Here is a 1153433-nt window from a genome sequence, read left to right as displayed (position 1 = left end):
ATGACTCTGAAGACCAGTGTTTGATTCCCTGCTTTGCCATGGAAACCCACTGACGATGCCTCTACAATGTAGAATGAATGCAGTTTAACACCATTTTAACTGCCATGGCTTAATGCTATGTAGTTTCACAAGATCTTCAGCTTTCTGTGCTAAAGAGTCCTGGTTCCTTATCAAACAATTATTTCCAGGATTCAATTGCATTGAGCCATGGGCAGTTAAAGGGATGTCACCAAATACTGTAGATGCACCTAGCGTGTCCTTCAGCCAATCATATATTCTTAAGCACCAGAAAAATCCAGTGATAAGTTTCCCATAGGTCACCATAACTCTGAAATTACTTGAAGGCACACGATAACAAATCACAATAATCCATGTTGGTTTCAATAGTGATGATAGAATAAGAAGAAGTTAAGCTACAGTGTTTATTTGAACACTTATAAAGCCCTTGTATTAATAGAAAAAAACAAAACAAATCCTGTGTGGTGGCGTCACCTTACTTTTCAACAGGCTGGATGGCCACCTATCAAGAGTGCCTTGTCTGTGTATTCCTGCTTGACAAGGGGTTAGACTGGATGACTCTTTTGGTCTCTCCCAACTTTCTGATTCTATGATTCTAACTCTAAGAAAATATTTATAAAATTCAGAGAGGATAAACTTTGCCCTAAAGACAATAAAATCACCTTAGCAAAACATGTCATGGTGTTTAAAAAGCAAACTTTAACACAGATGCAAAAAAAGCTCTAAAAGGTTATAGTGTTTTAGTGCAAAAGTGCCACATCACTGATGCAGTGATGCACAATGATTCATTTTAAAAGAGAGAGAAAGGGGGAAAGGGTGCAGAGAAGATAGTTGTGTTCTGGTGTGTCTCAAAACTTAAAAGAATCCCACTTGAAGGCCAGGAAACTGTTTCAACTGATGCCAGAAATTGCCAGAAAATAGTCCAGGAAAACTGAAACATCATTTGGATATTTTAAAAACCCTGAAAGCTGTAGAAACAAATGTCACAAACCTTAGCAGTCTCCCAACATATTTGCTGTGCCTGGAGGTGCCCAGAGTCTGAACATATAGAATCATAGAATCAAAGAGTTGGAAGAGACCTCATGGGCCATCCAGTCCAACCCCCTGCCAAGAAGCAGGAATATTGCATTCAAATCACCCCTGACAGATGGCCATCCAGCCTCTGCTTAACAGCTTGCTTCCACTTGAGAATTGTTTGTTCTTTTCTAACACAAGCAGATTTAATTTATTAAAATCTATATGATAAATCAACTAACATTTCATATGGGGATTTGGGAGGGAAGACAAAGAAAATCCCATCAAACTGGAAATCTAGAGGAAATCATTTGGAGGAAGAATCTGGAAACATACATTAATTTGATGGAGGATCAAGGTTGGCCAGCATAGTGAAATAGTTTGAACATTGGATTATGATTCAGAAGACCAGGGTTTGAATTTCCAATCAGCCATGGAAACCCACAGAGAGTCTTGGGCAAGTTATATTCTGTCAGTCTCTGAACTGCAAAGACAAACTCCTCTGAACAAATATTGCCAAGGAAATACCATGGTAGTTTCACTTTACAATTGCCATATGCTGGAAATGACTTGAAGGCACACAGTGACAAACTGAGTTGGCCACTGGTAATTTACAAACATTTCAGAAATCCAAAATATACCAAAATCTCAAATTCTCAGTGACATGACTGAGATAGTGATACCTTTGTTTTCTGATGGTTCAATTCACACAAACTTTGTTTTATGCACAAAATTATTAAAATATTGCATAAAATTCCATATTTAGATTTGGGTCCCATCTCCAAGAAAGAGCAGGCAAGGATGTGTACACAAGGAACCTAGAAACTTTATTACCTTGAACTCTTATCTATACTATACAGTTAAATCAGTTTCATACTATTTTGATTGCTGTAGTTTCATCTAAAAGAATCCTGGCATCTGATGCTTGATGAGACATTTAGAAAGTACCAAGATATTCTTAAAAGAGAAAAATTAAATCAATTTCATCCTGTAGTGGAAGCAGACCAGACACTTTCTTATTGTATTTTGGAGGAGGGACATTACTCTCTAGCACCAAACTACAAATTTCAACTATTCCTTAGCATGGAGTCAAAATGATTGTGGTATGAAATTGATATGAGGAGTACAGCCACATTTCTAGATTTCAGGGCTGATTCAATCAGAAAAGAGGGCACAGATATTACAAAACTTCAGCGACAAGCAATTCAGGAATCCTATTTCCTTCACTACATAAAATGTCGATCTTATAAAAATGTGTGTGACATGATACATCAAATATATAGCACACAATAAGAGTACTTTCACAGCACATCCACTACTTCCTTTGATAGCTTAACCTGAATTTTCTAGGGCAGCTACAGGGGCTACTACAATCTGCTTCTCTTGCAGAGACCAGGCCTTGAGTCTAGCCCAATTCTTTTCTGAAGTCTTATTATCAACAAGGGCTGACCCAAGATATTTTGAATTTGAAGGGAGAACCACAAATGCATCTTCCCAGACTGCTTCAAAGTGCACAGCTATTTGAGGCAGAAAAATCCACAAGCTTCTTTCCTCAACCCTGCCATCACATCACCCTCAGCCTATGCACCCTGACCTCTTTTAATACACCCAGCTATCTATTTAAAGCTTGATATAATTTGACTGTCAGACTCAACATAAGCTTAATGCACTTATGTCATGAAAGACTTCTTGTGTGTAGAAGGCAGACTATCCATTAGGTAGTTGGGTTCTCTGTTTGTTTGTTTTACCCTTCTAAAAGAGGCGTTAGTCCTTGGACTGAACATCCACCTTGATGCAACTATCACCTTTCTAGTCTTCCTTCTGGCAGGTTTCTGCAAATGCTGCATTTTGTGTAAATGCAAAAGTGACATTCATTGTCAGATGTTTCAGGTAAGGGAGAGATTAGAGTTTGATAAACAGAGAAAAATGAAACCATTCAAAGTGAATGTCAGCAGTAGAAACTCCCACATTGTTTCCATTGTAGAGTTTCTGCTATCCTGTGAACATTTTGAGAAGGCGTGATCTTTGATCAGAAATGTAAAGGTTCCTTATAGATAAAATCATATGAGCAAATATTTGGAAATTCTAATGATACTGGTCCTTTGCTACATCTTGAAGGTGCATGATAAGACAAATACATCATTTCAACAGTTGTAAGACTTGTTGTAAGACTTGTAGCAATGATTTTCAGCTGTGTACAGGACTGACTTTATGTACCAAGAACAACATCAGTCAAATTCAGAGCTGGGAAATATCTCGTTCGGATCGCTCCCAGACAACTTGTCCAGTTTGCAAGGTCAGTAAGAGCATAGCTATTATTGGACTGGCAGGGTCATTGGCCAGGCCAAATAGATAAGCTGGCGATGTTGTATTCTAAGGAGCCTATTTAAACTTTTTCCTCCTCAGCACCAATACTTTTTATTGATTAGCCTTTAGGCCATATACGCTCAGCACCAAGCAATGGACCTGCTGTAGTCAAAAATATATCTTTTCTATGGTTTGGATTCAAATTTGCCTGCTTGACTGCTGCCTTGAGTCGATCTGCCAGTGGGGTAGTACCAACATGTTGGAGCATATTTATTTATTTATTTATTTCATGAATTTCTACCCCGCCCTTCTCAACCCCCGAAGGGGGACTCAGGGCAGCTTACAAAAGGTACAATTCGATGCCAACACAGACAATAAGATAAAAACATGTATAACAGCAATTATAAACAATTAAAACAATCAATTATACATCACAATCAATAAAACCAATCTTATGCTCAACGTTTGCCAACTCAGAGTCCGTAAATTCATTCCACATTGTCATAATAGGACATACTGACTTAGAATTTCTGAGATTCATCTAAGAACTGGCTTGCACTGAGATAAGAAATGGCACCAACAAAAATGCTGGTGTGAGAGGAGTTGGCCTAGTTTTATTGGCCCAGATCCTGGGACTGTTGGAGGAACTCGGAGAACACAATAAATGAGATGGAGCAGGCATTCACATGTCTGAACCATCCTCCATGAGTTAAAGGACAGAGATGGGACTGTTCTTTGCATGAAAAAGAGCAGAGTTGGGCGTAACTGGTTTAAAGTTTTCTCCCAACTCAAAGTGAGCTGGGCCAGGGGAAAGAGTAATTAAAGCAACAGTGCATATAATCCAGCATTTTGTAGATGAAAACTGGGGCACAAGTGGTCAAGTAACATGAATGTGGTTAGGATGGCAAAAAAAGAAAAAAGAAAGAGAAAGAACACACAAGCTAGGAGAGGCTGCAGTAATTTGCTTTTGTATGAGCTCCCCTTCCTATTACTGATGTCAAATGCAAAAGAATGCCATCTCTAAGACTTAGCTGCAGTTGGAAAGTCACTGTCCTACTTTGAATTAGGCATGTGTTCATGGTATGAGTGGAATGGGAGTTAAAGAAAAACACTAATGAGAGAGAACTGATTCAATCAGCTTAGTTAGTGGCCTAGTTACATCCTGCTCCTTTTCAACCTTCCTTTGGAAGCTGCAAACTGAAGATATTTAAAGCAAGAATATTCTTTCAGCCAGTCCTTTGGAATCTCTAATCCTGAATTGTGAAGAGGTCTGGTTTTATAAGGCAGGGAACAAATCCTCATCTGAGCCAACTCTTTTTTATGCTTGTCATTTTTTTTTATTGAGGAAGGGTTTGGTGAGCAAATTATTAATGTTGCATGAGATGGAAAGCAAATGTTATCATTGCAAATATAATTGCCAGTAGAGAATTTTTATTCCCAATCAAAATGGTTCACATGCGCTAACAAGCTCACTTTATGATACAGTCACAGTGAAACTGCTGGGATCCAATTCACATGTAACTTCAGGGCACAAAAATTCAATTCATAGCCACTTAATTGGTATAACCATACGGTGTTAAAAAAAATGGGTGTTCCTCAAAGTTGCAGTGTTAGATTATATGCCTTTTACCTGTTCTAAAATTGAGCAACTACAGTCAAACTAATCTGTACAGAAATAAATTCATCTCATTGGGATTTGCACGTTAATATTTCTGTACATTGTTCTTATACATGAATAAGCTTCAGTCTGAAAGTGGATCCCCCACTAGTTTTATAGACTAATATGTATATTTCAGAAATATTTGAGTAATGTGTCAAGTAATGTATAATGTATACACTCAACTTAAATGTACCAAAAATACATACACGTGCACACACACATTATTACAAAGAATAGTTTTGTCTTCCTTTAGTGTTTTCTGGAGTTATTTATTTTCTGGCTCCACAAGATTGGAGGATAGCTGTAAAACTTTATTAGTTGAATTGACAGTGCATTCATATCCTGCCTTGGTTTGGGAACTCCTTTTATTTGCTTCCACCTGTGTTTTTGGTGAACTGGTTTGATTGACAGAGAGGCATGGGGCACCACAGGTAGGTGATGATATGTTCTTGTTCACATCACAATTTCCCAGAAGGGTTTAGGCAGGACTATTTTTAATATACATGTTGTGATAATTTTATGCTTATGTTGTTTTGTTAATTTTATGTTATGCTGTTTACTTTGTATGTTTCGGTGATGTAATTTGGAAACCACTCTGAGTCCCCCTCGGGGAACTAGAGAGGTATATAAATAAAGGTTTTTTTATTAATATTATTTACTTTCTTTTCCATGGTTGACCTTCTGGCTGGAACTTGCCTCACAGAACATATGGACCATATAAACCTTTTCAGTCAGTCAACAACTGGTCATTTCAGCTGACATCCAACTGTAAACTAGTGTTTGGTTCTAGACATTATCCACTCATTAACTGCTGTTAATTCAACAAATTGTGATCCTATGAATGAAAAGTCTACAAGTCACCCCATCATCAAAAGCCCTACTCAGTTCTTGCAGACTCAGAGCCATGATTATCTTGATTGAGTCTATACATCTGTAATACTGTCCTCCTCTTTTCCTACTGCCTTCCACCTTACCAAGCATTATTGTCTTTTCTAGTGAGTCATGTCTAGTGCTTCATTTCCAACACCATAAAATATACTATCAATTTAAAATTTCTCAGGCTAAGAATTGGCTTGGGAAATTGTCAAGTATTTTTGCAACCCTTTTCACCAATTCCACTTGTCATTAAAATTGTCTGCTAAGCCCACCACTGTTGGCAGCTTTAAACCTCTCAGTTTGTTATTTCAGTCAGTAAGGTTTGAAGACTTTCAGCTTTGGCTGTTAAGCTGTCTCAGTGAGAAACTAGTCTCACTTACATTGCTAAATAATATTATTTACTCCACTAGGGGGTAAATTCACACATAAAATGACACATAATTAATTACAGCAGCAATTCTAAGGGCTCCCCAAAGTAGTTAGCTTCACCCCCGCCCTTACACACACAAGTTAAAAAAGGGAGCCATTCCACTGCTGCTGCTCTGTGTGTTCACTGTGAGGCAGATAATGGCAATATTGCATCTTATGGGTTTGAGTGGCAGTAGTGGGGCTGTGGGAGCTCTGCACTTGATGTCACGCTGCCTGTTGTAACTTCCTCAAAGCAATAGCTGCTGGTTGCTCACTTGTACCTCTCTCATGGCGTTACCCAGTGCAGGACATTCTTCCCTGCCTCTCCAGTGACACCATTGTCTGCTTTCTCTTCTTAATATTAGCACCCCCATTTCACACATAGCTTCCAAATGAGTGGCAGCTGAATCTTATTTTAGCAGTGGCCATGGGACAGCATCCTCCAACACAGCTGAGATGAAGCTTAGGGAGGGAGTACAAAGCAGGCAGTTTGTTTTCTAAGGACTTCATGGCATGAGGTAGTGTAGGCAAACAGGCATTTGAACTAGACCACCATTCTTGGCGATTGTATCTATCACATGAAGTCATGTGCATCCCACTGTTGCTCTGCCTCTTCCATGTGGTTATCCCATTTCTTGTTATTCATGAGAAAAACCTGTCAATAGTTCACAATTCTGCAATATTCCCATTACATACCTTGGTGTGATCGTTTTGGATTTTATATGGATCTGTGCCAGCATGCTGATAATAAAGTGACATCAGGAGGTGGAAATCTCCTCCTCTCTCTCTACCCCTCACTGTTCCCAAGCTGTTACCTTTCCATTTATTTTACATTTATATTATATTTGTCTTTAGAATATATAAAAGCAGAAGTGTGGGAAGACAGGGTTACGAGGGTATATGGAAGTATGATCACGGGACCATGAATTGTTGAATTGGCACAATTGTGAAGCTCAATGCAGTATGTATCCACTATTAATCGCAGCATGAAGTGGAATAGGTTTGTGCCATAAAGCCCTAAGATCTCCTTGTTAGCAGTCAACTCCTGACCCAGAATCTGTTGTTTCCTAATGTGTTGTTTTGCAGTATCTGATGTCTGAGTCAGTGCTGAATTCTGAACTGGATAAGTAAAACACACAGCAAAATCAGTGAATCTGATGGAGGTGTGTGGTTATCTGAAAGAAAGAGCAAGAAGCTCAGTGCAATAATGGAAATACAGCAATCTCTCACCAAAGTAAGATAGCCAGCCAAATCCTTGGTTGTGGGCTTCCAGCAGTCAGAACATGACCTGGGGCTAAGCCCTACGAGTTTTAGCTCAAATTACATCTAGGCCACTTACAGATGGATAGTTCTGTTGAACTCTCACCAATGTTTCAAAATGGCTTTCAAAAATAACCCCATGCTGACATTATTACAGCAATCCACTCTGCATGTGACAGTGATGTGGAAAATATAAATCTTCTTTTCTAGTTACTACTTCGGTTCACAAAGAGTACAAAAGATAAACCTATGGGGATGTGGGGAGAGGATTGCTTTACACATTTCTCTATAATCTTTTCCCCCAATTCACTTTTTAAATATTGTGTTATGTGTACAGAAATATTATCTTCCACCACAGTACATTTGGGCTTTTCCTTTTATTTTAACAATTGTTAGAGAATGTATCAGGTAATTTCCATGCACATTATTTTTCATGATAAAGGATGGCAATATCTCTTTCCAGTTATCCAAAGAGTAGGTTTCTGCTATTTTCTTCCTATGTTTAGGACCTGGCAACTAATCAAAATTGCTGTTTAGCTGCTGTCTATAAATACTGCCATTTCAAATAACAATAATAAAAAAATCTATCATGACCCAAACAAAGAGCTGGGAATTTTAATGAGCAGTAATATTTTCTTGAAAATGAACAGTTATGTTCATTGTTATCTCTCTGCTAAGAAGGGAGAAACCCATAACATGAAAAATATTGTGATTGGCAGTGTCAGCCTTTTCCAACTTGGCACTCTTTAGATGTTTTGTATTGCAAATGATCACTAGCCAAGGATTAATGAGAGTATTTTTTTAAAAAAAGATTGGGAGGGCATTACTTTGGGGAAGGCTGGTCTATGCCATGCTAGTGGACAAAGCAACAATTTAATTATCATAGAACCAGAATTCTTTGTTATATAACAATTGAATCTCGATATCTGATATGCTACTCAGCAAACATGAGCAGATTGCTGCCTTTCCCCATCTTTCCACCTCCATGCAAGGAAAACATCACCAAATGAATTTCTGCCTGACAGGTTGCTATTAAATGCACATGGTTCCTTACTGAAGAAAGGATGGAATTTGCACTTTCAGACCGTAACATTGCAGTATTTGTACAAATGAGGCTATCTGTGCTAGATTGTGTTTTAAATCAGAAGTGCCCCCTCTTTATTCCAAGTATGTTTCACAGTACAGGCACTCAAAATACAGGAGATCAGATCACACCTGTTGAAACAGGGTGACATGACATTTACAGCATTATTTGCACAGAACTCTATGACATTAAATTCTTTACATTTCTGCATTTCGACAGGCAAAAGAAACTATGTCTGCCTCATTTCCCAAGTTGGCTCTCCCTTTGTTGTGATTTGGCAACCCTATCCCAAAGCACTCAGCTGTTCATACTAGCACAAGTCAGAAATTGCCTAAGTCTTCTGTGACAGAGCAGCGAAGCCAATAAAGGCAAGAGGCATTCCTACTCTTTCCAGTGCAGGCTATAGCCCAGGTGAAAACACCTTACGGGGAATTTATATGCATATTTGCTCAAAATTAAATCCTTTTTTAAAAGGAGGGTCAACCTCAGGAATTAATATAGTTATTTATCTATATGTAGATGTATATCACAGGGTGCATCTACTCTATAGAATTAATGCAGTTTGGAATCCCTTTAACTGGCATGAGATAGTTTGGTGAGGCACCACCATTCTTTGACAGACAAGACAAAAGATCCCACAATTCCACAGTATTGACCCATGACAGTTAAAATCTTTTCTAGGTGAGAAACAATAAGGGAAAGATTGAAAAGGACCTAAGATTGTCTCCAACCTCACTGACTTTATGCATGATGAAATCTTGTAAATATCTGGAGATAATTCTTCTTTTTTAAAGTTCTCATGAAGTTCCATCTTTGGCACTTTGTCCAAGAGGAAATGTGTAACCCTTCATATTTTTCTGGGATTCACCATCCACCATAACCCATCATTGCTGTCTGGCTACAGAGACATTCTCTCAAACTGTTCAAATTTGGCAGGGAAACTCCTGATGAACCCTCTGTTGTCCCTCCTTTTCAATTACTTTTGAAATGCCCCAGTTTCTTTCTCTTTCTCCTGCTTTTCCCCTTTATCCTTGGATCAGTGGCTTCAAGCTCAGTTCATAGTGGAAAAAATTGTTTGCTCTCAGCTAAATGGGGAAAAGAGGAGAGAAAAGAAGAAAATGAATGTCTGCCCTTCCCAGTAAGCCCAGACAAGAGCAAACTGTTGCAGCCTCTCCTACCAGTTATGCAGGTGTACTTTTCCCAGTGTTCATCAGTGAAATGTTGGCAGCTATACTTCTATATTTGTTGGGATGGAACTTCATAAGGCGTCACTAACTATGTTCACAAAAGGCAATGAGAAGTAAAGTCCAACAATATCTAGAGGACCCAAACCCCCTATGTCTGGTCTACTGTAATTCAGCTTTATTCAAGTGAACCTTACAAAAAGCTAACTTTTCCATTTAGGGGCAAAAAGATGGCTTGCAATTTCATTGATCCATTTCCAAGTCAACAGACTTGCTCTCTGAACATTACAGGAGATTTGGTGGGGTGAAGGAGAGGAAAGCATAATTATTGTTGCCCATTCTAACCTCGCAGGAGCCATGTAACAGCATGGATGGATTATAGTTTGCACATGCATTGCCCTATCTTTTCTCAAAAATGTCTTCATTTTTAGAGCTTGAAAACATAGCAATTGCTCTTCCAAGACTACAAAGCAACCAGAAACAGAGAGGGAGACACTCTGACAGATAAGGATGGCTATTTTGAAGCATATAACTAGTTATTGTAAACAACTATGACACATTTATATTTATGTAGCCTTCAACCCTAGCTTAACTCTCCTCCATCAATGCCTAGTTGCTAGCTATGTATTAAAAATTCTATCAAGGATAATGTTCATTCAGTGTGAAATCTCACTCAGAAATAGATCCTCGGGTGATACATCTGTGATGAGCTGTTTTAAAGCGGGAACGATATGTCTCTGAAAGACCATGGTGGGGGGAGGCAAGAAATGCTTTGAGATAATACCCTGCTAAATCAATAGCCAGTTATCACAACTGTAATCTCATATAACAGTTTTGCTATGCAAGCGGAACACTCTGGATAAAGATTTTATAAAATGCAAACATTTTGGATGATATGATGAAAAGGCCTCATTCAAAGGAGTTATGACCAAGTTGAGCTGATAGGAAGGGAATGGAAACTTTTTGTCAAATGAAGTCTGAACTGAAATGTTTTTGACCTTGCCGAAGCATTTTTTCCGTTATAACATTTGTGTGGTTGGTTGCATACAACTGGGTTGATGCTGACATAGTTCTGTGTTTTAGTGTATGGTACTTGTTGAGAACAAAAAAACCCCTCAATAATGTATCACATCAACAATATTAAATGTGGAATTTGTAATTTAATGTGGAATGACAGGAAGGGTAACTTTTAGTGAGTTGAGCGAATTGTATTATTTGAACTGATGAGTTCCTGTAACAATTGTATCTATTAAATGATTTTAAAATGTGTATTTATGTTTTGTTTTATAGTTGATTTTATTATTGTTATTGTTATTATTTGTATGGTTTATTTGTATTGTTTTAGTGTTGTGAGTCGCTTTGGGTCCCATTTAGGGAAAAAAGCGGGATATAAATAAATTAAGAAATAAATAATAATTTATTTATTTATTTATTTGCCTTACTTATATACCGCTGTTCTCAGCCCGAAGGCGACTCACAGCGGTTCACCATATTTTACTAACTGGAACAATAATAACATCATAACATTTGGAATTGTCAGGATGGCCATATCAGACTGCTGCTGCTCCTGCCACAGGGGTCCTGAATCCTTCCATCCAGCTTGGCTGCCCTGGACTACTTGTGAGTAGGAGAAGCCCCAGGCCCTTTCCAACTGGGTGAGACTCAGCAATCCTCCAAGGAGGGAGGGACTATAAAGCTGTGTTGCACCTGCCTTGGCCTAGTCTCAGACTGCTGCTGCTCCTGCCACAGGGGTCCTGAATCCTTCCATCCAGCTTGGCTGCCCTGGACTACTTGTGAGTAGGAGAAGCCCCAGGCCCTTTCCAACTGGGTGCGACTCAGCAATCCTCCAAGGAGGGAGGGACTATAAAGCTGTGTTGCACCTGCCTTGGCCTAGTCTCAGACTGCTGCTGCTCCTGCCACAGGGGTCCTGAATCCTTCCATCCAGCTTGGCTGCCCTGGACTACTTGGGTCCTGAATCCTTCCATCCAGCTTGGCTGCCCTGGACTACTTTCCACCGGGCCTTCTTACCAACGCGCCAGCTTTTCCATCTGCTGAGCTATTCATAGCTAAAGCCCTTGTTGTCCCAGTTGCCGGCGAGGATTCCTCCAGGGGCCGGAGCAAGCTGCTGGGCCGCGGGCCAACTGGCCAAATCGAGCCGAAGAGAGACGGTCCCTTGCCGGGTGGCTTCGGCCTGCGGCCTAACCATCTGGACCTGTTTGTCTCCTTCGGCCGCTGGGCCAACTAGGCTTTCCACCTTTGCCTATTCTGCCTGGGCCCTACTGCCTTTCCATCTGGCCCTCACCACCGGCCAAGCGGCGGCCCCCCCCACCTGAGCTGACCGCCACCGTGTCGACCACCTCCGGAGGTCCATCCGCCAATTTACATCAAACGTCAGCTATTTACATCTGAATCATAGCACTTTACTAACTGCCAGTCTCCTGACCACTGTGTACATTTTGCGAACATTGCACGGTATAATCCGTCCTACCTCTGCTGCTAATGTGGTAATAAGACCATAATATAGTGCTTAGTGGCGCCTGTTCCGTAGCCAACTGTTTGCACTTTACCAACTGTGGCACTTTACCCCTCCCAACTCCTCCTGCCGCACTTTAGTAGTATAGAGGGCCAAATATTTTCTGTTGAGGCTGTTGCACTTTAATATCTTGTTGCACTTTAAAAACCTTGCACCTTAAGAATTACTCGGTAGCCGCGGAATTTACCTTGCAGTTTGCACTTTAAGACTCTAGTATTCAAGGACCATCCTATTTCGCGGCTAACGCATGCCTCTGGTACCCTTCATCTACCGAAGTGTCCATTTCCATCCATGTGGTCCCCCACCCTCCTATGCTTACTGTCTCTGTCACTATTATCTGGTGGAAGGGGCAGGGGAGGTAGTGGGCTGGAACCTGTGGGAAACAATGAGGGGAGGAGGGGGGATGAAGAAGGCCAGCACAATTGGCAAGATAAAACGCCAACATCCCAAACAGCTGGTGAAAGTGTGATTAAGACCCTAGCCAGAAATAGCGGCATGGAGGAGGGGAGGTGTTCCACTAGCCGAGGGGCCCCCATAGAGGTCGTGGTGGGAAGGAGGAGATGCGGGAAAAGGAGACCTCAAATTCGGCCAAATTCGGACCACTTATCTATAATCAAAATTCCAAATCGGTCTCCTAAGGTAAATTGGTGTAACCAGGTGAGCGGACCCTCCGGTCTGAAGGTGGTGCTGTTGAACGCCAGATCTGTCAACGGAAAAACGACCTGGATCCAGGACTTAATCCTGGACGAACGGGCAGATCTGGCGTGCATCACGGAGACCTGGTTGGATGAAGCTGGAGGAGTAAATCTGACCCAGCTTTGTCCTCCGGGTTTCTCCGTGCAGCACCAACCTAGATCCGGAGGGCGGGGAGGTGGGGTCGCAGTGGTCTATAGGGACTCCATCCATCTGACCAGGTGCCCCATCCCGCAGACCGCAAATTTCGAAAGCGTCTACCTGAGGGTGGGTGACCGGGACAGTATAGGGATTCTAGTAGTGTACCGTCCACCTCGCTGCACTACAGTCTCCCTACCTGAGCTAGCGGGGGTGGTCTCGAGCCTGGCATTGAAGTCTCAACGGCTTCTTGTGCTGGGAGACTTCAACGTCCATGCCGAGACGACCCTCACAGGCGCGGCTCAGGACTTCATGTCTGCCATGGCAACCATGGGGCTGTCCCAACAAATATCTGGCCCCACCCACTGTGCTGGACACACATTGGATTTGGTTTTCTGTCAGGTATGGGAACAGGGTGGCGGTGTGGAGGAGTTGTCCATCTCTCCATTGCCATGGACCGACCACTTCCTGATCAGATTTAGGCTCACTGCGCCCCCTAACCTCTGCAAAGGTGGAGGACCCATTAAGATGGTCCGCCCCAGGAGACTGATGGATCCGAATGGCTTCCTGACGGCTCTTGGGGATTTTCCCGCCACCTCGGTAGGTGACCATGTCGAAGCCTTGGTGGCTCTCTGGAATGGGGAGATGACCAGGGCTATTGACATGATTGCTCCGGAACGTCCCCTCTCAAGTAGCCAAGCTAAACCAGCCCCTTGGTTTACTGAGGAGCTGGCAGCTATGAAGCGAAGGAAGAGGGAACTAGAGAGCGTGTGGCGTTCGGAACCGAGCGAGTCAAACCGAGCACGGTTTGTGTCCTTTCTTAGGGCATATGCCGCGGCAATAAAGACCGCAAAGAAAACTTTCTTTGCGGCCACTATTGCGTCTGCAAAGAACCGTCCGGCGGAGCTGTTTCGGATTGTCAGAGGTCTTTTAACTCCCGCCTCTGCAGGTGGGAGCCCTGACAATTCGGTCGCGCGCTGTGAAGCATTTGCTCGGTTCTTCGCAGACAAAGTCGCCTTGATCTGTTCTGGGCTGGACGCCGCGTTAGATGCAGACTCTGTGGATGTAACGAGAGCACCTGCTTGTCCTATTTTGTTGGATTCTTTTCAGTTTGTGAAACCCGAGGATGTGGACAAGATACTTGGAGGAATGAGGCCCACCACGTCCATCCTAGACCCCTGCCCATCCTGGCTTCTGAGAGAGGCCAGAGGGGGATTGGCCGAGTGGGTAACAGTGGTGGTGAATGCCTCCCTTCGGGAAGGCAAGATTCCAGCGAGCCTAAAACAGGCTATTATAAAGCCGCTGTTGAAGAAGCCATCACTGGACCCCACTAAATTGGACAACTTTCGGCCTGTTTCCAATCTCCCCTTTTTGGGCAAAGTCATGGAAAGCGTGGTGGCCTCACAACTCCAGGTATTCTTGAGAGACACGGATTATCTGGATCCGGCACAGTCTGGTTTCAGACCGGGGCATGGTACCGAGACGGTCTTGGTCGCCTTAGTGGATGATCTGCGCCAGGAGCTAGACAGGGGGAGTGTGTCCCTGTTGGTGCTCCTGGACCTCTCAGCGGCCTTCGATACCGTCGACCACGGTATCCTTCTGGGGCGCCTTGCGGAAATGGGTCTTGGAGGCATTGCTTTGCGGTGGCTCCGGTCATTTCTGGAGGGTCGCACCCAGAAGGTGTCATTGGGGGACTTCTGTTCCGCACCACAACCTTTGACTTGTGGGGTGCCACAGGGTTCCATACTGTCCCCCATGCTGTTTAACATCTACATGAAGCCGCTGGGTGAGATCATCCGGAGTTTCGGGGTGCGGTGTCATCTGTACGCAGATGATGTCCAACTCTGTCACTCCTTCCCACCTGCTACTAAGGAGGCTGTCAAGGTCCTGAACCGGTGCCTGGCCGCTGTAACGGTCTGGATGAGGGCGAACAAACTGAAACTAAATCCAGACAAGACAGAGGTACTCCTGGTCAGTCGCAAGGCCGAACGGGATATAGGGTTACAGCCTGTGCTGGACGGGGTCGCACTCCCCTTGAAGGCGCAGGTTCGCAGCTTGGGTGTGACCCTGGACTCATCGTTGAGCCTGGATCCCCAGGTTTCAGCGGTGACCAGGGGAGCATTTGCACAGCTTAGGCTCGTGCGCCAGCTGCGCCCGTATCTCGGGAAGTCTGACTTGGCCACGGTGGTACACGCTCTTGTCACATCCTGCCTGGATTACTGCAACGCTCTCTACGTGGGGCTGCCCTTGAAGACGGCCCGGAAGCTTCAGCTGGTCCAGCGTGCGGCAGCCATGTTACTAACTGGAGCGGGTAGCCGGGAGCACACAACGCCCTTGTTGTCCCAGCTTCACTGGCTGCCGATTTGCTACCGGACCCAATTCAAGGTGCTGGTCTTGGCCTACAAAGCCCTAAACGGTTCCGGCCCAAAATACCTTTCTGACCGCATCTTGGCCTATGAGCCCACGAGGACCTTGAGATCGTCTGGGGAGGCCCTTCTCTCGATCCCGCCTGCATCATAGGCACGGCTGGCGGGGACGAGGGAGAGGGCCTTCTCGGTGGTGGCCCCCCGGCTGTGGAACACTCTCCCGGCACACATCAGACAGGCGCCCTCCCTCATGTCCTTTCGAAAAAGCCTTAAGACCTGGCTGTTCGAGAGGGCATTTAATTAAGTGCTAAGCAACAACAATACGGTAATGAGAACTGGAATGGTATAAGGAAAATGAGACTGGCTATGATTCTACTAAGAGACGAAGCGGATTTTTATGTAGTTGTATTTGTTGTATAGTCATATGTTGTTGATACTGGCCTCTGTAACTGTCTTTTTATGTGTACTGTACACCGCCATGAGTCGCCCGTAAGGGCTGAGAATGGCGGTCAATAAGTGCATCTAATAATAATAATAATAATAATAATAATAATAATCAGCCTGGAACTGATATGGCCATCAGTTCCAGGCTGATAAAGGGGGAGGTTGGGGAAGATGGGTGAGAGTCAGGCCTGTAGCGAGAGGGGGGGGGGGGGTTAGGGGTTCAAACCCACCCCGAAATGTTTCAGATTTTTTTAAAAACCTGGTTTACTCATGAATTTTAACTGGTTAACAAAATCCCCATGCTAAGTCTATGAGATGCAAAAAATTAAGAGTCCCTCCAGAACTGCAAGCACTATCTCAAGCAAATATTGACAGTTTATTCACACTGTCATTACTTGCAGCAATAGCTGATGTAGTGAAGCAACCAAGTTATGGGTCTCTGTGTTGAATGCTCTCATTAAGGAGGCCAGACTTGGTGGAGGTGGTTGACAGGGGCGGAGCTGCAGGCTATTGAAGGCTGCTCTGCCCCCTGCTGTATTCTTTGCTTCAGCGTGAGCTAGGAGGCAGGTTTCAACCTCCCCCTGTGAAAATTTCAACCGCCCCATGAAAATTTCACCCCCCATGAAAATTTCAACCCCCCCATGAAAATTTCAACCTCCCATGAAAATTTCAACCCCCCCATGAAAATTTCAAACCCCCCCAGTGAAAATTTCAACCCCCACTGAAAATTTCAACCCCCCCTGCAAAAATTTCAACCCTCCCACGAAAATTTCAAACCCCCCCCCCGCAAAAATTTCAACCCCCGTGAAAATTTCACCCCCCCCCCCGCAAAAATTTCAACTCCTCCCAAATTTTTTTTCTGGCTACGGCCCTGGTGAGAGTGTACTATAGATAAAACCATCTGGTCTTGTGGGAAATAGAAACTACAGAAGATCCACTGTGGGAACAGAATATGTCCAGTAGAGAGGGATGGGATTAGGGAATGATATATACAAGGTGTTTGGCAGGAAAACTTTAGAACTGTTGTTTTAGGATTTGTGGAAAGACAGAATAAACAACAAGTTTCCAGTGATTGATTTGCCTTTCATTCCAAGAGCTTCCAGAATCTGACATGAATTAGATTAGACAACCCCCCCCCCCCCTGCTTTCTAAATTCAGAGCTAATTGGCTGGGCTTGCAAATGAGCAGGTATTTTGAATTTCTCCAGACGAATCCTCCAGCAATAAGGAAGTAATACTTTTATTTAAATAGGTATGAACTGTTTCTCATCCTTACAGATACAATGGTGGTATAAAAATAGGTATATAATTACAGGACTAAACACATAAAATGTAAAATTAAACATATTTATGAAAAATCGAAACACACAACCAAAATAAAACAAAAAAGGCAACAGATACAAAAAAAAAAAAGATGACTGACCAGTTAACGTATTCAGATAAAAGGTTTCAAAGGAATCTGGAAATAATTCCAGGGTTGTTGTCAACAGTCACATTGCTGATAACATGGATATTCCATATCTGGAGCACCACTTGATGTATTATCCATTTCTGGAGCACCACATCTCGTGGATATTCCAAAACTGAAGCACTACATCTGAAAAAGTTTCTCTCTTTCTTCTTGAGACATAGGCCTAAATTCTGTTGTTAGTTATGGCAAGAATAGACCAATGGAAGTGATTGAATTTCCCTATGTGTTATTATCATTCAGCAATTGATTAAACAAGTCTCAGGCCTTAAAATCTCAACAAAGAGAGGTTCCCAGAACCTTAGCAAAGATGATAGATATACCTGCTCTGCTAGCCAAAACCAGACATGGGTTGAGAAGGTTAGAAAAAAAGATTTATTAGAAAAACTACACAAATGCGAATTCACTTCGTGCCCTTCCACAAAGCTCACAAATCCTTTCAAACAAAGTAAAGCATTGCCATATATTCTATGCCATAACTAAGAGAGGTTCCCAGAACCCAAGTAATGGTGCCACAACCTTTACACATTATGTTAGAACAAAACAGGCATGGGTTGGGAAGGTTAGAAAACAAGGATTTATTAGAAAAATCTATGCAAATGAGAATTCACATGGTGCCCTTGCACAAAGCCTGCAAATTCTCCCAAACAAAGTAATGCATTGCCATATATTCCTTGACTTACACAGCAATCCTTTCAAAGTCATTTCTTTATAAGAATATAAGTACGTAATATTTCTTTATTCTTCCAAAGGCATTTTTTAATAAAAATGTCTCTGTTGGTTCTGCCCCTATCCCCAGCCTGTGATTAATACATGCTTTGTCACCTCCTGTATGTTCTAATAGGTGGGTGGGCAAATTTCTTAAATTATTTCTGTCATATCCTTCAAGGGCTAAGCAATGTTTTGCCCAGAGAACCTCCTCATAATAAGGCTTTAACCTGTATTTATTTATTTCACTTATTTGTATCCCACCCTTCTCACCCCAAAAGAAGACTCAGTGCAGCCTTACAGCACACTGCGATTTGATGCCAATACATACAAATATAAAAATATATAAAAATAAACAAATACAATTAAAACCATACAATTAAACAATGATTATTATCATGATGGCAGAATGGATCTTTGCAGAAGGGGATGAATTCTAATTTGGGGCTAAGATCATAGGAAAATCAAGAGTAGAACAAGTAGGAGCAAAACACAATGGGTGAGGCTAGCTTAAAAGTAAGAACACTTCCCATCAAAGCATACAGAGCAATTCTCAGTTCTATGCATTCAGTGGTGACATTCAGTACATTTTTTCCATAGAGGACATAGCTCAGGTCCATACAATCGAACACTTGAGGTCTAAATTTCTTTTATCACTCCCTAATCTCTGATCACTGGGCAAAGATAATAAGAAAAGAAACTCATCATATTGTGGTGGAGAAACTTTAGTCTGTGACTGGCCAAGAGGCCAATGATCCCATTTTGCTTTAGGGTATAAGGAGAATGCCTTAGACCCTATATGCAGTAGTGTTTGTGTAACTGAAACACATACTGCATTCTCATGCCTCAACAGAAGATGTACTATTGTACTTGTGTTATGCATAATTCTATGGATCTCATTGAACAGGTAGGAGGAAAGAGCAGGAAAGCATGGAACAGGGGAGGGAACTGTCTTACTCTGTTCCCTCCCACCCAGGTCTATCTCCTGCCATTGCTCGTCCTTTCCCCTACCAGGCCTGTCTTTCTTCTGTGTTTCCCTGCTTTGTGCCATTAGGCATTGGGTTACACCTGATTCCTCAAGACACTCTGGGCTCTGTTTCTCCATGCTGGTGAAACAGAGCCCCATGGTGTCCCACCAGGTAGGTGTTGCCTTGCATCATGTGATGGACTTTGTGGGGCTCCATTTTGACAGCATGGAGAAACAGGGAGAAGACACAGAGAAGACTGCATTTGATGAGGTTGAAAGTTTAGACGTGAGGCATGGACTAGGTTTCCAAAATTTGAATTTTGAGTTTTTGTCTTCATTAAAATGCATTTTGAGTACATAATGAATCCTTCCAGTTCCCCCCTTCATCTTGTGATATTTGTGCCTTTCTTAAATGGTCCACCATCTAGTCTGATTATTTGCTTGTAGCACACTATTGTATTGTTTCACAGCTTCTTTTGAGGATGGTGAGGCCCTATATCATATTAATGGATTCTATCTCTTACCACTTTATCACACAGGCTTCCTCACTGGAGCCTACCAGACGAAGTAGTGCTACAATGTAAGGCTACGTAGAGGAAGTGTTCTGCCAGCATGCTAGGACGCTGCCTAGAGAACACAGGAAGCCTCCTGTGTACTCTTTGAGAAGAACAGGGGGAAGCTGGGCAGCAACACTTCCTCCCATGAGATAGGTAAGGGGCAATGCAGAACACAGGGCAATTGTTTCCTCCCACTGCTTGCTGAATTCTTTATGCTAACATCATAGGGCTGAAGTTTCAGCAGCATACACTGCAGTATCTTAGCTATGATACTAAAGTAACTTTCTGTCATTATAATATCTAATCATTTATTATTTGATTGTATGCCTATTTTGTGTCTAAAACTGGACTGATGTAATTACTGTTGTCCAAAGATGGCAATTGTCCTTCTGCCTTATTTTTCTTACAATAGCTGCTCCATTAGTAAACATTATGGACTGTGTGAAAAACACACTGAAGAATCAGTTGATCATTTGGCTTGTTACATCTCAGTGTTGGAGTCTTGCTGAAGATTTTGTTATTTCTTTTCATTTCCTCTTGTGGTTGTATTCTTGTGTGTTAGCGACTTCATTGGTTCTCAAGTATCAGGCTGTGAACTGATGTGAATGGATGTGGACAAATACTTGATCATTCGAATAAGACATTGGGTTCCTTTGACACCTCATAGCCTTGGCATTTCCATAATTGTTCTCAACTTTTATAGATCTAGTTGTAATCCCTTTGAAGTGAGATTACCCCAAATCTCTCATCTCAGCAGTATTTTGTCAGCATCCAGAATTTTAGAAGTTCTGTAGTTAGTCATGTTACTGAATTTCTTCTCCCTTATCACTTCCTTCCTCTTTGATTAAAATATCACATCAGTCACAATCTGAATGCCCGAGGGCCCTTCTGTTCTTTGGTTCAACTTCTGCTGAAATTTTAGGGGCTGGAATAATTCCACATTGGCATCCTTATCCATCCTTAATTTATTCTCAATGTCACTTAATGTAAACATCTTTGCCAGAGATCAATTTCATAAGAAGTTGTCAAGTGCTGGTAGTGAGTACTGTCTTCTCTTGAACATCCTGTCAAGTGTTTTAGGATCATTGGAGATTTTCAGTTTGGCTCATGGCATCCCTGCTACTGATTCAGTTAGTGCTTGTTTCAGCTTGCCTTTTTCTGCAAGTTCACCAGTTATGTCTTCAAAGGCTCCAATAGAGTGAATGGAGCTGCATTTTTATAGCCATATTGGTTGCATCCATGGATCTCTCTCTAGATTTTGGTTTATCTTTGAAGTATCCAGTATCTTGGAATGTATTTCCCTATGTTGATAAAGTGTTAGTCATAAGACCCAAGGACTAGTCGTGCTCTTCTGTAACATGTAAGATATTGTGGCATTGCATTGTAATTACATACATTGTTGCTCAGCAGTATTTGGGTTTCCTCTCTGTCAATGGGTATAAATTGTCAATGGGTGTATTCCTGCAGCATAAATTTATTACAGAGAACAGACACTTTCTCAATGATCTCACAATTGTTTTATCATACATCAGCAGAACCGGGTTTTTTTTCATTTTGATGTTGTTGTGAAATAGATTGGTAAGACATTGCAAGTGGCTTCACAGTCCAAATCCTTTGCTCTTTTAGCATTGTTGCCACTGCTACTGCTTTTAAAAATGGTGTGTTGGGGGGGGGGGGGGGGAGAGAAAAAAAGGTCAAGTGTGTAATGGATGAGGATGGGGGGGGGATTGACTACTGGGAGAACTGGGGATAATGAAGAGCATTTTCCTAGAGTTCAGAGGGAAAAAAAGAGATTTGAAAGATGATTGAAGAGAACAGGGCTGCTATTGATCAAGGTGTCAGGAGTTCACTAGACTTTTACGAGAAGAATGTTCAGAGATCCCTATACCAGATAAACTCATCTTAAGTTATACTGAGATGTGTTTAAATATTTAGAAGCCACTTTTTTGGAAACAGCCTACCTAAAGAAGTGAATGGAAAGAGTAAGAATACAGCACTAGCTCAGGACAGTACATTTTTAGCAAAGAAAGAGTAAAGATGAGAAAGAAAGCAAATTGAGAGAGGGAAGGGGTAACAAGGGCAGTAGTGTATGTTCAGTTCAAACCAAGTTTTTATTTCACTCAAATAGTTCTCTCCTTTCAAATGTCATCATGGTGACATGAAATGGTGAAATCACAGAAATCCCTACATATGTATGTCCTTGGCTTATTGATTTGCATGGTATGAATAAGCATCACAGATTAAAAAGTTCCATTAGAACATCCTAGTTTTCATAGCAGGCATAGATTTTGATAGAATATACAGCCAGCTGTGGAAAATTGTCATTTTTACTCTGATAGCAATGGCAGCACTGCCCATTTGTCTTGCAAGTATGACTTTTCTAAAATAATCTACATCAGTCCAGATCTCATGCTTCTGATTGCAGGCATCACACAAGCACATTCATCACTAGGTTACTTTCACAGATGACCATTTTTTCCATGTAAACTGTCTCCACTGGAAGGGAAGTTTTGGAGCTGAAAAATGTGAATATTCACACAAAAACAATCAGCTGACCGAATGTTTACACAGTAGGCATATCTACACTACATAGCAGTTTGATACCTTTTTCACAGATATGGTTCAATGGAATTTTGGGATGTATAGTTTGGTTAGGTACTCAGAATTATCTGTTAGAGAGCTCTAGTGCTTTGGGGAGAAGGTGAAGCATACACAAAGTAATGTAGTACAATCTGAAATGATAGTTCAGGAGAGCATGGCAGAGGATGTGTCTATACTGAATTATCCCAAATTAAATCTGTTCTATGTACTTGGGACCATATCTACTCCACTTGGCTATTGCCTCCTCTGTGTTGCCACTACCATTGCTCCTTGCATGCCATGAAGTTCTATTTGATCTCCTGAAGGTCACTGGTACCTCTGCTTATTTATTTATTTTGTATCAAAAGCATTACATAAATAAATAAGTATAAAACTGATAAAATAAAGGCAGCACAGCAGATAAATAATTTTAGATCAAAAATGGGCAACAGCGACCACATTGTCTGTAGCTTTAAACAGTTCTTCATCTGTGCATGAAGCAGGGAATTGTGGGCAAGCCTTCAGAAGCTGAGTAATTTGTTCTGCTCCACAGTCACATAAGGTAGAGGATTCTTCTAGGTGGTGACATTTTGCCAGGTTGTCTTTTGATGTGCCCACTCCACTTCTGAGTCTATTCAGGGATTTCCAAGTTGCCCATTCTTGGTTTTCCCCTGGAAGAAGGCCCTCGTGGGGGGCTATCCATTTGGAAATGCCTGATTTTGCTGCCCACAGGGATATTCTTGCTGTTGCTGGAGAAACATTTAGAGGAATGATAATTTCTGCTAATTTTAGAATGGAGTGTCTGCTTGACTGGCAAAAAGGAGGGGAAAGATGTCTGACATTACTGGAGGTGCTCATGATAGGAGCTTGAAAAGAGATCCATAGTCAGCTAGAAGCAACAGTGGCAGGGGCACAATTCATCCCCTTTCTGTGCTGATGAGTGCAGGAAGAAAGTGATGATGTCGGTGTTCATCTGGAGTGTGAAGTGGGCCAAACTGGACTGAATCCCACTGTTCAGACTGCCTCAAGACCCTCAGGATACCCCGGAGCTTCCAGCAAACTCTCCTGACTTTGCTTCAAGCACAGCAAAATTGGAGTATTGAAAAAAAACACCCCCCCCATACCTAAACAAACCCCAAAACACAACTTGCAATACTTACCAGCAGTCTCTGTGCATTGTGAAAACTGCCAGTGGTTTATTTAAGGTGAGCGAAGGGTTTTGGGTTGGTGTAGACAAACCCAGTGTAGTAGAGACCTGACTGAATATAGAGTCAATACATACATTATTCTAGCTCAGACTAATGAAATACTTTAGACTATGGTGACTATTTTTTAAAAGTTAGCTTTCATAAGAAACTGTTTTATGATAATGAGTTGATCCATTTGCTCATCTAGCTTAGCATTTTCAGTTATCGATGGCAGAGTTTCTCTAGGACCCCTTCTACATCTGAATAAAATCTCACATTATTTGCTTTGAACTGGAATATATGGCAGTATGAACTCGGATAGCCCAGTTCAAAGCAGATATTGTGGGGATTTTCTGCCATGATATTCTGGGTTATAGGACTGTGTGGAAGGGCCCCAATGATTTTAAACCTGGATTGTATTGTCTTGGATATCTCTATTGTTTGTGGATGTCTCTTATATGTTTATTGACCAGGCCTAACTCATCTTGGCTTCTAAAATCAGATAAGACTGGTGTTTCTAGGATGGTACAGTAGCAAAAAGAGCCATTTTGATATAACATATTCCCCATGAATATGTTTGTACTGTATGAACAAGGCTAAGCTTGTTTGCTCTTGCAGCTCAAGAAGCCAGAGAGAGGATATGTTGAAATGTTGGCAACAATACCAATTTTTCCAAAGCTCCCTTCTGAGCTTTTGATTAGGATTCTAACCTATGCCATCAAAAGCTTTTGGCCATGGACCACATAACTTGTTCTCCTCCTCTGCAATCTTTCCTGTAAAGACGTAATAATTTTTGTTAGCTGTAAAATTAATCAAATACAAGGTTTGCATTGGGCAGCTATTGTTTACCCATTCATACTAGAGTAGAACAATTATTCCTCTAATAACTTATATTATGAAAGGTTTCTTTGAGCAGTATGCGATAAGAGGTTGATGATGTAATTAACAGTACATTCATTGCTTTTTCTGGTAATTGTTTCCTAGGAACAAATACCAGGAGAAATGATTGCTTTAAAAAAGAATTTAACAGAGTTTCAGGTGCAGGTCACAAATCAGATGAATTGAGTGATCTCAGCTGAGTCTCCTGTGAACATTCATCCTCAGCAGGAAAATTAAACACCATTCTTAGTTAATTGTTTTCTTTTTCATTTTTTTCATTTCACAGCTAAGACCAGAATAGCAGAAAAGATACATTTGCGATTCAAAATTAAAATATGTGAGTAGAAATCTGTGGAGGGAAGCTCACACAATTCTGTATCTTGCTGTCACTGTTTTGGAATCTGAATCTTATCACATTTAAAATGTATGAAAGGATGAAGAATAAGAGAGAAAGAGAGTGGGAGGGGAAAGAAAGAAAGAAAAGAGAACAGCACTGTGATTTAAGATTCCTGCTCTACCTTTTGTTACAATGTCAGAAATCTAAAGTTGATTTCACCTGAGTTTGTTAAACAGCATATTTTCAGGCTGTACAAACATGCACCAAAGGACAGTAATAAGTTCAAGCCTGCAAGCATATGGAGACCTCACAACCTCTGAGGATGTTTGCCATAAATGCAGGCAAAATGTCACGAGAGAATGCTTCTAGAACATGGCCATATAGCCTGAAAAACCTACAACAACCCATATGGAAGTAAGTTTCATTGGGCTTAGAGGGAGATGCTACAAGTGAACATGCATCAGATTGGGTTGCAGTTCTACAAACCTAAACACATAATTTTACTTCCCTTGATCTACTAGACACTATATGTCTTTTGATGCAGTCTAAAGTCCCATTGGCTTTTTCAGCTGCTGCATCACATTTATTTATTTATTTACAGCATTTATAGCCCACTTTTCTCAGCCCTAGGGCAACTCGGGGGGGGGGGGGAGTGTTACAAATTGGCAACAATTCGATGCCATATATTCATAAAAAATACAATTAAAACAATCAACATAGCAATTGTTGGTTCATGTTTGAGATGTTGTCAACTAAGACTCCAATATCTTTTTCACATGCACTTTTGTTGAGTCAACAATGCAATTCAGTGGTGACTCTCATTAGTATTTAGGCTGGAGACCACCAGGGAATACCCCCACCTGAAATCATAGAGCACAATCACTGCAGTAGTATCTGGTGGAGCCACCTCCTGTGGCTGCAGTCTATCATCTGTGTGTGTATGTGTGAGTGAGTGAGTGAGTGAGTGTGAGAGAGAGACTATGTGTCTTGTGCGTGCATGCAAATAAATACATTGGATTCCTTCATTTCAACCTGTTACCCAGAACTAGACAAATTTTAAGCACTGCTGAGTGAAAACCATTGTCTTCTGTTCTAGGCAAAAAACACAAAGATGCAGACCCCTTATTGCCAGAAGAGCAATAATCCTCCTCTGAATTCTCTCTACTCATCTTCTTTAGTAAGACCCACCAACCATGGGAAATCTTATTCATTTATCAGATCCAGTTTGTTCTTCCTATGGAGAAACACTCCTTAAGAAACCTTTAATTGGCAAGTCTCATCCTATCATATATCATAGCAATGGGATGTTAATCTGAATAACAGTTAGTCCTGCAGGGCTTTGCCAATCTCAGCAATACATCAGAATGAACACAATGGAAGTGCTGCAATTAGATGGTTTTATTGGAATACGTAGTAGTAACTGCCTTGCATGTGTGTGCCACTAGATGGCGCTCCTGTCTTGTGTTCATGTTGTTTAGCCATCCACATGTTGCTCTGAATTTACTATCAGGTAGTTGAATCTATATTTGCCCAAACTGTAACAATGGGATCCACCTTAATATTTATGTATGTAATTTATAATCTCCAGAAAGATTAATGCTGAGGGTGTCTGGTTCTTGGAGCTGCTATTATACATGAGGTGTATGCCCATTTCTATATTCCATTTGGAAAGTAACCTTGGAAGTAATAGACAATAAATTATTGGGGATGATATAGCACCTACCTCTAAAGCTGCTTTGCCTGGCTATTCAGAAAGTCTGGTCTTGAAATGAGATTTTGAACTAAAACTCCTTTAATTTAAAGCGGATATACTATTCTGCTTGTTGGAAGTACTCCTGTTTTAGATTAGAATTGACATATGTGACTAACAGTGCTTTAAATCAAACTTTAAAAGCTAAGGAAACAAAATATATAGATTCAAAGACTTTTCTGAGCCCCATCGTTGTCAGAAGCACATTTGGCAAGCACACAAGAGAATGCCTTCTCAGTATCTTTTCTGAAGCTGAGGAACTACCTTCAGAGAGGAGGAAGAGAGATTCCCAATAACATTAGGAAGAATGTCTTGATGGTAAGAGCTTGTTGAAAGTGTAATATAATACCCAAAATGTCATGGAGTCACCCTCTCTGGAGGTTTTTAAACAGAGTCTGAATGGCCATCTGTCAGGAGTGTGTTTCTGCATAGCAGAATGGGGTTGGAATGGATGGCCCTTGTGATCTCTTCCAACTCTTATGATGTTATGGCACAAGGTTGGTGTTCTCCTTATCGTTTTTTCATCAGAAGGCAAATAGCCATGGCACATCTTGTGGCTTTCTGGGATTTGCCATTTGGTGAGGCACTCTGCTTCCTAATTTTCAGCTTAAACAATGCACAAGCAGAAGGATATTGTGCTATCAATCATTTTCCAAAGCTACCAGGTTTCCTCAATCTATTCAGTTCATGACTTTGAAATGAATTAACAGCACAATATCCTTCTGCTTGTGCATTCCCTTTAAAACAAACATGGAATTAAGAAATGCAAAGGGAAGGCTTTATCTCCAAGAGGACAATTCTGTTCAATGGTGCCATCTAGACTGGAGTATTGGAAAGAAGGCCAATTTTCATTCAGCAAATTAATGAGGAAAGCTCCTGAACTGAGCTGAATCATTACATGTTGGAAAAAGAAAGAAATGGTGACTAGAGGCTTTCATATCAATGAAATGGTGAATCTGTAGTCCAAATATTAAAAGGTGTTGACTCCTATCCCCAACATGAGCCCATTGCCTCAGCTTTATAAAGTTCAGAGTCATATTTCCTGGAGCCAAATTTGGCTAAGTAAGAAAACTAATTCTGGAAAAATAAGTTCTGTAGATCAGTATTCTCCTTCAGATGAACCTCAACTCCCAGAAGAAACAGCTTGCTTTGCCAATAGTCAAGAATTCCAGCAACCGAATTCTGAATTGTAGTCTGCTGACCTTTGGCCTTGCAAGTAATGTGCTTAAAAAAAATCTGAGTGTATATTATTTTATAATATTATTTCTCAAGCTTCAATCAGAAAGTATAAATCAAGAAAAAACAAATACTTCCTTGGCTGGTGCTCTTGCTCGGAAGGCTTGGGTTTCTTTATATCAGCTCACCATGGGAATAAGATTAGTAGAAGGCAACGAGGACCTTCAACAGTTAAATAGCATTGATAGTAATCTATGAATATATTCTCCCAATACAGTTATTGTTCATGTTTCTGTGGGAAAACAAGTACTCCTTAGTATTACCTACCTTATTTATTATTTATTTATTAACTTCATTTCTACCCTACCTTTCTCAACCTAAGAGGGGATTCAAGGTGGGTAACAAATCTGGCAAAAAACACATCTCATAAAAATATGGACAATCTAAGCATATAAGCAATTAAAACTCATAACAATCTACCAAATAGTCTAAAAACCACATATAAAATGCCAAGTCAAACACTTATAAAAAGCTGTCTTCCTCTGGTATAATTTCAGCCACCTTATTCTGAAAGAAAAGCATCAATATTATGGACTCCAAGGTTTAGCCCTGAAGATCTGTCTTCCTTCATAGAATCATAGAACCATGGAGTTGGAATAGACCACAAGGTCCATCCAATTCACCCCCCCCCCCCCGCTATACAGGAAGACACAATCAAAGCACTCCCATCATATGGCCATCTGTTTAAGCCTTCCACCAAACTCTGAGACAGTACACATCACTGTTAAACAGCTCTCACATCAGGAAGTTCTTTCCTAATGTTCAGGTGGAATCTCTTTTTTCTGCAGTTTGAACCTATTGCACTGTGTCTTAGTCTCCAGAGCAGGAGAAAACAAGCCATCTTCAACATCATAATTTTGAGTGCCTTCACATAATTTCAGACTTACGTTTACCCCATCATGGGTTTTTTTTGGGAAGATTTGTTCCAAGGAGCTTTGTTATGACCTTCCTCTGGGGTTGCGAGAATGGGACTTCAGAGCAAAGCAGCATACAGAGTAGGCGTCCCATAAAGGCACTGAGAAGAATTGGACCACTTACCTTCAACAGTGTGGCTCCCAAACCACACCAATAACTCATGACCTAGAAATTTAAGCTTTAATGGTAAAATTTATGATAGAGAAAAGGCACTAGGTAAGGCCCAACTGATTTGGTGTGGTGTGAGCTTGATACTTTACCATCTGCTTTACTAGAAACTTTAAGGAATAATTCTGTATCTTATTTTCTTATCATCTTCTAAGTTTTTCCAGGATTTTCTAGTTCTAGGCCATGTAAGCCGTGTCCTTCTGAAGGAACAAAGAGCCTCTTTTTATGGCATTCTTTGTCCTTTAATCTCTGTCTTGAAAGAGACCTTTACAGAACAGTACATTTCAACTGATGTCCAAATGACCCAGGCATGAATGGCATTCATTAAATCAAGATGTTGGCACTTGGAAACAAATCCGCACAGTTCTGTGTTAAAAACCTTGTAGGCTAAAAATATGTTCTATAGAGAATGTCATATATCAGCAACCCTGGTGTCTTTGTAATGTGCCTAGCTCCCTGGACATTTCAGTGATTAAGGGAAAGAATATATAAAATGAAACTTCTGCACTTTTCCTTGCACTAATTGAATTTCAGTCCATAACATTTACCGACATTAAAAGGGAGACTGTGTAATTACCTTCATTTTTCCCCTCCTCAGATTTCTTTCCTTCTCTATTTTAGAGCCCATTGTATTGTGTCATTTTGTAGGAGCTGGGAATAAATCTTTTGTGAATTTATGAATTATTATTCCAAATACACAAAGAACACAAAGAGACCGAATGAAAGTAGATGCAGTTTCTGAATTTGCCTGTGCTACTCAATTAAAACAATAAGGACACCTTTGAGTTTTCCTCTTTTGTGAGGAAATGTCCTTATGCTCTCATAATAACCTTCATGACAAAACAATGGATGGAAGGAGGGATTATTTACTGAGGAAGATGACAACATGATACTCCTGAAGAATTTCTTGTCCAAAGTGAAGGTATTTGGTGAGACATCCTTTAGGATACTTTATCCTTAGGTATTGCTTACTGCATTTGATAGAACAGAATATTTATTTAATGACTATATAGAATAATCAAGATTTATGCCAAATAGATGAGAATCACCAAAGACCCAATTCTGATATAGTTTTATATGTTTATTTAAAACACCACAATTGTAAGTAAAAAAAAATTCTCTAAAGTCATCCCTTGATTGGAAATAAAAACTGACAGTTACAGAGCAATACCTCCTACATTTGTCCTCTCCACTTTTTCATTTTTCATTGCTCAAAAAGATACAGAAACATAGAAGATTGGTCAAAAAGTCGAAGTAAAAACAACTTCTCAAGGATTTTGGAAACACCCCAAAACTGCAGGAAAGTGTCCTTTTGCCTCTGGCTATTTTAGGTCCAAGTCACTTCAGATTCTGAAGTGGTCTAGATAATTCTGAATGGAGACAGCTTCTGTATGTGTCTACAGCTTTTGTATAGCTTTAGTAAGTATGTTCTCTTCAGATAGAGCCTTCCTTTGGCCATAACATGAAAGCTTTCACCATGGACCAGTAAAGACTGCAGAGAATACCGATGACCAAACTCAAGCTGTTCACTACGATTGCCATGGCGGCCCAAACATGCATGATATCTCTTCATATGTAAACTGAAAGTATAATTATTTCCGAATTATATTTATTATTTATTGATTTTATTCTTTTCCTGCATTTGATTGGAAAAATCCTCAAGATGACTTAGAAGTTCTCCTTCTCTAATGGCATGTTTCCACAAGGAAAAAGTAGCAACAATAGGAAGTCAAATGAGTCCTTAACTTTAAAGGAAGACAGGAAATGATTATTATGATGACGGCATTTGTGTTTACTGATGGCCTGGAAATAGAAAGAAATGTCATTGGATTCAGCAGTCTTCATGGAAATATCATTTCACACCTCATCCTGAACATTTGCACATTTGCAAAGCTAATTAGGCATTTCCAAGAAGTGAAGCGTGTGTGAAACAATGTGCAAATTTTGAAATGTGAATACCTAACATTCAGAAAAATATGCAGAGGCATGCTTTAGTCTGTAGGGGAAAGTGACATAACGAACCAGCAAATTGCAAAAATAAATGCACAGATGAGCTAAAATGTGTTTCAAGGATGCATGAATTCTAGTGCAAGAATACAAGAAGTTTTACAAAGCAGTAGGAACAAAAGATGGGTAGAAAAAATGTAGGCAGGATTCAAAGAAACTAAAATTGGGACACGGATTTTCATGTGCCCTTCTGATCTCAACAACTTTCAAGAGTACATGGCAGACAGTAATACAGCATTTGTTGCTCCACCAACCAGAGAATGCAAACATGGAAAAGCTGTATTCTTCCCATCTGTTATCATATTGAGTGCACGGCCTTATTTCATGATGAAAAAGTTGGCAACTTTTGTTGTGAATGCCAATCTTTTTCTCACCATTTTTTCTCAGGCATGTGCTTGTTTCTCGGCTTTCTCCTTCTGATATTGGGGATATAGACTGTCTTATAAGCCTTCCAAGAATAATGAAGGGAGTCACAGAAGGGATCTCTGGAAAAAGACATGGGCTTGTTATCTTGACGATGTCAGCAAAACATCTGTATGGGATGGAAGACACTGAGTCCATTAGATCTTAGCATCTTATTTACTCAGGTCTATCACCTGCCAGGGAAGCACTGGAAAGCTTCTGCAGGCCTGTTGTTGAGTCTGTGAGGTGAGACATGGTGGGCCAACCCAGGACTCAGCATCACTATCTGTTCTTCCCCACTCCCTTCTCCAAGGAAGTTTTATAAGGAGTTGTTGCTTTGAAGGTAGCTGCCAAAGGCATTTTCTAATGTGTAAATGACTTTGTGGAGAAACACCATAGCCTAGCTCTGGGTCAAATTGATCCCGAGACCACATGCATCCCTGAGGATTGTTTTAGTGGCACTCAAGCTCTCCAGACTTCCTGGAATGCCCCTTTCCTGCTCCTTGAAAAGCTAGACTTGCATCTGTAAGTTTCCCTTTAAGTTGGTTGCAGGCCTCTCTCCTCATTGTTTAATAAGGGGAAAATTACATTATTATTTTTTAAAAAACATACAAAAACAAACCAAAAGTGCACATTGAGTTGGATATTTTTTGTTTGTTTGTTTCCTTGAAGGCCCAAGAATACAAAATTGACCTCCTGGAGCTACTGTGGTTGTCAACACCTCACTTAGGGAAAGCACTCTCCTACATAGTCTTTTGTAACTGAGATGTACATAGAGTGGTAAAAGAGGAGTTGGATAATCTGGCTATTCTGACTGAATTGTTTGCCATTCTATCTTGGTTCAAAATGTAATAATTTCACTATCCATGACATTAAGGGTAATGTAGACACTTTATCTGGAGCCTAACTATTAGATAATCAGACTTCGATGGTTGAGTCACTTCTATATCTTCCCAGTCCTAAGCAGAGGTCTGTAAAGGTGAAAAACCAAAAGGGAGCTCAGAATGACTTCTGTAGAGGCTCTAGTAATGTTCATAAAAGAAGGTTTTTAATTAAACAGCCTACCACATTTATGAGATTGATTTTCTTTTGATTGAAATGGTCACTCTAAAAATCTCTAGGTCTCTCAGTGCAACTCAATAGTCAACTTCTGACTATAGAGTCCTGCTGAAGGACCTAGAGAATACAACAGAGGTGTTCTCTTGGTTTTAAAAATAGATATTTTTAATTTGTGTTATTTTTGTCACTTGCATGGAGTCTTATGTTCCCAACTACAGTGAACATAGTGGGTTGACTGTAGTACAAGGGTGAGTTATTAGACTATAAAACTAGATGCCGTTATACTTTTAGTTCAGTTGCATATCCCTGTGTTTTGCTTATTAATCATTTGTATATGGGACAAATTACAATGACTAAACTGAAGCCAGGGAGCATACCACCCCCTTGTTGTGTCAGTTCAACTGGCTCCTGGTCCACTTCCGAGCTCAATTCAAATTGCTGGTTTTGACCTATAAAGTTCTATACGGTTCTGGCCCAACTTACTTGTTCAAACACATCTGCCTCTACGTCCCACCTTGTAACTTAAGATCATCCGGGGAGGCCCTGCTCTCGCTCCCACCAACATTGCAAATGCAGCTGGCAGGGACAAGAAACAGGGCCTTCTCGGCTGTGGTCCCCTGCCTGTGGAACACGCTTCCAAATGAGATACGATCGGCCCCATCCCTCCTGGCTTTCAGGAAGAAATTGAAATCATGGTTCTGGGACCAGGCTTTTGGACAGCAGACATAAATCAGCACTTTGGTTGGAAATGGACTGGTAAGGCGATATAGATGAGGATGTGGTTTTATTGTTTAATTAATTCTTTATGTACTTTATTTTAATGGATAGTGTGCTTTTAATTGTTTATATGTAACGGCATCGAATTGCTGCCAAATGTAAGCCATCCTGAGTCCCCCTTTGGGGGTAGAAATACCAGAAATAATATATAAACAGAGACTATTGTATTTACATGCCCAATTCACTGGAAAAAATATTATAATTATTGTAAAGTGGAAGGCAGCAGACAAAAAGGAAGACCACATCACGGATGAAATAAAGGAAGTCAAAGCTCAGAATTTCCAATATCTCTTGGAGATCTTTCATTACATATGATAAGTTAATCTGATGGCAAACAAAACAACAATAAGGGAGGGAAAATCTCTAGCCTTCCAGGTGCTGATGCAGCACTATTTCCATCATCTAGCCAGGCTCATTGGAGCCTGGTGAGGAAAGCTCATAAGCTCATTGGAACTCATAAGTCCTCATAAGTACTGGAATCCAATAACATCTGGAAGGCCACAAATAATTTCTGTCCTGGAATGAAGACTAGTCATTCATATTGCTCTGGGCATGTTGAAACACATGCACCGTATCTTGAACAAGTCTAATTTACTGATAAAGTGATTTTCAAGTTGCTGGGTGGCAAGATGCCATGTTCTGATCTGGGGGACTGAAAAAAAATGAAGGAACGTGTGTGGCAAGAAGCAAGAGGGCATCTCAAATTGCTTGATCACTGTTTGTTTCCTGCAGAAGCTTGTTAACATAACAGCCCAGAATGAAACATCATCCTGCCAATTCACTGGCAAAATAGAATTAAACAACTTTATTAAACTGTGCAAAGCACAAAGAAAGGTTTAAGGGAGAGTGAGACTACTTGGCATGCTGTGTACAAGATGACAGGAGACATATGGTAAAGGGCCAAAGACACCCAGTGAAATATAAACAGAATAAACTTGCCATTGCAAAGCATTGCAGCCAGTCATTTCCTCAGTTAGTAAGTCTTCTTTCAGACTTGAAAAAAAATATAACCTGAAGCAGAATAGCTGTGGTGAAGTCTGATGGACCATTGGTCAAAACTACATATTGCACTGAAAGATGTCCAAGGGATTCAAGCCCCTTGAAAAATCATGATTACTTAGGATCCCGATTGTCATTCTGATCTATCTTGGGAAATGAATTGATGGCTCTCTTCTTATACAAGGACTATAATAATATCCATGCCTACATTCACAACACATTAGAGGAGGAAACAAGAAGCCCAAGGTGCATACAACACTTTTGGAAATGGTTGTATCTTTTTCTGAATGCAAGAACAAGTGGAGACTGCACACAAAAATGTGTAATATGGACTGCAATTCACATATCCATCCTGAACAGATGCTACACGATCTGAGCCACAGAGCACATTTTGTGATTTCTCATCTCCCTTAGAATTGTTTTGCTCTCTCTGAGTGAATTGGCAAGGACAGTCTCAACCAATGCTCTGTCATTTCACTTGATCAGCTGTTTTCAAAATGTCCCAGTTTATCTGCCCTTGCCCACTTTGCCCTCAGCTTCCTTCAGTTGCTGCAAGCTGATTTCAAATTGCCAAAGTTGTTTGCAGTCAACTCAGCAGAGAGAACAGAAGAGGAAATAACTCCCTAAGATTTATTTTAAAAGTCTTGGGGAGGTCTATGAAGAATTGGCTCTTTCATTAATTTTGAAAGAATGTGATCTATCCATAGGAGTAGTACTGCCAACAGGTTTTCCTTTGCTAGCTGGACACCTGTGTCTCTCAAAGGAAGATAGGAAGATAGACGCTTTTGAAATGTGGTGCTGAAGGAAAATTTTGAGAGTGTCTCGGACTGCAAGAAGATCCAACCAGTCCATCCTCCAGGAAATAAAGCCTGACTGTTCACTGGAGGGAAGGATATTAGAGGCAAAGATGAAGTACTTTGGCCACATAATGAGAAGACAGGAAAGCTTGGAGAAGACAATGATCAGAGGCGGCCCTAGGTGATTTTCAACGGTAAGCAAACAGTATTTTGCCCCCCCCCCCCCACCAATCATTGATATATATATTCTGTTTGTCGTAGGAGTTCTGTGTGCCATATTTGGTTCAATTCCATCATTGGTGGAGTTCAGAATGCTCTTTGATTGTAAGTGAACTATACATCCCAGTAACTACACTTGCCGCATTTGCTCCCTTGCCTGGTCTGCTTTGGGTCTGGAGGCATGCCTGAAGACCCCGGCGTGTGCACCAAAAGTCACCTCTTCTCCTGACTTTCTCCTCAGCCATTGGGACCAAGAGAGAGAGAGAGAGAGAGGTGGAGATGCCCACCTTTCCTGAAGGTAGGTGCAAAAACAAAGGAGGGAGTGGAGGTGGAAGATACCTCCAGCTGGAGGGGCTCTCTCTCTCTCTCTCTCTCTCTCTCTCTCTTGGTCCCAATGGCTGAAGAGAAAGTCAGGAGAAGAGGCGACTTTTGGTGTGCATGCTGGGGTCTTCAGACATGCCTCCGGACCTGAACCGGGCCAGGCGTGGCGGCTCTACCCCTTGGCCCACCCGTGGATTGGGGAGAGGAGAGGAGGCGGGTGGAGTGCCAGGGGATTGGGAAAGGGAGCCGGTCATGGGGAAGGGATCGAATGCGGAGATTGAGCGCTGGATCTGCTTGTGCATCCGGTGGCCGGGTGGAGCAGGAACGAGAGGGGCTAAGCGAGGCTCAAGGGCCCGGCCCCTTTGGGAAGGCAAGAAAGCTGAGGCTTCCCCCGGACTGCTAGGGCTTTTGTGAGCTAAGTGGGCGCTCCTCAAGTGGCAGTCGAGGGGCATTTACAGAGGTGCCTCTGCGCCCCTGGCAAAAAAATGTGTTCTGCGACCACTTCGCGTAATGGACGAGCCGCCCCTGACAATGATGTTGATGAAAATGGAAGGAAAAAGGAAGAGGGACTGACTAAGGGCAAGATGGATGGATGATATCCTTGAAGTGATTGTCTTGAAGGAGATGGGGGTGGCCACATCTGACAGGGAGCTCTGGCATGGGCTGGTCCATGAGATCATGAAGAGTTGGAAGTGACTGAACAAATAAACAACAACATTTCTCAAGAGAACTCAACAGATTTTTCCCTTGGTTCAAGATGGAATGAAGTGTTATAGTTCTGAGGACTGACTGATATAGGATGATACCTTATTTGACATGTGTACACTGCATTGTATGTCTGGAACAGTAGCATCAATGAGTAGGTAATGGTCAAGTATTTGCAGGAATGACAAACTGTTCGTAGCACTTATGTGCTTTTAACGGTTAGTTATATTTAGGCAGTTTTTTAGGAAGTAATGTTTCCCCATTATTTCCATTCTAGAGGAAGAGTTTCCCCTTCTACACTTCTGGATGTCATATAACTGCTAGTTCCACAATAATGTTCCAGTAGAAACAAAGAAAACTGCCAACTCAGTTATTTTCCTACCTTTCAAGAGAAACACTTCATTGTGGTCAGATTTGAGGTAGAGATGTAATATGGAGTTAGTCTGAAAGTTATTTAGCCAACAAGAAATCACACTTGCAATTCCCCTCTCCTTTCTCAAATATTCTGGAGCAGATACAATCTATTTATTATGCAGCATACAATGGAAAATGATGATTACAATATGTTGGAGCCAATGTTTGGGTGGATTTGGCCAATATCCACTGACAGCAGCTGTTACAGGCATGCTTCAGTCTGTCTGATGAAGTCTGTGGATCAGAGTAGGTCTTTCAGTTAACACTGGTTTCTAGATTACTTACAGGAATGAAACATTAACTTCAGGGATATTATTAGAGCACATGTTCCCATTGTAAAGAAACCTTTCTACACATGAATTTTCATACTTTTTATTGGAGGAAAGGTGAGATAAATACTGGATTATTTTGAAGAGTAGATAGAAAGTGAAGGGTCTGAAAATTGGCACTATTCACAATTTTGTAACACAATCTGAGGAGGTAATGGAAGGAAATCTCAAATGGTGCATTTCCCAACCAAATGGACCTTCCTTTCAACTCCTGCTCTTACTTTTACCCTTAGTTCTGATTTCAATGTTATTAAATTATTAATATTATGTAAACTTCAATCTAAAGTTCAACTGAAGTGTTTAGTACAATCTAGAAGGTCCACTATGTATGGAATTGAGACCTTGTCCTGCCTGAAGGTGAGAAAACTTTTGTAGATTTTAATTCACAAGGGATCTGAAAAAGACCACACAGTTTTGTTTCAGTGGGATGGAGGTAGAGACATATTTTGATTTGTGGTTATAATGTCTACATTAAGAAAAGATAAGTTCTGTGTTCTGTAGTACCAATGCCAGACATTTCCAGGCTTGATTGTGGCATAAAGGCAGGGCTGTGCCAGGCAAGCACTGGTACAGCACTGTATTATTAAAAATCTTAAAATCTAAACCAACTATCTAGGCTTTCTTTGGACATTCTGTTCACAAGTTTTTTGTTGAATTGTGCTGTTCAATTAAACACATGCTTCTGTATTTAATTGGTGGTTTGAATTGTATGGCTGGAAGACCCTTGTGTATTATGCAATCCACTTTATTCTCAGTCAGTATGAATGTGTACAATTATGTTAAGGTTACAGTATATTACAAGGAAGATCACACCTCTGTCCCTATTTTGTGTAAAAATTGCAGGCATTATGCTCATTCCCAGTGTGAATTTAAAGTGTTGGTGATGACATTCAAAGTCCTAAATTGCTTGTGATGTTGATAATTGGAGGAGTGCTTTTCCCTTTATAGGCTGGCTGATGGATTGAAGTCTTCTGGAAGGACACTCATCTGTGTCTCACTGTGGAATGTCTTTTCCTTGGAAACCCATATGTCCCCAACACTGATTTCTTTGTAGTGCCAGGTTAAGTCATTACTTTTTATCAAACACTTTAGTTTAATTTACTTTAAAAACCCTGTTTAAACCTTTTAAAAGTGTTTTAAAGCTGCTTTAGCTTGCTTGAACTATTTCATACATTTTATCTTCCTTAACTTCTACATTGATTTTAATTTGCAATTGTTTAAAATATTTATATATTTCTTCTGTTTGATGCCATGTGGTCTCATAATAGGATGAGATAAAAATATGTTAACCAATAGAAAATGGTGGGTCCAAGCTGGGAGGCCAGTGTGCAGTAGGAAGAAAGATTCAAGCTCCCATTCCTATAGCACAGTCATTCTTAACCTGTGGGCTGCGGACCATCCGTTGGTCGCGAGGACAAAACTCTGGTCTGCGAGCCTCCTTCCTCTTTATTTTATTTTATTTCCACTCCTTTCACACCACTTGCCCCTCCTTCCCTGTCGCTGACCATGGCATATGTTCTGTATAAAAAACTAGAACTGATGTAGTCCATCTAAATGCAGTTTTCTGAATAAGTACCCCAAACCAAATCTCTAGTTGACCAAAAACTGTTTTGAAATGATATTGGTACTAATGTTGGAGAGTGGTCCCTGGTCAAAGTGGTCCCTGGTCAAGAAAAGGTTGGGAACCACTGCTACAGCAGATCCAGAACAAGCTTTCATTGATGACTCTAGTGTAAAATAGGTTTTAAAAACCACAGCTGCTAGCTGCGGGTGGAATTTTAATGAGTATCAATGATGTGGAATGGAATTGGATGTAGAATACTCAAGAATACGGGAACAGCCATGGTAGCATGGGTGGCATTGGCATAGAACTGTGCCTAAGTAGCATCCAGAAGGAATACAGCTTTTGCACCAGTGGCACATAGGAGCCCCCAGGTGTGCAGTGGTTTAAACCCTTGTGCCAGCAAGGCTGAAGACTGATAGGTCGGAGGTTCGGATGCGGGGAGAGCGCGGATAAGCTCCCTCTGTCAGCTCCAGCTTCCCATGTGAGGACATGAGAAAAGCCTCCCACAAGGATGGTAAAACACCAAAACATCCGGGTGTCCCCTGGGCAACGTCCTTGCAGATGACCAATTCTCTCACACCAGAAGCTACTTGCAGTTTCTCAAGTCCCTCCTGACACGAAGAAAAAAAACCCCAGTGGTGCGTTGCTTTTTTTTTTTAAATGAAGATAGCAGATATATCTGTACATAAGCTCAGAGCCTGCTGGTGTGATAAGGAGCTCTGCCCATATAATGTCACAAGGAGATTCTAGTTCTATGACTTTAAAGTTATGTTGTCCTTCAAATTGTTTTCACACATTAGCTTTTTGGAACCTGTATAACCATATTGGTTTAGTTGCAGCTGCTACTGTTTTATCATGTATTGGGAGAGGAAATCAGGTTCTAGAATGATCACTTGAACTCATGTCTGCTAAATAACTGGAAGTGTTAAAATATAGTAAAAACAGTAAAGTAAAAAATATGGTCATATCATCATCAAGTATTTCAAATAGATGAAACGTAAATATACATTATAGAAGAAATATAATTCATTTTTGTAGACTCCTCTGTCTCTGTGGCATCTATGAGATATGAGAGAACATGACATTTACAGTGAATAATGCAACCTATTCTTTTCACTGCTTTTCTACATGTGCTTTTGTTAAACTGCATGTTTGATTTTATCCTAAAAAAATCAAAGTTAGAGGTAGAAAGAACATGCTGGGTTATCTAACCCATTTCTTAACATCCGCATTGGGTCAACGCAAGCAGTCACACCAGTGAAGTAATTCATGCCATAACAATATCTCTTCATGGCGCCAGGAAGCAGAATTTACTTGACTAATATGCAAAGCCATATCAGAAGGTTTGCTGCAATGATGTCCCACCATAAATTGGATGCTTATTCAAATAAAGCTTCATATATACCACACACTGAGCGTATACTCACACTATAGTCACACTTTCACTGTAGATCAGCTTGTTAAAAGAGCACAAGCAGCCAATATACTGCTATTCCTTTCTGAAATAGGAACTACCTATGAGGGTGCTGAATCTTGCAAAACTGTGCTTCAGCTATTGGTAATACCTTTGTGGTAAGACTTTTTGTAAAGTGTGTTTAGTCTTTCTGTGGAAAGTGTAGGATGTGCTGTATTCATGTGCAGAATAGGGATAGAGGTCTCTGTTAGGTGAGTTTTCTTCCGTATTCATACGTGCGTGTGTGTTTTTTAAAAATTGTAAGTTCTTTCTATTCTGTTTTAAAGATAGCTGCCAAATTTTGGCAGCTTCTGAGAGTGAGAAAGAGAAAGAGAAAAGGGGGGGGGGGAGAGAGAGAGAGAGAGAAAGAGGAACCAAATAAATATCTCAGCCCATCTCAGTAGACAGCTATTTCCAGCATGGGGTGGATCAAGCATTTAATAGTCTCTAAGCAAAGATAAAGATTATCAGGAAGAAGAGAAAGTAGTGGAAAGAGTTGTGTGTGCACATGAGAGAGAAGGTATATGGGTGCACTGTAAGACAGGATTAGTGAAACAGCTGAAAGAATTCTTCTCCAATGCTCATGAATACATACAGCTGCTCCAAGTCCCTTTAGGGAGAGGGGGGTGAGATATAAATAAAGTTCATTATTATTATCTGACAAACTATCCAGTTAGTTTATGGCTTGGACTTTTTTGCTACTGTGCTAGAAGAGATGTTAGGAAGATGGTGGAGGTGTTGGCAGCACCGCCAGAGCCTCTGCAGTTTGTTTGTTTTACTGATTGCTTCTAACCTTTCTTACTGCAGTCAATTGAAGCATAATTAAACCATCTGTTGCCATGACTAGGGAATGTCTTGGTCTTCAACACTTTTTTTGACACACATGCAAGGTGTTCCCCAAAATGTACAACCTTAAGAGTTTATAATTCTGGATTTTTGTGTCCTATATATGTGTATATAAAAAGGTAATGGTTTTCCCCTGACATTAAGTCCAGTCGTGTCCAACTCTGGGGTGTGGTGCTCATCTCCATTTCTAAGCCAAAAAGCTGGCATTGTCCGTAGACACCTCCAAGGTCATGTGGCTGGCATGATTGCATAGAGTGGTGTTACCTTTCTGCGGGAACGGTACCTATTGATCTACTCACATTTGCATGTTTTTGAACTGCTAGGTTGGCAGAAGCTGGGGCTGACAGCGGAAGCTCATGCTGCTTCCCAGATTCAAACCTGTGACCTTTCAGTCAACTAGCTCAGCAGCTCAGTGGTTTAACCCACTGTGCCACCGGGGGCTCCCGTGTGTGTATATATATATACACACATACACACAGAGACATACAGACATCCTTAACAGGATTATAGATCCCAGTAGTAGAAACTTGTCATAAAATACAAGATAAATTTTTGGGCAAAGGAAGGCTGAGCGAAGGAAAATTGATGCTTTTGAGCTGTGGTGTCGGAGGAAAGTTCAGAGAGTGCCTTGGACTGCGAGAAGATCCAACCAGTCCATCCTCCAGGAAATAAAGCCCGGCTGCTCACTGGAGGGAATGATACTAGAGACAAAGTTGAAGTACTTTGGCCACATCATGAGGAGACAGCAAAGCCTAGAGAAGACAATTATGCTGGGGAAAGTGGAAGGCAAAAGGAAGAGGGGCCGACCAAGGGCAAGATGGATGGATGGCATCCTTGAAGTGACTGGACTGACCTTGAAGGAGCTGGGGGTGGTGACGGCCGACAGGGAGCTCTGGCGTGGACTGGTCCATGAGGTCACAAAGAGTCGGAGATGACTGAACGAATGAACAACAACAACAAATCTTTGGTGTGGTTTAAAAATGTGAGCAGTGCATTGATGTGCAGGAACAGCAGTTTGAATTGTTACATAAAATTGCTATTTAAGATGGAATTTGTAACTCTGATTAAATTGGTATTATAGCACTTATTTGTCAATATAAAGATACAGATACTTACAGCATTCAATTATAAGAATCATAGCTACTGTTAAAGGGCATATACATTTTGGGACACCCTGTATTTAGCCAGAAGTGCAGCATGGATCATCTTGCCCTTCTCATACCAGATTATTGGTTGTTCTATTCCAACAAGCAAGTGGGAATCCTTGAACTATCAGATCTTGCAAGCTGATATATTATAGCCAGCAGCCGAATTATAAAGAGCACTTCACAAGAACATATAGCTGCCAATATCTAAACAAGATTTGTCAATAGGCAGAAAGAAAACAACATTGGATTCTTGCTTCAGGCTGTCTAGCAATCTCTCACTCTTAATTTTTTTTTCAGTATTTCAGACGAGGCAGTACCCATCAAATGTTTCTGAAGGCAAAACTCCTGGAGGTACTTCTCACCAGAGAAGTAACATGTGTCAACCATGCATTTTGCATCTGTTTCATAGCTCATAATTTATTTCTAGTTAAAATTCTGTCTCCCTACAAAATCATATTACAGTTCTTTCTTCCTATGTTTTATTAATATTACAATAAACAAAAATATCTACAAGAATGCTGCATACCTTCTGTTTGGTGTAAGTGGGTAACACATTTCTGTTCCCCCAATGAAAAGTGGAAGACACTGAAATTAAGATTCACGAGGCAAAATTTATCTGCCCCAAACATTATAGTGTCTTGAACTGAAAGCAGGAAAATCCTTTTTTTAAAAATTGGAAGAAAGGGAGATTAAGGGGCAATTGTAAAAACTGCTCCCACTTTTGTCTCTAATTCCAATGGATTTTTAGATTTATATCTTTAGAATTGTACTAAACAACTGATTAATTTTTTCAGTCTTGCATCTTTAACTGTATGGAGAAGGGCAGAATTCTCCACTTGGAATCTGCATAATTTATTTATTTCACAGTTTTGTATACCGAGCTTCTCAACCTCGATGAGGGACTCAGCCATAACCAAGTGGAAAGAAAAACTGCAATGATGGCTGGTGAATGAATCTAGAGCAGTGGTTCTCAACCTCTTATTGATCAGGAACTTCCAACATTAGTACCAAAAGGGTTACGAATCAGTTTTTGGTCAACTTTAGATTCGGTTTGGTTATTTGGGGTGCCTATTCTGGAAATTGCATTGGACAATAGCTCTAGTTTCTGATATAGAACATATGCCACACAGTAGTTGCCATCTGCTCACTCACAGAAAACCATATTTAATAAGCCTCAGCACTATAAGAGGGTTTTGTGAGACTAGCCACTCTCGTTGCAACAATGCAGTAATGATGAGGATGTGGACTATATTTTAGTTCTTGCGGATGACTGGTGGTCCATTGACCACAGGTTGGGCACCACTGAGAGCAATGACCATAGCAGAAAACTATAATACCAACAGTTCTTAGGGTGGTGTTGTGAAGCATGTGAAAGAATTAAAGGAAAAGATTGTGCAAGTGTAGGACTCCAAAGTTGAGAACAGCAGCCAACCAAAATTATGTACCTGAACTATGTAGGAATGGCATTTTAGGGGAGAGTATCTTTCAGATGACTTCCATGGTCAGGCGACAGGGACTGCATGTTCCACAGAACATCAGGACATGGCACTTGCTAGGAGTGGAGTCAGAGGCTAAAGCCTGGCTGTCCTCTCACATATGTTATTGGGCCATCAGAATGTGGGGGCTCAGATCAAAATTTCACTTACTTTTGTCTATATATCTTTGATCTGGCTATGTGTCTATTTATGCAGTTCCCTTATTCCTTTCCTTAATCTCTTTTGTGGTTGGGTCTGTCCACTTTACAGAGGAAGTTCTAGGTCCTGCAGCATGATCCGGCCCACTCACAAACCCCACCTCCTTTACTCATGTTCACTTTTCATTGCTTAATTTGAACTACTTAATTATTGGTCCAGCTTATTTTCTTGTGTTTAATGTTACATTTCTTGCCAGGTGTTTGCATTTATAGTCCATGGGGATAGAAAAGAGAAAGCCGTGTTTCATCCTGAAGGTAAAACCAGATAAGAAGTATCTGGAAGCCCCTGTCCTCCAAAATGTTTTTTTATCCAGCAGAGAGGAAAATAGTACATTAAAATAAACATCTGTTCTAGAAGAATATCTATTTTTGTCTGAGAATTCTTGCTTTAGTTTCAACGTGATGGAGCCCTTATTTCCTTTAGTACTACTTATTGTACTTTTGTTTCTTCTCAATGATTGAGATGGCAAAGATATTCTCCTTCCCAAAATGGCTGTGGAATATGATTGCATGCATTAAGACATTTCCTATTTTACCTAACCCTGACAGTATCAGTAAGGCAAGCAGTGAAAGCAGAATTACTTTTAGAAGGGATATGGAGAGAGGGAGAGAGGGAGAGGTTCTCCTTTGGGATTCTTTTCTCCATTGTTCATATCTAGAATGTGAAGCAAGTGTTGAATTATTGAAAAAATGAAATCAAATATTTATTGTTTGATCACAAATGGATTCTTTGTTTCTTTATTGCTAGGAGGTAGTTTTTTTTTTTACAGTTTAGCAGTAAGTAAACTGAAATAATCTAAGCACCAGCACATCACCAGAACCTGGGAGTGGCTAGTTAATTGTAATGGATCCTTTTCCAAATAAGGAAGATACAATTACAGTGTATTGCATTATTAAGGGATAACATGATTTATTTTGAACTGTAACTATAACTTTTAACTACTGCTCCAGTTACTGAATAGGGCATTCCTCAATGAAAGAATAAGATAACATAGAATCATAGAATCATAGAATCAAAGAGTTGGAAGAGACCTCATGGGCCATCCAGTCCAACCCCCTGCCAAGAAGCAGGAATATTGCATTCAAAGCACCCCTGACAAATGGCCATCCAGCCTCTGCTTAAAAGCTTCCAAAGAAGGAGCCTCCACCACACTCCGGGGCAGAGAGTTCCACTGCTGAACGGCTCTCACAGTCAGGAAGTTCTTCCTAATGTTCAGATGGAATCTCCTCTCTTGTAGTTTGAAGCCATTGTTCCGCGTCCTAGTCTCCAAGGAAGCAGAAAACAAGCTTGCTCCCTCCTCCCTGTGGCTTCCTCTCACATATTTATACATGGCTATCATATCTCCTCTCAGCCTTCTCTTCTTCAGGCTAAACATGCCCAGTTCCCTAAGCCGCTCCTCATAGGGCTTGTTCTCCAGACCCTTGATCATTTTAGTCGCCCTCCTCTGGACACATTCCAGCTTGTCAATATCTCTCTTGAATTGTGGTGCCCAGAATTGGACACAATATTCCAGATGTGGTCTAACCAAAGCAGAATAGAGGGGTAGCATTACTTCCTTAGATCTAGACACTATGCTCCTATTGATGCAGGCCAAAATCCCATTGACTTTTTTTGCTGCCACATCACATTGTTGGCTCATGTTTAACTTGTTGTCCACGAGGACTCCAAGATCTTTTTCGCACGTACTGCTCTCGAACCAGGCGTCACCCATTCTGTATCTTTGCATTTCATTTTTTCTGCCAAAGTGGAGTATCTTGCATTTATCACTGTTGAACTTCATTTTGTTAGTTTTGGCCCATCTCTCTAATCTGTCAAGATCGTTTTGAATTCTGCTCCTGTCCTCTGGACTATTGGCTATCCCTCCCAATTTGGTGTCGTCTGCAAACTTGATGATCATGCCTTCTAGCCCTTCATCTAAGTCATTAATTGTTTATATATCCATACATGTGTATGGTTGACATGATGACTTGTTCTAAGCCTTGTGTTTTGTTGTGGATTTTGAAATAAACAGAAACATTTTGTATCACGTACTAGCAGGCTGTAACATTCAAATAGCTTTTTTTTCATGTCAGGAGCGACTTGAGAAACTGCAAGTTGCTTCTGGTGTGAGAGAATTAAGCCTGTTTCTCCCAAATACTGTGGCTGGAATGTTATTGTTTATATATCCATACATGTGTATATCTTCTTTTAGAAAGTGCACATTCACTAGCTCTTGGTGCATCATCCAAAATATCCTCTACCAAGAAATTGTCAACTCAGTGAGGCACTGCTACAGTCATTTACTGAGTATGAATGATGGAGGAGGTGACCCAGGTTTATTTAGCAATTGCAGCGATAAAGTAGAGGAACCAGGTCATCTTACCTAAACTTGTTTTCTTCCCTTTGCAGCTGAATGGGCAACTTATTCATGTTCTGAGCCACTCCCAGATTGGTACAGCCTCTGGTCTGGGGGATTGACAACTGCTGGGTGGGTGAAGCATGGAAGTGTATATGAGGAATATTACACATCATGTACAAGGCACGATCTTACCTACATATCAATCTTGGCTATTCCATAAAATCTGAATCTGAATCTGGTAACTTTTTTTTTTTGCTAATTAATAGGGAGAACAATGGTAAAAGTTTCTCTTTTCCCCTCTTACATTTGAAAGTTCTCTAACACACATACAATTTGACTGAAGGAGTGACACGAGTCTACTTTGCAAGGGTAGTGGAAATTGTTCTGGCAAAGCTCAGGACTTGAAAGCAGTGGTGAAAACCTTGATTAGTGTTTGGGTTTCCCCTTCTCCTCCTTGGAGCTTGACATAGTGCACTTTATTGTGTTGTAATATAATATTTATTGGGCCAATTCTCATTGTTAATTGCAAAACAGGGGACCCACAGGATCACTGGTGTTTTGCTAAATTGGCATTCATATATGCTATGTTGGTCTAAAGGAGCTATACTAGCTGAGATAAAAAATTGAACTAGCCCATAGCCTTTTTATTTCTCTCCATGTGTTTGGGTGCCTTCAAGTTGCTTGTTGATATATGATGGCTCCATTAATTTCCTTGGGTTTTCTAATATAAAGAATACTCAGGAGTAGTTTTGCCAGTTCCTTCCGCTGAAATATATCCTATAGCAGCTAATATTCATTGGTGTTCTGTTATCTAATTACTAATCCGGGTTGACCCTGCTTATCTTTCAAAATCAGACAAGATCAGGTACCTTTAGGGTATTTAGGCTTTTTAAAATTTTTACTTGTATATTTTTATTTCTTACTCTTTATGTGGACAGCCTTAAGCCCGCGTTTTGGGAGAAAAACAGAGTATAAATGGAATAAACAGAATTGGGTGTATTTTTGATTTATCATCAATTCACCAGTGCAACTATCTTCTAAAAGCTAATAATCGTGTATGCGCCAAAGTGAGAACTGGCTTTCCTCAGTTCTTCAGCCTATATGAAATAAACAGCCGGTCTTGTTTCTGAATTCATCCAACCTGCTGCACCATAAACTGCCGCACAGTACATAGAGTTTCCTGCTCCAGCAGTCTTTATGATGTTTTCTCATTGTGGCACCTTGTTCTGGTTTTTTTTCAAATGCTTTGTGCCCCCTATTGCTCATTAGCAGCCTGAGGAACAGCTTTTATATATCCACGTATTAAACAAACAGAAGACATCAAGGGAACTTAAAACCACATTCAACTGCTTGCAAATTTAGTGTTCCAACATTAAGCATGCCCTTAAAAAAGAAAAGCAAAAGCAAGACTACTTTTTTGAGAGAATTCAAATATCTGTGACAGTGGGAAGTGAATTTATAAAACTATCCTCATTAAATGAGGACATTCAGCAACTGAAAGTTTATTGGCCACATCTTGGTCATAATGCAAAGCACTCTGAGCATATTTCAAGGATCTGTGGTTTTCTCCATGACTTCCTCTTGAAAACAGGGTTTATGAAGCAAAAGAACAGTTTTTTTTTTTTTGTGCTCCGTGGGGATTTTAAAGCTTTGTTTTCATTTAACAAGCTGCATAAAAGGAGGCTAATTGTTAATGACTCCAATTGTCCTGGAAACCCATTCAGAAGGTGAAGGTTTTTAGACACAGATTGTTGTCTTTTATAGATTCTATATAATCTATGTATTCACAACGAATCACTGATGGATTTGAATTCAAAGATTGAAAAATAAATTTAATCTCAAAATAGATTATCTATGATATTCTATCTGTTTATCTGTTCCTCATTAGTTTTTAATGAGTTATTATTTATAAGAACATTTCATATCTTCCTTTTGATCTAAACAAAGGCCAACAGTGTGTCCTTAAAATGGCCAACATACAATACATTAATCCTGCTGGAGGATCCCGAATCCTTGTCCTTATCTTGCTGTTTAGGATAGAGGTTCTTCCCTGGTTTCTTCCTATGTGTAGAACATCAGCCATGTAGGTTTCCAGGTGCATATCTATAGCCTAATTCCACTTGTGGCTTGACAAATCCAAGGCTGGAGTTAAAATTGCTGGAAGAAACATTAACAACCTTAGATATGCAGATTATATTGCTTTGATGGCTGAAAGTGAGGAGGAGCTGAGGAGCCTTCTAACCAAGTGAAAGAAGAAAGTGAAAAAGCTGGGTTGCATTTAAACATAAAAAAAAGATTATTGCAACCAGACTGATTGGTAACTGGCAAATAGAGAAAGAAAATGTGGAGGAAGTGGCAGATTTTGTATTTCTAGGTGTGAAGATTACTGCAGACTAAGACTGTAGCCAGGAAATGGGAGGAGAACAATGACCACTCTCAATGGAATAGTGAAGAGTAGAGACATCACACTGGCAATGAAGATCCGCTTAGTTAAAGCAATGGTATTCCCAGTAGTAACCTATGGATGTGAGAGCTGGACCATAAGGAAGGCTGAGCGAAGAAAGATAGACACTTTTAAACTATGGTACTGGAGGAAAATTCTGAGAGTGCCTTGGACTGCGAGAAGATCCAACCAGTCAAAACTTCAGGAAATAAAGCCCTGCTAACTGGAGGGAAGGATATTAGAGGCAAATAAAAAATACTTTGGCCACATGAGAAGATAAGAAATCTTGGAGAAGACGATGATGCTGGGGAGGATGGAAGGAAAAGGGAAGAGGGGCCGACCAAGGGTAAGATGGATGGATGGTATCCTTGAAGTGACTGGCTTGACTTTGAAGGAGCTGGGGGCGGCGACAGCCAGCAGAGAGCTCTGGCATGGGCTGGTCTATGAGGTCATGAAGAGTTAGAAGCGACTGAATGAATAAACAACAACAACAAAAAGTTCAACTTGTGCATCAAAGGAAGAAAAAATAGCCCTTAGTGTTAGTCTCCTGTGCCTCCCCTAGTTGCTCAAGCACAATAGGAATACACTTTGCATCTAACCAGTGTCCTGATGATGGAGCAATAGAGTCCCTCTCCCAGCTATTATTGAAAATCAGGGGCAATGGCCTTTGCAACCAGAGATACCACCTTCTTCATGACCTCCAAGATTTCTAGAAGAGCAATCATCTTTTTTTGAAGTTTCCCTCATGGGACAAGTGGCCCTTGGAACAATGATTCTAGAGGACTATGTATAGGCTGCATGATTCCCAGTTTTGGGATTTCACAGACATTTTATTTATAAAATTAACCATCTGCATAAAAGGCCTCCGCAAATAGCTACTTGAATTGCCCGGTGGTAAATCATTGTGCACTTTTATATGGGAATCAGGCCTAAGGAAATATGTATGTGTTGATGTTATCTGATTGTTCACAAGTTTTCTTGAAATGTGCCAGTTTCTCTCCCTCCGATCCTTCATCTTCACCTGCCTACTGATCATGATCACAAAACACATCAGTCTCCTGCAACCTTTTAAGAATTTATGTTCACCAATTTCCACTGAGACCATTCACAAGTTATAGCCAAAGTGTTAAAGTGTTTTAACATTATTGTACTAGTTAAGCATTAGAGTTTTAGTGCTAAGATTGCCTTTTTCCTTTCATTTTGAAATTGTGTCCTGGAAACAATTGCGGTGTTTACTGTTGGTGGCCAATCTAGCCAGTTCTCAAAATGTAGACACATACAAGGCAAGACCACTACAGATACATTTTGTTTCACAAAATGCTGGGCTAATTTAAGTCGATCTGGGGCATGAGAATATAAAGTCCTTCCTAATGCCAGGCAAATGCCTTGAGATTAAGAAAATATCAAGTAGATCTTCAAACGGAAATCAATGTGTACAAATCTCAGGATTTCTAGGGTTTTTTCTGATTTGGATGAACCATAAGATAACTAGCTGGCTAAATCGTTTTCATATACCATTGTTTATGGATTCGGTGGATATGGGGGTATCAAATGCTGTAGAATGTTAATGAAAGAAGAATTTACCATTTACATTAATTACACATCCTAACAAAAATATATTGGTGTCTTTGTTTTTATGCCTGATTTAGGGCAGTGATTCAGAAAATTGCATTGCATAGATTTCATCAGCTCTAGTTTCTTAGATGTGGTGTGTTGAATGACTGGAAAATTTGTATCATAAATCTGTGCTTTAGGTGTGAAATAAGTAGATTTCCACATTGTACATTTTCTTTTAATTTTTATACTTACAAGATATTTAAACACTACATCAAAATATCCAGATTTTTTTCATAGGCATGAAGAGTGGTATATTGCATATGTTCTGTATCTACAAAAACTAGAACTGATACTGGAAAATTGGTGCCATTTCTTGAATCAACAGGTCAGATATACTGTACCTAGGAACAGGTCCAACATTTGAGTCACCAAAATGTGTGTTGACCAGTGTGTTGACCAATTCAACATTGTAAACTTAGATGCGTTTTGTAAATATATAATCTTTTGTTCAGGTTTGCCATCAAATACATATTGGGATTATGACATGTATAATGTGGGACTAAGTTTAATTGGAAGTCCTAATTCAAACATGCCCATTAGATGGGAACCTACTTGATGCTCTAAGTTCCACCAGTAAATTTGCTCAAGTAGTTCAGGAGGGTGAAAGCCATCAAAATCCCTCTAAAAATGCTCTTGAAAGTAAGTCTGGAAAGTACTACAAATTATTAACTGATTATACCACTGATGATTCTATTACCATTACACGTTCACACAGCCCCACTGGAAACTAGTTACAGTTGCATCACTCATAGAATTATGGAATCATAGAGTTGGTTGGAAGAAACCAAATAGGGCATCCAGTCTAACTCCCTGCCAGGCAGGAAGACATGTACATAAGTTTTTACCTCTATATCCTGGACTACCATTTTTCAGATTGGTTATAATCACATGTGCTCTGTTTCCAAAAGTAGATCAACATGCAACAATAGACTTACTGCACCCCCCCAATTTACTGCACCCCCCAACCTCTGCAGAGGTGGAGGACCCATTAAGTTGGTCCGCCCTAGGAGGCTTATGGATCCGGATGGATTCCTGACGGCTCTTGGGGAGTTTCCCGCCATCTCGGTAGGTGATCCTGTCGATGCCCTGGTCGCTCTCTGGAATGGGGAGATGGCTAGGGCAATAAACACGATCGCTCCTGAACGTCCCCTCTCAAGTAGCCGAGCTAAACCTGCCCCTTGGTTTACTGAGGAGCTGGCAGCGATGAAGCGAAGGAAGAGGGAACTAGAGAGCGTGTGGCGTTCGGATCCGAGCAAGCCAAATCGAACACGGTTTGTGTCCTTTTTAAGGACATATGCCGCGGCAATAAAAGCTGCAAAGAAGACTTTCTTTGCGGCCACTATTGCATCTGCAAAGAACCATCCGGTTGAACTGTTCCGAGTTGTCAGAGGCCTGTTGAAGCCCACCACCCAGGATGGGAGCCCTGGTGACTCGGCAGCTCGCTGTGAAGCCTTTGCTCAGTTCTTTGCCGACAAAGTCGCTTTGATCCGCTCTGGTCTGGATACCATATTAACGGCAGTCTCTGAGGATGTAACACGAGCACCTGCTTGTCCAGTTTTGATGGATTCATTTCAATTGGTGAAACCCGAGGATGTAGACAATGTGCTTGGAGGGATGAGGGCAACCACATGCATCCTAGACCCCTGCCCATCCTGGCTTCTAAAGGAGGCCAGAGGGGGATTGGCCGAGTGGGTGAAGGTGGTGGTTAATGCCTCCCTTCGGGAAGGCATAATTCCAGCCAGCTTAAAACAAGCTGTGATAAAACCGCTGTTGAAAAAGCCATCACTGGACCCCACTCAATTCGTGAACTATCGGCCTGTTTCCAATCTCCCCTTTTTGGGCAAAGTCATGGAACGTGTTGTGGCCTCACAACTCCAGGCATTCTTGGTAGACACGGATTATCTGGATCCAGCACAGTCTGGCTTTAGGCCGGGGCATGGTACCGAGACAGCCTTGGTCGCCTTAGTGGATGATCTGCGCCGGGAGCTCGACAGGGGGAGTGTGTCCCTGTTGGTGCTGCTGGATCTCTCAGCGGCCTTCGATACCATCGACCATGGTATCCTTCTGAGACGCCTTGCGGGGATGGGTCTTGGAGGTACTGTTTTGCAGTGGCTCCAGTCATTCCTGGAGGGCCGGTCGCAGAAGGTGTTACTGGGAGACACCTGTTCAACCCCACAACCTTTGTCTTGTGGGGTTCCTCAGGGTTCAATACTGTCCCCCATGTTGTTTAACATCTACATGAAGCCGCTGGGGGAGATCATCCGGAGTTTCGGAGTGCGATGTCATCTGTACGCGGATGATGTCCAACTCTGTCACTCCTTTCCACCTGCTACTAAGGAGGCTGTCCAGGTCCTGAACCGGTGCTTGGCCGCTGTGACGGTCTGGATGAGGGCGAACAAATTGAAACTGAATCCAGACAAGACAGAGGTACGCCTGGTCAGTCGAAAGGCCGAACAGGGTATAGGGTTACAACCTGTGTTGGATGGGGTCGCACTCCCCCTGAAGACGCAGGTTCGCAGTCTGAGTGTGATCCTGGACTCATCGCTGAGCCTGGAGCCCCAGGTCTCGGCGGTGACCAGGGGAGCATTCGCACAGCTTAGGCTCGTGCGCCAGCTGCGCCCGTACCTTGGGAAGTCTGACTTGGCCACGGTAGTCCACGCTCTTGTTACATCCCACCTAGACTACTGCAACGCTCTCTATGTGGGGTTGCCTTTGAAGACGGCTCGGAAGCTTCAGCTAGTCCAACGCGCGGCAGCTATGATACTAACAGGAGCGGAGCGCAGGGAGCACACAACTCCTCTGCTGCACCAGCTCCACTGGCTGCCGATCTGCTACCGGGCTCAATTCAAAGTGCTGGCGTTGGCCTTTAAAGCCCTAAACGGTTCGGGCCCAAGTTATCTATCCGAACGTATCTCTGCCTATGAACCCACCAGGACTCTAAGATGTTCTGGGGAGGCCCTGCTCTCGATCCTGCCTGCATCACAAGCACGGCTGGCGGGGACGAGGGACAGGGCCTTCTCTGTGGTGGCCCCTCGGCTGTGGAACGCCCTTCCCATGGACATAAGATCAGCTCCGATGTTAATGGTGTTTCGGAAAAAGCTAAAAACCTGGTTGTTCGAACAGGCATTCAGATAAACGGTGCAATGAATATGAGGAATATAGGAACGGAATTATAGACGACGAACTGGATCACGATTTTAGTTACGAGACGTTGTTGTGTTGTTGTCGATGTGCCATTATTGTATATTGTGCTTTCATGGTTTTTAAATCATTCTGCTATTTTGTTATGACTGTTTTTGCTATGCTGTGAACCGCGTTGAGTCGCCTATGGGCTGAGAAACTGCGGTATACAAGCAAAGTAAATAAATAAATAAATAAATAAACAATACCTAAAGACAACAATTCTTGAAGTAGAGCAAGGAGAAACCATAACAAAAATATTTGCTCATTGCAAAACTCAGATTAAATGTGTCTCACCAAACATCACCAATCATTCCAGTAGCAACAGTTGGAGTCCAGTGAGCGATAGATACACAAAAGACTGCCTAAACAAAACATAGTTATATGACAACAGCTTTGCTATTATTCACCCATTGGTGCCCACAGTCTTTTGTGTATTCCTGGCCCAAGTATAAACTTCTAGAGTGATGCACAAAGTCCGTATTATTGAAAGGAAAGCTCTAAAACTGATCACACAAACTGACATTTTGTTGGCTTTTAAAAATAATATCCATTACTCTAATCTTCAATTTAACATCACACAAGGTAACATCTCTTGGAATTTGCATCAAGTAACCTTAACCAGAGGAGCCCCCGGTGGCGCAGTGGGTTAAAGCACTGAGCTGCTGAGCTTGTTGATCGAAAGGTCGCAGGTTCGATTCCGGGGAGCGGTGTGAGCTTCCGCTGTCAGCCCTAACTTCTGCCAACCTAGCAGTTCGAAAACATGCAAATGTGAGTAGATCAATAGGTACCGCTCCGGCGGGAAGGTAACACCACTCCATGCAATCATGCCAGTCACATGTCCTTGGAGGTGTCTACGGACAACGCTGGCTCTTCGGCTTAGAAATGGAGATGAGCACCACACCCCAGAGTCAGACATGACTGGACTTAAAGTCAGGGGACTACCTTTACCTTAACCTTAACCAGCTAAATATTGATTAGCCAACAATTTCTATTTCCCTATTTCTCATATTGGTATCCAGCAGCCCTTTCAAGGAATTTGGTGTGGCATGCATTGCTGTTGGCATCAAGTTTATTTCAACAGATGGCAATCTTATGAATGAGAGATCTCAAAGATGCCCTGTTATTGACAGCTGCACTAAAGTCTTATTTATTCTTAAAACAAACCCATGTGAATTGTGCATTGTATTGAATAACAATGACAGAGCCAAATTGTCCAGAAAATAGCTGCTCCTTGGTCAGCACATTCTTACACCACTTTCTTGTTAATAGAGTTAATAACTGTTAACTGTTAATAGAGTCATACCAATAATTTCCCTACCAATGACATGAAGTGCAGGGTGTATACACATGCAATATAACACAAGTAGAGTTTATTCATATCACAGCAAGAGAGATGATGCCTACAACATGGGGATTTCATTACTGGTCAAGCTGTTTCAACTGAGCATGTCAGTCCAAGATTTCCTTACCCTAATTCAATCTTCTCACTTTGCAACATCACTATGTGTTACATTGAAAATTACAGCTAGGGACTAGATTGGATCTTTGTAATTTGGGGCATCTGGATAATTTTACCTATATAGTTTGACCACTTATGTATCTAGAGCTCAGTACTATTTCAAAAACTCCCAGGAGAATGGGAGACAGCAATTCCAATGGTATATTCTGTCCCCATTTTATGTCTATATTTGGTTATATGAGTCCCTGTAGGGCAATGCTACCAAAACAGGACATGTTATTGACACTAGACTTTGCTATCCCCTATGTGAGCATTGGCTGTTCGGTGTCCTTAATTTCCATTCTGCCTTGTCCTGCTTTCCTTGTATTTGCATACAAACACCTTTGAAACTTCTCAGGTGACCTACTTCCTGTCTGGCTTTTCCTCCTTCCAGCTTTGTTTACCAACTTGTTTGTCTTAACATTTCCACATTTTTTCGGTCCTTAGGGCTTTTTCTCTTTCCCCTTTTATATAGATATATCTGTTCATTCTTTGCTGTCTGACTAGCCATATGTTTATTTTATGCACTGTTTGCTTCAGCCCTTGGAGGCTCTATGAAAGCCAGTTATAATACATATACACTCTCACACAGAGAAATTGAGAGAGAGGAAACAAGAGAGAAGGAAAGAGAAATAGAGAGAAAGGGGGGGGGGCTTTTAAAATTAAAAATACAGTTGCTGTGGGTTTGAATAAAAAGAAGTTCAAATAGTTTTAGATTAGAAGATTCTGGCATCCAACATAGTTGTTCAGCACAGCATCTCATATTTTAGGATCACTTTTTGCATGCAAAGAGAGCTGGTAAATTTGCTACAACTTTATAAATTCACCTATGTAAATTTGCATTATTTAATTAATTTTTAGGCTCCTTTTCTGCCAAGAGATGTTTGAGGGGGCTGTTTTATTTATTTAACTAAATAAATGTTTAAAATATATAAATACAACGAAACACATAGCATGAAATAGAAAAAAAAAAAACCCAGCATGTTACCTGTTTTATGCTTTCACCAGCAATGAATCAGTTTAAGTGACTGGGCAAATAGCAAATATTTAGTATTTGGAATAAATATTTAATATCCATACATTTTGCACTAAGAACCAGCATTTGACAGTGCTTGGCAGTTATGTCACAATAGTAAGTGCTAGATGATGTTTGTGTTGGATCCATCTGCCTGTGTATATATTAATCTGATGCTACAATTTTGATATTCTTAAAATACCCTGGCCATGTCTACATCATAAGAACATAAGAAATGCCTACTGAACCAGACTGAAGGCCTAGCCAGTCTATGAATAATAAACTTTATTTGTATCCTACCCCATCTCCCTGATACAGTGAACTTGTATCTCATGGTGTCTTCACAGGAAGGAGAGCTCCCATTTGAGCTTTTTTGCAATAGTCAGATCCAGCCATTGTTTCCCAATAACTGGTTTTCTTGTCGATGATGATGATATTTATTTCTTTTCACCGCTTCTTATGGCTTGAGGCATGTTACAACAAAAGAGATATATCAGACATGATTCAAGCACTACGTGACTACGTATGATGTGGTAACCCCTTTCTAAAAGTGCTTTTATCCTGCTGGAATTGTGCAGCCAGCTACAGCTATAATTATCTTTGCCCAGTTTAGTTTGGTGCACAAACTGCATCCATTCCTACAATCAATCAAGATGGAAAGAGCACTCATCCTTACTTGTTTTCTGGGGGTGGGAAGAGATTTTCTGACACCCAGGAAACCTGGTTGAGAAGAAAAATATAGAGGCAATATTGTTATACAGCTTTTGTCTGTTATCTGCATAACTCAAAGACTTTTGGGAAATTATTCTGCAAAAAATGTACTTTGGGTTGTTGGTGTTGTAGCATAAAAATCATGGGTTCTGTGCAAGTAACACATTTTCAGGTTGATTATTGTTTTTCCTATTAGTGTGTATGTTCAAGTAATTTCTGACCTATGGAGATCCTATTACAGGGTTTTCTTGACAAGATTATTTCAGAGGGGGTTTGATTTGACCCCTTTGAGGCTGAGAGACTTTGTTTTGAAATGATACAACCTTGTTAGGTGGTTTTGGGTAAATTGGAAGGATTACTGGGAAAAATATTGTTATGGTATTAAGAACTGAAGAATGATAGGATTAAACAATAGTATATTGTTGAGGAAATATGATATACTGTATTAGTATCTATAGCCAGAAAGCTATTTGTTATGACTATTTTTTTGTTTAAGGTATGTATGTTTTTGTATTGTCTAAGGCTTTCATGGCTGGAATCACTGTTTTTTTGGGCTGAATTGCCATGCTCTAGAATCATTCTGTCCTGACATTTCACCTGCATCTATGGAAGGCATCCTCAGAGGTTGTATGTTTTTAGTTAAATATATCATTTTAGTTTGTAATCTATATCTTGTCATTCTTTTCTCTGTGTTATCTTGTATATTGTTTCTCTATACATGTTAACAAAGGTGTCTGTGAAAAAAAGATTTTAATGCAAACCAAAACAAACCCAAAGAAAAAACACTTTCCAGAGACCCACATGGGATTTTAAAATCAAAATTAATATTTCCTGCACAAGTTTTATTTACAATTTTATGTGAATCCCCAGTGGTCTGACCCAGCTGCTGGTTATACAGTACATGCCGTAGTTACAGATGGATTAGCCTGAATAATTCTAAGACATGACAATTGGTCCAGAATGCAGCTTCAAGAATAGCTGGCAGGCATTTCCTTATGGGATTATATTATAGCTTCCATTCAAGCTCTGCACTGGTCATCAATTTATTCTTATTTGTTTGTACAAAGTGCTGCTGGTAATTTTCATATCCATTAATGGAATTATCTGGACAGGATAATGTAGAGATTTTTTTCCTCCCATTCCACTTTGCCAATGCACTAAGAGTCACTTGAAATATGGCAAAGGCATAATTGATGGGAACAAAAGAAAGGGCCTTTTGAGGATACCACCATCTAAACTGTAGAATCCTTTGCTCCAAGAAGTTGGCCATTTCTCTCATTATGTTTTGCTATATGGTCAAGTTCTTCATGTTCAGACTTTATGAGTGTTATTTGGATTACCAGAATACTTTTATTTTGTTTGTGGTTTATAACTGATTTCTAGTTGCTGTTAGCATTTCTAAGTAGCACATAAACTCTGAATAGTCCTGTCTCTCCAAAGATGAGCCATCACTTTTTGTGTAAATAATGTAAATGCCTGTTATATTTGCTGCTTCAAATCAAATCAAATCATTTGTTTCGATCATAGACCAGCACAGAAAATATAAGTCACATACAAACTTGGTACAATTAGTACATTAAAAATATTAATATAAATACTGCTTCAATCTGTTACAATAACCTCAATATGATTGCAAATGTTACAAAGAAGACAAGAGATTCTTATTTTGTTACTGGCAGTGGCTTTTGGAACTAGCAAAACATATGTGCATGTGTCTCATATGGAAAACTAGCTGGATGATTTGTGCCATTTCCTCTGGAGTGGGGTTTGTGTGAATCAGGAGCACACATATATTCTGGGAATATTTTACCTCAGATGAAGCCACTTGCTGATGATTTGCATGATGAATTGGCTGGAACAGAGTTCACTGCATGAAAAGTAATTTTATTCTCCTCTATCATGCGATCCTTTCCAAGAGCAGGACACAAGGCCAGCCCAGAAGAAAAGAGAATATAATTGAGTCTCCTGCTGCTCTACTAGGGAGGAAAAAAAAGAGAAAGAAAATGCCTTAGAAATGTAGTTGGAACACACACACAAATAGATCAAATGAACGCGCCAGGTACTGTCCAACACAGAAATGTCCCGTGGAGACTATCCCAATGCAATAATGATTATTTAAGAATTTATCCAAGTATACTTAGTTTTAGAAGAATAGCTGAAGTCATCCTTATTGAGTATAATTTCATTTTAACATATTGCTCTGTGCTTGAGTTATTATCTCCACTGTGCTTGGAGAAATAAATTATATTGAAGCCTTTATTTTTGACCTGTGACATCAATACACGCCATGGACCGATTCCAAAATCTTATCAGCTTTGGCATGGCTATTAAATTATAGTAGTGAACAAACCATTTTAGAAATGAAAAATGCTTTTGGAGCTTTGACCTTTTACATTTCAATTCACAGAGCGCCTAGTGCAAATGGGAAATGCTGATCAAAATCCAGTTACTTTAATTTGCCACAATGTCCTTTGCACATAAGAAAGAAGAATAAATTCTATCTCCTTGCCTACAAGCACTTGGGATTGCCATTCTCAGTTTTGTGCAAAATCAAAAAGGGGAATCTTTACTGGGAAAGGTATTCTTGCTGCCTGCAAACCAATGATTAATTTTATTGTTTTATTTACACACATTTGTAAACTGTGTCAAAACGGGATACAAGAATAATAAAAATGCAATAAAGAACATTACATAAAAATGATAATGTGTAGGTGGAACAAAAAGGGATGGGGTTTTTTGGCTTCACAGCAGAAACAGTATGTCAGAAAGGATGTGTTTTAATTGCTTATATGTTTAGATTGTTTATATTTTGATGAGATGTGTTTATTGTTTACCTGTGTGGCGTTGAATTTTTCCAGATTTGTAAGCCACCTTGAGTCCCCTCTGGGGTAGAGAAAAGCGGAGTAAAAATGAAATAAATAAATAAATAAATAATGATAAACATAACCTATGTAATCACACTGATTGCAAGAAAGGTGCGTTTTTCTTTTTTTTCCTCTTTTTTTTCAAGGTGTGTTTTTCTTGAGGTGGAAAAGAGTAATAGAGTTTATCGTCATCTGAATATTACTGGAAACAGATCCCAAAATACTGAACAAACTCTAACCGTGGTTTAATGTACATGTTTAATAGTGTGGTGGGCCCTGAGAGACCTCATTGGCCAACAGTCAAGAGTTCCCTGATTGCCCACACTGGTATAAGAGATGTATTGGTATTTGGTGGATGCAGAAGAAAAGAAATTCCATCTTGCCAGGCAGGCTCAACAACCATACAAAGAGCACTCTTGGAATCCATTATGTTTCTTGAGCAATATCAAGATGAGGCCAAAGGTATGGTTGCTGCAAAAGATTTATATAGAGATTCCGAAAAAGGTAAGACCCAGTATTTTGTATTTAATCAAGCTCTGGACAATGACTCTGGAAACTAGGGTTTGATTCCATGCTCAGCCATGGAAACTCATTGGGTAATTTTTGGGCAAGTCACATTCCTCTGCCCGAGAAAAGACGTGGCAAAACCCTCTAAATCAGTGGTTCTCAACCTGGGGTCCCCAGATGTTTATGGTCTACAACTCCCAGAAATCCTAACCAGTTTAGCAGCTGTTAGGATTTCTGGAAGTTGAAGGCCAAAAACATCTGGGGACTCTAGGTTGAGAACCACTGCTTTAAATAAATCTTGCCAAGAAAGCCCCATGATAAGTTTGTCTAAGGGTCACCATAAGTTGGAAAAGATTTGAAGGTACACAACACAAAATCTCCAAAAGTTATAAAATATATAAAAAAAAATTTGTGCAGAATCTCCTGGTAGTAAACACCTCCTCTTTTTAGAATCTCTGAAACTGAAAAGTAGAGAAATTACAGAAAGATGTCACGTCTGCTCAGTCTTTATTGGCTAGGTTCTCATAGGAAAGCCTGTGATCCTACTCCCTCTTATTTAGTAGACTGTCATGAAGGGAAAGATAGATTAATGAGGCCAGTTCAAATGCTGTGTTTTGTACCTTCTCACATCTCATAGATAAAAATTGGGTTATGTGTGACCAAGCAGCATTAAAGTGGCATCAAGATGGCAACAGTTATTAGGGAGAACAGACAAGCTAGGAGAGGTCAGAGCACTTTGCATTTGTCTGTACTTACTGGGATGGTCAAAATTCGGACCCCTCCTCTTTTCTCCCATCCTGCTAATTGACTGCAAGCTTTTTTTGCACTTTGAACTCAGTTCCCACCAATTTAAGTATCCCATGATGAAGGGACAAAGTGGGAGAAGCAGGGAGGAATGGGGACATTTTTAAAAGAACTTAGAAGTGATTTGGCAAAGATTTAATCAGAATCTTTCCTGACAAACTGGGAAAGTTGGAGGGTGTCTTGTTTCATCTTGAAACACTTCCATGGTCACTTTCAGGCTGTGCCACAACAAGCATCCATGACAAGTCCTTCAGCTAACAATAGCAAATAGTCACTACACGTTTTTACAGACAATTGTACTAGTTGTTGCACACATCCTTATCACTGCAGAAGCCCATGCACTAGCAGTTGCACTAGTCATTTGAGAATAGAGAGATGATGAGATCTCTGGAGATGAAGCAGAGATTTTTCCATGACTCAACAAAAGACAGACAGTGAGTCCAATGCTGGATTACATGAACATTTATTCTGTCTGGATTTTTTGTGTGTTTTATTCCTTTTGAAAAAATGTGTATTTTCTGAATAATATGCAAGGGGAATTTTGCTAGGACTATCACAAACCATTTATAAGGAAACTAATAAATCAGAGGAAATATGGAACTGGCAGTGGAGGATGGTGTAAGATGTATAATGAAATGTGTAGGTTGGAAAATAAAAAAAGTGCTAAAATAATTTGGCATATAATTTCTCCCCTTTTCATCCAACACTGATAGAGGTTTACATACTCCCCTGCATGTGTAGGTGGAACAAAAAGGAGTGGGGTTTTTTTTGGCTTCACAACAGAGACAGTATGTCAGACAATGTGATTGATAATTTAAGCTGCTATCAATCTATCAATTATTACATTTTAAAAATCTGTTTAGTTGTAAGAGTAGCTTCTTTGCTCAAAACCTATAGTGCAAACATGATCTGTTGGGAGGAGTGTGGCATGTAGCATTGCAAGTCATCAGCTTATCTACTGTTTTAAAAAGTTTTAATTAAAAACATAATTTATGGTATCATCATCATTGACTGAAATTTGGTATCAGCTACTTAGTAAAGTATACTACCAGTATAGTTACCTTGATCTGTTCTTTGAAAATTGTTTCACAGATACGATAACTACTTAGTCATTATTGCCTTTATTGTAAGTCTCTCCCAACCATGGTTGCCAGGTGTCAAAGGTGAAAATAAGGGGCAGGCATGGAACGGAAGTGGAAACTGGAACTGCAAACATCCAAAGTTCAAGGCGAGGAGAGGCTTAGAGGGGTGGCCACCCAGTGGCATCTGTCAGAGTGGAGCTCATACAGAGGATGAGCAGTGAGCCTGGGCTCTGACCTCTTCTCCAAGGGGACTGCAGGTCTTAGACCCCCAAATATGTTGCTGCCACAGCCTTTTGTGCCTGTTGGGTGACATCTTTTCCACCTTGGGAAGGGGCAAAGGCTGACAGAAATACAGGACAATTGATATCCCAGGAAAAAATGTAATGGGATGTGGGACATTTCATTCAAATCCGGAACTGTCTCTTAAAATCCGTGACATCAAACAATACTGCTCCCAACCAACTTTAGTATGAAGATAAGGAGGTCTATACTGCTGCTGATTGGATGACTCTGGGTGACTGTATTTCTGCAAGATTTAGGATGCTGGTCCAGTAAAAGCCTCTTGGGACCTCATCAGATGGCTGCTAGGGTCTGTTTCCATGCACTGTGGAAATGGAGCCCCCCCCCCCCCCCCGAGGCCATCACATGATGTAAAGCCATTTCCACTGGGACTTCATGGGACTCAGTTACCATGGCACATGGAACAGAGCCTAGCAGCCGGGTTCAGGAGTTGGGTGTTACCAGACTCCAAGCAGCAGAAAGTGGGGGAAAGCAGGAGAAAGGCAGGGAAAGGTGCAGGAAGTATGTGGGATGGATGGCCATCCCAGAAGATGGTGAAATATGGGAGGGAATGTGGGGTAAAATGGTTCCCTCCGCTTTCTCCTGCTTTCTTATCCACCCACCTCTCTCTGTCTGCTGAGATCCGTCAAGTGTAAGTAATTAAGTACATTTACTTAACTAAGTAGCTGATATAGAATTATGGGCATTGCCTTTATTTACACCACCCCACCCTTCATCTAGAATTGGGAAACAAGTAGCTCTTTGTCCTACCCTATGCTTCTTAAATGCAGTTGAGCTCCATTCTAATTATGTCACTAAATCATAAATGATATGGTTTTGTAAGATGCTGCCTTGCCAATTAAAATGGTATCAAACTGCTGAAATCACACAGAGTACAAACACTCTTTAGTATCAGAATATCTCAAAATTGAGTTGAACATACAATACAGCCTTGTGCTGAACTGCAATTAATCAGCTTCCCAAATACAATCCAAATTCAGTTCTAAACTATATGACACATCTCAGATTTTGATTTATTGGGATTTCTTGAAGATAGAATGGAATGGATTTTAAAGAATGAAAGTGATAGCACTCCAGGTTTTCATAATTGATATGATTAATTATGAGAAAAATACCTTGAGAAAATGTGTGGTAGGTATGGGCTTCTGCAGTATATTTTATGCTTGAACCATTGATTAAATATATGTTGTTATTATAAATTATTAATAAGATTACAAATATTAAAAGCAGAAGGCTAGCCTCCAAAATATAATATTTGCTGCACTGAAAGCCTTGCCATGTACTCATCGTGCACAACATCCCATAATCAGGGAGCATTATAGAAAATATTGGTGGAATATTGTAGGGATCCCATTTCTTAAGTAGAGGAAAATTTAGCCTAAAGCCAACTGATATCCACTGAATCAATGAGTCTTTTACAAATCAATACTCACGTAAATTCTGCTTAGTCTATGAATCTACTCTTAGGTATTATACATTGGATTGGTTCTAGAAAATGGACAAGTGTCCAAGGTTACCATCCTGATCACTCCATCTGAATAATATGGATGAAAAAATTCTAAAAAGATGTTCACTGAATGCCATTTGGCTAAATGTATTCATTGAGGTTTTACACTTAGACTGTAAGCTGTGAATCTAATATACATATGTTAAACTTCATTAAACGATTGCCAAGTAGTATTTAATATGCAAGATGTATCCGGAGAAATCCCAATGAAATGTTTCTATAGAACATCTTGTACTCTCCTATGGATTCACTTAGGAAATGTAGTTATCATTTAAAAAAAACTCCTGAACATGCACTCTCTGGTAACAGTTAAGTAGAGAAGAGTACCATTATGCTACAGTTAAATCACTGTGCAATTAAAGGGCACAATCTGACAAGTAATTCACATGAAATAATCTCTATGTATTCTTTGGGCAGCTAAACTGTGCTGCTATAGCCATGACATCACACAGGATCCTGCTTCCATCTTTAGGGCGATCTGTGAATAAAATGCAGATTCATCACAAATAGGCAGCTTGATCTAAGGCACTGTGCAGTGTCAAGGGAAGGGTCAACAGAAGATCTCTTCCTGCTAATGTACGGAGCACCCTTTATTTAGATAATAATAATACCTTCAGAGTACTTTCTTCTTGTTGTATATTTGAACAACATTACCAGGTTATGGCAGCCCTAAGGTTACCCTGTCATGCAGACTTCTGGGTCTAAAAGTGTCTAGTATCAGGCATCCTCAAACTGCTGCCTTCCAGCTGTTTGGGCCTTCAAATCCCAGAATTCCTGACAAATGAACAAGCTCATTAGGGCTTCTGGGAGTTGGAGGCCAAACAGCTGGAGGGCCACAGTTTGAGGGTGCCTGGCTAACTCATCCGAGATCATTCAATGGATTTCTATGCCAAATATGAATCAAACCCTGATCTTCAGAATCCTGGTCCAGCACTCAAACCATTACATTATGCTGGCTCTCTAAGCAGCAATTATATCAATATTTGCTCATTGCATATGTATTTGTATGCTTAACAGTCAACAAGCAAAACAGCTATTTTCAGGAGGAAATCACATCTCCAAAAAAGTAGACAGAGCCTTATTTTAGAGCAGGGGTCCTCAAACTTTTTAAACAGAGGGCCAATTTATGGTCCCTCAGACTGTGAGGGAGGTGGGCACACTGCAGTCTGAAAAAAGCTTTTCTATGGACAGTGCACATATCTTATTTGTAGTGCAAAAAAACTATACAAGATTTAAAATGAAGAACAATGTAGCCAAACATCTTGTGTTCCTTCAAGACATATCAGACTCAGTGTGACCCTAAGTTTAAAGTTTACAGCAAGGGACAGGTAAATGACCTTGGAGGGCTGCATCCGACCCATAGGACTTAGTTTGGGAACCCTTGTTTTGGGAAATATGAGGCCTTCCAGATATACAACTGCAGCTCCCAACTTTATAACTATTTAGAATTGGGATTCAAGAAGAAGAATTGGGTGGATCCTCCTGATTTAGAAGAAAACAGCTCTTGGCATACCTCGAATAGTGAGGCAATTGTAGCTTTGAATCCTTCCAGGAAACCTGGAATATTTTCAGTTCATTTCATTGCATCACAGTGCAACAGTCATGGATGATACCTGACCAATTTCATTCTAGGCCCCATTTACCATAACAATAATGTGGCATTATCATTGGGAGGAGAAGTTCACATTATTCCAGTGTTAATTTAATTCCAATGCTAATAGACACCTGAATGTGAATAAAGGAATCTGTCTAACACAAACTAACAACTGCATAATTATTACACTGAAAGAAGTTGAATGGAAGGGTCCTGAAGGAAAACAAAATGCTGCAGTTTAGAGTATGTTAGGTTATTGATAGACACTGAGCAGTCTAGAAGCGTCTGAACTGATGCCAACAGGTAAAACACTAAATCTTTTGTACTTTCTGAATAATTAATTTGCACTTACAATAGCTTCAGTGAAGCTCTCAAAAGTATTTTACAGACACTAATTAACAGCTCTCGAGGCCCTGCCTGGAAACCACTTTATTTAATCTATTGTGTTCACTGAAGTAGGGTTTAAGTAAACTTAAAAAAGAAAGAGCAAGTTCAGGATATTGTGAAATTTGAAAGACTTGGGAATGGAATACAAACACTCGAAAGGTGTATAGTTCTAAACCAAACACTTTATAATTTTGACTGGTAGTTCCTGGTGGCTGCAGTCTCACTGTAAAAATGTCACCATTTTAGTACAAATTACCACAATTTTAAATTCAGACAATGGGAAGATATGTAGAGGAATCTGCAGGGGGCTTTGTAGTTCCTTAAAGTTAGTTTCCATGGGTCCAGTTTATGCATTGGGAGCACTGAAAACAGTAGTCCTTTGTGCATGACATTGTTTGGGGAAAGTTAGCATCAATTGATGAAACACTCAGGAAATAATTGCAGCCTTTATGTGTTTCAGTACTCTATGTATCTATTTCTAAAATCCAGATTGGCTTCATTTCTGCCTTCTTGATTGTCTGGATGGAACATACACATGTTGATTAGCCATATATACAAGTTTAATATTTGTGTCTTGGTCTCAGTGATTTCTAACTGACTTTTATTTTGTTATTGCTCATTCACTTCCTAGAAGTGACAAATTCTGGACTTGACTGACAAATGTCTCATCACTGCTTTTGTATATAATAACAGATTGTTTAGCCACATCATAGTCCTATTGAAAATAAGGGATATCTATAATTTCAAAACTTTAGAGAAAATACCAGATACTTTACATTGCTTATTTCCGATCAGTTTCTTAGAGCATAATGGAGGATTCCTATTTTAGATGACACTGCTCCAGATATCTCATATTTGAGAAACTGAATCAATGTAAGTGGTGGATTGACTGATTTTTAAAACCAATTATAGATTAAGACTATAGGATTCATGCTCAGACTGAAATTAAGGAACACATTGGGCTGAATCTAGGGGCCCATCCACACTCCACAAACATAGATGTATTCTAACCTGGCAACATCTATGGAGTTTTGGGGCTTGTAGTTTGATGAGGCACTAAAGCTCTCTGGTTGAGATTCCTTTCTCTAAACCACAGATTCTGTGGGAGGCAGATTCTGTGGGATGTTGCCATAGATTAATTGTCATGGAGTAATAAGAGGATTAATTGGAGATGTTCCTGCCAAACCGGGACAGTGGGGAAGTCTGCTCATGTCCAGAAATAACTAAAACCAAACATTGCTGTATTACTGTATTTGTGTTGGTCTGGCAACATTTTTTCCTAGCACCTGTATGAAAAACTGCAGATAAGGGCATAATCTAATTCTTGTATTGCATCTTGAAGGCGTGGGCCTGATCTGTATATTCAACACTGTATTCGGCATTTATTCCAAAGAGAGCTAATGTTTTCCTCATGGTAGCTCCATGGCCAGTGCTCTGCAGACTGTGAAGAGAAGTGAGATATGATTTGAAGATCCCACAAGGTAGACTCCAGCAATACATGGAATGAGAGCTGCCAGATGTACAAGCTGGTTTTAGAAAAGGCAGAGGAACAAGAGACCAAATTGCCAATATCTGCTAAATAATGGAGGAAGGCAGAGAGTTTCAGAAAAACATATATTCTGTTTTATTGACTATTCTAAAGCCTTTGACTGTCTGGATCATAATAAATTGTGGCAAGTTCTTGGTGGTATGGGGATACCAAGTCACCTTGTCTCTCTCCTGAGGAATCTGTATAACAGTCAAGTAGCAACAGTAAGAACAGACCACAGAACAACAGACAACAGTGTATGGCAGGGTTGTATACTCTCACCTTCCCTATTTAACTTGTATGCAGAACACATCATGCAATGTGTAGAGCTTGATGAATGCAGGGCTGGAGTTAAAATTGCTGGAAGAAATATGAACAATCTTAGATATGCACATGATACCACTTTGATGGCTGAAAGCAAGGAGAAGCCAAGGAGCCTTATAACCAAGGTGGAATGGTGCTATATTTTCAACTGTTTATTTTGAATGTATATTTATATGTTACTGTTTTGATTTTAATCCACTATGTATTTGGAACTCCCTTCCTGGTGAGATTAGATCAATCCCCCTCCCTCCTATTCTTCAGAATGATGGTAAAAACTTGGCCCTGGGTCCAAGCTTTTGGGACAGGGCAATAAAGCAGCGATAGGAAATCTTACCAGGCCAATTCGATTTGACACAGATGATCGAGATGGTTTTAAACAGTGCATTTTAATGCTAAGATAAATGTTTTTAATGTTTATGTATACATATAATGCATTCATGTTTGAATGTTTGCCGTTTGTATGTTTTGCTCTGCCCTGAGTCCCCTTCAGGGTGAGAAGGGTGGAATCTAAATGTTTTCAATAAATAAATAAATAAAAATTGTATTTTGTTTGTTTTTATGCAGCACCAAATTATTGCCAGTTTGGAAGCTGTTCTGAGTCTCCTGCGGGGTTGAGATAGAGCGGGATAAAAATACAGTAAATACAGCAAATAAATAAATATATAAATAAGGAAGTGTAAAAGCTTGGTTGTAGTTAAACATTAAAAAACCCAAGATTATGGCAACCAGACTAACTGATAACTGGCAAATAGAGGGACAAAACATGGTGGTAGTGACAGACTTTGTATTTCTAGGCACGAAGATTACTGCAGATTCAGACTGCAACCAGGAAATCAGAAGACGTTTACTTCTTGGGAGCAGAGCAATGAACAATCTCAATAAAATAGTGAAGATTAGAAACATCACACTGGCAATAAAAGTTTGTAGAGTTTCCCCATAGTAACCTATGGATGAGAGAGCTGTATGATAAGGAAGGCTGAGTGAAGGAAGATAAATGCTTTTGAACTGTGGGGTTAGAGGAAAATTCTGAGAGTGCCTTGGACCACAAGAAGATCAAACCAGTGCACACTCCATGAAATAAAGCCTGACTGCTCACTGAACGAAAGGATATTAAAAGCAAAGATGAAGTACTTTAGTCACATAATGAGAAGACAAGATACCTTGGATAATATAATGATTCTGGGTAAAAAGGAAGGAAAAAGTAAGAGGGGACAACCAAGGGCAATACCATGACCTTGAAGGAGCTGGGGGTGGCCATAGCGGAGAGGAAGCTCTGGCGTGAGGTCACAAAGAGTCAGAGGTGACTGAATGAATAAACAACTGCAAATGATTTGAAACCTATGTCTGGGTTTTTAAAAAAGGAATATTTGTTTATCAATGATTTTTAAAATGGCATGGCAATGTTATATCCTGTAAGGATTTCTGAAACATCTCTCTCTCAATCTCTCAGAGCTAGATATTGTAGCATTCATGGCTTCAGAATAGGAGCAGTACCAAGAAGTAAGAATGTTGATTTACAGAAATGCTGATGATACTATGCATTTGTTGGCGTTTTAACAGTACATTAAAAAACCAGAAAGCAGCAACGATTTGCAGCAGAAGATCAATAAAAGAATGAAATGACTTTTGCTCCAGGTCTTGTGTCACTTTACGGAAAGGGCTGGAGAAGCAATTTCTTAAAACCACAAGTGATGAGTTCCTTGCCAGCTCTATTTCTAGAAGACTGAAACGTATTTTTTTATTTGATCTGGAAGACTTTCATGTGAAGAAATTTTGCTACCTTTACATTGTGAACCAAACTGATGAGTTTTCAAAAGGAACAATAAAAATGCTGTCTAGGGAGGTTACAGTGTCAAAGATAATCACAGTACCAAAAAGTCCATATTGTAAAGATAACAAGCAACAGATATACATATTTGGGACTGGTGATGGGTGGGGGGTGGGAATGATATTGGCTATCTTAAAATGCTGGCTATGTGGAATGTATTGGGAAATACATTGGACAGCATGCTGCACTTTGTCAAAATATCTCATTATCCACAATCAAGACTGCATAAGAGATTTACAGGCATAAATCCAACATCATGATAGTGTTTCACTGCTAGTGTTATGGAATTTTATCCTTACTTGCTGGCCCTGTGAAGCAGGTTAGGAAGGTGAACAGCAGACTGCATCAGAGAAATCGCTTCTGTATGACCCCAGTCCTTTTGATGTAAGCAGTTCCAGTAGTGGATTAATTCTACTGAATCATGTTCAAAGTTATTTCTTTCCTCTACTTATACCTCAAAATTTCCCCCAGATGAATTTTAGGAAAGAGATTGAAGAGCAGAAGCTCAGTCATATGCATGCTTAGTGAGAAGCAAGCTCCACTTAGTACAGACTTAAAACTTAAGAATACATAAGATGCCACCTTGATACTGATTTATATAATACAGTGTTTCCCCAATATAAGACAGAGGTTTCACTGAGGAGACTTCCTGGGGGAAGCGCTGAAAGGAAGCAGTGCCACCAATCACTGCCCCTATGGAGCTAGTGACTCATTCCATCTCTCACTCAGGAAGAAAGGAAGCCTTGCCTTGCCTGGCCTGGCCCAAAGAAAAGAAAGAACAAAAAGAGAAGGAGAAAGAGGAGGAGGAGGAGGAGGAGGCGGCAAGGAGAGGGAGGAAGGCCCAGATTCAGCTCCGCCACCTCTGTGGAAAGTTCTTGCATTTCACTTTCTATGTCTTCCTCTATGCCTCAGCTTGCATCACTACATCTTATTTTCAGGGTATGGCTTATATTGTGCAAATGCATAGAAATCCTGCAACAGCTTATTTTATGGGTATGTCTTATTTTCAGAGAAACATGGTATATGCAGTGTACACACACCTATCAGCATTCACTCGCACATATATATTTAATAAAAATTAACAGGTGGTTGTGAAACTTTCTCTTCCACTTTACTTTTCCTTTCCATAGTAAAATATGGAAAAAGAAAACTGGATCTGAAATATGAAAATGAAAATCATTTTGTTGGTGAATTGATAAAAACAAAAAAAATGCTTTAAGCTTTCAAAGACAGATGTATCTAGCCTTAAGTGTTCAGATACAGTCAATGGCCATGGCATTACTAATTAGTATTGACTGACCTTATAAAATACAATATTTATATGGTATTGCATCACCTCTGCATTTATCCTCTTGTTCCAATTATAGACCATAGTTGAGATGTACATGCATCATCCTGTTTCGTCTTGTTACTAATAAAACCCTGTTTCATTGTAAGCTCTACTGCACACACAGCAGAGTATTTTCAGGGAGCTGTTGTATTTCACTGATGGTTAATCACTTGGCCTTTGGCCTCTTGCCTTATAATTCCATTTGACATATCCTATAATTACTACTTGGAGAGTTTTATTACTTAATTATCCTATCAGCGACTGCAATTTAACATGCCATCAATCTCTCTCAACCACCTCCTCCAACTCACAAACAAATCCTTATTCTCAATTAAGCTACTCGACAAGTTTAGGTACACAACAGATCACAAAACTTTGCTTTTATCTGTAGGTTTTTTTTTAAAAAAATGATTCCTTTTACTCTCTTTGTTTTGCTATCCTTCCTGGTGGTTCAGTTTACTTGACTGTATAATTTTCAGACTTTCTCAAAACATTGATTTTATACTTATTGGTGCTGTATTTCCTCATTCTTTTTTTTAAAAGCAAAATAGGAGCCAATTGGGTAAGTTGTTGGTTTGTTTGAGCATCCACTTCAAACTTTATGGACAACTATCTGAATGCTTCATACAATGAAGCCAATAACGATTTTCCATGTAAAGCAAATATTATATTTCTAGTTGTGAGAAGATAACAGGCAAGAAGTGTCAGTCAATATTTCAGCTCTATGAAAATTATTGAACATTGCCTTGATAATGACTCTATTCATTTCTTAAAATGCAATTTATATTTACTTTTCTACCATCATGGGACCCAAAATGGCTTACAGTAAACTAAAATAGAAGTCTAGCTATCTCATTTGCTTTCTTTCATTTGAAATGGAGGAACTTGCCAAAATCTGTTTTACTTTGAAGAACTCATAATTTGGATTTAATTTGAGCCACACTTCATAAAAATCAGAAATTGGGAAAGTTTTTGCTGCCTACAATACTCAGAATCCACCAGCCAGCATGGCCACTGGAAGTTCAAATCCTAACAAGTTACTTGCAAGGTCTGACAAATTGACTAATTTTCAAGCTCTAGGCCATCCTGACCATGCCATGTTTTTCTTTATGCCTCACCCATATTTGAATCTTGGCATTGAAAGTTTTTGAGGGTCACTCTCCCATCTGTTTCCTTTCTCCCTCAAACAAGAAACAAAGGCCCAGAGCATCTTTAATTCAAAATGTTTTTGGGGTTATTGCAAACAATCCTAATTCTTCTTGAAACACCCAGTTTTTAATGGGAAGTGCTGCTGAAAAGTGGCTAGCATGCATTAGTTCTGTTCTTTGTAGTACCTGCTCTGAACATCAGCTGGTCTAGAGGGATCATAGTCTATTCTTGCAGAGCTGAAGTCCACTCAGGCTAATAGACCCTTTGTTAAAGATTTATAAAAGTGAAAGCTTCTTGATATTCTCTGGAGGGTTTTCTGTTGCAATCTAAAACAATCATGTGTGATGGAAGGTGTAAATATATCCAAAGGAAAGTGTACCTGTGACACTTATTCTGAAATCCTTGGATTAGAAACCACACTGACTAAAGTGGGGCAAGAGTTACTTCTGAGTAAGTAAACAAGACACTGTACTTCATATGGCTCTAATAATGATAAAATACATTATTTTGTGGAATATTTATTGATATATGGAATTTACTATCACAAGATGATGAGACGGACACTATCTTAAATGCAAAGTAAGAGGATTGGCTAAATCTGTGGAGGACCAAAGCTAAACTACATGCTACACTAAATGCACAACATACAGTTTGAGGTAATTTTGGTTTTTCACATTCCAGAAAGTGCATGTGGTTACAATCTTATCTGAGCAGGTTTTTATTTCATAATTCATGCCCACCCCTGCCATATGCAAACTAGTAAAAGGTGGACAAAGCCTGCATTGATGCCACTCAAGGGTTTTCTTGTTTTTGAAATTTCCCATGCTTTTCGTTTACATAACTTTACAGAAAATAATGAATATATACATAGTCAAAGATTTTCTATATCTTGTCTTAGTCATTCATTAAAATGGAGATATTAGTCAAAAAGTAAAGAAAATTAAGTCCTGGAAGGGCAGCTATGAAGGAACTGGATAAGATCCTCAAGTGTGATGCTATATAATTAAATATGAAAGTCAAAATAATATGTGTCATAATGTTCCAGTTTTCTAGGTATAGTTAAGAAAGCTGGAGAGTGAAGAAAGCTAACAGGAAGAAAATCATCTGAAATGCAGTACTGGAGTATTCTCCAAAGTACAGCAACTTTGGAGTCTCCAAAGTACAACAGTCTATTTTAGTTTATCTTGATTTCTAGTGAGTATTTATTCCTTGTTTTCTTTAGGACCCAGTCTTTTGGGTTGCCCATGGTGTCCATAGATAAAATTATATCAAGAGAACCATAGTCCTACGTTTGCAAGATCTGATGACTTAGATGTCTCATATCAATAGGTTCTCTATAAACTAAAGCTGACATGAGAGCAGATGACAACAAATGTTGGATGGAGAATAAAACTGGTGGGAGAGGAAATGACAAACTTAGCTGTCATTCTGAAAGCAACCTATACGTAAGTGTAAAACTGAAAGTGACCCAAAGCTGCATACTATGTAAAATCATAGCCATCCATTCAGTTGTGGTAGCTGAAGTGGTGTCAGATTGTCACACTGGATTTCTTAAGGAGTCTCTGTACTGTAACATCAACTCCGCTGGGCCGGCTATGTTGTCCGGATACGTGACCACCGTCTCCCAAAGCAGTTGCTCTACTCCGAACTTAAGAACGGAAAATGGAATGTTGGTGGACAAGAAAAGAGATTTAAAGATGGGCTCAAAGCCAACCTTAAAAACTCTGGCATAGACACTGAGAACTGGGAAACCCTGGCCCTTGAGCGCTCCAGCTGGAGGACAGCTGTGACCAGCAGTGCTGCAGAATTTGAGGAGGCACGAGTGGAGGGTGAAAGAGAGAAACGTGCCAGGAGGAAGGCGCGTCAAGCCAACCCCGACTGGGACCACCTTCCACCTGGAAACCAATGCCCTCACTGCGGAAGAAGACGCAGAGCAAGAATAGGGCTCCACAGCCACATACGGACCCACAAGGAAATCCATAATGGAAGACCATCTTACTCGTCCAACGAGGGATCGCCTAAGTAAGTAAGTAACATCTAGAAAAACATGTAGGTGCTATATAGGTAAAACTTCCCAAGCTGCTGCCCAATGAAAGTGTTTTATCTTTGCTGAAGGTAGAAAATGTCAGAAAGTTAAGTTTGATTCCTTCTTGTTTTGATCCTCCTGTTTGCTAAGTTGTGGCAAAGAAAGTGAGGCTTTATGTGATTTATGTGTCCTGTTTGTGGGTATCTGGTTAGTTACTGTGTGAAATAAGGTGCTGGACTAGTTAGACCTTTATTCTAATCCAACAGGGCTTAAAGCACTTCATGACCAAAGCCTCTGTACAACAATACAATTTAAAGAAAAGAACACACTGTGCCCTCAGACTTACAATCAAAAAATGAGAAATCCACTTAATGAAAGTGAAAGAAACGGAGGAAGGAAGTGTAGAGAGAGCAAAAGGAAAAGGAGAACCCCAGGAATGGTAACAAATTTTCAATTGATTAAAATCTCCAAAGAATGAAGATTTCAAATCTTAACAAACAACAAGCTTCAGAAACCAGAAGGGAGAAGAAAGAAAGGATGGGTGATTGAAAAGGAAATGAATCAAAGGTTTAGTCAGTTAAAAGGAATACATCAGCAAGAGTACAAATGAAAAGAAAAACCAGACAATTGCTATGAGAAGCTAAAACAGAGATTTTCCCCAACAAAGTGTTGAACTAGGTCCTAAAACCTTTTGTTACTAGAGTAGAGCTATTGAATCAATAATATTATTTATCTACATTTTGATTGAGCAGTTGGCAGTTGAGTGAATGAGGCTAAAAATTATGAGGCTTACCCAGATTTGATGAGGAAATGGAAACCAATGAAGGGATAAATCTGAGCAGAACAAGTTACCAAAATAAAAAAAGGAAAGAACAGTAGTGAAACTACAGATATGAGAATAAAGGAGATAGCGTAAAGTTGAGAAAGAACTGGATTCGGCACTGCTGGGTGATTGAGGCTCAGTCTCTTCTGCCTCTGCAGTGGACCATGAACTGGTGGTAATGCTTGATGTTCCAGATCATCCTCAGGATATTGTGCCCATGTAGAACTACAAGTCCATACTTCAGGAAATAAAGCCCAACAGCTCATTGGAGGGAAGGATATTAGAGGCAAAGATGAAGTACTTTGGCTACATCATGAGAAGACAGGAAAGTGTAGAGAAGACAATGATGTTGGGGAAAATGGAAAGAAAAAGGAAGAGGGGCTGACCAAGGGCAAGATGGATGGATGGTATCCTTGAAGTGACTGGCTTAACTCTGAAGAAGCTGGGAGTGGTGATGGCCCACAGGGAGCCCTGAGGTGGGCTGGTCCATGAAGTCACAAAGAGTCGGAAGCTACTGAATGAATAAACATCAAAGAACTGCCCAAAGTTCAGAAAAAATAGCAAGTTCTGCAGAAAGGTGAAAAGTGACAAAAGGACTTATGCTCTTTTATCTATTCATTTAATAAGATACTATATTTCTCTGTATCCAACCCGATTTGTAGGTGTACTTGTCTTAAACTTTATAAATTGCTCTTAATCCCAATCTGGCAAAAAGTTGTGATGATGATAATGATGATGCTTAAAAGTACATTTTTTAGGTAGCAGTAATCAAACTGGATCATTTTACTGATATGAACAATTATGCTCATGCTCAACTGAAAAAAATATTCTAGAAAGAGCCCCTAAGACACTTGATGGAGTTAATTAAGTCTGAGCAATCTGTATGAGTGTGCACAAGAGAAGACAGAAACTGTTGGTAATTAAACTTTACCAAGACATTAGCCTTTTTGGGGAAGGATATGAAAGCTAAAAATATTAGGACTCAGCCTTCATTTAGCAGAGTAGCTTTGAATAGCTTTGAATATGTTTTAATACTTTTTATGGATTTAACTGTGATTTTAAAAAAAATAGAATCATTGAGTTGGAAGAGCCATCCAGTCCAACTCTCTGGCAAAAAGCAGGAACATTGCATTCAAAGCACCCCTGACAGATGGGCACTCAGCCTCTCTTTAAAAGCCTTCAAAGAAGGAGCTTCCACTACACTCCAGGACAGAGAGTTCCACTGATGAACAGCTCTCACAGTTAGGAAGTTCTTCCTAATGTTCAGGTGTAATCTCCTTTCTTGTACCAGGGTTGAATGAAAAGTAATGCCTCCACCTTTTAACTCCTCAACAGATGGCAGTACTGGTATGTGGCAGGTACTGGCTTGTTCAGTAGACTCCCCTCTACAGTTCCATTTTGGTGGGAAGCCTTAGCATTGAATGATTGTGTTGTTTTAGTGCAAAGTACGGAACCCTGCACAGATGGTAGGTCAATGCGATTTAAGCAACGTGCAGTCATGGAATTCTTGACTGCAGAAGGTGTCACCCCAAAGGGGATTCATCAGAGAATGCAAACTGTTTATGGTAATTGTGTTGATGTGAGTACTGTGTGTCACTGGGCGAGTAAGTTTAAAGATGTTGAGGTGGGAAAATCTGACTTGAGTGATAAACAAAGAGATGGATGTCCTGTGACAGCAACCACCGAGTTTCACAAGCAAAAGGTTGAAAGATTGATTAAAGACAATTGTCTTATTACTCAGAGAGAAATTTCAAGCATAATTGGCATTTCACAAGAACATGTAGGTCACATTATTGCTTTGTTTGGCTATTAGAAGGTCTGTGCATGATAGGTACCCAGGATGCTGACGCGTGAAATGAAAGCGCACAGACTTGAGATTTCAGAGACTGGATTTCACCACCATACGGCATCCTACATACAGTCCAGATTTAGCACAGTCTGACTTCCATCTCTTCCTGATAATGAAAGAAGATCTGCAGGGACATCATTATGCTTCTGATGAAGATGTTGAGAGAACTGTGAGACGCTTGTTGCGGAAACAGAGTGTCGGCTTCAGAAAACTTGTTCATAATTGGCAGAAATGTATCCAATTGTCTGGTGATTATGTGGAAAAGTGAATACTGGTAGTTAAAGAGCACATTCAAAGGATTCTTTTTGCGTTTGATTTATGAAAATATTCCCATCCAAACCCAAGTAACGAAGGTGGAGGCATTACTTTTCATTCAACCTTTGTTCTTCCATTGCGTCCTAGTCCAGACGGCAGCAGAAAACAAGCTTTCTCCCTCCTCCCTATGACTTCCCCTCACATATTTATACATAGCCATCATGTCTTTTCTGCAGGCTAAACATGCCCAGCTCTTTAAACTGCTCCTCATAGGGCTTGTTCTCCAGACCCTTAATCATTTTAGTCGCCATCCTCTGGACACATTCCAGCTTGTCAACATTTCCCTTCCATTGCGGTGCCCAGAATTGGACACAGTATTCCAGGTGTGGTCTGACCAAGGCAGAATAGAGGGGTAGCATGACTTCCCTGGATCTAGACACTATACTCCAATTTATGCAGGCCAAAATCTAATTGGCTTTTTAAGCTGCCGCATGACATTGTTGGCTCATGTTTAACTTGGAGTCCATGAGATCTTTTTCACATGTACTGATGTCGAGCCAGGCATCTCCCATTCTGTATCTTTGCATTTCATTTTTTTCTGCCTAAGAGGAGTGTCCTGCATTTGTCCCTGTTGAACTTAATTTAGTTAGTTTTGGCCCATCTCTCTAATCTGTTGAGATAATTTTGAATTCTGCTCCTGTCTTCTGGGGTATTGGTTATCCCTCCCAATTTGGTGTTTTCTGCAAACTTGATGATCATGCCTTCTAATCCTTTATCTAAATCATTAATAAAGATGTTGAACAGGACCGGGCTCAGGATATTTAATTCAGTTTTAATGTTTGTATATTTGTGTATTTTAAATTGTATTAAAATGTTTTAAATGTAAGCCACTTTGAGTCTCCCTGTGGAGAGAAAAAGCAAGGTATAAATAAACACAATAAACATAAACATAATATGTATTGTCGAAGGCTTTCATGGCCGGAGTCCATGGGTTGTTGTAGGTTTTTCTGGGCTATATGGCCATGTTCTGGAGGTAATTTTTCTCCTGACGTTTCGCCTGCATCTATGGCAAGCATCCGCAGAGGTAATGAGGATAAACATAATAATCAATAATGCCATAACCTAACCCTGTTTCCCTTATGTGAACTGACAAAAACCAACAAGCTGGCAGTGCCAGATTATAAAGTTAGAAAACAATTAATGTTTTTTACATTTACATATGCATGGAGATTCTACATCTTAACTAGCTAATGAAAAGATTAGGTAAAAGGTAGTAACCATTTTAAACTCACCATCTTGTTGACAGAAAAGCAATGTATGGCTAAGTAATCCCAATTACTCTAAGAATGGTGTTAGAGCAGGGATGGGAAAACTTTTTGCGGTGCTGGGCTGAGACAGGTGGGCTGGGCTGGGAGGGAGGGGCATGGGGAGCCTGAGGGCAGTTGGTTTGAGGGGGCACGGGGTGTGTGTGTTTGGCACTGGTGCAATTGGGGGTGTGTGTGTGTTTGGCATGAGGGCATTTAGTGCGGGGCAGCATCTGGTGCAGTTAGCACATGATGGAGTATACACTACAACAGTTGGCACTGGGGCAATTGGCACAAGGTGGTGACGGAGTTGGCACAGGAAAGGAGGGAGGGTTTCACAGACATGTTCTGGCTCTTCTCTTAGTGTGGGGATGCAGCAGCCCTGCATGGAGAAGGAGGAGAAGGAGATACACAGCTGCTGAGAGCTCCAGAGAGTTATTGGCAGCTATGTGTCTCTCCCCCATCCCTCCTCTCAACGTGGCGATGTGGTGGGCTGCTGCATTCCCAGGCTGAGGGGAGGGCCAAGGCAGACAAGAGCCAGAGGAAAGGACCCAAGGGCCATATCCAGCTCGTGGGTCTGGTGTGCCCATGCCTGTGTTAGGGCATTGGTGCTTATACATTTTCCAACATTTATAAACATTTGCATGAATGCTAGTTTAAGTAATATGGAGGATTAGCTTATGTGTGTTTTAATAATTCCCGTGGAAGTGGTTATGAAAACTAGATATCATAAGCCCTCATAAAAAAGTACAGTGACATCCAGTCACCTCAGACTCTCACACATTCTTCCTGCATCTTCCTGGATTCTTCAACTTTTTTTTACTGTTAGAAAGCTGGACAGAAGTGTAGGATGTCAGGTCACAACATTGTGAAAAAGAAACAATGATTGGATACATGAATGAGAGACTATAACCTGAAACAATTTAAGATTCCCTTAACTGCAGGCTCAAAGACTGCAATTAAATCAGCTCCTCTCTAATTTCTTCTGTGCAATTTACAAATCATTCCTTCCATGACCACACTTTGTTAATCATGAAAGCTAAAAAATAACTGGCTTGATGATGTATCCTACATTAATAATAAAGTTTGTTAAATGAATATTGCATATATTGTTTGGTGCACATGAACGATTGTATTATTGCTGCTGATTTTTTGTTGTTTTTATACTTCTTTGCAATGTTAACTGCCATGAGAAGATGCATACATACCAGAAAAAAATGGACAAAACAAAGGGATTAACACAGGATATTAATGTTCATTTTATGTACACTTACATAGATTACAGTTCAGCATATGCTTGAATAAGGATTCATTGGATCATAAAAAGGGACTAGGGCACACAGTTTGTATCTTTCTGAATCCTATATAGGCAGTCTCCAAGTTACAAACATCTGACTTACAAGACTCACAGTTAAGAATGGGGATGAGACAACAGGAAGTGAGAGAAATCTAGCCCTCAGAATGGAAGTTCACTCCTGAAAGTTTTCAGAGAGAAAAAATGTTTCAACTGAAGTTTTATCACCAATCCTTATTTCCAAAACAAGTCTCCCCCCCCCCCCAAAAAAATTCAATTATCACAGGGACAGAAAGTGAGGTGAAATTTTCTGAACAGGGACACAGACAGCAGCACAGGGGTGTTAACCCTACCATGTGCTATTCAAAGCTTTAAAAGATATATATTTTAATGGAGTTACGCTTAAAAATGCACCTGTTTTGACTTACAAACAAATTCAACTTAAGAAGAAACCTACATAATCTGTCTTGTTTATAACTTGGAGACTGCCTGTAGATTCTACCATACATTGGAAATTTAATATATGAAATAGAGAAATATGCTTTGTAACCTGAGGTTTAAATATCATTCAGCACTGTATCTGAAAAAAACAGATTCATATCCTTGAAAGCTCATGCTGAAATAAGAGCTGGTTAGACTTAAGGGTGATGCCATATGTTACTTCTTTGAAAAATTCATAAATCAAACTATGTTAGGAACCAATAATAATTGTTGACTCAATCAGAACTTTCTCATCAAATATTGAACTGTCGGATGTATGATGGGAAATAGGAATCAAAGAAATATAAGAGGAAATGTAGATATGATGAGATAGAGTACACACAGCTAACGCTTTAATTAATTTTCAAAGAGGTATCTTTGTTAGTCTCTTGCAGTTTTATTACTTTCAAACATCAACATTAACTGGCTTTACTCACCCCTCTACGCCAGGGATACAAGACCCCCAGGAAAGTGAAAAACTGTGCATAAAAATGCTGTGGTTTTTTTTCTTTACCCGATTGAATAACTTTTTGAGAATGTTTATATCCTCCAAAATGATGCTGGAAGATTCCCATAGAATCTTACTGCAGGATCTAATGCCCATCTACACATGCCACATACTCCGAAGTAGGTGAGAAGTCAGTCCTGGGTGATACACAGGGTCTTTCTGCCCCCAATACAGGGCAAAACCAGTTAACACACTTTTCCCAACATTAAGAAAAATGACGGTATACTCCTGAACTTCCCTGAACCAGTGAAGTAGCTCAGTACTTCAGGATGTTATGGACAGTTGGGTTGTGACAGCATACCTCTTTCTTTGTATTCTGTGACTTGGAGAAAAGGGAGTAACACCTGTGACATTTTTCATTGCTGTAATGCACTGTTATTCAGCACCTTTGCTAATGCGATGAAATGTACCTGTGCGATTTTTTTTAGGGGGGGGGGGAGAATTTCCTCCCCCTTTCTCCATTCCCTCTCCAAGTTATGCAGGCACCTTTGCTAACACTGGCAATTTAAAAATGACACAGGTTTGTTGTTCATTCATTCAGTCGCTTCCAAATCTTCATTACCTCATAGGCCAGCCCACGCCAGAGCTCTCAGTCGGCCATCACCACCCCAGCTCCTTCAAGGTCAAGCCAGTCACTTCAAGGATACCATCCATCCATCCATCTTGCCCTTGGTCGGCCCCTTTTCCTTTTTCCTTCCATCTTCCCCAGCATCATTCTCTGTTTCAAACTTTCCTGTCTTCTCATTATGTGGCCAAAATACTTCATCTTTGTCTCTAATATTCTTCACTCTGGGCTTTGTTTCCTGAAGTATGGACTGGTTGGATCTTCTGGCAGTCCAAGGCAATCTCAGAACTTTCCACCAACACTACAGTCCTAAAGCATCTATCGTCCTTTGCTCAGCCTTCCCTATGATCCATGTCTCACATGTGCAGGTTACTATGGGGAATACCATTGCTTTTACTGTGCAGATCTTTGTTGCCAGTGTGATATCCATACACTTCACTATTTTATCAAGATTGGTCATTGCTCACCTCCCAAGAAGTAAGTGTCTTCTGATTTCCTGGCTGCAATTTGCATCTTCAGTAATCTTTGCACCTAGAAATACAAAGTCTTTCACTGACTCCACATTTTCTCCCTCTATTTGCCAGTTATCAATCAGTCTGGTTGCCATAATCTTGGTTTTTTTATGTTTAACTGCAGCCCAGCTTTTGCACTTTCTTCTCTAACCTTGATTAGAAGGTTCCTCAGCTCCTCCTCACTTTCGGCTATCAAAGTGGTATAATCTGCAAATCTAAGATTGTTAATGTTTCTTCCAGAAATCTTTACCCCAGCTTTGCATTCATCAAGCCCCACACATTGCATGATGTGTTCTGCATACAAGACACAGGTATGGGTGGCCATCTAGTAAGGGCAAACCTGGTTTGGTCCAACTGGGTGGTGTGGACTAACAGTATAACCACTCCTAGGGTTGGACCATACTATTTTGATTCTGGACCAGACCCACATTAAGTGGCTCATCTTGAGCATCCCTAGGGATTTCTAGAGAGAGAGGTATCCTCTTTTGGAATCTCTAGGTCCCACAACTTTCAGAGGAAGTTGTACTGGAGGATCTAGACATGGGGTCCTCAAACTTTTTAAGCAGAGGGGATGGTTCACAGTCACTCAGACTATTGGGGGCCCAGACTATAGTTTGAAAAATCTGTAAACAAATTCCTATGCACAGTGCATGTATCTTATTTGTAGTGTTAAAAAAAGTAAGAACAATACAATATTTAAAATGAAGAACAATTTTAACTAACATAAACTTACCAGTATTTCAACGAGTCCCTTTAGGAAGAGAAGGTGGGCTATACGTGAAGTATTATTATTATTATTATTATTATTATTAGTGTGTGCCTGATTTTGGCTGATGAAATAGTCAAGTTAATTAGGATTGAGTTGCTGTGTGCCTTCAAGCCATTTTAAACTCCAGTCTAAAGTTTAGGGAAAAGTCTGGGTAAATGACCTTGGAGGCTATATTCAGCCCGTGGGCCTTAGTTTGGGGACTCCTGAGATAGATATTCCTAGAGATAATATTTTAATCACATCCACAAAAGTAAAAATCTGCCAATGTGGTAGCCTGACTGTAGTATAAAGATCTGAAAGAGTTAATCACTTTGACAGCAAAGTGATAAACTTTGAAAAGTTAGAGCACTTTGAAAATTTAGAGCAAGGCGTATGATTTGTATCTGTCTGGATTTTATTTCATTTTATTCCATCCCATTCCCACAACTGTATAAATATGCTTTATGTCTGTGAAGCTTCAACCCCACTCAGTACTACATCTAAAGAAGTGGATTTATATCCACATAAGTTCATGCAAAAAAGTTAAAAATGGTTAGTTTTAAAGGTGCAATCACATTTAATTTTTTCTCCCCTTCCATTCTTCTTTTCTTTGATTAATGTAACCCAAAGGCCATACATGCAATTCTACCAGTCGATAGAAATCAGTTTCAAGTGATGTATTATTCAGTGTTTATGATAGCCCATTTATATTAGTGACTGAAAAGTAACCCAGGGTCCTTTCTAGTATCTTCCAAGAGCTGCTTGATTTTGACATACAATGAAGGTGCTTGTACAAAAGATGTAGGTAAACAATGCTTATCCTGGCAGTGGTGGATTCCATTCTCTTTCTGCTGTTCCATGTTAATTGGGCCTAATTGTGCTTCCACCAATTAATAATTGTAGCTATTGACTCCAAAGAACTGTTTCTTTAAAGAGAATGCAAAGAATTAATAATTAATTTAGAACCATTTAAAAAGGTTAAAGTAATTATGCAAGCTTTGAATAAAAGATCAAGGCTGAAACTCCATACATTTTTACAAAACAGTAAGCCTCGTGGTTTGAGTGCTTAACTACAACTCTGGAGACCAGGATTCAAATCCCTAGTCAGACATAGAAAGTAGAAACCTAAGAGGAGGGCAGGGGAAGGCATGCTTTGGACATTTTTTTTTCAAAGAGGGATGTAAAGAGGACCTCCTCCATAGACTTGCTGAGGCTGCAACATCTAACAGTGGGGGAGAAATTTCAGCTCAACCTGTTTATGGTAAGGTTATCAAAATTCACCAGCATCTTCATAAATTTGATGCAAAGAATTCTAATGGAGAGAGAAAGAAAATTATCAAGCATGTCCACCACTTAGTGTCAACTACTCCATTACCACCAATTCTACATCCTCTTCCTTCTTTCTCAAGACCAAGGATAGAATATTGGTATGGCCTTATGCTGATATTGATGCAATTGAAAAAGTGGTTGCATTTTCTAACACCAGGATTGTGAAAGGAGTGTTACACTGGGATATACCATTGCATAGATTGCTGTATTATCTCAGATTCTGGAAGTGTGGTCCTTGGTGATGAATGAGAAGTCAGATTAAGTGTTGGGGAATGGGAGAGTGCATGGCTATAGTTCACTGTATAGTGAGTGGTGCAATCTAGTATAGCAACAATGTTGTAATTTTATATTATGCAAGTGAGCTGGTCATTGATCGTAATTAAGTGAATTTGAACTATATTATGCAACTGAATCTTGGCCTGAAAGTTAAAACAAATAAATTCTGAGCATTGATCTTCACTGAAGCTGGGTTTTTTAACCTGTTCTGAATCAACCCCTCTTTTCTTAACGAATGTTAAAAGTGACAGATGAAACCATAATCTCAGCAGTGTCACCACTAAGAGGGTGCAAGGGGCATAGTCAAAGAAGATGATACCAAAATAACCAATGATTTTTACAAATTTTCTATTTTAGATACAATATTGTAATATGATCTGATATAGGAGGGGTCCACGAGGGTAGCACCATGAGTTACCATACCAGGTGACATCAATACTAGTGATGCCATAAAGATACAGGAACTGGAAAAGATCTGTAAAACAAACCTGATAGAATTTACTACATAGAATTTACTACATAGCAATAAAAGTAGGCAGACCTTCCAAAATGAACAAGCAAAATGAATAAGCCCCTTTGTACAGCTTGATTCCTGCCAGCATCATAAGTGCATAAGATTTTCCAGTGAATTATAGTGTAGAGGTGATTTGAATCCATGCTGCTGGTCTTAACCTGATACTTGATATCACTGGATCTCAAAAATGAAAATTCTGTCCAATTGCATCTTGTATAGTTCAGCTCATGATTAGGAAGCTGTCATATACCTAATCAGATTTGTCAGTCTGCTTAATGTTATTTGCTTTGATGAATTGTGCTTCTCCCTTATTATTTCTAACCTTGACTGGAGAGTTCATAACTAATACTTGGAACTTTTGTGTGTAAAGAGTGAAGCCAACATTTTTCTGGTGGAAATTGCTTTTCTTTTCATGCCCCTTCATACTACCTGAAACTTAACTCCAGAAGGTACCAAGTCAGATCTAGTCTTGATAGCATGTATAGATAGGGCTGAAGTGGGGAGGAGGAAATTCACTGTTCTGCCCAGTAGAAGCCTGACACTGAGCTCTGATAAAAGTATGTACTCTGTTGTTACCAATTAACTGCTAGGTAAGAATTAGGGATACAGGAGGAGTTAAAAGTATTTAAAAATTATGGCAAACTGAGTAAGCTGGGACTTTATACTTAAGGAAAAATCAACATTAACTTTCTAAAATAGTGAAATGGTTATTCTCTGTGGATACATCTAGTGTAAAGTAAAGTAAATATTTTGTAGTGAATACTATAGCTGCTTCTGCACAGCCAATTAACTTGGGTCAGGATGTGGATTTAAGAAATCTGGTTAGTTTCGGAGTGCCTACACCAGCATCCTATGAACTGGCTGCAATCTATGTCAGAGTCCATTGATTCTTGATCCATCAGAATCTAGGATTATTATTTTTCTTAACTCCTCTAGTAAAACACACTGCTCGAAAACATCTGATCAACACTTGACTAAGAGCAGAGTAAGGTAAGAGAGGGCAATTGAATGACATGGGAATGCCATGCTTTTCTTGCTGAAGAGAGATGTCTCTTTGCTTTCACTTAGAGTTATGTTTCTGGTTTCTTTCTGCAACTGCTGAAGCATTAGCCTTGTCTACATAAGGACTTCACATGCATTTTCCAATTTGTAGCACTATATTATACACTGATGAGTTGAAGAAAATTTTATGGCTTGATCTGGAATTTCTGATGAGTTTTTTTTCAAATGCATTTTCTTGCTGGATGTGAGTTGAAGGTCACACAGAAATGTGTTTTTCAAACACCCTAACCTCAAGCTGGCTTTTAGCCAGATTTTAGCACCAGTGTAGATGGCCTTTCTAGTGTTAGTGTTCCTCAATATTTCATTGCATCTTATCAGAATTTGCTCTATAATAAATTATTTGATACAACTCCCTCTAAGTAACTTGAAAAAAATGAATGTTTTTTATTGCATCTGTACAAAACAGAAGATTTAAAAAAAAGTATTTTAAATCCATAAAAATAGAAGAGCAGATTGGCTTTTAAAATATCTAGTTAGGAAATGCTGCCTGTGAAATGTCTAGGGGCATTTCTTGGTCCCGCTATTGTTTCATTATGGCATTAATGATGTGAAAAAAGAAGGCAAACAGTACATTAATTAAACTCACAAATCATCCTAAAAATGAGAGATGTTGCAAACATCAGTGGGGACAAATGTATGAGAAAAATACAGTATCTACAATTGATGGTCATAATATTAAAATCCATTTAAGATAATTTGTCCTGAAAACAAGAATCTGCTTTATTTCTGAGTTGCCATTCATAATTTAGAAGGTGGGTGGGGTTCTAGAATAGTATTTATTTAAAGCTGCATGTGGAACTGGGTATTTATTTATCGTGTCAGGGGCAGACCAAACAGTTGCATTGCATTTTTAACAAACAAACAAACAAACAAAACTGAGGTGTTCCAGCGAGTGTCTCTGTAGATCTTAGAAAACTATTTCTTGATTTAAGTTGTTGACGTGCTGGCTGATAGCCAAACAGGGGATGAGCTGGAGATGTCACTGCCTTGGTCTTTTCACTATTGGTTGCTACTTCCCAGCGGATGTCAGGTGGTGCAATTTCTCTAGTGGTGTAGGGCACAGACAGCCGTGATAATGCAGCATGTTTCATTAAGAGCCACACCTACTGTTTTAGCATGGTGAGATGTGTTCCACACTGGGCATGCATACTCAGCAGTAGAATAGCATAGCGCAAGGGCAGATGTCTTCACTGTATCTGGTTGTGATTGCCAGGTTGTGCCAGTCAGCTTTCGGAACTAGGTGAAAAGTGTTGTAACTGAGACCATATTTTAATGAAACCAAATGGGCATGAAAGGATGGAGATGCTCAGTTCTTCCGAACTAATTGGTCATCAACCACTTAATTGTGATACATGTGATATTTCATTTAGGTCAGCTAATTCAACACAGTACATCTGGTAAGCTGTTGGAAATTGTTTAATGCTTAGTAAAACCGCTGCTTCAACTGGCTAAATTTTGTCTACAATTAAGTGCAGTAGTTCAACACGATTTAAGAAAAGAAACTCTTGTCCAGTCTTGACCACAGGTATTAGGAATGAAACCCAGTACTGTTTCCATGCAAATTGTGAGCTCCATTGATCTACAGTCCCTTTCAGTTATCTTTTACAATGCCACTGAAATTTGTTGTTTTTACAAGAGAGGCATCTTTTCAAATCCAGTACCAGAGTTTAATTTAGTCCTAAATCTTTCTTTGCTTCTATTTATTAAGTTTACTTCATTTCTGCTCTGTTGCTGTACCTTTATGCCCTCTGCTATGTGTACCAGAATCTTATTGACATTTTAATATTAAATTATTATGACAGGAAGATATTCCATTTGCTAAGTAATTTGTTTTACTATGAGGAAAATTGGAAGCTGCAGAAAAACTATTATAAAAGATTAAGATGGTAGAGTGATTCTGACTGATACAATGTGAATTATTATTTCGTCTGCTGCACACCTATATGTGCTATTATAAGTTTTTTAAATGATAAAGCTAACAACGTAGAAAATTAAATCTTTGGGACCAAAAGCATATAAATGATATATAAATGAGATTCAGAGAAAATGAAAAGTTGGATGCAAAAATATCACAACATTAAAGAACAGACAGCAAAGGGAATTATTTGTAAATGCTATTGATTTTAAATTTTATTTGGAGTTATCACTGTGTGTTTTGACAGAACTCCACTGAAGTCACGGAGAGTTTTTTTTCCAGATTTATTATATGCTAATCAAATTTGTATCTTGATCTTCATTCAAATCCAACATAAGAATATAGATCAAGTATCAGTGGGAAGCTTTTTCTACTTTAGGGATTAACTGCTATCAGGCTCTGATGTCTGTGAATAGCATTAAATTACGGCATGTAACTAATGGCCAAAGATCAGCATGGTATCATTTTCTTTGGTGTTCAGCCAATGACTTGAAAGAAAGGATAAGAAGCCTTCCATGTTAAGGTATGCATGTTTTTTGGGTTTGCCTTTTACTTCTGTTTCCTCTGAAGAAGAGAGAGCTTGACTCAGGTTAATTGCTTGGAAATAAAGAAATATTTCCTGCACCTTGTCTGTTTCGCGTATTGGTTCTAATATGAAGGAAATAAAATTCAAATATGCTCATCTCCCTGGCCTTTTCCTCTTCACATGGCTCTATAGGGCCATGCCGCTGTGCCACAAAAGGGAAGGCACACGGGGCTGCATGTGACATCCTGCGCACACTCCCTCCTTCCTCCATCACACAGTTGGGACAGGACGGCATCCTTTACTCATTAGATGACAGAAAGGAAGGCAATGCATGGCAATAAACATTGCCCTGCCACCATTTCTGCCATCATACAGCAAAAAGGGGAGGAAAATGCGGGTAGCTCAATTGGAGCTACCACAACTACACTTTCATCGCCGTAGTGGTGGAGAAAATGCCTTTCGGTGCTTCCCCTCCTCTTTGAGAGGATGGGGTGGGGCCTGCTGTGCACCGTGTGATGCCACATGGCAGGTCCTGTCACTGGTGCAAATAAAAAAAGCAAAATGGGACAAAAATGTCCCATGTGAAGAAGTCCTATTTTCTCTTATCCCATAGTAGACTTCTCCATGAGAATTGAGGAAGGAGTGGCATTAGGAATGGAATAGGGGACTACAGAATTTGCCAGTCATCATACCTTTGTGTGAATAGAGGAGGAAATGTGGATAAAATGACAACAGCAACACCGCCAATTTCTTAACCCCTTTCCTTAAGGCTAAAAGAAGTGTACAACTTTAAAATATAATATATAACCAAAAACCCCACAAAACCATTTGAAATGCATAAATTGAAAACACATAAACATAAGATTAAAAACACAAACTATTGCACATTAAAATCATCCACACATAAACCTCAACACGTCAATTTAAAATTAATAATTTAAAATTTGACTGGGTAGGTCTGCTGGAAAAGATACATGTTAAAATTTCAAACAATGTTTAGCTGTCAAATCTCTTCCTGCTGAGTCATTCCACAGTCTAGGGGTAGCCCAGAAAAAGGTCTTTTGGGTGACATTGCCAGTCTAGGTTGTTTGAAGTAAATGTCTGTCAGAGGAACTGAGTGTACAAGTTGGAATGTATGGGAAGAGGAGAGCCCAACCATGTACGGCTTTAAAGGCAATAAACAAACATTTTATAGTTTGCCTTGAAACTAATTGGCAACAAATGAAGTGATTTTAATATTGGTGTACTTGTAAACCAGTTTGGTTGCCATGTTTTGAATTAATTGGAGTTGAATGTACATTACATTGCAGAAGTCCACCCTTGAGGTTTCCAGCCCTAACATCTTTTTTAGGTCTTCCAATTCTGGGATGGAGCACAATGGACATATCAGGCAAAGCTGATTATAAGTACTTGACTTGGTTTATACACAATATGTGAAATGAAAATCTCTCTTCCAATTGAAAAAAACCCTGTGTATCAAGTCTTGAAGAGCATTCACTGCTCTTTGTCATTATATCCTGGCAGGTTGACAAACTTATGATGGAAGAGAATCCATAGGTGGGCACTCATAGACAAAGGCATGTTGCCTTTATGGTATAGTGCTAAATATCCTAAAGATCCAAGATGATATTGAAAATTAAGTGAGGTTAGTTCAAGTTAGGTAGTGGATGGTAATACTAGGTGCTATACACTATATTATTATTATTATTATTGTTATTATTATTATTATTATTATTAATAATAATAATAATAATAATAATAAACTTTATTTTTATTCTGCCCTATCTCCCCAAGGGGACTCAGGACAGATTCAAGGATAACAATGGCAAACATTCAATGCCTACATAAAGCACATGATACTAACATAAAATCCCAGTTTCTTTGTCTGTATTTCAGACAAAGAAACTGGCAAAGCTACTTCTAAGTATTATTTGGCTAAGAAAATCTTATGAAATTAATGGGCCACTATAAGTTGACAGTTGACTTGAAGAGACACATATATAGAGACAGACTTTGTCAACATAATCCATAAAATAATTTCAGCTATTAGGAAACACCTGCATAAAAATAAAATCTAAATTTAATAAACCAGATTATATGTTAAAATCACCATCTCTTCCGGAATACCTAGTGACCTCTTACAGTACCCTAGGGTTCCACCATACAATAGTTAAGAAACTCTGGTATAGTATAAACATATTCGTAGTATGCAAGTGACAAATATTATATATATATATATATATATATATATATATATATATATATCTCCCATGAAGAAGGATTATCTATGACTATCTTTGTTCATGTTATGAAAAACAGCTTGCAATAGTTAACTGCTAAAAAGTAATAAGCAAATTTCTTGTGCATTGGTTAGACCAAGCATGGACAAATTTATTTGACTTGGGGCCGCATTGTAAGCCCAACTGGGAGGGCCGGGCCAGGCGGGAGGGGGGTCAGGCACACACTGGGTGGGGTGGGCCTGGGAGGGGAAAGGTCCAGGAGAGAACAGGGTCAGGAAGGGGCAGATCAAAGCTGGGATCATCCTCAGGTTGTACTCTCAGCATAAAAATAACAAATAATAATAACACTTTATTTGTACCCAGCTACCATCTCCCCAAGGGACTCGGTGCGGCTTACATGAGGCCGTGCCCAAACACAACAATACAAGCAATAATAACAACAGTACAAGCAATTAAAAAGACACATAGACGATAAGATACACAACATTATCAATAAAACAACACATAATTTAAAACAGTGGGAAGGCCAAATGTAGAGTTAAATTGGAAATAATGCTGGGACATGAACAGAAGGTGATACTGGTGTTTGTGGAAGGGCATACGAGCAGACTTAAAGAAATGTAAAGTGCTTTGGAGGACAAAGTGCTATGGGGTCATTATTCCGGGAAGGCACACTGGAACAGCCATGTCTTCAAGTTCCTCCTGAAGACTGCCAAAGTTGGAGCCTGTCTGATGTCTTTAGGGAGTGAGTTCCAGAGTCGAGGGGCCACTACTGAAAAGGCCCTCTCTCTCGTCCCCACCAATCGTGCCTGCGATGCTGGCGGGATCGAGAGCAGGACCTCTCCGGATGATTGAAGGGATCGTGTGGGTTTGTATACAGAGATGCGATCACGCAGGTCGGCGGGTCCCAAACCGTTCAGGGGCTGCTCACCCTATCCTTATGCTGGAAGGTGGGACATGTGGTGACTGCCCCAATCCTCCCCACCCCGATTCCTCTCCCCATCCTCCTCCCTCGATCCTTGGGCTGTCTTCTTGGCATTATGTTGGGAGGAGGGTGAGACAGGCAATGGTTGAGAGGGCTCCAGAGCCATCCTCCTGGCATAAAGATGGGGCTGCTTGCACTATGTTGGGAGAAGGATGAAACACACGGTGGCTGAGAGAGCTCCAGGGGGCCTTAGTTTGTCCATGCCTGGGTTAGACATATATACACTGAATGAAATGTCAGTATGTGAGAGGATTAAGGGGAAATGGGCAAGTCAAATTGATTCATAAAGGAGTTGTGGAATGGAATCAAAGTTCTCAATTATTTTGATGATATTAATTTAGCTTAAGAATGATTTTATTAATTTAACTGTGGGAAAGAAATCAAAACATCATAAAGGATCTAAACTGCAATGCATAACTATGATGACATATGCCTCAACATTTGTGAGAGTTAAAAATTACGTAGAAGAAGGTGTTTTTGCTTTAAATTTCTTAGCAACCGTATTCACAAATGCTCATTACTAGTGAATATTGGTTAGAGAATTGTCTTGATCTGAAATTCTTGCTTGAGTAGGAAGGTGCAGGACCTTTGACACCAAAGCATCATGTGTTCTTTATGTGAGCTTGTGATTCTTTCATCAGATTTTAAACAAGATGGAACTCTGCCAGTATAAAGACTAACCTTTCACATCAGATTCTGCTAATTAACCAAGAACAGAGAAGGCAGGCTTCAATAACTCTTCAAGTGGTGTGTCACAAATACAGCTAACTCAGAACTTGGGGCCAAGTGATGTGTTCTGAACTCAAAAAAGCCCCATTGACTTGGCATTTAAGTGGAATTAAAATAGATTTTCAGATGACAAAAAATGTGTGCTCTGCATACATGTGCTTGTTTCAGACTACCTTTGTATCCTCTGAGAGCATTTTCCTTGTAATAAAAAGAACAAAGATGGTAGTAGATCAGGATTAGAGCACTCCTGGGTAAGACTTTTAATGTGAAGTCTCCATGCCACCTTCATATAATTTCATGGAGTGAGGGCAGTTCAGATGTCATAAGACAACTGCTATCATTTTGTGCTTTCCTTCTGCTTCCTCTGTTCTTTTATAATGTAGAAAATCAGTTCAAGAATGAAAGAGCAGAATAGTAGTGCAACCTTTTTTTTCTAGAGAGATAGAACAATTCATGCCTTAGGGTGCATATACACTGTAGAATTAATTGATGCAGTTTAACACCACCTTAACTGCCATGGTCTGATGCTATGGAATCACGAAATAGGTATTTTTCCAGTCTTTAGCCTTTTTTTTTTGCCAAATACTGCAAATCCCAGGATTCCATAACATTGAGCCATGGTAGTTAAAATGGTGTCTAAATGCATTAATTCTGCAGTGTAGATGGACCCCCAGACAGCACACAGAAAGAAAAAAAAGTTTCCTGAAGCACTGAGATGTTCAGTTTCCTTTTGTTTTGATTTTACCTGCATAGTCCTCAATTTCCTTCCAAATAATTTCTTGTAATATTTTGGGCTTGCTTTCAATCCCCTCTCTTGTGCTCTTTCTCCTCTCCCTCTCACTGATCATACAATGTTTCAGAAATGGATTTTCAGAAACTCCACGGAGTCTTTTTTTATTACCACCACAGTGATAAAATAATTTAGCAATTTAATGGCTCATTGATATTTGCTGGGGTGGGGTACCAGGACCATTCCTGGACCACATGGATACCAAAATTCATGGATGCTCAAATCCCATTATATACAATGGCATAGTAAAATATTGTCCCTATTTTAACTCAAACCCTCCTCAATCTTAATCAAGCTACTCTTATTTTAAGTTTTTCAAAATTTCCCCCTTTTTTCTTCACCTTGGAAACATAGTCTGTATAAAACTTTTTTTTTCTTTTCTTACTGCTACTAACCCTTGTGGACCACTCCTTCTTCTTACTACTTCACCAAAGTCAATTTGGAACTGCTTGATAAGGAGAAAGCTATCTATTCCTCCTCTCATACTAATTGTCTCATCTATTTCCCCATTTTGTTTTTTGTTGTTGTTTTTTAACTTGACTCTTTTCACTTGAATAGTTTCAGCTGATGGAAAGCAAGTGACAAATATAATTATTTGAAACAGAGGCTACTTGTATCTGCTGTTCCTTGTTGTAAGCCAGTTTCTGGTTGAGTCTGTCGCCTTTAACCCGTCTTTGCTCTACAGTAAACAAAGTTTACCTGAGGATATTCTGGAGTTTGTAGGAAACTCCAGAGTTCCCTTGAGGATTATGGCAGACTGGACAGCTAGATTACACATCACCACAGCCCTCTTTCCACTGCATTGATCAGCACAAGGAAGGGGGTGAGTTATTTTAATAGGGAAGGTGATCGGTTATCCACATATCACTTCCACCATTCCTCACCAGCCATGGAGCTCCCTGTAAGCAAAGCATGGGATACCCACCCATTCAGCAAGCAGTAGGAGATTGCTTTCTCTTGTACTTACTGATCATGTGAGTACTTTGTTATGACCGTAGCAGATGTGACCAAAATGACCAGACTTTCACTGGGAGCTCTGTGGTCAGTGTTGATAAAGGGCTGGGCCAGTGGAACTGATGTGGTCTCAGACTTTCTGGACTAGCTATGCGTTGATGTGACATCGCACAGAGTATGTGTGGCCATCAACATGGTTGATCAGGGACCAGTCCAAAACATAACACTCCAAACTGGTCCCAAATTAAACATTCAGTGTTGAACAAAGGTGACCCTCCTGCATGGTAATTAGTAATTGGAACTTAAATATAGTGAAATGTATTCAAGAGATGACATGGTCTGCAGTCACCGGTAAGGATGGAATGCCTTAATGATGAATACGTGTTTAATCAGGATTGGTTTTATCTGCTCATACATGCTGTATTAAGAATTCTTATATTACTATTGATTTCATTGGCTTCCTACTTGGCAAAAACCCAGAACAGTAATAATTGAGTGAACAATATCCTAACAGACTTATCTTACTGGAACATTAGGATTTGTTCATGTAGCCTGCTGAGGGTTTTTTGCTCATTCAGCATTCAGGACAGGGAAAATCCTTACATTACTGGGATTAGTTGCATTCTTAATATGACTTTAAAAAAATCATTAGCTTTCTAATTGTAATTTCCCCACCCTTCTATTTTATGCATGAGTTTTAATGACTCAAATCTGCCATAGACACCATTGCTGGGTGAAAGCACAAAACCCTTTTATCTACACAGTATTAGCCTTCCTTTGCTTTTGGAGTCATAAATGAATTTTTGAAACTTTCCACATTGACTGAACAATTTCATACTGCAATCATTGTCCAGTAATAAGATCTGGTCTAGGTTTTAGAAGTAGAAACTTGCCATTTTTGCTATTTAAAAAAGAAAGTGAAGAAAAATTGACTTCATTAGAATGGCATGGGGTTATTTAGACTTGAGTTCAGGTGAACTGGTTTAAATGAAATGCTATGTAAATGGCTGCATTTTGAAATGGGTTAAAACAGGTAACTATTAGAGGGTTCATGTACTCATGCCACTTAGTCTGGAGAAGCAATATTTCAGCCTAGCCTCTGTGGCAGTTCTCTTGTTCACCTCTGTTCTGCAACAATGCCAGAGTGGCATCCAGACCATACAGTGGGGTTGAAACCAGTTCTGCTCCACTGGAATGTCACCTTACTATGGTTGTCCCCTGTCACTGCTACTGGATTGTGATTGAGATCCACAGAGCTCCTAGTAGTAACCAAATGCTTTTGTTGATGTTAGCCAGGAATGTTTTGCACAGCTAGGAATGATTTGGATGGAGTTCTGTGTCTGTTTGCTGTGGTTATAGAAAGGTGGCCCTGGTTGATGTATTCTCTTTTTTGTGCTGCAGCATGCTGAGAAAATGGGATGACAGTGCCAGGCCATTTGGACAGTGAACCAATTCAAATTAGATCCTGTCTAGTTGTGGGCCTGCTCCAGAGTTTCTCTGAAACTCCAGAGCATATCCCAATTTGTAACACAGGGTAAAATAGTTTCACCTCATGTTATGGATCACAATTCCCTGGATGCTATATGGACACCCAGGAGGAACTTTTGGTCAAACTCAACGTTTTATGCCAGTGCAGACATGCCCAGAGCCATTACATTTGGAGGAGAGAAGTTTAGTGAGACTTTTAGCTAAAGGAATCTTGTATTTGTCTACCTTCTGGGTGTTTCTGGAATGAATAGCAACTCCTCACTGGCGAGTCATCTCTTCTCCTATTCTTCTCCATTGTAGCAATTTATTTATTTATTGTGTGAGGAGTGACCCAAAACAGTTGTATTGCATTAAATAAACAGACAAACAAACAAACAAAACACAAAGTTTGCAGACTTGGTATTATATTAAATGTCCTTTGACCAGTACCTGGCTACTTGGAGTGCCTCTGGTACTGCTGCAAGAAGGTCCTCATTTGTGCATGTGGCAGGGCTCAGGTTGCATTGCAGTAGGTGGTCTGTGGTTTGCTCTTCTCTACACTCGCATGTCATGGACTCCACTTTGTAGCCCCATTTCTTAAGGTTGGCTCTGCATCTTGTGGTGCCAGAGCACAGTCTGTTCAGTGCCTTCCAAGTAGCCCAGTTTTCTGTGTGCCCAGGAGGGAGTCTCTTATTTGGTATCAGCCATTGATTGTAGCAATGACCCCCTAGGGCTTGGGTGCTGCAGAAAAGATTAGAGAATAACATTTTATGCTGCATTCAAAAAAGGACATACACATAATAAGTATGCATTTGTCACTAACAGGCTTCTGGGATCTTGGGATTTATCCACCCAACTATCCACCCAATTATTTGGGTTCATCCTCCCACGTCTGAAATGATTCATAGGTTGTTAATGTGACATTGCCTGTGAGATGGGTGCCATTGCCCTCTGGTACAATACTGGTGGAATTGTGGAACATGTCTGAATATTCAAACTAAATGGAAGAATATAGTAACACGGGGCTTTTACATCATGATTGACTTTTTAAAAAATTGGGAGATACATTTCCCTCTTGTGGGATACAAATCAGATGAGAAGCCCAAAATTATTGGCACTGTTCATGTAGGGTTGTTACATTACAAAAAACACTGCTCTGATATATTTTAAGCATGGATTTCTTTGTGGAGTCTGGCTACTACAGTTCTATACCAGTTGATGCTTCCAAAAGCCAGATCCATATCAAAGCCTATTGCCAATAACATATCTTCTTACTCTCAAATCAAATGATCTGAGTGTAATTAGCTGAATGTATTGTTATCCAGATATGTATACAAAGACCATCAAATGAGCCCTAACAACAAATAGTTTGCTTAAACCTTTAGTACTTATTACATATCCATTATCTGAAATGCTTGGGACCAAGCATTTCAGATAATGGACTTTTGGATTTTTGACTTTTTCAGATTTTTGGAGTACTGGTATATACATATGAATAGTTGAATACTTCTATGATATAGCTTGGAGATGGGACTCAAATCTAAAGATAAAATTCATATATGTTTCATACACACCTTATATACAGATAGCCTGGTGGTAACTTTATATACAATATTTTAAATATTTTGCATTTAAGATAATTTGCATGAAACAAAGTTTGTATACATTGAAATATCAGAAGGCAAAAATTTCACTATCTGAGTCACCCACTTGGACAATTTTGGATTCTGGAATTTTTCAGATTTTAGAAATCTGGATAAGGTGTACTCATCCTGTAATAATTCATTTCACTTAGGGTATGATTTCATCTTTTTATCTTTTGCAGAGAGGATGTTTGAACACAATAGGGAATTAGCTGAAGGTCCTATAATTCTAGAAACACTGATGGTAATATAATAAGTTATATGGACTAAGTAAGACCAAAGCACTTGCCTGGAAGAAAAAAAGTACATGTGTTCAGAAGAGTTGTTAGAAGCTTGAAATGCGTGTTTATGTCAGTACCTTGAAAAACTAAATGGATTAATTGAAATAGAAGGCCTTGTTTCTCTTACTGGTTTTCTTGAAAGGGTATTTATCTACTTCTGGTACCTGCTGGAAAAGGTATACAGTTAGGAAACTATTAATGCTCTTAGGTGGAGATTAAATGCCCCTGATATTGTGTTGAGTGAGAAATGTTTATTTCTCCAGCACTGCTATGGGCTACAAGAGAAAAATAATAGGAAGTCGAGTAGCTCTGATATGAAATGGATGGTTGTTTTTCCTCTATCTCCCATAGTATTTGCAAACCTTATTTTTTTAAAAGGAGAAAAGGTGCTCTGGGCTTTCCTAAGAATGTTTTCAGCCATGTCACATCAATGCTACAGATGGCTTCTCTTACATCTTGTTATCTTTGCAGCAATGATAAATATAAAAAGTTGTGTAATACGTTTATAGAAAGTGTAGGTATGTGTAGAGGGTTAATTGTGTGGCCTTCTCACCCCATTGGTTTATGTCATTATTTACGAGGTACTACAAGTGAGATTCTGATTCATCCCAATTACATTTTTGAGTATTTTGATGTCCCTCCCTGCCAAAGAGGATTGCTGTCCCATGCTTAATACTCAGACAGAATTAAGTTCAGAAGACAAAACATGAAAGGTATTTGATAACAGTCTGAAGTCAAGAATTTTAAATCAAAACAGAGCCCAAGTAGAGGAGTAAGTATGCAGGATCATAAATCCAAGACTTACAGTAGTAGGGTCAGGCTGTTAAGAGGTGAACAGGAAGTTTGCTTTCAGTAGCTAGGTAAAGGGAAGCTTGCCTGCTTTAAATGACATTTGGCACATTGCATGCCTATATGCCAAATAGTATGTAAAAAGTGCTCTCCATAGCTGTGGTTGCATAGCCTTTTGCTGCTTCAGAAAGCCTAAATGAGTTGTTTTCTCACCAAAGGGTTTTGTGATCTACTACTTGAATTGGAGTAGGACAGTTGTCCATCAGGCTGAACTGCTGGAGGAGGACTTCTGAGGAAAATGGTGATTATGGTGATTGTGACATTTTTGTATAAGCTTGCTTCTCTACAAACATTTTAAACCAGTTAGCCCCATTGAATATCAACTTACTATGGCAGTCCCCCCACCACAGAACTCCTAGCCTGACAACCTTAAATCTAGGTCCATCCCTCAACTGCATGTCAGGTGCTGTGACCAGTTGCCGAAGAGCTTCTGAATTTTTAATATATCTCTAAAAGAGCATTATAATTTAGCATAGCCACAACTCTTAAAGTGTAGACAGTATGCCATATTTTGTATCTAGGGCCGTTAGACCCATGGTGTCATGCAATGCATTCTCTAGTCCGATTTGCAATAGAGGTTGTAGTGGCTCTTTAGTTGGACTGTAATTTTTGAATGCGATTTTCCTGCTTCTTGGCAGGCAGTTGGATTGGCTTGCCCACAAGGTTTCTTCCAACTGTATGATTCTAAATGCAATATTATGCAAATAATATTACTGTTGCTGCAAGCAGGAAATCACCTGTTTTCTTCTTCTGTTGCCATTACATTTAGGAGTATTAAAATATCAGCACTTGGGGAATTATTAATTAATCCTTAAATCACCCATGTTGACCAGAAAGATCTAGAAGCTATACTCTAAAAACTAACTTTTTCTAGAAATTACCAAATACATGCTGTAGAGATGTGTTCATTATAAAGTGTTATTTATAATGTGTTTAAACTGTATTTATAATGTTTATTATAGAGTGTTTAATGTACTGTGTTTAAATTGCATTTATGTATTACATTTATTGCCATGGCCTAGCTGTGAGGGATAGGTTGCCATGGTGACAAGACAAGGCAGAAGAGGAGGTGGGCGGAGCTTAAGGAGAAAAAGGTTGGAGTGTGGCAGTTAAGCTCCAGTCCGGTGGAGGAGACCCGGAGAAGAGCAGAGCCAGTTAAGGGCTCTGGGAAATAGCAGAGTCAAGAAAGGACTCTGGGGGAAAGTAGTTTAGTCCGGTGGAGGAGACCCGGAGAAGAGCAGAGCTAGTTAGGGCTCTGTTGTGAAGCTGTGAGAATTCAGCAGTTCTTAGAATTTGTGAATATTTCTTCAGCAAGAGAGCTGAAGGTGTTACCTTGTTAGATTACTTAGGTTAAAGAATCTAACAGAGGGGGTTTTAAGGATCGCCAGTAAGGAAAGACTGGTGATCAGTGGTTTGTTCCGAGTATAGGGCAAACAGTGTGGACATTCACAATAGGGAACTCTGGAATAGTATAAGCACTTCACTAAAGAAGGAGTTTGTAGATTTGTAACATTCAGAAGCCTGAAAGTATCTCAAACCAGCCATTTTGTAACATCAAGCCTTGTGCCAAGTTCAAACTCTCAAAACTGCAACAATTACGTTCTGTTAACAATAAAACTTGTTCTCTTTTTATTTCAAACCTGCCTCCTCCATTGCTGTTATGCTTGGTGCATTCCACACTACCAAAATCACCTCACAACCCAACTAAAGATAAACAGAGACATAAACCAGCGTCTCTAAACATATTGGTGGCAGCTTAATTGATATTTAAAAGAAGGTTCCTCACAGAATATTGGTGGCATTAAAGAAGATTAATACTTCCTCACATAATTTTTGGTGGCATTTTAGTGAGATTAGCGCTGCTTCTTTACATTTTTGGTTGACAAGCGGTGGGATTAACGCTTCGTTACATTTTTGGTGGCAGACGACGGGATTCGTGTAACAACTAATCGAGTGCCTTAAGTTTAATTTTAAAATAAGTTGTGAGGTAAAAGTTGTTGAAAACATGGCTACCAGGCGGCAGAGAAAGCTGGCTGAAGAAAGAGAGGGAGACCAAGGAGAAAGTTCGGGCTCTGAGATAGAGACAGAGCCAGTGCCTATGTCAGAAATGGCTTATAAATACAAACTGGAGATGGAGGAAAAACGATTAGAGATGAGACGATTGGAGATGGAGGAAACACAAATGGAGATGGAGAGAGAGGCGAAACAAAGAGAGTTTGAAGAAAGACAAAGAGAGAGAGAATTGGAACGGGAGTTAGAATTGAAGAGAATGGAGTTTGAGCTAGAAAAACAAAGGTTGGCTTTGGCACAAACATCCAGTGTTGTCCAGGAAGGGAGATCTGGAGTGGATACCCCAGATTTGACAAAGAAATTCCCAAAATTTACCAAAGGAGATGACCCAGAGAAATTCCTTATATCTTTTGAAAGATGTTGTCGAGATTTTGGGTTGGCTAAAGACAAATGGATGATATACCTAAGGCCTCAGATAAATGAGAAGCTTTTACAGATTTATGGACAGATGCCGGAGGAGTCTTGTAGAGACTATGATCTGTTTAAGAAGCAGGTTCAACAGGAATATAGATTGACTCCTGAATATTATAGATTTAAGTTCAGGACGTTGAAGAAAGATAAAACTCAAAGTTTTGCTCAGGTGGCCTCTAGATTGTCTCAACTGTTTGATAGTTGGATAAAGATGTCTGAGGTAGAAGATTATCATCAGCTGAGGGAACTTTTGAAATTGGAACAATTTTTCCAATTAGTTCCTTATGAAATTCGTTGGGTGATTCAAGATCGCAAGCCATCCACGATTGTAGAGGCAGCGGGTATGGCAGATCAAATAACAACCTTGAAAGAAGGATTTGAAAGGGAAGATCTGCCAGGGGACAAAAGAACAAACAGGCAGCCATTTTATTCACAACAAAAGCGCCCACAGCAAGAAAAGGGTGCTGACTTAGAAGACACCACCTGTAGGAGGCAGAGTGTAATAAGACCAACTGCTCCTGAGGTAAAACGACGGTGCTATCTATGTGGAGAATGTAATCATTTAAAATATCAATGTCCCTTGTTAAGGAAAGAGAAAACAACCCTCTTTGTGAATAAAATGAAAGACACACCAAGGGCAGAAGCAGATACTGTTTCAAAGGAGAGTTCAAGCTCAGAGCCTCAAGAGAAACAATGTCTGTTCATCCTGTCAGGCAGCCCATCTAAGGACTACTTAGAAACCATTTATATTGATCACAAAGACAGGAAAGCACTCAGAGATACAGGTTCCGAAATATGCATCGCGCACCCTGAAATAATACCTCAGAGATTTCAGCAGCCAACCTCTGAAGTAAGATTAAAAGGTTTAGGTCCCGCGATCCCGACACCCGTGGTGACCTTGCCAATAGAATATAAAGGATGGAAGGGTGTGTGGGATTTTGCAGTCAGTCCTGACATACCATATCAATGTTTAATTGGAAATGATTTGGCTGAAGAGATTAAATACTGTAAGATGGCGTATGGGGAGAAAGAATGTAACAATGAAAGCCCTGAACAGAAAGCCCTGTGTTTTGCCATACAACAAGATGGGGACAAGAAGCCAGAATCTAGCACTACGGTTGCTGAGCTTATTAAGAAGACAGGAGGAGTCAAAGAAATTCAACAGGAACAAAGAGCAAAAGAACAACCCTATAGATTTATTGCTGAAGATGGTGTTCCAAATATAAAGTCAGAAGTGTACAGCCAGAAGAGACCATGCAAACGAGGAACAAGCCCTGCAGCAGAGCCGATTCCAGTGGCTGATTATTTGAGAGCCAGTGAAGAGAGTATAGAAACAATAGGTCTGGAAAGACAAGTGATAAACTCTGAGGAGAAAGAGGAATCCTTGACCTTAAAAGATGTATTTCCTTCAGCGCCACATAAAGAAATTACCTCAGCCGAACTTTTTGACAAAGACAATAAATTGAAAGTAAAAGAGAAAGCTAAAGGAAAACAAACTCTGGATGTGACAGTAGAAGCTGATGCGAGTTCAGAATATCCAGGGGTCTTCTATGAAACAAAGATCCATACATCTGAAGAGAAAGTAAACAGAAAAAGAAGATTTGGCCATGTGTCGGAAGAGAGATCTCCTTTATCCTTGAACGGAGAGGAAAGAGAGAATAAAAGCCAAGCTGATAGACTGACAAGAAAACTAATATACACAGACTATATTGGTGATGATAAAAAGAAAAAGCTGCAATTTCTAGCTTTGGAAGTTTGTCCAGATAGCAGTGATGAGCTTGCCATGAAGAAGGACAATATTCGTGTTCATTCTTCCAAGGACAGTGAGTTCTCTTCAGTGCCAAGAAAAGGTGCTCGAGGAATTCCAGATTATTCACTACAACCTGATGCTTCACGGAAGCAAGCCATTGTTCAAGCCCTGAAAATCGATGGAAACAGAACTGTTCCTGATAATTGGAAGGTCAGACAAAAGAAGAAACCTAAAAAGAAGAAACGAAGAAGTGGAAAAAAAGAAGCTAAAAGATCATCATAAAGAGACATTGCTGTGGACAGTTGGTCCAATACAACCGAGGTTGTGTTTGAACCATGGGACATTGGACACTAAGACATGTCAATGATCAAATGTGGGAGTTTAACTATTGTGTGGGCTATTAACAAAGTGGGACCATATGTATGGAAAAAAGTTGTGGTATGGTAAATAGATAAATGTCTTATAAATTGACCAGACTAGGTAGAAAGTCAATTATATATGTTAATGGGATAGAAACACATGTAGACAAGGATAGTTTTATTCAGGTAAGCTATATAGATATAGGTTTAGTGTTAGCCTGTTAGTTTCATTGGAAGGTGTTTCATCAATACTGATTCCATGGAAAAGGATTTAGCTTTTAAAATCTAATGTATGTGTAAGGTAGTGTAATATTAAAGTGTGGTAGGTATATATGTTTTACAATAGGCAATAGATATTTACGAATATATATATAAGTATAAAAATGTGAGACTTTGATACCACATCCATAGATGATACTAGAATTCCATAGGTTAAAGGTTTGTATATATGTATAGTTGAAATGTACCTAACTATGATGCGTTTCCCTTTCAGAATTGATGTATATGTATATATTGTTAAATAATATGTGAGATTATTTTTGCTATTCTAGGATTAAGAAATATACAAAAATAATATTTCTGGGGAGGAAGGTGTAGAGATGTGTTCATTATAAAGTGTTATTTATAATGTGTTTAAACTGTATTTATAATGTTTATTATAGAGTGTTTAATGTACTGTGTTTAAATTGCATTTATGTATTACATTTATTGCCATGGCCTAGCTGTGAGGGATAGGTTGCCATGGTGACAAGACAAGGCAGAAGAGGAGGTGGGCGGAGCTTAAGGAGAAAAAGGTTGGAGTGTGGCAGTTAAGCTCCAGTCCGGTGGAGGAGACCCGGAGAAGAGCAGAGCCAGTTAAGGGCTCTGGGAAATAGCAGAGTCAAGAAAGGACTCTGGGGGAAAGTAGTTTAGTCCGGTGGAGGAGACCCAGAGAAGAGCAGAGCTAGTTAGGGCTCTGTTGTGAAGCTGTGAGAATTCAGCAGTTCTTAGAATTTGTGAATATTTCTTCAGCAAGAGAGCTGAAGGTGTTACCTTGTTAGATTACTTAGGTTAAAGAATCTAACAGAGGGGGTTTTAAGGATCGCCAGTAAGGAAAGACTGGTGATCAGTGGTTTGTTCCGAGTATAGGGCAAACAGTGTGGACATTCACAATAGGGAACTCTGGAATAGTATAAGCACTTCACTAAAGAAGGAGTTTGTAGATTTGTAACATTCAGAAGCCTGAAAGTATCTCAAACCAGCCATTTTGTAACATCAAGCCTTGTGCCAAGTTCAAACTCTCAAAACTGCAACAATTACGTTCTGTTAACAATAAAACTTGTTCTCTTTTTATTTCAAACCTGCCTCCTCCATTGCTGTTATGCTTGGTGCATTCCACACTACCAAAATCACCTCACAACCCAACTAAAGATAAACAGAGACATAAACCAGCGTCTCTAAACATATTGGTGGCAGCTTAATTGATATTTAAAAGAAGGTTCCTCACAGAATATTGGTGGCATTAAAGAAGATTAATACTTCCTCACATAATTTTTGGTGGCATTTTAGTGAGATTAGCGCTGCTTCTTTACATTTTTGGTTGACAAGCGGTGGGATTAACGCTTCGTTACACATGCATGTTGATCTAATTGCTAATTCCAACTACAATAGGCCTAGTAAATCAGTTGGGAAATTGTAAGTCGACAATTCAATTGATTTAAGGAGTTGTACACTTTGTTGGAATGTGCACTAATATTTCACTCTGCTAATTTTTTTCTGATAATTGAATTTAGACCAAAAGGTGATGCCAAACATGCCATTTATTGGCTTCATTGGTTGCCACTTGTGAGGCTGAGGAGCCTGGCTGTATTCTGAAGAATCTGAATGGGGGCTATATACAGTACAAAACAAAATGCTACCATAGTTATAACAAATGTTTTCTTTTTTACAATCTAAAGATATCATATCACATAGGAGTAGTCACAGACACTGCTCTTGGAGGTCACTCTGACTGTAGATTTGGACCAGTATTTAAAGTTGGTTAGCTAGCCATTATTGGGCCATTCTGACATTGTGCAAAGCATACATAATCATTTCTCCAAAGTGGAAGTACCACTCTGGTCACTTATGAGCCTACATGAGCTATTCTGAGCCCACCATCACTGGTACAGACTTCTAGCTGGCTGTTCTTATCATGTTCCTAGATGGATGAGGAAGCCTGTGCAACCAGATGTTATGGTATGGTATTCTTCTTTCATTCAGTAAATGGATCTTTTATGAATGGATCCCTTATTTTCCCTAACAAATGGCTAAACAGTAACATCCTAGGATTTTATAAAGGGGTCCGAAGATACACACACACACACACACACACACACACACACACACACACACACGATATATATTTCTCTCAAACACCAATCTGTATTGTGTGCACTTTATTGGACATGGTCACTTTTCTTACGTCACTCCTGACAACAGAAAAATATGGACAGGGTATTTTTTTACCAAGTTGCCAAGCTGAAATTGAAATTAGCTCATAAAGATAAGTGTTGGGACTCAGCCTGCGTGTGAACCTGAGCCTGAATCTCTGATTGTATTGCCTAATGTTGATGCCAATGTTGATGCTAATGTTGATGGGCCTAGTTTGGATAGTGAGGCTGAAGTGATCAATGAGGACGAGGCTCAAAATGGAGACACTCTGGGCAATAAAAATCCTACAGGCTTTGATTTAGATGCTTCAGGGGAAAAGCCAAGTTCTCATGAGAAAGTTTCTGTCAGACCAAAAGAAGAAAATTCACTCCTTTTTCTTCCTGGCCCAAGATAACTTGACACCTGGTCAGGTCAATGATAACAGTCGCAGTTTAGAGATAAACCAGAACCACAAGGAGGCTCAATGTTTATGTAGGTCCAAGAGAATCTGACAACTGAAACCAAAGATTAGAGTTAGCTGGAATCAGTTTTTGGAATTTAAGAGTGCTCGTGAGGGGGATTTCCTCAGACCAAGCATTGTTTAGTATCAAGTACAAACCTCCTGGGTTTTCCAGTTTCCGGTGGTCTGGTCTCTAAGGGAATTTCTGGCTTCAAGTGAGATTAGCAGGGGTAATCTGTTCATGGATTTCTATTGAGAGTTTTCTGGACATTACTGCTTTGGATTTTCTGCAAGCTTTCTGGGCATTGCTGTTTGCAGTTTCATTTTGGCTTTTTTACCTTTGGACTTTAATCTATTTTATATTCATCATTCAATAAAAAGGATTGTATTTTTCCTAAATCAAGGTGGGGTGTATTAATCAAAAGAGGGCCCTGTTTCCTGCTCTGAAGTGCAACAATAACATTGTTCCAAGCTACCAGGTTTGAATTTTTCCCTGACTCTAAAAATTGACCTTGCTCTGAAGGAAAAACCTTTTCCATTTCTTTATAAAACTTACAAGAAAGAGATGTAGGTCCTAGTTCTGAATTTTAAGTGGGATGAATTTCTAGGAATCCATTGCAGTCAAAGTCTTGGCACACATACACACTTATGGACACATGCACACTCATGAACATAAACACTTTGTTCAAGTTAATATGATGTTTTCAAATTCACCTGGAGCTCTCCAAGGATCTAACACATAGTTGTCACCAATCCTCTTATGTGACACAATGAAAGTTTATTATGAAATGCCTCCAGCTATCCTATATTGGATTTGCTATTTTATTTTCACTTGAAAATATGTGGGTTTGTTTGAATTTAGTTGCATTAAAGATAGTTCCAGGGTGGGAGACTGGGGGAGGAAAGCATTTGAAACCACATAGAAAATTGCACTACTAATCATATTTCCATAAGCGGCCCTCTGTAGCATTATCGTCACACAGTATATTTATAATTTGGTTTATATGAGCTACACTTTAAGTTGAAGAAAATTGGTTTCCATTTCAAAATGTCATGTTTCTCATTTTCTCCTTGAATTTCAGACTGTTTCAAACTCTTTCAGTCTTTAAATCACTCAAAAACACACGCCATAATTAAAATATAGCAAATTCTCATGAATCAATTTAGGTTTTTTTATTTGTTCTAAAACACATTTAAGTGAAGCTGAAAGCCTGTTAAAATGTAACACAATGAATATGAATGCCAATGTCGTCTTGGTAGGGAAGATAATGTATATTTGTGCCATGTACATGCACAGAGAAAGGAAAATCAGAAAGAAGACATTGCATATAGAGTTTGCTAAGATGGCCATTGTGATAAATCTCACAATGAGGTAGAAAAATATGACTGTCTTGGAAATTATGAAAGGACACTACCTAGCTAAATTGCTTGTGAAATATGAATAGTGATAATGATAACAGAGATTCTTAAGACTTGCGCTCCCCCAAAACTGCATTTAGCAGGGATGGGAACTTTGTAGTCCTTCATGGGTTGTTGGACTGCAACACTCAGCATTCCTCATCACTGGCTATGCTGGCTAGGCCTGCTTAAAGTTGCAGACCAACAACATCTGTGGGACAACAAAATTCCTGAAGCATAAGACTGTAACCTTGTTCTTGTTGGGTGCATTTTGATGTATGTTGACCCTGAGATGAACCTATCACAAGGTTTTCTTGACAAGGTATGTTACTTTCCTCTTAGGCTAAGAGAGTGTGAGTCATCCAATTTCTTTGCCTTGTGCAAGGCTGTCCTTACATTATAGCCTGTAAACCTACCTGAGAATGGTGACCCACTTGCATAGTCCATCTCCACATCTATTCAATACATGTAGTAACTATCCAGTTATTACTCTAAGTACTTGGAATAGATTCCTGTGCTGCAAGTGCCATCTTTACTGGCCTCTTCTAGATAAGCTGCAAAAATATTATTTTAAGTTATTTTTAAAAATGCTACTTTTAGAATATATAGCTGGGTTGATTTTTTAAAGACCATAATTATGTTTTCTATTGCTTTTGTTGTTTTAACATTTGTGAGTTGTTTTCATTTTTAATCTGTTTCTCGAATGGCAGGAGAGAACATTAAGACTGTTGTGCCAGTTCCTAACAAGTAAAATTAATCACTTTATTATTTCTTGGCTTGTTGGTGTGTGTGTCTACACACATGTGATGTAACTCTGATTTTAATTGAGTAACTTCTCACCACACGTACTGGAAAACTGTGTTTTTTAAGAGACCATAATTATTATTCCTATTGCTCTTGTTGTTTTAACATTTGTGAGATGCTTTCAGTTTGAATCTGTTTCTTGAATGGCAGGACAGAACGTTAAGACTTTTGTGCCAGGCCCTAACAAGTAAAATTAATCACTTTATTATTTCCTGGCTTGTTGGTGTGTGTGTGCATGTGCACACACGTGATGTAACTCTGATTTTAATGGAATAACTTTCTACCACACGTATTGGAAATGCAAGTAGTAGCTCCATGAGGCATTGGATTTTCAGGGAACAGGAAAGTAATAATTGACAGTTTTGTCCCAATGCAAATTAAAAGAACATAAAATATTCCCAATGAAGATGATTATTTGCTTGCTGAGGAAATCTATAACACTACCAATGGACATATTTCTTAGCTGTTGAGACCCATTGCAACTGCTATTCAGCATTTTAAAATTCAGCACTTTGATTGCATTTAGTGACATAATTGATGACATATCTACTTTGATGCCCCAAGTTAAGTGAATCCCTGTCTTCCTTCTGTTGTGCTTCTGAAACCCCAAACGAAACAAGAAGAATGATTCCAGTGGTGCTACCTGACAATTTATTACATAATGGGCTCGCTATATTCCATTTCTTCAAATCTGGGTATCTAATTTGCATATCATATTAACTTGCATATTATTCTAATTTACATCTTATACAAATTAAATGTAAAATAAGCACTTTAAAAATGGATGGCTAAAGAACTTATGACTGAGATAAGATTTAATAGGAACATATACAACAAATTGTAAAAAGAAGTGAATAACAAAAGAGAAATTCAAACAAATAGCCAGTCAGAAAGTCAGAAAAGCTGAAGCACAGAATGAGGTCAAGCTTGCCAGAGAGATTGAAAATAATAAAAGGGTGGGGTTATTTTGGTTACATCTGTAGCAAAAAGAAGAATAAGGAAATGGTAGGGTTACTATGTGAAATGGCAAAATGCTAATGGGGATAGAAAAAAGTAGAACCACTCAACATTTTCTTTGTTTCAGTCTCCTCCCCAAATGAAAACAGTGCTCAAAATAGAGTACATGATACAACAGGGGAAATACAGCATAGAATAAGTAAGTAAGAAGTACTTTAGCTATGTAGCTACTTTAGATGAATTCAAGTCTCCAGGGCCAAATGAATTATATCCAAGGGTACTAAAGTAACTGGCAGAAGTAATCTCAAAACCACTGTCAATAATAGTCAAATTTAAACTCAATTGCTGCTACTAATTGAGTTTAAATTTCACTGCCTTTTGTCTCAGTCCACACCAGTGCTGTCCTAATGCATTGGCATGATGGGCAGTTGCCTGGCCCCCTCATAAAAATAAGGGTCTCATGCTGATCTATGCACAGATTAGGATTTAACAGTAATTTCCCGATCATTCTCCTCAATTCTCCTGATAACTGAATAGAGGGAGAGAAAAAAAATGATGTGTAGTAATTTGGTATGCCGTCATTCGTGAGAGAAATATTACCATTTTACCATTTGTATTGCTCGCAGTGTTATGGAAGCAGAATATTGTAATAGATTCACAAGAAGCAATTAATGGCTCAGGACAATTGTAGACAACTCCCACACTGTTTGCAACAACAACAACAACAACTACTACTACTACTACGGTTCTCCATGCACAGACCCTTGCAGTGATAGTCTTGATGAATCACTCCAATACTCCCTTGACCCCTTCCCCCTAGACATACCCCAAGCCTCCCTCCCTTGTTTCACACCACTGCACAAGCTACTCTCCCTTGCTTCACCTCATGCTGCCTCATTTCCATTCCTTGCCTCTTCCTATCCTTCTTTGCCTCAGAGGCTGGATAGCCATGCAGAGACTGGATGTCTGTTTGTAAGGGGTGCTTTGACTGTTCTTTTCCTGCATTGCAGGGGGTTGGACTGGATGGCCCTTTTGGTCTTTTCCAGCTCTATGATTCTATGATTTTGTCATGTACTCTCCATGGCTGCCTGGCTCTTCCTTGTGCCACACAATGTTTGCTTCAAACTCAGCTTGCCTGATTTCATGTTATTCTTATATTTATTTATTGCTGTCAGGCCTGTAGCCGGGGTGTGTGTGTGTGTGTGTGTGTGGGGGGGGGGTGTTAGGGGTTCAACCCCCCCCCCCATTTTTCAGGTTAAAAAAACCCCAACTGTTTCTTTGGCTATTTTTGGCTTTACTAACCTTGCATACCTTGTATCTTATACCTTTTATGGAGCAATAAGGGTCTTTGGACTGTATTAAAAATGTTGTTGTTGTATTATCGAACTACTCTTCATGATTTGCTAAAAAAACGTTTCAACACCCCCCCCCCCCCCGAATTTTTTTTCTGGCTACGGCCCTGATTGCTGTTGTTGTTTGCCTGACATCTGAAGAAGCAGTGGCTACACTATGGTGCCCATGCTGGTTTAAAAAGAAGGCAAATAGCAGACAGGTAGCAAATGAAGTGATAGAACTGGACTTAGGACCTTTCCAGACAGGCCTTATACCCCAGGATCTGATCCAAGATTTTCTGTTTGTCCCAGATTATCTGGCAGTGAAGACTCATATAATCCAGTTCAAAGCAGAAAACCTTGGATTAGATTCTGGGATATAGGGCCTGTCTGGAAGAGTCCATAGTGATCCTGATAACTTACAACAGTTCATTGAAGTGATAATGACTGCAACGGGGAGAAGTGCAGAGCAACCCACACACTATTTACTGTAGGTAAACAGCCTAGTTCACAATAATTTTCTTCTAGGCCTTCGTTTACCAATATACATAATTGTGTGGAGTAATATAGTAGTGTGAATTAGCCCAAAGGTAGCTTTAATATTATTCAGATGCATTCAAAGCAAATCATTGAGCAAATTGCACAATATGAAAAAATAGGTAAATATTAAACTAAATAATAATGGAAACTTGAAGAAAAGCAGCAATATAGCTCACAGGCACAATAACTGCTATATTCATATATTCATAGATAGGGCTATATACTAGAAAAAGAAAACACTTTCCATAGTATATAGAAATCAAATGTTACTTTTGCGGGACAGCTTCCGGTACCCACAGCTAGTGTGAATGCTGGCGAGGAAATTCCGAGAGATGTTGTAAAAACAAAAACAAAACAAAAAAATGCTTTCTAAGTTCTAAGAAAAGTGGTATATATGTATGTTTATACACATTGAAAAGATTCAAGAAAAATTCAGTTATAAATGAATTCTTCAGTGTTTTATCCGATAACCTGTATGGTGAGATGGTAAAATGAGAGGAACAAGCAGGTAGTCCCTATTTTTCCTGTTTTGTCTTTTCCATATATATATATATATATATATATATATTAGGGCTGGGCGGTTTCGTTTCGTTAATTCGTAATTCGTTAATAATTCGTTAATTTTTTCAATTACAAAACGATAACGAACCATTCTGGAGCAATTATTAAAAAAAATGAATTTTCAAAAACGTTTTGTAAATGCTTCGTATTTTGATATTGTATTCGTTTCGTTATTGTTTTGAGGTCGTTTCGTTATTATTTCCGCATGTCTGGGCCAGTTTTATGGTTTAATTAGTGAAAAAAAATTATAATATCACACCAACAGTCAACAACAGAGGGAGAGGGAAGCTTCAGAAGGTTTTGGAGGTTTTTTAGCGTATTTCGCGGTTGCGTCCACCATTAACGAATCGATTCGTTATTGTTTCGGAAATCGATTCGTTAATTTTTTACCATTTACGAAATTTCGTAAATATCGAACTTTTTAAAAGGAAAATTTTGTAATTATTTTAAATATCGAAACAAAAAAACCCCCCAAATACAAATCGATTTTAGAAACAAATTTTTCTGTTGTTACCCAGGCCTAATATATATATATATATATATATATATATATATATATATATACACAGAGGCGGCCCTAAATAATTTTCAACAGTAAGCAAACAGTATTTTGGAGCCCCCCCCACCAACCACTGATATATATTTTCTGTTCGTCGTGGGAGTTCTGTGTGCCATATTTGGTTCAATTCCATCATTGGTGGAGTTAAGAATGCTCTTTGATTGTAGGTGAACTATACATCCCAGTAACTACAACTCGCATATGTCAAGGTCTATTTTCCCCCAAGAGTGCCTCAAGAGCGCCCCAGGGCAAAATCAACTATACTGCAAATGCTTACTTTGCGTAATGGGTTGAACCGCCCCTGTATATATATATATACACACATACATACATGAAAGTCTTACCTCCTCATTCCTCTGAGGTCTTCTCCTTCTGCTGTATCTTTTCCTGGCTAGAGAAAGGCAGCCTCCATCTACATAACCCTAAAACACGAGCTGGGAAACAGATTAGCCCCCAGGCATCTAGATGAATAAACTGGATTTATTAGGTTTAATCTGGGTTTTAAAAGATTGCTTCTAAAGATCCAGACCTTCCCTGAAGGTCTGGATCTTTGGGGATATGGGGCCTGTGAAAACAGATTCCTGGCATCATCTTCTGGATCCCAGTGTCTGTTTCCACAGCCATTTCTCCTACCCAGACTTGGGCAGCCTGGAGAAGAGAAATAGCACTGCCAGCCTACCCTTCCCCCCCCCCCCCCCAATTGCCCCCTCAGCTTTTGAGACGCCTCCAATTGAGGTCTGCAGGCCTTTCCCCTCTCCACCCTCAAATAGACAACAGAGGGCCTTGGAGGAATCCCCATTCCCCTCTCCAAAGCCCTCTGTCATCTCTTCTGAGAGACAAGGGAGAAGAAAAGGAGCTTGAGGTCTTTGTCCAAGGCTTTCTCTCAAAAGTTGAGGGGGAAATGGAGGGCAGGAAGGGAAAATCCAACAGTGCCCCTGCACACCAGTGCTGATCTCAGATCAGTGTGGAAGAGCATTTAGTTACCCTTACTTGGGTTTGGACTCATTGTGTGATCTAAATCCCAAGAGGGACTGGAATTTAAAAATGGAATTCCTGTAACAATAAATATATGGTTTCCCCATTTATCTTGTTATAGGCATCAAGAATAATTCTTTTTTATAACCATAGTGATATATCTAGCCCATGTACTGACATTTCAGGGCCAAAACCTGATATATTTAGGACCGTTGTCATGAGAGGTAGGCCCTGGTGATGTGCAAGGGTGATATTACATGGGAAAGCCTCTATTGATGTCATTAAGCATGATGTATTAAGCATGAATCACAGTTACACAGAGTATTATAATAAAAAAATCCAGTGCAAAATGAGAAATATATAAAAAGAGACATCTTGAAGACAGTGTGGTCTCCCTGACATCCCCCTCTCTTACTTTTAGGGCTGGAGAGAAGAGTGCATGTAAAATTGTAGCTTTGAGAGGAGCAAAATAAAAGCACTATCCACCTAAATAAGATTTTTTTGTGGAGGGAAATGACTTCCTTATCTCAAACCCTCCCCCATCCCACCACAAATGATTACTCGTGAGTCCAAACCTTGACTTCAGAGAACCTTACTTCGATGTAGCCCATTTACTTGGAACACATACCAGACAATCATATAAGAGCATTTCAGGAAATTGGAAGACTGTGCTTGGCTTTCATAATCTTATGATGGCACAGCATGCACAGATTTTCTATTTTCAGACCACCTGAGAATGCTATCTGACATCTGTCTACATCAGCAGTTCTCAACTTGGGGATCACGTCCTCCAAAGTTTGGCAGGCGGTGTGACCAGGGCAACAGGAAAAATGTGAGGCCAGACCATGTGGTGCTGCCTTGCTCGCCTGGCTTTCGCCGGCTTTCGCCGCTTTCCCCGCTTGCCAGGCCCAACGGGCGGTGTGAGCCAGGCAAGGGGCTCCCCGTGAGGCTAGGCCACGTGGTGGTGCCTCCCTCACCTGGGTCATGCTGCCCACTGGGTCTGGCAAACAGCTAAAGCCAGGTGAGGGAGGCAGCACCGCATATCCTGGCCTGGCCTGGCCTTGCGGGAAGCCCCTCCCCTGGATCGCGCTACCCATTGGGCCTGTCAGGCGAGGGGCTTCCTGTGAGGCCAGGCCAGGCAAGGCAAGGTGGTGCTGCCTCCCTCACCTGGGTTGTGCCACCCGCTGGGTCTGGCAAGCAACATGTAGAAATGATGCACTAGGAGAAGGAGGGGTAGGAGCAATTTTCCTCCTCCCCCTCTCTTGGCACGTCATTTCTATGTGCCAGGAAAGGGCAAACAGCAGGGAAATGTCAGTCAGGTAAGTTATTTTTTTCTTTTCAAGGATTTTCTGGGGGGGGGGGGAGTTAGGGGGGCTGTCTTAGCCCTTTTTTTGGGCTCCAGGAGCCCAAACATCCTGAGACAGCCATGTGGACTAGGACTGGAAGTTGTGTGATTTGATCCCTGGGCCCAATCCACACAGCACCCACAGCTGGAAAGAAGGCCACAGCTCATCTTTCCAGTTGTCAAATTAATTCAGCACAAAACAGCATTTTCCTGCTTTGTGGTGAATTAATTTGCTTTTACCTGGGCATTGTCTGGACACCCAGGTAAAAACGCAGGAGCTCGCGCATCTTGTGAGCTGTCTGGATGTGCCCGAAGATGAAAGATAAATGAAATAGAATAAACCTGTTCCCCCATTTTGGCACCAAATCTGACATTCTGTACTACCTCCAGTTCCAAATTATCCATATTGTTGTAAATCAGCCGATTGATACAGTCTAGAGATCACAATGCTTCCTTTAAAAAAATACCTTGGACAAATGGAAGCTGAAGAGCAGGCTGTGGAGAATACTAATGTTCAGCAACATGCAGGAGGGCAGAGGTGTTTGCTTGGAAAGGACTGCAAACCAGGAACCTTTTAACATTTCAATTAGGATGTGATAAAGTTGGCCCCAAGCTTGCTTCTTCTTCACCTACTCCCTTCATTCCTAGTTGCCAGTTACTGACAGAAGCTACTTATAAAATCTGTCTTCTCCTACTAGCTCTAAAGTAGAAAAATGCCCAGTGGTGAATTCTGTTAAGGAGCTTATTTCTACAATTATGTTTAATTGTCAGCAGTTTTGATATGCCAGACCAAAAGAGAGCAAGGAAGAAAGGAAAAGAAACGGCAGCCCCCATACTTTGGCTTAGCTCCCCCACTAGGAGCGCAAAAAGCTTTAATGTTTGAGCCAAGGTGATGTAAATTTAAATGTCTTCCATTTCTAAACCTGCAGATAAATGGCAATGCATCAGACAGCTGATACTGTGTTGTTCCCTTTCTTTCACTGGTGGGATGTGAAGGAAAACCTAATCTAAGTTTAATTTCCATCCTTCCTCATCGCCTGAATTCAGCTACAAGGGCTTCTTGGTGCTACCACAAAATGTATTAGCATGGATTTAACACAACACAAGCATTTGCATTCTCCTTTAAAAATTAACGTCCACGGCATGGGAACTGCAATTTCATTATCATTCCCCCTCCATCAGATATATATATCCTTATTATAAACCCTTGGGAATCTAATCTTATACATTCATCATTATAGACACCAAGACAATTTCTGTGTTCATAGCACTTTTAGAAAGAATCTTTTATTGTCCTCTGAGGAATTCTGCTGCTTGAGGCAGGTGCCTTCCTAACAGTATTGAAGATTGGCATACTTTTATTTAGACAGTTTTTATAAAGAAGCTGAGCACAGTGAAGCAAGCTTTTGCCCCTCCCCCTAAATAACTTTCTCTTTCTTCATATTTTGTCAACTTGTTTTTGCAAGAGGTACATGCATGTGTAGGATAAAAAAATAGCTGTCATCTTGTTGGTGACCTATGCAGGCACAATGCCACATTACACCTAGGAAGTGGGGGAGGTGACGGCTGACAGGGAGCTCTGGCATGGGCTGGTCCATGAGGTTATGAAGAGTCAGAATTGACTGGACGAATAAACAACAACGCAAACAACAACTATGGTCATTACAGAGGGAGGCATCCAACTCTTCTATTCAATGACCCATTGCCAGTGTAACCTACCTTGCTGCTATTTGTGTCCCTGCACCCATCTAGTGGCCAGGGGTGAGCCAAGACCAGGTAAGCTCTTTCCAGCTATGTTTCTTCAGAAGGATACTCAAAGTAGCCATCCTGAAAGGCCCCTTTGAGGTTCAATGGAGTCTGGGAGGATGATGCCATCACTGTGTAAAATGTACCCAGGCAATCCAGCTATAGTTCTGTCCCTGCTCTACTTAAATTGATTGTTCTCACCTTAACTGGTATTCTGTCTTAAACAGCATATATCTTAAATTGGCCCTTGGGGATTTTTTTTTTTTATGTAGCTGTTTCCGTTATAGGATTATCTTCTACAGAAACAACAACTGCTGTCTTTCAGGTCTCGTGTTTATTCAGCTTTGTGCTAGATAATTTAACATGATTTCTTGGGTGTTCCCTGCCTCACACTACTGTAGTCTTATATTTTAACTGCTTCTATACAATTCATAACAACTACATCAAAATTGCATGCAAAATAAATCTAATTTACGCCAGCCAGATGAGCTGAATCAACCCCGGTGATCAATGGGGTGACAGATGTCGCAATCAGATCGCCCTCACATCCTGAATTGTGGAGTCCTGAATTGTGGAATAATTTTTAACTATCTTCATCCTCTTCTTCTTCTTCTTCTTCTTCTTCTTCTTCTTCTTCTTCTTCTTCTTCTTCTTCTTCTTCTATCTTTCCATCTCTGCTCTTTTGCTGCTATATCCAATAGCTTGCAATAGATTCAGACTACAGAAAAAGAGATTCCACCTAAAATTCCTCCAAATATATCAACTTTCCTGGGCAGTCCCTCTCAAAAGGTGACAGTATCAGCATTGTGATATTGTGTCACAAGTGACAATGTCATTTTTTTCCACTATTTACTGCCTAGGAAAATGGAGATATTTAGACTTGCAGGGGAAATTGCCCTTTTCCAGTTGCCCATCCCTATGTTTAGGGATGGGTAGCATGGGTAGTAAGATTCATGTACAGAGGTCACAGCATGTTGCATGAGGTAGTGGTCAGTAGTTCCTGATATCTTACTGAGAAATGATGTAGCTCACTCTCATGGGGATTTGCAGAGCAGTCCCTGACATCTCCATACTAGGTGAATGGATTGTTTCAAATGAAATGTGGCATAATTGCAAGATCATGGGAATAACCATGGAAAACAGAGAAACCTTTGCTTACTAGACAAATTTCTACCATATCAGGTAAGATTGTGAATGCAGCTACACTATATAATTTTATTGGTTTATTACTATGATAATTGTCAGTGTTCCTCAGAATCATTAAAATGCATATTTGACAAGGGAACAGTGAATTTTAGAGACTCCTTCACCTCTCTTCACAAAAGTCCAATGTCATGAGAAGCTGAAATGGAAAGGGTTAAAAGTTAGGTGTTAATTAAAGCAGTTGCACGGTGAATCAACCCTTATGCTGTGGGGTTTATGAACCTATCACATTTCATACACAAAATGAGGAGATTATGTTCCTTCTTTCCACATCACACTTACTGTTAAAACTAGAAGTCCAAAAATAAAATAAGTAGGACACTTCAGCTTTACCTGCCCATTATGGTACTGTAGGCTCATTAGGTAATGCTGAAATAATTATAATAATTAAGGGGCATTTATATTTCTTGATCATTTTCGCTTATTCTTTTTGAAAACCTTATGCAAACTAATTCTTGTAGTGAGATTCAATTGTAATGGCAATCACAATCTAAAGTATTAAGCTCTTTAGTTACTTAGTTTACCTGGGTTTCTTGACATGAAAAAGCTACCAATCACCAGGCTTTACCAAAGAACATGGTGGCTGGAGTGGAGATTATTACCAAGGTGATTATTTGTTTTTTTTAAATCCAGTTAATGTGTATTGGTTATAGTTTTAAAGGCCAGTTGCAAAAAAAAAACAACAACAACAAAAAAACAAAACAAAATAAAACAAAACAAAAAACAACAACCAAGCAGCAAGTCTGATTAGTTTCTTCTACCTTTATCCAGATCCTATATTGCTTCTGTGTATAGCATGTAATTAAACAGAGATAAGGGTTTTGTTTTGTTTTTGTTTTTTTTTTTTTAAAAAAGGGACCTTGAGAACAAGTGAAACAAGTGTGTTCGGCATCTAATTGTTGCCAGTGTGTACACTGCCCTGAGTCGCCTTCAGACTGAAAAGGGCAGGATAAAAGTGTGGTAAATAAATCAACAAACAATTAGTCAGGATAACTTTAGTTCAATGTCCCTCATTTTTTAAAAAAAACAAACAAACAAACAAACCTTGCTTTCAGTATGGATTGTAATAGCTGAGAAATTGTCTCAATAATATTTCATTGAGTACTGATTTACTGAAATATTTACATCCTCTCCTGTATCATACGATATCAGGGTAGAATTCAATAACATCGATTTAACAAATTAAGAAATATCAAACAGTAAGTCATATCTCTTTTTTAAAAATGATTTTTATTGAGGGTATTTACAGTGAGAGTTAAAAAAGAGGTGGGAAGATGTGAGGTGGGGAAGGAGGGATATAGAGGGAGAGGTTTAGATCAAGGTAAGTGGGGTGGGTTTATGGGGAAGGGGGGAAGGGGTAGGGAGAGGGATGATAGTGGTAGAAGGGGGGGTTGGGGGTGGTGGAAAGAAAGATGCTGGCTTCCAGTCGTCTCCATCTTGGCTTCAAATATCTTGTTTGTTGTTCAAAGGTAGATGGCCGACCCGCTTGGGTCATGTCCCATTGTAGTATATTAATCTTTTTGTGTTGTTATTTATGTTTTTATTATCCAGTTGTAGTTTTTTTGAATGAAATAGTCTCTTACCGGGGACCAATCTGTTCTTATTATTTTCATCTTTTGGTTCGCCTTCATCAGTTGTATCAATCTGTCCATATTCATGATGTCTGCTATCTTAAGTAACCAGAGCTCTTGTGTTGGGATTTCCTTGGTTTTCCAATATCTCGCATAGCAGATTCGGGCAGCAGTTATTAAGTAATTGAGAAGTTTGTCTTTGTTAGTTTCCAGGTCTATATTGTATATTGGAAGAAATGGCAATTTTTAGTTTGATTTCCTTCTACAAATTTCTTAGAGAACCTATTCTATTCATGTGGCAACAATCCCCTATTCCTTTCCTTTGTTTTTATGATAAAGTCAGACTATCCACATCATTTTTGTGAGTATCTGAGTTTATTACAGATTCTCCAGGATTATCAAACGGTAGTGGAGAAAATAACAAAGAGATTCAACCTCAGCAGGTAGGAAAATAGGTGTGTTAAAAAGGTCTTGAGCATTGCTGCACAAAAAGGGCATTAACTCTGCTGGAATTTATCCCTGCTCTAAACTTAATGAAAAAGGAATTAAGAAAGCCTCCGTGGAAAAGAAAAGAAAAGAAGATAAATACGCCTTCTGCTGAAATTAAAGCAACAAGCTATAGTTAACGTCTGAGCTCAGCTACTTATTTTAAATGTATTTTTCCTATTCCATTTCAGGTGCATATAATCAATTATTACATTTTATCTTTATTGTCCTTCCCTCTCCATAGTGTGTGGACCAACAATTCATGTGCAAAAGACTCAGGCAGGAGAGGAAAGAAAATATATAGTCTGCCATCACACCAAAAGTCTTATCTACCTTGACTTAACTAGATTACTAATTAAGAAGTAATTGGAAATATATTAATAGTTATAAGCACATAATTAGCCTTGCCATTGATTAGGTTTAGCTGAAGACTCTGTCTGAATCTGAGAAATTGATAGCCTCTCTTCTTGTTGGGGAGGAGGAGAAGGTAACCGAAATTATAGTTTTCTTTATTGCTTATGTGGTACAGATAATTTATTGCTATATATCCCCTGATGGAAGAAGATTAAAATTGCAACTACATTTTAAATGCCCAAAGTAAAGATAAAAAAGTAATAACTGCTTTCCTTTATTTTCCTGTTGGAAAAGCTTGAGGAAGAGGGAGTGGTGAGTAGGGAAATGCATTTACTAAACACATCAAGACAAATTGTGTGCATTACTCTATTATTTTCTATCACAGATTGTATATTGTGGCAGGTTTCTAAGTGCATTTCTATCTGTATCTATTTGTTGTTAACTGAGCTGATGGATACAATTTTCCTCTTTTTTTTAAAAAAAACATGTGATTGCAGTGATTTCTGAAGGAATAGGGTAAGGCTGTGTTGTTTCTCATTGTGTCCCTTTCTCTTTTTCATATCCGATGTCTTCTGTAGTCTTTTGAATAGGGTGTTTCATATCATTAATATAGGGTAAAGAGCTGTATTCTTGGCATCTACAGATAAATATCTAGGAAAACATGGATGGAAAAATGATTTTCTGATACTTTGCGAGACTACAGATCTCTTGGACAGATTGTTATGCTGGTACAATATAAAATGGGTTCTTATCATTGGTATCAATGGTATAACTTTGGTATGAGTGTTGTCAAATGACTTTCTTATCAGTTTGGAGCAATTTATTCAATAATGAATTTATCTGAGAGAAAAACGGCATGCTCATTTGTTCCTTCCAGCTGCCCTTCACCTCAGTAAAGTGATAGCTGTACTTTTGGATCAACTAGTATAGTTTCATAGAACACTAAACCCAAGACTCACAGGTTGACTGAAGGTAGATCTGAATGAATAGGTAAACCTTTGGGTGATTTGTATTAGATTGTTGTGAGCATGTCCTTCTTTATCCGTAGGTAATGGGACAGTATAAGCCTGGTCATCCATTCCATCCATTGTTTAATACCAGTTACAGGAAACAAGACTCAGACAGCTGTCTGAAACACTCCTGACATCTACTTTGTTGAAACACCCTGCTAAGACCAATCCAATGGAGCCTCCTGCTTTCCTGCATTTCTCCCTTTTATTTCTCCTCTTCTACTCTCCACTTCCCCCTTCCAATTAGTACACAGCTGTTTAGGTACCGGCTTTGATTCAAAGTCCTTTGTTCATTCATCTGTTTTTTTTTAAAAAAGGTTCCAACTTCTAGGTGAGACCCTCCACTCTCTCCCCCTTATACCCCCCAAGAGGAGACCACCTTGTGCTTATATTCTGGCTAGTTCGCCTTGTCGAGAGAAATAATCAACATTAGCATGGTCCTTGCTGTGCCAGTGAGAAATTGTGAAGGAGTAGGGCTGTAGGGTAAGATGCCACCTAGTCAATCTAGGACTAGCATCCTACAATCAGGGGATGATATGTGACTTACTGAAAGGGGATACACTACATACAGTGTCATAGAGTGTGTATATCCCATTTAATATCTAGTGCCTCCCATTCAATAGTCAAATAACGCTGTTCTCTAGGATTTAATTTCTTGCTCAAGCACAAGATGGAATGTTCTTCTGAGCCCCTCCACTGTGCCAAGAGTGCCCCAACCCCATATTAAATTGGTACAATAAAGGGCTGAGAAAAATCAGGTGAAGTCAATATTGAAGCCTGACATAGTTTTTCTTTCAATCCCTGAATGCCCACTTCTCTTGCTTCCCCCATCTGATTTTCTTTGGACACTTCTTCTTCATCAAATAAGTTTTAAAAAGCAGCTAGGCAGACAAAATGCAAAATGAATTTATGATAATATCCTGCCAACCCCAAAAATGGTTGGCCCTCCCTTTTAGTTTGAGGTCTAGGCCATTGGATTACCTGATCAACTTTTTCATGCACTGGTCTAACTGCCCCCCCCCCCCCCCCGCCTACAATGTAACCTAGGTAAGGCAGCTTGGTTTTTCCCTCTTTACACTTCTTTGGATTAGCAATGAGACCAGCTTGCCTAAGAGTGTCGATAACTCCCTGTAAATGAATCAGATGGGCTTCCCAGGATGAACTGAAAATAATGATATCATCAATATAGGCAGCAGCACAATTCTGTACTGCTCTTAACACGATGTCCATCAATTGCTGAAAAGTAGCTGAGGCTCCATGTAACCCAGAGGTTATGAAGGTAAAATGATAGAGCCCCCTAGGAGTGGCAAAAGCTGTATTTTCTTGGAATTGCTTTGTTAAACAAATCTGCTAATTTCCTTCTAGTTAAATCTAAGGGAGTGACATATTGTGCATTTCCCAGCTTGCTCAATAATTTGCTGATTCTGGACATAGGGTAGGCATTGAACTTGGAAATTTCATGTAGTCTATGAAAATCTATACAAAAGTGTACACTGCCGTCCAGTTTGGATACTAGCGCTGGCTGACTCAGCCATGGACTGTGGGACTCCTCAATTATACCTAGCTTCAACATTGCCTCTATCTCCATATTGATGACAACTTTTAATTTTTGCAGCCATACTCTTTCTGGACTCCTTACTATTTTCCATGGGGTTGTGGACATGTGATGTTGAATTAAACCAGTTTTCCCTGGCCTGGGGGGGGGGGGGGGGGAGAGAGAGACGGGACATCAGGGTAGGCTTTCTCCAGGTTTCTCATTTATATGGCCTGTGTCATATAATGGGAGTAGATTGTTCTACTTCTTCTATAACTGGACCAAAATCCTCTTACTCCAATTCTGCCACCCGGCTTTTTCACTCCCTCCACTCCTTTAGCAAAATAACATGAAATATATGAGTCCCTCACCTCTTTCCTTCTAGCTTGACCTCATAGTCTATAGGCCCACCATCCTAACCACTTCAAAGGGTCTTTGCCATTATGCAAATAGCTTAGCCTCCCAAGAGGGCAGTAAGAGTAAAACCCTCTGTCCCAGCTGAAACACCCACAACCTTGCCTTTTGATCAGCAACCTTGCCTTTTGATCATAATAGGCTTTCTGAACATTTGGGGCCTTTTCTAAATGTTCTTTCATGAGCTGAGACACTATCCTAAGATGTTCCCACATCTCTAACACATGTTGCAATATAGAACAAGTAGAAGATATTTCTTCTTCCCAACCCTCTTTGGCCAGGTTTAAAACTCTTCTTCGTTGTCTCCCAAATAATAACTCCAAATGTGAAAATCCCGTTGAAGTATGAGGTACCTCCTTGATGGCAAACAATAGAGAACATAACAATCTGTGCTATTACCTAGGTTTAGTGCCTACTAGCTTCTGGAGCAGGTGTTTCAAGGTATGATTTAACCTCTCTACCAAATTATTGGTCTGAGGATGATATACAGAGGTCCTTATTGGTTTGATCCTTAAAATTTTTCAAATTTGATTCATAAGCTGACTCACAAGATTGGTTCCCTGATCCATCAAGATCTCTTTAGGGAATCCCACTTGAGCAAAGATGGGTAGCCTGAGAGGGAGTGGATCTTAAGAGAACTGCCTTGGCATATCTGGTTGCATAATTAATCAACACCAGGATATGAGTATGACCTCCACTAGACTTCTCCAGAGGTTCCACCAAGTCTAAAGCAATTATCTCAAAAGGAACTGCTACCACTGGTAGTGGCACTAGTAGGACAGGGGCTCAGCAGATGGCTTGCATTTTCTGACACTCAGGACATGATTCACAATAAGACTGAACCTCCTTATAGACACCCAGCCAAAAGAACCTTTGCAGTATTCTGTCTAGGGTCTTTTCCTTGGCCAAGTGTCATGTGCTAGGGATATCTTGACCCAACCTCATTATTTCTAGGCAAAAAGCTTGGAGAATCACTAGCTACCTCCTTTCTTCACCTACTCCTTCCATTTTAATCACCCTGTACTACTGATCTCCTTGCATCTCAAATTGGGGGTCAATGGAGTCTGCTGTTGCGTGGGCTCAAGCCTGACTCAATGCATAAGTTAAAGGTGAATCGTCCTGTTGCCAAACCATTAATTGGGATCTGGCTACATTAACCACATTTCCTATGCAAATATTGTCACCAGCAGAGCCCTCTCCCTCTTCTGCTAAACATACTGAACTCAGAAGACTACTTAAATGTGTCTAATCTCTCTCCAGCAACTCCTACCTTAAGCTGTTTATTCTGCCCTGCTACCTTTGTCTTAGCTAATGCTGTATTAAATGGCTTAACATCCCCATGAATACGTTTCACCAGCATAACCTCCCGCAAGGAAGGGCCAGCAGCCTGGCGGTCCATGCTCTACCTGAATCCACCAAGACTATTACTTTAACCATGTCTACCTCTGCTGAAATTACCCATGCTGTCTGGGGCTTCACTTGCAAGACTGCCCATGTCAACTCACATTCCATAAGTGGACAATCCCAACATATTTGTCACTCTTGACCACATTTAAAAACAAGTTGTTAACTCTCCCTTCCTGAATGCCTTTGTTCCTGGGAATATACCAAGAAGGAACCCTCAACACTCTGTAGCTTCTTCCCAGCATCTTATCAGTAGGAAGACAATAGTTGTCTGTTCCTCCCCTGCCTCTGGGTTTGCATCTGGCCTCTTTCTCTGGGTCAGTCTCCTGGATAACAGTGTGAACATTAGATGTACTAGGCCAAAATGTTTTTCTCTCAGCTTCTTCTGCTCCAGCAAAAGCTTCCAGCAGCATCACTGTCATTTCCAGAGTATTAGGCTTATGGCATCTTCTCTAGTTGTGAGTTTCCAATGGCAAAATATTTACAAATTGTTCCAGCATGATTCGCTCTGCCACTTGCATTGCACTCCAAACTGCTGGTTTAAGCCATTTGACTCCATCAGCTCTCACTTTCTGAGCCACTGTCCTTGGATGCATGCCTGCCTGATATTGTATCTCTATAACCGGTGTCGATAAGTGTCTTCAGATACATTTAGAGTGCTCAGGATGGCCTCCTTGACCTTATCATAATTGGCAGCCTCAGCTGAGTCCAAAGAGTCCACAATCTCTTGAGCAGGTCCCACCAAACATACAGCTAGAATAAGAGTCCACTGCAAGAATTGCCATTTGGGTGCCATGGCCACAAGTTCAAAAGTGTTTATAAAAGCCTCCAGATCATCATCCTTGCACATTTTATTCAACTTAATCGGAGGAGGGGCTTGAAATATAGGAGCCTCTGTTTGGTGAATTCTGCTTAATTGTGTAGCAGCCAACTGCTGTATCATCTCATCTTGAGTGTGTTGCTGATTCTTCATTAGCTGTTCCAACATGCTAGACTGTTGGCTGCTCAGATGCTGTAGAAGTATTCTTTGTTCTGCCAGCAATTCAAACATCTGCTAAGTAGGGAGTTGTCCCGCTGGCTGATCTTGGGCCCTCCATTTGACACCAATGTGTGCCTGTCCTTTTTCCTCTTACAATTAGCAAGGATAGTCTTTTTCTTAAGGGACAATCCAGATGTAGGAATTACTGTACAACTCTGTACATACTAAGATCACCCAATTTTGAAAGCTAAGCACAGCGAGGTCTGGTTAATACTTGGACCTCTTACAGAAATGATCTGTAATACCAGGGATGTTCAGGTAGGGCTAGGAAAGAGTAATATCTGAAACCCCATTGAGTTGGTAATACTGACCTAGATGAACCAAAGGATCTGACTTCACATTAGGCAGTTTCCTCTAGTCCCAAGTCTATCTACTGCATTACAAGAACATTGGAAGCCATTGCTAAAGTCGGTTTTCATTCTTCAATGTACTACATGGAGAAGGCGGTGAAATGCTAACAGGGGATAGAAAAAAAGTAGAGCTGGTCAACACCTTCTTTGCCTCTGTCTTCTCCCAAAAAGAGAAGATAGTGTTCAACCTGAGCGATATGGAGCAGACAAGGTAATAAGTGAAATGCAACTCAAAATATGTAAAGAGGTAGTCCAGAAATACTTGGCTACTCTAAATGAATTCATGTCCCCAGGGCCAGATGAACTAAATCAAAAAGTATTGAAGGAATTGGCAGAAGTCATTTCAGAACTACTGGCAATAAATGCAAATTCTTGGAGAACAGAAGTCCCAGCAGACTGGAGGAAGGCAACTGTTGTCCCTATTTTCAAACAGGGAAAAAGGAGAACAATTACCATCCAGTCAGCTTGACATCAATACCAGGAAAGACTCTGGAGTAGATTATTAAGAAGGCAGTCTGCAATCACTTAGAAAAGAATGCTGTGATTACTAAAAAATCAACATGGATATCTCAAAACAAGTCATGCCAAACTAATTTTTATCTCTCTTTTTCAATAGAGTCACAAGCTTGGTGGATGCAGGGAAGGCTGTGGATGTAGCATATCTTGATTTTGATAAGGACTTCAATGAGGTTCTTTATGAATGTCTTGCAAACAAATTAGTCAAACGTCGGCTAGGCAACGCTCCTATTAGGTGGATCTGTAATTGGTTAAGCAACCAAATCCAAAGGGTGTTCACCAATCATTCCACTTCATCCAGGAAAGAAGTGACCAGTGGAGTGATGCAGAGTTCAGTCCTGGACCCAGTACTGTTCAACTCCTTCATTAATGACTTGGATGAAGGTTTAGAGGGCATGCTTATCAAGTTTGCAGATGACAATGAATTAGGAGGGATAGCTCATGTTCAACTTGTCCACAGAGGACAGGTTCAGAATTCAAAATGACCTTAACAGATTAGAGAGTGCAAAAAGTGAATTTCAACAAGGACAGACATAAGATATTACACTTAAGTAGAAAAATTGAAATGCAAAGATACAGGATGAGTGACGCTTGGCTCGACAACAGTCCATGTGAAAACATATCTTGGAGTCTTTGTGGACAAGTTGAGCATGAGCCCAACAGTGTGATGCAGCAGCTAAAAATGCCAATGGGATTTTGGGATGCATAAAAAGGAGTATAGTGTTTAGATCAGGCATGAGCAAACTTCAACCCTCCAGGTATTTTGGACTTCAGCTTCCACAATTCTTAATATCTGGTAGGGCTTTAGGAATTGTGGTGGCTGAAGTCCAAAACATCTGAGTTCCAAAGTTTGCCCATGCTTGATTAAGATTGAGGGAAGTCATGGTGATCCACTATTCTGCTTTGATTAGACCTCACCTGGAATACTGTGTCCAATTCAGGACACCACAATTTAAAAGAGATATTGACAAGTTGGAAGATGTCCAGAGGAAGATCATGTCCTACGAGGAGCATCTTAAAGTGCTGGGTAGGTTTAACCTGAAGAAGAGAAGGTTGAGAGGAGACATGATAGCCATGTATAAATAAGTGAAAGGATGTCATAAGGAAGAGGGGGCAAGCTTGTTTCCTGCTGCCCTGGAAATGAGGACTCAGAGCAATGGGTTCAAATTGCAGGAAAGGGGATTCCACCTGAACATTAGGAAGAACGCCTCACTGTGGGAGCTGTTCAGCAGTGGAACTCTCTGCCTCGGAATGTGGTGGAAGCTCCTTCCTTGGAAGCTTTTAAACAGAGGCTGGAGTGGCCATCTCTCAGGGGTACTTTGATTGTGTTTTTCCTGCATGAAAGAGGCTTGGGCTACATGGTCCATGTGGTTTCTTCCAACTCTATGATTCTATGTTTCTGTTTTTGTTTTGGACAGAGCTCCTCATGCAAATTGAGAAAACATAATATTTTGGTGGAAGGCTGCCCAATCTGTTTCTTTGCCCTTAGAAGCAAATTTAGAACAAAGTTTAAACTGAACAAATTTAGCTCTGTGAGTTGCCATGGTTGCAACAAAGATGTTCTAAATGTGGGGGATTATGTAATAAAAAGATGGCTATTTATTCAAGGAAGGTGTTTTGGTTTTTTTAAAAAAAACCCAGAGATGATACTGTGTAATGTGGGATATTGTGTTGCTTTTGCTTTCTGAATTATGACATTGCCACCACACAGTTCCTAAAGCAGCTGCTTTTAAAATGCACAAATCTGTTAGTAGTTATAAGAAGGAACACTACTGATTGAGGAAAATATTCTTGTAGATTGGATATCTAGTGCCTGAATGAATACAACTAGAGAGGCAGGGAAGTATGGGACCCCTTTTCTGTTTCCTAAACATATAACACATGCAAGGCAGGAGGTTGTCACACACCTTTACTAATATGTCTGCTCTCATGGTAAACCCATCTTACCTGAGATTGAAGCATGTCTGCCTAGCCCCCCTCTTCTTACCACACAGATATTTGTTTCAAAGTGCTTTGAGAAAGCATAAAGCACATTGATCTCGCCAAAAACGCAGGGATGTGACTCCTTCCAATCTGTACTGTTCCTATCTTCATACATGCCCCTTTTTGATTTTTAAATATGTAATAGCTGTACAACTTTCAGAGTTCAGAGGTTCAAAGCTGCACACTCCTGAACTCTCGTGTTTTCAGTTTCAAAGCTCCAGTCATACATATTTTAAAATGTTTTTAAAGCACTTTGCAATTGAATTACTTTTTATATTGTATTTATTTGGCAAGTGGGAGGTGTACTTAAAATGCTATTTGCTTTTGTAACAAAGAAAAAAACATGCATGAGTGGGAAGTTCTGCAAAATGTTGTTGCATTGCAAGAAAAGGCAACATTCAATTAACTGGGGGAAATCATATTGCAGTGGTTCTTGACCTGTGGGTCCCCAAATGTTTTGGCCTACAACATCCAGAAATCCCAGCCATTTTTCCAGTTGTTAGGATTTCTGAGAGTTGAAGGCCAAAACATCTGGGCACCCTCAGGTTGAGAACCACTATATTAGAGGCTTGGTACAGGCAAGGACCATTACAGTTCTGCTGTTTAATTTATTTAAAGGAAGGGATTGAGATGATTGGTGGTTGAAAAGTTGTTGTTTTTTTTTTTTTTTGCTTTACAGCCTAGACAGACAGCCCACAGTGGGCATCACATCCTCCAAAACTTCTGGCCAAAATGGATTTAGTTTATTGCATTGTTAAACCTGTTTTCTAAAGCTCTTTGAAAGTGCATTCAGAAGCTGAAAGATGGAGGAAAATCATATTCATGTAACACAACTTTGTGTGAATGCATGCAATAGTGTCAGTGGCTTGGATATTCCTGGCTGTTGAAAAACAGAGTTGTTTTTTGTGACCTGCTGTCTTACACCTTGGGTTGCCAGGTGTGCCATATGATGAAGGGTGCAACAAACAAAATGTAACAAACAAACAAACCCACCTGTATTTTGGGGTGTATGTCCTTCCTTAACATAGAAATGTAACTTTGTGTAATTTATGAATGTAGGCAATATGTTAATTTTATAGAGAAATACATGGCTAACTAAAATCAGCACTTTCATTTGATATTTAAGTAAAGTACAAATTTGTTAATAAGGACTTCATGACTCGCAGCCTTGCAGGTCATGAATTCCAGCTGTTCCTTACTGCTATTCTGAAAACTGCAACACTATCTATAGCCTTAAATCAATCTATGGTCCTTAGATGTAAGGGATGTTGAAAGTCTGTTTGATGCCAATGTTTGACCTTACCACAAGAGCCAGGCAAGATGTCCCACTTCACCAAAGAAACAGAGGGGTAGCAGGGCAAATCCTTTTTCCTGCATGCAGTTCCCTTGCACTTCTTTCTTGCAGTGCTGCTTCCCCCATCACTTGTGGGAAGTTGTGCCTAAGCGGCAAGGATCCATGCTGGCTCCATTGGATCAGCAGGCTTCCATTTGGGAAGGAAGTATCATATGACACCTCCACTTCAATTGTGGGTGGAGCCTCTGCCAAAAGTCCAGCAATGTCATGGGATGGACAGCATACCTATCCATTGCTCAACTGGTGAGGAAGTTACCTAGGATGCGTCCCAAGCCCCGTCTGATGAAGTCCATGGTCTCATTTTGATGCCAAGATAAAAACATGACTGCACTCTGCACATGTCTTGGTCTTTCTTCTGTACCACTGTGGTTTCTATTTTGATTTTGATTATGTCAACTTGTTTTATAATGTTAACATTATTTAAAATTGGTCTGCTATTGTCGAAACACAGATGCCTTAAAGGGCCAGACTCAGAGTTAGTTCCAAAACAGAGTTTATTAAACAAAGGAAAAAGACTCAGAGACACTTAACTCAATGCCTCTGGTCTAAACTCAAAAGTAAAACCAGTCCTGGTTTCAAAAGGTTAACCAAAGTAATAATCCGGATTATCTGGAGAAAAGAACTGGATTAAACAAAGTACTCCAAAAGTCACACAAAACAGCACAGCATGCAAATGGTTGACAAAATAGAGAAGCCGCAGGGAAGAAAGCATAGTCAAGCGAAGTCCAGGGTCGTAGCAAGCAGAATCCAAAGTAGCAAAGTTCCAAAGTCCACGGAAGCAGTGTCGTAGTCAAACCGGTCCAAGGTCAAGGAAGGGGGAAATCCACACTCACGAGAATCCAAGTCGAGTTGAAAGCACACACGAACAGAAGCAGCAACCTGCAGATCCCAAACCCAATGCCAACACAGAACAGGCAGCAACAAGTCCAGACAGTACCCAATGCACAAATGTATACCAACACTTTGCCTTCTGCAAAGATTCCCCATTTCAGAGCCTATTTTTATCTTACACATCATCAGAAGATGAGCTGACCTCCGTCCCATTATTATCCCTTGCAGCTGTTCTTGGTTCCACACGTGAATTCCTACTCCCATCTCTCCAACTTCTTCATCTTCTGTCAAGACTTAGATCCCCCCAAAACTTAGATGTATTCCCCGATTGCCAGTCCTCATTACCAGAGAACCGTACAAATGTATTACTCGACGTTGGCTCCGCATATACAGCTTGTACCTCTTTTACCTTAGTCCAGTCCAACGTGTCATCCCGTCTTCATCACTCCCTAACCCATCACCCCCAGAGAAACCCACAAATGATTCCTCATCTGTAGGAGCAGTAAGTATATCCCGGATCCTCTTCCTCTCTCGCTCCTCATCCAATTCCTGCTCCCGAGTAACCCTCTTTGTTCCCCTATTCCCATCCATTGTATCTCCTTCCTCTCCTTCACTCATTGACCCTTCGTCCCCAGAAAACCCCTCAAATGAATCCTCATTGGTAGGTGCCATAAGTCTATCCCAGATCCTTTTCCTCTGTTGTTCCTCATCTGACTCCTGCTCATGAGTACCCCCTTTTCCCCTTCTGGCACCCATACTACTGCTTGCAACATTACTCTAATACAACAGCTATTGAGTGTGTCCCTTTTTTCATCCTCAGATAGAGGGTAGAACAAAATTATTCCACAATAAATGATAATATATATTTTAAAAGAAAAGAGGATGACCATCAATTTGTGCATCTTGTTTGAAAATATATGCAACCTTTTCAATGTTCATATTTGATATCTGAATGCATGATCATTATATAGTATTTCTCTCTGGAAATATGCATGTTCCCTTGTATGGGCATACTGAAGAAAGCAAGAAGAAAAAGTGGAGGATAGCATTTGAAATCAAGGCTACACTGTAGTTTAGATGAGGTTAAATATCTATGTTGAGCTGCCACTTGACCAAACTTAATAGAATTTATTTTTCTTCAGCTAGTCTCCCAGCATGGTCTTAATAAAATGTACTTGAGAGTCAGTAAATGACTTTCCCAATTTTGCAAAGTACAAGTGATGTCGTTGACAGAACTCCTTTGAAACCCATAGGTTGAAGGGCAGTGTTAGTTTTCTCAGGCTATGGCACCACAGCAGAGCCTTGGGGATTTCTGTACAGTGGCAGTGAGCAACCTGACAATGCTGATCTTGGCATCGATCAATGGGCCCATTAGTCCCAAATGTTTGTTTTTTTCTCTCCCCTTACAGTTTCTAGGATAATAAACCTTAGCAAAGCTATGGTTCAGCACTAAGTGACAAAGAGAAATGGGCTGTGTAACTATGGATAGCAAGGACAGAAGGAAACGATTATTGCAAGCACATAAACTATATTAAAAATATTAAGGTTGTGCAGGGAAATTCAGTTAGGAAAATACAATGTGCAGCGCAGTACTGTTATCCAGGAGGCTACAGAAAATAGGGAGAAAGAAGTTCTTACTGCCATCCAGCCAATTCCAAACACCATTTCACATACATTTGATTGAGACTCTGAGAGTTTTATCTATTTGAGTAAATGCACACACAAATGCACACACATGCATATATTGGCTGGAATGTCAGATTAAGATGCCTCCTGAACAAAACAAAAGCCCCGATTAAGATAATTAAACCCTTAGGTTGCTTGAGGTTTTTTTATTATTAAAAGTATATGAAGTGGGAACATAGGAAAGGGACTTGGTGGCTGCTCCTAGACTTTGGCATTCCTTCCCTAGGGACACTAGATTGGCCACCTCCATGGTTTCTTCTCCTTCTCGATTCCTAGAGGAATTGTGCTGCATTCCTTTAATTTTTTGCTTTTGAATGAATGTGCTTATAACTTTAAAAAAATATTTTAACATTTTATTGTTTTTATTGTTTCTGCTTTAATTTTTATAAACTGCAGTCAGTCCTAGTAGTACAAGTGATCATTACAATGATAATGGTAATATTAATTATTATTTTTAGAAAATGCTTTCTGATGAATTGAATTGAATGTCTGCTGTAGTGTAGAGGCAGTCCCCAAGTTATGAGCAAGATAGTTTCTTTAGGTTTGCTCTTAAGCTGAATTTGTTTGTAAGTTGGAACAGGCACATTTTAAGTATAACTTCACACACACACACAAGTATGTGTTTGTGTATATATACATATACATACGCATGCTTGCTTTGGATAACACAGGGAACGGTTAAAACCCCTGTGGTGGTTTTGTTTTGTTTTTGCTTTTTACTTTTTGTGCCACTGTTGATTTTGAAAAAAATGGCTTTTTGTGAAAACAAGGATCGGAGATAAAGCTTCAGTAGAGAAATCTTTTCCCCATGACAACTCTTTCAGGAGTGGATTTCCCTTCTTAGGGGTAGATTTCTCTCACTTCCTGTTGTCTCGCCCCTGTTTGTAACTATGAATTATTTGTAAGTCTGATGTTTGTAACTCAGGGATTGCCAGTATAGAACTACTGAAATCTAGCTTCTTTTCCAAGTTAGGGGTTGAAACATACACAGGTAACAGTAGCATAGCACCTTAATGTTACATCTTAAGACATCCTGGGATATGCGTGGTACTGAGAATTCATCACTGGAGAGCAATAATCCATACCCCTGAAATACAAAATCATAGCACTCTGTGAAGAGAGGAAGTTAGAACTGTTATGAATTGTCTAGGAGAGAACTCTATGTACCATGCATATCTCAGGATTTCTTAGGATGGAGTCATGAGAAAGTAGGATAAAATTTTGTAGGGCATCTATCATCGCCAAGTGCTGTATTATTTCATATCGTCCAACTGATTTTAAAGGAAGAGTCCCAATTTATGTATTGTGGTCCCACTATTTCTTTTTCTTTGAAAATTTCTCACTTTCTCTCTCCTCCCCACACTTTTCTTCTTTGCTGCAATCAAAGGCAAATTGCATTTAGTTAGCTCAGCATCAGAAGGGGAGGAATCTTGCTATGTCCAGAAGGCTCAGGTAAAAGCAAAATGTTGCAGAATTGCCTCTTCTTCATCGCTATTAATTTCTGTCACTTGACTATGCTGCAATGTTATTTGGACAACTGTAAAATGTTAGCAGATATGTTATTTATAGCTAACTTTGCATCCAGAAATTAGGGCACATGCAACCTTCACACTCTCCAGAGATAATGAACACATATTTTTCAGAGTCCCCTTGCATGTAACACCCAGGGCATACTTGATATTGTTTCTTGTAGCAAAACACCAAACAACACCCTTCTTTTTGCCCATCCAAATCAAGGTGCATAATATCCCATGTTGATCATGTTTTTTGATACTTGAAATAGATCATTCCACAAGTATTCTCAGTAGTAAAAATACAGTGGCAATAAAATAACCTATTTTTATCTGCCCTTATATGACACCCAAAGTCTGTTCTCTGATGCCATCACCTTGATCTGTCTAATGACAGGTCCATCTACAATCCAACCTTGTGTAGCCAAATAAATTATTGCTGAGTAATGCTATAGAAACAAAATTTGCACATAGAAACCCAATGGCCAAAAATATGTGACGCATTCAGCAAACAGGTGCTGAGCTCTGTTCAAATATATATTTATGACTAATAAGGACTGTGAGCACTGATTACAATTTTAGTGTCTCACAAAATAAGTGTATTTAATGAAAGAACATCTGTTATCTGGTATGTGTATAAACCATCAGCAATTATGCTCTGCAAGTTGCCATTGCTTCAGGACATTTTCCTTCTACACACTCCCCTATATATCTTAGGTGTGAGGCACACTGACTTTTCACTTGGCACCTCTGAACTTCAGAAATGTGCATCAGGGAGAGAGAGAGAGAGGCAGAGGTAAAAAGAGAGGGAGGGAGATGAACTACTTTGTCTTCTTATAGCTTTGGCAGCTTACACAGAAAACTTTATGGTACTTGTAAAATCAAAGGCTTCAATTTATCTGGTGCGCCTGGAATTTTGAAAAGTCAGCATCTCATCTAGTGACAAGGACCTTAAGACATGTAGCTTTTATATGCAACTGATTTTTTTAGTAGCAGTACTAAAATAACTTGGAAATTGTGGTCAAGATTCTATATGGACTTGTGCAGAGTAAAAGATCTGTATGAAGAACTTTGTTGTCCTTCTCTTGCTACTACCCCACCCCCTACCCCCATCCATGGGAAAACTACTGCATTATGACAGCCCCTGGCCAGCCATTTTGCTGATAGTGGAGACTGGGGCCGGGGGGGGGGGGGGGGAGAGGGAGGGATTGGAGAAATATTCCCATAATGAGACATATGTTGATAACATCATCTCCTGAGACTTTCAGAGATATCCAGCAGATTTTGCAGAAGTTGCCCTTGCCCTGCACATGTTTATGGGAATATATCCAGGCACTTCTTCAACCCCATGGATTCTCTATCATTAATGGAATGGTGGTGGTGGTGGTGGTGGTGGGGGTATCATGATGCAAAAGCAGGTCCCGAGAGACAGGCATTGCTGGAGGAGGAAGAGAAGACTAACCTCCTCAATGACCAAATACTCTACAGCATAATATTGAACTAACATTTGCCTAGATCACCAACAGAATGCTAACCTACTTGTTGCCTCGGGTTACTTTTACCTTCCCAGCTGTAGACATTCTTCTTGGCAAATACTACTATATCTATAAGGTAGCTGGACACTATGAGCAGGAAAACCCACTTTTTAATTCTATTACACATTGCATAATGCAGTTTAGCATGTGAAATAAGTTATCAAAGTTACTAGATTAGAATTTAGCCCATGCATAGGCATGGGAATGTTTAATGATTGGAAATTACATAAAACAGAAATGTTCAAGTCACATACACATTATTAACAGGCTATTAATTCAAGAATGCCACACTTTTATAACCTGCATACCTGTTTTAGAGGTCTCTGTGTTTCATTCAGAGTTTGAGCAAAGTGTTTGCAATAACTGTTTTCTGCAAATGCCAAAAGCTGGACATAGTACAGTAGCCTGAACAAATATTTTGAACAGAAAGACTGCTTTGTGAAGACAGAGTATTATTTAGTTGCATTGTTGTTGTGGATTTTAGGAGCTGTCCAAACTTTCTGAATTCTATATTTTAAATTTTGAAAAATTGGCATCATCATATAGACACCTTTCAGGGAGTTTCTTGACAATTTGTAGAATGCCAACCTCATTCCCTCCTTGAATCATATTAGTTTGGAATTAAATGCAGGGATTTACATTCTAAATAGGGAATGGTTTTGTTTACTTACAAGCCAAATTGAATTTGAACCACCCATCTCCAACCTCCTACCTATTTCCCGAAAATAACACTAATCCAGCAACAAATGCAGTAACATTGGAGTACTAGCTATTTTTTCCTGAGATACTTTCATAGTCTGGTATTAGAGAGACAGAATGGATTGATGGAAATATTTCCTACATGTACCCAGAAGGCTGACAAAGTTTTCATCATTGTGCCTGGTTGCTAAAAGGAAGGAGGGAAATAGTATTCCTCATAATTTTCCATTTCTTTTATTGGTTCAGCTTCAAAGTAAATTCACTTCAGTTTTCTCACTTCTTCCATGCTGCAGTTTCCTTGAGGCAACAACCTCTATTTTGTTTTAAAATAAGAAATATTGACTCCTGAAAAACAAATGCAAATAGTTTGGAAATTGAGGCCAGTGAAAGGAAGGAGAAAGAAAAAAAGGAAGGGAAAATTGATAATTATGGCATGAAGATTTATCGTCATTCTGAGTTGGTCTGGTGTTGTCATCATACATATATCCAAATTGGATTACTTGAGCAACAGCACCAGGAAGCTTATTCATGGAAAACAGTTACTACCCTCATATTCTCTGGTTTGATGAAAATAATAATGAGATCCAACAGTTAATTGATAAGAAAAGGAAAGCCTTCCAAATATGGCAAAGAGACACCAGCTGTGATGCTAAGAAAAAAAATATATGCTAGTGCAAATTCTGAGGTTCAAAAAAGTACCAGAGAACTCAAATACACCCAGTGGACAAAAAAATCTCAAGAAATCCAACATTTTGCAGACAATCAAAGAATAATAGCATAATAGGGACCACATGGGCTATCTAGTCCAAGCCCCTGCCATGCAGGAAAAGCACCATCAAAGTAATCCTGACAGATGGCCATCCAGCCTCTGTTTAAACGCTTCCAAGAAAGAAGCTTCCACCACACATTGCTCCAAGTCCTAGTTTCTGGGGCAGCAGAAAACAAGTTTGCTCCCTCTTCCTTATGACACCCTTTCTCTCTCTCTCTCTCTCTCTCTCTCTCTCTCTCTCACTCACACACACACACACACCATGGCTATCATGTCTCCTCTCAACCTTCTCCTCTGCAGGATAAATATACTCAGCTCTTTAAGATGTTCCTTATAGGTCATGGTCTCCAGACCTTTGATCATTTTAGTTGCCCTCCTCTGAACATCTTCCAGCATGTCAATATCTCTTTTAAACTGTGGTGCCCAGAATTGGACACAGTATCCCAGGAGAGGTCTAATCAAAGAAGAATAGTGGGACACCATTACTTTCCTCAATCTAGACACTATACTCCTTTTGATGCAGCCCAACATCCCATTGGCTTTTTTAGCTGCTGCATCACACTGTTGGATCATGTTCAACTTGTCCATGAAGACTCTAAGATATTTTTCACATGGACTGTTTTTGAGCCAGATGTCACCCATCCTGTACCTTTGAATTTCATTGTTTCTTCTGAAGTGTAGTATCTTATATTTGTCCTTGCTGAAATTCATTTTGGCTCAGCTCTCTAATCTGTTAAGGTCATTTTGAATTCTGAACCTGTCCTCTGGAGTATTAACTATCCCTCCTAATTTGGTGTCACCTGCAAACTTGATACGTATGCCCTTTAAACTTTCATCCCTGTGGCATCCCATTAGCCCCTTATTTCCATGATTAAGAGGAACTATTGGTGAGCACTGTTTGGGACCATCACTCAAAAAATATGATTTTGTCATTTGGGAGTTGTAGTTGCTGGGATTTATAGTTCACCTACAATCAAAGAACATTCTGAACTCCATCAATGATGGAATTGAACCAACAGAAAATACTGGAAGGGTTTGGTGGGCATTGACCTTGAGTTTGGGAGTTGTAGTTCACCTACATCCAGAGAGCACTGTGCACTCAAACAATGATGGATCTGGACCAAACTTGGCACAAACACTCAATATGCCCAAATATGAACACAGATGGAGTTTGGGGGAAATAGACTCTGACATTTGGGAGTTGTAGTCACTGGGATTCACAGTTCACCTACAATCAAAGAGCAAGTGAAAAGAACTGATAGATCTCTGCTTGAGCCACAACATAAGATAAGCAACACAAGAAGGCTTTGAACTGGAGCAGGACTATGCAAGTTTAATTAAAGAAACAGCAATACATTTATATAAACATAAGAGAAGATTTTGAGACCACAGATTATATGAAGAAAATATAATTTATCAAAAGTTTGCTATAGACTATTCTCAACCTGAAGAAGGATCCCCGAAACAAGAATATTGTACCCGGGATTACTTGTTGTTGTGTTATAATATAATCCTGACAGTTGTGTTATGTATATAAATCTGACATTTGTACTATTCTCCTTTTGAGATTTATGTAGACTATGTTTAGAAGTCACGGTATAGTAACTATTAGAACCCAGTTGGGACTGTAAAGCAAGTCTGAATAGTTGTGTTATGTATATGAATCTGACAGTTGTATTATTCTCCTTTTGTGATTCATGTAAACTACATTTAGGAGTTACAATATAGTAATAATTAAAACCCAGTTGGGACTGTTAAGCAAGACTAAATATTGTCCTTGCATTGTTAATTTCTATTGAAACCATTTTGATTACAATTTTTTTAATGTACCAGGAATAAGGACCACATTTTTAAAAATTTACCAAGAATGAGGACCACATTTATGCTCACTGGTTGCATTTGTTTCTTGAAAAATATAACAGGCCAGCAACCAGGGACCACAGGTTTGAGTAGCTGTATGTTATACTATATGACCAAGATATCCCACTCCCACTTTGAGAAAACTGGCATAGATGCTGCAGATTTTGAAAGAGATTATCACCACACGTTAAATCCTATGTGATAAAATGGAAGCAAAGGAACTAATTGTTTTCCCTCCAACTCCTTTTGTTGTGTACATTTTGAGAATGCAAATGTGCATAGCCCTATGAAGACTGTGATTCTGGTAGCACACTTACTTGAAGGTATGCCCAATTAGCATAGATTAGATTTACTTCTGAGCTATGGGGTGTAATGCAGGGACCTACATAGATATCTTTTCTTCTGTGTACGTGGAGATGGACGGGATATAGAAGACCTAAAAATCTGCAATTGCAAGCACAATGCATTGTGATATATTATGGAAAAATCTTTGATTTCTTGCCCAGTACCATATATTTCCAATCCTATGAAATGTCCTTTTAGGTCAAAACTTCAGTAAGACCTAATTTCTAACTGCCACTTTTAAATGAACACCGGGCAATGTTCCTTTACAACTTGTAGTTTGTCTCCATAAACTAGGCATAAAGACTGCCTATTACTGTGGAGGCAGTGGATCGGATTGAAATGCCTATATAGTGGAAAGCTGCTTAGTGGGAAATACTTTTAATGGCACTCATGTAGTTCACACTGTGGTGATACTTATCACAGCATTAAGTGACTCTAGGGAGTAGACATTTTGTATTGTACTAGTATGCTATATTTTTTGTACAGTAATGTCTCCCTGAGTACCAGTATTGGCAAAGTTATATTGCAGGACAAACTTGGTTCCAGAGAGATAACAGCCACTTAACACTTTATCTCTGCCACATACAAACACAGAGGCATTACTGCGCACAGACATATACATACACACTCCTGTAAAAGGGCATGGTAGAGCTGGATGGGAAAAGCAAATCCATCTTGTTTAGAATATTATTTTCTCCAAGTATCTTTGGGATCATATCCGCCCAAGCAATTGCTTCCTTTTCAATATTTTTTCTGTATTATCTTTCTATTTTTATTTTCTATATTATCTTTTTCCATACTGCACAAGGCACTATATTAATCACATGTTCTTTCTGAACACAAATTACAGCTGAGAATAGCATCTTATTTGCATTATATTTTTAATTGTGCTACTTGCAAATTGCCCTGAAACAATTATGATGATGAGTGGTCTATAAATATTTGGAAAGAGCATGGATGTACTTGGGTATTTTCTGAATAAACCCCAGTGCCAAGTTTCTGTTTCTGCAGTGAACATGTAAAAGTATAGGTAATTTAAACATGCAAACTTTCGGCTTCAAACACCAGTGAACACAGCTTCTTATTTTAATTTTAAACACTTCCTCTTCCCACATATGCATGGTCAAAGATGCTATTACATATATTCATAAGGCATTTCTTTCAATTTTCTCTTATGTTTAGTTTCATAGAACAGTGAACCCAACTCATGTCTTGGAAAAGCATGAATCCAACTGAAGGAAAAGATACTAAAGTTCTTAAGAAGTAGTCATTTACTTCATAATTGCTTATACAACTGAGTAACCAACTGGTTTTCCAGTTACTTGGCCTAACTCAACTGAACAAAATGAGAGAAATTATGGTTATGTGACAAAAGAGAAGAACACCAGGCTAATTGTCCTTGACTTCCCTTAATGGGATTTCCTGCCTGTAATACATTGATATCACTTAAAGGGATATCACACTGGGACATACAATTCTTTACTTAGCATTGTTGATCTGACTGTAGCAGTTTAATAAATATTCCTGAAATAATAATAATAGTAATCATAATAATAATCATATTTTATTTGAAATTTATTTATTTATTTAGGACATTTATATCCCATCCTTTCTCGACCTCCACAGAGGGACTCAACAACATAGATATACATATTAAATGAAAACAGTATTAAAATATCGGAAAAACATTTAAATAATCACCAATTTAAGTCGTCATCTTAAGAACAGTCTATCAGAGTCTAATTAAAACTATGAAACAAGATATGAAACAAGAAAGTAATATAAATCAGGATTATAAGCTCTCTAATGGAGTAAATTGTCTGAGACTTTATAGCATTTAACAGGAATGTTATCAGCACATTATACGTAAATGTAGATTATCTTGTCAACATAGAGAAATAAACAGTAGACTAAAGATAATAAAGTCCATCCTTTCCTGGAGTCGGATTTCAGTGAAGGAATTCAAAAGTCTCTGTCTTTATCCTCAAAAGAATTCTTCTTTTGGCAACACAGTCTTAAGGAGTATTTCTTAGGCAACAGAGTCTTCCTTAGGTAACAAAATTTCTACAAGGTCTCCCGGTTTGTTATCCTTGTTTCGAATAATTATCTTCTTCAGGATGTAGTCTGTTATCACATTATACTTAATGCACTAAATAAAGGAGTAAAAATGACATACACAATAGATACATGAAACTCCCAAAATCACATTGCTAAAGAAACATTTTATAATAACAGTAAAGAAACACGCTACTCTACTTACACTCTCTTCAGTAGTACAGGCTCTGTTCTGGTAGGAGTTCTATAATGAGCAATGAGTCATAACTAGGCTACCTCTTAAGTAGAACTACATTTCAGAAGAAACAAGTGTATTCAATTTTGTCATTTAGTCCTTGTGGAACCAGTGTTTGTAGTTTAAAGATCCAAAAAGATTCTCTTTGCAGAAGGAGTTTTTTTACATCTGCATTAGGTCTGGGTAATATTTTTTCTAAAGCACAAAATTTAAAGCTATGGTATGTATGTGCTTTTTCATTGAAATGTACATATAGTGAAGAGTCAGTGGACCCATTCCTTATGCGTGAACGATGTTCATTTATCCTGGTTTTAAGGGGTCTAGTGGTCATTCCAACATATAATAGCTTGCAGGAGCATTCTAATAGGTAAATTACATTATCAGTGGAACATGTTGTTAAATGTTGCAATGTAATCTTAATGTTAAGTGTTGGATGAGAGTATATTTTAATCTTGAGTGATTGTTGACAACAGTTACAGTGTCCACAGCTAGTGTGACCCCTAGTGGTAAGTTTGTGGGATGTAGTAGGAGAATTATATTCAGAATGGATCATAAGGTCCCTTAAATTTCTGGATCTTTCGTGTGCAATTATAGGTTTGTCTTTGCATCCAGGAATGTCCTGTAGTAAATGCCAATGTTTTGAAATAATCTTAGTGATTTTAGATGAATATTGTGTCAGTGTCAAAGGCCATATTATGCGGTTATTATGTTTTCTAGGGCGTTCCCGTAGTAACTCACCTCTGTTGATGGAGTTAGCCTTACTCATGGCTGTGTTGAGTATCTTATTAGGATATCCTCTCTCTCTGAGTTGTTTTTTCAGGATACCTGCTGTAGATTCAAAATCCTTTTGTGTGCTAGAATTACGTTTCAGTCTTAAAAACTGAGAAAATGGTAAATTGGGTTTATGAGAAAAGTGATGAAAGCTGGAAAAATGTAAAATAGAATTCTTATCTGTAGGTTTGCTATAATTTTTAACTAATAGTTTCTGGCCATTTTTGAAAACCATGATGTCCAAAAAGTTAATATTAGTAGGGCTACAGTGATGTGTAAATTTCATGTGTTTATGTAGTGTATTGATCCAGTTGTAAAATAGGTCCGCTACTGGCTGTGATCTCACTACTATAAATATATCATCTAGATATCTTCCAAAATAAAGGATATCTGAAGAAAATGGATTCTTAGTAGTATTGAAAATGAATTTACTTTCTAAGTCTTAAAACTATGGCTTTGCCATCAAATCCATCTAGTCCACAAAGGCCCACAGCCAAGATTTCACTTTTTAAAAAAAGTTAGGAGGAATGGAGCGGATCTGATTTCACTTAGGAGGGAATTCCATAGCCAAGGGACCATTACAGAGAAGGCCCTGACTCTTTGTTGTGGCTCAGCCTGAGCATGGGCTTTCTGAGCCTGTTTCCTCTTTTTCTTATTTATTTTCAAGCCTGCTATTCTTCCATATTCTTCAAATTTGGTTAACCATTTGGAAATCGTTTCTATTGGATTATTGATAATGCAAATTATATTGTCAGTGAATGCTTTTATTTTATAATTTTCCTTACTGATTTTAATACCTTTTTAAATTTGAGTCAACTCTTATGCTATTTAGAAGGATTTCTAAAGACATTATAAAAAGCAGCGGAGACAGTGGACATCCCTGTCTTGTACCTTTATATATCTTAAGTTCTTAGATTCTTGTGAATTTATTATCATTTTGGCTTCTTGGGAGTTGTAGATTGCAAAGATGGCGTTTGTAAACTGATATACAAAATCTAATTCTTTCATTAATAGTTTTAGAGAATCCCAATTAAGATTATCAAACGCCTTTTCTGTGTCAAGACTTAATAGAGCTAGATCATCTTGGCTACTTTTTTCATAGTATTCAATAATATTTAAAATAATTCTTACATTATCCTTAATTTGCCTGTTCGGTAGAAAGCCTGCTTGCTCTTCTTTCACCCAATCTTTTAAGAATATCTTTAACCTTTCAGCTAGTATGCTGGTGAAGATCTTGTAGTCAACGTTTAGGAGGGAAATAGGTCTATAGTTCTTTACATCCCTTGGATCTTGTTTCTCCTTGTGTAACATCGTAATACGGGCTAATTTCCAAGAATCGGGAAAGTTATATTCGTCATTCAAAATTCCATTCATTATTCTATTAAAGGTGTGGTGACACTTCGTCTATGATTACTTTGTAGTATAAAGCTGTGAAGCCGTCAGGGCCAGGGGCTTTATTTCCATCCATCCTTTTAATCACATTTTTCATTTCATCTTCTGTAATCTCTTTGTTTAAACTCATTCTTTGTTGGTCTGTTATTTTTTGTAAATTTTGTTTATTTAAAAAAGGCATAATATCTTCTTTTTTAATTTTATCTCTAGCATATAATTTTTGGTAGCATTTATGGAATTGTTTTATTATGTCTTGCTCTTTTGTAAAGGATTTCCCCTTTGCTTCTAATTCTACTATCGTTTGTGTTTGTTTTCTCTGCTGAATTTTTCTGGAGAGCCACCTACCTGGTTTATTTGCATGTTGGAAATCTTTTTGTTTGATGAATTTTAGTTGTTTATCTAATTGCTCTGTTTGTAATTTCACTTTCTGGAGGGTCCAAACTTTTAATTCTTGTTTTATTTTTTATCCATAGGGTTTTGCTTTAACTTTTCCCCCAATAAAGTTATTTGCTGGGTAACGTTATCCATTTTTTGTTTCTTTAATTTAGATTTATATGAACTTTGTTGGATAAGATGGCCCCTCATTACTGCCTTACTGGCATTCCAAACAATTTGTAGAGGGGTTTCTTTGGATATGTTCATTTAGAAATATTCCCTTAGTAGTTCTTTATTTTTATTTACATCTTCTTCTGATTTTAAAAGATTATTGTTTAGCCTCCATCTGTAGGTTCTCTTTGTTTCATTTATTGTAAATTCTATAGGGCAGTGATCTGATGATAATCTCGGTAGGATTTTAATATTGGCTGTTTTTGTGATTATGGTATTTGAAACCCTTGACCAGGATTGATGTCGATTTAAAAAAAAGTGAAGTCTTTGTCTTTAGGGTGTGTCTTCCTCCATAGGTCGTTTAAATTAAATTCTTCTCTTAAATTTAAGAAAGCTTTGGGAAGTTGGTTCATTTTAGTGCCTAGTTGTCTCTTTTGAGTTGATTTGTCCCTTTTAGTGTCTATTACTTCGTTGAAGTCACCAATGATAATTAGATTGTAAAAGTTTTGATTGAGTAAATTTTCCCTCAGTTCCTTGATAAATTTTGGTTTTGGCCCATTTGGAGCATAAATATTGCAGAAAAGTAGATTCTGACCATTTTGTTTTATATTTATTCCAATCATTCTTCCCTCCTGATCTTTAAAAGCAAGGTTAGATTTTAATTTTGGATTAACATAGGTTACCACCCCCTTTTTCCTTTCGCTTGCAGAAGAGTAATATTCTTTGCCCATATTTTTTGAATTAAATTTGATATTTGTTTTTTATTTATATGAGTTTCTTGTAGTGCCACTAAATCATATTTCCTTTTTTTGTTTGTTTAAACACTTTTTTCTTGTTTATTTGGAGAGTTCAAGCCGTTGATATTATTACTCCAAACCTTAAGTTGTATCATTGATTTTTATTGTGTAATTTCTTCTGGTGCGTCTAGATCCAGTTTAGGAGTGAACAGGGTCGGGGTTGTGGTCATCAAAGTTGGGGAGAGGAATCTTGCTCTTTTGGATTCTCTCTTACTTTATTCATCAGGTATCTTATCTCTTTCCAGGTCCCTCATCAATCTTTTATAGAAATCCCTGGCTTTTTCCTCAGACGTTATCCAGAATGTTTCCTCTTTATAAGAAATCATCATTCCTTCTATTCTTTCCCACCTGAAACGAATTTGGCTTTTCTTTAGAAGATCAGCCAGGAACATGTATTTCTTTGTCTTGGTTAGGATGCTTGGTGGATGTTATTTCAAAATGAGGATTTTTTCCCCTTTATGGTATTGGTTTTTTTTATTGTTTTCTCTCAGAATCTCTTCTCTTAAATTTCTTCTAGTGAAGTAGACAATGACATTTTGGGCTACTTCATTTTTCTTTGCAAAGTTAGTCATAATTCTGTATGATTTTTCTATGTTTTCAGACATTTCTTCCTCTGAGCATTTCATCAATTCGGCTGTTATCTTGCAATTTTTTTAATATTTTCATGAAGTTCTGTCTCTCTCCATTCTAATTTTTCCTGTCTTGCTTCCAATTTACTACTCATGATTTCCAATTTTTCCATTTTAGCCTGCAATTTATCTTAAGGTTGTTCTAATTTCTTTTTATCTTGTTTAATTTCATTGACATCTTGTTGGAGTGAATTTATTTTTTTCATATCACTTAATTCTACTAAAAGCTCCTTCTTCATGTCTAACATTTGTTCTTGGAATATTTTCTGGTTTTCTTGAGATATTTTTTGGTTTTCAGACAGTCTTAATATTTCTTTCATTATATCCTTTGAATTTGGATTCTCAGGGAGCGATTGTCTTCTTTGTTGCATTTTTGAGTCATCTTTTTCAGGTTATGTCTTGGGTGTAGCCATTTTGTAATTTAATAAATTTATAATCAATTTAGATATGTATTAATTTAATATTTGTTGTCACTTTTTCTGTGCACCAGTGAATTTGTTTAATTTATTAGTTACATTATTGTTTGGATATTTGTATTCCTTTAAAAAAGAGGATTTTATGAAGCTTTGTTTGATAAATTATTGATTTGAATATACTTTATTAATTTGGAAGTAACTATAAACTGTGAACTCTGGACTATAAACTTATTTATTAGTTGATTAAGTGGTTATTTACTTGATAGTAGCCCTAGAGACTTAAATTTAATATTTCATAGAATTTATATAGGGACACTAATCCAATTATTTTGTATATATAATTGTGTATGATATTGATGTAGGATTTCTAGGGAAAGGCTTAACCCGAACAGGTTTTTTCAGGTATCATACAGTAAAGAAAAAAAACTAGGGCAAGGATACTTCTGTAACCTGCAGGGATCTGAATTTTTTAAAATTTTATTTTTGACATCAGTGTAAGCTTCAAAATGTGTCTTTTGAAGCCAGGTAAAAGCTGTGAAGGAAGTGGAGCATACAACTGAGATAATCATTTGTTTTTTTTTATTTTTAGGCACTGGCCTCCTAGGGAGATAAAATTGAAAGGCAATCAAGTCCATTTTGTCCATGTTACAAGATCGGGATGCAAAAGTTATAGCTGAAAGAAGACCAAGTGCACTTAAGCGCTATGGAGGCTGACAAGGCTTAAGAACATCACTGTGTGCTTGGGTACTTTTGATTTTAGGGCATTTGAAAGATCAACGCTCATGCGTATCTAATCAACCCATGCACTGTTCCAGACAAAAACCCTAGAACCCTCTGTGAAATGTGAAAAAGGAAGTGTGAGAAATGCATATTTCTCTTTCATTCAGGCCTTTTTGCCAGGTATCATATTTAAGGTCATGAAAATCGTAATACTAATCTCTTCCAGGCAGATCCATAGGTCAGTTGATTTTACTTGGATTTCAAATAGTCACAAAAAATGAGAACCCTCTAAGATTTCCCAGATGAAAATGGCAAATATTACCAATGAGGAGGCCCTTCTTTTTTAATTCCTTGAATAAAGATTGGACAGTAACTATCAAGGCTGCTTTAGTTATATATTCCTGTATGGCAGGGGTTGGGCTAGACAGCCCTTTCAGTCACCCACAACTCTATGTTTCTAAGAACATGAGCCAGAGGCTGCAGTAATTTGATTTTCCCATAGTCTACAGTGAAGGACAAGATTCTGGTGTCTTCTTTCCTCTATAGACATTTTAGACAAAGATGCCTCCTTTTGTTGTTTTTTTAAATATGGAGTCAGTGCTGAGGTCTATTGGTTGCTGTGCTCAACATGAAATAGGACTAGATATATAGACATTGGAGGTGGGGGTGGGGTGGGGTGGATACAATCCCAATGTATCTTGTATGCATTGGCTGTATCCATTGAATTCTTCTGCATGCTTATCTTTTGCTGAATCACTATTACAAATGCTTCTGATATTCTAGATTAGATTTTCAATTTCCTAGCATTTGGATCCTCAACCTGTAATGGGTAAATCAAGAACGCTAGTACAAAACATATCATATACAGTTCGAAGAATTTAGGGGCTCAGTACTAAGCACACGTTTAGTTTTTATCCTTTATTGCCACTAGATGGAGGTGGTTGCTGTGAGACACATTTTTGTTTTATGAAAATATTTGTAGTTTAACAGATATGCTTTTATTTTATGCCTTTTGGTTATTGTTTTAAAAAGCAATGTCACCCTTGAATTCTAGAATTTTGCTATTCTTCAAGGAAGGCATATGTATTGCTTTTTATGTTTGGGTGGAAGTGATCATGGCACAGTTGTGATGTTTCAGTTTCATTTTCAGTTTTGCACCAAGGTTGCTTAGGCCTAAATCCAACTCCATCAGTCTAATCATTAACACACACCTTGGAAAAATAGAAGCCTTATCACCTCCACTGAGACCATTCACAATGGTACAGTAATGGGATAACGGTGTTAAGTTACAGCAGGGAAAGGAAATCGATACACCAATTTACAGCAACGAAAAAAATTGCAAACAAAATTATCACCAATGGCAGCAAATATGATTTGGTTTTGAAATGACATATCCTGTTGTCCCCAATGTGGGGCTTATAAAATGCATTGAAATGTGAAAAAGGAAGTGTGAGAAATGCATATTTCTCTTTCATTCAGGCCTTTTTGCCAGGTATCATATTTAAAGTCATGAAAATCGTAATACTAATCTCTTCCAGGCTGATCCATAGGTCAGTTGATTTTACTTGGATTTCAAATAGTCACAAAAAATGAGCAAAGAACAAGGTAGTCCATCTTAACAAAGTTATGATATATACTATAAACAGAGTAATCTGCAGAATACCTGGCACATCTAAGGCACATCTAAGGAGGCTGGAGAAAGTTAATTTAAGCTGATTCTATGTTTAAAAAGGAAAAACAAGGATAAAAATCTTGACCTTGCTTTTGTTGTATTTTTCCAAATCCTAACTTCAAGTTCTTTATGGTTTTATATCTAGGTTCAAGACTTTTCTTTCTTGAAAATTTAAACATATTTCAATGTATCTTGGCAAATAAACACATATTTAGTTATTTAACCTGATACATTCTTTTCCGTAACAAAACTGTATTTGAGTGTGAGTTTTTTCCAACTGTGGGAGTCCCAATGTATAATTCGAAAAAATGAAGAAAAAAAACCCCTAAAAACTTGGCTATGGGACCAAGCCTTTGGGCAGAAAGCAATACAGAGAATGATCGGGGATTATGTGGAATTGATATTTGACATTTTGAATGGCCTTAGACCATGATTTCTGGATTATTTGAGGTTAACATTTACATTAACATGTTTTTAACTCCATGTTTAACTGTCTAAATGTTGTTACATTTTTATGCTCTAATTGATAGTTATATGTTATTGTTGCTCTATGTTAGGTTTTATATCTTCCCTAGCTGAGAATTCTCAACAGTAATCAAATCTCAAAATTTTATAGTATTCAACCTACTGTCCTCCCCAAAATGGCCTGTAAACTCCACAAATATAAAAATTGGTGAGGAGGTGTGTTTCTTCTCACACCTAGTCTCAAGCGGCATTAAAAATCTACTTTTGCTAAGCTGAGAAAACCAATGAGATTGTTTTCCACCTTTTCCAGTGGGTTCCATTTGAAAGAGTACATAAACTAGTAATAACCTAGCAATTTATATATTGATCTAGGATGTATCATCCTAGGCAGTGGCAACTAGTCATCCTAGTTGCCACTGATCACACCAATGAACCCAAAGATTGATTAAATTATGTAGGTATTATCAAATAATCCAATAAAGCAATACAACAAATAAACATTTTAGTATTTTAGTGTTGCTCTGTGTTGTTCTGTTTCACATGATTTGGCTTTCTCTGTCAAAGTCTAAAAGTACTTAACAGGTGCGTCAATTGTTTATTTTGATACAGTGCCAGTTGCAACTACCATTATGTTCCGAAACTCCTACCCTGTGTGCACTGTAGGACAAATGTACCCTTCATCAGACCCATGTTGATCTGTACAGTTTGTTCATTGTCAGAAGCACTTAGCTGCCCAGCTGAAAATTGAATGGAGCAGCAGAGGTTCACATTCTCTGATTTCAATTTACCATGCTGTGAAAAGGCACAAGGGATTGAGAATCTATGCAAGGAAATTATGACTATCATAAGGTCTGTATGATTGACATTTTTAAAAAAGAGAGACCTGAAGGTGATATGGTAAACACATTTTGTTGTGCACAGTCTATGTCCCTGTTCCTTTGATCTCATTACAATCTCTCACCAAATAGTTATTGCAGCTTTTCAGAGTACAACAAAACTCCGAAAACCATCTTTGACAGAGAACAACAGTGAAGAAATGAATGTATTGGTTTGGACTAAGTGCTAGGTCCATTATATTTTCCAAATTCTTTTCTTGTAAGATTGGCATTGGTGTGAATGGCCTCTTGGGATCCCTTCTAGATTAGAACCAAACTGCATGTCACCTTTGTAATGTTACAGGCTGCCAATGTGGTGGTGGTAAGGGGAGGGGGGTTTGCATTGCTGACCCTTCATCAATTTTTCTTTCACTCCCAGGCAAGGACTTTTTTTTATTTTGACAGACATTCATAGAATCATAGAATCATAGAATCAAAGAGTTGGAAGAGACCTCGTGGGCCATCCAGTCCAACCCCCTGCCAAGAAGCAGGAATATTGCATTCAAATCACCCCTGACAAATGGCCATCCAGCCTCTGTTTAAAAGCTTCCAAAGAAGGAGCCTCCACCACACTCCGGGGCAGAGAGTTCCACTGCTGAACGGCTCTCACAGTCAGGAAGTTCTTCCTAATGTTCAGATGGAATCTCCTCTCTTGTAGTTTGAAGCCATTGTTCCGCGTCCTAGTCTCCAAGGAAGCAGAAAACAAGCTTGCTCCCTCCTCCCTGTGGCTTCCTCTCACATATTTATACATGGCTATCATATCTCCTCTCAGCCTTCTCTTCTTCAGGCTAAACATGCCCAGTTCCCTAAGCCGCTCCTCATAGGGCTTGTTCTCCAGACCCTTGATCATTTTAGTCGCCCTCCTCTGGACACATTCCAGCTTGTCAATATCTCTCTTGAATTGTGGCGCCCAGAATTGGACACAATATTCCAGATGTGGTCTAACCAAAGCAGAATAGAGGGGTAGCATTACTTCCTTAGATCTAGACACTATGCTCCTATTGATGCAGGCCAAAATCCCATTGGCTTTTTTTGCCGCCACGTCACATTGTTGGCTCATGTTTAACTTGTTGTCCACGAGGACTCCAAGATCTTTTTCACACGTACTGCTCTCGAGCCAGGCGTCACCCATTCTGTATCTTTGCATTTCGTTTTTTCTGCCAAAGTGGAGTATCTTGCATTTGTCACTGTTGAACTTCATTTTGTTAGTTTTGGCCCATCTCTCTAATCTGTCAAGATCGTTTTGAATTCTGCTCCTGTCCTCTGGACTATTGGCTATCCCTCCCAATTTGGTGTCGTCTGCAAACTTGATGATCATGCCTTTTAGCCCTTCATCTAAGTCATTAATAAAGATGTTGAACAGGACCGGGCCCAGGACGGAACCCTGCGGCACTCCACTTGTCACTTCTTTCCAAGATGAAGAGGAAGCATTAGTGAGCACTCTCTGTGTTCGTCCACTTAACCAATTACAGATCCACCTCACCATAGTTTTGCCTAGCCCACATTGGACAAGTTTCCTTGCCAGAAGGTCATGGGGGACCTTGTCGAAGGCCTTACTGAAATCCAGGTACGCTACATCCACGGCATTCCCTGCATCTACCCAGCTTGTAGCTCTATCGAAGAAAGAGATCAGATTAGTCTGACATGACTTGTTTTTGATAAATCCATGTTGACTATTAGCGATGACTGCATTTGTTTCTAAGTGTTTGCAGACCACTTCCTTAACAATCTTTTCCAGAATCTTGCCCGGTATCGACGTGAGGCTGACCGGACGGTAGTTGTTTGGGTCATCCTTTTTTCCCTTCTTGAAGATTGGGACCACATTGGCCCTCCTCCAATCTGCTGGAACTTCTCCCGTTCTCCAAGAACTCTCAAAGATGGTTGCCAATGGTTCCGAAATGACTTCCGCTAGTTCCTTCAATACTCTGGGGTGTAGTTGATCTGGCCCTGGGGACTTGAACTCATTAAGAGCGGCCAGGTATTCCTGGACGACTTCTTTCCCAATTTGGGGTTGGATGTCCTCCAAACCCTCATCCACTCCATCTTGCTGAGGTTGAAGACTCTCTTTTTGTGAGAAGACTGAGGCAAAGAAGGCATTAAGTAGTTCTGCCTTTTCCCTATCCCACTTTTCATTTGTTATGCAGAAGGCTTGTTTTGTGGGATATACTGTATTTTAATTATTATTGTTTCTAAATGCTTTAAAGTTATTTTAATAGTATTCTCAAGCCTGTAGAACTTGAAGAGACACAATAACAGTTGTATCGATCTCTCCCGTAGTACTACATGTTTGATGCTGATTGCAGTATCGATTTTGGTATCATCATCATCATCATCATCATCTTCTTTTCTCCCCTTGGGGACTCAAGGCGGCTAACACTCCACACTAGGCAAGTTTGAAAACTGCAATACAAAACTCAAAAGCAAGTAAATAGTAACAGTGTAGTAAAAACAGAATTAAAATACAGTAAATACACGAAAATGGCTTTTAAAATTCATATTTCCCACAATCTCACCCAACCTCCCCAACAGCCTCCCTTACCAAGTTCTTGTGGGTTTTTTCGGGCTATATGGCCATGTTCTAGAGGCATTTCTCCTGACGTTTCACCTGCATCTATGGCAAGCATCCTCAGAGGTTGCCGCAGAGGCTGAGGATGCTTGCCAAATATGCAGGCGAAACGTCAGGAGAAATGCCTCTAGAACATGGCCATATAGCCCGAAAACCCCCACAAGAACTTAGTGATTCCAGCCATGAAAGCCTTCGACAATACATTGAACAGCCTCCCTTACCGTTTCCCAAATGCCTGTTGACATAAGAAGGACTTGACCTGCTTGCGGTCATCCTTGCCTATAGTGAATCTATACATATATTATATAAATAAATGTAAATATTAGTGCCTGTAAGCATCCAATAACTTCATTCAAAGGACACCAAACCCAGGGAGTTACAAAAATCTGTAATCTCACCAACTGGAGTGCATGTAATGGTATGTTTTACTCATCCTATTCTCTTTGTACTTTCCACAATGCCTTTTTCATTCCTTTGTATTAATATGTGTTATTGCACCCCCCCCCCCATATCCCTTTCTTTAGAGTATTACCAATTTCACTCACTAATTTTCCAGGTTGAGAAATACAATGTAAAATTAACCAGAAATTACAACATGTGATGGTGCCACTATATGAAGGACAGCTTTATATGAGAAATGATTCTTGTTAAAGCCTGGATTATCACTACCTTCATAAAGTTGACAGAAAAACAAGGACAATAGAAATCCATGATTTACTCTCAACCTGAGAAAAGTGATAAGAATGACAGAGGAGAAGGGAGAGAACTAGTGCTCATCCTTTCATTTTATTTCTATTCAAAAGCAATATTCAAATGATTTAGTAGTGCTCAAAACAAAGCATCTACTATTAGGCTTTTTGTAATCTATCTTATTTGTATTAAAACTCATCCATTGACAGAACTTCATGATCCACATTCTTTCCAGATGTCAATTGATAAGTTCTCTTGGTGTAGAACAAGCTCACAGAGTTTTATAAGTGTTGAAGCATCTTTTTGGGCCATCTCTGGAACTCTCTCTCTCTCTTTTTGCTCTGCACATTTGATGGTAGTTTTTTAAAAAAATTAAAAATATTCTGAAAAAAATGTTGAAACTCTCTTTCTATTCTTCCCACCATATAGAGTAGGCATTGGTTCATCCTTTCAGCTTAGCTCTGCCAAATCCCAATTACCCTGAGCTTCATCCTAAATACAATCAAAAGTGAATGGGAAACTCCTTTGATTTTTTTCATAAAATTTGCATTAAACTTAATTTTCCCTCTACCCATTCCCTGCTCTAGATGCAAATAAGAAAACAAGGAAAAATATCTTGCCCTTGGAATTAAGGTAGGACATGAAAGCAGTACAACCTATAATTGAATAAATAAGATGAAAATGCTGTGGTAGCAAAGTAAATAGGTTTTCTGTTATAATCTTCTGGATGAAAGTTTTGCAGATAATCTGAAAGTGTAACTATTCCCATAAAGGTAAAAACTTTGAACACAATAGCTTAAATTATGCATCAGGGCACATAAAGTTCCAACAGGTCAAACTGTTTCAGGAGGTTTTAAAGATCATGTCAGGGCTTCTGTGGATTTATATATATATATATGTTTTTATGAATTTAATCTCAATTGTTTTTAAAATACTAATAATGTTTAATACTGTTTTAATATTTGTATATTTTAAATTGCATTGTAATGCTTTTAATGTCAACTGCTTTAAGTCTCCTTGTGGAAATAAAAAGAGGGATATAAGTAAACATAATAATAATAATAATAATAATAATAATAATAATAATAATAATAATAATTTCAGATCTCACTCTCATACATCTGAAACTCCACCACTACCTTTTAATTCCTGTACCCTCTATTTATTTATTTCCTTTATAACCTATGTTTTCCCCCACATGGAATCATAAATCGCTTACCCTGTGTGTTAAAACAAAATAGCTAAAACAATTTATAGTACTTTTTAAAAACATTAAACAACAATCCACCTAAAAATGTGAATTTAGAATAGTTAAAACACATAGAAACTTATTACGTGTTTAAAAATCCCATTGCAGATTACCCCAACCAGTTAAAAGATTAAAGGGGGTCTTTGCCTGCTGATGAAGAGAATGGAGTTGGGGCCAACCAAGCCTTCCTTGGAATGAAGCCCCATAGCTGGGAACAGACACTAAGGGCACTTCCAGACAGTGTCAAAATGTGGGACAACTAAATGGGACAAAAATCGTGGGACATGTGTTTGGACCTCAAGTCCAAACACAGACCTGTTAGTCCCGGTAAATGCTCAGGGAAATGGAAGGTACTCCATTTTCAAGAGATGGGTTTTAGTAAACTCCCAATGGCAGAGAAGGTGGGGAAAGATGCAGAAAAGCTCATACATCCACAACACAACTATTTACTGGCCAGTCTAGAGGTGAGAAATAGCTATGTTTTTGTAGTGGAATGCACAACAACAGGCATTTTCCAGGACCTCCTGGAATCCTGGAAAGGTTCTGGAAGATGATGTCATTCCTGTTCATCCTGATATTAAGAACATAGCTGAAAAATTCTCTCTCTCTCTCTCGACTCTCCCATGGCACAAAAATTGCCACCTTGTGGAAGAACAAGCTGCAGTTAAAAAAAAAAAACATGTTACAAGGGAATTTAGTTATTGTACCAAAAATCTAAGTTTCTTAGATCTAAGTTGAATACATGTCTGTATCACTCAATAACAGGGTCCTTTTCTGAGGTCAACCTTTCTGAGGTTAGTGAACTATAATGAGATCTCTTAAACCATGAACCCTAAAATGAGAGGTATCTAGCCCAAATAGGAACAACAATGAAGAATGCCTTGATGGAAAATCTCCATAAAATATGTAATTTTGTTTTTTAAATTTTTTAATATATTGCAAATTTTGTTTTTGTAGCAAAATAACTCTAAGTTTGGTTTCCAATCTATAACTTCACAGAATAAAAGAATACTTCTTTTCTGTAGTACAGAATGAGAATTGGCATGGTGTAGTGATTTTGAGTGTTGGACTAGAATTCTGGGAGACCTTGGTTTGATTTCTTGCTCATAGATGGAAACTCACAAGTCACATTCACTGATAGAGGAAGGTAAAGGCAACCCCCCTCAGAAGAAATTTTGCCAAGAAAGCTCTATGATAGGTTTGCTTTAAAGTTGACATAAGTCTAAATGACATAAAAACACATAACAAGCACAGGGATATTTTAAAAAGAGATATATATCTTTTAAAAGAATAGGGTTTTATGAGGTGTCCGAACCTCCTCAGAGTTTCACTGGAAACAATAGCTTTTTCCAGCTAGAGACATTTTAAAATTGTGTTTTCTTTTTAAAAAGGAAATCTTGGGCTCTCATTTTTTTTAAAAAAAATAACCTAAAACGCTAATTGATTTATTCTGTTTGCTAGAGTGATTTGTGTGTGTATATTTTAGTACTTGCTGATGCCATTTTATTCTCTTTTGCTCTCTGAATCACCCAGAGAATATTTGTTGATGGCTTGCCAGATAGATGCAAGCAGTGAATTAATAATTTGAAGTGCTGGCGCAATCGTTGTCAACAAAAAAAGGTGGCTATTGTGTTCCATGGATGTGAAGATGTAGTACCAAATACTGTATATCTTTTTTGTAGTCATTGATGACATTCGTAAGGATTGGTTTGTTTGCAACTGAGTATGTTCTTCCTTTTGTGTGAATTGCCCTGGGGGGACTTGTTTCAATTTGCCACCCTAACCCTTCCCAAATGGAATCTTATTCCTTACAGGCTTGCTACTTTTATCAGCCTAAATAAAGCAAAGGGGGCTGGAAGGGTGGAGTGATAAAACTCTTTCTTGTTCTGCTGCTTTTGTTGTTGCAGTTAAAGTCATATAGATTGAGGCGACGATCTCATTTCTAAAGAAGAACTGGGTATAACTTTTTGACTTTGTCTGAGTCCTGGAAACCCTTAATTTGCTCTGATGTCCTCTCATTCAAAGCTCTTTCTGAAATGGTGTAGCCCTTACCGAGTGAGCCAATGTGCTTTTATTTTCTGGAATGCTTCATTAATCACAAAGGGGATGCCCGTTATGGAGAATTCTGATTGAACACCTGCCTGTTTCCTTGTCTACTTCAAAACTGAAATGAATCAGTCAGTACCATAAGGGAATAAAATTAATGTTGTCAGGGAGACCAAGAGCTTATTGACCCACTTATTACACACATTAACATCTCTGACCTTGATTGTATGTACGGGTGTGTGCCTGTGTGTGCATGCTTTTATTTAGGAAAATGGTAAAATGTGGTGGTGATCACATTCTTTCCAAGTGTCCTCGCATTTATTCATTTATTTTCATTTAGGAATAAAAGACATATCTGGTCTTTCCTGTGGTTATACACCATTCACATCAGCTCACAACAATTTCAACCAATAATAATATATAATCCAACAATACAATAAAAGAGATAAATATTGCAGACAAATCATTCAGCACAAACTCATAAGGTAAAAAACACATTGGAAGGTCTTTTCCCTATGACCCCTGAAGCAAAGAATTCCAGAGCTGCTACACTGAGGATATCATTTCTCTTGCCTTCCTCAATTGTGCTTCCACAGAAAAAGATTTTAGAACATATTTACCATACAATGTCCTTACTTCACAGAAAGATAAGAGGAGAAAAACCTGCAGGCAATATTCTTGGTTGCTTGAGACAGAATTACACACCATTTTACACTCTCTGTTTGGAACTGTGTTTGATTGACTGACGGATTTATATCACACCATTTTTACCCAACTGTAACTCAAGGTCTATATATTTAAAATATATTTTAAAGTGGAAAGTTCGCACGTAGGTGGAAATAGACTACATAATAAAATGCTTTCTGGGATGTGATGTTCAAAGGTGCTAGAACTTTTCCCCCAGTAGTTAAACCCTCCTTTTATGGCCCTAAATAATTTTGAGTAAGGCCACTATCTGCTCTATAGCAAAATTTCTGGTCCTTTCTGCCTTTTCCATTCTCAACTCTACTTTGACACTACTTCTACTACCATGGTTCAGTGCTATGGAATCCTGGGATTTGTAATTTAATGAGGCACCAGTACTCTTTGGCAGCAAAAGTCAAAGATCTTGTAAAATTTCAACTCTCGTGATTTCTTAGAATTGAACCATGTCAGTTAAAGTAGTGTCAAGCTGCTTTCATTTTACGGTTACCCTTGGTCTTGCATACCCTTCCTATCCATTCACCTTGAAGACTGGGAATGGTTCTTTATGCCTTGGGTACTCTAATTTTTTTAATGCTGAGTTTCAACCACAAACTGGCATAGGTACATTTTTTGTTCCCAAGACATCACATTATGTTGGGCAAAAAGCACCTGAGTGGCAAAATTGCTAGGTATTTCTTTCCTCAGAAAAAAAGAAAAGAAAAAGTGGCTAAAATGGAGGAAATTGCTTAAAACTCTGAAGGTAATGTGATAATATCATAAAATGCTTAGTTTGAAAGTATTGGTCTGTATGAGCAAATGAAACAAAATGTGATTCTAAATGCCCCTCCTGCTGGGATGAAGGTAAATGTGGAATATGCAGTCAACAAGGGTAAATGTGGGATGGCTATATATGTGTGTGTATTACTAAGGGTAAAGCAAGAAAGACTTAAAATGCCTGGGGAAAAGAAAATCCAATTAATCATTTATTTCTTCCCAGTACCCTCTACTGCAAAAGTATCCAAACACCTATTACAGACATCACATATATATCAATCTTATGGCTTTCAGGTTTTTCTCTCTGTGTGTTCTTTTTAAAAATATTGTTTTTGGATTGTGAGGAAGGAGAGGGATTAAAGAACATTATTCTTTATACATATGGCTTGATTGCAGCATGACTGTATCATGTAAAGTATAACAGCTAGGACATGTCATATAATTGAACTTAGGACCCTCAATAATAAACATCTGAAGCTTAGAAATCAGAGGAATGCAAAAACCTTCGGGGAATGCAATACTTGTCAGAAATTAATGAGTAATGCTATCACAGGGCAGAAGAATTTCTTTTTCCTCTTGTATATTTAATGTAGGTGCAGAAGAACTCTGTAGCAGGCAAAAAAGAGAACAACTTGGAGATGTGTGACAATTGTGAGATGGGGAAATGGAAGAGGGGAATAGTTTTGGGGTTTCACTAAGACCAGTGATGGTATAGAAAGAGGTGGGTTTTGAGGCACAGAAATAGCAGTTGCAGACAGTTCTGAAATGAGAACCCCAAGGGATTCTCGGTTTGGAAAATCGGATGCAATTGAAACCCAAGATGTAGATTTGTACTGATATAAAGAGCCACAAAACAAAGTGATACACATACCAAAGAAAACAGAATGCATCATGAGATGCCTATTTTTTTTAGTTTGGAATGTAAAGAATACCCATACATTTTCTCATCTTTACCAAGAACTGGTGACTTCACCTATGGGAGTGGGAGAGAGCATCCATTGAAAGATTTTTCACAGTTTGGGATAATTTCTTGCACAAAACAAAAAAACACCAATCATTTCCACATGTTTTTGTGGAAATGAAAATTTAACAAAGTAGTCTCAAAATGTGAACAGTGTTTTAAAAGTATACAAAAAATCAAGAGGTTGTGATAAGCTCAATACCAAATTGATAGCAAATAACAACATTAAATACCTTCTAAAACATTTGAAAAGTTAATTTATGGTGATACAAAAGTGAGTGAAAAACGATTGTTCCTCCAGAATGCGCTGAGAAGAAGATTTGGGTAATAATATCATCTGATCTTTACGGTCTGTTCCCAGAGTGTCATTCTTTGGTTGAAGTCTGCCGTTGTGGATCTAATGTTCCCTTGCTAGATGAGATTCTTGATGTTTTTCCAGAATCTTTTTTGTGTACAGAAGACATATTTATTTCTCCAAGTTAATTACACACAGAGATGCACAAACACAAAAGGGACAGAATCTTGATAGGCAAAAAAATATATTCCCCAATTGCTGGTTTACCATTTCTAATTGAAGTTATGAATTGGGTAACTATTATATATTCATGATCCCTATTTAGTTATGGTTGTGATACTATTGTAACTCCACCTTAGCTTAATTTACTTGGCATAAGCTGCATGAGGAGGAGGAGCTCCACTCTACTAATGAGCAACATTTCCATCTTTGTTAGCAGAGCTCAGGCTAGGAGAATTTACTTAGTCACTAAGTAGATGATCCAGAATACTGGCCTACACACACACACACACACACACACACACACACAATCACAATACTGGAGAAGATCTTTTGAAAATATTGTTTTTCTCATATCAGTGGATGATATTGTTACTGCACAGACCTTAACTAGAAGGAGAAAATTGCACAAATAAATGTATTGTATATTGTGAGCATATATCTGAAAGCATTGTTTCACTGGAAGTTGCCACATTGCTGGACCCAGAACATCATGCTACCATTACTTCATGGCAGGCTCACTTCACCATGCCATTATACTTATTCTGTGTTTCCTGGAACCAGTTTTAGGAATAGCAGAAATGAATAAAGGGAAAAAAACACAAAAGAACTTTATTGAAGACTAGGAACTATTTCGAAACTTTGCAAAAAAGAAAAAGAAAAAGAAAGACGGAAAATTATTTACAGAAAGCTTTGGAATGTAACCCTTTATTCAAGGTCTTTCTTGCATGTAATTATGTTAGAAGAATGAAATGAAATATTATCTCATTAAGAAAAAAGATATAATTTTATCCAATTGTTTTCCACTTAGAGAGTAGAAAGTCATCATAAAAAGGTGGGTAGAGGGAAGAATTAATGCAACTAAGAAATTAGATGGTTAATAACAGTTTATGAAAAAATTATAGAGTAAACATATAAGCAACATTTGTATGTATGTAGTATATGATGGAATATGATGAGGGTGATATCAGGGGTGGGGAGTAATGTATTAAAGTTGTGGTTTATAATTGGAACCTATGGAACATGTGAGCGACAATGTGAATGTGGGTCGCTGTGTATGGCCATGTTCCAGAACCATTCTCTCCTGACGTTTCACCCACATTATGGCAGGCATCCTTAGAGGTTATGAGGTCTTTGATGTCTAGCCTACCTCAACAGCATCCACCCAAACATCCAATTTACTATGGAAAAAGAAAATGAAGGAAAACAGCCATTTCTAGATGTTCTAGTCATCTGCAAACCCAATTAACAGTTGAGCCACCCAGTTTACGGAAAACCTACACACATGGACAGATACCTACATAAAAACTCCAACCATCACCTAGGTAAAAAAAGAAGCTCAATGAAAGCTCTGGCAGACCTTGCAAAAATAATATGCGAACCCTACCTCCTCCATGGTGAACCAAACCACCTAATATGGGCTCTACAGGCCAATGGATTCTCCACCATAGACATCAGAAGAGCTAAAAGACCAAGAACAAGCCACAAGAAAAAAGACAATGATCCATCCAGAGGAAAACTTTACTTACCATACATCAAGGGAACTACTGACCACAGAGAAAAGCTGGTGAAGAAACACAACCTACGAACTATCTGCAGACCCACTAAGAAAATTCAAAAAATGCTATGCTCTACAAAGGACAAGAGGGATTCTCTCACCTCTGCAGGAGTCTACCGTATACCATGCAGCTGTGGACAAGTCTACATAGGCAGCACCCAAACATGTATCAAGGAACATGAAAGGCACTGCAGACTAATTCAGCCAGAGAAGTCAGCCATAGCAGAGGACTTGATGAACCAACCTGGACACAGCATATTATTTGAGAACACAGAAATGCTGGACCACTCTAACAACCACCATGTCTGACTACAAAGAGAAGTTACTGAAATCCACAAAGACGTGGACAATTTCAACAGAAAGGACAAAATCATGAAAATGAACAACATCTGGCTCCTACCAATATTTAAAAAAACCTCGCAATTCAGGAAGGTAAACAACACTCAGAAAACAGGGAATTCCAGATGGAAAACAATGAGGGCTTGCTAACAACTCCCCAGGCAGGTTGCCTGGATTTGAAGCTGCAAGTCTATTCAATGCTAATCAAGTTAGCCAATTGCAACATTCACACTTGTCTCAAACAGACAAGTGTTCTTCCCCCCACCCTGGACATTCCACAGATATATAAATCTCATTTGACCAGTTTCCAACAGGCATCACAACTTCTGATGATGCCTACCATAGATATGGGCAAAACATCAGGAGAGAATGCTTCTGGAACATGACCAAACAGCAACCCAGTGATTCCGGGCATAATAAAGCCTTCAACAACACATAATAAAAATTGCATGGAAAATATAAGGTTTCTAAGAAAGTTTTTGCTAAGTTTGGCCAAAAGTGGTGATATGTGTGTGTTATAACAATTAATAATACTTTATTTTATTCTGCCCTATCTCCCCGAGGGGACTCAGGATGGATTCCAGTATACAGAAACACAAAGGCAAACAACCTTCAATGCCTAGAAACAATGAAACACAGACAAAGGTAAAGGCTTCCCCTTCTAGCTCTGAGGAGTGATGCTCATCTCCATTTCTAAGCCGAAGAGCCTGAGTTGTCCATAGACACCTCCTAGGTCATGTGGCTGGCATGACTGCATGGAGTGCCATTTACTTTTCCACTGAGGTGGTACCCATTGACCTCACATTTTTGCATGTTTTGAAACTGCTAGGTTGGCAGAAGCTGGTGCTAACAGCGGAGGCTCACCCCATCCCACGAATTTGAATCGCCAACCTTCCTGTCAGCAAGTTCAGCAGCTCCTCAGTTTTTTAACCTGTTGCACCATGCAATTCTTAAAAAAACATTCCATTGTGCAATTCATTGTGTTCTTCACTATTTTTGTCCCTTTCCGATTCCTTTTTCAAAATAAAGAAGATGGCATAATATGTGAGTTTGTGAGTGTGTGTGTGTATGCATGGAGTGGTGATCCCATCAGAGTTCCCTCCAGATTTCTCAAACTGTACACCTCCAGGTGTTTTGCACTTCAGCTCCCAGAAATTGCAGCCATCTTACCAGCAGTTAGGAATTGTGGGAGTCAATGTCCAAAACACCTGGGGGAGCACAGTTTGAGAAACGCTCCTCTAGATCATCTCTCTCCCAAGTAATAATCAAATGGAAAAAGGAGCATTATTATACCCCATCTCACTTCAAAAGGAATATATTTCAAGTAATGTTTCTCCTTTTTACCATGCTTTTTCCAAGCTCTTCTGAAAACAATATACTGCTTGGATTCAATCCAGCAGGGCCCTTAGCCAAAGAACTGGCTAAGAATAGCGTTCCTATCATTTTAATGTCACTTCAGTTATAGGACATTGGTCATTCTGACCCAGGTTATTAATATAGGTTTGGCAACATCCTAAATTGTACAAACCTAATGCCTTTTCCCAATTGATATACAATTTATTTGATCCCAGTGCTTGGTTACCTTGCTCTCTGAAATACCAAATGTCAGGATGAAATGTACAAAAACTGGTATCTTTATCCACAGGCCTTGTTTTAAGTATCCTACAAATTTGACCACACATCTCTGGGGCTGTGCAAACAATGGCTACTTATTCTGGTTGTGCAAACAAAGTTGTTTGGATGTGATAAAGCACTCTGCAACAGTAGGATTTATTGAAACAGACCTTTGTCTCTATTCAAACGGTGGACTGAAAAAGTACTATCAGTATTTATCAAGCGCCAAAGGACAAAATCAGTGAATGGAAAAGCGGGAAATAAAGAGATATTCCCAGTTTAAAGATAAATTATAAAGGCCAATGAGATTCCGGTTTTTTATCAGACAATTCCAACAGAGCTATAAGAACTTATCAAAACAATTGCATGCCCAAGGGGACAGAGTTATGAGGAAGGATTAGAAGCATTAAATATGCTTAGTAGAAACTTAATAAATGATGGTCTATAACTAGAAAAATACAGAAATAGGAGCATATCATAACATCAAAGCAGTTTGAACCTGTATTATATGGCCAGTGTAGATGGGGCCTTTGTTGTCTTCAGAAACTCAGCTTTTGTTTTTAAACATGCATGATCTCTGGCTCATATAACAATTGATGCAATGTTAAGTGCAGTGCTGAAAATTAGAAGAGACTACACATTAAAGACTAAATCGTGAAGGTTCGATTTTTTCCAGATACAATGTATACAGAAACAGCATATTTGAAATATAATTTCTGAACAGGACTTCATTACTAGTGTAAAGGGTTTTGTCAACATATGTATTGTCAACGGCTTTCATGGCCTGAATCACTGGATTGTTGAAGGTTTTCCGGGCTATATGGCCATGTTCTAGAGGCATTTTCTCCTGATGTTTCACCTGCATCTATGGCAAGCATCCTCAGAGGTAGTGAGGTCTGTTGGAAGTAGGAAAATGGGTTGATATATCTGTGGAAAGACCAGGGTGGGACAAAGGACTTTTGTCTGCTGGAGCTAGGTGTGAATGTTTCAACTGATCACCTTGATTAGCATTTAATGGCTTGGAAGTGCCTGGGGGAATCTTTCTTTGAGAGGTGATTTGATGTGCCTGATTGTTTACTCTCTGTTGTTTTGCTGTTGTAATTTTTGAGGTTTTTAATACCGCTAGCCAGATTTTGTTCATTTTCATGGTTTCTTCCTTTCTGTTGAAATTGTACACATGCTTGTGGATTTCAATGGCTTCTCTGTGTAGTCTGACATGGTGGTTGTGAGAGTTGTCCAGCATTTCTGTGTTCTCAAATAATATGCTATGTCCAGGTTGGTTCATCAGGTGCTCTGCTATGGCTGATTTCTCTGGTTGGAGTAGTCTGCAGTGCCTTTCATGTTCCTTGATTCGTGTTTGGGTGCTGCGTTTGGTGGTTACTATGTAGACTTGTCCACAGCTGCATGGTACATGGTAGACTCCTGCAGAGGTGAGAGGATCCCTCTTGTCCTTTGCTGAACGTAGCATTTGTTGGATTTTCTTGGTGGGTCTGTAGGTGGGTTTTGTCAACAGATTTGACACTATGTAAAGATACATACTTTAAAAGTCCATATATCTCCATGTGAGGCTGCAACATAGAATCCATACACTTTTAATTGCATGGTCCCTGGTTGTGTGAGCAGAAGATATAAAAAACTTACACACACACACACACTTATTTAAAAACCTACTTATAAAATTGCACTATTATAAAAGTGATATTCCGCTTAACTATAAGGGAAGATCTGCACGAAGATGTGGATGGCCTAACAATCAACATTTTACTGTCAAAAATCGTACATTGGTGCCAATGGGAAAATTAAGAAAAATTCCCAAAATTCATGGATAAGTGAAGAGTTCTGAAATTTGGTGGGCCAAGAGTGGTAAATGTGTTCTACCATTGCAGCAAGTTTTACCCCAATAGCTGTAAAAATGAGGGAGAAAGGACCTCCTGAAGTTTCCCCAATTATAGTAGTTATGCACTAACGAAATTTCATTACTCTTGTTATAGTAACAAATTTTTCACTAACTATACTTTAGAAACACTTTAGAAATGAAACGGCAATGCCCCCTAGTTTTGTAATGACCTTTTGAACCCCCCTTTTAATGGATTGCACATCCCTAGTACATATGGTAGTGAGAAAGCATTGGTGCCAAGGTGTAAGCATTGTTTAAGAAAGATCTGACAGTTCAATGTGCTTAGATAGATGTGTGCCAATAGGCAAATGGGTTTTGGAGTCCTTGTTAGCATCATTACTAAATGTTAACAAGTTAAGGAGTTAGTTCGTATTGGAGAGAATACCTTGTGAGATACTTTTCATTTGCTTTGCAGTTAGAGACTTGGGAAAGACATGAAGGCTGGGAACAGACTGAGGGAATGGATTTTCCTCTTAGTAAGCAAGAGTAACCGAAAGATAGGAGAAGGTCACATCTGTGTACGTTGATTACTTTGCTGACTTCTACACTTGTTCTTGGGGATCCATGTCAATCAACCTTAACTTTGAGTGGGTGCACCTCAACCCAAATACACCAGCTATAGGTTGTGAATTTGATAGCCACACATGGATAGTCTGGGGAGAATTAGTTTGGGGTCCCAATTCTACTATTGATTATGAGAGGATGCAGGGCCTTATAAGCAAAAGGTTTTTCACTGTGTGATGCCTGCTGCATTATTTACCACCAATAAAACTTATGCATATAGGAATTGTGTTTGACACTAAGAACTCTATAATTAAATCTAGTTCTAGAATATAATAGACCATCCCTTCTACGGTGTTCCACTGAGTGTATATGGGTGTTTTGAATAAAATAATGCTTCTGCTAGGAGTTACAACAGAACTTATGAAAGTTGCCATTTATCTCCATATCTCTTCCTATATACACTTATATATACACTGTATACACTTATGTACAAGTCTGCCTCAGGTACAAGTTAAGGGCAGTTCTGGGGATAAAATTAAGGATTTTTAAATGATCCATGGATAATTTGAGGGGTATTCTGCAAAAAGGGGAAAACATCAATGTCACCTCATGGGAACAGCTTGCCCCTGCCAGTGCCACCATTTCCTCACCCAGGCACTCAAAACATTCTGAAGGGTGCATCATGCAGAGAAAGTAGAGATGGGTCAGTGTTTGTTGCAGATTTTACTTTTGACATTCTATACAGAGATAGAGACTGTTCCTTTTATTATTATAAGAGTTAACATATAGTACTCTCATTGACCCATGGATAAGTCAATCCGGGTTTTCTTGGGCTGAAAAATTTCTAAACTCATACATGAGTACTTAAGACAATAGCTGTCAAAATCTTGCAGCTGGCACATCTGGAAGGGTAGATGTGCCCTCCCAGATGTGCCAGCTTGGAAGTACATGTTCCAAGGTCTGAGTTACACTGGCTCACAAAATTGTTGCCTTTGTGATCTTTTTCATTTTATTTTGCTTTAGCAGTCACAGGCTTCTAAGCAGTAAAAGCTTTCAGCAGTAGGCAAAAGCATGTTGAGTGAAAGATAAACGTAAAATCAGAAATCAATCAGGATGTTTCAGAGATGTTGTTGTTATACACTGAAAACCCATGAAGGACTCTGCACTCATGAATTCAAAACAAACCAACATTAAATTTAAGCAAGTACTCATGCCAAGTAAAAGGATCTTTATACTGACTTTTCCCTTAAATTAAAAAGTGTACTCAAATGGCTGTTGAAGACAAATAATTAATTTCAGGGTTTACAGCAGTCAAGCCCACTTGGCTTTAAAAAAAAATCTTAATCACTTTTAATTCATCAGAGCTGTTTTGAGACTAATACCTTATACTGATGAAGTTTGGATTCTGAGTGCTTGTTCTAATAGATATTCCATGTGCTCCCCCCTATTTTAATCATCCTCACTCACTAATTTGAGAAGATGAAAGTTTATAATGCATCGAGGCAAAAAGGAATCTGAAGAACATGTTTATTAGACACTTTTGACACCTACATACAGCTTTCTACGCCCAGAAGTCTCTCGGGTAAATCAAATTTGCATTCCCTTTTCACTTGTAGCATGGCTAAATACAGGATATTAAAATGATGACCGGTGATGGAGCTTCAAAAACCATTTCCTTCTGAGTGGATAAAGGTGATGTTAGCCTGTCAGATGTCATCTGAAAAACACCACTCTCGGAAGCTGTTTGACACATTGCCACATGTGAAAACTGTTTGGAGATATGCTTCCCCTCCCCAGATTCTTTTAACTCTACTAACTTGCTGCAGTTTGCCAGCAGTATATAATGTTCTTTGGTTGCATCCTGAAGAAGAGTGGGAATAAAAATACAAGTAGCTACTTTAATCCATAGTGCAAACCAAGTTTTAGCAGTTTTCCTCAATACAAAATGTGGATATTAACTGCTTAGACAAAGCTAAGCCATCCAATTTTTTCATATTACAGTTGAGAAAGTATAGAACAAAATACATGGCTGAGAAAACGACATATTGCTGCTGTTCTCAGTCTTTGAATCTCCCTTCCAAATGATGCTAACTGGACGCCCTCTTTCCTATACTTCTTTTGGGAGAAAACCTTTCTATTTCAACAAACTTTTGGGATTGCAAAGCTTTTTATTTATAATAAATGTTTATTCAAGAAAAAGACAAAATAGAACACAGAAATGTTATATAAAACTACCAAACCTATATCTGTGTAATGTCCACTACTACTAAATTACAATTATCTTCAGACACTGTCTCATCCATAGAAAGTAGTTTTGTAATATTGGTGAATGCAAACCGTCTAGTAATAATAAACTATATATCATATTTTGAGGGAAAATCCCTGACCCTAGCCCAGGATAATATCATACAGGATGTTGTATTATCAACACTCTCAACCAACAGTGTATAATAAGAAAGAAGAGGGGAAAAGATTTAATTATAGTAAACAAATAATATTTTAATTGTCTAACATTTAACTTAACATTGTTCATCTTTCTATCAATAATATTAGTCACTAGACAATGTAACAGGCCAGTCTTTAAATAGCCAAAGCTTTTTAATAGTATAGTATGACCTCTGTATCAGCAGAGAACACATTCCTGAACTCACCATGGAACTGGAAACAGTTGATAATAGTTAACCTATTAAAATGAATAATGTTCAGCAGAATTTGCCACAGTTTCTCTCTCTCTCCCCCCCCCCCCCCCTCAAGAACATAGAAAATTGCTAACCTTGTTCATAATTACAGTCACTCACAAGGAAATCTTGGAAATGTCTTTAATGCCAGGTTACTACTATAGAGCAATGTTATGAATGAAGAAAACGTGGGCAAGTTCTCAGTTTAATAACCACCAAAAGCCCCCAACTTCCAAATGTTCCTCCATACAGCTGCCAGGCTTACAAGTCTGAACTGTTTCATAGAATCATAGAATCATATAATCTTAGAGTTGGAAGAGACCTCATGGGCCATCCAGTCCAACCCCCTGCCAAGAAGCAGGAATATTGCATTCAAAGCATCCCTGACAGATGGCCATCCAGCCTCTGTTCAAAAGCCTCTGTTTAAAAGCCTTTAAAAGATCGTCTTATTAGGCTCCTTCCCATTCAGAGCTCCAGATGTTTTCACTCTGTTTGCATTCCTCAACCTTGGCTGTGAACTCATGGAAGTGTTCTGGTGTCTTGAACACACCAGATACAAAGTTCATGACATACTACCCCTTCAAAAAAGTATAAATGTATCCACTCAGAAATATAGGCAAGGAAGGCATAAAGGCATGAAAAAGGATATCAAGGATATATCATTATGAACAGGATTAGTAATCTATTTAGATTTCAAAGGATACAGTAAATGAAATTTCTTTGTCATCTTCGGTGTTCAGACATCTTTCCAGTGCACCTACTCAGAATCAGGGAAATGTTTCCAACACACCAAATTTTTCCAGGCTGCCATGATAATGTCTATAACCCAGTATTTACTTAATTCAAAATGCTCTTGTCCATTGATGAGAATGGGGTCAGGAACCTGAACCCAGGGATGCCATATGGAGTTATCAGAGGCTGGTTTCAGTAGGCTGCAATGCAACACTGGGTGTAACCATTTTAAATTGTGGGGCAACTGAGGCTGAACAGTTATTGGGTTGATGACCTTGACAATCGGATAAGAACCTACAAAATTGGGAGCCAGTTTCTTTGAAGGTTGGGCAGCTTTTAAGTATTTAGTTGATAGATACATTCATTTCCCCCCTTTGAAATCCCACTGAGGTATATGTTTTCAGTCAGCAAACCGTTGTTAATCCACTTTAGCTTTGTGGAGGGAATTATGAATTATTGGCCAATTCCCAGTTATTTTAACACTCCACTCTGAGGGTATCCCCAGTGGAGGACTCTGATGGCAATTTGGTGGATGGGATAAAATATTAGTCATGTACAGATCGAAAAGGGGTGATACCAGTGCTAGAATGTATGGCAATTATTATAAGTGGCTTCTGTAAAAGGGAGGAATTCTATCCAATTATTTTGTTCATATAACAATGCAGGAACTGTTTGAACATTTTCTGGACCTATTTTGTGGCTCTGTCTGTCATAGGATGAAAAGCAGAGCTCAGTCCCTGTTGTGTTCCCAATAATTTTAGGAAAGCCTTCCAATATTTGGCTATAAATTGTAGGCCCCAAGCAGATAAAATGTGCTCAGGGCACCCATGAAGGCAATAGACATGCTGCCATAATAGTTTAGCCAATTATTTTGATGTACTAGAAAGTGTGAAAACCTGACCACAAACTTAATATGAACAAAACTCTGTATGGGAAATCAATTTCATAGAAATAGGGAAACTTAGCTGCTGCCAGCAAAGTTCAAATAAGATTCCCAACAATCATGGCTAGGTATTGTTTATCTCAACTTTATCTATTTCTGTTCTTAGCTATCTACCCTAGAATAGTGACAGAATTAAGCACAGAAGTGAGATAAGTGCTAAGATTTCATATAGATAGATTGCACTGCTTAGGTGATGGAACCAAGTTTAGTGGCAACCAGCCAGCAGCATGAAATATCTATGCTACTTTTTCAGATGGAACACCCTCACTTAGTGAAATAAAAAAATCTTCTTAGTTCCTATTTGTGGTGGCACCAGTAATCTGAGACTCCAAATCAAAGGCCAGAGTCCATCCAATGGCGCTGATTTTTCTTATTTTATGAAACTTGTTTTATTGTTCTCTTCTCTAATCTTTTTTTTTTGATGTAGCCACCACCAATCATGCCCTCAGTCATACTGTCAATTTTTTTTTGCTCTACACCAGATCTTGTAATTAGAGCCTTATAATTGGTTCTCATTTATTTTTTGCATTGGCCCCCAGCAGGGAGTATATGCTGCTGCCTGTTAAACCTTGAATTCAATTTTTTTAATCTCTCTTACACACAGCAATAGACAAAACTGAAGCAAAATTCTATTTAAATTGACAGACTTTTCCACAGTGATCTATATGGCAGTTTCCTGCTGAATCTCTAAAATAGTATTGCCTAATGAGAGTAGGTCTTCTTCCAGAGGTTTGCCTGTTTTTAGATTACAGCCACATTTTAAGGTAAGTGTCAAAGCAAGCATGACAGACATAGAGCTTCTTATACTTGGAAGACTAAGAACTATGCATAGTGCGTGTTTACAGACAGGGAGGGAAACAATGTCCGTTATTTTTCCAAGTCTATATCATATAATATAAGAACTGCATAGAACTACAGTATATATGCCTACCAAATGAGGATCAGACCAGCTTTTAGAAACAAAATATACATTATAAAATGTATACTGTATATAATCATGTTTCAGTGTAAAAATCTTAGTTAAAAAAAAACAGCCTAAAATATGTAGGTAGACTTTTCTACATGTCAAGCATTGTACCTTAATTCTAATTTCAAAAAAGGAACCACCCTCTTTTTCAGAACAGAGTGATGAAAGAGAAAGACTTAGTTCGTCCTGGGAGAACCTAAATTAAGAACCACCCACCTCTAGGTGATGGCACCACTTCTGGCTTTTCTGAATGCCTCGATGAGAAACTTATACTGATGGCAGCCAGAGGTGCCTGGCTGCCCCCCCCCCCTCGCTGAGGAGGAGCTAGGCTTTCCCCTCTCTGCAGAATAATGCTTGATTTATCCTTGGATTATATCAACATGCTTAATTTTGGCTCCCAAATCTGACTTCAAATTATACATTAGGCTGACTTATACAGGAATATTTATTCTTCAATATATTATACTAGCTGTCCCCTGCCATGCGTTGCTGTGGCCCAGTCTGGTGATCTGGAAAATAAAGTAATGAGAAAGTGTTGGTTTCTAATATATGTAATTCCTTTATGCTTGTAAGTAAACAGTATTTCTTGTTGTTTCTTTGTCAGTGTTGATGTGGAGAGTGTCTGGTTTGCCTACTCTGGAATATGCAACATATCACAGTCCTTCTTTAATGGTCTCTTTCAAATCTATGATACTATATCTGTGTGTGTGTGTGAGAGAGAATCATATCTATCTATATTTATGACTGGATGGCTCTTTGTCAGGAGGGCTCTGATTACATTTTCTTGCCCTGGTGAAGAGAGTTGGACTGGATGGCCTTAAGTATTTTCTGTTGGTCATGGGGGTTCTGTGTGGGAAGTTTGCCCCATTTCTGTCATTTGTGGGTTTCAGAATGCTCTTTAATTGTAGTGAACTATAAATCCCAGTAACTATGTTCATATGGAATTTTTGTGTCAAGTTTGGTCCAGATCCATCATTGTTTGAGTCCACAGTGCTCTCTGGATGTAGGTGAACTACAACTCCCAAACTCAAGGTCAATGCCCACCAAACCCTTCCAGTGTGTTCTGTTGGTCATGGAAGTCCTGTATGCCATATTTGGTTCAATTCCATCATTGGTGGAATTCAGAATGCTCTTTGATTGTAGTTGCACTATAAATCCCAGCAACTACAACTTCCAAATGTCAAGGTCTATTTCCCTTAAACTCCATCTGTGTTCATATTTGGGCATATGGAATATTCGTGCCAAGTTTAGTCCAGATCCATCATTGTTTTGAGTCCACAGTGCTCTCTGGATGTGGGTGAACTACAATTCCCAAACTCAAGGTCAATGTCCACCAAACCCTTCCAGTTTTTTCTGTTGGTCATGGGAGCCCTGTGTGCTAAGTTTGGCCCAATTCCATCATTGGTGGAGTTCAGAATGCTCTTTGATTGTAGGTAAACTATAAATCCCAGCAACAACAACTCCCAAATGACAAAATCAAATTTTTTGAGTGATGGTCACTCCTTGTGTTGTGAGACGTTTTGTTGCCAAATTTGGTGTGATTTCGTTCATTGGTTCTTTTGTTTTTAAGGTACTCATTATGCACAGGGCATTTATATATATATATAGATTGCATTTAGTTTCATGGATCATGTCATTGCTTTGTTCCCAGTCCTGCACTGGGTTATCCTTCCTCCTTCATGCCTTATTTTACCTTTCTTTCCTGCTTCAATCTTGTTTACATGTGATAAGGTGGATCAAATTTGTTAAATTCATACTTACAACACAATATCTGGCATGGCCTGCACCAAAAACTTAAGAATTGAAATTTACCCAATACTTTTTTGTTTGCATTTTGTAAATCCCAGAAGCTTCCTAAAAGTCAGTTTCATTTGCAGCACAAGGAAGCAAAGCAAAGCCAAGCCAGAAAGGCTGCCTTTCCCCTTTAAATGAATGGCCTCTTGCTATTAGGGAGAGGGAAGCAGCAGGAAGAAAGCAGAGTTAACTGGGAAAGAAAGCACAGAATTTGGGAAATGTAGTTTGGGAAGGCGAGGAGCCCTATACCAGAGAATTCAAAAGGCCCTGCCCTAAACTAAATTTCCCAGAATTCTGTTCAACATCACAAAGCCCCAGTCAGGATAGGGGCAAGATGTTTCCCTCTATAACAGCAGCCAGCTAGAGTTCCAATAAATTGTTGAATCTGCAAAGAAGAGGACTGACTGATACTTCAAGTAAGTAAATCCTTGTACTGGGCTGGAAAGAAATCCCTAAATGGAAGTTCTCTTGGTTACTATGAGATACATTCAATGAGATAGCTTTTGTGACTTTTAAAAATATTTTTGTCAAAATTAAAAAAAATATCTAAAATCAGTAGATGTATGAATATTTCTGAAAGTTGGGGGGGGGGATGATCCCCTGTTATCTTGTGTCATTGTATAAAACATTCAAGGAGATAGCTCTTGAAGTTTTTATTTATAAAAAATGTGGTTTCTCCAAAAATTCGTGGATAAGTGAAACTTGATGGGCTAAGTCGTCTGAGGGATGAGAAAAGCGGTATATAAATAAAGTAAATAAATAAATAAATAAATAAGTGTTCTACCATTTTAGCAAGTTTCACAATGTGTTCTAAATTGTAGCTGTACAAATGAGGGAGAAATGAGTCCCCGAAGTTTCCCCACTTGTACAATTAATATAATGAAAAAGTAACGAAATTTCATTACTCTTGTTATAGTAACTTTTACTAACTATACTTTAGAAACCATTTGGAAATGAAATGGCAATGCCCCCTAATTTTGTAATGACTTTTGAAACTTTTTAAAATAAATCACACATGTTTAATGTTTATCTTGTTTATCCATATCAGCCCCACTTGCCATGGCTATTCTTTTGATCTACAAATATTGACTTTTCACTTAAAATCTGGGAAATGCTTTTCAGTTTTGATCATCTTCAACCAACTCATAGGCCATCACTGTGAAATGCATCTGTAAATGATGCAAGAGCTTAAGAATGTTACATATTGGACTGTAACTGCCAGAATCCCCAGCCAGCATAGACATGGCTATCAGCTATCTCTTTGGACTAGTAGGAGTTTTTTCAAAGCGCTAGGCCTAAATCCTCTGATAATGCAATCTGTGGGGCATTTGTGTGTTCTACATAACACAATTCATGTGTGGAGCTTGAATGAAAATGAGGGAAATGATATATTGGACAAATGCATGTTACAAGTAAATGATAAAATGTTATAAAGACATTTACTATGACCATTGGCCATAACAGCTAATTGAGCTGCATTCCAAAACATCTGGAAGGTTACAGTTTCCTGAAGCCTGAGCTAGAAAGAAGTTAGGGGAGAATGGGAAGTATTGGTATACCTTTAAAACATACAGAACATCTTCTTTCCATATCCTTAATTCGGGTCCCATCTTCATATAATGCAATGTGAAACTGCATTGTATGCAGCTCAGTGCAGTTAAACTGCATTATATGAGTCTGCACTGACCATATAATGCAGTATCAAACTGCATTATGGGACTGAGGCAAACTGAAGCCCATGTAGCAGTCAGTGTACGTAGCCCTCAGTTTACCTTTATGTCTTTTCTGTGGAGATCTTCAGATCACATTTGTAGTCTAAGAGCAATCTTTGCCTTGATTAGGTCACATTTCACAGTATTAGATTCAGCCAGTGGTGTCCTGCTACTGAGGCTTGGTCTGTGATGAGTGGATGCCTAGAGATTTACAACTTGGATTATTGAAGTTATGCTTGTCAAAAATATATGTACATCACTTTGGCAAATTTGCATGCCATGTCACTAAGAACTACATAGGGCTTACAGGTATGATTGGCCCTCTCTCTTAGTCTCAATTCCTCTAGCTCTCATTCACTCACTCTCACTCTCTATAAATATATGTGTGTATATATATATTGAATCAGGCAAAGTCACTTTGCCATCCCACTCACTTCTGCACTATCTTTCACCTGATATGCATTTGCTGAAGGGAATAAAGGGAAATATTTATGCTTTGGATTGTCTGCAGTGAATATATCAAAACTGAAGCAGCATCCTGCTGGGTATATTTGCATCTGTCAAACAGGAAGGAAAGCAAGAAAAGACAGCAGAAAAACAGAGGAGAACAGCTTTTGATCATTTCAGATTTGTGACTGAGCACAGCCAAGTCTCTCCAGGTAGATGAACACAAGTACCATTCGCATGGTTTCATCTGCATAAAATAACCTGTAAACTATTGCAGAATATTAATTTGAATATTCAACCTTACCGTTGTAATTAAGTTATAAATTGTATAGCAGCCCAGTTGACCAGAACAAGCCCTGGAAATTTTGTGGGAGTAGGAGTACCTCCCCAAAAGTTTCCGACTCATTTGCAGCTTAGAAGAGGTCTGCAGAATCATCTGATTTTGGATCTTCTTTGCTATACTTGTAGTGAAGATCAAGGAAAACACAAGAGAGTAGAATTGTTATTTTTCTTGATGTGATATGAAGTGAGTAAAAATACAGCATCTCTAATAAAAACAGATTAGATGACACCCTACATCATGAGCTGCTGTATACTGAGTTCTCACACTGCTGTGCCCAACTCAGCATTGTCTATAGCGGGTTTCTATTGTATTTGGAAGTGTTGTGGAGTGAACCTGGACATTTTTGCATACAAAGTATTTGCTTGAAAATTGGGTTAAGATTGCTTTCAATTAAAACAGATAAATACATTGATAGAAATTAAGACAATACCCACAACTTTGATTTCTCACACCTTCACAAAAAACTTTATATTTTTAAAATGCAGATCAGTGTTTCTCAACCTATGGGTTCCCAGATGTTTCGGTCTTCAACTTCCAGAAATCCTAACAGCTGGTAAATCCTAACACCTGGGGACCCACGGGTTGAGAACTACTGATGTAGATCCAAACATCTTGTATTTATGTAATTGATATTGAAATGGAAAACATATTATTTCCTTGTTTGGGGTTTCTATGAGTTCCTACAAACTAGCATCCTAATAATCCATGGTCTTTCCAGACTACCTTTATTCAAGCATCTACTCACTCTTTCGGCATTCTCTGGGCCCGTCCAGACAGGGCCTTTATTGCAGGAACTCCCACAATAAATGAGGGGCTGTCCAGACAATGTTCTGGACAGTCCCACATTAATTCCCTACAAACCAGGAAAAACCTGGTTTGTAACAAATTAATCTGATAGTGCATTTATTCTGAGCCTTCTTGGAAGGTCTAGATCCAGGGAAGTCATGCTACCCCTCTATTCTGCCTTGGTTAGACCACACCTGGAATATTGTGTCAAATTCTGGCACCACAATTGAAGAGGGATATTTACAAGCTGGAATATGTCCAGAGGAGGGCGACTAAAATGACCAAGGGTCTTGGGAACAAGTCCTATGAGGAGTGGCTTAAAGAGCTGAGCATGTTTAGCCTGAAGAAGAGAAGGCTGAGAGGAGACACGATAGCCATGTATAAATACTTGAGAGGAAGTCATAGGGAGGAGGGAGCAAACTTGTTTTCTACTGCCCTGGAGATTGGGACATGGAACAATGGCTTTAAGCTACAAGAAAGGTGATTCCATCTGAACATTAGGAAGAACTTCCTGACTGTGAGAGCTGTTCAGCAGTGGAACTCTCTGCCCCAGAGTGTGATGGTGGCTCCTTCTTTGGAAGCTTTTAAACAGAGGCTGAATGGCCATCTGCTGGGGGTGCTTTGAATGCAATTTTCCTGCTTCTTGGCAGGAGGTTGGACTGGATGGCCTGCAGTCCAGATAGTATTTCCACAGTATACCGGGCTAAGCCCCTAGATCCCTTAGAAAAGTAATAGAAACTTACGTGATCTCCATTAGAAGTCCCGGCGAGCTCTCCTGGCATGTAAAAATCGCTTCTCCCGGCTCTCCTGTCGCGTCATTCTACATGCTGGGAGAGCTGCTCTGAGGGAATAGTGCAGGCTGGTAAGTTTTTTTGCTTTTCTAAATGGTCTGGGGGCTTGGGGGGAGGGGGTAGGGCCTCCCCACATTCTCTTGGGCTTGTCCCAAGATAATGTGTGGACAGCCCACCCCAGAAAGCGTGCATTTTCTGGGGTTGGTGTGGACAGCCCTCCCAAAACATCTGTGTTTTTTTTTAAACGTGGATGCTTTTGGGATAAAGGGCTGTCTAGATGCGCTCCCCCTCTCTCAATCTTTCTCTTTCTCCCTCTTGGCCCATCAACATGGGGGAAAAAACATTGTACTCACCATATACCTCTCTTGATCCTGACACACAAAGCACGGCACTTTTAGCAGCGAAAGTGTTTTCAGGGGGCTTTAATGAGATAGAAAATTCACTTCTTGCTCCATAGGTTCCAGCTTGTTTCCAGCCATACAATTTCAGTGTGGTACATTCCAGGTACATGTGGTGCGAATGGGCTGAATTCAGAGAAGTGCTGGGGCTAAAAATCAGAATTACAGCTCGGTTATTGTGGTGGTGTAGATACGCCTTCCCTCTGCTGACATGAGGTGAAACTTACTTGCCCATGCCTTTATTTCATTACATTATACATTCCTTGCCCCTGCCAGTGGAATCTAATGATGTGAAGCAAAAGGTGATGAAATATATGCACAGTACAGAGAGACTGGATAGAACTCAGCATGGCAACACCATTTTTCATGGTAGAACAATTATTTAGCAGTGTGCCCTCATTAAAATTTCCTATGACTGACAGCAGTAAACTGCCTTTTTATTGGTCATTTCACACAGAACAGAAAACCACATGTTATGTCCTGCAAAACTGCATGAATAGCAACTTAGCAGAAAAATGATTAAATTCAAAATGATGATCATCACAGCCCTTGCTGAGTGATAGAAATTAATGTGCCATCTGAACAGTTCCTTCTTTTTATCTCTCTGCTTTGTACTGATGTTCCTCATTTGAAACAAATCTCTCTAGACCTGAAGGGTATTTGGAAACAGCTGATGAGGCTTATAATGAGGATTCCAATCTTTAAGTTTCTGCTCCAAAATTAGACATATGTCCTGGCGTGTTGACATTAATTTGCCCTGTTGTAGCTGCTAAAGGGTTTATTTTAGAGCATTTTAATAGAATTGCAGGGGAGATAGTTGGTCTGTTGACAGGGGAAATGGGAAGGAGGGGAGGGTTCTGCTGAGAAAGCATAATTCCAAAGGTTAATATGAAATTGCTTCACTTGTTACAGCTATTCTCTGTTTTGAGACTTTCAGACTAGGTATCAAAAATATATTATTGCATGAAGATTGAAGAAGGCAATGAGCTTAGTTCCTATTCCTAGTGGTGATGTATACTCCAATTGCGTACAGAAGAAAATTAATTTGGCAGTATAATCTGGCTAGACAGACGTAGAGGAATTCTGCGTTTCTTTTCTCCTCAGTCCTTAACCCAACTATTACTTAAGGAAGGATAACACAAGGCAAATAAACATGTTGTCTTCTCCTTCATCTCCCTCACCCCCCCCCCCCATTTATTGATTTTCCACAGGTAACTCAAATCAAGAAGAATGACATCTCATACAGATAGATAGATACGTTTTATTGATTGGCCTATTGGCCGTATCAAAACATTTAACACATAACACAATTAACACATAGTCATACATAGTCATACATACAACATACAACTCTCGGTATAAAAGGAGTTAAAATAAACAAGCTGTCAACAGGATCTCGTTCAGATCAAATGTCTGCGTCACCTCCACAGTTTACCCCAATTGATTCTAAATGTGCAATTCTTAGCTGTGTTGCTTTGAATAGAAAAAAGGCTGTTTTGTGTGTTATTTTAGGGTTCTGCCCGGCCAACAAAAATGAGGTTTTAATATATGGGTCCCAGTGTGTTTTTTGAATAATGTATGGTCCAAGGCAATGGTCTCTCTCTTTCTTATACAGCTCACAGTTGAACAATACATGTGTGATATCCTCCACCTCTGGTGCTCCACAAATACAAAATCATTCGTTGTATGGGACTTGATTAAACCTTCCGTGCTTGTCCATTGTATCCAGCTGTTCAAAACGAGCTCTGGTAAATACCCTCCTAAGGTGTTTAGGCATTTCTGTTTTTAGATATCGAGCAGTTTGGAAAGTATGTTTAAAGCGGCCTAACCATTTCAGTGAGCCAGCTTTACTGAGGGTAGCGATATCTTTTTGGCCTTCTATATCCAATACTCGTTGAGCAACTATTTTTGGGTCTAACACTTCTAAGAGATTCAGATACCGAGTCGGAAGTCCACAGCTCCTGATGTATTTTGTCAGGAGAACTAACCAAGAGGTCTGATGTTGATTTTCTATCTGCTCTAACAGGCACAGTTTGGGGAGTCTATCATTTTCCATGGCCATCAGTTTTGCCCAGTAGTTGTAGGCCCTGATTTTGGATAAGCCATCCACTGTGTGTACTCCCAGTTCCGCTCTTACTGCGGCAGCTGGGGTCGTCCTGTCCACTCCTAGGAAACTTCGCAGGTGCTATGATTGTGATTGCTCTAATAATGGTATCTGGTTTAGACCCCAAACTTCAGCTCCGTACAAGAGCATGGGAGTAACCTTTGCTTTATATACTTTGAGAAGTGGGTCTAAGGATCCTGGTTGGTTGTGATTTGTCAGTTTAAGTAGTTGATTTGCACGCACTCTTGCCCTAACTGAACTTTTTTGATGGTGTGGTAGCCAGGAGCCGGTCTCAGAAAAAACAATTCCCAGATATGTGAAAGTGCAAACTTGCTCTATTGGTTCATCATCCAGGAACCATCTATGTCTGTTACGTCGTTTGCCAAATACCATTGTTTTTGACTTTGATTTATTAATAGTTAGAGCGTTGTTATGACAATAGGAATTAAACCTTCTCAGCAGTCTACGTAGCCCAACTTGCGAATATGATAGTAAAATCATATCGTCGGCATATAGAAGGATGTTGAAATGTGTATTGCACAGCTTAGGCATGTGTACCTCTGGGTCCTTCAACTGTTCGGGGAGATCATTTACGTATAAGCTGAATAACAGTGGTGCTAATATACACCCTTGTCTGACCCCTTTGTATGTTTCTATACTATTTGTCATGGCTCCTTGCATCCCAAGTCGCACTTTCAGGTAGGTGCTCGTGTAAAGTGCCTTGATTAGTGCCAGCAGTCTGGGTTCCATATTGAGATCCGTTAGTTTCTTCCATAACGTCTCTCTATTTACAGTGTCAAATGCTGCACTAAGATCTATAAAGGCGGCATACAGTTGTTTCCCTCTGCTGACATATTTTGCAATTGTATGATTTAAAACAAAGCAATTGTCAATAGTTGATCTGCTCTGTCTAAAGCCAGCCTGTTCTTCGGCGAGGATATGTTTTTCTTTTACCCAACATTCAACTCTGTTCAGGAGTTATCTGGCATATATCTTGGCCACAATATCAATTAGGCTAATTGGCCTGTAGGAACCAGGGTCTTTTTTGTTCCCTTTTTTGTAAACAGGGACAACTATTGCCATCTTCCATCCAACTGGAACCTGACAGATGTTATTTATGTGTGTAAATAAGCCTGCTAACAGGGGGGCCCACCAGTCTAAATGTGTTTTAAATAGCTCAGCTGGTAAGTAATCTTCTCCTGGGGCTTTATTGGTTTTCAGGTTGTTTATAATACCTCTGATCTCACCTTCTGTTACTGATGGCCAGAGGGGAAGGGCTTTTATTGATAAATCATTACCTGGTGTCTGTGTCTCTGTAAGTTCTGTGGGAGCAAACAACTGTGAGTAGTAATTTCCCCAGTTTTCTGCAGGAATAGGTATATCAAGTGTAAATTTCCTTTCCTTCAAAATTCCGGCTACTGTGTGCCAAAAGATAGCCGAGTTATGACTCTTAGCTGAGCACTCAAGTCCTGTCCAGATCGATATTGTATGATTTTTCTTTTTTGTTTTTATAAGTTTTTTATATTCTCGTCTCAGGGTTAACATTTCGACTTGGGGATGTACAAGATGTTGTCCCTGCGCACGTCTCATTGCCGACCTCAGCTTTGTTCTATGAAGTTGGCATTCTTTGTCGAACCAGGGCGCTCTGCTCAAATAAGGACCTTTAGGAGAGGATTTTGTGACAAGATGTTCCTTTAGACTACCACAGATGTTTGTAAATGCATTAGAGACTGCCTGCCAATCTGCTGAGTGCGATTGAACTATTGAGGCCCAGTTTGCAATATGGTCTGTTTTGAGGCTATTTGCTATTGCTGTCGTGTCTACTTTAGTCCAGGCAAGTCTTTTGTTTTGTATCACCTCAGTGTTGGCCATACTCCAGTCATCATTTCTATTGGTTGGTCTTAAATCTGAGGGGCCCATTATCGCTTCTCGGCCTTTTGGCTAAGATCAAGTGTAGACATCGCATACAATTTCTAAATGGTATAGAGTTTGTATATAATCCAAAAATCACCTCACCTCTTCCTCCAACCTGGAAAAAAATAGAACTGGATTAATTTCATGAAAACTGGTATTGTTGATTTTTAGAATTACTTATGCTATGGAAACTGAGTGTATGTCATAATCATTCCTCATGCACTCCCCCCCCCAATGGAGTTCCTGGAAGATCCATATAATCTTTTCTTTGTATTTACAAATAAAGCAAATGATCACCAACCCTCTGCAAATTCGTCTGTTTGACTGTCTCCTCTTTAGACTTATCCAGTTTTCTTGTTTTCAATTCAGTACTTATGTTCAAACACTTTCTGACTATCTTCTTGTGTTTAGTTCTTTTAGTTCCTTCCACTGTGATTCCCAATCTGCTGCATCATTTTCAATGTGAACCTGTCATAACTGAAATTAGCTGCAACTTCTCATTTCTTTCCTCAACAATAGAAAGAAGCAATGCTCCCGAGGAGGACTTTTTGGGAAGATTTGTTATCTTTTCCATCATTTTTTTTCACTTGATGCTAGAACATTCCAGCAGACCAACCACATGAACATTAATGTGCAGTTCCTTTGGCTCCCTGATGGCATTTCCTTATTAATACCATTGAGCTTATCAGAATTCAACTGTCACTTATGCACTGTTTGAAGATACTTTTTATACAGAACTGAAACCAATCTGTAAGGAGAAGAAAAACATATTGTATTCCACTTTTTACTTGTCATTTTAACAAAGAGATAATTTCCCAAGCCTCTCTTGCCATAGTCAGCCTCTCAAAACCTATTTCAGATACTTTTGGAGATCTGAACCCCCCTGTTGAATTATGTGCATTGTGGTAATATATTTCAAACTTCATCAAACATCGTGGAGGGCTTGAAAGAAAGTATTTAAAATTATTTTTCAGATTGCCACTTTCATATTTTAAAACAATAAGGCAAGGAATGAATGATCTTTGGTTAATAGCTGAATGATTATTTTAGATTAATAGTTGCAAATATAGGACAGAATCCTGTTGCTGCACTATGACAGGATATAACACCAAAATAGGCAATGTAAGCAAGGATGAAAAGCAGTGGCCATGAAGAATGTAATGCATGAAATATATTGGAACCCAACAGACTTTTGTCTCCCTTCCCTTGCCACTTCTGTGCAACCAGGAAAAGTGCTGTTGCTAATTGCTATTGCAATGCTCCACAGGTATTCCATGATAGAAGTAATAATTCTGTACAGATTCTAAGTGAACGTTAGGAAGATGGGTGGGTGGGTGAGTGGGAGGAAAGAGAAGGTGGGAAGAAAGAAAAGGAAAGAAGAGAGAAAGAGAAAAGGAAGGAAAAGAAGAAAGGAAAAGGAGGAAGAAAGAAAAGGATGAAATAGGAAATGAAAAAAGGATGATGAAAAGGAAGAAAGAAGAAGATGGATGAAAAGGTAAAGAGGAGGAAAGGAAAGGAGGGAGGGTAGGAAAGAAAAGAAGAAAGGAAGAAAAAAGTAAAAACAAAAAGAATGAGTAGGAAAAAGAAAAAAGGAGGGGGACAAAGGAAAAATGACTGTGAGGGAAAGGGGCGCTTTTTTTGCTCTGTCCACAACTTGGGGGATGGAGGAGAAATGGCTGGGAGGGAAAGGAGTGCAGTTTCTCATTTATCTCCCAGCTGGGAGATGAAGGAAAAAGGACTTGGGGGTGGGTGGAGCCCCTGCTCCACCATTTGGTGGAGGCTGGTGAGTTCTTGTGTCTCAGCCTGATGGAGGGGCAAAGGCACCTTTTGGTGCACAATTGTAATGCGCCATTAAATCTAATGCTCACCTCAATTTTGGCTAAACAAGCCAAAAAGATGTGCATTAGATTTGGGTAAATAAGGTACTCCTAATACACACACACACACACACACAGAGTGCGCGCTAAGATTAACACTAATACTATGAATATGCAAAGTTAAAATGTATAATCTTTTTTGACAATCAGGTTTCAGATGGTGAGAGTAGGCACCCCTAGAGAACCTAAGTGTCTGCGGCAGATTATCCAGGAGAAGGTGATCCTGTAGGTAACCTGGACCCAAACCATGTCGGGCTTTAAAGGTTATAACCAACACTTTGTACTATGCTCAGAAACTAATTGGCAAGCAATGGAGTGACTTTAATATGAGTGTAATATGCTTACTCTTAGATATTCCCATAACCAATCTGACTGTCATGTTTTGTAGTTTCCAAACTTCATACAGAGGTAGCTCAATGTATAGCACATTGCCAAAGTCCAGCCTTCAACTTATCAGTGCATGCACTTTAATCTTTTGTTCTTCCAGTTCTAGGAAGGAGCGCAGGTGGTGTATCATCCAAATCTAGCAATAAGCTCTCCTGACTGTTACCTTTATCTGAGCTGCCATTTTGGGACACAGATCCAGAAGCACTCCCAAGCTGCAAACACATTCTTTCAGGGGGAGTGTAACCCCATCCAGAACTTGTTGACACACCTCTGTCCCCAGACTTGTTTGGTAGAATAATCAGTAAATATGATATTCTATTCACTGGCAGTTGGGTTTTGTAGGCTCAGAGCAAGATGGTTCATTGATTTGTCTAGATAAAGGATAGCTTTTTATTTACAGCAAGGATACTTTTCTTAATACTTTCCACTTAAACCAAGGGTCCTCAAGCTTTTTAAACAGAGGGCCAGGTCACAGTCCCTCAAACTGCTGGAGGGCCAGATTATAATTTGGAAAAAAAAAGAATTCCTATGCACACTGCACATATCCACTTTGTAGTGCAAAAAAAAAACCCACTTAAAAACAATACAATAATTAAAATAAAGAACAAAATGAGCTCAGGCTTGCCAGGGACATTAAAAACAATAAAAGGAGCTTCTTTTCTTATGTCAGTAGAAAAAGGAAAAACAAGGAGGCGATAGGGCCTCTTCGAGGAGAAGATGGGGCAATGCTGGCAGGGGATAGGGAAAAGGCAGAACTACTTAATGCCTTCTTTGCCTTGGTCTTCTCACAAAAAGAAAGTCATTTTCAACCTCAGCAAGATGGAGTGGATGAGGGATTAGAGGACATCCAACCCCAAATTGGGAAACAAGTCGTCCACGAATACCTGGCCGCTCTAAATGAGTTCAAGTCCCCAGGGTGAGAGCAACTACATCCAAGAGTACTGAAGGAACTAGTGGAAGTCGTTTCGGAACCATTGGCAATCATCTTTGAGAGTTCTTGGAGAACAGGAGAAGTTCCAGCAGACTGGAGGAGAGCCAATGTAGTCCCAATCTTCAAGAAGGGAAAAAAAGAATGACCCAAACAATTACCGTCCGGTCAGCCTTACGTCAATACCAGGCAAGATTCTGGAAAAGATTCTTAAGGAAGTGGTCTGCAAACACTTAGAAATAAATGCGGTCATCGCTAATAGTCAACATGGATTTATCAAAAACAAGTCATGCCAGACTAATCTGATCTCTTTTTTCGATAGAGTTACAAGCTGGGTAGATGCGGGGAATGCCGTGGATGTAGCATACCTGGATTTCAGTAAGGCCTTCGACAAAGTCCCCCATGACCTTCTGGCAAACAAACTAGTCCAATGTGGGTTAGGCAAAACTACGGTGAGGTGGATCTGTAATTGGTTAAATGGACGAACCCAGAGGGTGCTCACCAATGCTTCCTCTTCATCTTGGAAAGAAGTGACAAGTGGAATGCTGCAGGGTTCTGTTCTGGGCCCGGTCCTGTTCAACATCTTTATTAATGACTTAGATGAAGGGTTAGAAGGCATGATCATCAAGTTTGCAGACGACACCAAATTGGGAGGGATAGCCAATACTCCAGAGCACAGGAGCAGAATTCAAAACGATTTTGACAGATTAGAGAGATGGGCCAAACCTAACAAAATGAAGTTCAGCAGTGACAAATGCAAGATACTCCACTTTGGCAGGAAAAACGAAATGCAAAGACACAGAATGGGGGACAATGCCTGGCTTGAGAGCAGTACGTGTGAAAAAGATCTTGGAGTCCTCGTGGACAGGAAGTTAAACATGAGCCCACAATGTGATGTGGCAGCAAAAAAAGCCAATGGGATTTTGGCCTGCATCAATAGGAGCACAGTGTCTAGATCTAGAGAAGTAATGCTACCCCTCTATTCCACTTTGGTTAGACCACACCTGGAATATTGTGTCCATTTCTGGGCACCACAATTGAAGAGAGATATTGACAAGCTGGAATGTGTCCAGAGGAGGGTGACTAAAATGATCAAGGGTCTGGAGAACAAGCCCTATGAGAAGCGGCTTAAGGAGCTGGGCATGTTTAGCCTGAAGAAGAGAAGGCTGAGAGGATATATGATAGCCATGTATAAATATGTGAGAGGAAGCCACAGGGAGGAGGGACCAAGCTTGTTTTCTGCTTCCCTGGAGACCAGGACACGAAACAATGGCTTCAAACTACAAGAAAGGAGATTCCATCTGAACATGAGGAAGAACTTCCTGTGAGAGTTGTTCAGCAGTGGAACTCTCTGCCCCAGAGTGTGGTGGAGGCTCCTTCTTTGGAAGCTTTTAAACAGAGGCTGGATGGCCATCTGTCAGGGGTGATTTGAATGCAATATTCCTGCTTCTTGGCAGGGGGTTGGACTGGATGGCCCATGAGGTCTCTTCCAAATCTTTGATTCTATGATTCTATGAATTTAAACTAATATAAACTTATTAGTATTTCAATGGGAAGTGTGGGCCTGCTTTTGGCTGATGAGATAGGATTGTTCTTGTGGTAGTGTGATTTCAAGTCATTTCAGACTTAGGTTGACCCTGAGTGAGGGCCGGGTAAATGACCTTGGAGGGCCATATTGGCCACCGGGCCTTAGTTTGAGGACCCCTGACTTAAACCTATACTATTGCAACATACACTATGCAAAGAAATCAATAGTTACAAAGAATCAAAGTTCCACTGTAGAAACAAGAATGTAAAGATCGAAGGCTTTCATCGCTGGAATCACTGGGTTGTTGTAGGTTTTTTTGGGCTATATGGTCATGTTCTAGAAGCATTCTCTAGAGAATGCCTCTAGAGCATGGCCATATAGCCTGAAAAAACCTATAACAACCCATGAATGTAAAATGTTGATGAAATCTCTGAATCAGGTATGTTAAAATGAGAGCTAATCAAATCCATTTCAGTTTGTTCACTTCATGTATACAAAAAAAAAAAATGCTTCAATTTTAGCTTTTGGGGGGGGGGGGTGCTGATGGAGGGATTAATGGTAAGTTAAATGTAGGGTGTAGTTTGTTGCTTTTTCTCTTTTTGTGATCTAGTGTTATATAAATCCCAATATTGATTGAAGCATTTTCCCAAAGCAGGTATGACCAGTGAGCTGGTCTATTATTGTGGAGTAATGAAACAAAACTCGGATTCCATACAACCTTCCCTTCAGCACATGAGGATGTTGCTAATATTTTCAGGAGTACCTGAACAACTGTACAACTCCCCTAACATTAGGAAGAACTGAAGAGGAAGCTGTTGTTAAAAAAAAGGGTGGGGTCACTATCCTGCAATATAAAGACCACATTGAGATGTCAAAGTGATCATTCAATAATGATGTGCTTCCATCTGCTTAAAGGACACAACTAAAATGAGATATTAGGCTGCTGTGATACAGTACTTTGTCTGGATCCAACTCACTGTCATAATCACTCTGTCCCATTACAGTTGGTACTATCTCTTTATTCTACTTCTCTTTTATTGTAAAATGCCATGTCTTATGTTGCAAGGGGCCAATGCTTCTGTGTGTGTGGTATTTGGTATGCATCTGGTGATTGGATGCAAGTTAGCTTGATTAAAAGGTCCTTACCCCATTTCCTTATTTCCCTAATAATCCCCTTGATCTGAGCCCCTTTAGCTAAGATTTCTGCCATAATTTCCAAACAAGAAAACATGATTTCTGTGGGTGCGCTTGAGTGACAACCTGTGAGTAACTGAAGCTGATTCTCAATGCATTAGTACTTCATGACATTACCAGGACTATCCCTAATTTATAGGATTTGGTTGGAAACCTTAGCATCTAGAACAATTACGAGGTGGCAATCCTATTAAGAATATTTCTGGTGATAGATGTATATCCACAATGCATTAGTTGATCACACAGCTGGATCCTTTTCTTGAAATGACAGTATTTCCCACATTCTTTTTGACAGTGTTGTTAGCTAAAATTTAAATGATCAGATTGTCAATGGTATCATATTGGGTAAAGGGAGTTCATGGGGGGGGGGGGGGGGAGAGATCAAAATCTTGTGTAGGAAAATTGTGAATTTCTGTTATTTATTTCACAACACATTCTGCTTTTGTGAAATAAATGACACACACATACACACCTAAGAAAGGGAAGAGGATGCTACCTACTACAGCACTTAAACTCTCTTATGATATTAAGCAACTGTTACTTTCTATTATACTTTCTGTTATTCTTAGGACAGAAAGAAATGAAAGACTGAATTCCTTGGAGGCAATTGTGCCTATTGCCCCATGCCTGGCCAAACATACACAGATTTAAAGAGCAATTGCTGAACTTAATGCCATATATATTTATGAACCAATATATTTTCCTCTCCATCCAGATAACACCATTATGAGCATATAACTAGTCTACTGACAACTCATTTTCCCATCTTATTTTCTTCCTCACAAATCCCTCAAGAAAAAAATAAAGCTATATCTCTTTTTTTTATCGGCTGTGATTTGAAATTAATGACTTCTCTCTTCTCCTCATGCCCTTCCTTTAGGTCAGTTAAAATCACAATATATAGGTGTTTATATATTTGCCCTCAATTTTTCTCTTTTATTATCCAAATATTTATAGCACTTGCATTTAAAAATCATGTAAATAAAGTGGAGTTAGCAGTCAGGAAGTAGCAGTAGTGTTTCTGAAACATTATCTTAAAAATATCTCGATAGTTTAATGTCAGGGCTACTCATGGGAAAAACAGTGGTTGTTATCCACCAGAACTGAGTCCAAAAACACACACATTTGGATTTTAATTTACACGAGACAGGAACAAAATATACCATTAATCTTGTTTGTGTAAGGATTTTTTACACCTCTAGAAAACTATGAATTCTTGTCATGACTCAGTGAATGAGACCACAGTCAAGCTCCAAGGAATAATGTGGCTCTTCTAGTTTGACACCACTTGTGATCTTTGACATCACTTGCAGCGTTATGCACTGCTTCCTCTCCTCTTTCAACTTGGAGCCAGGCTAAAAGTTAATGTGCATTGTAGGAAGAGGAGAAGAAGTGGTGTACAACAGATAAATCATCCCATCTGTCGAGGTTGTTGAACTGCCACAGCTCCATTATATAGAATTCTGGAATTTTTTATTTAGTGAAACACTTAGATTTCTCTGCTAGAGTTCTAGGAACATTCCTGAATGATCATACAAAAGCTCATTGAAAGTACTTCAGCAAACAATGAAACACAAGAGAGTTGAAATGGTAACAAATTGATATAATTATATGTAGTATGTAGAGTTCAAAGATGGAGCTATGTTAAACCGAAATATCAGTATGCAGTAGCACCTTAGACAATAACCAGGAGAAAGAAGTAGGTAGCATAAACATTCATCATCTAACACAATTGCATCCACCCATTACTCCATAACTGGAACACAAGCTTTCATCCAGAGCTTCCTGGAAGCCCCAAAGTGATATTGCAGTGTTGGATATGGCTGGATCAGACCCATTCTACTATACACATCACCAGCAAACCCACTACTTCATCACTGCCAGCGCACAGCTCTTTTCCAGAGGCATGCTGATGACCTCATATTTCTGGTGATATCATGATGGGTACTGGGACATGTAAGCAGAAATGTGATCCTGCCAGCAACTTAGCAGCAGCCTTAAGGCACCCACAACCCAAATGACCATGTGAATGGCGAAAGGGCTCCTGGAGCTGCACTGGAAGCTCCAGCTCTGCAGCTGTTTAAACTGGGTTGTTTTTTCTAGCAAGTGTAGACATAGCCTAAGTCTACTACCTCATATGCATAGAAATACCTAGAAAGAGACGTATATAGAAATACTATATGTGTGAAAAGTCCAAGAAATACAAAACTTGTGGGTAGATAAGTGCAATTTTGATCATCATTGTAGGACAAAAAGACAGTTGGAAAGATGTTTCCTGAAGCCAGGAGGCGTTATTGAAATGTAGTGTGATGCTGATTATGGACCAGAAAGAAATGTACGTGAGGCTTGTAATTTGTTGTTCGGGCTTGGCCTCATGTTAGCTGCCCCGCGTCCCCGTTGGGGGAGATGGTGGCAGGGTATAAATAAAGTTGTTTATTATTATTATTATTATTATTATTATTATTATTATTATTAAATGTAATAAACTACCCAAGTGAGCTTTTGTGAACCTGGGATGATAACTAGTGTAATGTAAACCATTGTCTGTGTTCAACTCACTGTCAATGAATTAGAGTTGGCTATAGTTTGTTAACTTTTATGTTCAATGAAATTAGAGATGGAATGCCAGGAAGACTGAAAGGTACTGCAACTGTTTTTAAAGTATCATTCCATGACCATTTATCCTTTGGCTCAGAGATTAGCCTGTTTGCACAATGTACAGTGTTTGAGGGCATGCTTGACTGAAGATGGTATATGTCACATTAGATGATCAAGTGAAAGTAACTTTAATATTGTGGGTGATATGATTAGGTCATTTGATTTCCTCTTAAGGACTTTTTTTTTGCCAGAGTGGTCAGAACTGAGAACTCGAGGAGGGACAGCGGTAAAGGCCAGCATACATTTCTTTTGTGTAGGGCATATCTCTGAGGTTCTTACCTCCGGTCTGATTGCAGGCAATAGTACCTTTCTTATTCTTGTTGCCAAGGAAACTCAGGTTTAACTGATTCCACATAAAGTGAAAAAAAAAAACAGGCACATAAACAAGCAAAAAAGAGCCAGCCCAGAGTTTCTTCACTCGCTGAAACATCTTTGCTCTTATTTTATATTAGAAAATGATATTTGGGTTTTCCTGATGTTGGGAGTAGGAAGCCTTGGCCTACATTCAACAGGGAAGAAGAAAGTTACAACCTCTCTGTAGCCATTCAGTTGCATAGTAAAAGTAATATTTTAGCTCATTGTAAACATGTGTGCAGTTCCCTTAGGTAGCTGTTTGCCAAAACGGAGAAAGGTGTGTTGGTTATAAGTATGCTGGCTTTCTCTCTTCTTTTTCTGAAAATCCTACTCCTTGAGGCCATTGTGACCAGCTTAGATGTATGTTGGAAGGAAATATAGTGGTCAATAGCTAACAAACTTCCAACATTTTACTGGACAAAACCAGAACATGTGTGGCTAAGCAAACATCAGAATGTGGTCAAGAAGGCATAAGTTATTCCTGAGGAAGATCAAACAAGCAGGGGGAGGCTGCACTAGTTTGTTTTTACATTGTGTACTATGTTTTTACATTGTGTACTATTGTTTTTACATTGTGTACTAACTGTCAATCAATCAAAATATTTATTTCGGTCATTGACCAGCACAGGAAATAGTGTCACATTTCCATACAAACCTGGCATGTTTGGTACATTAAAAATATAAATATAACTACTAAAAACACAATATGGGTGAGGGAGCAGAAGGGGAAACAGGGTAAAAACATACAATGCCCAGATCCATTGTGTACTAACCAACTAACTGTGTATTAAATTAGGTTGTTAATTGTTTTTATATTGGTGTATTGAATTTTGCTGTGTCTTGTGAACCGCTGTGAGTCGCCTCCGGGCTGAGAACAGCGGTATAGAAGTAAAGTAAATAAATAAATAAATAAATTTACCTAATTACTGGCTGCCATTGTGTTTCCCTTCACAATTCTCTATAAAGTTTTATATGGCTTAAATCTAGACTATCTGAAAGACTATATCTCTTTATATGTATCTGCCAGCATCTTAAAATGTACAGGGAAGGGCTTTCTCTTGGTGCTGCCACCACCACAGGTTTGCTTGGTGAGGATACCAGATAGAGACTTCTCAGGGGCTGCTCCTGTCTTCTGGAATTTCCTTCCATGAGAAACTAGACTCACTTTCTTCTGCTTTCCTTTCATCAATAGGCAAAGGTATTTTAGTTTAACAGGGCTTTTAATACATCAACAATTGCAGGGAGGCTTCTTATTGGGATGTGTCACTTTTTAAACCTTTGCATGTGCTTTAACTAGTTTCATACTGTTTTCTAGTTTCATACTGTTTTTATTAATTCCTTTTGTCAGACACCTTGGGTCCCACTTTGGGATAAATGTGGCATGTAAATATAATTAATTAATAACCTAGGCAGTCAGCGTGTAGTAGAAAGGGCAAAATTTTACCCTCCTTGTTCTCCCTACTTTGCTGAGTTGCATGAAAACTATTTTTTGCATTTTGTATTCATTTTCAGCAATTGAAGTACACTTAGGAAATGGGGGTAAAGTAGAGGGAGAGAGAAACCAGGACATTTAAAAATCAGCTAAAAAGTGGTGCAACAGAGGATTATTTGGGACTGTCCCTGCCAAACTGGGATATTTAGAGGATATGCAAGTATTTTGGAATTTTCTGGGCCACGGGAAAGTCATTCTCTGGATTTTGTCCCAAGTGACACAGCTTCTGTAGTGGGTCATGGATTTGCAGGAATCCATGGTGACTAATACTATCTGGTACTATATACAGAAAGAGAAGATCAGGACATCCACAGTTATGAAACTGTGCTGGTCCCCCCCACCCCACCCCGGTGTAATTCTTCAGTATCCATACTACTCTAATCTCTTCATTTCTATGGTCTGACTTTACATGTTATGCTAAAAGAATAAATAATAGTTATTATGCCCATGTTCTGAAAATAGCAAAGCCCAAGCTGCTAAAATTGTAGCTCAAGGAGTAAAAACTGCCCTACACCTATAGATTGTGGTCTTACTCTTGTGCTCATACATGCTTCTTTCTGCTGTTCTCATTTGATCACAACAGTGTGGTAGTTTTTTTTTATGATTCTGTATTGCAGATTAATTACTTTTTTTTACAAAAAAAAAGAAACCCAGATAGTTTGGCATAATAAAAAAATGACATTAATTTTGAAGGCATTATCTTTTGGATCTTCTGACATTTGCGTGAGTGAAGAAACAAAACACCTCTGTGATCTGTTTCTCAAGTTACACAGGAACAAGCTTGAGTTTGTAGAGATCTGTAAAATCATCAGGAACCATTCAGTATGCTCTCCAGTATCAGGAAAACTGCTGCATTCTATCAAATCCTGAAATGTGTAGTTTTCTGAGATATTTCAAATTCTCAGGGAGGGAGGTTTAATTCCTCACCAACCTGTGAATCCATAGGATGCAGCCATAAAAATTAAAGTAATCTGAAGATGCCATAATTGTGCCATGTGCGTGTTCAGAAGGATATGACTGCAAATACTTCTTTGTTCTAATTGCAAAACAGTGCAACAGGGATCTTAGTCTGATAGGGCTGCTCATTTCTGAACAACCAAGAAAGGAGAATTGAATTTCTCCCTTGTTGCCTTGTTGCCTCAACAATCCGCTCAAGAGGGCTGAAAATCAATTTCAGAAAATTTGAAGAGAGAACAGATAGCTGTGGGGGTCAGAAGGGAAAAGAAAATATATTGCTATACCAAAGGTTCAGTTCCGGTTCAATGCTGGATTTAGGCGAAAGTGTAGAGAACCACCCTGAAAAGCATCTATACAGAGTTTTGACTTTGTTCAGGTGAAGCCCAACATGTTCCCCAAGCCCTTTCTGAACAGAAGGATCCCCCACTCCTTAACAATTTCCTATTCTGTTTCCCAAGATAAAACAATACAGCTGTTCTGTTTTCTTTGTACAATTGTGGCATATGCTCCTGTTGTAATGATTTGACAGACAGTCCTGATGAATCCCCTGTTCTCTCACTATCTCAGCTGCACTTAAAATGTACTAGTTTCTCCCTCCTTCTCCCATGTACTCCTTGGTCATCAGTTTACTTTGGTTGGTGCACATTTCCAGATTGAGAAATTAGGGCCCCATGTAAACTTACTACCTAAAATGGTGTAGATAAGGATCAGCCCTGCACTGGACAAATACTGTATGGGGCTGCTCCGCAGTAAACTTAACATAGCCTAGGCCCACATTAGTCAAAGTTGGGGTGGGGTGGGGATTTGAATTCTGATCCAGAATTCAGGCTTTCTCCTGATTTAGGGCAAGGGGGGGGGGCAATTAAATTGGCTTTCCAGCAGTACTGAATTGTGCTTAGTATCATTGGATGGTAGAGACTCCCTCCCACCTCCACAGTGGCTGGGGGAGTCTCTGTGAAGACACTTATCAAAGCCAATCAAAGCCGGTGTCCAGCATGCCAAATCAGTGTCGATCTGCCCTAGTTAGTACTTAAATAATCCAGCAATGAGAAGAAGTAACAGAATCCTGTACTTCCTTGTGGACTCAGGCTGCTGCAGCCTCCCTTATCTTTTAAACAGAGGTGGGATGGCCATCTGTCAGAGGTACTTTGATTATGCTTTTCCTTTCTGGCATGAGGTTGGACTAGATGGCCCATGTGGTCTCTTCCAACTCTACGATTCTATGATTCTATGTGTTCTTCATGAATCACTCTTTCCATCTTGATCACACTATGGTGTTGCTCAGCTGCATGTGTCCTGGTTTTCATTGTGAAATGTTGAAAGGCATGTAATTGTTAGTTCCTCTGCAAACATAAAGATCCTCTACTTGTCTTTTCAATGCTTGAGCAAAAATACATCTCATGGTTCCATTTTCCAACTCATTACTTCCTCTATGTACTATGCTAAGGAGTGTACTACTGGGGGTTTCTATGCCCACCTACAGAGGGGATGGGAATTAATACTTTTGTTTACAAATGTAGGGTTTATATGATCTGGCTTCATTTCACACACACATATTGTTAGTTTTGGATAAAAAGTTTGCTGAAACATGTTGAACAGCTCTTCATTTATTGTGGTGTAGGAATCTATTCTATTCTTTCCATATTATTTCTGCCCCAATCAGTTTGCTGTTAATGAAGTAATGCTGACAAACAAAGCTATTTCCTTAATAGTGGTATACTTTTACATAGTTATTGCTAGCTCCCACAGTAAGAATCTCTGCAAGTGTTCCTTGGAAGACAATCCAAACTATAAATACTATCATATATGATATTTATATAGTTTGGAGAGTGTTCCCTTTCATTCTAGAACAGTGGTTCTCAGCCTGTGGGTCTCAGGGTGTTTTTGCCTACAACTCCCAGAAATCCCAGCCGGTTTACCAGCTATTAGGATTTATGGGAGTTGAAAGTCAAAACATCTGGAGACCCACAGATTGAGAATTACTGTTCTAGAACCTGGGCCCTATATGCTACCAATAGTATCCACATATTTATTAGAGTGAAATGAGCTTTTCCCATGTTGACATCCCTGTATATGGGTTTGTTTGGGAGAAACAAAGCCAAACAACTTGGCTTGACTCCAGCAAACTGTAAAAAGGCTTTAGCTTAATAGAAAATATGGAGCACATCTCCTTGTAATAGAGTTTAGGTGCCATCAGTGTGCCATCTGTTGATAATATTTTGTCTGATATTTATGTTGAGACAGAATCCAAGCTCATGTTCCTTAATCTCCTGACAAATTACATTTGATTATTTACACCACCGGCTTAACATTAAAAGGATTGTACCACAGCCATACGGGGGTGGAGAGAGAATGAAATAAACACTGTCTTCTCTCGCTCCTCCATATGTGAAATAGCTTTGGGCAGTATTATAAAGGGAATGTGCAGACATTTTATGCAGTAGGATTGTCATTATTTATAAACTGCTATGGCAATGTTTCTCATTAAGGGCGTATAATGTAGGTGGCAAGATATAGGCAAGGCAAATCCAGGTTCAGACTCCTATTCTGCCATGACACAAGTGTCAGTAGCTCTAGAAGTCTGCAGGTTTGAGCTTCCTGAAGCAGGAAGAAGACAGCAAGACTAAAGGTGATTGTTCCACTCCTTTTGCCTTCCTGGACATGTCTTGGCATCACTCCATATTTAACTTAATTTTATTCTTTCAATCCCTCCATGGCATGTGACTTAGGGTGCATCTACATTTTAGAATTAATGTAGTTCGACACCACTTTAATTGCAATGGCTTAATGCTATGGAATCATTAGAGCTGAAATTTGACAGAGAAGGCTAAAGCCCTTTTAAAACTACAACTTCCATAAAACCTAAAGAAATAATAGCCAAAACATTCCCACCATCTACTAGTGACCAGATCCCACCATAAACTAGTGACCAGACTGAAAAAGTCACATTGGATTTTCTAATCAATTAGTTCCTCACTAATGAATTTAAAAATTAGAAAACATTGTGCCTGAACTAGCAGAATGACTGACAGCACTAAAGGCCACACTCAGACAACTCCTCAGAACCACTTGTGAACCATTTTTAAACAAGTGTAGCATAACATATTAAATCACTCAAAATTGAATAAATTGAACAAAATGATCTCATATCCATGTTCTTCATTCTTCCTTCCCACACTACTTCCTACATTTGCCTGAAAATGCATCTTATGACAGAAATCGCACTTTAAATGCACAGTTAGAGCCTCAGGCTTTAACAGCCGTCTGCTCCCACCTCCTAAGCAAACTTCTGATTCTGAATATCTCAGTAGAAAGCACTGGTGCTTTGCAGCATATGTGGTCTTCTTTCCTAAGCTGAACTCATTTTGCAACAGAATTTTAGGTTTGATAGAGAAAATACTACCATGAACAAAGGAAACTTGAAAAAAAAGTGCTGGAATGTGGAGTGTTCCTGTTCAGGATACCAGCTAGACAATAATACCATCTTTGCAGGATATCCCATTCCATAAAACCTTTTCAGTTTTCTACATCCAACCAGTCATGCCCATTGAGCATGCATGGAGTATCTGGGGAAAGTAGTGGTTTGCATTCTGTGACCATGGCATAATTCTGGAGTTTTGCCCCTTTAGGTCTTTTGTTTGTTTCTTTTTACTCCCCTGCATCCTCGCAACTTTGCTGATCCTTGTGAAATGGGTGAGGCCATTTGGATCCAGACAGAATGTAACTAGAAAGCTGAACTCACTATTAGTATAAAAGTTTTAGAATCGGAGTAATTGTCCCCTCATTAGTCTTGCAGACTCAAGTAATTTGCTTCTTGCCAACCACTATGAAAAAGCCAGCACAGTTGCCAGGTACAGCTTGTGAACCAAAGATAAAACAGGCGAGTATATGCAAAAGACCACAGGATGCTTAACTTGCTTGAATTTGGCAAGATTGTTGAAGGCTAGCAATTAATTGACACATGTTAAATTCATTTCTAAGCAATTGTGTATTTGCATCAAGCCAGCAGTTCCCTGGAGCCTAGACATCTGCTTCCCATCATGCACAAACAAAGCAATTAGTGTTCACTGACAAGTTCACCACCGGAATAATGGTATATAAAGAAATGTAAAGAAAATCCTGTAGGATCAAACAGTTTGCTGCTAAGCACAAACTCTCATTTAAAGTTAAGCTAAATAAGCTACAAAAGTGTTGCTGCATTTTAAAGACTAGTCAATGTAATATAGCATAAGATTTCCTAGAAAATCTTTTCCTAGCTAAATAAGTTGGCGACATGAACACAGAGCATTGTGAGAACTGATCTAGAACTTTTTTCCTCTGATCCCGTTGCATGAAAGAAATTTTCAGAGCTGGCAGAAGTTTGGTATCAATCCCTTCCTCATCCAAAAAAGAGCACACACCTCTTTCTTCTTGTTTTTACATTTTTGGTTCTTTAATACTCAACAGAGTTGAACTTGGCACAGAAAACTATTCTGCATGCAGATTCTATTCTGTAAATTGAGAAAACTATCCATAATTTATCCATTCTCCATTCTCTTTAACCATCTCCATTTATTCAAGACAGTAGCTATTTTCTAACAGGGAGGTAAATCTTATATAAAGTTCAGAACAAGTTTTTAGAAGTCACACTCACATTTGATGCCGAGACTGGAATAAAGTGCTTAGTATTCTTCACATCTGCCTTTCAAACCTCTTCTCACAAAACAATTTCAGATGTGGCTGTGTGGCCAGCCTAAGTGCTACTCCAAAGCAAAGATCTTTCTGAATGTCAACTGTTTTTTGGATTGCGATTTTGGATCCTGTATAGGGTGAAATGTGGGATATAAATGAAATAAAAAAAACACTGCTGTTATGGTAGCTACTAGAGTAGGTATGGGCAAACCCAGGCCCAGGGGCCGGATCCGGCATCTTGGGCTCTTTTTTGTCAGGCCCTCCTCTCTTTCACCATCCTATCCTTCTTTCCTTCCTTCTCTTTTTTCCTTACTCCTTTTCTCCGTCTCTTCTTTCTTTACCTCCCTATTTCTCTCTCCCTCCTACACTTCTATCTTTCCTTCCTTCCTTCTTTCCTCCCTCCTTCCCCCTCTCTTTCTCCTTCCTTCCTTCCTTCCTTCCTTCCTTCCTTCCTTCTCTTTTGTCTTTCCTTCCTTCTCTCTTTCCTCCCTCCCTCCCTCCATTCCCTTCCACCCTTCCTTCCTTCCATCCTTCTCTTCCTCCCATTTAAATCTTGAACCATGTTTCAAGATTTAAATGGGTGTTCCATTGAGGAGGAGGGGAAAAGCTTTCTGCTGCTTTAGAGACCAGGGCAAAAGGGAGCAAAGGCTTCAAATGGCAAAGAAAGAAATTTGACTGAAAAGATTAGGAAGAACTTCCTGAGAGTAAGAGCTGTTGGAAAGTGGCATAGGCTGCCTGGGAGTGTGGTGGAGTCTCCTTCTCTAGAGGCTTTTCTGCAGAGGCTGTCTATCAGGAGTGCTGTGATTGTGCCTTCTTGCATGGCAGGAGGTTTGTTGGATGGCCCTTGGGGGTGTCTTCCAGCTCTAGGATTCTAGGATTATATATCAGGAGTCTCATGGATACACTTTTTCTCTTCTGTCCACCATCTCATCCTGACCAAGACCAACCTTTTGGGGATCCAAACGTTTCCTCTCTTTCTTTAACTTTCTGCCTCCAAAAGAGAAGAGGAAGGGGAGGAAAGGAGAGGGAGAAAGGAAGAACCCTTTCCCTCCCTCCCAGCCCACCTACCCCGCCCTGTGGTCCTCAAGTCAGAATGTTTGCCCATGCCTGTACTAGATTCTGCTTACAGAATACCTGGATGTTGCAGTGTAGCATACCCTTGAGGATAGTAAGAGTCTCCTAGAGCATGCAAATATTAAAATACATATTCTTATTTTCTCGGTTTTATTTTCTTTCTAAGTCAAGTAATTCCAGGACTAATGATGAGACCTTTACAAGCATGCAGTGCTTAAACATTCTAAATTGGCAAATGTGTGCACTCTTTTCTGCTTCACCTTCCTTTTGCCTAATGATCACAAGGTAATTAACACCTCAGATCTGTCTCCAAACCTTGCTCTGTGTGCACAAATAATCACCAATTAATTTTGGCACACTGGTTATATCCATGTGCTCATGCTTTTTAGGGAGAGTCTGTCCCCAAAAAAGCATCTCAGTGCCTGTGGAGACTGAACAAGATAGGAACAAGTATTTGGTCTTCATTCCATTTTGAGCAGAATCCCAAGAGATCAAAGCCTACACTGTGTTAAAGAAATATAATGTTTATTTTTGAAGTGCTAAATACCACCGTCTAAATCAATAATAACTGAAAAATTATCAGTCATAAAATATGCTAAGGTAATATTGCTGCTCTTCATTCCTTTTCTACTTTCTCATTTTTCAAAGACATAAAAAGAGTGCAGGTAAAATAACTGATTTGTAATCTCAAGACTTTATTATTTACCTTGTTTTGCCTAGTCAATGTATTTCCTCCAGCTCTTTCCATTTGTTTTTGTTTTAGCAAAAGATCTGAAGATTTAGATTTTTTTTTTGTTTTTACACTGGGAGTCAAAATAAAATATTGTGTATTGTTTAGACTAGAAACTATTCCAACTGAGAGGAATGTAGGACATGGGGGTCTAAACAAAATTAAATATGCATATACATTAATGGCAAAAGTAACTTTAGTCCACACTTTTGGCATATTATCACTATAGAAAATATTTTATCCCTCCCTCCCTTGCTGAAATATAGAAAAATTAAAAATTGCTTCTGGAGTTGATGAATGTATTAAAATAATTCCAAATGTATTATTTACGTTCATTTTTTTTTAAAAAAATTGACATGCAATTCCAAGGATTTGGGACTTGAACTTTAAAAAGCCATTAGTTGAGATGAGAAGATCCATGACCGGATTCCAAAGAACTCACAATTCTGATTATGACTGTGATGTGGTCTGGGGTGAGTGTGGGGCACTCAACCTCTCCATTCCTTGTATCCCCATTCCTTGTACCATTCCTTGTACCAAACACTCAAAGTTGCTATTTGTCCACAGAGCAAATAATGCAAACACTGACGTGCAGACAGGTTACTGCAGTCCTCTTTCCTCAATTATTTTAGAATTTGTTAAGCACCCTGTTCTTGTTGCCTAGAAGAGAAATGTAGCAATTAGAAATAAGGTCAGTGATGTGAAACTAATCTATAGTATTACAATTATATCTGCATTTACACAGCTAAGAAATGAATGTGATCAAAGGAATGCAAGGATAAAATGGATATCATCTGAAGAGCTATCTGCAAAGGGCAGCAAAAGAAATCTATGACCTATGCCAATATTTCTTCTGGCAAATGTAACAAGTTATTACTGTTGAGTAAAATGCTTTTCCAAACCATTAAGCGGAATATGATGTAACTGTGCTTCTCATGTTCTGAAGGTGTGCCTGTTTGCTTTAGCCCATAGACTGCTGTTTTCATGTATGCATTATTGACATATAGTTGAAACAATCACATAACAGAAACTCTCAAGGCACTGAACAATTATTTATGCTATTCTTATTTATTTATTTGTCCCCTTGCTCTGTGCAACCTCAGACAACCAAATCACATGTAGCTCATCAACCCATTAGCAATGAAATACATCTCTTTATTTCAACACCTGTCCTTAAACTCTATGTTTACTGATGGTTTGGGATCATATGTGGGGAAAAATGTTTAGCAGGGTGTGTGTGTATCATTCAAGAACAACAGTAGACACAATGCCATTAAAAATCTATAACCTTCATGATGTGTTTTGTCATGAAATATTTCAAATGCTCCCTGGATGGTGTCACAAAATTGAAATGATGACCTTTCAGAACAGGGTTTCCCATCCTTCCTAATGCTGCAACCCCTTAATACAGTTCTTCATGTTGTGGTGACCCCCAACCATAACATTATTTTCGTTGCTACTTCGTAACTGTAATTTTGCTACTGTTATTAATTGTCATGTAAAAATTTGATATGCAGGATGTATTTTCATTCACTGGATCAAATTTGGCACAAATATCTGATATGCCCAAGGAGATGGGGTGGTGGTGGTGGAGGAATGATTTTGTTGTTTGGGAGTTGTAGTTGCTGGAATTTAAAGTTCACCTACAATCAAAGAGCATTCTGAACTCCACCAATGATGGAATTGAACCAAACTTGGAACACAGAACTCCCATGACCAATACTGGAAGGATTTGAAAGGCATTGACCTTGATTTTTGGAGTTGTAGTTCATCTACCACCCAGAGAACACTATAGACTCAAACAATGATAGATCTGGACCAAACTTGTCACGAATACTCAATATATCCAAATGTGAACACTAGTGGAGTTTGGGGAAAATAGACCTTGACATTTGGGAGTTGTAGTTGCTGGGATTTATAGTTCACTTACAATCAAAGAGCATTCTGAACCCAACTGATAGAATTAGGCCAAATTTCCCACACATGTCTTGAAGGAACTTGCTGGTGTGAGCCTCCCTCCCACCTTATATTCTCTCCCACATCCACACATGCACACCACGCTGCCATGCACCGAGCATGCCTGCTCTCCCCTCCCTGCTTGGAGTCTCAGAAATAGCCTTCCCCTTGACTGAGAGGCAGGCTAATCACTGCAGGAGAAGGGCTTTTGGTGGGAGGATTCGCTATCTATTTCCAAAAAGGAAGAGAAGGACAGGCGGAGAGATATTCAGCCTTCTCTGCCAAAAGGGTTCCTAAGACCCTTAGAAATATGTGTTTTCTGATGGTCTTTGATGACTCCCCTGAAACTCTTTTGTGACACCCCCCCCCCCCGGGGTCCTGACCGCCAGGTTGAGAAACACTGTTTTAGAATATTGTTGCTGCTAGGGTAATCTATTATCACACAATACCTGAAGAAGCTCGTCTAAGGTACAAGGTGAGCACAGTGCAGCCCTAGGCCCTCAAGCTACGTCTTCCAGCAGTTTTTCTGAACTTCAATCCCCACATGTGGCTTTTCAGATCTACCCTCCCCCCAAAGATATGGTGAAGTATATCTCTAGAATTTCAGAAGTTGCTTAGCATCCTGCATTTTTATCTTAAATCCAGATGTAGACTCTCTTTATAATTCCATTCTGGGTTACTTTGGGTCATCCATGTGGTCTTCAAAGGGTCACAGAGCAAATAGTTATCCAGACCTGCCATAGTCACCTGGCTTATAGGTTCTAAATGCAATAGCATTTAGAATTTCCCATTTACTTATCTATGGCTTCTCTATTGATGTTGAAATTTGAAAGAAATGTTTTTTCCCTCTTGGAAGATAGAAAAAATGTTGAAATCAGTAGGAAAGGTATTGCTTTTATCATTTCATCTGTCTTTTGCATTTTGTACGCACAGCTTGCAGTCTTTGGGCTGAAAAGTGTGAAGTGGCATAAAAATAAAATATATCCAGCTAAGTGTTCAGACATACATGTGTGACAGGAGGGACTGCTACCTTGTTCTAACTTGACAACTTCTCACACTTTGTTGTTACTGCAAACTAGCTGATGTTCGCTTCTTAAAACACAGGCTTTTAAATAAGTGCAGTTTTAACAACTGCTAAGATAACTAAAATTACTGTGCGATCTCGAACAAATGGCCACATTTCACACTGTATGTGGCGGCATGAAAATCAAGTGACCTTGAAAGGTGCCTCTATTTTGCTGAGGCCAGAGTTTGAGATGGTGTCAGATCTCAGCAGTGGTCTGCTTTTGGTTGTCAGGCACTGAATCAAGGGAGAAAAGTGAAGGCAGCAGCAAGTAGAATACTGCCAGAGGGCTATAATATAAACATGTACAGGTTGGGTATACCTTATCTGAAATACCTGGGACCAAAAATCTTTTGGATTTCTGAATTTTTTCAGCTTTTGGAATATTTGCATCATGAGATATCATGGAGATGGGACCGAGTATAAACACAAAATCAATTTATGTTTTATATACACCTTATATACATAGCCTGAAGGTAATTGTATTGCCAGCTCTTAAGTTCCTGTGTGTGTATGTATGTGAGTGTGATGAGGAGGTAGAATGCAAAACAGGGGTGATTCTCTAATCCTTCCACCTCATCATTTTGTTGCTTGGCAAGGACAGGGCCTGCCATGCACCATCGCATGACATATGGCAGGCCCCACCCACATTCCTCCCAAAGTAGGGTGGAAGCACTGAAAGGTGCTTCTTCACCACTACACGGAGAAAAGTGTAGTTTGGTTAGCTCCTATCCTACAGAGCTATTATTTATTTATTTATTTATTTATTTATTTACAGTATTTATATTCCACCCTTCTAACCATGCAGGGGACTCAGGGCAGATTACAATGTACATAGTCATGGCAAACATTCAGTGCCATAGACACACAACATATATACACAGACACACACAGGCTATTTAACATTCCAGCTTCATGAGGCCACCAGAGGAACTATTGCTTCACCATCCATTTGTGACACTGATGTGTCATGAATGACTTTTCAATGACTTTGAAGCATAGATTCTTTTTATTGCAATTTCCAGTGTGAGAAGGTATATCAGATTACAGAAAACATTTAGACAAAGAATGACATTGGACATACAGACATACAGATTCTATACAACTACATTGGATTCACAATTACATTGGTTAACAAACAAACATAGGGGAATTACATTTTCACTCAACATTCACACCACATGTACATGCATTCATCCACATGCATCCAAATATTACCATATCCTTTCTCCCTCCTTGGAGAAGCACCTGTAAGGCCAGACCCTGCTTTCCTGCAGCCTGCCAATGCATAGTTCCATAACTTCCATAACTCCAAAACTTCAAAACGCTGAGATGCCGAAACTTCTTTCCCTAAGAACAATGCCAAGGACCAGATCTCTGTTTTCCATACAGCAGAATCTGACTCCCTGCACAAAATCCAAGACTCCAAAAGCACACTTCTTCCTCTTCCCTTGAGAAAGAAGCCCCAAAGTGTCCAGAATCATGCTTTCCCATAGCATATCTGACACTCTCTGAATACACCACCTCTCTCCTTCCCATGGAGCTGAGCATGGTGGATGGAACAGACTCCTTGGTCTGCCACGATTTGAGCATTATTAGCCTGTGTCTTTTATAGGAATATTCTGTTGATGTAGTCCCAAAGTTGTAAATTAATGATAGACGTCTTCCATCCTGGATCCATCTCAGTGTTGATCTTCTTGATTGGTGTTGATCTTATGTTGACTTCCTTCTTAACATAAGGAAGGTTGCAAACATTTCCTTTATCACTGTCCCGTTCTTATCAAAGTTTACTCTTCAGATCTCATTAACAGGTTTTAATCACAAAGCAGCAAGCAGGTAGTTTAGTCATTGCAGGCCTTAATATTATACTGGTGTTTCCAAAATTATTAGCTCCATCCATACATCCTTCCATTCTTCCATTCATTCCCACACATCATTTTAAATTCACATTTATCAAATTTGCACATTGAATTTCTTATTACAGATGGAGTACCTCCTCATTCTTTTGCTTGCTTGCTGGGGATTTTATGGCATTGTAGATTAGTTAAATTAGCCACCCTGCATAAGCGGCACTAAATTTCCTACTTGACAGATGCAACTGTCTTTTGGGCTGCAAAGGTCGACAGCAAGCTACACAATGGTGGGAAGCTCACTCCAACCTGGGCTGGCTTCAAATTCATGACCTTTCGGTCAGTAGTGATCTTAATGCAGCTGACTCCCAGCCAGTTGTGCCACAGTCCCAGTGCAAACCACACTTACCTCCCCCTTTTCCTGTATGATAGAGGAAAGGATGGTGGGGCAATGTGCATTGTCACCCTTTCACCCATCTGATGGGGACAGGGTGCCACTGCACCCTGTTCCATCCCCACCATGTGATGGGGGAAGGAGGGAAGGCACACAGGGTGCCAGGAGTCACCCTGTGTGTCTTCCCTTTTGCCAGTGGTAGCCGGCACAACGGCACAACAGTCACCCATGCTTTTCCCTCTCAATGTGATGAAGTGGTTTAAGTGTAACATCTGTGAGACTTAACATCTCATTAATGAAAAGAATTTCAGCATCTGATAAAGAAGACTTGTCTATAAAAAGCTTAATTTGCCAACTTCTTTCTTTCAGTGTCTAAGGCCCCTTCTACACTGCACATACAATCCACATTATCTGCTTTGAACTGCATTATATAAGTTTACTCTGCCATATAATCCAGTTCAAAGGAGATAATCTGGATTTTATGTGGCAGTGTACAAGGGACGTAGAATGCTACAAGATCCCTTTGCATACTGATCCAGACTAGCATTGCCCAGTATGACTTTATTTGAAGTATAAGCATAATGAAAAAGGACTGTTTCTATGCAATGAATTGAACACTTTGCACCAGGTTTCCTCAGCTGGAAGTTAGAAGCATTGCTATATCTTCATTTTTGGAAGTGCTCCTCAGCATTCGAAAGGCAGAAGATGAAAGTTAGCAAAGTTGGAACCTAGTCTGACTCTAACCCGTCTTCCTCCTTCCCAAAATCTAGTCTGTTTCTGGGCTCCCAGAAGTCCCAACTCTGGCCTTAACAACCTCCATTTCTCATTGTTATAAATCCCTCCTGGAGTTGAAACAAGTTCAGGAGATTGCTTCCCTGCGACCATCAAAAAAAAAGTGGAGGCTCAACAGTGGGGTAGACAGTAGCAGTGTACCTATTGCAGTAAACCTAACAGCAAGTGCACAGCGTAAAGAAGCTTCAGTCAGTGCCAATGATTTCTCTGTCCTATATTTCACTGTGTAGATGATTTTGTGGTTGTGTGTGTGTCTAAATGTCCTGCTGTGCTTAGGTGTGTGGTTTCCCCCTGAGTATATGTGTTTTTGTGCTCTTTCAAGCTCTCTGCCTTTCTAGGCATTTCTGCTCCACATCACTTTAATGCCTCCCACTGACTAAGCTTTCAGGGTTTGCCTTGTGTGAATATGCATGCAGACATGAGTGTGCATGATATACAACAGTATCCCTCAACCTGGCATTCTCAAATGTATTGGGCTACAACACTATAATTCCTTCATGATGGGGCTGTAGTTCAAAACATCTGAAGAGTACCACAGTATGGAAAAATCACAAACAGAGATCGGCACTTTGGTTCCATGGATGGTAGAATGTGCTATGATCTGGAACAGCTCAAGGCCCATTCATTAGCAAGCTGCTGTGACTCAGACACATTCCATTGACGAAATGGAAATAGTTATATTGATCTCCTTTGCATGGTTACAATGGGGCATAATCTAGCATAACACATTTTTCAGGTTATTAATAAGAGTGAAGAAAATAGATGAATATGCTTTTTTAAAAAAATACCACGGTGGTCCCAAAAAGCTCAAGGCGGTCTACATCAGGGATACTGTGCAGGGCTCCAGATGTTGTTCTCTGTGGTCCATTGATCTTATTTGTTTTGCACTTTAGCTAACTTGTATTTATTTGCCTTTGATGTTAAAATGAATTATGTTATTTGCTCAATAGGTAAGAAAATGAGGATAAATCCCAAGTTAAAAGTACATGGATAATCTCATATCTGTGCATACTGAAGATTTGCTGATATAAATTATAATCTTAGAGTAGATATTTGATTAAATTGTGGGGTTTTTGTTTGTATTTACTTGTAAGGATCTAAAGTATATACTCTATAACATCAGAATGTCCTCCCTGTCTCCTATGAATAGGACTAAGTAATAGGATTATAATTAAATGACTGGGTGTGAATTTCAACTATGTATATTTTCTCCAAATCTATCTATTTATGTCCCCAAGCATTCAATCTATTTGCAGATGGAAACAAATCTAAATTGATATAAAAGTTAATAGAAAAGTAGAACACCTTTGAGGGAGTTTACTTGTACTTTTTAAGTACAACTTCCCAAGGAGTTTTCAAACCAAAATAACTATACTAGCAAAGTGTACCGTGCCAAAATAGTTTTCAATAACCAGGCACATTAAGAACTCTGTTAGATTTAGTACACATACATGGGCATTATTTAATCCCTTTCACATAAAATCTTCTAATGAGGTAGTAAACCTCTGAAGAAAAAATTATTTTGACAAACCTGATTGCAATTTCTACTGTGTGCAGTTTGAGGTAATTGCTTATGGGCCAACTGCTGAGCCCCTGAGCATGATAGAAAGGGCATCAGACTTGCTTCAGTTAATTTTTCTTTTTTAAAAAAGAAATATTATGAGAGTGGGAGTTTATAACAAGATTGGGAATTGTGTTGACCATGGTCTACATGTGATATTTGGGAAGTCCACAGTAGCCCTTTGGACTCCTTATGGATCCCTTAAAGGTTCTAATTTCTTTGCAAATACCCTTAAAAGATTTAAATACAAATCTTATTGGAAGCTTCAATAAAACATTATCTTGATATCATTTCCTTCTTTTTTCAATGAAAGCAAAATGGTGTAGCATTCACAGAGTGAAAACTGAAGATGGCTTCTGAACCTTTGTTGGTCATTTCCAAAGATATTACCTGGTTACGTATCAAGCAACACTTGATCAAATTTGCTATCCAGTAAAACCATTGATGTCATGGAAGCACTTTCTATTTTTATCTTGGAAATGGGAATACTGAGCTAACACATTGTTGTTGTTGTTGTTGTTTCTTTTCCAGTTGCTTCCAACCTTTGGTGAACTTCAACTTAAGGTACCGTAGGGGTTTCTTGTCAGAATTTGTTCAGAGTGGTTTTTGCCTTTGTCTTCCTTTGACAGGGGGGTGCAACATGCTCAAGGCCACCCAGTAGGTTTCTATAGCTAAGAGGGGATTTGAACGCTGGGTGCAGGGTTGTAGTCCAATTATCAAAGTGGGGGTACAAGTGGCCATACATCAGAATGTGACCAAGATGGCAAATATTGTTAATGAGGAAAAAACAAGCTACAAGAGGCTGCTTTGGTTTGCTTTAGCCTGAATCTACTGGGAATGGCAAAAATCAAATCCCTTTTCTCCCCTCTGCTGAGCAACTTTTGCATTTTATATTCAGTCTACAGCTATTGAGGAAAATTAAGAAAAAAAGACAAAAGGGGAAACAAAATTGGGATATTTTAAAAGCAACTGGAAATGTGTAACAACATGTCTAATTAGTTTGGGCTGTACCTGCCAAATCAGGACAGTTGGGATGCATGATATTATAACTGTGTTTCTCTAGCCATGTTTTCCAATTGTTTCTACCTTTTGATCAATCATAATTGGAAACATATGGAGACTAATGATTGATATATCTCTAGGCAATTAGCCTATGAGACAACTGTAATTCCCACATATCTGTAGTCACACAGAGACACCTTCCTCACATTTTCCTTTTTGACCAAGATAGTACTGCGTCCCAAGCAGGGCCATTGAGAGGGAGTTTTTTTTTTAAATTCCCACTACAGTTTTCAAGTTTTTCAAATAGCAAGATGAGACAGCCTTCTTTATTTTCAGGCAGACTTAAGGCAGGCTAGGTCATCTGAGGTAGGCCTAAGTCAGACGTGTCTCAGGGCTGATGAGGAGAAACCATTTTGGAAGAAAACTAGAGTCCTCCTATTTTAGAGCTTTCATAGGAAGCAAGAAGTCTCATAAAAGGCTGTCTTCTCATCAGACTTGAAGAGGTCTTCATACACCTTAGTCACCTCGTCCTGTAGTGCTAAGAGCAGAAACAGCAGGTGCAAACTGTGCTCACTACAATGACCCCCCATAGCTCCTGGTATTAATTTGAAACCCTGTTGTTGTGCACCAAATACAGTAACAATCCTTGTATCCACAGAATCAGTATTCACAGTTTCATTTATCCATATTAAATACAATATGTCCCATCTAGACATTTTCTCAGTTCTCCAGCACAAATCTTTAGTATTCTTGGCCTTTCACTTCAAGTGGTTTTGTGAATTTACATGAATCTAGGAACATTTTCTCCACAGATAAGGAGGGCATACTGTACTCAGGGATTCATCTGTTCTGAAAATGACTGCCCACACTTCGGCATCATCACTATTTTTTTTAACAAATTAAGGGATTTTGGGCTATTGTATGACAAAGACCAAAATATATGCAACATGGTCAAGCCCTGGACCACTTTCCAGATCACTAGGCCTCAGCAATATGTACCAGCCTTCCTCTCCAACTTGTCCACTCTTGTCAAAGCTCCATACAGCTCATCTCGCAGAAACTTTCCTTTAACTTGAGGTTAAAGAGCCCTTACTATTTTGCATTAAACAAGCAAGTAAAAGCACCAACTTAATGCTGCTTACTTGCCTTCTAGTTTCTTATATTTTTTTTCTGAAGAATTACTCTCAGTAGAACATAGTAGAGATTTAGCATGTTTCACTGCATAATCTTTGTGGAAAGAGTCTGCATCTTAAGAGCTCCAAACACCATCCTTCCTACAAAAGTGACCAACACCTTGGGAAACACTAAAGCAAACCTATAAAAGGGAAGTATAAAATGTGAAGCAACATCTCAATTAAAATTATGGTCCTGTTGTTGGCTATGAGTCCATGGGGGGTGAGGTGGATAAAACATGCAGATGTCAAGGATATGTACAGCAACATTACAGTCTCCAAACAAAGTACAGGCATTCCTCAGTTGGCTAAGCCCTGGATAATGATTGTCTTTTTTGTTGTTGTCTCACCTGGGTGCCATATCCTTCTTTTCCTCTGTCTAGCTAGAGCTTCAACCTTCCCCCCACCCCAAGGTGATCAGCATTTAGAGAATAGTGAAAGACCAATTGACATACAGAGATTTTTGGTGTCAGGTTGCAGCAACATGTCTGCATCAAACAATGCAATAAAGTTTGAAATGGAAAAGAGTACACTTCTACTCTTGACAGCCTTACTGTAGCCACTAGACTTGTGCACGGATTTGATTTTGCTGATTCCCTTCAGCTAATCCAGCTGGCCCGTCTTGTTCAGATGGCTGTAACAGCAAAGGCTCAGCCTACATATTTTTTTCAGGCTGCAACAGAACAGTGGCTGTTGAAAACCAGCTGCCTTCAGCAAGTGCAGTGTGGGAGGGAGGCAGCTGCAAGAAGAAAAAGCGCTAGTGAGAAAAAGGCACCACTTCACGGCCCACAATTCAAGGGAAAAGAGATGGCTTTTTCAAGGAAGTCAGGGTAGGATGTTGTTGTTGTTGTTCATTCGTTCAGTCATCTCCAACTCTTCGTGACCTCATGGACCAGCCCACGCCAGAGCTCCCTGTTGGCCGTCACCACCCCCAGCTCCTTCAAGGTCAGTCCAGTCACTTCAAGGATGCCATCCATCTTGCCCTTGGTCGGCCCCTCTTCCTTTTACCTTCCACCTTCCCCAGCATAATTGTCTTCTCCAGGCTTTGCTGTCTCCTCATGATGTGGCCAAAGTACTTCAACTTTGTCTCTAGTATCCTTCCATCCAATGAGCAGTCGGGCTTTATTTCCTGGATGATGGACTGGTTTGATCTTCTCGCAGTCCAAGGCACTCTCAGCACTTTCCTCCAGCACCACAGCTCAAAAGCATCGATCTTCCTTCGCTCAGCCTTCCCTAAGGTCCAACTCTCACATCCGTAGGTGACTACAGGGAATACCATGGCTTTGACTAGGCGGATCTTTGTTGCCAGTGTGATGTCTCTACTCTTTACGAATTTATCGAGACTGGACATTGCTCTCCTCCCAAGAAGTAAGCGTCTTCTGATTTCCTGGCCACAGTCTGCATCTGCAGTAATCTTTGCACCTAGAAATACAAAGGCTGTCATGGCCTCCACATTTTCTCCCTCTATTTTCCAGTTGTCAATGATTCTTGTTGCCATAATCTTGGTTTTTTTGATGTTTAGCTGCAACCCGGCTTTTGCGCTTTCTTCTTTCACCTTAATTAGAAGGCTCCTCAGGGTAGGATAGCTCCAGGTTAATTGCTCTTCCTTCCATGGGAAGTTGGAAAGCCTCCTTAAAATGTCCTGGAAAGATGTGTGCTACAGGGATATAACTGTACATATACCTGTCTCCTCTAGAGTAGAAACAGCTTCAACAAAGCATTAAACCTGGTCTCCTCTACAGACAGAAGGGAAAGGATCGCAGAAACAATGATATCTTAACTTTGGTGCTTTTAATCCAGGTCTTAATGAAGGATATAAGGAAAAATGATGCCTAAAATTATGGGAAGGGGGCCTGGAAATTCCCCCTCCCCCCATAATGGGCCAGATAGAAAACAAATCTTTCAGCTTCCTGCATCAAAATCTCCTTCAGGAGGCTTCTGAAAAACAGATCAGGACCCCCACCGAATTCCGGGACACCAAAAACAGATCACAGTTTACCGGGATTGCACAAGCCTAGTAGCCATATATTTTTCCTAATGTTCTCAATATAGTTAAAAATGATTTTGTTTACTTCTGCAAGACTTACCTAATCTGGTTGTTTTATTTCACATGTGCATATTAATTTGAGGAGAAAGATATTTGCTGAAATATGTCTATTTTGTGGTGCAGGAACCTAGCCCTATTCTCTCAATGTTATTATTTTTCCTCTGTTACCAAAGTTTCCCTTAAAAAAGTACAGCCAGGCCTCCACATTTACAGGTTTTACTTTTGCAGATTTGGTTATTAACAAATTTTATTTAACATTTCTCTCTTCGAATCTGTAAGTCATCCAGGGCTCAGGAACATATATGTTGTAGAAACAGCCCTGTTTGGACTTTTTCGTCTTAACTATTGTTAACTTCCATCTTTCCTAGAGAGCAATAGATGGTTTCTTCCTTCACCTATCAGTATTGGTTACTGTATCTTTGTATTGGTTAAAAGAACTCTTGTTTTGTTAGCAAGTAAAAAGATTCAGTGGATAGAAATTTATTGCAAACCCTCTATTGAGTAAACAAATATGGTTTATGCCGTATCCTTCTTTGTGATAGCAAGTGAATGGACACAACTACAACAAGAAAGCAAGAATCCAGGCCAATGAGAATCTCATTTAAAGTTCCAACAAGAAAGTTAAAAAAAAGAAGCTTGACAGAAAAATATAGTGTATTCTGTTTGTGGAAGTACTCCTGTCAGACATAAAAAATGTCTAAGCAATTGTACTGTAAATGAAGCCCCTTCACCTCAAATAGCTAAACAAAAGACAGCAGAAAATCTTGTATGTTTATGCGCTATCATCATACACACAATAAAAATAGACGTGTTTAAGCATTATTATTATATTGCTGAGCAAAGAAATGATGGATGAGTTACAATCTCTAAAGACAAATGTAAACTTCAATTCAGTGAAAATACCCTTTTCTTAGTTTTCTAATGTATGAAGACTTTCAGTAACCAGAGACAAGAAAATGAAGCTATTCATTCTGGGAGATATAGAGGAAAGGGGAAACAACAAGAATGAGAGAGTGTCATGTACATTGTTTTCTCTCTCTCTCTCTCTCTCTCTCTCCCCCCCCCCCACTTTTTATCACAATCTCTTCCACTGATACCAAAGAATTACATTCAGTTGTAATTTAAAAAACAACAAGAACTATTGTGCCTATAGGATATGACACATAGTTTGATTGCAATATTTTACAGGCAACATAACTTTTTTGTTTTCCAGTCAAACAAGGTAGAAGAAGGCTGCTTTCAATTTTTTTTTAAAAAAAACTCAGAAATACAAAGTTGTAACCAAGGTTTCAGGCGGGGAACAGATAATGTAATGCTCTCCTTTCCCAAATGTGTTGTTGCCTTACCTGTGACCAAGCAGCACAGACTGTTCCCAGAGTTAATCATGCACAGAACCATTGTAGTAAATGTGTAGGTTTTAGTGATTTCAGCTGACCTAACAGGATAATAAAAACTGGCATCTTAACCTAGAGTCTAGGCTGAGTTTGGATTGACAGTGGAGATAGACTGAATGATAAAAATGTGGCTTCTATAAGGACATTTTGCAAGGAGACTAAAAATGAATGTGTGCGATTTCTAAGTTTATTGTTGTCGCTATGTGTCTTTGAGTAATTTCTGACATTATGACTCTAAGGTGGACCTATTATGGGCTTTTCTTGCAGGATTTGTTCAGATGGGCTTTGTCATCACAGGCTGAGAGAGTGTGACTAGCACAGTGTTGGTTTCCATGATTGACCTCCTGAGTCCTAGCTTAATACATCACCACATCATGCTTATTTCTATGTGTCTTGATCTTTTTATTTCAATGAACCGGTATTAACATCAATGACAGTTCCCTGGATTTGAATGTGTGAACAATGAAAACATATTTCACTTTTCATATATGGGAAAGAAAGCACAAAAGCAAGGCTCTAAAGAGCCTTGCTGTGGCTCTTTAGTGATGCAGGTTTCATATTCCTTATCTAACACACTTGGGACTAGGGCCTTTCCACACAGCTGAATAAAATTGCACATTATCAGCTTTGAACTGGGATATATGGCAGTGTGGACTCAGATAACCCAGTTCAAAGCAGATATTGTGGGATTTTCTGCCTTGATATTCTGGATTATATGGTTGTTCGGAATTTGGGGGGGGGGGGAGTTGGATTTTGGGATGTCTGCATTTGCATATATGTACATAATGGGAAGGATTTTCATATATGTACATAATGGGAAGGATTAAGTCTATATAAAATATAGAGTTCATTAATGAAATTCATTAATGTTTGATATACACCTTATACACATAGCCTGATAGTAATTTTATACAATATTTTAACTAATTCTAATTAAGGGATGTTCAAATTGTAATATCTCTTAATTTGGAGGACACAAATCGAAGATAGTGTTATTTTAAAATACTGCATATCCCCCAAAGCATATTGTATACCAGAAACTTCATCCAGAGAGTTGTATGCATACTTCTCTCTTATGAAACACAGGCATGTTCCAATTTATGGTTAAATTCAAACCACCACTGCAAAACCTCATCTTCTCACCTTACTTTATGATTCCAGAGCATTTAAGAACTCAGTACTATAGATGTAAGAGGTAAAAAATAAGCACTTTGAAAATATCAGGTGAAGTTCAAGTCTCTTGATTCTGTTTAGTTAAAGAGTTGTGTTTTTTAAAATATGAGCTACGTACTTGAGTGTAGCCTAAGCAACCAAGGCAGGGCCATTGAGGAAATGCAGAAAGAAAGAGATCAAGCATGCAAATGACATTTAGTGCCATTTAAAAAACAGCAATTTCAAATGGCTTTTCATCACCAGATGCACATATACACAAGTAAAGCAAGCTCTCTTATTTAAAAAATACGATGATGTTTGTAACTTTTATATAACACTTGGTCAGCATTCAAAGTTTGTTTAGCATCTAAAGATTCTTTGTTCTTACTAAATTTTGGGTTGAATTAGTCTAAGAGAATCCACTTGGGAAGTGTAAATAACAGTAGCATTTATCCAAATTACTGTAATAAGTAAGACATGAAATAAAATTACCTATCTGTCTGTCCATCCAGAGTGGGAATAATAATGCAGCCACTTCAGCTGTTGGACTGAACATCCCAGGAGACAAACTCAGATACTCAATGATCAGGAATGCTGGAATTTTTTACACAGCAAAATCTGGAGGGTATTCTTAGTGTAGTCCACAATTTCCCATCCTACCTTTAGCCTAGATATGCCTAGATATGCCTATTTATGCATTTAAATCCAGAAAGCATTCAATATATGATTCATAACAACCAGAAGGATGGGGTAGCAGCTGGCTTATTGTTGTGTGAGTTTCCATGGCAGAATAGGGATTACAACATTGGCCTCTGGAGTTATCGTCCAATGCTTAAACTACTATACCATGCTGAGATTTATAGGAAGAAGAAGTCCAGCCAGCAGTGTGAAGCATAAGGGCCACTACATACAGGATTTGAGATCTTTACAGTAGGACTAGCAGTAAATAGTGGCATTCACTGCAACAGGGATGTCTTTTAAGATTTTGTTCTCCAAGACAATGATTACTTCTAAACCACTATGGCATTATATTCTCCTATTTCAATGTTTGGCTGTGAAAACTGGATAATGAAGAAAGCAGGAAAGAGGAAAATCAATTTATTTTAACCGAGATACTGGAGAAAATTTCTACTGATACCATGCACTACTTAAAAGCCTGACAATTGGGTCAAATCAAACCTGAACTCTCCCTCAAACCCATGATGATTAAGCTGAATTCAGCAATATCACAAGAAGACAGTGACTTTCTAAAAAAACAAAACAAAAAAAAACAACACTTGGTAAGTTAAAGGGCAGTAGAAAAAGAGAAAGAAAGATGTCCAGGGAGATTGACTAAAGCCATGGTCCTAGGTCTGCAGGATATGAGCAGAGTTGTTGATGGTAGGTTGGCTTAGAGGTCTCCCAATCATAATATTATCATGCCAAAATTAACTTGACAGTGCTTAACAACAACAGTCAAACTACAATGTGTTTAGAAAAGATAGAACAATGTACTAACTCATTGTATTTCAGACAATAGTTATTCAACAAAGCATGTCTTTTGCAAGCTTAATAATTCCACAGTATTTTCTTCACAAAATGAAATAATAGTATGACGTTTTCTGAGTTCTTTCTTGAGCCACATCTACACTGACCACTGAAATCAGTTTCAAATTAGTACTGAAAGAAAGTGATTTTGCTGTACAGATGATTACATAGGAAATCCTCAAACCAGTTTGATGCCTGGATGGTGATTACACAAACAGTTCACTGATGTACTGTAAGTTCTTTCTTTTATATGGGAGTTTGTTGTCTAGCTGTCACAGTTTCAAACTAGAGTCAAACTGCATTAAATGTCAGTGTAGATGCGGCCTCAGGGAAACCTACAAGCTTTGTTTTCTGAGAGCTGCTAACCCAGGGAGACACTCATTCCTAGCAGCCTTTTCTTCTTTAAGTTATTTCAACAGTTGCAGAAAATGTATGGTACAACTTTTCTAAACTTGCAAACAAGAGGTACATGCAGGGATTCCCCGCCCCCCCCCCCCCCCACATAACCCGCATTATTCTGCTTTCACCACTTGATGGAGCATCTTTTTCTTTCTTTATTATACAATACAAATGATGATGTGGCTTTAAAAAAATCCACACCATTTTGAGAAACATGTAATTTCCTCACTATTTTTTTAAAAAAATGATTCTAGTTATATTCATTTTTAGTAGGTATTAAAGTAAACATTTCTCACAAACTGCTTGCCAACAACTTTCTGATTAAATGCAATTTTCTGAGTGACGTCTTGTCATTCTCCAAAATATGGAATTTATTGTTCTAGAGAAAATCTGATCTAAAATTAGGAAATGGGAGGGAACAATTATTTTTCTGGTTTAATAAATGTTTGCTTCTAATCAAAACATTGGGGGTGGTTTGACTTTCATTGCAGCTTCTGACAGAAGATACTGAATTTCTACTGTAATTTTTGGGCACAAAAACTGAGGAACAAACTAATCCATTAGACCAGGGGTCCCCAAACTACAGCCCACGGGCCGTATGCGGCCCGCCGAGGGCCTTTCTCTGGCCCACCTGGCCTGGCCTGGCCACGCCCACCCGCCGCCGTTCCGCCCATTGCGGACACCCTCTGCTTCGGCTGCTCTGCCTGTGTGGGAGGGAGAAGCCTCCCAGGTGGGTCCGCTGCAGAGCCATCCCTCCCATCCCCTCGGCACTCTGCACGCGTCCCGGAGCCCACGCCCGCTGTCTCCTTCTCCGGGTCTCACCATCGAGCCAATCCGGCCAGCGCCACCCAGGGAGGGAAGGCCAGTGCATTCAAACCGTGGAGGGGGAGGGACTTCCGGGGCAGCCTGCCCAAAGGACACGTTGGCAGAGGCACACATGGGAGGCGCGCCTGCGCGAGGGGAGGGGAAAGGAGGCGGGGCCTCCGTGCTCACGTGGTCCCAGCTGGCCAGCCCAGGCCCCGCCCCCTTCCGCCCAAGCGCTTACAAGCCACCCAACGGGGCGCCTGGACCCCGCGGCGTGTTATGTGTGGAGCCCCTCCCCGCGGCGTTTGGGACTCCTTGTAGCCGGTGACAACAACAACAACAATACATCACACCGTCCTAGACACTTGGGAAGGGTCCCATATGTGATCCACCACCACAGCCAGCAGAGTGTCTGCTGTGGACTCATCTTCTTGTGGACTCATCCTGAGCCCTGCCACATGCACGATGGAGGACCTCCTTGCAGCAACGCTACCAGCCACGCCGGGAGAACAAGCCCCTGCAGCGCTGCTGTGAAAAGGTTTGGAATATCAGTGCTAAGCTTGCAGGTGAACTATAAATCCCAGCAAATACAACCCCCAAACGCCCCCAGTGTTCACATTTGGACATATTGAGTGTCAGTGCCAAGTTTGGTCCAGATCTATCATTGAGTCCACAACAATTTATGGAGGCAGGTGAACTACAACTCCAAAACTCAAGGTCATTGCCCACCAAACCCTTCCAGTATTTTCTCTTGTTCATGGAAGTTCTGTGTACCAAGACTGGTTCAATTCCATCATTGGGGGAGTTTAGAATGCTCTTTGATTGCAGGTGAACTATAAATCCCAGCAAATACAACACCCGAACACCACCAGTGCATTTGGGCATATTGAGTATCAGTGCCAAGTTTGGTCCAGATCCATCATTGTTTGAGTCCACAGTGATCTCTGGATGTAGGTGAACTACAACTCTAAAACCAAAGGACACTGCCCTCCAAACCCTTCCAGTATTTTCTGTTGGTCATGGGAGAACTCTATGTCAAGTTTGGTTCAATTCCATTGTTGATGAGGTTCAGAATGTTCTTTGATTATAGGTAAACTATAAATCCCAGCAACTACAACTCCCAAATGACAAAATCAATTTTTTTTGAGTGAAGGACATACATTGGGTTGTTAGGTGTCCAGTGCTTTTTGAGTTCTGTTAATCCCACAAACGAACATTACATTTTTAATATAGATTTATTTCCTATATTTATACCCTGCCCTTCTCCCCCTGAAAGGGGATTCGTGCTTACATATTCCAAAAACCACTTTCAAAAAGACAGCAAATAGAATATTTTCCTCATTTTAATTGGAACTATTTTATCTTCAGAAATGCTAAAACCATGCTTTATGTTCAGATTGTAACAATAAAAATACACCATGCATATCAGATATTTACATTACAATTCATAACAGTAGCAAAATAGGACATGTGCAGTGTGCATAGGAATTTGGTCATCGTTTTTTTAAAAAAACTATAGTCCGGCCCTCCAATGGTCTGGGGGACAGTAATCCGCCCCTCCCCCCCCCCCCCTCCGTTTAAAAAGTTTGAGGACCCCTGCATTAGACTTTGAATTAAAAAATTCAGGGTTAACAAAGCAAAGCAAACATTCAGTAGTGCCCCATCTCAAGGTCACTGGTGGCTAATAACTCTCATGTCAGATGAATGGTGAAGTCTCTGCTGCCTTAAAGGATAGAATTAGAAATTAAGTATTTAAGTTAAAGAATGATAGATTTTGAATGAGCATTCACAGTTCCTTCTTGAAATGAGAGCAGATTAGTAATGGAACCAACTGCTTTGACAGGTGAAGACATTTCCTTCTCTTATATCTTCAGTAAGAGGCTGGATAGTTATCAACTGTGGATGATCTAACTAGAGACCCTGAATTGAATTGTTGGGGGGAGAGGGGTTGAACCTGGTGGCCTAACCCCTCTATGATTCTATATTTCTGTGAGCTACCCAATAAATCTCCAGTGTGTGTGTGTTGAAGTGGGGGGGGGGGCATGTCACAAAATGAGCTCAAGCTTGCCGTAGAGATTAAAAACAATAAAAATATTTTTTGTTATGTCAATAGAAAAAAGAAGAGCAAGGAAACAGTAGGGTCTCTGTGTGTAGAAAGCAATGAAATGCTAACAGGGGATAGGGAAAAGGCAGAACTACTCAACCCTCTTTACTCCAGTCTTTTCCCAAAATGAAATCAGTGTTCAACCTGAGCAATATGGAATGGATGAGGTAATAGAGGATATGTCACCCAAAAGAGGCAAAGAAGTAATCAAGAAACATCTGGTTACTCTAAATGAATTCAAGTCTTCAGGGTTAGATGAACTACATTCAAGAATATTGAAAGAACTAGCAGAAGTAATTTCAGTACCACTGGCAATAATTTTGAGAATTCTTGGAGAACAGAAGTCCCAGCAGACTGGAGGAGGGCAAATATTGTCCCTATCTGCGAGAAGGGGGGAAAGGGGAAGCACCCAAATAATTACCATCCAGTCAGCCTGACATCAATACCAGGGAATATTCTGGAGCAGATAATTAAGGAGGCAGTCTGTAATCACTTAGAAAAGCATGCTTTGATCACTAAAAGTCAGCATGGAATTCTCAGAAACATGCCATGCCAGACTAATCTTATCTCTTTTTTCAATAGAATTACACACTTGGTAGATGCAGGGAATGCTGTGGATGTAGTATATCTTGATTTCAGTGTGGCTGTTGACAAGATTCCCCTCCCCCAGGATCTTCTTGCAAACAAACTAGTAAAATGTGGTCTAGGCAATACTACCATTAGGTGGATTTGTAACTGGTTGGTGATCAAACCCAAAGAGTGCTCACCAATTGTTCCTCTTCATCCTGGAAAGAAATGACTAGTAGGGTGCTTCAGGGTTCAGTCTTGGGTCCAGTGCCGCTCAGCATCTTTATTAATAATTTGAATTGGATGAAGTTTTAGAGGGCATGCTTAAAAGATTTAGAAGATTTGCAAATGACAATGAATTAGGAGAGATATCTAGTAGGCTTGGTTGATCAAGAAAAAAAATTGTTCTAAACTCGTTTCGTATGTAGGTTGGATTTTTAAATTATTTCTGAAATTTTCTTTAAAAAAAGATCGAAATTACCAGGAAATACGAATTGTTTCCTTTGTTTCGTTAATGGAAGGTGCCCTTCCCTCCCTCCAGAACCATTAAAATCTCGCAGTTTCCCTTCCTTCCCTTGCGGCAGAAGGGAGAGGTGGGCGTGGCCAAGCACAGCCCTCTTCGGAGGCCTCTCCCCCAGTGACCTCCAAACGAGGAGCGCAGTGCTTGGCCACGCCCACCTCTCCCTTGGACAGCTTGCCAGGGAAGAGAAAGAAAGGTAAGAGATTTTAAAAGTGTTGGTTTTTAAATCTCTCACCTTTCTTTCTCCTCCCTGGCAAGCTGTCCAAGGGAGAGGTGGGCATGGCCAAGGACAGCACTCCTCAGAGGCCTCACCCCCAGCGATCTCTGAGTGAGGAGCGCTGTGCTTGGCCACACTCACCTCTCCCTTGGACAGCTTGCCAGGGGAGAGAAAGAGAGAGATTTTAAAAGTGTTGGTTTTTAAATCTCTCACCTTTCTTTCTTCCTTGGCAAGCTGTCCAAGGGAGAGGTGGGTGTGGCCAAGGACAGCACTCCTCAGAGGCCTTGCCCCCAGCAAACTTGTGCTTGGCCACGCCCACTTTCTTCCTCTTTGCATCGGCGGCTTTGTGAGGTGGACGTGGCTACACCCAGCTCTTCCGCATCGCCGCTTGTCGCCAGGGAGGTAGTCACACCCACCTCGCAAAGCCACCGATGCAAAGAGGAAGGAGGTGGGCATGGGTAAGGACAGCTGTTCCTAAAGGCCACGCCCCCAGCATTTACGATTCACTGGTGGAAGTCGTAAGGAAGATGGGGGAGTGGCTTCGATATGGCAAAAACACTTTCGAGTTGCCAAAACGTGTCAATATCGCTTCTAAAGGTAATTATTTAATGAATTAATAACGAATTAAGAAATTAACGAACTGGATCAACCAAGCCTAATATCGAATGCTCCAGAAGTCAGGATCAGAATTCAAAACCACCTTAACAGATTAAAGAGCTGGGCCAAAACTAACAAAATGAATTTCAACAAGGTGAAAAGTAAGATACTACATTTAGGCAGAAAAAAATTAATGAAATGCACATATACAGAATGGGTAATACCTGGCTTGACAACAGTCCTTATGAAAAAGCTCTTGGAGTCTTAGCAGAGAAGAAGTTGAACTTGAGCCAACAATGTGATACAATTGCTGAAGAAGCCAATGGGATTTTGGGCTGCTTCAAAAGGAGTATAGTGTCTAGATAAAGGGAAGTAATGGAGCTCCTTTGTTCTGCTATCAAGCTGTTACCGGCTTGTTCTCTGTTGTCTCAGAGCATTTAACCAGATGTAATGGCTTTAAGTTACAAAAAAACAGAAGAGACCTATTGACTGTGGTAATGATTCCAAAATGGAGCCAATTGCCTAGTCAAGTTAGGGGGTATCATTCTCTGAATGTTTTCAAAATGAGATTGGACAGCTCTAACCAGAGAACCTGCATTGAGCAGGGGGTTGAATCTGGTGACTGATAATGTTCCTCTCCAACAATATAGTTCTATAATTCTATGAACTGTCAAATACAATTCGTGTGTGTCTGTGTGTGTGTGTGCACGTGCGCATGCGCATAATAACTACTTTTGTCTATTGCAGGCTTGTTCCTGGGAAACACTGGATAAAAATAGGTCTAATGATTTTAAGTTGCAGGAGAGTACATCTTGATTTGGCTCAAACAAGAGTAAATCTTGATTGGAGTAAACCAATTGCCTAGAGGGGTGATAAGGGTCTCCTTCTCTGAATATCTTCAAAAAAGAGTCTGGAGCTGCAGAACCTGCATTGAGCAAGGAGTTGAACCTAATGGCTCACTGAGACCCTTTCCAACTCTATAGTTATATGACCCTATGTTTAAATTTAGGCTTTAAAAGAGTCATCCTCAATATAGGTTCATTACCTTGGAGAGCTCTATTGTGCTTATATAAAAAGCAGAGTGGATTCCCTGCCCAACTGACATAGGAATCAGAAACTGCTACTACTGGAATTAAATTGTTCAGCCTGATGATGCACAGGAGATAAATTGTTGAAGGCTTCCTCATTAAACCAGAAAATAGAGAATTATGAAGTCTTGCTTTTTAAAAAAAGCATAAAAGAAGGCTTTCTCATCCTATCTTGTGAACACTTTTTTTTTTTTTCATTTTTACAGTGCTGGGCAGACTGGGAGAGGTTCAAATCAGAAAAAAAATCTTTAATCTATACGGGAAGCATGTCATGTAAATTGCTCTCTGTGGTTTTTTGTTCTGATGTGGTTTTCATTTCTCAGAATAGAGTGAGAAGTAAGCCTAACTCATTTGCAGTGGTTTCTTTTAACTTTTCTCATCTACTGATGATCCCATTTATCACTGTCCTATACTTTATTCTTTCTGTGAGTTTGATGATTGTGTTCTTAGCTTAGGGTTGAGAATCATGCTGCCTTTCAGATATTGTCAGACCAGATATGCCAGCAGCCCTACTCAGAACAGTACATTGTGGGGAAAGTTCTGTACTGAAGTTCAACAATATATGAAGCCTATATAATTCCCACTTCTACTTTAGCTAGAGCAGGGGTCCACAAACTTTTAAAACAGAGGGCCAGGTCACAGTCCCTGAATCTGTTGGAGGGCGGATTATAATTTGAAAAAAAAAACCATGAATGAATTCCTATGCACACTGCACATATCTTATTTGTAGTGCAAAAAATACTTAAAAACAATACAATAATTAAAATGGGGAACAATTTTAACAAATATAAATTTATTAGTATTTAAATGGGAAGTGTGGGTCTGCTTTTGGCTGATGAGATAGGATTGTTGTTGTTGTTGTGTGCAACCTAAGTCATTACAGACTTAGGTTGACCCTAAGCGAGGGCTGGGTAAATGACCTTAGAGGGCCACATTCGGCCCTCGGGCCTTAGTTTGAGGACCACTGAGCTAGAGTTTCTAGATTTCAGGGCCTGGAACCTCTTTTCCTGTCTTCAGGGCAAGGAGGAAGGCTTTTAGGTAGAAATGGCTTTTAAATTTTATGTGTATACAGTGGGGACTCCAAATCTGTGGGCACCAGATCCGCAAACTTAATTCATCACAGATCAGGGAAGGAGGGACAAAATATTAATATAAAAATACAATATTAAAAATATATATTCCAAAAAAATCTGTGTGGAACATCTTAGCTCTTTCCTGTCCCACCTGATGTCCTCATGAGGAAACTATCAGAATCTGTTCTCTGGTGAATTCATTGAGGATGAAGAAGCCTCTGAGGTGGGATGAGAGAGAGAATGAGGGGGAGGAAAAGAGAGGAAAGAGAGAAGGAAGTCTGGAGCTTGTTTATATAGGGAACTTGAGCACCTGCATTTTTGGAATTCACATGGGTTTGTGGAGATATGGAGGGGCAGCTGCATGTGTGTGTGCGTATACATGTATTATACTCAGTCTTTTTTCTTTGAATTGTATGCTCTGTGCAACTGCTTCTGATGCTGAACATACTGGGTTTAATTACATCACCAGGGTTATAACATCATCCGTGCAAGATAATCAAGGTGACATGCTATGATATCATCCCTGGGATTTAGCATCCCTGGGATTGAACTCTCAGTGCTTGGGATAGTCCTGACATGACAACCTCAGCTTTAGGTTGTCTATCCAATAGTGTCTATCTGAGTTATTGGAATAAGAGAATATACAACCTTGTGATGTGAAGTAGGTTATACCAGTATATTTATCAGGGTGTATTGAGTGGATCAAATCAGCTTGATCCCAAAAATGCTAGTCACTATTTTTAAGCTTATCTTCTTTGAAGGTATTGTTATTTTTTAAAAATGTTTCAGGTCCTGCTTATTGCGTCCTTGGCAAGGAGAACACTACAAAAGATCTGAAACATATCCTGAGTTATTTTTTTCAAGGCCTTTCCAATAACCCTGTTACTTTTCCTTCTCCATTTTCACCCTAATATTTTATTTCCACTTTCTTCTCTTGCATATTAGGAAGCCTACTGAAGATCAGAATACAGCAATTTTAAAATAGAAACCAGAAATTAACTGCAAGTGTGAGGATATAACATATAGGCATTTAGTATTCGTTATTCAAGATGAACTTTGAGTTCTAATTGAAATACAAAGGTAGGGAATAAGCTGCTTGCTAAAGCTTCAATGCATGCAGAGGTACCCTTTAGGTTTGGCTTTTAAAAGTGCACTGCATGCATCGTTTTCTAAGTTCAAAAGGGACAAAGGGTTGCTTCTGACTCTCCCCTCAACACCAGTGATTGAAAAAATGTTGTCTTCACTGATTGATGTTGCTATTCTGAAATATTGATTGGGAGCGCTGAAAACAGTCAAATGAAATAAAGCAGCATTTGGTTTGGTTCAGATTGAAAAATTCATCTCTTGCAACCTTTTACTGATCAGCTCATACCATATTATCTTCTGCCCCTTTGGTCGGGTCTGACATTAAAATGTCATCGATCCACGACTAAAAGGCCATTGCAAAGAGTGTGGTTGTCCTTGCTGATATCTATTTAATTTTTTAACCAAAATTGCCCTTTATTTTAATTTACATATCACCAGTGGACTGAATCGCCTTTCTATTTTAGTGGTACTGAAGGCAACATAGAAGAAAAAGAGGAGGGAGATGATTAGAAAGAATATCAGTGAGCAGCAAAATATTATCGGCCATGAATTCTAAACTGTTCATTGACTTTGGGGTGAAGTTATTTGCTCTACAGCCCATTCCAGAGCCCATTGTAGTGCCCCAGTGGAAGCCGTGGGGTGTACAGGGGTGCCACTGTGGGGTGACCTCCAAATAAGAGTTGTAGTCCAGCATGCAAATCACTACACCATGCTGACCACAACTCCAAGAAACCAGCTGACAGGAGGATTCCGGAAGCAGAACTCCAAGAAAATGTGGTCATATTTTTCACACTTTGAAGAAGAGTCTGCAGCCACACAAGGGGTTATATAATTTACTGGTCGATATACTTGACCAAAGGACCATGTGTCAAATCAAACCTATAATACTCCCAACCAAAGTTGGCAAATGCACTTCTAACAAATTATATCTTCATACTGGAAGTTCATTGCTCCATGTTCATGCCGTACTATACCCCTGGCTCCATCCCTGTTTCCATTTCCAGTCATATGACCTAATACTGCCACCAGTGAAATTTATCAGATTTAACATTTGTAAATGCAGATGCATAATCTCATGCATTCACACATGCAACCATTGCTGTTTGCAACATGCTTGAAAATAGGTTTTACTTTATTCTGTGTCCTAGACTATCCTATTTACCCTAAATGCCTTAAAGGTGCTATATCCTGTCTGAATGCAGAAGTTCAACAGGGTTAGCTCTGGTTAGTACTTGGATGGAAGGCTGCCTGTGAATATCAGGTGCTATTGGCTATATTTTTGAGGATAAAACTGGCGAAACCAGCTCAGAGTATTCCCTGCCTAAGAAAACCAAATGAAATGCATGGGATCACTATACGTTGACAGATGAGTTGAGGACCCACACACACACATTTATCTCTTGGGGTACATTTTTAATGGCTTATGAGAATCATTCATCATAAAAAATAAGAAAGAAAAAGGTACTTTTGAGGAAATCCTCACAAGTTTTCTGGCACATGAAACAAAAAATATATTTGGGGTAGCCATGTTGACCATATTGGCCATACAGTGAAAACAACAAAATCCAAAATCCACAAAATAGATATACTTTTATTGTGCCAATTAAAAACCCCCCACAAAATACATTAAGCAGTATTTGGGGTTTTTACTGGCTTCTTCACCAACCAAAGCTGTTAAATGTCATACAGGAGAAATCTGACAATGTTAGAATCATGAGCATGTATTTTGTCTCAGATGTTACTTCTGTTGTCAGTCGAGATAATCTAGAGTGATGTCAATGCAGGCAGAGGAAACTCCCCTTCTTGGTCATGTAGTGACTGGGGACAAAGACAGGTAATAGCATTTCTAATCTGTTGGCAATAGTGAAGTAACTTCCTTTGAGATCCAGGCTACATCTATCTTGTGTGAGGCTGATTGTCCATTCTTAGCCAAGAACACTGGACAGGAAAGATGTCACCAAAATGTTCCCTCTACTATGGAATGGGTCTCCATTTACAAATGTCGTCAAAGGTCCAAAATCAGAACTGCACAAGACCAGGTTATACAGCAAGCCACAATGTCTGGAGTGAATCTCCAAATTCAAGTAGATGCCTGTTAATGTGGTTTAATGGCAGGAGCATCTGTTGCCTCCAGATCCTGAGTATGGACTGTCTGAACACATCTGGCTACTACCAAAGGAAAGAGATTAAACAGACCTTTAGTCTCACATCACAGGGTTTTTCCTAGGTTCTTATGTATTGAATGAATGCTTGGAGCAGGTAATGGGTTGTATGAGGAAAAACAAATTGAAATGGAATCCAGACAGAACATCAAGGGAGAGAGGTGTATCAACCAGTTCTGGGTGAAGTTACACTCCCTCTAAAAGACTGTGCTCGCAGCTTGGGAGTACTCCTGAATCTCTCTCTCCAAATGTCAGCCCAGATAGATGCAACTGTCAGGAGTGCTTACTATTAGCTTTGGCTGATATGACAGCTGCGCCCATTCCTAGATTTGGAGGACCTGAAGATGGCAGTACACACACTAGTAACCTCAAGGTTGGACTTCTGCAATGCACTTCACATTGGGCTACCCTTGTACCAAGTTTGGAAATTTCAGCTGGTGCAAAATATAGCAGCCAGATTGGTTACCGGAACATTTAGGAGTGAACGTATCACACCTATCCTAAAGTCACTCCACTAGCTGACAATTAGTTCCCAGGCAAAGTACTAGGTGTTGGTTTTAACCTTTAAAGACCTACATTGTTTGGGTCCAGGTTGCCTAAAGGATTGCCTTCTCCCATAAAATCTGCCCCACACACTAAAGTCTTCTGCAGGGCATCTGCTTCAACCAGCCAGAACGCGACTCACAACTAGCACTGAAAGGACCTTTTTGTCGGACACCCCACAACTGTGGAATGATCTGCTGGGAGAACTTCAACAGCTAAATGAGCTGTCAAAATTTAAAAAACCATGTAAAGACCTTTCTCTTCCAGAAGGCCTACCCAGGCAGTCTTTAAATATGAATTTAAGTGTCCTTTGTTTGATCTCTGTTTTGTGTATTTTAGTATGTATTTTGCAGAGATACGTTTTGGTGTGTAACTTTTATGGAGGTATGTTTTAGTGTGTTATTTGTAGTGTTTTGTTGTGCTTATGTATTTTAATTGTTCTGTAACCTGCCTTGAGCCATGAGGAGAGGCAGGTAAGAAATAAAATTATTATTATTATTATTATTATTATTATTATTATTAACAACCATATTTTAAATAGTGAGGTATTCTTCTTTTGCTTCTCAGTAATTACCACTTGCTGTGGCACCATTTTAAAAAGATAACAGCTAGACTGTTTTATGGTGACTGTAATTATAGTGAATTCATGATGATATAGTAAGCCTGTGACATTATGATTCTATGATGATGCCATGTAGCAAACCATTTTTGGCTCTGGTATGATGTTTCAAAACTGACTCAGAATGAAGATAATGATTCACACTTCCATTCTAAATGAGCAAATATTTTTGTCCCCCAATTAAGCTTTTACCCAAAGCTTAAGACAGAGGATGCTTTGAGCAATTTATGAAAACTGTTTTCAAAAGGGTCCCATTTCAACTTAGCCCTAAATGTAGGCAGACCATTATCTCATTGATGTTCATTACTGAAGAGTAGCTGCTTTGCTGCCTTTAATTGGTTTTCTTTTTATATTGTAGAAAGCTAATCCATTGGGTGCCTCTGAAAATCCTTTAACAATTTTATTACAGCATCATACAGAAATTTTAAACCTGTGTTAAGGTTCGGTAAATCTGGGTGAGAAACACTGACAAATGTGGATAAAGCAATTCCTGCAACCATTTTGCCATGCAGACTGCATCTTAATTATTTTCTCTGTAGTTGTGGCCGGAGACACTTTATTGACTGCAACAGTGCAGCCTTCCCTTTGTGACTTCTTCCTTATTCCCCTAGTATTACCTCATAAAGCAATGCTTGTGTTCAGTAAGGAATTTATTTTTATTTGACAATAATGTATAAATGTTTAAACCCCTGTGAGGAAGAGATGGGGAAGGGAAGCAGCCTAATCCAGATAAAGAGCTTTCTTGTTAAGTGCGGCCATTTAGCTTTGTCATCATGACCAAAACAAGTAAACACCAGTGTTCTGAGTGCCTCAATTACTCTTTTTTTGCTTTAAGATGCTGCCTGGAAAGGCACAGGAGTTATTACACTGGATAGAAACGTGCATCAGAAAAGTACTGCTGTAACGTACAGGGCCCCCGGTTGGGCTATTTGCTTGTCTGGGATTGGAGAAAATAGATTTTTGTTGTTGTAGTTTTTTCTTCACTAAACCATACAGGGACATGAAATTACTTTATCTCTGTTCATCTCTTATCAGATACATACAATGTTCTTTATTTGTAGCAACAGAAAAATGAAAATCCACAAACCTTCAGCAAATATGAGACTGAGCCTTGACCCCGAAATGTACTTAACTAAAGGTTCTGACTTTCTGCCTCCAAAATGTCATTTGTTCTACTCAATTTTTTAAGATAAACAGAATCTCAGAAGTGGGGGCAGCTCGCCTTGCTCATCCTATGTCTACAATGCTGGCACTAGTTTAACTGGATGAAAACAACACAAAATAAGTGCATTTGTAAAACTCACACACACATATACAGAACCCTTCAGAATACTACTTTAAATTTGTGCAGTGGGGTTGTAAAGCCAGGCATTTGGCCCTACTGCCAGGTTTACTTGATACCATCTCTTATATATCTACAAAGAAAAGTTATGCACGTTCCTTATGCAATCATCTCCTAATCAATGTATATGTGAAAAACAGGTTCTGATCCAATCAACCCATGGTCAATACCTCCCTTTGAATATAACATTTCAAATTGCCTATTATATATCTATTTCAGGATTTATATATACATATAGACCTCTGTATACATAAAAATGCAATATATTATGCAATATTGAACAGTCACACACACAGCACACAGATAGCATCCAGTCATATGCTCTTCTAGATGCCTGTGCTCAGCTAATAACGATCTGGTGTTAAGATACTGCTTTAAGATCCCAGAAGCAGATATATGGAGCTATGCATCCACACTAACATAATCCACTAAACTTTGTTTGTGTCAGGAGTGACTTGAGAAACTGCAAGTCACTTTTGGTGTGAGAGAATTGGTCGTTTGCAAGGACATTGTCCAGGGGACGCCCGGATGTTTGATGTTTTTCCATGCTTTTGGGAGGCTTCTCTCATGTCCCCACATGGGGAACTGGAGCTGACAGAAGGAGCTCAACCCGCTCTCCCTGGATTTGAAGCTCTGACCTATTGGTCAGCAGTCCGGCCAGCACAAGGGTTTAACCCATTATGCCACAGGGGGCGAAACTAAATGAAAGAATTTATTTTGCCAGTAATTCCAGGAGAAATTAGGAGACAGCGCAGAATCAAGGATTCAACTTCATTGAAAGAACCATATTCTAAATCAAACTGTCAACATTTAAATAATGTTATAATAGATAACAAATGTTCATAGCATTGTTCTTTAAATGTTTGTGAGGAACCTAAAAAAACCCCCTCTAAATCTTGTAACAAATCCACAATTTTCAGTATCCAATAAAAGAGTTGGTTTTGGAATCCTACATTTTTAATAATAGATAGTAACGAATTCCATAATTATTTGGCAAATAAGAAAACTTTTGCAAGATAAAGGAACTGACAATATCCGGAGGGGGGAAATTAAACACGGAAAATCAACATTTGTAGTGGTTCCAGTTGACACAATGCTTTCTTAAATATTTAAGCCATTTTTGAATGTGCATGATGACTCATAAACTTTAAAAGAGAGTGTATTAGAAATCCATACTTATCTGAAAACTGTATAATGTACATTTGTTCAAGAGTTTACCAAGGAAGTCCTTAACAGTAATTATGCACCTCTTTCATCTCCTCAGGCTCATGTCATAATGGTAGACATCTCAGGGATAGCTCTCTAAGATGAACTCTATAATTACAGTTCAGTTACCAAGCCAGGTATTTGTTCACTTGAAGCTGATGGGTCACCCATCAAATATAGGCATTAAAAATTGAAGATGAATGGATAAAGGTCAAAGCTCTCTTGATATTATTGGTACAGAACATTTACCTTCTCAGGTTACAAATATATCCCTTAAAAAACTTTATTAAGATGTTTCTGTAAATGCAAATCTCAGATTTTATATGACTACTGAATACTTCAGTAAATTTCGTAGTCTCTTTGACTTTGGCTTTTGGATTGTCCCAATTTCCTTAAAGTTGTGTTGACTATGGGGTGATTGTGGTGTTCAGGATCCTATTATTCTGGCAAAACAATTGTCTGCCAAGAGAAATACATACACATACACACACACACACACACACGCGCACGTGTGTGTGTGTGTGTGTGTGTGTGTGTGTGTATATATATATATATATATATATATATATATATATATATATATGAATGAGAGAGGGAGGGGAGATGGAGGTACACTTAAAATGTACCTGTTCCAACTTACATACAAATTCAACTCAAGAACATATCTGCAGAACCTATCTTGTTCATAACTTGTACAAGGATTATCATGGTTTCATTCCTACTGGGTTATGGTTGCTACAAGGAAGTAACATTGAGAGACTTCATGCCAGTTGGAGACAGTTTGACCTCATGGCATTTCAGTTGTAGGATTCCACAAAGTTGTACCCTGGCTTCCCATGTTACTCAGCAACTATATTCATCACCTATATGAAACTACTGGGGCTGGGACTATCCAGAGATTTGGAACCATTGTCACCATTGTGCAGTGGACACACAGCAATATCTCTCCATTTAGTAGATGTTGCAGAGAGTACCTGGAAGTAGCTGTGGACTGAGTAATGGCTAATAAGTGAATCTGAAGAATGATAAGATAAAAACTTTGTGTGTAGGAATTTCTGGGATTCAAAATTAGGCAGCTAGCCTGTTCTGAATGGGTGGCACTTCCATGAATGGAACATGTACAAAGTCTTTGAGTACTCCTCACTTCAGATTTGTCACAAGAGGCACATATGGCCTCACTGGAAAGAAATAATTATAGCTGGATTGCCATATTCATTTGTTATTGGAGCAGGATAAATTGGTCCATTATCTGATAATGTCTGGTTGGATTATTATCATGCTCTTTATTGAAGTCTTCCCTTAAAGCTGAGTTGGAGACTGCTGCTGCCCATCCATATTGATAGTGACACAGAGAGATAACCATATAATTGCTGTTGTGTGCCTTCAAGTCATTTTTTTATTTCTGGCAATTCTAAGGTGAACCTATTATGGGTTTTTTTTAAAAGGAAATATTTGTTCAGAGGGGTATTATTGAAGGCGTTTATGGCCGGAATCACTGGGTTGTTGTAGGCTTTTCAGGTTGTATGGCCATGTTCTAGAAGCATTCTCTTGTGTTGTTTCACCTGCATCTATAGCAGGTCTCAACTTCACAATCTCTGAGGATGCCTGCCATAGATTCAGATGAAACGTTAGGAGAGAATGCTTCTAGAACATGGCCATACAGCCTGAAAAATCTACATCAACCCTGTTCAGAGAGGTTTTGGATTGCCTTTCTCTGATGCTGAGAAAGTGTGACTTATCCAAGATCACCCAGTGGGTTTCCATGGTTGAAAGAGATTTAAACCCTGCTCTTTAGTGTCATAGTCCAACAATCAAACTACTACACAATCTTACCTGACATTCAGGTGGGGACATCAGGCATCCATGTTTCAATTGATAGGGGAATGAAGCACCATCAAACCCAGCAGCTGCTTATCGTTTAGTGGTGGTTGGAGTTTGCGTGTCTAACTGAAAACTTCTACGGAGTTATGAACCTATGTAGGATGTATTGGTCAAATATGATTCTGCCTCTGTTACTTTGGAACTTTCATCTATACACTTAAGATATGTGATATGATCAGTTCTGTAAATTACAATAAATGGTTTAGTTGTCTTAACATTGCTTATATCCAACTGAATTTTACACTTGAGTAGCTAAGGCGAACACTTAGATTTTGGGTTTTTCTGGCAATGTGCTTTGTTTTCCGGCTTAATACTGTCATTCCCATTTGCTGCCAGAGGGCAGTATTTTCCTATGGAGATTCTCACTGTATTATTGAAAGGAGACATAAATGAGATCTCTGACTATAATATTTCTCAGTACACACTACTCAAAAAGCGCTTTATAGTCTTTCTATCATATAAGTTTCAAATGATTTGCCCCAACCCAAATAAATTGTCCAAGCCCAATTTCCAAGAGAAATCATAGTCAGAATTGCTGACCCAGTTTAACACCAAAGCATATATTTATACTGAATTGCACAAATCATATTGCCAAGCAGGAGTTACAAATGGGATGGAGGGGAAACGGTTCTTTCAAAAATGAGATTAGATTGAAAACATGGAGTGACTGTTGGTGGTTGCTGAAGTTAATATAGGCAACTATGACATATAATTTTAAGAGATTTTAGACTGGAACATAGAATCATAGAATCATAGAGTTGGAAGAGACCTCATGGGCCATCCAGTCCAACCCCATGCCAAGGAGCAGGAATATTGCATTCAAAGCACCCCCAACAGATGGCCATCCAGCCTCATTAAAAGCTTCCAAAGAAGGAGCCTCCACCACACTCCCGGGCAGACAGTTCCACTGCTGAATGGCTCTCATAGTCAGGAAGTTCTTCCTAATGTTCAGATGGAATCTCCTTTCTTGTAGTTTGAAGCCATTGTTTCACGTCCTAGTCTCCGGGGAAGCAGAAAACAAGCTTGCTTCCTTTTCCCTGTGACTTCCTCTCACCTATTTATACATGGCTATCATATCGCCTCTCAGCCTTCTCTTCTTCATGCTAAACATGCTCAGCTCTTTAAGCCACTCTTCATAGGGCTTGTTCTCCAGTCCCTTGATCATTTTAGTTGCCCTCCTCTGTACACATTCCAGCTTGTCAATATCTCACTTCAACTGTGGTGCCCAAAATTGGATACAATATTCCAGGTGTGGTCTGACCAAGGCAGAATAGAGGAGTACCATTACTTCCCTAGATCTAGATACTATGCTCCTATTGATGCAGGCCAAAATCCCATTGGCTTTTTTTGCCGCCACACCACATTGTTGGCTCATGTTTAACTTGCTGTCCACGAGGACTCCCAGATCTTTTTCACATGTACTGCTCTCGAGCCAGGTGTCCCCCATTCTGTATCTTTGCATTTTGTTTTTTTCTGCCAAAGTGGAGTATCTTGCATTTGTCACTGTTGAACTTCATTTTGTTAGTTTTGACCCATCTAATCTGTCAAGATCATTTTGAATTCTGCTCCTGTCCTCTGGAGTATTGGCTATCCCTCCCAATTTGGTGTCGTCTGCAAACTTGATGATCATGCCTTCTAGCCCTTCATCTAAGTCATTAATAAAGGTGTTGAACAGGATCGGGCCCAGCACGGAACCCTGCGGCACTCCACTTGTCACTTCTTTCCAGGATGAAGAGGAAGCATTGGGGAGTATCACCCTCTGGGTTCGTCCATTTAACCAATTACTGATCCACCTCATCGTAGTTTTGCCTAGCCCACATTGGACTAGTTTGTTTGCCAGAAGGTCATGGGGGACCTTGTCGAAGGCCTTACTGAAATCCAGGTATGCTACATCCACGGCATTATCCGCATCTACCCAGCTTGTACCTCTATCAAAAAAGAGATCAGATTAGTCTGGCATGACTTGTTTTTGATAAATCCATGTTGACTATTAGTGATGACCGCATTTGTTTCTAAGTGTTTGTAGACCACTTCCTTAACAATCTTTTCCAGAATCTCGCCTGGTATCAACATGAGGCTGACCAGGCGGTAGTTGTTTGGGTCATCCTTTTTTCCCTTCTTGAAGATTGGGACCACATTTGCCCTTCTCCAATCTGCTGGAACTTCTCCCGTTCTCCAAGAACGCTCAAAGATGATTGCCAATGGTTCCGAGATTACTTCCACTAGTTCCTCCAAGCACCTTGTCCACATCCTCGGATTGAACCAATTGAAATGAATCCATCAAAACCGGACAAGCAGATGCTCGTGTTACATCCTCAGAGACTGCCGTTAATATGGTATCCAGACCAGAGCGGATCAAAGCGACTTTGTCTGCAAAGAACTGAGCAAAGGCTTCACAGCGAGCTGCCGAGTCATCAGGGCACCCATCCTGCATGGTGGGCTTTAACAGGCCTCTGACAACTCGGAACAGTTCAGCCGGACGGTTCTTTGCAGACGCAATAGTGGCCGCAAAGAAGGTCTTCTTTGCGGCTCTTATTGCCGCGGCATATGCCCTTAAAAAGGACACAAACCATGTTCGATTTGGCTCGCTCGGATCCGAACGCCACACGCTCTCTAGTACCCTCTTCTTTCGCTTCAACGCTGCCAGCTCCTCAGTGAACCAAGGAGCTGGTTTAGCTCGGCTACTCGAGAGGGGACGTTCTGGGGCGATCGTGTCTATTGCCCTAGCCATCTCCCCATTCCAGAGAGCGACCAGGGCATCGACAGGATCACCAACCGAGGAGGCGGGAAATTCCCCAAGAGCCGTCAGGAATCCATCCGGATCCATAAGCCTCCTGGGGCGGACCAACTTAATGGGTCCTCCACCTCTGCGGAGGTTAGGGGGTGCAGTGAGTCTAAAGCTGACCAGGTGGTGGTCGGTCCATGGCAACGGAGAGATGGATAACTCCTCAACACCACCACCTTCCTCCCATCCCTGACAGAAAACCAAGTCCAATGTATGTCCAGCACTGTGGGTGGGGCCAGAAACCTGTTGGGACAGCTCCATGGTTGCCATGGCAGACATGAAGTCCTGAGCTGCTCCCGATAAGATGGCCTCGGCGTGGACGTTGAAGTCCCCCAGCACAAGTAGCCGTTGGGACTCCAACGCCAGGTCCGAGACCACCCCCGCTAGCTCAGTCAGGGAGTCTGTAGTGCAGCGAGGTGGACGGTACACTAACAGAATCCCTAAACTGTCCCAGTCACCCACCCTCAGGTGGACGCATTCAAATTTTGTTGACTGCGGGATGGGGTCATAGTGTTTTGTGCTATTGTGTAGCATGTTGGAGAGAAACTATGGCTATTTAAGCTTGGTCCTTTTTCATGTTCAGGCTTTTTTCTCCACTCTTCTCCCATGCACACCCAATATGTATAAGATTAACTGGTCATTTCAGGAGGCCAAATAGAAATTTGTGGCTTGTTTGTGATTGACACAGTTTTTTTTCTTTACTGTGTACAGGTGAATCAGTAGTTGGTTTAGATTGTACTGAATGCTGTTCTGGTTGCAAATAGGTTAGTTGTTCACAGTTTAACAGAGATGTGAAGGTGGTTTGATTAGGAACATGCCATTGTGCTCCTGGAGGCTCCTTTTCAGGAATTGACCAGGTCAGAGACCTGTACTCTAGGGCTATGGGACTTATGTGCAGGATAGAGCTGTATCTTTCTGGTCTCCCGAGTTTACAATTACTTTCCAAAAAGAAACGTAAAAACCTGGGTACCAAGAACCCAAGCTGAACCTTGTAGTACTTTGTATAGGCAAGAAAGTAATCCTTGATATCTCAGTGCAAGCAACCTTCTTTGTTCCTGCAATCATAAACAGAGACTTAAACATCCCTAAAGTTGCAGTACTATGCTAATTGCATTTGAATGAATCGAACTTATTTCAAGCTTCCCAGGATAAGTTAGTCTCATAGGATAATCCTGAACACCTCTAATTATGTAGCGGTGGGTTTTGCTTCTGGGTTAGAGTATTTCATAGGGCAATAGCTCTAGTGAATCATCTCTTTCCTCTTCTTGTTTCCTATTTAAGTTGTAAAAGGGGACAAACAACATATCTCCCTTGCATAGGCCCTTCCTTCAAGTTCTTCATGCAAATGAATAACTTCCCTAATTGCACGTTGAACAAAAAGTCCACTAAAACACAGACACTTTCAGGATGCAATCCAATATCTACAGTGTAGCAGAAATATCTCACTACAGAGATAAACACTGTGCAACTTCCATGCAAAATTGTACAATTGTGTCAATGAACAATTGCCATTGTGAATTGCACAATTCACAATTTGAAATGTGTAACTGTAATACAAAACATGACTATATGCGGAGCTCTGCTTCTGCTATTGTCAGCAGAATATATCAATTGCACAATGGAAAATAATTCATTTCACATGCATACTCTGATTTCTGCAAGCATATGATCTCATCAGACGAGGTGATTTTAACATTCTAGGATGCTTTCACCCCATCTGGGGGAGGGAGACTGATGCTGAACATCATACAATGTCATATGACTACCGGCATAGGCCTCGCTCCAAACTGGGGTGAACGTGTCACCAGATGCGTGCACCCTAACATGGGAGGCTTCCCGTGTTGTGCTGACACTGTGTTGTGCTGGCCAGTACGGAGCCTCCCTGCAAGGGGAACTTTCCCTGTAATGCTTTCCCTTTGTGATAGGGAAAGCATTGCAGAGAGGGAGCTTCACACAGGGCAACAGGTTCACCTTGCTGCATCCTCTTTCCTTGCACAAGCCTGGTGAAGTGGGACACTTACAAGATACCAACCACAGTGTTGGTATCCTGTAATACACTTTTGCAACATCTGAAGTCTCAATCAAATTGCAGTCCTAAAGGCAGGTAGGCCAAGTCAGTGGGCTCTAAATTGAAGGAACATAACCATGTACATGGGGGTGCCCCCAAGCATCCAGCTTCCATAAGAGGGAAGCAGTGGAGAACAATACAAAATATTGGACATGGTTACATTTGTAGACAAGCAAATATTTTTTGAGAAGGATCATGTCAGTATAACTACTGTACTGAATTTTCATGACAATATTAGAATTGGAAGAACCATCAAAGTAGTCCATCCATACATAAAAACTGGCACTATAGCCTTCCTAAGAAGTGGCAACCCAATCTGCATCAAGATGTTTAGTTTTCAGCAGAAGATTTGCCATTAGTTTTGAAGACTGTGTAAATGCAATTAAATAATTCTTCCTTTCATAAGGAGCGACCTTCTATTGTTCCATTGTTTGCAGGGTGGGGGAAGGAATCCATATGATCTGTTAAACTGCCTCCTTCAAACTAGTGAGCTTAAATGTTTAGTCCTAACTAGCAAACCTCGGCAATCAACAGTGAGACTCTACACAATTGGACTGAGGTCTTGCATTTATGATTCAACCATTTTTCTCATGCACTTGGAATCTCCCTTCCCTCATTGCCCTAACAGATGTTTTCTCACATTTATATGTGTGGCTTTTTGCACTAAAGCTACAGTTCTATGTGAGCTCTATATGAGCTGTTGTGCATACTAATGCTTGTTTGAAACTTCTTGCTATGTGATAATGTGCATAAATGCGTGGCTTTAGAAACAATTGTGGAATTAAAAGAATAATTTAAAAGTCTGTTGATAGGGACTAATGTGCATTAAGAAAGACTGATGTTTTTAAAAGTTGTTTCTATGCAGTAATGGGTATTAAAATACTTTTGAAACCCATTTTTGTACACGGATGGATCTAAAAACAGAAGTGCCCGAAATCCACTCTGTAAACATTTTTATGGCTTTGGATGCTGAAATTGGAGGTTTCAAATGTTCATGAAATTCATCTGCCATTTCAGTTTAATGGTTTTAAATTTGATGGCATGGTTCAATCACAACAACATATTTAAAAAAACCTATCTGAATTTAAACTTATATCCATTTGAACCTGTCACAACTTCATATTTCATAGAGTAACATGCTTGTTATTTGAAGGCAATGCTATGGATGGTTTCATTAAGGTCTTTGACAAGATGCATTTAAAATTCCTACAAACAATCTAGAAAAGAATGAGCTGAATAATGCTACATCTGGGTGGAATTATAATTAGTTGCTCACCAACGTCTTCTCTTTATCATGGAATTGCCTTCTTTGAAGGTTTTTAAGCAAAGGCTGGAAGGCCAACTGTTGGGAATGCTTTGATTGTATATGGCAGAATGAGGTTGGGCTGGATGGCCCTTGTACTCTCTTCCAACTCTATGATTCTATGGTCCCTTGTACTATATTTTGCTGGAAGACATGTGTCTCTTGAAATATGTTAACACCTAGCTGTAGAGTTTTCAATGACATACCAAGTTTGGTTAGCATCTAGACTGTCTTATTCATTTGAAAAATTGGGGAAATTCTGTGTGAAATCTCATTGGGATACATATCATCACCACTGTTCCTGGTGTGCCTTACTGTTCTTGGTTGTTTGCTTACCTGGTCACCCTGTCTTTGGGGTCATGCCACATTATAGAATTACAGCAGTATGGTTTCACATTAATCAATATTGCTACATCCTATAGACATGTAGTGCCTAAAGACAGTTCAGACCCCTGAATTCCATAGATGAAACCAATGGAAGTGACAGAGGAATTGTAGTGTTGTCATTGTGTAGTGCGAAAACACCCATGCAGGCTATTTCCAGTTTATAGTTTATTCACTTTAAACATATTGTATATATGTTTCTGGTTTTTGGTTTCTGTCAAATGCACACCAACCAGACATGTCTAGGCTATAATCCAGACCATGTCTACCAATATGTGTTTGCCAGTCCATTTGTCTGTCTGTCTCTGTTGTAGCTAGAGTGGGGGAGAGAGTAGAATTTATGGACTTACATTTATGTTTAAATGCAATAAAAATCTATCCAAAGATTACACTGTCACTTGGATATAACGTAAAGTTATTGAGGCATATAAACACTAATACATCACGGAATAGACTTTCTGTCATGGCAGAAAGCAAACCGTTGTATAGAGATGATCATGGCAGAATGCTTGATTCTTCAGAATTACATCAACCTATGCAGGAAACATATGATGTATGTTAGGTAGGGTCTTCCAATTAGTGAAGGTATACTTGTTGTTAAGAAAGACGAGAAAGGGACAGTCAGTAGCAGAAGCAATGTAAGTCAAGGGATTTGTGATTGTTACATGCAAAATACAAGGATTGTGACTATGTCACAGAGACCCATTGTATCCCTACATCCCAGAGAGACCCATTAGTCAGTAAATGGAGTGTCACAGATCCCCTGCATTGAAAATAGATACTTTGGGGGCTAGTACATACTTTTCTGTTATTGTCTCTTGTTGATTGCAATGGCAAAAGTGCAAGGCCTGGATTATCCCCGAGGTCTCCCAACAAGAGAATTGGTTTGCAATTATGTTATAGTGCTACCAATCAAGACAGGTTGAGATATACTACCCACAAGCCAAGGGACCTTCACAGCCACTAGAATGTAGCTGTTTTGTATTCTGGCTGCTACAGTAACAAGAAAATTAATTTGGTTATCTTCCCTTTCCTCCCACTGTGCTCCAGGCAGAGAGGCATTAAAGAAAACACAGGAAAACTGAAAATCTTTCCCAGTTGTTTCAACTTGGGAAATAGATATTTTTTAGAGATATTACTGTTAATTGAACCACCCAGAATTCAAAAATAATAATACTACATAATATTTAAGCTTTAGAGTAACAGTCATTTGCAACCTCTATTGCGTTACAGGTGTCTAGTCGTATTAAGAACACTGGATTTAGAGAACATGTACTGCTTGCTTCCTATTGTGCAGTTATGATATTTACACAAGCTATATCTTTCTTTCTCTTGATCTCTCTTTTTCTTTCTGAAAATGTGCATACACATTCTGAACTAGGGATGACAAAAATATTCATTACTATTTGTTTCCATGCCAAAAAAGAGGGTTGAGAAAAGGTGCCAACACTTCCAAAACCCAGTCATGAAATTATGCATAGGTGAAAAAGTTACATGTTTTATGATAATATTCATATATTTTTATTATAAGTGTATTATAAAATGAAATAAAACTTTTGGATTTGTACACAAGCTGAAGCGGGCCAAATATATTATTTGTCTATAAGATTTATAAACTCAAGTCATTTTGGAAGTGTTGTTACAAATAAATGTCGTAGCCACAGGTTTGAAGCTTTGTGAGCCTTGCTGCATCTATACGAATCTTTATGGCTGCCTTTTTATTTTGTTCCATTAAGTTAGTATTCACCACAATGACTAATATTTCTAGTTCTTTTTTTTAAAAAAAATCTCTGTTTTTAACTACTAGAATATTCTCAAGAATGAAGCTAAGTAACCTTTTTGTGATATAATTATAGACAGGAGAAACAGTTAAGATGATTCGTTTGCAGATTATGTTTTTGTATCAATTCTGATTGAGACATCTTAGGCCCCTTCCACGCAGCTACAAAAAATTCACATTGAACTGTATTATATGGTAGTGTGGAAGGGCCCATAGTTGCCTTAATCGGAGCTTTGGGTACTACAACGTGTGGATAACTTATTTCAGTTGGTGGAGATAGATAGATAGATAGATAGATAGATAGATAGATAGATAGATAGATAGATAGAGATAGATAGCCATGGGGGGATTACATCTCATTGTTCTATGATATAGGTTGTCAAATCTTAGAGTGCATCTACTTTGTAGAATTAATTCACTTTGACACCATTTTAGCTGCCATGGCTCAATCCATGGGATCATGGGAGTTGTAGTTTACAAGTTCTTTAGCTAACTCTGATGAAAGAGTCCTGGGGCCTCAGCAAACTATAAATGTCAAGATTTCATTGTATTGATCCATGATAGTTAAAGTGGTGTCAAACAGTCTTAGTTCTACTGTATATGTGCATCCTTAGATTGGTGTTAGCATCTGTGGATTTTCTGTATAGTGAGGTAATGTGATGGTTCCTTCCTTTTTTTGTTTTTACTGTCATATCTAGAAAATAGATTTCTAATGAGCAGCATTGGAAATCAGATTGTATGTTTGTCTTAACAGAATAATGGTTGAAAGTTTTCAATAGGTTGCCCCTGCCATATATAAATTGAATTGCCTGATAAGGTCCCAGAATCTTTTGCCACAGGAGACAATTTTTGTCAGACAAACTGATTTTGAGTCTATAAGACTAGATAATTTTATTCTATTTACCTAAAAAACAAATTAAACATTGCTGTTTGGCCAAAGAAGTGAATCCTACAGAACAGCATTAAAAGCAGTTCAATCTTTGACTCCAGGTTTACCATTTAAGAGACCTGGCACAAAAATAATTAAGTAGGCAGAGTTACACAAACAAATATCAGCACCAGGATTTGAAAGTTGCTCACTAGTAGTTCTTATAATGACCAGCTGTATTAGAAATACATATATGACATATGACAAAATAAGAAATAATACACAAATAGACTCAGGATAGAGATAACTGATGCTTTACAGAATGTTCCATTAGAATAATTATCTATAATGTGTTTGGAGGTTTTGGTCAAGACAAAGAAATAGTTTTCAAAGAATATTTGTGTTAATCAAAAGAAACTTTCCATAAATCAGTATCTCTGATGGTGGTCCGAGTGGGTGTGATGTGGTGTTATCATAGTCAATTAAAGTTGATCAATCCTCATAGAAGAAATGTGGGTTCTGGTTTCCACTACAAACTCATGCTGTAGGAGACCTTTTCAACCAGCTATGTGTTCCACACTCTTGACTACCATTTTTTAATAGTGAGGTCAGTTATCTTCCAGATGTCAGATATTTCAGTCCTTAAAATAACCAGAAGAAAGACATGGGGTTTCTGTACCTCAAAGAACAGTTCTTTCTAGTGTAAATTTAATGCAACAGAAGATCATGATAAAATGGATGGTTTGGTGATAAATGAAATCTGATTTATACCCGCCATCCAGAAAGTTTTGACTTTAGGGTTATCTATCCACATGTAGAGATAGATGGCAACCTGTTTGTATCCTCTCCATCACAGATATAAGGTAGTTTTAGTAATTCTTGATCATCAAATGGAGGTCAGATACCACTTGTGAACTGTTTTAAGTATCTCCTCTCTTACATTGACTGATCTAGACTTATAGGGGGAAGCCAACAGCCAGTGACACCTTATAGATCAGAAAATTGGAGTGGAAGTAGTGGTGAGGCCATTTTTCCCCATGGAGTAATCTCCAGTGTTGCTATTTATGTCTAGAACGTGATTGAATTCCAGTCTGATACATTGTGATAGTCTTACTAAATAGGTAACTCATTCTGAACAGAATGCCATCACAACTGCTGGAAAATGAAAGTGAGATATTTTTCTACATAGAGCCTCCACAATTAGGTTGAGAGCCATTTGTGTTTAGAATATTAAGACAGAAACTTTCAACCAGAAACAAACCATTTTCAGAACTCTGACAGGATATACAGTAGTTCGCTGACACTAGTTTAAGTGGCACCATGGCTGCTCTCAGTAGTTAAGCTCCCTTACTTGAATAGAAGGTCTCTTGAGAATGATGCTGTGCCAAGACCACAAGGTAATTTTGTTCTTGTTAAGAGAAAGAAAAGGAAAGCAGCTTGCTCAGCCAGCTCATAATAAGAAAATTTTCCTGAAAATCTGTAGAATTTGCCCACTCTCTTAACATTGCCAAATATTCCTGTCTTTTGTGAAGGACAAATCACTCCACAAAATGAAGGCTACCCACTTCAACTTTAAGCCTAGACCCTGTAGGAAAATAGCAGTAGAGCCAGAAACACCAGAGTTTGATGGGAAAGGTTTAATGTCAAACACCCTACCTCCCACCTAAAAGACAGGTTAATTGCTTTATTATTAAATTAGTATAAATTGTTGTAACCTCCTTTGGAGATTTTTCAGTAATTACTGTCTTCCAAATAAATAAATAAATAAATAAATAAGCAAGCAAAGTGAGCTCCAGTAGACTTTTGCTTATGTTTGCATACTATAAAGAAAGGGGTGGGGGTGGGGGTGGGAGGAATATAATGGTCACAGACAGCTTCTTTGCTTCCCTCCAATTTTGCAATTACTCTTTCTTCATCCCCAGTTTTCATCCCCAGTTTATATGAATAGAATATCATTGGACTAGATCATTCTACATTGGAATCAGTACTTGCTGAATTGGAAATTGTCTCAAGTGAGTGTGCATGGGTGTGTTCATTCACAGACACTCAAATATAAACATAAGTATAACAGATGCCAGGCAATGTTATCTCACTATTGGGTTAGAGGTGCATATAAATTTGCTAAATTGTGCTGATTTGATCGAATGGTATGAGCTTGACAGGGGTAATTTTTTTTTGGTGACAATTCGATAAAGGGAATAGATTCAGTAAATTTTCTAAGCCCTGTAGCTCAGAACACATTATATATCCATCTATTGCTGGACTCCCACAGTTGTAACTATTGACAGTTGTTTACAGCAAGCAGTCCTGTACAGTGCTGTAATTTTATTCCACAGCAATGTGATTTACATATGCCAGGTGTAAGTATCTTTTTGAGATATACAATGCATTTTTTTGTTTTGATATCACAAGAGGAATAAATCTGACACCCAAACATGTTTTATGACAGAAGATCTGTCTGTGTGTCTGTTTGTGTGCATGTGCCATGCTATAGTAGTATAGGGAGCGTGGTGCATGTTTATTTACATTCTGAAGTACAGAGAAATCATCCTGCCATTCTCTGAAGATGCAACTATATTTCTAGTAAGGCAGAATGAGCTGGTGAAATAACATTTATGAGAGAATAGATGCTACTGAATGGGTGTTGTATCAGCATGGTTGATAATACATAATCATCTACCTTACTAAACCACTTTATCCTTTTAACTAGTTCACGTAGTGTTTTTCCTCTCCCCCCTCCAAAATTAGTCTGCTGTTATTGTTGTTGCTAGCCATTTTTGTTATGTTGTTTTATGCTGTTTTATGCTGTTTTAAATTGTTATTGCTTGTATTCTGCCTGGGCTTGGGCCCCATGTAAGCCGCCCCGAGTCCCTTCGGGGAGATGGAGGCAAGGTAGAAAAATAAAGTTCTTTTTCTTCTAAAGTTCATGGTTCGTGTTAATTTCGTCTTTTTCCTGACATTAATGGATGCATTGAAGGCAGTCAACACCTTTGTCTTGAATCCCACTAATCATAATTCTTCAGCACACCAAAATAAAATTCTCATTACAAGTACTGCTTTCAAATAAACCTCTATTTCCAAGCATATAATATTAGGCATGTGGCTAGATCAACTGCAGCCTGAACAGCAGAGTAGTTCTCCTTTTTTCTCTCTTAATCTGCTTTCAACAAAGCATGATGGTAATGTTACTACCAGGCCCGTAGCCAGGATTTTGTTTCGGGGGGACCTGAGTTTGATTCGGGGGGGGGGGGGGCTGAGTGAAAGAGGGTCTACCCTAGCAAACCTTTTGTATCGTTACCCCAATACCCTCATGCATATGGGATATATTGAGCATGGTGATCAGATCATGATATGAATAAACATAACAGTTTAAATAATGTACCAGTAAGGCCTTCTCGTGGACCACCATGAGAATTACTTTGGGGGGGAGGGGGCTGAAGCCCCCCAAGTCCCCCCCCCCCCCGGCTACATGCCTGGTTACTACTACTGGTAGAAGGGAGAAGAGGGCTGCGCAGGTGTTGGAGGAGGAGCGGCAGCAAAAGCAGATTAGAGACATATTCATGGCACCAACTGATTCCGAGTCCTTCGAGGGCTTCTCAGATTGTGAAATGGGGGAAGGAGAGGAAAGCATGGGAGTTAAGCGGGCTACTCATGAACAAGAATCAGATGAGGAGATCCAGAGGAAGCGTATCCGTGATATACTTAGCGCTCCAACGGAAGATGAAGACTTTGTGGGTTTTGAAAGGAGTGATGGGACTGGGAGTGACGATGGGGAGGAGGATGATTTAGACTGGACCCGTGTACAGGAAATTAGGAATATCTGTACTCAGCTTACATCCAGTGATGACTTTGAGGGGTTTGCTGAAGACTGGCAATCTGGGAACACTTGGGAGGACCTAAGTCTTGAAAGATGCTGGTAAAGGTGGAGAGATGGGAGGCAGTGCTCAGCTGCAGGGAATGGGGCAGCTGAAAGTGATGATGAAAGGGTTTGAAGCAGTTCATCCTCGGATGATGAGTTATAGGATATAAGTTGGTTTGATTTCAATGGGTCTTTGCAGAGGGCGAAGTGTCTTATTGGGTTTGGAACTTTGTTACTGCCATTACTCTCGAGCTTGGGTCCTTGGACTACAGATCTCCGTGTTTCCATGACTTCTCGCTGGAACTCCGTAAGTGCTGACTTCAACTTCCCCTTTGACTCCGGACTGTGTTTTGATGACGACTTCGCTGTTTGAACTGCTTCATCTCATTTTGGACATGCCTGGACTTCGAACATGCATGATTTTGCATGCTCCCACCTTCGAACATGCATGATTTTGCATGCTCCCACCTCATTTTCTTGTGCCTTCTGAACCTTTTGAATTTCAAGCGGATTGCTGAAACTTTTTGTTATCCCATATTATACTCCGGTATAATCCGGATTATATTTAAGTCGTGTTTTTTGCTTAGCGGTTGCTATAGACTCATAGTTTGTGCTAGAGGCACTAAGTGTCTCTAAGCCTTTTTTGTGTTTAATAAACCTTTGTTTGGACCTTTTATATTGTGTTTGGTGTTCTTGGGGCTTCTGGGTCTTACCAAAAGACGTAAAACAAAATGTTGTCTGCTTTGCTTTTACCTAACCTCTCATGCAAATAGGAGCAGCTTAACATATATACATTCCCTCCATAAAGCAGAGATGGCAACATATACTAGTTGCAGGTGTCATCAGTCCAAACCTGTTAGCAGCTAATTGTGATATATGAAGCGTGATACAATCTGACAATATCTGGATAGCCACAATTCCTCACCCTTAGTTTAAGATAGAAAGAATATTTGAAAATAGTCAAATGATTGAGAAACATGCTTCTCATTCATCAAGAATGGGAAAGGATGATGAAGATCGAGTAGACTTGTGTTCTGCTGATTTAGAGACTGATGTCTCATCTACACTAACTACTTAATACAGTTAAAATCTAGCTTTAAACTGTGGTGGCCAGACAAGGAACTCCCACAAAAGAGCATGAAAGAAACCTCAGTGATCTGTGGTTTGTGTCATCACCATCCAGGGGCCCTTCCAGACAAGTCCTTTATCCCAGGATCTGATCCCAGATTTTCTGCTTTAAACTGGATTATATGAGTCTGCACTGCCAGATAATCTTGGATGATGAGGCTAATAGTGAAGATAGTGGTTTTATATGTGTTTAAAGGTTTTAATGTATTTATTTTATAATTCTGTTTTAAATGTCCAACGCTCGGCAGCCATGATTTTAACAGGAGCGGAGCGCAGGGAGCATACAACCCCCCTGTTGCACCAGCTCCACTGGCTGCTGATCAGCTACCGGGCTGAATTCAAAGTGCTGCCGTTGGCCTTTAAAGCCCTAAACAGTTCCGGCCCAAGCTACCTATCCGACCGCATCTCTGTGTATGAACCCACCAGGACTTTGAGATCTTCCGGGGAGATCCTGCTCTCGATCCCACCTGCTTCTCAAGCTCGGCTGGCGGGGACGAGAGATAGGGCCTTCTCGGTGGTGGCTCCTTGGCTGTGGAACGCCCTTCCTACGGACATTAGACTAGCACCATCTCTAATGGTATTCCGTAAAAAGGTGAAGACCTGGCTGTTTGAGCAGGCGTTCGAATAATTAGTGCAATGATTGGTTAATGAACACTGGAATGGAACAATGGATGACGAATCTGGAACATGTTTTTGATGACGAGACGACAGTGAATGGGTATTGTAGTAACTGTTAATTGTGTAATGTGTTAGGTTGTTAACTGTTTCTATACTGTAGCACTGAATTTTTGCTGTTCGTATTTGTTGTGAATACCTTCGGGCTGAGAACAGCGGTATATAAGTAAGGTAAATAAATAAATAAATAAATAAATAAATGTTTATTGTAATTTTTACATTGAATAGCTGCCTATGTTGTAAAGCTATCTTAAGTCACCTTTGGGTTTGAGAAAGGTGGGGTAGAAATATCATAAATAAACAAACAAACAAACAGAAAACCAGGAATCAGATCATGGGATATAGGGACTTTATGGAATTGCCCCTGGTCTCAAACTGGTTCTAGAAATTCCTATGGAATCATCTGCACAACAAAACTACTTTCTTCAATACCAGTTTGAAACTGCATTAAATGGTTAGTGTAGATGGGGCTTCAGACATGGAGTGATGGATTTAATCTGCAGGAAAAGAAATTGCATCTAAACATTAGGAAAAATATTCTGATGATAAGAACTTGTCAACAGTGGAATATGGTGCCTCAGAGTGTGATGGAGTCTCCTTCTTTGGAGGTTTTAAAACTGTGACAGGATGTTCATCTGTCAGACTGGATGGTCCTTATGGTCTCTTTCAACTCTATGATTTTGTGATTCTGAGAAACCTTGATAGGAAGAATTGTACACTTCACACTTCAGGACTTGTTTCATGAAAAAATTTTACATGGTTAATTTGTGCATTTCTGTACAGAAATATTATTTCTTCAGAAAAAAAGTTTTTTTCTGTGCAGAAAAATTCTGTGTGAACAGTCATGAACCTTGAATTGAGAATAGTCTTTGTAAACTTTGTGAGTTTTTAAAGATATTTTGCAATGAAAGAAAAAATTGTTAAAATTACTCTTTGTGTAATTTTAGAAAGTAAGGGGATCATTATATCTTCAGTGGTACCCAAACAAACAACTCCATATTCCTCTCCTAAAAACATTGTCTTAAGACATTATTTATTCTTTGCCAATGATTCATGACTGTTTGGAGAAGAGTAAGTCAGAATCTCTGGTTGAGGTTCCTGCTTTTTGTCCTGTATTAACAGTGTAGATAAGAAAAGTCAAAGAGAGAAATAAATTTCTGGGAGAAGTAAATCTTCACTGGGTGCTTTGCTTGGTTTCAAGGACTGTATAATGCACTTAGTTTCAGCCACTGTGACTGGAGGCCACAAGGGGAATTCTGCTAGAAGTAAATGGTTATTTGTTGAATTAGCTATGGAACCTTGATAGGGGACTCAAAATAGACTTATAAAGTAGTCCTTCCAAACTAAGGCTGGGATGGGGGTGTCTGAAAGAAATCTACATTATTTCAATATGCCATTTACTATATTCCAGAAAAGGGCTATATTCTAGCCCTTGGCGGATAGTTCTAGATCCACCCATAGCTTGGCTGTCTAGTAGCCTTCTTTGCTGACAGGAGCTTTTTGTAGTTGTATCTGGGAGTTAACATTCTTGTATGGTTAGTTACTGAAAGAGGCATGGCAAATCTTAGGTGCTTCCTGGCCCTGATGCAATCATAATCGAACCTGGTGGATCTTGTGACCAGGGCTTGCTGTGCGGGGACTCATCTGCTAGAAATGTTCTTAGTAGTGTGCAAAGGTTGGTTAATCCTAGGAGGGGCTCGTTTCTATCTATATTGCTTGTCATTATTAGTCTGTAGTCTGACAAGACCTGCTGAGAGGACAGGAGCTTAAAGAATGAGTTGGTGTCAACCTTACTCCATTTGAGCCCCCTGTCAAGAAGTAAGGTTGACACCAACTCAATCTCTAAGCTCCTGTCCTCTCAGCAGATTTTGTCAGACTACAGACTAATAGTGACAGGCAATATAGATAGGGACCTAAACATTAGGAAGAACTTCTTGATGGTAAGAACTGTTCATCAATGGAATATGTTGCCTCAGAGACTGGTGGAGTCTGCTTTTCTTGAGGTTTTTAAGCAGATAATAGTAGTAGTAGTAGTAGTAGTAGTAGTAATAATAATAATCTTTATTTATATAGTGCCCTATCTCCCCAAAGGCTTCAGGGCAGTTGGATAGCCACCTGTCAGAGGTGCTTTGATTTTGTGTTCCTGCACGGCAGGATTGGACTATATTGGATGACCCTTGTTATCTCTTCCAACTTTATGATTCTATGATTCAGCAGAATATTTTTTTTCCTCTGGCTGCATCTACTCTATGGAATTAACGTAGTTTAACCCCACTATAACTGCCATACTTCAATGCCATGGAATCCAGAGACTTGTAGTTTGGTGAGGCACCAATACCCTTTGGCAGAGAAGGCTGAAGACCTTGCAAAATGACAATTCCCAGGACTCCATAACAATGACAGTTAAAGTGGTGTCAAACTGTATTAATTCTATAGTATAGATGTATACTTTTTGTGCATTCTCTTCAGACATATATAGGGATTTGGGCACCTAGTTTGGTTTGACTTTTGACATCTATATCTAGAAACAAAAAAAGTGACAATATTGGAATGTGAAAAAGAGTAACATTGACCTGACTTAACACAAGGTGGTAACTATTACAGAATGTGCATATGTGTGCTAAGTTTTTACAAGGATCATTGCCTGTATGGGTGCGTGTTGAGGAAGAACACCTGGACAATTAAGCAATTAAGTTTGAGTCACTCCCTGCATGGAGTGTATCATGAGGAGTGCTTCATGGTGTATTTAGATGGAGACATGGTGATCAGATGATCAGGAAGAGACTGGATGGAACTTCTATACTACAGGCCTTGCTGAAGATCCTGAACAATTTACTACAAGACGCCTTGCACCAATGAAGAAGCAGAGAATGCATGATTTTAATGCATTGGCCTTTTGTGTGAGTTATTTAATTTTTTTTCACAATCAGTCTTTACAATCAGTCTATCAAATCATTTGGATTTGAGCTCATATTACATAGCTATTTTACCACACTCATCATAATCATGTATGGTTTAAAAGATCCTTTATGGATTTATAAGATGTTACAGATCACTAGGCTGCCAAAGAATGAGAGAGAGAGAGAGAGAGCTCAGACCAAGGTTAAGTCAGTTGACCAGTTGCATGGCAACAACTTTCCATGACATTTCTTTTTCAGCATTGGGAATTTGGGGGGTCATTATACCCTACATGGTTTCTATGATCTGGATTTTGTCCAGGAATTTTCACATCTTTGCTTATAGTCCAAGCTTACTTTATGGCAAGATTTCTTTGTAATTGAAGAGTTGATTCAGCGTTAAAAAAAGGAAAAGCTGTCTCTCTACTAAAACTCTTAGTGATGTATATTAGCACTCATTCTTAACCTTGCAAATGGTCTGCCAGTTGAACTGATGGCAATACTGTACATTTTTGATAGGAAGAAGGAATTAATTAAAGTGAGAAAAGAAATTCACTTCCTCAGCTGCAATGACTTTCCCAGAACTTTAATCTGAACCCTATAGGCAATCTTGTATTTTTGCTGTTTGAATCAGTGCTCTGGCTTCTGGATGTAACCCCCCAAAGGCATCTTTCTTATGAATCTCACTTTATGAGGTATTTTGCTAACTTTAAGGCCATAGCTAGAGGCAAGAAATTGCACTCCTCCCTCTCTCTCTTTCTTTAACCGGCTCTAACTCATGATGGACGCTGGCACCAAAGCTAATCATTCTGATCTAGCTTTACAGGCATAACTGAAAATACAGCATGAGCTGTAAGATGAAAAAAAGCATCTTTAAGATTTTTCAGATCATTCATTTTTTTCAGGGGAAGGATAATATTTCTTCAGAAATGAGTTAATAAATGTTGTTTTAGCCACAGATCTGTTGTTTGGTTTCAGAAACTCAAGTTCTGTATATTTTCTTGTAGTACAAATAGACAATGGTTTTACTCTGAAATAACTGTCTATAGCTCCTGAACAGAGCAATATAACAAGAGAGTGTTCTTGGTGTTTTGTGATACATTAGAATGTACTAAAGGTATGTGTAGCTTAACAACCACATGCATCCCATTTCTAAATAATCTTTGGAGTCACCCAGGATATTGCATGCCTCCCCCATGCTTTTTTCCCCTTATCTTATTGACCTTGATATTAGTTGGATCTGAGAAACATTTGCCATAAACCAAATATGGTTTGGTTTATGGCATACATTGTATGCACAGAGTACTTCTGTGTGCCTTATGTGCTCAGAAGGTGACCATGAGTTATGTGCAGTTCATAGGGATATAAAAGAGAAAATCAGTCACAGACTGGCATTTTGTCATTTAAGACTGGTTTATTCACAAGGTCAAACTAAACAGTGTCTGATTCTCTGGTTAAATCTTTGCAACTGAAGGGAAGTGGCAACAGACAAAAGGGCGTCCTCCTGTTCCCAGGAATGTAATTTTACCTGGCGAAATCTCTTCCTATTATGATGCTGATCATCTTCGGTTGTACTTTGAACGGAGCAGGGCATTAGGGAATGAAGTGACATGAATGGACATCACTAGCATAATCCTGTGAGAAATTAATTAGTCAGTGTTTGTAATTCATTTGCTGCCGCTATGATGAAAGGTGCCAAGAAAGAGTAAAATATTATTATAAAAAATAGCTCACATGGAAAATATTGTGTATATAGATGAGCGATTTACATCGATTTACATATCATTTGTTCCTCATTTATTTAGCTATAAAGGCTGTGTAAACTATGATTTAAAAATCACTTTACATAATATCTGAAAACTAAAGCCAGCAAAATTGCACTAAGAATAATTTATTCCACAAATGCTCATCCTTTTTGTGTTCATGAGTTATCTATGAAAAGACTTTCAATGTTATGAATGTATCCATTATTCATAGATATTTGATAACATTTTGGGCAAACTTCTGGATTGGTATGTATGCATTTAGATTCATTGAAAGCAAAGGAGGTGTAGTGACCTACTTCCTCTAAGGATTAGCCTCATTGTGTAAACACATTCCTGGGTTGTTTGCTGACTTCTCATCAGATATATTAATTGATGAAAGTCAGATTTCATATTGTTGTCATTCTGCTTTGCTTTTCAATGAGTATAAAAATAAGGATCTAAAGCAGAAGAGTTTTTGTGGGCTTCAGAGTGTCTGTGAACTAGCTGAAAAGAAAAGGCCTCTTTGATTTTCTTCCTGTTATGTTGAAAATTTTGTTTGCATATTTCTGTGGTGGGGGTCTAGGGCTGTCATCAGATTCACAGAGGTCTGTGATGCAAAACAATGTTAAGAACTAACAATTTAAAGTTTATAAATGCATTCATATTTTAAGATAGGGTAGCTCTAGGTTTCAGAGATGGGCTAGGATGCTGAGAAACCAGAGTTCAAATGCACATTTAGCAATGTAACCCCTCTGTGGGCCTTTCCAGACAGGCCGTTATCCCAGGAGTATCAACATTTAAAAAACACAGCTATTCCTGCACGTGCTTTCTGGGGTGGTTGAACATCTGGAGACTCCCCTCCCCCAAACCCCCAAACCCCTTTCAAAAGTAAAATCAACTTACCCGGCCTCCATTATAGTGTTGCCGGAGCTCTCCCGGCACATAGAAATAAAGCGCCAGGAGAGGGGGGAAGGGGGAGGAGCGATCCCCCCCCCCGCCATTCTGGTGCATAATTTTTCCACACTGGGAGAGCTCCAGCAACACTGTAATGGAGGCCGGGTAAGTTGATTTTGAGGGCTTTGGGGTAGGGGGTTGGAATTCCCACAGTTTTCCAGGCTAATTTAGTCTGGAAAACTCTGGGAATGGTGTCTGGACTGCAGTCCAGACACCAGAAATAGTGGGTTTATTCCGCGCCTTCCAAGAAGGCATGGAATAAACCCACTATCTAATTAATTTGCCGCAAACCAGGGTTTTGTGGTGAATTGATTCGGGATTGTCCAAAACATTGTCTGGACAGCCTCATTTTTATTGCAGAAGTTTCCACAATAAACGGGATGTCTAGATCCACCCTGATTAACTTTGGGCAAATCACCTTCTCTAATCCTCAGACATAGGCCAGAGCAAACATTTTATCAACAAATATTAGTAAACAAACAAAAACATGTAATAGGGTCAGTATAAATCAGAGTCAACTTTTAGGTGCATAATAAAAACAACCAAGTTTCAAATCAGCAATAAAGGACACACAAAATTCATGGGAAATGGTAGTGTGGTATGGGATCAACAGTTAGGAAGTAGCTATTAACTAGATTGTATTATTATCAAATACAAGCATTTTATTTTATGGTCCCCATCCTTATGGAATCTTCTCTACTAGATTTACAACCCGTAATCTATTCCCATGTATGTGTGCAAGAGAATGAATATTTTATTTTTTTTCCTTTTCTTATGGAACACTACTTGTACATGTAATCCATGATCCACTTTTAAGTGAATCTGCATAATAAAATTGATTTTACCTTCAATGTTTGCTGCTCACAACAGAGTTGTTGTCTTGGTGCTACCTGTTGCTTCTTTTTTCTGATGTAATCATCTAAACTAGGAAAGTCAGGATAATACTAGTTCTTGATTCTATGTAAACAATAAAATGCATCTATACTGTAGAATTAATGCACAACTCAATCCTATGGAATCATGGGAGTTGCAGTTTTACAAGATCTTTACCCTTCCCAGCAAAATAATTCTCTGTGTAATCAAACTACAAACCTAAGGATTTCATAGCATTGAGCCATGGCAGTTAAAATGTTGTCAAACTGCATTCGTCCTACAGTTTAGTTGCACCATGAGTGGAGCTTTCCTGTATGTGGGATTTCTTAGTAATTTTTATCAAGTTGCTGCTTTGTGTATAGCATCAATGTAAAAATTATTTCAAAGAAGTTCAGATTTTCACAGCATAGTGTTCTGCAGAGATATTTGTCAACAGAACTCCTTTTGGAATGGAGGATGATATCTAGGGGTCACAAAAATGTGCCGATTTTAGCCATTCAATTTCATTACTTGAATCCAGATTTTTAGCTAGAACTGCTCTTTGCTAAAAAGATGTAATATGTTCATCATATAGGATCATTATTCCAATTGCCCTCTAATGGGAGCCAATCAGGCAGCTCTTATGGGGAAAACAGCCTACATTTTCTTGTGAAGTAGACATGTCCATTAAGGCTGAAGGCTGACATTAAAGAGTTGTATACCTCTGCTTTTTTATTTGCCTGCTCAACAACATGTGTCATTTTTAAAGATATAGTAGTAGAGGTTCCCCACATAACTAATGGTCTCCTTATTCCTTCTGGTATAGCCAATTACTATGGGGAGGGCATACAGTTTTCCATCAGTGCCCATATTGTTTTAATACCAGAATAGTTTATTCATAAGCATCTCAAAATCTTTTCATACAATGTTAAGTCCATTTTTTGCACGGGTACTATGTAGATGCATATCCCTCTGAAAAAGAAATATGTAAGAACAAACAATATTCAAAGATCGAAACATGTGGGAGCTGTGAGTAGCTTATTTGCAATAGAATGGAGAGTTTAGAAATGGACACAACTGTGTAATAGCCATCATCTTTCTCCTGAACACATTGTTAGTGTGAAGTATGTTGCAGAAATGCAGTTTGGAAGGAGTGTCAACTAATGATCAAGGGATTGGAAACACTCTAATTATTTTCACAGGGCTGACATAATGTTTAGTAAATATTATGTCAGTCCAGAGAAAATAATCTGAATGCCAGACTTCTTCAGGCAGAAAGCTTCAGCACCATATTTACTAGGGTGTTCTAAGAGTTATACTCCCAAAGAGTAACTTTTTCAAGCTCTGGTCAGAGACCAGCCCAAAGCTGCTGGTGGTCTGATTCCAAAGCAAGTGGACAAGGATCCATAGGACCAAGGCAGAAAGCATACTCAAGAATGGGGAGTTACAACATTCTAAAGACTAAAGTATGATTCTTGTAAAATAGTTGTGTAGAAGAATGAAAATACAAAATTTTGCACTTGTAACGTTGCCTGCATTATGTACAAATTGTACACCTTTATCTTGTTTTCTTGTTATCTCAAGCTCTTCAACATAGCCCTGTATGAACTTGAAGATATTTAGCTGTTTGCATGAACTACAGCAGGTGCAAGAAAAGACGAGAAGCAATATCAAGTAGCAAAACAGCCCTGCGTGGAATGCTAGCTAGCAAGCATGTCATTATGGAGCACAGAAATATTCCCTTTGAGATTCCATACTGCATAGATCCATGTATCCTGACATAAGAACTCACTAATAAATCAAGCTGAGCGAATGAAGCAGATGTGCCCCAAACCACTCAGTTTAGATACTTAACTGTCCCCATGTATTTTCTTTGGTCTCTCACTCAGTTATTAGTATCAATAACTCAATTTTTAAATTTTTAAATATTTATAACTGTTTTAGATGTTTGGCATCTAATGGCTGCCTATTGTAAAGTTGCCTTTATTCCCCCCTCGGGGGTGAGAAGGACGGGGTGCAAATGCTTGAAATAAATAAATAAAGAAATAATTGCTAGAACTCATCTACCAAGCTCAGCAGAATAGTAAGACGATCACTTAGCAAGTACTTCGAGAAGTACTGAGTGTGAAGACTGGGCCCTCTAGTGGTTGGAGGCATAAGAAAGGTAAAACCAGCTCTCTTGCTATAAGGAACCTGATTTGAATTCTCCTTCATGTGCTTTTGTAGTGGATAGCTAGAATGGCTCGGTGAGCATATAATAAACTGAAAGGGGCAGGGCAGAAAAACAACTCACTTGGTTGAAGGCAAGCCGCAGAGGTTTAATACAATTTGGCCAAAAGGGATGCAAGTACAAGCAAGGTATTTCATATGTACAAGCATAAACATACAGAGAAATCAAGATGTCTTACATAGTTTGACAGCTATTCGAACCTCCTGCTCCCCTTTCTGATTGGTTGAAAAAGGGGCCAGTCTGGATCCATGCCCTGATTAGCTGGATGTTTTGCTGACATTGCTGCTTCTAGGTGGGGATTCCATTTGGTGGGGAAATGATGGCGGAGAACTGGCCAGCTGAAGGACCAATCCGCTGAAGTGATGCCCTCTTGGGAGCAGGTGTAAACTAAAGAGACAATGTCAGTGAAATGTTAAAGAGCTTTTGATTAGCTCTACAGTCCAGTTCCCTGTTGAACAAAGATAGGAGCATCAGGAAAAAAATTGAGGCAATCAAAGGTTTGACTGTCAATAAATAAGTTAACGAATGTACATACTCTAAGCCTCTGTTTCCACAGGCAGTCATCTCTCAGCCTCAGGTGAAACATATAGCTGAACAAACAGTCTTACAATGTATCTCTGCATAGATTTGAACAATGGACCGGGTGATTACCTGTCTTGGGAAATGACAAGAGTGGTTCATTTAACCTTCCGGTTCCCAGGTATTATCTTGGCAGGGTGGCCGTCTCTAGGCTGTATTTTGCTACATTTTTTATATAAGAAATAGATACATTACATAATTGAAAGATACAAGTTACACAGAAAACCATGAAAAATAGATGCAATTTATTAAATGATATAGTCCTGGAGGGGGGGGAGAGGTTTTTGAGGCTGCTATGGGTCTGATCTCAGTTTCTCAATGCCTTGAACTCGCAAAAGTCAGGAAAAGATTAAACAGGGGAAGGAATCTTATATATATCACGGAGCCCTAGGTGAACTATAAATGTCGGGTGGGGTGAGGTGGGGGGGATGTCATTGTGGCTCAACAACACTTTTAGTATGGATTTTGGAGCCAAAGATATCTGTTTTGGAACAAAGTAGAAATATATTTCTAGTGCATCTTAATTCTCCAGGAAGAAACTGAAACAATGGAGGGAAGAGAATTTGCAGAGCTACTTAATTACTCATGCGTTTAAATCCCTACACCTTAATAATATCTTGGTGCTCTTGATTTTCTTTCCCACTCCCAAAGCATTATAAGAGAACCCAAAATATTATCAAAAATTCCAGCTGATAATTATTCAAACATTTTGCTAAGGTACAGAATAGGTCTCATTGATGTGCCCTTTGAGACCCTGAGGAAATTCAGTATTCATGGTAAATATACTGTTAAGCTTCATAAGAGACTTGTTTTAAAACAAAGCCAGGCTAGCTATTTAATAATTTACTGAGACTGATAGCAAGAAGAATATCTAATGAATGGGTTTGACTTTCACATTGAAAACAGAAAATTTGAGGTATTTTTAAGGGGTGGTGTTAAAACAAATATGCAAAATTAACCATTATTGCAATTATGAGAGTGTCCTTGTGATATTAACAGATCACTTTAAGAATACATGGAGACTAGTGAAGGCAGGGAACAAAGGAATGTGCTTAGTTGCTGAGGAATGGGCAAAACCCCATTCATATATATTTCAGAGCATTTTGGATTTCAAACAGCTCTTTCAACAGCCATATAGAATCCTTTCTTATTTTGAGTGTCTTTGGTTATAACCACTCCTTCATAAAAGCTAGAAAATACAGTCCTGTTAGAACGAAAGACCATTGTCTGTATCTTGTAGAACCATCACTAAGCAACATATGCAAAAAGGAAAAAGATCTCTAAGGAAAGGATTAAAACTAATCCTGATATTTAGATGGCACTTGTTTTATTTTGCTCTGAAGCATCTTACAAGCACCTGTCCCCTCCCAAAAGGTTTCATATTACAAATCTAAGAATTATAAAATAAAGACTGGCATGACTGATCTACTTGAAGAGGTCTATGAATATAAAAACTGTTAAACCAATATGTTACAAATGGCTACAGACAGAACAAATGTTAAGAAATGTTGAAGACTGATTGATTCATGGATCTAAGAGCACATCCAGACAGCCCTGGTTTTTGGTGGATTAATTTGATAGTGGGTTTATTCCATGCCTTCTTGGACAGCAAGGGATAAACCCACTACTTCTGGTTTCTAGACTGCAGTCCAGACACCATTCTACAGTTTTCTGGGCTAAATTAGCCTTGAAAACTGTGGGAATACTAACCCCCTCCCCCAAAAAGCCCTTTAAAAAAGAAAAGTACTTACCCAGGCTCCATTGGAGAGCTGCAGGAGTTCTCCTGGCATGCAGAAATGACATGCCAGGAAAAAAAAGGGGGGGAAGAAATTGCTTTCCCCCCCCCCTTCTCCTGGTGTGTCATTTCTACGTGCCAGGTGAGCTGCAGCAGGTAATTACTTTTCTTTCTAAAAAGGGCTTTTGGGGGTCTTTTAATGAAGAAATTAGAGTGTCCGGGTGTTCCCCTGGGAAGTTCCAGGAGAACATTGGGGGCCCTTCCACACAGCCCTATATCCCAGAAAATCAAGGCAGAAAATCCCACATTATCTGAGGGTGGACTTGGATAACCCAGTTCAAAACAGATATTGTGGGATTTTCTGCCTTGATATTTTCAGATAAAGGACTGTGTGGAAGGGCCCTGGCCCCCCCGGGATTATCTGCATTTTTTTAATGCTGCTGCTCCTGAGATAATGGCCTGTTATAAACATCCATTAATTTAAGACTAAGTTAAATTCTAGGTTGGCCCAAGATCCACAAAGATAAGAAATTGGAATCTAAGGACCCTTTCAGACAGCCATATAACCCAGAATGTCAAGGCAGAGAATCCCACAATATCTGCTGTGAATTGGATTATCTGAGTCTACACTGCCATGTAATCCAGTTCAATATGGATTTTATACAGTGGTGCCATATAAAATCTAGATTATTTTTAATAAATCATCTTTATTGTTTTTTCATTTACATAAAGAAAAAAGAGAAAAAGTAAAGACAAAATTAAGATTATTTATAGACTAGATTATATGTAGGTTCATACAATCCAGTTCAAAGCAGTAATGTGGGTTACCTGCTTTCATAATCTGGATTCTATGGCAGTGTAGGAGGGGCCTAGGAGGACTACACACTCTATCACACGAACCCCAGTGGACACTACTAAGTTTATCATTAGCAACTACTACTGCATGAGGCCAGCTCTGATCTCTCTTATCAGCCCCTTGAGCAACTGGTATTGTGCTACCTATCTGTCATCTTGGAAGTGAGATGACAGATGCGCCTGAAAGAGGACAGCCCAAATTTCTCCTGAGTGTGAAGTACACAGGGCTTTGGCTCCCCATGGGGAGGGGAAATGATGTAAAATGGAAGGAAAAGGCTCATCAAATGTGAGACCTTCACTTCAGAATGACTGAAAAGTAGGGTTTGAGCAGTCTACACTGTCACAAGGTAGAATAGGCCAAGGGCTATTCTAGGAAAGACATCTGAAGGCAAGTTGATCCCTATGAACAATGAAAATTGCTCTATGTTCCTTCCCCCACCACCCCCAGTATGCTCCCATAGTCATATGGCAAGCTTCAACAATGCAGGATTTTTTTTTATTACTGTTAGTTACTGTCATAGCTTTGCTCACTGAGATAATAAGACCAATCAAATCTCATGCTTCCGGGCATAAACTAAGTGCCTGAGGGGATCAGGAAGAAATTTATTTCCTCTTTCCACCTACAGCATTGCATATGAACATTACAGAGCATTTCTCTGAAGTATCACTGAATGCTGAAAATAAGTTTCTTTTTAGAAATGCCTGGGGAAATAATCTTAAACCACTCACCATCATGCAAATCCTCCACTTCTAGAAAGGATGAACAATTCTCAATAATAGAAACATAGCAACTTCTACCAAAAGGCAACACATTCACTCCCACCCTCCAATAAACCTGAATATGCATCAGAGCAAGCATTTTATTCTTGGTGTGAATCCTACTGTGCCTTCCCCAACATTTTGGCTACCCTCCCCCCATACCTAATATATTTCACCCTCCATGATGATCATTTTAATCACCCCCTCATCTCTACAACAAAATTATTTTCAGTAATATTCATACAATGAAAGAAATAATGACTAGAAATTGCTAGAAAAGAAAAGCAGACAGTGGAAAGTCACTTTCATTGTTAAGTTGTGTAAATATATATAACCATTTTGGTAAAAATAATAAACTTTAATCCCAACTGTGTACTTTTTTTCCCTTGACATTCTTCAATTGCCATTCCAAGTCTTCACTATTATTTTGCTAGTATTATTTATTTATCAAGCATTTATATTCTGCCCTTCTCACTCCGATGGGGACTCAGGGTGGAGCACAACAAATAAAAGGCAAACATTCAATGCCAGACTATACACATACATAAACATTAAAATCACATATCTCGACATTAAAATCCTCTGTTTAAAACCATCTCAAACATCCACATCGAATCTGGTTGGCATGATAAGATTTCCTATTGCTGCCTTATTGCACCGTCCCAAAGGCTCGGTCCCACATCCAAGTTTTTACCATCCTTCTAAAGGACAGACGGGAGAGGGCAGATCTAATCTCATTATGATGGGAGTTCCATAGCTGAGGGGCAATCACTGAGAAGGCCCTCTCTCTCATCCTTGCCAATCGTATCTGTGAAAGTGGCAAGACTGAGAGCAAGGCCTCCCCGGAAGATCTTAGTCTCCGCAATGGTTGATAGAGAAATATGTGTTTGGACAGGTAAATTGGGCTGGAGCCATTTAGGGCTTTATAGGCCAAAGCCAGCGCTTTGAATTGTGCTCGGTAGCAGACCAGCAACCAGTGGAGCTGGCATACGGTATAGCAGTATAGTGTTATTTGCATATCTTGATATCCCTTCTCACAATTTTCATGTCCCCCCCACCAAGACTAATCCAGTTTTCTGCATGGACTGTTTACCATATAAATTAGACAGAGTGATAGAATTCATCCTTCCTTGATCACTTTACCAGTGACAAACTGTTCTATTTCTCTATATTTTGATTGTGAGCTTTTGTCTCAAGTATAAGCTGCATACCTGAACAGTCAAAATTTTGTGGCATGCCAATTTCTTTAAGAGTGGTCCTTTTGATAACCTACAAATTCAAAGGCATTACTATAATCTATAAAGACAAGTTGAGTTTTTTCTTGATTTTTTATGCACACCATTATCCAATGTATGTTTACAATATAATCCCTGGTACCTCTTCCATTTCTGAACCTAGATTGGCCATCTGACAATTCTCACTCAATATATGACCAGATTCTTTTAAGTATCACTTAAGACTTCTGGACTTTTTGTGAAAAATTCATATGTGCAAAAACTATTTTGCTACAGCTACCCAAAAATTTTGCACCAAAACCTCCAGTCTTTTGTGCAAAGGCCACTATTTTCTATAGAAAACACATTTTTTAAATGAAAAATGTGAATTTTTCTATTTTTTAAAAATGAGTGATTTAATATCAAAGTTTCCAAATATGAAAAATTTCAAAGTGAGTTATTTCAATGTGCCAAGATACCTTTTCTCTTTGAGGACTAGAACATTTCTCAATATTTGTATATCTAGTTGTATCATATCTTTTGATCAACACATCTTTACCATCCAGTATTTTTCCTGAACAACATGGACCACAATAGTCCCATGCAGTGGTTCTCAATGTGTGGGTCCCCAGATGTTTTGGCCTTCAACTCCCAGAAATCCTAATAGCTGGTAAACTGGTTGGGATTTCTGGGAGTTGTAGCCAAAACACCTGGGGATCCACAGGTCGGGAACCACTGGTGTAAGGAATTTTAAATATTCAACCCTCCAAAAAAAAAAAAAGAACATTAAAAAGTTGTTGTAAGAGTGAAATTGGTATTCCTGATGATGCACAGTTGCTTAACTTTTCCCTAAGCGTGGAGGAGTATATCAAGTAGAGAAGTATGTAGGAGATTGGTGCCAAGGTGTCAGATATCTATTAACATTTTCATATTGCAGCTAGATTAAAAAAAGACAGCTGGTATCTGTGTTTATGCTCATAGTTAGCAGTAAATGTGCTGACAACTCTGGGAAAAGAAGCTGAGGGCAGAATAACAGTTACTTAAGTGGGTGGTAGTTTAAGTCAGGTGGTCAGATGTTCATTCTGCTGGCTTATTATCAATTGGCTGGGGTTCAAGAGGCCATACATTTATGAACCGTTCCCTTCCTGTACAAGTAACAAAAACCTCCCAGTGATATCTAACATATACAAGCTTCTGCATTTTCTGATGTGGCAGAGAGGATAACCTGTCCAAAATATTTTGCTGCCTGACCCACATTTTACTGTCAAGATGCCATAGTACCCAAAGGCTGCCAAGTTATTTTTGCACTTGAAAAGGGAAATCCCAAAAGTACCTCTCACTATTCCTGGCAGTAAACTACCTTTAACACAGCAGTAACCGCAATATATGGACAGCATAAAATTAGTCTAGCTACAGACAACAGCTGAGTCTAAATGTCACATGAGCAAGTGTATTAAATAAGAGCTACCTTTTATCTTCCTGAAATCTTTAAAATTAGATCTCTTTTGCTAGCTAAGGAATTCTATCCCTAGTCTGAAATGAGGAATGGCACTCTGTGTATGCAAGGATAACTATGTACATTCCACCTGAAGAAGTAAAAGTCTCCTTGCTTTAGAGCTGGACATTTGTAGTAATCCTTTATGCATCTGCATGGGAGCATCACAGTTTCATATTCAATTACTTCTGATTGAATGCATAGGATTGTCCTGTGTGCTAGACTGTGATGTGATACACATCCAGAGGAAGGCTACATTGGACTCTGTGCAACTTGTAAGACAGGGCCGGTATGTGTTGCCTGAAGCAAAGAAAAAAGATGGTGCTTTTTTCCATTCCATCTACACAAGCTGTCTGGTTTGGCAGTTCAATTTTTCTTCAGCACTGATTGTCAGGCTGGGGGTGGAAGGCAAATTCCTTACCAAAAATAGTTTCCTAGCACTCACAAAACCCAGTTAGGAAGAATAATGAAGGAGAAAGAACTTTGTGCAATTTGCTACCTGTATTTATACAAGTTCTTCAGAAAATTATTCTGCACAGAAATAAAGTTGAGTTTTTGCATGAAAATATTTTATATGCACTCACACACTACTTTACTTCCAGAAACACATAGAAATTTTTGTGCAAAATGTGTGGGCTTTGCAACCCCCTCCCCACAACAAACCAATACAAAAACACATTTGGAAACGGGGTGATTTTTGAATGAAAAGATTTTAATTGTACAATAGCTACCAACATAGATTTCATATGAAAATTACATTATTTCTGCACAGAACAGTTTTCTCCTACAGTTATGCAAATTCTGAGTGAAAACTTCAGAAATAGAAAACTGCAGAAATTATTCATTATGCACTAGAGCAGGGGTCCCCAAACTAAGGCCCGCGGGCCATATGCGGCCTGCTGAGGGCATTTATCCGGCTCATGCGGCCTGGCCTGGCGCAAAGCCCCTCGCCGCTTGCATCGGCGGCGTTTCTCTCTCTCTTGCTCCAGAGCGGCTTCAGGCGGGGTCATGCTGGGCCAGGCTTCTCCTTCCTTCCTTCCTTCCTTCCCCTTCCCCCTTCCTCTCCCCTTCCCCTTCCATATCCCTTCCCCTCCCTCCTTCCCTCCCTTTCCTCCCCCCTTCCTTCTCTTCTTCCTTCTTTCCTTCCTTTCCTCCCGTGTGGGAGGGAGAAGCCTCCCAGGTGGGGCCTCTGGGCTAGGAAAGCCGGCATTGCCTGGCCACGCCCACCCAGCGCCACCTCTGCCAATCGCAGACAACCTCCTCATCTTCAGAATGGGGAGCTGCTCAAAGGAGGGCCCAACTTGGTGGGAAGACTGCAGTCACTTAAGAGCCATATGGGTGTGCTTTTTCTAACTTTGTTTCTTTAAAATAACCTTTTTGGCTCCAAAGTTAACTATCCTGGCTCCAAAGTTAACTACTGAATTTAAAAAACGTATAACGTATAGATTTGCTTGAAATGCAACTAACACGGTGTAAATTCATCAAGGAGAGTTTGGTCCAAATCCATAATTGTTTGAGTGCACAGTGATCTTTGGATGGAGGTGAACTACAACTACAAAACCACAGGACACTGCCCACCAAACCCTTCCAGTATTTCCTGTTGGTCATGGGAGAACTGTGTGCCACATTTGGTTCAATTCCATCGTTGGTGGGGTTCAGAGTGCTCTTTGAACTACAACTCCCAAATGACAAAATCATTTTTTGAGTGAAGGACATACATTGGGTTGTTAGGTGTCCAGTGGATTTTGAGTTCTTTTAATCCCACAAACGAACATTACATTTTTATTTATATAGATTTATTTCCTATATTTATGTTTTTGTGATTAATCACTATGCTTTATGTTCAGATTGTAACAAAACAAAATACATCATGCATATCAGATATTCACATTATGATTCATAACAGTAGCAAAATAAGACATGTGCAGTGTGCATAGGAATTTGGTCATTGTTTATTTTATTTTATTTTTTTAAAAACCTATAGTCCGGCCCTCCAATGGTCTGAGGGACAGTAATCTGGCCCCCTGTTTAAAAAGTTTGAGGACCTCTGCACTAGAGGATAGCAAGAGATGTCACATGGGACACAGTTCTCCTAAATCTTGCTGGTACTTCCTTTGGTCTGTGGCACATGCCTCACTCCTCTTATGATGGAACTGGTCTTAGTCTGCATATGGGGAATTGCACTGCAGATGAAACTTTTAGTTATTATTTGAGCTATACCTTTAAAAAAGAAATGCATTGATAAAATGAGGCATTTCTTCAGCATTATACTAGATGAAGATTTTTTTGAGAAGGATAAGTAATATTTTAATAAATATTACTTTATTTATTATTACTTTATTTATTATTATATTACTTCCACCCAGTGCTCTCAGACTACTGGTAGATTAATAGAACCATAAAGCTGGAAAGGATCTCAAAGGCCATCCAGTCCAATCCCCTGTCATGCAAGAATAAACAAAGCAGTCCTGACAAATGGTCATTCAGCCTCTGCTTTAAAACCTCCATACACTCTAAGGCAGAGTATTCAATTGCCTGTGCTAATCCTCTGTAGCTCTGTGTAGCAGATACCCAGTACACAGTGGTGGCTCCCAAGTCAATGAGAAAATGAATCTACCCCTGATTTTAATTTAAACCTGAAAGGGGCTGTCCAAGATATTGACCTTATTTTCTGAGAGAAAGAAATGAGTGAAGTATCTGAAGCCACAATGACACATGATTATGTCATGCAAATGTTACTTTGTTCAAATATTGGTCCATGTACTTCCAATTTTGGTCTAAATTGCCATATATTGTTGTTTTTGTTGGAAGAAACAGGAAGTGAGTCTAAATGAAAAGGGTTAATTTTTACTTGTCATTATGGAAGCTGGTCTCTTAGAAATTTTCCTGCAATTTCTGCTTTCTATATACCATTTGTTAAAAGCATCCCCAGCACAACTGATTGCAATATCAGGGGAGCCAGAGCCCCATTTCTCCTTCCATATTAAGTTTCTTCCATTACCTTTATATGTCTGGCCATAGACTGTGAGTAGGCAGGATCTGCTCCGTGTTGTAGATATGTTTTCTTTAATCTTAGTAAAGCGTATTAGTGTTTTCAAGACTTTGTGTTTCATCTAGTCCACCACTATGCACAAGGAGTCAATTCACAGCCCTTTTTTAGATGCCTTCAGTTCAGTTGAAGACAAACCCGAGGCAACCCACTTAGAAGGCTTTCTTGGCTAGATCTGTTCAGAGGAAGTTTAACATAGTCTTCCTTTAAAACTGAATTTTCCAAGCTCATCCCATAGCTGAATGGAAGAAGAGGGGGATTCAGATCCTGGTTTCCTGGAATTCCCAACAACTTTTATAGTACTCTAGTTCCCAATGATCGCATGACTCCCTGCTAAATGGGATACATTTGCTGAGTTTGGTTTTTATTATATGTGTGTATATGTACCTTCAAGTTGCCTGTTGACTTATGGCAACCCCAAGAGTTTCATTGGATTTTCTAAGGCAAGGAATCCTCAGAAATTGTTTTGTCAATTCCTTTCTCTGAAACATAGCCTACACCACCTGGTATTAATTGGTAGTCTCCAATCTATGTACTAACAAGGACAGATTCCATTTAGCTTCCAAAATCAGGTGGGGTCTGGTGCAGTTGGGGTATTTAGGCAGTCTTTATTGTATTACATGATTGACACTATAATCCTATTGTGAAACTTAGAAGATCCAGCTTGGTTAGTGATCTGCAAATCCATTCAATAGCACAGGCCTCTAGCACCTATCTGCTTTTCACAGGAACTTCCCCAGAGAAACAAAATAAAAATGAAACATTACCGAAACTTAGATACACTTAAATGATGTAGAACAACACCACCCTGTGGTTGGAGGTGTTACTTTCATTATATTTATTTGGAAGTAAATTGTGTAGTTTCCCCTAAAGCTTGTTCTCAGATAAATGTTTAAAGAATCTTAAATAGATTATAAATCTCAATACTGCAAAATCTTATGATACTTCCAAAGAATTCTTGCTTGAGTCCTATACTGTGCTCCACATCAAGCCTGAGCTCGTATTTGTATGGAAAGCTACTTTATGTACCTGCATCAAGGCAATTGTGAGAGCAAATATGGTAAGTTAGAACAGGATTCCTTACCCTTCTCTAGCCAAACATCTGAGTTGGGAGGGAAGTATGATTTCACCATGGAAGATCAACTCCTGTCCCCTTTTTCTGTGAACTTCCTCAGCAGAAAATTGAGGCATGAATCTACCATAAATCTGACAATTATTTCCCCCATATGCCAAACCTTGCCACCTTGTCTATTTGGTAGTATTAACCGACCTCTCTTGTATCGCTGGTGTGGAGTGTTACAGGGTTTCTCTGTTAATAAATGTTTCCATAAAACTGACTTAAATGATCCTTAGTTGTTGCAACCATTATTACAATCCTAATTGTATATACTGTATATGGTTCATCACATCACAGCTACTTAGGCATTTTACAGTGGTGGTGGGATTTCAAGTCAATAATATGAGAACAAAGAAGGGTGCTTTATATTGAGCCCAAACCATATAATCTAACCAATGGTTCCTCTTCATCCTGGAATGAAGTGACTAGTGGATTGCCACAGGGTTTGGTCCTGGGCCCAGTACTATTCAACATCTCTATTAATGACTTGGATGAAGGTTTATGCTTATCAAGTTTGCAGAAGACTCCAAATTAGGTGGGATAGTTAATACTCCAAAGGACAGGGTCAGAATTCAAATTGACCCAAACAGGTTAGACAGGTGGGCCAAAACTAACAAAATGAATTTCAACAAGGACAAATGTAAGATACTACACTTAGACAGGAAAAAATTAAAATGTGAAGATGCAGAATGGGTGATGCCTAGTTTGACAACAGTCCATGTGAGAAAGATCTTGAAATCTTCATGGACAACAAGTTGAACACAAGCCAACAGTGTGATGCAGCAACTAAAAAAAGCCAATGGAGTTTTGGATTGCATCAAAAGAAGCATAATGTCTAGGTCAAGAGAAGTCATGGTGCCTCTCTCGGCTTTGGTTAGATCCCACCTAGATTATTGTGTCCAATTCTGGGCACCACAGTTTAAAAGAGATATTGACAGGATGGAAGGTGTCCACAGGAGGGCAACTAAAATGATGAAGGTTCTGGAAACCATGCCCTGTGAGGAGCTTGAAGAGCTGGGTATGCTTAGCCTTCAGAAGAGAAGGTTGACAGGAGACATGATAGCCATGTATAAATGTGAAAGGATGTCACAAGGAAGAGGGAGCAGGCTTGTTTTCTGCTACCCTGAATCTAGAACTCAGAGCAATGGGTTCAATTACAGGAAAGGAGATTTCCCCTAAACATTAGGAAGAACTTCCTGACTGTAAGAGCTGCTCAGCAGTTGAACTCTCTGCCTCAGAATGTGGTGGAAGCTCCTTCCTTGGAAGCTTTTAAACAGAGGCTGGATGGCCATCTGTCAAGGGTACTTTATGCTTTTCCTGCATATCAGAAGCTTGGACTATATGGCCCATGTTGTCTTTTCCAACTTTATCATGCTATTATTCTATGATTCTAGCACTGTTGACACTGATTGGCAGTTGCTTTACAGAAGGGGTATCAAACTCATTTTCACCAAGGGCCACAATAACATTATGGTTGCCTTCAAAGGGCCATTTGTCATTTTAAGCTTGTATAGATGCAACTATGTTGACCTGGATTTGAAAACTTCATGGACAACATCAAAAATGTATGGACCAAATATGGCCCATGGGCCTTGCATTTAATACATGTGCCCTACAGAATTTCCAGCAGGATTAGCTCCAACCTTGCTAAATATGATCGCTCCTCTCTTAGCAAAGGGAGCAGTCATGAGGTCCTCAATCATTTTTACAGAGATAGTCCCTCATAAGAGACTGTGGGCTAAAGGGCATGGGGTAATCGGGGCTAAAGCTCTTGTTCCAAACTAGAGTGGGAAATAGTGGCCCGGGGGGGGGGGGGGGGGAGAGGCGGAGCAGGTGCAGCTAGTGGCAGTGACTTCTCAAATACATCCCAGCAGCTGAGCTGGGCTAAGCATTTCTGACAATGTGTGGTTGTTGGAAATAGGCTCCTGGCCAGGATGCAAGGCTTGTCTCTGTGAAGCTGTAACCAATGATGATGTGGTTTGTTTTCATTCAGGTCCAGTGTCCCTGTTTATGCTTTATTTCCAACTGCAGGCACAAGGGAATAATGAGCCTGATAAGTATTCTGTCAATGGTTTATGTTTCTTCAGATCCTGGTTTTGTGTCCATTGCCTTTTCCCCTAGCTTGCTCTGCCTGTGTCGTGTGTGTGTGTGTGTGTGTGAGAGAGAGAGAGAGAGATCACTTTGGTTTTTTTCCCTTTAATCAGCATCCCATTTTCTAATTTTTGCTTTGAAGAGCCAATTCACACAACCAAATCTGGAATCTATTTTCAACCATGCTGATTTTTTTTTTGTTGCTGTTAAAAAAAGAAGCCTGTCTCTGAATTGAATGCCTCCCTGCTTACTGAAGTGGCTGTCCCAATTTCCAACTTGGAAGCTCTGTATTAGAGTTACTGGACCACAGCAAATGTTCAGTTGGAAATGTTTTCAGTGGTATATTACACTGAAATCTGGATATATGGTACTCAGATGAATGCTTCAATGGACTTACATTCAAGCCAAACCGAGGGAAGGAAAAAAGCCAACACATACTGAAATTATAAGTGAGCTGGCCTGGAAACCATTAACCACTGTTCATTAACATTTTCAGCTATACCAGGAAAAATACTTTTGTTGCTGCTGTTTTATTGTGAAACTGTGGCTTCTTTGTTTTAAATACTCACATGGTCATTTGGCCCTTATTTGCTATCAGTGCTTATGGCACAAAGTGCATTAGTTCAATATTAGGGAAATAAAAGAAGAGAAATACAATTAGTTCCATGGGGTCATGATATCATCCTATGCACAATGTGATATATAATTGGGAAGAAGAGAATACAAGATATTACTTGAGGGCATACCAACAAGGAGGGCTCCCAAATTGGAGCACTGATCTGCCCAAATAAAATTTCTGCCCTTCTCCATGAAATTTTGTTGTGCTCCCCAAATTTCTGTAATTGTAATAACTTAAATTTTAACATAAAGCTTCAGCTGAATGTTCAAAAATTACAATTTTGGCATGCAAAGAAAAAAAAGGCAAAAAAGGAATGCAAACGCAGTAAATATTTGCATCATGGAGATGCATACATTTACATTTTGAGTTTCACTGGGCACCAAAGTAAATTTCTTTATACAGGGGGCCAATGCATTCACTTTGCCACCTTGTAGATAAAACCCTGTGTCTACTTCAGGTGAGAGAAAGATGAAGGGGTTTCTGTGGAAGTGGCACCTGTAAAATGGTAATGAGATGCACCATCTGAGACAGAAACAAATGAAATCAGAAGAAAAATATGTGCATAAATCCTACTGTTAAACCCCAGTCAGAGTTCCTCCCTGGAATCTATGGTAACTTGGTAAATCAATACTTATATATGTCCCATTGGTACCATGGGTCTACTGTAGTTTGAACTAACAATATGATTAAGGCCTTGGCATTTGGTGTAGTTTCTTTCTACACAGTGGAACAGATAGTTTTAATCTGAACATCGATAGAGATTATTCTGAAGAGCTGTAATTGAAAAAATAGAACCCCAAGAGTGATAGTGTGAGTTGGCTATATGATAACATGGTGTCAATTTCACTTTAAGGTGAAATGTATAAAGTAGATTAGGATGGAGAAGCAGACATTCAAAGTAAGACAGAGCAGGAGTTTGAAAAGGATTAGCATTTATACTAATGAGGCCGGTTATAGTTAACTGAGGCTGAAAGAATGTGAAATGCACATTCTTCAAGAGGAGATTCCTTCTGCCAGAGTTCATGCATTCTATTTGTGACCTGCAGCCTCTATGTAATGGGTTGGATATTATATTATGTAGCATTAACACTTCCCATATTGCAGGAGATACATTTCAAATGGTTGAGTTTAGAAATGTTGTAAAACCCGATAACCTAGCTGCAGTGCAAACTTGTGGCAGTTCTACACAACCACATACTATGGGATAAAAAAAGCATCCAAAATGTTGGTTCCAGCCTGCTTGTGGCTTGACACGTATGCCCTTGGCAGCAGGCTGGTGTCTACACTGCCCAGCTGTGTCGATATCAGTTCAACGCAACTGGGTAGGAGTTTAAATGGCCTCCCCTCTCCTTCTCCACCATTGTTAGCAACAGCAGCAGAAACATGACCTACTTGCTACTTGTTCAGCACTCTTCATGGTTCCATGGCTGGCAAAGATCCTGGGAGAAGCAAGAAAGGAACCCCCCTCCCTCTCCTTTCAGGTGCCTTTGCCAGGAAGAGTGTCAAGCAAGCAGCAAGGTTGGAAAGAGTGGGAGAGGAAAGCCATCCCAGGTCCATGGGCTATCTGAGGACATCCGCAGATGATTTCACATAGGAACTGGCTAAAGGTTTTTGCACTGCCAGAACCCAAGGGAAGGACCGAACGAACCCCAGTTAAGGATTTGGGCTTTCCCATGTTTTTATTAAAAACTGGCACATATCCATATTAAGTGACTTTCTGTGGGTTCAACCAAATCTGAAAGCGTGCATTTTGTGGCCACCTGATCCACCTTAATACTGGTCAGTGTAGGTGGGGCTTTAATGGCAAATACACCAGTATCATTTTAGCAACACCTGGAAAAGTTATTTTGGTATGTGCCTCTGCTGGCTGAAGAATGGACTCCAAAATAACTTTTTAGAATGGATTATACATAATACACATATTTTTGGATTTTCTTCCAATTCTAATGTGTCCTCTCATATTACAAAACCAAAGAAGTTCCGGAAGACCCATGAGTTTATCTTATATTGGAAAACAATATGAGAGAGACTCATGGGTCTTCCGGGACTGCTTTTATACCATAACATGCTTTTTCATATATTAGAAACCAGAGTATAATTGTGATAAATCTGTGAGTAGGATTTTTTACATGCACAGCATGATTGAGGAATCTATTGACCAAGTATCACTCCCCTATCATCCATCTATCACCCTAGGCTCAGTTGACAGGGGCTGTTGGGGAGTGAAGTTGAATTAGACTAGGACAGTGTTAGGTTACCCTAAATACAGCACAAGCCTATGCATGTTCAACGTAACTGTTGCGTTGTATGATTCATAAAAATTACGTCCGAGAAGATCTACTGCCCCCAAAATAGACTTGATATCACTGAGTCACATTGCTGACTCCATTCAATTTGCAAGTAACAATTCCTTTAATTGTTAGTAATTTGTCAGTAACAATTCATTTGGTTGTTACATTGGCATTCTTTCTTCAACCCCTTGTGGTTTGAAATCTGTTAAGGAGTTATGCCTGTGTAATCAGACGGATACAGTTAATTGGCATTTCTACTGGCTTGCATAAAATAGCTCAGAGACCTTACTCCAGAAGCAGCTCTGCTGGCTCGCACAAACCTTGCCAGTAAAACACATATTTTCTGTCCTCCTTGCTCCCCTCAATCTGGATGCATTGGTTTGATGAATACCCTACCCAGTTTTACTGGCATAGTTTTACACTGTAATGGCGTTTAGCCTCACTCTTTTTACTTCTTTGTGGAAACAAATATATTGTATTGAATTGTATTGCTATTTTGCTTCTGTTACAAAGCTGAAATATTTTGTTATTATATAGAGCTTGTGAAAGTTAAGCTTCTGGATATCAGATACAATAATGCTCTGGCCAGTATAACCCCAAGTTACTTTTCCAATCTCTTTAATTATCTTTGTTTCTTAATGTGGGTTCAGTTCTTCTCAGTTTTGTATGACCAATAAACAGAATTTGGTCTAATATAGCACTTCTCCTTTGTACAGTACTCCTGGATCACTGTTTTGCATGATTAACATTTCATTGGCCTCTTCTGACACACCCAACATCCCCAAATCTCTCACATTTTCCTCTTTGTTTTTCTTGATAAACATTGAGTCTCCCTTATATTTAAAAACTGTCCCCTGGGTGGCTGAGAGAGTGAGATCTTTGCGTTCGGAAATTTTGTTTCATATGCAAAAGTGTAAAGAAAACAGTGTTTAAAATAACACCCAGGCCATGTATCTAAGGTGTAAATAAATTATAAATGAATTTCATGTTTAGACTTGGGTCCTATATCCAAGAGATTTCATTCAGTATGTACAATAGACCTTCCGTTAACTGCCATTCAAGCAACTGGAACTCTCAAGCAACCAGCAGAAAAATAGAAGACATAATACTTAAAATTTAAATTTAGAGGAAATGTTACATTAAATTTCTTTTTCTTTATTTGCTTTTATTTATTATTTATTTATTTGCTTTACTTCTATACCGCCTTTCTCAGCCGGAATGGCGACTCAAGGCGGTTTATATAGTAAAGGTTATCATAACAATATCAAAGAAGACAATTAAAAACACATTATACAAGATATACAGATCAAAAACAATCATTATCATAAGCCTCAGCAAGCAAATCAGAATCAGAATCTGTAATCATAATCCTATACCAATTCCTATGTTCGGTTGTACCATCTTCATGAATTCATTGCTTCTATTCTTATGTCAGTAGAAAAAGGAAAAACAAGGAGGCGATAGGACCTCTTCGCGGAGAAGATGGGGCAATGCTGACAGGGGATAGGGAAAAGGCAGAACTACTTAATGCCTTCTTTGCCTCGGTCTTCTCACAAAAAGAGAGTCTTCAACCTCAGCAAGATGGAGTGGATGAGGGATTGGAGGACATCCAACCCCAAATTGGGAAAGAAGTCGTCCAGGAATACCTGGCCGCTCTTAATGAGTTCAAGTCCCCAGGGCCAGATCAACTACACCCCAGAGTATTGAAGGAACTAGCGGAAGTCATTTCAGAACCACTGGCAACCATCTTTGAGAGTTCTTGGAGAACGGGAGAAGTTCCAGCAGATTGGAGGAGGGCCAATGTGGTCCCAATCTTCAAGAAGGGAAAAAAGGATGACCCAAACAACTACCGTCCGGTCAGCCTCACGTCGATACCGGGCAAGATTCTGGAAAAGATTGTTAAGGAAGTGGTCTGCAAACACTTAGAAACAAATGCAGTCATCGCTAATAGTCAACATGGATTTATCAAAAACAAGTCATGCCAGACTAATCTGATCTCTTTCTTCGATAGAGTTACAAGCTGGGTAGATGCGGGGAATGCCGTGGATGTAGCGTACCTGGATTTCAGTAAGACCTTCGACAAGGTCCCCCATGACCTTCTGGCAAGGAAACTAGTCCAATGTGGGCTAGGCAAAACTACGGTGAGGTGGATCTGTAATTGGTTAAGTGGACGAACACAGAGAGTGCTCACTAATGCTTCCTCCTCATCTTGGAAAGAAGTGACGAGCGGAGTGCTGCAGGGTTCAGTCCTGGGCCCGGTCCTGTTCAACATCTTTATTAATGACTTAGATGAAGGGCTAGAAGGCATGATCATCAAGTTTGCAGATAACACCAAATTGGGAGGGATAGCCAATAGTCCAGAGGACAGGAGCAGAATTCAAAACGATCTTGACAGATTAGAGAGATGGGCCAAAACTAACAAAATGAAGTTCAACAGTGACAAATGCAAGATACTCCACTTTGGGAGAAAAAATGAAATGCAAAGATACAGAATGGGGGACGCCTGGCTCGAGAGCAGTACGTGTGAAAAAGATCTTGGAGTCCTCGTGGACAACAAGTTAAACATGAGCCAACAATGTGATGTGGCGGCAAAAAAAGCCAATGGGATTTTGGCCTGCATCAATAGGAGCATAGTGTCTAGATCTAAGGAAGTAATGCTACCCCTCTATTCTGCTTTGGTTAGACCACATCTAGAATACTGTGTCCAATTCTGGGCACCACAATTCAAGAGAGATATTGACAAGCTGGAATGTGTCCAGAGGAGGGCGACTGGAATGATCAAGGGTCTGGAGAACAAGCCCTATGAGGAGCGGCTTAGGGAACTGGGCATGTTTAGCCTGAAGAAGAGGAGGCTGAGAGGAGATATGATAGCCATGTATAAATATGTGAGAGGAAGCCACAGGGAGGAGGGAGCAAGCTTGTTTTCTGCTTCCTTGGAGACTAGGACGCGGAACAATGGCTTCAAACTACAAGAGAGGAGATTCCATCTGAACATTAGGAAGAACTTCCTGACTGTGAGAGCCGTTCAGCAGTGGAACTCTCTGCCCCGGAGTGTGGTGGAGGCTCCTTCTTTGGAAGCTTTTAAGCAGAGGCTGGATGGCCATTTGTCAGGGGTGATTTGAATGCAATATTCCTGCTTCTTGGCAGGGGGTTGGACTGGATGGCCCATGAGGTCTCTTCCAACTCTTTGATTCTATGATTCTATGATTCTATGATTCTATTTAGCCAAACGCTTGTTCGTAAAGCCAAGTTTTAACCTTCCTCTGGAATGCCAGCAGTGAAGGGGCCTGTCTGATGTCCACAGGTAGGGCATTCCACAGCCGAGGAGCCACCACCGAGAAGGCCCTGTTCCTCGTCCCTGCCAACCGCACCTGCAATGCAGGCAGGAAGGCAGGACCGAGAGCAGGGCCTCCCCAGACGATCTTAATGTCCTAGTCGGCTCATAGATGCGTTCGGAGAGGTAAGTAGGGCCAGAACCGTTTAGGGCTTTATAGGCTAAAGCCAGCATCTTGAATTGTGCCTGGTAGCAGATTGGCAGCCAGTGGAGCTGGCGCAGCAGAGGAGTGATGTGCTCCCTGAGTGCCGCTCCTGTTAGCAACCTGGCTGCCGAACGTTGGACCATTTGAAGCTTCCGAGCAGTCTTCAAGGGCAACCCCACATAGAGAGCATGGCGGTATTCTAAGTGGGATGTAACCAGAGCATGGACTACCATGGCCAAGTCAGACTTCCCAAGGTACGGGCGCAGCTGGCGCACGAGTTTTAACTGTGCGAATGCTCCCCTGGTCACCGCCGAAACCTGGGGTTCCAGGCTCAGTGATGAGTCCAGGGTCACACCCAAGCTGCGAACCTGTGTCTTCAAGGGGAGTGCGACCCTATCCAACACAGGCTGTAACCCTATACCCTGTTCGGCCTTGCGACTGACCAGGAGTACCTCTGTCTTGTCTGGATTCAATTTCAATTTGTTCGCCCTCATCCAGACCGTCACAGCGGCCAAGCACCGGTTCAGGACCTGGACAGCCTCCTTAGTAGCAGGTGGAAAGGAGTGACAGAGTTGGACATCATCTGCGTACAGATGACACCGTACCCCGAAACTCCGGATGATCTCCCCCAGCGGCTTCATGTAGATGTTGAACAACATGGGAGACAGTATTACTGCATTTCAACATTGATATCAAGCCAATACAAAGTTTATGGTATGAAATAGTATGCGGTCTACAGTCAGGCCTATTTCTAATAATAATTATCAAGCAACCAGAAACTGGTGAACTGAGAGTCTACTGCAGAGCTTTCTAAACTGTGTGCTGGCTACAGTGTGTGTAGGTGTGTCACATGAGCCTAATGAAAGATGACAAAAATCTTAGAAATGTATGCTAGTATCTTACAAATCATGCACACACACACACACACATATGAGAAAAGTTTGAATGACAAAAGCTATGCCTCCATGCATTTTGTTAATACAATTTGTGTTGATAGCTTTTATAAGGGGTTGTTTAATTTCTGGAGTTCCTAGTGGCGCAACGGGTTAAACCCTTGTGCCGGCAGGACTGTTGACCAAAAGGTTGGCAGTTCAGATCCAGGGAGTGTGGTGAGCTCCTGTCTGTCAGCTCCAGCTTCTCATGAGAGAAGCCTCCCACAGGATGGTAAAACATCCAGGTGTCCTCTGGGCAACAGCCTTGCAGATGGCCAATTCTCTCACACCAGAAGTGACTTGCAGTTTCTCAAGTAGCTCCTGACAAGAAACAAATATACAAAACAAAAACCTCTGGTTTGCTAGTAAAACTGTTTACTGTGTTGTGAAATGGTACATATTTAGAAAGGGTGTCATTAGCATGAAATGTGTGAAAGCAAATTCTAAGAATTTTGGATGAGGGCCATTGAACATGCGCTTTCTCCCCTTTACTTACTTGCCAGAGCTGAAGCCCAGGGATCCCCAAACTAAGACCCGTGCCCTAAATTTTATACTTATGCTAATCTTAAGTCTGAAATGACTTGAAGGCACATAACAACAATTCTTAACTTAACTTGACTTTCTCATCAGATCAAAAACATGCAAATGTGAGTAGATCAATAGGTACTGCTCCGGTGGGAAGGTAATGGCACTTCATGCACTCATGCCACATGACCTAGGAGGTGTCTACAGACAATGCCGGCTTTTTGGCTTAGAAATGGAGATGAGCACCACCCACTAGAGTTGGACATGACTAGACTTAATGTCAAGGGGAAACCTTTATCTAAAGGGTAAAGGTAAAGGTTTTCCCCTGACATGAAGTCCAGTCGTGTCCGACTCTGGGGTGTGGTGCTCATCTCCATTTCTAGGCTGAAGAGCTGGCATTGTCCGTAGACACCTCCAAGGTCATGTGGCTGGCATGACTGCGTGGAGCGCCATTACCTTCCCGTCGGAACGGTACCTATTGATCTACTCACATTTGCATGTTTTCCAACTGCTAGGTTGACAGAAGCTGGGGCTGACAGAAGATGCCGCTCCCCGGTTTCGAACCTGTGACTTTCAGTCAATAAGCTCAACAGCTCTGCGCTTTAACCTATTGCACCACTGGGTACTTATTGTTTTATCATAGGCCTTTTTTTGGGACTCCAAATAAGATGCAGTGCAGTGTGCATAGAAACTGGTCCATTTTATTTTCCAATCTATAGTTGGGTCCCCCAACAGTGTCAAAGACCCTTGGTTTCAATAGTTCGAGGAGCCCTGCCTAACCCCAACTGAGACAGGAGTTGCAGCCCTGGCGGGAAGGGGAGGGCTCAGTATGGAGATGAGCTACTCCTTGTGCAACGTGGCCCCCTACTGGCCAAGCGAGGAATCCCGCTTCCCAAGATCTCTGGCGCTGACCAAGGTCTGGGACTGTCTAGTCCACCTGCAAGGAGAGCCAAAGCCGCACAAAAGGAACACAGGGAAGGGTCACGCGGGGGAGGCCGAGAGGGAGCCGCGCGGCGGGAAACAGGCAGCGTTTCGACGCGCGAGGAAGCCGTCGGGGAAGGGAAGGGAAGCAAAGTAAGCGCCTTTGAGAAAGTTCAGAAGAAAGTCTGCGCTGGGACAAAACGGAAGGAGAGGCAGCCAAACGACAGAGGCGAGGGCCAGTTCCCGCGCAGAAGCGAAAGCCCAAGGGGATTCGCAGCCAACTCGTTGCCCGAGTTTTATGGCGGACGAATACTCTTCGCAGCGGGGAACGTCTGCCAAGCGCTCGGGAAACCTGTCCTTTTGGGGGACTCCCGAGCTCTTCGCAGGGGGACGCGGCGCTTTCCTCTCCGCGGCCTCTCAAGGGAGAAAAAGCCAGGAAAGGCTCCTCATTCCCCGACTTCAAAACAGAAAACCTCCCTCTGAGGGACTTGGAGCGACTTCGCCTGTGGAAAACAAGAGAAGAGAGGAGAAACCAGTCCTCTTAGCCTGGACTCGCGCGTCCCTCTTTCCCCGACGTCCTTTGAGAGAAGTGCTCTCTCTCTCTCTCGCAACTCCTCTGGAAGCGACTTCTCTCTTTTGAGGTCCCTCCTTTTAAAGGGGAGAGGAAGAGGAAAACAAACGAGAGGAGAAACCAGTCCTCTCAGCCTGGACCCGCGCGTCCCTCTTTCCCCAAAGTCCTTTGAGAGAAGTGCTCAATTTCTCTCTCTCTCTCTCTCTCTCTCTTGCAATTCCTCTGGAAGCGACTTCTCTCTTTTGAGGTCCCTCCTTTTAAAGGGGAGAGAAAGGAAGAGGAAAACAAACGAGAGGAGAAACCATTCCTCTCAGCCTGGACCCGCGCGCCCCTCTTTCCCCGACGTCCTTTGAGTGGAGCGCTCTCTCTCACACACAAACGTTGCGCGTGAAGTGACGGCGGAGGGCCCCGCCCCCTCCCCTCCCCCTCCCTTGCCGCCTTCTCCTGGTGCCAAAATAACTGCAAAATGGGGGAGTTCAGAGGCTGAAGTGGTCTCCTCCTCCCCATTCCCCGCCACCCCGAAAGAGAAAAAGAGGCACGCGTTAGGACTCGGGGGAAACCGCTCGCTCCCTCCCTCCCCTCTCAATCTCTCTCTCTCTTTCTCTCTCTCTCTCTCCCCCTCCTCTCTGGGCCCCCCTCCCTCCCTCTTCATCCTCGCGCGTCTTCAATCAGCTTGGGTTCCTTCCTCAGATGAGGGCGAGCGCAGGCTCCAGCCGCGCGCCACATCGAGAGAGAGGGAGAGAGAGAGAGGCAGGCAGAGAGAGAGGGACCCGCTCCTAACTCGCTCGCTCGCTCAGTCACTCTCGGGGCTTGACCCGATGCGAGGGATGTTGGCGAGGCGCGCGGAGGCTCCTCGGCTCCTCGGCTCCGGTTCTTGTTGCTGCCGCCGCCGCTGCTGCCGTGGGAAGAACGGGATGTGAACTCCCTGCCAAAGCATGCCTAGGATTGCGTCGCTTGCCATTCTTTTGCAGCTCTTGCGGACCACCGGGGGACAAGGCTTCGCAGGTAAGGGCTTCGGTCGGAAGGGGCTTAATCAAGGCTTGGCTTTTGAACTCAGCCTGCGCTTTGGGAGAGAAGGGACGGGCGGCGGTGCCCTTTTCTCCCTTCTTCGCCACTCCATCGGATCGCCAAGCCATTCCTTCCATCTTTCGTGCATTGTATTGGAAGTCACTTTGGGTTTGGGTTCGCCGGCTGCAGCGTCTTGGGTTGTAGGGACCCGATTGGCGGGCGTTGAGAGCTTGATTGTCAACCGGAACACAAGGGAATGTGATTTATATACACATACCTATATTGCCTTGTGTTCTGGCTGGCAATCAAGCTCTCAAGTTTTGTCTAGCAATTTTCCTCCAGATCTTCAAAGAGAAAAGCACACGCCAACACTGAACAAGCATCCAGGTTCCCCTCTAAGAACCCATTTATCTGGGCGTAAGTCTCCTATTGGATTCAATGAGAATACTTCTGCGTAGTCGGTATACTGGATACATGTTTACTCGGAGATGGACAGTGGGTGTACCCCTCGGAAAGTGCACGAGAGGTTTTCCACTCATAGGTTGCTGTGTGTTTTCCCAGCTGTGTGGCCATGTTCCAGTAGTATTCTCTCCTTTAAAAACTCTAAAATCAGGACAATAAAGAGCAACAATCAATAAGCAGGGGCACTCCAGACAAGAACCAATCAGGGGCAGCTAACACCTCCTAACAAAGGATCCCCAGGCAGCAACCGGCCAGGCTTTGAAGCTGCAAGACCATTAAATGCTCACCAAGATAGCCAATTGCAACATTCACACCTGCCTCAAGTAGACAAGAGTTCTTTCTCCCACCCTGGACATTCCTAGTTTCCACCTGACCTCACAACCTCTGAGGATGCCTGCCACAGATGTGGGCAAAAAGTCAGGAGAGAATGCTTCTGGAACATGGTCAGACAGCCTGGAAAACTCACAGCAACCCAGTGATTCTGTCCATGAATGCATTTGACAACACTTTCCACCCTTATCTTCAAGATCTGGATAATATGTTTTTAAGGAATGTTAATGCTTCAATACCCAACTGAGAGCAAATCCAGTGAAGTCAGAAATGAATGGCTTTCTTTTTTGTCTTTGGCATCCTTGTAGATTCACCCTTAAAAGACTGTGTTGCTTTTGTGACTCGCGTGATCTTGAAGGCACATCTTCATTCTTGGAGTCAAGACACTCTGGTCCTTTTTATAGTAAACAGTTGGTATCCATCAAAGGAGGGGGAAGAGTGCCAAATATTTCAAAAATGTGTGACATGAGGACTGGGAGTCCAACTGCACCTTTAATCATAACTTGAGCAGCCTATTTGGAAGTCCACTGGGTTGTTTCCCCCTGCCTTATTTAGACCTTGGAATCTAAAAAAAGTTGGCATAACTTTGGATGGTTGGGAATGTGGGCTGGTGCTTCGTTCACACTTGTCGAAATCTGTCCCTGGGGAGCTGTGTCTTGGAGAACATGGAGCTAAAAAATAGAAGCTTCTAATCTTCAGTTGACTTTTTCTTTTCTGATTAAGTATTGTTCTGATACCTTTGGGACACTACATTTGTGACGCTACTCTAGATCTGTATATGTACATGCAAGGTAGTTCAAAATTAGGTCATACTTTGAAAGTAATAGCTATTTCAATTTCGAGAAAAGATTCAGTTTTGCTTTGGTGTACATAGAAAATTGTTTTTGTCTATGTCTATCTGCCTATGATGTGACTTTGAGATTGGCTCCAACTGAAACCCTGAAGTTTAGTCAAACTTTAGGAGCAAGTTTTTTTTTCCTGCTTTGGTTAATAAAACACCGAACTATAAAATAATTTTCATCTTGGCTTTTCTAAATATTATTGTATTAGGAAGGAAAAGTAACAAACAAGGAGATAATAAACCTGAAACAAATCTTTACATGTCAGTAAAGTCTTTCAAGCGAAGTTTATGCAGAAATGTTGAGAGTGGAAGTGACCTTACTAAGCTTTGTGAAGTCCAGAGTGATATGTGCAGTATGAATTTTAGGCTAACTGAGGTATACTACGACCTATCTTGAATGACAGGGAATTGCGTATGCTCTTAGGTGATTTTTTTTTTAAAAAAATGGGAAGGGATCAATTTGCTAAACCTGTTTACTTGCTGTGTGCATTTTATGAAGCTCCATGCACTACTGTGCAGTCCTATTCTTGCCTACTCTGATGGAAGTCCCACTGAGTTCAATAAGACTCACTCCCAGCAGACTGAATTTAAGCTCATACTTTACTGCATCCTGTCTACTTTTTACTATTAGTGTTCCTGCCAAAGAGCTTCTTCTGTGTCTAAATTCCAAGTCATGTTACTTTGAAGCTCATTGTCCAATGTGAAACATATTAACTGATGTTCAAGGGATTTTCTCTAACACTGATATGTGTACAATATAAATCCCAAACTTTATCTTAACAATGTTTAAATTTTGATGAAACTTTGTTACCTGTTTAGACATTTGTTTAGAGTTTTAGGTGGCAGAGTCTCATTATGACTGTGGTTATGGGTGAATTTATTATGCATTGGGTTCCATTGGAACTGGTAGAAATTTAATATTTCATGTTAAGATTCTAGATGTTCTATATAGGACATATCAAGGACTGACCTCGTAACTGGATGGGCAGCAATAGCCTTAAAGAAATGAAAGGGAGGATACTTGATAGCCCATCCCCAGGCAATGCAACCATATTTTTAATTACACATTTCAAAATAAGTGTGCACACTTTATGAGGAGGAAGAGAAGGATATGGCACAAGAAGGCCAGAGGTGGGAGAGGCTGAACAAAAGCAATTATACAAATGGAAATAGATTGGGCAACAAGGATTTGTGAACAGGTCAGAAGCTTCCATTATCATTGTTTGCCAAGGAAGAAAGTCGGTGTTTGCTCTGTGTGATGGGGAACATCACCTTTCATCCCTTCCTTCAGCCTTGCTGCTCAAAAAAGATAAAAGAGGTTTATTTATAGAAATAAACATGACTCGGTGGGTGAGCCTTTTCCAGAAATGAGACTACAGCGAGTGTTATGTCTTTCATTTTTAAGATTACACTTAACCACTGAAGACTTAATGCCCTGTAACCAATTTGCGCAGCTAATGCTCAGATAATGAAAGCAAGATGGGAAAAAAATCTTCAAGAACTCTGCACCTCTCTGATGGATTTTCGTATTGAATCATATGAAAGCTTCCATCTGTCGCAGCCAATGCACTTCCCTGGTTCTCCATCAGATGGTGCCGCCTCCACAACTATCAGAAGAATGCAATTGTAGATTTTTAGCACAGCACATTGTCATTGAACTAAGGTGTGCTTTCAGGTATTTGCTCGCTGGTCTTTTGTCAAAACGTCCAGCATATCTACTTATGCAAAGTTGTCTGTTGCACCTTTGTTGATTTGGAAAAAAAAAGGAAAAATACAAAATATTCTATAAATCTGTGAAAAAGGAGATTTTAAATGTTGACGAAGTCCTGCTTATCTTATTTCTTTATTTACTTCATTTATATAGCTCTTTTCTCATCCCTGGGGGGACTCAAAGCAGTTTCCAAAATATTCACGGCAAAATTCAATGCCTTACAAAACATGAAAATATAACATAAAACCACAGTAACATAAAACTATCAATTAAATCATAAAACATATCTACATAACTGCTTGCTTCTCTCCCACATTAAAAATCTGGTGTATACCTACCTAAGCCCCAATGGCCCTTTTAAAAGGTTTGTTCTGAGTGTCAACATCAAATGAAAGGAAATGTTTAGCTGAAGTGGCATCTGGCTGTGGCATAGCATTCCTAGAAATGCTCACCTAGAATCCTTTTTATGACATTTTCAGCAGCAGGTGAAGATACATAATTGTCCTTGACTTTTAAAATCTGTGATCTTATTTGTAGTAATGATATGAAATTAGTTTTATATTTTTCTCTGCTGGAAATAAATATTTTAAAACTGCCCCATTGTTGCAAATTGCTCACAGCCCTGTTTCATTGGGAAAGGGGGAAATCTAAATACGCAAGGACATATACATTTGCTTGTGTCTAGTGCATTGGGTGAGAACACCTAGTGCTTAACTGCAACTGTTAATAGAGTGGTGATGGACTTCTGCTAGTTGAAGAGCTAAATCCAGAAGAAGGGAGTGAGGAGATATCCCCATTTCTCGTTATAGTCCCATAGGAGCCTCAAAAGCATTTTCAGAGATCTGGAACCAGTTTTCAGTTATGTGGTGATAGCAGATGACTATAGAAAGAAGAAAAGAAATAAAAAAAACACCACTGCAACAACTGGCTTTTGGTCTTATGGGCTAACTACATGTTGATTAATGTTGTGGTTTGCAGCAGCATTGAGGAATTTAAAATATTTAATCCTATGATCAATGTTCACTGTGATACACTTTCATAAGGATGATAAGTTTATATATTGCTGTCCTGGAGGAAATTACTATCTTTTATCTAAGATTTATTTTTAAATATTATCTTATGAAATATGGCTTGTACCCAAAACAGTTGCAACATGTGCTTAGGGTTTGGAAGAAATTTTTGGAAAGCCTTTTCAGAGTTGGGACCACAAGGACCATCTAGTCCCATTCTGCCATGCAAGAATCTATGACTACAGCATTCCTTAAGGATGTTTATTCAACCTCAATTTAAATACATCCAAAGAAGAAGAATGAACCACCTAAAGCAGTCCATTCCACTGTCTAAATGTTTTTTTATATTAAAGGTTTTCCTTCTAATATTTAGGGGAAATTTTCTTTATTATAGCCTATCTTCAAGACTGTATCCCTGTCTATGAACCAGTGCGTGTCTTGAGATCTGCTGGGGAGGCCCTTCTCTCAGTCCCACCACTGTCACAGGTGCGATTGGTGGGATGAAGAGAGAGAGGGTCTTCTCAGTGGTGGCTCCCCAACTCTGGAATGCCCTCCCTAGTGAGATTAGATTAGCCCCACACCTCCAAACCTTCAGTTCAAACTTGAAAACATAGTTATTTACATGGGTATTTGACTTGGAGTAATGTACTATGACCATGTGATGACGCTGTCACTGACCATTGTTATTTGACACTTTAGTTCATGTTTGAAGAAACTCAATGACTCACAGGTATGACTGTGTTTTAGAATTTTTAAAATTTTTAATTTTATTGATTAACATTGTCCATTGTTTGTATTCAGTCAAATTGTACATTGTTTGGATGATACATAATTCTATTTTATGTGTGGCACCTTGAGTACTTTGTTAGCCACCCTGAGTCCCTCTGGGGAGATGGTGGCAGGGTACAATAAAGTTTTATTTTTATTTATTATTTATTAGTAATTTAAATCCATTGGTTCATGTTCTAGCCTCTAGAGAAGCAGAAACTACATTTGCTCCATCTTCAGCATGATATTCCTTAAGATGTTTAAAGATAGTTGTTATCACCTCTTTTCTGCAGTACTTGTCTCCCAGGAACTTTTTTGTTGTTGTTTTGAGTCTTCAAACTTGTTTAGTATAAAAGTTTGATTGGAAAGTAATATACCTGAAATGGTACAGGAGAATGTTGCTGTAGCTGCATATTATATCTGCCAGTAAGGAAGCCTGTGGAACTTGAATAGGGAAAGTTCCGTCAGATCAGTTAGATGGCTCAGATCTATCATCCAGTTTTGTGAATTGTTTAGGCAGATGCCTCTAGGAATCCCAGAAGCAAGATGTGAGGGCAATGAACTTCATATGTTTTGTTTCCATTAATGCTGTTGAATAGCATACATTATCTTTTAATAGATTTTCCATTTAGTCATGATAGATATGGCCCTGACATTTGACTTTCCTGAATTTACTGTTTTTAAAGTCTGAGTTGACAATTCAAATGTTTTTGAACTGCCATTTCCACGATACTTCTGTTTTGTCTAGCATTTATGGGAGTTGTAGGTCTACAAACCTAGAATTGCAATGTTTCACATCTCTAAAGTCACTTGTGTGGGTGATTATTGCACCTTAAGACCATGAAGTGCACAAAGACTTCATCTGTGGAGGTACTTTGAATGCAATTTTCCTACTTCTTGGCAGGGGGGTTGGACTGGATGGCCCAGGAGGTCTCTTCCAACTCAGTGATTCTGTTTTATGAAAGAAATGGTGTCATTTTCACCAAGGGCCACATCAGCCTCATGGTTGCCTTTAAAGGGTTATTTGTAATGGTAAGCCCTGGCATTGAAAACCTCATGGGCCACATGAAATTGTGTGGCAGGTTGGATTTGGTTCACAGGCCTTGTGTTTGACACGTGTGCCATAAAACATGCATTGTGTGATGAAACAGTCAATTCAAAGAGAAGTCTTTGGAAGTTCTAACATTATATAACCCCCTATAATTAATTTTGAAAACCTCTTAAAACATTTCACCCATTGTGTAAGTGAGTTTGTACTTACAGAATGGGTGAAGACAGATAATGATTTACCAGATAGAAAAATGTTACAATTAGCATTTAACTGCATGGTAAACTAGGTGTGCTTTTCCTGCACATCAACACCTGATAAGACAGAAAGGATGAGCTGAAATGCATATCATTGCTTGGTAGGATGCATCATAGCATGAAACATCATATAGTACGCAGTCCTTTGTATTCTCTGGCTGTTACAGTTTCCTTACAGCAATTCTGTTGCCATTTCTTATCATGTATATATACTTGTAAAGTATCTATATTCTATCACTTCTTACAGATAGAAAAGATTACCTCATGTTGAACATTTAAATTTTCCTTTATGCTTTTAAAATGTATTCTGTGGCTGTCACTTAGCTTGTTTTTGAAGCTGAAAATAATAAATATGCCGCAATACATTTTTGGTACAATTCATGCCCCAAATCTGAATTTATCAAGCATTAGAAATGAGATCTCCAGGAAATGAAATAACTGAGTTGGATCCAGCATTTATCTCCTAGACATGGAAGGGCTCCTTTTTCCTGCAGAGGCATCTGATCCAGTGAAACATTTCTGCAGGCAAAATGAAATAAAAGGCCAATTTTGCTGATGTTCTGTGTTTTTCAGGAGATACTATATATATGTTTGCATGCAGAGACATGTCTGTGTTTAAACGGCTCTTACACAGTAATGTGTTCACCTTCTTAGTAGGTGCCATGGGTTAATTTAAACAAATTATTTTGTTGTGACAGGCATATGTCGGGGAGAGGATCGGTAGGGCTTATCTTTAGTAGTGTTTTGAACATGTGTGTAAATAGGAAGGTAAAAGAGATACACAATTTTTGGTGCAGTAATTAATATTTCTGCATTGTGGTATTATTTTCTATATAAAAAAATTCTATGCAAACATCTGTGTGCATATTTTGCTCAGAATAAGTTGAAACTTCAAGGGGCCAGGTTTAGCACAGCAGGCTAAACTGCTGTGCTGCAGAAAAATCTGTCGATTGAAAGGCCAGCCATTCAAGCCCGGGTTGGGGTGAGCACCCGCCATTAGCCCGAGCTCACCTGGCCACTTAGCAGGTTGAAAGCAGAAATGCGAGTAGATAAAATAGGTATCGCTTTTAGCGGGGAGGTAATAAAGGTGACCTTAAGGACATTGATTGGAGGAAAGCTTCTTGGCATGAAAGTTGGAGAAACAGCACCCTCCCCCCCCCCCCCCCCCCCACCCCCATGGCTGGAGTTGAGCACAGCCTCGAAGATGCAGGAAATAAGATGGGAAAAACTGTCTTTACCTCTGTTTGTATTGTCTGTTATTGTTAATTGTATAATCGGTATTGAATGTTTGCCCTATGTGTGTTTTGTAAGCCACTCTGAGTCCCCTTCAGGGTGTGAAGGGCAGGGTGCAAATACTGTAAATAAATAAATAAATAGTCTTTGAAAACTGTACAATGGGAAGAAAATTACTGAAATTGCACATCATTACATTCAAGAAGAAACTTAGTGAACAATTACATTCTTTCCAGCATAACAACTTGATCTAGAGCTTGGAAAGTTCCTTTTAATTGGAAGGTGACATGTTGGTGATAACAGAGCAGCTAAAGGATGATACTCCACATTTCCACTTCTTCATGGGATCTGTTAGCTTAACAGTTGTTTTCTTCCCTTCTTGGCTACCTCATCTTAAACAATAAAAATATAAAAGCAATTAATTTTTAATGGTAGTTACATCCCCCCGCTTTTGATAACTTGAGGCAATGACATTTTGTACATGAAAATACGAATGCTTAAAGTATTTCCACAAATCTTTTTTTGCAAATGCTGCACCTTGTTCCTGACTAGCTTCCAGCCATCTCTTCTGGCCACTGTTCAAGTTGTGGGGCCTCTGCAGCACATCATCCTTTATTCCTTCTTTTTACAGAATGTTATGTGTTAAACAGTTATTACAGTATATATATATATATATATATATATATATATATATATATATATATATATATGGGATGTCTATTTGTCACCATTGAAACTATTGCCAAAAAGGTAGGCAAGACTTTTATGGTTCTCATAGAGCAGGGATTGGGGCAAAGGCTATTTCTTCTTCTGACTACTATCAATGATATGGACTCAAATATATTGCTACTAATAGACTACAACTGACCCGAGCAATTGTTACTTTGAAAATACTTTCAGTATATAGAAGGCACAGTGTGTTTATATTTTCCTTTCTAAATTTCTTGCTTAGCTGTCCACCTGAGGGCTGAATTGCACAGTACTAAGAAGTTTAGGATTATCGTATATTCCGGGGTATTACACGAATGGAGCTATAAGACGACCCCCCCAACTTTAGCACACAAAATAGAGTGTTGGGGATATACTCGCTGTTTAAGATGACTCCGCATTTTCTGTCCTCTACGCCAAGTGGTTTCTGTCCTCTACGCCTGGCGTGCGATTGCCCCTGGGCCTCTGGGCTGCTTCCTGCGCCACCTCCAGAAGGCCCTCCTGCCCTGCTCAGGCCACTCTCCTTCTTCCAGCCGCCATGGTGTCTCTGGCTCCCAGCCCCGACAGGCTTCGCAAGAAGTGCCTCTTTTCCTTAGAGACAAAGTTGTCTCGTGGGTGAAGAGGCATTTCTCGCGAGGCCTGGCCAGGAAGAAGGAGAGCAGAAGGGCCTCTCGCGCTGCTCAGGCCACTCTCCTTCCTGCCACCATAGTGTCTCTGCCTTTCAGCCCCGTCAAGCCTCATGAGAAGCACCTCTTTTCTTGCAAGACAAAGTTGTCTCGCGGGTGAAGAGGCGCTTCTCACGAGGCCTGGCCAGGAAGAAGGAGAGCGGCCAGAGCAGAAGGGCCTCCCACGCTGTTCAGGCCGCTCTCCTTCTTCCTGGCCAGGCCTCGCATGAAGCTCCTCTTCTCCCACAAGACAATGTTATTGCGAGGCCTGGCCAGGAAGAAGGACAGCGGCCTGACCAGTGTGGCAGCCAGGAAGAGAGGAAGGATGGGGAGCCTGCCATGAGCCAAGGCAGCGGAGGAGGAGGTGGTGGAGGAGGGGAGCCTGTGGCCAAAGCCCTCCACACCAAGAGGCTCTACCGGTAATTTTATTATTATTTTAATTGTATACTCTGGGTACTAGACAACCCCCAAAATTTTATAAGGTTTTACATTCCTAAAAGTCATCTAGTACCCCGGAATATGCGGTATTTTGGTTTTTTTTTACCAAACAGACATTAGTAACCTAGTTTGGAGTCTTGATGTATGACTGGAATAGTTTGTATTTCAGATCTCAACCCCTACACACACACACCTTACCAACAGATTAGAAACAAAGGTGATAGTGGGACCTTCACTGGTGCTAGACATCTTATTCCAGAGAGATTGCATTGCTGAAAGAAAAAAAAAGGGGAATTTTCAGTTTATGTTGGATTTGCCTTCCTGTACTTGTAATGTAAATTTAGACTGATGTAATCAGGCAGAGTCAGTTCCATAGGAAATCACTAAAGACCAGGGAGATGCATTCTGAAAGAGTTGAAGTAGCCAGCCACATATGTAATGATTTCACTCAACCTTTCCCCAAGTTTGAAGAATTTTAAATAGGAAAATATCCGCCATCCATACTAGAGAAATCACTCCCTTCAAAATGACAAGTCTCCAGTTACTCATCCTCAACTTAAGCAAGCAGAGGGAAGCCTTTCCAGCCACACCAAAATTCTGGTGTCTTGATTCTCTCTCATGCATCCACATCTAATTAAGCAGATGGAACCTCTTCCCCTGAGGCAATATTCCAGCTTCTTGCCCTTTCTTGTGGCCCATAGTTCTGAGCAGCGAAAGGAAACAATTACTCCAAATGATGACAAGATTTTTGCCCCATACCCCAATGTTATTTCTAAACATATAAAATAAATTCATTCCTTCCAGTAAAAGCAAGATTGCTTGTTTGCTGTCTTTTTGCATTTAGGCGAGACTTTCCTCTGTTTATCTTTTTCTGGAAAATGTTGTAAATTTCAAATGTTATAAATGGGGCAACACAAATTGATATTTGTTTGTGCAAAAGAGAAAAGGTGTAGAAACATCCAGACATTGAGTACATCTTTCTTTTACTCTTGCACGGTCACCGAATAACTTGAACTAAGGACAAAAATAATGTTCATTGTACTTTATCTAAAAGAATGGACAAAGGATTGTACTCTGCAAAGACAATTATATTTAACCAAGTCTCTGGACATTTATCACATTGTTTTCTGGAACTTCCTGAAAATTACATTCATGAGCAAAACTGTAAAAACCTGAGAATACACAAATGTACACAAATGATTTGAAAGAAATGGAATTGGGTAATATTTTCCTAAATAGGTTTAGCCATTCCACTAATGTTGCAAGCAATAGTTCCAATGTGTTTTCTGTAACCTGGAAAGAAATGCACTGACCACTTAATTGAATGGAAAATGATATATTTTATTCTAATTCCCCACTTATGAGCAGTATTGCCAAGTTTGATGGTTGTGATACTTAATGAATGCTTGAATTAATCATATATTATGTAGGCCATTTTTGCCCAATAAGAAGGAATCAGTGCTTCAGATATTGCTGCAACTTGGTTTGTATCCACTTGCTAACTAATTTAGAATTTCCATCTGGTGATATGTGCCTTGAAGATGTTCTTTCAGTGGTGCTAGAAATCACTTATCTTTGAACAGGTTTCATATATCTGGGAAAATGTTTAAAAGACCCAATAACCTTTGTAATGCTGGTAGTTCATTTCCTCTCATTCCATGCTAACTGGGGTGAGAGTGCTACCTGTTGCCTCCAGCCTCTCAAGATAAAGAGCAGAGCAGCTTAGCTGCTGGTCATCCTCAAACCTGCCATTTTCAGGTGATGAGGTTAGAAAGGGCATGTACTGCAAATTGGATAGAATTGGTGGAGGGAACAGGTCTATTTTGGCAATTAAAAATACAGCCCAAGAGGCCTTGGACAGGTGGCCTTGAATCTGAGGAGGTTGGTGTGAAAAATGTAGGTCTAAACAGGAAACCTACTTTATCTTGAGGAAATTAAGATTTGATAAGAAGATTTATGGCTTTCCCCCATCCAAAAGATTTGTACTACCTTACATAGGCTTTGAAAAATCAGAGCAAGAGTTATGATTCAATATCTTTTAGAATCCTATTACATTCTATCTCCACGACTGTATAAATATGTATTATGTCTTTGATACATTAGAAGTATTGCACCTGAAGTTGGTTTATATTCATGAAAGCTCATTCAAAAATAAAAACCCATTAGTTTTAAAGATTTGGTCACTTTTCCCCCTTCCCCATCATTCCTCCTTTTTTATATCTCATTGAAGGAGTCCAGTGAAATAAATGTAATACCACACTTTTACAAAGACCGAAGGGCACCAGTGAGCACCTCCAGATAGTTTGGGACAATAGCTTGCATCATCACTAGTCAACAAAGCTAGTTAGGGATTTGGATAAGGTGCAGTATGTGGACATCAATATCTACCCCAACTGGAGAGCAGTTCTATTTGAGGCAAATTTATGTTGCCTTTTCCAAACTGAACTGTTTGTGGCCCCACTAAAGCTTGTTTACGCTGCTGAGTCATGACTTACAGATGATAAGGATTGAAAGTAATTTTGCCAGTTTTCATTTGGTCCCTTTCTCCACCCTCCTCCTTTGCAAGCTTTTTTTCATGTCAAGAGCAACTTGAGAAACTGCATGTTATTTCCGGTTGGAGAGAACTGACCATTTGCAAGGACATTGCCCAGGGTATGCCTGCATGTTTTACCATCCTGTGGAAGGCTTCTCTCACGTCCCCACATGGGAAGCTGGAGCTGACAGATGGGAGCTCACCCTGCTCCCTGGATTCGAACTGCCATCCTTTTGGTCAGCAGACCTGCCAGCACAAGGTTTTAACTCATTGTGCCACTGGGGGCTCCTCTTTGCAAGCTTACAACATTCTTGGAGACCTCCTAACTTAAGCAGGTACAAAGAAGAGATGCAAAAATTGGACTCAGGGGAAATTAAGGGACAGCTAGCCTACCTGTCATTAATGCTGAATTAAATGATACAGCAGGATTTGTGCAGCATTGCTACATTACCTACAGGGCAAACAGAAAGGGGACCTATGGCTCTATGGTCTTCAGCCCATGAAGATAAGAACATTCTATGAATAAGTTATGCCTTGAGAGGCTTATGATGCTACCATAATAATTGGGTATTAATATATGCTACTGATTAAATTGTATGTTGGATTTTACTCACAACAATGGGCTTGCCTTGCTCTTTGTACTGTATGATCTTATTATACACACTTTCCCTTTCCTACTCTTTTAATAGACGCCTACATCTCATCATGTGGCATCATTTAGTGCACCGTTTTACCCCCTCCACTGCCCATTTTAATAAAGGTTCTGCTTTTCCTTTAGGCAGCCATTGTCTTGCACTTGGGCTTTACTTTAACACTGCAGGAAGGTCATGTCCATTAAAATATAGTGGCACTCTTACTAATGAATAATATTCCGCATATAAACAATTACTTTCTTATGACTCAGAGCTCAGTTGCCTGGCCATATTATTGCATAAGTTCCTCCTGCTGCTTTTAAACCAAGCAAGATCATATTTTTTTTATGGGGAAAGAAAATTATGTCTAATCTAAACTAAGTATATCACATCTATCTTTTAATCAGAGCTTCTGCCTCCCCCCTTTTTTTCTTCCTAATAGCAGATAAGTGCATATAATCTCATTATGCAGTAATTCCAAAATGCCAGAAATGCAGAAATCCAAATCCTGGTGCATTAAATGATATCGGAAAAGAGCTTGTGATAACTTAATTGATATACGATATAGCCCTTTGTTACAAAGTATGCCAGTACTTACTTATTATCTGTCATTACACAGTGAAAGCAAAGCTTAGGCTGAAACTTAGGCTGTAATGATGCCTGGGTGTTACACTGGTGTATCTTTTGCCTATACTGGTAGTTGTAGTATTTATTGTTTATGGAGATGAGCCAGCTTGGTGTACTGGTTTGAGTTGGACAAGGACTGGAGGCCAGGTTTCGATTCCCTGCATGGCTATGAAAACCCACTGGGTGATCTTGGGTGAGTTATACTCCCAGCCCCATAAAACCTTGTGATAGGTTTGCTTTAGGCACCCCATAAGTTGCAAATGACTTTAAGACAGGACAACAAATAAGGAGGTGTTTCAGCATGGAATAATGATTTGCATATCAGACTAAGATTCTGGGAGAGCATAATTAGACTCCCCATTCAGGTACTGCAACCCACTAGGTGATCGTGGCAAGTCACACTCTTTCAGGCTTAGTGGAAGGCAATGTCAAATCGCTGAAGAAATCTTGCCAAGAAAGTCCCAAGATAGTTATACTTTAGAATGGCCAAAAGTGAGAAATGACATGAAGGTGGCCAGTATTCCTTAAGCAAGTACAACAACACATAAGCACTTCTATGCTTCCCATTCCACAACCGGAACAACAACCAGAACATCCCTAGAATGTCCTCTGGAATGGTTGGGAAACTACCTGCCACAGTACCACTTCCTCCTTTATCTGCATAAGTATGCTGATAGATCTTTATGCCACAAAATTTTGGCCTTGGTTTTCTGTGGAAATTTATTTGCATTTTTCTCCTCTTACAAAATATATAGATTTTCTTTCTTTTAATGCCGAATTCATTTCCTTCCACTTTGCTTGTTGTTACATTGAATTGCACTAGAACAGTAACATGTGTTCTATTTTTTTGCTTCCTTGTTTTGAATTGTGAGTTGAATTGTGAGTGAAATGACTGAACTCTTGCATCAAAAAGACAAAAAGTCTGTTGTGAACATGTTTATTAATTAGTTGAGTTTCATATTAAAGTCTTAACTCATTTGCTTGAATGAGCTAACAGAACATCCAAATCTCTTTGGACTCTATTCCATCCACTCTCAAATAGAATCTCCTCGTTCCCAGATTCCATCCTCTCCAAGAATCAGTGTTTCTAGCCTTACTGACAAAGTGATGCTCAGCATTTTCTGTAATGACATTGGCCAATATGAATGCAGATAAAGTACAACCTGAACAATGAATGAATGTAGACTATCTTTTATTTACTACACCACTACACATTACGTGTGGTTAAACCATTTGTACCACTTTTGTGATGATGCAGCCATCCAAATTATCTGAGAAAATGCCTTCTAACTGCATTTCTTACAGACTTTGTATAAGACAGGAAACGATCAAAGTAATAGCTATTTCTTTACATTCAAAATAACCTTGCCTGACTGTTAGATCCATGTGATGATAAAGTGACTGTAAACCAATGACTGGATCAGACAGTTGCTGTAGTTATAATTTCTTTAGCTGTGTAAATAGCAGTGATGCAGCATTCAAGTTCTGCTTGCTCCAGTTAAGCTACTCACTCAGTTCATAAGGAAAGGACATGTGAGTGAGATTGTACCAATGTCTCCATTACTGACCTTCTTGCTTGCATAAAACTGAGCAATGGGCTCCCCTCTGTTGCATAATAGGGAACTCCATTATCAAATTTCATTAATTCAGTGGTTTTGCCATGGTTGGGGCTAACAATTAGATTTAGTCCTACCTACTTATTTTGTGGAAGTGTCTCTATATAAAAGGATACTTTGTGAAAATGCTGAGATCCTACATGAGATAACTGTTTTAAATAACATTATGCTAGACTTTGAAATTTTGTAAAGGCTTGGTTTGAGTAAAGGCTAGAAATATGGTCAGGTGCTAAATGAAACTGGCACTCTACTGGAACAATGAGTGTATGCCTTAATGAATTGTCATAAAGAGCAAGGCATGTGATGGAAGCGAACAAATTGGCATGCCATGTTCAATTTGTGTGGAAAATTTGTGGAAATAGGTTGACCTTTTTGTGCCTTTTGGACTGTAAGTCACTAAATGGAATGTTCTCAGTTTTAATGTAAGGTGCACTTAATAGTTACTTAGTAATAACTTTATTAAACAGGGCCTCATTGAACAGAGTCTCACTTTTTCTGAATATGATCACAATGAAACTGATGACAACATGAAAATGTATGTACTTATTGGAGTGTGCATTTCTATCTACCTAAGCCAGACAAGTATGTTTAAATGTAATGGAATTTGGCTCAGGAAAGCCTATAACACAATACATTTATTAATCTCCAGTGTCCCAAATTCCATTGCTGTTGTTCATTGTTTTCTGTGCATTACTAATTGGGTTGCATGCATCTCAAATCCATGTCTGGCACCACTGGGTCATAGAATTTAACTCTGCATCAGTACATTTGTCTGCCTTTACTTCCTTCCTTTTCAGAGATAATTTCCTTTAAAAATTATCTGGGGTTTTGGCAAAATAACATCACACATAAAACCTGTTGCCAAAGCTTCTGTCAGCTTAATAGACCGTCTAAAATTGATGATATGAAAGCATGGCTCTAATTTCAACAAATATTTTGTAAACTGATGGTTTTAAGTCTTTCTGGAAATACAAATGTTGGCATTCTAACAACATGATTATGAACATTTTGTATTCACATATTGGCTTTCAATAACAGCAGGACTCTTTTGTGATAATTCTTCTTCTTGCTTAGATCTGTGCTGATTATAGGTGTGTCACATTTGATAAGAATGAAGGGTAAGAATACATGCACAATTTAAAATATGGATTACTCTTGAGCAGATTGTACAGTATGGCTTGTTAAATTCATAGACCTCAAGTGATAAAATCCTTAGAGCTGTGCATTTCCCATCCAGTTAAATAGTAGTGATGCTTTTTAAAATGTGCTGTTTTTTCATCTGTGAGATAGCCTTTGCATACAAAAGTGTAAATCACAGAGCTTTGATCCGTTCTTGTCCATGCTCACTTTGGCATATACATATAGATAGGGGGGGGGGTATCATGTTTTTCCCCCCATAAAAGGTATCTTGCAGAATTCCCTTGGAAGAAATATGGAAGAATAAATTAAAATACCCCTATGCATCTGACCTAAAAGAGAACTGGGTAAAGATGGCATATAGGTGGTATATGACCCCCCCCCCCAAAAAAATTAAAAAATCTTATAAAAATGTAAATACAACTTGTTGGAAATGTAAAAAAAAAGAAAAAGAAGGATCCTATTTCCACATGTGGTGGACGTGCAATAGAGCAAAAGTTATTGGAAAAGAATACAGAATGAGATTCAGAAAGTTTTTGAGATAAAGATTCCTCGGAGACCAGAAACATTTATGTTAGAAATACAAGAGATGAAAATAGAAAAAAACCCCACACAGATAAATTGCTATTTTTGATGATTAGAGCAGCGAGGATATGTTATGCAAAAATGTGGGGGGGGGGGGGGGAGAAGAAACACCTGAAGAAGACGAGTGGATGACAAAGATATTAGAGATCAGAAATATGGATAGTCTTACTTTTCTCCTCTCTAAGTATAAGGGGATGAAAATGAAGGAAACAGATTTGAGACAAGTAACTGAATACTTCAAGCAAAGAAATAAGATTTTGATCTAATAGAGAAGAAAACGGTCATATGAAAATGAAAAATTGAAGAAGAGAGAGAGAAATATGATAAAAAGAAGAACAAAAAGAAGGAAAAGACCTCAGGAAGATACCCGGAAGTCAAGAATCTTCAATTCAGTTTCTATTTTTCACAGTTATTCTTCCACCCCTTTCTCTCTTCTTCTTCTTCTTCCTCCTCCTCCTCTGCCCCCCTCTCTTCTTTTCCTTCTGTCTCTCTTTGTCTCCACTTCTGTATTATATACACACACACACAAAGTTTTAATTATACATTTTAATAAAGATTATTTTTTTTAAAAAAGTATCTTGCAGAATTCCCCAGGCATTATGTGAATACCTATGTTAACTGGAAGACTATCAATGTTGTAATTCAGTAGAGTAAATTGTCCAAACTCTGCATAAAAGGCTGTTCCTGAACTGTTACTTGGCCAGGTTCTCTAACTCCCCTACAGACATTTTCTAGATTTTACTCAGTTTCTATGAATGGATTTTACGCTAGATCATTTTTAATGTTCTTTTCAGAATTGATATTTATCTGAATGCAAGGCTACTTGAACTGTTCTGCTAGGACACTGTTTCCATTTATATTTCATGCCATAATAAAATAGGAACGTGTTAACATTAGGAAAAAAACTGGAAAATCATAGATACCAACAATGGAGTAGCAAGCTTACAAATAAGCAAATATGCTTTCTTTTCTGGCACAGAATTAACCCTAGAGGCTGCAAGAACTCGAGAAATTAGAAGTCAGAGAACAGCCTCTGAATAATTAGTTGTCCTTACATGAACTTGCTAAGTAAATAGATCTTTTGCATACAAATGTTCATATCATGAAAGCATATATATGGCTTCCTTTACCTTTCTTTCTTGTTCCCTGTTGAAATTCACATTCTTCAGCAGTGGAATGGATTTTAGTCCATCAGCAGAAATAAAAGCATGGAACATTTTGACACCAATTAAACTTGGTAGCTATAAGTTTAATTGCAGATGAGTATTAATACACTGAAGAGGGAAAGAACAAACACACTTTACTGATCCTCAAAGGGTGCTTCCAGACAGCGGTAAAACATGGGATTAAAAAGAGGAACAAAAAAATCCCGGGACCTCAGAGCAGGTCCTCACATAAACCTTCCGGTCCTGGGATGTTTCCCTGCACCATCTTCACTGGTCTCCCTTCTGTGTCTTGGGATAAAATGGAGGGCGGATGGGGGACATCCAGCAGAAGTTTTTTTAAAAAAAGAAATGGTTATGCACTCATCCATATATGTGCACATGCAAATAAATACAAGTATATTTGTATGTGCACATATGAGGTTCAGCACATAATAGAGTGAATAAAAAAACTTCCATGGGAATAAAAAAAACTTCCCAGAGTTTCAGAGATTTCTAATGGCTCTCCATTCCTGCTTCCTTTAAATTAGTTGTGCATCTGATTGACAGCTCAATCAGCTGATCAGCTGTTTTGGGCTTTTTAAAAGGGACATCAGCTGGAGCAGTCTTCAGAAGGGGGGGTACATATGTTGTTTTGGAATGTGGGGTCACACAAACATACGAAGATGCACATCTTTTGGCTAGAAATGGGATAAAAGTGGACTTTTTATCCCACAATTTCCCTCCTTTGTAGCAATTCAATGTGTATTTAGTTCTGATATTGTGTTGCCACCCCTCCTTTAAAATTGAAACTCCCATGTTTAAAGCTCTTTCTGAATGGGTCCAAAGATATCCTGTGTTGGAACGTATGCACTTATTAATTCTTGTTTCACTGATCTCTCAGCTCTTGTACTGAAAGAGTGCAAACTTGTTTAGCTGTCAAGAGTGAGATCAGTGAGGCTTCCTTTTTTATTTTTGTTATAACTTGTGTTGTAGATGCTAGGTGCTGTGTATTGTGGGTTGAACATCATTTAATCAAAATGCTTGGGACCATAAATATTTTAAATTGTTTTGGATTTTTGAATAGCTGTATTTGCCTATATGTACACAATGAAATATCTTGGAGATGGGACTGAAGTCTAAACATGAAGTTCATTAATGCTTCACATATCAATTCTATGCATGGCCTGGAGGTTATTTTATGTGTAATATTTTAAGAACTTTGCACATTGAACCATTAAAAAGCAAAGGTGTCATTGTTTCAGGAACCATGTGGACAGTTTTGGATTTCAAATTTTGAAATATGGGATGCTCACTCTGTATTGTGATTTTGCTACATTTACTGTGATAAGCTACTATTCCGAATAAGGGCATTTTAGCAGATGAAATAACTGCAAATATTCCCACCTTCCCATTCCCATTACACATGTCATCAAATAGCCAATGCATAGGGAATGGCTTAAATTCTGTGAATCCAGCTAAACCAAATTAGTTTGCTATAATTAGTTATAATCCAAGCAGCTACAATCATGGGATGCAACAAATGAAGTAGTTATTGACAGCTTATGCGTATGATTACAGTATTGACAACTATATGTTAGGGATGGGAAATCTTGGTATTTCCAATTATTGATGGATAAAGAGCAGGGTTTCCTAAAGCACTTTAATTTCTAGCACTTTAATCCTGCACTTTAGAATGCCTGGGTCATTATAAGCTATTAACTGGTCCCAAACCAATAAGCTCCTGTTGAGGTGTTGGCACTATAGCACTTTAGACAACCCTGTACCCTAGTCCGACCCTAGCTCTACATTACCAGGAGGAGCTGGCGGCAATGAAGCGAAAGAAGAGGTGGCTAGAGCGCGTGTGGCGAAGGAATCCGACTAAATCAGCCCAAACACATCTGAATGCCTTTCTAAGGTCCTACGGTGTGGCAATAGAGGCAGCACAAAAAACATCCTTTGCTGCCAATATTGCATCTGCGAAGAATCGTCCAGCTGAGCTCTTCCGAGTTGTCAGGGGTTTGTTAAATCCGCTGAAAAGCGAGATCCCTGACAGCTCGAGAGCTCGCTGTGAAGAGTTTGCTCAATTCTTCGCAGATAAAATTGGGCGGATTCGGTCGGATTTTGACACCACTTTACCTGCAGTCTCTGAGGATGTAACGAGAACATCTGCTTGTCAGGTTTTATTGGATTCTTTTCAATTGGTTCAGCTTGAGGATGTGGACAGGATCCTTGGAGAGGTGCGACCCACCACATGCATCCTAGACCCCTGTCCATCCTGGCTGATAAAAGAAGCCAGAGGGGGTTTGGCAGAGTGGGTGAAGGTGGTGGTTAATGCCTCCTTGCAGGAGGGCAAGATTCCAGCGAGCTTAAAACAAGCTAGTATCAAACCGCTGTTGAAGAAACCATCACTGGACCCCACTCAATTAGACAACTATCGGCCAGTTTCCAATCTCCCCTATTTGGGCAAAGTCATGGAACGTGTGGTGGCAGCGCAACTCCAGGGATTTCTGGTAGACACTGATTATCTTGATCCGGCACAGTCTGGCTTTAGACCGGGACATGGAACGGAAACAGCCTTGGTCGCCTTGGTAGATGATCTTCGCAGGGAGCTAGACAGGGGGAGTGTGTCCCTGTTAGTTCTTCTGGACCTCTCAGCGGCCTTCGATACCGTCGATCATGGTATCCTTCTGGGACGCCTCACAGATATGGGACTTGGGGGTACTGCTTTGCAGTGGCTCCAGTCCTTTCTGGAGGGACGGTCCCAGAAGGTGTTACTGGGTGACACCTGTTCGGCCCCACAGCCATTGTCATGTGGAGTCCCTCAGGGATCAATTCTGTCCCCAATGTTGTTTAACATCTACATGAAGCCGTTGGGAGAGATCATTCGGAGTTTCGGACTGCGATGCTATCTCTATGCAGATGATGTCCAGATCTGTCACTCCTTTTCACCTGTCACCAAGGAGGCTGTCCAGACCTTGAACCGGTGTCTAGCTGCTGTGTCGGACTGGATGAGAGCTAACAAATTGAAATTAAATCCAGACAAGACAGAGGTCCTACTGGTCAGTCGTAAGGCCGAACAGGGTATAGGGTTACAGCCTGTACTGGATGAGGTTACACTCCCCCTGAAGTCGCAGGTTCGCAGCTTGGGAGTGATCCTGGATTCACCACTGAGTCTGGAACCCCAGGTCTCGGCGGTGGCCGGGAGAGCTTTTGCGCAATTAAAACTTGTGCACCAGTTGCGCCCGTACCTTGGGAAGTCTGATCTGGCCACGGTGGTCCATGCTCTTGTTACATCCCGAATAGACTACTGCAATGCTCTCTACGTGGGGTTGCCCTTGAAGACTGTTCGGAAACTTCAACTAGTCCAGCGAGCAGCAGCCAGACTGCTCACCGGGGCGACATACAGGGAGCATACCACCCCCCTGCTATGCCAGCTCCACTGGCTGCCGGTTCAGTTCCGAGCACAATTCAAGGTGCTGGTCTTGACCTATAAAACCCTGTACGGTTCCGGTCCAGTGTATCTGTCCAAACGTATCTCCCGCTACGTCCCACCTCGGAGTTTGAGATCATCTGAGGGGGTCCTGCTCTCGACCCCACCACTCTCACAAGTGAGGCTGGTGGGGGCGAGGAGCAGGGCTTTCTCAGTGGTGGCCCCTCACCTGTGGAACTCACTCCCCGGGGACATCAGAGCATCACCATCCCTCCTCTCCTTCAGGAGGAGGGTGAAAACTTGGCTATGGGACCAGGCCTTTGGGCAACCAGGCAATTAAAGACCAGCAGGACGGACGAAATGGTATTAAAAGCGGATCTATGAGACAGCAAACACTGACAATGTAAGGGAGGAATTTAGGTTTGTATTGTTTTTATTGATTTTTACTGGAATAATGCATGAAGCTGTTAGTAACTGTGAATTTTACTGTAAGTTGTGATGATTGTTGTGATGCTGGCATCTAATCGTGCCTTACTGTGTAAGCCGCCCTGAGTCCCCTTCGGGGTGAGAAGGGCGGGGTATAAGAACCCCAAATAAATAAATAAATAAATAAATAAACCTTCTCCACTCATTACCCCTTTTACCCAACCAAATTTTACATGACCCCAGGTATACAGGTATATAATATAGGTATAAAACCCAAACATTCACTGATAGTAAATCAGCTTGCTAAACAGGCAGGTTTCCCCTTTTTTGTGGAGTACAACTGATGCATTTTCTGCAGACTACACTGTAAACACTACATGTTGTTGTGAACAGATTTGTGTAAATAGGTGACATTCAGAAACCTTCCATTCTTGCTCTATATTTTGCAATTCCAACATTGAGCTGAAGGGACCTCATTTGGAGTCAGGTCTCACAGTTTAAGAAGCAGTGATTTAGAACTCAATGAAATAGGTTTTTTTGTCCTATAGCTTTAAGGCACAGGAATTCTTCAACTCCCTGCATTGACTGGAAATTGTGCAGCTTTTCCATGAAAGCTGCAGAGCGTACCCATTAAAATGTGTTGCTTTCTGGAAGCCATGTAGCTTCTTCTGAGTACGCCGCAACACCTCTATGAAAATGGTGTAGTTTTTTCTTAACAAAAGAAAATTACACAACATTCCAGTTATGGGATTCTCACATCAGATACTGTTTCCAGGCAACCACATGTGTGTTTTGTGGAAGATGGTTTTGGATTAGCTTTTAATGGAGAAAAGAGCAGTGTTGCACAACAAAAAATCTAGCAAAATAAAAATGTTGCACAACATCTAATAATATTTTCCTTCCAAAGTATACACATGGATTTGGTGTGCTGCATTTTCTTTGTGTAAGATTGGAAAGCTCCCTAAATAAAGTATATGCGATAACAAATTTACCCTCCCCCCTCCCAGTATCTAGCAATTCAAGTGACATTACTTTGAATTGAATAGATAATGTGGCTATAGCATTTTCTGAATTTTAATTGAGACATGAAGAAAACATTTTCTCCAATGTGTTAAAATATTCTGCATATTCTTAGAAGTAATTCATCTTGTTCCCAAAACTTAAGGATGGCATTTGCATGACTATGATGTACTGCAATCATGACCTAGAACAAATGCATTATATATAATATGTATAATTAAATTGAGATGATGATTAAATATCAAGACATTCCAAGATGGAAATGAATCAAGGATATTTCCCCATTTTCCTTAGCATCCCTTTTTGTACTATTTATCATTAATTAGTCTCAGAAGTCATCAGTTTATTTTTCAGAGAAGATCTAACACGTTTCTTCAGCAAAGCAGTCATGAAAGCTGCTTAGTTTTGCTATCCAAGAGGTGAAAATAAACATTTTGCTTGCTTTGCAAAGTCTGTACTAGATTCCTTTCACAAGAATCTATTTTCTTAATGTATACATATGACCTTACACACATTCAAACAATACTCAAAAGTATTTGTGGGCCTTTCTAGGTCTTTCAGTGCTATTGTATGATATGTTTCCAATTAGCCATGGATTGAGGTATGCACGTGTGTGTGTGTATCTTGGAACATATCCCCTGCTGATAAAGAAGTACCATATTAACAAATTTTGCAAATGTTATCATGTTCTCTCCTTTTACCCTTACTGTCATTATAGTGGCCATGCTGGCTGGGGGTTATGACAATTGCAGTACAGAAGTTTTCCAATATCTGATATTGCTGGTGTTCTAGTTTACATGCAGTTGTTAATTCCTGAAAATACTTTTGCTCAGAAGCCTCTTGGAGATGCATATGAATGAGGACATCCTTCTGTGCCTGACTATATAATCCTCTTCTTTTAGAACTTTCCCATTCTTGCTGCTAAGAAGAGTAAATATTTTAACTTTTGCACTTACCATAATTTCATTGATTTTTTTTTAGTATTTGAATGTTTTTAATGAATTTTATTAGTTTTCATGTCTAAGGACTTCATGACACAACACTAGAGCTTGTATCCACATTAAATCTGGTTGCTGCCCCATACAGAGTTCTGGGGTTTGTAGTTCAGTGAGGCCCAGGAACTATCTGGCTGAGCAGTTTAAAGGTTTTCCCCAAACTAAAAATCACAGAAATTTGCGGGAGGTAGAAACCAGATTTAAACTGCATAGATGCTCTTTTGTGATGAAGTCCTTGGAGGTTTATGTTGGGTGGTTTGACTTAGTATATGATCTTTCATGAGGTTTCTTCTTGAAAGATGCAATGAGTAATTTCTGTAGTTTCCTTTTTACTGTGAGAAAGTCTTCAAAAACAATGTAATTTTGAAAGGCAGTTTGCAATTCAGGACCAACTTTGTACCAAATTTGCATGTATTAGTTTTGCAAAGACAGCAGCATGTTCTGTATTTCAATGTAGAAACTTATTTTCCAACTGTTTTTTCAAATACTTTTGAATATTTTTCCACCTTATCGTCTTCTCACATATTACTTTGATTGTATTTATATAAAGGCCATATGCATGCATAAGTAATGCAAGTATTCTTCCATTCGATACTTCATCTGTGCAGTGAGAATGCTCTTCCAAGTTCCATATATGGAAACCAGCAGAGGTTGGTTTGTCCAGCTTGTAAATTGGATGTAGATTGTCGGTTTGTCTGTTTTTAATGAAGATATAAGTTGATGGCTTGGCTCTTTGAGATTTTCCAGGCTGGTTCCCAGCATATTTAACTTGTATTTAAAAGACATTACATCTTGAGCTCTTTTAATTAAGAAGGCACAAGAGAAAAAATGCCAAAAGAAACTAGCGTTGACCAATTCCTGCCTTTGGCACTGGAATGACTGTAATCTTACTTGATATATTCTCAACATTTTATCCATAACTTTAAATGAAATTGACTATTCTTTCTTCCTGAGTTTTGGTTCAGAAACAATTTACTCAACCCACTTGCAGCAACATATCCTAAACATGTAGATTTTTTTAATGGACGTGCTACATTATTTTTATATATATATATATATATATATATATATATATATATGGATATTTCTGTATGAGAATTTTGTTGTGCTTTGCCTCAAACATCAGATTTTTAAGAAGAATTCACATGATGTAAAAAAAAATTGTAATTCAATTTTGCTTCCCAGAAAATTAAAATGTGGTCATTACAGAGCTTTAAAAAAACCCTTAAAAAAACAAACCCCAACTTTGTTTGAATTTGTTTTTGGAATATCAGAGACATTTTTGACATTTACATTTACTAAAGATAGTTTTTTTTTTGTTCTTTCCTTTTGCTTTACTTTCTAAGACATGCAACCAACCAAGCACACATGAAATACTGGTTCATTGTTGGCTTTTCCAGCAGAATGGAAAGGCTTCTGGAGGTATGAGGCTTTGCCATGTCTGAAATATGATGGATGTGCAGTATTTAATGATAGTTGAGAGTGGTCCTTTAATAGTACTGAGTGTAAAACTAATACTGATGAAAAAAACAGTAGTATACTACAAATATTAGCTCATGCCATTTCATATTTTGACATTTTTAATGTTTAGTGTTCTTGAAGGAACCTTTAGCTTAAAGAGAATATGGAGCTAATTGATCATATCGCAATTAAAAAAACAAAATGTCAAAGTATTATTTTTGCACAACTTTTTATCACTTTTGTGTACAAAGAACAAAACATTGGGTCTATATATTTATGAGATGGGATTAAGTGTACCTTTTGCTCCTGTAAAAGGATATTTGACCCGAATTAAGAAATGAAGCATAATTTGATAAGATTATGTAATTATACTAATGTCTTCATAAGTTGTTTCACAAATCCTGCATAAACCTTTCCTATTGAATAAGCAACAGCAGTATAGTATTCTTCTGAAACATTTGGAAAGGGGCAGCTCCCTCATTAAGAGTAGTAAGCACTGCAGCAATTACTATTACATTTCTTTTCTTGTATACAGCCCTGAACTACTATTTAAAGGGTTATTCTAGGTTATTTAATTTGCATAGATATTCTGTGTTCATTAGCAGCTCTTGTTTTTAGCTTATTTCCTAAGTGGTCTCAAGAGTTCATACATACACAATACCCCCCACAATAATGACCACCAAATGTCCTTTATGCTTTTCTTTACTGTGCTTTGGACGCAATACCTGTATATTTTTCTTCTTCACCATGCTTATTTTTATATGATGAGGAACATCTACCTGAAGTTTGTGTATGCCAAATCTTGAGCACATTTCAGTCTGGTATTGTTTACAAGTTCCTAGAATCAGTTCAGAAATTTAGCTTGTTCAGAATAAGGCGATTGACTTGGAAGGAATTAAAGGCTCTTGAGATAAGTGATTATGTAAATCAGGGATGGCCAGCTTTGGTATTCTCAGACAATTTATTCTAACAGACATTATTCAGGGTGGCATAACTATCCAATCAGCTAATGGCCGGTCAAGCTCTTTTTCTTAAGATTTTTAAAGACACTTTGCTAAAGGTTCTACGGTAGATAACATAAAACATGTTTGAAACACAATATCATCTGGCCTGCTCTCCTTGATAAGGTAGTTTACTTGTTAAACCCAATAATATTGGTTGATTGGTATTTCCTCTGTGGAACCGAATGTTTCTGAGGCACTTGGTGATCTCTAGTTCACACACTCTCTCTTGGTCCTATTACATAGGGCAGAAATCCAAGAGGAAGCAGGTTAAAATAACCTGCTTCCTCCAGGGTGTCTGTCTCCACATCCTCCCTTAAACCTGGGCTCTCCCTCAGGGGATGGCATGCAAAAATTTATCCAAGAGGTAAATTTTCCTTCTTCCCTCCACCTCCTGACATGTCATTTTCAAGCATTAGGAGTACTCTATGGAAGGGCCTGAGCTGCCAGCAGGACCCTTTACTAGGTTTTTTGGGGGAAAGGGAGGAAGGGGGCATCCAGGAGCCTGGACAACTGGGATGGCTGTGGGGATTGACCCCCAGGAATGTGGAAACAGTCCCCGGTGTCTATCCCCACAGGGCATACACCTGGAAAGATCCGGACTTTAGCTTAAGGTTAGAATCTTTCCAAGTGTTTAATTAATGTGGAGCAAACTGGTGGTGCAGCAGGTTAAACTACTGAGCTGCTGAACTTGCTGACCAAAAGGTTGGGGTGAGCTCCTGCTGTTAGGCCCAGCTTTTGCCAACCTAGCAGTGTGAGACCATGCAAATGTGAATAGACCAATAGATACTGCTTCTGCAGGACGGCAAAGGCACTCCATGCAGTCATGCTGGCCACATGACCTCGGAGGTGTCTGCAGACAACAGAGTTAGACATGACTAAATGTCAGGGAAAACCTTTACTTTACTAACATGGGAAAACCCAGTTTTCTCCACGTTAATTCACTTTTACCTGAGTTATTAGAGATTTCAGAAGGTGATAAGTCCTGTTAAGGTAAAACTGTCTGTAAGAGTGAAAAGGTACAAGATGTGTGGAGGTTCATGAAGAACTGTATCATGAATGTGGGTGTTTGTGAAGATATTATATTTCCTTCTGGTGATTTTGCCATAGCCAGCCTGTCATCTTGTAAAAAAATAATGGAAATCATTACACCAGCACAATTAAGTTCTAGAATCATAAAATGAGATGGAATAATATGGACCATCTAGTCTACACTTCTGTCATTGGAGGAATCACCACTGAAATAGTCCTGAGAAGTGGGTATACACTTTGTGTTTAAGACCTTCAAGTAAAATGGAGTTGACTATCTTTTGAAGGAGGCTAATCTATTGTTCTTACTACAAGAAATTCTTCCTATTGCTTGGTCAGGATATCTCTTCTTGTAATTTGCATCTGTTATGGTTTATTTCCAAAGGAATCAAAACCCAGCAATTAAAAATTAGTTCAGGATTTCAAAGCAGAAATGGCATCTTGACATGTTTTTCATTCATTGTGATAGTTCTTGGACAACTTGTGATGATGATTTTCCATGTTTTGGGATTTATTTTGCAAAAGAATGTGCCACATACAGTTATCTGCCCCAAAATACATAGAAATTCTATAGATGCAATGATTTTCTGAGGATAAAAGGATCCTCGTGAAATCATCATTCGGTTTTTCAAAATACTTTATTTTACAAATATTTGCTGTAAAAACTTTGGAAAATGTACTGCAAATACTTGGAGAAGAATAAGGACAAAATTGTGTGTCAGACTGAAACTAATGAATGACATCCAGAGGCAAGCCCGTAGCCAGGATTTTGATTCAGGAGAGGGCTGAGTTTGATTCGGGGGGAGGGGCTGAGTCTGAGTGAAAGAGGGTCTACCCTAGCAAACCTTTTGTATCATTACCCCAAATACCCTCACGCATATGGGATATATTAAGTATGGTGATCAGATCATGATATAAATAAACATAACAGTTTAAAAAATGCACCAGTAAGGCCTTCTCGCGGACCACCATGAGAATTTCGGGGGGGAGGGGCTCAAGCCCCCCAAAGCCCCCCCCCCCCCCCCCGGGCTACATGCCTGTCCAGAGGCATAGCGTTCCAGAATCTGGATGCAATAGTAGTAAAAGATTACTTACAAAATGGCTGGTATCTTAATCACTAGATACAGTAACCAGAAGTTTCCGTTTGCTTTCCACAAGTTGTATTCCATCATCTGTCAGTAAGTTCATCACAATGTCTTTGTAGTAGAATTTTATGTAAGAGCCTCACATTATTGCAACGACTGGTCTCAATTTCTTTTTCTCAGTTCTTTTTTATGGGGATTAGTCCTCATGTCTCTTTGGTACTATGGAATACCACAATGAAACAAAGTAATTTTTCCTGTCTGATTAATATTTTTGGGTTTTTTTTGGGGGGGGGGGGGGCAGGCTGTCTCTGGATCAAAAATTAGCAAAACCAGAATTTCCTTATAGTTCAAGTCTTCCTTACCTTGTAATTACATATGTAATAATATAATTTCACAAAATAAATTCAATTTCTAGTTATTTTCTGAATAAACTGAACCTTTATTACAGTGGTTCTCAACCTGGGGTCACCAGATGTTTTTGGCCTACAACTCCCAGAAATCCCAGCCATTTCAAATATTGAGAAATATTTGAAAAATAGTAAAAAAATGTTTCTCAAATGTCAGTAAAGAAGAATACTGGACTGGTAATAATTTTTATAGTTTGGTACTTTTAAACCAAAATGTATATGTACCATAGTTGTTTAGGGCAGAAAACATTTTCCTGCACAGAAACAGTATCTTCTTCATGGAGAAATAGTATTTCAATGTGGTAATAATTTCTAAACCACAACAAATCTATGCTGAAAGTAGTGTTTTCCTAGGAACAAAACTCTGTGAGCCCCGCTGCTCCAGAATAAGTCTCCAGCTGTTCAGAGTCCTTGAAAACTGCACAAGTCTTGCTCCAAAAAGAAAATGACTAAAATTAGTGAAGAAATCCTCCCCTAGTCATTTCAGCTCCCAGGACCTCCTAAATATTTACTTTTCTGCTCTTTTTAGCTTATGCTTCAGATTATTGTTAGCTGCCTTTTGTGTTGTACAAAAAGTAAGCTATAAATATTTTACTAAGTGGATAGAAAGGATGGCAGCTCTTAAAACCATATGTGTATGCCATGTATTTCTTAATCTTCACCACAGGTCTCTCTGTATTTTTTTAAAGAGTAGCGCTGTTGCAGCTAGACACTTCTGTACTATTTGTGTTGGAAGGAGGATTTGATGCTTGAAGATGTTAGGCATTTTAAGGACAGCGTGTGATCGACATCTCATTCTCCTGATAGATATGCCTGTCTGAGGATTTACTTAAACACCTTTTGGCACGAATGGGACTTTGTGAGCTTCTCTTCTACACAAGTAAACAGCAATGGGAAATCAGGCAGTGGGAAGATCAGTAACAGTCTCACAGGGAGATGATGGAGCATATTCATACCATGGTTAGGAAAAGGGAGGTGAAGTGATAGAAGTTAGATCTCTCAATTGTAGCTAGCTACTCCTACCTGCTTCTGTTCGCTTTTTCCTGGTAATGTGGGGAAGGATTAAATGCTTGAAGTTGTTAGGTAAGTAAGATTTAAGGACAGTATGCCACCTACATCTCATGCTGTTATGATATGACTGTCTGGAGGATTTATTTTGGTTTTATCTTTTCCTGTAAACTGCCTTGAGTTCTGTCTGCAAGAAATGTGGGGATATAAAGATTAAAAATAAATACAAGCTGTGAAGCTTGCCCAGGAGATCTCCTTGATTACAAGCTTCACCTCTTTCCTAGGCAGCAATGTTGCACAAAGCCGCAGAACCGAGCTTCTGACATCTATCCCATATCCATTAACTTTAAGCTTCCATGACTCCAGATGCCACATGTGGGGAACTTGTGGCTGTAGACCTGCAATATTCATTTGTTGTAGCATAGCCAGTAGAGAGGGATGATAGGAGTCACAGCCCAAATACAGATCTTCTCTGTCTTTGGGCAGAAGCTTCTATCATCCTCCATGTTCCCAATCCCTGCATACCCAATAACATCATATAAGCTTGTGAGACCTTTTTTAAAGATTTGAAAACTACAAAGAAACCACTTTCCATCAAGACTTGCAGTTGTAGGCAACATAGCACATCTCGGTCCAGCAGTTGTGAAATAATTTGCTGGGTTCTGAGGAATGGATGGAAGATGAATTGGTTTAGGAACCACAGTCATACTGAAATTCTTTTTTTCAGGAAAAAAATGTGGATGTCATGCACATTCTGTTGTCGAAGGCTTTCATGGCTAGAATCACTAGAATTGCTAGAAGCCATAGATATGGGTGAAATGTCAGGATAGAATGCTTCTGGAACATGCCATACAGCCTGGAAAACTCACAACCACCCATGCACATTGTGTTTAAATAAATGTATAAGAAGAGCCATAGCCCTCTCTGAAATCAAATACTATGCTATAAAAGGCTTTTCTTTGATTGCATTTTATTCTTTTATTGGCATGTGAATTTTTTAAATATTGTAGATATTTTAATTCTATTTTAATGTATACTTTTTGTATGTTTCTCATTCTGCTGTCCTTTCTGGTAATTTCATTCCCACCCTTGCTGTGTACTGACTACTAGCTGAATTCCCTGATATGTACAGAGGTTTCAGAATGTAAGAACTCCTTTATATTTTGTTTTTAACTTACCATAGCATAGTGTACAGTATAAGTAGGAAATAAAATTACATTACATTATATGTAAAATCTTTTCAAAAACATTTCTATCATTTCGTGACTTTTGACTCGCCCTTTACATAAGGGAAATAGTACTGTGGCTGCTCAACTTGAACTCTGTGGATTTTACAGAAGAAATAAGGCTGCAATTTTCTTCACACTTTCCTTAGAAAGATCCATTGAACACAGCAGGATAGACTTTTAGGTACACAGAACTGTGCTAACCAACATTTGTTTGGCTACTCATCTGTCTAATGTGGTGTAGTGTAGTTTTAGCACTGAACATCATATCTCCTACTTTACATTGAACTGCTTTCATCTGGATAATGGCTATGTGATGAATTTGGAGTTGTTCTGAGGGCAGATTTACATCAGGCTAACCTGCCTAGTGTACCTGTGCATACAGTGTAATGCAGTGAGAAATATTGTGTAATGGTAGATGCTGTGGAGTCTGGTTTATGTTTCCTGACACTTGAAAATGGCCTCTCAGGAGGTGGGGTTTTTTGTTTCAAGTCGAAGTATAGCCAAAATACAGATTTTGCAATTATCCACACTTTCAAGTATCAATGGACGGTTCTTTGAACTTATTTCTCACCGATATGGGCATCAAATTGCATGTAATATTATTTATGCTTATATTTTACCTTTAAATGCCTCATTTGTTGCATATTGACTTTATAGAAATTTAGGATTTTTAATTAAAATATTTTATGCTCTATCAAGGTTCCAGCATAGTGTAGTGGTTTGAGCATTGCACTACAACTCTAGAGACTAGGAATCAAATCTCTTCTCAGGTATGGAAACTCACTGGGCAAGTCATACATGCTCAGCCCCAAAGGAAGGCACTGGGCAAGTCATACACACTTTGAATTAATCTTGCCAATATAATCCTGTAATAGGTTTGCTTTACGGTTACCATTGGTTGGAAAATACTTGAAGGCACAATACAATAATGTTCTGTCAATGTAAGTAGCCAGATGATTCACACAGTGATGATGAAATTCCTTGTACTACCATTTTACTGCAGTAAATTTGTTACAGCTATTTAATATACATTTGTCATTCATGAAGGAGTCGGAGTGCGAGTTGAAAATTTGGCATGCCAACTCCACAGCCCTGGGTAAATGGCATAGTGTTTGGAGAGGCTGTGAAGAAAGAACACATTTCTTTTTTGAAACTATTTCTTTCATGTGCGGCTGTTTCCATGTCATAGTGTTTAAGGAAGGTTAATGCATTTCTTTTGAGTGATGAGAGCACTTAAAATGATAGGGGTCATTCTTCATCCTACGTTTATGTACTTGATAATTTGTCACTATATTTGGAGGTGCTTCTCTTTCAATCTACAGAAAAATGCAGTGTAAGTTTTGTTTTTACAGTCTTTTTTTAAAAAAGAAAAGTATTATAGTTGTGCATTTTTGTCAATATATTAGTTTCCAGGTTTGATGGTAGAAATGTAGTTTACCATTTAAATACTAGATATTCTGATTCTTCCTTTCTTACATGTATCAAAGTTTGATTTTAGACTATAGTTGAGGAAAGTTAGTGAGCATTTTAATTCCCAAAAGATTCCCTGTCTGTAGAACTTCAGTTCACATTCCTTTTGTTTTGCTTTGCATGATGGCATACACTGTGCTTCCAAGCTGACTTACTGTCTTATTGCTGTCTGCTTTGGCAAGGAAAGGTAACACTGTGTCATTGGGGATTGGTTTTTTTAAGGACTAGGAAAAGAAAGAAAAACTATTTACTAAAAGTATCCTGTGTCAAACCTGTAAATGCAATCTCTTAAACCACCCTTCTGTGAGCATACACCCCTGTAGTTACTTTAGATTACAACTGCTATCATCCATAATTTTGAGCTGTCTTGGGTTCATTGCAGTCTGAAAGGGGAAAGATATTAATGGAAATGTGTTGTAGAAGGATGGGGTCTGTGTGGCTTTCCAATTGTTGTTGGACTTTGTTTCTCTTAATTATGATGAGAGCTGGTGGCTAGCAACAATCTTTGGTCTGGAGATAATATCAGTATATCATGTTAACTAGGGTAGAATACAGTGAATAATGTATTGAGCTGTTGTGACTCTAAATAGCAAGCAGATGTATGGTGAGCCATCTCAAAGGGTATTGGCAACATTGTTAAGTTATAAAATGTGAGAATGCAAAGGAAAAAGGTGAGATCACAATTCAAAAGGATAGTGTTAAAACAAGAACAGAACATTAAGTCCTGATCAAAAGGCTGAACCAGTAACAATATGTTTTTAGGCTATTTCTATCATACTCATATGACCTCATCTCAAAGGGGTAACAATTTACCACATATCATGGCAAATCCATGGAGGCCCAGTGGAAGCTTCAAAACTCAAGGTCAATAAAATGTCCTCCTTTCCAATAGAAGAACCTTATGGTTGTTTTAGTATTCCTCTGGGTATTTACTTTGGTGTTTTCAATATGAGTATCCCATGTACCCCTTGCCTGAAAAATAGTGCCCTAATATATATATATTTAAAAAACATAACCTGTTCAATGGACCGATAGCCAATCTGCCATTTGAGCCCCACTTTTTCTTAGTAAACGCCATGACTTTAGATTTGGAGCAATTACTTGTCAGTTGTTCAGTTCTTCAACATAATTCCAGGGTTCTTAGTAGATGCCTTAACCCCACACAAGAGAGAGTAGCATTGCATCATCTGCATATAAGAGAATAGGAAGCAATATGTTTGCAAGATTAGGTGGATGTGCACTCTCTTTTCCATATTTCCTACTAGTTAATTAATATAAAATTAAATAAAATATGTGCAAGTATGCACCCATGTTTTACTCTATTTGAGGTCCATATTTGTTAGATGTCCCTGGCAATCGCATCTAATCTGTATCCATGCATTTTCATTAGACTGCAGTTGAGAATTAAAAGACATCTGTTTATATTTGTGATACTTAGGTTTTTTTCATAATCTGTCCCATGGAATAAGGTCAAAACAGCTTTAAAATATATGAAAGCATCAAAGAGGGAACCCCCTTTTATCAGAACACATTTTTCAACTATGTGGAAGAGAACTAGTCCTTGATCAGTAGTTGAGTGCTCCGTCCTGAAACCAGTTTCTGCTTCTGATAAGATGTGTTCCTGTTCCAACCAATCAACTACCATGTATTCCAGGGTACAAAACAACTGGGCTTATAAAACTGCCCCCCCCCCCCCAACTGTTCAAGTTAAAATATAGGGTTAAGGATATACTCGCCATATAAGACCCCTCTCCCAACACAATTCTGTTGATTCGGTAACTACGATTCCCAGAATGCCTCAGTGGGAATGCTCCGAAAACCAACGGGCTTACCTAGCTTCCTTGCTTGCCTTGCTTCCTTCCTCTCTCCTGGCTGCCTGCAAATAGCTATGTGGGAGGAGTTGGAGAAGGGCCTTGAAAGGGGACTGGGGAGAGCAGCGGCAGGGGTACGGCCTGAGAAGGAGGAGGGACAAAGGAGGAGAGAGGGGAGGAGGATGGAGGAGGGTGGAGGGAGGGCACGAGGAGGAGGAGTGCCAGGCCCGGTGGGCTGCCCCTGGCACTCTCCCCAGTCTCCTTTCAAGGCCCTCCAATATTCTCCAATTTCTAATGTCATGGCCTGACAATGGCAATTTTCTAAACCACAGAACCTTACATTCTTACTATAATGTGACCTATGTTTGTACATTTTAGCATCACACTGCAGGGATTCCAGAATTCTGAAAGGATGATTTTTAAGAGTCATGAGATCATTTCCTTAGCAAAACAATGCTGTGCTAAATGAATACTGGTAACTAAAATATATCTAAAAGTTTGATTGCAAATAATTTCAACCCTAGTTAGCATATCCAGTGGTGGGAATTATGGGAAATGTAACCCAATAGCATTTTGAGCACATGTTCATTATCCTTGCTGTAAAGTTAATGCATATCAGCAGCAACTTACAGTCAGCTCTAGTATTGGAGGGTCAGTATGCCTGAGCAAAGAACCAGCATTATTTGAATTATTTTCTGTAGACTGAAGTGAAACTTGTGATTGTCAGGAAAAGCTGTGTCTGCATTTCTACTGCCCTCTGAATCTCTCATGCTCTTACAGGATATTAAAGGCTTCTGGAACTTCACCTTACTGTTCTCTTTTCTTTCGTATTGTAACCTCACACAACCATGATCAAAAAACGAAATGGCTGTTCAGTGTTTTGGTGAGTTCCGTAGGAGGTTTTAAAGAGTCATTGCCAATACTGAGAATGTTTGTATATTTTAAATGGTTATGCTGATGCTTTGATGTTAATCCACTTTGAGTCCCCTTTGTCTTCCTCTCCTTCCTCTCACTCACTTTCTTCTCCTTCTTTTCCCTGTAGAGTTTTCTCTTTTTGGTATTGGAGGAATACCCAATTTTTCCAGCATTCACTGGGCTTGTTCTGGAGTTCTTGCAATATATATTAAAGAAAAAAATACAAAGACTTTACCCATGGCTGGATCTGCAAGATTAGTAGGAATATACTGTGGTTGAAGAGGGAGGGAGGGTGGGAAAAATGTAATCTACACCAGTGTAAAATACCATAATGTCTTTAATATTTGTTGAATTACTCAGGATTTATACGTGTAACACTTGGAATTTGGCTTGTTGATTTGTGTTTATAGCATAATAAAAAAGTAAAAAAAACTTAGTCCTCTTTGGGGGAGATAAAGCAGGCTAATAATAATAATAATAATAATAATAATAATAATAATAATAATAATAGGTAGTGAATCACTTATTCAGATGTGGTTGAACTGGCACCCACATATGTGAAGCCAGTTTAAGCTATATGATTGTCAGAGGTCTTTTAACTCCCCCTACCTCAGGTGGGAACCCTGACAATTCGGCCACGCGCTGTGAAGCATTTGCTCGGTTCTTTGCAGACAAAGTCGCTTTGATCCGTTCTGGGCTGGACGCCACATTAAATGCAGTCTCTGTGGATGTGACACAAGCACCTGCTTGTCCTATTTTGATGGATTCTTTTCAGCTTGTGAAGCCCGAGGATGTGGACAAGATACTTGGAGGAATGAGGCCTACCACGTCCATCCTAGACCCCTGCCCATCCTGGCTTCTGAAAGAGGCCAGAGGGGGATTGGCTGAGTGGGTAACGGTGGTGGTTAATGCCTCCCTTCGGGAAGGCAAGATTCCAGCGAGCCTAAAACAGGCTATTATAAAGCCGCTGTTGAAGAAACCATCATTGGACCCCACTAAATTTGACAACTTTCGGCCTGTTTCCAATCTTCCCTTCTTGGGCAAAGTCATGGAAAGCGTGGTGGCCTCACAACTCCAGGTATTCTTGAGAGACACGGATTATCTGGATCCGGCACAGTCTGGTTTCAGACCGGGACATGGTACGGAGACGGTCTTGGTCGCCTTAGTGGATGATCTCCGCCGGGAGCTAGACAGGGGGAGTGTGTCCCTGTTGGTGCTCCTGGACCTCTCAGCGGCCTTCGATACCGTCGACCACGGTATTCTTCTGGGACGCCTTTCAGAGATGGGCCTTGGGGGCACCGCTTTGCGGTGGCTCCAGTCATTTCTGGAGGGTCGCACCCAGAAGGTGTTATTGGGGGACTCCTGTTCAACACCACTGCCTTTGACCTGTGGTGTTCCTCAGGGCTCCATACTGTCCCCCATGCTGTTTAACATCTACATGAAGCCGCTGGGTGAGATCATCCGGAGTTTCGGGGTGCGGTGTCACCTGTACGCAGATGACGTCCAACTCTGTCACTCCTTTCCACCTGCTACTAAGGAGGCTGTCGAAGTCCTGAACCGGTGCCTGGCCGCTGTAACGGTCTGGATGAGGGCGAACAAACTGAAATTAAATCCAGACAAGACAGAGGTACTCCTGGTCAGTCGCAAGGCCGAGCAGGGTATAGGGTTACAGCCTGTGCTGGACGGGGTCGCACTCCCCTTGAAGGCGCAGGTTCGCAGCTTGGGTGTGACCCTGGACTCATCGTTGAGCCTGGATCCCCAGGTTTCAGCGGTGACCAGGGGAGCATTTGCACAGCTTCGGCTCGTGCGCCAGCTGCGCCCGTATCTTGGGAGGTCTGACTTGGCCACGGTGGTACACACTTTGGTCACATCCCGCCTCGACTACTGCAACGCTCTCTACGTGGGGCTGCCCTTGAAGACGGCCCGGAAGCTTCAGCTAGTCCAGCGCGCGGCAGCCATGTTGTTAACCGGAGCGGGACGCAGGGAGCACACAACGCCCTTGCTGTCCCAGCTCCACTGGCTGCCGATTTGCTACCGGGCTCAATTTAAGGTGCTGGTGTTATCCTACAAAGCCCTAAACGGTTCCGGCCCAAAATACCTTGCGAACCACATCTCGGCCTACGAGCCCACGAGGACCTTGAGATCATCTGGGGAGGCCCTTCTCTCGGTCCCGCCTGCCTCACAGGCACGCCTGGCGGGGACGAGAGAGCGGGCCTTCTCGGTGGTGGCCCCCCGGCTGTGGAACTCCCTCCCTGCTGAAATCAGACAGGCGCCTTCCCTCATGGCCTTCCGCAAGGGCCTGAAAACCTGGCTCTTCGAAAAAGCCTTCAACTAAGTGCTATGTTTTTGGAATGACCACCGGAATGGACTATGACTATGAGATTGATTATGACCCCAAACTAGACGAATGCGGATTTTTAGTTTAATTAGTTGTTGTATTAGTAAGATGTTATGTTATGGTCTTGATTTATTGTAAATTGTTGTCTTTTCTATGTTCTGTACACCGCCACGAGTCGCCCTCGGGCTGAGAGTGGCGGTTAACAAGTGCAAATAATAAATAAATAAATAATACTTTTGTTGTCTTGGCACTTGTGAGGCACTGGGAGGAAAAACAAGGAATAGGAAGAGTATGGTCCCATTTGGAACTACTTAGAAAAGTGGAATTTGATATAGAGTTGTTGCTAGCTATCTGACCTGTGGATGTGACATCTTTCAGTAGTCTCTGGCAGGAGGAGCCTTTTATGGATAGGTCACAGTCTCCAGACTGTTTAACTTTGGGGAAAATGGTTTTCCAAAATTGGATGTTTTCAACCACTTGGTTTTTTTTCTACTTGGCCCATCCCATGGGTAGAAAAGTGGCTAGTGAATTGCCACAGATGAAGACCCATCTATCTTAATCTTTTGAGGTTAGACTGACAAATAAATATTTGGCAGGAGGAGCCTTTTATGGATAGGTCACAGTCTCCAGACTGTTTAACTTTGGGGAAAATGGTTTTCCAAAATTGGATGTTGATTTCAACCACTTGGTTTTTTTTCTACTTGGCCCATCCCATGGGTAGAAAAGTGGCTAGTGAATTGCCACAGATGAAGACCCATCTATCTTAATCTTTTGAGGTTAGACTGACAAATAAATATTGTTGAATTCAGAGTTGTAGTCTCCATGATGTACTCTGAAAAATTAATACTATCTGCCATTGCCTCTGAAACATAATCTCCTGAGACTTTTCTCCACTGTTCATGCTAAAATTCTGGATCTTGTATAGGGGGCTGGCTCTTCAGATGTACAATCAACTTATTAGCTGCACTGGGAGTTTTTAGAAGAAAAACTGTATGGAATTCTAGTTTTCTAGAATTCCCTTATCTCTTCTACTAGATAGAAGGTAATATTTCATAACTGTAAATGGAAGTGCTGCAAATGGATTTTTTTTAATCAGAAGACTCTGCTACGTTTAAGAGATGTGAACCACTGAGTGATGGTTCCAATTTGATTTCTTCCTCAAACTCTTTTATTGTTAAGGTTTTGCAAGCGATGGAAGTTATTTGCTACACAGAAATGGCACAAGCGGCTTGCTACAGGATTGCTGGAGTTTGCACTTTTTAAACTTACTCCTTAATTTATTAGTGACCTAGAAACAGTGCAAGGATTCCCTGAAAAGGGAAAGTATACTTTTTAAGTCTTGAGATGAAGCCCGAATTGTGGCCTGTGGTATGTTAAGTGTATAGTTCACAAGATAGCATCAGTTTCTACCACTTTAGGATCATATTGATATTTGACTTTTTTCTTCTGCTACTGCACATTAATAATGCAGCACTTGCTTCATGGATTTTTAGTTTATTCACACTCAAAAATCCTGTAAAATGTATCATCATTTTTCTCCTTCATACACTTGAAGAACTGCAGCTGTGAGTGACTTGCCAAGGCCAACCAGGGAATTCATAGCAGAATACTCTTTGAACACTGATTCCAATATTCCATGAACAGTGTTTGGGTGGGCTATAAGTCAGTGATTGGGTGCACAATCTGAATGTAATGTTAGTGTTTGTTTAATTTGGTGGTAATGTCTTGTTATTGCTTATGTTAAGGTTTACTGTGTCATTTTTAATTTATGCTATATCTTGTTTATTGGCTGGTTGTGTTACATGGCATTGAATATTGCCCTTACATGTTGTTAACAATGCTGAGTCCCCATTGGGGACATAGGGTGGGATAGAAATAAAATGTATTAATATTAGGAATTTACAGATTTGATCCCAGACTTCAGTTTTAAAAACACTATTTTAGTGAGGTTAGAGGGGAAAACAAATACCTGATTTAGATTTTAGAGTGCCACTAGCTGCTGGAATAGACAGAATACAACAATACTGCAGAGAAATATTTATTTTCCCCTCAGTGGGGAGAGAGCTACAGTAATTATTTCTGCATGCATGTGAAGATGAGCTAATCAAGGATGTACATCCCTAGTGCCTGTACATCACAAAACCATAAAACAGGCTTTCTATTGGAACAAAGATTGTATTCCTGTTCTCCATTATTGTCCTCAGCCTTGATTTCCATTCAAGGTTGGAAGTGTATATCCCTCCTTGTTGGCCTGTGTTGGTTTGTGTTGCTCCTACAGTGAGTTAAGCAGCAGTTGTGACAGTTCTGTAGAAACATTCCAGTTCTGTCCCTAAAGACGAAGCTGCTTACAATGAAGCTGGCAGCAGGAATAGCTCATGTGTTCAGTACTCCTAGAGCAAGCAGCTGAGCACAAGGCTTAAAATTGCCTTTGTTTGCTTTTATGGTATTTGGAACAGCTGTGTTGGCTTGCAGATGTGCCTCTTGTCTTTTATAAGGTTTCTTTTTAAATCTGTTTTCACATAGTTACAAGACACAAGGACTAGAAATTGGAAAGATAAGGAATTCGAATGTTGTTGTTATTGTTGCCATTCTGAGTTCAGTACTTGGCAAATTTCAAGATTACTCTTGTCTTGCATTGTTACTTGGCCTATATGGAAGGAAAACATTGTTATCACCACTGTCTAATTTTAAAACTTTAATCTGCTACATTGTATTCCATGTTTCACTGTATAGATATTTCTCCACTTTAACTGCCATGTTTGAAATGTGTCCACTGGTAAACTTGACAATATCTTTGTTTTCTTGTAGTTTGATACATTAGCAAATTCATTATTTTGTCCCTTTCCCTTCCACCATGGCTGTAGAGGGAGGTGGGGGGCACAAACATAATATGAAAAAATACAATGAAAATGGCAAGAGGAGGAACCAATGATGAGTTAATGCCTACCCTACAGTCCAAGAACTTATGTATTCAGCAAATCACCAGTATTCATTGAAGATATAAAAAACTCCCACAGTGCTCCTCTTTGTTTTGAAACTGCCTAGTGCTTTTTTATTGCTGCAAATTCACATGGAAAGGGTCTATTGGAATTACTGATCCTTTATTTTCTTATGTCTTGCCTACTGCCTTTTGTAAATAATGGAAGGCGTAAGAGTTAGATGTTCAAAAGACTAAGAGAAAACAAGAGCAGGAAAGCCCCCTTTACCGTGCTACTTGCTCACATAAATTGAGATTGATCTTTGTAGGATATGGATTGGCAGCTGGGGCCAATTTTTGTCCTTGCAGTGGTTGTATCACTTTATCTTCAGCTATAGATTAGACAGAAGTTGTGCATTGGGTATGTACGAGGGTTGGAACTTTAATAGTGGCAACACTGCTCTAAAGACGCCATACAACGAAACCAAAGAATGTCACGTATACCACATGTTAGTTACATACCTACCTTAATTCTGAGCAAAAAGACTCGCCCTTCCTACATCACTCGCATGTGGAGTGATGTGAAGAACTGAGCCTTGTATTAGTTTGTGGTCTAAAATAAGTGTTGTCATGATATTTTTGAAACAAGAATAAAGATTGGAGTTAAATAAAGACTGAATGTGCCAGAGATCATACAGCATGACAGTGTCATCAAGGTCCTCAAGAGGCTTGTGGGGAATCTGCATTGCCTTACAGAACAATGGCAAGATGGGTAAAAGCCTTCAACGAAGGACACCAAAATGTGGCAGACATGCATCGGCCAGGTCATCCTAGTGTCAGTGAAATGGAAGTGAATGCTGTTGCTGCACTCGTAGACAATGATCGACACCATATGATTCGTGAGCTGGCCCGAAACACAGGATTTGCACATACAACTTAAAGTTCCAACCCTCATATATGAACTTCTTTTTCTTCTGTAAAAGTTACTGTCAAGATCTGTTGCCAATTTTTGCTCTTTTACCCGGGAGATTTAAAAACTTCTTCTGTTGAGATTTAGTGCTGCAAGCACAATTTTTATAGGCATGAAAGAGAACCCTTTTGATCCGGAATGAGGTTGGGGAGGTGGGCTGGATGGTGAAATGCAATCCAGTGCTTCTCGCTTTCCCTAAATGGATTCTGAAGGCTTGTCCTGCTCTCTTTTCTGTTTGAGAGCCTTATTTGGGTGGAAGGCTGGCATTCTGTATGCTCATAAATGGACTTACTGAATTCATATATAAAGCTGCTGCAGGCTATACTATAAATCTCATGATTGAGGATGATGCAGGCTGAGAATGCAGGAAAGCATTGAGATATAGATGTATAAAATAAAGGAAAGAAATAGGAGCAAAGTCATAATGTGTGATATTCTGGTTAGAGTTACTGAGGAATGAAGTTGTTAATGCAAAGGCTTCCTAACCATTACCTTCTAATGGCTGTACCACAAGGAAAGGGTTTAGGAATGTAATAATTCAAAGGTTCCATTTTTCAACATTCTAACAATATCAGATGCCTCGGGGAAACTTGCAAACAGAGCATAAAGAACATAATGAAGGACATTTGTGTACTCCCAGTTTCTGCTAGTTAGAGATCTATTACTTCTGTACAAGGAAGTTCCATTTGTTGTCTGAACTGATTTGCCATCTTTATTGCAAATTGTTAAAGGAAGTGGTAACAATGTAAGGTCAAGGATTTCTTTCTTCCTCTTGATTCTTCTTCCTCCTGCTCTTCTGCCTCCTCCTTCTTTGCATTTTATTAGGTGAGTTTTACTGGAGTAAGGAGCTGGTGATTCACAGAATAACCTTTCTGTAATTGTACCATGGAACCAGCATTAGTTCTTCATGCATAAATATTTTTGTATATATTTTTATGAATAGTTCTCTCAGTATGATTTGCATCCCTGCATTTCTAGTTCATATCCTCTGGAAAATACATGCAGCTTAGATGCTATTCTCTTACCTGCTAGTAATTTTAGTTATCACCGGGACAGAAAATGAGGTGAAATCACCAGAATAGGGACACAGACAGAAAGTGAGGTAAAATAATCGGAATAGGGACACAGACAGCAAAACAAACACCACCACAGGGGTGTTAACCCTTCCCTGTGATATCTCAAGCTAAAATTATATATTTTTGGCTGGAGTTGCTCTTAAAAACGTACCTGTTCCAACTTACATATGAATTCAACTGAAGAACACACCTAAAGAACCTATCTTGTTCTTTAGGTGTGTTCTTGTTCATAACTTGGGGACTGCCTGTAATGTCAGAGAGAAAAAGCACCCTTTTCAACATAGGCATGGTTTTAGAGGCTTTCTCCATGGATGCTGATGGTCTGGCTTTCATATCTTGCTTTAATATCAGTAGCTGCTGTAACTGGAAGGCATCCTAATGCCATTTTCTGTTTGTAGTACCAATTATGAAGTGCTACTTTAGCCTGCCAGAGAAAGAGATTGAGTGATTGATTGAGAAAGAGACTGCACAACTTTGTTTGGTGCAGCACATTGCATGGGTGGGCATAGCCCTCTTCACATGCCAAATCAAAAAGTAAACCATGTTACATAGAGTTTTGTGTGCAACCAGTGATCGATTTAATTTTCACATTTCATCCCAAAAGTACTGATTGAAAGTTAAGTCATCATTGAAAACACTTGGCATTATAATAGCCAAGTTTGCTAAATCATTTACAGTAGCCCAGTTTTCTTCACTCTATACAGTTAAATTATATTTTTTACAATGCTTCTACTCCTGTACAGCAATATAATATTAAAGCTTGTGCTTAACTACTCATAATGATTGAAACAAAGTAATGAATCCCTTTAAAGCCAGTTAATTGATTTGGGGAGATAATAGTTTTGAGAAAAAGGTTAATTGTGAAGTGGGTTGAGTAAGAAGAAAATAATCTTCTTAAAATAAAATGAAAAAATAATAATCTTCTGAAAAGAAGAAAGAAAATGTTATCATTTCAGTTTTTGGGTCGTGCATAAAAGTAAAAATATTAGCCATCAGACAGCAAGGGTTTTAAGTTTTTCAGACTGTAAGGCCATGTTCCAGAAGCAGTCTCTCCTTCACAACCTCTGAAGATGCCTGCCATAGATGCAGGCAAAACGTCAGCAGACTGTTTCTGGAACATGGCCATATAGCCCAAAAAACCTACAGGAATCCAGTGTTTTTGGCTATGAAAGCCTTCGACAATACATAGCAAGGGTTTTGTTTCTGTAAAAATATTACAAGGGATAGAGGCTGGAAATAACATGGTAGAATTAATGATATTACCAGTGAATTACTAGTTAGGCAATGAGGTCCTTTCACAAATAACATTGTGATGGGTTCCATAAGGATTTATTTATATACATATCAAATAATATTTTTATTATTGTTTTCCTCCTTCAAGTTGCTTCTGACTTGCTTTATCTGTATGTGTTGCTGTGTGCCTTCAAATCATTTCCAACCTATGGCGATCCCCAAGAGGGTTTTCTTGGCAAGGTTTGTTTCACTGGAGGTGAGTGTGACTTGCCCAAGGTCTCCAAAAGGCCTTGTTCAATACTCAAACCACAACACAGGCTTGCTTTTCATCTGTTAGATCTCCTGGTAGATGACATACATTATCTAGATCCATTTCAGTCTTGCTTCAGAGCTTTTTATGGGATAGAGACAGCTCCGCTTATCTGGGTGGATTACATATGCAGGAAACTGCACAGGGCGAGTGCAACTTTGTTAGTTCTGCTGGATCTCTCAGTGGCTTTTGATACAATTGACCTTGGTATCCTTTTAACAATCTACTTAATTACACAAGGCTAACCAGGCTGAAATTAAGTATGGCTTTAGAAAATTGGCATGCTAAGGATTCAGGCTGGAAGGTAATACAGCAATATGGTATTTTCAGGTGTAAATTGGGGTATAAAATACAACTTTTGGGCTAAACTCACAACTCTCTTGTGGATTTAACAAGAGCCTTAGGCAAATTATTATACAAGTACAAGCTTGTACAGTTTTTTTTAGAAGAGTTCAGTGGGACTTGCTCTTACACCGTTTCTACAGGACTGTATTCCTAACTGTAACAAAAAGGATGATAGTAGCATGCCTTGTAGGGTTGTTTCAAGGTTTACTGAGATAATCTTAATCTTTTTGCATGCTTAGTAATAATCTAAAACTTTTCTTAAATTCTACTATTAAATGGGTTCACTTGGACTATTGATCTAATTGTATGCTCATAAAGATTTTTCCCCATTAAACACAGAAATATGGTATAATCAGTGTATCATTGCTTATGAAGGGTGCTCTATAGAGTTAGAAATGGAACAATCAATAAAATGAATATATGAACAGATCAATAATGGTGGAAGGTTCCTGTGATCTGAATAACTGGGTAACATTGATTTAGAAATGAGATTGTACATCAGGCAAAATTAGTTCTCTTTCTACACTTAGATAATAACAGAAAGAGTGTATGACTCAATCTAGGGGAAACATGAGATCAACACACTGCAAAATGAATCCATGCAAATAAACTAACAGCAGGAATGTTCTTCCTCAGTCAGAAAGCAATTTGTCTTTGTTGTGGTAGTGGTGTGTCTTCAAGCCATTTCCAGTGTATGGCAATGCTACAGCAAACCTTTGACGGGGTTTTCTTGGCAAGATTTGTCCAGAGATTATTTGCCTTTGCCTTCTTCTGAGACTGAGAAAATGTGATTTGCATGGCTAAACAGAAATTCAAATCCTGGTCTTCAGAGTCATGGTCTGATGCTCAATTCAGTATACTACACTGGCTCTCAGACTGTCCAATAATGGCTCATATGAATGAATCCAGGATAGAAAGAGTGGATCAAATTTTATGCAGCATGGTGGATGCTAAATTCCATTATGTGGTAAACTAGTCTCTCTGAACTTTGTGGCAATATGTTGATTATCTATCCAATAAGATTGACTTTCAGTGCATATGGCAGTGTGATTGTTGACATGGACTCAGCCTTATGATAGTTTTTTGAAGCTCACAAGAGTCCTTGAATGAAGATGTAGCTATTGCATTGTAACACACTGAATTAGAGAAAGAGATTTTCCATTTTACTTGAAGATTTTGACCCTTCATTGTCTCACCCACATTAGCACAGAAAAAGTCACATATCATGTTTTAATGTTTTTGTTTTACAACAATTCTTAATCCATTAAAAACCCTAGTGGTTGCTGATTCTGAAAATAAATGTTAGGATCATCTTTTCCCTACTGAAGTCAGAAACCGTTACTTAAATAAGCAAATACTTGATTTTAGAAACATGAATCAGGTTTATTAAATTCTTGCTCAGAAGTTGACGACAATTGCTATCCAGTTAAGAATATAACTGGATATATTTGGCAGAAAAGAAATGTTGATCAGCAGAAGTTGCACACATTTCACTTTTGACTTTTTTTTTGAAGAATTATGGTTTTTAGTTGCTGTTCCCAAAGATCAACAACAAGAACAACAACAAGGCCTTTATTGACATACACTAATGAGATCACAGTATAGAAATGTACAACAAAAAGAAGTCATGGATTTTTAAAAAGGAAAACATGATTAAAATTACTAATCTCAAGAATAAAGCTTGCAATAGTTTTACAGAAGAATGCATCAGAGTTGATCAGAAGGTGTGGAATTTTATCACACTATTGCCATTGAGAACACTGCAAAATTGAATTCCAGTATTTCATTCATATATTATCATACTTGGGGCATACAAACAAAGAATGGTGAAGTGTTTTGAGAGAAACCAAGTCACAAAAACAAACTTTTTCAGAGCATTCCATATTTTTGTATCTCCCATCCCAAAGAGCTGATGGCAACACATCACAGCTTGCAGTAGCCAAAGCTCTCCTCTGGGTGGAATTAATCAAAATGCAAAGATTATTTCACATTCACATGGAATTAATAATGTGGTAGAGGAACAAGTTGTTTTTGCTGCAGGAGTCAAATTTTGGAAGTCAAGATCCAAAAGTCTGTTCTTGACTAACCTGCAGGTGTTAAAAGTGTTCCAAAGACAAGCCAGTGCCTTCTATCTTTCTGAGAACCAAAGCATGCTACTTTGAAATAAAATGATCTGATAACAGAGAAGGAATATAGCTATCTGAATCTGCTTGAAAATGTGTATGCAGCCAAAGTTTATGACTCTCATCCATGCCAAAGTTTCAAGAGTGGTTGTTTTTATTATATTTATTTATACCCTGCTTTATCTCTCCTGAAGGGGACTCAAAGTGGCTGGCCCATCTCAATGCACATCACAGTGTAAGGCACACATCCAGGGAATTCTGATAGTTTCTGAAGAAATTTGGAATGTAGTATAAGTAAAGGTAAAGGTTTCCCCTTGACATTAAGACTGGTCATGCCTGACTGAGAGGTGGTGCTCATCTCCATTTCTAAACCGAAGAGCCAGCATTGTCCATAGACATCTCCAAGGTGATGTGGCCAGCATAATTGCATGAAGCGCCGTTAACGTCCCATCAGAGCGGTACCTATTGATCTACTCACATTTGCATGGTTTCAAATTGTTAGGTTGGCAGAAGATGGGGCTAATAGTGGGAACTTACCCTGCCCCCCGGATTCGAACCTCTAATCTTTTGGCCACCAGGGGCTCCTTAGATGTAATATATTTAAATGATTTATTTATTGCTGAAATTCAAATAGGGAAGCCATACAATAGTGGAACCAATCCCTTGTATTATTTTCCTCTTTTCTCATAAAGCCATATTGATATTCACCATATAACATAGTATGTGATTATCTCCACTCTACCAGTCACATCCAATGATGTGGAATAGGAAAGTCCACATCCAGCTGCTTTGCTTTATATGATTAATCTTACTAAATATGTCCTCCTGGGATCTGCTGAGGGATATCTCATTCTGTCTCACACCTGCATTGTGTTCTTTATTCTATTTCATCTCTGTGTGATAACAGGTCTGTGACTTGGTACATTCATTTTTTGTTTTTCCTCTCCTTAACTTTTTCACTTATGTTATATATATATATATAGATTTCTGTTTTTAACAATCCACATAATAGAAAATGTTAGTTCTTTTTTAATTGTTTATAGTGCATTGTCTACTGCACATATTCAGTAATACCTACCTCTACCCAGCATTGGAAGGGGAAAAGGTTCTCTTCTAATTACATTAATAATAGTATCTCCTCATTTGTGGTTTGTTTAATTTTAATTTTCTGTATGCCTGCACAGAGCAGAGTGATATGTTTCCTATTTGTAGTAGTATAGCATGACTCTGGATCAAAATGATAATCTCATTATGAGGTACAATGGTGAGTATATTGGAATACATGTGACTGAGTTAAAATTTAGGCAGGTTGCATTGTAAGTCATTATATAAATACCTTATTAAAAAAGGCACAGAGATGTTTCTCTTAGCAAGTTTAAAATAATCATTAGACTCTTTCAACAGATTGCTGTTAATTGGATTGGGAATTAAACAGCTTTGTATGAGTGCAGTTAATTAATAGCTCATTACTTTTTTAATAAGGCAAATTCACTTGTAAGTAAGGAAGATGCCATGGAATTTATCACAGACTTGAATATTAGACTGGGATTTAACATCTTCTTTTCCATGGAGGGAGTTAATCTTAAATCTCAGAAGGCCTGGGCTGTATTTAGAAAGACTTAAATTAGCTCATCTACCCCTACAACATTCAGATCAAAGGATTGCTGGCTTTATTAGTTGAATCTACCAAGGAGAAGGCATATCCTTCTCTTTTGTTTCTACATTTAATCTATATTAGGAGCAATAGAGTAGCTAGGTACTAAAGTGTTACAAAGGTAGTCCTTCAAAGTTGGGCTGCTCTCTTAAAAAGAGGAAAGATACATGATCAATCTAGGATAATGTATTTCTTTCCAAATCAACAAATAAATAGACCTTTCCGTTTATAGCTGTTTAGATACAGTTTGTATGTATGTGCTGGGATTTAAAATATTTTCTTCAGAGAGTGCTTCTGGTGTAAAGGAAAAAAATTCCCCAGCCCTCAACATTGCAAGGCATTTTATGCTTGAAACTGCTATATAAACATAACTGTATACCACTTTTCAATCTCTTTTTTCAAAATGATGTTTCAAGTAAAATCAATTGAATGTAAAAAAAAAACTATTAAAATAGTCTATTCATGTATTAAAATAAATTTAGAAATAATAATAAAAAAAAAAACGAACAGGGTTTAGAATGCAAAGCATGAAAGTATAACATCAGTTAGGGCACCAGAAGGAAAAAAAAAACTATTTTTGTTGTTGTTGTTATTATTATGTTTATTTATACCCCACTTTTTCTCTCTACAAAGAAGACTCAAAGCATCTTATATTAAAAGCATTTAAATACAATTTAAAATCTACACATATATCAACATTAAAACAGAACGGAATATCAATGGTATTTTAAAAACTCTCCGTTAAAATCCAGAAAGCCCGAATTTTCTTTTCATTTTTGTCTAATCAGTGTCGGCATTCAGAAAGTCTGTTTTAAAGTTAGTTTTGAAACATGTAGAAAGGGTTCTTTGTGCGTATATATCATTATTAAATTAGAGTGTTCACATTCATTTTTGTTCTCCAGAAATAGAGCCTTGGCTAAACTGCTTCAAGTTTTTGCTGACTCTTTCCCCTTCTTTACATTTCCCCTTCAGGAAAATGCAATAAAGAATAAAACCTGACCAAGTAAAACCTTTATCAAGAAGACCATAAAGATAGTTATATTAGTTCCTGTCATTCTCAAGAGAAAGGAAATTCCCCATATGTCCTTCCACCATTGATTGTTCTAACATTTCTTCTTGAAGGGTCTTCATTCACAAGGTCAAATAAGCCATTTAGCTGTAAAAATGCCATTTCCGATTATGGGATGGAAGCCAAGAGTAAATGACTTTGGATGCCCTTTGAGTTTGCTGACAACTCTATAATTCCCATGTTTTGAAGTTGTTATCCAAACAACTCATGTGTTCTATGATCCTCAAACAAACATAATGTAGATTCAAGCTTAGCTTTTTGGTCAGAGAGACCCCACTGTTTCCACTGACATTTGCACCTTTCTTCTGATGGCTGCTGGCAACCTAGCACCTCTCAAATGTAGTCAAACTGATTTCCATCTATAATGAACATCTGATAGGTAGACTAAAGTTTGTTATTTTTGGCATTTAAAATTACAGCACTATTTTGGATCCCCCCTTCCTTCTTTTATATTGTGATTTTACATACCTTGCTTTTGAGAATACTTTATAAATACTTCTAATAAATATGTGTGTGGATTGTTTTATAGATAATGATGCATAATTATGGGACTCTGGATGCTGAATTGGATTTGGAGGGACCTATATTGTTGTTAGTAAAGTTAGTAATGTTTTATATGGATATTTGTAATTTAACGTTTTAACTAATGTTTAATTTGTGTTATATTGCTTTGTCTGTATGTATTGGTATCTAATTGTTGCTGGTTGTGCACTCCTCTGCTACTCACTATGTACAATAAGCCCATTTATTATGTGGGTCCATGTTATGCAGTTTCAGCTATACATAAAGATTCCTCCTGTACTCTCCCCACCCTGAATTAATTGAATACATGCTATTTCTGCACCTGGAACTCACTTTTACTACAGTTAAAATAAGATGAAGAAAAGGGGGGAATCACTGTTTTATATTTTCTAACTTCAAAGAATATAAAACAAATTGATTTATGAATAAGTACTACTGATCATTTTTCTTCTTCTGTTGAACATTGGTAATAAATAAAAGTGTTCTGGACTCCAGGCCAAAATCATTTGGGCAAACCACAAAAATTGCAATGTTCCTTGGCTTAATTTTCTCTGTGTAAATCATCTTAATCATGGGAAATGTTGTGAAAGTGGAAGTATTGATTCTACCATTTGAAAGAGAAGTTTCTTATAATGGTCCTAAAATCTTTCAGAAATAGTACATTCAGATCCCAAGTTTGATCTTTCAAAATCACAATTATTTGGTCTTATTGTTGTACTCTTACTAGCCATTGTATGAGAAGTGCTATTTGGAAGAACTTTGAGTAAGGCCCCTTCTATACTGCCACATAAAATCCAGATTATCTGCTTTGAACTGGATTATATGGCAGTGTAGGCATAGATAATACAATTCAAAGCAGATAATGTGGACTATCAATTTTGATAATCTGTATTATATGGCAGCGTAGAAGGGACATAGCTGCTCCGAGCCCCAGGGGAGTGGCGGCATATAAGTTCAAATAATAAATAAATAAATAAAATAAGTATACTGCAGATATTTTGGATTTTTTTCATTTCCATGCAGAAGCAAAGGTGCCTTGTTCTTCACCTTGCCAGGGAAAGGAAAAACTATTTTCCTCAGTACCCTCTTCAAATCAAATTACTGGTAAACAATGCAGTATCTTTGATTGCCAGATTGAATCTGGGGCCAGACTCCTGTAATCTTAAACTATAACAGATTTTAAAGCAACACAAAGTACCACAAAGCTTCCTCCGGTAAAATATACCCCCTCTTCCTCGACCTACCAAACCCCAGCTTCTGGCCAGAGCTTTCCCATCTTAACACTGTTATTACCTGGTTTGTAGATAAAGTGGGGGGGGGGGGGGAGTGCATTCTTCTTGCTAAGCTCTGTGCTGGGTCCATGCTCTCTCTCCCCATGTCAAGCAGTGTTAGGAAGGGATGGTGCAGCTGAAAGTTGCAATGTGGATTGTGACAACAAACAGATACCTTTGCCAGATTTGATGGAACTTTATAGTACTTCATCCTGCTCCCTAATCAATTCAGCAATGCAGGAGCCCTCATCCTAGAACCAGTCTAGCAGCGCTAACACCATCTCCTTCTGTTCCTAGAAAAAACATACGATAGAGTAATGAATAACTGGGTGATGATCTCTGCAACCTGCTGCTACCAGCTATGGACATGTTTTCCTTTTGAATGTAATATTCTCTTTTCATCTGGCAACTTCATTACAATTTAGAATAGCTTCAAAGAGATTTTCTTTAAAGTGCCAATGTGTAACCACAAAATGCACAGGTTGCAAGACATGGTGATGTGTTCTCAGTTTTTATGTACTGCTAACGTGGTTGTTAATGAAGGCTTTTATATTGTACATCTTAAATAAAACACTAAGATGGACAAGATAAATGCTAGTAAATATCTCCACGCAAGATTATTGTTTTACATCTTGAGAACATTATACAGTAAGATAGGAAAATATATAAGTTCAAGTTCTAGTTCCTTAACATGGCAAATGATGTTGTTGGAAAGTTCATAACCTTTGGTGGATTAATATGGCCTTGTGATTTTGGTTTAACCACTGTTTCTAAAATCCCTGATCACTGGTTAGGGATACTGGGAGTTGAAGTCCAGGAGCATCTGGAAGTCTACACAGTTCCCACTCAGGTATTAACATGGGAATCAGCTGCTGAAACATCTGATTGTTGGTCCATTCAACACAATAGCATGGAAAGGAAAGATCTACCACAATCAGAGTAAGCCTTTTTATTCTGAAAGCTATCATGAAAAGAACACATTTCCTGAAAGAAGAATCTGGAAAATGAGATTCTGGCTGTAAATAGAAGGTCAGCTGCTGTCCTCTCCTTTTTGCCTTGTCTTTTACTCATGTTGTACTTTGAAATGGTCATATGACTGGTCAAATAAATAAATTATTATTGCATGTAGGACTACAGTGAAAGAGACAACTGTAGCAAATACAGTTGTCTGCAAATAATGAAAGCTGGGAATGCTTGTTTAACTTGTTGGCTTTTTGTCTGCCACATCACATTGCTTACTTTTGAGGAGGTGATCTTTAAGGAATCCTTGATGCCATGTGTCAACTATGTTCAATTGCATTATATGAAACTCAGACCTTAACCGTTTCAATACAGTGACAGAATTGAGGCCAACTCAGGACACTTAAAGCACTCTATATGGCTGTAATCTTAGGGCTCTTCCAGACATAACAGAAATGTGTGCCAAAGCACTGAGTCTAATGGGGTAACTAATTCATCCTCTTTTACCTGAATTAATCCTCTTTTACATGAGGCATTGTTGGGACACCTCAGGTAAAAGTCTGACAGGGCCCTGTCTGGAATGGCTCTTAGATTCTACAATGTTTCCTTTCTAAAAGGAAGGCGTGCATAAATGAATGTGTTTCTAAGAAAGCTGCAGCTTGAAGGAAACTAGTATTATGAATAGATTTCAAATTCAGGGAAGCCAGCTAAATTCAAGGAGATCAATTCTATTTATAATTTTTCAGAACTTAAGTTATGGTTACTATGAGGACTATGCTGGTAAACTTATATGGGAATATCTTTACTGGGGTGAACTGTATGGTGTGCTGAGACAGTCTCAGTTTTATTTGAGAGCTGGGCCAAAACTAACAAAATGAATTCCAACAAGGAGAAATGTTAAATACTACACTTAGGCAGAAAAAAATGAAGCACTAAGATATAGGATGGATGACGCCTGGCTCGACAACAGTACATGTGGAAAAGATCTTGGAGTCTTATTAGACAAGTTAAACATGAGCCAACAAAGTGATGCAGCAGCTTTAAAAGCCAATGGGATTTGAGTCTGCATCAAATTGAGTATAGTGTCTAGAATAGATAGAGGGAAGTCACAGTGCCTCACTATTTTGCTTTGGTCAGAACTCACCTGGAATAATATGTTCAATTCTTGGCACCACAATTCAATAGAGACATTAACAAGCTGGAACGTGTCCAGAGGAGGGCAACTAAAATGTGTGGAGACCATGCTCTATGACAAGCGTCTTCAAGAGCTGGGTATCTTTAGCCTGCAGTAGACATGATAGCCATATATAAATATGTGAAAGGATGTCATAAGGAAGAGGGAGCAGACTTGTTTACTGCTGCCTTGGAGACTGAGATTTGAAGCAATAGATTCAAATTATAGGAAAGGAGATTCCACTTGAACATTAGGAAGAATCTCCTGTCTGTAAGATATCACATGTGGTTTTTCCAAATCTATGATTCTATGACCATCTTCCAGATTGACTTCATTTTGGTCATTAGAGATAGTTTTCAAAGTTTTGCTAAAGTTATCTGTCGCATTCTGAGTGAACTACAAATGCATCTGAATCACTGTATATGATCATAAAGGCCACCCATTATCTTAACTTAGAATATTGCAAAGAAAATGGACCCAGCAGATGACATCTCCAAGAAATGTATAATATGAGTGTGTAAGTAAGTAGATGATGTTAATATCACAATGAATAATATTAACGTTAATTGTGATGTTAACAAAGTTTTTCCTGTATTCCTTGGAGAAATGCTGGAAAGCATGCAGTGTTTGTGCAAATATTGCAGATGTCCATAAATTACAGTTATTTTAATTTGAATTCATCTTCTGTACCCCCCCCCCCCCCATGTCATTCTCTTTCAGCTCAGTTATTTAATTTAACTCGCACTACTGTGAGCTTCATTTTTCATTTATTGGTTCTGTCTGATTATTTTCATTCAACAAAATCCATTTGGTTCTTACACAGACCCTCCTCCCATTGCAGTTTTGGAATAGGAGCTGTCTTCCTCCCTCCCTTTCTTCTATCAAACACCCCATGAGCTAGCATGTGCATTTGTACTTATTCAGTGCCACCACCAAGATGGATGAGATTGCGTTTGATAGATCTCTGGCGCTCCCTTCTAATGACAGTGGCTTCTCAAATGCAGCCTTATAGGGAGTTAAAGCTGCTCTGCCTTCACAGCTGGTGCAGTTCCATTGCCATTCAGATCATGCACTGCCAAGATTCCCTGTGTTCTTACAAATAGGATATGAGGATCAGAGTAGCTCAAGCAGACCAGCTGATATTAGGCTGTGGATGATAGAGTAACAATACAGGGTAACCTTCCCCCTTTTCATGGCAACTGATTACAGAAATGGGTTCAATTTTTATTTCACAACAATCACAGGCCCATTTTCATTATATGATAGTGTTTTCTTTAAATAATTTCAGCACTGTTTCTTTGTGACTACATTCCAGGAGAAAATTATTGCATTGTGTTTAAAGAACGTGTCCCTGAACATCTTATAACGTTCTTGACATTGTCAGTCAACACAAATACATTCTTCTTAGTGCAGAGCATGAAATCACTTTCTATTCCAACAACAACAGCAACAACAAAAAAAAACAACAGGTAACAGTATTTGAAGATCTGTGTGCAGACTCATGCTAGTTTCTGTCCTGTGATTCTTTTAAAAAGAAGAGGATTGACAAGCTAGGACCAGGCATGTAGCTGGGGGGGGGGGGGGCTTGAACCCCCCCCCCCTGAAATTCTCATGGTGGTCCACGAGAAGGCCTTACTTGTACATTATTTAAACTGTTATGTTTATTCATATCATGATCTGATCACCATGCTCAATATATCCCATATGCATGGGGGTATTGGGGTAATGATACAAAAGGTTTGCTAGGGTAGACCCTCTTTCACTCAGACTCAACCCCCCCCCCCCCGAACCAAACTCAGCCCCCCCCCCCCGAATCAAAATCCTGGCTACGGGCCTAGCTAGGACATCATATCTTTGGCAAGTTTTTTAAAGGATAAGAAGAATAGTGCTTTGTAGGTTTTTTTGGCCATGTTCTAAAGGCATTCTCTCCTGACGTTCGCCTGCATCTATGGCAAGCATCCTCAGAGGTAGTGAGGTAAGAAGAATAGCTTGCTTTAAAAAGGGATTAGCAAATCCTTAGGAAAATTGTATCAATGGCTACTAGTTATATTAGCTCCATGTTACTGCAAGTATCAAAATGTGAAGGTGGAATTGTATTCCCTCCTCAATAGCCATAGTCCATTCTAACAAGGGGTTGCTGAGACTTGTAATCCAAAGGTAATTATCCAAGCTTCATGGGTGGAAATTGGATGTCCAGTGGATAGTGGGTATGTGGGTCCTAAACTATATAGACATTCAGTGGTTATGATAGGCTTTTTTTTCTCATTGGAACTGCCACATGCAACATATTTTTAATTCTTAGTGTTTTGGCCACGTAATACAAAACATACTAATATATATATTAAATCCAACCGGTTTGAATTATTGTACCAATTCTTGAAGAAAGTGGGACTCAATAAGCCATAGGATTTTTTAAGCAAATGTCTCTCACATTACTCTAACATATTTTCCACTTAATGCTCCCATGTTGTTGAAGTCCCACATTAAAGAAACCAGTCTCTGTCTCTGTTGTTCTTAATGGCAGTAGGAAAAAATATTTTAAGGGTGATTACTTACTGAAGCAGATTTTAATATGATAGTGTCCCTCTTTGAGATGTGTTCTCACTTGTAAACATGGCTTAATTTTGATATTACATATGCAAATTAGTGTGAACATAAATTGTAGTAGAATAGTGGTATATGAATTTCATATATAAATTTATGTTAATTATATATTTTGATAGTTTTATTGTGATGCTATGGTTTTAAAATTGTACCTTTATAAGAAAGGTTTTATCCTAAAAGGCAGTCTAGGTTTCTCTTAAAGGACAGTAATACATATTAATCTGATTATAGCTGTTGATTCACTATCTGAACTAAATAATAAAAAGAAATGAATAGACATTATAAATGCATTCATTGATACTTTACAAATAGTTGCCAAACATTTTAAAACACATTTGGACAGATGTCATCATCTTCTTCAGCAGAAATAAGTAATAGTTTCACATTTCAAAATTCAAAATTGCATTTTTGGACAATATTGGGAGTAAAATGTATCAAAAAGATATTACATTTTATTAAGTCTTTGATATTAGCCGTGCAAGTATAGTCCTTCTCAATCTGCTGTGCAGCCTTTGTAAAAGTCCTTTATAAATATAGCACTAGATCAGTGTTTCTCAACCGGTGGATCCCCAGGTGTTTTGGCCTACAACTCCCAGAAATTCCAGCCAGTTTACCAGCTGTTAGGATTTCTGGGAGTTGAAGGGCAAAACATCTGGGGACTCACAGGTTGAGAACCATGGCACTAGATAGAAGTGTCCCAGAAGATTAAGGCAGAGGGTCCTTCCACACAGCCATAAAACTTAGAATATCAAGGCAGATAATTCGCAATATCTGCTTTGAACATATAATCCAGTTCAATGTGGATTTTATACAGCTGTGTGAGAGGGGCCAGAGACATCCTTTGTGTGTTCCTTAACCGTGATAGTCTTCTCTACTCTTTCAAAGAAAGCCACATGCTCTCTAATATGATGGGCTTCAAGTGGCCAGACCTTCTCTTCCAACAGGACAATCCATTTGCACTTGCTGAAGTTGTAGCTACCCACATCCTCCAGCAAGAACCTACCTCAGCTGTTGCAAGAGACCACAACCACTCCTTCACCACCTGTATTCAATAGTCTTAAGTAGGTACTGAAACAGAACTCTCTCACAAAAATCAATAGCTATGCAAAATACTTGCTGGCCTTGCCTCTTCATTAAGTGTTTGCTAGGTCCACCCCAAGCAAGCCACTGACACAGTAGAAGGCTTGTCCCTTAGACTTATGCCCAGGGAGAGTACATGGACAAAACAAACATAAATCTCTCTCATAGGCCTTAGAAAAAAGAATCAGGGATAACTCCCAAAATAAGTTCACCCTTTGCTCTCTCATAGGAGACTGAGCTCTAAACATTGAAGGCCCTTCCAGACGGACCAAAAATCCAAGAGGAATTGTGATTTTAAATCCCACTTTCTGTCATAATTGAGGCCACGCAGCTGGCCCCACACTTTTGAAGGGGTAATGTCCAGATACTCACTCATGCTGATCCAAGAGGGGTACTGCCAGCCTCTTCCTCCCTTTCACCCATTTCCCTCTCAACTTACTGGAAGAAGGCTCCGATGCAAACCTGAAGCATTTATCCCTTCTCTCTCCCTTGAAGAGCTAAAGAGGGATTGGGGGAAGGAAGAGGGGATTCCTCCTTCCAGGCTGTTTGTTGGTTCTTCCAGGGAGGTGAAAGAGGGGAAAAGGCTTCAGGCCTGAATCAAAGCCTTCCCCTGATAAGTTGAGAAGTAAATGGGGGACATGGAGAGGGAAGCTGGCGGTGTCATTCCTCTTCTCCAGTCTACCTGAGCCCAGGGAGGAGGGGTTGCTGTGGAAACAGGAACTGTGATCACAGAAGGTAATCCTAGCAGTCCTTTCCCACAGACCCTATACCTCCAAAGATCCAGACGTTCAGGGAAGATCCAGATCTTTACAGGCGTTTTTTAAACCTGGATTAAACTGAGTAAATTCAGTTTACCCCAATTTGAAACAGATTAGACTGAAATGTCATCTAGATGTCTCAGGCTAATCTCCTTTTTAAGACCAAATTTTAGGGCTATGTAGAAGGGCTCTGAAGCAACAGTTGTATAGCTCCATCATGAGAAGCAGCTTCATGATTCCACAGATGCCCTGGTCCCTTAGACTTAGGGCATCATAGTGAGCTTTCACCTGCCCTCATAATCCAGGACAAATAAGTGGGGCAAAAAAAAAAAAACATGGTACCTGACAGCAATTCCAAACATGGAGCTGTCAATCTCGGTAAATGCTCCCCCACCATCCTGACACCTTTTTTTTTGGTGGATTTTAGGGATTTGCAAGATGGGTGGGGAAACATCTGGTTAATATTTACTTTTCATTTTTTTAATTGGCACTCCACGATGCGCTGGACCTTATAAGAGCTGAACTGGATATGTGAATGTACACACAAACAGATTTCTTGGCATGATCTCTCCTCACCCTTCTGCTACCTTTACTTTTTTTCTCTCGAACCCCATTTCCCTTTGTGGTCACTTGTCTTCCATGCTGGTGCCCATTGTATAAATGTAAGCTTTGCTTAATTTCATAAACATCAGAACAAAGGAATGATTGCAGAGAGTTCTAATGTGAATTGCTTTCCAATTTAGCTACCTGTGTGGCCATGGTTCAATTTGTTTACAGCCCTCATGAGCTGGGATTTAAAAATTGCCACGTGTGCTGGAGCAGTGCACACCAGCATAAAGGAATGAAGTCATGTGTTTTCTGAGTGCAAAGATATACAGTGATGAAAATATGTGCATTTTCCAGCCAAAATCTGATTTTAAATGTACCTTTTTAACATGAATTTTTGTCCGTTAATGCAATCCAGCACACATTTTTGGCAAACCTCATTTATCCAGGTTCTTTTGGCATTTTAGGGCCTGTGTAGAAAGTCCCTTCAACTTTTCCACTCATTACCCCTTTCATCTAGAGAAATTTTATGTTGCCCTTGGAATACTGGTAAATAAAATAGGGATAAAAATCAAACATTTATGGATAACAAATTAGCATTTGCAAGGCTTTTTAAACAGACTGATTTCCCTTTTTATGCAGTACATGTGAAATGTCTTCTGCAGAGTTCACTGCAAACACTGCAGAACAGATTTCTGTAAATGTCTAAGACAGCCACAAGTGACGATCAGACAACTTTTACTGTTGCCAATTTTTTGAGATCCCAACATTTAGCAAAAAGATCATGACCCACAATTTAAGAAGCAGTATCTTAGATCATGTGTTCAGGGGGATCATTCTGCCAAAAGGAACAAAAAACCCCTCTTCTCACAAACCTTAAAAAAAATTCAGGAATCAGCTTATCTTCTGCTTGATCTTCAGAGACTGAGCTTGAAGGCTGAGTTAAAATTATATATAAGAAGTGGCTATATAACATCCAAAGGAATTACTATCTCATCAGAAGTGACATTCCCTTAGACCAGGGACCATATCACATTAACCTATGGATTCTGACTTATCATTGGCCCCATTGTACGGGGGTAGGTGTCTGCTGCCCAGCTTCCCCCCATTGTTGCAAATGCAACATGGAAAGCATCCAGCATTAGCTGCCATGGCAGCATACACCAGTTCCCCCACTCTTTTTTTTTTTTGCCATGGAGCCCTACTGGAAGTAAGTGTATGTTTTGGATTGGGCTCTGTGGCAAAAAGAGGAAAAGAAACCAGCGTACGATGGGCAAATTTGCCTTTATGATGAGGTTGTATGTGCTCAGGGAGAGTATGTGGTCAAATATAAACACACACAGTATAGGTCTTTTAAAAAGCCAGAAAAGCTGTGCAGTGGCTTTCTCTTTTGCACCTTCTGGTTCAGTGCCAGCTATTAATCATTTGCTAGCACTATTTCCGTGGCACATGATCATTGCATTATAATTGTTATGCATACTCTGATGGAAAGTGCTGACCCCTGTGGTAGATTTGTGTTATGTATGTATGTAGTTACCTTTTTCATGTTTATTGCAAACCGATTTCATTTTCGGCCAAAAAAAAATGGCTGCAAATGAATGACTATATTAAAGTTTATGCTTCAGATTAGCAACAGTACTTATCTTTTTCTGTTTGTTGTATTCTGAGCGAATGAAGAGTGCGAGGTATATTGACTGGTGGCCCAAAAACATCAATAATATTTCTTTTGGCAGAGTGTGTGCATGTGCATTTGTATTACAGATTTTATAAAGCTTCTGCTAGCTCCTTGGTTTTGAAAATCCCGTTTTCTTCAGTACAAAAGTCAAATTTATGCCCTAAGGTAGCCTTACTGCTAGGAAATTATAAGAATAAGATTTTAAAAATCATTTTCACAACTCCCTTTGTGACCAGCAGAGAACGTGACCATTTCTTGACCATTCCTGGATTTTAACTTTTTGCTGTGGGCATTTGGCAAAGGCAGTGCTCTTAATTCTTCCCCACCACTTTCTTGACACGGACTCCAAGAAACATCTAACAAATGCCAAATCCTTTGTTTTATCTCAGTTGCAAAGCAGTAAATTGGCGGCACCTGTGCTGTTCTTGTATTTTGTCAGAGCTTCTGTTATAACTCAGCAAGGATGTAACTATGAAAATTCTTACAAGGAAATTTGTGGGTTAGAAGAGGAATATTTTATTTTCTCTATGGGCCCTTCAAGATAGGCCCAAAAATGTGAGGCTTGTTGCTCTTTTACCAGAGGCGGCCAAATTACGCCTCTGGTAAAAGTGAATTAATTCAGAAAAGAGAAGGGGTTACCTGCTTTTTTCTGAATGAATTAGATACCTGGTAAGACCCGGATCAAACCTAAGATCCAGGTCTTACCAGGTTTAGGCCCTGTGTGGATTGAGCCCTGTGACTTCATCACTATCCTTGGGCCCAGTCCACATCCATCTTGGTTTTCCAGGCTCCAGGAACCTAGAAAACTGAGAGGGCACCCACCTCCTGCCCCAAAAAACCCCAAACCCCCTAAGTAGCTCTAAAATTGAAAACAACTTACTTGTCCACTATTAAGGTAGTCATGGAGTACTCCTGGCAGGTAGAAATAATTTGCCAAGATACTTGGGGGGGGGGGGATGAGGAGGAAAATTTCATATATGTTGATTGATTGATTGCATGTATGGTATCAGCACATATGTTAAAGTTGGGAATGGATTTTCATACCTGCACAATGTATTAGTATGTTCACAAATTGTCGAGGTTTGCAAGTAATCTGCCATAACCTTTTCTTTGAACACCTAAGCTGTAATTTTAAATGCTTAATTGCAATGCAAAGCATTTGAGAGCTGAAGGAAAATTTCATTGCAGGAAGAGAGAATTCTAATGGCAGTGTTCTCAATTCTCCTCCCTCCCATTGCTGGACCCCAAGATGAAGCGGAACAAAATAGAAATATTTGGGGAACATTTTAGTGTCCGTAGAGAGACTAGATGGGTGGCCTTCTTATTTTCCTTCCATGGATAGATGAAGACTTTTACTGATTTGGCAGACCTTGAAAGATGGATTGCTCATAGGAAAAGGTCCCTTACTAATGTTCTATATTGACAATATTTTTTTCCTTTTTAATTGTTTTAAACTTTAAACAATTTTAAAGATTTGATTATATTTAAACTTTTGTAAAATAGGTGCGCATGCACACACACATTTTAGCAAAGACCAGGAGAAAGGCTGGCAATAAATAAATAAAATATTTTTAAAAATCCATATATATTTGGCTTGGAATTTTTTTTATCTCTTACAATCTATAAGCTGAAGCTCTGAGCCCTTGGGTGATTGTAGAGAAGCTGTTTGTTAAATATTGTGTGGATACAGGTAGCTGCTGATCATTTTTAAATGATCCCCTTCTCGTCTTAGGATCTCTTCAGTCTTTTTCTCTCTCAAATGCCTGGGTTGCTCTTTTTTTAAACATATAGTAGTCAGAATCTCCTCAAAACATGTTTTTTGAAGGAGGGAAATAAATCACAACTTATAAGGACCAAGAAAGGCATGTAGCCGGGGAGGCTTCATCCCCCCCCCCCAATTCTCAGGGTGGGCCACGAAAAGGCCTTACTGGTGCATTATTTAAACTGTTTTGTTTATTCATATCATGATCTGATCACCATGCTCAATATATCCCATATGCATGGGGGTATTGGGATAACAATACAAAAGGTTTGCTAGGGTAGATCCTCAGCCCCCCCCCCCCCCCCGGATCAAAATCCTGGCTACGAGCCTGCCACAAGGCATTTCTCTGCACAGTAATACAGAAGTGTACACCTTTATTTATATTGTCAAATGATTGGGAGGTGGGTGGATGGGGTGAATCTGGCATTTTGACACTGTTGCTATCTGTGCTTGTGGTTGGAATTCCAACTAACTTACAATCCCCCATTCTGTATAAGCTCCATGGTCTGATTTGTGTGATCTGAATTTTGTACCATTGTATATTGAAGGAGATTTTCAGGCAATGAAAGAAATTGTTTTAAAGGACCACCAGAACATAGTTATACATGAATGAGCTGTAACCACATCAACAGGAGCATAGCACCCAGTTTGAGGGAAGTAGTAGTACTACACTGCTCTGCTTTGGCTAGACCTCACCTGGAATGCTGTATCCAATTCTGGGCATCACAGCTCAAGATATTAATCTGTTAGAGCAAATTTGTTTTCTGCTGCTCCAGAGATCAGAATATAAACCAAATTACAAGAACACATAAACATTAGGAAGAACTTGAACGTAAGAGCTGTTCAACAGTGGAATGGATTTCCTTGGAAGATGGTGTAATCTTCTTCTTTGGAGGTCTTTAATCAGAGCTTGGATGACCATCTGTCTTTAGTGTTTTGATTATGTATTTTTGGCTAGTCAAAGTTAGGACTAGATGGTCCTTGTGGTGTTTTCCAACTTGAAGATTCTGTGATTCTGATTTTTGAACACAGGTGATTGGAAAGAGGAGTCTGGGCTTTAATCCAAAATGTCCCTGCCTTCCTTCAACTCACTTTATGCAGCTCTCAAAGTTACTCTAAAGACAACCCCTTGGGTTAGATTTTTAAGACATACAGAAGGGATGTACTACAAAGGAGAGAGCACCCTTCCACTTCTGTTGATCTAATGGTCTCACTAGCAGAAGTTCTGCATTTGGATCTTGTCCTAAGAATTCCCTATAAAGGGTAATTTGTAAACTTGGAATCCAAATAGCTGGTGCTTCTTTCTTATCCACTGAAGTGGTAATTCACTAGTCACTGATCATTAGTTGTGGTTCTTCTTCTCCCTCCTGCACAGACTGTCAGGTTCTGTAGTCTGGGTTATGTGGCCTCTACTTAATAGATAAGCCTGGTTTGGGAGGCTGCAAGTTCCAGAATTAGGGACTAATTAAGTTCCTGGACACGAATCACTTCACAAGCTCCACTTAGAGGATTTGTCTAATTGACTGAAGAAATAGTTTGAAGTGGAAGAACATTTCTTTTCATTAGTGTTCAAATGAAGTGCAAATTATAAAACTTCGGAGTCTCCATATTTCCTAAAGATAAAAGCTGCAAAGAATTGGGGAAGTACTGAGAAATAGAGTTTTGTTTTCAAATTAGGAACAAATGTCTTGCTCTCTATGTATAGTCATTTTGGAGAAAGTTTGGACACTTCTCTGCATGAATTATAATGATGACTGGTTTTGTTGGTATATGCATATCTTGAATTTCTTTCTTTTTTGAAAAAGCATAGACTCAATAGTTGGAAAAACACACACATTTACTCATAGTTGTGAGGTGGATTGTGATTATTATGACTATAAATCTGAGTGAAATATAACAATTACAAATAATGAAAGTATTGTTCTTGTGTGGAGACAAGTATCTACCTCCCAAATTTAGTTAATTTAGGTGGGCTCATTTTTTCTGTATCCATTATAGATGCACAGAATGCTCACATATATTCTTGTCCATCATAGATTCCATGAATTTTCACATCGAAGGACTTTTTGAGAAATGTTTGCAAAAACACCATTTGTGTGTGGGCAATAAACATATGACAGCAAGAACAGCATATTTTGAACATAACTACACAATTTATCTTACCAAAATACATCTCATTTCTAATTACAAGAAAATCTAAAACACAAAATATAAATAAATTAGATTTAAAAGAGAATTTCTTGCTTCCTTTTTGTTGATTTCTCTATAGTTTCACCTCTTTTCCATGACTGAGAAAAAACATTAAGAAAAAAGATAGTAAAATGCAAAAAAAAAAAAAAAGGGGGGGGGGTTAGAGAAAGAGATTTAGAAAGCAGATAACCTTAAATTGCCATAATTTCTCCTGGGAAGAGAAAACTTTTGAAATTTTCATTCTTTGTGGAATGAAAGAAATGAAGATTTTATAATCTTGGTGCCTTTGCAGCATATTGTTGTATGTGTGGAATTCCTACTAGTTACTAATTGAACATGACAGCAAAAGGTTGGTAGAGCCCTTAGAGTAGGCTTCAAGTGGAATATGTAAAAATCCCTTGGTGTTACAACCTCCCTTCACATGAATATCTAACATGTCAGGAGGAAAACGTTTTCCTTTGTCCCATAGGTGATAAGTATTTGATATGTGGGGATCATTATGTTTGTCATCACTACCTGCAATCTGAAATGGTATAGTCTTGATGAAGTCTTTATCATAAATTTTATGTAATGTGAAAGACAATCTTTTAGTCTTCTCTTCAGTTGCAATATAATACACCCACCAGTGTGCATATATGCTTTCATTTGATTAAAAGTCAAAGGGTACATTACATTTAGAGTTATTACTGTATCATTTGTAGAAGTCTCTCAGGTCTCCTCTATGCTATTCTTTTCTTTGAGGAATTCAGTTTCAAGTAACATTTAATTTGAAAAAGAAAGGGGGGGGGGCTATAGTGGATTTTTCTTTATTATTCTCAGCAAGGCAGCTCAATATGAAATAAATTGAGTGGTATTTTAAATTGGGTGGTATTTTGAAAATGTGAACCAGCGTGGTGTACTGCTTTGAGCATTGCACTATGATTCTGGAGACCATGGTTTGACTTCTTGCTTGGCCATGGAAACCCACTAGGTGACCTTGGGCAAATCACACTATTGTAGCCTCAGAGGAAGACAAAAGCAAACCACCTTTGAATATTTTTTTTCAAACAAAACCTGTGATAAGTTCACCTCAGCTTCACCATAAGTCAGAAATGATTTGAGGGTACACAACAAAACAATTTTTAAATGCAACCAATAAACACTTACACAAAGGCTTCTCTTGAGAAGACTAATGAATAGGAAAGTCAGTGATTTTTTCTGTTTGAGCAGTCTCCCAGACCTCCAAGATCTCCCCTGAAAAGTTGGGATGCTTGCCTTAGTATGTTGGAGAAGCACAAGTGGTCACAAGGAGGAGTGAGAAAGAAAACTCTCACCAGGAAACAAAGTTTTTCTGCATTGCTGAATGATCTAGGTTTCCCATTAACTGCAGGTGCAAACCACCATTAAATGTCATATCCAACAAGTCAGTGTATACACTGAGATACACATATCTAGAAGTGATACTGTATCTCAGCATCAGGTTCATATAAAATGCAAAAGTTATTGAATTAGTAAAATTCTTAGGATGGTTTCCCATCAGTATGATAGAACAGTGGTTATTCCTCTGATCTGCTCTTGCAGAATTCTGGGAAATGTAGTTTAGGGGAGCCAAGGACATCTAACTGAGAATTTCAAAGGTTCTGCCATGAACTGCATTTCCCAGAATTCTGCAGGAGCAACTCAGACAATTGGCAGATGATAACCTCCGTTCAATAATGCTGTTGGGGAAACGTCTCTAGTTCTTCTTAACATGTATCCATTTTCTTTCTGCCCAAACATAAAATGTGTAGCTTGCACAGAAAGCCTGCCAGTTTTGTTACTTTTCATGCTGTGATAATTCTCAGTATAAAATACTGTTTAGGTGGTATTTTTTTCTACATTACTATACCAGGAAATAAGAGCTATTCCACAATGTTCTCCTGAAATCTTTTATTGAGGAATGCATACCCACAGAAAACTCTTCTTGTTTAATGTAAAAATATCAAGGAGAAGGTGGAACATCCTGTATTTTATTGCCATGATGTTTTCCCCAGGTAGTTTGACAAGCATTGACAACCATTTCCTCAGTTCCACATGTGAAAGAGACTAGCTTTCCATACCAAAACAATTCAATCCATCTGCTATACTTAGCATCATTATAACCAGTTTTCTTCAAGTACTGTGAATGAAGAAGAGTTCAATGAATTTAAATTACTATGGAAAAGAACATTTCATTATTACTAAAATGATTTTGCATGAACAAAATGATTTGATAAAGCTAGTAGGTTTCATTACATGATCCACTTTAAACGTTAATCTTGGCTTACAAATGAATTAATGGATTTATTTCTACAATTTGCAGGAAAAATTTAATTCTATGCTTCCAGTGGATGTTTGAAAAGAATCTGCATATTTTTCACTAAACGTATGAAAAAGGTGGAAATTTTCCTTCAGGAATACAGCATGTATTTGTGTTACATTATAATGAATATGTGCTCATTTCCCATGAAAGTCACTGCTTTTGAGAGATAGGCATATATTTAATGGGAGGATGAAATAATACAAATATTGCCTTCTTTATAATCCTTGTAAGAATTGTCCAGTCGAATACTTACATTATGCTAGTGTGCAGTTTAACTGCTTGGATCAATAATATGAAGGCCAGCAATCGTATTTTGTGGGTGTGCTGGATGGCTACAAGATCATGAAATTCTGTATACAGAATACTACAGCATGTTAGGAATGCCATTCACTATTGTAGGACTTATATTAGCATGTCATAATTATCTGCATTATTCCTTTTATAGCAGAAATTTGAAATGCTTTTTAATATTTCAAAAAAGCTCTTCAACCTTTCTAAAGAAAAAAATGAAAGCTTTTGATAGTGTTAAGGTATAAATATCATTTCCTAGCATGCTGATCTACAAAACTAAACAGCTTGTGTTTTGCAATTAACATGTAGTGTGCTAGGTCAAAAAGCTCTTCCATCCACTGCCTAGGATTATTTTATTGTAGATTTTATGCCAAGTTAAGAAACCATCTGCTGGCCATATTCCTGGACAGGATTTTCTTTGTTTCTTGTTACCAGGAATTTTTTTTAAAAAAATGCTCCAAAGCCATTCTGGAAAAAACTAAATGGGCCCTGGCATCCTTTTGGTTGGATAGCTGACAACCATAGCAACATTTTGTGAATGTTTATGCTCTACATTCAGTCTGAATGCTTCCGAAATCACAGTGTGGAAGATGCTTAGGGGCTTAAATGTTTTCAAATTTGATCAGTGTTTTGAAAATATGCTAATACTTTGAAGTAACTTATCTCTATGAACTTCATTCTACCACATGAATGTTTTATCAGATATTTGTTCCTTGTGTGATAACATGTATTCCGGGTTTGACATTAATTTAGATCTTGGAATGAAAGCATTCCAAGTACAACAGGTTATTTTTCTGCGTGTGTGTGTAACAGATTAATTTTGCAACAATGTGATTATTGAAAACATTGTTATTCTTTTCCATACTTTTGACTTATTTTGTAACATTCTTATAGCATGTTCAAATACAGTATTCAAAAGAATATTATCAAATTCACATTCTTCCTTTTTGCTGTGGATTTTTCCCAAAAAGGATTAGTAATGATACATGAAGTATCATGAATTATTACAAATATATATCTATATCTATATCTAGATATAGATGTATATACACACACACAGTCACAGGTTAACATAGTAGAGATGACTGAGCAACTTTGGGATAAGAGAATACTCCCTGAATAGATCTGTGGACCCTATAAACACCCTTATTACATATAATGGGTTCTGATCATTCCTAAGCATCCTTCAGTGTTGACTGAATCTAGAAGACCAGGAAAACGTATAGGATATCCTAAGTACAGAACAGCTTTAATGTGACAGGCTGGATATACCTATTTCTTTGTACCAAAATAAATCCTGCTAGTGCATTGACAATCTGTTTCTCTGCAAGGATTACATATAACATCTTCATTGCTGCTCCTTCTCCACCTCACACATTGAGCAGATAAAGCTTTTCTAAGACTTTAACTGAAAAAGTCCTACAAAGTGAAAATCAATATTCGTAAGATACAACAGTCCCCAACCCATTGTGTGTTGATGACACTCTAATTTTCTGATGAATCTGTAATCATCCTTTTACTTAGTAGTAGAAGGACTATACCTGTATGACTTTGTGTTTTGTAGAATTGTATTAGGAATGTTATTATAAGATCAGTGGAAGATCTGAACATTGTAATTGTGAACAGTAAAGTTTTAGTAAGATATTATTTTGTATTTACATTTATTTTGTTATATTTTGTAATCAAAATATTATATTGCAACATGATATGAATGTAGGTCTGTACCAGAATTTTAGATTAATATATTTAGGGGTCCTTTTGGAGTGAAAAAAGCAGACAGATTTTAAATGTTGATCCACAGTAGAACCACAGCATAGAACCTATGAGAAAAAGGCTGAAACTATGCCTGATATGGAAGAAATAAATACATATTTAAAATAAATTCCATTTCAAAAGTTGCATGGAATGATCCCATTCTCATTCTGTTAAGTGCCAGCAATTTTCGCACAAAGCAGCATATTTATTTATTTATTGAAATAAACATACATTTGTAAGTGTGTGTGGTGTACAGTGCCATACTGTCCAGCTATTAATGTTCAATAATCATTTCTCAGATAATATCATTTCTTTAAGGGGTCATTGTCTTCTATTTTGATAATTCATATAAAGGCAGCATCGGCTCTAAATTAGTATCTGTTTCCTCTGTGTCTACAGTCTTATAGGATCCCCTATGTATATTTTTAGTTTAATTTTACATTGAGAAGTTGAATCACTTGTGGTCATTCATTAACAAAGTTCTCTAATATTTCTCCTCTTAAGGGTACAGTTATTTTGTCCATTATTAGCAAATCTGTAACATATTTTTCCCATTCTTCTAAGGGAGGTACCTCTGAGGTTTCACTAGCATATATTGTATGGGGTGCCACTGTCATAAAAAACAACAACATTTTTTCCAAAAAATTTCCTTTCTAGCTCCTTATTTATTTTAAAGGCATGTCTATCAAAACCTTTCCATTTAATTTTCAAAGAGCAAATTCAATCTATAACACAAATGTGTGCTTTCATAAAAAGAAAAACTAGAAACAAATCCCACACTTGACAGATTTTAAAATACCAAATACAAGAGTTTTTTCCCAAGCTGTCAACCTGTTTTTTCTAGGGGTTTGTGACCTCATCTAACACAGGCTGAATCCCTATTCCCAGATTGGTTTTATGACTGACCAGGAGCACCTCTGTCCTGTCTGGATTAAGCTTCAAATTGTTTGCCCTCATTACAGCTGATAGGTACCGGTTTAGCACAGGAGCCACTTCCTTGGAATTAGTTGGAAAGGAGTGATAGAGTTGGTGTAATCTGCGTATAGAAGGCATCACACTTGAAAACTCCAGGTGACTTCTCCCAGATTTTTCATGTGCTTGCTGAACATCATGGAGGACAACACAGAGCTCTGAGGGATCCCGCAGTCTATTTGCTAAGGACTCGAACAGAAGTCCTCCAGCATCATCTTCTGAGAACGTCCCTCCAGGAAGGAAGGGAGCCACTGAAGAATAGCACCTCCAAGCGCCATTCCGAAAAGGTGACTCAGAAGTATACCATGGTTAATGGTATTGAAAGCTGCTGAAAGGTCCAGGAGAACTGACAGGAACACATTCCCCCTGTCCAATTCTCCACATAGGTCATACATCAAGGTGACCAGAGCTGTCTTTTCCCCATGACCAGGCCTGAAACCAGACTGAAATGGATCTAGATCTGTAGTTGTCCAGTACATAGGGGTCTAGGGAAAATTCTTTAAGAAGTTGTCTTACCACAGCATCCTTGAGGCCTGTAGGACCCTGCCCTGATGTAAAAAAGTAAAGGTAAAGGTTGTCCCCTAACATTAAGTCCAGTCATATCTGACTCTGGGGCGTGGTGCTCATCTCCATTTCTAAGCCAAAGAGTTGGCATTGTCCACAGACACCTTCAAGGTCATGTGGCCAGCATGACTACATGGAGCACTCACATTTTGATCTACTCACATTTGCATGTTTTCGAACTGCTAGGTTGGCAGAAGCTAGGGCTGACAGCGAAAACTCATGCTGCTCCCCGGAATCGAACCTGCGACCTTTTGGTGAACAAGCTCAGTAGCTCAGCTATTTAACCCACTGTGCCACCGGGGGCTCCATGTAAGGAGGCATTAATCATTTCCCTGATCTACTCCACCAATCCACCCCTGGCCTTTTTTATGAGCCAGAGCAAATCTGAGTGATCTTATCTACAAAATGGTGGACAAGTTCCTCACAGCGTGCTATTGTATGGCCAACATTTTTTTTGGGCTAGGATGGATTAGGCCAGGGGTCCCCAAACTACGGCCTGCGGGCCGTATGCGGCCTGCCGAGGGCATTTCTCCAGCCCGCGTGGCCTGGCCTGGCCACGCCCACCCAGCGCTGCTCTGCCCATCGCGGGAACCCTCTGCTCCGGCCCTTATGCTCGTGTGGGAAGGAGAAGCCTTTTGTAGTTTACCTGCCTCCTTGGAGACCAGAGCAGCCGTTACTTGTAGGCCACATTTACTTCTGCAAGCCTGCCAACTCTTAGAACATTTTACCAATCCACTATTTTTTTAATTTTTAATTTTTAAAGATTTTACCATAATGTTAGGCAGTGACACACTTTGTATTTCTAGGTGCAAAGATTACTGCAGACACAGACTGCAGTCAGGGACTCAGAAGACGCTTACTTCTTGGGAGGACAGCAATGATCAACCTCAATAAAATAGTGAAGAGTAGACACTGGCAATGAAGATCCAAATTATTAAAGCAATGATATTCCCCATAGTAACCTATGGAGAGCTGGACCATAAGAAAGGCTGAGTGAAGGAAGATAAATACTTTTGAACTGTGGTGTTGGAGGAAAATTCTGAGAGTGCCTTGGACGGTCAGAAGATCCAACCAGTCCATACTTCAGTAAATAAAGCCCAACTGCTTATTGGAGGGAAGGATATTAGAGAAAAAGATGAAGTACTTTGGCCACATAATGAGAAGACAGGAAAGCTTAGAGAAGACAAAGATGCTTGGGAAAAAGGAAGGAAAAAGGAAGAGGAGTCAACCAAGGGCAAGATGGATGGATGGTATCCTTGCAGTGACTGGCTTGACTCTGAAGGATCTGGAGATGGTGTGGGCTGACAGGGAGCTCTGGTGTGGGCTGATCCATGAGGTCACAAAAAGCTGGAAGCGACTGAATGAATAAACAACAACAAACCAAAATATATAAAAAACCCACAAGAGAGGGTTCTGGGAATTGAAGTCCCAAGCATATAATCCAAGAGAGGAGGAGAATGGACACAGTCAGCCAGGCCTCTGATTAGCTGAGAAAAAAAAGTGAGAAACACACACAGATAAAAACCTCAACGCACATCATGCCTTGAAAAGGAGCAGAAGGCTCCTTCAATCCTTATTTATTTATTTATTTATTATTTATTTCTTGCATTTATTGACCGCCCCTCTCAGCCCGAGGGCGACTCGGGGCGGTGAACAACAACAGAGAAGACAGTGTACAGTGCGTTAAGACGATACAAAACCAGACAAATACAACATAACATATACTTATACTAAAAATCCGCTTCGTCAAGTCCTGGGGTCATAGCCAAATTCGTAGTCCTAGTACAATCCAATGTCATTCAAATACAACTCAATTGAAGGCCTGCTCGAAGAGCCATGTTTTCAGGCCCCTACGGAAGGCCATCAAGGAGGGCGCCTGTCTAACTTCAGCAGGGAGGGTGTTCCACAGCCGGGGGGCCACCACCGAGAAGGCCCGCTCCCTCGTCCCCGCCAGACGTGCCTGCGAGGCAGGCGGGACCGAGAGAAGGGCCTCCCCGGAAGATCTCAAGGCCCTCGTGGGCTCGTAGGCCGAGATGCGGTCTGCAAGGTATTTTGGGCCGGAACCGTTTAGGGCTTTGTAGGATAACACCAGCACCTTAAATTGGGCCCGGTAGCAGATCGGCAGCCAGTGGAGCTGGGACAGCAGGGGCGTTGTATGCTCTCTGCGTCCAGCTCCCGTTAACAACATGGCTGCCGCGCGCTGGACTAGCTGAAGCTTCCGGACCGTCTTCAAGGGCAGCCCCACGTAGAGAGCGTTGCAGTAGTCGAGCGTTGCAGTAGTCGCTACCCCACGTAGAGTAGCGTTGCAGTAATCCTTGCATAGTATAAAGTGCAGCCAGGAAACTGGGTTCCCATTTGCCTCAAGTGGGTGCTGGGGGGGCTTTGGGAAGGGATAGAGGAGACCTCCGGGGAAGAAAGTAAAGGAAGAACAGCTTTTTCCTGATTAGCAAGGCTTCTCTGTCCATACGCTGCCACGTCTGCCTCAGGTAGAATGCAGCTTTCTCAGCCTCATTAGTTCCTATTAGCCCCCATTAGCTGAAAAGATCCAGGTGTTGTGATCCGTTCTGGCTAAGGCTTCAGCTGCCCCCTGACTGGCTCATTTTCATGGATTTAGCAGTCAAATTCTCTGAGTCATCCGGATCCAGTTTTCAAAAACAGAAATGTGCACATCCCTAGTAGAAAGGGAACCTTTGTTTTCATATTTCTAGAGTATTGTGTTTTGTCAATGCAAATATGGGTGTGAGATCTCAGAATCATGAAAAAACCACAAGCAAATAAAAATAAGGCAGTGCATAGACTTTAAGCTTGAAACATTAAAACTGGGTACACATTGCAGAACATATTGCCTAGAAATCTTAAAAGATTTCAAGATGGAAAGAACTAAACTGTGGAAAAGTTAATAAAAGCAAAATCCTTTTAACTAAAAATTAAATTAGTTGCTGGACTTGAAGCTGCTCTTATTTAAAGCCAGTGAGAGATTTACTGATGTTGTCAAAAGAAAGCAGGAAGAGGCCAACTGAAGCTAGACTGCACAAGTAATGAATTACACAAAATGGACAGGGACCATCTCTTACATCTAATAACATGCACATTTATAGCCTGCTGGTAAGTAGTCTGAACTGGCAACAAGCTCACTCCATCTAATAGAACAAAATAGTGAAACCTCAACTATGAATAATTTATGGGCCCAATGAAGTATTTTGAATGCAAACTGAGCAAACCTGTTTTCAATTTTATTCACACTTACTTTAAAGTTCCATTGAAGTCAACGATATGGGGCTTCCTATTAAATTTTAGGAGATGGATATGTTAGATGACCCTTGTTATGTGTATGAGAATGGGATTTTTTTTACAGATGTCATGTGGATTGAGAGGAAGGCTTACTATATTTTATGCAGGAACTTTGCACAATGCTTTAGAACTCAGTACATTCGTTATTGGATGTGCTTTATGAGCTGATCAGTGCAGGAGATTCCACTACCATCCCTTTGCTACATTCTCAGTGTTCAGGTTTTTTTTACAGCTGCAGAACATTAGGACAATATCAGAATAAGTTCCATTGAATTCAGGAAGCTTCTATGAAGCTGTGGATAGACTTCCGCTGCTGTCATATTTTCCCAAAATATCCACAACTTTTCCTGTAGTAGGTGATTAAGATCCCACCGGACTCAGAATGTATGTGTTGTTAGGGAAAAACATGATTTTAGTAAAGGTTGACTAACCCTTATTCAAAACGCTTGAGACCAGAAGTGTTTTGGATATTGATTCTTTTTAGATTTGGAATTCTTGTATGTGGATATATGTATATAATGAGATATCTTGGAGATGGGGGCCAAGACTAAACACAAAGTTCATGTGTCATGTACACCTTATATAATATTTAAATAATTATGTGCATGAAACAAAGTTTGCGCTTATTGAACCATTGGAAAGCAAAACTGTCACTATTTCAGCCACCTACGAGGACAATTTAAGGTTTTGGTGTCATTTAAATTTCATATGATCTACATGAGGGATAAAGAGATAACTCACTGTTTACACCACATGTAGGTCATAACTATATAGATGCTAAAAAGAACGAGGCTGGAGATTGTTCAGCAGCTGCCCTATTCAGTTTTCTTGAAAACCACCAATTTATTCCTCCTTCTGAGTATTACTACTAATATTTATTTATATACTGCTTTTTTCTCTTAAAGAGGCTAAAAGTGGTGAACAGTAGTAAAAGCAATACCATACATAATTTAAAACCTAAGGACCACAAACATGAAAATAGAATTAAAAGTATTATCTGAAAATTCAGAGATGAGGGACATCCACTGAGAAGGCCCTCTCTTGCATTCCCACCAACCTTGCTTGCGATGGTAGTGGGACCAAAAAAAGGGCCAGTTATTTCGTTCACAAGCAAATCTTTCCTATACTTATTGCTATGTTTTTTCAGGTGTGTGGTATTGGAAAATCTTCTATAAAAGTACATAATCTTGATTGGAATAACAGTACTAAGTATTTGCTGAGACTTAAATTTATGTCCTCTCAGTTAAATAAAATAAAATAAAATAAAATGGACAAGTGAACCGGTGAAGAGAAGCTTATACTTGTGTATAAGCTGACCTTCATGTATAAGTCATGGGCAAGTTTTGGGCCCAAACCTATGGATATGACCTGTAGATAAGTCATAGGCAATTTTGTCCATGGCTGCTTTCACCACCATTTACCCATCCAGGCATTCAGAAAAACCTGTACCAGTGTCAAAACAGAGAGAGTAAAGAAGGTTGTCACTTCTTTTAGATCAGTTGTTCTCAACCTGTGAGTCCCCAGATGTTTTGGCCTTCAACTCCCAAAAATCCTAACAACTGGTAAACTGGCCGAGATTTCTGGGAGTTGTAGGCTAAAACACCTTGGGACCCACAGGTTGAGAACCACTGTTGTAGATTCTCTCTAAAACAGAGAAGGAGATGGTTCCTTTTTAAAATAAGAGTTAAGGTACCATACTTGCATTAACCTGTAGATATGTTGAGCCATGTTTTTTGGGTCAAGTGTTTAACTAAAAATTCTGGACTTATGCAGAAGAAGAAAAATTCTATGGCCTTCAGCAGGCCCAAAATGCTGTGGCCAGATTGTTGATAGGAGCCAGTTAAACAGCTTAACTGGCTACTAGCTTGGTTCTAGACACAATTCAAAGTGTTGTTAATCACAGTCAAAGCCTTATATAGTGTAGGATCAGACTATCTGAATGACTGCATGAACCTGCCAGAATCTTAAAATCTTCATGGGAAGACTTTCTGTCAGTCCCATCACCATCACATCTCTATTTGGTGAGAAGGACATGGGAGAGAGTATTCTCAATGGCTGCTCCCATCCTTTGGAATGCTCTTCTGTGAGAGGCTAAGCTGACTTTGGCCTTCCATTCCTTTTATCGGCAGGCAAAGATCCTTTTGTTTAACTAATAGGCTCACAGCCAGACCTTGAAGATATATATATATATATATATATATATATATATATATATATATATATAGTTTTATTCACAAAGTGACATGGCAGTTATCCATAAAGTGACATGAAGATTAATCACATCAGACTTATCTATCCATTTGCTTTACAGTTTTGCAATATATATATTCCTCATGCAGTGGCCAGAGAGAAGAAAAGGATAAAGTGCTTTGATCCCATATATTGGAATCCACTTCAGATCCCACTGCTTAGTTGGGAGCATTAAAAAAAATATTTTGACAATTAAAAATATTGTCTCCTTTTAAAATAAGATTTTTCCCCTTTAAAAATATGGGTAAATGCCACCTGAACTCCACTTGCTACTTTTTAATTTGTTAGTTCACTCAAATCCTCATTGTTTGTGATTCCCACTTGACATAATTCTTCAGATGTGTTTCTCCAAACCATATTTCAGTTGTGTATGTTTTGATCAGTATGTTCTGTGTGGAAAGCTATTCTGCAATATTCTGAGATAAGTTGCAGCTGCTTTCCAAGCCATTGTTCCATATTTCCTCTGCCAACCTGCTCAGAGACACTTTTTCTAAACAACAGTGATGGTATTGCCAGTGTAGAAGTAAAATATCAGACATCAGTGTAGGAGTTGTAGGCTAAAACGTTCCTTTGAAGAATTTTAATTTTCTCCAGGTCAGTTCCTTCAATTCTGATGAAATGAGTCACAAATCAGAGGTCAATTTTACTGCCTCCATAATAATAATTACCAATGGAGTAAAGCTACTATAAACATGGCCAGACTGTAAATGATTGAACTGTGAATGGGATAAGTGCAAAGCTGTAACCATGGGAAGCGGACATGGGAAAAAGTACAAGGCTGTATAATAATTGCATAGGACAACTAGGTACTAGGTGTTCTCAAAAGCTTGTTTAAACAGCCAGGTCTTCAGTTCCCTATGGGAGGAGGACAGTCTCCCTGGGGAGGGTGTTCCAGAGCTGGAGGGCCACCATCGAGAAGGCCCTCTCCCTTGTCCCCACTAACTGCACTTGTGACAGTGGTAGGACTGTGAAGAGGGCTGAGCTACTAGGCAGAGAACCAAAAATTAATGTTTTCCATTCCAACTGTAAAAAAGAAATCTGGAGATTTTTCTCTCCCTTGAGAGCACTTTAACTGGCATTGTTCAATGCTATGAAATCCTGGGAGTTGTAGTTTCACAAGGTCTTTAGTCTTCTCTGCAAAAAAACAGCTGGTGCCTCAACAAACTACTACTTCCCAGATTTGGTTTCAAACTCCTTAGACTGCTGTGTTTCAATACTGTGGAATTAGGGGAGTAGTCACTTCACAGAGTCTTTTAACCTTTTCTGTCAAAGACTGCTGATGCCTTGGGATTCAGTTTGACACCTCTTTATCTGCCATGGCTCAATGGAATCCAGGAAGTAGTAGTTTCACAAGGTTTTTTTTTCTTTCCCTACTTTTAGAGGGAAACACATCCGTGTCAGGAAAAAAAACCTGAAAATAGTGTGCCCTGTGTTTTAAACATTGTTTTCTAATGTACAAAATGCAGCTGGTAAGTATGGCAGTGCATACTTGGAGTTTTCAGATTTCTAAGTTCCAATAGTCTTTCATCACACAACATGAGCTCTGTTGTAGCTTTTGTACAGTTTAGGTTTTTGTTTAGTCTTCTTCTACCTCCTTGTAGCTCACTTACCTGCTTTAGAAAAGATTCAGCAATAAATGTAGCATACATGCCTTTGGTTTGATAGCATGAAATCTATTTCTATTTGTGCCATCAATGTGATTTGTTTACACAATTTGACTTGTTTAAAAAAGGAGCTCATTTCTTAAGTACTTGGTTTGTAGTATTTGTGAACACAGTGACTATCTGCAGATGAGGCATTATTTAAGACTATTTGCTAGGCAAATATTCTGCTTTCTGTGAGTGACAGCTGTGTTACTGCAGTTATGATTTACTAACTTCCTTTTACAAAAAATCAGAAGAACCACACAGTTGAGTAACTTAGTTTAAACAGAAGGAAGGAAGAAGGGAGGGGGGAATTTTAGTAGCACCTTTAAGATCAAATGGTTTTATTTTCTTCAGTGAGGTGTGAATAAGTTGGTAGGGGATAGCCTATAATGCACTTCAGTGATTGGCTGTATAAAATAGTATCTTCTCATTTCCATTGAATTGGAAGGCCAATGTTGTCATCCAAATGCAATCACCATTGATTTATAAAAATTTGCTTGCATCTTATGATCAATATATACAATTGATATACAAATATATGAGTATGATAACAGACATATATGGGATAGAGGTGATAAAATTATCTCTTGGATCTTCCGAAAGATGTTTAATGTAGCATGCTTGGGTGATGCACAGTTTGGGGATCATCCTAGACTCTGCTTTAAACCTGCAGGCCGAGATGGTGACGGTGACTAGGTTGGCCTTTGCACAGTTAAAGCTTATGTGTCACAACTGTGCCTGTTCCTGGAGACATTGGACCTAGCCACAGTGGTACATGTGTTGATTACATCCAGATTGGACTATTGCAACACACTCTACGTAGGTCTGTCCTTGAAAAGCATCCAGAAATTATAGTTTGTTCAAAGAGCTGCAGCCAGACTTCTAATGGGAGCTGACTTCAGGGAGCATATCATGCCTATCCTGAGGCAACTCCATTGGCTGCTTGTCCGTTTCTGAGCTTAATTCAAAGTGCTGGTGATCATCTATAAAGCCCTATATGGTTTTGGTCCAGTGTACCTGGAGCACCGTGTCCCCCATCACATCCCAGAGCAAGCACTTAGATCTAGAAGGATCCTTTTAGGTGCAGCACCTGCTCTCTGGAACATCCTCCCAGAAGAATTAAGAGTGGCACTTTCCCTACTTAGCTTTCAGAAAAGGGTCAAGAACTTTTTATTCAAGAAAGCTTTTGATTGATACATAGTGGGATCCTTGGGAATTTTAAGCCTGTAAATAACTGAGGTGTCTCTGGTGGAGATAATGCCAGATTACAATGTTATTGTTTTGACTGATGTATGGTTTTACCATGTTTTAATTGTTTGACTGATGTATGGCTTTACCATGTTTACAAATTTTAACTGTTGGAATCTGTGTGTTTTTATGTTGTAAGCTGCCTTGAGTCTGCACATGGAGAAAGGCAGGGTATAAATATTCTAAATACATACATAAATGCTGTTTTTCCCATTGATGAACCAGCTACCTTTGGGAAGATGGTAGCAATAGCCTGTTCCTAAGCAAATTATCTTGATGTTATATGTGAATGTGGACATTCTATGCCATTAATATCCATTGATTTATGTTTCTTTAAGGCTTCTAATTAATATCAGGGGATTCCATAGTTTTTCTGTTCTGTCTTGAATCTTTCATTAATCAGTTTCTATTTTTATTGTGAGAGATGGATGGAAACTGTATAGTTTTAGATTGCTTTAATCAGATAGATTATTCTAGTTCTGCCTCTCAGGATGTGGGTGCGTAAGTATAAAGACTATCAAAGCAGAAATCTATTTCTTCAGGCATGTGACATTAGAGAAATGTATACAAAATTCAGTTCTCTCTGCTGTTACTTGCTTTAATAAAAATGTTTTTTTTAATTGTATTATATACTTTCAAAATAGTTTTGGTCTTGAATCTTGAAATCTTGAATCATGAATAGAGGGGCTATAAGTCAGTGCTAGAGCAACTGAATTGCATGTAGAGAGTCCCAGACAACCTCCACCTTTTAGTAATATCTGTCCTGAGCAAGCACACAACAACTAGGTTAGTGAGTCCAGATTTTTGAAAACATTATTCTTGAAAGAAATGTTTTTTTCCCCTGATAACTATTCAAACTACTAGAGGATGAAATACTAGTGTTACTTTTGATCTAGGACATTTATCAAGATCTAAAAAGCTGTAATTTATGGATTCTGCAGAAGTATATAACTATAAAGTGCAAGAAGGGTAATACCTTGCCCAAGAGCATGAATAGCCATGCAGAAGACAACCGTAAGTCATATATTTGTCTCCTGTGGTTTTTCATTAATTTTGATAATATTTTCATTTTGACCAGTTCCTGTCTGGGAGACAAAATCTACAAAGGAGTAAATACTTTAAACATTATGTTGACTTATGATCCCTTGTTTCTCTTTGTTCCAGTATTGGGCCCATTGGTTGGTCAGTTAATTTTTTCCATGAAGAATTGCACCTCAGATCAGATACCACATTTTGAAATCTACAAAATTTCTTCTTCTAAAGTAGACTGCGGACTCATGATAATATATCAAAATCCCGCAACTTCATAGAAATTACTTTGGAGGACTGCAAATGCTCCATCTTTGTTCTAGTAAAATATTCATCCATTGTGGCAAAGATACTAAACTTTTCTGTGCCCGTTTTCATGAATTGTAGTTATGTTAGTTATTCTATAGCCATAAAACAAGTAAACACTTCAAATATTGTGGCCATTTTGGCAAGGAAAAGGCCACTGTTTATGAAAGCTGAAAACTAGCTCAGAACATGCTTCCTGAAGTTGCTTTCATATGACAAATGACATTCACTTTACACTGAAGATTATCAGTTAATTTCTTTCCGCTTTATGCTTAAATATGTAAAGCTGCAAAAAGACTATTTTTGCTTTAAGGATCCCTGGGCATTTTTGTGTCCTAATTTATCCCACATTTCCAATTAGGCCAGAAGTAGCTTGAAAAAGTTGATTTATTTTCTCGTCTGTGTTTAGATGTAGGACAGAACAGAGCTGGAGAAGTTTCTTTTGAAAAAGTTGCAGTTGTGGTATCAAGGCCACCGAAGCAATGAGTGATAATTGCAGTCATTTTTGGTTTTAAAAAAATAATTAAAAGACTTACCTTTTAATTACTTTAAAACTATCTGAAACTTGCAATGTAAGTCTGCAAATTTATAAATCTGAAGTGAAATTACTAAGTTACACTTACAATATAAAATCATTATACCTACTTTATTGGGGAAATTAACTGATAGCAAGTAGTTTAATATTAGCAGCATGTTTCTCCTAAACTCTGGAATAATGTCTTTTAAAGCTTCTCACCACTGCACTGAATGATGAAGGTTTGAAAGTTATGAATTGAAAAGCTGAAAGTGTGGTCAGAGAAGCAGAATTGCCATGTAGAAAATTATTCCACAGTAAATTATACTGAAATGACAGAGTAGGATTTATAAGCAGTAAAGATGAGCTTCAGGAAACACTATGGAACCTCCTTCCCATTGGCAGTATTGGAATACCGAGGAATATGTGCATGCATAGCAACAAACAAGAATTGCCACTGCAAAATGCCTTGCTTGGCCATGTGTCTGGCTTCACACAAGGCAGTCCTCTGTTTGAAGAGCTGTTAAAGGTCAGGCATCTATTTGATGCTTTCTTCTATTTCAAGGCCTGGTCATTTACAGTTTGGAAAATATGATGAGAGTAGACAAGAGGCCTTGAAGTTGTCTAATCGCATTTAGCACCTGGATAACAGACTGAGCAAGCAGACACACAGGTCACACTCTTCCTCACTGTGGTGAGATGGATTGATTTTCCACTAAACAAATCTACAGTATATGACAGATTCATAAAGTATAAATTAGCATAGGTTACCATCTTTTATTCTCTTTATTGTGATGCGTTTGCTGATTTTGGTGATGCAGAATTAGTTGCCCTGATCATTCCATCATATAAAAATAGTACATAATGACACTGTTGTCCAAGAATGTGCAACTTTGATCTAGCTGCTGAAGTATCCAAAGCATCAGAAGATCAAACTTTAGTATTCTCCCAAAGTCATCTAGAACACCACCAAGAAAGACGGGGGATAATTGGTGGGTGTTCAGACCAGGGATGAAAAGGTCAGGTAAATGACCTTGTAGACATGTTCTAGAATAAGTGTTTTAGTATTCTGGACATAATGCCAGCAATATTTTTACTAGGAATGGCGAAAAACCATATTGATACCCTGGTTGGGGACAAAAAGGAGTTATAAATTAGAGATGATCCTCTTCATCATCACCATCTAGTTGATTAGTAGTAGTAGCAGTCATATTAGTGGATTCAACAATCTTAGTAAATGTATAATTTTTAGAATTTCTTACAAAAAATGTGTACTTTTTCCATGAGTACTTCCATTTCTCTGGTGCTTACATGGAGACTTGAATACACAGAAAGCACCACATATTTTCAAATGTTAATTGTTACAATATTCATAATTGAAAAACACATGCAGAATCACACTTTAGTCAAATGGGAAGCTTCATGTAAATTGTGTGAATTTGTTAATAAATGTACAAATTAGGGAAGGTGCATTAAAATCCATATATATTTCAGTGCAGGAATAAAATATGAAGCCTGAGAACCCAATTCAAAACAAGAATGCAAGAAAATACTAGTTGGTTTTGAAGCCACTCCACTAAATTGAGGCAGATATTTCCCATTTTCCTGATTCCTCAAACCCACTTGTCTAATCTCTAAAGACTAGAGGCTACAGAAACTTCAGGTTTCAGTGGTGACCAGGGGAGCATTCGCAGAGTTAAAACTTGTGCGCCAGCTGCGCCCGTCTGACTTGGCTACGGTAGACCACGCTCTTGTTACATCTTGTTACATCCCGTATAGACTACTGCAATACTCTCTATGTGGGGTTGCCTTTGAAGACTGCTCGGAAGCTTCAAATGGTCCAACGCTCGGCAGCCAGGATGCTAACAGGAGCGGCACTCAGGGAGCATACAACTCCTCTGTTGCGCCAGCTCCACTGGCTGCCAGTTTGCTACCGGGCACAATTCAAAGTGCTGGCTTTAGCCTATAAAGCCCTAAATGGTTCTGGCCCAACTTACCTGTCCGAACGCATCTTCTCCTATGAACCAGCTAGGACATTAAGATCATCTGGGGAGGCCCTGCTCTTGGTCGCGCCAGCATCACAGGCATGCCTGGCAGGGACAAGAGACAGGGCCTTCTCAGTGGTGGCCCCTCAGCTGTGGAACTTCCTTCCTACAGATATCAGATCGGCCCCCTCCTTATCGGCATTTCAGAGGAAAGTGAAGACTTGGTTGTTTGAACAGGCATTCGATTAGGCAGTGTAATTGATTATAGGAACACGGAATAACGGATGATGAGATTGGATTCTGATTCTATTGATGAGATGTGAATGATTTGTCATATTGATGTTTAATTGTTGTTATGCTATTGTTTTTAAATTCTCCAATGGTTTTGTAATGTGTGCATTGAAATTACTGTTGTTAACCGCTTTGAGTTGCCTAAGGGCTGAGAAAAGCGGTATATAAATGAAGTAAATAAATAAATAAATGCAGAGCACCTAATCAGTGTATTATTGAATTACGTACATTCCCTATGATTTAAAGCCCAGTAATATGATCCAAATATTCTACTCTGAGCTGGTAGGAATAGAATTCTCTATAGTTAGAACTTTACTCCAGATCTGAAGTTAAATGTATATTTATTAAAGAACATGACAAGTTAATTAAGGAAAATTGCCAGTACTTGGAAAATTCATTTTTTTTTAAAAAAATCTAACCTTATTCACTTAAAAGTGATTCCTTTATTGAGACAACCAAAATGTACAAAATATATCATACCCCTTTCTAAATTGGCTTCTTCATCAGGCAAGGGTGTTAAAAACTGTACAGGAGATGAAAAATGATGATGTTAGAGTCACAGGCTTACACTTTGTCTCACATCTTATTTCTGTTGCCAGCTAAGTTGGTCTCGAGAGGGATATCAATGCAGGCAGAAGCCTCCAGACCATCTTAACTGACAACTGCAAAAACAACATCTTGACAAAATTTAGTTCTAATTTGACTCAAACATCATAACTCATCTCCTGTATCTCTTTTAACATCTTTGCCTGATGAAGAATCCATCTTTGGAAGCTTGCATGACATATTTTGTATAGTTTTGCAAGATATATTTTGTACATTTTTGGTTGGCCCAGTAAAGGTGTCATTGTCATTTTTTTCTTTTTTCCTGTATGGTTTTAACACTTTTGCCTGATGAAAAAGCCAATGGATATTCAAAAACTTGCATGTTTTGTGCATTTTGGTTAGACCAATTAAGGTTTTGTGGACTTTGTATGTTCCTTTTTGTTCCCCAAACTAATTCCACACAGCTACTCCATAGCCATGGCCAATGTGATGTGATGGAGGAGCATCTGAATAAGGCTTATGTATGATGGTAACCAGTGGGAGAGGGCAAGGGACAGCCAATCAAGGCTTATTGGTCATGCTGCCAGGATTTGAGTGTGGTCATTATTATTATTATTATTATTATTAAACTTTATTTGTACCCCGTTAGCATCTCCCGAAGGACTCGATGCGGCTTACAAAGGCCAAGGCCTCAACACACAATAAAACAATACAAAACCAAAGGCAAATTAAAAACAATTAAAGCAATATAAACAACAAGCAATAAACAATACACTAAGACACAATAAAACTGGGCCGGGCCAGAGTAATGGGTACAGGATTAAAAGTGCTGATGTGACAGGGGGTATAAGGCTTATAGGGCAAGTGCAGTGTGCGGCAATCTTAGTTCTAATAAAGTGCTTATGGGACTTGGTATTGGAGATTTCCTATTCTAGGAAGGCACATCGGAACAGCCAGGTCTTCAAGTTCTTTCTAAAGACTGCCAATGTAGGGCTTTCAATCAATCAATCACTGGCTTTGATAGATGGTGATAGGTGACATTCCCTACCTGGTGACTCCTTCATCCATTTCCATTCACCATAGAATCATAGAATCATAGAATCAAAGAGTTGGAAGAGACCTCATGGGCCATCCAGTCCAACCCCCTGCCAAGAAGCCATGGGAAACAATGAATGAGAATTGAGACTTTATTTCCCTTAAGAGAATGTCTTCAAAAACTGCAGTTTTCAAAAACATTCCCAAAGCAGGGAGGAAAATATTTAAATTATGTGTTCTCCCCTGCAGGAGTGAATAATTTATGCAAGAGTGTTCAAAGATGTGAGTCACTTTCAGTTTTGAAAAAAAGAAAGACTCGGGGTTAATTCAGGGACCCCTAAAATATACTGAAATTCCCTTCTTGCCTCAATCTCCTAAAGTGGCATGGGGTCTTTCACAGTATGCATTAGGGCTGGGCAACCACGGAAAAATTTGTTTCTAAACTCGATTCGTTTTTTGGGGTTTTTTGCATTTCGATATTTAAAAGAATTCCGAATTTTTTCTTTAAAAAAGTTCGATATTTACGAAATTTCGTAAATTACGAAACAATTACGAAACAATTTCGAAACGAATACGAATCGATTCGTTAATGGCGGACGCGACCGCGCAATACGCTAAAAAACCTCCATATGGGACGGGGAACTTTTGAAGCTTCCCTCTCCCTCTGTTGTTGACTGTTGGTGTGATATTTATAATTTTTTTTCACTGATTAAACAAACAACAGCTATAAAACTTGCCCCAGACATGCGGAAATAATAATGAAACGATTCTGAAATGATTTCGAAACGAATACGAAACAAATACGAAGCAATTACGAAACGAATTGAAAAATTCATTTCGTTTTTTAGATGCTCCTGAATGGTTCAAAATCGCTTCATTATCAAAAAAATAACGAATGTTTAACGAATTATGAAATTACGAAACGAAACCGCCCAGCCCTAGTATGTATGTGTGTGTATGCATATGTGTGTGTCTGTGTCTGTACACACATATATGAGAGGGGGGAGGGGAAATAGATGACAGAGCTACAGGAATGATGATGATTGCCATTTACTTCAATTTACATTCTGTCTGTCCACCCAGAACAGAACTCAAGGCAGCTTTCAATAATTATCACAAATACAGGTAAACACATGGAGTCCTAAGTAAAAGATACAAAAACATTAATGTTAAAATGTCATTAAATCATCAATATAATCTTATATATATAAAATCCGAAGTGGCGTCCAATGGGGAAGCAAAACTCAAAAAAACCCCAACAGAAATCAACCAAAATTCCCATGCACCTTCCTTAACCCACTAGGTAAAAACAAACAGAATCAGAATTAAGAACAACAAAACAACACATCCACAAAATGACAAAACAACTGAGCATGCGCAATGGCGGCCAGCCGCCAGTTCCCCTGCGCGTGCACATGGCCTGCCGGCCAACGCTCTCTCCACGAAGCCCCGCCCCCATCCTCCCTCGCAGCGCAAAGCCGGAGAGCCTAAGTTAGCTTACGTGGAGCCCTTTGCCCATGCAGCCTTCCCTCGGCAGGAAAAAAAGCCCCAGCCGACGGGAGGAGAGAGCAGCAAAAGAGGCGAGTGCTGGGAAGGGAACGGAAAGGCGGGGGGGGGGGGGGAGAGGAGGGGGACAGGCCACGCCCCCATCCTCCATGCTCCTTCACTCCTCCTCCCCAAAGCCGAAGCACCGCCCACTCCAAGCCCCGCCACGCCGCACGCCGCCTCAAAGCCTGCTGGGAAAGCAGCAGCAACGGAGCATCCACGGAGCATCCACGCAAGGAGGGGGGAGGGGGAGGAGGAAGGGCCACGGTGCTTGAATGAAGGACCTTCTTCTCTCCCTCCCTTCCCTTCTTTCCTCCCTTTCCTTCCTCCCTTTCTTTCCTTTTCTTCCTTCCTTCTCCTTCCCTTCCTTCTTTCCCTCCTTCCCTTCCTTCCTGTCCATCCTTCCTTTTCCTTCTTTTCCTTCCTCCCTCCCTTTCCTCCTTCTTTCCCTTGCTTCATTTCCTTCCCTCCCTCCTTTCTTCCCCTCCTTCCTTCCTCCTTCCTTCCTTCTCCTCCCTCCCTCCCTCCCCATTTCCTTCCTTCCTGTCCCTTCTTCCTTTCCTTCTTTACCTCCCTCCTTTTCCTCCTTTCCCTTTCTTCATTTCCTTCCCCTTCATTTCCTTCCCTCCCTCCTTCCTTCATCCCCCTCCTTTCTCTCTCTCCTTCCTTCCTCCCTTCCTGTCCCTCCTTTTTTTCCCTTCCCTTCTTTCCCTCCCTCCCTTCCTTTTCCTTCCTTCCTAACCCTCCTTCCTTCTTCATTTCCTTCTTTTCCTCCCTCCCTTTCCTCCTTCTTTCCCTTTCATTACCTTCCCCCTCATTTCCTTCCCTCCCTCCTTTCTTCATCCCCTCCTTCCTGCCTCACTCCCTTCCTGCCTCTCCTTTCTTTTCCTTCCTTCCTGTCTCTCCTTCCTTCCTTCCTTCCTTCCTTCTTCCTTTCCTTCTTTCTAAGAGATAAATACAATATTAAATGGAAGGGACAGTCAAGAAGTAACAAGAGGAGGGGAAAAGGGAAGGAAGGAAGGAGAGAAGCAGGGAGGGAAAGAAGGAAAGAAAGAAAGAGAAGCAAGAAAGGAGAGAAGGAACAAAAGATAGGGAAGGAAGGATGTAACCAAAGAGCAAAGAAAGGGAGGAAAGAAACAGGTAGAGACGGAAGAAAGATAAGAGATAGGGAAAGAAAAAGAAGAAAGGAAGGAAAGAGGGAAAGAAGGAGAGAAAGAGGGAGGGAAGGTTGGCCACAGCAACGCATGGCGGGTACAGCTAGTTATTTATAAAAGCACACATAAATGACATGATACGTCAGAAAATAATATACTTTTAAAAGCCCTTACAAACAGTTTCTTAAAAGCTCCTCGGAACAGAACTGTTTCCACTGGCCAGTGGAAGGACAGCAATGGCTACCCATTTCCTAGAAGGACTGGGAAATTATTTTCCTGTTTTCCAGACAGACATGCTTGTGAAAAATGGTAAGATTGAGAGAAGAACCTCCTCTGCATATTGGCAGGATCATATAGGACAACACAGTCCTTAAGATAACCTTGGCAAAAGCCATGTAGGAGTTTATAGACGATTAACTGAATTATGCTCATAAATGGATCGGAAACCAGTGAAACAAAGGAGCTGTGTTCTCCATGTAGCCAGTCCCAATTAACAATCTAGCTGCAGCTTTTTGAATCAGCTGACATTTCTGAACATTTCACAAAGGCAGTCACAAATAGAATGCATTACAGTAATTCAAGCAGGCTGTAACTGAGGCATGTGGGGAAGGATAAGGGGCAGGCTTTGGGAAAGTATAGATGGGATTGGGGGGTGGGCTGTGATTTTTAAAGGCTATTTAAAGTGTATTTATTGTATTTTAATCTGATTTTACCACACTAATTTGTTCACAATTAAACACTATTTAATCATTTTTATTGTTTGTATTACGCTTTTAATACTTGACTAATTGTGGGATCGTTAGCCGCCCTGAGTCCCCTCAAGGAGAAAGGTGTACTAGAAAGTTAATAATAATAATAACAACAACAACAATAATAATAAGTTACTGTGTCTGAATCTAACGTCCACTGTAATGGGCATAACACACACAAGATATAATTGTGGAAATGCACTTCTGACCACTGCTAAACTGTGGTTTTGTTGGAGCGTATGCCCAAGCTACAAAACTGAGATCTCAGATGAAGTGTAGCCTCATCACAGGTAAATCTCTACTCCCTGATTTGCCTTCTTAATGACAATGAGGACCTCTGTCTTTGGATTAAATTCCAATTTATCCCAATCCATTCAATTACTGTCAACAGATTCTAGTCACAGTTTCTTTTCACTAATTGATATGTGGCATTCTGGTCTTCTGGTGTGTCTGCCTATTTTTTTTTTCACTATTCAAAAAGGTTACAGATGAATTGAAATTGTTATTTATAATCTTATGCATTAGCAAGCACTAATTCAAAGGAATATGCTAATTGGAGTGTGTGCAATTATATATAAACTCTCTCTGGTGTCCTTCTTTGAAGGGAATGAAAGATGTTCGGCTGTCGGCACAGAGCCATTGTGGTTGTCATAGTGTCCAGGATGGCTGTTCTGTATTACTGATACTGACAGAGAAGTGTCACTAAAGTTTTGTATAGCTGGTTTAGAAATGTAAGTGTTTAGACAAAGATACATTTTAATTTTTTAGAGCAGAAAGAATCTCTGTTTGGGCAATAATCCTGTCTTGGCCCTCGGATCTCACCCTGCTGTGCATTAGTTCAGGTTCACAACTCATTTATTATTGCTTAGTCTTCAATTTGCATTGCAACTCCAGGAGATTAGTGAACCATTGGAATGCTTGAAAGGTCCTCATTGCTGATTCACCTCCACCCGTCCAAGCTGTAGATAAATTAATTATAAGCCTGGGAGATGGTGGTAGCAAAAGTAACAAGGACAAAATCATAGTGTGGGGTCAAAATGTGCCATGAAAATAGCAATAGTCCCTTTTAAGGAATTACACTTTTATTTTCTGTGTGCAGAAGTGTTATGTCTAATATGAATAGCCTCCCTTGCCATCAACTGCTGAATATCACTCCAAATGAGGATTAGCTTTTCAAGTAAACATGAAGGACTGTCATAGCCCACTGAGTTCTATGAAATGTTCCATAGTTTTTCAAAAGCCCAGTTTATTGAATATTGGTATATTTCTTTCCCTTTATTGGTATGTTATAAGGGGAGCAGCATTAACCTCTTCACCAAAGAAGCTCAGTTCTTCCCCAGTTCTTTGCCAAAGGTATCTGTTAATCTCCTGCCTAGTAACCTTAGTGGTTGTGGTAGTCATGGAAGTTCCAGGCTACAGAGATTCCCTGGCTGGTACACACCAGAGAAAATCCATAGGTTGGCTTTCCTGTATTTCCTTGCCTACCTTGTGGTCAAGATCTTTGGGTGCATCCACACTTTTGAATTAATACAGTTTGGAATCATTTCAACTTCTAGGGCTCTATTCTGTGGAATCATGGGGGTTACAGTTTTCCAAGGCCTTCTCTGTTAAATACTCTACTGCCTCACCAAAGTATAACTCCCAGCATTCCATAGCATTGATCGATAGCAGTTAAGGTGGTATCAGACTGCATTAATTCGAAAGTGCAAGTTGTGGCCAAGTCTCTTTCATTTCCCTGAAAATGAATCAGAAATGCTAACCATATGGCAGACAGACCTGCGAAAGCTGAGCATAAAACATGGCAATAAGAGCATTGAAATGTGATTTTAACGTGAATTTTAACTTGATTTTAAATGAATGTGTTAATAACTGATGTTTTAACTAATTGTTTTAATTGTAATTGTTATTTATAAATTGTGTGATGGGATCGAATGGTTTCCTGTTGTGAAGCCACCTGATTCCTCCCTCAGGGGGTAAGAAGCATGTGGTACAAATATGCAAAATAAATAAATAAATAAATAAATGTGCTCTAACTTTGCTCACACTCTCAGTTTACACATTACGTGCTTATGTATTAGTCCTACCCACTTTGAGTTTTGATGTTGTCTGCTGTTAACATGGATACTGATGACCAATATGCAGGCATGCTCAAAAGGAATGCTGATTTCTGAGAGAAAACGTTTCCTTAGAGTTTAAGGTGAACCAAAATCCCCACTGACGTGAGGATAATCTGCTTCACACCATCTTCCTTGTGGCTTCGTTTCTGCAGGCACTCAAGGAAGCCATCCTGCTTGTCCCTGCTAAAGTCCTAGAACCATAAGTTACACAGGATAATTCCAAGCATGCTTATAACATCCTGACTAGTCTCAGGAATGCCTGTTTTATTTTAAAGATGTTTCAGAGTGCTATGTTACATCCCCTTTTCACCTGTTTTCTTGCAAAATGATAGTTTTATGGCCTTCATTATCCTAGTTAATCAGGGCTCGTTACTGGCACTAATTGCCAGCAGACTACTTATAGGTGAAAATAACTCTTCAAACACAAGCCAGTCTGTTCATCAGACAAAATGAAAATTCTTCTCGTTCCAAAGTGACTGGCTGCCCTTGTCTTGTCCCCCGGAAAGAAGAGTGATATAATAAAACAGGAAGCCTGCCGGGGGGTGGTGGTAGTTGAGATATTCAGTACAGGAGGAAATAGCTCAAGAATGTTAACTTCTCAGCTTCTCAATGGACTTTGCCTCTATTATGAACCAGCTGCAACTGTGTGCTTGTCCAATCCTTACATATTTTGTAGGGGGTATACAATAATGGGCATGCATAAACATGTGGTGGAATCGCTCACTTCTAGTTAATCTAGTAGCACTTTATATGAACCACATAAAGGACCATTGGTATCTAAGGGAAGCCTACACTGAAACTTCTGATGTTGCATGACCCTTGTTGTAACATCCAAATCAGGAATGGAGGTGAGGGAAACCAGTACTGAGTGAAGACCACAATTGAGTTGAATTGCACTGACTGGATGTGCATTAGTTTTCCATGTTCCTGGTACATTGCCATATATTCATATATGCAAGATTTATATTGGATTTGTACATTACAGAATATGCATTTATATTGCAATACACTTTGGTTACAACATTTGTGATCTGTCAAACCAGATAAAAGGAAAATTCTCCAGGAGGTTCATCCTCTTTCATATGGCTCTTCACTCACTGAGAGAATAAACTGTTAGCTCATCTCCTCAGATGATCATCTCACAGCCAGACACTTTAAGAAGAAGAAAAAACATTGTTCATGACAGCCATTAATTCAGACATTCTCTTTAATAATTTATTTTGAGGTTTCCAAGTCTTGCATTGTTCTCTGACAGGTCGACATGCTCCTTGGATTTAATTCTGCACGTGTCATCAGAAGAACAGTAATCTTCTCACCCTTTGCCCTGTGTCATTGTCTGCTAACACTATTTGGTGCTTAGCAGTGAGTGATTTCTAGATATCCATGCATATGGCATTGTTGCCTCCCTCTGAAGCCAGTGTCCATATTTTATCTTTGACAGTGATGAGCACCAGGCAGCTAACATAAAGCATTGCTCGCACTGCCAGAATTATAAGGTACTGGAAAGAATGACTCTGTTTTTCTACCTGCTTGGGAGTTGGTCAGTCTTGTTACTGTCAATCCCCCAACACACCCTGAAAACATGAATCTATGATAAAATGCTTTTTCTGCCAAACAGGGACCCTCTCATTTCTCTTTTTGTTCTCCCCATTACCCAGTTCTCCTTGCTTCGGTTCTCTTTTTCACTTAAGACCGAAGGGTTGATGGGAATTACTTCTTGGGGTCTGCTTGGCAGGCTAGCGTGGGACTGTGAAGCTTTGATGATATTAATTAATATCATTAATAATGTATTAGCTCATTATTTTTAATGTTAAGCCTAAAGTAATAGTTAATGATGCTGCAAAGTACACTAATAAAATTGCTTGTAGTAATTAAGGGAGAAGTAACGAGATTCTCATGAGTATTCAGTCATGTATGGTTACAAATAAATTCATGCTTGGTTTACAATTTTGGTCAGTATTTATTCTCTAGTTCACTACATTCCCAGTTCTCTTTATTCTGAACTCTAGCCCTAAGTAGGGGAAATTAGGTCATCATCATCCCTCCTCACCTTTAGAAAGAACGTAAAAACGTGAATGTGGGACCAGGCCTTCGGGCAATTAGGTTAAAAGGACAATTGACAATGTTGACTATGGTTGACTATGCTGAAGTGGATTATGGATAAGTTAAACGGAGTACTCAGTCATAGTATACAGCTAGATAAATAGCCACCAGACTGGTAATAGCTCAGTGGACTGTAAGTATACTGTTTTAATCTTTATGTTGTAATGTTTATGCTTTTAACTGTTATAACTGCTGTTTTGTATTTTATTACGCGACATCACATTGTTGCCAATTGGAAGCCGCCCTGAGTCCCCCTAGGGATTGAGAAGGGGGGGGGAGGGGTAAATTGTTCGAAATAAAAAAATAAAAAAATAAAGTAGTTCATATTGGTATGCCGTTAACACCATTAACACCTTTCATTACCTGGAAGAAAAGGGTCCATGCCTATGATATAGAATCTGTCCTAGATATAGGAAGAACTATTTCTGATTGAGGTTTAACCAGGCTTCATAATATTCACTGTCTGTTAAGTTGTGGAACTAAGGTGCAGTCCACATAAAAAAGAATGCATTCTTATCACTAGGAATGCCTATGTGTCCTCCAGTTCTTTACGTGTCCGACTCTGGGGGTTGGTGCTCATTTCCATTTCTAAGACAAAGAGCCGGCATTAACCATAAACACCTCCAAAGTCATGTGGCTGGTATGACTGCATGGTGCGCTGTTACCTTCCTGCCAGAGTGGTACCTATTGATCTACTCACATTTGCAGGTTTTCAAACTGCTAGGTTGACAGAAGCTGGGGCTAAACAGTGGGAGTCATGCTGCTCCCTAGATTCGAACCTGTGACCTTTTGGTCCGCAAGTTCAGCTACTCAGTGGTTTAACCCACTGCGCCACCAGGGAAAACTAAGATATAAAAATAAATAATAAGTCAATATTCATGCATGTTCTACTGATCAATGGGTCTAGCAATTGGATTTCAGTCTAGCCACCTCATCACACAGGATTGTTTTTTTTTTCTTTGCGCTTTACCATACTGGTGCTTCTCTTTGGCCACAGATTCAGAAGCACCCCATGAGATGACGCAGACCGAGCTCTGCCCCATCAGTGAGTGAAGTGATGAGGAAGTTTTGCAAGAAGCTTCCTCACCACCACTGTAAGTCTCCTGTGTTTTTGGTAGATCCAATGGAGCTACGTGCTGTTTCTATGCTTCCCCCTGTCTGATGGGGGAAGCGCCAACATGCCTTGCCATGTTTTCCCCTGGCTATGATAAAGATGGGGGAAGTGACAGGGCACCAATGCACCCTGCAACAATTCTGACACCCTTGCCCCATGTGATAGGTGAAGGAGAGAGAGTGCGGATCGCTGTTTCGTAGATGATTTCTGGCAAAACAGGACAGAAGGAGGGGATGAGATCCCTAGTCTTCCATAACACTTTTCTGTTTAGTTGCTCATTTTGAAAAGGAAGAAAGTAACAATAGTAGATAGATGTAAAAGGTTTAGGGATTTACTGTGGGTCCCTTTTTCGCCCAGGGACCAAGTTCCGATTGGGAATTGTTATAAAAAAGCAGATTCTAGCAGTGGATGTGTGTGAAAATACAGTGAGAGGCTAGTGCCTTTTAGGCACACAAATGCTTCCCAGTCTTTGAACCAGAGCTGCTTTTCCATTAAAAATCTTTCTAATCTCAAGACTAAGAGACCATTTTTGTCAAAACCTTTTGTAGACTTTAAATTACTGATTATCTCTGGTCCCTGATGAGAGATAAGGGGAGAAGAAACTCCATGGTGCATGAAGAGCTTCCACAGGTCACATTAGACTCATGGGTTGAGATTCACCACCCATGTTTAAACTGGAATTGTTATCCCTCAGATAATGAACTATGTGCATGTACTGTTCATAAAAGGCTTGGTCCGACTTACCGGGCTGAGCAGGTTGCGGTGCTGGGTGTCCTTGCCGCCAACTCGCCTGGGGCTTCTTCTTCCCAGAAGCCCCCGGGAGGGCTCGGATGGTGGGAAACTTTCCCGCCAGTGGGGCCAGCTGGCCAATGGATGGGCTGGCCCCACCCCTTCCTGGGCCTGGCTGCAGCCAGCCCTCTCTTCTGCCCGGGCAGCTTACTTAAGGCTGCCCGAGGCTTTCCAGCAGGCACTGGGCCTGCTTCAACCTTGCCATCCCTCCCACCCTGCATGCTATTGTCTTAGTGTTCTGTTTGCCTTTCTTGTTGTTAGCTTGTTTTGCTTGTCACAACTCTGTGTTTGGCATGTGGCATGCGCCCTGGATCTGGCTGGGGGATAACGCAGGTGGACCCTGGGGTGCTGAGTTTTTGTTGACCGGTGTTGGGCCAGGGGCACCCAGGCTAGTAAGCAGCATCGGACAACAGCGGGCTGCCAGACCCTTGATCCAGGACCCATGCATGGCTGCCATCCCTTGTTCCTGTAATCAATAAACGAGTTGTGGCCATTTTCTACTCCAACCTATTTGTGTATGTGTCTTCTTGGCTATCTGAAGGGAGGTGTATCACCCATGCACACACAAATAACATTTTTCAATTTCTTCATTTCTTTATATACTCTACTATATTCTCAGTATGCATGTGTGTGTGGAAACAACACTGCATAGTGAACTATTGTCAGTGGTTTTCTTGGCAATGCAGAGAAATGTATAGGGATGCCAGCAATATACTGAACAAAAAGAATAATTTGTACACCATTATTTTACAGCTAAGGCATTTTCTGTTGCGTTTTGTCAGTGTAAACAACATCCATATTGGTAATGTACCATTGGCAGGAATGCAGTAGAGGGAACTTGACATTAAACTGAACGAATTCAAAACTGCATTTGCTGTACTTAAAGAATTATTATGATTATTATTATTATTAAAAAGAGTGGCATGCAAGGGAAGGTACACAGCAATACCACATGTATCCAGACAGTTAGATAAATTTTCTAAAAATGTACCACAGAGGGGAAGAGATTGAATATTAAAGCCTAACTTAAAGTTGTTTTTTTTTAATGAAATGAAAACAACAGTACCCATTTTCCACTAATCAGTTGAACATACAATAAACTTGATATTTCCCATAAGATACAAATGATGGAGACAAAGAACTGGTATGTGTTCAGATTTTATTGCAACCAAAATTTTAGAGTCAGTGCAATCCTAAAGTGCAAATCCCACTATGTCCAAATGGTCTTTCTTTCTAATAGGAATGTGTACAATTACAGTCAAAGAAATCTTTCCTGGAGTGCTTTTGTTTTATTTAATTCCAATCTGTACCTGATAATAAAGAAATTAAAAATAATGTGGCATTTGGAAGCCATATGCAGGATGTACTTTGTGCTGTGGAAGCAATGTTAAAAATCAGTTTCCTCCATGATAAAATACAGTCCTCTGTCCTGACCTAACAAAATTAAATTCCCAATTATCCTTCTTGCCCTTCACCTAGAAGTCTGCCCTTATGAAATCAGCCAGCATTGACTTCGGATGAATCCATAAACACCAATAAGTGGTTCTTAAGCAAAGGTATGAAACACGATTTGAATATTCAACAAATGCTCTCAGTCAAGGGTATAAAGGCACATTATCCTATAAAATCTATTCAAAGCATTCAGAGTTCTTGACCCAAATAGGTACCCAATATGAAGAAAAATGTAAGAAAGGACAGTGGTTTTATGCTACATGGCTGTAGTTTTCAGAATAAAAAGATGCTCATAATAGTATACACTATTTTTTGATTGTTTGCTTTTTGAAAAAAAAGTCTGCAATTTATATCTATTTTACTGAAAACCAGGAAAAGTGTACCCAGCTCTAATACACCCACAAAAGAGCCCATAGATCTTCCCACTTTCCTATATCTTTTTTAACCTCAGAAATATTAGCAAAGATGCCTCAGAGATCCTTTTCTAACTCGAACTTAAAACTCATTAAGCATTAGGATTGTGATGACAACCAAAAACACTAACAAATTTTGAGGCACTTTGCCCAATATCCTGATGGGTTATGGATGTCACAGGGTGGATCTACAATGACCATTTGTCCTGAGGCCAATCTGGTGTGACAAATACTAGATTGGCCCCAGGATGGTTTTTGTGTGTGTGTGTGTGGGGGGGGGGGGGGAGTCCTAACTTTCCTGTGGTACTGAACCAGAGGACCACTCTTACCATACTCCTTCATCACAGCAACCAGTGGGCATGACATGGATCATGCTGGTTGCTCACCACATGGAGTAATGGCTGGGGCACCAGAGTGATGTGGGAGGGGGAGATGAAGAATTGCCCAGTCCTCTCACCCCACTTTCTCTTATTGCCTTGTCACTTCAACCCAATGAGCAACTGGCATGACCCATTACCTAAAGGATTGCCTTCTCCCATACAATCCACCCCACACACTCAGTCTTCTGGGAGGCGTCTGCTCCAACAAGCCAGAAGCTGACTGGCAACCACCATCCAGAGGACCTTTTCATCAGCCTCCCCAAGGCTGTAGAGCTCCAACAGCTAAATCAGCAGTCAGAATTTAAGACACAAGTGAGGACCTATCTCTTCCACCAGGCCTGCCCAGCCAGTCTTTAAATACAAACATGAATTTTAATGGATGCCCTTTGTTTAATCTCTGTTTTGTCTGTTTTAATATGTATTTCATAGATATACATTTTGATATGTTACTTTTATGGAGGTATGCTTTAGTGTGTGTGTTTGTAGTGTTTTTGCTGCGTTTATGTATTTTAGTTGTTTTGTAACCCACCTCGTGCCATGAGGAGAGGCAGGTAAAAAATAAAATTATTATCACTACTACTACTACTACTACTACTACTACTACTTTTAAACTTGTATGAGTCACCTTAAGTCTTAGTGCTGGAACAAAGATGGGATGCAAGCAAACTATAGTCAATGTGTATTGTCAAAGACTTCAATGCGTTTGACAAGTTTGAAAAAAATTCCTTCTCAAGTGTCTCACATTACATTTTATATTAAAGGGCAAAAGGCTGGGTGTTGAGAAAGTAGGAGGCTCAAAACTAAGGAGTACAGATTCATTATGCTTTCTTTATTGTATGTTTTCTGCAACCACAGATTCAACCATCCACAGCTATAACATATTTTAAATCTAAGAGGCAAATCTTGATTTCACCACCTTATACAAGGGGTACAATTTTACTACAGCATTGTAAATATGGGGGACTTTAGCGTCCATGGATTTTGGCATTCATGGGGGATTTTGGAACCAAACCTCAGTAGATACCAAGGACCCACTGTAATCTGTGTCCGCATGCCAGGTCTTGATGTACCCAGCCTCTCTTAGAAAGGTCTAAGCCAGCTCTTTCTGCTGGCACCCTTTCTTCTGGCACCCTGGAAAGAAGGTAGACAAAGATCTGCCCTATGTTTCTCATGTAACTTTGAAGAAAATTATTTTAAAGGCAGACTTACTAATTGACAAACATCTGCTTTCTAAGATTTCTATAGCATGAAGAAAAATAATCTTGACCTAAACATTTCTCTTTTTTGGATTCAGTGTTTTTCTCTCTGCACTGATAATTTTAAAAAAGTTTGAGTTATATGTTCTCTCATGAAATGCATGGTGTGTGTGTGAAATAAAACTTTGTTTATAAATTGAACTAATATTAAAATAATAAAAAGGTGGTCAGTAGGAAATGAAATTGAAACATGTTTTTTTCTAAGCCTATTTAATGCAGTGGGGAATTCTGGCAAGGTCTTTTTAAACTATTGAGCTGTCTTTAACATCAGCGAGAGGAAAGCAGTCTAGATTTTGAAAGTGCTGTCTGGGCATATTGGAATGTGTCTTAATATTCATTGAACTGACAGCAAAGTCACACATTAAGATAGCGCAAAGTAAACAAGAAAGCTGACCTCGACTTTCTTGTCTTTGCTGCTTCAGGATCAATGAGTCAATAGTAACAAGCTTGGTGGAAAGCATCTGCCAAGTTCTAAGCCTTGATAATGCATCTGATGAGGCAAGTGAAAAGAATAGTATTATACTTCTCCTGTGGTATGCCCTTTCTGTAAGTCAAGTAAATGATAACGATAATAATCTTATTTGATTACTGTAATGGGATATACATGGAGCATCCTTTGAAGAATTTGAGTGTTAAGAATCCTCAGCTATTCCAAAAAGTTGTAGCCAGGTCAGTAAGTAAGGGCTAGTTACAGGAAGCATGCAACTCCCTTGTGGCCTATCCATTTCAGGGTACAATTCAAAATGCGAAATGAAGACCTGTGAAGTCCCATACAGCTCAGATTCAGGTAATTTCAAGGACTACGATTTCCCTTACCTGCATTTTGAGGTCTTCTGTGGAGGCACTGCTCTTTGTCCCACATCCTCATAGGTGTATCAGGTGGAAACACAGAATAGAGCCTTCTTGGTGGTTGGTCCCAGGTTATGGAACTTTCTTCCCAGAGAGGCTAGACTGCTGCCCTTCTTATTATCTTTCCACAAGCAGATAAAAATCTTTTATTGTGGTAGGCTTTTGAAAACTGACTTTTAAAAAAGACAAACCATAAAAAATGTAAGTCCTGGACTTAAAATTTAATTGTTCTTGTTGCTTTCTAGAAAAGATTCAACACTGAACTTAGAAGAGTATTAAAGACTAATCTTTTGCATCAAAAGTGTCCAGATAATTTTTTAAATTATGGATTTTATTGTTTTAATATGTAAAATATGTAGAACTGATTGTTTTAATATGTAATTCTCTTTTAACTTGTTATATATTATGTATTATAACTAGAGTTATTTTTTTTTTAACTAATATCTATCTGTTCAGGCATTGTAATCTGTTGCTCCCCACCTTGATTCATGGGAAAAGATGGGTAGAAAATAATAACTATAATAATAATCCTCATCATCATTATCATCCTCATCATACTGGTGGGAATATTATGTAATTTACCATATCATTCTCTGGTGGTGGTCTTGCATCCTATGAATCAAATGACTTCTCTGATGTCAGACAAGCTTTTGCTTTGTGTCCAGGCTGAAAATGCCAAATAGCTACTAAGAAGCAGTAGGTGTGTGTGTGTGTGTGGGGGGGGGGGTGATACTGGAATAGGTGGAACCATAGCTAACACTTCTGAGATGAAAACCCTATGATGATACAATCTAAAATGAAACAGGAGATAGTGCCAGAATGTTAGGCTCCCAGGTCAGATTACACTCAGGGCTCTTCCAGACAGGCCCTATATTCCAGCATCTGATCCCAGGTTTTCTGTTTCTCCCAGATTATCTGGCAGTGCAGAGTCATATAATCCAGTTTAAAGCACAAAACTTGGGATTAGATCCTAGGATATAGGGCCTGTTTGGAAAGACCCTCTGAGAGCTACTGGAGTTACAACTGAATCTAAGCCAAAAGTTTAGTTGTTGACATACTCAGATGTGAACGGAATGGTGAAAACTGTACTACATGTGTTATAGGAACATGGAATGTGAGAAACACGAATCAAAGGATGTTAAATATAGTATAACTAGAAATGGGATATATATATAAACACTGCAATATTTAGGGTGTGCAAACTAAAGTGGACAGGAATAAGTCAGATAATTACATAGTGTTTTACTCAGAAAAGGAAACTAAAAAGAAATGGGTTGGAATTAATAATGAGGGCTATAACAAAATCTGTCAAAGGATATAATGCAGTGTCTGAACAAATCATATTAACAAGAGTTCAGCATAAACCTGTCAATATAACCATAATACCAGTTTACGTTATAGCTAAAGTTGCATAAAAAAAGAGATATGGAAAGATGGATTTTGATCACAAATCAAAACAAGACTTATTATTTCGACTCATTAGCTTGGCTGCAACTCCTTGTCTGCCTTTTTACATAGAACATTTCAGGAAATCTCCTGTGTGGGTCAGCAAAGCAGCTCAAAATACATTCTCTTCTTCCTCTAGGACCTGTAATGACTGAGTACTCTGGTGTACATCAGAAAAGAGGATTTCGTTTCTGAGATGTAAGCCTATTGGCCTAGCTTGTTTCTAAGCACATAGGTGAGCAATGGACAATTCTTGTTCATGCAGTCACCCATGGAGGAGTTAATGAGCAGTGTGTGGAGGATCTGTGACTCTTTCCCATTCTTCTTACAGAATGTGCCTCTAGAGATGCTGCTGTGTAGCTGTAGAGGAGTTGGAATTTAGATTGCAGTATGCTCTTTGATGCAGCAATGGCCCTTTAAATGGCTATTCATTTAAAAATGAATGGAACAAGATAGAGATGAAGAGCTCTGAAATTATGTGCTGATGGTGATTTTATTGATCTAGCTTAGATTTATAGTATTCCCTATCACTTATTATGAAAGGCAGATAGCGCAATTTAGAATTTTTTAAAAGTATTCATAAAAGGAGAAAGGTCTAAGCCTAAAATAACTAGCTCTTCTCATTCTCTAATCAATAGGCTTTCTCCTGCCTCTAAGAGTTATTTGGGGTTCTTATAAACCACTGTAGAATTAACTTCAGACATCTCGGTGCTAGAGGTTGTTACTTATTTTATTGCACGCTATCTGCCCACCATTTTCCCACTCCTCCATCTGATTTCCTTCGCCCCTTCTGCCTGAATGAGTGAGCAAGCAAGAATGATTAAATCTAGACACCCCACCAGTTAGATTTCACCCCTATTTTGCAAGATTGAGCAATAGTTACAAACTAACTATTTCATTCTGCATGGTGTTTTTTTTATCCTGTTAATTTTGAGGGAGTATCACGTGGATAATATTAAATGTGATGGGCTAAACTCAATGAGGCAACATTTAATTATCTTGACAGACAGACACATTTATATAGACTCACAGGGACATAGCAGTTGTCATGGGATTGACAACTGAGGGGAAAGAGAAAGAAAGCAGGCAAGGGAATCTGGTAAGGAAGCCATTTGGTGTGGGAACAGAGATTGGTGGTAAGATTGTCAGGAAAACAAGGAAAGGTGTTAGGTGATATGTATAGCCCGTATATATACATGCATACTGGAGCATGGGGAGGTAGCCATTACATTGTGTAGCCTAAAATATCCGTGTTTATTCGAATGTAATGCACACCTCAGTTTTCAAAACCCTGAAGCCCCCAAAAATATTTGCTGCTAAATGTTATGCGCAGTGTCAAAAAGTGTTCTCTTTGTAATTTGGCAAAAAAAAAAAAAAAAGACCCATGACAAGACTATCACGCATCATATTGAAATTGGATTCCTCATACATCTAGATTAATGTGGTATAAAGCAACATCTTATGTTTCAATAATCATTACTTCTCTTATCCTTTTGGGAAATGGCATTTATAACCTTTTGGTAAAACACCTTTTGGAGATTATAACTTTTAGAAAAGCATGATCTTTCAGAGAAGTACCAAAAACCATTTAGAGTAGAATCTTCTTTTGTGGTATACAACCAGATATAATTATGCAAGGTAATGATTTTAGTTCTTTGCCTGAATAGCCTGTTATCTCTGATCTGTTAGGAAAACAGAGATTTTCCAGTGCTTAAAAACATCAGAGCTTTAGAAGTGTTTTCCAGTGCCCAATATATATATACCCATAAAACAACTTGTTTATATCAAGCACGCAAGAGACAAAAATGAAGTAGACTTTGATAAAAAATAATATATTTAGTTTACTCACAACCTTCATGTGTTCAGTATTCACAGGTACAAAACTTAACAGTTCAGTTTCAGATATGTTTGAGATGGTTCGCTGTGCTATCCAGCCAGGGCATCTCTCTTACAGCAAATACAGCAAGCAAGTGTGTTACCTGAGGTCTGAGGGCTTTTCCTTCAGTTGTAGTCTGCCTGTCTAGAGTCTGTCTGTCTTCAGAGTGCAGTGATCATGGGGTCTGCAGCCCCTCCTACAACTTCTCAAGAACCATGGAGTAAATGAAGCTACATATCAAACAGTAAGCAACATGATCATAGATAAAGATTACTAGAGAAGGCTTGAAGAAGCTTGTCATTTCCAACATATCCCCAATTTATTGATTGGCACTTCTTCATAGAACTCAGCTATTACAGTTCATCTACACCAGGGGTCCCCAAACTGCGGCCCGCAGGCCACTTCCGGCCTGCCAAGGGCCCTTATCCGGCCCATGGAGGAGGAGCGCCCCCCCCCCCACACGGTGCCCCTCCATTGGCTGGCTCACGCTATCCGTCAGGCCTGATGGACAGCGTGAGCCAGCCAAGGGAGGCTGCTCCACGCAGTCTACTTGCGCGTAAAGCACCTTGCGAGGTGCTTTACTCGCAAGTAGGCCGCGCAGGGCTGCTTCCCCCTTGGCAGGCTCACGCTATCCGTTGGGCCCGATGGACAGCGTGAGCCAGCCAAGGGAGGCTGCTCCGCATGGTCTACTCACGCGTAAAGCACCTCGCGAGGTGTAGGGTCCCTGTAACATTTACAGTAATTCAGCACAGCTTGTTAAATATATGAACTGTTCACTGCCACTATCTACATTTCATGCTTTTATTGTTTGGGGACATTGTATCCTACAGTATTTGTCCAAAAGTGAATGTTTTCCTGCTCTCCTATTCAATGTGCTGTGTATATTGAATTCCTAATAGGTTTGTTAGTAAGAGTTTAATACAAATTACCTTATTAATCCTTCTTTTGTAAATGCTACAGGAAAAAAGTAAATTTCATATTCACACTTGTTTTCATTATTATGGTAATGACTTTCAATTAATAGCTAATTAATGCTGCTCTGTACCTCACCTACTTCTCATTAGTGACAGCAAACAGGGAATCACTGTGTGTATGAATGACTGTTACTGACTTGACTGTTGGCAGATGAGTTACCTGGCAGCTTTCACTCCATAAAGAAGGTGAAAAGGAAAAGAGTAACAATCAGCTTAACATGTTATGAAAGTATGTAAGACAGTTGCATTTATTGAGTTAGGATGACAGCAGAGCTCACGTTGCTATGATTTGTGGGGAGAAAGGGTGACAAGCTGGATGTTGGCTGCTAATTAAATGCAAGTAACTTAGCAAATGCAATGATCTGAAATGTAAACCAGCCTTGCGGAATGAAGAGGATGTAGAAGGAAAGTGGGCGGGAGGAGGAGGAAATATGATAATACAGCACAGACGCGCTTTGATCTTAGGTATAATTCAAAGCAGTCTAGTCCCACTGCCATTGGCACTAGATAAAAAGCACCATATTCCCTGGGTGGATTTTACTGGCACTGCAAAGTAATTAGCTTTTGCCTGTTTGTAAAGTGAACATAAACAGGTACTGGGGGAAAAAATGTCATTTTCCCTTCTGGATTAATTAAAGGCACGCCTGCCAAAGGGATCAACAGTGATGGGGAATGCTCTCCCTTTTTAAGTATTAATAAATGTTCTAAAAATAGAATATGGTGGGCAAGACTCTGAAGGCATTCCCATTCAAATCTTTCCATATTCAGATTCATCAATCAAGAGTGAACAGCCAGTTATTATAATTATGTACCTATCATCTCAGACGCAAGCTCCATCTAGTCTTTACTAAAAAAGATTGTATGTTCATCCCCCCCTCCCCCCCAATTTTACATAGTGATTGCAACTATAATAGTATTAAACCTAGGTTTTCGGTATGGTGCAGTTGGGTATGGCTTTTCACAAGATGTTTGCACATGATTCCAGCCTTACAGAATCCTCTGGCAGTGATGTTTAGAGAGTCTATAGCAGAGAGATTCTTTATAAGTACACCAACCAACTTGAATCTTGGTTTAAAAAGAAGTAAATGTTGTGGCCCCCTTCTCTACCTTTTAAAGAAATCCCACCCATTGATACTTTGGTTGTTGTCTGTCTTCAAGCTGACCGTGATTTATAGTGACCCTTTCGGGTGTTTCTTCTTAATATTAATTCAAAATACGTTTTCCATTGCCTTCATCGATGGCAGAGAAAACATGATTTATCCATGTCTTCCCATGGTGATATGAGCTCAGTTCTTTCAGAGTTTTCGTCAAGCACTTAAACTACTACACCATAGTCGTGTCAGCCTCCTCCCCCCCCCCCCACACCACCACATTGATAATTATGGGAGGTAAAATAAGCATATCACACCCAGATTGCAGTTTCCAGCTTTTTCTGTGGACATGTTGGTGAATACAGTGTTTTCCATTCTGACCCACTGAAACCAACTTTATATTTCTCTTGTTTCTGCATTATTGTGGTTACAGTGGGTTTTGACCAGTCATAGATTCTTTTTTCTTCCTATATCTGTCCAGAACATTTTGACATGGTGATGGTTCATGTTTAGAATATACAAATCATTGTTTTTAATTTTGGGATTTTGTGGATTAAAAAAAAATAAATTAAGTGTGTACTGATGTCTGATCCTATACTGTGATCCAATCCCCCCCCCCCCCCCCACTTTTCCATAAGGAGTAAACCTGTTAGCCGGGCACTCTTTTCAAAGACTAATTTTCAAGAGAGGTACCGGTGTCCCTCTTGTCAAATTACCATTACATTACATCAATATTCTGCTGTTCCTCTTATCAAATTATCATTATATTGCTTCAATATTCTGCTGGGCAAACAAAAGATAATACTTATGCAGAGTTATTGGCTCTTCTCCCAGTCATTGCAACTCATGAGATGGAATTTTTTTGTATCAAGAGAAATCAGTGAAATCTCCACACCATATGTACCATAATGTTTTATATCCCATTTGCATACTGCAGCACCTGTACTTCTATCCATTTAAAATTTGAGAATCAGTTCAAAAACAGAGATCAATGCATGAATATCCTGGAAGCTGACTCTGAAGAGTATGCAATGATACTACACAAATAAATTATGTAGTATTGGCAGAAACTGATGTTTTGACTCTAATTTTGATGAAAGCAATACATTCTCCCAACCACAGTTTTGAAAGAGACTTATAAATAATTATCATATATACTTGTATATAAATTGAGTTCATGTATTAGTCGAGGATAGGTTTTGAGGCCAAAAATATGGATATTTATATGACCCCATGGATAAGTTGAGGATCCTTCCACAGAGGAGGGAGCAATAGCACTGCCTCAGAGCATCAGCCACCTCTGACTCCCAACACTGACATATTTTCTTGCCCAAGCATTCTCAAAGGCCATACTTGGCACTGTGATGCAAAGAGTAGAGCAGTTGATGTATTTAAATTTCCCTGGACTGGACTAAGCTCTCATTTTTCCCCACTTGATTCAGACAAGGAGATGATTCTTGTTTTCACTTAAAGTACGGTTCTCTCACTGACCTTTGGATATGTTGACTCAGGTTTTGGGGTCATTTTTAATTAAAATTTCTAGATATAGACATGAATACAAACAATATAACTCCACACAGAGGAAAGGAAAATGGTTACGCTGGTGAACACAATTGCTTCTGGTTTTGCTCCATTTTTCTAACATGGGGCTTAGCCCTATTTTAAAAAGTATTTTCAATTTTTAATTTTAATTCTCTTTTATTTATTTTTTAAAAAACCCATTTGACCAACCCAAAGGAAGCCTCTTTTTTATCTGTCTGCAGTTGCCCTCCACATATAACTTTATGAACAATATCTGTGAACGGATGTGGAAGGTTTTTCCATAAAGTCAGATCATTTACCCTTTCCAAGCATGCAGGAATACTATATTGTTAATGTCCTGTGCTATGAAAAGGTTATAGTCACAAATACATTTAAAAATGGACACAAAATGAAATGCTTGAAAATGTCATCTAAAACCTTACTTGCATTTCACATCAGAGAATTTGACACTGTGTTCCTTTCTTTCCTCAGCTAATGAATGAATAGAATGATCAAAGGACATCTTCTCTTACCTTTCATGAACTGATGAGGCCAATCAAACCATAGCTTTCACATTTTCTTTTTATCGTTCATTCACATTTATAGTTTATTCACATTTCACTTGAGCTTAGTCAAACAAGTTCTGGCCTCAGTTTGAAGCATGGCAACAACCTACCTAAGGGCCCTTCTACACTTACCTAAAACACGGAAGTGGATCTGGCGCAGCCTTGCTTTAGGCTGGGACATGGAACTTAAACAGCCTTAGTCACCTTAGTGAATGATCTGCATAGGGAACTAGACAGGGGGGAGTATGTCCCTGTTGGTTCTCCTGGACCTCTCAGTGGCCTTCGATACAATTGGCCACAGTATCCTTCTGAGATGCCTTGTGGGGAAAAGGGCTTGGAGGTACTGTTTTACAGTGACTCAAGTTCTTCCTGGAGGGTTGTTCTCAGAAGGTGTTGTTGGGGACACCTGATCAGCCCCACAGCCATTGCTCTATGGGGTCCTGCAGGGCTCAATATTGTCCCCCATGCTGTTTAACATCTACATGAAGCCACTGGGAGCGATCATCTGGAGTTTTGGAGTTCAATGTCATCTGTATGCAGATGGTATTCAAATCTATCACACTTTTCCATCTGCTACTAAGGAGGCTATTAAGGTCCTGAACTGGTGCTTGGCAGTCTAGATGAAGGTGAACAAATTGAAATTGAATCCAGATAGGACAGAGGTTCTCTTGGTCAGTCGTAAAGCCGAACAGGGTATAGGGTTACAGTCTGTGTTGGATGGGGTTGCACTCCACCTGAAGACACAGGTTCGCATCTTGGGAGTGATCCTGGAATCATCACTGAGCTTGGAACCCCAGGTTTCAGTGGCGGCCAGGGGAGCTTTTGCACAATTAAAACTTGTGCACCAGTTGTGCCCATACCTTGGGAAGTCAGACTTGGCCACAGTGGTTTATGCTCTTGTTACATCGAGAATAGATTTCTGCAATGCACTCTATGTCGCCTGCAGGTTGATATGGGTGGGATATAAATAATGTAAATATAAATAAATAATAAATAAATAAATGTGGGGTTGCCACATTCAGGTGGTGGCCAGATTGCTCACTGGAGCAGCATATAGGGAGCACACAACTCTACTGGCTGCCATTCTGCACAATTCAAAGTCCTAGCTTTAGTCTATAAAGCCCTAAACATTTCTAACCCAGCTTACCTGTTCAAATGTATCTACCTCTATGACCCACCTCGGAGGTTAAAATCATTGGGGGAGGCCCTGCTCTCACTCCCACCCCCCTCCCAAGCATGACTTGTGGGGATAAGAGACAGGGTCTTCTCAGTGGTGGCCCCTCACCTATGGAACTGCCCCCCAGTGAAATTAGATCTGCTCCATCCTCCTGACCTTCAGGAAAAAAACCCTGAAAACATGGCTCTGGGATCAGGCTTTCTGTCAGCAACAGGAGTAGTGCAGTATGAGACTACAAACTAATATAATGACTCAGACTGGCACTGGAATATGATTTGAATCATGTGATTTTAATTAATGTTTAACTGCTATGTTTTTAATGGGTCTGGTTTTAATGTTTTTGTTTATTTACTGATGTATTAATAGATGGCACTGAATTGTTGCCTTTGTAAGGCTGGCCTGAGTCCCCTTCAGGGTTGAGAAGGGTGGGATATAAATGTGGTAAATAAATACATAAATAAATAAAATAACCTGCTTCCTCCTGGGCCTTTTCTGGGTTGTTTAGAGGAGTAGGATGAAATAAATATACAATATACATTGAGCACTCTAAAATAACTCATTGATTTTCCACTCAACAATAATATTGAGAACTTGCAGAAACAAATGCAGTGTTTCAAACAATACTGATGTAGTGGTATTGAAGTAAAATTAAGATATTGTTAAAATTAAATTGTGAGGTGATGCCAGAATTAGGCAATCATGCACTAAACACCTGTTAAAAAGACATACCTTCTTTCTCTGTTAAAGGGAGATTAGAGAACATATACCACAATTCATTTGGGAGAGTTTTCCAGAGCTATATTGTCACAGCAGATTATCCCACACTTCATGCATATATATCTGAGATTTTAGAGTAGCATGGAGAAGAAGGTCTCCAAGACAAATCATGTCTATATCAGAGGTCTCCAAGTTCTGGCAGATTTGTATGGGAACAAATACCCTTGAAGAAAGAATACTAACAGGCCTTGGAGGCATGTAGAAACCAAACTCAACATTTCAGACTGAGGGCTGCAACACTTATGTAATAAGTAAAATAGACATTTGGAATTACATGTTATTCTTCATTTAACTTTGTTCTTGCTTTTACCATCTACATTCCAAAGCATATATACCCAAACCTCCAAGATTACACCCCACACTGGTGAACAAGTGGATTATGTGTCCAAAGATATTTGTGCTAGAGGAAATGTGTTAGTCTTAAAGGTACTACAGTCTCTGTTTTATCTACAACAAATTGACACATTGATCCTTTTAATAATTGTAATCCCACATGACATTCAGCATTCCATTTTCTACTCTCTTTGTCTTGGGCAGGATATTTTTCAATTGTGGTCATTTCCATGAAACCTAGGAAGTGGTAGCCTTTATATATTAGCCCCTGGGGATGTGTAAATCAGTGTCAAGTTATTGCTACTCAGATCTTTATCTTCAGGAATTAGTTGGTAGAGGGGAGGGGGCAGAAGGGTAAAGAGGAATCAGCTTTTGCAAGCTATTTGGCCATTTGCCGCTTCACAGTGTAATTGTGCATGACTCTTCCTCATTAGACAGTAGTATTTACCTCAGGGAAATGGGGCTTTGCAGAACAAGATGAATTAAATTGAAACTTTGGCAAATGTTGTTGCATTTGGCAGCTCTGAAACAAATGAGCGCTCTCCCTATAATTTGGTAGGGCTATGAACAAACAACACCTGGGCTTTTTTCACAATTGGCTTGAGAATATATATTATTATGGGGTCAGCTAGGAAATTCAGAAGAAGATATGAAAGTAAATGGTTTGATTAAATAAAGATTAGGATATTTAACCTGCAGTGCACCAGGCAAATGCTTAGAAGCCTTCTTGGCTAAGAAATCTATTTATGTCACTTTGTGATATTATATTGTATAGAAAAATAAGAAACTGTAGCTGCTTCTTGGGGGGGGGGGGTACATCTGTGAGACTCTGACTCAGACACCCACTAAGAGTCCATTTAAGTTTGAAGCCAAGGGATATCCTTTTAATTAGAAAATATGCCAGCTGTATATTTGTAAGCTTCTTTGTAAGTTTCTTTATTATACAGTACTTACGTTATTATTATTATTATTATTATTATTATTATTATTAACTTTATTTATACCCCGCAAAATCTCCCGAAGGACTCGATGTGGCTTACAAAGGCCAAGGCCGCTGACAATCAACAACATACAATACACAATAAACTCATAAGCAAATAATAAAACTTCAAGCAAAACAATAAAACAGTAGAACAATAACACTGTGACCCAATTAAAACCAAAAGGCTGGGCCAAATGTAATGGACAAAATTTAAAAGTACTGAGCTTGACAGGTAATATGTAGAGGTATTTGGAGGTAGGTACAACGTGCAGATAATCCTGAATCTTTAACAAAGTGCATTTGGGACTTGAAGCCAGGAGTTTCCTATTCTGGAAAGGCACACTGGAACAGCCAGGTCTTCAGGCTCTTCCTAAAGACAGCCAATGTTGGGGCTTGTCTGATGTCCTTGGGGAGAGAGTTCCAGAGTCGGGGGGCCACCACAGAGAAGGCCCTGTCCCTCGTCCCCACCAAACGCGCCTGCGACGCAGGTGGGATCGTGAGTAGGGCCTCTCCAGATGATCGGAGGGAGCGTGTGGGTTCGTAAACGGAGATACGGTCACGCAGGTAGGCAGGTCCCAAACTGTTTAGGACTTTGTAGGTGAGCACCTGCACCTTGAATTGGGACCGGAAAATGAATGGCAGCCAATGGAGCTCCTTGAACCGGAGGGTTGACCTCTCTCTGTAAGGAGCACCAGTTAACATCCTGGCTGCCGCCTGCTGGACTAGCTGAAATTTCTGAGCCGTTTTCAAGGGCAGCCCCATGTAGAGCGCATTACAGTAGTCCAATCTAGAGGTGACCAAGGCATGGACCACCCCAGCCAGAGCAGCCTTTACAAGGTAAGGTCGCAGTTGGCGCACGAGTCTCAATTGTGCAAAAGCCCTCCTGGATACCGCCGACGCCTGAGCCTCAAGTGTAAGCGATGAATCCAAGAGGACTCCCAAACTGCAGACCTATGACTTCAGGGGGAGTGTAACCCCGTCCAGCACAGGTTGCCACCCTATACCCCGATCCGGTTTTCGATCGACCAGGAGGACCTCTGTCTTGTCGGGATTAATCTTCAGCTTGTTCCTCCTCATCCAGACAGCCACAGTGGCCAAGCACTCGTCCAGCACTTGAGGGGCTTCCTTGGAATTAGGTGGTTTAAACAACTACCTTCCTGTCAAACCATGGTTAGTAGTATACCCATATAGTTTGATTCACAGAGTGTGGAAGATGGTTAGCCTTTATCCTAATAAGGATATAACAGCTCTTTCTTACTCTGTGTGTCCTGAACTCAAGTCCTCACAAAAAAAAGTTTGAGCCAGCTGTGATTTAAAGTAGAAACTGAAAGTAGTTCATTCACTTAAGGATTTCAAAAATATACAACACAGTTCATAGCAGTTACCATCACCACATTGAAAAACAAAAACTCTCTTTTTTAGAAGTCTTCTTGATAAAACAAAGGCAGGGGAACAAACCGTTCAACTTTTTCTTATGAAGTGATCCATGATGCCCTTGAACTGGTATGGTGAGACAAACACTCACTCCTGGCTTTTTCAGTTGCTTTCTTCAGTTTCTAGCTCCAGCAACATCAAGTAGCAACTTGTGGCTACACTAGTAGTTAATAGCCAACACCTGTGGCTAGCAGTCAATACCATCAGCAGTGAGCAGCTAACCCAAATTGATGAGGAGATATTGGAAAGATAGATATTTATTTATGTATAAATTGTATGTACTTTACAAGCACTGAAATGTATAGAAAAATCAAATTCTCTCTGTATCAGAAAGAATGCTGACAGGACAAGCAAGCTATGTCCAGGCACAGCAAGAGGGAGGGGAACATTCCAGGATAGAGATAAACCAGTCCTAGTAGTAACAGAGACTATGGCTAAGTGAGGAGCCTATATCTCCCTCATGATAGGTCAAAGTAGGCCCCTTGATTGATGAATGTAAGCTGTATGCTGCTCTTACAGAGACATGCCTTTTGTATGTTGGAAGATAGAATTTGATATTCCTATGATGCTAATGTGACATAGAGAATGATGTCAATGTATGTAGAAGCATGTTCTTTGTTTGCTTGCAATTGGAGGGTATAAAAGTCATAGTCAACACCTTTATCATTTGCTCTGGATGCTTTTGGACTCCACTCCAGGGTCCCAGCTGGAAATAAAAGCCATACTTTTCTGACCTCCTGAAAGGATCTCTCTTGATATAATCCCTCCTATAATATGCTGCAACAATAGTTTGTTTTATTCACTAAGCTTGGTAACACGCCCATCCAACACACTGCAGCTACTCCACTATTGTTACAAAGGTTCTAGGTACCCAAAATGATCATTTCTAGAGAGTTAGGGAGTCCTCTGGATCAATGAAGAGGATACATGTAGGGGAAATGGGAAACAGGTGAAAAAAACCTGAATAGTGTCATATAAGATCTTTAGATTATCACGGTAGACGGCAGTAAAATGCATCACCCATAGCCCTGATTTTGCAAAACTTGAGCTGGAATGTTGATGACTTGCAGGTCTTTCATTCACAGAGTCACCATAGGTCAAAGCTGACTTGCCTTTAATTTTTAAAAAGTATATGTTTATATCTGCTATTAATGGTTAAAAATCTCCAGTTAGATCCAATTCAAAGTTTGTGCTCCTTAGCTGTATTGTGGCTTGAATGAATTAAAATTTTGAAATGTTTCTTTACTTATTTCCTCTGTGTCCCAGGAAAGCGGGTAAAGGAAAGTCAAGGGAAGAACTCATACTTCTTGTGTTTTCAAAACAGCTATATATCCTAAAAGCATAAGATCTTATCTGATCATGGAAGCTAAGCAGGGTTGACTCCACTTCGTCCTGAGATTGAAAACTTCCAATGAAAACCAGGTGCTTTAGGCTATTTCTCAGAGGAAGTAACTGTCAAAACCACCTCTGAGTATTCCTTGCCTAAGATAACACTGTGGAATTCATGGGGTCACCATAAGTTGACAGGCATATGTACACACATATATTAGGAAGCAAGAGAAGGATCATCCCTTCTGTTATTTAAACCTTTAGGGAAGTCACCTTCTTTGTTTACCTCAAGGTCTTTTAACATCTGTGTTCTTTTCCCCTTTTAATTTTCACTACATGGTTTGGGTCCCATCCTCAGAATTTAGGCATGGCAAGTTAATGAACCATCTGAGCTCCAGCAAGTGATGATCTCCAATTAAGCTGAATAATGTGGGCTGCAGCTGTCAGTGTTCCTGAAGTCAGTACTGATGGGGATGAGAAAATGTAGAAAGAAGCCAGGCACCCTTGTCACAAGAAGGGTTGTAGGGCTGATCTTTTTAGGATATGTGCACTGTACCTAGATATTTAAATGTCTGAGTAAAAGGGAATACAGGCAGTCCCCAAGTTATGAACAAGATAGGTTCTGTAGGATTGTTCTTAAGTTGTATTTGTTTGTAGGTCAGAACAGGAATATTTTAAGTGTAACATATACTTCTACCTTTCAATAGCATAGGGAAGGATTAACATCTCTGTGCTGTTTGTTTTGCTGTGAGTGCTCCGGCTCAGAAGATCCACCTCACTTTCTGTCCCTGTGATAATTGATAATAGGATTTTGACCAATTTGGCTTATTGTGGAAAGGAGGATTGGTCATAAAGCTTAATCTGGCACACTTTCCTCCCATGTTAACTCTTTCTGGAATTAATATCTTCTGTGGAATAGGTTTCTCCCCCTTCCTGTTTTCTCCCTCCCCCATTCTTTATTATGCCATTTGTAAGTTGGATATGTGTAACTCGGAGAGTACATGTATAAAAAAATATGTATTGGTAACCTGTTGACCTAGATGACATGATAGGTCTTGGAGAGACAGACTGATACTGAACTTTATTATTAACCTGTTGATAATTTGTTTAATTAGCTGCTGATTTGGGTTGACAGACAGAGCATCTAATGCTAGTAGTTAATTGTATGAAACCTGTTAGCTGAATCACACTGCCCTGCGCAAATCCATTCCAATATTCGGTTTTATATTTTATTTTTAGTATGTTTTATCAGGTTGTTTGTATTTTATGATGTTTTAACTTTATTTTTATTTTATCTCTTATTTTTATTTTTTGCTATTTTGATTATTAAGTTATAGTTATGTTGCTTTCTATTGTCTAATGTGTTTTGTCCTGATGTAAACTGGTCGTATGTTTTTCTTCAGGCATTGCATGTTTGCCATATTTGTTGGAAACCACCATGAATCCCTTCGGGGAGGTAGGGCGGTATATAAATAAAATGTATTATTATTATTATTATTATTATTATTATTATTATTATGTTATTAGACACTATATTTCTTTTGAGGCAGCTCCAAACCCCATTGGCTTTTTAATCTGTTGTATCACACCATTGGCTAATGTTCAACTTATTGTCCATGAAGACGCCAAGATCTTTTTCAGATGTACTATTGTTGAGCCAGTCCTCACTCATCCTGTATCTGGGCATTTCATTTTTTCTGCCTAAGTGAAGTATCCTATGGTTCTCCTTGTTGAATTTCCTTTTGTTAGTTTTCCCCTAGCTCTCTAATCCATTAAGGTCATTTTGAATTCTGATCCTGTCTTCTGGAGTATTAGCTATCCTTCCCAATCTGGTGTCATTTGCAAACTTGATGAGTACACTCTCTAGTCTAGACCTTCATCTAAATCACTTAAAAAGATGTTGAACAGCACTGGGCACAGGACAGATGAAGGAGGAGAAAGAGCAGGGGTTGGAGTCAACTTAAATAAGCAATTCAACACACACACCTTACCTTTTTTATTTCATCTTGTGTTGTCTACAGCTCAATCCCTATGCATGAGAGTTAAAGTGCTTATTGGGTTGTAAGGTTTGCAAGAGCTCTCTCTGAATCTTCAGAGAGTATGATGAAACACAAAGTACTGAGTTAGAGGAAGTTACTATATGGCTTGGCTTAAGGCTGCTTCATGTGCTCATCACGTTATCATCTGCTAGCTGCATATTGCTCAGGAAATTTAATAATGGTATGATCCTTTGGTTTTATAATGGGCTTTAAGCCTTTTTTAGCATAATATGTAGTGTTCCAATAATTTCACATACAAAGTGGTTTTTGGTAAATATAAATTAGTTTGAAAATGATCTTCTCTCAGCCTTTTTTAAAAGCCTGGATTTGGAATATAGGTTTATTAATATTCACAAACACTGCTTAGTTAATCCTCCTTTAATTTCTCTTTGTGTATTGTAAACAGGGATTACAGGAATGTTTGAATTTTGCATGCCAGATTTCTGGGCATTGAGCAAATTTTTGCTTATTATCATATAAAAATAAGAGTGAATTTTTACAGCCTTTTTACCCTGTGCACTGAAATGTATGGTACTGTTATTTGTTTCCTTACAATATTCTTTCTGGAATACTAAATTCAATTTTAGGAGCTGAGCTGCAGAGTCGCTTGGGGTGACTTGGAATCCCAAAGCCGAGAAAGTTTTTGATCTGTGAGGTAGGCATGTTTGGCAGGCACAGAGTAGCATTAATGCTGAGAGAATGAAGCCTTCACAGCTTGGAAAGAAAAGCCAGTCTTGGAGAAAAATACCAGTGTTGTCGAATCTTCCATTAAACTGTGACATTTGTAGGCATTAGTTCCAAGCCCCAGCCACCCTGGCCAAATGAGCTGGAAAGAACAACAGCCTTTTCTAATTATGTTCCACTGTTGGAGGTCGCCTTGCAGTGAAACATCTGTACTCTTAGCCAGTGACTAGGCTTAGATGAAGGTAAGCATGACAGGAGGTTAATCCGTAGCTTCTTTTACTATTTAATTTTTCAGCATGACATGTTTATGAATGTGTCATATTAGTAGCAAGGTTTAATTTGAAGCATGCTTCAGTGGAGTCAATCCTTCAGTGTTTTGAATACCTTTGCTTAGTGCCACATATGTAAGATAATAAAGGGTATAACTGAGCATGTGAAAAGTGCATTCTCCAGTATAAAATTGTGGGCTTCTTTCATTTATCCATAGTTAAGATGCAGAATGACCAGATCATAATGTATTAAATAATCCTGAATTGTTATGTATCTTAGAAACATGAGGTTTCCTTTTTGTTCCTTTTAAATACATATGATTTAGATAAAATGAATGCATTGATAACAAAGTTAGAAATAGATGAGAAAATGGAGTTCTAAGTCACAAGATCTGTTTCTATAAGTCTCATCTTTATACTTAGTAAACCTCCTTTTTATGGGATCTAAAGGTTCTTATGTGTAAACTAAAGGTATATGCCAGCTAAAAAGTAGGTGTTTTATACATATCTGTGTGGCATATAATAGCTTTCAGTGTGTGAGTAAGTACAGAGAAAGTCAAGGGAATTCTTTGACTAATCCATGACACATTAAAAACCTGTCATGATTTGCCTGGGGCCCAAAATGGATGGGGACTCCTGTTCTGGAATTTCATTTATAAGTAATGACATCTCTGAAAAGCATTTGGTCAAAGATCCTGCTTGCCTCAACAGTTTTTCCTCCCACTGTGTTATTTCACTGTTATTTAAGAGTATGATTGAGAATAAAGGTTTATGCTGCAGCTTAGACCTTTCTTTAGGTGAATAATGTTTTGCTTTATTATATTTGAGGCTAGATGTTTCCTCATATCCATTCAACCTCTCACAAGTTACATGTTTACTGGTAATGTATGCACATATTTCTTTATCTTCTTTGAACTTTGTTCCTACATAATGATGCAATCCTATAAAATAGGCCCTATTGAACTTAGTCAGATTTGCCTGTGATGAGACATGCATATCATTGTACTGTATGCCAAGTTAATTTCAGCACAATGTTGGCAATGCTTGATTTTGGATTTCATGTAAATATCTGAAGAGTAGCTATTCTCTTCACAGATATCATGGTTTAAACTCCGATCAAGTTTAAAGAGAGGTCCTTTGAGAGTATTTGAGATGTGAGTAGAATCTGCTTGAAAGAAGATTACCTCAACAGGAGTGACATCTGAAAAGTTTATTTTACATAAACCAGTGCATTCACGAGTAAATCAGTTATATCCCAGTGCTTATCTATACCTACACAGAAATCTAGGGCCAGTATAGAGCAGAAGTATACTTGGACTGCCACCATTATCATTCCTGTCAATGTGACAGCCAGTCAGAGAGCTTCTGGCCATCACCAGTCTCTGTTTCATGTGCTTGATTTGTACAGGAAAAATAATTTTGTGCAGTAATAACAGCATTTTCTGTACCAAAAATAATATTTCTGTGCAGAAATATTATCTCTACAGAAAATTCTATTTCCTATGCTTAAAATCCTGTTTCTTTGCAATCAACTATGTGCAAGGTTTTCACAGAATAAGTTGAAAATTATAGCATTGCTTATGAAGGAAACAGATTTTTCAGTATACAAATTACTCTTTTCTGTTCAAACTAGACTGATGAATTTTGCACAAAATAAATCTCAAAATTGCATAGATTTTAGTGAGCCTAAGATTTTTCTTGTTAGGATTTGTCAGCACACATGTTCTTTTAAGCCTTTAAAATATTCTTAAATACTCATTCCATTTGTAGTAAATGGACCGATGAAGAGTGGCACCCACACCAATTTTTGTTCCCATCCATGATTCCCTGCTCTCCCCAGCAATTAGCAAAACACTGCAATAGTTGAGAAAATGGATTCATTATAATTTTATTCCCTTGCTCCTGCATAAAAAAGAAGTCAACATCTACAGGAACATCGCTGAGACGGAAATATCTACTCCTATGGTGTAGTTCCAACTTTTGCCAGATTTTGCAAGTTAGGCATGAGGAGAAACATTTGACTATAGGGGACTTAACATCTGTGCTTATCATTGCTGTATAATTGACTGCTGCTGTGTACAGTTTCAGTCATTTTCCAACTCTTCAAGAGTGGAGTTTCTATTAAAACGACCCACATTCAGCAGCTAATGAATTCTGATAGGTTTGGCAAAGTCCTAGACAAAGTTCCTGCTGGTAGGAATGCAGATATTTTCAATGTCCTGGCCTCCCTGCAATATAGAATTGTTCAATATAGCACAGAGGATACCTTTCAGACTAAGAAGTTGTTTCAAACATAAGCTCTCTTGGACTTTGCCCATTTAATCAATTACTGATAAAATGGATGGAATCCACAAAAGCTTGTACTAGAAATACCTTCTTCCTGGTTACCATCAAAGGTGTTACTGGGTTCCTTTATTTATTAGAATACTTCTTCCATGTAATTGCAGCTCACAGAGAGGAGTACACAGTCTTGGAAACTCTTCTTTGAAAATGTTTTGAGGTTTAGGTTTCTGTTCACAGCATTCCATTCTTTTGTCCTCTGGCTGAAATCATGGCAACATATTTATCAACATAGGAAGCTGTGTGTATGAGCACAGAAAGTCAGCTTTATCCATGTCAATCTATCTAACCAATTTCTGTCTTATCTGACAGTATGTGGATTTCAAGGATTTCATACTATCGGGTATTTTAAAACTGACTATGCTTACACTTCCATATGTTAATTTCCTAGTGCAACCCATCCCTTTGTGATCCATGCAGAAAATGCACTTCCCTTTTCTCCCACAGAGAAAGGTGGTGTTTTAAGCATGTGAGACCTCTGTGAAACTTTGGTTTAATAAAAAAGGTTTTCTGCAGTTGATTGCTTTCAATATGCTTACGAGGATTATGTATATGTGAGCATACATGCAAACACAAATGATTTACTGTGTATTCATGACAGAAGATTCGGTCTTGAGATGACATGTGGATCCTAGGTCCCCGAGAGTTGACAGAGCATTGGAAAACTCAGAAGGTTTCCTGGCACAGTCCTTTCTTTGCCTGGCTGGCATGGCTTTCATTAAGTGTTCCAGGAACTGCCTTTGTCCATGTGTTTTTACAGAAGCTCCTTGTTTGGCACAAGGACAGTGTATGGATATCTGAGGAAGTATGTTTACAAATACACAGTTGTTGGGCTGCTTAAGCAAAGGTGGGTGAGAGTTGAGTCTCATGTTACAATTGGTTGAAGCTGCTTGAGAGGAGCAGTTATAAAACTATAATTGTACTTTAACTGCCATAGTAATATCCCATGGAATCTTGGACTTTATGGTTGGTGATGAACTAGAGCTCTTTGACTGAGAATTCTAAATAACTGTCATTAAACTGCAAATCCCAGGTTTCCATAGGATGAAATTATGACAGTTAAAGTAGAATCATAATGTTATAATTGTGTACTGTCTAGGTTCTATCCCATAGAATCCTGGGATCTGCAGTTAGAGGAGAGTACAGGCAATCCTCAAGTTCGAACAAGATGGGTTCTGTAGGATTTTTCTTAAGTTGTATTTGTATGTAGATAGGAACAGGTACATTTTTCAGTGTTTGACAAATTTGGCTTGTTGTGGAAACAACGATTGATGAGAAAGCTTCAATTGAGACACCATTTTCCCATGATAATTCTTCCAGGAGAGAATTTTACTTCTGAGGGGTAGGTTTCTCTCAATTCCTGTTGTCTCAGCCCCATTCTTAACTATGAGTTGTTTTGTAAGTTAGGTGTTTGCAACTTGGGAACTTCCTATATTTAGAATACTCTTTTGGATAGCTTCATTGCCTCACCCAACTTCAAACACCAGGATTTCATAAGATGTTATCATGAAAGCTAAAGTAGAATCATACTATTATAATTACATAGTACGAATAGGGTCGCGCTCTTTCTCTGTCACATTTATAGTTTTCTTTGTGTTATAATATTTGCAATAGTAATCAATAAAGCATTTAAACTTCTGTGGTTCTTGACAAGGGTAGATTTGTCCTGGATTCCTTTTGTGGGATTAACTTTGTGCACTGAATGAACTCCCTCCACTCTCTTTAAATCATCTTTATTCTGTAATTTTATACAGATATTAGAACAGCATGTGTGCTTTCTTTAAAGAAATTCTTTTTAATATTCTAACATTATATCACTTCCAAATTTCCATTCCTGACAGCTCTATGCTTTCTGTTTGAAACTGTTCTGCCAAAATTAGTATACTCCATAATCTGCATCATTTTACTTAACATTTCTATAAAGATACCGTCTGTATTAATTTGACAGAGCAACTTCGTTAAGTAAGCCACAGTTAGACTTAGCATGAGGATTTAAGCAGACCACAGATACTTATATATCATTTTAAATTCATCCAAAACTCAGCAGTATAAAAGTATGTTTTGTGCCAAATTCATCACTGAATTTCAGGGAGCGGCAGCTGTGAACTTGACATAACAGTGTTTCATGAGTGCTCCCTGAAGTATTCTAATAGCATTTAACATCTGTGGACCACTCCAGGTTGCCAAGATGTTACAAGCCCACAACAAATGTGCATGCACACAATAGATGCCCCACTTTTGTGCTATGCTGCATGAATTGCATAGTGAAGAGGTGACCATTAACATTTTGCGAGAACTAACCATTTAGATCCCCTCCAAACTATGCTTTCATTCCTCCATGCCTGTCTTTCCTACTTTGTCCATTTACTGTGGTTTGTTTTTCCTTTCTTTTTTAAAAAAGTTGCTGTTTCTCAGTACAAGGCTGTTCTCTCGGAGAAAGATTTCCTTCTGCCTCACATGGACTTGAAACAGTTACTGGGAAATTACAGAGGAAGAGTACTGTTGCCCTCCCGTCTTACTTGTAGCCTTTCTGGAAATGTCTTCTATGAGAAGCTGGACTAAAGAGGACATCAGTGTGATGTAGCAGGATCCATCTCATTATGAGCCATATATGTTGGAGACAGCCCAATTTGGGTTGGTCTGGCTGGCTGTGGCAGTGATTTATTTAATTAAGTCACCATTCAGCATTAATCTTCCTGATGTGGCTTACAATGCATTAAGAGAGTGAAAGTCATTGTAAAAATGAAAATTACAATCTGCAAGTATAAGACATTATCCAGTGATAGGACATCTGCTCAGGCAAGAGACCTTTCTCTTCTTTCCCATCTCTGCATATCCATCCACAGAAAATATGTTTCAGCAAGTCCTCCAACTCCCCCATATGGTGAGGAAGTTACAAGGAGGAAGAAAGATTCATACTTTCCTGATGACAAAACCTCTTATTTCAGCAGAACAATTGGGAAGATTTCACTCATGATAAAAACATAATTTAGCATGAATCAGACCTACATCCGAACCATAGAGCAAACTGAGTACCACAATCTGTCTCACAGACCATGTAAAATTTAAGTATAACAGGTAGACTTTATTGCCTTTTTTGATTAGGATTACCAATGACTCATTTGGGAGAATGAAGTCATCCTATTGCTTACTTAAGTTTTGTTGTGATCTGTGCTCCATCAATATGACCTACAAGCAAGATTTTAGGCAAAGAGCTGCCTGTTGCCTTAGTCTACAAGAGACAGGGTAGGGAATGATATCCTGGAGCCCTGGCCATCTTGGATGAAGGCAAGCCTCATTTTAAAGTAGACACTGGAATTTTACTTTGAAACGTATGGGGCAATGTTAAGGCAATGTTTTGTCCCACCCAGAGGTGTTTCTTTCACTTCATGTGATAGCCCACAAGTTAGGGACAGTTTGAGTACAACCAAAAGGGCAAAGCAAAGGCAGAGATTTTCTACAGACTCCAGATATGTTCCAACAAAAGAAGAGTTCCTGAGAGGCAGGAGAGAAAGATGGAAGGGAGGGGGAGAATATGTTTACTTGACTGTTCTTCAACTCAGAGGTCAAGAAATTCCATGTGTGTCATAGTCTGAAGTCCCTTTATGTTTAGCTGAACCACCCACAGATCAGAAGTATGGTTTTTACTCCCTGGCTTTTTCCTTTGAGAAGTAGACTACATAGAACACAAGATATTCTGTTGAATATATATTGCTTTTCCCATCTTCATAATGAAGAAATAATGGCTTTTGCTTCAAAATCAGCATGTCCTTGACCTGTGTTTTCCTTTCTTGGAGCTACCCTGGTTAATTGTCCATTTTAAAAATCTTTAGCCTACAAAATCCTGAAGTGTTGGTGCCTGGGAGTTTCCCTCGCAAAACTAGTGCTCCTAGGTCTTACTCTTATCAGTCCCTTGATTTCAACACTATTTCTATTGATGCAGCCTAGAATTGCATTACCTTTTAATCACTGTACCACACTGAATTTATTTTACCTAAATTCAAGTTCCTACTTGGAGGTAGGATGGTAATGGAGCTTCCTCCTCTGTTTCTTATTCTAGAATACAGTGCAGCTGTTCTGTATGTTAAATAATACTTAAATCCAGTGTGGAGCCAGTCACAAGGCGATCAGGATGGGGAGAGTGGACCCAGGAAGGGGCATCTGTGATTTGCTTCACATACATTCAGGGTGGTTGTGTGTGTGGCTCTGGCCTCTTGTGGCCATATTTTTTGTTTCCCAAATTTATTTTTACTTAAGCAGAACAAGATTTAATAGAGACTTCAAAGCAGTTCATGTTGTGGAATAGCACCCCATGATGTATTTTAGTTGAAGCTGCATTGTATTAAAGTTCAGAGAATCTGTCATCTGTTTATATTTCACCTGCCAGTCAAATCAACATTCTTAATCTGCTTGCTGCATGTGTGAGGCAGGAAAGAGACTCCAGTTGCAAATGCGTGGGTAGCACTCACTTGATTGGCACATAAAATCAGAACAGGGAGAGATGGCTTTTTTATGTTAAGACACTCTGCCAGTTTGAGTCTAGGTACCTCTCAAAACAGGGCAATTCCCTCTTTCAAGGAAAATGCCAGTTCCAATTTATCTCTCATCTTTGCTAAGTAACTCCTGCTATTCTATTTGTCACTTTTTCAAGTTCTGCCTTGAAATGAATATATATTAGATCTCTTTCATTACCAGCTACAAAAAGAATTGTTGTAAATTTCTTGTAAAATTTGTTAACCTTGTGATAACTGAAAAATAAGCACATTGCCAGCAAAGACAAATATATATTAAAACAATTTTGTATGCAAAAATAGACCACCTTTTCTTCAAATTACCATATACTAGCTTCCAAGGTATTTATTTATTTATTTATTTATTTATTTATTTACCGTATTTATATACTGTCTTTCTCAGCCCGAAGGCGACTCAAGGTGGTATACAGTCGGCACAATTTGATCCCCCCAACAACATAAAAATACAATTGTAAACCTTGATGCTTTACTGGACCAAAAATAGTTTTAACATTTTAAAGACAATACTATTTTTATCTACTGTTTAGAGCTGGAACATGTAGTATCACTTTTGTCTACAGACTGATCCTCCCTCCTTTAAACATAGACATTTTGCAAAGCTCTCAAAGGAACATACTGTAGTTGTGACTGCCCAACACAGGTATGATTTCTACTCTTCTGTATATTGTAGAAGATTGAAGTTTTTTTGCTTTATATCTGCTGGTCTAAATCTATTTGGTTTTTTCAGGGATCGCATCGGATGTTCCTTTGTAAAGCGAGGGACAGCGGGGGAAATTGTGGGACAGCATCATTCTATGTTCCCTATCATCTGGGACCATGATATCCCTTCCCACAATGGTTCCCTGCTGTCCCCTGCTTCCTCTTTGTCTCCTCTGGCTTTCTTGTATGAGGGATCAGGTGTGCACTTAACTACTCAGGGCTCCGTTTCTCTCCACTGCTTGCACGCTGCTGGCACAGAACCCCACAGAGTCCAGTTGGAAGTAGCTCAAAGTCATGTGTTGGGGTCCAGGGGTCTCCATGCTGGCAATGCAGAGAAGTGGGGAGAAGACACTTCTCTGCCTTTGTCTGATGAAGTGGTAAGAGTTGTCATGTAGGTCACAGCTCTCAAGGTTGCAAAAACACAGTAACACAGATAGCACAGAAAAATTCACCGCCCTCAGTATCACAGCTTATATAGGCTTTGAATTATTCTATGCTCATTCTTCCTACAAACATATACCTAAATTAGAATTATATAGCAAAGTGTTACATCTAGTCACAATAGACAAGCACATCTTCCAGTGGGATAGCCTGTTAGATCTCTGGCCCAGGCTTTCCACTTCCCCAACAGGCTTCAAAGTGTTAGCTTCTGCTTGGTGATTTCATGTTTATCACAGCCAGCTATAACATTATAGCATGATAGTGATGGGTTAATCCCAACTTTGTCACTGGCCCTATTGCACAATAATTTGGATCTTCATGTGCAGTTCAATAATTGGGAATTAGTTTTTTTTCCATGCTGGAAATATGTCAGTGACTGCTTTTCCCACTATGATACAATGGCCAGTTTGACAATAAATGTTTTGTTCTTATTTATAGTGAAAATGATTGAATAGTGGGTGCAGGGTGTGGGTGGTAGTTCTTTCTTTGTGACTATAAAGGAAGTTTCTAGCAGAGCGACCTCAGTCTACTTCTGGTGCTTGGAGAGGGAGGACAAGACTTTCTAAAAGAATAGCTGTATTTCCTGATCTGTTTTCTATACTGTACAGTCTTGAAACCATTATTAGATTTAGGAATATTATGGTTTGTGCTAACAGTGTAATCTTGACCTTTCAATGTCTCTATTCTTTACTACATGAATATTAAAGCACACATACGGAGAGGATGCAATATATAGTGTTGGCATTCACCTGTCTTCCGAGTGGTGTGAAGTGATTTTTTAACAGGACAACCCAAGTGAACTGACCAATGTGATAAGGACCTAGGGATAAATATAGCTCCAAGTAACCATCCTTGAAAGCAAGAAGCTTCCACATCAGGGGGACAGGGAAACTCTTCTGGGTTTCAGTCTGAATTTTGAAGGAGCTAGCTAAGATGCTGAATCCTGTTGTCGGAATAGTGTAAGCACTGTGAACAGCTCCTTCAAAGCTTAAACCAAATCTCAGAGTGGAATTATTACTGTCCTAACAAGAAAATCACTAACTGCTGCACATACTGAATAAATAGCATATTGTGCAACTATATCAACAAAGACAGGATATTTTTTCTTTTCCTTCTTTCAGTGAGTCATAATATAATGTTAGGGACAATTCTTTCCTTAGTCATATCAGAAGTACAGCATAGTGTGATCGTTTTGGCTCTGTACTGGCTTCCCATCTCTCTCCCGAAGTTTCCATAACACCGAAGTGGATATATTTCAGACACAGTTGTGTGAAGTGTTTTGATTTATTTTTAAAGGTGTCATTTAGCACAAACCAGCCATGGGGAAGAAAGTTGCTTCCGCTGTTTCATTTCTTTTCTAGACAAGAAAAAAGCCTATTGACATGCAGGAAGAGTGCACACAGACAGCTAACCTAGAGGCTTAGTTGCTCTCAAACACAGTGTGTCTATAGAAACCCCCAATGACTATATCACACTGTTATCAGAAAAGATATTCCATCTTCCAGCTGTATTTTGTCACATGTTCTTTGAATCAAAGTCCATGGGACCAAGAGCTGTTTCTCCAAGGCTGTGCCAGAAATTTTGTCTTCCTTCTGGGTTTCATCTGATGAGCTTTGTTCTCCTCCTATTTGAGAATTTGATGGAACAAAGATTTGCTAACAGATTCTGTCCCATTAATCCTGCATGCAATTCATTTGCTATTTTAAAGAAAATGTTGGGTTGTGTATGTGTGTATTTTGATTGCTTAGTGAGTCATGCTAATAGTTGACTTATTGTTCCATTTATTTTTTGCACACTGGACAAATACTCCACATCATGGTTCATGATAGAAATTGTGTAACATAATAATACGGCCAAAAACTGCTACTTCAGATTATCTTCGAATCATTTGATATACTAGTTACAGAGTGGTTCCCTGATAGACATAAAGTCCCTTTCCCTGTAGGTGGTTTGGCTTTCTTTTTTTAGGATACAAAAATGCCTATTTCCAAGAGGAATAATAAGGATTTTATTTTGCATTTCTAGTGGACAAAAATATTATATACCTAAACCTAAGTTAGCAGGTTGAAATACTGTAGTGAGAGGGAAGAGCCATGTGTCTGAGGTGGCTGAGTAAGTAAGCTACAGCCGTATTACCATAAGGACCACACAATTCTTGTCTGAAAGGACCAGGGAGAACTTGCTGGACAGCTGAGGTATAGCATGGTGAGGGAAATCAAGGAAGGGACAAGCTATTTTGACCTATGAGGCTCAAGATTGAGCCTAGTCATCTTAGGTTTGAAAGAGAGGGCCCATTTTTCAAGTCATGCTGTAATATAGTTGTCCAAATCTGCAATGTATAACTCCCCCAAGCCTTCCTTTCAACTTACTCTCAATCATTTTCCCCACCAATTTAGGGCTCCAGTTTTCTTACCCTTCCCTTTTACCACCACTGCTTGTGGCGTTATTGAACTATTGCAAGTTAATATTCACAACAAGGCAGATGACTTTGTAATAATACACAAGAGAAGAAGGAGAAAGGAACACCCCAAAGATTATGAAATGCATGCCACTGTAACATGAAAAAGCCATTTTCAGCCCCCGGATGTGACTAGCATATGCATGGGGAATGGCCAATCCAGATGTTATTGGAAGGTCTCCTGAGCACACATAAGATCCAAGGGCCACCTTGAGTCCCTCCAGGGAGAAAGGCAGGGTATACATTAAGCAAGTAAGTAAATAAAGGGTACTTTGTGAAATCAAATGGGATTTGGACTCTTATGGGCTCATGGTAATCGGAAATTCCAACCATCTGGAGATTGTAACATCCTGACAAGAAGAAAGATTGCTGGATAATATGAAAAATGGTAGTCACATACCATAAAAGTACTTCCTCCTGCTCCACATGCAATGGAGGGGCATTTCTGTTGATAAATCTTTTCAGTATAATAAATTCAAAATACATATCTTGGCCATGTAATAGTAGACCTTCTCACAGCGATACCAGAGGCACTCCAAGCAGCCAGCTTCAGGTCAAAGGAAATTTAGTATAATGCCAAGTTTTAACTTTGTTTGAGGTTTTTAAAAATACATTATAACTGTATTCTCAATTCACTTCTGACACGATACATAAATAAATAGGTGCACTTTTAGTCATTTCGCTACTTACATGTCACATTTGGTTAACTAAGGTCATTTTTGCAGAGCCCCAATCTGTCCTTTCTTTTGCATATTCACATTTTTACAATTGAGAATGACCTCATGTGGCTTGGGGGATGGGCAAAGTTGACATGTTTGTGCACCCCTAGGCTTTGTTTGGTTCAACTGGAGTTGACTTTTGGTTCATTTCCTAATATGGAAAGAGGTCTTTTGGGGCCTGTAAGAATTCAGGAAGGACTTGATGGCATTTCTCCATCTCTTATAGGGAGCATTATGAACTTTAAAAAGATTAAAAAATTGAGGAGATAGAGAAATGGAGGTGCACTTCTTTCAGATCCAATGAGAATTCTCCTTCTACTTTCACAATTCATTTCTGGTTCTCTTTGGATGCATCCCTGTTTGAAAATGTCATTTTTGGTAAGTTCTGGTAAAATATTGCTGTTGGTTTATCAGATTGCATCATGCAAATGAGGATGTAGTGTAATCTGGCATTTGTACATCTCTAGGTTTTCTAAGGTAATTTTCCACCTCGCCCCAAAATTACATACATTTTGTATAAACATGTATGTTAATGGGAAAATATCCACAAAGACACATACATACTGAAAGGAATTTATAAAAAAAATTATATGAGAGAAAATTGCTTGCTATATATATATATATGGTAAATGTATAAACATGTCTAATAATGTATACAATGCATCTATTAAGTGCATACAAAGATGTAAATACAAGATATCTTATGAGTTCCAGTGTAAATGCACTGATGGTGGGAAAAATGAGAAACCAAAACCGATAGATACACTCACCTCTGTGTAGACACTCTATTATGTCTCCAGCACCATTGGCATTTCAAACAGTTAAAAATGTTGACATAGGCAGCTCAGTCATTGAAAACAAATAGATCTTTTCAGCATTTCAGTGGCCATTATCTATGTTCAGCAGTCAAACTCTCTCCTGGAGTGGTGGAGGCTCATTCTTTGGAGGCTTTTAAACAGATGCTGGATGGCCATCTGTCAGAGTGCTTTGAATGTGATTTTCCTGCTTCTTGGTAGGGGGTTGGACTGGATATCCCATGAGGTCTCTTCTAACTATATGATTCTATGATACTTGTGATACTTGACCTTCACAATAACTATCAGCTTTTCACCCACCTTCCTCTTTTTGTCTTGTAATACTGCAACTCAGAATTAAAGATGGAGAAATCAGTCTGTTTCTGGTTTATAAACTTCCCCCGCTGTTTGCTTATAAGTCTCTTCCATTCTTGTTCAGCATTCATGGCTGAATCCTTCTTTTTAATCCTCAGAAAACTGCATTTACATTTGTATTTAAGAGTATTCTTGTGGAGAGAAAAAAAGGGGTATAAATAATAATAATCAGCAGCATCAACATAATCATCATTGCCATTTTAACATGTATTTTCTTCCAACATATATGCATTTCTAAACATTGTATTTCTCAATATTCTCAATGTTTTACTCCTTATTTGCCTCCTTTTTCTCCTGCAACTAGAATGGAGATCTGTGCAGAGATATGCAGAAAATGCGCAAAAAGTATGAATAACTAATTTCCGAACTTCAGATTATCTGAATTGGACTTTTCAAACATTCCTACTATAAAATAGTTGTGTGCTGAGGACCTTGAAAAGGTTACTTAGTGGATTGCAACTTTCAGGATACTCCAACGAGCATTCAGTCTTTAGATTAAAGTGAAACCTAGGGTGCATCAGTATTGTACAATTAGTGTAGTTCAGTGCCATTTTGCTGTTGCTCAGTTCTATGAAATACTGAAAGTTGCAGTTTGGTGAGGCACCAGCACTCTTTGGCTGGAAAGGCTAAAGATGCTATAACTGCTTGAATTCCACAACATTAAACCATGGCAGTTAAAGTGGAATAAAACTGCATTCATTTTGCAATGCAGACAGACTTCTGGTTTGGAATTTAGTAAGCTTTTAATCTAGATGAATTTAATGTCAAAGTGTTGTAGATTCTATACATATTCTATAATGTAACAAAAGGGAATGCTGCCTTTCTTTTCAAAGTTTTGTATCCCACAAAGGGATGACATTAGGCTTTTAAAAACATACATATGCATGCACATATGCACATAGAATCACAGAGTTGGAAGAGACCTCATGGTCCATCCAGTCCAGCGCCCTGCCCAAAAGCAGGAAAATAGCATTCAAAGCACCCCCAACAGATGTCCATCCAGCCTCTGTTTAAAAGCCTCCAAAGAAGGAGCCTCCAACACACTCCGGGGCAGAGAGTTCCACTGCTGAATGTCTCTCACAGTTAGGAAGTTCTTCCTAATGTTCAGATGGAATCTCCTTTCTTGTAGTTTGAAGGCATTGTTCCGTGTCCTAGTCTCCAGGGCAGCAGAAAACAAACTTGCTCCCTCCTCCCTATGACTTCCCCTCACATATTTATGCATGGCTATCATGACTCCTCTCAGCATTCTCTTCTTCAGGCTAAATATGTCCAGCTCTTTAAGCCACTCCTCATAGGGCTTGTTCAGACCCTTAGTCACCCTCCTCTGGACACATTCCAGCTTGTCAATATCTCTCTTCAATTGTGGTGCCCAGAATTGGACACAATATTCCAGGTGTGGTCTAACCAAGGCAGAACAGAGGTAGCATGACTTCCCTGGATCTAGACACTATACTCCTATTGATGCAGGCCAAAATCCCATTGGCTTTTTTTTTTTTTGCTGCCGCATCACATTGTTGGCTCATGTTTAACTTGATGTCCATGAGGACCCCAAGTTCTTTTTCACACATACTGCTCTCGAGCCATGCGTTCCCCATTCTGTATCTTTGCATTTCATTTTTTCTGCCTAAGTGGAGTAACTTGCATTTGTCCCTGTTGAACTTCATTTTGTTAGTTTTGGCCCATCTCTCTAATCCGTTAAGATCATTTTGAATTCTGCTCCTGAGGCAATCTCAAATTGCCTCAGTTGCAACCACAAGATCACCTCAATTTATAAAGATCTAGTTTTTCTAAGGCAATCTTGTCATTATTGGGGTATCAATTAAAAGTTCAGCATTATACTAGAAAAAATCTGGCAGTTCTCCTTAGGGCTTACTATTAGAGATATATGCACTCTCACATTGAACAGATCAAGGTTTTTGTAGCACTTAGGCTGAAGTGCTTGAAAAAGCTCAAGCCTTGGAGTATTCACAAAAGGCTCAGAGGTGCTCAAGGACTGGCAGTGCTGCCTTTCTCCCACCTTAAACACTTAGCCTTGAGGAAAGAGGAAGCCATCAGGAGGTACTTCAGACCCCTTAATGGAGCTTGTCTCCTTGCTGGAGATGGGACTGGATGAGAGAAATTGGAGTGGGAGTACTTAGTGGTGCTTGCTGATGGAAAAGAGCCCTGACTGATTTCTAACCAGCTCAGTCTTGGAGGCAAATTGCTCTGATATTCACAACATGCATGTTCCCTTAACTCTGAATTAGAGATTCAATATTTTGCTTTAATTATGAAGTAGTTATTAATAAGCTTTGGTATATTGTTGTCCAGCTAATATAGATGGCTGAGTAGTAAACTCCTAGAAATCTCTGGAATGAGAGACATTTCATATGATAGAATGCATTGCCCAAAATAATATCATGTGTAATGCTTTTCTGGATTGCTTTGATTACAGTATTGGCAGGGGAAAAAAACTTTTGTTTCATTTTTGTCATTTATATCTTGTTGCATGGTTTTATCATTTGAAAACAGAAGTGGTTTTCCAACAATTCCTGAGAGGACTATAATGTAACAAAAGGGAATACTTTAATTATCTGAAGCTCTCTTTCTTCTCCAAGTTTGGTATCCAGCAAATGGATGAAGTTAGGCTTTTAAAAACAATCTTAATTATAGTTATTTTTCCTTCATTTCTATTACTGTTTGCAGATACTGAAAAATATTACTGAAAGCTTGTATAGTACTACCTTGGATTATTGTGCTGAAATGTATGCTTCTTTTCCTTTGGAAAGCAAAAAATATATATACTGTGTTAAAAAGATAATGAATAAGGGAATATCATATATTCTATTAATCATAGGGAAACCAAAAACCCTGGTGCATGAACAAAAGTTTAGTTCCTATGTGAATAAAAACTCCATAATTATGCATCTCCAATTGGAGTTTTTAGCAACGGCGACAATATAGGGAGAAAAAGAAATAATAATTGTTAGCTCTCCTGAATCTGCCTAGGAACTGTCCAATGTGCTGAAATGTCTATTCAATGTGAATATAGTCAGAAACTTATCAAATAATAACCCTGATCAAGAACAGTTATGCAGCATCAAAACAGTATTTCTCTGTTTATGAATATATTAATGGTGGAGAAATATGTATGTGAGCTTTCAAACTCCATGAAAATGTTGTATGATCCCATTCCATGGGTACAATCCAGAAAATGTTTTCGATCCCATGGATTTTCAGACGCAGAGATTAATCCTTTCAATGGGATTTGTACATTTTAAATATACTAGGATTGTATAATAATGCTAGTAATAATGCCCAATGTATAATAATAATAATAATAATAATAATAATAATTTTATTTTTTATCTGCCTCCCTCTGTGGCTTGAGGTGGTTTACAACACAATGAAAAAACATGAACGTTGCAAAAAAATTAACAAATATATGTATTTCTATAGAAGATTCAGGCCCCCTGATGGTGCAATGGATTAAACCACTGAGCTGTTGAACTTGCTGACCAAAAGATTGGCAGTTTAAATCCGGGGAGTGGGGTGAGCTCCTGCTGTTAGTTCCAGCTTCTGCCAACCTAGCAGTTCGGAAACATGCAAATGTGAGTAGATCAATAGGTACCATTTCTACAGGAAGGTAATGGAACTCCATGCAGTCATCCTGGCCACATGAACTTGGAGGTGTTTACAGACAACACTGGCTCTTCGGCTTAGAAGTGGAGATGAGCACCACCCCCAGAGTCGGACACAACTAGACTTAATGTCAGGGGAAACCTTTATCTTTCCTTATAGAAGATCCACATTTAGACTGCATTTCTATAAATACTCATTAAAATACACAAAACAGACATCAAACAAAGAACATGAGTTTAAGATTCATAGGGTTTGCTGAGGTCAATAATAACTCTTTCTATTAAATATTTCTGAGTATATAGAATGCCTTCTTGATTTTGATATTTCTACAGTTTGGCTGAAAGGAGGACTTCTATTAGGTATTCGGTTTCAGAGACTTAAATAATAATATTGTCCATTTATGATGTCTTTACTTAATTACATTTTCATGTTATAATTTAGAAATAAATATTGATTATCTTTTTAAAATGATTAATTATTGCACCACCCTCCCAAAACTATGCTTAGGTCATAGGGTAAAGGCAAGGTAAAGATTTTTCCCTGACATTAAGTCCAGTCATGTCTGACTCTGGGGATTGGTGCTCATCTCCATTTCTAAGCCAAAGAACCGGTGTTGTCCATAGACACCTCCAAGGTCATGTGGCTGGCATGACTGCATGGAGCATAATTACCTTCCTGCCGGAAGAGTACCTATTGATCTACTCACATTTGCATTCTTTCGAACTGCTGGCTTGGCAAAAGGTGGGGCTAACATGGGGAGCTCATGCCACTCTCCAGATTCGAACCTACATCTTTTCCATAAGCTCAGTGGTTTAATCCATTGCACCACCAGGGGCTCCTTTGCTTAGGTCATAGTTTGGGAAAAATAACAGGAAAACAAATAAAAAAGCAAATAAATATTATATACTCCACAAATAATAAGATCCATGTTGTAGACAATCATCCATGTATATACATTTGGGATGAGATAGAATGGGAGGCTATTTATAAAGGTGTTGAACATAAAGATCTACTCAGGTTTACAGGCTACACAGCTATTTAATTTTTTTACGAGGGGAAAGCTTCTCCCCTTTCCTCTGTATGGGTTTTACTGCCCTAAGCCGTTGTAAGATTAATTTGAACCTTCTGTTGACACTAAAGCATTCTTCTTGAATGCCTTTCTTTCTACCAGTCAAGAAAGGCACCCATGTTTCTGACTTTCAAAGGGGCTTAAACTGTGGTAATAACAGATGTAGACCAGCAGCTTCATTTTCCTATGAATGTTTTGGGAAAACCTTAAAGAATCTTAAGATGTTGCCAGCTTGTAGCAGTAAATGACACTGTACATTGACAAGCAAATATCCCATGCAGTACTAAGTTATTTTGAAGTGAAAAGAATGGCAGGGAATGACTAAGAATCATAGGGAAAGAAAACCATGTGGAGAATCGTTATAAAATGCCATTGTTGAAAGATTACAGGTTGCAGACAAGATCATGGTGGCTTGGAGGATGAATCTGTACAATTTCAGAACCTGAATTCCGTAGGTTCCTTTCCTTCAGATTCATTCTTTCTTGTCTTTCATCTGACAGTCTTCCATTTAGCACTCAAGGATGTGGGTTTATTTTTTTCCACAGTGACTGCTCCTCATACAGATACAGTGGCTGCTACCTGTAAAAGCATATAGCTATAAAGTATATATAAGCCTCCATATACTTATACTGGCATTTTTTCAGACAAAAGATTATTTGTGGAAATCTGCTCTTCTACTTACTTGATTGAGTAACATTATGAAACTATGTTCAGTGCTTATAGACTAAGTACCAACATGTAATTTGATGCTGATGAGTTCAACACAACTTTCTAATGCCCTATCTTAATGAGGTCAAATGAGAAATCCACTTAAGCTTACCAGCTGTGGTAAGCTTCACACAGTCTGTGATGCAGCATCCTTTGGAAGCGCTGAAGATTTTATCTGGCATATATTTTTGGTAGCAGTGTTAATTTAAGTGGTCTGAAGGTGCCAACTATCTTAGTTGGAAATGAAAATAAATGAACATTTGATGAATAGATTTACATCCTCATACTAGTGCTTAGTTTTAACGGGTTCTGTTATAGGAGTGCATTCCCCCCTATAGGAAAGCTTTGCTTCACGACCTCCACTAAAACGAGCTCTCCTCGGCAAATAATCTGTCCTTGTTTATCTCGTGTTTATCTCGCCTGAGTTTTTAATCTGTTTCTACCCAGTTTTCTTTTATCCACTACATGTAGCTCGCCCATGTTATTGTGATTGTGTTTATTGTAATTTTATTTTGCTATGTTGTCTTTTGTTTATGTAATTGCATTATTATTGTTTATTATTTGCATTTTCGGTTTTGTTTTATTTCCTGTAATTGTTGTTTTGGGCTTGGCCTCATGTAAGTGGCACCGAGTCCCCATCGGGGAGATGGAGCAGGGTACAAATAAAGTTTATTATTATTATTAGCCTTCCTTGATGAGTAAATAATACCCATAGTTCTTCGACATTATCAAAGGTACAAGATTTGAAGGGGGATTTGAGGCCTCATCTCTTAAGTTTAGGTCAAGTATGTTCTGAAAAAGGACCTGAATGACTTATGTGTAACTACTTGTAAATATTTGACTGTTTTGTAAGAGAACTGTACATTTCATAGGATTTTCTTAGGAATAATTAGTGGTTTAGCCAGCTCATATGACTTCTATTATCTATTATTTTATTAATAATAGTATTATTTATTTATTGTATCACAAGCAAATTAAGGGCACAGTTGTATATAAAAACACAAAGTTAAAAACTGGGCATTATACTAAATGCCCTTTGACCAGTAGCTGGCCACTTGGAGTGCCTCTGGTGTTGCTGTAAGACTGCATTGTAATAGGTAGTCTGTGGTTTGCCCTTCTCCAGTAGTATTATGATACTTATATCACACTTTTTCTCTCCCAATGCAGACCAAAAGTGGCTTAACATTAAAGCATTAACATACATTATATATAGATATGCAATCATTAAAACAGAATTAAATATAAGCAGTATTTTAGAATTCATAGTTAAGCTCCATTAAAACGTATTCAAAGTTAAAAACCACAACACCCTGACTTGAAAAATAAGGAACGCTTCACAAATTTGTTCATTGTATCTCGTTCTGGTATTAACCTGGGCCAACCCTACTTAGTTTCTAAGGTCAGATGGAATTTGATGTCTTTAAAAATTATTGAAACTCACAGTGAAAAAACTGCAATGTCTGAAATTACCCATATTTCTTCTTTTCCTTTGACCAAAAGCTGGCCACTTGGAATGCCTCTGCTGTTGCTGTGAGAAGGTCCTCTTTTGTGCATGTGGAAGCTTGCATTGTAGTAGGTGGTCTTTGGTTTGCTCTTCTCCAAAGGACATTTAACGTAATGCCAAGTTTTAAAAAACTTTGTGTTTTTAAATGCATTTTAACTATACCTTCAACTTGCTTCTGACACGATAAATAAATTCCTTTCTTGGAAATAAAGTTATTATTTATTACTAAAACTTTCAATTTATATTATGTATTCCATGCACATTACTCACACAATATTCTTTAGAAATAGCCAGCTGTTTATCACTTCCTGAATTGACACTAAATCTATATTAACACAGAGTATACTACAGTATGACCAATTATAATCTTCAGATTTTGCTGTTCCTATACTTTCTCATTGTTGACCTACATTTTTGTCTCTCAGTCAGCTGGAAGGGCACCAGTATTATCTCATTCTCTTTAGTGAAGTAACTCTTGATTTACATTGAGTGGATAATCAGATGTTTTCTCAGAATTCTAAAGCCAGACAGCCTCAAAGCTCTGGTTTCCCTTGCTGGCATTAGCAGAAACCACTTTGAAGTAACTCTATTGCTCTTCAGCTGCCATTTTCCATTCAGCCCTCCCAGTTTTCCTTTGGAATTTACTCTGAAATATATGTTGTTTTATGTTTTTTTTTTAAAGACGTTATTTCATGTGTCCATTTTTCTGGAATGTTTTTTGCTCCTAGCTTCCTGCTTAAGGTAAAATAATAATGGTAATGATAACAATCTGTGACGCTCTACTAATTACTGGGAATAGTTCTTCTTACCAACATGTATGAGAAATAATTTAGGGAAAACGGGAATTCAGATTCATTTTGGAAGACTCCTACAAGAGTGTGGTGTGTTTTCACTTTCTGTTCTTGAGCTTTATACTACATTATGTTGTGCATATATGAATCCCATATGGGAAAATGGAATCATCCCAATAAGGTTTATTTTCCATTGTTGATATATTAATAGTTTTTTTAGTACTGTGTTCAATGTCTCATACTAAAATACACTTATAACAGAATTATGAAAGAAGATTTAGAATTATGTTTGTTTAACGCCTCTGAATGCTGATGAACTGTTCTCCCTTTTAAATGATGGGATCAATAAAAAAGAAGCTTTTGGGAGACTACATCTCTTTGAATCCTAAAAAAAAAATGAAAATATTAACTCTGCCCTATAAATCCTTTCCTTCTCCCTGGAATCATTATCAGATGAGGAATAATATGTCCATCGTGAGTAGGAAAGAGTAAAGACTCTTCAGATTTCTGATGAGCCAACTAAAGTCCAGCCATTCCTCCCTTGTGTTAGGCAAATCAGCATAGGGTTGAGAATAGCAAACCAGTATTTCAGAAAAGCATAGGCAGAAGTGGCCAGGTCAGACTTTCCCCTTCCAGGAATGAGTCAAGGGATGAGTCAATCTCAGAATGTTGCATCTAGTTACAACTGGAAAGTTATATATGGAAGGTTGGGCAGGGCTGAAAGTCTTCAGCATTGTGAGCACTGCAGTAGCACTGGAAAAAGCTCATCTGTTCCTGTGTCCAAACACTGGAAATCTATGCTCAAAGTCCTATGTTGCTGTGAAACACTCTCCGAATTTTGTACAAAACTGTTTATTGCTGAATCCTTGGATCCTGGCGTTGATTAAAAGATGGGGCTCATTCCCTTAATAGTATTTCTGAACTCCTAGTAATTAACTCGGCTTTCCTCAACCGCAGCTCACACATTCCCAGATCTTGACCAGCTGGACTTCACTGTATCATAACAGTGCTTAAAATCAGAGTAGGACAATCATTTTCCTCTTTCAGCTGCTGCTCTAATGGTTTGAAGTCTCATTAGTACATTTTTTTTTGCTAATCAGCCAGTTGGGAATTATGCCATGAACAGGATGATGTAATGTGGATTTGACACTACTCTGATGATTTCCTGTGGATGAGGTTAAGCTCCCACCCTCCTGCTTTGTAAAGGTCATGGACTCATACAGTATAAAATTTATAGATGCCTGGCTTACTCTCTTACTGTTTTTCAAGAGGTGTCATTAATCCATGAGACCTGGGTAAATCCGTATCTTTATCTCTGAGAGTCAGGAGATCCTTGTTCTAGGGTTTAGGAATACATGAGCAAACAGGCAGGTGACTCCCACTGGTTTCCTGACATCCCAGGAGTAAGTGCCCTTAGCTTTACCCTTCGAGGAAGGAATCTGCTACCTACAGGTTTTCCTGACATAAGGAAAGTACCTAGAGTTGATGAGATTGTTTGGGTGTCCATCTGGGTGTTTATGACAGTTCCTGGCATAGCTGTTCCAGTAAGTGTTGCTGAGTTGCTCCTTTCTCTGGTGTCCAATTTGTTTGTAAAACCAAGCTGGACCTTTTTTGACCCACTGTCTCTTTTATTCCACTTTTCAAGCAGCCTTCTGGCCAACTCTTACAGTGTCATTTTCTGCTGTGGCAACCTCTCTCAGCTGCTGCTGATTATTTTGTTCAGGCCAACAGCCAGGTGAGTTATGTCCTATCGTCCTTGGCTTGCTTGGCTCTCCTGGCTGCTCCTAATTGGTACAGTTTTTTCAATCCAAGCTCCAGGTGGTGAGAAAAGCAAGCTGTACTGGTAGGTCCTTCCAGCTTCTTACTTTTCCTGTTGAGGTTACTGAAAGCAAGTGAAGTTTATCCATTCTAAGAGAAATGCTTCCTAACATAGCTAACACCTTTAAGAGGCATCTTGAATCCTATTTTGGGAGCAAGACAGGATGTATTTTTTATTTATTTATTATATTTGTATGCTGCCCCTCTCAGCCCTCTCTCTCTCTCTCTCTCTATAAATATCACATGCTTGTGTGTATGTGTGTCTAGCTATATACATATATTAGCTTAGGTAACTGGTGATGCCTGGGTTAGGTAATTTGTAACACTATCTATTAGAAAAAGTCAGTCTTTGCTTTTGTTTTTTTATGAATGTATCCATCAGAAAATGCATGAGGATGTGGGTGAACTACAACTCCTAACATCATAGGTCAATTCCTCACAAACCCAGCCAGTATTCAAAGTTGGCCATATTGACTATGTGTGCCAAGTTTAGGTCCAAATCCATCATTGGTTGGGTTCACAGTGTTCTTTGATTGTGAATAAACTACAATTCCCAAAGTGTGGTTAATCACCTCCAAATCCCCCTAGTCTTCAATATTAGCCAAGTTAGATAGATATGTGTGCCAAGTGTGGTCCAGGTCCATCAGTTGGATTCACAGTGCTCTCTGAGTGTAGGTGAACTACAGCTCCCAGAATTGATTATGGCCAGAATAATTCAGTGTTGGTCATGTTGGGTTTGTGTGCCCAGATCCATCATTGTCTAGGTTCAGAGTGGTCTCTGGATGTTGGTGAACTATAACTCCCCAAATCACCAAACCCCTCCAGTATTTTCCATTGGCCATGGGGATCTGTGTGCCAACTTTGCTCCAGATCTGGTATTGGTGGAAATTACCAAAGAAGCCATTTTGGAAAATACGTACAAACTTTTATTGTGTGTGTGTTTCATAAAATTATTATTCAAAAGATGGGCAAGGGTTGACACAGAACAAGCACCCTCTAGTTGCAATCTTGTATGTGCTCACCTAGGAGTAAGAATTGAATTACTATCAGTGGACATTACTTTTGAGGAGAGATTATAGTACTACTTGCACAGAAGCAGCTGCATTTGAATTACGTTCAAACTGAATTGAACAGATTGCATTGCCTGTTTAAATTAAGTGCTGATCTTATCCATTTTTTAAAGACGTCGTTTCTCTCAAATCTTGCCATCATTCTCTCTGCATTTCAATTTTCTATCTGTAAAAAGAAGACAATTAATTTTACTAGGATATAACATGTCTGAAGGGTTTGGACAGTGTGATAGTGGAGATAGTGAGAGATGTTACATTGTTTGAACATAGATATCTATTTAACTGATGATTCCTACTTAATGGTCAGTGCCTTCCTGAGTAAATTGTATTGCTACCTAATGACAAGCAGACAAATTCTATATGGGATTTGAGGATAGTGCAATGACAGATCATCCACCGGTTCTAAAGTCCTGCCTGCTCATACTGTTTGGTGATCTACTCATTTTTAACACATCTGTATTCTCTTTTGTATTTCTTTTTCCTACTCTTGGCTCCAGTGTGCAGGAAAATTCCAGCACAAGAATCATGTATGTGATGAACTTGTTTCTGAAATTCTTGTTTATGATCCTCAAAACTCAGAGGGAATGATGGAGCCTTGGATTCAGTGGATCCATGAACTCTTTTACTCTTTTCCCAAATCCTTCAACAGTAACGTGCCAAATGTAGCTGGGGTAGATTAATTTCAATCAAACATCACTGGTTTCAATTAGCACAAGAAAAGTAAATCAAGTAACTGATTTAGACAATGTTTTCCTGGATATTTATTCAGATAGTGCAGATCTGATTATTAATATGTATCAATTTAATCAATAAAATAATTTACACAATCTAGGAGGGCAAAGCTATAGTTGTGAAGATAACTTTCCTGTTATTAATTTAGAAAATAGTAGAATCATAGAGTTGGAAGAGACCTCATGGGCCATCCAGTCCAACCTCCTGCTAAGAAAATTGCATTCAAAGCATTCTTGACAGATGGCCATCCAGCCTCTGTTTAAAAGCCTCCAAAGAAGGAGCCTCCACCACACTCTGGGGCAGAGAGTTCCACTGCTGAACAGCTTTCACAGTTAGGAAGTTTTTCCTAATGTTCAGATGGAATCTCCTCTCTTGTAGTTTGAAACCATTGTATAAAATAAACTCTTCCTATGTCAAGCTCAAGATGTTGTTTCAGTACATTAAGAAAGAGAAGTAAATTTCTTGCACAACCACGGTTAGAATCAAATTTAACTGTTAGCCCTAATTCAAGTAGACTCGGTGACTTAATGGGAATTTGGTAACTCAAGACTTCCTGATCCATTAGTCTACTAAAATAGAATTTTGACAGTAGTTTATCAAAACCAAATCTTATATATTGCATAAGTGTTCCACATTTGTCATTGAAACATTACCATCTGCTCTCACTAAATAATGCTTACTTGTCAGTACCCAGTCACTTGTTCATAGGGATCTCTGTGCTTAACAAATACATTATCTTTGCCTATATAAGAGGATCAGAATTGACAACAGACAGACATATTTGGGAGATGTATCTCTGCAGATAATTTCAGAAACAAATATGAGAAATCCCTATTACCTTTATTAACAACCTGACTAAATATGGAATAGATGGAACACTGTCAAATGGATTGGTTGGAAAACCAAGCCCAAAGGATTGTGATTAGTGGTTGTGTTTCAAATTTAAAGGAGGTCTTGAGGTTATTTAAATGATTGACGTGGTAAGGAATCTTTATTAAATGTGTGAATGATACAGAACTCCGAAAGGTAGCTGACACATTAGAAGATAGGAACAGAATTCAAAACAAACTGGAAAAATAAGCTAAAATTAACACAATGAAAATCAAAAGTTCATATACATGAAAACAACCTTAGTATTATTACTAATCATAAGTTTAAAAATGAGAGTTATTAGAAATGTTGCGACTTAATGGAAGAAAGGGGGGAGACACTTTTTATTCAGAGGCTGCAGTCTGACTCATTCTGCCACCTAAAATATAGGTGGCAGTACTATTGTTGCATCCACTATGAGCCCCACATCTTGGTTTTCTTCTTGGTTTGAAGGTGTGTGAGTACATGAGCTACCAGTTGACTCCTTCTAACAAGCCTCCTTTCCACCAATCTTGACTGCTCCTCTTGCCATTGGTACTTTTTAAACTTGAAGAGTGGCTAGGTCATCAGCAGTCCATCTTGTCCCATGACCTGGGACCTCACTATTGCTACTTTGGTATGGATTTGCCCCTTTCAGAGTAACTATTGTGCTTTCTCTGAAAAGATGAGAATTTGGTGAGTATCAAACAAACTTTTTCAGAACATTAGCAATCTCAACCAAATCAAATATGAGAATGTTTTGTCAAGTTGATTTTGCAGAATTTGCTGTTACGGAATCTCTAGCCCAGGCTTTAAATTGTGTCACACTTCTGTTTAATAATTGCCTTTTCTACTATGCACTGTGTGATGAATTCAGTACAGCAAGCTTCCTGTGTTTCTGTGGCTTAAAACAAATATATTCTGATTAAATGATGGCTGTTTCTCCTCCTGAACAATTCTGTAAGCAATTTTTAGATGGAGGAAAACTGTTTTCAGTTTTGTAACATTTTTAGCTGCTATATTTAGACTGGCAGTAGCACAGCTGACTGTAGGGCACATTCACATAAATATACTTATATGGTATGGATATGATTCTTTTTTATTGCGTTCTTGAAGGTAGGAACAAGTAATTTGAGAAGGTTTATTCCTTCAGTGGTAATCTTTAAAAACTGTACACTTTCAAAAACCATTTACAGTGTGAAACAGAAAACAGTGTAGTCTGGGCAGAAAATGTGATTTTCTCCATAAAACATTCACATGCAAATTTTGCATAGAATAAATCTCAAACTCCAAAGATTCCCATCAGGGTTTCCCATTGCTTAAGAAACACATTTTTTTTTTTTACTATTTTCAAAATATTGTTGAATCTTGTTTTACATCCCAATTTTGTTTGGCTCAAACTGAAAATCTGACGTCCCTCAACATGACAAAAAGCCATTTTTCTACTGAAATTGTGGATTTGTTAGTTATAATGTTTTGATTCAAGGCAACATTTTATTACCAGCTTTGTCTTTTTGATAGGGCAGTGTGAGTAACTGAAGGACCATAGGGATAATGCATGTCAGAAACAATAGAGTTCAATATGCTATTGCCCTTTTAAAGGGCGACAGATTCTGATTAATGTTAGTTGCATAGACATAACAAAAAAATATTTTTATTGGCCTTCCTATATTCATTGCTTAAAACCCATCTGAAGACCTATATCTTCTGTCAGGCCTACCCAGACAGTTTTAATCATGAATTTTAAACTTGCATCCTGTGTTTTAATCCTTGTTCTGTTTTAATCCTTGTTATGTGTATTTTATAGAAATTTGTTTTCATATGTATAAAATATTTACAATGATTTTGTGTTTTAACTGTGTTGTAACCCACCTCAAGCCACGAAGAGAAGCGAGTAAGAAAAAAGTTTGTTGTTGTAGGTGGAACAAGTTTAGTTTTTCCTTCCAGAAAGAGCAAAGGCAACTTAGAACAAGAATGTGGCTTTGGGATTGCAGGAATTGCAGTACATCAGCCTGATGGGAGAAACTGTAGTCAGAAAGTAAGTAAGTAATACAGAACCTTGAGTGTGTGTCTTCATACAAGAAAAGTAATATACATTGACAGAATACAATATTTTTGTCATCACTTTATTACAGTACTTCTGTTTCTATGGAAACTGAAAATTTACAGGCAGATAAAGTATCCTGAAAGAAAGTGGGGAAGAGGCCAAAGCAGGCATTCACCACAGCACACAGCTTTACATCCAAAATTGTAGCCATAAGCGTCTGCATCAAAGACTCATATAATCCTGCATTGAGATTCCCGATGAATTCAATCTATGGTTTTGATTGAATTAAAATCTAGTATGAAGGCAGTAACTCTTCTTCACTGTTAGCCTTTTTTAAAACAATGAACATTTCAATAGTAAACTGCCTCTTAACATTGATATTTCAGATAGCCAGAGCTGTGAACCATTGATAGACTTCCATGAATTTGTCTAATCCCCCTTAAAAACCACCTGAGGTATACTAAATGCATATTCTGCCCCTTTCCTATTGGGTAGCTATTTTTTACTTGATGTAAGAAAGAAGACATGACTCAATAAAAAAGACAGTAATGGTTGATAAGGTAGAAGGCAGTAGCAAAAGAGAAAGATCACATTCTAGTTGGGTAGACTCAGTTAAGGAAGCCATGGCACTGAGTCTGTAAGTTCTGAATAGGAATTTTTTTTAATGACAGTTCGACCTGGAGATCACTCATTCACAGGATCTCCATAATTTGAAGTCATTGTGGTAGCAGTAAACAACAACAATTCTGAAAAAAACATTGTTCAGTACTTCATATATACTAGGCCTGTGAGATCAATGAGAAAAATATTTCCATACTCATTACTAAATTAGGGGCAGCCGAAAATCACTTCTAAAGTGTTCCTAAACTACTGTAAGGGATCTGTATAATAACTATAATGATATAACAAAATGTTTGTTACTTTTTGTTATGTAATTTTGTAAGGGGGTGCTTTTAGGGCTACTTTCTCTCTCATTTTAGAGCTATCAGGATGAAACTTGTTAAAATGGTCGAACACACTAATGCCCCCCCCCCCCCCAAGTTTCAGAATGTTTACACTTCCATTGGAATTTTTAAAAAGTTTTTATGAACCTCATTTTTTTAAAAAAAAATAAACTACAAGAAGTATCTCCTTGAATTTCTATTTTCAATGATACAATATCACCAGGGCATCATTTTCCCCAAATTTCAGAAGAATTAGCACATCGACTGATTTTTAGGGTATTTTAACCAACATAAACTTAACAGTATTATTTCACTGGAAGACCCCAGGGGCCAACTAGTACAACTCCCTTCTGCCAGGCAGGAAAAGTACAGTCAAAGCACTCCGAACAGATGCCCATCTAGCCTTTGAAATAATGATAAGAAGAACAAACCTACTAGGTAAACTTTGGAGTTACTACCTTTCAACTTTGCTTACCTCACAGAGGTATCCCTTTAGAGAATGAACATCAAAACTTCAGGGGGGAATTCTGGGAAATGTAGTTTGGAAAGGCAAGTACCCTGTGCCAGAGAATTCAAAAGGCCCTTCCTAAACTACATTCCCCAGAATTCTGCTTGCTTCCTGCATCAAAGCCTCAATGTGAGTGTGGTTTCTTCCTGTCTCTCTCTGGATTGACCATGTGCTGGTGGGGCTTCTTCCTTGCGAATCCAGAACCGCTTAGGATGCTATCTGCCATTTGTGTCATAGCTATCAAAAGAATCTAATGGAACTGCTTACAAGGACCATCGCGTCAAACTGGGTTGTTGTAGGTTTTTTGGGCTGTATGGCCATGTTCTTGAAGCATTCTCTCCTGACATTTCACCTGCATCTGTGGCAGGCATCCTCAGAGGTGTCAGGACTGTTGGAAATAGAAAAAAATAGGTTTATATATCTGTGGTATACATATATTGGATTACTCTTTTGAATTTGTGAAATTAATATCATATAATCTAAAATTAAAATAAAAAAATTATTGGCTTTCTATTTGTCATGTTCATAAAACAGATAGTGAGTGACTGCATAGCAACATCTTGTCAAACTAGGTATCTAAGTATCATTTTGTCAAACTAGGCATGTAGGCATAGAGCACTGCTAGTTTTGTTTTGTTTAAAATTTCTCATTTCATTTAAGAGGAGAGTGTATAATATTTTGGAAATTATTGGAAATTCCATAACCTATTGGAATTAACTACTTATTGAAAAGGTAAAAATGATGTCACATCCGTTTGGCAAATGTGAATCTCCATGAACATGTGGGGAGCACCTTTTGAAAACCACTAGTCAAGAAATATTGGCCTGGTTAGAAGTCAACACTTTGAACAAGTGATATTCTTAAGCATTCATGTAATGGCAAACAGGTAACTCAGCTGTTAAACAAATGAACCATGTCTTTAAACTGCCAAGGCTAAAGACATGTCACTACAAAAATATTGGTAAGTGGAGGGTGGTTGCTTCTTTCAAGTTGAAGTTACTCATCTACTCTCCCTTAAAAACCTCTTGTTTAAAACATGCACTCAAAAGACAAAACAAAGTAGTCTTCTTTAAAAATAACGTCTCAGGTTTACTAACAAACTTCCAATGTCTTTAAGCATATAGATATAATGCAAACTTTATAACTGTACTCACTGAAGTTTGAAAGGAGACCAACTGCATCCACCTCCATTGAGCTCTACAAGCATACTGTAAAACAAAAATGGAGTCCTGTCTCTGAAGCTCCTCCCACACCAAAGAAGTACAGTCAAACTGGCAAATCAAAATGTACATACGAAGGTACCATCACCAAAGGTTTTGAGGGAAGGCGCAGTGTTTGTTTCTCCTGTTGCCTCTGGCTCAGCTCCTGTGGACTCACTCCTGGCAGAACTGAGGCCCTGACTCTGCAACTCAAGGCCAGCAACAACACCTGCTTGCTCCAGAGGCTGAGGTATAAAGAGAAGCATGCCTGAAGGGCCTAAGCAAGAAAGTGAAGGTACCATCACCAGGGGCTTTGAGGGAAGGGGCAGCATCTGTTTCTCCTGTTGCCTCTGGCTCAGCTCCTATGAACTCACTCCTGGCAGAACTGAGGCCCTGACTCTGCAACTCAAGGCCAGCAACAACACCTGCTTGCTCCAGAGGCTGGGGCATAAAAGAACCACGTCTGCAGGCCCTCAGGACTAAGCAAGCAGTGAAGGTACCATCACCAGGGCTTTGAGGGAAGGGGCAGCGTTTATTTCCCTTGCTGCCTCTGGCTCAGTTTCCAGGGACTCGCTCAGCTTCTGGGGACTGCTTGGTGCTGCTGGATTCTTATCTTGACTGGCCTCCATTTCAGCATCCTTGGGTCAGCACAGAGATACCAACATTTCTTCCTTCCAGCCGTGGCCCTTGATGTTGCGCTTACTGCATTTATGTTTTAATTGTTTTATAATTTGGTATGTTATAATTATTATTTGTTGTATGATGCAGCATTGAATGTTGCCTTAATCTGTAAGCCGCTCTAAGTCTCCTTTAGGGTTGAGAAGAGCGGGATATAAATACAGTAAATAAATAAATTATACACATTTACAAATAGTTAGTGGAAGCTTGGAAAGTTGCTATTTCCAACAGAAATCTGCACAATTTTATATTTAATATACATCGTGTATCATTTTGCTTCCTTAGTTCTCTGATGGGTGTACAGAATATTGGTTGTATTGTTTGCCATCAGTGAAAAAGGATACTGTGATATGACAAAAGGACATCCCTCCATGAATTCCTCCACAATTTGTTTCAAAAGGCTCTGCACAAAACTAGCCTCTTTTCCTTTCATTAGCAGATTATAGAAGGACTGAAAAATACATCACAAAGTACAGACAAACTAATCTGTGCATATATATGTTTTAAAAGTCTATGGAAATAGACAGTGGCAATAATAGTTTGCATAAAATTGTTTGCACAGTTTAAACAAAGCTTCACTTCACAAATGCAAACGCATATCTGAAAATGTGCAGCACCAGCCAAGATCCGGAGGGCGGGGAGGCGGGGTTGCAGTGGTCTATAGAGATTCCATTCTTCTGACCAGGGCCCCCATCCTGCAGTCAACAAATTTTGAATGCGTCCACCTGAGGGTGGGTGACCGGGACAGATTAGGGATTCTGTTAGTGTACCGTCCACCTCGCTGCACTACAGACTCCCTGACTGAGCTAGCGGGGGTGGTCTCGGACCTGGCATTGGAGTCCCAGCGGCTGCTTGTGCTGGGGGACTTCAATGTCCACGCCGAGACCGCCTTATCGGGAGCGGCTCAGGACTTCATGTCTGCCATGGCAACCATGGGGCTGTCCCAACAGGTATCTGGCCCCACCCACAGTGCTGGACACACATTGGACTTGGTTTTCTGCCAGGGATGGGAGGAAGATGGCGGTGTTGAGGAGTTATCCATCTCTCCGTTGCCATGGACCGACCACCACCTGGTCAGCTTTAGACTAACTGCACCCCCTAACCTCTGCAGAGGTGGAGGACCCATTAAGTTGGTCCGCCCCAGGAGGCTTATGGATCCGGATGGATTCCTGACGGCTCTTAGGGAATTTCCCGCCGCCTCGGTTGGTGATCCTGTCGATGCCCTGGTCGCTCTCTGGAATGGGGAGATGGCTAGAGCAATAGACACGATCGCTCCAGAACGTCCCCTCTCAAGTAGCCGAGCTAAACCAGCTCCTTGGTTCACTGAGGAGCTGGCAGCGTTGAAGCGAAAGAAGAGGGAACTAGAGAGCGTGTGGCGTTCGAATCCGAGCGAGCCAAATCGAACACGGTTTGTGTCCTTTTTAAGGGCATATGCCACGGCAATAAAAGCCGCAAAGAAGACTTTCTTTGCGGCTACTATTGCGTCTGCAAAGAACCGTCCGGCTGAACTGTTCTGAGTTGTCAGAGGCCTTTTAAAACCCACCATCCAGGATGGGTGCCCTGATGACTCGGCAGTTCGCTGTGAAGCCTTTGCTCAGTTCTTTGCAGACAAAGTCGCTTTGATCCGCTCTGGTCTGGACACCATATTAACGGCAGTCTCTGAGGATGTAACACGAGCATCTGCTTGTCTGGTTTTGATGGATTTATTTCAATTGGTTCAATCCGAGGATGTGGACAAGGTGCTTGGAGGAATGAGAGCTACCACATGCATCCTAGACCCCTGCCCATCCTGGCTTCTGAAAGAGGCCAGAGGGGGATTGGCCGAGTGGGTGAAGGTGGTGGTTAATGCCTCCCTCCGGGAAGGCAAAATTCCAGCCAGCTTAAAGCAAGCTGTAATAAAACCGCTGTTGAAAAAACCATCACTGGACCCCACTCAATTCGTCAACTTTCGGCCTGTTTCCAATCTCCCCTTTTTGGGCAAAGTCTTGGAACGTGTGGTGGCCTCACAACTCCAGGCATTCTTGGTAGACACGGATTATCTGGATCCGGCACAGTCTGGCTTTAGGCCAGGGCATGGTACCGAGACAGCCTTGGTCGCCTTAGTGGATGATCTGCGCCGGGAGCTCGACAAGGGGAGTGTGTCCCTGTTGGTGCTGCTGGACCTCTCAGCGGCCTTCGATACCGTCGACCACGGTATCCTTCTGGGACGCCTCGCGGGAATGGGTCTTGGAGGGACTGTTTTACAGTGGCTCCGCTCATTCCTCGAGGGCCGGTCTCAGAAGGTGTTACTGGGAGACTCCTGTTCAACCCCACAACCTTTGTCTTGTAGGGTTCCTCAGGGTTCAATACTGTCTCCCATGTTGTTTAACATCTACATGAAGCCGCTGGGTGAGATCATCCGGAGTTTCGGAGTGCGATGTCATCTGTACGCAGATGATGTCCAACTCTGTCACTCTTTTCCACCTGCTACTAAGGAGGCTGTCGAGGTCCTGAACCGGTGCTTGGCCGCTGTGACGGTCTGGATGGGGGCGAACAAATTGAAATTGAATCCAGACAAGACAGAGGTACTCCTGGTCAGTCGTAAGGCCGAACAGGGTATAGGGTTACAGCCTGTGTTGGATGGGGTCGCACTCCCCCTGAAGACACAGGTTCGCAGTTTGGGTGTGATCCTGGACTCATCGTTGAGCCTGGAACCCCCGGTTTCAGTGGTGACCAGGGGAGCATTCGCACAGTTAAAACTCGTGCGCCAACTGCGCCCGTACCTTGGGAAGTCTGACTTGGCCACGGTAGTCCACGCTCTGGTTACATCCCGTTTAGACTACTGCAACACTCTCTACGTGGGGTTGCCTTTGAAGACGGCCCGGAAGCTCCAATTAGTCCAACGCTCGGCAGCCATGACACTAACTGGAGCGGAGCGCAGGGAGCATACAACTCCTCTACTGCACCAGCTCCACTGGCTGCCGATCTGCTACCGGGCTCAATTCAAAGTGCTGGCGTTGGCCTTTAAAGCCCTAAACGGTTCTGGCCCAATTTACCTATCCAAACGTATCTCGGCCTATCAGCCCACCAGGACCCTAAGATCTTCTGGGGGGGGCCCTGCTCTCTATCCCGCCTGCTTCACAGGTGCGGCTGGCGGGAACGAGAGACAGGGCCTTTTCTGTGGTGGCCCCGCGGCTATGGAACACCCTCCCCATGGAGGTAAGATCAGCCCCCTCATTGATGGTATTCCGGAAAAGACTAAAAACCTGGATGTTTGAGCAGGCGTTCGGTTAACTCAGTGCAATAAGTGTAATGATTGAAGGACTGGCAAATTGGACGACGAAACTGGATCGCGATTTTAGTCAAGAGATGAATTGGATTGTTTATTGATATATGTATTGTGGATTGTGTTTTTATGTTTTTAAACTGTATACTGTTGTTTGTTATAAGTTGTTGTAAACTGCATTGAGTCGCCGGCTAGGCTGAGAAACGGCGGTATACAAGTATAGCAAATAAATAAATAAATAAATAAATAAATGTTTAAAAATCTTCCTGTTTCATCCAGTGAGGAAAAATTCTCAGTTTTCTGTTCCTTCTTGTGAAACAGATAAGTGAGGGCTTACATCAACTTGCACTTGCAGTAAAAAGATGGATGGGATATTGCAGTAGTTAATATTCTTTGTGCTTAATTAAATAATTAGAAACTTAATATTTAGTTTTGAATGCCTATAAAGCTGGCAAAGAACTAAGCATTTTTCATTTACAGTTTTGAATATATATAAGAGAAAAAAGAGGGAAAAAGAGAGAAAAAGTATATGTTAGTGTGATAAATGGCACATAAAGCACTGATATGGGTAACTGCGAGTAGATTATGGCTTTAGTAGGAAATGGATAGAATCACCTGCCAGTGATAAAAAAGAGATGTTAGAAAGCCATTTGAAGTGATCACTATATTCGTTGTGGTAAAAGGTTAATGAAGGTGAACACAAATTGTCTAAATTTTTGTTAGATGAATGTTGGCTTCCAGCCATATGGTAGCTACTCTCGCACCTATCAATATCCTATCTTTTCTTAATCAGTGGATAAATTGTAGGGTTCCAAGGTGAAACCTATAGTTTTTGGCTGTGTATCAAGATCATCTTTTTAAAATTCCAAACTTGTCATTTTTTGGCATACAGAAATGATCTTAGGTAGCTAAGTGATATTTCCCAGCTTGATTTGACCTGTTAAGCAGCTGTTGATGTGAGCAATAGAAGCAAGTTCTCCTATTGATTGGGATGCGGCAGTCTGATGTCCCCACATGTCTCCTACCCAGCAATTTCTGTTTTGGTAGTCTAAAGCAGGATCCCTGTCTCAGTTTATCCTTCTACTAGAGATCACTCTTGGGAGAGAGGTAAAAAAGTTAGTTTGGTACTTCCCAATTGATAGAAGAACAGACTTCGGTCACTTGTAGCAGCTGCTGCCCAGTAAGAGAGGGGTTTTTTTTGGGGGGGGGGTGGTGGTTTATGATCCCTACATTAACTGAACAACACTAAAATCATTGATGTCAATCTAATTTTTTAATTTAATTTCCATGTATGTATATACATACACTCACACCGCCATAAGAACAGCAATAACTGACAGCATGTAGCAAAGGATCTATTATCACATTTAAGATCTACTGCAATTATATTCTGCTTTAAATCTTGTAGCATAATACATCTATTCAACACATTTTAGGATTGGCAGATTCTGGTGGATGATGGATGTTACAAGCAAAGCCAATAATCAGAGACTATACATGAGGACTAATAATTACGTTCAGGGTGATTGTTCTAATTTTAAGTTACTGTATATACTCGACTATAAGCCGATGGGCCAAAACTGACAAAATGAAGTTCAACAGGGACAAATGCAAGATACTCCACTTTGGCAGGAAAAACGAAATGCAAAGATACAGAATGAGGGACGCCTGGCTCGAGAGCAGTACGTGTGAAAAAGATCTTTGAGTCCTTGTGGACAGCAAGTTAAACATGAGCCAACAATGTGATGTGGCAGCAAAAAAAGCCAATGGGAATTTGGCCTGCATCAATAGAAGCATAGTGTCTAGTTTTAGGGAAATCATGCTACTCCTCTATTCCACTTTGGTTAGACCACACCTGGAATATTGTGTCCAATTCTGGGCACCACAATTGAAGAGAGATATTGACAAGCTGGAATGTGTCCAGAGGAGGGCGACTAAAATGATCAAGGGTCTGGAGAACAAGCCCTATGAGGAGCGGCATAAGGAGCTGGGCCTGTTTAGGCTGAAGAAGAGAAGGCTGAGAGGAGATACGATAGCCATGTATAAATATGTGAGAGGAAGCCACAGGGAGGAGGGAGCAAGCTTGTTTTCTGCTTCCTTGGAGACTAGGATGCAGAACAATGGCTTCAAACTACAAGAAAGGAGATTCCATCTGAACATGAGGAAGAACTTCCTGACTGTGAGAGTCATTCAACAGTGGAACTCTCTGCCCTGGAGTGTGGTGGAGGCTCCTTCTTTGGAAGCTTTTAATCAGAGGCTGGATGGCCATCTGTCAGGGGTGATTTGAATGCAATATTCCTGCTTCTTGGCAGGGGGTTGGACTGGATGGCCCATGAGGTATCTTCCCAACTCTTTGATTCTATGATCCTATGTTATTTGATATTATTTAGGGAAAACTGTCATTGCTGACTATCTCTGATGATTCTCCCTTCAGAAAACAGGGAGCCCTCCCACACAGCCCTATATCCCAGAATATCAAGGCAGAAAATCCCACAATATCTGCTTTGAACTGGTTTATCTGAGTCCACATTCAGCTAATGCGGGATTTTCTGCCTTGATATTCTGCGATATAGGGCTGTGTGGTCCAGGGTCTCTTTCTATCTCTGAGTTTGAATCAGTTAACAAATTTAACGAAGTATCTTTAAGCCTGTATAATGGAAAAGAAGAGCAATTGTGCTGGTTAAAAACAGACAATGTGGGATGTTTGCTTAGCCACTGTTTCTGTACTGACCGCTAGAGGCCACTGTACAGTCTGTGTAAATTGTTTGAAGTTGCTTCTGAAATTAAATGAAGCTTAAGAAAACCTTATTTGGCTCACTAGAAATGAAAAGTTACATAACTTTTGTCACTAACTACCCAATAGCTCACAAAACCCCTCAACATAGCAGATGGGTTTATTTAATGTCAAGTTCCAGTTGCTCAGGGCTCCCATGGGTTTAAATACCTGTAAATTAAGATAATCCTGTGCTATACATATTAACTCATGAATATTTTTAACATATTGACACAGAGCCCTGTAATGGCTGTACCTTGACACATGTAGATTCATCAATCTTATTTTCATTTTTTTTTCTCTTTACAATGTTCATCATTCTCATGTCAGTAAATAGTTGGTGTTTTATTCCACACTTTTGCTGCATTTATGAACAGGAAAAGGAGAGAAAGGAATGCTTTAGATACAGAAAGCTTGCTTTAAAAATTATCCTCATACTTTTTGAACAGAATCTTTAGAGACTTTCTGAACAGAGAAAGGTTAAAAAATATGTGGATATACAAAAAGCGCTTTAAAGAAACAAAACAAAAAAACAACTGTCCAATGTATTTTGCTAATCAGCAAATGGAATAGTGAGATCAGAATAAAGATATGGGATGAAATAAGGATGACTTCATTCATTTCCACCTATGTAAATGTTTTTGAGTGACAGGCATAAACTAAAAGAGAGACTCAACTATGATGTGGGAGCAGATGGGGAAGTAGGGCTCATCTCGCCTACAGATCTCAGCTTCCACATAGAAAAAATACTGTAGTTCTTTAGAGAAACAGATCATCAAACCAGGTGCTCCCAGGCCAGCTACAAAGCTGGAAGTCTGATCAAAGGCTGTCAATTGTCTAGCTGCATAGCCCAAGAGAAGGCAAAAACTCTGAGACCAGCCCTAAGGACAGTAACTTATTTCATCCCTTGATCACATGATACTCAGGTGATACTTAAAGTATACTTACAGATACCCATCCTTTACCAGAAGAGTGTCAGAGGTGCTCACTGAACTCATATCTCCTCTAAGTACTTGCCAGTGACCTGTAGTCAATTGTCAAATCCTCCATGACAATGCAGAGTAGTCAAAAATGAGGGAGATAAGATTTTAACTTTCTCAGAAGGACTAGAAGATTTAAACAGTGGAAAAAAGATAGGCAGGTTTGATGAAGTCAAAAGAGGGAGAAGGAGGAGAACCAACTCTAAATAAGTTCAATTCTACCTTCTCTCCCCTACATTCTTGCACTTGTTATACTTGTCTTTCTCCCATGGCCAACAAAGTGAAACCTGTCCCCCCCCACCACACCGCCATCCCAACTCACACTTGGTAATGTAGAATGCAATTGCAAGTGTGTGCCTGTATCAGCTTGGGGGTTTTTTTTGTTCAGAAGTGTTCTTGAAGAAGGACTGTCTGACCTTCGTAATTGTCTTCACCTTGTTCTGATAACAGTCAGCCTGTATGACAAATACTAAAATATTTTGCCTTGTTTGGACTATGGTTGGCTAACTCTATACTAGTAAATTGCAATGGGTTAAAGATTTTATCTTAATCTTATAATTTTATTAGGTTCTGAGTAGGGATGTAAATCTTCATATATTTCATTTTTACTGGCTAGAATAATAACAACCCAAACTTTCTTGCAGGTCAAAATTATTGTTTTTACCATTTTCAATTTTACTGCCAAAAATCACCACAACACTGTCATTTTTAAAGATGCACCACATGCAAAAATAATACATTTTGTGGAGACAACTTTTTTGTGTGAGAAATGCTGCTTGTGTGGGAAAAACTATATGCAGCTTTTTTGCAGAATAAGCTGTAAGTAGCAACAATATTCACCTCTTTCGGATTCTCATCAAGGTTTCCCAACACTCAAGAAACTTATTTTTTTTCTATTTGAAAAATATCCTTTCTGTCTTAGTTGTAAATGGACCACACTGATTTGATCCAATAGTAATGCCATAAGTTTTGCTTCCTGGATTAGTTTTAGATTAAGCAGTACCTTTCGATGTACTATTGTCTTGATAAAGAATATAGTCTTGCATTTTATATTAATTAATTAATTAATATTAAGTATTCCTTATTTCTCAGCCTTGATGACCCCCTTTAATATCTTTCAAGAAATAAATAAAATCAATTAAAATACTTGAAGCTTCTACTTTAAAATAGCTTGAAAAGCTGATTTAAAAATAGCTTTAATGAAATAATTATAAAAAGAATTTTTGAAATGGCCAGAACATAACTCTCATTTTCATCTCCAAATGGCTGAGACAAACTCAAAAGAGATTAAACTAGTGTGATCCATTCCATGACACAATTTCACAATTGTGGTGCTGAAGTGGAATATATAATAGGGTCTTCGTTGCTGATCTCAGGGTTTGGGCAAACTGATGTGGAAGTAAGGAACCTTTCAGATATCCTGGCCCCAGGTGTTTTATTTCATTAGGATAGTTGGAAATATCAGTCTATAAATATACTAGAAACAGAGGGACTACAGGCAAAGTATTTCCCAAGGAGAATATGGTGGCATAGCTAGTTGTGGTGGTCTAGTTAGTTTAATAATTTGTCTATGGCAGTGGTTAGAGAGAGAAAAATCTGAAATATAGGACCTTAAAAATTCAACAAGCAGGCTTTATTTTTTATTTACTTATTTATTTGATGACTTTTTCTAAAAGAGGCTTTAGGCATCTTGCATACTGGGATATAGAGATCAACTCAATTCTGCTCTGTAGATCTTTTGCTGAATATTCATGTAGCCTTCAACGTTTAGAGAAGTGATTTTTTCCTGTTAACTCATGAATGATTCACAACCTTACTTGCATTTGTTGCAACCAGTTATATGCCAAACTAAACAAGACAAACAACCACATACTTCTTGGTCCCAATAAAAAGGCAGTGTTCAACACCTATTATGCTTTAACTTTCCCTCCAAAAACAAGACTGTGTGCATCCATTGCATCAACAGAGACCTTAGTAAGGGATGTGGATTGCAAATGAAGATTGATAAAGAGATAGTTGGCCTAAATAAGTTAAAAGCTACAGGGGCAGATGAACAATACCCCAGCATTCTGAAAGAACTTGCTAGTAAACTCTCTGAATCACTTTCCATAATTTTTAAAGAAATCCTGAAGGGCAGGGAGGTGGCATTAGAACAGTAAACATTGTCTTTCCCTTCAGAAAGAGCAAAGAAAGAAAGAAAAAAGAAGATCCAGGAAACTACAATCCAGCCTGACCAGGAAAAATATGAGAATGAATTATAAAGGAATCTGGATGATATAGGGATGATAATATTTTAAAATATCCCAATTTAATTGAAAAACATGTTGGGAAACCAAACAAAAAGAATTCTGGACTGATGCAAATATTCAGAATTTGGGAAGTATTCTGAGCAAAATTCAACACCGTTTTTTCACACTGAAAACAGTAGTTTCTAAACAGAAAATAATGTTTATGTGCAAAAGCTGTTTCCTTCACAAAACTACCACATGCAAATGTTTTAAGAATAAATCTTGCATTGAAAAAATACTTCAAAAACTATATTGATTTTTTTTAAAATTCCCAAAGCAGGAAGAAATAATGAAATTCTTAGTTTGAAAATATCTGGAGAACAATGCAGTTCTTTGTAGGAACCAGAATGTGTAGTCATGAACAAGTACTGACAAACCAATTTATATCTTTTTTAAAAATCATGTCACTAGTTAAGTAAAATAGTAGGAATGCTGCAGATATTGTTCATTCAGATTTCAGGAAAGTGTTTGACAATTTCATTACCAGACTTCCCTGGATGTAGACACTATGCTCCTATTGATGCAGGCCAAAATCTCATCAGCAAAAAAAGCCAATGGGATTTTGGCCTGCATCAATAGGAGCATAGTGTCTACATCTAGGGAAGTAATGTTCAGCAGTGGAACTCTCTGCCCCGGAGTGTGGCGGAGGCTCCTTCTTTGGAAAGCTTTTAAACAGAGGCTGGATGGCCATCTGTCGGGGGTGCTTTGAATGCTTCTTGGCAGGGGGTTGGACTGGATGGCCCATGAGGTCTCTTCCAACTCTATGATTCTTTGATTCTATGATTCTATGATTCTATGTGGAACACACAGAAACAAGCTTAGAAGGATCTATAATTAATTGGATAACCATGTTTAAAAAGATGGCCTCAAATTGGCAGGGATAGCTAAAATCCCAAAGGTCAATATCAGAACCCAAAAGGACCTTAACAGATTAGAGAACTGGACCAAACATAACAAAATGAATTTCATTTGGGAAATATTATGGTAGAACACTTTAGCAATAAAAATGAAATGCAGAGTTATGAGATGGGTGCCACCTGGCTTAAAAACAGTACATCTGAAAGGGATCTAGGTGTAAGTAGACCACAAGCATGAGTCAATAGTGTAATGCAGTAGCTAGAAAGGCCAATGCAATTCTAGGCTGCATCAATATCTAGGATATGGAGCCATTGATTAAAATTGCATGAAATAATAGATTTCCTTTCTATCCACATGTTTCATCATGGGCATTTCTAAATGGTGCTATCAGTAATATGTTGGCAGCAGAAGATGCATAAAAACTCTTCACCACCTTTTCCAAACTGGGCCATGGACTAGAAATGTGTAGTGTCACTTAATGGAGGCTGCTGATAGTATTTTTGTTAAGATACAAACCGGTATTATCTGATTTGCTCCTGGCAGACATAGAAGCAAAAGTCGTTATTTTCATTCCCTTCCAGAATGGGAAATCCAAGTTTTCTGTTCTTTCAGACTCCTTTTGACAAATATTTGGCAGTGCAGGTGTCATGGTGATTCTTCAGATAAATTCCTTGGCAACAGCCACATTCCCACAGGAAGTTTTGCTGTCACCCTTTTTCTTTTTACCCTGTTATTACATGGAAAAAGTCCCAGAAGCTTTATTGAAGACAGCAGCTGCTAGATTAAATTTTTTATCAGGCCTTTGGTAATTAAAACTGAAGTATCTATGGATATTTAAGCTCTATACAAATGAAGTAACAGATGTTTTGATCTGTGGTAGAGTGAGATGGAAGGAGGAGCAAAATTTTGATGGAGCTAATGCAGTGAAGATTGAAAAGGTTGAATTCTTTTCTTCATTGGTACAGCTTATTGATGAGAATAAGACTTCTCAGCTGAAGATTCATAATTCTTTTGTCCCAAATCAGGTTATTCAAGTGGTATGGCAGATACTGCTTTAAGAGGTTTTATTTATTTATTTATAGGGATGGATTGCTTTTTAGTGGAAGATCACATGCTTTGGATTTAAACGGCCCCATGTTCACTTCCTGGCATTCCTGGCAGAAAGCGGTTAAACTTTAATTGTGATTCAAAGCTAGATGAACTCATAGTTTAAGTATAAGACAGCTGTCTATGACATCTGGCTTATAGAGTTTTTCAAAGATGGGGACAAGGAGATAAGATTTGTGGCATCTCTAGAATTTTAGAGCTGATATCAAACCCTACTTTCTTAAAAAAACTGAATTCTAGCTATGAATGGCATGTATTAGAGAAGTCCACAAGCAGTTGTGGTCAGAGATTTCCTATACCAATCAGACATATGCAACTTTTCGGCAGAATAAATCCTTAATTATAGAATGTTCTGTGCAGGGAACACCATTTATGCCCAGGACCTATCATTTCTGTATAGAAATATTTTCTATACAAAACAACCATGTTCTAGCATAAGCAATGGTGAGGAATTATGGTAATTGCAGTCCAACAACATCTGGATTTCAACTTTTGCTGTATAGGTAGAGGGGACTCTTTAGAAAGTCACTCTTCATTTATGCATATGACACCCAACTCTATTACTCTTTTCCACCTAATTCTAAGGAAGTAGTTTCTGTGGTAAACCAGTGTGCTTGACAGCTGTAATGGACTGGATGAGGGCAAACAAATTAAAGCTTAATCCAGACAAGACAGAGGTGAGGTGCTCCTGATCAGTTGTAACAATGATCTGGGAATAGGGATTCACCCTGTGTTAAATGGGGTTACATGCCCTCTGAAAACTCAGGTATGCAATTTGGGAGTACTCCTGGATTCAGCTCTGAACCTGGATGCCCAGGTATCAGCAATTGACTAAGAGTGCTTTTGCACAGTTAAAGCTAGTGCACCAACTATGCCCATTCCTGGAGGAGTTGGACTGACCATAGTGGTACTTGCCTTGGTTACATCCTAGTTGGACTACTGCAATGTGCTCTACATGGGGCAACCTTGGAAAAGTGCTCAGAAACTTCAGTTGGTCTAAAGAGCAGCAACCAGACTGCTATTTGGGGCTGACTACAGGAAGTAGACAACTCTTCTGTTGCCGCAGTTACACTGGCTGCCAACACATTTCCAGGCACAATTCAAAGTGCTGGTTTTGACTTACAAAGCTCCATACAGTTCCAGTTTGGATTATCTGAAGTACCATATTTCTTATGGAGCCCCTGGTGGTGCGGTGGGTTAAAGCCTTGTGCTGGCAGGACTGAAGACCAACAGGTCGCAGGTTCAAATCCGGGGAGAGGCAGTTGAGCTCCCTCTATCAGCTCCAGCTCCTCATGCGGGGACATGAGAGAAGCCTCCCACAAGGATGATAAAACATCAAAAATCATCCGGGAGTCCCATGGGCAACGTCCTTGCAGACGGCCAATTCTCTCACAACAGGATGCTCCTGACATGACAAAATAAAAATAAAAATAAAAAACCATATTTCTTTCTGTGAACCTGGTTGACATCTATGATCTACTGTGGAGAGCCTTTTCTCTATCCCACCATCTGCTCAAGTACATTTGGTGGAAACACGGGAGAAGGACTTTCAGTGGCTGCCCCCCAGACTGCGGAACTCCTTCCCAAGAGAGACCAGGATGGCCCCATCCCTGCTGGCCTTCCGTAAGCAGATTAAGACTTTTTTCTGCAGGCAAGCATTTGGTGAATGATAAGGGACAAGTTGCTCGGGAGGTTGTGGGTGGGATTTTTGGGGGGACTGGATGCATCTTAATTGTATTTATTGTATTTTAACCTAACACACACAATACTGTTTAGTTGTTTTTTAATGTTTGTATTTGCTTTGTTTAAAATTGATAAAAATGTTTGGCTGTTAGCTGCCTTGAGTCCTCTTGGGAGGATGGGGTGGTGGAGTATAAATAAATAATAATATAATAATTAATAATAATTTGAAGATCTGTGTTACATAAAAGGACTGGGCTAACATGCTCCTCCATTTCATACAGTTATTTCTGTACATTCATTATGTTTGAAAAGATCTCATGGTATGGTTGCATGTTAATGCTTGTGATCCCAGAAAAGCTGCTTTGCAGGAAGTTACTTTCCATTGTAACACTGGATGTTCAAATCTTGTTCTCCAGTGTAGTGCTCTGGAATGAAGAAAGGAATCAGGACAATATTAAGCATCTCATATTATAAGTAAATAAAAGCATGCATAAGCAATAGTTTCTGTGGAAAGTAGCCTTGGTGAGCCAGTCAGATTTTCACATAATGGTACATCTTGACTACTTCTATTCAGTTAGTGCCTTGGATTCTGCTTGAATAGATAAAGAAATGAGTTTGACAACAGAAAGTAGGTTGCAGGACCTCATTATTTTCAGGCCAGTCCTTTAGAGTTGTGTTACTTCTTTATTTAGGTTAGGATTTTCTCCTTCAAAGACAGCTGTTTTGATAGCAGAGCTAAAATAAATAGCATAGGCCAGTGGCACACACAAAAATGAAAGGCAAAATAGAAGAGTTTAAATGAAAGAGATACTAAACCACCTGATGATACTTTATGCCAATGAATGCTATTGTTAATCCTTAATATACTTATCAAGATCCCTTCGAAATCTGACATAGAAACATTTTGAGAATAAAGTAATTATTTAACTGTATTCCTTCAATGCTCCCATGAAAGTACTTTTGGGCTTTGTTTGTTTGCATTTGCGGGTCCAAAAGACCTCTTATCATGACTTGTAATAACATTTTCAACATAAACCTTTGGATGCTAGTTGTCACTAATTATAAATCTAGTAGTACTTCCATGTGTTCAGGTACACAGAATAGAGATTTTAGTGCAGTAGGGATGTCCTTCTACCATAGGTTTGTTCTTAAACAAAGCAATGAATAATTTTAGTAGTTCTCTTCCTATGCAGTTTTCAAAGCCTCTTTGCAATTCAGGACTAATTCTGCATAAAACCTTTTTCATTGTTGATTTGCACAGGAAACAACTTGTTTGCAGTAAACAACATTTTATGCACAAAAAGCGATGTTATGTACAGGGAATAATGTTTCAATGTGGAAATAATATGTCTTTTTTGTGCAAATCAACCATGTGCAAATTTTTGTGTAGAATTAGAATTCGATCATTGCCAGTACCATTTTTTTCTCATTTCTCAACACTTGAAAAACATGGTTCATTTTATATATTTTTTGGAATATTTTGGGATATTTGTCTTGTCTCTACAGCACAGGCAAAAGTGCCAAGTGGAGAATGGTTTTCTGAATAATTTCCCTATCCACAGCACTCTTTCCCAGACTATAGTTTCACTAACCTCTGTATTCCCAGCTGAGTTCCAAGGTTTTTCCTTATGGAATGCTGACTTTATTAAGCTTGTGCCATTCTCCCTTTTTGGTTTTAAAACTGGTGCTTGCTTCCCCTTCAATGTGACTGCTGAAAAGTATTATTTTACGAAAAGAGTGAACAACTATGGCAGGGGCCTCTATGCTCCAGCGGTTACATGGACTACTAAACAACAACAGTTATCTGAAGTCTACCTTTGGTCCTGAGATAAGTATTTTCTATGTTAGGTAACAGGGGGAGGCCTTGCAACCTGTTTTAAATGTATCGTGTTGCACATGAAGGCTCCCAGAGCAGTAGTGCATCTTTTGGTTGATCTGTAGATTCTGATGGCACTGAGCACCCAATAAGACCTGTGCAATCCTCCCACCTTTGTTTTAGCAAGATGATTCCTATATTCTTTTATCCTTTACTACATATCTCTAGAAATACTCATTTCTATAATTGATTTTTAGGAATACCACCCACTTTTTAAAAAAACAAAAATGTAAACTGTCAACATTGCCATTGTTCAAGTCCTCCTCCTGTCTTTGAAGTCAAATTGTTGCATTCCTCTCATATGTGATGCATGCACATCAGCTGTAAGCCACAATGTAAAAGGAGTCTTGTAGCAACTTTGAGACTAACTGAGAGAAAGAAATTGGTAGTATAAGCTTTCAAAGATAACTGGAATGAAGTGCATATTGACAGACTTTTATGAACAGGCTATAAATGTGACTAGCAATAGAAATGAACCAGTGAAGCAGTGCATGGCCGCTGTGACAGTCTGGATGAGGGTGAACCTGGTCAGTCGCAAGGCTGAACCAGGGTATAGGATTGCAGGCTGTGTTGGATAGGGTTACACTCTCCTTGAAGGCACAGGTCTGCAGCTTGGGAGTCCTCCTGGACTCATAACTGAACCTGGAACCTTTGGTCTCGGTGGTAGCTAGGGAGGCTTTCGCACAATTAAAACTTGTGCTCCAGTTGCGTTCATACCTTGGGAAGTCAGACTTGGCCACAATGGTCCACAGTCTCATTACATCTAGGATAGACTACTGCAACGCTCTTTATATGGGGTTGCCTTTGAAAACTGTTCAGAAGTTTCAAATAGTCCAATGAGAGACAGCCAGGTTTATAACTGGGGTGGCATACAAGGAGTACACAACTTCCATGTTACATCAGCTCCACTTGTTGCCAGTTTGCTACCAAGCACAATTCAACTGCTGGTTTTGGCCTGTAGAGCCCTAAATGGCCCCGGTCTAGTTTCCTTTCTGAACACATCTCCCTCCATGAACCACCACGGAGATTAAGATCTTCTGGGGAGGCTCTGGTCTTGGTCCTGCCACCATCAAAGGCACAATTGGCAGAGATGAGATAGAGGGCCTTCTCAGTGATTGCCTCTCAGCTATGGAACTCTCTCCCTGGCAAGATTAGATCAGCCCCCCTCCCTCCTATCCTTCAGAAAGATGCTGAAAACTTGGCTGTGGGAAAGCTTTTGAGACACTGCAATAAGGCAACAATAGGAAACTGTACCCTCTAGATTGGATCCGGTATGGCTGATCTGAGATGGTTTTAAACAATTGATTTAAAGTGGAGATAGTTGATTTTAGTGTATATATACATTTATAGTTTATTTTATGTTATGGCACTGAACGTTTGCTGTATATGGTGTGCTCCACCCTGAGTCCCCTTTGGGGTGAGAAGGGTGGAATATAAATGTTTTAAATAAATAAATAAATGCAAAACATGTAGGTGGAATCATAATATCAGTAGATAATGCTTCTGGAACATACAGCCGAAAACTCACAGCAACCTAGAATCATAAAGTTAGAAGATACCACAAGGGCCATCCAGTATAACTCCCTGCCATGCAATACAATCAAAACATTCCTGAAGCATGTGAACAATTTCAACAGAAAGGAAGAAACTATGAAAATGAACAAAATCTGGCTATCAGTATTAAAAACCTCTAAAATTATAACAGTAAATAAAGAACAAAACTCAAACACAGGGGAACTCCAGAGAAGAAACAATCAGGAACACTTAATCACCTCTCAACCTCACCTCTTTGAAAGGCAGCAGGAGCTGTCGACATAGGCCTGTCAGCGGCTTATGATACTGTAAACCACTGCCTCCTCCTGAAAAAAATGTATAATATCACAAAGGATTACCACCTCACCCGCCTCATAGGAAACCTGCTACAAAACAGGAGCTTTTTTGTTGAGTTCCAGGGCCAGAGAAGTAGATGGCAGAAACAGAAGAATGGCCTGCCTCAGGGGAGCGTGCTTGCTCCATCCATGTTCAACATCTACACAAATGACCAGCTACTGCCAGAAGGGACAGAGAGTTTCATCTATGCTAATGATCGTGCCATTACTGCTCAAGCAGGGAGCTTTGAGATGGTTGAACAGAAGCTCTCTGAATCTCTAGGTGCTCTTACCGCCTACTACAGGGAAAAGCAGCTGATCCCTAATCCATCTAAAACACAGACATGTGCCTTTCACCTTAAGAACAGACAAGCATCCTGAGTTCTGGGGATTACCTGGGAAGGAATCCCACTGGAGCATTGCAGCACACCCAAATACCTGTGAGTCACCCTGGACCGTGCACTGACCTACAAGAACCACTGCCTGAGTATCAAGCAAAAAGTGGGTGCTAGAAACAATATCATATGAAAGCTGACTGGCACAACCTGGCGATCACAACCAGACACAGTGAAGACATCTGCCCTTGTGCTATGCTACTCTGCTGCTGAGTATGCATGCCCAGTGTGGAACACATCTCACTATGCTAAAACAGTGGATGTGGCTCTTAATGAGACATGCCGCATTATCACGGGGTGTCTGCGCCCAACACCACTGGAGAAATTACACTGTTTAGCCGGTATTGCACCACCTGACATCCGCCGGGAAGTAGCAGCCAATAGTGAAAGGACCAAGGGAGTGACATCTCTAGCTCATCCCTTGTTTGGGTATCAGCCAGCATGTCAACGACTTAAATCAAGAAATAGTTTTCTAAGATCTACAGAGACACTCACTGGAACATCTCAGCAAGCGAGAGTCCAAAAGTGGCAGGCTCAAACCCAGAACCTCAATCAGTGGCTGATACCAAATGAGAGACTCCCCCTTGGGCACACAGAGGCCTGGGCGATTTGGAAGGCACTGAACAGACTGCACTCTGACACCACGAGATGCAGAGCCAATCATAAGAAATGGGGCTACAAAGTGGAATCCACAACATGCGAGTGTGGAGAAGAGCAAACTACAGACCACCTGCTGCAATGCAACCTGAGCCCTGCCACATGCACAATGGAGGACCTTCTTGCAGCAACACCAGAGGCACTCCAAGTGGCCAGATACTGGTCAAAGGACATTTAATCAACTACCAAGCTTTCAAATTTTGTGTTTTGTCTGTCTGTCTGTTTGTTTTGTTCTGTTAGAAATGTAATACAATTGTCTGGTTGCCTGACATGATAAATAAATAAATAAATAAATAAATAACTTCTCAGCAAAGGATTCCCCCAGGGCACACCTAAAAACTATCAGGCCATAAAATGCTAATCAAGGTGACCAATTGAAACATTCACACCTAGCTCCAACAGGCAGGAGTTCTTTCTCCCACTCTGGACTTTCCACAGATATATAAACTCAATTTTCCTCGTTTCCGACTGACCTCACAACCTATGAGGATGCGTGCCATAAATGCAGGTGAAACATTAGGAGAGAATGCTTCTAGAACATAGCCATACAGCCCGAAAAATCTATAACAACACATTCTTGAAAGGATCAAAGGACTCCCACTGGGTATGCTAATAAGGTGAAGTTCAGCTTTAATGATGGCATTTGGGGGGACAAAAACAACAGGAAACTTGTTGCCTAAGGCCAAGGTGAAGTAGATAACTGCATGAATGGTGGAGGTTATTAGAATGTGTTATGCTGGCTCAGAACCATAGAGGACAACCTGAGCAAGAAAGCCCAGATGAAGCTGGAATATTAACTTGTCTTATAATATGTGTAATGTACCAGGAAATCAATGTGTCTGTTCAATCCACTCTCAATGGCCTGAAGTTTGTAGATATATTCCAATTCTGCTATTTCTCTTTCCAGTCTTCTTTTGTTTTGTTTTGTTCAGGGTGTACTGTTTTGAGGTCTTTGAATTTTAAGGTGCACACTTCCCATTTCAAGCACTGCAGCTGCTGGGATGTGTTTTGAACTATTAATAGTGTGTCATAGGATAGTAATGATTTTTCAAGTGGATCTTTCTTTTACTAAAAGCACCCTCTTGCCTTGATTACCTGAATGAATAGGGTAATGCAGGATCAACAAGTGCTGCATACACCAGTCAAAATGGAGCCTTCAACAAGGTATTATAGAGGGCAGAAGGCATTCATCCTTGCTATGGGAAATTAGGCTCTATGGGAGCATGTACACAGATCTGGAGGTTGCTTTAGAAAAGTGAATAGGCATGTCTATACTTTGTGTGTTTGAATAGCAGTACTCCTGAAGGTTATAGTTGAGAAGATGTATCTGCTTTTATTCATTATATTGTGAAAGTGGTAAGAAATAAAGTAGGGTGAAGGGTGCTTAGTAACTGTATGGATAGAAGAACGGAAGAATGATGCCAATCATCTGTCAAACATCTGCGCTTAACAGGGAGAAAGGGAAAGTTTTGTGTATGACTCTGTCCATATAACTATAACATACAATAACAGCAACACACAAATCTCAATAACTATGGCAACAATTATAATATATTTCAGGAGTTGATACTAGATCTGTTTGTATTTACCATGTTTCCTCATCCTTTTAGAAACACAGTAAGACTTAGATGTAAGAAGGAAATTACCTATATTAGCAGATCTGTGTAAGATCTATGTATACTTTTAAACATGTTCAGGGGTGGGCAGATTGGCCATGCAGCAAAACAACACAAAATTAATAAAAAGTAATATCTTTACTGGCCAACCAAAATGTACAAAACTCAGTTGGCCCTCAACATTTGCTGGGGCTAGAGGCACTGTGAGTAAAGAAATTGCTATCTTTCCCCCTGAGCACCTCTCTAGAAATTTCTGAGTAGTTCAGCATGACTATTGTCAACTGCTGCTGGAAACTGAAGACAGAATCATATTGGAGGATCTGGTAGGGAAGCTAGAGATTTTTAGAGAGATCACCTCTCTAGGACCCTCTAAGTCAGTGGTGTCAAATATGTAGCCTTCCAGGAGTTTTGGACTTCAGCTCCCAGAATTCCTGGCCATTGGACAACGTTTTTTGCTTGCTCTGTTTTTAAATAAAGGCTCTTCACAAGTAATTACTCAGTAAAATTGTTTATGTCCTCTTTAGCCTTTGGCTTCAATTTTATACTTATTTTCTAGCAGCAGGCAGTTTGCTTTTTAAAGAGAAAGTCATGGTTTCCTTTTAAAAGCTTATCACTGATTATTTCTACAAAAAATTGCACGCTAGCTTAAAGGAATGTGGGGAGTTGGGAGTCACATTAGAAGCCCTGAATAGATGAACTCCCTGTGCTACATTTTTGTCCTTGCTTTAATGAAAATTTTGAAATGATCTTTGCTCAGTTTCCCCCCACTGAGAATCACATAGATGGGACTTAGTTAATAAAGCTGGCAAATTAATCCTTTAAAGAATTCATATTTAAATATATAGTACAACTCCCATGCATGCCACATCACTGGTAGTCACTGTTTCATTTACTCATGTCTCCTAAAATATGTCCTCCAGATGAGTCTATGCTATGCTTCCACCCAAAGGTGACTTGTAAAGAGTTGTGCTAGAGGACATAGAAAGGGTCCTCTCTAGGCATTTCCTAGGCTCGCCAGTGTGATTATATGGCATGCTTCTACCAGGAGTTGTTTGTTCAATAGGATTCACTATGGCCCATGATTTTACAAAGCCATGTGAAGTCCTAGAATTTATCTCCTGCAGATTTCTTAATCACATGAGGGAAATACACTTCTTCACTGCAGTGTTTGTCTGTATGTGTGTTTGCAGGGAACATGTGGGAAGTCACAAGATGAGAGTACTGTGGCTATTTCAGTTCTGATGCATAGTCAGGAAGTTAAATTGATTGTGTCAGCCAAGTGGATTAGTTCTCTCTTTAACCCACAATATTCCAATTGCTTGTGTTTGTGAGGCTGATATGGATTATAGTGGATTCTCATTTCATTCTTCAGTAGCTTGAAAATGATGGAGTTAATGTACCAGTTGCAGTCTGTGCTGTTAAAATTGTAGTCAACATTAGGCTTCCTTTTTAATGGATTTCATCAACATAATTATTGCACAGCTTTATTACAGTAATAAAATAACTCCAGGAGGTCTCTACTGGGGAGGCAATTGCAGGAACCAAGACACTTTTGTATTGGCACATTCCCTCTGGTGAGCTTCCTATGTTCACCCCCCCCCCCCATGGTGTACTGTGTTTTTCATTGTGCTGGCACAGGAACTTATTAGTCTTCACACTGCAGAGGGCTTTTCAAATAAAAAAAAATCAAATGCCTAGAAACACGTAGAACTATTTAAATTACAGCATGAAAGAAAAATGACCCACTAGATATTTTACTCTATTTTGTTTTAAAAAGGAGTCACTTTTTCTCCCAATTTTACAGACAATGCCATAAGCAGTTTTCTGTATGGGTGAAGAAGGGTAGATTTAGAATTTCAAGTACCAAGAGTAATTAACTTTTGTTCTCCTCTCCTTCTCTTTTAACTTGCTAGGTTTAAAATAGTTTACATAAAACCTATGAGAATACGCTTAAAAACAGCAAGATGGAAAGAGAATAGCAAGCTGTAAGAAAGACATCTTTCTGGTTTAGTTCACTTGTTTCTGGAATTCAGGTGAGCAAAAAATGTGTATATCTTGGAATAGCTTTGTTTTTTTTTTTTAAATCCTACTCATGGCGCAAAGATTTGAGATTGTGCAACTAAAAATTACCATTAAAATCTTTTTTAAAAGTACCATTAATTAGTTAAATCACACAAAGTCTTGCAGCCCCCAGTGGCACGGTGGGTTAAACCACTGAGCTGCTGAGCTTGTTGACTGAAAGGTCACAGGTTTCAAACCTTCAGCCCCAGTTTCTGCCAACCTAGCAGTTAGAAAACATGCAAATATGAGTAGATCAAGAGGTACTGCTCCGGCGGAAAGGTAACACACTCCATGCGGTTGTGCTGGCCACGTGACCTTGGAGGTGTCTAGGGACAATGCTGGCTCTTCAGCTTAGAAATGGAGATGAGCACCAACCCCCAGAGTCAGAGACAACTGGACTTAATGTCAGGGAACAACTTTCACCTTTACTAATGCTACCATGAAGTAAAAACCTATGTTGCAGATTTTGAGGTGAACTCCATCAATCCAGCTGGTCCCAAACCTACCAAAGAGAAAGTGCAAAAACTAAAATGTATCTGCTATGTTGATTATACCTAAGATTTTTCGACAGCCATCAATCTCATGGTACTGCTGTGTAAGCAGAGTAGATCCTAAATACAGATGCTCAGTCATGGATACAGGTGCCGAACTGCTTAACTGCCTCAGACCTTGAGTTAGAATGACTGAATTCATATTTGCCTCCCATGTGCTGGCCCATAGCTAGGGGCTTCTAGATTTCACAGTCCTGCCCCCATCGCAACTCACCATGGCAATTGTTGGTTTTGTTATGTCTTGGAAGGTGCCTGTGCATGAATTTGTTTTATGTGTGGAGATCAGTGCACACCTGATCAACACACAGTCTTCAGAGAGAGGTTCTGATTCAGTGGAATGGTTAACCTGGTGTCTTTAAACATCTTTGCAGAAGCAAACAAAAAACTTGGGCTCTCCTGGAATGTTAAGAAAACCAAACCACGATGCCAGAAATAAATCTTAATAGTGCAGTGCTATAAAATGTTGACAATTTTTGGCTACCTAGGCAGCCACCTTTCCACAAAAGTCGACTGACACCAAAATACAACACCATCTGAGCCCTGTGAGTCAGCATTTTTTTGAATGAAGCAGAGAGTGTTTGAAGATTGGGGCATCTAGTATTCTTTTAACCCCTTTGTACACCTGCAAAACATGGACTATGTACAAATGTCACTCTAAACTTCCGGAATGATTCTATCAGTGTTGTTTTTGAAAAATCTCTTGGGAATACTGGCAGAGAAATGTCAGCATTCTGGAAGAAGTAAAGACCGCAAGCATTGAAGTGATTATTCTTTGCCATCAACTTTGCTGGACTGGCCACATTTTCCAAAGGCCTGATCACCATCTTTCAAAGCAGTTACTCTATTCTCAGCTCAATAACAGAAAATGGAATGATGGTGGAGAGCAAAAGAAATTTAAAGATGGATTTAAAGCTAATCTTGAAAATGTGGGATAAACACTGAGAACTGGGAAACCCTGGCCTTCGAGTGCTACACAATGAATTTCAATGGATTAATGGGTAGTTGAGTATTCAGAGTTGTACCTTGATCAGCAGAGTTGTAATCCATTGCTTAAGCTACTATACCACACTGGCTCTTTTATTCTCTCTCTAATCAGTCCTGGTCAGCATCCATGCCAGTTTTGTCCCATTGAAATTTCTGAACAGTCTCCAGAGATAATTTTAATGTAGACTACATCAAAATAACTGAAATGGGATATAATCAAGAACCTATACCCCCTTCCTCCAAAAAACACCCCACTACAAAACAATGAAAATAAGAAATAAAGAGGTGATAGAAGTTGAATGCAGAATTTTTCATTCTTTTCAATAAGATGTGCATGAATATTGGTAGCACTGGTTTTTGCAGAAAAAAATATAACTAAGGAGACAGAGCCCATTAATTGGTGAATAGAACCACACTTCTGCATTAATTGTTGTATGTTTTGCATTCACATTCAGTGTCATAAAGACTTGATGAAATCCTTTGGAACCAGCCAGTTAGTGGAGCTAATACAATGCTGCATAACTATAAAGTGAGATAGCGCCACATGTTCCTAAATATAAGAGAGTACAATGTGCAGGCTAACGTTCTGCAGACTGTAGGTAGACCAGTATTTGTGATGGAAGGAATACAACATAACAACGTATGGTTCCTACTATACTGTCTCCACTTTGGTAATGCAACCAAATATTTGAAATTTCCTGAACTCCAGGCCAAAGTTCAGATTACATGAGAAACATCTCTATAGCAACTGAAATGCTTACATCCTACCTTCTCTCAAAAACAATTTCAAAAAATGGCTATGCAGGAGCAAATCTGAAAGTAATTTATCATGAGATGGAATTGTTGACTTTCATGTAGGAAAAAATTGTCTTCGGACAATACAGGAAAACATGACAGAATAGGAACAGAAATTGGGTTCAAGAAGTATTTTTTAAAAAATCTTTCCAAAATATTGTTTGTTTTACATACTACTTTGATAATGTTATTCCAAAACATTTATCTTTGTTGTTGCCCCCAAAAAACACAGCTAAAAAATCTCTAAGGTTTACTCCATCCTGAATTTCTCAAAAATTAAAGGAAAAGCATGGCAGACAAAATATTATCAGATGAGTGCAGTGAATCCCATACGAAATTTGGATAACCTTTGTGGTTGAGGTAGACGAACTAAAGTTGTTAGTGTAATTACAACATGACACAAATTTTCCTGTCACGAATACAAATCTACAAGGCTAGAAGCTGCAATTAATTGTTGAATTAAATTATATTTGAGTTAATATCCTTAAGGGAAAAATCATGACAGAGGTTAACTAGGCTTCTCAGTGTTCTTGTTTAACTGCCCTATTTTTAAAATCCTAAAATCCACTGGCAGTAAATCACAGTCTGGGCTATGTGTACTTCCAAAAAAAAAAAAAAATCCTATGGTTTGACATTTTACAATATTGCTAAATTGGAAAGAGAGGATATGTGAACTTTTCATCTACTGTAACTCCTAATGATCCTCAAACTTGCATCAGAAGCTACAGTATTACACCATATGTTCCCGTTATGGGAATAAAATCCTTATAATTGGATTTTCACTTCATATTCTTGCTATTAGATCACACTTTTTGGAAAGGTGTTTCAATTTTTAGTAGTCTAACATGGACTTTTAATATGGAGATATATATTTTGGATTAAATTCTTTGGTGCATTATTCAAAGAAATATACAGTCTAGAATCATAGACCTGAAAGGAATCTCATGGGCCCTTGCATCCACATCCCTGTGCAAGGTTTCCACTGAAAATATCCCCAGCAAGTAGCTGTCCAGGCTGCTTTTAGTGATGTACCTACTTACTCATGTATAAGTCTAGAAAATATACTCATGTATAAGTAAAAAAATAAACCCAAAAAACTGGGTTGCCTAAGGGCACGTCTATACTGACACTATAATGCAGCTTGGAGCCGGTTTGAAAGGAACCAGTTTCACTGCATCAGTGATCAGACTGACAGATATTGAAGTGGTTTGAGGCCAGGAAGGTGATTACATGTAACATGGAACCTAGCCTCAAACACATCAGCACACTGGAGGCATACAAGGTAAAACAAAAGGAAAATGACAGCAGTGAAAGTAATCAATTAACCTTCCCAAGGGGTTGATTAGCCCCCTGCTGCCGTGGGGCATTTTTTGTCAACCTTCTATTCTGGATTCTTTTACTACACTCCTGTCCTCGACTTTTACATGAGGTCAGTATATGCATGAGTATATAAGGGAAACCTTCACTTATCCCTGCATGCAAAAACAAAACAAGCAGTCTAGGAGTTTTGTTGCATTTATACTGAATTGTCAAGCTCTGTTTGTACTTTAGAACTTCATTGAGAAATACAAAAGTTATGCAAAAATACATTTTTTCCTGTGAAACATGGGTTAAGACAAAAGATGTGTGTTGTGCATGAAAGCCTGTGATGCTTTTGCAAAGAGTGCACCTATGTGTGTGTTTGTATCTGTGTGGGTGTTGCACAGAAAACATAAGGAGAGGGACAGGAATCTGTGTTCTTGACAACTTGTGCAAAGTTATGCAAATTGTGTAAGATTTTGCGTTTCTTGGGCAAATACATGGATCCCTTAACAACTACACCAAAACCATTTAAGTTTGTGTTTTCTGGACAGCCAAAAAGAAAAAAAAAAGAATGTGCAATGTTATCTCTAAAAAATTCTGTGCAAATATACCAATTGTATTTTTGCACAAATAATTCTTTCTCATCAAAATTCAAAACATTTTTCTTTATCTCTTTCATTGGACTCATCCCCCCCCCCAAAAAAAATCTGCATATTCTCTGGGACCTGCTGAGCCTTTTTTAAAATCAATTTTTGTGGTGGAACCCCTTAGGCCTACTCTATGTTTTACACATTAATGTGGAGGAGTGTGACTGGGGGGAGGGGATAGAAAGTAAGGGAATGTAAAGTAAAGAGATAGCTAGTTTCCTTATTTTGATTCTACATTATGTTTCTTATTCTTTAATTTCGTTTCATTTTTATTTCTTTTATTTCCCTGGAGTGCCATGGAGCACAGGTTGAGAACCATTGCTCTATAACAGTGGTTCCCACCTTAGGGCCTCCAGGTGTTTTGGACTTCAACTCCCCAAAATCCCAGCCAGCTTACCAGTTGTTAGGAACTGTGAGAGCTGAAGTCCAAAATACCTGGAGGCTCAAAGATTGTGAACCACTGCTCTATAAAGTCTCAGTGCTGTGTTCAAATGTTCAATGAAATAAAGACTTCAAGCAAAACAGCACAGACACCTAGCTAGTGGCATGTTACATTTTCACTATTACTGCTGCAGATAGTTTCACTTTGCATTGATTCAGAACACCAATTTTGTTAAGCTTCTAGCTTGATCAATTGCTGTTTTGCAGATGGTATCAAAGTCTAAATATGAAATTCATTTTTTTCATATATACCTTACACACAAGTATGTTGTGTATATAAAAATTTACAGTGAACCAGAAAGCAAAGGTATCACTATTTCAGCCTCACATGTGAACAGTTTTGGAGTATTTCAGATTTCAGAATTCCAGTTAAGGCATACTCAACCTATATATTTTCTTGGGTATTTTGACCAGGAACCACTTGACCAGGGACCACTCTCCAACATTAGTAAAGGGCTGTGAATCGGTTTTTGGTCAACTTTAAATTCGGTTTGGTTATCTGGGGTGCTGATTCAGAAAATTGCATTGGATAGACCACATCAGCTCTAGTTTCTGATACAGGACATATGCCATCCAGTAATCACCATCTGCTTGCCTACACAAACCCTTATTTAACAATCTAGAGCTGATGTGGTAGGAGTAATCTTTCATGGGTAGTCAGCCTTATCCCTCCCAACATCCCTGTTTCGCAAGACCAGTTGCTCTCATTGCTGTGTGGTTTTGAGGCAACGGTGTAGTAATGGTGAGGCCACGGACCATATTTTCATTCTTGCGGACCACAGGTGGGCCACAGGTTGGGAACCACTGATTTACAAGTAAGAATTCTGTTTCTTGCTGTCTGGGCCCCATTCAGACTGCTGATTGACTTGGTGTTTCTTTTCTTTTCTTTTTGCATACTCACTAGCCTAGACTTTCAAATGGCTACATAGAAGCAGACATTGTTTCTTACACTTTCTTTTTTTACCTGAGCTATCTCTATTTGCTCTGGGTTTCCAACTCATAGTCAAGAATATTATTATCCAGATAAACATATTAGTATAAACACTCCCTGTAAGTAATGCTAAGTATAGGAATATCCTGATACAGAGCATGGGAGAATAAATATATAGCTTTGTATAATTTAAGGTTGCTTCTTAAATTATAAAACTTTTATATATAACCCTCCAGGGGGACATAGACTTTTTCTTACTGAATGTAAGAAGATCAAAACATTTTGTATGATACTGGAATATCATATTCATAGTAGGAAACATCATCCAGAGGAAACCATATAGACTTATAAGTATTTTGTTGAGGAGTTCTGCGAATTCCAGATAGGCATTGTTGGGGAAAATATACTTGTCCATGAGCATTTCTGAACATTTTAATGCATTCTTCTTCCTAACAGACATTGTACTACTGCGCCATATCCATTAGCCTAGCTATCCAGTATTATCAGGTGTAGTACTTCCATTAGCAGATGTTAGAAACAGCATTGACTGCAGCTGTAGAAGCAGTTATTGAAGGATCTGAACCATGAAATCAGGTCTAGATTAGTCTGATGATCATGGCTTTAGCCTACTGCATTTTTTAAACAGATGCTAGGGACAGTCCTGAAGAAAAAGCTCAGCAGAACCAACTTTTGTGATGGGTAAGACCCAAATATCCATTTTTATCCCTTCTGGGCATATAGTTGTAACTGTGATGCACAGAACAGAAAGTCTGAAGTTGGAGTAAGGAGCAAAATGGCTGGAGGAGAGTATGCAAGCCAGACAAGGATGTGTTCTATCTTTTATTTTGCAACAACATACATACTTCCAACAAAGTTACATGGTGGTTGTTTTTTGTGGGGTTTTTTAAAGCTTCCGCTGTGCTTCAGAGATCTTTATTTTTTTAAGTCTGTACAGAAATGCTAGGTTCTTTTGTTGCTGTTAATGTTACAGAGTGCATATTTCTTTTTCTTTCTCCCACCGGCTGTTCTACCTTTTAATAGCCTACTTTTTGGAGAACAGAACAGCTGGGACTTGATATGTGTGCTATGGATCAGATATTTTAAATCTAAAATTTCCAGCTGTGTACTTGCAACCAGAAAAAGTTTACTAAACAGGAGAATTCCTCTGTAGATTTGGAGGGAGCGTCATCAAGTGAGAATTGTTTTCCTTGTTTGTAACTTTTTTGACCAGATATACAGTTTAGTTAGTCTTTTTAGAATCTGGGAAACCATAGAAAAGAAGACAGATCAAATGCTGGGCCCATTGATATATAGAACTTTCTTGTGGTAACCCAGCCATTCCTCCCTTATGCATGTGTCACGTCTATCTCTTTCATGCTTTTTCTTGAGTTTTAAGTCATGTCTTGTAGAATTTCTTTTGAAGACTCTAGAGCAGGGGTCCTCAAGCTAAAGCCCGGGGGCCAGATACAGCCCTCCAAGGTCATTTACCCGGCCCTCGCCGAGTCAACCTAAGTCTGAAATGACTTGAAAGCACACAACAACAACAATCCTATGTCACCAGCCAAAAGAAGGCCCACACTGCCCATTGAAATACTAATAAGTTTATATTTGTTAAAATTGTTCTTAATTTTAATTATTGTATTGTTTTTAAGTGTTTTTGCACTACAAATAAAATATGTGCAGTATGCATAGGAATTCATTCATGTTTTTTCAAATTATAATCCGGCCCTCCAACGGTTTGAGGGACTGTGACCTGGCCCTCTGTTTAAAATGTTTGTGGATCCCTGCTCTCGAGTAAATAATTTCTTCTTATTATTTTTCTTTTTTTAAAAAAAAAAAATATTTGTTCTTTCTGTATCTTTTTCTCACTACCAGTGTTTTGTCAAGGAAGCCTTAACCCTGAGTTTGCAAAACCTAAGCAGGGGTCTGTTTCCAATAGAGAGTGGCTAGGGCTACCACCATAATGGTAATGTAAGAGCTCTAGAAGGTTCCAAATGATATATTGTGTTGGCACATATAATCTATTTGTTTAAGTTCACAGAGGACCACTCAAAGAATATATTACAGGTAAGTAACCAGTCCTTCTCAAAAGCTTGTGAATATCATTCTAATGGCGTAACAGACTCTTCTGGGTTCTATCCTTTCAAGTAGGCATGGCATATATATCTATGTTAAGCCTGCACAACCTGTGGTCTTCCAGGTGTTTGGGACTTCAGTTCCCAGAATTTCTGACCATTGGACAAACTGACCAGGAGTTTTGGGAGTTGGAGACCCAGTTGGAGGACCACAAGTTGTGCAGGCATGATCTAGGATATTAGCTCCTATTAAGTACTCATTAAGTGATCAACAAACAAAATTGAACTGCTTTTCTATGATAATCAAAGTCATCTGTGGCCTGGAAAAAATATAGTATATTAGCTTTATTAATACAAGAAGCTAAGTCCCACATTCATATTCACTTCCATTGGTGGAACATAATTAGTTCAGAGTTGAGTTTGTCTTTGCATATTGAGACATGTTAGTAACTTACTTGAGGATGTAATAAGCAACATGTCTTTCTATTCCCTGTAGTTAATGCAAATTTAATAGGAAGTACAAGTGAGAATTAATGAATATTTACTTACCCTTAACAGCTCTGTAATAAATAAATACATCAACCTGTAATTATAAATATGGTTCAGCTTCACTAAATATATGCCATACCAACGCTTACTAGGATTAATATTCAGCAACCAACTGCTTTAGATTAAGTTAACAGTTTACACCACAAATTTTATGTGTATTGTACGCTGCTAAATGATCATGGCCGACTATAATTATTTTGTTTGAAATCTAACAATGAAGGGTGTCTGTCTCATGTTTCAATGTCCTTAAGGAAATCTGCAAACAGATGTCAGTTTTGATTAGTATGGATAGTTCTGAAATGTATTTGTATTTTATGTGTTTTCTTAATCTGAAGTTTTAGAAACTTAAAAAAAAGTCTTTTTGTTCTGTCTTTTTGCTGGCAGAGAGTTTGTGTACCCCTGCAGTATTTTCTGCCCCTTTCTCCTCTGCACTACCTGCTTTCTCTGCTCTGTTCCATTTGCATTTGAAAACAAGAACAAGGGTGACATGTTTGAGTATATAATATGGAAACACAATATATAGTCCAAAGCAGCACATCAGAACTGGATTGTCTGAAGGTGGACACAGAAAGAAACAGACAGGAGTGGTGTGATATTAATGGCTGGTCATTCCACAGATATATAAACCCAATCTTCCTAGTTCCAACAGACCTCACTACCTCTGAGAATACTTGCCATAGATGCAGGCAAAACATCAGGAGAGAATGCCTCTAGAACATGGCCATATAGCCCAAAAAAACCTACAACAACCCAGTGATTCCGGCCATGAAAGCCTTCAACAATACATTAACAGCTATTGTTTGGTTCTCTTTCTCTGAGAAGGAGAAAAAAGAAGAAATAGAGCCTTGTTGTATTACAAAACTGGAAAATAAAATATATAGCATATGTAGTTATTAGAAGAACTTGGAAAAGTTACATTTATGAAATACACCACCCAGAATTTGCCACTGTACAAACATGTGTTGTAAGTTTAGGTTGCTAGTAGATTGAGTTAACTAGTGTTATGTGGCTCTCAGATTCTATTCCATTAAATTAGTTGATTAACTGCAGTGGCCCATTTGCTTCCCATGAGACCATAAAAGGGCGACAAGAATGGCCAAAGATATCTGAGAACAAAACCCAGAAAGTAGGTAGAAATCTACTACTGGATTTGAAAAATTGGTATATTTGGATGTGAGATACCACAAGTCGAAGGGTGTTTGCAATGGTTTTTAAAGTCTAAATAGCATGGGAAATGGTACTTCAATGAATACCACTTATTATATGTGCGTGTCTTAGAACTGAGGTCTTTTTGGGGGCAGGCATCCTCAGTATCCGCTGGATAATGGAGAAAGGCAGGGAGTTTAAGAAAAACATCTATTTCTGCTTCATTGACTATTCTAAAGCCTTTGACTGTGTAGATCATAATAAATTGTCGCAAGTTCTTGGTGGGATGGGCATACCAAGCCACCTTGTCTCTCTCCTGAGGAATCTGTACAAGGACCAAGTAGCAACAGTAAGAACTGACCATGGAACAACAGACTGGCTCAAGATTGGGAAAGGCATACGGCAAGGCATACTCTCACCCAACCTTTTTAACTTGTATGCAGAACACATCATGCGAGGTGCGGGGCTTGATGAATGCAAAGCTGGGGTAAAAATTACTGGAAGAAACATTAACAACCTTAGATATGCAGATCACACCACTCTGATGGCCAAAAGCGAGGAGGAGCTGAGGAGCCTTCTAATCAAGGTGAGAGAAGAAAGCGCAAAAGCTGGGTTGCAGCTAAACATCAAAAAAACCAAGATTATGGCAACAAGAATGATTGACTACTGGAAAACAGAGGGAGAAAATGTGGAGGCCATGACAGACTTTGTATTTCTAGGTGCAAAGATTACTGCAGATGCACACTGTGGCCAGGAAATCAGAAGACGCTTACTTCTTGGGAGGAGAGCAATGTCCAATCTCGATAAAATAGTAAAGAGTAGAGACATCACACTGGCAACAAAGATCCGCATAATCAAAGCCATGGTATTCCCTGTAGTAATCTACGGATGTGAGAGCTGGACCTTAGGGAAGGCTGAGCGAAGGAAGATAGATCCTTTTGAACTGTGGTGTTGGAAGAAAGTTCTGAGAGTGCCTTGGACTGCGAGAAGATTCAACCAGTCCATTCTCCAGGAAATAAAGCCTGACTGCTCATTGGAGGGAAGGATACTAGAGACAAAGTTGAAGTACTTTGGCCACATCATGAGGAGACAGCAAAGCCTAGAGAAGACAATTATGCTGGGGAAAGTGGAAGGTAAAAGGAAGAGGGGCCGACCAAGGCAAGATAGATGGATGGCATCCTTGAAGTGACTGGACTGACCTTGAAGGAGCTGGGGGTGGTGACGGCTGACAGGGAGCTCTGGCGTGGGCTGGTCCATGATGTCACGAAGAGTCGGAGATGACTGAACGAATGAATAACAACAATCCTCAGTAGCCCACTGATGATATCAATATATGTGCGGTAACATGGGAGATACATTTATTAAGTGTGACACCCTAATTCTGGAATGACCTTCCTTGAAGATCCAGTAGAAGCGACTGCTGGTTTCATTTGAATGTCAAATAATGGGCAAGATATCTGCCCCCTTTAAAAAGATGATTGGTAGAGGGGCTTTCAGCAGATGTTTCTTGTGTGACAAACAAAAAATGCTGAAATTCTGTTTTCTAAACAATTATTAAAAAGTAAGGAGCCCTGTTCCTTATTACGTGTAGTCCTAATGCCACCTTTCTAGATACTCTAGATGCAGTAAGCTTATTTTCTGTTGCTCCAGAACACAGACTAATGGGTTCAAATTACAGGAAAAGAGATTCCTTTAAACAATAGGTAGAGCTTCCTAATAGGCCTGGGTAACAACGGAAAAATTTGTTTCTAAAATTGATTCGTTTTTTGGGGGGTTTTGCATTTCGATATTTAAAAGAATTCTGAAATTTTTCTTTTAAAAAGTTCGATATTTACAAAATTTCGTAAATGTTAAAAAAATTACGAAACATTAACGAAACAAATATGAAACAATAACGAATCGATTCGTTAATGGCGGACGCGACTGCGCAATATGCTAAAAAACCTCCAAATGGGACAGGGGGAACTTCTGAAGCTTCCCTCTCCCTCTGTTGTTGACTGTTGGTGTGATATTATAATTTTTTTTCACTAATTAAACAAAAAACAACTATAAAACTTGCCCCAGACATGCGGAAATAATAACGAAACGACCTCAAACTGATAACGAAATGAATACATAATGAATCCGAAGCATTTACGAAACGAATTTAAAAATTCGTTTCGTTTTTAAGTTGGTTCGTTATCGCTTCGTTATAAAAAAATAACGAATTTTAACGAATTACGAATTAACAAAACGAAACCGCCCATCCCTACTTCCTAATGATAAGAACTTCCTAATGATAAGAATATGCTGCCTTGGAGTATAGTGTTGTCTCCTCCTTTGGAGGTTTTTAAATAGAGGCTGGTTGTTTTGACTGTGTACACCTGAATGGCAATGGCATTGTAGTGGATGGCTATTGTGGTCTCTTCTGACTGTATATTCTATGATACTGTTATTCATCTTTGTAGATGAATGTATTGTCAGGCTCAAGTGGGTGTATGAGCTCTTTCAGATACTTATCACTCAAACTATGCATTGTTTAAAAGGTTAAAAAGACTCATTGGAACAAGTAGGAGCCCAATGTAGTTGTTCCATGTGTAAAATTTCATCATTTCAGCCTTGTAAATAACTCTTAAAAATAAACGTACGGGAACTTTGTGAGATAGTTTAGGCTAAAATACAGTGGGCTAAGCAGAAGACATCTATTCTAAAGTTGGATGTGGCTTATTCATCTGATGTCATGATTCTTTGTATGAGAGATTTAATTCACTGTTAGGCCATTGTTCCAGCAAGAACAATGCATTGGGAATTTGAGAGGATAGTCATTGCTTAGTTGCAGCATTAAATGATTTGCTGAAATCCCAAGATTTTCTCTTTAAAAATCCCCCATAAAAATTAGGTATTTTGTGAATATTGTGTACAGAGTTATAGTACATTGATGCCCTTATATAAAATGACAAAATCAAAATCTGCCTTTTTCTCTTTAGCATCTTTTTAACATTGTGGATGGCTGCATTTTTGGATACAGAATCTGGATACAGATCACAGGGCATTCACAAACAACTGTCACTAATTTGAATTGGAAATTTAGAGTAAAATAATTCAGTGGTTTGCACATTTGTATTATTAAGCAAGTAAACAAAAAAGAAGAGTATTTGGAAACATAGCTAGAAAAATATGACTCAATAACTTGATATTGTTGAGAGTTATAGTACATTTTCAATGGTCTCTGTAGCTTAAATCTATAACTATGACCGCAAAGACATCAAGATTTTAGAAATATATATATATTCTTGATTTACATATGACATAAATATTTCCTGGTATAAATACATAAAAGCTATAACTATTGTCATGCCACAGTATTCATAATTCTTTAGTATTTATATCCAGAAGTGTATGTTCATGCATACATACACAATGACACACACAGATTAATGTTTAGTTAGAGGACAAGGATATATACAGGACATATATTAATGTTTACTTACAGAACAAAAATTCTAGCAAGCTACATTACATGATCTATATACTCGTCATTGAAATGAATGTGATATATTTTATGTAAATGACATTTAATCTAAGAAATGCTGTAGTAAAAAAAATATTTTTTCAGGTTTTGTTGGATTGCTGTTAGAATGATGAATAGGTGATGCTTCAATTTGGACTAGGCCTCTTAAATTGAAACATGGAACCATATTTTACTCAGAATAGGGGAATGAAAGAGTGTTTTTTTTAAAAAAAATCATGTAAATACAGATTTAGTATCAACAGTTTTACTTACCCATGCTTTAAATAATCACATTTAAAAGTGTTTAAAATTGTTTGGTGGTCTCTCCAAATCCTCTGGTGCAATCTCTGGCCCAAATGTAGTCAAATATAGGGTTTGCTGTGATCCATGGTTTCAGGTATTGGGACATATTATATTCTAACTGGTTCTAACATTTGTTCAATTTAAACACATCTGTACTGACCATTTAAGTCAGCTTCAAACCTGTATTCAAGAAAATGTTTTGCTGTGCAGATGGTTACACAGGAAATCCTGGAACCAGTTTGTGGCCCAGATGGTGATTACACAAACCACAGAGCACTGATGTGCATTAAGGGCTTTGTTTCATGCACTTTTGTGGGAGTAAACCTACTATATGATGAGTGTAAATGGGGCCATAATTAAGGCAAAGCATTTTTTTTTCCATGAGAGAAGAATAACTAAGCTATTATTTTCCTCTAACTTTCCACCATGGCTAAAACTCAAAATTATCATATTCTCAGCTTTTTGGAGAAAAACAAAGGAAGATAAAAACAAACGGGTTCTGGGAAACAGTGTTATCATACTGTTCTATGCAGATGTAGAACAGGTCATGAGACTAGAACAGATTCTACTGCACCCCTTCAGGAATGAAAGACTATTGTCAGGAGAATAGACAGAGTTGTGACAGAGTTGAATATTGACTACTTCTGCATGGGGTTGAAGAAAAAACCTACAGTGGCTTTAAGACTCAGAATAGTCTTTATTTATAGCTTCTGTTGTAGAAATATGATAAAATATGTAGTTTCCCAGAAGTTCTTGGACAGCTTGGTCATGTAAAGACTTCATCTTTCTGGTGCCAATTAAAATTAGAATTTAAGGCAAAGCTATTATAATTAATGGGCTTAGCATTAACCTAGCCGATTCTTTATCGTTATTTTGTTCAATTACTCTTGATCTGAATTTATTATACATTTTAAGAGTTTCAGGAAATCTTTGCTTCTTCTATTAATTGCTATTGCAATTGCTTGCAAAGATACTGATTATCTTGCTCCAAGATATTTGCACTCTTTGTTGTTACTTTGACCTCCTTCTTTAATTACTTTAGATTACCTTGCAGTTTTAAAATAGAGAGGTCATGGTCATGTTCTTTTGAAATACTCTTGGATTCATGCACATAAAAATCTTTTCTCAATCTCATCAAATCCTATTGACAATACTTTCTGCTTCTTTTCTTTTGAAATGTCACAGGAAAAAAGGCCTCAAACGTGGATCTGCAAATTAGTGCTAGATGTGAAAAAAGGAAAGAAATTCTGTATGAGAAACTTGCCAATAAAATATAATTGTTCCACATTTAATAATACAGGTAGAATATTCCTTAACTGAAATTCTTGGGACTAGAAGTATTTTGGATTTCATTTTTTTATTTTGGAATATCTGTATTTGCATATATGTACATATAATAAGATAGTTTGAAGATGGGGATTCGTCTAGACTTGAAATTCATGTATGCTGCATAAATAACTTAAGCACATGGCTTAAAAGTAATTTTATACAATGTTTTCAATATTTTTGTGCATGGAACAACATTTGTGTACATTGAATAATCAGAAAGCAAAGGTGTCACTATCTCAGTTACTGATGCGGGCAATTTCAGATTTTGAAGTATTTTAGAATTCTTAATAAGAGCTGCGTAACCTCTCTTGTCAATTCCTCTTGGCAGAAAGTTATTAGGTTGTTTCTTTATACCCTTTCCCCTCAATTACACATTCACCACTCAGACATGTTCCTCTCGCTTTCTCTTTACACTACCTAAAGTGTACATAAAGTGGTAGCCGTGGAAAGTGAACTTGGTGGTAGAATACCAATTCTTTGTTTTTGTAGCTGTTTGCCAGCAAGTTGGCTTTGGCTTTTGGTAACTGTGTTAATGAAAGACCCTGCTTAGATGTTGTGCTTTCCTTGACTGAATAATTCTACCTGGAATGTCAATTCTCTTTTCCTACTGCCTTCTATATTATCAAGCATTATAGGTTTTTTCCCAAATGTGTTACATTATTTTATGATATATCCAAAGTATGACAACCTACATTTATTCATCTTCACTACTAGTAAGAGTTTGGGATTGATTTTCTCAATTTTTCTTCATTTGTTTTTTAGCAAGTCATGATATTTGTAGAGTTCTTTTTTAATTTCAAATGAATTGATTTTGTTTGTCATCTTTCTTCTCTGTCGAGCTTTCACACACATATGTAGAAATAGATAATACTGGCCTGCCAGTATTTCACTATCAAATCAAATGTGGATGAGGACATCATTTTGGGTATGGTTTTAGTAATTTCTCACCACACAGACAAACCTGTATTCACCATTAGGGATTAATACATTTGCCCCAGTCCATTCTCAGACTTTTTTCCTCACTACAAACCAAGTGTCACGTCTATGCCATTCTAAAGGGGTTGGAAGGGAATCCATTGTTGTTTGTGAGAGGTTGTTTTTAAAAATGGATTTGTTAATGGAAATACACTCACATTAACTGAAATGTCTTTGAGAAAAGTTTTAAATTGTAGCATTTTTCCTTCATCTTTCTTTAGCATTTGTAAAATGTGCACATAGACAAGAATCCTATTGTTATTTCCAACTAGAATAGACTCATGAAATATATTGCTGTATGGTGAATCAACTGCTTTATTGATTCCATGGCTCTTCTTCAGTTAGGACTACTAGTACTTTTCAGTCCATATGGTCAAACACATTTCCCTCCCCACCTCTTTTTAAATGGGATGTACTACAAGTCAGTTTTTGACAACCAATACAGCTGCTTTCATGTTTCATTTGGATGATGTGGAATTGGATTTGTCTGTCTGTCTGTTTGTTTGTTTTTTTTAAAAAAAAATCTATTTGAAAGAGTATATTTCTTACATATTCGTGTTAATCACTGCTTTAAGTGAAATAACTGGTGTGGACACTGTTTGACAGAAACAAGGGCTCATATATGGAAGTAACACATGAGAGCATATGTAAGAGAATGCAACTGTTCTACTAAAAAGAATGTAACTGACACAATTCTGTAAACAATACATTTTAGGCACCTAATATAGCAGACTCGCTCATTGAAGCTTCAGTCAGAGTAAATTTATTAAGGTACCTTGATACTCTGTTACCCTTTCTGTAACTAACATAGCCAAGGTGTGCTTCAGAATTAAGAATACCTGCATTAGTGCACTGGCTCTTTGTTTTCTCCACTGTTGTCACAGTTACATTTGCCACTTGAGTAGCATTCATTACCTCAGACATTTTGACATTCTATGGTTATATGTCATGGTGATGCTAGTTTTTAGCGTGTTGTGGGATGATGAAACTTAGAAAGAATTATGTGTTGAGAGAAAAACCTGGAAATTAAGATTCATGTCTTGGTAGGTCCCAGAATCCTACCCAACAATGAGTCCTAGAATCATCTCCATCTACTATTAGCTCTAAAAAGGCCCCTTGTGCTTGCAGGACTGAAGACAAACAGGTCAGAGTTTTGAATCCAGGGAGAGTATGATGAGCACCCTCTGTCAGCTCCAGCTCCCCATTTGGAGACACGAGAGAAGCCTTCCACAAGGATGGTAAAACAAAAAAAAAAAAAATCCGGCTGTTCCCTGGGCAACATCCTTGTGGCAAGCCAATTCTCTCACACCAGAAGCAACTTGCAGTTCCTCAAGTCACTCCTGACACACACAAAAAAGCTCTAAAAAGTCTGAATAATAGCTAATTCTCAATTGCGAATTAATTGTCAAGTATGGAGATAGTATCAACAAAAATGCAGGATAGAAATATTAACTATGAATTTAGAAACAGTGTGAGGAGGGAGAAAGCAAAGTGTCGAAAACCTATCTTTATTTCCCCTAGAATGCTGACAAACTTCAAATAATTCCCAGCCCTCTTGCTTTTCTTATACAATTTAAAAACATTGCTGCTTAGGCAGTGAGCTTAGCTTAATCTTTTCTTCAGTTTAAGAAATACTATTTCTTTAATGTGTCCATGAGTTTTTGACATTGGATGACTTTATAAAACATTCTACTAATTGGATTTGTTAAAATAAATAAATCAAAAGCTAATTGGGACATGCCCTGCCATTATTTTTGCTTACTGAATTAGATATAATGGCGTGAAGTCCTTTTTATCATATTTGTGCACTTATTTAAATACCCCCCTGGCGCACACTTCTGCAAATTCAATTATATATTCAAAGAAAGCACTCAATTTATGCAAGGCTGGTTTACATTTAATCTGGGGACAAGACTCAGTAACTGATGATAGGTCTGTTCAAAATTAATTAGGATCATTCAGAGGAGCAGCAGCATTTTTTCCAGCATGTGATATGAAGCAGGGGTTCTTTCAGCATTTCCTATTAAGATGCACTACATCAAGCTTGTTGTGGGTCAAGGGAGGCTTTGTTTGGGCTTTCCTTCGAGTGTTGAAAGGTTATGTGCTCACTGGTCTAATTTGTGGAAACTTTTTATACATCCCACAACTCACACTCTTTCACATTGGGTTTATTGTATGTTTCTAGTTGCTTTGTGTGAGGCACATTAATTAATTTGCAGTGTTTTTTAAAAAAAATCATAAATTTTCTCCTTATTGGATCTGGATATTCTACTGCGATAGTTAAAAACAACAACAAGAAGAGGTTGTCAACTTACAAATTTTTTTTTGCTATTTGATACGTGTATCAATTCATTGCCCGTGGCATTCTCTAATTGGGGATGGAAAACTTTTGACAGCACTGCTCTAAACAGAGGGTACCAAGGTGATAGTTCTTTTACAGCAATTCCCTCCAGGAAGTAAAATTTAAAAAATGCTGATGATTACTAACTACACAACTTCCCAACTCTACTTTTTCAGATGACTTTCCCAAAAAAGATCTTGCCTGCAACCTCATTCTACATCTAAGTGGGAGAATTTAGTCCAATGTCTACTGCTTCTACCTCTTCTAGGGGCTGGGTGGTCTTTCCTTCTTCACTTCTAGCAGTGAGCTGACCTGTCTTACAGAAAAAAGGGTCTGTTTGTTCCTTGGCTCTCTGACCAGATGCCTGCTGGGTCTCTGAACTTACCTGCTGGCAAGTTAAGCCTGGCTCTTCAGTTGCTTAAAGTCCAAAAGGAAGATATTGCTATGTTAGTGGGGTGGTGAGGAAACATTTCTCCACAAAATGGGCATTTACACATTTTCTTCTATGCACATTTGTAAGCATTTTAATCTTAAAATAAACATTTTTATATGTGTTCTGGTTTATTTGCAGAAACACTTAATATGGATCACAAGCTGGGACAGCTTGTGTCTGGAATCACTTGGGAACACTTTGCCAATGATGCCAGATTATGTCTTCTCATTGGCCTATCTAGCATATTCCTATTAGCAGTTAAGGGAAGGAGAGTGGCCAATTTGGGAATCCATGACTTGTCATCTTTGGCCCAGAATGCCAAGGATAATTGTAAAAAATAATGAGACAGATAGAGAATCATGAAACAGATAATAGAATCATAGAATTGGATCACTGAGTCCAATCCCCTGCTCTATACCAAAACATTCCCAGCAGATAGTCATCCAGCCTCTTTTTGAAGATGCCCAGAGAAACAGACAACTGGTTACATTGCCCAATTGACTGAACATTGGAAAAATGTTTTTCTGTCAAGATGTTTTTTCTAATTTTCAATCAGTCTATTCTCCTGTAACTTCAAACCATTGGATCTTATCTTGATCACTGGGGCAACAGAGATCTCACCTGTAAACTTCTCTCTGTGACCATGATACAGATATTTAAAGAGTGGAATCAAATGCTTTATTGTACTACCTCATATGCTTTGTTGTACTTCTCAACAGATAGCCCAGAGAGTGATTCCCACAGTTTTCTGGACTAATTTAGTCCAGAAAACTCTGGGAATGGTGTCTGGACTTCACTGGATTTCAAGAAGGCACAGAATAAACCCACTATCTAATTCGGGATTGTTCAGAATGTCATCTGGACAGCCCCCTTTTTATTGTGGAAGTTTCTGTCTAGATCCGCCCTGAGTAACTAACTGGGCTAAGCAGAGCAGTGCGTCTTTTTATCTTACTCAGTCACACAACTGCAGGCATCCTTTCTCTCCAGCTATGAATACTGGCTAGACAGCAGAACCTAGCTATTTATTTCACTATATATATATATATATATATATATATATATATATATTTGCTCTATTTTTTATTATTGGTGGATGGATTTGAGGTGCCACTGCCTCAGTGAACTCTGTATTTCAGATGATGCTCAGACATGTGAACATTGCTGCTCAAATGCTTGGAGTAGGTTTTAAGTGAGTCCTTCCTTGAGATTTGAATGTAGTTTCATGGTGAGAGTTATTGAGATTATGCAATGTCAGCTGCTAGTGGGCAAGCAACAATGTAAGGTCATTACTTTTATACTTAGCTCATGAGCTTCCAAGAAATACCCATCTGGCCACTGTTGGGAACAGGATGTTGGAATTGATTAATCTTTATCTTTTCTCATGTTCTATAAACTATATAGTCCTCTTGATATTTTTCAAGTATCACTCAACTACTATTTTTATTTGTAAGAAATATCATTATCCTTTTCCTTCCCCTCCAAAATATTCCAATTACTCATGTTATGAATAGTCTCATAGGGATATTTGAAATTTCTAAATGCGTCTATTAGTGATGTATATGTGCATTTTATTTTTCATGTTTTTTTTAACACAAAGTCTTGAGACTCAGTTATTTTATTCACAACATACATATACTTCAGTTTCCATTGGGGAGTGTTACTGACTTTTTCATAACCATAACTATTTCCATTCCAGAGTTTATGAATGAATTATTGAGGGAAAGTTGAGTTGCTATTGAGAGAGGGAGAAATTTGAAAGTCTTCCTGAATACATGGAACTCCCGTGCAAGATCTTTATAGCCTAGCCATTCAGTCTAACTCAGAGCCTAGCCATTCATTCTAACTCAGACGTTGGCTTCCCCACCTCATTTCTTAATTGTTATATACATTTATTTACTTGATAGTTCTGCTGTTGCTATTTAGAAAAGTATTGACTTATTATTCAACAATTGAATGATGGGGGGTACCAATAGGATTCAGGCTCTATAGGTTAAAAACCCTATGTGTGTTAGCAATGGCAATCTGTAGCATGTATTCCCCAAATACTTCATAAACTAACTTTATCTGATTTTTTTAAATCTCTCTGCTTAAATTTTTTATTACCAAGTTTTGATTTGCATCTCTGCAGGTAGTCCAACCATAATGACTCTGAGAAGTATTTGTATTGCTACCATCAATAGCAGAGATCAATGAACAAAATGAAATACTTGATCTTCTATGATCACCAGGTCTTTAAGAAACCAAAGAAATAGTTTCTCCAAAGCAATAATAATGCATTTAATACTAGAGGTGTACCAAACGGCTGAAATCTGATTAGTAATTCATTTTGGAGATTCAGAATTTCAATTTGTAAAGATTGGGAGGGGTCTGTTTCGATTCATAATCCGAATCTCCAAAGCTACATAATTGTTTCATTAAAATTCATTCTATTAGCGGCAATGGGAAAAATTGCGAGGCTCTTATGTCCGTCATTGATATGGCTATCATTTAAAATAATTAAAAGCTATAAAAATTCACATTAAAATGCACTCATGGCAGGAAGGAACTTCCCATCATGCTTTGCTTTACAGAGATTAAACTTGGCACATTTGTAGGCGACGCTTCTGACTTTAAGCCTGCCAAGGTTCAGAACATTTCAGTTATCCACTGATTTTTAGGAATTTAAAAAGGGGGTTAGAATTTGTGGAAAAAAACAACAAAAGGTATCCAATTGAATTTCTTCACAATTAGACAACATAAGTAGGGGCATCAATCCTGAAAATATTCAGAAAGATTTGTTCATCTACTGACTTCTAGGAATTTTTAAAAGTTATTTGAATTTTAGAAATGTTCTAAAAACCCTACAAGAGGAATTCACTCTAATTTTGGCACAGTGAGGCAAAATGAGCAGAGCAGCAAGCTTGCCAAGTTTCAAAACAATCAGTATATCCAATGATTTTAAAGATTTTTTTCCAATTTAAGCACACGTGATTAACTTATGCTGGGACTTTAATGCAGGCAACCCTGTTCTTCTGGCTTGAGCAGAATTCTGGGAAATGTAGTTTAAAGTGGAGCCTTTTGTATAGGCTTCTACCGAGGTCCTTACCTTTCCAAGCTACATTTCCCAGAATTCCGCTCGTGCTAGGGAATGGACCTGCGGTTTCGAGCTGGATATAATTTCAACAGAGGAAAGTTAAAGACTGGATATATGAAGGGACAGAAACAAACAGAATTATCAAAAAGCTACTATAAGTTTAAGTTTTAAGAAACATACAGAAGCTTCAAGAACACATCTTATTTCTCTCTCCTGCAAATGTCACACCACACAGGGGAGACACTGAGGGAAGTATATATAAGACCAGCTTTGCAGAAAGCCATTTGATTTGGCTTTCTTGTTCTGATTGGCTGACAAGGAAAAAACCCAATATGCAGCTACCCTTGTCAATCACATCAGCCTTTGCCCCTTCCCACTCCAAGACAATTATGGGTGATGGAGCAACAGGGCAACAGAGTAAGTTAATTGAAGAAAAAAAAGCTCCAAATCTACAAATCTTTTAAAAATCTTTCTGAAAGTTTTGGAGGCTTGTGTTTTGATTCATAAATGTTTTGGAGGAAGCCTTTCCAATTAGTAATTTGGAGATTTGTATTTCCGAATCATCTGAATCTCCGAATTATGAAGCAGAGCTCCAAAGCTTTACACACTCCTACATTTCCCCCTACACACACACTCCTACACACTCCCACATTTCCCTATGGATCAAGGTAGGGATAAAATACAGCAGAAAGGTCATGTAACACCATTTTAAAAATGAAACCCATTAAAAGCATATTAAAACAATCTATACTTTAAAATTTATAATATAAAAACATCTGGCTGGGTCTACTGGAATTATTTATCAGAAATGAACAAAGGGTAAAGTTGTAATGTATTTAGTAACACAAATAAAAAACTCCTTGGCTTTATATTAAACATCCTTTGACCAGTAGCTGGCCACTTGGAGTGTCTCTGGCGGTGTTCTAAGAAGGTCCTCCATTGTGCATGTGGCAGGACTCAGACTGCATTGTGATAGATGATCTGTGGTTTGCTCTTCTCCACACTCGCACGTTGTGGACTCCACTTGTCACCCCATTTCTTAAGGTTGGCTCTGCATCTTGTGGTGCCAGAATGCAGTCTGTTCAGCACCTTACAAGTTGCCCAGTTTTCTGTGTGCCCAGGAGGGAGTCTCTCATTTGGTATCAGCCAATTAGCTTCCAAGCACAATTCAAAGTGCTGGTTTTAACCTACAAAACCCTATACGGTTCCGGCCCAGTTTACTTGTCCTCCCCTAGTCTCCCCTATGAACCATCAAGAGTGTTAAGATTGTCTGGAGAGGCCCTGCTCTCGGTCCCGCCACCTTCGCAGGCACGTCTGGTGGGGACGAGAGACAGGGCCTTTTCTGTGGTGGCCCCTCGGCTATGGAATTCCCTCCCAAATGAAATTAGATCTGCCCCCTCCCTACTGACCTTTAGGAAGCTAGTGAAAACCTGGCTGTGCAACAATGCTTTTGCGGAATGATGTTTGAGACTGGCAATTGACTAATGTTATTGATCACAATATATGGACTGGACTTACGGATTTAGTTGGACATGGTTTTATCTTGGCGAATGGCTTCTATGTAATTTTATGTAATCTCTGTAATTTTTATATGTAATTGGTAACTTAATGTTGTGTATTTTTGTCCAGATTTTCAGTGTTAGCTTTGAATCTTTGCTGTTAGCTGGTCTGAGTCCCTCTGCAGAGGTAGAGAAGATCGGGATATAAAAGTTTTAAATAAATAAATAAATAATCAGCCATGGATTAAGGTTCTGGGATATAGCCTGACACTTTTGAACTCTCACTAGCTGAGGTGTTCCTACAAGTATCTCTTAGGCCCGTCGCAAACTCTGTTCCTGCGAGAGAAAACCTTGCTAGCAAGTCCCTGACGTCACGAGACTCCGCCTCTCTCCCCGCCCCTTTCTCCGCCCCTTTCTCCATGCGAGCGTGGTTTTTCCTTTGCTAGGGCAGCATTGCCCGCATTTTCTCTCAGTTGGCAGAATTCAACTGAGAGAAAATGCGGGCAATGCTGCCCTAGCAAAGGAAAAACCACGCTCGCAAAGAGAAAGGGGCGGAGAAAGGGGCGGGGAGAGAGGCGCAGGCTCACGACGTCAGGGACTTGCTAGCAAGGTTTTCTCCAGCAGGAACCTAGTTTGCGACGGGCCTTAGAAAACGATTTCTTGATTTAAGGTGTTGGTGTGCTGGCTAGAATTATGAATGTCATTTAAAGTGTATCAATTTCTATAATTTTTTTTTGAGATTCAAGGGAGATAGAGCAATTTTACATGCATATGATGATAGTAAGTTCCACTTCTTTATTAATTCCTTTAAAATCTGCTAATCTCCTTAGTACATCCAAAATCTAGATACCAACATCACTCCTTATTAGCCCCAATTAAAAAGTGAATGTTCTTCCATATTCTTCAAATATGCTTGCTTCATAAGATAATTATGTCCTTTATGTTTTTTTCCCCTCTTCACTTGGTTGATATTGTGACATTGATAAGCAATTAAATTTTGGTCTGTTTTAGAAGTGTTTAATTACAGTGTTAAAACAATTTATACTCCAGGGAACTCAGCAGGGAAACTCAACTTTAGGGAAAATATTGAAGGTGGGATTTTGTATGCAATGACTGCTTGGAATATGGTTGGCAAGTAATTACTTTAATAGCACGTTAGCATCTTGCAATCAGACAAGAAAATATGTATGTGTTTTTTGTGGGTTTCTGGATGAGCTAATCTCACCTTCTATATAGGTTATACAATAACACAACTCTTTATCGCCCTTCTTGTTCAACTTCCTTGACAATCACTGTGTTTTTCTCCCTGATCTTGAGAAATCTTAATTTTCCTTATATTTATGTCCTGTTATTAATAAAGCAAATGAGAACTGCTTGCTTCAGAATTATTAACCACACTGCAATCTTCAGATCTGGATTCCTTGATTTATTAGAATTCAATGATATTAGGTGTTTCCATTGTATTTCTGTTTTATACATATCAGTTCTCATTAAGTGGTGTATGAATTAGATGTTTATTTACCAAATCTGATGACTCAGACACTTGAATGTGATGCCCAGAAGATTAGCCATAGACATGGATGCATGGGTCAGTAGAGAACATTCAGATAACAATTTCCTCATAACATTTCAAGCTAAGTGTAAAATGGAGAGAAGCAAGTGGACCTGTAAGAAATGCATGTTCTGATTTTGTTCATGGTTTCAGTCTTCTAAATTGGTAACCATTCTGTTAGATTAGTTTGAGTTCTCTATCTGATTCTTAGGCCTCATCTATACTGCTATATATACTGCATTAAACCGCATTGTATTAGTCTACACTACAATATAATGCAATTCAATGCAATCAAAACTACAGGCAGTGTAGATTGGGCCTTAGCTCTAAGATAATGATTTTTTTACATGCATAGGCTACAGTAAATATTTAGGATAGCCTTCTGGTTGCTGTTGTGCTATATCTAATTCGTAACTTTTGGGTTATGCTAACAAGATCTAATGAAAGTTACTGCCCAGTAGGATCTGAATGACTGTTTTTTTGCCTACCCTTCATCTAAAAAAGTACAGCATCTCCCTATAAACTTCTTCAGGAAGGCAACTATGTTGTGTTAGAGCCTATACTTAAGATCCTTTTTTCAGTCCTAAATAACTTGGATTGAAAGGTTGTAGTATGAAAAATTGTAGCATGAAGAAGTGCTGCCAGAATGTCGGGAGTCTGAACTTGACAGATTGACTTAGAGTCATAAATGACATTATCAACAAAAAAGCCAAATTAAAACTATGATTTTTTTTTTAAAAAAATACTTCTACAATAACTTAGCAGTTTCTATTAAAAAGAAACCTCAGAAAGTCTCTTGACATTTTCCTTTAGTAGAAATGTATTTATAACTTGAAATATCAGTCTTCCAAAGTGGTCCAATGAAAGAGTGTATAGTTATTGATCTATACCCAAACCAGTCTTGGGAAATCTTCATAAAAATATATATCTTTATTTCTTGGTGTGAAATCATGAAATGTCTTCCTATAGTACAGTTAAAATGTGGAATTTTATTTATTTATTTATTTCTGCTACTTATACCCCGCCCTTCTCACCCCCGAGGGGGGACTCAGGGCGGCTTACAAAGAAGGCACAATTCGATGCCCTTATACAAATACATACAGATATAAAAACAGTAATTAAATAATTAACAGGTTAAAAACATCAATATATAGCACCATAGCACAACAGTAAGCAATCTCATGGTCAGTGTTTCGCGTTCCGTAGGTCCAATAGGTTAAAATAGGTTCCTACAATATTTGCCCTTCATTATGGTCCTTCTTTTTAGCTGCCAGAGTTTCCGAAAGCCTGGTCCCACATCCAAGTTTTCAGCTGTTTCCTGAATGAGAGAAGGGAGGGCGCTGTTCTAATCTCCCCGGGGAGTGAGTTCCACAGGCGGGGGGCCACCACTGAGAAGGCCCTGCCCCTCGTCCCCACCAGTCTCACTTGTGATAAAGGCGGGGTCGAGAGCAGGGCCTCCCCAGAGGATCTTAAACTCCGAGATGGTGTGTAGAGGGAGATCCGTTCGGACAAGTACACTGGGCCGGAACCGTATAGGATTTTATAGGTCAAAATAACTTGACACAGCATGGCATTATGCCTAGCAAGTGATTAGATGAAAATAGCTATAGCAGTATGTTACTACATGGCAAAAGATGTGACACTTGAAGTCTCTTTTACATGTTTGATTTTATTCTGTGAATTCATAGAGGATAAGATAGAAATATCAGCAGTTGTATAGTAGGATGGTGTTTTCTCACACACACTACACATGTATCAGAAGCAGTACACCTCTGTATACAAGGAGAATGAGACACAGATCTTATGGGTGAATGGATGTCCTGTTTATGGGATTTCCTATGTACCTGAATTTCTACTCAAGTCTAACCCAAAAGAGCTGTTCTAAGTAATTAATCAGACAGTAGAGGGAAACGTTTTATCCCATTCCTTCCCATCTTTCCCCATCTTCTGGAATGGCCATCCTTCCCATGTCCTTCACTGTCTTCCCCCATCTTTCTTCTGCTTTTTTCCATCATTCTCTATCATCATTCTTTACCCGACTCCTGATGGAGGTCTTTTGGCTCAGTTTCCATGTGCTTGGGAAATGGAGCACCACTGAGTCCCACAAGTCATGCTCTTACGTTGTCTGTTGGCTTCTATGGACTCTCTTCCCAAGTGCATGGAAATGGAGCCTGAAGACCATCCTTACACTGTTAATAGAGGAAGTGTATGTGTGTTAAGGAGCTAGTTTTAGTAAGCTGTAGGCACATGCTTCTACTTGAGCTTACATAAAGCACCTTAAAATAGAGCAGATGGTGAACACTGCAAAAAATATGCTGAATTTTATTGCTGTCAAATAAAAATGTAGAGCCTGTTCAGTCTCGTTGTGCTGCATTGTCATCACTGCACATAGATAGAGAACATACCTTATAAGTTGTCAAATAACATCTCTGCTCGACAACTTTCCTGGTATCAGACATAGAAGTAATTTGCTTTAAGAATCTCCTGAATTTCACAGAGCGAGAACACCTTGATGACTTATGGGAAGAGGAAGCAAATTATATTATCATTACCTTGTCAGATGATTAAATTTCAGTTCCTAAAGGAAAAAAAAAGGATTGGGGTACCTTTAAGTGGTTATTGGATACATTCATCTATGAGTTTTGCTTAAGTACATTAAGCAGATTTAACTAATAAAGCCAAGGTCCTAGCGAGTAATGTTCCCCAAAGTTGGCTGTAGAAGTAATTGCTTATGGTAGGCAAAGCTTTGTCTGTCTGTAGCAACTGAATCGAATGTCTCCTGGCAGTATCCAAAGGCAAATAAACATCTATTTCTTGCATAGATTCCATGGCATTCAGAGTATGATGCAAGCTTGGATGATTAGCCTTTATTAACTTCTTATGCTTCTATTCTGCCTGATTAGGCTGACTGAGAATATATTAACTCATTGCACAGCCACATTTTTATTGTTCATTTCTCAAGTTTATCCTATTAATTCAATATGTTATTTATGGAATTTATTGCCTGTTTTAATGATTACTGAGTTATTTTTGAACCTTTAATTGCTTGTTTTAATTGTTTTTTACTGCTGTTTATCTCTATTTTGTTTTTGTCTTTGTAAGTTGCCCTGAGTTCCTTCAGGGGGAGAAGGCGGGTGATAAATAAAGTTATTATTGTTATTATTTGCATAGTATGTATGGCATAAACTACTTACAGTGTGTCTTTTGTGGTTTGGAAACCATGAACTATTCTTTTATAGCAGTGCATGATAAACTGATTGCAATGTGAAGCATAGAGTCACTCATAAGCCCATGTGGGCTCTCCCAAGTCTGCCTTTTCAGTCTGCTAGGCCCAGACTGCATGCTCCCTTTGGAAGTTTCCTCATCAAACATAATTTATCTGCTTCTGCAGGGAGTGATCATTTTGTGTTATAACAGCACAGGAGCTCCCACATACTCACTGCAAAACCTCTGGAACTAGAAAAGGAGAGGGAAATGAAACTAGAATTTATTTCTACCATTCTGGGGCCTTTTTCACACAGCGGTATAAAATCCACATTGAACTGAATTATATGGCAGTGTGGACTCAGATAACCCAGTTCAAAGCTGATATTGTTATCTGCCTTGATATTCTGGGTCATATGGCTATGTGGAAGGGCCCTGTTTTTGATTTTCTTCGGTATGCATTTATTGACCTGGTGTTAGATGCTGAATAAAAACTTCTAAAGTTGTCTGTCAAAATTTAAGAAAGTTGTTAGTAAAGGAAGGTTTCTGTTTATAATGCCAAACTTAGGGAGTAGCGCAAACATATTTTGCATAGCAAGTGGCACATTGCCGTGGGAAGCATATTGTCCAAATCTTACATGGCTACATTAGTTGTTTTTTTAAAGTACAATTTCCATTGCTGCCCACTGGTTTATGTATGGAAAGTTCTAAGTGAAACTGAAAAAAAAAAATCTTAAAATCAGAGAGCTACTACTAACTTTTGAAAGTGTTGGTATGATCCTGAGTCAGATGGTCTTGGTAAAGCAGTTTCAAATGTTCCAATGATACAAATGAGGACATTATGTTATTAGGCTTGGAACTTCCTTGAGAATGAATTGAGTCAAAAGCCTATTACCATGGAGGGAATAAAAGGAGTAATAAAGGGTTTCAGGGACATATTTATGTTGATTCATGATCTTGTAGCCTTTTATTGTGTCCATATAGTATGGAATATTTTTACGTTCTTTAATAAGAAAAAAAACCTAGTTTTTATTAGTAAATTACCAAAGGTTTGTGTATAAAAATGCACAAAGAACCATTGAGGCTATAATTTTGTTGAGCCTTTTATCACCTTACTTTTTCAGCCTGAAAAATGATAAACATTACTATGTAGAAGAACAGAAATCTACACACAACATCTGTCACAGAGAGATACTTGGGGCATTTTGTAATTGCTGTTTTCTTTCTTTTTTTCCAAATCAAAATAAAAGTGGCAGGAGAATGTCAAACTTTTAACGTGCTGCTTATTCAGTGATGAAGTTGTCTGCTCCCCCTCTACGAGACCTTTTATGAGGATAAGATTTTACTGCAGAATGGCTAGGGGGCAATCAGTTTAGATATGAGTGCAAATCTTTGTATTAATGTTTGGCATATGACACTACAGTCTCAATTGTGAAGATTTAAAGCTGTAACTAAGAAAAGTGACCTACGAAACAATTTATTTGTAGATTAAGAAAGGCAAGCCATATGTTCCAAGCATACATTTAAGATCCAGAAATCTTTGCTACCTACCCCCAAGGCAATTGCAAGAACTTAATGTGCCAGAAATTCTTCTTCGTCTTCTTCTTGCCTTGCAGGGATTTTATAAAAGACACCAATTTAAATGGAGTAACATCATGAGAAAGAAGTAATTAAGACAGAAGTATTTATTCATTTCTCTTCTCCTTAGGCGGTTGTTCGTTTGATGAACACTACAGTAACTGCGGTTATAGTGTGGCACTGGGGACCAATGGATTTACTTGGGAACAGATTAATACCTGGGAGAAACCGACAATGGATCCAGCTGTTCCAACTGGTGAGTAAAAGGCATAACGATAAGGAAAGTCTTTAGACAAAACAATTAATCTCTAAGTGAGAATATTCTATATTGAGTGTCTATTGTCTTCTATGGACATGAATGACACAGTTTAACTTGCCTATGGAAATGTGTAGTTATTATATCTGAAGCAACTTGTGTTTTATGCTATCCTTATTGTGTCTACCCTTAGATGTTAATGGTATTTGGATGTTAGTGTTGTTAATATTAGATATGAGCTCCAAATTCTATACTTTCAAATAGAGAAGATATTGTCTTGTAAGGCAGAAATTCAAACAACTTCCCTTCATTTTTAATGCTGATTATATACTACCAGTTAGCTAGAATTTAAATAGTGTGAATTTCCCATCCTCTAGCAACTTCACTGGCACTCAAGACATTTATAGGCAATTCAAAGTACTGGTTATAAAATCCTGAATAGTTCAGAAGAAAGGTATCAAAGTGAGCCCTTCTCTTCTGCTGGAATGTCTCCTTTCTAGTTTGTGACATAGTAGATGGTGACATGAAAGGGCATTTTGAATGCCTGTACTTATGCTTTGAAACTTTAGAGATACATTTAGTTCCCTTCCATTTGAAATAGTAACAACAACAACAACAACAATGCACAGTTTTGCAGAATTAATGCAGTTTGACACCACTTTAACTGCTATAGTTCAAAGCCATGGAATCCTGGAAGTTGCAGATTTATAAGGTCTTTTTCTTCACTGTCAAAAGGGGCAGGAACTACAACCCCCAGGATTCCATAGCATTGAACCATGGCAGTTAAAATGGTGCCAAGCATAATTAATTCTACAGTGTTGAGACTGGGGACACCAATGTGAATGTAGACATGGCTTCTTTGGCATCATGCATCACAGTGTCATTCAGTTGTTTACTGTTGGCATCCTACTTCCAAAGCATTTTCATGCTGCCAGTTGTGAAAAGTTTATCAGATTGCTTTGTGAGATATACTAGAAGTGAAATTTACACTAGCTATTTCCCGACTGTCATTTCATAGATGATATCTCATGGTTAGACATTTATATTTTAGCTAGAATATTGCATTCTTGTCTTATGAATCAGTGGAAAGTACCATGTACATTGATGATTGTGTGTCTATGCATAAAACCTTTCCTAGAGCCCTGACAATGACTTGCATCAACACTGCAGTGTTTGCAGAGTTCTGTAGCTCTTGACTTCTGTTTTGCAACTCTCTGTAGCTCTTTCCAGGAGAACAGAAGTAACAGCAAAGCCATTTGACATCTTTTCCTGGAATTTGCTTATTTTGTTATTTTATAAAAATATTCCTTCTATGCTGGAATATTTTTATGATTGAGGGCCCTTCTACACAGGCCCTAAAATGCAGAAGAAACCAGAATAAAAGGGGGGCAGGGTGGCTTAATGACATTTGCCAAAAAAAACTTGCTGGATTGCATTAACAGCTGAAAACATGTGTTATAAATGTGCGCTTAAAACTGCACATATTCTCATCACTGTATTTCCTTGCATTCAAGGAAAACATGTGCGTTCATTCCTATATGCTGGTGTGGACTGATCTAGTGCATGCTCACATCTTAAAATCCCAAAACAGCTTATGAGGGTTGAAAACAAATGGAATGACAGACACACAGGTGGTTAAATGGAAATTGGAAGCACAAATGGAAAGCAATTCCCATGAGAACTCTCTGCAGCCATTCCTTTGTTCTTATGTTTATGAAATTAAACAGACCTTGAATTTACACGGTGGGCACCAGCATGGCAGGCAAGTGACCCCAAAAGGAAGTGGGGTTTAAGAGGAAAAAAATAAAGGCAACAGGAGGGTAAGGAGAAATAATAGCAAGAAATCTGGTTGTGTAGACGTTTAAATATCTGCATCAGTGCTTATGAAGTCTAGAGTCAATTAAAAAAAACTTCTGGCAGATGCCCCCTGTCCATCTTGCGGATTTCTAAAATTCTCTACAAATAATTGTATCTGGATGCCGGGGAAGCATTAACTGGGACTAACAACTCCATGTCTGGATTCTCCTTAAGGTCCCACAATGTTTTGCTGAATTTATTTGTCTCATATTTTGATGCTGTGTAGAAGAGCCCTGAGAGGGCTGTAAATCCAGCGTTTCTACTTTTCTGCTCATTGCCACATTTCCAACAATCTTCCTCTCTCCTTCCTGCTGCCTTCCATTTCTATTCCAGGAATCATGTAGATCTAACAAGTCTAATGAGGTTAAGTATGCCCCGCTTCAAGGTAGTTAATAACTGTATCCGTCTATCTGTTTCCATTTTTTACAAAACCTATACCCTTTTGAACCCTTTTTTAAAAACCAGATAAATTTTCTGGCTTCTGACATGGAAAAAATTTGCATGTATTCAGCCAGCCATAGATTTATGTTTTCATTTCTCTAAAATGGTCTTAGCAGTATTGCAAAGGGGGAGCAGTGAGCCTCAGTCAAATGCAAATATTGTTGCTGTGATTCTGTTTATGCAGTAAGTTGTTAAATGTTTCTTTGGGATAAACAAAATCAAAACAAATTGAAGAGACATAACTCTTAGTGATTTAAAAAGCCTTTAGAGTTTGATAATAGTGCTTATTAGAAATCTTCTATAATTAAAATGTCCCTTGCCTTCTCGTTTAAACATACTTGAATTCATCAGATTATCTGGACTCGATAAAGTATGATCCGGGTAATCTATATTTAAAGAACAGGATACTTTTAAAACATTATTATACAAATTTTTAAAAGAATTGAAAACATTATGATGAAAAGAAGAAGATTAAAGCAAAATGAAAATAGTTCATAACAGTAAATATAAAACACAACTATATCACAAAACCTTTATCTTACACAGATTTTCAATTAAAGGCCTGCCTTAATAAGAAGGCCTTAAACCTTCTGGTGAAAGGCAGGAAAAGGGGACCAAATTAACCTCCTATGAGAGGGAGTTCTACAATTAGGAGCAGCTACTAAAAAGGTTCTCTCTTGGGTTGGGTCCTTATTAAATGTGAGGTAATACAAATAATGGTAACAGAAATAATTGAGCATAATTACGACTTGTAAAAGTTAGCTTTTGGACTACAATTTCCAAAATTCCTCTAACCATTGACTATGCTGGCTGAAGGGAATCTATGAGTTCACAAAACAATTCTTCCAAGCTCTGGCCCACAAATTCTCTCTGGAAAGGTATTTAGGGTGTTGTTATTCTGAATGGTATTCAGCAGTATAGAATAACTATTATTCTGTCTTAAAAGTCTTAAAAGTGAAGTGGAAAGTTTCTCTTTCACTTTGGCATGCTTCCTTATTCTTATTGTAAATTTCTTTAAATGATTAACCTTCTGTGCATGTTTATAGAAAATATATGAGTGCCAAGAAGGTTCACTCTCATTTCCTCTCATTGTTAATTTAAAAATGAATCTGTCTGCATGCCACCCAAGATTACATATGCCTGGTCTAAAGCGATTCAAGTGCTCATTAAACATTCTTCTGACCTTGTGAGCATCACTTATCTTTGAATAACTTTTGCAGCATCTTAGATGACTCACCCGCTTGGAGGACAACTGCCTAGGTCTGTCCCTTGGAATCAATCTTTACAGATAAGAGGCTCCTACACTCTTAAGAAAAATCCTAAAGAGAGTTTAAAGTCTCTGTCATGAATGTGATGCTGAGAAGTAGTTCATTTTTTAACCTTTGAAAGAATAATGCAGTGTTTTGATTATAAACACCAGGTAAATAGCTATTGATATATCTTGTTTAAAGGTTGACATTAAAAAAAAGAGTTCATTTTTACTCTTAAATCTCTTTTATACGTAGGTTTTTTTGCATTGGAATCAATGGACATAACCTGAATTTATACTGGCCTGCAATAATTTGCTCTGGTGTAATTGGGTATCACTTTGATCGCTACCCCTTATGTATTGTGAAGTGCAATTTTCCATTGTTTGGAAAACAAATGGCCCACTGAACATACTGCAGGGGTTTGGGGAAACTGGCCTAGATTTGGGGGTTGTTGTTAACTGAATCCCGAGAGCATTCAACCCAGCTGGTGACAGATCTGGACCACACTTGGCACACAGATCCAACATGGCCAACTGTAAATACTGGCAGGATTTGGGAGTGACTGCCCGTGACATATAGGAGTTGTAGTTCACCCTTATCCAGAGAGCACTGAACCCAGCCGATGACAGATTAGGACCAAACATTTTTTCCCTAATAAATACTGTTACTAATTAACTAAATGATATTACCCAACACCCTAAAACAAACAATGCCTTTGTCAAATAACCCAGGCACTGCCGAGTATCTAAGCTAGTAACAAATGTATAAATGCACATTCACATGGAACATTAAAAAAAGAAAGATCAACTTTAAAATGGTGGAAGCACAAAGTTGTGGCAAGGAAGCACATCTGAGACAACAAAATGTGTGTTGGCCAATGTAACAGTAAGGCAAAACAGCACATTCACATGGAATAATAAAAAAGAAAGATCAGCTTTAAAATGGTAGAAGCAGAAAGTTGTAGCACAATGGTAGAAGCATAAAGTTGTGGCAGGGAGACACAAAGCACAAAGTGAAGAGGCAAAGCATCAATTTTTCATACTGTACTCCTTCCAGCCTCCCTCCCTCTCTTGCTCTTTCTTTCTCTTCATGAAGCCAAACATACCAGGAATGAAAACCACATAAAATCATCTAACCCAAAGTTCCTCAAAGCAGATAAGAGCAAAGCAAACAGCAATCTGCCAATGTGAACAAGAGCACAAGGCGTGAAGCCTTAAAGCCATGTACTCTTGTGCTAGTGCTCCTTCTGGTTTTAGCTCTTAACTCAAAACACTACTCTTATGTACAAGCGAAACACAGGCCAAGTGACAGCTATTAACTCAAAACACTCTTAAGTTGGGACACTCATAAGTAGAGGTTCCACTGTATGGTAAAGCTGTATTGGTAATTTGGTGAACATAATCTTCCTTGGCTCTTCCTTCAGTCACGCTTTTCCTTCTAATAAGCCATTTGAAGGGATTGTCACTAATACAGGCATTTGCTTTTTACTTTTCTGAATGGAAAAGACATTGAACTATTTCATTGCTGCCCCCAGATACTTTTTTGGACAATTTGTTTTAGATCATTACAACCACATAGTTTTTATAATAGGGTCTTCAGGGTTGGGAACAAAGAAATGAATTAATCGGATTGAGAGGGAAATATTGATTTCTTTCTCACTTTCCTTTTGAATGAATGCTCTGTTAATGTTTTAGTAAAAGGAGATCTGAAATAGGATAATGTAACTTTAGTTCATTTTCTTTTGCTTTGCTCTGGTTAATTCATGTCAGTGAGACAGCATTGCTCCTCTGCTCAGTGTTAGTCCCAAGCAGTGTAAGCCCATTGATTCAGTGGGAACTTATTGAATCAGTCCTTATTGATTTAGGAGGAATCTGGCCATCAGAGCTGGGCATGTTTAGCCTGCAGAAGAGAAGGCTGAGAGGAGACATGATGGCCATGTATAAATAGGTGAAGGGAAGTCATAGGGAAGAGGGAACAAGCTTGTTTTCTGATGGATGCCCTGGAGATTAGGATGCGGAACAATGGCTTCAAACTACAGGAAAGAAGATTCCACCTGAACATTAGGAAGAACTTCCTAACTGTGAGAGCTGTTCAGCAGTGGAACTCTCTGCCTCGCTTCTTTGGAGGCTTTTAAAAAAGAGGCTGGATGGCCATCTGTCAGGGGTGTTTTAAATACAATTTTCCTGTTTCTTTGCAGGGAAATTGCAGGATGGCCCACGAGTTCTCTTTTAACTCAACAATTGTATGATTTTATCTCCAAACCTATTCATAGTCTTGTATTCTCTTTCAGATATATATTGATAGAAAGGTTTTCATTCCCTCAACAAAATTGTTAATTTGTTAATTGTTAATTTTACCAATTAAGTGGTCCTCATTATTATTATAGCTCAAGGTCACTTCTATTTTATTCAAAGCCAAATAGTTTTAAACCAATTTATAGATTTTATACAATTGTATTTACTGGTATTATCGTGTCATATTAATGTCAATCAATGATAATATGAAGGGAGGAGAGAGATAATATACAATGTTTTGATCTAACTTGTTATTTTCTTATAGTATATTTTTCGGAAAGTCAGTACTAAGTGAGATGTATTTTGTTCTGCTTTGGGATTTGTAAAGTTCTTCAAAGTATTCATGGGAAAACCCGACTTGGGAAAAAAGAGAAGATGAGCAAATGTAAATGAGACAGATTCTCCCATCCAGAAAGAGGGCTTATAGTGCTTAGCTGTCAAAACTCTGGATTTGAATCACTGTGTATTCAGCCATGTTTCTGGTTCTGAATTAAAGTTTGTTTTCCTGCACATTATAGTGTTTGAAAAGTTAAAATACGAAGACTTTCTGATACAATAAAGGTGATTGGAACTCAGTACTTGGAAATCTACCCCAAAAGTAGTCTATCCCAATGGCGTTTATAGTACCAGAAAGGCATAGTATCTGATATCCAAGTATTAGAAATGCATTCTGAACTGTATCATAGCCTTTTTAAAATTTCTATTTGGTTGTTGAAATTAACCAGAGGGAGGAGGGATTGTAGAAATCCACGTCCCAAAAAAACACAAGGGTGAGACAACCATACCTGATTTAAAATGACACAGGAAGTGAGAAAAATATCTACCTGGCAAGGAAAGGATCAAAACAGTGTAATGTAGACTACAATTGGTAAAACTGAAATCATGTGAGGATATGTTTAATCTTTATATGATATATTGCTTCCTTGTAGCCACAAAAAGCCCCCAACAATCCTATAGTGACTGAAAATAAACCTGTAAATTTAACCTGAGTAATTTATTACCTTCTTAGCCAAAATGCTGCAAAGCTAACATGTTTCTTGATGTGCCATGAACCTGACAATCTTACAGTTCTTCCCCACCCTCAGGTGAGGAAGAGCAGAAATGCTTTATTTTAAAAAATACAGGGAGCTATTTTATGGCCTTGATTGGCTGCACTGCACCATATACTCGAAATGTCCTGATTTGGCAGGAGCGGTCCTCATTAATTCTCTGTTACCCCAGTTTTTCATCCAATTTCAAATTGACCCAGTTATTATCTCATCTATTTTCCTTCTTAGTCCTTGGCTTGCTTCAGTTGCTGAAAAATGAGTTCAAAGTGCAAATGTATAGGATGCCAGAAAATGATCTTTGCAGTTCCAATTTTATGTACAGTACAATTGAAATGGCAAAGATAATCTTCACACCCTGTACCTGTCGTGTAGATGCAGGCATAATGAAGCTGATGCAATATTTGAGGGTATGCTACACTTAATTTTAATTTGGAGATTATTGGTGTGGGGAAGCTATTAATAGAATCATAGAATTATCGAGTTGGAAGAGACCTCGTAGGCCATCCAGTTGAACCCTCTGCCAAGAAGCAAGAAAATCACATTCAAAGCACCCCTGACAGATGGCCATCCAGCCTCTGTTTAAAAGCCTCCAAAGAACAAGCCTCCATAACACTCCATTCGATGGGGAAAGCTTATAAATGACAGAAAAAACAAGTTCAGAGTATCAAGAGCCCTGACAAGAAGAATCTTTTACTGACAAGATTTTTGCAGTTCAAGACATATTCTACATTATTTTTCTGTACAGTTTTCCCTGAATAATTTGCAGGTGGTTGATTTGTACTGAAACAGTCATTTCTATACAAGAAACAGCATTAAAATATTCTTGTGCAGAAATACTTTTTTGGCACAAAACCACCTATTTTCTGCACAGAAAAAGCTGTTTTACATGCTAAACCATCAAGCATTAATTTGAACAGAATAAGTCCTGAATTATAGAGAGACTTCCAAAAACTGCATGGGTTTTTTTGAGCAGGAAAAAAAACTTTTAAAATAACTCATTCATTCTATTGAGAAGAATATCAGTGACAAGGTACGTTCATAGTCTTTCACTTTTCTGTAGTGTACACAGTCGTTTAGAATGGAATGTAGTTATTCATCATATCCAATATATCAGTCTGCATTTTTGAAAAGACACAGACATTACATTTATCCTTGTCGTTTTTTGTTCAGGCTACATTGATTCTTAACAGCTGTTCAAAATACTAACTTTTTTCCTTCCTCAACAGCAATGCACTACAATTATTACCATATTTTGACTCATGCTTGGTTACATTAATATTTAGCTTACAAGGAAGTATACAGACATAAATGAATAAATTTGGAATCTGTCTGTTTGCATCATGAGTCATTATCCATTTTCCTCTAAGACTAGAAGGTAATAGGGATGTGGAAGTTTTCCTTTTGTTGAAATGAATTATGGTAAATGGATGCCAAATTAAAGGAATTATTGCACAATTTATTATTGTAATATGAATGTCAATTAGATCAAATTTTGTGAATGTAGGGTTAGAATTCCCTGGGCATTTAAACCCATTTTTCAAAAGAGCAAGATCATTTACCATTGCACCAAGTCCTCCTCTCTGCAGCTTCTCCTGCCCCTTCCAGTGCCTAGACTTTTTGTATTTGACTTGGATTTTACTGCATGTTCATTTTTAATATCCAAACATGGACAAGAGATATAGCAGCAGATTTGCTTTGGCTTGCTCTTCTTTGTCTGTGTGGTTGTATAGAGTGACCCAAAGAAAAGAGAATGTAAATAGGCAAGAGGGACAGGAGTAATGAGAAATAGGTGGGCCCACTGACATTGTTTCCCAGTCACTCCTCCCTCCAAAAAAAAAAAGGGGGGGGGGAGAGAGAGAGAGAGAGAGACTGTTGTTTCTAGGCCTTAGCTTCTTTTATGCAATTTTGTGGCTCATAGAATATGAAAAAGGCAAGAATGGTAGCATGTTTTTAAAGTGTTGTTAAAGAAATATTTGTACATGTTTAAGTTAGGGGAAAAGATCTCTCACTTTGGTGTTGGCGGTTACTTTTTCTATTTTTTGAAAGTGTTTAAATTTTACTGTGATATTAGGCACACCTTCTAGTTCTTTTTATATGAACAATTGTTATCTACACCACTACTATATTTCCCTAGCAAAATATCTCTTGCCCAGCAGGATAATAAAAAGGAGAAAAGTTGGAAGTTGAGAGAGAAACAGCCATCTCCTTCATCATAAGTGCCTCTTTTCTCAACACTTCCTCTATTTTTTAAAAAATATTACCACCCCAATTTTCCAGCTGGAAGGGGAAATGGAGAGAAAATATCAGTTCAGTCCTCTTATCATTTTTCTCTTCACAGCAGCCACATTTCACAATCACTGAAAAATCTTCTCTTTGGGGATTTTGGTGTTGGGCCATAAGCAGTTGTATATCTGAGGTTTCAAACAGGAATGCCAGAAATGGTACACCACAGACCCATCACCCACCCAATTCAGCATTGGTGTAAGTAAAACATAGTTTTAGCCTTGAGAGTCAGTTGTTTTATGTCAAGCCATACCAGAAGCCCCACAATCTCTTTAAAAGCGTACAGCCAGGCTGCTACATGAATTGCATGGATCTTTTAATCAATGGATGTAGACATTTTTTTACTGATTCTATGTTAACAGAGGTTGTTTTTATTCAGTTTATATGTCTAGTTTATGTAATGTGTTATTGATTTTATATGTTGATGTATTTTATTTTATGTATTGTGTGGCACTTTTGTGTGCTACTGTGTAAGCCACCCTGTCCCTGTGGGAGATGGTGGTGGAGTATAAATAAAAATTATTATTATTATTATTATTATTATTATTAGTTGTTTCACCTAGTAAAACACAGGAAGATGTGTGTCTTCTTTGGGATGAGCCAACAGTTGCAAATCCTAATTTCCTTCTACATCCCACCTCGCAGCTTAAGATCTTCTGGGGAGGCCCTGCTCTCAGCCCTGCCTTTGTCTCAAACATGCTTGGCGGGGACGAGGGACGGGGCCCTCTCGGTGGTGGCCTGTGGAATTTGCTCCCCGGGGAAATTAGGTCATCGTCATCCCTCCTCACCTTTAGAAAAAAGGTTAAAACATGGTTGTGGGACCAGGCCTTCGGGCAATCAGGTTAAAGGACAATTGATAATGTTTGACTATGGCACGGAAGAGGATTTGAAGAAGTTAAGCAGAGTAATCATTAGTAGATGGCTAGCTAAACAGCCACCAGACCGGCAATAGCTAATCAGAGTGTAAGTATACTGTTTTAATCTTTATTTATTAACGTTCATGTTTAATTGTTATATTTGTTATTCTGTATTTTATGATGCGGCATTGAATTATTGCCAATTGGAAGCCCCAGGGGTTGAGAAGGGCGGGGTAAAAATGTTCAAAATAAATAAATAGTAGGGCTGGTCAATTCGTTTCGTTAATTCGTAATTCGTTAAAAAATTCGTTAATTTTTGAATTACGAAACGATTACAAAACATTTTTTTTAACCAGGAAGTGTTTTTAAATATCGAAACGGCAGGCGGCAAAAAATTTTGTATTTCCGTCCATTTCGGAAATACGTAAGATGGCCGCCTGCCGATGCTTGCTGAGAGGGGCGAGCGAGCGGCGAGCGAGAGGGGCGGAAGCACTCTCTCCTGACATTTCACCCACATCTATGGCAGGCATCCTCAGAGGTTGTGAGGTCTGTTGGAAACTAGGCAAGTGGGGTTGATATATCTGTGGAATAATGTTCAGGGTGGGAGGAAGAACTCTTGTCTGCTGGAGCAAGAGGGGCGAGCGAGTGGCAAGCGAGAGGGGCGAGCGAGCGGCGAGCGAGAGGGGCGGAAGCACTCTCTCCTGACATTTCACCCACATCTATGGCAGGCATCCTCAGAGGTTGAGATCTGTTGGAAACTAGGCAAGTGGGGTTGATATATCTGTGGAATAATGTTCAGGGTGGGAGGAAGAACTCTTGTCTGCTGGAGCAAGAGGGGCGAGCGAGCGGCGAGCGAGAGGGGCGAGCGAGCGGTGAGCGAGAGGGGCGGAAGCACTCTCTCCTGACATTTCACCCACATCTATGGCAGGCATCCTCAGAGATTGTGAGGTCTGTTGGAAACTAGGCAAGTGGGGTTGATATATCTGTGGAATAATGTTCAGGGTGGGAGGAAGAACTCTTGTCTGCTGGAGCAAGAGGGGCGAGCGAGCGGCGAGCGAGAGGGGCGAGCGAGCGGTGAGCGAGAGGGGCGGAAGCACTCTCTCCTGACATTTCACCCACATCTATGGCAGGCATCCTCAGAGGTTGAGATCTGTTGGAAACTAGGCAAGTGGGGTTGATATATCTGTGGAATAATGTTCAGGGTGGGAGGAAGAACTCTTGTCTGCTGGAGCAAGAGGGGCGAGCGAGCGGCGAGCGAGAGGGGCGAGCGAGCGGTGAGCGAGAGGGGCGGAAGCACTCTCTCCTGACATTTCACCCACATCTATGGCAGGCATCCTCAGAGATTGTGAGGTCTGTTGGAAACTAGGCAAGTGGGGTTGATATATCTGTGGAATAATGTTCAGGGTGGGAGGAAGAACTCTTGTCTGCTGGAGCGAGAGGGGCGAACGAGCGGCGAGCAAGAGGGGCGAGCGAGCGGCGAGCAAGAGGGGCGAGCGAGTGGCGAGCGAGAGGGGCGGAAGCACTCTCTCCTGACATTTCACCCACATCTATGGCAGGCATCCTCAGAGGTTGTGAGGTCTGTTGGAAACTAGGCAAGTGGGGTTGATATCTGTGGAATAATGTTCAGGGTGGGAGGAAGAACTCTTGTCTGCTGGAGCGAGAGGGGCGAGCGAGCGGCGAGCAAGAGCGGCGAGCGAGCGGCGAGCGAGAGGGCCCGCCAGAGTGAGTGCCTGCCTTCCCTCTTTAATAATAATTAATAATAATTAATCCATATTCTACTAAATTAATAATTAAATTGAAAAAATATTTAAAAAATATTGGAAAAAAAAGGGCGCCATCTTTACAAAATGTTTTGTAAATATTTACGAAATTTCGTAAATACCGAAACTTTTTTTTGGGAAAGTTTTGTAATTATTTTAAATATCGAAACAAAAAAACCCCCCAATTACAAATCGATTTTAGAAACAAATTTTTGCGTTGTTACCCAGGCCTAGATAAATAAAATTGGTGGGTTCATAGGGAGATATGCATTTGGATAGATAAGCTGTGCAGGAACCAGAAGAGGTATTAGAAAACTCCATTTGCACCCTGGTTTATATGTTGGGACCTGTCTATTGTGCACAATGTGTGGAGTCATTGATCTGCTTTACATTTTAATCTGAACTTTTCAAAAAGCTGGCAAAGATGTTGAATCCATTTGGGGAACAGGATCTGACACCTTAAATCTAAAAGTGCTCTTTGAAAGACCAACCCAAAATCCATAGAGTCACCATGCTACTGACATTGAAGCAGCAAGCAGATTGAGGGTATTTTAAGTATCTGCTAAGTATGTTTGTATATTATTATTATTATTATTTCTATCCCACTTTATTTCTCTGAAAAGAAACCCAAAGTGACTAACAATAACGGAAATACAATATACAATTTAAAACCTTAAAAAAACCATACAAACATTAAAATAGAATTAAAGATAGATTTATTTATTTATTTATTTATTTATTTAGAGCTTTTATAACTCGGTCTTCTCGACCTCCGAAGAGGGACTCAGGCCGGCTAACAGCAGAAAATTCAACACAAATATAGTAAACATAATAGCATCATAATACATTAATACAAAATATATTAAAATACAGATCATATATATTAAAATACATAGTTAAGAGCAATAAAACCATTAAACTCAAAAGAATAATACACTCTGTATAAACAAGAGTACCTTCAATTTGTTGTTGATGGCTTTAATGGTCAGAATCACCGGGTTGCTGTGACTTTTCCAGGCTGTATGGCCATTTTCCAGAAGCATTCTCTCCTAATGGTTCCCCCACATGTATGGCAAGCATCCTCTAAAGTTGAGCTTGAGGAGTACCTTCAATGGCCAGTTTTTGCTGTTGTGGAAAAGTATAAATGGTCCTCCATATACACAGATTCTGCATCCATGAATTCCATTGTTTACAGTTTGAACATATTCAATAAAATCCAAAAGCCAAATATTGATTTTGCAATTTATATAAGGATCATTATTTTACTACACCATTGTATACTGTATAATGAGCATGCTCAAGTCCATTGTGTGTGTGTGTGTTTGTGTGTCAAACATGTATGCCAGTTATCCTTTTGTTCTGAAATCATGAGTGACTCACAGAGCTGAAGAGACATCATCAGTTGCTCACAAATATTCCCCTCAAAACTTGGAAGGTGAGAAAAATGTATGTTTTGAAAGTGAGATTCCTAGGAAGAGAATGAATTGTTCTCCTTAGGGGTCTATAAAAATCAGTACACCCTTCCCATGTTAAATGGGAGACTTCAGCTATTTTCAGTCCGCTTCCCTTCTTGATGAAAGCAATCAAGAAGTGAGCAATCCTGGCTGTGGATGTTGGCATCATCCTATTATCACCATTATCAGAATAGTAACGGCATCAAGGACTCTGAGATATAACCTGACAGGGGAAAAGAGATGTGACAGGAGGGCTATGCCTGGGTGTGTATTTTGTGAATTTGGTATTATCAGGTGTCATCTTGGTTTTAAATCATCTCCTTTTGGTCTAGCAACTCTCCATTTTCCTCTCACTCCAGTGACAAATGTTTTTGATATTACCAGTTGAGTATCCCTTATCTGAAATGCTTGGGACCAGAAGTGTTTTTTAACTGGATTTTTTACCCCCCCCCCCCCAGATTTTGGAATAATCGGTATTTGTTTTGGACATTAGACAGATACACGAAACTCATTTATAATTCATATACACCTTATACACATAGCACAAAGATAATTCTATAAAAATTGCATTTTTTTTACATGAACCAAAGTTTGTGTACATTGAAGCATCAGAAAACAAAGGTGACACCATCTCAGCCAGCCATGTGGACAATTTCAGATTTTGGACTCTTCCAGAATTCCAGATAAGGGATGTCCAACCTATGTAACTTGAATATAAAGCTTTCATTACTCTAGGCTAGGCAATTTTTTCAAATCCTACACCTTGGGACTGGATAACCTTTGCCCTACCTAATATTTTTGATTTTGTATTGTCATATTTTTGATTTTGGATTGAGTGGGGCTTCTGTGACCTCATTCAAATTATCTGGAGGACTAGCTCCTCATTATTTTCTGGATTGTTCCTATTGCATCATTTTATGGAACAGAAGATGCTGACTACTGCTGATTACTGTATATCTCTACCATCATTTACAGCTCCAGCAAAGCTGTTACTATTGTAATTGAAAGATGAAGAAAATTTCACCTCATAAAAATATTACAACTTTTCAAACATGTTTTCAATTTGCGGGGTGCAAACAGCTAAGCATCGGTTTTCTTTTTTCTTTTTCAGTGTCTCCTCCATTCCTCACCCATTTAGTTTTGAAATGCTGAAGTGTGGAGAAAGCAACCAACACATTGGAAATAATTTCAACGAGGATGGAAATGAGATGGCAGAGAATTACAGTGGTGGCTAGTGACAGTCATATCAGTGGAATATTAAATTAATTCCTAGTTATTAGTAGTTTTATAGGACAGTGTGTTGTAATCCACCCTGTGAAATCTGAGGAATCAGACACATAACAGTCAGACCAGGTAGAACAGAGCAGAGGAGCCATGTTTCTTGCACAGATTCTGATACTAAATGCCAAGTTATTACTCACATGAATGGAAGGGTCAGGAAACTACAAATCTCTCGGGTACAAAGGAACATCCTTATAGCTCATCTACAACTGGGTGAACATCCTCTTATGTATATTTGGCTTCCTTGAATTCCTAACCTTTTGGACCAGCTGTAAGTCTTTCTACTGTCTCTACTTTGTTCATAATAACTTCTTCTGTTGCATGAGTGCCTTCAGAACATCTGTGACTATACATCTTCTCTTTCTGATTCCTGTGACTATTCAACCCCACAAGAGAACACTTGCTGCTTCTAAGCATAGGGCACTGTCTTAGGTGCTAGATGTATTTTGAAGATAGAGTTCAGCACTTTTGAGAACTTCTTTAAATTCTGGGTGAAATCTTGGAATGGATTCATCTATCCACAGACATAAACCCTCTGTTGAGTGTGGTAGAACATCCTTTTCTTCTTGTCAGAAGTGCTACTTGCACCTATGTGGCTTGAAGAATATTAGGCATCTTCTATTAGAATATTGCTTGAATAGAAGAAATAGGCAGACAACATGTTGCCAAATTTTGCTGGAGGGCTACACTGTATACTTCTAAAAGCCAAAAGGAGTACACACACGTGATCTAACAAAATCCATGTGCTAACACAATCTTCATATTCTAAAGCTTGCTTCTAGGATACCACCACTATCACATTGCAGGACGTTCTGAAGTTCTGGTCATTATGAAGCTGAAACAGATTCCATGATTGATACTTTAGATACTTTATTTACAAAGTCAGCTTTACTTTGTGCAGATTTCACTTGATAAGTAGAAAATCGATTCATTTAACAAGTGTGCTATTTCCAAGAATTTTGTTTTTGTTCTTCTCGAAAGGCAGTTGATGATAATGGCATAGAGAACTTCCTTGAAGGGAGGGTGGAATCTATGGAAATCTTTTGAATTGTCTTAACACCCTTTCTTATGAATATGGGTAGCAGATATAATATCTGTAATCCTCTGAGACTCAAGTTGTAATATTGTAAATTATCACTTGTTTGGCAGCCTTGCCAAGAAAAATAAATGCAATTATGTTTGTGAATGTTGAAAAATGAAGCAGAGTAAAGTAATTTTATATATTTTGTGGGTTTTCAAATAAAAAGCATTGTTAGTGAATTCTAATAGTCTTTTGCTCTCACTGATGTTTTGTTGTACAATTTTCTCTGAATTATGTGAACAGATTTAAGTCATGATAAAAGTGATGTGAAGGATGGAATTCAAAGACAAGCCGGATGTTTTCACAAGACTTTGAACATAGGGATGGTTATGGTTTCTGGATTTCTCTAGTATTTTTTTTTCTGCAGGAGAGATATTATTATAGTTTCCTCAGTAACAAATATGTTGTTGGTTTTGTACTGGACTTTTCATGTGAAGACAGGACAATCATTCTCATTTCAGTGTCATCTCTGAGCTCCAATTACTCTTAATTGTTTGTTGAAAAATGAAGTTAAGGATAGCTATATTTTTATTTAATAAACAGCTGTTTATTATTAAATATTATAATTTTTCATCTGATATGAAATTTATTGGCAGTACACTCAGATTCTTTAATCAATTGGAATGCTAGCTACTCATTTGTACTATATGGCTGCTACAATACATTCTAAATGAACACCTGTGTTAGTCATTTTAATGTAATGTATTACGATTGCTGTTTAGAGTATATGTCTTAATGTTTAACTCATGTTTTAGTTTATTATGTCCTATTGGATTGTTTATATTTTGTTTTGCATTTAAATGCTTGATTCTTTTATTACAAGTTTATTGTGCACTAATTACTTACTTAAGCAATCACTTGTTGTCCAAGTAAGATCGTCCTCCAAGTTCGGTGTCCAGACGGTGGGTACGTAGGTGACTGTGGAGCCCTATTCTTGATCTGCATCTTCTCCCACAGTGAGGGCATTGGTTTCCAGGTGGAAGGTGGTCCCGGTCAGGATTGGCTTGCTACGCATTCCTCTTGGCACGGTTCTCTCTTTCGCTCTCCATTCCTGACTCTTCAAATTCTATAGCACTGCTGGTCACAACTGACCTCCAGCCAGAGTGCTCAAGGGCCAGGGCTTCCCAGTTCTCAGTGTCTATGCCATAAATTTTAAGGTTGGCTTTGAGCCCATCGTTAAATCTCTTTTCCTGTGCTGCAATGTTCTGTTTTCCATTCTTGAGTTCGGAGTAGAGCAACTGCTTTGGGAGACGGAGATTGGGCATTCTGACAACATGGCCGGTCCAGCAGAGTTGATGGCGGAGGACCATCGCTTCAATGCTGGTGGTCTTTGCTTCTTCCAGCACGCTGACATTTGTCTGCTTGTCTTCCCAAGAGAGTTGCAGGATTTTTTAGAGGCAACACTGATGGACTCGTTCCAGGAGTTGCATGTGCCATCTGTAGATAGTCCACATTTCGCAGGCATATAGCAGGGTTGGGAGGACAATAACTTTATAAACAAGCACATTGGTATCCCTACGGATGTCCCTGTCCTCAAACACTTTGTGCTTCATTTGGAAAAATGCCACACTTGCAGAACTCAGGCGGTGTTGTATTTCAGTGTTAATGTTTGTGGAGAGGTGGCTATTTGTGGAGAGGTGGCTACCAAGGTAGTGGAAATAGTCAACATTTTCTAATGTTACACCATTAAGCTGTATTTCTGGCATTGCAGATGGGTTGGTTGGTGACTGCTGGAAGAGCAGTTTGATTTTTTTGATGTTCAATGAGAGGCTGAGCTTCTTGTATGCTTCTGCAAAGGTGTTTAGAGTGGCTTGTAGGTCTTCTTCTGAATGTGCACATATGACGTTGTCATCAGCATATCGGAGTTCGAAAACAGATGTTGTAAACTTGGTTTTGGCTTTCAGTCTGCTGAGGTTGCATAGCATGCCATCTGTTCGATAGATGATTTCCACTCCGGTGGGAAGCTTCCTATCAACAAGATGAAGTATCATAGTAATGAAGATAGAAAATAAGGTTGGGACAATAACACATCCCAGTTTGACACTTGATTCCACCTTAAATGTGTCACTTTGGGAGCCATTGCTGTTCAAGACTGTTGGCATCATGTCATTATGAAGGAGCTACAGGACGTTCACAAAATTGTCAGGTTACCCGATTTTTGGGAGGATCATCCAGAGAGCATTGCAATTCACTGTGTCGAATGCCTTTCCAAGGTCAATGAATGCCATGTACAGAGGTTGATTTTGTTCCCTGCATTTTTCTTGTGCACTATTCTGTATTTATTTTTATGTGATTCTACTTATTTTGAGGCATTGAATATTTGCCTATTTTTGTGTGTGTAAACTGCCCTGAGTCCCTTCGGAGAGAGAGAGTGGTCTAGAAATAAATTATTATTATTATTATTATTATTATTATTATTATTATTATTATTATTATTATTATATTACATACCCTGCTTCATCATAGATTGGAATTATACCTTTTTATTAACAAAAATTAGTTATATTAATGGTTTCAAGATGTTTAAATTAAATAGCATTATGGTTAGTTTTATTTTCCCACTTCTTAAGAAGTCAACAAATAGAAACTTGTCAATAATTTTAAAGATCTGTTATTGTTGGTATAAAACACAGAGGTCTACTTGCAATGTTAATTTCTAGCTAGAGTAGATCCTTTGGATCAAAGAAATGTATATACATGTTGACTTATCCGGTTTTGTTTTAGTCAGTGGGAGTACTCTAGTTAGAACTAGCAACTTAATTTAGTCTGGACCCATTTCCTATTTACTTCTCTTCCATTCCTTATTGAGGCCACATACCAGAATAAAGAGTGAAGTGTTTCCTCCTTAAGTTGCAATCACAATGTAATTTTGTTTATCATTGTTAAAAATGAATTAAGTATAAATAATAATAAATTTATCAGTTTTGCCCATTCTCTTTACTACATTTAGTGGTAGGAATTGAAAATATAGTATATCTGTATTAGTTTTTTGCTCTTCACAATTCTTATTTTCTTCAATTCTTAATCCTAACCAGGTATTTCTTTCTAATCTATAGCCAAAAAACCCAGAACATGATGATAAGGAATTATTTAGGTCCACCTCCAAAATCATCCTATTTTCTTTTTTAAAAGGTTAATCAATTAATGTGTTTGTCAAAAATATTGCATTAAAAACAGGGTGATGCTAAAAGTATTCCTTTTAAAATTTGTCTAGGTTAACCATCTGATAGGATGTATAGTTCAGAAGCAAATTGGGTTGTTGTTTTTATAGAACAATTCGAATTCTACAAAGGGGGAAGATGGTGATCTGATCTAATTTAATTTTGTTCTTTGAGAAAGAGAGAGAGCATACTTGGCCAGCTGCTGTTCTGAACACATGTGGAGCATGAAGGCTACAAGATAAGCTTTGAACTTTATGAAATCTCTTGTGGTGTATGTTAATGAATGCTGTTGGGAGACTTCTGAAACTTCTTGCTTCCGATTGTATTAATTAGTGTGCTGCTTCTGAACTGGCAAAGCATTTTTGATTGAGCTGTAACTGCAGACTAATAAGTACAAATCCACATAGTGTTTTTGCTGGCTGTGGTGATGTGTAACAGATCAGGTGGACTTTATAGGATTTAGTACTGGTAGGGGGGATGATCAGGACTTAATTTGCTCCAAGGGGCTCCAGACACCCTGTGATTTGTTTCAGTTCTATAGCTTGTTTTTTATAAAGTGAGTAGAAATAAAGTTATTTGTTTTGCACTGAGTTCCTTTGCTTCATGTTTGAATAATCATAGCTAGTTTTTGGAGTCATAAGTTATGGGGAAAGACTCCCAGAACTGAGACTAAAAGAACTAGGGAGGCTGAAACCCTCCTCCTCAATCTTTTCAGTAGAAGCTATATACTCTGTAAACTTTAGAATTATCTCTTCCCCTCTTAGAATATACAGATCTGCCTCATCAGATCAATCTGCCCTCAAAATATGGACCAAAGTAATTTAAGATAAACTTTTTGATTAGCTGTTGCCAGTATGAGGAATCCCGGGCTCATATAATCCAAGAATGAGTTGTAGTATTTCCCCCTTGCCTGCCTGTATGCATATTTTATTATCCTGACTGCCTGAATGGCCATCAGTAAAATCAAAAGTAGATTGTGGCAATTAAGATATCTCAAATGAATTGCTACTCCTGAAAACAATCATCTCCCAGTGTTGTGCTATCAGGAAATGAATAACCATCAACAATTCAGCCTAGAAAACCTCCTACTCAACTACAATCTTCCTGAACTGAATTCTGCCCTGGATATAGATAAGAGGCAACTAAGAGACTGATCATTTTGGATTGATTCAAGGAGGACTCTGCAATTAACGAGGAACTCAGAATTTTCCCCATGGTTCCTCTTTTTGAAAACTGAACTTTTCAGAGCCAGATACCTGATTAAGATAAGCCACCTTCCTTAAGAATTGCCTTCACTGAGCTACGATACCAAGTAATGCCCACTGCAGTGTTGGATAGTCACTACCATAATGTGCCATGGGAAAACAGACTATTTATCTGTAGTCAGTGTCAGATAGAAGATATTGTGCATTATTTGTTAGTCTGCCCTTTGTATAGAGACCCAAGGAAAAGGCACCTGAAACCCTTGCTGACCCAAGGTAAAGGGAACTCTATTGCAGAAACAGTGCAGTTTTTCCTGAGTGACACAAATGAATATGTAAAAAGTAGCTCTTTTTGCTCTTTCTGCAAAAAGATCAGAAAGTTAGAGTTACATAAAATTGCCATCAACTGTTGAGGAGACGCTAAGAGTTAACTGGACCATCTCCCAAAATGTATTTTTATTATTGTTATCTTGCATTGTTTTTGCTCTTTGTGGGAGCATGAGTATGGTTTCTGTTTGGTATCTTTGGTGCCTGCTGCCCTGAGGGTACTATTGTACACATATGGTGCTTTTTTCTCATGGCCTTGGACCTGTACAATAAGCTATTTTGATTTTTTGATTATCCTGACAAAGATTATGTTCAAAGATAAGTGACAAAATTGTCAGAAAATGCCAAGAAGGCAATTAGTAATTCACTATTCATTATTGTTGCCCCCTGCCCCCAAAAAACACATAGTTCTTATTCCTTTCTTTTTCCATGTAATTTTTATTATTCATTTAAGAGTTCACCATAACATTCAAACAGCACATGGTGTATTACAGACCATACACACTCCCGAAACCTATATCCCACATGTGCCGTTACGCCCAGACGCTTTAAAATAAAACTTTTACGTGCTGCTATCTATGTCTGGGCGAAACTGCTGGGGTCTTTCTTTAGGCAGATTGAGCTTTCTGGAATAACTGAGTCCACTTCAATTTTAAACAATAAACAGGATATTTATTAACAAAGTCCTTGTAGACTTGGCTCAGCTTATTAATGTTACCAAACAATCAATGAATAATAAATTGCATCTATATTAATAAACTCTATATTCAGTTAAACTCAATTACTCTATCTATCTATCTATCTATCTATCTATATCTATATCTATATCTATATCTATATCTATATCTATCTCTAATCTATAGGTCTCAGCTAAACTAAATTACTCAATTTATCTATAACTAAATTATTTTCTATCTATAACTAAATTAAACTCAATTCCTCAATTGTTTTTACAATGATATTTTCTGAGGTACCTTGTCTGCCAACAGCACATCATGGATTCTTTCTAAAACTGAAGGGGCAGGGAGACCTCCAAAATGGCTGCTTCTATCCTGGAAACAGGGGCGGGCCCAAAAAGCTACTCTTTGGCCAATTATTGCAGAGGGCCTGAAAACTGACTTTCCTGCCTCTGGCTGCTAACTTTTTAGGCCTTTGCAGAGGCTGCAGAGGCCTAGGCGAAAGGCAAGGGGCAACCAAATTAAGCAACCCAAAAAGACAATAAACCCAGTCTCCTGGGAGACGGAACACCACACACAACAAAACCTCTCCCGGATACCCAGGGACCCTTCACCATGCCTTCTGATACTGGAGCATTATGAAGCTTTCCAGCCAATTTATCTATCCTTGTTCATAGTCTAATCCTAAATTCCTAATGGTACCCCTCTATGCCACTGACTCTCCACTTAGATATGCCATGGCCAATATCCACTTTTCCAAAAAGTCCTCATTACTTTTGTTTCTCCTGTTATTGGTTTCCTGCATTCTTTTCCTCCAATCTTTTTTAGTTAAACTTTCCCCCCATTTCCAGTCTTTGGCTATGGTTAATCTTGTGTCGGCAAAGCTGTATTGGTATATTTCTTTGTCCTTTTGATTATTGTTTTCTCGGTGTAAGCCTAACAGACACAGCCCTGGGCTTTTTTATCTTGTTATGTAGGATTTTATTTGTCTCCTTAGTTACCTTATCCCAAAATGCCTGTATGGTCTCATAGGTCCACCACATGTGGAAGAATGTCCCTTTCTGTTTCTTACACCGCCAGCAAATACCTTATTGTGATTTATCTATTTTTGCCAAAGTTGCTGAGGTGATATAGCATCTATAAAATATTTTCATATATTCTTCCTAATTGATCCAGATAGTGCAAATTTGAATCTTTTATTACATAGGTATTCCTAGATATCCAATTCTATTTATCTACCTAGGTCCTTGGCCCAGAATATCATTCATGTCTTGACTCTGTTGTCGTCCATGTTGTAACTTAATGTGTATTTGTATAATCTAGAGATTAACCCTTTGTTTCCCTTTCCCCATATTATTTCCATTTCTGATTTTTTTGGGTTGCAAATCCCACCCTCACATCATTTTATAGCTTTTTTTATTTACAATTGATGTTTATTCTTATTCCTGATAACAAGCAAGATAGCACTTAGGTGAAATATGTAATTAATTGATGTTTTTAAGAACTCACCTGAATTATGTTCCTGGCAAAAATATAGTACAGTACTAGGGATCGCAAACCTATAACTCTAAGCAATTGATTGGTGCTCTGACAAAACCTTTGCACCCCCCTAAAAAGAAAAGAAAAATCTTATGTCTCCTCCTTTTGTGAAAGGCTGAAAAGGTCAAGGCCAACCTGTTAAGAGAAGGAAAACAGCTCAGTTAATGCAGCTGAATGGATCAAGGGAAGTAACAAGTCCTGAAATGGAGGAAATACGTATCAAAGGCCTTCTTAGAAACTAAAGTAGTAGGCTGGCCAGTTCTATCTGAGTTTAAAACAATTAAAGTCACAACCAATCAAATATTATTGGCTCCCTTCCCCCTTTTTATAAATATCTCCTGGTGAACAAAAATATTTTATAACCTATTAAATAAAATCGTTCTCAATATTTTGAAATCAAAGGTAAAAAACAGAGCAGGTTCAGACACTGTAGAATTTGGCCAGGGCAAAAGAAATGAAACATAAGAATGACTTACTGGATTTTGTGACACCAACAATTTGTTCATTGCAAATATATTCTTCAGGCAACTAAAAAGATGGCTGACTATCCGAATATCACCAAGTGACCAATATAGAAATAAAATAGACTATATATAATAGGAAGCAGAAGGTTGTGATGCTCCATTCTCTCTGCAGAAACAAGACCAGGATCAGATTGTAGCATACACTGTAAACTTCTATTCATCAAAATCTGAAGCTAAAGAAGTACACTAAGTCCATCATTGTACCAAAACACAAATTAGCATCTCTGTAGAACAGGGGTCATCAAACTTTTTAAACGGGGGGCCGGATTACTGTCCCCCAGACCATTGGAGGGCCGGACTATAGTTTTTTTTAAAAAAAAAATGATGACCAAATTCCTATGCACACTGCATATGTCCTATTTTGCTACTGTTATGAATTGTAATGTAAATATCTGATATGCATGATGTATTTTTATTGTTACAATCTGAACATAAAGCATGGTTTTAGCATTTCTGGAGATAAAATAGTTCCAATTAAAATGAGGAAAGCATTCTATTTTCTGTCTTTTTGAAAGTGGTTTTTGAAATATGTAAGCATGAGTCTCCTTTCAGGGGGAGAAGGGCAGGGTATAAATATAGGAAATAAATCTATATAAATAAAAATGTAATGTTCGTTTGTGGGACTAACAGAACTCAAAAACCACTGGATACCTAACAGCCCAATGTATGTCCTTCACTCAAAAAAAATTGATTTTGTCATTTGGGAGTTGTAGTTGCTGGGATTTATAGTTTACCTATAATCAAAGAACATTCTGAACCCCACCAAGGATGGAATTGAACCAAACTTAGCACACAGTTCTCCCATGACCAACAGAAAATACTGGAAGGGTTTGGTGGGCAGTGTCCTTTGGTTTTAGCGTTGTAGTTCACCTACATCCAGAGATCACTGTGGACTCAAACAAGGATGGATCTGGACCAAACTTGGCACTGATACTCAATATGCCCAAATGTGAACACTGGTGGCATTTGGGGGTTGTATTTGCTGGGATTTATAGTTCACCTGCAATCAAAGAGCATTCTAAACTCCACCAATGATGGAATTGAACCAGTCTTGGTACACAGAACTCCCATGAACAACAGAAAATACTGGAAGGGTTTGGTGGGCATTGACCTTGAGTTTTGGAGTTGTAGTTCACCTGCCTCCATAAATCACTGTGGATTCAATGAAAGATCTGGCCCAAACTTGGCACGAATATTCCATATGCCCAAATGTGAACACTGGTGGGATATGGGGGAAATAGAATCTTGACATTTGCGAGTTGTAGTTGCTGGGATTTGTAGTTCACCTACAATCACAGAGCATTCTGAACCTCATCAACAATAGAATTGGGCCAAACCTTTCCAGAGCAGCGCGGGATGGAGAAGCCTGTGGAGGGAGAAGCGCTCTCTGCTCTCCCACGGAGAACAGAGAGCGCAGCAGAGTGGACACCATTCATTCCTCTGTAACAGACGATCCCTACTGGCAAGGAAGGCGTGCACAAATGGTGGAGGTGGCGCCGGGTGGGCGTGGCCAGGCTTCCAGGCCAGGGAAGCCAGCATCGCTTGGCCACGCCCACCCGGCGCCGCCTCCACCATTTGCGCACGCCTTCCTTGCCACCAGGGATCGTCTGTTACAGAGGAATGGCGTCCGCTCTGCTGCGCTTCTCCCTCCACAGGCTTCTCCTTCCACACGGGATGGAGAAGCCTGTGGAGGGAGAAGCGCAGCAGAGCGGGTGCCATTCCTCTACCACAGAAAATCCCTGGTGGTGCGAATGGTGGAGGTGGCGCCGGGTGGGTGGGGCCAAGCGATGCTGGCTTCCCTGGCCCAGAAGCTTGGCTACGGCCACCCGGCGCCGCCTCCACCATTCGCGCCACCAGGGATTTTCTGTTACAGAGGAACGGCACCCGCTCTGCTGCGCTCTCTGTTCTCCGCGGGAGAGCAGAGAGCACTTCTCCCTCCACAGGCTTCTCCATCCTGTGTGGAAGGAGAAGCCTGTGGAGGGAGAAGCACAGCAGAGCAGACGCCATTGGCGGGGGCGGCGAGGGGCTTTGGACAGGCCAGGACAGGCCGCGCAGGCCGGATAAAGGCCCTTGGCGGGCCGCATACGGCCCACGGGCCGTAGTTTGGGGACCCCTGCTGTAGAACTTAAAGACTGTGTAAAGAACAGATTGGTACTAATAAACATTCTCTGAGCAGGAGACATTTTTACATCAGAAAATAATATTTCTGTTCAAGAATATTGTATAGGGTTGTTCTGTTCTTCTTTCAGATTCATTTTCTCCTGTTTTCATTAGACTTTTGGCACAAGACCCTGTTACTGCACTGTTTTCCAGCAAACATTTAAGCTGTATGCATCCATATATAAGTCTAGAATTTTTAGTCACAAAATCAACCCCCTGTCAAAAAAGGAACCCCCCTCTCTTTAAGTAAAGTCACAAAAAGTAAGAGCTTAGTCCGTATGAGGAAAACCTAAAGGAAACTCTGACTCATTCTATTATCTTTGCTGCAGCATTCCTTCTTTCCTTTTTTGAATGCCTGGGTGGCAAAATGGCAGCAGAAATGGCCAAGGGTGGTTCTCACCCAGAAGTGATGTTGGCACTTTTTCTTCTCCACACATGACTCTTGGTCTATCCACAACTAATATCAAAATCTGTAACTTGTCTTTGACAGGTTATGGGGTCATCTTACATTAGCATATATGGCATCTTAAATTTGTTAATTGAAACAGCAGCATATCCTTCCCTTCTTATTCTTTGGATTTTACATTCTTGATGATGCTATAAACACTAAATATATTAAATTACAACAAAACTTTAAATAGTAACTATTATAGGCAGGTAATTCTGTGGTAGTCCTCATAGCAGAGAGTTTACCATACACTTGTAATACATTTATGTAGATGGATTCATCATATGATTGATTTTGTTGCAGAAATATGAGATCCAGGTGTCAGGGATAAATAAGTATATGGCACATTGCTTGCTACCATGTATTCTCTTTGGAACATATTTATGAACCCTGTCATGCAAGCGGTGAAGGGGTAATAGATTGTATAGTGGTTTTTATGTGAGAGATGCTTGGGAAATTGAATCTCCCAGATCTATCTTTCAAACTCACAAATGGATTACTGCTTTTACAAATAATATAAATGGGACATTATTTTCATACGTTTGAGTATTGGAGAGAACATGTGAGTGATGTGTCCAGCATGTGATGTACAACTCTGGATATTTGTCACTTAGTTCAGCTAGTTGTTTACACATGCAGACACACACACACATACACACACACACACAGTGAGAATCCCTCATGTCAAGATGAAAAAAAATCTTTCTCACATATTTTAAATTTTAAATTATCTGGGTTTAGAAATAGACTACATATAAAGCCTGCAAGCTCTGAAAATTTCTTACCTTCAGAGACTTTGATGTCCTTCTAAGAAGAGAGAATTTTCTCCCAGAACATCTAAAGATACTGGACACTTCTAAAACTTTTACAGTTACCGGGCTTGAAATGAAACTCATTTTGAGCTACTGGACAGACAAAATGGGTTACTACTATTGATCATTTATGGAAAATTAGGACTCCTAGCATCCACTAGAAAACAAACTTTTTGTGTAAAGAGAGCACCTCTAAAAATTAAGACCATCAAGATCCTGGTATATATCTGGGATTTTCTCTTTCCCATCACCCAAGGTCTTTCAGATAGAAGGAGGTATCCACTAATAATGCACATGAATAACACAGTAGAGAAAGATACTGCTTCAACACTGGCTAGTCCTTAATGGAGCAGTTTTGTAGCAATCTCTGCTACTCTGTCCTAGAATATTTGTTTTCCTCCCCAAGACATGGATAGTGGTTCTAGGCAAGGTTATGTGACTTTGTGCTGTCTGGTGAGTATTGTGGAATTGATTTTGTGGATCTGCTCGTACCAATTACACAATGCTCACTCCACTGTCTTGACTGCTACTTAAGATGATCTCGGAAGAGCCGAAGCTGAGAGAAATTAGCTCATTTGATGTAATTTGGCTTTCGCTGATCCTACAGCCTTTTTAAACAGAGAATTTGCCAACCAACCCCCGAAATAAGAGACACAGAGAACGATATGGGGTAAACTAGGGCAACTTTATTAAATGTTACCTAATTAAACCTTGGACTTGTATTTCAACAAACCTAAAGTGACCTATAAATTTGGTGAGGAATAAAGCTGAGGTAGTGCTCCTTCCCGTCCCACCCTTCGGCTGCAATTGAGCGAAACACTAGGTCCCCGGGTGACATAATGCTGGATGACCCTGTATGTCAACGTAGTGACCATTCTGCCCCAATGAGTTTGACGTTGGAATATCCCGTTACTAAGTCATTTGCTTATGCCCCCCTTGGCTCAAGAACCACAAGTGAGGGTTTTGGCTCCTGACTTAAACAAAAGTTGACTTGGTGTATGCCAAAGTGCGCTTATTCTTCTAATTTGGCCATTGCCTATTTAACAGCCCTCCGATCCCAATTTGCCTATTAACAGTATAGGGTAGGCAAAAAAACCCTATCAACTGGGGGGGGGGGATCCTACCTGACCCCTATTGGCGACCTGAATTATACTGTATAGTGGCAGGAGGGTGGGTTGGCGTCTTCTTCATACTGAGGGAGAAGGGGCGGCAGCCGCTCAGTTGGCTCCACCCCCTCTGGAAAGTAGATCTCTTCCTGGCCCCATCTATCTTTCTTGCCTCGTCTCCGCTAGGTCACATCAAACGTGGGATCATTTCCAACCAAATAATGTGCGTCTGGGGCCAGAGATCCTTAATTACGTGAAAATCGGCCACTGCCTGTAAACTCAGGGCCCTGCCCTTTAGCAGGCCCAGATCGTTACCACCGAGGTGGATAACCAAAATGTCCGGTTGTCCCACATAGCCGGAATCAAACAGTAAGAGGGATCAGTCCATCCCATCGGAGGCCTCTTCTGCCTCTCCACTCAATGGCTGCCAAGGAGGCGAAGCAATGGCCGCAGATCAGTACCCACCGTCTAGGTGCCATCCGCACCGAATCTAAGAAAAAGAATGACAGGTGTAACTATAATTGAACTGGATGAATGTATGATCAATAAGCTCCGGACTTCCATCTTCCTAACTCTTTTATTTGGCCCTCTTTCTAACCCATAGCTGCCACTGTGGAAGCTGCTCCAATTCTAAATGAATGGGTGCCAAATTTCTGATCGTGTATGTCCAGCAACTTTAGTGCCTTGGAAGTCACAGCCCAAAATTGATATTTCGTTAATGGGACCCCATCTCTGATGACAAAATAGGGGGCCTTCCATGTTTCCCCTGACACTGACATAATTTGTCATGGCAAAAACTGGGCATAAGCTGGTATCACTGCATGTGTAAAGCCTAATCCATGATCCCTTAATCTTTTGGTCAGATTTTGATGATCTGAGTTGCAGCTCAGTTTGGGACAGATGTAGGTCAGTAAATTGTAGAGCTTGTTAAGAACTATCTGTTTTAGACCCCACAACCAATTCGCTAACCGTAAGGGTCCCAAAAAAGGCAGTTAATGCAGCCGCATGGAAAAGTAAGTTCTTGTATTGTGACACACATATCTGGGGCCAGGTCTCCTGAAGACCCTTTAAGATTTCAGGCGTCAAGGGTTCCCGAGCATCTCGTGGGTTACCGTGTTCTCTTGTTAGTCCGTCCAGCCACTTACGAATTCGAAATTCACTGGTATGGTCAGGAAAACCCTGATCTTTAAGCCAAAAAGCCAGTGCAGCAAGCTTAAAGTGAATGGATTTGGGGGCTAAACCCTTTCTTTGGAGAAAAATGGCAAATTGTGCTATCTGGGCGTAAGGAACAGGTATTTCACAACTTAACAAGTAGACCTGTCTGAAATCGATAAACCCTTGCACGGCTCGGATGTAGGACTTTCTTGAACTTGGAGCCAAGGCAAGCTTCATGCCTCTAACTAATTCATCACTACAATTTGCCAGAGATGGGCTGGCATGCGGTGCGGGAGAAGATCTGCGTTGGGGGCGAGCATTCTGAAGCGATTGATCTGTATACGGGACAGAGCATCAGCTATAGAGTTGTCTGTCCCAGCAATATGGAATGCTTGAAACAGAATGTTAAACCTAAGGCAGTGAAGAGTGAACATCCTGAGGGCCCCCATCACTCTCTGCGATATGGATGTTAGGGAGTTAATAACTTTCACCATAGCTGTGTTGTTGCACCAGAAGTGCACAGTTGAATTCATGAATTCCCTAACCCATAATGTGACCGCAACCATGATAGGAAAAAACTCAAGGAAGGTAAGGTCAGTTGTTATCCCCTTGATGTGCCATTGTTTTGGCCATAACTTGGTGCACCAATGTCCCGCAAGGTAAACTCCAAATCCCTTAGTACCCAATGCATCTGACGCTATCTGTAGAGCATCTTGCCACCAAAAAGAGACACCGTTAAATTTAGAAAGAAATTGTAACGATACTAGAAGGTCGCTTTTGATTGATCTTGTTATCCTGATGTGATTGTGTGGTGTACTAACCCCTGATATTGCATCACATAACTTATGCAGGAATGCTCTACCTGGCGCCACCACCCTACAGGCAAAATTTAGGTGACCCATGAGCTCCTGGAATTCACATGAAGTTACCTTTTTCCGGCCCAGGAATACAGTTATTTGACTTATCAGGTTGGCGAGCTTATCAGCCGGCAGCCTGGAATACTGGTGTATTGTATCGATTTCTAGGCCTTACTAGCCAAACGCGCTGGCCTTTGACCTGTGGTTGGGACAGGAGCCCCCTTTTTCCCTTCTAAGGCAAAGATGTGTGTCAGAAGGGCATTCAAAGCTTCGGTGGTAACATCATCTTCAGATGAGAGAGCGCTGGAAGGAGGTGGCCATTTTGCAAGTGTTTTTCTTGCTGGCCCCTTACCCTTGGGTCCTCCCACATTCTTCCTTGGAGTCGAGCTGTAAGGCAAAATATAGATATATAATAGTTAGTGATCACCTTGCTGAAAGAGCTTGCAATGGTATGTGGTTGCCACAGGCAGTGGAACTAACTCCTAAACTTTGATGTGGTTAGCTTTAGGTAACAGTATATTCAGAGTAACTGGGGCTGAAATAAACCCATATGGACTCTATGACTTCAATTTAAAGAAACCCTCGTGAGTGCACATATACATGTTGGTCCGTAGAGTATATGTTTCTATAGACCTGTACCCGTGTCTAGTATATATAAGTATATTAAGCTATTAAAAAGCCCCTAATAATAGAGTTGGAAAAAACCTTGTGAGCCCAGTGTCACATTCTTTATCAGGATAGGAGTCACACTAACCCAATGGGAGCTTTGTAGGTCGTCCTATTTTTTAAAATTATTATTATTATTATTATTATTATTATTATTATTATTATTACTGTCTCTCTTATTATTATTATTATTATTATTATTATTGTTATTATTATTATTTATAATATATAAATTCATATATACACACACACATATAGATATCTAACTATATATATCAACACATAGACACCTATGCATGTGTCCACATATATGTATACACATAATATTGGTAGCCTTGCAAATTGATGGATGCATTGTCTCCATCTTTGGGGATGGGGAATTGCGGGGACAAAATGGCTGCACGTGGAAACAAAATGGCGACTTCCATGGCCAGCCACGTGGCTTGGCCTGAAACAACAAAATGGCTGCTTCTATTATTTTTTTCTAGGCCCTCCCTTAGCCTTCCTTAGTCGGAACGCAATAGAGGAACCAATCTTACACACATACATATAATAAAGAGCCCTTGTTAGTAGCTCCGAGTACTCCCGTCCGCCCCCTTCACTAAATTAAGAAAGGGAGGCGAATTAACATTGAAAATATGTTCCCCTCAAGTATCTTTGTGCCTGGACACAGGGCGCCGGGAGGCTGCTGTCGCCCAATGCCACGGCACAGCAGCTTCTTTAAATCCTGCTGGCATCATGCATGCCGGCTTGCGTGCCTTCTTTCCACCCCAAACAAATGGCCATGCAGTCCAGGGTGCCGCGAAAACGCCCATGGGAGCTGGAGGCCTAGGTCTACTCAGGCTAAATGCGCCCAGCAGACGAAGCAGTCGGCTGAAGCCTCCCACCAGCCCGACGGGTAAAAAAACTTTTCCTTTGGCCACACGCCCGATTGACGGCTGGGCACCATGGCAGGAAGAAGAAAAGAAGAGGGGAGGGAACCACCTCCCAAGGTAGCCATTCCCAAGGCCATGAAGCAGCCGCCATGATCGGGAATGGAGGCGCCCCGTTCCTGAGGAGGGGGAGAGATAAAAAGGCGGCAATGTGGCTTCTCCTCTCCTCGCCCCCTCCCCTCCAGCCTTACAGACCTCATGGTCGTGTCCGTCCTCTTCGGCGTCTTCTTCAGACTGAGGGAGAAGGGGCGGTAGCCGCTTATATCCAGCTGGATCTACTTTCCAAGTCTCTTTCGTGAGAGGAGGCAAATTTCCTTACCTTGGCCCAGCTGCGCTGGACTGGGTAAGTCCTGTTCTGCAGATTCTCCTGACTGCACATAAGATTACAACTATTTGGTGGTAGGTTCTCCTGTATTCCTTGAGCCCTCTTGTGGTTTCTATTTGCTCTTATCAGGACAGTGTTCAGACATGATGAGATAGGTAAGCTCTTCAAGTAGAGTTTTAATATTATTAGGACAAACAAATGTGTATTTTCATATTTACCAAAGGAAATGTTGCCTTATGTTCCTCTGGGGAGATAGGGCAGAATATAAATAAAGTTTTATTACTATGTAAACTAAATACAATTTCTTTAAAGGATTTATAGTAAAGATAATGACCCTGAACACATGAAATCAATATCATGGCTGCTTTCTGAAGGCTGCCTCTGAAGTTTTAAAGAACTACAAGATTTTGGTTTGACAAGGGCAAGTGAGACAGTTATTAAGACAGATCTAAATATCCAAGGCAGTTCTGAGAGATGCATAGTGGCAGCATTTTGAACTGGAGAAATGCAATTACTGAAGTTCCATGGGGATATTATGTAGGGCAGCCCTTTTGATTTTATAAAGTGGCAGCAGATTAAAAAGCTTCAGTGAGGTGATAATCCAAGGTTTTTTTCAGGTGACAGCTGGTAAAATCAAAAGAGAAATAAAACTTCAATGACTTTGTTTGGACAGGAAAAGGAAGGAGCAAAGAGTAGGTCATTCTGGGTGAAAGCGTGTAATGGAATAAGTTGATAGCATCAAAATAAGCTGCAACACAAACAAGGAGCTCTCCTCTCAGCACTTGCACAGTGGGAGAGATTAATGGGGGTGGAGGGTGAAACTGCTGCCTTCAAGCAGAATGTTGAAAAGCTTTAAAAAGTCCATTATAAAAAGCAAATACTTCTGGAATTAATAAAACTAGTAACACTAAACTATGAAGACGCAATTCTAGCTCCATATTAAAGGGCTATGGAGGTCATGTTTCTTATAACCAATATTCCTGTGTTAGGAGTATATTTCAGAAATAGTTGTTGCAGTAATAGGATTTGGGATAGATGTATGCTTTTACTTGTTACAAAATAAAACTATGAACCAAACTACTGCTCTATTATTTTTCCCTTTGCCTTCTAAACATGATTCCACCTGCTATTTTGATGACATAGATATTATTTTAAACCTTTGGGATACTAAAACTGCTTCACAATATCCACTGTCTCAACAGACGTACCTTGGCAAAGCAGGAGATTATCATTAAGTCATCACCATATAGCATCTGTATGGAGGCACCATTTGATCACATCCTCAAATGTACTCTCTATGTCAACTCCCTTATTTGGATGGTTGTGCTAGCTCTTTTTTGAGCATGGTAGTAGGTCACATTGACAGTAGCTCTTCATAAATGCTGTTGGTGAGCTTCCTAACTATGTAAACTGTAAAGCTGCTTGGATATCAATAATCCTGGTTAGCAGGTAACCCAAAGCTTAAAGACAACCTCTCTCCTGAGATATGTTACAACTGAGAATATCAATAACAATATCATCTGCAAACATGATAAAAGGTTTTCTTGGCAAATGTTCTAGAATTATAGTATCTGGGAATACTTAATTGTGCATCACACAGTTTCCCAGGTGCATGGGTTAGTCTTAGGTACATGAAACTTACTGATAATAGAGATAGGTGAGTCCTTGAAATATGTTATTGATTTGGCTTACCAAGGTTCGATAGTTCAGTTCCTTTAGTTCCCTCCAAAATGAGGGAAAGAATTCTAACTGAAGCCAACATCGTGGAAATGGTTACAGAATTCATATGTGTATTATGTTGATCTCCTGCTGTCTTCAACACAACTCTGCTAGTTCCCAGCACTCAAACATAATTGTCATGAGAGAAGCAAAAGGGATGTCCATTCACATCTGTTGTTCTCCCTTTGCTGTTGACATCCCATCATCGCTCAAAGTATGGCTTGGGACAGAGAAGTCTATTTATTTATTTATTTATTTACCACACTTGTACTCTGCCCTTCTCACCCTGAAAGGAGTTCAGGGAGACCTTACAAAAGCAACAATTTGATGCTGCATATACTTATACATTGATAAATTAAAAAATGTGTTACAATCCAAACTAATTAAAACCTAAACTTTAAAACATCAAGTAAAATCACAGAATCCAGGTCATATTCCAGGGCCAATGTGAGTCATCATTATGTTATTTTATAGTCTCTTATTTATTTATTTATTTCGCGGATTTCTACCCCGCCTTTCTCAACCCCCAAGGGGGGACTCAGGGCGGCTTATTGCACTGTTCCCATTTACTGACCAAAAGCTTGGTCCCAAAGTAATGTATTTAGTTTTTTCCTGTAGGTCACGAAGGAGGGGGGCAATCTAATTTCACTGGGGATGAGGGGCCAACACTGAGAAGGCCCTATCTTCCCCACCAGTCATGCTTCTGAAGGGTGTGGGAACAAGAGCAGGCCCTCTCCCAACAATCTTAGCTTCCGAGGTGGATCATAGAGGGAGATACATTCGGACAGGTAATCTGGGCTGGAACTGTTTGGGCTTTATAGGCTAAAGCCAGCACAGTCTAGAAGTTACAGTCCACTCAACAACTTGCACAGTTTGCTCAGTTATGTTTAAAGAAGATAGTAAAAAATTCATCTTCTGCCATGCCTTAAATAATACAACTACCATATATTTCTGTGTATGTTGACCCCATATATGATGAGGGCAGGTTTGGGGGCCAGAATTATGAATTTTTATATAACCCATGGATACTGAGAGTCATTTTGCAGAGAAGGGAAAGTGGCAATGCTGCCTCAATAGGCCAGACACCCCAGTCACTGACAACACTTTACAAACCAGGCATTCCAAAAGGCCTTTTGCCACTCTATGTACAGAAAGGAATGGTTTCTTTTTTGATAAATATTACATTGTAGTATTCTTATTTTTAAAAGGAACAAATTCCATAATAGAGCCACAGCCACCATTTTGCCGTCCGGATATTCAAAAAGGTCAAAAGCAGCCCCATAGAAAAGAGAGCAGAATGAGTTGGTGCTTCTTTTAGGTCAGGGGTCCTCAAACGTTTTAAACAGAGGGCCAGGTCACAGTCCCTCAAACTGTTGGAGGGCCAGATTATAATTTGAAAAAAAAAACATGAATGAATTTCTATGCACAGTGCACATATCTTTTTGTAGTGCAAAAACCACTTTAAAACAATACAATAATTAAAATGAAGAACAGTTTTAACAAATATATATTAGCATTTCTATGGGAAATATGGTCGTGCTTTTGGCTGATGAGATAGGATTGTTGTTGTTGTGTGCTTTCAAGTCGTTACAGACTTAGGTTGATCCTGAGCGAGGGCCGGGAAAATGACCTTGGAGGGCCGCATCCGGCCCCCGGGCCTTAGTTTGAGGACCCCTGTTTTAGGTTCTTCCAGTATGTACTAAGTCAGTAGTTCTCAGATATTTTGGCTGCCAGCTCAGAGAAATCCTAACAGCTGGTAAACCAAGTAGAGCCAAACCAGCCCCTTGGTTTTCCAAGGTGTTGGCAGCAATGAAACAAGTGACTGAGCATGTGAAAGCCTACTCTGCGTCAATGGAGGCTAGAGAGAAATCATTCCTTGCTGCCACCACTGCATCTGCAAAGAACCATCCAGCTGAGCTGATTCAAATGGTTAGAGGACTATTACATACTGGTCCTTGAGAAATCCCTGACCATTCGGCAGTCCGCTGTGAATCTCTTGCAAGGCACTTTGCAGATAAAGTTGCTCAGACCCATTCCAACTGTTATTGATACATTTCCAGTGGATGTAACTTTGGCTCCTGCTTATCTAGTGTTGATGGATACCTTTCAATTTGTGCAGCCTGAGGATGTGGACAGGATTTTTGGACAGGTGAGAGCTACTACATATATTCCATATATCTTGCCCTTCCTGGCAGATCAAACAGACCAGAGTGGGTGAGGGTGGTGGTCAGTGCCTCCTTGGAACAAGGCAAAGTTTCAACTTGCCTAAAGGAGGCAATTGTTAGACCTATATTTAAAAAACCATCCGTGAACCACTCTATAATAGACAACTATTGGCCATTGTCCAACCTTCCCTTTTTGAGTGTGTGGTGGCTTCCAAACCCCAGGGATTTCTCGATTAACCAGATGATCTAGATCCATTTCAATCTGCTTTCAGGCCTGGCTATGGAACAGAGACAGCTTTGGTTGCCTTGGTGGATGACCTGCAAAGAGAGCTAGACAAGGGAAATGTGTTCTTGTTGGTTCTTCTGGATCTTTCAGTGGCTTTATTTACCATGGTATCCTCTTGAGTCATCTCGCTGGGATGGGACTAGGAGGCACTGTCTTGCAGTGGCTCCGGTCATTCTTGAAGGGCTGTACCTAGAAGGTGGTGCTGGGAGATTCCTGTAGATCAGGGAATAGGGATTCAGCCAGTGCTAAATGGGGTTACGCTCCCCCTGAAGACAAAGGTTTTGCAGTTTGGGAGTCCTCCTAGACTTGGCACTGAAACTGAAGGAAACAACAAGACACACAGGTCCACTGTTACCAAAGTAGAACAATACCAAGCATATATTTCACAGCTTGTACAAGATACGACTGTTTCTTTTGAAGCTAGATCTGGCCACATTGGTATATGCCTTAGCTGAACCCCGTCTGGACTACTGTAAGACACTCTACATGGGGCTGCCCCTGAAGAGTGCTCAGAAACTTCAGCTGGTCCAAAGGGCTGCAGCCAGGCTGCTAACTGGGGCTGCCTGCAGGGAGTGGACAACTTCCCTGTTGCAGCAGCTTACTGGCTTCCTGTCTGTTTCCAGGCACAATTCAAAGTGCTGGTTATGACCTTTGAAGCCCTAGGCAGTTCAGGTCCAGGCTATTTGGCTGACTGCATTCCCTTGTATGAACCTGCCTGGGCCTTGAGATCTTCAGGAGAGGCCCTTCTCTCAGTCCCACCTTCATCTCAAGTTTGGTTGGTAGGACCAAGAGAGCAGGCCTTCCTTCTCAGTGGCTGCCCCTAGACTCTGGAACTCCCTGCCCAGGAAGCCAGAATGGCCCCCTACCTGCTATCCTTCCAGCAGCAGGCTAAAACCTTTTTATTTAAGCAGGCTTTTAAAGATGAAAGTGTTTGAGATCTGTTCAGGGGGTGCTGTGGTTTTAACTTTGAATTATGTTTTGTGGATTTTAACTGAATTTTTAAATTGGTTTAATTTGGTTTTAATGTTTGTATATTTGTTTATTTTAAGTACGATACCAGTGCTTTTATGTCAAGACACTATGAGTCCTCTTTGGGGAGATAAAGTGGGGACGACAGAACAACAACAACAACATAAGTGATGGGAGTTCCATAACTGCCCTTGGATGATAATTTTTCAGTCCAATGAACATCACTACCAGAGAGTATTCCAAGATAGCCAGCATAAATATTTTCATTTGTTTTTCTCTTTCTCAATTTCATCTACTTTTCCTTCCCTGCACCCATTTGGAACTGTTTGTTTACCATCTGCCTAAAGTTAAATTGCAGAATTTACCATGTTGTTTATGAAAATCTAGTATGAAGCTTCCCTCCCCTCTATGTGCTGGAACATGTTGTTTTGGGAAGCATATGTTTTGGTCGGAATCTTTGGCATACCTATATATCAGATGAAATAGGTAACAACCTCTTCATTTATAGCAGCTGTTACCTTAAATTTATCTTAGTAGGAAAGAAATAAGCCCAGCACCCCATGGTAACAGCTTTTTTTAGCTCTTGTTTCTCTTTCAAAACATGGAAATACAAGTGCCATTTGAGTTGTTTACAGAATTTTGAAAAGGTTAGTTTGCTTAAGGGCTTTTTCTCCAGTTAATATGCTTAGGTTCTCAAGGTAATTCCACCTGCATGTTTGGAAAAGAAAACAATGTAAGTGGGTATCTACTTAAGTTATCTGACATAAGATTTTGTACTCTTTCTATATTCAGAGCATGGCTGATGGAGCAATTCTTTGCCACAAGGAAACCAGTGAAATATTTTTCTCCCCTTCTCTCTTCCTTTGTCTTTACATGTATCTAAAGAAAGCAGGATGCTTTGAGATTGTCATACAGTCAACATTTTATAAAAGAAGAAGAATCATGTTAAAGCAGACTAAAGACTCATTTGGTCAATTATCCTGTTTCCCATCATAGAGTATCTTCTTGATTTTAGAATTTAGAGCCATTACAGACAAGAATGATTGACAACTAGGAAATAGAGGGAGAAAACATGGAGGCAGTGACAGACTTCGTATTTCTAGGTACAAAGATTACTGCAGATGCAGACTGCAGCCAGGAAATCAGGAGACACTTACTTCTTGGGAGGAGAGCAATGTCCAATCTTGATAAAATAGTGAAGAGTAGAGACATCACACTGGCAATGAAGATCCGCATAGTTAAAGCAATGGTATTCCCCATAGTCATCTACGGATGTGAGCGCTGGACCTTAGGGAAGGCTGAGTGAAGAAAGATAGATGCTTTTGAACTGTGGTGTTGGAGAAAAGTTCTGAGAGTACCTTGGACTGCGAGAAGATCCAACCAGTCCTTACTTCAGGAAATAAAGCCCGACTGCTCACTGGAGGAAAGGATAGTAGAGGCAAAGATGAAGTACTTTGGCCACATCATTAGAAGACAGGAAAGCGTAGAGAAGACAATTATGCTGGAGAAAATGGAGGGAAAAAGGAAGAGGGAGTGACCAAGGGCAAGATGGATGGATGGGATCCTTGAAGTGACTGGATTGACCTTGAAGGAGCTGGGGGTGGTGACAGCCGACAGGGAGTTCTAGCGTGGGCTGGTCCATGAGGTCACGAAGAGTGGGAAACAACTGAACGAATGAACAACAATAAACAGGCAAGGAATTGAAACAAACACAAAAACACATACTGCCACTTTTCAATAATAGCCATTTAATGTGTACCATATCTGAATGTAAAGATACTACATAACTGTCATGATAAAGAATATTTGAAAGGCTTTGAGATCAACTATGTGTCTATTACTTGCCAAGAAGTCAGCTTGTACTTACAGTAGCCCTATGAATTACAGAACTCTATGAACACTGTTCCTCAAACTCCCTGATCAGATCTTACAAATTCAAATTGTGATATATGCAGTCCCAAATCCAATGGTAGTTAGTGGTTTTCATGGTTTTAGTCTGAATTTCAAAGGAACTCTTGAAAGTATTTCCCAAACCATGTATGACTGAAACCTGGTCTGGGTTCATTACCCAACATATAAACTGCTACCTGTTACTGTAGAGAAGCAAACTGGTCTGGCAGTGAATCAGCATCCCCTGCCTCCTCTGAGGGCAACAGCTCAGTTTAGAGGATGCAGTAAAGTCAGTATGTCACATACATCCTGACCCTCCAGTCAAGGGAAATGCCCAGATGATTCAGGAGGAATTGATGGGAAGGGAGGTTTGTCAAGTCCTGCTTTTTAGCATTTCCCACCTCTAAAGGGACACATTAGAAAGACTGATGAAGTTGCTTTGCCTGCGGATTGTACAATCCCTGACGTCAAAGGGATACATTTAATTATTTAGATTTCTTTCTCTTTGTAAAATATTCAAAACTGGGAAGCACAAAATAAGAAAAAGAAGAGCTGTGATGATGTGCATGCCTTTTTATTTTTTATAAAGAAAATTCTTGTTACCAGCCCTGTTCTCCTAAATCGTAAGAGATGCAATACTATTATTTGACTCGTCTAAATCAGCCGATAGCACCCATTCAGCTTCTTGAAACAAAACTGTCAGAAGCTGAATTCTAATTCCAGTCAGAGGAATGAAGGCTCTTAAGGGGATTCTGGTTTATTGCACTTGAGTACAATAAATTTTGTTTTGCTTAGTCTGGACTTAGATAGATGTATTTAACTATAATGCCACTGGGAGTTTCTTATGCTGTGCTGTTTGGCATCATATATTTGTTGAGAGAAATAATGGGAGAAAAATCTGCTTGGAACAGGAAAGCAAATTCACCCAACAAGAAGCAGCTGTAAAATATCTACCTTAATTTCTGAAATGGGAATGCAACATCGGTAATTAATCCTCTTGTATTGGATAAAATACTGATGATATTGTTGCTATTGACACTATTGAATTAGTATTGAAAGTTTGTAATAGGTAATTATATAGATGGAAACAATATTGAAAAATACCTTTGAAGTGTTCCCTGTTCAAGGTGGCATTCAAACATTTCTGTTAACCATACAAGCAGCTTGAACATTTTCACTTGCTCAAGGCAAAGTACATAGTACCTAAAGATAGCCAAGGTGTTCTGGGGAGCAGGGTGGGGGGGGGGGTCCCACAAGTACTTCTTGAAGTTTGAAACACCTGGGAGGTCAAAGGTTGGGCACCACTGCTGTAGAAATTATGGCTGTCTCTCTTAGGGCAGTTTAGCAGATGTTTGCGATATAGGGTGGTCGAACAGGTGAATATGTTTTCTGGACTTTTTTCTGCGTATGATACAAACATGCAAGATACACACATATCTTCCAATATTTTATATGGATAATAATAATAATAATAATAATAATAATAATAATAATACTTTATTTGTACCCCGCTACCATCTCCCCAAGGGACTTGGTGCGGCTTATATGAGGCCAAGCCCGCAGTACATCAATAAAACGAAGGCAATAACGAAATAATCAATACAATGGATGGTTGTGTATTGGTTGCAGTGTTTACATTAAAAACCACCTATTCCCTCCCACATTATATGCAGTTGAAGCCTTTGCTCATTTTTATTGTGTTTGTTTTCTCATGCGGTTTTGTATTGATTTCCAAATTACAAGACTGCTGTAGCAATCACATCAAAGGGATGTTGAATGAATTGCATTCTATTGTTTTAACTTGTAGTTTCTGTGGCTTATACTCAAAACATAGCTCTGCAGATTGACGGACTTTACGGACATTAATAGAATCAGAGAATGGAAAGAGACCACAAGTGTCATTCAGTCCAGTACTCTGCCATGTAGGAACACACAATCAAAGCATCTCTGACAGATGGCCCTCCAGCCTTTACTTAAAAACTTCCAGGGAAGGAGACTCCATTACACTCTGAGGCAGAATATTCCACTGCTGAACAGCTCTTACCATCAGGAAATTGTTCCAATTGTTTAGATGAAATCTTTTTTCATGCAATTTTGAATCCATTGGTACATATCCTAGACTCCATAGCAGCAGAAAACCAGCTGGCTGTCTCCTCAATGTGACATCCTTTCAAATATTTAAACATGGTTATCATGTCTGCTCTCAGCCTTTTTTTCTTCAAGCTAAACATAGAAAGGCAATGTCCAATATATAGGAGTTTACATTTTATCGAATGATTTCAAGACAAGTATTGTTGCAGTAAATTATTGAAGTTGTTTGGGGGATGGGGTGCTTTTGCTGCTGTACCACAAATGTATGGTACACTCATGATAATATTTTAAGGCTTTGTATGGTTTTTTATATTCTTATATTGTATGCTAATGTTTTTAACTGTTTTTTATGATTATTAAAAAGCACATTCAAGATTATGACCCACATGTAGCCTTTATGCAGCTCTATTTCCTTTATATTAAAACCTATCTCTTGTTAGAATTGTTGAGGCATCAAATTGTTGTCAATTGTGAACTGCTCCAAGTTGTCTCTGGGCTGAGAGGGGCAGTATATAAATGTGGTAAATACATACATACATAAATAAATAAATAAATAAATAAATAAATAAAATATGTAAGTGTCAATGCCAAGATGTAATATAGAAGCGCCAGGCAAAGGAGCTTGATTTAGAAGTAAGTTAAGCCTGTGATTTTTCCAGACTAGTTGTTGTCTCTGGAGATTTTTACGCAATTAATGTTATGTTGCATGGCAGCAATGATTAAGGGGAATTCTCCAAAATAAAGGAGGAGGTGGCAGTGGTTGGGAATCTTGACAAGTTTAAAGCCTCCAGGAAGCTTCTCAGACCTTGGTCTCCTTTGAAATATGTTGCTGTAAGAAGCTAAGCATATCTGCTTCTTCAAAGAGACAGCAAATCCCATGTGAATGATGAATAGCTTATACAATGATTTCTGTAGTGTGATAACCCTTTTATAATAAGCACATATGAAGAAGTCATTTTCCCTAAGGGCAATGACAGGTTCCTTAGGGAAACCAATTTATTATTTTACTTGTGCAAAAAACTAGGCCAATATTAGGACAATTAGGTGGGCTAATTTATCTAGTCTAATTTAGCTTGGCAACTGTTAGTCCTTTTTGTTTGGTAACAGCTGTAAAATGTTGTGTTTTAAAATTGTAACTAGCACTTGACTGTATTATCTCTTTAGAAAAATGAAATATCCTCCTCTGGAAGTTTCAAACAGATGGGTGGCTATCTGTTGGGAGTGCTTTGATTGTGTGTTCCTGCATGAAAGGGAGTTGGATTGGATGTCCCTTGTAGTCTACTCCACTTCTATGATTCTATTTTCTACCTGTTATTTGGGAGTAAGTAATTTATTCTAAAGTCTGATTCACAAATTAAATTAAGAAATATACATGCATAATTGTAGAAAGAAAATTAACTTTAAAATATTCATTTCATCTTTATGTATCATATATGATCACTTTAGGGGTCAGGATTTAATGGCTCTCTATTAATTTGCACAGTCAATCATATATTATAGGCTATGCCAGATTAATGTGTAGCATATAAGCAGGCCTTCATAAAATACTAGAGATTTCAGATCATCAGCATTTTAGGGTGGAGTTCAGATATCTTTCTTTCTACATCACTGTGCCAGCTTCAGATGAGAAGACACTGTAGGCCAAATCTTGGCGGCATCACTTATTCCAGGTGGAAGGGTGGCCATTCTGGAAGAAAAATCATGTGATATATGGAGCCAATAGGGACACTCCACTTGTGAAGTTTCCAACTGTGTCCAGCTCAGCAGTCTAAACAATTCATCCTCTCGATAAAGACCAAACAGCTTGTCTCATTGCTCAGCCATCTGTGCTAGAAGTCCTTGCCACTGTGATGATATTTCTGACTTTCAGTATACATAATTGAACAATTTGGAATGTGTTATTAACACTAGTAAAAGTATATGTCTAAGTCAAATAACTGTTCTTTTTTAAAGATCAGAAACATATGGACAGAAGCATCAAAGCAAATCTTCTCATAGGTCATCATAATTTTTATGTGTTGCTGGAGCTGATCTATGTTTGAATACTCCACCACACTTTTCTTTGGAGTCTTTCTTTTTGTAGTCTGCTGCCAAATGCAACTGCTTTCCTATTATTTTTCTTTAGCTCACCTGACTTTCCACATGCCTTTAAAAATGAAAAGTTCTTTGGTTCACTTGACATTCTACACATAAAGTCAATATTTCAAGTTCTTGTGGGAAAAGGAGGGAGTTGTTGAAAAGCTCACTGTCTTCTATAGAGTTCTCACTGACAGTCAAAGCAAAGCTGCCAACAGTTATAAGGAAGGAAGAAAATAACCTTTACACAAGTGAAGAAACAGTTACTACTATGTAGATGGTAGAACTTTCTTATAATTCACTTTTCAAGCCAGACAATAGAGGTTTAGAAACAACACTAAACCATACTGTGGTATCATGAAAATGACCTTCAGTGTACCCATTCTCGTTCAGTGCAGCTACAAGGAAGAAATTTGGAAATGTATACTTCCATTTTAGATTAAGTTCAACCTCATGTCAGCTACTCCCAATAACTTGTGGGAAATCTCAACAGTAGTTTGTTTGAAACAATCCGACATCAAAGCATGAATTATTAGTTTGGCTTGATTCAACTGTTGATAGTTTCAATGAACTGTGATTTATGGTTCATATAATATGTTAAACTGCAGTGACTTTCAATCTCTTCCCACAGCAATTTCAGAGAAGAAGAAGGAAAGGGAAGTTATTGAAGCAGAGGCTCACTGCAGCATGCTTGCATTTTAATAAAACTACTGTTAGAATCATCTATCAGAGCCTATGTTATATAACTTTACATATACCATAGATCACATTGCAAATATATAGACTTTTTGTAAAAAAAAAATCAGAATACAGGGAAAGTTGCTCCCAATTAACAAGGTTGCATTTTATCCACTCTCTGTTTACTTTTTATGTTGAACATATCATACATCAAGCAGATTAGATTTATGAAAGGGGGTGTGATAATTGAAGAAAGGAACATCACAAGTTGAGACATGCAATTGACACTAGACTACTAGCAGAAAAGAGCAAAACCTTGGAACAGTTGCTGAAGAAAATCAAGAAAGATAGTCCAAAGATAGGGAAAACCACACGTTCCAGATGGAAATACTCAAATGGGGGAGCCATGATCCTAAGTTTGAAAGATCTGAGCATAGCTGTTGATGATAGGGTGGCTTGGAGTTGCCATGTATTGAATTCAAGGTATTGCCAGAAATCAAAGTTGGCTTGATTGCAGTTAACAAAAAGAAAATAGAAACAGCATCTTTTCTTATGTTTCAAAGGTAACACTCAACTTAGTTCTTTTAAGTGTGTTTGGGGGGTTGGGTGGGGGGTAGCTGGTGGTGGTAATCAAGCTATGCATGTAAGTCTAACCTAGTAATATTAGTCTGACACAGTAAAAATAAGTCTTGTGGTTTCTTAATGATTTTGTAGCATAAGACATTAACTGGAGCTTATTTAATCAACTATGGTGAAATGCAACCTGGTCAAAGAAATAGCATGCTTTGTTTAAGTCTTTAAGTTGTTGAAATGCTCTTAGTTATAATTATATAACCAAGTGGAGTAATATGTCTCATCATTGGGTATTCAAGATAGAAAACTTCAGGATTGGTTTACTATAGCCTTCTTCTGCAAAGTACTAACAAACATTAGCTGTGATGCCACTTCTGTAGTCCCCCTACATACACTAATAGGTATTTGTCATGTCTAGTCTGGATTTCCAACAAAAACCTGTTTGACATTGGACACCCACCACCAACACTGCTACTGTAAGCATAACCTCTTGCCCACTCAATCCCACCACCATGGAAAGGTAGTGAAGTCAACCTGATGGTAAATGTTTGGCTTTCTTCTAGGATAAGGTCATCCAATAGGGACCTGATATGGATCAACTCTATTCCAGAATTGCCAAACTTTTCTTTAAAATAAAATCTAGCTCTATTGAGGACTTCTCAGCTGACGACCAGGGAATGTAACGTTTTTTAAAAGTCAGTATGGGAGGAAGGCGGGATATTATTACTACTACTAATAATAATAATAATGTCAAGTGCTGTCAAATGGCAGTCAGTTTGATGTGTTGCAAATCTGCCACAAAGATTGTTGACATAAGCCAAGTTGTCCTCTGTGAAAATTGAATGCCTTGTTAGTGTAACGTTTAATAAGTGACTTAGGCTTAAGCTCTTCCAATTTTCAGTTTTGGTTTGGCTGTTCTCCATAATGTTTTTATTGAAGAGGATTTAATGTTGGCTGTGGGTCAAATTGTAAAAGTCTATTAGTGGGATTTTACAGTCTTACAACCTGATTACATCTATGAATTTGGAAAATTGCTAAATGCTGTCATCTTCCAAATGCCCTCAATAAAATTGTTCTGTTAAAGCTTTGCTAATTGCAGCCTCACATTTCTGCTGATAAAAGTTGGGTTTGAGGTCTTAAACTATTTTAATTTAAAGTTCCTTCCTACTTTAGTCTTTAATATCTTTTGTTTCTTTTTTCATTTATTTTGTGAATATATGATGATAGCTAAGCAGATAATGGCATCACTAACAAATATCTTTTTGTTTCATTGTGTTGATCATTTTGCATTTCCTGGTAAGCAAAATTACTTATAAGAAAGTGTCTGCCAGTGTTTGGATCTAAAGTGTGACTTGATTTAGCAGACCCTGTCTGTGCAGGTCACATATAAATCACATAATAGATTAACACAGGAGCCCTTTTAATGCATTCCATTCCATGGATATAGTAAATATAACACATTGATATATTAAATCATGCTTCCACACTTTATCTGCTTCTCCATTTTCAGCAAAATGTCTATAGAGGGGCCTTCATGTATGCTCCCACACATATAAACAGGTGTTGAAGGCAAGGCTACCACTGCTGAGCTAAAGAATCCCTTTCCACAAGTTTATGTGCACAAAAGCTTTCTTGAAGAGATTGTGATGCCCAGTGTCCTAAGTAGAAAATGATAACTACCAAGAGATATGTGGTATAGAAAGTTGCTTCTCTCTCTTTCTCACACTGACCCACACTTATATACTAAAATACATCTCGTTTCTTTAAAAGAATACATAAAACTGAAAGCTCTTTTAATAAAATGCAATCTGGGAAGATAATGGATTGTTTATTTATGTGTTGTGATTCTTAATAGTAAAAATCCTAAAATAGCTTCCAAAATGCCACCAAAATACAATAACATCAACAAAACAATAAAACAGTGATTGTTCAATAAAATATTTTATTGCAATCACCTGGAGTAAATTGCGAGATTAGTGTTAAGGGAACTATCTAGTCAAATGAATACATTTTCAATTGGCAATTTAAACAAATTTCACTAGGAGTTTGCCAGTGTGTGTGCAATATTCATTCCCAGAGCATCTTCATCCAGATAAAATTTGATTGGTATTCCACTTATCCATCCTGGTAAAATATTAAGACAGCAGTACTGTTGAATGTTCTACTCCTGTTCCATCTCCCAGGAGCCTGATTTGCCTTACTTTACAGTTGCTTGAGGTTGCTCCCTCTTGCATTTTCTCCCAGGGCTGCTGCAACTTTGCAAGAGCCCTGAAAGCTAACAGTATCAGAGTCTGCAAAGCCAGTCTGCAGGCCTCCTTTGCAGCTATTGGTTCAGAAAGGTATCTTTTTGGGTCTAGGGGACTGCCTTTTCTCCCAGGGAAGAGATCTCCATTTTGGAATCTCCCCTGCCTTTTCAGTTTAGAGGAAAGACTTCCGACGTGCTGTTGGTTAGGCAGGTAGCTCTGGGAAAACCATTGCAAAAACTATATATACATCATACATTAAGTTAATATGCATTATATATTGATCGTTAAGCTATACATTATATATTGTGTATTGTATATTAAGTTATATTCAGTTAATATAGTTAGTATATTGTGTATTGAGCTATATAGAGAAATTATAGATAGATTAATAGAAAAGCTATTGAGAAAGTATTGAGTATTGAGTTTATTGAGAAAGAACTATTGAGTTAAATAGATAGTATTGAGCATTTGCCTCCAAAGCTAACTTTGAGCACTAGATAGGGGAAAAACCTGCTTTTTTCTGACCATTGGAGCTCTGGGTTAGGGTAAGGGATTCCAGAATTCCTTTTACCTTTTGGAGGAAGGGAAAACTCATCTCTATGCTTTACCAATTGACTGTTTGTAACTTTGATGAACTGTGCCAAGTCTGCAAGGACTTTTTGTAAATAAATATCATTTTTATGTTTAAAGCCAGTAATAGCCTCAGTTCCTGAGTATCTCAAGCTTTTCAAGAAAGACACCCGCAGTTTGCTCAGACATAGAGAGAAGCACGTTGCAGTTTTATTTTTTGTAGCATCTGGATGGACGGCACAACTCCAACTTTTGGGAAATTTGGATCTGGCTTTAACATGAGGGATGGTCGACCCTTGCCATAGAAATTTGAAACTGTGCATATAAAATTCTCTCAATGTGTAAACTAAGAGTGGTGGAAAATGTGGTTCCAAGGCTGTTAATATGCCCACAGACCACTTCAGGTTTTCCAAACTACTTGTGGAAGCAGTGAGCTGCATTGTTAATATTTTTTCCCCAAATTTTGTAGTTACTTGCAATTTTCTTTTTGTCATTTTCAAATGTTTGATCATTTTTTGACCACTGGAGGACCTTGGAGGAAGAAATTTCATCCACTGGCCTCTTGCAGGTTCTCACCCCAGCGCTAAAACCATAACTGTTTAAGGAACAAAATATCTTTATCTGCCTAAAGATTCAAGAGAATGTGGGATGTTGTAAGATCTTTGTGTCTAGAGGGACAATCTTTTATTCTATTTTGCTCCTGTACTCTTTTACAACAGGAGAAAGTGCATTTAATATTGTGTATTCATAGGAGGTAAAGTGAAAAAGAGATTAGACCAATTAAAGAGAGGCAGTTTAGTCCCTTTGGGGAGATAGGATAGTATATAAATAAATAAATAAATAAATAAATAAATAAATAAAATTTATTATTGCATGAAAAAGAGAGGCGCAGTCCTTTCTTCAGTTTTTGAGTATATTAATAAAATCACCCACCCACCCCCACCCCCAGTGTGGTGGGAAAACCTTAGCTTAGTAATGGAATATTGGGTCGGATTTGTTGTGCAGAAGAAAAATGAATATAATTGAACACACACTCTGGACTATAAGAAAGCTGATGATTGTAAGCTTAATTAAATAATATATTTACTCAAATCTAATGATCACCTTTTTTCTTTTCTTTTCTTTTTTTGGCTAAATCACCTTGCAAAAATTAGGGTGTGCATTAGGTTAATGGTAAATTTCGTGCTGAGCCAAAACAATAGGGGAAGCCGCTCCAGGAGCACTTGGAACTCCTATTTGAGAGATGACATCTGTATTTTAATTGTCATAGATCAATGCTATGTAATCCTTGAATTTGTACTTTGGTGAGGCATCAGCATGCTTTGGCAGAAAAATCTCAAGGCCTTGTAAAATTTTAAGGAGTTTTAAGCAGGCAGCAACTGTAATGGCCATATTACAGAGTGCAATTTTTTGCTGCTGCTTATTACATTTTTTGGCAAATACCTTTTTTGTTTTTAGGATTTTTAAATTTGAGGTGTGCATTGGATTTGATGGCACATTAGACTTGAGTAAATGTGGGTATTGGCAAGACTGCATGGTCAGAAATGTTCAAAGGGAAAGAAATTAATAGTGCATAGGAGTTTCATAAAGGTGAATTCTGAAGACACAATCACAAAAAGTTGCAATGAGAAGGAAAAGTGAGAAGTCTCTAAAATTTCATAATGGATATATATAAAGAACTTGCATATGAACTGAAATTTAAAAGGAACTTGTGTAAAAATGTAAAAAGAATAAAAAAGAATTAAAGTGTTTCTGATCAATGCTTTAATCAGAAAAAAAAAACCCAAAGCTTGTAATGAACTCAGGTTTGCTATAGAGGTAGAGAATAATAAAAAAATTGGGTTTTGGTTATGTTTGGAGCAAGAATAAAAACAAGGAGCTCCTCTTCATCTTGTAGATAGGTTTATAGTGGGGTACATTGGCATAGTGTTCTAGGCCTGGTGGTGTTCATATATTTCTGAACAGTTTGAATAATGAAATAGGGGTGATACTTACCAAATTTTTAGCTAACTCCACATTTGGAGGAGTTGCTCATAGCCCAGAAGAAGAATCAGGAATGGCAGGTAAAATGAACAAAATAAATGTTATCAGGGAGATCCTCCATTGTCTCTGATATGATGTGGAGAAGCATGCAATACTGCTATTTTAAGTGTAAAAACTTACATAGTTGATGTTCTACCTGGAAGTGCTTCTAACCCAACAAATTAGCCATTTTTTCAGCTTGAAAAATCAGAACTGGAAAGTGGAAATGCATTTGGAATCTTGTTAAGCATTATTACCATTACGACCTAAATATGTATAGATTTTGCTGGAAGTATTCTGAAAATACTGCCCCCCCCCCCCAATTTATATTGGCACAATGTTCCTGAAGTCTTACTGTAACATCATATTTTGTGATGTGACAGTAGAATAGCTTCTTATGTGTTCCATCTTGAGTCCTGATGTGCTTGAAAGTGACATTCTGGGTAAGCTGTTGTCCAGATTTGCAATGTTCTTATGACCTCCTGCCTGATAGCATTTTGGCATAGTTTTACCTTTGGATTGGAGGAAACATGAAATATTAATAGGTTTCCTGAGCATCAGTACAGTGCTTTTATTAGGGCGCATTGCAGTATGGGTGACTGGAATAGTTAGATCAGGCTACTAAGAAGGATAGGTTACCAACCAGATAGGTTTGTTTTTAAGTTAAATTTGAATGTAGGTCTGAACAGGTACATACTGTAAGTGTAACTCTAGCCAAATTTTTGTGTTTTGGATTGCACCCCTGTGATGTTTGTTTTGCAGTATATGCCTGTTTAGAAGATTCCACCTTACTTTCTGTCCCTATGAGAATTGGATTTTGAACATTTTTAGTTGCCATAGAAAGAATAACTGGAGATAAAGTTTCAGTGGAAAATTTTTTTTTCTCATGATAATTCTTACAGAAATGAATTTCCCTTCCTAGGGGTAGATTTTTCTCTCATTTCCTGTTTTCTCACCCCTGTTTGTAACTGGGAGTTGTATGCAACTCAGAGACTGCTTGTAATTAAATTGGGATAACAAAGATTCCAGCAGGAGGCAAATATCTGATAAGAATACAGAAAGACAGTTCAAGGCAAGGGAGCAAAAGAATTAGAAAAGAAAATCAAAGGATTGTCCAGAAGCTGCACACACAAGCTCTCTGAAACTTGGAGCCACAAAATATTGTTATTCTAAGACAGGATGGGACAGAAGAGCCATTTCCAACTCTCCTGGCCAAAGACTCCAAATGATGGGAACACAAACTGTTTCAGGCTTTTGCTAATGCAGCATTTTAAGGGTTCTTTTGTAAAATTGAACATGGTGGAAATGCCCAGCTATTATGCTAAGATTTGATGATGCTTCACCTTACTAAAGAGAAGTATAATTGGATGTGTTAAAAGCAGGAACTGTAGATGATGGGTGCTAAAAATATGAAGATGCATTTGTTAAAATAAACTGCCTATAGGTTGAGGGAATTAGATTCTTCCTTGCAGGCAAATTTCCAAAGTAAATTGTCAAAATGAGCTAGCTCAGAAGATTTTGTCCCTCTAGCAGCTCATATCATGATGGCCCATATGCTAGCTGTAATGAAAGGAGGAAGCAAACAGCTAAGCTTTCTGAATGTGAGTTCTAAATATTATTTTTACACTACAATAGTAACCCATCTTAAATAAATCCCCTGTCCAGTAACTGACACAATGCAGCTAGGCAGATGAGCTATTCAGAGGGGAAAATGCATCACCAAAGGTTATATTTCAAGGTATTAACATTTCTATTTTCTAGCTAGCAAATAGTAGTACATAATTACACAACTGTGACTCTTTTCAAGTTGGCATATGCACAACTGTTGATCACTTGCATAATTTACTCATCTACAATATTGCATAGCTAGCTGGCTTCATTGATATTATTGTCTTCTGGATTAATAGCTGCTTTAACAGAGCATATCAAATTTAAAGGATCACATACTTCGTCTAAAGCATAGTTTGCCTCTTTATTGCAAATCTCACAATGGAAGAAAGAAAGAAAGAAAGAAAGAAAGAAAAGACAAACAAAAAAAACAACAAGAGTTTCTCTCTTGTGTGTGTGAAAATGCTAGGCAATGCAATAGAGCGAATGCTAGGGTACCAAAATTTCCATAGTAGCAAATGTCATGGATCAAATTAGAAGAGAAACAGGATGAGGAGGCTACCAAGACTGCTATGTGCAGAGTAATCTCACACTGTGAAAAAGACTGGGTTTACATGGCATAAAAAATAAAATAACTGAACCAAATCAGCTCTTTAACTGATGGCTGGAAGATATGAAAACTACCTGCTTTTGCTTTCTGAAAATGCATAGATGTGTTGAGTAGCTTCTTTTGTGCTTTATGTTTTTAATATTTGAGTATCTGGTTTTCCCAGCACAGCAGGACATTGTTTGGTGGTAGAACAGCACTCAGGCACTTTTGTATACAGAAGTTTTCAAATTCATTTCCTGCAAAGTTTTTGTTTTTAATCTATAAAGTTTTTTAATAGTAGAGCTGGAGAGTACTTCTGCCTGAGATCTTGTGGAACCACTAATTTCAGTGTAGAGTTTAATAACTTGCTGGAACAGGAGTAAGCTACTTTCAAAGCTTGTGGTTGTTCATCCCCATTTCACACAAATAAATAAATAAATAAATAACCACATAACTCCAAATGGGCTTTGAAAGAACAGAACAGACTGGGGCTATACTTTGCCTGTCTTTATCCAAACTGACTCTGGATTTTAAAGTTCTGATTTACCTGGCTTGACTCCTGAGGCAGAATTAATTAATTAAGAATTCACAGTTTTCTGTATATGCGAGTGTGTTTTACATTTTTAATATTTTTGCAAAACACTTTGTATCCGTCAGTTACCACAATTGTGAGTTCCTTCACACCATCAGTTTCTTCTTCTTCTATGTTCAAGATATACATGAAAGGTTAGAATAAAACATTATTGGAATGATTTTACAAATGCATGTTGAATAAACCTTTATGTAGGCAAGGCAATGCATATGCTTTTTATTTCTATGCATTTCTACAGAAATGACTAATAAACATACTGTTTCTTCACAAATATTTTACAATCAAAAAATTATAAAAAAGAAATAAAGTTTGTCAGAAGAAGAGGAAAAGGAGCAATAATAACAACACCAACAGCCAGGCAGATCTGTGGAAGATAGCTGACTTAGCATGGTTTATCTATTTATTTTTGACCATTTCTTGGAGGAAGAATGAATGGCAAATGTCATTCTTAGATTTGGGATGTAGGGCTTCTATGCTTATCATTTCAAAGGAGGTAGCTGGTGTGGATGTGTGTGTGTACGTGCACATGCATACATAAATGGATGAGAACACAAATTCCACCCCCATTCTCTTGGGCTTTGCAGCCTGTCAGGCTTCTTGAAAAGCCCCAGAGAGCTTAGCACCTTGGTATTCCACTCTTTTGGGGTTTCGCTGTGCTGCAGAATGCCGAGTGCCTGAACGTATGATGGACTGTTATTATTATTAAAATGACTTTTTGCTTTTATTGTCTTTTAAGCAACAGTGAACTGAACAAAACCTATTTACCTTTCTTGGAACCTAGCAGGCTATATCAAGGGAAAGGAACCAGGGAGGAAGCCAGGGGGCATATCCTTTCAGGAACTTAGTGGGGAGGAATAGCAACTACAAATGTTGCAAAGTGAAAGAGAATGGCATTTAATTGGTACAATAGAGACACACACACTCTTGTTTACCTCATTAAAGGACAATAGGAAAACTCTGAGGCCCTGCAGTGCTGCAATCAGAGAAATGTCCCTCCAGTCTTCAATATAAGGGAGAAAAAGAACTTAGGCAAACGGAAATAATTTGTGAAAGGACAGACAGGGATTTGACATAGTTCCAGGTGAACTGTAAAATTGGACATATACATCTTGAAAGAAAGAGGAGCAAAATTGGAACAAGTGATCTGGAGGATATGGCCGGCTACAGTTTTGTATTATTTGGGGGGGGGGGGGAGATTCACTCTTTTGTGAATGTGTGAGAATGACGCAATTCTCACACTTCCTTTCTCTGATTGTAATCTTAATTTGAGTATTTTAAACAGAAAGTGTGATAAAATCTGCGTTCCTTGACCCTCTTGTCAATTGGAAACCATTTAAAATAGTGGCTCTCAAGTCTTCCTAATGCTGCGATCTTTCAATATGGTTCCCAACCATAACATTATTTTCGTCAATACTTCATAACTGTAATTTTGCTACTATTACAAATCGTAATGTAAATATCTAATGTGCAGGATATGCTTGTTTTCTGCTTCCTTGGAGACTAGGACACGGAACAATGGCTTCAAACTACAAGAGAGGAGATTCCATCTGAACATTAGGAAGAACTTCCTGACTGTGAGAGCCGTTCAGCAGTGGAACTCTCTGCCCCGGAGTGTGGTGGAGGCTCCTTCTTTGGAAGCTTTTAAACATAGGCTGGATGGCCATCTGTCAGGGGTGATTTGAATGCAATATTCCTGCTTCTTGGCAGGGGGTTGGACTGGATGACCCACGAGGTCTCTTCCAACTCTTTGATTCTATGATTCTATGATTCTATTTTCATGCACTGGACCAAATTTGGCACAAATACCAGATATGCCCAAATTTGAATACTGGTAGGGTTGGGGGGGGGGGATTGATTTTGTCATTTCAGAGTTGTAGTTGCTGGGATTTATAATTCACCTACAATTAAAGACCATTCTGAATTCCACAAACAATGGAATTGAACCAAACTTGGCACACAGAATTCCCATGGCCAAAAGAAAATACTGGAAGGATTTGGTGGGCATTGACCTTGAGTTTTGGAGTTGTAGTTCACCTATATCCGGAGAGCACCATGGACTCAAACAATGATGGATCTGGACCAAACTTGGCACAAATATCAATATGCCCAAATGTGAACACTGGTGGAGTTTGGGGAAAATAGACCTTGACATTTGGGAGTTGTAGTTGCTGGGATTTCTAGTTCACCTACAATCAAAGAGCATTCTGAACCCTACCGAGAGAATTGGGCCAATCTTCCCACAAAGAGCCCCATGACCAACAGAAAATATTCTTGTTTTGTGATGGTCTTTGGTGACTCCTCTGACACCCCCAGGTTGAGAAATGCTGATTTAAAATATATAGATTATACCATACTTCTTTTTCTGCACATAGGTTGCTTCGTTCAGGATCCAGATCTTACTTATATCACCTTTTCCATTTGATTCTCATTTGCCCATAACTCTTAGAAGAGTTTCATCTGTCATCCATTGAGGATTCTCTTTCTTTTTGATAGTGTCTTTTTGCCTTCCTCCCTGACAAGGTTCTTACTTCAATCCAGAGTTCTTCTGGCTATGGGTCAATTGGGCTTTAAATTATATTTTGTACAGTACCTTTAAATTCTACAGGGATATTCACCTGCTTATATTTTGGCATGATAGTTGGTTTAGAGGTTGGTTGGTTTTTTTTAGTTATACTTTAATTTGTATAAGATTACTGTTTTGGCCATCATGTTGTATTAATGTAACCAGTCACATTTTAAGTTGCTTAATAATATTTTTGCGATGAACAAACTATTGGCCTTCACCATGGGCCAAGTTTTCTTATAATCTTTGATTTTGCTGTGTTTCTTACTTTTGCGTTCCAATCAGCTATGATTAATTAGAAGTCATGTTTTGGCATGTGATCAGTTTCTTCCTGTAATCCAGTATATAATCTTGCAGTTGAGTCTTCTGTTTCTTCTGTAGTTGGAACATAAAACGGTCTACATTCCATTGAGTTCTCACTTGGTCTACCCTCCATAGAGGTCCCTGATTCTCAAAAGTGGGAAAACTAAATGATAGGTATGGGAAGGACATGGTTCAGATATATAATCTACTATAGAACCTCTGCAATAATAAAAAATACTATGACTTTTAATTAAAATGTATTAGACTATAACAGTGGACACAATTATCTCACAAACTGAAAACTATGACTTTTCCTGTAGTTGTTTTGTGCCCATAGACTATTTTTTGGTTTGTGTTTCATTTCAGAATTTTTTAAAAAATCTCACATTTACCTGTGAGGAAGCTAAAAAAAATACAGTGGAACGTGCATCTCAGGTAAAATATAAGATAGCATTGTAATGAAGTACCTCATGCCAGAGCTGTACTGTGAAGCACCATCTAAATTATTCAATAAAAGAGATAGCATCCTTTGATATTTTTCCACAGCAGGAGTCCACAAATTCTGTAATTTCATATTGTGTGTCATTGCTGACATTCAGTAAATATGCATAATGCCTATTTTTATTAGCTGCAGAATCCCTCTTGTATATGATGAAAATTTAAATCTATATTTTTTATTAAATGATGTGTGTTTTCCCCATCTCTCTTGTGCTATTCTTTGTTTCATGGGTCTCAACAAGTAGTCTTTGTTACTTTATATCAGACTACCATTTTTGAAATGGGAGAAGGATGGGATATATTTATAAACAAATAAATTAGCATTTCATTTTCAAGTGTTTATGATGGGCTTAGGGAGGAGACCCTGTCTCTCGTCCCCACCAAGCATATTTGCAAGAGTGGTGGGATCGAGAGCAGGGCTTCTCCTGATGATCCCAAGCTTCGTAATTGTTCATAGCAGGAGATACGTTCAGACAAGTAATCTGAGCCTAGCAGTTCAAAAACATTAAATGTGAGTAGATCAATAGGTACTGCTCTCATGGGAAGGTAACGGTGCTCCGTGCAATCATACCAGCCACATGACCTTGGAAGCATCTATGGACAATGACGGCTCTCCAACTTAGAATTAGAGATGAGCACCACCCCTCAGAGTCAGACATGATTAGACTTAATGTCAAGGGGAAACCTTTATGGCAATATATGCAATATATTGTAAGTTTAGTATGTATAGAATCTATATGCAGAAGCAATCTTCATTGTTGTGCATTAGCAGAATCACTATTCACTTCTGTAGAACCTACTGTTGTTTAGACCTGCTCTTGAAGATTTGGTGGTTTGGAGTTGGAACAGATCATCATTTTCAACATCAAAGATTTGCTTAACATGTATATATTGGGAATGGGAGGAAAATGGATCAAATTCAAACAAGTTTTCAAGATGGCTTTTAGTGAAAATTCTTTGACAATTTCCAATAATACCACAATATATGTGTGGACACTACTTGTATATATTTTGTTGTAATACACACCCCCGGTGGCGCAGTGGGTTAAATCCCTGTGCCAGCAGGACTGAAGACCGACAGGTTGCAGGTTCAAATCCAGGGAGAGGCGGATGAGCTCCCTCTGTCAGCTCCAGTGCCTCATGCAGGGACATGAGAGAAGCCTCCCACAAGGATGATAAAAACATCAAATCATCCGGGCGTCCCCTGGGCAACGTCCTTGCAGACGGCCAGTTCTCTCATACCAGAAGCGACTTGCAGTTTCTCAACTCGCTCCTGACACGACAAAAAAAAATGTTGCTTTGAGTCCCCCCAGGGGTGAGAAAGGTGGTATATAAATACTGTAAATAAATAAATAAATAAATAAATAAACTCTATATGATGCAGCATTTTAACCATTTTCATGATTATGTGCCTTGAAGCCTTCATTGTTTATAACTTTTATATAACTTTCATTCCTTTTTTTGAACTTTGTTAATGGAGGCTTTCTCCTATATGTGGCCAACTATAAGTCATTTCCCACAGAGACACTCTGGAAAAGTCTTGAGGCTACAGAAATGTATGAATTGTCATGGCTTGGTGTGAACAAGAGAATTGTGTCATTATTTTGCCAGCTTGAATTGGCAAAATACATGTCTTTTTACTGAAGTTTCTTTATTTTATTTGTACCTCATTCTATACTTAAGGACAGAGGCATTATTTCATCATTAGTTATATGGGCCCCCTGTCCTGAAGAGCTAAACGTCTAAAATTACATTGAAGAAGAAAGCTTGAAAAATGATCTTTTAAAAAGAATTTGCTTTTTCACAAAACTTTTACAGAGAAAAAATTTGAACCTTTTTTTTTCCAGAATGAGAATAACCAATAAAAATGTGCAACAAATTTCATACCCTCACCCATCAAGGAGAAAAAATGTCTGCATTTTTATTCAGAACAATCAAATTCACACAGTTTTTCGTCCATAATCACTGTTTATAAATTGTGAATAGTTGAAGCAAGGATAGAAAAGGAGAAGTCATGGATGCTTATGAAGTAAATACTTAAGTTGTGGGCATCAGCAACTTCCACAAAATTAAGCAAGCACTTTTTCTATTTTATTTTTATTTTAGTCTTGTTACTTTCAAAGCTTATTTTGCAAGCAACTGTTTTTCACAAATTCAAATAATCACCTGCTTTCAAGAGCCCTGGCCTACCTTTTGCTCACCCTGCTCTCTTGGAAGTACTCAAAATTTTAAAATGCTGTGTGATGTTTTCTGCAAAACATACCTTTTTTGGAAGCTAATAGCTTATACCCACACTAAATAAATCTTTCAAAAATCTGCTGTTTGGCAATTGTTCCACTAGGAACATGATTGACTGATGAAACTACTGGTTACTTGCTGGAATTCTGGAACAAGAACATAAAATTGTGGAGAATGTCTTTTCTTTTTAAAGAACTTCACTATACTATTATAGGAACTATAAATCATTAAAATACCTGTAGTTTTATTTCCGGGAGCAAAAACTGAAGATTTTATGATGGAGATAAATGTGCAAAATTACTGTTCTAAATGGCATCCGAATTGTTATTGTGGATTTGAAACCAAAGGGGCGGGAAGATAATTTGTATGCTGCTAACCATATTATACTGAGTGAGAACAGAGATATCAATAACCCAGGGTTTTGTTTTTTTACTTTGAATGAGAATCAAAGTGGAAGTTACTGTCCTTATAACTGTTAATTGTCATTCTTTAACAAATGGAGAAGAACAAGCATTCTATACAGTAAAGAGACATAACTTAAGGTTAGTCATTCATTTCCAAACTGGAAGTGATGCCTAGGTAACTAAGAAAAATATAATTTGTGCTAAGATCTGTAATAATGCCTTATTAAAATATCCAAAAACTTTCTTAAAGTTTCATATTTACAATATTATCCTTGTGAACTGTAAGATTTAGTTGGAATTTGCATGATTTTATCCGTGTGAACTGTAAGATTTAGTTTGAATTTGCATGATTATGTTTGTACATTCTGCCTGTCGGGCCATGTGGTGATGATCTCTATATGACTAATTTCATAAGGAGTCAACTAAAAGTGAAATTTGTTAGTGATTATGTTACTGTCTTGATAAAATAGTGAAGAGTTGAGACATCACACTGGCAACGAAGAACCGCATAGTTAAAGCAATGGTATTCCCCGTAGTAATCTATGGATGTGAGAGCTGGACCATAGGGAAGACTGAGCAAAGGAAGATAGATGCTTTTGAACTGTGGTGTTGGAGGAAAATTGTGGACTGCAAGAAGATCCAGTCAGTGCATACTTTAGGAAATAAAGCCCGACTGCTCATTGGAGGGGAAGATATTAGAGGCAGATGAAGGGTCTAGTACAGTACAGTCCTTGGTTTGAGTGCACTAGAAGGACAAGGTACCCCAATCACTCCATGAAAATTGCAGTCACCTCTAATCTAATGACACAAGAATAGTTTTGTTGATAAAATGCCCAGTGGACTTTAGGCCTATCCAACAGCTGTCCTTTCCACATGCATATCATAGTGTTTACTGACATATTATCACTTGGTATTAGTCATGTTACTACTTCCAAGAACAATAAGGGAAGACAACTATTTCTCCTATTTCTATTTTTATGCTCATATGCTTCCCTTATGCATCAGTGTGATCATGTTGAAAAACAGGATGCTGTGCTTCAGTATGTCTAACAGGGCCTCTCATGTTCTTCAATAAAAACCAACCACAGGACTGAGCATAACACAAAAAATTGCTCAAAGCAAAATTTATTTGTTAGTTACTTTTTTCAAAACAAAATAATTATTTTATCTCAAAAGCAAACCAAAACTTTGATGTGCAAACATTCCAAAAGTTGTTATTGAAATGTTTAAAAGTATCTATGTGTCTAGGAAAAGGGGAGAAGATAATTAGTAATAATGTTATTTTAGTGTTTCAACCTTACCTTGGTTACCCTACAGCAGCAGTTCTCAAAGTGCTCTGCATAGCCCTTAGGGCTCCATGTTTCCCTCCTCCTCCCCCTCCTCCTGTTCCTCCTTCCAATTCTAAGCATGAGTCAGCGGGGAAGGAGGCATAGGTTGGCTGGTTGTTCCCCCACAGCTGAAGTGCTGGAAGTGCATGCTGCCAAAGTGTGCATCACCAGAGTGCTACTCCAAAAGTGGGGTGGCAAAGAAGGGCGGGGGCCCGTTGGCAGCGGCGGCAGAAGGGGGTGTGGGACAGGTCCAGGGGGGTAGGGGTAGCAGTGCCTGTGGGCCTTTCTACAAAGAGAAGCTTGGTTGCAATGACAGTAGGAACCCGTAGTGCACAGGCTAGAGGGGATGAGTCCTTGCCCACCAAGGACTTGATGGAAAAGCAGCACATGGGCTCTGCTGTCACTGCCATTGCCATAGCAAGCTGAACATGCTGAGGCTGAAACCCCAGCCACGAAGTGCTCCCTTCCGTCCTTTCCTTCCTCTCCTTCCTTCCTTCCCTTCCTCATCATGTGGAGCCTTTCCTCCACACCTTCCTTGCTTCCAAAACTCTTTTTCTCATGGCAGAAGGGCCGGAATGGATGGACCCTGGGGGTTCTACTATTATTATTATTATTATTATTATTATTATTATTATTATTATTACCACCACCACCACCACCACTACTACTACTACTACTACTTCAAAGACTGGTAGCTATCTGTTGGAGGTGCTTTGATTGTGCTTTTACCATATGGCAGAAGGCAGTTGGACTAGATGGCCCCTGGGGTCTTCCACTGAAATACTGTTAATTTTGTGTTGATTAAAATTGTAAATATTTTAATTTTAAATACTGTATTTTTTCTTTCTTTTTTTGCACTACAAATGAGATATGTGCAATGTTCATAGGAATTTGTTCATTTTTTCCTCAATGAGTTTACACAAATATTCTCCATCCATCTGCTACTGGCTAAGCCCATCTATCAAATTTTAAAACACAATGTAGTGCCTGTGTCCAAAAGTTTGCCCATGCCTGATATAAACATTATATATCATACATAAACATTTCTTATTTCTTATTTACTTTATTTCTACCCCACTCTATCTCTATGGCTCTATGAGAAAGTTTTCCTTCAACAAGGGCTCCACGGCTGAAAAAGTTTGAGAATCCCTGACCAACAGGAACTGGTGAAAGGAGAGATAAGTGGTCCTCAAGGTGTAATTGATAAACTTCAGATGTTAGATGTCAGATAGCAAAGTGTGGATGGGAAAGAAAAAGATTGGAATATTTTCTTAATTGTTTTCAAAATACTTACATTCTAGCTTGTATTGCTATCAGAAAGCTTTTTCTCATGTCAACATGTCAGCCCTCTCCTTTCATTTAAAGAGAGCTTGTGTCTTCATTATTGCTCTGTAATTTTGGATTAGTAGAACAAGTTAAGATGTAGATCCACTTTCAATTTTCTGCCTTATTTGTCTATTCAACTAATTTAAGTTAATTTTGCTTCATCATGAAAACAATATTAAACAGCTCCTTCTTTGCATTTTAATTGAATACTGATTTTTCTCCAAATGCAGCTTGACAAAAAGCATTAGTAAAAGTTAATTATCTAGCAAATAACAGATTTTCTAATATAATGAGAAAAGTAGAAATTAATTACTGATTAAGTATAAATTGCGCAAAGGAATTTTTCCACTATATGTGCGTATAAAGGCATGTTGGGATGGAACTACCAAATTCTATGATATAAACGCAGGTGGAATAAATGGAAACATCTAGCAAATTAGTTTTGATGTCCAGATTGTATGAGTTATGATTTTTAAAGTATGGCTATGAATTATCTGAATCCATTTTGAGAGAGCAAAAACCTTAAACTGTGCAAGGAATTGATTGCTAAGCTCTGAGTGGTTCTGGCCCAGCTCACCTGTACGAACATATCTCCCTCTGTGATCCACCTCAGAGATTAAGATCTTCTGGGGAGGCCCTGCTCTCGATTCCACCTCCCTTGCAAGAGCAATCGGTGGGAATGAGTGACAGGGCCTTCTCAGTGATGGCCCCTCAGCTGTATAACTCCTTGCCTAGTAAAATTAGAGTAGCCCTCTGCCTCCTGGCTTTCAAGAAGAAAGTAAAAATGTGGTTATGTGACCAAGCATTTGGACAGCAAAGTTCTTAATGCAGTAAGAGAATAAGGAATAGTGAAGGGGCCAATGGAACAACTATGGATTTGATTTTTGGATGGCACGGTTTTAATAACTGTTTTTAAACTGTGTTGTTTATGAGTGGGTTTTTAATATAAATGTTATTGTATTACCAATGTTTAATTTTTTACATTTTATGTCCAAATGTTATTTCATGTTTTATGTTTTAATATGGTTAGGTTTTTAATTTATAGTTATATTTTGATTTCCACATATATGCACAGCATTGAATTTTGCCTTTATTTTGCTGGAAACTGCTTTGAGTTTCTTCAGGGTGAGAAAAGCAGTAGATAAATGTAGTAAATAAATAAATAGCTAATTTTTCATGATTGAGTGGAGAAGTGTATCCTGTATAATGTCAACCTTACATGTTATAACTTTTCTGCAACAGACAGGATGATGTCATTAATCAACATTACCCCGGTAAGAAAACAGATAATCAAAATAACCAAAACTTTGAAACTACCACCAGCCATCCTATAACAAATACATGATGTTGCAACTGCATTATGAAAGAAAATGTTTCATACACAGCATTTGGATTCCTTCACAGTGTACTTATAATAAATTTAAGTTTGAAAAAAACACCTTTACTTTGAAAGATAACACCATAGCAAAATTCTGTGATGAATATCATTCTGTCCATACATGTACGCACTGACAGTTAGTGGGTTTCTTGTTGGTGGGGTTGGAAACACCCCAACTCAGCTGCATTCACTCCTGCCCAATTTTTGCAGACCCTATCCCTTTCTACACTCCATTAGGAAGCATACCATGACTGGCAAAATATGTTTTGCCACTTCTGAAGACATCTTCACAACCAACAAGATTTTATAAAGCTCAACTTGGATTTCTGGCACTTCAAGTATCATGGGGATGGGATACCCTTCTGTCCATAGTAGATCCTTAAGTGCAAGGCTGACATTTTTGATTTGTGGAGTTTGCACATCCTAAATAGAACAGGAATCCTGGTTTTCCAAGGTATTCCCTGACAACTAGGTGACATGATCAGATGTTGACTTGATAGCTTCTTAAATCCCAAAGATTGAACTATGAGAAGTGTTGTGTGGTCAAATTGAATACTAAGATTTTGTAATCTTTGTATACAATTTTTATTTAAATAAACATTCCTCATTTTTATGTAATTCCTGCATCTTTGAATTATAAAAACATAAAACTTTAATATTAAAAAACCTTGTAAATGTATTAAAACCTGAAAACCAAAGGGGATGAAGGAGATGGCAGAAAAAAAAACTTAAAGTAGGCTTTGCCAACAAAGAATAAAGGGTCACATTCAGCACCATTTACTTTTACGTTGGGTGAGATTGATATGGAAGGTGAAGGGATGGTTCAGTGTGGCAAGTGTGGTCTTGTTCCATCTGCACCATGTGGGTTTGGCAAGTTGCATGTGGCTGTCTTTAGGGCCAATCCAGAGGATTCAAAAGAGGCTGTGCAGCAGTTTTCTTTTACCTAAGCTTACAGGGACATGCAAGATTCTGCACCCCACCCCCCTCGGCATCTCAATGGACTGCAAACTACTTTTGGATTTTGAGCTCCAGTTACAGTATCCGAAGTAACCTGATGACAGAGGGATAGGGTGGGAAAAGACAGGGAAACTGGTATATTATAATCACACCTGACAGAGGATTAATCAGGATGGTCACTGCCAAATTAAAGAATTGGAGGGCATGCCTTTATAATCAGTTTAAGTTGAAACATTTTTGCTATTTTCCCCTGTTTTAATGCACTTTTTTCCGGTGCCATGTTGCATCAAAATGAGACACATAACTTAGTTTTGGTGGGAAATAGTGCTAGATTTGGATGAGAGTGTTGTATCCCATATGTTATCTATTTTAAATTTATTTTTCTTGCTCCCTACCATTTTGTTTCTCTTTTGCTCTCCCTCTGAATGAGGACTCATGTTTCCTCTCACAATATTTTGTTTTGTCAGTCTTGTTTGTATAGACAGATCTCCTCCAGGCCAGAAAACATTCATTCTTTCTGTTACAAATTATTGGTTGGTTGCAAGAAGCCAGTGAAAGATGCTGATGATTTAACAATGCCATTATTTAGCTGTCAGAGGCCTTTTAAAACCTGCATCTAGCTTGATAATATCTGTGATTGACCATTGACCAGGTTTTGGTAGGCACTGAAAATGTCTGCAATCAACTGTTGCTCAATCAGGGCCATCTCCAATGAACATCTATGAGTTGCAATTATGAAACGGTGGGAAGCTTAAATTCCTTAGTTCGAGTGTTCTATGTGACCTGAAGAATAGTAATCTATGAAGTCACTCATTTTGAAACAGATGCAATGGAATGTGAAAACTGCTGGAAAGTCCATATTTTGTGATTCCATACGAAACCACCACCATTTTCTTAAAACATATGGAAGATATAAGTCCAAAATACCCCTTTTCAGTTGCAATCTCTATTTTCCCCTGCTTACCACCTTTCCACTTTATTTATCTCAATGAATTATGCTCGTTAAAGTGCATGGTTTCAAATCAATGTTGTTGGGGCTTTTTAAAAATAAAAAAAAATATGCTAGTATGGTTTTTGTAAGAGAGTTGCCAGATGTACAAGCTGAGTTTAGAAAAGGCAGAGGAACCAGAGACCAAATTGTCAATAACTGCTGGATAATGGAGGAAGGTATGAAGTTTCAGGGAAAAAACCCCATCTATGTCTCTCTTATTGACTATTCTAAAGCCTTTGACTGTGTGAATCATAATAAACTATAGCAAGTTCTTGGTGGTATGGGGATAACAAATCACCTTGTCTGTATCAAGTAGCAACAGTAAGAACAATACATGGAACAACAGACCCGTTCAAGATTGGGAATGGAGTATGGCAGGACTGTATTCTCTCACTCTACCTATTCAATTTGTATGCAGAACATATCATGCGATGTACAGGGCTTGATGAATCCAAGGCTGAAGTTAAAATTGCTGGAAGAAAAAGCAATAACAACCTTAGATATGCAGATGATATCACTCTGATAGCTGAAAGTGAGGAGGAGCTGAGAAGCCTTCTAATCAAGGTGAAAGAAGAAAGTGCAAAAGCCGTGTTACAGTTCAACATAAAAAAAAACCAAGATTATGGCAACCAGACTGATTGATAACTGGCAAATAGATGGAGAAAACAGTGACAGACTTTGTATTTCTAGGTGCAGAAATTACTACAGACATGGACTGCAGCCAGGAAATCAGAAGATGTCTGCTTCTTGGGAAGAGAGCAATGACTAATCTCGATAAAATAGTTAAGAATAGAGGCATTATACTGAGAGTGAAGATCCACATAGTTAAAGCAATGGTATTCCCCATAGTAACCTTTGGATACAAGAAGCAGGACCATAAGTAAGCTTGAGCAAAGGAAGATAGACATTTTTAGTGTAGTGTAGTGTTGGAGAAAAATTCTGAGAGTGCCAAGAAGATAAAACTCCAGGAAATAAAGCCTGTCTTCTCACTGGATGGAAGGATATTAGATGAAGTACTTTGAAGATGAAGTACTCTGGCCACATAATGAGAATACAGGGAAGTGTTGCATCCCAGTTCAAGAAACAAGACCATAAGATTAAATCCACCACTCTGGACTGTAGGAAAAGCAATCCTTGTTTATTGATGAAAAATTGGTTACAAAAGAAAGGTAAATGCAGAGTAAAAAAAGCCACAGAAAAACACAGTATTCAATAGGATCTCTGAACTTGAGCAAAACTTCAAAAGCCACAAAACAATAACCAGGAGTCTGTTAGCCTTTTACTAACCATGAACTTGGAAACTACAAGCCTCTGGGATTACTGGCCATGGAACACAGGAATTCTGCCAAAACCAGCCACAGTCCCGAACGTTGCTTGACCTAAAGAAGCACCCAGCAGGGATGCTCTTAAACCAAAGAAGCTATTCTTAGAAACGCCCCTTGACTTTTCTGTTTGGGCCTCTTTCTGCTGGATACGCTGTGACTTCGTACAGACTGGGAAACACATCTATCTCTCACTATCTGTTCTCTTCGGACTTCATTATCAAGCCCAAGTGGGGAGATATCACGGCTAACTTCCAAAACATTCTCTTCTAACTGCTGGGTTTCGTTTTCATTCCCACTGACCTCTGCATCAACAACAGATTCCACACTGTCATAGTCAGGGAGAGCTTGCTCAGTTTGAAAAACTATCAGAGAATCCTGTTCACACAGATCAGGATCAGACTGAACCCCAACAGGAAGCTTGGAGAAGAAAATGATGCTTGGGAAAATGGAAGGAAAAAGGAAGAGGGGTTGATCAAGGGCAAGATGGATGGATGTTATCCTTGAAGTGACTGGCTTGACCTTGAAGGAGCTGGGGTGGCAACAGCTGACAGGGAGCTCTGGCGTGGGCTGGTCCATGAGGTCACAAAGAGAAGTGGATGAATGAATAAACAACAAACACATGTCTTATTTTACTTCCCTATTGATTTTGCATTGTTATTTTTTTGCATATCTAATTTTAAATTCAATTGTTAGTCTTATTACTGTTTATTGTTTGCACTGTTATACTATTCTGAGCTGTTCCGAGTCCCCTCAGGGAGATGGGGTGGGATACAAATAAAGTTTATTATTATTATTTGAAACACAAGATGAGTCCACAGCAGACACTCTGCTGGCTGTTGAATTGGATCACATGTCAGACACTTCCCAAATGTCTAGGACTGTGTGATGTATCGGTGAATAATGCGTGCAGATCCCAGTAAGGTGGCCTTCTGCAGCTGGCAGATGGTAATTTTGTCAGCGCAGATTGTGTTTAAGTGCAGGCCAAGGTCTTTAGGCACTGCACCCAGTGTCCTGATCACCACTGGGACCACCTTTACTGGCTTGTGCCAGTCTTTGCAGTTTGATCTTTAAATCCTAATATAGTGTCAGCTTTTCCTGTTGTTTCTCTGCAATCCTGCTGTCACCTGGGATTGCGACATCAATGATCCATACTTTGTTTTTGAACATGATTGTGCGGTCAGGAATAATGTGCTCCAGAACTCTGTCTGTCTGAATTCGGAAGTCCCAGAGGAGTTTGGCGTGTTCATTCTCTGTAACTTTTTCTGGCTTGTGATCCCACCAGTTTTTTATTGCAGGCAGATGGTTTTTGTGGCACAAGTTCCAATGAATCATCTGAGCAACAGTGGTATGCCTCTGCTTGTAGTTTGTCTGCACAATCTTCTTGCAGCAAATGAGGATGTGATTTATTGTTTCTTCTGCTTCCTTGCAGAGTCTACATTTGGGATTTGTTGTTGACTTTTCAATTCTGGCTTTGATGGCATTGGTTTTAATGGCTTGTTCTTGGGCTGCCAGAATCAGGCCCTCCATCTCCTTTTTCAGAGTTCCATTTGTGAGCCACGGCCATGTTTTTTCTTTTGTCAATTCGGCTCTCAATTTTTGCCAAAAACTGTACATGGAGTGCCTTCTTTTGCCAGTTTTCTCTTCTGCTCTGGATTGCGTTTTTACGGTATTTGCTCTTTGTCTTTTGCACTTTAAGCAGTTTACTACAATTGACTTCCCTCAATGTTGGTTCTTGACTGCCTTTCACATAATCTGCCAGTACATATTTCTCTTTTTTCTACCATTTGTTTCACTTTCAGAAGCCTCCTGATTTTCTGGGCAGGTAAAGTTGTCGACATCACTACGCGGGTGTAATGAGTAGTGGATTGTCATCAGTTTCTTGTTTTTCTGTCTAGAACATCCAGCTCTGCTTGTGTCCAATTCACTTGCCCATGCTTGATATTGTCCAACTGTAGTATGCCCAGATATTTATAGGCTTCAGACTGATTGCACTTTATGGTTTCTCCGTTTGTGTAATTTTCCCTTTCTTTAATGCCACTGTGGCACATTTATCTAGGCCAAACTCCATACTGATTTATTAATTTATTAATTATTAATACTGATTTATTAATTTATTAATTATTAATACTGAATTATTAATATGTTTATTAATACTGATTTATTAATATGTTTATCATCATCATCATTATTGTATTATGATGGCAATGAAATTAGTTGTGTGTATAAGAAGGCCTCCAACTTTTGAATCCTTCATTATTTGTTTGTATACACGTAACTTTACTTAGAAATTTAGAATTGTACTGTAACTGTACAAAACTGTTCAAGATCTATTCATTGTCAGTTCCCATAAGTTATTGCAGTTGCTGCTCAGTCAGCTGCCCAAATGCTTGGTCCCAAAGACAAGATTTAAGCTTTTTTCTAAAGGAGAGGAGAGAGGGAGTCGCCCTGATTTCACTGGGGAGTGCGTTCCATAGACCGGGGGGGGGGGGGGAGGCACCACTGAAGAAGGCCCTATATCTCGTTCTCGGCAATGACACTTACGAGGGTGGCAGGATTGAGTGCAGGGCCTCCCCTGCTGATTGTAAACTCTGAGGTGGGTCATAGAGGGAGATACATTCGGACAAGGAAACAGGCCTGGGACTGTATAAATGGCATTTTTTTTAAAAAAAAAATGCGGTTGAACACTGCCAGTGGATAGTAAAAATAATTTTATGTGCCATATCTCCTTGGACATTGCACTGACATTTTATTTTGAGATTTTTTTTGTTTGTTTCCCTGTTTAAGTTGTTATTTGGAGTATTCCTGTTCCTGTGTAACTTTGATTGTTTCAGTTAAGTAATTTTCTATAGTGAACTTTGGTTGAATTCTTTCTTTATCATAGCTCTTAGCAGATAGATCCATGCTGAGTTGAATTAAAACTCTCAGAGTACAGAAAAAGGCAGCTAGGGAAGTCTCAGCTGAAATAAGGGATAACAAGAAATGGACAATTCTGGAAGAGATCTTGAGGAATTACTACTTTGGGTACCAAACTTGTACATACTATAGCCATTTTTGCAGAAGAAAAGAAGAATACAAAGTTCTTGTAAATTGTCTGGAGCATTTGAACTCTGGATATTTTTGGCTGGTGATTTTGACTACTTAACAGATTATCCTGCATCATACCTGTCTCAATAATTACTTTCTTTTAAATAAAACTATGTGCTGTCATAGCCCCAGTTTTGTCTGCCTGCTCTTGTAACAATGGTAAAAAAGTACAGTAAAATCTTTTGAATTCAATAGGAAATATGTTTGTATAGACATGCATAGAAACTCAATTGCAAGTTTGGTGAATTAACTTTTCACGCTCTATTAGTTCAGGCTGCAACCTGTGCATCAACAGCTTTGTTGAAGCGAATCTAATTTAATGTCCCAATGCAAATTTAGTGAGATGAATTTGCTATGCCACATATGAGTAGAATCATTGAAAGATAGTTGTTTCCTTAATAAGCCCATTGAATGAGTTTGTAGATCATATCTGTAAAGGTTACCATGTATTTACATGTATAATTCTATGATTTCCAAACTGTGTTTTTAATAGGTAGTGTTTACAATCATGATATAAATGCTCTTGTATAAGTAAACAGCATGCATAGGTTGAGGGCAGGTTTTGAGACCAAAATCATGGATTTTGCTTTGATCCATGGATAACTTGAGGGCAAAACTTAGGGGACATTTCACAAACAAATATTTTCTTCTCATTTTATATATGTATAGTATAATTATGTATAGTGCAAAAATATTTTGGTAGAGCTAAAGAGAAGGGTGTAATCTGTTTGAAGGATTCCAATGGTGTGTGTGTTAACAATGGTGTTAACAACCTCAGATATGCAGATGACACCACTGATGGCCGAAAGCGAGGAAGAGCTGAGGAGCCTTCTAATCAAGGTGAAAGAAGAAAGCGCAAAAGCCGGGTTGCAGCTAAACGTCAAAAAAACCAAGATTATGGCAACAAGAATGATTGACAACTGGAAAATAGAGGGAGAAAATGTGGAGGCCGTGACAGACTTTGTATTTCTAGGTGCAAAGATTACTGCAGATGCAGACTGTAGCCAGGAAATCAGAAGACGCTTACTTCTTGGGAGGAGAGCAATGTCCAGCCTCGATAAAATAGTGAAGAGTAGAGACATCAGACTGGCAACAAAGATCCGCCTAGTCAAGCCATGGTATTCCCTGTAGTAACCTACGGATGTGAGAGCTGGACCTTAGGGAAGGCTGAGCGAAGGAAGATCGATGCTTTTGAGCTGTGGTGTTGGAGGAAAGTGCTGAGAGTGCCTTGGACTGCGAGAAGATCCAACCAGTCCATCCTCCAGGAAATAAAGCCCGACTGCTCATTGGAGGGAAGGATACTAGAGACAAAGTTGAAGTACTTTGGCCACATCATGAGGAGACAGGAAAGCCTAGAGAAGACAATTATGCTGGGGAAAGTGGAAGGCAAAAGGAAGAGGGGCCGACCAAGGGCAAGATGGATGGATGGCATCCTTGAAGTGACTGGACTGACCTTGAGGGAGCTGGGGGTGGTAACGGCCGACAGGGAGCTCTGGCGTAGGCTGGTCCATGAGGTCACGAAGAGTCGGAGACGACTGAACGAATGAACAACAACAACAACAATGGTGTGTGTTGTAAATTGTATTGCTAATCTTAAAATGTTTTCATCTACGCAAACATAGATAGGGAAAAGGACATGAATGAGGGGAAGGAATGAGAATGAAACCTGAAGAAGAAAAAAGGTGAAGGAGAAGAGCAAGGAGAGCAGCCTTCATCTATTAGAGACCCAGTACAAAGGCAGTGACAAGAATCAGCGCTCCCATCCCATTACCCCTTCCTTGAACAAACCAAAGAAAGAAAGTCGTCCCTTCTTCTTTTTCTCTCCTCTTTAAAAACCCGAGTGGAATTCATTAGTAATGTGGAGGAGCCATTTTGGGTAGTTGAGGTAAAGTCGAATGATGATAGACATTTTTTCTAAGTAATTTCTGCATGAACATTTCTGCAGGGAGACAGCAGTGAACATTACTCATAGGGACTTACAGAAAAATCTTGTGTGTCCTATTAAAATGGCTGTTGCAGCCTCTCTACTGAGAAAGTTATAGTGAAAGTATGTATTTAAAAAATAACCAGCACCTTTCTGCTCTACTTCAAGAGCCTACAGTGGTTTCCCCAAATTTTCTCAGGCTGAAAATGAAGGCAAAGAAGAAACCTAGAGTTTTGTGTGTGTGTGTGTGGTTTTTTTTTTTTTTTGGGGGGGGGAGGTTGGTGGTGGTATTATTTTCTCAAAAATGTTTTTATTTTGACTTATGTATATATGATAAAACCTCTTGCATTCATATAGGTTGTGAATGGTTGTATCTTGTCAAGTTTTGGAAACAGAAAGATGCTTATTTATTTATTTATTTTTATTGATTATATTTATATCCCATCCTTCTCAACCATGAAGGGGTCTCAGAGTGGCCTTACAATCAGCAGCAATTTGATGCTGTCAGCAGACAATAAAATAGACATATACATTAAAACAAATTAAAAACAATAAAACATTAAACAATTTTAAAATCACGTAACCTGAAGACATAGTCAAATTATCCAATTATAGCAAAAAAGTTAAGATATGAACTGTTCAAGTTCCATCCATTACTTAATTCTGTTTGAATGTGGAAAATATAAAATTGATTATTAAATTGAGCATGGGCTGCTCCATGAGAATATTTAAATATAATTACATAGTAGGATGCCTTTCAACTCCCAATGCAGAAGGAAATATGAACTCTTTTTAAATCCTTAAACAATTGTTTTTGAAAGTTAATCTCATTATCAAGTTAAAATCTGAAGAGGGCAAAGTAGAACTTGAAATTCAGTGGAACCATTCCTCTAGGTTTGTTTAGACCTCTTTGGAGTCAATGCCAACCTTGCATGGATTTCTGTTGCAAGTTCTATCTCCCAGAGCCTTATACATTTTATAGACACCAAAGAACTTTAATAAAAGGCTGACTTGCTGCAATAAGGAACATTATCTAATAGTTCCGGATAATTGCTTAGGCCAGTGGTTCCAATCCATCCCAAACATTGTCCAGTAAGATTAAGGTCTAAACACTGAGGTCCTACTAGTGCCAGTAAAATAGAAGCTTTCCTTTTGCTTTTTCTCACTGTGGTAAGTTCGGGCAGGAAGCCAGTTAGTGGAGAAGACTCTTGATCAGCAATGTTAGTGAGGACACTTGTAAATTGCATTGCATTTTTGATTATTCATTTCAACTAACCCTTTTATTGCTTTAATTTTTCTTCTCAATACATTGACTTCTTAAGCTCTAGAATAAGCAATTTATCAACTTTCTGCAGTGAGTAAGTTGCAGTCTTTTGCCATCCCATTCATAAGCAATGTGAGTGAAGAGAAAGGCATTTTAGTGGTTTGTAGGATGTGGGATGCAAATCATCTATCTGCATTTTGATGGATTTTACCCCTCTTTAAAAAAAATTTCCACCAGAGAGCTCTTTTCTTCTATCCTCACTTTAATGGTGTCTGTCTTGAAGACAAATGAAAGTGGGCATAATAGTGAGAAGCAATGTTTCCTCCTTCCACTGTGGTGTGTTTCTGACAACAAACCTCCATCAGTTTGATATTCATGATAAACCATATCATATGAGCTGCTGGAAGCAATTGTCTTTGTTCCTGATAGCCTTTGTTCCTGATAGCCAAAACCCCAGATTGGGGAATTTGTCCATTTCATTATCTTTGTGCATACCATTTTCTCAAGCTTGTTTAGTCTCATTTTTGTACCAATTTGCAATTAAAATAAAAATCTCCCCATATTGCTATTCATATGATTTTGTGTGTATGTCTCTCCTAATGCATTAAATTGGGGCCAGGTTGTTTTCTTCTTAAACTTATCTCTTTTTAGTTGCATATTTTAACTAATACACACATTTTTTGCACACATCTTTTGGTTCTTATATCTTCATTCCAGAAGAGCATCAACAGCAGAGGAAGACAGTTCCAATTTTCATATTGCTTTGGAAGGGATTACCTTAAAAAATCTGAATTTGAATCAGTGTATAAACTGTGCAAAATTCTCTCCCATGTTTGTTCCAGTTCCAGATTATGTACTGTAAATTCTTTGGCACTGTTTGATACCGTAGTTAAAAATCACCTGTGTAGGCTTTTGGCATTGACATCTTTCCAAATTAACTACACCACTATGAAGATGCCTTTTTAAATTCAATTTATTATGTCCTGTTGAGTAAACATTTATTTTTCCCTTTAATAAATTTTCTCATAGTAAGCTAACAAAGCTATTTTCTTCTCTGTTTTATCTCAAAATGACTTCAGTGCCATGCACTGGTGTGCTGCTGGGAGGAATTGGTGATATTTATATAAGTCCTTTAAGAATTGATTTTTTAAAATAACATTATTATTAAAGAATAGCAACCATATTGTCCTGACATACATCTATGGATTAATTTCTTTTCTAGTCATCTTGAGTACAACTGATCAAGCAACAGGAGATCCTTAAAATGGTTTCCCAGTTTGGTCATAATTATTTCAAGCCACAGGAACTTTGTGTATGCGTGCCTGAGTTATGGAACGACTATACTCCGAAGTATATGCATGCTATTATGGTGTCTGTAATAATTTAGCTTTTAAGCAGTGTGGCACTTGAAAGGGGACACTGAAACAGCTTCAACTGAGATCTGTTTGAGCTGATCACGAGGGATTCTTCTTGGTGGCTCATTTCTTCAGCTGTCATCTGCAGGAACACAGCCATGTAATCTTAATGAACAATGTGCAAAGCCATTAAAAACTCAATTATAGCCTTCTTTTTTACTGTAGACGTGAGAAAATGCAATCATAAAGTGCTGATGTGTAAACACAATAGGCACCATCTGCTACCAAGTATGATTTCAGCTCCAAAAAGAGGATATATGTTGCAGATGCATCAATAATAGGAGGCTTATCAAGGCATCGTTGTTCACTAAAGAGGGGGGAGAACAAAATTTATCGGCATCTAGAGAGCACTTTGTGGTTTAATTCCACATCTTTAGGAGCAGGTTCTATAACCATAGCAGTTTGAGCACCATTTTATGCCCTCCATAATTGTAAGAGATTTTTTTAAAAAATAATCTTTTATTTAATCTGGACTGATCTGGGAATATTTTTAATCTTCAGAAAACTGGCAGCAACAGCATGTTATTAATCACACCAGCCTGTTGATCAACACATTGAATTCAGCTGACCTGATATGCAATCTGCTTGAAAGACAACGTGGCTCTGTGTCTATGTTAATGAGTACAAAACCCTAGGACTTTTAGAAAATGCAAAATATTTCCTTTAGGATTATATTTTCTTAATCTTGACATGTTTACAGATTTCTGGATGAAAATAACAAATTACAATATGGATGAATGAAAATATGCAGATTAGGGAGAACAAAATAGAATTGTCATATTGCCGAAAATGTGTGGAAATATAAAGTGGATGTTTACTTGTCATTTTCTTTCCTTTTCTCATTCAGATAGAACAAAATGACTTCTTATTAAAAGACAGTCTCTGAGTTATAAGCATCCGACTTACCAATGACTCCTAGTTAAGAATGGTGGTGAGACAACAAGAAGTGAGATAAATCTACCCCTAGGAACAGAAATTCACTCATGAAAGAGTTGTCATGGGAAACAAGTGTCTCAATTGAAGCTTTATCTCTGATCCTTGTTTCCACAACAAGCCAAATTTTCCAAAATCTAATAATCACAAAGACAGAAAATGAAGTGAAATCTTCTGGAAAGGGGCAAAAACAGCAAAACAAAGGCCACAGGGGTGTTAACCCTTCCCTATACTATTCAAAGCAAGTGTGCGTGTATATATATGTGTGGGTGACTGGAGTTAAACTTTTAAAAATGTATCTGTTCCAACATACAAACAAAATCAACGTAAGAACAAACCTACAAACCTTATTCATAACTTGGGGACCCCCTTTACAATAAAAGCAAATACAGGTATTCAGATACACATAAGGATAAAAGTGAAAAAAGAAAAGAGAAACAAAACACAACAGAAAACATAGAAAAGAGTTATTACAATCTATAGCTTTCTTTACAATTTTTATAAATATACATAACCCCTCCCCCCAATTTTCAAATTGGTCTGGAAACAGGTTTTTGTTTTTGCATGAAAAATGTTTCCAACGTGCTCGCACATCCCAATTTGCATGTTAAAAATCTACGCATATTGTTTTGCGCAGGACAGTCAGAAATACTTTGGGGTCTGTGTATATTGGGCAGAAACTATACAGAAATATTCAGGAAACTAACAATTATTTTTCCACACATGTATAGATAAAATTGTCAAATATTTCTACCTGTCGACCTTATGTTTGCCCCATGGTATGTCCACATGCCTTCTCTGTTAACCTTTTTGATACAGCAGATTAAGGCCCTGGAAATCTTATTCATATTATAATTTGAGACACAAACTTGTCCAAAGTAGAGTGTTTGTATTTGTGCAGAAGAAATGTTATATACTGAGAATGTCAAGAGTTCTTTTTGCCACCGTGATATGGGCTCCCAAACATGGTAGCTGGGTTTAGAAATGCGAGTACTTCTTCAAAGTTATCAGATTATTTGTTCCTGGAAGTGACTTTTCATGCAGATTTGCTTGACTTACATACCCTTCCAACTGTCTTGTTTTGGTAGTAACTGACACGATTAATTATCTGTTGTCCTATCTTTTCAAATGCCTCAGTTTCCCTTTCCTTCTTTTACTTTCACCCTTTACCCTGAGCTTACTTCAGTTGCTTGTAAATGGAGCTCAAAGTGCAAAATTAGTTTGCACTCAAATTACTCAAATGGAGACGATGAGACAAGGAGGCAAAACTTGGCCTTATGTTGTTTATTCGTTCAGTCACTTCAAACTTTTCATGACCTCATGGACCAACACACACCAGAGCTCCCTGTCAGCACCCTCAGCTCCTTCAGAGTCAAGCCAGTCACTTCAAGGATACCATCCATCCATCTTGCCCTTGGTTGGCCCCTCTTCCTTTTTTCTTCTATTTACCCAAGCATCATTGTCTTCTCTAAGCTTTCCTGTCTTCTCATGATATGGCCAGACTACTTCATCTTTGCCTCTAATATCCTTCCCTCCAAAGAGCAATCGGGCTTTATTTCCTGAAGTATGGACTGCTTGGATCTTCTCGTGATCCAAGGCACTCTAAGAATTTTCCTCCAACACCACATTTCAAAAGCATCTATCTTCCTTCGCTCAGTCCTCCTTATGGTCCAGCTCTCACATTCATAGATTATTACGATGAATACCATTGCTTTGACTATGCGGATCTTTGTTGACGGTGTGATGTCTCTACTCTTCACTGTTTTATCGAAAATTGGTCATTGCTCTCCTCCCAAGAAGTAAACTTCTTCTGATTTCCTGGCTGCAGTCTGCATCTGCAGTAATCTTTGCACCTAAAAATACAAAGTTTGTCACTGCCTCCACATTTTCTCCCTCTATTTCCCAGTTATCAATCAGTCCAAATGCCAGAATCTTGTTTTTTTTATGTTTAACTGCAACTCAACTTTTGCACTTTCTTCTTTCACCTCCTCCTAAGCTCCTCCTCACTTTCAGCCATCAAAGTGGTATCGTCTGCATATCTAAGGTTGTTAATGTTTCTTCCAGCAATTTTAACCCCAGCCTTGCATTCGTCAAGCCCTGCACATCGCATGATGTGTTCTGCACACAATTTGAATAGGTTGGGTGAGAGTATACACAAAGGAAAAAAATCAGACATCTACACCTCCTTCTAATTTTTGCATTATCCTCCAACTTTTACTGAGGCCACATATGCCTGTGTTTTAATTTGTAAAAAGTTATTAGATCTAGATTTTATATAATCAGAGTTCTATTTTTAATCCATTTCAGTTCTGTTATCTTATAATCGGTTTTAGACTTCCAAGCTCATTGGAACTATTTTATTGAACTATATGTCATCTCACAGTTAAAGCGGTTTTTAAACTATCAGTCAGTTCTGAGGTTTGTCAGCATTGATTAAATTATGCATAATCAATTCAGTTATTAAAAACCAGAGGAAGACTAAAAACCCTGTTGACAGCACAAACACAGAGAAGTGTATGGGTCTGTGAAAAATTGTAATAGTTTGTGTTGGAATAAATCTAATATGCATCCCCAGAACATCTGCATTTTGATTCTTCCAGCAGAATGTTTGTTCAAGTGTTCATTCCATTGGAAGCTCTGCAGTTCAGCCAGAGAGCATCTGTCAATCTGCACTCCGCTGCACATCCAAATGTGCAGCTGAGTGTTGGTGCATTATGTTCAACTGCACATATGCTCAGAAAAACATTTGGATACTCATCCAAGTGAGCATTTCTACTGAAAGCTATGCAGCATGCCCCACATCTATAGTCAGATATGCATTTGCATGAAATTGGGTTTAACATATAAGTGGTATGCAGGAGTTTAAAGCAATGCACTTTCTTTACTTCAAACAATTTTCATTCTATGCTCACAATTTAGTTATTTCCTTTTGGGTTTGAAAACAGCACCCATTACTTCAAAAACGATTCAGGGCAGCTGACACACAAACAAAAAACCAACATAGAACACAGAAGAGTGAACAAAACCAATAATTTGGGGGATGTAGGGAATCAGATTACATTCTCATTCACGTACAATATATGACTTTCAGTCTAGATAGCTGAGGGGCATGAGTTCACACACACACACACACACACACACACACTTTCCATGATTCGAGACTGTCCAGTTGACACATACTTAGTCAGATGTTTCCAGTGTCTATCCCTCTCGATATAATATGTATGGCTGCTCATCGAGCAGAATTGATCAGAATGTGTATCTGGCCCATCTGCCTGTCTGTTAGACTACTGCAACATGGCACACAAAAGGGTAAGCAAACATCAGTGGGCTAGAAGCAAACCTTTCTGAACGCGGTCTTCTGTGAACTACATGAGGGCAATCAGAGAAATACATTTATAGTACAACTTGGCAGCAGCACTGGAACTGAGAATGTCAAGAGAGTTGTATTTGATTAAAAGTTACTATGCCTGACTGCTGAAATTGATATCCTTCTTCTCCTGCTTACCTCTACCTTCCTAATTTTATTACATTTCTATATTTCCTGAAGGCCCCAAATATATTTAAGTATAATAAAAATGATTATTTTCACTTTTTTAAAAAAAAAATGCCAGGGACTGAAAGAGGTTTTTCTCTCTCACTATGACTGTATTAAACATTTCCCCATTATTAACAAGAGCATTTGAACATAAAACACTGGAATGATAGGGATGGAACAATATTTGAAAAATTTGTTTTAAAAAAAACCATTTTATTGAGTCTTAGATGCCATGAAATCCTGATGTGGACAATCTGGGATTGACTAGAGTCTGTGCATTCTATGCAAAATGCATATGTGGTGTTTTTTTAACACAAAAACTAGCATTTTCTGTGTAGGAAAATAAATAAATATTGTTTTACACAACTATTACTTTGTTCTGAAAATGTTTCCTTCATAGAAAATGCTGGGGTCAGGGGTTGCAAAAAAGGCACACTACAGATTATATGCAGAAGTCTTGAATTGTGAATGATCTTTAACAATAAAACTTTCACTTGCTTAATGTAAGAAGAAAATAGCTGAAATTACTTATTGATTCCTTTAAAAACAAAATTAGCAAAGAATAACGTCCTTAGTGAGTGAGTGCCTGTGGGTTCCAATTGTTCTTTTTCTTACAGTAGGTAAAAGATTTTCCCCTGACATTGTCCAGTCGTGTCTGACTCTTGGGGTTGGTGCTTATTTCCATTTCTAAGCTGAAGAGCCAGCGTTGTCCATAGGCACCTCCAAGGTCATCTGGCCAGCTTGACTTCATGGAGCACTGTTACTTTCCTGCCGGAGCAGTACCTATTGTTCTACTCACATTTGTATGTTTTCAAACTGCTAGTTTGGCAGAAGTTGGGGCTGACAGTGGGATCTCACACTGCCCCCCAGATTCAAACCTGTGATGTTTTGATCAACAAGTTCAGCAGCTCAGCGGTTTAGCCCACTGTGCCACCGGGGGCATCTTACAGTATGACCCCTATATCCAGGACTTCATATGGATATGCCAAACTGTGGGTTATAGTGGATTTGTTGATCCATTTACTCTCCTGAGATGGGCACAGCTGAAGGGGCATCGGTTCTGTTGCATGGAAAGTCAAGACATTGACCCTTTGCTTTAGCCCATAGACTTTTATTTATTTCATATCAAAAGCATTGCATAAATTCGTATAAAACTGATAAAAATAGAAGGTGTACAGGTGGCTAAATATGTTTTGACCAAAAACGGCAACAGCAATGGCATTGTCTGTAACCTCCAACAATTCCTCCTCTGTACATGAGGCAGGGCACAATGGACAAGCATACAGATGCAGAGTTGTCTGTTCTGCTCCACAGTCACACAAGATATGGGATTCTTTCAGGTAGTGCCATTTTGCCAGGTTGTTTTTTGATCTGCCCACTCCACTTCTGAGTCTATTCAGGGACTTCCAAGTTGCCCATTCTTGGTTTGCCCCTGGAGGAAGACCCTCATAGGGGGCCATCCAGTTGGGATTTCCTGATTTAGTTGCCCAGAGAGATACCCTTGCTGTTGCTGGAGGGAGGTGACAACTACTTACAGTGCAATCTTGAGTGTGATTTACAAAATGGATAAAATAAAGAATACAAATGCAATCTTGACTTGTAAAGTTGTCATCACTGCACTGCATGCATTGATTATGTTAATTATTTTTTTATTTATCTATTTTAGCACATCAGTGCCCATTCTAGTATTGCTCAGAACCATGCATGCTGTCGATCTCCCTCAATGCAAATAAATTGTGAATAAAAATCACAGTACTAACGCAATAAAATAAGATGAATGTACATAAATGTTCCGTTGAAGAAACCATAGCATGAGAGACTTTTAAGAGTTCCATTCATCAATAATCCTGCTCAAGACTTGCAAAACAATAATTTGTGCCATTATGTAGTAAAGCTTTGGTCCTTACCATCAGTTACCAAAACTGAAGTCCAGTGAAGAATCCAGTGGTACTTGCCCTTTCTTCTATGCCCTCTTTAATCAACATATTTAGATAAATAGAAGTGAGTTTAATACTGTTTCTATGCATTGGGAGAGTTTGGTGGCCACAATAATGTTTAGTAGAATGAAAAAGATATATACTATCCATGCTTGCTGTGAATATTTTACTGTCAGCCAAATTGAAAAACAAAATAGAAAATGTGAAAATAGTAATAAATAACACTCTTCAGTGTGTGTTGCAGACAGTGGGTGCAAATCTATTTGTCAATCCTGTAATTTTGATGTGTTATCTTTTTAGATAAATGCTGCTGTTAAATAATAGGCTTGTATTCTTTAAATGAATACCTGCTTTGGTTTTTTTTTAATGGCTGGACAAATTATTTAGAGTCATTGATTCCTATCATAGTATTCTTCTGGGGAAAATGTAATAAACTGTTGACCTTATTCTCTTCATTCTCCTCTTTTGATTTCGCTTTCCTCTCTAGGGTCCTTCGTGATGGTGAATAGTTCTGGGAGAGCATCTGGTCAAAAAGCTCACTTGCTTTTACCAACACTGAAGGAAAATGATACCCACTGCATTGATTTCCACTACTACCTGTCCAGCCGAGATCGTTCCAGCCCAGGATCCTTGAACGTTTTTGTGAAAGTTAATGGTGGGCCTCAAGGCAACCCTATCTGGAATGTCTCTGGAATTGTTACAGAAGGTTGGGTGAAAGCAGAACTGGCAATCAGCACATTCTGGCCACACTTTTATCAGGTACATTTGAGATTTCTGTTTTCCTTACACCAATAGACTTGTTCCATTGTCACTATTTAATTTCACAACTAGCTTTGGTAACACCTTTCTCAGGTGTTATAAAGAACTACCTTCAAGGTAATCAAGGATAGCTTGATTTCCAGTTAGTATAACAGCAGCTCACAGAATCCATATATGATAAGTAAAAGAATAAAACCCTAGTAATTCATTAACAAAATATCAGTTTTTGTTAAACCTAAGTTAAATATATTAGCAATGAACTTGTAATCTGAATCATACACAAATTTAAAAGATGTATTGTCGAAGGCTTTCATGGCTGGAATCACTAGGTTCTTGTGGGTTTTTTCGGGCTATAGAGCCATGTTCTAGAGGCATTTCTTCTGACGTTTCGCCTGCATCTATGGCAAGCATCCTCAGAGGTAGAGGTCTGTTGGAATTAGGACAATGGGTTTATATATATCTGTGTAATGGCTGGGGTGGGGCAAGGAGCTCTTCCCTGCTGCATTTAGGTGTGAATGTGTTAATGAAGGTGATCAGCTGAACATTCACACCTAACTGCAGTAGGGAAGAGCTCCTTGCCCCACCCCAGCCATTACACAGATATATATAAACCCATTGTCCTAATTCCAACAGACCTCTACCTCTGAGGATGCTTGCCATAGATGCAGGCGAAACGTCAGGAGAAATGCCTCTAGAACATGGCTCTATAGCCCGAAAAAACCCACAAGAACCTAATTTAAAAGATGATGGAAACACTCCTTTTTATTAGAAAGCATACCAAATTGCATCTGTACAAAGCATACCAAATTGTTTGGAAAGTATACCAAATTGCATCTGTACAAAGCAGCATATGATGGACTAAGTTTAGTGCCATAGGGAACAATTGTAGAACATAATGTGCTGCATTTCCATCATGCTTAAGCCCAGCAGCTGAGGAAAGACTATCCTGTCACCTCTGCTGGCACTGTTGAGGCTCTGAAGGGTGAACAGCAGCTCCTCTCGTCCACTGCCATTGCCATTTCCTTTTCCTTGTAAGGTTAAAAGCCTGTGGACAAAAAGTTATAACATTAACACCTGTAATCCACCCTTGTAAAGTTCCATGTGCACTGATAGTGCTACATAAACAAACAGTTTACTTAGGTAACTTATATCTCTTCTTTCTCCTAGAACAGGACTCAAATAAATATATGTAGTGGGTGAGGAAACATGCAGTATGGAGAAGTCATTATGGGAAAAAACACAAAGTTAGATTAAATGTTAAGCGACTTTAATATCCCTACAACTTTTGTGTTTGTATGCGTGTAAGCTGGAATTTGACTTTCTAGTCTGAATTCTGTTGCTGGTCCCCAATAAAGCTAATCATAAAATATTTTTTAAAATGTTGTTATTATTATTATAGGAGGAATGCATGCAGTAGTCCCCAAGTTACAAACATCCAACTTACAAATGACTCATAGTTAAGAATAGGAGTGAGATAACAGGAAGTAAGAGAAATCTAACACTAGGAAGGGAAATTCACACCAGGAAGAGTTATCATGGAGGAAAGGTGTCTCCATTGAAGCTTTATCACCAATCATTTTCACAAAAAGCCCATTTTTTCCAATATCCAATAATGAAAGGGACAGAAAGAGAGGCAAAATCTTCTGAACAGGGACAGACAGCAAAACAAACACCACAGGGGTGTTAATCTTTCCCTGTGCTATTCAAAACGTATATATCTATATCTATATAAAAAAGGTAAAGGTTTCCCCTTGACATTAAGTCTAGTCCTGTCTGACTCTAGGGGGGTGGTGCTCATCTCCACTTCTAAGCTGAAGAGCTGGCGTTGTCCATAGATGCCTCCAAGGTCATGTGGCTGACATGACTGCAAGGAGCACTGTTACCTTCCTGCTGGAGCGGTACCGATTGATCTACTCAGATTTGCATGTTTTCAAACTGCTAGATTGGCAGAAGCTGGGGCTAACAGTGGGCACTCATGCCATTCCCTGGATTCGACCTTTCAGTCAGCAAGTCTATCTCCCACCTCTCATCTCCCATCATCCCTCATCTCCTCCCATCATCTTCCATCACCACCCATCACTCCCATCTCCTCCCATCTCCCACCCCCTCCCATCATCTCCCATCATATCCCCACTTCCCCTCCCTCTATATATATGTGTGTGTGTGTGTGTGTGTGCATGTAGCTGGAGTTCCACTTTAAATGCCCCTGTTCTGACTTACAAACACATTCAACTTAAGAACAAACCTACAGAACCTATCTTGTTCATAGCTGTAGTTGCCAGTTGTAGACTGGCTGTAGTTGCCATTTAAGATGTCATTTTTGAAAATCACAAATATTCCCTATGCGTGTTCTTGTTAAAAATAGAATCCAGAACTCTCTCCCTGTCATTCTCCTGACAAATATCCCTTCTCTGAAACTTCTAGTTACATTTTAAAAGAAGTTCATATTGCTACCTGTAGACTTATTAATGCGAAGGCTACAGCTTATCATTGATTCAGGTAGTATTGCTACATTGTAATTGGAAAGATTGGGAGGGGAAAGAGAGAGAAAGAATAGAAGATGTTCTGCTGTTGGCTTTGGTTCATTTCCAAGTAGCATTTCTAAAAGAGATTGTCCCAAAGGCAAAGTGGCTACAACTTAAGGGTGGCTAAAAAAATGAGTGACCATCACCAGCCTTGTTCTGACTGACAGAAATAAACATTCCCCAGAGTGTATGAGGGGGACTATATGGGAGGAGGCAATCCTATAAGTAAAATGGATTCTTACCATGTAGGGCAGTGGTTCTCAATGTGTGGATCCCCAGATGTTTTGGCCTTCAACTCCCAGAAATCCTAACAGCTGGTGAACTGGCTGGGATTTTGGGAGTTGTAGTCCAAAACGCCTGGGAACTCACAGGTTGAGAACAACTGATGTAGGTCTTTAAAAATAACCCAAACTTGTACTTTGCCTTGGAAATCTCTTGTTTGTAAATTGAAGCCATCTAAACAATACATAACAACAAATAACAAAGGCCTACTTGTGCTACTTAGTAGGAATGTGTGATTTATTTTAAAAATGGCTCAAAAGTCGCTACAAAACTGGAGGATGCTGGCATTTCATTTCTAAGGTGTTTCTAAAGTATAGTTAGTTAAAAAATCTTACTATGAGAGTAACAAAATGTTGTTACTATTTCATTATAGTAATTTTGCATAATTACTATAATTGGGGAAACTTCAGGAGCTCATTTCTCCCTCATTGTTACAGCTATTGGGGTCAAACTCAATACAATCGTAGAACACATTTACCACTCTTTGCCCATAAAATTTTAGAATATTTCACTTATCCATGAAATTTTGGGGAATTTTCAACATTTTTTAAAAATAAAGAAAATATGTTCTTAGTTTTAAAGTATTATTTCCTGCTTAATTGTGTAGTCCTTACTTTTAAAGTAGTGGTTTTGCACTGAAACTTTGTTTTCATGCCAAAAACTTTGTTAAATGGGTGGATGATGATGATGCTAAATTGGTTGACTGGATAACAAAATGTGCTATACAATATCCCTCATGTAAAGACAAGATTTTTGCAGTTTAATAAACTTTTGTCATGTTTTTATGATAGAATCAATTAGGAAGTGACATTTATAACCCAGGAACAAAAAACATAATTTATTGGAGCTCTGGCTGGCTATGGAGGGGCAAATCTCTCTTATGCTAAGCAATGCACTGCTTTCTGGGAAAGGATTAGGGTTCTCTGGCATAAACCTCCTCCCTTCCCAAACTACATTTCCTAGAGTTCTGTGCTGTTCCCAGAAAGCACTGCTTCCTCTTTCCCCCCACTCCTTGCACTGAATATGAAACTGACTTTGAGAACCTTCTGAGATTTACAAAACTAAAATGAAAAAACATGGGATAAGTTTCAATTCTCAAATTGCTGGCACGGGCCACACCCATGTATCAGATATTGCCTCATAAGTACGAATTTAATGAATTTGATCTGAGTTACAAGGACTAATGAAAAAATGCACACCTCTACTATTTAGCATAACATATTCCACCTTTATTTGTATATTGTCAGTCCCAGACATGTCCCAAGCCTGATGATTCCTTCCTGGACCAACATGTCAGTTTTCCAGCTCTACCTAGAGTAGCAAATAAATTCCCCAGTTCAAGCTCAGCTTTTCCATGAGTTTTAGCATTGTATTATTTAAAAATAAATAAATTAAATTATGAACAATATAACATAGTTGCATAATGTAAGTATCTTTTAACAGAACAAACAAGAAACTCACCTGGCATTGCATATTAGTTTCCCACAAAGAAAGCTTTTCATTGTTAATATAAAATCGTTGGCTCATAGGTTCACAGACAAAGAAGATAATAATGAATTTACCATTTAACTCAGTGGTTCTCAATCTGGGGTCCCCAGATGTTTTTGGCCTTCAACTCCCAGAAATCCTAACAGCTGGTAAATTAGCTGGGATTTCTGGGAGTTGTAGGCCAAAAACATCTGAGGACCCCAGATTGAGAACCACTGATTTAACTAAAGCCAATGTGATGTGGCGGCAAAAAAGGCCAATGGGATTTTGCCCTGCATCAATAGGAGCATAGTGTCTAGATCTAGGGAAGTAATGCTACCCCTCTATTCCGCTTTGGTTAGACCACACCTGGAATATTGTGTCCAATTCTGGGCACCACAATTCAAGAGAGATATTGACAAGCTGGAATGTGTCCAGAAGAGGGAGACTAAAATGATCAAGGGTCTGGAGAACAAGCCCTATGAGGAGCGGCTTAAGGAGCTGGGCATGTTTAACCTGAAGAAGAGAAGGCTGAGAGGAGATATGATAGCCATGTATAAATATGTGAGAGGAAGCCACAGGGAGGAGGGAGCAAGCTTGTTTTCTGCTTCCTTGGAGACTAGGACGCGGAACAATGGCTTCAAACTACAAGAAAGGAGATTCCATCTGAACACGAGGAAGAACTTCCTGACTGTGAGAGCCGTTCAGCAGTGGAACTCTCTGCCCCGGAGTGTGGTGGAGGCTCCTTCTTTGGAAGCTTTTAAACAGAGGCTGGATGGCCATCTGTCAGGGGTGATTTGAATGCAATATTCCTGCTTCTTGGCAGGGGGTTGGACTGGATGGCCCATGAGGTCTCTTCCAACTCTTTGATTCTATGATTCTATAATTCTAAAGCATTTCTTCATAGGTCCAAATGTGACTCTGGAGTAAGTCAAACTCCCCACTGACACTGATGAAATTAATAATAGGAAAACCCTTGGAAAAGAAGCTTAGTTCTGACTGGATATTTCTATCTTGTACAATAGATGCCAGCTTTTCTATAAGTGCCATTTTTAATGAGACAGTCAGCTTTTTCCAAGTGTGAACTATTAAGTCTTATAGCAAACCCAAACAAAAACATTATAAGATATTTATTATTTAAGATGTCACAGTTGTCACAAAAGATGGAAATAAGTCTTCCTTTGGGACCAACAGAAACTGTCTGGTTTCTAATTTGACATATTTTTAGAAAAATATCCTCTCAAACTTCAGAAACACTGGAATGTTGTCCCAAATTTAATGTTCAAGGGACAAACAAGCCATGTTGCTTGGAGCATCCCAAAATCTCAAAGGGTGACTAACACTTCATTGTATATTAATCACTAACAATAACTTCCTGTTCATATTAATATATTTAGAAACGTCCCCAAACTGGAAAAATATGTTCGATCAAATGCTTTTCTTTTTTAATTGGTTTTATTATGCATTTGTGTTAGAAATCAAAGATACCTTCATTTCAAATCTGATTATTAATCCGTTATGCATAATTATATTTTGACAGAACATTGCAAGGTTATAAATCAGAAAGGTGAAACACTTTAAAAATACAGAAAGAACTTCATTAATTAAATAAAATATAATTGGATTCCCAAAACAGCTACAAATATATTGACTCTGATCATAGGTTTTAAGCTTTTGTGACATTAACTGGAAAACAGTATTTTTCTTTCCTGTAAGGTTCACAGTGATGAACTTAACTTTTGTTGAAATAGAGGTTAAAACAATGACCCTCATAATGACCTATAATAATAATAAAAATGCCAGCCTTCAAAGGCATTAAATAATTATGGGGGATTGTGAGGGCCATTGTCTCAACCTCTGTTTCAACAGCAGTTAAGTGCACCTTCTGTGAACCTTCTTGGATGATATCTCTAGGGAAGAAATAGATTTTAGGGAATCCATGAAGACTGCTGTTGAAAAGATAGCACACCTTGTTTCCTCATGTACTCTGTAATATCTAATGAAATTCAATATGGTAACAACGTCACACATTCCTCTACCTTTACAAGAGTAACAAGTGATGTTGAAGAGAGATGAAATTAAGGACCTCATCACATTTGCCATTGGAATCACCATGGATCGTAGGAAATCTGGCAGTGACTGGTGGTGCCGTACACCGGTTCTGCTTTAGTATTGCCATAGAGCCCCTCTGGATGCAGATGCACATCATGGAATGGAAGCCAGTGGACTCCCTGACAAAACCAAAAAGAAACTGGCATACACTACTGAATTATAGCCCATCTGATGAGTAACTGTGTCACATGTCAGTATACTCTGGTTATTGCAGAAGAAGGAGGGGAGTAACCAAGGTTTTTCTAGGGGCTTTTCTACGTAGGCTGAATAGTCCCCAGTGACTGTGAAGTTGCTCTTGGCTTCATGATGTCCAGGAATTTCCAGTCCTTATCACGAGTAGGTTCATCCAGTTTAGCCCCACATCAGGAAAGTCATGGAATACTCCAGAGTTTGGCCGAACTATGAAGCAACCTCCACATTTTGGATACTATGTGGACATCCCAACCGGTTCCAATACAGACTCATCAGACAGAAGAAAGGGGGCTCATGTTTATTTATTTATTTACTTGCCATATTTATGCCCCAGCTTTCTCAACCCTGTAGGGTTTCAAAGCAGCTTACATATATAGGAAATGATTTGATGTCATGTAAATGTACATACAGTAAAATAAACATATACATTAAAACAGTCATGAAAAACAAATCAAACCCTAAAACACTTATCACAATCATGTTATCCAAAATCATAATCCATGGCTGTTCCAAATTATAATTGCACTATTCTCTATTCTTGAGTGGGATAATTGACCAAATGCTTGATCCCACATCCACGTCCTTATTGCCAGAGAGTCATGTTGTCATTGCCAGAGAGACACAGAGCTCCAGTAAAGCCGCTGGTTGGTGCAGGCTGCCCATGGTGACATCAGCAGAGGTACCCCTGTATTCAGGGAGAAAGAGGGAGGTATCCCCCATTTCATCCCCGTAAAAGTCAACCATTTTATACAAATTTTGAGTAATGTGTGCATTGCACATTTTTCCATTTTGCTTATTGACTAAATCATGTTTTTTTCAAAGTTTTCAAATGCCCATTTCTTTTTCTTTATTAAAATTCATCACAGGGCTCAGAAAAATATTGATTTTCAAGACAATATTATTTTTCCCCATGTCTAGTTGAGACATCCTAAATAGATATTTTATATATGTAAATATGACATAATAAATTTATTTTTCACCTGTGTTGACAGTACTACTTTTGTTGTTTTATATTGCCTAGTTGCCTAGGTACACACTTATGGGCGGCGGGGGGGGGGGGGGGATTCCTGCAGCTCAAAGCCTGGATTGAAAACTCTCAACGGTCCTGTTCTAGCAGCTGCCTTGAATATATTCTCACAGTTCCCCATGATTAAGCATTTCAGTACAGATGCATTTCTTTCAGCTCCATTTGAGCATTACTGTCAGGAATACTTAGGTCGACAATCACACCAACAAGATCTCATTATGGCAGCAACATATGTTATGTCAGTATTCCAGCTCTACTAAAATGTGAATTTTAGGATTTGCACAGGCTGAAACGCTGGGATTAGAATTACTGTAAGAATTAGGACATGGCTATTGCCAGGATCTCTACAACCAGATCCTGTCTAACCTTGGAAAGTTAGGAAACTCAGCTCTGGCAAGTGTTTGGGTGGGAGACCATCAAAAACCAGGTGCTATATGTTAGAGAAATGAATTGACAAAACTATCTTCCTTGCCTACAAAAGCCCTATGAAATGCTAAATCAACAGGCAGCGTAAAGATATATACACACTTGCATCCTTGAAAGGAAGTTAAGAAGGTTTTGAGCTTGTATGACCAAAAACAGAAACATTTTCTTGTCATCCTTAACTCAGCCTTACAGACCTGTCCTGCCACTGCCTTAGCACTTACCACAACTAACTGTGAGATGTAATCTTGCTCAAAGGGTGCACATCCTAGGTTCTGTGGCACTGAGAACAATTGCCCTAACTGTTATCCGGGCTTGGGTGGCTCAGAAACACGGAATGACAGTCTCTCCCCGCTGCCCAGGTGTATTATGGCATCTACCTTTTCCCCTATTGCTCACTTTGACAACAACCAGAGCGACAAGGGGTCCTGGGAGGAGAGGAGGGAGAGGAAGGGGCATTGTCATCTCCCCCTTGGCATCCCATTGTTCTGGCTGTTGTCAGAGTGAACAATAGGAAAAAAGGTAGGTGCCATGTTGTGGCCAGGGACCACTAAGACAGGGGAAAGGGGGACATGTCAGGTGGCTGCCCAGTAATGCCAAACTGTGTTCAATGCCACTGGGTATTGGAGGTACCTTCCCACCTCTATGGCAGCTGAGGGAGTCTCCATACAGATGCCAGATCAGGCCCACATTCTGGATCAGTTTGGATTTGAGCCATAATGACATATCCGTCTTCATGCTCCTGAGAGCAATCAGCCTTTGTGATCGGCATTCTCAGTTAATATATAGCTGTCTTCCTGTTGGTTTGTGTTTTTGAAATAGCAAATGGGTTAAAAAACAAATGTAAGACCTAGTTATGTGGACTATATCTTTCTTTTCAATAGAGATATACAGTACTAGAAAAAAGGTTTATAGGTTTGGATTTTCTCTCCTATCTCATGAATAAATATGAGAGAAAGTTAGTTTTATTTGTCTATAAACATAATTGTGAAATTCTTTTACAAGATTTTTTTGCTTTTTAAAAACTTAAACAGTGAGTGAATTGTTTAAATATTTCAAAGACTGTATTTAAGCAGGTATTTTTCCACTATGTCTTACAGGTGATATTTGAAGCAGTTTCATTGAAAGGCCATCCTGGGTACATAGCTGTGGATGAAGTCAGAGTACTTGCCCATCCTTGCAGTAAGTATCTTTCCCTCCTTCCCTCCTTCCCTCCTTCCCTCCTTCCCTCCTTCCCTCCTTCCCTCTTTCCCTCCTTCCCTCCTTCCCTCCTTCCTTCCTTCCTTCCTTCCTTCCTTCCTTCCTTCCTTCCTTCCTTCCTTCCTTCCTGTTTTTCTAACCATAGTGCTGTTTTATAGTAGGCCTTGCCTAAAGAGGAGTAATTCCCCCAATTCAATCAGTTCTGAACATCTTCTTTTATTCCTTTCAAATGCTTACAGAGTAGAAGCAATCAGCCTTGAATAAATACATAATTTTTCAAGTTTTGCAACAGGCAGAATTACTATGTATGTGTAACTAGTGCCAAATTCCAGTCCATTATTAAGTGAATATAAAGCCCAGATTGTTAGTTCTGATTTAGTCCATTGAAGGAGAAGAATTACAGGGTTCTGATGGTACCCTATAGAACTAACTTAAAGGGAGAATTTTGGGGGAAACCTTCATGTATACAGCTAAGCAAATTAGTGCAGCATTCATTTTGGAAGAAATGCCTCAGAGTGCCGTTTCTTTAAAGGAAAGCAAATCTTTTCAGTGCCTCTATGAAAGAATTTAAAGAATATGTATCACTTTCAAAGCGTGCAATTTATACTGTGAAGTAGAAAAGGAAGTCAAAAATTGTTTCACTACATTCCCTAGGCTGTGGAATTTTCTTTCAGTAATTTTGTCCCAATTTATTTTAAAGCATTCAGTTAGGAATATGTACCCAATTGTCATGAGAAATGTCTAATTCATCATACTGAGATAATACATTTGCACAGTACAGAACTCAAAAACATAGCCAAGTTAGTCTGGATCAGATTTGTTAAAAATTCTAAGAAGAAAGATCTGCTATAATTTTTCATTCTGTTGGGATGAACTGGTCATCTGGAAGGTCTCACTGAACCAGTAGCTGCTTGAATCCAGTATGGTAAGACAACTAGGTCTGCTTAGAAATTTATAACCTCCCAACACCATCAGTGTAAAACAAAAAACTTAGTGTATAATCCATCTCTGTACTATCTGTAAAAGTACTGATAATGGTGATGATAACATAGTGTACCACATGTAGATTTCAGCATGGCCTTTGGTAGACCCATTGCAGCATGGTTTGATGGAGTACCCTATTCAGACTTCCTCAGAAGTACTTCACAAAAACAATTACCACAAATTGTAATTGTGGAGCTAGTTTTGTCATTGTGGGACTAGTTGACCTAGTTTTGATATTCATGCTTATGAGAGTAGTATCAACTTTGAATTTATTTCCATATTTCATATCTCTTCAGTATCACATTTTTATTTCAGTATAAAATTCTTGTGGTCTGCTAGAATCATTTGAAAGGGAAAGTATTTGATCTACCTGCCAGGGCTTTAGTTTAAAACATGGGCAGGATAGAGTGAAAGGAAGCCTTCTCCCATTTCCACAGACAGCAACTTTTCAAATCTATTCCAGGAAGGGACAGAAAACATGATTGCTCTCTGACTAAACAAAAGTCCTCACTCAGATCAGGTAAACTGGCTTATCTTTTCAGTCACTAGGTTGGACTCTTCATTTTGGAACCAAATCTGAAACAGAACAAAAAAAATCTGATTCTATCCCACCTTTCTCCTGAGGAGCTCCAAGTAACACATTTTTCTTTCTTTCTTACAGTATATATTAATGTTTTAAAATAGTGATCCATTACTTTAGTATACACTTATTCTCTTTGGGGCCACATGCAATTATCAGCTGCTTCCTTTGGCACCACTGAAATGAAAGGGTTCCACATATTTTTCCTCTTCATCTCAGTTGATTATCTGGATTACAGGAGAAGAATACAAAACCTTTATTTCTGAGAATGCTGTTTTTCCATCACGAATAGCAATTCCAGTAGAGATCACTGGTGCAAATTATAACTGATTTGTACTTGCAAGTTAGAGTGATTAATTTCAAAAGTATTATTGCAATTGGGTGATTTTTTTTTAAAAAAGTAGCATATTTTTCAGTGTGACAAAAAAAAAAAACATGGAGACATTAAACTGGGGGCACCTGGTGTCTTGAGACAGCTGACTATGTAACTTCTAGACATTTTCTGGCAGCTTTTTAAAACTTTGATTAAGGGTTTTATGGTGACTGGCAGTAATCTCCAGCATTCATCTTGTTGGATACCCTGAGAATGACTTGGACAGAATTAACTGCATGACAGCTATTGTACACCAACTACCTGTTCCCTAGGTTCCTAGCTGACTGTACAAATATTTGCATATGAAGGAGAAATGACTTCCCCAACAAGGTTATTGAATGGAACATTTTGTCCGTAAAGCGATCTATTACCCTTTACATCAAAATATACAGGGGGTGAACTTAGAGCCTTCATTTGGTTTAGTTTCTGGTATGTCAGAATTTGAACCTGTGAAAAAGTGAGTAAATTTAAAAAAATGGCTTTATTGAAAGAAATTATTTTTTGCCCACATTCTTGTAGGCCAGAATAGGGTTCTATGTTGTATGTGTTAAATGTGTTTATGTGTTAAATGTTTTGATACGGCCAATAGGCCAATCAATAAAACGTATCTATCTTGTAGGCCAGAATCTGAACAGGATGGGGCCCCTGAGTTCAGCACTTGTGTCATGTAATAGAGAAGGTGACAGATCACTTTATATTGCACAGGTGCTGGCAAAACATTTAATAATAAATAATAATTTATTTATAACCCACCCTATCTTCCTGAGGGGCCTCAGGGTAGTTATTTAACTAACATCCCTGGTTAAATATTATTTTCCCATACTAGGGCTCAAAACCTACATTTCACAGATTCCTTTCAGAAAGCTTGTGATTGGGAAGTCTTTAACTCCTATGTGCCATGGATGTAACTCTAGCATTGTCTGCTAATTTTTCTAGATGAAAATCCATGAAATCAACACACAGAATTCTGAAGAAATGCATTTTTTTTCTAAATTAGCTAATGTGAAATATTTCCTTCCAGTTCAGTGTATATTTTAGGCATGTATATCAAACTTCAGATTATTCCCAAATACTGGAGATGGTCTATAAGTTTTAAAAGCTTGATCTACTCTGGTTCAGTGGGTAACCATTTCACAATGGAAATTACAAGCCAGTAGGTTTTTGGATAAAATGGGAATTATGCAGGATAGTCCACTATCTAATCCTGATTGGTAGACTTGCATTAGTATTAGAATAAAAATAAACAAAATGAAGTCATGTCAGTTTTCCATTTCTCAAGGGATTTGAATTCCAGTTGCAGATCATCTTTGCAGGTCTTTCCTTTCTAAACAGCTGCAGGTCTGTCTCGCCTATACTAAATTTCAGTTTATTTTTCCTCATACAGTTGCCTGCCATAAACAAATATTGATTCAAGATATTAAGAGCCTAAAAGATAGGGTAAAACTAACTTTTTATATATTGAAAACTTTTCTGACTTTTAGACTTTTAGGTATGATAACTGTTCAAGTATTTTTAATACAACTGGGAGGTATCAACTTGATCATGAAGTAATCAGCCCTCTTTTATTATATTATATTGTTTTATAATATAATTTCATTTTATTTGTCTCTTAGTAACTAGAAAGGACTTATTGTAAATTAAATAGGTTCGTTTTTATGCACTGTAGTTGGAGGGGATGGAAAGTACTGACTGTCAAAACCATTTGCTATAAATATTCTGCAGAAGCAGTATTGTTTTGTACCTAAGCCTCTCCATTTCAGGTGACAGATCTATGACCCTGTCTCAGCCAGCAGCTAGTACATCAATAAATTGTGACATGGATAAACTACTGACCAGCTAAAATGGAAGGCATAGCACTATTTAACTGCATTGGCTGGTATTTCAGGAAAGTAGTAAATGCTACTCACCAGATAATAGCTAACCTCTTGTAGGTTTGTCTAGGTAAAATAAAAATGTTGGGAAACTATTTTAATTTTGTTTTTGTTTTTTAAAAAGGGCCTAAGAAAAGCATTTAATCCTTCTCTCCCCACATTGTAACTCCTATCTGCAGCCATAACTGTATTAATCATGGGATATCTTAATCGTGTATCTCTCATGTCACATATCTATGCACTAAATTTGGGCTGCGGAATAAGAAATGTGTGATCTATAATTCATTGCCAAATGGGCTTTTAAAAAACAAAGTGCAAAAAAAAAATGGAAAAATATTGGAAAAATATTCTATGGTACTATCTTTGAGAAGCCAGATATGGCCAACATTTTGCATTGTCTACCTATAGTTTATAAACATACCAGGAAACCAAACATTTCACAAGAGGCAGCATTAGCTCAAAGAAGCATTGTTCTGTGAATATATGTCATTGAATGGAATAGTTTGGCCTATGTTGTAGGATTTGCTCTAGTTAACATATACATTTAGTTTATAAACAAAATGGATTGGCAAATACAGTAGACTCATGGGACCCCCTGGAGTTTGTGTCGGGACACAGACGCCTTAATTGTCCAGACTCAGAATTATTTCCAAGATAGAGTTTATTAAACAAAAGGAAAGGACTCAGAAATACTTAACTCAGTGTCTCTGGTCAAAACACAAAGGCAGAAACCAGTCCTGGTTCAAAAAAAGGTAACTGAAGCAATAATCCAGATTATCCGGAGAAAAGAACCGGATTAAAACAAAGCACTCTGAAAGTCCCACAAAATAGCACAGCAAGTAAACAGTTAACAAACAAAAGAGCCGCAGGGAAGAAAGCATAGTCAAACGAAGTCCGAGGTCATAGCAAGCTGAATCCAAGGTAGCGAAGTTCCAAAGTCCACATATGTAGCGTTGTAGTCAAACCGGCCGAAGTCAAAGAAGGGGAAATCAGCACTCATGGGAATCCAAGCCAAGTCGAAAGCACACACAATCGGAAGCAGTAACCTGTAGATCCAGGACCCAATGCCAACACGAAACAGGCAGCGACAAAGACCCAATGCATGAACATAAACCAACACTTTGCCTTCTGCAAAGATTCCCCATTTCAGAGCCTACTTTTATCTTACACATCATCATCAGAAGATGAGCTGACCTCCACCCCGTCGTTATCCCTTGCAGCTGCTCTTGATTCCACACGTGAACTCCTACTCCCATCCCTCCAACTTCTCCATCTTCTGTCAAGACTTAGGTCCCCCTAAGACTCAGCCGTATTCCCCGATGGCCAGTCCTCATTACCAGAGAACCCTACAAACGTATCACTGGACGTCGGCTCCGCACATTCAGCCTGTACCTCTTTTACCTTATTCCAGTCCCATGTGTCCTCTTCATCTTCATCACTCTCTAACCCATCACCCCCAGAGAAACCCAAGAATGATTCCTCATCTGCGGGAGTATATCCCGGATCCTCTTCCTCTGTTGCTCCTGATCAGACTCCTGCTCTTGAGTAGCCCTTTTCCTTCCCTTAGACCAATCCATGATGTTTCCTTCCTCTTCTTCACTTGTTGATCCATCATCCCCAGAGAAACCCAAGAATGATTCCTCATCTGTGGGAGCATTAAGTATATCCCGGATTCTCTTCCTTTGTTACTCCTCATCAGACTCCTGCTCCCGAGTAACCCATTTTCCCCTCCTAGTGCCCAAGCTACTGTTAGCATCGCTACTCCCAGGCTCTACTACAACAGTTTGGTTCCAGGACTTACCCATGTCCTGTGAATGCTAGAATCTTTGAATGCTGGAATCCCATTACATACAATAACATAGTATAATGGTGTCCTTTATATTGAATGTCAAAATCAAAGTTTGATGTCTGGATCCCCCCCCCCCCAATGTTTTCAAGCCATAGAAATACGACTGGAATTGCCCCTGTCCAGGTGTGTGAGATCATTCACGGTCCTCAAGAGGATACTGCCTATTTTTCAGTTGTTTTTAAGACACTTTTCTTAGGTATTATTTGTAAAGACAAAATCCAATTATCTTAGAATAAATGTTTTGCCCCCCAAGCAATATATCCTGTGAAACCTTTTGTAGCACATACCTGATACTTATCAGCTGAAACAGAGTAAATTTTATCTCCATTTGTCACTTCTTATTTAATAAAATTATAAATTTGATTGAACATTATAGAGAACTGTCAGTTTTATTTTCTGTTCCTCTAAAACTTATAGTAAGAGTTGATAGGACAAAGACAGTATCAGTCTGAGTGCATATCCTTAGTAAGCAGTCACTGCTCAGCATCCAAGCCCACCTCATTTCACTTCCAGTTGTAGTGTACGCCTAGAGCTGGATGATGAGTTTCTCTAGCAATGTGTAATAAAACTACCTTTTTAGCTGGCTAGGCCGAAGCCTGCTTGGCAGTGTTTGGCCTCCTGGTTGTTGAGCAGAGAAGGAGGAGGAGTCAGGCTGACTGCAACAATCAGGGGTGGAGTCAGCTGATGGAGGGAAAGGGAGCTGTCTTGTCTGACAGGGGAGGAGAGTCTGAGAGTTAGACAGAGAGAGTTGGATTTTTAGAGCAGGGAACTGACAGAAAGGGAAGAGCTTTTAGCTAGTCTCTAGGTTTAAGGTATATGGTGAAGGCATTAGGCTAGAGCTTTACTAGAGAGGCTAGTAAAGGAGAGCTGTGTCTTATTGAGCCTAAGAGAGGTTTCAAAGATACCTTATAGCCAGTTGAGGGAGGCAGACAGGGGTCTGTGCTCCAAGGAAAACTGTGTCTAATAATAGAACAGTTGGTTATAGAGACTCAAGCGGAGAAAGCTATTCTGTCAGAGAGAACTGTTTGATTTAAGCAACCAAGTTACTGCAACTGCATCAAGATTTTGTACCACTCATTCCAACGAGTTGTTGTTATTCTCAAGTTAAAAATAAAATCTTTATTAGTTTACTCTTAACTGTTGTTCGCCTCAATCCATTCGTTTCCCTCTAAAATCATTCTCTCAACACATCTTTTAATCTCCAGTCAGCCATTGAAGTTCAAGAGCTCAAACATCCTTTTATTTAAAATACAATCACACCCTTTTGGTTCCTCAGGCCGGCAATTCTGAGGTGGTGGCAGCTATATTTCTACCAAGTACTTCGGTCACTTAGGGTCAGCCTTTTGTTCCACGCTATATCCAAGGGCGGAGGTGGGATTTGGTTGTTCCCCCCTGCCCCAGGTATCTTCTAATTCTTTATATTGGTGACAACGGTGGGATTGGTTGTTTCCCCCCTGCCCCAGGTATTTTTAATTCTGCTATACAATGCATCTCCTTTAAAGCCATTTTCCACATGGCTTTAAATCTTCATTTTCTATATGTGTAGACTCTTGGCTTCAAATTGTCACTTTTTATGTGCAGAGATGATAGTGTAGGTGAGGCTAGAATACTCCCTCTCCACACATGCTTCATGAATGACTGAGTGGGTCTTATACAGACTTAAGCCTATATATACTTTCTTCCATGTAACCTCCACTGAATACAATAGGTTTTATCTCTAAGTGTATTTCAGTATGATTGGATTTAATCAATTGCAGATGGCTGCCACTTCTATTTCGATGTTCTTAGCTAGAGTGACAGAGTCAAACTATTTTTAAAAGCAAAACAAAAGGGGAGCCTAGCAATGATTTTCTAAGCCATTTATTCTATAGGAAGCCTGGCATACTCTTCAAGAATAGCTGACAGTCACATCATACCTCTGCCATTATTATGTACTGTGGTGCTCTACCCAGGTATTTTTTTTATTTTTGTTAGGAAAAGCTCCTCACTTCCTGCGGCTTCAAAATGTGGAGGTTAATGTTGGACAGAATGCAACATTTCAATGTATTGCTGGAGGAAAGTGGTCTCAACACGACAAACTGTGGCTACAGGTATAGTAGACATGAAGCCTTTGTTATTTTTCAGATGTTCCAAAACAGAAATATGGCTTCATACTTCCAAGGGGAATGTCTATCATTTTCAATAAGCAGCAGGATATTTGGCACTTGTGTTGCTAGATATTTTCTTGGACAGCAAAATAATGGAAGTCTCCTTCATTCTTTGAACAATACTATGAATTTCTTAGATTTGAAAAATGAAAATGTTGTCAGCTGAAGATTATTATAGATCACATAACTATTAGGATTAGTACATCTGATTGTGTGTGTATATGTCCCTGCAAATCACCTGTGAACATACAACAGTCTTATGAAATTCATAAGGTTTTATGAGGCAAGACTCAATAATGGTTTTGCTAGTTCCGTCTTCTAAAATGTAGCCTACAGCATCGGATATTTTTTGCTGGTTTATCGCCCATGTACTGATCAGGGTTGACCATCCTTAGCTTTTAAAATACCAGATAAGATCTAGTGTCTTTAGGGCAGTGGTGTCAAACTTGTAGCCCTCCAGGTGTGTTGGATTTCAGCTCTCAGAATTCCTGGCTACTGGACAAGCTGGCTAGAGCTTCTAAGGGTTAGAGGCCCAAACATCTGGAGGGCCACAAGTCTGACATCTTTACATTAGAGTATTTTACATACTTCTATTTTTTTTAAAAAAAAATGCTCCAGATAACATATCAGAGGTTGTAGAATTGGAATTCTGAATCAGGGAAAAGAGATACAAAGATAGCACTGGACGCTGATACATAATAAGTGTGAACAGTGTCAATATGGGTCATGTGGAAATGGAAAGAAAAATATATAGAATGAATCTTCCTTTTTACCAATATATATATATTTGCAAAAAAAAACCTTTTTAGATTTAAATTTCAAGAGATTTGCATATATATAGTGAAAGATAGGGGGAAAGAAGGCAAATCACATATCCAACACCTGCTGAATTTATCCTTAAGTGGCCCTGATGGGGGGAAGAAAAGAGGAAGGAAGACTCAGCTTACACAAAGGCCATATCAAAAGCACAAGCCCAGATGCTTCCCTGCTTCTCAATACATTTTCTGCCCTTTTAGCAAAGTAGCCTGGAAAGGAAGATACAATCTTTTCTCTCTCACTCCTCCTCCTCCCCACCCTTCAAATTGTTTCTGAATAATGGCAACCTTCAAAGAATGTATTAGAAGGTTTACAAGAATTGTTCATAGGGAGGTTGCCTATGCCTTTTTCTGAGACTAATAGAGTGAGAATTGATCAAGGCCACTGAGTTTCCATGGCCAGAAGACATAGTCCACTATTTCACACTCACTGCATTATTTTATTTATGCAAGTAAAAAACTAAATAGCAAATCATTTATCTGATACAGTAACACACAAGATTTTGTTTTATTGTGTTGCTTTTTCATACAAATACTTCAGGACAGAGATTACATGACAGAATCACTGTCTAAGATATTCATTGCATTAAACAAAACAAAAAATCAAAGTGAGACTGTTTGCTTTTAAGAAATATGTTCTTAGGAACTAAGCTAAAAAAAAAAAGACCCAAATTCTGAACATGTGTGCAAACAATTATGAAAAAGCTGAACTCATTAATATGGTATGTTTTATATGAATTGCTTTCACTTACTTGAGTGCAGGAACAATACATTAAAATTAAATATACATTTAAAGGAGGAGGAATATTAGGTCATATTTCAACAAAACTTTATTTAGATGAAAAATATGACCAGAATTCCCTTCTGAATGTATGTTGGTGAGAAATAGCATTGAACAGTTGACACCAATGAGAAATACGATGGAGCAGAACAGGACCCAATGTGCAATGACACCAATGTTCATTGGGACCAATGCAGAATAGGACTGATATGCAACATGACCCAATGCCCAATGGAGCTTGATGCACAATAGGACCAGTATAGAACAAAAGCAATGTGCCCTGAGACACTCTTGTCAGTATTTTGTTACACAATTTTGAAACTCACAAACAGGATTCCTTAGTTACATAACATGTTCTGGACAGAGAATTCCAGCCTATATATATATTGTGTAATAATGAAGATTTATAAACCTAAAGCATGATAGAATTATCTCCCATGACCCAATTTTATTTACTTTGTCCTCCCTCCTCTGTTTATCTTGCAGCAATGGAATGGCAGAGACACAGCTTTAATGGTCACCAGAGTAGTGAACCACAGACGTTTTTCTGCAACTGTCAGTGTAGCTGACACTTCCCAAAGGAGCATCAGTAAATATCGATGTGTCATCCGCTCAGATGGTGGATCAGGAGTTTCAAATTATGCAGAATTAATAGTGAAAGGTATGTGACAGCCTATAAAGTATGTATATATGTTGGGATCTTTTTAAATCTACACAAAACATAAAATATCATAGCCTTCTAAACTGACAGCAAACAGCATCTCCAAAATGACTAAAAAAAAAGACCTAACTGACATCCATTATTTTTTTCTTATCGGGGTCTCTCTTTGTCCTTGAATTTTATCCTCTAAATGTGATTAGAAAGTTATTTTATTAATTAGTACTTTAAGGGCTATCTTATTAATATACTGGTATATAATGTATTAGCTTTGGACACTATAGTATTCATAATATTAAGCCTTACTTTTGGTACAGAATAATTAGGCATTGAAATCCATGTTAATTGAATAAGAAACACAAAACATTTACATCATTTTAAGACACAGGCTACAGTTTTGCTATTTGCTGAATGACTGGGAGAACTGAGATCTCCTATGCCATCATCACCTCTTTTCAAACTGCTGACAGATAAATGGATTTCCACTAGGTTGTTTGTGCTGCTCTATACCTCCATGAAACCAATAGAACACTATTGTTATATATTGTACTCTGGAATCCAGAAAGGAGAGACTAAACAAGTTTATATTTTCAGAGTAGTAGTAGCTTCATCTCAGGTTAAAGTGATTCTTAGGGTGCTGTTTTTGACCTGGAAAGAGGTCCTATTGCTGTAGGCTTCTCTGTTGTTGATGCTTGCATTGCAGGCAAAGGCAAGGCAGTGTACCCTTTATTCCTGTAATAAAAATTGATTTGATTGCTTCACTGATTCTATAAAGGGCAAGGAATGAGGAATATTTGTAACAGGGAGTTGTTAAATATTAGTTCTATTATTGTTGGCTGTACCAACTTCTTGTGATGAGAGTTGCAGTTCAACAGCATACAGAGAACTATGTTGAGAAGGGTCTCATTTCTAAAAACACATTTAAGAATACTTAATAGAGGAGCCCCCCCAAGTGAAGTCATTCATTGTTAGCCTTTCTCCCACAATGGGACCATCTTTACTCTCTCAGTACTTTTCCACATCTCAGTTTGGCAGAAAGAGTGTGGGAAGTGAAAGGCACTTGGTTACAACTATCACCAGGTAAGCTTTAAGTGGCATTGCATTTTTAGATTTGACTGAACCCATCCAGGAAAACATTAACAATTTTGTACTATATAAAATGGAGGAATATTCACTATTGTAAGAGGCAAAAAGAGCAAAATCAAATTATAGGTAGTGGGGGCAAAGCACTGGCCACTGTTTAGAGGTGTTACTAAGCTGTCAGGGTGTAATGTGAACTGTAAATAATCATGAATTCAGCAGACAAGATGCTGATCAATTCAGTGCAGGAAATAAACAAAATGAAAGGTGGAGAAGTCATCATGGTAGGTAGTATAAGTAACTTAGATAAAAATTATGGGTGATGTAAGTATTGCTTTGCCAAGACTTTTTTAAAAATATCCTGCTCAGTGATCACATATATTTATGAGTATTTGGTAGATGGTTACTCTAATGAAGTGCTCATATCCCTTTGGAATTGGATGATTCAGTGGTTATGCAAAGGTCTGACTAATTTGGTAATGATAGTATCAAATTGGCAATGACATGCATGCAAGGAAGCTGAAATGAAAGGAAATTGGAACTGTTTAATTTCAAAGAGCTGTTTATTGCATTGCCTTAATGTGTTGGGATAGCCATTATGTTAATCTGTAGTTGAAGGCTAGTTGAATTGATTGACTGAATTGACTACCTAAACTTAAATCAAGGCAAAGTGAAGGACTTGACTACAGATATGTTGGTGCAAGTGAGGAAAAAAAACACTTTCATGTTTGATTGAAGTCCAACATCTTATCTGCAAAATTAGGTAATATTTCAAAAGAGAAATATAGGCTTTGGAGAACAAGTGTTGGCAGACAAATGCAGATGGTTCATAGATGTTGCAAAAACTTCAATACATATCCAATAAATTGCTACAACCAAACTCCAAAAAAGCATTAGTTGGACAACTAGGCAATATCCATCAAAAAAAAATCTGGCAATACAGAATTCACCATTCTTTAAACCTATCTAGAAGAATGCAAAGGTTCATTCTCTTCTCTGTTTTTTTTTTTTCTCAAAAGAACGTTACAGATAAGAAACTGGTGTTGCAGGTCGACAGTATGAGAATCTATGTCAACATAAAAATTGTAGGGTAAAATGTATGTCTGTGAGATTGACTCCTGCAATTCTTTGTATTGTGTCTATGTTTGTGTATCTGTATATGAGTGCCTGCATGCATATTTTATTAAGTTTATCGACAGCCTTCTACATTCACTGAAGTGAAGAGCACAGGATCTCAGCAAAAGTTAAAAACTGCAAAGAAAAGCACTTTTTTTACCCAAAAGAACACCTCTCCAGGAATGTTTAGGTCTTCCAGCACAATCCCATGGTCAACTTCTGCTGAACATGGGATCATATTGGAGGACATAAGATTCCTAGAGAGGTGTTCTCTCTAGAAACCTCTAGCATGACAGTAGGACATTGACCATTGAGTTACACTGGAGTACATAGAGACAACTTTTTATTTCAAATCCAGAAATAATCTAATACCAATGTGGCAGGATGACTGTGGTGTCTTCTTCCTGAAATGAGGAAATTTAACAAAATCTAGAGATAAATTTAACAGCTGCTGAGATTCAGAGAAACATTAGAAGATGGTATCTGATCACTAAAACACACCCCTGTTGTGGATAATAGAAGTTTCATGAAAACTTTTCACTGTGACCCAATGACCCCCAATTAAAAGAAGGTAAGTTGTCAGATCTGACTATTTAGTGTAGGTATAGATATAGATATCTCCCGATTGTCCACATTATCACTTGGGCTACAAGGGAAACAGAATATGTTCTGCCGGCATTGCTTTCCATACCAGTTAAATTCCATGAATGAGGATTTCTCCCCTGACCTGAGTGATATAACACTGTATTTTCTACTTTTAAAATAGTGGAATATGAATGTTTGGTCTGCTATGATAATTATTGTGGATTTCATTGATGTTTAATGAAGTTGCTCCATTTCACCTCTCTGCACAGATGGATGTGATCTTCTTGTGTAATTTGTCTACAAATACTTATTATTTCTGAAATAATTCACACAACTATGCAGGGTACCTCTGCTATTAACCAAGAAGAGAAGTAGACATTTTCCATTGCTCTCTTTTCCCTGCTGTAGGAAATATTGTAGCCTGGCACTCAGGTGTCCTGCTATTAAAGATTGGTAAATGAGGTGATAAGAGGTATGAAAAGTTGTTTTTATTGACTCATACAGATTATTATTTGCATTATGCTGAAAAGAACACTACCACAACCTCCTTAACCACAGTTCCAATGTGGCTGAAAAAGTCCTCTCACAAATTCTGTAGCAACAAACAAGGGATGAGCTTGCAGTACTGCTTAGTTTGGAGAAAGTCAGCAAACTTATCAGCCAATTAAAAAAAATAAAGCCAGTAATCTGATGGGATCCCTGTTGATATCTTTAAAGAGGGTTGACATGAGCTGATATAATAACTCCAGCAGTTCATTGGAAAAGTGTAACTGAGAAGAACCCAGAACACTTCAAGGATGCCACTATCACCACCCTTTTCAAAAACAGGAAAGAACAGACTGTGGAAACTATCGAGGTATCTCTCTTTCAACCTCCACTGGAAAAATCTTTGCAAGGATCTTTGCAAACCGCCTTCTACCTATCTCAGAAGACATCCCCCCTGAATGGCTTTTGCCCCTTCAGAGGAACAGTGGATATGATCTGCACTACACAACAGCTTGAACAGCTTGAATAAAAATGCAGGGAACAAAAACTAACTTTGTACATGTCATTCATTGACCTTGCAAAGGTATTCAACACCGTGAATTGCAATGCTCTGTGGACCATTCTCTTAAAAATTGGATACTCTGATAAATTTGTGAACATCCTGCAGCTCCTCAATGATGACGTGATGGCAACAGTCTTGGACAGCAATGGCTCCCACAGTAACCCATTTAAGGTGAAATCAGGTGTCAAACAGGGGTATGTCATTGCCCCAACTTTATTTTCCGTCTTAATTGCTATGATTCTGCACCTTGTTGATGGGAAGTTTCCCACTGATGTTGAAATTACCTATCAGATAGATGGTAAGCTATTTAACCTCTGCAAACTGAAAGCCAAAACCAAGGTCACAACAACGTCACCAGTATGCTGATCATAATGTAGTTCATGCTCATTCAGAGTAAGACCTCCAAGCCACTTTAAACACAGAAGCATATGAAATGCAGAAGCATATGAAAAGCTTGGTCTCTCACTGAACATCGAGAAAACCAAAGTGCTTTGCCAGCAGGTACCAGCCAATCCCTCTACAATGCTGAAAATTCAGCTTAATGGAGTAATGTTAGAAAACATTGACCATTTCTGCCACCTTGGCAGCCACCTCTCCACAAAAGTCAACATTGACACTGAAATATAACACCACCTGAACTCTGTGAATGCAGCATTTTTTTCCAAAGAAAGCAGAGAGTATTTGAGAACTGAGAGATTTGTCAGGATATTAATATAATAAATTTTCCAGTTTTCAGAAAGTAATGTTTTTTGTCAAAATCATTTCCACAAACTACTTTAAATTATCCACACACAAAATTGAAACCATGAAATACCATTACATCTGATTCTCCTCATGTTTTCCTATTCATTAATTTAGATTAAGTAAAAACAAGCTCAAAGCATCTAAGAGTGCAATAGCATGATATAAGGGAAATGAATCTACTTCTGAAATCTCACCCAAGTTTAAAGTTTTGTCCAATTGATCTGTCCCATCCAGCTATCCGTTCCAAATCATGACCTAAGCATTTGATAGATCATAGAAGGCAATCTCCATTTTCTCATTCTCAAAACCTCAGACTATAATCTGTCCTAATATTACCATAGGCTATCACTCATGGCCAGGTATGGTTGTCTTCCAAAGGTAGAGTCTTCACAGTGGGTCCTCAAGTGAATGTAAAGACCTATTCTGGATCAGTATATTATTTCATAGTGAGGACACAGATTTCCTTATGGAAGGCGGTCCTGAAAAACTTTCCTCTTGACATGTTTTCCCCTTTCACCCTCCATTTGTGCCTCTTTGAATTCCAGAGTACTGTTGGTAATAGCTGACCTCCAGATAGAACAATCTAGGGTAGGAGCTTCCCAGTTCTCAGTGTCTATGCCACCGTTTTTAAGGATAGCTTTAAGACCATCTTTACATCTCTCTTGATGTCCTCCAACATTCCGTTTGCCATTCTTTTTTTTTTTATAGATCTTTATTAGGTTTTATAGAATACATCGAAAGTGGGGGAATAATAAAAGAAGATAGAAAAGTGGGAAAAGTAAAGAGTTAAGAGATAAAAAGGGGTGGGGAAAAATGGGACCAAAAAAGTAACAAAAAAACAAAAACAAAAAAAAGGGATCCAAAAAAGTCCAAAAAAGTCCAAAAAAAGTCCGGAAAAAAAAAAAAGGGCGGGAGGACTCCCTTCTGATTCTGCTCAGATATCAACTTTCAGTCATATTTATGTGTGTATTTAAAAAAAAAATAGGCTGCAGGAACCCCGCTCATAAAAAGGAAAGAGTTGGGTTCCCCTTCCAGTCCTCCGTTGCACCTCGTGTTCTTTTATACAAGTTTATCCAAATATTCTTCAACCGATGACCAATTTGTCTCCTTTATTACTTTTCCTGTATTCTTTTTCAAAAGAAAAGTCAGTATGTCCATATCTTTCATTTCATTTATTTTGTTTTGCCATTGGGATTTTCCTGGAATGTCTTCCTGTTTCCACATCTTGGCGAAAACCATTCTTGCAGCTGTTGTTAAATATACAAACAGAATGTCCTCGTTAGAATCCAATTTAATCTCCTCATCTACTATTCCCAGCAAATAATATTCTGCTTTTCTTGGAAAATTCTTTTTAAAAATTTTTTGAATTTCATCGTGTATAACTCTCCAATATTTTTGAGATTTTTTGCAACTCCACCATAGGTGAAAGAAGGTCCCTTCATGTTCATTACATTTCCAACAATTCTTTGATACATTCTTATACATGCAGTTCAATTTTACTGGAGTTATGTACCACCTATGAAACATCTTTAACCAATTTTCCTTTAAATCCATCGCATAGGTGTACTTTAATTTTTTCTTCCATATTATTTCCCAGTCCGCCATCGCAATTGGTCTTTTAAAATTTTCAGCCCATTTAACCATGCATCCTTTAATTAATTCGGTCTCCGTTGACCATTCTAATAGTTTTTCATATAATTTAGTTATACATTTCGTGTCTGTTTTTAAGAATTTGTCCCAAAATACTTCTTTAATCTGAAATCCTTGTTTTAAATCCTGAGCGTATTGCTCCTTAATTTGCAAATAATGTAACCAGATGATTCTAGGAAAATTTTGGTTGACTTCTTGATGGGGTTTCAAAACCATTAAGTCCTTATTTAAGAGTTCTTTGTAAGTTGGCCAGGTCGTCCAGCCCAGTAATCTCCTTTGTTTGGCTTCCATAGGGGAGATCCAAAGAGGAGTTTTATTCTAAAACCGTTTGCCATTCTTGAGTTGAGAGTAGAGTAGCTGTTTTGGGACATGATGATCGGGCATTCATACAATGTGGCCAGTCCAGCGAAGTTGATGGCGGAGGATTGCCACTTCAGTGGTCTTTGCTTTTTCCAGAACACTGACATTTGTCCATCTGTCTTCCCAAGAGATTTGCAGGACTTAAGGATTTTTGTAGATGGATCATGTTTTGGAGGTATATAAAAGAGTTGGGACAACAATAGCTTTATAAATATGCTTATTGCTGATCCAAATTACTCTCTTTTTATGCCACTTGAGCATGATCCCATTTATCTCTGGCCTTGGGGAAATTATTTTTTGGATTACAAACCCTAGAATTCCTTGGATCACTGCTTCCTAAAGTGTGCGTCCTGAACTCAAATGAGATCACCATATATCCATATTGGGGTCATAAAAAATTGGTGACAGTGAAATGTTTGTGAATGCCACAAATTTACACAAATTTGTTAGCCAGAACACACAATGTTTACAGTGGACCCTGCAGAAATTGCTTCAATTGTATTCCACCAAAAGGAAAATGAGCCTGTTTAGCAAGCTTTACAAATGCTGATCTATTATCAGTCATACACACACACACACACACACACACACACACACATATATATATAACACACACACACATACATACATACACACACACACACACCTGGGGTCAGGTAACACTTTATTGTGTGGAAAAATATCGCGAATGGAAAAGGTTTAAGAAATCTTGCCATACATTACACGGGATTCTGGGAATTGTGGTCCAAACAGCAATCTTTCTAAGATTTGATAATTTTTGTGTGGATGTATTTTGCTCCAAATAAAATTTGTATTTAGAGAACCATCATGAAGTAGTGAGTTGAATGAGGACTGAGACCATGGGAGACCAGTGTCTGAGTTCTTGCTTAGCTTTGGAAAGTCACTAGATTACTTTCAATCTTATCAGAACGGCCAGGTGAAGCATACTACTTTGCCTGGCTTGTGATGAGGAAAGAGGGAGCAGTGGGGTGAATCTGTCACTCCGTGCACAGCTCCTTCTCATGACATGGGGAGAGTATCCCCTTTGCGGGGAGGCCTTTTGCTGGCTCCATTGGAATCAGCACAAAACAGGAAGCCTCTCGTGTTAGGGTGACAGTGTCCAGCAACACTTTCATTTCAGTTAGGTGTGGGGCCTATGCCAGAAGTCACATACCATTGTGTGATGTTTGGCATCAACCTTCATCCCCCAGACAGGGTGAAAGCAGATAGGGTGAAAGATGCTAATTTCACCCCATCTGATGAGGTCATTTGAGCAAGTTCATAATCTCTTTGCCTCAGATGATGGGAGTGACAAAATCTGCTGAGGAAATCTTACAAAGAACACAATTTTGTTCCCTTGCCTTAGGTTTACCATAAATTGGAAACACCGCTCCGAGAAAGAGGGTGGGGGGGGGGGGGGGGAGGAGGGTAGAAATATCGATAGACACATGTTGGAGATAAATGGGAATTTGGCAATGTTAAGAAAATTAAGATAATAATATTCCATTTGTATTATGAAATGGTTACTAAATTTGACATTATTCTATCTGTGTTTACAATAAAAAATAAGAAAAAAACTGAGCTATCATTTGTTCCTGTAATGAAAGTTTTTGTAGTTGTATTTAGTAGCATATATTTCATTTTGCTTCACCATCAGTTAAATTTGAATTACAAATATGTAACATTTCATATTCATGAAGTGGAGGAATTTCCTTAATATAAAAAAGTTTTACAGAAAATTGAAAGTACATTTATACACTGAACCCTGAACATAGCACATAGACGACGTGAATACTTTATTACTAATGTATTTTCAGAATACTAGTATTATGGACCATTATGATTAAGAGACTATGACTTCAGAGCTAGCAAAGCCACTTGAAGAAAAGCCTGGCTGACCAAGATATGAAGAACTTAGAAAGCTGCATTATACTCAGTGAGACCTCTACTTCTTCCAGCTCAGTATCATCTAGGTGCAGTTCAGCAGTTTTAATGAGAGCTATTGGAAGCTAAATAAAACTATTGCTCACCAAAATAAGAATTCTGCCCCAGTGATGTTTTTCTTTAGTCTCCAATGTACTTGTATTGCAGGAAGTGTGATAATGAAAATCATTCACACTTGGAATGCTTACATTTTCTGTGATCGAATTCCCTTGATAACTTTATTTGTTCCCTTTTCTTTGGATGCTGTATTTATAATGTTCAAGTGATGTTATAAATTGTTAGAATTCTGAGTACTGATGGGGAATTTTATAGGGAGATAATATAATAACTTTATTTTTATACCCCGCCAGCCATCTCCTCTAGGGGACTCGGGGCAGCTTACAAGGGACACGTCCAAAATTACAATTAAAACACATGTAAAACACTTAACCAATTAAAACATCAGATAAAAAAATAATAGCACAATTGAAAGCAATATAGAAACAATATGGCTGAAAAAAACATAGCTGAGGTTCAGATTCAATGAGTGCAATAAATTATTATTATGAGTGCAATAAATTATTATAGGAGTGCAGGAAAATGCAACTGGGCAGGAAATACTGTCAAATACTGAAATACTGTCATAACACATGTTAAGGTAGAACATATGCCAGTGTAAAATGCCGGCCGGTGTAAAGTGCGGAACTTCAAGTAGGGACAGGAAAGTTCCTGGTGAGCTGCTTAGTCAAAAGCGCACCAGAACATCCAGGTTTTTAGTTGACTATGAAAGGAGGACAAGGTGGGAGCCTGTCTGATCTCCCTAGGGAGGAAGTTCCAGAGCCGGGGGCCACCACCGAGAATGCTCTCTCCCTTGTCCCCATCAACCGTGCATGTGACGGCAGGAGGAGAGAGAGCAGTACCTCCCCAGAAGATCTCAAGGTACGCACTGGTTCATAGGGGAAGATGCGATCGCGAAGATAAGCAGGTCCCGAACCATTTAGGGCTTTATAGGTGATGACCTGCACCTTGAATTGGGAATGGAAACTTATTGGAAGCCAGTGGAGCTGTTTAAACAGGAGGCTTGACCACTCTCTGTAACCAGATCTCTGGACCAACTGCAGTTTCTGGGCCGTCTTCAAGGGCAACCCTAAGTAGAGTGCATTGCAGTAATCCAACCTAGAAGTGACTAGGTCATGGACCACCATGGCCAGATCAGATTTCATGAGGTACGGGCGTAGCTGGCACATGAGTTTTAACTGTGCAAAGGCCCTCCCAGCTACCGCTGTCAAAGCGGAGTCCAGGAGGATCCCCAAGCTGCGGACCTGTGTGCTCAGAGGGAGTGCAACCCCATCGAGCACAGGAAGCCACCCTATGCCCCAATCTGTCCCACAACTGGCCAGGAGGACCTCTGTTTTGTCAGGATTAAGCTTCAGCTTGTTAGCACTCATCCATCCCATCACAGCCATCAGGCACTGGTCTAGGACTCGAGGGACTTCCTTGGAATCTGGTGGAAAAGATTAATAGAATTGAATGTCATCTGTATAGAGATGGCACCGAACTCCAAAACTCCGGATGATCTCGCCCAGCCATTTTCATGTACATATTGAACAGCATGGGGGAAAGAATGGAACGTTGCGGAACCCCACAGGCTAATGGCCAGGGGTCCAAACAGGTGTCCCCCAGCTTCATCGACTGGGTACAGCCCTCAAGGAAGGAATGGAGCCACTGGAGCACAGTGCTCCCAAGACCCATCCCCGAGACCCGACCCAGAAGGATACCATGGTTGATGGTATCGAAAGCCGCTGAGATGTCCAAGAGAACCAACAAGGACACACTCCCCCTGTCAAGCTCTCTGTGGAGATCATCCACCAAGCCGACCAAAGCTGTCTCGGTGCCATGAATTATTTTAGGGGAGCAATACCCTCAACTCTACATTTCTCATAGTTGCACCCCTGCCTATCCTTAGTTGGAGATGCTAGGCATTGAAAATGGGAACAAGTAGTGTTTGCCATTAAGCTTCACCCCATTTCAATAAAAGAGATTACATTTAGTTTTGAGCCTCGATTCCTCTGCAGGTGAAGCATGTTGCTTTGCAAATGAACTACAGTTCACTAAGATAAGGATGCTAAATAGTGGAACTTTTAGAAATATGCAGCTGTTGTTGATGGGCTTTCTCTAAAGGTGTGGCATCTGCTGATACAAACATTGGACAATGAATAAAATTAAGCATATGAAGTCAGACAGAGTGATGTGAATATTTTGTATTAATATGACAGACATAACTAATTTTCTGAGTCAAAACATTTGGGCTTTCATCTTTGCTGGCAGTGTTCAACAGTGCAAATAGAATAGAGCTTGATTATGTTCAGTTGTGGTTTTTGTTTCAACAGAGCTATTCACCCCAAGCCAATTTTCTTTTCCCTACTTCTTTAATTCTGCAAATGAGGCTGTAAAATCTTGTTAAAAGAAAAGTGCTAGGGTGTTCTGTTTTTGGAAGTCAAGCTATTACTTAGGGCTGCCTCTCACAGCAGTCATGTTACTCCTATTTTTTGATAATGACTTTATTGTTACTTCTATGCTTTTCTTTAAAGGAACAGGATCACAAATAAATTCATTTTCATGCTAGTTTGAAAATGAAGAGTTATTCTGCCTTGAATTACATCCATGTCAAGGGTGTCATGAGTAAAATGGTATGTGTCATAAGAGAAACCCCTAATGCTTAGATCATATTGTTGGCCCTGAGTAGAGCAAAACTACTGAATCAACTGAACTGACCTATGTGCTGACTTGACAGTACAATGTCTCCTCCCTACTTTGCGGTTTGCTTTTAGGAGACTCGCTGTTTCACAAGTTTTTGCGTCCTGGCAACAATTCAGTGTGGAAGGGGATTTCACCCCCCCCCCCCTTGGGAGAGAGGCAGCCAATCATTAAAAAAAGAGAGAGGAGATACAAAGCAGTATATAAATCACGGCTGTATAGCCTTTTCTTTATCGTTAGCAAAAAAAAAAAAGGTGTGTGTGGTGCCTTTAAATCTCTCCTCACTTCTGCCTCACCCTTGGAATGCGATTATATATAATCTCTACTTGGTAGATTTTTCACTTTTCGTGGGTGGTCCTGGGACGTAACACCCATGATAAGTGAGGGAATGCTGTAACTGATTCAGTGGGTCTATTCTAGTTCAAACTAACACTTAGGATTCCAGACAAATTATGCTTCCTACACCTTAACATTTGTCATATCATCTTCCATGCTACGTAAGTTAGATTAACTGAAAACATAAATTTTGAAAAATGCTTTGCTGCCTGAGACAAAGCATGCATACCCTTACCATGGATGAAATTGCAATTTCAGATCTGTAGTTATAAGAAATTTAACTCATACTGTTATTCCCACCTGCCTGCTCTTTGGACAGGCTAAAAAATATGTAAGCCCCCCCCCCCCCCCAAAAAAAATAAATAAATAAAGAAGGGGAATGAATATATAGTGAGCTCTTGGTATCAGGTAGAGTTCAATTCCAGGACCCTTGGTGAAAACCAAAATCTATGAATGCTCAAATCCCATAGTAGTAATAGCAGTAGTAGTAGTAATACATTTGTTATCTGCCTGTCCTAATAGCTCAAGGTGGGATACGACAAAGACAAAACATATGAATATAAAAAGATACAATAAAATGCATAGATAGACAACAACACCCCATCACTCGCTTGTCGTCTCTGGTTGCTTCTGACATCCGCCGGGAAGTAGCAGCCAATGACATCCGCCGGGAAGTAGCAGCCAATAGTGAAAGGACCAAGGCAGAGACATCTCCAGCTCATCCCCTGTTTGGGTATCAGCCAGCACGTCAACGACTTAAATCAAGACATAGTTTTCTTAGAGCTACAGAGACACTCGCTGGAACACCCCAGCAAGCGAGAGTCCAAAAGTGGCAGACCCAAACCCAGCACCTCAATTCATGGGTGATACCAGATGAGAGACTCCCCCCTGGGCACTCAGAAGACTGGGCGACTTGGAAGGCGCTGAACAGATTGCGCTCTGGCACGACGAGATGCAGAGCCAATCTTAAGAAATGGGGCTACAGAGTGGAATCCTCGGCATGCAAGTGCGGAGAAGAACAAACCACTGTCCACCTGCTGCAATGCACCCTGAGCCCTGCCACATGCACGATGGAGGACCTTCTTGCAGCAACCCCAGAGGCACTCCAAGTGGCCAGATACTGGTCAAAGGACATTTAACCAAATACCAAATTTGCAAAATCTGTGTGGTTTTTTTTTCCCTTTCTTTTTTTTCTTTTTCTTTTTAATCTCTGTGTTTGTTTTGCTCTGTTAGAATTGTAATACAGTGGTTGCTGATGACACGATAAATAAATAAATATCACTCGCTTGTGGTGATGAAGCAAATGAGATGGAGACTAAGTGCATTTGGCAGAAGTCTTTAAATTAATTTTACCAAACATGGGCTAGAGCTTGTCTTAAGACCTATTCCGTGGTAGAGAGTGCAGCCAGGAAGGTGTTTTCAAATGCTTGCATTGCATCTGCAACAAATAGACCTAAGGAGTTATTACAAGTGATCAGGGAACTTCTCCACCCAAGCTCCCAGGAGAAGATGCATGACCACTTGGTGACTTGATGTGGCAATTTCGCCCGTTACTTTGCAGATAAAATCACTCGAATACTTCAGTTTTGGAGTAGTGCCAGAGTGGATGTATCTAAGACACCTGTCTGTTCCACCTTGTTGGATCCGTTTCAGTTTGTTTGGCCTGATGACATGGACAAGATTTTTGGAGCGTTGAGAGCAACCACCAGTGCTTTAGATCCTGGCTTATCAAACTTGCCAGTAAGGGATTGGCTGAGTGGTTCTCAAGGATTATTAACGCCTTGACGGAGCAGGAAAAAATACTATCTAGTTTGAAAAAGCAATCATAAAACCAATTCTAAAAAAGCTGTCCCTGGACTCCTCTATATTAAATTACTACCAGCCTTCTTCTAATCTCCTTTTTGGGGCAAGGTTCTGGAATGGGTGGTGGCCACCCTATGTCCCAGATTCTTGGATGAAACTGATTATCCAGGGATTCTTGGATGAGACTGATTATCTTGATCCATCGTAATCTGGCTTTAGGCCATCTTGTCTCCTGCATATGCCATCTTTGGATTTTTGGGGTGTGAGGTAGGGTGAATATTTTCCAGCCATGGATGGTGGAATCTATGAATGTAGAATATTTATTATTTATTTATTTATTTAATGCACTTATTGACCGCCATTCTCAGCCCGTTAGGGCGACTCATGGCGGTGTACAGATACACATAGAAGACAATTTACAAAAGAATATATAGACTATGCAACAATTACAGACAACACTAAAAGTCCGCTTCGTCTCTTAGTAGAATCATAGCCAGTCTCATATTCCTTGTTCCATTCCGATCTTCTTTGCCATATTGTTGTTGCACCTAATTGAATGCCCTCTCGAAAAGCCATGTCTTGAGGCTTTTTCGGAAGGACATGAGGGAGGGCGCCTGCCTGATGTCTGCAGGGAGAGTGTTCCACAGCCGGGGGGCCACCACCGAGAAGGCCCTCTCTCTCGTCCCCGCCAGACGTGCCTGTGAGGCAGGCGGGATCGAGAGAAGGGCCCCCCCAGATGATCTCAAGGTCCTCGTGGGCTCGTAGGCCAAGATGCGGTCCGAAAGGTATTTTGGGCCGGAACCGTTTAGGGCTTTGTAGGCCAAAACCAGCACCTTGAATTGGGTCCGGTAGCAAATCGGCAGCCAGTGGAGCTGGGACAACAAGGGCGTTGTGTGCTCCCTGCTACCTGCTCCGGTTAGTAACATGGCTGCCGCGCGCTGAACCAGCTGCAGCTTCCGGGCCGTCTTCAAGGGCAGCCCCACGTAGAGAGCGTTGCAGTAGTCAAGGCGGGATGTGACCAGAGCGTGTACCACCGTGGCCAAGTCCGACTTCCCGAGATACGGGCGCAGCTGGCGCACGAGCCGGAGCTGTGCAAATGCTCCCCTGGTCACCGCTGAAACCTGGGGATCCAGGCTCAACGATGAGTCCAGGGTCACACCCAAGCTGCGAACCTGCGCCTTCAAGGGGAGTGCGACCCCATCCAGCACAGGCTGTAACCCTATACCCCGTTCGGCCTTACGACTGACCAGGAGTACCTCTGTCTTGTCTGGATTTAGTTTCAGTTTGTTCGCCCTCATCCAGACCGTTACAGCGGCCAGGCACCGGTTCAGGACCTCGACAGCCTCCTTAGTAGCAGGTGGAAAGGAGTGACAGAGCTGGACATCATCTGCGTACAGATGACACCGCACCCCGAAACTCCGGATGATCTCACCCAGCGGCTTCATGTAGATATTAAACAGCATGGGGGACAGTATGGAACCCTGTGGCACCCCACAAGTCAAAGGCTGTGGAGCGGAACAGGAGTCCCCCAACAACACCTTCTGGGTGCGGCCCTCCAGGAATGACTGGAGCCACTGCAGAGCAATGCCTCCAAGACCCATTTCCGCAAGGCGCCCCAGAAGGATACCGTGGTCGACGGTATCGAAGGCCGCTGAGAGGTCCAGGAGATATGGATGGTTAACTATATATTTGTTGTATCTTTTAATATCCAGAAAAAAAGTATGTTCTTATGCACTAATTCATGACATTATAAATATCACATGAATGATATGGTTATATAATTGAAACTGCTGTAGTAGTCTTAGGATCAGTTTATTAAAACAGCTCCTGTCCTATATTGTTCATGTTGGATTGAACATTTCTATGATCTGATGTTGCTGTGAAATATTTGGGAAGCAACTGGCTTTGCACAGATTGCTAGCGTTGATTGGTTGGTGTCATGGATTGAGTCATCAGAAAATGTTTTTTGATCCAGACTTTCTTTTACTTACCTATCTCTTTGTCTTTAGTTCAGGCATGCTACACATTCAGTTATATTCCTATGACCTCATCACATGGGGCTTTTCCCCGGTCCTAGGATGCTGCCAAGATGCAACCAGGATGGAGCCTGATGGAGCCCATCAGACGAAGTAGGGACTGCGTTCTGGCTCCGTCTTGGCAGTGTGTTCAGAGGCTGCCCTGAGAACATGAGTGATTACCTGTATTCTCATTCAGAAAGCCTGAGACAGTGGGGTATGAAGCCAGGGCAGACTGAAATGCCATGTGATGGTAAGGGGCTGATGTGCTGCCCCGCGGTTTTCCCTGCTTCTCCATGGATTCCTCTGCTGTTCCCCAGCTTATGGACCTCTGTCCGATGCAGTCCTTAATCATTTCTTTGCAAGCCTTCAGCAGGAAATGTTGCAGTGTGTGTGTTTGAATGAAGTAGATGCAAAAAGCTGCAGGATTTCAGGTTATCTGTCCTTATCTCCTATTATTCAGTCTTGGATGAATGTTTTACTGCCCTTCGTTTTTGCCTGGAGCTAATGTGACACAATGGAACATGACATACAAATTGCTTGTTCCTGAATTATTTGTTTTCTTTGTTTTCATTCCTCCATAATATCAAATATAAAAAAGTTTTGAAACCTCTCTCTGATCTTTTTTCTTCTTTGAGTTCTGTTAAAACAGTTGGTAGTCACTAGTAACATTTTTATAGGCACTGTATCAAGCAAATGTAATGATTGTCGTAAAGTTTTAGATACTTGGTGCTTCTTCACAGTCATGTTCATCGCATTTCCCTCTGCTATTGAAAGCAGGTTCCATGAATGATTGTGTATACCTTTCCCATCTTTTCCAGACATGCCTCTATTTCACGTTGCTTGTTTTGTTTTGTACTCTTTGCTGAAACTTTGCCAAAAATGTCATATATTGCAGACTATGTTGAAACAAAACACCATAATTTGGTAATATGTACAAAGAAGGGGGTGAATCCAAACTTACATATGTCCCCAGATTTAGTTGTTTAGCTGTGCCAATGGAAGCAGATGTCCTTTCCACTTTCTAGAGATGGGTGACATTTTCATATGAATTAATTTTTTACCCGAACTTCCTAAATACACACCATTTGAATGTGACAGAAAGCTAAAATGACAGGCTTGCTCATTGTCACCCTCTCTTTCCTTATTTTCTATTTGAAAATTTAGAAATCTGCCCACTCCCCACTCCCTAAAAATCACAGTGATAACAAGCTCTTACATTTTAACACCAGGTCCATTAGTGCTCCTGGACAACAACAACAACATTTATGTGACCAATGCATGGAAAAAGAGACACATTTCAGAGTCTGAAGAGTCTTCCAAAATAGTACTTCTTAAACTGTGGATCCTGACCTCAGATGTGGTCCCCTTAGCTCAGTGGTTCTCAACCTGTGGGGCCCCAAGTATTTTGGCATAAAACTCCCAGAAATTCCAACCAGTTGTTAGGATTTCTGGAAGGCCAAAACATCTGGAGACCCACAGGTTGAGAACCACTGCTTGGTTAAATGTTGAGGTCATGCAAGATTTGGTAAAAGTTTTCTGAATGCCACCTAGTGGTTGTTTTGGAAATTTACATGAAACTGTTGTGCAGCCTTTACAGAAGACGCCTCAGCTGTACTTAATAAATATAATCAGCCTGTTTAGCAAGCCTTGTAAATGCCGATTTGTTATAAAGAAAATTTGATGTTTAACTAAGCAGTGGTTCTATTTTATATACTTATATACCCGGGTCACGTAAAATTTTCTCAGCCCAAAAGGGGTCACAAGTGGCAAAGTTTAACAAGCTTTGTTCTAAAAAATGTTTTTGCATTTGCTCATAGAGGGCTTTAAAGTTTCTACTTTCTGACTGAAACTTCTAACACATATCTCCAGAAGAAAGATTTTTTTTGCAACACAATGAAAGTAAGATGTGGTCAACACTAAAGGAGAAGCATTTTAATGCAGGGATCACTGCTATAAACATGATGACACAGCATTATTGCTGGTGTTGTAATCCTCTAACCTTTTTCTTCTGATGACTGTGCTTCTGTGGTTTTGCCACACATTTTTTTAAATCCCCCTACTATGTTCCAGCATTTAGAAGCAAATTCCGTTGGTAGCAATCTGTGTCCTCTAACCCCAGGGATTTCCAAGTAGGGCTTGGACATTTGCCTGAAGTCATACAAGACTAATGCTCATAAGTAGATTGATAGTATAGGCAGTCCCTGAGTTATAAACTTCTGACTTACAAACTATTCATAATTAAGAACAAGAGTGAGATAGCAGGAAGAGAGAGGAATCTACCCCATGAAAGGGAAATTCATTCCTGGAAGAGTTAACTTGAGGAAAGTTGTCTCAGCTGAAGCTTTATCACAATTTTTTGTTTCCTCCAAAAGCCATTTTTTCCTCAAAATCCAATGATCACAGAGACAGAAAAAGAAGTGAAATCTTATGAATAGTGGCATGGATAGCAAAACAAACACAACATGGGTGTTAATGTTTCCCTATGCTATCAAAAACATCTGTGTGTGTGTGTGTGTGTGTGTGTATGTGTGTCTGAGTTATACTTTTAAAATGTACCTATTCTGACTTACAAACAAATTCAACTTAAGAATAAACTTACAGAACCTATCTTGTTTGTAACTTGGGGATTGCCAGTACTCTATATGACCCAATAGGCGATAAGACCACTTTCCATTATTCCTTAAAAATTTATAAGATGGCCATTCTTATAATATGGTAATGAATCCAGAATAACCTTGAATCTGTATTTTGTTTCTTCTCCAAAAGTTCTGGGAACTAGAGAAGATGATTAATTTTCTCTGATTAACTTTCATCAATTCTCTCTGGCAGTGCAGCATATCATATTCATCGATATGTATTTCAAGTCTGAACAATAATAAGTAAATCATAGAATCAAAGAGTTGGAAGAGATCTCATCGGCCATCCAGTCCAACCCCCTGCCAAGAAGCAGGAATATTGCATTCAAAGAAGAATTCGAGGCAAAGGTGTAGATGCTTTTCATTTGTCTGCCAACCCACGAAGAAACACACGAGAATAAAAGACACAACACCAATGCTTTGGATTCAAATTGGGCAACTTTTATTTAACGTTACCTATTTAAGTTCTTAACTTAACTCAAGGGTGTAAGGAACTGGTGTAACCTAACCCAGGTAGTATCACTACCCGTAATAACAATTTCCGGGCGAAGCACCTGGGTTTCGGTAATCAAACCGTATCACCATCAAGGGAAAGGAATGAGGAGTCTCTTCCAGAGCTCTTGTATCGAGACTCCTTCCCATTAAAGGCCATTAACTACACCTCACCCCTTTAAACTGTAGGTGAGTGTTTAACTTAAGGGCCTTTCACCCCTTAAAGGGGTGCCCTAGGTGCACACCGACTAAAGGAATTTCCCTATCTATTTACGCCTGGCCTATTTAAAGCGTAGCCCACTTCCTCTATCTAGCCCCTAAACAGTATAGGGTAGGCAAAAAACCCCCCCTATAAAACAAGAAGAGGAAAAAATTCCTACCCGGTTCCGCAGGCAACCGCAAGATATACTGTTAATGGGCGGGAGTGGTGGGCCAACTTCCAGGCACGGAATGAGCCTGGGAGGGCCTGGCCTGTGCTAGCAGGCCACGCCCCCGGATGTTCTGGAGGGTTCCTCCAGAACTCCTCCCTGCCTCGTGTGAGGCAGACAAATGTTTTTTCTCTCCCCATTTCTTGGGGAGAGGAAAACTGTTGTCTGCCAACCCACGAAGAAACACACGAGAATAAAAGACACAACACCAATGCTTTGGATTCAAATTGGGCAACTTTTATTTAACGTTACCTATTTAAGTTCTTAACTTAACTCAAGGGTGTAAGGAACTGGTGTAACCTAACCCAGGTAGTATCACTACCCGTAATAACAATTTCCGGGCGAAGCACCTGGGTTTCGGTAATCAAACCGTATCACCATCAAGGGAAAGGAATGAGGAGTCTCTTCCAGAGCTCTTGTATCGAGACTCCTTCCCATTAAAGGCCATTAACTACACCTCACCCCTTTAAACTGTAGGTGAGTGTTTAACTTAAGGGCCTTTCACCCCTTAAAGGGGTGCCCTAGGTGCACACCGACTAAAGGAATTTCCCTATCTATTTACGCCACGGATTGGGGGCAAATGTCCATTTCGCCCCCATCCCCCACCAATTCCTCCAACACCCCTAAAATACCTTCCTGTAAATCTAGCCGAAACCGTTGGTTGCCCAATTCCGAAAGATGTACTCCAAAACCCCGATACAACCTCTCGTCGTCACGAGTGCTGTTTGGGTGCTCAATGTAACGACCCCTCTGATGGATCAGAACAATCACATGTCCCGAGTCACTCGTTTCATGGCTCTCTCAAGCCTTCCCATGTCGCCTCTGCACTTGCGACGAGGTATGATAATCACATGGCCTGAGTCACTCGTTTTCTGGCTTCCTCAAGCCTTCCCACGTCGCCTCTGCACTTGCGACGAGGTATGATAATCACATGGCCTGAGTCACTCGTTTTCTGGCTTCCTCAAGCCTTCCCATGTCGCCTCTGCACTTGCGACGAGGTATGATAATCACATGGCCTGAGTCACTCGTTTTCTGGCTTCCTCAAGCCTTCCCACGTCGCCTCTGCACTTGCGACGAGGTATGATAGCAGACCAAACGACGTGCACCCTGGGCCATGACAACCAAATCCTTCGAATGTCCGCCCGTGCTTGCAAAAAGAGGGCTTTGCCTGTTAACAGGCCCAAATCGTTACCACCGAGGTGGATAACCAACACATCAGGAGGAGAACCACTCCCGGCATCAAACAACAAAGGGCACAAACCGTCCCAACGCAGGCTTCTCGTGCCTCTCCGTTCCACCGTTGCCGTGGAAGAGAGACCCAAGTGCTGGCCATAGGCAGTCTTGTGGGCCTCTCTCACTGCCCAGAAGACATAACTGTCCGCAGACCAGGACCCTTCTTCTATGTGCCAGCCCTGCGTGGCCTGTGACGATAATGATAACTAGGCTGAAACTGACCGTACGTAACTTCTGGTCTGTTTTGGAAGTTCTAATTCTTATTTCCACACTATCTTGAAAAACTTTGAAGTCGGAAACCAAAAGTGCGCGGTGTGAGGTATCGTTATTGGCTAATGTCACCAATTCACTCACGTGTAGTTGCAAAACATGCAGTCCACGCCGCCGCATGATATAAAACCTGTTCATAATATGATGTGCACAGGCTGGGCCATAGTTGCTTAAGTCCCGAGCGTTAACGACCGTACTGTGGCCCTATTAACGCACCAAAGCCCAAAACCCTGCCTTCCTTAATCTCCTTATCTATCTTTTTCATGACCCCAGCTTCTAGGCCTATAACCGATTTTTAAATTGGATGCTACAAAAGTTGGGGGGGGGGGAACGTGGCCCACGGGCCGGGATCTGAAAACCCTCCTAAAGCCGCGAAGCAAGTAATTTGCTGCAGCTCTGTAAGGCTATCTTTCCGGCCAGCAACTAAGCGGACCCGCCTTGATTGGGCTGGGGCCCCCTTTGAACATTCACCTGTCCTGGGTTTTTACTATTGAACTGAGCGCCTCTTGGCCCAATTCTTGTGGGTTTTCCCTTGTAACAACTATTGGTTGCGTGGTTACCCTGGCATATTGTACAGGCGTGCTGATATTTACAGTCTTCGCGGGCGCAAGCTCCCTGGGCCGCGTATTCCCAGCACATACTCTTCTGTCTTTGCGGCTGTTGTGCTGGGACTCCCTGCCAAAAGGGCTGACTCCCCGTATCGTTCTGTATAGTGTGGCCGCTATCAGCCTTCTCACCAGAGACTGCTCTGGTTGTATTCATTACTTCCATCCACAATTGACTGTCAATGAGGTCCCATCTCTTGTTAGGCATCGTGGCGGCCTCAGAACGAAAGCGACTATCGTAAACCAGCCACGCCTGACCAGTGTAGTTGACATATGCCCCATACTGATAATTACAGTCCTCGCGGGCGCAAGCCCCCTGGGCCGCGTATTCCCAGCACATACCCTTTTGTCTTTGCAGCTGTTGTGCTGGGCCTCCCTGTCAAAAGGGCTGACTCTCTTTAGTGTTTTGTATAGTATGGCCGCTATCGGCCTTCTCACCAGAAACTGCTCTGGTTGTATTCATTACCTCCATCCACAATTGACTGTCGATGAGGTCCCATCGCTTGTTAGGCATCATGGCAGCCTCAGAATGAAAGCGGCTATCGTAAACAAGCCACGCCTGACCAGTGTAGTTGACATATGCCCCATATATTATATTTTGATATTTAAACAAGGCCTTGGCCCTGTAATCCTTTAGGGCCGCCCACATTCTTCTTCGGCGCCATCCTGAAAGAAAAATAACCAGTGACTGTGTCAATAAGTATATAGCGCCAGTATAACAAATTGACGAAGACTTTGTCCCTTATATATATCTAAACATATAGGGCAACACGTTTGCATTGAGTCTTGCTGTAAGGTTATCACAAGTTGGAGCTGACATCAGGAGCTCGCCCCGCACCCAAGTAGCCGGAGCCTACCATTGGGCCTATTGATCTACTCCCATTTGCATTGAGTCTTGCTGTGAGGTTATCACAAGTTGGGGCTGACAACCGGAGCTCACCCGCCTATTGATCTACTCACATTTGCAATTAGTCCCACTATAAGGTTTACATAAGTAGAGGCTAACCGCGGGAGCTCGCCCCCCTATACCAACCCAGGCCTGCCACTGGGCTTATTGCTCTAGTCATTTTCCTTTTTGAGTATACAGGCCGACTGTAAGGCCAACCTAATTTGGGGCTAACCAAGGGAGCTCACCTGTAGCAACTGGCAAAGACTGTACCATTGGGAGGTCACATAAGTTAAGGCTCCCATCGGGAGCTTGCAATACTTATGGCCAGGGCCCGCGACAGGGCTTATTGATCCCTTCCCATTTGACTTCATTGCTGGATCTAACAGCAGGAGCTCTCTCCCTGATCCATTTTTTTTTGTTTTTTTTTTTTGGTATCAGAAGCTGGATTAAACAGCAGGAGCTCCCCCTCTGATCCTATTTAAAATAATAATTTTTATTTTTTGGTATCAGAAGCTGGATCTAACAGCAGGAGCTCCCCCTCTGATCCTATTTAAAATAATAATATTTATTTATTTATTTATTTTGGTATCAGAAGCTGGATCAAACAGCAGGAGCTCCCCCTCTGATCCTATTTAAAATAATAATTTTTATTTTATTTTATTATTATTATTTTTGGTATCAGAAGCTGGATCAAACAGCAGGAGCTCCCCCTCTGATCCTATTTAAAATAATAATTTTTATTTTATTTTATTTGGTATCAAAAGCTGGATCTAACAGCAGGAGCTCTCTCCCTGATCCATTTTTTTTGTTTTGTTTTTTTTTTGTATCAGAAGCTGGATCAAACAGCAGGAGCTCCCCCTCTGATCCTATTTAAAATAATAATATTTATTTATTTATTTATTTATTTTGGTATCAGAAGCTGGATCAAACAGCAGGAGCTCCCCCTCTGATCCTATTTAAAATAATAATTTTTATTTTATTTTATTATTATTATTATTGGTATCAGAAGCTGGATCAAACAGCAGGAGCTCCCCCTCTGATCCTATTTAAAATAATAATTTTTATTTTATTTTATTTGGTATCAAAAGCTGGATCTAACAGCAGGAGCTCTCTCCCTGATCCATTTTTTTTGTATCAGAAGCTGGATCAAACAGCAGGAGCTCCCCCTCTGATCCTATTTAAACTAATAATTTTTATTTTATTTTAATTTTTTGGTATCAGAAGCTGGATCTAACAGCAGGAGCTCTCTCCCTGATCCATTTTTTTTTTGGTATCAAAAGCTGGATCTAACAGCAGGAGCTCTCTCCCTGATCCATTTTTTGGGAGCTGTGGCTAACATCGGGAGCTCGCTCTGCTCCCAAATAAGAACTATCGACCTTAGGTCAGCAACCTCTGTAGCCAAGGGTATAACTCCCCTATTACCTGTGTATATTTAACATCATACCTACTACATATAACACGCATCCGGCCCAAAATAAAGTAATTGAAATAACTTTCACTTTCATTTTGCCCCATGTGGCAAACGAAATTGGGCCTATCCTAAAATGGCGGCCGCCCCATCTCCCACAATGGCCTCCATCAACGGCCCGGATGGTGCCCAAAATTGACGCTGCGAGCTAGCCGCATGCCAAGCCGCCCAGCTCCAGGCCCCTGGCCACGTGCGCCCTTGTTTGCCATAACCAAGGCCTCTGTGAAGGGCTTTGAAGCACCCAGCCTTCGTCCGGGAGGGGTGGGGGGTGGGTGAAGCCTCCCTCCCCCAGGACCCCTGTACAGACCTGTAGATGCTCTTCTTATCCCCTTAACCTCTTTTCTTTTCTTCTCTTCTTTGCTGAACCTCTTCAGGCTTCTTGTCTTCGCTCTTCTCTGCGACCTCTCTCCCCAACTTCCAGGCACGGAATGAGCCTGGGAGGGCCTGGCCTGTGCTAGCAGGCCACGCCCCCGGATGTTCTGGAGGGTTCCTCCAGAACTCCTCCCTGCCTTGTGTGAGGCAGACAAATGTTTTTTCTCTCCCCATTTCTTGGGGAGAGGAAAACTGATTGATTAAAACATTGTCACATTGTAACATTTTAAGAGGCAAAGGTGGGGACAAGAAAGCCCTCACATCATGTTCTGTAGTTGGTCATAGTGCTTTCGGCTTCCTTGTTTCTTCTACCTCTAGGTATGAGTAATGGGTTAAGACATTATCTATTTAAGATTCCCTGTGCCCTGAAACCTGCCCCCCTACAAGGCATGCCATGTTTAGATGGGTGATGAGAATGTACAAGGGAGCAGCAAAGGCAGGATGGAGATGCAATAGTAACAACTTCTTCAAGTGAGTATTTTGTACTAATGATAACTGAAACTTATTTGAGGCATCTTATATTGCTGGTGGGACCTACAACATATCGGTTCAGGATCCTCTTATTCTTATCAAGAAGGAAATCTTTAAGATACAACTCCCTGTTTGGTTGCCTTTCCACAAACTGGTACTAAGCACATTGCTGCCCATTGTACTCAATATGATATTGACCTTGCACAAGTTTTGGAAGTTCTGAAAAGACTACAGAACTCTGGATGCCTGCATGACTGAAAGCATGGCAAATGAGTGGTTGCATATCATCATGCTGTTAATGAAATCCCTGTATGTATACAGGTCTGCACTTGTACCTGATTCCTCTGTAGAACTTTGTGCACCGAGAGCTAGGTATTGCAGAGAAGGTGTAAATAGATTAAAATTTCCTGATTATGGGTTGAAAACCTTGTATAGACCTCCCTACTCAGTATGCAGAGAACAACAGAGTGTCTGGAAGGTATGACTTGTGTGCTTTCATCCTTACCAAACCTTTGATTTCTGTCTACAGGCTGTGAAACAACAAAATATTTCTCTCATTAAAATGAATATACTCTGCTTATAATTTAGTGACAATTCCACACTCTCTCCTGAATTCATCCATTTTCTCTGTGTTGTAGTTTCAGTTCCCTTTTCCCTTCTCAACCCTTTTTGATTTTTTTTAAATACTGAAATTTTTGCTGCTAATGACTTCCAACTACTACCAGTCAACATACACATAAACTTTGAAAGATGTTGAACTTTCTCACATTTATTATAGCTCTGGAATGCCTTCTGCAGAGAGTCAGAAATTATTGATTATGTAGCTTAGTATTCTGCATAGTATTGTCTGGTGAGCCAAGCCAAATTAAGAAATACTGTTATTGTTATCATTGTATTAGTTTCTATCTCATTTTTTTGAATTCAGAACTGAAATCAGCTTACAAGCTAGAAAACACATCATTTAAATTCACAGAATACAAAATTAAACATTAAAAATTAAATAATGTGTTCAGCAATCTCTTGCATGCCGTTAGCAAGAGAAATCCCAAGGAAAGATTTGTATTTTGCAGAATGACCAGGGGGAAGTCAGAGTCAGGATTAGAGTTAGTTAGGACATGAATGAGTGAGAGTGAAGAAATGTGTGTTAGCAATTGCTTCAGTTGGGATTTATATGTCTTATGTAATATGTAATGTTATGTTGAACTTCTGTTTGACACATCATGTTTCAAGCTTTCCTATCTTCTCATTATGTGGCCAAAGTATTTCACCTTTGCCTCTAATATCCTTCCCGCCAGTGAGCAGTTGGGACTTATTTCCTGGAGTATGGACTGGCTTGATCTTTTTGCGGTCCAATAATAATAATAATAATAATAATAATAATAATAATAATAATAATAATCTTTATTTATACCCCGCTACCATCTCCTCAAGGAACTCGGTGCGGCTTACATGAGGCCGAGCCCATAATACAACAATACAAGCAATAACAACAACAATACAAGCAATTAAAATCAAACAAAACAATAAAACAATAACATAAGCATTAACAGTCGGACAACACACTTTAAAATCAATGGGTAGGTTGAATGTAATTAAAAATTTAAAAAATAATGCTGAACATGGGCAAAAAAAGTGTGGAAACATACAAGCAGACCTAAAACAATATAAAGTGCTTTGCAGGACAAAGTGCTATGGGATCATTATTCTGGGAAGGCACACTGGAACAACCATGTCTTCAAGCTCCTCCTAAAGACTGCCAGAGTAGGGGCATGCCTGATGTCCTTAGGTAGTGAGTTCCAGAGTCGAGGGGTCACCACTGAAAAGGCACTCTCAGAATTTTCCTCCAGCACCACAGTTCATAAGCATCTATCTTCTTTCGCTCAGCCTTCCTTATGGTCCAGCTCTCGCATCCATAGGTTACTATGGGGAATACCATTACTTTAATTATGTGGACCTTTGTTGCTAGTGTGATGTCTCTACTCTTAACTATTTTATCGACATTGGTCGTTGCTCTCCTGCCAATAAATAAACATCTTCTGATTTCCTGGCTGCAGTCCGCGTCCGCAGTAATCTTTGCACCTAGAAATACAAAGTCTGTCACTGCCTCCATGTTTTTCCCCTCTATTTGCCAGTTATCAATCGGTCTGGTTGCCATAACCTTTACATATTGAAATACCTAAGTTCAGACATGGTGTCTGTGATAGTAGCAGGTAATATAGGATCATGGTTCTGGTGGGGTAATGGTAGCACATGAACCATAAGGGGATCTGAAAGGTCCCTACTGGACATCACACAAAAGTCACATGAGCATCTTAAAACTCTTCACCTTCAATGATGTAGTAGTAGGACAGGGGGAGGTCTTCACATTGGTGACAGAAAGAGTGGAAGCTCTCATATTTTGTGGTAGTGGAAGGATTGCTGAAAATTATCACATTTACTGGCCATAGCAGAGTGATAGTGAAAAATATCACAAAACAAAATGGCCTCTGAGAAAAAGAACAACTCCATCATGCCTTGATTCCTGCAGCTGAAACTCCAGAACATGGTCCAAGAGGCCAAAACATTCCTGGCCACACCACTTGCAGAATTGTTGTTGGCTTCAACTAGTCTTTTCTCTCTTCCTGGGCTGTGTCCTTCAACTGAAAGGAGAGGCAAAATGACATCCTGTACATGAAGAACCTTCAGCTTCTTACACAGTGCCTCATAATACCTTGTGATATCCTGAAGGCTACAATTTGCAGTTCATTAATGCCCACATGTACCAAAAGGAAGGAGAAAACAGTCAGTGTTATTGACAAGTAATCTTATGCAAGCACCAAAACAGAATTCTGCCCCTCCCCCTCAAATCTCTGTTGACCTTTTCTGCTACCCAAGTGCTTCTGTGTGTGTGTGTGTGTGTGTGTGTAATACGTATGTATGTCATTAAAAGATCCTAAGTGCTGGCAGTCCAGGGACATTGCAAAGATAAACTTGAATTTCAGGACAATTATGAATTACAACAGACTGGCAGAAATAGTTTGCAGAATGATCCCCATTGCTCACACTCAGACAAGATAGCCTCAATCCTAAACGTGAGACAAGAAACCAAAGATAAATGGCAGAATACTGGAAACTAGCATGGGTGGTATGCCATAATTGTGAAGGGGAAACTTATGAGAACCAGTGTAGAACATTCTACCTTCACTGCATGTCTGAAATCCCCAGGCCATATTGGGCAGAGACATGGTTACTGCAAGGGGGAAAGAAAACCACTCTCTTTTGAAGATGCTACTCATTCTTGCAAAGACTGGGGACTATTGCTTGATCTATAAAACCATGCAGGACCTAAATTGTTCCCTTAAGTATTATACATGAAGCATTTTCTAAGTTTTACCTTCAGAGCAGGATTTTCAGATATATCTGTTAAGAGTATTATCAAAATAGATTACTCAAATTAATGAGCTTGCTAAAACAAAAAAGGCATAATGTATGCATGAAAACCTATGCCATCTCTATGACCTACTCAAGCAGTGACATAAACATGTGTTGCACTGGCACGTTTTTTGAGAAGTTGCAGGGCATGTGCATGATGTTATGAAAAAGTTATGTCTGAGTAGAAATTCAATTAAGAAATTTATTCTCTTCAGAAAGGGATTTTTAATATTTGTCACAGACCATCAGAGTTAGCTACATTTAAGAAAGCCCTGTTAGTTCTCTGCTATGATTCATGAGTTTTCATTTCCTGTTATCTCAAGTAGATAAAAGCAGGAAGGTCCTTTAGCAGCCTCCAAGCCCCGCACACACTTTTGACCAATTAGCATTTTATTTCCCAATCTTCACAAAAGGTTGCAAATATATTTAGTCAACAAACGTCTCTCATGTTCTTTAAAGGAAGCCTTAGGGGGAGCTGTTTTCATGTAGGTTAAAATTAGATTCGATGCTTTTAATAAGGTCAGCCTGAATATTATAATGGTGCATTTCAATACATAATGTTTTTTTAATACAAGCTGATAAATGAAACCACCAAACACCTCATTAAAACTGTATCACTTTCAAGAAACCTCTGGTGAATGAGTTTGGGAGAAATAGAGAATTATTTGAGATATATGTTAAATAACTCTATTATGTGTTCTACTTTGTTTTTCCCTTGCACTGGACAGTGTGGTTAAAAGAATTGACTCAATAATTAAAATATATTTGCTGCAAAAATTTCTGGCAGTAGGTATATACCATGTGTATGTTAATTTAATGGACAGAATATTCTGAAAGACACTGGTTAATTTATTAGCTGGAGGCAAAAGAATATCTTTGCACTCAATGAATTCTGAGTAATTGTATTCAAATGTCTTTTTTCAGCAGTTGTTTTTTCAATGTTAATTTTTTTTAATTCTTTTATGTAGACTTTTTATCAAAGGGCTGTGACTTTCATGCAGAGCCAATCCTTCAGTCAGGGAATATGGGGCAGTTGCCCCAGATAGGAATTGCTTAGGAGCAACAATAATAGCAGCCTCCTTCCCCAAATTCTTCTTCAGAATCCATTCCTCTACATCAGTGGTTCCCAACATTTAAGAGACAGCAGACCTCTGAGGCAAAAAGCTAATACCATTGAAATCAATCAAACCCAATCTTCAACACTGTACTAATATTTACACATACATTTTTATTTTGTGATATAAAGATAAAACACTATAATTAGACATAATGAAAAAATAATGTGATTTTGAGCATGCATTTCTTTCACTAGGTAGGGAATCCTTGAATACTACTGCTCAATGCCATGTGCATGTCATGGCATTGAGTAATAGCAGACTGGCTCTTGATAGTAGTAGACTCACAGACGGGCTCTTGAGGCCTAGTTACTAATAGGAGCCCAGGCTATTACTCGGTATTGAAGATCCTGTCTGGGAGAATGGACTCTGAGTGTTCCTTTTCTGCTGGCCCAGTCAAAGGGAAAGAGTGTCCATGTGCTCCCTTCCTTTTGCTTTCCTCCTCATGAGGATGGAGCTTCCTTTGGCCCTGCCTTCACTGACCTGCTAGCATTGACTGGCTCCTCCTTCTTGTAATGCGTCCTGCGAAGTTTGCTTCCTAACTTACCTAAAAATCAGATAAGAGATGAAAGATCCAATGCCACCATTCTTGCTCTCTCCCTTTGCCCAATGTTGGCTCCTTCCTTCCTTTGCTGCCAGAGCCCCATTTGCAATCTCTTCCTTGTAAACCAGCTCCCTACTGCTTAGGCCTGCAAATGGTGCTCTGACAGAAGCAGCGTAAAGCCCAGACAAGGAAGAAAGCATCCAATGCCTCCCTTCCCACACCTTCCCTTCGCCCAGTGTTCACTGTTCACAGTCTCCTTAATTCAACCCAGCCATCCCCTCCTGTCATTTGGTTTTGTTTGTTAGATACCTGCTCATTTAAAGTGAAGTTGCCATCAACTGAATATGGTATCTCTAACTCTTACATCCAAAAGAAGTGTTCTATCACAACTCTTTGGAGACCACTTGTTGTAGCCATCCATATGTTGCTGCTGCATTTGTGATGGATGAGTGTCCACTAATTGAAATATTTCACTTTTTATTCATCCGGTACAAACAAGTCCTTTGAAGAATGAATGAAGGGTGCAAGTTGGTAGATGCAGAAATACACACAAACACATTTGCGTAGTAAATGCACATTTTTATGTGCATATATGCATATATGCATGTTCTTTTTTAACCTGGAAAAATAGGCTACTAAAATAGTAAGTACAAAAAAGAAAATGAAAAATGTTTAATTGCAGCTTACCTTGGTGAAAGTGTTTTCCTAGTATGTATGTGTGCCAAGGAGGAAAAGGAGGAGGTAGATAATGTGTGGTCCTTCCTGGTATATTATGGGACAACAGTGTTCCTGAAACATTCGAAGAACATTTGTGACTGCTTTCCACAGTTGTAAAACATTTATTTTAAAATATGCAAGAAGGCAGAGGTTTAAAACAAACCATCTGAATCACTGATCAATTCACTGACCAGACCTTGAGAATTTTTTCAGTTTGTCCCTGGAAGAACAGGGAGTATTTCCTTGCTTTCACAGCCTGTGAGTGAAGCTAATCGTTATTGTTTTCCTGTTATTTGTTGCTAGTTTACTTACCTTTCTGCTCCCTGATGTGTCTAATGATGCAAAGTGCTTCTAGTTGCAGACAGAAGCTACTTATCTGTAATCTTCTCACCATCACAATTGATGTGTACCATTAGTACTAACATAACATAAATCTCAATGTTATCAGAGTGCTGATTTGGAGCTTGTAAAGAGCTTTGGAGATACTGACAAACTTTTGATCAGTGAAACCTTTACGTATGCATTAATAGTACCCCCCAAATGAAAACAAACAACTGTGTGCTCAATGGTTCTTTCTGTTGCAGATGTTCATATTCCTGGAAACAGTGCTTGTTGCTCAATAGTACATCTAACTGCGGAAACATCATTTCTGGATGGGATTGCACTAAAATGATCATGTTCTGATTCAACAGAACCTCCGGATCTGATATTTCTAGAGATAAGCAAAACTCAGAACTTGGTACATTGATTTTTAAAACCTATATTGTAATGTTAAATGTTATGCATCAGAAAACCAATATTTTTAGCATAAACTCCAGTGCTTTATCTTAATTTGGTAAGTTATTATCAATTAACTCACTTGTTGCTTCAGCACTATATCCACATCTTGCATTTATATTATGGTTTCACAAGAGAAGAAAGCTCAATGGAAAAGGCTACATAATTTAGAGAAGCTCATTTTGTTAATGGCTTCTTCAGAAGGGTTTTTTGTCCTTTTAAATTGGCCTTCCTAAAGCCTGGAGATTTTCCCCTAGGTGGACTATGTGGTCCATTATGTGATTGGTATTTATGAGTGATATGTTTGAAGTACATCTGGAAACTCTTAGGTTTGGGAAGAATTCAGAGACATAGCTAGGTCATCTGAAATATGCAAAAGGTCAGAGACTAATTTAGAGAACAATAAGCTTTTGTAAACAAAGGGACATCTATGTTCTATATAATCATCTGGTTTGTAGTTTGATGAGGCACCAGCACTCTTTGGTAGAGAAAGATGTTGGATGAAAGATGTTGCCTAAAGCCAGGATGAGTGGATAGTCATATGAGTGGTGGAGGAAGTATTGCAATGTAGTGCTATGCTGGCTGTGAACCAGAAAAGATAAACTGGTCAAAGGCATCCACATGCGGTTGGGTTGTTAACTACAACTTTAATATGTCTAGTGTGCCAGAGCATCATTGATAATGCTATATACTGTAATAACATAATATTTTATACAATTATGTAAAATAGAAATTAGTTCAATGTAATCATCAGAAGGGGAAAGGGTACTGCACTAACATTCTCCAGAACAACTCGGAACACTTTCATATAGACCTATGCTGGAAAGGTTTTGAAGGAGTCCAAATACAAATCAGTCTAGAATAAAAACGACAGAAAACGCTAGTCAACAAAGTAAATTCAGTTGTTAATTCATGAGCATGGCAATTTCAACCTGCCAATCAAAAAGCATTTTATATCATCTGGACTTTGTGAACTATTGCCAAAGATAGGCACAAAATAGTGTGTTGTAATCCAGGTGTATGCTTCCATGTCTGTTGATGGAAAATAGAAACATTGACATTGAAGTTTGTACTACATTGATTCCAAGTCTGAATTATAGCAACATACTTCTTTGTGCAGGCATTGGATATGTAACCAACCTGCCTCCTCAAAGGCATACATGATGTTGGAAGCAAAACATTTTGGGTTTTGAAGTCTTTTGGATTTCCATAAAAGGGAGACTCAGCCTTGTTTTGTCAGGTAGCTATTATTTACATGCAAAGCTGTTTGGTTGACTCCAGTAATTTTCATTTACTGGGTAAGGATATTAATATATGTGAACAAGTTGAAAGCTTTCTTTAAATCATATTTTAGAGACACTATTAATTATTCCGATTGTGGCTAGGATTTTGAAAATGCTTAAATCCCATCTTCAGAAGCCTTTTAGGAGCTTAAACCACTTACTGCAGAATAATCCCATAATTGAGTCTGAAAGCCCTCAAGCCATGATGAAGCAATTTGAACTTAGCCCAACCATGCCAGAGGTACTACTCTGGAGAGCAGCAGAAGAATTGCAGGAAAAATCCCACAGAAAGTCATTGAGGTTAGGCTTTGAGGTTAAAAGTGTTCTAAAGTATAATACTGTAGACTATGTATGTACATTGCAGCAAATAAAATATGACCCATGTTCTATTTTTAAAGACTTTATAATTGGAAGTCATATTTAATGAACTTAACAAAAGAGGAAGTAGTGATGTATAATTTTGAAGCAAAAAAATACTGTATTCTGAAATCCACAGAGATTTGGACTGACAAGATTTGGACTAACACGAAGCAAAACATATAGCAATCTGCCTTGCATTTTGCTGCTTTAGGAAAAAAACCCCTGTGTTTTTGATAAATGATGAAATCCATTGATATCGGTAAAATTACAGCTAAACTGACCCACAGTAGAAACTCAGATGTAAGTCACACTGCTTCAGGTGAGAGTGTATTGGATTGCAGCCTTAGGCTTCAGGGCTTCTCATGGGCTCTTTCAATGCATTGATTTATGTCATTATTTATATCAGAGATGAACAACATGGTGCCATATGCAACCATCCTGCCTCCAGCCCCTTAATTTTAGCACCTAGTCCTTTTATATTTCATCTCATTATTGTTGGGGGGGGGGGGGTTGGGGGTGTGTGTTCAAAATGCTGTTTTCTCACTCCTAGACCTCCCAAGTATAAAAGCTCTTTATTTACATAAATTTCCCACAACCCCAAAAATATCTCCGAATGTGCCTGTTTAAATAATAGAAAGTGGAAATGCGGCCTCTTTCTTTAAAATTAAATAACGTTCACTTCTGTGCAACAAACAAACACACAAAAATGACTTCTAGAGTTGGTCCACTCTAATTCTGTGCTTTAGCCAAGATTAGTAGTACTTCTAAATATAAGCAACTGACCAAGAGCCTGCATTGCCAGCTGCTAACTAAGTAAGATCCCCTAGTCAAACCTCCCAAACCTGCATTAAGAGCCAGCAGTCACTCCAAGCAATGGAGGACTATTCTGCTGGTAATCAGGATACAGTTGGGTGTTCTTTTCAGACCCCTCCCACCAGCAGGCTAAAGTGTTATAAGGATTTGTGATGTGAGTCCTGCTTCTGCTTCTCGCTGCCTGGCAAACTGATGGCAAAAGGCTGTAAATATCATCCTGCTGTGTCATTTGGCAGCAGAACAGACCTCCATTACAGAGTTGGATTTTTTTGGGGAGGGATAAATCTGTGTTCATAGCGATTGTGCCACAATTATGAATACCTACTATAATTGAACATAGAGCATTAACAGACCCATAACTCTAGGTTAGGAATCCATAACTGCCATACAGGATTCTGGCTATGCTTTCTTAAATTGTCTTATTTTGTGCAAAGTATCTTAAGAGTAAGTGTCTTTCAACCTAGTTAGACTTACACATGAGTAAACCTGCAAATATCACTCTTTAAATGTACCTTGGAGCACTTTAATGAGCTGAGTTTGTTTCTTACTCTGCAAGGTATTATCCTACCCACCTCAAATCAAGGGACTCATGTCATTATTAGTGGGCGTGCCAGAATCAAAACTGAATCAAATAAACCACAGTTTATCAAATCCATTAACAAATGCCACAAATGCCCTAAATATGCATGAATAAAGAAATAAATAAATACTAGCCAACTAATCAGTTGAATTTTAAATGTATTATTCTGCCACTCCTCCTTCTCTCCTTTTTTCATAACTGTGGAACACTAAAAAGATGACATAAAAATGGAATGGCCAAATAAATGTAACATTGTCAACAGGCACATTATGATCAAATTGCATCTGTTTCGGGGTTAATTGGGTCAACATCCACCACTGGGGAGCATGGTTTTATCTTCCATTGAAGCTGGAGGATGGGTCATGATCTGTAAAAGAGCAAAATCATGAAAAGATTTTTAAAATTATTATTTAACTTGTTAATGTCCCTCCTATGGATATAAATACCCCCACTTTATTATAATACAGCATATGTACAGCAGAAACAACCACTGCTTCATCCATAAGATATTCATATGTGTGAATGCTAATGATTAAATGCTATCACCAATTTATAATGTAAAAAAGGTGTGATAGATTGTCAAACTACTCAATCAACCTCCTAAACTCCATCACAATTCCCAACTCTTGTTTGCCTGAGTCTCTAAACCAAAAGTGCCAACTAATTTGACCGAAGATTCAGAATCACTGGAGGAGAGAGAGGACATATTTGATTGCTCTTTATTCAGAGGTCTACGTATCAAGAGAGAGAAAGAGATTCAGGATAAAGGGCCTGTTCTGAACAGGGAACAAAGAACCATGCTGCAAACAGATGAAAACCTGGGAGAGGCTGGCTTGCCAGTATAAAATCTTCCATTGCATAATGGCCCGTTGTTTCCCTTACTTCCTTAGGGAATTCTCCTACTGTAACAAAGCCCGGGTCTTCTATTTTGAAGGCTGGTGAACTGGCACACAAAAGCAGAAGAGGTAAAATTTTCCACAATTATCCCACTAGAGTCCAATTACTGCACTTTCCCTGAGTTTCTTCCTCACTTTTAAGTAGAACTTGCTGTAGAGCAGTGATTCCCAACCTGAGATCCAGGGACCACCAGTGGTCCACAAGAACTAAAATATGATCCATAGCCTCACCGTTACTACACTGTTGCAACAAGAGTGACTGGTCTTGCAAAGCCCTCTTATGGGCTTATTAAATATGGTTTTCTGTTGGTAAGCAGATGGTGACTATTGGATGGCATATGTTCTGTATCAGAAACTAGAACTAATGTGGTCTATCCAATGCAATATTATGAATCAGCACCCCAAATAACCAAACCTAATCTAAAGTTGACCAAAACGTGATTTGTAACCCTTTTGGTAATAATATTGGAGAGTGGTCCCTGGTCAAGTGGTCCCAGGTTAAAAACAAAAGGCTAGGAACCACTGCTGTAGAGACTTTAAGCAAATCAGCCATCATTCTATTCTATTCTTACTACCACAGATCCTAAGGAAGCTAGATACTAGTTGTTCTGAATCACCTCCTCTCAAAAGTTGAAATGAAAGATTTAGTAAGGAGCCCATCGAACCCTTTGTGTTTTGGGCAGAAAACAAAATACACTTGGACATCTCTCAACACTTTCAACACATTTATTTAATGAAGCATCATGGATGGAAACAGGAAGTCTCCTTGCATCATGTGATAGGCTCCATTGTACCTTATTTCAAAAACAGAATTACAACTTTTAGAAGTGGGGGGGATGCATGGGGTAATGTCCCTTGTGTATGGAAATGATGTGTTCTGCAAAGAAACTTCAGTTTCTGTTACATTATTAGTTACCACAAAGTGGACTGGCATCTGATGTAAAATGCCCCATTAGTTAATTCCTTCAATAGGACTGTCAAAAAGCAGAAACTTCTTTTTACTCATGATTAAGGGGTTTTTCTTGCATCTTGTATCTTGATTGCCTTTCACACCAAGCAGAATTTGCACAAGATGAGCAGTACCTTTTAGGGCATACATCAGAAGACATCATTGGAGATGCCAGCTAAAATAATTACATCTCCATATTATATATACACTGCTGCTAATCATTCTGAGCATCAGCATCAACCTGTTCTTCATCTCCTCTTTAAAAGTTCTTTGTTTAGTTTCTGCTGTGATAACTTTTTCTATCTGCCCCCTTACTTCCTTCCCTCATTCCTTACTATGTTCAACAATTTATCATTTTTTGAAATGTTCTCATGTTGCAATCTAGTACATTATCATGTTAAAATATTGTTAGCATTAAACCACATAAAATTAGTTAATAATGTACAACATTCATTTCTAGACAGCATATGATTTTACTCTGAGGAAATGGAGATCTAGAATATGAGTTCTAGTTTTGATAGCTGAATTAGTATATACATAATGTCAACAATCCACAATCACTTCTTATTTAAAAATAGCATTTGTTTATTAAATATTTTGGTGAAAGCTCAAGAGATTCCCTTTCCACCCAAAACTCATGCCACATTGCAGCTATATAAGGTTTGATAAATATATAGATTTTAAAGGATGTCAGTGGTATGCAATTTTATTTATCTTTACCTATTTTGATAAAGGTGATTTTTAAAATTAATATGCCCATTTTTTTCAAAATAGCATATACATTTCTATACAGTTTTAATAGAATTTGGTTAATCTGATCTCAGTGAGTACCCATTTCTGGTTTATATTTATTGACTTTTATGTTGAAGAAAGATTGATATTGTGATTGTTTTGCAAGTGACCTAACTTTTGCTAGAATGACTGAGCAAGGCACAGAAAAAAAAAATCTCCTGGCAACAAACATCACACACTGGTTCTTATTCTTTCAGATATTGTGTGGCATGGAAGTAATAAATAATGTGTAGTCACCTCTAGCAAATGCAGTTGATGAATTTCCCCAGTGAATGTTCAAAATGGGTCATGATCCAAGCAGTAGCCTAAATACACTGTCTCCTAAAATGCTTTTCAGGCAGGATTCCTACAGTGGGATGGTGCACTATGCAATGACCATAAGGCATTTTGAGATTGTGCAGAGTGGCTAATTCCTTGAATAAATGAACCCAGACCACTCTTTACCATTTCTTCAGTATGAAGCATTCTTCTGAATGACTCTGGAGCAATCAGTATGTTAGGTTCCTATCGTAGCCATAGCAGCATGAGTTTGATTACTATGATGCTGTGGGCACAGTTGCCGTCTGTGCTAGACATAAACTAGAAATAGGATTTTTTTCCCTTTACTTTTTTTTCCTTTGTTTTTTATTTCATCAATAATCTTCCAAGGAATGAAATCTGAAGATTTGCTGCCAGCTCAGGCTTTAAGTCACATGCATACTAATTGTTGGGTAAATAACTCTTAGACTTTAATGATCCCACAAACACTTGGTAGTTGTTGTTGGGGTTTTTTTTTATTTAAAAGGTGATGTGGCATGGCAATGCTGAGAAATTTATAAGTGACATCAGTTTATTTTATGTAACCACATCTCAATAATATGTCATATGTTTAAATACCAAGTTAGAATGGTATGAACAATCTCTTCTCTACTTCATCTAGTTTGCACATGTTAGGTTGTGTTTACTAAATGTAGTCCCCTTTTTAAAAAGTTTAGCAAGGCACCCTGTGAACATCACATTTCTGAGTAACTGGAGATGAACTGAAAGAGGATTAATTTGCTGTAAGCCAGGCCTTTGTTGATAATCACACTTTTGCATGCCAATTCAGTGTGATGGAGGCTGCCAAAAATGAGTAGAATTTGATTTGTCTAAGTGAGATTGTCCTGCTGGTACTTCAGCTTGACTTGATTGAGTTCCAGTTCCAATAAGGGGAATTGTTTTTTTTTCTCTCTCAGTTCTATTCCTTTGATGTTGAAAACAGAGTATTTTATCCATTCCTTTTAATTTGGCCATAGACGTTTAGCACCACATGTTTTCTTATTAGGATTTCAAACATAGATGGGACACCATGGTTCAGTTATAAATTAATCTAAAAAAATAATTAGGAGGTATTATACAACTAGCATTTTCATGAGGCTATTTTCCTTTAATGTAGTAACTGTGGGTTTCTCATGAGATATGCTATTGATTGGAAGAGCCATGTACATATATTGTATTAAGTGCAGAGGTGGCAAAATACAAATTAAAAAGAACATTTGGGTTTGTAATGTAATTTATGTGAAAGATATTTTCAGAAGTCATTAAGATCAAGTTATTCAATATGTTCGCTTATGGTGTGCACTTTGACCAAAGAACAATGTTGCCGACTTGAGTTTCAGTGGGAAATGACATGACATATGACCTTATCACCCTCACCCCTGGTGCCATTTGATCAGCAAATATGGTGAAACAGTATGTGCATGGGGCGACTCTTTTGCCTTACAGACCACTTCCCCCATCACATTTGGGCAGTGTCACCCAACTGAGGCAGAAGTGTGCTGCCTCCATTGAAGCCAGCACAACACGGAGCCATCCCATGTTGATCAGGAAGTGTCCTAGGATGCTTTCACACCAGTTGGGGGCAGGGCCTCCACCTGAAGTTGAAGGATGCTGTATGATTGACTGCATTCCCATCCATCCCTCAACTGGCAGGCAAGTGACCTAGGACACTTAAATTGGTAAGTGTAATGAGGTCCACAGTCAGAGTCTAGTATTTCTATACATTTCATTTTGTTACCTGCCTAAAAGCTCAAGACAGGGTACAACACAGTAGAAATAAGGAAAGCTTTAACAAAATTGTAACACACAAGACTGCATATGCAGACATAGACACATATGAGTGAGTGCGAGGGTGGGTCTTTGGGTGGGCAAGACTGGCATGCTTTGTGCCATGGCCTAAAACAATGCACAGTCTTTGAACTTTACTAGCATACGTTGTCCCTTTTCTCATATTGTAGTATATCAGTTTATTGTGATAACTGTTTGAAGCTAACCCTATGTCGCAGTATAATAAACAACCTTTAAGTCTATAAACATCGAGTCCAACTGATTGTAAAACAATGTGTCTTGGAACAGTTTCTCCTCATAGATATGTTCAATGTGCTGTTGAAGGCTTTCATGGCTGGAGTTTTGGGGGCTGAGTCAAGTGGTGTGTGTGTGTGTGTGTGTGTGTGTGTGTGTGTATATATATATATATATATATATATATATATATATATATATATATATGGACTGTCCAGGGTGGGGGAAGAATCCTTGTCTGTTTGAAGCAAGTGTAAATATTGCAGGTGGTAAGCTTCATTAACACTGAGTAGCTTTGCAGCTGCAGAGTCAATCAGTGTTGTTGCCTGGAGGCAGGCATGTAGCTGGGGGGGGGGGGGGGGGCTTGAGGGGCTTCAGCCCCCCCCCCCCTGAAATTCTCATGGTGGTTCGCGAAAAGGCCTTACTGGTGCATTATTTAAACTGTTATGTTTATTCATATCATGATCTGATCACCATACTCAATATATCCCATATGCATGGGGGTATTGGGGTAACGATACAACAGGTTTGCTAGGATAGACCCTCTTTCACTCAGACTCAGCCCCCCCCCCGAAACAAACTCAGCCCCCCCCCCCCCCCCCGGAATCAAAATCCTGGCTACGGGCCTGCCTGGAGGCATCCTTTGTTTGGGAGGTGTTGACTGTCACTTGATTTTTGCTATCTGGAATTCTCCTGTTGCTGAGTGGTGCTCTTTATTGTCTTGATTCTGATGTTTTTTAATACGGGTAACCAGATTTTGTTCATTTTCATGGTTTCCTCCTTTCTGTTGAAATTGTCCACATGCTTGTGGATTTCAGTGGCTTCTTTGTGTAGTCTGACATGGTTGTTAGAGTGGTCCAGCATTTCTGTGTTCTCATAATATTCTGTATCGAAGTTGGTTCATCAGGTGCTCTACTATAGCTGACTTCTCTGATTGAATTAGTCTGCAGTGCCTTTCAGGTTGTTTGATTCGTGTTTGAGTGCTACATTTGGTGGTCCCTATGTAGACTTGTCCACAGCTGCAAGGTATACAATGGATTCCTTTAGTGGTTAGAGAAACCCTCTTATACTTTGCTGAATATAGAATTCATTGAATTTCCTTGGTGCATCTGTAGATTGTGTTTCTTTATCAGCTTCCCTATGAGGTCAATAGTTCCCTTGATGTATGGTAAGAATATTTTTCCTCTAGGTGGATCTTTTTCTTTACTCTCATGGCTTGTTCTTAGTCGTGCAGTTCTTCTGATGTCTGCCATAGAGTACCCATTGGCCTGTAGAACCCAGTTTAGGTGGTTCAGCTCACCTTGGAGGAGGTGGGATTTGCTGATTCTGTTTGCATGGTCTGTCAGGACTTCTTTTTTTTTTTTTTGACCTGGGAGATGGCTGGAGTTTTTATGTAGGTATCTATCTGTGTGCATAGGTTTCTCTAGACTGTGTGGCCCAATTGTTGATTGGTTTTGCGGATGACTATGACATCTAGGAATTGTAGTTTACCTTAATTTTCTTTTTCCATGGTAAATTAGATGTTTGGGTGGATGTTGTTAATGTGGCCCATGAACTTGTTTAGTTCTTCTTCTCCTGTCATAGCAAATTTCTACATGGAAGACTTTGAGAAACAAGCCCTGGAAACAGCAACAAAAAGCCCACCATATGTGGATTACACCTTGACCATTTGGAGCCATGGAGAAGAAGAACGAAATGAAACAATTTCCTGTGTTTTAAATTTTGATGGACAGGCCAGGCCAGTGGCAGATGGATGGTGTGTGTGTGTGAGAACTAATTTTAAAAATCCTGAACAAGTTCCTATGCACAGTGCATATATGTCATTTGTAGTTCAAGAAAAAAAGTCAAGGAAGAACAATACAATTTAAATCAACATAAACTTAACAGTATTTCAATGGAAGACACCAGAAGCCATACAGTCCAACCCCCTTCTGTCATACAGGAAAAGCATAATCAAAGCACCCCCAGCAGATGGCTATCCAGCCTTTGTAACAACTACAACAACAGCAGCAGCAGCAGCAGCAGCAGCAAAAACAGCAGGAACAGCAGAAGCAGTAGAAACCTCAAGACCATCCAGTTCAATTCCCTTCTGCTATGCAGGAAAAGCACAATCAGAGCACCCCCTTAGCAGTGGGAGGGAAATAGGGAAGCAAGGAAGGTGAGGGGAAAGGGCTTTTGGTGGCAAGAGAGGTGCGGGAGGGAGGAGGAGCAGGAAAGAGGATGTAACACTTGACAGGAGGAGGCAGAGGGAACCACTGGGCCCTTTCTAAATCTCTGAGTCGTATCTCCTGAAGAACTAGTGGTAAAGATACCTGTAATGTCTCCCCACAAAAAAAGTAGATATAATGTCATGAAATTCTATTTATTACAAGGAAGTATTTGGTAGCAACAGCATATCGTGCTAAGAAAAACAGTTCCTCAAAACAGATCAGAAAAAAAAAGAAATAGGAATCCTTAAATATGTACAGATATTTAAGAAGACTAGTATTTTATTTTAATGGCAGGACATATGGTTTTAAAAAGAAGTTTAAAGACATGACAGCGTGTTAGAATATGTGGCTTCATAATTTGCTGAAATAACAATTGGCTTAGTAGATTTGTTGATAACTTGCTAACATAATTCCCTCAGGTGTGCTGTGCTGTTTATTTTTAACGGTGTATGAAAGCCATTTGAAAGCTTGATTTGCTTTCAAATCACAGATAACGTTGCAACTTGAACTTGATCACAGACAAGTGTGCAGTGGTTTAAAAAGCACTGTGTGAACTTACTGTATTCTATATTTTGCTCAAACAAACTTCAATCAGACATTTATAAAAATAAAGTAGAGCTGTCAAATAGAATTGCCAAGGGAAATTGCAAAGATACAGACAAAACATGTTAAAGGGTTCCCAGTGGCTTTTAGATATTTATGTAATATACTTCGTCTGCTAGATTCTTTCATAACTGAGTATACATTTATTAGCAATTGTGTTTAATTGCTTAGAAAATTTATATGAAAGCCAATAATTAGTCTTCTGGATAAATATATTGGTATATAACCAAGTATGACACTTGGGACTGTTTCTCGTATTATTCTTGTGTTTTGAACAGGGACATTTTAGCAACATGAGCTTTGGAATGTAGTACATGCTGGTTTAGAATACAGCAATTATCAGAAAAGGAACATTATGATGCACGGCTTATGACAAAATATGACTTAACCATGAGGGCGAATTAGTTTGTATTTGAGTACTCACTGACCAGAATGCATCTTTTAGGAATATCTGGGTCCTCTAAAGTGACTCTGGTGGAAGCAGTAACTTCAGTAGAATTTCTATGAACTATTTTCACATAAAATTCAGGAAAATCAAGTTCTTATAATTGCATTTAGAATGATGCTTTCAACATTCACTAAGTTCTTTTCAAAAAAACAAAATGAGCAAAATTTTCAGATTTTCTATATATGGATAACACGACGCATGCATGTTCCATAAAAAATGATATCTGCTGGGGTTTGGTTCCAGGACTCCTTGAAGATACAAAAACCCTTGGATTCTCAAATTCCATTATATGCAGTGATGTTCCTTATATTAAATGATAAGATCATGGTTTGCTTATTTATTTTTTCATGCAAATATGTTTAAAACATGGATGGTTGAAATCATGTGTACAAAATCCATGGATATGGAGAGCTAACTGTATTGTAAAATCCAGTATAACAGTGTGGGGTCAACATTAGCCATTTTTTTTTACCAGCTTGCATCTTCAAAAGCCTGTTGTTGGGACAGAGCATACGTACATTATTTTTCAAAGCGGTGATGCTGAAAATCGTAACTCATCCCCTTCTGTGTTTAAGTTTGCTAATGCTAACATAGTGTAATTATGCACATCCTCATTCATATATCCAGTTGTTGATAATGGCAGGATCCTAGCATCTTATTTGTGCAAGGAATGTTATAGAGGCTTGGGACAGGCTACAAGCCCATTATCATGAGGAAAATAGATTATCATGCTTTACCGTAACCTTTGTGTTCAAGGATTAAAATAAATAGAAAAGGGATTTAGGAACCAAGAACTCAATAGATAACTGGAATAGTAAGGTCAAGATCTATTTGAATAATCATGCAAAGGGGTTCTTTATCTCGCCATTCTGTTCTCCATGAAAGCCACTGTGCTGTGATAGAGGCATTACTGTAAGCTCTGATATCTGTCAGTGTGTTTGTTCTACAGAAAGGATATTTCCATTGTAGTGGAGCCCCAGAGGTTCATTTCAGACAATGTGCCTAATAAGTTATATATCAATAAAGCCATTGTTGAATGAAATTCCCTAAACTGTAGAAAGAGCTGTAGCGTGAAATTAGCACCATTCAGCTGATTCAGTCTGATGCATTCACTTGTCTTTAAATTTGTGTGTGTTTATATTTGTAAAATTTATATCCAACATTTCCATCAAATAGTGCTTCAGGGTAGCAAGCAAAACTTAAATAGATAATAAAACCCAGAATAATAGTCAAAGCATAGAAACAAACAGGTAGGACATACCTAAAACCATAATATTTGACTTGAAGAACTGTAGTGTGACACCAAGAACTGCCTTATCTAACCCACACCTTGTAGTAGTGGTTCTCAACCTGTGTGTCCCCAGGTGTTTTGAACTACAACTCCCAGAGAACCACCTTACTACAGGGAGTGGAAGGCATTGAATTGTATTGGTTCTCTGAACCACCATCATAGTTGACACCACAATACAATTATCCAGCAACAATGAGATGCCACGGCCATGCCAGGATGTATAGTGGACAAAATTTAAAGGCCATGAGTACAGCTGTTGGTTGGGGGGGGGGGGCATCTTGATTGTGGCAGAAGGGAAAGGCATTCCATATCAGTATCTCCAAACTTAGCAAAAGCAGTCCTAGCTTTCAGAAGAGCATGAGGTGAAGCATATCACAACTTGTCCAAGGATCTGAATAATAATGCCACCTCTTAAGTGCCACCAAAACAATGATTCTATTGCCACCTATGGCCTCTTACCAGCAGATCTCTTTACCACCTCCTGGCAACAGGAGTATGACTTCAAGAGACTGGACCTTAGCTATCTTAGGTCAATGGGGAAGTCAGAGGACAGATACTTTCAGCATCCAGTGAACAACATGTACACAATATATAAATATAAATGGACAAGACCAAATGAAAATACTGCCTTAGAAAAAGACAATATCTAAGGGCCCATGGTGGAATATAGTCATGCTGCTAATTCCCCCACTTGTGTGCTGGCAATTTTATAACTGCAAGAAACTGCCACCTGAGTTTGTTTTCTCTACAAACAGGCATGAAAATTGCTAAGTTTTGTGTTCTCCCTGCTTCTCTGCTGATCATATAGGAAGTAAAGACATCACATGGGTCCAAATTATGTCTCTATAAAGTTTTTATGTGTGCAGCAAGAGTCTTGACTTGCACAAAGACCTAGAGTTTGAAAATAGCTGCTAAGTAAACTTTTTTTTCAAGTTCCTCCCAACCGTGATACAGACATACAGCAATCCTTCATTTCCATCTTTCTCTCTTCACACACTCCCTCTCCCTCTCTCCTTGTTGTGCTATCTTTTGGAAAACTGGAAAAATCCACTTTGAAATCATGGTACATAACTAGTTGAATGGATGAATAAAATCTCAGATGTGAAGCCCAAGGAAAAATGGAAGCTCTTTAGCCTATATAAATCATGTTCATTGTAAGGATGGGATAAGAATTTGACAGAGGCTGTTGAACAAGGATTGTTGTTCAGATTTTAAAGGTCATGCCTATTTATGATCAGCCTCTTCACAAATTCTGAGCAGAAACCCTTCTACTGGGTGGAGGTGGCAGCGGCGGGGACGGTGGTGGTGGTTACCCTGCTTTATTTCCCTAAAGTGTACTTAAAGCAGCTTGACATAAAATAATTAGTATAGAATTTAAAATATATAAATATGCAAAAATTAAAATAGAATTAAACACAAAAAGCACTAAAACATTCACAGTTAAAAATCTATCAAAACAGTTATTTAAAAGTTTTGTATATTGACCTTCTCACCTCTCTTGAGTCCCTCAAGAGAGGTGAGAAGGTCGGTATACAAAACTTTTAAATAAATAAATAAATAATAAAAACCACAGCACACCCTGACTAGATCTTAAACACCTTAATCTTTAAAAGCCTGTCTGAATAAAAAAGGTTTTAGCCTGCTGCCAGAAGGACACAGGAAGGGACTGTTCTGGCTTCCCTGGGCAGGAAATTCCAGAGTTGTGAAGTAGCCACCAAGAAAGCCCGTTCTCTCATGCCCACCAGCTTGAGATGGAGTTGGGACTGAGAGAAGGACCTCTCCTGAAGATCTCAGGGCCCAGACAGGTTCCTATACGGGGATGCAGTCAGCCAAATCGCCTAATCTTAAACCGTTCAGGGCTTTAAAGGTCATAAGCATCACTTTGAATTGTACCTGGAAACAGACTGGTGGAGCTTCTGTAATGGGGGGTTGCCCGCTCCCTGTAGCCAGCCCCAGTGAGCAACGTGGCTGCAGCTCTTTCAACCAGCGGAGGTTTCTGTGCATTCTGTCTTCAGGGGGAGTGTGACCCACATCCAGCGCAGGTTGGATCTCTATTCCCTGGTCTACCTTCCGACTGGCCAGGAGTACCTCTGTATTGTTTGGATTACGTTTCAATTTGTTTGTGCTTATCCAGTCCATTACTGATGACAGGCACTGGTTTAGGGTCAGGACATCTTCCTTGGCATTAGGTGGAAAGGAGTAGTAGAGTTGAGTGACATCTGCATAAAGGTGGCACCATACTCCAAAACTCCAGATGACCTCTTTCAGCAGTTTCATATGTTCAACAGCATGGGAGACAAAATTTATTTATTTATCTTACTTATATACCACTGTTCTCAGCCCGAAGGTGACTCGCGGTGGTTCACAACAAATACGAACAGCAAAAATTCAGTGCTACAGTATAAAAACAGTTAACAACCTAACACATTACACAATTAATAACCAGTTACTACAATGCCTATTCACTGTCGTCTCATCATCAAAAACATGTTCCAGATTCGTCATCCATTGTTCCATTCCAGTGTTCATTAACCAATCATTGCACTAATTATTCGAACGCCTGCTCAAACAGCCAGGTCTTCACTTTGAACTCTGAGAAACTGCACATGTCAACAGTTAGGGTTCAAACAGGAGTACAGCTCTCCAGGAAGGACCAGAGCCACTGTAAGACAGTGCATCCCTGTCCCAACCCAGCGAGATGACCCAGAAGGATTCCATGGTCAATGGTATCGAAAGCCACTGAGAGATCCAAGTGAACCAACAGGGACACACTATTCCTGTCTAGTTGTCTGCATAAGTCATCCACCAAGGTGACCACAGCTGTCTTTGTTTCATAGCCAGGCCTCAAACCAGATTGAAATTGATCTAGATAATCCATTTAATTCAGAAATCCCTGGAGTTAGGAGGCCCCCACATGCTCCAGAACCTTGCTCAGAGTTCACATTGCATCCCTCATTTGCCTCTGAAGTCTCCCACCAGGGTCTTTAAAAAGAGTTTTTCATGAAAATATGGCATAGCAAAAAAGGTCTCTACGTCCTAGAAGTAGCCAGCAAATGTGCTCTAAAATGCCAATGTCAGTGATTATTCCCACCACCATTCTCAGATATTTTGGATGTATTTAGTATAGCCCTATGGAGGTAACATAGAGCTACAGAAATGAATAAAGATGAAAAAAGTTTAGATAAAGTGCCAATATTCATTTTATTCCGAAGATACATCTGCTTCATTCTCTCAATTTTATACATAGAATGGGTTGTGGGTTGGAACTGCATTTATTTAGGACTACTAAAAACACTTGAACAGTATACACATGAATATACATTGTTTTCTGCTGGTGCTATTACCTTTTCTCTAAAACCTTGGTCTTGAAAAGTAGCACAGTTTTTACCGACTAAAATTCTGTTTTTGAATAATGAAGCATGCCCCATATTAACTGTTATATATAAATTGTTAAGTATAAAATGGACCAATGTATTGTCGAAGGCTTTCATGGCCGGAATCACTCAGTTCTTGTGGGTTTTTTCGGGCTATAGGGCCATGTTCTAGAGGCATTTCTCCTGATGTTTCGCCTGCATCTATGGCAAGCATCCTCAGAGGTGAGGTCTGCTGGAGCTGGGGGAAAAGGGGGGTTTATATATCTGTGGAAAGACCAGGGTGAGACAAAGGGCTTTTGTAAGTTGGGCTGGGTGTGGATCTTTCAGCTGACCACCTTGATTAGCATACAATGGGATGACCATAAAATGGACCATTTACATCTTCATGTGAAAACCAATAGTATGCACCCAAATGAAACTAAACCTTCTCGGTGGTGGCCCCTCGACTCTGGAACTCCCTTCCACTGAAGATAAGAACTGCCCCTTCTATCTTAACATTCAGGAAACAGGTGAAAACTTGGCTTTGGGGATTGGCATTTGACGAATGAGCCACGATCCTGTAATATGGATGGATGACAATGAATAATGATTTTTGATGACGACTGACCACTGTAATTATATGATTGTATTTTGCTATTTTAATGTTTTAGTGTGATTTAGAATATGATGTTTTAATGACTGTCTGTAATATTGATGTTGGAAACCGGCCTGAGTCCCTCGAACAGAGGTGAGAAGACCGTTATACAAAACTGCTAAATAAAATAAAATAAATAAATATTCATACTTTAGGTTCATGGAAATCAATGACACCTAAGTTATTCATGGCTAGAATACCCATATTGCAATAGAATTTTAAAAAATTGAGTTGTTTGACCTGGATCCAATCCAAAGTTTCTTGGGATAAGAGTATAACAATATTTTAAAACTGCAAGATCTGGAAATTTCTCACATAAATTAGAAAATTCCTCACATAAATTGCAAATACAAACAGTACCATATTCTTTTAAGCTACAGACTCTGAAAGAAAGTAAAGTTAGTCATGATAGAATTTCTGTAGGCACTTCAGGCATTACATTTCAGGGCTCTACTTTTTTCTGGTGGCGCAGTGGGTTAAAGCACTGAGCTGCTGAGCTTGTTGACCAAAACGTTGCAGGTTTGAATCCAGGGAGTGGTGTGAGCTTCCGCTGTCAGCCCCAGTTTTTGCCAACCTAGCAGTTCGAAAACATGCAAATGTGAGTAGATCAATGGATACTGCTCCGTCGGGAAGGTAACGGCACTCCATGCAGTCATGCTGGCCACATGACCTTGGAGGTGTCTATGGACAACGCCGGCTCTTTGGCTTAGAAATGGAGATGACCACCACACCCCAGAGTCAGAAATGGCTGGACTTCATGTCAGGGAAAAACCTTTACCTTTACCTTTTTACCTTTTCTCTGTATAACCAACTTTTTAAACTTTAAATTCCTAAATTGAGGGAAAAGAGTTCATAAGTACATCAAGACTATGAAATGCTTCCATTTCCTTCAAACTACTATATTGTGAAGAATTTTAATCTGATTTATAATCTCTGTCTTAAAATCAAGACAGAATTCTCTGCATGCAGCACATTTGTCCACCCAATAAGTAATCACAAAGTATAGTTCAGCTTTAAATTTTAAATTGTAGTACAATCTTGATAAACCCTGCCAGATTCCAACTACAAAGACTATTTGTAGTAGAAGAGATGGATTCAAATGTACATGTAATATTCATCAGAATGAAATTAAATGCTCATTTTAAGGTAGCATGTATTGCTTCAGATCTACATTTTTGGATTTTTGTCAGGGACCCAACTAAATATTTGATTTAAATACGAAGCGTCAAAACTGTCTGAGACTCCTTTGGAATGTAGAATCAGGCTCTGAACCAGTTTCCTCCAAAAGCCTGTCAAGAAATTAATCTTATTTTCATATATACATAACTTTGACATGCTTACGTTTAGGCATAGGGCTGTGAAAAATATGGCAGTCGAGCAATCAGTTGATGCTATTCTGAACTGAATTACTTCTGAAACAGTTGCAGGATTTTCCTAACCACTGCAATCCTCTCAGACATTTTAAGTGGTTGTGCTTTGGAGGATGAAGATCTGTTCAAAGTATGTTCAGGAAAATTTAAAAGGTCAGAAAAATAAGGCTGAAAATTGCCTTTTTCACTGAAACATGATCAGGGTAGAAAAGGCTCATTCTCAGGTGTTTTCCAAATTCATTAGGGTCATTGAGACAATGGAGTGTTTTGGTTTTGTGTGTGTGTTTGAAAATAGCCTTTAACTTCATTGAGAAAACTTTCAAACAATGGTTTTTAAGAAATAACTGATTGGCCTTGTGTACTCTATTTTGTTTAGTTCACAAAATTAAGTAGTTCAATCATCTGAAAAGATCAATAATTGCTTTTCGTTTGTTATTGCTCAGCTGATCGCTTGCACTTATTATAGTGGAAATATCTTATTTAACCAGTAGCTGCAAGCAATGGCTTTGTTACAGAGGATCATATAGCTGGATACAGAATCAGACCATTTTTGTGGCCAATGAGGTCACAAACAGTAGGCCAACTAGGTAGAAGCTAGGCTGATAAACTTTAAATGTGGACTGATTAGCCTGTGAACACAAGAAGGGAAATACAGGCTGGTCTGGCCTGTAATATAAGACAACTAGGCCACAAAGACAACCTAGCCAGGCTAATTTAATGAGTAACCAACTAGAAAAATAGGAACTATGCAGACTGAAATACATGGACTGCTAATACAACCCAACTTATATTGTACGCTGTACCCTCCTGCACAACTGAAGTATATGGGACACCAGTCAATGTGATACAAAAGTCATCAGCATGTTCAGCAATACTTTGATCAAGCTAAAGAAAACTTGTTGCCCTGCTGCCAAACCACCTGCTATCACTTGCTACCACACTGCTGAATAGATTGCTCGGATCTGTGCCCTCCAGTGCCAAATATACCCACAGATTTGTCAAATAGATGAAAGAGAAAATCCATGTTTCTTATGCCAGGCAGATGAATCAAACTAATAGACCAAATTACATGAAAAAAGATTAAATATTATGAAGAAATTCCTGACAGAATATATAGGGTTAACCAGATTGCCTTCATGGCTATCTATCAGGGGAAGTGTAGAGGGGATTTCCTGCATTTGCAGTGGGTTGGATCAGATGATCTTTGAGTTCTCTTTCAACTCTATGATTTTTTGAACATCCTCCAGTATCCCTTAAAAAACCACTTGCTGTCTATGTAACTGTCCATATTATACTGCACTTAAGTATTTGCTGAATTGTGGCTGGCTAACCAAGTCAGAAGGATATATAAGTGACACTTGGCAAAGCTGCCAAGCTTACTGTGAAGTGGATTAATATAATCCCAAATGGCACCGGTTTCCTTTCAAAAGGAAGGTACTTTACACTAGTAAGTAGTTTTTCCTAGCTTTAGTTGTGGCTCATATTCTTAACACGGCGGCTTGCTCTGGTTCGTCTATCATACGCTTTTAAATCCATTTCAGCTTTCTGCATGAGGAAGCCACTAATCTCCCACAGGTACTGGTGATTTATACACAATAAACACTACACAGAAATGGGAGGGAGATGATTCTGGTGAATGGGGAAAGGGAGGAACATGCATACTATGAAATGTGTAATTTCAGTATTGCTTGAGTTCATGCAACTTTATCAGCTTCTGTTATCTCTTTACAAGGAGAGGAAAACGGTTGAAACACTGAAATTTTGAAAGTTTGCCTATTGAGGCAAATTAGAAACTCTTGCTGTGCAGCAGATTCCTGTATGCAGGGCAGGGAGGAATGCTAGTTTATAAGCTGCTGAAATAGCAAATGACTGGAGGTGTTCATACCAAGAGCTCCTTAGATGAGTATGTCTGCATCGATTAAGCAGCTTAATCCATACAAACCTGCTGGGCTAGCAGCAAACAGCCTAAGGCAGATTTCCCCCTTTAGTTTCAAGAACAAGGAGAAGCAGATTTCCACAACCCTTATTTCTGTTCTCTCCCTCAACTTCACACCCAAGGTGCCAATGGTACAAGGAAGGGTAAAAGTCAAATACATACATGAAATTGAAACAGCCACTGCCAGTGATTTGTAAACAACATGAAAGACAAGAAAAATATCAATGGAGACAATATTGCACTCCTTTCCATGTGTTTTGATTTATATACTCCATCCAAGGCTGAAGACCTGTGGGCTCAGAACAATTTAAAAATCACAGCATGATTTATAAAATCACAACATTGATTTTGATGGCTAGATAGTCAGTCACATAGGAGCTGAAACTGAACAGGTCTTTCCCATGTTTTGGGGGATATTGAGAGCTGTAAGTTCTTTTTTCAACCTTTTCTTAGAACGTATGTCATACCCTTTTGTACATTTGATGTATTACCTATATAAATAGAGTTTTCAGTAATCTTGTAAACTAGATCCTTATTAACCATACATATATTAGAGGTGGAATAAATTTTTGGGATAAGAGTATAACAATATTTTAAAATTGCAAGATCTGGAATTAATTTTTGAAAATATTTTCAAATGGTTAACATTCATCTATTGAGTGGAAGAAAACCCAGGTGCAAAGAATTCTGGACTGATGAAAATCTTGACAGTACAAAACTGAATTCTGCATTAAATTCAAGGACCACTTGAAGAAGCACAATTACAGGTAAACAATCTGCCCTTCAGAGTTTGTGTCTACACTGACCAGCTGTTCTGGGGGCATCCAGCATGGCATTTGCCATTCTTCTCCAAGATAGTACTCACAGCCACCCCGCCACCCCATGTAGTGGCAGGAGGGAGTCCTGACCACCTTGCACTGCCAAACTCAGTTCAGTGCCACCAGATGGCCACATTTACCATCTTCTCACATTTTTCATGTAGCAGTAGTTTCCAACCATAGAATGGGTCCTACCAATCAGCCATCACATGCAATGACATTGACCAGGGTGATGGATTGAGAAGGAATCACCTCATCTTCTCCTCCCACCCCTCTCCAATCACCCCATTGTCCCAGCCAATATCACTCCAGGTGATGAACAACTGGCAGGACCCACATTGTTCTTGGAGAATTCTGTGACATGAAGAATGGAAGGGGACAGTAATTGTCATCCCATGTCCCTGGGTCACCCAACCCTGGGAAACCAAGGATGGCAATGTAAACAGCTGTGGCTAGTTTCATCTTGGAACTGGCCCAATTATTTACATGGGCCCAAAATTGCACTTTGGTTAATATGGGGAAAGGTTGTGTTAAGGTAGTCTTGCCCCATTTCATAACAGATCAACTCTGTGTGGCATTTGGCTGCCATGGAGCTGATGTGAGGGCCCCTTCACATTAAGTGGTCAGTGTAGATGTTCTCATAGTTGACATGAAATTTGAATCTTGAATAGTCTAATACAAAGTGTTGGCACACTACATAGATTTCATTACTATAGTTCTCATTACTGTCAACATTACTGTACTTACCCATATCCAAGTCCACTCAATTGAGATCTATGGTGATGTCTTTCTTGCCCTCCATGGCAACCGGGCAGATTAAATGTTGTCCAAGTTAAATCTATTCAAATTCTTCAATCTTTCTTCTCAGAATTATGGCCAGAACCCAAAGGCTGGATGTAGGAGACTTCAACTAATGCATACCATTTCAGCAGTGGACCTAAAGTTGAAAGTACACTATATGTACCTTCAAAATCTCCTTCAGAGACACCTTCAGGCACTATTTTTTCAGGCTGTGTGGAGCCCTGCAGAAGTGAGCAGAGATGAAGATATTTTCATTATGTACTGATCTCTAAGGGCCCTTCTACACAGCCCTATATCCCAGAATATCAAGGCAGAAAAATTCACATTATCTGAGTATGAACTCAGATAACCCAGTTCAAAGCAGATATTGTGCAATTTTCTGCCTTGATATCTTTGGATAGAGGGCTGTGTGGAAAGGCCCTAAGCCCTTTGCTTAGTTTTCCTCTTTGGGATACATTTCAGTTTGATATATCCATAAAACATTGTGAATTTTCATTTGGGGACCTATTTCATCTCCATCTTGTTCTCACAGTGGTCATCCAAATGCCTATGGTAAATCTGTCTTTCTCTGTCTCTTTCTATTGTAGTGCATAAAATTGAACTCATTGCAGATTTATTTTCACCAAAAGGGAAACAGAGACCCCTTCCACATGGTTCTTATATCCCAGGATCTGATCCCAGATTATCTGTGTGTCCCAGGTTATCTAGCAGTGCAGACTCGTATAATGCAATTTAAAGCAGATAACCTGGGATCAGATCCTGGGATGTAGGGCAGCGTGGAAGGGGCCACAGAGACATCATTACTTCTTGGAATTCAGATATTATACATTTATTGCAGCAGGCTATAATCACATTGTTGAGCATTATTTATTAGTTATTTAGTTAACTAGGTTGTCTCTCTTGGCATGTCCCCCAGAAAACTGATGGAAACCTCATCCACCCAGGTCCAATCACTAACGGAATTTATGCAATGAATGTCCAGTAAAGTAGCTTGAGGAGTTGTGCCACTGTCATAAATACGTATTATAGAGTCTTGCTTATCCAACATAAATGGGCTGGCAGAACGATGGATAAGCAAAAAGGTTGGATAATAAGGAGGGATTAAGGAAAAGCCTATTAAATGTCAAATTATGTCATGATTTTACAAATTAAGCACCAGAACATCATGTTTTACAACAAATTGACAGAAAAAGCAGTTCAATACATGGTAATGTAATTTAGTACTTACTATATTTACAAATTTAGCACCAAAACATTGCAATGTATTGAAAGAGCTGTGGATCCGAGTGGGAGGCAGACTGCATTGGATAATACAGAACATTGGATGAATGAAGGTTGGATAAGTGAGACTCTACTGTAGTGATTTAGAATATGGATCTATTACCTAGATTTACTCAAACATAACTAATCTGTATTCATGATCACCATCCATCCTATTTTATTGGGCATCAGCTGCATGGAGAGAAACAGGTCTGTTCTGCATGCAACTGGAGCATGACTGACTAATGTTTCCACTGGTTTTGGTAAGTAGGTGGGCCTCAAGAACAAAAACAACACATGGACACGGAGCTGTTCATTCCAACTGGAAGGCTCTTCTTTCTTAAGTTGCAGTAATAGTACAAGTACTAGCACAGTATTTACAGTATACACTAAAACTCTCTCTTCTACCTTCATACACCATCCTCCAACCCTCTTAAAATCAACACATATGCAACAGTCTCAGCACTCTGCAACCACACCTCAATTACAGTGAACCTGTGGTTAATCCTGAGACATTGATTCTGTTAGCACAAATGATAAGTAATTTACACATTCTGACATTACTGGCCAACTAAAATTCACTAAACGCAACATACAAGCTTTCAAATCTCCACCTCTTCAGGTAAAGAATGAAAAAAAAGCACACACAATGAAGAAAAGACAGTGTTGTAGTCACAGGTCTACATTTTGTATTACTCCAGTTCTGTTGGTCTGGAGGGATTCCAATGCAGGCAGAAGCCACTAGCCTTTTTTTGGCTGATGTAGAATACTGACCATTATAAATTTTTTATTCATTGCATCGTACAATAAATTCATGGTTAGATTTTGATCTGCTAAAATTTTAGTTGACCTTTGCTTCTAGAGCAGATATGGTGTCATCTATCACCTTTGTATATCTATTTATTCGCAATGAATTGTGGGTCTATTCATTTATATCTGTAAAGATCCATTTTGTTTTGACCCAGACCTCCATCTGCAAAATCATAGTGATGGTACATGATTACCTCAGAGTGATTTGTCTGGATGGCACATTGCCACCTCCGCTCATCTCAGTAGGAAGTCTCCAACTTCGTCCGTTCAGTAGGAATAAAATTTGTGAGACATTATTACTGCTCAGCATGACATCATCCCTGGAAAGGGACATAAATCCTTCTTTTTCTTCTTCCTAAAATATACTATATGAACAGCAATATCACATAGCATATAAAAGTTTGCAGGATTATGGGTAAAGGGATGGGATCTAAAATGGTTTTGGAAAACAGATAATAATATTGTGGTCATTCTGTTACTTCATATTTATGTAACGATTAATACAAGACTTGTATTTCTGAGCCTGAAAATTTGATTCTTGGCAACATATCTATTAAAGCAGGGGTCCTCAAACTAAGGCCCGGGGGCCAGATACAGCCCTCCAAGGTCATTTACCCGGCCCTCACTCAGGGTCAACCTAAGTCTGAAACGACTTGAAAGCACACAATAACAACAATCCTATCTCATCAGCCAAATGCAGGCCCACACTTCCCATTGAAATGCTAATAAGTTTATATTTGTTAAAACTGTTCTTCATTTTAATTATTGTATTGGTTTTTGCACTACAAATAAGATATGTGCAGTGCGCATAGGAATTCAAATTATGGTTGTTGCTTTTTTTTCAAATTATAATCCGGCCCTCCAACAGTTTGCGGGACTGTGACCTGGCCCTTTGTTTAAAAAGTTTGATGACCCATGTATTAAAGAATATTATTCTTAAAAGCCAGATTCTTTGATAATGTTGTAATAATATAAAGACTGGAGTAGACCTATTGATTCCTGATAGGGCTGGGCGGTTTCGTTTCGTTAATTCTTAATTCGTTAATAATTCGTTAATTTTTTCAATTACAAAATGATAACGAACCATTCTGGAGCAATTATTTAAAAAAACGAATTTTCAAAAACGTTTTGTAAATGCTTCGTATTTCGATATTGTATTCGTTTTGTTATTGTTTTGAGGTCGTTTCGTTATTATTTCCGCATGTCTGGGCCAGTTTTATGGTTTAATTAGTGAAAAAAAATTATAATATCACACCAACAGTCAACAACAGAGGGAGAGAGAAGCTTCAGAAGGTTTTGGAGGTTTTTTAGCGTATTTCGCGGTCGCGTCCGCCATTAACGAATCGATTTGTTATTGTTTCGGAAATCGATTCATTAATTTTTTACCATTTACGAAATTTCGTAAATATTGAACTTTTTAAAAGGAAAATTTTGTAATTATTTTAAATATTGAAACAAAAAACCCCCCCAAATACAAATCGATTTTAGAAACAAATTTTTCCGTTGTTACCCAGGCCTAATTCCTGACATATACATAAGAGTTTACTTAGTCATCTTATATTGATTCCATGGTTTTGCTGTGGTTTGGAGTAACAATAAGAGTTGGCCTCCAAAAATATATTGGATTTATTCATCAGATCACATTGTTAACCTGAGAACTTTAACAAGAAGGAGAAAAAAAAATCAATTAAGGATAAACTAAAGCAAAATAAAATTGAAAAATAATAAATGGAATAAAGGAAAATTCAAGTGACAGGTCGTTCAATTAAGAAGGATAATATACTCCATTCCCGGGTTTTTTTTTGACAAATTAAAACTTTTTATTGACAGACAAATTGAACTTCTTTTCCCCTGGTTGCCACTATAGAGTGTATGTGAGGAAAAGAAACCTTTGAAGTGTATACAATTCCGTTCTCAAATTTTCTTCTGTTTCTGGATGGTTATTGCTACGTAGTATAAAGACCTGACATGACTGGATTCTGTGTATCTTTAAATTAACTGATACAATTCCAACATGACATTATGATTTTCTGTATTATGTGGTTCTTTAGTCTAATTTAAATACAATCCCGATGTTCCTTGAATTAATACAATCCCAATATGACATGTTATTTCCTTGTACTATATACTACTCTGTTGTGATGGGAATTTCTGTACACCTTCTACCTTCCTATGTTTCCTTCCAGTACTAAACACTAACTGACAAATCCTAACTTAGAAAATTACTATCATTCCAAAGCCAGCAGGAACCGAGGCTGAGCTCCACCCTCCTCCCAGATCCTTAAAGGCACAGGACAGTATATTACAGCTTGTGGTGGAATGACACTCCTCACCTAAAACTTTCAAATAAGTTTTGCTTCAACTATACTATATTCCTGTAAATCATTGAAGTACAAGAAAAACAAGGTTTACTCAGCAGTAATTAAATAAATCACAAAGTAATACATTTCAGAGTGTAAGAAAGAAAGTGCCTGCACAGAAAAAAGGGCTAAAAGGGTGATTCCACTGCAACACATTTCTTTTTAAAGTACTATTTACTATTAAGAACCTGGTGAAAAGTGAAGGTGCTGGCCACCTTGACCTTAGCTGGCTTGGAGATTAACTTTGGGATTCTTAAAAGCTTGTCCTGATGCAAAAGATGTTACAGTTGTAAATTTTGGGGGGTGTTGTGTGGTTTCCAGGCTGTATGGCCATCTTCTCGCAGTGTTTTCTCGTGACGTTTCACCTGCATCTATGGCTGGCATCTTGAGATGGTCTGCTTGAACACAGCCATACAGCCCAGAAACTACACAACACGTCATCATCATCATCATCATCATCATCATCATCATCATCATCATCATCATCTTTTCTCATTTCAAATATTCTTTAACAAGTAGGCAATTTATTTGCTTTTTAGATTTTCCTTGGTGTTTTGATAAGATTTGAGTTAACCTGACCATATTCATAATCATGGTCCAGTGTTTAACAGACAGTGATATGCTTCTGGGCACTTCCTAGTGTGTACCTACATCCTGGCCAGGAAGTCCTGAAGTAGCAAAAAGTGCTTGCTGGATATTAGAAGTATCCCAGTGTGCATGAGAGCTAACCAACATGCATTGGAGCACTCTTACCAGCACCTTCATGATTCACTAATAGGGTTTTGTACCTATGGATTCATAAAATTACAAATGTTTGAGTGATATGTAGCACTTCTGCTCTTATCTTTTTTTTTTCACTTTAAGCTGCTTTCAGTTTTATTGTAGTTTTAAAAAGCTCATAGTCTACCTTTTAGTATTTTTAGACTGAGTTTTTAGTATTTTATCTAATGTCAACTGCTGTTGGAAGTGCACAAGTGACAGATCAGATATAGATACTTGAAAGAGTTGAAATTTCTCTGAAACTTAGTGATGGCCATCCATGTTCTACAACTTTTTCCTTCAATGCTTCACTGCCTTGTTTGATGTCTTTGATTTTTTTAGTTCATTTCTTCCCATTTTTATCAGAAGCTATTATCTTAGTTTCTAACACTATTATTTTCTTCTCCATTTCAGAATTTTTACTTCCTAATTTACTTTAACTCTTTTCAAAGAACAAAAGCGCTTACCAAAAAAAAAAAAGCTTTATTGTCTGTTTAATGGCAAGTTGTCCTGTTTATTTTCTTTAGCCACTATTTCTCTGTCTTCCTGAAATCATAAGGCCTCTTCATCTCTTTTGCATTAATACTATATGTTTTAATTTCAGAAGCAATTCCCTGCTAACCATTCAAATTAGACCTTATTTCTTATAGGAAAATTCCACATTAAGTTTTGCAGTTGAAAAGAAGTTCTTCAGCCTTTACCAAACTTACTTCAAAACAAATTAATCTTTTTTATAATTATATTCTTCTCTGACTCTTATCAATTCATTCAACTTATTGTATTTCACAAATTAATCCACTCATTTTGCTTTCGTCCTGATTTATTGTTTATAAATTCATTCACTGGACTTAATACTAACCATTCACTTTCTTCAGTTAGTATACTGAAAACAAAACCCAATTCAGTTCATAAAACAAGGAAGAAAAGTTAATGATGATCAATTGACTAATGCTTACTAATTTGAGAAATGTACCGTAAATGGAACAAAATCTGGCTTAAGGCATTTAAATTATTAATTTCATTTTAATGTTTATTTAATCATTACAATGGTGAATGATTAATTGCGAATTTCATTAAGGCAACTAATTAAATGTTAAATCTGCGTATCATCAAAAATTAAATATAAACATATTTTTTGAGATAATTGGAAAAAGAAGATATTAAAAAGGGAAAAAATCACTAATTGTTAGACAGAAGACATAGCTGTACAGTCTTTTAAAATCCCATATTAGTGTCACATGTTAGAACCAACATGCTAGAGTTAAATTCATCTTATTTATTTTTTGCATTAAAAGGCATAAAGGAATCCAGTAGCACATTTGAAACTAACTAGTTTACTCTAATATAATCACCTGTAGACTTCAGTCCACTTTGTCAGATGCTGACATCTTCCTTTCTGCTTTTTTAACACTAAAATCAATGTTAGTTTAAAAACATATGCTAATTTGACATGCAACATCAGCAGTAGCAACAGCAATAGCAAACTTTATTACAGTCCAAAAACCCAAATAGTTCACGGTCAAAAATGCATCTAATTCACATAATCCATTTCATTCAAGAAATCTGGAGTTGTGTTGCCACTTCCCATTTATCAAATATCAATCTGGTTTTGAAGAAGGAGGTTGATATTTGTACACTGAAGATTGACATTTGTACTTTTAGAGCAATGTCTTATGAGCCTAGCTGTACTGAAGGACAAGAGTGTGTAAAATGGTAGTACATTACATTTTCATAACCCCCCTGCTACTCAAAGTGAACAACCTTTGAGTAAGTTTAATTAATTTCCCTCTCATTAACCATCAGTTAACGGATGAAAACCCCCGAAAATACCAAATCTACTTCTCATCCTGTCCTCCCACTGTAGTTGCTCTGATATAACTACTAATTTCTTACACATAATTTTTTCACTCTTAACACTTAGTTGGAATCAGAAGCCAAAACATAAAAGGTATTCAGCAACAAAGAGTCTGTCATCAAAGAATCATAAATCATAACACAGACCAACGGCTATAAATCCAAGGTGTACAATAGCAGGTCATCAGGCCATCAAGAAATGAAGTGAAACAGCTAGGTACTTTTATAGTGTAATACTGGAGGCATTCTTACTGAATGATGGGGATGGGGATCAGGAATAGTCCTCATTCTTGGTAATTGCAGTGAGCACTGTGAAAGTCTTCACATTTTGTGGGATTTCCGGAGATAAATCCTCACATTTGGTGGGATCACTCAACTGTAAACTTCACATAGTTGGAGTATTTATAAGGATTGAAGTGCTGTCACATTCAGTGACCAAAGTGATGGAATAAAGGGTTGACACGGCACATTTGGTAGCAGATGTGGGCTTGCATGAGGAGATGACTCCACATCCCTTCTCCTTGGTTTTCTAGAACGCACTACAAAGATTTATGCATAGACAAAGTAATATTGGAAATTTGATTCAGTTGTTCTACTCCTCCTCCGCCGCTTTATAAAATTTTGTTATAGTTTGAATAGACAATGCCATTTGTCAGGAGAAGAGCAATCTTACTAAAATATTGAGCTTTAGCTACCACCTCTATGGCCATTCTCAAGAAAATCCTGATCCTTTTAAACATAAAAACTAAATCAATTGGGCATGATTTAAATTCTTTCTTGAACAAACATTGCTCTCTTTTTAGTCCAACAATCTTTTTTGCCCCTATCTTTTTTCTCATCATTGTCTGCAGCTATGTCTTGAAAAATACTGGTAGCTATTTTTAATTCAGAGAAATTACTGGGAAGATCAGGTTCAGCATCTTTTTAACTGAGCCAAGACATGCACAGTATTTTATGAGAAAATGCCTTTTTTTATTTCCCGAATTTCAAAGGCAGGCTTTTTGTATGCTGGGTGACCTGCTCTTAAAAAAAAAAAAAAACAGAAGAGAAGAGAATTTTAAAAGTCCTACTGTGTGTGTGTGTGTGTGCATCGGAGAAATGATATCTTTAGTTTTGTGTATACAGTCTTGCCCCTTCACTTTCAGTCTGGCATTTTTCCCTCCAATTCAGCCTTTCAAAGTGGAGCACTACAAATTGTGTCAGAGCATCACCTACTTTTACACATTTGATCAAATAAGCCCTGAGGGTGGTTTAGCAATGTAATTTCAGCAATGTAAAACCACCTTCTGTAGCAAGGTAAAGACCATTGCTCTGCCATTTCAGTTACCTTGGTGCCAGCTGCTTTGTTTTGCTTATGCTTTGGCAATGAAGCAAAATTAATTTAAGAAGAAAGAAGCAGAGCACCTGATAAGTTTACACACTCTTTTTTTAATTTTAAGAATTCAAAATGGCTTCTGTCATATAAATAACTGCTTCCTTTACCATATGGTAGACAGCAGCTAGGTATGTACAAAAACAACACATGTTTATCAGAGCACAGAAGTACATGTGCTATGTGTTTCAGGGGAAGAGTGAAGGATGTTGACATGGTTATTTTCCTTTTGCAAAAATAATGTAATATTGGGAAATTATGTTCTTTTTTGATGCAATAAGTAATGACTTTTTTTCTGTATTTTGGAAGCCTAAATGCTTTGGGGGCAATTTGTGAGATGATACTTTTCATCCTTTAAGCCAGTTTCTTTTTAAAACTGATATTAACCCCCCCCCCCCCAAAAAAGTAACAACAGTAGCAAAATGAATACTTGAATAAGTTACTCTTTGGTAACATTAATAACACAAAGTTTGACTCTGCAACAAATTTCATAACACATAAATAACAAAATAACTTTCTGAGCAATGAGTACACAATGTGTATATTGTTGTCATGGCCATATTAAATACTTCTCGAAAAAGCAATGTTCAAAGCAAATTTGTTCTAAAAATATAGAGTCATAATATATCATTCCACTGAGATTTATTTTTAAACCTAACCTACCTGAGGAGAACATGTATTTCAAAATCCTCTGAAGATGCCAGGTGAACATTCATAATAATCATCAGAAACAAAGCTGAGGTTAAATCATGTCAGAAAACCATTTCTCCTCAAACTAATGGCTTATTTTCATGCATGTTTAGTTGCATTACTGTTTCTGTGAAGCCCTGTTCCAAGGTGTAGATACTGCTACAAGTCTTGCTTTTGTCATTATGGTTATTTTGTGAATTAGGAGAGTAGCTTGCTTTTTGTTCTCTAAAAACATTTGGTTCCAATCTACATGAGATCCATAATAAGCTTCACAATTAAACATGTCTTCTATTTAATCAACATAATTTACATTGCAAAATCAAATACAATTTTACTAATCCAATGATACTTTCTCCTTTATCAGTGAATGAATGCATTATCTGAAACTGCTGTGAATCAGAGTAAATCAGTTAGGAGAAAAATAAAAGCAGTTGACAGGCTCAAGAATCAGAAGAACTACTTTTTGCCCTTATGTTTTAATCTTACTACTTATGACAATGTAAAATTCTCTTTTGCATAGTGATTGCAATTAAAGTGGATATGGGACAAGATAAGAAGAGGAAAACAGATTCTTATCTGACCCTGTCCAAATGTTGAGGTGTTTTGGGAAGGCTTTATCACAGTCCCATCACGTCTGTGGACATGTTTTGTGGGGATGCTAGACATGTGCTCGAAATTCGTTCCAACCATTTCTACCATTTCTTTCATGTCTTCTGTTTCGTCAGAAGCATGAAGAGGGAAGTCCCCTCCCCATCCAAAAATCTACTTGAAATGAAAGCCTGCTTTTGCGCTCATTCGAACTTGCCTTCTTGCCTTGGAAAGAGAATGCATGTGTAGCGGGGTGTGCAGGCAGGCAGGCCTGGAACTCAGCTGCAGACATGCCCCAGGCCTACCTGCACACCCCAGCCACACACATACTCTTGGAGAGCGTGGCGGGGCATATGTGGCAGGGCATGCAGTCAGGCCTGGAGCATGCCTGCAGCTGAAAGCCTCTTACTTTAGAATAAGAGGCAGTTGGCTGCAGGTATTGCCAGGTATGCGTGTTTTCCGGGCCTGCCTACATGCCCTGCCACATATGCACTCTCTTTCCAAGGAGTATGCATGTGTGGTGTGGCGTGCTTTCAGGGCCAGAAAATGTGCAAACTTGCCAGTGCCTATAGCTGAGTGCCTCTTACTCTAGCATAGAAATGGCAGGTGCCATGTGAAGAATGCATGCTGGGAAGAGGAGACAGTGGGTGGGAAGCCCCCCACCCCCCACCCAATGGTCTGATTTTTGAGCCCCGAAATGAAAGAACTGAAAACAACCCTCCCAATTTCAGAAGGCTTACCAAAAATGGATCGGGACACCCAATGAAAGCCAGGACATGAAACAGGTCAAGGTTTACCCTGAATGCACATGTCTAGGGTATATATGAAAGGGACTTCTTGGTGGCTCTTCTCTGAGAGTGGAACTCCTTTCAATGGGGGGCTAGGTTGGTTGTCTATCTGCTTTCCAGCTACATGCAAAGATCTTATTTAGTCAGATGTTCAACCACAGTTTAATGTCCCTTATCTGAAATGCTTAGAACCAAGCGTGTTTGGAATTTCAGATCTTTTCAGATTTTGAAATATCTGTATTTGCATATATATACACAATGAGGTATTTTGGAACACATCTAAATACAATGATCATTAATGTTTCACATATGCCTTATATAGCCTGCAAGTAATCTTATACAACATTTTAATAAATCTGTACATTAAAAAAATTAGCGTACAGCAAACCACCAGAAACAAAGGTGTGTCAAGCACCCATGTGGACAATTTTGGAGCATTTCAGATTTTGGATTTCTAGATAAGGGATGCTCAACTTGTGTTTGGTATATGTTTAACAATACTAAAATAGACTGATTCTTCACGTTCCTTTCCCCAAACACTCATGCATCAAGACCCCATGCTTGCCACATCATTGTTTGAAATGAGTAGTTATCTAAAACACTTAAACTTTGTTCACCTGGATCATCTGTGATTCATTCCATGTCTAATTGGAGTAAAATGTCTTATAGCCCTTTGTAGGTTTTTATCCTGATTTAGTTTTCTAAATGCTGTAAAAATTAAAGTCTTTTCAGCTTTAAAAAACAATAAAGTAAACTAAAAGATTTGAGGTTTAAGGCGATAGCTAGTAGCAAATATATAATGTTTAAAACTAATAATGTAGAAATATCTTTGATAAATTGCTAGTATAAATCTTGGCATTTTTTAAAAATATATATCTATTTGTTGTATCATCTATATATTCATCTCTCCACAAGAATCAATAAAGCTCATTGGAAAAATTAAGTGAATGCTCAGATGGGGATGTGAAACATCCACAACAGGTAATAGTCATAAAACCAAATTAATAATGCTCTCCAAAAAGGATAAATCCAATTCTCTTTATCGGCTCATTTTCACTGCTTATTTCTATTTTGCTCATGAGCAGCACGGGATACGTCTTTACCCAGCGATGGATGACTCCGCCTCCCCCCCCCCCCCCCGCCACCCCCAAAATGAAAGCTCATTGACATTTCAAATCCAAATAGAAGTCCACCATGCATTGCAGAAGCTTTTATCTTGTTATTCACCTTGCGGCTATCAAGAAGATGACGACACAAACTTGTTTGGGCAATGTTTATCGTGCTCTCAGCAAAGAAAGCTTTCCTATTACCTTACTCATTGTCTGAGATGCAGAGGTACTTTTATTTTCTTCCATTCCTAAACAAGTGCATGTATGGGGTAATGTATACTTGTTTTTTATTGAATTTTGAAGTGCCTCATACTTCAGGATTAGAGAAAGATGCAGTTGTCTATTTCTAATACTTCCTCCCCCCCACCCCATGAATTCAGTTAGAAGTCTGTTCTGTACCATTTGCCCATTCTTTTTGATGTTGTGCTATTTTTTGAAGAAGTAAAAAAATAGTCTCTGTTTGTGTCTGTAATTTACACAGCTTGCACATGGTTGCATGTAACTTTTTCTTATTTCAGGAATTTTTATGATTTTTATGACTGTTCCTCATAGTAACATTTCTGCTGTCAGTTTTTGTTATTACTTTTAAGAGTAACTTCAAAAGATGCAAACATAATACAAAAGATGTCTGTATTTCAATTCATAAATTACTCCATCAGGTGACATTTAGGGACTTGTATACACTGGGAAGTTTAGTTCAGAGTAAATATGCCCCGGAGAAGCCCTGTATCTGGACCCATTGTTCACATGGCCAGGGAGCACAGGAAAGCATACACGTTACCTCTTCCATGTCACTTCTATCATTTCTAGCTGGCCACAGAGCTCTGTGTGAGCTCCTGGCCACTGTGGGTGCCTTCACTGTCACCAGAATGGCGTGTCTGGATCAAGAAGGTGAGGGTGGGGATTTTTGCCTCCTGCAGAGCTATTATTATATTTATTTGAATCCCGCTTCTTTCTTAAAAGAGGTGCAATGCAACCAGCAATACTAAAAAACAATACAATGTACAATTTAAAACCTATAACATATAAAAAGTAAAATAAAATTAAACATAATGAAATTTATGTATTAGGTTGAATGCTCCTAATTTAGATTCCTTATTTGTGCTGGAGCAGTTTTCTTCCTTCACAAATTCTCTTGTCAGATGGTGCACTTTTAGGAGTCTGTAAATACATTGTTGGAGGACTTCATTTAGCATTTGAATGATGTGTGAAAATTACAGAACATATAAAGTGAGAATGTGCAGAAACTAGATTTCTATTCAGGGCTGCTGCTTTCTTACTATATCTGTAAAAACCATCCACTCTTTCCTTGTAATAATATATTTCTTTGCCACATTCGCCCTGTTGATTGTTTTAATCACATGTTGCAGTTTCTGCCATGAGCAAGATTTAGCAGCACATAGAGATAAGAACATGAGAAGAACCAAGATGGGTTCGGCCAAAGGCGTAGCTAACAAAATATACTGTTCACACAGTAGGTAACCCGCTGCCTATGGGAAGCCCTCAAGCAGGACATAAATGCAATAAGACCATCCTGTTCATGTTCTCTAGCAAGTGTTCATACAAAGGGAGAATCTCTCTCATAGTCAAGGAGATACACATCAACATGAGTAGTACAAATAGTGATTTTTCTTTCTTAAATTCAAAACAATTAATATTCAAATACTATAATATAGAAAGAAAAACGTTTGCGGCTCTGTATATTGCAGTGTCATCTGTAATAATGTTCAATGTTCCCTGTATGTGTGAGAAATGGGTTAAAACACCTTCAGAAATTTTTGGTATTGTAAATAATGGAATAATTTTCTCTCTAAGACTTCTTTGGCATTTTCAGTGACTGGGCTGTATCCAAATGTATAATAAACAGTAATTTTTCAGAAGTAGATATAGCTAACCTTTCTCTGGTTCTTTAAAAATGTAATGATCTGTACTAATCAGTAATTTCTAGTCTTACTTAGCAACTATTCAAAAGTGGATACTAAAGACACAGTCTTCTTTGGGAATATACATATTTTATATCTATTTAAGTTCTTATATTTCTTCTAAATTAGCATATATACATATAAATTAAAATACGAAAATTGTATGCACATCTGTGTCTTCTTTTGTCCCCTTTTGAGTTTGATGTGTGTCCTCTTTTTTGAGTGGTGCATGAGTGGTCACAGTTATATGGATATTTACTAGTTAAAATAGAGGAACAGGATTGAATAGTGAATGTTAGTTTTCTGAAATTGTTCTCCATTTTGAAATTATGGATGGTAGTCCTGGAACTGCCCTACACTTTTCTCTGCCAATGTACATTCCTTTGCCTTTTGTTGTTCTCTATTTATCCCTAATGATAGCACTGCAGCTGTCTTCCAGTGACAGAAATAAACATAAAACACATTTTAGCAGATTTTTCTATCATATCCTTCTTGTTATTTAAGGTTATGAATTGCTAGGAAAGCTATTTCAGTGGGTGGATTGCAGACTTAGACACCCGTCCAAGAGCAATGCACAATAGTTTCAACTACAGAATTCATATTTTTATAGTGCTTAATAAATTAAAAGTTTATTAAGCTAATAGGTTTTTAGTAGGGTGTTTCCATTATGGAGATCTGGTCAAGTAAGTTTGGATCCCAGCAATAAATATCATTTCTTGAGATATATTTAGAATTAAGTATAGAACACAACTATAAGCAACAACTAGAACAGCTTGCCTGTGTGTATATTGGAAATCATAGAATCATAGAGTTGGATGGCCTCATGGGCCATTTAATCCAACCCCTTGTCAAGAAGCAGAAAAATCACGCCCAAAGCATCCCTGACAGATGGTCTTCCAGTCTCTGTTTAAAAGCCTCTAAAGAAGGAGCCTCCACCACACTCTGGGGCAGAGAGTTCCCCTGCTGAATAGATCTCACAGTTCTTAATGTTCAGGTGGAATCTCCTTTCCTGTAGCTTGAAACCATTGTTCCATATCCTAGGGCCCTTCCACAAAGCCCTATATCCCAGAATATTAAGGCAGATAATCCCACATTATCTGAGTGTGGACTAAGATAACACAGTTCAAAGCAGATATTGTGGGATTTTCTGCCTTGATATTCAGGGATATAGGGCTGTGTAGAAGGGCCCCTAGTCTACAGGGCAGCAGAAAACAAGCCCTGTTTCAGATTCAATTTTAAAATTACCATATTGTCTCCATCGCAGTACGACCTGCCACTCCTCCTCTCTGTGCCCTGCCTCCCTCCGCCCTTCTCCTCCTCCTCCCTCCCTCCCTCCTTCCCTCCCTCCCTCCCTCCTCCTCAGACAGTGTCGCTAAGGGACTTGGATTTTATTCTTGTCTTTTATTCTTCTCTTTTATACCCAGTGTACAAGACGACCCCTGACCTTTCATAAGATTTTCCAGGGCTAAAAAGTCATTTTATACCCCGGAAAATACGGTAGTAACTTTGTTTCAAAAAGTATGTATTTATTGGGACATACATAAATGCTGGATCATGATTCAACTATTTTAACTACTTATGGAGAACAAACTCTAAATTGTTTTATTTTTTGAACTGCTAAGAAATCACTGCTGCAAGTTACTTAGCCAAATGATCTGTGAATTTAACATATTTAGTCCCTTTTACACCAATGCAATCAAGCCATTTTTATTAGATTCTATTCACCATTTCTCAGAAGTTTTTTTCCTGAGATTTTTCTCCTTATCCCCACATAAAAGTATTCAGAATTTTCTCTGAATATTTTCCACCTCCTGCAGTGCCCTGGAACCATGTTAGATCCAGACACTGTGGAAGATGGAAACATATGACTAGACTATCAACACATATCTAGTGCTGTTACCAGAAGCTGAAACTTAAAAAAGAAAAACCAAATAAAATAGATATACTACTGGTGGTAATAATGATGAGACATACTCCTAAGAAACTGTTGAAATATTTCCTTTGATGTTTGCACCTACTTTAGTTTGAAATACCATTTGATATAAATTTTCTACTTCTTTCACGCGTTTTCATCTACTTGAAGCCATCATCTGTAAATAAAAACAGCTGTACATATTTATAATTTAAGTTCTGTTCTTTCACGTTTTTTGAATTAATAATTTTAAGAGCATGCACTTTAAGTATGCATAAAATAAAAAAAATCTGGAAGTTCTAGAAGTCTGCCTATTCAGATGAAAACATTTATTCCATCAAAATTATTTTATTCTTATTCTTTCCATATCACCTGTGAATTTAATCTGGTCTCTGCCACATTCTACGAGGGTTGAATGAAAAGTAATGCCTCCACCTTCGTTACTTGGGTTTGGATGGGGATATTTTAATAAATCAAACGCAGAAATAATCCTTAGAATGTGCTCTTTAACTACCACTATTCACTTTTCCACATAATCACCAGACAATTGGATACATTTCTGCCAACAATGAATAAGTTTTCTGAAGCCGGCACAGAAGAAGTTGACACTCTGTTCCTGCAACCAGCTTCCCACAGTTCTCTCAACATCTTCGTCAGAAGCATAATGATGCCCCCGAATAAACACTAGAAATAAATTAATCATTCTAATGATGGTTTGGGGTGATGGTTCATGGAGGCTTGGATGGTTCCTTGCTTTAGATGTGGATTCCAATATTGATGAAGGATTGAATTAGATTATTCTTGAGGGACCATACCAATTCTACCTTGCTACTTCCTTGTCATCTGCCTAATTATTTCAATTAATAATTAGGGAAAACTGTTGAAAGGGAGATAACATATTATTTTGCTTCATCCTCATGTAGTATGGCTCCTACTCTACTTCTGTTTCAGTTATTATTGGCTTGAGTCAGAGACTATCTACTATAGTAGGATTCCACAGAGACATTAAAATTGGCATTGCTACTTCCTGGTTACTCGTTTAAAAAACACTGAATCCTCATTATCATTTTCTGTGGCTCAATTATTTATATTCATTATCTTTGTGTGTAGGCATAGGAGAGTGTAACCTTATGTAAACAGCACTGTCTTTTTTCTGGACTAATTATCTGAATATGCATATAGCTTACTTAGCATACTTATTATAGTCCTGTTCTCTAGAGATTCTTAGTTAATATATGCTTCCTATCTCCATTCCCTCCTTGCACAATGAACTTCTATATGCTTTTGCTATTATTTCTTTGGTCATCAAATGTAAAGCACGCATAAATAATTCAAAGAGAGTTGCCTGATCTCAGGCATTTTAAATGACAACTGTGCTGATTGAAGCAAATGTCACATCTAATCAGAATGATAATATTTAGAATAAAGTCCTTTGTTCAGACAGTCATATGCAGGATATTACCATGATAAAGTAGAGCAAGGCCATGCTTCTTCTCTTACAACTGCTATTTTACTCCCATTATAGCTCTATCCCCCATAACAATGACTCAAGCAGGGTTTTCTGCACCCATACATAAGCACTACCACCATCAGTCTTCTCAACTGGAAAGAGCTTCCATTATTTGTGGGGTTATGTGATCTATAAACCTGAAAAGTCCTGGTTATATGGAGAGCTTCAGAGGGCAGAGGAGACTCTGCTATTGGGATTGGCATTCTCCAAACATGTAGAGCAATGAAGAAGAACCTGAGGCTAGCATGCTTTGGTGTCACCCTGTTCTGAATGACCCAATACCTAATGCTATTATGCAAGCAAAAAAAAAAGAAAGTGAAATCAAGTGTACTAGATTTGTACACCAGTTTAGTTTGGGTCACTGTCATTCAGTAAGAATATTGTGTCTCAGCATGATGCTTCCAATATTGCATCCTATTTTGTAATCATGTTACAGTATCCCTTGTGACATATATATGGGTATTCTGGAACATATATAAATGAATGTACTATATGTGATGTTTCTCATAGTTGTTAACCTTATAAAATGTAGTAGGATTTAAGATAAATGTACATCAAAAATATTCTGTAACAGTGATTACTCTTGGCTGAGTAAACTTTGGATTGACTTTATCATGCAATCATAAATGTCAATGTGTGACATCCCAAACGATGCTGTTTCTGTTTAGATAGCATACTACTATTGCTGCTTGGTCACTTGAATTATATTATTCTATGGAACTGAATCATGCATCCATCCAGTTGCTATTCATCTTGAACCCAGGTAGTCCTAAGCAGCATAGGCTGTGATAAGGAATGTTGGGATATGTAATTCAGTATAATGTTGCATGGCACCCATGTTCCACATCAGCACTGTTTCATTACATACACATGAATAGTTTGTTAGATTCACAGATTTATATCCTGTAACTGATTATAGGCTATTGAATAGGTGAGCAGAAAGAACACAAAAATTGGACTTTTGCTGTAAATAATGCTAAGCATAAGATACAAATGTCCTTGCATGATTCCATTGCCACATGCTTCTGTGTCACCAATTCCCATTGATCACATATTTTTTTTCCAATTTGTTGGGAAGGGGAAGATGGTTGTACCACCCACAATTCACTCTGCTTTTCCTTCATTGTTTTCTGCAATGAAAAGTTTTCTCCTCAGAAAACAGTTTTCAGTCTAGGGCTGTACACTGTTCCACTGTTCAAAATGGGCTCTGGATGATTTAGAATTTTTAGGCTCTGGTTCGCCCATAACAGCATGGGTGGCACAGCCATGGGTTGTTTTTTTTGCCACAACAAAACACACAACAGCTGAAAACACCTGTTTTTCCATTTCTTATGGATACATGTGGAGTGCGGAGCAGCAGCCATGCACTCACAGGGGATTCTCTGTTAGCCCTGTTGCTTGCGCCAATCAGAAGAAGAAAGCCATTCACGTGTCTTTTCACCAAGGTGGTCTATTAATACTCGGGCGAGTGCCTCTTTTTCCTGTGGTATCCTGGCTGTTGAGAAAGAGAGAGAGAGATTGTGTGCTAGCTAGTAGGCTTGGGCGGTTTCGTTTGTTAATTTCGTAATTCGTTATTAATTCGTATTTAAATTAGCTTATGATCCAATATTGAGCCATGCAGGAATTGTGTGAGGAGTAATAAAGATTTGAAACAATTTTTTCAATTTATTTCATAATTATTTCGTAATTATTTTCACATGTCTGGTGCAAGTTTTATAGTTGTTTGTTTTATCACACCAACAGTCAACAACAGAGGGAGAGGGAAGCTTCAGAAGTTCCTCCTGTCCCATTTGGAGGTTTTTTTTAGCATAGTGCGCAATCTCGTCCGCCATTAATGAATCGATTCGTAATTTTATGAAATTTCGTAAATTTCAAAAATGTTTAAAGGAAAATTTCGGAATTATTAAAAAAAAACGAAACGCAAGGGCCCTCTAAAAACAAAACGAGTTTAGAACCAAATTTTTCGGTGGTTACCCAAGCCTACTAGCTAGCTCTAAGTGCAATTGCTTCTTTGGATTGTGTTTTGCCTCAATTCTTTACCTTTGGCAATTTAATTAAATGTTCTTAGTTTAATATCATTCAGTCTTTCTTTAAAAAAACCCCAAAATATCTGGAGAAGGGAGGATTGATGTAGATTGGGGGGTGATTTTGAAAAGGTTTGTTTAAATATTGGGGTGGTTTATTGAAGGGGGAGGATAGCCTGACTCCCTTGATTCCCTGTAAGTTGTTTGTTGTTCATCTTGTTGACTCTTGTATTTTTGTTGTGGTTTCTGTGTGTGTGTGCTCCTTCTCTCATACAAGAAGGCTGAGCCTATTCCCCTCCTCCAAAATAAAAAGATATATATATATACACACAGATACACACACACACACACTAATAAATATAAATATAAACATACAAATACATATACATATATATAAAGAAGGAGGAGGAGGAGGAGGAAGATAGGGAGTGGCCATGATATAGGTACTGCTGGGTCAAGTGGCCAAGTTTTCAGGAGAGCTAAAGCCAGAGTGAGAGGGAGAGAGAGCGGTACTACTGAATCTCAATCAGATATTCCCACTGGATTCCTTTTTGGGGTTTTTAAGGGAGATTTTATTTCTAGAAATAATTTCCTAAAAATCAGTGGATGATCCAAACATTCTAAAACCTGGTGGGCTTACAGTGATAAATCCACCACGTGTGGCCATTTTTGTCCCAATAGCCCTAAAAATGATGGAAAAGGAAGTCTATGAATTTCCCCAATCTTATTTATTTATTTATTTATTTATTTATTTATTTATTTACAGTATTTATATACCACCTTTCTCACCCCTGGGGGGACTCAAAGCTGCCAGTGGGCTGGATCTTCCTGGTGTGAAAATTGACCGTCGTGTTGTTGGGTCAAAAATGGCATTTTGCTCTCGTGAATTTGGGCAGCTCACAAAAAATGGAATGGGAGAACCCAAAAACCAGACTCCAAAAACAGAACAGACAAGAAACAATCGGGGACCGCAAGTCACCTCACAACAAATCATTCCCCCAGGCACTAACAAGCCACACCTAAAAACTGTCAGGCCATCAAATGTTAATCAAGGTAACCAATTGAAACATTCATACCTAGCTCCAACAGAGAAAAGTTCTTTCTCCCACTCTGGACATTCCACAGATATATAAACCCAATTTTCCTAGTTTCCAACAGACTTCACAACCTTTGAGGATGCTTGCTATAGATGCAGGTAAAATGTCAGGAGAGTATGCTTCTAGAACATGGCCATGCAGTCAGAAAAACCTACAACAACCCAGTGATTCCAGCCATGAAAGCCTTTGACAATACATAGAACAGGGTTTACCTGAAAAGCACACCCCTATTTCAGTCCAAAAAGGCATATATGCATTTCCACCACAGAATAAGTCCTGAACTGCATAGATTTCTCCCCAACTGTGATTTTCAGATACTTTTCATTCACTTGTGAAAATAAGCTGCTCAGGAACCTATAGCCTTCTATGTGGATGGGAATGAAGATGCCTGCCAGTGCTTTCCCATGCTTTGCTGAGCCTGTAACAATTTCACTTTTTAAAACCTCTGTTGCTGTGACACCACTGCCACTAACATAGATACAATTACACCAAAATTATTGATCAGAACAATTGCTGACCAAACCCACTAAACAAACAAACTTAAATAGTTACTGAACTACAGCTGCCATTAATGACTGCAGTACAGTCCATGGTGAGAAATCACTAAACATGCAACATTTGAAGAACTATGTTAGTCTGATCTCTGAGGAAGAAAGAAAAGTGAATGAGACAGAGTGCCCCCATTTCTTTTAAAAATGTTTTTAAGAACTCTTCTAAATAAAACACTATTAATTAATGTGCTAGTGGATGAAAAGTTTGAATAAATGTCTTAAAAGTCGCCTCATGGATAATAGTCTATTCGAATCCATTTAAACATGGTTTGCTACTTCTGAAAAATCTCTATATAATGAAAGAAACTAGGAATCATGAATCTCTTCTTTCTTTCTTTTTTGCAGAACCTCCCACTCCTATTGCACCCCCTGAACTTCTAGCAGTTGGAGCCACATATCTGTGGATCAAACCAAATGCCAACTCTATTATTGGTGATGGGCCTATTATCCTGAAAGAGGTGGAATATCGTACAACCAATGGGAACTGGGCTGAAACCCACATTGTTGATTCACCCAATTACAAGTTATGGCATTTGGACCCAGATGTGGAATATGAGATCAGAGTGCTTCTTACTCGTCCTGGAGAAGGAGGAACTGGACCTCCTGGGCCTCCACTCACAACAAGAACAAAATGTGCAGGTAAGCCATTTTGGTTCTAACAGCAAGTGCTTTGCGAGTAGAATAAAACCAGAGCAATATTATTATAGTGCTTTTCTATTTCTCAGGGGTCAACTTAAATATATATTAAGTATAGGATATTTTTATTTTTTTATTTTTAAACTTGGTTGTGACTCCCTTCTAGTACACAAGTTTACAGATGTTTTCTAGGATGTTCATTTTATTGTTGTTGTTTTAGATATTATCCATAGATTCCAGTTGTTTTAACAATCCTGTGGAATGGGAGGTTGATTGAAACAGAAGTGAAGGTTCTGTTTCATGCTGTCTCTTCTGTGGTACTGATTTTCCTGTTTTATTGTATTGCGGTCACATCTCTGGAATACAGTGTCATATCTCTGCAATGTAATAATGAGAAGGGAACTGGCCACAAACATGGTGTTTGACATTCACCAAACTAGGTTTGTGGCATTTTAGACAAAGATTAACAAAGGAAGAATGTAAGCAGCAGAAAGCGTTGGCAAAAACGGCCCCAATATCTTTGTACTCTGGAGGTAGGGGAGGATCTGTGGCCTCCCATGATCAGTAATAATCATTCTGGCTGGGGCTTAGAGGCATTTGGAGTACAGCAACATCTTAGGGATCACTGATCTCCAACCCTATTGCAAAGGCACTATTGAATTGAAATGGCAGTGGCTATCAGCAAAGTAGATTTTTTTCCGGCAAAGCTTTCAGACATCTTTACCAAATAGTAAAATAATAATTCCTTAAAGATACAAAAAGGAAAGGCAGGAGAAAATGTTACAAAGAATTCCTGCTATTGTCATTGAAAGATATTGGAAGAATGTAGCTATTGCTTCAGATATCTCTGACAAGATGTGTAGATGTGTATGTGTTCAACATGGAAACACATTAATACTGTTTGACTCAAAATAGAGATAAACCCCAAATTTAACTAAATCCTTGAGAAATGAGAAAGGTGACTCAATTAATTGCTACCATTGGGGTTGTCAGAACTGATTTAAAATATATAATGTGAGTGACTGTCCCCAGCCCTTTGGACATGAAATCACATTGACAAGGTAGGCCATTTTCAGGCAGAGTGATGTACCTTTCTGTTGTTGGTCAAAAATTCAATTATAATTCCTCTCCTCCCAACCAAGTGTATTTTGAAACTGTGTAAAAGCCCTCCCCCCCTCCTCCAATTCTGGGATTGTAGCCAGAAAATTTCATTAGCTTAGTCCTATTATGTTGTTGGTTAACTAATTTTGTTAGTTTTCTATCTTCTTTTCTTTACTGCTCCCAGTTTCTCAAGATGTAGTCTGTTACTCCTTGCACATGCTCCCATGATAGCTTGTGTGTCTTGCAATCTTCTCAGGACAGTGAGTTTTGCTTGAGTTCATTTTCCTTTGCTACAGAAACTGTGTTGCATTAGCTAGTAGTGTTATGTGTTGTAACCCATTTACCATATTGTTATGTCCCAATGCAATAATTCTGTATATATTGATTCAAAAAGATAGCTATGTGTGCTAGTTTATTGACTCTAGTCTTCTCAAAAAATTGCTACGGTTGAAAGATCCCTTATAGGCATGTTTGGTCAGCAAGCAAGTCTCCTGCCACCATAGTGAGTGAGTTAGTGGATTGGAAGTATTTGATTTGATCCACTCCTATGACCCTATACAAATTAGAGCCATCTCTTTTTCTTGTTAGTCTGTAATCCAAGCACACAAGTGTTCTCTCTCTCTCTCTCTCTCTCTCTCTGTGTGTGTGTGATATATCTCATTCAGTAATCATCAGATTTCTTTGGGTATGGAACAGGAAAGAAGATTTGCCTTTGGAGTTGCAGGTGAGTGAGAGGTGAAAAATATGGATTCTAGGTTCCCAGTAGGCTCATTATTGGAGAACATGCCAGCCTCATCCTCCCAAAGACTGCTATCACTGTCAAATTCTACAGCCTGCAGCCAAAATCCATTTTGTAAAGAATTGTTTTAAATGACTGCGGTGGAAAACGGAATGACTCTAAAAAGTTAAAACTGCCAGAGTTTTAAGCCTGGTTGCTCAGTAATATCAGAAGCAGGCACTTCATTGCCAGCCACATCTTGCCCTTTTTAATATGGGACATTATAGCTCACAAATGATCCCAGTGTGTTAAGGGGAGATTCATGTTCCTTAAAAAATATTTTAATATGATGTGTTATACTTAATATACCGTGCATCTGCTATACTCCATGCAACTTTCATATCAGTATATAACTTTTTTCAAGAGAAGTTTATGTGGTCTTGGGGCCATAAAAAGAGAATTTTCAATATTTGAATGCCTGCACCTGGGAAGAATATTTAAGAATTTCACAACTGAACATCTGTTTTATTATTGAAGGGAACAATCATGAAAATAGCACTCGTCAAATTTGTGTGTGTGTGTGTGTGTGGTCCCAGTTGCAGAGTAAATAGGCTCCATCTTCTTTAGTGCTGGAGATTTCCTGTTCCCAGATATCCATGTAATTTCCACAGGCTTGGAGAAGTGCAAGCAAACCTATCTATCAGATGCTAAGTTAGGCCTAAGAATCCAGGACACAGGCTTATGTTCATTACTGGGCTTATAAGTTAATTTCCAATGCAACCTCCATCAGTCAGATCAGGTGCTTTGCCCCCTCACTTTATTGCAACTCATAAACATACATTTACCAAAACCTGGTATGATTTTATCATGGAACGAATAATAATAATAATAATAATAATAATAATAATAATAATAATAATGCCTCAGGGTGGATTCCAAACAAAATTTATACAGCACAAACTAAGATTAAATAAAAAGCACAGCCTGTTATAACAGACATAAGACAAAACATCTAATGGAAACAATAATTTCCCAATGATATCCAATTGGGAAAAATATGTGATCTGTATGCTCATCAGTATTTCCATGGGGAAGCACTGTGAGACCCTTATTTTACCACTCCTATGACCATATGTAAAGTTCTATCTAAATCACCACTACCACCATATGTGAAGACTTCCACAATCTCATTATTGCCAACAGGTGGGGTATAAGGCTTACTCTTGTCCCCACCTCTGCTGTCAATATAAGGGACCTCCACCTATTTGACTGCTGTGGCCACTAACAATGGGGACCTATTATATGTCTACAAAGTTCCTTACTGGACACCTGCACACTTTATCCCTTGCTTCCATCATGTTGATATCATGTCTGAAACCATCCCATGTTCCCAGAGATCAAAGGTGTATACTATACAACACACTTGCTGTACACTTCACAATGCTATAACTACACAGGCAGTCCCCAAGCTACAAACAAGATAGGTTCTGTAGGTTTGTTCTTAAGTTGAATTTGTTGGAACAAGTACATTTTAAGTGTACCTCCAACCATTTATATATATATATATATATATATATATATATATATATATATGGATTTTCATAGGGATATTTGGATATCATAGGATATCATAGGGAAGGATGGATATCATAGGGAGTTTCGGAGTGCAATGTCATCTGTACGCGGATGATGTCCAACTCTGTCACTCCTTTCCACCTGCTACTAAGGAGGCTGTCGAGGTCCTGAACCGGTGCTTGGCCGCTGTGACGGTCTGGATGAGGGCGAACAAATTGAAATTGAATCCAAACAAGACAGAGGTACTCCTGGTTAGTCGTAAGGCCGAACAGGGTATAGGGTTACAGCCTGTGTTGGATGGGGTCGCACTCCCCCTGAAGACGCAGGTTCGCAGTTTGGGTGTGATCCTGGACTCATCGCTGAGCCTGGAACCCCAGGTTTCGGCGGTGACCAGGGGAGCATTCGCACAGTTAAAACTCGTGTGCCAACTGTGCCCGTACCTTGGGAAGTCTGACTTGGCCACGGTAGTCCACGCTCTGGTTACAGTAGTCCGTTTAGACTACTGCAACGCTCTCTACGTGGGGTTGCCTTTGAAGACGGCTCAGAAGCTCCAATTAGTCCAACGTTCGGCAGCCATGATACTAACAGGAGCGGAGCGCAGGGAGCATACAACTCCTCTGCTGCACCAGCTCCACTGGCTGCCGATTTGCTACCGGGCTCAATTCAAAGTGCTGGCATTGGCCTTTAAAGCCCTAAACGGTTCTGGCCCAACCTACCTATCCGAACGTATCTCGGCCTATCATCCCACCAGGACCCTAAGATCTTCTGGGGAGGCCCTGCTCTCTATCCCGCCTGCTTCACAGGTGCGGCTGGTGGGGACGAGAGACAGGGCCTTTTCTGTGGTGGCCCCTCGGCTATGGAACGCCCTTCCCATGGAGGTAAGATCAGCCCCCTCGCTGATCGTGTTCCGAAGAAGATTAAAAACCTGGATGTTCGAACAGGCATTTGGTTAATCGGTGCAATGAATGTGATGATTACAGGAATGGTAATATGGACGATGAAACTGGATCACGATTTTAGTCATGAGTCTCTGTGAGAATTGAATTTTGAAATATTTGGCTTGTTGTAGAAACAAGGTGATGTAAAGCTTCAGTGGAGACACCTTTTCCCCAGAATAAGTCTTCCAGCAGTGAATTTCCCTTCTTAGGGGTAGATTTCCTCTTACTTCCTGTTGTCTCACCCCTGTTCTTAACTATGAGTCATTTGTAAGTCAGATGTTTGTAACTTGGGGACTGTCTGTACCTTGTTAGCTGTAGATAAACAAACAAAACAGATTAATAATTTAATACATGTAAAAACAAATATTCCATTCTCTCACATTTTTATTTATTTATTTACTATACTTATACCACCTTTCTCAGCCTTATCGGCGACTCAAGGCGGTTTACAACAAGTCAGTACACATAACAACAAAATACAAAATGAACATTAAAACAGTATAAAACCACAATAGCAACAATAATTGACTGCTCTAAGCTCAAATAAAGAACAAAATTGTCCTTGTTGGTTTCTCTTTCTTCTTTTCTCCAGAGGCAAAACCCCTAGTTATATCTGATACTTGAATGGTACTTCTCTACAAATACCCAACTTATCAATTCCTAAATCTGACTGACTCTTTTAACCATAATCCTTACATCAAACTGGTTCATCTACTGCCAACTGCCAGAGCAACTGTCAACCACCATTCTTCTTTAAATCCCTTCAAACATTTCACCATTTGTCAGGTGGGGGTATCCCTTCTTCATAGACTGAGATAGTATGATTTGACCAAGGTTATTAAGTGGGCAACCATGGTTGAGTTGAACCTTAATCTCCAGAGTAGCAATCCAAATTATCTTAAAATAACACAACATTTTCTACAAAATGTCCATAAAAATCACAAAGTTTTCCCTAAAGGCCCTTAGGGATTCAGGCAACATGGTCAGCCCTATCTGGGGTGCAGGTGGATTTTCGTTATTCTCACTGATATGCCATCCCATGAGTTAGGTAAGTTGGTTTCTATTGGATGGCAAATAGGTCAACTGATGTGTGAATATGATCTTGGGCCCGTCCAATCTTTTAACATCTGTAACCAATAAAGATTGGAACTTTTTTATTCAAATCCACACTCTCTGTGTATGCCTTTGGTAAGTGGAGCTGCATGAGGCACTGTATCTTGTAGTCATAGCTGCAAGATTAAAAATTACAATTTTAAACTTCATATGGTAGAAGTTAATATGTGCTCTTATATGTTTACTCTTTTTGCTTCGGTTTAGATTAAATCAGATCTTTATGGTTGTCCTTCTCTTTCATATATTTATGAAGTCATAAAGTACTTTGTATCCCAGTTGTACAGCAGTGTTTAAAGCATGTTTTTTTTCTCTTTTCTTATTTAAATCAAAATAAGTATGTCCAATAATAGTTCAATATGAACTTAAGAAACTGATACAGCTGTCATTGTTGATGAGTGAAATAACTTTATAGAGTGAATGTTTACTTCCTGAAGGCCATTGCATGTATTGGGTTGTTGTAGGTTTTTTGGGCTGTATGGCCATGTTCTAGAAGAGTTATCTTCGGATGTTTCTCCTGCATCTATGGCAGGCATCCTCAGAGTTGTGAGGTCCTCACAACCTCTGAGTATGCCTTCCATAGATGCAGGCTAAATGTGAGGAAAGAATGCTTCTAGAACATGGCTATACAGCCCGAAAAACCTACAACAACCCAGTGATTCTGGCCATGAAAGCTTTCAACAATAAATTGTATGTATTGCTAGTGTTTTATTAAATTGGAGAACAGTCATATCAAGTACTGATTTACTATATCCTAACTACATGTTACACTAAAGTGGATAATCTCATTTGTATTGTGAAACCATTGCATACCCATACAAAAGATGGTGGTGTTTAAATCCCGCTGATACAGCTGTAATAATTTTTTTTAAAGCAGGATTTCATGAGTCTTTACTGTTGCTGATGTTCAGAAATCATATTCAAAATAAAGCAAACCCACCTCTGGACATCTTGTATGCTCTCATGGAGGAGAACACATGTCTGCCAGAACTTTAAAAGGAATTGTACATTAGCAAGTGAATGCCAGGTCTTAGAAGTTTTTCCTTTTCAGGAAATAACAAGCAAAAGAGATGCTGTCAGAAAGACACTAAAGCTTGGTTTAGATGTTGTATATCAAGTTGGTCGAAGAAATGTCCAAGGGGCTATGTTGCCCCACTGGAAACATAATCAGTTAGAACAAAAATAAGCTACTGCTCAAACTGGGTGATGTAATCTTACTGTTGTGTAGTTTGCTGCCAAAATTTGGTTGCAAAAGCACAGCAGCAGTCCCTTGTCTCCTGTTAGAAAATAAGGTCCATTTATACTGCTGCTTCTATTATCAGCACAATATTCCCAGAAAATCCCAACAAGCTGTCAAAGAACTATGTGTTAATAAAGTTTTGAGCATTTCTGATTCCCTCCCCCCCCCCCCAGAGGTGGCAGAGAAGCAGTCAAATAGGAGTGACAAAAACCTGTAGAACATTGCATCTAGCAAACCCTTTCTTTTGGAAAACTGGAATCGTTGCGCTGTAATTGTATTTTTATTTATTCTCAAATTAATGAATTTATTATAGAAATCTTGAGTTGGTTTTAATCAAATGTATACATTTATGAAAAAATAAATAGGTTTATTTAAATATAACAAATTTGCCAGCAACAGCAAAACACAAAACAAAGATGGAAAACAAAGCAACTGTCCTGAAAAAAAAATGCACAGCTTCCCACTAGGGATGTGTGATCCCTTTAAAAATGGTTCAAAAGCCATACCCGGCCGGGAGGGGGGGGGGTGCTGACATTTTGTTTCTAAAGTGTTTGTAAAGGATAGTTTAACTGTCAGATGTATAAGGCAGAATGTAATAACAAATACAGAAGACACAAATTCTCTCAGTACGCTTTGATTTAAAGAATTCACCATTTTGTATTCAAATACGAGTAGGTAACCTGGGCTTATTTCTAGGTAACAGAAGTTGGACTGCCATTTGTCTGAAACACTGTAGATTTCCTTTCTTAGTAGGAAACAGGACTAGAAAATTCTTAAGAAACCTTATTTGTTCAGATTTTCATAATAATTATATATTTCTAATTCCTTCAAAATGATGTATGCCCAAATACTGAGCTGAATAGCCTCAGCTTGTAAGAAGATCAGGTCTGTTTATGTGCAAGTATTGAATACAATTTATGCATGCTGTTAGACTTTATCAGTATGCTTTTGTATCTTTATTTTCTTCTTTTTTCATTGATATGACTCTGTTGAAGTCATATTTATTTAAAGTGTCTGCAGAAACAAGACTACATTTGTTGTAATGATTGAATTAATACAATTGCATACTCCCCCCCCCCCCCCCCCCCAAATATAGCAGCTAGGCAGTATCATAGTGTATTAGAAAAAAATATTGGGTGATATAGAGATAACATACGTGGAAGGAAGGAGAAAAGCCTCATAATAGATATCTACTGTTCTAATCAATAGTACCAGTTTGTGGCATTTTAAAATAAAATAGCACTCTACAAAATATACTTCTGTTCAATAAGAAGAGGCAGTTTTCCAAATATGTTATTTTTCTTATCTATAATTTCCAAATATAGCACAGTATGTGGAAGTCTTGTTCTTTCATCTCAGCAGTAAATTTGGAGAGTGACTAGATTATTTTAATAGATACTGAGACAGACAACAATGCATTTTTGAGGGGTACTTTTATTTGCTCACTAGTTTGAAGATTTTAAAGAAATAGTGTCAGTACTATTGTTCAATGGAATCAACATATTTCCTTTTACAATGCTTATACAGCATTATCAGTATAGTAAGTAAGACCTGAGTATCAAAAGTTATGTTAATTTAAACAACCGATGAGGGACATTTCTCAATAACTTAGCCTTCCCTTTCTTACTTCTTTACAAGTTTGTCTTTCTTTTTCATTTTTCAACCCTTGAACACATCTAGTGCAGCTTCCAAATAGTATTCTCCCTTTCACTTTAATATTTGTGCTGCACAATAAGATAAGGCAGCCTTCTCCAACCCAGTGCTGTCCAGATGTGTTGAGCTATGCCCACTTAATCATCATTAGCTTCCATGGTGGCAGGGGATGTGATATGTTTGTTTGTGTCATTGACCGGTGTAGCTACATTACAGATAATGTAAGGCTGAATTAGGTTGAGAAATCAATTGTAATTGCAGTTGGTCAAAGTATTTACAAGCAGGTCACTAATATTCACATTTGTACTTATGGAAATGACTATGACCCGACACCTATTCACATTACACAATTTATAGCACAATTTTCACTTTATTTGCCTATGTATCTTGGGTGTTGGAGCTTGATAAGACACTGCAGCTCATTGGCACAGTATTATAAAGGCCCCTCTTTCAATTGCAAATCTCAGTATTCCATGGGATGTTGTCATGGCAGTTGAAGTGGAATATGTTACTGTAATTGAATAGTGTGAATCAGCCCTCACAGAAGATCACCTTGCACAGGGAAATAATTTGTAGAGTTTGCTCACAGGGCCATCTTGACTGTTGAACCACTGTGATTGCTACTGTCTGTTATTTTCTTAAGAGAAGGTATAAAAACCTTTTTGTTAGGTAACCCAGTAAAAATGAAAAGATATATTAAAATGTCCTTTAAACAGTATATTCAGATTTTATCTTGACTGTGAGGATCCAATTATCCACATCTAGGCTGTGACACAGAAAATGTGTGCACAAATGGACAGGGTGATTGTTGGCAATAAAAAGGGAAGTGCTTAGCAAGAAAATAGTGCATACCCTTTGCAAGGTTTAATTTCTTTGTAGACTCTGTGGATACACACATATGGGCTTACTGTACCTGTGTAGGCTGTAACGGAAAGCTTTCCAAGCTCTGATTTTCAACTTTTGGTGGTAACCCCCCCATACCTCCCCAGGATATAAAAGGTGCCTTGAAGCCTGCCCCACAATTTCATTTTTTCCACTGCTGCAGCAGCTTCTTCTGAAATTTTACTCATGTCAATCTCACACCTTTCTCCAAGAAGGATGTCGATGACTCACTTCAAGTGCTTTCTCCAGTGTCCTCCTGCCCTGCTCAAAACGGGAGATTGGTTCACTACCCTCAACCTCCACAATGCATACTTCCACACTACAGTGCTCCATGCCCACCAGCAATTCCTAGCCTTCAGGGTACATTGACACACATAATAATGTTAATATTATAATAATAATTTATATGTAACCTGCCCTATCTCCCTGAGGGTACTCAGGGTGGCTTCTAGCAAAATAAAACACAGTGGCATACATTCAATGCCAAAAGTAACATATAACAAAGACAGACTCAGTTACATTAAAGTAACAACTTAAACTAAACAGACGTTTATACATCTCAGACTTTCTATATAATAAGTTCTTAAAACACTTAAAAATTGGGCTAAAAGTGATTTTTTGAGTTAAGATGGTATACAGCTTACAAACAAAGGTAGGTGTCCAACAGTTTGGTAGAGGTATATATCAGGATTTAATTAATCCCCCTCCTCTCCATACGCTAAAGTGCATAAGTAGGTTTTTAACAGCTTTTTAAAGGAGAGGAGGGAGGGGGTGTTCCAGAGGGAGGGAGTGACCATGAAGCAGGCCCCCTCCCTTGCTCCCACCAACCATGCTTGAGATGGGGGTGTGATGGACAGCAAGCCTCCTCCGCTGATTTCACCAGTGGCTTTCAGTTTCTCAGAGACCTTAGAAAGACAAGGTGAGATGTAGATATACTTCTGTGAAAGATGGCACAAGGCAGTACTGGAGGCAGCGGCAAGTAATCCACAAATAATCAAATCCGCAGAAGTCAAATACCCAAACGTGGTGAGTTGACTTCGTATGTGCAAGCTGCAGTTCTTTTGACAGTGGGATGAACAGAAACAATGATTTCCTGATGAACTACATATGTGGAGTTTGTTCCAAAAAGATACCAAATCAATCTGAACAAATTTTAGAGGAATCAAGAAAAGATAGATTGTTCAAGCAAATAAAAAGTATGCCTTTTAAGCATTCATTTTGTTTACATGTCATAAGATGATTTCATTCTTAAATTGAGAAGCCTTCAGGAGAAAGGTTTTTTTCTGTGTGTCTTCTTCATTTTGTTACAGAATAGCAACTCACTCAGAGATCTGTCTCTTTATGTACAAATTGCAGCTTGCTCTGGAGCTATTTTTGATGGGAATCTTCAAAAATGTGAATTTGGCCTACCTTGCTTTTTTAAAATTTTCCATTTCCCTTTCCTTCTACAGCCCCCTTAATCTATGTTCAGGCTGCCATGATAATAAATAAAAATACAACATGCTGATGATTTGAAAGTATGAGATGTTGTTTGAGAGATTTTGTTTATTTTCTTTTACTAAGAAACAATAGTTTTGACAAATTTGTTTTACTAAAAGGATTAACCTCAAAGTATATTAAATGGATAACAAGCATAAAGGTAGTAACTTTGAATTCACCAGTAAATTGGAGGATATTTGAATTGTAACTTCCTTGATCAAGCTTCCACACCCTACCTTTAATATTTTTTAAAGACAATATCTTTATGCAGCATTGTATATTCTGTAGTTTTACAACATAGGATGAAGAAGACACTTTCAAAATTAGTTAGTTTATTTACCCAACTATTACTTGTAATCCTCTGACATTATATCCTAAAATATGTCTTCCTTTGCTGCTGGATAAAGACTTTGATAGCCTTTCTAGGTATCACTGTACTTAGAATTTTGGGTATTTTTTTTGTCTGCAACTATGTTCATATGTGTTCATATTTCACAGGACGTAATGTGTCAATAGGTGACCTACCTATTGACACATATACCTATATATTTTATTTATTTATTTACTTTACTTTACTTTACTTATATACCACTGTTCTCAGCCCGAAGGCGACTCACGGCGGTTCACAACCAATAAAGAAGCAAAAGTTTCAATGCAACAATATAAAAACTTTCAACAACTTAACACATTACATAAATTAGACAATTACTGCAGTAACCAATCACTATCGTCTCATCATCAAAACCATAATCCAGATTCGTCATCCATTGTTCCATTCCTGTGTTCATTACCAGTCATTGCACTAGTTATTCGAACACCTGCACAAACAGCCAGGTCTTCAAAAAATTCTAAAATTGCAACAGCAAAAACAGCAGAGAGAAAAATAGGTAGGGACATTTAATCACCCTTTAAGAAGAGTTTGCTCCAGGCACAGTCAGCCCATTGTATGCTAATCAAGGTGGTCGTTTGAAAGATTCACACCTAGCCCAACTTACAAAAGCCCTTTGTCTCACCCTGGTCATTCCACAGATATATAAACCCCTTTTTTCCCAGCTCCAGCAGACCTCACCTCTGAGGATGCTTGCCATAGATGCAGGTGAAACGTCAGGAGAAATGCCTCTAGAACATGGCCATATAGCCCGAAAAACCCCACAAGAACTGAGCCAGGTCTTCACTTTTTTGTGGAATGCCATTAGAGATGGATTTTAAAACTAAATCCCTGTCTATTCTGTTATCTGTTCTTACCTATCAAACTAATCCATACCTTCAAATCCTAACCCATCTTGCTCAGTTGTATTTCTGCCTCATTTTCAACCATTAGGTTTTCTTTCTCCAAAAAATCATAATTCATTGCATCTAGTATTATACCTCACCCATTCCGCCCCACTGTCACATCTTAGATTTTCTTCTATAAGAAATCCAACATGATTTGCCATAACTGTAGTATAATTGAGATCTGTACAAATATTTCATATAATGAGACACCATGTGTACATATTAACATAGCTTTTAGTTTAATAAGTTTGGGTTTTCACAGCAGCAGGTATCCATTTAATACTTCAGTAGTTTCCTTTCTCTATCACATCTAATGTGTTTTAAAATTAGGGTTCAGTGTTCTTTTTGTATCTTCCTTCCCAGTATGCATAATCCTGTGATGATTTCCATTACCCATCCCAATAGTTTGAGCTCATCATTTACAAGCTTATAAATCTCATGCAGTGCTACTAGAAGTAAGCTTCATTACCAAGCACCCCTTTGTGCCCTTACCAATAAGCAGTTGAAAAGAAGCAAAACACTAAGCTTAGTTGAAAATGGATCTCAAATGTATTGCTCCACCTTTCCAAAAATCTTATTTAAAACAAGCAGGGACACTGTGTTTTTCTAATACTACAGAGTTGCTGGTTGCAGATTGTCTCATGATTCCAGACCAAAACCTGAGATGTAGGGGTGTTTCATTAAGGTAAAGCATTAATTTCCAACCACATTTTTTCATAGCTTGTCATTCACAGAGAGGTGAAGACACACACACCAATTTTTCTGTTTGGAAATTGTACCTAAAGGGACCTGATAAAATAAAAAGATTTTTATTTCTCAATTTCCTAGAAAAAAATGAACTAAGATACAGTTAGCCTACTTGCTTCTAGTCAGAAAGTGGATGCAGAGCCAAGCCTTGAGAAAACAATGGCTATGAGGCAAGGTGCAAAATAAGTAAAGATATAAGACCTTATCGCACAGTAAAATATTCCATCTTTAATGCTTTTTGCATACACATCCTATGGGTCCCATCACATGACACATGGTCTGCTTTGTTGGTAACCTGTAGGAAGCCATATGCAAAGGATCTGCAGAGAAGACCTTTTGTAAGATGGAATTCCAATAATCTTCATGCGCCTTTTATTTCTCTGTGTGGGTCAGAAGCAGGGTACTTGACATGTGATGGTACAGCTGTCTATACATTGTTGGTAGCTCACTCTTTGTCAACAGATCTTAGGTTTCCCATTGAAAGAAATGGATTGGCAGATGGTGGTATTTGCCTGGCAAGAAGGGGTATATCACGTCGTGAATTTCCCATTGAAAGAATGGATTAGTAAATTGTGGGGTTTCCTTTCAAAGAAGTTGTTAAAAGATCATTTCTCTACATTTATTGCATTTCCCCTTTGTTGTTGTTTTTTTTTTAAAAAAAAAAATTCAGAACTGCACACCTCCACAGGACCAAAAGATGTTTTTATATTTCTTCCTTTGGATGCAGCTCAGGAAATTATGTAGTTGTACAAGATCTACCAAAAAAGGGTTTTAAAAAAGGGGGGGGGACAACAGTGATGTGGGGAAGTATCTTACAGATTTGGAGGAACCATCCATCTGTCATGTGATAGATCAAAGGTGTGCTATTTTATTAGATATGGAAAGCAGAGATTCCAATGTGATGGGGTTAGTATAGATGTATCCTGTCTTCATCCAGTCTTCTTAAAACACAGGTTGCCTACTTAAAAGGTATATGTGATAAGGTCCATAAAGTTTAACTGGAATGACTTTGCAGGTTGCCGCAACAATTAACTGAGCCTTGAAAATTTATAGAAAGCAGCTCCTGTACTATTTGGATATTTTCACACAGTCCGCACCAAAACAGGAAGTCTCCAAATTACAAACATCTGACTTACAAATGATTCATAGTTAGAAACAGGGTGAGAAAATAGGGACTGAAAGAAATCTATCCCTAGGAAGGGAATTTCACTCCTGAAAGAGTTATCCATGGGGGAAAAGGTGTCTTCACTAAGCTTTAGCATCAATCCTTATTTCTACTACAAGCCAAATTTCTCAAATATCACATGGACAGAAAATGAGGTGAAATCTTCTGAAAAGAGGCACAGACAACAAAACAGACATCCCAGGGGTGCTATCCAAAGCTATAATATATGCATTTTTGGCTAGAGTTACACTTTAAAATTGTATCTGTGTAACTTGGGGACTCCCTACATGTGTACAACCATAGCAAAATGCCATATTTCATTGCGTAGTAGTCACACAACCCCCCACCCCACCCCTGCCATTTTTGTCAGGGCACAGGAAATGAAAACAAAGGGGGAGTGATTGTTCACCTTCTGACCAGCTGTGTTTAAGTGTTTTTTAAGTCCTACAGTGCTAGGTTTGTCCTGAAAAGCACTCCACATTTTCCAGTACAAGTTCCAAGCCTTGCATTGCATATGCTCCAATTGTCTGCAGCATATCTGGTTCATTGCAGACTTTCTGGAGAATTGTTTTTTTTATATAAAACACTATTTTTGGCTTGATGTGTGCCTTGGGATATACATTTTGTGAACACCCCACCTTTGAGATGGCTTCGAATTGGATTGCAATGTCTGTGAAGAACCTCCTTGGTGACATAAGTAGCACAGCAGAAGTTTTTACTTTTCTGTATTCCTTCTGTCCTTGTGGACTACAACTCTTGGAATCTCTCCACTTTTGAAAGAATTATATGCAGCTGCACTGATTTTTTTGGAGGGGATAGGAGATACTATAGTTCTCAGACTTCGCTATTAGAAGATGATGTTTATGTGCCCTGTTCCTCATCAAAAGGTAGCTTTTGAAATCAAATATGTGAGATACTGGGGATTTTCAACTTGAAGGCAGAGTAATTTTAAAATATGAAAACATATCCCTGTATATTGAGCCATATTTGTGGTGCTTTTTCAGGGTGTGGCCTGTTTGTTTGTTTTGGTGGGTTTTTTTGGAGGGGGGGATTGAACTGTTGATCTTCAATTTCTTATTAAGAAATATATTCCTCTACTACTAGAACATGCCAAGATTAGAAATAAAAGGGAGAGGGTTCCTCCTTGCTAAGGGTGACTGTGGGATGTACTGTGCACAAGACATTTGGAACAAAAGGCTATTTAACTGATAACCTGAACATTTCTACTTTGACAGCAGCTTAAGGCTCAGATAAGACCCTATACATTTCTTGTACATAACCACATAATTGTTGTCTCTCCAGCATCATAGAACAGAATGTTAAATTTACATTCTCCTAAAAAGAAGATCAAAACTGAGACACCAAAAATATTTATGTAAACACAGCTCAATATGATAATGAATTGCAAAATACAAAACAAAATATTAGAAAATGACTGAAAATTATTTATCTAGGTTAAAAAATTGCATATCCTAACAACAAAATCCCTTAGAATTTACATCCAGGGTTGTGTCCCTCTTCCCCCCTCAAATAATCCCCACAGAGAAAGAAGCAGGTCCAATGTCAAGAGCTTTTCAATAACATTTAAAAGGGCTATATTAATGTGTACATTCAAACACAGGTAATCAAATCTTATGCTCCAGACCCAAGTACATTTCATGCAGAGAACAGAAAGATAGAGCTGTGATAAAGAAATATGCATTATTGTGTATAAGGAGTCTTTCTAAAGCCCTTTATCTGCTATTAACTGATGTTGGAGCCAAATTAGACAACAAATTCAAAAGCATGGAAGTATTTGCAACAAAATCTCTGTTATGCAGTCTCATTATTTAAATATTTTCTTTAATGCTGGGACTTCTGAGCCAATATCAAACAGAACAATGTTACAGTGATTCAGAATTCCTCCATGGCATCTCTTTTACTATTTTTGAGTGAGGGAAAAAAGAATGAATTAGAATTTAGTTACTTGTGAGACCTTTATCTTTCAATACAGTGCTTAGCTATAAAGGAAGAGTGAGTAATGTTTGAAACATCAACAATTAGCATAATCACCACCACAATTAATAATGTTTCCATTAATGCTTCCACTTTAGGACATAAATCAAATTGCTCTTTACTAGGGCTGTGCAAAACTTCCCTTATAACTTGGTTGTTTATCTATTTTGTAAGATTCGTACATCTGAAATGATACTAAGAAACACAAGGGACACCCATGCAAAAAACATAAGATTCAAAACACTGACCTATGACTTTTGGATGAGTTATGTAAGTCTCGTAAATGACACCAGGTCTGCCCTGCTGCTTCTCCCCCAAAAGGGCTGGGTTTTGTTTCCCTAAAAGACCCAAGGATGAAGGTGAGGCTGGGAGACCAGGGACAAACAAAATAAGTAGATGAGTACAACATTCTGAAACTTGGGGGTGGGGGGGGGGTAACAATGGTAAATGTGTTCTACCACTGTAGCAAGTTTCATCTTGAAAGCTCCAAAAATGAGGGAGAAAGGAGCCCCGGAAGCTTCCCTCCCCTTGTGTAATTACTTAATAAACAAGTAACAAAAATTGGTTATATCATTATTGTTATGATACAGACTCCTAACAATATTTTAGAAACACTTTAGAAATTATTCATTTGTGTCCCCCTAATTTAGCAATGTATATTGAAACATTTTTTTTCATGACCACACAGGCCTACACTACTAATATGATTTCATGTTCTTTTTGTAGCCATTTTTCATTTTCCATCTTATTTTTTACTCATGCAAAAAACAGTTCAGGGGAAAGGAAATGGATAACCATTACTAAATGGTAGTGCTATGTGTCTTTGGTCTGGAAGCCCTGGTGCCAGATTTTTCTTTGTAGATATTGCTCTACTTTTTCTTACAGCCAGTGACTTGGCCTCATTGAAAAAAGAGTTGAATAAGTACCTCTAGGGCATAGATGCTAGGATGCCAGCTACACCTAATTAGGAATGTAACACTATCTTTCTGAATAGGCACCCATCTCTAGGGAAACATTAAACCCATAATGTCCCCATATCCCAAGGGAAATGGGACAAATCTTGTTAAGTATCCCCAAGGTCCATTACTTTTAATCTCATGTCTCTTTCTGCTGGACAATGTGCCTTGTTTAATTTATCACTGCTCCCTGTGACACTAAACTGGCAAATAAGCTTTGATTTCATTTCTTTTTTCATTTCCCATTGTGCACACCGTTACTTTGTTACAAATCTGTGTCTTTTCTATTAAATTTTTCTCTACTTGCATGCAAACATACAAACTCACAATGACAAACATATTGCACTGATACCAAACCATCAATTGCTCAAAGGAAGCAATTTGTAAAATTCAACTAAGCCGCTCTGGGTTCCCCTTCGAGATATAAATGTTTGAAATAAACTAATCAACTTTTGTTTCTGGAAATAAAATCATAATTGATGACCAAATACGGGACAATAAAATCAGACAGAAATAGTTGGTTTAAATAAAGATAACTTTGTTTTATCTCTATATCCAATTTAAGTGAATTGAGTTTGAAAGAAGCAATAAGGATGGGAGCAACCTGATGCAGGTCCAGCTGAGTCAAGATACCTACTTTAGACTTCCCTCCTCAGCCAAAAACTGAATCCAAAAGCTGGACTTCTCCCTGGTTGACTCCTTTACTGGAGTAAACCTAGGGCAGTCCCACATGAGTCCAAAGATAGTGTAAATGAGAGCAAAACTCCCAGATCTGCATCAAGTGTAATCTTCTTCCCCATTTCTGAAGTCCAGGAGTTGTGGAAGCCATTCCAGAGTCATACCATGCATCAAAATGGTGCCAAAGGTGTATATCAGTGGTTCTCAACTTTTGGTCCCCTGTGTGTTTTGGACTTCAGCTCCCACAATTCCTAACAGCTGGTAATCTGGCTGGGATTTTTGAGATGTTCAAAACACCTGGAGGGCCAAAGTTTGAGAACTACTGGTGTACACCAAATTCTTAAATTCTTCCCTAGCTTCCTGTCAAGTGTTGTCTTGTTTATCAACACCACCTTGATCAAAGTATTGTGGTCCTTTAGATACATTATGGAGTAGGGAAAAAAAGGGAAAGGGTGGGATGATGGGCTATCCAAAATGAAATAAAGAGATATGTGAGGGGGCAGCATAGCCTGAAATAGCTTAGGTCCTCACTCCAGTCCCAATATTTGTTCTGGCACCTAGTGTCTCACACACACAGCCTCTGTGTTCTCTGACCACAGAGGCCATCAGATTTATACCCTCCCTGCATCATCTTTATGCTATGTGATCCCAGTACATATAATTGCTTCAGAAGTAAATTCACTTACATTTATTGTTCTAAATATATTGTTTCATGACTCCTTTTACGTATTTCCATCTCCACTGGCCTTTTCCCATCTACATCATTACTTTCGCCTGATGAACCATGTCACATAATGTTTTTCTCCTAGCCACTCTGCAAATGCTTTGACTTTTTCTTGCACATATTTCTGTATTATGTTTGAAACATTGTTTAGAGTGTTGGTGTATGACTCTCATAGCCACCTATCGGATAGTACCAGAGTAATCCCGGATGATGACACAAGAAAACTGAAATCGTGGTTGTGGAACCAGGCTTTTGGCTAATGGATATAATGGCACCTGAACAGTGAATTGGACCAGACAGTTGTTATAATGGAAATGCCTTTATGATTGGATAACTAATGTTGTTTTAATGTATTATATTGTATGATTTTATTTTGCTTTTATAATTGTAATTATTGCAGCATCTAATCATTGCCATTGTTAGCCACTCTGAGTCCCCTTGTGGGGGTGAAAAGGGCGGGGTAGAAATTCTGTAAATAAATAAATAAATTTGCACATTGTGCTTTAGCACTGTTTTTTAAAAAGTGCTATTTTAAACTTTTTCAGATATTGTAACATGTTCTTCTAAACATCTAAGAACAATAATTAAAGCAGGAAGCCATTTGCACACCACAGCAACACTCTACTATTTTAGGAATGTTTTGATGTGTTACATTTGGACAAGTATATAAAATTTCCTTCGTAATAAGGGTGAGTGTGTGCATGTATGTGTGTGTTTCATTATCTGGAAATAATTGAAGTACACTCATTGTGCTTTGGTTGAAACATCACATTTCCTGTAAATATTTCCCTTTTGCCTGTGTGTTCCTGTAACTTACTAATCAGCTTCTATCCAGAAAAGGTCTCTAGGTCAGTATTCAGCAAATAAAGGTAGGAGTATAAACAAGATGTGTGAAAATTTCATCATTTCATTCATCAGTCATCATTAAAAAATAAGAACACTCTGATTTTTTCCAATCCCAACTCATTTAGTATCTGTCTCACACATTTGTTTTTTTTCCCCCTCGTCAAAGCTCTAATTCTGTCCATTGTATTTTTAGACATAAGTAGAACATGGAAAGTTCTAATAAAAAATAAACTAAATGGGCTTCTTGGTTCTCCTCACTTTTAAGTAGTACCACAGAATAGGAGCCGTTATTCTCTGGCAGGGGTTGTTGCTTCCTTGTAACCCCAGAATTTCCACACTACTTATCTGACTTCATGAGGATGTAACATGTATGTCAAAGCCCATAAAAATCAGTGAAAATGGTATCATCTAATCAGATAGACAAGACTCCCAAGAACCAGAGATAACTCTTAGATAGGCTGATGTTCAGCTTCTGGAATGTGCAGTCAAGGTGGAGGAGAGAAAAGACAAGCAAAATATGGTGGGGGTTTTTTTCTGTTGTAGGCTATTTCTTTACCTTGAGCTAGGAATGTTTTAACAATCCATTTCCAAATGATCATAAGATTTACATTTCCTGGCCTAATGTGATAAGAAACTTACTTATTGTATAGCTTTTGAACTTCCTAGTTGTACCTATAACCAACAGTTACTCATGACTGAACCTTATTCTTTGAGTCAGTTTAGCAATTTGGATAACTCCTGTAAAGTTCATATGAATATTTAGAGAGACTTCACTTCCCCTGTGACACAGGGTCTACCAGCTAGCATTTCCTGAGTGGGTTCTGGTTCAAAATCTGCCTCAAATATCCCTAAAACCCATATTTTGAAATAATGCATATATTAATGTATATTTAGATACATTTAAACACACTCAAAGGTGAATTTTGATGTAGATTTTATAAAAATGTAAACTATTATAGAAACTGGGTGTATCAGACATATGTTTTCTATATTAGCTGTCTTGAGTCCCTATGGGGAGAAAGGTGGGGTATAAATAAAGAGGAGGAGGAGGAGGAGGTTCTTCCTAATGCTCAGGTGGAATCTCCTTTCCTGTCATTTTAAACTATTGCTCTGAATAGTTTCCAGGGCAGCAGAAAACAAGCCTGCTCCCTGTTCCTTATGACATCCTTTCAAATATTTATGGCTCTTACGTTTCCTCTCAATCTTCTCTTCTTCAGGCTAAACATACCTAGCTTTTTAAGATGCTACTCATAGGGCATGGTCTCGAGACCTTTGATCACTTTAGTTTCTGGACATCTTCTGACTTGTGGACATATCTTTTAAACCGTGGTGCCCAGAAATGAATACAGTGTTCTAGGAGAGGTCTGACCAAATCAGAATAGAAAGGCACCATGACTTCCCTCAATCTAGACACTATGTTCCTTTTGATGCAGCCCAAAATTCCATTGGCTTTTAAAGCTGCTGCATCACAAAGACTCCAAGATCTTTCTCACATGGACTGTTGTTAAGCCAGGCATCACTCATTCTGTATCTTTGCATTTCATTTTTTTCTGTTTAAGCGTAGTATTTTACATTTGTCCATACAATTCATTTTGATAGTTTTCACCCAGCTCTCTAATCTGTTAAAGTCATTTTGAATTCTGATCCTGTCCTCTGGAGTATTAGTTCTCCCTCCTAATTTGGTGTCATCTGCAAACTTGATAAGCATGTCTTTTAAATCTTCATCCAAGTCATTATTAAATATGTTGAACAGTACTGGGCCCAGGACCGAACACTGCAAAACTCCACTAGTCACATCTTTGCAGGATGAAGTGGAACCATTGGTGAGTACTAGGCCTGTGCGGTTTCGTTCGTTAATTCGTTATTTCGTTATTAATTCGTTATTTTTAGCACATCCGACGCGATTTCAAAACACATTTTCAAACCCGGAAGGGTTTAAAAATATCGAAACAGCAGCCCCATATATTTTACGAGCTTCAGCTCGTGTCGTTAATGGGATGGAGGCTGCTGAGTGCTGCTGGTGCCTGGGAGCCAATCCGGCGCTCCCAAGCACCCCAGCAGTGCACCGCCCCTGCCTGTTGGGCGCCCGGCCCGCGCGCGCTCACCCTTACAACCGGCCTCCGCGCGCCATCCAATCGGCTCCAGTTCCTGCGCCCTCCTCCTCCTCCTCCTCCTCCTGGCACTTCCTGCAACACAGCTGGGAGGAGGAGGAGGAGGAGGAGGAGGGCGCAGGAGCTGGAGCCGATTGGATGGCTCGCGGAGGCCGGTTGTAAGGGTGAGCGCGCGCGCGCCATCCAATCGGCTCCGGCTCCTGCGCCCTCCTCCTCCTCCTCCTCCTCCTCCTGGCACTTCCTGCAACACAGCTGGGAGGAGGAGGAGGAGGAGGAGGAGGGCGCAGGAGCCGGAGCCGATTGGATGGCGCGCACGCGCTCACCCTTACAACCGGCCTCCGCGCGCCATCCAATCGGCTCCGGCTCCTGCGCCCTCCTCCTCCTCCTCCTCCCAGCTGTGTTGCAGGAACTGCCAGGAGGAGGAGGAGGAGGAGGAGGAGGGCGCAGGAGCCGGAGACGATTGGATGGCGCGCGGAGGCCGGTTGTAAGGGTGAGCGCGCGCGCGCCATCCAATCGGCTCCGGCTCCTGCGCCCTCCTCCTCCTCCTCCTCCCAGCTGTGTTGCAGGAAGTGCCAGGAGGAGGAGGAGGAGGAGGAGGAGGAGGGCGCAGGAGCCGGAGCCGATTGGATGGCGCGCGCGCGCTCACCCTTACAACCGGCCTCCGCGCGCCATCCAATCGGCTCCGGCTCCTGCGCCCTCCTCCTCCTCCTCCTCCTCCTGGCACTTCCTGCAACACAGCTGGGAGGAGGAGGAGGAGGAGGGCGCAGGAGCCGGAGCCGATTGGATGGCGCGCGGAGGCCGGTTGTGTGAGTTTTCAGGGCTGTATATGACCATGTTCCAGAAGCATTCTCTCCTGACATTTTGCCCACATCTATGGCAGGCATCCTCAGAGGTCTGTTGGAAACTAGGCAAATGGAGTTTATCTATGGAATGTCCAGGGTGGGAGAAATGAAAGCCATTCAATGCTAATCAAGGTGACCATTACTGCAACATTCACACTTACAAAATGTTTTGTAAATATTTACGAAATTTCATAAATAACAAAACATTTTTTTGGAAAGTTTTGTAAATATTTTAAATATCGAAACAAAAAAACACCCCAATTACAAATCGATTTTAGAAACAAATTTTTTCCTGATCAAACAGGCCTAGTGAGTACCCTTTGGGTTCAGTTACTTAACAAGTTAGAGATCCCGTAAATAGTACCATTGCTTAACTCACATTTGACTAGTTTGCTTGCAAGAAGATCATGGGGGACCTTGTGGAATACCTTACTTAAATCAAGATATGCTACATCCACATCATTCCCTGCATCAACCAATCCTGTAATTTTATATATAAAAAAGAGATGTCGGGCATGACTTGATTTTGAGAAATCCCCATTGACTTTTAATAATTGCAGCATTCCTTTCTAAGTGATTATGCATTGCCTCCTTAATGACCTACTCCAGAATCTTTAATGTCAGGCTAACTGGAGGGTAAATGTTTGGATCCTCCCTTTTTTCCCTTCCTGACATTTGCCCTCCTCCAGTCTTCAGGAACTTCTAGTGTTCTTCCAGAATTTTCAAAGAATATTGCAGGTGGTTTTGAAATTGCTTCTGCTAGTTCCTTCAATACTCTTGGATGTAGTTCATTTGGCCCTGGAGACTTGAATTCATTTTGAGTAGCCAGGTATTACTGGAGTACTTCTTTACCTATTTGGGTTGCATTTACCCTATTATCTCATCTGCTCCATATTGCTCAAGTTGAACACCAATCTCCTTTTTGGAGAAGACTGAGGCAAAGATGTGGAACAGCTCTGTATTTTCCCTATCCCCTATTAGCATTTCACCTTATTCTCTACACAGAGACCCCACTGGTTTCTTTTTTTCTTTCTTTTTCTACTGACATAACCAAAGAACCACTTTCTATTGTTTTCAATATCTCTGGTAAACCTGAGTTCATTTTTTACCTTAGCCTTATGAACCTTTCCCCTACATACTTTGGTTATTTGTTTGACTTCCTCTTTGGTGATTTTCCCCCTTTTCTATTTTATGTGCATGTCTCTTTTAAATCTTTGCTCATGATCACTCCCACCTAAGGTCCCACCACGTCCACTCCATTGACCATGTTGTTGAACTGCACCACATATGCACTATCCAAATTCTCAATTATAAAATAGAAGACAAATCTCTTTTCACTTGTCGCAAAAACCCAGCTAAAAGCAGTTTGCTGAAATAGAAGAGTGCTTTTAGTTGGGATTGCTTAAGTGGCATCATTCGTAATCCAAAATACTTTCATATTATATTCTTGTAATATGTTTGTGGGATGACAGATATGATTAGGAATCTTGAAGTTATCTGTAAAAGTAAACATCTCAAAAGTGGATGAGGTAAGATAACTGAAATAAAAAACAACAACTTTAAAGCACTGAATCCGCTTCCACAACCTTATAATGTGTTTTCTGTCCTAGGGGATCTTCAGGTTCACAGATTCCATGCTTTCATTCATACTCCCATTGTGATTCTTGAATGAATGTTTGCTGAAATGGTTTGAGCAGTATAAAGACAGAGAAAGAGCCAAGGAAAGAGGAAAATTAGCATCCATTAATGTACCTGTTCCTTTAAAGTAGTGATAGCATTCATGCATCTCTCCAGATGTATTTGTTCTGGGACTTTTAGTGGCACTTACAATCTTAACAACAGTTGTTGGCACTTGCAGTCTAACAAGAAATAATAGAAAATTGTATTTCTTCCTCACCTCTCCTTAAGGCTTCAGGTAAGATATAACATTGAGCTGAGATACAATCAATAACTATAAAAATAAAATATGTAGGTTAAAACATACATTAAGATTTTCTGTTCCTATAAAATGTCAATTTAAAAATCGTAGTTTAAAATTGACTGAGTAGACCTGCTGAAAGAAAAATATCTTTTAAAAAATCCAGATAGTATGTTTAACTGCTGAATCTCTTCTGATGGTCAGTGAGATATTCCTCCAGGTGATGGCTGCCAGTCTGGTCTTGGCTGGTTGAAGTTTATGTCTCCCAAAGGATTTGAGTGTAAGGGTTGGATTCTGTGGATGAAGGTGATCCTGAATCCAAACCATGTAGGGTTTTTAAAGTATGTGAATTTATTAGCTTATGAGGGGGACAACTTATTGACTTATGAGAGGGACCACAGGTGCCAAGGGAGAGATGTGGTGTGGAACCTGGCTATCACCTGGTTTGGTAATTATCATTTTGCACATTTTTTGCAAGCAACTCCAAAATTTTCCATACAAATCTTCAAAAATGAATGGACAATGGAACCACATTTTTGTGTCATGGAATTATTTTTGAAAGACAGTAGCATGAGATGCCTGTATAACAATGAGAGAACTGACCATGATAAGATAAGTGATTTCTGTGTAGATTTTAAACGAAAAATATTTAACTTATCTTAGTCCTGCACAGAATTATGGTTTCCTTTAACAATTCATACTTTGGTACATATCCTCCTGCAGGTTCATTATAAAAACAAACAAACCAACAACAACACTTTCCACATTAATGACATACATGGTTGTAGCAATAAAGGATAATTGTGAACATGCTATTATTATGAAAAATAATATCTGGTTGTATGCTGTTAACTCTGGAGAGAGAGAGATGATAGATAGATAGATAGATAGATAGATAGACAGACAGATAGATAGGGCTGTGTCATTGATAAAAATGTTTCCAACAACATTACAAAATTAGGTGGCACAAGTGTTTCATTTCTAAAGTGTTTCTACAGTATCGTTAGTAAAAATTCAGTTACTATAGCGATAGTAACTACATTTTGTTACTATTTCATTTAAAGTAGTTGTACATGTGGTGGTGGTGGTGGGGCTTCTGGGACCCTAACCCTACCCCCCCCCCCCCAGTTTCAGAATGTCTCACTATTATTTTTTTTTGAAGAATTTGTTAAAAATTACAAATAAAAATCTCTTTTGCTGGGTTATGCATAAAGAGATCACACTACTGCTAGAAAAAAAACAGCTAAGGCAATTTGTGTCAGAGTTAAATATGTGGTTGTGTTCTTTTTTCTTTTCTTTTCTTTTCTTTTCTTTTCTTTTCTTTTCTTTTCTTTTCTTCTTTGGATTATTCAACCTTGTGCACTATGCCTGCCTGCCTGGAAAGCTAACCCAGCATGGAGCTTTCCCTTCCCAAGTGTGAGTGGTGAAGCACTGGGGAAAAAGAGCAATGACCACTATTCCACCTCCTCTCTCTTCCCTTGGCTCTGATTGGCTGAGAGGCATGGCAACATGGTTTGGCTTCACCTCCTTGCAGTGCTTGTTTGTTCAGTGAATTAAAACTGCATCACAGAGAGTTACAACATTTACGCAACTTACAAAAAATACTAGTCTAAGTTTTTATTTTTATTTTATTTTTTTGCACAGACAACACCCACATGTTAGGTATTGCATCATAAGTCTGAATCTAACAAATTTGATCCAACTTAGGACAAGTTACAAAAATTTTCCACAGCCCTAATAGATCCACTGTTTCACATGATGGAGTAATCACAAGTAGTCTATAACCAGTGAATGAAATAAGAGAACTCAGTGTTATATTTGATGTACTGACATCACTTAGGTCAAAAAAGACATTTCATATGTGGGCAATGTTTCTTGAAAGGGTTTATATTCGGCATCAAAAATAAGTGTTGTAACAGAGTTATAATAAGGGCCATTTTGTCAGCATTGCTAAAAACACTTATAAAATGGCAAGTAAAGGCCTAATGTATAGTACTACTTCATAGTTAGGTAATCAAATTGCAAGTGTAGCTTCCAGGCATATGTTTTGTATGACAGCAACAAAGGTCACTTGTTCGAGGCTGGAAAGCCAGCTGTAATGACATTATGGCTGTCCTGCCATTTCTGTTACTTCCTAAACTGAAGCAGTTTACCTCTAGTCAACTGTTACCATTGTTTTGTTGAGATTGTAAAGAAAGGGAGACTCAGCCATTAAAAAAATCTAAAAGCAAAAAATACTGAGTTGGTTGTGTACTTCCAATCTTTATTTGAGCTGGAAAATGGGAACAAATCTTACTCTTGAAGTTTAGCTCTGAAGTACATTTCCAAGTGATCAAATATGCATAAAGCACAAAAAAAAATCCCACACAAATCTTAAAACACAGGCAGTGTTTTTCAGTCAACACAGCTACAACAAGAAGGGACTAAAAGCTGTTCTCCAATTTTCTGCTTATCTGTTTGTACCTTTTGCTTTTCTGGAGACAGTTTGAAGCCTAAATGGCACTTTCATTTTTTCAAATGTATTTTTAATGTGCACAACTCTGCATTAAAATAAAACACTCAAATACGAGACATTTTGGTTTACACATGTAAAGTGCCCAATTTTAGACATTGCAAAGAATAAAGTGCACTTTAATTGGCTTTTTGGAAGCTCAAACGTGTAATATTAAAGGTGAGAAAAGGGCCACATTTAAAAGGACACTGTTAAATGCATTTTATAGCATTATGCTTTTAACCTCAAATATGTAAGCCATTTTGAAGTAATCTTTTCTTTGCATGTTGGATTGATTTTCATTATGTCAAAGGTAAATGTTTCAGAGTTTGCTTAATTCCATGAATTACAAAGTATTGAAATGAACATAGAATTTTCCATAACCCAACACTCCGTAACATCAAAATCTTCACTCCCTCCACATCTAAACTTTTAATGCTTGTGTAAAACCAGCAGGGGAATATGAAGAGCACAAAACAGCCAATCATTCATGTTAGTTTCAGATAAAAACCTCTGCATTGTACTTTCTAACAACACTGATCTCCATTACCAATTTTGTTTCCCATTTTCTTTGTGCTATAGAAACCACTAAGTTTCTAAGGCATGCTAGATTCAGTTTCTTGTAGCAGTAAATGGAGGAATTGTGACAGTGCCTTCAAGTGACAAAGTACTGTGTTGTTAACGGCTGTTAAGTCAATGGTTAACGGCTGTTAAGTCATCCCGTTGTTTTTTCTGACTGAATGCATACTGGATGCAGACAGGATGCATACTGACCCCGTCACACCCAAATATTACGATTCTTACCTTCAGAAAATGCTACACTTTGTCCCATCATACAATGGAAGGCTAGCTCTTCCCAGTCCCATTCAAAAGACTCCCTACATCACCCCATGACCTTGTTTTTTAATCTAAATCTGCATAGTGATGTAGCCCCCTAGTCCTGGACTATTGCTCTTTTGAGATTTGAAAATGTACTTGCATCTGGACAGTAAATGCATTTGTCTGATCACTACCTTTTGGTGTGAAATACGGAGATCTGAGGAATCAAATATGGAGTTCAGACCAATCTAATTTTATCAGATTTCTAAACCATAGATTATTGATTCATTAGATATGTCTCCTTTGCTGCAGTTAATCATTAATGACTATTCCGTTTCAGTTAATCATTCAGTTCTATGAGCCTGAACTCCAGGTGATACAGGGGCAACAGCAGCTTCCGACAATGCTGCTTCTCCTTCTGAGAGGTGTAATAGTTAATAGTAAAAGTCTGTTGCTTCAATATAGATACAATGGAGGAAGAAATTGCACAGATTCTGGTTAAAAATTTAAAATATATACAATGAGATTCAGTTGCACCATTTCCCACAGTGATACTTTGAGTTGTCCTCTTCTTTATTCAAGTAGCTTGTTGAGGGCCTCATGACCTGGGAATTTCATCTTTTGGCAGTATATCTTATTTCATTTTGTATTAATTAACTGTAGGGATTCATGATAAAAGATCTTCAAAAGGAGATTTCCTATGGCTGCCTAGTTTTCTGCATATTATTTCCAAATTTTGCACATTTTAGCCTTCAACCTTTAAAAATATGCACAGTTGTTTTGTGTGCACTTCTTTCACAGAATTGCTCTGTAAGCCTGTCAGATTCATGAATTCTCAAATGAGTGACACATTTCCTTACATACAGGTACAAAAATACAGTTAATTAAATCCATACCTACTACTTACATCCAACTAATGTTGTTCCTCACTTTTCTGGACAATCAGTTACAGATGTGTGATTACAGAGAGGATTTTAAAAGATATTTAAAGAAAAAAAGATCTCAAAATTACTTTAAAAAAGCAACCAGTATTTGGGTGGAATGCTTTTCGGGAAGAAGAAAAGCCAAAACATCTAATGGTTCTTATCCCTGTGGACTAATTTGTCCTCTTGCATCCACAGAGCCAATACTTTCCTTTTTTTAAAAAATAAACTTTCTACAGAGCTTATCTTTATCATAAGTGCAGCTCAAAATACTGTGGGAGCTGATGTGTCTGTAATGTGCATTTTTTGTTGTTCTTCTGCTCCTCCTCCTTTTAAACTAATTGGCTGGAGCACATTTGTTTGCTTTTATACAGAAATGAATTTCTCATTGTTCAGAGATCTGGAATGCCATTCTGTATAATGGGTCTTTCATATCCTCTAAGCATCTGTGCAGAAATTGATTAGCGCCTTAATCCAAGGTTTGCTTTTTGGGTTTATTTATTTGAGCTCATCACAAACAAGGCATTGCTGCATCTGGAATCAGACAGCTTCCTAAAACACTAACCTCCCCTAACTGATTGGAAGAGCCTCATTAGTATGAATGACTGTTTGTCTATCTTCATGTATTCAAGCCTAAAGCTAGGTATATTGTCCATTTTTACAAAGGGATAATCTCCAAATCTGATCATGAAAACACTGGCTGAAAAGAATATTGTTTGGGTAAATTACACTTTATCTTTATGAAACGCACCTGCAGCCAGAAGGTGCAGTCATTTTATTTTTTGTTTTTTGCTTCTTGATTTGCCAGATGGCACAAGGCTCAGATGCAGAAAACAGAAATGGCTTATTTCTAAAGAGATGTACAAGGCACCTTTCTTGCTCAGTGTCTGTTAAATCATACCAAAGGTATAGAGGCTGCTTTCAGTATTGTGAGGAAGATATTCAGTGGTATTTTTCTAGAAAACATAGGTGAAACTGATTAAATGTTGGAATATAATGTGTCAGGTTTTGAATTTTTCTTCTATGTTCACTTCTGGCATTTAATTCTCCATACATTTGCAGATTAGCTCTAATAGAATATTTTCACCCCTAAATAACAGGTATATATTAAATCTTCTTTATTTACAGTCATCAACCTGTATAGAATCCCACCTTACAATCATTCATTCACATCAGTAAACAGGAATGCTACAAATTTGATCTCGTGAGTGAGAATGAATAATTTCCAAAGTTTTCTTTTTTACTGTGGAAAATGTAAACATTTCGGTGCAAGAAGTCACGCCTAGTATTTGCACATCCTAACATGCTGCTGGAGAACCATACTTATTCAGAGAATAAGGAGAAATTGCACATCCTTCTTCAGGGTTCAGATAAAAACTCTATTTTAAAATTGACCCTTTTTATCCAAAAAGCGCTGGCCATCCGTGAGAAGATGGAAGCAGAGAGAGGCGACCTTGCTGCCATCAGCAAAACTCAAACTTAAAAACTTAATATGGACACGCCACTAGTTTTACCTACCCATGCCCCCCACTCTAACCCTATTTTAAGGAATTAAACAATTTTAATCTTTTAACCTTTTTATCTCACAGTTGCTCAATTATTTAGGAGTGGGTTGACAGGCCAGTAGGCCATGATGCCTCATATTCATATATGGTTTTACTGTATGTGTATGTTTTGTATGTTTTGATATGGTCAAAATTGACTAATCAATAAAGAATTGTTGTTGTTGTCATACCCTTTGGAGTTTGAGAAAATGACTTCTCTGGACTATAACATCCTAACATGTTCTGGAAAATTATTCTGTTTGAAAATATATACATTTTTTGTGTGACAACTATCACTAGACTATTTACAGACAGTAAATAGCCATTGTATTTTAGGGGGCAGAAAGTATCACCACATAATTATAAAGGTTCTATATGCAGCAACAAGAAATAACCCCTTTTCAGCAGAAGCTCTCCCTCTCCAGTTTAAGGAGTAGACATACATCAGTTGTCTTTGCAGCAAAAAAAAAAAAGACTTTATGCAAAAGAGTATTTACAATACATGAACTCTTCTTCAGTCTTTTCCGCCAGCAACATCCAATCAGTTGAAGTCTTCTTGCTTGCAAAAGCTGTCTCCTTCTTCTTCGGGAATTTTGCAGCTTTCTCTTAAACACACTCCTCCAACACAGATTCTCCAAACCTCCAACATTAACCCACCAAAACTATCACTTAAACAGCATAGAAGATATGTACTTATTTAGTACTTTTACAACTAGTACACCCTGATTCCAAATTACATAAACTTAACCAGGTGGATTGATTGTTCATGTTCTCATTAGGTAAGCCGGGGACAGAGTGGGGGGAAACTGGGCTGTGACACTTTCCTGTGTGATGGGAAATGCAGTGATGTGGCCAATGCAGGGTGAAAGATGATGGTTACCCCCACTGCTCACCAGATTTGATCTGCTGCCCCATGGATGCCCACGCTGTCACCCAGGTTGAGGACCTCAATGTGATGAGGTCTCTACTCAATGAACTCTGTCGTGCCATGCTTGGGAAGCCAATTGTGTAAAGATGGCATTGGACTTTAGTTCTTATAAACCTCAACCAGCCTTCTAAGTGATAAGGTATATGGCAGTAGTCAATCAATTGAGGGCCAATGATTTCCAGTCCAAATGTAGGCTAGAGCTATGTAGATAGATTCTGGTTGTATTATCAACAGCACATATATCTCTTTGCAGTTTGGATACCTTTGTTCCATAATTCAAACAACTTTGTTCCATTTATCAAACAACTTAAATAAAGAATCCCTCTTTGTGTTATAATGTTTACTTTACCCCACAAGCAAACATGGTTTTTTTTCTGTTGGAATGCTATAAGAATTCTGCTTATCTATGATACAGTGTGAGTTTCAAGGTTCACTGCACAAAAGAGACACTTACAAGATGAGATTTAACTTGATATTCCAAAACAGCTCACATTTTTGGCAATCTGTATTGTATCAGGTCTTTTGTTCTGGAGCCATTTGTGGCATGAGCATCCTGTGTTCAAGGTGGGGGGGGGGGAATCAAAGGAAAACCTTTGCAGTGCAGAAGGCCATGTTACAATGGATAATATGCAACAAACAGCTGCTCATCCCAGAATTCCTTGTTGTTTGTATATTTCTTTGTCCAAAATCTTAGGAAAATAAAGGAAGCAATGCATTGTAATTCCTTATTCTTGAAATTATTTATTGCTTAAGATGGAATGAGAAAAAGGATAAGCGAACGTTTTGTTGGAGGAGAAAAGGTTTATCCTGAACAGGAATTGAAAAGAAAAGAGGAAGAATCATGTATGTATTGCCAGATGACTCTCAGAATAAAGGGCTAGAAGAAAAAAGAAACAAGGGTGTAGTTTTGACAGGAAAAAAACACAAATACATTGCTCCACCCCCCATAAGAATTCTGCCCCTCCACAGCATTTTTCCATCAATCCCCACATTTCTAGCATTGTGGAGTGTGTGACACTAAAAATCAGTGTTATCAATAATTCTTATATTTGCTGTATTCTTATTGGTTTTAGTCACAAAGCCTTCCCTTTTTCTTTGTAGTCCAGTATTCTTAAATGCTCAAGCGAAGTCTTAATGTTGTACAATGCAGGGAATTTGGTGATAGAAGAAAACTTCATTTGAGGGACAGAATTCTTATGATGGAATATGTCATCACTCTTCAGCCCCTAGGAACAACACTCCTAGACACATTGAGTAAGTTTTGAGTTCAGTGGTTTGATTGAAAGTGTATTGGAAGATAAGGCAAAATATAACAACACTCCAGGACATATTTAGACATGTCCATCATGTCCCCTCTCAGCTCTTTATGGCATCCTCCAGACTCTTGATCATTTTAATCCAGTATGGAGACTATATGGCATGTGTTCATTGAGGAGATCATATAGCACCTGCAAGTTCTAGATGTGATCCATCATTGAATCACATGATGTTTTGAAACCTATCAAAGATCCTTCTTAGTGATTGCTTGTTTCTAGATTTGAATTGTGAAGTTTTTTTTTTTGGGGGGGGGGGTTATTTTTTGTAGTGTCAGGAGCAACCGCTCCTGTTGTGAGAGAATTGGCCGTCTGCAAGGATGTTGCCCAGGGGATGCCTGGATGATTATTGATGTTTTATCATCCTTGTGGGAGGCTTCTCTCATGTCCCTGCATGAGGAGCTGGAGCTAATAGAGGGAGCTCATCCGCCTCTCCCCAGATTTGAACCTGCGACCTGTTGGTCTTCAGTCCTGCCGGCACAGTGCTTTAACCCACTGCGCCACCGGGGGCTCCAATTGTGAAGTGATTGTGGGTTGTTGTCCTTCTTTCCTTCTCTATTTATCATTCTGGGTATTTTGGGACTTTTAACAATTTTTGAAAAAAAGGATTTAAAAGCTATTTTTTGTTCTCAATTTCCTCTCATAAAACAGTCATTAAAATTTGTATTTGATTCCAAGAACATCCCAGATTACTTGTTTACTTAGATATTTGTCTGAACTGAAGATTTTTCAGATTAATCTTTGTTATGAAGAACTATTACTGGGTTGCTGTGAGTTTTTCGAGCTGTATGGTCATGCATGGTGAGATATATAATATCGCTGTAGAAATTGTCCACATAATCAGGCATGTTCAAAATTTATTTTTCATCTTGCCAAATAACAGTGACCCTAAGAACTCAGTTTTCAAATTATGTGAGTCTAAATTTTATTCATTACCCTTTAATTTCTACTTGTTACAAATTGATGTTATCAGGATTTTTTTCCTGATAGTTATTTTCTAGTTTATTTTTTTCTGGTTCAATTATAACATCACAAATCTTTACTTTTAAAGCAGGGTTAATTTCATATGAAAAATGATCACCAGCATTCTGAGTCTTATGAATAAATAGTAGTGCAGGTAGATTTTAGAGCAGAAAACAAGGTTTCATCATTTCAAAGCATGCTGTTGTGAAATGATCTGAATGAGTCATACTATCAAAGATTTGTTTGAAATTTAAAACCTAAAACCTTTTCTTTTATTGCATTGTATACACATTAATGGTAGGAAATACTGAGTCTTTGAACTCAGGAGATAAAAGAGAATGCTGAATGTGGCATTTATGCAAAGATAATGGTTGCTTTGCAGAATCAAACAAAATATTTGTCTTGGTAAACACCATGTTAGTAGCCAACCACAAGACCCTATAAAGTTCACCTTATAAAATGATAGACATAATTAACCCCAGTGCAGGTAATCAAACTGTCTTTTTGTCTGATCTGTTATGCTATACAGTTGTACATTCTTGATCTCAAGAGTCACTAAATTTAGCAGTTATCCAATGAGACCAAAACAAAAACAGTGAAATATTAATGCTTCAGTCACTTCTACACTGACAACTTAGATAGGCGTAGAGCTGGATCATTCTCTGGTGGCCAAACACTGCTTCAGGGTAATGTGGGACAAGGACCGCCTTAATGCCTTAATGTTCAAGGTTACGAAAAAACTGTTTCCACTTCCATGTTTCCCAGTCTTGAGTGGTCCAAGAACATGAGATAGCAGTCTATTTCTCACTCACCCCTGCTCTCCATTAGGGCCGTGGACAGGTCCGTTTTTGAAAACGGGCTCCAGATGGTTTGGAGGATTTGGCTGCCAAATCCATGACACAAGCCAAATGAGGGACAGCCGAAGTCTTAGCTGAAACAGATATTTTTGGCTAATGGGGGCTAATAGGAACCAATGGATTGAGCAAGTAATACTCTACCTGAAGTGGACACGGCAGAATGTGGGCAGAGCAGCCTTACTAATCAGGAAAGCTGTTATTTCTCCTTTACTTTCTTCCCTGGCAGCCTCCTCTATCCCTTCCCAGAAGCCCTCCCTTCACGCCTGATTGAAGCAAATGGGAACTTGCTTTCCCAGTAGTGCTTTGTGCTACGCAAACAATGATGGAAGCTTGTGCTCCCTCCTGAGGTATGATGGGGGTTGTGGGTTTTTTCTCTGTGTGTTTCTCACTTTCTTTCTTGGTCAATCAGAAGCCTGGCTGACTTTGTCCATTCTCCTCCCCTCTTGTAGCGTGCACTTCAATTCCCAGAATCCCATCTCGTGGTTTTTTTTGTTATGATAAAAAAAATAAAAATTTCCAAAAAATTAGTGGATTGGTGAAACATTCTGAAAGTTGTCAGGCGTGCAGAAGTAAGTGTTCTCTGCAAGTAAGGTAAGTTGCTTGCTGAAAGTCTTAAAAATGACAGAGAAATGAGCCTCTAAAGTTTCCCCATGGGCAGCCATAGATCGATTTTTTTGGCATGAAAACAGAAACCCCTCCTGAATTCAGGAAGCTCCCTGAAAATGAATTTTTTTTTTGGAGCGGGTGGGACTGGACATTGAAAACAGCACTAGATATTGCCAAATTGCATACCCTTACTCTCCATGACATGACAGACTCCAGACATAACATGAGTTCTACCTGCTAGTCATTAATAAAAATCAGATGTTGGTAAAAGTATGAAACTCCAAAGAAACTCTGCAACCTCAGAAAAAACTTTGAGTGTGACTAGCTCAAGGTCACGGAGTGGGTTTCAGCTCTTGTCAAAATAATTAAAAGAAAGATGCTGACTTTGTATGATATGCCGTGTGTATGGTATTGAACTGCGACAAAGATCTTTTAAGATAACTTAACAACTAAACACTTTGAGCCTGTGGCTGCTGAGTACATCAGCCGTTTTATCTGCTAGGAGGTATTGTAGGTTGCATCTGCTCACAGTAATGTTAGAAGTACCAGCATTCTCATCCCTCATCTTATTTACATGTAATGAGGTGTTTTGCTATCTCAATAACATACATTATATCTTATACCTTATATGCTATACTCTATTTGTTACACCAGGTTACATTCTGTAATTCATAGGTATATTCCCACACCTCAATGTTGACAAGTAAATAAGGTGTTCTTGCTCTGAAATGAGGTTGGAGCTGCTGAGTGAGATTAATACTGACAAAACCAGAAGCCATTTGTGGCACATGTCAGGAGTTATCATAATGGCTTCTATTGGATACAGCATGAAAATTTAGTAATTTTTGGTTGGCATAGTGGGAGCAAAACCAGTATTTTCTAGAGTTTAGAAGGGAAAGAGAGTGAATCTATTCTCCACAGTTTTTCAAATCCTCTTATCCAGCAGAATTTCAAGATCTATTCTTGGAAATATCTAAACAAGCAGTGAAACAAAGATGCAAAAATATCCTAGCTGTGTTGCTTTCTACATGTTTCTGAAGAGCTGGCAACCCCAATAAGAGTAGGGGGGATCATTGACCTTTTAATCACATTGTCTTAAAATATTGCTGTGTTCTACATATCCCATGGTCATGTGTGGGGTCTCTGTAATAAAATCCAAGAGATCATGCTTGTTCAATAGTTGGGTTGCAATAGTGACAAACAACAGTGTTGCCCTCAAGATCTGCTTACAAACGCCCCAAAATAACCAGGTTAGCCATTATTGGAAATGTTTTATCTCTGCTATTATGGCAGGAACAATCCTGTGTTGTTTTATTTGGACTGACACTGGCTCAGGCGCCAGAAAACAGAGTGTTGATAAAAAGAGAAGTGGCAGGTCTTAATCCACTGGAGTGGGATTGCAACTTGAGCATGGTGTGTTGGATCAAACTATTTTGAGATATATTTCTCCCTAAAGCTTCACATTGTGCTTTTACTTTATAGTGAATAGTGCTTTGTCTTAACTCTATGAACTGCATTAAGCCACCTTTGTAAATCACCACTGGACAGATTGTATAATGCTGAGTTGTTACCAAAAAGTGGTTGTATGAAAGAGACTCCAGGTAATTTCACCCAGTGTATAGTTGCATACACCAGGCTTTCAAAAGGCACCATTTATGTGAAAAAGAGATGTTCAAAGCTGGCATTTTTCAAGTAAATAACTCTTTAGCTTTGATATGCTTGAATCATGCTGCCTTGTCAGTCTAAAGGGAAAACATGCCTGAAATCAAAGTGGACAGCTAAGAAGAAAAGCAAATAAAAGATTATAATAAAAAGAAGGAACAGAAGACTTGATTTCATACTATCACAGCAAGTGCCCTTAGGAATGAATTTGTGATGTGCAAGCTAGATTTGGATTTACTAGTGAACGTTTATCATTGCTTATTTAAAACTCTGTGAGGCAATATCAAACATAAAAATACAAAAAAAATATTAACCCTTACTGTGTATTCTCCATCATTTTGACTATCTGATATTCTTAATGGCACTCATTCAGAAAGGAAAGCAATTGAATTACAAGAAGCTCTGTTGCTTGTACCCCCTCTCCAAGCTGCTAATGCCACATTTGCTTGGTCAAAATGTTTTAATAAAGACAAGAAATGCAATTTAATATTTAATCAGATCATTATTTCACAGGAACGAAATGGTTTATTCTAGGGGGGAAAATGCCCTTACATTTGGTTGATACTGTCAACTGCAGAGCATTTTGCTGTTCTTAACAACACAGTCAGCTTTCTCCATCTTTTATACCATTGAGGTCAGCCACTACACTTCTTAGTATCTCCTGCGCAAATGTTACTTCTTATAATGCACACACTGTGCCCTAAATAAATTTTTACTTGACATTTTTAGGACCTACCCTCAAGAAATGCTCAGAACAGATTTGTAGTTAAAGCAATGTCAGGGAAATAGTAGCACTGTTACTAATAGAGATATTTTAGGATGTATTCCATATCCCATTTCAAGGATTTTCAGCCATCCCTTTGATTATAATAGAATCAGGATGAGTGTTGTATTGATTTAGGTAAATGGTGTTCTAATCAGATACAATGCAGGGTTATTTACTAGCAAGGAGCATGATTGATGGTGGTAAGTGATCCTTATAATGACCTAAGAAGTCATTTCCACTAGGTCCTGATTAACAGATTATACATTTTTCAAGTATAAAGCTTTCAGCTCAACCCATAAGTAGCTATTTTGCACCATTAAATTGACTGATTCTTCTAGCACTCCCCCTCCAAATCTAGTCACTTTTCTTTCTTGCTGATGAAAAACAAATGTTTCATCATTTCCATAAATGCATTATTGCTTTCTAAAAATCTCTCAAATTCTTTTGCCTGCCCATCCCCTGAAATAAGGAGACTGACAACAATAACTTGGGTTCAAATTGAGCAATTTTTGTTAAAATTACCTATTTAACTTTTTCTATTCTAACTGGAGTGAGTCTTGAACTTGGTAAGGGGCAAAGCCAAGGTAGCATCCACACCTGGACTACTCCCTGGCAACTTGGGCGAAACACTTGGGTCCCCTGCAAATTTACAACTGGGCAACCTCTAAGGAAACCTGGAGAAACCTCCCCAATGTTATTGAGGCCAGATTCTCACCAATTTAAGGCCAGTTGATTTCACCTCACCCCGTCCAAGTGATCAGCAGGTGAGTGTTTTAGTTACAGGCCTTCACCCCTGAAGGGGGTGCCTTGGGTGTACACTGAATATCAGATCTTCTTCTCTATTTACGCTAACCTATTTAGATACCACATCATTCCAGCTAGCCCCTAAAAGGCAGTAGAGGGTAGGTGAAAAACCTTCCTAGAACATAGGAAATTCCTACCCAGTCCCAGCTGGCAACCATGGATAAACTGCCAAAATGGGTGGGTGTGGTGGGTTGCTGTAAAAGCTCAGAATGAGCCAAGGAGGCTTAGCCCAGCTCCAACCCCTATTCTGGATGGTTCCATGGAAACAACCATTCTCCTTCGGGAGGGGGAGGCAGAGGCAAATCTCACTCCAACCCCACTGCACAGGGATGGAAAGCTCCCGCTCTCTTTTTAATATTGTGTGCACCATGATACTACTAAATATGTGACATTTTGGTATGATGAAGAGAAGCAAAAGTTTGATGCAGCTGGGAAGACTATTTGTTTGCTTTTTATCAGTTTTTTTAAAAAGAAATCTATGCTTTGGATATAACAGGAATAAGGAAATAAATAAGTCAGGGATGAATTACTTTTATTTCAACTCGGCATGAAACCAGGGTTACTTCTTTCTTCTTATCACCCAAGCCTGAGCTACACAAGACTCTTAATCTGAATAGAATTGAGAGGATGGGCATTTTCTTCTTCATAACATTTGGTCTTGTATAAGAGATTGCCACTGTGGAGTGCCATAACATCGTGTTAGGTTTGACATTGAGTGGACACTTGACGTCAGTTTTTGTGCCCTTTTGTCACCTAAATGGCCTTCAGTTATAAGGTGTCTTCATTTATTTTTTCTATTTTACCGCTTTCTTCTGCAACTGAGTTATTTTGATAAATATAGTGGTTCAGTATTGCATTTAAAAAGCAGAGAACTTTGCAGTAATAGAAGGAATTTTTTGAATTTGCAGTTTAAACTGGAAATTACAGATGGAGATAAATGTTCCTGGTTCGTTTTTAAATGTAATCTTATCTAATTGGGTTTTACAAACAGATATGTTTAAATTGTACTAAATATGTGTGATATGAAGTAGATTTAATATAGCTTGTACACTATATACTGTTTTAAAAAATCAGAATATTTTAAAACATTTTACTATATTTAAAAATGATTAGTAAAAGCATAATATTTGTATGATTGTTTGTTTTTTTGGCATTTGTGCCCTTCAGGGATTGCAGAGTCTGAATTTGTTATTGCTAAAGGAACTGGCAGCTATAATCTATTTGGGAATGCTTGGAGAACAGCAGAGCAATGTTCCATTTTCAAAAAGAGGGAAAACAAGACTGAGGCAACTACTCACCTTTAGCTTTATTACAATGTAAGCTTTATATTTTTGCAGACAGACTGGTGAGTGATGGGCTAGACAAGGCTACTGTGTGGCGTATTTAGGATTGGTTGACTTACCTGGCCTGTTGAGTACTCACCTATGGCTTCTGTGCATCTAGAAGGGAAGTACTAGTGGAAAACATGTGACCTTGTGGAGGTTTGATAACTATTCTTATCGCCATCCTCATTTTTTAGCTGACCAGTACAGATTGATATCTAACATCTGGAGGGTTGCAGCTCTGCACATATGAAACTCCCTATAGCAAAAATATAGCCTGTTAATATTCCATTATTGGTGTCCTCATGACAAGAGAAAGCTTTCTTTTCCATCAAGGTTTGGACTGCTGCTGCTGTCTAGTAATATTTTTCTGCTTCTTTGTGTTTTTGCTACTTCTTTTAACTTGATGTAAGTATATTTTAAATATCACTGTTTTTGAGCTTTTAATATTTTATAGCTACTCTTGAGTGACTTCAATTAACATGGGGAAAACAGAGTGTAACTATGCCATATAATAAATACTTGTAGTTGGAGGGAAAATGAAGGAGATCGCAAATGATATGAAAATTTCTGATGTTCGGTTGATTCTCAGTCCTGACATAAATCAGTACAAATACGGTGACACAGTTTAAGAAGTCTATGAACAAACAAAAAGCATAGACTTTGGGTTTCTTTGCTATCTTTGTGTCTTTCTGGGCTTTTGTAAAAATAAATCATGATAGTTTTTAAGCAACCATCCATGAAGTCCAAGGGCCCTTCCACACAGCCACATAACCCAGAATAGAATCGTAGTGGGTTGTTGTACGTTTTTTCGGGCTATATGGCCATGTTCTAGAGGCATTCTCTCCTGACGTTTTGCCTGCATCTATGGCAAGCATCCTCAGAGGTAGTGAGGTCTGTTGGAACTAGGAAAAGGGGTTTATATATCTGTGGAATGACCAGGGTGGGACAAAGGACTCTTGTCTGCTGGAGCTAGGTATGAATGTTTCAACTGACTACCTTGATTAGCATGTGATGGCCTGGCTGTTGTTGATGTGGCTTGTTAGTGCCTGGAGCAATCTTTCGTTGAGAGGTGATTAGATGTCCCAGATTGTTTCCCCTCTACTGTTTTGCTGTTGTAATTTTAGAGTTTTTTAATACTGGTAGCCAGATTTTGTTCATTGTCATGGTTTCCTCCTTTCTGTTGAAATTGTCCACATGCTTATGGATTTCAGTGGTTTCTCTGTGTAGTCTGACATGGTGGTTGTTAGAGTGGTCCAGCATTTCTGTGTTCTCAAATAATATGCTGTGTCCAGGTTGGTTCATCAGATGCTCTGCTATGGCTGACTTCTCTGGTTGAAGTAGTCTGCAGTACCTTTCATGTTCCTTGATTCGTGTTTGGGCACTGCGTTTGGTGGTCCCACCAAGAAAATCCAACAACTGCTACGTTCAGCAAAGGACAAGAGGGATCCTCTCACTTCTGCAGGAGTCTACCGTATACCATGCAGCTGTGGACAAGTCTACATAGGGACCACCAAACGTAGCGCCCAAACACGAATCAAGGAACAGGAAAGGCACTGCAGACTACTTCAACCAGAGAAGTCTGCACCTGAATGAGCCTTACTGCCAGGTAAATGTTGCAGAGTTTTAACTGAACTCATTGTTTGGCTATCATATTAAAAATTGCAAATATCTTATCAGTTAAAAAGTAAAATTTCCAGCATTTTGTTTAGGAGGTTGTAAGACTGAACTTAATCTTGATTCCGCTTTGTCATGAAAAACAAATATAAAAATACTTTGTTTACTGCTAATACAGTACTTACACCCTACTATCAAGATTAATGTGAAATCTTGCACCAAAATCTTTGGTCCTATGTCCTGTATTTCAATTTCAAACTAATTGTATTGTGTCTCTCCACAGTATACTAAGGATAATTCAGAATGACCTTTGTTTAAAGTATCTCTTAAAATTCTGCCAGAGCCCCAAAATATTTGATTTGCTAAATATGATGTCCCCATCTTATGTAGTACCATTGTTGTGATGCATTATGAAGACATAATAGATACGCTATTGGATATAGCACAAAGGTGATCTTCATAACATATTTCAGTTTGTAGGTTTCTGTAAAGCTATGATTTGACTAGGAACCAGTACCATATTTATGGCCATTGTCTGCAACTATTTATTTATATCCTGGAAACTTACCATAGAACAGCAGCCAATGGCTGATGGACCAGCATCTGTTTCTAAACCATCACTTTGAGCAGCACTACTCTAAAGGAGTTGTAGATTGTAAGCTATTATTACCATACAGACTTCCAGTGGAACTCAGTCATCAATTTCTAGAATTGATGATTGAAATTGATCAAATTCTATGATCAATTTCTGATCATAGAATTGCCCTTGAGGAACTAGAGATTCTGAGAAAAGTACATATTAAAACATGAAGGGCCAACTGTACTTACATTGCATGCTTTGTTTATTAGAAGAACGTGACTGGAATCATGGTAGTGCCTTATGTAAATGTAAATGCGTACATGGAAGGAGTTGAGTATTTTTGTTTAAGGAAAGGAATCTGTATTTTATTTAAGGCTGTGAAAGTGCACGTGTACTTCTGGATGTACTTTGTAAAATATTGTACACACATCCATGACATTTGCACATTTAGATGTTGTGCAATATTGACATTGAGCCCAAGAATTACATAGCACAACAAATGTGTAGCTTCATGTACACAATTCAGGATCTGAGCTTATGCCTGCCAACATGAAATAATGGCAAGCGCTATATTTTTCTCTTTAAATTATGGGTTCCAAAACATAGTACTGAGTAAATTGAATCTACTTCTATGGGGTAGATTCTATTTAATCTATCAAAAGCATTTCAGAATATTTATTAGAAAGTATATGCTCCTTTGATTTAGATCCATGCAGAACTCAAAATACAAAAGAGATAAGAAAATAGCATATATTATTTGGGTGCCAATATGTTGGATGCAGATTTTTATGGACATGGAAGAGAGAAAAGAAATGTTTTGGATATTTTTTTTCTATTTTTTTTTCATTTTGGTACTTTAAAGTAACAGTTGATGGTTTTTGTTTGTTTCTTTGATTGGTTTTGGCTGATTCTGCCAGATAACATGCAAAGTTTTATTTGCAATGTGCCAGTCTCTGCTGCAATTATAATAAATACAATGCATTCCAGAAGATGTGACAAATATAAAAGCTTACTAGTACTAATAATAAAATAATCCTATTTATAAATATTTCTCTGGTACTAAAATAAATATAAAACTATATATTCAAAGAGGGCCCTAGTATGTTTATGAGATCACCTCTCTTTTTATTAATTATTCACCTATCTGTTTGTGAAATTCAAAACTTTGAACTTGATAGAGGCCCTTATTTATGAGCAATTACTAAAGATGTTGCTATTAATATGTCCTGTCACATCTTTGATGCTTGCAAATTTTCATTGTAATCAACTCAATATAAAAATATTGAGTTTTGGAATTGGTACCTTATTTCTATATTTTTCCCTGTAATGGATTTTATTGATCAGAACATTTTCAGGCACCTTCTTTGAACAGTGTAGAGTACACTCATGTTGTAAGGAATCTAAGTTCTTCACTCGGCATGTACTGAAACCTTTGACTGTATAAAAAGCACATGTTTTCCTTCTTTTTCTCTCCTACCAGATAAGGAAAGGACTCAGAAAGGTAACATCTCACTGCTATGTGACCTTGATGTCTTGGAGGCAAACTTTCATATGAGTATGCATGTTCATATGAGTCAGAGATTGGATGCCATCCTGGAACTGAAATATCCCAAGCACTTAAATTAGAAAAGAAATGTGAAATACACACATGAGCTTTGCAGCCCAGGGCTCTGTCGAGTGTGTTCTGAGAAGAGGCTGTCTGCAAACAATATAGCATGTTCCAAGAGAACAGTAAAAGCAATTATCTTCCTTGGCACTCCTGCTTTGAAAAACAACAGTGTTGTAGGGCAGGGAGCTAATTGTTCCATCTGTTGCTCTGGGTCAGTGATGAATAAAGTACTGTTTTTCTTCATTATCTCATGCATGCAGTACCCATCAGTCAAGAAAAGGAGATGAACTGAAAGCAAAAAATGCTGAATGTCTTGTTTATTATTTCCATTGCATTTTTCAGTTCGTGTTAATATACTTATCAATTTTTCAGGTATGCAAACATGATATTATCTTTATAGTCACAACATTTGCCATAGGAAGCCTAACTCCGTGAACTTTGATAGCTAATGGTCTGTACCGTTATTTGCTGGTCATTATTTGTTGTCCATTGTCATATGATATTTCTGCAGTAGCAGTGAATATTTATTTATTTATTTATTTTGTACATTTCTATCCCTCCTTTCTCCCCACAAGGGGGAATATTTGACAGTGTATCTGCTAACTACTATATATTAGTATTTATATAATGGTTTTTAACTTTGTATATGTTTTGATAGATTTTAACTGATTTTTTAAAGTGCTGTTTGTGTTGAGTTCTGATTTTAATTTTGAATATTTGTATATTTCAAATTCTGTGCTAATGCTTTTATGTTGAGCCGCTTTGAGTCCCCTTTGAGAAGATAAAGCAGGGTTGTTGTTGTTGTTGATGTTGTTGTTGTTGTTGTTATTATTATTATTATTATTATTATTATGGGAGATAAATCAGGGTAATAATAATAATAATAACAACAACTCATTGTCAAATTGATATATTATTTAATTGGCTTCTTTCTATTAAAGAAACTGAAATCAATTGAGCATTTTAGGTATATTTAGATTCCTAAATTTGGATGTGAGATTTTGAGCAAAGCTTTTGATAATGATGAAGATGATGATGACGACAATGATGACTTTGTTACTCACATCTTATCACAGCTCAAGGTGGGGTACAACACAGTTAAACACTCAGATAAAAGACAATATCACAAAATACATATTGCTAAAACATTTGTACAAAGATTAAAATATGATACTAATAGAATGTAAATTTAAAATTCATAGTTTGAAAATGAATGGGTAGGCCTGCCAAAAGAGATAGGTCTTTAATTGTGTCTTAAATGTTGACAGTTCATTGAGCTGTTGGATTTTGCATCCAATACCCCCTTTGTACGCACTCATTTTTAGAAACCACCTTATGGTTTGTAATGCAAAGAGAAATTTGGAACTTGATGATGATGATGATGATGATGATGATGATGATGGCGACTTTGTTACTCATCTCTCATCACAGCTCAAGGTGGGGTACAACACAGTTAAACACTCAGATAAAAGACAATACCACAAAATACATATTATGGTTTGTAATGCAAAGAGAAATTTGGAACTTAACAGTTCCAGTTTTATTTCATGTTAACAATCTTCTATCACCAGAATCAGGACCACTAGACTCTACATGCATGGACGGGAAGTTGCTGTTGCTTCCATGCCTTGCTTTTGGGCTTCCTTTAGACCTCTGGATGGCTACTCTGGAAAAGGGACTCTGGTCTACATAGACCTTTGCCAAATTCTCCAGACATTTTTTGAGTCTCAGTTTCTTCTTTGCACAGTTCCTCTAATCCAGTGGTTCTCAACCTTTTTTTGATGAGGAACTATTTTGACCAGAGACCATTTGACCAGGGACTTCTTTGACCAGGGACCACTATTCAACATTACTACCAAAAGGGTTACAAATCAGTTTTTGGTCAACTTTAGATTTGGTTATTTGGAATCTGATTCAGAAAATTGCATTGGACAGACCTCTAGTTTCTGATACAAAACATATGCCATCCAGTAGTCACCATCTGCTTGCCCACAGAAAACCATATTAAATAGAGCTGATGTGATCTATCCAATGCAATATTCTGAATTGTAACTCCAAATAAACCCCAGGAACAGGCCTAAAAATGAAGACACCAAGAAAAAATGTTTCTGTTTGGGCTGTGTTATTATCTGTGGGTGTTGTTAATGCTCAACACTATAAAAGAGTTTCATGACACCAGTCACTCTCATTGCAACGGTGTAGACCACGGATCATATTTTAGTTCTTGCAGATTACTGGTGGTCCATGGACCACAGGTTGGGAGCCACTGCTGTAATTCAGTTAGCTATAATGTATATAGTAGAGATTGGGCACTCAGAAAGGAAGGTTGAGGTGCAACATGATAGCCATATATATGTGTCATAAGGAGGAGAGAGCAGGCTTGTTTCCTGCTGCCCTGGAAACTAGGACTCAAACCAATGGGTTCAAATTACAGTAAAGGAGATTCCACCTGAACATTAGGAAGAATTTCCTGACTGTAAGGGCTATTCAGCAATGGAACTCTCTTCCTTGGAGTGTGGTGGAAGTTCCTTCCTTGGAGTTTTTCAAACAGAGACTGGATGGCCATCTGTTGGGCTGCTTTGATTGAGCTTTTCCTGCATGGCAAAGGGTTGGACTAGATTGCTCATGTTGTCTCTGCCAATTCTATTATTCTTTGATTCTATGAAATTCAAAGGCACAGTGATAGTCTCTTGCCTGAGGACCTAGACAAATATGGAGACAGATTTGATGGATCTCAGAAATATTTAAATGACAGAAAAAGACAGAGGGGGGAACCTAAATTTTGATAACAACACCAACTCCTTTCAAATCACATGTTATTCTCCAGCAGTTATTGCTTTAGAAAATATGGAAACTTAGGTGCGAATCACTGCTTTATGTAATTTATTTGTTTTATTTGTTTAAGAGATGTGTGTATGACATATCGCCCTAACTAGAGTCAAAGAATCTAACTGAAAAGAAAGTATAACCACAAAAAACAAAATCAGTATAGGTTATTGTTGTCAGGATTTCTGAGTTACACCAAATTTTTTAAGTGATAACAGGATCAGTGTCTCAGACTTCACTGCAGGTGTCATTGTAATTGGGGTGTGATGGCTAGTGCTGAGACTATAGTATATAGGTTGTTGTAACCCTTTGCTAGCTTGATGAGGGTTGGAAGTTGGTGGATGGAGATAGAAGAGATTTAGTACATGCTATGTTAGTATTTGTACTACTCCTGTGACTTAAAGAAAAACCTTTCAGTTGGAATGAACAGCTTTTTATCTGCATGTTGCTTTTGTTCCTGAAGAGACCACTTCACTGCAAGAAGGTATTTGACTCCCTAGAAGGAATAAAGAGTCCTTTCTGCTATACAACAGGGAATTCCAAGGTGATTTGAACCCCTGACAGTTGTTGCTATTGATTTCCATCAAGTTGACTTTTACTTATCTTGATCTTATGAATGAGAGGCTTCCTCTGCCTCTGAACATTGCCAGTGAAAGGAGTGGAGACTACACCATCAACCTTACCCCTTTGAATTGGTCTCCAGGTGGTAAGATCTAATGGTGCATATGATCTCTCTTTTTTAGATTTATTAATCCAGAATTAATTAAGCTTGGAGCAATACTCTAAATCACTAAGGCCATTCACTATCTCCATTCCAGGTATTGCCAAGCATGAGGTTGTGGGGAGAAGATTTTTTTTGAAATGTTGCTGCCTTTTAATAATTTTAATACAAGGTTCACAAGAATAGTGTGCTGTATGGGTGTGTGTCCCTGTATCCTAATCTAAATGAGCATATTGTGATTAGTTTTAGGCCATAGGTGTATCTTTAATTCCTCTTATGCAGTTCTTTTGCCTCAGAGGAGGATGGTGTTTATGTCAATTTACAATAAACAGATAAAAACTAATAACCAAAATGGGCATTTAAGTGCACAGTTTTAAATGGCACTAACATGAAACACATAATTAAAAAGGCTGTTACATTTGACCAGCTTACAAGGGCAAACCTTTTGTAAATATTATAATTAATTTGCATTTCTATTTTTTTTAAAAAAAACCCTGCTAAATATGGTTGTGGTTGTTTTCATCTGTTTCTTTTAAATATTTAGTATTCAGTAATTAAATTTGGCAATAAAATAAAGATTTATAAAGTTGAGTGCTTATTCTTCCTTTATCATCCTTATTTGTATCTCACTTTTTTTGACACGGAGATTCTAAGTGGCTCATAATTTAAAAGAACAATATAAAGAAAAACATACAAAATAAGCTTTAAAATAATAACATTAAATTAAAAGTTGGATTGAAGGAAAAGGAGAGAGACTACTGGCCTCTTTAGGAAGGGAATTCCAGAGCCTGGGGTAGTCACTGATAAAACCCTGAAGCTCAGGAAGAATGTAACATGATCTCTTTAAACTGTCCCAGTCAACGGTATTGGCACAACCTTTGGGACCAGTTGACATTTCAAACCACTCTTCAAAGGCAGTCTTAAGTAGACTGCATTAGATTAGTCCAAATGGATGTACCACTGTGGCCAGATCTAAAATCTCAAGGAATTGACACATTTGGCATATAATCTTTGAAGGTATAAAGGCACTTCTGATCACCACAAAAACTTGGGCCTTTAGGTTCAAAGCTGAATCCATTAGTACAGCCAAACTGTGTCCATGTAACATAGGCTGAATCCCTATTTCCTGATCCTCCTTTGTACTGATTGCCTCTATCTGGTGTGAATTAAGTTGCAGTTTGTTTTCCCTTATTATGTTAATTACTGGTGATAGACAGGAAACTAGGATCAAGATAGCATCCTTGGATTGAGGTAGAAAGGAGTAATAGAGTTTGGTGTCCTCCACACACATTAAGTGTGCCTATCAACCTTATCACATGAGCTCGTTTGGGGGCTTGGAGTGTCACCCTTTTAGCTTCTTTTTCTCCTTCTCTTCCTCTCCTTCAGAAAATACTTCTAAAAGAGAATAATCATTATTAATAATAATAATGCCAGCAAACTAAAAGAGAAACCTACTCTCCTCTAGCGTAGAAAGTAGAAACAGCTTTAAGGAAGCAAAACTCCAAGCAGAAAGGAGATTACAGGCAGTAGAGAGAGGTGATTTTTAAGGTAGTCCAAAGAGGATTGGTCCACTGAGCTCCAGGTCATTGCTCTCCTTTCCTCGGCCTCCTTAAATGGATTTTTATAATCTGTTGTTTTTAACTGATGTTTAATTGTGATTTTATTGTTACTGTTTGTTGGCATCTAACGGTTGCCAGTTGTAAGCAGCCCTGAGTCATCCCCCCTTGGGGGGGGGGGGGCGTTGAGAAAGAAGGGATATAAATGTTTGAAATTTAATAAATAAATAAAATACCTTGGAAAACTGCATGGCATGCTGCTGGTGCTGGAAAAGAAAGCATGCTCACTTGTCTCTCCTGAATAGAAACAGCTTTAAGAAGCATTAAACCCGGTCTCCTCTACAAACAGAAGGGAAAGGATCCAAAAAGAGTGGTATCTTATATCTGATGCTTTTTTAAAATCCAGGTCTTTAAAATATGGAAGTGGAGCGTGTAGGAACCCCCCTCCCCCAACATAATGGGCTGAATATGGTGCTTTCTTAACCTGTTGCTGACACCCAGGCTCCCTTGAAGGGAAGAAAGAAAGATTCTCTGGGGAAAGGGGAGCCTTGTAAGTTCTTCATTGGCCGAAAAGAGGAGCTTTTTTCAGATGCGGTACAAAAACACCCATTTGGCAGTGCACCCGTTTTTGGGAGGCATGCAGAAACAGATATGAGAGGCTTCTGGTATCTGACAAGCAAAAGCAGATAGCAATTCATCCAAAATGCACAAGCCTACCCCATATTTTCACAACCAAAGCCTAGCATGATGTACTATATGACCTTGACTCAACATCTAAGGGTTACCATTAAAGTTCTTTATCAGAGTAAAACATCAGTTCATACTCAAGATTCCATTGGACAACCTTGTGAGATTTTCAAAACAAATATAGTGATTTGTAAAAAGAAAGGTAGACTTTAAGTGCTAGATAACTCATAGCTTTGCCTCCCCAGTCACTTACAACAACCTATTATATAATATTGTAATGGATTATGAGTGTGCCGTAATCACAACAATCTTTTTCATTCCATAATGGATGCTTCAGATCTGTGTTTTGTACTGTTCATTTTGTTTCTTTTATTCAGTATATCCAAAGTATCTTTTTTACATTAAAAATCTGAAAGTTTAGCAAGAGGTCAAGAACGCATACTAAAAACAAGTTTCCTGCTGAGATTATTGAAAATAGTCATGGCAAGAAGCAACACCCTTAGCACTTGGCTTTACTGCCGTATTAAACGTCATTTCACAAGTGCCAGTGTGGGTCTTTTCAAATTATTACACTAATCCTCAGTCTGCCATGTGCTTTTTGATGTTGTGATTGTTCAGTTGATCTTTTGCTGACATCCAAAGCTTACATGGATTTAAAAAACCAATCTGAACAGCTACTATATTGCAAATATTGCAAATAGAGTGCCTTGCAGAAGTGTTGATCCCTCCCCTTTGATCTTTTCACATTTTGTTGTTTTTACAACTTATAAGTGAAATAGATTTAATTGGAATTATTACCACTTAATGTACATCAGAAACACAAGAATGTTGATGATACAAACTATTTCTTTCTCCTGTGACACAACATTTAAGGAAACAAATAAACAGTACTGTTCCATTATTTGGGTGGAGGCCACAACAGGGCACTAGAGAGAGAAGGATAATCCATTTTTCACCAGTCTACAAATGCCAGGGTTCCTTTGGATGCAACCACGGCAGTTAAAATTGAATTGATGCTGCTATTCATTCCCAAAAAAGGGAAATGCGAAAGACTGCTCCAACTTCCGTACAGTGGCCCTTATTTCTCATGCCAGTAAGGTAGTGCTCAAGATCCTGCAAGGAAGACTCCAGCAAGACATGGAGCGAGAGTTGCCAGATGTTCAAGCTGGGTTTAGAAAAGGCAGAGGAACGAGAGACCAGATTGCCAATATCCGCTGGATAATGGAGAAAGGCAGGGAGTTTCAGAAAAACATCTATTTTTTGCTTCATTGACTATTCTAAAGCCTTTGACTGTGTGGATCATAATAAATTGTGGCAAGTTCTTGGTGGGATGGGCATCCCAAGCCACCTTGTCTCTCTCCTGAGGAATCTGTACAAGGACCAAGTAGCAACAGTCAGAACTGACCACGGAACAACAGACTGGTTCAAGATTGGGAAAGGCGTACGGCAAGGCTGCATACTCTCACCCAACCTTTTTAACTTGTATGCAGAACACATCATGCGATGTGCGGGGCTGGATGAATGCAAAGCTGGGGTAAAAATTGCTGGAAGAAACATTAACAACCTCAGATATGCAGATGACACCACTCTGATGGCCGAAAGCGAGGAGGAGCTGAGGAGCCTTCTAATCAAGGTGAAAGAAGAAAGCGCAAAAGCTGGGTTGCAGCTAAACATCAAAAAAACCAAGATTATGGCAACAAGAATGATTGACAACTGGGAAATAGAGGGAGAAAACGTGGAGGCCGTGACAGACTTTGTATTTCTAGGCGCAAAGATTACTGCAGATGCAGACTGTGGCCAGGAAATCAGAAGACGCTTACTTCTTGGGAGGAGAGCAATGTCCAGTCTCGATAAAATAATAAAGAGTAGAGACATCAGACTGGCAACAAAGATCTGCCTAGTTAAAGCCATGGTATTCCCTGTAGTAACCTATGGATGTGAGAGCTGGACCTTAGGAAAGGCTGAGCGAAGGAAGATCGATGCTTTTGAGCTGTGGTGCTGGAGGAAAGTGCTGAGAGTGCCTTGGACTGCGAGAAGACCCAACCAGTCCATCCTCCAGGAAATAAAGCCCAACTGCTCATTGGAGGGAAGGATACTAGAGACAAAGTTGAAGTACTTTGGCCACATTATGAGGAGACAGCAAAGCCTAGAGAAGACAATTATGCTGGGGAAAGTGGAAGGCAAAAGGAAGAGGGGCCGACCAAGGGCAAGGTGGATGGATGGCATCCTTGAAGTGACTGGACTGACCTTGAAGGAGCTGGGGGTGGTGACGGCCGACAGGGAGCTCTGGCGTGGACTGGTCCATGAGGTCACGAAGAGTCAGAGATGACTGAACGAATGAACAACAACATTCATGTATAGTGTGATAGGGCACCCTGAAAGCTTTATGGAAAATTTAAGAGAAGAAGACCATTTGTGAAACAAAACCATATCAAATCCTTTCTAGATGGGAGGTGCAGCCAATGTGGAAAATCATTGTTTTGTCATTGTTGCTCAATGCTGGATGTAATGCAAAGAGAATGGTGCCAATGACCCTGAAAAGTCTAAATCCTCTTCATTGTGTAAGTGACAGAATAATGTTGTGGGTATGTTTTTCCTTCAGTAATGAGATCTCACTACAATTGTGAACCACACATTGCCAAAAAAGAGAAATTGTTTTAGTAAAAAGAGAACAAAAATGGTACCAATTTGCTGAAAATGTATACATGCTAACATGTATGTCTAGATGGAAACCAAGTGAGAATTACTATAATTAAGTGCTATGATTACTATAATCAGTTATGTTAAATAAAAGTACCAGATAGTTCACTATAAGGGGGAACACTGTGTTCTTGTGTGTGTTGTGTGTCTCTTGTGTTCTGTCCTGGTATTAATGTCTGTTGTTTCTTCTTATGGTTCTTTATATTTACCCTGGACTTCCCTTCAAACAGATGACACCAGCCACCAATCAGATAGTGGGATGTCATGTGTGATAAATTCACACCCTGAATTTTACGTTGTATAAACACTGAGAGAAGACTTGGGCTCTACTTGTAACATTGTCTTTCTAGGCAGAGGTAGAAAGTGAACACTGATGCAGACAGCGTGGCACCTAAAATAGCAATAATAAGGCCTCAAATATTAAGATAGAGTTTATGTGGCACCTACAAGCAGTGATACATTTTGTTCCCTTGAAACAAATGTTTATTATTTACAACACAATCATGTTTCACATTTAACAGTTTTTTTAAAAAAAATAACAAAACAAAATCAATTTGCTCAGAAGTAAACACAGTTTATTTCAGTTAGCACACAGATCATTCTTCCTGAAAACGTACTGAAGATAAAACTCCATTGTTCTACCATTTTTTTTAACTGTGACACCTTTTAATCAATTTTTTTATAGATTTTGAATATTGCCTTGTCAAAGTCTTTGTACTTCATGTTATTGTTTGAATTGTATTTTTATAAAGCACCTTTTTAAATCCAGAGATGAAAGTACTTATTTCCCTAGAATTTTGCTGGAGTAATCTTGAGCCAATCTCCTAGCTGGAGATTAATATTTTCTCAGTCTTAAGGTAATTGTTTTTAAAATAAAAGATTCACTGGTAATGTATTCTGTTAGAAAAGTGGGAGTTTTAATTCATTTGGAGATTCCATTTTAAATAGCATTTGGATAGAACGAGATCTACCCATTATAGATGAACTCTTGGCAGAATGGAGTAAGAGGGAAAGATAATTGTTTTGGCTTGTGAATAAAAAGAAAGTTGTATAAAGCATATAATTCATCTACACAATAGTCTCAAATCTATAGGTGTGAATTCTCCATTACTTTTTGCAATACTGGGAAGAGGGCAGGAGTCTTGCGCAGAGCTTGGAAGTAGTGGCATTATTTTTGATGTATTGTTAAGACCATTGATAAGGTAATGGTTATATATTCTGATGTAACACCATGCCCAGGTAGGTTTTGTCTTCATGAGTGACACTCCTTTATCAATACGTATTTTGTAAAGGCCATGTATTTAGTTTAGCCCTATGAATTGCCTGGAGTGTGTTCCTCTAGTTTTTCACTTGAAAATAAAGTTTCTCAACACTCAGGGAAGTGAGGACCCTACTGGGTGATGCTCAAGAGGGAATTTGAACCCTAGTCTCCCAGAGTACTAAATTTCAAACCACTACATCATGCAAATTCACCATTCGGAATTGGAGTATACTAAAGAGATTTGGCACTATAGTGGATTTAAGAAGTTTTACTGTTGGTCATGTAATTTCCCCTCTTGTATAACTTTTCTTAACCAACAAAACAGATTTCATAATGGGTTGCTATGAGTTTTTTTGGGCTGTATGACCATGTTCCAGAAGCATTTTCTCCTGACATTTTGCCTGCATCTGTGGGGTGTGTATATATCTGTGGAATGTCCAGGGTGGGAGAAAGAACCCTTGTCTGTTAGAAGCAAGTGTGAATGTTGCAGTTTGCAAGCTTTATTGCAATTGAGTAGCCTTGAAGCTACAAAGTCAATCAGTGTGGATATTTGCATCAAGGTAGCCCAGCTGTTGTGCCTGGAGACATCATTTGTTTGGGAGGTGTTAACTGGCACTTGATTGTTAGCTGTCTGGGATTCCCCTTTTTCTGAGTGGTGTTCTTTACCATCTTGGTTCTTATGTTTTTCAATACTGGTAACCAGATTTTGTTCATTTCCAAGGTTTCCTTCTTTCTGTTGAAACTGTCCACATGTTTGTGGATAACAGTGGCTTCTCTGTGTAATGTGACATGATGGTTGTCAGAGTGGTTCAGCATTTCTGTGTTCTCAAATAATATTATATATGCAGACTTCATAATTATAGGAAGTCACTTATGGCCGAGTATGATTGTCTTCAAAGAGCAGAATTTTGGTAATAGATTCACAAATGACTGAGGAGACATCTTCTGAATCCACATAGTCTGCCACAAGGAGGACATAGATTTCCAGGTGAAGGCAGTCACAACAACGACAAGGGTTTGAAATACACTCCTTCCTCTTTTTTATTGCAATGCTTTCACCCTCCATTTGTGCCTCTTCACAATCCATAGCACCATTGGTAATAGCTGACCTCCAGTTAGAACAGTGTTTCAAGGCCCAGGGCTTCCCAGATCTCTGTGCTAATATCCCATTTCTTTAAGATTCATTTTCAGCTCATCTTGAAATCTCTTTTGTTGTCCACCAACATTCCACCTTCCGTTCTTGAGCTGAGTATAAAGTAACTGATATGGGAGACAGTGATTGGGCATTCGGACAGGGTGGCCAGTTCAGCAAAATTGATAGTGGAGAATCACCATCTCAGTGCTGGTGGCCTTTGCTTCTTCCAGAACACTGACATTTTTCTGCTTGCTTTCCCAAGAGATTTTCAGGATTTTCCAATGGAATATTTCCAGAAGCTGAGGATGATATTTATCCATGTTTCATGGGCATACAATAGAGTTGGAAGGACAATGGCTTTATAAATAAGCATGTTGGTATCACAACAAATGTCCAAGTATTTGAACACTCAGTGTAATAAACATGAATAACAGGCTTCATAACATTTCCTTACTGGTCTTTTTTTTATAATTTGAGCTCCCATTTCCATTACTATAATGCCTCTATAAAAATCTCTGTAAGGATGCAATAACCAGAAATTGGGGGGGGGGCATTGTTTGGGGGCTTAAAATAGCCAGTGCTGTTCCATTATTCGGGCAGAGGCCACCAGGGGGCACTAGAAAGAGAAGGCTTGTTCAACTTAGGGGATGAGTTGAAGGAAAACCATTTCCCCCATTTCACAGTTCACCCCCCCCTTCCCATATCATACACAAGGGTTGTTTCCACAACAGGGACATGGGTGGGGGGAATAACAGGAAAACAGGGGCAAATGGTTTTACTCCTTCAACCTATCCTCCACTCCCATAAATTGGACAATCCTTGTCTCTCTAGCACACCTTGGTGGTCTCCGCCCAGATAATGCATTATTACCAAAGAGCCTTGCAGATCATAGGCAACTTACCTAGGATACCAAGAGTGCAAAGAAGAAGTGACTCCTGTATCTTTAATAGTTGTGTAGAAGCAGACATTTCAGCAAGTATTGATAGTTCTTTGACGGTATTGCAAGTAACATTTGCTGCAAACCTCTTTCTCCACAACTATGAAAGCTACAGGGGCCCTTCCAGCTTTTCCTCTGGAAATCCTAAAACTTCAGGATCCATTTTCTTCATCCTTGCTATCTTTGACCATTGGCCAATGGTATATTCGTTTAATTGCATTTTATGGCAGTTTGAAAATTTGTGCACCGCCGTATAAATTAGAGATAGGAGAATATTGGACTTCCTGAGATTATGCCTTACAACTGATATGATTATTGATAAGGGACTGTGATATGGAAGTAGTGTTCAAACATGTGGAAGGCAAAATGTCATTCATGTTAATTACAAATTATTATCACCCTCTTTAGACAAAATGTCTGAGAAATAACAGAAACAATTTGTTTATGAAGCAACAAAATATATGAAGTAATACAAGTAACTTATTTTCCAGCTAACATTTCTAACATGTTTTTCAGAATATAAATTGGGCCTATTGGGAAGTGATTCAGAACTTAATTTCTCTGAGAGATGATGCTGTTATTTTGTCTGTACAAACCATCAAAGCACATATTGCTTTGATAGTTGTAATATTTGTTTTAATCTGTCTTTCACCGTGATGGATAACACATTTATTCAAAGGCTTAGCACATCAAAAGGAGCAATATATAAAAGCAGGAATGGCTTATTTCTTAGTGCTATAAAAATAGATACTATTTCATACTACAGTGCATCAAAATAATATCACAAGATAGCCTTCTGAAGGGTTTATACATGGCTGCTAAAATGCTTATTTCACAGAGTAGCTCATTCAGATAATCTGAACGTCATAGACGATTCCTTAGGAATTGCTATTTTCAGCCCAGTAATGAGAGTCGGTTTGGCAACTAGGGTGGACATTTGAGCTATGAAACAGAGAATTAGGGAGGAGGGGAGGAATGCATCAAAAGAGAGGAATAAATGAATATATACTGTGCTGTCGCATGCTGGGCCTATAGCAATTGGCTTTTGAACAGGACGTGCTCTTTGTGCCCAGCGGGAAGCTGGGGTGCCTCAGATGAGAGGCCCTATGGGTTTTACTATACAAAGTCTTTAGAGGCTTAAAAGTTTAACAAAGTTCTTTATTATTGCTTATGTCTTCAACAAACAATCTTAGATCTTTAACAAATCAAACAAATGCTTCTTAACTTGTCTACAATAGACAGGCAACTTGCTTGGAGAACTATTTCTTTCCTTTACAAGGAAAACCCTTTTTAACCCCTCCCTGGGCAATCTGCTTTCTAGTCTTTGCTAGTGTGGGCTCTACTACCGTCTCCAAAATGCTTCTTGGGTACCCAAGCCAAGGCTCTGAAGAATTTCCAGCTGGAGTCCTTAGGATTTTTCCAATGAAAGTTGTAGGTCCGTTTCTCTTACCCAACGAGGGTTGTGCTGTAAAGTTGTTTCTCTTAAAAGCCTTTCTTTAGAGACTGCTTTTAAAGCTGTGAGGCTGTAAATTCCCCAGCCAGAGCTTTTGGGACTGTTATCCCCCGGACTTTGTAAGAAATGAAGCTTCTCTACAGGTAAAAAACTTTCACGTCCTGTAGTTGAGCTTCCAACTGTAAGACTGTACTAAAATGGTTCCCTTTCCCTCCTGTATCTGGAAAAAAGGGCAGAACTAAAACTTAACGATGATAGACAGGTGGCTAGCCCCATGACTGCAGCCTAACAGGAACCATCCATCTGTAAAATGCATGGCCAGAACAAGCACATGCAAACACTCAAAGAATGAAAGGGAGTTTGGAGCTCCTGGTACAGCCGTACTAGCACATATACAGTGGGCCCTTGGTATCTGCTGAGATTTGCATCCAGGACCACACCGGAGCCCTACCCCCTTGAATGGTTGCACAAGTCCTATTTTATAATGGGACACATATCTCTTATATAAAATGTCTCTATATCTTATATAATATTTTCAGGCTGTGGGTGTTTAAATCTGTGGATACAGAATCTGTGGATAGGGAGGAATGTCTGTACTGATTTGCATATATATTAACATGAACTCAATTATAAGCAAAAGTGCACACTTCTTCATAGGATGCATAACTTCATGACCACTGTTATTCAGTTGGGTTCTGTTGTTATATTGTTGCTCTAAAATGGTTTAAGGATTATCATGCACTGGATGAGAGGGTTTAAAAAGACCCATAAATTTTAAAAAGACTGTTGAATAGATATCAAGAAATATACATGACTTTTTGTAATAATGACCAAAAATTTAGAATTCAACTGCATTATGAAGACTGTTACTTATGCTGTAGAAATACTATGGATCATTAGAGAATAATCCTAAATTATAAATTCAATAATATATCATGAACATTTAATTTACTTCTCCACAAATTAATCCATAAAGCAGGAGATATCAATTTAAATAATTACATTGCATGAGTGGAATCTATTTTAAATATTTACAATCTTGTAATTGTTGTGTGAATCTTAAATATTGCAATCCATAGGATACTTCTAAGTGATTTTACCATGGCTTCATTTGTGTTACTTTAGATTTGAATCATTTATTTGTCTAAGAAATATATGGTATGCATGTGCACATTGTTATAGATGCATATTGTGAAATGCTGTTTAAACTGATACTATTATTATGAGGAGGGGCAGGTAAGAAATAAAATAATAATAATTATTATTATTATTGCTATTATTAAAATATTGAAAAAATTAGGTTCAAAGTGTTAGAAATAGTACTATGACAAGTGTGAAGGCTGCAGTCTTTGTATATATGCTTGTTATAAATTATTGTTAAGTATATTTTACTGTTACCCAAAATGATATATGATAATACTTCATTAAAAACCTAACTGGAATTCTCTATGTAGTGGTTGAATTTAATCCCATTTTGGAAGAGAGGTGTGATATAATGTCAATACATAAATAAAGCTAGCTACACAAATAAGTAAGTAAGTAAAACTTTATTTCCATCCCGCCCTATTTCCCCATGGTGAACCAGGGCAGTTCACAACATAATGCTGTAAAAGTACCACAAAAACTTGACAGTTCCAATAAATAAACACAAACATTAAATTAAACCAGTCTCATAAAAATAATTACAGAGAATTTAAAGAAACAGTTAAAAGCTATGTCCAGATTCCATTCCTTATTACAAAAAGCCGGATCTTTAAACATTCCGATCTCCATATGTTTGGGTAGAAGGGACGGTTTTTATTTGCTTCCTAAAAGAGGACAGCAATGAAGTCATTCTGATCTCCTTTGGGAGGGAGTTCCATAAGTGGGGGGCAACTGCAGAGAAGGCCGTCTCTCTCATTCCCACCAGCCGGGTTTGGAACGGGGGGGGGGGGTGGAACCAATAGGAGAGCCTCCCCTGATGAATGCAGTGTCCAGGCAGGCTCATATGAGGAAAGACATCCATTTAAGACTTTAAAGATAACTTTAAATTTTGCCTGTTAGCAAACTGGAAACCAGTGGACCTGCTAAAGCATGGGCGTTGTTATTTCCCTGTACGGAGCTCCTGTTAGTAACCTGGGAGCTGATCTCTGAACCAGCTGAAGCTTCCAAGCACTCTTTAAAGGAAGTCCCACATAGAGTGCATTGCTGTAGTCCAGTCAGGGTGTAACTAAGGTGTGTACTACCATGGCCAGATCCAGCGTCTCAAGATATGGACACAGCTAGCACACAAGTTTTAATTGTGCAAGGGCACTCCTGGCCACTGCCGACACCTGGGCTTCCAAGGTCAGTGATGAGTTCAGGATCACCCCCAAGCTGTGTACCTGTGCCTTCAGGGGGAGTGTAAACCTATCCAAATTAATTTAAATAAGTTATTTAAAATATACAGTCTCATTTTGCCATTACACACAATTGGGTTGTCTTACAAATTTGAATTATACTAGGAAAGAAAGAGCTGAACATATGAAAATCAAATTTGGCTGGATAGGTGAAGTACGTTGGAAATTTGTTTATGCTGAGTTTGAAGTGAAAGAAATAAGACTTCTTATATTGGGAGCAAGTCATGATAAAAATTAAGTAAATAAAATAAATAAAATATTTGTTATAGTTTTGCAGGTGCCATTCTTTTTACCCATGTGGATAGTTTGATTTATCATGTATCCTTACCAAGTTTTTTTTCCTACTCGTTTCTCTCAGAATCCTAAACAAATAACATTATTATTATGTTATTATTATGTTAGCTATAGAAAGAATATATAGTCTCCAATGCATATTTTTTGAGCGTTGGGAAATTCTAATGAGAAGAATCCAGGACTAACAAGAATTTTTGCAGTTCAGAACTTAATTCTGTAAAAAAAATCACATGGTTGTTTTGCTCAGAAAAAATAGCATGAATAATGTTTTGATGTAGAAATATAAATTAACTGGTGGTATGGAGCTCTCTCTGGGGGCATCTCAGAAATCAATTTTACATAACAACCACACTCTAATTAGGAGTACCATGGATTTCAATATGAACTGCCAACCAAATCACCTCTTTGCTTTCATAGTTTGGTAGAAATCTAACTGAACCTTATTCCAGCAGTACCAGCTATGCAGCAGATTTGCATTGTGAGTTTTTCCCCTTCATCACTTTCAGCAAACTATTCTGAAGAAATACAATTGGAACCATTTTCTTTATGGCTATAGTCCTTGGCAAGCATAATATTGTCTGCTATAAATTCTGTTTGCAGTTCTGAATTCTTTCACACAGTAGGATTACTAAGAAGGAAAGGCCATTGTGGTATACAATCCAAGCATGAGTGAAGCACAATGATTCTAGACAAATTAAGTACAACATGATTTAGAAAGAAAAACAGATTTCTGGAAAGCTAGAATTCCTACACTGGAATCCTGAAAAGATTAATGAGTGGGCTATAACATTAGCGTTATTCCCCCACTTAGCTTGGAGTTCAAGTAGTCATTTCTCTTGCCTTGTTTTTTTCAAGTGATACTCGAGTTATTGCAAACCCTTGTGTAAATGTGCTTTCAAAACAATGTTTTTGTTTTAATTTTTGAAAGCAACTCAAAAGCTATGACATATGAAGATAGGGGAATCTAAAGATAAAAGAAGTTTATTTTTAAAATCTGTAGTATCAAAATTGCATTGGCGTAATCTTCAAGACACCCTCAAATAATAAGGGTTATTTCACTTGAACATCATCGCCCCATTTGGCACTCTTTCCAACTATAAATTACAATTATTAATGTAATTACTACCATGTTTTCATTATCATTAAATTATTTTAATAATGAGATACATGCTTGGGTTGGACATGTTAAGAGATGCCTTGTTTTTATTCTGTTCTCTCAAGTTATTTCTGACATATTAATCTATCCCAAGTTTTTCTTGATCAGTGTGTGTGGGGATTGCCATTGTTCTTTATGAGGCTGAGAAAGTATGGCATTCAAGGTTGTACAATTGGTTCAGGTGTGAGCAGAGATTCATACCTCACAGAATCCTAGGCCAGTACATACAGCCTTCCTACATTGCAGGATACTCTCACACAAATAGTTTGAGTCTATCACATTAAAATTATTATTCAGCAAACTATCATGACCATCCTTTTCCAAACTGCATAGTAGAGACAAGCAGGTATAACAGTCCAAATATTGGAGGAAACAAACTCCTACAATTCCTCTCAATTGGGTATTCTAGCTGATAGGAATTAAAACCTTAATTTCTTTCGTTTTCGCAAGAGCACCAGAAGTAAAGTTATTGTACATTTTTGATGATTTGGAGATTTTTTTACATTTGAGAAAAGTACAAAACAAAGATTTTGAATAAACTAATAAAGCACTCTTTACTGCACATTTGTTCCACACCAAAATCTTACAGGCTACTGCATGCATGAACTTTTCTCCATTTGTATGTGCATGTGTGCCTGCGATCTGGCTGTCAATTTAAGGCAATCCAATTAATTTCACAGAGATCTCTTAGGCAGGGAATACGCAATCGCTTTTTCAGAAATGTGCCTTTCCTGCTTGACAAGATGGTCCATGTGGTCTCTTCTATTATTCTATGATTCTATGAAATATAGCCTACAAGATCTAGTGTTCTTTGGCAGCCAATTACCAACAAGGACTGACCCTGCTTAGCTTCCAAGATCTGTTTTAAAAGGCTGTCGCCTAGAGATTTCTTTTGCTCAAGATAAGAGAAGGCCACAGCTGGTGAAGTTGTTCCTACATGTTTTCCCAGCCCTTCAGCATAAGCCATACACATTCATTGTTTTATGTTTAAAGCCCTTCTTGCTGTTATCAGCAGAGAGTGGGGGTGAATAGACCAAAGGTTCAAGAAGAGAACAATACTAGGCCTGGGTAACAATGCAAAAATTTGTTTCTAAAATCGATTTGTATTTGGGGTTTTTTTTTGTTTCGATATTTAAAATAATTACAAAATTTTCCTTTTAAAAAGTTCGATATTTACGAAATTTCGTAAATGGTAAAAAATTAACAAATCGATTTCCAAAACAATAACGAATCGATTCGTTAATGGCGGACGCGACCGCGAAATACGCTAAAAAATCTCCAAAAACTTCTGAAGCTTCCCTCTCCCTCTGTTCTTGACTGTTGGTGTGATATTATAATTTTTTTTCACTAATTAAACCATAAAACCGGCCCAGACATGCGGAAATAATAACGAAACGACCTCAGAACAATAACAAAACGAATACAATAACGAAATACGAAGCATTTACAAAACGTGTTTAAAAATTCGTTTTTTTTAATGATTGCTCCAGAATGGTTTGTTATCGTTTTGTAATTGGAAAAATTAACGAATTATTAACGAATTACGAATTAACGAAACGAAACCGCCCAGGCCTAAACAATACAGAAAACTGCAGTTGTGGTTTAGCCAATTATTTTCATGGTTTAAAGAAGTAAAGAAAAAACTGGCAATCAGAGTGGTGAAGTATAAATATTACAACACAACAGTTGTCAAGTTTTTTTTTTGTTTTTGTTTTTTTGAGATTTGGGAACTTTCTTCTGTCTGCCCATGTGTCCATTCCAATCCAGAATAACATATGGAATTATGGAGGTTGAAACAAAAATATAAACCAAGTTAAACATGTGGGTGGGTGAGAGGAGTTGAGCATGGGCCACTTTACAAAGCTGTATTAGTAGAACAAAGTGTTTGATTTGAAAAGACAACCAAAAACACCACCCTTTTTATATGCAGTAGACATTTCCATTTATTTTACTGTCATCTTACCCTGAAGCTTCTCTGTTCATTTAATACCTTTAATGGAATTCAGAAAGTGTTCTAAATGGAAAATGTAGTTTGTTTGTTTCTTTGCTGTTCTTCAAATGATGGAAGATGAAGCCATTATTCTGAATGTTTTGCCACATAATTGTATTCATGTGTTGTGTTTTATTAAAAGTATATTTCTCTGAACAGTTCTGTCTCCCCAGTTCAGTTCTTCCAAGCCTTTTCTGTTTTGTACTTTAAAGCTCAAGGAGCCTAAATACTGTAAAGGCACCAGATCCCATCTGATCTAGGAAGCTAAACAGGTCAGCATTGGTTAATATTTGGATGAGAGGCTGCCAATGAATGAGGTCATGCAGGCTATATTTTACAGCAGTGGTTCTCAACCTGTGAGTCCCCAGATGTTTTGGCCTTCAACTCCCAGAAATCCTAACAACTGGTAAACTGGTTGGGATTTCTGGGAGTTGTAGGCCAAAACACCTGGGACTCACAGGTTGAGAACTACTATTTTACTGTATGGAACTGGCAGAATCATCTTTAAGCATTCCTTGTCTAAGAAAATACACAGAAATTAACAGTGTTCCATAATATGATTGCCGACTTCAAGGCACATGCATACATCAAGCCACCCAGAAAAAAGTATTCAAGAAAATCGTGGATTATACAAAAGTATGTAACCTCCCCACCCAGGATAATTTGAAATACAGTATATATTTCAAATATCTTGGGTTACAATAGGTCTTTTTCCTCAGGTTCATATTTAATCTTCTTTTTTTAATATATAGTTTGTGCCAACTTTATTTTTATGTTTTCTGTTGCTGTTTTTTTAAAGGAACAAGTTGATGAATTACCTGATTACCAATTGGTGGCATGGCAGGTGTATCATTAAATTTCAGTGTCTTCCTTCCAGCACTGTGGTCCATGCTATACTTAGTCTTAATTAGCAGTGCTTTAATAACTCATGGAGCTGTGCTGAAGCTGTTTAAAAGGGTTTCATTCCTAAAGGGCTATTTTGTACCTACCAGTTTATTACTTTGTTTTAGTAAGTTGCAAGACACTGTTAGCATTATTAGTATTACACACTGGGGACATCACAGCATTCCATGCATTTGTTTAATTAGGGGACACTGATAAATATTATCATATACTCCACAACAGTAACTGAACATCTGTCATGATTAATGTTGGTGGAATCCCCTCCCTCCCTTTCTTTTTTTAAACCAAGCATGGTGTGCCTGTTTGGTTGAATGCCACTGCTTGTTTGTGGATATTGACAGCTGATCTAAGTAGAAGTTGTACCTTTGTAGGTGATCGGTTGAATGCAAATTATGACATAGCTTTTTTTTATCAAGGCATAAAATGGTTTGCCCTAATATGTTGTGGAATTTGGGGTGGAATGAATGTTCATAAATATTACAACAACTGATTTAAAAATGTTTCCCTAGTGGGTAGAGGACCCAAACAAGGTGAAACCTATATAATAAAAACCTTCACAGGCTTTCTCAACATTAAGGAGAAAATTGATTAAATTATGTGTTAACAGCTGATAGAGATTTATTTCGGTTAGAGGTCACTGGTCCATTGCAAATATGGATGTAAGTAGAGAACGACTAAAATCTATCCGTGAATCAAAGGCAGAGAATTCTTAGACTGATTCTTACTCTCTAAGGACACTTTTTTCTGCACAACTGAATCTGTGAAGTCTTAGATCTGCCTTTTCCTCTCCTCTGCTCCAGTTCCCCCTGTTTATAGGTTTTTCCCCAATAGTGTAGATACCTTCCTTTATATTAGTTATTGCGTGCAGCATAACATCCCCTCCCCCCTCCCAGAGGCCAGCTTTAGTTGGCCTATTCCATTTCCCTGTATAGAGCTCTCTTGCTGGACTCCTCCTTTTCTACAGTCACTAGAGGCTTGAGGCTTGTCTAGTAATTCTAGGCCCTAGCAATCCAAAAACAGGCATCCTTAGCACCTGCATTCAGCATTATTCTTATACCAGCAGTCCAAAGGACAGCAGAAGCTTATGACCAGCTTAAGCTTCACATAAAAGAAGTTTGAGGCAGTTTATAGGCAACAACTTGTAAACCATCACTTTGCACCAGAGGCAGAAGTCTTCAGAGAGATGACTACAACCAGCAAAATCTCTTTTTGTAATGTTTTAAGTAACCTTGTGATAGTCCTGGGTGGAGTTAACCCTTTATTCATCTTGCTGGCAGGAACTCATTTTGGTTATTTTGGTTATCTTTTCATCTTGCCTAAAGTGCCTCTGTGTGTAAAGGGTCTCAGTCTTAACATAAAGTATACAGATAGCCCCTGAATAAAGCCAGACACTATAGTTTTCCCAAAGGCTTGTGTGTGCCATCATATAATCAATGCATTATTTCTGCCTCCTTACACTTACAGAAGTGTGGTCTGAAAAGATTTGTAGTAGAAGTTATGTTTTTCATGTAGAAGAAAGGAATGCCAAAACAAAAATGGCACTGGTAATTTTAGAAAGCATATATATAAGAAGTGGTCTGGCAGTGATAATGACAATAGGAAAGGAAAGCTGAGCTAAACCGATTGGCCTGGCTGGACTATGTAGACTCTGCCATTGCAAGTTGGAATAGTATTTTGGTCATTTTTATTGTTTTGGAATTATTTATAACTGTATCCACTTGTTTTATTCCTGTATTCAGGAGAGAAACGACACCATCATCATCATTATATTTTTTTTAAGTATGTTTCTCCTTTTTTCTGTTACATTTTATTTTTTGCTAACATGGATGAACAAATGTGTTAGTTTTTTTTTCTTTTTTTGGGGGGGAGGGGTAAATTGATGTAGAAAAAACAAACAGAAGTTGCACCCTTGCTGCTCCATACTATTGTCTTCTAATCACCTTCTAAATTTGGGAAATCATTATCTTATTTTTATTTTGCTGCAACGGAATACTGCAGTTTCCTGATGAGAACAGATTCTCATTTTTGATAAGGAATTTTTTTTTTGCAGTGAACATTTTCTATACAATATTATCCATTTCAGTCATTGATGTCCATAAACAAGCCTGTTCTAGCCAGGAGAGGACTGACATATAGTTACAGAAGAGAGCTCAACTTGTCATTTAGGATATGATCCTTGCCATTTCTCTCTCGCTGTTTTTCTTTCTCTCCTTCTCTCTTCTCTCTCTCATTCTCTCTCTCAATATAATTGCTGTTGTGTATGACATTGATGAATGGTGTTGACTAGAATACATTCCCCTGATTGCTTCAATGAACGGTGCACAAACCATGTTGATTTCTGAGTGACACTTTAAAAAATATGTTCCTTGGAGTGCACATAATGATTAAACACTAAACAATGGCACTATTTTTGGGGTGCTTATATCTCAGCAAAATCTCAGCTCTATCAACATTAATAATTCTGAAGTCATTGTTTTTTCCAATCACAGATTCTTGCTTGGCATTACAATAAAACTGTAATTTTATGCATACTAACCTAGGAATAAGTCCATTTGAAAACTGAGTAGACTTGCAACATTTGATAATAGACTTCTGCATTGGTATGTGTAGGACTGACTGCGTGGTAACTGTCAAAAGTCCAAGTATGTGTGGGCTTGTTGATTCACAGTGTAACTGCATTCAGGGCCATAGCCAGAAAAAAAAATTAATGGGGGGGGGAGGGGTAAGGAGTTGAAACTTTTTTTCGTGAATCATAAAGAGTAGTTCCATAACACAAAATAATTTAAATAGTATGGTTTATTCTATATTTTATATAGACTTAATTAAATTGATTTTCTATCTGAATTACTAAGTTTCAGTCTTAAAATAAATGAAAATGACTGTTAACTGGTAATTTATAGTTACAAAAGAATACTACAATGTCTGTTGGAAACACTTAAAAACTGTGTCAGTACACTTTGACAGAAATCAGGTTCCATCAATAAACTTCAGTGGACACCTTAATGAATACTGTCATTTGGAGAAATTTTACACCTGTGTCACGTTCCTTTACTCCAAGTTCCCATACATCGAGGTCTTCAAGAGGCTTGTGGGGAATCTGCATTGCCTTACAGAACAGTGGCAAGGTGGGTAAAAGCCTTCCATGGAGGACGTCCAAATGTGGCAGACATGAATCATCCTAGTGTTAGCGAAATATAAGTGAATGCTGTTGCCACACTCATAGACAGTGATCGATGCCATACGATTTGTGAGCTGGCCCGAAACACAGGATTTGTGCATACGACTATGCTCCACATTCTGAAGGAATGCCTGGGCATGAGAAAAATTGCTTCATGATGGGTTCCATAAATGGTACAATATGATGCTGCTCATACCCACTTGGAGTGCTATGAGCATGAAGGAGAGGCTTTCTTACGTCGTATCATTATGCTGGAAAAGATGGGTCATATCGTACCAGCCAGAACTGAAATGCCAATCAAACAAATGGCGTTATTAAGGGTCACCACAAAGTTGACAATTTCATCAGAACCCCAGCAATGTGAAAGTTATTGTGATTCTCATGTATGATTGTGATGTTGTCATCCTAACGCATACCATTCCTCCACATCAGACCGTCATTGCTCAGTATTACTGTTCATTTTTGGAACACCATCGCAGACCAGCTTTGAGAAAAAAAATGGCAACACTTTCTGCAGAACGCCTCTATCGTTTTGCATGACAATGCTTGGTCACATGCAGTGCAAGCTGTGGCTGATTTGCTCGATCAATGGGGCTGGGAAGTGCTGTACCATCCAACATACTCCCCAAACTTAAGCCCTTGTGACTTTGACTTTATTCCTAAGATGAAGGAACCACTCCATGGCATTTACTTCAGAACTGTTCCAGAGATTCTTGCGGCAGTAGACCGCTCCATTCAAACTATCAACACAACAGGTGTCCTACAACTTCCACATCATCGGAAATGGGTTGTACACAATGCTGGTGACTATATTGAAGGACTGTAAAACTTGGTGACATGTATCACTTTTGTATTATATATAAATAAATAGTTGCCACTATTAAAGTTTCAACCCTCATATTCCTCCCTATCTTTTCCAGTAGAGCCATAGTAGCATATCTTTACACATACTTTGAGTATTTCCCTAAAGCTGACCTACAATCTCAACATCTTGTACTTTGGCCAAGAAGACCTTAGTACAGCTAAACCTGAAAATTCTGCATGTGACACTTCACTATTATTATGAAAGAAGGATTCAGTGGAATTTAAACGTGGAAAAATAAGGATAAAGGTGAAAAAAGTAGGAAGAGGTAGAGTCCTTAGAGCTGGATGTAGTGCAGTACAAATGTATAGTAGGATACAGAAGGATAGAGAAGCCTTTCCACAAAGGCTACCTGACACAGAAAACAGTTTTTATTACATTGAGGTATATCAAGAAACCGAAACATATGGTACTCTTACAGATGTATTTGAAAAAAGGAACCAACATCTCATGATACAAGAGGGGGTATATCATAGCATTTAGGGGTGAGGCACCTCTTGTGCTCTGACTACAGCTTTCCTCTGTTCAAAAGGGGAATAGTGTAAAATGCAGCTGCAGAGTGCATTGAACTTCTCCAGACTGTGGAGAAGAGAAAAATGGCTTCCAGCCTCATTACAAGTAAAAACCTACTTCTCAATACAACTGAATCTCTCTCTTATGCCTGCTTTTTTCTTTGATTCATATTTTATCATGCTTAAAATCTTACATTAATAATAATACACTTTATTTATAACCCGCTACCATCTCCCCAAAGAGGACTCAGTGCGCCTAACATGAGGCCAAGCCCAAAATAAACTCACAGTAAACTCGGTTACCTCATTTGGCATTGCATTTAAGCTGGAGTCCAGTTCGAGACGTATCTGAGCGACTTTGCCTGCAAAATGGTGCGCAAAATCGCTGCATCTCTAGAACTTTGATATCTGTTTTTGGTACTGCCTTGGCTTCTTAGCAGCTTCTGGTTTCTGGTCTTGCTGAATTCTGCAGTTCTAAAACCAAATTGTTTAGTTGTTTAAGAAAGGTAGGAAGAAATGGAAGTCACCTGAAGAAGATGAAGCCTGTCTGGGGTCCCATCTATACTGCCATATAATGCAGCTTGAAATTTATTTATTATTATTTCGGTTGCTTCTACCCCGCCCTTCTCACCCCGGGGGGGGGGGGACTCAGGGCGGCTTACAAAAGCAAGGCACAATTCGATGCCCGCATCACATAACAGTAAAAGACAATAACATCAGTTAAAAGAAACAGCAATTCTGGCAATAACAACAATTAACAGAAAACAATAGTTATTATAGGCAAAAACAACCATAAAACCAATAAAAGCAATAAAACCAATACAAACCTCATTGACGGTCAGCGTTTCACAATCTCATAGTTCAAATTCCAATTCCACAATTGTCAGTCCTTTCAGTCCTATCCATCTGGCTGTCCATATCTAATTGTCAGATTGCGCAAAGGCATGGTCCCACAACCATGTCTTTACCTTCCTCCTGAAGGAGAGGAGGGATGTTGATGCCCTAATTTCCCCTGGGAGTGAGTTCCACAGGTGAGGAGCCACCACTGAGAAGGCCCTGCTCCTCGTCCCCACCAGCTTCACTTGTGATAGCAGTGGGGTCGAGAGCAGGGCCTCCCCAGATGATCTCAAATTCCAGGGTGGGACGTAGAGGGAGATACGTTCGGACATATACACTGGACCGGAACCGTAAAGGGTTTTGTAGGTCAAAACCAGCACCTTGAATTGTGCTCAGAATTGAACCGGCAGCCAGTGGAACTGACACAGCAGAGGGATTATATGATTATATGATCATTGTAAACTCATATAATGCAGTTTAACTGCATTGAACTGCATTATATTTGCCTACATTGACCATAAAATTCCATTACATGACAGTGTAGATGATACCTAAATGAAGTGAAACTTTCCATTTCAGATCTAGGAATTGCTCTGGAAAAAACTTGATTTTAGTATTTTGGTAGATTATGCTGTACCAACTCATCCCTAAATAGGAGACTTTCTCAAATTACAATCACAGTCTTGGAAGGGGGTTAACAGGCCATTGAATTCAACTACCTTCTCAATACAGACAATCCAGGTAAAATATGTCCAGCAAGTCCTTGTAACTACTTTTTATGATATTCAGCATTTATATTGGCTTTTGGGTTCAACAGACAGTATGAAACATGACTTCGTGACACTGTAAAGAGGAAGAGCCCTATATGTGTGATTGTTATTTTTGGTGGCAGATTTCTATTTACTGTAACAACTGTTTTGGCCCTGGGAAATGAACAAATGTTATAGGTTCTGGGCTAAATCCAAATATTAGTCCCATCTAATTAATGGGATTTAAGCCAGTATTGACTTAATAAGTTCCGCTGATTCACTGGATGTACTTATGTTGGATCTAACAATTGGATTTCTGTTATGTATATATCTAATAGGCCTGGGTAACAACGCAAAAATTTGTTTCTAAAATCGATTTGTATTTGGGGTTTTTTTTTGTTTCGATATTTAAAATAATTACAAAATTTTCCCTTAAAAAAGTTCGGTATTTACGAAATTTCGTTAATATTTACAAAATATTTTGTAAAGATGGCGCCCTTTTTTAAAAATATTTTTTAAATTTTTTTTAATTTAATTATTAATTTAGTAGAATAGGGAGGAGAAATTATTATTAAGGAGGGAAGGCAGGCACTCACTCTGGCAGGCCCTCTCGCTCGCCTCTCGCCCTCTCGCTCGCCGCTCGCCCTCTCGCTCGCCCTCTCGCTCGCCGCTCACCCTCTCGCTCGCCGCTCGCCCTCTCGCTCGCCGCTCGCCCTCTCGCTTGCCGCTCGCCCTCTCGCTCGCCCTCTCGCTCGCCGCTCGCCCTCTCGCTCGCCCTCTCGCTCGCCGCTCGCCCTCTCGCTCGCCCTCTCGCTCGCTTGCTCAGCCGGCGCCTTCCCCGCCCTCTCCTCCTCCTCCTCCTCCTCCTCTTTCAGGCTCTGCCTCTGACTGGCTAAGAGAGGAGAGAGAGGAGAGCTCCCAGCAAGCATCGTCAGGCGGCCATCTTACGTATTTCCAAAATGGACGGAAATACAAAATTTTTTGCCGCCTGCCGTTTCGATATTTAAAAACACTTCCGGGTTTAAAAATAAGTTTTGTAATCGTTTTGTAATTGCTAAAATTAACGAATATTTAACGAATTACAAAATTAACGAACGAAACCGCCCAGGCCTAATATCTAACAATGACCAATCACATGAAAATCTTACCAACATACAACTTCTAGTTTGTTTCTTCCCTTTTTTCCTTAACTATATTGTCGTGCTTTCTGTGTTCAGGCACCTTTGGGTCACAGAATGGATAATTCACTTAGATACAACAGTGGGATTTCTGGTCTGATTTAGTTCCATACTAATGCATTCCATCTAGTACACACTTTATTTCATTTGTTTTGTTGGTGGCATAATATGTGTGTAAGGTTCTGTTTATCTGAATGCAAAACAAAACTCCGAGAAGTAGATGTAAATTGTCTTCCATTTATATTCAAATACAAAAGGGACAATATTGAAATCCAAAATAAACATTGCTCTAACAAATGTGCATAAAAACAAAATGTATTCATGTTTAGCAAGGGGGATTTCATAGTTTGTTTTATGGCAGCTACCATACTAGGACAATTACATAGCAGCTAATGGTTTACCATCAAGCATTTGTTCTCTGATCCTGGGCATGTAATTGAAAAACCACAAGCATATCAAATGTTTTCTCTTTGGTTTATATGAAGATGTAAATAACCTACTATGAAAAGTCATAAGGGCACCAACCGAGATGTTTTCTGATTCAAGAGCAGTTTGTCTCCAAGGTAACCTCCTTAGACAAAGAACTGCATAGAAAGACTTTTTTTTTAAAAAAAGAGAGGGTTATTGTATATAGAGAAATTGAAATGCCTCCAAACATGGTGTATTTTTCGGGGGGGGGGGGGGTGAGGTAAGAGGAGTCTGAAACGTGGTCCATACCAGTGGATAACCAGTATATGTTCACCAGCCGTTCACCAGCTGCTTCAAGGCAGATAGTCATTGGAACTGTGTATTTTTCCTTCTCATGACCCTCTCCCCCTTCTAAAAATCTTTTGAACTTCAATAAGCATGTCTTGTACATGGATATTTCTGTTCTGCTGCATAGGGTTCAGCATATAAGAAATGACTTCAGCAATAATAAGAACGATGAGAAGCCTGTAGAGCTTCTGACTTCATCATAAGGGTTACGGCAAATGATTCTATTATAAACGAACTCTTTATGCCACTTCATGGTACTTCCACTTTGCACCATGTCTCCAGTTCCCTTTGATAGAGTGTAAAAGCATTTAAACCACCTTCTGGGGCACAAGCTCTAATATGCTCTTGTGTCTGTGAGTGCACTTGAAGAAATATCTATTTTGAAAAATGTTGGAACCATTATATTTACGTCTCTGCATATGGTGCCTCTCCCACCCTTTTCTCCTTGCATTTGTTCCAGTTTCTCCTTCTATTTTAGGGGGATTATGCTTGAGTGTGGAAGAAATAATTGCTTCTTTCTCTTAATTAGAAGGTGCTAGCCCTTTAAAAATAAGTTCACATCTCTTGAAAGAGATTGTACTGGAAACAATTGACTGAAATACACTTTTTTTTTCAAATGTCAGGAATAATAGCAAGTCATGTGGTCTTCTCCCCTGAAAAAAAAGAGAGCACTCATCTTCTTAACCTGAAGATTCCCACTGCTTAATTGTTCACTCTACCCTACCCTCTGCCATGATTTTTCTGACAGTTCTCAATGTGTGGAGTGTACAGCTCAATAAAAATGTCCTCCACCTTATGCTTATTATATTCAAGGTCTAATATGTCAAATGTGGTGGTGTCATTCATATTCCTATTATGCCAGGTTTCAGAACTGGCTGCACAGAAAATTTCTTTTCACTCTCTCCCTGTCTTTATGGAAGTCATAAAGGATTGGGTGTTTTGAAAAATGTGAGCACAGATAATGTGAGAACTTGTCTCAAATGCTAATGCATGCAACCCCTGTAACCAGCTATATCCAACTACACTCACATTTATAAGTGCCTTGTAATTTTAATGCCTTGTATGCAAGATTTCCGAGGAGAAAAAAACTTCCTCACTGGATCAAGCCTAAAGTGCTGACTACCTGCCTGGCAAACATCCATAATTGACATGCTTGTGAATCTTGTGCTTTGCTCTCCCACAGGGTTTGAGTACGGTGACAAATGCAGAGTTGGGTTTTAAGCAGAATGGTTCCCAACACTGCTATTATCGCTTTATGTGAATAGCAGGCTCCAAGAGTCGCTTCTTGACTCTCTCTTCTCTTCATATGCAATTAGTGAACCAGGTTCTACTGACATTGCTGCCTCTCCCCACTCCTCCCCTTTGCATTTGAAATATCAGCTTGGAAATGCCAACATATATTCTCATGTACAGTGTGGTATTTCGGCTGATGGGCCCAGTAAGGCTGATTTATCGTTATTTCTACCTTCACATTAATTTCCTTTACAGGGGAAGCAGCACTAGACATATTCATGACCACTGTCTGCTACATGCAGCGTTCACATTTCAAAACTGTTTTTAAAGAAGCATGGTTTGTCACATCTTAGATAGGGGAATTAGCTTTGGCAAGATATTAGCCCTGTAGTTAATGATTTCTAGCTCTTCTGCTTTTTCTAATCCATCCCCATTTCTTTCAGTTCTGGGGCTATCATCAATAGGAGACATACGTGTCTGTTCATCCTCTAATTCCTGCAGATCAAAACCATGCCCCTTTGGGAGGGAAGAGGAAAGCTCATTCATCTTTATTATTAGCCTGCCAGATTTGCATATTTTGGTACCATCCTCAGCGCTGACAACGTTGCCACTGTTCTTGCAGAAAGCATTGCCCTATTTTGTAGTCTTCTCGCAGATTCTGACAGCAAACTGTTGGGAGAGTGTCAATACATGTCTTTCTTATCACATTTTGTGGGATATAAATTGATTAATCTATAACGGTAATTGAAATGTTTAATGCAAACCGCAGTAGAGATTTTTTTTTTTGGTCTGTGCAATAAGAGCAGCATTTTCTGTATCCCATTTAGCACAATCATTTCCCATCTAATCAATCAAGTACAGCAGCTAACTTATGCCAACCATGACTTTGGGGACATCAATATTTATTTATTTCCTTCCTTTCTTCAAAGAGTGATGATTCTCTCTCCCTATTTTATCATCAAAACAATCTTTTGAGAGATAGAGACTGACCCAAGGTCACCCAGTGAGCTTTCCAACTGACTGATGATTTGAATTTGAGTCTGCTTGGTCCTGATTGAATATTTTAAACTGCAGCCCACATTGGATCTCAATGTAGCCTATCTCTACAACCCCAGTAGATGCCTGCTGCCAATATACCACTTCAATATACACAGCTTTTGCAATCATATTAAGAGAGCCAGAAGGATGTGGTGATTCCCTGCTTCTCTCAAAAAATATAAAAGAACAAGACAATATTTAAAATGAAGAACAATTTTAAACCAACATAAACCTACCAGTATTTTAGTGGGAAATATGTGCCCGCTTTTGGCTGAGATATTCTAGTCAATTGGGATTGTGGTTATTAGGCGACCCTAAGTCTGAAGTTTAGGGCGGTGTCAGGTAAATAACCTTGGAGGATTACACCCTGCCTGCAGGCCTTAGTTTGAACACCCATGGATTAGATGATAGATAGAAGACAGACTATAGTGACCAACACATGTATCTTTAAAAGTATTAAGATTAATTCACCAGAAAATAATTCCTTGTGTAATTATTGTTAGTTAGAAAAATAATTTCTACTTCTAGGAAAATAAGAGCCTTAACTATCAAATGTGGAAAATCAGTGGGTGGCAAAAATGCCACCATGCTGGTCTTTGAATGTGCTGTCCACTGTCAGTGACAGATTACTAAATGAACTGTTTAATTTGATCAAGTATAACAGTTCTTCCATTAGTATTCATGCATTTTTCTTTGGTGTTCATTTTTTATTTTCGGTGAGTACATAGTTTCTGTTGATCATCCTAAATTATTCAGCGAGTGCCTAGTTTATAAAGCATCCCTATGATAAATGAAAATTGTGGGTTTACTTTCTGGTGATTTTCATAGTTTATTTAACAATTTCAAATCCATCCCATGAGTAAAACCTTCCACTCGGTTGCTTTAACATTGCACTGTAGATTTCCAGATTTTCTTTTCTTTGTGTATTACTGTCTTTGAAATCTGCTCAGCTGAGTACAACATGAGAGGCATTCAACATGAAATGTGTACTTATGTTCAAGGAAAGCTTCCTCAAAAAGGTGAAGAAGATGAAAGAAACACTGGAAACTGGTTGATTGTAGGCATGGCATTTTCAGATTTCCATTATGAGTTCGAAGAAAGAAAAATGCTTTATTTCTGAGAATGCTAATGTAATGGGTCATGAAAAGAAGTTGAAGAAGCAATGATGTGTGTGTATAAATTTATGTATACACACACACATGAAAAAATGGGGAAGGCTTGCTTTTAGAGTGTATGGAATGTTCCTTATGGCTTTGACTGAAATAAGTATTTATTTTCCATTTTTAATCACTTATCTATAAGGTTTTTACAACAGTCAATTGTGATACATAAAGCATTAATATGGAATATATAACATAATGATGATAAAGCTGCAAAAACAAATGACAGCAACATTTACTGCAGCAGAAGCAACAATAATGATAATAACGTTTGCTTGGGAGAGAAAAAAAGATTCCAGTTCATATGTATAGCATTTTAAATTCCTTTGCCAGTATTTATTTATTTATTTGCAACATTTCTACCCTGCCTTTCTCTACCCTGGAGGGGAATCAAGATGGCTTACATGTAGGCAACCATATGAAGCCATAGGATATGTACAATTACAGACATTTTAATAGAGTTATAAAATTCATTAAAAAGTTAAAAGCACATAAAACAATACATTAGCAATTAATCACATGATCCTCAAGCATAATCCGGCCGTTCCAGTAGTCAGTGTACATCAATTCGATATCTATCTATTTCTCAAGTTCTCCAAAGGCTTGGTCGCAACGCCATGTTTTTACTTTCTTACGGAAGGTCAGGAGGGAGGGGGCTGATCTGGAATTTCTGAGGAGGGAATTCCACAGCCAGGGGGCCACCATTGAGAAGGCTCTGTCTCTCATCCCCGCTGATCATGCCTGCAAGGAGTATAGCCACAACTTTTTCCTCTCTCTACTGACAAAACAAGTCACTTTCAAAAATTAAGACCAGCCTCTCTCTTTGGCAATTAGGATTGTTACAATGTTAAGAATGAGCTAAATTCTGTCTGGATTGAACAGGTTTCTCAAGGAATTGCAGTTCAATGGTTATGACATGGGAAGTGTGTGTGGGGGGGGGGGGGGAAGGGGATAACCAGCGAGAACAAGGTAAATTGTTTTCTTTCTTTAACTCCCCCCTCCCCAAATGGACTATCCTTCTCTGTCCAGACCCCCTTTTGGAGTCTGTCCTGATAATGGAACGGTACCCAAAAAACTTTTTATGGACACCTGCTTCAGTTTGCATTTTGTGCTATGTTAGAGAGAAATGAATTACATGTTATGAGCTGCCCGGAGTCCCCTTTGGGGTGAGAAGGATGGAATACAAGTATAGTAAATAAATAAATAAATAAATGCATTGAATCATAAAATTATGGAGTTTGAAGGGATCATGGAGACATCTGGTTCAACCCCCTTGTAATGTAGGAAAACACAACTGAAGCACTTCTGAAAGATGCCCATCCAACCTCTGATTAAAGATGAAGAATCCACCACTTTTTGAGGCAATATATTTCACAATTGAACAGCAATTATACGATTAAAAAATCTTCCCCATGTTTTGGTGGAATCTTTTTTCTTGTAATTCACCTTCATTAGTTCATATTCTTGTGTCTGGAAAATCAAACAAACAAGCAAGCAAAAAGTTGGCTCCATCTTCTACATCACACCCTTCAGATATGTGAGGATAGTTATGTCACTTCTCAGTATCTTCCTCTCTGACCTAAACATACCCAGTTCCTTAACTTGTTCCTCATAAAGCTTGTTTTCTAGACTGTTACTTATCTAAGACCTTTATCACATGAGGCATCCAAACCAGCATTTCAGCTGGACACTGCCTTGTAAATTTTATTACTGGCTTGTTCCTTCCCCACTTAGATTCTTCTGTCCCTAGTTGAGGGTTAAATCCTGTCAATAGTTCCCAATCCCACAGTGTTCCCATCACTTACCTTTGTGCAGTTGAACCAATCTGCTTCTGTATTAGCATTAACTTGATGTCAGGGGGTGAGATTTTCCTCCTTGCTCCCCTCCCTTTCCTATCACTAGTCCTAAACTTGCTAGATTAATATTTGTTTCTTTAATACACCAATTGATTGTTTATTTATTAAAACAACTTCAGAAAATTACATTATTACAGTAAATTGGGATTGGAATAATACATGTGAAGTAAAAATGTAAAACCCATACACAAAGACTACATTCCTGCATGGCTTAATGTAACAGAGTATTTACACATACAGAACTATGCTATGAAGCCCTTCCACAACCATCCCATGCCTGGTGGTAAGTGGGGGAAAACTGCAGATCTCTTCAACTTCAGAGATAATGTGAATCTATTTGAGTGTATTTTCCATTGTGTCATCCTAGCTATATAACTTTTCATCATCTGGAATGCATAAGTTGTAATCTTAGTCATGTCTATTGAAAAGTAAGCCCTTTTCAGTTCAGTGAGAACCTCCTAATAGTTGCTGTGTTTATGGGAGACAGTCTGGCCACACTTTAGACTGACCTCAATACTGGATAGAAACATAAGGTTGTCAAGGATGTACTTAGGTCAGCTTTACTATGAGGAAAATCAATACAAATAAGTGACTCCCAATGTAGATAACAACTACTCTTCAATGACTTTGTAAGTGGTCCTAATAGCAGCTCTCAGTCATCAGAATCCACCCTTCCTTTCCTCTTCATTCAAGGCAAACAGGAGGTCAAATGGTGTTCTGACAACTTATTCTTACACAACTTGTGGCATCTAAAGGGTTGCATGAGACATTTAGTGGTGCTGTTTTGTTCGGTTTGAGAATATTTTTTATCTTGCCTCTGTGTTGAACTAGTTTTTTTCAGTTTTGCTTTTTCAGAATCTATGTTGACTTAGTATATTTTGACTTTAATTAGACTATTTTAATTGATTATTATCGGATTATACTTGTATTTAATTCTTATGAGTTGGTTTGGGGATTCGTATAAGACATAATGTTCTTGATGTTTATGTGTATGTTGAACAAATGATTCAAAGGATATTTATCACAGTAGTGTCCATTGTCTTGAGTAATTCAAGTTGTATAGGTCATTAAAGATGGGGTGGGTGTGTGAGTTTTATTTTAACATGCTAAATTTTTCAGTTACAGCCATCCTTAAAAAATGGGGCCTAATATCATTGGAAGGCATAATTTTTATGGGCAGAAGCCCTTATTTTGCTTTTTTCATACATCTACACTGGTCCCATCCAGAATTGCTTTACCTGTATGAACAATAATGATCAATTGAACAATAAAAGGAGAGCTTCCATTACATGCAGACCTGATTTGCCAGAGTTCTATGTAGTGTCCTTTCTATGTAGAGTCCTTTATTTTCTATGTAGACTCCTTTCTTTATGCAAAGAGAACAATATCAGAGGAGGCAATATTAGAAATTGCCTCCCACTTATCTGCACCCTGTAACATTTCTTAGATGAAATCCTGGACATGTATGTTCAAGAAACATCAAAATGTGGCCAGGATGAAAGACATGATTAATAACGAAGAGTAGACAAGCTAAGAGATATTGTAGCAATTTGCCCGAGCTTACTGAGAAGGGAAGATTTCTAGCCCCTCTTTTCCAACTGTCCCTGCTGAGTTAATTGAAGGCAACATCGTACTTTTATACTTTCAATACAGTTAGCACCAATTGAAGTAGAAGTAGGAGAGAGAAACTAGAACATTTTAAAATCAGATGAGAAAGAGTGGTTGACCATATCAAATTGGGACAGTTGGAAGGTGTGATCTCATGTTTATTTATCAGACAAGAGAATGGCTGAATAGATCAAGCATAGAAATCTGCCTTGGATTGGAAAAATATGTAAAAAGTCTGGGCTGAAATTTCATGAGCCAAATCAATTGGAGAATTTATAAGACTCAACCATTCATTTTGAAGTTCTAGCAAAAAAAGCATGGATTAATTCAGCCACAAAGTTTCTCTCTCTCTCCCTCTCCCTCTCTCCCTCTCTCCTCCCCCCCCCCCCCCATATAATATAGATTTGAAAATTGAAACATGGTGGCAGTTTTTTTTATTATTTTATAATGATCCTAATGAGAGTCAAATACATAAGGAATAATTGACTGTCATGAAATAAATGCATACTTATATATGCATATTTTTACTTGATTCTTCATTAAACAATTTAGAGACTAAAAAATAGAAAATGTTCCCAGCTCTTTCAATTTCTTTTTTTAAAAAATTGGATGCTTTGCATCACCTTTCTCTTGAACAACTTAAAACAGAACAAGTTGTTCTAAGAAAATGAGTCACCTTTAAAGAAACTAAGTCTCCGCCATTGATGTGTGAAGGACAGTCATCCTTTAATTACAGTTGAACATAAGAATTCAGTTCTACTTATCTGGGAGTAAGCTCACAGAGCATAATGGAATTTATTTATTTGAGTAAATATGCTTATGATTTAGCTTTTCAAAAAGTTGCATATGAGTGCAATTGAATGGTACTAGTTATAAGGACCAGTGTGTGTTATGCAGCTATTTGGGGATGGCTCTCAAATGTGTTTTAATATGGATCTACATTTAGTGTATTTATATTATGTTGTTCCATATTGTGCATCCACTTCATATATAGCATATAGCAGCAAGAATCAACTAAACCACATATGACCTTACAGCTATGTAGGAATCTCTGGAGCTTTACAGCTGCAATCACATGTATTCATTACAAAACAGAGCCGAATCTCAGACAGACATTTTCCTGCTATTTTTATTCCCATTCTCTTTCACAGTATAACACACTAATTTTGTAAAATATCGGTCAGGAGAGCATTTGCATTGCTGCATAAGTAATTTGCAGGCAGCAGCAGTTTCCTCACTCTTGTTGGGCTTTGTGGTTTCCCTGGACAGCCGCACTTCTTGTATTTGCAGCTCAAAGCTTCACTTAAAGCAGTGAGGGGGAAAACTAATCTTTTGTGCTTGCTTTTCTTCAGTGGCCCTGTCTCATATACTGATCCTAATGGGGCGGAAATGGGCTCAGCTGCCTAATTCTATTAAAAACTCTGGCTGTTATTTGCACATGGATGGTCATATGCTCGCTTGCAGCCCAGTTGCTATAATGCTATGGAAAAATGGAAGTGAGTCAAGTTCTTTACTGTCTGTCTTTCTGTCTGAATGACTTCACTGACACACATAAATAAACCTTTATATCTTTTTGTTGTGATGGAATTGAATGCATAGAGTTGGACTTGTGTAGATGCTAACTTGTGTAGATGCTCTTCTTTGTATCTATTCAAAAGGAAGGGCTATGAAGTTCACTGGAGTTGTTGTTGCTCTGCATTTCAGTTTATGGCAACTTGAAGGACTACCTTCAGGCAGGCATGTAGCCGGGGGGGGGGGGCCTCGGGGGGCTTCAGCCCCCCCCTCCGAAATTTTCATGGTGATTTGCGAAAAGGCCTTATTGGTGCATTATTTAAACTGTTATGTTTATTCATATCATGATCTGATCACCATACTCAATATATCCCATATGCATGGGGGTATTGGGGTAATGATACAAAAGGTTTGCTAGGCTAGACCCTCTTTCACTCAGACTCAGCCCCCCCCCTAGAACTCAGCCCCCCCGAAACCCCCCCTGAAAAAAAATTCAGCCCCCCCCCCCCCCGAAACGAAATCCTGGCTACGGGCCTGCCTTCAGGTCATTCAATTCTTAAAGCCAAACTATCCTGGAGTGTTCTTGGCAACATTTCTTCATAGGGAAATATGTTTGCCTCCCTCTGAGTGTGAAAAAGTCTGACTCACCTGAAGTCACCCCCTATGTAAGCTGGAAAAGCATTGCAACGATGAAGAGACAGGATTTTCTTTTTCTAAACTGAAACATGATTGTGGTCATTTTTGCCTAGAAATCTTTTTTTTTTTTTTTTTTTTTTGCTGCTGCTGTTGTTCTGCAGTGCCATAAGGGGAGAATAAGAGAGCTGAAAAAAAGAATAAGCACCCAGAATCTTGGGCTGGGACTTGGATGGATAGAAAGAATTTTAATGGAGTGTGGGGAGTTTCTATTTTAGTCTGTCTCCATATTTTAATACTGTTTCAACATATTTTAACTTGCATTTTAAATTGAAAATCTATCTATCTATTTATATATATTAACCCTTATATTGAGAGTTTTAAAGTGTATTGTGCTTTTTAAAGTGTTTAAGCCTCCTTTGGCCACATAAAGAGACAAAAGGTGGGATGTAAATTAAGCAAATAAAATTAATTCCTGTGAAGCTCATTAAGTAACCTTGGACAATTCATTCACTCACTATCTCAAGCTCATAGATTATTATGAGGATAATGGAGGAGGAGGAAATCACGTGGGATGGAAAATGGACTATAATATTTAGTGATTTCAGCTAGGACCATGGATAAGAGGTCTGTACCCAGTGAGCATCCATTAAACCAGACCAGCCAGGATAGAGAAACACGCTCCCCTGGTTGAAGGCAAAGCCACAGAGGATTTCTATAATTCAGCCAAAAATAATGCAGGTACAAGCAATATGCTTTAAAAGGTATAAGCATAAACTCACAGAGAAATACATTACATGTTATACAGTTCTGATTTCCCACTCCCTCCCTTGATTAAATAATAATAATAATAATAATAATAATAATAATAATAATAAACAACTTTATTTATACCACATTACCATCTCCCCCAACGGGGACTCGGGGCAGCTTACATGAGGTCAAGCCCAAACAGCAAATTGCAATGAAATAAAATACAATAAAATAAAACCAAAATGCAAACAACAACATAGTAAAATACAAAACAATAAGCAATATTCATAAAACATAAGAATGCAATGAATAATCATAATGACAATGAGCGGACCGCATGTACAATAAAATGATTAAAAATGCAGAGTGAGATAAAAGGAGCAGATTATTTGCAATGGAGAACTCGTAGAGAAGCGGGGTAGTGAACAGGCCTTTGTACAAGAGGGAAGTGTACTCCTACAACAAAAACGTTGAGAGGAGCAATAGCATAAGATAGTGTGGCTATTCTCCAAAAGTGCAATGGCAGAGCCAGGTCTTGAGATTCTTTTTAAAGATTTGTAAGGTAGGGGCTTTCCTAATCTCTCTGGACAATAAGTTCTAGAGTCGGGAGCCCACAGAGGAGAAGGCTCTCTCCCTTGTGCCAACAAGACAAGCCTGTGAAACAGGCAGGGGCAAAAGGAGGGCCTCCCCCAGAGATCAGAGGGCTCGTGCTGGTTCATGTCGGGAGATAGGTCACAAAGGTAGGCGGGTCCCAAACCATTTAGGGCTTTATACGTAAGAAGAACCTGTACCTTAAATTGGGACTGGAAGATGAACAGCAGCCAATGAAGCTCCTTAAAAAGGGAGGTAGACCGCTCCCTGTAAGTCGTCCTAGTTATCAATCTGGCTACCGAGCATTGGACGAGTTGTAATTGCCGGGCCGTCTTCAAGGATAACCCCACATAGAGTGCATTGCAGTAGTCCAGTCTAGAGGTAACTAAGGCATGGACCAGCATGGTCAAGTCAGTCTTCCCAAGGTATGGTCGCAGTTGGCACACAAGTTTTAATTGTGCATAGGTGTTGGCGGAAGGCTCTCCTGGCCACTGCCAACACCTGTGCATCAAGCATCAGCACTGAGTGCCTCTCCCTCACCCTTTTTCGATTACTCTCTTAACTCTTCGATCTGCTATTCTGATCTATCTTTTAATACAACTATACTCTTTTTTTCTCTTTTTAACTATATGTATTTGAAAAATGTGAATAAAGATCATTTAAAAAAAAAAAAGCACTGAGTCCAGGAGGACTCCCAAACTGTGGACCTGTGACTTCAGGGGGAGTGCAACCCCGTTCAACACATGTTGCCACCTAATATCCTGGTCAGAGAGGCGACTGACCTGAAGGACCTCTGTCTTGTCGGGACTGATCCTCAGCTTGTTTTTCCTCATCCAGATCATCACAGCACCCAGGCACTGGCCCAGTATCCGTGGGGCTTCCTTGGAATCTGGTGGAAATGAGTAGTGGAGTTTGGTGTCATCTGCGTAGAGATTGCACCTAACCCAAAACTCCGCATGACCTCTCCTAGCCGTTTCATGTAGATATTAAATAGCATGGGGGACAGAATAGATCCTTGCAGGACTCCACAGTTTAGTGGCCAGGGGTCTGAGCAGGACTCCCCCAGCTTCACTGACTGGGAACGCCCCTCCAGGAAGGACTGGAGCCACAGGAAAAACCATGCCCCCAAGTCCCATCCCAGCGAGTCTCCCCAGAAGGATACCATGGTTGATGGTATCAAAAGCTGCTGAGATATCCAAGAGAACAAGCAGGGTCACTCTCTCACACACACACCGTCCAGTTCCCTGTGGAGGTCACCCACCAAGGCGATCAAAACTGTCTCAGTACTGTGCCCAAGCCGAAATCCAGACTGCAAACGATCTAGAAAATCGGTGTCATCGAGGAATCCCTGAAGCTGCAAGGCAACCACCCACTCCAGAACCTTGCCTAGAAAAGGGAGGTTGGAAATTGGTCTGTAGTTGTCATATATAGTCAGGTCAAAGGAGGTCTTCTTTAACAGAGGTTTTACCACCGCCTGCTTAAGGCAGGATAGGAATTTCCCCTGGCCCAATGAAGCATTTATTATCACAACAAACCATTCCAGCAACCCCTCTCTGACCAACTTAACTAACCAGTATTGACTGAAAAAGAAGTAAGCTAGGATCTGGCAGGAAGAACAGCAGCTGATGGTTGGACAGTTCAAAGAGCCAATCTGTTGCAGAGATGCCCACTGGGAGTCCATGAGAAAGTGGTGGTGTGGATATGCTGATGAGTCCCTGTATTGTTGAAGGCTTTCATGGCTGGAATCACTGGGTTGTTGTAGGTTTTTTCGGGCTATATGGCCATGTTCTAGAGGCATTCTCTCCTGACGTTTCACCTGCATCTATGGGAAACATCCTCACTACCTCTGATGTATTCATATTTGCTGAACCCTCTCTTCCGCAGGAGTGACAGACTCTCAGTCTCAAACTGAATTAATAAACATCCTTAGCTTACCTTGATGGCAAAGAGGATTGTCTGTCTGCATGCACACACAAAGGTTTTGATACTTATCTGGCTTGGGAAATAGCTAGAGGAACCCTGGCAATGATTTCCATTCCCAAGGGATTATGCAAATGGAGGATGTGGAGAAGTAGCTGCCTTCCAGAAACAATCTGATACATTGTATATGATTTATGCTGTTTATGCAGTTTATACTTTTAGGAATTGACACAGTACATAACATATACAAGTTATACAAAAAATCATCAAACTGATATATTTTATTAAAGAGTTAGATTTTATAGTTTGTAGGGTACAGCTGCTGCTGGGTCCATTCCAGAGCCTCTAGCATTTTAGCACGTCACAACTTTTGAGCCTTGGAAAATGTTTTAATAATAAAGGGAAAAAAATCATATATCTTGCTTAAATTCTCTTGGTGATCTATAAATATTTTTGGGGTGGGGGTGGGGGCTCCACAACAAATATACCAAATAGTTAGATAATGTTACTCTCAATTCCAGCTGGATGAGGTGAAGTAGGATTTTGGAGACAGAATGCAATCTTTTCCCAAATAATGCATTGAATTTTTAGAGACAAACATATGGACATAACTGCTTTGAATATGTGATTATCAGCTCATACAAAACTCAGGTTGTATTTAAGGTTAAGATGAAAATTCTTTAAAATTGTCCCCGTAGAATCGTAGAATCCCCCTGCCAAGAAGCAGGAATATTGCATTCAAATCACCCCTGACAGATGGCCATCCAACCTCTGCTTAAAAGCTTCCAAAGAAGGAGCCTCCACCACACTCCGGGGCAGAGAGTTCCACTGCTGAACGGCTCTCACAGTCAGGAAGTTCTTCCTCATGTTCAGATGGAATCTCCTCTCTTGAAGTTTGAAGCCATTGTTCCGCATCCTAGTCTCCAGGGAAGCAGAAAACAAGCTTGCTCCCTCCTCCTTGTGGCTTCCTCTCACATATTTATACATGGCTATCATATCCCCTCTCAGCCTTCTCTTCTTCAGGCTAAACATGCCCAGCTCCTTAAGCCGCTCCTCATAGGGCTTTTTCTCCAGACCTTTTATCATTTTAGTCGCTCTCCTCTGGACACATTCCAGCTTGTCAATATCTCTCTTGAATTGTGGTGCCCAGAATTGGACACAATATTCCAGATGTGGTCTAACCAAAACAGAATAGAGGGGTAGCATTACTTCCCTAGATCTAGACACTATGCTCCTATTGATGCAGGCCAAACTCCCATTGGCTTTTTTTGCCGCCACATCACATTGTTGGCTCATGTTTAACTTGTTGTCCATGAGGACTTCAAGATCTTTTTCACACGTACTGCTCTCGAGCCAGGCATCCCCCATTCTGTATCTTTGCATTTCGTTTTTCCTGCCAAAGTGGAGTATCTTGCATTTGACACTGTTGAACTTCATTTTGTTAGTTTTGGCCCATCTCTCTAATCTGTCAAGATCGTTTTGAATCCTGCTCCTGTCCTCTGGACTATTGGCTATCCCTCCCAATTTGGTGTCGTCTGCAAACTTGATGATCCTGCCTTCTAACCCTTCATCTAAGTCATTAATAAAGATGTTGAACAGGACCGGGCCCAGGACGGAACCCTGCGGCACTCCACTTGTCACTTTTTTCCAGGATGAAGAGGAAGCATTGGTGAGCACCCTCTGGGTTCGTCCATTTAACCAATTACAGATCCACCTCACCGTAGTTTTGCCTAGCCCACATTGGACTAGTTTCCTTGCCAGAAGGTCATGGGGGACCTTTTCGAAGGCCTTATTGAAATCCAGGTACGCTACATCCACGGCATTCCCCGCATCTACCCAGCTTGTAACTCTATCGAAGAAAGAGATCAGATTAGTCTGGCATGACTGGTTTTTATAAATCCATGTTGACTATTAGCAATGACCGCATTTGTTTCTAAGTGTTTTCAGACCACTTCCTTAACAATCTTTTCCAGAATCTTGCCTGGTATTGACGTGAGGCTGACCGGACAGTAGTTGTTTGGGTCATCCTTTTTTCCCTTCTTGAAGATTGGGACCACATTGGCCCTCTTCCAATCTGCTGGAACTTCTCCTGTTCTCCAAGAACTCTCAAAGATGGTTGCCAATGGTTCCGAAATGACTTCCGCTAGTTCCTTCAATACTCTTGGGTGTAGTTGGTCTGGCCTTGGGGACTTGAACTCATTTAGAACTCGTCTCCAATGTTCAGATGTTCTCCCTTCCCATTTTTATGGAGGATAAGTGGTCACGCGCCTCAAGAAGGATAATAGATATTCTATAGTGAGTTTAAATTAGTTGTTTGGAAGGGGAGATCATGTTCTGTGAGGCAGATAACTTTGGCAGAGGTTGACTAGAGTTGTAGTCCAACATTATCTGAAGGGCAATGTACCCTACACTTTTGCCCTATAGTGTCCATGAAAATCTATCCTTTCAACATCTATTACTTTATTATTGATTACCTAATTTGCTCATTCTACTCACATTTTAAAAGCTCTGTTTGGAACATGTTGATTTTATTCGTTAAGAACTTTGTACTGAGCCTTATAACAATTTCATCAATTTGTTCACATTTAAGTGCACAAAATATCTCACTATCTCAGAACGTGCCCTTGAAATGGAAATGGGAAGATTCAATAATGCATTTCTTACCATTTGACTGTTGAAAGACTTTAGGTATTAGAGGCATTTAGAATCACTTACAAGTGAGCCATTTTTAGGGTCAGCAATTAATCCATTGCATTTTTCAAGACAGCTTCTGGGTTTTGAACAAAGTATCCTAAAGACGGTGGCTTAAAATATACTGGATTTTGTCAAGGCCATAATAATCTTACTCTTGTGGACACCCAAGACTTTTTAAAAATCACATTGGGAATACTGACTCTATAAGCTCGTTTCCTTCAAAGGGTTCAATATTGATTTAAAGGGGAAGAGAAAATCATAGTCTTTCTTATAAAATTGATACAGAGAATATATTCTTTCTTTCTGTAATAATACCCTTCCTGTTTGGTGTTAATGAAGGAACCCATGAATGAACACATGCACAAATGACACCGATATTCAAGGATATACCATGCAACATTGAATTAAGCTCATTTATTTCTCCCCTGCATTTTATGACATGTTGACTGCAATTCTAAGTACCTTACAAGGGAGTAAACCTCATTGAATTCAGCATGACTTATTTTGGAATCAACAACTCACACAAATGGAAAACAGTTTTTCAACATCATGATTTGCCACTCCCTGTTTTACCACTCAGAAATAGTAAATAGAGAAAGGGAGTTAGTTTGGTGCAACATTATTAGGATACTCTCTGCTCAGCTGTTATTTCAGTAGTGAACTCAATTTATACTTGAGCTCATTTATAGGAGGTCAGCCATGACTATACCTGTCAGATTTAGTTTTCTCTTCTCTCTTATCTGTAATGTATGAATTGTAATACTGGCTTAGTAGCATAATCAGTATGAGGGACTAGTGTAATAAAGTATCTGAAGTACTTTTAATATTTAGGAAAAATGCTAGGTCTGTGCTGAACAATATTATGGTTTAAAAGGAAAATATGACCAAAACAGCACTATAGTTTTGCAGTCACTTTACAGATTGCAGGGGAAAACAACTTCAGTGCACACCATGGAGGAATAACATTTTATAATAAGCACTCCAATAAGATCATGTCCCTGTCTGTTAATTAATGAAAGCAATAATATTGGTATGGTATCTTCTTTGGAAGTGTTTTTATTTGTGATGAAGAATAAGTCATGTAAGCAGTTTCTCTCTGAGTGCCCCCCCCCCTTTCGTATTTCTTCTTATTTCTTATTAGAGTTAGCTGTTTGACATAATCATCCTTTCCCTGAGATTGTGTTGTTCTTATTCCTTGCAAGCCATCAATGAATAAATATTTATCAGCTGAAAACTGCTGATATAATATTGGCAGAGGGCTGTTGTCAGCAACTTCACTAAATGGGCACTAGGAATATAAAAAGCATATGAACCGCCATCCCTTGTCTGGCCGTTACCAGTAATGTCCTGTATTATGAATATTTTACATCGCTTGAAGGAATATTACAGTCTAGAATGGAAAACTGTGTATGCAAAAATTCATTCTCGTTAGTATATCTAATTTGTGTGCTTAAGAACTCAATTGCTCATTTGTTGTATTTGAATATAAAGTAAGTTGTTAAGTGAAAGTGAAAAACTGCTGAGTTTGAATCAAAACTATATAGAAGTTCCGAGGAACTGCAAGCAGTTCCTAGAAAGTGGGGAAATTCCTGTTTGGAAGTTTGCAATCTGTGTGTCAATTACCTCACTATGAAGCTTTATAGTATCTGTTATGGTAATTTGTATATTTTTCTACCTGTTCATGTATTCATGAAGAGTGTCTCATGCCCAACACATTTGCCTAGATTTTACGTATGCACTTTACACCTACAACCAAAGAATATAAACTGCAGAATGTCCAATAGTTAGATTAGCAGAAAATCAGCATAAGTAGCTGTTCCCCATTGATTCAAATGCACATTCGTCAACAGCCCCAGGTTTACATCCACCTAATATAGAGAGAGGAAATGTAAATATTTATTTGTGGCAGCTGCTGGCTTTCTTGTCATTAAAGGAGGGAATGTGCTCCAGGTTTTAGTCTTTATGGGTTCTGAAACTATTTTGAAGATATGTGTCCAGTATCTTGGATTAATATTTTAAAGTTGGGCCAAAGCACCCAACTCATTTATTCCCCTTTGATATGGAAGCCATCAGTCTCCACTTTTCAAAGTGGAGAATTTCAGAGGTCCCAAAGGACAGTTTTGCTATTTATTTTAAGCCGTACAGAAAGAGAGAAAGAAGTCAAAACTAAACACAAAATTGCTATACGTCAGGTCTTTCAGGAGCTGGGAAAATGCATTTTCAGTAATATTTTGGGGGGTTAAGGGTATCCTTCAAAACAGCATAGTGTCTGCATGTGACTCTCTACCCACACTTTGTCCAAACCTGGACTACATATCTAAGTACACCAAAATTACTTTTGCTAGTAATCCTTTGGTCATTTGGAAGGGAGAGAGAAAGAATGTGAGAAATAGTTGATTTATCCATCCAAAAGAATCTTAGCTATGCTACATCTATAGCGCTAACCTGGCAGAAGCTGATGAAAAAAAAACATTTATTTTTAATTTGTGTTCACTTTGAATTAAGCTGATAGAAAAAACAAATGTTTTGCCCATTCAGATTGTGCAGCAGAGAACAAAACCATAGTAATGAAAGAGAAATGCTTGTCAACAAACACTGTGCTTTGCTTTTTGCTCATTGTTTTTACCTCCTGTATAAATCAACATAACAGCAATTACAAAAAAGTACTTCCACTTAAGTGACTGCTTCCGCAGCCTTTATTCCAGTATCTCATTATGGATATTTGTATGTGGGTTGTATTTTTCACAGTCTACATGTTGTATCAGAATCAAATAAAATCAAACTGAACCATTGAGTTGTGGAAGCCCATTGAGTCCAAAATATTGATTGTATTTGCAAAATACATAATTATTTTTAATGGCAAAAAGTTGCATTGTCTTTCACTTTTTTAAAAAAACACAACCCCAGAGTAATCTGTCTCTCAGTGTAGCCTCATTTCCATTAACTTCTTAATCATTCTTCTGTAATTAATCACTGCAGTAATTAATACTGTACACTCCTTTCTCAGCTGTGGAATAAAAGCCAGTTTTGTGAATGTATGATTAATGTTTTTAATAAAGTCAGTAGCTGTCTTTTACTGTTGCCACCTTATTTTTAATTATTCTTTTAAATTCTTCAGTGTTTTGGAGGAAAAGGATACTAGCTATGAGCTGTTTGTAAACCTTTCAGTAATATGTCTGTAATTAGGTTAAGAAACTAGTAACAAACATGGGACAGAAATATAAAACCAAATGCATCAATGCTCTTTAAGAAGAAGAAGAAGAAGAAGAAGAAGAAGAAGAAGAAGAAGAAGAAGAAGAAGAAGAAGAAATTATATTTGCATAAGTTTTTATGGAAGCATGATGTCTTTACACTAATGCCTAGAGCATGGGAAATAAACAAGATGAGTTGGAACTCTTAGCATGATAAAACAGTTACAATGTAATAGGCATAACTGAAACCTGGTGGGAAGAGTCCTATAATTGGAATATAGCAATGGAGGGGTATAACCTATTTCAGAGAAATAGACCAAACAGGAGAGGGAGTAGAGTAGCATTATATGTAAAAAATATTTACACCTGTAAAGAAGTACAAGATTTCAATCCTGAAAACCAGGTTGAAAGTATCTGGATAAGAATTAAAGGAACAAGTACTGAAAAAGATGTAGTTGTGGTGGTCTACTACAGACCACCAAGCCAGACTGAAGAAATGGATGAAACCTTCCTTGACCAGATGACCAAACATGCAGAAAAAAGAGATATAGTAGGAATAGGGGATTTCAGTTACTCTGATATTTGTTGGAAAACAAACTTTGCTAAGAGTACAAAGTCCAACAAATTCCCCACTTGCCTTACAGACAGTTTTATTGTCCAGAAGGTAGAAGAGGCAACAAGGGTATCAGCTATTTTGGATTTGATCCTAACCAACAGTGAGGATCTGGTCAATGGAGTGGAAGTTGTGAGAACTTTAGGTGGAAGTGGCCATGTGCTCCTGGAGTTTGTGATACAAAGAAAGAGAAACACTAAGAGAAGTCAAACATTAGTTCTAGAGTTTTTGTGGGATTTTTTGGGCTATATGGCCATGTTCGAGAGGCATTTCTCCTGACGTTTCGCATGCATCTATGGCAAGCATCCTCAGAGGTGAGGTCCTCTGGTCACCTCACCGCAGAGGTGAGGTCAGAGGTGAGACCTCACCTCTGAGGATGCTTGCCATAGATGCAGGCAAAACGTCAGGAGAAATGCCTCTAGAACATGGCCATATAGCCCGAAAAAACCCATAAGAACTTAGTGATTCCAGCCATGAAAGCCTTCGACAATACATTTGTTCTAGACTTTAGGAGAGCTGACTTCAGGAAATTTAAGGAAATACTGAGCATGATTCCAAAGACAGAAATACTAAAAGGAAAGGGACTTAATGATGGACATGTATTTCTTAAAAATGAGATACTGAAGGCACAGTTGCAAAAAGGGGCAATAAGGAGAAAAAATAGGAGAAGTGTAAAACAACCAAAATGAATGTCCAAATAACTTTAAACTGAGCTAAGTTTTTAAAGAGAGATACTAAAGAAATAGAAAGGGGGGGGGGGGGGAGGAATCACCAAAGAGGAATTCAAACAAATAATCAATATGTGTAGGGGAAAGGTTTGTAAGGCTAAGGCACAAAATGAGCTCGGGCTTGCCAGAGAGACTAAAACCAATAAAATAGGTTCTTTGATTATGTCAGTAGAAAAAAGAAAAAGGAAACAGTAGGGCTTCTGTGATAAGAAGAGAGTGAAATGCTACCAGGGGATAGGGAAAAGGCAGAGCTGCTCAACACCTTTGCTTAAGTTTTCTCCCAAAATCAGACTGGTGTTCAACCTGAGCAAATACAGAGTGGATGATGTAATAGGGGAAATGCAACCCAAAATAGGTGAAGAAGTAGTCCAGAAATACCTGGCTACTCTAAATTAACTCAAGTCTCCAAGGCCAGCTAAACTACATTCAAGAGAACTCACGGAAGTAGTTTCAGAACCAATGGCAGTAATCATTGAGAATTCTTGGAGAACAGGAGAAGTCCCAGCAGACTGGGGGAGGGCAAATGTTGTCTCTGTCTTCAAGAAGGGAAAAAAGAGGACCCAAACAATTACCATCCAGTCAGCTTGACATCAATACCAGGAAAGATTCTAGAGCAGATCATTAAGGAGGCAGTGTGCAATCACTTAGAAAGAAATGCTGTGATGACTAAATGTCAGCATGACATTGCCTTTTTATAGGTAAAAGCACATTTCAAAATCAACATGATTCTTACTGTATTTTCGGGGTTGGGGAATAGTACTGTAGGTGAATAATTTTTATAGAACAGATTTATATATGCATAAATGAAAAAAGCAATAGACATCAAAAAGATTTATCGATCCACCCCTTTTCTGAAGAATCAAAACTCACTTCAGCTTCATATTCTAGTGTAGGTTTTAAAATGAAGATCAGAATTATTGATGTGACAATAGCTGGAATGGGTTAATGCATAAAACTACTTACCTTTTCGGTGGCTGCCCCCAGACTCTGGAAACACGTCCCTAGAGACCAGGAAGGCCTCATCTTGGCTTGCCTTTCATAGACAGGTCAAAACATATCTCTGCCATCAAGCATGTAGGAAATAATTACAGACAAGCTTTTGGAGCACTGTGACTGGAATTTTGGGATAGTGTAAAGTTTTAATGTACTTTAATATTTCAATGTTTTATTATTTATTTATTTGTTTGTTTTGAACACTTTTACCCCACCCTTCTCAACACCTGGGGGGGACTCAGGGCAGCTTCCAATTGGCAACAATTCAACGCTGCATAATAAAATACAAAACACTAATAATTATAATAGTTAAAAACATTAAAACATTAAACAATACACTTACAATCTACTGAACTATTACCAGTCTGGTGGCCATTATCTAGCCGAATTCTATGATTGAGTAGTCTATTTAACTTATCCATAATCCATTCCCAATCCATTGTCAACATCGTCATTGTCATTTCCACCTAATGATGGATTAATGATGGAAATGATTTTATTGTTTATATTTTGAACCATTTACATTGTTTTAGTTTGCATTGCTTTATAATTATTGTTAGTTGTCTTATCTTCCTGTCCTGGGAGAAAGGCAGGTTAAATGTGGAGTAATTAAATCAATCAATGTGTTGATGTCTACCATCGCATTGTAGGTATCATCCGTTCCACGTTCTTGAAGACATGACAAGGAAGTTCTCAGTATGATAGAAGAGATGTACAAAAGGAATAGTTCTGAATTTGATAATAACTGAAGAAAGGAAGGGACTCATTTGATCATGAAAGAAAATGAATAACACTCTTTTGATGACGTTCTCATGGAAATTGTAACATAAGACCTTTGTCTCCATTGTATTAATTCTAGCCTGCAGCAAGCAGAGATATGAAGAATCTTCTGCTTGCCAGAGGGACTTCAGTGGTTTATGTAACGATACAAACAAAGCTAGTTTTATTCACATATACTGAAGAACATAACCCACCTTGCTGGTCAGGCTTACTTAATTGGGGGGGGGGGGAGGGTAATTTCAAAGGAAGATCTGTTGATCTGCTGCATTGAAACTCGCAGGATGTTTTATGACAATTTAAAGGCTAATGTGTTTTATCTGACTGCAGCCAATTTCCATCAGCCACATGGAGTAATGTCTCACTTGACAGACTAGTATACTGTGTTTGGATGGGGCAACACCATCCATCTGCTGAAGTGGGCTGCAGTCCACAAAAGCTTATGCTAAATAAATGTTGTTAGTTTTTAAGATGACACAGGGCTTATTGTGGTTTATCTCCCAAACTGTTTTGCCTTTTATTTTCAGGCCTCAGATCTGACAACTGTGCATTATTTTAAAAAGGCAGATTCCAGACTTCATGGCTATGTAAAATCCCTTCTAGAGAAGGGAAGGGAGATGTTAAGGTTGAGCTATCAATCAATCAAAACAGAGTAGAAATAAACAGAACCTTTATAACTCTTTGTATCACATATAAACATTTTCTGCCTGATTTAATTTTTTTTAAAAAAAACTCAAAGCTCACATACTTATATTTTACAAAATATTTTTCTTATTTTTACATATCAACTGTTTATAAAAATGAAGCTTATTTCTGTGTGGCTGATTTGGCTGAATCCTAAAGAAAATCAGATCAATTTGAACACATTTGTACCAGTCTCGGTTTAATTAGATTGGCCCTGTTGAGCCCCAGAGCAGAGTGGCACAATCTAAAATGTTCCAAAATGATCTGTCATTTTGACATCAAAAATGAGGGATGTAGGTTGACAGAGTGTCTGCAACATGGCAGGATAAGAAAAAGCTGAAGTGGTATGATACAGATGGCAGAGAGGGGAACTGGTATTTGATATCTCACAGTTATAACATGTAGTGTGGGGTGACTGCACTCTGCAGCAACAATGTTCACAGTAAGAAATTGTGAGAGATCATTCAAGACATGTAATGAATTATTTCCTGTATACCTTCATTCTTTTACTAAATACAGCAGATACACAAAAAAAGCTTTGGTAGTGCTTTGAGTGCTTGTCGGTTGTCATCAGACTACCATTTTTCTGATTCTCTCTTTTAATTTTTGAACATTTTATCGTGATAAATAGTCTATCTTGCTTTTCTTCTTAATTTGCTAATTTTGGTAGTATTATGTTTGTATTTAGCCACTGAACCTGATTCTGCACCCTGATGAAGTATCACCATACAAGTAATACAGACTCTCATGGTGCTCCAGGGTAAAGGGAAGCAGTTTCACCCTCACTGAAGGCACATATACACTGACCACATACTCCAAAGGGTGGGCAAATCAGCTTTGTGGTGGCTAAATGATGCACAGAGCTGAATCAGGTTCATATTCTTAGTGCAACCTTGAACCACATTAATCAAAGTGACAGGTTGTTCTTAATTTCCCCCATGAATCTGAAGCAAACCACAACTTTGAACCTATGTAAACAGTTGGGCTGGTTCCAAGATGGAACAGGCTGCAACTGGTTACACTGTTATCTTGCATTTCCTAGCCTCCAGCAGCTTGGAGACATGGGGTGGCACTTGCAGCCCCCCCCCCCCTCTCCTCATCATGGCAGGCAGCAGGCACAACATTTTATGTTGGTCTCTTGTCACCTGGTGTGATGCTGGCTGGAGTGACAAAAGGTCAGAGAGGAGTTGATTACACCCCCTGCCCCGCCTGCCATTGGCCTGATACCTTGGCTAGCATAACTCAGGTGATGAGCAACTGGCATGAACCATGTCATACCTGTTGGTTGCTACTATGAGGAAACCAGGGAATGGTAAGCATGACCATCCGGTGGCAGGGAACCTGGTTTGGGACTGCTGGATGGTCAGGATTCCCTCCCACCTCTGCAGCAGCCAGGGGGTTGGCAGTGTAAACCATCCCAAGACTAATTGGTATTCATCATTGCAGATCAGCCCCGGGATGAGTGGTCAGTGTAGATGTTTCCTTAGACCTCGAATGAATGGTATTTTAAATGGAGACAACGATGCTTTGCCTGTGGTAAAAACTGTAATAGCTCAGGCTAGTGCAAGAATGGTCAAATTTCGGCCCTCCAGGTGTTTTGGACTTCAGCTTCCACAATTCCGAACAGCCACCATAGAATCATAGAATCAAAGAGTTGGAAGAGACCTCATGGGCCATCCAGTCCAACCCCCTGCCAAGAAGCAGGAATATTGCATTCAAATAACCCCTGACAGATGGCCATCCAGCCTCTGTTTAAAAGCTTCCAAAGAAGGAGCCTCCACCACTCTCCGGGGCAGAGAGTTCTACTGCTGAACGGCTCTCACAGTCAGGAAGTTCTTCCTCATGTTCATGTTCAGCTGTTAGGAATTGTGAGAGCTGAAGTCCAAAACATTTAGAGGGCTGAAGTTTGCCCATGCTTGCACTTGTGGTACTGGGCTATGTTTGCTTCCACTGTCAGGTGGTCTCATGCACAGCCCCAGATCATGCATTGTTCAAATAAAGCTTACAACTCACCTCAATAAATTAATAAATGAATCCTTTTCACAGTCTGGGGTGCATTAATACAAGTGATGCAAGCAGTAGACTTTTAAAAATAGCACTGATTGCTCTTTCTTTTCTTCTCTCAAGATTCTACTTCAGTGTGACTGTATAATTTTGAAAATGCTTTTTGTTTCTTTCAATTTTTTCAAGTCTTATTTCGTTTCAACACAAAGCATTTTAAAACAGTGTATGGTTTTGCTTTGAAAGAAGAATGAAAGACAGTTGTCGTCTTGATTTCTTTTCTTTTTAATTCCTCCAGCACTGAGAATCTTAAAAATCAGTTCTGTTCTTCTTTCATTACTGAATGCTCTATAATCTCTGGATTTGATGGAATATATTATACAAGTTGCTTATGAAAATATGGTAGTGAGTAAAAAGAAGAGAATACATTTTGACTCTTTTGTTTTTAAATCATTCTAGTGTCAATAATCAAAAGTGTTAAAAGAGCCTAGCCAGCTTCAGTTCTTGTAACTTGATTTTTCCCCTCTCAATTGAACACTGTACATTCAATACACACAAATCAGTTTATTTCCAGAGAGTGTTACTTCTCAATGTGTTCATTCATAATATGGGTAGAGGACAAATTTGTTTAATTTATCTTTCAGTGCATTCTCTTTTTCAAATTCATCAATCCTAAGCATAAGAATTGCCATAAACACAATTTGCAGAGTTCATATATGGATGTGATTCAGAATGTGCAAACATATACAAAGAGGAAACATTCAAGTCCTAATGCAGTGGTTCTCGACCTTCCTAATGCCGCAATCCCTTACTACAGTTCCTCATTTTGTGGTGACCCTCAACCATAACATTATTTTCATTGCTACTTCATAACTGTAATTTTGCTACTGTTATTAATCGTAATGTAAATATCAGAAATGCAGGATGTATTTTCATTCACTGGACCAAATTTGACATAAATACTCGATATGCTCAAATTTGAATACTGGTGGGGTTGGAGGGATTGATTTTGTCATTTGGGAGTTGTAGTTGCTGGGATTTATACTTCCCCTATAATCAAAGAGCATTCTGAACACCACCAATGATGGAATTGAACCAAACTTGGCACACAGAACTCCCATAACTAACAGAAAATACTGGAAGAGTTTGGTGGGCATTGACCTTGAGTTTTAGTTTTGTTCACCTACGTCCAGAGTAGACTGTGGATTCAAACAATGATATATCTGAACCAAACTTTGCATGAATACTCAATATGACCAAATGTGAACACTGGTGGAGTTTGGGAAAAATAGACCTTGACATTTTGGAGTTGTGGTTGCTGGGATTTATAGTTCACCTACAATCAAAGAGTATTCTGAACCCCACCAATGATAGAATTGGGCCAAATTTCCCACATAGAACCCCCATGCCTTGAAGAGACTCTATGGAATGAGCCTCTCTCCAGTCTTGCACAGTCTCCCTCACCCGCACATGTGCACTATGCTGCCATGCGCCAAGCATGCCTTCTCTCCCCTCCCTGCTTGGAGTCTCAGGAGAAGCCCTCCCCTTGGCTGAGAGGCTGACAAATCACAGTGGAGGAGGGGTTTTGGTGGGAGGATTTGCTGTCTGTTTCCAAAAAGGAAGAGAAGACAGACTGAGAGATCTTCAACCTTCTGTGCCAAAGGGGTTCCTAAGACCATCAGAAATATGTTCTCTGATGGTCTTTGGTGACCCCTCTGAAACCCCCTCATGACCCTCCCCCCGGGGTCCCGACCCCCAGATTGAGAAATGCTGTCGTAAGGTATTTTCTTGACTGAGAGTGTGTTACATACTCAAGGTACATCCACTAGATTCCCATAGCTGAGTTGGGATTTGAACTTTCCCAGTGGCCTTCTCCAGCATTCAAAGCACAAAACTATGTTCTCATGGGAAACATATGTGTAGGCCAAAAAGTCTGCATTAAAATATTCACATGAAAATACTTTTTCTGAGCATGAACAGAGTGTATTTCCATTGTACCTGGCTAGATGGTCCAGTAATGCTTTAATTCTATTAATCTCTTCATAAAGCCTCAGAGGAGTGAAGATTGATAACCTGCCAAAATAGCAATACATTTTTTACCATTTTGTTTTACTTGCATAGACAATTTGGGAAGCTGATTATCAAGTGTGAATAGGAAGCTTTGTGTGTTCTTTTCAAAAACAAAATAATGATGGTGGTGATTTTTTTTTCTTTCAAAACTCTGATTTCTTCTTACCTCCAGAACCTCACAACCTCTCAAGGAAAATTCCTTCATTGTGTCAATGGGCTATAGCTAAACATGTCCCACTACCTGTTTTTCTGCCATCCCTTTTTGACTGGTGAGAATGATTTCCTTTACTCTTCAAGCAATGTGCTGGTTTGCAGCAAGCTGTGGAATTGGGAATTTTGATATAGGCTCTTGCTAATAACAGCTATCTGCTCCACTGCCAGACAAGCAAAGGTGGAGGGAAGGGGAGCTCTTATCAAAGCACTGTGCTCTGAATGGGAAGCTTCAGCTGAGTAACAAAGCTAAATGGAGACAATCAGCCATTGCCCTTTAGGTTAACTACCTACTGCATGAGTCTAATTGCAAGAAATTGCTTCTGCTACTAATGAAACAGTACAAAGTAGAAGATGTCCATATTGCTCTAAGTGCTCCCAAAGCCCACATTTTATTGTTTTCTCAGTGGCACAGACAGTACAAATTTTAATGGTGCAAAATCAGCACTGCAAGTATTCTGTTTCATGTCAATAAATTTAATAAATTCAGTAGTATGGAAAAGAAATTAGCATGACATATAGAATGGCTTTTTAAGAAAATTGTTTTTCATCTCCTAGATCAATGATAAAAGAAGAAATAAGCATGGTGCTCCAAACATATCAGTGTTTCACCTATTCCATGATTCTGAATAGGGGGAAGAAATAATAGATGGCATAATTTAAGGAGAAAAGAGCTAAAATCACAAGAGTGAATACAAAAAAACAGTGTCTTTAGAAACAGCTTTGGATCTGGTAGTCATGTCTTTAGCATAATTGCCTAATGCCCAAGTTCAGTATGATATCTGTAGTAAAGGATAAAGACATTCACAACCAAAGTGTAATTGTTTAGGGGTCCACATGCTTGATATCACATTTAAATCAGATTGCCAGTATCTGGACACATGTAAGACTAGTGTGCTAGATTTTTTCATCCTGCTTGATGTCCAAATGCTAAGTAGAGAAGCATGTCTGCTAATGTATAGTCATGTAAAAAATATATATGTACAGCATATTGGAACAGGGTGTATTTTGGTTTTAGCAAAGAAGGCATGCTTGGCCTACAATATAGTGTAGTCAAATCATAAGCATCAATTTGATGACTCCTTTTATAGATTGAATACACTTACTTTGCATGAAGAGGAAGCTTGAGTCTGCAAGACCTGACCAGGGCAGTTGATGATAGGATGACTTGGAGGTCTGTCATCCATAGTGTCATAATAGGTTGAGGTTGATTTGATAACAGTTAGCAGCAACAACAAATATATTTTGGATGCATAGTCAGACGGTCAGCATAGAGAGTCATGCTGTGCTAGTAACAGGTTAAGACCTTCAGCCATGAGGTAAGACAGGTAGGAAATAATATTAATGATGACAATGATGATGATCTGGGTAATTCGTTGATTGTGCCATTCACACCTGAGGCATGTTAAGTAAGGGCTCAAAAGCAACTCCAGTGAAGCCAGTCAGTTACTCTGAAAAGAAGGAGCATCCTGAAACATCCATATGAGGGCGAGATGCTCATTTACACAACCCCTCATAGCTATATTATGAGGGAATACAGGGTAAAGGCAATTATGCAATTTAGCAATGTTGTACAGTAGTGATGTCAATCAACTATTTCATTTATTTAATTACTTACTATATTTATACCCTGCACTTCTCACCTCAAAGGGCAGAGCGGCTTACAATTTGGCCACTTCAGTGCCACATAATAACACAGCGTAAAAAAAATCAAAGTAAAACAATATACAAATAAACATATAAAGACAATAAAAATACAGTACAATACAATTGGGTATCTTCCTCAACAATCTGCTTGGTGTATTAGCTATGAAGAGCAATCAGTAGGAACAACTTCACTTAACTGCTTGGAGCCATTGTGGCATTGTTCTGGACAGCAGTAGCAACAGCTCTTACACAGAAGAGAGTTTCACATTGACAGTTATTAGCCCTTGGCAAACTTGTTCTTCATTGTAATTTTCTGACAAGTTTGCAAAACCATAACCTATTCATTGGAACCTGTTTGTTGTGCCTTCATGTCTATTGTAGGGATAGATGAAGTAAATGCCTGCTTAAGCACCTTAGACACCAACCAGAAAGCAGACTTGAAAATCAGTAATATAAATGGCATTTATAGTACATAGCTGGAATAATTGCTGTCTTGTATAATAAATATTAATAATTAACTGTAAACAATTGTCATTTATTATTCATAAAATGCTTTCAAAACTGTTGTGTAACAAAATTAAAGTTCCTCACTTACTTCCTTGGTTAACAACAAGTGGGCCCATAACTCAGAAGTGGATAATCAGTTGTAACCCGTCCAGTCAAACACAGCTATAGAACAATATACCATGGTATTCCCTGTAGTAACCTACAGATGTGAGAGCTGGACCATAGGGAAGGCTGAGCGAAGGAAGATAGATGCTTTTGAACTGTGGTGATGGAGGAATGTTCTGAGAGTGCCTTGGACTGCGAGAAGATCCAACCAGTCCATACTTCAAGCCTAACTGCTAATTGGAGGGAAGGATATTAGAGGCAAAGGTGAAGTATTTTGGCCACATAATAAGAAGACAAGAAAGCTTAGAGAAGACAATTATGTTGGGGAAAATGGAAGGAAAACGGAATAGGGGCCTACCAAGGGCAGGATGGATGGATGGTATCCTTGTAGTGACTGGCTTGACCTTGAAGGAGCTGTGGGTGGTGACAGCCGATAGGGAGCTCTGGCATAAGCTGGTTCATGAGGTCACGAAGAGTCAGAAGCGACAGAATGAATGAACAACAACAACAAAACCATGGCCTACCGGAGACAACTGCATGGGCTTCTCAAACTCTTGGGCTACATGTGTCTCAAAAAACATGTATGACTTGAACCCTAGATAGACAATTGTATTTATTAAGTCCTTCTCTCTCTGAATGGACAGAAGGTGCTTTTGCAGTCTTAATTGCCTCATCACACGGCTGCTGAAAAAGGTTCACCTCACTTCTCTTCACTTCACTGTGGTGTGTGGGGAAGCCACTGCCCCTTGCCCCATATTGCCCAACTCCTTCAGCTGTTGATCCCATGGGGGGGGGGGGAGTGTGGTGCATGTGTGGAGTTCATGGCTCCCCCCCCCCCCCCCCAATTAAAGTAAATGGCACAGGAAGCCTCCAGTGTTGTTGCGGCGGTGCACCAATTCCACTCTCATTCACCCATGGAGGCAGCATGAGGTCGTCTGATGGGAGCCGGGCGGCTTTATGGGTGGCGTACTTTCGATCTTAGCCCTGTGTGACAAGGTCGTGGGTCCCTTTTATATTACATAGTTATAGCATTTTGATTCAACTTCGACTGTCTGGGAAAAAGAAAAGTTCCTATCTATTTAGAGTGAGGAATTGGTGGTTCTTTGCCATTTGGTATCTAACCTAGATTCTGTCTTAGAGTTCCCGGTATCACCTATTGCAGTGGTGGCAAACCTATGGCACATCTGCCACAGGGGGCCCTAACAGCCCTCTCTGAAGTAATGTGTGCCATTGCCATTGCCACTCCACTTTTGATGCTTCACTTCAGGGCTCTCCTCCCTCCCCTTCTTTTCTGGCCTTCCCTCCCTTCTTTCCTACACCTGCAGGAGACTCTTGCCCTTCCTCACATCAGCTGTGCTACATCCCTCCTTCTCTGCTTTCCTTTCCTTTTCCCACACATCTTCCCTTCAAGGCAAGGTATACCCTGGAAAGAGAAGCAGAAGAAGGCTGCTGCTGCTTTCAACACCTTGTCCAACTCTCACTGGGAGGCCGGAAAAGACATACTGGGGGTGTGTCTGGGGGCAATGGGAACTGGAAAAAGGAAGGAAGGAAAGAAGGAAGGAAAGCCCCACAGAGACACCCCTAGTTGGAGTTTTGTTTTATAATTTTTATGTGATACTGTTTTATATTCATGTATTATTTATTCTATATACTGCACTGCAGTGTCTTGTAAGCTGCCCGAGTTTCTTTTAAGAGATGGTGGTGGATATAAAGATTGTTGTTGTTATTCTTATTATTCTTATTCTTCTTCTTATTATTATTAGTAGTAGTAGTATTGACCTTGTAAAATTACAAGCCCCAGGCTATTCCCTAGCCTTGAGCGATGGCAGTTTGAGGTGCCACACTGCATTCATTCTTCCATCATTCCCTACCACAAGAGTCCTGCCAGAGAAGGAGGTGGGAATGCAGCAACAGGAAGCATGCAAGGAAGAAAGTGATATCAAAATGCCCTATTACTCTTGCCTTTCCCTTCACCTTGGCTCTTAATGGAGGCTGGTTTGGGATCCCAAGGGGCCATTCAGTCCAACCCCTTTCTGCAGTGCAGCAAAAGGACAATCAAAGCATGCCAAACAGATGGCCATCCAGCCTTTGTAATAATAATAATAATAATAATAATAATAATAATAATAATAATAATAAACGCTGATACATCACACAGTCCTAGACACTTGGGAAGTGTCCAACGTGTGATCCAATACAACAGCCAGCAGAATGATCTTGTCTGCTGTGGACTCATCTTATTGTGTTTCAAATAACAACAATAACAAGAAGAAGAACCTTAATTGGATCTGCGTGCATCTTTCGAAAATACATCACACAGTCCTAGACACAGGCCCGTAGCCAGGATTTCGATTTGAGGGGTTAGGGGCTGAGTTTGTTTTGGGGGGGGGGGGGGTGAGTCTGAGTGAAAGAGGGTGTACCCTAGCAAACCTTTTGTATCGTTACCCCAATACCCCCAAGCATGTGGGATATATTGAGTATGGTGATCAGATCATGATATGAATAAACATAAAAGTTTAAATAATGCACCAGTAAGGCCTTCTCGCGGACCACGGACTTGTGATTTTTTTTATACGAAATCCAGTATATAGATCTTGTTTGCTGTGACATACTGTGTTTTGTGTCAGTAAAGTCATGATGATGATGGTGATGATTATGATTATGATGATTATGATAATAGCAGGAGCAGGAGCCCCAGAGGCTATGCAGTCCAACCCCCTTCCATCATGCAGGAAAAGCATCCCAAACAAATAGGTCATCCAACCTTTGTAACAACAACAGCAGTAGCACCAGTATGAGTTGTGTTTTCTAAATGAAAACCTCAGTACTCAGGTTAAATTGCCGTGTTGGCATTTTAACACATAAATGGGTTTTGGGTTTGGACACTTGATCTCTAAAAGGTTCTCCATTACTGACCTACGGCACCCAAGTACCTATCTGGTGATACAAATGAACACCAGACAAATAGAGATAAGATAAAAACTCAATTAAATTATACTTAAATCTTGGAATTGCGGGATATTTACCTGTGAGATTAAGCAGGTTCTTTAGTAATCTTTTAGACTCTTTATTATATACAGTGGCTCTTTCTCATACACATATATTTCCCTTAGGGAAGAACACAGTAATATCAATGTTTGGGCACTTTGGTGTTGTGTTTTTATATATCTATATCTATACCTATACCTATATCTATATCTATATATACACACACACATACACACACACACATATACAGAGAGAGAGAAATAGAGAGAGAGAGAGAGATTTCCCTGTTCATCAGCCACAAAGGCACTCAGAGCAACTTACAAAATATTAAATTGCCCTCAGGCTTGTAATCTGCATAAGATAAATAAGATGTAATACATAAGACACAATGTAGCTATGTCTTGCTGGCTGGCTGGCTGGCTGGCTTCCTCCCACTCAATGGCCAGTGGAATGGCAGCTGAAGGTAGTTGAAGGGGCTCCAAATAGCTGCTGAGTGAGACACAATGTCTTGCTGGCTACCTCTCTCCCACTCAACCTGTTTGCATTCCATTCCATTTTATCACAGGTAAGATGCCAGCTGTTAGACTTCCTCTGAAACCATATATCACCATTATTTGTTCCTTTCACCATTGTGGGGACTATATCCGTCTAGACAGGCTAATTAGTTTTCTTACCAGGATCAGTATATCTGGGTCATTTAGCAAATTATCAGCTCATATCCCCCTTTGCATTTATTGCAGAGTGCCAAAGTAGTTTAATTTCAGTCTTTTCTTGGCTTTTTTTATTCTTTCCATAGCCTCCACAGAGCTATCCGCAATCCTATCAAAACAAAGGTGCTGACCGTACCTTGTTATTTTATCCAATCAAAACAGAAATCTTAAATATGACATCACTCTGGGTCTTCTTGGAGAGAGACGGGAAGAGACATTGTCAGCTGACTACTGTTCTGGAAAATAATAGCATAGTGATTTAAAGTTTGAGGCAATTCTGGGCTACTTGGAGTAGCTGTTGGGCTATGTATTTGCAACATATGGCATCTTATTTGCTGCCCTTGCTTCTCTTTGAACTGCCCTGTCTCTTCTGTTATTTTTCTAGAGATAGTTATATTATAGAAAAATGTGCTTTTAATTGCCTGTTATTCAGTTGTCAAAATATTTATTGCTCACAACCTGTAAACCCCTGTTGGTTATGCATCTGTGATAAATAAAATGATGTGTTAGGAAGCAATTTCTAATGTCAACGAAAGGCAAAACAAGATTGATCTTTGTTCTCATCTTTCTCTTTTAATTCAGGAAATTTCATGCTAAGAATCTCTCTATGATTAATTGCTTTACATGCTTATTCAGTTGTGCTTCCTGCAGTATTACAGGAATCATGGGGCTGGAAACGCTATCCATCTCTGTATGAGAAAACTGCACTAGTTTAACTGAAGCTTGCAGATTTGATATTGTTTAGTTACATGTGGACAGATGCTCAGAATGGAACTTTGAAGAAACATTGAGTCGCATTTCAAATAAGACATGATTCTTAATCCTGTAGGTCCATAGAGAATTGGAACACTGTACAAAGGCATTTCAGAATTGACAGATGATTCAAAACATGTGCAAAAAATTATAGATCTAAGACCTCCTTGGCAGTTCAAATCCTGCCTCTATTACAGCTCCATGTTGATTAAAAGAAAAAGAAAAAACAAGTCTAGTTAATTTACGCCAGTGGTTCCCAATGTTTTTTTGACCAGGGACTACTTGAACGGGGACCACCTTGACCAGGGACCACTCTCCAACATTAGTACCAAAAGGGTTACAAATCGGTTTCTGGTGACTTTTAGATTCAGTTTTGGTTATTTGGGGCACTGATTCAGAAAACTTCATTGGGTAGACCACATCAGCTCTAGTTTCTGATACAGAACATATGCTATCCAGTAGTCGCCATCTGCTCATCCACAGAAGACCATATTTAATAATCTAGAAGTAATGTAGTCTATCCAATGCAATTTTCTGAATCAGCATCCTAAATAACCCCAAGAACAGGCCTAAAACGAAGACACCAAGGCACTCCTGCTTCCAGGTGCCACATGGAATGGCTATGCTCAGGGGGAGGGAGGAGGAGAAGGAGCAGTCAGGAGGCTTGTTGTCATGCCTTTTGTGGGTAGTCAAACTTTCCCCTCCCAACATCTCTGTTGCCTCAGTACTCCACTTTGGACCTAGCGATTTGAACTTCCAATCTTTAATCATCACAGAATCTCTTGGATTGAAGGGATGAAGCGATGTAGTGGGCATCGGGGATGAAGGGTTGTAGTATATTCTCTGAGTTGGTTAATAACTTTTCCCATGCCTGGATCTCTCTTCAGAGCTGTTCTCGTCCCCAAAAGGCAATATGCCCAACGCTCTTGTTGGTGCACATCTAATCTTTAGTAAAGCCATTGGCAATGCTGTATTCCATGGCACATTTCTGTTAAAGTTCTTTTCAAAGTCTTGTGCATCAGACCGGCTGTGGTGCAATTGGCTAGGAGTCAGCTGCATTAAATCACCACTGACCAAAAGGTCATGAGTTCGAAGCCAGCACAGATCGGAGTAAGCTCCCAACCATTTGTCTAGCTTGCTGTCAACCTTTGCAGCTCGAAAGATAGTTGCATCTGTCAAGTAGGAAATTTAGGTACCACTTATGTGGGGAGGCTAATTTAACTAATTTATGATGCCATAAAAATCTCCAGCAGTGAGTGAAAGAATGAGGAAGTACTCCATCAAGACCCTGGTGTCACAAGTGGAACGTGAAGCAACAGTTCCCCCAGTGACTGGAATCTGAGCATGCCCTCATAAAGCTTACATTGCCTCTGTATTTGTCTATATATGTTGTGTATCTATAGCATTGAATGTTTGCCATGTATATGTGCATTGTAATCCACCCACCCTGAGTTCCTTGCTGGGTGAGAAGGGCAGAAAATAAATGCTGTAATTAATTAATTAATAAGAGGGTTTTGCAAGACCGGTTGCTCTCGAAGCAACGGTGTAATAATAGTGAGTCCACAGACCATGTTTTAGTTCTTTGGAACTACTGGTGGTCCATGGACCACAGTTTGGGAACCACTGATTTACACAGTGGCCATCCTGTAGCCACAAGAGCAACAACACTTTGTTAATTGTATGGCATGGTGATTGACAGGGAGACATGCTGGCTGTTGAAGGTGATGTATTGGTAGTGTTAATAGCCATAAACATCTCTAATCTCTTTTTAAAGGTATGCAATTTGTCAACTTACACATTTTCAAATATGTTCTGTATGAAAACAAATGTTCTTTTTTCTCTTGTATAGCCACCATTCCGCAGCATTGGATGACTCTGGATTCTAGATTTATGAGACCCAAATATTTGAATAAGAGATTAGCTTCAGTCTTGTAATCATTTTTGTATCTTTTCTTTTTGTAGTTTTTATCATCCAGCACAAGGGTGCTACTGTAGCTTTGTGTCCCACAATAAGTCTTGGCTGAACATTTGTCCAAAAAAAAAAAAAAAGAAAGAAAGAAAGAAAGAAAGAAAGAAAGAAAGAAAAGAAAAGAAAAAAAAGAAAGAAAAGGGGAATAAAGCCATAGACAGCCATTGATTCTGACATGGTGTGTGTGCTTGTGTACATGTGTATAAATGGGATGAAATCAATATTATTTTCTCCTTATCCTTTTCTTATAATCTCTTACAATACTCTTCAAATGTGCGTATTTTTATAACACTTTTTCAATGTTCTAATTTCTTTTGAATATGTCATTTGCTGTCTGTCAGTTTGTAAACTCTGAGTAATAAGTTATGCACAATGTCAGACTGGGAAAGTCCAGCCTGAGAAACAAAAAAAAAAATGTTCAGTGGAACAAAATCTCACATTAATTCATGCTCAGCTAGCATTCAATGGTTTTTCTAGAATGTTTATATCACAGCTGCACATAGCTGTGTCTGCTGGCATGCTGAAATAGGCAATAGGAATGGAAGGGAATGGAGAACAAATTGCTGAGAGACTTGACCATATCCTAGAGTGTCAGCCTTATTAACCCCCCCCCCCCCAAAAAAAAAAAAAAAAGAAACAGTTAAATAATTAAGGATGTAGTTCTGTGCAAATTTGCCAGAAGGTAATTTCACTGGTAGTCCCAACTAGAGCGGGGCCACTGAAAAAAATAGTTGCAACTTTCATATAAATTGAATTGATTTAGTGGATCTGTTCTCATTGGGAATATCTCTGTGATATAGATCTCTGAAGGTTACTTTGAATAGCCATATCTTTACAAATGCACTATTTAATTATTATCAGTTTTATTTGTTTTCCGGCAAGGATTTAAGGAAACTCACAATATAATTTTTCAATAATCTTAGCAAGTTATAGTACGAAAACACACACACATACATTCCTTTTTAGGTGAAATCTTTCTTCAACTTGAACCCATTACTCTGTATCCGTAACCTCATCACATTGGGGTCGAATTGGCCTCTTTTGCCTCTTTTGGACAGGCCCTGCCAAGGACCATCAGATGACACTGGCTTGACCCTCGCCCCCATTCATCCCAAAGTGGAATTCCACCACAGGGAGGAAAGTGTAATTTTGGTAGCCCCAATAATGGAGCTAACCTCATTTTGTTACCCTTTCCTTCATCGGATGGGGACAGGGACAGGGCACCAATGTGCCTTGTCCCAACCCCACCATATTATGGGGGAAGGAGGGAGGCTGTGCCAGGTGCCATGGCTGCTAGCAAAACAGCATTGCTACAGAGTAGCAGAAAACAAGCTTGCCTCCTCCCCAATTTGACATGGTTTCAAGTATTTAAACATGGTTATCATGTTCTCTCTCAGCCTTCTCTTCTCCAAGCTAAACATATCCAGGTGCGTAAGATCATTATGGTCACCTTTCCCTGGACACATTCCAGTCTATCAGTATCTTTCTTGAGATTTGACCAATACAGAATAGAGTGGGACTGTTCCTTCCCTCAATCTAAATGCTGTGCTCCTATTTATGAAGCCTGGAATTACATAGAATCATAGTTGGAACAGATCATATGGGCCATCCTGTCCAACCCCCTGCCATGCAGGAAAATCACAATCAAAGCACCCCTGACAGATGGCCATCCAGCCTCTGTTTAAAAACCTCCAAAGAAGGAGCCCCCACTACACTTTGAGGCAGAGAATTCCACTGCTGAATAGCTCTTACAGTCATGAAGTTTTTACTAATGTTCAGGTGGAATTTTCTTCCCTGTAATTTGATCCCATTTTTCCAAGTCCTAGTCTCCAAGGCACCAGAAAACCAGCTTATTGCCCCATTTTAGTCGTCTTCCTCTGGTCACCTTCCAGCTTGTCAATATCTCTCTTAAATTATGGTCCCCAAAAGTGGACACAGTATTCCAGGTGAGTCTGACCAAATCAGAATATAAGGGAATCATTACTTCCCTTGATATTGACACAATACTCCTTTTGATGTAACCTAAAATCCCATTGGCTTTTTAGGTGCTGCATGAGGCAGTCTTTCAGATATCCTGAGTAGAAGTTCCTGTTCATGCATAGAAATTTCTGTATCTTGTACTGAAATTGCCATTTTCTGTGTAAAGAACTATGTGCAAATTAGTTTATGTGTAGAATTGGTCTTCAAACTGCAAGAATTTTTGTAGTCGAAGATTTTTTCTTGAAATGAGAAATACATTTTAACCATTGTTTGAATAGTTTGTATTTCTTTCCATCCTTAGTTGAACAATAATCTTAACAACATAACAAATTTGAGACAAAAGTTCATCAGTTGGCAGCATAGTTCTCAGTTAGTTGTAAAATGCCTGTGCAAACAGAAATATCTTGGATTGATTGCAGGTAAAAAGCAAAGTGGTTGTCCTTCAATTTAGACTTTCCAAGAAGTAAATTTCAAATGTTGGGGGTTTGTATTTCTCTCCCCACCAAAGTTTTATTAAAACAGCAGATTTGAAGTATTGTCTAAAACAAAGTCACTACGTACTACGTTTTGGGTGCATCTCTATGTTTTTCACAGCTTATTGTAATGGAACCCAAATGAAAAATCTGGTCTTGAGATTATATATGAAGCCTGTTTTCACATATATGTGAGAAACATTGCACAATTAGAAGTTAGAACCAAATTTGCCTTTTTTTAAAAAAAGAATGAAAATAAATATTACTATGCTGCGGCTTTGGAGGAAAATAGATTCATCACTGTTACATCCAGAAATCACACACCAGCTGTTCAACACATTTAAGCGTTGCTCATTAGAAGAAATAAAAAACAGTTTTGCAAGAATTTTTAGATTGTTTTTCTTCTACCATATCATATAGTAAGTTTTATTTCTGGTTAAAAAACGACTGTTGGTTCTATAATTTTATGATGGAAAAGAATAGATTAGCAAACAGTATATTTTAATTGTACTTGGAAATGAAGGAATTATGAGTAAATATATGTAATCATTTACTACATTAGGCATGTCCATATGGGCATTAATGGTGAGCAGTTGGTGAATATAATATTTTAGATTTACTATAGACATTACTGAAAGGCTCCAATAATAATGGATAAACACCACAATGCTTGCACTCTCTCACAGACATTTTTGTGTTTATAACATTCATATATGCACAAATGGGCTGCTGGGAGGAGATAGATAACGTGTGCATACTTTCTTTCTGACAAAAGACATAAACAACAGATAATGGATTTGCTATTTTTTGAAAAAGTCTTACAGAATGTCTTCCTCTCATTCTATCATATGGCCACATTTTGCTTTGTAACACAGTCTGAAAATTAATTTATCACATAAGCCATCCTGGATATCAAGAGAATTTCCAAATGGAATGGTTTCCCAGCCACAACTGTTCCCACTGCCTTCCCATGTTTTCTGGGTTCAGGCATCCCAGGGACAGTCTCTGCCCTACCTGTCTGCTGTCACCTGCAGTGACATCAGCCAGCAAAATCTGAGCAAAGACCTGGTAAAAGTAGGAAGCATGGCTTTTAAAGAAAAGTACAGTGTTCGAAAAATCTTTCTGTACTCTGTTTCATCTCCCAGTCAATAAGAAAGTGGAAAGTTACCTCAGGACCTGGTTGTATTGCAAATACAATGCAAACCCCTATCCACAGATTCAATATCAATCGTTTTACTTACCCATGCTCCAAAAATATTATTTCCCCCAGAAGAGTTTGTGGGCTTCCAATTGCACTGGAGATCTCTAAGTCCTCCAGTGTAGTCCTGTAGTATGCTTCCAACCCAAGTATGGTTAAATATAGGATTTGCTGTTACCAGTAGTTTCAGGTATTCCCGGGGTATTTTTTTATGGATATGTGTAGAATAATACAAGGCATTTGGGTTTTGTTTTGCTGTTATAAATGTTGAAAAACAAACACCCTCTGGGTGAGAGTAGAATGTTGCTTCTCATGCTGGGAATGGCCACTAGCTACTCTGACACAAGAAAACCTTCATTTAAAAAAAATAAAGGAAAGAAAACTACAGCCAAAAAAGCAGCCAATAACATTCCCTCTGGATATTATTTATATTTTTCAGTTGGTGCTGCAAGCCAGATAAAATGTTACATTGGTGGAAATATATTGTTTATCCCTGCCTAATCTAGAGTAAACAGTGTCACCATTAAGGACTAAAGAAAATGCTCTTAATGTGCAGATCAGATAATAGTAGTTTTATCAAGCAACTGACCCAATATCATCTATCTGTCTTCTATTTCTCTAGTTTCATAGTGATTTTTTCATTAATGTAGTTCTAGAGACTTTAGTATCAGGAAGCATAAAACAATTTCTAGAACTGTTTTATTCCCTTTAGATATGTTTTTCTCTTAAGTGGAAAATCCTAATGTACCTTTTGTTTTATGAAAATAGAATATGAAACTAAATAATTATCTTCTGTTATATGAGGGAGGCTGTTCTACCTCCTGACTCTGAATTTTCTACCTAGTGACTCTTAATTTCTGGTGTCTCCTACTATTCTTCCAGATATTTAATCTGTTTTGTTATATATAAATAACTTGAAGGAATATCCCATAAAAAAGCTAATTAAATTAAAAATATGCTATGTTTTGGTGATGTAAAAGTAGGAACTTCAAAGTGCAAAAAAACCCCTGAATGGATACAGTTATTGCCTATCTGAAGAATAATGTGTTTGCTCCACAGATCCAGTGCATGGCCCACAGAATGTGGAAGTTGTTGACATCCGATCCCGGCAGCTGACTTTACAGTGGGAGCCCTTTGGTTATGCTGTGACTCGTTGCCACAGCTATAATTTGACTGTACACTACCAGTATGTATTTAACCAGCAGAAGTATGAAGCAGAGGAACTAATTCAGACATCATCACACTACACCTTGCGAGGACTACGACCCTTCATGACCATTCGACTAAGATTGGCTCTTTCAAATCCAGAGGGCAAGATAGAGAGTGAAGAGCTAGTAGTGCAAACCGAAGAAGATGGTAAGAGAAAATTGATTTTGTGGCTTTAAAAAATTATTTATATAATCAGTGGCCAATGTTGCAAACACTGAAGCTGCCTAGAAGTGAATCGGTTCACTTTTAGTTGGAAGGGGAAATTTTGGGTGGGAGGGAAGAAGTTATGAGATAATCAATATGATGAGTATTAAGACATATAGTGTCCAAGAATGCACTGGAGGTTTTTTTTAAAAAATGTAAGTTTATTTCATTCTCAAATATCTAGAATTTTGTGGAGACTGAAACATAGACCCTAGTGGAATCATCATTTTTCTGAACGTACACATTTGGGGACGAAACAGGAAAATCCTCTGATTGATTAAAAATTCATGCAAAAACCTTACAGCTTAAATGCCCACTCAAAAATGTATATAGTGTGAAATATGCAAATCAAAATGTATACAAATTTCTTTACAGAATCAAGTGGTGTGTAGGGAAGCTTGCATCCTTATAAGAAAGGAGGACTGAAGATTGAAGAAGCTTAGCTGTTAGTGGGATCTTGAACAAAACTGTTCAGGATAAATCCAACTATCCCCTGTATATATGTTGGCTGCAGAATATAAGGAGAAATATTACTATCCTCAACAAAAATTGGTTTTCTAATGAGAACTTTGCAGTATCAACCTTGGTTAGTGGTTCTAAGATGTATGTAGAAATTAGCTGATTCATAGCAAAAAGGGATTACCCAATCCTTTATAAAGGTTGGCAAATGGCTCAATTTTGTCTGCTGACTTACAACTTCAGGTTACTGGGCCTAGCAGCACCATGAGCCAGGCAAATCAGTATTCATTGCCACTATTTGCTGAAATGGTAGATCAATTCCTTTACAGTCCCAATAGGCTTGTAGTTCACACTTCTTGGAGTTAACAGGCTGATTAAATTGGTAAATCCCTCTGTTGAAGTCTGTGGCCCAGGAAGTGAAACATTATACCTGATCTAGGATTTTGTTTTAACTGACCTATTTCACTGTTTTGGAAAGAAAGGGAAAAAAAGATTTCAGATTTGAAAGCATAGATACACCAACACTGATGAATTAGTAATACCTCTGTACAAAAGAAAAAGCTAGTTAGAATGAAGTATGTACCTACTCCCTGTTTTAGAAGAAAACACCAGCAGTTTTGAATATTTTTGTATTTGATGAGTGAAACAGTGAGTGTAATGGAGAGAATTTTAAGAAGAGGAGGACGAGGAAATGTTCTAACTTTTAGTTATTTTCTCATGTCCTTTCTAGTTCCTGGATCTGTCCCCCTTGAGTCCATTCAAGGAGGGCCCTTTGAAGAGAAGATTTATGTTCAGTGGAAGCCACCAAATGAAACAAATGGAATAATTACACTCTACGAGGTAATGAGGATGAATTTCATTGAAGTCTGTTCATTGTAGTGTGTGTGATAAGAGGGACATCCTTCTTCTACCTGTGGGAAATGAAAGGTATGTTTCTGTAGACAAAGTTAGAGGATGAGCATGCTGCCACAGAGAGGCTAATCTTATTTTCTTGATAGGAAACTATGATTTATCATGAACCCTAAATTAACCCACTCTTTACCTGTGTTTTCCTTTGACGTCTCTTCTAGTAAAGGAGATAATAATCATAGTGAGCTTGCATTTCCTTACACATGCCATGTTCATTGGGCACAGAAAAGAATGGTGGTCAATGGAAGTGGGCCGCTGCAGAGGAATGGGTGCACTTACCCTGTAACTTCCCCTTTGGGCCACATAGTCACTTTTTATCACAGCCAGTAATAATGTGCCAATTCCAACCTTAGGAATAAATCTAAAGTGATTTTGGGTTGCTGTGAATTATTTTGTGATTTTGATGCAAGTACAACCCAGATTGTCCTGGATGTGTTCTGTTTGGTTTTGTGGAAACAATTGGTACAAGGTGAACCAAACCACCATTTTGGGACTGTTTTCTATCCTCCTTCAAGATTTTTAAAGTCATGTCTGGGGACTTCATAGGCTGTCCTTTCCCAGTCCTTGTTAGGGATGAGGCCTGTATGTAGCATAATATTTATTTTCACTCCAAATTCTTCAAGAGACCCTGGGGGTTGAACAATGGGATGTAGCCAACTGAAATAATAAAATAAATGTAACAGGGATTGAAAAAGTGATGAACTTAATACATCATCCAAATAAGGACTTAGTAGCTCTCAGACTTCTGCATGCTGCCATTAAGAGATTAAACTTGAATACAGAATTTCTCTTTAGTTTCCTGCCTGTAATTTTCTTGAAAGGGCCATTTGATGAAGTGAAAAAGACATTGAAGATACAAGTTGATCTTTTCTGTTCTGTTTCATGTTAGCCTCTAGCAATGATACCAGTTGTCCTGTGCTGTAAAAACCAATGGCATAAGACTGGGTGTTTCTAACAAAATTAATCTTCTGAGCTTTTCACATCTGCAAACATGATATACCAAAGTGATTTTGATGGAAATAAAAAACCACACACACACACACACACACACACGAGTTGAATAGTTTCAGCTTTATGTGTGTCATAGAATCATAGAGTTGGAAGATACTGCAAGAGCCATCTAGTCCTGCCATGCAGGCAAAGCACATTCAAATTACCCGTACAGATGGTCATCCAGCCTCTGTTTAAAAGCCTCCAAAGAAGGAGCCTCCACTACACTCTGAGGCAGAGAGTTCCACCGCTGAATAGCTCTTACAGTCAGGAAGTTCTTCCTAATGTTCAGGTGGAATCTCCTTTCCAGCAATTTGAACCCATTGCTCCAAGTCCTAGTCTCCAAAGCAGCAGTAAACAAGCTTGCTCCCTCCTCCTTATGACATCTTTTCACATATTTATATATGATTATCATGTCTCTTCTCAACCTTCTCTTCTGAGGCTGAACATGTATTTATTTATTTATTTGTGGTATTTATATACCACCTTTCTCATCCCTAGGGCGACTCAAGGCAGTTTACAGCATGCTAATGGCAAAAAAATTCAATGCCAACACACAGTAAACAAAGAAATCATAATAACTAATTACTACATATAACTATGAACTTGAAAACAGTTAAAACCATTAAACATAAGACATAAATAAAATTTAAACATTTAGATAAAGCATAAAACCATCCTAGTATAAACATTACAACATTAAAAACACACCCAGCTCTTTAAGATGCTCTTCATAGGGTATAGGGGATAGTGATCATTTTAGTCATCCTCTTCCAGTGTGTCAGTATCTCTTTTAAACTCTAGTGTCCAGGTGAGGTCTGGCCAAAGCAGAATAGAGAGGCACCATGACTTTCTTCAGACTAGACACTAAACTCCTTCTGATGCAGCCTGAAGTCCCATTGGCATTTTTAGCTGCAGTATTTATTATTTACAGTATTTATATACCACTTTTCTCACCCCTAGGGGGACTCAAAGCGGTTAACACATAGATAATGGCAAAAATTCAATGCCTTACAACTACAATAGTAAAACTACACTTTAAACATAAATTTCAATTTGCTAGCCCTCATCCAGTCTGACACAGCGGCCAAGCACCGGTTCAAGGTCTGAACAGCCTCCTTAGTGACAGGTGGGAAGGAGTGACAGATTTGGACATCATCTGCATACAGATAACACCTTACTCTGAAACTCCAGATGATCTCCCCCAGTGGCTTCATGTAGATGTTAAATAACACTGGGGACAGTACTGAACCCTGAGGGACTCCACAAGACAATGGTTGTGCAGTTGAACAGGTGTCACCCAGTAAAACCTTCTGAAACCAACCCTCCAGGAAAGACTGGAGCCACTGCAGAACAGTACCTCCACATCCCATTTCTGCGAAGCGTCCCAGAAGGATACCGTGGTCTGCAGTATCCAAGCCTGCTGAGATGTCCAGCAGAACCAACAAGGACACACTCCCCCTGTCTAGCTCCTGGCATAGATAATCTACTAAGGTGACCAAGGCTGTCTCAGTTCCATGTCCCGGTCTAAAGCCAGACTGTGCCGGATCTAGATAATCAGTGTCTACCAAGAACCCCTGGAGTTGTGAAGCCACCACACGTTTCATGACTTTGCCCAAGTAGGGAAGATTGGAAACTGGCCGAAAATTGACTAATTGAGTGGGGTCCAGTGATGGTTTTTTCAGCAGCAGTTTTATAACAGCCTGTTTTAGGCTGGCTGGAATCTTGCCCTCTTGTAAGGAGACATTAACCGCCACCTTAACCCACTCTGCCAAACCCCTCTGGCTTCTTTGATCAACCAGGATGGGCAGGGGTCTAGGATGCATGTGGTTGGGCTCACCTCTCCAAGGATCTTGTCCACGTCCTCGAGCTGAACCAATTGAAAAGAATCCTTTAAAACTGGACAAGCAGATGCTTGTGTTACATCCTCAGAGACTGCTGTTAACGTAGTGTCTTAGTCGGAATGGAGCAGTGCAACTTTGTCCGCAAAGAACCGAGCAAATGCTTCACAGCAATCTGCCGAGTTGTCAGGGATCTCTCTCTGAGACGGATTTAATAGTCCTCTGACAACTCGGAACAGCTCGGCTGGATGGTTCTGGATGGACGCAATATTGGCCGAAAGAGATGGGGTTTTTTTGCAGCCTTTATTGCTGCATCATCACTCCTTAAAAAAGAAACTAGACGTGCTTGGACTGACCTGCTACTCTTTCATCTCCACACGCGTTCTAGCCACTTCTTCTTTCACTTCATTGCTGTCAGTATCACATTGTTTGTGTAGTATTTTATATTTGCCCTTGTTGAAATTCATTTTGTTAGTTTTGGCCCAGCTCTCTAATCTGTTAAGGTCATTTTGAATTCTGGTCCTGTCCTCTGGAGTATTAACTATCCCTCGCAATTTGGTGTCATCTGCAAACTTGATAAGCATGCCCTGTAAACCTTCATCTAAGTTATTAATAAAGATGTCACCAAAAGGCTTCTTAAATTTGCTGTAACGAGTCACCCCTGCACACAAGAAATCCCTTGTATGTCACCATGATGTACATTACAGTGAAACTGTATGACAGAAGCAGAAGAGTTTGCAACCAAATCAAGACAGGTTTGTTTTCATCAGCAGTTATCATGAGTTCCAGGCTGACAGTCTCTCAAAGGTGTGTTAAATCCATAGAACTGATGACAAATAATGAACTATAAATTGAATCTTACTTCAGTACAGTCTTGCTTTTAGGGAATTTGCATGAATTGATGAGCAATTACAAGCAAACACCAGTTACATTTTTAAAAGGCAGCATTTATGTATGAAGCGACTGTTTTGCTGTCTGAGAGGGATGAGAAAAGTCTGCTTCATTTTCCCCAGAATTGGAATTTCTCATGTTTCACATTGTTTTCATTCCTCTTGTGAATGCACTATTACATTCTTCAAAAAAAGAATATGAATGAAATCCATCCACATTTCTATTGGCCAAATCCAAAAGCATTTCCAGCATGACTGTACAAATATTTGCTTTCAGGGTTAGTGCAATATCTGGTTATAGACTTGAGTCTGACTTCAGGAGATAACTGGCACATAAATTTAACAGGAGTAATTATCTTGTAAGGAATGTCATAATAAATACATCTTAGGATAGCAAAAGAGAAAAAAAGTCAAGCTACACAATACGGAAGGTCACCTGTGGCCTCCGCACTTTGCTAAACTTTGAGCAGCTTTTCCTCACCCAAGGTTCAGCTCTTCTTTCTTGTTAGAATTTCTTCTTGCCTTTATTATCAACTAAGGAAGATGCCTCACTGAAACTGTCACTTTTACACCACATATGTGTCAGCTCTTTATAGGTTAGGCCTATGTGTAGTAGACTTGTGCACCAATCCATTTTAGCAATTTTCCTTTGGCTTGTGTGGCTTCACCAGATGGCCGTAATGGCAAAGGCTCCACCGCCACATTTTTTTCCACCTGAAACGGCCCATGTAGCTGCCAGGTATGACTTCTTCCCTTCTATTTGGGAGCATGTGGCACATGCTTCCATCACCACATTCCTCAAATCAAGTCTTCCTTGAAAGGAAGAAAGGAAAGGGTCCCAAGTAGGATGCTTCCTTGACCACGTTGCTGAAATCCAGACTCCCTGGTAAGGAAGAAAGAAAAGGAGCCCAAGAAGGGTGCTTCCCTAACCCCATTCCTCAAACCCTTGAAAGGAAGAAAGGAAAGAATCCCAGGAACAGAAAGGGAAACCTAGTAAGTTCCCCATTTCTACCAATGGGCCAGGTCTTCTCGGATCTTTTGACTGTCTAGCCAAAACCAGATTTTTCCATTAGCTGATTTTTGGGAGGCTTCCAAAATAGATCTGAGTACCCAAAGAAATTTGGATGCCAAAAATGGATCGACCTCAGCAGAATTGCACAAGCCTAATGTGAATTTTAACTGGTTAACCAAATCCCCATGCTAAGTCTATGAAACATAAAAAATAAGAGTCCCTCTGGAACTACAAGCACTATCTCAAGCAAATATTGGCAATTTATTCACATTACTTGCAGCAATAGCCGATGTAGCAAAACAACCAAGTTGGGGGGGGGGTGTTGAATGCTCTCATTAAGAAGGCCAGACTTGGTGGAGGTGGTTGACAAGGGCGGAGCTGCAGGCTATTGAAGGCTGCTCTGCCCCCTGCTGTGCTCTTTGCTTCAGCGTGACCCTACCCCCCCAAAACTTTAACCTCCCCCCCCCCGAAATTTTCAACCCTCCCCGAATTTTTTTTCTGGCTACGGCCCTGGCTCCAGTACTCTATTAAATTCACTATTTGGTGTTTTTAATAAAATAAAATAAAAATGAACAATTAATTAGAGACTTTCAGGGAAGGATAATGCTTCTGTAAAGAAAAATGCCACTGAAGCCTTATATATTCATAATGCTAAAGACATCTCACAACACCACAGATAACAATTATTTGCTTTTCTAGGTCCCCATTTTCAGATCTGAAACCCATTAGTTAATAAGAGCTGATTTTCCCTTCATGAAATGTGTAGCCTTCCTAGATTTCATCCTTTTCCCGAGACTACTTTATGTTCTCATTCACAGCTTGCTGAAAATCTCCTAAAAGGCCATAACACCATAGCTTTCTACTACAATTCTTTTCTCTAATCCCCTTCACATTGAGTGAAGTGAGATTTTACACCTGTTTGTTAACAGATTTCTGGTGATAAGCAGAAATGCAGAGTTCAAGGTGGCAGAATGATAGGAATCAGGAAACCTGAAGTTAAAACTATCAGCAGCAGCAAGGTTCCCTTCATCTTGAAAAAAAGAGCATTCTCTGTTGAATTTCTTAATTTTTTTCAACCATGAGTTCATTTCACCTGTTCCCATGTAAGGTGTCTTATTTTTTTACTTTTTCTATTCAACATTTAATGGACAATTTTGTCTAATATAGATATTTTACAGGCAATTTCCTCTAATATAGTGCATTTTGTGTATTATGTTTTACTCATATACTCATTTTTGTGTTCAGTTTTCTCTAGTGTGCTTATTTTGAGACTTTTTAAAATTGGCGCATAGCATTGAAAAATGGCATAATTCAGAAATGTGTAATACTGAAGTCATTTAAGCGTATGTATTGGCCAATGAAGGATGAATCAGATAGATTCACTTTTATTGTTTACGAATTGTATATGGTTCACCTGAGTATATATTGATGAGAAGCCAATATATTACAAATAATAATAATAATAATAATAATAATAATAATAATCAACTTTATTTATACCCTGCCACCATCTCTCCGATGGGGACTCGGAGCGGCTTACATGAGGCCAAGCCCAAACAGCAAATTACAATAAAATAAAACCAAAAACGCAAACAATAACAACAACATAAATACATAAAACATGTGAAAACATAGCAATATAGAATTACAATAGGCACAATCACAATGACAATGGGCGGGCTACATGTAATGATTAAAAGAGAGACTGATTAAAACTCAAGCGACATAAGAAAAAGACAGATCATTTGTGGAGGAGGGCTCATTATAGTGGAGGTTGTGGAATCAAGCTTTCCCACAAAGGGGGGGGCATATACTCCAATGACAAAATGTTGAGGTTAAGCAATAGTGTGAGAATGTAAACCTATTCATCAAAAGCTCAGCGGAAGAACCAGGTTTTAAGGTTTCTGGGGTAGGGGCTTTCCTAATTTCTCCAGGTAGTGAGTTCCAGAGTCGGGGGGCTCTCTTCCTTGTACTTACCAGGTGAGCTTGTGAAATTGGCAGGGGCAAAAGAAGGGCCTCCCCAGAAAAACGGAGGGCCCGAATTGGTTCATGCAAAGAGATGCGGTCACAAAGGTAGGTGGGTCCCAAACCATTTAGGGCTTTATAGCCTGCAACTTGAATTGGGACCGGAAAATAAATGGCAGCCAGTGGAGCTCCTTAAACAGGGGGGTTGACTGTTCCCTGTAAGTTGCCCCAGTTATTAATCTGGCTGCTGAAAGTTGGACAAGTTGTAGTTTCTGGGCCATCTTCAAGGGTAGCCCCATGTAGAGTGCATAATAGTAGTCCAGTCTAGAGGTAACTAAGGCATGGACCACCATGGTCAAGTCAGACTTCTCAAGATAAGGTCGCAGTTGGCACACCAGTTTTAATTGTGCAAAAGCCCTTCTGGCCACCGCTGACACCTGTGCATCAAGCGTCAGCGCTGAGTCCAGGAGGACCCCCAAACTGCGGACCTGTGATTTCAGGGGGAGTGCAACCCCATCCAGCACAGGTTGCCACCCAATACACTGGTCAGCCAAGCGACTGAACTGGAGGACATCTGTCTTATCAGGATTGATCCTCAGCTTGTCCTTCCTCATCCAGGTCATCACAGCAGCCAGGCACTGGTCCAGTATTCTTGGGGCTTCCTTGGAATCAGGTGGAAAAGAGTAGTGGAGTTGGGTGTCATCTGCTTAGAGATGGCACTGCACTCCCAAACTCTGGATGACCTCTCCCAGTGATTTCATGTAGATGTTAAATAGCATGGGGGACAGAATAGCACTTTGCGGGACCCCACAGGTCAATGGCCAGGAGTCTGAGCAGGAGTCCCCCAGCTTCACCAGCTGGGAGCGACCCTCCAGGAAGGACCGGAGCCACAGTAGAACAAAATAAATGACTGGAACTACATAATATACATAGTGATTTATAAAGTTCCTATTGATTCATCAAGTGTTCTGTAGTTGAGAATATGTATAGTAGTTGGGAATATTTAGATAAAATAAATTAAAATCACTCTAAAAATAAAAGTTTGTGATACCAGCTGTTGAAGTTCAGTTGCCAAATGATTGTTAACTAACCCAATGAGAAGGCATGCAGGGGTAAAATTAGAATTAGTAAAAGCTAAAACTTCTCTAGTGTAGTCTTTTGCTTTTGCCTTCTAAAATGTGAGATTTCCCTTCATCACTAGGAATTTTTAAAGTAGCAAAACTACTTGAGATTTTGGGATAATTGTTAAAAGCTAAAAGTCTTTTTCTAGCAAAACCCATCCCTATCAAGAAGATGAATTCATCCTGCCATTTTGCACTCTCCAGTTTTGTACAGCTGTCTCAAAACTACTGCAAAGGCTTGCCAGGGCATAATAAAGTATTGTGGTTTACACAATCTCATGAGTAATGGAAGAATGAATAATATTCAATCTCATTCCTGATTTTGCTTTTATTGTTGCTATTGATACAATTTTTACAAGGATACTGTTTTTTCTATGTTGCTTGCAAAATCATTATGCCGACAATTGCAAAGTGGTAAATAAGTACTATTCAGAATGGGCAAGAGATTGGAGATAGGTTAGATAGGGATATTTATATGAGAAGTTACCAGGAAAAAGAAATTAATCACAGTGCAGCGACAGAGTTAAATTATGACTTGGTTTAATGAAAAGGATTGGTTATGATTTAACTATCTGAAGTCTGTACACATATTCATATTGTAAATGAGGCTCAGTGTGATCTTCAAAAATGAAAAATAATATTTATCAATAATCATATGAATCTTACCAATGTTCCTAGTGAATATTGTCTCCTGTTTTGAACAACTTTCAGCAGATAGCACAATGTCATCAGAAATAAATGTCACTCAAAAAGAGCCATCCCTGAGCTTTAAAGCACACTTTTTGTTACATTTCATTTCAGAAGTGAACATAAAATGGGGGTAAGAAATTGTGTTAACCTGTATTGAATTGCTACTTCCACTCTTTCTTACTTCAATAACTGGAAACAAACTTAAAATGGAAACTAAACCCTGATGAGAATAATACTAGGCTGATGAAAATCTTCACAGTTCATATTCTTCACAAAATTCACACATTATTGATTTGCAAAAAAAAACCCCAGTATTATTCTACAGAAATCAGCAATTTCTGCACACAGCACTTCTCATTAAAATATTTTCCACAGAAAAAACACAGTTTCTTGCACAGAAAATGATCTTTGTGGCACATTTGTGAATTTTGCACAGAATAAACCTGAATAGTGAATAGTCTTGAAAACTGTTAAGACTTCACAGTGGGAAAAATTGTGAAGTTTATTGTTACTACCTTCATGAAGAAAATTGAGGAGAGGCACATTCCCAGTGTTTGGACTAGATAGTCCTTTTGGCACCTTCTAACTCCTAAGAATTTATTATTCTAGAAAAAGTACAGCAGTCTCCTTTACATTCCTGGTTCATTTCTTCTGGATAGTGGTGTGGATTTAGCCCAAAAAGAGAGACCAAGTGAATGGGCAGTGGGAGCAATCAAGAAGAAAGTTCTCTCCTGAATGTGGTTCAATTGATGGCATTCTGCCCAGGGGCCCCTTGAAATCTGATGATGTCACTGGGTTTCGCCACTTGTTTATATGGAGGGGGGTCTTTTTTAAAGGTGCTACATTCATTCAGAGTATAAGAAGTGGTTTATATTTTGATGAATATTGTGTGTTTTTTTTTTTAAAAAAATCTCCAAATATTTGTTAAATATTACACAAAACATTACACATATATATGCACACATAAATACTCACAGATTGCTGTTCAGGAAAAAAAATGTTATGCAAAATGAATTATTGTTAAGCAAGTTTCTCAATCGAATTATATTATACATTTTTGAATATGATAGTTTTAAGGTATCACTCAAAGAAAGACCAAAAAAAGGGGAAATGTTTTTAAAGATTCACTTTTTAAAAAACCCTAGAAAATAAATGTTTCACTAACACTTTTGCGCTTAGCCTTCTTTCTGATTTTTCTTTTGAGTGCCTAAAGCCTTTGTAGTTATAATTGTGTGATCAAATGGACTATTAAGCCTAATGTTTGCTAGGTAAAAGAATGGTAAAGCATTCAGTGTGTTTCCCTTCAAGCTGTAAGTAGTTTCTAGTGATGCCTGTTAGTTAGCATTTAAATGCATACAACCAGAAGCCCTATGGGAGTTTCTGATCCATAAGAGACCTGAAAGGATTTCCGACACTGATTTCTTCTTTAGGGTATACAGAGTATATGTTTGATTTCTTGCAGTTTCTTATTTTGTGAATGATTTTCATTTTTACAGAGGAAGGATGGGTTCTCAAGAGTTTTCCAAGGGGTACTGTAACTACAGATTTGGGGAATATAAACAATTCTATTTTATAACAATATTTCTATTCTAAAATCAAAGAAAGGGAATACAAAACTATTATTTCTTCAAACCCAATTACAGCATTATTTAAGTAAAATGACCACATAGTCTTTCAACAATTGAATTATTGTTCTTGAATAAACAAAATAGCATTATTGAGATGACTTTCTTGAGAGATATCTGGGAAAACTGAAAGAAGTTATTTAAAGTGAATATGAGAATTCTGCTACAGCAAAGCCCAGCTCACTTGGCTTTTCTTTTCTCCATTGTGGGAAATGATGTCCAGACTAAATGACTGCACATGAATTGCAACCCAGAAGATTTATTTGAAACTGTGCTGAACTTTAAACTACATTGCACAATATTGTGGCACATTTAATATTTCCAGAGAAGTATCACCATTTTTACCTTCCACCACCACCCTGGAGATGTTTGGGCATACTTGTGAATAAATATTTATTTGATTTTCCACCCATTCTTTATTTACCTTAAATTTTAACTGTTTACTGACTTTTAATTTGTATGTATCATATGGCCACACACTCTACATTTTATTTATTGGCTTATTTATTTAATGTGTATGCCTCTTTTCTACTGAAGTGTAACATAACACAATAATTTTTAAAAAATCAATTTGAAAACATATGAAAGGTTTCTAAAAATAAAAAAAACATCCCTAATAAAAGACTTTCCATTTATATATTAATAGCCTGCTTAAACATTTTTTTGTCTTCCAGTAAAAGAAAAGCAGGGAGAGGTGCAGCCTAGTCTCCCACGGAAGTGTAGGAGCAGCCACTGAGAAGGCTCTTTTTTGGATTCTCTCCAAGTGAGCCTGTGATTGTGGTAGGACTGAGAAAAGGCCTTGCTTTGGAGATCTGAAAGCTCTAGCAGGTTTACTTTGAGAAATTCAGGCCTTTAGATGTGAAAGAAAAATGAATCACATCATTACATATGGGAGAAGGTGAATCATATCCTGCCATTATAACAAAGAGGAAGAGGGGTGCTAGGGATTATATTTTATACTACAAAATAGAACCAAAAACTGATCTCAGACACACTTGTTTAGCTTAAAGATTGAAAGTACAATAGATGTCTTATTCAAAAAAGTTTTAAAATTTGACAAGCAATTACTAGCAATTTGACAAGTATTGTCTGTTCTCTCTATTTTCTGATGTTAACATTTGACACTCGATTTCTCCATTTTTTCTTGGGAAAATGACAATACTGTAGTTGTCTAGTACCAAGTGAGGCAGTAACAGATTTTTAATGAGTGTCTTGGTAGCGACATAGTTAATTTTTCCAGTAAAGATCTAGAACTGGGTTATTTTTTTAGCTGCAGTACCAATAGTTACAATTCACTAAATAACGGCGGAATTAGAAAGGTCTGTATACTTGTTACTTTTGATGGTGTGAGTGTGCTGTCTTATTCTGAGTAATGGAAAGAGTAGAAACAAGGCTTACATAGTTGGCTGAGATGTATGAGAGAAAAAGTATACAAAAGTAAGAAGGAAAGATATATTGACCTGCTTTGGAGAGTTGAGTTAAATATTTAAAAACACAAATGAAAGTACATTGCCTTTTTTATTCCAATTGGCTTGCATTGCTACTACCAGAAGAATGTAAGAGGAGGAGAATCATTGTGAATACTGGAATGAGAGGGAGAGGGCTCGTTGTGAGTTTGGTTATCAGAACTAGTACTACTAAGCTAATCCAAAGCAAATTGGCTTTTTTCCCACCAGAACACCAAGGTGCCGTGGGTTGTTTGTTTTAAGATTACAGTCAAGGAGATGTGGGTTGTCTGTCTTGAGCCTACAGTCTGTAACATATAAGTAATAAGTTACCACTGAATCTACTGCATTATATGGTCAGACCCATATAATATAGTTTGAACTGCATTAAGCTGCATTATATGGGTCTACATTGACCATATAATGCAGTTGAATCTGCATTATTTGGCAGTGTTGATCCAACCAAAGTTACCCCCCCCCCTCAAGTTTGTTTTCATTGGAAGATGAAACAATCTGCTGTGAGTGGAGGAACCATAGCAGAGTCAGCCAAGTTCTGAAGGTCAGGTCAAGTCAGTTTCAGAGCAGGAATAGGAGCTGGGTGAGAACTGTTCCCTAATCCTGGATAAAGGAGGAAGCTCAAGAAACTGGCCCAGATCAAACTTTCCAAATGATGTGAGAGGCTGCAGTCAATGTTTCTGGGGAAGCATAGTTATGAAACACTCTCCCTAAATAGTGGTATTACATGACTGAAGATGTTGTCTACGGATGGAAAGTTACAACCACCAACAGCATTGCTGACTAGAGCTTCAGACTTCCAGTTTGACTTGTGAAAGTCTAGTTCAACTACTGGGACTCCATGGCATCCTGACTCTGATTTACAGCTTTCTTGTCCCTGGTTTATTTGACAGATAATATACTTCTTGCTTCCACAGTCTACTGCTTTGGTAATACTGAACTTTGCAGTTAAGAACCACTAAAATGGCTTCAGAGAGATTTGTCTCTTTTTCCTACTTTTTAAAGAGCATTCTGGTTTTATATTATCCCCAGAACCCCAGCTGGAATGGCAAACAAAACAGCAACTAGAAAACCTGTATTAGTTCCTCTCAGGGCCAATGGAGAGCCAGAGACTCAAAAAGAAAGAGCGTTGTGATAGAATTGGGAATTTGTTCTCTCTTGTCTAATCTTCCATATAAAATACACATTTTGAGAATGAGTAGAGATTTATCTGATCGGGGAGAAGAGAAAGGTAGTGTACCAAAACTTATAAAGTAAATAAACAAGTTAAATAAAGCTAAACCACCTTACAAAAATAACGTTTCATTTAAAATACACATCTTAGACACAGATAATATAACCATGCTCTATTCCATATATTAAATATATCATATAAACTTGGATAAATGTTATTGTCAGTGCTACAAGATATTACTGTGCTTAGAATCAATGGCTTGTTATGTGGATACTGCTAATAATGTATGTGCAAGTAAAATAATTATTTATTTTCTTCATTGCTACCCTGCCTTTCTCGACCCCAGAGGGTACTCAAGGCAGCTTACAAATCCAGCATCCAGATATAATGCTGGAGAGGCTGCATTATATATTAAGAAAAAAGTTTGGTTTCTCCCATAAATACCAAGATAGAGATTGCTTGAAACAGATTTCAGAAGTCATCTGTGAGATGTATAAAGTTATATATGATAATTTCAGTCACTTAAGTCTGTAGTGGCAGTACATATACTATTTGGGCCAATCTGATACTCAAAATGGATATTATTTTCAATTCTTGGCACTTATTTTGTTGAATGTACTAAGAAAAACCCAATATATGTGAAAGTCTATGAAAAAGCATTTCATAGAAAAAGCATTGCTCCACTCATAGAATCACAGAGTTAAAGGAGACCACATGAGCCACCTAGTCCTACCTCCTGCCATGCAGGAAAGGCACAATCAAAGTATCCCTAATAAATCGCCGTCCAGACTCTGTTTAAAAGCTTCCATGGAAGGAGCTTCCACCATACTCCAAGCAAGAGAGTTCTACTGTTTGAATTGCTCATACCATCATTCTTCCTAATGTTCAGGTGGAATCTCCTTTCCTGTAATTGGAACCAATTTCTCTGAGTCCTAGTTTCCAGGGCAGCAGAAAACAAGGTTGCTCCCTATTCCTTATGACATCCTTTTACATATTTATCCATGGCTATCATGTCTCCTCTCAACCTTTTCTTCGGCAAGCTAAACAGATCCAATTTTTCAAGACACTCCTCATAGGGCATGGTCTCCAGAACTTTGATCATATTAGTTGCCTGTCTCTGGACACCTTCCAGCTTATCAATATCTCTTTTGAATTGTGGTGCCCAGAATTGGACACAGTATTCCAAGTGAGGTCTAACCAAGGCAGTATACAAAGGCACCATGACTTCCCTTGATCTAGGCAATATACTTTTTTGATGCAGCCCAAAATCACATTGGCTTTTTAAGCTGCTGCATCACACTGTTGTCTTATGTTCAACTTGTTTCATGAAGACTCAAGATGTTTTTCACATGGACTGTTGTCAAGCCAGGTGTTACCCATCCTGTATCTTTGGATTTCATTGTTTCTGTCTAAGTGTATTATCTTACATTTGTTCTTGTTGAATACAAATATATTAAATAATTTTACTTCTCTTTAAATATACTTGTCTGTATCTGATTCCAACCATATTTTTATATGTTTGACTACAAAATTTATTTCATAGGAATTTGGAAATTCCAAATATCTGAGAAGAGTACTGTGTCTTGCAATGTCTTTTATTTTCCAGAAGTTCCAAAGTGCAATAACTGAATTGGCCACTTGGAGGACCTAGAGAGTATTTCTCTTTTTCCTCAGTGGCACAATGGTAACAGCAATGATAATTTCTGGAGTTCAAAGATAATAGCAGTAGTGACTTGCTGTGTGATCTAAACAAAAATCCTTTTTAAAATGTTCTAGGCTCTACTCTAATACAACCATTTACCCAAGTATCAGTGTAATGCTATCAAATTCATACTTCTGCCATTATTTTCAGGCCATTTTAGCTTGTGAAAATCATAAGGCATGCTGTTCCATATACTTGGTATGAACTTGTTGCCTAGCAACAGATTCAGCGTGAAGTCCCTAGGGAAGAGTGCGTTCAAGGCCTGCCTTTTTCATTTAGTTGCTTGAGAGCAGTATTTATCCATTTGTGAGCTGGAAAGTACCAGTACAACTCAACCCCTGTCTGGTGGGCCTGGAGATTTTAGCCCACCCAGTATTTTTAACAGAAGGATAAGTTGAAAGAAATTGGCAGTGGGAGGTAGTGGTGCATGTCAGGCTTATAAATCAAGAGTGATGGGAAAAGGAAAAAACACATGAAAGGGTCTAAGAATACCTTAAGAAACATTTCAGAGAGGAGGAAAACAAAATAAAGAGAAATATTCTCTAGTGAATTGTGACACTGGGGAATTTAGTGAATCTAGCCTGCAAATTGGCAAATTCTATCAGCAGTGGAGCGGCTGAATCATGATATTTTCAAAACAAATCTATATATTTGGGAGACATTTTCTCTACAGGAAAATCATTGTTACCAAGATTATGGCTAATATAAAACCATATGTGTAATTTCCAGATAATAATACCAAAACCCATGTCCATCTCCAAACATTTTGTGACCCAGCTTTTATAGTACCATTCAGTGCCTATTGGAGATCAGTAATTTTCAGCTCATTCAAAAGGAGACCCACAAGTAGTGGGGTCAGATTTGACTTGGGATAGGGCTCCTGTGACATCCAACAGGTCTTTGAGTAGGATGAGTTACTGTAAAGCTCTATCATGGAGGACAAATTGTCTTCCTCATCTTCCAAACTCCAACTTACAGCTGCAGACATTAACTCCCAACATGGCCATTTTCTCACTGATTGGGATTTGGTAGAAGAAGGTCAAACTTGTAAGAATCCTAAATCAAAATATAGTGCCATTGTTTTGTTGAAGGCTGTCATGGCTGGAATCACCTCGTTGCAGTGAGCTTTTCAGGCTGCATGGCCATGTTCCAGTAGCTACTGGAACATGGCCTAACAGCCTGAAAAATTCACAGCAACCCATGGAACCATCAGTCAGCAGTTTTGATATCACCTATGTGGGTTTCCACGATGCTGTTTGACTGCCATTTTCAGTAATCCCAGCCAGCACAGGCAATGGTGAAGAATGCTGGAAGTTTCAACACAATGACATTTGAATGGTTGAATCATTATTGCTCCTACAAAGAGATAGGTTTGACTATTGCTTTTGTTACATTTGTTGAGAAAATGCACGACCATGCTTGAAACAATGTCACAGTGTGTAGTGTATTTTTAACTACTGAGTCTTAGTTGTAATTTCTTATGATTCTACCAGCCCAAATTAACTTTGTCAACTCCTTTTTTTCGGAGTATTTATGGGAGACTAAAGGAAAGAGATATTTTTAAAAAGATAGGTGAACATTGGTCAAGATAATGAATTGGCTTAGTAGAATATAAGGCTTTGCCAGGGCTATCTCTGTCTCTCCAGCCATGTGCAAGCTGCAGAGATAATAGGAGCCATTTTTCATCCCTGTGCCAACAACACAAATACATTTCAGTGCATGCAATGTGAAATGTGAACTAGATTTGGCATATTTTGGGCATTCCTTTTCATTTTCCTAGGGGATTGGAGAGGTTTGTTGGGAAAGCAAACTTTGGACCCTTTAAACCAAAAAGAAAAATCACCCCAAATTTGGAATTATAGTTTAATTTTTTTTAAAAAATGTTCCAAATTGTAGGTGATTTTTTGTATTTTTTTAAAATAGACCAGGATTCTCTGGAGGGCTACAAGGGCTACATTGAGGAGACTGCAGGTCATGCTTTGCCTCCTCATGATTTAGTGGCTAGAGCAGGCATGGGCAAATTTTGGCCCTCCTGCTGTTTTGGACTTGAGCCGTAGGCTGTTAGGAATTGTGGGAGCTGAAGTCCAGAACACCTGGAGGGTGAAGTCCAAAGCACCGCGGCTGTGGAACTCCCCAGTGACATTGGATCAGCTCCCTCCCTCCTGGCCTTCAGAAGGAAAGTGAAAATGTGGCTTTGGGATCAGGCTTTCGGTCAGTAAAGGGAGTAATGCAATAAGAGAGTATGAATTAACATTGACGACCTGGACTGGCCCTGGATGATGACTTGGATTAGGTGATTTTAAATTATTGTTTAATGGGATATTTTTAATTGGTTGGTTTTAAATGTTTTAAAATGTTGCTAATTTATCGATGATATGTGCACATTGTAGGGCCATTCTGAGTCCCCTTCAGAGTTGAAAAGGACAAGATATAAGTGTGGTAAATAAAAAAAATGCCTGGGCTAGAGTATGGCAGGGATCGATGGGTTTGCAATTCAGGAAATATCATTCTTCAGGACAATCTGTGGGTCATTTGGAGATCCAGTAAGATGGGGTTTCATGTGTATTTAGCTGCAAGGTCATGGTCATTAACATCCCCCCAGCCATTGCTTGGCAGCTCCTCTGGTGAGTTCATGGTCCCGTGGGGCATGCCAGCAATAGGAAGGCAGTTTGAACAAGAAGTTACTGTGCAAAGGAGCTTCTGGATATCACTTTCTGCAACAATCATAAAAAGAAATATTCAGTGTTATTTATATTACTTTAAAATATCCTTGGGCTTTCAAAACTCCCATGTAGAGCTGGCTAAGTTCACCCACCCTCTCTTTTCAACAAAATATCTTCATTCCAAGGACTGAGACAGGTACAGTGCAGGAGATGGAATAAAACCTAGATGCTTTAATCTCATCAAAGCAATTTCTATAGTTGTCATTTTATGTGCTATTAAACTGAACAATGCTGTTCCCCAATAAAGTCATTTGAAATAACAGCTCATTAAAATTGTTCGTCTAATATATAGCTTTCTAATTAATGTCAATGGGTTACAGAGCTTGGGAAGCAGAACTGACTATAATGTCTAGGAAGTAGGTAATTTTTTAAAAAAAGATGTTTTATCACTAATGACCTTTTAGTAAACCTAATGAAATTCTTAATGGTCTGTATGCATCACCGAAGAGCTCACAGTAGCTCTGTTAGCCACTTCATTTTTCCACTTTTACATTTACATGTTGCTCCATCTGGTTTTATTTATACCCACTAAAAATAATACAGTTTCTAGGGAATATGTAGAAGATGCTAATAGCAATAGCCTACAAAATACATTGGATTATGGATAATGATATTTTCTTGTTCCAGTGTTGAGCAAAAAGAAATGTTAGGTATGTTTGAGGAGCATACATCCCCTGTTATGTCAGCTCCACTGCCAGTCCAGTTCTGAGCACAAATCAAAGTGCTGGTTTTGGCTTATAAAGCCCTATACAGTTCTGGCTCAGCCTACTTGTCCGAACACAACTCCCTCTACGATCCACCTTGGAATTTAAAATTGTACGGGGAAGCCCTGCTCTTGGTCCCACCTTCTCTGCAAACGTGGTTGGTGGGAACAAGAGACAGGGCCTTCTCAGTGGTGGCCCCCCATCTGTGGAACTCACTCCCCAGTGAAATTAGGTGGGTGCCATCTCTTGTTTCCTTCAGGAAAAAGCTCAAATCCTGGTTGTGGGATCATGCATTTGAACAGCAGGCTTGGTAGCAGTAGCAGTTGATGTCTATGAGCTGATAATGAAAAGGCTTTGGACTAAGTCCCTGAATGTTGAATCAAATTTGGATGTGGCCATATTATTGTTAATAATGTTTTAACTGCCTATTTATATTTAACGTTTTAATCAATATTTTAATTGTGTTTTATTTCTATGTTGTGTGTTGGCATCCAATTGTTGCCGGTGTAAGCTACCCTGAGTTTCCCCTTGGGGGTTGAGAAGGACGGGGTACAAATGTTTGAAATAAATAAATACATCTCCTCAGCCTTCATTAGTATTTTGTGAGTGACAGTTAATCTATTTCACTTTTTCCAGCCACTGAATACAAACCCACTTGTATGCCTTTGCTGTCTATGTGTCTAATATTGCGAAATGATTTCACATTTTTGCCTACATTTGCAGAGTTCAGTTTATGGATTCCCCCATGCCAAAGCATCAAATGCTGAAATTTCTGATAAAAGATCCCCTGCCCTTCTTATTACTGCTTATTTAGATACATATTACAAAACAATGGGCTCACTGAAATGGTAACAGGTTAGCGTAACATACAGCAATTTGGTGAAATAGCTGGCTGTATTCACACTTGTAACTGCTGCTTCTTAACTTAGATAAAGAGGAACATCAATAAATTATTGTGGCGTGCAGTGTATACAAAAATGACATTCTAATGTACTCTTGTGTAACACTAGGAAAAATTAACTTGAGTTCCATAAAGCTCACAATGGATCATGTAAATAAGGTCATAATTCTCAACTCTAAAAAATGTTCAACACAAAAACTTTGGAATGGTGGACAAGCAATGGGTCTTAGAAGTTTTGTTGCACTTTTATTTCTTTTTATAGATTAACTGTCTTCACATATTGCATTAAGCTTGAGAAAGTGGAACTCTGAAATTAGAAGTGTTTGTTTGGGGACAACAACTTACAAATGAAAGAAGGTTGCCACTCAAATCATGATACATAACTAGCTCTCTAGGCACATTCACTAATTTTGAAAGTAAAAAAACAACAACATTAAAGTGATATAGATGATGGAGTCCTGCATATTTATTGGAATTTAAAATATTGTGATTCACCAAAGAAATTATCTTTTTTTTCATTTTCCCTCTGTTTCAAGCAAGTTTTCTTTTACATGGTCCTCTAAAAATAAGGTTGACCCTTTCTTTACTATAAAATGAGACCACATTTTAACTTGTTTTCTATTTTTGGAAGATACAGCATCAGATAATGTCACACAGAGCTTTGCCTTCCAGGCATCTTCACTTTGTACCTGAACTGACAAAGGAATACAGTGCCTTGAGTTATGCAGTTAAAAACTTCTAGAAAAAAATAGTAAAATGTTGTAATTTGATTTTGAATAGGATGTGTTGACTTTTGGAGTTCTTCCTTCCATACGATTGTGTAATGGTATCAATTCTCCACATCATGTTGTTAGTGGAAACATTGTGGGGTTTCTTTGAAGGTGGTCAAACAAACATTTGGATAGCACAATTATCCTAATAACTACTCAGATAGGAAGGCACAGGCTTATTTATTTGTACATCACAAAATGTTCAGGCTTCTCTCAGTTTAGCTATTAAAACCATCAGTATCAGTTCTGTTTGACTAAATAGAACAATATCAATACTATCCCTTTTGCTTGGTGTTTGAAAAAAATCACTAACTACATACTTATCATGAACAAATGTAGCCACTAAAATAATCTAGCCCACTTGTTTCCTTTGATGACAAAACTCCTTGGCTACTGTACCACTGCAGTGTTGGGAAGGGAAATGGCAAGCTCATTGCACCACTAATGTATGACCTTGGCTAGGCAAAAATAATGAGGCATAGCCTTGGGCTATAAATCACACTGATTTGGAAACTGTAGGAACTCATTCTGTTTTGCCTCAGGCAAAGGTCTGCTGTGCTGTCAGCGGAGTTTCTTAGACTCCCAAGCTTCCTCTGTCATGGAAATCAAATGCCAAGAAGGCTGCCTGTAAAATATTTTTTAAAGAAATCCCAAGTTACTTACTACTAGTGTAGCATGTAATCCTAGTAGTAATGTGGCAGCACCAGCAAGGGTGGAAATGTTCTTAGCTGTAAGTAAGTAAAGAAAATAAAACATTATAGAACTTCACCAACTCCCAACATCAAGTGCAGGTTATTAAAGGAATTGTTAAGTTCTGATATTTTGTATGCAGAAAGCTTAAAGATTGTTTGCTTGCTGCATTTTGTTCAGCTTAGAGCTTTAGAGATTTCTTTTAGGAACAATAAGGATAATAGGGTAATGATAATTTGAATTTTATAACTAGAGGTACGTGCAGTTTACAGTGCTTTAAATCTATAAAACCCCGGATGGAAAACAATGTATTTAGAGACTTGGAATGTATTAGAAAAGATGTTTAAGTATTGCAAGTGTTTCCTGTGCCTGCAGAGGAAATCAGGAGCCGTAAGAAGACCCAGAAGGCTGTAACTTTATTATGTATCCATTTCTAGCAAGTTGAACCATCCAGGTGCATTAGTCAAGGCCCCAAGAGTGTTTGCCTTAGCAACCTTTATCATGAATTATAGGAGTGTAAAATGGAAGGTGAATAGATTCAAGCAGAAGCATACATAGGTCTATGTCATTTGCTATTATCAGCCCCCCGGATATGTGTCTTCTAGCCTTTCAGGTCATAAGACAATTCTGCAGAAAACAAGATACTCAAGGATTTAGAGAAAAATGTCTCCAGTGAAATAATCAACAAGCCAGGACAACTAGATATTATAGAAGTGTAAAAGATAAAGGAATGATAGAAGCAACACTTATATTGCAGTTCATGAGGCAGTCCCTCCACATTTTTTTTCCCTGTGGGGTACAGTCCCCTGCCATCCACCACCACTTAATTTTAAATCAATATTTTGGAGCCTTTGCATATTTCTGTCATGTAAAATTGGGATTCTTTTGATTAGTTTCAACTGTTTTCCCCTAGGGACTTTAAATGTAACTATTTATTAAATATATGTGAAGAAACTCACTGATAAAAATGACATACTAACATAAATGGCTAAAATGCACAATTGCAGTTAGAAATGTATAAACTGGAGTTACACATTTATAGCAAATTTGTATTCAGTAGTGTCTCCAATAGAATCAGGATTGTGTCATGTCAGAGCCTTGAAAAAACTAATTGTTGTACTACAAAAATGGACATCTGAAAGGCTGAACAAAAATCTATAAGATTATCATAGTTTACCCATACTACATACATGAAATCTTAGATTTTTAAAAAAGAAAATACTACTTCCTGTTCTACTACAGTATTTGCACTTTGCATAGAGGACCCTGGAGTAAACCGTGTGTTTACAGCATTGTAACAGATGTATAGAGCTTTTTTTTTGTCATGTCAGGAGTGACTTGAGAAACTGCAAGGATGTTGCCCAGGGGACGCCCAGATGATTTGATGGGTTTTTTTATCATCCTTGTGGGAAGCTTCTCTCATGTCCCCATATGAGGAGCTGGAGCTGATAGAGGGAGCTCATCCACCTCTCCCTGGATTTGAACCTGCGACCTGTTGGTCTTCAGTCCTGCCAACACAGGGGTTTAACCCACTGTGCTACCAGGGGCTCCTATGTATAGAGCTGTGACATGGAGATGAAATTTTAACTCAGTATTGTAACCCAAAATGAATCAATTCAGAAATAATGAACTGACCAAAATGTCATGAAATTTGGCAAATCAACTGTGATGTTTTATCTATTTTAACAATGTGTTTAGCATGAAAACTGCTTATGTAATAAAACAGATATTTTGTGATGATGTCTAGTAAGAATCTTGAGTAATTTAATCTTTAGGAGCTCCAGTAATAATTGACCTGTTCTGAATCTCCAGGATGAATATGTAAATCAGTCAGAATTATCGGTTGCCTTTCATACCTCTCCAAATTGTGAGAGGCAGTTTTCAGCTTTTTAAAAGTATATATGTAAGGAATGTAAATCTTTACTGTTCTCAGTTTGGAGTGTGAAAACACGAAACCAATCATTTGGTGTGTGTATCGGTTGCAAAACTTACATGTGAATTGTGCAAGTTGTAGTTAAACTGGAAGAGCCATTTCCTTGGTTAGACTTTTGAGAAGCAGAAGTAATAGATGAATTATTTCTGGTTTTTTTGAACCAATCCTTCTGTGCTTTCTTTTTGTGTGCATGCCTTGGTGTATACATTTCATATAGAGAAGAGATGCCTATCTGATGCAGAGCTTTTTTGCTCAAATTTCACATACCTCAGTGAAAAAAGTGCTTGCTGTTTTCATGCTGGAAGCAAAAAATATCAGGTTGGTTAATGGACTCTTGACAGATTGAGATTATTAGAAGTGAATATACTGTTGAAGAAAGGCACTTTGATTCTCTGAAAGAAAGGAAGGAAAATAGAAAAATAGAAAACATGTATCAAACACTGGATAAACTATACCTGTAAAAGAATTGTGAAAAGTCAACTGGAAGCCTGACATAATGAACTACTATAAATATGTCATATTAAGAACATGAAAGAAAAAGGTGAGAAGGTGATCATCTGGAATTGTTGCAACAGCAAAAGGAGGAGAGGAAGAAGAATAGAGGAAGAACCTCAAGAACTCATATATGTCATGCAACAACAGGTGCTTCAGGCAAATATCATCAAGCATAATGGTGGGGAAAAAAACCCTGAAGATAGTAAATGCCATCTATCTAAAGATGATGAAACTGTTATTCACCTTAAATAAGGAAGATTACATCAAGTAAAACAAATCCCATTATAATGTGATCGCAGTATACATATGAATCCAAGCAAAAAGTAGAGCCATTAACCTGCCAAGTTGAGCAAATGGATGAAGAAACATCTCATGGAACCTTAAGGTTAAAAGTGATAAACTATTAGAGAATGACATTTCAGATATAATTGTGGTTGACAAAAAGAAATTTTGGATTATAAATGTGGCACTCCTTGTTTATTATATTTTTATGGAAAAGGTTATGGCATTTTAACACTTACCAAGTGCAATTTACTATCACTGGAAAAAAGAAAACCGTTTTGGTTTTAATAATGATAGTGATATAGGAACAGATTTTTTTTAATGATGAGTTTAGTTGGCACATGCATCTGTGGGGTGCGCTTTTCCAATATGCCTCAAATGATTGGACAATTTGTAGTATAACCAGTCCAGGCAACCTTGAACTTTATACTGATGGGTTTTGCACAGGTCCTTCTGTAAGACCTTCTAACTAGACCTACCAGAAACAGTCATTATAGAATTAGCAAACTGAGGAATTTCAGAGAAACTGAAAGGACATTCTCATATTTCTTCTGTGCAGAGAAAGTACTTATGACTGTGATATTGTTTTCAAAAAGGAAGCCCGGGGAACTGAAATAATAGTGCCAACAAGAAAAAAGTGATTAACTTTAACAATTAAAACCATTAGGTTCTTGTAGGTTTTTTCGGGCTATAGGGCCATGTTCCAGAGGCAATTCTCCTGACGTTTCGCCTGCATCTATGGCAAGCATCCTCAGAGGTAGTGAGGTCTGATGGAAATAGGAAAATGGGTTTATATATCTGTGGAATGACTGGGGTGGGACAAAGAGCTCTTTGCTGAAGCTAGGTGTGAATGTTTCAGCTGATCACCTTCATTAGCATTTGAAGGCTTGGCTGAGCCTGGGAAAATGTTCTGTTGAGAGGTGTTAAGATGTGCCTGGTTGTTTCCTCTCTGCTGTTTTGCTGTAGTAATTTTAGAGTTTTTTTTAATACTGGTAGCTAGATTTTGTTCATTTTCATGGTCTCCACCTTTCTGTTGAAATTGTCCACATGCTTGTGGATTTCAATGGCTTCTCTGTGTAGTCTGACATGGTGGTTGTTGGAGTGGTCCAGCATTTCTGTGTTCTCAAATAATATGCTGTGTCCAGGCTGGTTCATCAGGTGCTCTGCTATGGCTGACTTCTCTGGTTGAAGTAGTCTGCAGTGCCTTTCATGTTCCTTGATTCGTGTTTGGGCGCTGCGTTTGGTGGTCCCTGTGTAGACTTGCCCACAGCTGCATGGTATACGGTAGACTCCTGCAGAGGTGAGAGGATCCCTCTTGTCCTTTGCTGAAAGTAGCATTTGTTGGATTTTCTTGGTGGGTTTGTAGATTGTTTGTATGTTATGTTTCCTCATCAGCTTCCCTATGCGGTCAGTGGTTCCCTTGATGTATGGCAGGAACCAGCGTGGACACAGCATATTATTTGAGAACACAGAAATGCTGGACCACTCCAACAACCACCATGTCAGACTACACAGAGAAGCCATTGAAATCCACAAGCATGTGGACAATTTCAACAGAAAGGAGGAGACCATGAAAATGAACAAAATCTAGCTACCAGTATTAAAAAACTCTAAAATTACTACAGCAAAACAGCAGAGAGGAAACAACCAGGCACATCTTAACACCTCTCAACAGAACATTTTCCCAGGCTCAGCCAAGCCTTCAAATGCTAATGAAGGTGATCAGCTGAAACATTCACACCTAGCTTCAGCAGAGAGCTCTTTGTCCCACCCCAGTCATTCCACAGATATATAAACCCATTTTCCTATTTCCAACAGACCTCACTACCTCTGAGGATGCTTGCCATAGATGCAGGCAAAACGTCAAGAGAAATGCCTCTGGAACATGGCCCTATAGCCCGAAAAAACCTGCAAGAACCTAGTGATTCCAGCCATGAAAGCCTTCGACAATACAATTAAAACCATTGATCCAAGATAGTATCCACTCAAGTGGTCTCAAAAAATTCAGATGTGAAATTACAACAAAAATGACTTGAAACGGGCCCTGATAGAAATTCCTCAAATGGCATCAAGGGTCTTAAAATAACCGATGTAGTATAAGATAAGCAAGTATGTGTCAGATCATGAGATGAAAAATCTCAGTATCCCATCAATGTAAATGGATCTGAAATGGCAGCAACATTATGAAAATAATCTTGAGTTTGTATTAGGCGGCTTGCTGAAAATCTTGACCAAGTTTACTTAGGCAATTCCTCGCAGTCTGAGAATGATAGCCCTCCAAGTGTAGTGACTGCAGAGCCCTATTCTTGACACACATGTTCTTCTACAGTGAGGACATTGGTTTCCAGGTGGGAGGCAGTTCCAGTCAGGGTTGGCTTGACATGCCTTCTTCTTGGCATGTTTCTCCCTTTTGCCCTCCATTCGTGCCTCTTCAAATTCCACAGTACTGCTGGTCACCGCTGACTTCCAGCTCAAGGGCCAGGGCTTCCCAGTTCTCAGTGTCTATGCTACAGTTTCTAAGTTTAGTTGTAAGCCTATCTTTAAATCTCTTTTCCTGTCCATCAACATTCCATTTTCCATTCTTGAGTTCAGAGTAGAGCAACTGCTTTGGGAGACGGTGGTCAGGCATTCGGACAATGTGGCCAGTCCAGTGGAGTTGATGGCATAGGAGCATTGCTTCAGTGCTGGTGGTCTTTGCTTCTTCCAGCATGCTGACATTTGTCCATATATCTTCCCAAGAGATTTGCAGGATTTTCCAGAGGCAACACTGATTGAATCATTCCAGGAGTTGAGTGTGACATCTGTAGACAGTTCACGTTTTGCAAGCATATAGCAGGGTTGGGAGGACAATAGCTTTATAAACAAGCACCTTGGTATCCCTATGGATGTCCTGATCCTCCAACACACTCTGCTCCATTTGGATAAATGCTGCACTCACAGTGCTGTTTTGGAAAGACAATGTTGACAATAAAAATGGTTTTGAATTCAGAAGGTTTGAACACTCTGAGCCTGAAACAGCTAGCCTCCTTTCTGAGTAAAACACTTAAGTTTGGAATAAAATTCCTAATAATGTCCAGTAATGCAAAAACATTATTGACACAATTGCACCATTTCTGTCAAGAAATTTAGAATATTTGGGATTTTTTTCATGACTCTGATAAGTAATGCATGCTTTGAATATGGCATAGAAGTATTTTAATTGCATCTAATTATATTGATATTAATGCTAAATGCAGGCTAGGAAGTGTGTCCTTGATACTGGCTACAATTAACTGAAAAATTCTGAAATACCAATACATGTAGCTTTTTCAAAACGCTATTTCATGTAACAGCTTTTCTAGGGGGAAAAGACATTTGAATGCCCAAGTTGTATTTTTTTCCCCAAATAAAAGGTTGCTGAACAATGAAAACACTTGAACAGGTCTTTGAAGCCCTATCATTCCTACTCCTACCCAGAAATGTCCTTTCATTGACATTTCCTTCTAGTTGCTTGCATTGTTTCTCAAGCTTTCAGCTTAAAATGTAACTGCAATAAAACAAAATGTCAGAGGAAAAAGCCACTATGTATAAGTAATCTTTTATCCCTGTTCTTATTTATTTCCGTACAGTAAATTGCATGCTTTGGGTCATTTTTTATCCCCGTGGATGAAGCCATAGCATTTTTATCTATTACCAGTTCTCTGGTATTTTCTTCCTATAGCCAGACTACAGTGGTTCAAGATTGCATGTATATCTAGTACAAAATTAAAGGGTAGAAATAGCTCTTTGATATTTAAGGCCTCCAACCTAGCTGTGATGTATGATGGATGCATAAATTTTATTGCATGCAACCCTGCCAGAAACATTTGCATAGTAGTGTTTTATTTCATGTGTTCCTCTGAATATCATATGTTAGAGATTTTAGACACCACCCACCCAAATGCTCCACTTTTACATACTGTTGAATTTATCCTACAGTCTCTTCCATTGAAATAAATATAATTTGCAAGTAGTAAAGCTTTGTTGATAATATTGTTTTACAAGGAAATGATCGTATATTTTTCTGTTTCAGAAGCTATCTAATAATTTTAGAACATCATTGTCTGCTTGTTTATCAATGACAACTTCAATATTCTCATATCTGAATTATTGTTATAACCAAACTCTTTCCAAGATAATTTTAAAGACAATGTAGGTGGGAAGTTGAAGTCAGGAAAGCAGTATTTTTATGGTATCTGCCACTCAAATCAACCAATTTTGTATTGTTTCATGGGCTTAATGGATGAGATTTCCTTGTGGTTATTAAATCCTCCAACTATTTTTTTCTGTTTCTTCCCAAAATTGTAACAGCTAGAAAATTGCATTTTTCTTACAAGTGAAAGTTCAGAAGGAAATATATTCTTTATTGTTCTGAGATACAAACTGTTATTTTTATTTTTTTATTTATTTCTTATATTTATATCCCACCCTTCTTCCTACAAGGGGGACTCAGCGCAACCTCACATGAGCATCAGAGGATGCTAACAGCATAAATACCATAAAAATTACAATTCACAATAAAATCATTTCATCATGTGAAAATGATTGTATTTGCATAGCAAATGAGTAAATATGATGGGCAGTAAATTGTGAGATCAAACTTCTGAAAAAGAATTTTAGATAAGACTTTCTTAATTTGTAGAATTCATTGCCACAAGGCATAGGAATTATCACTTTTTTTAGGGATCAAGAATTTTGTGGTCTATGGATTAGCTGTGAAAGCTAAATGTTACTTCAATTTTCAGAGGTAGCATGCCATAGTTGGCAAACAGGGCAAAAAACAACAGGCCAGAACAATTGCCTTCATATTTTCATGTGCACTTCACAAAAACATGCACATCACAACTTGAAGATAAACTATGGGCTTATTTTTTTTTATTTGGCAACGCTTATTTTAAACACTCTAGACCAGACATGTACAATCTTTTTCACATTTGGGGCTGCATTACATTATAAAATTTGACAGACAGACTGGGGAGGGGGGTTGGTTAGTCATGGTTGATGGAGGGGAGGGGTGTAATAGGGATCAACGCTATCTTGGGCAGGGGGGACAAGCGATCCCACCGCTGCCACCAATGTAAAGGAGATAAGCGACACACTGGGCAGGTGGAAGACCAATCTCACCACTGCCCACCAGTTTAAAGGGTTAACGTACAGCTGGACACTACTTTAACGATGATAAATGACCGTGACAAAGGGGGAAAGACTCTCTTGTCCCACTTCAGTAATATTGTTAAGTGACCAACTGTATTAACGTTGTTAATGACCAATGTAATTGATAGTTTTGCCGCCACCACCTCAATTAATGTCTGAGGAAAACATAAGTGTGAATGTGATAATAGGTAAAGTTTGTTCAAGCCCTTAGTTCTTCTTTAATAACTGCTTCTCTTGCTGACTGGACTGAACTAGAGTTGTCTTTAGGCTAGCTTAGATCTAATTAGTGTGACAGACAGAGGCAGACACCAGTTCAAAGATGAAAATTAGAAACAGGTTTATTTTAAACTTGATCAACAAATCAACTCTTCATAAGAGTGGTACAAAAGCTTAATGCGTTTCAGAGGCTTAGCTGGTTAGACAAGCAGTCTTTCCTTAAGACTTTGACTTTTGTTTCCTGTGAGTTCCTTGCTTCACACTGGCCCTTACACTGACACAGTGTGTCACTGAGAACAGTACACAGACTGCCTCACAGAGCAAACCAGGCTTTCCTTCACTGACCCTAATATGTACAGTGCTTCAGGAACCTTTGCCTTTCCTATGCTCTAACTACAAGGCTCACTTCAAAAGTTCTCTCTCCCTGTCTAAATTTCTTCACAGCTCCCTCTTCCTAACTATCCTTCTACACTCTTCGATGTTTAAAACCCTCCTTTCCGCATTGAGTCGCCTGTTAAGGGCTGAAAAATGCGGTATAGAAATAAAGCAAATAAATAAATAAATAAATTTCCAGCTTGTCAAAAAGACACAGCCTTTTCCCCTCTAAAACCTAACTCCTCCCCTGACTGCTCTAGCCAATCAGGAGTCGGCTGACTCCTCCCTCTTGCCTCTTGCCTCTCCTGCCTATCTCTGAACATGTCAGCTACTGTCCCTCCAGGCTTCGGCCTTCCGGAGGGGAGTGAGAGAATTCATGTATTTGACCACCATTGTAGCTGCCATGGTGCAAGGCTATGGAATCCAAGTAGTTCTAGTTTTCAAAGGTCTACTTGACTAGTTCTCAACACACAACAGAAGCTGCCTTCCCTGTAGTTCGCTGACCACAGACTGTTTTAAAATGGCTGCCCTGCCAAGTGGCAGTTGGCTCCACCCCTTTTTCCATGGCAACCCAGCTCAAAGTGAGCTGAGCTCGCTACCATCCCCCCCCCCAGTTATGCTAATTTAAATACTTACCCTTTTAAACACCTTTCTATAATTATACATAAATGTAGATTAAAATTCATACTTCACCACAGAGCAGTACCTAATCTACTCACATTTGCATGTTTTCCAACTGCTAGGTTGGCAGAAGCTGGGACTGACAGCGGAAACTCACGCCGCTCCCCGGATTCGAACCTGCAACCTTTTGGTCAATAAGCTCAGCAGATCAGTGCTTTAACCTACTGTGCCACCGGGGCAGTATTGTTAAATTCAGAGTCCAAATTACAGTGGTCATGCTGAAAGAGTTAAAGAGTCTGTACTACAACAAACACCAACCAATATTCCAATCCAAAGTCAACAAAGCCTGCAGTCCAAAGATAGTCCAAAGTCTGTACTACAACAAACACCAACCAATATTCCAATCCAAAGTCAACAAAGCCTGCAGTCCAAAGATAGTCCAAAGTCTAAGTCAAAATCTCAAACACAGCAATCCAAGATACAGTCCAGAATCAACAAGGTTAATAATCTAAAGAGTCCAGGTTTACACCATGAAGCAGAGTCCAGGTTTACACCTTGAAGTTGAGAGTGACATTTCACTCTCAACTGAAACCGTGAGAACTTTTTATCCTGTGTGTTCATTAGTGTCTCTGGACTGATCACGTTGTTTGAATGCCCAACCGCTGTCTCCCAAATTTTATTCTCCACTCAAGAAAGAAAAACAGAATGATGGTGGACAACAAAGGAGGTTTCAAGATGGGGTTAAAGATATTCTAACTGGGAAGCCCCGAAACTCAATTATTCTAACTAGAGATCACCTATTACCAATAGTGCTATGCATTTTGAGGAGACACAGATAAAGGACAAAAAGGAGTAACTTTCCGAGAGGAAGGTAAATCAAACAAACTGTCTTCCATCTGTAAATGTGTGTCCTCACTGTGAAAAACCATGTGGATCCAGAATAGGTCTCCACGGTCACTTACGGACCCACTGCCAAGACACTACCCTTTGAAGATCACCCATGATGTTCTCAGGTATTGAGTCCATTTCTCTGCAAATCAGGTAAACTTGTAGGTAGCAGCACACTCTTGTCTGTATTCTAAAGGGGATGGAGCACTTAACCCTTCATCAGCCTGCCCTTATGTACTGGCTTCTGCTTGTCCCACCTGTTGGGAAGTGGTAGCTACAGCTGAAGGCTTCTCTTCTACAATAACCGCTATGGTGAGAGGGCTGCTGGGAGCTGCTGGTCTCCAACTCCAACACTGGCCCTTCCAACAACTGCTGAGCCTCATTGTCAGAGCTGACCAGGACAGTCACACTACTCGATTTCTGAAGTGCTTGAAGAAACTTGTAAGCACATTTACCTTTTTACAACTGCAGGGACTCATCTGCCCCTGTTCACCCATGCCTCCTTTTTTATTCCTCCAAAAAAATGTATTTCTCCCATAAATTCAAAATCATATGAGATTGGGGCTTTACAGTGACATACTTTTGCTTGTTCACAAGCACTGTCCTTTTAAGCACTCTAAATATTAATAAAAAAGATGCATTTTGCAGTCACTAGCCTTTCCCAGTTTTGTGTAAGGGAGAGGGCTATTTGTCACTGCCAAACCTATATAGTCTGATTTGCAAAACTAGCCTGTTTTAAAAAAATGGATTATGTCAATTAATAAAAAATGCATTTTGTAATTAGCAAGCCTTTTACTGGTTTATGTATTCTTCAAGAGTGAGGGTGATTCTCATTGTCAGATCAACTCAGGCTGATCTGACAATGTTGGTTCCAACACATTTTTTGAACCTTTGCAAAAGAACAAAAGAAGATTAGTAGACACTACGGAAAAGCCTAATCCATATGCAAAATTTCTACAAATGCTTGGAATCAGCAGGTAAATCGAGTCATTTCATTAATTTTTTTAAAGGAAGCAAGCAGATCAAAAGAGGACAACTGGGATTTGCAACCAGAACTCCTTTCTGTCTGATTACTTGGGGTAAAATGGTTTGCACTTATGACAGTTAATGAAACAGTTCAAAATTACTTTCCCAACATGAACAAAATGACATGTCAGAGTTCCCAAACTCCCTGCTGAAGTGCCATTGGATTACTGTACCACTTGAAAACATTTCAAACACTCCAGTTTTTAGGTTACTAAAAGCATTTCAAACACAGATTCAGTGTGGAGTTCCTGATTTTTAAAAAAGAAAATAGTCTTTTCAGCATGAGTTGATGATTGGTTGGAAGAGGATGTAGAATGATGTGCAATTGTAAGCAATTCCATCTGTGGCTGAGGAGCTTCAAACCTGTGCTTTCAGCACATGTGATATTATCCTAAATAATACTGTGTCTTTAATATACATGTCATGCCTATGGATAGCGTGTATCATTATTTCATTTATTTGATAGATTCATTTGATTATTTAATAGAAACATAAATTCTCTATTTTTACACCATAAGAAATACTTATGCACATAAGTAAAACGTGACTCCTAGAAAGCCTGTAGTGCTCTTACCATCATAATTGATGGTAAGAACTGTTCAACAGTGGAATATGCTGCCTCAGAATATGAAGGAGTCTTCTTTGGGAAGCTTTAAAGCAAAGGCTGGATGGTCAACTACTGGGGTGCTTTGATTGTGTTTTCCTGCATGGCAGGAGGTTGGACTGGATGACTCTTGCGATCTCTTCCAATTCTATGAGCCTGTGATGTGCCACTTCATTAGAGTGACTGCTATTGTCAAAGGTAGTGGTTTTCATGTATTTGTACATTACATAGGTTAGAGATAGAAAATTTTAAATTTTGTATCCAGATTTGTCAAACAATTCAGACCACTTATAAACTTCATGGTTCATGAGCTTTTTATGCTATCTTTCACCACATCTTACCATCTGTGTCACTCAAGTTTCCTTCAATATTGTCCTCCGCTCTGTAAGATTTGTTGCATAGATCTCAGTGCTGGCTTCCAGTAAGAGAAGCTGTTCTACTGAGGGTTATTTGTGAGTAGATATGACCCGTGTTTTGTCTGCTTCTGGAGAAAAAATGTGTTTGTGGACAGGAGTTTGTCTCACCACCCTAACAACTCAAATGAATGCTGGAGAGAGTCTGAGGATCAGTGAAATGGTGAAACCCTCTTGCCCTAAAACTGAGGGGAATGGGAGCATGGGAAGCCCACCCATTGCCACCAATGAGATGAAAATCAGGCGACCAAACGGTTACCATTCCCACTTTCCTTTTTTCCCCACTGATATTTCGTACCAGAGGGGGTGTACCATTTCATGACATCCAAATGGATGGAACAAAATGGAAACACGAAATAAATGGATGACACAAATACCGGGCCCATGACTACTAAACATGTTCGTTATCATTTCCCAAAATGGGAATGTGACCCCTAAGAGCCATCTTGACTTGGAAATTAGCCAAAAAATATTTTCCATCCAAAAATTTTTCTCAGTTCTGTTCAAAGATTTTTTTCTTATTTAGACAATACAATTTGCATTTGAAAGAATATAAATAATAACAATATTCTACTACTGATAATATTTAAATGATGAGATACACCATGTTAATATGCTATAATGCTGTAAGTCCACTTTACAACATTGCCACTCAGCTTTTTGGTCATTGCATAATTCCAGCTAAGCAAAAGCAGCCAGATCCCATTATTCTCTGACAACACAGCAAAAGGATGTATTAGCTAGGCTATATAGTTTTTACATGCTGGGTTTTGTCAGGTAGCATCAGGAGATGTAGTTAAGGAAATGTAGCTATGTAAGACATGTGTTTCCCAATGGAGTATCTCAGCCAATATTTGCATAACAAGTTTCAATAACATTTTAAGAAAATGGTACTTAAGTGTCCAGAAATGTAAAATGTGTCATTTAATGGTGGAAAATAGCTCCCACTTCAAATCTGCTATTATCCTCCTTGGTACCATTGTAGAAAATGATACATTTAGGTGTGTGGAGTTTGGCAGAAAACCAGTGAAATCTTGGGGAAGAATTAAATGCCTCTTCCTGCATTTTGGAATCGTGATTGACACCTCTCTCCTGTCAGTTTCACACATACACGTGCACACCGTGCCTATTACTTTTTTAAAAAAACAAAAAAACAAATCTAGCCTGTAATAGACAATCCTGTCAGGTATAGCACATATCCCAAGGCCAAGTAACAAAATGTAAGTTGTAAAACCAGAATCAAACAAATGCTCTTTGATAATGGTCCTTACTGGTAAGAGCAGCACAGATGGGTGAATGGGCTAGAGAACTAGAGTCACAAACAAAAAACATATACTGAGACCACCAGAATTTCAGAGACACATCCTGTGGAAAGATGCCCTACCTTATATGATCATCTGAGATGTATTACAAAGCACTATCAAATCTTGGAAAGTCACTTCTGGTTGCTTCTGGAGTGAGATATTCAGCCATCTACAAAGACATTGCACAGAGGACCCCGGATGTGTTGCAATCCTGTGAGGAGGCTTCTCTCATGTCCCCGCCACGTGCAAGCCTTGCCACATGCACAATGGAGGACCTTCTTATAGCAACACCAGAGGCATTCCAAGTGGCCAGCTACTGACCAAAGGACATTTAATAGAATGCCAAGTTTTAAACTTTGTGTTCCCTTCAATACATTAGTTCACTCCTGATACAATAAATAAATAAATCATTGGAAAGCTCTGTAAGTAAGGAAGTTGTATCTTTCTTTTTTATTAAAATGTGTTATTTTCAATGTATTGTCAAAGGCTTTCATGGCTGAAATCACTGGATTGTTGTAAGTTTTTTGGGCTGTAAGGCCATGTTCTAGAAGCATTCTCTCCTGATGTTTCACCTGCATCTGTGGTGGGCATCCTCAGAGGTTGTGAGGTTGCAATCTCTGAGGATGCCTGTCACAGATGCAGGCGAAACATCAGGAGAGAATGCTTCTAGACAATGGCCATACAGCCCGAAAAATCTACAACAACCCTGTGTTATTTCCCCTTTCCAGAATCTTCTTAATTATTGTCTCAAGGATTCATGTTTGTGTAGATGTGACATTTTGCAGAAACCTCTCCAAGGATGCAGCATTGTCTAAGCTGAAAGTAGGACTCCGCCTTAGCATTCATATTTTCCTTACCATGAAGTGTTCATTTCTTTATTTGTGTGAGAGAGTATATCTTGATTGCCACTACAATGAGCAAGAATTGTATATATGTTTACAATCTAGCATCTAATTTGTACCACATTGTTATAGTGCCTCAGGCATAACATTGTTTCATTTTTGGAAATGGGATAGCAGCTACTAAAAAATATAGTAGAAAATATTTGAGTATTCTCCAATATTCTCGACCATTTTCCAATTCTGATTGGATGAAACAGGCACTTTTGTCAGGAAGGAAGAAAAATAAAGTTCTTGCTAATTTTCTGCATATATCTATATAAATAAAAATGTAATGTTCGTTTGTGGTATTCACAGAACTAAAAAACCCCTGGGGCAATTGGCACCAAATTTGGACTCAAGACACCTAACAACCCAATGTATGTTCTCTACTAAAAAAAATCTGTGAAAACAAAAAGCAGAAAGGACTTCTGAACTGCATGTCCACAAAGGAGAAACTGCATGTCTCCAAAGAGACCCATGGCCACGCCCCCTCCTCCTCCTCGGGGGGAAACAGCCTGTTGTTAAAGACAGGCACGCATGCATGGCCACACACACACACACACACACGGCCAGCAGGTGGGGGAGGGACTTTCTTTAGATCCTTCTTTCTTTTTTAACTCTTTCCTTTCTGTTTGACCTGTTCAGCTGTCTCCAGCAACACGAGCACACATTTAACACACACACACTTACTCTCTCTCTCTCCTATTAACATCCAGACTGCCACACTCCACCTGAAAAGACTCCCTCCCTTTGTTTCCTTTGCTTCCTTCCTTCCACTTCCTTTCCTCCCCCTCTCCTTCCTTCCTGTTCCTCCCTCCATCCTTTTCCTTCCTTTCCTTCTTTCCCTTCCTTTCTGTCCCTCCTTTCTTCTTCCTTTCCTTCTTTTCCTCCTTCCCTCCCTTTCCTCCTTCTTTCCCTTTCTTCATTTCCTTCCCCTTCATTTCCTTCCCTCCCTCCTTTCTTCATCCCCCTCCTTCCTTTCCCTCCTTCCTTCCCTTCTTTCCCTCCCTTCCTCCCTTCCTTTTTTCTTCCTTTCTGTCCCTCCTTCCTTCTTCCTTTCCTTCTTTCTATGTAAGATTTAAATACAATATTTTATATATTGTTATATGGATTACTATATAATATGTTACATATACAAATTAAATGGAAGGGACAGTCAAGAAGTAAGGAGAGAAGGAGGGAAAGAGGGAAGGAATTAAGGGGGGAAGGAAGGCAGGAGGGAGGGAAAGAAGAAAGGAAAGAAAGATAGAGAAGCAAGGAAGGAAAGAAGGAAATAAAAAAGGGAAAGGAAAAAGACAGGGAAGGAAGGAGAGAAGGAAGTAAAGACAGGGAAGGAAGGAAGGAGAGAAGGAAGGAGAGAAGGAAGGATGTAACCAAAGAACAAAGAAAGGGGAATAGAAACATGTATAAATGGAAGAAAGAATATGAGAATTAGGAAGGGAAAGAAATAGAGGAAAGGAAGGAAAGAGGGAAGGAAGGAAAGAGAGAGGGAGGGAAGGTTGGCCACAGCAACGCGTGGCGGGTACAGCTTGTATATATATATAGAGAGAGAGAGAGAGAAAGAGAGAGAGAGCACAAAGATTTAGATGAGCTATATTTATTAGTCTTATTTTAAATTGTATATGCTATTTGCCTTTCCACAGGAATCAATGGATGCTTCCTCTGTGGAAAAAAAGTACAATTTTATGGTGTAGGATGCTTTGCCCACTATTTTATGAGGGGGAAGCTACAAAGTCTGTATTTTATTTACAGTAGTACACTTTTGGTAGCATATTTAAGCCCTTTGTAGTAAGAAAACTCCAGGGGAAGGGGGGGGGGAGTAATCTACAGAGAGAGTGTGTATGTTGCAACAAATACATCCAAAGCCAAGAAAAATAATTTCTTCTTCAGCTGGGAAATTGTCCAAACGTCTTCCTCCCTGACTTTCCAATTTTCCTTTGCTACTGAAGCCTAATGAGGTGTAACTTTTAAAGAACTGCCAGATCCTATCAAGATCAGTTTAGTTCTGAGACTCCCAGCACGAAGAAGCTTAAGTCTACAGCCTTAGCAATTAACCCCACTCACCTCCACACCACTCATAATTTTAAAACAGTCGGTTACTGCTGTGGGCAACTCACCAAGGTACAACCGTTCCAGCTGTCTTTTTTTCCCAAGCAGAAGTATTTATGCAGTTCTTGTAACTGGTGCTAGAGAATGGCATCTAAGGGCCCTTCCAGTCAGGCCTTATATCCCAGGATCTGATCCCAGGTTTTCTGTTTATTCCAGATTATCTGGCAGTGTGGACTCATATAAGACAGTTTAAAGCATAAAACCTGGGATCAGATCCTGGGATTTAGGGTCTGTCTGGAAAGGCTCAAAGATGAAATGCACTGAATGTCTATCCTGTTGAGTGTAGTGTTGATGAAGCTAACTATCAGAAGAACATTCCATAGACCTGGGGTCCCCAGATGTTTTTGGCCTACAACTCCCAGAAATCTCAGCCAGTTTACCAGCTGTTAAGATTTCTGGGAGTTGAAGACCAAAAACATCTGGGGACCCCAGGTTGAGAACGATTGACATAGAGTGTGGATGAATGAAGATAATTTTTCAACTTTAGAAATATAAATCTGAAGAATATGTGGAGTGTTGTGCTTTCCATTTTCTTCTGAGTTTACTTTTCTCATCTGTAGATTAACTGCTCTGAATGCTAGATGAGAACTCATCAGTCTCATCTGTCAGCCTCTTAGCTCTTCAGGTCTTTAATGGGAGGATAACAAGATGTACTTTCCCCCACAGAAATCCTTTTTAAAAACTCATACAACCTATATCAATCCTAAATGAAACCAGGTTGAATACATGCATGCATATGTGTATGAGGTTGTTTTTTAACAATATATTTAGTGTTGTGTTTTTGTGATTCTTTTCATTCTTTGAAAAGATTCTTGTGGCAAAGAAAAACAGAAACAAAACATTCAACACCATGTGATATTCACAAAAAAGGAAATCTTTGTTCTCATTGTCATACTCACTCCCAGACTCCAGAAAATTATTTGGAAACAGAAGCTTCCAAAAGTGCAAGAGCATTTGTTGAAGGTGATGATCTCACTGATTCACAAGTAGATTAAAAAAACATTTGCCTCTAATTCTGAAAATATTAGTTGGTTGCATTGTATAAGGATTCTTGATATGGTAAATGACATTTTCAGGTATCTTTTCTTAATTGTAATTGCAATCTCTGCATTGACAATTAACTTGTGGCAATTTTTTTTACAGTTCACTTAGCTTCACCATCAGCTATATCTTACCAACTTCAATCCAAGGATATGAGTCAGGAAAAGATGCTGTGTGCATTAGAAATCTCTGAGTAGTTATTACGTTTGTATCTGTGACATATTTAGTAGGACTCCTGAACAGTATAGAGTTTATGTTAATGCCAAACTTGATCTTTATACAATCATTCTATAGCAAAAGGATACACTAGACGATAAAATCACATTGACTGATTTTATTTAAGATGTTTTTAAGTAGCTTTTAAAGAAATTGTCTCAAAAGAAAGCTCTTGTGGACTCTTAAGAAAAGAAGTGGAGCTATGTGATGAAGAAATTGTGCGCTATCACTTTCTACTTAACTTTGAATAAGTTCTCAAATTAACATGGTCCACCTGGTCCACCAATTCACTCTTGAGGAAATTATTGCTACATGGAAAATGTACAGGTATTATTTTAAAAAAGAAAAAGACATAAGAAACTGTACAGATTACTTCCTCCTCCTTCTTCTTTTTTTTTTTTTTTGCATTGAAACAGATTCCTTTCAAATATTTTTTGGTGGGAAGAAACAGGCTATTTCAACTCGATAGTGCAACTTGCACAGAGATTCGTACAAACAGCCATCAGTCTTATTGTTTTGGACAGACAATGGAAGGAAATGATCATCCCTTCTACTTCTCTGCCTTGTCCTTTTTTTTTTTTTTTTTTTTTTTGCTCTAGCTTTTAAGGCAAACTCGGTAGTAAACTGAGTTTGCCTTGGTATGTGAATACTTTCTTTTCAGCCACTAAGGCTCCTTGATTGCTAAACTTTTTTTTTCCTTGCAAATTTTAGTCAAGGATGTTTCCTATCAGAGACACTAGCATTTTTCATGTTCTCTTGGTCTGAAAGAGAAGAGCTTTGTGAATCTCAATGAAATCAAACTAGGAGCTATCACAGCGTCTTTGTAAGTCACAGCAGGGGTGGGGGGGGGATAAGAATAATTTGCTATGAATGGTTCCCTTAAGGCAGTGATTCTCAACCTGTGGGTCCTCATATGTTTTGGCCTTCAACACCCAGACATCCTAACAGCTGGTAAACCAGCTGGGACTAACAATCCATTGACCAAACTGTACATGATTAGTCATCAACTATGCCTGTTCTTTCACACATCTTTTAAAATAACAATCATCCACCTCCATTGAAATCCAATTTTAGGTCATCTTATGTGTACAGACTGGGGGACAAATGGATACAACTGGCAGATTTTCATCATCATATTAGACTAGGAAGCCACTCTAGATTGCCTCTTAGTCTCTCTCATACCCTTAAGCTATTTTATCTTTTTATGTGGAGTATTCTCAGTGTTTCCTTGCTCTCAACTAATTTTATTTGCCCTAAATAATATAATTGCATATCCCATTTATTCCTAGTGTTAATATGTGAGCTCTGTGTATAAACATACAAAGCGGTGCACAATTTGAGATACAGAATCTTTGAACTTTATTTAGCAGTAGCATATATGAGCAGATTTGTCCTAATTACTTGCATCATAGAGAACTATATCTCAGCAGAGTGTTATTTAGCACACAATGATGAGGAGGAAGAGGAGAAGTATGTGAGAAAGTAGACACCTACACAGTGTTTTGTGCAGAACCACAGCAATAGATAGGTAACTTTGAATTGCAGTAAAAATGATGCCGCGGAAAGAACTGATTTGGACTGCAAAATGATGATGAGGCTTTTAGGAAATACCAGTTAAATTCAGATTTGTGTAGTGTGTGTGTGTGTTCACCAGAGCCCAATTAACTGAGGTCCGTTTATAATAGTAGCAGCAACTCCTGCTGACTCCCATGGAGATGCTGTGTGAAGGGACCGTATTAGCATGCCAAAATCCCAGCCTTCTTGTGTTTGTTTGTGTGTGGTTTGAAACTGGGCAGTGTGTGATAACTCTCACAATCTGGAAAGATCAAATATAATAATAGTTCCTGTAGTCTATTTGCCATAGTGTGCAGTTTGATCCATATGTAAGAGCACTGACATGCTTTGCTATTCCAGCCAATCATCTCTTAATGAAATAACTTTATACTTAGCTTCATGAAGAGTTCAAAATAATGTTGGGAAGAAATTTTGTAAGCATACAAAAATAAAATTAACATTGCAAATTTATGATTTAGCTGCCAAGTTTTCTCCCAGCTGTCTGTCTTCTGTTGCTTCCCAACAGGTATTGTGTGACTGTGATAGTTACAAAAATATGTTTTATATGCAGATCAGCTCAAATGCCTTTCAGTGAATGTCACTTTGCATGGGGGAGTAAAGAAATGACAGGTATTCAGAAGAAATGAACACTATGAAGACTAGAAATGATGTATTCTCCGAATATCAGCCTCCCCTGTTATGGACAAGAACTGAAATCAAAGCAAATGCTTGCTTTTTCAAAGCTCTATAAACTCTAAATCTAGTTAGGATTTCACTTCAAGAAAGAAATAAGTTATCAGCACTATGCAAGCAATTTGGCACAAGCATGTTACACTCCAAGAAAGAAGAGTTTTGCTTTGAGACCAAGTCTATTTCTTTGGCAGACCAGCATAAAACTAGTTATCTGTGTTTGGAGAATGGAAAATACATTTGATTTAGGAAGCTTTTTATTAAGACATGAGTTTGTTGGAGGTTGTCAAGTTTGCACTGAAGAAAAAATGTGGTGAAAAAAAGGAAAAAAATAGAAAAAGGGGGGAAATGTCAGAGCAAAACAACAAAACAATATGTTAAAGAGGTTTATGTACAAAATGTAATTGTATGTAATAAATGTGATAAATCAATAAAAAATTATTAAAAAAAAGAAAAGAAAAAATAAAATCAAGATTTTGGTGAATGCATCTCCTGCATGGATTCAAACTATATATGTGAGATATGAATTGATTCCTACAATAAAGAGGAATCAGATATTTATTTCAGATATTGTCCCTGTGGCCTTGGTGTCTTCAACATCAAAGCCAAGATTGTTTTCAGTAGGACCGTGGCTATGGATCATAGCATGCCTCCTGCATCTTCTCCCAGAAATTGGGAGAGAAGGAATGACAGGTTCTAGATAGGACAAGCAAGTAAGGATTTTGGGGGGGGGGGGGGGGGGGATGAGTAAAGATACTGCCAGAGTAGAAAATTTGAGGTGCAGTAGGAGTGACAAGGAAAGGCAGAAGTTGCTCAGCATAAACACACTGACAGAGCCTTATTCTTGGACAAAATTCAACAGGGCTTACCTTTGGCAAAGAAAAGGAACTATCTCCATGCACATACAGCCTTGAGTGAACTGAGCACACACAGGTTTCGACATTGAAAGTTAGTGCACAAATTGCACCAATTCCTGCAGATAACAGATCATAATCACACAGTTACATCATTTTTGGATTATTGAAACATTATATAGAGCTGCCTTGAATAGTATTTGGAAGATGTATTTTGTATAATGAGCTGTAGCCAGATTCTTAATGGGGTACTGGGAACATGCAGTAATATGCACCACATTGCAATAGCTGGCTACCAGTACATTTCTAGGCACAATTCAAAACTTTGATTATGAGCTGTAAATCCCTAAACAACTTAGGTTCAAGATCCATATGAGCCAGCCTGTACCCTTGGATTCTTAAAAGAGGCCCTTTTCTCTGTCCTATCATTTTTATAGTTGGTGAGAATACCACCTATTTAGTATGTCTCATTTCAAGTTAACATCAAGTATTTGATCACAAAGGTTATTGTGATGGAATGTATCAAGATTTGCAATTGAACTATTGTAATGGAGCTTATATTGGAATTATCTTAATCGTTTGTACATGCTATAGTAGGAATTAGAATTAGAGAAAGATGCACATAATACAGGCTGGGTGATCAGGAATTGAGAGGTTAAATATTTAGTGTGGAAAGCATTGCAAATAGTGGATGTGAAGTCACACTACTCTTACTTGAAATCGGAGAATACATCATCACTACACACAGGGCAATTATTTAATGCACCATCTACAAGGAATAGCATTCAAGGGACAAAAGAAGAAGTTGCACAGTCACCAAAGTAACACATTCCCCCCTCCCCAGCACAATACCTAATAATACAAGAATGCAAATAACCTGAACCAAAATAGAATGATTCAAATTCTTGAAATTTTTTGTAAAATATTTTGAGATGTATACACCTTTAAAATATGATTTTTTGTGTGTTTTTATATTCTTTCAATTTGAGAAGTATGTAGAACTTGTGGGAAATACAAAAGACAGGCTAACTAAATTATGATCCACACATTATTCTGTGAGGTATGGCTTCAATTTATTTCCATGAGAATTTTCATCACATAATAGGATGTAAAAACATTTAACATCTGCATGTTTTTTGATGTTGGTAGCCAAACCTCTATATAATAAGTATATGAATATTGTTTTATGTTAATTATAAGTTATTTTCTGATTAAATCAATTTGCTTCAAATAATACAGTTTATCATATTTGATGTCTTTTTTTTGCCTTTTTGTCCTATTACAAATCTGTGTTTCTTTCCCCCCTCTAAAGACATTTATATATACCTGTGAATTTCATGTTTGTGAAGCCCTTCATAAAATATTGAAGATGTGCGTATAAATTAGCATACATTGATTTATTCACAGCATTGCATTACATATAAGCAAGAATCCTGTAATATAAGGAAAGGTTAAGGGAGCAGTAGATTACGGTATATTTTATTGACAGCTCTGTTGAAATCAAGCCACCTTTAGATTGAATTTAGAACACAGAGTAGAAATTGGCTAGTAAATAAGTCATGAGTTTTACTTCTGAATATGTGTACACCTGCACAGCCACCATTAATAAGCATAATAATGGAACTTAGATGGAATTTCAAAGGTGTGCTTTGGGCCTGTAGATCTTATAAATGTGTCAGTGGCTGCAGCAATATCAGTATTCGTGAATATTTCCTAGGGTTGTTACTAAACTACAGCTTTCTGAGATGGAAATTATATAAAATCTCTGAAAACCAAGGACAATCATCAAGGAGGGAGGAGAAACACAAGGAGTAGGAAGTAGGTGGTCTCTGGCCTGCAGTTGTTAAGATAGAAATGAATTTTAAATTAAAATCAAAGTTTTATATAATGTGAGATTTTTTTAGCACAAGCCTGAGAACAGTTTAGACCAGGGATCCTCAAACTAAGGCCCGAGGGCCGAATACGCCCCTCCAAGGTCATTTACCCGGCCCTCGCTCAGGGTCAACCTAAGTGTGAAATGACTTGAAAGCACACGACAACAACAAAAATCCTATCTCATCAGCCAAAAGCAGGCACACACTTCCCATTGAAATACTAATAAGTTTATATTTGTTAAAATTGTTCTTCATTTTAATAATTGTATTAAGTGTTTTTTGCACTACAAATAAAGTATGTGCAGTGTGCATAGAAATTATTTTTTTTTCAAATTATAATCCAGCCCTCCAACAGTTTGAAAATCTGTGACCTGGCTCTCTGTTTAAAAAGTTTGAGAACCCCTGATTTAGACAATAGAACAGTCAATGACATTAGCATGCCCACATCAAGATCACGACAATGTGTGACCAATGCAGAGAAAGGATACATAGTAACAGGAGTGATCTCCAGCCTGAGTCATTTTGATCTCTATTGCAATGGTTTCAGTTGGGACACTAAAAACATTTCTGTGATTTTTCTTTAGATTTCCAGAATAGTACTTGCAACCACAACGTAATCCATATCATATGGATTTTAATGCCCAATTTTATAATTGGGTAGACACTCCTTAGACTTGATTACTCCACCAATCCTTTCTTCCAGCTAGGATATTAGCAGAATTACATATGGAAAGTCTGCAAATGTTTCCCATTACTTTTCTATTTTTCTCCAACCTATATTAACTAACATTGATATTTCTCATGTATTCACTGAATTGGAAACCTCAGTCAAAATATAGCATAGAGAAATTTTCTATATATGAAACAAGACACCTGATTTTCCAAATGTTATGGAATACTGATGAATAAAATTGGTATATATCAATAATAAAGAACTATCGACAATTGTATGATAGCTGGGACCCTACGCTATGCTGCTTGTGCAACGCGGGTCTGAATTAGGGAAACATGTGAACAAGGGAATGCACCGAGTGAGAGATGAAGCTGCGGCAGAGTCGTTGCAATGGAAGGAAGGATAAAAAGGAGGGGGGAAAGATGACCAATGGAAGGAAGGATAAAAAGGAGAGGGAAAATACTGTTAAATTACCTCACTCATATCCTATCCCTCCTGAGTTAAATTACTTCACTGCTATCCTGTCCCAGCTATGTCTCTCACTTACTCCACTGTCTCATGCACACATTCCCTTCATTAATTCTGACCCGTGTTGCACAATTAAAGCTAGAGATATACAAAGATTACACTATGAAGCAATCGTCCATGAACAAAACTAAATAAACATGCTTGTAGCCATCTGATCTAGAATAGTTTAAATTAGATATAGTTCAACCTATTTCTGTTCTTTATATTTTTACAGTCATTCCGGCTGAAGGTTAAATCTTCATTGGTAGGTGGAATAGAATTAGCAACATGTTATGAATTACACAACAACTATCATTTTATCTTCTCTTCATTGCAGATTACATACAAGGCTGTTGGATCCCTTGATCCCACCGCTGATCTGTCAAACCAGAGAGGAAAAGTCTTCAAACTAAGAAATGAAACTCACCATCTGTTTGTAGGATTATACCCAGGAACAACCTACTCGTTCACCATCAAAGCCAGCACAGTGAAGGGGTTTGGACCTCCCATCACCACACGGATTGCAACTAAAATTGCAGGTACTGTAGTGTACTGATTATATTCAGATAGAGGAATAATAGCCCAGCTTCCCTTTGCATACACACAGATCAAGTTTAAATCTATCTATAAAATTATATGTATTCTGAACTCTTTTCTTTTTGTATAAATATAATCCAACACAATCATTCAACATTGACACATGATAGGTCTCAAGGTGAGGGCTGTGAAATACCATGCCTTTAACCAGTCAAGAACTGCCTCTCCTGGACTCATTTCCCATGATCCATTGGGAATAGTCTGACATAATTTTTCATCAAATCTTTTTTTTTTTTACCCACAGAGGAATATGACAGTAAATGTCTTAGAGAATTATAACAAATATCTTATACTAAAAGTGAGAACAATCCCTACTGAAAAAATTTACATAATAGCCAAAATAGAATTCATAGAATCATAGAATCAAAGAGTTGGAAGAGACCTCATGGGCCATCCAGTCCAACCCCCTGCCAAGAAGCAGGAATATTGCATTCAAATCACCCTTGACAAATGGCCATCCAGCCTCTGCTTAAAAGCTTCCAAAGAAGGAGCCTCCACCACACTCCGGGGCAGAGAGTTCCACTGCTGAACGGCTCTCACAGTCAGGAAGTTCTTCCTCATGTTCAGATGGAATCTCCTCTCTTGTAGTTTGAAGCCATTGTTCCGCGTCCTAGTCTCCAAGAAAGAAGAAAACAAGCTTGCTCCCTCCTCCCTGTGGCTTCCTCTCATATATTTATACATGGCTATCATATCTCCTCTCAGCCTTCTCTTCTTCAGGCTAAACATGCCCAGCTCCCCAAGCCGCTCCTCATAGGGCTTGTTCTCCAGACCCTTGATCATTTTAGTCGCCCTCCTCTGGACACATTCCAGCTTGTCAATATCTCTCTTGAATTGTGGTGCCCAGAATTGGACACAATATTCCAGATGTGGTCTAACCAAAGCAGAATAGAGGGGTAGCATTACTTCCTTAGATCTAGACACTATGCTCCTATTGATGCAGGCCAAAATCCCATTGGCTTTTTTTGCTGCCACATCACATTGTTGGCTCATGTTTAACTTGTTGTCCATGAGGACTCCAAGATCTTTTTCACACGTACTGCTCTCGAGCCAGGCGTCCCCCATTCTGTATCTTTGCATCTCATTTTTCCTGCCAAAGTGGAGTATCTTGCATTTGTCACTGTTGAACTTCATTTTGTTAGTTTTGGCCCATCTCTCTAATCTGTCAAGATCGTTTTGAATTCTGCTCCTGTCCTCTGGACTATTGGCTATCCCTCCCAATTTGGTGTCGTCTGCAAACTTGATGATCATGCCTTCTAGCCCTTCATCTAAGTCATTAATAAAGATGTTGAACAGGACCGGGCCCAGGACGGAACCCTGCGGCACTCCACTTGTCACTTCTTTCCAAGATGAAGAGGAAGCATTAGTGAGCACTCTCTGTGTTCGTCCACTTAACCAATTACAGATCCACCTCACCATAGTTTTGCCTAGCCCACATTGGGTCATCCTTTTTTCCCTTCTTGAAGATTGGGACCATATTGGCCCTCCTCCAATCTGCTGGAACTTCTCCCGTTCTCCAAGAACTCTCAAAGATGGTTGCCAATGGTTCCGAAATGACTTCCGCTAGTTCCTTCAATACTCTGGGGTGTAGTTGATCTGGCCCTGGGGACTTGAACTCATTAAGAGCGGCCAGGTATTCCTGGACGACTTCTTTCCCAATTTGGGGTTGGATGTCCTCCAATCCCTCATCCACTCCATCTTGCTGAGGTTGAAGACTCTCTTTTTGTGAGAAGACCGAGGCAAAGAAGGCATTAAGTAGTTCTGCCTTTTCCCTATCCCCTGTCAGCATTGCCCCATCTTCTCCTCGAAGAGGTCCTATCACCTCCTTGTTTTTCCTTTTTCTACTGACATAAGAATAGAAGCCCTTTTTATTGTTTTTAATGTCCCTGGCAAGCCTGAGCTCGTTTTTTGCTTTAGCCTTGCGGACCTTTTCCCTACAGGTGTTGGCTATTTGTTTGAATTCTTCTTTGGTGATTTCTCCCTTTTTCCACTTCTTGTGCATGTCTCTTTTGTGTCTTAGCACAGTTAGAAGTTCTTTGGAGATCCATTCTGGCTTCTTTGCACTTGTCCTATTTTTTCTCTTTGTTGGCACGGTTTGCAATTGCGCCTTGAGTATTTCACTCTTGAGAAATTCCCATCCATCCGTAACTCCCTTGTCTTTTAGTATCTGTGTCCATGGAATGCTGCTCAGCGTTTCCTTCATTTTTCTGGAAATCAGCTCTCCTAAAGTCCAAAATGCGGGTTTGACTTGTCTTAGTTTCGGCCTTCCTTTGTACCTCAAATTGCAGGAGCACATGGTCACTTGCCCCTAAGGATCCTACTACTTCGACCGCATTGATCAGGTCGTTCGCATTTGTTAGGATGAGATCAAAAGTAGCCAATCCCCTTGTTGCCTCTTCTACCTTCTGGACCATGAAATTGTCTGCAAGGCAAGCGAGGAATTTGTTGGACCTTGTACTCTTGGCCGAGTTTGTTTTCCAGCAAATATCGGGATAGTTGAAATCGCCCATGACTACTACATCTCTTCTCTGTGCCTGTTTGGTCAACTGTTGGCAGAAGACTTCATCAAGTTCTTCCTCCTGGCTTGGGGGTCTGTAGTAGACACCTACAACGACATGTTTTTGAGTCCCAGTTCCCTTGATTCTTATCCAGATGATTTCAAGCTGGTTTCCCAGATTGCTGTCTTGAATTTCTTCTGCAGCATAAGAGTTTTTGACATATAAGGCTACTCCGCCTCCTCTCCCCTTTGTTCGGTTTCTGTGAAAGAGGTTATACCCCTCGATATCTACATTCCAGCGATAGGAGTCATCCCACCAGGTTTCAGTGATCCCTATGATATCATATTTGTGGTGTTGTGCTAAAAGTTGGAGTTCGTCTTGTTTATTTCCCATCCTCTGTGCATTAGTGTAAAGACATGTGAGCCCCTGAGATCTTCCCTTGAGCTGTTTAATTGGGAGTATTGTGCTTTTGGTACTTGGTCCTTGTTGTGTTTGTGCAGCCCTCCGTTTAGCCTTCTGGCGATTCCCAGACATTATGGGTAAAGTAGTGTTTGCAAGGCTGTTGTCCCCCTCCCCCGGTGGACCTAGTTTAAAGTGCGTCTAATGAGGTTTGCAAGTCTGTGAGCAAAAAGGTGTTTTCCTACTTGTGTGAGATGCACCCCATCCCTTGCCAGTAGGCCATCCTCCTGGAAAAGCAGGCCATGGTCGAGGAAGCCAAAGCGTTCCTCCTGACACCATTTTCTAAGCCAGTTATTGACCTGTACTATTTTTCTGGCTCTTGTGGGTCCGTGTCTTACAACAGGGAGGAGGGATGAAAAGACCGCCTGTACATTACATTCTTTTAGCTTTGCTCCTAGAGCTCGAAAATCATTTGTGATCTTTTGAAACGTATGCCTTGCAGTATCATTGGTTCCTACATGAATCAACATATGATATAATTCATATGATATAATACCAGTGTTCATCCTCAACCTCTATAGTCCCATTGCATCCTACATTTCACTTCAAAATGTTGAGGTGAGGTATTAGCTCACAGGTTTAGAAGTACATCACAGAAGAAAAGGAGAAGGTTCCAATTATACTTGGATTGGGTGGCTATTTTCTGGGTCTATTTGCCATGAATTTTCACAGAGTTCATGATCTACCCTACCCATAATCTTGACTTATTGTTTACTATGCCTCCATAGGCATAGTAAGAGGGAAGAAGTAATTCATCAACATTACCCTATTAACATTCTGTATATCACTATAACCTTTGCCCTGACATATTAGAGAACTCAATATTTTTCAAAATTCTGTACTCACACAGTGATGGCATTTCTCCTTTAAAGAGCACAGCACCATTGCATTATCTATTTACTAGGGCTGGGCAACCATGGAAAAATTTGTTTCTAAACTCGATTCGTTTTTAGGGGGTTTTTGCGTTTCGATTTTAAAAAGAATTCCGAAATTTTTCTTTAAAAAAGTTCGAAATTTACGAAATTTCAGAAATTACGAAACAATAACGAAACAATTATGAATCGATTTGTTAATGGCGGACGCGACAGCGAAATACGCTAAAAAAAACCTCCAAATGGGACAGGAGGAACTTCTGAAGCTTCCCTCTCCCTCTGTTGCTGACTGTTGGTGTGATAATTATATATTTTTTTCACTGATAAAACAAACAACAACTATAAAACTTGCACCAGACATGTGGAAATAATAACGAAACGATTTCGAAACAATTACGAAACAAATTGAAAAATTCGTTTCGATTTTTAGTTGCTCCTGAATGGTTCAATATCGCTTCGTTATAAAAAAAATAACGAATTAATAACGAATTACGAAAATAACGAACGAAACCGCCCAGTCCTACTATTTACTGTATTAAATATTAACAGTGTTCATAGAGTTAACACCATAATTTGGAGGAGATAAAGCAGGGTAGAAATAATGATGATGATGATGATGATGATGATGATGATAATAATAATAATTTTCATGGAATTATAAGGACCTAAATCCAATTTTAAAGTGGTAGAGAGAAATAGTGCTGATTTAGTAGAGTTCCATCAACTACACTTCCATCCCCTGCACACAGACAGGTGTAATGTACTTATTTTAATGATCTGTAGGCACATTATTAGCACAACTGTTTATGCTACCTTGAGTGTAGACAACTATGCTCTTCTTGCACATTTGCAAAGTACATTTGATTGCCCCTTGTGCATAGTCTACAAATTGCTGAAATTGGGTTGTTATTCATGACATCAAAACAACACTCTTGCTTGAATCATTCATGGATGTGTAAAGGCATCACTTGTGCTTAAATAGTGAGGCTGAGATTAAGAGTTGCATACTTGAGAGATCAACTGTAGTTAAAGATTTTAAAACACCATTCAAGAATAAAAGGTAGAGTGTTGTATCTCAGATGTTGTCAGAGCATCCCTTCTGATATATCGTAGAAATGATATTAGATGGATAGTTTCTCTGTTTTTCCTCAGCACCATCAATGCCTGAATATGATGCAGATTCCCCCTTGAATGAAACAGAGACCACCATCACAGTCATGCTGAAGCCTGCACAGTCTCGTGGAGCACCTGTAAGGTAAAAATAGTTCTTTTTTACCTTTTGTCTCTCATCTTTTTTTAAAAAAACAAAAGTATTGCAAGGAATATTTTTCTATGATGCAGGACCTGATTCTGTCCTCTGCTTCAGTACAAAACTTTCAAGGTGACCAGTAACAAGAACTACAACCATAACTAAGCATTTTGCAAACCACATTCAGACACTATCAGTAAACTTCAGTAAAACATCAGCAATCCAATAAAACAGCATTGTAGGAACAAAGCATATTTACCTAAGAAGAAGTTTTTTTAAAAAAATGATCTGATCCGCTCAAATTTTCTCTAGTCTTTGGTCAAGAAATCACAAGAATTACACAGTTCCCCTGAGACATTAAGCCCCCCCCCCAAGCTTTCATTTATTTACTTAACTCTTTTGAACAGTATTTGTTCAGAACCAGAACAAAAAGAAAAGAAACATAATATGCAACAGTGTCTATGTGTCTTCTGAATCTTGTATTGCTTACACAAGTCCAAAGAATTATTTTCAGTGGAATTTCTTGCTTATAAATAGCACATCTTATCCTGAAACATAAACTCTTTCTTTAAAGTGCTTCCAAGCTTAATGCAATGTCAAACCCTTACTAAACAAATCTTGCCTACAAAAACTCATCAGGGTTGTCAAAAGTCAAATATAACTTGAGAGCACACAATAAGAACACCTTTGTTTGTATTTCTGCAGTAAATGTGACATTACAATAATTAAAAAAACTGTTGGTAAGATTTTTTTCATGAGTAGTGGAGAGATTTTGCCCATTTTTGCAATTTATTATTGCTCTTTCCTTAAATGTGTAAACTCTTGTGAGCAGTCAAGAGGCAGTAGTATTAAAAGAGTTGTGTCTTTTTGCCACCATCTTGCCGTGTGTGGTTGTTGTGTCTACTTAGCAATAGAACTGGAAAAGGGGGAGGGGTAATTCTGTTCAGAAAATACATCAATAAAGTTTCCTACTTTATGCTGATGAAAGCTTTTGTAGTAGCCATTTTTAAAAGTTAGAATGGAATCATAGAATCATTGAGTTGGAAGAGACCTCATGGGCCATCCAGTCCAACCACTTGCCAAGAAGCACCCCTGCTTTCAAAGTTATCAGACTTTTGTACCAGAGGAATCCCATGAGACCAGTAACAACAGCTGAGAGAGAAGCTTCTACAACTCTCCACCATTCTCTTGGCCACTTTAAAACCTTGCAACACACACTGGTAATAACAACTGAGAGAGAAGCTTCCAGTGAGTGGCTACATTGGGCTGCCTCTAATGTTGGGCCTTTTCCATCGTCACCCTCCTCTGGCATCACTGCTGCAGCATTCAAACCAGTCAGGCAGTCTTAGGGCCTCCTCCACTATCGCCTCCTTGGCTGCTGTGTTCCACCGCTGGCTTGTTCTACCACCATTGTCATTGTTGCCCTTGGAGGAGATGCTGTGGCTTACCATTGCTCAGCGTTCGAACTTTTATTAGCAACCCCCCCTCCTCCCCCTTGCCCCACCGGACCAAATGGACTGGTCTGGGCTAAATAGATTGGACCAGCTGGATGCTTTTTTGGGAATCTTTCATCAGCCCGTTGGGCATTCCTTAAGGACAATTGAGTGTGGGATGGATTGGTCTAATTATAGGTGACAATGGGCGGTGTGTTTTGAGGGTGTTGAGCTGTTGTTTATCTGGATTTTGGCCGTTAAAGCCACTGGACTGTAAGACCTGTTATTGTACTTCAATGCAATGTAAGTTTGTTATGTTTGAAATTGTTTAATATGTTTTAATAATTTGAAAGAGTATTTTAATTGATATGTATGTGTTTTTTTTACAGTTTTATAATATTTTGTTCTATTGATATTATTATTATCTGAATCTGACATTGAATTATTGCCATAGTTTGTAAGCTGCCCTGAGTCCCCCTTTGGGGTGAGAAAATATATCACACAGTCCTAGACACTTGGAAAGTGTTCGACTTGTGATTTTGTGATATGAAATCCAGCATATATCTCTCATTTGCTGTGACATATTGTGTTTTTGTGTCAGTAACATAATAATAATAATAATAATAATAATAATAATAATAATAAGAAGAAGAAGAAGAAGAAGAAGAAGAAATATCTTAACAAGAGATATATTTAAAATTATCGATATTTGTGATTTTTATAAAGTAAATTATTTCCTATCATCAATCTATGTAGAAATATTTTGTTTTGATTGTTTCCAATCACTGCTTCTTAAGAACAAATAGATTATTGATATACATTAAATGTGAGTATCCTCCCTTTTTTCATGTGTTGTTGTTGCTTCTATTGTTGTCATTGCTTTAGATTGCAGCAGGAGGAAGCACTGCATGTTGGTGTCCTGCGTAAGCTCTGTTCAAAGTAAAATTATCTGGCAACACAGATATATAGATTATGTCAGCTGAATATAGTGAATAAATGGTATTTGTGAGATGTCGTACAAGATTTGAAAAAGCCTTCAAAATATATTATTTAGGACTTTTCTTCTTATTTCATTTTAGCACTTGCTGTCATAAGTGTTGCTATTTTATTTCCCCCTTTATTGAAAATTCTTCCTTTTATATTTAAAGTCCAATTTGTCTTTTTTCTATATTCAATATATGTGTAGAATAAGAAACCTTTGTGTTAATCTTTCTCAAAACATTTTTAGAAAACTGTAGTATCACTACTTATTCCATTACAGTATATTCTACAGAGATAATTGAAGTGCATACCTGTATATACATATGTGTATCTCCAAGATGCAATAAGTTTATTGTAATGATCATATAGATATAAGATAGAGCTCACAATTTTCCCCCTGAAATTAACAAGGGCACTAAAGTTTTACTTTTCTGTAATATCCCTTACCTCAGAAATTGTACACAGAAGATATTAATGAAAAGATGGTGTCTTAAATGGGCATAGTAGTGTTAGGCCCAAATCACTGTTAACGAAAAGATTTGTCGTTTTTCGAGGGCCATTTTCATTTTCTGTGATTTCCAAAAACAGAAAGGGGAAGAGAGGGACTAAAAGACCAGTGAAACAAATTCAGAGAGACAATATTTTCGGAAACACTTACGTCCACAAAATACCTGAGGCAGGGGGATCTGTGGCATCTTTTTCTCTCCCCAGCAGAAGAAGCCTCCTCCATTTTTTGTTGGAAAGTTCCCTCCTCCTCCTCCTCCAGAGAGGGCCCTTAGAACTCACTTTCCCGGTGGCACTAGCATAGGGTGGCCATTGAAAGATCCTCTCAGAGCATGAAGGGAGTTGAAGTTTTTCTTTCTCTGTACCTCTCAGACAATAAAAAGCCTGGTGATGTCCATGCTCTGATTGGCTGAGAATGGACACAACTGACAACTACATTTCCCAGAACCCTCTTTTGCAGTTTGTTTTATTTTAAAAATAAATATTATGTTTAAAACTTAAAATAATACTAAAACACCCCTCTCCTTTCAGGTAACTTTCTGGTAAACAAAATGAAGGGTCAGATTAAAATGGATCTGCAAATGCTCAAACATATCTGGTTTGCAAGTCTCCATTAAGAATGAATATCTGTTTTATGTTGCCTTTCTTTTCTCATAAGAAGGGCATATTTGCTTTGTAAGCTCTAAAATGCAAATAAAATATGTATTTAGAGTAGAAGAAAAGATCTGGCAGTAGAAATGAACAGCCTGTTACAAATCTCTCTTCTTTATTTTTCTCTCCAACCAATGGCACTATTTCTTGGTGGAGGTGGGACTGAGGTCTTCTTTGAGACAAGAGGCTATGCAGTACTGCTGGTAGTGTCAGAGATTTTTGCTGAATAGCCAGACTAAATATGCTAAGCTACTTCTCAACGGGAGTGATTCAGAAAGAAGTTTTATCAGATATTATGGTAGCAGAAATATATTTAGTACTTGTTAGTACTGAAAAGGATCTCGTAACACCTTCAAGACTGAGAGAACAACATTGATAGGATAGGTTTTTGTAGACTTTGTGGTACTATGCAAAACTCTTGAGGTTTGGTGAGTCCAAAGATGATATAACTCATTGGAAAGGATAATAATGCTTAGAAAATGAGAAAGCAGAATGAATTTTACATGGAATAATTAACTACAGAAGGCCATGACCTTAGGTTTTTAAGACCTGAGCTGGGCTGTTGATGACCATGAGTCTTTGCGTAATATATTGGGTCACAGTAAAGGGAAGCCAATTTGACAGTAAAAAAAAAAAAAGAACAAATATTATGTATAACGTTTTTCAAATATTTAGCATGTTTTTTAACTCAACCGCATTGTGAAGCTGAAAATACTTTTACTTCCCAACATAAGAATACAGTGATATTCCAACTGTGTGATTACTTGCAACCAACTTTCCTGCATCATTTTCAGATCTTAAATATTATGTTTGTACAGCCACAAGATTTCTTCCCTGAATATGTCGTTTTAGATCCTTTCCATTTATGAGAAATCATGATTATTTGTCTCTCTGTAGTAGGAATGGAAATAATTGAAAACATTAAAAATGTCAGATATATGTTTTTCAGATATCATGAAACTCTGGCAAGAAAACTTCTTATACACATAGCCTGAAAGTAATTTTCTATACAATATTTTTAATTTTTAATGTGAAACAATGTCTGTATACACTGAACTATCAAAATGAAAACGTTGTCACTATCTCAACTACCCATTATGGATTCTGGAGTATTTGATTTTGGAATTATGGATAAAGGATGCTCAAACTGTAGTTCTTAATTCCAGTATAAATATTATATGGATTAACACAAATATTGCTTAGGAATCCAATAACTTGGATCAGGCTGATAAAAGCCAAGGCTCTGATTAGACAAAGATTTGGCTGTGTGCACCTATTAATTGTTTACACCCAGGCCACCTAATAGAACCAAGCACTGCACACATTTTTATCTAAACACCAGCAGAAAAAATAGATCACTAGATCCTTCTTCTACTCTGGTTGACTGAGACATTTCAGAGCGTAATTATACCACAGGTATATAAATTACAGAAACATGTTAATGCTCCCATGATTAAAATTATAGAGAGTCTAATTGAAAACACATAAACTGAATTGAGGAATTCTTAATTATAGTTTGCTTTAAGGTGTTAATTTTTTCTCCATAATGAATGCATAATTCTTTGAACTAGAAAATGGGGCTGTTATATTAATGTGTAGGTGGCAGATGGAACAAAGTATTGTTATAAACACAGCAAAATGGAAGAAAGCCACAGCAACAATTATTATATTTCTCCAAGAATTCTTCTGTCTTTACAAATATAAATGCTAATTGTAAAATTCTTATTTAAAAAAATATGGAGGGAAATAATGCAGTTTTGATGGAAAACTGAAATTATGTAGAATGTTTCTAATGTGACAAGGAGTGTTTTTACGTGCCTCTGCTATTCAAAGAGAGAGCAGGGCCACCTCTGGATATCCTTATTGTTCACCTGGGGGGAAATGATTTGAGCCTGCTAGAGGAGAAGGCATTGAGTTTGTAGGCACAATATGATTTTCATTATGTTAAAAAACATTGGTCTTGCATTCTCATAGTATGATCATCACTACCTCCACACCTAGTTTGGAGAGGGAAAGGTTATCCCTGTTCATTAGACTTAGCCAGACATAAAATGAATAGGGTGCTCCATAACAGAATGTGCAAGGCTCAGGGTCAGTTTTTATAATACCCAGAGATTGTGTTTTGGAAGCCAGAGCTGTAAAGGCCTGATTAGGTATGTCTGTCAAAGAAGGGCAATGAAATGTTCCTGGGAAATTTAAAGCAAGGAATGGGGGGTGCTTTGGCCTTTTTGGGTGAACTACCTCGGGGTCTGGTGTTCACCCAGAGGTAGGTGAGGAGATGGTCACTGAGTGATACTTGGCCCTGTCCCATGACCTATGTCAAGTTGCTCCCCCGCCCCCAAGTTAGTTTGCTTCCCAGGAGGGCAGTTTAAATAGGTCAATAAATAACCCTTTATTTCTCCATACTTCTGTGTCTTGTCTTTTATTTCACGATGGTACTTCAAAAATGCAAATTTTAAAAATATCAAGGAAGCAGTTTTGATGAAAAAAATGAAATTATGGACAATGTTACTAAGGTGATAAGTAGTACTTCTAGGGGAATATGTACCCCACCTCCCAAACTACTTGGTTCAGCTTCAAATTACAGAAGATCATAACTCGAATGTATCTGATAGGATGGGAAAACTAATAGAGTCATGTGCTTCATGATAAGACTCCTCTAGTCCTCCACAGCTGCTGTTGCTGGTGTTGACTTTCACAAGGAAGTTTATTTCTTTTATATTTTGAAAGAAAATGGAATGTTGTTTTAAGATGGACTCTATGTTCATCTGTATAGTCTGATAATTTTAGTTCTTGTTATTATCAGTTCAGTTAAGCATCATTACCAATTTATAGCAATCTGAATCATATCATACAAAGTTAAGCATATTGATCAAATGGATTTATACAATTTCTTACTGGATTACAGCCATAAAATGTTTCTTTCCTTCAAAATGTAGAGAACCCGACCCTTCGCTACCCACACAATTTAAATGCTTTGTACATGTGGGATATTTTATGAAACTTTAAAGGATAGTTATAGGACATAATGTGTTGCAAAGAATATGCCAGCTAGATAATTCTTTCCATATAGACTTTAAACATGACACACATGTCACTGATACTTGAAATGTTTATTTTAGGTTTGTAAGAATGCTGTGGGTTTCCAGAGTTAATACATTCAGAGGAGTATGCTTACATTCTGAACATGCGAAGGTTGCTGCATGTTAAAGAGAGACTGAAGATGGGATCAGCATGTGTGCAACATTGTAACACTTCCACATGTATTGATCCATGTGGATCATAATATAATACAGTCTGAAGAGTCCTCCTGTGTAGTTTGCAGTATTTTCTTTGTAGAAGCTTGTATATGTAACAACTCTTCTCCTTGATCTTTTTTTGTCACAAAGCACTTAAAGTGATCCCAGCCAACAAAAATCTGCTTAATGGTAAATGATATAAGCGCTTTTTGTTGCTCTGTTTTGAAAATCATATTAATAGCAGGTGGTTCAGGGAAAGGTACCTCCAAAGCCACTAACACTGTGCTTCTCACATAGTAGAAGTCATAGCTATGCACAGTCATTATCTTTAATATGTCAGCAAGGAGTAGTGAATTGGAAAGATAGGGATCAAGGGAGCAATAGCTATTATCCCTAATCTGCCTTGCAGGTTTGTGGAGATCATTTTGACATGAGACCACACAAACTTGAAAAGCCTGCTAACATTTTTCTTCAGTCAATTTTGTTGCAGAAAAGAAATAATTTTATACTACACTGTAAGCCATAGAGGGTAGTGGCTGCGATGTTAGTGGGATGCTGAATCTGTTGGTGGTTTCAGTTTGTATTTCAGAGGAGCCCTTCAAGGTATTGTCGTCTGCACCCAAAATAGGCACAGCTTTTTGAATGGCTCCTTGTTCTAAGGCGAAAATTATCACCTGAATGGCATTGTCAGGTGATCAGCTTCCAAATGAATATGAATATGCAGTTTGTTAAGACAAACGTTGACTTTATCTATTAGTTTATCTCTTCATCCATCACATTCAGCATCCTTATGACTGTTGACTTCCACTACATTCAAGCAATCTGCATAGACTGATTGATGCAATCAGTCTAGTCCACCTCTGGTAGAGTCTTCACCTGTGGCTTCGTTGTCAGTATCTCTCCCTCCTTCTCCACATTCTGTTTCAACTATGCTGGCAACAGGGCCACTACAACATATCTTTGTCATACTGGCATCTAGAAAAATTGTAATATGTACTATTGTCTTCTGATTTTTCTTTGTCTTCTAGTTTGAGGGATTGTTCTAAAAAGAATAGTTGATACCATGATGAAATGTCTCACATGTGACATGGCTGTTAGAGCAGAAGGAATTTATTTATTTATTTACTTTACTTCTACCCTCCTCTTCTCACCCCCAAAAGGGGACTCATTTGAGTTTGAGTTTGTCAAACTCGTCATATTACCATTGAGAAAATTCCTGATCATCCTATCACTCAGATTTGTAAAATTACTACTCAGCAGGAGCTTGCCACTTTTGGAAAGAGGCTCAATATAAGCATGACCATGAACATTGGGATCACACAGGATATTGTGCACAACCATCCTATAGCCTGATAAGAGTAATAACCATGCATTCTGATCATGCCATGGTGCCCCTCCTCCCAGCCATTATTTTTCTATACTGGTCCACCTTGATTAAGAATCAAAGTATTCCTGAAATATGGTCACCCAACTCATGCATAAAAGCATCCAAAGAAGGAGAGTCTACCACATTCTGAGGCAGCATATTGCACTACTAAATAGTTCTTACTATCAGGAAGTTCTTCCTAATGTTTAGTTGGAATCTCTTTTCTTCTAGTTTGAATGCATTGCTCCATGTTCTAGTCTTCAGAGCAGCAAAAAAAAAAAAAAGAGATAAACATTTATCTATATAAAAAGATAAATATAAAGCCACTCCACATATTTATTTATTTATGATATTTCTATCCTGCCTTTCTTGAACCCGAAGGTGGCTTCCAAACTTTTAGTTATTTTGGTCTCCTTTCTCTGGATGTGTTCTAGTTTTTCAATATCCTTCTTGAATTGTAATGCCCAGAACTGGTCACCGTATTCCAGGTGAAGTCTGACCAAAGCAGAAGAGAGTAGGTCTATCACTTCCTTTGATCTAGACACTGCACTCCTGTTGATGCAGCCTATAATCACATTGACTTTTTAAGGTGCTGCATCACACTGTTGACTCATGTTCAACTTGTGGTCTACTAAGACCTCTAGATCCCTTTCCCATGTACTATTTTCATACATTCTATATCAGTGCATTTATTTTTTATTGCCAAAATATAATACTATGCATTTGTCCCTGTTGAAAGTTATTTTGTTAGTATTCATTCAGCTTTGTAATTTGCTAAAGGTAAAGGTAAAGGTAGTCCCCTGACATTAAGTCCAGTCATGTCTGACTCTGGGGTGTGGTGCTCATCTCTATTTCTAAGCTGAAGAGCCAGTGTTGTCTGTAGACATCTCCAAGGTCATGTGGCCGGCATGATTGCATGGAGCGCCGTTACCTTCCCGCCGGAGCTGTACCTATTGATCTACTCATATTTGTATGTTTTCGAACGGCTAGGTTGGCAGAAGCTAGGGCTGACAGCGGAAGCTCACGCCGCTCCCCGGGATCGAATCTGCGACCTTTCGATCAACAAGCTCAGCAGCTCAGTGCTTTAACCCACTGTGCCACTGGGGGCTCCTAATTTGCTAAAGTCACTCTAAATTCCAATCCTATCTTCTGGCTACCCCTCCCAATTTGAAGTCATTTGCGAATTTTATAAGCATTCCTTCTATTCAGTAGTCCAAGTCATTGAGGAGGCTATGTTCAACTTTCACGCATTTAAAATCTTAACATCTTGCACTAAGGTCAGGTTAGATATCCTGATCTCAACACCTTCCGGTTGACAGCATGGATTTTTCCCCTAAAGCAGTCATCTCATTGGCCATCGACTAGACATTCCTATACATACAAACAGAAAACCAATCAAGACTTCTTGCACCCCTTTCTATTTCTCCATTCAGGGCTAATATTAAGCACATCCTTTCCTTCATGCTGACAGTAGTCATCCAAGAGAATGTTCCTTGTGTATATATTAGGGATGGGCGGTTTCGTTTGTTAATTTTGTATATCATTTTTTTCTCTCGTTAATTTCCCATATACGAAACGATATCAAACTTTTTTCCAAACCCGGAAGTGTATTTTCAAAATCGAAACAGCATGCGCCAAATATTTTTGTATTTCCGTCCATTTCGGAAATACGTAAGATGCTTGCTGGGAGCTCTCCTCTCTCTCCTCTCCTTAGCCAGTCAGAGCCTGAAAGAGGAGGAGGAGGAGGAGAGGGCGGGGAAGGCGCCGGCTGAGCAAGCGAGCGAGAGGGCGAGCGACCCTCAGCGGGAAGGCGGCCCCGTCCCTCCTTCCTCACCTTTGCGGTGGGTGTGCTTCGGAGGAGCCGGGCCTGACTCGGCGGCAGCGCTTGAGGGCCTGCCAGAGTGAGTGCCTGCCTTCCCTCCTTTCCCTTCCTCTTTTCTTTCTTCTCCTTTCCCTCCTCTTGGTGGAGAGAGAGAGAGAGAGAGAGAGAGAGAGCCTGCAGGACTCAGGAGGGTGGGACGGAGCTGGGAGCAGCGGGGAGGCTCAGTCTGTTTGCCCTGTGGCTCTTTTTGGCAAACATTTTCTGCCAAATATTTTTTATTATTATTAAAAAAAATTAATAATTAAATTTAAAAAATATTGAAAAAATATTGGAAAAAAATTCGTTGATGCTTTGCGCATGCGCAACCGCGGGCGCCATCTTTACAAAACGTTTTGTAAATATTAACGAAATTTAGTAAATACCAAACTTTTTTTTCTGGAAAATTTCAGATATATTTTTAAATACAAAACGCTGAGGCACCCTAAAAACGAAACGATATTAGAAACAAATTTTTCCGTTGTTACCCAGGCCTAGTATATATATATATATATATATATATATATATATATATACCTGCAATTTTCACTTGCTTTCATGAAAAACTGATTTCCACTTGGCCATTATTTCAGCCAGGTGGCCGGCTGAGTTTTGTGCTCTCCACATCGACCATCCTTACCTGACTTCCTTACTGACCAGGTCAACTTGAGTAATGTTGACTTTCCATACCATTATTTTCGCTTTCTACATCAACCAAGACATTCTCTCAATCAGAATCCTACTTTTAGGAGTTCCCAAGATTCCTTGCTTGCTGTTGTATGACATAAAGGGGACTGCCTCTTTCACTATAACACTTTTCAAAGTGGGTAGCATTGGCTATTGTCTATGAACTAGCATGAAAAGACTCTCCAGCTTGCATTCAAATCCAGTCCAGATGTGCAGGTGACACATTGTGTAATTTTCTGTGCTACTTGAGAAGCCACTGATTTTCTACATCAACCAAGACATTCTCCCAGAGTGGACTTTCAGTCTTGAGCTAATACTGTTTTGTGGAGATCAGTTATTTGTTCTGCTATACCCTGACTGCATCAATGGCATTCTTTACATCTTGGAAATGTTATTACTTCAATTGATTGCTACTTCAATTGACTGTAATTGATTGCTTGTTTAGCACTGTTGCATTGACTTGTTTAATAAAGTTCTGTTTGCAATGACATTCTCACTCCTTTTGTGTATAGATAGTCTATTTGAGTCAAAGATCATGAAGAAGAAGGCTGAATTAGTGTGCTCAGAATTGCCAGTTTAATTGGAAGGCCTCTTTTATATAGTGGGTGGGATTACCACTAAAAGCATATGTAACTCTAGAAGGTGCTGAATGATGCACTGCATAGGCACAATATTCCATATTTATGCAGAGAAAATATTTTGGCTGTAAATAAATCACATATTAGTTAAATACTGAACTGCAAAGATTTTCATCCATGCAGGATTCTTCTGGTTGGTATTTCTCAGTACACCCGGCGGGTGGGGGATGTTAGTAAATATTTTCTGATTTTATAACTTGATTTCTGATATAATGTGGGAAGCTCCTTTGCAACAAATTCCTTTAGCTTCTTCTCTGATCCTTGATAAAGGCTAATTTTATTAATGAGAGCAACCAATGTTTTCTGGATTATTTGGAGTGGAGTTTATGGAAAATAGTCTTTTAACTCCAGAGATAGATGGGTGTGTGTGTGTGTTCATTTTCTTAGTGAGTCCATCACGTCTTTCTTTTCAATATTTCTTTTTAGAATAGTGCAATTAAACCATTATAACTTAAAAGTCTAAGCCAGCCTCTGAAGATTAGGAGTTTGAAAAATCTGTAGAGGTTGTTTTGAAAGGAAATTCAGTTCCAGAAAGTTAGCCCTGCAGGCAACATGCCATTCACAACTAGATGAATGTGTCCAATTTGCGGGATTATAATGTTGGAGTATTTCTAACAACCAGGAAACTCACATTCGTTTAGCAAAACATCCTTTAATTGGAATTATTGTTTGTACTGCATGCAACAGCCTTTTTAACAGTGGTGAGCAAGGATATGCTCATTAGAATTAAGAAATGCTTATGAAGCAATTGTATTTGACTCCTAAGTAATTGGGGATACTACTAAACCAAGCTAAATTCTGATAAACATACCAGTCAAGACATTGCTCCAGTACAGAAGCTGCCTTATTTTTATAGATATGTAAGTCCTTTGGAACACTGATTGGTGAAGAGTGGGGTTTTCATACTTTCACTAATGTGTGCATGAATTAATAATATAACGGATAGCCAAAATTCATATGTGAACTCAAATGAACTAGCCTTGAAAAATGATAAATAAGACTTGCTTCTCTGTATTGAATTGCTTTTTTTTCTTTTGTGACAGTTCCTTCTTAGATCTTTCTAAACAGGAAAAGAATATTGCCCAACATCTTTAGAAGCATTATATATTGAAATTAAAATAGAGCAAAGTATGTGCTGAAAGAGTTCTTTATGTTGGTGCTGTTGTTGTCTGGGGAAACAAAACATTCTAAATTTGAAAAGAAACACATCTGTGGTTTGAAATGCCTATGAATTATCAGCTGAGTCATACAGAAGAAGAAGAAATGCCACAGTATGCCTGTTCACTGGTTTATTGTTGTGTGTTTACTTTTATGTAAAAGTACTGGAATAGGCAACTGCATTGATATGAGATCCCTTTTTTGATTTTATGGGATCTGTTTCAACTCACACACATCCTGTAAATGTGTCAGTGATGGGAAGCTGTATGTTTTATTCAAACAAGAAAGTGACATGGGACTTCATCACATGTAGGGAAAACCCTGTCCTAGGACTCTGCCAAGATGCAGCCAGGATAGAGCCCTCTGGAGTCCATCACATGCCACAGGGTCTTTACCATCATACACTGTTTCCCATCTGCCCCAGCTTCCTCCTGTGCTGTCCTCAGCTCACTCTATGAGAACATGGATGATGCAGCATGCGGAGAGCCAGGACAGAGCCCTGAAAAATAAGACAAAGAATAGTAAAGCAGAAACTACTATGGCTAAGTTTTTCTCCAGCAGCCTTCTTCTCCCCAGCTCTCTAAGGTGCTTGGCATCAATCCAGACTTCCCCATTCCATCCAGAAAAATGAGGTTTCAATACCAGTTAATGAATAAAAATAATAGGATTTCAGGTGCTTATAAGTTTTGCTTGCAAGGAGGGGCACCACTACATTTGGTGGGGCACTTAGTATACTTTTCCTTCTCCTTATTTGTAAATTAGAGCAAGCTGAAGCAACAAAGAAGTGAAGGCAGTTTACAAATGCTGCTATTGGTACTCAGAATTTAATTTTTTAAAATAAAAGTGTGCTACATCTGTCTTAACATTAAGTCAGGTTCTCAAAGGCACCGTAGAGGAATCAAATATGTGGGCAACCATGACAACTATTGAGGCATCAGCATGGGGAGGCTGATGACCTACCTTTGCCCCCTTCTAGAGTCTGGATTACCGAAGACAGCAGCATCAGCAATAGGTCATCTTTAGTTTTGACTGCTAGCAACTCTCCGGTGCTGATGCAGTGATACACATACAAACTCATTATTTTATTTTGTTTCTGTTTCAATACTGGGGTCACTTTGTTGCCACTTTCACTACAGTTTAGTGGTGGACATTAGAATACTTCACACATGGCTTGGCATTCTATATTATTATACTACTTTCTTGGATAAGTAACATAGATCTCAAATCAAAAAGACATGTGTTCACACAAGTAGCAGTTAGAGTAAAAATTATAAGAAACATGAATTAGATTGTTGTGAATGTAATTCTGATGGTGTGACATGCTTCTGATCAGCTTTTGCATTGGTTCCAAAACACCAGAAGGACCATAGTCTTGCATATGAATCTGTCTTCACTGAAAAAAAATTCAGGGAAGGCCCTCGTCTCAGTCTGATGAGAACATGGGAGGATGCCTTCTTGATGGCTTCTCCTAGACTCTAAAACTGCCTTCCTAGAAAGGCCAGACTTTTCTCCTCATTGTCTTTCCATTTTTTTATTCCAAGTCATTTTAGATGTTTGTCAATATGAAATAAAGGTTTCCCACAGTATGTTGCATGTATTTTTAATAAATATGTTATAATTTTATTTTAATTTTATAAACACATAAATTCAATTTTTGCAACCATTTCTGTATTTTATTTACTTAAAAATTATATAGCTGTTTCAATTTCTGTCAGCCAAATGTTCTGGTTTTGAAAAAGATGGTAAGTAATATGTAGACAGATCCCTTAGTGTGAACAATTGATACTGTATTATGTGAATGTGCATAGAAGTAGTGGTGTGCATAATTTTTTAAATCTCTGTTTATTTACTTAAATAATGACATCCTGCCCTAACCAAGAGTTTCCAGGATGGGGCATAATGGCCCAAATACTGAAAAATATGAACATGCAACAGTTTTCAACAATTGCAGATTGTTTGAAGCAAGAGACTTGGCATATGTATTTGGATATATTTACATAAATACCAGTTTTTTGTGGACTGTTATATTGGGTGCATAGAATGTTATGTCAATAGGCAAATATTTGCATATTTTATCAAATGAAAAGTGTGTGTGGAAGAAAAATATAAAGAAAATGATTGTTTTAACTTAGGTTGTTTAAGAAACAGACATTGATAGGTGACAAGGACAACTTGATATCAATAATTCACACATGCAAAATGTGAGAAAGATTTTGTTCAGGACTAGTGTAAGAGGAAGAACGGGAAAAAGGAGACCTGTAGATGAACTTTAGGAGTGAGTGGTTACAATCAAAAGGGCCAGAAGAAATAGAAATGGGAGAGTACAGTCACTGAAAACTGCCTAAATGGTGGTAATTAACCAGAGTTGGGTGGTAATGCAAGCATTTCTGAATAGATGTACCATTTTATACATATAATGCAATAAAAAGCTTTTGTCCCTATTCAAGGCACAGGAGAAGAGTCAGAGCTCTTCCATGAATCATTATCCGACTGTTTCCTGTTACAGTCTGCCCTTTGAGATCAGAGACAGTGTGTCCTGGGAGACTGAAGTATTTCCACAGTACTTTTCTGAATTTGCGACTTCTGAGATAACATATATGTCCATTTATTCTTTTTTTTTAAAAAAATGGAATCTGGTCTATGTAAAATATTATAGAATGTAGCTGTCAAATGATGACATATATTACACAGAAAAATGTGCAAGTGAATGAACCCCTGATGTTACTGATAACATTATTTTGCTTCATAATGCTCTTGGCATCCGAATGTACCAAAGGGTCCCATTATTTCTGTCATTAAAAGGAACCCGGTTCTTTTGTTTGTTTGTTTGTCGTGCATTTTAGAGAAGAATATGGCATACAGTCATAAAAAGAGACAGTGATTGATTTCAACATGTGGAATAGATGTCCAAATTTTCTTGCTTTCTTTAGCTGTCACAGAATTCTTCCCAATACTAATGCTAGCAAGGCATTGCTAGAAATGTTTTAAGCCTGTCTTTCTGCCACAACAATCTCATGAAAGCAACCAGAATGATGGGTTACTGACTCTTCCCAGTCCTTCCATCGATCTCTCCTGTCTAACAAGACAAAGAAACAGCTTGTATAGACAGCTGAGGGAAGCATATATGAATACCCTGATGAGAAGTGAAGTGGCTTGCACTGATACTTTTCTCTTTGTCAAATGGGAGACTAGTGTCAAGACTCAAGAATGTCTGCTTGCTGCTGCATCAATGCCGAAACTGAGATATTTAGAATTAGCAGGGAGAATGAGGCACTCTGCATCTGGATTCTATATCATCCTCTCTTACAAGTGAAATGTTTAAATATTGTTGACACATGAGAATGCTGAGATATTATTTTTTATATGCTGGGATGCCTGGCTCGAGAGCAGTACGTGTGAAAAAGATCTTGGAGTCCTCATGGACAACAAGTTAAACATGAGCCAACAATGTGATGTGGCAGCAAAAAAAAAGCCAATGGGATTTTGGCCTGCATCAATAGGAGCATAGTGTCTAGATCTAGGGAAGTAATGCTACCCCTCTATCCTGCTTTGGTTATACCACACCTGGAATATTGTGTCCAATTCTGGGCACCACAATTCAAGAGAGATATTGACAAGCTGGAATGTGTCCAGAGGAGAGCGACTAAAATGATAAAAGGTCTGGAGAACAAGCCCTATGAGGAGCGGCTTAAGGAGCTGGGCATGTTTAGCCTGAAGAAGAGAAGGCTGAGAGGGGATATGGTAGCCATGTATAGATATGTGAGAGGAAGCCACAGGGAGGAGGGAGCAAGCTTGTTTTCTGCTTCCCTGGAGACTAGGACGCGGAACAATGGCTTCAAACTACAAGAGAGGAGATTCCATCTGAACATGAGGAAGAACTTCCTGTGAGAGCCGTTCAGCAGTGGAACTCTCTGCCCCAGAGTGTGGTGGAGGCTCCTTCTTTGGAAGCTTTTAAACAGAGGCTGGATGGCCATCTGTCAGGGGTGATTTGAATGCAATATTCCTGCTTCTTGGCAGGGGGTTGGACTGGATGGCCCATGAGGTCTCTTCCAACTCTTTGATTCTATGATTCTATGATTAAATACTGGCATAAGGGACAGCTAGAATTATAATACAACCTCATCACACATCCCAGGACACTTGTAGCATAGCTGATCAACAAAACTACGCACTGCTCATACATAATGCAGGCTAACTTCTGGTGGGGCTCCGTTGGTGAACTGGGTGTCAAATGTAGGATGATTGGCCCAGAATACAGGAGGCCTCTTGTGTTCCATAAGGAATCATGGGACCAGTGCGGGGGGGGAGGGGGCGGACGGGACCGTGCAATGACACTTCCCGACGTGGGATGAGGAAGCATTGCTGCCAGCGTGGTGGGGTGTAGGGCTCTAGGATTGCCTCGCTGCTGTGCTGATTTCCCTTGGAGGCTAGTCAATTCATCTGGGAGACCTCATCAATGTAGTGAGGTCTGTAGTTACCTCGCTCTGCAGTTTATAACAACAGAGGGCTACTATAGGCTGGTACCCTGTTTTCCCCAAAATAAGACATGGTCTTTTATTAAATTTTGCTCCAAAAATGTGTTAGGGCTTATTTTCAGGTGATGTCTTATTTTTTCAGATTAACTTTTTATGAACCATAACGTAGGGCTTAGTTTTGATGTAGGGCTTATATTTCAAGCATCCTGAAAAATCATGCTTGGGCTTATTTTCAGGGAAACAGGGTATCTCCTGAGGTTTTGTTCCAGCACATGCACACACACACACACATCTTATATAACAAAATTAATGGATGCTTAAATAATGGAGATAATTTTTATCATGACACTTTTTATCTTTGTATACAATGATGTAATAAAATGATCTCCCTCATTTAAAATGACAAAATTAAGGTTTTGGGGATTTTTTAATTAAAAATATATATTTTCAAGCCATGGATAGTTGAATTTGTGAATGCTAGATCCAGAAGTACAGAGAATAATCTGTATTTAAAACCACTTCCCCTATGCAGCATGGTTTTACTATGTTTTTCTCTCTTTTTACTAAACATAGTAAGTATATTAAAGTGGATAGTGCATTTGGGGGTCATTCTTTACAATGTAGAGAAGACAGCTTTTGCAGGTTTTTTAAAAAAATGTTCCCACCGCTGTAATTTGTTTTTATTGCTCTCTCTTTCTCAACAGCTCTTCAGATTTTACAGTCTTGCAAATATTATAGAATCAAGAAAAACAAGTTATGTAGTCATAAATCAATCTAGTAATACTTTAATATGTTAAATATTGTATATTCATAATTGATGGTTAACAATGTCAAGAAAATTATCATTGGGGTTTCTGTCCCCTCCTTTTTCCTGATCATGCAAGTGCTCTGTCCTGACATCAGCACATGTAACAGGCAGCAGTCGAGGTACTCAGAGCTCTGTGACTGGTGGTGGTGGGGTGATAGTAGTGACAACCTAGGGATAAGCCATCCCTTTCCCAGCACTGTGGTGAGGTGTCCATCTGGACCCATTCCAGCAGGTCCAGCACCAGTATACTTAATGGCTCCCTGCAAACTCCCCACAATGCCCACAAAAAGTTCCTGGTCAGCTTGAAGTCGTGCATTTGTAATGTGTCCAGTTTTTTTCTGGGGGGAGGGGGGGTTGCCAGTGTGAATAAATTCTTACAGTTGGAGAATATTGCAAGGGCCATCATATTCAACCCTCTTCCATGCAAAAATGCAAAATTAAAGCATCACTGAAAAATGCCCATCCAACCTTTGTTGAAAGACTACCAAAGAAAGAGAGACCAACACTCTCTAAGGTGGTCTATTTCACTGTCAAATAATTTCTACAATAAAAAGTTCTTTCTAATGTGTAGGTGGACATTCTTTCCTTGTCATTTGAATCAATTGGTTCACTTTTAATCTGAAGACTAGCAGGAAACAAGCTTACTCCATCGTCTACATGACAGATATTTCAGGATGTCTGTCATTCAAAATATGTAATCAAAGTTTCCTGATAGAATTCATTAGTGCTTTTTGATTAGTCCATATTTAGACTAGCGATTTGCTCATTTTGTTCACCCCTTCAGGCATGGAAAGTATGAAACGTTTTCTCATCATTGAGAAAGGCACAAAATGGCCTCGTGATTTTTTTGGGGGGGGGGGGGGAGCCCTGAAATGAGCACAATGTTGTGTGTATGATCAATGTTTTAAGACTCCCGTTCTTATCAAGGATAAATAAAATTGTGAATATTCTTTATACTAACATATTTAACTTATTCAAGTATTTAGCCTACATGACATAAACCATGGAAGGAAACAGCAAATGATGTTGTTCACTGTTTGCCTGTTTGCTGGTTTTCAAACTGCAACTCATCTTTCAAGATCAAATATTTCATCACAATTCCAACTCTAGTTTAGTTCAGTTTTACTTTTAATTTGAACTTTGCTTGGCTCATTAATACTGTACCTTTCTTATCGGTTCATGAAAAAATGTTCTCTTGGTATGTAACTTTTGATTTGCTGTCATGATCACCATTTTAGTGAACCTTGATTTTTCCCCTTTTTAGTGTTTACCAACTTGTTGTGAAAGAGGAAAGACCACAGAAGTCACGAAGAGCTGCAGACATTATTGAATGTTTCTCTGTCCCCGTGAGCTTCAGAAATGCTTCAAGTCTTGACTCTCCACATTACTTTGCTGCTGAGTTGAAACCAGTCAACCTTCCTATCACACAGCCCTTCACAGTGGGAGACAACAGAACATACAATGGCTATTGGAATGCTCCACTTTCACCATTGAAAAGCTACAGCATTTACTTTCAGGCTCTTAGTAAAGCAAATGGGGTAAGTGTGATAGGTCCTTCTAGTCCTCTATTGTAAATGAGATTTGGGCCTAGGAAGAAGAACTTCTCTCTCCTTCTCTCCTTCTTGTCAGATTGTTCCACTGTAATATAGCTCTTACTGTCTGAAAGTTCTTTTATTTTGAATACATTGGTTCAGCTCCCATCCGTGGCAGTATTTTTTTTCCCCACAACAGCCCTCTATGTTGTTCCTGTCTATCTCCTCAGTTGTTCCTCACAGAGATTTTGATCCTCAAAGGATATAGTTCTAGTTTGGTTGCCCTGCTTTAGACACAATTACATTGTTAATATCCTTCTTATACCATAGTGTTCATAACTGGACACTCTCTTAGGGAACTTGACACTGCTGTTTTTTAAAGCATAGAGCCACAGAAACATTATCCCAAACCATATTTTCTCTCATTGGAGTAAGATTAAGTAGGGTAAGAATTTGTTTGGAGACTTCTAGTTCCTGATCTCCAGAGTACAGATCTAAATATTTCTAAAGCTTGCATAGATGTGTTTGAGGGGAAAGAAATAATCGGCATCAGTGCCATGAGATGAGAAAATTGTTTTTGAAGTTCCTCTGGTCCATAGAGAAAACATTTGCCATAATGAGGTGCTATTGAAACTGAGCAATATTTTAATCTTTTAAATCTGCTATTAAGATACAGCAAGCTCACTGCAGTGCCATGCTGATGCTTGCAAAATGTATCCATATTAATGAAGCCTTGTTACATACTGTAATCTATGCAATATTTATTACACCAGAGACATGTATATGGCAGTGTAAGAACATAAGTGGGAAAGAAGGCCTGCAGCGTATTACCACCTGACAAAGTAACTTTTCAGAATCACAAAGAGATGTTATGATATGCAAGATGGTTTTGTGACATTAGGGGATGGACTGTGTCAAACAATGTAGGGAGGAATTCTGAATACCTCATAAGACAGATTCACTGGAGAAGGGATGAAAAAGACAAGTTTTCTATAGATCCAGAATAAGTCTTGGCATCAACCCCATCTCAATATTGGTTGTGGCAGGGAGCATGTGTCCAAAGTTAATGTCCTGTTTTATTAGATCACTTAGGTTCATACATAATAAACACCCTCAATACCCTTTGATCACTTGTTATACTCTTTTCTTGGTTGCAACCGATAAGCATATGCAAGTTTGTCAAGTCTGACTTTGCTCAGATTTTTTCCATGTTTTTCTCTTATTTCCACATCAAACTACAAATTATTATGTGCACAGTTTTTCTCTGTGTTTATATAGTTTATTATCATGCCTGTTTTCCAAACTACTAATATTTTCCTAGGAAATTTTATAATTATATGCACACGGAGTGCTTCATCACATTAGAGAATGAATCCACTTTAAATCCAGTTTCTGCTTCCTGCAGAATTATGGTGATTATAGTTTAGTGAGGCTGTTAAAGTCTCCTCCTTAAATTATAAAGCCCAGAATTCTGCAGGAGGCAGCAACCAGATTTTAAATTGATTCATTCTCTAGTGTGATTAAGTCCTAACTTTTACAACTATTAATTCCTGGCATTTTTTGTAATGAGTACTGTGCTATGTACATTGTTTCCTCAAAACATACATTTTTGTGCCTACATCTTTCAAATATGTGTATTTTGAAAATTAAACTTTTATTTTATTTTGGTGGGCTGCAAACTTCAGAAAAGTGTAGATTTCAGTGTCTGAATCTATTCTTGTGAATGTTGAAGTTCAGAAAATACAGATTTGGTAAGTTTGCATTGAAATGTGAACTGAAATAATATCCCACTCATGCTTATCAAGAAAAGACCATTTCATTTTTCTAAATATAAATATAGATTTTTTTTTTTACAAAGGTTTTCTGAGAATAAACTTGCAATGGGTTTGTTGGCTATTTTAACCTCTTTCAGTTTTCTTTATCTTCTTATGTTTATTCATGACCTCCAAGTAATTTCCCTCCAGATACTTCCAAAACTAAGAACTGCTTTTCTCAATTTTAATCTGTTTTAATGAACTTCCTGAAATCTCAAAAGTGGTAGGTGGAAATGTGGCATACCTTTTTTTGACTAATATCCCCAAGTTGTTGTAAATCTTCTCAGAGTATCTGTTCATTCAACTCATTTTTATATTTTTGGCAAGTAACTTACATCTTCCCCCCCCCCCCCCGGAAATCCTTTCAGTTAATTTTAATTGGAGAGATACATTATTTATAAGTTTGGGGACTATCCTTGGTCATATAGTTTCTCAAATTTTGATATATTAATTATGAATACATAATATTAACATATTAATATATTGATTTATGACTCTTGTCTTTACTGATTATATATTTTTTGCAAGCTGTAGAATGTGAAAAGAAGTTGAGAAAGAGTGAGCAGTAATTGGGTGTCCCCTTCCAGCCATGCTGGATGGGGAGGGCTATTTGCCCACCCTGATGAATGAGACCAAGTTCTGGAGGTGGGGCACAACATATAGGCGCCTGCCCCTGTCAGCTCCTAGCATTGGAGTAGCAAATGTTGGTTCACACTCCCACCCTACAGCAATGCACTTCAGGGCCAGGTAGGAACCCCCCCTTTTTTTACAGGTTTTTTTTTTCACCTATCCTACACTGTTGAGGCTCATGGGCATTAGGTGGAACCAAGCTCTCCAGGTATTTTGTGATTGCTACTCTTAGCATTCTTTCACCATTATCTACTTCCTTATGTTTCTGGGAGCAATATTTCAACTCTATTTAGGGGGCTGCATTTTATGCTTTTACTGCATTTTCCCACCTCAACATGGAGAATACCATCAGGCTTATCTATCAGTGTGTATACATAAATGTGAGCAGTTCACATTGTTATATAAGAAACGGATTTATTGAGATGAATATTTAGGAAATATTATCATTTTAAAATGAACATTATGAGTGTTATTTATTTTCCTTTTGTGATATAGGTATACGTCTGTTAACAAAGCCTCTGACAAAGTAGCTTCTTTTTTACAAATTCTTACTGTACCTGCTCACCTATACAAATGTTTTTCTTTCTTATTTTTGCTTGGGTCAGGAGTTTTTTTAATGGTATTGGCCTTAGGATGATGAAGGAGGACTAGGGAAACAGACTTTTGACACTGGGGTATGTTATTGGGTTGTCTGTAGTAAAAATGCAATAAAGCTTGAGCTGGGAAAGAGCAGGATTTCACTCTCCCAAACCTACTGCAGCTGTCTGTTTCCCTATAATAGGCAAGTCAAATGGCAGCTTCCATCAGGATCCCTTAGTGACCATGTGTGAGCTGCCCAATAGAGTGAAAAGGGGAAGGCAAACAATTTTCTTCCTAGCATGTTAAAAGGAAAATTGGAGGCTGGTGAAAGAAAATAATATTGGGGTATATTTTGGAAGAAACTTTCAAGAGGTGTGTAGAAGATTAAATATTTTTTTTGTTTCCTCATGCAAGGCTCATCTGATTTGGTTGTTTCATTTTACATAAAACCTGTTGAATTCCTCTTCTTTGTTGTGATGCAGGGACTGATCAAAACTTGCAATGTTAGTGAGATGTATAGTTAATTAAGATTTTAGTTTGAGGCTCCAAAATCTAATTCAGTTTATGTATTAGGATTTGAACTAATTACTGATTGGGGAGATTTTTTCAGAGAAATGCATTTGGGTATGTATTGAATTAAATACCAGATTTTTTTTTATTTGTTTGAAAACTAATCCTAAAAGTATCATATGTTACAGTAACTGACATTGTCCCAAAATGGCAGTTAGTTGCTTTATCCTTTAAATGGGCTTGTGTGTACTATAATTTGCCCAACCAGGCAATTTCCATTCCTTGACCATTTGGGGAAAGACTGTCATAAAGCAATATCTAACTATCTTTCCGTTATATTTTTTTTCATTGATGAACACCTTGCTTTTTTCCCACCTCCCCCATGTTACAGTCCACCCATATCCTGTATCAAGTAGTGTATGCAGTTTTTTTCACACATAGAACAACATATTTTAAAGTTCTGGATTAGAGAAGGCTAAAAGTCCAAGTACTAGTCCCAGCTAGAGCAGATAGATTAAATGGAATGGCCCTCCATTTACTGAAGTCATTTAAAATCATGCTAATGCAAGATAGATATGCAGCAGGTAGGCTTGCTAGGATGAAAAAGGAAGAGGTTTCTTGTACCTTTTATGATTATGTAGAAGGCAGAATTTTAGCAGCTATTGCTTGTTACCTGGGCCCATTCACACTACACAATTATAGCATATTATGCCACATTGCATTGCTCACCCTAGATTTTGATTTTTAAAAGTAATTAAAAGTTAATTAGTTACTATTGAAATTTGTGAAAGCAAGGTCACAGAATTAACTGACTATGCTGGAGCCCTTGAAACTATAGCTACAATTAATTACATTAAATTGTGTTCCTCACTTGTCAATTTCCATAACATTTATTAAGCCAAATTTACATATGAACTTTGATTCCTATGGGTTTACTGTTAGCACACAAAGCTATCCATTATTAGGTATGAAATATTGCTCTGATTCCTAGTTATGAGAAAATGTGATATACCTGCAGCAAATGTGCAGCCTATAAGGAAAATACCTGGTTCCTGTATGATGCAGCTGTAATGGTTGCATATTTATTATGCTTAAAACTGATAGTCCAAAAGGCGCTGTGTGTTTTATGGATCAAGCAAAGTGCTATTTCGTAAAATTGTGCATAAATGGAGAAACAATCACATCTGATGCTTTTCTGTGTTCTGTCAATTGCAGGAGACTAAAATCAACTGTGTCCGGTTGGCCACAAAAGGTATGTTGGAGATCTCGTTCCTTGAATTCTAAGCATAATGTTGATATAGAGGTCAATTCATTATAATTCACCTTGTGATTTCTAGTTTAGCTACCATATAAATATCATATAGTATTTTATAATTCTTCTAGAACAGAATTTGGTGACTACAAATCTCAAAATAGTTGCCATTTAAACTATATTTGGTCATTTTAAAGAAAAAGTAAACATCAAAACAAAACATTGGGGTGGAGTGTAGATGAGGGTGATTCTAGTTTTGGTTAAAATTCAGCAACATCTTCATCTTATTTCCTTGAAATTGACCTTCTTGTCCTTCTAATACACCAAAGAAGGTAGGTCTATACAATGGTTCCCAACCTTTGACCTTACAAACATTTGACACAACTCTCAGATGTCCCAGTGTGTGTGGTCAGGAATTCTGGGAGCTGAAGTCAAAAATACATGGATGATCAAAGGTTAGGAATTGCTGATCATATTCAGGTCAGGCTCCCAATAATCAAATTATGAAACAGAGTTCAAAGATAATGTGTGTCATTGAATTTCAATTTGCATTTTATTTTTTCACATTTTAAATAACATTGTCTTTTCTCAATATTGGTTGTCTACCAGTTTGATTGTTTCTCTCTAATGACTTTGACAAGAGGGACTTGAGATTTTCACGAATACAAGATACAAAATCAAACTGCTGGCCACAGATTGGAATCTAGCTGGATTCAAATGGAATGACAATGAATTAATAAAATAATACATTTTCACCTCCCAGTTTAAATGACAAAGTTGCAGCTCCTGTTGAAAAAGATCATAATGTCTTAGCAGCTTTTTTATTATAGCAGTACATTTGAACCTCATGAGAGTGGAAGCGAATTACCCTGGGGGTAGCTTTACTAGCACAGGTGTCAATAAAGCAATTTATTTATAACAAATAGGAAAAGGGGAAAAATTCTGTCAACACAACTGAAGTAATGAAAAAGAGAGTTAAAAGATCCCCTGAGAAGCAGTTTTCTGGACCTTGTCCAGATATCATCTGAATAATTTGCTTTTGTAGATCACTTAGCATAAAACTATAGAATCATAGAAGGATAACAATGATCTCTTACAAAAGCTGCAGCCTTATGTGAATAACCAATTTTCTCAGAGACAAAAATGGGCTTTTTCATTAGAACTGTTAAACTACAGTTATAACAGTTCTACCCCCCCCCCCAGTAAAGTCTGTCATGCATATTGACAAGATGAACTTTCCAACATTTTTTTTCTCACAACAATATTTGTATGTGTGTGCATGTGAGTGCATGTGTGTGTGCTATATCCTAGAGGGAAAGATTTGGTAGAAAACACTGATGAAAATCTATCTGAAATATGTAGCTGAATTGCAGCAAATGACACTGGAAATCAAATATTGGGGTCTATAAAAGTACTCTAGGAGTGCTTGTTGGCCTGAAGTTCATGTCTGATTTTGATTAAACCGAAGCCTAATCAAGCTACTTTTCTTTCCTTCTTCACCTATTTTGTTTTATGAGCCCTCAAAGGACTCCCTAATGGAATGTGAAAAAAACACTTCAGAAAAGATACACTTCTTCTGAAATAATTGTGACGGAAATTTCCAAAGAAGGTGGAGGCTCCTTCTTTTGAGGCTTTTAAACAGAGGCTAGATGGCCATCTGTCATGGGTGTTTTGATTGTCTTTTTCCTGCATGGCAAAGGGTTGGACTGGATGGCCCATGTGTCTCTTCCAATTTTATGATTCTGTCTGGAAGATGCAGTAGAGAGTGGGGGTAAAACTTAATAGCTGAAAATATGTCCTGTCAGAGGCATGAGGTTTTTCTCTTATCAACATTGCAAAGGAAACAGTAGGAAAAAAGCAAGTCTCCTCCCATCTTTCTTCTTCCACCATACTTTTGCTTTTTCTTCACAATTAATATTGAATAGTAGAATTGGGTTGGAGAGTTGGTTAGCAACAGAATTTTTGAGGAATAAAAAGAATAGGGCAGTATATTGTTTGTCTTGGCTAAATAATCCAGGCCTCCAGTCTCCTCTATAAACTCAAATCATATATGTATCCAAACGAGAGCAGAAGTGTAGAGCTCCCCAACCCGTAATAGGTATAGTAGTTTCAAGTAGCAGCTCAACTGCACCTCTAAAATACCAGAGAACCTGGCATAGATGAATCTTAAAATGCTGACAATTTATGCTGTAAATGACTTGCACTGCTGCTGTGAGAGTGTGCCATCCTTTTTCTTGTTGTTCTTCTCTCACAGAGCTGTTGAGTACACTGCTCACTTTCCTGCTATTCTGTTTTTCTTTGTATAGATTCCTTGTCAGTCTGTCATCTTAATTCCAGTGTGTGGATCAAAGCTATTTAACAGAGTTTATTCCAAGGATTCTTACATTAAGAGTCCTTGGGCATATATTACAGCAAGTTAAATCTACCAGAGGGAGCCCCTAGTGGCACAGTGGGTTAAACTGCTTAGCTGCCGAACTTGCTGACTGAAAGGTCACTGGTTCAAATCCAGGGAGCGGGGTGAGTCCCCGCTGTTATGCCCAGCTTTTGCCAACCTAGCAGTTCGAAAAAATGCAAATCTGAGTAGATCAAAAGTTACTGCTCCAGCGGGAAGGTAATGGCTCTCCATGCAGTCATGCCGGCCACATGACCTTGGAGGTGTCTATGGATTACACCGACTCTTTGGCTTAGAAATGGGCACCAATCCCCAGAGTTGGACATGACTGGACTTAATGTCAGGGGAAAACCTTTACCTTTCCCTTAAATATACCAGAATGGCACTGAGGTCATTTACTTTAAATATGAACTTTCTTCCTAGCTGTATGAAGAATATTGGAACTAATTTTCACATCCTAAGCACAATTAACATGTCAAAGTGGTGGACCCTGTCTGTGTTGACTCTTATTCTCACTCTGTATGCAGAAGCTTGGTTTTGTGCACCAGTTGACCTAAACCTAACTACACCCTACCACTAGCAAGTCACTACTAAAGCTTTGCTATAAACATAAATGGTGATCAATTTTTTCAAGTGTTGAAAGGTATATCTTACAATAAGTGGCTACAAGAGAAGACAGTGCCTTTTCCTTCTTCCCCAAACAAAGATATATAGTGAGCCATATCCTAAAATGTAACCAGCATTTACACTGTCTGAAACTCTTAAATAAAAGTACAGATAGTATCCTTATGTTTAATTGTTTGGAAAGCAAGCTCTTCTGCTAAACACTTAGTAAAATATGCAGAAAGACAGGTAGTAAGAAGTGAAATGACTGAGTTGTTATATACTAAAGGTCGTGAATCATAAATATAGGGACGTAGCAGTATCAATAAAGTTTCAGATTTTCAGGTTCAACTAGTTTTGCTGTAGATACATGCCCACTTAAGACATTAAATGAAATGGTAAGGAAATTGGGATATTTGTGTTAAAATGGGTTATCTCCATCTTAAATACCAAGAGTGAAGTAGATTCTGACATCCTAAGTGAGGAAAGAATACCATAAATATTATTAGACTATTCATATAGTTAAATTACCTTTAAAACAGCAGAGGATGTGCTATACATATAAGAGAATTCAGCATTAGGAAAACACTAAGAAAAATGGGAAAGAACAGGAACAAAATCTTGGGTAGAGATGGAGAGGAATTGCATGGCTCTCTGATATTATTGGACTGCAAATTCTAGCATTTTTCAAATTGGTATATTTAGGCTTGGGCTGCTGAGCCATGTAGTCCAACATCTAGAGTGCATCATACACAGCTGTTTTTTTATATGTAACTAGAAAATAAGTTCTAAAAGCTCTCTCATACATTTTTAAGACTCATGATAATAGTGCCAACTGTGATTTCCACCCAGGGGCAGCTCAACCCATTACGCAAAGTAAGCATTTGCAGTATAGTTGATTTTGCCCAGGGGCACTCTTGAGGAGCTCTTTGGGGGGAATAGACCTTGACATATGCGAGTTGTAGTTACTGGGATGTATAGTTCACCTAAAATCAAAGAGCATCTGAACTCCACCAATGATGGAATTGAACCAAATATAGCACATAGAACTCCCACGATGAACAGAAAATATATATCAGTGATTGGTGGTGGTGGGGTGGGGGGGGGGGGGGAAATACTGTTTGCTTACCGTTGAAAATTACCTAGGGCTGCCTCTGTTTCCACCAATCCCAGTTTTCAAATTAATATTATTATTACTAATTCAGAGCAGATGGAATTTGTTCCTTTTTTGGACTACAGTCTCCTAAATCTCCCAACTAGGGATTTGAGAAATGGATTTGAGGAGTTGTAGTCCAATAAATTAATTATTAATTATCAATAAATTAATAAATTAGTTGTGATTAATTTCATATACTTGCTGATAAAACTAACTTTTCTGTTGTATCAGGTTTCGCTAAACCCTCAGTATTGCACTAACTTTCAGGTACTTATTAAATCTGCTAGAGTAGTATGGGGCCAAACCACTATTAAATTTGTAGTGGCTATTATATTAATTTGTCTGCATGATGTATGTGTGTGTGTATGGTGTATCTTTTTCCTTCTTGTCTTTCCCTGTTAGCATGCATTTTAACTGTTTAATATGTTTGAGCATGAACAAATGAGCTAAACAGCACCTGTAAATTCTGTTTGCTATGATAATAAATTTATCATTTTTTCTGAGATTTCACACATCAAAGAGCAGACAATATGGTAATCTATTGCCAACAATTTACTAAGTTTGTGGCCTTTTATAATCCTATAATGTTGTATGTTACTTTTCCCATGTATTTTTGTCATCCCTATAACTTAAAATTAATTTCTTACTATGAAAAAGAAAATTTAAATGTAACCCAAGAGAATGGGAAAGGCACATTCATCTTCCAGACATTACTTGCTAGACTGCTATAAATTATCTTCAGACTATTATAAACCTGTAAACTATAATCCCCATATATGACAGGACAGGAACATAGTTCTGTACAGCATACATAGAAAATTGAGTACATAGTAGCTGAATCTTTAGTGAATGAAAACATATCTTGTTCCCCCAAAGGTGATAGACACCTACCTATCACTAATTCTTTCTCTTCGTAGTCATTGATTGTCTGATTCGGAATGTCACTTTCTTACCTGTAATAGTGTGAGAGGTACCACCTTGATCTTCAGACAACCTGGGAGCCAAAATGGCATTTTGTGCCTTGAGTATCTGCCATCTCCTTTAAAAACCACATATCTCCTTGACCCAAAGCCATTCCATCCTTCCCTGGATACTTTGGAAATTGCCCATTTCTTTCACTTGCTATGTCATTGGGAACTTTATTCCAACATCAAGATATTTTAAGCATAGGATTTTTCAAGGAAGAATCAGGCTCTTTTGAAATATGACCAGATGATGTCACAAGCTTCAGAGAAATGGTAGCACAGCAACAGAACTCTGGCATAACTACTACTATTTATGCTTCCAAGAAAACTAGTATCAATGTTTGACATTTTGAGCAAATGCATGAAGGGGCTATCAGTAGTACCCTCCACTGACACTTTGAGGATTCCCTTTATGGGCATGTGGAATCTATTCAAGCAATAATTGGGGCTGTGAGGTCTCTGTTGATGCCATCACACTATCAAAATGACCAGCAAAATTAATGAATGCTGCTGCAGGTAGTCATCATACCTGTTATAGAAAAGAAACAATGTGTTGATTTTGTAAACTTCCACTAAGCCATATGAAAAATCAAGCTGGGATCCCCAAAGTAGCTACCTGCAATTTATCATCTATGAATTGTGCGCTAGGCTGAAGATAGTTCTACATAAGTCTAAAAATTCTTCAAGTACAAAGTTCTGTTTTTGGCCCTGATGTTTCTGAATGGTGAAATATTTGTAACTAAAAAAAAATTGTTACATAAACTGAAAGGTAAAAGCTGAAGACACTTTGTATACATCTTACTTCTTTCTAATGTATGTCTAGAACTTATCAAGAATGATCTGTATAGTCACAATTGCATGCTTACATGAGAGATCTATATGTTGTCCATCTTTCTGTGGCTACAAAATATTTCAATTGCATATTCTATCCATTTTTTAAAAAAGCAAACAAATACTTCCCATCTTTCTTTACTTTACTTTAGGTATTATATGTTTTGAATCTTTTGCCTTTCGTCCATAAATTTGTATCCTCCACTAACTAATCCTGTTTAAGTTACAAAAAGGTGTGTGCGTACTGAAGCTAAAAATGGCCAATATTCTTGTCAACATAAATGTGTATCATTACTGGAACATGCCCCTGTTTAAAATAATCTGACAATTACCAGTTCTCTGCCACAGAATTTTAATTTAGAAAAGATTTTAATGAGTTTTTGCTCCTTTAGTTTCTTTAATGACATGTACTTCATGTTCTTATTTTAATGTGAGCCATTCCTTTGGCATGAATTGAGTCTTTATCTTTCTGCCCAAACAATATATGTTAGTATTGATGCTTTATCAGTGAACATTGCATCCTCTTACTAAGGAGAAAGCAATTACTTACTGTGTTCTTAGTTCATGTTTCATTAATTTCAGCAGCTAATTGAAACTAAGGCAGAAGTTCATAAATGGTTCCATATCTTTCAACATTCATTTTTTTTCTAATTGCAAGGTCTTGGAATTAAAATGCAATTTTATGAAGTGGCACATTTTTATTTTTATTTTCCTTTTTTCTTTTCTCTCTTGTGCATGCTGCCCGGGAACCGTTTACCTTGTTCTTAGCAGTAATAAGTAGGCAACAGGTGACCACCCGAAATCCACCCAGCCTCATGAGCACAGGTGATTATCAGTTCAGGAAAGGGGATGTCATTAATATGCAAACAATTTGACAGTCACTTGATTGTCATGTCATATTTTGCCTGCATGCCAAAACAAGTATGATGTTCAATTGATTTATTTTCAGATTTCTTAACAATTTTGCACTAGGCCAGTACAAATCCAGTTTGAATGTCTATAAGTTGTGATTAAATGATAGTCATGTTGGATTGTGACACTCAAAATGATAAGTAAAATAGTCTGGAAATAATCACACAATGAAATTCAGTTATAATTCAGATCCTAATTCCAAGAGATGTACCTCTTCGTTTATTTGGCTTGAGAACTAAAAATGTTTCTAATAGACGAGAGGCTGCAGTCCAACAGCATCTAGATAACTGCTACAATTGATAATCAAGACATAGCTGGCACAACTATTTTTTAGTACATTTATTAAGCAATGGTATTGAAAAAAGACAGGCAGGAAATAGAAAAGATCAGGAATAGATTAACAACTTCTGAATTTAAGCGAGATAGTATGATGTATCTTTAGGGAATCTTTTCTGAAATGTTGCAAAATATTTCACCAGTTTATATTAATGCAATTTTCAGCTCATAAAATTTATTCATGAAACATGTTGACAGCAATATTAATTATTCCTCCTTACGGATTTCATCTTGTCTATCTGAAACACATGAAAATATGTTCATAGAACTGCCGTACAACACAGAATCCAATGCAATAACTATTGCAAGAATTGTTGAAGGTCTAACATTCCATAAGGGTATAAACTGGTAAAAACTAGCCTTGTTTTAGAGTTTCGGATAAAAACATGTTGTCTACATTATGTCCAGAATTCTAAACAAATACCATTTTTGTCTGTTTATTAGGCTTGTTTGATAAAAAAAAAAAAACAAGTCCAAAACCCGTTTCAGATGTAGGGGATGCTGGTGGTTCGATTCTAAAGTCAATTCAAAAATGTTCAAAACCCTTCAAAACTTCTGAGATTTCCAAATCCTTTCCTAATGGTTTGAAAGTGTTATTTCCTGTTTCATTGGGTGGTCTTTACTTTGAAAGTAGTTGTTTTACTCCACAAGGGGGGTGGGATGGGGGGAAGCAAAGGGAGGAAATTCATCCACTCTGTTTTAAAACACTTGCCAGACTCCAGACAGAAGTAAGAGGAGAGGAGAGGGAAGAAATCCATCCACTCTGCTTTAAAACACTTCCCAGGCTCCAGACAGAAGCGAGGGGAGTGGAGAGAGAGGAAATTCATCCATTATGTTTTAAAATGCCTCCCAGGCTCGAGACAGAATCAAGGGGAGAGGAGAGGGAGGAAATTCATCCACTCTGCTTTAAAACAGCTTCCCAGGGACCAGAAGCGGAGAAACGCTGAATCATTTCTGACTCACTTACTGCTTCGAAACAGAAATGGCGGAAAAAGTTTCATAAGGGCAAAGGGACTTCCAGTTTCCTTAAAAACTTTAAAATTACTTCAAAAAGCAAATCTTTCTGAATTTATTCTGAATTACGAAGATTCTGACTGAACCTAATCATGCTTATTGTTTATATAAATAATGTTTCTCAGTTGGCTCTAGTAACTATTCCTTTAAAGCTGTTTTTTAAAATATATATTATTCATTTTCTTATTCAAAATATAATAATAAGCGAACATGTACCTCTTCTCGTAGACATGAGGTTTTCACGAACCTCTCCAGATTTAATTAGCTTCATTGAATCCCATTTTGATGAAAGTTATTAGCTATTTTTTCCACATATTTTTCATTCTGGATTAGCTATATTTCATTCATGAGCAAAAGAAATTAAGTGTTTTTAGAGGTGTTAAGGCATCATGATAGTATGTAAGTGTTGGGTTGAATGCAGTGGGAATCAGAATTAGAGATACAAAAATCTCACACTGCCCCCTCTTCACATACATTCAACCTTTTTGTGTCTCAGGTTCTTTTCTGTTGTAAATACAATATTGGAAAACATTAGTATATTCTTTAGAAATTAAAATAAAGTTTCCTTTCATTTTTACTGGCCAAATTCAGAGTAGATAGATATCTCAGATTCTTTATATATAGTTATATAAATATTTCAATTTCAAGAGTATGAATCCTGTGATTTTTTTCTTTATTGAACATTGGGAGAATCTTTCCACTTTTACTGACTGATCCAGTCATTTAGAAAAGCAGATATCCCAGATAGTACACTTGTTTAATTTGTGAAAGCACCTTTGTTATTGAGTTGAAACCAAGCTTTTTAAAAACAACAAAAAGAATGTAAATGTAAAACCCTTTATCTATTAGAAAGTTTGGGTGCGTTTGCAAGCAAAGTACAATTCACCACGTTGGGCTAATTTTATATGGGCAATTGTCTATCTATTCCACCAAGCAAGCTTGGCACAAAAATTAAAATGCAACATTGAAAATTCAGGGTTACGCATAATCATAGGAGTGAAATGGAGACCCCAGGAGTGAAATATACCTGAAATAAAATTTATGATAAATAATAAGAGGGGAAATTGGAAGCATTTCAGTATAACCACTAGATCCAGAAATTGAAAAGAAATATGCATGAATATGTCTTCCGTAATCTTTTATTATCAGAAATGGGCAAAATGAAAATGGATAGTTGTCTAGTCAAATGAATTACCTAGAATCACTGTGCACTGCAAATTACTTTATTTACGTACCTAAGACATGCATTAAGGGAGAAAAGAGTTTTAGACCAGAATGAATATCACAGCTTTGGAAACTGTACATTGGTGAACGGTTACTGGATTGATATTATGTTAATAATTTACATACCTTAGTACTTTTTGCCTCATCCCTAAGGAGCAAAATCGTTTCATAGGAATGATGTGAATCACAATTGTTTTCTCTGGAATGCTTCAAAAGGTTTCCATTAATATATCATTGGCATTAAAAGTCTTTAAAATTAAGCTTGGAAAGGCAAGGTAAACTGAAACTGATTTAGTTCCCATTCATTTTCTCAGGATGCCTTTTCCATTGTAAAGCCATTACTGTAAACAATGCATTAACTTCCTGATTTCAGTTAATATTTAGAAACTATGTAGTAGCAATGAACTTTTAATAATGATACACAATTGGTATCCTTTTAAATGATTCATTTGCTATTGCCATACTTTTCTTCGTTATTACTGCAGTTTTCTACAGTTTTTTTTAAAAGAAAAAGACAGGTGTTGGAAGGAGCAGGACATATCTCAATAGTCCACACTATGACTACTTGGGAAGTGCATGGGACTACCAGATACATTATTTATTTAGAACTTTTATATACTGGTCTTCTCACCTCCGCAGAGGGACTCAGGCCGATTCACAACAAGATTCACAAACAGTAGTTTAAAATATCACACTACATAATGCACTAATACATAAAATACATTAAAATACAATCATATAATTACATAAGGCCAAGTCATCAGAATAAAATCACAATTCATCACCATCTATCCGTGTGGTCAGGAGTTATTTACTCACTCATCGAATGCTAATTCCAGAGCCAAGTTTTCACCAGCTTTCTAAAAGTCAGGAGAAAAGGGGCAGTTCTAATCTCCAGTGGTAGAGAGTTCCAGAGCCAAGGGGCCACCACCGAAAAGGCCCTGTCCCTCGTCTCCACCAGACGCACTTGCGAGGATGGTGGGACCGGGAGCAGAAGATCTTAATAACCTTGATGGTTCATAGGGGAGAATCCGTTCGGACAGGTAAATTGGGCCGGAGTCGTTTAGGGCTTTATAGGTCAACACCAGCACTTTGAATTGTGCTCAGAAACTGATTGGCAGCCAGTGGAGCTGACGCAACAGAGGAGTCGTATGCTCCCTGTACCCTGCTCCTGTTAGAAGTCTGGCTGCTGCTCGTTGGACTAGTTGTAGCTTCCGGGCAGTCTTCAAAGGCAACCCCAGGTAGAGAGCGTTGCAGTAGTCTATACGGGATGTAACCAGAGCGTGGACCACCATGGCCAGATCAGACTTTCCAAGGTTATGGTCAGGAAGCATCAAAAACATCCATATAAAACAAAAACTGGTGTTTTGACCTGGCGGCTATACATATAGCGAAGGATTGAAGTAACATCTGTGAAAAGACACAAATTTATCAATAATAATAATAAAAAAGAAATGCTTATGTCTCACCAGATTACATGGTTCCTTAGCATAGAGCTATTGCATTTAATGTGGTGTCAACTTGCACTAATTATACAGTGTAGATATACCCTAGGATATAGTACACACACATTTAATATATGTGCTTGTGGAATTACTCTCAGTATTCAGTTATAGTTTAAATTATTCACAATTGGTATCCTTTTAAATTATTCATTTGCTATTGCCATACTTTTCTTCATTATTACTGCAGTTTTCTACAGTTTTAATTCTGAAAGTAAATCTATGCCACCATCAACAACATAATGTGTACCATATATATTGGATGACATTTTCATCATCATAATTGGCAATTCTGATGGGAAATGATGGAGATTGCAGTTCAATACACCATGCTAGAAAAGATTCTATAGGGTTTTATTTATTTATTTATTTATTTATTTGGAGTGCTTCTACCCCACCCTTCTCAACCCCCTAGGGGGGACTCAGGGCGGCTTACGAAAGGCACAATTCGATGCCCAACAATTCACAAAATACAGTATACAAATTACAATATAGTGTTCAGCATATCAAACCTATTAATATTTTGCCATCATAAAAGCCACTGTGCTTCTTCCTCCTCAAACGTTTTTTTATTTCTTCTTCTCCTACATGTTTTGGTGCACTTAATCTACTTCTCACTGTATTATTAGTGGATGACATAACATTTCAATTCACCATATGTTAAACTCCAACATTTATTGAAATTATATACTATTCATGATACGACAAAATATGATTTTCTTTCTGGATTAAATAGTAACATCTATACATTGTAAATCAGCTTCTTAAAAGCAATTACTTTTCCATCTTTTAATTGAAGGAAATTTGCAACATACATGAATTATTTTCTTGTCAATAATATTTTCATGTTGGTGCTGCTGCTTTCTCTTTGAAAAGGTTCATATCAAAACAAGAATTTTATCTGGGGGAAGAAATAAATCCAATTAAACCAAGACAGAGCAAAAGTCATTTCACATTGTGGACGCAATATTGGCAGCAAAGAAATATTTCTTTGTGGCCTTTACTGCTGCATCATATGTCCTTAGAAGGGCATCAAGTTGTGTTCTGTTTGGCCTGTTCAGATCTGAATGCCACACACCCTCTAGTCTCCTTCTCCTTCGCTTCAACGCTGCCAACTCCTCGTTGAACCAAGGAGCTGCTTTAGCTCAGCTACTTGAGAGGGGACATTCTGGAGCAATCGTGTCTATTGCCCTGGCCATCTCCCCATTCCAGAGGGTGACCAGAGTATCAACAGAATCACCTACCAAAAGTGGCGGGAAACTCCCCAAGAGCCATCAGGAACCCCTCCAGATCCATAAGCCTTCTGGGGTGGACCATCTTAATGGGTTCTCCACCCCTGCAGAGGTTGGTGGGTGCAGTGAGCCTAAACCTGATCAGGTAGTGGTTGGTCCATGGCAACGGAGCGATGACAGCTCCTCTATACTGTCCCCACCATCCCTGGCAGAAAACCAAATCCAATGTGTGCCCAGCACTGTGAGTAGGGCCACTTACTAGTTGGGACAGCCCCATGGTCATTATGGAAGGCATGAAGTCCTGAGCCACTCCTGATAAGGTGACCTCAGTGTGGACATTGAAATCCCTCAACACAGTGAGCCGCTGGGACTCCAACATCAGGCTTGAGACCACCCCAGCTAGCTCAGGTAGGGAGACTGCAGTGCAGTGGGGTGGACGGTACACTAACAGAATCCCTATTCTGTCCCGGTCACCTACCCTCAGGTGGACACATTCGAAATTGGTTGACTGCGGGATGGGTACCTGGTCAGGGAGATGGAATCCCTATAGACCACTGCAATCCCTCCTCCCCACCCTACAGATCTCAGCTAATACTGCACAGAGAAGCCTGTTGGGGAAAGCTGGGTCAGATTTACACCTCCAGCCTCACCCAACTAAGTCTCCGTTATGCACGCCAGATCTCCCCACTCATCCAGAATTAAATCCTGGATGAAAGTTGTTTTTCCGCTGACTGTGTGGTGCAGATGGCACAGGATGGCAGGGAATCACAGCTGCAACCTGGCTCGATCTCCAGGCCTGATGGAAGGGGTCGCCAGCTCTAAAATCCACAACTACAGGCAGCAGCAGGAGACCAGACATTTCAGCAGCCGCATCCGTGGTGGGACGCAGCGTCCACACTCAAGTGAAGGCAGCCAAACAATCAGCAATGGCGCTGTATGAGCAAGATGTAAAAGCAACAGCCAGGAGACAGGTGTTTTAAAGCCTCTTCCTCTGTCCCCTTTCTCCTCTTAGTTGGCTTGGGGATGGGGTGGATGGGGGAAGGAGCAGCAGGACTTACTCTTTCTCTTCTTGAGGTGGCAAGCAGATGTAAAAGCAACAACCAGGAGACAGGTGTTTTTGAAGTCCCTTCCTCCATCCCCTTTCTCCTCTTAGTTGGCTTCGCACCGGGTTTGGGGGGGGGGGGGAGAAGCAGCAGGACTTACTCTTTCTCCTCCTGAGGTGGCAAGCAGATGTAAAAGCAACAGTCAGGAGACAGATGTTTTTAAAGTCTCTTCCTCCATCCTCTTTCTCCTCTTAGTTGCCTGGGGGGGGGGGGGGGAGAAGCAGCAGCACTTATTCTTTCTCCTCCTGAGGTGGCAAGCAGTTTGCCAGGCGATGGGTGGCATGGCCATTAAAGTATAAGGGATTTTTATAGTAAAGAAAATTACTGATTAATTCTCTTGACACTAAGATCGTTAGGATCAAAGATTTTATTTACAGAATGTCATAAATTCTTGTATGTAATTCATGAAATACTGTAAACAAGTGTGATAGTTACTCAAAGTCTACAAAGCATTGTTTATCCATATTGGCCTCTTTATTTTACATACTTTTGGGATTATAGAAAAATTAATTGGTACCTATATGCAACATCCATGTGTTACTTAATGGATAGTGTGTTTGTTGAAATAGTTTAAGTTGCAGTTAGTTATTCTAGCAAAGGGAAAATGATAATATCCTAAAAAAATATTATATCTCGAGGACAAAGATTTTCGGTTCCTTGAGACCATCTTAACCACTCTCCAATACCTAGCACACCAGAAGATAAAATGATTTAAGGACATCTGAATGTCCTGGCATTTTAACATATATTAAAATATTGCAGATATTATTATTGGCTATCATTTTCTGAATTACGGTAATTGGGTGATGAAGCTTTCATATATTATGTGGTGGATTCTAATGGGGCATTGAGTACTGCTCAATTGTAGGTGTTTTGGCCTACAACACCCAGAAATCCCAGCCAGTTTACCAGCTGTTAGGCTTTCTGGGAGTTGAAGGACAAAACATCTGGGGACTCACAGGTTGAGAACCACTGCCCTAGAGAAGAAAAATGCCTTTGACAATACAGAAATGCCTCTGCTATAGATTAGTTGGAAATCTCAGTTCATTGTTGTATGGAATAAAATGTTGTGGTTCAGATTCTATCCTGATGACAATACACTAAATTATTTTAACCCAATTAGAATATTTACGTATTAGAACATTTTACTGAAGTCAAATGGACAAACCGATTTGTAAGATTTATTAACTTGCACAGGTCCCCTTGTTGGTATAATAGGCATGTACTTTCTTGGGGGCTTTCCTCAAGAAAGTCCTCTAAATCAAAATGGATGTTGCAAATAAAAGACCTTGCTTTGTCCTTCTGGTAGATGAACAGGGAGCATGAACTCCAGCTGAAGATGATGAAATTGAAAGATAAGACAGGAGACTAGAATCTAAAGACTACAAAGCTTCCTAATCAAAAGACTAAGATCTCTGGTTATAGGAATTTGTTGCTGAAATTGACACTATAACAACTTTGACTTCAAGATATTGGAGAGGGATAAAATAAAGGCCAGACCTGACAGGAAGGGTGGTAAGGAGGGACATAAAGATCAAATCAGTCTTAGAAACAGAGTTTTTAAAATAATTTTAAAATTACTGGCATTTTAATGCCTTGTGTTTCATTTCTCCATGACCCATGTACACTGAATATCAATGAATCTTTGGTTTGTCTTCAGTCATCCTTAATTTATCCTTATTATATTCATCAGTTAATACACTTTTATTCTTTCCTCTTACCTGTCTTTTGAATCTCAGCATTCAGCGTTCTTTTAATGTTCATCATATACTTTTTTGTTCTTTCCTCTTACATGTCTTTTGATTTTCACTATTCAGCTTTCTTTTTTTAACACCCGACATTGAAACATCTGTTCATTTTGTTTCTAATTTTGCATCCTAGCTTTTTTTTCTTGTCCTGTCCTGTCTGTTTCTTAAAATGGACATCATCACTATATATCTTGACTCTCATATTCTTTTTTAAAAACTTCTAACAGTTCCTTCCACGTGGATTTATCCATGAATGCCTTGTGTTCTCTTAATTTCGTTAGTCATACTGTCTTTTTTCTTACTCTGTTTTACATTTTTTGTCAGGTTTTACACTCTTGTTCACTTTAGATCATATCATTATCATGTTACTTTATTTTTTTTCTTTAACCCACTGCTACTTTCTTTTTTCTCATATAATATTCAGTCTCAGTGAAATTGGGATTTTCTTTCTTTGTTCCCATTCTGTAACACTCAAAAACCAATTTTTAGAGATCTGGCAAAAAAAGATTACTAGCTTACCACAGAGGTACACCAGTGAGTTCCGGCTATTCTTCATTTTCTCATTTTATTCCCCATTTGCCTTTGCCGCTAATACTATGCACAACTTTAACTATAATTTTCAGACTGTTGTCCATGTGCCTCTTAAATTTGGCATAATTTTTATTCTGCCCATTTTTATTACATATCAATTTATGTCACACAATTGTATTGAAAAATTTTTTTCTTCTGTTTAATATTTTACTTTTCTTCATTTATTCAAAAGGTTATCATGTCATCTTATTTTCTAGTGTGGTTATTTTTTTAATGTATGTAACTTTGATAATCTTTGTTCACTCCTAACTTCTGAGTTCCCCCCCCCCCTCCTCCCTTGATCAAAACACACCTATTTATGTTTCTTTTCTTGCTTCTACAATATTTTTTCCCTAGCACTACTATTCCTATATCTTTTTCTTTTTTAATTCTCTTGCTCCATCTAGTTCACCTGTTTTCAAAACAACTTTCCAATTGCCTATTGTGGAAAAAATCATTTTAAGAACCACAGAATATATTTTTATTAAAATAATAATGCTACATGTTATTTGAACATATCTTGAGATAAGATTCTTAAGAGTATCTTATAAGATAACTGTATCAAACAGCTTTCATAATTTAGTACCAAATGAACTATATTCAAATACAACTGACTTCCATGGCTCAAATGCTGGTATATAAAAAGCATGAAGTATTATTAAAAGCAAATTAGTTAACTAACGAAGATGTATCAAAATATTATGTGATGCTAGAATTTGAAGTGAAGCAAATATGAAAAGTTACATAAAATACAAAAGTTGCTCAAACACTCCATGATTAAAAGCTCAATAATCTATTAAAAATCTGGCTGTTCTTTTATGGGAAGAAGTATATGAATAGAATAAAGCAAGATGTGGGAAACCATGTTTAGTTCAGGATTGCTTCACCTTGAGATGCCTATTGAAAAGCATCTCAAGGTGATACCTTTCAATAGATATAACAAAGCATAAATGTAGCAGAGCACTATATTGTATTCTCCAACAATTTGGATTGAGAGGCATGCTGCCTCTAATTTTAGAAGTACTTTAGCTATCGTTAACTGTAACTAACATAAGGCTATTGACGTCCATCCATGCTGGTGCATCACTGTATCTTGTCATAGCAATTTGCAGTTCACTGTTTGAAAAAAGTCGTTCTGAATCTTCCACCATGCTATGCAAGAGGGAGAGAAACTTCTCTATACTGACTTCACACAATGCATAAGGTATGAACATCTATCATGCATCCCCTTTACTTACACAATGAGTAAGCCTTGTAGCCACTAGTTCCAAGGAAGTTGCACCAGTGCTTACTGCTTTCTGCACATTTTCCATCTCTGCAATATTCTTTATGTGACACGGTGGTCGGAACTGTGGACAGCATTCCAGTCATAGTTGCACCACCAACCACTAGTACTACTGCTATGTATCAAGAGCTCTTTGGCACATTTAGTCTAACTCAACAGCAAGGACACTGTACCGAACTTATTTAGTACTGTACAGAACGAGGCATGAAAAACCACTTCTAAATGCCATTATTACAATAACTCTGTGATGAGAGGATGCAAAATGAAACAAGTACTGTAAGAAGGCGCGCAACCATCTCCTGGGGAAGGCCATAAGAAAGGTACAAATATCACTGTGTCTTATGATACAACTGGATTCATGTTGAAAGGATGTTCAGCTGCTGATATATTCGCATTTGAAAGGAAAGTCTGAAGCTGAACAATGCATGTAATATGAACGTGGGATGTGGGAAGTATGATCAGGGCAATGTAAAAATTGTTAAACAAGAAGTGGAATATATTAATGTCAAGACCCAGAAGCCTAAAGTAGAGCCAAACACAAGATAAAGAGTTCTTGGAGTCCTCGTGGACAACAAGTTAAACATGAGCCAACAATGTGATGTAGCGGCAAAAAAAGCCAATGGGATTTTGGCCTGCATCAGTAGGAGCATAGTGTCTAGATCTAGGGAAGTAATGCTACCCCTCTATTCCACTTTGGTTAGACCAAACCTGGAATATTGTGTCCAATTCTGGGCACCACAATTCAAGAGAGATATTGACAAGCTGGAATGTGTCCCGAAGAGGGCGACTAAAATGATCAAGGGTCTGGAGAACAAGCCCTATGAGGAGCGGCTTAAGGAGCTGGGCATGTTTAGCCTGAAGAAGAGAAGGCTGAGAGGAGATATGATAGCCATGTATAAATATGTGAGAGGAAGCCACAGGGAGGAGGGAGCAAGCTTGTTTTCTGCTTCCTTAGAGACTAGGATGTGGAACAATGGCTTCAAACTACAAGAGAGGAGATTCCATCTGAACATGAGGAAGAACTTCCTGACTGTGAGAGCCGTTCAGTAGTGGAACTCTCTGCCCCGGAGTGTGGTGGAGGCTCCTTCTTTGGAAGCTTTTAAACAGAGGCTGGATGGCCATCTGTCAGGGGTGATTTGAATGCAATATTCCTGCTTCTTGGCAGGGGGTTGGACTGGATGGCCCATGAGGTCTCTTCCAACTCTTTGATTCTATGATTCTATGAAATATAGCTTTATTATGCAAAAACAGTCTTTTAAAGTACTTAACTTCAGTGCAAAGAGTCAGAGCAGCAATTTGGCATCAAAAACAAAGCGATACCAACAACAAAAATATAACCCGGATTATAACGCTGTTTAATCCGGGTTAAACTCAAAGTTCAGCAATCTGCTAAAAAATTAACACAGTACAAAAACACAGTCATAGAAGATGGAAAACGGAGTCCCAAAACGATGTGATGATCAAACACGAAGTTAGCAACGTTTAAAGTCCAAAAAACCAAAAGCAATAGTCAAACCGGTCCGTGGTCAAGCCGTTGAGTAATGTAAACACTTGAACGCAGGAATCACAGGAACACAGGAAGCTGTAGCCCAAGGACCCAAGCTCGAGAGTTGGCAGTAACAAAGATTTATGTCCCATAAAGACAGTTTGCTTTCTGCAAAGAGCCATACAGTTTGAACCCACTTTTATCCTACAATTCCTCATTAGAGGATGATGAGCTCCCCACCCTTTCCTCATCACTCTCAGTTGCATCCATCCCCGCAGCTGAACCCGAGCGCGCATCCCTCCACCTCTGCCAGCGTCTGCCAAGACTTAGATCTTGCCAATCCCCTGTGAACCCCTCAAATTCATCACTGGAGGTGAGTTGGTTACAAATGTTCCTAATCTGTTGAACACGGGTCCAATTCAGCTCCTCCTCCTCTCCCATATCACTCCCAGGCCCATCACTCCTTTCAAACCCCATGAAATCCTCGTCCTCCGTAGGAGCACTAAGTATTTCCCGGATGCGCTTCCTCTGAAACTCCTCATCAGACTCCGGATCGCGAGTAGCCCTCTTTACTCCCCTGTTGTCCTCCCCATCCCCCATTGCACAATCAGAGAAGCCCTCAAACATCTCAGAATCACTTGGGGCCATGATTATTTCCCTAATGCGCTTGCGCTGTTGTTCCTCTTCTAACTCCTGCACAGACCTCTTCTCCCTTCTACCAGTAGTAGTAACGTTACCATCATGCTGAACTACAACAATTAACATAGAAGTACTTGAGGAGAACAAGCTAAAAAGAAGAGGAATTGGACATTTCCCATCAGATAATTCCTCAACATTTTATTGAAGAAAATGCTACATAACATTTACAGTGTTCCTGATTGTTTCCAACATTAATTAAACAAGCCATTCTATTGACTATAGGTTTGTTCGTTCTGCCCTCTTACTAATAGTCATATACTGAGCTCACTATCTCAGAGCTGCCTCAGTACTCTGGCATATTCTTTGTTGGCCTTTTACTCATAATAGTGTGAAATTAAGTAAATAGCAGAAATTAATTCAACAACGTAAGTGTATATATAGTGTTTCTATTTAATTCTGAACAAATTAATAGTTTGTTAAAAGCAGTCTTCTAGGCAGGGGGCATTTTCCCATTTTCTTAGCAATGCCAATGTTCTTTTACCTCTTTTGACTTCCATTATATGTTCTTTTTCCCTTTTCGGTTTTTATTTTGAAGAAGCAACTTACAGAAAAACATGAACAGTGAAAAGTCATCAGACTTAAACGTTTTTTTTTACCCCTAGTTTTGAAACTTCAGGCACAGTTCATCTTTTTAAAGTCTTTTGTACTAGCACTATTGCACTCCCAAGTTATTTACTTATGCAATTTCTTTACACAAAGAATCAAAGTAATTTACAATAAAGGATGTAGCCTAATTCAAATAAGACTCAGTTGTGATAGACTGACAGCTGAAAAGTCTTCATATACTTGCACTATTGCTCTTTCTATCTTCTCTCGTCCCTCTGTTATCTTGCTGTCAGATTCACTTGATTTTTTTTCAAATTCCTACAAAATGTGTTAATTTCATCTTAGTATTGCATGGCTTCTTGTAAATTATACCAAATCACAAGAAACTTCACTGCTGTTGCCAAATACTCCTGGACAGTGGCAGCAGATAATGAAATGCATCTTACTCAACTGCTCCCCAGTGACAGCTTGGAGGTAGCAATCATATTGGAGTGCAGCTGGGCATTTGGAAAGTTGAGAAGAATAACAATAGTTGTTTAAATTTCCATTAGGAAGGCAGAGCAGGCCTGATTTCCCCCTCACTTGCTTTTATCACTGAGATCTAGCAGATAAGTTGAAAGATATGCTGGTTGGAAATACAGGTATGAAAGATACAGAAAGTTACTGATGTTTCTGTAGTTCCACAACTCTAGGTTAAGATTTCCACTTACTGTCTATCATGGCTTGTCAGATAAATTGGTAATCTGCTATGGTGAGGGTACTGATAGAGAAACAGGATAGTTTGTGAAGCCTTTGAGTTATGATCTGGAGGTATATTTTTGTTAATCAATGCTTGTATAAAACTTGCTAAGACAATCTCACAACACAGTATTAATGACACACATGAGACTAAGGAAATGTCTACCCATTTAATGTCAAGTGTCAGATTCCACCAGTATCCACATTACTAATTATCAGAAAGATTCTGCCATTCCAATGTTTTATCTAGTGTAATGATTAACTACAACCAGTGGGTTTGAGAGCCCAGAAAGTTGAAGGTTTTCGGCCTAAAACAATCAAACTAAACAAAATCAAAACATTTAATAATATTTGGATTCTGATGATTTGATGGCTCTTAGTTTTACTTTCCAGGCTTTTCAACTCGCTGTATTCAATCATTCATTTGGACAGTATTGTAGAATTCACCACACTGTAGTGGTTGTTGGTGAATCTGTTCTGGATTTTAGTAGAAACCTTAAATATGCTGAACCTATTCATAGACTTTTAAAAAACCTGACTACATTCACTATTCCTCTGGCATGGTAGGAACAAATCACTAAGGCTCAACATATTTACTGTTAGTTTGTAGTTGAATGCATCATAAGGAAAAAAAACCTTTTGTGTCATATCATATTTGGGGATTGGTTTGTACTGTTCTTTCTGTCATGGTCAAATGCAAATCATTCCTTTGAAATGTTACTGTTAGTCTTTTGTCAAAATGTGGAGGTCAGAACATGTGATTTTACTAGGATATTTCAACAATACATTTTTTATTATTATTTCCTTTTTTCCCTGTAACTTAAGGAGCTTCTACACAGAACTCCAATGCAGTAGAACCAGAAAAGCAAGTTGACAATACAGTGAAAATGGCAGGAGTTATAGCTGGTCTTCTGATGTTTGTTATTATCCTTTTGGGCGCAATGCTTACCATCAAGAGGAGGTAAGTCTTTAAGATCGCTGTTTTGCTTTGATTTAGGAATGCTTGTTACATTTGTCTTTTGTTTTTACAAATCAATCCTTCGTTTAAAATTTAGTACTTAAACATTTCTGCTCATTTGGGGGAGTGGAGACTGAGTTGGTTTGGGATATTTACTGGGGTTTTTAAAATGGAGTTTAAAATTAATGTATAGAATCTAAGTCTTCATAAACTCACAAAGAACCACTTCTCAAAAGTTAGATTCCATGTGGCTTGCTTTTGTATGCGTAAATATTGCAGGCATTGGCAACTTTACATCTGACTTGTTGAGCATGTAAAGGGTATAGAACACTTTGGATTTTCAATTACCATTGCAATAGAAAATGTAAGCTTATCACAGAACAAAGGAAATTTCTGAGTTCTCGGCCCAGTTCTGTCACAGGCCATATCTATATAGCAAGTTTTTACTGTGTTTACATAGTTCTTTTCTCGTCTAAGAAAATGTTGGGAATTCTAGCTCTTTAACATTTTGCTAGGTTGACAGGAATCTCTGTCAAAATTTTCAATATTTCACCAAATTACAATTTGCAAGTTTCATTGATGGCAGTCATGACTGCTAAAAGTCATAAATCAATAGAATTCTGTATTGTAGATAAGGTGATTTTGTATACCTGGTCAAGTAATTTCTCTTACATGTACATTGGAAAGCCCTGCCTCATTAAGTGTTGAGGAGTCCAATTGTGAAATACTTCCACTCCCTCAAATGATCAGCAGTACATAAATGTATGAACACAAAGAATGTTATTAAAGTTGAATGTATGCTGGTCTAGTAAAATATGAAGATGTCTTCTGCAAACTTTATTTTCAGTTTGTGGTGTATGTATGTATACGTATGTGTAAAACAACAACATGTCCTTTTTGTAAGTGTGTGGTGTTTCCCATCTGATTTCGATATTACTAGCTGTGAAATGTGTGGGATGCTACCAAAAACTGCCTTTCTATTCTTTTTTGAAGGAGCGGTGCAGTAGATCCAAGGTGATTATTAACCTTCTAAGTGTGGCTTGACTGCATGCTCACTGACAGCCATTTCCTCTGGACCATCTATTTAGATGGCGAAAGTTATTAAAAACTTGCCAGAGGAAGAAGAGTTGTCTGAGGATTTGTTTCAGTTCATATACGACCACCACTTTATAAAGCTGTTGTTGGCATGTCCTGGAAACAAAATTCTAAGCAGTTCATCTTATTTTATTTTATTTTTTGCATCTGTATATGCTTTCTATGTAAATCACTGGATTTCTCATATTGAACCAGCATGGCATGTTAGCTGAGTTTCCTTGCACTTATTTTATGACCACCATGCCTACCACCTACTGTGAAACAGTGATTGGATTAAGCTAGCAGTGTCTAGCACTAAGGAGGCATTTTTGCATTTGTTTTATGCCAAGTCACTTTTGTTTTAATCGTATAGTCATAAGGGAAACTCATCGTTTGGTGGATCCCAGCATTACCATGATTATGTGCACAGGTAATTCAAGTAGCTGTTTTCCATCTTTTGTTGAATTAAATGGGGTTATTTAATCATAGATGGACTACTGGTTGCCAACAATCCTAGTTAAATTAATGTTGCAAATGGAGATTATCTTGACATAAAAGTGATTCCAGGATAAAAGATAATGCTTCAAGAAAACCCATTCTAGACTTTGCTCAACACATTTCCCATTTCTTAATTTGAAGAGTTGCATCCATAAAGTTGCTTATACAAATACTCCACCAAGAACCACGTCCAGGTTAAATGCCCCTGAGGACACAGGTCCGCAGTCTGGGGTTCCTCCTGGACTCAATGCTGATGCTTGAAGATCAGGTGTCGGTGGTGGCTGAAAGGACCTTTGCACAGTTAAAATGTGTGTGCCAGCTGTGATCGTACCCTGAGAAGCCTGACTTGACTGTGGCGGCCCACTTCTTAGTTACTTCTACAGTGAACTACTGCAATGCACTCTATGTGGGGCTGCCTTTGAAGATGGCTTAGAAAATGCAGTTAGTGCAAAGGTCATCAGCTGGATTACTAACTGAGGCTGGTTATAAGGAGCATACCACCACCCTACTAAAACAGTTCCACTGACTGCTGCTGAGTTTCTGGATCCAATTCAAAGTGCAGGTTATTACCTACAAAGCCCTATATGGTTTAGGTCCAAACTATCTTCGGGACTGCATCTTTTTCTATCAACTGGTAAGATCTGCCAGGGAGGCCCTCCTCTCAATCCCATCTCTGTCTCAAGCGTGGTTGGTGGGGATGAGAGAAAGGGCCTTCTCAGTGGTGGCTTTGGAATGTCCCCCCCCCCCAAAGAGATTAGGTTAGTCTCCACTTTCCAGTTTTCCAGATACCTCAAAACATGGCTTTTTAAACAAGCCTTTGACCATGATTAGTGATTAGTGCCTTAGTCACTAACTAAATTCAAGGACATAGTGACTTGCTTCACTGCAGCACTTTATGGGGCTGATATTGTATACAGCTGCTATATTCACAGCCTTTCCTGGGTTTTATTGCATCTTTTATATTAATAGGGGTTTTATATTTTGTTTTAGGTAAAATTGTTGGGTACATTTATATTGTTTTATTGATTTATATAATTTTTTATTTTGCTGTATTTATATATTGTTGCACTACTGAGTGCTCTTTGTGAGCCACACCGAGTCCCTTTGGGGAGAGGGTGGCAGAATACAAATAGTTTTATTATTAGTTTTATTTATTAATATACTGAACTTTAAATTGCATTTCTTTTTAAAAAATATGGGGTATGGTCATGAACTTTAAAAAAATATCTCAAATATCACTGAGAGCATAAGAATTAAGGCAGTGATGAGCAACTTCTAGCTGTTTGGGAATCATACATTTCCCTTTGAGAACCTTGATTTGGAAAAAATGGGATCAGATAAATGACTAATAGGACAATTAAAAAATGAAAAGAAGAGGACTCTCTGAATCTAAATTAGCCAGAAAGTCAGGAAATAACTATGATTGATTGCTGGAGGTTGAGTAATTTTGTGGTCATTTTTTCCCAGGAAAACAAACATTTGGGGAACATGATGACCTTGATGGTTATACCCCTAGATTGGGATATTCTTTTTGTATCCTACATGCATTTTCTTGTAATTATACATATATACATTTTAGTGTAGTGCTTGGAAAGGGCAGGAAATATCAACTTTCCCTCCTTTCTTCTGTCAATTTTATAATGAGGTGGATAGAAGTCTAATTTACATAGCTGAACTTAATTTCTATCATTGAACTTTATTTCTTATTTCATTCCCAACTAATTTCAGGGGAAAGCATTAAAACTCTAACTGCAGCAAATATATCTGTCTCATATCAAAGTATCATTGCATTAAGACTTGCATTCTGCCTTAGTAAACTTAAAGGCGGCTGCAATTTTAAATATTTGATAACATCTTAATGTGCTCATCGTTGTACATCTTCATTCATGTTTACGATAGTAGCATGTTTGTGGGATGTATAGAACACGATTGTTGATATAGTTGTATATTGAGTTATCCAAACCTACATAAAATAGGTTGACATTCCAAAGAACATGAAAAATACCTTTCCATAATACTTTATATTTTAAATTATTTTGTAGGATAGACAATATATCACTCAGTAATAATACTACACTGTGAATTAATATTAATATAAAATAGTAAGACATCAATTATTTTTATCTCATTAAAATATTTTCTAATATTTTAATGACAAGCGAAGGCATCATAAATCATGTTTAATGCATGGCTAAAATTTCATATTGATGGCTTAAGTGCAGTAACTGAAATATTTGGATACAAATTCCTAGATGCATCATTTTATACTGTTTATACATATATTTGATGTTACTATTGAGCCATTACAATGGTCTGACTTTACATAGTGTTCCAACTGAGAATCAATCAAACTATCTTTCTTATGATGATCGATAATAAACATTCAATTAATCTAAATTCACTTTATTTCAGTAGAATTATTTCCACATTAGAAAATTTAGGACCGCTTTCTTAGACTTTTTCTCCTCATTGGTGTAGAATTCAACTGTTTTATTAATGAAGATAGCCCTATTAGTGTTTTGTGAAATGTCACTGTTTTTCCATGGATTTTTCCAACCAATAGTTTTTGATATCTACGTAAATGCTGCTGGGCCAGGGTCCTTCTATATGTTATTCACATGGTTGAAGCCACTATGTCAGGGTAGTTTTTGTTTTGTTTTGTTTTGTTTTTGAAATCTAGGTCCTATATTGTAGTCACATCTTTGTTTGTGTTCATGTATGGGTTAGACAAAGGGAGGAACTATTAACTCTATTGCATGAGGGCAGGAAGGCACAAAATGCTTACCAATAGAAGATCTATGGTCAATTCCTAAGCATGGAAAGCTTATTTTCTAGATATAAGTAAATCTGCTCATATATTTGCAACTTACTGAGAACACTACATTTCCAGTGTAACCTTTCACGCAGCACTCTTCATCAGATGCATGGGCTGAAGCCCCTATAGACAGGGGGCATTCCCATCCCGGCGTAGTGTGTGTGTGTGTGGGGGGGTGCAATTTCCCTCCTCCCACAGATAAGAGAATGGATGATTCCTTTGGAACCATCTGGAAAAGGGGACAGGGCTGGCCTTACTGTAGGCCAGCCCTATTCCCTCATTTTGCTTCAGAGCGTCACCCACCACTCCCGCCCATTGATAGCATAATTATTGATTGTCCATTGGGACTGGGTAGGAATTTTTCCCTCCTATGTTCTAGGAGGGCTTTTCACCTACCTTATACTGTTATTAGGGGCTAGTTGGGATGGTTGTTGTATAAATAGGCTTTCCATAAATAGATTCGAATTACAAAGGTTGGTGTACACCTAAGACACCCCTTGAAGCATGTGGGCCATTACACAAACACTCACCTAAAGATTAACTTTAATAATAATAATAATAATTATTATTATTATTATTATTATTATTATTAAACTTTATTTGTACCCCTTTAAACTTGATTTTTACCCCAGGTGAGGTGATATTGAATAGCCCAAGAATGGGGAGAGTCTGGTCTCAATAATTTGAGAGAGACTTCTCTGGATGTTTTCCTTAGATGTTACCCGGGTTTAAGTTACCAGGGAATCCAGGTGTTACGCCCTGAAAAGCCGAGGGGAAGGCTGTATAAGATGCTACCTCGGCTTTGCCACACCAAGTTTAACTGACACCTAAGTTAGTTTAGTTTAGTTAAAAGTTAAATAGCTAACAATCAATAAAGTTGCCCAACAGTTAAATCCAAATTGCTGTTGTCTTGTCTTGTCATTTTAGAGGTTGGCAGGCAAGCATATATATCAATGGGGTGGTGTGAGTAGGGTGTCAACACACAAGCTTACATTAGAAATCTCTTTTTTCTAAGTCTTACAGCTACTATAGGATTATCTTATATATATTTAAGCTAAATCAGACTAACATGACAATGTCTTTGAATATTTCCATTTTAGAATGCATTTCCCTCAGGGAGGAGGAGATTCTGGTAGACCAAAAGTCTTATTCTCTATGCCTTGGTCAGTTTTGACAGACAGTGTCACTCCAGGTTCTCAATCAGAGCACAGTAAACTGGACAATAGCGATTAATCAATATCCCATTGAAAGAAGCATTTATCAAGGCTATCTTGCTTTGAAATTCAAAACTAAGGGATAAGAAGTTATCCAAAGATATTGATAGACTGGGACAATTTATGTAATCAATGAAATCGTTTTTTTTTTAAAAAAAACTTAAATATACATATGTAGTTTCAACACTTTGAATTAGGGTCCATATCAAGAACAATTTTTTAGCTCCAGAATAGCTAGTAAAATATTCTCTTTTCTTCCAAGACAATGAAGCAGACAAATAGTAATTTAATTAGACAGACTTGAGGCACTACCTTCAGACATCAGAGTGACATCTGCTCATAGCCTGGGGCATTACAGCTGATCAGCAATAGTCTCAGATTATTTAATTTTCCTGAATGTAGCATTTTGCCAGCCAAATGGAGAAATGACATCAATGTGAAACACTATATGGAGAAAATGTTTCAGGGTGAAAAGACACACACTGCCAGAAGTAAACATCATTGGAATTAGGGATGGCTGAATAGTCAAAGATTTCATTTGATTGATATAAATACACAGTCAGATTGATATGCTTCTTGGAAGCTTAATTACCTGAGGAAATTAAACGTTTCCTTGTTAAATTACAGCACCCTCAGATCTGTTTGACAGTATTCAAGCCCTGCAGGGTTAGGAAGTTTGTCAGTCTGTTTGTTGACTGAATACACTTAGTCAGACTTGACACTCAATGTTTTTTTAAAAAAATGGATTTATAATATATTATCTTTTGAACATAATTCCACTGTTGAAATAATCAGGCTGATTAGGAGAACTGAGCAAATTCTACAGAATCTCAATAAAAATAAAATATTATTAATAACAACAAAAACAATAATAATAACTTCATTTGTATTCTGCCCTATCTCCCCGAGGGGAATCAGGGTGGATTCCAACGAACAAAAACACATACACAAACATTCAGTGCCTTAAGATATAACTACATTAAACGACCTACCTCTAATCCCAAAGTAACCAAACATCAAACAACAAATTATAAACATGAGTCCTAAAATTACGTAATTAAACAATTAAAATTATCTCAACATAAAAAACATTAGCCTCAATTTATAAAACTGCTGAAGGTTCATTAAAGTTTTTAAAAATTAATTATATAGCAGTAATATTCACAGCACCAGTCAAGCCGGCTTCTACTCAAGCCTTTTCACTTGAAAATAGTGATTAAAACTTCTGTTTCTTGTAACATTCTTCAGTTCATGCAATTAAGGAACAGTTCTCACTTTTATATGAATAGTGTACCTTATTGTGCATAAATTCCTTGTTTCATTCATCCAAAAACTGTGAGTAGATCCTGCTCCACTCTTTCCAGGTCTCTTCCAAATTCCACTTGCCTTGTAGTGCTGGTTTTACTTCTGAGGCCTCTTCAGTTCATGCACCTTTAGGAATCTTGCCTTCGGAAGTGGAAACAATTGCATAAACAATTTGATTTAGTGTATATGCCCATGTATAAATCTATGTTTAGTCAAAAAATCTGCCCAAAAGACTTATCCATGGGTCAGTGTGAATACTATAACTTAACTCTTGTCAAGCAATAACTTTTCCCTTTCTCTGAGTAGAGTGGCAAAGAGCATAGTCGGCATTATATTTAATGTTTTTATATTGTTTTATGCTGTTTTTATTATATTATGTATATTTATGCTTTGCTTATTGTGAGCACTATGCTGTGCCGGTTGTTAGCAGCCCTGAGTCCCTCTGAAAAGGTGAGATAGGACAAGATATAAATGCCCTAAATAATAAATAAATAATAGTCTGTCCCAGGAGACAGACAAGACATAGTCTGTCCCAGGAGAACCTAAACCCCCTCTATTCTCTCATTCATCTGGCCTTTTTCAAAAATATAAATGGAGAAATTGCAGTGTTGGGGAGAGAAACTGCCCCCAAGATGACATTGGTGCTTTCATCTCTTTGCAGAATAACCCTCATTTATATTACACACGGATCATATAAAAATCCATAATTTTGCTGCTAAAACCTGCCCTTGACTTATATGTAAGGTCAATTTATAAATCAGTACATACAGAGAAACTAAAACACAAGTGGATGTGCTTGGTCAGTGGAGCCATAGACATGAGATTACAAGAGGCTATTAATAACAGGTAGTCTTGGAGAACTTGTATTCATAGTTAACTGCTGATTTTACTGCTAAAAACAGCAATAGTAAACAGTAATGCAAATATTTTAATTTCTTATGAGATTCCCTGTTAACATAATAGAAATCCCCATAGTTTTTTTTCTGGACCATGAGTAAACCCTATGAAATGGTGACCCACTCACTCTACAGTGGTCATTAATGAATGTGCTAGTTAATATGAATTTTGATGAAACCATTAAGCTGCCCTGAGTATGCCAGTTTTGTATGCCAGTAAAAATCTGGCATACAAAGCTTGTGGTTACGTTTGAGAAGAGATCTTAAAAACTTCTGGGTTTCCACACAGAACATTACTTCAGGAAATGAATATCTGAAAGTAACTCCCACAAAAATCCCCCTTAGGAAACTAGCCAAAACCTGAACTAGCCTTCCTTAAGGAAAAGAACAGACCACTAATGGGGTGCTGCTCCCCACAGTATTCTGGCTATATTTCTCTATAGTTATCCTGAATACTAAACAAAAGACTGACCCAAAGTCCTTCTTCAAAATGCCAAACTGTTCTCACTAACACCCTTTCCAAGCTCCAACTCGAAACTCTCAACTGGCAATCTGAGAACTCAAGCAAAAGTTTTAAAAGTTGCTTTTTCCTTCAGATCACTTAGGCTCTCCCCCCCCCCCCCCCCATTGTTCTAACCAATCCTAGTGGTCTAACTTTCCCTTCAAGACTAGAACATGCCTCCTTAAGGCAAACCTAACCTAAGATGGCGTCTCCCTGTCTCCCTTCTCTAAAATGGATTCCTTGGCTTCTCCAGGCCCACTCTCCTAGGCCTAAGCTAGCTTGCCAAGGTAAGGGATTCATTACACCATCTATGTCAGTTATCTCTTTCCTGTGCTTGTGCTCTATTTGTTAGTCCACTGATCAAACCAAATGGTGCTCATCACTGGAAGGGCAAGTCACTGAAAGCCAAATATATGTAGAATGGGGTTGGTAATTCGCTTTTTACATCCTGGAAGGTGTTGACAATAATGAAGTAGTTTTTCATCCCATAGTTTTGATACATGTTCAAAGTCAGGAAACTTCACAGCTTTGGTATAGAAAAAACTGCATTCAAGAAGCCACATGTGTGTCTTGTGCAAATTGATTTTACATGTAATACACAGCATTATTGCACAACATAAATGTTGCTGAAAATCAAAAGCACATCACAACCTCATAGTTTTTGTTGTAAATATTCCTGTTTTCAATTTAAAAACAAAATTGTTGATTTTGCGAAATGTTATGCACAAATTTTGGCTTTTTAAATGGAAAACTGTGGCTGCAGCTTCAGTTGATTTGGGTTTCCTTTTCTGCTGTGTAATATTTGGGTTGTGTAATTTTCACACTGGCAGAACTGCACTGGTGATGTTGAATATTTCACTATGTTGTGTTTGTAGGAATAACATGTGTAATTTAGCTTTGAATTTCTGTACTTCAACTAAGGAAATAATTAAGAACAATGTAAACAAACGAGGAGCCCCCTTTCCTTTAGGAAACTGCAGTTTTCTGCATGTAGTTAAAAAAAAAGCCCTGAATTTTGATTGTAAAGAGTTTTCCAAATTCTTGCTCAGTTCTCCAAAACAAGGTAGTTTGTGTTGTGCTGGAAACATAAAAAAGTTGTGGGAACTTTTCACATGCTTGAGAAATCAGAAAATCCTCTGATTTGACCCTGTTGCCAATATAGGAATTCATGTCTCAAGGAGGATGATTGACTACTAAATATCTCTCTGTTATTGGCATGTTTTAGATAAATACACTTGCAGTAAGACTTAACTGTTAAGTAAGACTTAACTTTTGAGTTCCTTTTGAAACAGCAAGTTCATGCTGCAATTTATATGATTTAAACACTGCATTTCAGCTTTAGCTAAATTTTGACTGGTTTTTTAGTTGTCATAGTCTCTCATCAGGAAGATGGAATTTTTAGCATCTAAATTTCAGTCCAGAATATCCTGTGTTAAAGAATAGCTCTGTCAATGAAGGTACACCAATGGTTTTTGTGGCATGAATCAGCCCCCATTCATGTGACTTAATGATCTAGTCAATGCTTGAAGAGGTTGAGAACACACCTACTAACTCAGTTCCCAAACTATCTCTGCAACAGAACTTGAAAATAGATCCAAGTAACATGTAAAATGTATATATAAAAGCTGTGACTATAATGACAAGGTAAAGCTAGTACTCATAACTGAATAGTGTGGTATGATGGAGCCCAAGATATTATTCAGTCATCAGTTATGGATAGCTTCACCATATTCATTCTTCGTAAGTGTAACTTTGCAAGATCCCAGAAGAAGTAGGCATTAGGAACAATTTCCAGCTAGGATGCTGGTCTATATAAATACTTCTGGTCAGATTTGGAAGAAATGAATTGCATATTCTTATTGCGCATTGTCTACAGTCCTGTCATGGCTGTCCTCTTCCTCCCAGGTTAGTAAGTGAGGCTGCTAACTAATGTGAAGCAGGAACCTATTGGATTGTTGTAGTTTTTTGGGCTGTATGGCCATGTTCTAGAAGCATTCTCCTGACATTTCACCTGCATCTGTGGTAATCATCCTCAGAGGTTGTGAGGATGCTTGCCACAGATACAGACGAAATGTCAGGAGAGAATGCTTCTAGAACATGGCCATACAGCCCAAAAAAACCTACAACAACCCAGTGATTCCAGCCATTAAAGCCTTCGACAATACTCAGGAATCTATTTTCTTGAAAGATACTGATTGCATTTAGAGGAAATCCACAACTGATGCACTGAAGGGCAAGGCAAAGTAAAGGCTGCCCCTGTTCCTGACTCAATTGCTCTGAGGAAAGCAAATTGAGCAAGTGAACCTAATAACAAGTGAAACTTAAATAATAACTAAAGCTATACACTGTATTAACAATTGCTCTCAGCTGAGTATTGATGTGGTTGTACCTACATAATACTGTTTCACTGAGCAACTAACAGTACCCAAGCTCTGGGAAGTGATATGACCCAACTCCCCAGTCCACCTATCAATTCTTTATTACATGCAATAGAATACTGGGTGTGCAAAATCTCTACTTATGTAAATCACCCTGATTCAAAGGTTTGTCATTATAGAATTGAGGAATCCTGAAATGTGTTTTTTGGCATTATGGAAAATTATTCTGGTCATATTCTTATTCAAAAGTAAGAAAAGACCACAAGGGAGATTTTCTGCCCATGATAAAACCAAAACACACACATATTTTGTCTGTTGTATCTTCCTTATTGTTCCATATCTCTCCTAGAGAATGACTGGGAGAAAAATTAGGCAAATCAGATTATTCCCTTATATATGTTCAGTGATAGATAGATAAATACTATAGATAGATATTAGGCCTGGGTAACAACGGAAAAATTTGTTTCTAAAATCGATTTGTATTTGGGGGTTTTTTTTGTTTCGATATTTAAAATAATTACAAAATTTTCCTTTTAAAAAGTTCAATATTTACGAAATTTCGTAAATGGTAAAAAATTAACGAATCGATTTCCGAAACAATAACGAATTGATTCGTTAATGGCGGACGCGACCGCGAAATACGCTAAAAAACCTCCAAAACCTTCTGAAGCTTCCCTCTCCCTCTGTTGTTGACTGTTGGTGTGATATTATAATTTTTTTTCACTAATTAAACCATAAAACTGGCCCAGACATGCGGAAATAATAACGAAATGACCTCAAAACAATAACGAAACGAATACAATATCAAAATACGAAGCATTTACAAAACGTTTTTGAAAATTCGTTTTTTTTAATAATTGCTCCAGAATGGTTCGTTATCATTTTGTAATTGAAAAAATTAACGAATTATTAACGAATTACGAATTAACGAAACGAAACCGCCCAGCCCTAATAAATATCATTTTATGAACTAATTCCTTGTTATGTTTCCCTCTTGCTCTCTTTTGACTCCATGGTCTAATAATAATCAAGTAAAATAAAAGTCTCCACATTGCCTCATTTACTGTCAAAGCATTGACTGGCTTGATATGAAGCCACTCAGGATCTCATTAGGTCCCAGAATAATTTTAAGTTTCACTGGATGCTGTCTGCTCTGTTTGTATGCAGACCTAAACTTGACAAACTGTGAACAGCTGGAGCTTATTCCTTTTGCTTGTGAAACATATATTCCCTGAGGAAGAGTAGGCAGGAGAATGTGTCTTTCAGAGAAAATGCATTAGATCACACAAAAATTAAATAAGAGGAAATATTAAACAACCAAATAGTTATTGTGTGCACACATTTAAATGCATGGAAAAGCCAAATGTCTATATGAACAGAGATCAAGGAAAGTAAGTAAAGTTACAGAATATATAAGCTGATCTATAATTTATGTGAGCTGATTACATCTTAGAAAAGGTCAAGAGAAAAGCTGAAGAACTGTTAAATCATTGCACTTATGCTAACCCTAGCTCTAACATAAAACAGTACAATCCTATTCATATGTACTTGAAAATAAATTATTGACCTTATTATGCAGTCACATTTTTTTAATCCAACAAGCTGCATGATGAGGTGATGCTTATCAAAGATAACAGATTCATATGCAGTTCTTGTTTTTCATTTTACAAGTTTTGGGACATTTTTCAATAGGACATTTTATGTGCAGTTGGAAAAAAACAACCCTCAGGGAATGTTCCAATCTGTATTAGCCACAAAGAACAACAAAAGCTAACATTTGATACACCTGTACTGCAGAAATGCCAGAATGGAAAAACAGCTGTACCTAGAAAAAATAATAACATAATTTAGATGATAACCTTGACAGAAGAGCAGAAGGAGATACTCTTTTGTCTTTGAACACATCATTTAAGGAAAGCAATTGTACTTTTGGTTTTCTTGTTTTGAGGTATCTGTATGTATGCTGCCAATACAAAGAAAATAATAGTTATACAAGCTTTTCAAGCCCAGGAAGAGGGATCTCCCCGTAAAAAAGACCCAAGACATTCTTAATTTCCTTGTTATTGCTTAATAACTTAGTAAAATTAATTTATCCAAAATATTCAAGAATACTGTCTCCTCCTGTAATAGCTGAATGTAAAAATAAAGCATTTGAATGTCAAATTTCACATTGATTTAGGAATAGGAAGGAATAAGACAGGCAAGACTGTAACATTTATGTGGATCTGGATTTTATTAACACTGAAAACTTCACTGCTTGAAATTATAATTCTATATATCAGTATTCCATTTTGCCTGGGACAGAAGTGGGACATGCCAGAATTTCAGCCTTATAATCCCATACTGAAGAGGCTATGAGTGAAACTGTAGCACCATTACTGGTGGAAAGGACAATATTTAGAATACCCAAATTTCCAATTCTGTTGTCTTAACATAGCAAATTTGGCCCATTGACATAGCAGCCTCTATGGAAAAATTAGCAACACACACACACGTTTTAGTGTGATGGCCCATCCAAGTGCTTGTTACATGGAGCAATAGTTCTATTCAGGGAAATGCCTCATTTATCTCCTACAATCTGTTACATTCTGTTCAGTCCTCCTAATAGCACTCTACATCATGCATGTCCATTAGGGTGATTGCCTGTGCTTGCCAGTTATTATCCTATAAAATCTTGCTATCTGTAAAATTGCATACTCTCAGTCATTAGAAAACATCCATTCTCACAACAATAGTAGTGAAGTAATAAAAGTACAAATACTGCCTGATCTTGGAGGCAGAATAGAGTTGGCCCTGGTTAGGACTTGGATGGGAGACTGCTGATGAATATCAAGTGCTGCAGCCTAACTTGGCAAAATCACCCATGATTATTCCTTCATTTTAAAAACCCTACAAAATTCATGATAATGCTATAACTCAACAAGCGTCATGCAAAGAGAAGGACGGTAAACTGTTGATATTATGTGGCAAGTAGATTAGTAAAACACAGATTATTACCTTTGATAGACTATTAAAGTTGGAGCCATTGCTATCCATCCACATTGTATATGCTCCATTTTGAATACATGTTGTTGTTGTTCATTCGTTCAGTCGTCTCCGACTCTTCGTGACCTCATGGACCAGCCCACGCCAGAGCTCCCTGTCGGCCGTCACCACCCCCAGCTCCTTCAAGGTCAGTCCAGTCACTTCAAGGATGCCATCCATCCATCTTGCCCTTGGTCGGCCCCTCTTCCTTTTACCTTCCACTTTCCCCAGCATAATTGTCTTCTCTAGGCTTTGCTATCTCCTCATGATGTGGCCAAAGTACTTCAACTTTGTCTCTAGTATCAACTTTGTCTCTAGTATGGGCTTGAATACATATCACCATCATAATTATCACCATCATCATCTATACTTCGTATTTCTCCAAAAAAAATATTTCGCAGTACTTAAGACAGTTTACAAACTAAAATAAATTTAATATAGTAGTTTTAAAATATCAGAACAATATAAAATGTACCATGAAATTCATACCATCATAGAGTTGGAAAAGATCACAGGAACCATCCAGTCCAAAATAATACAATGTCATTTAGAAAAATACAGTTAGAACAATGCAGTACTCTATTTAAAATCTTTTCTTTTAAAATATTCCATTCTCAAAACCCTGTTAAAATGCAGCAGTCATAGCCTACTGATAGAAGACAATGAAGAAGCAATTACAACTTTCTTCTTTCAGAGCCTAGAGTCAGCCACTGAGAACACTCTCATGAAGATTTTCAAGCCAGACCTGTGAAAGTGGTCAGGCCTTTCTTGGAGATTTCAGGGCCTACACAAACTCGTATGAGGAGAGCCTGGGCTCAAACTGTATAGGATTTACTATGCAATAACTGGAAATTTGGATAGTGTACAAAAAGATAAAGAAAAACTAGTTCAGCCTTTGTTTACAAGGACTCTTGTAGGTTCCTTGTAATCAGACCCAATTAGCAATCCATCTGTAATGTTTGTACCAGCTGAATTTTCCAAAGATTCTTCAAAGATATCCCACATAGAGTCAGTTACAGTCCAAACAGGCTGAGACGTATGTGTCACTAGGACCAGGTCCCTGGGAATGGGTACAATTGCCACACTAACCTAAGTGCAAAAGCATTATAGAAATTGTAGCAACCAGGGGCCCCAGATCAAGGCTTATGCTTTTAGGAAGAGTAGGAAGAGTATAACCTAATCCAGTAGATGACCAACATCCATCCCTTTTCTACTTTTTGGCTGAGCAGAACACCAAATAGTGATTTCTTCCAGTAGAGAGTGTTGTGTGTCCAGTAGGCTTGTGCATTTTGGCTGAACCTTGATCCATTTCTGCTAGTTGGATTCACATTTCCATTTTCACATGCCTCCCAAAAACAGGTGGCTAGCCAGAAAACTGTTTTTGTTCCGCAGCCAAAAAATACAGCTAGATCCAGCCCATTGGAGGCAATGGGGAACTTATGAGGGTCCCCTTTCCATTCCTGGGACTCTTTCCTTTTCTCCTTCAAGGGAGCCTGGGTTTCAGCAATGAGGTTAAGGAAGCCAACACAGCTTGCGTAAGATACATCATGGCATTCTTCTACTCTAATTGTCCCAACAGGCAGGGCTGACAGGGAAATTCTATGCGAGGGGAAACATGCAGCAGCCTTCTTGTAAATTATATTAGGACCTCATCACGTTGCTGAGATCCTGCATTCCAATTTGCCAGCCTCTGTAGAGAAACAGCAAGACAATTCTGGCGCCCTGCACCCAGCCTTGCTGGCAGTGATGTTTCCTATCAAATGTGGGGAAGCGTTGCTGTGCAGCTTCCCCCCATGCCAGCCTCATTGTTCCTAATGGAACACAGGGAGGCTCCCGTCTTGCTGGTCATGGGATGCCTGTGCCCCAGTTAAGCCAGAGAGCCCCACCAAAAGTGAGGCTACAATGTGTGATGGATGGTGTGGGGCTCAGTGGTTCAACTGGGACAGAAGTATCCTATGACACTGAAAATGAGTCATATGGTAAGGTCCTTAATCTGTTAAGTAAAATAGGATTGTATAGAATAGAGACTTACATCTAATGATAGGAAGATGGAAGAGTATTACTTTTTTATACAATTTCCTGTACAATTTACTTAATCTGCTTGGTGGAATTTCCCCCATTTCTATCTTGATATGTATATTATTCCTGCAACTTCATTTGGTTGGTATTTTGGGAAAGTTTTTGGAAGCAATGTGTTAACAACTGATGCCAAAGTACAGAGTACTTATAGCATTCTGCAAAGATCAGACATAATTCTACATAATTTCTGGTCTCTTTTTAATAGCATGTCTGTGAGTGATACAAAGTGTTTTGTTTCTATATCCACTATATAACTCTGTCCCTGTTACATTACAGGGACAGGGTTATATAATATAATGCCAATGTAATATAATTTGACTGGTTGTCCTGACACGACAAATAAAAATAAATAAATAACTTTGTCCCTTAGCAATGTGATAGATGTTCATACTTAATGAAGTGTGAAAATTGTGTTCTCTTGGTGCAAGTCTACACTAACCCTAAAATCCAGAGTGGACCAGAAGTTGGTCCTGGATATCCAAATGGCATCCAGAGACTTCTGGTCCTTAACCAAGCTGAACCTAGTTAACCCAACATTAAGCAAATTTGGGGAATGCTCCAGAATTTTCCCAAAGTTCTGGAGCAACCCAGCACTTCAGACAGAGTGCAGACAGTGTGAGCAGCATTAAAGTGAACCAGTCTGTCATCCATAAGGATCAGCACTGCCACCCCTCTTTCCTTGTTCTCAGCAGCACAGGGAAAAACTAATAGGTTGGATCCATATCATCCCCATCCCTGTGGCAGATAGCTACAGAGCTTGGGCACCTATGCTGACATCAGCAAAGGCATCTGAGCAGCCAGGGAGAAGGAAGAAGAAGAAATGGGATTGGCGGTCAATCTTTTTACAATTAGTGATCAAAGTTCTCCTAGCTAAACCAGAATATGGGAGGAAGATGACACAAGGTAGAGTGAACCCATGAAACAATTGATAAATTGAAATGCCTAATTGAGTATTCTCCAGAGCTAATCTTGTTAATATACAGCTAATATAAGGCAATTAGTTTGTTGATTATATATATACATATATATATTAGCCAGTGAAATCCACATTTGTTGCTGTATCTTTTAAAGAACAGCATGTTTTCTCTTCCTTCATGGATGAGAAAATTTAGAAAAATAAATTCAAGAACTTATATGTTATGCTGAAATTTGTTGCTTCTCATTGTACCCTTTTCTGTTTTCTGTGACGGTAATGTAATGTCACATTTGTCAGGATAGAATTTGTTCCACGAGGTATTGTTCCTTAGACATAGCTTTGGGACTATCTCCCCCAAGACAGCATGACAATTTCAATTTTTCTATCACTTCTGTAGAGAGATCTGTGTGTGAATAGGCAGGAGAATGTGGACTAAATCATATTGACAGCCATTATTACAACAGACCCATTCACCGAAGGGATTTAAATATATTAACTCAGAATTCAGTAGTTGATTCAGTGGGTTTCAGTCTGTTTTAGACTACTAGTAGGGTCCAGGCCTGCATATTTTGAACAGGAGACTGTTAATAAAATAAATATTTACTCATGTAATGGTAAATAATATTTTAGAAACAGGAATGCTTATTCTTTGTCTGTAGCCCAACAGTATACTCACACAGATGCTAGGGTTGTGGATGTGTAGTTCTGTTACACAGTTGGGAGAGAAGAAAGGACTAGTAAATCATGTTCCCCAGTTTACAAACGGGTGTGCCTGTGCAGAACCATTTTCTTTCACAGTTTGGGACACTTATATACTAATATTTTATTGTAACTCAGTGCTCAAAGTAGTCCATATATCAGTGGAATACTGTATGAACTTGTACATGGTGTTTATGTATGTTTAATCATTATGCATATAAATCTACTTCCTGGGTTAATTTCATTTCTTACAAAGATATTTTTAAATGCATACATTACACAGATTAAAATGTGTGCATCTAGTTATTCCTAATAATTTTTGGTATGATTAAAATTTCATATTCTTTCCAATAAATTATTCTAAACCAAAGTACTCATAGTGTACAAATATTTTATGGTACATGAATAATGTTTACATTAAATTTTTATATTCAGAAGTATTTCTGTTACCAGAAAATATAAAACAAGAAATTAATTTTCTACCTTTATTTATCCGGATTGAATCAGAATGTCCCCACGCACCCACATCATTGACTACATTGTTCATGCTGGTCTCCCTCTTGTTGATTTTTGGAATAACATTAAAAATAGAAGCAAAGCACTTACACCAATTGGGTTGATAGCAATTTAGAAGTATCATCATTCCTTTGTTTGTTTGTTTTAGTTGCAAGATCTCAATATGAAAACAGACATTGTCATACCATGGATCTGGCTTCAAATATAATTTTTAAAAATGCATACATTGCAATGAGGTTTGACTATATAATAGGGGCAGTGCTTTCTTGCCTTAATCTGGACCCTTGGGGATAAGAGATGGGGAAAATGGTGCTTCACCGCACCCGGGAAAGCAAATAAGGCTGCAGACAGGACTACAAACAAGGGGGGGAAAGGGCCAGCAAGGAGACCTTTTGCTAAACTTTGTAACAAGGTTTGCTTTTTACAAAATAATTTATTATGTATCTCACTCTACAGTATCTCATTCTATATCAGCGGGTCCAGTACCTGCAGTTTCCTTCATGCACATCTGAAAAATCATGTTCTCTCCAGACCAGTGGTTCTCAACCTGTGGGTCCCCAGATGTTTTGGCCTACCACTCCCAGAAATCCCAGCCAGTTTATCAAGTTTATTAAGATTTCTGGGAGTTGAAGGCCAAAACATCTGGGGACCCACAGGTTAAGAACCACTGCTCTAGACATTTTATAGGTCTTTCATCATGATTCTATGGCATGCTAACTCTGAACATTGACCAGAGAGTTACACGGGCTTACTAGAAATGCTAGATAAGTGTTCTATCTAGGCACTTTTTATGTTATCCTACAGTTTGATTCTATGGTATGTTTCCATCAAAGGTCATCCATTTCAATTGTATTATCTGCAGTTTCCATGGTACATCCAAGAACATGTCCTCTGTGGGTCATACTGTATAGCCCCAAAACTAATTTGTCATTAGTGATGAGTTTTGTAAAAATAATTTGGATTGCATTACTAATTCTATTACTTGTTACTTTTTTTTCTTTTGAAATTCCTAAATGATATTGAGTTGTGAGAGAGTTTGGAGGCCAAGTGTACCAACTTAGTCCAGTATGCATTCCTTTGTATTAATGCATTGTTCTTTAGTTATGTACATACAGTTTAAAATGTTTTAAAAGGCATATTATATGTATATATGATTTATCTGTAAAGTATTTTAGAATGTATTTTAAAGTTCCCCTTTCCCTTTAAGTTATTTAGAATGTGTTTTAAGGCCATTTTTCTCTTTATTTAAATGTATTTTAGATGTGTTTCTAAACATAATGTTATATGTATATCTAACATGTATATTAAATGGTTTTAATATTCTTTGTCAAATAATTTAAATAATATATGCTGTGATATAATTTACCTTTTAAAAATAAAACTAAGTTAAAAAGGCCAGAAAATGTTCCCAAAGTACAAAGATTAGTGTTATTTATAATGCATTACCTTCAAGCCCAACTTAATTGGTCCCTTCAGAAGCCTAAAAATGTTTGCTAATGAACTTTAGCTCAGTAATCGGATGGTATTCAGTTAACCCTTCTATCGTTTTTATAGTTGTTTCTATATGTCCTACAAAGGAATGTAAATTTTCACATACAAGACCAGATAATTATTCTCATGTATAAGACCAGGCAATTTCCATACTTTTCTTCCTGGTGCAAGGAAAATAATTATTTCCCTCCGAATTCTCCTTGTATTTACATATCTGTGTTTTGTGGAATTATATGCCAAAATGCTATATAATAATAATAATACTAATCTTTATTTATACCCCGCCACCATCTCCTACAAAGGGAATTTGGGACTGCTTGCATGAAGCCAAGCCCAATGATACATTACAGCAAAATAAAATGCAAATCAAGAAAAATTAATATCACAATGGAATAAATAGTGCAAAATAACATAATGAAAAATCAAACACAGTGGGCAGGCCAAATCCATAACATAAAATGATAAAACTCTGGATGAGATAGCAGTGAACAGGTATATTTATGAAGGAGAAGCTCGTAGGGGACGGAACAGTGGAGTTAGGCCTTCAATAAGGTGGGGGAGGGAGTGCAAAATGAGGACAACACTGAAGGTAAAGCATCAAAGAATGAAACATATGGTCACTCTCCAAAAGCACATCGGGAAAGCCAAGTTTTTAGATCTTTCTTTAGATTATTTCTATAAAATGAATTGTATGCACAAAATGCAGGTTTTATAGGAAACACCATTTTCTATGCAAAATACTTTGTTCCCTGCACAGGAACCATTTTTCTTTGCAAAACAATAATAACAAAATTCACAGAAAAACTATTGTATTTCTGCATTGAATAATTCCTCAGAACACTTTGAGATATGCAGATATCAGAAGAAGAAAATTCACAAAAAATTCACTGTTGTGTTGTTCTGAGCTTTAGAAACGTCTTTTATAAGCCTGGAAATGAAAAGCAATGTTATTTCCATCCCTATTCTTTTATTAATACATTAAATTACTCTTTAACAGTGGATAGGTACAAATTCCTGAGGAATTAAAAAGCCAGAAACTTGCAATACATAAGTGACAAATATTATTGTGGAAACCAGGAATTCTTATTCTAAAAAAAATTAGCTAACAAACTAAAGAACAGTGCTCAGAAATGTCTAGGAAGTAAATGCAAATTGATTAGTAAAAAAAAGCAGTGCAATGCTGTGTTCGTTTCAGTCAGAAAGTAAATGATATAAAGTCTAATCATGCTTTTTTCCTTCTTCCCCACTTTTGGACATTTTCTTCATCTGACTGCATAATTAGAAGAAATGCATATTCCTACTCCTATTACTTGTAAGTACCTAGCTGGATATAATTTTTTTTCTCGAGCATGCTCATTGGAGTTGTAGGGGTGTTTTTTTCATTTCTTTTTGTTTGTTTTTTTAACACAGTACTTTTAATTTTATTTATTTTTTTCCCACTTCTCGGTTTGGGTTTTGAAATAATTGGCATTTAAAACACCCTGACTAGCTGGTATTTCCATAAATGATACCCTACAAATATTTCACCTCCACTTTAGGACTAAATATAGATATTCAGTGTGATCACTTTGTTTAGTAGCTAAGCAGATAAAACACTAAGTTAACACAGCAGTGCTCCATTTCCTTCAGGAAATAGCATATTTACCAAATATGGTAAATATTTGAGGCACTCTTGCTCACTGAAACAACTCAAGAGTTTACTGCAAATCTTGCTTCCCTGCCACCCTTTTTTTCCTTATCCATCTATTTTTTTGTCTGCTATTACTGAACACTTTTAAAATGGAAGAGGCTTGGGATGATATTTTGAGAAACTGTGCTATTAAATGGATGTAATATGTGGAAGAGCCATATTTAGGATTCCCTGCATTAAATATAGATGCTAATAGGATCTGTAAGATGGAAGTGTGCTCAAATGCAAACCATATACCACTGCTGCCCACACAGATTTTGATAGTGAGGTGTATAAGTTAGGGAAGAGAAAAAGGTGGTAGGAAATTCCTTTAAAAATTCTCTCTTCTGTCTTGTTTTTGCCTATATCTGGGGTTATTTGGAATATGATAAATGAGAGGTAGTAGTGTACACTGCAAGAAATACCCATCAGGTGTTGATAGACACTGTATTTGGAATTTTAAAAATATTTTAAAATTGATTGAAATTGCATCTAGTAAGATAATGGATTGTGGTAGTTGTGTGAATTACTGTATATAGGAACTACAACTTCACTATTACTAGATTTTTCAATACAACTTGAACTCTTTCAGTATCAGATGATTCTAGAGTCTAAAAATCATCAATATCAAATGGTTCCTGGTAGTAGCAGTGGTGTTGCTCAAGTCATGTTTGTAGAAATCTATGAGTTGTTGTGAAGTGTGTCTACATATGACTCTTAACAGATTAGCACCTGAAGGCTGTCTGAATTTTATTTTTCAGGAAAGTAGTCTGTTTCAAAGGAGTTAATTATCTAATAGAAAATGTCTGTGTAACTAGTTATTACAGTAATCATGTATAGTATTGTAGCCATAAACTGTTTTAATTCTTCACATGGATACCACTACATCTATGGTTATTTCCATGCTGCTCTAGAAATGTCATAAGCTTCCATCTACAAACATTAACTGCATTTTATATTATATTGTAAGCACACCTATATTCTGAGGAAATGTGATTTCTGGGTTATTAAGCAGACATGCAAGACAAGAATCACTGAGTTAGGTAGGCAGAAGATTTACTATATTTCTCAGCCATGGATGGTGCACGAACCTTAGCCTATCGGGTTAACATTATGTCAATTGACCAGCAATAGAAATAATGCTGCATCTCTGAACTCAAATTTGGGTATGAGCTTCAGCAACTCATCAAGATTTCATAAAAAGAGAAATCAGGCTTCATATACATATTATTTTCCTCAGATTGTAATTGAATCAGGAGGGAAAATTCCCAGTTTTTCTGTGGGATCTCACTCCAAAAATGTATTCCTTTCAATGCTTTCCCTAGCTTGTGGTAGGGACAGCAAGAGCCTATTTCATCATATTTCATCATATGTGTGTGGTTTTTGGAGTTATGAAACACTTTTAAAGCTGGGTTGTGATTCCAGCCATGAAAGCCTTCGACAACACACTCTTAAAGCATTTTTAAGAAAGCAATTGAGATATTTTATGTGTATTAGGTCTCTCTCAATTCAAAGTATGTTCATAAAATGCTTGAGATTTTCTATTATGCTTTTAATATTTACTAATAATTCTGCTTTATAATTCATAGAACATCTAGGTTTCAGAAGCTTATATTTTGCAAAATATAATACCAAATTGACACTTAATCTGTAACAATAAGATTAAGTCCAGGTTAAATTGCATTATGGTTATGATGAAATATATGGAATGTAAGTTAAATAATGGATAATTTGAATGAAAGTAATGTGATCTAGAAGCAGTGCATAATTTTATGTCAGTTCTAAGCTATTGCTGGCACTTGCTAACATGTTGGGACTTGAGACAGAGTTAAGTAGATTTCCCAGTATGTCCTCCATAAAGGCACACAAGACCCAATTCTTCTTAAGACAAGGTAAACTGATTTTAGTTTAGATCATAACCCAGAATAATGCAGAGGCCTTGTATTGTCTGTCAGTTTTAGTGTTAATATTGCACTTTTGTATTACAGGCAGTCCCCAAGTTACAAACAAGATAGGTTTTGTGTGTTTGTCTGGAAACTGAATTTGTATGTAAGTCAAAAGAGGTAATTTTTAAAGTGGAACTCCAGTAAAAATCTATTATATAAATATATTAGCTTTGAGTGGCATAGGGAAAGGTTAACTCCCCTGTGTTGTTTGTTTTGTTGTCTGTGCCCCTGTTAAGAAGATTTCACCATACTTTCTGTTATTTGTGATAACTGGATTTTGAAAATATGGCTTGTTGTGGAAACAATGATTGGTGATAAAACTTCAATGGAGACATCTTTTCTCCATGATAATTCTTCCAGAAGTTAATTTCCCTTCCAGGGGGTTGATTTCTCTCATTTCCTGTAGTCTCACCCCCATTCTTAACTATGAGTCATTTGTAAGTCAGATGTTTGTAACTTGGGGACTGCCTCTAATTTTCTGTTGTTCCTGCATTTCTGTGCCAGGTTCTTTTTTCTTTTTTCTCTGACAATAAATTCTGTTTTGTCTAATATTCTTGAAAACTTCTGCAGCTTCAAGATGAGTCCTCAGGTACCTTTTTCTGGCTCACTCGCTGCACACTTAACACCTAGTGCAGAGAGTTGGCTTTGTGCAGGAAATACTGTATATTTGATTTCCCACTGTATTCTCATACATAAGGTCATGGATGGAGTTGTTCTTAAAAGAAGTAATTGAAGTAGAATTTATACTTAAAATTTTGGCAAATGACATCATTTACATGCTTTATTTCCTCCTGTATTCTGGGAAGTATAGGAGAATAAATATAATCATATTTAATTGTATTTTTGAGGAGACAATCCAGTAAGTATGGTGCTCTGTCTTTCATAATACTCATTATTTAAAGAGCTAGTATAATGTTCTCAGAAAGCCAACATGGTGAACTGGCTTCAGTGTTGGACTTGGAAGATGAGAATTTAAATTCTTGTGTGGCCATGGAAATTCAGTGGGTGGCTTTAGGCAAGTCACACACTCAGTTTCAAAAGAAGGCTAGGACAAACCCCCTCTGAACAAATTTTGCCAATAAAACCTTAAGGTAGGTTCACTTTATGGTCTCCATACATCAGGAATTATGTCAGAGCACACAACAACAACAAAAACAAGCTGGAGCTGTGTCTTTCTGGTTGCCTTCTCTTCACTCTGTCCATGTCATCAAGTTTCTACTGTCAGTAAAGTTGCCAAGATCTCACATTGACTGTCAATTGCATTAGGAAAGTTCCAAGGAGCTTTTTCTATATCTAGCATAATGCTGTGCATCTTTATTCTGACACAAGTCCAATGAGATAGATTCCCAGCAGACTATGAAAGTGGATGACAGCAACACATTAGAATATCAGTCTAGGTCAGGAAAGAGGTCAGTATATGTTGGAAAAAGACAAAATACAAAATAGCAAATCTGAGGTCTATCCATCTATTCCTATCCAGCCACACACATACACCTTGAATATATTTATTCAGCTTTATTCTCTGCCACCTTCAACATTCAGCACTTTTAGTTAACCTAATTTTTTTATCTTAAGGACATGTACCTAAAAATGTGACATAAGGTGTTCTCAATATTTGAATTATCTGTGAGTCTCAGTGTGAATACTTTTATATTTTCAAAATGAAGAGGAACAATAATTTATTCTGGCTGTCCTTCAAAAAATTCAACATGGCTTGCTTCCTCATCGGACCCCCCTCCCCGAATAAATAGGCTAAACTAATACCAAATGAATGGTTTAAGATTAGTTTAAGAGTTTCAGTGGTTTAAGAGCTTTACTGATATATTTTTGAACCCATGTCTCTCTAGTCAAGGAGTCCAATGCTCTGACTACTATATCAAACTAGGGAAGCTTCCAGACAGGCCAGAAATGTGTGCCAAAGTGAGTTTTTAAAACACACTTTGGCACACGTTTCTGTCTTCACAGGCCAACCAAAATCCAAACTTTCTCAGATAGGGTGGCTACATGCCATCCTAATAACAATCGGGATGGCATGCAGCCACCCCAAAGCCCCCCAAAACAACCCTTAAAAGTAAAGAAAACTTACCTGGCTGCAATTAAGGTCTTTCTGGAATCCTCCTGATGTGAGGAAATGACAGGCCAGGATATGGGGCCTGTCATTTCCTCACATCAGGGGCCAGGATACGCCTCGCCCCTCATCTCTTGGCACATCATTTCCTTGCACCAGGAGAATGAAAAGAGGACTTTAATGGTAGCCTGTCCAGGTAAGTTTTCTTTACTTTTAAGGGTTGTTTTGGGGGCTGAGGGATGAGTTGGATCCTGGACTTTTGGGATCCAGGAGCCCAAAACATTCTTTATAGCATAAGGGTATTCACCCCAAAGACTACCAGGAGTCAGTCTCCACAGACCCAATACCACATTGCATCTGGGCCTTTCTGGAAGATCCAGCTCTAATGAGGTATTTAATTAATTCATCATTTGAATACCCCCAGTAAAAACCCAGACAGGACCTGTTTGGATGGGCCTTGGCTCAGCATGTTAGCAGCAACCAGCAATCCGATAGAATCAGAGAGTTGGAAGAAATCACAATAAATTCAACTTAACCATCTGCTGTGTGTAAATGAAAAGACTCCCACAATCAAAGCACTTTCAACAGATGGCCATGCAGACTCTGTTTAAAAACCTCGACCACTGCTGTGTGTAGCAACAATTCTTACTATCAGGAAGTTGTTCTTAATGTTTAGTAGAATCTCTTTTCCAGTACTTTGAATCCTTTTCCCTGTGTCCTAGTCTCTGGACCAACAGAAAACAAACTTCTTTCATCTTCAGTATGATATACTGGGCCCAACAAATTATTCTAAAATACTCTTCTGAGCAAGGGATGTTTTAACTCAACACACGCAAGTTTACTTTATTCTGTCTTTTCCACCACACTAATTTCCCTTACCACCCCATCGCATTTACCTTGGGAAGCATCCTACAACACTTCCACTCCTGCTAGAGGACTTATGGGCATGTTTTCCATCAGACAACGTAGGAGAACTTCCTGTGGAAGCCCCTCCTCCAACTGGGAGGAAAGTGTTGTACAACACTTCCCTCTCAACACAGGAGGTGAGATGGGGAAAGAACTGGCAAGTGGAGCTGTGTATGGGGTGACACATTTGCCCCACTGCTCCCTCTTTTTTCCTGGATGCCAAGTGATGAGGTTGTTAGTTTGATATTACATTTCTGTCCAGATAGTTTGGTTACATCTGCTTCAGTAGCATTCAGTAACTCTTTTGGCATGGTCCTTTTCATGTAAACAGGAGATAAACATATACATCTGAGCTGGTTAATACCCTTTTGTAAGACCACTAAATAATTATAAAAGAGCTTATATTTTATTTAGGCATGATGGTATGAAAATAAAAAGTAGAGAGAAGAAATATTTTAAAAGGTCCAAAATCTGGCCAAGTGTGTCTCTGTGTCTTGCAGATGGTTGTTGCTTAGTGAAGAGAAAAAGTGTTGAACCATCTTTCAACTTGTTGGAATGCAACACTTAATGTTTCTCTCTCTCTATCCTTACCAACAAGGGGAGTGGACCTGGGAACTGCTCATTGCCTTATGTGCATGTATACACTTCTCAGCTTCTGGTAACTGATTGGTGATCTTTCTGTCAGTTTCACATGGTCTGTGATCTGTGTAAGAGGTTGGCACTAATGTGATAAAAACCACTTTCCCCTGGAAGTTCCCCTTGTTATATTTATAGGAAGCTGGTCTGAGAAGAGAATAGGAGTTGTCACTGATATAAATTGTCAGGACTTCAGAGATAGTGTTTCAATTGCCTTATTTGTGGAAGGGAAACATTTTAAGGTAAAAGCCTCTGTCATTCACAAGATAGCTCAACACACTGGCAGCTTAGAACTCAAGGTCTAGCATGTTTGATGTTTTAACCTTTTTGATTATTTTATCTACCCTTGCTGTGCTTCTAAAATCTTGAAAAGCACAAATTAATTGTTTGACATTTCCTGTAGATAGGGAAACAAGTGGAGTTTAACCTATTATATTTTACCTTCCTCTGTATTAGTGGAGAATGTGTAGGAGGGAGCATCTACTTTGTATGCTAATTTCCATATATAAAAAACATTATTTCAATAGCCACAATTTGGATGAGGGATGGTATAGAAAAATATCAATATAGCATCAGTTTACTCTTTTTCTAGCACTAATAGCATCCTACCTCTATAAAAACGCACTGGCATCATTTCTGGCTTTGTGTAAGTATGTTAGATTTAACATTAGAATACTTGAGGAAATGCAGCATGATGAGGATGCTAACTTAAGTCCACACTATGATCAGCTGACCATTTATCATCTGCCAAAGTGCAACATGGATGAACCCAACATAATACCGTCTAAAATTGCCTTCAGTTAAATAAAAGAAAATCTTATACTAAAGTATTTTTATAGGTAAAAACATATATATAGAAATTCTTTATTCAGGTAGCTAGGTCAGCATCAATCCTGCCCTGAGATTCAGGATTTTGAATTGGTCCTTGTGAATTCCCATGGAACATGTCCTTGTGAAATTATAGAAGTGAAGCTTTTTGTGATGTTACAGTAGAGGCAGGGAAGGGAATTGGGGAAGCTGATTGTGGATATGATCCCAAAGGTGCAGAGGAAGAGATGGGATATAACAATAATAATAAAAATAAAGGGGATGAGAATCTGGATACAGTATGTCTACCAGGAAATTGGCAACCCACAGTCATACTGGGAAATCTTTCAGTTGCTGCCATACTCCTATTTATCACATCCTGCCAGGACTCCTCTAAAGATTGTATGGGAAGGTTTCCATTGTGTCAGGACAATAAAAAGTGGTAATGCTGGCATCCCACTCCCTGCCTTGCTCCTAATACACATATTGACCAGCTCCCTTTACTATCCTATCACTTCCTAATTTTGATACATTTACTTTGTACAAGCAGAACCATGTACTGGGCTGTGAGTCCTAGCACCAGCTAAGAATGAATGGAGAAAATGCCCAGGCTTTAGAACCACTTCACACTTAAACTTTCTCCTCTGTCGCTGCTTCATTCTGAGATTTGTCTTGTTGCATGCAAGTCTTGGAAAACATATTTATTCATTATTATTTATTTCAAATATTTGTACCCCTTCTTGACTCTGGGGAGGTGGAGGCATAGTAGTTTCTTAGGCTTTAACTATCATCCTGAGACTTGGCAAAACTGTTCAACATTATATACCTTTGTTGAAATGTTCACTTACTCTTCTTACCATGCTTAGGCTAGAAGAGTATTTCCAGGGAGGAACACAGTATGCTTTAAAGTAGTGTTTTTCAAACTGTTATCCTCCAAGTGTTTTGGAATTCAGCTCCCAGAAATCCCAGCCAGCTTATTAGTTGTTAGGAATGGTTGGAGCTGAAGTCCAAAACATCTGGGGAGCACAGTTTGAGAACCCCTGCTTTAAAGTAATGCCTTGCACAACTTTCTCCATGCAGGTTTTTCCAGTTCCTGTCTTCTTGAAATGTCAAATATATTGGTTATTATCCATGTTTCCAAACAGATTTAAACATTTTCCTTGAAAAATTAGCTGTGACCTTTGGCTAATCTTCAAACACATCAAGCCAGTATTTCAGGATCCCTTGTGTCATCTACAAGTCAACAGGATCTCTTGGAACTGCTTAGCTGCAGATGTGCCTTTCAACCCAAGTGTTCTATTCTTAATGAAGCATACAAAATCAAAATAGTATTGTTCACATCCCGAAAAGCAAGCTATACTTGCCACATCCATCTCTTCATTATATCATAATTTGAAAGACATTGAAGCATAGAGTATCCAGCTACTCATAACCAGGAATAATTTAAGCTTAATTTAATAAGGAATTTTTGCCTTTATTTACAATCTTTAAGTCATGTCCAATAAAGGGAAGTGGTGCTCATCTCCATTTCTAAACTGAAGAGTTAGCATTGTCCATAGATGCCTCCAAGGTCATGTGACCAGCTTGACTGCATGGAGTGCTGTTACCTTCCCACAGAAGCGGTACCTATTGATCTACTCACATTTGCATGTTTTTGAACTGCTAGGTTGGTAGAAGCTGTGGCTAACAGCAGGAGCTCACCCCGCTCCCCGGAATCAAACTGCCAACCTTTCAGTCAGTAAGTTCAGCAGCTCAGTGGTATAAAAAGTTGTTTCACTCAGCAGTCTGTAGGGCTCACAATGTTTCCTTTTCTTTAGGTTAGCATTTGTCAATGAAATATTTGGTGATTGTCTGCTGTCAAGCAATTCATGGATTTTGTTAGCCAATTCAGAAGGATACGATTGCTCAAAATCATGTGGACAGAAGTAGTGAAGTAAATGGGGAATGAAGACTAAAAATGTTTAAAATCAGACTTCAGATGAAAGTCAACTGGACATTTTGTGTGAACTACTTCAAGTTCTAGGAATTGTGATGCATTTTGACCGTTAGTAATAACACTGAAGTTCTCAGGAGTGTTGTCCTATTTTAAAATTTGTAATATTATATTTGTTAATACATATTTTGGTTGGAAACAGTCAACTATACTAACTTTTGACTTCAATTAGATGACTTTTTTGTTAAGGAAGGAAGGCTTACACACAGATATTACACAGTGACAATAAGTAACGATATCTCCAGAAACATGGGAAGCTATATCATTGGTGTACCTCCAGCATTGTAACTGAAGCTGTAACACTAATACGTTTGATAGGGGTAAACTACTATGATGACCTTTTCTATCAAAATTTAGTAAAATAATCAGGAACTAAATTCCTCTGAATGCGAGTTGCTTAGAATAACTCCGCCTGACTTGTGTGTGCTTGTGTAGAATTCTTTCATCATATACCAACTTGTCACCTCTTTTTTGAATTATCCAAAATGCTTCATCCAAATTTCTCAGTGGGAATTTGGCAGTTCTGAATTACCTAGTACTATTCCTGAAGTGGAACTAATGCATCAGGAATTCTTCATGATTCTTTCTTTTCATTTCCAGAATCTTCAGCAGATAATGTTTTGCTATAGGATATTAATGCTTGGGTAACATAAAACTAGAGAGCACGGAGAGTAATAAGATGCAAAATAACAAAGAGCAATGGCAAACTGTGCATCCATAGTGTTGTACAAAATATGCATACTGTAACTTCAGAATCTTAAACTAGAATTTGTCACTGTTTTCACTCAAAGGATGGGAAAATCCAGTAATGTTCTAACTTCAATTGTATACTAATGTATCACAGTTGTCCTTGTCAAACTGAGAAATCCTTGTCTCTGGGCAATTCACATCTGCAACATATAGTTGCCATAGAGTGAAAGCTTCTTCTTCTTGAGTTGTATTAATTTCAGTATTGATTGAGATTCAAGTGAGCACTCAGTATCTGGTTGATTTGTTTAATGGGAGCATTCTTCGTTCCAAATTTATCCCAAATCAAAGCCCTGTGGATTTGTACGCTACCTCAGCCATTACAAATGTTCTCATTTCCAGCAGTGTCAGGAACAATTTGATATATGTGAAGCATGGATAATCCTACTAATAGAGTAGTCTTGGATAGAAGATGTTAATAAGCAAATATTAAGTGAAAGTGACCCACCGTGAAATTCCTCTGGGAGGGCAGAGCTGAACTGGTCAATTGCCTTCAGATCTTGATGCTGATTCTTTTCCAGTGCTAGTGGTAACAGGTTCAAGCCATAGTTCAAATGTCTTCTGTATTTGGATTGGGCACCATTTTGTCCCTTCCAAAGTCTCTTGTGTGAGCTCTGATGTAAAGTCAAATATATCTTCTATCACAATATATGGGGGAAGAATGTATTAACTGTGATGTGCATTGGAACTTTTTTTTGCATGCTGCCCCCACCAAACACTGTTTTTATATATTCCTTATTCCACTGTGACCTTTTATGTAACCTCCAAACATAATGTTTATACTTATTTATATTTTGTATTTTACTGAGTGTTACTTGCAGAACTGATTTGCAGAAATAGTCTTGGAACTGGCTTCCCATGTTTGGAAGTACAGGTAATCCTCAAGTTACAAAGGTTTGTTCTGAAGTTAAATATACACATTTTTAAAAAGTAACTCCAGCTTTTAGTTTTGAATAGCATAACAAAACGTTAACACATCTGTGGTGTTTGTTTTGCTGTCCAATATACAGAAGATTTCACCTCATTTTCTGTCCTATGATAAAAATTTTGAAAAATTTGGCTTGTTGTGAAAAAGAAGGATTGATGATAAAGCTCTCCCTTTCTAGGGGGAGATTTCTCTCACTTCCTTTTGTCTCAACCCCATTCTTAACTATCACATGGAGGTCCTTGATGCAGGGGAGAGTGGGGCAAATTGTGGGGTGACTATTTATTCATTATTTATTTCATACACTTGCACCTCACCCTTCTCACCCATGAGGGGGACTCAGGGTGGCCTCACAGCAAACACCATTCGGTGCCATCACAATTAAAATGAACATTAAATAAACAGTTGTTAAAACACACCAGTTAAAAACCAAAGTCCGTGTCAGTTCATTGTCACTTCAAATTGCTTATGTCTTCTTCTTGCTTGCTGCATTGCCCACACCACCCTCTTGTCCATTTCACACTGGAAAGTGCATCTTTTCGGCATGCTCCCACACTGCCTCTATTATTGTCTAAGCATGGGTAGTATCCCATGTTCAGATTTCTCCCTTGTAGCACACTTCGCTGACACAGCTGGCACAGAGCCCCACTGGAAGTAGATGTGTGTCATGTAATGAGACCCAGCAGGCTCCATGCTGGCTGCATGGGTGAAGTGTTCTACGATGGGAAATTTCCCCCATGTGATAAGGTCCCATGAGTCATTTATAAGTTGGATGTTTGTAACTCAGACACTGTCTGTGATCCAATGCAAGCTTTCAAACTTGAGTATCAATATCCTTTCAATTAAGATTAATCAAAAACCAAGATTCTGTATTCACATTAAGCATAAAAGTAGTATGAATGCATACCTATATTTCCCTGCCTTTGTTCAAGCTGTTTTCCTACCCAAAGTAATGAATTTATAGCAGTTAAAATACAACTGAAAGCAACAGGCCTAAATGAATACTTTGATGAACATGCTGTGTTTTGAGATAGAAAAAAATCGTGTGATATCAAATATCTGGGAGAAATTTGCATTAAGTAAAAAGCAGGATCTCGGTTCAATTATATCAGTCCTCTTCAAAGTGAGGGAAATAAATTTTTATTTTACTAAACCCATTAATTCTCACATTTTCCTCTATCCTTTTAAAAAAATTCACCCTTAAATAGCATTGATGTTTTCTTGGGTCTATGGCTAGATTGGTAATATCAGTCTATAAAAGATAAACAGGAATTTGCTGGAATATAAATAGAAATATGCTTCTTTTCCTTGGTGCAGCTTATACTGTGTGTGGGGGTGGGGGGTGGGGGGTGGTGGTGTTCGTTCTACCTCTTTTCCGGTTAGAGACTCATTAACAACATTTTTAAAGTATCATTAAAATCCAGAAGAAACAAGAGTTCAAATAAGATTAAATAATCAAAATATTTAAATTCAGGCTACAAAACATATATCCTTAAACATATGCACACACAATAGCAAGATATAAGGCATATTCCATAAAAGAATGCTCTATCATCAATCATCAAATCCTGTCCAAACAATTATCCTCTTGTCTGCAAAATGGAAGTAGGGAGGGTACCAGCCTCAGAAGGGAATTCCAGAGCCTTGGGGCACCAAATGGGAAGGCCATGCCCTGTATCCCCATCAGATGTACATATTTATTTATTTATTTATTATTTGAACTTATATGCCGCCACTCCCCTGGGGCTCGGAGCGGCTTACAAGACTGGCTAAAATCTAACAAAATTTAAAAGCAATTTAAAACAATTTAAAAACAGCAATATCAAACATTAAAAGCCTGTTGAAACAGGTATGTCTTACATGCCCTGCAGAAAGCTGGTAAGTCCCACAAGGCACGGACTTCAGGTGGCAGAGTATTCCAGAGTGATGGTGCCACTGCTGTGAAGGCTCTGTGTCTGGTTGCTGTTAGACGCAAGGTCTTGACACTGGAAATTTCCAATAGATCTTGGTCCTCAGAACGGAGGGATCTCTGGGGTTGGTAGGGGGTGAGGTGGTCCCTCAGGTACATCGGCCCCAGATCATGCAAGGCCTTACATATGAAGGTAATGGGATAGAATGATCTCTAGTAGATCTCAAAGCACAAGCTGGTTCACACGGGATAGCATGGTCCTTCAAATAATTTAGACCTGAGCTATGTAGGACTTAAAAGGTCATAACTAGTACCTTGATTTGTGCTCTGAAATGGTTCCACAGCCAGTGGAGCTTTTGCGTTAATGAAGTTGTGTGTTCATTGTACTCAGCCTCTGTTTACAATCTGGTTGAAGTTTTTAGATGGGCTGGAGCTTCCAAAACATTTCTCAGACCCCATTGTATATTGCATTAAAAACAGAAGCATATAGTTTTCTTCTGTTTAATAACAGGCAGTTGCCACCTAAAGAAGCAGTCAGAGAGGCTCCTGTAAAGGAACCACAGAAAAGAGTGATTTCTTCCTTTCCTTACTCTATTAATTTGTTCCAGTATGATTTGTTGACTTTACGATTTCAGTTTTACTATGAATTTTCTGTTTAAGAGTCCATCTAAAATATCAGATAAAACAAATATATCTACAGGTCAGAGTTTTCAGCATGACACCCTTAGTGATAAATGTCTTCAGTGGTCTAGTGATGGATTTCCTATGCAGTGATTAAATTTATTTTTACATAAAGATGTAGCTATGAGCCATTTCCCACTTTAAGTATCAATTCAGTCAATGTGAGGAAGAAAACATTGGTATAATTTCTTTTAATTATTCAGATTTCAGTAACAAAGGAAAATAATATAAAGTCGCTAGGTACAGTAACATGTCTGTATTTTTCCTGTATTTGTTTCTGTTTTCTTATCAGTCAAGGTAAGATGAACAAGGTTGTTTTGCATGGTGGAGTAATGCTGAAGATTCATGTGGTAATGTTCCATCCTGCTAATTTGCAGAATGCCACAGATTCATTTTTCAAGAGTTTTCTTATACAGTATGAGTGAAGACTAGGGCAGTCAAATGTCAACATAGCTTCTGCTGATCCTTCTCTTCCATTTTCATCCTATTGGCAGCTAAAAACAGGAATCATTTTTAATTTTAGGGCTGTATTTTTAGAGCAGACTCTGAATTGAGTCTTGCTAATGCTAAAGCTTTTGCTGCTTTTGTGAATTGCTTCAGTATGAGATCCATTCTTAGGTAATGTTGGAGGTTTTGAGGGAGTGAAGGAAGCAAAACACACATTTTCTGGTGGTGGTTTGGGGGAGCTTTTGGCTGGTTTGGGAGCAAATAAATTTCGACATAGATTTTTTTAAAAAAGAGGGGGGATTTAGACCTTGTATGTGTGTGTGTGGTGCAGGGGTTTCAGGAATGTCACTCAAAGCCTTCGTGCTTTCTATAGGATGAAATCCGTGTCCAAGTTTAGGTGAGAAAGAAAATCCAGCTTCATCTGAATATTTGCAGTATTGTAAGAACTGTAAGAACTGATGATGCATGTCAGTAGCTTTCAAACGTGATGTCCTAGTGATCTTGGGCAATTGACCCTCTCTCAAACTCAACAATTTAAACATTTTTTTGCCATGATAGGTCCACTTTAGGGTCACCATAAGTCAGAAATGACTTGAAGGCACACAACCACAACAATGCAGGATATACTGTATTAACAATGTGATAATTTATTTTGGCAATGATTGTTACCATAGATGGACGAAAGTTTCAGTCCTCATTTCATAAAATTTATTTTAGTGTGATAATGCTAGTGGGCCAGCATAGTGAATTACCAGGAAATAGGGTGGGTAAGTGTGTGTTAGGATGTAAGGAGTACTTGCATTTTTTTTCATTCCTGATGAAACATCAAGAGAACTCCATCAAAAATATTATCAACCATAAAATATTTTTCTCTTTCAATATATTTTCAGGGGAAGTAATTAATGTAAAAACTATTTTTTCCACAATCTTTGTGCAGAAAGCTCAAGAATATGTGCAAACTTTTTTTCACAAAAAAACTCCAAATGTGCAAGGGGAGGGATCAGTGCTTGAAAACTTTTGAAATTGCATCCAGGTGGAGAAACCATTCAGACAGTTGCATCCCTATATGCGAAGCAACTAAGGTCCAAGAAAAAGTCTATACTCAGTGAAGTTTCTTATGTCTAGTATAAAAGAAGCTATATAATTGATTTTATTCTGAACACTCTGTGCAAGCTTTTGGAAGAGTTCAGATTGAACACACCCACACAGCCTTCAACTCTGAGTATTCATTCTTTTATGGAGAAAGCAACAGATCTTTTGGGGCCCATCTGTACATCATCTAAAACACGGGATTTCCCGAGTTAGAAAGGGGGTGGCTACATGACACTAGTGCTAAATGTGCACTGATTCACTGCAACGTCACCAAATCATGGGGTTAACAGGTCCCCTTTTATCATGATTCTGCCAGAAAACATGCATATTTATATCACTCTATGTCTCTGCACTCTATATCTCTGCACTTGCAAAAAAAAAAACATGATTTCCTTCCCTCCCCTCTGTGGAGATTGCACTAGCACATGTCTGCTTTTAAACAGCTTGAAATAGCTGATCAGCTGATTGGGTTATCAAATGGACACATAGGTGGTTTAAAAGAAGCATTAATGGAGAGTAAGTAGAACTCTCTAAAACTCTTTATTTATAAACTTTATAATATTAACCAGAGCTTGAGTAAACAATTGGGGGAAGAGAGAATTCAAGTGGATTTTTTTATTAAAAAAAATACCCCTGTTATATGCTGAACCTCAGATGTGCACATCCGAATCAGCTGGTATCTATATTAAGATATTTGCACGTGCGCAAATATGTGCATAATGGAGTGATTTTTTAAAAACAAAAAAACCTTCCGCCGGTTATCCCCTGTCCACCCTCTATCTTGTACTGATACAGAGGAAGCCTGTGAGGATGGCAGGGGAAGAAATTCCTAGACCCACAAGTTTGCATGGGACATGTTCTTAGGTTCCAGGTTTTTTGTTTTTCATTTAAAACTTGAATTTTTGCACAGTCTGAAAGCGCCCTTGTACTCACTTAAATTGGAACTCTCTTTATGAGAAAATTTTCAGAAAAAAATAGTGAAGAGGGCGTACCATGGTAACTTCAACCAAATCATAAATTAATATAAGAACAGGGTCCTTTCAATGTCTGGTTAGAAATGGCAAATGGTGCAGATGTCGAAAAGTACTTGGACTGTCAGCATTCATCAATCTATTTTCAGTCACAATCAACATGTTGCCTCTGTACTAGGGATGAACATAATATTTTAGGACTTCTGAAAGAAAAAAAGAAAAAGAAAGAAAGAAAGAAATGAAGGGAGGGAGGATAGGTTCAAATGTCAAGAAATTCCAGTGGGAAGAATTATTGTAAAGCCCCCTTTCCATCCCTCACCCAAGGCTTTGTTCATATGGACCTGGAGGATCCCTCCCCAGCCTATATCACCTTGTTGCTATGTGGTGGCCAGAGAAAGGAGAGGGGCAACTGAGGATCATTGCTGATAGCGGGCATGGAAGAAAGCAAGCATGATCTTGAAATTCCTGAGAGTCCTCCAGAAGTTCTGGGTCATGATGTCATTCTGAGCCACATATTGGAACATGTTTTGGCCTCCCTTTCCTTGGTCACCATATAGCCATGTCATGGAGGATGAGGAAAAGGTGAGTACGGAGGTGGGAGGCAAGCAATATTTTCTCTTCTTGTGCACAGTTTTCAAATATGATCATATAGCAAGGAGAAAATAGATTACATACTTTGTTCACCCCATGGATAGTTAGATAAATGCATCCCTCTGAACCTACAAAATTGTACAAATAAATAAATCATGATGTATTTTTTTTATTTGCAAACCATAACGTCATCTGGGAAAGTAAGCAGAAGAATCTTTCAAAAATATTTTATTCAAGGTAAACATTTTATTGCATCTACACTCAGATCTTAGAAATGAAGAACATAATTTATTTATTTTACTTATTGCCCACCTTTCTTTCAATATGAAACTCAAAGCAGCTTACAGTAAGTTTTAGAGAAACACTACCTTACTGGGTGTTTGGCTAACTGAGCATTCATGAACAATTAATGAAACCCCCAGGATAGATGCCTGGTATTATCTCATTATTGCCCCATTTGGCTATGTTTTCTTTTTCTTGACCCAGCTTTTTGTTTGCTGTTAACATTCATTTTATTTCTGTGCTGATTTCCTTCTGTACTCTCCATTGCTGACTTTACAATGGAGATGCAGTGTGATGCTTCTTCACATTTGTAAAGAAGCCTGCATGTTGCTGCTATAAACTAGGAAATTTTTGTATGTTTTTTTTAAAAGAACCAACAGTAAATTGTTTTGTTTGTCTCCTTTTGATTTATTTTTAAAAATTTGTAAATAAAAATAACTAATAAGTATTTTTTTCCTTTCCAAAACATTGTGAAGGAAACTAGCAAAGAAGCAAAAAGAAACCCAAAGCAGCAGTCAAAGAGAAATGGGACCAGTGGCTGCTTCTGACAAGACTTCTACAAAGCTCGGTGCTGTTCATAATGAAGAAACTTTCACGTCAAGCTGTCAAGATGTTAATGGCTTCAGTAAGTTTCATTTGTTTGTAATGGGTGCCTTCATATTCAGGCAACTTTTGGAGCACAAAAGATATGGAGTCCATGAAAACCAAATTTAAGAAGGAATACATTGTTTGATTAAATTAAATTCTGCATTTCCTCCCAATAATATAACTCATTTTTTATCTTTAATATTAACTTAAACGTAAAGGGAAAGAAACAGTAATAACATTGTGCACACAGATGTAAAGGTTTCACTAAAAAGATGGATGAAATGTATAGAAAACAGAACATTGTTTCGGTTATAATCTGTGCTGTTTTCATTAGTCAGTTTTATTTTCTATAATTTTATTCTCTAAAGTCACATATATTTCACTTGATAAATTAAAACAGTGACCCTTTTCGACTGAATATTTGTAGTACTGTGATTCCACTTTAATTGCCAAGTTGCCATCACATGGAATTCTAGAATATTTGGTATGTTTGTGAGAGCAAAAGTATCTTTAGAATCCTTTGTACGTCACGGAATTGCAGTTTATTAAAAGGTACTTAACCCCATCAAAGATCTTGAGTGTGTTACCAGTCTGTAAATATCAGTACAGGATGTAGGCATGGTAGTGGAATTAGAGTGCAATGTAAAAGTTGTGTGTAGGTCCACAAAACTTGGAGATAATATTCACCCCACCCCCCCCCCACACACACTTCTTCTTCTTCTTCTTCTTCTTATTATTATTATTATTATTATTATTAAAAATTAGCAGTTCCTGAAGCTTTCTCTTAGTTTACTTGTCAGCAGTATGTGAATTGTTTAAAGTCAAACAATTACAATATATTAATGTGAAAATGACACTTTTTTCCTGTTGTGTTACTGGCAACACCATTGGTGGTAGCAAGAGACCCTTATAAAGTAGTCTTGGAAATAAACCATATGGCAATATGTTTCCTCGGGCCTTGTCTTGCTTATCCCTTATTTAGCATCCTCCTGTTGAAGTATCCAAAATGGAATGCAAAGTTATTAAACAAGGAGTGTTATTATGATCAGAGGAACTCTGTGGTCTCATTATCTAATTTGCTCTGCTCATGGCAGGTTCAAAAATCTGATTTCCACTTCTTGACCCATTTACTTTAGCTGGCTCCAAACTAGGATGAAATGAAGACAAGCAGCATTATGAATTCACATTGATGGTCATAATAATTTTATTGGGATACAGATGATCTTTAATTTTTAAGAACATCTGAATCCCAATAAAAGGATCATGCACTGCTCTTAAACAAGACTATAATCCTGTACTAAGGTTTGCCAGATTCTACTTTCATTGAAAATAAATGGTGATAACTTCTTCAAGCAAAAGTAAGCATGATAAGAAACAAAGATTGCAGGGACCTAACAGAAGCTGAAGAGATCAAGAGAAGGTGGCGAAACTATACAGAAGATCTGTATAGGAAGGATAATAATATCAAGGATAGTTTTGACGGTGTTGTGAGTGAATTAGAACCAGACATCCTGAGGAGAGAGGTTGAATGGGCCTTAAGAAGCATTGCTAACAACAAGGCAGCAGGAGATGATGGGATCTCAGCTGAACTGTTTAAAATCTTGAAAGATGATGCTGTCAAGGTGATGCATGCCATATCCCAGCAAATATGGAAAATACAAGAATGGCCATCAGGCTGGAAAAAAACAACTTATATCCTTATACCAAAAAGGGGAAATGCTAAAGAATGCTCAAACTTTTGTACAGTGGCCCTTCTTTCTCATGCCAGTAAAGTAATGTTCAAGATCCTGCAAGGAAGACTCCAGCAATACATGGAGCAAGAATTGCCAGATGTACAAATTGGGTTTAGAAAAAGCAGAGGAACAAGAGACCAAATTGCCAATATCCACTGGATAATGGAGAAAGGCAGGGAGTTTCAGAAAAACATCTAGTTTTATTGACTATTCTAAAACCTTTGACTGTGTGGCTCATAATAAATTGTGGCAAGTTCTTGGTGGGAAGGTGCGTACCAAATCACCTTGTCTCTTTTCTGAGGAATCTATATAAGGACTAAGTAGCAACAGTAAGAATGGACAATGGAACAACAGACTGATTCAAGATTGGGAAAGGTGTGCGGCAGGGTTGCATACTCTCACCCAACCTATTTAACTTGTATGCAGAATACATCATGTGATGTGCGGAGCATGATGAATGCAAGGCTGGGGTAAAAAAAATTGCTGGAAGAAACATTAACAACCTTAGATATGCAGATGATACAACTTTGATGGCCAAAAGTGAGGAGGAGCTGAGGAGCCTTCTAATCAAGGTGAAAGACGAAAGCGCAAAAGCTGGGTTGTAGCTAAACATCAAAAAACCAAGATTATGGCAACAAGAATGATAGACAACTGGGAAATTGAGGGAGAAAACATGGAGGCAGTGACAGATTTTGTATTTCTAAGTGCAAAGATTACTGCAGATGCAGACTGCAGCCAGGAAATCAGAAGACGCTTACTTATTGGGAGGAAAGCAATGAAAAATCTTGATAAAATAGTGAAGAGTAGAGACATCACACTGGCAATGAAGATCTGCATAGTAAAAGCATGGTATTCTCCATAGTCACCTACAAATGTAAGAGCTGGGACGATAGGGAAGGCCGAGCGAAGGAAGATAAAACGCTTTTGAACTGTGGTGTTGGAGGAAAGTTCTGAGAGTGCCTTGGACTGCCAGAGGATCCAACCAGTCCATACTTCAGGAAATAAAGCCCGACTGCTCATTGGGAGGAAGGATAGTAGAAGCCAAGATGAAATACTTTGGCCACATCATGAGAAGAAATGAAAGCTTAGAGAAGGCAATGATGCTGGGGAAAATGAAAGGAAAAAGGAAGAGGGGGCAAGATGGATGGATGGCATCCCTGAAGTGACTGGATTGACCTTGAAGGAGCTGGGGGTGGTGACGGCCAACAGGGAGCTCTGGCGTGGACTGGTCCTTGAGGTCACGAAGAGTAGGAAATGACTGAATGAATGAACAACAACAAAAGTCTTCTTTGATATTCTTCTCCTTCCATAATTCCTATAGGAGACTACAAAAGACAAATGCAAAGTGTTTTGGTTTTAAGAAGACTGTTGTAGCTAAATCAAAATGAATACAGATGCATAGATCCTTACGGACATCCAAATGACTATACCTATTTTGGACACATACTCAATTTAATGTGGATGAGCCTTTTCTTATTAACTGGAGAACCTGTGTCATAGAGTGAGACATAAATGAACACACAAGTCCTCCCATCTTCCTGCTTTTCAATGTGGGTGAAATGAGGTTAATCACAGGAAATGAAATGAAATTTCTGTCCAGAAACATTTTTTAAATCATTGTAAAAATTTAAATGTCTCTCTTAATAAATTTTCAGTCTATGTAATAGTTTATCATGCAAAAGAAGTATTTCACAGTATTGAACTTCAAGTTTGACTTGGACCTCAATTTCAGTCTTAATTCAGAAATTTAAACCTTTCTGCTTCTCATTGAATGTCATTGGAAACAAATCCTTTTCAGTTTATAAATTTTGGATAAATGGGAACAGATGGTTTTGTGTTACTCATTTTTTTAAAAAAGAAAACAAACTACTAGTTTTTTTTTTATTTCTGACAGGATTGGGTGAAAACCACAGCACATAAATACAGTAGAGTCTCACTTATCCAACATAAATGGTCCGGCAGAACGTTGGATAAGCAAAAATGTTGGATAATAAGGAGGGATTAAGGAAAAGCCTATTAAACGTCAAATTATGTTATGATTTTACAAATTAAGCACCAAAACATCATGTTTTACAACCAATAGAAAAAGCAGTTTAATACATGGTAACGTTATGTGGTAATTACTGTATTTACGAATTTATCACCAAAACATCGCAATGTATTGAAAACATTGACTGCCTAGAGAAACAGTTGTGGATCCTGGCAGGAGTAAGACTGCATTGAATAATACAGAATGTTGGATGAGTGAAGGTTAGATAAGCCAGACTCCACTCTATCTGTTCTGAGAGGATCAAACCAGCTTCAGTAGGAGGCAATTCTGTGCATAAGTAGCTTGTATTGGAAGGAATAGGCAACATTTGTTTCTATAGAAGGTTACTTTCCTTGAAAAAAAATTGGAGGTTGTTGTTTAATTGTTCAGTCGCTTCCCACTCTTCGTGACCTCAACCAAAATTAGACCACCACCCCCCCCCCCCCACACACACACACACAGTTTTTAAATCCATGTCACCTGTCTATCATTTCTTTCCAGCTGGGCTATAGGGAAAATACCTATTACTGTCATAGAAAGTCTAACTTTGCAGATAACTTTTCTGAGCCACATGATATGAGAACAAGAACCACTGGTGGTTTGATGGCCATAGATTGCTTGTCTCACTTGTAGTTTCATGCTTTTCCCCAAAATCATGTGCTTATCCACTTGGGGGGGGGGGTGTTATTAAAAATAAATAAAATGATATACTTAATAGAAGTACCCTATTAAGAAAGCTACAAAAGTTAATAAAGATAGGTGCAATGTTTTGAATAAAATATGCATGTTGTCACTTGGGGACATGGTGGTTTGCTTCCTCTTTTCTCCCTCCTATTGGTAATTTATGTAATTTTTGTAGAAGTGTTATATTTCTTATACAGAAAACCTAAAATATTTCTGAGTTTAGGTACAGGGAGTTGAGAAACCTGAAATGCAATTTTACCTTACCTATCACTTTGGTTGTATGCTGAGTTGGGATGAGAATCATGGAAAGTTCAAGAGATTGGGGGATAAATGATGGATATAGAGTATATAATGTTAGAGAAAAACGATTTTGAGCTACACTTTTCCAAGAGGAGGCGGGCAGTTGATCTGCAATTTCAGAAGCATCAAATATAGCCTTATCTAAATACTGAACCTCCTGAAGCTAATGCAAATGAAATGGATATTCACGTGAGAGCACTTTCTGCACAGGAAAGAGTGCTATCTGTACAGAAAGCCCATTTCTGTGCAGAAAATGGAAATGGCACAAAAACCTCATTTTCTCTACATAATAATTCTTCTGCAATACTATGGGGAACTTGAAAACAAGGAGAAAATTGTGTTGACCTCTTCTTCGTGACTGTCAGGAAGGCTGCTTTCAAATTTGGAATGAGTAATTAACAAATAACTCCTAGGGATATGAAACAAAGAGTAAATATGGATGTGGGGATAACATGTGTATGTGGGGAAGCTGGTAGGCCTTTCAGTGATTTATTTATTTATTTACGGCATTTATATACTGTCCCTCTCAGTCCGCAGGTGACTTGGGACAATTTACAGTTGGTATCAAGACCATAAAATACAATTTCAATATAATAAAACAATTGAATAATAAAACCATAACAGAATCAATAAAATCAATAAAACATGTATCATTAGGGTCTCCTCATTAAAAACATCATCCAATCACATCATCAAACCATTCAATTTTCCTATGTCTGATTCATGTGCCCATACTTACTTAACCTTTGCTTGAGGGATGAGCACAAATATATCTTTGTCACGGTATTTTTCTAAGCAGTTTGTATCCTTGATGCAGATTTCTAAAGGACCAATATTTATATCCACACATGTAGTTGTATAAAAAGTCAAACAGAAAGAGATGACATACTTATGTGCATTTTTGTTACTGATTGTATGTAACTCATTCAAAGTGTGTATTTTGTGCTTAAAATGTCAGCTGGAGCTCATATAGTACATCCTACTCATAGAATCATAGAATCATAGAATCAAAGAGTTGGAAGAGACCTCATGGGCCATCCAGTCCAACCCCCTGCCAAGAAGCAGGAATATTGCATTCAAATCACCCCTGACAGATGGCCATCCGACCTCTGCTTAAAAGCTTCCAAAGAAGGAGCCTCCACCACACTCTGGGGCAGAGAGTTCCACTGCTGAACGGCTCTCACAGTCAGGAAGTTCTTCCTCATGTTCAGATGGAATCTCCTCTCTTGTAGTTTGAAGCCATTGTTCTGCGTCCTAGTCTCCAAGGAAGCAGAAAACAAGCTTGCTCCCTCCTCCCTGTGGCTTCCTCTCACATATTTATACATGGCTATCATATCTCCTCTCAGCCTTCTCTTCTTCAGGCTAAACATGCTCAGCTCTTTAAGCTGTTCCTCATAGGGCTTGTTCTCCAGACCCTTGATCATTTTAGTCGCCCTCCTCTGGACACATTCCAGCTTGTCAATATCTCTCTTGAATTGTGGTGCCCAGAATTGGACACAATATTCCAGATGTGGTCTAACCAAAGCAGAATAGAGGGGTAGCATTACTTCCTTAGATCTAGACATTATGCTCCTATTGATGCAGGCCAAAATCCCATTGGCTTTTTTTGCCGCCACATCACATTGTTGGCTCATGTTTAACTTGTTGTCCACGAGGACTCCAAGATCTTTTTCACACGTACTGCTCTTGGGCCAGGCGTCCCCCATTCTGTATCTTTGCATTTCATTTTTTCTGCCAAAGTGGAGTATCTTGCATTTGTCACTGTTGAACTTCATTTTGTTAGTTTTGGCCCATGTGGGTGGGATCACGAGCAGGGCCTCCCCAGATGACCGGAGCGAGCGTGTGGGTTCGTAGATGGAGATGCGGTCACGCAGGTAGGGTGGTCCCAAACCGTTTAGGGCTTTGTAGGTGAGCACCTGCACCTTGAATTGGGCTCGGAAAATAAATGGCAGCCAGTGGAGCTCCTTAAACAGAGGGGTAGACCTCTCTTGATAATGAGCCCCGGTTAGCATCCTGGCTGCTGCCCGCTGGACCAATTGAAGTTTCCGAGCCGTCTTCAAGGGCAGCCCCACGTAGAGCGCATTGCAGTAGTCCATTCTAGAGGTGACCAAGGCGTGGACCACCCCGGCCAGATCAGCCTTCGCGAGGTATGGTCGCAGTTGGCGCACAAGTCTCAGTTGCGCAAAGGCCCTCCCGGATACCGCCGACACCTGAGCCTCAAGTGTAAGCGAAGAATCCAAGAGGACACCCAAACTGCGGACCTGTGGCTTTAGGGGGAGTGTAACCCCGTCCAACACAGGTGACCACCCTATACCCCGATCCGGTTTACGATCGACCAGGAGGACCTCTGTCTTATCGAGATTGATCTTCAGCTTGTTCTTCCTCATCCAGATCGACACAGCGGCCAGGCACTCGTCTAGCACCTGAGAAGCCTCCTTGGAATTAGGTGGAAAGGAGTAGTAGAGTTGTGTGTCATCCGCGTAGAGATGGCATCCAACTCCAAAACTCCGGATGACCTCTCCCAGCAGTTTCATGTAGATGTTAAAAAGCATGGGCGACAAAATAGAGCCTTGCGGGACCCCACAGGTCAAAGGCCAGGGGTCAGAGCAGGCGTCTCCCAGCTTCACCATCTGAGTTCGTCCCTCCAGGAAGGACTGGAGCCACGACAAAACCGTGCCCCCAAGGCCCATCCCGGAGAGACGACCCAGAAGGATACCATGATCGATGGTATCGAAAGCCGCTGAGATGTCCAAGAGAACCAGCAGAGTCACACTCCCCCTGTCCAGCTCTCTGCGGAGGTCATCCACCAAGGCGACCAAGGCTGTCTCGGTGCCATGACCAGGCCTGAAACCAGACTGTGACTGATCTAGGTAGTTGGTGTCGTCCAGGAAACTCTGGAGCTGGGAGGCGACCACCCGCTCCAGCACCTTACCCAGAAAGGGGAGGTTGGAGATCGGTCTGTAGTTACTCAGCACCGTGGAGTCAAGGGAAGCTTTTTTGAGGAGTGGGCGAACCACAGCCTGCTTCAAGTTAGATGGAAAAATTCCTTGCTCCAACGATGCATTGATAATCGGTACAAACCAGTCAAGCAACCCCCCTCTGGCTGATTTAATGAGCCAAGATGGGCATGGGTCCAGAGATGAGGTGGTCGCCCTCACAGCCCCAAGAATCTCCTCTACGGTTTCAGGAAGAACAAGCCTAAAAGAATCCCACAAGGTTGGACAAGCAGGTGCCTCCGTCACCTCTTCTGGCACTGCGATGGAATTGGAGTCGAGCTCAAGACGTATCTGGGTGACTTTACCTGCAAAATGGTGTGCGAAATCGCGACACCGAGCTGCAGGGTCATCAGCGACCTCCTCCGCCACAGGTGGGTGGAGGAGTTCCCCCACGACCCGGAACAGCTCCGATGATCTATTTGCTGCAGATGCTATGCGGGTGGTCGTGAATGATTTCCTGGCCACCTGTATAGCCACGGAGTATGCCTTAAGAGAGGCTTTAGCCCGTGCTCGATCAGATACAACTCGAGATTTCCTCCATTTGCGCTCTAGCCCCCTTCTCGTATGCTTCATCACAGCCAGCTCCTCGGTGAACCAAGGAGATGGCCTGTCACGGCGCAACGAGATGGGGCGTTCAGGTGCGATCGTATCTAACGCCCTGGACATCTCCCCATTATAGAGAGCCACCAAGGCGTTGACAGAATCGCCAGGCTCCATGGCAGGAAGAACCCTAAGATTCCTCAGGAATCCATCCGGATCCATCAGTCTCCTAGGGCGGACCATCTTAATTTGTCCTCCACCCCTGCGGAGGTTTAGGGTCGCAGCAAGTCTAAAAGTGATCAGATGATGGTCAGACCATGACACTGGAAGGATGTTTTGATCTTCCACTCTGATCATTTCGTTGTCCGCCACAAAGACAAGGTCGAGAGTATGTCCAGCTTGATGAGTGGGGCCAGATATTATCTGTGACAGTCCTATGGTCGCCATGGTGGCCATAAAGTCCTGAGCTGCGCCAGATAAAGTGGTCTCAGTGTGGATGTTAAAGTCTCCCAGCACCACCAGGCGCTGGGAGACCAAGGCCGAATTAGAGACCACCTCCGCTAGCTCAGACAGGGAGGCTGCTGGGTCACGGGGTGGGCGGTACACCAGCAGGAACCCCACACTGTTACAGCTCCCCACCTTCAAGTGGACACATTCGAACCCAGAAGCCTGCGGAACAACGCATCTGGTCACGGCGATCAAGTTCTTCCTCCTGGCTTGGGGGTTTGTAGTAGACACCTACAACGACATCTTTTTGAGTCCCAGATCCCTTGATTCTTATCCAGATGATTTCAAGCTGGTTTCCCAGATTGCTGTCTTGAATCTCTTCTGCAGCATAAGAGTTTTTGACATATAAGGCTACTCCGCCTCCTCTCCCCTTTGTTCGGTTTCTGTGAACGAGGTTATACCCCTCGATATCTACATTCCAGTGATAGGAGTCATCCCACCAGGTTTCAGTGATCCCTATGATATCATATTTGTGGTGTTGTGCTAAAAGTTGGAGTTCGTCTTGTTTATTTCCCATGCTCTGTGCATTAGTGTAAAGACATGTGAGCCCCTGGGATCTTCCCTTGAGCTGTTTAATTGGGATTATTGTGCTTTTGGTACTTGGTCCTTGTTGTGTTTGTGCAGCCCTCCGTTTAGCCTTCTGGCGATTCCCAGACATTATGGGTAAAGTAGTGTTCGCAAGGCTGTTGTCCCCCTCATCAAAATTCATCTTCTTAGCAGTAGATTTGGCTGGCACAGAACCAATTATTTGTTCAGAAGCAATTGTTTGTTTTCTCAAGGGAAAATTCTTTGGCGGGAAGGAAAAAGCCCAATGTGTAATAATTTTCGTCTCTCAGTACAATTTTATGTGAATTTTTGGGAGTATTGTTCACCTCATTGAGTAATTCTGATAAGCTTTCTTACATTTCTCAAGTTCTTCACAAAATGAAGAAATCACTTCTTCAATTGCCTTTTGATTCATTGAATTTAATCTACTTTTATATAGTAATATGGAATAGCTGTTTTCTTTTTCTTGTGCTTTTAAAGTTAATCCATTTACCATTCCAAGGAGGAGATAAAATATTTGTCAACAAGTATGAAAGACTTAAAATGCTACGATCTGTGATTGCTGAGCACTGAATCCTTGAATGTTGGATTCCCCAATATATAATCTTGTTTCTAAGATTAATTTAAAATGTCATTGATTTGCATAAATGTTTTTTAACTTAATTTTAGATGCATTTGTTTAATGTGGGATTTTTTGTTTTTTTATGCTTTCTGCAGAGCAAATAATTCTTTCTACATGTATAAAATTAGTGTGGGAAATAGAAAGGGATACCATCAATTTCTTTGACTTGATTGTTTATATTTGCATTTTTTTCCTTGTGTGGAAGCATTCAAGCACAAATTTTCCAAAGTGCAGGCTCAATTGATGCAGACTGATACATCACTAAAAATAGTTTTGCTCTGTCATCTGACACACAGAATGACATACAGTGAGAAATAAAATCAGTAACAAACCAAAACAGCAAAAATATCACAAAAACAGTGCCAGTAAAAATAAAATTAGCTAGTTAAGCAAAAGCCCAGAATATTAAACTAAATTTTGCATACTGTTTGAAGAAACATTTTAGGACTGATAGGATAGAGGGGTAAGACAAAGTTGATTGCAAGAAAGGCTTGAACTTTGATGCTAAAGTGGGCTATAAGAAGTGACCCAAAGAAGGAAAAATAATTGGCCTTTCACATACTTTCAGTTAACTCATGTTGTTAGAATGTATTTCCATGTATTTTACCTACTTGCAGCTTGTATGTTGCTGTACGTTTTAAAATGCTAAATTCCAATAATCCCAAATTCAAAATATGTCCATTACGAACACTCTATTCTTTTCTGATGAAATATAGAATACATTTGTTCAATGACCTAATAATAATAATAATAATAATAATAATAATAATTCATTTGTTACCTACCTTTCCTCAAAGCTCAAACTGAGGTACAACTTAGTTAAACACATCACCATAACATTCATATGACAAAATACATACATAGTTAAAACACCGCCACCACAGAATACTTGTATTAAAATACATTGTGCAACAATATATATTAAAATACAAATAGAATGTAAGTTTAAAATTCACAGTTTAAAATTGAGTGGGTAGACCTGCAAGAAAGAGGTAGGTTTTCAGTTGTGTCTTGAATTGTGACAGCTCATTTACTTCCTTATCACATGGGGGAGCCCCCCCTTCCCCCGCCATTTTGCCAGCAGGCATGATGAAACAGCAGTTGTTAGGGCAACTCTGTTGCCTAACTTGCTTCCAGCGCGGCAACACTTTCCACATCATACAGTGAAAGTGTTACCCAAATAAGGAAGACACCTCCTGTGTTGTGGGGAAAGTGTCTGGTGATGCTTTTAGCCAGGCCGAGGGCAGCGCCATGGGTGACATCATGGCTGTCATGGGACTGCATCCCCAAAGAAAGCTCTAAGCATCCTAGGATGCATATTTTGAGCATTATGGTAAGGTCCTTAGTTGTTGAATCTCTTCTAACAGGTCATTCCAGAGTCTCGGGGCAATCGATTAAAAGTGAGGGTTGTCCGTCACTGGGTGACGGTTGCCAGTCAGGTTCTGGCTGGTTGGAGTAAATGTCCCCCCAGAGAGCTTAAATCTATGGGAGGATTATATGGGAGGAGGAAATTCTGTAAGTTATCTTAATCCAAAGGGCTTTAAAAGTTATAACCAATACTTTGTACTTTGCCTAGAACTAATTGGCAACCAGTGGAGTGCTTTTAGTATATGTGTGAAATTATCACTCCTAGATGTTCCCATAACCTATTCGGCTGCCATGTTTTGAATTAACTGGAGTTTCCAAATGTGGTACAGAGATTGTTCAATGTACAGCACATAGAGATATTAGCTTTGAGGTGATAGATGTGTGCACTACCATCTTTATGTCCTCCGACTCTAGAAGGGGGCACAGCCAGCATATCAGTTGAAGATGGTAATAAGCACTCCTGAATATCACATCTATCTCTCAAGCCATGAACAAGTAACCCCATCCAAAACTGACTGACACTTCCCATTTAAACTCAGATAGCATTTTATTTTTGTAGTCTCTCATAATGAAGTCTCCAAAACATATTTATTGTGTTGAGAGAAGGTGAACATATACAAAAGATTAATTTAAATAAGGTGGACAGAAGCAGACTCTTTGTCATGTGTTGCTCACTTTTGCTGTATTTTAACAATGTATTGTAAAAACTTGCCAATTGTTTGTACAGCATTATAATTATGAAAAGGAAAAGTCTTGATATCACTGAGATGTATCTCTTTTAGCTGTTTTTATTGTGTTCAGTCCAATGCATTCAATACTTCCTTCTCTGTGGAATTTCTCTCCCTGTTCTGTTATCTCTCTAAATATAAATTTCTAAAGTTTCTTCCTTGTCTTTCCTACCTAGCACCATCCTCTCCTTGTTCATTTTCTATCCAAAGCAAAACCCTTCAGAGCAAATCTTTGTTGAATTCCTACTATTCAGGTACATATGTGAGATTTTATTCTTAACTGTATTTGCTTTTGTGCCTTTCCCTGTGTAGATACCTAAATCTGTCAGTGAAGAACACTTTAGGACATTGGAAACAGCTAACCTTGTGTTTTTATTTTTATTTTCCACTTTTATTTTCTCCTGTTGACCTTCTGTTGGGTTCCATTGATCCGTGTTCTGTGCGCAAATGGAATTTCATCTCAAAGTATCATCAGACACTGTTCCATCGACCACACTGTTAGGTAAGAGAACTGTTATGATGCACAATAGCCTGTTGATGAGAAAACACATTCATTCAATCCAAAAATGGTTCAATAGAATATTGGCAGACCTACTCCAAAATGTTATTTATTAGATTTTGGATTGGTAAATACCTCGCTTCATCATTGAAAAACTTATGAGTGGAAAAACATAATTATTTCAGCAGATGCACAGTCACAATTGTGCTACCTTATCAGTTTTCTTTTCTAAATACTTATTATGTAGCCTTATATACACATATACACACACAAACCCCCCAAAAAACCATATCTTGGATGCCATTTTTATTTGAAAACTAAAAGGATGAAGTTCCACAATAAATAATTCATTTGAGGGGCTTCCATTATACCAGCATACCAAATGGTTTGATTTCATCATACTAGTAATCCATAATACAGCACCATGGGTTAAACTAATCCCCCCTGAATGAGGAACTTTTGAGAGAGAGGTTCATTCCACCATGCTTAGCTTTAACCAGTTTTCTTCCTCCTTCACCCACATGTACATAACTGATTTATTAATGCTGGTGCACTTTAGTACCAATTCTTAGTGTGTGGGAGTGGGGGAATGGGGAATTACCAAGTAGTGTCCTGCATCTGGAAGTACAGAGATGATATTCTCTTTTCTTATTTCAAAGAAGATGCAATTGTCTCTCTGTTTCCATCTTTGGAAATGTAAATGGATGCTTGCTAGGCATCTCTCCTACCTTCCTTTAGCTGTTCATTGGCTGGACAGACATAGATTAACACTATTGGGTCAGTTGTGCACAAGAAAATCATAGCACAAGGAAGTGGCAAGTAACATGATTCTAACTATCATATTGATTTTTAACAACTAAATCCATGTTTACAAATAAAAACATTAAGCCTGTGCTTCAGTAGTGAAAATCATGTGGGCTTCCAGATATCATTGGATTACAAATCCTAACATTTCCAATTATATATAAAACTGGCCTAGCCTGAGCTATGTATGCAGAATCCACTTACAACAATATTCCATTAAGCATTATGAGCAGAATACTATTGGTGTCATATGCACATGTCAATTCCCCTTTATACATGGCTTCCCTATGGACTAGGTCAAAATTATATATGTGGCAATGTAGAACCTGGATGCACAATATACATGGGTGTGCATGCACATTGCACATGCAGATATATATCTGCATTGGTTGTTCATTTAGTTGCACAATGTCATTAATCCCCCACCCCCACCCCCAATATAACTCCATGCATGTGCAGTTATTCTCCACCTTTTTGATGTCGACTGTGCAAAGCTAGAAGAAAACTCATCTGATTTGAATCTAAGATAAAAATTCATGGTTACATATTGTAGTTAGCCTCATATTTATGCAGCCTGCTATTTCAGAGTGCTTGAAGTAATAACAGTAATAAATAAAGTTAAAAGCACCCCATTTAGTGAAGAAATGATGGCGAGGTTACTTCCATATAGTTATTTATGAAACTCAAATATCAAAAAAGTAAGAAATCCAGCCTAAACCAGCAAATATTACTTCTCAAGCAATCATTGTGCATTATAGACAGAACATCATAATAGTTTTTGCATGGTGCTTTAGGTTTAGCATTAGTAACTCAGTCATAAATGTGGGTGAAGTTGCTTTGCCATGCTCAATTTTTATTCTGCTTGAAAATCAGTCCATAACTTTGCATGTGGCATAATTATTTCACATTTTGGAGATGCAGTATTTTGAATACTTTGGATCACAGTTTTGTTTCAGATAAAGGAATGAAATCTAGTTTCCAGTGGTACAGAATTGTGGTATTACACAAGGAGAAACCTGTAGCATAACATTTTAGAGTTTTAACTGCTTACAGACTGGATTGTCTAAATGCTTTCAAAGTGTATGTAAAAGGGCATCTAACTAAACTTGGCATCAAACTGTTCTAGACCTACACCCTGCACAAGAAGCTTCCTTGAATTTTCATATTTAATAAATTTTCATATTTGGTACCAAATATGGTAATCATATTTGGTAATCATGGTACCAGATCTAACCTATACTCTCTAAGACAGCAGCCTCTGATGATTTTATTCACGAGAGTGGTTTCCATACTGTTCCTATACAGTAGAGTTTAAAATGCTTCTGACCATTCAAAATACCTGTGCTTGATGACCACCCACCATTAAGTATATAAGTTCAAACCTAGTAGACTGTGGGGCAGGCCCCTGTTGAGGGAGATGGATTCCCTATAGACCAGGTATGAGCAAACTTGAGCCCTCCAGGTGTTTTGGACTTCAACTCCCACAGTTCCTAACAGCCTTGGGCCCTTTAAGCTCAAGTGGCTGAGGGGAGAAAAGAAAAGGGCCTGAGGCTGTTAGGAATAGTGAGAGTTAAAATCCAAAACACCTGGAGGGCCCAAGTTTCCCCATGCCTGCCATAGACTCTACCATTTGCCTACTGTTCTACAGAGAACCCAAGTAGATAAAACTGGGAGAGGCTAACACCCCAGCACCATCCAATCAAGTCCCCACAATACAAGATAGATTGGCACGATCATACAAGATTAGGTCCTGGATTTACACACAACCCTTCTGTCAAAGTGTGAGGGGGGCATCCAGAGTTCCAGACTGTTTCAGTTGCTGGCTCAGTGCCTGGGGAGTTGGAGCTCCTGCAGGAAGGCAGATGGTCTTCCTAGCAGGAATCAGGCAGCGATGTCAGCAGCAGTTCTCAGAGAAGAGAGTTCACATCAACTGGATGATGAGAACAGCTGCAGACCTCTCTTCTCTGGAGTGGTGGAAATGATAGTGGTGAGGCTTTTCTTTGCGATGTTGAAAATAGAAGTAATTAAATGAGAAAGGTTTTTCAGTTCTGGAAAACATGAAATTGTTTAGTTAGCTCAAGATTCAGAAACAGAGATAGTGACCAATTTCTTATTTGCCCTAGATTGTCGTGATCCCATGATATAACTTTTTTCCATTCTTTTTAAATGACCCCCGCCCTCCTAATCCTTACTATCCTGAACTTTGAAAATTCCCCTTAGTTGTTCTTTTCTTACTTGATCATAGTAGCTAGGTGGGGAGAATCTGTCCCTTTCTCCACCTCTATATAACCAGCACCTGTGGAATAGCACAAATCTGAGGAAAGAAGAAGGTGGTACTCTTTCATTCCTTTCTATTCTTATTCCCATTGCCCTGTTGAAAGAGTTCCTTTTTCTTTTACTCTATGGTTCAGAGTTATAAAGAGATTAAAAAGAGAGAGGAAAAGAGATAAAAAATATGGGTATGTGTAAAGATGCCACCAATTTGCAACAAAGACACCAGAAGTAGTAGGGTTGTCTCTGATTTATCAGGGTCTCCTACTAGCTGTAATGGATTTACAAAATTGATAAGACAGCTAATAGCTTGTAATATTTTGTTGGTCTTTCTTCAATGTGTAGCGCAGCTTGACTTGAAAGTATTCGTAACAGAGACTTGGCTTTAAGAGAAACTGTAACAAATTTATTGAAGTATAGGAGAAGCTTAATGGTTTCAAGGTTTCTTAACTCCTAGAGGCACATTTCTTCAGAGGTTACATTTATAACATTTCATAAAACAACTCTTGAGAAGACTGTTCCTTCCAATAGACAAGTTTTAAAATTATTTTCTTCAAACTGTGTTTCTTTCTTTGTTATTTCTGTTGCCGTAAAGATGCTTACTGGGTTTCTCACCCCCTTTTTGCTCATACACTAACTACTAATCAAAAGAAGTCAACTTGACCTATCTAAACCTCACAGGCTAAAAGCCTTAATCTTCCTGATTCTCATCACAGCAGAATCAGCCTTTCCCTGTAGTTCTAAGAGTACAGACTGCTTCCCTGATTCTCACTACAGGAGAACCAGCCTTTCCCACAGACTACCTTACTGGTTCTCAACACAGTAGAACCAGCCTTCCCTGTAGCTCTCCGACTACAGACTGACTGTTTCAAAATGCCTGCCCTGCCAAGTGGCAGTTGGCTCAGCCCCTTTTTCCATGGCAACCCAGCTCAGAGTGAGCTGAGCTAGCTACCATCCCTCCAGTTATGCTATTTTAAATACTTAAACTTTTTAAACACCTATCTATAATTACACATGACTAAAAGTTAAAATTCATACTTCACCACAGTAGGATATTGTGAGATGTGAGGAGAATGGTGATTTGGGTGGAAAGGAAAGTCTGAACATTATTTGTATGTTGGCCGAAGACACAGAAATACAGTGGTTTGCAAAGCTCCCTTCACCTTTGAACTGGATAGTTATAAACCTGAAAATGTGTGTCTTAAGCCCATCTTTGCAGGATTTCTCTAGCATTTCTACTCAAAAATTCACAGTACAAGACTCTGTCTTTTTTCCATTGAGAATACAAATCAATTGCTGAAAAATAGTCAAATTTTGGTATCCAAAATGAGATGTAGCAAATACTCGCTCCTGGCAAGTACTGTTTCCTGCCACACATGTCTAGATAATTGAAGAGTAAAATCTGATACATGATGACTGAGTATCAGCATCATTAACCTGATATGAAGATGTGATTTTTTTATCTTTTTAAATAGGAGTATTAAAAACCGAGGACTCAATCCATGATAAATTAGCTGCCATCTTGTAGTCTATTCCAGAGTGGCTGTATGGGAGTAGGATCAACCCAACACTGAGGTGTCAAATGAGAGATGCCAAAATGAGTGATGAACATCTTAACAGTTTTCCATCTATGACTACCCTTTTCACTCTTCTTAGGTGGCTATGAGGAATTTCAGATTTTTAAAATACAGTTTAGTGGGAAATAATGCATATAATATGAGATCTTGATGGCAAGACCTAAAAAATGTAGGATAGAAGATGTATATTTTTCCTAATTTTAGAACTAAAAATGTGGACAGTTTTCAGATATATAAAATGATTCCCGAAAGTGACAAAATGCTAGCCAGTAAGAATATGGGAAGTAGGGGGGAGATTAAACTGATTTAAACAATTCATATAATTACAGGGGGAAAGGGGGTTACACATTTTTGCAAGGGGTTGCTGACTGTTAGTAAACTATGGAATTTGTTTTCATGGATCTTTCAAGGAAAAATCTGTTATTTAACAGGCAGTCAGGAGATACTTTCTATTGTTCTATCTATCTATACATTCATTATTTCATCACAGAGCAAATGATGCTTGGTTAAACAATAGTATTAATTCCATATACAAGCTGGTATTGCACATTTTTAAGGACAGAAATCCACTGTGAAAAGGGTTTGATTTTAAACCAGGGGTCCCCAAACTTTTTGAACAGAGGGCCGGGTCACAGTCCCTCAAACTGTTGGAGGGCCGGATTATCATTTGAAAAAAAAAACCACCACACATATCTTTTGCAGTGCAAAAAAACAAACAAAAAACCCCAAAATCCACACTTCTATATAAATAAAAAATGTAATGTTCCTTTGTGGGATTAACAGAACTCAAAAACCACTGGATGAATTGACACCAATATTTGACACAAGAAACCTAACAACCCAATGTATGTTCTTCACTCAAAAAATTGATTTTGTCATTTGGGAGTTTTAGTTGCTGGGATTTATAGTTCACCTACAATCAAAGACCACTCTGAACCCCACCAACGATGGAATTGAATCAAACTTGGCACATGGTTCTCCCATGACCAACAGAAAATACTAGAAGGGTTTGGTGGGCAGTGTCCTTTGGTTTTAGAGTTGTAGTTCACCTACATCCAGATATCATTGTGGATTCAAACAATGATGGATCTGGATCAAACTTGGCACAAATACTCAATATGCCCAAATGTGAACACAGGTGGAGTTTGGGGAAAATAGAATCTTGACATTTGGGAGTTGTAGTTGCTGGGATTTATAGTTCACCTACAATCAAAGAGCTTCCTGAACCCCACCAACGATAGAATTGAGCCAAACCTTCCACACAGAATGCCCATGTGGGCAACAGCACGAGTGGCAGGGGACAGCTAGTAAAATATAAACTTGGGGAGGCAGCGGGTGAAGCGGCCCCAAAGCTGCTTCGCTCCTCGCCTCCCTCTTCTCCAGCCTTCTCCAACCTCTGGGATAAAACCAGGCTTTATCCCGGAGGTTGGAGAAGCGCAAGCGCAGGCCGAGGCAGGGGGCGAAGCGGTTTGGCGCCAATTTCCTCCCCGCCTCCCCCCGCCTCCAGCCTTCTCCAGCCTCCGTGATAAGGCCAGGCTTTATCACGGAGGCTGGAGAAGCGCAGGCCAAGGCGGGGAGCGAAGTGGGTCTCCTTTTGAGGAAGAGAAGGTTTTTAAACAAGCTAGATAGCCATGTTCAGTAGTGAATTTGTGCATTGGCAGGTGTTTGGTGTCTCTTTCAACACCATGAGTCTGAAAAAGGAATTTATCAATGGAATTTTCACAACCACTGTCTTGTATAAGGGAACTTTATGACAGTTGTGATGATAGTGATGAGGGTAAGAGGTCCTCTAAGATATAGCATTTTAAAGACCAAATTGAATAGTAAAACAGGTTAAACTTCCAAGCCAAGAGAACACTTTCTAAAATCAGAAGAAAGTAGAGATGGCCTCAGCCAAGTCATGTTTCTGAGATTTGAGGAAGTGAGTACGTTTGCTGTATAGCTCTGTGCATCTACCTATAATGGATTCATATGAGAATAACCTTCAGGTATCACTAAGAGAATAATACCTACAAGATAGCCTTATCCCACACAATCCACCCCTAAAGACAGTGGGGTCCTCTGGGGGATGCTTTCTCCAACCAGCCAGAACCCAACTGGCAACCATCACCCAGAGGACCTTTTCATCAGCCTTCCCACAGCTATGAAATGACTGGCCCAAAGAGATCCAACAGCTAAACAAGCTGTCAGAATTGAAGACTCAATTGAAGACCCATCCTTTCCAGCAGGCCTACCCAGTCAACCCAATCATGAGTTCTGAATTTACATTCTGTGGATTTTTTTCACCCTGTGTTTGTTGTATGTTTTTTTATAGTGGTATGTTTTTATCTATATATTTTATGCTATGTTTTTATATTAATATGTTTTGACTTTTTTTCCTTTTCTTCAGTCATTAGGAGAGCTGGGTAACAAATAAAATATTCTATTATATTGTTTATTATTATTATTATTATTATTATTATTATTATTATTATTATTATTGACTGCTCCGATAAATCTAGAACGGAAATTAGTCATAGTCTCCTCCCTAGGTGCTTTGGGCTATATTTCAGTGAAAGGAAAGTGCTAAAACCACCTCTGAGTATTTTTTGTCTAAGTGAACCCTGCAAAATTCATGAGGTTGTCAGATTAATTGATGGCACATATACATAGAGAAGGGTCTAATAGATGATAGCAAGATTGCCAGTGCCTAACTCCAAACATTTGAAAATATCAGATTTTAAATTGTATTGCGTTCAGATATGATGATGCTTCATCCATTTTTGTAAGAGTTTAGGGTAGCTAATAATATCATAGCCGATCATTGTTTAATTGTATAATATTACTTTACATTGGAATATCACCTTGAAGTAAGCCATTTGTCACATAATAGTTTCACAACCCATGAAAACAAAGACAAAATGTAAGCCAAATTCACAAATATTTTCTCTACAAATGCCAGTAGCATAATGCAGAATATGCTATTAGCCATTCTGGAGCCATCCTTAGGAAATGTCAAATAAATGACAACCCTTTACTCCAGTAGAGTGAGATTGAATGTGTATGTAATTAAATCCATTGCAAACACCACTCCAAAAATAATTTATTTTGTGCAAAGGATGTCTTATCATGTTACACACTTGCCAAGGCTAACAGAACAAAAATATAAATGGTTATGAAAGGCTTATCATTTCAAAATCAGAGTCAGGTTGTGGTTATTAAAATGAAGAGTTTTAAAACAAAACTTTGCTTTTTATATTCAAGACATAACTGTGGTAGTGCTTCAGTTATTTTGCCAGAGCTTGGGCTTATTGTAAATTTATTTCCAAGTCCCCATCATCATTTCATTTTACCATAATATTGTATTGTTTGTCATAATAATATTATGAATATTTTCTCCCTTTTACCTTTAGATTTAATCTTACTGAACACATAGATTACTATACTAAAAATCATTATAAACTAGAGTGGGAAGAACAAATCTACTTTTTTACATTGAGTAAAACATGGCAATGCAGTTTGTCATACATTTGCATGTCCATTATACTATACCACTTTATTGAATACAGTCTGTATTAGCTCATGTATAAGTGTATTATCCATTTATTTATTTATTTCTATACCACTTTTCTCACTCCTGGGGGCATTCAAAGTGGTTCACAGCATAGTAATGGCAAAATTCAAATGCCTCACATAAATGTAAAATACATCACATATCTAAAATAACATATAACTGTAGATTTAAACCATAAAACTATAAAACATCAGACATAAACATAAACATAAAACATTAGACATTGCACCAATCCCGAGGTTGTAATTTACTTCATTTTACTCCCTGAATGCTTGCTTGAAAAGTTAAGTTTTAATCTCACTGGGGAGGGGGTTCCACAGCCAAGAGGCCACCACCGAGAAGAACCTGTCTCTCGTTTCCACCAATTGCATCTGCAAGGGCAGCGTGACCAAGAGCAGAACCTCCTCAGCCGATCTTAGTGTTCTAACTGGCTCATAAAGGGAGATGTGTTCAGATAGGTAAGCTGGAATTGAACTGTTTAGGGATTTATAGGCTAAAGCCAACACTTTGACTTGTGCTTGGTAGCAAACTGGCAGTCAGTGGAGCTGACACAACAAGAGGGTTGTATGCTCCCTGTATGCCGCTCCAGTAAGAAACCTGGCTGCATCCCTTTGGACTACTTGAAGTTTCTGAACAGTCTTTAAAAGCAACACCACATTTCCAACAAAAAATATCTCCAATTGGTTAAATAAATTTAAGACTATGGAAAGATAGCAGACCTGAAAATAAACAAGAAAAAAACTATGATATTAACTAAAAATATGTCGCAAAAGAAAAAAGATGAACTTTTTAAGCAAACAGAACCAAAGTAATAGAGAAAATACAATATTTGGGACTAACATTGACAGCCAAAAACTCTCAACTGATGAAAAATAATTACAAACAAAAATGGAAAGAGATTAAGAAAGATTTGTACAACTGGAAAAATTGAAACTATCTTTATTAGGCAGCATATCAGCTATTAAAATGAACATTTTACCAAAAATGCTATTCCTCTTCCAATCCCTGCCAATTATTAAGAACTTGAACATTTTTAACATATGGAACACAGACTTATTGAAATTCATTTGGCAGGATAAAAAACCAAGGATAAAACAACTCATACTGATTGATGATAAGAAAAGAGGAGGCTTTGGCCTCCCTGATTTAAGAACTTATTATGAAGTTTGCGGACTTACTTGGATAAAGGATTGGACCACCCTTAAAAAATGTAATATACTGACATTAGAAGGCGCTGATTTAAGAAAGGGTTGGCACGCCTATATATGGTATGGTAAAATTAAAATAGAAAAAAACTTCAACAACCATTATATAAGAGTGGGGACTAATAAAAATCTGGGAAAGATACAAAAAAAAAAGATATTATAGAAATACACCACTTTGGCTGTCACCCCTAGAGGCTTTCCTTAGGAGAGAACTAGGATGGCAAAATTGGCCTACATGCAGAGATATTTTAAAGAAAAAGAAGTGAAATAAATCTTTAAAAACCTATCATGGCTTAACTACAGACAAATGATAGACTGCTTTAAGAAAGATAAAGAATCAGACTTTGTTGACAAAGAGGACTTTTGGGAGAACATTATGAAATCAGATAATAAACTGATAACAAAAATTGATAAAAATTATTAGAATGGACTACAGAAACAGAACAGATAAAAGAATCAATGATCAAATGGGCAGAAAATGTAGGACACAAAATAGAACTACATCAATGGGAGAAAATCTGGAATCAAAAAATCAAATATACCTATTCGTATGACCTTAAAGAGAATTTACTAAAAATGGTACATAGGTGGTACATAACACCTCAGAAAATTTCAAAATGTTACATCTGGTTAGACAAGCAGTGTAGGATCACAAGAATAAATTTCCTACTGCTCATGCCCATGGATAAAATTACAGTGGATTTAGACCATAGAGATTGTCTGGGAGATTTTTCCCCAGATTATTACATATACCACTGTGAAAAGCAAAAGCAGGTGGTATTTGATATAGATGTTGGTGTTCCGCACAAAGTATCATCCTCAAAATACATGAGTTGGATGAGGATTGGAGAAAAAGAACTTTTTTATGTACCCCTTCACACATTACAGACCAGTGATCACCGTATTTGGAATAGCATTGCAAACTAGAGAAGTAGAAATTTTAAGTCCAGAAGATGCCTTAAGAAAATAGGTCTTTTTTACTCATTGTTTAGGAGCAATACTTGGTTGCACATTGTTCTGGTGGCATAAATTAGATTGCTTTTACTGGGTATCACAAGAACAACATACATTGTGATGAAACAAAGTCTTGACTGAAAATGTCAGTAGCTTTGATTTTATTAAATACAACTGGACAAATTGCTTTCTATCACTTTGGCACCGATTGGTTTTGTATTAACAGTTTGTTTGCTGATGTGGAAGGGGGTAGATGTTTTCTAGCCTTATGTTTTACAATTCAGAAAAGTAATCTTTGGCTTTGAACCCATATATTTTGGGGAAAATAATCATTCTCACATATTTTCTGGGGAAAAAAATACAGATTTCTACACTGCCTCCCACATTATTTCCACCTCACTAGGGAAACGTAACTTGTGACCATGAAATGCTACTTATTATTTAATACTATACTGTGTAGTTCAAAGTATACATCATCACTTACAGTCTGAAAGTCAATTTTAACTGTGTTCATGCAATAGGGATCAAGCAGAAAAGGAAATTATGATCTACACGTAGGGTTTATGTGCAATTTATATTTGACAGTTGATCTCTTACCCACATCATAACCTTTGCTGCTGTCCAAAATTTTATCTTCCATACACAAAAAATGATTATAGAAATTTACAATAAAAGACTATCAAATCAGATCCCCAAATAACATTTATTCAGACATGACAAAATAATAATTACCTCTGAATTCACTGAGCGGAGTGATTTTGAGCTATTCTTTATGACAATTCTGAAAGTCTTCAGTGTGCCTTTCTAGAACTTCTCATTACTTTTTCCAGCTCCCCTTGATTTGGGATCTTGTAGTGTTTTTTTTTTAATTGAAGCTGATGAAAATGTAAAGTTTTCAGGAGAAGTCAATTGTAAAATTGGATTTCAATGCAGTTTAATGGTGGAAAATTGGAAGTGGCCTAATGTTGTTTTTAAAGTCCTCTTTATTGCAAAGGGTTAATGGAGGATAGGATGGTGAAACATACATTGTGAATGCAAATCCAGCTTGGAAAACTAATAAGCCTTGAAAATCCCCTCTGTCCACAGTTCTCACATTATCATTATAGTAATGATGACATTACACTGGTTATTGTACAAATAAATGCTTAATTTGCTCCTTTTTTTATCCCCCACTATAACAGCTATATACAATCCAATGGGTGTTGGTTTTTCAAATATATATGAAATGTATAAAAATATTAAATGCACAATAATTAGACATTTCTTTTTTATGAAGTTTAATCCAGTACTATTCCAGAAGGACTTGGAAAAGTTACTCTCAAAATACCCAGGCCAGTTTGGACATTTGTCACACTTTCTGACTCTGCAATCTAGAGAGCAGGGGATAGGAAAGAAGGGAGAGGGTAATTAGAAAAAATGTCTTTCTGGAAAAGTGATAGGTAGCCCTTCTCTCTATACAACTTTTCCAAATTTTAAACCTTTTCTCCCAGTGATGGCTGCAATTAGGTAAAAAGATATCTGTCAAGATATATTTTGCATAGCTCTCCTACGTCACATTTTGTACGGCCTCAAAACCTTGCCCCCCCTTCTTATTAGTCTATTTCATTTTTTTTCATCACCAACAACTCTCCTCCACTCTAGAAACATATAAAATATCAACATATAAGAAGTCTTTTAAAAATGTGTGTGTGTGTGTGTGTGTGTGTATATATATATATATATATATATATATATATATATATATATCCCTAATACCAAATCAGGAGGTTTCAGTGAAGAATTCCAATTTTCCATCCAATTTTTCTTCTCCATAATTTCTTTCCTCTCCCTGATTCTTAAATACTTGTACAAAGGGTATTCATTTTCCTACAGCTTGGTAAAACTTACCATATATACTCGAAGATAAGATAAGATGAGTTTTTCAGCCCTTTTTTGAGCTGAAAAAGCCTCCCTTGCCTTATAATGGGATCAAGGCCAGGCAGTCATGGGTGCATGGAGGCCATTGCTTGCAATCTATGATATATTTCTCTCCCCTTCACCATCTTTAACAGTGTGTTTTCTTTTCCTGTCAAAGGGAGGAAAGGAGGGAATAGAGATATATTTCATGTCCTCCTTGTTTGCATGGTTCTCTTTCAAACCTACCCACTTTCCTGGCCTTTTTGTGTGTGTATCTAAATGTATTAAATTTATATGTGCATTTTTGTGTCCTTGGTATTTCTCTGCTCATACATTTGCACGTATTTGCAAATCCTATATAAATATAGATATCTAGAGATTGCCACATACCTGTATATATGTATCTATATGTATAGAGTATTTTATATATGAATTGAATTTTCCCTTCACATGTTTGCAATTCTTTGCAAATCTTATATAGATATAATTATCTCTATATAGAGAGATGTCTAGATAGATAGATATGAATATAGATATATAAGGCTTGCAAATATTGTAGGAAGGAAATGCACATATAGAGAGGATTTGCAAACGTTTCAAGGGAAATGCATACGTGAAATTAGTATATATAATTATAGTTCCATATCTAGCTCTGCATTGTTTATATATGCATTGAATGTTTGCCTGTCACTATGTTGGAAGCTGGTCTGAGTCCCCATGGGGAGATAGGGCGGGATACAAATGAAGTTCTATTATCACCACCATCATCATCATAATTAAGTTATTGTTGATATCAAACTATTGTTGATAGTTTACTGTTGCAGTTTTTTTTAATTACGGTAAATATTCAAAAACATATAACTTACTGATGCCTCAATTAATGCAATTTTATTGATATCAAATTTTGTTTTGAAATTTACTAGTAGCTGCTGCATTTCCCACCCTTGGTTTATACTTGAGTCAATAAGTTTTCCCGGTTTTTTGTGGTAAAATTAGGTGCCTCAGCTTTTAGTCAGCTTATACTCGAGTATATACGGTACTTACAAAATGGAAGGCAACCTCATATTTTGGGAAGAAAAAGTATGAAAGTTGGAGATTTGAAATACATGAAAATGAAGAGTTTTCCCAGTGCATAGTTATAAGTCTGAGATAGAAATGATAAAGTGACGACCACCAGTTAAAATAAATTTAAAAGAAAATTGGACCAATTTTCAGTGCTTTCGGTGACTAATAGTCATCATGGATTAGTACTGGAAGCACAGATAAGAGGATGCTGCTGCACTCATATTCTACTTTATGGGGACTCCCATAGGCAACTGGTTGGCCACTGTATGAGAATACAGTTAACTCTCCAGATTTCCGGGTGTAATTTTCGTGGACTTTGTAGATTTCATAAGTACTGTATGCTCTCTCTCTAGGATTCTCTTTGACCTCCAGGGCAACATTATGGATTTGATTAATATGTTATCTCTAAGATTCCCAAGATAACTTCTGGCCAAAGTTGAGTCACGCTAGGGATTCCAGAGAGAGGTTGTCTCATGTTACCATCTTAAAAAACTTTTTTAAAACACTCTTGAAGGAAGCACTGCACCCTAACTCCCATGAAAATGTAATGCTGCCAGATTTGTTTTGATCCTACATGGATTTCCCTATAGCAGGAAGGAATATGGTGTAATGCACCCCTTCCTGAATGAACCTTTAAAGAGGTGTCTAATTCTTTTTGATCCCTACTCCACAAAATGGACTAAATGTCATTCTAAAAAAAAATCACATATACAAGCCCATTCTTCTTGTTCCTGGTTAAACCTTTCAACTTCACTTCACAAATTGCTCAGTTTTAAAAATATATTTCTAGGGCACATTGAAATTATGCTGTAATTCTGAAAGGGAGAACCTGTGGTCCTTCAGATATAGGGATCCAATTCTCCTCATTTCAGCAAACATGGCTGGGGATGATGGGTTTTAGAGTGAGGGGCATGGATTCTCCACCCTGTTGCAAAGCATCTGTGTTTATAAAGTAGACAGGTGTCCCAATTTGCAGAGATCAAAGTCATCCTCTGTTTTAAAGGCTGTCCAGTACAAGTCCAGTTTAAAGAGGAAGAACAGGGACACTGCTTGTGAATAGTTAGCATCTGACAGAGAGACGTAGCAATCACATGGATCGTGCTCTCATTTTCTCCACCTCTGTCGAGAGATGCACTGTAAAATACAAATATATGTTCTCCTCTGCCTTCCTTTTTGGATTATGCATATTCTCTTTTCAGCCATGCAAAGGTAACTATTTTGCTGCAACTCTGTTATTTTTCCTGTCTTCCTGCTCCCACTGAAGTCTTTCTTCAAAGGGTAAAAGTGGGAGAACTGACTAGATGAAGGAGATCCTATTTCTTTATTATGTCTTTCTGTCTGAAGCTATGAACTCGCAAGGGAGAGCAAGAGGTGGGAATTTTACCTAATGTGCGTAGGTAACATGAACCATAAATTCAAGTTTCAGATGTAACGTGCATCAAATAAACATATTTTCTCTTTCTGTCCTTAAGAACTCTGTCACAATTTTCTGCTTTTGTGCTTTCTTCCTTTGCTATGTCACTTAACCAAGTAAATGGACATTAGCTTTTCTGGGGTGGCTTTGGGGCTTGAAGGCTTTTTGACTGAATATTTATTACCCATGGGAAGATGTAATTTTTTTATTGGGGGAATGGAAACAAAATATAAATAACAGCTAGGTGAAAGTTTGTTTTGCCTCCCTATCTTTAAAACAGACAATAGCCATGGGGAGATGACTCAGCCGACATTGACTATCCAGACTCATCCCTATCGAAGCTGTGACCCAGTGGAAATGTCCTATCCCAGGGGACAGTTCCAGCCAGCAATCCGAGTAGCCGACTTGTTGCAGCACATCACTCAGATGAAACGGGGACAGGGCTATGGATTTAAAGAGGAGTATGAGGTGAGAAGAATATTCACTCACTTGAATATAGAGAAAATGCAATTAATGTTATTGTCAAACCAAAATGAGTGCTCTGGAGAAGCACTTTCATAGTTTAAGTGCCTTTAAATGACCACTTTACCATATCACCATCACCTCCATTTGCTACTGAGTCCTCTTTCTATTATATGCAATGACATATTATCCTGCTTCGGAGGATCAAAATGATCTGCCCTAAATCAATGATGTAGAGGAAATGTTGATTTCCTTCCCACAAGGGCTTCCCAACACATGCATCTGAAAATGACTCGTAAGATTTCCATTCTTGCTGTTTTTGTGGTGGTAGTAATAGTAGTAGTAATAACAGAATGATCCTGTCTTTCTCATAAACTTGGAATTTAAGGCAGTGTATAATTTCAAAAAGAGCAATACGACTAAAACCATAAAAAGAGAACAATAACATTTAATTAAATTATTCATTGCATTAAAACAATTTAAACCTACATTTTAAAAGATAAAATGGAATTGAAAAGATAAAGAAAATATTAAATTAATTGAGTTTAAAATCATGCAGCACACTTAGTATCATCTGTAAAAAAAAACTTTGTTATAATAGTCTGTCACAATGAAAAACCATTTGCCTGCCAGCAGAAGGATAGCAAAAAAGGAGTCATTTATTGAAGGAAGCCCCAGAATCAGCCCTCAACTTGCAAAGACAAAAAGTTAAAATGTGAAACTTCTGGGTTCTGAAGTTTTTAAGTGCCAGAACTAAATGCAACTCACAGAAGGCATTGATTAAACTACTAAACATCACAGCAGCCTGTGAATCCGTTGCAATATGTTCACCCATTTCCACATAACTGTAGCAATTGTACTGCTGCTAAAAGGATAATTTAACAGATAGAGACAATGAACTGTTATTGGTACAGAAAGTTAATTCATAGCATAGATACTTTTTCTAATTTTGGCTAGAGCACAGTCATTGAATCAAAGTATTACTGCACCACGCAAAAGTTGGTCATCTCTAATGAGAACAAATAAACAGGATTTCAGCCATCATTTTAACGTGTACCAAAACATTTTGAACACAGTTATATCACAGTGTTTGCATTTCTCCGTAACTGCAGTCCTTAGGGGCATGAAAAGAAACCTTCTACATAAAATGCTTCCTGCTATGAAAATAGCTTGCAAAAACATGTATCTGAGGCTAATTTATAAACAGATTCATATATTTTAGGGGGATTTTGTGAAAATGCATACTTTTTGATGCAGTCTTTCTGCATCTTTCTGCAAAAAAAGGATGTCTCAAAGTTAAGACTTTAAAAATAAAAAAAAAATGAAAGAAAGCAAAAATGGCAGATTGGTTCATCCAAACAAACAATTTCTCTTTCTGCCAACTGAAGACAGCTACCACTGTAAAGTGAACTGTGGATTGATTGCTATAACAGAACTAGTAAATGACTTTTTTTGTGTAGAAAATAACATTATTTTCTATGGTGACAAAAATGCTGTCATTGGGGATTTAATTTATACCAAATTCATACATTTTTTGTGTGATAGATATTTTCTGCACTTAAAGTAGCATTTCCTATAGTGAAAATAATATTTCTGCAAAAAGTTTTTAAAAACAGATTGTATGTGAATTTTCCACAGAATAGATCTAAACTACCAGATAAAAAATTTCCTTCTGGCAGCTCTCCAGTTCTTGAAAAAGACATTTTTCAATGATTTTGTTTAATTAGTATTTTTTTCCATCACTTCTATGTAGCATAGGCAATCAATGACTTCTTCTCTGACTATAAGATATATACAAAATTATTTTGGGAACATCATCCTAAATCATTTGGATCATCTTATGATTTCAAGAGATGTTTGAAAGTTTTGGAAGGATACAGAGGGGCAGTGGTTGCAGATTTAGTGAGCCCACATCATATGTGCATTCCGTGAGATATATGAAACCTGAGGATTCATAGTAGGAAAATGAATCATTTGAAGTCACTGGCACTCAACCCTGTCATCTGTAGACCCTACTCCTTGTCTTCTGCAACTACAGTATAGCTCAATTTTACAATTTCAACATGGAATTTCTTGGTGCTATAGTGTAAGACAGCCTTACTCCTATAATGTAAATGTCACAGAAGTTTATCAGAAAAGATTTACAGAAGCCTATTGCCTATATCAATTTAATGATGTCTCTTTTGTTTTGTTTTTCAAAATTAATGTGTTGCTTAGACAAATCCAACTGTCAGATCTTGCAGAGATAAAGCTGAACAATTGTTGTTTTTAGGAAGGATGAAGCCCTGCAATTGAATATGACAATGTTAATGATAGAACATAGTAATAAGCCTAATGAGGATCAGCAGAGTTTTTGATGGCTAGAGCATATGAGGATAGGTAAGAAATTAAAAATTCACTGCAGGTTATTAAAATACATTTCTTCACAAACAATAATTGAATATGTGCTGAGGTGCCCTCAGATAATGATAGAGGATGAATACACACATTTTATTTCTTTATCCTGAGCCATTGTGGTAAGCTTTCATGTAAATGGCATCACTTTATATTTGCTGTTATTGTTAATCTAATCTCCAAATTTAATTTATAATTGACCTAGCCCTCTTAGTTTCAGAGGAAGGTAGTGGCAAATGCTAATTTGAACAAATTTTACCAAGAGGGCTCCATTATATAGTTACTGTAGTTTTGCTGCAAGTCAGAAATGGTGCGAAAGCATACAGAAATATTAATTTCAATTAAAGGTTTATTCCATTGCAAAATTTATTTGTAGATTACTTGCTATTGCTTTCTTCTTAGTGTCACCCAGTAGTTTTCTATGATTGATCAGGGATTTGAATCCTGGTGTCCTAGAATTCTAGTCCAACACTCAAGGCACCACACAACAGTGGCTCAATAACATTCCTCTATCCATTTCCATTCTCCACATAGTATTTTCTGATAAAATGGTCCACAATTGGTTACTGGGTGAACATTGTTACAGTAATAGATAGGATTAAAAACTCAAAAACAAAATAAATGTTATTTCCATTTTATTTCATTCTAACTTTTCTGCCAGTACAGGCTTTGTGGCATAACAGATAAACAAAGGGTATTTTGTTCTATTACAAGTACAAAAGGTATTTTTCTTGTGGTTTTTGTTTCCTTTCTATGGCAACTGAACTGTCCATGTGGCTTTTGAATTATGAAAGGACAGGTGCTGACAAAATAGTTTTGATGCAGAAGGGGGGGGGGGGGAATCAATAGTTGCTGCAGTAATACCATGCGGGGTCATCTATTTGAAGGACTGAGATGTTCTATTCCCAGCCCTGGCATGTTGTGTTTAGGTTTATTGGCCTTAAAAGAGATTGTACTATCTCCAGATGTGAGGAAAAAACTCTACCAATCCTCTGAAAGAGCAAGTAACTATCAGCATCGATATTAATGTTCTGTAGTATGTATAAGCTTTGAGCACATATAACTAAATTATAATTGGCATTTTTCAATCCAAGAGAGCAGTTGAAGTAGTAAAAATACTGAATATGCCTCTCAGTTCAAGAAACTTAGCAGACAAAGAATGAACAACTAAAGCATGGCTGAGAAATCTGTTACTTTCCAGAAATGTCTGGATTACAATTTTGACTCTAGCCACTTTTGCCAATGATGTTGGCTACTTCATATTAAAGCAATTACATGAAGAAAAACTCTGAATGTTCTGATGAAACAATACAAATGAACAAACTATAATTTCCCACAAATGATGGGAAATTATTGCAAGTTGTGATGGTACAGAGCACAAACTCATCAACATAGTATGATCTAGAAAAGAAAGTGTTCCTTAGAAGAAAGAAGCTCAATAAGGAACTTCAGGTCTCAGCATTTAAAAATGTGAAAATACTTTGCTGTTCTTTGATCACTGGGATATGCTACCCCTAGATATAACAAAAGAAACATATAAATATATCTGAAATCAAATCAAATCTAATTTTTGCTAGAATTTGCAGAATTTTCTATTCAAAACCCCCCACATGTGGGTTGTTGTAGGTTTTTTCAGGCTATATGACTATGTTCTAGAGGCATTCTCTCCTGACATGTCGCCTGCATCTATGGCAAGCATCCTCAGAGGTAGTGAGGTGGGGTGTGACCACATGTGACTTTTGCACAGAGGAAGCCCCAATTATGGCAGTCATCTGCAAGAAGCAGAATTTTCTACACAAAAAATATAATATCTCTATACTGTATTCGGTATGTTTGGAACGTAAAATGATGCCTTATTTATTAAGTCTATGGTTTAGGGGTGGCTGTTCAGTAGTTAAATGCACTTTTTTCTAGACTGCTGACCATTGCACATGCAAATATATTTGAGCTTCTAAGACCAGACTTTGTCTTTTAGTATATTATCATATTCCATAAATTACAATCTGTTTCGTATCATAATAATATATAATTTTGCCATTATGAATTCCTTCTATGAGCTTGTTTCATCAATCACTAATTCTGGCTAAAGACTCTTTTACCTCCATTTAATTGTTTACAATCTTGTCACCTCATATGGATATCTCAAATATACTTGCTTTTAATGTTATTCCTACCCTACATTAAGAAATGGTTTGTTAGATAGACTAGGTGGGGCTCTAAAGTATGTCTCTAACCATTTTATATTTAATGTGACTGTTCCACCTAAATGCATGGCCCTCCTGATATTGGACTGTAACATTCCCCACTATTGACTGTGTTGCCTAGAGCTCATAGCAACTGCAGTCCAAACGTATCAGGAAGGGCTAAACCAACACCAAAATAAAACAAAATAACAGAATTCAACAAAAAGCAATGAAAATAAGGAGTTATAAGTGAATGTGAACAAAATCAAACCATATTAATTGGTTGTCAGACTTATATCAAAGAAGCACACCACAAATATGATTGGAAAAGAGTATTAGAAACAATTTATTATAACCAAAAATTCCCTTTCTTTGGTCATCATTTACATTTTCTCCATAATTATAGGCATTACATATAGTGGCAAACATCTGCAATGTGCAGGCTTGCTCTTTCCCATGGATCCCCACATGGCAGACAAGACACTCTTTATAAAAGAACCCTTTAGTGCTTTCTTTCAAGCTCACATCCCATAAAAAGCTATAAAGCTACATTCAGAACTTGTGATATTCAATACATGGAGTTGTTATCTAGGTCTTAAATATTGACATGTATTTGAGAGCAGATGGTCAGCATAGGTCTTATGCAGAGAGATAGGAAGCCCTGTTTATCAAAGTTCTTGCCCACATCTAGAAAGTGCCTGTATACATTCAGCCGTGCCTAGACTCCCTGTATATTGATGCCAGCCACATATATGAATATGACTTGTATGATTTTAAGATCAGAAGTATGCATGTGTCTCTCATCATCATAGATGTTCACTCGTGGCTGAGTATGATTGTCTTCCAAAAGTTGAGTCTTGGTGGTGGGTTCGTAAGAGACTGTGAAGACCTATTCTAGATTTACATGGTCTTTCACATTGAGGAAACATAGATTTCCAGGTGTAAGCTGGTTATGACAAGGGTTTGTTTGATGTACAAGTTTCTTCTTTTCACCCTGTATTTGTGCCTCTTTGACACCCATAGCACCTGGTGTCCAGATTAGAGATAGACACCATGCCTATACATTACATATGCAAACATGCATTTAAAATTATTACTTTCTGAAGACAATATGGTCCTTTATGATATGTGCTAAGCAGCTTTGTGAAAATATAGATAAGACATCTTAAAGGGTATTAATGGACTGTGAAAAATTGAATTCATTTGATTGATGCTCTCAGACAGAGTTGTTTACTTAATTGTAAGTAAATTTCTGGTTTTAATTTTCAGCTTCAGTTTCTGGTGTCTAGTAGTAGCATATAATAATGCATTTTTTTCAATAGTGGTTTTATGTTGCTAAATACAATTTACTATATGCTTTCCCCAAAGAAACCTTGATAACAAATTCCAAAGAAACCATTTTAAGCTTCATGGTCATCTTCCGTTCTGTGCTCATGAAATTCAGAACTAGCATAGTCAACCATCCTCCTAGTAAAAACCCTCTGACTTTGTTTTGAAAGCTTTCAGTATCACTTTAGTGATTTCATGAGAGATCAAGGCATATGTCAGCCTTGCAAAATGCCCTCTTCCCATCAACAAGCATGTTAGGGGGAAAACAGATCAACTCAACTACTCTATAGCTGAATCCCTCAAAATATTTCCAATGACATTACTAAAAATGAAGTGGCAAAGTCAAGAGCTAGCAGAGTGAATGGCATCACTTCAGAAAGGAAGTGGCACAATTTCTGAATTTTCCTCTCATTTCATAAAAGCTTGTATTCATTAACAGCAGCTGTTGGTAAGCTTCAAGAGCCTGGAGGTTGTGTTCTTACTTCTACCACCACCACCACCACCAATATTTACTTTATTTATAGGGTGGTTGTAGGTTTTTTCGGGCTATATGGCCATGTTCTTGAGACATTTTCTCCTGACGTTTCGCCTGCATCTATGGCAAGCATCCTCAGAGGTAGTGAGGTCTGTTGGAACTAGGAAAAAGGGTTTATATATCTGTGGAATGACCAGGGTGGGACAAAGGACTCTTGTCTGCTGGAGCAAGGTGTGAATGTTTCAACTGACCACCTTGATTAGCATTTGATGGCCTGACAGTGCCTGGGGCAATCTTTTGTTGAGAGGTGATTAGATGTCCCATATTGTTTCCTCTCTGTTGTTTTGCTGTTGTAATTTTAGAGTTTTTTTTAATACTGGTAGCCAGATTTTGTTCATTTTCATGGTTTCCTTCTTTCTGTTGAAATTGTCCACATGCTTATGGATTTCAGTGGCTTCTCTGTGTAGTCTGACATGGTGGTTGTGAGGGTGGTCCAGCATTTCTGTGTTCTCAAATAATATGCTGTGTCCAGGTTGGTTCATCAGGTGCTCTGCTATGGCTGACTTCTCTGGTTGAAGTAGTCTGCAGTGTCTTTCATGTTCCTTGATTTGTGTTTCGGCGCTGCATTTGGTGGTCCCTATGTAGACTTGTCCACAGCTGCATGGTATACGGTAGACTCCTGTAGAAGTGAGATGATCCCTCTTGTCCTTTGCTGAACGTAGCATTTTTTGGATTTTCTTGGTGGGTCTGTAGATAGTTTGTATATTGTGTTTCCTCATCAGCTTCCCTATGTGGTCAGTGGTTCCCTTGATGTATGGCAAGAACACTTTTCCTCTGGGTGGATCTTTATTTTGACTCTCGTGCCTTGTTCTCGGTCTTTTAACTCTTCTGATGTCTGAGGTGGAGTATCCATTGGCCTGTAGAGCCCAGTTTAGATGGTTCAGTTCATCTTGGAGGAGGTGGGGTTTGTAGATTCTTTTTACATGGTCTGCCAAGGCTTTAATTGTGCTTCTTTTTTTGACTTGAGTGATGGTTGGAGTTTTTTTTTTTTTTTTGTAGATATCTATCTGTGTGTGTGGGTTTTCTGTAAACTGTGTGACCCAATTGTTGATCTGGTTTACGGATGACTAGGACCTCTAGAAAAGGCAGTCTTCCTTCATTTTCTTTTTCCATGGTGAATTGGATGTTAGGGTGGATGCTATTAAGATGGTCCAGGAATCTGTTTAGTTCTTCTTCTCCATGGCTCCAAATTGTGAAAGTGTCATCCACATATCTTAACCATATAGTGGTTTTTTTAAACTTTATTTATAGTCTGCTGTTTAAAACATTTAAATGATTACAATATAGTTAAAACATACAAAATTCAGCAATATTAATGCCATCCAAAGAATATACTTAAACAGGATAGAAAACAGTTAAAAATTTAAAACAATATAGCATCCTTTTACAGCTTTTTCCTTGAGAGCCTATCTGAATACTGGTCTTTGTCTAATGACAGAAAAAAAGAAAGCAGGCAAAGGGCCATTCTAGCCTTTCCAAGGAGGCAGTTCCAAAACTTCGGGGCTGCCACTGAGAAGATCTTGTCCCATATTCTTGCCAAATGTACCTATGAAGGTGTTGGGGCTGGGGAAAATGCCTCCTGTGAAGATCTCAGGGTCTAGAAAGACTCCAATAGGACAAAATGGTTTGTCAGGTAGCTTGAATTTAAGTCTCCCCAAATTAGCATGGACCTCACCCCTTCCCAAATATGTTTTCATAATACTTGTTCATAACATAAAATAAGCAGACATACACAAAATTAATGATTTGTACATTTTTTTAAAAAAAAATCTATTTCTGGGAAATTGTTCTCCATTTCACAACTTCCACGTGTTTCTTAGCTGTAATTTTGTTTTGTTTTGTTTACCACAGCAGAGTGCTCAAAAGATTAACTCCCCTCTATTGTCCAAAGTAGTGATACTGTCAGCCATTCATAGCTGGATTCAGTCTCCACAGATTGAACCATCCAAAAACTTGCAACATCACCTCAGATAGCAAGTCAAAGGATTGGGTTGAGGGGGGGGGGGGGAGAGAGAAAGATTTGTTTTAGAGTTCTCTTCCTGTCTTTACATTAGTTAAACATTATTATTATTATTATTATTATTATTATTATTATTATTATTATGTATACCCTGCTTTATCTCCCCAATGGGGATTCAAAGCAACTTGACATAAAAGCATTTGTATACAATTTAAAATATACAAAAATGCAAACATTAAAATAGAATTAAACACATACAGCACTAAAAAAATCCACAGTTTAAAACCATCAAAACTGTTTAAAGCCACAGCACCCCCTTATTAGATCTTGAACACCATGATCTCTAAAACCTGCCTAAATAAAAAGGTTTTAGCCTGCCACTGGAAGTGGACCATTCTGGCTTCCCTGGACAGAAAGTTCCAGTCATTGGAGTAGCCACCAATTATTTGCTTCACTTTTTATCAGTGTGAGCAATTAGGGTGCTGGAATTCCACAAGCTTTTGAATTCTGGGCACTTGCAAATAGTTATTTTCAGTATTGAGTACTCCACCATTTGCTTTTATAAAGGAATATAAATACATGGAACCAAAGATGTCCACACTGAATTTGAACTTGAAGAGTGTCCACTTATTGATGTGACTTTATACTACATTTTAAGAAGAAAAAAAATCAAAATCAAAATTATAACCAAAGCCATTTTAAGATTCAACTAATGTATCATCTGTGTTTTTGTAGTACATAGGAAGAAGTGCTGGCTAGACAAAGATATATTTTTATACCATGTGTTTCTCAAAAATTCAGAGTGATAATGAGATCACTGAAAGTACAAAAACAAGTGCTAACCAGGAAATACATCTTGAACAAATATTTCAAATGTTGAAGATGAACTTTAAGTCTTTCAGAAGAATTTTATAATTAACACTTTTTGTAATTATCTATATCACATCAAAATGAGGTGTCATGCTGGAACTCTGCATAATAATTACAAATTGAGCAGGGAAAATAACTGTACTTATATGTTGTTCATGTCGAAATGAAATTCCATTGTCTTCACTAAGGACCTCATCATATTGAGGTCTAGAAGCCAGAAGACAGTATGGGGCAGTGTTCTGCTTCATCCTCTTACCATCCTGGGCTGCCATCCCATGATGTTTCCCCGCTGTCCCCAGCTTATGTGCACACTGCCAACACAGACACCCCCAGAAGTAGTCCTCCATCATTTCATAGGCTCCACCGGACTCCATCCTGGCAGCATGACAACAGCACGCAGAGATGGGGAAAATCACCCATCTGATGAGGTCATTAGATATCCCATCTCTATAACATATTTGAATTCTGAGAGGCTAGTCTGCCTTACTCAGAGAAGGCAGAAGTCAACATCCCTCTGGCTTATAGTTGGTGAAAATCCACCAATCCGATACCCACTAAATCAAATACCTCTCATGAAGGGAATGAGAACTTACACTGACAAATTATGTCATTACTTAGACTTATCATTGATGCAGGCACTTAAAATGGCAGCTATATAGGAATGCAAATATTTGCTTTTTTATCACATGTGTGAATATAAAATTTCTAATGTTTTTCTTTATAGGTAAGATTTCAAAGAGTTTTGCACATTTTACAGCGATTTTTCACATTTTGTGACATGTGGAGGTATCAGAAGGGCCAGTCTTCACTCTTGTGTGAGGATGTGAGATTGGGAGGCATATTAGACACTGCTTTTTGTAGGTATACCAAGAAGCATTTTCTTATTGAGGTCAAGAACATTTTCAATTTTTATATCATTAAAGACATACATCTGGGGAACATTAAAGTATACCTATAGATCAGTGAGCCACTGCAGTTTTAATGTAATATTTCCATATATTTGTTAAAATCAAAGACTGGATACAAACAATTCCATGTATCAAACACTGAGATTTGATCATTTCAAAGGTGGCTTTATTTTATAATGCCAGAATCATCACCATGTTTTTCTAGAATTTTCTATGCACACATTTAATTTGTAACCTCTAAAGCAAAACCCGATTTTTTGATGGGAAGTTCAGTTGTCAAATAGATATCTGATCACAGGTAAAGTGGTCATTTCCTTTGCAGAAATGCATTAGTAATATAACAAAGAGGGTTTCTCTCTCTTTAGCTTCAATACCACAAAATGAGAACCCAAACAACTCTTTCTACCAAATTTTCTGGATAATCTATTATAATTAGGCACGAATGTAGAAATGATGCGTCTTTCCTTTGATGAAGAAATGAGTTTCCTTCATCCACTTTTTTCCATCCTTCCACCACAAACATGGGGCATTGTTGCTGTTAGGCAATAATATCACATTAGCATACTCCACTTGCATCAGCTACAGATAAAGCAGCTAGCATTGCAAGAAACAAGCAAGTGCATTATCATTGTAAATTTCAGAAAATTGCCTTGTCTCACAGTAGGAACTGTGGTTTTCTAATGATTAGTGTTATTTGAATCTAATTCATGATCACAGGATAATACTCTTTGTAGAAATTCAAAACCAACACCATCTAAAGCTGACATTAAGCATTTGAAACAGAGCTGACTGCATGAGAGGCACAGAGAAGCTCTTTCCCACCTATTTTCATTTTTTAAAAGCCAAAAGTTCTCAAAAATAAAATGCCATGGTAGCTTCATTTCAGTTAGTCCAACTACAATTCTCAGGAGCACCCTTGGTATATTCTATCCAGGACTATCCTTTATACTGACCCAAAATTACAAACCCTTTTCTCACACAGTAATGAAATAATCACCCTTGCCTATAAATGCCCTCTAATGGAATAATATTTTGTGTCCTTCCAAAACATATGCAATTTGTAGTCTTTACTTTTAAAGGAAAACAAGGAAACACTTCTAGCTATTCATCTCAGATTAGCAATTGGAGTTCTGTTCTCATGGAACAGCTGCTTGGAAGGTATCCTTGGATGCATCTGCTCTGTAGAATTAATGAAATTTGACACCACTTTAACTGTAATGGCTCAAAGCTTTGGGATCCTGAGATTTGTGGTTTGGTGAGTTGCTAGTAGTTTTTGGCAAAGAGGGTAAAAGACCTGTTAAACTACAATATTTGTGATTCCATATCATTGCGTCATGGCAGTTAATTTGATGTCAAACCACATTAATTCTACAATGTGAATGAACCCTTTGTTTTCTTTGTAGTACGGAAACAATACAAGGATTATATATTGATGCACGGAGTGGTGGTTTAGATCCTTACTACTTTGAGGGATCTGCAGATAGTATCGGAAACATACCTGCATGCAACGGAGTTTCTTTATTTCGTATAAAAAGCACTGCCTACAAAAGTATAAAACTGATAAAAATAGAAGGAGCACAAGTGGCTAAATAATTTTTGACCAAAACCAGGCAAAAATGACCACATTGTCTTTAGCTTTAAACAATTATTCTTCTGTACATAAGGCTGGATATTGTGGATAAGCAAACAGGTGTGGAGTTGTTTGTTCTGCTCCACAATCACACAAGGTGAAGGATTCTTTTAGGTAGTTCCATTTCAGCAGGTTGTCTTTTGATCTGCCCATTCCACTTCTGAGTCTGTTCCAAGTTGCCCATTCTTGGTTTGCCCCTGGAGGCAGACCCTCGTGGGGGACCATCCAATTGGGATTTCCTGGTTAACTGTCCAGAGGGATGCTCTTGTTGTTGCTGGAGGAACATTAAGAGAAGTGGTGGTTCTCATGAAGCTTTTTCTTGATTTGAGTCTTCTGGGAGGAGTCTGATAGCCATGCAGTGGATGGCTTTCAGTGTTCAACCTTATTTCTCTCACAGTTAGCAGCAACTTCCTGTTGCACATCGGTGTGTGTGTGTGTGGGGGGGGGGGGGGGGTGCCAGCTAACTTGTAGAGTCTGCCAAAAGTTGTAGGTTTGAGACATCCTGTTATTATTCTGCATGTTTCATTCAGTGCTATGTTCACCTGCTTTATGTTAACAGACTTATGCCAAATAGGGCAGACATACTCAGCAGTTGAGTAAGATAAGACCAGGGCTGATGTTCTTATTAATTTTAAGTCTGCTCCCCATGTGCTACCAGTAAGTTTCTGCAGAATGTTATTGCATGCAGCTACTTTGTGCTTGGTGTTCATGCAGTGTTTCCTAAATGTTAGTGTTCTATCTAAGGTGATACTGAGATATTTAGGATGGAAACAGTGTTCGAGCTGACTTGACAGAAACATGCTGTTACTCTGAATAAAGCATTGCCCCATGTTTCTGTGTTCCTAATAATTGCAGTTATTTTAAGTGCATTTATTTAATTGTTGTGACTTAAGAAGGCCTTCAGCTAGGCTTATGCATTTAAATTAGTACATCAAATTCTGTTCACATAAAACTGCATTTGGCAGGGCATGTAATGGATGCAGCATATGATAGATCCATGTAGCCCATGTGTTTGACATTCCTTTACTTCTTAGTACATAATAGAGAAACAGTGCCTCCTGCCTCAATTTAAATATATTCCATGAATCCTGGTATTTCTTATAGGCATGAGAGAAATTATCTACATCCTCATGTTAGAGATGGCACATTAATTTAAACAACAAAAAACACAACAAACTAATGATTACAAAGCCAGAGGCAAAATCTTTCCTACTTGATTTTGTTCCAGTGGCATTGGGAAAGCAATTATATGCTAAAATAAGCCATAGGATGCTAATGGTCTCTTCATCATTATATTATGAAATGTGCCCTTTCCTTGAGAAAAACATTTGGCTTGGCTGTGTGTTAAATTATGTGCTGTTTCTTTTGCTATCTCTACTTTGTTATGCGAAAACACCTGAGGGTATTGGCTATTTCATTAACACTTTGCTATTGTTTATTTTTTAGGCTCTACCCGAGGGGCAGACAGCATCTTGGGATACAGCCAAAGAAGATGAAAACCGCAATAAGAATAGATATGGCAACATCATCTCCTGTAGGTGCAAATTCAAACTGAACTTCCTGTGTGTATCTGTAAGCATCTAGCAGAGAGGGGGTATGTCTGAGAGTGTAACTGTAAAAAGAGCACAGAAATTCCTAGTCTTCTTCACATTTCTGTTGAAAAGTTTCAGATTTAGCTTTGTTGTTACTATTTTTGTGCCCTCCCCTTATATTTTCATTATATTTCTGAAAATTATGTTAGTGGACTCAATTTGCTCAGCCTTTTCACATAGTGGGCACCTATCAAAAGCAGAAGAGGAGCAATGATTTCATGTGCAGAGGCTACCCTTGTTCCTGAATCTATACATGATCAGTTGAGCATGGGAGAGGACCACTCATAGAGGACAGAACTCATATTTTGTTGGTAGGCAGCCCGCCAGATTGTATGTCAAATAGGTATCACCTACTAGGGATTACTTTTATGGCCAAAAGCCACCATAGGTTACAACAACATGGAAGGAGAGGGACCAACATGTCCAGAGATTGACTTCTGGTATGCAGCATCTGATTTCTTTAAATGTTAAACAACATCTTGTGACCTGTTTAAAAGGTACAAATATAGAATGAGAAACTTATCCTCATTTTCGATCAGGGAAAGTTTTCCCCCAAATCCAGACGTGATGAATGACACAAATATACTCTTGGGAAAGCTACAGGTATCCTCACCCCAATGTAAAGGGTGTTGGCATTGAATGTTTGCCATTAGTATGTTGTAAACCATCTTGAGCCCCGCCCCCCCAGAGGTGAGAAAGGCAGTATATAAATACAGTAAATAAATACAGTAAATAAATAAATAAATAAATGTTATGGATACATCGTTCTCTTGGGAATGTAAATCCTTGTTTATCTCTTTCTCTCACATGAGAATGAAGAAGAAACACTGACTGGGTTTGTGAGCCAGTGCTTCCCTGCTTGCTCTACTTGAAACTTTAGCAGTTTGTCTGATAGGATATACTTGCTAGATTCTTTTCATTACTTCAGTTCTCACATTGTTCCTCGTCCTTCAATTGGCAAGAATTCATGCTTTGAATTAGACTCAAAACATTATTCTTCCTGACCTCCCATGTAGAACTTGCCAAGGGGCTAATTGTTCACAGCTTTGCTTTTGGCATTATCTGTATACATTGGAAGTCCATAGTTGTGACAAACAGTTCTAACTGTGCAGCTCTTCATGCTCCCAAACTGCCTTGGCCCCAAGTGACAGGTTTATCATCTAGCTTCAGATAAATGGTGAACCCACACTCCCTGGGTGCTAATCACATCAGCTATTTTGTCTTTTTGGCTGAGGATTTTGTCTGGAGAAACATGGGGCATCTGCAAATGGCAGGTGGAAAGTAATTATCCACAAGCTGTAAACTTAGTTGAGTTCACCAGGGAGGTATCAAATGTGAAAAGAATGTGAAAATTACATACAATTTAAAAGTAGGGAGAAGGAGAATTTGTTTTAAAATATGGTTAGATTCTGTATAGAGCAAAACTGGCAGGAAATGTTTGACAATTGCAGTATCTTAGACCAAAGCACTACTGTTAAGAGACACCACACTTCTCCACAGGATTATTATAGCATGGAAACCGTGTTTTTAGGGACTGTAATGAAAAGAGCAGGTTGCTATAAATGAATAAGTCCTTCTGTGCATCAACAGCACCTATATCTGCAGAATAATGTCCTATACTGAAAAATGAAAAGTGTTCATACTTACAGCTCCATGTAATAGCTGGAATATTTGGATACCTGATACATTTAGCAAAAGGCATTCTTATATGTGTGTTGTGTTGCTTTGATTTCAAGGAGCAGTAAATGATACGATAATCAAGAACTAGTTATTAATATGGTTGTGCTCTACCTACATATCAAATGAAAGTCTTGATTTCAAGTAACCTAGCTGTGAGTTTCTCTAAAATTAACCTGTTACCCACATGCATAAATCACATGATAAAAATATTTATATCCTTATGAAAGGCTTACACTGCTAAATACATGGTATTTTGACATATTGTTCATTCTGTATGAAAGGAAAGCCTACTCAGCCCTCAATCGGGGGACATTCCTTATAAGGGACACCAGTTAGTCCAATAAGGAACAAACTTTACCAATGTCAAAGAGAGGCATACCTTATAAGGGGAACCTCACAATCCTATGTGTATTAGTTCTAATAGAATGGCCAGTTTTCTATATTGGCTATTAAGTTGCTCTTTAACAAAGTAAGCTCTCTTTACTTACCCCCCCCCCCCCCCCCCCCCGGGCTAAACCTGACAGAGATATCATATAATCATATTCCAGTCTCTAACAAAATTGACTTCTTCTCATGCCTTGTAAAATAGGATGAGGGAGGAGTTACACTCATGGTAATAGTGTCACAATCATGATCATAAATAGAGTTATGGATTGATAAATCTCATATACTTAACAATAAAATAATAGATGCCAAAAATTCAAATTTGTATGGTGCCTAAAATCTTTATTGCATACAGCTATACAAATATCTTCATAAGCCTAGATGATCTAAGCATCATAACACTCCCATCAGATAACCATCCAGGTCTGCTTGAAACCCTCCAGAAAAGGGGACTTGACCACACTCCAAGGCAGCAGAGTATTCGACTGCCAAACAGCATTTACCACCAGGAAGTTCTTCCAAATGTTTAGACGGAATCTTATTTCCTGATATTTAAATCCATTGCTCCGTGTCCTAGTCTCTAGACCAACAGAAAAAAAAATCTTACCCCCATCAATGGGGCGTCCTTTCAAATGCTTAAACATGGCTATTATGCCCCCTCTCTGCCTTCTTCTCCTTCTCCTACTTCTTCTTCTTCTTCCTCTTCTTCTTTTACAAGCTAAACATACCCAGCTCCTTAAGGACGTGGCTTCCAAACCTTTGATCACCCTTTTCTGGACCCATTCCAACTTGGCAATATTGTTATTGAATTGCAGTGCCCAGAACTGGACACAATACACAGATGAGGTCTGACCAAAGCAGAATAGAATTGTACTGTCACTTTCCTTGCCAGTTCAAAAAACATTGCTTCCACTCTCAATTGACTTCATTTGATTTTAGTGATGTGAGACCCTAGAATGTCTATGTTCATTCCATTGGATAGAGAATGAGATCCTGCTCATTCTCTCATATAAATATCCTGAGATTTCAATACTTAAGAATGCTTAAGTGGAGTGTTTATTCTAACTTTGTCTATATGGACTCTCCATGAGTTGAAAACCCAGATGACTAGATATTGATAACAGGGAGTTCCAAACAGATTTAGAGTAGGGGACAAGTGACAATGAACCCTCAAATCTTCAGTCTAAAGAGGGTGGGAAATGTTCCAATTATTCAGTCACATCTGATTCACTAAATAATGTTATAATACCAACTACTTCAGACATTAATCCCTGTTCAGATGGGATCAATTAATTATATTCATACGAGACATTAATCCAGTAATTAACTACTAAATGTAGGAATATGGGGAGGATAAGGCAATCGTTTGGGGAATGATGGTAGTAATCTGTGAAAAGATAAGCATTTTCAGAATCATAACTAGTGATTTCAGGAAGGAGGAACGATTTCTAATATACTTTTCATTTCCAAAACCAAAATGATGGATGTTTTTGTGGTTACAGACATGCTATGTCTCTACCATGTATGACATGGTAAATAGGAGCATTCAAACAATAAACATGCAGTTTTCAAATTTCATTCTCACATGCAAAAATTAGTAATTTCATTAGTTCCTGATGAGTGAAAATTCAAGAGTTTTTGAGTATTTTTAATTCCTCTCACATAGAGGTTTTTGGGTTGTTGTAGGTTTTTCGGGCGGTATGGCCATGTTCTAGAAGCATTATAGAACATGGCAATATTTATTTATTTATTTACTCCATTTATATACCTCTTTTCTCAGCCCTCGGGCGACTCAAAGCAGTTTACAGTAGCAAAATTCAATGCTTGAACATCATAAAACAGATCAAAACAATTAAAAACCATAGCATCAATATACAAACATTACAAAGTCAATACTACATAACTCATGGTGTCTCTTAGTTAAAATCAAGATTCAATCTCGTCATCCAATTGTTTCATGTTCCAATATTTGTTACACTGCCTTTTCGAATGCCTGCTCGAATAACCAGGTCTTAACCTTCCTACAAAATGCTAACAGAGAAGGGGCCAATCTAATATCTCTGGGAAGGGCGTTCCATAGCTGAGAGGCTACCACTGAGAAAACCCTGTCTCTTGTCCCCACCAAACGTATTTGTGACGCAGGCGGGATCGAGAGCAGGGCCTCCCCAGATGATCCCCATACAGCCTGAAAAACCTACAACAACCCAGTGATTCCAGCCATGAAAGCCTTCGACAATACATAGAGATTTTTGTTTTGCAAAAATAATTGGGAAAGAGAAAATTACTTTTTTGCAAACAAAACAAATGTGAAAAACTGTATGGCAGTTTATTTTCTCCATCCATTAGGACATGTTTCAAAAAGATGAGTAACTGTTCAAGTATTCTTTGCATCCTTGCCTCTAGGAACATGTGGAATATAGCTTAATCCTATATTAAGATATAATCCTATCTTGAAGGCCACATAACTCTCACTCTGTTCATAGGACATTGACCGCTATCTACATTTCCATTAAAATTGTAAATAGTTGTATTAAACATTATTCACAGGTCATTATAAAAAAAATCTGCTGGCCTAATGAATCCTGGGAATGTCTTCAGTTGCTCAATGGGTTCATCATTAATTGAATATATATATATAATAAGGTTCAGTTATATTTAATTGAAAGTTAGACCTCCTTAATCAAAGGGGTTTACTTTTGACTGGACATATATGTTGGAACCCTTCTCCAGGTTGGCCCCACAGTCCCAACAGCTAATATTTATTAAAAGTACAATAAAATTGTAGTGTTGGTTTCTATTTCAGACAAAATTACACTTTCTGAATTATTTCCATTTTCTTACCTCCCAGAAATTATGTTCATACCTCTTCCATTCCTCCTCTTATTGACCCTCACTTTATTACCGACTTCCTAATTATCATCTTCATGGTTTCCTCCCCAAGATTTCAGAGAATTTGCCTTTGTCTTTCTCTGACTTGCCTAAGGTCACCTAGTGAGTGTCCATGTCTAAGTACGGATTTAAAACCCTGCTTCCAGAGTCATAGTGTTGTGCTCAAACCACTAGATCACACTTTCTTTCTATAAACTTTTATTATAGCTACATTTTTAAGGCTCTGAGCTGCCAGATTTAGCTATTGATTGCTTGAAAAAGTATTTAGATTTTATAAATAATTGTGTGTGTGTGTGTATGTGTATGTATGTATGTATATGAAAAAAGAAGGTCGTTGACCTACCTGTTCTAAAAGGAATAAATTAAATCTCCTTCCCCATGATCCTTGGAAAGGTTTTTGCCATGTCCAAATATTCTGGGAAAGCTTTATTTAAGAACTTCAGCACTATTGTATCTCAATAGTGAAAACCTAATGCTCTGATGATGCAAGTGCTTTGATAAATGCAGCTGTGTTTGTTGGCATGGCATAGCAGGCTATGTAAAGCAGCTTATATTTTGTATAGTTTAAAATAAATAGGACCTAGGATAAACATACAAATGGGAATAAAAGCATCAAGCTACGATTTACTTACTACGTATGATTACAGGGAAAGGAACATTCTGTTCCAGTGAGGAAGCTGAATTGTTGCTCAACAAAAGGAGATGGCTAAATACAGACAAACACACACACATATACTATACACACACATATCCCTAAGAATAAGGAAATGGGAAGAAAATAGGCTGTAAAGAAATGTAAAAGGCAGTAGACCTCAGAGACTTAGGTTAGTCCAAGAGATGATGCACATGTTTGTTTATTGTTTTTGGGAGAATTAAATGGTATATTATAGATAAGAAATGCTAATGGGTAGTGAATATCAAAACATATTAGATAGATAGAGAAATGGTTGTCCTTTTCTCAATGAATTGTTCTGTTGAATTAATAAAGCAATCAGTGGAGCTTTTAAGAAATGACATGAATAAATAAATGGTTGAGGCAACCAAGCGTAGTCTAAATTCAGGACTATCATTAAAAAATAGGGAAATGTGTTCATTACTGAACTGAAGTTAGGCTGGTTCATGGATGATGTCCCAGAGTGCCTAATTTACAAGCTCCACTTTGGAACTTTTGCCTCTCTGTGATCTTTTATACCATATGTTCTTCAACATTACATTACTTGATTTTAAATCTTGCCAAGCCATTACAATTAGAATCACATTTTTATTAGTTATAGAGCCTCCCACAAGTTGGATCCTATTGTTTCTGCCAGACTTTTCCTCCCTCCACAATCTCGCATATACCTCTGGAACAGGGTATTGGGGCACATAGGCACTCTGGGAGGGAGATAGTTTCTGTTTTTTGCAGAAGCACAGACTATTGATTAGGTACATAGTAGAGTACCTAATTGCTATTTGTTGTCACAATCACAGTGTGATCAAAATAGAATATAAATAATATAATCTAAATTATAGTATAATGTAAGCATGTCAACAATTTCATATTAGTTCATTTATATCATTATAAAATGTATGCTAACATATCTCAGTGTTTCTCTAAGAATTTAAAGCAGCTCAGATAAAAACCCACACTAGACATTAGTAATTAGCTGTGCCACAGCTCTGTCATATCTCACGCTGGCTCTGTTCCCATATTCTCTGAACAATAAATGCTGGTCATACATTTCTAACGTTTTCCTGTGGAACCCTAAAGTTTATTTTTATGTAACAGAAAAGCATATAAAACCTTTTGTTATATTTCTGTCCCTAAAACATAGACTGCTTTTGAGTGGGACCAACAGGGGTGCATTAGTTCAAGAGCAGCTTACTCCCTCTTTTCATATAACCATACAAAGCAAATTTGTGTATGTCTGTTCAGTAGTACATCCAATTAATTTCAGCCTGGCATCCTTCCAGGTCAATATATATACACACATATATGGCCTTAAACATGTAGGTTGTGATTCTGTATAACCTATTTAGCTACATAACCATTTAATTAGTTGCGTAGCTACAGTAAGTCTCATGTCACAGCCCAAACAAACTCTTTTCATTTTCACTGAATAGCAGCCACTGTGAGCAACAGGGGGCTGTTGTTCTGTTTATCTGCAATTACATGTCATTTTCATAATTTTCCATGAATGGTGCAAAAGGTTAAACCACTGATCTGCTGAACTTGCTGATTGGAAGGTTGGTGGTTCAAATCCGGGGAGTGGGGTAAGCTCCCGCTGTTAGGCTTCTGCTAGCCTAGAAGTTCAAAGGCATGCAAATGTGAGTAGATCAATAGGTATCGCAATCTGCAGGAAGGTCACGGCACTCCATGCAGTCATCCTGGCCATGTGACCTAGTAGGTGTCTATGGACAACACAGGCTCTTTGGCTTAGAAATGGAGATGAGCACCACCCCCCAGAGTTGGACATGACTAGACTGAATGTCAGGGAAAATCTTTACTTTTACCTTTTTGCCTTGAGTGATCTTTGGTATGACATTCAGTAGCAGGGTCCCTGTTACAATCCCCCCCCCCCTTGTATTCTGGAGATACTTTACAAGAGGGGAGTGAAAACATCATTGTTTCCTGATCACCGGTAAAACAGACTCCTGTCATTCATCGTCCAGCTTATGTCCAGTAAAACTCTTATGCTGCAGAAGAAATTCAAGACAGCAATCTGGGAAACCAGCTTGAAATCATCTGGATAAGAATCAAGGGAACTGGGACTCAAAAAGATGTCGTTGTAGGCGTCTACTACAGACCCCCAAGCCAGGAGGAAGATCTTGATGAAGTCTTCTGCCAACAGTTGACCAAACAGGCACAGAAAAGAGATGTAGTAGTCATGGGCGATTTCAACTATCCCGATATTTGCTGGAAAACAAACTCGGCCAAGAGTATAAGGTCCAACAAATTCCTCACTTGCCTTGCAGACAATTTCATGGTCCAGAAGGTAGAAGAGGCAACAAGGGGATTGTCTTGATCTCATCCTAACAAATGCGGAGGACCTGATCGATGCGGTCGAAGTGGTAGGATCCTTAGGGGCAAGTGACCATGTGCTCCTGCAATTTGAGGTACAAAGAAAGGCCGAAACTAAGACAAGTCAAACCCGCATTTTGGACTTTAGGAGAGCTGATTTCCAAAAAATGAAGGAAACGCTGAGCAGCATTCCGTGGACACAGATACTAAAAGACAAGGGAGCTACGGATGGATGGGAATTTCTCAAGAGTGAAATACTCAAGGCGCAATTGCAAACCGTGCCAACAAAGAGAAAAAATAGGACAAGTGCAAAGAAGCCAGAATGGATGTCCAAAGAACTTCTAACTGTGCTAAGACACAAAAGAGACATGCACAAGAACTGGAAAAAGGGAGAAATCACCAAAGAAGAATTCAAACAAATAGCCAACACCTGTAGGGAAAAGGTCTGCAAAGCTAAAGCAAAAAACGAGCTCAGACTTGCCAGGGACATTAAAAACAATAAAAAAGGGCTTCTATTCTTATGTCAGTAGAAAAAGGAAAAACAAGGAGGCGATAGGACCTCTTCGAGGAGAAGATGGGGCAATGCTGACAGGGGATAGGGAAAAGGCAGAACTACTTAATGCCTTCTTTGCCTCGGTCTTCTCACAAAAAGAGAGTCTTCAACCTCAGCAAGATGGAGTGGATGAGGGATTGGAGGACATCCAACCCCAAATTGGGAAAGATGTCGTCCAGGAATACCTGGCCGCTCTTAATGAGTTCAAGTCCCCAGGGCCAGATTAACTACACCCAAGAGTATTGAAGGAACTAGCGGAAGTCATATCGGAACCATTGGCAACCATCTTTGAGAGTTCTTGGAGAACGGGAGAAGTTCCAGCAGATTGGAGGAGGGCCAATGTGGTCCCAATCTTCAAGAAGGGAAAAAAGGACGACCCAAACAACTACTGTCCGGTCAGCCTCACGTCGATACCGGGCAAGATTCTGGAAAAGATTGTTAAGGAAGTGGTCTGCAAACACTTAGAAACAAATGCAGTCATCGCTAATAGTCAACATGGATTTATCAAAAACAAGTCATGCCAGACTAATCTGATCTCTTTCTTCGATAGAGCTACAAGCTGGGTAGATGCGGGGAATGCCGTGGATGTAGCGTACCTGGATTTCAGTAAGGCCTTCGACAAGGTCCCCCATGACCTTCTGGCAAGGAAACTAGTCCAATGTGGGCTAGGCAAAACTACGGTGAGGTGGATCTGTAATTGGTTAAGTGGACGAACACAGAGAGTGCTCACTAATGCTTCCTCTTCATCTTGGAAAGAAGTGACGAGCGGAGTGCCGCAGGGCTCCGTCCTGGGCCCGGTCCTGTTCAACATCTTTATTAATGACTTAGATGAAGGGCTAGAAGGCATGATCATCAAGTTTGCAGACGACACCAAATTGGGAGGGATAGCCAATAGTCCAGAGGACAGGAGCAGAATTCAAAACGATCTTGACAGATTAGAGAGATGGGCCAAAACTAACAAAATGAAGTTCAACAGTGACAAATGCAAGATACTCCACTTTGGCAGAAAAAATGAAATGCAAAGATACAGAATGGGGGACGCCTGGCTCGAGAGCAGTACGTGTGAAAAAGATCTTGGAGTCCTCGTGGACAACAAGTTAAACATGAGCCAACAATGTGATGTGGCGGCAAAAAAAGCCAATGGGATTTTGGCCTGCATCAATAGAAGCATAGTGTCTAGATCTAAGGAAGTAATGCTACCCCTCTATTCTGCTTTGGTTAGACCACATCTGGAATATTGTGTCCAATTCTGGGCACCACAATTCAAGAGAGATATTGACAAGCTGGAAAGTGTCCAGAGGAGGGCGACTAAAATGATCAAGGGTCTGGAGAACAAGCCCTATGAGGAACGGCTTAGGGAACTGGGCATGTTTAGCCTGAAGAAGAGAAGGCTGAGAGGAGATATGATAGCCATGTATAAATATGTGAGAGGAAGCCACAGGGAGGAGGGAGCAAGCTTGTTTTCTGCTTCCTTGGAGACTAGGACGCGGAGCAATGGCTTCAAACTACAAGAGAGGAGATTCCATCTGAACATTAGGAAGAACTTCCTGACTGTGAGAGCCGTTCAGCAGTGGAACTCTCTGCCCCGGAGTGTGGTGGAGGCTCCTTCTTTGGAAGCTTTTAAGCAGAGGCTGGATGGCCATTTGTCAGGGGTGATTTGAATGCAATATTCCTGCTTCTTGGCAGGGGGTTGGACTGGATGGCCCATGAGGTCTCTTCCAACTCTATGATTCTATGATTCTATGTGAGGATTAGGACTATATAGTCCCTTTATTTAGCCTAAATTAGGGAATCCATAGGTATCATGATTATAAACAAGTTACAAATGTGGAACTCTAGGATATATATTTGTTTCATGAACAACCATGATAGAAAATTTTAAAAAGCAAGGGACACCTTATTTGACCTATAGTCTATTTAAGTGAGATATGCCTGGGAATGACCAAAGAAATGCGGGAAGAAACCTTATGCAGATCTAGCTCCTGAGGCCGGGTGTTAGCCCATGACCATTTCTCAGCCTATCCCTTGAGTGAAGCATCTGACCATAAGAGCAGTCCAAAACAACGGATTGCTTACTCTCACTGGTCAAGTATTGGAATGCCAACCCAGAGTATTACCTTCCCAGTGTTAGGATTTTATAGGAAAGAGAGAGCCCCGAGTTGCTCCCAAAGAAAGCTTCCTACTGAACCCCCTAAAGAGGACCTAAAGAGGCAATTCTCTTCATCACAAGGAGGTGCCAAGTTGTACAACAAACCCTTGCCAGTCGGAAACAAAGAGGGATTGTGAGGAGACAGATTGGCCTTCAATAACATAAACTCTGCCTCATTACAAATGCCAAGCTTTGGCACATTGTGCCAAGATGCTTTAAACCTGGCCTGTATTGATAGTCACCATCAAATTGCTTTTTACCTACAGCACTAGTCACTGTATAGTTTCAGGAGCATAAACTTCCTTAATGAATTCTGCCATAGGAACTATTGATTGAAGGGGAATGAACAAGAGTTGAACTTGTAACCTTTATGAACAGTGTGTATGTATGTTCTTGAGCTACATATTAGACCTAACAGATAAAGCTACATCTTTCTGACTGCTTCCTTTGTGTTACTTTTCCTTTGCTGTTATGCAAAGCCATTGATTATTTCAGAGCTTGACAATGTTTGCTTTTGGGTCGCAACTTCCTAAATCCCTCAACCAACTTAACAATTTGCCTATACCGTTTGGAGGATTTTAGAAATTAACCTGTCAGCTATTCACAAGTAAAATAAAATTTCTTTATAACTAATGGCATAAGGCTACAATAATAGGGATGAAAACGTTATTTGAAAATATTTGAAAAATGGTTGAAAACTTAGTTTCTCCATTGTGGAGAAATCTTAATGAAGAGAATCCTAGGCTGATAAGAACCTTCACAGCTCAAAATATAATTTATAGGAAAGTGGCACAGGGGTGTTTTTTTCATGGAAAAAGATTTTTTTGCATAGGAAATAGTATTTGCTATGGCTAAAATCCAACATATCAATTCTTGTCGGAATAAAATCTAAACATCATTTAGTTCTCAAGAATTGTGTAGATGTTAAAGACTTTCTTGAGTTGGGATCAGTCATTGCTCTCTTTGCTAATTATATAAGCCAATAATTACACCTTTATAATATATTGATAAGGAGAGTGAAGTGTATAAATGAAGTATGTGGTTACATAAATCACTTCAAGGAATAATCTTATCCTAAGTTGTTATCCGTTCTGTTTTATTACTAGTTATTGGTGGTGTAGTAGTAGTAGTGGTTTCATAGTGTTATGAAATATATTTGCATCTTCTCCCGCATCCGCTAAACATATAGAATATATTTTAAAAGTAAGTTATAACAGCATTCATTGAGCTCTGCCTAGTAAAAATATGAAAACACAAAGCCTCATTACCTTCTAAAGACTATGAGCTATAATTTGTTCTTTTTGTTAGCCTTGCTTTATGTCAAAGAGTTGCCCCTTGCCCTTCACACTTTGGGACAAAACAGATCTCAATGGGAAGTAAAATCCCAAATGAGATGTAACATTCAGTGATTTTTCAAGGGAAATTAACACTGTATCCTCTTAAAACCTGGGGGGGCACCAAGAATCTGCATCTTCAGATTTATTTTCTCTCAGAAAAATACTTTATATAACATATTCCAATTTTCTCAAATGTTTTACATTGTATTGTAAGTTCTCACTTGTTTCTTTGGAATACCCAACTTTGAGCTTTTGCTTTTGGTTATTAAAACATAGTATAGTGCAGTAGTTTTTGTGTTGTATTAAGAGTGCATCTATACTGTAGAATTAATGCAGTTTGATACCACTTAAATTGCTTTTCATTATTAAGTAACTATAGCATAGTGCAATTGCTCCTACATACAAGCCGCACTATTTAATTAATGCAGTTTCACATCACTTTAATTGCCATAGCTCAATGCTATAGAATCCTCGGATGTGTACTTTGAGGAGACATACAAAGATATAATGGATTGCAAGGAGTGCTAATGTTTTTGAATGCAGATAAGGCATTTATCAAATACTTCTTGGACTTTTATAGATAAACTGCTACTGATGATAGAATGTGCCAACATTTTTAGAAATAGCATTAAAGCAATTTATTTAAAACAAACTGCAGAAATACAAATAAACGAAGAGCTTACACAAATCATAGAAATCCAGAAAGGTGTAAGATAAGGATGCCCTCTTTCTTCACTTCTTTTTATTTTAGCAGTGGTAGTGTTAGCAAAACAGATCAGAGCAACTACTAACTTGGAAGGTTTAACAATTTTAAAAGAAACTTATAAAATAAGACTTTTTGCAGATGATGTAGTGATTCTGATTCAAAATCCAACAAATAACATTCCAAAATCATGAGAAATAATAATGGAATTTGGAAAGCAGCAGGCTTATTTGTAAACAGAGACAAAACAAAGATGCTGACATATAACATGAGCAAAAAGAATAAAGAGACTGTGATGCAAGAGGTAAAAAATAGAAATAAAAAGTAAGATATCTAGAAATCCATTTGACAAACAATAATTCAGATTCATTCAAAAAAATATGAAAAAGGATGAAAAGACATACAAAAAGACATACAAAGACTGAATAAACTAGACTTGTCCCTATTGGGAATAATATCAACAATTAAAATGAATGTAATGCCTAAAATGTTATATTTATTTCCAACAATATCAATTGTGTTGAGAGAAGCACTCTTCAAAGATTGGAATAAAGAAAGATTTAAAATATGGATGTTATGCTTACTTAATTTACAATAAAATAGATTCCAACTTCAAAAAACATAAAATTAGAAATCAACAACTGAGAGTTTGGAATAAATACAAGAGTTCTCTAGCACAAAATACCTGACTGGATGAAACCACAAGAAGCTTTCCCACAACTGGGAAAAACCAGAAGCATTTTTTTGTCTTATGAGCAACTGCTTGAAAAAGGAACATTACAGAAACTAAAAACTTTACAAGAGTTACAAGAAGAAGCTCCAACAATGACATGGTTCCATTACAATCAACTTCAGCAGAGACTCTGCTTAGATAATAAAACAAAACATGTTATACAAGAATCAGAGAATCAATGGAATTTATTATTACAAATAAAAAACCAAATTGGGAAAATATATCAATATCTTCTGAAGGAATACATAATTGATAAACAAATTAAAGAGCCCATGATCCAATGGGCAAAAAACAGGGTGAGAAATGAGAGGAACTTTTGAAGAAAATATTACAATTCACAAGAAGTTACTCCATTAAAGAAAATGTTTACAAAACAATCTCCATAACACCAAAAAAAAAACCCTCTCAAAGATAAATAAAAATCAAATATAAACGAAATATAAACGAATGACTGGAAACTTTTATCATAAGTGGTGGACTAGCTAAAGCCTTCTGGAGAAAAGTGCATACTAATATTGAAAACCTAATAAAAACAATGTAACACTGAAACTAGAAACTTTTTTTATTGGGACTATTAGATAAGCAAATACCAAAACACGAGGAAAGAATCTCACTGACTACAGCAGCAAGAATTGAACATGTGAAGGTATGGAAGCAAAAAAGAACACCAACACCAGATGAATGGATTACAAACAATTCTGGAATGGCTGAAATGGAAAAAAAATCCTAATGAAGTTGAGAGTTCTTGAGGTTTGGGAAATCTGTAGGCATACCAAGGTGCTTGTTTATAAAGCTATTGTCCTCTTAACCCTGTTATATGCCTGCAAAACGTGGACTATCTACAGACATCACATTCAACTCCTGGAATGATTCCAACAGCATTGCCTCCAAAAAATCCTACAAATCTCTTGGGAAGACAGGTGGACAAATGTCAGTGTGATGGAAGAAGCAAAGACCATCAGCACTGAAATGATGGTCTTCCACCATCAACTCCACTGGACTAGCCATATTGTCTGAATGCCCAATCACCTTCTCCCAAAGCAGTTACTGTATTCCCAACTCAACAGAAAACGGAATGTTGGTGGACAGGAAAAGAGATTTAAAGATGGCCTTAAATTTAACCTTAAAAGCTGTGGCATGGACAGTGAGATCTGGGAAGCCCTGGTTCTTGAGCACTCTAACTGGAGGTCAGCTGTGACCAGCAGTGCTGTGGAATTCAAAGAGGCTCAAATGGAGGGCAAAGGGGAGAAATGTGCCAAGAGGAAGGTGTATCAAGCCAACCCTGATCAGGACCGCTTTCCACCTGGAATCCGCTGCCCTCACTGTGGTAGAACATGCAGATCAAGCATAGGGCTCAACAGCCACCTACGTATCCACCGCCAAGACACTATACTTGGAGGCCCATCATACTCAGACAATGAGGGATCACCTAAGTAAGTAAAGTACCTGACTACAGCAGAAAGATTTTAATATATGAAACTATGGAAGCAACAAAGAACACCAACACCAGATGAATGGGTTACAAACAATTTTGAAATGGATGAATGGACAAATTAACTTTAATTCTACAACAAGATAATACACAAAAAGTGTATAACTTCAAAAAGGTATAGATTATATACATTTATATAAGAAGACTTATTATATATAGATCGTAAAGTTAATTTCATTTGTTAGTAGATTAGTAATGCATATAGTTGGCTGCCATTAAGTGTAGAAAAAATAAAGTTTGAATTAGTTAATTGATAAAATAAGAAGGAATACTATGAAGAGTTGAAAGAGAAGAGAAGGGACAATAAAAGTAAATAAAAGAAACTAATGCCGATTCGAAAGGACAATTCATTGCTCTTACCAGAAAAAATGTCAAAGTTGGATTTTTCCCATTTACTTAACTTCCTTTGTTTATTAAAGAATATATATAGTGATTCACCCCCCAGTCTATGTCTCTGATGATACAATACATTTATGTGTAGAACTATTTAACTAACATGGCTCTGTAACTTGCATACTGTATCCTTTTATGTTCTTCATCTTAACCTTCTTTTCCCCCTTTTGTACTGTTTATTTGAGTTATTACTATTTTTCTTTTGAAAACAAAATCAAACTTAATTGACCCCAAGGAAGCAGCTATATTCTTTGGCAGATAGGGGCTAGAGACCTGAATCAAGTCCCAGGATTCCATATCATTGAGCCATGGCAGTAAAGGTGATGTCAAACTGCATTAATTCTATAGTGTTGATGTACCCTTAAGCTCTGGGACAACAGGGTTCAAATCTGCACTTAACCATTGAAACCCACTGAGTGACCTTGAGCAAATCACAACCTCAGAGAAAGTCAATGGCAAACTGCTTTCAAACAAATATTGCTAAGAAACTCCTGTGATATTTTCACTTTAGAGTTGCCCTATATCAAAAATGACTTGAAAGTGTACAACAGCAATTACTTTACTCTCTCTCTCTCTCTCTCTCTCTCTCTCTCACACACACACACACACACACACACACTTAATCCTTCTGTCTTTCTGTCTCTTTCCTGTTATTCCTTGTATCCACTATTCTGTAGAGGAAGCCTAAAGCTGGCTCCCCTCTTGAACACTACTGTATATCATCTAGTCATTGTAAGTGCATTAAAAAGATCAGTTCTCATCAAATTAATTTATCTTCTTTGTATCATTGATAATTGTATAGCCTACTTTACTTTTAAACATATTTAATATATGTGTTTTAGCTCCTTCCAAGTATGTTGTAAATAATAATAAACATTTCAAATGTCTCTTCATGATCTTAAGCAGAGAGAGAGAGAGAGAGCAGTTCTTCTGGCAGTGGGATTCTTCTCTGAAGTGATTCAGCTTTAATCCACCAAAGTTCATGTTGAAAAGAAAGCTAAGATTTCCATGCATTTTTAGGGAAAGACCAATTTCAGGAAATACAACACTGAATCATAGAACTGGAAGGGACTGCAAAAAATAATTAGTCCAATACCCTGCCAGAACATACAGTTAATGCATTCCTGAGAGATGACTATCCAATCTTTGATTAAAAACCCTAAAGAAGATGCATTTACCATTCTGGGTTGTTGTAGGTTTTCCAGACTGTATGGCCATGTTCTAGAAACATTCTCTCCTGACATTTTGCCTGCATCTATGGCAGGCATTCTCAGAGGTTGTGAGGTCTGTTGGAAACTAGGAAAATTGGGCTTATATATATATATATATATATATATATATATATATATATATATGGAAAGTCCAGGGTGGGAGAAAGAACTCTTGTCTTTTGGAGCTAGGTGGGAATGTTTAGCATTTGATGGCCTGGCAATTTTTAGGTGTGGCTTGTTCCTGCCTGGGGGAATCCTTTGTTGAGAGGTGATGAGCTGTTCCTGATTGTTTCTTCTCTGGAGTTCCCCTGTGTTTGAGTTTTCTTCTTTATTTACTGTTCTAATTTTAGAGTTTTAAAATACTGTTAGCCAGATTTTGTTCATTTTCATGTTTTTTTCCCCTTTCTGTTGAAATTGTACACATGCTTGTGGATTTCAGTGGTTTCTCTGTGTAATTTGACATGGTGATTGTGGAGTGGTCCAGCATTTCTGTGTTCTCAAATAATATGTTGTGTCCAGGTTGGTTCACCAAATTCTCTGCTATGGCTGACTTCTCTGGTTCAAGTAGTCTTCAATGCCTTTCATGTTCCTGGATTCATTTTTGGGTGCTGCTTTTGGTGGTCCTTGTATAGACTTGTCAACAGCAGCATGGTATATGGTAGACTCATGCAGAGGTGAGAGGATCCCTCTTGTCCTTTGCTGAACATAGCATTTATGGATTTTCTTGATGGGTCTGTAGATAGTTTGTAGGTTGTGTTTCCTCATCAGCTTCCCTATGCAGTAAATTCTTTCTTCCTCCCACCCTGAACTTTCCACAGATATATAAACCCAATTTTCCTAGTTTCCAACAGCCCTCACAACCTCTGAGGATGCCTGCCATAGATGCAGGTGAAACATCAGGTGAGAATGCTTCTAGAACATGGCCATACAGCCTGCAAAACCTACAACAACCCAGTGATTCTAGCTATGAAAGCCTTTGACAATACATTCACCATTCTATGAGGTTGTTGGGATCCAACAGTGCTATACACATGTAAGATAGCCCTCATGATGGGAAATAGATTGATCAGTAGATAGGGTTTTAAATGTTTGTAGGGAAGTTCATCCCTAATTTAACCTCTCAAGTTATCTGTCCTATGGCCATCTTTGATGCTGAGGCTGCAATCTCTCATTGTCACGGCCCTTTCTCAAGTTTCCAGACCCCTTCCTGGAATTTTCTAGTTTCTTTGCTCTCAAAGATTGAGCTTAGCCTAGCTAGAGGAAAATTTTAGTCTCTTTTTCTTTCAGCCATGTAGTTCACTTTTTGTAACTTTATTTATTATTTATGTATTATTTACCATATTTATACCCTGTCCTTCTCATGCCAAAGGGGACTCAGGGTGTCCTTGCAGCAGGCAGATGGTTGATAGGAGGAGATACATTCAGACAGGTAAGCTGGGCTGAAACCATTTAGGGATTTATAGGATAAAGCCAGCACATTGAATTGTGCTCAGTAGCAGACTGGCAGCCAGTGGAGCTGGCATAACAGGGGAGTTGTGTGTTCCCTGTGCCCCGCTCCGGTGAGCAATCTGGCTGCCACCTGTTGGATGACTTGGAGCTTCCAAACAGTCTTTAAAGGCAACCCCACATAGAGCATGTCGCAGTAGTCTATTTGGGATGTAACCAGAGCGTGGGCCACCATGGCCAAGTCTGACTTCCCAAGGCATGAGCGCAAGTGGTGTACAAGTTTTTATTGTGCAAAAGGCCCCTAGCCACTGCCCAAACCTGGTATTCCAAGCTCAGCAATGAGTCCAGGAGAACTTCCAAGCTGCAAACCTGTGCCTCCAGGGGGAGTGTAACCCCATCCAACACAGCCTTGAAACTAACCACAAGTACTTCTGGTCTTGTCTGGATTCAATTTTTTTGCCCTCCCAGATGATTACAGCTGCCAAGCACCGGTACAGGACTTGGACAACGTCCTTAGCAGTAGGTAGAAAGGAGTAATAGAGTTGAACATCATCTGCGTACAGATCACATCAAACTCCAAAACTCCAGATGATCTCTCCCAGTAGCTTCATGTAGATGTTAAACAACATGGGGGATGATACAGAACCCTACCGGACCCCACAGGACAAAGGTTGTGGGACCGAGCAGGTGTACCCCAAAAACACCTTCTGGGAATGCTCCTCCAGAAAGGACTGGAATCACTGTAGAACAGTACCTCCAAGCTCCGTTCCCACAAGGTGTCCCAGAAGGATACCATGGTCTATGGTATCAAAGGCTACTGAGAGTTCCAGGAGAAACAACAAGATGTTAAGGTTTTGCTCCTTAAGTGTTGTATGTCATTTTTCCTCCTGATATGTGTATCTCTCTGCTAACAGAGGTAGTCTCTTCCACTGCTAAACAGCAGTTAAAGTGAAGACATTATTATCAGTGTTTAAATGGAACATCCTTTTTTTAAAAAAAAAAAAGTCTGAATCCACTGGATTATATTTGAATCTTTGCAGCAGAAGATATCAAGTCCACTCCATCTTCTACATGGCATTGCTTCAGATATTCAAAGAGCTCTATCATATCATTTCAGTCTTTCCTCTTCCAAACTAAATATACTCAGCTCCCTAAAATGTTCTTTTTTTAAAAAAATGATTTTTTCCTTGCATATAAAATTAGACTCCAATAAATTGGAGTGTGAAAAAAGAAAGAAAAGAAAAGAAAGGGAAAAATAATTAATTAGGGTTACAATGAAAGTGTGGGAACATATTGTAGCTCCCTAAGATGTTCTTATAAAGCTTTAGTTTCCTTACTATCTTGGTCACTCCCTTCAGAACATTCCAACTTGTCAATGTGTTCTTGGACTCTGGTGCCTAAAACTGGATGGAGGGCTCTCAGTAAAGTCTTGATCTGGATATTATATGCCTATTTATACAGCCTAAAATTGTATTAAGTGCACCATCATCCATTTATTTCCATTGAAATTGATTGTATTAGTTTTGGCTCAGCTCTTCGATCTATCAAGGTCATATTTATTTATTTATTTATTTATTTATTTACTATATTTATACCCCACCCTTCTCACCTCAAAGGGGACTCAGAGTGGCTTACAAACTATGGCAAAAATTCAATTCCACATCATACACACAATAAACACATCATTTTGAATTTTGATCGTGTCATGTGGAATATCTGCTACCCTACTAACCTAACTGACTTGTTGATAGTTCTTTGGTCCTCCCCACCCCTTCCTTTTAAAAGATGGGATAATATCGGTTTACTACTAATCTGCTGGGAACTCTCCTTTTCCTTTAGCATCTTTGGATGTAATTCATCATGTCATGAAGACTTTTATTCATTTGAAGTAGATATTGATGTATTGATAACTAACTATGGCCAAGTATACTATGGCCAAGTATGAAATAGCAAGACCAGACACAGAGAAATGGGTTAAAGAAGCATCACTTTATATGACTTTTAAATGTTAGGGTGGTTATCACATTTATCTCTGATTTTTCAGTGTTTAGTCATTGTGCTGCTAGAAAGGCATTATCCAAGTCTTTATTCTGGCCTGGATGCAATATACTATCTCAATGGTGTCCTTGCTGTTTCCCTCCCCATTGGTCTTAATTTCCTTTTGATGTCTCAAGTCATGTATCTGCTCTTGAATGTACACATCCTTGACATTGAATGCTAGTCCCCGCTTTCTTTAACTCATTTTTTAAATATTCTATACCCAATCATTGTTACATTCCATCATTAAACTTATGCCACCAGGTTTCAAGTCATATTTGCTTTCTTGTGATATAATTTCAAATTCATCTTGTTTATTTCTTAAGCTCTGTGAATTAGAAAATAGGCATCTAAGACCATGGGCCACTCTCTCCAGCTGGTATCTTTTGTTTTCCTAAGCAGTTTGGAGTTCCAGCACTTTTTACTCATTTTTTTCTGTTTCATTGATGCTTTTGTCCCCATTTTCCACTGTATCATTGATGTTATAATAATTGGTGTCCACCAGCCTTCTAAAAGATACTCTCCCTTCCCCACATAATTCAACTAAGACTATTAACTGAGGATAACAATGCAGATATATTTTTGAATATTTTGTGTACATGTCTCTTTTAAATGTGAGAGTTATTTAGACATCAAGTTTTTGCAAACACTTTCTTCCTTGAATGTTTCATGCCTTTACATTTTCTCTATCACTCTTATTTTGTTTTATTTGAACAGTTCTTAATTAAAATAACAGCAGCATATTTATTTTCAGATGATCACTCCAGGGTGAGGCTCCAGTTGCTGGATGGAGATCCCCATTCAGACTACATAAATGCCAATTATATAGATGTAAGTTGAATGAAATCATTGCCATTGTTTTTAAAGGATGCATAATGAGCAGGCTGCATTATAGATATATGTTGTATAAAGTCTAAGTCATCTCCATTGCAGCTATAGTGATTTTCTGATTTTCTTACCAAAGTTTTTAAATATTACTTTTTGGACTGCAGATTCCATTGGACTTGTGAACTGGAATCATGGGAGTTATCCCCCCCAAATACATGAATTTTCCATCTTTTTTCCCAATAATGATGATTGGGAAATGGAAGGGTCATAGCTCAATGGAAGAGTTCATGATTTGTATGCAGAAGGTTCAAGATTCCATAGGATGTTCTGTTAAAATGAACAGATGCCAGGTGATGGAAAAGACAGTATAGAGCACCTTTTAGTTAACACAGACAATATTGTCCAAAATGGTATAAAGCCTATGTTTCTGTCATTGACCAAAGGACTTCCATATGCAAAATCTGCAATGTACCAAGAATGTGCCAGATTTCACTGAACCAGTCAAATTAGCAAGGAACTGCTGTTCACTTCTATAGTCATGAAATGTTGGCATGGCAAAAAAATAAAACATAAGCAATGGGAGATGAAGAAAGTGGGAGGAGAGGAATCTTTGGATTCAGCATGAATATGCCAGATTCAAGGCTGCTCCAGGACACAATAACACCAGTCTAAACAGTGTAAATGAGCCTCGAGAAGACACGTAGAAGCAGGAATTCAGAATCTCTTTTGACTGGGAATTCAATGGTGTATACCCAACTAAGTGTAAAGAAACCTAACATTTTAAAGCTCTCTGAGCATGCGTGTTGAGAGAAAAATACAGACATCAGTTTAAACATTCTTCACCTCACTAATTTAGACCTGTGGGATTCATTACAAATAAAAGCTATATTAAGTGTTAGCATATCATTTGACAGCATTCTTATTTCTCACGCAAGCCTCTTTAATCCTTAATTATATCAAAATCTTTTTAGATGATGCTTCAGTTCAGGGAACGGGAAACCATATGTAATAGAGTACATCCCATACGGTTTTAAAAATCAATGGTGCCTGATTCAGTTTTGACAAGAAACAGATGTGTGTTTTTCAGATGAGGGGACACAGATTTCTTCATATTTATTCCATTAAGGAATAAGTAAGGTTTCCTTAAGTGAAAGCCATTTTGATAGAGATTCTAGAAATATGTCACATTCTTCATTTTTGGGGAAATAAAATATATCCCTTATAATTTAATGGAAAATTATAGGAAATCCTGCCATGAATAATCCAACTAAATAAATGCTTTATAGACAAATGTTTATTCCACTTTGGACTGTTCTCAAATGGTGTGCTATGGCAGCCTTGTTTGAAGGTTGTTTTTTTTTTAAGTCAGATGGGAAAGTAAATTGTAATATCCCCAGCTCAGATTAGAGTTTTGGCAGCCTGCTGATGGGGAACTGGGCAGTTTTCCAGTTTATCGAGATCCATGCCTTGTTTTTTTCCTTCTTTTCAGGGATATCATCGGCCTCACCATTACATTGCAACACAAGGTAAATAATAGAATAGCTAGTATGTGGCTCAGTGACATGCTATAAAGATTATTTCAGAAGTAATTTTTAAACATTTTTAAAAGAACAATAAACAACATGCTGACAAGGATCAAGCAACAAGTTCCCAAGTATTTTTTTAAGTACATGTTTATTTTATGTGTAATGGTTAATTTTTTGTGTTGTCCAGGTTGTGTATGTTCCTTCTCCTTACCTCAAAAAGGAATTTGTCTTCACACAACACACAGTATAGGCTGCCCCCCTCCAAAAATTATCACACTTTCACTTTTTGTTTTGTTTTGAGTCATGCTGGGAACAAGAAAACTTGTTCTGAGCAAAAGTTTCCCACTGCTGAATGGAATACAAACTCTAAGCTTGCAGCAATGGAAGGAATTGGCAAGGTTTGGGAGGAAAAGTGGTGCATTGTAAAGGTAGCAAAAAAGCAAGAGAGTGAACATCTAATCATGGTTGCCCTGGTTGAATTGGGACAATTTCAGAACATGGTATTATCAGGTAAATTTTTTCAAGTAATCAGATGCAGGTGAAAACGGTGCTAGAACACAGCCAAACACCCCAGAAAGCACACAACACTCCAATCACCAAATAATTAGGGTGATTTTTAAAACATCGATTTCAAGTCTATTTAGTAACATAGCTTGGTGTATGTCTTCCTTTGGCTGAGGAGTCATTTTTTCTGTCATACTCTCCAATGTTATTGTGGACTGAGTTATGCATGGTTAACTCTATCTGCAGTACTTACTGCATTACCACCACTGCTTGGATTCAACATCAGGTTTCAGGAACTACCACTTTGAATAACAATTTGTATACTTTATGAAACATGGCATATTTGTAGCAGAGACAGAAAATGAATTGTACTGCAATCATCTTTTGTCCTTTTTGTCACATATTTTGTGCTCTTCAGGACCCATGCAAGAGACAGTGAAGGATTTTTGGAGGATGATCTGGCAGGAGAACTCAGCAAGTGTCGTCATGGTCACCAACCTGGTAGAAGTAGGCAGGGTATGATGATAGTTGCTGGGAGCATTCATTCATATGTTGTGAATTATGTCATTTTTGCATTGGTTCATTCCTGTAACTGTGCCATCCCATTTCAACACAATTCTGCATTTTTTTAAAAAATGTTTCTAGGAAACTGTTTTGATACATACTATTTCAAATATATTTACAACATATTTTACCAGAAAATTCGGATTCATAAACACATGCATTTTCAAAGTTTAATATTCAGCAGCAGCAGAAGAAAAACTTTATTTTTCTACCCCGCCTCCATCTCCCCTAAGTGACTCGGGGCAGCTTACATGGGGCCAAGCCCAGGCAAAATACAATTAAAAACAGAACAATAACAAATTAAAATAGCATAAAACAGCATAACAGTAATAAACAAGCATCAAGCAACAGCAGACTAATTTTTGTGTGGGGAAGAAGGCCACTATGCGCACTGGTTAAAGGATAAAGTGGTTCAATAAGGTGGATAGAAATGAATAATAGCATAGGAAATAGGGTGGAAACAGAGAAATTAAACAGGATCACAGCTTAACTTAACAATATATATAGTAATGTAATATAGGAATACTATATATATTTTACTCCACTTACTGCAAACACCTGCTAGCAGAATCCTAGATCTAGTCTGTATTCAATGGGTAACTGCAATGCAGTTTGTGCATGTACCATCTTGAGCCACTGTCTTTACTTTTCTGTTCTGTAACAAAACAATATGCACATAAACACATATGTTAGACCTCCCCCACAGAGTGGAACGATAGCTGCTGATGTGGGCTGTCTCATTCAGTAGAACAATGTCTTCTGCTAGTGCATATAGGTGACCACTTGCAAAACTGGCAAATTCAACAGAACTCTTCTAGCACCTGATTTTTGTCCATGGACAATACGCATGATTTTGTGTAGTGTTGAAGCCTTTCATTAGAAGCCTTCAATAAATGTATAACTATTTTATTAACATTTTGAACCAGTGATTCAAAATTCAATAAATAGAAAGTCTACATGTTCATTCTGGAGTTGCCTATCAGATTAAAGTTGAATCCATGTTGCCTTGCTACCATGTAACAATTTATCACCATTCATCTTTTCCAAATTTCCAATCTCTTGCAAGAGTGGAGTAGTCCATGGCTTACCATGGTTCAAACTTCCAAGTCTTCATAAAACTTGAAAAATCATGATTTTTCTTTGAAGCCTCTCCATTAAAGCAGCTCCATCCACTGACTTCAGGAATCCTTTCATATATTATCTTTACTATGTCAGTGTTTGAATTTCATTGTGTACTAAACTCAAACTAACAAACTTGAGAATAGATTCATGAGAGAGACAGTTCCATTGGGATCTTTGCAAAAAGTCCATTTCAGAATGAACCGGCCGGTGTATACTCATATAATTCTCATGTAAAATATGTGAGAGGAAGCCACAGGGAGGAGGGAGCAAGCTTGTTTTCTGCTTCCTTGGAGACTAGGACACGGAACAATGGCTTCAAACTACAAGAGAGGAGATTCCATCTGAACATGAGGAAGAACTTCCTGACCGTGAGAGCTGTTCAGCAGTGGAATTCTCTGCCCTGGAGTGTGGTGGAGGCTCCTTCTTTGGAAGCTTTTAAACAGAGGCTGGATGGCCATTTGTCAGGGGTGATTTGAATGCAATATTCCTGCTTCTTGGCAGGGGGTTGGACTGGATGGCCCATGAGGTCTCTTCCAACTCTTTGATTCTATGATTCTATGATTCTATGATTCTATAATTCAAATTGAACTACATTGAACTGGATTATATGAGTCTACACTGCCATATAATCCAGATCAGTGCAGTTGATCTGCATTCTGAAACTGCATTTTGTGGCAGTGTAGATGAGGCCTGAGTGAATCTTTCAAGAAACTTGTGAATGACCAGTTTGTTGACAAGAGCATTCAAACTAAGCAGAAACTATAAAGCACCCAGTTAAATCTACAGAAAGGAAAAGGCATGTCTGATGATGCTCAAAAGAGGGTCTGCTTTATTAGTAGAAATGCCTAATATCTTTCTGCAGATGGGTACTCTACATGGGGGTATTTACAGCCACAGAAGAACATCACTTAAATAGATACTATTTTGTGTAAAACCATTACAACATTTGTACATTGCCTATAGCTTGATCATGGCTATCTAAATTCAGACTTCTAAATTCCAAAACCATTTACTGAGCAAGTGAAACCTATCAAAAAGGGCTAATAAGGATAATTTTAGGAAGAGGATAATTTCATAATGATTCAGCCAAATCCATTAGACTGTAAGTTTGACATTCAGGCTAATTGTTCTATATTGAGTAGATAAATTAGTTCTTGGTCCTTATGTTCCAAGTTCAAAGTACCCAATTAGATATGGAGGGATGTAGAGAGCACCAATACTATTTTCAAATGTTGTAACACAAGCATGGAACTAATGCAAGATTAGTGAGGATATATTGAGAGTATCATGTTATAGGCCTATATGTTTTGAATTTTCACATAGACAAGGCATACAAAGTAAAAGTTTTCAGCTGTACATATTACAATAGTATTCACTTTCATTTCTTCTTTGTCTTAGGTGAAGTGTGTCAGATACTGGCCTGATGATACCGAAGTCTATGGTGATATCAAAGTCACCTTAATTGAGACAGAACCATTGGCAGAGTATGTCATACGCACTTTTACAGTCCAAAAGGTAAACATATGTTGACTTTCCTTTCACTCTCAGGTGATTTATCTTGCCAATAAGTCAAATTCTCCCTATAATTCATTCTGATTAATGATGGGTAAATATGCAGTCACCAGTTCTATTTATTGATGTACATAAATTCATGAAGGGTAAGACAAGCAATAGCTATTAGTCATAGGAGCAAAGACAGTAGTTCACATCTTATTGTGTGAAACTTTTGTGCAATGCATTGCAATATGACTAGTTTGACCTTACTGTAAAAATAGAATCCTTTTGTCCTTGTAATGATTGCCATGTATTCAATTGCTAGCAGTGGTGATTCAGCATTACTAAGGTGACAGGACCTTTCGTTTCACTGGCATCCAGTGATTCCTACCTTGGTGGGTCAGTGATTAACCATTGCTGAGGAACATTGGCAGAAGAACACTATTTCTGTCATGTTCTGCTAGTTGTGAGCCAGAAGTGTGAATATATATATATATATATATATATATATATATTAAGATACAGTGTCTGTTCAGGTTAGCATTCATCAACTGAGGATAGTGATAATCGTAAAAACTCTTTCTCTTATGCATATACTTCACAAACATAAGTCTCTGGTCAGACAATGAAAAAACAGGATGCTGCATTAGATTTAGCAAGGATCCTTAATTCTTACAGTCCAATATATGATGGTAGGAATGGTTATTAATCAGGCATATAACTTTGAATAATATTGAACATGGCCAAAGTATTTAAATTAATTTTAAAAATTAAAATAATTTCATAAAATAAAATCTTATCTTTTTTAATTAATGATATTTTTACACACTGATACAATTTATATGTAGCCTTTCTCCTACCAAGATATTCAAGGCATCTCCAATAATATAATTAAAAACATTTTTAAACAAAAGGGGAAAAAAAACCTTTCAGCCAAAAGAGAAAAAGGAGAAATAATTTTAAAAATGGAGCAAAGGTGCAGTTTTTACAACTAAAGGATTTTCTAAATTGTAGTTCTACATGTTATTTTTGTTCCAGTGTTAGCTTTCTATAACATGATGCCATATTAAAAGGCAGAGATAGCAACTCTAGTTAGAAATGAGAGATTTACCTTCGTAGTATTGTAAAAAGAGGTTGGTTTTTTAATGTAAAAAGAGGTTGGTTGAAGTAGGAATGTTGTCATGTTTCCATCATAATTTTGTACATAAAGTCTTAGTACTTATCAATTATAGTGCATCTACACTGTGATATTAATGCAGCTTGACACTACTTTAAATGCCATGGCTCAGTGCTATGGAATCACGGGAGTTTAAGTTTTCAAAGGCATTTAGCTTTCTCTGCTTAATTGTGCTGGTGTCCCCCCTCCCCCCAACTACAAATCCCAGGACTCCACAGTAATGATCTATGACACTTAAAGTGGTGTTGAGCTATATTAATTCAACACTGTAGATGCAGTCCTGATTCCCGGGACAAAGCTCTGATTATCTTGCTGCTGCTCAGGGTATTGTAGTCCTTCTAGATCCTGGGAGTGGAAATTTTCAATCTTTTCAGACCTAAAAAAGTTTTTTTTAAAAAAAGCTTTAAAATATCCCAGTCACCATTTTGGAAGTGATGTACTAAGAAGTAATTTTCCCTAAAGTCATCCAATGGTATTTTAATTCTTTTTTTGCCTTCTAACATCCAGGAAAAAAGTGTGTGTGTGTGTATTTTGAATGTGGTTAAGTTGAAATGTATAGCTACTCTCTGTATAAAATAAAACTGTAAGTAAAGAAATAGCTATGTAGGTGCCAGGAATGAGAAACAAAATTATTGTTATTTCAGTATGGTGGAAAATAGAGGCTTTCCTCTCTTCCTCAGAAAGGCTATCATGAAATCCGAGAGATTCGGCAGTTCCACTTCACCAGCTGGCCAGATCATGGGGTTCCTTGTTATGCCACAGGCCTCTTGGGTTTTGTTCGACAAGTGAAGTTTCTGAATCCACCGGAGGCAGGACCTATTGTTGTTCACTGCAGGTATGCAGCTTGTTCTATCTGTCATTTCTTTTCATCAATTTTCTCCAGTTGTGCTTATTTCCCAAGCCCAGCAGGCATTCTGTTCTCTTGTCCTGTAGGAATGACTGTTTGCAGGCAGAATCCACCACATATCACACCTGACACTGTTTATATGCAAAATTCAGCATGGCATAACTATATAGAATGTATTGGTGCTCCCACGATGTTAGTGCTATCACAAATTTGCACCATAGGTTTTTGGATTGTGTTTTGCAGTGCACCAGAATCTGCAATGTACCATGAACTACACTTGCAAAACTTTTTTGAAAGAATGCTTTATGGGCTACAAGGAAGGAAAAGTCATTTGTAAATATTTTATAATTTTGTAAATATTACAAAGATCCACAAATGATTTATTTGTTTGTTTATATCCCACTTTGATCCCATCATAGAACCCAAGGTGATTTTTTAAACAAATCTAACAAAACTCCTTTGAACATCTTTCACTATGAAAATCCTATAATGGAACAACATAAAATAAAACAATGAGAAAGCAGTCAATGGGTTAGGAGCAAGTACAAGTGTTAGCTCTGTGGCTAATGATGCCAAAAGGACATTCAGTTGTTGATATGACAGATGCACAAGGAAAGTCTTTACAATATGGAACGCAAGTAGTATCAATCAGGGGATGCTGGACATAGTAAAACAAGAAATGTTGTGTGAATAATCTAAAGTGGACAGAAATGAGACACATTGAGTTAGATAATTACAGTATTTTCTCAAAAAATGAAAATTGAAGAAGAAATTGGGTGATATTAATAGTGGTAAGAAATGTAGCAAAAACTGTCAAAGTGCAAAAGTCTGGCTGAATCATATCAATAATACTTGAGAAGAACCTAAAGATATAAGCACAACACAGGTTTATGTCCCAACTACAGAGACAAAAGTGGAAGAAATTGAAACATTCTGCAATGAACGCCAGAAGGAAATTGATCACACACCCAAACAGGACTTAGAGTTTCAAAGTAGGAAACAGAACAAAATAAAAGATTATAAGAAACCATGGCAGTGTGTGAATGTTGTGGGGAAGGGGCAAGATATTGCATTCATTCTGAATCTGCAATACTGAGGATATTTTATCTTTATTTATAACCTTCCAGAGTGATGAGGTCCTTTCTGTTCTGTCTCACCAATAGTGGTAATATGAAGTGGGAGGATATGAGAGAGGACTTACTCGGTTATGACATAATAATTGTGAAAAGCCCTCTTCTTGAACATCCAACTGGCACCAACATGTAGTTTCTTTCTAATGGCAAACTCAACATGGCTTTCTGTTAAAGCCTTTGGATACTAATTTCCTTCCAAGTTCACATTTGTGTGCCTTTGCATTGTGTGTGAAGGTGTTTTAATGACCATTTTGTTTAAAATGTGCTTATTTTGTTTAAATTATTTATTATTTTAATTTGAAATATCTTACATTGTTTACATTTTATGCCACCTTCTGAGTCCACAGTAAATGACATGACATAAATATTTTAACAATAGCAACAGTAATAGCAACAAAAACATTATTTCAGACCAGGTTCACCAAAGGCAAAGAATTTGAGTACAGCTTTGGCCTAACCAGACTTGACTCTTATGAACTTTCTCTAACTGGGTATGTTGTTTCTAATGAGGTCTAAAAGCAATTTTCCCCTAAGATGTAACTCTCCCAGTAATCCAGTATAGTGTTCAGCTATTGTATATGTATATGTTTGTATGTATATAGGTTACATCTACTCAATTTGCAGTGAATATTTGAACTTAAATATTTAGTAACAATTGCAATTATTTTTCATAAAGTGTCTGATCTATATGACCAGTTTAATAACAGATTATAATTTTCAGTTTGATTAGTGGTTTTTTTGTTGTATGTTAAACATATTAAAATGTTCACAGCTCACATTAAATATTCAGTATGAGAGTTTACTTTAAATGCAATGTTAAAAGAGAAATCTCCCTGCTATTTGCAGCTATTTGCATATAATTTGCATTGGGTATATCCCAATATTGTGAGTCACTTACCTGTAATTTTCTACTTTGGAATAGAAATCAAGAGATGCAGCTTTGCAAAAAAAAAGTGCAACCTTGAAGTAGGCATGGCAGGTCCTTGCAACTGCTCCAATCCTTTTTATGATTTTGACAGCTAGTAGCCCTGTTCAACCATAATATGTATTTTTCTTCTTAATTTTAATAACCTAATAATATTTTCTTCCCTTTTAAAAAATATAAATGGCCAATCTGAAGTAGTAATCACCAAATTTGGTGGATAAAGTATCACAGCCATTCAATATTTATAAAGTGCAAAGTTTCTCTAAATACAGAAAACTCATTGCTCTAAATTCAAAACATGCACACTATATATTTTTAAAGGGTGGTGGAAGAAAGTTGAGAAAATGCTCTATATCAGGCATGGGCAAACTTGGGCCCTACAGGTGTTTTGGACTTCAACTTCTACAATTCCTAACAGTCTACCTGCTGTTAGGAATTGTGGAAATTGAAGTTCAAAATGCCTGGAGGACTCAAGTTTTCCCATGCCTGTGCTATATTAATTAGGACAGAATTCCCTTTGAGTTGTTCATTAGTTTAGAGCAGGGGTCCTCAAACCTTTTAAACAGAGGGCCAGGCCACAGTCCATCAAAGTGTTAGAGAGCCGGATTATAATTTGAAAAAAACAAACAAACATGAATGAATTCTGATGCACACTGCACATATCTTATTTGTAGTGCAAAAGAACACATAAAAACAATACAATAATTAAAATGAAGATCAATTTTAACAAATATAAATTTATTAGTATTTCAGTGGGAAGTGTGGGCCTGTTATTGGCTGATGAGATAAGATTGTTGTTGTTGTTGTTGTGTGCTTTCAAGTCGTTTCAGACTTAGGTTGACCCTGAGTGAGGGTCTGGTAAATAACCTTGGAGGGCTGCATCCAGCCCCCGGGCCTTAGTTTGAGGACCCCTGGTCTAGAATATTAATTCATGGCTATCCACATTTCCTTGCTTTGCCAGAGTTGCTTACATCTGAATGCTCTCCAGTCTCCCACTTTTTATGGGTTAAATATTTCTCAGAAGGAGTTTGTACAAGGCTTATGTTCAGAGGCAAGACATTTATTAAGTTAAAACTGAGCTTCTGTGCATAGTAGCAGCAAGTAAGACCACTGCCAAGGGCTGTGGGTCAGTCAAAGGTATAAGCAGGATTGGTAGCATGTCTATCAATCACTGCCATGCAAGCGTACAGTTGCTAGCAAGTTGATTTTCCCTGATGGAAACTGCTGACCTTAGCTGGGATGACTGGCTAGTCAGTAAATATGTTTATGTTGCTTTCCACCTCCCAGCTATTACCATTTCCCACCTGTTGCCCAATATAGCAATAGTTTGCTTTACTCAGTCAGTCAGTAGCCTTTATTTCGGTCAACAAACCATCGGCTAAGTCAAGTGAAAGTAGAATGATGAAATACAACAATAAGCAATTAATAACATCACATTTGGCTTATAATTAATAAAAACAAGTATCACCATTCGCTATCGGATGAATGGCTGTCTATATAATCTAAAACAGGAACTGACTGCAAGTTAATAATAAGTCTCCCGAGTACTCTTTGTTACACTCAGCCTTTACAGGTTATTCATGAAGCACTTGCGGCTTTTTGCCACTGCAAACAGAAATTTGGCCACCTGTTCCGTTACCCTTTTATCAAGATCAGACAGTAAATAAGTGCAGTACCAACTTAGGGATCTTCCTGGCCACTTGGTGAGTAGAGGGGATATTAACCTTAGTCTATCATTCTTGTAAATTGTGCAAATAAAACGTACATGTGTTACAGTTTCAATTTTACCCTCCCCGCATGGGCAAACTCTGTGTTCGTAATCAGTCACTTTGTATCTACCCTCTAGTATGGCTGATTTGAGGGCATTGAATCTGGCCCAACTGAAAGCAAGGCGAAATTTTGGGATGTTTAATTTTTTTAAGTATTTGGCACCTCCCAAAGAATTAAATGTTAGGCCTAAACTCAATGGAGAGCATGTGGAGCGCGCCAGAGAGTTTGCTTTACTAGCAACTAGCAGTGGATGAATAGATACCAGATAATTCCAGAACTAAAAACAATTCCCATGTTACAAACATCCAACTTACATAGGACTCCTAATTACAAATAGGCATTTGTTACAATAGGCAGTGAGAGAAAATCTGCCACTAGGAAGGGAACTCCTGTAAGAGCTATCATAGAAAATGGTGTCTCCACTTAAGCTTTATCACCAATCCTGTTATTCAGCAAGAATCCAAAATTTTCAAAATCCAACTGTCTCAGGGACAGAGAGTGAGGTGGGTTTTTTATTTTTATTATTATTATTTTATTAATTTTCTGACACAATCTCATATATAATCAGAAAATATAAGTTCAGAAATAATGAAACATGTCTAGATCTGTATGTAGAGATGATTTTGGATATCTTTCAATTTACGATAATTGGGTTTTTGCAGTTGTCCATGCCTGTGTATGTAAAATAGTCAGAAAGCTCTAGTCATAAGAGAGTACTTTGTTGTCTGCTCCCATTCTTATGGTTTTTTTATTGATGTAATATCAAAATGTATTTGGGCATACTCTGAAACCATCTTGATCATGAAGATATATTTCTTGTCTTGTAAGGAATTCCCCCCCCCCCCCCAAAAGATACTTTGGCAATTTTTTTTTTTTTTTTGCATATGATACGTGTGGGGGGTGGGGAGAGTAGCTGATGGCACTATTGCTGTTAGCTAGATGGAAACAGTTCTAGTTAGGAATAGTTTGCATGGATTTTCCTTTGAAAGTGCCTTAAACTCGAGTGAATGGTAAAATATGTTATACTTACTTTGTACAAGTTGCCATCTACATACAGAGGTGAAGTTTTTTGAACAGGAGTCCAAACAGCAAAACAAATGTTGCTGAGGTGTTTACCCTTCCTTATGCCATGCAAAACTTTTAAAAATGATTGGACTTTAAAAATTTACTCATTCTGACTTACTTACAAATTCAGATTAAGAACAAACCTTCACAACCTGGGGACTGTATAACCAGTCTTACTCCATTAGTACTTGACAAGCTTGATTTATATTTGCTGTAGGAGCCTTCTAATTTTGACCAGAATAGAACAGAATGTGCCAGTCAAGCAAAATTATCCATATGATTGCATTGGTTGTGAGTAGCACTATCACCACACATCTCTAGGAGCCCTAGACTGGCCCTATCACTGTATGAAGTAACACAGTTGTCTCATGCAGTAGCCATGTTTTACCATCTCCAGTAGTGAGCTCTGTTGTACATAAACAGGGAAGGGGGCCAGCTTATGCTTTGCCTTGAACAGCAAAATATCTAGGGCCAACCTTTCAAAAAAGCTACTGAAAATGCACCTTTGCACTTTGGCATATGGGGAGGAGGAGGATTAGGACACTTTAGCAACACCATTGGAAAGCAGGCTTGCCTATCTGGACTGTGCGGCCATTATGATACAGTTAACCACTATAACAGCCAGTGCTTCACCAATTTTTAATAGTGTTAACTGTTTGAGATGTCTTATTGATGACTATGATTTTAAAAATACGTTTTTATTGATTCATTGTTCTATGTCTTTATTTTGAGATTTAATTTTATTTGAGTAGTATAATGCAGATATTATTTTGTATTAAGTTCTATTGCTGTAATGTTTGATATATGTCAGGCATTGAATGTTTGCCTCTGTATGTGTAAAATACCCTGAGTCCCCCTGGGGAGATAGGACAGTCTAAAAATAAAGATTATTATTATTATGCAGAAACAGCTTGCAGTTTCTCAAGTTGCTTCTGACACGAAAAATATTATTGTTGCTAGTGTTAGTGTTATTGTTATTATTATTTTTTATTTAAGAATCCACATTCCTACAGGTTTGATGAGTTGAATCACTGCTCTCAGTGCCATGGAAAATGCCTTTTTCTCTTCACTGAATGTTGGGGATAGTTTGTTTTAAAGGGGCCTTAATAATCTCAGTTATTCAAGACAATGAGATGTCCTCTTTGAAACCAGTTTGTGACCTCAACCTGTATGATAGGGAAAAAATAATTGGTCAAAGTTCATAATGAAAGTTGAGATTTCAGCTACCAAGTTTTGTCATCAAATATATCCCTCCTTCAAGAAGTTCTTTTTGAGTCATCTTATTTCTTCACTTACCAGAATAACTGAATTTTGTATCTGCTGTTTCCGTGTCTGCAGACATATATACATGGCTGTTTTAATTTAAGGTATAAAAGAAAGTTTAATCATAATCTTGTTATTTTGTCTTTTCTCTGTCTCAATCTCCCCTTCTCTTTTAATCTGAGATTTCCTCTCCTTTCCCTCCTTTCCCTCCCAAATGAGCTATGGTTGAACAGCAGTAATGCCCTTGTCTGTGGGGCAAAGAGGGACTAATGAAGGAAGACAGCTGCATTTGCAACTTTCATTCCCCCTCCTGGTCCTACTGTTCTGCCTTTTCATGGCCCATTAATTGAAGCCTTGTTCTTCTTTCCAGTGCTGGTGCTGGGAGGACAGGGTGCTTTATTGCCATTGACATCATGTTGGACATGGCAGAGAATGAAGGTGTGGTGGACATTTTTAACTGTGTGAGGGAACTGCGGTCCCAGAGGGTCAACTTGGTGCAGACAGAGGTAACTGTGAGAACATGTCTTTTTGTTTGTCGATCCATTCTCAAGTGACAATGCAACACTACCAAATGTCTGTTGACTACTTCATGAACGATAACATAGATATGTGAATATATGGAAGCAGTATGTGGCCAATTCATCTAGTTTTAATAGAATTACTAGTAAACAATATTTTTAAATGATTTTTAAAAAATACTTTTACGAAATTATAGATTTTTTGGGCCATCTTAGAAGAGGTATCTGTGATCTCACATACAGAAGGGAGTTGTTTGTTAAGCTGGTTTTGAATGGAATATTATGTGCATGCATCAATTTAAAATGAACATAATATGCTTTAATAACCAGAATCATAATGTTTAATTCATAACTTAAAATGTAATATTAAGAGTCAGTTGCCCTCCAGCCCAAATGACAACATCAGACACACAAACTGGTAAAATAAGGCCACAAACGTTTTATCTCCAACTAGCATGGTTACCAATACATGTGAGTTTGTAGGTGGGGACCTGGTTAAGCCAAAGTTCCCAATCAGAGACTGGTTCATCCTAGTCAGGTACCATGAAGAGATCAGAAGGCCCCAAGGGATTCCCATAGAAATCTATCATTGGGTTGTCTGGGCACAATTTGGCCAGAGGGTTTTTTCCTTTGCTTTTATCAGAGGCTGGGGGAGAGTGTCTTGTGCAAGGTCATCCAGTGGGTTTCTACAGCTGAGTAGAGAATTGAGCCCTAGTGTCAAGAGACATAGCCTAATGTTCAAACCACTAAACTGTGCTCAGTTTCTAACAGAAAAAGATCCTATTCATTCTAAAAAGCTGACTGGAAATTCCCATTCTATGTAAGAGGTGGATGGGTGGAGAACAGAAAAGGCAGAGGGGCTTGATTCAGAACAGTGCTGCATTGGATAACTAAAATAAAGTGACTCAGTGACATTTGCAGTAGTCTCTGCCATTGAAAGACTATGGTAAATCGGACTATTTTCTCAGTACAAGTGGGAGACTACTTTGTTCCCAACTATCTGGTTATTATGGTGGACTGTGATTCATCCGACTGAGCCTTAATATACTTGTAAGTCTGTAATGCCACTATTTACCACCTCATAAGCAATTATTGGATTGAGGCAACGTTTATTTTGCTTATTGACCTGAGAACTCTGAGATGGCCTTTTGAAAGTTCAGTTACTAAAATGGGACATAGAAGATTGCACCTGAAGGAACTAGCTGTGATGGATGTTTAACTTCTTGCTTTGTAGGAGCAATACGTATTTGTTCATGATGCTATTCTGGAAGCATGTCTTTGTGGCAACACAGCCATCCCTGTTTGTGAATTCAGGTCCATCTATTACAACATCAGCAGACTCGATCCACAGACAAATTCCAGCCAAATAAAAGATGAATTTCAGGTAAATGCCAATATATCTGATGTTATAGGTTTGGGGTTCTTAGTCAGATTGTGTTTATCCCAGGCACAACTGAGCTCTGCTGTCTCTCTTTTTATAAATTAACCACTGCAAATAGTTCTTTGTTTGCAGTTATTTTTGTATGAGAGACTTAAACTTGTCAAGTCTTCTCTTATTTTTATTCATTTGCAAGACTGTTAAAATGTTACAGTTCTATGAATTGGAGAATAGAGTGAACAAAGGGTGTTACATCTGCTACAGGGTTTTTAAAGTGCTAACTTGGAGGCAGCATTAAGGTTCCAAGGACATTTTCACTAATGCCTGCCTCAGGCTCTGGAACAAAAATGTAACCACACTGAACACAGTGTTCTGCTTTCATTCACCAAATTGTTTGCAAAATGTTTTATGTTGCTAGATTCACCTTGTCTCTTCTAAAAATGACATTATAAAGACAGAATGCGGACTTTCCCCCCTTGAATTGTTTACCATTGCCCATCTTAAAGGGTAATTAACATTTGGTTTATAGATATATGTTTTCTTTCTTCAGAGAAGCAAATTCATAGCTTCTGATATGTAGTTTTTGTGAAGAAGCAATCTTATAAAAAGACACATTAGAAGAACATCAGCTATTCTTTGTGGAATACCTTGCAAACAATACTCAAGCTCAAGGTTTTAAGAAAATGTAATATGCATCTCACAGAAGTTATTAGAGATTTTTATTCATTATCTCAGATTTTGGGGTCACCTCATACAACATATTACACAATATATATGGATCATGATACATATATAAAGTGTAATACCCATAGCATAATTGTCAATATTTTATTTATTTATTCTTATTAGTAACGATCTTAGCAGGATGAGCAGAAATTTGGATTACACGTTTTAGAAATGAACAAGCGAGTTGCTAACACTGGCTTCCATTTTTAAAAGTTTTCTGCTTTGCCAATATCACAGACTTGATTTAATAATACACAGTGGATCCCACAGTCTCATTTTGGCATAGATTATTACCTCTGGATTTTGGGGCAAAGTCTGATCTGGAAGTTTCCTTTAGCTACAGTAGACCACTATTTTGTACGCAAGGTACCAATGCTTCTGTTGTCATGAGAATTGAGTATTTATGGGTTTTATTGATCCCCAAGCACATTCAAATCTCCAAGCACATCCAAATCTTCAAGTACACATTCAAGCTGTATATCTAGCACAGATATGGGATATCCCCAAGGCACCTTCTGTCCTTTAACATTTGCATCCAACCATTTTATGAGAAGGCATGGAATCCATTCTTGTCCATTCTGTGCTCTACTCCAGTTGCCAGGGGGTGGAATTGGTCAGCTTCCCTAGCTTTCTTCCAAATTAATTGGGCATTAGTTCACATTAATCAGCAACAATTTGAACTCAGTACATAACTTGACATTTAACAGAGTTGTCTTAGAGAAACATATTGCTGTAAGAGTTCAAGAAAAGATAGACTAGGGGCATAACTCTGAAACAGAAGACGGCAACTATCAAAGGCAAGAGGCTGTATTCCCACCAAACCAGAAAGAACCCTTAACCATAACAAAATTTCATCTCATATCACTTCTATTGGGGGGGGGGGGGGGAGGGCTTGTCTTAGACTGTGACTCTCTTGTTTTTCATTCTCATAACCTTTTACATAATTTGTTCATTTATTGGTGTGATCTACCTAATTTCTGCTATTTTTCCTTGACTGGAACATGCTTCTGGTTTTTCCCACATCACACTATTTTCTTGATTTTCACTTGGAAATATACACAATGTCCTATGTGGACTTTATTGTTTGAGAGGCATCTTCTGAGCCCTGTAAATGTTCAACTGCTGAGATATGCTGTGCATTTTCTCATAATAAGTTTTAGGAGATATAAAAATGCTACTTCTGTTCAGTCCATTGAGATTTTCATTTCTGGTTATTGTTGACATAAATTTTGATGTATTCAATTTAGTTTATGCAGTATCAATTAATTATATAGGTGATATTCAGTCAATGATCCGAAGAAAAATCTAAAAATAGCTTTTAGAATATAGCTCAGTTTGGCAAATTTAATAGTATTTTTCAAACTGCTTAGCTTGACTCAAACTATCTGGTAATAAGATAACGGAGTCTGTACTGACCACCTTCTGTGCATATTTGTTTAATATAAATTTTGCATTTCAAAAATTCATTATGAATTCCATCACTCTGCTACATTACAACTACAATGTACACATTGTATATATGTCTGTCACATACAAAATGTTCATATTATTCTCATCTATTATTACTGGCATTTTAATAAAATGCTAATCAGAGGTCTAAATTGAGTCAGACACCTCAGTTTGATGACTGAAACTTTTTGTAGTAGGGATGCAAAAAAGAAATGTAGTAGATTTTTCTTTCCTATGAAAATAGCAATTTTTAACCGTCCAAGGCACACATCTTGCCCTGGAAAGATAAATATTTCCATTGTGTTTCAGATAAGAAAAACAACATTAATTTGAATGTGTGTGTGTGCATGTGTGTGTGCATGTGTATGTATGTAAGTATATATGTATGTATAATGGGATCCAACATGGCTATTACAATTTAGAATGTATACATTTGAAACTTGTGCACAAGCCCATGATAGTCAGTGGGATAAAATGTAAACATCTGGGAAATATGTACATAATTTTGCAACCCAGAACAGAACTAGGACAAAGGACAAAGTGAGAATGGGATTTGTAGTACAGAACCCATAAAGGTACATAAATGTGAATAAAAATAACTATATCCCCTTGAAAGACCACCCCCTCTAGGAATATCCAGCTTTTCTCTGTGGCTGATGTTTGCCGGAATTGATCATAGAGTCACACTGCAGGACATAGTGATTCGTAGAGGATATATATTTGTTAAATCCATCTAGACTCAAATCTGCAAAAATAAAACATGCAAATATGGAGCTGCAGATTGCACTTGTTTTTTTTTTTGGTTTTTTTTTTTTTTTGCAAAAGTATTCTTGTAAATGTCAGGCATTTGTTCATCATACCACATGATTTTTCTCGCCTATGTATCATGCACTTAACATGTTTAGTAACAGGATTGGTCATTGGGAGGTAAACAGAGTCTTAATTAGCAAGTGTGGTTCTGTGGCATGTATTTCTAAGGAGATTCTACTGGGGAAGATTTTAATACATTCCACCCTGGTATAAAGTTACTTCCAGTATGAACACTCAGTAAGCACTTGGAAAGTTGCAAATGGTAATTCTAAAGGATTTAATTCCTTCTAGCCATGCATCTGGTTAGGTTTATCTTTAAATTTACATTTGGAAAAAGGTCTTGCCATTGTTCAATGAATAGTACAAAGGCATCTTTAGTCTGTGAATGCAAATTGACAAAAAATTGGCAAAATATATGAATCCATATCTGTCTCTGCTCTTGATTACAGACACTTAATATAGTTACACCTCGAGTACGACCAGAAGATTGCAGCATTGGGCTCTTGCCAAGAAACCATGACAAGAACCGCTGTATGGATGTACTTCCTTTGGATCGGTGCCTCCCCTTCCTTATCTCCGTTGATGGAGAATCAAGCAACTACATTAATGCTGCACTCATGGATGTAAGTAAAATTCACACCAAGGGCTTATTTTTCCCTAGGACTGGGTAGAAAACAGGCAGCTCTGGCCATCAACTTTTTATCTGGCATATCTACACTGACCACTTGACATGGATTGAAGGCATCTCCAAATGTGCTTTCAAGGCTTTATAATGGGATAAGCAAAATTGCAGGATACTCTGAATTAAGCCACTTAATATGCTTCAGTGCACATAGCTGTAAACCATATCAATGGAAAAACCAATTAAGGGATGGGGAGGAGCTGCAAATACTGTGGATCCTGGAACAAAATCAGAGCTGGCCTCTCTGGTTGACATATGTTCAGATTCATGTTTGCTTCACTGCTGTCCTGCCGCTTTTGTCAAACATTACATCGTCTGTGTAGAAGCACCCACTGTCTCAACATCCCAGAGCCATTTGTCCAATAGTTGGGCAGTGTTGGCCATCTATTTCTATTGTAATAATCTCACACCCTCTAGGAAATTCAGCAAATATTACTCTGCTTAATTTTTATTCTGATACGTCTTCAAGCCAGCATGGTGTAGTGTTTTTAGAATTGGACTAGGATTCGGGATGACCATGTTTCAAATTAATGTTCAATCATGAGAATCCACTTGGTGACATCACACTCTCTGCATTTTAAAGGAAAGCAATGGTTAATCTCTGAACAAATCTTTCAAAGAAAGTCCTATGGCAGGCAACTCGAAAGCACAGAACAACAAGGTGTTGGGTTAAAGAGACTGTTTGTCCCAAATTTGTGGTTGAATAGGGCATTATTCATGTTTACTTAATCCAAGTCTAGTGTTCCATGTGCTACACAGTACTGATTGTGATAAACATTGTGATGATTATTAAATTTCTGCCTCTGTATGTATGTATGTATGTATGTATGGGGGGAGGGGGGAGGGAAAGAGGAAGCAGTACCACAATAGTGACAGTTACTGGATCGTCTTCTTCTTAGCTATAAAGAAGAAATTTAAAAATACTTGCATAATACCCACCATTTATAAGGCCCCTTCTACATTGCCATATAAGGCAGTTTGAAACTGCATTATATGGTTGGTGTAGACTCATATAATGTAGTTAAATGCCATTAAACTGCATTATATAGGTTTATGCTGGCCATACATTGCAGTTTCAAACTGCATTTTATGGCAGTGTAGATAGGGCCTAGGAAAGTGTATCTCAGTGCATCTTGAGAAAATGGTCAAGCGTGAGATTTTTTGCATTTGTGAACTTTTTTGTGAAAGCAAAACAGATTACTATATACTGATATGGATTGAAAATAGGCTTTTCCGTGCATTTTACTTGTCTTCCATTAGTCTACAGTACTTAGATGTATTTTTTAAAAAAGATTTGACTATTTAAAAGACCACTTTCTGTAATTCAATGGATGCTAACTCCTAGGATTAGGTAGGATGCAGTCAAGATGCTCTTTCCAAGGTGATTACAAAATGTAACAGCACAATGGAGGGAAAAAATATCCACTGGTATGTGTCCTTCATTTTGTTCCGCTAACACTGAAATTCTCTTCTGTGCATGATATGTCTTATCTTTCAGCTGTTTTTTGTACACTTGGTATTGTCCCTGAAACCTATACTAATAGATTGGTCCATTAGCTAAATGTACATTGGTCCTGTAAACCCACACTTTAGTCCATTATTTATTGTTTAACATGTACTCATTTGAGGCTAACATTATTGTGAGAATGCTGCCCAGTCAAATGTTTTCATCTTGTAACAAAAATAAATATTTTTAAGGTTCTTTTAGACACACTATATAGCCTTGTTGAAGTGATTCAGAGGCACTCAGATACTAGGCACATATTGGTTATCTAACAGTTGAGTGAGCAAAGGCCTTTACTGCTTCACTAAGCAGAAGCTGTTTTCTTCACAAACCGTCTGTGTCTAACCCTGAGTGGTGCAGCTGCCAGCAATAAAACTGCTGTCTTTTTTCATATTTACAAAGAACCCACACTGCTCAGTTTCACCACAAAGCTAGAGCGATTCTCAAATTTCACAACTGCTTTCTGAGCCTCTATTGCCTACCTTGTGGTTTTTCAAAAGTTGTTGGACTGTAACTCCCATGAAAGTTAGCAAGTACAATAGTGAGAGACAATGGGAGATGCAGCCTGGACAGCATCACCTACCTGTGGACTAATACAAAACAGTGACCAGTAAAGCATTAACATGAGAAAGGAAGACATTGAAAGGGGGACATCATTGTGCAACAAACAACTTTTTCCAAGTAATGGTGGAAATTTGTTGCATCTGAAGACACATAATGCTGACTGGTTAGAAGATCTCTCCTACTGGTGCTCCTAGCTAGTCAGCATTTACCTGGTTAAACAAATTTTTCCATCAACAGTCCTCCAGCCCTATTCTGGGGATGAAATGTTAACCTATTTTTTCATAAGACAGAAAAAAAGGAATACGTTTTCATCACACAGAGTGAGATAACCGGAGATTTTTGCTTTTATGCATGGGAGTGGGTATTTTATGCCTTTTTAACCAGATAGGCACAGCATTTTTAAGCAAATTGTACATTTCTGGCTGCTGGCGATTATGATAATGATGAAAGCATGTTTCTCTTCACAGCAGTGAAAATCTTGCAGTGTTTGACAAGTTCTACCATAATGTTTACATTCCTTCTATGCTGTTATCTCTTTTGCTGCTGCTATGTCTCTTTACAGACATTGGATTCTCCTCCCACTCATTAATCCGCCTTCCCTTGCTGCTGACCAATGGCAATGTCTTTTTGTCTCTGACTTTGTAAAATATCATATCATCAGCCATAATCCCCATTATGTCACATCATGCTACACTTGCATTTTCAAGGAAAACATCACTGCAATAAGAATGTGATGCTGCCAATGCCCACAGTGATGCATGTTGTGGAATATATACTTGGCAGTTAATCTCCAAATATTTGTGGATATCCTCGTTCACATGAGACAATTGCAGATTAATTTCTGATAGAAATAGATGCATATTTCCCCCTTTGCAAGTGAATGCTGGCAATTACACTTCTCTGGCTGTCACTGCTGTTTCTTGGTTATGATTGCTGATTTTTTTTTTACTGTCTGGTTTTCAGACTGATCCCAAATCATAATCCATAAACATCCCCCAGACATTTAGAAAGGATGATTTAGTCATTTAAACTGTAAGCCACAGTCAAAATGGAATAATACCTTATATGTGTAATCTCTTTTTATGCTAGTATTTATATATACTCTAAGCATGGAGACAGTGCAGAAAATTGCAAATATACACTATAGTGATGGCATTGGTAACAGTATGATCTGTCCCTTCTAAATCAATGCTGATGGCTTATCAGAAGTAGAATTTGGAAATGTGATGTTTGTGGAAGGGGGATTATGGGATTTGTAGCCCAAAAAGCAACTCATCCAAGATCTGAAGTGCCCAGTTGTACTGGATACTTATCAGTTGTATAGATTAAAGAATATCAGCAAGTGCCATTTGTTGACTATAATACATGCAGTTTTAGGACAAAGACACCTGTCAATATCCCTGCTTCTATGCAGCTATATTAGGTACAGAATTAAAGAGTTGGAAATGGCATAATGGGCCAATGAGTCCAACACCCTGTTCAGTGCAAGATATCCAGCTAAAGCATCCCCAAGAGATAGCTGTCCGGCCTCTTTTTTTTTTTTTTTTAGGGAGATGTTTGGAGAAGAAGGTTCCATCAACTATTTAGGTAAATGGCTTCATTGTCATACCACTCTTACTATCAAGATGTTCCTTCTAGAATTCAGTCAAAATCTGCTATCCTGTAACTTCACATCATTAGAGTTATACCTACCTACCCTCTGGACTAGACCTGTGTCTTCTTCTTTTCGAAAGCCCTTGAGGTATTTAAAAAGTGTGTCTGTGCCACTCCATCTTCTCTTCACTAAGCAGAGTGTGCCCAGCTCCATCAACCTGTCCTTGTATGTTTTATTTTCCATATGTCTTATTATCCATGTTGGACTTTCCTGAATCTTCTCAAACTTGTCTATATCCTTCTTAAAATGAGGCTACCAGAACTGGAGTACTCCAGATGATGCTTGATCAGCATAGACTATAGTGGGATTATTACTTCCCGAGCGAAGGGGGATTGTTCAGTTTTTGATACAGCCATGTTGATTTTTAATGATTATGTCATTCCTTTCTACATGCTTAGAGACAGTCTATTCAATTGGAGAAGACGCACAAAATAATAATAGAATATTAAGGAGCACACAAGCACACCTCCTTTCAGCTTCTACAATCAGCTCACACTCAGACTAACAGACACAAGGTCACTAAAATACAATAGGACATTGATGAGCACACAAATAAGCAACTCTCCTTCCAGCTTACACAAATGAACAGCATTGGATAAATGGCCCAGGAATCAATACACTTCCCAATTTATCTTCTCAGGCTGGTTTACAGCACCACAAGAACCTTCCTTTTCTTCCTGTTGGTGTCATCTGTTTCTGATTTCCTGTTTGAGCATATACACTGCTGAGAAAGAGGTTGCTTAGTTGGAGAGGTTGTTAAGTCTGGTTCTAACAACTGTCCCTATGGAGTGTTTCATCATTGTTACAGAACTCTTCATTTTCCTTGACAGATTCTTCCTATTGGTTCCACAGGACAAATTATCCTTGTATTCTGCTTAAGTCCTCATGTTCTCTGATGTACTGAAGAGTCTCTTTCTGTGTGTCAGCTATAGTGTAATGACCTCTTCCAAGAGAGCTATCAATTTGCACTTACTGTAGGCGTAGTTGGTGAGACAAGAAGACAAACACTGCTTATACATTGCAACAGAAAACTCTGCATCTTTTTGCTACTATCTGTGCAGTCGTGTTTCTTTCCTGTTCTTTGCTGTACTTTCTATGAGAGATATATGGGGCATAACTATACCAGTGTCTTAAAATTGTGTTGCCTTTCTTTACCTGCCTGCTTTTTTGTTTCAGCAGCTTCAGTTAAGGCTGATAATTAAAAAGTATGCAGATGAGTTATTATTTCCTAGAGTGTTTTGGCAATCTACTGATGGCTTATTCTGATTCTTCGGAATGTGGAGTTTTTTTCTCTCCCAAAAGCTGTATGTTGCATGTATACATGGGGACCCAAAACATTTTGCTAATGGAGTTTCGGTTTTACTCAGATTTGACCTTATGTGTGTAAAACTAAAATTTCATTAACAGAATGCTAAGACCTACAGGTATGTTTGCAACATATTTAATTCTTTTTAGTTCTCCTCATCTTCCTTTTCCTCTCACACACCAGCAGAACAACACACTAGACCTCTATTCTTTCTTGATGGAAATACAAATAACCCCTTTTCACTTAGGAATAAGAAAAGGCTTCTAACATTTCAAGAGAACATGTGTGGAAGAGAGTGAGAAGGGTGATTTAATTGTCCCCTTCTGATGAGCTATAATTATTCCACTGGCCTTCAGTCTTTGAGGATGCTAGTGGGAGGAACTGATGAAGGAACATGTCTAACCATTTTACACATATTAAAATAAAAGGATAATGTGGAGCAGTGATTTTCAACCTGTGGATCCCCAGATGTTTTGGCCTTCAACTCCCAGAAATCCTAATAGCTGGTTAACTGGCTGGGGTTTCTGAGAGTTGTAGGCCAAGACACCTGGGGACCCACAGGTTGAGAACTACTGGTGTAGAGGAACATTGTGGAATGGAAGTCTACTTCTTTGTCCAAGGGTTCTGTTAATCACAGGGAATAATTGTGATGAGGTTGTGCCTTCAAGTTATATCTGACATATTATGGTTTTTTTCTTGGCAGGATCTGTTCAGGGAGCCTTTCTGCCTTTCTCTGAAACTGAAAGAGTGTAATTTGACCAAAGTCACCCAGTAGGGTTCTGTGACTGAATAAGTATTCAAACCCAGCGTCCTAGTCCAACATTCACTACACCATGCTGGTTCTGTGATTTCTGATTCTTAAGTCAAAATCATGCTGAAGTAGCAGGGCAGCACTAAAAAGAAAGAAGCAGAGTCTGCATTCAGTGCTGGTTCTACATTTTTCAGTGTCTAGAAAATGGAGGAGGACAATGTCTTCCACAGTATATTTTTTAATCTAATTTTCTAATTTTAATTTTCTGAAGGCTAAAACAAATTAATGTTTATATACTTGTATCTGTTTTAGCAAATATAGACAGGATTGGCAGATTTGTCAGTGTCTTGTATAGTAGGTGACTAGGAATCAAGAATGGATTATGTACACAACCATTGGCAGGGATCCCCATGGCTGAGAAAATAGTTTCATGACCCAAATAAGTTTTACATTTTTAAAATTTATAAACAGTGTTTTCTATATTGGAAATAACTTTCTCTCCCAATGATTTCCAAGAGGAGTTTCTGTTACAGCTTGGGCTGAATGGTTTAGCAAAGTGAATAAATTCTGTTTAAATCCCAGAAAACCATTGTGTAAGCCTAAGGATTTCTTTGGATGCCAGCTTCACTAGTTTTTGGTATCTTCAAGAAATGGAAAGTCATGCTTCCAGCTGTCACCTTCATTCATTCTTCTAATTATTATTATTATTTTGCAAGGTCCTAACACATGCATAATTCATAAGGGATAATCCTTGTTCTTATGCCACTTCTTTAATGAAATGTCTTCATTGGGATTCAATTACAAAAGCGTCATTCTTTCAGTGTGCAGTGATAACAAGGGTATGAGGTACGATTTGTATAATCTGGTTACATGGATCAGATTGCCCGCCCATAGCCTCCTGGGCTTTGAGGGGTTTTTTTTCCTGAATAAATGATGATTGATTTTCCCCACAGCATTAATCTTTTCTCTCTTTCCTGCTTTCCTCCCCAACTCACTTTTCTCAGAGCCACAAGCAACCAGCTGCCTTTATAGTTACCCAGCACCCACTACCAAACACTGTAGCAGATTTCTGGAGGCTGGTGTTTGATTATAACTGTTCCTCTATTGTGATGCTGAATGAAATGGATGCTGCACAAGTAAGTTAAATTTTGAATATGTAAATATGTGCAGATCTGGTGTTTTCATCTACTATGGCCTAAGCCAAATATTGTGGTTAAAAAAACCAATTCTAAAATATTTCTATAAAACTGAATATATAGTTTGAGTTACACCTTTCATGAGTGTCTTGGCCTCTTCTACAATTTGTTATGAGTTCATGTGTTGATGCAACATGTAGTCTTGCTGTACATGTATACTAACCACTTAGGTCAATTTGAAACTGTAATAGAAAGAAAAATTACATTGGCAACCCTGAAATGGCAAAATTATCTGAATTGTTTTGGGCTATTGACTTCTGTTGAGAGATACAGCCTGTCACGTTTCATAGCAACAGGTATATAGGTTTCACTGACATAGCTGTGTTACTCTGGAATAACATTATGCAAAGGGATACAGTATAACTTTTGAGACTGAGAGAAAGATTTTAGTGGCATAAGCTTTCTTAGATTGAAATCCACTTCATCAAATGCAGTTTACAAATTCTAAAATTGCATTTGATGAAGTTTCCTTCTCCATTCTGTCTCTCAAATAGGTTTTGTACACATGATAGCCATGTATAAATATGTGAGAGGAAGTCACAGGGAGGAGGGAGCAAGCTTGTTTTCTGCTTCCCTGGAGACTAGGGCACAGAACAATGGCTTCAAACTACAAGAAAGGAGATTTCATCTGAAGAACTTCCTGACTGTGAGAGCTGTTCAGCAGTGGAACTCTCTGCCCCGGAGTGTGGTTGAGGCTCCTTCCTTGGAGGTTTTTAAACAGAAGCTAGATGGCCATCTGTCAGGGGTGCTTTGAATGCAATATTCCTGCTTCTTGGCAGGGGATTGGACTGGATTGCCCATGAGGTCTCTTCCAACTCAATGATTCTATGATTCTACAGGTGGTATACATAGGTTTGTAAAAGAGCTGCTTTCACCATAGATATGGTGGTGGTAGTGGTGGTGGAGTAGGAGGAGAAGGAGGAGATTATCTAATTTACATTTTGTTGGGCATTGTTATGATTTTATTCAATGGTCTCTAAGGACTCTTCCAGATAACTTATGATTACTCATTGGATACTTCACTGCCTCTTTTCCCCAAACTTTTGAGTCATTTGTTCCTATTTGCAGAGAGATCATGTTGAAAGGTTTTGTAATACAAGATGTCACTGGGAACGTTGGTACTTAATGTTTAAAATCCAGGCAATTGTACTTTGCTTATTTATTTTTTTAGCACAATCTTTTAACCATTTTTTTTTGCCTCCAGCTCTGTATGCAGTACTGGCCAGAAAAGACATCCTGCTGTTATGGGCCAATCCAAGTGGAATTTGTTTCTGCTGACATAGATGAAGATATTATCAATAGAATATTTCGGATCTGCAACATGGCAAGGGTAAATCCTGTTTTCCCATCAGCCTTAGGATTTTAGGCAGAATATCTTTGGAAAGAATGTATCTATATATTCTCCCATGTTTTTCTATTTGTCTTCTCTCCTTCCCCCCCCCCCCTTTTTTTTTTTTTTTTTTTTTGCACTGAGATATTCCATCGGGTAATTTAGGCTTATTCAGTCAGTTAAAGGGAAGTGCAGTAAAATAGACTAATATTTGGTTAGTGAATTAAATAGGTATACACCAGAAGTTTTTAGCTGTGTTTTGTCTCTCTCTTTCTAATATTCTTTTGCCACATTTGTCTATAATCTTTTTGAATAAATAATCCATTTTAGCCTGGTTTATTGGTAAGAGGTCTTCTGAATAATTCCTTTGGATCCTCCTTTGGGAGAAATGCAGGTAACAAACAAACAAAAAACCCCCAAATAATTCATTAGTGTGAATCACAGTTTCCTCTTCTCAGGAATGATGATTCCCTATTCAGGTCTTGTGCCACCCATATGTAGCCTAGCTGATCTTCGTTCCCCCATCTTGTATCCATTCCATCTTTCTACAGTTGCTTTTGCTTCCTTTCTTGTTATCCTGGCAGATACATTTCTTGTTTTCCCTTGAACACAGACAAAATAAAATTTACAGAATAGCAGGGAGCATGAAATTGATTTATTCACTTCTTTATAATTTAACTCTTGGCATTTTTAAGCTTTCAATAATTAAGCCAGCTCAGAGGCATGTTTGAGGCTATCCATTTCTGTCTCCATGAATGTGGGATCACTGGATCGAAGAGAGGGAGCTCCATGTGGTCCACAACCCCCCCCCCCCATAGTTTACAATGTTCTTTCTCAACCTTTAGAGGAAAAAATGTTTTACCAATGTGCATTCATAGTCCACAATGTGTCAGATACAGTTTGCTGATTTTATCAGCATTCCACAAATATATGTTCCTTGCCCTGTCTTATGGAAACCTTATCATGGGGTTTTAGGTTAAAAAATATGTTTCCATTGCACAGTGGGGACTCATAACATGGTGCTCGGGTATCTAGTCCAACACTCAAGGAGTGCCTTTATTAACAGATTGCCTTTTTCTTTCTGGAGGAACTCAGTCCTCTTTCCAATATAATTATCCTGTCTTTACTGTCTTATCTCTACATGTTAACCATTCATGATATATAGTCCCTCCAGCCATGAACATGACAGATAATGTTCCTTCTAATCTTTTATGTATCAGTATTCTTCAGTCTGCAGGAAATGGGTAGTGCTTGCAACTGCAATTCTTGAATAATAGTCTCAGAAATTCCTGAAGTGATAATGCCCAAAGTAACCTTGATGTTCATTCCCACAAATGATATATCCCATGTAGTTCATTCTTAATGTTCTAGCAATTCTTTAAAAGGACTCCTATGGGTGAAGAGTGGAGAGAACAATTCTCATTCCAAAAACTCAGTTTCTCTAAGCATTTTCTCTTGAGATTGAAGGGCTACCTGAAATTAATACTTCTTAGCAATACTATGCAAGGACAAATTGCATGTTTTAAAATTCTTTTTATAAGGAAAGATGGAAGCTGTTTCATAGTACTTATGTTCCAATACCTGAACTTCTACCTAGAAATGTGTGTACATTGATGGACCAATGTATAATTCTTTTCCTCCTAGCCACAGGATGGCTACCGTATTGTTCAGCATTTGCAATATATTGGCTGGCCAGCATATAGAGATGTTCCTCCTTCCAAGCGCTCACTTTTGAAAGTGGTTAGGAGGTTGGAGAAATGGCAGGAGCAGTATGATGGACGAGACGGACGGACAGTGGTCCATTGCCTGTAAGTGCTTATACTTCTTTAAGAACTGTTCACTAAGTGAATGTTCACAGATCTACCGATCTTTGTTGCATTGATAGAATACCACAGATAGTATTTATACATATGCATAAATAATCCCTATTGACGCAATTCATCTACTGTATAATACATTAAAAAGTAAGACTTTAAAAAATATATTGTTGATTGAGATTTGAAGAAAGATAAAGATGGAAAGAATATTAAAATTTAATAAGTGAGAAAGGGGCTTCTGTAGTGACTAGAAACTCTTAAGACGAGAATCATCCTCAAACCCTTTTCTCATTTTGTTTCTATCCATCCTAGAGCAGACACAACACACACCTGGTAGGAGAGCAGCGGCAAACACCCAAAGAAGATCAACACTAGTATCCTGCCCATCACACAATGACATCATCATGCATAACCTCTAGTGCGGGCCTCTACAACCTATGGCCCTCCAGATGTTTGGGACTCAGACTCCCAGAAGCCCTAGCCAACTTGTCCGATAGTCAGGAATTGTGGAAACTGAAATCTCAAACACCTGGAGGTCCACATGTTGTACAGGCCTACTCTACAGGGAATACCAAGAAGTTGTAAAGATTCCACTATGGTCGTGTTCCAGGACCTGATATGAATACCACCGTCCATAAATGCTTAAGTTCCATTATATAAATTAGTGTAGTAAAATGACATCTCTTACATAAAATGGCGAACAACTCAAAATGTATTACAGGGCATTGTTGGAACTTTAAATCGTAGCTAGATCCAGAATGTATACATGCAGCTTAGAATCCTACCCTCTACTTCCAAATGAAAGAGAGCTCAAAGAAGGTGACAATGATGAACTTTACCAGCTCTCAAAAAGGTCAGGTACTTTATATGGTTCAGGATCCTACTATAAAGGCCAGATAATTAAAATATGTGTATCACCACAAGATGTAGGATTGTGTCTGCTCTCCCTCTTATACTGATGCATTGATGAACCTGTATATATAGAACCTACACAGATATCAACCTCTCTAAATATATTATTGCAGATAGTCATGTTAGGGGAAATGTCTTAGATTCTCCTGTATTTAGAGATTTCCTTAATCATTAGAAAGAGGCTTTAGAAAGGTCTAATTTTTCTAAAACAATTCTTCTTTTCTATGCCTAGGAATGGTGGTGGTCGCAGTGGCACCTTCTGTGCTATATGTAGTGTATGTGAAATGATCCAGCAGCAAAACATTATTGATGTGTTTCACATAGTGAAAACCTTGAGGAACAACAAATCCAACATGGTGGAGACACTGGTAAGTACAAGCAAAGCTGCCTTCCCATTCCTAGCCATTACTGCTCTCAAGAGCTACTTAGATATTAGTCCCCTTTAGTACAATAGTACTTGCTGCTAAATAAGTATGTCATCTACTTATTTACTATTAGGAGAGTTACGTTTTTGAACTACAGCTCCCACAATTCCTCTTCTCACAATACATTACATGCCTTATCTTTTTGCTATAATTTAAAGACCAGTGATTATTCAATTCATGGAGCCCCCGGTGGCGCAGTGGGTTAAAGCACTGAGCTGCTGAGCTTGTTGATCGAAAGGTCGCAGGTTCAATTCCGGGGAGTGGCATGAGCTTCCGCTGTCAGCCCTAGCTTCTGCCAACCTAGCAGTTCGAAAACATGTAAATGTAAGTAAATCAATAGGTACCGCTCCAGCGGGAAGGTAACGGCGCTCCATGCAGTCATGCCAGCCACATGACCTTGGAGGTGTGTACGGACAATGCTGGCTCTTTGGCTTAGAAATGGAGATGAGCACCACACCCCAGAGTCAGACATGACTGGACTTAATGTCAGGGGACTACCTTTACCTTTACCTTTACCTTTACCTTAATTATTCAATTCACATTTACAGTCTTTTGCAGTCAAAGGAAGATCTACCCATCTTTCCCACTTGAAAAAAGAAATAGAAATAGCCAGTGATTCTGCAGAATGCTAAATGCATTTTGTGAATACTTCATTGTTAGAGTCTAAATTCTAGTGTTAGTCCTGATTAATGTAGAGCCATTGAAAACTAGATTTGTGTATGTGTTGACCTGCCATGCAGCAATAGATTCATTGGATCTCATCTGATTGATAGGGTTTTAGCAATTGACTTTAAGGATGTCTTGAAGCATAAACATGCATGCTGATATAAAAACAGGAGGGAAAGTATCTTAAACAATAACTTGTCTTTCTCTTTGTGCTCTTCCTTTCTCTTGTTATTTTCTCTTTTCTTTTTAGGAACAATATAAATTTGTATATGAGGTTGCACTGGAATACTTGAGTTCATTTTAACCGTCAAGGGCATGGAGCTTGAATTCCAAAAGCCTTGATGTTTGAAGGACACCAGTCCTCTCCCCTTCAAAAGAGTAAAGGGATGAAGAGTGTAAAGTTCTTCACTGTTTAGTGAGAGACCAGGTCAGATCTCAGTGCCATTGGGAGGAAGAAGGATCTACTGATGTCTGCTTTCCAGAACATCTCTTGTTTTTTTAAACGATCTACTGTATGAATTGGCAAAGCAAGAGGCAGGCTGGAAGATTCTGCTTTCTAATACCTTCTGACTGATTCTCTGCCACTTTGGATGTGTATTTTTGTTTTTACTTGAGACAAATGGGAATGGGGAAAAATACTTGGATAATCCTTTGTCTTCAGCTCTGCTTTCTGTTTTTTTCTGGTTTTTTTTTTTTTTTGCTACAAATCCTCACTTTATGTTTTTAATTTCATTTATCAGCCATTTGGTAAAGGAAGAAAGCTTCAGTAGACACATATTAAGGCTTTCAGCACAGTAAGCCTTTGTGATCAGCTTCTCTAATGAAAAGGCCACCGTCATGAAGCTGTACATTCCTGTCTGCTGCCATTGTCTCAGAAGCAGAGCACAGAGCTAAGAGGTTGCTGGTTAATTTTCTGCCTTGGTTGTTACACAGTGCTAGTAGATTTCCAATGTTCTGCATGGATTGGTTACATCTTAATAGTTCATATCAGCTGCAGCTTTTCTGAAGCAGTGCTGTAAAATTGCACCTCCTAGCCACTGAAAATGAGAACAGCTTAAAATTGTAATCACGTTTCCAACTATTATTGTTCTTTGATTTGTACTGAAGTTAATTTCATGTTACCATAAGTATTTGTGTGCAGTGTCCTTAATGCTGGTTGAAATGTAAGGAAAGGCTTAGAAGCCCATTGGGTGGGTTATAGCAGGCATGGGCAAACTTCAGTCCACCAGGTGTTTTGGATTTCAACTCCCACAATTCCTAACAGCCTATTTTTCCTCATTCCCATATTGGCTGTTAGGAACTGAAGAAGTTGAAGTCCAAACCCCTCGGAGGACTGAAGTTTGCCCTTGCCTGCATTATAAGCATATTGCAGTAAGCTTACCTTGGAGGTTGTTTCCATCAACTATTTAGTATTTATTATAAAGTCAGGTTCTGCCATGTGATAAGTGATGGTCAAGATCACAGCCTTCTTGCATACATGGCTAAGTGACACTGATCATTAAGACTTGGTGGCAGCAGTTCACACCTTCTGATAAACACTATTTTTAAAATGAAAAAATGAAGTATGTATTTATTAGGAGTTTGCAGTATAGTCAAGTTTACCTTTGCAAGTTAGACTTGTCAGTCATATTTCCCCAAACGGGGATATAACAGAATTATAAGTATCTGATCTTGAGATTGTAGAGGAGAGATTGATGTTTATGGCATGATCATAATCCAAAATAAAGTACAACTTTCATATTTATTATCCAGTGGCCAGCCAAACAATGCAGTTCCTATTTGATATATGGCAAAATGTTACCTATGCATAATAGTAACAGCAGCAACAAAAGGGTCAACACTGGCATACCGGGGAACAAGATCAAGATTATACTCCTCAGACTTTTCTTTAAAATCTCAAAATACAGTTCTTGGAAATGAACACCAAACAATTCTGCTGTGTTGCCTCAGGTTAACAATTATATTTTGAAGCTGTAGAAGCAAGTATAAATTGGGGTAATACAAAATATCCAATTTCTCTTTCACTATGTGCCCTGTTTAAAAAAAAGATACCTATTATAATTATTCAGTATTTTTATACAGTTATCAATCATTAATTAGCTTCCAGTTTCCTTTTAAAGGTGTGAAAAAAGGGATCAAAATTAATCTCTGTCTGATTCAACCAAATTCATCATGGTTTTTGGAGCTGGATCTGTACAACAATACAACTCTGGATCAGAGTGATCCATTTTGCAAAAAAATATGATGGCCGAGATTGGCACACAACAAATACAAATAGCAAGTAGGTAATCTTGGATGTAGCATCGCCCAGAATGCTTTAGCTTTGTGAGGTCAACATCCTTTGCCACTATTACCAATGTGGAAAGCCTGTTTTTTGATATTAATGTCTTTCTAAAAATCCACATGAAAATTAACATAATAGTTCATTACATTCTCCGCTGGAAAGCACAGGCATCTGTAAACATGTTAACATATTTGTTCATACATCTTTGAACATATGTTTGCATCTCAGACTTAGTGTTATTCTAGTGTTGAAAAAGAAAAAACCAAATACCTGGTATGGGTGTTGATGTTTTGCTTAGCATTCTCATCTCAGTTTCCTGTCGAGGGAAAAGGTTTCCACATTTAACAGTTGTATTTTTCACGAGCCCCTACTGTTGTGTTTCTATCCTCGGGTCATTTCATTAATAACAAGGCACTCAAGCCTTAGACATATTGATTTGGGACATTTGAAATATAGTATTAATTTCTTTTTTTTAAAAAATCAAAAAAAAATCAAAGGGTAAAGCAACAATAGCTTCAAGACATCTTAATTTAGAAGGCACCTTTAATTAGTAATCATTTTGCTCCCAGGACATATTTTTACAAGTTCACTGGAAGGATAAAATCATTAAATGCTAGTGAAGCAATCTATGCTTTAAATGTGCAAGTAAATAACAGAAATAGCTACAGAATTTGTAGCAACCAAAGCTAGGAATAAAATCCTCCTGGAAATGCTAAACACATTTACAACAAAAGCCACAGAGCATAAAATAGCCTTGCTATTTTCTTGAGACAGCACTTTTTCTTGCCCAGTTTAGAGACCTTGTTTATTGGGCTTGATCCACCGTTGCTTACTTTCATGTAAGAGAATGGGAACAGCATAATAAACAGCATAATACATTTGCAATTCCTCAATCTTCTATTCTGTGTGATTGAGGCATGAACAAGCAGTATGTAACCTATTTATTTATTTATTTATGTACCACACTTGTACCCCGCCCTTCTCACCCCGAAGCGGACTCAGAGTAACCTTACAAAGGCAACAATTCGATGCCACATAAACATATGCAGAATGACAAATAAACAAATGCATTAAAATCTAGGCTTTCTAGTTTCAGTGCAGAGGGATTGTGTTGGGAAAATGTCCTCATTGTAATTGTAGTTGTCTGTTGTTTGAATAACGACAGAGACTGGAACTTGATGAATGGTACTACAGGTATATCTCAGTTAACAAAGTATTATTGTGCATTATTTCTTGAACAGAATGAGTGGTACCAGCAGGAGAAACTATATGGAATAGATAGAAAAAGGTTCCTACACCACAAAAAGAGCAGTTCAGTGTAGATTTGTGGTTTTTAACATGCTAACTCAAGCATTATTGCATTGCTTAATATGCCACAATGGTCTGATAACAAAAGTCTATTACCTCTCATTCTCTTATACTATTCCACCAATGCAGATGCAACTAAAAAAAAGATCCAGACAAAAGACAATTATTAATTAGTAATTATTAATTAGTAATGATTATGATTTAGGGAAGATGACAGGTGAAATCTAATATATAGATAGTAATATTTAATTTTAAAGAGAAGAATGATAAGGCAGAAGCAGGCAAAAGGAAAAGCAATGAACATGCTTATCCTGCAATACCACAGTCTGCCATGAACACAAATTTGTGCAGGCATGGAGAGTGGATCCAAACTATCTGCATTATGAGGATTTTTAGTGTACCAGCCTAGAAAAAAATTGAGTAGAACTGAAGACAGGTTCCATGTGGAATATACAAGAAAAAAGACATGGGAAGGGGCATACAGAGAGAGGGAGATGTAAAATATCAGATGTGGGATTGCAAGAGAAGAGGGAAATGAACATATAGGTTTCAAATCCTTCGTTGATGGTTTGAGGATAAAAAGATGAGTTTTGAAAATAAGAGAGTAAGAAGAGGAGTTTTGGAATAGCAATTCTTGCAAGCAGATTTACCACATTGCTCCAGGACACAGAATGATACAATCACACAGTTGGAAGAGATCACAAGGGCCATCCAGTCCAATCCCCTGCCATGCAGGAATTCACAATCCACACACCCCTGACAATACGCTTATCTTTTTTATTTTAAATATTCCCGCCTGCCTCCCATACAACTCAAGGCAGTTTATACTTTATGCAGTATAAAAATTGAGTATCCCTTATCTGAAATGCTTGGGCTCCAAATTCAAACTTTACAATAACTGAATTTGCATATGCATACATAATGGGATATCATGGAGATGGGACCCAAGTCCAAACAAGAAATTCATTTACGTTTCATATACCCCTTATACACATAGCCTGAAGGTAGTTTTATATAATATTTTAATCATTTTATGCATGAAATGAAGTTTGTGTACATTGAACCACCAAAAACCAAAGGTGTCTATATCTCAACCACCCAACTTTGAATTTGGAATATTACATATATTGAATTCTTGATAAGAGATGTTCAACCGGAATTTGATACATAATAAGTATGGAATGCATGCTGTAGTAGAAATTTGACCACCTCAGATGCCATCTACAATGACCATTTAATGGCAACAAACTCCTACAATAAATGCATGAAAGAAAGCACTTAATGCACACCAGTGTTCTTTGGTTTGTGTAATTACTATCTGGGCCTCAAACTGGTTCCAGGATTTCCTATGTAAGCATCTTCACAGTGAAACCACTTTCTTCAATATTGGTTTGAAACTGCATTAAATGGCCAATATAGATGGGCCTTCAGTGAGTTTCAGCTTGATAAATTATCTATGACTCTGTACTAATAGGGATAAAAAAAATCAAAAAGAATTTGGAAAAAGTATGTCCCTTGACTGTTGAGAGACCCAAACCAGAAAATCCTGGATTGATAGGCTGAGTGTTAGTTTGTCAGAAAACATGCAAGTTTCCTTAACAGAAAATGTTTCATCCGTAGAAAACAATGTAGTTGGAGAGTTATTCTGCATAAAACGTGAAAACAGTATTTTCTGCATAGAAAAAATGCAAATTTTGTGCAGGAGAAATACTGAGCTATGATTAGTGTGAAAACTATGCAGTTTTAAAAGGCTTTCTCATAGCAAGAAAAATTGTTAAAAAAAATTTTCAAGGAAAAATATTAGAAAAGAATTATTATCTGACTGTAAAGAGAATTCAACCTCTAAGGAAAGATATGGGGAGCCCTCCTACTGCATTATTATCTAACCCAATTCAGAAATGCTAGAGATTCATCATAAGAAAATAATAACAACATGCAATCTTGAAGTATGTTCAGGAGGGAAATGTGTTTTACAATCGAATTGCTATATTCTGTATTTCTCACAGACCCATGTTTAAGCCCATTCTCACCAGCCATTCAAGGCTACAAAATCCACTAAGCAGTGCCTTTGAAAAAAGCATTCCTCCTACAGTATTGTTAAGAAATGCTTTGTGCTTGAGAAATGCTTGACATTCTTTCATCTCCACCCATCAATGAAATATTGAGTGGAATATGATGGAAGATCTATTTAGACATGGCCATATTCTATGCACTGCGTGGGTGCTAACCAATAGACCTTGAATAGATTTAAGAATGAAGTGAGGTTTCCAAGTTCAGCTCCCTTATTGACTGAGTTTTTTTTAAATGAAAGAAATAACTCTGATGCCACACATTGAAAATGATGCAGAACTGGGGCTAATGAAGTAGCAACCTTATTCTCACTCACCTTTCTTATGTCAAGAATAGAACGGTAATTGTTAATATTTTCATTTCTATCACACCGTAGTTGATGATGTTGACAAGGATGGATGGAGGGAAAGAAAGAGTGGAGATAAAAAATTTCACACAAAACCCAAGAAGTGTTGTTCTAGGTTTTGAGCACAGTCAATATTTCCTCACCTTATGGCTGCCTTACATTTTTGAGAAGTTCTTCACCGAGATAACTGCTTGAAACTATTTTTAAAAACATCTCCTTGACAGAGGAAGCCGACAGCTGCTAGAAGCAGCTGGTACAATCTAAGCATGTCAATAATAAATCTCCTGAAGTTTTACAGGGAACCAGGTAGTCCCTTTTTTTAAAAAAACAAACCATTGTTCTTGTAATTTTTGTTTTTTAAACAAAGATGCCTGTCTCATAAATTCCTGTCCATGTCCTGGCCACTAAAATAACCATGATATAGTAATGAAGAAATTATGGCAAACCGGCTGCTATGTATAGACTTGCCAGCAGACAAATATCTCACTTATTGCAGTTGTTCTTCCTCATGAGATTTCCTGTAACTTTCCATGATATATTGTATTAAAGAGAAGTGCTAAAACTAAGCCATGGGTGGCCATGTTGTGGTGGTAATGTTGCTATACATTCAGAGGGGTAGATAACACTACTATACTGTGGTGTCAAGGAAGTCCATTTGCTGTACTTAGTGTGTTCATAGGTCTCCAAAAAACTATGTCTTGTTGTACCAGCATTCCATAGTCATTTACTGTTTGTCAGCAAAGTTTTATAAGATTAGCTAGTCCAAAAGTGAATGCATATTGTTACATTACATTGTTAATGCTGGAGAACCAAGCCATTTGGTGGCCTGTTATCAGCCATTCTTCTTTCTCTTTTTGACACTCCTATGGTTGGGTTGACAGAGTTATTAGCTAAGGAATCTCCCCATAAGATTTGACATCATTAAGCAATCCTTTAAATTGAGTCCTCTGTAAAGACTAGAACTTGCCATATCCTAAGAAACGTATTTTGTATCCTGATGTTTTCTATGCTACTGACTACATAAGTGCTCATACATAAGACCAATTCTCAGCATCAAAGTGGGAGTGAAAAACATATTTTGGTGACTTTTCCCCATACTAAAACTAGTTTTGGAAATCAGTTTTGTCCATCCAAAAATAACCAAAAGAAAAAAATCTGAACAAAATGCAATTATAGATGAGCTAAGAAGGATGGGGAATAAGCATTAACCTGTTCTCATTACTTTTCCCTTCTTTATCGCCTCACCTGCTGAAGCCAAGATGTACTGGCATCCAAAAGGGCATAGTGTCAGCTATATTCCTGTTATCTTCTCCCTATAAGAATGAGGGGAATGTAACTACTCAACATGTCCCAAGCTAGCCCAAAAATTCTCTTTTAGTCGAGCAGAGCAAATTTTGGCTAGCTGGATTGTTGCATGATGGCTAAATAACTTTTCTTTTGCAGGAACCCTGGATGCCTAAATTTACCACTTAAGCTCAGTTGTACAGTTTGGATGTTTGATAGATAAAGCACGTATTTAAAAAAAGAGAAAAAAAAGGAAAATATAAATATGAACAATTCAGCACTGTGCATTCAGAGTTTTTCTTTTCTTTCTGGTTTACAAGAAGGGAAGGTAAATAATGTCAAGTCAATGAATATTAGATATATTTTTTGACTGTACATTACAGTGAAGTGTAAACTTTTTTTTACAACTGCAAGTCCATCTTATTTATTCTTGTAAATGTTTCCCAGATAATGTTTGTAATATGGGCTGTGTTGCAAAATCCATACAATAAACCTGTGATCCAAGATTAATGTTTTACTAAGAGATTCTTGCACTGGTGCTTATTCTTTTTTGGTATGAAATTCAATGTTTGCTGTGAACAGGAATGGGATTACTCCTACCAAAAGAAATTGCAAAGTATTTACATGCTAAAAAGACTTAAGAGGAAGATAAACCTCAGAACTGCTATCATATGTAAACAGAATAGGAAGGGACCCATCACACTAAGGTAGGTGATGGCAACGTTGCAGGTTTGGGAGCTATTAAGAATTTTATCCATCACTAACTAGGGATCATGGGAAGAGGCAAAAGAGTCACTGTTTTCGTGTTCTGGCTGAAACATTCATTCTCTAGGTGTAGTACATTGACAGCAATCTATAAATAGAATTAGGGTTCCAATTATCTGCATAAATACAGAAGAACCGGTAGCTAGGTTTGTGAATTAATTCAAATAACTCAGGAAACAGAAGTCTGTAGTGGGTGGCCGCGACAGTTATGCTATCAGGTTCGAATCCGGGGAGAGGCGGATGAGCTCCCTCTATCAGCTCCAGCTCCTCATGTGGGGACATGAGGGAAGCCTCCCACAAGGATGACAAAACATCAAATCATCTGGGCATCCCCTGGGCAACGTCCCTGCAGACGGCCAATTCTCTCACACCAGAAGCGACTTGCAGTTTCTCACGTCACTCCTGACATGAGAAAAAAAAACCTGAGGGTACAGTTGTAACATAATCTGCAACATAATCAAATATTTAATGAATATTCTGAAAAACAAGTAGTAATAACAAATCATTTGTCAATCTGAAAATGAAAATTTAGGAATATTTTTTGCTTCGGTCTTACTCAAAACAGATTTCTTGCTCTGTAGGCATAAAAATATCAAGTAAGCCATTAAAAAAAACAGAATCAAAGGTCCTGTTAACTGTACTGCCATTTTGTCATGAAAAATATTTTGTCCCTAATGACCTAATCCTATGACCTGCTGCACTAGCAATATGGTACTTAAGATGCAATGCCTAGACTTCTGTGCCAAAGCACTGTCACAAAGTATGAATTATGACTGGTTATACAGGCAGATGTGCTGATTCAAATGTTAGAGGTCAGTAGGCCACACAAGTTGAAAAGCCTGCTGGCAGGGATTAGAAGAAGTTGTTAAGTAAAGCAGGAACATACTCACTCTGCTAGAAGAAGAATTTAACAGCAAGGAAATAAATTGTGAGGATAGACAGAATCAGCTAGCTATTCATTATTTGTGCCTTTCTGGAGTACACTTAAAGAAAGGAAAAAAGACTTGGGGGAGATGATAGTTGTCCTGGGGAAGATGAGTTTTGTCCTCTTTCTGTGGGTTTTGTGGAGCCAAAATTGGAAAGACAGCCATGAAGGAACCAGATAGTATCATCAATTGTAAAGTCATGTTATTTAACAACTAGATCAGAATCATCCAGGCCATATTTCCAATTTCAATGTAACAGCAAATAGATGGTCAGTAAAGATAACAGAATGAAATATGGTGTTGGAAAATACTTCTACAGATATTGTGGACTACTAAGAAGATAAATAAATGGGTCATAAACAAATCAATCCTGAGCTCTCATGAAAAGTGAAGAGGGCTAAACTGAAGCTGCCATATTTTGGACATATTGTGAGATTATATTATTCACTGCAAAAGATGATATGCTTGGTAAAGTGGAAGGCAATAGGAAAAGAGGTAGACCACACCACAGGTGAACTGTTTCAATCAAGGAAGCCATATTTGTAAGATCTGAGCAGAGCTGATGACTATGGAATACTTGAGTTCTCTTATTCATATGGTGGCCATGTCAAAGTTGACTTAAATAGCAAATAATAATAACTACACACCCCTGCTTGATATAAGGCCATTATACCCACATTGTGTAGTCCTGTCATGGGAACAAAACACACACAAAAAGAATGGAATACAATTGCATGGTAGGTAGCTAACATTATTCTCTGCACCAATAAGAAAAATGACGTACACAAAAAATGGGGGGGGGGGAGGCTACAACTGTACTGGTTGTGCTCTAAATTGGCTTGACATCATAATGGTTCAAGATTCAGTCATCAATTGATCCACCGTAACGGTAAAGCAATCAATCACTTAGTTCATGTACTGGGCAACATCTAGGATGACAGATGTGGGATTCTACGTGAGGAGATGCATTGTTTCCTTGCAACTTGGGAGTGAAACAACACATGCTCTTTTGCTGGGGATAATCTTTGCTGCCCTTACTCTCAAGGTCCTGTTTCCTCCCCAAGTTCCATACCAAACCACATCAAATTTGCGATGAATTAGAATTAACAATGAATTAACAATGAGCATCATAATGGGATAAGGCAGATCTCCAAGAAACACTGAGGTTGGGGTATATATCTCATCTCCATCGGAAAGAAACCAACTCCTTGAAACCTCTGGATTTCTTCACCTGTGATTGATTTCCCGCCCCTCGCTACCTTCTACAGAACATGTGAAATCTACATGTAAGCCAATTGCAACATCTGAAACAGTGCTAATGTTCTGCCCACACAAGTTGTTTCAAGAGGTGGTTTGGTCTTACTGGGAACAGAGTTGATATATTCAAAGGAATAGTTGATAAAAACTTTAATGGAACAATGAAGAAGATTCAACTCCCAACACCTTTTGATGTTAATAGCTCAAAGTCTCTAAAAAGGGGTTGGAGGTTTGCTTTAAAGATGGTCTTTTGCTTACTTGTCTCTGTATCTTTCTCTTCTTTGTCTTTATATCTGGAGCAAAGTCGCCTTGATTGTAGAATCGGCTATTTGTCTGTTCACAGTTCCACTTTTGTTAGCTTTGACTATCAACTTTGACATAGAATATTTTTAGCGTCCTCACTCCTCTAAAGCTCCTGGTCTAATAGCTGACTTCAGAAACTACCAGAGCTCGTTTTCAGGCTCCGCCTCTGGGGGGTGTCTTAAAGGGGAAGGGATGGTTTCTTCCCACAATAGCTATACCAGGGGTCCTCAAACTCTACAGGCCAATGGATACTCCACCTCAGACATCAGAAGAGCTGCAAGACCAAGAACAAGCCACAAGAGTAAAGATGAAGATCCACCCAGAGGAAAAGTGTTCCTGCCATACATCAAGGGAACCACTGATCGCATAGGGAAGCTGATGAGGAAACACAACATACAAACAATCTACAAACCCACCAGGAAAATCCAACAAATGCTACGTTCAGCAAAGGACAAGAGGGATCCTCTCACCTCTGCAGGAGTCTACCGTATACCATGCAGCTGTGGACAAGTCTACATAGGGACCACCAAACGCAGCGCCCAAACAAGAATCCAGGAACATGAAAGGCACTGCAGACTACTTCAACCAGAGAAGTCAGCCATAGCAGAGCACCTGATGAACCAGCCTGGACACAGCATTTTATTTGAGAACACAAAAATGCTGGACCACTCTCACAACCACCATGTCAGACTACACAGAGAAGCCATTGAAATCCACAAACATGTGGACAATTTCAACAGAAAGGAAGAAACCATGAAAATGAACAAAATCTGGCTACCAGTATTAAAAAATTCTAAAATTAAAACAGCAGAGAGAAAAACAGGCAGGGACACCTAATCACCTTTCAAGAAGAGTTTGCTCCAGGCACTGTCAGCCCATTGTATGCTAATCAAGGTGGTCAGTTGAAAAGATTCACACCTAGCCCAACTCACAAAAGCCTTTTGTCTCACCCTGGTCATTCCACAGATATATAAACCCCTTTTTCCCAGCTCCAGCAGACCTCTGAGGATGCTTGCCATAGATGCAGGCGAAACGTCAGGAGAAATGCCTCTAGAACATGGCCATATAGCCCGAAAAAACCCACAAGAACTGGGTCCTCAAACTTTTTGAACAGGGGGCCAGTTCACTGTCCCTCAGACTGTTGGAGGGCCGGACTATAGTTTACACAGGAATATTGTGAAACATTTGTTTTATATATTTTGAAACATTTATTTCTAATTACAAATAAATGAAATTTTGACTTCAAGCATGTCGTGGCATGGGTAACAGGTTTACTATAACAGCAGGAACCCATGAATATGTTTACTGATCATCCTATCGGCCAAACTCCCATGACCTCTTGTCATGGGAGTTTGGCCAATAGTTTGTGGCAGCCACACAATGTTTCTGGATGAGAACTACTACTTTCAAAGTAAGGGCCGCACAATTAAACAGAAAATAACACTTTCAAACCAGGAACAGATTTCTGTTCTACAATTTTATTATTATGTTTATTTATACATCACTTTTTGTCTCCACAAGGAGACTGTGGGTCCTTCCAGACGCCCTATATCCCAGGAAAGTATTACTATTCTTTAAAACAGGCATGGGCCAGCTTGGGCCCTCCTTCCTCCCAGCCCCTTCCTTCTGCCAGGCAGGAAGATAGAATTAGATTATTAATATTATTAGACATACAATTGGAAGGAACCCCCAAAGGTCATCTAGTCCATCCCCTTCTTTCTGCCAAGCAGGAAGATAGCATTAGTATATTATTGTTGTTGTTGTTGTTGTTGTTGTTGTTATTATTATTATTAGACTCATACAATTGGAAGGGACCCCCAAAGGTCATGTAGTCCAGCCCCTTCCTTCTGCCAGGCAGGAAAGTAAAATTACGGCAGGAGCAATAACAACAACAACAAAAACAATAGTCTCCTGAAGTAAATTGAAGGGCATTGGACTTGAGTTTTGGAGTTGTGGTTTACCTACATTCAGAGAGCACTGTGAACTCAAACAATAATGGGTCTTTACCAAATTTGGCACAAAAACCTGATATGCTGAAAATGGAATACTGGCCTTTGTGTGGCCCCTTGACCCTGCTGCTGCTGCTGCTATGGGTGGCTGGATAAGGAGGCGGAGCTTAATCTGAATGGGGGGAGGGAGCGGCCAAGTGCTGAAGGAAAGAAAGAAGAAATGGAAAAGCCAGGAAAAGTGAAGGGAGGGAAGGAATCAAGGCAGAAAGAAGGAAGGAAGGAAGGAAGGAAGGAAGGAAGGAAGGAAGGAAGGAAGGAAGGAAAGGGGAAAGAAAGGCAAAAGGAGGGAAGGAAGCATGGAATGCAGGCAAGCAGATCGGGACTTTCCTGCCCTCCCCCCAGCCCCCGGATGCACCATCTCTGCCAGTAGAGCTCCAGGGTGTCTGAGGCGAGGTGTGCCATGGCTTGGGGCTGCAGGGCTGGCAGGCAGCGGGAGGCACGTCTGTCTCTCTTTACCACGCTCCTAGTCTTCAGCTGCTCTCCTCTTGCTGCCCTGCTACTGGCATGCCTGCTGCTGGTCTCCCATCCGGGGGCAACAGGAGCAGCAAGAGGAGAGCGGCCGAAGGCTAGGAGCGTGGAGAAGAGAGACAGACTCGCCTCCCACTGCCTGCCAGCCCTGCAGCCCCAGCCATGGTGCACCACGCCTTGGACACACTGGATAAATGCCCCCCGGGGCTGGATCTGGCCCCCGGGGCTTAGTTTGAGGACCCCTGAGCTATACATATAAAGACTACACCTCCTCTAAGTAAAGGAGAACCTAACTAGGAAAATGTTTTGTCATGGCAGTACAGCTTACCTTCATTCTGTTTTGTCATCATGACCTGCAGCCAGTACCCATAGGTAAGTCACGGAGTTAAATTTCTGCTATTAATGCACACAGTTTCATTCTGCATGTCCAGTTGACATGATATATGTCTTCTCAGGACATTCTCCATGTTTTTATAAGATACAACACAGGAGTTGAATGCAAACTATTTTTAGAATTTAAATTCAGCTTGCAGGAATTGAAATAAGATGAGGCCAAATGGAGAAAGTGAGACAAGGGGGGGGGGGGGGGACTGGGACATTCAAAACTGGGCAGTTCAAAACATGAGATTACACATACAAAACAGGCACAGATCCATAAGAAAATGATCCAGCCATTGTTCAACTAGTCACAATCATGATTGTTAAATGTATGGAAATCAAGCTGGCTAAAGTGGGGAAATGGAGAATGGTAAAGCTAGGAAAGGAGGAGAGATTCATATTTGAGCTGCCAATATCACAACATCAGAAATGACATATTCATGATGAAAGTAACCCTTTTCATCTTGGAAGAGTTCATGGAGGAAATTAAGCACATTTAACTCATCTTATTTTATGGCAGAATAAAAATACTTCAGCTAATGTTAGGAATGTATCCTAGATTGATGAGGACAGGCCAGTGGAGATTCAAATGTTTGCATTATATATTTTGTGTATTTTGTTTGGCAAATTTAGCTGGACAATAGGAGCTCATCTCTTGATGTCAATCTGTGCCGCTATGTGGTACAGAAGATGATCCAGGCTCATCACACCAGGTAAGTGATGGAACAATGCTGCTATCAGGGTTTATTGAGGGGTTTCCCATCAACAGCAAGAGACAAGTTTGTCATAAGCAGGTGGAAGGCTGACAAGGGATTGTACATGGTATTGTGCGCTAGGATCTATAATCAAAGATGACAATCCTGCTTCAATCCTGGTTTGCCACATTCTTTTGATAAAATCCTAAGAAAAAGCATCAGTGTCTCTCACTTGAGAGAGAAGTCTGCTATAAGTAGTAGCAATGTTAGTGTGCTTCAGTATAAAGAGATATAAAACCATAAATAGTATATTTGAGACCAAACAAGAAAAATACATTTCTAATATGTGCTTTTATATACACTAGTTCGCTTTTTCAAATGTATTGGATGAAATAGATCTGAAAAAGTGGTCTGGAGTCCATTAAAAGTTTATGTGAAACATTTATTTTTCTCAGTTATTAGTGATGCCACAGGATACTTTTCTATGTTTTATTCTTTCCCTTGTTTCATTTCCAGCTCAAATACAATCATCCAATGGAATTAAGTTCACGGTGTGCTGCTCAAAACCCAGCATGTCAAAAGACAAGGAGTACTCACAAGTGAGCTGAGGTTAGTTTGAAATTTAAATATTTTTTAAAAAAAATAACACCACAATATATTGGGAGTTCAATTTATCACCACTCCCACTCCATAAAAAAACCAGAGACATAACAGGACTGCACTATTCTTTATGTAATATAATGAACAATTGTTTTTGTTCTTATTCCTTAGCTGCCTTCACAATAATTTTATCTGTTACAGAGCCAAACTGAGCCTCACTCAGCATGGAGTGCTATGGAAGCTTCTATCTGATGTAATTTCTTCGCAAGCAGAGGCGCAACAAGATCTAAAAGCAACATGCATTCCAGGGGGTCAAATAATATTTTTACAGTGATAAATCTGTTGCTGCAGGAGGCAATTATTCACAATTTCCTTCTTCCTTGCAGACTTGTGAAAACAGGGGAGGCTTTAGAGTTATCAATCCCATGGCAAGCTCAGTGGATTTGATAAGAGCATGCTATACCTACTGAACTATGAGATAACCTTAGAAAAAGAATGTTTGCAGATGGATTTAGTCTGCTTGGAAATAAAGTTATACACCATGGCAGGATCAACATTAAACACTTCACTTAACAGATCCCAACCAATTTCATGAACTGGCATTCATGTCAAACTCCTTTTCTTAGATGTTTCCCTGTGAAATTTCTTGAAGTCCATGTAACAATCGCAGCATGTTGCAAATTTGGTAGAATTAAGGAACGTAGTGCAGTAATCAGTGAAACTTTTACACCAAGTAGTGCTGAATATTCTCCGATTTCAGTCTTTCCCTAGACACTCTTAATTGTGAGCAAGTACTACAACATGAAAGAAATACTTTATAGTAAAAATGTCATTCAACTTTTAATCTTGCAGGGGTGGGCAACTTCCAGGGGTTGAGGGAATTCATCACTCTTTATCAGATTGTACATCCCAGTTTTTGGCCCAGCAGATCCCACCTCCTCAAAAATGGGCTGCATTTTAAAAAGAAATTTTCCCTGAAGATTTTGGGAATACTATGGGATATTTTGCCACAAGTTCACCTTTTTTAAATGGTCCAAATATAACTTCTTTCTCCTGAATCAGTGTATCTAATTGAGTGAGTGCAGTATATGTCACCTTTTTCCTGATCTGAGGTCCAATACAGCTCACAGACCATACAATAAAATTAGCTAAAACATAGCATTAAAATTAAAACAAAATTAACATATTTCCATTTTAAAAATTATAACAATTTTTAAATTAAATTAAAAATAAAACTAGTGCACCCCTCATCTCCATAAGGAGGTTCTTTGCAAACCATTAGTTACTGAAAGCCTGCTTAAATAAGTTATTTGCCTTCTGGTGAAACGAAAAAGGTGAGGAACCAGTTTAAACCTCCTATAGAAAAGGTAGAAATACATTTGTCAGTGAAAAGACAACCTCCTATATCCTCACCAAAAAGAGCTGTGATGTTGGTGGGACTGAAAGAAAGCCTTCCCATTATGATCTTAAGACTGTGGAAGGTTTGTATAGAAATATATGATATTTCAAGTAGTCTGGATGTAAGCCATATAATCATAGCCTGCTTGTTGAAAGGTCTGTTTGAGCTGATAGAAGTCGAGACCACAGTTGCCAAAAATAGTATCAAAATGAACTACAGAGCTACCCATCAGAACCTTCAGGCAACTATTCGTCATTTTTCGGCAAAATAATATTTTAACTTTCCTAAATGGGAAGGGGGGGAGGAGGAACCAAGACCATAAGAGGCTACAAAATACCCTTTGAGATCACATGCATCCAAGGGCTACACTTTGAACACCATTTTCCTAGACAGTTCAGAATTATTCCCAATGTGATTGCAGTCTAGGATCTTAGGAACTATAATTCATACAGGCGATAATTATTTTGAAGCTATTCCTTGGCATTTACTCACTTTCCACTATGACCACTTTCCTTTTATTTATATCCTTCCTTTCTCCATAACAAGCAAGATTTAAACTGGTACACATGAAAACAGATAATCAAGTTGCACTTCCAACCTGGAAAAGGTTTCCTCAGATAAACAAAGGGAAGAACAGAGTAAAGATTAAAACCAAAGGAGTCTGGCAATTCTGTCACAGCAATAGCAGAAGCAGACTCTGATCTATTGCAGGCACTGCTTGGAAATCAGGAGGAAATATAGAGGCAATTCACCCTATCGAGCAATGAAAAACTGTTTGGAAAGGGAAAAGAAATGTCATACTCCACTTGCTAATGAACTACTGGGGCCAAGGTTATTCTGTTTCTGCTAATACTAAAAGCACAGAGATGTGATGAAGAGGGATGCACCTAAATATACTTTCCCCCTTTTAACTCAGCTACAAAAGAGCAGATTAACTAGGATGAAGTAGGTGGATGTTAATGATCCTATTAATCTTAAAGTTGCTCTTTTAAAATGTGGTTTCAGTTGTACTGGAAAAAGGAATTATTTGCATTAATAATATTACAGTATTTGACAGGTTCTATTGGTGACATACACTGGTATAAGCACAATGGGAGAAAGGAAAGATACAAATAAAATAAAATAAATAACTAATGAACTAACCCCTGTCACACCACCATATATATATATTTCAGTTGTTTAGAAAGGATGCATCCAATGTATGTGATAGCTAGCATGGTTTAGTGGTTCGAGTGTTGAAGCCCAGTGTTTAAATCCACTTAATGATGGACAGGACACCCATTAAGTGACCTTGAGCAGTGTGTCAGCCTCAGAGGAAGACAAAGACAACTGCCCTCTTAACAAATCTTGTCAAAAAGTCTCATAATAGGGTCACCACATGTTGAAAATGATCTTAAGGCACACTGTAATAATAATCCATTATCTCTATGTACAATGATCCCATACCATGCAACCCATACCACCTTGATGGTTTTGGAGGTGATTAGTTGTGGTGGTACATTTTTGTGCCATTAACCCATGCTGCTGATACAGTGCTGCGCAAATGCCACAGAGAATTTTTGACAGAACTTCATCAGAAGTAAAAATTATAAAGAACAAGTTTCCTACAACCTATAAACATACACAATAGTTTTGACTTGTGTGTCTGAAGTTCAATAAAGATAGAGTCAGCATGATTTCTCTTGGAAGGGAGTTCCACAAGTGAGAAGCTTTTGTTTCAGAAAAAAGCTCTTTTTTATGGTCTCTCCAGCCTCACCTCTCAAAATACTTATTTAAATTGAGAAAACAAAATATGTTTGGCATGTTATTTCCAGCATTCTGACACAGAAGTAAAATGAACCCATTGCACTGTGGTAAAGAGTGTGAATGTACTGGGAAGAGGAGTATTGATGGGAACATCAAGGACAACCTTGTAACGGGATGCACATAATCTTGTGTGAAAGGTACCATCACTAAATGTGCCAGCTTGCCTGCTTAATGTGATAAAGTTCCTAATCTTTCTGAGACCAGTAATCTCCCCAGGCTGGAAATGAAAGGAGTGAGCATCCCTGGATTCTCTGAAACAATGTGTGGAGCATGTCAGAGGGGCAATCAATCCATTCTAGGTGTTAGTTCAAGCTTTAAAGGGGCAATCCAAGATGCTGAAACATCATCCCAAACAGTTTCAGTATCCTGGATAGGTCCTTTAAGATTTGGACTAAATCCCAGAATTGGCATAGAAACCACCAGCTGTCGATAGAAGTGTCTACAGACAAATGTTCATAAGTAGCTTCTCTCATCACAATCTGCCTTTTTTACATGATGTATTTTTTATAAAGAGAAGGGAAGGGAGAAATCAAAGAAGAGTTCTTTTCCTCCTTGTTTCCTCCCTACCATTGCTCACAATTTCCCCATTCATTCTGAATTTGAATTCTGTCCTTCATCATCTTTACTCTTCTTCCTGTCTTTGAATCATGTGCTTATGTGCAAATGCAATGAATTTCTATTCCCCAGTTAAGAGAATCTAAGACTTTGCCAGGCCTGTAGGATGTCAGCAAATGAATGAGTGATGAGAGAAAAAAGTCCACATTTAAATTTCTGAAGGCCTTTAGAAACCTGTTGAAATCTCTGTGCTCTGTAGATAAGGTAGAGGCACTGCATGAACTGCCACTTCTGAAGTGAATATTTGGCACAGCACTTAAGCTATACATTGTCAAAGATCCCTCCACAGACCACACTCCATCAGCAGAGAATGACAAATGGAAATATATGTTTGTTGGTCTCTGGCATTTTCTGAAAGTTGAGGGGGTGGGTGGGTCAAAAGGTGTCAAAGAGTAAGCAAGGCATCTAGGCAGAACACTGATAGGCATTTTCTTTAGACATGGTTATCTTCAAATGTCATCACTAGTTTCTCCTCAAATACCTCAGAGTTTAGTGATAACTTTGATGGGCACTCTAGCATTACTTTTCTTAGAAGGTACTTCAGGCCTGCAATAACCTTTTCTTACCAACCTGGGGAAAGAAAGCCTTGTAAAGAACTACTTCTTGGTTCAAAGCACAATCCTCCTCATCCCATCAACATGAAGAAATGTCAGCAATAAACCTGAGAGTCTTGTTGAGTACTGATATATTTAATATCTCCTGATATAATTGCCAATGAGCCAGCCTGACTAATTCTTTTAAGTCAAGTTGATACATGCTGGAATTGTATTGGATGCATCTGCACATGTGCCTTACAAGTGTGGATGCCCTTTTTGAGATACTGCAGGGAATAGCATTGCCCTCCACTCTCTGTCACATCCAAACCACACATACACACACACACACAAAGTTAGACAAGTCCTAGATTATTAAAGCATGATGTTATGTAGCTCAAGCAATATCAATGACCTATAATTGTGTTTTGTGGCCTTATCCTTGAAATGAGGAGAAAGTTCTTTAGATCATGGGAAAAAACATCTACATCTCTTGGTAGAGACATATTTCTAATAGGCCACTAAAATAAAGAAACTTTATTATATCCAAATGTAAGAATTACAGTTAGTTTAAGCACCTTAAATGATAGCATAGTTTTGCCGATACAAGAAAGAAAGAAAGAAAGAAAGAAAGAAAGAAAGAAAGAAAGAAAGAAAGAAAGAGGGGCAAACAATTTAAACCACAGCTAGAATTCTTTTGTAGCATTATGTTTGTGCAAACACCATTATATGCTTTCTTGGAGGCTACATAAAGTGAAATGTCAGCTACAGTTGCATAAATGCTGCACGCCAACATCAAACATTCCACAAGACCAAAAGCACTAGCAACTAGCACCTGTACTACCAGCCTACATGCATTGAGATTATGTCAGCTTGAATAGTATGTCATCAGAAACTTTTAATCATCATATACAGTATCTTAAGCCCAGAGTTTATATCACATATGCAGACTGCAAAACTACACACAGCTCCACACCTCTCTTTCTCCCAACAGCACTCAAGTAGGGTGGGCTGGGGTGGAGTGAGGTGGGAGGGCAGCGGCAGCCATTCACTGATTGGGAGAAAGTACCTCAGGCAACCAACAAGCTGCCCATTTTGTCAGTGAGAGGAACAATAGTGAGGTCACCTTCCATCTGGTTTTTCTTCCCCTTGGCTATAGTTGCCATCAAGATGGGGTGCTCCTTGATCCTGAGAGATGTTCTCTTCCTCTCCCCACCAGTAAATAGTTGTGGCAGCACTCCCCAGGCCTTGGTAGGAGAGGGGAAAATATATTGGAGGAGAGGGGGAAATATATTGGGTGGTATGCAAGGAGTTGCTAAGGAAATCTTTGTACAAGAACCAAAAGAAGACATACAGACATGTGAATTCAAGAATTCAAGTTATTCATGCATACATCACCAACAGGATTCTAGTTCTGCTCCTACAGGTCAGTGCTACAACATGCTTTCTTCTTCTACAATAACTGGGTCCCCAAGCCCTTCCTAGAAAAATTGTCATCCCTTGGCAATTTCAGCACAAGAACTGTGAATGTCAGCTATAAAGCATTTGCAATGGAAAGCAGTTTTTGCAAGAGTTTTCCACAGAGGCAGTTCAGCGGTATGCCCCCCAAGTTTCATCAATCAACCAAGTGCCTGCAGGGATCTTAAAACAAAACAAGAAAAAAGGGGAAATGAGAAAAGAAAATCCCTTCAATTGAAAGAAGCCTGTCTGGATATTTTCTGCAGAGACAGGTGGATGTGTGCAATCCTTTGTGGATAGACACAGCATCGTTTTTGGGAAAGGGGGCAGGAGAGAACTTTTACCTTTTTATGTATGACACACAATGTAAGGCATTGGGGAAATCTGTATCACAAGTTAAACCTGAAGAGGAAAACCATAGAATAGTCTGTAATCTTTATCTGCAAACAAAATGCCATGCTGGGATGGCACTAGGGATCCAGTTCAAATCAAAACAACTCCGATTTAGAGCAATAACTGGAAGTATATCAAATTCCAGATGATAAGCCATGACAGTATATCCTAGCAACAAAGAAAGACAAAAGGCTTTACTATGCTGTTGCACCCCTGGGACTAACTGGTTAGTTTGGGTTTTTTGCTAGGTATTTTGTAAAATGGACTGTGAAACTGTGAAGCTGCAGTTTGACACTATGTCCCTTGGGGAATACTGCAAGATACAAGGAAGAAATTGATCATACAGCAACTAAAAGTAGTGTGGATGCTAGATTTTGGATCAAGTTCAAAGTGGATTCTACATTTCTGAGGTTCAGATCCCTATATTGAATGGATCCAAAATAAATCCCATAAAACTTTCAAGGCCTAATTTATAACACAAATAGATCCTACCCCACACTAGCATTGTATGTTGTAACTGGAAATTACTAGGAGTCGATTTGCAGTTAAGACTAGTGCAGCAGCTGTGCCCATTATTTTAGATGTTAGATCTGTCCACAGTGATAGATGCCTTGATTGCATCCCACTTGAAGTGCTGTAATTCTATGTGAGCTAATTTTCAACTCATTGTAATTCTACAATTACTCATTGTAATTCTACAATGAGTTGAAAATGCCATGGCTAGGTTGCAGATCGGGGTTGGTTACAGGGAACATATAACATTCCTCTTGACACAGCTTCACTTGCTGCTATACCTAACCCTCTATATTTGTGAGTTTAATTTGTGTGGATATGATCATTCACAGATTTGATTAATATGTTTTCTCTAGGAATCATTAGGTTCCCCACAAGAAGTTGACAACTGAGCTGGGTTGGGGGATATCGAAATTCCTAGAAAGGAGAACTCTCAAGTAAAAAAAAATCTAGCCATCGTATGTCATGAACTTTCACAAAAGAGATCCTACTGTAGTTCATTTCTAGGCACAATTCAAATTGCTATTTATGACATATCAAGCCATATATTGCTTGAGTGCAAACTGTGGCTGGCATACCAAAATCATAAGCTAGGCTTATGATCTGGTAGCTGATTAGTATTCATATTTATGATTGTGGCACCATTGCCATGACTGCAGAGGTCCCTGTGCAGTGATGTTGCTACTTCTTATTGAACCATGGCTCACTGGTTTGTGGGGGGAGATGCATCATCCTTTACTGCCCTGCTCTCCCATGCGGCATAATTCAATTATTTTATGTGATTGCTTTTCAGATGGGCTGGAAGGGACAGTACAATCACATGATACACCATTGCCACAACTTCACAGCGAACTGTCGGTTGAAGGACCTCAGCCTGTATCTTCTAATATGAGCCTGCTTGAGTTTTAAGATCTGTAGTGAGGTTTTGTCTTAGCCTCATCATCAGCACAGGTTTGGTGAGGACACAAAAAGGTAGCTGCTGCCAAACCACAGAATTCACTGAAATAGGAAACTACCTTTTTCACATTTGATTCAATTGTGTGCCAAAGGAGTGGGCTTATTTATTTCTCATGTCAGGGCAGCCAGTCAATTATATTACATTTCTAACAGAACAAAGCAAACAAACAGAGAAAATACAAAATGTGTGAGTTTGGTAGTTGACTAAATGTCCTTTGATCAGTATCTGGCCACTTGGAGTGCTTCTGGTGTTGCTGCAAGAAGGTCCTCCATTGTGCATGTGGCTGGGCTCAGGTTGCATTATAGCAGGTGGTCCATGGTTTGCTCCTCTCCGCACTCGCATGTCGAGGATTCCACTTTGTAGCCCCATTTCTGAAGGTTGGCTCTGCATCTCGTAGTGCCAGAGTGCAGTCTGTTCAGCGCCTTCCAAGTCACCCAGTCCTCTGTGTGCCCATGGGGGAGTCTCTCATTTGGTATCAGCCATTGGTTGAGGTTCTAGGATTGAGCCTGCCACTTTTGGACTCTCGCTTGCTGAGGCGTTCCAGCGAGTGTCTCTGTAGATCTTAGAAAACTATGTCTGGATTTAAGTCATTGATGTGCTGGCTGATAACCAAACAGGGGATGAGCTGGAGATGTCTCTGCCTTGGTCCTTTCACTATTGGTTGCCACTTCTCGGCGGATGTCAGGTGGTGCAATACCGGCTAGACAGTGTAATTTCTCCAGTGGTGTAGGGCGCAGACACCCCGTGATAATGCGGCATGTCTCATTAAGAGCCACATCCACTGTTTTAGTGTGGTGAGATGTGTTCCACACTGGGCATGCATACTCAGCAGCAGAGTAGCACAGCGCAAGGTCAGATGCCTTCACTGTATCTGGTTGTGATCCCCAGGTTGTGCCAGTCAGCTTTCGTATGATATTGTTTCTAGCACCCACTTTTTGCTTGATGTTCAGGCAATGCTTCTTGTAAGTAAGAGCATGGTCGAGAGTGACTCCCAGGTATTTGGGTGCGCTGCAATGCTCCAGTGGGATTCCTTCCCAGGTGATCTTCAGCTCGGGATGCTTCTCTGTTCTTGAGATGAAAGGCACATGTCTGTGTTTTAGATGGGTTGGGGATCAGCTGGTTTTCCCTGTAATAGGCAGTAAGAGCACCTAGAGCTTCGGAAAGCTTCTGTTCTACCATCTCAAAGCTCCCTGCTTGAGCAGTAATGGCACGATCATCAGCATAGATGAAACTCTCTGTCCCTTCGGGCAGTGGCTGGTCATTTGTGTAGATGTTGAACATGGATGGAGCAAGCACACTCCCCTGAGGTAGGCCATTCTTCTGTTTCCGCCATCTGCTTCTCTGGCCCTGGAACTCAACAAAAAAGCTCCTGTTTTGTAGCAGGTTTCCTATGAGGCGCGTGAGGTGGTAGTCCTTTGTGATATTATACATTTCTCTCAGGAGGAGGCGGTGGTTCACAGTATCATAGGCTACTGACAGGTCTATGAAGACAGCTCCTGTGATCTGCTGCCTTTCAAAGCCATCTTCTATGTGCTGAGTCAGGTTCAACACTTGTGATGTGCAGCTTTTGCCTTTTCTGAAGCCAGCTTGCTGTGGGATCAGACATGGGTCTATTTTTTCCATAATTCTATGCAAAATAAGTCTTTCTAGAACTTTGTAGATGTGGCACAACAGGGAGATTGGTCTGTAGCTTTTTGGGTCATTACGGTCTTTGCCTGGCTTCAAGATGGCGATGACTCTTGCTTTCCTCCAGATTTTGGGGATCTGAGAGGATGCAGTGCAGTTGTTCATCAGCTCCAGCAGCCAGCGCCTTGCTTTGGGACCAAAGTTCTTGATTTGTTCCATCCGTAGATCATCCAGGCCAGCTGCTTTGCCATTTTTACATTTATTGAGAGCCATGTCCAATTCAGTAGATGTAAAGGGTTCATGGAGGTTGTTGTTCTCAATCTCTGGTTGTCTGGCTATTGGTTTCTTTCCTACTTTGGTGGCAAAGTTGGGTTCCCATTCTTCAGGAGTTGGTGTGCTATCTGATCTGCCTTTATGTTGGCATGGGTATTAGTTAGTGAGGGGTTGTTGCTCAACCGTCTCAGCAGCCTCCACACCTTCTGGCTGCTCCTGTCCATGTTGACCTCTGTGATCAGCTTGATCCACTGTTCTTTCTTGGCTTCAGAGATGGAGGACACAATGCTCTGTGCTGCCTGAAGGGTTTGCTCACTAAAAGGGTCTTTGTTGTGGAGCCTGTAATAGTTTTCCAACAAGGCAGCTGTTTCAGGAGCAATGCCCTGAAGGTAGTTGGTTGTGCAACCTCTCAGTATGGAGGCCTGTGAGCAGGTTTTCACGATTTCAATAAATTGCTCGTATAGGAGTGGGCTGAGAGACCAGTGCCCAACGCATCATACTAGCTTGAAGACCGGATCAATATGCAAACTGGTTTTAAAAGCAACAGGAATTGAGGTTTATTGCTTTTAGGCTTGAAAGGATGTCTGATAGAGAGTTTTCACTCAAAAGGATTGGACATAAAACATGCAATAAAGTACCAAACATTTTACTCTCCATAATGAGATTATTGACCAAGTCCAGAAAGTCAGTTCTAGAAAAGTGAGCAAATAGGCAAAATGTGCTGAGGCTATATGTAAAACATCCAATGATGAGATTATTGACCAAGTCCGGTTTGCACAAAAGGTGAGCCTCAGAAAACACAATAGATTATATGCAAATATAAAAAGTTCAATGTAAAACATACAGTTTTAACCTATGTGCTGCTGATGTCTGGTGGCAGCTCATCTCCAGATTCCCTTGGGAGATTGAAAACTTTGTCTGATAGAATTAACATTTCTGCACAGCATTGTCTCCTCCTGATGGACCCACCAGGGATACAGACAAGCACGATATATCATTTAAGTTTTCTCCAAAAACAAGCTCCGGACTGCATACGTACAGGTATGATCCCAGGCTCCAGCTCATGTTAGTTATTTTTTTAATATACGTGTAAAATATTTGTGAGGGTTCCCAAAGAATTATAACATGTAAGTGTTATTTCTTTACCTAATTTGTTGTCATTCCACTCCTTCGGGCTTCATACAAATCTACCATTTGTCAAACTATATGATCCTTTGCTTTTCTTTTCCTTTTCTGGCCAAATAGCTTAAATTCGGATGATATTTCAACTTGGGTATTTTAGAAATTAAATTTTTCGGCAATTTCATTTGGGTTGCTAGTCCTTGTGACCTGCTTGTCCATCCATAATTTCCTGGGCTCAATCCCAACTGCTGACGGACAACACGTGATGGAGCTGTGTCTTTCTGGCTGCCCTCTCTTCACTTTGTGGCCTCCGAGTGGCAGTAGGAGTTAGGAATGATTTTTATGTGTTATAGATGATTTTTCATTAAACAGATATATAGTTCTGAGGCAGAGAACAAAACTCCTTTGGTTAGGAGATTTGCAGGTGGGCTTTTTGTTTGAGATTAGTGGGCACACATTTCCTCTTCAGTTCCCCTCAGGTGTTATATTGGTGAAAAGTTAACTAATCCCCTTTGGAATGTGTAGTTTGTTGGCAGGACTACTGAAAATTAAGTCTATTGTGGGCAGGGGAAATGCTATTGTTTCAATATTGTGAAACTTCATATAAAATGTAAAATGTATAATAAAATGCATATATAATGGAATCCATGTTGAGTCTATCTTTTGGAAGGGGGCAGTTGATTTTTGGATAACAAATAAAGATCCCTTTCTGCTGCTTGTTTCATTACCTCCTCCCTTTTAACAAAAGCAAAGTTTGGCTGTTTTTCCTGGTCATACTTTACTAGATTTTTGTATCCTTTAGTAGGTAATAATTAAAAAAAACACACTCTCTCATGGGCTACCAGTTATTCTCTGCCTTTAGAGCAGGAGCCAAAAACTGTATCAGGATAGATCATCTATACTGCAATCCTTTGGGGGTCAAATGATATCAGGCTCAACAGCATCCGACACGAACAGCTACATCCCTAGCATAAGTGCAAAGCTTTTCTGGTCAGAACTTCTGTTGAAAAACTAGCTTTGCTCTGGAACATTTAGCTGGTACTTGCAAATGACAGCTAAGAACAGCTGTCTTTACACTTTTTTCTCTCTTCCCCGTCTCATACAGGTGAGTCTTATGATTTCAGCCCTCTCAATTATTTTGCCACTTGATGTTACTCAATGTTGCATGGCTTACTTAGACTTTTTATGCTTACTGTGAGAATGTTAAAATCCTTCATTGTTGGCTGTATTTAAACATTGTTTCATACAGTCCGAATTGGCTTGAAGGACCATAAATTGAGATCTAATATTCATAGTGGTGATATTCATATTTTATAACTTGCAACTGTAATGGCCCCAGACCATCATCGTAGGCACAAGGAAAACAAAAATGAAACAGAACTGGAACATCAACTCAGTAATTGACAAGATGCCAATAAATATGTATCAAGCTGGAGGTTTGCATAAATGCTGCCCTGGTGATATGGAGAACAAGATGTTATAGTTTAAATAATTAAATGAAAAACATGCATTAACAGCAATAAGACAGTTGTTTGTACACTTTTACAAACAAATGTTTTGGAATATCAATAGAAAATGAAAATAAACCAGGCCTGCCATACCAAATAGAGCCAATCAGCTAAAGAATTGTGACATAACAGATGCTTAACTGCAATTTGTGACTACCCCTTGTCTCAAATTGAAACTGAATCACAAATCACAAGAGTTACTAGTTCCCCTCATACAATATGCACATGAATCAGAAATACAATCTCGGGGAAATGGGAAATACTGCTAGCAATTTTCCCATTCTTCAACCAACCCTAATGTCCAAAGATCCTGGAAAAACTGCTTGCCAATACTTTTGCCAGGCATACAACTATGCCTAAATATACACATAGTGGGCAGGCTAAGAGCACATTTTGGATAATGTGCCTGCCTATTTGTTTTCCCTCTCTGTTCATTTCTTCTGCTTATGTTTTCAAGCATTTTTGTTTCCTTCCTGCCTTTCAAAAACATTTTGTTTAGGAGGGAGGATCCAAGAGGCTCCTACCTCAGGATGACTAGTGATCACAAGGGGCTAAAACAGCCCTACTTTGCTGCTTTTGGCTGGGGCCTGCCATGCACCTTCACACGATGCATGGCTGGACCTGTCCACATTGCTCCCAAAATGGAGAAGCACAGAAATGTGCTTCCTTCACCACTACAGGGAGGAAAGTGTGTTTCCAATATCCACCCGCACTTTCTTCTGCCTTTCCCCATATGATGGGGGAAAGGGCAGCAGGGTAATGTATGTTACTGTGCATTGCTGCCCTTTCTGCCATCTTTTTTTTTTTTTTTTTTTTGGTCGTGTCAGGAGCGACTTGAGAAACCGCCATCTGATGGGGATAGGGTCAGGGTGTCAATGCACCCTGTTCTGTCTCCACCCTATGATGGGTGCAGGAGGGAGGGTACTTGAGGTGCCATGAGCTGCCCTGCACGCCTTCCCTTTTGCCGGTGACTGCATGTGAAGAGGTCCTAGCTTTAGGGGCTCATCTCCTGATCATTTCTATCCTACATAGATTATATCACAACATCTTTTTCATTTTCAACCTTACATGAGTGTCCTGAGTATTTGTTCTCATTTTCTATCACAAGCTCATATTACACTGGCAACATTGCACTTTGATTAATACATTTACTTAATATTTCTTCACTTTCTTCCATTCTCAGGGTTGACTTTGTGTTTTGTTTTCTTGCTGCAACACTCTCATTTTCTCTGTCTTGTTAACTGAAAAATTTGAAACTTCAATTTCATTCATGTGTCACTTTTCTGCTTAAATGTCCAATTATTATGTTAGTTATTCTCTCTTTCTTTTGTTTGACATTGCGTCTAAGATCATCACATTACCATTTCATTGCCCATGCTGAATTATCGATTTTAATAGTGTGTTTGTTGACTTCCCTACACAGGAATCTATGAGATAAACACATTCTTCATTGTCCACTTATCTAGTAGTTTGTCAGCTTCAACTGTAAGCACAAAGACATATTGTTCCCTGGGTCATTTACCAACTGCATCTCTTAAACATGTTGACTTTTCTGCTTCTAAGAAGACACTCTTTGCCTTGATTCTTGTCTTATTTTCTTGTCTGCTATATGCACTTCCAAGGAATTGTGTATCAATTAAAATGTTTCCTTGATGGTGGGATTACATGGTCCTGTGAGGCATGAGGCTGTGCTTACATTACTGCTGGTGGAATCTACCATGAGGAGTCAGACTAAATGGGCTTATGAACAGTAGCAGCAATGGAGGGAGAAACAGGGAGAGGCTTTCGCAGCGACAATGATAGTGGCACTATAGCTAACGCTTGTTAGTACTGCATAGAAGGAGACATAGTAAACCTCTTTTTGAATGTCTTTTACCATAAAACTTGTATTATGAGACAATCCAAAATAAATAAAAAATAATGTCCGAAGATGGCACCTGATTGGGTGGCACTCAATGAGCTAGTGGGTAAAATAGCAAACAACTACAAGTAGTACTGTGTACAAATGACTCAAGCTGAAAAGATGTTCAGTTGTAGTCACATTCAGTGGTGATAGAAAAGTCTGAAGCTGAACAACAAATATTATTGGAATATGATACATCAGAAGCATGAATCAGAGGAAGCTTGGCACTGTAAAACTGAATGTTTTAATATTGCAATACTTGGGGTAAGTGAGCTAAAATAGACAAGATTGGCACATTTTGAGTCATATAATTACATAGTGTTTTATTCAGGAAATTCAAATAAAATGGACTGGCAGTTATAGTGAGGACAGTTATAGCAAAATCATTCAAGGGCTATAGTGCAATGTATGGTCAAATCATATCAATAACACTTCCAGGAAAACTCATCATTATAATCATAATGCAAATGTATGACCTGGCTACAGTCTCAGAAGAGAAAGAAACTGAGAGATTATATACTGAAACCCAGGAGGAAATTGATCACACACCAAGATAGGGCATATTTGTAATCTTAGGAAATTTGAATGCATCCTTGGCCATAGAAACCCACTGGATGACATTGGGTAAGCCATCCTCTCTGAGCCTCAGAAGAAGACAGGCAACCCTTCTGAATAAATCTTACCAAGCAAAACCAGTATGTTAATCTTAGGGCCACCATAGGTCAGAAATTACTTGAAGGCACACAGTAATATTTTTTATATAAATTGCTCAATTTTATATAAATTGCTGCCAGTATGTAAACTGCCTTGAGTCGCCTTCAGGCTGAGAAAGGCGGGATAGAAATATCTCAAATAAATAAATAATATAGTATCTCTCGATAGACAAGTATACAGAATAAAGTTATTCACGTACAGCTGCTTCTATTGGAAAAATATGATAAAGGTCAATATTGTTTCTTAGTTCAAACTGAATATGCTTTAGTAAATTGCCTTTGAGATTTAACAATCTGTCCTTGACTTTCTAGTCTTATATCAGTGTTATTGCATTTTAAAAAAAATGTAGATAATGAGTAATGCTTATTGTTTTTATCACCTGCATTCAAAAAGCCTTCATCAAACTTCTTCACCTAAACATTTCTCTGTGTAATTACAGTGAAAATCCTTCTGGATTGTCCATAACACAACTTCAGCTCAATTCCACACATGCTTGGCATGCCTAGTTCCATTTATACCAACAGGTTTGAAAAAGAAAGCAGCTTTGCATTCAATTGAGCTGTTAGATTTTGCTGCTGTTGTTTTTTTTTCTTGTAAAAATACAGAGTACTTTCAAGCAATCAGTCTGGGATTTTTAACTCGAGCAAATGGATGCAGATAAATATATGCAAGATGTAATGCTGATGTGCAATTAAACTGCTTTCACTGGAAACAATAAGGACATCCATCAATGTACATCAAAAGGGTCAGAGATTACACCTGATGCCCTTAGGTTCTATTCTGGTTAATCAATTTCAAAGCCTTGCTTTGGACAGGTGGCCTCATTGGATGGGGAGGTAAGAAAACTCCCACAAGAGAAGCTGTATGGCTAATTATGCTATGTGTATAGATATTAAAATTGTATCTCCTCATTAAAGTTATAATAAGATACAATTATTTTTCTTTCTTTTTCATTTTATGGTGCATTACCTTAATGCCTTACTTTTATGGAACTTCTCGACAGTCCAAGGGAGGAAGTTATTCTGCACTGGAGACAGACTTTTTATGTGTTTCATTATAAGCAGGTACTTCACTCATACAAAACCTCCCCACCCCCAGAACAAATCCTATAAAAATGGAAAGAACAGTTTTCCTCTCCCCATGAAATGGGGAGAGAAAAAGCATTTGTCTGCCTCACACGAGGCAGGGAGGAGTTCTGGAGCAACCCTCCAGAACATCCGGGGGCGTGGCCTGATAGCACAGGCCAGGCCCTCCCAGGCTCATTCCGCGCCTGGAAGTTGGAGAGAGAGGTTGCAGAGAAGAGTGAAGACAAGAAGTCTGAAGAGGTTCAGCAAAGAAGAGAAGAAAAGAGGTTAAGGGGATAAGAAGAGCATCTACAGGTCTGTACAGGGGTCCTGGGGGAGGGAGGCTTCACCCACCCACCCCCCTCCCGGACGAAGGCTGGGCCCTTCAGGGCCCTTCACAGAGGCCTTGGTTATGGCAAACAAGGGCACATGTGGCCAGGGGCCTGGAGCTGGGCGGCTTGGCATGCGGCTAGCCGGCCATCGACATTCCCTGGCGCATGGTCACCGTGGCCTAGGATTGGGCCCGGCCTCGAGCTACCTGAGGGTTCTGGCAATAGGGTTCGTGTTGAATTGCCGTCCGTCGCTGCCGGGGCTCGCAGCGTCAATTTTGGGCGCCGTCCGGGCGTTGATGGAGGCCATTGTGGGAGATGGGGCGGCCGCCATTTTAGGATAGGCCCAATTTCGTTTGCCACATGGGGCAAAATGAAAGTGAAAGGTATTTCAATTTTTTATTTTTGGGCCGGATGCGTGTTATATGTAGTAGGTATGATGTTAAATATACAAAGTTACATAGGTAATAGGGGAGTTATACCCTTGGCTACAGAGGTTGCTGACCTAAGGTCGATAGTTCTTATTCGGGAGCAGAGCGAGCTCCCAATGTTAGCCACAGCTCCCAAAAAAAATGGATCAGGGAGAGAGCTCCTGCTGTTAGATCCAGCTTCTGATACCAAAAAAAATGGATCAGGGAGAGAGCTCCTGCTGTTAGATCCAGCTTCTGATACCAAAATAAATAAATAAATAAAATAAAAATTATTATTTTAAATAGGATCAGAGGGGGAGCTCCTGCTGTTTGATCCAGCTTCTGATACCAAAAAAAAAATGGAACAGGGAGAGAGCTCCTGCTGTTAGATCCAGCTTCTGATACCAAAAAAATGGATCAGGGAGAGAGCTCCTGCTGTTAGATCCAGCTTCTGATACCAAAATAAATAAATAAATAAATAAAAATTATTATTTTAAATAGGATCAGAGGGGGAGTTCCTGCTGTTTGATCCAGCTTCTGATACCAAAAAAAAAAGGGGGGGTTAAAAGGGAGAGAGATAAGAAAGAATTATGCCTGAAAGAGAGCTCCTGTGGTTAGTTCCAGCTTCTGATACCAAAAAAAAAATGGAGCGGGGAGAGAGCTCCTGCTGTTAGATCCAGCTTCTGATACCAAAAATAAATAAATAAATAAATAAATAAATATTATTATTTTAAATAGGATCAGAGGGGGAGCTCCTGCTGTTTGATCCAGCTTCTGATACCAAAAAAGGGTTAAAATGGAGAGAGATAAGAAAGAATTATGCCTGAAAGAGAGCTCCTGCGGTTAGTTCCAGCTTCTGATACCAAAAAAAAATGGAGCGGGGAGAGAGCTCCTGCTGTTAGATCCAGCTTCTGATACCAAAAAAAAAATATTATTTTAAATAGGATCAGAGGGGGAGCTCCTGCTGTTTGATCCAGCTTCTGATACCAAAAAAGGGGGTTAAAGAGGGAGAGAGATAAGAAAGAATTATGCCTGAAAGAGAGCTCCTGCGGTTAGTTCCAGCTTCTGATCTTAATCTCATTAATAGGGGATGAGCACCACACCCCAGAATCAGACATGACTGGTCTTAATGTTAGAGGCGATCTTTAACACGTTTAATAGGGAGCAAGCTCACAGAGCTGCCAGGGTTTTACCTATATGGTTTATAGTAATTCGTTATGGCTATTTTTAAATTATATTATTGTACCCCAGCCTCTACCGGTTATTGCCGAGGTGCAGCCTGCAAAGTCAGCGTCATCATCGGCCTCCACACCAGCTGATCCAGTCATGACAACTCCCTCAGCGACACCGGCTGTGCCAGAGCCGGCGGCATCGGGGCAGCCTTCCATGCATGCCATCGTCGTAGATGGGCCTTCGACATCTGCAGGTAAGAACACCACACTGGTCTGGCCCTGGGGCTCGAGCCAGGCGCAAGACACAACACCTACACTCACAGGTTCAACCCTGCTTCCAACGGGAGCTGCGGTCGAGAAGACTAGTCCTCTAGTCCCTATGGTGGCCCACATAACCTTAGAAATGGCCAGGACAGGGGATGACAACCAGTATTGGGGAACTGATAAATGGGTTTTGCCGATAGTTCCCACTGCAGCCTCAGCATCTTTGGGGGCTCATTTGTCCCAAAAAACCATTGACAAGATACTCAGAAACGAGTATATAGATATGTTTTCATTATATTTTAGGGAGTTAAATAAGAAGGAAAAAGAGGATTTGGATGAAGAACGTAGAGAGAAGCTAAAGAGAAGGCGGGTTGAGCAGAATTGGAAAAATTGGATAGCTTGTTATACCATATATGCATCCCTGCTAGTGGAAGCTCATCCTTACAGGGCCAAGGCCTTGTTCAAATATCAAAATATAATATATGGGGCATATGTCAACTACACTGGTCAGGCGTGGCTTGTTTATGATAGTCGCTTTCGTTCTGAGGCCGCCACGATGCCCAACAAGCGATGGGACCTCATCGACAGTCAATTGTGGATGGAGGTAATGAATACAACCAGAGCAGTTTCTGGTGAGAAGGCCGATAGCGGCCATACTATACAGAACTCTAAAGAGAGTCAGCCCTTTCGGCAGGGAGGCACAACACAACAGCCGCAGAGACAAAAGAGTATGTGCTGGGAATACGCGGCCCAGGGAGCTTGCACACGCGAGGACTGTAAATGTCAGCACGCCTGTGCAATATGCCAGGGTAACCATGCAACCAAGAGTTGTTACAGGGGAAAACCTACAGGAATTGGGCCAAGAGGCGCCCAGTTCAATAGAAAGAACCCAGGACAGGTTAATGTTCCAAAAGGGCCCCAGCCCAATCAAGGTGGGACCGCTTAGTTGCTGGCTTAAAAGATACCCTGATAGAGCTGCAGCAAATTACTTGCTTCGCGGCTTTAGTACACATCAGTTTATGAGCAGGTTTTCTATCATGCAGCGGCGTTGACTGCATTGCATTGGGACAGTTGGTGTTCCCTTTGTTGTTTGTTGCCAGGAGTGTTTTTCCTCCTGATGTGTTGGTTATCCACCTCGGTGGTAACGATTTAGACCTGCTACCAGGAAAAGCCCTCTTTCTGCAAGCATGGGCGGACATTCGAAGGATTGGTTGGTCATGGCCCAGGGTGCACGTCGTTTGGTCTGCTATCATACCTCGTCGCAAGTGCAGAGGCGACGTGGGAAGGCTTGAGAAAGCCAGAAAACGAGTGACTCGGGCCATGTGATTGTTCTGATCCACGGGCGGACATTCGAAGGACTTGTTGGTCATGGCCCAGGGTGCACGTCGTTTGGTCCGCTATCATACCTCGTTGCAAGTGCAGAGGCGACGTGGGAAGGCTTGAGGAAGCCAGAAAACGAGTGACTCAGGCCATGTGATTATCATACCTCGTCGCAAGTGCAGAGGCGACATGGGAAGGCTTGAGGAAGCCAGAAAACGAGTGACTCAGGCCATGTGATTATCATACCTCGTCGCAAGTGCAGAGGTGACGTGGGAAGGCTTGAGGAAGCCAGAAAACGAGTGACTCAGGCCATGTGATTATCATACCTTGTCGCAAGTGCAGAGGCGACATGGGAAGGCTTGAGTGAGCCATGAAACGAGTGACTCGGGACATGTGATTGTTCTGATCCTTCAGAGGGGTCGTTACATTGAGCACCCAAACATCACTCGTGACGACGAGAGGTTGTAGCGGGGTGTTGGAATACATCTTTCAGAATTGGGCAACCAACGATTTCGGTTAGATTTACAGGAAGGTATTTTAGGGGTGTTAGAGGAATTGGTGGGGGATGGGGGCGAAATGGACATTTGCCCCCAATCCGTGGCGTAAATAGATAGGGAAATTCCTCTAGTCGGTGTGCACCTAGGGCACCCCTTTAAGGGGTGAAAGGCCCTTAAGTTAAACACTCACCTACAGTTTAAAGGGTGAGGTGTGTTAATGGCCTTTAATTGGAAGGAGTCTCGATACAAGAGCTCTGGAAGAGACTCCTCATTCCTTTCCCTTGATGGTGATACGGTTTGATTACCGAAACCCAGGTGCTTCGCCCGGAAATTGTTATTGTCGGGTAGTGATACTACCTGGGTTAGGTTACACCAGTTCCTTACACCCTTGAGTTAAGTTAAGAACTTAAATAGGTAACGATAAATAAAAGTTGCCCAATTTGAATCCAAAAACATTGGTGTTGTGTCTTTTATTCTCGTGTTGTTCTTCGTGGGTTGGCAGACAAATCACCATGACAAGATCATGCGAAAGATACCTATGACTGGCAAGCAAATTTGACCCACTTATTGAACAGTCCTTAATATAGGCTTCCACTCTAGTATTAAAAATCCATTTTTACTGGCTGTTTCCAACTTGATGCATGTCGTTAACCATGTGATTTAACATGTGTCCATTTAAAGAACTCATCTCCCACTTTTGTTAACTCTCTATCTCAATTTGTGGTGCATACATTCTATTCACAAAATCTCTCATTAGGTCTAAAGCATTTTAAGTAATAAAAAAGGAGGAAGGATCTTGTACATAACAGAGCCAAAGAAAAAATGTAGTGTATCCATACCACACAACTATAGCGTTTTGATACCACTTCATTGTTAATGACAAGAGAGTTGTATTTCAGAATAATATCTCAACAAATTCTAAATGCCTGGATTTACAGGATGTAGTTATGGTGAGTACAGTGGTATACTGTTATAATTATATAATGTGGATTCAACCCTATTCAAGGGACAGTGATGCGTCAGTAAGACATATCAATGGAATATGACTTGGCCCTTTATTAGCTGAGAAGATGGATGGTAGAAACAAGTTCCATTTCTTAATATCTCTTGGCTCTGCCCGTGATGCTATGGACATAAGAGCGCCTCATCTAGACCAAAGACATACAGATTATTTTTTGAGCTGCCCAAAACTAATCTGGGGAATTGATTCAGTAACTTGGAATTGATCACTGTTCAGATTTTTTTGTCTAACATGTCCATTGCCAGCTTAAGAGAGGCCCCAAGGCAGTCTGAATGTCATAGCCCTAAATCCTAAGATATAACATCTACATTTAAGCAAACTGTTGACTGAGAAAAAAGCAAGCAATATAATCACATCATTAAAATAAACAGAGATAAGTACAGATAACGAAAGACAAAAGCTAAGCTGTAGAGTGTGGGGGAAACTCCTTCTTTGGAGGCTTTTAAGCAAAGCTGGATGGCCATCTGTTGGGGCTGCTTTGATTGTGCTTTTCCTGTATGGCAGGGGGTTGGACTGGATGGCCAATCTGGTCTCTTCCAGATCTGTGATTCTATGATCTAATTGAGAAAAGTTAATGTATTTCCCCCAAATCAGCTCATGAACATTGACAACATTCCATTCAGCATGAATAATAAATTTATATCAGGTATCAAATTACCACTGCTACTTTAAATGCATAAATCCAGTATGTTTATGTAAAAACAGAAGATTTCTTTCAAAGTTTAATGAAATAAATGTATAGGTAGTCAATATGAGTTCTAATTACATGCAGAAAACTGGAGGATTGATAGTGAGAGAAGAACTAGGGTAGGCAGTGTGTGCTGGATGATCGTAATTAGTTATTACTTGGCTTTCAATGTAAATCATTCATAAACATATTCCAAATGTTATGGCCTGTCAATATCGCATCTCAAGGTTAATGAGAAGTCTTTTCGGGTCACAGACTTAACATCATAGCAGTCTATTTTTTCCAGACCTTTAGTCCTTGTTTTGTTATTTCTCAAATAGCAGTACACAGAATACAGTAGGTTCTCAGTATCTACTAGGGTTCAGCTCCATGACCCTCTGGACTTAAAATCTGTGGAAGCTCAAGTGCCATTATATACAATGGTGTAGGAAAATGGTATCCCTTATATAAAATACAAGCAAGTCAATTGAGTACTGCAGAGACCCTGTGAATCTATTAAATGGGGGATGCTATAGCAGGGTATACCTACATATTAGCATAGTCCTCAGTGTGTGGTAAAATGGAATTCTTTTTCCAAATATTTTCAAGCCATGAATGGTTGAATTATTGAATATACAGGGGGGGGGGGGGTATTTAGTCAGATACCAATGGTACAAATTCTCCAACTTAAAAAGATGAGAGAGGCCTGTAATTGACATCATAGGTAGACTTCAACTATGAGAGACAACATGAGAAAACACATCCAGAAAATCACATTGTCTGATTTTAATGAATTTATTTGCAAATTATGGTGTCAATTGCAGGCCTGTCTACAATATAACTATCTGGATTGCTATGCCCCCCCCCCCCCCCCAGAAACTATTCAAAAGCCTGGGTAAACTTATCCATGAATCGATGAGAGTACTGTATGATAAGTCTTAGCAAAAAAGGAACCACCCCCTTCCCTGAGGAGAGTGGCAAAATAGAAGTGCTTAATCTGTTGTCACCCCACCATGGCTCTATTTCTGGCCTTTTTGAATGCCAGAAAGGGGAAATGGTGGCTGGCTCCAAGTCAGTATTAGGGCTTTCCTCTCTTGACAGAATGATCCTAAACATATCCATCAGTCACATAAATATCTATTATTTTGCCCCCACCCCACCCTGCCCTAGACTTATACATGAGGTCAATTAACACATGAGTATATAGCGTATTTAGTAATCAGCTGCTCCTGACTATTAAAAGACCTTGACAACGTACTCTCCGGGGAGTCCCTAAGCAGGTTTACCTGACAGCATTGGGTAACAAAAGTAATCAGAGAAATCTGTCATTTAAAATTTCAGACATAGCCCATAGTGAAACTGTATTGAGAGCACTGTGGATAATTTAAATTGCAGCTCCCAAGGGTACTACTCTAACACAAAAACCTAATTTGAAAAGCCATGCTGGCATAACCCTCACTTAAGAATTTTTAAAAGTGTTCTGGAAGGAAGCTCTTTCTACAATGTACACTTATTCACCCCAAGTGCACAAGGATAGCCAGAAAGCTCCCAGGCACTACGCCTCTTAGACTGTGATTATATATGAGAACACACACAGGTGCTGTCGGAGGTTTTCCATACTGAAGAAGAATCAGCAGCCTTAGAATGTAAAGGGACAAAAGTGTGTCCTTCAGAGGTTGCCCATGTGCACCCATGTGACCAAATTGTGGCTTGGCTTAGGAACAGAGATGAACCAGGGGTTTTCCAGAACTTGTTGCACACTTGGGGAATGAGGCATTGCTATGGCCTTTTAGGTCAATTATTAGGCTTGCTGTACAAGGAAAAACTATATTGTGTGGCTTCACTCGGGGGCTATCTGTATATCTTCTGTTAAGATTAAGATCCTTAGCAGACAGAGGCACTTTGAGGCAAGGTGAAACCAAGTGAGTTTACTGAAACAAGATAAATAAAGGGTTAACTCCACCTGGGACGATCATAGGATGTCAGGAGAGAATGCCTCTAGATCATGGCCATATAGCCTAAAGAAACCTACAACAACCCAGATCATAGAATAGCTTAAAACAATACATTAGAAAAGGAGAACTTGCTGGTTGCAGGCATCTTTCTGGAGTCTTTGAAAGTCTCTTTTGCCTTTGGTGTAAAGTGATGGTTATAAACTGCCTTAATCTTCTTTCCTGTGAAGCTTAGCTAGCCAAAAGCTTCTGTTGTCCTTTGGAATGCTGATATAAAATACTGATAAATGCCACAGCAGGAGAAAGTGCTAAGAATGCCTGTTTGGACTGCTAGGCCTAAGATTCCAGACAATATCCAGGACTCTAAGGCTCTACTACAGAAAAGAGGAGGAGTCCACCAAAGAGCTCTATGAACAAATCAACTGAGGCAGGCCTCTGAGGGGTGTTTTAAGTTCCACCCAGAAACCAATACAAAGGAATGTCTACACTATTAGGAAGGCCTATAAACAGGGGAAACTGAAGCAAAGGAGAAGGCAAACCAAGACTTCACATATATGCTCTGCTGGTACAAAAACAGAATCTTTCCTCTTAATTCCTTTTTTCCATCCAAGGCTTGAGCATCCTTAGCTGTATGTGATTCACAAAACCATGTCCTTCCTGCCTCAGAAGGACATTAGGTTCTTAATTCAAGTACCAGAGACCCCTGCAGTAAGTCTGTGAATAGCATAGCACGGTTTTTGGTTTTCATTAATGATAAACCACAAGATAATCAAATGAAGGCTTTTTATAAGGTCACAGACAAATGACCTTATTTTTTTAGACATTTCCTCCCTCAGTTGTCACTCTTACACACTCTAGAAAGAGAATTGAATGCCATCAGTTCAGTTTCTATGGTCTCTTGGACATTATATAATAATAATAATAATAATAATAATAATAATAATAATAATAATAATTTTATTTTTAACTTGCCCTATCTCCCCAGGGGAAGTATAAAATTTAAAAAGTGAAGGCAGGGAGCACATTTTGTGTTTTCTACAATTCATTGACAGGAAACCCACTGCATGAAAAGGAAGGTGCTCAATGATAATAAAAGAAATCCTGACATTTCCATTGATTTAGTTTTCCTTACAAGCTTTTTTTTATTTCCCAGTGAGAAGAAGTTTCTACTAAAATATATATTGTGTTTTGGAGACAGAGAGAATGAAAAATAAAAGCAAGGAGTAAGAAAACGAAGCTCAAAGGAAAGCTATACTTTTGAAGTGAAATGTTTTTTTCCTTTACTTCTTTTCTTCTAAAATATGGAACTGTCTAGGGCAGAAATGTTAATCTCAGCCCTTCTGAACCTTCATTGAATGATAAGGATCTCTTTTAAAAACTTGTCCCACAGTAAGACCTTTCCTAAATTGTGTTGTTGAAGGCTTTCATGGCTGGAATCTCTAGGTCGTTGTAGGATTTTTTGGGCTATATGGCCATGTTCTAGAAGCATTCTCTCTTGACATTTTGCCTGAATCTGTGGCAGGCATCCTCAGAGGTTGTGACCTCACAACCTCTGAGAATGCCTGCCATAGATGCATGCGAAACATCGGTAGAGAATGCTTCTAGAATATGGTCATGTATCCCGAAAAACCTACAACAACCCACTTTTCTAAATTGCTTGTGACTAGCTGTACAGACTGAATTGATATCTGCTCTCAGGCATTTAGCCCCATTCATTCTCTTATCATAATCCACTGTGACCCCCATAATACACATACTCATGATCCACTGTGACCCTCCCAGATCATACAAAGCTCTTTAAACAACCAGATCAGGTGCTATTTGGATTGGGAAGGGAGCACTTTTCATTTATCTGAAGTACGGTTAGAAAGTACAGTTTTGGTACAGTTGGAACTGGTACAAATCTTATCCTCATGCTTTTTCTAGACCTGTTTCAATTGATAAAACATTAATGTTAGGTATATCATGCCTGAGTAGGGTCACTATATGGAGGAAAGACATGAAGAAAAACAGCAGCAGCAGCATATCTACTACATATTGTAGTTTATTCCAGTCATATCCAATGCCAGATTACAGTAGTTGAGCCCTGGACAATCTTCTAAAACAAAGTATTCTTTGTGCATGTGTGTGAGCTATTCCAGAAATAGTGACATAGGTATAACTAGTAATGAACAGTCATGTTTCATAATCACAAGCTTTAAGTACCGCCTGGTTTTGTGGAAACAGTAGGAGCATGAAAGTGTCCAAATGTACACTTACTAGGCAGCAACCACCATGATTGGCAGGTATCTGCTCCTCTGTCAATTGGTGAACAGCTAATTGATAGAGAAGGGCAACAGGGGTCCTTTTTCTGTTGGTCACCTGAGATATCTCTCTGATGAGAGAATGGAAGCATCACTTAGCTGCTTCCCAATTAACAAGGGAAAAGACTCTCATTGATTATAGCAGATGCTCTCCAATACGTTTACTGCATGAATGGGCAGTACATTAAAAGCCCTCATGTTTAGTATTTTTAGAACTAGGCAAATTATAATTAACCCTTGGTATCAGTGTAGTAGCTGTATAGAATAGCTAAAATGGCAATATTCTTCAATAGGCGACATTTGGTAGACAAGAACTTTACTTGAAGGCTTTGTGCCATTGTAAAAAATCGTTCCTATCCCCATCACCCTTTAACTATGACTGGTAGCTGAGGTGTAAGATATGGTAGAACTACACACACACACAATCAATATTACCAAAGAAATTTGGTGGGAAGGAAATTTGAATCTTCTACCCTTTTGAGTTCAATTCCCAGTAAATTTCTATATATGATTGCTAAAGACTATTTTCTAAAACAGCTTATTTTGTCTCCTCTGTGCAGGTGTTTCTATTTAATTATTGTTTTAAGAGCTGTATTTATAACTTCAACAGGTTTCTCACGCACTCTTAAATTATAAGACACACAAGTGATTAATCAATTCTTTCGTTTCAGAAATCTTTATTCTGTGAATGCAGATTGAAGTTTGCATATTTAACCCTCCAAAATGACAGTCTCTTTTTTCTGAGGAATTGATTTCTTGCAGCTTTCAATATTTTTTAAAGAGGGCAATAATGATCATAATAAAAATAAACAAAATGTTGTCAATATTGCCTAGATGGTCTGTGCTGTGTTTCAAAATGAAACATGATGAGTTATTCTGCTTTTAAAGCATGATTGTCAAGATGCAGGAAACGGATGTACTTACATCATAACTATCATGACAGTTAGCCACTTGGCATCTCTAACAATGGGATAATAATAACAGCAACAGAAACAATAACATTTTGGAATTGTGAAATAACATGAGTAGGTTGGTCCCGGTGAAGGGGGGCACAAACTAAGGGGAAGAGGGGAAAAATGATATAATGCTAATTATAAAGAAATAAAACATGTGTAAGTAGATAAAAGGTGTGTGGTAGAGGTATATTTAGTGTAAGTTGTAATGGAAAGTTTAAAAATGATAAGAAATATGCCATTTCAGCACTTTTAATCTTTTACCCACTACTCTGGCCGGCCCAGTTTTAAAGTGTCTTGACATATTGTTATTGCTGTTGTTTATTCTGCTTAACTGCTTTTAATTTGCTTTAGGTATTGTTTTGTTATACTGTGTTTTGTTGTACTGTGTTTTGAGGCTTCGGCCTGTGTAAGCCGCATCGAGTCCTGCGGGAGATGCTAGCGGGGTACAAATAAAGTAATAATAATAATAATAATAATAATAATAATAATAATAATAAAGATGTTTTTTATTTTTTTACTGTTAGATTGTATATAATATGACATACTCTTCTATCTAAGATGTTGCAAAAAGAGGGAAGAATGTATGCTTATAAATTTTGTTTGATAAATTTATAAAAAAATAAATAAATAAGAGCCACCACCATCAAGCCTCAGTTTTTAAATTTGCTCTCTATATAATCCTGAAGTTTCTTCCATTGACACACCTTGCACATTTAGTTTGATTGCTAACATATGAAATACTAAATGCTCCCAAAAGGTTTCGCATGAAAATAAAATTGATTACTTTGGAAATAATTTCTAAATAAATGATTCTTAAACTGATTAGAATGGGAGTTATATGCTTGCATTACCTGCCTGATACCATAAGGATCATCCAGTTCTTCCAAGAATTTTGCATGATGAAGCATGAAATCTTCCAGTTTTTTCTATACATGTCAGCTTGCTATGCAATTTAGAATCAGACTTCCTTGAGTTTTGAGTCACATGGATATACAGAGAGAATGGGTTTCTCATCAAAGATGTTATCTCACAAAATTTAAAATGCTGGGAGATACCACAGGACCTTTAAATGTGCTACTTTATGACCTCTTTATACTTGAGAATGAGATTTCCTTTGGGCCAATTATAAAAACAAGACATGTAAAATAGCTTGAAAAGAAGATGGATGACTAGTGGCTAGGCATGTACAATCCATAAAAAATTATACAAAAGTCAATACAAAACTGGGGTGTGCTGGCATTTCATTTCTAAAGAGTTTCTGAAGTATAGTTAGTGAAAATTTCGTTACTATAATGAGAGTAACAAAATTTCAGTATTATTTTTTTAATAGTAATAGCTCACTTGAGGGGGCTACTTGAGCTCCTTTCTCCCTCATTTTTACAGCTATTGGGGTGAAACTTCCTCATGGTAGAACACATTTACCTCTGTTAGCCCACCAAATTTCAGAACATTTCACTTATTCAGGGATTTTTAGGGAATTTTCAAAATTTTATAAACAACATTTAAAAAACCTACAAGAGCTATCTCCTTGAATTTTCTATACACTGACACACGATAGCAGGGGATAATTTCCCCAACTTTCAGAAATCTTCATACATCTACTGATTTTAGGGAATGTTTTAAAGTTTTGACAAAAACTTTTTAAAATTTTATTTATTTATTTATTTACTTTATTTGTATACTGCCCCTCTCAGCCCTCAAGTGACTCGAGGTTGTTTACAAGGCAAAATTCAGTGCCACAAAGCATAAGTACAATTTAAACATACATAAAAAATAACAACAGCAATAAAACATAAGTCATTAATAAATCCTTATTAAAAACATTGCCCAGCCCCATCATATAGTTGTTCCATTGTCCTATGTCAGCTACTCTGTATTTGCAAACACTTGCTCAAAAAGCCATGTCTTTGAGTTTTTTCTGAAATGTTAAAAGGGAAGAAGCTAATCTAATATCCCTAAGGAGGGCGTTCCACAGCTGGGAGGCACCACCGAGAAGGCCCTGTCTCTCGTTCCTGCCAGATGTACTTGTGATGAAGGCGGGATCGAGAGCAGGGCCTCCCCAGATGATCTTAAAGTCCTCGATGGTTCATAATGGGAGATGTATTTCGACAGGTAAGTTGGGCCAGAATTGTTTAGGGTTTTATAGGTCAAAGCTAGCACTTTGAATTGTGTCCAGTAGCAAACCAGCAGCCAGTGGAGCTGGCGCTGCAGGGGGGTTGTATGCTCTCTGAGAGCCACTCCCATTAGCAACCTGACTGCCATCCGTTAGACCAGTTGAAGCTTCTGGACAGTCTTCAAAAGGCAACCTCACATAGAGAGTGTTGCAGTAGTCTATATGGGATGTAACCAGAGCGTGGACTACTGTGGCCAAGTCAGACTTCCCAAGATATGGGCGCAGCTGTTGCACAAGTTTTAACTGTGCAAATGCTCCCCTGGTCACTGCTGCTGTGAACCTACATCTTCAGGGGGAGTGTAACCCCATTCAACACAGGTTCTAACCCTATGCCCTGTTCGGCCTTATGACTGACCAGGAGTACCTCTGTCTTGTCTGGATTCAATTTCAATTTGTTAGCCCTCATCCAGATCACCACAGTGGCCAAGCATTGGTTTAGGATCTGAACAGCCTCCTCAGTAGCACGTGGGAAGGAGTGACAGAGTTGGACATTATCTGTGTACAGATGACACCACAGCCTGAAGCTCCCTCAGCAGCTTCATATATATGTTGAACAACATGGGAAACAGTATTGAACCCTGAGGAACCCCACAAGAATATGGTTGTGGGGTTGAATATGTGTCTCCCAGTAACACCTTCTGGGTACGATCCTCCAGAAAGGACTGGAGCCACCATAAAGTGCCTCTAAAGCCCATTCCGGCAAGGCATCCCAGAAGCATACCGTGGTCAATGGTATTGAAGGCTGCTGAGAGGTCCAGCAGAACCAACAGGGACACACTCCCCTTGTCTAGCTCCTGGCGTAGATAATCAACTAAGGCGAGCAAGACTGTCTCAGTTCCATGTCCTGGTCTAAAGCCAGACTGTGCCAGATCCAGATAATCCATGTCTTCCAAGAATACCTGGAGTTGTGAGGCCATCACACATTCTAGGACTTTGCACAAGAAAGTGAGATTGGAAACAGGCCAATAGTTGTCGAATAGGATGGGGTCCAATGATGGTTTCTTCAACAGCGGTTTTATTACACCTTGTTTTAAGCTCTCTGGAATATTGCCTTCCCGGAGGGAGACGGTGACTACCACCTTCACCCTTTGCTAATCCCCTTGTGGCTTCCTTCAAAAGCCAGGATGGTCAGGGGTCTAGGATGCATGTCGTTTTCCTCATCCCTCCAAGTATCTTGTCCACATCCTCTGGTTTCACCAATTGAAATGAATCCATCAAAACCGAACAAGCAGATGCTCGTGTTACATCCTCAGAGACTGACATTAACATGGTGTCCAGTCCAGAATGGATCAAAGCAACTTTGTCTGTAAAAGACCGAGTAAATGCTTCATAGCTGGCTGTCGAGTTGTCAGAACTCCCATTCAAGAAGGTGGGATTTAATAGGCCTCTGACAAGTCAAAACAGCTCAGCCGGACAGCTCCTTGCGGACGCAATATTGGCTGCAAAGGAAGATTTATTTGCAGCTTTTATTGCCGTGGCAATATGACCTTAGAAGGGCATCTAGCCATGTTCGATTTGACTTGCTCGGATCCGAACGCCACACGCCCTCTTGTCTCCCCTTCCATTGCTTCACCGCTGCCAGCTCCTCGTTGAACCAAAGGGCTGGTTTAGCTCAGCTACTTGAGAGGAGACATTCTGGAGCAATCGTGTTTATCACCCTGGTCATTTCCCCATTCCAGAGAGTAACCAGGGCATCAACAGGATCACCCACAAAGCTAAAAAGCTACAAAAGCTATCTCATTGAATGTCTCTCATATTATTATACAATATTATATGATAAATATATGATAGACAGTCTAACCTCTTCTTTTTGCCATGCATCAAAAGCACAATCAGGGCACCCCCGATGGATGGCCATCAAGCCAATGAATAATAATAATAATAATAATAATAATAATAATAATAATATGTTCCTAGTTTGAAAGTTTTATTTCCTGTTTAATTGTGTAGACTACCGAGTCCCTTTGGAAGATGGGGCAGGATATAAATAAAGCTTCATTCATTCATTCATTCATTCATTCCTTACTTTGAAATTAGTTGCTGTACTCCAGAAACTTTGTTTTGGTGCTAAAACCAATGTTAAATTGGTGGAGACTCTACAAAATACTAGAGAAAACAGTTATAGCAGGATGTCCCTCCTGCAAAGTTTTTGCAGTTTAATAAACTTTCCCCGTGTTTTTATGATAGACTCAATCAAGAACTGACATTTATAACCCAGGAACAAAAATCATGGTGTAGAGTACTAACCAATTTATTGGAATTCTGGCTGGCTACAGAGGGGCAAATCTCTTTCCCTCCTATCCTGGTTGGGGCTTTCTAATGCTGGGCACTGCATTCTGGGAAATGTAGTTTAGTGAAGGGCCTTTTGAATTCTCTAGCATAGGGCTCCTTGCCTCCCCAAACTGCATTTCCCAGAATTGTGTGCTTCTTCCCAGGGAACTCTGCTTTCTCCCTTCTTTCTCTTTTCAAATGGCAAGAAGCCATTAATTTACAGAGGAAAGGCAGCCTTTTTGGCTTTGCTTTGCTTCCTTGCATTTAATAGGAACTGACTTTGGGAGCCTTCTGTGATTTACAAAACTTAAACAAAACAGTATGTGGTAAGTTTCGACTTTTAAGGTTTGGGAGGAGGGGATTTCTGTGCTTTCTAAATAGCATCATAAGTACGGATCATACAAAACTGATCCAACTTACACCACTTTATGTTTTTTTGCACAAGCCTACCAGCCATCCATGACTGTTTGTTTATTCACACACAGAAAGACTGAATCCCTGCTCTCTATCCACTGTATTTGGCTCCATGAACCTCTGTATATATGAAAATCTATGGATTCTCAAGTTCCATTACATACAATGGCATATTAAAATGGTGTCCCTTATGCAATATAGTAAAATCAAGGTTTGCTTTTTGAGAATTTTATTTTGAGGGAAATATTTTCAAGCTCTGAATGACTGAATCCATGCATATAGAATGTGTAGATATGGAAGACTAACTTTGTTTGTGTGTATGTGCGTGTGTATGTGTGTGTGAATGCAACAATCTCACACATGCTAGTAGCCACCAGCCAAATATGTTCCTTCTCTCTTAATGGATACACCTGTCTCTCTCGTGTGTATCTGCCAGTGACCAAAGTTGTGAATGCAACTGATGGCTTCGGCCTCAGACTGGAATAAAAATAGAAAAAAAGAATGTCAAAGTTTATTTATTCTGAAAAAAATGTTTCTACTTTAAATAATGTCACTGGTTACCTGAGTGATTTTTCAAACTGATTTTTACTCACACTGAAATTGCATATTTGTAAGTAACACCATAAGTGACAACCTCTATATTTTTGGGAGGAACTAACAATATAATAGATCATTCTGACTCAAGAAAAAAAATATATGTCAGGAGTAATTACCTGATCTAAATAGCATGCATAGAATAGCCAAACATGTCAAGTCCTTTCAATAAGGTTAACATCTCATAGAGGAGCTATTTGGTAAGGAATGAGTGAGCTCAAAATGTTTGGGAACAAAAACAAAAGTCACTTTCACACATATAGTCCACAACCAACAAATTTTCAATATCCCACCTTATACAATCTGAAAATAGCATTAGAGGGTGGGGGTGCTTTGTCTTAGCTGTAGCCTCTTTAATAGAGTTGTGCCCACATCCCAGATTATTGGATCAAAACTATCCATTCAGATGCAGAATCTGTTTGCATGTCCATTTTCTTCAGTTGGATCAATGTCCTGAAAATGTGGATTTTGAATACAGATCAGTTTTAAGAAATTTTAAGCACCTGTTAACAGTCTTAATTTTGAGCTATATAGTCTGTAAATTTGGAAAGTATTTAACTGAATCTTATTTAGAACTTTAGAAAAATGGAATAGCTCTTTATTTTCCTTGTATTCAAAATATTTATATTATATATCACCCTGTGATTTACAAGATACATTTAGAAAATTTAATAAAAAAACAACATTTGAATTTATTTATTGTATGAACATGGTCTAACAAATTGAAATACAAAATTATACATCTTCATTTTTTCTGTTTTTATTGTAGATAAAAATGATGGGAGGGGGAAGCTCAAGGTCAGAGTCAGCTGCTAGAGCTCTTTTCTCTTTCATTTTAAAAGGTTAGCAGCTCTGGGTATCATTTAGCTTTGCTGAGATTTCCCCCCCCCCTTTTTTTTTTTGAAACAAACAAAACTGAAAGGAAGATAAACGTATATAAACCAAAAGCCATCAACTCCAAGGCGAAAGCTCTGTGAGGAGGGAAAACAAATCCCTGAATCAATTCAGCCAGGAGTTATCCTTTATTTTCACCCAGCCATGGCTAGCCTTCATTTACTATCATAAGCCTAGTACATCTGACTGAAAAGAAAGAGCACCACATATTACTGGCATTCCTAAATTGTTCCCCTGGGAGGTCAACTGTACCAGTTCATCTGCTTTATTACCACTTCCTGATCTGTGTTTTATTTCCTTGTACAGTACAGCACTCGTTCAAACAAACAAGTCCTTTGAAAAGGACCTTTGTTGCCTGCTTTTTACATTTTCATCTTTCCAGCCAAGGGCTCCCCATTCACCATATGATAAAGTAAGGTTCACAATCTGCAGAACACATGAAGCAATAATAAAGTTGGATTTATACAGAATATTTTTCTTTCTTTTTTTACAAAACATTTATATTTATAATATATTTATTATAAAAGTATGGCTCTTTGAAAAATACCATATGTGACACAGGTCTAATAATGTTCTGAATGCTCAATCTCCTAAAGTAAGCTTGGAAAAACTCCAAGAAAATGAAGTATATACTCCAAAATTTTGGGCCCCTCTCATTTTCTCCTATGACATGTAATTTGTTTCCTTTGTGAACAGCTCTACAAGATCTTCTGTATTGTTATATGCACTGAGTAGTTGCACTTTCATAACATGATAGCTATATTCTTGTTTTTTCTGTGGAACCTTTTGGATATTTTTGTCCAATGTAGAATTGCTGCATTCAGTTCAATGTTCCTAAATCAGAAGTACATACATGGTGCAAGTACATGGATGCACACCGTACATCCATGCACATTATTGATTGGCATGAATGCACACAACACTGGGTGAGCATGTAATTTTGATTGTCAATTTACTTGCACTTTGTGTTTCTTAGTATGCAAAGGGATCTTGTAGCAACTTAGAGACTGAGATAAAAAAAAGTTAGTAGCATAAAGTTTCATAGACTAAGTCTACTTCTTTGGGTATATGGTTTTTAAACCAAGCCTGAATTGCCATCTACCATGAATACTTTAGTAACTGCATAGCTGGAGGTGAGACTGGATGAATCTCAGGGCCTCTTACAACTTCAAATTTCTATAGTTCAGTGATTCCATAAGCACAAAGACTCTATTGCTAATCTGCCCTTTGATTGGTGTATAGAAGAAAACACATCCACTTCCCAGCCTTCTATTCAATATATCCCTATCAGGAGTATATGTTCTATAACTGTGCTGCATTGGTAATTAATGCCAACTAATTGAACCTGATCAGAAGTGAAGGAACCCAATGTCCCTCCAGGTCTTACATATGAACATGTTTCTCCCAAAAATTCAATAGATATGCTGATCTGTTCTGGAAAAAGACTTTAATGCAAGAATATATGATCTTGATGTGGTTCTGTAGTCTTAGCCAAGTAACAGTTGTATTCACTAATTCCCTTTGTAAATGCATATACTGTTTCAAGTCTCTATAATGAATGGCAACCTTGTTTCATAATCAACTTCAGGTATATTTAGTTCTTGCTTAGCAAAGATTCAAATCTCACTTGTGCCAATGTCAGTCAAAGGCAATTCTACTAAAAATCATTGGACCTTGTATGCCTAACATGGAAAAAGAAATGAGCCCCAACATTTGCAGAGTGATCTGGGATACTGGAGATATCAAAAGGCCCAATTGAAATGTGTGATATTATTGCACAATTTATTACTGTACATTAAATCTATGTACCATAGAAGTGCATGTGAAATATAAGTGCTGGGAACAATTTGGTGGATTCTCTGTATCACTGTTTCTTTCTTTCTCCAGGGAGCTATGCAACAAATAAAAAGAACTGAACAGAGATATAAAATGTGTATGAGCCAATAAAACTAAGACAGTCTTTAGCCTCTCTAACTGAACATTTCACTCCAGCAACAGCATCTTTACTTTGTCCTTATGCTTCACATTTTTCAAAAAGTCTGGAGGGAAAGGATTCCAATAGGTCAGGCATAATGTTCCATCCTAGTTTTTGTAGCACTTTTGTTCATCTATCTCCATTTTATTAAAATGGTTGGTTAGTAATCAGTTAACCCTCGTTTCATTTTCTTCATGCCATATTTAAGCCAAGCTGATTTTATTTTCAGAGATAAATGCTTAGAAGGATAAAGAATAGTGCAATTTTTAACATTCAGATCTCCATTAAGATAGAAAGACATTCGGCCCCCATGAACAATCAACTGAAAAAGAAAGGCATAGGTATTACTTTCTCTCCCCCCCCCCCCCCCTTAAATAATAACTACTTTGCTAAGTGGTTCATATCAGACATTCTCAATATGGAGGTAAATTTGTTTTCCTATAACCTGCTCTACTTAAGGCTTTTATCCCTTTCTTTTTTTCACCACTTCCTTGTTATATACAATTTTCTTTGGACCATTGAGTCTTCATAACCTCAGTGATATACATGAGCAGATGCCCATCATCCATCACTTTTCAAATGAAGAATTATGCTGTAACTGATTCCATTCACTCCATCAAGATTTACTTCTAGATATTTATGCACTCATCCTAGACTCAGCTGATGTCAGGAATAACAGCATCTTTGAAATGAGCAATATACTATCATAGATCAAAAGGTAGTGGTATTGTTTAACGTACCAAGTATAATAGCCATTCCCTCTTACTTTGACTTTTATCTGTATCCTTTCTGCTTGAGTATTCTCAGTGCAAAATACCAAGTGGCAAATAAAAGAGCCACAAAATATGTTTGCTGATCACATATGTTTCCTTGAAGCCACAGCAGAAGGGCAGTTCGACAATGTTTTTGGGAAAAGAGCTAATAGGAATTCACTGGTGATTATATGTTTTTAATGATTTTTACATGGTTTTTATAATGTGCCCTAAATGTTTTTAACTGTGTTTTAATTGTGGCATCGAATTGGGTCAGTTGTAAGCCGCCTTGAGTCACCTCCGGATTGAGAAAGGCAGCATAGAAATGCCATAAATAAATAAATAGATAGATAGATAATATTCTGTGTTCATTCTTCTGGGAGAAATACTTGAACAACTGTGCTAAATTTCACTCTAATGAGTGTGTATATAATATAAATAAAGATTTTATTTATGGAAGAATGTTATGGATAAAACTGAATAGAAAGCTTTGACTGAAAGTAGGGAAAACAGGCAGAAATAGCAAGTCTATGTGTATTAAGTTATGTAAATGATAATAATTTGTACTCATTGTCAAAATTAACTGGTTGATTGACTAAGGTAGATAGGCATGTACACATCAAAAATATTGTTATCTGATTGTATCTGCCACGATTTGCTTTTCTGTAATGTACCATAACCAAAATAAACAGTTTTATTTAAAAAAATAAAGATTATCATTATCATTATCATTGTTATTATTATTATCATTATTATTTTACTGACACAAAAGCACAGTATGTCACAGCAAACAAGATCTATATGCTGGATTTCATATCACAAAATCACAAGTCAAACACTTCCCAAGCGTCTAGGACTGTGTGATGTATTTTCGAATGATGCACGCAGATCCAAGTAAGGTAGCCTTTTGCAATTGACAGATTGTGATTTTGTTGATGTTTATTGTTTCCAAATGCCGGCTGAGATCCTTTGGCATGGCAACTAGTGCGCCAATGACCATTGGGACCACCTGTACTGGTTTATGCCAGAGCCTTTGCAGTTCAATTTTGAGGTCTTGATAACGGCTGAGTTTTTCCTGTTGTTTTTCCTCAATGTGGCTGTCACCCAGTATGGCGACATCAATAATCCAGACATTTTTCTTTTCCACAATCGTGATGTCTGGTGTATTGTGTTCCAAAAGTTTGTCAGTCTGGATTCGGAAGTCCCACAGTATTTTTGCATTTGCATTTTCCATTATCTTTGCGGGTTTATGATCCCACCAATTCTTTACTGCTGGCAGGTGGTACTTGTGACATAAGTTCCAGTGAATCATCTGGGCCACAGAGTTGTGTCTTTGTTTGTAGTGAGAGGGATCCTCTCACTTCTGCAGGAGTCTACCGTGTACCATGCAGCTGTGGACAAGTCTACATAGAGACCACCAAACGCAGCGCCCAAACATGAATCAAGGAACATTAAAGGCACTGCAGACTACTTCAACCAGAGAAATCAGCCATAGCAGGGCACCTGATGAACCAACCTGGACACAGCATTTTATTTGAGAACACAGAAATGCTGGACCACTCTCACAACCACCATGTCAGAATACACAGGGAAGCCATTGAAATACACAAGCATGTGGACAATTTCAACAGAAAGGAAGAGACCATGAAAATGAACAAAATCTGGCTACCAGTATTAAAAAACTCTAAAATTGCAACAGCACAACAACAGAGAAGAAGCAGGCAGGGACATCTAATTACCTCTCAACAAAAGTTTGCTCCATGCACAGTCAGCCCATTGTATGCTAATCAAGGTGGTCAGTTGAAACATTCACACCTAGTTCCAGCAGACAAGAGTCCTTTGTCTCACCCTGGTCATTCCACAGATATATAAACCCTTTTTCCTAGTTCCAACAGACCTCACTACCTCTGAGGATGCTTGCCATAGATGCAGGCAAAACGTGAGGAGAGAATGCCTCTAGACCATGGCCATACAGCCCGAAAAACCTACAACAACCCAGTGATTCTGGCCATGAAAGCTTTTGACAATACACTGTAAGTATTGTGGCTGAGCAGAATTCTGAACATGCTTTTTTATATCAGAGCTTATATAATATTGCCAATAACAGTGAACAAATGTAAATAATCCCCTCATCACATTGAGATGGGAAACCATGGGTGACCATCCCTTTACGGTAGACAATCGCCCCTCTTATATCGTCACCAGTCCCATTTTGCATTTTGCCTCCCCATTACACTCACACATGGAAACTTGAGAGCTGTCAATACATTCATCTTAAATTCATCACAAGGTCAGTATTACCTTTTTGTTTTTAATCAGAAGAAATAACAATTTCAAAAAATCTAGAGATCTCTTGCCCTGCCCAAAGCTTCTTACATTAAAGGAGACTGACACCAGTTTAAAACTTCATCTTCCCATGTGAAAATTGTTTTGCCCTAAACCCCAGAAGATACAAGAGACAGTGATCCAGATTAAAACCATTCCTTTCCATGGGATCCTATTGATCTCACTTGAACCCTAAAGGAAACAAGAGACAGTGATCCAGGTTGAAACCATTGATTGCATTGGGATCCTATTGATCTGCATGGAATCCCAGAAGATACAAGAGACAGTGATCAAGGTTAAAACCATTGCCTTCCATGGGATCCTATTTATCTGCATCAAAACCCAGAAGATACAAGAGATGGCTGATGGTTGGGCAATAAAACAGGACAGGAAACTTTGGTGATTGTAAAGATGCGAGTAAAGTGTGATAAAACTAGTACTTTGACTCGAATCTGGAAGCTAATTGGCAGCCAATGCAGCTGTTTCAGGAGCAGGATAGTATGCCTGATATAGACAAATAGATACAGTATGCTTTTTTTTTTGTTTTCAACACCAAAATTGGTGTTAAGCACCTTCAGTCAAAATGCTCAGCAGCTAAGTGGTTTAACCCTTGGACTCCTTGGACTGTCTTTGCTTACATGATTAAGAATAAGGACTTTATCACACTATCCCACTGTGCACAAAAGTTGAATTAGTTTAGATAACACAACAATTGTATTAGTGTATTTTTAAAAAATAAAATAAAATATATATCTCAAATAGAAGCAAAGCAACTACCTTAGGAATAGTGAGGGGATGAGGGAGGAAAATAGGAGAATTCTGCTCATCGCATTATATGACTGACAGGCTAGCAGAAATACACATTGACCCAACACACTACAGTAGATAGTGGGGATGTAGTGAGCTAGGGAGTTTTGCCTGTCAATAGTGAGACTGAAGAATCAGGGAACTGGGGCAAACTGATAGTGGGATGCACATATCATCATGTGATTGGGACCATCACTGAAGGCAATGATCCAGCAATATGCCTGTTTGTCTGCCTCATGTGATAAAGTCCTCTGTTAAGAATTTCCACTATATCTGCCTATAATAACAACTTTTGTTGCAGAAAATTGATAAAAAGCTTGGATAATCAAAATTCAGGCTGAAAATGACATGTGTAGAACTCCCACTGAAGCTGATAAAACCTATGTGGTCATTATAACCCTTAATTTCTCAGCTTAATTCATTCAAAGTGCCATGGAATATTTTCCAACTGATATTGAATTTAATGAACAGAACACTAAGAGGGTTTCGCTGATCCCAAAGGACTTTTTTTTAAAGTACTTAGCACCATAATTGTCTCCCAGATGCACCTGTGTTTTCAGATAAAGAGAAGTACATTTAATGAAAATGTATGTAATACTATGCAAATTGCCTTAAAAGCACAGTCTTTTTATAAGCAGTAGCTGCAAAAGGGACTGATAAATATAACATGAGAGCAACCACATTTTTCTTTTATTGATGGAATCAAAGAACCTGGTGCAAGCAATGCATGAAGTGCACAGAGGAAAGAGCTATCTTGGGCCCCACTAGGGGAAAAGGTGGGCAACCAAACAAATAAATGTCTGTCATGCTGCATGAATTGAAATTTTTACCATTGGGACCACTGTTGCCATGATTTCTGTGAGTGTCCTTGTAGCTACGAGTTGCTTTGATCACATTCAGCTCTGAATCATTCAGGCAGTCAATGATGTCCAGAAATCATAGCAAGTGCACCATATAAGTCTCGTTATTTATTTATTTATTTATTTATTTGTCGTGGGCAACCAGTCAAATTATATTACATTTCTAACAGAACAAAGCAAACAAACAGACAAAATACAAAATGTGTGAGTTTGGTAGTTGATTAAATGTCCTTTGACCAGTATCTGACCACTTGGAGTGCTTCTGGTGTTGCTGCAAGAAGGTCCTCCATAGTGCATGTGGCAGGGCTCAGGTTGCATTGCAGCAGGTGGTCAGTGGTTTGCTCATCTCCACACTCGCATGTCGAGGATTCCACTTTGTAGCCCCATTTCTGAAGGCTGGCTCTGCATCTCGTGGTGCCAGAGTGCAGTCTGTTCAGCACCTTCCAAGTTGCCCAGTCCTCTGTGTGCCCAGGGGGGAGTCTCTCATTTGGTATCAGCCATTGGTTGAGGTTCTGGGTTTCAGCCTGCCACTTTTGGACTCTCGCTTGCTGAGGTGTTCCAGTGAGCGTCTCTGTAGATCTTAGAAAACTATTTCTTGATGTGCTGGCTGATACCCAAACAGGGGATGAACTAGAGATGTCACTGCCTTGGTCCTTTTACTATTGGTTGCTACTTCCCGACGAATGTCCGGTGGTGCAATACCGGCTAAACAGTGTAATTTCTCCAGTGGTGTAGGGCACAGACACCCCGTGATAATGTGGCATGTCTCATTAAGAGCCACATCTACTGTTTTAGTGTGGTGAGATGTGTTCCACACTGGGCATGTGTACTCAGCAGCAGAGTAGCACAGCACAAGGGCAGATGTCTTCACTGTATCTGGTTGTAATCCCCAGGTTGTGCCAGTCAGTTTTTGTATGATATTGTTTCTAGCACCCACCTTTTGCTTGATGTTCAGGCAGTGCTTCTTGTAGGTAAGAGCACAGTCCAGAGTGACTCCCAGGTATTTGGGTGTGCTGCAATGCTACAGTGGGATTCCTTCCCAGGTGATCTTCAGAGCTCGGGATGCTTCTCTGTTCTTGAGATGAAAGGCACATATCTGTGTTTTAGATGGGTTGGGGATCAGCTGGTTTTCCATGTAATAGGCAGTAAAAGCACCTAGAGCTTCGGAAAGCTTCTGTTCTACCATCTCAAAGCTCCCTGCTTGAGCGGTGATGGCATGATCATCAGCATAGATGAAACTCTCTGTCCCTTCTGGCAGTGGCTGGTCATTTGTGTAGATGTTGAACATGGATGGAGCAAGCACACTTCCCTGAGGCAGGTCATTCTTCTGTTTCCGCCATCTGCTTCTCTGGCCCTGGAACTCAACAAAAAAGCTCCTGTTTTGTAGCAGGTTTCCTATGAGGCGGGTGAGGTGGTAGTCCTTTGTGATATTATACATTTTTCTCAGGAGGAGGTGGTGGTTCACAGTATCATAGGCTGCTGACAGGTCTATGAAGACAGCTCCTGTGATCTGCTGCCTTTCAAAGCCATCTTCTATGTGCTGAGTCAGGTTCAACACTTGCGATGTGCAGCTTTTGCCTTTTCTGAAGTCTGGTTAAAGTGTACAAAAGATAACCAGCAGGCTTCAACTAATAGTTCACGGGACACTCAAAAAAGTGAAAGAATACTCCTCTGAGAACAGGTTACAGAGCCATTTTTGGCAAAGGAGAAGGTTGGGACTCTCATATGAATGAGACTAGCTCAAAGATGTGGCCAAGCACTCTGAGCTTGTCTCAGCACATTAGGAGGGGGCAGAGTTAGCTCTGCTTTGGGCATCAAGTCCCTTCTTGGATTGCCAGTAGATCAGATATAATGTGAGTGAATGCTGGTTGCTTTAAGCAGCTGGGCATGACCCCCTCCCTCCCCTGGCCTCCAAACCTAGCTTTTTTCTGTTTCCTACCCCATATTGTATTTGGAGGAGAAGGGAGTTTATTAGAATGAGAGTTTTACATCACTGGAAGGTGTTTTGTTTTTTTGTTTTTTGCGGGGGGCGGGGAAGAGAGATTAAAAACCAATGTTCATCTTGGCACTCCGTTTGGGTGAAGAGCACCTTCTCTGGAAGTTCTCACTAGATTCAGAATCTTGGGAGTCTGTGAGGGAGACTGCCCTTGGGACTAAATGAGTGGTTAGCTCTCTCTTGTAAGGTTCTATAGTTCGGGAGGGAGTGCCCCTGACATAGTCTTTCAGTTATGATCAGCCAGGCTGAGCAAGGACACAACATAGGATATTCTTCTTGATCCCAATAACAGAGTGTGCTAGTGATGCAAAGGAAAAGAGGCCAAAAGAATCAGTGTGCCCACTGATGGACCAAACTGGCAAAGAAAGGGCAACCATGAGACCTATGCATCATACTGAAGGAGAGTGGTTCTCTTCGTAGAGGAGAAGTGTGTATCATTTGAGTTCATGAGTACATTGTCAAACAGCACATATTCTGAAGTATGTTTTTCTACATTTGGGTTTTTTAATTTCATATGATTCTTATCTATATTTTCCTAATTACTTTCTGTTTCATCTATTCATAGGCCAGTCTGTCATTGCAGTCTTTCCATTTGCATCAGAATCATTCTCTCTACGGAATGAACAGCAATACCTTGTGCTACATCCTATTTACCTTTTTTATTCTCACTTGCATCTGTGCCTTCCAAATCTTTCCATCAAAAGTAGTTCAATTCTCAAATGGTTTTTGGCAACTGAATCCTTCTGCACATGCCTGTCAATACAGAAATAAATTAATTCCATTATCTTGTATATGTGCAACTGTGAGGTCAACTTCAGATTTTTTTCAATCGTTCTATACCCAAAACATATTAAAACCCTGCAACATCATCCTTTTTAACACTCTGCACACTTTTCACTTACATGCATGCTGTTAGAACAATCCCGTGTAGATTATTCCAAACTCCTTTTAAATAGCTTTCTTTGCTAACAATCTCTCTCAAATACAGTTGAATATTTTTTTCTACTTCCTTATCTGAATTCAAAGAGTTCATATGCACATGAGTGAACAAAATGTGGGTTTTATTTCAAGTGGTCTAATGCAAAGATTCCAGAACTGAATGCATCCTTGAAAAGTCTCCACCAGTTTTTTTTCACTTGAACTTCAGACCTTGGATTTAGGCTACATTGGAGAGGAAAAACCCGAATACCTTTCAAGATCCTGAATATTCCCTGATAATTTTCTCTCTCTTTTCATTTATGTAATACATACTTACACATCCAAATCATGTTTGCATCTTTCTCAGAGGAAATTTTACTTATGTTTAAATTTTTCTTAAATTAATTGGGATGAAGGCAAATGTATAGAGTTATTCATTCCACTGATTTCAGCAGGACATCTGCATTGTGCTCTTTTCGTGCCTAAAATGTCTTTTCACTTTATATTTTTAGCTCTGCCCACAAACTACCATAGTTGTTATCAGAAGCAACAGGAAGCCTGTATTCCAAGCATCAACAGTGAATACAGCCATGGCTAAATATAGCTATAAATTAATCATGTTTGCTAAATTCCACTGAGTGCTACACTTAAAATCTGGGAAGCCACTATTCTCATCACATTAGTGATGGCTTCAAGTGTAGGATAGAGCATTTTTGTGTATTTTAAGTGTGGGGCCACCATTCTTTTCAAACGTTTCAGGAGGTGACGGGGAAGTGAATTTTTGGTAATGATCTGGATGTTTAGCCAATTCTGTAATGTGATGGCATTCATTGCTCTCAGGTTTAAAATAAAATGTTTACCCAATTTGTGGGAGAGGAAATTGTGGGAGGAGCTAAAAGTACCCTTGTTAGGGAAAGCATTACCTTTTGCTGACCAAGTTTTTACTTTGCCAGAACAATTTCTTTTTTAAAAATAGCATTTCCAGGTCTTTTCTTTTTTGTTCCCTTTCCTTTCCTTCCTTTCCCATGATATGTCTGTGTCTTGTGTTGCATAGGAAAGCCAGAAGAGAAGGATTATTATTATTATTATTATTATTATTATTATTATTATTATTATGCAATGACTCCATGCTTTGCAGTCCTGGGAGTTATAGTCCCCCAATTTCCATACCCTTCTCTGGGTGCATTTACACTATGGAATGAATGCTCTTGGTCTCCACTTTAAATACCATAGTTCCATACTATGCGGTTCTGGAAGTTATAGTTTCCCAAGGTCCATACCCTTCTCTGAGTGCATCTGCACTGGACAATAAATGCAGCTGGGACCTATTTTAAATGCCATTATTATCATTATCATTATCATTTATTATTCTGACACAAAACACAGTATGTCACAGCAAACAAGATATATATGCTGGATTTCGTATCACAAAATCACAAGTCGAACACTTTCCAAGCGTCTAGGACTGTGTGATTTATTATTATTATTATTATTATTATTATTATTATTATTATTATTATTATTATTATGCCATGTCTCTACGCTGTTCTGTCATGGGAGCAATAATTTTCTAAGGTCCACCCCCTTGTCTTGGTGAATTTACAATATGGAATGAATGCCCTTGCACCCCACTTTAAATGCCATGTCTCCGTGAGATGGTCTTGGGAATTGCAGTTTCCCAAGGTCCATGAACCTTCTCTGGGTGCATCTACACTGTGAAATGAATGCAGCTGGACCTTACTTTAAATACCATAGCTCAATACAATGTGAGTTATAGTTTTCCAAGGTTCACATCCTTCTCTGTGGGGCACCTGAGGGGGGGGGGGGAGAGAGGGGGGAGAGGGAGAGTGCATCACTGCTTTTCTTCCCTCCTTCTTTGCTTATTTATTTATTTTCTTTACCACATTTATATTCCACCCTTCTCAAGGGGGGGGGGGGGCTTACAAAGGCAACAATTCAATGCCATATGTTAATACATCAGTAAATAAGCAAAACATTAAAACCAAACCCATTAAAACATAGCATTAATATATCAATTAAAATCACATGAACCAAATCATATTCCAGGACTGGTCCAAGTTATCATTACATTAATTTGTAGTCTAATATTGCACTACTCTCGTTACTGATTCGCGATCCTGATTCCAGAGCAATGTTTTCAGTTGTTTCCTGAAAGGTCAGGAGGTCTGGCGCAGGAAGTTCCATAGGTGAGCCCCCCCCCCCCCCGAGAAGGCCCTGTCTCTCATGCCCACCAGTTGTGTTTGCGAGAGGCATGGGACTGAGAGCAGGGCCTCCCCCGATGATCTTAGCCTCCAAGGTGTGTCATAGAAGGAGATACATTCAGAGAGATAAGCTGGGTCAGAACTGTTTGGGACTTTATAGGCTAAAGCCAGCACTTTGAATTGTGCTTAGAAGCAGACTGACAGCCACTGGAGCTGATATAATAGGGGAGCTGTGTCCTCTCTGTATGCCGCTCTGGTGAGCAATCTGGCTGCTGCTCATTGGACCATTTGAAACTTCTGAACAGTGTTCAAAGGCTACCCCACATAGAATGCATTGCAGTAATCTATTCTCGATGTAACAAGAGCGTAGGCCACCGTGGCCAAGTCTGACTTCCCAAGGAACAGGCACAACTGGTGCACAAGTTTTAATTGTGGAAAAGCTCCCCTGGCCACTGCTGAAACCTGGGATTCTGGGCTCAACAATGAGTCCAGGATCACTCCCAAGATGAGTACCCGTGTCTTCAGGGGGAGTGTAACCCCATCCAACACAGGCTGTAACCCTATACCCTGTTCAGCCTTACAACTAACCAGAAGTACTGCTGTCTTGTCTGGGTTCAATTTCAATTTATTCGCCCTCATGCTTCCAGAATTGAAGAGAGGTAACAGCTGACATTTCAAAGAGAGTAGGTTTTTTTCCCCCCCACAAAGAACACTAGGGAGGGATGGTGGGTGGTGCCAAGCAATTACAGTGTGATGGCAAATCTACTGAAAGAATGCTAAGTACAACTGAGTAACACGGATACATTTAACAGTGTGATGAACATAGGGAAATCATCTGTTTCATTTCAAAACTGAGTAAGACTGAGTACCACACATTTCCCTGCTTCAGTGTGATGAAGTTATAGAATCATAGAATTGGAAGAGACCTCATGGGTCATCCCGTCTAACCCCCTGTCAAGAAGCAGGAAAATTGCATTCAAAGCACCCCCGACAGATGGCCATCTGTTTAAAAGCCTCCAAAGAAGGCAGAAAGTTCCACTGCTGAACAGCTCTCACAGTCAGGAAGTTCTTCCTAATGTTCAGATGGAATTTCCTTACTTGTAGTTTGAAGTCATTGCTAATCTCCAGGACAGGAGAAAACAAGCTTGTTCCCTCCTCCCTCTGACTTCCTCTCACATACTTATACATGGCTATCATGTCTCCTCTCAGCCTCCTCTTCTTCAGGCTAAACATGCCCAGCTCTGTAAGCCGCTCATCATAGGGCTTGTTCTCCAGACCCTTGATCATTTTAGTTGCCCTCCTCTAGATTGAAGGCTTTATTTGAAATTTATTTGGGTTTATAGATCAAATCATCAATAAGTCCTTATCCCATTTGCAGGGAGTTTATGACAAAAAGATAGGAATCCCAAGAAACTATGACAGCAGGCACCCCTTCAAAATCCTAAACAGGATCTAGTTTTGGTGGTGTGCTCTTTTTAAAATAATCTCATCTTCTGTTCATCATTTAATCTTTCTTCCTTTTAGATGCTAGAGATGAATTTTCACTGTTAGAAATGAGCAGCAGCTGATTCACAATATATTCTTTAACAGTGTGTGGGAAATAAGAAGCCAAGGAAGCTTTCAAACAGAGTTCCGCTTACATGTGTGCTTTGTATCAATGGTGACATTTTGATTTATTGATAGCTGGGTGACAGCTCTTTGACTGAGTGGGCTTGCATCTGCCAGGAAGGATGAGAAAGCTGAGCCACTTGCAATTATGAGATGTATGGCGTGCATAGGGTAGGATGACATTTTGTGAAACAGTTACACGAGGTTGAGTCTTAAGGGGGGAAAGGTTAGACAGTGACATGACCAAACTCAGAGGGAAACCATGCATGAATATGAGGATATGCATTTGCAGGAAAGGCAATGAAGGCACAGATTCTACCCGTCACATTAAAACGTAAAAGATATTCACCCAATTACCACACTATAAAGCAGTGGATTCACGGGAAATGAATTTGCCAGCATCCAGGGGTAGAGCCAGACCATAATTTCCCTAATCAGACCATGGTGTGATTCAGCATGACTGAGTTTTCTTATAGGAGACAGTCACAGACCCCTATCTGTGAATCTTTTTGGAGGAGGGAAAAGGTAGCAGCATTAGTTGTTTCCTCAGGTTTAATAACTGGGAAGGAAATTGGAGCATTTCTCTAACCGAATTTGGGTTGAGTTCGCTTTTATCTGCCTGAGATGGGCTGGTGCAGCTGAGTGGGACTCCTTTTCGGGGCCTTTAAAGCCTTGGATATCAAGGCCCCAGCTGAGCCTGAGCTTTAGACCCTGGAGGCTTCTAGGTTGCAATAAGGCTGCTTTTGACTGGCAAGAAGTTGGGCCTCCCTAGGCGTTAGGTGTTCAGGCAGCTTTGGTGTCTGCTGCAAGAGGGCTACTTGGGGGGCACCTGGTCATTACACTGCAAGTAGGCCCAAGCCATGTGCTCAATCACCATTTTATGAGGCCTTACTGGAGATTTGTGGCAACCATCTTGCTTTCTTTTACCTTGCTTTATCTTGTTTTCTTTTATCTCTCTTAAGCTGAGGCAGTGTGACCTAGTTATGTTGCCCCATAATATCATACATGTTGGATTCAATCATTTTGACTGCGCTGCTTTAAATTCTGGCACCCAGCATCACTGCTATTCTGCACAGCTGGTCAGTCCATCAGAGACTGGCCTGTCATTTGGCCTCAGCCCTGTAGCCTCCGTCAAGTATGCTGTGTACAGAAAGTGCCCCCACTAACATTGTGGCCCAGTGCACCTGGTTTCCAGGCTGTTAATGTGCCCATTTCCCCCACCCCTTTTTCTTAATGGTCATGTCATTCTCTGCTTGCTCCATCCATGTTCAACATCTACAAAAAATGACCAGCCACTGCCAGAAGGAACAGTGAGCTTCATCTATGCTGATGATCGAGCCATTGCCGCTCAACCAGGCAGCTTTGAGATGGTTGAACAGAAGCTCTCAGAAGCTCTAGGTGCTCTTTCTGTCTATTACAGGGAAAACCAGCTGATCCGTAATCCATCTAAAACACAGGCATGTGCTTTTCATCTTAAGAACAGACAAGCATCCCGAGCTCTGAGGATTACCTGGGAAGGAATCCCACTGGAACATTGCAGCGCACCCAAATACCTGGGAGTCACTCTGGACCATGCTCTGACCTACAAGAAGCACTGCCTGAATAACAAGCAAAAAGTGGGCGCTAGAAACAATATCATATGAAAGCTGACTGGCACAACCTCGGGATCACAACCAGACACAGTGAAGACATCTGCCCTTGCGCTATGCTACTCTGCTGCTGAGTACACATGCCCAGTGTGGAACACATCTCACCACACTAAAACAGTAGATGGGGCTCTTAATGAGACATGCCACATTATCACGGGGTGTCTGTGCCCTACACCACTGGAGAAATTACACTGTTTAGCCGGTATTGCACCACCGGACATTCGTCGGGAAGTAGCAACCAATAGTAAAAGGACCAAGGCAGTGACATCTCTAGTTCATCCCCTGTTTGGGTATCAGCCAGCACATCAAGAAATAGTTTTCTAAGATCTACAGAGACGCTCACTGGAACACCTCAGCAAGCGAGAGTCCAAAAGTGGCAGGCTGAAACCCAGAACCTCAATCAATGGCTGATACCAAATGAGAGACTCCCCCCTGGGCACACAGAAAACTGGGCAACTTGGAAGGCGCTGAACAGACTTTGCTATGGTACCACGAGATGCAGAGCCAACCTTAAGAAATGGGGCTACAAAATGGAATCCACAACATGCGAGTGGGGAACAGCACACTTCAAGAGTGGCTGGGCAGTTGCACTAGATAACCCAGGTGCAGGAGGTGGTGACTTGTTTGAGTGAAGCTACCAGGAGAAGCCATAACCCCTTCCTCTTGAGTATGAAGTGCATGTTGGCTGCCATGTGCAATCTGTACCTGAAACTGGGTTCTGCTCCACAGAGGATGCAGGGGAGTGGAAGGCTAAGCTGTTGTCAACAGTGAGGGAGGTGAACCATCAGAGCACTGAAACAGATGATGTGTAGAACCTTCACCTTATGCAACTATCTTGCAATCCTTTTCATTTTTTGGGACCATAGTGTGCACTAGTAGCCGTGCAAGCAGGAAGGCTGGCATTGTCTGGATGGAGAGATTCTATACCAGGGTGGTTGCAAAGAAGGTTGATTCTGAGGCGACAATGACTGTTGAGCTTCGGCCTCTGAGGATGAAGTTGAGAATTTCGTGTGTGTGTGAGCCAGTTATTTCTATGGGGAAAAGCAAAAGTGTTTTTCAAGATGTTTTCAATCATCCTGACATAAAAAAAATCAGACTTAACATATCCTTGTATGTCTAATTGTGTAACACAGATTTCACTTTGGAATGAAATAAAACACACTCATATCTTGGAAAATTGTATGTCTAGAAATATACTTGTGTCTAGAGAAGGAAAATAAGAATTTGTACATTTGGAGAAAATGCATTTAAAACTGGATTTTGTATCAGTATTTTAATACAAGCTTTATTGAGCTTTTGAAAGCCTTTTTTTTTGTAAATATGGGAATGAAATGAATTTATACATGATTGGATATAAAAGTGTCATGCTGAGGATATACAGTAGTCTGATCTGTTAATCATTACATTTCAGAGTTAATGCCACAGTTTCTAGATGCTGATCACTTTACAATCAGATCAAGCCTATTTATAAAGCATCTGTTCTTTGACCCCAATATAAGATAGTTTCATCCATCTCCGCCCACCATATGTGCATATTCATTCAATGGTTCATATATTAGGGGCCACCAAATGGATGGCTGTCAGAACCAGTCACATCATAAGGCAGATGTTGACTGCTAGGAAAGGATAACAAATGTAAGTTATTTAGTTTGTTTTTACATATTGAGCAACCATTATCTGTAATTCCAAAATACTCCAAAATCTGCTATTGCTTACATGATTGGCTGGGATTGTAACACAAATGTTGTTTCACACACAAAATTATTAAACATGCTGTGTACAATTAATTTCAAGCTAAATTTATATGAAACATAAATGAATGTCATGATATCTCCAAGATATCACATATGTACAATAGGGTTATGCATCCGAGGTAAACCTTAATCCATTTCGTATCCTGATTTTTGGTGGGGTTCCAGATCAGTTTTTGGGAGCTTCCCAAAATCGGGAGGGTAGATATCTGTCTTCTCTCTTGGGTGCCAAAAGATCTGTTTTCTATTGGCCCATTATTGCTGGGGGGGGGGGTGGGATTCCTAACCAGGCTCCCTTTCCTGTTGCGCGCTTTAAGGGGGCTTCTTCTTATCTGCTGCTGTTTCTACTCTAGAGGAGGCACTCAGCTGTAGGCACTGGCAGATGCTTCTAGGCCTGCACACCACACACAAATTCTCTTTCCAAGGAGAGCACATGTGTGGCATGCAGGCACAGAAAGTGCCCTCACCTGCCAGTGCCTATAGTCAAGTGCCTCATCGAGAATAGAAACAGCAGTAGGTAAGAAGAAGCCTCCTAGAGTAAGAGGCACTTGGCTGCAGGCACTGGAATGTCAAGGAGTGTGTATGTGTGTGTGTGTGTGTGTGTATGGCATGCAGGAGTGCCAGTGCCTGCCAGTGCCTTCACGGTAAGAGGTTCTCGGCAGCAGAACTAGCAGTTTGGGTGCTCAGGGCCCATGCCAAACACACGTACTCTTTCCAAGAGAGAGTGAGTGTGGTCAGCAGGCCAAGAGGGCCCACACCACCAGTGCCTGCAGCCAAGTGTCTCTTACTCTGTGATGCCAAAAAGCAGGCCAGGAGCTGGGACCCACTCCTGCCTGCTTTTATGTTAACCAGATTTTCATACCAGGAGAGGCATTCTGTGCTCCTGAAGAAAAACATGAAAGAAACTTAAGAAACAGGAGAAATTAATTCTGCACACAACTCTAATACAGAAGTATTCCAAAATTTGGAAAGGGGAGAAATCCAACACTTCTGACATAAAGAAATTCAGATAAACAATATTTAACCTTATTTTGATTCCTAAAGAAGAGCAAGATACTTGGGATATATCGTTCTTTCCTGTATTCATATAATTTGGCCAGCTTTGCTTTTTGTGTACATTGGTTTTAGGGACTTTTTGATATTTTACCTTAGTCAAGAAAATGTTTTGAACTACTCTAGGTTTAGACAGATTCAGTGAGCATAGGACTCATCACAAAGGCCAGGTGAAGCAGAACACTTTGCCTCTTTGGGGAGGAAAGAAGGGCTGCAGGGTGAATCTATTCTCCCAGGCATAGCTCCTTCTTGGTGATGCTTTCTCCATCATACAGGGCAAGCGTCACCCTTCCACGAAGGAGCCTTGCTGGCTCCATTGGAGCCAGCACAACACAAGAAGCCTCCCATGTTGTGGGGAAAGCCTCCAGTGATGTTTTCACCCCAGCTGGGGATGGGGCCTCAGTTAGAAGTCATATGTGTAATGGCCAGCATGGGGCTCCACCCCAAAAAAACCAGGGTGAAAACATCTCAGGAGGCTTATTTAGGTGAGTGTGATGAGGTCGCTATTTTGTAATGTACCGTGTGTATATGAGACTTGAGTCCTCAATGAAAAACTTCCCACTGAAAATATTCCTACAGGTGGCTTAGACTGGAAATTTGAATATTTTCCCCCTCTCAATTATATTATTACTCCAAAAGAAAGGAATTGGAAAACATGACTCAAACAAAATTACCTTTGTATAATATACCCCTCATCAAATGAATACTACTACCATCATGTACTAAAGATGTTTTAAAATCCTATTTTCCACACTATGTAATTTTTTTTAAAAATTACAGTATTAACCCCTCACTAACCCATTTCCTACACCAAGTGATCTAACTATGGGGGGAGGGTAAAAATTATAAATGAGAGACTCTATCTTGTGATAATTTTTTCAACTCTTTCCCCATTTTCTTCTTCTTCCTGTTTTGGAAATACAGTCATGCAAGTATGTTCCTACAGATATTACTTGACTGCATCTCCCAGTGGACCTAACCATCATGCTCAATAGTGAGGAATGTTGGGAATTAATATTCAATAACATCTAGAAGGCACACATTTCCCACCCCAAGATATTGTTATTAATTGTCATTGTCAGCTTTGACCTATGGTGACCCTATGAATTACAGACCTAAGACAACCTGTAATCAATAGTTCTTCTAAGGTCTTGCAGACTCCGGAATGATTGAGTCTCTCTGTGTTTAATGCACTCCTCCTATTTTCTTACTGCCTTCCCTATTTTCTTACTGTTTTTTCTAATGAGTCATGCCATCTCATGGTATGTCTAAAATACAACAGCCTATGTTTAATCATTTTACTAGCTTCTGAATGTGGGCTTCAATGGCTCTTCTTCAATTTATTTATGTTTTTGGCAGTCTGTCATATTTGTAGAACCTTTTTCCATCACTGAACTTCAAATGAATGAATTCTTCACTGTCCATAATCATATACAGAAATTGGAAATAGAACTCAGACAGTTTAAATATATACCTTCCACTTGATGGTTTAATGTAGTTTCTTCATAGCTGCTCTCCTAGGTTAGGCCTCTCATTTTCTAACTACAGTCTCCATTTTGATGTATGACTGAGCAAGGAATAGAAAATCTCCATCTATTTCATGTTTCCTCATTCACCTTATGTTACATAGATCCACAATTCTGTCAAGGTATTAACACATTAGTAAGTATATCTTCATCATAAAAAAGATCTGGGGTTATTTTGTTGTAGTAGAGCCTGTGAGTAACGTTACAAACAGTAGTATGGGTGCCAGAAGGGGAAAAAGGCTTACTCGGGAGCAGGAATCTGATGATGAGAAGCAGAGAAAGAGGATCTGAGACATATTTACAGCACCTACAGATGAGGAGTCATTTTAGGGATTCTCTGGGGATGATGGGTCAATGAGTGAAGGAGAAGAAGGAGACACCATGGATTGGACTAAGATAAGAGAAGTGCAAGCTATTTGTGAGGAGCCAACAACTAGTGATACCTTTATGGGGTTCTCTGGGGGTGAAGACTGGCAATCAGGGGATCCAACTGAGTCTTGGGGGGACCTAAGTCTTGACAGGAGATGGAGGAATTAGAGGGAAGGACGAAAGAATTCACGTGAAGAGCTGGGAGCAGCTGTGGGGGATAATGATGGGGCGGTGGTCAGTTCATCTTCTGATGATGATGTGTAAATAAAAGTGGGTTCGGGGTGATGGGTCCTTGCAGAAGGCAAGGTGTTGATGAACGTTCCTGTGTTGGGTGCTGTGTATTGGAAAAGATTTTTGTAGACTTGCTGCTGCCTGTTTCGTGTTTGGCGTTGGTATGGGATCTGCAGTTTGGACCTCCTGATCATTTGCATGTTATTGACCCGGATTGGCTTCTCGTGAATGTGGACTTCTCCCTTCCTGGACTGGTTTGGCTAAAGACGCTGCATCTGCGGACACTGGAGCAGCGCTGTTTCGGATTCCTCCCACTTCAACCCAGGACTTTGGCTGACGACGCTTCTCTTCCTGCGGCCCCTCCTTTTGTTAACCATTTGTGTACTGTGCCTTTTGCTTTGCCTCAGAGCGCTTTGTTTGATTCATTTCTTTGGCATCCAGATTATACTTCTGTTAACCTTTTTGGACCAGGTCTGGTTTGTTTCTTGAGTTTTGACCAATGGCACTGCATTTAAGTACCTCTGCATCCTTTTTCTTTTGTTTTAATAAACTCTGTTTTGAAGCCACTTTTGAGTCTGGCCCTTTAAGGTGTCTGTGATTCCAGCATATTTACTAGCAAACCTTTCTCCATGTTACAAAAGTTTAAAGGAAAAACTGTTTCTGAGTATAGAATCTCACAACCTTTTTTACCCCAAAGCAACAAAATTCACATATTTAGTATAATATATTTCCATATGTTTTATTTCCAAGTTATACATCTATTGCCTCATTAGATACCTTAAAGACATTGAAACTAGGAAGAAATATAATCTCTTACCTTCTCTCTTGCAGTCAATTAAAATACAGTTATGGCTCTCTATGTTTCTTTTATGGGATTTATTTTAGATTCTTTATGAACTACAGAACTCACTGACTCATCCAAAGAGTTGTAGCTACTACAGATCCTAATTTGCCTGAGGAGAAATGCTTATTTCATTATTTATTCTTTTGATATATTGAGGTGCATGAAAGTGAAATGATACTTTCTTTAAAAAGTATTTATTTTTGAACTGTGGAAGCAGGAATTTTCACTTCTAAGGCTTCCTTGATATTTTTACGATCACTATTTCAGCATCATTCTTAGTCCTACTTAAATGTCTAGTATTTCTTAACTACAACTCTTCCCATATTTTGATTAAGCAAGGTGGGTATGAGACAACACCAGTATTAATAAAAGTGCATTGGAAACAGCACCCTTCTGCCAGGTAGAAGACAATTCCACTTCTCTTTCCTTCTTTAGAAAAAGGACACAATTTTTACCAGCTGAGAGATGTAGGAAAAATGACTTGGGGTAGGAAGGGCTGCCGTTTTTCCTTTGTCCCCAACTTGGGAGACAATGAAGAAATGGCTTGGGTTGAGTAAGGGCACTGTTTCTCCTTAGTCCCCCAACTTGGTAGACAAAGAAGAAATTGCTTGGGGAGGAAAGGGGTGCAATTTTTCCTTCAACCCCAACTTGGGAGGTGATAGAGAAAGGGCCTCTTTAGAAAAAAGGGCTTGAGAATGGAAGCCGCTGCTCCACCATCAGGTGGAGACTAGCAGTTTCACTAGTCTCAGCCTGTTAGAGGGGCAGATGTATCTTTTGGCATGCAATTGCAATGTGTAAATAAGCCAAAAAAAGATTCAGATTAGATTTGAGTAAATAAAGTAATTTTTAAAAAATACCATGCTCATGATTTTGGGAGAAAAATGTCAATGCTTGGTAGAAGACTGCCCATAGGAATGCCCATTACTCCATATCACTGACACAATTAAACATGGAGTAATTTGACAGGTCCCATCCAACATTTTTCCCTGATTTCTCTCATTTTCACATGCATTGGGAGTTCAATAGAGGCTTTCTAACTGGCTCCAGTCCCCCCTCCCCCCCCCCCCCCCCAGTTTCCCTACACTTCAGAGAGAGTTCACAAACAGCAGCACAAGTGAGAGGTGAAGTTCTCTTGTATTGTATGACCGGGACTGCCTTTCACCTGGAAACCGATGCCCTCACTGTGGGAGAACATGCAGATCAAGAATAGGGCTCCACAGTCACCTACGGACCCACCACCAGTACACCAGTCTTGGAAGACAATCCTACTCAGACAATGAGGGGTCGCCTAAGTAAGTAATGATGGGATGTGTGTTGCTTTATCTATTTTAACTGTTTTAGAAGTGTGTGCAAATGGGGCAGGGGACACTTGCATTTGATGAGCTCCAGTTATTTAAAAACTTATTCAATCAATCTATTCAATGAATCATTCAGGCCCATATATCACTAGCTAACTTAAATTACTTTTCCACTCACAGGATACTATTTACACAAACTGTGCGTCATGTCCTATGTGATTTGTGTTTTTGCTACAAAATTGGGCATGGCTATTCATTGCTGACAAATTTCATAGTATAATTCCTTGTTAGTCAATGCCTCTTAATCACCCAACAGATAATAGCAACATGAATATCAAGTCCCAGTGGTGAGAATTCCATTTGTCTGGATGAGGAAAAGAATAGGCAGATAGAATAAAGGTCTTCTATTTGCAAATTACCTATAAGTGTGATGGTCAGAGTTTGCTGTCATTGCCTCTTTACACTACAAAAGTCAATTAAGCAACTTAACAAGTCCTTTGTGAAATATGCAACCTGTCAGTGGGGTAGAGGATCCCAGAGACATGCTTTTCCACCATCACTACCATAAGTACAAAGTCATATGATCTACTTAAGAACATTTAATCATAAATCTCTACCAAGAACCAAAACTATTCTTCTTTAAATGTGGGTGTTATGGGAGCAGATTCTGCAACTCTGTATTTCCATCTGTTAGTTGATGGCTATTCAGATAATTATGGCCACAATTGCAATGGTTTGGGGTTTATATGAATATGTTCTTTGGATAGAAATCGGTTTTCTGGAAGGCCAGGCTTTGCTTCAAAATTTATTGCATTTCCTACAGATGTCGAGGTTAGAATTAATGTGAGATCACTGCAGTGTTCAATGACAGCATCATTGCTGCTTTATATATCATAGTCGGCTGGGTAGTAAGAAATAATTGATTTGCAAATAAAAGCACAGAGTTCAGCATTCTGCTATGATTCACTGGGTCACATAATTTATTATATACAAGAAGAAGGGCAACAGAAGAGTTATTCACAACATCATGGTTTGCAAAACTAAAACTTTCATGGTTTTTCACCATGGATGAATATTTATCAAAAACCTCATAATCAGATTTTCCTTCCTAAAACACTTTAGAAATGATTATAACTCCAGATTTACAAAGCAATGAAACCCATGCTTAATTTCCGATCTTGGATCTAAACATGATTTATGCAACCAATTAAAACAAAGCATTAGGTTTGGTAATGTTAAACCAACTAAACAAGAACTATGCAGCATTTTTAAAATAAAGGGACATGGTCTCAGTACTACAGTTCAAAAATAATGAACATGGTATCAAAACAAGGAAAGAACAAGCAATGGGCATGCCTGGCAGAAAAATAATTCCTCCATATTTATTGGATACAACAGTACATGCTATCATGATGAGCCAAGAATTGTTTGATATAGATTTGCTGAAGCCAAAGCAGTTATCCTACTTGTGAACTGTATTTGCAATAAACAGTTAGACATATTTATGGAGAAATGGAAGGCAATTTATAGAAGAAGTGAGAGTACTAAACAATTGCAGCAGTGGGTGGCAAGCCCTGGAAGTCAATGCATAGTTCAGTATGGGTTTGCCGTGTGTCATTCTGCAGTCATTTGTTATTTATTTTCATTTCTGTCATTTAATTCTGATTTTATTATCTTGTCTAATGAATTCCACCTTGAAATACTACAGAAAATGTTATCCAAGGTGGATCTGGAATCTGATAAGAAAAAAACCCAGATGTAATGTCTTTAAGAGGTTCCACTTACATGCCCTCTGTATATATGTCCTAAGTAGGTTTGCAGTGATGGTTTAGGTGGCAGTGGGTCCCACTCCAACTACTTGAGAAAGCTCTCAAGCCAAACCAAGAGATAGGGATTTAGACTTGGATCTACAGAGGGCTTTTGCACATGGAACATAAAGTAGATGCCTGAACACTTCCTGCTCTTTCTTTTGGATGTCTGCATTTGCTGTTTTGTTTCTTTAAAATAAACAACTGTTAGAATGATTTTGACAGTTGACATTCAGTTAGATCTGATCTGTTATGCTGCCTGTGACCCAACATATCCAGTTTCCCAACGATTCTCAGGATTCCCTTATATGATATTAGAAGTAAAAGTGTGTAGGGCCATGCACAACTTTGCTTGGCATTCATTTTTTTTAGTTCACCTCTCTGAGCTAAATTACGGCAATATTGTCATGATCATAAAAGTTCCTCATTCTTGCTTTACTGGGCAGCAGCTGCTGTAAGCAACAGAGCTCTATTCTCCTATCTATCAAGGCAGAGCAAATGCGACTGGTGGGGATGAGAAACAGGGCCTTCTCAGTGGTGGCCCCTCATCTGTGGAACTGTCTCTCCAGTAACATCAGATTGTCTACCTCCCTCCTGTCCTTTAGAAAGAAACTCAAAACCTGGTTATGGGACCAAGCATGTCAAGAGTAGCAGCAGCAATCGGGGATAAGATTCAATGTGATATGTATGACAATGTCCCCCATACTGATTTTAAACCCGTGTGATTTTAATCAAATGTTTCTTAATGTAATTTATTTTAATGAATTGTTTTAAACGTGTTTTGTGACTGTGGTTCATACTCAAATGTATGAACCACATACATTGTGCGGGGGGGGGGGGGAGCATGGGGTACAAATGTACCAAATAAATAAATAAATAAATAAACACTGATATCTCCATATCCCTCCTACCAGCAATCTCCAGTGGAAACAAAATGGTGTCCAAGATTTTAAAACAAAGATTTATTTAACCATAAATGAAACAAAAATGCCAGATGTCCAAATGTTGAGATCATCAATCTCAATGACATGAGTGAGGATACCTGGGGAGGGAGGGGGGTTTTCTCAATTGTTACTCCCAGGTTATGGAATTCCCTCCCATAGGAAGCTAGTGGTTAGCCTCCTCTCTGCTCTCTTTTCTCCAGTTGATAAAGATCTTTCTATTTAGACAGCAGATGAGTTTCTCTTTTAAAAAAAATCCCCAGGACTGCTGCACTTTTATTATTATCGTGATGTTTCTAATGTTGTTAAACCATTTGTGTTAGTATTTTTAATTTTTACTGCTTTTGTATATTAAATTGGTTTAGTTATGTTTTGGTTTAACATATTTTATTTCAAATATGCTGTGAGCCACTGGAAGAAAAGGAAGAACAAACAAAGAAACAAATAAATATACAGTCCAACAATTTTACTTCATTGGCTTTACCATGGTAAAGCGCTTCCAAAGAATCCATGCAGGTCAGTATGTCACTGAATAAGTTAGAGCAGCAGTTCTTAGGGTTCCAATAAGCATATTGAGGGGCTCAGCGCTTCCCTCCTTTTCTCCTCCATGCTTCCCCTCCTCTTTCCTGCTCCACCCTTTCTAACAAAAGCCTTTTCCTCTGCCTCCTAAAGCCTTTTTTCCTCACAGCCCAGATCCTTTCTGCCTCACTTTATTTGCTTTAAAAACACTGCTCAGTGGGTGCTTTGATTGTTCTTTTTTTCTGCATGACAGAAGGGAGTTAAACTGGATGACCCAGGTTTACCAAGGCTGTGTGGTCAACTGTTGGGGATGCTTATATTGTGCTTTTATGGCATGGCAGAAGGGGGTTGGACTGAATGACCCCTGGGGTCTTCCACTGAAGCACTGTTAAGTTTATGTTGGTTAAAATTGTTCATTTTAAATATTGTATTGTTCTTTCCTTTTCATCTTTTTCTCTTTGCATTACAAACAAGATATGTGCAGTGTGTATAGGAATTAATTCATTTTTTCAGTTAGTTCACATAAACACTCTACACTGATCTGCCATCTGTCAAATTTAAAACACAATTAATTAAAATGCTTGCTTGTTCCTAATATATATACATTATATATAAATGTAATGTTAGTTTGTGGGATGCACATAACTCAAAAACCACTGGACGAATTAACATGAAATTTGGACACAATACACTAGGGCTGGGCAATTTGTTTCGTTAATTCGTAATTCGTTAAAAAATTCATTAATTTTTGAATTACGAAACGATTACAAAACTTTTTTTTTAACCTGGAAGTGTTTTTAAATATCGAAACGGCAGACGCCAACAAATTTTGTATTTCCGTCCATTTCGGAAATACGTAAGATGGCCGCCTGCCCATGCTTGCTGAGAGGGCGAGCTTTTACTTTTCCTTGGAAGGGAGAGGGGCGAGCGAGCGGCGAGCGAGAGGGCCCACCAGAGTGAGTGCCTGCCTTCCCTCCTTAATAATAATTTTAATTTCTCCTCCCTATTCTACTAAATTAATAATTAAATTTAAAAAATATTGAAAAAATATTGAAAAAAAAGGGCGCCATCTTTACAAAATGTTTTGTAAATATTTACGAAATTTCGTAAATACCGAACTTTTTTTTTGGAAAATTTTGTAATTATTTTAAATATCGAAACAAAAAAAAACCCAATTACAAATCGATTTTAGAAACAAATTTTTGCGTTGTTACCCAGGCCTACAATACACCTATCAAACGAACGAGTGATCATCACTCATAAAAGCACAAAAACACAGTGGAAAGGACTTAAAAACCCCCAAAAGCTAAAAGACAATACAGCATATGCCCCCACCTCTCACCTGAATGAGGAAAAAAAACAGCTGCAGGGAGCATGGAAGGTTCCAGTGGACTGGGCAGGCAGACCCTTGGCTTCCCCAGGCCCCTGATTTGGGGTCTCCCCGCTCTCTCTCTCCCAGCTGCCATCTCCACGGGCCCCCTTCCTTCTTTTCTTCCTTCTTTCTGTTTGGACATACCCTCCTCCCTTTCTTTCTTTCCTTCCCTCCCTCCCTTCCTCCCTACCTCCTTCCTCCCTCTCTTTCTTTACATGCCTGCAGACACCCACACACACAAACATAAACACACACATATATACACAGCTACATATACCTGCAGACATTCTATATAAATAAAAATGTGCTGTCCCTTTGTGGGGACCTCATATCTCCCAAACCTTGAGAAACTACAAGTCGCTTCTGGAGTGAGAGAATAGGCCATCTCCAGACGTTTTACTATCCTGAGAGAGGCTTCTCTTTAAAGATATGTGAAATGATCAGGGTGGAAAAAATAACTCTTTTCTACTTGAGCCAGGTGTGAATGTTGCAATTGTCCACCTTGATTACCTTTGAAATGCCTTGCAGCTTAAAAGCCTGGCTTCCTCCTGCCAGTGGGAAATCTTTGTGGGGAGGTGTTCCCTAGCCCAGATTGTTTCATAACTGGAATTCCTCTGTTTTTTGAGGGCCACAGCAAGACGTGGCTGGGTACAGCTAGTATATAATATAATATACAAAGTTTTCTTGGAGCTTTTATTTTGCTTCAAAAAAAGCTGTGTGGCCGAGAAACCTTGAGTTAGAAGATACCTTTTAAGGAAAATGGTTCTTAACAATGCTGTGTATTGCAAACTGGGAAATTATGTGTAAATTGAGCCAGGTAATGATATATTTTGGAATCAGGAGTTTTGAACGACTAATGCAAACAACATTGAAAGGGTTTGAGTGGCAACCTTTAGAAGACAGTAAAAATTCAAAATAGAAAATGCCAAAGAGTACCAGATGAAATGATATAATCCTGATGTGACTGACCACCTGAAACACTAAAAGCAATTTTGCATTAACACTGCATTCTACAATAAAGACAAATGATCAGTGAAGACCACACATTAAATGCTGTCATGTATTGAACAGCCTCGCAAAAGAACAATCAAGTCCATGGCAACCTTTGCAAATGTGGTTCTTATTAAGTGGAGCTAGCCGCTTGCATCCATCATTTTTTGGTGAGCCTCACATCAATGCTTTGCTAAAAGCTTAGATTATTTCCCTGTAATTGCATCCCCAAGCACCTAACAACCTTGATTCATTTCCATTAAATCTCAGATGGGTTGGATCATTTAGAAACTCTAACCCGCATTCCCTGCTGCCTCACTCACTTCTCCACCCTTCTGAAAGTTATGCAATTTGATATTCTGAATGGAGGAGCCCAAACAGAAGCAAAAGCAATAGCAGCAATTATTTGGGGCATATATTCTTCTTACCATTGTATTATCATTCATGACAATAAACAGTACAAATAGTGAGATCAATTATGCAGTGATTAGTGTTTATTGACAAACTGGCAGCTAAATCTTGCCTTTAATAATTTCCTCTTTTTTTAAAAAAAAAACAACACGATTTATCCATTTTCTAAATTTTGTACTACCAGCCTTCAAATAAGAACTGTATGAGTTTTGAAAATGGACCAAGTTTTTTTCCCTGGTGGCAAAATCAAAACATATTCCAATTTAATGTCAACAAAACACTATTGGCCCCAGAGTTTAATCCAAGCATTTACATTTATTGGATGAAATAGAGATGCTGATGAAGAGGCTCAGTTGCAATATCTCTTTTCTTAAAAGCAGACCCTGGAACCTTTGAGGCTTTCCAATGAGGTTCTGAGAGGGAGAAGATTGGTATACACAAACTTTATTTGGCAAATAAATGAGCAGCAGTAGAAAAAGGAAGTGCCATCCCGAGATGCATTTCAGTTGGGCTTTATAGGATTTCCAAGGACATTTCACACCTTTTACATCACCTTCAACAAACATCCACCTTCCCATGCTTCTTTCTTTCATCCCCTTTCACCCTCCATGGCACCTTAATCAGGTGCCTATCAAAACAGTTCAGGAAAGCAAAATTCCCTACGATTTCCTGATTACAGTCATTTAATATATCAATATACCATCTGGGCCTTTTCCCTTCCTTTGAGTCAACCATTTGGTCAATCCATTGAACACTATTTTGTTTGAACTGTCTTACATCTTAAGACTGTTGCTCCTTCCTTTATGGTACTGCCTTTTCCCTTCAATTGCTTTTTCTTGCATAGCTAAGGGGGACAATGGGTTTTATTGTTGGGCTCCATGTATTCTCACAACAGACTTCCTCAAGTGATTTCTTGAGGAAGTCTGACCATCTGAAGAAGGAAATTCGAGAGTATGTCCAAAAGAATACTTTATTAATACAAAGCAAAAAGGACTCAGAGACACTTACTTCAGTGTCCCTGGTCAAAATTCAAAAGCAGCAGCAAGTTCCAGCATAAAAAGCAAACTAAAGCAATAAACTGGATTATCCAAAGGAAAGATCCGGATTAAACTAAAGTGCTTGCAAAATCACACAAAACAACACAGCAAATGAAGGACGAACAAACAAAGAGCCGTGAAGCAAAAGCTGTAGTCAAATGAAGTCCGAGGTCGAAGAAAGCCAAGTCCAAAGTTGCGAGGTTCCAAAGTCCACGTAGGCAGCGTCATTATCAAAAGCAGTCCAAAGTCAAGGAAGGGGGAATCCGCACTCACGGGAATCCAAGCTGAGTTGTAACACGAACGGAAGCAGCAACCTGCAGATCCAGGACCCAAGCCCAACATGAAAGCGACAGCGACAAAACCCAAGGCACGAAACTAACACTTTGCCTTCTGCAAAGTTCTTCCATTTCAGGGCCTACTTTTATCTTACAACTCATCATCCGATGATGAGCTGACCTCCACCCCATCGTCATTCCCTACAGCTATCCTTTCCTCTGCACCTGAATGCCGACACCCACCCTCCAACTTTTCCACCTTTTGTCAAGACTTAACTCTCCCCAAGACTCTTCAGTATCTCCCGATTGCCAATCCCCACAACCAGAAAACCCCACAAATGTGTCACTAGATGTTGGTTGAGTACATACATCTCGAACCTCTTGCACCTTAGTCCAATCCAGTGTGTCATCCCCTTCCGCATCACTCCCAGACCCATCACTCCCAGAGAAATCCATGAGAAATCCATGTTGAAGCAGTAAGTATATCCTGGATCTTCTTCCTCTGTCACTCCTCATCTGATTTCTGCTCCCGAGTAACCCTCTTAGTTCCCCTATTCACATCAATTACATCTCCATCCTCCTCCTCACTCATTGACCCTTTGCTATCAGAAAACCCTTCGAAGGAATCTTCATCAGTAGGTGACATAAGTATATCCCGGATCCTTTTCCTCTGTTGTTCCTCATCTAACTCTTGAGCACTCCTTTTCCCTCTTCTGACACCCATACTACCACTTGCAGTGTTGCTAACAGGCTCTACTACAACAATTATAAAACATTCAAAGAAGAATTAACTCCTTACTTAATGAGATTGATGAACAAAATTCTTACTCAAAAAGAAGTACCAGAAACATGGAAAAGTGCGACAATAACGATGATACATAAAGAAAATTCGGACCCCACTGATGTTAAGAATTACAGACTGATCTCCCTTTTAACTGTGGATTATAAGATTTTTACAAATATATTGGCAGAAAGACTGATTTTTTTTTTAAAAAAAAAGATTGGATTAAAGAGGAACAAGCTGGATTCCTTCCCAATAGATTTCTAAAAGATAATATAGAATGTATAGTGGATGCCCTCAAATCAACAATCAGAGGGAAATGGCTTTATTATATTTGGACGCTGAGAAAGCATTCGACAACATAAACTGGGACTTTTCCAAAATATTAATGAGAGAATTGGACATGGGTTTAATTTCCTAAACGCAATAGATGCCATATATAATAATCAGGAAGCCAACATTTTAATCAATGGTCAAGAAATAAGGCCAATCAGGATCGAAAAAGGAACTAGACAGGGATGTCCTTTATCCCCACTCATATTTATATTGTCCATTGAAATATTGATGAACAAAATAAGAGAAGATGACTCACTGAAAGGGATCAAAATAAGAAATCTGCAGTACAAAGCGAGGGCATATGCAGATGATTTAATTTGTATTATAGAAGATCCTATAGAAAATATTTAAAAATGAATGGAGAAAATTGAGGAGTTTGGGAAGGTATCAGGATTCCGAATAAATACCAACAAGTCGATGTTACTAACCAAGAACCACACAAAAAACAAATAAAATAAACAAAGAAATATCAGGGTTACAAGTGATAAACAAAATCAAATATTTGGGAATAATACTAACCCCCCCCCCCCCAAAAAAAAAATCACAACTTCTTCAAAGTAATTATGAAAAGTTATGGAAAGACATCAAAAGAGATTTAGAGAACTGGAAAAACTTAAAACTCTCACTTTTGAGAATGTTCTCTATTATCAAAATGAATGTGCTCCCAAAATTTTTATATTTATTTCAGAACATACCGATAATTAGGACAGCAAAAATCTTCAATGACTGGAATAAAGACATGAGAAAATTTATATGGCAGAGGAAAAAAGCAAGAATTGAATTTCTAAATTTGACAGACAATAAAAAAAAGAGGGGGATTCGAACTCCCTGATCTGAAATTATATCATAAAGCATCGGGCCTTCTATGGATAAAAGAATGGATGACATTATATCGAGAAAAATTATTAACCCTTGAAGGCCATGACCTAACAGTGGGCTGGCATGGATATATATATGCGAAGATGTGGAGACAGAAACAAGTACCTTCAAAGGAACAATGGATAATGAAAATCATGGAAATAATGAACATGGACGAACTGACCCAACTTCTAAAGAGACATCATGGAAAACCGATTAAAAAGACAGACTGGCAACTATTTCGAGACTATATGAAAAAAAAAGAAGAGAATATTAATAATTTAACAAGACTTTAGGAGGAAAAGACTAAAATAATGATGACATAAGAAAAAAGAGATACCTAGGTTGGGAAGAGCTTGGAAGTACTTTTTTGCTTCATATTCTGGAAAGGTTTTATCTCTTTTTATCTCTTTTTTCTTTTTGTTCTTTCTTGATCTTTCTCATTTCCTACTTTTTTATCTTCTCCCTCTTTCCCTGTAATCATATTTTCTTTCAATAAGGTTTATGTTTTTTATAAAAAAATCTTCTATGATTCTATGAGTTATTCTTCAAAGTCAATCTCAAGTTAAGCATGTTCAAGTGATCTCAGTTAGAGGTGGTTGCTGTTATTGTTCTGTGTATTTGAATGATTTCCAACTAATGACAACATTAAGGATTTTCTTGGCAGAACTGGCTCTTTTTAGACATTTATCCTTGCCTTGCTCTGAAACCGAGATAATGTGGCTTGCCCAAGGTCACCCAGTGGGTTTCCAAGACCAAGTGGGGATTCCAACTCTGAACCCCCACTGTCCTAGAACCTCTTCACATGGGGCTAAATAGCCTGTGTTTGTCGGTTTTGGCCAGGGCCTGGATGAGGCCTGTTGAGCATCATCAGACGATGCTTGGCAGACCCCGCCTACATTCCTCCCAAAGTGGAGGAGAAGCACCAGAAAGCGCTTCTTCCTTCACCCCAGGGAGGAAAGTGTTTTTTTTTTTTTATAGCTCCAATGGAGCTACTTGCACTTTCCTCCCCTTTCCCCCATATGATGGCGCGGCAATGGGTGTTGCCATGCTTTATCTCATCTGATAGGGCACCAACGCGCCCTTTCCAGTTGCCTCCTTCCCACATATGATGGAGGAAGGAGGGTGGATGCACAGGGTGTCATGAGGCACTCTGTGTGCCTTCCCTTTCATTGGCAACTGCCAGCTCAATGGCACAGCCCTACTGGGCCATATAAAGAGGTCCCTAGTCTAACACTAGCATCTTTCCATCTGCTGATACATATATTCAAAATTATACATGAAGGATAGAACACAAATAATTTCCATGTCCTGATTCTCCCATTTTTTTAGGGGTATATCAGGACTGCAGCATATCAGGATCCGACATATTAGGAATGGATTCCAAGGATGAACCTGCCCCCACTTCCTTTGACTGGAGATCAGCATGAAATGACTATCCTATACTTAGAAGTAATAGGCCCCAAGTAGATGGCAACCTGTTCAGCTCAAAAAGAAAAAAGTGAAATCTGCCCTATTTAGCCCCCAGTAGATAAATCTATCATTCTCATAGTTAAAGCCCACTATAAATATCCAGCAAGCCTTTTCTCTCCAATATTACATTAGATCTTGTTCTTTGTAATTAATTTCAATTTTCATGTACAATGCATTCATTAAAAAGGGAATGGGTCCTGGATCTTTGAATATAGTTCCTCAAATGTAGTGTTTCCATTTTTAATCAAATATCTCCTATATAATCCTTATCATATGAGCATGGTATCAGACATTTCAAAATCTCTAGTGTTCTGGCTATTATCTTGGTCTGCTGCAACTTCTTTTGAAGTTCCCATGACCAATGTGATCATTAATTTCTGATTCCAGTCCTCACTAGTAGAACCTGATATGTTGATTGTATTGTCATTCCTTCGATCTCTTGTTTCCCGAACATATGCATAAGAGCCAGAATTTTTTTTCTTTCCTTCTTAATATATTGTTAAGGATCTGACAAAATCTAGTCCAAGCCAAGTGACATTATCACAGCAGTACACTTGAAAAGCTCTGTAGGAACAATTCCTGTCTATGATATTCTGTAGAAAAATATATATGGAGTATCCTGGTCACCAGAGAGAAATAGTAAAACATGAAAATGGTCAACAATATTCCAGTCAGTTTAGCTACTGACGCATTCTCCTACCAAATCTATTGTAATCACTTGACTTAATATAGGAAAAAAATTAATGCTAAGGAAGCAATTTGACAAACAGAACCTCAAAGTTCATACTTCAGTTGCCTCTTTGTGCAATTAATAATAGTGACTGTTTACTAATAGTGTGAAGTCAGATAAATGCCTAATGAACATGGGCTAGTGAACACCACCTAGACAAATGATGTCTCCAGACAGCAAACAATTCAAAGGGAACAAAGGCCAGGCTACTTCTATGCAGATGCCACCATTAATTGACTGAGCTATCTTCATGGTTACTTACATGCTAATGGGTGGATCACAGTTAACACATGCAAATCTGACTTGTTAATGGCACCCTTTTCACTTGTTCAACAGGCAATGGTTCTTTTCCTCCAGACTGGACATTTCACAGGTAAATACATTCCACTTGCTTTTTTTACTATCAGATCTTCTGAAGATGCCAGCCACAGATGCAGATGAATTGTCAGGAGAAAATGCTGCTGGAACATGACCATACAGCCAAGAAACCACACAACACCCCAGTGATTCAGCCCTGAAAGCCTTCGACAATATATTGAAATCTGTTCCATTGGTGATGTCTATTCTGTTGCAGATGGTGATGGTGGAATAGAAGAACTTTGCAGGAACATTGGGCCCTTAATATTCACTGGGGCTTAATTCCAGAATTGTGCCCCCTCCCCTGCAATTCAAAAATCCTTGGATGCTCAAGTCCCATTATAAACAGTAGTATAGGAAAATAAAATGGCAAAATCAAAGTTTGCTTTTTGGATATATATATTTTTTTAAAAAAATCCAGATATGGATGGCAGAATCTCCAAATACAAAATCTATTGATACGGAGGGCCAACTGTACCTTTTTCTATCAAAATGCCTGCAAATAGGGAAAAAAATCCCTTATTTCTGTTTGACACAGAAAATATGATAATAGCTGAACCAGAAATGACTTACTGGGGAGTCATGGGAGCTATACTTGATCATAGATGGTGTTCCATACTGTTAGATAAATAGCTACAACATTCTAAGCAGTTTGAAGCAATGCCATTTGAATATCCATCAAGTAGCAACAATGGTACTTATAGGGCCTCAAGAAGTATTAATTCCTTGAGCTATATAGACACCGGGAATGAGACAGTTGTGTGATCTCTCTCCCTCTTGATGACATGTGCTTTCTTGTCAGCAATAATGTGCTAGGCAGAAAATAACATTTTGCTCAAAGCGTGCATAAACCTGATGCTATGTGGACTAATGTAATAGATTCCTGGAAAGTTATTGTTACACTGGGCAAAGCCTTTCATTTCAATTCTTTAAAAAGGAAAGCATAGCCAATAAATCCCTGATTATATTGACTGTACTGCCTGCTTCTCATACCCTGTGTCAGCCCAGTAATGCCACTACACAGAGTGTATCCATCTTTACTAGGCCGCTATGGCTATTAAGCCAAATGAGGGATTGCCACAGATTCCTTCTCAAACAGCTGCTGATGTTCTATTTTTTTTTTTAACAAATGCACTGGGAATGAAGATATAGTGCACTTAACATCTGCTAGACTCTTCTGCTTGTATCCAGCCTGTGAAATATGGGTAATTGGGGGGGGGGGGAGTATGTTTTATTTTCAAATCCACTTCTTTTGAGTAATCTCCTTTGAACATCTAGATGCCCATTAACACTACACTCCAAACCCTCATAAGCACAGCTTGAGTTATTGGACTTTAAATCGGTCACATGTCTCAGCTCACATTACAAAGACAGCCATGTTTAGTTCTGGTGCCAAAAAATTACTTCAAAGCACAGAATCATTTTTTTCCTTGTCCATCATTTCTCTACATCAAAAGAAGATGAGTTTTGTTTCCCATATCATCAGGAACCATATACCATGTTGTCACTGCTTTCTCTAACTCCTGATTTCACATGCACCAGCCTAAAGCATATACCTCCACCTTCCCAATATGCCTGTGGTTCTCTTATGGGAATTTATTGAATGAAAGACTTAAGGACTTTTGATAGACTACATAAGGAAAAAACCATTTTCTACGGTACTGAAGAGACAGGTTTATCCCTTCCCTTTTTGTTTTTTTTAATGTAATGAGTTGAAAGGTTCTCTACAAATGCACTTTCACTTTCTTTCAATCAGTCAGTCAGTCCCCTTCATTTCCTCACACTGTACAGCAATTCTTCCCTCAGTACACTCCTGCCATTTTAGAAAATTGTGTGTTGATGGGAAAACATAGTCCTGGTCAATCAATACATTCCTCCTGCATCCAGATCTACCACTAGAAGTGTGTGTGGTACTAATTTCTTCCTTTTCATTCATTATTTTGTTCCCTTTGTTTTGGGCCAGAGCATAAGACAGGAGCACCCCCCCCCCCCCATCATGGAAATTAGCTTGAAAAAAAGAAAGCAGAAGTGGATAGTAGGGCTGGGCGGTTTCGTTTAGTTAATAATTCGTTAATAATTCATTAATTTTGTTGATTACGAAGTGATAACGAACCATTCTGGAGCAATCATTAAAAAAACGAATTTTTAAACGCGTTTTGTAAATGCTTCGTATTTCATTATTGTATTCGTTTCGTTATTGTTCTGAGGTCGTTTCGTTATTATTTCCGCATGTCTGGGCCAGTTTTATGGTTTAATTAGTGAAAAAACATTATAATATCACACCAACAGTCAACAACAGAGGGAGAGGGAAGCTTCAGAAGTTTTTGGAGGTTTTTTGGCGTATTTCGCAGTCACGTCCGCCATTAACGAATCGATTCGTTATTGTTTCGGAAATCGATTCGTTATTTTTTTTACCATTTACGAAATTTCGTAAATATCAAACTTTTTAAAAGGAAAATTTTGTAATTATTTTAAATATCAAAATGCAAAACCCCCCAAAAAACGAATCGATTTTAGAAACAATTTTTTCCGTTGTTACCCAGGCCTAGCGGATAGCATTTATTTGCCCATTTTTGTGAGCACAGTTTAATCTTTTTTTATTAATCCCCAGTAAACCAAAAAGTAAACCCTCATTTACTCTCCTCTTTCAGGAGGTGATCACTCTTCCATAACTGGAAGTGGGAAGCCACTTCAAAATGCCTTGGAGAGTCTGTGGCTCTTCCTCAGTTCTTGGAGCTGCCACTTTGGGTCATTCATTGTTGCTGCTGCTGCAGTGCTGCCTCTGTCTCTCATGCAAGGAAGGTGCCTCCTCCAACCCCCCCTCATCTTCCTCCTTCGCACTTCCTACTCTAGAGTAAGCCAGGCAACCCAAAACACTGACAGCAGCTTCAAGAACCAAGGAGGGGGTGGGCAAGAAGCACGAAGGAGGAACAGGAGAGGGGCTGAAGGCACTTCCCTTGCTTGAGAGACTGAGGAGAAGGAGGAAGGCACCCAGAGTAGCAGCAACAGCAGCAAGGAATGACCCAAGGCAGCAGCTCCAAGACAAACCATGCAATTGCCAAAAATGATACTCATTGCTCAGTGCTTGGAAGCAAGCATCATATTTTTAGCCACCAGCCCAGAGATCTAAAGAAAGCCTGAGAGGAAACCCATCACCCAGTTCTGTGTTTATTCTCACAAGTGGTGAAAAGTGCTTCTTATTTCCAACAATTTTGGTGCTTGTTACCAACATTTCAATACAACCCACTATTTTTGTCATTTTCCATTTCTTTACCTATACTGTCATTTGTTCCTGCTGGCTGGACATAGTTTAATGTTACATTAAATACCTGCCATTCCAAAAGTTCCCTGTTTTATCACTTATATCTTCAATTAAAATGATTCAATCACAGGTAACACAAAATTCTGAGCACCACAGTTTAAAAGAGATATTGACAAGCTGGAAGGTATCCAGAAGAGGACAAGTAAAATGATCAAAGGTCTGGAGACCATACACTATGAGGAGCATCTTAAAGAGCTGTTTATGTTTAGCCTGCATAAGAGAAGGTTGAGGGGAGACGTGGTAGCCATGTATACATATGTGAAAAGATTTCATAAGGAAGAGGGACCGGGGTTATTTTATGCTGCCCTGAAAACTAGGAATGGGTTCAAATTACAGGAAAGGAAATTAGGAACATTAGGAAGAACTTCCTGACTCTAAGAGCTGTTCAGCAGTGAAACTTGGAGTGTCATGGAAACTCCTTCCTTGGAAGCTTTTAAAGAGAGGCTGGATGGCCATCTGCTAGGGGTACTATGATTGTATTTTTGCTGCAGGTTTGACTAGATGCTTCCTCTTCATCCTGGAAAGAAGTGACGAGTGGAGTGCCGCAGGGTTCCGTCCTGGGCCCGGTCCTGTTCAACATCTTTATTAATGACTTAGATGAAAGGTTAGAAGGCAGAATCATCAGGTTTGCAGACGACACCAAATTGGGAGGGATAGCCAATACTCCAGAGGACAGGAGCAGGATTCAAAACGATCTTGACAGATTAGAGAGATGGGCCAAAACTAACAAAATGAAGTTCAACAGTGACAAATGCAAGATACTCCACTTTGGCAGGAAAAACGAAATGCAAAAATACAGAATGGGGGATGCCTGGCTCGAGAGCAGTACGTGTGAAAAAGATCTTGGAGTCCTCATGGACAACAAGTTAAACATGAGCCAACAATGTGATGTGGCGGCAAAAAAAGCCAATGGGATTTTGGCCTGCATCAATAGGAGCATAGTGTCTAGATCTAGGGAAGTAATGCTACCCCTCTATTCTGTTTTGGTTAGACCACATCTGGAATATTGTGTCCAGTTCTGGGCACCACAATTCAAGAGGGATATTGACAAGCTGGAATGTGTCCAGAGGAGAGCGACTAAAATGATAAAAGGTCTGGAGAACAAGCCCTATGAGGAGCGGCTTAAGGAGCTGGGCATGTTTAGCCTGAAGAAGAGAAGGCTGAGAGGGGATATGATAGCCATGTATAAATATGTGAAAGGAAGCCACAGGGAGGAGGGAGCAAGCTTGTTTTCTGCTTCCCTGGAGACTAGGACGCGGAACAATGGCTTCAAACTACAAGAGAGGAGATTCCATCTGAACATGAGGAAGAACTTCCTGACTGTGAGAGCCATTCAGCAGTGGAACTCTCTGCCCCGGAGTGTGGTGGAGGCTCCTTCTTTGGAAGCTTTTAAACAGAGGCTGGATGGCCATTTGTCAGGGGTGATTTGAATGCAATATTCCTGCTTCTTGGCAGGGGGTTGGACTGGATGGCCCATGAGGTCTCTTCCAACTCTTTGATTCTATGATTCTATGATTCTATGTCCCATGTGGTCTCTTCCAACTCTATTGTTCTATGATTTGCCACAGCTGTAGAGAAACTGAAGCACAAATCCCCATACAGCACCCAAAGCCTATTATATTCTTAGCTGTATAAAAAATAAACCTAGGTTGCTGTGGGTTTTTCAGGCTGTATGGCCTTGTTCTGGTAGCATTCTCTTCTGATTTTTGCACTTTCTGTTTTGTGATGATTGGATTTTGACAAAATTGACTTTTTGTGGAAACAGATTGGTGATAAAACTTCAGTTGAGACACCAATAACTCTTTTAGGAGTGATTTTCCCTTCCTCAGAGTAGATTCCTCTCACTTTTTGTTGTCTCACTCCTGTTCTTAACTATGAGTTGTTTGTAAGTCAGATATCTGTAACTCGGTGACTGCCTGTAAATGCTAACAACTCTGTAATTTTCCCAACAATTTCCATCGGTATTCTGGGGTGCAATTTATCAGCACCTGCTGGTTGAATTCTGGATAAAAATTCCTATATTTCCAAAATTCACCTTCTGTGTTGTTAAAATGTGATTTACATTTGCTTTTCAAGCCTTGTTGAAAAGTCTGGAAGGAAACCACTCCCCATGTTCTTCATTTCCTCTTTCCCTGTGATGTGTAAGTGGTCACTGTGTTTCAAAATACTGCTTCCTAATACCACATAGCCTTCTTTCTCAGTTGCCATCTCCCATTATCTTGCCTTACCGGTCCTTCGGAACATATGGGCATCAAAGCTCTACACATGCTCTTTGAAACCAATGGACAAAGTCGGATTGCTGCTCTAACTGCACAGTAATATAGTAGAGATGTGTGCAAAATTTATTCTCCCTTTCCCTCCTCCATTTTTTACTTACTCAGAAGCAACACAAAAGAAGACATGAATGAATGATGTTTGTTTTGTGACTAAAACTGGTTTGGATAAATTTGTATTCAGTTGTAAATGGATCATTATTTGAAGTTTGAAATGAGCAAGCAGTCACTTAGGGCAATGCCATGCTAATGTTGCACATTTTTAAAAAATCCATAGATTAATTTTCTTCAACAGGATTACGCTTGGTGAGCGGGATTTGTCTTCTAATGCCTTAAAGAAAACATATCTTTGGTTGCTGCTGTGTTCTTTTAAGTATATCACTGAGTAGATTTGTTTCAACAAAGCATTCATATTGCAGGATGCTTTGAAATACAATGAAAGAGACAAACATATTTGGTGTGTCAGGAAGTATATCAAAACGAATGGAAACAGACAAATGAGCATGGAATTATTACGATCAATTAAACAGATGCATTAATTACAAAGCTAACACTGGGGGTATTTTTCAATTTCCTAGTTTGAGGAAGGTGTGAGATCGAATAGGGGTGACTGAGCAACATAGTATTTGTAGATTTCTGTATGTATCATTGTATACTTTTAACAATCAGTATTTCAGTTATATTTAAAGAAAGGATGTTCTCAACTATACATTTGAAGAAGAAACATTTAAACAGGGATTAAAGGATGTGTTTAACTATAACTTTGAGTTATAGTTAAATGAGATTAATATGTAATTAGGGTGGAATGCAAATAATTGATTCCTAACATAGAAAAAAAGTCAGTTATTTAATAACACCCAACATTAGATTCCCAAGTATGAAAAGGCAATTGCAAATGGTATGAGGGATCAAATCTCTAAACCCACCTTAAATGTAAGGGAGCCACTTCTTTTTTGGAGATATGCAGGATGGAAGAGTAAGACTCTTCAGGATAACATAGATTGCTCAAAATCTGGAGCTTGCTCAAAATCCTGTCTTGGTTGCACTGAGGCTCAGGGTGGGGTCTACCCAGGGGCGGCTCAACTGTTAAGCAAAGTAAGCATTCGCAGTATAGTTGATATTGCCCAGGGGTGCTCTTGAGGTGCTCTTGGGGGAAAATAGACCTTGACATATGCAAGTTGTAGTTACTGGGATGTATAGTTCACCTACAATCAAAGAGTATTCTGAACTCCACCAATGATGGAATTGAACCAAATATGGCACACAGAACACCCATGATTTATTTATCGTGTCATCAGCAACCATTGTATTACAATTCCAACAGAGCAAAACAAACACAGAGATTAAAAAGAAAAAGAAAAAAAAGAAAGAAAAAAAAAACCACACAGATTTTGTAAATTTGGTATTTGGTTAAATGTCCTTTGACCAGTATCTGGCCACTTGGAGTGCCTCTGGGGTTGCCGCAAGAAGGTCCTCCATCGTGCATGTGGCAGGGCTCAGGGTGCATTGCAGCAGGTGGTCAGTGGTTTGTTCTTCTCCGCACTCGCATGCCGAGGATTCCACCCTGTAGCCCCATTTCTTAAGATTGGCTCTGCATCTCGTGGTGCCAGAGCGCAATCTGTTCAGCGCCTTCCAAGTCGCCCAGTCTTCTGAGTGCCCAGGGGGGAGACAACCGGAGACAACCGGAAACACCCATGATGAACAGAAGATATATATCAATGATTGGTTGGGGGCACCAAAATACTGTTTGCTTACCGTTGAAAATTACCTAGGGCCACCTCTGGGTCTACCTGCATCACTCTGAAATGCTTCACATCTTCATGCCATAGACGTACATCTCATTAGGGAATTCCTAAAACTCTGGAATACAAATCCCCAACAACAATGCAGAATAGCCACAATTTTTATATTGTTTATATTTATATTTTGTTTACATTTATATTATATTATGTTTATATTTTTATATTGTTCATGGTTTTTATATTTGTTTCCTGTAAGCTATGCAGAGATCTTAAAGATATGGAATAGTGCCTTTTGAACCTAGCTTTCAAATATATTTTGAATGTGAATCTTTAACACTGAATATTAATGTATTACTTTTGGTGTTGTCTTAACCATTTTGGGTTTGGCATATTTCAAATACAACATGTCATAAGCTGGTAGATGAAGATCAGCTCAGGGTCTAAACTGGGCTGAGGAAAATGCAGCCTACAATCTTCCCCATTGATTTTTGAACCCCAAAGGCCATTATTTGTGCAGAAATCTTTTGCAAATTATTTTAAAGAATTTTAACACTTTTAACTAAAGTAAATCCTCCCAATTGACTTCCAGTTTATTTACTAATTGAAAATAGGCTACTTAGGGACTCAAAGTAATCTAGAAAGCTTTATAATACACACATACAAACACACACAATTGCCTCTCATGGTTTCTAGGGGGCATGCGGTTATTTTGTGCTTGTGCAGCAGAATTTTACAGCGCTCTTCACCCTGCAAAGTCATCTCCAGAATTTAGGATAGAGCTTCTAAATGAACACAAGGAACTGAAAGTACGTTCTAAGTTATGGAGTCTGTAATGCAGAAAAACATAACTGGATATTTTTTCCCCCTATGAAACTGCAGCATGATTATTGGCTTGGCACTGACAGCCCACAGGATTCAAATCTGCATCTCTAGCGCAGGGGTTCTCAAACTGCTCTGCAGAGCCCTTGGAGGTCCACTGGTGATAGTGAGGGGTTCCTTGATGCCATGCTGCTTCCTGCCTCCTCTTTCCTCCTCCTGAGAAATGCAGGGAAATTAAAGGTTTGGGCTGCTGGAAACAAGCAGTAGCATCCTCCCAGGGCACAAGCCCTTTCTCCCCGCTTCCCTCGATATCCAGACTCTTTTTCTCACTGCCCAGAAGACCCCTCTCCTTTCATTGCTTCCAAAACCCTATTTCCCTCTCACTGCTCAGCGGGTGATTTGATTGTGTTTTTTCTACATGGCAGAAAGGGGTTGAACTGCATGGTCTCTGGGATTTCTGCTATTATTATTATTATTATTATAACTACAAAGGGTGGGTGGCCATTTGTTTTGGGTGCTTTGATTGTGCTTTTCCTGGATAGTCTCTGGGGTTTCTGCTGCTGCTGTTGTTATTGTTGTTGTTGTTGTTGTTGCAACACACTCTACGTGGGGTTGCCTTTGAAGACTGCTCGGAAACTCCAACTGGTCCAGCGAGAGGCAGCCAGATTGCTCACTGGAGCGACATACAGGGAGCACACCACCCCCCTGTTGTGTCAGCTCCACTGGCTGCCGATCCAATTCTGAGCACAATTCAAAGTGCTGGTTTTGACCTACAAAACCCTAAACGGTTCTGGCCCAGTGTATCTATCCGAACGGATCTCCCTCTACGTCCCACCTCGGAACCTAAGATCTTCTGGGGAGGTCCTGCTCTCGACCCCGCCTCTATCACAGGTGAGATTGGCGGGGACGGGGAGCAGGGCCTTCTCGGTGGTGGCCCCCCACCTGTGGAACTCACTCCCTGGGGAGATTAAATCGGCAACGTCCCTTCTTTCATTTAGAAAAAAGTTGAAAACCTGGATATGGGACCAGGCATTTGGACATTCTGGCAGCTAAAGAAAGACTTGATGACGAGCTGGAACTTGACAAGACGGAATGGATTTACGGAACTCCGAACGCTGAGTTCAGGATTAGCCTACTACTGTGTTTATGGTATTGTTTTATATTGATGAGTTAATTTTTAATTTGTAATTGTTTAATTGCTTTTATATATGTATGTATATGTGACAAGGCATCGAATTGTGCCTTTCTCTGTAAACCGCCCTGAGTCCCCCCTTGGGGGTGAGAAGGGTGGGGTAAAAGTGATGGAAATAAATAAATAATTGTTGTTGTTACAAAGGCTGGATGACCATCTGTTGAAGGTGCTTAGATCATGCTTTTCCTGGATGGCAAAAGGGGGTTGGACTGGATGGCCCCGGGAGTCTTCCAGTGAAATATTGTTATGTTGGTTAAAATTGGTCTTCATTTTAAATATTGTATTGTTCTTTTTTCTTTTCTTTTCTTTCCTTTTTTTTGCACTGTGTAAATTAGTTCATACAAACACTTTCCATCCATCTGCTACAGACCTGGTCCATGCCTGATATATATACAGTAATATAATATAATATAATATAATATAATATAATATAAACGTTTCTTGGGCCTCCACAAGAACCTTTTCCTTCATAAAGGGCTCCACAGCTGAAAAAGTTTGAGAACCTCTGCTTTAGTGATTCTGCAAATTGAATTAAAACAATGGCTGCTGTCCTAGACTGAAGTCCATAGAGCATCAATCTTCCCATGTGCTACTGTGCTTGTAACGCTATGGCAACTATCAGACCCTGGGAGACACTATATCTTTTTTCTGGCCAGGAGGAAAATGAGAGAGCCGTAAGGGGATATGACCAATAATGATTGCAGTTCTACAACCAGGAAAGCAAAAACAAGTTGCTCTTCCTTATTGGTGGAAGTGGATTCATTTCTTTTTGCCCATTTTTAGAACTACAGTTGGGATAGATGTCATCTGGTCATCCTTTGTCTTAACTAGTAAATAGCTGTGGCATTGCCCTTAAGGCCTAAGTGGGTGTTTGGAGACATTAGAGGGGATCTTTCCTCAACATTTTTGGTTGCATTTCAACTGTGTGAAATCATATCTTTCACTTGTTGGTGTCATATCAAAGCTGCAGACATCACCCACCCTCATTTTAATAGTTTCAGCAATATTGCGTAATGCTAAACTCCATTGCATGTCTAATATAAAATATTAAAATTAAGTGCCATTGAATATTTGATCTTGAGCAGGGCCATGCAGCAATGGTCTCCTTCCTTCATTTTTAAAATGGATACTGGCCGCGCTGAGGCCCAGCCCGGAGACAAACCCCAGGCTAAGGCGCAGCGCATGGCTCCCCTTCCCCTCATCCTCCTCTTCATCTTCCTCTTCCTCAGAGGCTCCTTGGGTGCCATTGATGCCACTGCCAGGCTGGGCTGAGGCCTGGTCTTCCGCACTCAGTCTCCTGCTCCTCCTGCCACCGTTGCCGCCTCCTCCTCGTCAGCCAACAGTGAGTGAATGAGAGACTGGGGGGAGGGGAGAGAGAGGAGTGGAGGAGCTTCCCTACATTGTGGATTTTCACTTATCACGGGTGGTCCTGGACTGTAACACCCACAATAAATGAGGGAACACTGTAAAACTTTCCAGGAGACAATTTGGGAAATCTTTAGAGGGGCAACTTCACTGTGTCTTTATACAGTATTATAATGCTTCATTCAATCAGCTTTCATGCTCCTTATATAGGCTCTGAGCAAGAATTATCTTTTAAAATAGATATTTCATGGAAGCATCTAATAAAAAGAACATCCATTCAGCCTCTCTAAACAACAGTTCATTTGCCAACAGTTCATTCTCTTTCCAGATTACAAAAAGTGAGATCTTTCCTTTTATTTAAATACATAGTGCAGCTGAGGTCTCATTTCTAAACCAGTGTATTCCTCCTGTTCCCATAAATATAGAATAATTTCCATGATTTAGGACTACACAATTTGACAACCAACAAGTTGTCTTCATCAGTTTACATCCTCAATACCACTTGTGGAAGTTATAATAGAGCTTCTCAAATCCCATAGTACAAAAACTGTTTGCCGGTCTCAGAAGATTACTGCTCGAATAAAGGTATAATAATGGCAAAAAAACTTTTAATGCCTTGGTTTTCCATAACAGAATAACAAGTACTTGAGTGTTCTGAGAAAATGATGTTTTTCAAAGCAGTGAAATCTTATCCTCTTTTTAAAACAACCAGCCTGCATAAGAACGATTTGGATCCCAAACTGTTTTTTTTATTACTCACATTATAGATTCCTCCCCTTCCCCCCAGCTTCATGGGGAATTCAGAGTGAGGAAGGTGGGTGAACAGGAAGAGGAGAAGGAGGAGAAGGAGATGAGACAGGGGAGGACAAATACACATGTCTCTTGCTCACGTGGGGTGAATGGGATGGGACAAGGGAGAGGAAAAAAGGGAGGGAGGGAGGGTGGTGCATGGGTTTCCAGGGCAGATAGAGGGAGCAGGATGGGGAGAGAGGATGAAGAGAGGTCATGGGTAGATGGAAGGGATAGTAGTGGTGGCAGTGGGAGGAGGGCACAGGTACTGGGAACTGGTTATGGTAGCTTTTCTTATGGCACTACCTTTGTCTGTCCTGAAACTCTACACACAACCCTCTCTCCCCATGCTCTCCCCATCTCATCTCTTTCTCCCCCAGCCACCTGTGGATGTTCAAGGGAATATGCATGCAGTTGGACCCAGATACCTCTCATGCACAGATACCTTGTTTAATCCCCCCTCTCATCATGATTAGAGGAAGAAGAGATCCTATCAGTTCTATAGTCAAATTGAAGGCTAGGACAATGGATAAGAGAGGTCAAGCTAACACCAAATGGGCTGAGACACAGAGAGAGAACTCACCAAGATGAAGACAGGCCACAGAAGTTGATTCAATCTGGCCAGAAGAGATGCAAGTAGAGACGCTTTAAAAGTACAAGCATACCATACATACATATACATGGGTTTTTAAAATTTGCAGCCATTCAAACTTGCCCCCCCCCCTCCCTGATTGGCCAAGAAAGGGGCTGGCCTGGATCCACATCCTGATTGGTCAAGGCTCTGCCTGGGGAGGAGATTGCTGAGGATTGGTCCCAGGAGGGTCAATCAGCTGTAGAGTTGCTCCCTCTGGGAAGGGACAAGATCCAGAAGGTCTAAGTCCATATTGGGAAATTATAATGAGCTTCCAACCGGCTCTGTTGTCCAGTTCTTCATGATGGATATATGATCTTGCAAAACAAAGGTGTAAGACTCCTGGGACAAAAGGTGATCTCTGCTCTCGGTCCCATACTAATCTCACGTGAGACTGGTGGGAACAAGGGAGAGGGCATTCTCTGTGATCACCCTCCATCTCTGGAACTCCCTCCCTAGATAAATAAATATGGCTCCCTCCCTGCTCTCCTTCAAAAAACAACTGAAGACTCATTTTTGCTCACTAACATACAGAGAGGAGGAGGATTAGATAATGAGAGACCATTACCAGACCTCTGGTTAAGAACTGTTGTTGTATTTTGGCTCTGTTAGTCCATATTGGCTCAGTTGTCATCACAGGCCACACAATCAATCCATATGACCTTGCGACCTTTAGTTGGCTTCTGTAAATCAGTGTGGATGTTTTATGTTTACGTTTTATGTCACTACATAATTTTGTTTGATTACATTTTGTTTGTTTTATTGATGTTAGGTTCTAATGTTGTTTTCATATGTGAGGTTATTTCAGTATTGTTATTTCAGTATTTGTTTGTTTGTTTGTTGTTGTTGTTGTTTTGTCATTATTAATCAATGTTTGCATTCCAGATAAAAGAGGTCTATAAATGTACATATTCTGAGCTTTGGTTTTCATGGTCAGCAATCTCTTAGCCCAAGATGTGCTATTTACCTGGACAAACATTCTCAGGCTTATCAGGACTGGCACAGGAAACATTCCATCCTTGCACATACAAAGAAAGGTGGAGGTGGTTGTCCTGGCTGGAAAATGGGCAAAGGGATTAGCCCATCTTTCTGTTTTCCAGGTTTGACTCAACTGAGTCACGAAGAGGTGATGGTCTCTGAGCTCACCTGGATATATTTTATATTAAAGTAGATCTGAACTGAGGGATAAAGGATACAAGGTACATAGAAAGTTGGGAACAGTAGATACATTTCTTAAAGCATTGCAGACAATAGCATATTTGGGAGTTTTTCCGATATCCTTCTTTTCCACAATTGCAGAAATCCAGAAAGGGTTTTAAAAATTAATGTTTAAACTTAAACTTTTATTCCTGTTTCCTTGGGAGAACAGGAAATCATTGGGGGGGGGGGTGTAATAAGGGTACAAATGTGTGCTTTTTAATTTGAAACTTGTGACCAAACAGTTGGAAAATATTACAGCTCAGAAGGGGAGGGAAAATTGGTCCATAAAAAGGAGGTGGCACTGCTCATTTTTAACCATTCAGAACAATATTATTTCGAACAATGGCGGCTCCTAGCTTTCATCTCAATGGGTTGCACCTACTTTGAGTTTTAATCTGAACTTTAAGGGAAAAATAGTTAGGGCCCCATTTTTTTCTCCTTAATCTCCAACTGGGGGCATCTCAGAAGGGGCTGTATCTTGTTTCATGCAACGTGTTTGAGCCCATACGAAAAAGTAAGTCCTGGATATTTAGCTATGCTTGCTTACTGGGAACTAAAAAAAAACTTTACCGAGGCCCCATCTTTGGGGCCTAAATGGAACCAAATGCAAACTGAAGTGAAATTTTCCAGGCAGATGGCAAAAGTTTTGTGTCTGACACATTTCTAAGTGTCATATTACTTCTTCAGTCCCATAGAGTCCAACATTAACTCCAGGACATTCTGTTATTAGGAAGATGGGAACAGCTGTAAGTGCCTCTTAATGCCAGTGGGAAGATAGGGAGTAGGAAAAGAACTGATATAAAAAGGAAAGAGAAATATAATCATGAAATTGGACTGGACTGCTAAAGCTTGGATGCTGAGGTCTGCTCATTTCAATTAGCAATTGTGTGGCAAAGTTCCCTGGTGTCATCCATTAGCACTCAATGTGTTTGTTTTCAAACAAATATATACAGTGGTGTAGTCTGCAAGATATATCAAGTAAATCAAGAGGGATGATATTTGCAGTTTTCCTCAAAATGAATATAAGCCAGCTTTAAACATAGGAGCACTTCATTCTGACACTCTGTGGGTGAATGCAATATTTATTATTTATTATTTTGAAATATTCATACCTGCCATACATATATATAAAATCAGGTTGGCTCACAAACAGCATTAACACAAGTTGAACAGTTTGAAACAGAAAAATAAATTAAATAAGCTAAAACATATTAAACAACATGATGCAAAACAATTTTAAAAGATATAAACAAAAGTAGGTGTCAGTAGCTATAAGGAGTGAATGTAAAGTATATATTTCTCTTTCTAAAACGATGGACACAAAAAGGAATTCTACTTGAGGGATGTATCATGTGTGCATCATCTTTTCTTTTTTTCTTTATGTGTGACCCTACAAATTTCAAATGGTTTTCACCAGCAAGGAATGCTCAGAGGTGATTTACCATTGCCTTCCTCTGAAATATAGTCCATTGCACCTAGCATTTGTTGGTGGCCTCTCTCCATGTACAAATATTTGAGAACATTCCTGAAAAAAAATCTTTTCCATCTCTAACTACAAATGTGTTGTCTTCAAAGAAGTTGACTGGTTTTATAGTCTAAAAAGTCCCACAACTGTAAGATATTACAGTACACAAAAAGAAAACCAGGTGATATTCATGGCTGTCATATGGATATATATGTTTCATCTATCCTGAAATATCTTTTCTAACCAGTTGGTGCTTCTGTACAACATTGAAGCCAAGAGTTAACTACTACATAACTGGAACACATTTCTACTGGCTTCAATAAATGTTACAGCAGGAGTAAGAATGAAAACATCTCTCCAGTTAATTTTCTCATTTCCTTTTGCATGGCTTCATTGAGCGCTACCACATAGAGAGGGAACTGGAAGCTCTTTCCAAAACCCAGGGTGGCAATTTAATAAAAGTTCAACAGATGTGAAATGAGATGATAGGGTGTCTTTCAAGATGCTTTAAAGGCGCATTCGCTACAGAGCACTTAAAACACTGGCTGTTAACATATACCTTGTTCAAGGTATACTGTTCAACCCCAATCCCTGAAAATATTAAAATGACAGAACTATAAGGGTAAAAGTATAAAAAGGTTTTTATACCTTTCTCTCAATTTTTCCTGCTTTTGCAGTCTACGATGGAAATGATATATGGGACTTCATCCCACAGGATAAAGCATTTGAGATCGCTGTTTATCCCTTAAGCTTTATTTTGAAATTAAATGGATTATTTTCGTACCCCATCACATGATTTTCCTCTTTCCACTTTCTTTTCTAATTATCCGTTTGCTTTCTCATCACACAAGAGACATATTTCTCTTCCCACTGTCTCCTCCCCCATTTTCTTTGAAGCAGAGTTAAGGCATCAGTCTTAAGGCACCATTTTTCTGGGGTTGTTTGCCCTCAAAATCCTTCCACCAAATCAGACTTAAGGCATCAATCTTAAGGAACCACTTTTTCTGTAGTCGTTTGCTCTCAATACCCTTCTAATGAAGCAGAGTTAAGGTACCCCTTTTCAACGGGAGACACAGTGCCTGAATGAGCATTAGCTATTGTTTAAAAAAAAGATATAGAGTACCTTCTCAGTTCTAAAGATTATGGCAGAAGAAAGGATTTTCTACTGTCTATAGAAATAATCAGTATGTAAAATATATTTACAAGAAGTGAATGTTTGAAAATTAGGGGTTGCCAACTTTTTAAAGCCATGAGGATAACCAGGCTTTTATCATCAAACTCACCCTTAGTACACTTTAAGTTTATTTCCAAAACTCTGAATCTAGAAAATCCAATGTTTGAGGATAAATTATGTGGTTTGTAGATTCACAAATTCATATGTGGTCTTCTCAGGGATGCACTGACCACTAAGGATGGAGGTGTGTCAACCAATTCTGGATGGGGTTACAATTCCCCTGAAAGACTGTGTTCGTAGCTTGGCAGTGCTCCTGAATCCATCTCTTCAAATGTCAGCCCAGGTAGATATGACTGTCAACAGTGCTTACAATCAGCTTCAGCTGATACACAAGCTGCACCCCTACCTAGATTCGGAAGACCTAAAGATGATTGTGCACATGCTGATAATTTCAAGGTTCGACTTCTGTTATGCACTTTACATTGGGCTACCTTTGTAGCAAGTGGTTCAACTGGTTAAAAATAATGGCAAACCAGATTGGTTACACAGGAACATCTAGGAGTGAACATATTACACCTATACTAAAGTCACTCCACTGACTGCCAATTAGTTTCCAGGTAAAGTACAAGGTGTTGGTTTTGACCTTTAAAGCTCTACATGGTTTGGGTCCAGGTTACCTATAGGATCCCGTCTCCTGTACAATTTACCCCTCACACTTAGATCCTCTGGGAGGTGGTTACTCCAACTAGACAGAACCAACTGGTGACCATCACCCAGGGGACCTTTTCATAGTCCACCCCAAGACTGTAGAACAGCCTGCCAGAAGAGATATGACAGCTAAATTAGCTGCTGGAATTTAAAACCGTCTAAAGATCTATCTTTTCCTGTAGGCCTACTTAGACAATTTTAATCATGAATGTTAAACTCTTGACCTGTGTTTTAATCTTTGTTTTGTGTATTTTAATATGCATTTTATAGACATATTTTAATATGTATCTTTTATAGATATACATTTTAATGTGTGTATTTATAGAACCTTTACGATGATGATGTGTTTTAACTATGTTGTAACCTTCCTTGAGCCATAAGGAGAGGCAAGTAAGAAATAAAATTATTATTTTTGATACACAACAATATTAATACACAGAAAACAAAATCACTATGTTTGGCTGTGGTAGTGGATCACACATTGGACACTTCCCAAGAGTCCAGGACTATGTGATGTATCGGCGAATGATCCATGCAGATCCAAGTATGGTGGCCTTTTGTAGCTGTCAGATGGTAATTTCGTCAGTGTTGATAGGTTTCAAGTGCTGGCCAAGGTCTTTTGGCATGCACCCAGCATGCCAATCACCATTGGGACCACCTTGACTGGCTTGTGCCAGAGTCTTTGCAGTTCAGTCTTTAAATCCTCATATCGTGTCATCTTTTCCAGTTGCTTTTCATAAATTCTGTTGTTGCCTGGGATTGCAACATCGAAAATTTGTACTTTGTTTTTTTCCACAATTATGAGGTCAGGAGTATTGTGCTCCAAAACTCTGTCCGTCTGAATTTGGATGTCCCAAAGTAGTTTGATGTGTTCATTTTCTGTAATATCTTCAGGCTTGTGCTCCCTCCAGTTCTACCCTTGGAATTTGTAGTCGGCTTTTCAATTCTGGCTTTGATGGTATTTGTTCTAATTGCTTGTTCTTGGACTGCAAGAATCAGGCCCTCAGTCTCCTTTTTCAAAGTTTCATTTGTGAACCACATCCATGTTTTTTCCTTGTCAATTCCCTACTGCAAGGTAGTTTGAGAACATAGTATTATACTCTTACAGTATGTGTTTAAGAAGGGAAAATGGGTGCTGCTCCTTCAATTGTAATAAGCAAGAACAATGGTAGCAAAATGTGAGGTTGTGCCTTCTCCTACTTTAATCTTCAACAGATTTCTGGCTTCTGCTGTGGAAGGAGATATGGTCAAAAAGTGTTCCTGCTTAATATCAAATTGACTCAGAGTGATCTAATGAATTCATCCCTCTATGTCCTGATCTGTGATCTCCAAGATTTGAATGTGTGATAAGACAATGAGACAGATTGGGATTCTATTGATGTAATGACAACTTCATTGCCAAATTATTTCCATGCCTGAGATGGCAGAGGTAGTTTTGAGATGGTTTTGATCTGCCCTTAAACTTCTTGTGTTCTCAAATTTTGGCATCCATGTTGAGAACCCCTCATACAGACCTGCTCCTATTTCACACAACCATGGGTTTATCAAGGCAGCAGAACACATTTGTTATCTATTTTTGGCCAGTATGAGTGTAATTTCAGGGTCAGGGTGGGGGTAAGGTTGAAAGAACTCTGTTGTCATGGACAAATCATTATTAAGAATGGTATTTTATTGAAACGTTTAGCTTTATCTGAATGGGTTTAAATTTTTAGACAATTTAGAATTGCAGAAGCTTTTAACTTCTTAATCATTAAAATTGACTGCCCTCAGAAACTAATGGATCCAGAAGAATTCTTTAATGTTCTAGGATTTATCAGCTGGTAGATATAACAATTCTATTCATTCCCTGCTGAATTTGTGAAATAAGGAGATGACAAGAGTAACTGATACAATCACTCCTCTAAGTGTCCTGTACTTGAGAGCAAATCATGGACACCTTGGTTTTTGAGAAGTTCAAAAGCAATGAAGTACTTATGTGGATGATTATAGTTATGATGGAGGTAGTCTCAGGAAGAATCCAATCAAGTACAGACAAAGGTCCATTTTAGAACTTTCTTTGCAGCAACGAGGGCAGTGAAGAATCAGCCAGACAGTGATTTGGGACTTCTGAAGCCTCCTAGGAATCACTTGTAAAGGATAGTGTTAGGTATCATCAGTGAGATGTGGTTGTCAAAAAGCAGTACAGTTTTGTCCAGATCAAGGGATGCTGGAGTACTGTGTCTAGTTCTGGGCAAATTAGTTCAAAAAGAATACTGACAAGATGTGTTTAGAGGAGGGTGACCAAGATGGTAACAGATCTAGAAACCAAGTCCTATGAGAAATAACTTAGGGAACTGGAAATATCTAGCTTGGAGAAGAGGAGACTTAACGGTGGGGTGATAGCCATTTTTAAAAATACTAGAAGGGAGAGCATGCTTAAAAGGTGCAAGTTTGTTTTCTGTTACTCTGAAGACAAGACAGTAAGAACTGTTCCATAGTGGAATAGACTGCTTTAGAGGGTGCTGGATTTTCCTTCTTAGGTTGTCATCCATCAGAGGTTGGATGACTACCTCTCAGGAGTTCTACAAGATTGAGATGGGTGTATGGCAGGGTTATATACTCTCACCCAACCTATTCAACTTGTATGCAGAACACATCATATGATGTGTGGGGCTTGACGAATCCAAGGCTGGGGTTAAAATTGCTGGAAGAAACATTAACAACCTTAGATATGCAGATGATACCACTTTGATGGCTGAAAGCGAGGAGGAGCTGACGATCCTTCTAATCAAGGTAAAAGAAGAAAGTACAACAGCTGGGTTGCAGTTAAACATTAAAAAAACCCAAGATTCTGGCAACCAGACTGATTGATAAGTGGCAAATAGAGGGATAAAACATGGAAGCAGTGACAGGCTTTATATTTCTAGGTGCAAAGATCATTGCAGATGCAGACTGCAGCCAGGAAATAAGAAGACGTTTACTTCTGGGGAGGAGAGCAACAACCAATCTTGATAAAATAGTGAAAAGTAGATACAGCACACTAGCAATGAAGATCCACATAGTTAAAGCAATGGTATAATCTGTAGTAACCTATGCATGTGAGAGCTGGACCATAAGGTCCCCTTTCGGGGGGAGAAGGGTGAGGTATAAATATAGGAAATAAATAAATAAATAAATAAGGAAGGCTGAGCAAAAGAAGATAGATGTTTTTGAACTGCTGAAGGAAAATTCTAAGAGTGCCTTGGACCGTGAGAAGATCCAACCAGTCCAGAAAATCAAGCCCAACTTCTCATTGGAGGGAAGGATATTAGAGGCAAAGTTGAAGTACTTTGACCACATAATGAAAAGACAGGAAAGCTTAGAGAAGATAATGATGCTGGGGGAAATGTAAGGAAGAGGGCTGACCAAGGGCAAGATGGATAGATGGTATCCTTGAAGTGACTGGCTTGACTCTGAAGGACCTGGGGGTGGTGACGACTGCCAGGGAGCTCTGGCGTGGGCTGGTCCATGATGTCACGGAGAGTTGGAAATGACTGAACAAATAAACAACAACAAAACAGGAGTTCTAACTTAACAGTGTGCGCTGCATGGCAGGATGTGTGGTCCTTTCCAAACTGTAAATTCATGTTAGTTTGCCTACTGATCAGCAACACTTACATCTTATCTGGATTGAGCCTCAGTTTATTCATCATCATTAAACTCTGTACTGCAGCCAAACAATAATTTGGGACTTCCTCAGGCTCCTAGAGAAGTGATAGTTTTAGGTATCATCAATGTATTGATGATGGCCAACTGAAAATTCCAGATGATCTTCTACATTGTCTTCAAGTAGATGTTAAAAAGAATTGAATACTGATCCATTTAAAACCTCCAAGATGTCTGAACAAGAGTCTTGCAGCCCACTTTCTGTAAATGTTCAGCCAAAACATACTTGAAGTACTGCAGTGTAATACCTCCATGTCACATATCAGCTAAACAGTCGAAAAGGATGCCATGATAAATGGTATCAAATACTGCTGAAAAGTTCAGCTGAACCAACATGGAAACTGTCCATGGTATAGGCCCAATTGAACCAAATCTGATTCTGTACCATGTACAGGCTTAATCTCAGATTGGAATGGATGCTTCTAGAAAGCCTAGAGCTGTACTACAATTGCTGACTCTAAGACTTTACTATATAAAAAAGTAGAAAACCTTGGAGAGCTCATGAAGACAAAAGCCTTTGTGTATGTGTATTTTACATGAACAAAAATCATAAAACAGAACATTTAACATAACAAACACAGAGACAAAACCCTTAATTCCACTCAAGAGATGTGTTTACACATGAATGCACACATGTTATTTGTGTGAGTTCATGTGTAAAACTGACAACATGCATCACAAAACCGTCACATCTGTGAAATACATAGCAAAGGAACCTTTAGCCAACTTTATTTATGTAGGCTTCTGAGTGCAGAGCACAAATATTTATCATAAAGTTACTATACAATTGTTTATAATAAACATTTACAGAGTATTTGATTTCCTTTGTCACCATGCCAGGAGAAAAATGATCATAAAGCAACATGAATAAAAGCCATCACTTAATGAATCTGCAGGGTAATTAGCTACTTTTGTTTTCTTCCCATAGCTTCCCCCCTATGTATAACAGAAGAGGCTCACCTCATTCCCTTTTCTCTTTCTTCTGGATTCTGTGAAGATATATTTCACAGAAAGGCTATTTGTTATGAGATTTAGTGCCCCTGCAAGACAGCACTAAAAGAAAATGAGTGATTAGAAGAATCTAAAAATGGTTGCTGTAAGGGGGAAAAAAATGAGGGACAAGGGCAGCTATTTTTATTCGCTGGGTGGCCTGTGGCAGGGTCATTGTCTGCTTCTGCAGCGTTTTGCTTATGTTTTGGGTTCATCACTTTGTCCTTGTCTTTGGGCCTCTCATACATTGGGGTTAAAGTAATAATCCATGTCCTGGAAATGCCTTAATTAATTTCAGTCAAATAAGGATCTTTGGCTGCCTTCCATAAACCACTCTTTGCTTTTTGACTTAGAGACTAGAAGCTGAACAAATGAAGCAATCACAGTCACCTATTTTCATGTCACCTTTTCCTAAAAGCCTTTTGCTATATTTAAACAATTCCCAGTTAGTCCCTAAAGCTCCGAAAGCAACCAGGCCACAGCAAAATATCTGTGTATAGGCCTAAACAAACAGCTCTTCCTTACTATTTTATCACACCAACCTGTTGTCTTGTGCCAATTACATTGCTTAAGCACATGGGAATATACCATTTTTGGAATGATCATTTTCACACCTAATTGCAATTGTGCTCTTCTGGCAATATGTTGAGGTGGAATTATCAGTCGGTCTTCTGCACAGCCTTGATTTCTAGCCATGCTCACTCTATCCAGTGCATGCACACCATTATCCCCCTCTTTCCCTCTCTCTTTTGCCCCAGTTACACATTTATATTGTTTCAGCATTCTTGTGAGACCTTCCATCACTTTGCGATATCAGGACTGCAGCCGAAAGAAAATATCCCATAAGAAAGAATTATCAAACAACAATATTGGATTCAGTGCCAGATTTCCCCCCTCATTGAAAACAGATGAGCCAGTCATGATTTATGTGCAATACAAAGAGTTGTCTGGTAAGCCCCATCCAAAGGAGCTTTTATTCTGCTGTAATTGTGGTTTACCAGTCTTTTGTGATAGAGTCCTTAGCATCCCACCTGAGTCTTAATTTCATGTGCATATATAACTTAAACAGTTTTTAGCTTTGAATAGAAAATAGATTCATAGATTCACACCTTTTTAGAGTTGAATCAGAAACATTTACATACTCTGAGGGAAATATAGAGCAGGAGTGGGCAAACATCAGGGATTCCACATTTACATTCACAATGGACTACATCAGCTAAAAGTCTCCTTTTGTGTCAAAATGATGTGTTGATTTTTAAAAAGCCATATATGAGAGCCATATGTGCCCCATTGTTGTCCACTCGGCTGTAGGGCAAGAAGCCGGGTGAGATAAAAGCAAAACATTTAGTTATCTTGCTCAAAGACTCAAGTCAGTTGATATAGGCTACAATAGGTCTGAAGAATTTGTAAAGCCACCCCCCCTCCCGCCCCAATGTTGTAAAACTGCAACTTCCATCATCTCTAGCCATTTTAGCTACTTTGGAAGTGTAATGGGAATTGCACCTCTGGAAGGCCATGCATTTCCAATTACTAATCTATTCAGTTCTAACCACTTAAGTGCTGACACCACAAACCAAAGATTGAGGAATATACCTCAGAGCACAATAAATAACTTTAAAATATATACAGCTTAACTTTTCCACAGAAACAAATTGCACATCGATACGCTGGTGGTGAGATGAGATGTCAGTGATTAGATTAGATGGTCAGACAATTAAATATCAAGAACAAAGAGATGTTGTAGTGCAGAGTTACGTTTCCTTAATTCATTTAAATGTAATTGAATGGAAATTGGTTCTATGTAGGCCACAGATGAAAGAGAAAAGAGCTGCTTTCAATTATTAGCCCAGATTTCCATAACATTCAACATTTCACAGATAAAAATAAGGACATGTTTGTAACATCCCTACTTTCATTTCAAGAATTTCTGCCTAAGTCTCTTCTATGCCTTTTTTCTACGCTTGTGAAACTGTGCCCATTGCATGGTGTTTTTGTCTTCTTTCCAATAGGATAGGCCTATCCATCTATTTGCAAGAGGGCTATCACTATAATGTGCAACTCTTTCCCTGCCCCAGTTCTAGTTTCCATGCATTCTACTTTAATGGAGTTTTTTCCCATCCTGTTGAGCAATGTTCCCTTTTCATGAATGGTGCTATCATGCACATATCTTCTCAGAATCAAGCCACAATACATTCATTATTACTTACTCCCATGTACTGGATTGTAGACTGAATTTGGGGGGGGGGGGAGATAGTTGGAATGCATCTATTTCTTTATGTCAACCAGCCTCCCTGCACAACAATATCTTTTTTTAACTAATTATAATACATTCATCTCCAGAAGTATTACACATTATTTCTTCCCACCCTTGCCCTATTTTATTTCAAGAAGAACCCTGCAAAGTAGGTTAGGCTGAGAAGCCATTATTGGTTCGAGGTGACCGCATGTGTTATGTTATGAGAATACTGAGACCTGATATATAATGTGTATTGGATTGGTGCCAGGTGTTAATACAAGTCCATACAATAGATCAGAGATCAAGCTGTAACTGAGCAGATCTACAAAAGGCATTCTGATTTCACCCAGTGTAAAACTGGTTGATAAAATTGAGGGACTTACTGGAAATTGATAAATTATCTACACTTTAGGGATAAATGTTTAAAGACCTCACAACCTCTGAGGATGCTTGCCATAGATACAGGTGAAATTTCAGGAGAGAATGCTTCTAGAACATGGCTATATAGCACAAAAAACCTACAACAACCCAATGTTTAGAGACTGAGAAAAGATTGAGAGCCATTAATTCTCTTTTATACGAGAACATAATGATAAAATACTAACGATTGGATTTGATAATGATTTTAATCAAGAAGTAGAAATAAGAAGTACAAATATGTATGGGAAGTAATATTATATACTTTATATAACCATTAGTAGGGAAATTGGAAGTAAATGCTTTATTTGTTTTCTATTGCTTTTTGCATGTTTGTAGTTGTTCTTTTTTCTTTTGTTTATATACTATTTCTATGTAATCTGATTTTTTATTTTAATTAGAAGTACAAAAGGGGCATTCTAATTTCAGAAGTATAAGTTACATAATATCATGTGTATTGTTAGTCATGTGTGTATGCAAACAACAGAGTATTTAATTTATTTATTGGATTTTTTTCTCTTTTTTCCTCAAGCTTTTCTAAACCCAGTGCACAAATGAGTCTGCTTAAAATAATAGTTTGGGGTGTTCTGACTTTCTATTTCAGCTGAACTAGATACAGTACTATTTTTTAAAATCCTAATACTGAGCACTCAGGAAATTGTTACTCTATGTTTGAGTTGCTATTCTCCCTTTCTTCTCAATCAATTTCACCCACAAGTAATTAACACCTTTCAAATTAGTGACACTTTTAAATTTTGTGCCATTTACCATATAAGGCAGACAAAATGAATGAAACTGGCATCTAACAATGAATAATGAACATTAGTCCTTAATTTGTTCAAAAACACTGTCTTATACAAAGTTAGGGTGGTTAAAATGAATGTTGGAGTGTCCCACTTTTTCAGTTCACAGACAGGCATACCTCAGTTTATAAAGGTCTCTGAAAAGGGAGCTTTATTTTACAAAGTCTTTGTACAACTGTTATTGAGCCACAGTACCCCCTGCCGAGATTTATAGTTTAACAAGGAGCCTGAAATAAACATGTTATTTTTTCTTTTTTAAAAATACCCTTTCCCAGACTTGTGCAGGTTGTGGAAACTGGAAGACTAAACAAACCCATCTGGGTCCTTTTCCAACCCAAAACAATTAACTAGACCTATTGGTCCAGAGATAGTTGATTTCCTGTCAGACTATATAAAGCCAAACCTATTTGTCTAGCAATATGATTCTCTTAAAGCTGAGAGATGACTTCCTGCACAAACGGAAGCTCAGAGTACACACATTCATAGACCTTATTTATTCTAGGTCAGTGATTCCCAAAGTGGAATTCCCTGGTGAGCGCTGCAGTGATGCTGGGGGGGGGGGGGGGGGGCTAATGGCCACAGGTGCATTTGGGGGTGATGAATAACTGTAAGGGGGCAGTGAAAGCATAAAAGAAAGAAGAGAAGATTTAGAAAAATTGATTTCCAGGGGGTAGGCCAAATAAGTTTGGGAACCACTGTTCTAGACTCAGACATTGACTATACAGATAAGCACCCTTTGTCCTTTGAGTCTTACAATTTTGTTTTCCAAAGCTCCTGTCTTTGTTTGACATGGAACTAGACATTTGAGCTTATCAAAAGCCATCAACATATATGTTATCTTTGTCTCTTTGTGTGTGCCCTCTGAGGGGGGCATTCCTGGTTTCCTTTCTCCCCTACCAACCAGGAGGGGAGAAGGCAGGAAATCTGTATAGCTGTCAGAATTGTATAAAATGACTTGTAGTTCTCTATATGTTTATGCTTGTACCTTTGAAGCAAATTGGTGTACTTGAATCCTTTTTGGCCAAATCTTAATAAACTTCTGTGATTTATCTTAATCTTGGTGGGTTGGTTTCTCTGTCCTGGCCTATCTGGTTTAGCATACACTCACCTGGCATGGACCCGCTTATCCATGGTCCTAATTATCCAGAATGAAACCATGGCTGTTCAAATGGTATCAAACTGCATTAATTCTACAGTATGGGTTCATGCTAAGTTAAAGTTAAGTTCATCCTTAGACCAACATCACATGATGTACTTTTGCTTGAATACTGTTTCCACTGGAATCAGTTATTTTATCTCTCTTCTGCAGCTTCTACTATGAACCATGAATACCTGTTCTAAAGGGCTTGAGAAAGCTCTGGACTATGTTTTTCTCACTACAGAGGACTTGAATGAAAGATAATAAGGAAAAATCTAAACTCCATTAATGTTAGATATGGAAATGCACTACTGGATTTATTGTTATTATTTGAATTTATATCCCATCTTTCTCTACTCAAGATGCTTTACAATATTTTAAAGAAGATTTTCTAACAAGAATTAAACACTAGTAAGAGTTGAATTATGTGTTATCCTCTTCTAGGTTTTGAACCTTAATTTATTATTATTATTATTATTATTATTATTATTATTATTATTATTATTGTCGTGTCAGGAGCAACCGCTCCTGTTGTGAGAGAATTGGCCGCCTGCAAGGACGTTGCCCAGGGGATGCCTGGATGATTTTTCATGTTTTATCATCCTTGTGGGAGGCTTCTCTCATGTCCCCGCATGAGGAGCTGGAGCTAATAGAGGGAGCTCATCCGCCTCTCCCCGGATTCGAACCTGCGACCTGTCGGTCTTCAGTCCTGTCGGCACAGTGCTTTAACCACTGCGCCACCGGGGCATCCTTGTGTTTATGTGTCACCACTGAAAAGGGCCATTCAGTTCAATGTACAGCCCAAAATGTGCTGTCTTTTTACAGAAAAGAAAACTAATTCAGACTATTAAAGAATAGAGTAAGCACAGAGGCTCATATTCTTCCTTCGCTTTTGTTGTAATGTGAAAACAATTTTTAAGGGGTGATTACAACATATATCATTCTATACATATGGTCCTTCAATTAAAACTAAAACTGTAAAAGATCAAGATTCATCAGTAAAATAAAAATATTATAATAATCCACTGACACATTAGAGGTTTTATGTGCTTATAAGTCCATTCGCTCTTTCAGTAAAGATCCTGGTCAGTAAGTATTTTATTTTAAATAATGCAGTAGGAGATTTAGTTCTATCCAGAAAATCCTGTTTAATCCATGGATTTCTATCAATTGCTGACTACACTGAGAGTTTTGGCTGCATTTAATCCTCCGGCCTCTGAAGATAAATGGTTTATTTAAATATTTAGCTGCACTTTGTCAACATCAGAAGAGCAGGGTGGAGGGGGTGATGGATGACAGCAATTATAAGGGTGCATCTCCATTAACACACCATTTTTGTCCAGGTATGAAGTCTCTCTTTCTGAGGACTCGCTTAATGATGAGAACTCACAAGGAATTTTAATTACCACTTTAGAGAGAGCATGCTCCTTTGTAGTTAAGATTTTAAGGGTGGCTGAAAATCATAGTTATACAGTTAGCTCTCTTACCTAGTTTGAAGTCTATTTCCCTCCTTTGCTTTTCTGCTTGACAATATTAATTTGTAATGCCTTAAAGGGAGAGCAGGTAATAACCTACCAGACCCAAACATTTCTGTAAAGTCTTCTTGGATTTCTAAAAGGAAGAGTTCATTTCAGATTCTGTCCCAATTAGAAAAGTCAGTTAATACTGCAGAGTCCTCAATCTCCTCACTCCAAATCAGCAACTCTTACTTTGAGAAACTCTGGATTGATTCTGATTTGCATGTCAAAATCATATCCTTGGAAATAGCACACTGGCACATAAGTTGTCTATACACAGGATGGTGTTCTTGAATTCCAGTTGTCTGGTAGAAGTTCACAGAAAATGGGTTTTTAAGATTTTTTGGCCCAACTGTCATAATCCCTTCTTCCTGACCATTTAGTGTGAGGCTTATGAGAGCAGAAGTCCAACAGAGCCAAAGATTCTCCATTATTGCTTTAGAGTTTTGTCTCAGATGCATCCAGAAATTCTCTTCACATGAATTATTTCCTAGAGTTTGGAGTTCTGCATTATCTAATCTTCCTTCTAGGTAGGAATCAATGAATTATGAATGCCCCACCATGTCATTGTTTTATTTCTTAGTATAATGTGGTGCATTACATATTTTTCCTCATCTACTGTTTTTCTCACTTACTTGATGTAATTATGCATAGGATTGTATCAAGATTTTTTTTTGTATATGATATTTCAGTGATGTGCAGGTGTGTTTAAGGATAAGAACCTGTGCTACAAATATTGCTGGATCATCACTTATATTAACTCTAGTTAGAGTAACTAATGACAAAGGATCATTGTAGTTAAATTATAGTCCCACAAATTATCTCACTGCTGATAAACATGTATTAATAAAACATCACAAAATACAATTTTGATGCAATGCACATACTGTTGATTCACTCATTATTGTGCATGTTTTTTTCATTAATGTATAGGATTGCATTTGCACATGAGTAAAGTAATGTATAAAAAGTGAATTGAGATAATTACACCTTGATTAGATCAAGGTTGCTTCCTCATATGAAATGTTGATACATTTCATATATGTGAATGTTCTCATTTACCAGGGTTGAGAGTATGACAGGGAATGAAATGAAGAATTATTTGCATTTGTTTAGTCTGGTATGAAATATATTTGAAGGACTACAAGCACTACCAAACATGTGGCTCTTTCGAATCACAAATTAATGCCCTACAAATCCAAGGAAGAATGGGTTAGTATCCTAGTAAATAAATAAACCTGACGTGTGATTTGTTTCTCAAGGTGGCAAACAATAAAAACACCAATAAAGTGCAAAATTGAAATGAACACAGAAATAAAGACCAATAAAAACATCAATTAAAATCACTGCTGTAACATTTAAATTAACTTTTAAATTAAATGAAACTAGATAAGGCAGTGTAGACATTTGATAAGATGTAATTTTAAAGAATTTATTTAATCAAATTTGGTGATAAATCTGTTTTACTGACCATGATGAATATGCATTTGAATGAACCATAACTGCCAATGGAGTCAACAGGTTCCATAACGAGTTTTCCCAATCTTTCATCAAATTATGCCTGAATATGATACCCTGTTACTTGAAGAAAAGCCACATGCCTTGGAATAACTGCAAAAAAGGCTCAACAAAATTAAATTAAAGATAATTAAGTCTGATTTTTATAAGCGGGTCTACACTAAAGATGACCGAGGCTGTATACATGCTGAAAAATTACACTTGCCAGTACACATTTTGGTGCTTTAAATGTTAGCCCTGTTTCTGGGTATTTATAATCTGTTGATTCCAAAAATGGCACAGATTTTCCTCTATCAGCTTTAGTTTTTGAGATATAGAACATATGTCATCTATCAGCCACCATCTGCTTATCCATAGAAAATCATGATGATCATATCTAGGAAACTAGAGCTGATGCAATCTATCCAATGCAGTTTTCTGAATCAGCACCACAAGTAATCCCAGAAACAGGTCTAAAAACCAAGACACCAATAATGTCTTTTGTTGGGCTGTGTTATAGCAGTTTGATACCACATTAAATGCCAGGGCTCAATGCTGTGAAATGATAGATTTTGTAGTTTTGTGAGTTATTTACTAGGCCTGGGTAACAACGCAAAAATTTGTTTCTAAAATCGATTTGTAATTGGGGATTTTTTTTGTTTCGATATTTAAAATAATTACAAAACTTTCCCAAAAAAAAGTTTCGGTATTTACGAAATTTCGTAAATATTTACAAAACATTTTGTAAAGATGGCGCCCTTTTTTTTTTCAATATTTTTTAAATATTTTTTAAATTTAATTATTAATTTAGTAGAATAGGGATTAATTATTATTAATTATTATTAAGGAGGGAAGGCAGGCACTCACTCTGGCGGGCCCTCTCGCTCGCCGCTCGCTATTATTATTAATAGGCAATGCTAAGCAAGCTGGCCAATTGCAACATTCAGGCAGGAAGCAGCCAGACCATGAAGCTGCAAGGCCATTCGATGCTCATCAAGCTGGCCAGCTGCAACATTCACGCTTGCCTCCAGCAGACAAGAGTTCTTCCTCCCACCCTGAACATTATTCCACAGATATATCAACCCCACTTGCCTAGTTTCCAACAGACCTCACAACCTCTGAGGATGCCTGCCATAGATGTGGGTGAAATGTCAGGAGAGAGTGCTTCCGCCCCTCTCGCTCGCCGCTCGCTCGCCCCTCTCGCTCGCCCCTCTCAGCAAGCATCGGCAGGCGGCCATCTTACGTATTTCCGAAATGGACGGAAATACAAAATTTTTTGGCGCCTGCCGTTTCGATATTTAAAAACACTTCCAGGTTAAAAAAAAATGTTTTGTAATCGTTTCGTAATTCAAAAATTAACGAATTTTTTAACGAATTACGAATTAACGAAACGAATTGACCAGCCCTATTATTTACCCTTTTCTGACACAGAACTCTGGTGCCACAACAAGCTTCAAAACCCAGGATGGCAGTTAAAATGGTGCCAAACTGTTTTAATCCTGCAGTGTGCATGAATTCTACGGTTGCATCTATACCAGGCCAATTATAGGATATTCCTGTCCCAGAGTTTCCCAGAGCCAAGGTCCAAACAGTCCATCCCATCCCTGTGCTGCTACCACTGCTTCATGCTGTCCATGGATCATCCTGAGAGTGCCTGGCTGTTGCATATGCTGATATGAGAACGGTTACTCACACAATCAGCAAGGAGAGCAGTAGGGCAATTCCTTCCTTCTTGCTGATTACAATGGCACTCCATTTTGATGTTAGCAGACATGGCCATGATGGCCAGGTGGCTGTAGGAAGTTCTGTAGCTAGCAAGGAGGAGTGGCGGTGATACAAGAAAGAACGATCCCCTTCCCCTGTGCTGATCAGTGCAGGTAAAGGTGATGGCAGTGGTGTTCATCTGGACAATGGACTAGAGCTAAATGAACCCAATCAAGAAGTCTGGAATGCCACAAATCCCCAGGAAACTTCAGAATTCCCCGCAAAGCTCAGGTTGAGGGTCAAAAACCTGGGTACTCAGCAGAATTCCCAGTGCATCATAAAGACCAACAGGCCAGGATTAAAAGTGAGTCCAGATGCTTTCATTCAGGTAGACAAGCCCTTGGTCCATATCCAACCACATAGTAAACATTACAACATTGTGTTGCAGCTTTCTGATCTATTTTTGGATTCACTCTTTTCTGGTTAAGGATCATTTCTTGAGAACTCAACTTGTTAAGGGCTTGTTTATAGTGACACTGCAAGACTTGAAAACTCATTAAAAGCCAGGAAACTATACAGTTTAATAGGTCTATTTGTCATTTAAAAGACTGCAAGCTTTTGCCAAAGTAAAAAAAAAAAAAGATAGGAAAAACTCTTGAGTTCAATAAATAGAAACTATGCTAAATAATCCATTCAGATTATTGCTCTGGATGTAAATCAGTGTTTTTCTTGGCAAATCTAGGAACACAAAGCTTGCTCTGGCTCTGGGCAATTTTAATCTGTTGGCGCAACACCCTAATTCAATTCTGTATTTCACCTGCTGCTGCAATGAAACATACAGTGGCCTCCTTAAAAAGTAATTAAAGCCAGACTGCACAATATATCTGCCCAGCATTGCCATCCATTAATGGGAATGATGGATGCTCTGCATTAATCTTGCCACAGTTACAGCCTTATGTCCAACGTGAAAGAAGCAATGTGATTCAGTAAAGTTACCTCCTGCAAATTGTGTCCATATTTCACCCAAGCAGCAGAAATTCTGTCTTGGTGAAATAAACCTCATTTTAACTGTTGTAGGGCTGAACAGGAGTTGAGATATTGTAAGATTTCTGCCAAAGCAACTGGTGGTTGCAAACATTTTGGCAAGTGGCTACTGTTATTGAGTGCAGTGTTTGAAGTATGAGGAAAAAGCTGAGAAAAAGCTTAAGCATCTCCAATGACTTTCTTCAAGTTTAACTCAGAGATATGACTTGTTAGTCTTCTGAAAATACCAGTAATAAGGAAAGGCACAACGAAAGTATGGTAGCCAGTCACAATTTCGTCCCTATGGAATACATGCACTGATAACTCTTTCAATACAACTATAAATAAATAAATAAATAAATAAACATATTTAAGATTTAAAGCACAAAATGAATAAAAGTATAGTACAGTCAGAAGACATGAGAATACAGTTGGTTATCCACATTTGCAGATTTGATTATTCTTAGATGTGATTAAAATGTTCTCTCTATGAATACCCAGTCTTCCATTGTAACTTCTATGGTCGGTTTCCTCTGTAGGTTGATCAAAGAGTCATGCTGGAATGAAATTCCAATAAAATTCTGTGATAAACTTCTAGTGGAAGTTGACTACAGAGCTTTGCCAGAGAACCTAGACATTCCTAGAAAGATGTTTTTCAGGTTTTTAAAAATAGCATTTTTTTTCATCTTTTCACTTTCATGTGGAGGGAGGAATCCAATGATTGTAGGATGGCCAGAGTGAAAAATGTCTTTTTCATGGTTGCGCAGCACAGCAAAGTTCTCCTGGTGTTGCTTGTTGGTTGATAAGCAACACCTATTGAAATTACTACTTCTACATAACCATTAAAGTTACAAGAAATACCTCTAGTTTTTAATTTGGCTACCTTTAGTTAGTAATGAGGAAAAAGGACCATCAAACCTCTACTTGTCATTTTCCATTTAAACTCTCCCTATGCATATATTTTTTAACCTGCAGAGAAAAAGAAATAAGGTCCCTGCCACATTCGCATTCAGCCTCTGCATTTGAAGAAGTAGGCTGTAGTCCACAGAACTACATTGATTAGTCTGAAAAAGCCACAAGACTACCCTCCCACGCTCCTTTTTTCCAATTTAGTCATTTTAGCATCTAGTGAAAGATCAGGCTTAAATTGCTCTCAGTCCATTTGTCTAACTCCTCTCATCCCATCTACCTTTCAAAACTGGATTGAAGGTATATTGCCAAAGGCTTTCATGGCTGGAAGTCCTGGAGAGTTGTGTGGTTATCTCTCCTGCTCTCCCTCCCTCTCTTGTCAGGTAATTTCCTCACACTAGGAGGGCATGAGCAATAATGCTATGGTGGTCAGGTTATTTTTACTGGGAAATTTGAGGCTGGGGAAAGGGGGTGGGAGCCATTCTGGATTTCTGGGCTCCAAGGTCCCAAAAGGTTCAGGATGGAATTTTCTCAGGAGGTCTGTAGATAGTTTGTAGGTTGTTTCTTCATCAGCTTCTCTATGTTGTGTTTGGTGGTTCCGAATTTTATTCAGAAAGGTTTTTAAAGATGGAGATGTTTAAGATCTAGTCAGGGGATGCTGTGGTTTTTAACTTTGCTTATGTTTTATGGATTTTAACTATGGATTTTTTTAGTGCTATTTGTCTTGAATCCTGTCCTAATGGTTGCATATTTGTATATTTTAAATTGTATGCTAATGTTTTTATGTCAAGCTGCTTTAAGTCCCCTATTAACCAGGGTAGTAATAATAATAATAATAATAATAATAATAATAATAATAATAAGTGGTCAGTGGTTCCCTCAATGTATGGTAAGAACACCTTCCCTCTAATTGGCTCCTTATAATTATTACTGTGGCTTGTTCTAGGTCTTTTGCTGCTCTACTGATGTTTGCAGAAGAATAACCATTAGCCAGTAGAGCCCACTTTAGGTGGTTCAGCTCACCTGGAGGGACTTGGGGTTCACAGATTCTGCTTGCACACTCCACCAGAGTTTTGATTGTGCACCATTTTTGTCCGGGATTATGATTGGAGTTTTTAAGTAGATATCTATCAGTGTGCATTGGTTATCTGTACTGAGGGTGGTAATGAATGAATGTTTCTTTTTTGAGTTGATGTCAGCTTTACAAGTGTCCATTCATAGATCCATTCTCTCTTGTTTGTGAATTAAAAACTAAATAAAAATAGTTAAACCACAATTTTTGAATGTATTTTCATCCAAAATGGATACATTTGAACTATTTGATCTCAAACAATAACTTTTGAAAGTCCTCTTACCTGAAATTTTGCACATGAAATACTTTGGCCACATAATGAGAAGACAGGAAAGCTTGGAGAAGATAATGATCCTGGGGAAAATGGAAGGAAAAAGGAAGAGGGGCTGACCAAGGATAGGATAGATGGATGTTATCCTTGAAGTGACTGGTTTGACCTTGAAGGAGCAGAGAGTGACAATTGTCGGAAGGGAGCTCTGGCGTGGGCTGGTCCATGAAGTCATGAAGAGTGGAAGCAACTGAACGAATAAACAACAACAACGACAATTTGGTCTTTTATTTTTCTAGCTAAGAATTGCATTATGAAATCTGGAGAAAGGTAATAGCTTTATATTGAGGTACACACCAATCAAGGATTTGTGGAACAGTTTGGATCATTTTGAAATTATCAAAATCCATAAGAAATCCTGTCTGTAAGCAGGAAAGAGAACACCTTTGGACCTAACAGGCTCACATAGTGTGAGTTGCAGGGATTGGAAAGCAGATATATCCTTGACATCGAGAGAAAATACAAGAATATGAGTAGGGGAAAAGAAAACACAACCTCATAGGAGTGTGAGAATCATCTTAAATTATCCCAGGAATCATAACATTAGTTTCTTCTTAAATCCAGCAATGAATATTTCAAAGGTGTTCCTTCACCTGTGTGAGTTTATGAACATTTTCCCATTATTTCAACACTTTGGAAGCTTTTTCTGGAAATTAATTTGTACAAAAACTTTGCCAGATATCGTGCATCTTGAGAAGTACTGTAAAGTTCAGCACAGGCAAAACTACATAGATCTCCCCTTTTACCTCCTCCAGGACACATTTTTGCTGCTGTGGCCCCATTTCATGACCATTCATGGACCTGTGGAGTGAGACGAACCTCTACTATGTCCCTATGGTCAAATATAGAACAATGGCATTGTGCACGAAGTCCTGGAGAATGAAATCATTATTCTAAGATGATTCCTGGGGGATTTCAGTAGTACATTCTATAAAAATGTATTTTTAAATGGCTGACTGCTTAATTGAGTTAAATATGTGCTTGAATGAAACTTGAATATTTTCCTCCTTTTTTGAAAACTTTAAATTCATTTTTTTTATCCTCTGAGCACTTTAGTGAAAACTTCCAAGTTCTTTCATTCATTCTATTCAGTTTTTAATTGAAGTCAGACTCCAACTTCAACTAGTTTGATTGGTTTTAAACAGTCCAGTCGAACTAATTGAAGTCAAAAGATGAATGTCATTAAAATTCAGTTTAAGCATATATGGATAGGCAAAGCTAGTCATTTGAACTGTCTGAGCTATACTGCAATTGTCTGCAGTTTTACTGAGGTCCCCTTAACTTTCATAAAAACTAGAGGGAATAAAATATAGATGAAATGTTAGTTCATGTTAGAACAAAACTGGGTAGAATAATTGGAACAGATGCTTCTTTGTTTGATAACACAGAACTATCTAGTTATAACAACAACAACAACAACAACAACAACAACTTTTTTTTGTACCCTGCCTCCATCTCCCCGAAGGGACTCGGGGCAGCTTACATATGGCACAATGTGCCTAAAACAATGCATAATAAACACACAATATGATAAAACCAAAAACAGATAAACCAAAGATTCCACTCAAAACAGTGCCCATTTACCTATGATGAGAACTGCCATAAGACATAGCCAACTGCCAACAAGTGCAGGGAATAGGATTTTAATTTTAATCCCAGGAACACTCATTTATAAAAGCCTTGCCATCCTCATATGATGCAGATTAAGATTAATCAATACTAATTTTTGAGCGCAACTGCACTCTGGTTCATTTGCTGGTAAAGGTGTGCCCAAGAGGAAAGGGTAAAATCTGCCCTACCCTTCATCATGTTAGGGTCTTAATCCAGATCAGGTCACATGGATTAAGACTCTAATATTGTATGATAGAGGATACAACAATGATCCAGTCAAGGGAACAATAATGCAGTTGAACTCGTGTATAGTCTGGCACTTAAGGGAACCTATGTATCTAACCTCTCTTTAAACAGTCACATATATCTTCTGCATCCCAGACTTTTAGAATTAGGAGAATAATAGGTCTCAGAACATGTAATAGACATTTTAGGGTTGTACTCAAAAAAGGTAACTCTATATCTCTGAGACAATTTTATCTTATTACATGCAGCCCCCAGTGATGCAATGGGTTAAATCCTTGTGCTGGCAGGACTGCTGACTGAAAGGTCAGCGGTTTGAATCTGGGGAGTGGGGTGAGCTCCTGTCTGTCAGCTCCAGCTTCCAATGCAGAGACATGAGAGAAGCCTTCCACAGGATAGTAAAACATCTGGGCATCCCCTGGGCAATGCCCTTGAAGATGGCCAATTCTCTCACACCAGAAGTGACTGGCAGTTTCTTAAGTCGCTCCTGACACACAATAAAAAGCTTATTATATTGCCAATCCACTCTGTTAACTCTGATGCTGCTTCACCTTCAATTCAAGCAGGCAAGGCTAAATCTGGATGTCCAATATGGGGGACAGCAGGAATAAATCAGATGCTTTAGTTCTTTCAGTGACATGGATGGGTCTCTTTCACTTTAATTGACTCTAAAACAATAGTACGGTACTTAGTTTCATTCCCAATTTTAACAAAATGGTTGCAATACTTTGAACACCAGCCTTCTTTGAAAAATAGTTCTTCACATTCTTAGAGACCTGTTAACTTGAGCCCACCAGCTTTGCTGGCAAGCAGACTGAGCCATAAAATCAAAGGGATTTCATAATGTATAATGAGCAGTTCTGCTGCAAAAGGGACTGCTGTATCAGCAGCACACTCCTAGCCACACCCATGGAAAATACTTTGGCACGATTAGCTGTTGTTGTCACCCATCAAGGTGCAAAAATGGGACAAACACTAAAAGGGAAAGGAAAATGTTTTATAACTAGAAATAAGATGATGAATCCTCTTCTGATCTCATGTTGTCTCAAACAGAATGCAGATGGGTGAATTAATAACTTGCCAGGAATTCCGAAGGGCTGTCAGATTGAACATTGTCTGTTAACATATCTACACAAATGCAAATATAACCACATTTTGTTTGAAAAGAGCTGACGCAAAGATCTTTCTCCTGCTACCACCCCCTTCCAAGGAAGTTACGAACACAGATTATTCTTAATTAAGAGTATTTTAGAGCATATTAAAACTAATGATATAGTCTAAAGTTTAATACTCAAGTAATTAAGGATCATCTCATCCTATATGAATGTGTTTATTAAAGTGTCCCACTACCAGAAGTCAGGTGTATCAGAATGAGCCTTTGAAAATCTGTTTCCATGGTTCATGTTCTGATATCACTAGCAGCAGATGGGAATTCTGGGAGTGGTTTAATTCAACATATAATAGAGGTAAGCCAGCAATCTGAACTCTAACTATAAAACATGGAGTGTATGCACTGCCCCATTGACACCGGACCATTTGCCACTGCAATGTGCTTAATTGCAAACCCCACATATCTGTATGTGATCAGACCAATGATGACCTTACCCCCCCTCCCCCCCATGAATTGATCAAATCTCTTTTACAGCTGGCCATGGCTACTTCCCTTGAGAGAATGAATTTCAATGTTTAACTATTTACTCCATGGAGACACACTTCCTTTTATCTCTTCTGAATCTCTGAGGATTTAGCTTCAATGGGTGACCCAGGTTATAGTATAATGATCTAGTATCGCTACATTATGCATACTTTTACATGCTTCTATCTTCCCACAATCCCTTATAAACTTTCAAAAGAGCTTACTTTTTCTAAGTTAAAAAGCCCCAGACACTGTAACCTTTCTTTATAAGAGATCTGCACCAGTCCTTTGATTATTTTGGCTGTCATTTTTGGTCTCTTTTCTAACAGTACAATATCCTTTTGACAGAACAGTGTATCAAAACATTGCTTAGTAGTGCAAGTGTGGACACTTCATATATTTGTAAACCGGTATCACAGTATTAGCTGTTTTAGTTTAGATATCATTTCTTATAGTGGTGATAAAGTACTCTGTTGACATAAATTGAATGCTTATGTTCAAATATTTAAAATGCTATCCTAGATCTGAGTATGCCAGCATTCTGTTTACCATTTCTCTTTCAAAATTATTATCTCCCATTCCTAATTTCAGGGTTGGCCAGTGGACACAGCTTTGCACATAATTCATTCTTATGGCTGCACCTTCTGCAACTGCTTTAGGGTGTTCATCTCCTATCCAGATATTTCTAATAAAAGTTTGGCACTTGTGCTCTTTCATACTATTATTACAGCACCATCATTCCACTTTAATTTTCACTCTAGTGTCCAATAGAATCCTAGAATTTGTAGTTCTGGGGCTAGAGCTGTCTGGCAGAGATTATATGTATCCCTTGCTAAACTTCATATTTCAAGTTTCCATTGGCTACAACAATAACAAAGAAGAGTCCAAACCTTGCCAGATGAAAATTGGCACATGCATATCCAAGCAACATCAGAATGAGGTCAAGATAGCAGAAGTCATTAATGGTGGGTTGCTGTGAGTTTTCCAGGCTGTATTGCCATGGTTCGGAAGCATTCTCTCCTGACATTTCACCCACATCTATGGCAGGCATCCTTAGAGGTTGTGAGCTCTGTTGGAAGCTAGGCAAGTGAGGTTTATAGATATGTGTAATGTCCAGGGTTGGAGAAATACCTTTTATCTGTTTGAGGCAAATGTGAATGCTGCAATTAGCCACCTTGTTTAGCATTTAATGACCTTGTAGCTTCAAAGCCTGGCTGATTGCTGCCTGGGGGTCCTTTGTTGGGATGTTAGCTGGCCCTTATTCATTCTTGGCTGGAATTCCCCAAAAATGAATAAGGGCCAGCTATTCATTCATTTTTTTTAGTGTTGCTCTTTATTTACTGTCTCAATTTTAGAGTTTTCTAACACTGGCTGCCAAATTTTGCTCATTTTCATGTTTTTCTCCTTTCTGTTGAAGTTGTCCACATGTTTGTGGATTTCAATGACTTCTCTGTGCAGTCTGGCATAGTAGTTGTTAGAGTGCTCCAGCCTTTCTGTGTTCTCAAATAATATGCTATGTTCAGGTTGATTTATCAGGTGCTCTGCTATGGCTCACTTCTTAGGTTGAATTAGTCTGCAGTGCCTTTCATGTTCCTTGATTCATGTTTGGGCGCTCCATTTGGTGGTCCCTATGTAGACTTGTTATTAATGAAGATGAGCATACAGGGTAGGGGAGGCTGCAGTAGTTTTCTTTTGCCCAAACATACTGGGAAGAGCAAGATTCTGCCTCTCGTTGTTCTCCCTCCTGAATTAATTGTATGCAAACTACTGGTACTACTTCATTTTGAACTTAATTTGTAGCATTTTAAATAAGCTGAGGATAAAGAGTTGGGGGTGGGAGAGAGAGAGAGAACAAACGGAGACACCTTAAAAGCAGGTGAATAAGTGGGATAGTGGAGGATAAAATGGTAACTGTCCTTGCTGAATCAGGACATTTGGAAGATATAAATTACTGTAATTGCAAAGTGTAAAATGACCCCAGAGTAGTGGCAGGAGCAATAGCTATAAAAGAGAGTGGATTCACTACTACCACAGTTGTAAATCCACTGCTCATCCTTGTCCAACTATAAAACCCAAGAACTAGTATCTTCTTTAAAGTCTTGATCCCCATCCTTCAACTTCCTTCTCTATACTAAATTCTCTTGCACTCTGTATAACTGAAGAATAGAGTTTTTCACCTTCAGCAGTGAGAAGGTTAACATGTCCTTAGTTACATCTTCGGCCTAGACATAAAATGTTATTTTTAAAAATGGATGAATAACTGTGTGTGTGTGTGTGTTTAACAGATTAAAATAACCTTTATTGCTTCATTTAACTAAAGCATTTTTCCAGGCAAGTTCCCTTGCTCAAATGTTCCTTCTAATTACCATTTTCCTTTTACAATATGTTGTGTCACACTGTTTGGGAGGACTCACATAGTGTGAAAGAGCGCTGAGATTGCAAAGGAAATATGCCCTGGCTATTAGAAAGTTCAGTGAAGCGCTGATTTTTATATCATCATGTAGGGACGGATGAAACGGTCCAGAAAAAAAGACCCCTAGCTGGGCTCCTGGGTGGCCTGGAAAAAATCTTTAAACTTTTAACTGTAGTTTTATTTGGCAGGGGGTGGGAGGTTGGAAAACAATTCTCCATCAGTTCCCAAGGGCATTTGTACTTACTGTAATGTTTTCCTTCTAACAATATGGGTCCCTGTGATACAGATTTGTTAAGATCTGAATTTATATGGCCAATCTTAATAGCTCCCTTCAGTCATGTTGTTTTATGCTAGTGTTTACAGCTGTGGCTCCCATTGTGGTGCACAAAGTATTCTTCTGCCTCAGAAGAAACAGGTTTATAACCCTGAAAGTTTACTCAGAAATGTAAACCTACTGCAGTGTTAATGGGACTTATTTCCAGGGAAATATGCATCAGATTGCAACGCACCCTTAGTGAAGCATTCCAATGCTTTCAAACATGCTGGCTCTCTGAACTATCCACAGCTGTTAATTTTACAGTATAGTGTACTCGTTTTCTTAAGGCACTGCATCTGCTCAAGTGGCTTGTCTATACAAAGTTGGAAAGCAATGGGAGGTCATAGAATGGGAATTACAATATTGGTCCCTACTTTCCTATAGAAAGGACCAGCATGATACCCACAGTTTTTGATAAGATGTGACTGTCATAGGCCAGCCTTGATCTGTCTCATGAGGATCAGTAAAATAAGCACAATGTCTGAACTTCTTTGAAATAGCTCACTTACTCTTACTGTTTTTAGTGTTGTTTTAAACTCAGACATTGAAACCAGAAGTCAAATCTCTTCTGGCATGCATTTCACAATTTGGAGACTGTTGAGAAGTCCTTTGGGTGACAGTTTAGGATATCAATAAAATAAATATCCTAAAACTCAATCACGTGGGAAAGAATATATGTGAGAAAGTGATTCTATAGGTACCCTGGACCCAAACCATGTAGGGATTTAATGATAGCTGCCAACACTTTGTACTTTGGAAACATATTGGCAACCAGTGGAGTGATTTTAATAGATATATTATGACTCCTAGATCCGCCTGTAATCAATCTGGCAACCATAATTCCAAAATAATTAAAGAAATAGCTCAATGTACAAGGCATTGCAGAAGTCCAGGCTTGAGTTTACCAGTGTCTCACTACCATCTTTAGGTCCTCTAGCTTCAGGATGGGTGCAGCTAGCATAATAGCTGAAACTGATAGTAAACATTCCTCCCTGTTGCATCACATATGCTCAGCATCTGTTTTTTCTGTCATTTTTATTTCCCTACCAATTTTCTCTAACCATGTGAATTGTAATAATCAAGTGTACTGTCAGAAGGCCAACTCTGTTGTATTGGATGTAACCCTGAGAGTTATTGTGGAGAAGATGCTAAAAGGCTTTTTTGGCTGCTGAACTTTCACTAAATAAAACTGTGTAGCACCCACCATAAGCATAAATCAAATTATTCCTAGGCATAGCCCTCAGTCTGATTTTCTCAGGTACAGCTTAGCAGAATTCTGCTTTCACAGAAGAAAACAATTTTTGAGATGCCTCTTTCCGCTCACTTTCTTTGCAGTAATCTCAAAGATGACATAAGGAGAAGGAACTAGCAAAGATCATCAAGGGAATTCCATTGAATCATTCATTTTATAGTCAATCTGGATCCATCAGTGTGTGGATGGTACTGATTTGCTCCCATGGACTAATTTCTGGAGGGTAAAGTTTCCGTCCTTGTAAAGAGTAATAGAATCACAGTAAATAATCTGGTGAATGGATTGCACTTAATAAAGAACAAATATAATCAATGACTACCTCAAGCAATTAAAGTTACATGTTGAGATAAATGAAGGAAAGTAAGAGAATAGGGAAAGAAATTGAAGTGCTGTGAGAAACTGAAGGGATAGGTGACTGTTTAATTTTTAATACTATGGTTTATATATAATAATGCAAGGATGGGCCTAAAGCAGAATATAATTTGGATGGGATAGGATTGTACAATCCTCCAGATCTGGCCAATGGTAGCTGGCAACTCCAATGTCAGTGAGACAGTGAATTCAGGTACAGGCATCCCCTGAGTTACAAAGAACTGACTTACAAATGACTCGTAGTTAAGAAAAGGGGTGAGACAACAGGAAGTGAAAAAAAAATCTTTTCCTTGGAAGGGAGATTGATTCCTGAAAAAGTTATCATGGGGAAAGGTATCTCCACTGAAGTTTTCAGTGAACAACAATTTTTTAAAAATCCATTTCTCCCAGCGACAGGAAGTAAGATGAAATCTCCTGAACAGGGGCACAGACAGCAAAACAAACACACAGGGATGTTAACTTATCACTATGCTATCCAAATTAATATATATTTGGATGGATTTATACTTAAAAATGTACCTGTTCTGACTAACATACTGTTTTCTTTTATTTTGGGGACTACCTGTATTAATTTAAGCTTTAAAGCAGCTATCCAAAATATGTTTGGTACCTTGGATAGCGCCTTTAATGTTTAGATCAACTAGAGCAGACTCGCTGAATTAATGAAACTTATACAAGCCTTATGTTATTATGATCCAATGGTTTTCTACCCTAACCGGGAATATCATTTCAATTCAAGTCAAAGAGAAAATCTTACTGATCCAGTTATTAGCCTTGTTTCTTTTCTTTGACTCTTTTCTCCCTCTTCCTTGATTCCAATTCTTGACTATAAATAATGATTCAAATAATCATTTCATTGCCACTAAATAGAAGAGATGATTATTTAGAAGTTCACTGCTGGACATATTGAACATAAGACAATGATGAAATGTCCAAACATAAATGTCAGAGATACCAATGCAAAAATTACTGGAAAACACTACAAAAATTGATATCTATGATTTTGGACAGTATATTATTCAATTAACATATATTCTTCAGTAATACAGAATACACTTCGGTATTTTTTGAGTATGTTAACTGAAAAATAAAAATTGTAGCAAACTGTGAATGGTTTGATTCTAAAATTCATTTTAGGAATGCACAGAGTTAAAACAATGAAATGCAGGAGTAATGAAAAGCATTGCAGAGTGAATAAAAAGGCTCAAAAAAGGAATAGAATTTTTGGAAATCATTCCTTCTCTTGCTATAACTAAGTCTTTTGGGTGAGATCTATTGCAAACCCTGAGATTTCAGAGCCAAAACCTGGGGGCAAGGAACAGTCTTTGGTGGTGTCATAGCAGATGGTTCCTGCTGATATTACAAAGATGATGTTTCAAGGAGAAGCCCCTGGTGATGTTATTAGTTATGCTAAATTTTGTATTAACTCAATAAAATATGTAATAAAATACAAAGGAGAAACAATCCTTTGTATTCCCTCCTGGGGAAATGGGTCCATGGCCTGAGATCTGGGAAACATGGTTGAAACAAATATGACTATGCTGATTAGACAAAGCAGAAGGATTGTCTCTTCATTCTCATGTTATACTTTGCCAATTGAGATACTTCACACTGCTTGCATATTTCAATATCCAGTGTTGTCCACGCCATATCTTTCAGCAACTGAAATTAGCTCTGAGGCTTTACCCTTTGCATATTCACCTAGCTTCACAAATTAGCTCTCATGCCACTGATTTTTTTTCATTCAAGCTCAAAAACATCTACCACTGGGTTCTAAAACAAATAAGTTCTTTGAATTTACCTAGGTTATAGGCCCTTGCTATACCGAATTATAATTGTTGTTGTTTTTTAGTTATGTCAGAAAAACTTTTAGACAATGAATACACTATTTTATAAAGAGAGCAAATTCCAGTGTATGCATGTGACATTATTTTTCTCTTCCTTTCTTCTTGGAAACACAATCAGACAAAGTAAATACTAAAGCTGAGACACTCATAAATGCTGGTTAATCACATTTCTCATACTGCTTTTAAATTTCCACCTACCATGTAAGATGGTCACAGCTATGTTGACATCTCAGAATTTAAGCATTTTGAAAGCTTTGTTCACTCTTATCAGTAGCAGCTTTATACAATGGAATCATTCTTGGGGAAAAGCAGTCAAGCATTTTCTTGAAACATAATTTTTTCCATTTCTTTACACTTACTAACAAATGGTGGTAAAGCATTCGCTACACTTTGTTGTAATGTTATTATTTTGAATTTCATGTCACAGGTTACAGGGAACTTTGAGAACATCAATAAATGTAACCTTAAGTAATGTTTGCCTGCGTTACAGAATACTGTTCTTACACAACAGACATTAAACTCCCCTGCTTTCCTCCCCATCTCCCATTTCACAGTCAGAGAAACCCTCGAAGGTTTCGGAATCAGACGGGGCCATGATTATCTCTCTAATCCGCTTTCGCTGCTGCTCCTCTTCCAACACCTGTGCAGCCCTCTTCTCCCTTCTACCACTAGTAGCAATGCTACTATCATGCTGAACTACAACACCTTCAGGCTGAGAAAAGCAGGATAGAAATATTGTAAATATCATAAATAAATAAATAAATGTTGGCTCATTGGGTATTTCTCCATGGAACCAACAAGTAGATTTAAGTCTATTTCCTTTTTACAAGTAATGAATTTCTGCTTCTTCTTTTTCAAAAATTTCCTTTCTTGTTCATATAAGTAATAAAATAATTTCAGGAGATGTCAAAGTTGGATTTTAGTTGATGAAAACAGATTTTTATTTGTTTGGTTTTTCTTTATAAGCCTACTTGTTCAGTGTGAGGAGTTGAAGGGTGACAAATAATTTTGCAATAGGATGAGAGTTTGAGTTTTCTCTGTGACATTTAAATTGGAATTCATATTTGATTGCATGGACAAAATTTAAATGCATGCCATCAGTGTAATGCTATAAAGAGGTTTCTTAAATGCTTTCACTTCCTTTATGCCTACTTTTACATGTGCCTAGAAAGTGCTTTGATTCAGAAGAACCATTGTAAATAGATTCAAATTGTTTTTTCTCCATATCCATGTAAGTGCCTTCATGTGACAAAGCCTGTTGTTGCTGCTGTGTATGTCCAGTCTTTTATTCTTTTAAGGCTGTAAAATATTTCTTTGTTTTCTTACCCCCCCCCCCTTTCTTCCAAAATGAGACCCAAGGCTACTTACAACAAGGCTAAAATAAGAAAAAAAACTTAATCTGATGATTAAACATTTAAAAAACAATTAATAAGATATCTTAACATGCCAAATTATTTTTTTAAATGCAGCAAAGAACAAGGAACCAGAAATTTATTAGTAAAGAATTAAATATGTTCTTCCAGGTTTCAGTCTTCTTGTTATGAATATTTAGATCAACCACATAGGCGTTATTCTTTCTTGCTGATACTACTATTACTATTATTTTAACCTCTAACACTACCAAAGCCAAGGCATTTAAACCCTAAATTAATCAGAAAGAAATCACTCATTTCCAAAGGTTGTGATTTTAAAGTAAGAAATATGTATAGAAGGGCAGAGCAATAAAGAATCTGAAGAGTGCTTTGATAGTATATTCTTGCATGGCTGGTCCTTGTGGTTTTTTTCCAGCTTTGTAATTCTGTAACATGACAACTGTAAGAACAAGTCTCAGGAGCTTGTCCAAGATCCTAACATCCTCAATGCAGCTGCAGAATATACTGTTCAGAATTCACCGTTTATAATTTTATTTAGCACGTAAAGCTATAGCTATTATAGTACAAATGCTTCCTACTATCTCCAGTTAAAACGATTAGGAGGAAGGAAGCATTGTGTCTGAAACCTTAGCCAGCCAGTTTTAATCAGAATGGATAACATTGAGGTTGATAATATTGATTATTCTTCCAATGCTAATAAAATTGCCCACGCATTCTTATCCTTTTCTACATGGATGGAAATTTACTTCTTTATATTTATTTGTTTAAGATATGCTTTGAAAAGCTGTTGTGTATCCTGAGGGGGAAAGTAGATGAAAATACTTGTGTTGTTATCCACAATTTATAAGCACCACAATTAAACTGCTTCTCCTTGTCCATCTGAATAGGCAGAGAGATAGGTCTGCTGTTATCCATTGGCAGCCCCCCCCCCCCCTTCCCAATTCAATATGCCCTGTCAGTCTACACATTAGTTACTGCCTTGGTACTCAGTGCAAGAGCTGCTTCCACCCTCCCCTTTCCTCTACTAAAGAGGTGAAGATGTTCTTGAAAAAAAATAGGCAACATTATAAATCAATGGGTGAAAGGGCGGGTAAACATGTGGAGTGTTTGTGGATGGGTGCTATGATGTGGAAAGCCTTGTTGTTAGAATCAACCACACTTTTATTATTATTGCCACGTTTCTTAGACCCTCATTACATGAATGTTTCTCCCATGTTTTCTCTCCATTTTCGTACACAGGCAAAATGGAGTCGATTCCATCATACACAGCCACTTCCAGTGGCTGCCCAGCATGCCATAATGGAGAGAAGACTATGTTCTCAGGAGTAAAGAAGCAGGGAGAAGTGAGGGAAAGCAGGAAGAAGACGGGGAAAGGTCGTGGGATGGCTGGCCATCCCTGAAGACAGACCTTACCAGAGAACAGAGTAAGACAGTTTCCCCACTGTTTCCAACATATCCCCTGCTTTCCTCCACTTCCCTTTCTGCCCATCTGATGAAGTCCTAAATCAACACAGAACATTTCCAGTCTATGAGTGTATATTAGAACTGTTTGTATGGGGATGGAAGAAATGTAGAAATTCTTATTTCACTAGTACTATGAAGTATAGCATTTCACATTAATATTTTGAGACCATTATTGTGCTATTTTGCAACCCTATCATACTCACCTGTCCTCTACTCAAAATCTGGTTTGGGTTGTCAAACATCTTTTTACTTCAAATATTTCACATCTATAGTGGTGATGAGTCATGGATACAGCGAGTTATGAATCATGCATGGACAGCCATACTGCAGACCACAATGCCGCCAAGCCACCATGCCATTACCTGTCAGAGTAGATCATAACAAACTGTTCCTCTTCAGCTACCTTAAATCCTAATGCTGGATGGGGTGGAGGGAGAAGGAGAGGCTGAGCAAGAAACAAGATGACCACACATATCATTAAAAATACAAACACACTAATACAAAAAAAAATATTGAAAAAAAATTAAAACTACCACCACTTCACAGTCATAGTCACTGACTGGTGCAAGCATGGGGACGAACAATATCACGTTATGTCCATTTGCATGGATGAAACACACTCACACACCTTACAGTTACTCTGGTTTCTCTTCAGATGATATAAGTTTTTTGCCTTTTGCCATACAGTTGATGTAGAGAAATGAAGCTGAATAAATCAGGTTAAGAAGTATGCTGTTTGAATTGATCGAAAGAACGTGAGGAATCCTACGTATAAACAAGCCTCTACTGCCAGTCCCCTGAATAGGTTTCTTTCTGAATTTGCAGTGATGCAGTAATTTCATGGACACAAGATCTGAACATATGAAATAAAGGTTAATAGATGCAGATGAAAGAGGAACTGATGCTGTCACATAGTGATTAAACTCTGGAATAATCTTCCACCTGGAGCTGTCAAGCTGTAGCCTGACGCTCAAGTCAAAGAAATCTTCCTCCATTCCTGATGAGTAAATGACAGGGAAGAATCGAATTAGGGCTGTAGCTGAAATGCACTGCCCTGACACATGCTGAAGTGTTCCTTTCTAGCCTCCTGCTGTTCTTTAAGAGATGCTGATATATCATTAACACATTTATGGATTCAGATTACAAGTGAACTATTCTGGGCTAGTAGCAGGTAGCTATCAACGAAGACATATATATTCTGTCACTGATCATAACTAACTATATTTATACATAATTTCATAGTGGAAAAATATAATTTTGAAACTCTTATAGAAGTGACTACAAGCTTAACTAAAGTAAACACCTACGCACTGTAGGTGTATTGCACACATTTATGTTGTACGTCTTTAGATTTTCTTGACCCACTCATTTCTCTTGTAGAAATCATATTGGTACAAAGTATTACAAAATGTCCAGAAGTTTATTATTGCCCTTCAGGGTAAACTTTCAGTAGTTTCCATAGTTGAGAATATTGTACACTGAAATATTCTAAATTTTGTGCCAGGAAATGCTAGTTGAGCCCAGCTTCAGTTATGCTTAAAGTAAAACAACTTAATTCAATGGAACGAATGCATGGCTCATATCTTCATTTAAGTCCAGCTGATTTCACTGTCAAAGATGAAATGATGTAGGACTAAAAGTGGATCCAAAGCTAACAATAATAATAATTAATATAAAACAGTAATAAAACTTTATTTATTGACTGCTCTTTTTCTCCAAAGGGATTCAGGGCAGATTCCAACACATGGCAAACATTCAATGCCAATAAAGAGACATATAACAAATTACATCAAACCAAGATACATCAAAGAAAATAGAACAAGTATTACTATAAATTTAATACCAAATAGACATTAACAAAAAAAACTTGACAACCTTAACAGACATTATCACACAATATAAATTGAAACAGAATGAAAATTTAAAACAGCTAGAACTTTATTAAGAGGTAAAATTGTTACCAACAACTCGCAAGCTGAGATCAATTCCAGTATCTAGACAGGATTTAATATATCTAGATGATGTTATATGCCAAGACCTATTAGTTTTCCTCTTCTCCATATGGCAGGTGTGTTTTTAGCAGCTTTTTAAAGGTGAGGAGAGAGGGGGCAATTTTCAGTTCTTTTAGGAGCAAGTTCCAGAGGAGGAGAGCCATCATCAAGAAGCTTCCCCCTCCTCGTTCCCACCAGCCGTGCTTGAGACGGGGATGGGATCGATAGTAGGGTCCTCCGCAGATCACAGTGTTTGAGCCAGTTTGTAAATGGAGATGTGGTTCTGCGAACAATAATTTAATAAATGCCTCTCCTCATGACTTGAGGTGGGGTACAACATGGTTAAAATAAAATATGATTAAAATACAAATAACAAATATGCACGGGTAAAATGCAGATTTGAATTCACCAATAAAATGCAGGTGAAAATTCACAAGTTAAAATTCACAAGTCAAAATTGACTGGATAGGCTTGCCAGAAGAGATACATCTGAAGTATCAAGCAAAATCAAATGGAATTAAACATTTTTATTAATCTGATGTAGCATCTCAATACATGTTAACATTATGGATTTATTCAGGGGTACAGTGTTATCTGCAGCATTATGTCTTGTCTGTTTCTCTATATGAACCAGGAAAATCATGGCTTTAAGCTTGTGAGAAAATGTTTGTTATCTCTATTATTGAATGAACTAGGTGCTTTCCCTTCATTCAGTTTTAGTTGTGGGTTTTTCATAGAATCATAGAGTTGGAAGAGACCTCATGGGCCATCCAGTCCAACCCACTGCCAAGAAGCAGGAAAATTGCATTTAAAGCACCCCCAAGAGATGGCCATCCAGCCTCTGTTTAAAAACCTCCAAAGAAGGAGCCTCCACCACACTTCAGGGCAGAGAGTTCCACTGCTGAACGATGGAATCTCCTTTCTTGTACTTTGAAGCCATTGTTCCGCATCCTAGTCTCCAGGGAAGCAGAAAACAAGCTTGCTCCCTCCTCCCTGTGGCTTCCTCTCACATATTTATACATGGCTATCATATCTCCTCTCAGCCTTCTCTTCTACATGCTAAACATGCCCAGCTCCTTAAGCTGCTCCTCATAGGGCTTGTTCTCCAGACCCTTGATCATTTTAGTCGCCCTCCTCTGCACACATTCCAGCTTGTCAACATCTCTCTTCAATTGTGGTGCCCAGAATTGGACACAATATTCCAGGTGTGGTCTAACCAAGGCAGAATAGAGGAGTAGCATTACTTTTCTAGATCTAGACACTATGCTCCTATTGATGCAGGCCAAAATCCCATTGGCTTTTTTTGCCATCACATCACATTGTTGGCTCATGTTTAACTTGTTGTCCATGAGGACTCCAAGATCTTTTTCATACGTACTGCTCTCGAGTCAGGCATTGTCCCCCATTCTGTATCTTTGCATTTCGTTTTTCCTGACTAAGTGGAGTATCTTGCATTTGTCACTGTTGAACATTTTGTTAGTTTTGGCCCATCTCTCTAATCTGTCGAGATCGTTTTGAATTCTGCTCCTGTCCTCTGGAGTATTGGCTATCCCTCCCAATTTGGTGTCGTCTGCAAACTTGATGATCATGCCTTCTAACCCTTCATCTAAGTCATTAATAAAAATGTTGAACAGGACTGGGCCCAGGACAGAAACCTGCGGTACTCCACTCGTCACTTATTTCCAGGATGAAGAGGAAGCATTGGTGAGCACCCTCTAGGTTCATCCGCTTAACCAATTACAGATACACCTAACTGTAGTTTTGCCTTGTCAAAGGCCTTACTGAAGTCCAGATATCCTACATCCACAGCATTTCCTGCATCTACCCAGCTTGTAACTCTATCGATAAAAAGAGATCAGATTAGTCTGGCATGACTTGTTTTTGATAAATCCGTATTGACCATTAGCTATGACCACATTTGTTTCTAAATGTTTGCAGACCACTTCCTTAACAATCTTTTCCAAAAGCTTGTCTGGTATCGATGTGAGCCTGACCGGATGGTAATTGTTTGGGTCATCCTTTTTTCCCTTCTTGAAGATTGGGACCACACTGGCCCTCCTCCAATCTGCTGGAACTTCTCCCGTTCTCCAAGAACTCTCAAAGATGATTGCCAGTGGTTCTGAGATGACTTCCGCTAGTTCCTTCAATACTCTAGGGTGTAGTTGATTTGGCCCTGGGGACTTGAACTTGTTTAGAGCAGCCAGGTATTAAGTGCAGTGTGTTCGATGTCCTCTAATCCCTCATTTCCATCTTTTGGTGGAAATCTCTTTTAAAAAATACTTATTGAGAGAATTTTGAAGTTACTACTTGATTCTATATCTTCATATACCCATTCCATCCTCTTCCATCCCCTTCCCATTCCAGTAAGTGAATATATGCACCTACCCTCCTACTTTCCCTACATGAACAAACACACATGTACACCCTCTTCTCATCCCACCCCCTTCCCTGATCCTACCCTTATGGCAAATTGAAAAAAAAGAAAAAAATGAATTTTAAGAGTCAAAAGATAGGTATGCACAAGGTAGGTCATGCAAAGGTCATAAGACAAGGAATAAAACATAGAGCACCAAAGTAACACCAAGGTGCTAATGTGGGGTAAGTGTGACAAAGATTGATGTTAAACCAGGGTGCTTCCATTATTAAGATAGTGATGTGGTGTCATATGTTACATGAAAAGATGTGAAGTTTGCTCCTCAGTTAAAACTTAAATGTCTCCCACTCCACTGTGAATGTTTGTGTGCATGATACTATACTATTCCGCAATCAAAATGACTTCTAATTTTACCAGACTCTGCATTGAAACCTTGTGAGACAAAGGATTTCTTTCCTGCTCCAGAATAAGAACATTGTCACCAAATTTGGCACAGTACATCATTCCACTAAATAGAGTTTTACTTGTGTGTTTTAATTATTTTTATGTGACATACATGTCACAACCATGATCCAGAAAATCTGAAAAGGTTTACAAATGGATAGATGCACCACTTGGCATAAGAGTGATCAGGATGTGATTTTAATGCCTGATACAATAAATCCAAGCCTTTTACAGTACATTAAGTTGAAACAAAGGACTTTGCTTGACTAAAGTAACCCATCTCCTCTAATTCCCTTGGAGCAAGGAGGGCGATTCACTCTACTGCTTTGTCCTTAGCCTTCCCTAGCCTCTCATTTATGTATGCACTTCCTTTTCTCTTTGTTTGAGTCAGTGATATTTCAAATTCTAAGGAGGTCATACAGACCAGGTCTCACTTCAAGCCATCTGTCTCTAATCTCTATCCTGTCCAAAAATAAGAAATTGCTTTATACTCAGTTAGATCCATGGCCTTCCTAGCTCAATTGTATCCATGATTACTGGTAGCTGCTCTCAAGCAAAAGTTTTCCCCAGCATGTCTGAGTAACTTCATATGTTTCTTTCTATATTTAAGAATTCATTCCGAAATTGACATAAAAGAATGGCTATACAATTGTATAAATTGTTGTTCAGTCAAAATGCATCACACTCATAGTGTATGAAATTAAAAGGACAATTTGGGATGAAATTATATGAATGTGTTGAAATCTTGGATGAGTTTTATCAGTAACAGTTTGTAGTGAATACCACATTCTTCCATACCAACAAGAACGAGGGCAGACAGCATGCCTGTCGCTCTGGTTAGATCATGACCTGTTTACATGAAATCATATGATTATAATGGGGTCAAATCTAAGACAGCAATGTTTCCTGCTCTTAGTCTTGAGATGAGTGGGTAAAAGCCAGGACTAAAGATAGTGTGATGTAATGATCAGAATGCTAAATTAGAATTTGCAAGCATCTGCAGATATGGGTGTGTTAAACAAAACAAATTAAAGCAAAATAAAATAAGTCTATGCAGGCAATAATTTGACAGTGATTCCTTGAAACTTTCTGCCTCCTTACTTGCTAAATCATACTATTTTTCTGATAAAATTGTTTACATTAAAGCAAAAAAATGAACATTTCCACCTCAGCATAGCCTACAGAATTCTGGTTAGTTCAATATAAAGTGTGTATTTTCTAGTAATATGCTATTAAACTATTGTCTTGGTAAGGCCTCTGTTCTCTTGCATTTTAATTGCAAATGTCATTTACACATGAACAATCTATTTAAACATAGCATTATTGCAACTTTTATGCAAGTAATTGCACAATTTGGCCATGTCTGATTATTATACTTGATAGAAGAACATGACAATAAACAAAAAAAAAACCCAACTTTTATGCAAGTAATTGCAAAATTTGGTCATGTCTGATTATTATACTGGATTGAAGAACATAACAATAAACAAAACAAGGCTATTTCCCCTTCAGCACAGCCTACAGAAATTCTGTTAAGGAACTTCCTTGTCTTTTTATAAAGCAGACATATTTGAATGTTTTCTGTTCAACATTCTCTGTCTGAGGCCTAGCAAAAAAGCAACCCTTTTTGCCCACGTTCAGCAATTTTTCTTACAGTCCTCAGATTACTAAGAACTAGTGCAGAAAAGTCAGTTCTGATATATACAATTTCTGCACAAAAACAGATTGTTTCATAAAAGGAAATAAGACATATGGATCTCATCCACTGCACTTAATCTAAAATCTATCCCACTGAGTCTGCAAACCATTGCAGCCAACACAACATTCTTTTCTACAGTGTTGAAAAACTTTAAGGTTACTTTTCCTGAATAAAGAAACTACACAAGTCAAATATCTAGTGCTGGACCACATTTTGTTAAGCAATTCAGCTTCACTTCTTGTTCACCTGTAAGAAAAATGAATTATATCAGGAAACTGCTGTGGCTACCCAATCCCTGCCTGGGATAATGTAAAAAAAAGTGGCCCACCTTCAGAAAAGTGGTCAGTTTAACCTTCATGCATTATAAAGTCCTCCCAAACATATGTTTTGCAAAATCTGCAAAAAAAGTAAATCAACTATGTATGATCATTGCAATGTTCCTTGAATTCAGTTATGTAGAAAGTTTGCCATGAGCTGATTTTTTTTTCACTTTGTGCTGTTGGGGAACTTTTTGAAATACTAGTTTATACATGCACTCTTCCTCAAAAAGTTCACAATTTTTGGTGAACTGTGATACCAATACCAAGTAAAAGAAGTCCATGCAACTAACTGCATTCCTAACCATACTGCTGACTGTTAAGTCTCAGTTTGTTGAAAATTCAATGAGGCCAGAAAATAATCCCATTACCCACTCAGCACAAGCTTTTTCCTTCTTTCTTTAAGGATCCTGGTATATTAGGACTAAGAACACACTTATAAAAATGAGCTCATTGCAATATATACTTGCCTTATGAACATGGCTCTTGACATTTAAGATGGAATTCTGTGTTTTCTCAAATAACATTCCTTTTTCTTCAGAATAATTTGTCCTCTAGCACCACCACCTCCCAATTTAACCCTCTCTCTTTACAGCCTACATTGTATCATGTTCCTCATGTCTCAACTTGACAAAATTTCTTTTGGGAAGCTGGTGGTAAATTCTGAAATTCATGGAAGGAGACAAACACAGAGACAGAAAGGCAATGAGGCTTCCCCCATGACAGCTGTCTTATTTATTTACATCTCTCTTCCACAATTCTCTTCTGTTTTTCCTGCTTTCTGCCTCGTAAATCTCAGAAAATAGCTATAGAGACAACACTGGAGAGTTTAGCTGCTCCACCTATTTATACGGTATGAGTTTATACATAGAAAGTAACACCAGAATGGAACCTTCTCTGGAGGAGGAGAGGTTGTGGATAATTGATTCTTCTCTTATTGTCACTTGTTTACTCCTGAGGCTGAGGGCATGGATGTGTAACTGTAGCCCCCCTCAGTTATTGACTGGCCTTCACTTTAATGAGCACTCAGAAGGCAATTCGGTATTACTTTCCAGCCTAAAGGGTACAACACTGGGGAGATTTAAAACTATATGCCTTGTACAACAAAAGGCCTGAAATACATTTAATCCTTCTATGACATTAAATAGGGAACTATAAGGAGAACAAAGTTTTTGCTTTGTTATTTGGGGTACTCAATTACTTCCTCTCTTTTATAAAAAAAAATCAATTTGCATCCTTTACAAAACAGTTTTTAAAATCAAAATACCAACATTCCAGTTATCCCATTCTTAAAGAAGAAGGTTCTGCACATATAAACATGAATCAAGTGTCTATAAATCCACATCTTCATCCACTTCACAAAGCTCAAACAAAACTGCCTGTGTGCACATTTCTACTTTATGTACATTTTCAGCATATGGCTAGTTGCTTTTGAGTAACTCTGAATTTGAATAAGAGGTCATAATTCTTTAAAAAATGTAGATTTTTTTTCAAGACATAAGCAACTTGAGAAACTGCAAGTCGCTGGTGTGAGAGAATTGGTCATCTACAAGGACGTTTCCCACGGGATGCCCAAATGTTTGGTGTCTTACATCCTGTGGGAGGCTTCTCTCATGTCCCCGCATAGGAAGGGAACTTACCCCACTCTCCGGATTCGAACTGGCAACCTTTCGGTTGACCAGGGTTTAACCAATTGCACCACTGGGTGCTCCTAAGAAATGTAGTAAAGCATGGGTTAACTTACTGAGTTAAAACCCAAAATACCAAAATGTAATCATAATTTGCAAAATAATAATAATAATAAAATGTGATCCTAACTTGCAAAAATTGGAAATAAAATGTCATCTTAATTCTCATTTCAAATTTTGTTGAATGCTTGTGTATCAATATAATATATGTAGTTCTACTCTAGCTTTCACCGTTTTTTAAAAAGCACTGGCCTGAAAATCGTAAAAGTTGTACTCATGTGAATGTTTACTTAGGAGATAAATTCATCAAGTCCCAAGTGCAGAGTTCCAGAGTAACAAGCGCAAAAGGCTGAGTTGTTATTTCACCATACTTTCTTATATTCCAAAACTCTTGTAATACCCATCTCATTATTTTCAGGTCTCATTAATGTTTTGCAATATTTCTACTGATGACTTCTCTTCATCCTCCGCTAGCAAATAAGTGGCAGATGAGATTATTTTATTGTAATTTAACAGTCAATTCTGTTTTTTAGTTTCTTTGATATAATATTTTAGGAACCCAATCCTTTATTGTTTCTGTTGTTCTGTAATCCACCTTATCTTTGGGAAAATGGAACTGGAACATTTTTTAAGTTCAATACATAGTTAATCAGCTGATAAGCAATCAAGCAGACAAAAAAAAAACCCCTGACCTTCATTTAGAGACAATATTCTTGTAACAAGTCTTATATATCATGGGACAAAGAAAGCTATGCTATTAGCAAGGGGATTTTAATAACAGTGTCTTTATAGATCCATTATCTTTTATATCTGTTTATAATCTGTTCTTTCTTTTCAGTATGTAGCAGTCTACACTTCCTAACATAGATACCTAACTTGTAGTATGTGAATGAATTATTAAAAATCATTAGCTATGATATTTCCCTTGTGACCCTAAGATCTGAACAATTTCCTGTGTTCAAGATAATGCAGCATATTGCTCAATTAGCCATTTGCTCTCTCTTGACGAATCCTTTTGTATTTCATCACGTCCCATGTACACTAACAGGCTTTGTCTCAGCAGCCACAGATGTGTTTTTCCATTGCAGAAGGGCAGAGCAAAATGCATGGCATTTAGACTTTCTTGCTGACTGGAACTATTGTACCTTGAAAAATGAATGTTATCAGACACAATGAAAGTTTTCTGTACTTAGATGTCACTGTAAATCCCATTCCACATTCTCTTCATCCCCCTTGAAATAACTCTTTCTCCTCCTTCCTAAATCAGCAGAATGCAAATTCACAAAAGCTTCTGAACCTCTTGTTCATTCTATACCCACTTCTGTGTAGAAATTCTGTTCCAAATTGGAAGTGATGCAGACATCCAAACTATTAAATATTTTCCATACCTTTGGTCAGTCATCACCAAAATGGAGACTATCATTAAAGAACTAGAGGCATCCATCTTCACAGTACAAATGAGGCAGGACAGGGATGAATGGACTTTATGACATCTACAAGATGCATTACACCGATTTATCCTAACTGTCTGGCAAGGCTGCTTAATCCCACAGGCTGTAAACAATAGACCATTTCTGATTTGTAACATTTACATGACCATCCCACTTTCCATGGGTTCAGGTGGGACAGGGAATGACACTTACCATCACTGTCCTATTTCTATCAGAGAGGCAACTACAGGGCACAAAATTGCTGATGCTCATCAATCATTATTCCTGCTGATACTGGCCAATCCAAAAAGAGAAGGACTCAAAGGGAGGCATCACTTAACAGTGTAGACACCCTCCTACTGCTGGGAGCTAGCTGTGTGTATTACTTCTCTCCACCAGGGCATATGAGAGCCTGGCCATGAAGATCTCCCAAGTCTAATCCCGAGTACTCTACTCCAGGTCAGTCCTACATGAGTGGCACATGTAAGTGTGTCCTAAGATTTGGAAAGGCAGATATGAAGGGACTTAGATAAGATCCTCAGGTGTAAAGATAATACCAAATTCAGAAGCATTCTGCCATAATTTTTCTGATTTTGAAAGCTGGGCAGTGTAGAAAACTAATAGGAAGAAGATCCATTCATTTGAAATGTGGTGCTAAAAGACAATTCAGTGGATACCATGGATTGCCAGAACCAGAAATAAATGTGTCCCAGAGAAAATTAAGCCAGAGTCTCATTAGAAGCCAAAATGATTAAGTTGATGCCATTGTATAATAGTAATAATAATATTTCTTACCTGCCTCTTCACATGGTTCAAGGCAGGTTACAGCATAATTAAAACATGTAAACATTCTATAAATACACATATTAAAATGTATCGGTATAAAATGCATATTAAAATGTATTTCTATAAAATACATATAAAAATAAGCAGAACAGAGATTAAACACAAGACATGAGTTTAAAATTCATGCTTAAAACTGGCTGTATATATAGTGGAAAGCAATAGGAAAAAAACCAAACTGATTTGCTAAGTGAAGTCAGGGAAATAAATTAGCATGTTGATGATCAGGGCTCATGAAGGACACTCATTCATAGGATTTCCATAAGTTGAAACTGGCTTGATGGCAAAGAAAGGTAAAAGTGAGAATGTGGCATTTCCTGAAAGCACCACATTGACTTTGAGAGATGAAGCTTTTGCAAAAGTAAGTGAAGTCGCTTTTTAAAATAAACCTGAAACTAAAGAGAAGGAGGGGGTAATGTAAAGGTAGGTAGAGTGAGAGAAGTGAATTCCCTGCAATCATTAACTGGCGGACTTTCTTTGACATGCAGGTCTTAGTGAATGTGCTTGCCAAAGGTTTACTGGTGGAGACAGTACACTTAATGGGATCCCAGGGGAGACATCCTCTTGCCTATGGATAACATACTGAAGAGACAAAGCTGTCGGCTCACTCTGATTTACTTCTTCCTCTTGCAGAGAAGAGAGATAAAAGTTCACACATTTCCTAGCAAACCAGGCATCTGGCTCTCGGCAGCAGCACTACCTTCTTACCAGGAAAAAAGTGCTTGTCAATGTTGATGGAAGAGGTGAGATGAACCTTAAATGAGAATGAAGAAATTAAAAAGAAAAGCTAAAAAGACTGACTTGCTCAGTCAGTAAATGTAGAATAATGAATGCAAAGAAATTTGCCTGCTAGGTTAGGTGAGGGATGAGATATAGGTCTTTTAAGGAATACAAAAAAATGTGGTTAAAAACATCACTGAAAGTGATTCCCCCTGCTTTAATTTTCACCAGGTGCATCTTCCTCTGAAAGTCTCAAAAAGTAAAGACTGCAGTATAACAAATCTCAAAACAACTCTGCTGAAACAACATCAGCAAAAACAATTACTCCTTGTGTTTAGGACACAGCAAAAGTTATGTTACACAGAGTGATATCTCATATTAAAAATCAAAGGTGAAGACATTCATTGGTGGTGGTGGAAGAAGTGTTAGGTACTGAAGTTGATACATAGTGAAGTTGAAATGGGCACTCAAAGAAAGAAATGTAGATTTCCATAGCTCAATATTCAGCTTTCTTGTCCCATACTAAACAGGAAGTATTAAATAGGAAGATAAAAAAAAAAAGGAAACCTTTAGAGACAAGTACCCTGAACAGACCTTCAAGAATGTTACCATTTTGGTTCAGGTTCATTTAGGAGTAGCAAGGTTACATTGGGGCCATCAACTACAATGTTATTTTGCTTAGGGTGCTTATGACCTATGGTGTAGTTTTAAATTCATAGAAAGGCTGAAGCAAAATGATCCTGAAATTGAAATTTGTTGCAAGTGGATGAAAGTCAGGAATTATTTATTTAGTTTAAAGCAGGATTTTATTTTGAAATAAAATTGTTAATGTTAGCATTATTGATAGCTTTTTCCCTATAAGTGGAGCAAAAGGTGGCTTAAAAATTGAAATGGTGACAGTATAGTCAAAACATGCAAAAGTCAGCATCAAAAGAAAATTAAACTATTAAATTATCTCTCTTTCTACACACACAAAAAATAAACTTGGCCTTAAAAAAAGATTGTGAACAATTAAAAATAGCGAAAGCCAAACTTTCCATGTTTAGCCTCATGGTCTACAATAAGGTTGTAAACTTGATCAGCTACTTCATTAGGGTTCCTCATTCTGAAGGAGCCTGAACATATTCAGCTGGTCATAAACACCATTCAGAATACAGATGTCAATCCTTGTTTGTCTCTTTCCAATGATCAAGAGTGAGAAACTGAGATTTTTCCCCACTTTATTTGCAAACTTGGTAACATCTTTTCCACTGGTAACAATGAAGATTATTGTATTTGGAAGAAAACTTTTCACAAATTACTTAAAGTATGCATACACAGAGAGATTAAAAAACATTTCAGCGGGCCAGTATTCTGTATAAGTTACTTTGTGAAGTATACTTAACTCAGTAATTTTTCCTGCCTCTCCCTGAAACCTAACATGGAGAGGCAGGTTTTAACCTATAAAGCTCTATACTGTTCTGGCCCAGCTTACTTGTCTGAACACATTTGCCTCTACGTCCCACCTCATAATTTAAGATCATCCAGTGAGGCCCTGCTCTCACTCCTGCCAACATTGCAAATGAGTCTGGCAGGGACGACAGACAGGGTCTTCTCGGCCGTGGCCCCCTGCCTGTGGAACGTGCTTCCAAATGAGATAAGATCAGCTTCATCCCTCCTGGCTTTCAGGAAGAAATTGAAATTGTGGTTCTGGGTCCAGGCTTTCAGACAGCAGACATAATTAGCACTTTGGTTGGAAATTGACAGGAAAGGCGATACAGCTGAGGATATTGTTTTATTGTTTTAATTAATGCTTTATGTACTGTTTTAATTAATGCTTTATGTATTTTAATTGTTGTTGTATTATTGTAATTGTTTATATGTAGCAGCATCGAATCGTTGCCAAATGTAAGCCATCCTGAGTTCCCCTTCGGGGATACCAATACCGGAAATAAATAAATCCATACATAAATAAATAATAGAAATGTATTTTACCTGTGTACTGACAGAAAGGACCTCCTTCTCCCAATTCAGTTGATAAAATATAGATGGGGGGGGGGGGGGGGAGTTACAATCATGACAAAAATCTCACAATTGTGACTAATAAATAATGATGATGAATACAGAACAGTTAGCTAAATATACACCTTTGTTAGAGAATACTGGCTCTCCTTTCTAAATAATGAAACAAAATGAAGAATTAATTAATCAGGAAGCAAAGTTCTCACTTATTAATGTTCAAGACTTCCTTGATTTTATACAAACAGATTCAAATCCTGACTTTTATGGATTAAGCAATTGGAGCCGTAGTTCTCAATAGATGTGTTAACTTTTATTTCAATTGAGTTGTTTTATTTTTAAATAGCTCTTCCCATTCAAATGTTTGAAGACATATGAAAATTTTCATTAGTTATGATAAAAAATGAACTGAACTCAGATTGTAACCTCTTCCAAACCACAGCCTCAAACTAAACAGTTATGTGAGGTATATTCTCTGCATTCCTGGCAACGACCACTCTCAAAAGTATATCAGTTGAATAGAGACTGTATAATAGCAAGAATATCAAAAACTGGCTGGCTTTGCAAAATGCTTTACAAATCTGTGGATGACTTCTTATCAGACATCATTTTTTATTACTTCCTCACCATGACTGTTCTCATTTCTCGCCATTTGTTCCCTGAGTATTAGTGCACTTAGCACATTCCGATAGACTCATTGTCTGCACAATTGAACTTAATTGGATATATTGTCTCTATAGAATTAAATAAGAGCATGCAAACAAGTGAGTATGATCAAAATTATAGAAAGACATAATATGCAGAATAAATCAAAGCACTGAGTCGGAAAGTCATTAAAAGAAAGAGAGAAGGGTGAGGGAGGAAGAGAAATTAACTATCATAGTCAAGGGAAAAAAGATGTGCTGTAAGATGAGAAACAAACTTATATGGCAGATCTGACAAACAGGAATAACTCTTTAATTAATGGTTATTTCTAATTAATCCCACGATGACATCAGACAACTGATTATGTGTATGTCATTTATTTATTTAACTATCCACTATTTTACAAAGGACCTTTCCATGGTGGAATTGGAGCCTCAACAGATGCATCTGTCAGCTTTTATCTAAAATAGGTTGTTTGGTTTCTTTAGCAGCTCTTTCATCTCAAGTATGAAGAAGTTTGATAATTTTGTGTATTTAGAAATCCTTAAGATGCTCAATTATTATTTTTTCCTTTTGGCCTTGAAAGTTTCATAAAACATTTTGAAAGGGTTCTTCAAAAGATGTGTATGTTTCTGTTGTGAAGGTAATCCTTGAGGTAATGCATTCAAGGACATAGAATTGTGGTCAAATGTTTCTAGTCAGTGGCATTTAGGAACTCATTGTGTTTCTCTTTTGCTATTATTTCAGACTGTATCTAACAAAGGATTCAGAAAACCAGAAGCTTAACTGTCACCACAGCCTCAAAAAGGAAACGTTGGAAATCTTTTCACATTTTTCTCTTTTTGCCTTCATGTCAGTTTGCTTCATATCCTTGCCCATATTTTCAAAGTTATTTTCACCCTTTAAGCAACATTATCAATGATATACACCTGACCTTGGGTTTCAGGAAGGATTCACAAAAATATTTTAAAATAAAACCATAGCAATTTAAATAGTTTTAAAATAAAACTATAGCAATTTAAATAGTTTGAACTAACAAATGCATAGTCTCTATTGAGGGGATACATTGCTTCAGAAACACAAATGACTGAGATAATTTAGTTGAGCTTTTGTGCTACGGAAACTGCTCTAAACAGAGCATGCATGGGGAAAGTGTGACCCACAGTTGCCATGAGGTCTCCAAATGCATTGTTGCATTTCTTAAGGATTTCCCTCCCCATTTCAAAACATTATTTAAAATTTTATTTGCTGCCACAGGCCTCTAAACACCCCTAGGTGGAATATGGGACAGCCCCTCTTGGAATGAAAAAGGTTTCCTAACTCACTTTGTGGAGTCAGAAGATTCAGGTGAAGAGGAAACAGATTTCCAGGAATCTGCAGCTCCTAATGCTGGAAGTCTCTGTAAGTCTGAGGGGATAAGGATTGAGGTAGATAAAGGTCTTATAGCTGGATCTTGCAGTTGCTGAAGATCATCATTCATCAAATAATAAAGAGACAAAAAGAAATGGCATTATTCCAATCATTTTTAAGTAGGAAATGCTGACCTAATTAGGGACCTGAGATCTTGAAACTGCTATGTAGAAATCTCTTAACCACTCCCTAGCAGCTTTGTTGCTTTCAACTCTCCTTCTTGGTGACTAGCAGTACTTTCTGGTGTTCATGTACAGTGAACACCACTCAGGAGATTCTAAATTCAACACCACATCTTTACATTTCCCAGTACAGAGCTACTGTTGTATGTCCTGGAAACTTTAGCAAGGAACTTTGAAAAATGATGTAGAAAAGGGGGCAAATTAAAGGCAGGAAATTACAAGCATTTTAGTGCAGTTATAGGCAAGGAGGGAAAGTAGTCTGAAGTATTGGAAAAGTGATGACATGCAATTGAGAACATCTGCTGCTTTAGACACTAGGAGACTAAACAATGGATTTAAACTGTAAAAAAGGAGATTCCACAAAAATGATCTGTCTTAGTAAATGTCTTAGGTGCACAATATTTTTTCTTATTAGTAGTATTAGTAGTGGGCCCCCTGGTGGCATAGTGGGTTAAACCACTGAGCTGCTGAACTTGCTGACTGAAAGGTTGGTGGTTCGAATCTGGGGAGTGGAGTGAACTCCCACAGTAAGCCCCTGGTTCTGCAAACCTAGCAGTTTGAAAATATGCAAATGTGAGTAGATCTATACATACCGCCTTGATGGGAAGGAAACTGCACTCCTAGCCACATGACCTTGGAGGTATCCATGGACAATGCTGGCTCTTAGGCTTAGAAATGGAGATGAGCACCATTCCCCAAAGTTGGACGTGGCTAGGCTTAATGTCAGGGGAAACCTTTACCTTTAGCATTAGCATTAGTAGTATTTCCCAAACCTTTCTTATTTTGAAAAGTAGCAGATAAAGTCATTTGGGCTGAGCACAGACCTTTTAGGTCAAAGGAAACTACTCAATTTAAGGCCATTGCCAGAGTCCAATATCATGTTCCTGATCTAATCATGATGCACTCTTCCTGTGCTTTTTTAATTGCAGAATAATCCATCATGCCCTGATCATCAGGAACATCAGATGTTGACAAATGGGCTATTTGCAGTGGTAATAACAGACTGATTGATGACCAGAGCAGGAAAATTATAGTCACCAGGTCTTTGGCTTGTGAATAATAGGGTTATGCAAGATGTCGTTTCAGGAACAAGCATTTTAGAAGCTAAATTTTAATGTAATCTGATGATAAAATGACCAAATTGGAATCAATCATCCTTTCAGAGGAAGTTACTGTGAAACAACATTTTGTAAGAAACAGACTGGGCAATGTTACCCAAATACCTTCAAACAAAATATATGCACACACTTTTGGAATTATTTGGTGCAGTACTGCAATGGTATTATCAATAAAGTCATTAGTCATGACAACCTTAACATAGATAGGTCAGAGTGTAAAACTTTTTGTTGAAAGTAGACTACAGGGTATATTTTTCACTTCCAAAATTAATATTTTTGTATAAATTAAGTTTTCTAAAAGAAATTCTAAAATGCAAAACAACAACAAACCCATGTTGCAGTTTTCTATCTTTTTGATAGTCTTTCTCACTTATGGTAAGGCAATTCGTGAGGATGTTTACATCCTTTCAAGCCACATTTAGCATGGGCTGTTTTTATCAGTAGAAGAACAAAGCTACTTTCTCTACCCAAGTATATCTAGTAAGGATAGGAATTTTGTCTATGATTAAGACATTTCAAATTAGGTTTAGTGACAATTATAGCCTACTAGGACTTTTGGATTGAAGCAAAGAGCTAAACCTATGGTGGGAATAATACATCATGTCTATTCTTGGTGTAACTCAAATTTACTTCAAAGAAACAACAGTATGCAGAAAGTGATCCCATCTGAGGACTTAGGTAAAGTCATATGGGAGGAGTTCTGTATGCCTTCAAGTTGTTGTCACCTGATGGCAGTTCCATGGATTTCATCAGGTTTTCTTAGGCATACAATACTCAGATATGGGTTGTCACTGTCCTTACTCTAAAATATAGCCAGCAACTTCTCATATTTCTTGATTAACTGGCTTTCAAGTACAACCAAACATTGACCCTGCTTCATTTCAAAAATCAGACAGCATCTGGTGCTTTCAGGGAAGCTACTCTCCAAGGTACTCTGGTTTCAGACTCCTATGGATTTAAATATATATACCAGGCATTTAGTTCCATGTCAAAGAATACAATTAGATATAACATGATGAATACTTGGTAATTCTACTGAGTATGAATAACCAAATAAATTTTTAAAATGCATTACCAAATGAAATTACTATTAATAGATTATTATTACAGAAACCAGATGTTATAACATATATTGGTGAGTTATTTGGCATCCAGTGCCATTTCCAAAACAACATTTATCCTTTGTCTTTAGGTAAAAATCTCTTAAAGGAATCAATTCCTACACTCAAATCATATAAATGGTGGTCAGAAATTCCCCTACCTTACAGAACATTTGATATAGCCCTATCAAATAGGCTTGTATTGCATTTCTTTCCACTTTGAGAAGTAAACTGTTTTTTATCCATTCAGCACTTTTAAAATGAAATCAAAGAATATAGTGATTTAAACTGTGAGTGACTGATATTTGGTAATAGATGATTGCATAAGAACTCAGATATACTGTGTGTTCTATCTTTTAATTGGATCTCTTCTTTTCCTTCGTTTTTCTTTCTCAGACAAAAGATTAATTTCTATGGATAATGGGTATCTGTACTTAGAGCAGATAAGTTAAAATAAGTTGGTGATATGCATCCTCATGTAAAGACTATAAGCCAATAACCAGTAATCATGAGTATGGTGAGGTAGAGAATCCTATATAAGAGTTCTATGTCAAAATGTTTGCTATGATGTTTAGCCCATTACTGTGATGCTGAATCAGTTTGGCAAAATTTCCTAGGAGGCGAAATAGTGATGTAAACATATACATATATTCCCTGTAAAATAGTACTTCTATACAGTTTATACCAGTTTTATTCTGTGGAGTGGACTTCAGAGTTATTCAAGACAGTTCATGATGTCCAGTTTTGGCCATACCAGTATCATCTGTTATGAAGTCCCATTGAATGTCCACTTTATTAGGGAGGCACTGTTTTTACATTGCCAGCATAGGAACACTTCCAAGAACCCATGGTGTCAGAAAGGTAGGCCAAGCCTCAAAGATGGGAGTTGGTGGATTATATCAATTATCCTCAGTGTTTAGGCATGGATAGCAACAATAAACAACAAGAATCCCAGTACATCACTGATCTTCCAACTAAAATACCTTGTTCCCAAGAGACTCCTTTAAATGCCCCTCATGAAACTGGTTTTCCACTGACTCTATATCACCCAAAAAATAACAGTCTTTACTGTTTTTACACCTGCTTCTTTCAATGACAACTTTTTAAGCTATGGTTGACCCCAAATACAATCCCCCAAAACTGGGGTTAGCCTTGCAGTTTAATTTTCAGAGAGCTCACACTTTAATAAATCTTAACAAAAAAAATCTTGAGTTACTTTAGTATTAAAAAATTCAAACTTCTTCTTATAATTATGGAGCCCCCGATAGTGCAATGAGTTAAACACTTGTGCTGGCAGGACTGCTGACCAAAAGGTAAGCTCCCATCTGTCAGTTCCAGCTTCTCATGTAGGGACATAAGAGAAGCCTCCTACAGGATGGTAAAACATTTGGGCACCCACTGGGCAACATCCTTGCAGACGTTCAGTTCTCTCATACCAGAAGCAACTTGCAGTTTCTCAAGTCGCTCCTGACAAAAACAATATAATTAAATGCCAATAAAGATGAAATAATAGTAAATTGGTTAGCAAGAAAAGATAAGGATGAGCTAGAATGTAAACATGAATTAAACATCTCATCTCACACTTCAACTACCAGCGTTAACAAATATAAATTGAACTCCTAAAACTATGGCCTGGAAAACTTTTCTAGTTGGTCCAAAAAAAAATGAGCAGTTGAATTACAGATGTCATGAAAGATTAAATAGATTTTGGGTTATCGGATAGCTAGTAAAAATTTAAAGAACTAGTAAAGTTGAAAAATAAAACATTGGGGAATGGTCCCATAATATGAGCACTGCAATGCTGCCTAAAAGACAGAATGGAGAAGAGCTTGTTCATGTTATGTTTGTCTTTTAATTAATCACAGTATCATAAAAGCCATCTAATCCAAGTCCTTGCCATTCAGGTATATATAACCAAAGCTTCCCTGAAAGAAACCCATCCAAGCTCTGTTTAAAGACCTTCAAAAATGGAGAATCTACCACCCACCAAAGCAATCTATCCAGCTGTCAAACAGCTCTGAAGCCAATTATATTCCTGTAGCTGGATGCATAGACCCCCATCCTCCTGGACCTATTACTGAGAGAAGCTGGAAATCTATCTGAAGGAGATTTTAAAAGATGTAGTGGGGTTCTGCCCAGAAGGGCTGAGAAGGAGAGAAGGTCTTGTTGAACAAGTTAACTTCATTTTATTATATGCTGTCTTTTCCCTACTAATTGAACTCAAGATGGCCTATTAATGGAGTACAGAACAAAAAACACCAGAAAAATAAATATAAACAACTAAACAACCTGTAGATTTAACGATCCCACAGCATTCAGCCATAGCAGTTAAAGTGGTGTCATGCTGTATTAATTCTACAGTTTAGATGCACCTTTGGTTGCAAACATTCCATAGGTCTCTTCCATGAGCAGACACATGTTGGACTTATAACTACCTCCTTGTCACTGAATAGGTCCAATAGAAGCTGGAACCTATATGGTATAGGGTGCCATATCATATACATATTGTCTAAAAATAACGTATGAGTTAATAATGTGGCCCTTACATTCTGACATTTCCCACCACTTAAAGGAAAATGGGGTTTCTTCTTTATAGTAATGCTCTTATAATAATAATAATAATAATAATAATAATAATAATAATACTTTATTCATACCCTGCTATCATCTCCACAAGGGACTCGGTGTGGCTTACATGAGGCCAAGTCCGCAATACATCTATAAACAAAGGCAATAACAAAAACAGTCAATACAATACAATTAATATAAATCACATAAACACAAAATAAACAATCAACAATGACACACAAGCATTTAAAAACCAATGGCCAGGCCAAATGTAATAGATTAAAATTTTCAAAAGAATACTGGACATGAACAAGGTAGGATATAACTGGGATAGGATTTTCAAAGAGAGATGAGGGAACACAGTCAGTCCTAAATCATTGGTAAAGTGCATTTTGAGGGCATATTGCTGAGAGTTTTCCTTATTCTGGGAAGGCACACTGGAACAACCATGTTGTCAGGCTCCTCCTAAAGACTGCCAGAGTTGGGGCATGTCTGATATCCTTGTGAAGTGAGTGCCAGAGTCGGGGGGGGGGGGCACCACTGAGAAGACCCTCTCCCTCGTCCCCACCAATCATGCCTGTGAAGGAAGTGAGAGCACGAGCAGGGCCTCACCAGATGATCAAAGAGATCATGTGGGTTTGTACACAGAAATGTGGTCACGCAGGTAGGCAGGTCCCAAACCATTCAGGGCTTTGTAGGTAAGAACCTGCACCTTGAATTGGGACCGGAAAATGAACGGCAGCCAGTGGAGCTCCTTAAACAGGAGGGGCAGAATGGAACCTTGCAGGACCCCACAGGTCAAAGGCCAGGGGTCCGAGCAGGTGTCTCCCAGCTTCACCATCTGGGAACAAACCTCCAGGAAGGACCGGAGCCATGACAAAGCCGTGCCTCCAAGGCCCATCCCGGAGAGTCATCCCTCCAAGGCCCATCCTGGAGAGTCATCCCAGAAGGATACCATGATCGATGGTATCGAAAGCCGCTGAGATATCCAAGAGAACCAGCAGGGTCACACTCCCCGTGTCCAGCTCCCTGTGGAGGTAATCCACCAAGGCAACCAAAGCCGTCTCAGTACCGTGACCAGGCCTGAAGCCAGACAGTGACTGATCCAGATAGTTGATATAATCAAGAAAACCCTGGAGCTGAGAGGTGCCCAACCACTCCAGCACCTTGCCCAAAAACGGGAGGTTGGAGATTGGTCTGTAGTTACTCAAGACCGTGGAGTAAAGGGAGGCTTTTTTCAGGAGTGGTCTAACCACAGCCTGTTTCAGCCCAGATGGAAAAATCCCTTGCTCCAACAATGCATTAATGATTAATGCAAACCAAATCAATCAATCCACCTCTGGCTGATTTAATTAGCCAAGAAGGGCAAGGGTCCAGAGCTGACGTGGTTGCCCTCACAGCCCCAAGGACCCCCTCCACGTCCTCAGGATGAACAAGCCGGAAAGAATCCACAAAACTGGACAGATGCCTCGGTCACCTCCCCTGGCACTGTGTTTAAATTGGTGTCTAACTTGAGGCGTATCTGAGCAAAATAGTGTGCGAACTCGCAGCACCAAGTTGTCAGGTTGCCAAAAGCCTCCTCCACCCCAGGGGGATGAAGGAGCTCCCCAACGACCCAAAACAGCTCCGAAGATCTATTAGATGCAGACGCTATGCGGGCAGTCAGGAAGGTCTCCCTGGCTACTAGGCCTGGGTAACAACGCAAAAATTTGTTTCTAAAATCGATTTGTATTTGGGGGTTTTTTTTGTTTCGATATTTAAAATAATTACAAAATTTTCCCTTTAAAAAGTTCGGTATTTACGAAATTTCGTTAATATTTACAAAACATTTTGTAAAGATGGCGCCCTTTTTTTAATATTTTTTAAATATTTTTTTAATTTAATTATTAATTTAGTAGAATAGGGAGGAGAAATTATTATTAAGGAGGGAAGGCAGGCACTCACTCTGGCGGGCCCTCTTGCTCGCCGTTCGCCCTCTCGCTCGCCGCTCGCCCTCTCGCTCGCCCTCTCGCTCGCCGCTCGCCCTCTCGCTCGCCGCTCACCGTCTCGCTCGCCGCTCGCCCTCTCGCTCGCCGCTCGCCCTCTCGCTCGCCGCTCGCCCTCTCGCTCGCCGCTCGCCCTCTCGCTCGCCGCTCGCCCTCTCACTCGCCCTCTCGCTCGCCGCTCGCCCTCTTGCTCCCAGCAAGCATCGCCAGGCGGCCATCTTACGTATTTCCGAAATGGACGGAAATACAAACATTTTTGGCGCCTGCCGTTTCGATATTTAAAAACACTTCCGGGTTTAAAAATAAGTTTTGTAATCGTTTTGTAATTGCTAAAATTAACGAATATTTAACGAATTACAAAATTAACGAACGAAACTGCCCAGGCCTACTGGCTACCCATATAGCTGCGGTATAGGCCCTAAGTGAGACTCTAGCCCGCTTTCGGTTGGAGACACCCTGAGATTTCCTCCAGATGCACTCTAGTCTGCTTCTCGTGCGCTTCATCACAGGTAACTCCCCAGTGAACCAAGCAGATGGCATGTCTCTGTGCAATGAGAGGGGACATTCGGGGGCGATCATGTCTATCACCCTGGCCATCTTGCTGTTATAGCGATCAACCAGGGCATTGACAGGATTGCCAGGCTCCATGACAGGAAGAGCCCCAAGATTCCTCAGGAATCCATCTGGATCCATCAGTCTCTTGGGGCGGACAATCTTAATTGGTCCACCACCCCTGCGAAGGTTAGAGGTCACAGCAAGTCTAAAACTGATCAGATGGTGGTCAGACCATGACAGTGGAAGAATATTTTGCTCTTCCACTCTAACTGTTCCACTGTCCACAATAAAGACCAGGTAGAGTGTATGTCCAGTCTGATGGGTGGATCCACATATAATTTGTGATAGCCCCATGGTTGTCATGGCGACCATGAAGTCTTGAGCCACTCCTGTTAAAGTGGTCTCAGCATGAATGTTAAAGTCCCCCAGTACGATCAAGTGCTGGGAGACCAGAGCCGAATTAGAGACCACATCTGCTACTTCAGGCAGGGAAACTGCTAAGTCACGGGGTGGGCTGTACACCAGCAGAATCCCCAACTATCATGGTTTTCAGGTGAACACACTCAAACCCAGAAGATTGTGGTACAATGCATCTGACCACAGCGATGGACTGCCGAAAGATTACTGCGACCCCTCCTCCCCTGCACCAGCAGACCTAGCCTGCTGGTGCATCCCAAAACCAGGTTGGTGCAGCTGGGTGAGATTTACCCCACCCAGCCCATCCAACCAGGTCTCAGTGATGCAAGCCAGGTCCACCCCCTCATCCAGGATCAGATCCTGGATGGCAGCAGTCTTTTCATTCACGGATCTGGCATTTACCAGCAGGACCTTAAGTCTACCATGGGGCCTACCGCATCCTACCTTCTCCAGGGTCACAAGAACTTTGGTGCGCTTCTCCCTGGTATATTGGTAACCAGCAAATCCCCTCCCCCACACAACCTGAATGGTGCCCATCTCCTCCAGAACCCCTCTCTCCCCCTGAGAGTTGGATTCAGTGGCTATTCAACTCTCTAAAGAAGGGGAGCTAGATCGTGATTTACTTTGAGGGTCATGTGAAGATGTTTCCAATGTCATAGTGAAAAGGGAATAATCAAGGGAACGAAGAGGACTGAAAAGTGGGAGTGTCCTAGGGTGGGAGAATATGGCCGATTGAGTGGGGACAACAGATGCAGATGGGGTTTCAAACTGATACTGTGCAGATGGGGGGGGGGGGGGTCCTAACCTGGGAGCTATTTGTGGATTTATCACTGACACCAGATAAACCAAGATGGTAGTAACATTAAAACTTATTTCTTCCAGAGGTGACATAACTTGTATCTGAATCTTTCAGAAGCCATGCAATAATATTTTGAGCCAGCATTGACTTATGGACAGAGAATTTTTGCAGCTGTACACAATTTGGAGGGCAGGGGATTGTCAAATTAACCACTTCTAAGATTTCTTTTTAAGAATTTTTGACTAGAAAAATGCTATAAATAAGTAAATAGAATATATCTCCACACTCTACAACTGTCCCAATTTAGCAGGGACAATTAATCCTCTATCCTCTTACATTGAGATAAACTGGTCTCGAGTGTAAAAGTAGATTGTACTTCATGAACTCATCAAGAAGACGTGATAAAAAGAACATGTGTACAATCTTGCCCTTCCTAATAAGTTCAGGCAAAAGCAAACTGCTGCAGCCTCCCCAAGCTGTTTCCCCCCCCCCCTCATTAATAACACAAAGTACTGTAAGAATTGCTTGGCCATAAGTGTCTAATTTTCATCTTGACATATGAACAAAATGGGTATTTCACTCCCAATGATCTACACAGATATATGTAGAATACTAGAATGCTTGCTGCTAGTCTTAGGTTTTATATTGTTTCATATGTGGTATTTTTCTGGGATTTTATGCCAGTATTTGTTTGTTTTATAGAGGCATTGGATGTTTGCCGTTGTATGTTGGAATCCACCCTGGGGAGATAGGGCAGAATACAAATAAATTATTATTATTATTATTATTATTATTATTATTATTATTATTAAAATATTGTTATCTGAGCTTAGCCCTAGAAGGTGTTTAAAAATGAAATCAAATAAAATATTGTTTCCTGTATTTTTTCTTTCTGAAATTGATGAGCCATCATATTTGCAGAACAAATTATGATCTCTCATGTTTCAAAATATATGGAGTAATAATCATAACAAATACTTTAAGAATTCTGCATACTATGTCTACTGTCTCCTGATGCCAACATTGGCAGTAGCGGAGAGACTTCCCAGGCTGTTTCAGAATATAAGGGTCACACATTCCTCCTGAAAACTAGAAAGTATAGTTGCAGTCGTTAGTCAACAGCAAATGACAAAGCCTCCCAGAACAGATATTTGGTGCCAGCAAGCTATAAGGCAAAAGCTGATAAATGGGTGCCTTTGAAATAAAATGCAATCATCAAACCATTAGCAATTTTTCTGATAAGGTCATGGCTAGCAGCAGGAGTATAGGAGAAAGCCTTTGATACTCCCAGAAAGTTCCACACACATGCACTTTCTGCCAGTTTTCAGAGTCTGGGCCTTCTATCACTCAGACTAGCCATGGGCATTAATTCTCTGATTTAGACTGCCTTGAGGAATCATCTGTCTAAATGTCAGCTTCTGGATAAGGACAGATAAGTCAGAAACAAAAGCCCATGTAGTAGAAGAGCTCTGTACAGATGGGAAGGGGGCAATTCTATATCTTGTCTACATGAAAGCTGTAGCTGTAGCTGAAAGCACAGCAAAGTCAGATGAAAACAAATGTAGGTATTTTGGGATATCAGATAATTTTTATATTATTAATGTACTTTAAACTTAAATATGCCCTTTTGTTGCAGCAGACAGCAGCCTGTCCATTGGGACGCAAATGGGGTGGAAGAACGACACCAGGCTAGAGCAGAGCTCCAAGTTCAAAACTTTTTACTTTTCCATGGAAAAGGGTGGGAAACCTCAGCCTGCACCTGAATCAAGGGGTTTCCACACACCTTGATTTAAACAAAGCACATATTTATACACAATTGCTTATATAACTTGTTGACATTAATTAATTATTAATACATAAGAAAACATCTTAATCATCTAGAAAGTCAGCTTTTTCAGGTCATATTTCCTGTGACCTTGTGCTGGTCAGCAGATCTGACATATACAGGCAGTTCTAACAGGACCAAAAGGGAAAAATCAATATATATATTTAACTTCCCCCACACTTTTATTATAGCAAATTGATTGGCACGTGGATTTTCATACTGCTCCAAATATCAAATTGTATTTCATTGTTATTAATGTAAAGATGTTGTGATGAATATCCAAAATGCATATACATCAACTATCACAAGGAAATAACAATAGTTTTTTTATTATCATCTGAATCAGGAGTGAGTAACTATTAAAGGTTAGCAGGCCACATTGCTGTCTCCCCCGACTGGAGGGCTCAAAAAATGCCCTTTAGGGGGCATGGAACATTTGTGAAATGTTATATCTTATACCCCCCAAACCCCAAAATTCTGCTATAAAAAAGATTTTCTTCTGGGCCTAAAATAAACCCACAGGTCCAGTGGTCATTTGGGACATAAGAATGTTTGACCCCTGGAAAATAATGGAGCCAAATGAGGTTCGTGCATCCCACAGTCTGCATTTTGTCCACTCCTAGTCTAAGTAGAGGAACTTTGTGTTGAACTTTATTGATAGCCCTATCCTGTATGACATAATTACTCGTGTTTAATGGAAAGTTCACATGCAGCTGAATTCCACTGGCCTAAATGGTCTACTGCATTCTGGCCACTGACACTGCAGCAGTCCTAGTCACAGTTCTAAGTAATTCTTTAAATTTACACATCATGAAGGAGAACCAGACTATTCATGCTAGCTCCATCCCCTTTTCTTGCCATTTACATCACTCACCTCATGGTGAATGTCTGAAACTCACTGTGTGATATAGAACTACAACTTCCCTAGAACTGACTATATAACTTCTACACCAAGTGAAGACTGTTACAGAGGTTGTCCATCAAGATTTAGGGTCTGTCTAGGAGACAAAGCAGGCACATCAATCATAGAACTGTGGAGTTGGAAGATACTTTTTTATTTGTTTTTATTTATTTATTTCATATACTTGTACCCCACCCTTCTCACCTCCGAGGGGGGACTCAGGGCAGCCTCACAGCAAACACCATTCATTGCCTACAAGGGGCATCCAGCCCAGGTCCCTGTCATGCAGGAATATACAATATGACAGATAGCCACACACTTTAAAAAACTCCATAGAAGGATGTATCCCACTGTTGAACAGTTCTTACCATATGGAAGTCCTTGCTGTTGTTTAGCTGGAATCTCTTTTCCTATAATTTGAATAAATTGCTCCCACTCCTAGTCTTTGGAGCAGCTAAGTAGATCTTCAGTTTACAGTCATTTTCACATAAACATACATGTTCATGTAAGTGTGTGGGAATACAAAAACTCCCTTATCTTTCCATCCTGCACTATCCCAACCCTTCCTGCTGAGCTAATATTGGAAAATAAGGTATTTTAAAACATCTTTACGCATTTCTTCCTCAGAACGTTCTGTAAATCTCTTCCAAAGATAGACTTGGGAATTGGCATTCTGTTGCAATTGAGAAATGAATCCTTTCACAACTTTTCTCCTGTCCTCATTTAAAACAGAACCAAGTTTCATTGGATGTCTCTTGTAGGACTTCATCAGGTGGGGGGGGGGGGGGTAAAGCAATTTTCCAGTGATTGATGTGATCCTTCACATGATGGACACTGGTTGCGCCCCTTTCAGCATGTTTACAGCATCCTGCATCGGCTGCTGCAAATTTTCGCCATCATGGGCAGATTTCAACATCAAGTTTCCTGTAATTTTCTCTCTTTTGCGGGCTATTGTCATGTTTCTCCCATCAGATGTGAGGAAGTGATTAGGTACCTCCTCATCATATGAGAAGGAGGATGGTGGGTGTGAGGCTCACAGGGCAACTTGACTCACACATGGCCTTCCTCTAGCCCCCAAAATGTTAAGGGGGGCATAGTGTGATGAGGTCCTTAGCTAGTTTAAATTTTCTAATAATATGTCTGTCTTGCATGATTGATAATTGATTAGGAAGATCAGTGAAGGGGGAGGGCAGCCAGCCACACATGATCCATCACCTCTATTACAAAACAGTAACACAAAAGCCACACACAATCCATTAATTGTATTACAAAACAGTTCCAACAAAGGGTAGAAATTGACTTTGCCTTGTAGCCTAAGTTACTTTGCTATCTCCAGCCCCCAATATGTGCTGCACATCACATCTTCCTGCTGAATTAAATGTCTTAACATCAAGCCCCAGAAGCACTGTGGTAGCTGAGTCTCAGCCTGTTCTTTTATTTTCCATTTAGAATTGAGTTCAATGCCATCCTTTATACTCCACTGTGCTTAGAGGCCCAAGGAACTATAATTAGACATCATAAGAATAATGATTTCATTAAGACTTATTGGATGGATTAAGTCATGTACAAGGCAGGGTGTTGTAAGACACCGTCGAACAGTTTATCTTTTTTGCTATAATTGGAGTTGCAGGGATTACAGAAAAAGAGCACCAAGAGGTAATTTCCAATTTGGCCAAGGCTTCCCCAATTCCCTCCAGACACCAATTATCATATTTCTTCTCTGAATCAGATCTCTGCCTCCATTCTCAAACTGCTTTAAGCCCAAAGCTATTAACGGCAAACCCTAATCCCCACACACAACACTGGAGCCATCTTTCCCTCTGCACAGCTTCCTATTTGTTGCTGAATAGCAAGAGAGATGTTTCCCGAGGTAACATAAGGCTAGAAAAAAGCACAGAATGCTGAGCAGGTGCTTAGAAATGCTTTCATCTAATGTGAGCATAGAATGCTCAACATTGGCTCAACCAGGAGTCTCTTGTAGGACTTTATTGCATAAAGGTGGCAATTTGGCATTGAAGCAGGCCTGTCACATGTGGTGATGGTGCCACACACAACCTATTGCCAGTCTGTCCACTACAAAATTTTCTCCCTGCTATTGACAAAAATTCATTAATAAACATGGATCACACTCATGGTATCGTCACTTGTGCAATGAGCCAGGATGCACAAGAGTGATGTCAAAATGTCCTGCCAACCTCTCTCTCCTAATTTCTAATGTAAAGCTTTTATTATTATTTTAAACTAAAGCAGGCTGGAATTGTGGAGTTATTTTAACAAAAACAAAATAAGTAAAAATATTCTGGAGCAGCAGAATTGCATAGAGAGTAATTGAGTTTTCCCGCTAACAGGAAGTTCAGCCACAGGACCACAGATCACCATAGCATTACAATTGTGGGATGCTTTAAGATGTATTGGTGATGAACACCTAGTAATCTGCCAGTATGATCAGTGTCTGTTGATAATCATGTAAATGGTGTGGGATGACAGCATCAAGCAATATGGTTCACAGAAGAGAAAAACACACATTTAGAAGTATAACAAAACCTCAGGAGTATATAACAACTCCCCAGGATATCTCTATAACATTGCATATTCGTGGTTGAGAATATATAGAGATGAAACAAGACTTAACTTGCTAGCTCAATTTCTGTTGCCTGAACCTATACACTTACACATGGAATTTGGATCTATTCTATTGGCTTTCAGTGGGTGGTACATGGATGTAGGATTAACACTTTATGTGTGTTCTCCAGTTATCAAAGCAGTAAATGTGTACTCAAATGCTTCATCATAATTTTCAACTGTCTGTGACAGAGAAAATCCCAGCCAGTTTACCAACTGTTAGGAATTGTGGGAGCTGAAGTCCAAAACACCTGGAGGAGCACAGTTTGAGAAATACTGACCTACGGAAATGCTATTATGATTGGTGTTTGTATTGTAGCTATGCTATTGCATTTTATGTACCAAATATTTTTCTTGGGAATTTTTTATTTTTTATTTCTATTATAAAGGTCTCAGATTTTTTTGACAGATTGATTGGTGAAATATAAGAAATGGGAAGTTGATAACCACTGAACTATGCTATCAGGTACTTGCAAAACATAAAGTCTTTCATTTATCAAAGAGGTCATATTTGCACAGATGTGTAGTCATGGTACAATCTGCTCCACTGAATGTGTGGAGATTGAGAAGGGACAGCTGGTGTAATTGGTTGGCAGATTGTTGAATTTCATTGTCTCCCATTCTTGTCTCACTCACCTATTTCTTTGTGTATTGTAATTGGTAAAGTATAACCATATCTGATGTTACATGGTATTCTAACGTTATGGGAGATATCCTGTATTGCACCAATGGAATGTAAAAGGCATAGTTGTGTGTCCTCCTCTTCCCTGAGAACTTAGCCTATCTGAGAACCTCACCTTAATAGCCATGCAGAGTGTATGTGAGGAATATGGGAAGAGGACAAGAGCACCAGGTGTCTGTGTTCATGGGGCCAGCTTCAGAAAGAAGACACTTCCTAGAAGAAGAACAACTTTATTTTAGTAATCAAATATAGGAATTTGAATTCAGGTCATGGTTAGATATCATCTGTCAAAGGAGTCATCAATCGAATATACAATGAAACATCCATGTCTTTAGTTCCTTACAGAATGTGGATAGGGAGGGTGCCAGCCTAATCTCCCTGGTGAGGAAGTTCCAGAGATGGGGGGCCACCACCAAGAATGCCCTTTCTCTCATCCCCACCAACCACGCCTGAGACAGGGGTGGGTGAGAGAGAGAAGAGCATCCCCAGAAGATCTTAAGGACTGTATGGGCTCGTACGGGAGGATGTGGCCATGAAGATAGGCAGGCCCTGAACCGTTTAGAGCTTTATAGGTAATAACCTGCACCTTGAATTGGGACTGGAAACCTATCGGTAACCAGTGAAGCTATTTGACTGCTCCCTGTAGCTTGCTCCAGTTAACAATCTGGCCACCAACCTTTGCACCAGCTGTAGTTTCTGAACCATCTTCAAGGTCAGCCCTACATAGAGTGCATTACAGTAGTCTAATCTTGAGGTAACTTAAGGCATGGACCACCATGGTCAAATCAGACTTCTCGAAGTACGGTTGCTGCTGGAACACAAGCTTTAACTGTGCAAAGGCCCTTCCGTCCACCGCTGACACCTGAGCATCAAGCGTCAGTGCTGAGTCCAGGAGTACCCCCAAACTGCAGACGTGTGTCTTTAGGGGGAATGTAACCCCCGTCAAACACAGGTTGCCACCCTATACTCTGTTCGGCCAAGCGACTGACCTGGAGGACCTCTGTCTTGTCAGGATTCAATTTCACCTTGTTGGCCCTCATCCAGCCCATCACAGCGGCCAGGCACTGGTCCAGGACTCAAGTTTTGGTGGAAACTTGTGTTTGACGCAGTTTTGGTGGAAAGGAGTAATAGAGTTGCATGTCATCTGTGTAGAGATGACAACAAACTCCAAAACTCCGGATGACCTTGCCCAGCGGTCTCATGTAGATATTAAAAAGTATGGGGGAGAGAATGGAACCTTCCAGGACCCCACAGGTCAAAGGTCAGGGGTCCGAACAGGTATCCCCCAGCTTCACCAACTGGGTGTGGCCCTCCAGAAAGGAATGAAGCCACTGCAATGCATACCTTTAAGATCCATTCCATAGAGTTGTCCCAGAAGGATACCATGATAGATTATATCGAAAGCCACTGAGATGTCCAAGAGAACCAACAAGGTCACACTCCCCCTGTCAAGTTGTCTACAGAGGTCATCCACCAAAGCAACCCAAGCCGTCTCGGTACTGTGATCAGGCCTGAAACCAGACTTCAATGGGTCCAGAAAATCAGTTTCATCCAGGAATCCCTGGAGCTGAAAAGTAACCACTCGCTCCAGAACCTTGCCCAAAAAAGGGAGATTTGTGATTGGCCAATAGTTGTTCAGTATTGACAAATCAAAAGATGCCTTTTTAAAGAGCGGTCTCATGGCATCATGGAATTTGCCCTTGCTCCAATGACGCATTTATTATCTTTGACAACCTATCGGCCAACCCTCCTGCGGCAAATTTTATAAGCCACGATGGACAAGGGTCTAGTGCACATATGATTGCTCCCACTGCTCCCGGGATCCCGTCCATGTCATCAGTCTGCACTAGCTGAAATGAATCCAATAAGGTCAAACTGAGAGATGCCTCTGTTACCTCACCTGGCACTGTATGAAAGTTGGCATCCAGATCAGAGCGTATCTGAGTGACTTTATCTGAAAAATGATGAGTGAACTTGCTGCATCGAGTGATTGGATTGTCGAGGAGCTCCTCCATCCCAGGAAGGTGAAGGAGCTCCCCGACAACCCAAAACAACTCAGCCAGTCTATGTGTTGCAGACATGATGCAAACAGTCGAGAAAGATTTCTTGGCTGCCCCCAAAGCCGCGGAGTAGGCCTTAATAGAGGCTCTAGCCCATTTTCAGTTGGAGACACGAGATTTCCACCAAAGGCACTCTAGTCTCCATCTTGAGCACTTCATCAATGCCAATTCCTCAGAAAACCAAGGAGTTGGATTGACTCTGCGCAACGAGAGGGGACGTTCAGGGGTGGTCGTGTCTAATGCCCTGGCTATCTCGGTGTTATAGAGATCCACCAAGGATTCAACAGGATCACCAGCTATCATTACAGAGAGAACCCCAAGAGACATCAGGAGTCCTTCTGGATCCATAAGTCTCCTGGGGCAGATCATCTTAATAGGTCCTCCACCCCTGTGGAGGTCAGAGGCAACAGAAAGTCTAAAATAGACCAGATAATTGTCAGTCCATGACAAGGCCTACAGGGGATGCCAGGAAGATGGTTGTTCCTTTCTACAGTTGGCTGGATGTCTGTCTGACGCTAGCATCCCCTCATTTTCTCTATAGGCCACTAAAGGCACCTACCAAAAACAAAACACAACCCAAACATATGCAGGAATTGTTTTCAGTGATGCTTGAATATGCCACTGCAAGATGTCAATCCTAAATATTGTGATCACCCATGATGTCTAAACTGAAAGAAAATGTAATAATGAGAAGGGGGAATTGTCAATAAACAGACAGAGGGAAGATTAAAGTAAAAGAACAGAACAGAAAAAGAACATTCCCATAATCTAGATTTTTAAAGAAAAGAACTCCCACATATTCATTGCAAAAGCATTGCTTTCAATCTAAATAGAACATTCATTACAGTGCTAACACTCATAGCTCAATATGATATTAACACAGTTTCTCCATATTTTAATTTATTTCCCAAGCCCTTTTACTGACAGTTCTATCATTGCATCATTAAGTATCATGGTTCTGTCCTGGTCTTTTAAAGTGATCTTCAAAATTTTCATTGACAAGAAGCTTCCAACAGACAACAAGAAATAAGTACTGAACACTAAGCCACTCAGAAATGGAACAGCATATTAGAAAAAAGAGCTTTGATGCAGCCTTTCCAATAGAAAAAAAAGACAAGCCAAGTTCAATAAAGAGCAGTTTATCCATTAAAGAACGTGACATGGGTGAAAAAACCACCTTTCAATAGAGGGGAACCATTTAATGTAGCCATTTAAGTTAGACACAATTAGAGCTCAGTTGCTCCTCTTTCTGCTTTCAAAGCTGAGGTTTGCCAAGTTAGTCCAAGTCAGACTTTGCTGGGCTTAAACATTTGAAGATGAATACATCTTTGTGAAAATCTTCATAGCAATATTGCAGCTTTTGTGGCAAAAGCAACTGATTTCCCGGGATGAACTTTAACCTCTGCCTTCAAGCCATCTTGGTGGGATAGCCCTCATACCAGTTGTAATCTCTATTTGGGTCATTGTACACCCAGCAGTTCACTTTCTGTCAGAGTAGATTGTGTTTTATTTGAGTTGTGATAGAGGATTGTCACTGAGAGCTAGAGGGTTGGGGAGAGGCATGTTTATATATATACAGTCAGCCCCCAATTTATAAACATCTGACTTACAAATGACTCATAGTTACAAATAAGGGTGAGACAACAGGAAGTGAGAGAAATGTACCACTTGGGAAATTCACTCCAAGAGTTATCATGGGGAAAAGGTGTCTCCACTGAAGCTTCATCAACAAGCCAAATTTTTCAAAATCTAATTATCACCGGTACAGGAAGTGAAATCTTCTGAACATGGACACAGACAGCAAAATAAACACCACAGGTGTCTTTATCCTTTCCTATGCTATCCAAAGCATGCACACACACACACGCACACACAGGGCCCCGGGAGCGGAGTCATCTATGGAGAGAGAGAGAGAAGGGGTGGCTGGCGTTGTATCCTCAGCAATGGTGAACTGAATGCCAGGGAAGAGGAGGAAGAAGAAGAGGAGAAGGAAAAGGAGAGGAAGAGGAAGAGCAGAAGGAAGGAAGGAGAGGAAAAAGAGTAAGGAAGAGAGGAGGAGGAGAAGGGAGGGAGGGAGGAGGGGAAGGGTCTCCTTTGCGGTGCCATGTTGCTGCATTCACTCTTGATGTCCCCACACTGCTGCCCCTCGCCTCCATCCCCTCATCCCCCCTACAGAGCCCAGGCAATGGCAGGCCCTCCCTCCTCACCAGCCAAGCCCCCTCAGTAAAGGGGGCAGGCCCCACAGGAGTGGAGGAGGAAGAGGAGGTGAAGGAGGCAGTGTCTTGGGACAGGCAGAGAGGCTGGTGCATACTCCCGTTGCCTCTCCTGTGCGTGCATATGCCCATCCACCCTTTTAAACCTTTCTGTTCTTTTCACCTTTCACTCCCTTTCTTTTATTTCCTTCCTTTCCTTCTTTCTCTCTCAATTCCACCCTTCACTCTCTTTTCCTTTCCCTTCCTCGCTTCTATCCTCTTGTCATTCATCTTTCCCTCCCTCCCTCTTTCTTTTCTTTCTTTCTTTCTTTCTTTCTTTCTTTCTTTCTTTCTTTCCTATCCTCTTCCCACCTCTTCTTCTCCCTTCCTTTTTTCTTCCCCTACTGTCTTCTATCTTCTTGTCATCTATTTCTCCCTCTTTCCTTTTCCTTTTCTTCCTATATCTTCCCTATCCTCTTTCCACCCTTACATCCCTTACTGCTTTTTTCCTTCTCATTTTTTTCTTTTTCCTCTCTCATCCTTTTCTTTTTTCTTTTCCTTCCTTCTTCCTTTCCCTCTTCCCTCCTTCCTTCCTTCCCTCCTTCCTTCCTCTCCTCCTTTCCTCTCTTCTCTCTTCCTTTTTATTTTCTTTCTATCCTCAATCCTTCTTGTCCTCACCCCCCCCCCCTTTTCCTTCCATTTTCCTCTGTCTTCCTTTCCTTCCCATTTTTCCATCAAGGGTTACTGTCCATTGCTGAAAGATTTGGTGATATAACGCTATAATTTTATAGAAGGAATTCTAAGCTCACAGCAACTGTCGTGCACACCTTTTTGGAACAAATGACAGAGAATGCACCCTTTGTTGCTGTGTATTACGTTCGCCAGCAAATACCTTTTTGGTTTTAGGGTTTTGAAAATTGTGGTGCACGTTAGATTCAATGGTGCGTTAGATTTGAATAAATAGGTTATGAACATCTCTTCACATTTTACATAAGGGACACCATTTTATTATGCTATTGGGACACATGCAGCTATATATTTCAGTATCTGAAACCAAATCTTAGCAGATACCAAGTTCTTGCTGTATCTTATTATTTATTAGTAGGTTTTGCAAGCTAAAGTCCAAATGCTAAATTCAATACATTTCCATGCTGAGCTTCATATTTTAAGATGTAAAAGTGCAATGTGGAGTTGGGCATGAATAACAGATACTAAAAATGAATTATTTAGATAATGTGTACAGTAGCTATGATTTCACCACTGAGGGATTTGGCTCCATTTCTACTTAATCATGCACTGTCAGAATGTTGTTGGGGAGAGGAGCAAGGAAAGGAGGACATGTTTCTTTCTTTCACTCCAATAGGTTTACAGCACTGAATGTCTCCTCAGCATTACTCATAGAATTCCAGTTCAACCAGGCAACAACCTGGATGTTTGATACAGGGTTCTGTCACTGCCAGTATCAGCCATGGGAGATACATTTTGAAAAATAATATTTGTATAGGAGGCTGTGGACCATATATTATTTGTTCTGTTACCTAGCTCAAAGGGCATTTAAACTAATGGACTGGCTCAGGCTTCTTATTAATTCAAACACATTCTGAAGGGAAGTTATGTATTTAAGGGTGGAGGATAAATGCTGCTGTGCCCTGAAACAGAGTCATCAAGAATGCAAGTCTTCTTCTCTATGGATTTGACATGAACAAAACAATCTTCAGGAAGGAGTTGCTATCTTCTCATTCCTCTTGGGTAGTTGGAAATCTACCTGCTCAACATGTTCTGTATGGGAATGGTCACAATCTAGCCCATGGACTACATGTGATCTCCAGGATTTTCTACAGACAGCTTCTAGGGGGTCTGATGCATATATTGGGTCCCATGTACCATTTTTGGTTCAGAAGTAGCTTTTCTTAAAACAGGAAGGGTACAGAAATCAGTTCCTGATGTAAAGATCCATGTCCTCTAGAGACATTTTGGAGAAAAAATCTCAAAATATTTTCTTGGGGAAATTAGACAGAGGGGTCACCAAACTCTCCTGGGGAACAAATGCAGCTGCCCACACTCTGATAGGGGTTAATCTCTTTCTAAATGAATGTACTCCTCTCACATTCTGCTATTTATTTAAACTGTTTGTAATTTACTTTATACTTCAATTAAGCTGCCAGACCAGCTTGCAATCAATATTTACAAACCAAAAGAAATAAATTGTAAAAAGAAATCAAAATGCAATTAAAGAACTAATGCCCCAGTGCCTGTCAGCAGGACAAACAAACAATCAAAAGGGCTCAGTGGATGTAGAAGTTTTCACCAGGCCTTGGAAAGCTGTGAGATTTGATGCTAGGCAAGCTTCCCTAAGGAGAGTATTTCAAAGTCAAGTTACCACAACTGAAAAACTTCTTTCACTGGTTGCTTCTCAACTAACCTTAAAAGGCAAGGGATATGCCGATAAAGAGTATCCAAAAATAACATTCAGGCAATTTCATGTGGGAGCAGATGGAATTTCAGACACACTCCCTATAAACCTTTCAAAATAAGCAGTGTCACATTAAATTGTACTCAGACTGAAAGCCTTTCTGATGATCCTGACCAATAATCTATTTGCTTTACTTTGGAACAACTGCAGTGTCTCAAAAAATCCCAAAGATAGACCGAAATACAATATTTTGTCTAATCTTTACATTCCTTTGATATCATATAATCATGATTTTAATGGTGGATGTGTTCTGCATTATACAGGTTTTCCCGGACTCTGCTTGAGAAATGTAGAGATTATCTTTTAAAAATAATGTATGAGAAAAGCAGGAACATAAACATATAAATATAACCAAAATGTAGACAGCATACCATAATAAAGATAATAAAAAATTAGGGATCGTACATCTAATTTTTTCCAAGTCCTGACAGATGTTGAGAACAATGAACTATTTTTTCATCTCATAACTTCAAGTTACTTGGGAATTTCTCCTCCCATATCCCACATATATTGACATGAAAGGAGCTATTTTCTGGCAGACACATATGGGTTTTTGTACAAGATTGCTGTTATTTTGCATAGGAAAAACAGCAATGTTGCACAACACACACTTGCACAATGAAAACACTGCAGAAAACAGCTATGTTACAGTGTTGATTTTGTGCAGCATTTTATTGTGCAACACTGTTGTTTTCTACAAAGCACCGCTGATTTGTTGCACAACATTGCTGTTTTCTGATTTTGTGCAACATTTTTGTTGTGGAACATTACGCTTTACTACAGAAAAACAGAAATGTGGTACAACAAAAATGCTGCACAATGAATATGTGCAAAACCCTGCAAGGTTGTACAACAAATGATATGTGTCTTGTCCAGTTTTCAAACCAGCAAAATCCTTAGTGACTGTTGAACTTTTAACCATCTTGTTTGAATATGGGAATAGTGTGCATTTGCTGCATTTCCCCCCAAATATATAGTGATAAAAATATGAGCCCCAGGAAGCTGTGTAATGTTCTGTGTAAAAATAATGTAGGTTTTGACTTCAAAGCTTTAGAGTTTATCAAACTTGTGGACAATTCTCAAAAACTTTGTGTTTATGTTGTGCTAAAAAATGTATTAATTTTTTTTAATCCCCAATTTGCAGGATCTTTTCATATGTTATTTTTCTTCCCATTTATGTAAATTAACAGGCTGGCAAACTCCAGATCCAACCAAGTCAGAAAATTAATGAATTTATATTCCATCCCTATGAAAGACATAGGGATGGAATATAAATTTCCTAAACCTATCACAAACACAGAAAGACTCAACTGGAGTAAATGCGTCCAGCTGTCCTGTTGCTTGGACACTTGTAACCACCGCCTCAACCCCCCTTCTGATCTGTAAGTGTCCATCTACATGCTCCAAAATACAAGTTTGTTTGGATGAGCCAAGCTAGTGTGGTCACATTAAATAATGTAACAAATTCTCACCTTACTCTAGAGATTGTCTTCTGCAGCTTTCAGTAGCCATTTCCCACAGAACCATGGTACCAGAAATGCCAGTGGCCAGTTAATCTATCCATTTTAGACACAAAGTGCCCCTTCATCTCTTTGCTGCATAAAAAGAGTTCAAGTGAACCTAGCAGAAAACAAAGTTTTCCATCCCCTTAAAGCTTTTTCTGCAATTTTATTTTCTGTTCAAGTGTGTAGTAGGGGGTTGAAGGGGGAGGGGAAGCAACAGTGCCTTGACAACACTCGCTGCTGAAAACATCACTTAACTTGACAAACAACCTGTAATAGCTCGAGAGAAAATACAAGGTTAGACAGGTATAGAGATAATGTATGAAGAACACGCTGAGCAAATAATAGCCTTTTGAGAATCAACATTAGCATAATTGCTAAACATGGATAATTGCTGAAATAGCATTTGCTGGCATCATTTTATTTCCAAATGGAACGTTTTCTCCTTTTACCCTGTTTAACAATCTACTAGAAGCAGGAATCTAGTTTTAGTGGAGAGCCATCAACAGGGAATTGGCACCATCTAAAAGCCAGAGGCAATGAGGAAGATACATTTGTTAAACAAGTTGGAGTCCAACCATCTTTTAAATCCCTGGTTGTCATTTTTAGCATTCTGTGCTTTTTAAAAATCCATATGCAGCACAACATCTCAGTCAATAGTTGATAAGGCTGGGCATTTTTGAATCAATTCCTATTGATTTCCTTCTACTGAAATAGGATAAGAAGGTGGCAGATACAATGAACATTTTGTAGAATGTATTGAACAACTCCAAGAGCTGGCAGAAACTTGGCCATAAAACAAGAGAAACAAATGTAAAAACATGCAGGGGATAACTTGGCTATCACTACCATAATGTCCTATTTTATTTTTTAAAAATGATTGGGCTATTTGACTAATAATAGCTAGTAATAGCCATGTCAAGAGAGCCAGTGAATTTCAAAAGATTAAGAAATGGTGGTATATACTTATCTAAACATTTCTGTGAAAGGCAGAGAATGTCAAACAGTGGATGACTGTGAACACAAATGTAGGTTGACCTTCTTTATCCTCAAGAAAGACCATTTCCAGATGTCAAGTATTAATCAGAACTTTGAAGGAACTGTCTGAGATGCTGAACCTTATTCCACATAATATTTTCATGACTTTAGATAGCTTCTTAATTCAGATTTAATTTAATCCAGATTTATCCAAAGTGGATTCGCCACAATGGAATGCCAAACGTGTATCTTCCTTCTGCCCATGGTTATTGATCAAGGGTTCATTGAAAAAGACTATGCTTCCAATGGGAATCTGATAACATCAAGTGTGTGGGTATACTCCTTGAAATTAGAGAGGAGTGCAAGTGGAAGAAATGGAATATCACTCTATTTTGTTCTCCATCACTATGACACCTGTGTAATATGTACATTTTCATATCCACAAAAGTCTGTTATGTTACATTAAGATTCATAGGGATGATAACAGAATTGTTACTCTACATGGACAAGTTCTCCAAAGATTATTTAAAGAGGAATAACACTCCTTTTTGGTACATATTTATTTTCTGAGGAAGTGGCAATTTATAAACACTTGCATGCATGTACAAAATGAAAGAGTTGGGTATAGTTAAGAAATAAAACAAAATAATCAGGGAGGAGAAATGTGATTAGCTTTCAACATTCCTTGCATATCTTAAAATGCATTATCATTAAAAATCTTAATGCCAAAAGCACTGTAAAAATCATCAAACTATTTCTTGGGGAAATGCAGAATATGTCCACTTTGAACATTTGTTGAAAATTATTTTTGCCATCAATTCCATGAATTTTCATTGGAATATTTTGATTGCATCTGTAAATATGACTTGAAACAAAGCATAAAATTTTCTGTCTATGACTTTCTCTATGAAATTAAAAGTAGGGGCTAAGCCAGTTAATAAAGATATTTGATTTGCAGAGGAGGGGAAAGGATTGTGTGCAGGGAAAGGAGAGGAATAATACCACCTCCTTCCCACCCACCCACCTCCTTCAATTACCTCCATGCTTTGGCTAGCATCACTCTAGGCAATGATCAATGAGAGTCAGGTCACTGGGCCCATGTCAGGCCCACTGCCAACTTTGACAATGAAAATGGGAGGGATTTTGTCATTAAATTCAGTGAAACATGGATGACTTCTTTTGTTATACTTTGAATTTAGACATCAGATGAGCCAACATATAAGAATGAAATAAGCTATTTTAAATCTCTATAAGGCTCTAGCAAAGCACTATTTGTCCCCCATCATGACACCAAATGTTTCTCCAGAACGAGTTATGGAGTTTCTCAATAGTTGTAAATAAAACAGAGTATAATTTCCAAACTTCAACATATGAAAATAAAGGCCTCATCTACACTGCATTATAATCCAATTTGAACTGCATTATAATGGTCAGTGTATATACACATAATACAGACTGTACCACATTGAACTGAATTATATGAGTCTACACTGCCATATAATTCAGTTAAATGCAGGTAATCTGTATTCTAAAACCGAACTATATGGCAGTGTGGAATGGAGCCAAAGACACTGTGATCAAGCAATATCAGAGTGTAGTCAAGATAGCGAAACTATTATTGAGAAAGACCTCTGCTCTTGGCTTAGTCTACTGGGAAACATAAAATCTGCCCTTCTGTTCTCTAACCTCTGCTCAACTGAGTCTACTTTTGCACGTTGAACTTGATTTGCAGCAACTGAATGAAACTAAGAACAAAAGGGGAAAGTGGGAGGAGGAAAGAGAAACAGGGACATTTTAAAAGCAGTTGAAACATAAAATGACAGAGGATTCACCAGAACTGTCCCTGCCAAATCAATACAGTTTGGGGGAGAAGTATGATAAAATAGTCTTTTCTGCCACAAATCTGAGACCTGTAGTTAACCCAGTGAGAACATTGTGTGTCATGTGACATAGAGAGGTCCAGCGGTCCTGTCCAACTGCTTCTCTGCTTCCAAGGAAAAGCTCTAGGAGATTTGCTAAAATATGATGGATTGACGCTAGGGGCTGGCAATAAATTGAGCTTTTTGATATTGCTGTTAAATGCCCAGATGTTCCAAGTGGTGCGCATCTGTGCTTTCAAACATGAGTGCTCAGAACAGTTCAGCTGAACTCAGTACAGCCACAAATCAGAAACCAGAAACATTACGGAAAGTGGTTTCCCCAGTACCTTCAATAAATGTGGGTATCACTGTGAACAATGGAAACTACAGAATGCTGATTTGTATTGGCCTATGAGACAAAAGAGAGGCTATTCTTTGCAGAAATGGCACTAGCAATGAAATTTCCAGGAGGCTGACCATGTTAGATCACATCCAAATTGATTGAAAAGATCAGAGAGTCCCAGATTTTGTTCCTGTTCTTTCTTACTTTATTCTAAATATCCATTCAGCAGTTAACAACAACAAAGCCGCATTTGAACCATTTCACTTCTCAAAATATTCTCCATAAGAAGTTATCTTTTTGATTCATGGTGAAGTACTTTATACAAAGCAGTAAACATACCCAATTCTCTTCTATTGCTGAGAAATATGTCAATCAAGTTGTTGATGTAGCTCCTGGAAACAATTACCATGAAATGTTTTGACTAAAATGTCTGTTAACTCAAGATTCTCAAGTGAATTCATGCTAGATTTAAAAGCAAGCTAGAACCTGGTCCCATGGATAAATTTTGCTGCAGCAATTTCACAGGATTAATCTACGGTGTAGTATGAATGCAGTTTGACACCACTTTAACTGCCTTGGCTCAGTGTTATGGAATCATGACAGTTGTAGTTTTGTGGGGCACAAGCTCTCTTTGACAGAGATGGTTAAAGACCTTGTAAAACTACACCTCCCAGGATTCCATAACATTGAGCCCTGGTATCAAGTGGTTTCAAACTGCATTCCTTCTACAATATTGATGCATCCAAGGTTTCACAGTGACATAGACACTGTGTATAACTTGGAGACCATGCCCTATGAGGAGCATCTTACATAATTGTAATAGGCTGCCTTCGCATTACATATGTTGAGATGCCTATCTTACTAACAAAACAGCTGGAGTAGTGAACTCCACATCTCTTCCCATACCCCAGAGCTCCCATGCTCCAAAGTGCTGGATCACAAATACCTCACTCATTCTGAGTCTCAGAATGAGGTTTTGTGAGTGAAATGACTTGGGGGATTATCATATCTCCCCATAATGAGTCATTTTCTAAGTTATGTTTTTCCTATATGGAAGCTCATATACATGCAAAAATGTATGTACACACAAGTATACATACTGACTTCACTCCTTTGCCCTAAAGGGAAGTGTTTCTCATACAGAAAAGCAGCCTTATATATAAAATATTAGACCAGCCGAACACATAATTGGTTTTTGTGAGCAAAATTAGCCCTGTTATCTTTGCTGCTGCTTATTCAATTCAGTTAAAATGAGACAACATTTCATTAATAATAGAGCAATTGTGGCAATTACTGCTTCATATAAAAGCAGAAATGAAACACTAATAGTATTAATAATTGCCCTTTGGTTTTGCATCTCTCTGGGGCCAGTATTTACAAAATACCTTCATGAAAGAATCTAGAAGCTACAATAGTACACCGCTAGGGGCCATTATGCTGTTGCCTCAGAATAACTCAAGGAAATGAAGGTAAATATGCCAATTATACTAGGGAACACATTGAAATATCAGGTGGCTGAAGTGCAGACATTAATAAGGGCAGGTGTGTAACACAAAATATTACTATAAAATTTTGTAGGGCCTATCAAAATAAAAATAATGAAAGGAGAAAGGAAATACAGGGAGAAAAAAAAGGTTTTTGCATGCTTTTGCTCTCCTTTTCTGTGCTCTTATTCCAGTTAAACCATTTGATCGATTTGGAACTGTAGCTATAAAATCATAATCATATGGTAGACTAGCCCCCAAAATCATGGATAATGGTCATGGAATATGGGTGCTGCTCTTCAGCAACATCTCATATGATAGCTTCTCTACCATTGCTGTATAGGACCAGTCAGATTGTTATTGATCTGGGTTCTTTTTAGTATACGTTGTATTCAAGTAAACAAAATTCCAAATATAGTAACCAACAAAAACATATGCAAGAAAAACTGCACTTATAATTGTAATACAAGTCAGTTTGTCATTAATTGCTATGTTCCAAACTTCTCTATACCATCCTTCCAATTGAATTTCACTTTTATCTT

At 38.8% G+C, this 1153433-nt stretch overlaps 1 protein-coding gene and 1 long non-coding RNA gene across 20 annotated transcripts; both read left to right on the top strand.

Moving 5' to 3' along the window:
- Positions 1-275272: 275272 nt before the first annotated feature.
- On the top strand, positions 275273-989090 carry PTPRT (protein tyrosine phosphatase receptor type T). 19 transcript variants are annotated; one of them, XM_060772248.2, is made up of 37 exons: positions 275273-275825; positions 470552-470677; positions 550143-550414; positions 559543-559624; positions 567274-567389; positions 569529-569703; positions 642977-643270; positions 753748-754044; positions 755291-755400; positions 799793-799994; positions 805031-805133; positions 824190-824463; positions 829206-829242; positions 835958-836014; positions 850410-850545; positions 851536-851556; positions 851990-852046; positions 871232-871261; positions 887539-887574; positions 888096-888244; positions 900437-900514; positions 900727-900762; positions 915779-915966; positions 929216-929303; positions 950124-950200; positions 951687-951723; positions 952646-952743; positions 955312-955428; positions 957265-957419; positions 963958-964093; positions 965340-965489; positions 968918-969091; positions 975934-976065; positions 977330-977455; positions 979100-979263; positions 980417-980552; positions 981526-989090. In XM_060772248.2, the coding sequence occupies exons 1-37, from the start codon at positions 275756-275758 to the stop codon at positions 981577-981579; spliced, it is 4590 nt and encodes a 1529-aa protein (XP_060628231.2). In that variant the 5' UTR covers positions 275273-275755; the 3' UTR covers positions 981580-989090. The 19 variants fall into 19 exon arrangements, with proteins under 19 accessions (XP_060628231.2, XP_060628234.2, XP_060628233.2 ...); XM_060772251.2 differs by lacking the exon at positions 851990-852046 and having other exon boundaries at positions 871235-871261; XM_060772250.2 differs by lacking the exon at positions 851990-852046.
- A 6216-nt stretch (positions 989091-995306) lies between these two features.
- LOC137096834 (uncharacterized) lies at positions 995307-996295 on the top strand. The gene is made up of 3 exons (XR_010909762.1): positions 995307-995386; positions 995885-995977; positions 996170-996295. It is a non-coding gene; the product is annotated as an uncharacterized lncRNA (long non-coding RNA).
- Positions 996296-1153433: the final 157138 nt, after the last annotated feature.

This window comes from Anolis sagrei, chromosome 4 (assembly GCF_037176765.1).
Source record: "Anolis sagrei isolate rAnoSag1 chromosome 4, rAnoSag1.mat, whole genome shotgun sequence".
NCBI lineage: Eukaryota > Metazoa > Chordata > Lepidosauria > Squamata > Dactyloidae > Anolis > Anolis sagrei.
The sequence above is the reverse complement of the archived record's forward strand: the minus strand, read 5'-3'. Positions and strand labels throughout refer to the sequence as shown.

Excerpts from the sequence above, each read along its gene's own strand:
- PTPRT (XM_060772248.2), top strand. The coding sequence starts at position 275,756 with ATGCCTAGGATTGCGTCGCTTGCCATTCTTTTGCAGCTCTTGCGGACC. Across the intron at positions 900,763-915,778 it reads TCCATCGACCACACTGTTAG|ACAATAGCCATGGGGAGATG; the intron begins GTAAGAGAACTG and ends TCTTTAAAACAG. Across the intron at positions 977,456-979,099 it reads GGATCTGCAACATGGCAAGG|CCACAGGATGGCTACCGTAT; the intron begins GTAAATCCTGTT and ends TTTTCCTCCTAG.